The sequence below is a fragment of the Loxodonta africana genome, chromosome 22, assembly GCF_030014295.1.
Source record: "Loxodonta africana isolate mLoxAfr1 chromosome 22, mLoxAfr1.hap2, whole genome shotgun sequence".
Lineage (NCBI taxonomy): Eukaryota > Metazoa > Chordata > Mammalia > Proboscidea > Elephantidae > Loxodonta > Loxodonta africana.
The window spans coordinates 5,481,815-6,635,247 of record NC_087363.1 but is presented as its reverse complement, the minus strand read 5'-3'; the positions used below and the strand labels follow the sequence as shown (position 1 = coordinate 6,635,247).

Genomic DNA, 1,153,433 nt, shown 5'->3' with positions numbered 1-1,153,433 from the left:
TTTTGAGTGGGACAATCATATGGTCTACTATGCCGGGAATGACAAATTGAAGAGGAATGGTGTCACATTCGTTATCAAAAAGAACATTTCAAGATCTATCCTGAAGTAAAACACTGTCAGTGATAGGATAATATCCATATGCCTACAAAGGAGCCCAGTTAATACAATTATTATTCAAATGTGTGCACCTAACAACAACAACAACAGAACAGGTAAATCAAGTCTATGTTGATAGATATTGTAACAATAGCAGCTGGGAATGGGTTGGGAGATTGACTGGGCAGGGGCACGAGAGAACAGTTTAATGTACTGGAAATTTTCTGTATATTGATCTGGATGTTAGTTACCTATATTCACCTGTATATCAAAATACATCAAACTGTACACTCCAAATGGGTACATTCATCCTGTATATAAATATACTCAATAAGTTGGAATACATGCACACGTACCTGTTGTTGTTGTTATTAGGTGCCACTGAGTTTGTTCTGACTCACAGTAACCGTATGTATAACAGAATGAATCACTGCCTGGTCCTGAGCCATCCTCACAATCATTGTTATGCTTGAGTCCATTGTTGCAGTCACAGTATCAATTCATCTTGTTGAGGTTCTTCTTTTTTGATGACCCTCAACTTTACCAAGCATGATATCCTTCTCCGGAGACTGGTACCTCCTGACAATATGTCCAAAGTACTTGAGACTTAGTCTCGCCATCCTTGCTTCTAAGGAGTATTCTGGCTATACTTCTTCCAAGACAGATTTGTTTGTTCCTCTGGCAGTCCATGGTGTATTCAATATTCTTCACCAACACCATCATTCAAATGTATTAATTCTTCTACAGTCTTCCTTATTCATTGTCCAGCTTTCTCATGCATATGAGGGGATTGAAAATATAAGTGTCTCATGCACACTTACAGAGCAAAGTTAATACAGGTTTCCACTAACAAACGATCTTTCTTTTGCATCAGATTTATGCCATTCTATGCCTTTCCTTTCCTAGACCTGATACATTTCACCCTCTTTCGCCACCATGTTGCATGACCAACACAAACAAATGTTATAAGTGATAGCTCCTGTTATGACTACCAATATCTTCAGTTGCACAAAAACAGAAGTTTATGGACTGTTCCTAATTAGATGGCACACCCATGAAAGGTCTGTGGCACACCAGTGCCCCTCAGCATAGCAGTTGAGACCCACAGAATCCACACTCTTCTAGCTTATATTAATGCCAAAATGCTTCAGCTAAGTATTTCTCTGGCAAATCTTTAACAATACTGCTTATTATTGTTATTATAAATGAAACAAGCTAAGGATGTTATCACAAGTCTGTGCTCCTGAGTGTCATGCATTGATGAAGGGAGGTTGGAGGAAGCTTGAAGTGAGACTCAGCATATCCTTTCAGACAACTCCAGGCATGCTTTTCATGACCAAAGATAATAGAGGCGGTAGGTTTTGTTGCCAAGAACATCAGATTTTTTGGTTTCAGCTATGATCCAGAAGCTAAAAATGTGTCAGCTTGGTGATAGTATCCCATGGCTTGGGTCAGATGCACCTTAGTCTTCAAGGTGACATTTTTGCTTAAGCAGTAAAGACTAATTATGGTCTTTGCAGAATGATAGACAAAATGGATGTCAACAGCATTAAACAGCCAGAAAACAAAAGTGCTTTGGGAGTTAGTAACAAGGAATACAAGAATTTTAACAGATGTAATGTATAGCATTACTGTTGATAAAGTTAGTAACCTTTAGCAAGGAGACATAGAATCAATAGTTTCCTGGGAGTTTGCAACTGCATAAATTCAAGTGGGAATTGACCAGACAGTCAGGAGAGGTGCTAGCAGAATATTTATACTGCATGGAAAAAATTAAGGTTAAGTATAAATAAGTGATCAAAAATGTGGAATAAGAATAATAATTTCTTCAATTTCCTAGAAAAAACTGGACCAATGTTTATGAAAAATATGGCAAATTTAGAGAATTATGTATTGATGAATTCACGGAAAGGGCATGGGGTGCTTAAACTGTGGCTTTGAAATACATAATGGGTAAACATGTTTTTAAAATTCAATGCATGCAGTTCTATCTATCAACGCACCATCCACTTCCCTGCTTACATATTAGAGTGTTAGTGTTGAACACTTATCATACAACCTACTCAATTGGACCATGGTATATGGAAGTACAGAGCTAATCAACAGACCGGCTAAGTGGTAACGCCTAAGGGAAGAAGAACATTAGCCTCAACTTCAGCACAATGAGTCTTTAACACCCTTGAATATGTACTGCTGTTAAAAAAAAAAACAAGGAGGCCATATTGCTCAGCTAATTAAAGGGAATCTAATGGGAGTTTCAGAGTAAATTTGTTTTTTAGACATGGGGGAAGCTTAATCATTCAAAGTGCTTTTTCTATTCCACAGCAAATCACTCCACTGCATCTTTTCATTTAATACTGATCAATTTGCTTAAAAGATTAGAAAGTGAACTAATGCACTCAAAGTAGAGTGATCCTTCTTATCTTTAAACTTTGCATTTAAAACTCCTTTCACAGCCTCCCACAAATCTGTATTATCTTTGTCTTTATGACTTAATAGTGTGTCTTTTGTCTTTGGCGAAAGTTTGGGGTGTTCAGGATGCAAGTAGTAAAATACCTCTAAAAACAACCAAAGGGCTCACAAAAATAGAAGACGCTAGCAAAATGACAAAATGATCAATTAGTTTTGGGTAGCTTAAATGCTTTGTTCAGCAGAATGAGATGTTTATATCCACAAACATGCCATATTCCTGTTTCAAAATGTTTATTTAAAAAATGATAGTAAATAAACATTGACTTTTACAACTTTCTGCTGTTTATCCCCTTACTTACTCTTACAAATACATCCACTTGAAGTCAAACAGCGAATTTTAAGAAGTTGTACTGTTTAAATTTTAGACTCAAGATCCAAATACAACTGGGCCTGCCTCTATGAATAATTAACATTCTATAAAAGGCTTTCTCACTTGTCATTGTCTTATTCAGAAATCACAAATAAAGCAGTACATTTAAATGAAATGAAGAACGACTTTCATGAAAGAGAAGAAGGTTTCGAACCATGATCTTTTTGACTTGTGGAGAATTGACTGAATGTTCTGCTTTGTGCACTACCTAGGTTGATGAGCCCATCACTATTGTTTACCCCAATAATAGTAGCAACCACAACTACTACTAAGGTTTAGTGACTGCTTCCTCTGTTCATGTCATCAACAGTCTAAGTACTCTACACAACTCCTTGAATTCTCTCAGTAATCCTCTGCACTAGTTACGATCAACTCCATTTTGAAGTTGAAGAAACCAAAGCACAAAGAATAACTTGCCCAAGGTCACAGAGCTTAGGAAGAGATGAAGCTGGGGTTTGAGCTTTGCACAAATAGCCTCCACAAATATAACAGGAACCCAACAGGGGTGGGTCCGTGAAGTATCACCTGTGGATGTCCTTCTGCTAAAAATGTCATCCAGGTTGAAACACCAAACACTTTATCAACTGATGTTCGGGTAAGGATAAAATCTTTTTATGTCCAATTGTAGAAATGGAAAGATCTTTCTTGGTGGATTTCAACCTACCAACCTTTCGGTTAACAGCTGAGAGTAATACCTGTTTGCCCCACCCAGGGACTTTTAATCGTTAGTATATATTAATTTGTGTTAAAGAAGACAACAGTATTCCCAAAGTTGGGCAGGATCCCTTTTGAAATAGAAGAAGGGAATTTTAGAATCATTCTTACTGGCAAAAATGCTCTCCATCAGAAAGCAACTTTCAAAAATTGCCGACAGTTTAAGACTTAGCTCACTTAGTGGCGAGGTGGCCAAAGGTGATGGATTTTCTGGTCTGGGATTACCGAGTGAGAGCATCATGAATGTTTGCTCAGTAGGCACTGAGCTTGGCACTACATGGGGCATGGCATACGAGGCGAGGAATTATATCCTTTTTATAGATTTGGAATCTGAGGCTTACAAGGTGTCAAAGGACACACAGCAAGAAGGGGGTGAAGTTAGGATTCAAGCCCCTAGTGTATCTGATTACAAAGCACTGGCCCTTCCCACTACCCTTCTAATCCCATCATGGAAGTCATAAGAACAGGTATCATTGTCTAGTGATGTAACTCTCAACTGTCAGTATAGCTATTGAGATAGATATTTCGGCTTTGGAAAACAAAGTTCCTGGTTAGTTTTTACCCTATTTTCAATTTCTTCTCTTCCAGATTACACATGAGATGATTACCTTAAAAATTTTAATACTTGCAAACAAACCAAACCTACTGATATCAGATTAGCTAAATTTTCCAAACAAACAAGGTGTAGGAGGGGTGGGAAAATAGCCTGACCTTGATCTTGAGATCAGAGATGCTTAAAAGCTGAGTAAAAAGTCCCCAGGGGGGACGATTCACCACTTTTTACCAGTTCAGTGCAGTTCCTGTTGCCTAATCATTTTCTTATCACCAAATAGTGCATATTTACACAGGTGCTTCTCTGACTTAATTGCTTGGAAGCAGTCACTGGAAGAAAACGATGTGACTCAGTTTTGGCGATGCAGTCCAGCTGGGGCCTGACAGGTAAGTAATTGCCACTAATCAAAGCCTCAATGACTTCAGATTCTTCAAAGTCAGTTACGGAGAGAGGGCAGAGGTTAAAAATGAACTGTTAGGACTATCAGGAGAAATAGGAGCTGGGCAAGCTAGTCTTAGATAGAAACAAGAATAAGACCTCAGCTGCCACGCGTGTTATAGCGTAGAGACCTCTGGCTGAGGCTCGGTTCTTCCCCATTGTGGATTAATTCGCGAAGTTACCCAAGGAGCTTCTCTGGTCTGTAACACTAGGTAGGAAGATGATTTAGGTCCTTTTCAGTTCTTAAAGCCAGTTGTCATGGAGCCAATTTCAATTCATGGCAACCCATGTGTATCAGAGTAGGGTTTCAGTGGTTGGCTTTTTGGAAGTAGATTGCCAGACCTTTCTTCTAGGGTGCCTCTGGATGGACTCAAACCTCTAAGCCTCTGGTCAGCAGCCAATGTATTAACCGTTTGCACCTCCCAGGGACCGAGTCCATGATTTCGTTATGCAAAATTTAGATTTCTTGACATAAAGAGGAAAAAAAACTCTTTCTCCTGTGTCTGTCTATAGCAGTAAATAGAGTTTAAAATAGAAATCAAGAACAAATACATTTGCCCCTTAAGATGGAGCACTACACGCTGAGTGTTTATTAAGTGAGCAGACTTAGAATGAAGGCTAGTGGAAATCAGTAGAGATTTCCATGAGTTATTATGAAGGATAAAATCCCCCAGGCTGGGGCCCCTACGTGATGGATTCAGGAGCTTTGAGGACATTTGTTTAAAAGTCAGCCTTTTTTTGCAGGTCATTTTTCAGCTTCCTAGTAATGAACAAAACAGGTCTGATAATTTTCAGCAGTATACTCAGGAAATGCATATGGCAGGGCTACAGCTTTCAACCAGTTGACACAGAAGCCTAGTTCAATCTGTGCTGAGAGCAATACCTGAAGATACCTTCTGTGCTTTGGGACTGGCCATATTTTGACTGGTTTTCATCAGTTTGACTTGGGTGAGTTTTTTTTTTTTTCATCTGCCTCTTGTAAGAACATTTGGCTTCGAAGCAGAAAAAGATTTTTTTAGTTGTTACTCAAAGTTCTCATAAAATGTGGGTTGGAGAATATACCGTATGGTTCGGCTCCTGGCTAGAAGGAAGCAAGAATCCAACTCATCAGGGGAAAATATTAAATGACACCTTGGGTTTCTATTGTTCTCCCCCTTAACTGAAATTGTTCTGTGTGCCTCTTGGCACTGACAAAATTCCCACCGGGGCCTTGAATGAAGGGGTCTGGGAGAAACGCGTGCTCTCTTGCCGGAATGAACATCCCAAATATCACAACCCAAAAGAAAAAATACCAACATCTTAAGGAAATGGTTCTGAGCTGCCTGAGGTCTTGCAAGATGCTATACTTGTGCTGACTCAGGGAAATTCAGGGCAACATGCTGAAAACATTTGCAGGCCTGGAAAATAACTGGTTTAATAGTTCAAGATGCTTTTCAGTTACAAATATATACATAAAAACAAATAAGCCTCCCTTTCCAACAAAGATGTTGTATGGCAAGTCACTCCTGAAATGAGAAAACCAGAGCCTGCAATCAGATGCAAATTCAGCTTTGTGAAGCTCTTAAATGATTGACAAACTTACCACCCTACATCCCAAATGGATGAATGGAAATATCTATTTCGTGACTTAAAATATTTTGATGAGAAGTGAAATATTTAGGTAATACCCGCAATGTATTTTCATCTGGGTGTTATGCATCTCTGTGCTTCCAAGGGAGGTTTCCAAGTGTTCCACAACCCTGAATGATTTTAGGATTTTTTCGTTTTCTTTTTAGTATTACTCCAGTGCAGGCACTAAGATATACACCTGGGTTTCTGAACCTTGGCACTATGAACATTTGGGGCTGGATAACTCTTTGCTGCGGTGGCTGTCCTGTGCATTGTAGAACTCTTAGCAGCATCCTTAGTCTCTACTCCCACAGTGTGACAACCAAAAATGTCTCCAGGCATTGCTAAATATCCCCTGGAGCAAAGCTGCCACCAGTTAAGAACACACATTACTTACGAAATTCCAAATACCCCCTATGAGATAGGTATTATACTTAGCCTTTTATTTCTTCCTAGTTTATAGATAGTAATAAAGAGGCTTACAGTGGGTTAAGTGATTTGTTCAATTTCACAGTCTAATATGTGGCAAAGGCAGGACTTCAATTGGGTCTTCAAAGCTCACAGCCTTCATCCTAACATTATACCAAAAACCAGATGCCATCAGGTTGATCCCAAATCACGGTGACCCCATGTGCTTCAGAGTAAAACTGCCCTCCATAAGGTTTTCATAGCTGTGACCTTTCAGAAGCAGATCACCAGGATTTTCTTCTAAAGTTCCTTAGAATGGGTTCAAACAGCCAACATTTCAGTTAGTAGCCACATAAATACCCCAAATTTGAGTTGAACAGTGCTGTAGGTGTTATCTCTATGGTCTAAAGAGTTCTAAAAATACAGAAATAAATAATAACTGCCTTGGAGGAGTCATAAAATGACTCTGTTCAGATTTCCTCCCAAGTCAAAGATACTCACTGGAAGGCAGGAAACAGCTACAATGTTGGCTTTACCTGGATGTGGGCAACTGAGCCATATGTAAATGCTTCTGTTTGATCCTTAATACTTGCTAGCTATTTCAGTCACTTGAATGAATAGATAAGTCTAAAGCCGTCCAGATCCTCCATAAAACAAACTGCCATAATACTGGTTGACAAAGATCACATTGTAATTTGGTGAAAAAAGAATGGAACTTGGGAGTTAGAAACACATAGGATTTTCTGTTTACTAGCTCTAGAAATTTTCGGAAATAGTTTAACTTCCTTTACCTATAGGTTTCTTGTCTGAAAATGAGGTATAATCATAACTACCTTGCAAAGTGTTGATCAACAGCCATGGAAGCAGCAGTCAAGAAATCAAATGACACATTGCATTGGGCAAATCTGCTGCAAAAGACCTCTTTAAAGTGTTGAAAAGCAAAGATGTCACCTTGAAGACTAAGTTGCGCCTGACCCAAGCCATGGTGTTTTCAATTGCCTCATATGCGTGTGAAAGCTGGACGATGAATAAGGAGGGCAAAACAAGAACTGATGCCTTTGAATTAGAGTGTTGGCAAAGAATATTGAATATACAACAAACTGCCAAAAGAACGAACATATCTGTCTTGGAAGAAGTACAGCCAGAATGCTCTTTAGAAACAAGGATGGCGAGACTTCATCTCACATACTTTGGACATGTTATCAGGAAGGACCACGCCCTGGAGAAGGATATCATGCTTGGTAAAGTAGAGGATCAGCAAAAGACAGAAAGACCCTCAACAAGATGGATTGACACAGTGGCTCAACAATGGGCTCAAGCATAACAACGATCATGAGGATGGCACAGGACTGGGCAGTGTTTCATTCGATTGTGCATAGGGTCGCTATGAATCGGAACTGACTCGAGGGCACCTAACAACAACATCTTGGAAGGTGGTTCTAAGGACAAGCTAATATGTGCAAAGCCTGTGACAGAACTTTGTATGTAAGAGACACTCAATATATGGCAGCCATTATTATGATTCATTTAATGACTGTGAGTGACACACCAAAGTAAATTCTTTTATTTTCTTGAGGCAGTTGGAGGGGGAGAGGGGCTCAGTAATATTTATTTCAGCTTTTGCAATGTACCAACTGCTTTACATGAATTATTTAATTTCATTATCAAGTCCTTTCCCTGCTGGCTATACTAGGCACCCTTCTTTGGTTTATCTGTTTTCTTATCTATTATCTGTCTCTCTCACTTACAGGAGAACAAGGAATATGTCGTTTTATTCACTGTTGTAGCCCCAGTGCCTCATTCACAGTTGATGCTCAATCGATGTTTGTTGAATTAATGAATTTATGAGCCAGTGACAGAAAGAAACACCCCAGTGGGTGATCTTTGGTCTTCTCCTACCAGGTGTTCTTGATTCTTTCATAGCAGCATGTCTTGAATTCATTCATTTCTTGTCATTCCTACAACCACCAGTCTGCTCTTGACCCTTATCGCCTGAGTCTAGACTATTGTAAAGACATCACATTTCTCTTGTAATTTCTGGCCTCTTCTCACACCCACCCATGCTTATTGCCACTGCCACAGGTATCTTCCTTGCACACTCCTGTCAAGGAACCTCAGATGGATCATTATCATTGACTGGGTTCAGTCCAGTATCTTCAACTCAGAATCAATGCCAAAGCCCTTCATGATCAACCCCTTGCTTGCCATAATCCATCTCACCTTCTGCTATTTGCCCATGTTATTGTCTATGACAAGTAAACCATTCTTGGTTTGAACATTTTGGTATGTGAACTTCAAGATCATCCAGGTATTTATTTAGCATAGAGCTTATCGGATGCATCCTATGTACCAGGTATGGTGCTAGGCACCAGAGCCCCAACACTAAACATGGTTCCTGTCCTTTGGAGCTTAAAATACGGTTGTGGAGAAAAGCATTGAAACAGTTACAATATCAACTGATATGAAAGGGACTGTACAGGATGCGATGTAGGCACATGGAAAAGGATATAACCCACTTGGAAGGGCATAGATAAAGCTTCCTGGGTTGGGGTGGCTGTTAGGATATAACCTGAAACCTGAAATGTGAAGAGACATTGCCAAGAAAAATAGCTTGGAAAAAAAAAATAGCGTAGAGATAAAAGCATGTGCTAAACCTTATGGGCGAGAAGGGAAAGAACATGGCTCAATTGGTGAACCAAAGATAGTTGAGAATATCTGGAGAGCAGAGCACAAATGAGGGCTGGGGTGAGAGGAGGAATTCCAGCTAGTTTGTAGAGGTGAGTGGCAATCATAGATATGGGCTTGTAACCCATTTGAACTCTACTCTGAAGACAATAGGGAATCACAATGGGATTTTAAGTAAGTTAATTGAAATGTTACTATTTGGACCTCTAAAATGGGCACTTAAAGCAATTAAGTCACCATTTTTCCCTTATAAAACATAGCTTTGTAAAACAAATCCATACCCAGCTCAGGAGCATTAAAAGGAAAAGTCATCTATAGTATGTTGTTGCAGTCTGAAATTGGTCAAAAATGCAATCAGGATGCACTGATAATTGCTGGTGATTGGAATGTGAAAGTTGGAAATAAGAAGGATCAGTAATTGGAAAATATGGCCTCAGTGATAAAAATGATGCCAGAGATCACATGACAGAATTTTGCAATACCAATGACTTCTTCATTGCAAATACCTTTTTTCACCAACATAAACAGTGACTATATATATATATATTTTTTTTTTATATATATGGACCTCATCAGATGGAATACACAGGAGTCAAATCAACTATATCTGTGGAAAGAGATGATAAAAAAAAAAGAGAGAGAGAGAGAGAGATGATAGAAAACAATATCACCAGTCAGAACAAGGCCAGGGACTGACTGCAGATCAGACCATCAATTACTCACATGCAAGTTCAAGTGGAAACTAAAGAAAATTCAAACAGGTCCACAAAAGCCAAAGTACCACCTTGAGTATATCCCATCTGAATTTAGGGATCATCTAAAGAATAAAACTGACACATTGAACACTAATGACCAAAGACCAGATGAGTTGTGGAATGACATCAAGGATATCATATATGAAGAAAGCAAGAGGCCATTAAAAAGACAGAAAAGAAAGAAAAGACCTATACGGATGTCAGAAGAAACTTGCTCTTGAATGTCACATAGCTAAAGCAAAAGGAAAAAATGATGAAATAAAAGAGCTGAACCGAAGATATCAAAGGGAGGCTTGTGAAGACAAAGTAAATTATTATTATACCATGTGCAAAGACCTGTAGATAGAAAATCAAAAGTGAAGAACACCCTCAGCATTCCTCAAGCTGAAAGAACCGAAGAAAACATTCAAGCCTTGAGTTGCACTACTGAAAGATTCTTTGGGGAAAACATAAAACGACTTGACAAGTACCCAAAGAAGATAGAAGGAATACACAGAGTCACTGTACGAAAAAGAATTGGTCGATGTTCAACCATTTCAGGAGGTAACATATGATCAGGACCCTATGGTACTGAAGGAAGAAGTCCAACATGTACTGAAGGTATTGGCTCCAGAAATTGACAGAATACCAATTGAGATGTTTCAACAAATTGATACAGTGCTGGAAGGATCACTCGTCTATGCCAAGAAATTTGGAAGACAGCTACCTGGCCAACCAACTGGAAGAGATCCCTGTTTATGCCTATTCTCATGAAAGGTGATCCAACCTAATGTGAAAATTACTGAACAGTATCATTAATATCACATGCAAGCAAAGTTTTGCTGAAGATCATTCAAAAGCAGCTGCAGGAGTACGTTGACAGAGAACTGCCAGAAATTCAAGCCAGATTTAGAAGAGGACACAGAACCAGGGATATCATTGCTGATGTCAGATGAATCCTGTTTGAAAGCAGAGAATACCAGAAAGATGTTTACCTGTGTTTTATTGACTATGCAAAGGTATTCAACTGTGTGGATGGTATCAAATTATGGATAACATTGCGAGGAATGGGAATTCCAGAATGCTTAATTGTGCTTGTGAGGAATCTGTACATGGGATAGAACATGGGGATACTTCATGGTTCAAAGTCAGGAAAGGTGTGCATCAGGGTTGTAGCCTTTCACCATACCTATTCAATCTGTATGCTGAGCAAATAATCTGAGAAGCTAGATTATATGAAGAAGAACATGGCATCAGGATTGGAGGAAGACTCAATAATAGCCTGCGTTATGCAGATGACACAACCTTGCTTGCTGAAAATGAAGAGGACTTGAAGCACTTACTGATGAAGATAAAAGGTCACAGCCTTCAGTATGGATTAAACCTCAACATAAAAGAAGACAAAAATCTTTACAATTGGGACCAATAAGCAACATCATAGTAAACAGACAAAAGGTTGAGATTGTCAAGGATTTCATTTTACTTGGATCCACAATCAACACCCATGGAAGCAGCCGTCAAGAAATCAAGATTCATTGAATTGGGCAAATCGTCAGCAAAAGACCTCTTTAAAATGTTGAAAAAGAAAGATATCACCTGGAGGACTAAGGTGCGCCTGACCCAAGCCATGGTGCTTTCAATCACCTTATATGCATGTGAAAGCTGGATAATGAATAAGGACGACGGAAGAAGAATTGATGCCTTTGAATTCTTGTGTTGGAGAATATTGAATATACCATGTACTGCCAAAAAAAAAAAAAAAATCTGTCTTGAAAGAAGCACAACCAGAATGCTCCTTAGAAGTAAGGACGACGAGACTACATCTCACACACTTTGGACATGTTGTCAGGAGAGATCAGTCTCTGGAGAAGGACATCATGGCTGGTAAAGTAAACTGTCAGGGAAAAAGAGGAAGACCCTCAATGAGATGGATTGACACAGTGGCTGCAACAATGGGCTCAAGCATAGCAACAGTTGTGAGGATAGCACAGGACCAGGTAGTGTTTCATTCTGATGTACATAAAGTCTCTGTGAGTTGGAACCCACTCAATGCCACCTAACAACGGCAACAACATTGTTAGATGCCATGGAGTTGGTTCTGACTCACAGAGACCCTACCTATGCACAACAGAACAAAACCCTGCCTGATCTTGCATCATCTTCATGATCGTTGTTATGCTTGAGCTCATTTTTGCAGCTTCTGTGTCAATATAGTTGACAATACAGTCGACTGTAGTGTAGCATGATGATTTTTGACCTAGATGGAAGAACATAAAGAGAGTAAACTCAGGTCTTAACTGAACTCTGTCAACAGTGCACTCTGTGACCTCTGGCCCTTCTCTGTGCCTCAGTTTCCTTACTTTTCAAATGAGAAGGATGGACTATGTGATCTCCAAGGTCCTTTCCAGCTTTTTAGTTTCCAAATCCTGGCCTCTTTCAGATGCTTGTTTTAAAGCTAAGGGTGCTGAGAAAAATTGCCTGAGGAACTTGTTAAATTGTAGAACCCCACAAGTTACCTTGTGAAATTCAGGTAGTGTAGGTGTGAAGTCGGAACATTTTTTTACAAGCTACTTTTAAAATTCTCATGCACATGGGCCTCAGATAAAACTTTGAGAAACCCTATGATAGAAGGATGAGCCCCTTATGGTGCTGTGAGAACTGAATTTCCACGTGCCAAAGAATGAAGTTAGACCCATACCTTACGCCAAATACAAAAACCAAATCAAAATGGATCAAAGACCTAAATGTGTGACCTGAAACCATGAGACTCTTAGCAGAAAACATAAAGGTACTGTTTTGAGACCTAGTCCTCAAGCAGTAGATTCTTTGAAGCACTATTCATAATAGCCAAAAGGAGAAAACAACCCAAATGTCCACCTGTAGAACAATGGCTAACAAAAGGTGGTACTGTGCATTCATACAATGGAATATTGTTCTGCCATCAAGAGAAGTGAAGTCCTAACACATGCGACGGCATAGATGAACCTTGAAAACAGTATGCTAAGGAAACAAGTCAATCACAAAAGGACAAATCTAGCATGATTTCACCAATAGGAAACACTTAAAATAGACAAATGTGTAGAGATCAGAGTTTAACGGTGGTTACCAAGGGCAGAGGGATGGGGAAAAAGGGGAATCTTTGTCTAGCTAGCGTTAAGTTTTTGTTTATGGGGATGGAAAATATGGCAATGGACATTGGTGATGGTTGTACAACATGGTTGATGTAATTGGTTTCATTGAATTGTACAAATGACAAATGCTGAATTGGCAAATGTTATGTTAACTGTATTTTTTACAACACTGAGAAAAAGAAAAGAGGCCTGGAAAGGCCCCCTGGCTCAGGAATTGGCACATTAGTTTGTCGTACTGTGGTGGCTTGCATGCATGCTGCTATAATGCTGCAAGCTATGCTACTGGTATTTCAAATACCAGCAGGGTCCCCCGTGGTGAATAGGTTTCAGTAGAGCTTCTAGACTAAGACAGACTAGGAAGAAAGGCCTGGTGATCTACTTCCAAAATTCAGCCAACAAAAACCCTATGGATTATAACGGAATATTGTCCAGTATAGTGCTGGAAGTTGAGCCTCCTAGGTTGGAAGGCACTCGAAATACACAGTGGCCTCAACAATGGACTCAAACATACCAATGATCACGAAGATGGCACAGGACCAGGCAACATTTCATTCTGTTGTACATAAGGTTGCCATGAGTCAGAGCCAACCCAACAGCAACTAACAACAACAAATAGTTAATCAAAAGGAATTTTGAGCATCAAATTGTACCTTTAGAGTGTAGAAGTGAACTTAGACTAGGTCACTGCATTTCATTGAAATGGGCAGGGTAAAAGTAACTCTACTGATTTAGTGCTGTGAGCCAGCGACTTGACACACACTGGCCCCTCTGATGGTGTCGTCCAGCTGCACAGGCAGTGCAGGTCAGCAGCATCACCAGGCTCCAGCATTAGGGGCACACATGTGGAGGAAGGAGGCCTAGACCTTTATTGGTGAGGAGAGAGCACTAAAAACAGTGATGCTTTGATTACCTTTCCCAGTTTCCCATTGTCTGGTCATCGATCTTTCAACCACATATTGAACAGAATGCCCACGTGTCTGTCAGTTTGTCGTGCTGTGGGGGCTTGCATGTTGCGGTGATGCTGGAAGCTACACCACCAGTATTCAGATACCAGCAGGGTCACCCATGGAGGACACGTTTCAGCTGAGCTTCCAGACTAAGACAGACTAGGAAGAAGGACCTGGCAGTCTACTTCTGAAAAGCATTAGCCAGTGAATACCTTATGGATCCTGGCTGAAAGCAGAGAACACCAGAAGGATGTTTACCTGTGTTTTATTGACTATGCAAAGGCATTCGACTGTGTGGATCATAACAAATTATGGATAACATTGTGAAGAATGGGAATTCCAGAACACTTAATTGTGCTCATGAGGAACCTTTACACAGATCAAGAGGCGGTTGTTCGGACAGAACAAGGGGATACTGATTGGTTTAAAGTCAGGAAAGGTGTGTGCCAGGGTCGTATTCTTTCACCATACCTATTCAATCTGTATGCTGAGAAAATAATCCGAGAAGCTGGACTATATGAAGAAGAACAGGGCACCAGGATTGGAGACTCATTAACAACCTGCGTTATGCAGATGACACAACCTTGCTTGCTGAAAGTGAAGAGGACTTGAAGCACAGCCTTCAGTATGGATTGTACCTCAACATAAAGAAAACAAAAATCCTCACAACTGGACCAATGAGCAACATCATGATAAAAGGAGAAAAGATTGAAGTTGTCAAGGATTTCATTTTACTTGGATCCACAATCAACACCCATGGAAGCAGCAGTCAAGAAATCAAAAGACGCATTGCATTGGGTAAATCTGCTGCAAAGGACCTTTTTAAAATGTTGAAGAGCAAAGATGTCACCTTGAAGACTAAGGTAAGCCTGACCCAAGCCATGGTATTTTCAATCGCATCATATGCGTGTGAAAGCTGGACAGTGAATAAGGAATACTGAAGAAAAATTGATGCCTTTGAATTGTGGTGTTGGTGAAGAATATTGACTATACCATGGACTGCCAGAAGAACGAATAAATCTGTCTTGGAAGAAGTACAACCAGAATGCTCCTTAGAAGCAAGGATGGCAAGACTGCGTCTTACATACTTTGGACATGTTGTCAGGAGGGATCAGTCTCTGGAGAAGGACATCATGCTTGGCAAAGTACAGGGTCAGTGGAAAAGAGGAAGACCCTCAATGAGATGGACTGACACAGTGGCTGCAACAATGGGCTCAAGCATAACAACAATTGTAAGGATGGTACAGGACTGGGCAGTGTTTTGTTCTGTTGTGCTGTGAGTCGGAACCGACTCACCGGCACCTAACAACAACAACAACAACTGAACAGAATGATCTTTGGTTCGTGCTCCTTCCCAACATCTTTTCATTTTCACCGAAACAACTATCTTGTCAATATGTTACTGTAATATATGATTAAAAATATGCCACATTTTTAGAACGTGCTCAAGGGAACCAATTTCTCACCTCCCCCTTGCCTTCCAGATATGCTAAGAAGCAAGTAAGATCCAAATAAAATGCATCAAAGAATTCACTATGAAAATCTTGGCAGGAAATAATCCATCAGCCTTTGAGAGAGTCAGTGGGGCTCTTAAAACCAGGTTGACTCCCTGCATACAAACCATAACTAATGCAAACTAGAACAAGCCTAAGCCCAGGTACTCTTAAAACAATGAAAAAATGGAACATAAAGAGAATTTGATTTCAAAAGCTAAGTGTGGATTCAGAGTTAACCAAGGAAATGGGTCTTCTGATGATAAGAATTATTCCTGGTTGTCATCATAAAAACATTCTTGGCATTGAGGAAGATGACACAGCCTAAGCAGGCTGTGTGCACAAAGCCTTTCAGCAACATATGGTTTGATTTTAGCTTCAGTTCACTATGCATCCTTCTGCTCCAAAGGTTAGTTTCCAGAGGGAACTTACCCACCAATGTCCAGTACCCGTTATGTAGCCAGTTCTTCCATGGAGAAGATGAAAGCTTGTGTGCTGGATTGCAAGGTGGCCTACTGGGGCAAAATGGACTTCAGAGGCAGACAACCGGGACTTAAATCCTTGTTCCATCAATTTCTAGATGTGTGTTTTTGGAAAGTTGCAAAATCGCTCTGAGCCTTTGCTTCCTCAGTCGTAATGGAAATATTAACCAGTACTTCGAAGGCATATCATAAAGATGAGAGATAATATATGTAGTATGCCTAGGATATGGCTTGGTAAAAAGAAAGCCTTCCATAAACAGTAACCATAATTACATTCGGGTGAACTGGTTTCATTGAGCTAAATCACAACCTCCCCACCCGCAGCCGCCACCTAACCCAGGGAACTGTTTAAAACTGAGTTTCTGAAGTTGCAAAGCTGAAGACTGTACTACAGTTACGCTCAAGACTCAGCCAAAACAGACTGCTACTTTCTCTCCAATGATCTCTACTGTGGTGCAATGACTTTTCTACAACTTAGAAGCAGGCACATCATGATGGTAAAGCAGTTGGTCCGTGAAAATGGGGGCAACCCTCCATGAGATGGACTATACAGTAGCCACAACAGTGAGCTCAAACATGTCAAAGATCATGAAGATGGCTCAGGACCAGGCATCGTTTCATTCTGTAACACACAAGGTCGCCATGACTCAGAGCTGACTCAATGGCAACTAACGACAATTGTTTTATGCAGGAATTATGAGACTCTTCTGTATCAGATAGATGTCATTGATTAATAAATTTCCCGCTCTTTATTAATCTAAGGCATAAATAATTTCCCCATATCTATTTTAAATTGACATCACTCATTCATTCTTCAATAAATATCTATGGAGTGCAAAGTGCTACGTTCTGAGTATGCAGTCCTGGCCAAGACATGGTCCCTGCTCAGAGTTGAGTGGAAGAATCCGACAAGCGGCAATGACAGTGCAATGTGAAGGCAACAAGAGGGCAAGTGCAGAGCATTGACGGAGCAGATGGAGAGACACTTAACTCTGACCTGGAGAGTTAGGAATGGCTTTCTGGAGGAAGGACATCAATCCCAGTACCTAAGAATCAGTGAGAGAGAGCCAAGGAAGACAACACAGGAAGAGTGCTTTGGACAAAGGCAACAACACGTTCAAGGCTTGGAGACGACAAAGCAAAAAAGAAAAGATTTTTGGTATGGCTGGAGTATAACTTTCCCAGCTGACTTAGTCCTGTGATGCTTCATGTTGGTTGAGTGTTGATTTCAATCAGGCTTACTACAAATATCTGCAACGCATTGTCGCCTTCACAGATCTTTAAGGATTTGCAGAATCCCAACTGAGAACAATAGTAAAGGGCTTTGGGGTCAAAGAAACCTGAGTTAGAGTGCCCGCTTGACAGCCGTGTCTCACACAGCCTCAGGCACATCACTTGACATCTTTGAGCCTCAATTTCCGCGTCTGTGATGAAAGAATAGCACCTACCTTGCCGAGTAGTTGTGACCGTTAAATTCAGTGATGACTCTCAGCTAAAGCAGCTGATGTACACCCTGACGCAAGATAGGTATTCAATAAATGACAACCGTTAGCCATCACTGAAGTCTGTACACCTCCAACTGGCAAACACTGATATGATAACTGCGGTCAGAAAACCGGGTGTATCAAATTTAGAGTTTTATGTTTTGGAGACCAAAACCTCCTCATTAAAAATAATCCTACGATGATACTATTCATTACTATTTATACTTACTCTGGCCCGGAGGCTGTGGGAAGCATTTATCTTAAATTTTTGTTTAACCCTTCCTACAATCACATGATGGGGACAGCGGGGTTCACTGGTAGAACTCTAGCCTCCTGTGTGGGAGACCCGGTTTGATTCCCAGCCAATGCCCCTCATGTACAACCACCACCAGTCTGTCAGTGGAGGCCTGCGTGTTGCTATGGTATTGGCCAGGTTTCAGCAGAGCTTCTAGGCTAAGACAAAGTAGGAAGAAAGTCCTGGCAATCTGCTTCCAAAAATCAGCCACTGGAAATCCTATGGGTCACAATGATTCAATTCACAGGTGATCATAGGAATGTCGCAGGATCAGGCAGTGTTTTTTTTCCATTCTGCGTGGGGTTGTCATGAGTCAAGGGCTGATTCCATGACAGATAACAACAATCATATAAGGTCATTTGTATTTCACAAAACACTGTTCTAATTTTCTACAAAAGAAAAAAACTCTTGAACTCAAAGTAAATTTTGACATTTTGGGTTGAATGATGTTAAGCAGATTTACCTCCAGCAGAGTTTCTCAGGAGCTGTAAGCTGCCAATATGCATTATAAAATCCAAGATAGCAGAAAATAGTCTAAAGGGTCTTCAAATGAATTTGGCCATTAAATCTCTTGTTTGTTGAATGCATATTAAAATCCCATTTAAGCATGCTTCATGAAATGCTAAAATAAGAATTACCAGTTCCATTTTATATCTGAGAAAACCGAGGCTCAGAGAAGTTAAGTAACTTGCCTGAAACATACAACTAGTAAGCAGGTGGACTGTGGTTTGAAACTGGGTCTTTCTAACTCCAAATACCACACTCTTAGGCCACAGGACAATTCTTTTCAAGATTGCACCAATTCTTGGAAACAGCTTAGGCTGCAAAAATATAGGCTGCAACGCTAAAGCCTTGACAATTCTGGGTGGAACGGCCTCCTGAACAAAAACCAAAGAAAATCTCAGGGTATCAGATCAGGAGTCTGATTCTCAGAGGATGGCCAACACCCCCTGTGCTGGGAAAAGGTAGAAAGGGTCTCCCTGGGCCTTGGGGTCCTCAGGACCTCTGCTCTCCTGCTAAAAGCTGCTGAGCTTTGGACTCAGAGTTCAGCCAAACAACTGCCTTACTGCTCTTGCTTGAACCCTGGTTCTTTCCCAGCAGTCTCAGGGCTCATTCCCCACCTACATGGCCCTGCTCTCCTACAACCTCTCGCTGTGTTATTGGTGCTCAGCAAGAGCCCACACCTGGTTGTTCCCTCAGCAAAGGCAATTGCAGCCTGCCACCAAACATATTGCTAAAGTAACTAACTCAGTGCGACCTTAATAATCCCTCCACAAACCTTAGAGAATATGAAAAAGACTTACCCCATCCAGTTCCCGCAGCCTCATGGGAACAGACGAGACTTTCATTTACTCCAGCAGTCCATATGTTTAAAGGTCAAACAACACCTGGGGATTTCTTTGAAATAAACTAATTGAACCTGGATGATTTAGAGTCAGTCTCCCTGAAAAACTCATTGGATCACCAATGGTAAAGCAAGACTCGCTTTTGAAAACTGGGTTCCTCCAACCCCAGCTTTATCAAATGGTAATGAATGTGCGATGCTGGTCTAAGGTCAAGACCTGGACCAAGCTGAGTCAAGAGAAAGAGAAGGAACTGTTTTTCAAACTGCTGGGAAAAGACACCTTGGCCCCAGGTGTGCAGAGTAATAAAGAAACCTGTACCAGCCTAAGAAAAATCAGGCAGAGGGACTAAAAAGGGAGGGTTCTGAAACCCTAAGTGTGCATGTAAAACAGCTGGGAAACTTGTTGGTCATGCAAGCTTCCTTTTTCCTTTTGTTCCACTTTCAGCTGGTTTTCCTGTAAACCTTGATTGTAGGAACAACACAAAATTAACACTCACAGAGATCAGTTTGATTAAGACTGAGGGAAAAACATTGACATCACCTATTTGGTTTGCATTGCATGGCGCCACAAATACCACTTGTTTGGCTTGGTGTGTCCATAGGCAGCTTCTTCTTGAGAGCCAAAGGTGGGCTTGGGGTGGGGGTGGAGGAGCCCTCCCAGCTTAGACTTGGCCTCCCTGTTTCATGGATGCTTAAGACCTTGTACTTCTCTGTAGCATTTATTGACATTGTGATGAAATATTTCCCCACTGGACTGTCAGCTCCCTGAGGGCCACACTCATCTTGATCACCACCACATCCCCAGAATCTAGCAGAGTACCTGGCATATCTGGGTGCCCCCTAGTTATTCACTGAGTAAATCAGTGAATGGAATTAGAAACCAATGACAGGACAAATAGGTATTTTTTTGGAGCAAACATATCAGAAGATGAATAATTAAAAAAAAAAACATATTGCACAAGTAATTTTCATCTAATAATTTAAAATGTACATTCTTGTCAAGAATTAAACAGTTTGATTTTGGCCTCATTGACCATTATGATTGAGGGAGATTATGGAAATTGGAATAATTATATGACAGTAGAGTAACTGTAATAATGATGATCAGGGCTAATATTTATCAAGCACTTCTGTGCCTGGCCCTGTGCTAAACTTTGCCCATGCATTACCTTGTTTAGTTGTCCAAACATGCCTATGAGGTAAGTTTTCCAAAATGAGGGAGCCAGCCGCTGATCATGAGGACTCCAGTCTGTGCTCTAAACAGCATGTAGACACTGTAAGGGAAAGTTTATTCATTCATATTCAACAATTATCTGAGTACCTGCTCTATCCAAATACTAGATGCTGCAGACAATAGCAAGCAGAAACAAATAATGTCCCAACTCTTTAGGAGTTTATAGTCTAGTGGGGGAGACAGATATTAATCAATAACCACACAAATAAGAATATACACTGCTGTTTTAAGTGTGATGTTTAAAGAGCAGTATATGGTGTTTGGGGTCCTAGTGATGCAGTGGTTAAGAGCTCAGGCTGCTCAAATCCACCAGCTGCTCCCTGGAAACCCTGTGGAGCAATTTCACTCTGTCCTATAGGGCTGCTATGAGTTGGAATTGACTCAACTGCAATGGTTTTGTTGTTTATATGGTTTTAGGAGCAATTAGTCCTAGTTCAGAGAAGGCTTTCTTGAGCTAAAACCTGAAGAACAAGTAGAAGTTACCCACCAAAGAAAGAGAAGAAGCTTTCCAAGAAGAAAGAAGAGCTATGCAAAAGCCCTATGGTAGGAAGAAAAATGATGCTGTATGAGGGAATGAAAAAGGAAGCTGGAATGGTGACAGCAAGTGGCACTATAAGCCAGAGAGGTAGGTAGGATCTAGAGCACTGGTTCTCCAACTTGAGTGTACATCAGAATCACCTGGAGTGCTGGTTAAAATGCAATTTGCTGGACCCCAGTCCCAGAGTTTCTGATTCACTAAATCTGGGATGGGGCCAAAAAATGTGCATTTTTTTTTTAAATAATACTTTATTGTGTTTTTGGTGAAGGTTTCCACAGATGCTTAGGTTCCCATTCAAAAATTTCTGCACAAATTGCTCAGTAACATTGGTTATGAGTGGATGTTCTCATTATTTCCTTTCTGATTGTTCTGTTTCCATTGATCTAGTTCTCCTGCCCCCTTATCTTCTCATCTTTGTTTTCAAGTAATTGTTGACTGTTTCTGAAAATGTGCATTTCTAACACACCCCCATGTGATGCTGATACATTGTTAGAGTAGACCTTGAGAACCACTGCCCTAGACTGTACATCATCTGGTGGGCCATGGGATGGAGTTTCGACTCTGTACTAAGATGAATGGGCAATCATTGAAGGATTCTAAGCTGGTGGTGACATGACCCCATTTATTATTATTTTTTTTAATCAATCTAATTGCAGGATATAGAAACAACTGTAGGGAGGCAGTGTTGATGCAGGTAGAGTGGTCAGAAGGTACACTGCGGATGTTTAGAAAAGAGAAGATAGTGGTTTAGACTAGTGTCCTGGCCGTGGAGACAGAGAAAAGAAGATGGGTTAAAGACAGATGTCGGAGAGTGAAAGAAATAGGATGTGGTCGTGAATAAAAGGAAAGACTAGTACCTTCCCTTCTACCTAAGCAACTGACAGATGGTGGTGTCATTTGCTGAAAGAGATTCTGGAAGAAGACTAGGCCTATAGGAGAAGATCGTGGGCCCAGTCTTGGACCTGCTGAATGCGAGGCACCTTCAAGGCATTCAAAAGATGGCAAGCAGACAGTTGGTATCTGGGTCTGAAGTTAAGTGGCAAGATCAAGTCCAGAGATAAAAATTGTGAGTCATCTGAATATGCATCGGATATGAAACCATGGGTGTGAATAAGATCACCAGGGAGAGAAATTAGAATAAGGAGAGGAGATGGCCTAGGACCTCCAACATTTAATGGCTGGATAGAAGAAGATGAGCCTACGGAGGAAAGAGACAAGAAGTAATTGGGAAAATATGAGGATTCAATTGTGCCCAGAAGCCAAAGAAAGGAAGGAAGCTGTAGGCAACAGTCTCAAATGCTGCTCAAAAGTCAATTAAGGTAAGGCCTGAGAAATGTGAATTGGCTTTAGAATACTGCTAATCTGGCAATGTGAGATGGGAGAGACTGGGAGTGGAGTAAAGCTGAAAGGGGGACAGTGTTTCATCGCCAGCTTCGCTCGACATTTTTTTCAGTCTGTCCTCCCTCCAGTTACAGCACAAACCCATTCTTTCTCCCCTACTTCGATACTGAATCAGTCAAGAGTTCACTGTTTCCATTTTCACCTCTCATTAACTCCTCCCACTACTCCACTTCGACTTCTGGCCCCACCACTTTTTTTTTTTTAATTAAATACCATTACCCATTTTCTATTTTGTTAAACCAAACCACAGGAATAAAAAAAACCACAGGAACAGTTGTACAAATTTATCTGCTCTAAGAAAAAAGATCCAGTCTCTTTTCTTTAAAGGAGGTCTCAGCAATGCAGGGCCCTAGGTTCTGTTTTTAACTTTCTCATTGGCAAATTACATTCCAAGAATGGACAATCAGGGGGAGGATTTGCTGACTAGGCCAGTGGACACTAAATGCAAAGTAAAGTAAAAAATGATGTAAGTCCTTTAGTTTTGTGAGCAGCCTGCCTGAATGTCCAGGAGGAAAAAAACCCTTTTTTTTTTTTTTTTTCTGGCCCAAATCATTCTTTGCTTAACAGCAAACTTAGAGCCTGGGGCTCTAGAACATAAGCCTCGGTTGTGCAACTTCACAGCTGTGCAACGCTGGGCAAGATGCTCACCTTCTCTGACACTCATTTTTATTCACGGATAGAATAAGCAAAAGAATACACACCTTAAATGTTGGTTGTAAAAGATGAGCTGTTCAGCACAATGCCCAACTCACGTGACACCTCGTAACGGTGACTCTGGTGGTTGGCGTCCAAGCAACTGCAAAGGAGAAGGACGGAAAGTAACCTTACAAGACAGTATTGTTTTTCAACAGTTTCCCTTAAATTCTCAATATTTATTTGGTTTTTTTTTATACTAGCTCTTTCAAAGAATATTTAGGTCCATTAAACTTTTAAATCTATTTACTATGGACTGTGCTTTCTTCAACCAATATTGTACTCTTCAAAAAAAAAAAGCTTCTTGAAGTCACTTTCAAAAATAAAACTCCCCCCAAGTTTTTATTGTTTAGCTTCTGTCTAAACAGTACAAAGAAACAAAGTGAGTTATAGAAGAAGGGAAAATATAAGAATTGAACTGGTTGGTTTTGTTTAGAGTTATACAGATAAGACAAACATAAGGAAAAAAAAAAAAAAAACAAGCATGTCCTAAGAAATTTCCCTAGAGTAAAAGCAGAATAGACAATGAAAATGTACACCACTCATTCACTCAACAAATAAGTTCTGAACACTTACTCAGGAAAAGGCACTGGGGTAGGTTCAAAACCAAAAGAAACAGAATTTGTTATTGTTTTTAAACCTCCACTTTGACTCGGGACAGCCTTGACTCATTGTCTAGAGCCAACAGATTGGATGCCAAAGAAGAGAGAAAACCAAAAGCCAAACCCGTTGCCATCTAGTCGATTCTGAGTCATAGTGACCCTATAAGACGGAGTAGAACTGCCCCGTGGGTTTCCAAGAAGCCTCTGGTGGATTTGAACTGCTGACCTTTTCGTTAGCAGCGGAGCTGTTAACCACTGCGCCACCAGGCTTCCAAAAGAAAAGAGAAGAGCTGTGATTTATGCATAGATTTTCTGCAATTTGGTACAAGGAACCATAAATTAACTGCATTGAGATTTCTTCATCAAGTTGATGATCCACCTATTGCCCAGAAATGTCATTCAGAAAAATTTCTCCATCCGGCAGCATCACTAATCAACTCAGGAGAATAACAGGAATAATAATGGTGATGATGATGATGATGTAAGCCTTTACCTAGTGTTTAGAAGCAATGTACATGTATTTACCGGTGCTATTTCTTTGACTCGGGCAAAATCCTCACGGAATTGAGGCTATTTTATAGATGAGGAAACGACGCTCCGACAGGTTAAGACATTTGTCCACAGTCACACAGTTCAAGAGGCAGAACGAAACCCTAAAAGCATGTGCTCCATGGTGTAACTGCCCTTTTCAAGTTAATTTGCTTTTGGCTCCAAATAAAAAAACGAAATTCTGAATTTTAAAATGTCTACATTCCTATTTGCCCTCTTGCCCACTGGCTTTTTGAAGGTCACAATAATCCCTACAAATCAAGTATGAAAGAAGCTTCCTCCCGCCAGCACCTTTTCTTTCTTTCTTTCTAAGGTGTTCTGCAAATGTGGCATAGTGGTTAAGTGCTACGGCTGCTAACCAAAATGTCGGCAGTTCGAATCCGCCAGGCGCTCATTGGAAACTCTAGGGGGTAGTTCTACTCTGTCCGCTAGGGTCGCTAGGAGTCGGAATTGACGTGAGGGCAGCGGGTTTGGGGTTTGGGGGCAAATCAGCATTGGTACTCAGCCTAGTGTTATCCTCCCCAAGGGATCTTTCCCATCACCTCTCTAAGCAGGGGAGCCCCATCTCACTGGCCCTCAAGAGGTTTCTGCAAATTAATCACTCTGAATCCTGAAGCTCAGCAAAAAGTTTCTCAGGCTGACCTGACAGCAACAACTATTTCTGGCACCAGAAGGATGCTTTCCCTCACTGCAGCCAAGGCCTCTGAGAATCGCCCAAAGGAAACAGCAGGGCTGCTATTAGCTGTGAGCTCATCTAGCAATGGCCTGGAGACCTGAAGAAAAGAGGATCTGCTTTCCTTGGGGTAAGATTTTCTAGCCACAAAACTTGTTTTTTCAAGGACAGCATCTCTTTCCAGGGAACTTTTTGCCTTTCATGGGTCATTTGGAATTTTTACAGAGACACAGCGCTGGCTAGCTAAACATGGAATTCCTGCACTGTCTGGATATTTCCTTTTAAATGTAAGATCTAATCACTTCATGCTAAGGACCTGTACAGTTTGTGAAGTTCAAAAAGTCAGTAAAAACACAAAGATCTGACGTTCTGTTCAGCTTGGGTTAATGTCTTTAAACCAGGCATATTCTTGGTTTAAATTTGAAAAAGCTTTTTGATACATTTATTATATGCTAAAAAGCTCATATATACGATTGCTTTTGTAATCCTTACAAGACTCTTGGACATGAGAATCATTATTATTCCCATTTGCAGATGAGAAAAACTTTTTAAAGTTGGATGATAGGGGTACATGGGGTTCATTATACTACTTCTCTAATTTTATTTATGTTTAAATGTTTTCATGATACAATGTTGACATCGTTGTTGCTTTTACAGTAACTTCCCCTAAGACGCATAGCGCGTGAACAGAGTCTCTGGTTTAAAACCCAAGTCTGTCAACCAACAAAGCTCATGTTTTTAAGTATGACGACTATGCTCTTGGATATATTGCCCAGTTGACAATTTTAGGCAGTATCTACCTAATGCCAAAATCAGTTCCTAGAAAAGCAAAACCCAAACCACAGTGAGTCGGTCCACTTGATGTACTCAGCAGCAGGAAACTATCCTACGATGATTCTTGGATTGAAATTCCGGAGTGTTTACAAAATGTTACAAAAAACATTTCCTAGGTGCAAATGGCTAAGAGATTTTTTAGACCTATCAAAGTGGAATGCTCACAATAAGTATGTTTTTGTTTCCGTCTTTTTTTTTTTTTTTTTTTTTATACAATTGGTGGTATAAACAGCCCCTTCTCAACTGGTATCCCAGGCCCAAGAATGGCAAATGTGCCATCCAGCTGCAATCCCAGCACAAAATGAGCTGTTTCCCATCCCATCAAGATAGAATCCCGACTCAAATAATGACTGGGGGATCTCTGAGTCTAGGTCTAGATGATTCTTTTATGAAATGCCTAACAGCAATACACAGCTCGTATTTCTATATCCAATCACTAATGACTTTATGGCTTCATTCTCCTGTTTCTTGAAAGTGACATATAAAAAATACATTTGTTTTCTAAATGGAAGAAATATGTTTATTTTCTCCTGGTAGAATCTTAGGAGTTCCTGAGATGCAAGCTGCCATCCTCACACATTAGAAAGCCAGGCCTGGAAACCACAGGCCTAAGATTTACCCAATCACCAATTCTCTAACAAGAACTGAGAACACCTTCTAGGCCCAATTGTTAGAGACTTTATCCCCGTGCATTGCCATTTCACTGTATCCTTGAGGAAAGCATGAGATTTCTCCTCCTTGCCAAAATTTGGTTTAAGTGGACCTCAGACTTGCCTGGAGCAGCGTGGAGTTCTGGGAAGCATTAGCCTTCTGTCGGGGGCGGGGGAGATGGGGGAGGACATTGCTCAGTTTGTTAAAGAAGGGAAAAAAAAAGAAACTTCTCTGTAGAACTTAAGAACATAAACTGGGTGGTGGGGAGGGAAAGAAGGCTGTTGGGTTGTGTTCTTTACTTATCACGAAAATGGCTTATCCAGAAAATCCTTCTTAGTGGAGACGACTCTGAGACTGTGGTTTCTGAACATTGGAAAACATTTTTATCTGCTGAGGATGCTGATAAAGAAGCCATACGGCAACTATTTTCTGTTACTCCATAAACATCCATATCAGACATTTAAATATCAGAAAGTAAATAAGTAAATAAAAGGCCTTTTTACCTCTTGTTAATGTAGATGTCTAAAAAATGATATATTTGAGTAAACTGGTAGTGTTGGTACTAGGGAGGTAAGATCTAAAGCCAAGCAAAGCTTTACCCTCGCTCGTACCCATCTCAGGTGGTACAGTTAACACACTCAGCTGCTGATTGAAAGGTTAGAGGTTCAAGTTCACCCAGAGGCTCCTTGGAAGAAAGGTCTACTTCCAAGAAATCAGCCACTGAAAACCCTATGAAGCAAAGCTCTACTCTGACACTCGTGAGTTTGCCATCAGTTAGAATCAACTCCACAGCAGCCTTGCTATACCCACTACCGGTGAATTTAACCAAACATGTCTGTGTAGGTAGTTCTCGGGGTTAATGTCTTATTCCAGAAGTTCATACAATTATTAAACCCTACATCCCGTTTCTATTACAAATATTTGATAACATAACCAACCCACATGCACAAGAAGAAGAACGGGGCATCAGGGTTGGAGGAAGACAATTCATTAACAACCTGCAATGTGCAGATGACACATCTTGCTCCCTGAAAGTGAAGAGGATTGAAGCACTTACTGATGAAGATCAAAGACCAGAGCCTTCAGTATGGATTACACCTCAACATAAAGAAAACAAAAATCCTCACAACTAGACCAATAAGCAACATCATGATAAACAGAGAAGAGTGAAGTTGTCGACGATTTCATTTTATTTGGATCTGCAATCAACGCCCATGGGAGTGGGGGTCAGAAAATCAAACAATGCATTGCAATGGGCAAATTTGCTGCAAAGGACCTCTTTAAAGTGTTGAAAAGCAAAGATATCATGCTCCTTAGAAGCAAGGATGGCAAAACTTCATCTCACATACTTTAGACATGTTATCAGGAGGGATCAGTCCCTGGAGAAGGTCATCATACTTGGTAAAGTAAAGGGTCATGGAAAAAGAGGAAGACCCTCAACGAGATGGGTTGACACAGTGGCTGCAACAATGGGCTCAAGCATAGCAATGATTGTGAGGATGGCACAGGACAGGGCAGCATTTCATTCCGTTGTACAGAGGGTCACCATGAGTCAGAACCAACTCAGAGCACCTAACAACAATAACCTAGCAATAATGCATGATTTGAAAAATATTAACAAGATACCCTCACTACAACATAGATGCAAAATAAAAAAAGTCAATTTATAGTAAAATACGCGTATATCAATATGTAAATGCGTAGGCATGATTGTACTAGAAGATACATTAATGCTTGGATCCACTTACAACAAATTGTTTGGATTTAAGAAAAGTTGTTGTTCTTAGTTGCTGTCGTGTCAAAGACTCATGGTGGCTTGACTCCTGGTGATGCTGCATGGTCCTGCATCATCCTCACAATGGCTGGCACGTTCAAGTCCATAGCTGTGGCTATTGTGCCAATCCATTACGTTGAGGGTCTACATTGCCCTCTCTGGCCCTTTACTTCATCAGTATGATGTTCTCCTCCAGACACTGGCCTTTCCCAACGACGTGTCCAAAGGAAGCAGGTTGGTCAATGTTCTGTTGCGATCCATAAGGTTTTTATTGGCTGATTTTCAGAAGTAAATCTCCAGGACTTTCTTCCTAGTCCGTGTTTCCTGGGAGTTCTGTTATAATTTGTCCACCATGGATGACTCTGCCAGTATTTGAAATACCAGTGGCATAGTGTCTAGCATCATAGCAGCACACATGTCACTACAGTATAACACACTGACAGGCAGGTGGTGGTAAGAAAAGTTAGAGTACTCAGTAAAATGTTATCCATTCTTTTCCTTCCCATTTGACGTCTTGAGATGAAAACTAACTATATTCATATGTAAAATACATACATAGAATTACCATGAATGTGATAGCTACAAACTCAAGCTGATACACCTGTATTTTGTTGGCAACTCAATTCCACGAGTGGTATTTTCATTGGCAATATGATTTCCCGAAATGGTGAAAATACATGGTGAAGCTCTGAAGAATAGCCACCCTTGGTAGTTGCATTCCTAGAAAATACAGTGATGGATGGATGGATGGATGGATGGATGGATGGATGGATGGATGGATGGATGGATGGATGGATGGATGGATAGATGATAGGTAGATAGATAGATTGATAGATGATTGATAGATAGATTGATAGGTGATAGATAGATGATAGATAGATAGATAGATAGATAGATAGATAGATAGATAGATAGATAGATAGATAGATAGATAGATAGATAGATAGATAGATAGATAGATAGATGATAGACAGACAGACAGACAGATGAAAACCCTGGTGGCATAGTGGTTAAGAGTTCTGCTGCTAACCAAAATATTTGCAATTCAAGTCCACCAGGTGCTCTTTGGAAACCCTATGGGGCCGTTCTACTCTGTCCCATAGGGTTGCTGTGAGTCGGAACAACTTGACGGCAATAGGTTTGTTTGTTTTATTCTTCTTTTATATAGATATAGATAGATAGATGGAGCCCTGGTGGCATATTGATTAAGAGCTCAGCTGCTAACCAAAAGGTTGGCATTTGTAATCCACCAGCCTCTCCTGGGAAACCCTATGAGGCAGTTCTACTTTGTCCTATAGGGTCACTATGAATCGAAATCGACTCAATGGCAATGGGTTTGTTTTTTTGTTTCTTTTTTTTTTTTTTGGTTATATAGATATATATATGTAGCTCTGGTGGAACAATGGTTAAAGCACTTGGTTACTGACCAGAAAGTTGGTGGTTCGAACCCACCAGCAGCTCTGTAGAAGAAAAGACCTGGTGATCTGCTCCCATAAAGATTACAGCCTAGGAAACTGTGTGGGGCAGTTCTACTCTATCCTATAGGGTTGCTATGAGTCAGAATCGACTTGACAGCACGCAATAACAGCAACTATATGTATATATATATAAACAATCATATACATATATATATATAATATATATGTATATAAAGTTTAGGCTCTATATGAGGTCACTGGTGGTCCAGTGGTAGAATTCTTGCCTTCCATGTGGGAAGCCCAGGTTCAGCTCCTGGCCAACGCACCTCACGCACAGCCAGCATCCGGCCTTCAGTGGAGGCTTACATGTTGTTATGATGCTGAAGAAGTTTCCGCAGACCTTCCAGAAGAAGAGTGACTAGGAAGATCCACTTCCAAAAATCAGTCAGTGAAAACCCTATGGATCAAAATAGCCTGATCCACAAATGATCACAGGGATGGCACAGGACCAGGCAGCACTTCATTCCATTGTGGAAGGGGCACCATGTGTCAGGGACCGACTCAACAGCAGCTACAACAACCACCACAGGCTAATTATAAGATAATCATATAAAGGGTTTTAAACCAAGTGGATATCCAACAGGACATTTGAGAGTCATAGAAGATGCAGGAAAATTTCCCATTTCCTGCATCCATCTCACAGATGGCAGGATTCCTAGTATCCCTGGTCTCCACCCACTAAATGTCAGTAGTATCCTTCCAGTTTTGACAACCAAAATCATTCCAACAAATATCCAAAAAGTCTTCTGGTGGTCGTGTTTCCTTTGTGAATCAATGCCTTAATGGAAGCCCCAAGCCAACATTCTGTGAAGCTGTCCTGCACAGTCCCTCCTGTGGGTCCCACAAGGGATGCCGTACTCGCCCTTTCTGCCTAGGTACATCCTTGCTCAGACAATCTGATCTCTCACTTTTGACCTGGCCTTTTAGGTTGGCCAAATCTCTGCTGTGTCTCAATTCCATTTGTTGTATTTGGGATTCACATCAACAGTTGATTACCTAACCTATGCTGACATTTGAAAGTTTCACATGCTACGTCTCCCCAGATCAATTGTAAATTACTTAAAATCAGTTGCTTCAGTGTATTTACTACCACAGTTTTTGTGGAAGCACTTGTGGGCCAAGTTTGGGGAAGTGGATGTTACCCATTTGGAACAACATGGACAGACTCAGCCTTTAAGTAATCGTTTCACCTGAATGCTATTCCTGTTGCACAAAAGCACACAGCTCCTGATTCACATGCGGTGATCTTGCTCGTACTCATTTAGACCATTTTTCTGACTCTCAGAAACCGATCCATCTAACTTCTCTAAAGCAGTAGTTCTCAAACCGCGGTCTGTGTATACTACCTGTGTCAGAATCAACTGGAGCTACTGTTAAAATAAAGCAAAAATCCAATACTGAGTGCTTCGTATAATATAAAAAACATCCATTCAATTAAGCTAATTCCTTTATCATTCCTTAAGCATTTGTCTATGTTTCCTGGATGTTAAAAGGCGTTTTAAATTAAATAGGGAATTTAGTCAAAATAGCAAGTCAGTGTCTAAGTCCAATCTTAGAATCCTTCAGACTGTAAATCCTGTGAACACCAAGCCACAGGGAGCGGGATTGCTTTGGCAGCTGACTTTGGCAATGGTTCCTCATCTGTCTTAAGGCCCAGCACTTGGCGTTTGCCCGTCTGTCCTTCGATGTTCTGCTCGTGCCCTGCGTCTTTTTGCTAGTTGAGCTCTGTGTTTCTTTCCTTGACGTACTTACATATGTACATATGAAGAAAATAAATACATGCCAAAAGCACATCAAGAGACAATTTCCTAAGGGGAAAACTCAAGAATGAGATATTCCTTGAAATGCATCTCTTCTGCTGGATTGGAAAGTCCAGGAGAGCAACGATTTTGGCTATCCTGTTTACTCCTTTCTCCCTCCTTTGCCCCTCAGGACTTGCACGTATGGACAATTTATAAGTATGTATTGAATGAGTAAAACATTCATATAAAATATGTGGACTGGAACACACAACACTAATGACTGGTGGTAATTCATTCATTTGATAAATATTTGCATGTTTCCTACTGTGTGAATTCAGCTCTGTGTTGCTACTGCTCAGTAGTAGTTAAACCTCCAAACATCACAGAAGCTACATTTATGGACTAATTCGTGCTGTGCTGAGTGTTTCACAGACGTTACCTCATTTCATCCTCATAGCACCCCAAGAGGGCAGGAGTTACTACTCCCATTTTGCAGATAAGAAAACTGAACTTTAGAGAAGTGAAGTATATCTCCACTTACAAGTGGAAGAGGTGAAATTCCAGCCCAGAACTCTTTGCTCTTGATCACGGCCCCCTTCTATTTCCAGTTGTGGTGATAGGAGACATGGGACAGTAAAGACACTGATGGAGAAGCTGGAGGTCACAGAGGCACACAGGGCAAAGTGTCAGGGGCTAATAGTGACTATATAAGGATGATTCAGAGCTGAAGTGATGCAGAAGGTGGCAATGGGGGTGTGGGGGCTGAGGCCACTGTTGGAAGGAGAGTGGGTATGTCAAGTAAAAGAAGGAATGCTGGGAACGGTGGCTGAGGGGAAGGCCCAATGCACTCAAGAGCCGGGCTGGGGGTAGAAAGTCCATGGGGATGTAAGGACAGAGTACGTGGTACAGGAGCTTTTAGGAGACTCAGCTGGAACCAAACAACCCCAGTGAAGCCCACACAGCTGCCTACATGTAATACCTCATGAGTTCCCTGCAAGCAACTCACATGCACTTCACACAAGCCTGCCACCTTTGTTCTCTAGTTCAGCAGACCAAGCCCTGTGAGTCATGCCCTGGCTCCCTCTCATCTATTCTTAGCCAGTTGTCTGTAGATACCCAAAAGGAGGGTGGATGAAAGATGAAATTACCTATCTGTGTTTCACTACAGGCTGAGCCAAGTATGATAATTGGTAGGAAAACTTATGGAATTCGGGCTCAATTTGTAGAGTCACCAAGAAGTTGATTACAGCTAAAGAGAGCTTATTCGATCCAATCCCTGCTCCATGGGCAGGAACAGTAGGATCTCAGGCCATGGCTGATAGAGAACTACTTCAATGTGGTACTAACCCCTTCCCTGAGTCTAGAGGGCCACTGATGCCATTTCTTGTCGTTGCCGTCTCCCCATGAAAAATGACCTGCAGCTTCCCCCTCAGGCCTGTTTGAGAAACAGGAGTAGGAGTCTACACATGTGTCATAGGTGTGTAGGACTGTGTGCCTCTGCCAGGCTCTGCAATGAGGCCAATCCTTTGTCACCACAAAGTGACACTCATCCTTAGCAAAAATCTCCAAGTCAAATTTAATATAAAGTTAAATGCTAAGTGCCAAAGGAAGATTGGAATAGGGGCACCAAACCTGTGCCAGGCCAAGCGTTAAACATTTTACCTGGAACTATCTTATGTAATTATGATCACAACACCACCACCATAAGGCAGACACCAGGATCATCCCCACTACAGAAGGGAAAACTGAAGCAGAACAAGGATAGGATGAGTACATTCTGTTCTGCTGTATTGCTGGTTTTGAAAATGCTCATTTATTTCAACACTATTGATTTTTTGGGAGCAATGTATTGTTGAGTACGCATACTGAGCATAACGTGAATTTTGCATGTGATCACCCATGATTTCCACTGTGAGAAAGGCTAGGTGAGTACAGAAAACTATGCCTGCCTAAAGTGAACCTAGTGGGAGTACACAAGGTGCACAAACACACACCCCGAGCACCCCCAGGTACCCCAGTTTACCATGCATGTTATGCAACACAACCATCCACATCTGATGCCTTGACCTTCCCAATTTCAGAAAACCTTTCAGTTAACAGAGTCTCATAAGCTGCGACCCTCCTGGTACCCATGTCCACAAACAAACTTCAGGACTTTGACATATATATTGTCAGATTCATGTATTTCTTAACCATTTACGAGTATAAAACTGTCCACCATTTATTAGGTTCCTAATTTTTTTCTCAAGTTTTTGCGTATTGTTCTTCTAACTCCATTACTCCCGTCAGCTCTGTGGTTCTTATTTCACAATTCTGCATAGCACAGTGGTTTTTAGGAATGCATATGTTGTGTTGTAACAGAACTGCTTGTAACCCATCCAACGTCACATGGCTAAGCAGTGGCTCAGCTGGGATTCAAACACAAATCTAAGAGACCCAGTCCAGCTTCTTAACCCTTGTGTTTTTCTTCTTTGGTACACATGATCTCTTTTAATCCTCATAGCAGCCTTAAGAAGGTCTTATTATTCTTATATCACAGTTGAAGAAATTGAGCTCTAAAATTCACACTCAGGTCTTCTCCCTCTGGAGCACTTATCAAGGCCAGGATTCAGCAGTCTGCAGAAATGGTAGGAGTTCATGGTGAAGGGATAATGCCACAGGGCTACACAGGTCAGCACTGACAGTTCACCAGTTTGGTTCTTTGGGTAATGAATAGGTTCCATAATCTCGAGCCATTATTTAAACCACTTATTCACTCACTTATTCATTTAAGTGGTGATGATGCTCCCTTGGTTTTGAATGCTCTAATTCCAATACCTAACCTTTAGGTCTTCTTTGAGCTTTACTCCAAGGGATGCTTCCCATAATCTACACCCCACCAGATAGGTTTGCTGTTGTTGGGTGCCATAGAGTCAGCTCCGACTCACAGCAACCCTGTGCACAACAGAAAGAAACACTGCCCGGTCTTACACCATCCTCACAGTCGTTGCTATGCTTGAGCCCCTTGTTGCAGCCATTGTGTCAATCCGTCTTGTTGAGGGTCTTCCTCTTTTTTTGCTGACCCTTTACTTTACCAAGCGTGATGTCCTTCTTCAGGCACTGATCTCTCCTTATAACATGCCCGAAGTATGTGAGACATAGTCTCGCCACGCTTGCTTCTAAGGAGCATTCTGGCTATACTTCTTCTGAGACAGATTTGTTCTTTCTTCTGGCAGTCCATGGTATATTCAATATTCTTCACCAACACCACAATTCAAAGGAGTCAAATTCTCTTTTGGTCTTCCTTATTTATCGTCTAGCTTTCGCATGAATATGAGGCAATTGAAAATATCATGGCTTGCGTTAGGTGCACTTTAGTCTTCAAAGTGACGTCTTTGCTTTTTAACACTTTAAAGAGGTCTTCTGCAGCAGATTTGCCCACTGCAATGCATCCTTTGATTTCTTGACTGCTGCTACTCCAGGTAGGAGTTTCCCATATAAATAGCTACTCTGTCTCTCCTTCACAATACTTACCACTAGCAATGACAGCGTGGTTATTTGTGAACAGTTTTTTGATATTCATCTTCCCCCATTTGATGGTTAGCTCAGTGAGAAAAGATCATGTCTGACTGTCCATGTGTCTCTAGGTGGCACAGATGGTTTATGCACTTACCTAGCAGCCCAAAGGCGAGCAGTTTGAATCTACCCAGAGGCGCCTCAGATGAAAGACCTGGCGATCTGCTTCGAAACGATCTGGCACATACGGGGTTGTCATGAGCTGAAACTGACTTGATAGCAACTGTTTTTTTTTTGTTTTTAATACCCAGCACACAATGCCGTACCTGACACATAGTAGGTGCTCAGTAAGTATTTGACTGTTTTACTGATGATCTTGAGCCTGGCACTGACGTAAAAAGAAGCCCAGAGTCATCTTCAAGCTAGACAGGCACCTCTTCAACAAATAAAGTTTTAAAGGTTATTGAAATTCTTGAGCTGGAAGGATATATCCCTGCATTGTGTGCTCAGAAGGACTGTAAAGAAAAAGTAGGTAACAGACAGAAAACCAATCCACAGCAGCTTCTATAGACAGACCATGAAATAATCAGGCTCCTTGGCCTTTTATTTGTTCCTGGATGGAGTCCCAGGCAGGGAAGATAACCTTCACCTCAGAACAATGCGGTGCGTCATATGTAAATGTAACGTCACCATGAATTATTCCAGTGTTATTATGCGCGTGATTTACGGGGAGACATTATCTGCTAAAAGCCCAGGCTGAGAGAATATTGATTTCACTTTACCAAGACAGCCGTTTAAAACTTTTTAAAGACACCAAATGATTGTTTAAAAGACCAACTTCAAAAAGCCCAGTTTCAGACCATTTGCGGGGGAGAGGAAGGAAGAAACAGAGACAGTGGCGCAACTACTTTAAAAGCCAGTTGCACAGAGCTACGTCCTCTTGCCACGAATTCTCCTGTAGCACCTCGTTCTTCTCCTCAGTAGCCTGGGCTGCACTCGCAGGATTTTGTACCAAATTCTGCTTTAGGACCGCTTCTAGGCTCAAAGTTGAATTTTATTTTTTGAAGGGCAGATATTCCCTATCCTTTACCCTTCTCTCCCAATTTATTTTGAAACTCAGAAGCAGCGGGTTGGTGCTCTTGATAGAGATGGTGATGGTGGGAAGGTCTTTCTCTTTCCCCTTTGAATTAAAGAATTCAATTTTCTCGATTACATTTATCACCCCTAGAATATAGGGAAAATGCAAATGGTGAATATTTAGTAGATTTTCTTGGATAAATATTTCTTCGTTGGTTGTATGACCTTAAGAAAATTTCCAGACTTTAAATCCTTTTGTTTTCTTGTTTTGTTTTTAATAATTTTCACAAGTTATGGTTGTATCACCAGGAAGAGGGACCATGAGCGTTCCACCCTGTCACTACAGAAGGCATCCTAGCATATTCTGAGTTTGATTTCAAATGCCTTTGGGCAAGGTATGCACTAAACAGTTCACCACTAGTCCCGTCAATCCTTATTTTCTTATAACAGGCTGCTTCTCATATTCTTTTCTGAAATCCTTTCTAAAATATCCATATACCTCCCAGACCTGCTTCATTTTTTCATAGCAGTGATTTTTTTTTTATATTTCTACTAACATTTTGGGTACTAACATTATGTATATATGTTTTATAAATGTATATTTATATATATAATATATATACAGCTTTGTTTCCTGTCTGTCTTAGGCTGGGTTCTCTAGAAAAGCAAAACCAGTAATGCGTATAAATATATAGAGAGAGATTTATGTTAAGGAAACAGCTCACGTGATTGTAGGGGTTGGAATGTTCCAAGTCCTTGGATCAAGGCAGAGGCCTTTCCCAATTCACAAAGCCACAGAAGCTGGTGAACCCGAGGTTGGAAAGCAGGGACCTCACTCACAGGTTGTGACAGTCGAGAAATTCCCAAGGTCCGCAGGTAAGAGTGCAAGGTTTCTCCTGAGTCACTGAGCTGCAGGGGCTGGCAAACCTAAGATAGGCAGGTAGGGCAGCAGGACTCTTGCTCACAGGTGGTGAAGATTGGTGAATCCCAAGATGGACAGGTAAGCTGCTAGCTCAAGTCCCAAGAACCAGAGGTCAGACAAGAGACAGCTGCTGAGTCCAGAGCAGGCCAACAACATTTGCGAGCAGGTGAGCAAGAAGGAAGTAGACTGTGGAAGGCAGAGAGATGAAGGCTGGGGGAGGGGGGGTGAGCTGCCACAGACCCCACCCCCACCAGTACCACTCAGCAGATTTCATCATGGGGGTGATCACATATCGAATTTCAACAGGAAAGTGATCACAACATTATACAACTGCCAAAACACTGAGAGTCACGGCTCAGCCAAGTTGACCCACAATCTTGACCATCACACTGCCTTTCCCCAATAGAATGTAAGCTACATGAGAGCAGAAATCTTGTCTGTATTGTCCAGCATGTATACCCATAGCTTAGAACAGTGCCTGGCACATCAGTTAGATGGTTAGACACTCAGTAAACATGGGTTGGATGAATATTGATCACCTTCTGGCCATCTGTGGCCAACATGACTAGTTGTTTCCGGGTATCATTCCCTTCTTTTTGGGAGTTACCAAAGACATCCAGAAAAATAATGTGTGCCCCTGACTATCTCCCAGCTATGTGTAGCCATGTGAACAAATTTTGACCAATGAGTTAAAAATTAAAGTGTTGTGCAGAACTTGCAGTGAACATCTATATTAAATTTCCTGTGCTGTTGTATAGGATCCCTGGTGGCGCATCGGTTAAGCACTTGGCTGCTAACAGAAAGATTGGTGGTGTGAACCCACCAGCCTCTCCACAGAAGAAAGGCCTGGCAATCAGCTCCCATAAAGACTTAAGCCTTGGAAACCCTATGGGGCAGTTCGACCCTGGCCTGTAGGGTTGCTGTGAGTCTGAATTGACTCAACGGCAGTGAGGATGGCTGCTGTAACAAATAACCATAAACCTGGTGGTTTAAACAGCTCATGTTTATTCTTTTACATTTATGGAGGTTGAAGCCCAAAATCAGTGTCACTGGGTTGAAATCAGGTGTCAGAACACTTCCTCGGCGGCTCTAGGAGAGAAGCCATTTCCTCGCCCTTTCCAGCCTCTACAGCTGCGTTCCGTGACTCGTGGCCTCTTCCTCCAGCTTTAAGTCAGCAGTGTGACATCTTACTTCAGTGTCACATTGCCTTCCATCTCTGCTATCTGCTACATCCCCCTCGGCCTCCCTCTTACAGCTCCCACTTGTAGTGACAATTAGGGCCTGCCTAAGAACAATCTAGGATAGTCTCCCCATCTCAGGATCTTTAATTAATTTAATCACTTCTGCAAAGTCCTTTTTGCTGTACAAGGTAATACTCCCAGGTTCCAGGGATTAGGACAGGAACATCTTGAAGGGCCGTAACTCAGTTTACCACAGCCTCCTGTTGGCTGAACTCAGCATGTAATGGTGAGAACTCTAGCAGATTCTTGGACCGTGAGGATGAGGGCCCAACCTAGGGGTGACTCAGGGAAAACTGGGAGGAAGCTGGGTCATCAGTGAGATTTCAGTACCACCACGGCAACTCTGAACTCTAGCAAAATCTAATCCCACCTAATAAACCATATTAATCCTTGGTTTAGTGACTCATGGTCTCCCAACCCCTCCACTTTGAAGATGAGGAAATTGAGACACAGAGCGGGGAAATAGCTGGTCCAAAACCACTTCTAGTGGAGTACAGCATCCAGGTTTCCCGACTTCTGGTGGCCTTTCCTCCATCGCTTCATATGAATTCAAGAGAGGCCCGCTCATTTATTATTTCCCTAAGCCAAATCTGAACAGGAACTTAGAGCCACTGTGGCAGCTTGACGAGAACGGCTGGGTATCTTCACTTCTCCCTGACTCCAGGGCACCCTCTGCAATGCGACTCCACATCCTTCCTGTGCAGAGGCAAAGTCTGTGTCCTCAGCACTTGAAGCTATGCTGACACTGAGATTTTATTCGGCCAGTAAAGTATGTTAGCAGTGAGGGTGTTCCAGTTCCCAGCCTAGGCCTCTTGAGACCTCGCAGCATCTGCATTCTCTTGGGACCCTGCCACTGACACGGGAACAAGTCCAGTGCAGCCTACTGTAAGATGAGAGACAGGTGGTCTACTCGCCCCCATCGTCCCAGGCAAAATCCAAATAACCACCAAATAAGTGAGCGGAGCCAGCCTACACCAGCAAGCCCCAGCCAGCCTGCCAGCTAACCACAGGCACACAGTCAAGCTCAGCCAAGATTGGCTAACCCTGGCCCAGATCACCAGAACCACCCAGCTGACCCAGATCACCTACCCTGAAGCAGTAATACATGATTTTTGTTCTAAGCCTCTGAATTTTGCGGTAGTTTGTTACAATGCAATAACTGATAAAGCTGCCAAGAAGAACAGCATCGAATGTATTACAAATATAAAATATAAATCGCCTGGGGATTATACACAATTCTGAATTATCTTTCCTTTTGACCTCATCTAAATGCTATATGCATAAACTTGTGGTATGCAAGATAATTTAAAAATAGCATGAATAAAAGTTTTTAAAAATTTAATGCATATTTAGATAGATGTATATTAGAAAATCCTGGTTGTCTAAAAACAACAAAGTTTTTGCCCTGAGTAAACTTTCTAAAGCAAATAAATGTCCCATTTTTTAAAAGTTTTAAGGAAACAGTGGCACAGATAATAAGCAGAAATAGTAAGATCTGTGAGTTTGGAAATGAATGCGAGATTTAAGAAATTCAGAGGGAAGGCTGGTGACCTGAAGTTGGCCGTGGCATTGAAGGCTTAAACCAGGTGCCTTACCTAAGCACTTGGCAGGCATGAAGGAATTCTTGTTCTAAGTCTGGGGCAACAAAACTAGCACAAGATGTGTTGATGGATGAAGAAAGCAATTTTGTCTGGTAGCTCAGCTATGTGGATGAGCACTGTAGGTGGCGGCATATGTATGCAGATGGCCATTACTTAGTGTTTACACAGGGTCTTATCTGTGGATCTCATTGGCCTTCACAGGCTTTAATTAAGCCCCACAATGCCCCTGATAAAACAGCTATTTAGGTGGGTAAATTGAGATGCTTTTAGTCAAGGCTCCTCAAACCGATGAGGCAACCTGCCTCAGGACAAGCAGGAAATTATTATCTAAGCTGTGAACAGAAGCTCCAAGTCTTTCTCTTTCGTTCTCACTCTAACCACCTTGTCGCAGAGCCTGAAAGTCTCACTCAGGTTAACGCAGGGAGGAACAGCTTGCTTGCCTTTTTGTCCTTTGGTGTTCCCTCACATGAAGAGCATCCCAAACAAAGGCCTTTTTCAGAAATGTTTTGGAACCAGCTACCTGTTGCACTGAGGCGGGCACCCAGACTTTCTACTTTTAGAGAGCATTTTAATCCCGTATCTTCAAAAAAAACTTTGTCAGTATAAACAGACTGGAAGCTGTGGCAGACCTGCCCATGGTAATGATCCACGGCCAAGCATTATCTTTGGTTCATTTAAACTTCTTGGAACTTTGAGTTCAAATCCTGCTGGGTCAGGTTGGGCCTTCTTCCTTCCAAATTAGAAAAAATGGTGAATAAGACAGTTTACCGTTTCAGACTTCCTGGCTAAGACTTTGGAAACCAAGGATCTAATTTAAAGATCTTGGGATGTAGGTTCTTTGAGAAAAGCTGTTGAGTTTACTTTGGACCAATAGATCAAAGCTAAGCATCGCTAAGTAAGCACCTGTTTAAAAGGACTAATAATATTTTCTTTTGGAAATTTTTGCCAGATTTTTTTTTTAAATGCTGTTCATGTATATTGTCTAGGACATCAGATTAGTTTTCTTGTGTTGTTCATCTTGTACTGAGACATACGTGCATGCACACACACTTCTTTGAACTGTTCTGGATACACATATTGGCTTATTACAGCTTTTGATAGATGCTGGAACCAGTGACTTATGGAGGCTCAGAGGAAAATTCACAAGGAGCCAACGAGAGTGCTAGGAGGAAGGCGGTGCAGGTTCTGATCATGATCCTTCGCATCACTTTCTTTAACTTTAGAGAAGTCTCTCAAGCGATCTGTGTCTTAGTTTCCTCACATACGCTGAGAATGATAAGCACTGCCCACTTGCTACTGTGAACAGACTATACAAGAAAGCATGTTGTGAACGATGGAGGTTATGGAGCTATACAAGGCTATTTATTCATGTAATGGTTCTTAGTGCCATCATTACTTATACATTAATGTATGCTGTCAAAGTTAGTCTGGGGTAAAAAAAAAAGAACACCTTGCCAGGTTGCAAACAAAATCCGTTCCTAAGCCTGCCTGTTCAGTTGAATTTGTAGGTAAGTTGGAACACATACATGCGGCTCTAGCTTAGCGTCAGAGAAGTCAAATGTTTGTCTTAGCATATAGTACGTATTTTACCTTTCTATGCACATAAAACACTTAAGAAACACTTCATGAGTGTCACAGAGAAGTGCAAGCATTTGTTATTACTACTGAATTTAACTTAAATTTTTTAACACAATAGGTTTTATGGCAGTCCATTCTTAAATATGAGTCTTAACCCGGTGACTTACTGTGCTCCTAAATAATTCAAATCTTTCCTCCCATGTTTTATTCAGTATACTATTTAGTTGCAAGTAACAGAAACTTGATCTTAAGCAGTTTTAAACAGACAGAGGGAATTAATTGACTTTTGGCAGAGCTAAATTCAGTGGTCAAAAGGATATAACTGGTATATTATTTATTTTGCTGTGTGTATAATAGCATATAGCTAAAATATGTAGTATTTATCAAGAAATGACATGATGTCTGAGATTTGTTTTAAAATTCTTCAGCAGGAAAAAAATTTTCTTTCTTTTGAAAGAAAAGTTGGGGACAGGGGAGAATATATTGGTAAAATGCTGATGATTGCTAAACCTGTGTGATGGATACAAGGCAAGGTGAGAGGTTCATTATATTTATGTCTGCACTCTAATATATATTTGAAAATATTTGTAGCAGTAAAAATGATTGCTATCGAGTCCATTCTGACTCATGGCAACCCTAAGTGGTCAGAGTAAACTGTGATGCACAGGCTTTTCACGGTCTGATTCTTGGAAGTAGATGGCCAGCTCTTTCTTCCTAACCTGTCTTAGTCTGGAAGCTCCTTTGAAGCCTGTTCAACATCACAGCAGCACACAAGCCTCCGATGAATGTGTGTACGAGGTGCAGTGGCTGGAATCACACCCAGGTCTTCTGCATGTAAGGTAGGGATTCTACCCCTGAGCCACCGCAGGTGTAAATCTAGAGTCATTTTCCTAGATAACATATGAAACTCCTCCTCGAAGTTCCCATTTATGGCAGGTAGATCGATTGTTATCACTAGCCTTATTTACTGTTAAAGTGCACTTGGTAGGTTTTTAACTTAACACCCTACTGGCTATTTGATTCCTGAATGTAGAAAAGTGAAACATCAATTCTTCTGAAAAGCCCTTAATTCAGATATGTTATTAATTCTGAAAGGCTTACACCATCTCCTGGTGAGAACCCCATCCTAGATTGTAAGCATACTGACGGTGCAGACTGCCTTATTCATCTTTTTCTCCTTTAGCACATCTGACTCAAGGTATTAGTTTTTCAGGAAATATTAATTGGCTCAATGCCTGATTCTGGGGTTGCAACGGCAAATAGGAGAGACAGAGCTTGTGGCTTCCTGGCTCATATCACTTAGTAGACAAAGGGCTAACTTTTTAAAGCATTGAGAATTCAGTTGCTGTTGTTGTTGCTGGGTACCATTCAATCGATTCCAACTCGTAGTGACCCTGTGTACACCACAATGAAAGACTGCCCTGTCCTGTGCCATCCCCAAAATCCCTGTTACGTTTGAGCCCATTGTTGCAGCCACTGTGTCAATCCATCTCACTGAGGGTCTTCCTCTTTTTCCCTGACTCTCTACTTTACCAAGCGTGATATCCTTCTCCAGGGACTGGTCGCTCCTGATAAATGTCCAAAGTATGAGACATAGTCTCGCCATCCTTACTTCTAAGGAGCGTTTTGATTGTACTTCTTCTAAGCCAGATTTGTTCGTTCTTTTGGCAGTCCATGGTATATTCAATACTCTTCACTAACACCACCATTCAAAGGCATCAATTCTTCTTCAGTCTTTCTTATTCATTGTCCAGCTTTTACATGTATATGATGCGATTGAAAATACCATGGCTTGGGTCAGGCTTACCTTAGTCTTCAAGGTGACATCTTTGCTCTTCAACACTTTAAAGAGGTCCTTTGCAGCAGATTTACCTAGTGCAATGCGTCTTTTGATTTCTTGACTGCTGCTTCCATGGGTGTTGACGGTGGATCCAAGTAAAATGAAATCCTTGACAACTTCAATCTTGTCTCTGTTTATCATGGTGTTGCTCATTGGTCCAGTTGTGTCATCTGCGTAACGCAGGTTGTTAATGAGTCTTCCTCCAATCCTCATGCCCCGTTCTTCTTCATATAGTCCAGGTTCTCGTTTTACTTGCTCGCTCAGCACAGACTGAATAGGTATGGTGAAAGAATACAACCGTGACACACACCTTTCCTGACTTTAAACCAATCAGTATCCCCTTGTTCTGTCCGAACAACCGCCTCTTGATCTGTGTAAAGGTTCCTCATGAGCACAATTAAGTGTTCTGGAATTCTCATTCTTCACAATGTTATCCATAGTTTGTCATGATCCACACAGTCGAATGCCTTTGCATAGCCAATAAAACACAGGTAAACATCCTTCTGGTACTCTCTGCTTTCAGCCAGGATCCATCTGACATCAGCAACGATATCCCTCATTCCACATCCCCTTTTGAATTTGGCTTCAATTTCTGGCAATTTCCTGTTGATGTACTGCTGCAACTTCTTTTGAATGATCTTCAGCAAAATTTTGCTTGCGTGGGATATTAATGATATTGTTCTATAATTTCCCCACTCGGTTGGATCATCTTTCTTGGGAATAGGCATAAATATGGATCTCTTTCAGTCAGTTGGCCAGGGAACTGTCTTCCATATTTCTTGGCATAGATTAGTGATCACTTCCAGCGCTGCATCCTTTTGTTGAAACATCTCAATTGATATTCCATCAGTTCCTGGGGTCTTGTTTTTTGCCAATGCTTTCAGTTCAGCTTGGGCTTCCTCCTTCAGTACCCTCAGTTTCTGATTGTATACTACCTCCTGAAATGGTTGAACATCAACCAATTCTTTTTTGTTTGGTAACTCTATGTATTCCTTCCATCTTTTTTTTTTTTTTTTTTTTTTTGATGCTTCCTGCATCATTTAATATTTTCCCTATAGAAGCCTTCAGTATTGCAACTCAAGGCTTGAATTTTTTCTTCAGTTCTTTCAGTTTGAGAAATGCAGAACATGTTCTTCCCATTTGGTTTTCTATCTCCAGGTCTTTGCACATGTCATTGTAATACTTTACTTTATCTTCTCAAGCCACCCTTTGAAATCTTCTTTTCAGTGGAATGAACAGTAAGCCAGAGAGATGTGAGAGGATCAGGAGCTAGGGATATTCTCCTGTGGAAGGATGGTTACAAGGAAATTTGAAGGAACTGGTCTGGGGAAATGGTTGGAGAAGACTCACTTGAGGCAGAAGGAATACATGTGTTTAAACTCAAGAGTGAGCAAGAGCCTGGGGACTCGGAAGAACTGAAAGCACCTTGCTGCAGGAAGAATGTGTGCTGTGTGAAGGAGACTTTCTGAAAAGTGTTACATGAGCCTCCTCTGAACAAACTGGCTCTTGGTTCATCAGGCCTGGGACAGTCTGCATGTAACCCAGGTGTGTTGGCCATGAAAACGCGCCTCTCAGATGCCCTGCTGCAGGGAGCACAGCTGGTCGTTGACCATAGCTTCTGAGCTCGGATCTACCACCACATTTGTGCTGAGACAATTCTCCCAGTTGGTTCCCAGATGAGGGCTCCTCTGATGAGCAGCTTTAGCTCAAGAATTCCCCTTCAACCTTGCTGAAGTGTAAGTAGAAGAGCTCTGCAGTGTAGGCCCTTCCTGCTCTGGTTCGCTGTCTTTCTGCAGGAGCCTCCCACCTCCTCCAGCTCCTGCCCATTTCCCCTCACAGACATTTTCCCCAATAAAGGATTTGCTCATCTAACTCTATTTGGTGTCTGCTTCTCAGAAGATGGAAACCCTGGAGGCATAGTGGTTAAGTGCTACGGCTGCTAACCAAAGGGTCGGCAGTTTGAATCTGCCAGGCGCTCCTTGGAAACTCTATGGGACAGTTCTACTCTGTCCTGTAGGGTCGCTATGAGTTGGAATCGACTCAACAGCACTGGTCTCAGAAGATCTGAACTAATAACCCAGGCAATTATATACGAAGGATATTCTGTAAAAGAGACCTGGCACAGTCGGTTAAAAAAAGTCTTTTTCCTGTTAGCCAGTTAGGCATATACATGGAATCCCAAAGAATATTTAATAGGTTATTTTCCTTAAAATCGAAGAGGTAATCAGGGCCCAGTTTGTGGAGGGTTTGTAAACAAAGCGATAAAGGGAGGGTGACTTATGGTGACCCCACACATATTAGGGTAGAACTGTGTTTCATAGGGTTTTTAACAGCTTATTTTCTAGGAATAAGTCACCAGACCTTTCTTCTGAGGTGACTCTGGGTTAACTAAAACCTGCAACTCTTCACTTAGCAGCTGAGCATGTTAATCATTTGTACCACCCAAGGAATGAATCACCTCGGGTTGGGAACTGCTGATAGAGAATACAACACATGTTGTTGTTAGGTCCCATTGAGTCACTTCCGACTCATAGTGACCATGTGCACAACAGAAGGAAACACTGCCCGGTCCTGCACCATCCTTATAATCCTTGCCATGCTTGAGCTCATTGTTGCAGCCACTGTGTCAATCCACTTCATTGAGGGTCTTCCTCTTTTCCACTGACCCTGTACTTTGCCAAGCATGATGTCCTTCTCCAGGGACTGATCCCTTCTGAAAACCTGTCCAAAGTATGTAAAACACAGACTTGCCATCCTTGCTTCTAAGGAGCATTCTGGTCGCACTTCTTCCAAGACAGATTTGTTCATTCTTTTGGCAGTCCACGGTATATTCAATATTCTTCACCAACACCACAATTCAAAGGTGTCAGTTCTTCTTCAGTCTTCCTTATTCATTGTCCAGCTCTCACGTGCATATTATGTGACTGAAAATACCATGGCTTGGGTCAGGCTCACCTAGTCTTCAAGGTGACATCTTTGCTTTTCAACATTTTAAAGAGGTCTTTTGCAGCAGATTTGTCCAATACAATGCATTGTTTGATTTCTTAACTGCTGCTTCCGTGGGTGTTGATTGTGGATCCAAGTAAAATGAAACCCTTGACAACTTCAGTCTCTTCTCCGTTTATCATGATGTTGCTTATTGGACGAGTTGCGAGGATTTTTGTTTTCTTTATGTTGAGGTACAATCCATACTGAAGGCTGTGGTCTCTGATCTTCATTAGTAAGTGCTTCAAGTCCTCTTCACTTTCAGCAAGCAAGGTTGTGTCATCTGCATATTGCAGGTTGTTAATGAGTCTTCCTTCAATCCTGATGCCCCGTTCTTCTGCTTATGATCCAGCTTCTCAGATCATTTGCTCAGCATACAGATTGAATAGGTATGGTGAAAGGATACAACCCTGACACACACCTTTCCTGACATTAAACCAATCAGTATCCCCTTGTTGTGTATGAACAACTGCCTCTTAATCTATGCAAATGTTCCTCATGGGCACAATTAAGTGTTCTGGAATTTCCATTCTTCGCAATGATATCCATAAATGCTATGATCCACACAGTCGAATGCCTTTGCACAGTCAATAAAACATCCTTCTGGTATTCTCTGCTTTCAGCCAGGATCCATCTGACATCAGCAGTGATATCCGTGGATCCACGTCCTCTTCTGAAATCAGCCAGAATTTCTGGCAGTTCCCTGTCGATATACTGCTGCAGCCATTTTTGAATGATCTTCAGCAAAATTTCCATAGGTGATCCTGCAGGTATCTGAATACCAGTGGCATTGCTTCCAGTATCATAGCAACACAAAAGCCCCCACAGTATGACAAACTGACAGACACTTGGGGGAATACAATATATAGTACATGAAATATACAATTATGGTCTCAGACCTGGTCTGAAAGGTAGGTGCCACCTCCTGCCCTGAGCCATGACCACAGGCGGTGGCCTGTGAGTGACCTAGCAAAGCAACACTTCGCTCAGAGGAAGCCTCTAAAATACTTTTTGGCCAGGAGGATGAGCTAACCTCATAATAGATATTTGAGGAGAGAAATCTCCAGTCCCCAAATGCCCGTTGTGTACCATGGCTTGTATTAACTAGGATGAAAATATCATATAATTTGCTGTGTCTACAGATATGTAAGTAACCCAAATGTGTGTTTGCTTTTTGGTATCAAAGAATAAGTCTAGGGTAAAATTCATTGCCACAGTCATTTTGAAGTACATGCACACTGTCAAAAGTCTAAATAACTACATTTTTCACTCTCCTAGAAAAATGGAAGGCACTAAATAATACACTACTGCATTTTAACCTGACAATTTTCATATTCAATTGTAACTCAAAAATATATCTGCTGACATTCCATGCTTCATGAAATAATTTCTGTGTGATAATTATGTACCTTGAGCAGACACCAAAGCGTTCATCTTGAAAACTTATCGTATTCAAAGGGAAGTGCCTTGGAAATTTTCATTTCTGTCACTGCCAAGAGAAAGAGGTATTAACCATTGAGGATGAGACAGTCGCATTAGATTTTGTGCATTAAAAACAAGCATATCTAAGACTTTAAGATTTAAATAGATTTTTCTTAAAAGCCTGCATCAGTCACTACTAAACCCTTCCCTCCAAGAAAGACTAGATTCATGGAGGGTGGGGGCTGCGTGGGAGAGAATACCAGAAAGATGTTCACCTGTGCTTTATTGACTATACAAAGGCATTCTACTATGTGGATCATAACAAATTATGGATAACATTGCAAAGAATGGGAATTCCTGAACACTTAATTGTGCTCATGAGGAACCTGTACTTAGATCAAGAGGCAGTCATTTGAACAGAAAAAGGGGATACTGTGTGGCTTAAAATCAGGAAAGGTGTGCATCAGGGTTGTGTCCTTTCACCATACGTATTCCATCTGTATGCTGAGCAAATAATCTGGAAAGCTGGACTATATGAAGAAAAACGCAGCATCAGGATTGAAGGAAGACTCATTAACAACCTGCATTATGCAGATGACACAGTCTTACTTGCTGAAAGTGAAAAGGACTTGAAGCACTTACTGATGAAGCTCAAAGACCACAGCCTTCATTATGGATTGTACCTCAACATGAAGAAAACAAAAATCCTGACAATTGCACCAATAAGCATCATGATAAACAGGGAAAAGACTGAAGCCAAGAATTTCATTTCACTTGGATCTGCAATCTACATCCATGGAAGCAGCAGTCAAGAAATCAAACAATATATCATTGCATTGGGCAAAGCTGTTGCAAAGACCTCTTTAAAGTGGTAAGAAACAAAGGTGTCACTTTGAGGACTAAAGTACTCCTGACCCAGGCCATAGGATTTTCACTCGCCTTATATATACATGTGAAAACTGGAAAATGAATGAGGAATAGGAAGAATCGATGCCTTTGAATTGTGGTGTTGTTGAAGAATATTGAATATACCATGGACTGCCAGAAGAATGAACAACTCTGTCTTGGAAGAAGTACAGCCAGAATGCTTCGTAGAAGCAAAGATGGCGAGACTTCATCTCACAAACTTTGGACATGTTATATTAGAAGGGACCAATCCCTGGAGAAGGACATCATGCTTGGTAAAGTAGAGGGTCAGGGAAAAAGAGGAAGACCCTTAAGGAGATGGATTGACCCAGTGGCTGCAACAATGGGCTTAAACATAGTAATGATTGTGAGGATGACACAGGACTGGGGAGAGTTTCATTCTGTTGTACACAGGATCACTATGAGTCAGAACAGGCTTGATTGCACCTAACAACAACAGGGACGGTGTGTGCTCCCAGAGCCTTTCAAAGTGCTCTGCACCTATTAAGCCCTTGATAAATTATTCATTCATTAGTAAACTAACTCAGAACAAGCCCTCTGAGTATACTCCTATAAAACTTGGACTAGAATATGAGTTCTCTTGATTCCCAGCCTATCTCATTTTCTAAGATAAAGCAATATTGGAGGAATCATGGTTAAGAGACTGTGTCTCTTTTTATTTAAAGCCCACATTCATTTTTAGACTCTCTGCTTCCCTCGTTGGTTATGTGTTGGTGACCTTGCAAATTCCCTAATTTTTCTTAGTTTCCATTTCCTCACTGATAAAATAATAATGCTATATTATTTTGAGGTCTAAATGACAAAATCCACACAAGGCTTTTGGCACATATCAAGTGCTTTCTAAACGTTAGCTATTATTTTTATAACTCATTTCTCCCATAGATCCAAAAAGAGTTTTTCATTTTTTTTAAATGTCACTTTAAAAAAAACAAAACTATTACTCTTCATTAAAGTCAAACTTCATAATACCTAGCTTGAGAATTACAAAGAATTTTAGGATCTGAGAAACAATCTTTTCTAGACATTTACATTTAGAACAATTACACTGGCCATGACAGACCATTTTCTACGTAACAGTCTACTTGTAACCTTAAACAAAAAGGTGATGAGGTATAAGTGGTACAGCCTTATGAAGTAAAGGAACTTGATATTCCCTTTAGTTTTTGAATTGGTGTTGTGTTAAACCGATGGATCAATTTGAGGAGAACTGATATACAGATGATACTGAGTCTTCCCATTTAAGAATGTGATTTCCCAAGAAAACAGAAACCTGTACGCCTGTGTTTACTGCAGCACTTTACACAACAGCCGAAGGTAAAAATGTCCATTAGCAGATGAAAGGATAAACAAAATGTGGTACATGTAGTGGAATACTAGTCATCCCTAAAGAGAAATGAACTTTTGATGGATGCCACTACCTGGACGAACCTTGAAAACACGCTGAGTGAAATAAGCCAGTTGCAAAAGGGTAAATGTTGTATCATCGCACTTACATGAAGGAAGCAAATTATACAGAAGCCAAAGATTATTAGCGGTTACCAGGGGTAGCAGAAAAAAAAAAAAAAAAAAAGAGGAAATTTTTGCTTAGGGGGCATTGGGTTTATGTTACGGTGGTGGAATGATTTGGAGAAGGACAGAAATAACGGTTGTACAATCTGAAGAATGTAATCAATGTCACTGAATTGTACAAGTAGAAATTGTTGAGATAGTGTATGTTTTGTTATGTATATTTTCATCACAATAAAAAAAGTGATTTTTCCTTTACTGAGGGTTTTCTTGTATCTTTCTGTAATTTTAAAAATTATTTTCTCCTAAAAGATCTTCCATATCTTTTGTTAGACTTGTTTCTAGGTAGCTGTAGATTTGTTAATGCATTTGTGAGTGGGGTTATTTTTATTATTGTCGTTAGATTTTCTAATTGGTTAAAGCAGGGACAGTATTGCTTTTGTATGTTGATCTCGTATCCTGCAAACTTCCTGAGCTCCCCTAAGCTAAATAGCTTGTAGTTTCTTGAATTTTCAGTGTTGACAAACATATGCAAATAAATAATTTGGCTTCTTCCATATTAATTTTATGTATTTACTTTTTCTTGCCTCGTTCAATTGGCTAAAATGCCCAGTTAATATTAAACAGTGTCAAAGGACAATATTTATTTATATTTTTTCCTGATTTTAAAAGGAATGCTTCTAATGTTTATGCTTGCTACAGATTTTTTGCTTACTAAAAATTTTTCCTTTTTTGCCGGTATGAATGGCTTCATCGCACCATTGGATGCCTCTTTTATCAAAAATAAAAACACTGAAAATAATAAAGCGTAGATTTCTCAGGATTTGTAAAAAGAGCCTTAAAGCAATAGATTTTAACAGTGGAAAAAAGGAGAAAATAACAAAAGGGAAGGGAAAATAAAAGAGAAACAGCTACCTTAACAGATTAAAAAAAAAAGAGAAAAAAGTATTTAGTTTCTATTGTTTTCCTAAAAGGTCAGCCTGGACTAATTCTTTTTCACCATGTCCTTTCAGGGTGACGAGCAGAGGCTGGCCGAGGGCTGGGCACTGGGAGACTGGCCTGTGTTGTACAATTTTCCAACTTTCAGTATTGTGAGACCGTATGTGCCCCTACACTGTGGCAGCACACGGGAATTCTAGCTTGAACTGGCTGTTCTCCTTATATTCTGTTTTTATTTAGAGGCTTGGCATTATCCACTGTTGTTGTCAGGTGCCATCAAATTGGTTCCTACTCATTGTTGCTGTTGTTAGGTGCCGTTGAGTCGGTTCCAACTCACAGTCTCCAGGGACTGGTCCTTCCTAATAATGTGTCCAAAGTATGTGAGAAAAAGTCTCACCATCCTTGCTTTTAATGAGCATTCTGGCTGTTACTTCTTCCAAGACAGATCTGTTCATTCTTCTTTTTATTCACTAGAGATCAGTAAATAATTCTGCTTATCAAAAGTTGAAAAAAACATTTTTTTAATAATAGTTCATAGATGATTTCCCATGACTCCTTCCCTTCACGTTTAGCCACAACCACCATGTCATTTCCTATGTGTGGGTCATGGCTACATCTGCCCTCACCATTCTGTCTACCAGGTCCCAGCGTTCTGCAACCTGACCTAAAGATTGTAAGATAAGTTCCGTTTCCCTCTTTCAGCTTCAGATGGACAATTAGAGCTACCTGGATATCCCTTTATTTATCTCTTTGTGATTTCCTAGGAAAAATTCACAGCTGCATTCCAGGCATTCTCTCTTTTCAAGCCCCAGAACCTCAGAGGACCATGACTTCAACTTCGTGGAGGTGGTAGCCAGCCGTCTGGTCCACAGGCCATCCTTAGTTTCTCTCGAAGGAAGACCAGTGCTGACCTGAGAGTTGAAATGAGCATCCATGCTATGTCCTGGAGAGAATGAATTCTTCAGAAATCCTTCAGATGGAGAATTACTTCAAGAAAGGCTAGACCTTCTAGGACCACTAAACGCAAAAGCAAATCCTAGTGTTGCTTGCCAGAACATTGGCTTCTAGGATTGAAGGGCAAAGTGAGATTTTGATGAGCTGTTCCACTGGCCGCAGAGCTGCCTCACTCTCAGTTTATAGCATTTCAGTGTCCTAGAAGGTTGTTCTTTCTTTCAAAAAGAAATTTCTGTTGATATAAGTAATATGTGCTTATGAAAGAATTTTTTCAATGTAGAAAAGTAGGGATTGTTTGGCTGGACTCAGCCACCGCTGCAGTGTCAGGGTGTTCGGCTCTCACTGTCCCCTCTGCCTCTGCCTGCATGGACATGCCCTTGTTTACACAGGATGCCTTAGCTATGACGTGCTGGAGAAGGATGCCCAGTGCTTTTTCAGTGGCTACAGCCACCTTCTCCAAGTAGACCTCAAAGATGGGTTGCTTTGGTGGAGTCAGAGAACTCTCACCCCAGCCAGGAGCGCTGCAGCAAAAGCATGAACGGAAATCACACTCAGCCCTGCCCTGGACTGAGGGCAGGGTGGCTATGGTAGTTGGAGACCCTCTGGCAGAGACACGTATGGGTGACCTGTTTATACAGAGGGAGCCCTGGTTGCACCATGGTTGAGACCTTACCTGCTAACTGAAAGATCAGGAATTTGAACCCACCATTGCTCTGCAGGAGAAAAGACCTGGCTATCTGTTCCCATAAAGATTACAGCCTAGGAAACCCTATGGGGAGTTCTACTCTGTTCTATAGGGTCATTATGAGTTGCAATCTACTCCAGGGAGATAGGCTTTGTTTGTGCAAAATATGGGCTTATTGTAGAAAATCTTCCTAGTCATTGTAGTTGGCAAGATTTTCGTAAAGGGTTTCATGAGAAAATCAAGTGAAGTGGCCTATTCTGGCGCTCACAAAAAAACGCACAAAGAGGGCGCGATTGAGTTTCGCTCCTACTCCAACATGATGAGTGCTTTGGATAAACTGGGTAGTACAGAAATAAACGGCAGAAACATTGGGCTCAGCGAAGACAAACCACAAACAAGACTTAGGCGGTCTTACTCTGGAAGTAGATCAAGGTCATGACCTAGAAGAAGGTCATGAAGCAGAAGTCACAGGAGCAGTCGCAGTTGATCTTGAAGTATCTCAAAGTCTCTCCAGATCCAGGTCACAGAACAAGGGTCGAGCATGTTCTTGATCAAAAGGCAGGAAATCCAGATCAAAGAGTAAATCTAAGCCCAGGTCTCATCGGCTCTCCTGTTTCCACTCTCAAAACAGATCTAAGGATGATTATGAGAAATCTTGAAGCATATCTCGTTCTCCCAAGGAATATGGGAGGTGCTATAAAGTCAAAATCCAGACCAAAGAGTCAGTCCCAATTGATCCAACTCACTCCTGTCTATTCCACCCTCAAGGGCTGATCCTGTGTCTCCTCCAACAAGGTAGAGGTCCAGATCAAGTTCCAGAGATTGACCCAGAACTCTAGCTCTTTGCAAACTGTTATGGAACACTTTCCTACTTGCTCAGGCACTTACTCTTTGGTGTTTGTACCTGGCCTCTTCTGCAAGAGTAATCACCTGAAAACAGGGCACACAGAAATTTCACTGGTGGCCGAATTTGATGAAAAAGATGAGTTCTTAAAGAAATGGTGACACAAAGTCAAAGACCCTCTCCCTTCTTGGTAGAATAGAGACAACATTGATTTTATAGCCTTTGAGCTAAAATAACTTTTGTAAAGATTAAGCTCATTTAGGTTTTTTAAAAGTGTTTTAGCAGGATCTGCTGCAGGAATTTTTTTGTTGTTTTATTTGTTTGCTTATTTTTAAGTCAACCATTTCAAGCTTCGAAATACCCAAGGTTTTAGAGACAGAACCCAATTTTCAATTGCACTGACTTTTTACAAAGCTTGAGTTATGTAAGATTTAAATAAATATTTGCTACCAAAAAACCCCATAAATGTATAAAAGAAAACTAAAAATCCATGATAATAATAGCAACGACAATAGGTAGCGTTCATTGAACACTTACTGTAAGCCAGGCTCTACTCCAAGCACTTTAGCAGCTTTACCTTATTTAATTTTCACAGCAAGTCAGAGAGAATAGCAATTAATATTGGTAAACTTCCAGTCTTTTTTTTATATATATACTTTATTTTTAAAATAGTTTTAGATTTATAGAAAAACGGCAAAGAAAGTACAGATAGTTGAAAGTACAGAGTTCTTATATAGCTTGCTTCCACATTATTCACAGTTTACTATGAAACATTTGCTACAACTAATGAATCAATATTCATACATTATTATTATCTAAAGTCCATGGTTTATTTAGATTCCCTTAGTTTTGTCCTAATGTCCTTTTTCTGTTCCAGGATCCCATCTAGGATACTTTACATTTAGTTGTCATGTCTCTTAGGTTCCTCTTGACCACGACAGATTTTCAGACTTCCCTTGTTTTTGGTAACCTTGAAAGATTTAGGGAGGACTGGCAAGCATTTTGTGGGATGCTACTGAAATTTGTCTGCTGCTTTTCTCATAATAAGACTGAGGTTAAAAAAAAAAAAAAATCACGTATTGTTAATTGGAGTTGGATTATATGAATTATTTTTCTGCTAGTGAAATGATTACAGTCTTCATTTAGAATTTGTTTTTTCCTTGAATAACAGTTACATTATGCTGAACTGTCTCAAGTCCTTAGATAAACCTCCTTCCTCATGATGTATTTTAAAACTGGGCCTATATTTCCTTTCACACATAGTTCTTGTCAGGTTTTGTTACTGTTTTCGGTCATGTTCCCAGGAAATAGACCCTGGAGCAGAGATTGTGTGAGGACAACTACTGGGCTGGCTATCAGGGTCAACACCTGGGGGGCTGGAGCAGAGGAAGGAATGGAACGGTGTTTCAACAGCGGTGGAGGCCTCAGCCAATTGGCCTAGATGCTCAGAGCTTCAGAACTAGAATGGTTCTTCAGAGTTTTCTAAATTAATTCAAGGGAGCCAGGCCTTTGTACCATTACATTTACCAGTCACTGGATATCAGCTGTCCCTTGGGAAGAGAGTCTCTCCATGGGCAAGGCAGTTCCTTTACTAAGGGCAATTTCTGGAAAGGAGTTGTGAGCCATCAGCAGCCAACACTCTTAGAAGTTGGAGGCATATGTCTTGCTCCTGAAGGGGGTCTGGCAATTTTCCACAGCATCCACTACAGTAATCAAGAATACATTTTTCTCAAAACAGAATTTGGGGAATTTTCCCTTCTGTAAAGTCTAAAAACAATTCATAGAAGGCAGGAGCTACCTATTCTATAGAAAAAAAAATTTTTTTTTTTTATGCGATAAAACTCAACTTAAAAACCATCTGGGCCACGAATATGTGTATGTGTGTGGAGTGGGGGCCCTCGGTAGAGGTAGGCTGGGTAGATGTTTGACTCCTAGATTCAAATAAGTCCTTGTAAGCCCTTTTTACCCACTCAAGTTATTGTTGTTAGGTGCCATCAAGCCAGTTCCAACTCCTAGCAACCCTACGCACGACAGAATGAAACACTGCCTGGTCCTCCGCCACCCTCAAAATTGTTGCTATGTTTGAGCCCATTGTTGCAGCCACCGTGTGAATCCATCTCCTTGAGGGTCTTCCTCTTTTTTGCAGACCCTCTACCTTACCCAGCGTGATGTCCTTCTCCAGAAACTGGTCCCTCTCAATAAGGTGCCCAAAGTATTTAAGACGAAGTCTTGCCATCCTAGCTTTCAAGGAGCACTCTGGCTGTGTTTCTTCTAAGACAGGCTTGTTTGCTCTTCTGGCAGTCTGTGGCATATTCAATATTCTTTGCCAACACCGTAATTCAAAGGCATCAGCTCTTCTTCAGTCTTCCTTATTCATTGCCCGGCTTTCACATGTATATGAGGCAATTGAAAATACCATTGCTTGAGTCAGGCACATTTAGTCCTCAAAGTGACATCTTGGCTTTTCAACACTGTAAACAAGTTAATTCTGTTAATTTACTGTTTTTTTTTCTAGGAAAATATCTGTCTTACCTATGTTTTCAGATTTATTAGCGTGAAATTGTTCATAATAGCCCTTACAATATTTTAAGTTACTATTCTATATTTAATTATATTCCCTTTCTTGTTCTAAATTTGTGCGTGTGTATCTTCACTCTTTGTTTCTCAGTCTTGCCAGACTCTATTTAATTAATCTTTTCAAAGAACTAGGCTTTGTTTTCGTTGATCATATCTTTTGTTTGTTTTGTTTCATTGATGTTTGCTTTTATCTTTATTTAGTTTCTTCTTTCTGCTTTCTTTGAGTTTACTCTGTTCTTTTTCTAACTCTTGAGTTCTGAGCCCATTCCTTTTCTATTGCCTTTCTTTTCATAACATTTAAGGTTACAGACTTCATCTCTGAGCACTAATTTAACTCGTTGCATGTTTTGATTAAATGTAATAGTTTTCCTCCAATTTCCATCTTCCCCTTTCTCTTTTTTAATAATTTTTATTGTGCTTTAAAAGTGAAAGTTTACAAATCAAGTCAGTCTCTCACACAAAAACCCATATACACCTTGCTACATACTTCCAATTACTCTCCCTCTAGTGACACAGCCTGCTCTCTCCCTTCACTCTCTTTTTGTGTCCATTTCGCCAGCTTCTAACCCCCTCCATCCTCTCATCTCCCCTCCAGGCAGGAGATGCCAAGAAACTCATTCTTCACCAGCATCCCTCTCCAACCCATTTTCCAGTCCAATCCATGTCTGAGGAGTTGGCTTCGGGAATCGTTCCTGTCCTGGGTCAACAGAAGGTCTGGGGGCCAAGACCACGGGGGTCCTTCTAGTCTCAGTCAGACCATTAAGTCTGGTCTTATGAGAATTTGGGATCTGCATCCCCCTGCTCTCCTGCTCCCTCAGGGGTTCTCTGTTGTGTTCCCTGTCAGGGCAGTCATCGGTTGTAGCCAGGCACCATCTGGTTCTTCTGGTCTCAGGATGATGTAGTCGCTGGTTCATGTGGCCCTTTCTGTCTCTTGGACTCCTAATTGCCTTGTGTCCTTGGTGTTCTTCATTCTCCTTTGATCCAGGTGGGTTGAGACCAATTGATGCATCTTAGATGGCTGCTTGCTAGCGTTTAAGACCCCAGACGCCACTCTTCAAAGTGGGAGGCAGAATATTTTCTTAATAGACTTTATTATGCCAATTGACTTAGATGTCCCCTGAAACCATGGTCCCCAGACCCCTGCCTCTGCTACACTGGCCTTCAAAGTATTCAGTTTATTCAGGAAACTTCTTTGCTTTTGGGTTAGTCCAATTGTGCTGACCTCCCCTGTATTGTGTGCTGTCTTTCCCTTCACCTAAAGTAGTTCTTATCTGCTATCTAATTAGTGAATGCCCCTCTCCCACCCTCCCTCCCTCCCCGCTCTCGTAACCATGAAAGAATGTTTTCTTCTCAGTTTAAACTATTTCTCAAGTTCTTATAATAGTGGTCTTATACAATATTTGTCCTTTTGCAACTGACTGATTTCACTCAGCATAACACCTTCCAGGTTCCTCCATGTTATGAAATGTTTCACAGATTCCTCACTGTCCTTTATTGATGCATAGTATTCCATTGTGTGAATATACCATAGTTTATTTATCCATTCATCCATTAATGGGCACCTTGGTTGCTTCCATCTTTTTGATATTGTAAACAATGCCGCAACATGGGTGTGCATATATCTGTTTGTGTAAAGGCTCTTACTTCTCTAGGATATATTCCAAGGAGTGGGATTGCTGGATCGTATGGTAGTTCTATTTCTAACTTTTTAAGGAAGCCCCAAATCGATTTCCAAAGTGGTTGTACCATTTGACATTCCCACCAGCAGTGTAGCAGTGATCCAATCTCTCCACAGCCTCTCCAACATTTATTCTTTTGTGTTTTTTGCGTTAATGCCAGCCTTGTTGGAGTGAGATGAAATCTCATTGTAGTTTTGATCTGCATTTCTCTAATGGCTAGTGATCGTGAACATTTCCTCATATATCTGTTAGCTACCTGAATGTCTTCTTTAGTGAAGTGTCTGTTCATATCTTTTGCCCATTTTTTAATTGGGTTATTGGTCTTTTTGCAGTTGAGTTTTTACAGTATCGTGTAGATTTTAGAGATCAGGCCCTGATCAGAAATGTCATAGCTAAAAACTTTTTCCCAGTCTGTAGGTAGCCTCTTAATCTTTCGGTGAAGTCTTTGAATAAGCATAGGTGTTTGATTTTTCAGAGCTCCCAGTTATCTAGTTTTTCTTCTACATTTTTATACTGTTTTATATACTGTTTATGCCATGTATTAGGGCTCCTAACATTGTCCCTATTTTTTCTTCCATGATCTTTATCATTTGAGATTTTATATTTAGGTCTGTGATCCATTTGGAGTTAGTTTTTGTGCATGGAGTGCGGTATGGGTCTTGTTTCATTTTTTTGCAGATGGATATCCGGTTATGCCAGCACCATTTGTTAAAAACACTGTCTTTTCCCCAGTTAACTGTTTTGGGGCCTTTGTCAAATATCAGCTGCTCATATGTGGATGGATTTATGTCTGGATTCTCAATTCTGTTTCATTGGTCCATGTGTCTCTTGTTGTACCAGTACCAGGCTGTTCTGACTGCTGTGGCGGGAGAATAGGTTCTAAAATCAGGTAAAGTAAGGCCTCCCACTTTGTTCTTCTTTTTCAGTAATGTCTTATTTATCCAGGGCCTCTTTCTCTTCCATATGAAATTGGTGATTTGCTTCTCCATCTCATTAAAGAATGTCCTTGGGATTTTGATCGGAAATCCATTAAATGTACAGATCGCTTTTGGTAGATGAGACATTTTTATAATGTTAAGTCTTCCTATTCACAAGCAAGGTATGTTCTTCCACTTATGTAACTCTCTTTTGATTTCTTGCAGAAGTGTGGTGTAGTTTTCTTTGTATAAGTCTTTTACATCTCTGGTAAGATTTATTCCTAAGTATTTTATCTTCTTGGGGGCTACTGTAAATGGCATTGATTTGGTGATTTCCTCTTCGATGTTCTTTTTGTTGGTGTAGAGGAATCCAACTGATTTTTGTATGTTTATCTTGTATCCTGCTACTCTGCTGAACTCTTCTATTAGTTTCAGTAGTTTTCTGGAGGATTCCTTAGGGTTTTCTGTTTATAAGATCATGTCATCTGCAAATAGAGATACTTTTACTTTTTCCTTGCCAATCTGGATGCCCTTTATTTCTTTATCTAGCCTAATTGTCCTGGCTAGGACTTCCAGCACAATGTTGAATAAGAGTGGTGATAAAGGGCATCCTTGTCTGGTTCCCGATCTCATTGGGAATGTTCTCAGGCTCTCTCCATTTAGGGTGATGTTGGCTTTTGGCTTTGTATAAATGCCCTTTATTATGTTGAGAAATTTTCCTTCTATTCCTATTTTGCTGAGAGTTTTTATCATGAATGAGTGTTGAACTTTGTCAAATGCCTTTTCTGCATCAATTGATAAAATCATGTGATTTTTGTCTTTTTGTTTTATCTATGTGGTGGATTACATTGTTTTTCTAATGTTGAACTATCCGTGCATGCCTGGTATGAATCCCACTTGGTCATGGTGAATTATTTTTTTGATATGTTGTTGAATTCTATTGGCTAGAATTTTGTTGAGGATTTTTGCATCTACATTCATGAGGGATATAGGTTTTATAATTTTCTTTTCTTGTGGTGTCTTTACCTGGTTTTGGTATCAGGGATATGGTGGCTTCATAGAAGGAGTTTAGTAGTATTCCATCCTTTTCTATGCTCTGAAATACCTTTAGTAGTAGTGGTGTTAACTCTTCTCTGAAAGTTTGGTAGAACTCTGCAGTGAAGCCATACGGACCAGGCCTTTTTTTTTTGTTGGGAGTTTTTTGATTACCTTTTCAATCTCTTCTTTTGTTATGGGTCTATTTAGTTGTTCTACTTCTGTTTCTGTTAGTTTAGGTAGGCAGTGTGTTTCTAGGAATTCATCCATTTCTTCTAGGTTTTCAAATTTGTTTGAGTATAGTTCTTCGTAGTAATCTGATATGATTCTTTTAATTTCAGTAGGGTCTGTTGTAATATCACCCATCTCATTTCTTATTCGGGGTTTTTGATTCCTCTCCTGTCTTTCTTTTGTCAGTTTGGCCAGTGGTTTGTCAATTTTGTCGATTTTTTCCAAAAACCAGCTTTTGGTGTTGTTAATTCTTTCTATTGTTTTTCTGTTTTCTATTTCATTTAGTTCAGCTCTAATTTTTATTTGTTTTCTTCTGGCTCCTGTGGGTTTCTTTTGTTGCTCTCTTTCTATTTGTTCAAGTTGTAGGGATAATTCCTTGATTTGGGCCCTTTCTTCTTTTTGTATGTGTGCATTTATTGATATAAATTGGCCTCTGAGCACTGCTTTTGCTGTGTCCCAAAGGCTATGATAGGAAGTGTTTTCATTCTCATTGGATTCTAGGAATTTCTTTATTCCATCCTTAATGTCTTCTATAACCCAGTCTTTTTTGAGCAGGGTATTGTTCAGTTTCCAAGTGTTTGATTTCTTTTCCCTGCTTTTCCTGTTATTGATTTCCACTTTTATGGCCTTATGGTCAGAGAAGATGCTTTGTAATATTTCCATGTTTTGGATTCTGTGAAGGCTTGCTTTATGACCTAATATGTGGTCTATTCTAGAGAATGTTCCATGTGCACTGGAAAAGAAAGTATACTTGGTTGCTGTTGGGTGGGGTGTTCTGTATATGTCTACAAGGTCAAGCTGGTTGATTGTGCCATTTAAATCTTCTGTGTCTTTTTTGAGCTTCTTTCTGGATGTCCTGTCCTTCACCAAAAGTGGTGTATTGAAGTCTCCTACTATTATTGTGGAGCTGTCTATCTCACTTTTCAGTGCTGATAGTGTATATCTTGCAGCCTTGTCATTGGTGCGTAAATATTTAATATGGTTATATCTTCTTGGTTTATTGTCCCTTTAATCATTATTTAGTGTCCTTCTTTATCCTTTCTGATGGATTTAACTTTAAAGTCTATTTTGTCAGAAATTAATATTGCCACTCCTCCTCTTTTTTGGTTGTTGTTTGCTTGATATATTTTTTTCCATCCTTTGAGTTTTAGTTTGTTTGTATCTCTAAGTCTAAGATGTGTCTCTTGTAGGCAGCATAGAGATGGATCTTGTTTTTTAATCCATTCTGCCACTCTCTGTCTGTTTATTGGTTCATTGAGTCTATTCACATCCAGGGTAATTATGGATAGGTATGAATTTAGTGCCATCATTTTGATGTCTTTTTTTGTGTGTTGACAGTTCTTTTTCCCCCTTGATTTTATGTGCTGAGTAGATTTTCTTTTTATATTGTCCTTTCCTCATATTTGTTGTTGTTGATTTTGTTTCTGCTGAGTCTGTATTTTTCCCTTGTATTTTATTTTGATGAGTAGGATAGTTTGTCTCCTTTGTGATTACCTTATTATTTACCCCTATTTTTCTAAATTTAAAACTAATTTCTATTTCTTTGTATCGCCATATCTTCCTCTCCATATGGAAGGTGTATGATTACATTTCTTAGTACATCTTTATTATTTTAATGTTGTCTAGTTTTATGTAATAACATCGCCGTTACCCTGTGTTGGACTTTTTTTTTTTTTTTTCTTTTTTAATCTTGCTTTGTTTTTTTGAATTTCCCTGTCTGGGTTGAGTTCTGGTTGCTCTGCCCAGTGTTCTAGTCTTGGGTTGATACCTGATATTATTGATTTTCTAACCAAAGAACTCCCTTTAGTATTTCTTGTAGTTTTGGTTTGTTTTTTACGAGCTCCCTAAACTTGTGTTTATCTGGAAATGTCTTAATTTCACCTTCATATTTAAGAGACAGTTTTGCTGGATATATGATTCTTGGCAGGCAATTTTTCCCTTCAATTTTTTAAATATGTCATCCCATTGCCTTCTTGCCTGCATGGTTTCTACTGAGTAGTCGAAGCTTATTCTTATTGGCTCTCCTTTGTAGGTGACTTTTCATTTATCCCTTACTGCTCTTATAATTGTCTCTTTATCTTTGGTTTTGGCAAGCTCGATTATAATATGTCTTGTTGACTTTCTTTTAAGATCTACCTTATGTGGAGTTCAACGAGCATCTTGGGTAGATATCTTCACATCTTTCACAATATCAGGGAAGTTTTCTGCCAACAAATCTTCAACAATTTTCTCTGTATTTTCTATTATCCCTCCCTGTTTTTTTTTTTTTGTTGTTGTTATTGTTGTTGTTGTTCTGCTACTCCAATCACTCGTAGGTTATTTCTCTCGATAGAGTCCCACATGATTCTTAAGGTTTCTTCATTTTTTTTAATTCTCTTATCTGATTTTTCTTCAAGTATATTAGTGCCAAGTGATTTATATTCGAGTTCAGAAATTCTAGCTTCTACTTGCTCAGTTCTGCTCCTCTGACTTTCTGTTGAGTTATCTACTTCTGTAATTTTATTGTTAATCTTCTGAATTTCTGATTGCTGTCTGTCTATGGATTTTTCCAGCTTATTAAACTTTTCATTATGTTCCTGAATAATCTTTCTGATTTCTTCAGTTGCTTTATCTGTGTGTTCCTTGGCTTGTTCTGCATATTGCCTCATTTCCTTCCTGATATCTTTAAGTGTTTTGTATATTAAACTTTTGTATGCTGCATCTGGTAATTCCAGGAATGCACTTTCATCTAGAAGATCCCTGGATTCTTTGTTTTGAGAGCCTGTTGAGGCGATCCTGGTCTGTTTCTTTATGTGACTTGATATTGACTGTTGTCTCCCAGCCATCTCTAAGTTACTGTATTAGTTTATGCTTACTTACTGTGTCATAGCTGCTTGCTCTGTTTTGTTCTGGTATACCGCTATGGGTTGCTTGAGTGAGCTAGCTTGATAATTTTCACCTTTGGAGCTCTGGTGTCCTGTCCCCAGCTGGCTAGAGCTGTTATCAGGTATATCAGTCTAGGAGTCCATTCAGTTTTCTTGTGTGAATTCAGTTCAGGTTTCCAGGTAGCTGGTCAACAAGTGTGTGATACAGGCTCTGTTCTACAGCCTTAGAGGGGCAGGGGTGATTGGCGTATACACCGGTATCTGATTGCAGCAGTGGGTCACGCTCTGAACAAGGCAGGGGGCTGAGAACTGCATCCCAATTGTCTCTGAGGAAAACGCGTCTCTCTTCCCTAAAGCGTGCTGGTGGGTGTGTTCTGCAGAGCGACCACGGGCACCCAAGGTTTTTGGTTGTAAGGACTGGGAGGTACCAGTTATCTTTGGACCCCTGTCACAGGTGTCTGAGTGACCTGAGTGGAGCTACCAGTCATTAGGTCCCTGTTGTGGGTAGGTGAGGACCTTGAATAGGCAAAGCAATGCAAAACGTCAAATACCCACCTCTCTACTGCACAGCTGAAATGGTTGGAGTTTGCCAACAAGGTTCTATTCTCTCAAAATAGGCCCACACAGGTCCATGCAGAAGGGAAAAGTGCTCAAGGTCCATAGACTGTTTGTGCCTGGACAGGAGCTGCTTCTGCCCTGAGCTCCCCCAGTTAATGGAGCTAGCAAATTGTCTTTTCTCCCAAGTTGGAAATTTTTTCCTTCTCCAAGGCCGGGAGCACAGCTCCAGGTGCTCACCAGGGTCTATTTCAGGCCTAGGGATTCAGCTGCTGAAGCTCGGTTGGGGGTGGCGAGGGTGGGTAAAATATACGCAAGTACTTAGCTTTTGCCAAGAGCGTCCTTCTCCTCAGGTTCCAGAGGTGTGAGTGGGCTGTGTGGCTGGCTGCTTCTTCCTGAGGAAACTGCAGCTGAATGCCAGGACCAGCCCGCTGCTGCTGCTCTGGAAATGGTGCCTGAGGGCTTTCTGCGATTCAGGTCCGGCAACTCCTCTCCGCTTCTGAATGGTCTCTTCCTCCTCCTGCCCCTCAGTTCGTTGTCTAAACTTGCCTTTGATGCTCAGGGCTCCTAGCTTGTCACAAATATACTCGTTTCACTTGTTTTTTGGGTCTGTGTTGTAAAGAGGGCTTAAAAGAAGCGTCTGTCTATTCCGCCATCTTGGCTCTGCTGGTCATTATGATTTTTAAAAACTCTTCGTATGTCAGATACATACTGAAGTATTTATAGGCCCACACAGGTCCATGCAGAAGGGAAAGATGTTCAAGGTCCATGGACCATTTATGCCCAGACAGGAGCTGCTTCTGTCCTGAGCTCCCCTGGTTAATGGAGCTAGCAAATTATCTATTCCCCCCAGTTGTAAATTTTTTCCTTCCCCAAGTCGGGGAGGATGGCTCTACGTGCTCACCAGGGTCTATCTCAGGTCCAGGGATTCAGCCACCGATGCTGGCTTGGGGGTGGAGGGGGCACAGTAAAATATATGCAAGTACTTAGCTTTTGCTGAGAGCGCCGTTCTCCTCAGGTTCCGGAGGTGTGAGTAGGCTGTGTGGCTGGCTGCTTCTCCCTGAGGAAACTGCGGCCGAATGCTAGGAGCAGCCTGCCACCGCCGCTCTGGGAATGGTGCCTAAGGGCTCCCTGAGATTCAGGTCCGGCAACTCCTCTCTGCTTCTAAACGGCCTCTTCCTCCCCCTGGCCCTCAGTTCGTTGTCTTAGCTTGCCTTTGATGCTGAGGGTTCCCAGCTTGTCACAAATGTACTTGTTTCACTTGTTTTTTTTTTTCAGGTCTTTGTTGTAAAGAGGGCTCGAAGGAAGCATCTGTCTATTCTGCCATGTTGGCCCCGCCTCTCCCCTTTTTCATTTCATAAACATACACACACACTCTCAAATTTTACTTAAGCCTGACTATCCAGCTAAGGATAATGTTTCTCAGCTTCTCTTGCAGCTAGGGTGGCCACATGCTGGGAACATGTGGGGCCTCCAGGTCATTTATTTCAGGACTTTCCAAGGACTAGACCTACCTAATTTGACAGCACATGGGTTACAGAAAATCCACAGTTGCCAACCTTATGGACTCACCTTCCTAATTTTGAGAGCTAATTGTCAGGCCAGGAGAGTACAAGAAAGGGAACTGGCTAGATGCCACCACTGCTATAAAGGAGGCTGGGAGATATAAACTTTAGCCTGGAAACCATTTGTCCAGCAGCACTTTAAAGAGTTTTTTACTAAAAAAGAGAAAGGAAGAGAGGATATTGGGAAACCATTAGCAATATCTGCCATAACTACAAAATAACACACCAGGGATGCAGCCAGGTAACTTCGCTTTCAGTAATGGAATATGAGCAAGGGGGATATCTGCACCTTTCAGTTCACATCATGAAAAGGAGTATGCCCTCTCCTTCCCTTTTCTCATTCCCTACTGACTGGAAATCAGCATGATAGCAGAAGCTGGACATTGTATTGGCCCATGAAATGAAGGGAGTATGTTGAGGATGGTAGAGGCTCTGAGAAAGACAGAACCTAGTTAGAGTCCTCCTGGAGAGCTTCCCTAGACTTTCCCAGACTGAGATATATATGCTGCGCATGACCAGGGTGATTTTAGGGGCTGGTCACCATGGAGTTCCAGAAGAAAGACAGGGAGGGTACCCAAAACAAACTCTAGCTTTGCCAGCAATGTTTTATCTTTTTTTCTTTTTTACAAAAGAATGTATTTATGCATTGCTTGCGAAATACGCATTGATTTTAGAAACCTAAAAGTAATTACTACCAAAAAAAAGAAAAGAGGAAGATCTCCCAAAGGCTATCTGACAAAGGGTGGTTACATAAAAGATAACATGGCCTCCTGGGTTGTGGTAAGGTAAGTGATATGGGATGATGTTGGGGCACCTACAATGTAGCAGAATGTTTAAGAACTCTGAATGGATCCTTTCTCGCCGCTTTCCAGCTTTGAAACCTTAGGGAAATCTGTTTTCTCTAACCCAGAAGGATAGTCTGAGATTTTTAATGATATCGTAGCTACAAAATGCTTTGTCATGCTCAGCACATGGTGAGTACTCAATTATTTTTTTTTCCCAGAACTCCGTAACACTTTATAGCACTTTCTCAACTCTAGAATCTTCTGTTTACCTCGTCTCAAGCCCCTTAGCATACTTTTTCTTTTTTCCCTCTCAACACAGAAAGGCTTGACCCAGATTTGCCGCCAAATTCTAACAGTGTCAGAAAGTTTCTACAGTTCAAGGGTTCAGCTTCTATAAAACTAAATCAGTGCTCTGTTTTACTGAACTGAAAGGCTCAAAATTCTATAAAACAAGTTTACATTTAATGACAAGTGCCTGTGCCATGAAAATGGCATTGTTAATATGTGTTTCTATGATGAGCTGCACTGAACAATAAGATATTCAGACAAATAACCTGATGTGGTGGGGGGAGGGGGAGAGATTTCTATACTTATTAGTTCTTGACTCCAAGTGCCTTTGCACCTCTTGGCTCACTGATAGATCAGAGCAATTGTTGCTATTACTGAAACATAAGCTTAACATTTCCATCATCACTGGGGTTAGAATTTGCATACTTCTGCATAATTCTTGTGCACAGCTGCTTGTATGCTTAGACTTTCATCTTGGTTTGCACAGTTCATCTGGAATTTCTTAAAACTGGACTATTCATAATAACAGCCTTGAAAGAACTTCAGGAAAATGTTGAGTTCAACATTGTAGCAGCATCCTTCACTTAAATAAAAAGCATCAGAGCCTCGTAAAGACATGAACAGTTTTGACTGAAAAGTCTAATATTGACCACATGGGCTAAATGATTGCAGAACTATTTTTTTTATTGCATTATAAATCTTCCGGAAACAACAACAAAAAATATCATCAACCTCATCCTTACTTTTCTTGGGCCTTTTAAAATTACCCTCTTTTCCTTCCTTGCTTCCCAAGTAAAACCAGGGTATCCAATGTTGTCACAAATTCTATTTGTTTCCTTGATAAGTTGTTGAAGCTTGTAGGCCAGATGACAGGGGATCATATAAAAACTCAAGACATTTTTAAAAAATCCAGATTGACTGAAGGGGATAAATGCTTCCACTTTATAGTGAAATCAAAAGAAATTGGTCAACAGCCATTATGTGAAATGAAAGAGAAAAAACCTGTTCCCATTGAGTTAATTCCTACTCATAGCAACCGCATAGGACAGAGTAGAACTGACCCATAAAGTTTCCAAGGAGCACCTGGTGGATTCAAAATGCTGACCTTTTGGTTAGCAACCATAGCTCTTAACTACTATGCCACCAGGGTTTCCATATCTGGTTCAGGTGTGGCTGGATCCAGGTGCTTAAATGATGTCATCAGGAACATGTTTCTCCCCATTTTTCAGCTCCCTTTTCCTTTAGGCTGGGACCACTCTCAGGCAGGCATTTCAAATCCTGTGGAAAGATGACTATCAGCAGTTCCAGGTCATGTCTGTTAGCTTGGCAATACCAGTGGAAAGAAACCATCACCTTCTCGATAGTTCCCATAAATGTCCCAGGGCTTTGACAAACTGCTTTGGATCTCAGTCCCAACCCTGAATTAATGGAAACTGAAAATTGTCTAGGTCTAGGCTACATGCCACACATATCACATGGACTAAAATGTGGGAGGGGGTATTTTCCCAAGGAAATACTGTTATCAGAAAAAGTGGGGAATGAATAAGTTGTAGGTAGTCCAACACAAAAACTTCCGCTACAATGTCTTTTGGATCTCAAAGTACTCGATAAAATGTAGAATTTGGAGTTGATGACGTAAAGGTCTTTCCTCTAACATTCAAAATACTATATTTTAAAGAATTTTGTCCAAGAAAGAGACAGCTGATTGAAACCCAACAGCCATTCTCCTATTCTTTCTTTAGCAATAAAACCTGTTGCCATCAAGTTTACTCTGACTCATAGCTCACTTGTAGGACAGAGGAGAACTGCCCCACAGGTTTTCCAAGGCTGTAATCTTTATGGAAGCTGATGGCTACATCTTTCTGCCACAGAGCAACTGGTGGGTTTGAACCACCAATGTTTCAGTTAACAGCCAAGCGCTTAATCGCTGTGCCACCAGGACTCCTTAAAGCAAGCATCCTTCAACGTATTCAGCAAAATACTTAACAAACAACCTCTCAGGCACAACACCCCTGGAAGACCTCGGTATAAATAAATTTACATGCTCTAATTCAAATCAGTGACAATAGCCGGCTACAGTAGAATTACAGAACCAGTTATAACAGAATTGGTTGGTAACCAAAAGGTTGATGGTTCAAATTCACCAACCGCTTCTTGAATAGCCCGTGGGGCAGTTCTACTCTGTCCTATAGGGTTGCTGGGAGTCAGAATCAACAGCAACAGGTAATCCCTAGAAACTGTGACTCTTACCTTATATGGTAACAGGAACTTAGCAAAGGTATTAAATTGAGATCTTGAGATGGAGAGATTAGCCACGTTCATCTGGGCGGATGCTAAATGCAATCACAATATCCGTATTAGAGGGAGGGCACAGAGGGAGATCTAACTAATGTAGAAGAGGAGAAGGCGAAGTGACAGCAGAGGCAGGCTGCAGTGACCCAGCCACAGATCAAGGGTTACCAGTAGCCAGTGGAAACAGGAAGAGGCAAGGAACAGATTTTCCCTAGGGCTTCTCCAAGGGAGAGCTAGCCTGTGAACACTTTGATTTCAGCTCAGTGAAACTGGTTTTGGACTTCCGGCCTCTGGAACTGTGAGAGAATACGTTTCTGTTATTTGAAGACCCTAAATCTGTGGTTATCTGCTGTAGTAGCTGTGAATTCCGGCCAATAATTTGTGAGAAGAAGGGAGGCATCCAACTTCCAGCTCATGCCCTTCCAGGGAAGGCTGGTACCCTCGCTTCCTCTCTCTTCTCTTTCCATTTGGCTGGGGTAGGGACATAGGGTGAGCCATATGAATACCAGTAATATCCCAGGATGGCAGAACAAAGGATAGAAGGAGCCTGGGACCCCAACATTCAGGGCAAACTGCCATTTGAAAGATAAACAAAATTTCAGCCCTGAACTTTCAATCTGAGAGATGAAATTGTATCTTGTTCAAGCCACTGTATTTTTGAGCTCTTATCACAGCTAATTTATATCCTAAAAATATTAACATTTTTGTCAATCATGAGTATGCACCTTGCAGACTTCCAACAGTAGGGGGTGTAACTAACTAGCCAAACCCCAGCTGCTCCACCCTGAAACCCATCCCACATTTGTGCCAAGCCCAGGTTTCTCACACGTTGCCCTCAGACAATGACCAGATGTGGCATGGACGCTAAGGCAGGCCTGTTCTTGGGAGACATGGAACTCCTCAGACAGCCAACTTTGGCTCCAGGCCTCCTCAGTGGCCTCTTTAGAATGAATGGGAGCCTGGGATGCTCCCACCCAACCTTCCTTCCCTCTTTCCTTTATCTGGGGTCAGACTTGTTTTGCAGTCCAACTGCTTCCCCAAACTTAGCAGCCCCTCCCCATTTTCTAACACAGGTTTTTCCTCTAATAGAAATGTTTGCTCATTTAACCTCTTCTTGGCATATGATTCTCAGACTAATACATCATCTTTTCTCAGAAGTTCAAAAACAATGAGGAGTCATAGGAAAGTAATAACAAAAAACAGGAGAAAATCTTCATGACCTTGAGTTAGTAAAGCCATGTTAGATACAACACCAAAAGCAAGTGACAAAAAAAAAAAAAGATAATTTGTGCTTCATCACAAAAATGTTTGCACATCAAAGGACACCATCAAGAAAGTGGAGAGACAACCTACAAAATGAAAAAAAATTTGAGAACATATATCTGATAAAGGACTTGTATCTAGAATATATAAAAAAAACTCTTAGAACTCAACAATAAAATCACAACACAATTAAAGCATGGGTAGAGAATCTGAATAGACATATCTCCAAAGAAGAAGTACATGTGACCAGTAAACAAATGCAACAATGCTTACCATCATCATTGTTGTTGTTAGGTTCCAACTCATAGTGACCCTATAGGACTGGGTAGAACTGCCCCATAGGGTTTCCAACGAGCGCCTAGTGGATTCAAACTGCTGACATTTATGGTTAGCAGCTGAACTCTTAACCACTGTGCCACCAGGGCTCCCTTAACATCATTAAAAAAAAAAAAATTAGCCACCATTTATTTAATGAAAATAAAAGCCATATGATATACCACTTCATGCCTGCTAGAGTGGTGCAATAAAAAGATGGACAATAACAACTGTCGGTGAGGACTGGTGGAACGTAACACGGTGCAGCTGCATCGGGAAAAATTTGGCATTTCCTCAAAAAATCAAACACAGTGTTGCCATATGACCCAGCAATTCTACTCTTAGGTACATATTTAAGAAAAATGAAGGCACATGACCACGCAGAAATTTGCACATGACTGTTCATTGCAGTATTATTCATAATAACCAAAAAATGGAAAAAAAACAAAATATTCATTAATTGGTGAGTATGTAAACAAAGTGCAGTATAGCAGTACAGTGGGATATGATTTGGCAATTAAAAGAATGAAAGACTGAAACACGCTACAACATGGGTGCACCTTGAGAACATTATGCTAGGTGAAAAATGCCAGATACAAAAGGCTACATACTATATTATCCCATTGATATGAAATGTTCAGAATAGCAAATCCATAGAGACAGAGAGTAGGTTGGTGGTCGCCAGGGGCTGCAGAAAGGGGGGAATAGGAAATGGTAGCCAACCGGTATGGCAGTTTCTTTTCGGGATGACATAAACAATGATATAAATGTTGTGAAATTAGATAGTATTGATGGTTGTACAATGTTGTGAATATACTAAAAACCACTGAACTATACACTCTAAAAGGATGATTTCATGAAATGTAAATTATGTCCACTTTTAAAAGTCTGTGAGTGTTCAGTCAGATTTAGATCTTCATCTCCTTTATTCCTAGTAACATTATCAGTACCTTCAAATCACTTTTCCAGCCCTGGGTTAACCAGTATAAGCTGTCCACTTCCCCTTAGCATAAAACACAGTGAGTTATGGCAAATGTCCAAATGACTTTTACTTATGAGAGAATAAGACTTGAGTCTCTTTTTTCAGAAAAGAGGAACTTCGGAGAAATTAAAAAAAAAAAAAAAAGACATATATTTTACTTCCCCTTTGAAGGTTAAAATTGTTTCATTTTGTTTTTTCTCATATAAACATCTAAATTTTACACAACCCCGTGAAGTATCTCTCATTTTGTTTGCCAACAGTGTCTGGGCAGGAAAGACGAACCTTAATCAATGATACATTGATTGATTGAAGTTCCAACTTCCTTTTGTATAGTTACAGTTGAGAATCTATCTCATGGTCTTTTCTGAATATCATATTAAGCTGGGGTGTCGGGTGAATTGGCAGCACCTACGGAGGCTCATCTCAAACAACTCTCCCCCTGACCGCAGCACTCGAGCATCAGTGAAAGTGGCCAGTTGTAATGTGACCGTAAGAACATTAGTTTCCGAATCCAAGGGGAGGTGTGCAGGCCAGCAAATCACAGCACCTGCTCGGTCTCTGTCCTCTTACCCCTTAGCATGGCTGAAGGTACCACAAAGAAAATAACACCTTTGCAGCTTTGCCTGAGTTGAAGTTCCAGAAGCATCTTCTCCCTGCATTGACCAAGCACAAAAAGTAGCAAGTTATTTAACAGTATCCAAACAAGTTGGGCAAAATTCCGATATTTTCCATTAAAAAAAAAAAAAGTATTCAAATATTAAAGGGGAACGTATTCTTTCCCTTAGAAAAGGGTCCATATGGAAGTGGCCATGAATATAGCTATGCCGCACATACACAGGCCAAGTGGGGGAAATCTGTTATTTTCTAAGTTGACTATACATATAGCGTGAACCGCTCAGGCTTGGAGGAGTGCAGATTCTCTTTTGGGAGGAGAAAATTCCTCTTTTGCTTAGAAAAACTTCTTAATGAGTCGTTTTCCCACCTTACTCTCCCTACCCCCCACAGCCTGGGTAGGAGAAATGTAGAAAAAAGATGAATAAAGTTGATCTACATAATAAAATCCACCACTTGTCTATCGCACACTGTGGTATCTTCTCAGTTGATGTGATGCTGGGAGCTATGCCACTGGTATTCCAAATACCAGCAGGGTCACCCATAGTAGGCAGGTTTCAGCTGAGTTCCTAAACTAAGATAGACAAGGAGGAAAGGCCTGGTGATCTATTTCCAAAAATTAGGCAATGAAAACCCTATCGATTACAACAGAACATTGTCCAATATAGTGTTAGAAGATGTGCCTCTCTACCCTCTGTTGGAAGGCACTCAAAATGCACAGTGGCCACAGCGGATTCCAGCATACCGACAGTTGTGAAGATGGGGCAGGACCGGGCAATGTTTTGGTCTGTTGTATGTGGAGCCACCCTGAGTTAGAGCCAACTTACAGCAACTAACAACACCATAATAAAATAAGAATTCCTTAAAAAATAATTTCCCTAATTATGTTGGGCAAGAGGACCCCTACCGAACAACTGCTCCACTTTCTCTCCTCTGCTCTGTGTTTAGTCTGTCCTCTCTGGACTGCGTTCAGTGGACTCCCTGGTTTGCAGTGAGTTCTACCAACGGAAGGTGCTGCAGGAAACTGGGGAGTAGGCAGAGTGAGGTCAACAATTCCCAATGAAAGCAACTGTCTAGGAACTCTGAAAATCAGTGCAGAACGTTAACAGGGGCTGGTCGGCCAGCACAGAATCAGACTCCACACACAGGAAAAGCAAATATGGCTTTTACTTCCACATTTCCCATAAAATGAAGCTTTCCAACAACACCCTTCATTTCAAAAGCACTTGTTCTTGGAACCCAGATATCCAACATACGTGTGCTACACGTATATACGACTTAGACAACTTAAAAGCATAAGACAAATAACCCAATCATGAAATGGGCTGCTGAGGCTGCTTAGGTACAACCAAAAACCGCATGGGAGGTGGTTTCTTGATTTGGAGGTTTAGGGTCATGGTTCCACCTGGCATCCCAGTTAACTGGTCGAATAACATCTATTCTACCTCCTAATTTGTTGTGTAGTGCCTGAGGTCTTAAAAGCTTCCAAGTGGTCATTCATGCACAACAATTGGTCTCTACTCACCCGAAGCAAGAGAGGAAGAAGGAAACTCAAGGACAGAGGGAGACTGGAATGTGTGGCTAATTGCCTCCAGGAACAACTTCCTCCTTTGCTATGATACCCAAAGAACTAGATGGTGCCCCGCTGCCATTACTGAATGTTTTGATCAAAGATATAGAATCCTGATCAAAAGGGGAAAAATGCAGAACATAATTTCAAATTTTCATGGACTTTGAGCATCCATGAAGGTTGAATGAACTCCCAAAACTATTGCCTTGAGATAATCTTTAAACCTTAAACCAAAAATATCCCCTGAAGTCTTCTTAAAACCAGCAGCTTAGCTTAACTAGTAAAAAAAAGGCTGCCTTGAGTATTATGCTCTTTCAAGACGTAGAGGGCAATGAATTTATGTTAACAGGGGAGGAACAACTCAGAAAAGGATGATGAGAATGGTTTCACAACTCAGAGAATGTAATCAGTGTTAGTAAATGGTATTTGTAGAAACTATTGAATTGGTGTATGTTTTGCTATGCATATTCTCAACAGCAACAACAAAATAAATAAAACTATTTTTTAAAAAATCCACTTGTTCTATAAAAACAAAAAAATCAAAACCAAACCCATTGCTATGAAGTTGATTCTGCCCCACAGGGTTTCCAAAGGCTGAATAAGGAAGACCAAAGAACTGATGCCTTTGAACTACAGTGTTGGCAAAGAATATGGAATATACCATGGACTGCCCCAAGAATGAACAAATCTGTCTTAGAAGAAGTACACCAGAATGCTCCTTCACAGCAAGAATGATGAACTTCATCTCACATACTCTGGACACACTATCAGGAGGAACAGTCCCTCCTGATATTATGCTTGGTAAAATAGAGGGTCAGTGAAAAAGAAGACCCTCAAGGAGATGGATTGACACAGTGGCTACAACAATGGGCTCAACCATAGCAACAATTCTGAGTATGGTGCGAGACCAGGCCGTGTTTCGTTCTGTACCACCTAGGATCGCTATGAACCAGAATTGACTCAAGGGCACCTAACAACAACAAAGCTTTACGGAAGCAGACTGCCACATCTTTCTCCCGTGGAATGGCTGGTGGGTTTGACCTGCCGACCACTGCACCACCAGTCTCCTACTTGTTCCATAAGCAACAAAAATTTAAACAAAATGAATATATTGAATTATTTCTCCCCTCAACCAAGCCTTTTATTTTTTTACCTGAGTCAGAACATAAATATAACCTCCTCCTTGCCAACAGCATTATATTCGCCATAGAAGCACACCCACACGAAGGAACTATTAATCCTCAAAGAAGCCACGGCAGAATTTGATGAAAGCCGAAGTGTATTTTCACAGATGGTTGTACTACGGTGTATTAGATTTGAAAAATATTAAACAAAACAATACCTCATATCTGTTTTATTCCCTGAAAGCAATTATTACATGAAAAGGTAGACAGGCAGGATACAGTTAACAAACAAAGACTGAAGAGTTATCATCAGGTTAGAAATGTCTGGAAAATGAATGAGGGCCCCTCTCCAATAACATGGCTGTAAAATACAGAAATGAAAAACCCATCCTGAGAACATACACATGCTTACAGCCAGCATCACCGTTTGATGAAGCAGGGGATAAATGGCCCGACATTGATTGTTTTTACAGGAATATGACAAGACCCAAAAGAAGGGAAACAGAACGTCTTTTCCTGCACATAAAAAGCAAATTACAGATGAAAAAAATTCACTACTCTCAAAGCAAGATTCAATTACAAAAAGATGTCTGGCTTTGACAGGGCAAATTCCAGGCAGAGTGTATTTTCATAGAAGCTGCTCCTACAGGAATGACTTGAGTGCTATAAAAACCTATGGATTTTTCACAGCTTGTCATAATTTCTCTGTAATACTAAACAAGGATATCCGCCTCCTTAGCTCATATTTTTCCCCTAACTGGTCTTGCGAGGCAGGGTTACATGTTTGACAGCGCGTTTCCTTTCCTAAATAGCTGCGCTGCAGCCCTGGACTAACAATTAACATCGCCTTACAGCAACACTATAATGTGCAGCACTTTGCGGGAAGTGTCGCTTGAGATTTTAGTGAGTACACGTGGTGAAATGGCAGGATGGGACTGTGGAAAGGAAGATCAGAGGCAGCTTGTCAGCCCCATGCAGTGCTGCAGGGACACACAAAGAGCTTTGCCTCAACAGGAGGTAGTTCTAACTCTGAGGCATCCTTCTCCGTGTTCAGGTGCTTTAGCCAAGCTAGTTGTCATTAAGGGATCCATGGATGTCAGAGTAGGACTGTGCTCCACAGCATTTTCAAAGGCTCATTTTTCAGAAATAGTTTGCTAAGCCTCTCTTCCAAGGCCCTCTGGGCAGACTCAAACCTCCAACCTTTTTTGGTTAGCAGCTGAGTGTGTTAACCATTTACACCACCCAGGGACTCCTCAGAAACTTTGCTGTTGTTAGGTGCCATAGAATCAGTTCTGACTCATAGTGACCATACAGGACAGAGAAGAGCTGCCCCATAGAGTTTCCAAGGAGCAGCTGGTGGATTTGAACTGGTGACCTTTTGGTTAGCAGTTGCGTTCTTAACCACTATGCCCCAAGGGCTCCATCAGAAACATTAGGGGAAAGCTATTTTCTTTGTTCTGTTCAAATTTCAAGCCAACACAAAGAAACTCTGAGAGTCACACAACTTTTGAGCTAAAGCTTCTGCACACATTTCTCTCCCTTGTCACCTTTCATCCACTTTGTACAGAATATCATTAAGCCTTTCTAGACACTACGTTCTGGATCTTGTTATAGTGCTCAGAATGGCTGTCAGTGGACAGGAAAGGCGCCCCAATAGCAAGGCTTGAACTCTGAGAATAAATACAGCCATTTGGGCATTATCAAGCTGTTCCATTTGCCTTATCATTTCTTTCTTCAGTTGACATCATGACCTTTGGAAACCCAAAGAAGGCATTTCTTCAGTTCTTTACCCTTGACCTCGGAAACACTGGTGGTATAGTGGTTAAGTGCTACAGCTGTTAACCAAGAGGCTGGCAGTTTGAATCCACCAGGTGCTCCTTGGAAACTCTACAGGGCAGTTCTACTCTGTCCTATAGGGTCGCTATGAGTCGGAATTGACTCGACGGCAGTGGGTTTGGTTTGTTTTTGTTTACCCTTCACCTCAGGGTTGCGTGGCCTTTACTCTCTGTTCCCTCCTGCTCTTTGGGGATAATTGCCTGCACTTTGGTGCCTATATTGCATGTGTTTCAACCTGTCCTCCAAACGTTAACTGTTTGGGATTAAAATAGTTTCTAAGAAGCATTTTCAGCCTTTCCTTGAACTCCTGCCAAATCTATGGCTCGCCACAGAAAGGAAAATGCTGAGTATTGAAAACAAAATGAGGATTAGTCAGAAAGAGATAATAAATAGCACATTACTGCATGTGGCAGAACCAAAAAAGAAAAAAAAATTTTTGTTTGTATTTTAACAGTTTAACCATGACAACAGTTTGAGGTCTCAGTAAAAGTAATAGGAACATAGGCTAGAGTCAAGATACAGGACAAGGTTGGAGGAAAGCTTTACCATGGAAATCGCATCAGAGCATTGGTACTGTTTAGGCAACCAACATGAAAGAATCCACTTAGGCATTTCCACAATACAGCAGTAACAACTGGTGGTGATGATAGCAAAGCTAGGATCTGGACTGAGATCTGCAAGGCTCTGCTTCTCCTGATGTTATGCTAATGAAGGGGTGGGGCCAACTCTATCCAGACCTTTGCTAGTGTCATCTGCCACTTGGGAAGGACAGGAGAGCTAGGATCATGGTGCTCCTTATGGCTGTTGTTATTTGAGGTGGAGTCAATTCTGATTTAGGGTGACCTCGTATGTGCAGAGTAGGGCTGCTCCATAAGGGTTTTAAGCTGTGATCTGTCAGAAGCAGATCACCAGGGCCTGTCTTCCGAGGCACCTCTGTGTGGGTTTGAACCACCAGATGCTCAACCATTTGTGCCACCCAGGGACTTGTTGGTAGAATCATAACAGGAAAATAATTTTAGAAAGCACCTGGACTATCACTCGTTTAATTTAAAACAAACAAACCTTCTAGGTCTGTGTACTAGTATCATCCCCACGTTAAAGATGAGAAAATCGAGGCACACAGAGAGAGGTTAAGTAACTTGCCAGAGGTTATAGAGATGACAAATAATGGAGCACAGATTTAAACCCATGCAGTGTAGCTCGCAAGAATCCCTAGTCAACACCACACTAACCTGCCTGCAGCAAAGGGCTGGGGAATTCACAGCCTGTGCCATGCACACTGAAGGAGGCATTTAGCCAATCATTCATGCATTCTTGCACATATTCAGCAAATATGTACTGAGCACCTTCTGAGTGGCAGGCAATCGTGTGGGAGGCTGGGGGTTTATCGGATGAGTCTCCTGCTCTCTTGGAATTTACAACCTTGCTGGGGGCTTGGTGAAAAAAAGCCATGCTGCTACAAAATTATGAGGAGTAGTGGTTCAGTGGTAGGACTCTCTCTCCCACGAGGGAGACCCACCTTCTATTCCTGAGCAGCCAGCCTCATGTGCAACTACCAACCCCCTGTCGGTGCAGGCTTACGTGTTGCTATGATGCTGGACAGGTTTCAGTGAGGCTTCCAGACTAAGATGGACTAGAAAGAAAGGCCTGGTGATCTACTTCCAAAAATCAGGCAGTGGAATCCCTGTGGATCACAATGGCCCAATTCACAATTGATGGTGGGGTCACAGGGCTGGCAGAGGAGTAACTCTGTTGTGAGAGGGTCACCACAAGTCAGGGCCAACTCAATGGGACTTATTGTTTCTTAGGTTATGGAGAGAAATAATAAGCATAGAGGGCTTATTAAAACACAGTGCGTTTCTAACAAGTTTCCAACCAATGCTAATGCTTCTAGGCTGGGGACCGCAATTTGAGCACCACGGCCCTGAGGGCTATTTAGTAGAGGAAGAATATTTCTTTATGGCGTATTATGCATCTGTGGGGGATAACCCTACACTTAGGAAGAATAGTCACTGGCTTATATAGTTATAATTTGATGTCCACCAGGAAATATTTCCCAGCCTGCCTAAAAGTTCAACATACTCCCTGGAAAGGGTAACACATTCAGCCACCAACAGCCATTCACATATGTGATATGACAAAAAGGGACGTAGGACAGGTAAATTCCGATAATACAGAGTTAAAAAAATAATAATATATATTTTTTTTTTAGTTAAAAGAGAAAGTAAAATATGAGACCAGAGTGTGATGTCTTGAGAACATTAGTGAGGAATCAGAAGGCGAATTAAAGACAGTGGCACCTTAAAGGGATGGGAGTGCTAATGGGAAGAAGAAAACCACTGCGAGACAAGTTTTTACCCATCAATCCAAGAAACATCTCATCCTTTCGGATAGTGACACACTATCATTTCATTGACACCATGATTAAAATTGCCTCCATCTCCTGGGTCTGGTGCCAACACCTGTAGAAAAGCATGAGCATTTCTTGTCTACAAAAGAGAGTCTTCCATTTCATGACCTTCCTATCAATAAGAAAGATGGATAGCAAGAGGAGAAGGAAATATTGGGAAAGGGCCAATTTCTCTGAAAACCATCTGTAGTTATAAAGATCGTTATTATCTGTGAGCAGAACAATAATACACACCCACGATTTTTTTTTCCCCCTAAAATGAGTTGATGAGTTGATGGGCTAAGTGCTACAGGACAGGAGAGACTGCAATGCTAGATTGCAGACTGTGTGATGCAGAAAGGGGCAACAGACATGCAGCCATTGGTCCCACCACGCTTCTAGGTCAAGTACAGTGAATTTCTAATATCAGGGTGCTATTTTGTTGCGCTCTGCAAATTGTTGTTGTTATTAGGTGCCGTAGATTAAGTTCCAACCCATAGCAACCCTATGCACAACAGAACGAAACATTGCTCTTTCCTGAGCCATCCTTAAAATCGCTGCTATGCTTGAGCCCATTGTTGCAGCCACTGTGTCAATCCACCTCGTTGGGGGTCTTCCTCTTTTCCGCTGACCCTGTGGGTTACCAAGCATGATATCCTTCTCCAGGGACTGATCCCTCCTGACAACATGTCCAAAGTATATAAGATGAAGTCTTGCCATCCTTGCTTCTAAGAAGCATTCTGGTTGTACTTCTTCCAAGACAGATGTGTTCGTTCTTCTGGCAGTCCATGGTATATTTAATATTCTTTGCCAACACCACCATTCAAAGGCATCAATTCTTCTTCGGTCTTCCTTATTCACTGTCCAGCTTTCACATCCATATGATGCAATTGAAAATACCATGGCTTGAGTCAGGGACACCTTAGTCTTCAAGGTGACATCTTTGCTTTTCAAAAGTGTTAAGAGGTCCTTTGCAGCAGATTTGTCCAATGCAGTGCATCTTTTGATTTCTTGACTCCTGCTTCCATGGGTGTTGATTGTGGATCCAAGTAAAATGAAATCCTTGACAACTTCAATCTTTCTCCATTTATCGTGATGCCGCTTATTGGTCCAGTTATGAGGATTCTTGTTTTCTTTATTTTGAGGTACAACTCATACTGAAGGCTGTGGTCTTTGATCTTCATCAGTAAGTGCTTCAAGTCCTCTTCACTTTCAGCAAGCAAGGTTGTGTCATCTGCATAACACAGATTGTTAATGAGTCTTCCTCCAATCCTGATGCCCTGTTCTTCTTCACTGAGTCCAGCTTCTCAGATTATTTGCTCAGCAAACAGATTGAATAGGTATGGTGAAAGGATACAACCCTGACGCATCCCTTTCCTGACTTTAAACCATTTAGTATGCCGTTGTTCTGTCCGAACAACTGCCTCTTGATCTGTGTACAGGTTCCTCATGAGCACAATTAAGTGTTCTGGAATCCCCATTCTTCGCAGTGTTACCCATAGTTTGTTATGATCCACACAGTCAAATGCCTTTCCATGGTCAATAAAACACAGGTAAATATACTTCGGATATTCTCTGCTTTCAGCCAGGATCCATCTGACATCAGCAGTGATATCCCTAGTTCCACAACCTCTTCTGAATCCAGCCTGAATTTCTGGCAGTTCCCTGTTGATATACTGCTGCAGCCACTTTTGAATTATCTTCAGCAAAATTTCGCTTGTGTGTGATAATGATGATATTATTGGATAATTTCTGCATTTGGTTGGATCACCTTTCTTGGGAATAGGCATAAATATGGATCTCTTCCAGTCAGTTGCCCAGGAAGCTGTCTTCCATATTTCTTGGCATAGATAAGTGAGCAACTCCAGCGCTGCATCCGTTTGTTGAAACATCTCAACTGATATTCCGTCAATTCCTGGAGCCTTGTTTTTTGCCAATGCCTTCAGAGCAGCTTGGACTTCTTCCTTCAGTACCATCAGTTCCTGATCATATGCTAACTCTTGAAATGGTTGAACGTCAACTAATTCTTTTTGGTATAATGACTCTGTGTATTCCTTCCATCTTCTTTTGATGCTTCCTGTGTCGTTTAATATTTTCCCCGTAGAATCCTTCACTATTGCAACTAGAGGCTTGTATTTTTTCCTCAGTTCTTTCAGCTTGAGAAATGCTGAGCGTGTTCTTTCTTTTTGGTTTTCTATCTCCAGATCTTTGCACATGTCATTATAATACTTTGTCTTCTCAAGCTGCCCTTTGAAATCTTCTGTTCAGTTCTTTTACTTCATCAGTTCGTCTTTTTGCTTTAGCTACTCGATGTTCAAGAGCAAGTTTCAGAGTCTCCTCTGACATCCATCTTGGTCTTTTCCTTCTTTCCTATCTTTCCAATGACCTCCCTGCTTCCTTCATGTATGATGTCCTTGATCTCATTCCACAACTCATCTGACCTTCAGTCACTAGTGTTCAAAAGGTCAAGTCTATTCTTCAGATGGTCTCCAAATGCAGGTGGGATGTACTCAAGGTCATATTTTGGCTGTTGTGGACTTGCTCTGATTTTCTTCAGTTTCAGCTTGAACTTGCATATGAGCATTTGATGGTCTGTTCCACAGTCAGCCCCTGGCCTTGTTCTGACTGATGATATTGAGCTTTTCCATTGTCTTTTTCCACAGATGTAGTCTATTTGATTCCTGTGTGTTCCATCTGGCAAGGTCCAAGCGTATAGTCACCATTTATATTGGCAAAAAAAAGTATTTGCAATGAAGTCGTTCATCTTGCAAAATTCTATCATTCAATCTCCAGCATTGTTTCTATCACCAAGTCCGTATTTTCCAACTACTGATCCTTCTTCTTTCTTTCCAACTTTTGCATTACAATCACCAATAATTATCACAGGATGCTGATTGCATGTTTGATCAATTTTAGACTGCAGAAGCTGATAAAAATCTTCAATTTCTTCATCTTTGGCCTTAGTGGTTGGTAGGTAAATTTGAATAATAGTCATATTAACTAGTCTTCCTTGTAGGCGTATGGATATTATCCTATCACTGACAGCGTTGTGCTTCAGGGTAGGTCTTGAAATGTTCTTTTTGATGATGAATGCAACACCATTCCTCTTCAAGTTGTCATTACCGGCATAGTAGACTATATGATTGCCTGATTCAAAATGGCCAGTACCAGTCCATTTCAGTTCACTAATGCCTGGGATATCAATGTTTATGCATTCTGTTTCATTTTTGATGATTTCCAATTTTCCTAGATTCATACTTTACACATTCCAGGTTCCAATTATTAATGGATGTTTGCAGTTGTTTCTTCTCATTTTGAGTCCTGCCACATCAGCAAATGAAGATCTCGAAAGCTTTACTCCATCCACGTCATTAAGGTTGACTCTACTTTGAGGAGGCAGCTCTTCCCCAGTCGTCTTTTGAGTGCCTTCCAACCTGGGGGGCTCATCTTCCAGCACTATATCAGACAATGTTCTACTGCTACTCATAAGGTTTTCACTGGATAATGCTTTTCAGAAGTAGACTGCTGGGTCCTTCTTCCTAGTCTGTCTTAGTCTGGAAGCTCAGCTGAAACCTGTCCTCCATGGGTGACCCTGCTGGTATCTGAATACCAGTGGCATAGCTTCCAGCATCACAGCAACACGCAAGCCCCCACAATATGACAGACACTTGAGGGCTCTGCAAATAGTCTCATGCTAAAGCCAAGGAAGAGCATAACTAGTTGGGTAAATAAATTATTGTTGCTATTTTTAGCTGCTGTTGGGTAGCCCCCGAATCATGGCAACTCCATGTACAAAGGAATTAAATGCTCCCTGGTCCTATGCTGTCCCCATGATTGGTTGTGGGCAGACCATTGAGATCCATAGGGTTTTCATTGGCTGGTTTTGGAAATAGATCACCAGGTCTTTCTAATTTGTCACCCTTTCTTCCTTATCCATCTTAGACACACTGCTGAGATTTGTTCAGCAGCACAGCAACACATAAGCTTCTACTGAAGGACAGATGGTGGCTGTGCATGAGGTACACTGGCCAGGAATTGAACCCTGGTCTCCCACATGGAAGGCAAGAATTCAGCCACTGAACCACCAGTGCCACCCCTGGGTAAATAAATCACCAACCTTAAAGACAAGTGCAGGTAATGGGGGACTGCTTAAGAGTTGGTTATCTATAATAATATCACCTATCTGGATCACCCATTCCTGTGCCAGCCCAGAACGTTAAAACAGCTAGCTATGGTTTGTCAATAACCAGAGGCGAAATCTGACGCATAGGTGTGATCTGTTTGATTTACATATTTTACCACTTGTGCTTTTAAACGTTGAATCAAATGGCTTAAACGGAGCACTTGATCGTCTGTGTGTAAATGCACCCACCGCTCTCCAGTACCTTTGCCTGGACTGGGAAACAACTTTAAGTTACTGGCCAGTCCCCTGGAGAGACTCAAGGAGAGACCCCAGCTATACAGTTTTTAAAATCTCCCTTTCAGCGCCAGGATTGCTTTCCTATGAATTCTAACTACCTCTTATTTTTTCTTCATTTCACTACTGAAAGGCCAAGTTTTTCCATAAAAATTTTAATTGTTCCTGGGTGAATGATATAATACTATATAAAACCTAGAGAGGAAATAAGTTTCTCAACAAAAATGCCAAATTGCCATGTTGTATGTTTCATGGCATGGCCTGTACTGTTGACCTGTTTTTGGATAGGCTTGAGTTGATTTTGAGCTGACCAGATGAAACTGGTCAAAACTGGGAAGTGTCTGGATTTCAGCAATCTGAGCATATTGCTGAGAGAATTAGCAATGCTATTAACAATTAGTAATTAGCTGAGAGAATACATTAAGTTTTAATTTTTTAACATTAAGAAGGCTGAGAGAGTGTGAGATGCCCCAAGGCATGTTCATTTCTGTTCTGTAACGAATAAGAAATCTACTGCAGTAAAAGCAGAATTAATGATTAAAAAACAGCTGGAGATATTGAAACAGAAATTAATCCTACTTACCTAACTCTCAAAACTGGTAAAAGGACAAGGTGGGTTTGGAAGCTGGCACCTGAAGGGAAGCAGAATGCTGACTTTAAGAAAGTGTGACCAGTCATTTGCAGGTGAATCTCACAAATTCGAGCGGCAAATTTCACTAATTAGGAACAACTGGAGACAAGGCCACTCACAATCACTGTGAAATCAGAAGCGTGGACACTGTTTAAGGAGATGTGGTGTTGCTTTCAAGGTCACAGACTATCAGCAAATGACTTTCCAAGGACGGCAAGGTCCCACTAGAAGTGCTAAGAGATAAAAATAGTTTTTAGTTAGCACATTCATTACAGGCAAGGGGCTGCTGCCCAGGTTGTATCAATCACTTTAAAAAAGTTTTTATTTTATAAAAGTTAAAGATATCTCCGGCAATCTTACCTAAGCTGTTCATTTGACTATTTTCTTCAAAGATGGTAGAGAAATTCTTTGACCCAAGCTGTTTCCTGAATGACAAATTTCACATCAGTAATGTCTGACTTATTGAAGTCATCCCATTGATCTTAAAAGTTCTTACTGTTACAGTTGGGGAAAGGTTGAAAATTAAAACATATGTATGTATGTGTCTGTGTGTGTGTGTGTAAGAGAGAGTAAAATCTCTTCTTGCCATCTTCTGTGCTGCTATAAGGTTTTTTATGGAGTAGGCTGCATTCTAGAAGGCAAGACTGGCTCCGAACCATTTCTTTTGCCCCTTAGGTGTATTGGGAAGCTGTGGGCAAGCTCTGGGCATCATGACCAGGACCTTTCTTCAGCAGTGAGTTTTCTGATTGCTTTTGAGCTAATAGAGGACTCATCTGGTAGCTGTTTTACCATCATGTATATCCCAAACCTATTTTGGATTGGAAAATAGTATCCACGTCCAAACCTATTTCAACATCTAGCTCTTAACTCAAAGGAGTCTTAATAAAATTTCCAAATTTAAAGCATTTGTTTATGTCCATATCCAGTGACTTTCAAGAGTGAGATGCCTAGGAAAAAAAAAACACTAATTCCAGGGTGTTTGCAAATGTCCGGTATGTTTGCTTGGGATCAATGTGCAAAAGGCCTGCTCAAAGATTCTGGAGAAGAAGTATGTCTGGGCCTCTCTAAGGAGGAAGGGAAAGAACTTACATCAAGACCTTCTCTGTACCAGGCCCTGAGTGACAAGCGCTTGATGTTTTGTGTGAAATGTCACCTTTGCGGTGAGCCTTCACCGCCATCCTGTTTAAAGTTATACCCTCTCCTCCTTCATTTCTCTCCTTTGCCTTTATCACCTTCCACTATTATATAAAATTTACTGATTTATTTTGTTTATTTTCTGTCTCCTTCCACTAGAATATAAGCTTCGTGAAGGCAGGAATGTCACCTGTTCATCACTGCTCTATCTCCAGACCTAGACCTCTTGTCTGGCCAGTGGAGATGCTCCATAAATAACCGCTGAAGGAGTGAGTGAACGACTGCCTGTTAAGTGCCTATGTGTCTAATCTCATTCACTTGGCTCTGCGTTAGGAAGCCCTGGGTGGGAATGCTAGCTATGCCATTGCCTTGGGGAGGGACCATCTCTCTGAGCCTCAGCTTCCTCGTTTCTGTAGGGCAGGCAATGATTACAGGTTGCTATAATGACAGAAAAAAGTACATATCAGGATGCCCTTTGGCATGGTCCTTGGCACAATGTAAGTGTTCTAAAAATGTTGGCTATTATTGCTGTCAGAGTCACTAGGTGGTACAAACAGTTAATGTACTCTGCTGCTAACTGAAAGGTTGGAGGTTCAAACCCACCTAGAGGTGCATTGGAAGAAAGGCCTATCGATCTGCTTCCCAAAAAGACAGGCATGGAAAACCCTACAGAGCACAATTCTACGCTGACAAATGTGGAGTTGCCATAAGCCAGAGTTGACTGGATGGCAAATAGTTATTATTGCTGTCAACTTCATTCCTAAATAAAAACCTAATGCAGAATAACAATGCGGTGAATTCAATTCTGCACCTACACGTTTCTTCACCAGTCCTTTCCAAGAGCTCTGACATAGGGTCAGGAAGAAACTGATTGGCTGAGAAGCTGCTTTGCTCTTGGCTATGTTTTGCTAAGCCCTGTCTTGGGGCTGGGGGTGGGCAGGGCCTCCTAGCTGGGACCTCATGAAGGGTAGTATGCAGCAACTGGCCTGCCACATCCAAGTCGTGGCCTGCGTAAATTAATAGTGCGTTTGGGTCTCTTAGACTGTCCACTCTGATGGGATGTCCTCCTTCCCAAAACTAGAAGCAAAATAAATGCTTTTAAAAAGTACGTAGGCTTCGAAACGGCAGATGTGAAGAGAGGCCTGGCAGAGGCGAAGCTCATATTTCAAGGCATGTTGGGGATGGAGACCCATGACAAGCTGATAACAGTGGAGATGGATGCAAAGCGTAACCTCAGGCAGACACATGGCCCACACAGAGCCCTCCTTCTGCTTCGGAACTGAGGGGAAATGGAGACACAGCATTCGAAAACAGGGCACAGAGTTCAGGGAGAGGAAGTTCTCCACAGTATCCAGTATTTCAGATTCCCGGAATCAATAATATTATCTTGGGATTGTGCTGCACTGGGGATTCTGTGAGAATAGATGTTTCCAGATAACGCCTATTTTCCTACTTCTTGTCCCTCGTGTCTCCTCATTCTGCTTACTTTGCTAGAATTAACAGTAAAGGCTACTTTCCAAAAGCACTTATTCAGCAAGTCATTGAAATAGGCGATATTTACTCATGTGCCCATTTCACAGATGAGGGAGGTCGAGTCACTTTACCAAGGTCATAAAGCTGGTGAGAAGCACAGTCAGAACTGGCACTCAGGGCTGTATGATCCTAGCTCCTGCACAATCAAACTCTACTCTCCACCTCAAGTTGCCACACACTGAATTACGTACCCATGATGCCTCAAGCTCCTTGTATCTTTTTCTCAGCATTTAACTGAATTTGTAAGCAAATATATATTTATGTGACTACTTAATACCTGGCTTAGTACTAGGATATTAAACTCTAAAACAGTGTAGATAATATCTTTTGTTTTGCTGTGTTTGGCATTATTGCATTTGTAATACAGAGCACAGACCTAATTCGTAATAGAAGGTCAGAAAATATCTGTTAAGTATATGAATAAATACAACCTGACCAAAAATTTAGATTTCAGGTTAAGATTAGAATTTGTTTAGTTTTTTAAATGAATAAAAACACTCATGAGGCATTTATTCAGAGATTTCCCCCTTCTGAGGACAAATTCAATGCCTAAGGAAGCCTAGCAGTCCTTAGCAGAGCTATTCTACAACATCGCGGGGAATTTCGAGTCATCGTGCAATTTATCCGCTTACAGTTTCACTCTCCCACTGAGCAGCCGCGGTGTGTGCCTCTCTCGTATCTTCATACCTCTTTTAGCCTCTAGTCCTTATTAGGCACTTACCATGTATTTGCGGAGTAAGGAAACGAAAGATACTGCTCCTCAGCTATTGCTGATATTTAAAAGAAAGTAAAAATTCTGGTCCTTTTGTACTCATACATAAATCTTTTCTGATTCATGTGAATTTAGAGATTTGCAGAGCTAGTTACTTTGTGATTCTATAATACTCAAGGCACAGCACAACACAGTCAATCTGAGTCAAGAAATAAACTCTGTGGTAAGGACCAAGGCTAAAGAGAACAAGCTCTGCTGTTTTATCTTGGCTTCCCCAAACAAAGTCAGGAGGTAAACCACAGCTTCTGACCAAGTATTTAAACATTTGGAAAAGTAGCTGAAACAGCTTACGTGTAAACAGCAAGGGATTAATACTGTGCTTGTGAAGCTGACTTTAATGAGTTCTGTGAGATTTTACCACACAAAGAACTAAAATGATTGTTCCCAGAAATAAATAAAAGGAAATTAAGAATTTATCAAATTCCTCATTTATCCTTCCTTTAGCCAAAAAAAAAAAGACCAGACAAAAGAAACTTGAAATAAAGGAGTGGTGATGAAGCATAAGAATGGAGAAATGCATTATGAAGCAGGAAAACAAGTATTCCAGTGGAAAGAAGCTGAACGGGTTCTGAGGCAGAATCAGGAAACGCTGAGACTGGTTACAGAAGTCTAGGAGTCAATACCCCGGGGAGTGAGACACACACAGCAATAATTCAGTTCTAATTATACATGAGTCTCATCTCTGCTGTTTGTTTAATCTTATTCTTCTTTGCAAATACACAGACAGCTGTTTCCCTTCTGACACAATTATCTTTGTCTAGAAGCTTTCAAAATGTCCCCTTGAAACAGGTTTGCAGAACTTAGAAGAAGCCTGAACATACTTAGTCACAGAAATTTTCGACTTCTAGACAAGGAAGCATTTCACAGGAGGTCTGGAATCTAAAAGCAGAGGACCTGGGATGACGGAACAAGCACCCTGAGTACCAACTCAGGCTGAATAGCAGCAATGATTTGACTTCGGAATTCAAGGTCATATTGGCCAATAGCTTGCTTATACTATTGAAAAGTTGACCCAAGGTATCAGTACATTAGCTGTCCGTCAACCAGTGAGATTATCTCTCATGAAAGTTTGACCTAAGATAATCAGAATCTATAGTCTGCTGTTGGTGGGTGCTGAACATCAAGTCAAGTACATTTTGGACTACTGGCCATGTTCAGCCACGTCAGTAAAGAGAGAAAGCCGAGTAAGTCATTCAAGAGAGAAACAAGACTAAAGAAAGAAAAAAACATGAAGGAAAAAAAAAACTGGTAGTGTGGTCCCAGAGAGATGGAAGCGTCTCCCATTCCTGTCAGCTCTCCAGCTCCAGTTTCCATGAAACTTAATATCCATGTTTGTGATAAACAAGCAATTGATGATATTCCTGAGCACATACTATATCCAAGGTGTTGTATGTATGTGCATTGTTTCATTTTCTCCTCAAAACAACCCCATTAACTAAGAACAACTGATATTGCCATTTTACAGATGAAGAAACTGAGGCTTGAAGAGATTTGAGTCCTGGAGTAATAATTGGCCACACAAGTCTCGTGGCTACTAACTGGTAGTGACTGGATTCACACTTGGTTCTGTTTGATTCCTAAACTCACACTCTTAAATCCAATTCTACATTGCTTGTCATATCCTTAAATTACCTTCCTCTTTTCCTGAACGAGCTTGAGAGCTGTTTTTTCTTTTTATATATAGAAATTAGACCTCCCTGATGAAAACAGAAATGGAAAAATTCAAGGTGTTTGGTAAGGAGGGCACCCACCCTGGGTACTGAGTTTGTGACATGGTGGTAGTTCTGTGGCTTAAAGACCAATATCTTTGGGTAAAGGACTCAGCTTTTAATATTTTTTCCACTCTAATTTCTTCCTTTACAGATTCTTACATTAGGCAAGTTGGTTGGTATCAGACACACTTCTTGCTAAACTTGGGGTTCTGCTGTTCTCCCCAAACAGTGTTCTGACTCTTTTTAAAAGATAAGAATAGTTTACTGTAATTTTTTAAACTGGGTGGGAGAAGAGAGAGAGTATGCTTTCAGTAATAAAGCAAATGAAGCTGAGGAAGTCAGATGCTTATGTTTAGTACCAAGGAAATGTCAGAGGACATTTACATTTGCCAAATTCTTTGCTTGTATATCTTTAAAGCTGTCCAGATGCATTAGATGAACAGAGCACGATGATGGTCATACTCTCTGCTCTGCGCTTCTCTTCTGCACGTCCGACTGCCTGAATGTAAATGAAGCCCAGAGCCTTCATTTAGACACAGCACTGGGTCTGCTTTTCGGACAAGCTGTCTAAAGAAATATTTCTTTTCTCCCAGTGGGTTTCCCACCACTTTTCTCTGGCTGTGTAGATTTTCTGCTGTAAAGAAGTGAAGAGAAATTTGAAGGAAGCTTGACGGAAGAGAAAGAATATCGGATTTGGACCTGCAGTGGCCATCAGCCAGCTATGTGACTTTGGTCCAGGCACTCACCTGATGAAATGGAAACAATATTTTTTTATATCACAGGGTAAATAAGCAGATAATACTATTGGAACTCTGATAGAAATATAAAGGTTATCATTAGAGTTGTTACATCTTGTATGAATTTAATGAATGAGTGTTATGAATTGCACCAAGAATACAAATTACATCAGGAAGAGTCAACTAACCTTCTTGGCTGAAGGCACAAATGCAGGTATTTATCATGTGTCCACTGTGTGTCCAGTACCTATTTCCCATGTAACAATCACAACAATCTTACAGTAACATTTTAAGCTGGGTCTTTTGATACACAAAGTAACAGAAGATGCAGAACATCAGGGTTTAAAGCTGACTTCAGCGAAAGCTGTTACCTACACTCTCTGTCCCAGAATCGCCAGCCTCTGCACAGATGTGGGCAGGCTCATTCAGCAAATGGACAGACGGACAAATGGTAAACAGGGAGGCTGCCATTGATCAGCACGCACAATGGGGTGCTCACAGTGGACAGAAAGGAGGTGTTTTTTACCCCTTTTACCGGGTAAAAAATTATAAGTTCATTCCCCCCATCTCACATATTTTCTATTTCATAACATATTGATGGAAACATGCACATTTATGTGAAAAAACATTTGTAAAAATAATTTTTTTGAAACAAATGAGAGGTACGGCAGAGAATATGTCCACCTAGCAGGTGGACAGCCTGTACCCAGCTTGAGAATGTTTGTCGCATTTATGATCCTCGACTTCTCACGACGGAAAACAGAGTCACAAAGCCAAGCCAGGTTGTCTCAAACCAAAGTACAGGATTTTCCAGAATCGGGGGTCTGTATGAATGAAGCTGAGAGGTAAATGGAGGAAAGTCACATCACGAGGGTGGCTGAGATCGTCTCCTAGCCGGGACTGCTATATGGGCAGTGGGAATGAAGGCAGAGTCTTACGGGCAGAGAAACCCGAAGGTGGATGAAGGGTGTCGCAGCGAAGAGAGGAGTATGCTGTTGTACTGCGTGAGCTCAGGCAGCTCTGCTGAAACTTGCAGTGATTTGGCATTAAAAGGTGCCAAAATACGTAACACTATTTTCAGAGCTTCTCTTCTACCTCCTGATTCAGTGAGCAGTGCCTAGGGCCTTAAAAGCTTGCGAGCAGCCATCCAAGATACTATTGGTCTCTACTCTCTGAAAGCAACAGAAGAAGGAGCCCCAGGAATCAGAAGAGGAGACGGACTACAGGACTAACTGTGTCCCTGGGCTACTGCCTCCTTCGTCATGGGCTCAGAAGAGCTGAATGGTGCCTGGCTACCATTACTGAACATTTTTATCACAGTCACGATAGATGGATCTTGATCAAAAGAGAGAAAAACGTGGGAAGGAACTTCAAATTCTTAAAGATTCCAGACTTACTGGACCCACTGAGACTGAAGGAACCCACAAAATTATTGCCCTGATTTACTCTTTAAACTTTTAACCAAAACTATCCCCTGAAGTCATCTTTAGACTAAACAACAGCTTAGCTCAATTAGTAAGGAACGTATGCCTGAGTATTTTGCCCTCTTTAAAGATTACACATATGAAACCACAGTAAATCTACAGAACAGACGAGAAGACCAGGGGAGCAGGGAGCCTAAGTTAACTGATGAATCAGCTTGAGTAGGAATAGCAAGACAGCTGACACAAAGTGAGGACTGACCAACGTCAACGAACTGTGGGTGTAGAATTGGTGAACGGGTGTATGCTTTGTTCTGTATATTTTCACCAAAAATAAAATGAATATTATTAAAACAAAAACAAAAAAGGTGTCAAAACAGAGTAGATGGGGAAGTCGGCAACACAGGCACTCAGTGCTCAGCGAGCGGTAATAAGCAGAGGTCTGAAGTCCAACGAGAGGCGGGACGAAGAGCAACCAAAGGCTAGGGAGACCAAAGAGTTTATCATCCCAACGAGATCGGGGCCATGTTAATTCTATCAGACATAAACTCAGACTGTTGCACGTAACGTGGGTCACAAGGCCTGTCTCTACCAAAAGCAAATGACCCCTTAACGCGCTGCCTTAGCATTGTCCTGATCGAGCCACTGAGGCTAAGAGTTAAGCCTTTGGAGTCAACTGGCCTGTTTCAAACACAGACAGTACTGCTTACTGACTGTGTAACTCTAGGAAGGTTGCTTAACCTCTCTGTGCCTGAACTTTTCCACCTGTTAAGTGGGGTTAGTAATAGCACCTGCCTCATAAGGTTGCTGTGGGGATTAAAAGAGCTGGTTTATGTAAAAGGTTAAGCATAGTGACTGGCACAATAACAATAACAACAATAATAATTAAAATAAAAATAATAAAGTCAGTACTATTATTATCATAAGGAGCCCTGGTGGCTCAAAGGTTAAGCACTCAACTGCTAACCAAAAGGTTGGTGTTCTAACCCACCAGAGGCTCTGCAGGAGAAAGACCTGGCAACCTGCTTCCATAAAGATTACAGCCTAGGACACTGTATGGGGCAGTTATACTCCTTCCTATAGGGTGGCTATGAGTCGGAATTCACTTAAAGGCACACGACAACGTTATGATCATAAACGTGGTGGGTGCTTTCACAGAGGTATACACACGCAATGCCTGGGATCCTAACTGAGAAGCATTTAAATGGTGGGGAGGAGAAGACAAGAAAGGAAAGGTAACAAAACTTTTCCAAGAAAAAAGGTGACATAACACTTCACAGAGTGTGATAAACAAAAATCTCATTAGTTCTAATTTCACTAAATTAAAAAGAAAAAAAGGTTACTTAGACAAGTGTGAAGTCAAGTTACCAATGCAAAATTTATGATAATCACGTTTGTAAGTGTAAATGTGGTATAATCCAGATTACAGTGGGAATCATTAAACTCTGGGATAAGAAAATCTCTGTGCCTTTGAGGATTAGCATTTCGACCTCATACCTGAGTGTTTTGTCATTTTATTCTCGTTTTATGAAAACAGGGAACCCAAACTGACAAGACAACCTTATAGTTGGTTTCAGAGTGCTTGTCACTCCTGAAACCACCTGAAATCTGCCTTTCCTTTTGGCCTTTCAGAAGCTCAGTCAGCCTTTCACCATTTTTGTTCTTCAGCCTCTACAGTTTACGAGTATTCACTCTGACAATAAAAAAAGAAGACGATACTGGTTGCAATTCAGCCCTGACGAAGAGTAGATTTATTAAGCAATTATCATATGCCAAACAGAGTGCTGGTGGTGTAGTGGTTAAGAAATTGGCTGCTAACCAAAAGGCCAGCATTGTGCATCCAGCAGCTGCTCCCTGGAAACCCTGTGGGGCAGTTCTCTGTCCTGTAGGGTCCCAGTGAGAACAGGTTTTTAATGTGTGAAACAGACCAGACAACTGCTTTATGTAATTATTTTGTTTAACCCTTGAATGCATCTGTGATGGTGGGACTATTAATCCCTTGCTGTCCAGTCGATTCTGACTCATAGGGACCCTATAGGACAGAGTAGAACTGCCCCATAGGGTTTCCAAGGAGCAGTTGGCAGATTCGAACTGCCTTCGTTTGGTTAGGAGCCTAGCTCTTGACTACTGTGCCACCAGGGCTCGGTGGGGACTTTTAGCATCCCCATTTCACTGGGAGAGCACTCAGGACTAGAGAGGTTTAGTAAACTGCCCCAGGTCACATAACTAGGTGTTAAACCAGACCAGCTCCTAAACCTCTCCACAGTAACTTAGCTACACAGCTAGCTGCAGGCTTTATGCTCCCAGATGACTCACCGTGAGCAACACTGGATAGACCTGCACAAGTTTTAACTCTTCCTCCATGACCACTGTTTTTGGAAACAGAAGCAAATCTCTCTCCCCACCTGTGTGATGCCCTCAAGCAATTCCCCTGCCCCACCAGGTTCCAGGCTTAATCTGCAGTTCCCTCTCTCAGTGGTCCCCTGCCTTGCAGAGTGTTCTCTCCTGGCCACAGAAAGGAGGTATCTGTGTGATTCTAATCACTTTCCTCACAATCCCAGCTTAAGGGGATACAGGTAAAAACAAGAAAGGAAATCAGCTGAAAAAGTTCTTGGCTCCAAATTAAAAGCAATTCTGAACGCTCGTCATCTGAAAACGTGCGAAACGGTTCCTGGGAGGGACTTGGAAAAGAGCCTGCCTCTCAGAGTAACACATCAACTGTCAGCCTCTTAACAGCGGTGGCTTAAAGACACAGCCATTCCCGTCAGGGGAGCACGTTCTTGTGGGTACATCCCGGCGGTTTACCACTACTTCAAAATCCCAAACCCACCTACTGCCGTCGAGTCGATTCCGACTCATAGCGACCCTATAGGACAAAGTAGAACTGCCCGATAGAGTTTCCAAGGAGAGCCTGGTGGATTCGAACAGCTGACCTCTTGGTTCAAAATCAGTTGCAAATTTCACCTGCCTGAAATCAGCCCTTATATGTGTCTTAGGAGGCATGTAAAATGATCTTAAGTGAGATAATATGTAAAAGCCGGTGAAAAGTTAAAAGCCGTTTATAAATGGAAGAAAATTGTTATTGCTGGAAGACCACGAGTTGTGTAACGCACGCCAGCCTCCTCTACAGCATTCTTCTGGAGGAATGGCTTCTACCTTTAAAACTGCCAGTAAATCTGACTTCAAACGAAACGCAGACGGACGCGATTTTCAGGCCTCTTATTTCCATTCCCTGACTGTGGACATAGTTCGAATCAGTTGGTGGATTTGTACAGCACTCGGGTGAAGCAGTGTGGTCTTCTCCCTCTGAAGCACCATCCCCAGTTATCAGTAACGCTGCCGCTAGGACAGGAAGGAGGCCCTGGGGGTTCAGAGGTGGAGTTCTCACCTTCTATGCCAGAGACCCAGGTTTGATTCAGAAATGCAGAAAATAAATTCCTTATTTTTTTACCTGCACAACCTTTTCAACTCAGACCCCTAATTTGAATACTTTAACTACACAATCAAGCCTGTATCGAAACTTTCTTTCTGCTCTCTCTGATAAAACTATTTTTTAAGCAAATCAAAGCAAGATGAAACAGGAGTCAGGAGGAAAAAGTTAAAAATACTTTTTAAGTTTTGAATGCATCCTCATGCAAAGAATAAGAAATGTGCTGAGTAAATGCAGGAGATTACCTGTATTTTTAATTTTTATACCTCCTAAAATATTCTTGGTGGTTGCTCTAGGCTTTACAATATCTATCTTTAATTAACCAGTCTAATTTCAAATAATATTATACTGCTTCACATGGTATGCAAGAAACCAAAAAAAAAAAAAAAACCGAACCCAGTGCCATCGAGTGGATTGTGACTCATAGCAACCCTATATGAGTTGGTATGCAAGAAGGCATTTAGATTCCTTTTCTTATATACTAGGTGGAAAAAGTGCAATATTGGGTATAAAAACCAAAAACCCGTCGCTTTCAGGTGGATTACAATTTATCGCGACCCTCAAAGTAGAACTGCCCGGTAGGATTTCCAAGGAGCAGCTAGTAAATTCGAACTGCTGACCTTTGGGTTTACAGCCAATCTCTTAACCACTGCACCACCAGGGCTCCAATATTAAGCATAATCACTACATATTTTCGTTTATTCAGGCTGACCACTCAATTTCCTTCCTTTTAGTCCCTCGGAGGAAAGGCCTGGCAAACTACTCCCTAAGAATCAGCCTTGAAAACCATATGGAGCACAGTTCTACCCTGACACACATGGGGTGCCGTGAGCAGATTTTGACTCCACAGCGATTGGTTTTACTCTTATTTACTCTTAGATTCCAGAGTACTGGAAATGTTCTCAGGAGAAAGACGTGGCAGTCGGCTTCCATAAAGATCACGGCCTTGGAAACCCTATCGAGAAATTCTACCCTGTCCTATGGGTATTCTGACATTGCCACCAAACGCTGTCCCACCTTCTTCACTGTACACAGCCAGACTGTGTTATGCCCCTATACCAAGCTCTCTGATGACCTTAGCCTTTGGCTCTCACTCTTTCCCCCACCTAGATTGCTTTTCCCCTGGATCTTTAAACGACTGGCCCCTTGTTCTCCAAAGTTCAGCTTAAAAGTACCTACTCCAAGAGGTCCTCCCTGATTGCCCTGGACTAAAGACCCCACACACTACACACCCACTCTGAGACACTTTCTATGCCATCACATTGTTTTCTTCTAGCAGAAAGTACTTGGATTTTCAATATATTTATTTGTTTGTTTATTTATTTGCTCCTGAATTTTTTTGCATCTTTGCTACTATATCTAGAATTTCTAGCAGAGCACATATCATACAGCTTCTCAAGTTGTATATGAATGATGTTAATGATAGAATTATAGCAATCATTATCAAGCTAACTAATTGTGCCTTTTACAGTCATCTTAGAAAACACAAAACACTCCCACAGGGTTGTTTCACTGGCCAAGTGTACTTAGTATCTAGGTCAAATGGTCTTTGAACTGAATTGGTTTTTAATCCAGCCCCAGTTGAACTCACTTCAGAGACAAGCTCAGCCACCAGAGATACAGAGGTATGGCTGAGAATCTAAAATATGATTTCACACAGGATAAAGCAAGGCTTTCTTAATAGTTCGAGAGGTGTGATTCCCTGAACAGCCAAAGCTTGCTCCCCGTATCACACAACCTGGCAAATCATTGTTTTCTTTTCCATAATCTTTGGCCTACCATCTTTGCACAGTGTGAAAACTAAAGGGAAACTTCAGGCCACGAGGCTTTTGGAAATCCCCTGGTTTTCAATTCTGCTCTACTTGGATCCCCAAAATGACATTTCGACAAATAGAGATGTCAGGAATTAATGCTGACTCCAATTTTTTTTTTTTTTTCTAGAACTGGGCAAAAGCCATGATGAGGCTTTTAGATGATCAGTCTCACAGTGTCTTTTCACCTCAGGGTGAACTATGGAAAATGAAGAAAGAGGAACTATAGTTCTTTTTCAGATTTGGATTTGGAGCAAGAAATTAAACACTGGTAGTTTGTTTGGTGTTTGTTTTTCACAAATCAAGTGGATGTTTTAGAGATAAAATCTTACTCAACTCTCCCAAGATAATCAATTGATTCTTCCTCAGCTCTCTGGTTTTAAATGTATGTTACCAAGGGGTTAAATCTTCTCCCCAAGGTTTTGATAAGAGCACTTAAGGGGGTGGGAGAATCAGTGCAGTGATCCTGCTAGTCTCCAATGATCTAAAAAGTCCCTAGTTCAGGCCAAGAGAAAGGGCAAAATATGGTGTAGAATGGAGACTATGTGGCCAAAATCTAAGTCATCTTCACACACACACGTATGCATGTGTAGACATAAACTCAATATACATTTATTGAGACCCTACCATGTGACAGATACTATGCTGGCTGAACAATGGTGAGCAAGACAGATAAAACTTCTCCTTCAATACGCTTCAGAATCTGGAAGAAAACAAAGATGCCATTAGATATGCAGGTCAATATATAGTGTAAAATGGCATATGTTACGAGGAAAATGAAAAATCAAATCTATGAGACTCAAAGGAGAGATTAACAATGGAGATAACAATTTGGGAGGAATCAACATACAGGTGTTTTCTTAAGTCTATGATAAGGGTTATGATAAGTAGAATGTTGAGATGACTTATGGTGAAAGAATAAATACAAACACAAGGTACCAAAGAACTCTGTGATGTAGAGTGTGGGTCAGAGGTATAGAAAGCAGCAAATAAGGATAATTGCAAGAGGTGAGAGAAGAAACAGGAAAGATCCATACCACAGAAATTAAGACAGTGATTTCAAGAAGGAGTGGATAGCAATGTCAAATGGTATTGAAATGTCCAATTGATTGAGTAGCTGTCTTAGCTATCTAGTGCTGCTGTAAGAGAAATACCACAAGTGGATGGCTTTAACAAACAGAAGTTTATTCTCTCACAGTTCAGTAGACTAGCAGTCCCAATTCAGAGCGCCAGCTCTGGGGGAAGGCTTTCTCTGTCAGCTCTGGAGGAAGGTTCTTGTTATCAGCTTTCTCCTGGTCTAGGAGCTCCTCAGCACAAGGACCTCAGGTACAAAGGACACGCTCCCCTCCTGACTCTTCATTCTTGGTGGTATGAGGTCCCCCTGTCTCTTTGCTCACTTCTCTCTTTTATATCTCAAAAGAGATTGACGCAAGACACAACCTAATCTTGAAGATTGAGTCCTACCTCGTTAATATAACTGCCTCTAATCCTGCCTCATTAACATCATAGAGCTAGGATTCACAACACATAGGAAAATCACATCGGATGATAAAAGGGTAGGCAGTCACACAATATTGGGAATCATGGCCTAGCCAAGTTGACACATATTTTGGGGGGACTCGCTTCAATCTATGACAGTGCCTACAATAGACATTGAATCAGACATCATGGAAATCATTAGTGACTTATATGAAATCACTTTTATTGGTACACTAGAAGTAGAAACAAAGCTGGAGCAAGTTGAAAAATAAACGGGGATTTGCTAGGTCAGGTTGATGGATTGAACACACACCTATTTCACTTCCTCCCGAAACCTCAGAAAACTACAATAAGGGGATGTTTTAAAAAGCCATAAACCTACAAGGACAGGGAGAAGAAGACAAAAGACAATAGCAACAAAAGTTTTGAAGCTTGAAAGGAAATGGATGAGCGAACAACTGACTTAGCAGATTCAGGAAAGTTGAATCCCAAGCTAGTCATGAGGAAACCTAAGAATAAAATAATTTATATGTCAGAATCCTCAACAGACACCGGAATTAGCAGCAGCATTAGGTAATGCCATAACTGGGGCATTTGGGAAGTTTACTCAAATGAAAAGGATTGAGCAAAAGCTATTAGAAAAGCAGTTTGATTCCCTTCTCAAGTCCCCCCTACTGGGTAACAGTCTCTCTTAGCCCACAAAAGTCTAGAGGTTTATTCTCTACAGAAAAATTATAGAAGGTCTCTGAATTGGAAGGTGTGCAGCACAGTTGAGAGAGCGAATGCTGTACTGAGAACTAGGCAGATTCAATGACCATATGCGTATTGAGTGTTGGATACAGAGACTCCTATGACCCTCTTCCCACTTGGAGCCAAGATCACAGGGATCCAGACCCTTCTCCTCAAAGCAGGAGACAGTAAAAAATGACTCTGGAGAATCTGACCAAGCCAAGAAAAGAGCCCAAAAATACTGACATAGAGGGTTCATCCAGAAATGATTGATCTACATCCCCTGAAGTAAAGCTCAAAGTTGATACACTCTGCCCACACATTCAGGGCATCCAATTCAATTCAGTCCCCCACTCTTAATCATGAACACATGGCCAAGGATTACCAGACATTTGGACGAATGTCTCTAAAATTAAAGACAGAGACTATTACATTATGAAAAAAAAGCAACTTGGAGGAAACAGACACTATGGAAGAGAAATAAATTTCAAAAACTTAGCACCTCTAATACCCTCAAAATGGTAAGAGAAGATATTGCTTCCATGAGCAAAACAAGATGCTCTTGAAAATTAAATTCGTGATAACAAAAATGAAAAATTCTGTAGAAGGATTGGGAGATAAAGTTAAGAAAATCTCCTAGAAAGTAAGTCAAATAAATAATAAGAGGTAGAACATAAGTGAAAATATAAGAAAACTAAAATAGAAGCCCAGAAATCCAACTTCCAAGAAATAGAAGCTCCGTAAAGAAAGAAAACAGAAGGAGAGAAAAATCATTTAAAAAAATAAATAAATAATAAGGAAGATTTTCTGAGGGACACGAGCTATCAGATTGAAAGGGCCCACTGAATTCCCAATAATAAAGATGAAAATAAACACGATACTGGGGACAAAGATTAGATTCTACAATTTTTCACAGAGAAAGAAAAAAAATAGCCGGGCAAATACAAAGGATCAGGAGGCAGAATGACTTTCGACTTCCCAGTGCAGCACTGAAAGCAAGAAAACTGTGGGATGATTCTGAAGGAAAATTCCGAAGAAAAAGGATTTTCAACCTAGAATTCTACACTCAGCCAACCTATCAAGTGTGAGGGTAGGGGGATCATTTTTATACAGGCCCATGCTCAAAAAAATGTATCTCACTATGTACCTTTTCTTCAAGAGTTACTGAAGGGTGTGTACCATCAAGAAAATAAATAAATAAACTAAGAAAAAGGAAGAAATCTGTTACAGGAGATACAGTCACAGGAAAGAAGTGAAGGAAAGGATCTTGAGATGGCAGCAAAGGGAGAAACCAGGGCAACAGCCAGGCACCAGACAGACAGGACCACCAGTCCAGACTGGATCAGTATGACTCGGGAGAAGGAAATTCTGAGGCTGTCAACACCAAGATAACTGATGTCAGTTTATCCTGAGTTAAGGATAGAATGCTCCAGATTCCCACCTGTACTTGGCTAGGGTGACCAATGTGCCGATAAGTTCCTGGTCTCCCTTCTGTCCTTGCTGCCTCAATCAGCTGAGAACATCTTGTTCCACAGAAGATTCTGCTTTGACATACTCGTGAGAAACAGAGAGAGGACATGGTTCACTTAAAAGTAGAAAATACAGAGCAGCCCAAACTCTCTATAGACATCATACCCAGTTCTAAGTGCCCCACTGTGGGGAGTCCTGTGTTTTCCTGGTTCTCTCCTAACCTTGCTCACTAACTTACCCAGAAGAGACTCCTGTAAATTTTTAGGGAAGTTGAAGTCAGGCTATGAACCAGAAACGCTCTTAGGCATCTCTTCTGAGCACCCCCTCTAATAAGGACAATACTGTCCTTTCCTTACACAGCAGAGTTCGTGTTGGTTTCAGTTTTTCAAAACCAAACAACAGGTTAAGAATACATGTAAAACCAAAAAACCAAAACCGTTGTCATTGAGTTGATTCCGACTCATAGCAATCTTATTGAACAGAGTAGAACTGCCTCATAGGGTTCCCAAGAAGCAGCTGGTGAATTCAAACAGCCCACCTCTTGGCTGGCAGCCTAGCTCTTAACCACTGTGCTACCAGGGCTCCAGAATATACACAGAGGTGGTAAATGTTAACTTGAAAGTCATAATATGCTTCCTTTCGGCGTGAGGAGGAGGAAGAAAGGGATTTTGACTAGGGAAGGGCAAAAATGAGGACTCTAAGATATGAATAGTAGCCTATTTCTTAATTTAGAAAGTGGCTTTATGGATGTTTGCATTATTTTCATTTTAAAACTACATAAATACATTTTATATACTCTTCTGTATATGCAAGTTACCTTTGAAAAAAATTAATATTTTTTATCATAAAAAAGAAAAGGAAATTAAGAACTGAAGTTATTATGGTTTACTTGTGAAGGGAAGCCAAAGGAACGAGCTAGTAGTCAGAGAGAATATGGAGTCAAGGGGAGATTTCTATTATGATGGGAGATTCGAGGGTGTGTACTTAGGCTGAAGGAATGTATCCAACAGAGAATTTGGAGATGTTGTAAAGAGTGGGAGACCAAAGAGCCAAAGTCCACTAGTAACCTTGCTGTTTAACATAACCCTCAGCTACATAGCCATTTATTCCATTATATTTAATTTACTTGAAAATATTTTTTTAATGGACCATGCAATATTTAGCGGTATGTATATAAATTTAATCTAGGTTCTAGGGTTGGGTAGTTAAATCTGAAGAACCCTAGTGAGGTTAGTTAGCATTTGAAAGACCCTAACCAAGAATCCATATTCCAGAAAGAATTCTCCAGCAACTTTTCAAATATCTGTATCAAAATTTACACCAGAGGATCCAAACATTAGCATATTAAATGTTGGAAATTACTTTTCATAAATGAAGTGAATGGTATTCAAGATACATAGCAGATAAAAATAATGCACTGTCATTTTCACCCTTACAAAGATGGGGCGTAAGGATGTGGAGAAGCGGGAAGCCTAGCAGTACCATTACACTGGTGCCGTTCCATCTTCCCAATTCATGAGCGCTTCTACTGCCCGATGGAACATTGCCGTAAATGGAAAAACCAGCATGGAAACAATAAGAATGTTTATACATTATGAAGAATGTAACTGATGTCACTAAAAAATTGGTATAGAAATTGTTGAATGAGAACCTAAACTGCTGTGTAAACCTTCACCAAAAACACAATAAAATATTATTAAAACAAACAAAATGGCCACATTTGTCTTGCAGCGACCCTTTCATGCAAGATGTGAGTTGGAGAACTTACACAGAAGAGACCGTATCACTGTGGCAGAAATTGGTTGGAGACTCGCTCCCATTAATGATACACCACCTGGTAGAAAACATTGTGGGGAAAGAGACATCTACTTCCTGCTCAGCTCTCATTATCTTTTGTTGTTGCTGTTAAACCAAGCACCAAACCCACTGCCATCAGTCAAGTCCAACTCATAGAGTCTTCTAGGCTATAATCTTTACATAAAGAGATCGCCAGGCCTTTGTCCCGAGGAGCTGCTGGGTCGATTTGAATCATAAAACTTTAGGCTAGCAGGTGAGTACTTAACTATTGCACCACCAGGGCTCCTTCTCATCCCGAGAGGCCGCCAATATTTACTGAAAGATCTTGACAAACGTAAAGAAACACACTAGTTTAGGTCAGTTTGCAACACTTGTCTAGCTTACTTCTGGATAAACTCTGCTCAGTCTCAATTTGAAGCCTTTCTTTTACTGCCTCCCTGCCCTAAATGTCCTACCCTTTCTTGTATGCAAAGCCCTCTCATATTATTATGTTATCTGAACCATTCAGACACTTAGATAATTCACGTTTCAACATCTCTTGACAACTCAACTGTAAGCTTCTGAAGAACAGGAATGATATTGCTCGGTTTTCTTAATAGTAATAATAATTATAATATTAAGAATCTCTCTCTTTCATGCATAAGATGTGCCAGGTACTTCTCTCTATGTTTAATATGAATTAACTCCTATAATTCTCACAGCAGCCCTAAGTGGTAGATATCATCAATATTTCCATTTTACAGAAGGGGAAACCAAGGCAGACAATATAGTTAATTGTTCAAAGTCACACAGCTGTGATTCAAACCCAGTCAGAAGAGCTCCAGAACCCAAACTCTTAAGTACTGTTATGCTAAGCAGAATAATTGTCCCCCAAAGATGCCCGTGTCCTAATCCCCAAACCTGTGAATATGTTATATGGCAAAGGGAATTAATGTTGTAGATGGAATTAAGCTTGATAATCACTTGACCTTAAAATAGATTATCCTGGATTACCGGATGGGCACAGTGTGATCACAAGGGTCCTTAAACATGGAAGGGAGAGGCAGAAGAGGAAGATGTGACTAGAGGAAAGGCACAGCTAACCGCAACGCTGTTGGCTTTAAAGATGGAGTAATGGGTCACGAGCCAAGGATATGAGCACCTTCTAGAAGTTGGAAAAGGCAAGGAAATCGATTCTTCTCTCCAGCCTCCAGGAGGAATGTGACCCTGCCAACACTTGATTTTAGCCTAGTGAGATTTGGGTCGGACTTCTGATCTACTGAACTGTAAGGTAATAAATTTGTGTTGTGTTAAGCCATCGAGTTTATGGTAGTTTGCTGCAGTAGCAACAGAAAACAAATACAACTATACTACCCCCAAACCCATTCAAACCACAGACATAATTCTTTGCACATAATAAGCTTTACAAAGTAAAGGTATGAATGCTTACGTATTTGCTGAATTTATTACAACCACCAAAAATGACCTAGGAATGGAGGAAAAATACAAAAATGCAGTTATAAGGAAGCTTCTCTATATAATATTAACAAAAATAGTATAAACAAAATTATATAAAAAGAAGTGGAAATGGCATCAATCTTAGAGCCCAGAGACCTTGATTTTGGACCTCTTTTTGTCTAGCAATGTCTGTGTGACTTGAGCAAGTCTCAACTTCTCTGAGCCTCACTCAGCTTCTATGTCGAAGAATAAGAAGTTGGACCAGGTCACCTTGGACTTCTCTCTGATATTAGAATATCTTACTAGGTATATTTTTCTTTCTATTTATTTGGACCAAATAATAATGTGCCCAAATATTTCCTCTGAGGTAGCCAAAAAATATCATCATAAGCAGTGCTAATAATGAGATCCATGATGAAATGCACAGGAAAATACTCAGGGATCACTTTAAAGACCATGATCTAATACAAAAGGAGCCCTAATGGTGCAATGGTTAAGTGCGTGGCTGCTTACCTCAAGGTTGGTGATTCTAACCCACCAGCCACTCTGTGGGAGAAAAGGCCTGGGGATCTGCTCCTGCAAATATTTCAGCCTAGGAAACCACATGGGGCAGTTCTACTCTGTCCTATACGGTCACGATGAGCCAGAATCAACTCGACAACACACAATAACAACAACATCTAATATAATCGAAGGTTATTTTTCTTCCACTTTTAACTGATCTTGCTTAGTGGCTTGCCATTCATCACAGAGTGATCATACATACTACGAAGGTGTCAACTGTACTTCTTGAGTCTGTAAATTTGTATAATCTCATTGTCTCTATAGGGGGTGCAGAATAAAAATTTATGACAACATCTCTTTCTCTGCTGAAAAATAATAGACACCTGTATAATACCAATAATACTGATCTTCTGGTGGCCAGCTCAGTGGTTTCCAGCTTCAATAGAATATGCTTTTATGTATTGTTTTTCTAACAGTACTCTTATTGCAAAATACACTGGGAGAGTGTTCTAGCAAGTAGGGAGGGGATAGGGAAAGGAAAAGAGAGAGGAAGTAGAGACAACAGTTAAGGGGGCTGGAAGATGCTTGAAGATATTTGGCCTTGTGTCCACAATTGACAGAACCATTTTAATTTTTGTGGGTTGTGCAACTCCAGCTAGAATTCAGTTGAGATGAAGAAAAGGAAATACAGAAGCTGAATGCAGAGAACTGAACAAAGCAACCATAAAGATCAGGGAAGTGCAAGACTCAGCCTCAGCCTCAGCATCTCTTGCAAACCTCTGAGGAGAAAGTTTGGGCACAGTATACATTCCACAGCCAGACAGGTTAGTCCATGATGAGCAGAACAGTCAGACAAAGGGAAGCTCTGAGTAACGTGGAATTGTTTTCTCAGCCAACAGTAGGATTACATTCAGTTTGTTTTGTGGAAAACCCAGTCAAGACATTTCTCTTTCATTGAGTATCTTAATATAATGAAGAGTTAAGGGTATGATGAGGGCAAAGAGAAGGAAAAAAAACTTTATTAGATGAGGAGATACTGTTGAAAGGCAAGACAACAAAGAGGTGTAGGGCGGTCGGGATTTCCTAAGAGGGATGCCTTTGCTACTACAAGGAAGAAAAAGTAGACGCTGAGAAGAAAAAAAAGAAATGGAAGCAAATAAAAAGTGAGAAAGAAGCTAGCAGAGAGAAATAAGAATGGAAAATTAATAAAAGCAAATGAAAAGGGGAAAGAAAGTAGAAAAAGAAGAGAAAGTGAAGGCTTACTTTCAGTTCTTTCACTGGTGCACATCAGCACGTAAATGATCAGATTTTACATGTCTGATTCATCATTGCCTCCCCTTCCTCTTCTTTCTCACCTTTTCTCACCCTAAGATGGCACAACTGGATTAAAAAACTACATCATGAGAGAGAAAATACTAAAACTTCCAAGGATTTCATTCTACTTGTATCAACAATCAATGCCTCTGGAAGCCTCAGTCAAGAAATCAAACAACATATTGCATTGAGCAAATCTGCAGCAAAAGACCTCTTTAAAGCTTTAAAAAGCAAAGATGGCTTTTTTATGACTAAGGTGCCCCTGACCCAAGCCATGATCTTTTCAATCATTTCATATGAATGTGAAAAGACCAGGCACCATTTTGTCTGTTATACATACAGTAACCATGAGTCAGACTGCATTTGATAGCAACTAGTAACAACAAGAATAGCAAGACTACGTCTCACATACTTTGGACATATTATCAGGAGGGATCAGTCCCTGAAGAAGGACATTGTGCTTGGTAAAGTAGAGGGTCAACAAAAGGAGGAAGGCCCTCAATAAGATGGATTGACACAGTGGCTGCAACAATGAGCTCAAGCATAGCAACGATTGTGAGGGTGGCGCAGGACCAAGCAGTGCTTCTTTCAAGGATATGGGTTGACACAGTGGTTGCAACAATGGACTCAAGCATAGCAACAATTTTGAGGATGGCACAGGACTGGGCAGTGTTTTGTTCTGTTTATGTAGGGTCACCATGAGTTAGAACCAACTCGATGGCAACTAACAACAATATTTTGGCTGTCCACTGTCATTTACCTAGGGTGCTATTTAAAAAAAAAAAAAAAAACAAACCCAGGGTGCTGTTAGAAAAGGTAAATGACAGTGGACAGCCAAACTAAAATGAACGTCGACAAAATAATTGATTCTCTGAGCTAGTCCTATCTTGTATTCAGCTCCAGTCACTCACAACTTAACAAAGAGTGCTGATAAGAAGAGATGCTAAAAAAAAAAAAAAAAGCTGCATTCAAAGCTTTGTAGAAGGTGGAAAAAAGGTTTTCTCTAACTTGATAGATCAGAACTATGAATAAAAACTCAATGCAACTTCCCTGTGTTGAGACTGTCCCTAAAATGAAATCCCAAATTTAATTATCAAAATTATGAAACAATATCATTAATATCACACTGAAGTAATTAATGTCACACTGGCCAACCAGCTGGAAGAGATCTATATTTATACCTATTCCCAAGAAAGTTCATCTAACCGAATGTGGAAATTATTGAACAATAATATCATATGCAAGCAAACTTTTGCTCAAGATCATTCAAAAGTGGCTTCAGCAGTATATCAACAGGGAACTACTAGAAATTCAAGCCAGATTTAGAAGAGGACATGGAACCAGGGATATCATTGCTGATGTCAGATGGATCCTGGCTGAAAGCAGAGAATACCAGAAAGATGTTTACCTGTGTTTTATGGACTATGCAAAGGCATTCGACCGTGTGGATCATAACAAATCATGGATAACATAGTGGAGAATGGGAATTCTGGAACACTTAATTGTGTTCATGAGGCATCGGTACATGGATCAAGAGGCAGTCGTTCAAACAGAACAAGAGGATACTGAACGGTTTAAAGTCTGAAAAGGTGTGTGTCAGGGTTGTATCCTTTCACCTTACCTATTCAATCTGTATGTTGAGAAAATAATCCAAGAAGCTTGACTATACTAAGAAGAATGGCATCAGGATTGGAGGAAGACTCATTAACAACTTCCTATATGCAGATGACACAAACTTGCTTGCTGAAAGTAAAGAGGACTTGAAGCACTTACTGATGAAAATCAAAGACCGTAGCCTTCAGTATGGATTACACCTCAACATAAAGAAAATGAAAATTCTGACAACTGGACCAATAAGCAACATCATGATAAATGCAGAAAAGATTGAGTTTATCAAAGATTTCATTTTACTTGGATCCAAATTCAACACCCATGGAAACAGCAGTCAAGAAATCAAAAGAAGCATTGCATTGGGCAAATTGGCTGCAAAAGACCTCTTTAAAGTGTTGAAAAGCAAAGATGTCATCTTGAGGACTAAGGTGGGCCTGACCCAAGACATGGTGTTTTCAGTCACCTCATATGCATGTGAAAACTGGACAACGAATAAGGAAGACTGAAGAAGAATTGACGCCTTTGAATTGTGGTGTTGGCAAAGAATATTGAATGTACCATGGACTGCCAAAAGAACGAACAAATCTGTCTTGGAAGTACAACCAGAAGGCTCCTTAGAGGCAAGGATGGCAAGACTGCGTCTTACATTCTTTGGACATATTGTCAGGAGGGATCAATTCCTGAGAAAGAATATCATGCTCGGTAAAATAGAGGGTCAGTGAAAAAAAGGAAGACCCTCAATGAGATGGATTGACACAGTGGCTGCAACAATGAACTCAAGCATAGCAATGATTGTGAGAATGGCGCGGGACTGGGCAGTGTTTCATTCTGTTATGCATAAGGTCACTATGAGTCAGAACCAACTTCGCGGCACCTAACAACAACAACAACATGCCCTTTTTCATCACTCCTATTTAACACTGTGCTGGAAGTCCTAGCTAGAGCAATAAGGCAAGAGAAAGCAATAAAGGGTACCCAAATCGGTAAGAAAGAAGTAAAATTGTCCCTACTTGCACATGATATGATTCTACACATAGAAAACCAAAAAGACTCCAAGATAAAACTACTGGAACGGTAGATTCCTCAGAGTGGCACAATACAAGATAAACATAAAAAATCACTTGGATTCCTATACACCAACAAAGAGAATGATGAAAAGGAAATCAGGAAAACAATACCATTTATAATAGCCCCTAAAAAAAATAAAATACTTAGGAATAAATCTAACCAGGGATGTAAAAGACCTGTAGAAAGAAAACTACAAAATACTACTGCAAGAAACCAAAAAAGACCTACATAAATGGAAAAATATGCCATACTCATGGGCTGGTAGACTTAACATTGTAAAAATGTCAATCCTACCCAAAGCAATCCACAAATACAATGCAATCCTGATCAAAATACCAACAGCATTCTTTAAAGAGATGGAAAAACTAATCATTAACTTTATATGGAAAGTGAAGAGGCCGCAGAGAAGTAAGGCACTACTGAAGAAAAGGAATAAAGTAGGAAGATTCACACTACCTAACCTGAGAACCTACTATACAGCTATGGTAATCAAAACAGCCTGGTACTGGTACAACAACAGACACATTGACCAATGGAACAGAATTGAGAACCCAGATGTAAATTTATCCACCTATGGTCACCTGATCTTCAACAAAGTCCCAAAGTCCATCACATGGAAAAAAGACAGTCTTTTTAACAAATGGTGCTGGCAAAACTGGGTGTCCATCTGCAAAAAAAAGAAACAGGACCCATAGCTCACACCATATGCAAAACTAATTCAAAATCAATCAAATAAAACCAAAAACTATAAAGATCGTAGAAGAAAAAATAGGGTCAACTCTAGAGGTGTTAATACATGAAATTAACAGGATACAAACCATAACTAGCAATATGCAAACGCCAGAAGATAAGCTAGATAACTGGAATCTTCAAAAAATTAAAGACTTATGCCCATCAAAAGACTTCACCAAAAGAGTAAAAAGAGAACCTACAGACTGGGAAAAATATTTTGGCTATGACAAATCTGAAAAAGGTCTAATCTTTAAAATCTACTGGAAAATCCAACACCTCTACAACAAAAATACAAATAATCTAGTTAGAAAATGGGCAAAGGGTATAAACAAACACTTACCAAAGAAGATGTTCAACCAGCTAACAGAGACATGATGAAATGCTTGGGATCACTAGCCATTAGAGAAATGCAAATCAAAACCACGATGAGATACCATCTCGCCTCAACATTGCTGGCACAAATCAAAAAAAAAAAAAAAAAACAAACAGAAAATACCAAACGTTGGAGAGGCTGTGGGGAGGTTAGAACTCTTATGACTTGTACAACCATCTTGGAAAACCATATGGTGCTTCCTTAAAAAGCTAGAAATAGGAATACCGTATGATCTAGCAACCCCGCTCCTAGGAATACATCCTAGAGAAATAAGAGCTGTCACAGGAATAGATAAATGCATACCCATGTTTGTTGCCACATTGTTCACAATAGCAAAAAGATGGAAACAACCTAGGTGCCCATCAACAGATGAATGAATAAACAAGCTATGGTACATACAATGGAATACTACACAATGATAAAGAACAATGATGAATGTGCAAAGAATCTCACAACATGGATGAATCTGGAGGGCATTATGCTGAGTGAAATACGTCAATCACAAAAGGACAAATACTGTATGAGACCACTATTATAAAAACCTATGAAAAGGTTTACATACAAAAGGAAACAATCTTTGATGGCATCCTAAATTTTATCATCTACAAACAAATGGGTACTTTTCTACGTCTTTTCCTAAGAGGCAAGGAGTTCTTTTTATTTCTTTTTTTTTTAACTTTAGGCTCCTTATTCTTTCCATTTGTAATTTTTTTTTTTAATCTTGGAACCATTTCTTCAATATTTTTTCCTCATGAAAATGCTATTCAGATTTCCCAGAACCTGTCGTTTGTACTGTTTTACATCTAAAAGTACATATGATTATTGTAAAACGAATTTACAAGTGACTAAGCAAATATTCACATATGCACACTTGCATACATGTACATGTTCAACATTTACCTTACACGTAAATTTTATCAGAGTGTATGTTAAATGGATGGTTATTAAAATGTCATAATTTAGTTCTAAGACTATGGTTTTCTAACTTTAGGACAGTTGTTTATATACTGACAAGGACTGATGTCTAAGAAATGCTAAGTCAAAAAAAAAAGCTGCAAACTAATATACATAGTATGGTCCTATTGAATTTTTTTTAGAAAACCGTAATTGTAGATGTGTGTATTAGTCATATCATGATAGGTTTTGCTGTGTAACAAATTAACCTTGAAATTTTGGTGACAAAACACGTGAAGGAATGCCTTGCTCGTACTCAATGCAAGCCCAACACATTGCCGTCGAGTAGATGCTGACTCACAGCGACCCTATCACGGTACACATACAACGTAGATGTGCAGGTTGAGAGAGGAGCTCCAATCCACACAGACACTCGGGGACCCAGACTGACAAAGGTTCTTTGTATCTTGTATCTGCTCCACCTGGAACATTTAGGCCTCCTCAGTCTTTGCAGCAAAAGAAGAAAATTCCTGGAGAAGTCATTCTTACTGTTACATGCATCAGCCTAGCAACGATACACGTCATTTATGTTTATAGCGTATGGGCCTAGGCTAGTCTCATGGCCCATCTGAGCTGCGGGAAGACTAGGAAATTGTGGAAGAGCACATGGTTAGCAACAAATGTCTCTGACATAACATATTATATGTAATTTGTGTGTGTATTACATGTAATACAATGCATATACAAAATGCTAAGATAAAGCTCCAGAAGGAAATTATTATTTAATGGACGCCTCTGCAAGGGGAGTGAGATTAGGGAAAGAATGAAAACAAATTCCACTTTTTATCTTCTGTGCTTCCAAAAATTTTGCATTTTTAAAATAAAAAGCAGTTTTCGTATTTGTCATTAAATAAAAATCTTTAAAAACTTTTCATTATCAGTTACTCTGAGATAATCCAGTTAAAATGACTCAGGTAAATTAGTGGTTAAAAGCAATATACAGTTTCCATCAATGGCTCAGCATCAAGAATGGGCACATTTTTCAGGGATCAGCCAGGGCTTTCTATGATTTAGTGGCTGTTGTTTGATCAATGGCTGAAATGAGAGCATGGAGAGCTTGCTGATTAAGTTCGTGGATAAAGCAATGTTAACTAAAACTTTGGGAACTGTGATTAAGATCCAAACTGGCCTGTCAGAAGTGAGCTATGGACAAGTGTGGGGTGTGAGTGTACTTGGGAGTGAAGAATAAATCTCTGAGGACTGCAAGGTCAGACAAAAGTACATCGGTGCCTCTGGATTCAGCGTAAATCATGCCAGATGCTTGCCTGGAATGAATGGGGTCACGCTAAGAAATGTGGCAAGTATAAGGGAAGACGAGAGTGGAAAGAAAGGAACATATACTCAGGGCTCACTGTGTGCAAGACCATAGGCAAGGGAAAAAAAAAAAGGCTTACTGGAACATGCTATGTGCTACAAGGCCAAACAAAGCAAACATGGTCACTGTGTTCATGAGTTTGTAGTCTAGATACTTTGCATGCATGTCTTATCCCTCTGGGCCTCTAGCTTCACTGTTTCCTGTTGTTGTTGTTGTCAGTGTTAGCTGCTGTTGAGTCAAGTCAGTCCCTGACTCATGGTGACCCCGTACACAATGGAACTAAATGCTGGCAGGTCCTGCACCATCCCCATGATGGGTCAGAAATCAGACCATTGTGATCCACAGGGTTTTCATTGGCTGATTTTTAGAAGTAGATTTCCAGGCCTTTCTTCCTGGTCTGTTTTAGCCTAGAAGCTCCACTGAAACCTATTCAGCATCATAGCAACACGAAGGCTGTGCGTGAAGTGCATCGGCTGGGCATCGAACTTGAGTGTCTGGCATGGAAGGCGAGAATTCTACCACTGAACCACCAAAGCCCCCTGACTGTACTTCTGTTTCCTTGCTATACAAAGAGTGGTCCAGGGACCAGCAGCAATATACTCACCTGGGAGCTTGTTAGAAATGCAGAATCTAAAGCCCAATCCTAGACTTACTGAATCAAAATTCGCATGTTAACAAGATCAACCCCCCACCACCCCATGATTCATGTGCACATTCAAGTATGGGAAGGGCTGATCCCCCATCCCACTCCCACGTTTTCAAGGAGAAAGGCTCCTTACTTTGTTGGCCCCCTCGCCTTTGATTTTGTCTAAAAATGGATAGACAAGAACACTGAGAGCGATATGAAAGGCTAAGCTGATGTCGAGAGGGGAAATACTAAGGAAAGGTCCAGGCAGCTGGAGTTTATGATAAAGGTTAGGGAAATGCAGAGGCAAGAAGGAGAGAGAGATGGAGGGCAGTCACAAACAACTACTTAGAGAGATGGAGGAAGCAAATTAAAGAAGTAATGCTGTACAACGTTAAATGGATCTCCACCAGCCATTCTTTGAAAGACTTAAAAAAGATTTAAATTTCTTCTTCACTATTTTTGGGTATCATTACTGGTGTTTCTTTTCTGTGAAACTGGAGTGAGATGTGGCCACAGTGGGCACTGGTTTTATATAAGTTACATATTTGTGGGCTTTTGCTTGTGCTTTTTTAGGTAGGAGGGTGGGAAACACAGTAAAAAATGTTTAGTCAAATCTTATAATCTAGGAATACAAGGTTACCATTCTATATCATTTCCAAACACCAAGGACTTTTTTTCATTATTTCATAATGTTCATGTTGAATTTCATGTATCTTTGCTTTGAATTCTTTAGTGATGCTAAGTTAGAGCTGGATCCCCAAGCAGCTGTAATTTAGCAGTTCCAATAGGGAGGATGGACAAGATAGAACCTCAAAGCTGACTTCAGCTCTGCATTCCCAAGGCTTGTGTAAATGAAAATAAGTGAAAACGATCTCCAACTTGTGGAACTAAAATAGCAGTAAGAATACTTCAGCTTGGTGTTTAGCCAAATGAATGGCTTGAGCATACACAGTCATTATTCTTTCTATGTACAAACCAATGAGCATTCCTTTTGGAGCCTCCATAAGCAAAGATGACAGTGGAAAGAGAAACGCATAAAGCACTTGGTAGAATAGAGCAACCTCAGGACTTGTGACTGCTGTGTATAATCTGTGCACATAAAAAATCAGAAAACAAAAAATTCTGCCATGAAAATATCTTTAAAGGTTATTGGAGATGAAGCCATGGTTTCCTTGGAAAACAACTCTTATGAATTTATTTATTTTACGAATAGTTTTCAGATTCAGGAAAAAATTCAGAAAGGAACTCCCTGGCTCTTTTGCTCTTTATGGTTTTTGTTTGATTTGAACTCAAGACTGGGGATTCTTAAAGCAAAATAAAGGATTTTGGTTTTATTTAAGCATAACCTTTGATACTTCATTGCCTACACACAGTGACACACAATCCTGTTTATCTTAGATACGTTGCTATTGTTGTTAGGTGCCGTTGAATTGGTTCCAACTCAGGAACCCTATGTACACAGAACGAGACACTGTCCAGTCCTGTGCGTTCTCACAATCTTTGCTATGTTTGTGCCCATCGTTGCAGCCACTGTGTCAATCCATTTCGTTGAGGATCTTCCTCTTTTTCACCGTCCCTCTACTTTGTCAAGCATGATGTCCTTCTCAAGAGACTGGTCCCTCCTAACAACATGTCCAAAGTAAGTAAGATGAAGTCTCACCGTCCTTACCTCTAAGGAGCATTCTGGTTGTACTTCTTCCAAGACAGATTTGTTTATTCTTCTGGTAGTCCATGGTATATTCAATATTCTTTGCCAACACCATATTTCAAAGGTGTCAATTCTTCCCCAGTCTTCCTTATTCGTTGTCCAGCTTTCCCATGCGTATGAGGCGATTGAAAACACCATGGCTTTGTCAGGTGCACCTTAGCCCTCAAAGTGACATCTTTGCTTTTTAACACCATAATGTGGTCTTTTGTAGGATATCTGCCCAATGCAGTATGTCCTTTGATTTCTTGACTGCTGCTTCCATGGGTGTTGATTGTGGATTTAAGTAAAATGAAATTCTTGACAACCTCAATCTTTTCTCCATTTATCAGATGTTGCTTATTTGTCCAGTTGTGAGGATTTTTGTTTTCTTTATGTTGAGGTATAATCCAAACTGAAGGCTACAGTCTTTGATCTTTATCAGTAAGTGCTTCAAGTCCTCTTCACTTTCAGCAAGGAAGCAAGTTTGTGTCATCTGCATATTGCAGGTTATTAGTGAGTCTTCCTCCAATCCTGATTCATAGCTCAGCTTCTCGGATTATTTGCTCAGCATACAGATTGAGTAACTACGATGAAAGGATACAGCCTTTCCTGATTTTAAACCACGCAGCATCCCCTTGTTCTGTTTGAATGACTGCCTCTTGGTCTGTACGGGTTCATCATTAACACAATTAAGTGTTCTGGAATTCCTATTCCTCACAATGTTATCCATAATTTGTTATGATCCACACAGTTGAACGCCTTTGCATAGTAAATAAAACACAGGTAAACATCTGTCTAGTGTTCTACGTTTTCAGCCAGACTTATCTGACATCAGCAGTGGTATTTCTCCTCCCAGGTCCTCTTCTAAATCCAGCTTGAATTTATTATTAGATATATTACCATAAATTTTAATTTGAGAACAAAGACCTTCAAGGGACTAGGTTCCCCTGCTCTCTGAGGTGGTATCTAATTAATCTGTAATAAGAGTGCGTTAAGGAGGCCTGGTGGCACAGTGGCTAAGTGCTCAGCTGCTTACTGAAAGGTCGGTGGTTTTGACCGCCCAACCCCTTCGAAAGAGAAAGATGTGGCATTCTACTTCCACATAGATTACAGCCTCGGAAACCCTATAAGGCAGTTCTACTCTGTCACATGGGGTCACTATGAGTCAGAATTGACTCAGTGGCCACAGGTTTAGCTTAGGGGGTAAAAGGCCTTTAAAACACACACACGCACACACACACACACAAAAGCTGGATGATGGTAAAAGTGCTGAACTTCATCAAAATATGATACACTTACTCAATTTTATAGGAATTGTTGCTGGTGTGGATATCACTGAAGTCTTTCAGATTAAAAAAAGAAAGAAAGGGAGATTGCTGAATGTGCTTTCCCAAGACCTTACCAAGGCTACAATATTTCAAGGACTTCCCAAGCTCTAATACAAACATGGTGAAGGTGAGAAATTGTGTTGATTTGATTGCTGCTCTCAAAGGTCCCTATGTAAACCTCCAAGACACGAGCACCTGCATCTTTTCGAAGTTAGAAGACTTGTAATCCTCCGGCCATGCTCCTCTGTCAGTGTGCTTTTCTGGCTTGGGGTGTCAGTGTAGGAACTCTAATTACACTTAATACACTAATCCTAGGTACTGATCTCCAATCTCTCAGCTGCCAAATAAATCCATTGCAGAAATTGGCCAAAAGTCAAGGCCAAGGAGTTTTAAGGGAAAATAAAATGCTGAGAGGTAAAAGATCCTGTCCGTCGCCTGCTTAAATGATTTCTCATGGCTCTTAGGATTAAGGTCAAAATCCTTAGCATGAATCACACGGTCCTGCACAGCCTGAGTCTCCCAGCCTGCATTGCACCACTCTTTCCCTAACAGTATTCTTCAGCCATCCTGGCTTTCTCCCCACCACAAAGTCTTTGCAGTTCCCTTTGTCCGGATCCCCCGCCCTTCCCTACTACCTTTGAAATGCTCTCCTTCATCCTTCAAGTCACAGTTCAAATGTCAAGTCCTAAGGAGAAGCCCTCCTTTAACACCTAAACGAGGTACGTAGTTGGTTCCCTCTGTTATGTGACCCACAGGATCCTCCGTTTTTCCGTGGTAACATACACCACAATTGCAGTTACGTGGTTACTTATGCATTTATTTTTTAACTATCTTCTCTCCCAGACTTTAAGCTCTATATTCCTAGTGCTGTGTATTTGGCTCACAAGCCAAGGCTCAATAAATATTTTTGAGTGTGTGAATGGATGGAAAAAAGATGTGAGGCAGATAGGCCCATAAAACAAAAACAAAACAGAACAAAAAAAAAAAAAACAAGCCCATTGCCGTTGAGTCAATTCCGACTTATAGCAACCCTACAGGACAGAGTAGAACTGCCCTGTAGAATTTCCAAGGAGCAGCTGGATTCAAACTGCCGACCTTTTGGTTAGCAGCTGAACACTTACCCACTGCACTGATAGTCCCATAAGCTACCTTAATACCTTATCTGTACCTCTCTTATCAACAAACAAATCAGCTTTCGTCAAGGTGACGCAGACTCAATGCGACCCCAAGTCTGTCAGGGTAGAGCTGTGCTCCATAGGATTTTCATTGACTGAGTTTTAGGAAGTAGATCTGCAGGCCTTTCTTCTGTGGCACCTCGAGTGGACTCAAACCACCAATTTTTCAGCCAGGCGTTTGCACTACCCAGGGACTCCTATAAGCTAGCTTAACACTTCATCTATACCTCTCTCGGGGCCTCTTTTATCAATACCGAAATTTCTTGTTTCTGAATTTGTTTTCCCCATTGGATTGTCTGATCTTCAGGTCCTTCTCTGTCTTCATGCCTAGCCTGAAGCCATTCAAAGGTAAGCTGCTTGGAGGAGAATAGAAAGAAGGCATGCAGACAGAAGACAGATGACCAGAAGGAATGAGAAAAAGTAGGATGTGTTGGAGAAAAAGAAAGCAATAATGGAGTAAGTTTCTAAAGACTTGAAAGGTGATCAAAACCTAGATATTTTTAAATAAGTCCTTAAAACAAGTTAGATGAACTCCAAGTACAAGAGAAAATTCATTATTAAAACCTTCCTTTAAAAGAAGAAAAGGCTTATGCAACCCGTCCGGCATGCATGCCAAACAAATGTGGCACGTTCACATTTATAAATAATACTGATGAAAAACAAATGTTCTTGGTAGAGTAAAGAGTGCTACATGCATTTATGAAGACAAGTAGAAGGCTGCCAACCCTGCTGGTAAACCTCTATTAATTGTTTTTATTTCAGGTTAATACTTTTGTTGGGAAAAAGAGAGAACTCCAGAGGGCATTTAAAAAGTTAGAAATCAGCTTTACAACCACCAATATTGGCAATTTGTGGGAAAGATCATGGTGCCACTTGATTTGAACAATATAAGGACCAGCTGTAAGTGGTGCAAAATGAAGACTAAGGACTAATTGTTCCCATGCAAACCTCACTTGTTGAGGAGGACTCGTTAGGCAGCACCAGATTGTTAGGCTAAATTATTAGCTCATTTTCGTTGAAAGTGTGAAAAAACATTGCACTTTGCAAGATGATACTCAGACAACCATCTGACTCTTAGCTGAAGAACCTCACACAAAAACTCATCATGGTGCCAGAGCTTTCAACTCTAAGGTGCAGATATTTTACTGTTGGCATTCTGTATTTTTGTAAGATGTGTGCAAAAATGTATTTGGCTGTGTTAATAGATGGTCCACTTCAAAATGTCTTTAATCATCTTACAGTTTTTACTAACTAGTTATTCAAAACAATGTATTTGTTCACTGTCTCCTTCTCAAAGGAGATGAATATTACTAATATTTCTCAACTTCTTTGTTTTTCACTCCCAGGTCATGCATTTTTGGTGAAAATTTTATGTTCTTGAGGGAAGAAAATGGAAAGTTAATGAAATCTCACCTTAGTAAAACTCCATTCACTTTCAAGAAAAGATTATGGATTTCCTGGGTTTGACAGAGTCTTTTAAACCAAGCCCAATGAGATTCCATCCTAATTAATAAAATTTTTTCCCCAAACAAAAGCTAAATTGTGCATGGAATAAGAGATGATGCCAAAGAGCTGGGTTTAGAAATGATTTGAATATTTCGTAAGGAGCGATCTCATTCCTTACAACACAGCTACATTTGAATCCTGAGTTGTAAGGAATGATATCCCGTGCAGTAACTGGTAACCCATAAATTCACCAAGATTCCTCGTTTCCCATTTCCCTTTCTCATGTCATAATCCCGTCAATTTTATTCCAAAATAGATTTTGCGTTAGCCCAACTCCCACCCCATCCCCCCCAGCCTGCAATGATTTCCTACCTAGGTTTCGTCCTCGCTTTCTTCAGTCCAGCCCAAGTGATCTTTTAGAAACATAAATACGATCTTATTACCTGTCTGTGTAAACCTTTCAGTGGCTTTCCTTGCACTCAGGATAAAGCAGAATTGCTTACCCTTATCTAAAATGTCATGCCTAGCTCTCTAAATTCATCTGGCTCTCTCGGTCTTGTTTATGTTTATTCTTATCTTAAAATTTAAGTTTTATTAACTTCAATGCACTCTTTAACCCTGGTACCCTTGCTCATCCTGGGTCCCTTACCTACAGGAAGTGAGGCATTGTTCAGGAGTCAGTGTGGAAAGGTGCATAGAGGCAACTCACTTGTTTTCATTGGTTGCCACATATTGCAGGCTGCGTGGGCCATTTTAAGTCAAACTGTGATTGTACTATCAAAACCCATTGCCATCGAGTTTATTTCTACTCATAGTGACCCTATAGGGCAGAGTAGAACTGCCCCATGGGGTTTCCAAGAAGCAGCTGGTAGATTCGAACTGCTGACCTTTTAGTTAGCAGCTGAGCTCTTAACCACTGTGCCACCAAGGGCTCCCATTATATTGCCTAGTGCTAATGAAATTAACTCTAACAAATAGACAATGGACAACATAAGATAAATCCTATAAAGAAGCTCCAGTTTGAAGATAATGCAAAAAAGGAAGCACAAGTAACCACAAGAAAAGGCAGAGAACTGATAATTCTGATTCTCCAAGTAGAAACTTTCATGTTAAAAATCACAATGACCTAATCACATTTCCCAAGATATTGAAGAAAAAAATCATCAAGAAAAAATTTGAAATTATTTTCATGTCTACTATCATTAATGATAATGCTCACCCTCCACAGATACTGAATCTTGAGATATTAATGATAGTATGAAGACATAACAATTAGCAGGAATATTTAAAAACTAAGCATCCAGATTATTGTTAACTTAATGAATGCAAGAATTATTTTACAGTTAGCAAATAAGAGTTATTTTTAATATGCTTATTTTTATCTTATCCATTTTAATACTTTTATAAATGTAGTGCTTTATATACATGATTTAAAATTAAATAAATAAGCACATATTAGTGTTCCATTCTCGAAATTTTTCTACTGGTAGGGGCGATTAAAAAAAAAAAGGTTTAGAGATGATTGGACTGGTGTGTGTGTTAGAATCATTTGTGGAACTTTTAAAAGCAGAGATACCTGAGATTCACATGCGACCTCCTTGTTCAGGGTCACCCAGAGTGGGGATTCAGGCATCTGTATTTTTTAAACAGATCCATGAGTGATTTTTTAAAATTTCCCAATATATTCTTTCCAAGAAAATACAATATAGAGTTTCTCTCCACTCATGTATATGAAGTCAAAATAGTTTTCCAGGGTTTTAAGACACATCTTGTGTTGGGGGAGGAACAACTCATAAAAGCAGGGTAAGAATGATTGCACAGCTTGAAGAATGTAATCAGCGTCAATGAATCGTACGGGTAGAAGCTGGTGCTGAATTGGTGTATCTTTTGCTGTGAATATTCTCAACAACAAAAATTTTTTTTTAAAGACACACCTCGTGTTATAAGGGTTCTAAAGTTCCTGTCTTAGGCTGGGTTCTCTGGAGCGCAAAACCAGTAAAGCATGTAAGTGTATACAGAAAGAGATTTATATGAAGGAAAAGGATTATGCAGTTGTAGAGGCTGGAAACTCCCTGACTCATGTAGCTGCAGGGGTTGGTGAACTCAATATCAGCAGGTCAGACTGCAGGGCTCTTGCTCACAGGCTGCGAATATCAATGAATTCCAAGATCGGCAGGCAGGATCCAGAGTGAGCAAAAAGCCATGAGCCTTGCCAGAAAGTCCACCTATATTGGATATAGGTCACATCCCCTAAGGAAACCTCCTTTCAGCTGAGACTCATGGCCCAGCCAAGTTGACACACAACCTTAACCATTACAGTTCCCAATATGTATTGACAGAAAAAACACTACGCAGATTCTCCCAAGCAATTATGTTAAGTCAAGAGAGGTATCCTGATTTGCAAAGTATATTCTGTGTAATAAGGACGCATAAGACCCAGTGTATCCTTTAAATGAGAAAACTCTACACAGAAGATTTGATGCAAGCACATGAACTCAACAGTTTCTAAGTTTTAAAACTACATCTTGTATTAAAAGGATAGAAGAGTTCCCAAGCACTCAGTGACTGAGAGAACACAGATTCTCCTGTGCACAGACACGCAGGCAAGAGTTATCCAGGTTTTCAAAGTTCATCGTGTGGAAAAGGACGTGCAAGCTCCCATCACACTCTGAATGGAAATCCAATGCAGCGTTTCTCCCATCTGAGTACATACACACAGTCAAAATAGTGTGCCAGATTCCCATGAGTGATTCTGAAGCGTATCTAAGATCCATGACTTCAACACACACAGGCAGCCCCTGGGTTAAGAACGCCCGATTTACAGACAACTCCTACTTAAGAACGGACTACCTTAAAGCCTATTACATTAAAACCTTGAATTAAATAAAATGGTTTTTAATAATGAACTGTATTATGTACTGTATTACTATGTTTAAGATGTTTTAGTATATTTGGAAGTGTTTCTTAAGTGTTTTATATGCATAAAACCTGTTGCTGTTGAGTCGATTCCGACTCATAGCAACCTGATAGGGCAGAGTAGAACTGCTCCATAGGGGTTACAAGAAGCGGCTGGTGGATTCGAACTGCCGACATTTTGATTAGCAGCTGTAGCTCACCATAGCTCTTAACCACTGTGCCACTAGAGCTCCTTTACATGCATAGAAAGATAAACTATATACTACATACTAAGACAAACATTTGACTAACTGATGCTAAATAAGAACTGTATGTACCTGTTCTGGCTCACCTACAAGTTAGACTTAAAGACAAACTTTAGGAACAGAGGCAGTTGAGAACAAGACAATCCAAGTCACTGCTCTCATAGTGCTTACGTTTTAGTAGGAAAGAAAGGAAGGAAAACAAACAAGAAGCTATCTGATGCTGATAAGAGCTATGAAGCAAAGAAAACTGGGTGTCATGATAGAAAGTCTCTTGGGTATCAGAAAGGCCTTGTGTGGAGATGACATTTAAGTTGAGGCTTGAATGACAAGAAGGAGCCAGCCATGCAAAAATGGCAAGGGCAAGAGGATTGTAGATGGAGGGAGTATCCAGCACAAACCCCCTGGTGGGAACAAACGTGAGCTTTGGGGACAGTGATTAAGAGATAAGGTCTGAGAGGTAAGGCTTTAGACATCAAGGGAAGGAGTTTAGATATTACTGTAAATGAGATGGGTAGCCAATGAAGGGTTAGGTTAAGGTGTCTTATGATCTGGTTTACACTTTTAAAGAATTAACTCTGGAATGCAACTGAGCCAAAATGACAGCAGCTGAGAACGAATCTGGCAGTAAGAGCTTTAAAACTGATTGCTAAGCTCAAAACTAATAGAGATTAATACCTGCTTGAAGAATGAACAAATTAACATGAAGAATTAATAAACAGTGGAACCAAGGATGAGTCAAAACAGGGGGTGAATTACAGCCCATAGAAACTCACCCTATAACCATTTGTGACCTTGCAGACAGAACTCAGGCCCACTGACCACTCCTGTTCTGGATACCAGCCAGCCTGTGCTGGTTATTTCAGAAAGAGTGCACTTTATGATTGATCTTAATCCTCCTACCTTCCGTAGAAGTAAATCATCACAACGTTTTACTCGGAGGAGGAGAGATGGTAAATGATCTCTCTAAACATCCCCTTTAAATGTCTTTGGATGAAGGCAGATTTCCAAGCACACACACTCAAGTGGGAATTAAATGATGGTTTTTTAAACAAATACCCCACTTCTGCCTGCGAGATCTCTGAGGTATCTGTCACCACTGAACAAAGGTTGTAACCACAGATAAGATCTCTGCCCTCAGCCCTCCCTCCACATCCAACTAACTATAATCAAAAGTCAGAACTTGACCAGGTTAAAGTATGAGATCGTGTTGGTCTCTTCCAGTTGAGTTTTCATGCACCTTCTTTTCCTTTCTGGGCCTTGCTTTTTCACTCTCGACTTGAATGGGTTCTCCTGATTTGCAAATTTCCTTACAGATTCTGTCTACATTGCAAGCTTCTTTGATCTATAGCTCAGTCAGAGCCAGGATCTGTATTTCTAATATCTAGTACAGGCTGCCTTCCTGTTGACGTTAATCTTCTGCCTTTGCCAGGTCTAGACAATAGGAGTTGGAGAGTGTTAATCTCAAGATTCACCAGACACCAAGTCATAAATCTGCCTGGGTGTAGAGACTTGTGACATTTTCTATTTGCTCTTAAGAAGACTCTAGGCTCTTTTTGATCCTCCATCGCCTATGCCCTAAAAGATTGAATTACCCACAACGTTGAAATGCAGTTCCTTCAGAGTATCTAACACTCAGCAAAGCTGAGAAGGAGAAAAAAAGCACCATCCGTTTACTTCAGAAATGGAGTCAGGAAACCCAAGAGGAGACATTGTGTAGAGACATGGTATTTAGCTGTCTTGAGATGTTTCATTTTCCAATAGTGTAAAACAAGAGAGACATTGCTCATATAGTCATGTTCCCTAGTGGAGCGTCACTGAGATTGCTCTAATTGCAGTGTCCATGGGGACTTTTTGTTGTGGTGGTTTTGGTTTTTGGTTTTTTTAATCTGTTAGGGTGAAATTTTTCAATTAGGACTCAAAACATAAGGTGTTTACAAGAGAATACTATCAATAAGATGGTTATCTGCAGTCCATTTTCACAAAATCTGGTTGTAAAATAGTAAACCCGAAAATTTTCCTGTGTACAAAATGAAGGATTAGGCCATTGTGCCTGCAAAACCAAAAGCATCATTATATCTCGTCTTGAAGAACAACTGATAAATGATGTCCCTTGCAAAGTAGCTTCATATTTTTCTTTTGACTTTTGTTTCCAGTGAGATTACTGGACTGTCAACGTGTGTGGTCACAGACTTGGAGATCGTTCTCTCTCTCTTTCTTACTCTCTGGCAAAGAAATCCTGGACATAATAAATTACTCTTGTTAACCCTTTCTACTTGTTCTATCTTTAAGAGAATAACTATCTTAGGATGCTGATCCCATGGACATGCTGATTACTTTGAGCTTCCAGTTCTAACGTTTTGTAATTCGCAGGCAATTCTCTCTCAATTAAAGAAATTCTTTCTTGCACCTCTAAAGACAGAACCTGGCCTCCTTTGTACTCCTGGGCTCATCCATATACTGATGTCACTTGAATGAACACCCCAGTGGGTACAGAAAGCAATGTTTCATGTTCCAAGAATGAATGGGGAGTGGCTTCTTGGAGGTCTGTGTTTAGAAGGATTCTGAATCAATATCCTGCTTTAACAGGAAGCGTGCCAAGATCATCAGGTCTGACTTCCATAGGCACAGAAAGGTACGTAGGGACAAAAGGTACCTGTTTACAATCTATCCACTAGCATGAGTTTTCAGTGTCAAACTTTATATTGAATGAGTCACTTTGCCCTATCACTTACAAGACTCTCCTAACAAAAGATTTTTCTCCATTTTTTTCAGCTTACCTCCACATCATGGAATAGATCCTGGACAGTCACTTCAACCTCAATTTACCTGATGTGTTTGATGCTTTGTGCTCCAGGTTCCAGGCCAGTTTTGTTAGTAATTTGTGTTAAAGTTAGCCAGAGTGAGAATGTCATAATGAATTATACCTCCAGGATAATAAATTTATATTTTATCTCAAGTTTCAAACTTTAAAGGGCAAGAGGAACAAACTTTCCCACACACGTATGGAAGCACACAGTTTTGTAACTCATAGCATCATACCAAAATGGCCAGTCCCACCTTATTTTATCAGCCCTGAAAATGGATTCTGACTTTTTCTTTGCTCCTGAAAGCAGTGCTTACCAGTCTTTAGCCTTTAGGACCTTTAGATTCAGGTCCTAAAAGGAGGGAGATTTCAACATATGCAGAGAATGGACTACGGCCTTGAAAGCACCCAGAAAAAAATCTGGGTTGCAATTTGTACTACAGTGTAATTTGCTGCTGAAGTAAAAGAGCTGAACAGAAGATTTCAAAGGGCAGCTTGAGAAGACAAAGTAAAATATTATAATGAATTGTACAAAGACCTGGAGTTAGAAAGCCAAAAGGGAAGAACACACTTGGCATTTCTCAAGCTGAAAGAACTGAAGAAAAAATTTAAGCCACAAGTTGCAATACTGAAGAATTCTATGGGCAAAATATTGAATGACACAGGAAGCATCAAAAGCAGATGGAAGGAATACACAGTCACTGCACCAAAAAGAATTGGTCGATGTTCAACCATTTCAGGAGGTAGCATATGATCAAGAACTGATGGTATTGAAGGAAGAAGTCCAAGCTGCACTGAAGGCATTGGAGAAAAACAAAGCTCCAGGAATTGGTGGAATACCAATTGAGATGTTTCAACAACAGATGCAGCGCTGGAGGTGCTCATTCGTCTATGCCAAGAGATTTGGAAGACAGCTACCAGGCCAACCAACTGCAAGAGATCCATATTTGTGCCCATTCCCAGGAAAGGTGATCCAACCGAATGTGGAAATTATCCAACAATACCGTTAATATCACATGCAAGTAAAATTTTGCTGAGGATCATTAAAAAGCAGTTGCAGCAGTACATCAACAGGGAACTGCCAGAAATTCAAGCCTGCTTCAGAAGAGGGCATGGAAGGGATATCATTGATGATGTCAGATGGATCTTGGCTGAAAGCAGAGAATATCAGAATGATGTTCACCTGTGTTTTACTGGCTATGCAAAGGCATTCGACTGTGTGGATCATAACGAATTATGGATAACATTATGAAGAATGGGAATGCCAGAACACTAAATTGTGGTGGAGCCCGTGGCACAGTAGTTAAGAGCTCCGCTGCTAACAAAAATGTGGGCAGTTGGGATCCATTAGCACCAGAAGCTCCTTGGAAACTCTATGTGACAGTTCTACTCTGTCATATAGGGGTGCTGTGAATTGGAATCGACTCGATGGCAATGGGTTTTTTGCTTGTTTGTTTAATTGTGCTCATGTGAAACCTGTACATAGACCATGAGGCAGTCATTCAAACAGAGCAAAGGGATACTGCACAGTTTAAAATCAAGAAAGATGTGTGTCAGGGCTGCAGCTTTCCACCACACTTATTTAATCTGTATGCTGAACAAACAACCCAAGAACCTGGACTATATGAAGAAGAATGTAGCATCAGGATTGGTAGAAGATTCATTAACTATCTGCATTATGCAGATGACACAACCTTGCTTGCTGAAAGTGAAGAGGACTTGAAGCACGTACTGACAAGGATCAGGGACTATAGCCTTCAGTAAAGACTACAATTCAATATAAAGAAAACAAAAATCCTCACAACTGGACCAATAAGCAACGTCATGATAAATGGAGTAAAGATTGACCCTGTAAATGATTTCATTTACGTGAATCCATAACCAACATCCACGGACTCAGCAGTCAGGAAATCAAAGGACGTATTGCTTTGGGAAAATCTGCTGCAAAAGACATCTTTATAGTGTTAAAAAGTAAAGATGTCAGTTTGAGGACTAAGGTGCGCTTGACCCAAGCCATGATATTTTCAATTGCCTCCTATGCTTATGAAAGCTGGACAATGAATAAGAAAGACCAAAGAAGAATGGATAGCTTTGAATTATGGTGTTGGTGAAGAACATTGAATATATGGTGGTCTGCCAGAAGAACGAACAAGACTGCCTTTGAAGAAATACAGCCAGAGTGCTCCTTGGAAGTGAGGGTAGCAAGACTTCATCTCATATACTTTGGACATGTTATCAGGAGGGACCAGTCCCTGAAGAAGGACATCATGCTTGGTAAAGTAGAGGGTCAACGAAAAAGAGGAAGACCCTTAATGAGATGGATTGACACAGTGGCTGCAACAATGGGCTCAAACATAAAAATGACTGTGAGAATGGCACAGGACCGGGCAGTGTTTCATTCTGTTGTACACAGGGTTGCTATGAGCTGAAACCAACTCTGCGGCACCTAACAACACAACTTGCTGATTAAAACTAGCTCAACATTCCACATTAAATACTCATGTGGATTTCAATTTTTTTAAAAAAAATTGGTAACTAAGAAACACAGCATTAAAAACAAACATCCTATCCAAAAAAAAAAAAACCTGCTGGGAGGAAGGGAAAATAATCACATGCGACAAATACATATTTGAAGTCAGTGCTGTAAATCATGAAACAGATTAATTATCCAGAAACATACAAAATTGTCCTCTAAATTGTTCTCCAAAGGTACTAGCTCTCCACTGATTCATTACTAAATTATTTTTCCGGTGAGTGAATTTTCTTCAGACACTTGTTGAGCTGGGAGGCATTGGCACCGAAGAAATGCTTTATGAAAGGAGAAAGGTAGTATCTACACAGCCCTGAATCAACTCGATATATAGTTGAAAAATTCTTTTGCATTTTTCTCTTTGTGCAAGCTAATGGTTATCAGCCATTTTGCAACATCTTTTTTATTCTGAAATGAAAATTCACAGAAAATGTAACCTGTTGTTGTTGGGTGCCGTTGAGTTGAGTTCTAGTCATAGTGACCCCACGAGACAGGGTTGAACTGTCCCATAGGGTTTCCTAGGCTGTAATCTTTATAGGACCAGATCTCCAGGTCTTCCTTCCACGGAGCGGCTGAGCAGGTTTGAACTGCCAACCTTTTGGCTAACAGCTTAGTGTTTCACCATTGTACCACCAGGGCTCCTAAGATAACCTACCAACATATAAACAAACAAACCCTAGCTATAATATAAAGGGAGAAAAAAAGACAGTAATTTATTATACTACACCAGGCATTTTAATATTACCATGCTTGGGTGCTACGTTAAAAGTCATAATAAAACAGATGATTTCTTCTGCACACAGGAGCACAAAAAACTACAAATAATCCTTGGAGCAACCAAAATTGCACCACAAGTTTCCACACAACTCCTAGAGGAAAGTGATTTCACTGAGACTTGCTGTTTCCATAACACTAAGAGATTGGTTTGATCGTCTCTTTGTTTGTTTGTTTTCTGGTTTGATTCATTATTGCACTGGCCAGTAGTGTAATAGCCATTGATAAGATCCTGAGGCCAAAATCCCATCTCGTTTCTAAGGACAATTCTCCAAAAGTACAATTCTAATGAACAGAGCTCAGAAACTTGGTCAACCCGACGGCCTGCCACATAATTGTGCCTATAGAGCAAAATGGCAGAACTAAGGAAAAGAGAAAGTCAGTCTATACCAGACATTCTGAGATTTGTCTTTTAGCAAGAAATTATAATGTTAAACTCTGATGCTCATAAGTTGGGTCTCTGAAACTCCAAAAGACATCTTCCTTGTGATTCTTAGTCTGGGGAGAGGTTTACCAGTGCCCCAAAAAGGACAGTATCATTCCTGAGTTTCCACAATGATTTTATTCCTCACTAGAGAGAAGAATATTTGAACTTCTCTGTATCTTGCCTGAGAGATGGGGGTTGTGGGGTAGAAATGCTCTCACCTGTTTTGAAAGGGGTTGAGTGAGTTCTGTTCCTGGGCTTTGCTAGACTTAATGCTGAAACAATGGGCTCAAACACAGCAACAATTGTGAGGATGATGCAGGACCCGGCAGTGTTTCGTTCTGTCGTACCTAAGGCCACTATGAGTCCAAACTGACTCAATAGCACCTAACAATACCAGGCTTAATACTACCAAGAGGGATAGATTACTCTCTCTGGGTTGTTCTTAGTTTAAGCTGCAATAAAAATCATTTTGACTTTCCTTTCAGTGAATCACAAGGATAAAACAAGAAAAGCCAAAGCACTCCAAAATCAACCCTGTGTTCCCTTCTTAGAGTTGTAAACCTGTGATGAGATCTCATAATTGCTAATGGTATCTGTTATGGATTGAATTGTGTCCCCCCAAAATGTGTATTAAATTTGCTAGGCCATGATTCCCAGTATTGAGTGATTGTCCTCCATTTTGTGATCTGAGGTAATTACCCTGTGTGTTGTAAATCCTAAACTCTATGATGTCAATGAGGCAGGATTAGAGGCAGTTATGTTAATGAGGCAGGACTCAATCTACAGGATTAGGTTGTATCTTGAGTCAATCTCTTTTGAGATATAAAAGAGAGAAGGAAGCACAGAGGAAAAAGACCTCCTACCACAAAGAAAGAAGAGCCAAGAGTGAAGCATGTCCTTTGGACCCAGGATTCCTGACCTGAGAAACTCCTAGATTCAGGGGAATATTGACGACAGTGACCTACCTCCAGAGCTGACAGAAAAAGAAAGCCTTCCCCTGAAGCTGGCACCCTGAGTTCGGGCGTCTAGCCTCCCGACTGTAAGAGATTACATTTCTATTTGTTAAAGCCATTTACTTGTGGCATTCTGTTATAGCAGCAGTAGGTAACTAAGACAGTAACCCAAGTTCTACACTTTCATCACAGGAAGGGCAGGGCATAGACCCACATGTGTGATGCCAGAACCCAACGTTCACATGAAGCATTTGTCTTAGTAGATAGTGTGTATTTTATCCTTCTATGCATATAAATATAAAACACTTAAGTAACACTTCTAAACCCCAGTGTTTTCGTGCGTGTCACAAAGTAGTGCATGCATTCGTTATTACAAAACATTGTATTTATCTAAATTTATGTGGCAGTCCATTCTTCAGTGTGACTTGTCCGGTTGTATGTTGATGTTCCTAACCCGGGGCTGCCTGTGGGGTCATTTTTCTTCTCTTCTAAACTGTATTCTAAAATGCTCTGTTGCTGGTACAGGCTTTTCTCTTTAATTTTCTCTTCTCTGGGATGCCGGTTCAAGCTATTCATGTGTTTAAAAGTGTTCATTCAGTTTGTAATCAATATCATTATTAATAGTAAATTTAAAAGCTATGTTGTTCTGAGTATTTACTAGATAACAGACATTGTGTTCCACATGCATGATTTGTCCACCATAGTACTCTCAGAGCAAGATACTATTTTTGATAGATGAAGAAACTGTACCTCAGAGAGCTTAAGTGACTTGCTCAAGGTCACACAGCTATAAGTGACAGAGCAGGCCCTTGAGCCTGTATTTATCTGTCTCCACAGTCTACACTCTTAACTGCTGTTTAATACTGTCTTTCAGATTAGAAGCTATACTGAATGTGTTGATGCAATGATTGGTCAGCTTCCATGTAACTGAATTACATAAATGAATGGGATTGAATTCCACATGTGATCACTCAGAGCCCCTGCCTTCGTAATAGCTCAGTAAGCATGAACATGCTGCGGATTCCATCCATACAGCATTCCTGAGAAGTGGGGATAGGCTGGGGTCGTTACCACCTTAGCCGAGCGTCACCAGATGACTGGATCATAATAAAAGCTTAGAAGGAAAATAAGTCCTCTGACTCCTGGGCCAGTGCTCCGACCAGTAGGTCAAGAGATATTTATCCAGGGCACAAACCGTTCTTCCATGAAGTTCAGTGGTTCTTGGCATCATTAGCTCAGCAACTTCATGGCTTCCTGGGAATGTTAGGCAATGAAGTTAACCTTGAAAGAAAGAAGCAAATCCTGTAAGAGAAAAGTGTGGCAGTTTTTCCACGGCAATGAATCAAGTCAGAGTTAATGGGTAGGTACCACCATAGTCAGAATGGGTATCCAATTGTCCCTTTTCAAGTCCTGGTCACAGAGTCCTGGTTCTTGTTGTTTTGGAGAGCAGAGGAATAAAATATTGGGGTTTCATTTTGTCCTCAGGACAAGGTTATTTATCCCACACCTGCTCCCCAGTTATTCAAAAGAGGTTCTTAGTCTGTCACTACCACTGAATCAGGCAAGTGACACGTGGAGCTGGGAACAGCAGACAACAAAGGCAGGAGGGGAGAATCACATGCACCAACTGCCCTGTAAACAGCCGCTCATCCAATAACAAAGGTCTTAATTTTAGAGTGCTGAGGAAATACTATCTTTGCTGGTGAAGGAAGTATAACTTCTTTGTGGACAAGAGATCCCTGCAAATCACTGCTTTCTCTTTGTAAGAGAAAACCATTGCCGTCAAGTCAATTTCAACTCATAGTGACCCTATAGGACAGAGTAGGACTGCTCCATAGGGTTCTCAAGGAGCGGCTGGTGGATTTGAACTGCTGACCTTCTGGTTAGCAGCCTGAGCTCTTAACCACTGTACCCTCTGGCAGACCTTTTCAAAAAAGGAAATGAGCTTCAACATGGAATAATGTCACTACGCTAAGCTCAGATCTGAGATTTGTAAATGGAGGTTGGCAGGGCAAACCACAAGGTCTGTCATCAAACAAAATACAAACATATTCACTTCTGGTCACCAGTTCAGAATCAGGGCAGTCTGCGCTGATAGTTGAGAGGTTAGAGGATCACCTTGGTAACTGTTATGAGTGTGGGGTGCAGGTATAATGAATTTGGCATCCCCTTGGACATTGATTTGAGATTTATCTTCTGGTATTTGCATGTTAGAGGAAGTCATGTGCAGTTAAGGCAGAGTATGAGAGGACCAGTCTCAGAAAACCACCAGCAACGGGGCCTTTACCTTCGTCACACCTTTGGCCTGTCCAAAGAAGAGGCTGCCCACCCATATAACCCAAAGGCCATACCTCTGCCAGTGATCTTTCACAGGCAACAATCTGACATGACACAGTTTAAATGTCACTTCTTCAAAAAGGCCTTCTTTAACCATTAATCTGAAACAGCCATTCAGCATTATTTTCTTCATGGTGCTTATCACTAAGTGATCTTTCTTTTCTTCTTGTTTATTACCTTTTTCTCCACAATAGAATGTAAACTCCATGAGAAATGGGATTGGCGTTTGTAGATAACTTGTAGATAGTAGACAACTATTGGACCAGCTAGGGTGAGGTTTATGCGCTTGTCATGGTAAATCCAAACTAAACAGTGGCTTAAAGAAAATAAAAACTTTTTTTCTCTCTCTTGTGGAAGAAGTCGGAGGTAAGCAGTCCAGGGCTGGTAAAGTGGCTCCAAGACAGTCAAGGAGACAGGCTTCTTCTGTATTTCTACTCTGCTATCCTCAAAACAAAGGGGTCCTCCTGGTGAAAACACTTAGGAGCTCAGTTGCTAACTGTTAAGGACTGGATTATGTCCCTCCAAAATATGGGTTATAAATCCTAATCTCTACGCCTGTGGTTATAACTCCTTTTGGGAATGAGTTGCACGTTAATGATGTAGGATTAGTGTAGGGTGTATCTTGAGTCAAACTTTTTTGAGATATAAAAGAGATTAGTCAAGCAAGCAGAGAAGAGATTGGGTAAGGTAGATGCCAAAACACATGGAGATCTCCAAGGAACCAGGAAGCAGAAGCTCCAGAGCTAACAGAGAGAGAAAGCCTTACCCTAGAGCTGGCTCTCTGAATTCGGACATCTAGTTTCCTAGACTGTAAGAGAATAAATTTCTGCTTGGTAAAATCCCCACTTGTGGTATTTCTGTTATAGCAGTACTAGATAACTAAGACCCATCCAGACATTTCGCAGGGGAAAGACCTGACAAGCTGCTTCCATAAAGGTTACAGCCAAGAAAACCTTATGGTGCAGTTCTACCGTGTCACATGGGGTCTCTATGAATCGGAACTGACAACAACAACAATCCTCAATATAATGCTTTCGTCTTGTGGCCCAGATGTGGCGTGATTTTCAAAATCAGCATGAAAGAAGATGAAGTGAAAAGACGCAAGGCTTCTTCCTTTAGATATACTTCTATTTACATCTCATTGGCCTAAACCTAGTCACATGGTCGTATCTTCTGCAAGGGAGGCTGAGAAATGTAGTTTCTATTGTTAAGGGAAAGGAGCCTTGGTGGTACAGTGGTTAAGCACTCGGCTGATAACTGAAGGTCAGTAGTTCAAGTCCACCAGCTGCTCCATGGGAGAAAGATGTGGCAGTCTACTTCTGTAAAGGTTACAACCTTGGAAACCCTATGGGGCAGTTCTACTCAGTCCTACAGGGTCACTATAAGTTGGAATCGACTTCACAGCAACTGGTTTGGGTTTTTTTATTGTTAAGGAAAGAGTTCCTGGGCAGTGCAGAAGGCTAAGCACCGGCCTCCTAACCAGAAGTTTGGCAGTTCAAAGCTACCCAGAGGCGCCTCAGAAGAGAGACCTGCCAAACTACTTCTGAAAGGTCACAGCCATGAAAACCCTACGGAACACAGCTCTACTCTGATACACATGGGGTCATCATTAGTCAGAGTGGACCTAACAGCAACTGTTTTTGTTGTTGTTGTTGTTGCTAAGAAAGGAAGAGAAAATGGGTACCAAAGTGAAATTAGCAGTCTCAGACATGTCTTTCTTACTTGCTGCTCTATGCCTAGTGCCTGGCCAATGCTTGGCATGTAATACAGTTTCAAGAAATGCCTGCTGAGTGAAAATGAGTGAGTATTTTTTGCAGTCAATGACCTATCATTACTTGTAGGATAAAGACCCAAATCCTTAAGATGGCCTACAAAGATTTTCATAACCTGAATCCTTCCCACTTCCATAGCCTCATTCCATTCTCCCATGTCCCCTCCCTCTTCCAGTTCCAGCTATGCTGACTTCCCTTGGCTCCTGGAACACTCCAGGATCTCTCCAGGTCAGTACAATGCCACCTCCTCTGCCTGAGATGTTCTCCCTACTGCTTTCATCTAGGTTTCTCTTACTTTTATCTTTTTCCTTTTTTTTTTATCAGCAATTCCTAGAAAAGCATCTGGGATATAGGAGATGCTCAGTAACAATTTCTTGACTAATGGACTTAAACATGCACATTCTTGAAATCAGCCATTGAAAACCCTATGGAGCACAGTTCTACTCTGACATGCATGGGGCCATGAGTTAGAATCGACTCAATGGCAACTGGAAAAAAAATTGTTGGCTGTCTGTCATACTCACGGAATAAAGAGCCTGTAGGACATGGATTTTGTCGGTTTCATTCCCTGCTGTATCCCCAGAGCCCAGCAGAGCATATGGCACATAGTGGGTGCTTCATAGTTATCTCTTGACTATGGATGAGTGCTCACTTTGTGTGAGCTGCTATATCAAGCTTTCAGTGAATCAATTTAAACCACCATTCCTTGTTCACACAGAGGTAATGTTCTAAGAGAGACACATGGACATCAGTGCACACTCAGGAAAAGACTGTGCAATCGCATTTGACTGAAGTAAACGTATTTAATGAGCACCTACTTTGTGCTAAATGAATAAAAGTCTCAACCCTCATGGAGTTCACAGTGTAATGAGGAATATAGGTTGCTAATCATCTTACAGTATCTATTTTCCACTTTTTCCCTTTAATAACAGAATCCTTTCCAACCCACAGTGTTAGCAGAGTACATACTTGCCTTGCTAAACCAAAAATTAAACCCACTGCTGTCGAGTTGAACCAACTCATAGCGAGCCCATAGAACAGAGTAGAACTGCCCTATAGGATTCCAAAGGCTGTAAATCTTTACAGAAGCAGACTGCCACATCTCTCTCCCACAGAGCAGCAGGTGGGTTCAAACTGCTTAACCTCTGCACCACCAGGGCTCCTTTATCTTATCACAATAATAAGGTGTCAAGATGGAAATTGTTCATCATCTAAACTACCTCTACATCACCAGAAAGCACAGGAATAGTCAACGTTTCTCGTAGCCTTTCAATGATTCTTTAATTTTTTCCTACGGAATACTGAGGGAGTCTTAACTACCTCCTGAACCAAGTGTCTGACTCCTCTGTTCATTTTGGCAAAACCCTTGGAACATTCACTCATTCTTCCTCTATGTTTTGCCTTCATGCCTGACTTAATTTCATCCACTGCCTATTTACTCTAAGTGAAGCAAGAGGGGTCTCACCAAGTGTGTACTGTTGAATTCCTGTAAGTCACCTGGGCATACAATGGTCTTCCAAGGAGGTGGCCTTGAGGACTTAGTGCTTAACTTTGTGTCTGCAGGGTGGGGCATGGAATACTTCACAGAAGAGCTTTGTACAATTCCACATGAAAGGAAAAAAGGAGTCTGTTCACTTCTATAACATGACGTGAGATTCAAGAAATAGATTACTCACTCTGTATGCCCCATCTTTCATGGGATCCTGTTGAGGAGTTGTGCTAAATCTCAGCAACCAAGGATGTGGGGCACCTGCCTTGATGGGGTCCGTGTATATATGACATGTGTGGCATGTTGTGATGCAGGCTATATTTCACTTTGTCTACAATAAACCACTTACAAGAAGAATCTTCACAAACCACTGATTTGTTGGGCATATAGCAAACTCGACCCTGTAATAATTTTTTAAAACTCTCATGGGAATCTAATTATAATTTAAATGATTATGAGGGAATGAGCTGTTTGTACAAGTTTGGTATGTCTACCTTTAAAAGAAGAGAGATGCCACCTAAATGGTAGGATATTTAATTTCTTAAATTAGCACATCCACTTGGTTTCTAACAAGGGTCACGGCCCGTGACATGCCCAGCTCCTAATCCTCACCATTGTGCATTTAATCTCAAAACAAAATCCCAGGGACTATAACTTCTTATACTTTTCTTGAGATAGCTGGTGAAGTTGTAGGCAGGATTTACTAAATTGATAGGAACTTTTTTTACCTACCTATTAGGAGGGAGCCTGTATCCTCCCTGTGGTAGATTACCTGCAGATTTCCTCCCTCAGACCAGGGTTGGCCGGTGACTCACACTGACCAATAAAATCCAGCAGAGGTGATGCTATGTAGCTTCTGGGTCTGCACCTTGAGAGACCTGGAAGTTCCTGGTTTTGCTTTTTGGGGATCCAACCACCATGTAAAGAAGCTTGGGCTATTTTTTTTTTTTTAATAATTTTATTGTGAAAGTTTACAAATCAGGTCAGTCTCTCACACCAAAACCCATATACACCTTGCTACACACTCCCAATTACTCTCCCCCTAATGAGACAGCCTGCTCTCTCTCTCCACTCCCTCTTTTCGTGTCCTTTTCACCAGCTTCTAACCCCCTCCACCCTCTCATCTCCTCTCCAGGCAGGAGATGCCAACATAGTCTCAAGTAGGGCATGTTTTTGAATGATAAGTAACCACATGGAGAGACACAAAGAGAAGACCGGTCTCCTGGTGTTCTAGCCACCCAAGAGGAGACCCAGACATTCAAGTGAGGCCATTTTGGGTCGTCTCGCTCCAGTCAAGCCACCCAGCTAACACCACACAGAGCACAGATGAGCCATCCATGCTGACCCCTTGTCAACTTGCAGAATTTTGAGCAACTAACTGGTTGTCATTGTTGAAGCCACTGAGTTGTTGGGTGGTTTATAACATAAGAATAACCATGGGTAAATAAAACAGATGAGGAAACTGAGGCACAAAAGACCACAGGGCTAGTTTAGAAGCAAAGCTGGGATTTTAATTCAGATAACCTGATATCAGAAGCCACGCCTTGAACCACTACGCTATACGGGACTGTTTGGATATAAACAAAGAACAAAGCGGAATAAGGAGGCAGGTCAAAACCACAGTCTAAGAGAAGAGTACAAATAAAGGAAGGGAAAGAAGGGAAGAAGGACAAAAAACAAAGCCAAAAAAAGATCAGGCCACAGACCTGAGTTAATGGAATCAAGAAAAGTATACAGGAAACAGTATGCTTTTCACATGTATTTTTGTCCTTTAAGTCCTGCCTGAGCCAGGACACATATTTACCTTGATCTTCATAGACGTGTACTGTCCCTTAGGAATCCCTTAGAAAAGGCAGCAGGTAAGAGCTGGAACTCTGAATTAGGAATCTCAAAGCTCAACCCCAGTCCTTTAAGTTGTGTGCTCTTGTCATATCATTAATATTTCTGAGCCTCTGTCCATCATCTGTAAAATGAACACAATAATTTGATCTATCTCCTAATTTTTTGTAAGGATTGTTGTTGTTGTTGTTAGGTGCCATCAAGTTGGTTCCAACTCATAGCAACCCTATGCACAACAGAACGAAACACTGCCCGGTCCTGCGCCATCCTTACAATCGTTGTTATGCTTGAGCCCGTTGTCGCAGCCACTGTGTCGATCCACCTCATTGAGGGTCTTCCTCTTTTCCACTGACCCTCTACTTTGCCAGGCATGAGGTCCTTCTCCAGGGACTGATCCCTCCTAACAACATGCCCTTTGTAAGGATTAAATCAGATAATATAGGCACAGTGCTGGGTTCATAGTCAAATCTCAATAAATGGAAGTTATTATTTTGATAGAAACCTACCTTCTTATGTTTTTAGCAGTGTATTTTGTTTGGATTGGTTTCAAACCATCCCAATTCTATCGCCAAATCCATGTGCAGCGCCAGCCACACCTGATATAGGCTAATCCCTTCTTATACACATACTGCAAAACTGCCATGCTCGTTTGGTCTATAGGTTCAGAAAAGTCTATTTTAAGTCCCCAACTAATTGCCAAATCTGAAACCTCCCTCTCCATCCAAGGAATCTCATTTTGCCTCTCCTGCCATGTTAAACAGTAAATAAATTACTCCCTGATCAAGGCAAAAGCTCTTCCAAAAGATCCTTCCCTTTTCTTTCTTATCATCAATCTTTGTTGCTAGCCAGGTCATTTCTTTTTTTTTTATGACATGTAAGCGCTCGGCTCCAATGGGCTTCTGATATGGTCTGTTCTCTCTTAGCCTGTTATGCTCCAGTCCTCCCTTTCTTTTCCTGTTATCTCAAATTCCCAGACCACCAGAATGATACCAGCAAGCTGACAACTCACTTGGCTGCCAGACCTCTCGAAAGTGCTCATTAATTCTACTGGATCAAGACGGGTAACAAGGCATACCAGTGGATGCAATTCCTTTCCCTTGCTTTTCATTTTCCAGGCAAGATGCCTGCACCTTGGAGAGGCTGTGATGTATTGGTTTTCACCCTCACTCATTCCAGCACGCATACAGAAAGGACGAGAATCCCAGCTCTCTTGATTAATGTAGCAATCCACTCCAAGACAGCCTTCTTGTTTTGCTCCTCATCACTCCGTCTTAAAGAAACATTTGCCTGTGACATGCAATATTGGTGGCTGCCACATTTCAATCGGGGCCTATTCTTTCCAGGAGTTTCCTCAGACTCGACTTGGAGCTTCAGCCTCTGAGCTGGGGTGTGTTGAAAACCATCTCTCACCTTTAGTTCCACCATAAATTTTACATTTTCACCTTCTCCTTGAGATATCATTGGAAATCCGACTTCTGGAAGAAACACAGAACATAATGTAAGAGAACCTGGTCCAACCCAGCGATGACAACTCACATTTTCAATAAGGAGAAACAACTCCTGCAGCATAAAGAATCAGTGGTTTCTACCAAAACTGCTGGTAGCTACTTTCAGAGCGTTACCATAGAGACAGAACAGACATCAAGATAGGAAAGGGGACTGAAGTCCAATGACATTTGCTCACTCTCCAAAAACTTGAAAAACAACATATGAAAAAGACATATCAAAGGTCTCCTAACAAAGCTATTTTCCTTAAGTAGATGAGAGAGATGGAGCTGCAGATAAAGCTAACCCAACCCTGTCAGCTATTAGGGAAAAACAGGGAGCTGAAGGTACTAGAAAGTATGAAGATGAGATTTTTGTTTCAAAGCCATTTTTCCATTTTTTTCCCACAAAATATACAAAAATTAGAGAGTAGATCATGAGAAGAGGGAGTCAGGAAAAGGTTTTGTTTGTTCACTGAGTATCAGATACAGTCAAGCCATAAAAACGTGAGCTCCTTCCTTTCTTTGGAATCTGAAAGCATAAAGAGTGGGAGGGGCAAAGAGGGGCTAGAAATCTTTTATCGGCAGCTTAATTCTCAAGAGACTCCCCTTGCAGGGATTCTCAGGTCTGCCTCCACTCCCTTTCCACTGGCCAAACCACACGCCAATCCTTCCTCACACATGACGTTTTGTTGCCTTGAGAACATTGTTCATATCCCTCTCTTTCCACCGCTTTCTCTAGCACTGAAAATCCTATTTGTCCTATGTCATTGTTATGGTTAAGTGTTGCCGAGTCGATTGCAGCTTATAGTGACCCCATGAGACAGAGTAGAACTGGCCCACAGGGTTTTCAGAGCTGTAATCTTCAGAGAAGCAGATCGCCAGGCCTTTCTCCTCTGGAGCCACTGGGTGGGTTAGGACTGATGACCTTTTGGTTAACAGCCAGGCACTTAACCGGAGCACCACCAGGACTCCATTTGTCCTATGTAGCCAGTTCAAATACAATTAGTATCTCCTTGAAGTCTTCTCAGGTGCACCTACCTGCAATTTTTTGCTCCTTCTTTGGGATCTCCTCCTTTTCCTTCTCCTCCTCTTCCTCCGCATCACCATCATCATCTTCATCATAAACAAGCAAACAAAAAAACCAACAAACCTGTTGCCATCAAGTCAATTTCAACTCATAGCAACCCTACAGGAAAGAATAGAAATAGCCCATAGAGGTTCCAAGGAGTGGCTGGTAGATATGAACTGCCGACCTTTTGGTTAATAGCCAAGCTCTTAACCACGGAGCCACCAGTTATCACTTATTGAATGCAGGTGTTTATTGTTTTCTTTGTGTGCAGTTAATTCGGCAACCATTAAGACGGTATTTGTCATGTGCTAATTACTACCTGCTTGTTTGTGGAGGGGGTGGTGGTTATGAAGGATAAAGAGAAATAAAACTCTTGCTGTCAAAAAACATCTATCAAAATGTCAACATCATCACATAAAAAAAAAAAAGTAACTAGATTTTACTGTGTGCTGGGTCCTATGCTCATGGCCTTACCCGCGATATCTTATTTAATCATCATCAGTCTCAATGGCAGAGATTTACTGACCACTGAAAATCCAGGAATTCTCCGACATTTCTTTGCCCTCTCACAGAAGGGCAGGACTCTGTGACTAGTTCTGACAAATGGGCTGTGAGCAGGAGTGACACGAGCACCTTCCAGGCTGAAGCGTAAACCCTGAATTAAGAGCAGGAGAATAATGACTCCCTCCTTCTCCTCAGCTCTCTCTTCCTCTCCTGGGGGCCATGCATTGAGATGGCAATATCATGAGACTGAGATGAGGCGGTTCACCGCTCAGTCACTGAGGGGGTGGTGGTTGCCCCTGGGAGTCACCTGACTCACAGCCGATTTTGTATAAGTAAAAAATAAACTTTTGTTGTATTAAGCGCCTGAGTTTGGGAGGCTTTTTGTTGTTCTTGTTGTTTTTAGCACAGCATGGCCTATTCAAACCATACATACTTAAGAGCTAGGTGCTCTTATTATTCTCATTTCTAAATTAAAAAACTGACATACGAGGAGTGAACTGATTTGTACAAGGTGAGAAAAGAACCACATTGCCTCATTTGCATGATCTGATCAGAATGAGACCAAAATATCCAGCTGGAAATATGTAAAAATAACCAATAAACTGATCGATTACTGAGAGAAAGTGACATCTAATACGGAGGCTGATTTGACTGTTAAACTAAGTCTAAATGACACCAAAAAAAAAAAAAAAAAAATCATGGTGGAAGGGTGAACTGGAATCTTTCACAGAGACACATTCATTCACTAGGTTTCTCTCTCACCTTTTTTTTTTTGTCTTTAATTATTGGGCTATTTGCTTGTGTTCTATGCAAATACTATCTAGCTCTCTATATATTTTTATATATTGTATAAGTCTAGTGAAACTATTAAATTCTTGATATAAGGATACACATTACTGATATATTCATTCATTCATTCATTCGGCAAATATTTTTTAATATGCCAATCACTCTGATAGCCAGAGTGTGCTTGATAATAAAAAGAGAGGCACGGGCTCTACTCTCAAGGAGCTTAACGTCTAGTGGGGAAGCGAGAAGGTGACCAGATAAAGATATGAATGGGTAAATAACTGAAGACAGTGAACAATGCACTGAAGAAAAGGAATGTGGTTCCATGAGAATATGTGACCAGAAATCTTACATGGGCTGGCAGTCAGGAGAGAGTTGTTTGCGGCCAGGTTAGGGCAATCTTATGCAGCAGACCACTCTGGAAGTCAGTTCAGGTCTGTCTGCTCCTCCTTCCAATCAGCACTGAGGTCTGCTGACTGAGACTGTTGTGTGCTAGGAAGCAGGCATCTTGAGTGGAGCCAACATTCTGGGGGGAGGGGGTGCTGATAGCAACAAGGCAGATGTTGCTGAGGGTCTGTTCAGAGTGTGACAGCATGTCAGTAACTAAATTATCTCCCCCCAAAATACATAGCACCTAAAGTAGTTTTTTTTTTTTAAGTAGTTATAATTCCATTTGGGAATGAATTTTCTTTGTTATGTTAATGAGGCAGTATTAGTATAGGGCGTGTCTTAAGTCAATCTCTTTTGAGATATAAAAGAGCAGATTAAGAGATCAGAGAAGCAGGCAGAGACGAGGGCAGAGAGATGCCGTGTTACATGAAATCACCACGATCACCAAGGAATAGAAGCTGAAAAGAGACAAAGACTTTTCCCCAGAACCAACAGAGAGAAAAAGCCTTCCCCAAGAGCCAGCACCCTGAATTCAGACATCTAGCCTCCTAAACTGTCCGAAAATAAATTCCTGTTTGTTAAAGCTACCCATTTGTGGTATTTCTGTTATAGCAGCATTAGATATCTAAGACAAGCCGCTCCTCTGCCTGGTAACTGTCAACTACTGGACTGATACAAACTCCTAAAGAAGGTTCCCTACAGTGGGGCTAGGAGGTGGGTCACCTAAGTGGAGACTGCTCCCCCCACCACCACAGGGCCACTGGGTCTCTGAAAACAACAAGGCAGAGCTCTCGGAGGTCCTTCTGGGGAGTGCCAGCCCCTCCTCCTCCTGAAACAGCAGAAAGTCTGCCTGTGCTCCTCCTGAATGCCAGCTCAGATATAATCAGCCCCCCCCCAGAGCAGGGAAGGAAACCTCTGGCAAAATCAGAGGACGACATCCGGCCCTGAAGGAGTCTTGCTATGTGTGAGTTTTCCAGTGTAAAATGTAGTCGCAGAAACAGAGAAGGTAAAAGAGTAATAACCAGAGAGAGAGAGGACTGTGCCCCTTGGTAGACAGATAGATTAGTGTACAATATCTCAGCTGAGTGGCAGTGCCTGCCAGTGGACAGGTTACCCACAGCATGCTCTCTGGTGTGTTTGGGAGACGTTAAAAGTTGAAAACAGAGATCTGGAACTTTGGAATTCAAATTAAACCAGGAAGAGAGAAGGAGCTAACAAAGCAGGAGAGGAAACAGTAACCAAAGCCCGAAGACACTGCCCACCTAAGAGTTTTTTTTTTGCAGAAATTAGTACAGGCTAACACACCAAATACTGGGGAGAACTGATAAAGTTATCATCGTCGAAAATTTCAGTGCCCCAACAAAAAGATCACAAGACATGCCAAGAAAAGAGGGATGATAGCCCATTGAAATGAACATGATGAAAGAAGTGAAGACACATCTGAGGAAGACTAAAAAATGAAAAGAATGGAAAACTATGACATAACAATGCTAAACATAATTAAAGACTTAAAGGAAAATGTAGACAAAGATCCAAAAGGAGTAAGGAAAACATGCAAGAACAAAATGAGAATCTAGAAAAAGAGATGAAAAAACAGAATTATTGCAACTGAAAGGGACAATAACTGAAAGGAGAAACAGTGTAGATATGTAACAATCCATTTAATCAGGCAGGAGAAAGAATCTTCAAATTAGAGCATATGATAGTTGAAATTACAGAGGCTGAAGAGCAACAAGAGCAGAAGCTCAAGAAAGCTGGGCACAGTTTAATGGAATTATGGGATAACATCAAGATACCTAATATATACATCAAGGGAATTCCAGAAGGAGATGAGAGACAAAAAGGGATAGAAAGAATATTTGAAGAAATAATGACAGAAAGTTTCCCCAATCCGACAAAGGACATGAATCTACATAACCTAAAAGCTCAAAGAATCCCAAACAGGATAAACCCAGAGAGATCCACACCAAGAAACATCATAGTCAAACTCTCAAAAAGTAAGGATAAAGAGAGAACCCTGTGAGCAGTGAGAGAGAAGCAAATAGTCCATACAAAGGATCCCCAATAAAATTAAGCGTTGACTTCTCCTCAGAAATATTGGAGCCCAGAAGGCAACGGAATGATATATTTAAAATGCTGGGAGTGGAGGAGGAGGGGAAAACTGTCAACCAAGAATACTGTACCCAGTGAAACCGTCCTTCAGGAATGAGGGTAAAATTAAAATACCTGCAGACAAACAGAAGCTGAGAGAATTCATATCCACCAGACTAGCTCTACAGAAAATACTAATTGGTATTCTGCAGATGGGAGGGAAAAGACACTAGAAAGTAATTCAAAGCCATACATTAAAAAAAAAAAAATTCCTTAAAAAGGGAATTGCATGGATATGTACAAACACCAAAAAAAAAAGTCCATTGCCATTGAGTCAATTCCAACTCATAGCGACCCTATAGGACAGAGTGGAACTGCCCTATAGGGTTTCCAAGGCTGTAATCTTTACAGAAGCAGACTGACACATCTTTCTCCTGCAGAGTGGCTGGTGGGTTCAAACTGCCAACCTTCAGTTAGAAGCCAAGAGCTTAGCCACTGTGTCGCCAGGGCTCCTGGAGGAAGGAACGGGGTTTTACTTCTTATAGAGTTGTGAGTTTTGATTTATGGTGATGGAAAAATTGCACTGATCAAAGGTAGGGTTACATAGCTGATTAATGTAGTTGCTGTCAATAAGTGGTACACCTATAAAAAGTTGAATTGGAAAAAGTTGTCTGATAGATATATTTACAACAACAATAAAAAGAAGGAAAAAAAACAGCTGCTGAGGTTCCTTATGTACAACCAAACACCACCATGGGATTTGGTTCATTGGTTTGGAGGTTTAGGGTCATGGCTTCATGGGACTTGCCAGTTAACTGGCCTAATAACGTGTTTACTGCTACTGTTCTACCTCCTAGTTTGCTGCACAGTGCCCAGGGTCTTCAAAGATGCAAGTGGCCGGCCATCCAAGGCACAACAACTGGTGTCCGCTTGCCTGAAGCAACAGAGGAAGAAGGAGAACCATGAATAGGAGGAAGAGATGAAATGTGTGGCTAATTGCCTCCATGAGCAACTGCTGCCTTTGCCATGAGACCAGAATAACTGGACGGTGCCCAGCAATGTCTGCCTTGAGCATTATGTTCTTTTAAGACCTATCTATCTGGAACCAAATTGACAACAGAAACTAGAAAGATTATATATGAAACTGAGGGGGTAGTGATTTTACATTAATGGGGGAGAAAAAACTCTGAAAAGAGGGCTTAGAATGGTTGCACAACTTGAAGAATATAACCAATGTTACCGAATTATACATGTAGAAATTGTTGAATTGGGGTGTGTTCTGCTGTTTGTATTCTCAACAAAAACACAAAGTTACACCAATTGACTGGACAGACCTTGGGCGTCTTTTGTTGCTGTCTTTTCAGTACCTGAGAAATATTTCAAAAGCCATGCCTGTTTCTGTGTATAGTTTGGGCTGTGGCTAATGTAGAATTGAGAATGGGTGTAGCCTCAAATCCTTCTTTATTTGCCTTTTCATGTCCTGTGTTTTCCTAGATGATATGCCACATGCAGGAAAACATAGTGGAAGACTTGGATCAGATGAACCCAGACTCTATCAGAAGAAGACATGGGCAGAAAAGAAGAACCCACGACACCACTGTGAGAACAATCAGGTAAGAGATGTTTAGAAGGAACCTGACTTTCCTGATACCAGAGGCGTGGGGTGTTTGAGGTTTCAGCCTCTGCAATCCTGGGGAGGAGGTGGACACTGGGAACATGAGCACCATGCAGATGGCAAACATTATTCCCTAACTTGTGAGGAGGTACCAATGTCAAGCTACTGATCTGGAGGTGAGCAAAAGTACAATTTTTCTTTCATACTTCCAAAGAAATAACCAAGTCTGAGAAATCTGGAAATGACTGGAAGTTAAACAAAATATGTTGACAGTCTCACTGGTCTTTGGCTTAACTCTGAATCAGTCAATAAAAGTAAGGGCACAAGAGGGCTCAAAGAACAAAGACTGTAACTCTGCATTGACAGTGGAAAAAACGATGGGGGCATAGAGGGAGGAGGCCAAGTGTCCCATAATCACACAGCTGGAGACTGCAGAGCAGAACCCAGAGCTGGGCATTCTGCTGCTCAGCCCTCTCTCCACACCCCTGCTGTTTCTTTCCCTCTCTCCTGAACCACCCACCCTGCAATACCAGGTTATCTTTGGGAGTCTTAAAAACCAAGGTGAGTGCAAAGTCATGGTGGCTTCTGCTACCACCTTTCCCTGCCTTCTTATGAACTTGCAGGGAGGGCTATGCTCTGCCACCAGCTAAAAGCTTCAGTCTGTGGAGGAAATGGCTTTACCCTGGCCATAGCCTCCATTCTTCCTTTGTTTAGCAAGTTTCCCAGAAAAAGAGGAGAGAAGGGAGGACACCAAACCACTGCTCTTGCTCTCCTCATTTTAGACATGAGAAAACCAAGGTATGGAGGGACGCAAGCATTCTCAGGATTCAAACCCAGATCTCCTGTCCCAATTTCATACGCTTTCCAATATACTGCTCTGATTCTAGAAAATCTCAGTATTTATCCAAGAATGCAGATAAATCTCTAATCCTTACAAAACAAAATAGTTTCCCATTCAGATAATTCATAAACAAGAGGACCACATAAACAGTTTAGTATATGATTGTTGTCAAGGTTGCCACCAAATCAGGTCTGACTCATGGCAACCATATATATAATAGAATGAAACACTGCCTAGTCATGTGCCATCTTAATGATCATTGATCTGTTTGAGTCTGTTGTTGCGGCTATTGTGCCAAGCCATCTCAATGAGAGTTTCCCTCATTTTCTTTGGCCCTTCATTTTACCAAACATGATGCCCTTTTTCAGCTATTGGTTTTTCCTGATGTGTCCCAAGCAAGACAGCAAGATAAAAGCATCCATATGGGTTCCCTTGGCCTCAGGCTGCAACTCCAGCCCCCTGTGTGACCTTGGCAAGTTACTTCCTTCTCTTTGTCTCCATTTTAACAACAACAAAGCAGAGATGACAATAGTAGTCACTCACGGTTTGAGGTCTTGAAGATTAAATAAGGTGATGCACGTAGCACAGACAGCATATAGCACATACTAAGGACTCAAGTAATACTGTCATCACCATTATTATTAATTTTTCAAGGCAGATTTAAACACAAGGAGAGAAAGAACAAGGGAATAATTCATGAACTTTCTAGGAGTCTCAAAAACTGATCTCCTATTTACGAATACTACAACAAAACAGCAGGTGAAATAGCTCTAGATCTGTGCTTCCCAGCAAGGTACGTACTTGACACATGTGACTATTTAGATTTGAATTAATAAAAATGAAAACTTCAGTCCTCAAGCACACTGGCCACATTTCCAAGGCTCAGTAGGCACACGTGGCTAGTGGCCAAAGTTCTATTACAAAGCAGTGTCACTACTCTTGTTGCTTTAGGGTATAAGGTAGAGACTTTCCTGAGATGGGGCCAAGATGCCAAGGATATGTTATTTTCCTTCCAGCTTACATCAGTAAATGGATAATTTAAAAAAACACTGTATCAGCACTAAACATAAAAGTCAGTTCTTACCAAAATTCCAAATAGAAGGCATGAATTTTTTTTGTCTACAGTTGGAGATAGCATTGTTGTTGTTGTTGTTGGGTGCCATCAAGTCAGTTTCAACTCATAGTGACCCTATGCACAACAGAACGAAACACTGCCCAGTCCTGTGCCATCTTCACAACCATTGCTACACTTGAGCCCATTGTTGCAGCCACCGTGTCAATCATCTCATTGAGGGTCTTCCTCTTCTTCTCTGACCCTCTATTTTACCAAGCATGATGTCTTTCTCCAGGGATGGATCCCTGTTACTATGTCTGAAGGATGCTTCTCAGGAGCGTTCTGGCTGTACTTCTTCCAAGACAGATTTGTTCATTCTTTTGGCAGTCCATGATCACCAACACCACAATTGAAAGGCATCAATTCTTCTTCAGTCTTCCTTATTCACTGTCCCACTTTCACATGCATATGGGCCACTGAAAACACCATTGCTTGGGTCAAGCACACCTCAGTCTTCAAGGTGACATCTTTACTTTTTACCACTTTAAAGAGGTCTTTTGCAACAGATTTGTCCAATGCAACACATTATTTGAATTCTTGACTGCTGCTTCCAAGGGTATTGTTTGTGGATCCAAGTAAAATGAAATTTGTGACAACTTCAATCTTTTCTCTGTTTATCATGATGTTGCTCATTGGTTCAGTTGTGAGGATTTTTATTTTCTTTATGTTGAGGTGCAATCCATAATGAAGGCTGTGGTCTTTGATCTTCATTAGTAAGTGCTTCAAGTCCTCTTCAATTTCAGCAAGCAAGGTTGTGTCATCTGCATAACCCAGGTTGTTAATGAGTCTTCCTCCAATCCTGATGCCCCTTTCTTCTTCATATAGTCCAGATTCTCGGATTATTTGCTCAGCGACGACTGAATAAGTATAGTGAAAGGATACAACCCTGACACACACCTTTCCTGACTTTAAACCATGTGGTATCCCCTTGCTCTGTTCGAAAGGCTGTCTCTTGATCCATGTACAGATTCTTCATGAACGCAATTAAGTGCTCCAGAATTCCCATTCTCTGCAATGTTTTCCATAATTTGTTATGATCCACAAAGCTGAACACCTTTTCATAGTCAATAAAACACAGGTAAACATCTTTCTAGTATTCTCTGCTTACAGCCAGGATCCATCTGACATCAGCAATGGTATCCCTGGTTCCACATCCTCTTCTAAATCCAGCTTGAATTTCTGGCAGTTCCCTGTCGATATACTGCTGCAGCCGCTTTTAAACAATCTTCAGCAAAATTTTGCTTACTTATTGTGCTTGCAACAAAGGGTACACCCTCTATGGCTTTACACACTGTGGAGACACAAACGAGTGCAGCATCAACAACGGAGGCTGTCACCAAGTCTGTGTATAGGCAGCTATGAATACCAATGTCACTTTGGGCACAAACTCCACTGGAATAAAAAGGACAGTGTGGAAGTGAAGGGGCTCCTGCCCAACAGGACTCCCCACGTGTCCCTGCATTGCAATAACAGTGGTGGAAGAAAGGAGTGCTTCCTAAGATGTCACTCTGGCATTCACCTCTCTTCAGGACTGCAAGAGGCCTACTCTGTCATCTGCGGGGCTCCCTCTCCTCTCAGGAGCAAACAGCAAAAAGCAAATGACTCTGCTTTCAAGGGATGTCACCACCATCAGGACTAGGGTAACCTTTAAGCTAAATGAAGGCAAGTGTAGTTTGAAAAAGGCTGAGCTGTTTCCTGAGGGTGTGTGACCAGTACTACCAGAGACGCACAGTTCAGTAAAAGAGAGCTTCCACTACACAAACCTTGCATGCAGCTCTGGCAAGCAAGTCCCAGGAATCCCTGGCTGACCAAGCACCACTAAGGAAATATGTATCACTGATGAGTTTGAGCTTGAAACTAACCAAAAGGATGTAACAGCTTCTTGTGATCTAAGCTGCATTGTAAAGTGAACACAGAAGCGACTCTGAAAAGCCATCCGCACACTCCGGAAAGCTGCCCACAGGGAGCAATTTCACCTCCAACTATCAGGCATTTGATAGGGAACATCTGAACGCTGAGCAGAGTCCCGTGGAGTGGGTCAGGGCCATGTGGAAAACCAGTGTGTCAGTTGCAGGGCTGGGACATATTACGATGGAGCTCAAGAACACTGGATTTTATGTCCAAATGGAGCTTTCCAAAATGAGAAAGGACGAATCACATATGAACCATGCCCAAGACCAGAAAATCCTGGGGCCCTGAAGACTCCAGAAACTTGGAACGTGTCTGAATGTGGAGGCCTGTGCCAACCCGGTGAATATTCCATGGATGGATTTGCCCTCTGCCGGCTCTGTCCCCTGGGAACATTCCAGCCTGAAGCTGACCACATTTCCTGCTTCCCCTGTGGAGGAGGCCTCCCTACCGAATACCTGGGAGCTACTTTCTTCCAGGACTGTGCAGCCAGAGTTCAGTGTTCCCCTGGACGTGCCTACAACACCACAACTGACTGGTGTATCTGTTGCCCAGAAGGAACATACCAGCCTGAATTTGGAAAAAATAATTGTGTTTCCTGCCCAGGAAATACTATGACCGACTTCAGTGGCTCCACGAACTTAACCCGATGTACAAACAGAAGATGTGGAGGGGAGCTGAGAGATTTCACTGGCTACGCTGAATCCCCAAACTACCCAGGCAATTTCCCAGCCAACACTGAGTGTATGTGGACCATCAACCCACCCCTCAAGCACCGCTTCTTGATTGTGGTCCCTAAGATCTTCCTGCCCATAAAGGATGACTGTGGAGACTACCTGGCGATGCGGAAAACCTCTTCCTCTAATTGCATGACAACATATGAAATCTGCCAGACCTATGAGCACCCCATCGCCTTCACCTCCAGGTCAAAGAATCTGTAGATTCGGTTCAAGTCTAACAAAGGAAACAATGCCAGAGGGTTCCAGGTGCCATACGTGATGTACAATGAGGACTACCGGGAACTCACTGAAGACATTGCTCAAGATGGCAGGCTCTATGCATCTGATAATCATCAGGAAATACTTAAGGATAAGAAACTGATCAAGGCTCTGGTTGATGTCCTGGCCCACTCCCAGAACTATTTCAAGTACACAGCCCAAGTGTCTCTAGAGATGTTTCCAAGGTCCTTCATCTGATTGTTAAGTTCCAAAGTGTCCAGGTTTTTGAGGCCTTATAAACAACAGCCACACGCCATTCAGTACAAATATTCCACCAGGGGGCTTGGTGGGACAGCGCTGTCTGCCTCTGCATGCCAGCACACAGTTGGATAGTGCAGCCTCCAGTATTAGTCACTCACTAGAGTTCAATTTTTATAGATAATACAGATTTTTGGTAAATTTTTTTTAAATTGCTTGCATGTGATATTGATACTGTTCAATAATTTCTGCATTCATTTGGATCACCTTTCTTGAAAACAGGAATAAATATGATTTCTTCTTGTCTTCGGCCAGGTAGCTGTCTTCAAATTCTTGGAGATATTAGAAGCCATGAAATGGAGTGTGTATTAATCACGTGAATGAATACGGTATGAATAGCTTCCTTAGCAATAGCCACAGAAATTAAAAGAGCTTTGAATTTTAGAAACAAGAATTGGTACAAACACATGTAAACTGAACCTCAAACTCACTCCAGTTCAAGAGAGGCCATTCTGGTGTAACAAATTGACCAAACAAATACATCTGTAAGGTTTAGCACCTGGGATGGATTAAAAACCACATGGGGGGAGGCGGGGCCAAGATGGCGGACTAGGTGGACGCTACCGCGGATCCCTCTTGCAACAAAGACTCGGAAAAACAAGGGAATCGATCACATACATAACAATCCACGAACTCTGAACAACAAGCACAGACTTAGAGATGGAAAACAAACAAATACGGGCAGACAGCGACTGTTCTCAGAACCAGGAGCCAGCGTACCAGCTCTCAGATCCCTCCCCCACCCTCCCCAGGCAGCCCCATTAACATCCGAATACCCGGAGCCAGAGGGAGAATTCAGATAGGGATCTGACTGCATTTTTTTTTAGCCGACTACCTGGAAAATCTAGTTTCCCAGTGATGGCTCGGAGACAGCAGTCCATATCAAACCACATAAAGAAACAGACCATGACAGCTTCTCCAACCCCCCAAACAAAAGAATCAAAATCTTTCCCAAATGAAGATACAATCCTGGAATTATCAGATACAGAATATAAAAAACTAATTTACAGAATGCTTAAAGATATCACAAATGAAATCAGGATAAATGCAGAAAAAGCTAAGGAACACACTGATAAAACTGTTGAAGAACTCAAAAAGATTATTCAAGAACATAGTGGAAAAATTAACAAGTTGCAAGAATCCATAGAGAGACAGCATGTAGAAATCCAAAAGATTAACAATAAAATTACAGAATTTGACAACACAATAGAAAGTCAGAGGAGCAGACTCAAGCAATTAGAATGTAGACTGGGACTTCTGGAGGACCAGGGAAACAACACCAACATAGCTGAAAAAAAATCAGATAAAAGAATTAAAAAAAATGAAGAAACCCTAAGAATCATGTGGGACTCTATCAAGAAGGATAACTTGCGAGTGATTGGAGTCCCAGAACAGGGAGGGGGGACAGAAAACACAGAGAAAATAGTTGAAGAAATCCTGACACAAAACTTCCCTGACATCATGAAAGACGAAAGGATATCTATCCAAGATGCTCATCGGACCCCATTTAAGATTGATCCAAAAAGAAAAACACCAAGACATATTATCATCAAACTCGCCAAAACCAAAGACAAACAGAAAATTTTAAAAGCAGCCAGGGAGAAAAGAAAGGTTTCCTTCAAGGGAGAATCGATAAGAATAAGTTCAGATTACTCAGCAGAAACCATGCAGGCAAGAAGGGAATGGGATGACGTATACAGAGCACTGAACGAGAAAAACTGCCAACCAAGGATCATATATCCAGCAAAACTCTCTCTGAAATACGAAGGAGAAATTAAGATATTTACAGATAAACACAAGTTTAGAGAATTTGCAAAAACTAAACCAAGACTGCAAGAAATGCTAAAGGAGATTGTTTGGCCGTATGACCAATAATATCAGGTACCAGCACAATACAAGGTCACAAAACAGAACGTCCTGATATCAACGCAACTCAAATAGGGAAAGCACAAAAACAAACAAATTAAGACTAATTCTAAAAAATAAATAAATAAACAAAATAATACACACAACAGGAAATCATGGAAATCAATAGATAAACGATCACAATAATCAAAAAGAGGGACTAAATATAGGAGGCATTGAACTGCCAGATGGAGAGTGATACAAGGCGATATAGAAGGATACAAGTTAGGTTTTTACTTAGAAAAATAGGGGTAAATAAAAAGGTAACCACAAAAAGGAATATCAATTCCATAACTCAAGAAAAAAGCCAAGAAAAACGTAACGACTCAATAAACACAAAGTTAAATATTATGAAAATGAGGATCTCACAAGCTACTAAGAAAAACATCTCAGCACAAAAAAGCATGTGGAAAAATGAAATGGCCAACAACACACATGAAAAGGCATCAAAATGACAGCACTAAAAACTTATTTATCTATAATTACGCTGAATGTAAATGGACTAAATGCACCAATAGAGAGACAGAGAGTCACGGACTGGATAAAAAAACACGATCCATCTATATGCTGCCGACAAGAGACACACCTTAGACTTAGAGACACAAACAAACTAAAACTCAAAGGATGGAAAAAAATATATCAAGCAAACAATAAGCAAAAAAGAAGAGGAGTAGCAATATTAATTTCTGACAAAATAGACTTTAGACTTAAATCCACCACAAAGGATAAAGAAGGACACTATATAATGATAAAAGGGACAATTGATCAGGAAGACATAACCATATTAAATATTTACGCACCTAATGACAGGGCTGCAAGATACATAAATCAAATTTTAACAGAATTGAAAAGTGAGATAGACACCTCCACATATATAGTAGGAGACCTCAACACACCACTTTCGGAGAAGGACAGGACATCCAGTAAGAAGCTCAATAGAGACACGGAAGACCTACTTATAACAATCAACCAACTTGACCTCATTGACTTATACAGAACTCTCCACCCAACTGCTGCAAAATATACTTTCTTTTCTAGCGCACATGGAACATTCTCTAGAATAGACCACATATTAGGTCATAAAACAAATCTTTCCAGAATCCAAAACATCGAAATATTACAAAGCATCTTCTCAGACCACAAGGCAATGAAGCTAGAAATCAATAACAGAAAAACTAGGGAAAAGAAATCAAATACTTGGAAAATGAACAATACCCTCCTGAAAAAAGACTGGGTTATAGAAGACATCAAGGAGGGAATAAGGAAATTCTTAGAACACAACGAGAATGAAAATACTTCCTATCAAAACCTCTGGGACACAGCAAAAGCAGTGCTCAGAGGCCAATTTATATCGATAAATGCACACATACAAAAAGAAGAAGGAGCCAAAATCAGAGAACTGTCCTGACAACTTGAACAAATAGAAAATGAGCAACAAAAGAACCCATCAGGCACCAGAAGAAAACAAATAATAAAAATCAGAGCTGAACTAAATGAATTAGAGAACAGAAAAACAATTGAAAGAATTAACAAATCCAAAAGCTGGTTCTTCCAAAAAATTAACAAAATTGATAAACTACTGGCTAGACTGACTAAAGAAAAACAGGAAAGGAAATAAATAACCCGAATAAGAAACGAGAAGGACCACATCACAACAGAACCAAATGAAATCAAAAGAATCATATCAGATTACTACATAAGATTGTACTCTAACAAATTTGAAAACCTAGAAGAAATGGATAAATTCTTGGAACAATACTACCTACCTAAACTAACACATTCAGAAGTAGAACAACTAAATAGACCCATAACAAAAAAAGAGATTGAAACGGTAATCAAAAAACTTCCAACAAAAAAAAGTCCTGGCCCAGACGGCTTCACTGCAGAGTTCTACCAAACTTTCAGAGAAGACTTAACACCATTACTATTGAAGGTATTTCAAAGTATAGAAAAAGACGGAATACTACCCAACTCATTCTATGAAGCTACCATCTCCCTGATACCAAAACCAGGTAAAGACATTACAAAAAAAGAAAATTTTAGACCTATATCCCTCATGAACATAGATGCAAAAATCCTCAACAAAATTCTAGCCAATAGAATCCAACAACACACCAAAAAAATAATTCACCCTGATCAAGTGGGATTTATACCAGGTATGCAAGGCTGGTTTAATATCAGAAAAACCATTAATGTAATCCATCACATAAATAAAACAAAAGATAAAAACCACATGATCTTATCAATAGATGCAGAAAAGGCATTTGACAAAGTTCAACACCCATTTATGATAAAAACTCTAACCAAAATAGGAATTGAAGGAAAATTCCTCAACATAATAAAGGGAATCTATGCAAAGCCAACGGCCAATATCACTCTAAATGGAGAGAACCTGAAAGCATTTCCCTTGAGAACGGGAACCAGACAAGGATGCCCTTTATCATCGCTCTTACTCAACATCGTACTTGAAGTCCTAGCCAGGGCAATTAGGATAGACAAAGAAATAAAGGGTATCCAGATTGGTAAGGAGGAAGTAAAGCTATCACTATTTGCAGATGACATAATCGTATACATGGAAAACCCTAAGGAATCCTCCAGAAAACTACTGAAACTAATAGAAGAGTTTGGAAGAGTCTCAGGTTATAAAATAAACATACAAAAATCACTTGGATTCCTCTACATCAACAAAAAGAACACAGAAGAGGAAATAACCAAATCAATACCATTCGCAGTAGCCCCCAAGAAGATAAAATACTTAGCAATAAATCTTACCAAGGATGTAAAAGACCTATACAAAGAAAACTATAAAACTCTGCTACAAGAAATTCAAAAGGACATACTTAAGTGGAAAAACATACTCTGCTCATGGATAGGAAGACTTAACATAGTAAAAATGTCTATTCTACCAAAAGCCATTTATACATACAATGCACTTCCAATCCAAATACCAATGTCATACTTTAAGGGGATAGAGAAACAAATCACTAATTTCATATGGAAAGGAAAGAACCCCCGGATAAGCAAAACATTACTGAAAAAGAAGAAGAAAGTGGGAGGCCTCACCCTACCTGATTTCAGAACCTATTATATAGCTACAGTAGTCAAAACAGCCTGGTACTGGTACTGGTACAACAACAGGCACATAGACCAATGGAACAGAATTGAGAATCCAGATATAAATCCATCCACGTATGAGCAGCTGATATTTGACAAAGGACCGGTGTCAGTCAATTGGGCAAATAATAGTCTTTTTAACAAATGGTGCTGGCATACCTGGATATCCATTTGCAAAAGAATGAAACAGGACCCATACCTCACACCATGCACAAAAACTAACTCCAAGTGGATCAAAGACCTAAACATAAAGACTAAAACGATAAAAATCATGGAAGAAAAAATAGGATCTACCCTAGGAGCCCTAATACAGGGCATAAACAGAATACAAAACATTAACAAAAATGATGAAGAGAAACCAGATAACTGGGAGCTCCTAAAAATCAAACACCTATGCTCATCTAAAGACTTCACCAAAAGAGTAAAAAGACCACCTACAGACTGGGAAAGAATATTCAGCTATGACATCTCAGACCAGCGCCTGATCTCTAAAATCTACACGGTTCTGTCAAAACTCAGCCACAAAAAGACAAACAACCCAATCAAGAAGTGGGCAAAGGATATGAACACACATTTCACTAAGGAAGATATTCAGGCAGCCAACAGATACATGAGAAAATGCTCTCGATCATTAGCCATTAGAGAAATGCAAATTAAAACTACGATGAGATTCCATCTCACACCAACTAGACTGGCATTAATTCAAAAAACACAAAATAATAAATGTTGGAGAGGCTGCGGAGAGATTGGAACTCTCATACACTGCTGGTGGGATTGTAAAATGGTACTACCACTTTGGAAATCCATCTGGCGTTATCTTAAATGTTTAGAAATAGAACTACCATACAACCCAGAAATCCCACTCCTCGGAATATACCCTAAAGATACAAGAGCCTTCACACAAACAGATATATGCACACCCATGTTTATTGCAGCTCTGTTTACAATAGCAAAAAGCTGGAAGCAACCAAGATGTCCATCAATGGACGAATGGGTAAATAAATTGTGGTATATTCATACAATGGAATACTACGCATCGATAAAGAACAGTGACGAATCTCTGAAACATTTCATAACATGGAGGAATCTGGAAGGCATTATGCTGAGCGAAATGAGTCAGTTGCAAAAGGACAAATATTGTATAAGACCACTATTATAAGATCTTGAGAAATAGAAAAAACGGAAAAGAACACATACTTTTGTGGTTCCAAAGGGGGGAGGGAGGGAGGGAGGGAGGAAGGGAGATGGCTTTTTATTGATCAATCTGTAGATAAGAACTGCTTTGGGTGAAGGGAAAGACAACACTCAAAACAAGGAAGGTCAGCCTAATTGGACTGGATTAAAAGTAAAGAGGTTTCCGGGATAAAATGAAAGCTTCAAAGGTCAGCGGAGCAGGGGCTGGGGTCTGGGGAACTTGGTTTGAGGGGACTTCTAAGTCAATGGGCAAAACAATTCTATTATGAAAACATTCTGCATCCCACTTTGAATTGTGGCGCCTGGGGTCCTAAATGCCGACAGGCGGCCATCTAAAATACATCAATTGGTCTCAACCCACCTGGAGCAAAGGCAAAGGAAGAACACCAAGGTCACACGACAACTAAGAACCCAAGAGACAGAAGGGGCCATATGAACCAGAGACCTACATTATCCTGAGACCAGAAGAACTAGTTGGTGCCCAGCCACAGTCGATGTCTGTCCTGTCGGGGAGCACAACAGACAACTCCTGAGGGAGCAGGAGACCAGTGGGATACAGACCCCAAATTCTCACTAAAAGACCACACCTAATGGTATGATTGCGACTAGAAGAATCCCAGAGACAATGCTCCCCAGAACTTCTGATGGCACAGGACAGGAACCATCCCCGAAGACAAATCATCAGGCATGAAAAGGACTGGTCAGTGGGGGGGAGAGAGATGCTGATGAAGAGTGAGCTAATTAAATCAGGTGGACATGGGAGAGTGTGTAGGCAACTCTTGACTGGAGGGGGGATGGGAAGATAGAGAGAGAGGGAAGATGGCAAAATTGGCACGAAACGAGAGACTGTAAGGGCTGACTCAATAGGGGGAGAGCAAGTGGGAGAAGGGAGTAAGATGTATGTAAACCTACATGTGACAGACTGATTTGAATGGTAAGTGTTCACTTGAAGCTTAATAAAAATTAAAAAAAAAAAAAACCACATGGGGGACTGTAGGCAAAGCAGAGAAAATACAATAATAAGTAAAAGAATAGAAATCAAAATGACTGTCTATTTTACAAGTCTCCAGTTAGATGCCATCTAGAATGCTTTGTTCACTGTAATTGGCCTATCAAGAAGACAGTATGCAGTGAACATCTCCAGAGCCCATGATATCCCTAATTTTGATAAAATTTCTGGAAGAGAAAGAGTATAATAAGCTAGTCACTCCTTTTTCAATCAGGAGAGGGATATCACAGCTCAAGAAAAAGCAAATCAAAACAGAGAAATAAAGCTCAGTTTCCTACTAAGCAAAGATGAAAATCAAAAGGATAATCTGATTTTTGGAAGAGAACCAAAAACTCCAAAAAAACCATCTAACCCCAAGCAAGGTGAGCAGTAGTGTCAGGTGGTGTTGAGCACAGGAGTAGATAAAATGAAACTCAAGTCCCACTAAGCCATCTGTCAGTTTGTCATACTGTAGTTGGTTGCACGTTGCCATGATGCTGGAAGTTATGTCACCTGTATTTCAAATACCAGTAGGGTCATACGTGGTAGCAGGTTTCAGACTAGAAGAAAGGCCTGGAGACATACTTTCGAAAATTAGCCAATGAAAACCTATAGATCACAACAGAACACTGTCTGACTTACTTGCTTTGGACACATCATCAAGAGGGATCAATCACTAGGGAAAGACATCACATGTGGTGAAGTAGAGGGCCAACGAGGGCCAGCGAGATCCTTGGTGAGATGGATTGGCATGATAGCCTCAACGATGAACTCAAACATGCTGGTAATTGTAAGGACGACACAGGACCAGGCCAAGTTTTTTCTGTTGCACATAAGGTTGCCACGAGTCAAAGTTGACTCGATGGCAGCTAACAGACCCTTTAGGACAAGACAAAAGCCTGACAAACAGGAGTGATAATGTATATACTTGTATTTGAAGTACAGGCAGTCCCCAGGTTATGAACGAGATCTGTCCCTAAGTCTGTCTTTAAGTCAAGTTTGTAGGTAAGCTAGAACAGATATATGTGGTTCTCATTTAGCATCAGTTACTCAAATGTTTGCCTTAGTATATAGTATATATTTTACCTTTCTATACATATAAAGGGAACACCGGTGGCGTAGTGGTTAAAAGGTTAGCAGCTTGAATTCTCCAGGTGCTCCTTGGAAACCCCATGGGACAGTTCTACTCTGTCTTCTAGGGTCACCCTGAGTCGGAATCAACTCAACGGCCATGGGTTTGGTTTCGGTTTGGTTTCATACATATAAAACACTTAAGAAACACTTCCAAATTGTGCACTGATCTCATGAGCACCACAAAGTAGCCGGTGCATTCGTTATTATGAGCCATTTTATGTATTTCACTCAAATTCTTAATATAATAATCTTTATGGCAGTCTGTTCTTCAGTTTGAGTTGTTCATAAGTCAGACTTTCATAACCTGGGGACTGACCATAAACTCAAGGGATTAGGAAGGAAGCCCAGTAGCCTCATCCTGTCCATCCAGGCCTTATTTCACAGCACAACCCACCATCAAATGAGTTCTTGCGAACAGATAGAGAGAACCAACTGTGGTGCCTGCAACAGTTATGCCAACAAGACTTCTCTCGCCTCAGGATATGATCACATCTCGTCAGTCATTTGTACATCAATGTTTATGGACTCTCTGGATTATTTTCCTTTTGTCTCGTAAATTTCAGTATGGGAAGTGGGGCAGTCTGGGGAGCATGCCCCAATAAATTTCTTTCTGACACCACCATCTATAGAGTCCTCTCCCTGAATAGGAAAAAAAAGATTAATGGAAGAGAGAATACACAAAGGGAGAGGTCAGAGAAAGAACACCTGAAGAAAGGCCTTTCTTCAGGAGGAGGAGCCATCTCAATACAAATTCACTGTTGCCTCCAGAAAACTCAGAGAGAAAGCGCAGTGATTTCAACATCATGGAAACCCATCCAAGTCTTCACATTTCTTTCCTGTGACGCCTGCCTGACACTTGGGGAGGCACACTCACCCCGTTTGTTGGAAGGGTTTCTGCACATGGCAAGATGGCCCCACGTCAGAGGTCTGGTGCAGGTCAGGATAGTGTAACTCTTTGAAATGTTTGTGAAATCACACCCTGAACTGGTCCTAACCAAACCAAAAAACCAAACTCAGTGCCGTGAGTCGATTCCAACTCAAAGCGACCGTAGAGGACAGAGTAGAACTGCCCCGTAGAGTTTCCAAGGAATGCCTGACGGATTCGAACTGCCGACCCTTTGGTTTGCAGCCATAGCCCTTAACCACTGAGCCACCAGGGTCCTACAACCTTTATATTGCACGGAGTCATCATACCCTGCCTATTTCCACTTTTAAGACATACAAGCAATGCATTCCGTGACTATTTCTGGATACCCCCTTGCTGTATAAAAAACGGTTTTTTCCTCTGAGTAAGAGGTTCCACGCTGTTCAATCAAGTAGGAAACATATGCTTTAAGATGGCTGTATGAGTGTTGCAAGGTAGTGACCAAGGTTTAGAGGCCAAATTCAATAACGAAGGCTGAGGTTAGCAAAAGGTTAGAATGCCTCCAAAGACAGTAAAACTTCCTAATAGGAATTCTAGGAACACTGAACAGTCCAATAACCAATCAGATAGAGGCTGCTGTTTTCAATGGCATGTTGGTGATAAGATCAGAGGTACCCAGCAGTTTATCATAAGAGAGATCCCAGGTTTCAATCAGCCTGGGCAGGCTGGGAAGACTCTGAACAAAATGGATTGACACAGTGGCTGCAACAATGGACTCAAGCATAACAATGATTTTGAGGATGGCGCAGGACTGTGCAGTGTTTCATTCTGTTGTACATAAGGTCACTATGAGTCAGAAGTGACTTGATGGCACCTAACAACAGCAACAAGATGAGGCTTTGTCCTACAGATGGGGTAAGTCCTCTAGTTTGTCATACTCACCTTTCCATATTGTCTTTACCTGACAATTTCTCTCATTTATATTTCCTATCAGGACTGCAGAAAATATTTGAGTAAGTGGACCCTGTTTAGAGGAAAGGAAAAATTATAGAAGAAAGGATCCTGAACAGAAGCAAAATAAAGGGATTCTAGTTCTAGCTGTGGGACTGATTTATTTTTTATATTTACATTTATTTTTCAAATGTGAATCCAGGCTAGATAATATCTAAGGTTGTTTAACTTTTTAACTCAGGCAGTGAACTGAAGCAATAGGTTTGATGACATAGCAGTTAGAAATAAGCTTGCCTAGGACCAGTTCTCCATGTCCCCTCCACGACAAAGAGAAGAACTGGCTTGCACCGCCTTGATGGGACATCCCGCCAGTATTGGAGCATGAGAGGCAGCTCCCAATATTGCTACTCATTGACGTATTCAGTGTACTCCTCAGGTGAGAGGGAGTAGCTCTTCTGTTCACTCTGCAATGTTCTAAGCTTCTGTTTCATCTTGGTATTCATAGGTGACCATTCTTTTGCTTTTTATTTACTCATGCATACACATACAAATACATTAACTTATTCAATAAATGTGGATGAAGCTCTGGGTACTCGTGCCAGACACTGAGATATAAATCTGCAAAGGTAGAAGAGGGGGCAAGTAGGGAACTAAAGCATACTTTCTGGGATGGATGCCATCACAGCGAAGGTCACTTGTAATCCTTGAAGGTCACTGGTAGTCAGCCATGGATGACTGATGAATCCCTTTCCTGGGACACCTAGCAACTCTTCAAGAAAATCACTATTGTTTTCGTTGTTAGATGCCACCAAGTTGGTTCTGACCATATGTACGACAGAATGAAACACTGCCTGGTCCTGCGCCATCATCACAATCGTTGTTATGCTTGAGCCTATTGTTGTAGTCACTGTGTCAGTTCATCTCCTTGAGGCTCTTCTTCTTTCTCACTGATCTCCTACTTTACCAGGCATAATGTCCCTCTCCAGGGACTGTTCCTTCCTGACAACATGTCCAAAGTATGTGAGACATAGTCTCCTACCCTTGCTTCTAAGGACCAGTCTGGCTATATTTCTTCCAAGAGAGATTTGTTCATTCTTTTGGCAGTCCATGGTATATTCAATATTCTTCGCTAACACCGTAATTCAAAGGCATCAATTCTGCTTTGGTCTTCCTTATTCATTGTCTAGCTTTCACATGCATATGGGGCGATTGATAACACCATGACTTGGGTCAGGGGCACCTTAGTTTTTAATTGTGGGTCCAAGTAAAATGAAATCCTTGACAATTTCAATAGTTTCTCCATTTATCATGATTTTGCTTATTAGTCCAGTTGTGAGGACTTTTGTTTTCTTTATGTTCAAGTGTAATCCATACTGAAGGCTGTGGTCTTTGATCTTCATTAGTAAGTGCTTCAAGTCCTCTTCACTTTCAGCAAGCAAGGTTGTGTCATCTGCATATCGCAGGTTGTTAATGAGTCTTCCTCCAATCCTGTTGCCCTTTATTCTTCATATAGTTCAGCTTCTCGGATTACTTGCTCGGCATACAGATTGAGTAAGTATGGTGAAAGGATATAACCCTGACACATATTTTTCCTGACTTTTTTTTTCAAACCATACAGTATTCCCTTGTTCTGTTCAAACAACTGCCCTTGATTTAAGCACAGGTTCCTCATGTTCTGGGATTCCCATTCCTCAAAATGTTATCCATAATTTGTTATGATCCACACAGTCAAATGCCTTTGCATAGTCAATAACATACAGGTAAACATCTTTCTTGTATTCTCTGCTTTCAGCCAGGATCCATCTGACATCAGCAATGATACCCCTCTTTCCACCTCCTCATCTGAATCTGGCTTGAATTTCTGTCAGTTCCTTGTTCATGTACTGCTGCAGCCACTTTTGAATGATCTTTGGCTACATTTTACTTGTATGTGATATTAATGATATTGCTTGATAAACTCTGCATTTGGAGGGATCACCTTTCTTTGGAATGAGCATGAATGTGGAGCTCTTCTGGTCAGTTGGCCAGGTAGCTGTCTTCCAAATTTCTTGGCATAGACAAGTGAGCACCTCCAGCTCTGCTTCCATTTGTTGAAACATCTCATTTGGTATTCTCTTAATTCCTGGAGCCTTATTTTTTGCCAATGCCTTCAGTGCAGCTTGGACCTCTTCCTTCAGTACCATCAGTTCCTGATCACATGTTACCTCCTGAAATGGTTGACCATCGACCAAGTCTTTTTGGCACAGTGATTCTGTGTATTCCTTCTATCTTCTTTTGAAGCTTCCTGCATTGTATAATATTTTCCCCATAGAATCCTTCAATATTGCAACTCCAGTTTTGAATTTTTTTGTCAGTTCTTTCAGCTTGAGAGATGCTGAGCATGTTCTTTCCTTTTGGTATTCTAACTCCAGGTCTTTGCACATGTCATTATAATACTTTACTTTGTCTTCTCAAGCCTCCTTTTGAAATCTTCTGTTCAGCTGTTTTACTTCACCATTTGTTCAGTTTGCTTTAGATATGCAATGTTCAAGAGCAATTTTCAGAGTCCCTTCTAATACCCGTTTTGGTCCTTTCTTTCTTTTGAGTCTTTTTAGTGACCTTTTGCTTTCTTCATGTATGATGTCCTTGATGTTATTCCACATCTTGTCTGGTCTTTGGTCATTAGTGTTCAATGCGTCAACTCTATTCTTGAGATGGCCTCTAAATTTGGGTGGGATACACTCAAGGTTGTGCTTTGGCTCTTGTGGACTTGTCTAATTTTCTTCAGCTTCAACTTGAACTTGTACATGAGCAATTAATGGACTGTTCTGCAGCTGGCCCCTGGACTTGTTCTAACTGATGATATTGAACTTTTCCATCATCTCTCTCCACAGATATTGTCGATTTGATTCCTGTGTATACCATCTGGCCAGGTCCATGTGTATAGTCACCATTTATGTTGTTGAAAAAAGGTATTTGCAATGAAGAAGTCGTCGGTCTTGCAAAATTCTATCATGGAATCTCTGGCATCATTTCTATCACCAAGGACATATTTTCCAACTACTGATCCTTCTTCTTTGTTTTCAACTTTTTCATTCCAATCCCCAGTAGTTATCAATACATCCTGACTGCACACTTGATCAATTTCAGACTGGCAGAAGTTTGTAAAAATCTTCAATTTCTTCATCTTTGGCCTTAGTGATTGCTGTGTAAATCTGAATAATAGTCGTATTGACTGGTCTTCCTCCTCAAGGTGTTATTCCTGGCATAGTAGACCATATGATTGTCCTATTCAAAATGACGAATAGCAGTCCATTTCAACTCAGCAATGCCTAGTATATGATGTTTATGCATTCCATTTCATTTCTGATGATCTCTAATCTTCCTGGGTTCATATTTTGTACATTCCACATTCCATTTATTAATGGACTTTTGCAGCTGAATTTCTTCTCATTTGGAGTCATGCCACATCAGCAAAAGAAGGTCACAAAACTTGGCTTTATCCACATCATTAAGGTCGACTCTACTTTGAAAAGGCAGCTCTTCCCCGGTTTCTTTTGAGTGCCTTCCAACCTGAGGGGATCATCTTCTGGCATTGTATTGATAATGTTCCACGGCTATTCTTAAGGTTTTCCCTGGCTAATTCTTTTCAGAAGTAACCACCAGGTCCTTCTTCCTAGTCTGTCTTAGTCTGGAAGCTCAGCTGAAACCTGTCTGCCACGCGTGACCCTGCTGTTATTTGAACACCAGTGACGTAGCTTCCGGAGTCACAGCAACACTCAAGCCCCCACAGTAGGACAAACTGACAGATGCGTGGGGGAAGAAAATGACTAGTGCTTCACTAAATATTGAGGGTCTGAAGTTCCTGATTTTGTGGAAGTGAGCAGTGTGTTGAGCGTTCTCACCCAGTGCTTCTTCATCTCAGGGCCAGCTCACCAAGCACCTCCTAAGCAGTGCCCAGGCACCACCAAATCCCTGCTTCCCAAAGCCATGGGCTTCAGGCTCTTTTCTCTATGCTTTTCTTCCAAGGATTAACCTTTCAACTATCCACCATTCCCCAAATTCTATTTTCTCTGTTTGCCCATCAGAAAACCCCCTGGCACAGTTAAGCAGTGGCTACAAACTAAACGTTTGGCAGCTTGGATCCACCCAGAGGCACCTCAGAAAAAATGGCTGGTGATCTACTTCTGAAAGATCTCAGCTGTTGAAAATCCTATGGAGCACCGTTCTACTCTTACATTCATGAGGTTGCCATTAGTCAGAATCTACTTGATGGCAACTGGTAGTTTTTGGTTCAGTTAAAGGAGAATCCAAATTCTTAAAAAAAAAAATTTACGAAGGAAAAATTTGGTTGCCATTTCCTTGAGGAAGACACCTCCTTCCTAGGCAGGCAAGATCACCTCTTCCAAAGCACCACCACCACCAACAACAGACTTTCCATATTAAAACAGGTTGAAACTTTACTTCCAATTGTATTTGTACTCTGTATGCAACTCCACACTCTGGCTAAGCTAATTGATGTTGGAGAAAATATTACCTTTTTTTTTTTTTCTTTTTTTAAGTTCTTTATCTTGCCAAAGCCCAGTGAAATGTTTAACATGGGCCAACAAAAACTTCCTCATAGATTAGCCTGAGTTCACAAGCCAGGGACAATCAGAGGGGTAAAGTGATACCTTGAATTCAGATACATCTGAGTCCCAGTTCAGATCCCAATATAGATCTGTGACAGTGGGATATGCTTGGGCAAGTTACTTAGCTTCTGGAAGTCTCCATTACGTAAACCAGAGAACAGGAGTGATAACGCCAGCCTACTCCAAGTAGCCCTCAGCAATTCACCAGAGCTGATGCACAGACAAGCACTCAGCACAGTGCGTGGCCCAGGGCAGTGGCACAATGAATAACGTTAGTGCATTGGCAAGGAAAGGCAGCAGTTAAAACAAGGAGAATGGCTCCCACTTACCGAATCAATTTTTTACCAGAGCACCTCGAGAGAGCAAAGCTTCACATGTTGGCACAAACTATGTTTAAAAAAAAATTGAGGGGAAAAGGGACCAAGAGAATTCTTCAAAAATCTCAGTTGTTAAACAACATTGATTGATTTGGAAAATCTATGTTAAGTAACTACTTCATGAGGCACCTTCCATGTAGGAGACCCAGGTTGATTTCTCAGCCAATGTTCCTCATGAGCAGCTACCTCCTGCCTGTCATTGGAGGCTTGTGTGCTTCTCCGATGCTGAACAGGTTTTGGCAGAGCTTCTAGACTAAGGCAGACTAGGAAGAAAGGCCTGGCAATCTACTTTTGACAATCAGTCAATGAAAACCCTATGGATCTCAATGGTGTACTCCACAACTGATCACAGGGATGGCACAGGACCAGGCATTATTTCATCCCATCGTGTATGAGGTCTTCATCTATCGCGGGCTGACTAATGGCAGCTAACAACAACTAAAACTTTATGTCAGATGAGGCTAAGTACTATGGGTATAATGGTGAAAAGATTTAATTAGTTTCTGCTTTCATGGAGCTATAGAGGAGAGGTAGGTACATAAATGATATTAAATTACGATACCTGCTCAGGAAAGTACAGAATACTCTGGAAGCCTATACCTAGCTAAGCCCCCAATGTGAAAAGAAGTTTTCTCAGAGACAGGGCCATCCTGCTGAGATTACCTCACAAGGAGGAACTGGCAAGGTGAAAGCAGTAGTGGGAAACAACAGGCACAAAGATCTGGAGGTGAAGTGGACAGCGTCCTCTGAAAGAAGTTGATGAGGTCATAGAATGCAAAGGAGAAATGGACAAGGGGCAAGGCTGGGGGCTCAGGCCAGTCTAGCCAAGTGGCACTGGTTAGCCATTCTCAGGAGTGGAAGGTTGATCCCAAGAGCAATGGAAGCTCTTGGGAAGATGTCAGCAGGAGAGAGACTTGTCCTTGGATAATGGGACTATGGAAGATCTTTTTCCCATTAATTTTCTGATTTTTTAAAGCTCTATAATAAGCAAGTACTATTTATATAATTAACAAAAATATAAACCTTTCACTTTCAATAGAAATTTTTTTTTATATATATAATAGGTCCGATTTTCAGGTGAAAGTTTACACAGCAGATTTGTTTCTGGTTTGACAGTCTGTACATGAAGTGTTCCATGACACTGGTAGCATTCCCCTCAACATCTCAGCACTCTCCCCATTTCTGCCCTGTGGTCCCCGTTTCCTTTCATCTGGATTTTCTACCCCTTCCTGCCTTTTCATCTTTGCTTTTGGGCAAATGTTGTCCTTTTGATCTTGCGTAATTAATTGTTCTTAGGAACACCTTCCTCTCGGGTGTTATTGCTTATTTTATGGGCCTGTCTATTGTTTGACTGAAAGATTGTCTTCAGGAATGGTTTCAGTTCCAGGTCAGAAGGGTGTCTTAGGGGCGTAGTCTTGGAGGTTCCTCCACCTTCTGTCAGACCAGTAAGTCTGGCTTTTTTGTGAATTTGATTTTTTCTTCTACATTTTTCTTCCACTCTGTCTGGGACCCTCTGTTGTGATTCCAGTCATAGCAGTCAGTAGTGGTAGCCAGGCTAAGGGCCCTTTTTGGGGGAGAAGGGTCAGTGATCTAAACATCCTTAGCATTCTCAAGAAAACAAATTCATAATTAAAAAAAGGGAAAGGGGGAAGTGCCACGCCTCTGACTCAATGCGTCTGTAGGGCCCCAGACTAGAGCCAAGAGGCTCGTTTCAGCTGAGATGCAGCCTAGGCTCTAGAGCCCTCAGCATGATATTCTCAGAGGTCACCACCTTGAAGATGTCAGAGAGAACACCCAGAAGGAGACTTAGTGACTTCCTAAGGGGTTTTCAAATATTTTCAAGGAAAACTTTTTTCCTTTTCCAAATTAAATCTTAAACCTGAAATAGGTAAAAGATAACGTGCAGGTTTCACAGGGAGGGAAGCGGGGTAGGGGAATCCCAACCGTGATGACTTGGCTTCCTCCATTTCCTACAGTGAATCCCTCCACCAGAACTTGAGGGTTCCTCAGGGGAGTCCGAAATGCACTGACTGAAGAAACAGAGTCAACAGAGGTGTCAGCATTGGAAGGGGTTTGCACATGGAAATGGGTTAGTGCAGAGCGAGGACAAGAACCCAAGTCCCCTATCAGCCTGTTCTGCACTCCTTCTGGCTTCTCCCACCTACAATAACCACCAGGTGCCATCAAGTCATTCCGACTCGTGACGACCCCATGTGTGTCAGGGTAGAACTGTGCTCCACAGGGTTTTCGATGGTGAGTTTTCCGAAGTAAATCCCCAGGAGTTTCTTCCAAGGCACCACTGGGTGGACTCAGTAGCTGAGTGCATTAAATGTTTGCACCACCTAGGGTCTCTTTTTTTTAAAAAAAAATGCCAGAAATTGGTTTTTCAAGTCAAAGAAGAAGTGACAGCTGGAGCAGGACATGTCTTTATGGCCCTCTCCACCTCTTCTCCCACAGCCCAGTCAAGTCTGCAGGAGGAGGTCATGCTCTATTCTGAAGATGATCTCCCAAGCAGTTCTGCACATTGGTTTGGATTCTGTCATAAATTGAATTGTGAACCCCAAAACTGTGTGTCAACTTGGCCAGGCCATGATTCCCAGTATTGTATGATTGTCCACCATTTTGTCATCTGATGTCATTTTCCCAGGTGTTATAAAGCCTACCTCTCTGATGTTAATGAAGCAGGATTAGAGGCAGTTATGTTAATGAGGCAGGACTCAAACTTACAAGATTAGGTTGTATCTTGATCCAGTCTCTTTTGAGATTTAAAAGAGAGAAGCGAGCAGAGAGACAGGGGGCCCTCCTACCACCAAGAATGAAGAATCAGAAGGGGAGTGTGGCCTTTGGACCCAGGGTCCCTGTGCTGAGAAGCTCCTAGACCAGGGGTAGATTGTTGACAAAGACCTTCCCCTGGAGCCTACAGAGACAGGAAGCTTTCCCCTGGAGCTTGCACCCTGAATTTGGACTCCTAGCTTTCTAGACTGGGAGAGAATAAATTCCTCTTTGTTAAAGCCATCCATTTGTGGCATTTCTGTTACAGCATCATCAGATAACTAAGACAGATTCCAACACATAGAGCTTAACAGCAACAACAACAAAAGGGGGTCTTACTGGCTCATGTAAGAGTGAAGACAGATCAGTCATTCCTAGCATGGTTAGATCTCAAAGAACTCTCTTTTTCACCATCTCTTGGTTCCACTTTTATCTGAATTGCTTCATTTATACGGCAGATTTTTTTCCACCTGGTGTCAAAAGTGGCCACTGCCAACTCTAAGTTTTTCAGCATCTAAGATCCCAGTAGACTTAAGAGCAACTCTAACCTGATAATTCTAGCAAAAGTCTTCAGGAAGGTTTTGACTGGCTTGACTTGATTGACAGGTGCCCATCCCAGAACGGATCTCTGTGCTAAGGGGAAAGATGATATCTGGATTTGCCCAACCTCAGTCCTAAATCCACCAAAGTAGAAGCATCCACATCAAAGGAGGGAAAAAAAAAAAAAAAAAAAGCAGTGGGAGTGGTTAACAGGTGGTTCTCTAAACGGAGACTTGGGCTGCTGTTCTCTAAGGAAGGGGGAAAGGATGCTTGGCCAGGCAATGAGACAAAGATACAATATTTCATGTCTATATTTTTTATAACATGTTATTTCCTACTTGCTGAAAGTGGGACATTTGTGGAAAAGGGCCCAATAACTAATGGTTGCCACTGAGTCAGTTTCAACTCATAGCGACCCTGTAGGACAGAATAAAACTGCTTCGTACGGTTTCCAAGGCTGTAATCTTTACGGAAGCAGATTGCCACATCTTTCCCCCATGGAGCAGCTGAGGGGGTTGAGCCACCGACCTTTTGGTTAGCAGCTGAGTGCTTAACCATTGCACCACCAGGGCTTCTGTGGAAAAGGGCATCCTCAGAGATACACATGACACGGCTTTTCACTGATGTGAACAAGCGAATATTGCTTACAATCCTAACTGAACCAGGTGCCAACAAACTAGTGATGTCAGCTACAACTGAAGTGAAATGAAATCAGCTAAATTAAAGGATTTGCATGTTTAACTTACAGTCAGATGGGTCTCAAACCATTTCCGAAAATGCAAACAAGAATCTTGCTACTCTGAGGAGCAGTGGTGGTTTAGTGGTAGAATTCTTGCTTTCCATGTGGGAGACCCGGGCTCAATTCCTGGCCAAGGCATGTCATCTGCAGCCACCACCCTGCTGTCATTGGAGGCTTGTGTGTTGCCGTGATGCTGAACAGGTTTCAGCGAAGCTTGCAGATCGAGGTTGACTATGAAGAAAGGCCTGGTGATCTACATTAAAAATCAGCCAGTGAAAACTCTCTGGAGCCTAACAGTCTGAGCCACAAGCAATCACAGAGATGATGCAGCACCAGGCAACGCTGGGACGATGTTTCCTTCCTTGTGCGCGAGGCACTATACGTCAGGGCCTATTTGACAGCAGCGAACAACAACGGCAAAATCCTGATGCTGCATTTATTCCTTTTCTCCACAACATGTAACTGTAGGAAGAAGGAATACATGGATGCATAGTAATACGTTTATTCTACCCACCTTTGTAATAAATAAAAGCGTTCAAAAGTTCCAAACATGATACAAAATTTTTAACACCAAATTTTAAGGATTTTTACAAAGATTACCAGTGAACAATGTTGCGTATGTCTACGATTAGAACAGAATTAACAGATATTTTTTAGAAAGAGTATCCTAATTTCAAAGAACAGAAAAATACTCAGCATCTGCCTTCTCCTTCCCTGGCCCAAGGGCATGCAGAATAAGGTCAAATGTATATTTCGGAGCTATAGCCTTTCGAGGTTTCTACTCCTTAGGTTTCCAAAATAGCTCTCAAGTTTCTTCAAAGCTTTATTCACAAAACAGAGCTAAAATGTAATGAGAAAAGGCTGAAAGAAAAGCTCTAACCCAGTGACATCAGGTGGCGTTTGAGACGCTCTTTAATGACAAAGCTGAAACGGACATCTGTTAGCACCTTCTTAACGTCCTCTGGAACATGCACTGAATCCCGTTCGCTCTTGGCATTTGACAAGAATGGATTCTCCAGGTCGAGCAAGTGTTAGATGCCTTAAACATAAGCCATGGAGTGGCTCTAAGACAGGAAAAACAAAACAAAAAAGCCAAAAAGAAGCTCAGTTGTCTTTTCTCTGCTTGTCGTGCCCTGAAGGGAAGGATGACGAAATCCAAGCAGGCTAAATGGCTGCACAAGTGAAACATGGGTAAGGTCAGCCTAGGACAAGAGAAGGACATCTGTTAATGTTCAGAGATGGTAACGTTTAGAAACACTGCTGGTCACTTTTTCCCCCCAGATGTAAACATTATCCTTCCGATTTAACAATAGGAACCAAGCCTCATGCCACATGTAACATGGCAGCACAGCCATCCCACGCCTTTGCTAGGAAGAGTCCATTTTAAATGGTGAGAAAAGCTTCTTTACCATGACGGTGGAATACAGCAGAGTAAACAGTACATATGGAAAGTAAACTCAGGGACTGGATGGCCTGAGGTGTAAAGTTATTAAACCTAGTCACTTGGCAAAAACTTGATTTTCTCTTGGATTACTCCTTCTAGAAAGATCAGTCCGAGATATCCAGTGTGTTTCTTTTACCTATAATAAAACACGTATTCTGAGAGAATATCATGGAATACAGTGGAGGTTTGTATATCCGCCCCGTGTCCTCTAATGTGTGCTTTTTTAGCACACATTTACTGAATGCCTAACGCAAGCCAGACACTGGGAGCACAAAACGTAAGCACAAAAATGAGGAAAATTTCACAGGCAGGTGGCTTAGGGATACAAACCTAGACACACAAAAAAATTATTACAATCCATGTAACTATTGAAAACAGAGAATCAGCCAAGAAAGGGAGGCTAATCTCAGCAGGCAAGAGTGGCGTTATTAGGGAAGGTTTACTGGATAAGGGATCTTTGACCTTTGAGAGCTAAGAACTCTCCAGGTGGAAAGTGGTGTTGAGTGGAGAGGACAGAACAAAGAGCGAGGAGTGTCTTCTAGACTGGAGAAGACAAGTGATCTTCATCTCAAATCCCACCTCTAATTGTCGGGACTATTTGCTTGAAGTGTGGCGATGGAAATGGCTGTGAGGCTGTATGGCAGACGTTACTGAAATAATCCCTCAGCTCATCCCTGATTCACTTGTGTCCTCAGTGGGCAATTCTTTTACACGCTGACAGCTTCCCATTTCACCTGCCACCTGCCACTTTCTGCTCTTCTGGTTGAGGATTTTCTCTGGTTCTTTGAGAGCCCAAGGGCAAGGCAGCCTGAAAGTATTGAAGACTTAATGCCTCCATGGGCAAACTTCACCCAATGAGGAATGGAAATCAGTGGCTAAATATACAAATTTCCCCAACTCTTTGATGAGACAATTCTGAGGTGCATCTTAAACAGCCCTCGAAGGCTCCCCAGCAGGACTGAGCCCCCATCGCCTACAGTAACCTACTCATGAACCTGCTCTTTATTGGCTTATCTCTTCCCTGGCTCATTTTCCTTACTCCCTCATTTATGTTTCCTGGGATCACCTTCCAGATATAATGTATTAGTTATCAGTTGCTGTGTAACAAATTGTCCCAAACCTCAACAGTTTAAAACAACAATAAACATTAATCATCTCAGGTCAGGAAATTCAGAGCAATTTCCGTGGGTGGTTCTGGCCCAGGGTTTCTCATGAGATGGCAGTCATTTGAAGGCATAATTGGGGACTAGAAGTTTCACTTTCAACATGGCTCATTAAGATGGCTGTCAAGTTGGTCTGGCTGTTGGCAGGAGGCCTCAGTTCCTCAACTCGGGGCTGCTTGAGCATCCTCGTGATATGGCAGCTGGCTTCCTCCAGAGCAGGTGATCCAAGAGAGATCCAGGCAGTGGTTACAATGTCTTCTATGACTTAGTCTCCGAAGTCACACGCTGTCACTTCTGCAGTATTCTACTGGTCAAACAGACCAGTCTCATGTAATATGGGCAGGACTACATGAGGGCATGGCTACACAGGGAGGCTAGGATTACTGGGGGCCTTCCTGGATATTGGCTATCACACTCTATCTTAGGGTTTGGTAGGAAAGTTTGACTATTATTAATAAAAAGTTCTATTAGTGATGTCAACCTTGAATGGGACATGGGAGTGCTGTCATGCTTGCATGCTGGGGATCTATTATCCTGAGATTCCTGGCCTTAATCCCCCAAACTTTCAGAGATTAAGTAGATTCTAACCAAAGTCTGAAAACTTAGACCTAATTGTTCCAAAACTAAGCACACCCCAGTTTCCTACCAATTCATTCCTCTTTTGATACTCCTATTGCCTAGCAGGACTGGGGTGATAACCTTTCCATGTGATTTGGTAACATTTTCACATCTTCCAGTTGTTTATGACAATGCTAGACTACTTCAGTCACTATTACATGAACACAATTCTAAAGACATGGTTGCTTCTAGTTTGTAATTTACATGCATTCTTTGACAAAAACCAGTCACTAGGAAACGGGAACAGAAAATCCAGATTACCCTTCGAGATTACCATATTCATAGCCACATGGCAATTCCACAGTACAAATCAGATCTAAACAAACAAGTTCTGCCCCAGATTCCTTAAAGTCTGTAAATGATAGCAGATAATTCAGTTTGCAGATGATAGTTCAAAGCCTGCTTCAGTCCTCTAGTGACAAACCTAAGATAAATATGTCAAAGTAGAACAATTGTCAAATGCCTAAAAGAGGTTTGGGGCCGGGGGAGAGGGGAGGCAGGGGTTATGCTTCATCTATGTTTTGTCCTCTCCCTGAAATAGCCTGTCGATCTGTGAAATGAATAATATCCTTTGTTTGCCCCAGTGAACATTAAAATTGCGTTCCAGTTTCACAATTATATTTCCTCAGGTACTGCCTTGGTTGCATGAACATCATATAAACATATAAGACTTAAGTTAGTAAACACAAATTAAAATACAAACATTTATTTATATGAACACCTAAAAACTAAAATCTTGAAACACAAACTGTCGAGATTTCTTACGAGACCTCTCTTTTTAATGATGCACATGATTATTTCTAACAGCAATTTAAAGCACCTCGGTAGGAATTATCTACTCATAATATATCTTGTGAGTCCAAGAGGAAGGGAATAGAATAAACATTAAATAAACAGAGATGCTTACAGGGATAGGAACAGACCAGACAAACAAGAAATGTAACAATCGTTCAAGTTTAAAGCCCTCTCCATTACAAAAGGCTCAACTTCTGTGTTGACTATCATCTTTTATTATGACACCAGCTAGAGGAGTTTGAGTTTTTCCTTTTCAAGGAGACACCATAATCCTTTTAATCATTCTCCAACCCAAGAAAAAAAAAAATGCTTAAACTCTGATTGGTATAGGCTTTACTCAGGATGTCAAGAAAAGAGATTTTAATTAATTTAATCACAGTGAAATCTCACAATCTAAAATAAATACCAGTACCAGGCATAAAAACTCTTAACTCTTGAAGGTGATCAGTAGAGAGAGCCAGGCTGAGGGTTAAGGATCTAAGAAAAGCCTTGTTCAAGAGCAGGATCATCAGGCCTGGATAAGGCCTTCTCTGTGCAAATTCAAGATGAGTGTAAAATGACCAAAGCATGTTGGCTGTACCCATGGGTGTACCCCATCTCCATACGGTGTCTATGTAGAAATCTGTTTTGTTCTTCCAGTTTTTGATGTTGCCTCCATTTTATGTATGGTAATAAGTTGACTCTTTTTAAAATATAAGCTATAAAGTACTGAGTTCTGCTGAGTCATTCATCCACAGAAGGCCTGAGAATATTAATTGAGAACAGCTGGGCCAATGCTGCCTTTTTCTTTTTCATCTTTATTGAGATATAGTTCACATACTATATAATTTGTCCTTTTAAAGTGTTTTTTTAGTATATTCACAAAGTCATCTACCCATCACCACTATCTAATTGCAGAACACTTTCATGACCCCGAAAAGAAACCCCATACCCATTAGCAGTCACTTCCCACTTCCTCCTCTATGTGTCTAAACTTTGCATATTCTGGACACTTTGTATACATGCAGTGCTATAGTATGTAGCCTTTCGTGTCTGGCTTCTTTCACTTAGCATAATGTTTCAAGTGTCATTCATGTTGTAGCATGTAGCAGTACTTCATTCCTTTTTATGGCTGACTAATATTCCTTCATATGGATATACCACATTGTTTATTCATTCATCAATTGATGGACATTTGGGTTGTTTCCACTTTTGGGCTATTATGAATAATGCTGCTACAAATATTCATTTAAAAGATTTGTGTGGACATGTGTTTTCAATTCTCTAGGGTATATATCTAGTTTTAGAATTGCTGGATTATATAGAAGGATTGATAGTTGGAAAATATGGCCTTGGTGATAAAAATGATGTTGAAGATCCCATGGTTGAATTTAGCAAGACCAATGACTTCTTCATTGTAAACACCTTTTTTCACCAACATAAACGGCAACCATACACATGGACCTCACCGGCTGAAATACACAGGAATCAAGTTGACTACACCTACGGAAAGAGACAATGGAAAAGCTCAAGGTCATCAATCAGAACAAGGCCAGGGGCTGACCCCAATCAGACCATCAATTACTCATGTGCAACTTCAAGATGAAACTGAAGAAAACTAGAACAAGTCCACGAGAGCCAGTATATCCCACCTGAATTTAGAAACCATCTCAAGAATAGATTTGACGCGTTGTACACTAACGTCCAAAGACAAGACGAGTTGTGGAATGACATCAAGGACATCATACATGAAGAAAGCAAGAGGTCATTAAAAAAACAGGAGAGAAAGAAAAGACCTAAGTGGGTGTCAGAACAGACTCTGAAACTTGCTCTTGAAAATTGAGTAGATAAAGCTAAAGAAAAAATGATGAAGTAAAATAGCTGAACAGAAGGTTTCAAAGGGTGGCTTGAGAAGACAAAGTAAAGTATTATGATGACATGTACAAAAACCTGGAGATAGACAACCAAAAGGAAAGAACACACTCAGCATTTCTCAAGTTGAAAGAACTGAAGAAAAAATTCAAGCCTCAAGTTGCAATACTGAAGGATTCTATGGGAAAAATATTAAACAACACAGGAAGCATCAAAAGAGGATGGAAAGAATACACAGAGTCACTATACCAAAAAGAACCAACGAACATTCAACCATTTCAGGAGGTAACACATGATCAGGAAAGGTACTGAAGGAAGAAGTCCAAGCTGCACTGAAGGCATTGTCAAAAAAAAAAAGCTCCAGGAATTGACGTAATACCAATTGAGATGTTTTAACAATCAAATGCAGCGCTGGAAGTGCTCGCTCATCTACGCCAATAAATTTGGAAGACAGGTACCTGGCCAACCTACTGGAAGAAATCCATATTTATGCCTATTCCCAAGAAAGGTGATTCAACTGAATGTGGAAATTATTGAACAATATCATTAATATCACATGTAAGCAAAACTTTGCTGAAGGTCATTCAGAAAATTGACTGCAGCAGTATATCGACAGGAAACTGCCAGAAAATTCAAGCTGGATTTTAAAAAGGATGTGGAACCAGGGATATCATTGCTGATGTCAGGTAGGTCCTGGCTGAAAGCAGAGGATACCAGAAAGATGTTTACTTGTGTTTTATTGGCTATGCTAATGCATTTGACTGTGTGAATCATAACAAATTATGGATAACATTGTAGAGAATGGGAATTCTGGAATACTTAATTGTGTTCATGAGGAATCTGTACATGGATCAAAAGGCAGCTGTTCGAACAGAACAAAGGGATACCACATGGTCAGGAAAAGTGTGTGTCAGGGTTGTATCCTTTTACCATACCTATTCAATCTGTATGCCGAGCAAATAATCCAAGAAGCTGGACAATGTGAAGAAGAATGGGGAATCAGAATTGAAGGAAACTCATTAACAACCTGTGTTATGCAGAGGACACAAACTTGCTTGCTGAAAGTGAAGAGGTCTTGAAGCACTTACTGGTGAAGATCAAAGACCACAGCCTTCAGTAGGGATTACGCCTCAACATAAAGAAAACAAAAATCCTTACAACTGGACCAATAAGCAACGTCATAATAAAATGGAGAAAAGATTGAGATTGTCAAAGATTTCATTTTACTTGGATACACAATCAACACCCATGGAAACAACAGTCAAGAAATCAAAAGACTCATTGCATTGGGCAACTCGGCTGCAAAAAACCTCTTTAAAGTGTTGAAAAGCAAAGATGTCACCTTGAGGACTAAGGTGTGCCTGACCCAAGCTATGGTATTTTCAATCGCCTCATATGATGTGAAAGCTGGACAATGAATAAGGAAAACTGAAGAAGAACTGATGCCTTTGAATGGCAGTGCTGGTGAAGAATATTGAATATACCACGGACTGCCAAAAGAATGAAAAATCTGTCTTGGAGGAAGTACAAACGAAATGCTCCTTAGAAGCAAGGATGGCAAGACTACATCTCACATACTTTGGACATGTTTTCAGGAGGGATCAGTCCCTGGAGAAGGATATCATGCTTGGTAAAGCAAAGGGTCAACACAAAAGAGGAAGGCCCTCAACGAGATGGATCGACACCGTGGCTGCAACAAGTGGCTCAAGCATAACAATGATTGTGGAGGTGGCACAGGACCAAGCAGTATTTCGTTTTGTTGTGCATGGGATCATCAAGATCAGGGCAACAGCATCTAACAACAACAACAGAGATATTTAATTTCTGAGGAACTACTGTCATGGATTGAATTATACCCCCCCCCCCCAAAATTGTACCAGCTTGGTTAGGCCATGTGTGGTTGTCCTCCATTTTGTGATTTTCCTATGTGCTATAAATCATAATCTTTCCCTATGGTTAAAAGGTTTAGGTTGGGACTTTTTTTTTTTTATACCACCACCCTTACCCAGGTCACCTCCCTGATCCAAGGCAAAGGGATTTTCCCTGGGGTGTGCCCTGCACCACCTTTTATCTCTCAAGAGATAAAAGGAAAGGGAAGCCAGCAGAGAGTTTAGGACCTCGTACCACCAAGAAAGCAGCATCAGGAGCAGAATAGGTCCTTTAGACACAGGGTTCCTGTGCCTGAGAAGCTCCTTGACCAAGGAAAGTTTGAGGACAAGAAATCTTCCTCCAGAGAAGACAGAGAGAGAAAGTCTTCCCCGGAGCCAATGCCCTGAATTTGGACTTGTAACCTACTAGACTGTGAGAAAATAAGTTTCTCTTTGTTAAAGCCATCCACCTGTGGTATTTCTGTTATGACAGCACTCGATGACTAAGACAACTGTTTTTCATTCCCACCAGCAACGTATAAGGGTTTTGATTTCTCCACATCCTCATCAACACTTGTTATTGTCTGTCTTTCTTATTATAGCCATCCTAAACTCATTGCCATCGAGTCGATTCTGAATCATGACAACCCTACAGGACAGAGTAGACCTGCCCCACAGGGTTTCCAAGGAGCTGCTGGTGGATTCAAACTGCTGACCTTCTGGTTAGCACTAGAACACTTAACCACTGCGCCACCAGGGCTCCATAGCCATTCTAGTAGATGTGAAATTGTATCTTATGGTTTTGATTTGCATTCCCCTAATGACTAATCATATGAGGATCTTTTCATGTTTACTGGCTATTTCTATATTTTTTCGGAGAACTGTCTATTCAAATCTTTTGCCCATTTTTGAAATTGAGTTGTCTTTTCACAGTGGAAAGATTAGTCCAAAGAACTAATGGACCACAGCTACCACAGCCTCCACCAAACTGAGTCCAGCACAACTAGATGGTGCCAGGCTACCACCACCAACTGCCCTGACAGAGATCACAGTAGAGGGCCCCAGACAGAGCTGGAGAAAAATGTAGAACAAAATTCTAACTCACACACACACAAAAAAAGACTTACTGGTCTAACAGAGACTGGAGAAACTTTGAGAGTATAGCCCCGGAATACCCTCCTAACTCAGCACTAAATTCACTCCTGAGGTTCACCCTTCAGCCAAAGATTAGACAGGCCCATAAAACAAAAAGAGACTAAATGGGTACACCAGCACAGGGGCAAGGATGAGAAGAAGCCAGGAGGCGACAGGAAAGCTGGTAATGGGGAACCCAAGATTGAGAAGCGGAGAGTGTTGACATGTGGTGGGGGTCACAACCAATGTCACAAAACAATATGGGTATGAATTATTTAATGAGAAGCTAGTTTGTTCTGTAAACTGTCATCTAAATTATATACACATATATATATATATATATAAAATACTAAAATTGGGTTGTCTTTTTATTGAGATTGTCAAGGACTTCATTTTACTCGGATCCATGATCAAGAAGAGTTCTTTACCTATTCTGGATTCTGGGCCCTTATCAGATATATGATTTTCAAATATTTTGCCCATTCTCTAGATTTTCTTTTTATATTAATGATGGTGTCCTATGAAGCATAAAATTTTAATTGTGATGATATCCAATTTATTGATTTTTTTCTTTTGTTGCTTGTACTTCAGCATCATATCTAAGAAATTATTCCTAAGTTGAAATTACAAAGATTTAGTTTTAGTTCTTACATTTCAGTCAATGGTGCATTTTGAGTTAAATTTTGTATACGGTGTGATAAGAATGCAACTTCATTCTATAGCATGTCCCAGCACCATTTATTGAAAAGACTATTCTTTCTTCCAGTGAGTTGTCTTGACATCCTTATCAAAAATTGATTGAACAGCCACAGTAGTCAAAACAGTCTGCTACTGGTACAACAGATACATAGACCAATGGAACAGAATTGAGAATCCAAACATAAATCCATCCCCATATGAGCTTTTTTTATATATATATATGAGCAGTTGATATTTGACAAAGGCCCCAAAGCAGTTAAATGGGGGAAAAGACAGCATTTTTAACAAATGATGCTGGCATAACTGGATATCCATCTGCAAAAAAATGAAACAAGATCCATACCTCACTCCATGCACAAAAACGAGCTCAAAATGGATCAAAGACCTAAATATAAAATCTGAAACAATAAAGACCATGGAAGAAAAAATAGGGACAAAGTTAGCAGCCCTAATACATGGCATAAACAGTATACAAAACATTACTAACAATGCAGAAGAGAAACTAGATAACTGGAAGATCCTAAAAATCAAACACCTATGCTCATCCAAAGACTTCACCAAAAGAGTAAAAAGATTACCTACAGACTGGGGAAAAGTTTTTAGCTATGACATTTCTGATCAGTGCCTGGTATCTAAAATCTACATGATACTGCAAAAACTCAACTGCAAAAAGACAAATAACCCAATTAAAAAATGGGCAAAAGATATGAACAGGCACTTTACTAAAGGACACATTCAGGTGGCTAACAAATACATGAGGAAATGCTCATGATCATTAGCCATTAGAGAAACGCAAATCAAAACTAAAATGAGATTTCATCTCACTCCAACAAGGCTGGCATTAATCCAAAAAACACAAAACAATAAATGTTGGAGAGGCTGTGGAGAGACTAGAACACTTCTACACTGCTGGTGGGAATGTCAAATGGTACAACCACTTTGGAAATCAATTTGGCACTTCCTTAAAAAGCTAGAAATAGAACTGCCATATGATCCAGCAATCCCATTCCTTGGAATATACCCTAGAGAAATAATAGCCTTTACACAAACAGATATATGCACAGCCATGTTCATTGCAGCACTATTTACAAAAGCAAAAAGATGGAAGCAACCAAGATGCCCATCAACGGATGAATGGATAAATAAATTATGGTATATTCACACAATGGAATACTACACATCGATAAAGAACAGTGACGAATCTGTGAAACATTTCATAACATGGAGGAATCTGGAAGGCGTTATGCTGAGTGAAATTAGTCAGATGCAAAATATTGTATAAGACCACTATTATAAGAACTCAAGAAATAGTTTAAACAGAGAAGAAAATATTCTTTGATGCTTACGAGAGGGGGGAGGGAGGGAGGGTGGGAAAGGGGTATTCACTAATTAGTTGGTAGATAAGAACTCCTTAGGTGAAGGGAAAGACAACACACAATACAGGAGAGGTCAGCACAACTGGACTAAACCAAAAGCAAAGAAGTTCTGGAATAAACTGAATGCTCTGAAGGCCAGCGTAGCAGGGGCAGGGGTTTGGGGACCATGGTTTCAGGGGACATCTAAGTCTATTGGCATAATAAAATCTATTAAGAAAACATTCTGCATCCCACCTTGGAGAGAGGCATCTGGGGTCTTAAACGCTAGGAGGCGGCCATCTAAGATTCATCAATTGGCCTCAACCCACCTGGATCAAGGGAGAATGAAGAACACCAAGGACTCAAGGTAATTAATGAGCCCAAGAGACAGAAAGGGCCACATAAACCAGAGACTACATCATCCTGAGACCAGAAGAGCTAGATGGTGCCCGGCTACAACTGATGACTCCCCTGCCAGGGAACACAACAGAGAAGTCCTGAGGGAGCAGGAGAGCAGTGGGAGGCAGGCCCCAAATTCTCGTAAAAAGACTAGACTTAATGGTTTGACTGAGGCTAGAAGGATGCTGGTGGTCATGGCCCCCAGACCTTCTGTTGGCCCAGGACAGGAACCATTTCGAAAGCCAACTCTTCAGACATGGATTGGACTGGACAATGGGGTGGAGAGGGATGCTGGTGAGGAGTGAGCTTCTTGGATCAGGTGGACACTTGAGACTATGTTGGCATCTCCTGCCTGGAGGGGAGATGAGAGGGTAGAGGGGGTTAGAAGCTGGCGAAATGGACTCCAACAGAAAGAGTAGAGGGAGGGCGCAGGCTGTGTCATTGGGGGAGAGCAATTGTGAGTATGTAGCAAGGTTAATGGGGTTTTTTAGCAAGGTGTATGGAGCAAGGTGTATATAAGTTTTTGTGTGAGAGACGACTTGATTTGTAAACTTTCACTTAAAAAAAAAATTTAAAGCACAATAAAAATTAAGAAAAAGAAAAAATCAATTGACCGTAAATGTTAGGATTTATTTTGTGGCTCTCATCTATTCATATGTATATCCCTATGTCGGTAACACATTATTTGGATTACTGTAGCTTTGTAGTAAGATTTGAAATCAGGCAGTCTCAGTTCTCCAAATTTGCTCTTCTTTTTCAAGATTGTTTTAGTTATTCTGGGTCCCTCGCATATCCGTATGAATTTCCAAATCAGCTTGTCCATTTCTGCAAAAAAAAAAAAAAAGAAAGCTGGAGTTTTGAAAGGGTTTACATGGAGTCTGTAGATTAATTTAGGGAGCACTGCCATCTTAACAATATTGTCTTCTAATGAATGAACGTGTGATGTCTTTCTATTTATTTAGGTCTTCTTCAGCTTCAATCAGTGATGTTTTGTAATTTTCAGTGTACAAGTCTTATGCTTCTTTGAATCAACTTATTCCTAAGTATTTTATTCTTTTTTTATGCTATTGTACTATTGTAAATGGAATTGCTTTATCAATTTTATTTTCAATTTTTTTATTGCTGGTGTATACGAATTCAATTGATTTTTGTGTATTGATCTTGTATCCTGCAACGTTACTGAATTTGTTTTTTTGCTCTAATTTTTGTGTGTGTGAATTCCTTAGGCTTTTATATACAGAAGATCATGTCATCGGTGAATTGTCTGTAGTTTTATTTCTTTTTTTTCGAATTTGGATGCCTTTCATTTATTTTTCTTGCATGGTTGCTCCAACTAGAAATCCACTACAATGTTGAATAGAAGTGACAAGAGTGGATATTCTTGTCTGTTCCAGATCTTAGAGAGGAAGCATTCTGTCTTCCACAATTAACCATGATGTTACCTTTGGGTTGTTTGGAAGATGCCCTTTATAGGGTTAAGGGAGTTTTTTTTCTGTTCCTAGTTTGTTGACTGTTTTTATTATATGAGGGCATTGTATTTTGTCCAACACTTTTTCTGTATCTATGGAGATGGTCATGTCATTTTTGTCCTTTATTTTATTAATTTTGTGCATTACAGTGTTGCATTCACAGGATAAATCTCACTTGGTTGTGATGTATAATTCTTTTTGTATGTTGCTAGACTCGGTTTTCTAGTTTTTTTTTTTTTTAACTGTGACGGCTTTACCTGCTTTTAGCATCAAGATAATACTGGCCTTATAGGATGCGTTGGAAAGTGTGCCCTCTTTTATTTTTTAGAAGCATTTAAGAAAGATTTGTGCTAACTCTTCTTTAAAAGTTTGATAGACCTCACCACTGAAGCCATCTGATCTACAGTCTTTTTGAGGCAAGGAAGTTTTTGATTATCAATTCCAACTCTTTAGGTGTTACAGGTCTATTTAGATTTTCTATTTATTCTTGAGCCAGTTTGGTGTGTATGTGTGTGCATGTGTGTGTTTCTAGGAATTTTTCCATTTCACTAAGTTATCTAATTTATTGACATACAATTGTTCATAGTTCCTTATAATTCTTTTTATTTCTGTATGGTCAATGGTTTGCCTCCTCTTTCATTCCTGATTTCAGTAATTTGAGTGTTCTGTCTTATTTTTCATGGTCAGTTTGTCAATTCTGATGATCTTTTCAAAGAACCAACTTTTGGTTTTATTGGCACTCTCAATTGTTATTATATATTTCAGTTATTTCCACTCCAGCCTTTATTATTACCTTCCTTCTGCATTCTTTGTGTTCAGTTTGCTCTTGTTTTTCCAGTTCTTTAAAGTATAAGGTTAGCTTACTGATTGGAGACCTTTCTTCTTTTTAAATACAGGTGTTTACAGCTACAAAATTCCCTGTCAGCATTGCTTTAGCTGGATTCCATAAGTTTGGTACGTGCACTTTCATTTTCATTCATCTCAAAGTATTTTCTAATTTCCTTTGTGATTTCTTTTTTTCAATCATTATTTAGGAATGTGTTATTTGATTTCAAAATTTTTTTATTTCCTAAATTTTCTTCTAGTATGAATTTCAATTCATTATAGTTAGAGGATACATTTTGCGTAATTTCAATCTTTTTAAGTTTATCGAGATTTGTTTTATAGTCTAACATATGGTATACCCTGGCGAATCTTCCATGTATACTTGAGAGGAATGTGTATTATGCTGTTGTGTAAAATGTTCTATAGATGTTTGTTTGGACTATTAATTTACAGTGCTTTTCAAATCTTCTTTTTCCTCGTTGATCTTCTGCCTAGTGGTTCTATTCATTATTGAAAGTGGAGTATCGAAGTCTTTGACAAATTGTTGAATTGTCTGTTTCTTCCTTCAATTCTGTCAGATTTTGCTCCGGGTATTTTGGGACTCTGTTGTCAGGTGCATATATGATTTACTTATTGATTGACTCTTATCATTAAAAGTGTCCTTTTTGTCTCTAGTAACAATTTATATTTTGTCTTATATAAATATTGCCACCCTAGCTTTTTGAGGGTTGCTGTTTGTATGGTATATCTTTTCCTCTACTTTTACATTCTATGTATTTGTGTCTTCGAATCTCTTATGGACAGCATATAGTTGGATCATTTCTTTATGTACATTCTTCCAATCTTTGCCTTTTGACTTTAGTGTTCAATCTATTTACATTTAATATGATTATTGATAAGTTAGTATTTACATCTATTTTGCTACTTGTTCTCTGTATGTCTTATGTATTTTGTATTCCTCAATACACTCACTACTGCTTTCTTTTATGTTGAATAGATATTTTCTAGTATATCATTTGGAGTCCCTTGATGTTAGTGCTGCAACTGCTTTCGAATGATCTTCAGTAAAATTTTACTTGTGTATGATATTAATGACATTGTTTGATAATTTTCGCCTTTTGTTGGATCACCTTTCTTTGGAATGGGTACAAATATGGATCTCTTCCATTGAGTTGGTCAGGTAGCTGTCTTCCAAATTTCTTGGCATAGATGATTGAGTACTTCCAGTGCTGCATCCGATTATTGAAACATCTCAGTTGGTATTCCATCAATTCCTGGAGCTTTGGTTTTCTCCAATGCCTTCAGCGCAGCTTGGACCTCTTCCTTCGGTACCATCAGATCTTGATCCTATGCTACCCCTTGGAATGGTTGAACGTTGACTAATTCTTTTTGGTAAAATGACTCTGTGTATTCTTTCCATCTTCTTTTGATGCTTACTGTGTCATTTAATATTTTCCCCTAGAATCCTTCAATATTGCAATTCCAGGACTGAATTTTTTCTCCATTTCTTTCAGCTTGAAAAATGCCAAGCATGTTCTTCCCTTTTGGTTTTCTAACTCCAAATCTTTGCATATTTCGTTAAAATATTTTACTTTGTCTTCTTGAGCAAGCCTTTGAAATCTTTGTTCAGCTCTTTTACTTCATCATTTCTTCCTTTTGCTTTAGGTACTAGATGTTCAAGAGCAAGCTTCAGAGTCTCTTCTGACATCCATTTTGGTCTTTTCTTTCTTTCCTGTCTTTTTAATGATATCTTGCTTTCCTCATATATGATATCCTTGATGTCATTCCACAACTCATCTGATCTTCAGTCATTAGCGTTCAATGCATCAAATCTATTCTTGAGATCGTCTCTAAACTCGGGTGAGATATACTCAGGGTTGTACGTTGGCTCTCATGGATGTGTTCTGATCTTCTTCAACTTCAGTTTGAACTTGCAGAGTAGTAATTGATGGTCTGTTCTGCAGTCAGCCACTGCCCTTGTCCTCTCTGATGATATTGAGTTTTTCTATCATCTCTTTCCACAAATGTAGTCAGTTTGATTCCTGTGTATTCCATCAGGTGAGGGCCACATGTGTGGTCACCATTTATGCTGTTGAAAAAAGGTATTTGCAATGAAGAAGTCGTTGGTCTTGCAAAATTCTGTCATGAGATCTCCGGCATCATTTCTATCACCAAGGCCGTAATTTCCAACTACCAATCCTCCTTTGTTTTCCATTCCAATCACCAGTACTTATTAATGCATCTTGAATGCATGTTTCATCAATTTCAGGCTGCAGAAGTTAGTAAAAATCTTTAATTTCTTCATTTTTGGCCTTAGTGGTTGGTGCACAAATTTGAATAATAGTCATACTAACTGGTCTTCCTTGTAGGTGTATGAATATTATCCTTTCACTGACAGCCTTGTACTTCAGGATAGATCTTGAAATGTTCTTTTTGACAATGAATGCAATGCTGTTCCTCTTCAATTTGTCATTCCCAGCATAATAAACCATGTGATTGTCCTATTCAAAATGGCCAATACCAGTCTATTTCAGCTCACTAATGCCTAGAATATTGGTATTTATGCATTCCATTTCATTTTTGATTACTTCCAGTTTTCCTAAATTCACACTTAGTACATTTCATGTTCTGATTAGTAATGGATGTTTGCAGCTGTTTCTTCTTATTTTGAGTCATGCCACATCAGCAAAGAAAGGTGATCCAACAGAATGCAGAAAGTATTGAGCAACATCATTAATATCACACGCAAGTAAAATTTTGCTGAAGATCATTCAGAAGGGTTGCAGCAGTACATTAACAGGGAACTGCCAGAAATTCAAGCCAGATTCAGAAGAGGATGTGGACCAAGGGATACCAAGGAGTATCATTGCTGATGTTAGACAGATCATGGCTGAAAGCAGAGATTGTTTACTTGTGTGGTTTTTACCCACTATGCAAAGGCATTCGACTGTGTGGATCATAACAAATTGTGGATAACATTATGAAGAATTAGAATTCTAGAACACTTAATTGTGCTCATGAGGAATCTGTACATAGACCAAGAGGCAGTCATTCAAACAAAACTAGGGGATACTGTGTGGTTTAAAGTCGAGAAAGGTGTCTGTCAGGGTTGTATCCTTTCACCATGCTTTTTCAAACTGTTTTTTTTTATGCTGAGTACATAATCCAAGAAGCCGAACTATATGAAGAAGAATGCGGCAATAGGGTTGGAGGAAGACTCATTAATAACCTGCATTATGCAGATGACACAACTTTGCTTGCTGAAAGTGAAGAGGACGTGAAGCACTTACTGATGAAGATCAAAGACAGCAGCCATCGGTATGGATTACACCTCAACATAAATAAAACAAAAATCCTTACAACTGGACCAATAAGCAACATCAACATCATGATAAATGGGGAAAAGATTGAAGTCATCAAGGATTTCATTTTACCTGGATCTAGAGTCAACAGCTATTGATGCAGCAGTCAAGAAATCAAAAGACTCATTGCATTAGGCAAACCTGCTGCAAAAGATCTCTTTGAAGTGTGAAAAAGCAAAGATATCACTTTAAGGGCTAAGGTGTACCTGACCCAAGCCAGCCATTTTCAATTGCTTTATATGCATGCAAATGCTAGACAATGAATAAAGAAGACCGAAGAAGAATTGATGCCTTTGAATTATGGTATTGGTGAATTATGTTGAATGTACCATGGACTGCCAGAAGAAGGAACAAATATGTCTTGGAAGAAGTATAATCAGAATGCTCCTCAGAAGCAAGGATTGGGAGAATTCATCTCACGTGCTTCGGACACCGTTATCAGGAGGGGTCAGTCCCTGGAGAAGGACCTCATGCTTGGTAAAAGAGAGGGTCAACAACAAAGAAGAAGACTCTCAAGGAGATGGATTGACACAGTGGCTGCAACAATGGGCTCAAGCATAAGAATGATCATGAGGATGGTGCAGGACCAGGCAGAGTTTCACTCTGTTGCACATAGAGTCACTATCAGTTGGAACTGAGTGGGTGGCACCTAACAACAACAATAACAGTTCACATTAATACCATTTACTTTCATTAGTTTAAAAATTTTTGCTCCAATATAATTGTTACCTCCTTCCTCTTGTACCATTATTGCCGTACAAATTAAACATGTAAACATTATAACCCTTAATACAGTTTTATAATTATTGATTGATTTTTTTAATCAGGTAAGAGAAGAAGAGAGTTACAAAATATATATATATATATATATATACTCCTTTTTTTTTTTTTTTACCTATGTAGTTTTTTTATGTAGTTACATTTACTGGTATTCTTTATTTCTTCATGTGATTTAAGTTACTCTCTAACGTGCTTTCATTTCAGCCTGAAAGATTCCCTGCTGTATTTATTATAGGGTAGACGTGCTAGCAATGAATTCTCTTTCCTTTCATTTACTTGGGAATATCTTAGTTACCCCATCAATTTTGAAAGACAGTTTTGCTGGATATAGAACTCTTGGTTGATAACTTTTTTCCTTCAACACCTTTAACATGTCATTCCACACCTCTGATCTACATGGTTTTCAGTGAGAAGTCAGCTGTTAATCTTACTGAGGATTAATCTCATCCCTTGTATACGACGAGTCTCTGTTATCCAGCTATTTTCAAGATTCCCTCTTTGCCTTTGCCTTTGTAATTTAACTATTATGTGTCAAGATATAGATCTTTTTGAGTTTATTTTACTTGGTGTTCATTGGTCTTCTTGGATGCACAGATTACAGTTTTTCATCAAATTTGGGAACTTCTCAGCCATTATTCCTTCAAATATTTTTTCTGCCCATTTCTCTCTCTTCTTCTGAAACTCCCATTATGTGAATTTTGGTATGCCTTATCATGTTGCACAGGCCTCTGAGGTTCTTTTCATTTTTCTTAAATCTTTTTTCTTTCTGTTCCTTAATCTGAATAATCTTAATTGACCTCTCTTAAAATTTGCTGATTATTTCTTCTGCCAGTTCAAATTTGCTGTTGAGTACCTCTAGTGAATTCTTTATTTCAGGTAATGTACTTTTCAGCAACAAAATTTGTGAATTTTTCAATACAATTTCTACTTAGTTATTGGTAATCTCTATTTGGCCAGAGGTCATTCTCATTTTTTCCTTTAATTGTTTAGACATAATTTTCTTTAATTCTTTAAACATATCTGTAACAGCTGATTTAAAGTCAGTGTCTAGTAAGTGCAATGTCTGGGCTTCTTCAGGAACACTTTTTATTGGCTGCTTTTTTTTTTTTTTCCTGTGTATGAACCGTATTTCCCTGCCTTTGTAGGCCTTGTAATCTTTGTTGAAAACTGGTTATTTTAAATAATATTATGTGGCAAATCTGGAGAGCAGATTTCCTCCCCTCCTCAGGGTTTGTTGTTGATGCTGTTCTTTATTGTTGCGATTGTTTCTATAGGGTCGGGATCAAGCTATGAGTCGGGATCAACTCGATGGCACTGGGTTTTGGTTTTTATTGTTACTAGTACTACCGCTGCTGCTGTTATGTATTACTTAGTGGCTTTCTTGGACTACTTCTATAAAGCCTTTGCTCTTTGTCATGTATGGCCACTGAAATTTCTGCTTAGTTGATCAGCTGATTGGACAGATATTTCTTTCAATGTCTTGAACCAGTATGTCTCCATCCTTTGCCAAGGGACTCTGTTTAAATGCTGAGGTACATCTTCAATGCTCTGACAGACAGTTTACAACTCTGCCTAAGTCTTCACTTCCTTCTTGTGCAGAGGTGAGAGATTAGGGCCTATCAAGTCTTTCTTGGGCATGCTCACAGCCCTGCAAATGTGCATGACCCTCTGCAAATGTGTGTGATACCCAGAATATGTCCAAGCCTTTCAAAGCTTCCAGTGGACCTCCCATTCCCCAGTTTTTCCTCTTAAGTTTTTTGGCCAGCCTCTTCTTAGTCCCTTTCTGGTAATGTCACTTATGGTAGCTCTGATGTTAAAACAATTGCAAATGATTATTTTCAGCAAATATCCTGGGAATAGTACCGTTCACACAAAGCAAGCTTTGGGTGAGGTCAAATCCAAACAAATATTTAGAATGAGGCTTTTCAGAAAGCTGCCAGACGGACCAAATAGTGACAGCTCTTTGAGACTGGGGCTTTTGGAGAACTCCAAGCCTATTTTTCACCTTCCAGTGATTGCAAAGCTGCTGTTTTTCACAGCTATCAAAGTTACTAGGCTTTGGTTTTTACGGCTGGGGGAGGGGATGGAATTAGACCAAGTCAAACTGCCATAAATCTCATTCTTACCAAGATTCAGCCATTTTCTTGAATAAACACTCACCAGAATGTTGCAAGCCTTTAGGTGACTTCCAGAGTTCCAAAAAATTTGATAACCACAGGGGTTTTTTTCCCCCAGTGTTCTCTTCTATAAAGGAGTGGGTTTTCAGTGGTCCTTACTCCACCATGCCAGAGGATGAATGGGGTTCCTACACCAGAATTCTGAAAAGAGGAATCAAAGATAAGACTTCAGTCAGTTTCCTTGGGGGAAGAAAAAAGCGTATTTAATAGGAAATGGAAAGGTGGAGTAGTTGTCAATTCTAAAAAATAATAAAGAAAAATTAATGTTCCAATTAACCTAAGCTATAGGATTTTTGGAAACCCTGGTGGCGTAGTGGTTAAGTGTTACTGCTGCTAACCAAAAGGTCGGCAGTTTGAATCCACCAGGCACTCCTTGGAAACCCTATGGGGCAGTTCTAATCTGTCTTTCAGGATCGCTATGAGTCAGAATCGACTTGACAGTAGTGGGTGGGTACAGGGGTTTTTGTTTGTTTATTGGTTTAAGTGACACAGCAAGCATTTGTACTAATAAGTTTTTTTTTCCTTTGCTTGCTATTAATTCAGAACCAAATAAAATTGTCAAATGACATATTCACTATACTAAGCGTGTGAGTCCCTAGTTATATTTTATCATGGTATATACAGGTCAGAGTGAGGAGAGATGATTCTCTATTTTTGCTACTTTTTCCACCCCCAAAGGATGTCTCAACTGTTGTGGCACCAAAGTGAGCCATGTTGCAGCAGCTACTAAAGAGTAGACAAGGTGCTGAGAAAAATTAAACTCTTTTAAACTTGCCTAAAAGCTTAACCCTTTACTGTGATAGAAACATTTTAGGGTTGCCTCAAAATTTTTTGGCACGAGGCAAAAAAAAAAAAAATCCCACTGCTAGTACCTGTATGTATAATATTGCAGACCACATTCTGGATTTTGTAAGGAACAAGACTTTTTTTTTCAAGGATTGTCCTTGATATACAATTTTCGATGTTTGTGTGGAATCTAAACACTTGTGGAAAGAACTATATGCAATAGCAACATTTCAATATAATTACTATATTTCATGATGCATTACACAGCAGCTGATGGCCCCCTTCCCAGGTTGATTGGTGATGTCAGTGGAAAGCAGTAGAAGTTATTCCCCTTCAGATATCTCCAAATGGTAGCACTTTCTCTTTCTGTGTTTATGGTCCAGGCACCCTACCCAACAGCTGCTTCAGTGTGATGCGAGCAAACCAAGATTCTCAACTTAGATGTGGGCTAGCTTTGAGGCTGAATAAAGGTGTCCTACGTTCCTTTTTTGATTCAGCTAATTGCTGAATGACATTTTAATAAGCAACCAAGGTAGGACGGGCCCTGTATTTATGTTAAAATCATCCCCGAGCTGCAGACAAGAATTTTGACTATAGAATCCACCAGGAACGCCCCAATATCAAGGCTGGAGAAAAACAAAACACCCTGATCACTGCATATTTTTAAATCCATAAACACGGGATAGCAAAATTTCCTCAACTTCCTATAGGAAGAGTCAATTCCAAAAGCTAGAACAAGGGTAATTTCCTACATACTGTTAAATCCTAGTTAGAAATTTCAGTTTGAAGATTCTGACAATACTTTCATTTTATCTGCACCAACATTTTAGAGGGTTGTTTGTGATCTTCCAGCAAACCAGTTTCAAGAAAGGCCCTTTCATCTTCCAAATGGCTTTGGGCTATCTTTCTCAGTGCCAGGAACATAGCCATCCATTTCATAAATGAGGCCAAATGATGATATTACTTGGCCTTCCTTTCACAAACATCCTTCCTACCCATGAGAAAGTAGTGAAAGTTTCAGTGGCATCCTAGGCCTACAAATTGTCTCTGTAAATCTTCCCACACAAGGAAATCAATACATGTTTTCAGGAAGTCAGAGAGTTGCTCTATATACTAATAAGCCAAGTGCAGTCAGGAAAAGTCTTGTCTGAGGAACTACTTGTGTGACAAGTATTTTATTATGCTTATTAGTTATTACAGTCCCTTGACATGCTTTCCTACCAAAAGATTGAATTCTGAGAGAGGGCAATTTTCCTCCAAGACAGGCAAAGCACTCCTTGGCCAATGTGACCCTAAGCAAACCATCTAAGTTTCATTAGCTTTAATCTCCTTACACACAAATGGGAATAACAGTAGCTATCCCAAGGGACTGTGCTGAGGCATAAGTTATTGATATAAAATGCCTACCCCAGTGCCAGTTTCCACATTAAATGCCTGCTCCAAGTGCCAGGCCCAGTAAATAGTAGCTCTGATCATGACAAGGATTAGACTGATGATGGTGGTGATTGATGATGGTAAGGAAGGTGATTAGCTGAAATTTAGCTCAGAAATCCCCTAGTGTTCTGATCATCTCTCTTCTTTCCACCTTAAAATATTCATTCCTCAGCATGCAAAAAGTTCAGACCCTTCCATAGAGAAAGAGAATATCAACAGTTTAATAAGTTGAAAGGTCTGCAGTTTAAGGAGGACTGGAAGGAAACAATGAATAAACTGCTCAGCAGGGTGAAATCAGGTGCTGGAGCTTCTATCCAGACAAACTTTCTGTGGGTAGCCGGGAAGAAGAGTGAATGAGACAAAACAAAAAGTGGAAGAGACAGAGCCCAGTTCAAAGTCCACCTGAATAGATGGTCTTTGTGAAGTCGGTTCATGGAAATCACTACAAGGAGCACTGTGGTTGGAAGAGCTGGGCTGGGTGATTACACAGAACAAGGTAAAGCAGCCTTCCTCCTCCCGCTCATAATTGTGTAGACTGATTTGGTTATTCAGTTTAACTCTTCAGTTAATTAGGGTATTTCTTCCCTGCACTAGGGCTACCCTACTTATCAGATGATAATAAAACTCACTTGAAAACCAAGGAGGAGCATTTAATTCTAATTCAGGTGGAAAAGTACATTCAGAGACATTGTGAGGAAAAGTAAGATCTCAACTTCTAAGATCTAAATCCCAAGGTTTTTGTGATGGAAGAATGGTAGCTTTCCTTTCCGATTGATTTCAAAGATGAAGGTATTGATGCTTAAAATGTTTTTGTTCCGATTAGTTAATATAACCAAAACCAAACCCAAACCCGTTGCCGTCCAGTCAGTTTTGACTCATAGTGACCCTACTGGACAGAGTAGAACTGCCCCATAGGGTTTCCAAGGAGAGCCTGGTGGATTCAAACTGCCGACCTTATCGTTAGCAGCTGAGCTCTTAATCACTATGCCACCGTGGTTTCCGTTAGTTAATATAAGGAGGGCTAATCTGGTGTGGAAGCCCTGGTGGCATAGTGGTTAAGAGCTACAGCTGCTCACCAAAAGGTTGAAAGTTTGAATCCACCAGACGCTCCTTGGAAACCTTATGGGGCAGTTCTACTTTGTCCTATAGGGTCGCTATGAGTTGGAATCAACTCATTGGCAGTGATTAATCGGATGTAGGAGGAATCATACAGAAGTTGAAGTCTGAAGCTTGGATTCAAATTCAACCTCTGCCACCAATGAGCTGTGCTACCTTGAAAAAGTAATTTAAATTCTTCAAGCTCAGTTCTCTCACTTATAAAATGAGTTTGACCAAAAATGCCTAAAAGTAACTTTTAGTTCTAAGTTATTTTCTTTTGTCTATGTTCATGTTTAAATCTTTATACATGCTTATGAAAAAATGCAGGTAGGTCAAGAAGACAGCAGAAGCTCCCACCCACTCTCCACAAGTCCTACAGCTCAGAGATAACTATAATCAGCAGCTTGCATTCGTTCATACACATGGGATACAGACCTACTTATTCCCCCAAAAACCTGATTCTACTCTACAGGCTGCTGTGCAACCATTTTTTGTTCTCAGTTATACTTCATGAGCTTCTTTTCAAGTAAGTCTGAATAAATCTACTTCATCCTTTTTAAATACAACATAACATTACATTGCATGAAGTGCCATGGTTTCTTTAATTTTCCATCTACTGAAAATTTAGGTTGTTCCAATCTTTGTTTTTAGCTGGTACAAGTAAGGCAGCAATGAACATTCTTGGACAAATATTCGTACGCCCTTAGGGTCATATGTCTGTTGACAACAACGTTATTTATAGAATGCGTCCAAGGAACTGATATGGATTCTTCTTTCCAAGATCATATTTTTTGTCTAAAAATATGTAGAGAGCTTTAGTAAGTGATCGCAAATGTCATCTCTCTCTCGCTCTCTCTTTTCTTCAGAAATAAAGATGCAAATATAATGACATTTTAGTAAAAATTTAACAGAAGCCCACACTAAAGCCTGCACAGGCATTTTCAGGAAGGGTTGTTTAATGTCATCAATAATGGGATGCAGTTTAACCTGTCAAGTCCCTCAGAATCTTAAAGAAATATTTAGAAATTGATGAATGGGAATAATCACCAAGTAATGGCTTCTTTTTTTTTTTTTAATGGCCTAGCAGGGGAAAGGGAGGTGCTAATTATCTGTAGCTCAGCTGAGAAGAAAAATCTCCTTTTTGACTGACACAACTGAGCAAAGAGAATGATTTAACTTCAAAGCCAAATAAAAAAATTAACTACTCACTGTAATTTAGAAGTAAAGATTGACAGTTTGCTATAAAAGTTAATCTCCTGATTCATGTTCTAGGCGTTGACTCAGTGGAATACCACCACCTGTAGTATTACCCATGAGCTAATGAAATTTGCTAGTGAAGAGTTCACAACTTCCTGCATTTAAGAACAAAGGTCCCTAAAAAATGAAATGTAACTTTAGTTGTTTATGCCCCTTTCAACTCAAAAACTGCATGATACATCAAGTCAACAAAATGTGGTCATTCAAACTAAGATAGGACTAGGACAATAGGAAAGATCCGCAGAAATAGCCTTGACAAAAATGATTCCGTATGGAAAGGCCACATCCTGGAAGAAATGCTCAGCGTGTAGAGACAGTCTCACCACAGAGCCCATAATCTACGGAAGCAATCTAGAAATTGCTTCACTTGCTTAGCTTAGCTTAACTACAACTTTGTCTCTCAAGAAAACAGGTGCCGAGCATGCATGCAAAAGGTAGCCACATCTGCCAGATGACCTTCTCTCAGAAGCCAGCGTGATATCCAACCCACTGGTGGGATTCGAACAGGCAGAGTTAGGGAACTGTGCAAGTGCCAGTTCCCATAATGAGTGATGCCAACAGTCCCAGAGCCCTCTGCCACAAACGCCATCTTGGCCGAGGGCTGTGCACACACCGCATTTCCATAGCCACACCAATTCCCTGAAAACCCCCGCCTTTCCTCAGAAAGTGCATGAATGAAGAAAGGCCACTTAACATAACCTAGTACATAAAAGCAGTAACCTCCCTGACTCAAGAGAGTCAGTCTTTTGGAGAGACTTAATCCCTCAGCTGACTCCTTTTGCTTGGCTCAAACGAAATAAAGCTTGCTGAAGATAAAGTTTGTCTTTCGTGTGTATTCTTACTGGGGAAAAGACAAGGCCCTTTTGTGTCAGATTGGCTATTGGCAAAAAACTAGTAAAATTTACTACAAAGAAAAGGGAGACTCTGATGGAGGGCATCACAGGTGGAGTATCAAGTTGAAGACAAGAAAGTAGGCCACCATCTTGTTTTCTTTCAACAACACATTTTGCCATCAATGCTCATTTACCTTACACATGTTCTATTTTTGTGTGTGTGACCACCTTCATCAGAAAATGAGGCCTATTTTTGAGATGTGAGGGAAGATTTTCAAATTAATAATTATTTCTGCATCAAAATTTTGTGAAAGGAAAAAGAAAACTGTGGTCAGAAAAATTTCAAACACAAATCTTTGAATCAGCACAATATATACTTCTGTTTTGTTAAGAAAATTCTCTCACATGGGGGCAAAATGTTTCCAAGAACTATTCTAGCCTAGCCAATTAGTCACCCAAGTGTGTTCTTTCTCTGTAACTGTATCATCGTGAACTTCTAGGATGTGGTGAATCAAAGAACTGCAGGCTGATAATTTTGAAAAAATTGCAGTCTTTATGGCCCTGAAATTACTTACATTAATGTACTCTGAAGGAAATCTATGATGAGGCCGTATAACAAGTAACTGAAACATTTCCTAATATTATATTTAATCCTTACTTTCTCAGTGTTATGCTTGTAAACCAAAAGTATTCTGTAGGTTTCTAAGATACTCAGTGTTTCAGAACTATTTCTGTTAGTGTGAAATTTCCAGCATAGAGAAGCTGGTATATATTCTACAAACTTCACAGAAATGCTTGTTTTAGACAGTAATATTTCGCTTAGAAATGTGCTGTTGAAGGAGTTGGATTCCACAAAGTGCCTGCGTCAGGGAGAACTCTAGTCTGGAAGTCTGTGGCTACCTCCCTGACTTCCATTTCCTCGTATTTTACACCCTAGTTTTCTTTGCCCCTTCCATAACGGCAGTGGGGTAATGTTCACCATCTCCACAGCTCCAGGCGTGGGCGTGTGATTTAGGCCTGACCAATCACACACCTGGAACCATAGTGATTAGTTCAAGGATGAACAAAGAAGCCCAATCCAGGCTGACCAGAGCCAATGAGTCTCAAAGCTAAAATCATGTTTTGGAAGAAAGAAACTTTGTTTCCATGAGGATTGCTTTTCATTGATCTGTCTTTCCTTATTATGCTTTTTGGTCTCTTTGCCCATTTTCTGAAAGAATTTGCAAAATGAAATCTACCTCAAACTTGAATATAAACACTTCTACCTTTTTGTTTTGTTTAGCTTTGATCATCTCCTCCTTCCCCCCTTGGCCCCCAACCAGTTGCTGGACTTTTGTTGTTGTTGTTGTTGTTGTTGTTGTTATTCTAGTGGCCTCCTCTCCCCATGTCTTATTATTTTAGAACCACAGTATCCAGCAACCACCCAAAGACTAGGAAAAGAATTTACTTCAGAGGGATCAGGATCTCGGCACCATGTGGAACTCAGTTGAAGAGTTTCTCATGTGTTCTTTACAAAAACAACAAAATGAAAAATTTAAAAACTACAATCAAAAAGCAGTCAACCCAGCACTTCTTACTTTTTTTTCTTGAAGCTTGGCTAGGCATTCTGCAGAACAAAGCCATTTATTGGCAGCGTGAGTACTATCTCTTGCGTGGGACTGAAAACGCAACTTGAACTGACTTAAAGAAATAAAAGCTCTTAGCTCTTCTGTCAGAAATGCCCAGGGCGGAGTGGGCTTCAGGTACAACTGGATTCAGAATTCAAATTATGCCATCAGGACTCAGTTTCACCAAGACTCAAGAAAAAGCATATGCAAACTTTTCATTACGCTTTATCGGCATTCATTCATTCATTTATTTATCCGTGTTTCCCTCTACATAGTTGTTTTATGCTTAGAGGTACATTAGTGAGCATGACATCCCTCGGATGGTGGCCTCAAATCCTCAAAGTCTCTATGACTTTCCAACTCATCTCTCCAGTTTAACAAATTTAATCACTATGTCCTAATTCCAAAAAACCAGGAGACAGGTTCTGTCTCTCCCCAGTCCAATCAGTTATGGCTGGAGAGGGAGCCATAAAAGTTGCCTCTTCTGGGCTGTAAAACAGATTCTCTCAGGAGGGAGAGGGGCAGAAAAAGGAATAACGACCCTCTCAAACCATACCATTCCTACCACACACACACGCACACGCACACGCACACACTCATACATTTTAAAGCCATTAAAGTCTTCCTACTTGCCAACCTAGTCTCCCAGATGGCATGGAAATGCAGAAGAAACTGGCTAACTCTCTCCAGTCAGGCTGGGAAGAATTCCCACTTCCATCCTCTCCCATGTGCTCAAAGTGCAAATTTCCTCACAGACTCCTGAGGTAGGGTCAGTAAATCTCTCTGAATGCCCTAAATGCAGAGAAGTCAGGTGAAACTCTTAGCCAGCGCTAGCTTAATTTCTGACTGGAGTCAAGTACACCAGATATAATGAGTCAATTCTTGGCTCCACCAATTATTGGTTATGTCACCTTGGGCAAGTCACTCAACTTCTTTTTGCCACATTTTCTTTGACTGTAAATATAACCCTCATGATCTTTGTGGCTCCTCCTCTGTAATATCACATGTCATGATTTTCCCCACTGGGCCTATTTGGTGGTACTCCCTTACACTTAAACCCCTGTTAACACTCTTAAGTTTTCTACTACCCAAAACCCAAACCAAACCCATCACCATCAAGCTGATTTCGACTCATAGCGACCCTATAAGACAGAGTAGAACTGCCCCATAAGTTTCCAATGAGCAGCTGGTAGATTCAAACCGTCAACCTTCTGGTTAGCAGCCGAGCTCTTAACCACTGTGCTGCCAGGGCTCCTGCGGCCCAGTAGCCCCCAAATGATTACATTGTAGTATCCAAAAAACATCAGAGGGAAAACACAAATCTGAGTTCTCAACCCAGCTCTGACCCCAGTCATTGTGTGGCCTTGAGAAGGCACTGAACTCTTGGGTCTCTGGGTTGTCACCTGTAAGAGAGGTGGAATTGTGTCCATCTTTCCTTCCCACTCTATTCTGAGAACACCGTGTAAGTGTAACAGTTGCTTTAAAACTGGGCTTGAGACCACGTAAACGTCGCCGTCGTGGAAAAACTAAGACGACTTTGTTAATTTAGGGAAGCGCCAGGATGCTGTCAAATATGGAATCCACTTGTATAAATGTGCTAGAGAAGAGAACTTAAAGGGAGCACCTCCTTGCGACTCTCTGAGGTAATATCTTCATTACGATGCCCTGGCCCAGCACAGAAAAAGGGAGACTATGCAAAGCATTTGTCCTTGTGATGTGTTGCTGCTATTCCGTGGGTCTGTATTTTTTTCCCTCCTCTGTTTCTATTTATTGGTTAACAACTAATAGTCTCCTTCACCCAGCAGCAAGGCCCATTTGTGGTTTATAAAATGGATTCCAAAGCAATCTTTGTTTTTTTCAAGGCAGAAAAATTGGCTTGCTGTACCTTATGGCCTTCTGGATTCTGAAGGAGGCTTAACTTGAGCAGAACATTATGTCCTGTGGAAGGAGCAGAGAAGTCCCTGGGTTGCCACAGCGATATAGCCGCAGCACACCAGGAAATATGCTTTCGTTCAACAATCATTTTTAAGTCACTTCCTAGGCTCACCGCAAAGGCAAACGCCACCGTCAGCGTTTTCTCTGGCCAGTGCCTGGGTGTAAGTACATTTCCCACAGCATCAAACACAAGTCTACAGAGACTCCATCCTCAAAGCATCCCATCAAAGGAACAAGCGGGAGATGCCTAGCTTCATAATTGAACTAATTTTGAGTATGTGTCCTGTTTTGTGAACCTAATTGTATCTTCCATATAAAAAACAAGAAGCCAGTTTGAGAGGCAAAATTCATATGTGGGTATGAACGGGTATGACATCTGACACTGGAAAAAGAATGGGAAGAGGTGAAAAAGCAATTTGTGAGCACTTACTACTGGTAAAGCTTTAAAGCCAATGTCGAATTAAATCCATACAAGAACCCTAGGGGGTCAGCTTTCCTACTTGTTTTACAGGTTTGGAAAGCAACTTGCCCAAAGTCACTTAGCTAGTAAGTAGCTGAGCTGAGATCCAAACCCATGTCTGTTTGGCTTCAAAACGTTTGCTTTCATCCTTACCCCCTGTTATGGACTGAATTGTGTCCCCCCAAGAAATGTCTTGTAAATCCTAACCCCCATACCTACTTGTATTCCCACTTGGGAATGGTTTCTCTTTGTTATGTTAGTGAGGCAGTATTAGTGTAGGGTTTGTTTTAAGTCAATCTCTTTTGAGATATAAAAAGAGCAAGCTGAGCAAGCAACCAAGCGAGATGGGGAAACACAAAGGCCACACCACGTGAAGACCACCCAGGAACCTTGCCCCAGAGGCGGCAGAGAAAGTCTTCTAGAGCCGGCACCCTGAATTCGGACTTCTAGCCTCCTAAACTGTGAGAAAATACATTTGTTTTTTAAAGCCACCCACGTGTGGCACTTCTCTACCGCAGCACTCTATGACAGAGACACCCCCCAACAGTACTCGACGTAACTGGGGAGTCTGTGCCTCATTGTCTACTTTAGATTCCCATCGACCCTGTTACATGACGTTCCCTGCGCGGGGAACAGAGCTTCTTTCTGTAGCATTTCAAATGCCCCGGAAAGAAAAATTCTTCTCTAAAAGGAACTCTTGAGGGAATTTTCACATCTTGATGATTGGAAAGGCAAAATTCGCTCTGCATTCAGAACAAACAGCTCCCCCTACAGGTTTTGCTGTGTCCGCTTCCCCAGCTTTGGCAAAGGACGCGGAGAAGCCCCAGGTCAGGGGCCAGAAGGCGGAGCGCTGCGCAGCCGGCCTCATTGATGGGCATGGTTATTAGTTCATCTGCTTGGGAAGGATCCGCGTGTGCTAGTCGGGGCGAGGGACATCCCTTTAACATCCCGCCCGCCCCCACTTTATTCAGTGACTGCACAACCAACGGAATTCATCCGTAATCGCAGGGAGCTTCGTGCTGCTTCTGACTGGGTCAAGGCTGGCGTGAAAGCGTGCTTTCCGGAGGCCCAATTCCCTCCTGACTTGCAGTGCGCAAGCTGGCAAAGGCAGACCCGGTCAGCCTTCCAAGAGCTGAGATTCCTCTGTGACATCACTGGTTCCCGCTGGCCTGCCTTCTCCGGTCTGTCTGGAACCCTGCACAGCTGTGCGTCAGCGGCACCTTGGGGACTCAGCACCAACGTGTTCTCCCATGGGCCTGCAACGAGGGCACGCCACTGATGACGCAAGGACCGGTGGGAACTTCTCCAGCGTGTGAGGGACACCCCGTGAGCCTGGGAACCTCAAGAACTTCAGCTGTCGTTTGCTCTCACCATTGCCCCTTCCAACAACAAGCTGTCTCCACGCCCCCGCCTTCCCATTTGATTCCCTCTCATAGAGAATATCCCAAGGAATTTGAAGGGATGGGCGGGGAGAGAAATCCTTCCTGGAGTCCATGCAAAACAGACCTAAATGGTTAAATGAAGTAAAACCAAACCCACTACCATCCAATCAATTCCGACTCATAGCGACTCTGTCCCCAGCCCTCCAGAACTGACAGTGTCCCCACCCCTCCAGAACTGACAGTCTTAAGGATATCTAAATAAGGTGTGGCTGAAAAGTATTCTGTTTATAGAACACATTTATAGAAATAGTAATCGCTACCATGTACTGCGGTGAGTTCTTTAGGAGGGCTAGCCACTGTGTTAACAATTTTACATGTAATACAGTAAAATCTGGGAAAGCTAGAATCTGTGTAAGGCAGAAACCTGTCAAAGAAGGAAAACTCAAATATTTTCCACTAAAACAAGCGATAGGAAAGTGGTAGTACTGTACCCTGTCAAAGACAGAAAAGTTGAGAGACCTGGAAAAACAAGGCAGTCCCGTCCAGTTGCGGCTCTCACAGGTTTCGCTGTATCTCATTTAATCCTGAAATCGAGCTTATGAAGTCAGTTCTACTAGTAGATCCGTTTTACAGAGAAGTTAAATAATTTCACCAAGGTCATACAGGCATCAAGGTGTAGAACATAAAATTGAATCCAGTCTGCATGATTCCAAAATCCACGTTTTTTAACAAAATAGCTTTGTCAAACAAAAATGCAAGTTGTTAAGTAGCTATTTACAGTGAATAGTGAATAGTATAATCAGATCATAGGGCTGGTCCTGAAAAAACTGAGATTCTAAAACACAAGCATGCTTTCCCAGTAAGGTTGCTCCTTGGGTCCATAAACTGTCACCTCCATGACTGGACGTTTTGGTTAACGCATATAAGATGGTTTGTGCATTTTAAGCATCTCGACAAATGCCATTTTATTGGATTCTCCCAGCAAGCCTGTGAGAAACACAGGGAAGGAACCATCATTCCCACTTTCTAAATAAAGCAACTGAGGCTTCAAGAGGTTAAGTACATGGCCAACGTTGCATAATTTAAAAAGACACATCTCCTGACTCTCAGTTCACAGCTTTTTCTATTTCCCTGAGTTGTCTGTCTTAGAGACAGATGATAACTTCAATTGTTTTATCTTCCCCTGTAGCAAAGCCTGCCCTCACAGATGTCCTTTCCTTCAGACCTTCCTCCCTCTATTTGGATTAAAGATATAATTGTCCTTACACTAGGATACATCTGTGCACCCGGGTACAGGTTAAGTGAGCTGTTTGCACAAATCTTCCCTGCTGGCCCATATTTGATGAGTGGCTTCTTCAGATACCAGCACAGTTTTTCCTGACCAGCTCTAAGTGATGACCAATGAGGAGAACCACATTCAGGAAGGAGGAGTGGGAGTCTGGCAGATAAACATTTGGGATGATATTGCCTAAAGTAACAGAAAATTGCTCTCGTCAAGTAGCTTCCTTCAAGCCATGATTAGCTCTCCCTTGTCAATGGTGTCAATGAAAAGCCCTTTAAATTTTTCCTAGGTCTTGTTTGGATTACGACAACCAACCCTTATAGTAATATATGTGACTCTGGCTTACCTGTCCAACCTCTTCTCCGGTCACTCTTCCTCAGTTTTTGTGTTCCAAGTTTTCTGGCCCTTTTTCTGGTTATCGCAGTCCCCATGCTGCCTCTCCCCTCTGTGTCTGCATCCTGTCCTGTTTACCCACTGTACACGATTTCCCTTCACGGGATCTCTGACAGTAACTCTCCAGCCTCGGTCTCCACATACCCAGGAACAGCCTGGCAAGACAGAAATGCCCTCAGTACACCCATCGGATTATCATTCACCAGTTGAGTACCAATCAGCTCATGTAACTTGGACCCTGGAGTCACCAAGATCTGGGTCCAAATCCCATTATATTATGTACTAGAGGTGTGAGCTCTATCTCAAAGCCTCAGTTTCCTCATCTGAGAAATGGGAGGTCTCATAGAATTGTAGCAATTAAATGTAAACAAGTATAGAGTGGTTTAAACAGTGCCTTACACATCTTAACTAACCTGTAGCTAACCCATAACCGTCGAGTTAACTCTGATTCATAGCCACTCTATAGGACAGAGGAGAACTGCCCCGTAGAGTTTCCAAGGAGCGCCTGGTGCATCTGAACTGCTGACCTTTTGGTTAGCAGCTATAGCGCTTAACCACCACGCCACCAGGGCTTCTGCCTTACACATAACAAGAGCTTAATAAATATTAGTTACCATCACTGGCACCGTCATAACTTCCATTTCCTTGGTTAAACATCCCTACTTGCTTCAATCAATGCATATTAGTATTACGTATTTAGAAGTTAGCTAACGTTTATCAAGCCTCCGCAGGACATAAAACCCAGGATCTTCTTATCAAGACAGGAAAGGCCCTAGATCATGGTTAGAGTCCCCAGCCCTGCTGCCAGGTTTGTGGAAAGTTCACTTACCAGGATCCCAAGTTCACAGCTACCCCTCCCACTAAGCCATGCCCGTGCCTTGTGCCCACGCATGCGCACTAAAGAATAAATTCATTTCCCTGGTCAGTTGCCTTTAGAAATAAATGTCTAATCCATGCTTCAGTTTATACTACATTTGTTCTATAGGTATATAGGGAATAGAAGGGAGATGATGGGCTAAGACCAGGAATAGCCGAACAAGGACTTTCTTTTTATCAGAAAGATAAAGGAGAAGGAAAAAAATAAAAACAATAAATAGCAAGAAAAAATCTGTCGTAGTGCTGTCATTTGTGTCTCAGGTTCACAGTAAAAAATCAATATGGTCTTTGTCTTTTCTTTCAAGAATTCAAATACTTCCTACTTCAAAGCATATCATCTGCTTAGTTACTGCCTTTCTCAAAGACACAAAATGAGACATGTTAATTTGTGCAGCATGAACTGAACTTCTGAAAGAAATGTATGAAGAGTGTATTCAAGGAGAAACTATGAATGGTGATGCAGTAAAGCATGCCACCTGCTTTGATGATGGGTGTCGTAAAGCATGCCGCCTGCTTTGATGATGGGTGTCGTAAAGCATGCCGCCTGCTTTGATGATGGGTGCCATCCCACTGGGCTGGGTGCGGGTGGATAGATTCCACGCTATTTCATCATCCTGGTGTTGACAGCCTGCAGACTGTGCCAGATGGATGGTTAAAAAGCATCGTATTTTCTCTGTACACACAGCCTCTTCTAACTATGAAGAAGTGCTTAGAATAAGCAACTGATAAAAACTGGGGACCTGTATTTTTTTTTTTTACCCAAATGCTGTATAGTAACTGCAATGATGAAACAGATAAGAGGGAAAAAAAAGATCAGTCTTTACAGCATAGTTTTAGGCAATTCAAAATCAAATCACTATTCAAAGAACCAATTCATCTTGCCTCATCACCTCAGGAAGGCAGATGACTAATGACAAAAAGTAGAAATTAATTTCTCAGTCCCCACTTGCTTTTTGATTCCCACTTCCTTCTCATACCATCAGGCTCCCCATCGAGTCCTGCACTAAGCAGAGTGGTGCCCGTGGGAAAGTTGACCGCAATGCCTCTCACTCCGTGACCTCCCTCACTCCATGACCTCCCTCACTCCATGACCTCCCTCGCAGCCATCTCCATCTTCCTGCCCCCAGCACTCGGAACATTGCTAGTTAATTCAGCAGGAATTATTTGGTTACAAATTACAGAAACCAAGCTTAAATTACTTAAGCTAACCTGGAATTACTGGCTCAAATAAAGGGGAAATTGAGGGGTGAGCTGGCCTCAGAGAGCTCAGTAACATAGATAAGGTTTTACCACCTTCCACCATCTCCTGGCTCTGACTCTGTTGTCCTCCTTCTTTTCTGAAGATTGGCTTCTTCCTTATGTCCAGGTTGGGGGCTGCAGTGGTAAAAAAGTGTGAATTCAGACAACTTCAGGCTTTCACCATCCCTGCTTAGGAACACCAGAGCTTCTCTATTCCATCCTCTCTCTGTACAAAATCACAGGGAAGGCATCTGATTGGCCTGTGTCGGGTCATGTGTTCATCTCTGTGGGCATAGATATGGGTTACTTTAGTCGTCCAGGACTACTTTCTGTGCCCATTCGTGTAGATACGGGGCTGTGACCTGTGATTGGCAGCTCCTCAGAACCACATGGAGTGGAAGAGGAATGGTTCCTAGAATTGGGTGTTTGTTGTTCTGAGAAGGTCAGTAGTAATGCTAGGAAGACAAAAATAACCAGTCTTTATTTCCAGGATACTCACATTCTCTGACTTTTATGGGTTTAATTGTGCCCTTCCAAAATATGTATCAACTTGGCTAGCCATGATGCCCGGTATTGTGTGATTGTCCAGCATTTTGTCATCTGATGTGATTTTCCATGTGTTGTAAATCCTACCTCTATGGTGTTAATGAGGCAGGATTAGAGGCAGTTATGTTAATAAGGCAGGACTCAATCTACAAGATTAGATTGTGTCTTTAGTCAATCTCTTTTGAGATATAAAAGAGAGAAGTGAGCAGGGAGACAGGGGACTTCATTACTACCAAGGAAGAAGAGCCAGGAGTGTGCATCCTTTGGACCCGGGGTTCCTGGGCTGAAAAGAAGCTCCTAGACCGGGGAAGACTGATGACAAGGAGTTTTCCCCAGGGCTGGCAAAAAGAGAAAGCCTTCCCCTGGAGCTGGTGCCCTGAATTCAGACTTCTCATCTACTGGACTGAGAGAACAAATCTGTTTGTCGGAGCCTCGCTTGTACTGTTTCTGGTACAGCAGCACTAGATAACTAAGACACTGACGATCCTTCACTTTGACCCATGACCTCTGCTCCCCATTAATTTTTCCCTGTAATCACCCTTTTTGAGAGGCCTTTTTGATCCCATCTTAAAGTCCCACACTATCTCCTTGTCATATTTAAAGGAATTCAGTCCCGCAGCCACAAATAAATAAAACCTAATGTAAATGGAAAAAAAATTTTTTTTTAATATAAATGGTTCACACAGTCTAAAGCCTTTGCATAGTCAATAAAACATAGATAAACAGCTTTCTAGTATTCTCTGCTATCAGGCTAGATATTCCTCATTCCATGTTCTCTTCTGAGTCCGGCTTGAATTTCTGGTAGTTCCCTGTCAATGTACTGGCTGCAACTGCTTCTGAGGAATTATATTCAACATAATTTTACTTACGTGTCATATTAATGATATCACTTGATAATTTCCACATTCTGTTGGATCACCTTTCTTTGGAATAGGCACATATACGGACTATGTAAAGGCATTTGACTGTCTGGATCATAACAAATTATGGATAGCCTTGTGAAGAATGGGGATTCCGGAATATTTAATTGTGCTCATGCAGAATGTACATAGACCAAGACACAGTTGTTTGGACAGAACAAGAGCATACTGCATGGTTTAAAATCAGGAAAGGTAAGTGTCAGGATTATATCCTTTCACCATACTTAATCAATCTGTATTCTGAGCAAATAATCTGAGAAGCTGGACTATATGAAGAAGAATGCGGCATCAGGATTGAAGGAAGACTCATTTAACAACCTACGTTATGCAGATGAAACAACCTTGCTTGCTGAAAGTGAAGAGAACTTGAAGCACTTACTAATGAAGTTCAAAGAGCACAGCCTTCAGTATGGATTACACCTCAACATAAAGAAAACAAAAATCCTCACAACTAGACCAATAAACAACATCATGATAAATGGAGAAAGTATTGAAGTTGTCAAGGATTTTATTTTACTTGGATCCACAATAAACACCTATGGAAGCAGCAGTCAAGAAATCAAACAACATATTGCTTTGGAAATATCTTCTGCAAAAGACCTCTTTAAAAAGCAAAGATGTCACCTTGAGGACTAAGGTGCACCTAACAAAAGCTATGGTATTTTCAATCAATTCATATGCATGTTAAAGCTGGACAATGACTAAGAGGAAGAATTGATGCCTTTGAATTATGGTGTTGGCGAAGAATACCGACTATACCATGGACTGCCGGAAGAACGAACAGATCTGTCTTGGAAGAAGTACAACCAGAATGCTCCTTAGAAGCGAGTGTGAAGAAACTTCATCACACATACTTTGGACATGTTATCAGGAGGGACCAGTCTCTGGAGAAGGACATCATGCTTGGTAAAGCAGAGGGTCAGTGAAAAAGAGGAAGACGCTCAATGAGATGAATTGACATAGTGGCTGCAAAAACAGGATCAAACATGGCAGTGATTGTGAGGATGGTGCAGGAATGGGCAGTGTTTCGTTCTGTTGTACATAGGGTCAGAACAGACTTGATGGCACCTAACAACAACTACAACATAAACAGCTACTACGCTCTGATAAGAAAAACTACTAACTTAATAATTACTCTCACGACATTTTAAAAAATTTTCTACTACCCAAGCATTCCCTTTTTCTCAAACTTCAAGATGCATGAAGGCTGCTCCCAAAGTCAATCACCTGCCGTGCTCTATCGCCAGCAGTTGCTCACCAAACCTGTCCCACTTTTTAGTTTCCTGAGTAGTTCTATTATTTTTGTCTTGATATTGGCTTACTAGAGGAATTAAATAGCAACTGTAGAGCTGAGCACTTAACAGTGATTGTAATAAAGACCAAGAAGCTGGTCATCAATGCAGAACTCTCTTTGATGGAGCAGGAGAAAAGATGGAACCAAGCTTGCAAAATCAAGTTTTTCCTTAGCAGTAAGGAGTGAAAGGGCCTGTTGATGTATTTTCCCTTCTACACCCCTATTCATTTGACAACAGCCATTCATTTCACAGATTCATTCATAACAAGGCAGAGTTATCCAAAGCATGTAGCATGGACTATGTTCATACGAGATGCTACATAATAAAACGGTTTAGTGATCAAACAAGTTTGGGAAATGCTTCATATCAGATAAACCTCTATTTGTAATTTACAATATGTCCATTAAGCACTCTGGAAAGGCCTTTGGTAAATAAATATGGTTGGCTTGTGTTTCCTGGCATTTCAGGAACCAACCTGTTAATAAAACTCTCCAAGTTAACCATGTATTAATAGCATTTGGTAAGTACTTTGAGAATTGTTAATAGTTGATGATAATGCCATCCTGGAAGACTGTTTTATCCTTTCACAAGGGCCACTCAAACAAAAAAAGCTCTAATGGTAGACATTTTTGGCATGCAGCAAGGCAGTGGTAGTGCTAGGAAGCAGGACCTTCCAATATGCAGTCTTCTACTGCCTCTGTTTGGCTTGGAATTGTTCCCCATACACCGCTGCTGAGTTATAAGGCACCATGGGCCCCATTGGAAGGTCTCCTACTACATCCTGTTTAGTGTTTTTGTGGCTCCCATTGTACCTTCAGACTAGGTAGTAGTTTCCCACAAAAGGGACCAGGTGCTATTTATCAGTGTTTCAGGGGCTTTTTACAGGCTCCTCCCCTTATTGATCCTCTTGAATCTGCTTCCTCCTTCTTGTTATTTCTTACTGAGGGCCTTTCGTTCAAGACTGAATTTCCATCTTTCTGCCTAGCCCATTAGATTTGATGTTTTGCTCCAGAGGTCCAGTTCCAACATCACATCTACCGTCATACCACAAAACTACAGGCCAACCTCACTTTATTAAACTCAGCTCCCAGAATTCCAGCTCAGGGCTGAGTTTCTAACCCACCACTTGTTTACAAGGGAAAAAAAGAAATTCCTCTGCTTTTAAATGTCTCATAAAAATTTACCTCTTTCTTTTATCAAATTTAGTCCTTCCTATTTGCATCATAATTACGAGTATAGGTGACCTAAATCCTGTTCCCATGCCCTCTGATACCCCAAGCTTCTTGAGGACCAAATCTATTTCTGTTTTTCTCTGTATCTTCCACAGTCCCCGGGTAAGTGTTTTGCGTGTAGTAAGCTCTCAACAAAATGTTTAATAAGTCAATGAGTATCAGTTTGTCGTACTGTGGGGGCTTGCGTGTTGCTGTGATGCTGGAAGCTATGCCGCTGGTATTCAGATACCAACAGGGCTACCCATGGAGGACAGGTTTCAGCTGAGCTTCCAGACTAGGACAGACTAGGAAGAAGGACCCAGCAGTCTGCTTCTGAAAAGAATTAGCCAGTGAAAACCTTATAAATAGCAGCGGAACATTGTCTGACATAGTGCTGGAAAATGAGCCCCCCAGGTTGGAAGGCACTGAAGAAACGACTGGGGAAGAGCCGACTCCTCAAAGTAGAGTCAACTTTTATGACGTGAAAGTGAAGAGGACTTGAAGCACTTAGTAATGAAGATCAACAGCCACAGCCTTCAGTATGGACTGTATCTCAACATAAAGAAAACACAACTGGACCAGTGAGCAACATCGTGATAAACGGAGAAAATATTGAAGTTGTCAAGGATTTCATCTTACTTGGATCCACAATCAACACCCATGGAAGCAGCAGTTAAGAAATCAAAAGACGTGTTGCATTGGGTAAATCTGCTGCAAAGGACCTCTTTAAAGTGTTGAAGGGCAAAGATGTCACCTTGAAGACTAAGGTGCACCTGACCCAAGCCAAGGTATTTTCAATCACATCATATGCGTGTGAAAGCTGGACAATGAATAAGGAAGGCCGAAGAAGAATTGATGTCTTTGAATTGTGGTATTGGCGAAGAATATTGAATATACCATGGACTACCAAAAGAACAAACAAATCTGTCTTAGAAGAAGTACAACCAAAATGCTCCTTAGAAGAAAGGATGGCAAGGCTGGGCCCTACCTACTTTGGACATGTTACCAGGAGAGATCAGTCCCTGGAGAAGGACATCATGCTTGGCAGAGTACAGGGTCAATGGAAAAAGAGGAAGACTCTCAATGAGGTGGATTGACACAGTGGCTGCAACAATGAGCTCAAGCGTAACAATGATTCTAAGGATGGCTCAGGACCAGGCAGTGTTTCATTCTGTTGTGCATGGGGTCACTATGAGTCGGAACGGAGTAGACAGCACCTGACAACAACAACAAGCACTCAACAAAATGTTTACTGAGTCAATGAGTGATCTTATATAGAATATAGAGTATGCTTTTGGGAACCAGGAGATAAGACACCGTATTTATAAAGTCAATGTATAAGAGCAAAATAACATGGCATTTTTGTTAATTTAGAATTCCCTAGTTTGGAACCTATGTTTATTCCCAGAGGTCAGTGATTTGCTTCCCTCTCCCCTGACCCTGGGACATCTGACAATGTCTAGAAGCATATTTCTGTCAGTTTGTCACACTGTGGTGGCTTGTGTGCTGCTATAATACCAGATAGTTTTGAGCAAAGCTTCCAGACTAAGACAGACTAGGAAGAAAGGTCCCGTGATTTACTTCTGAATATTAGCCAATGAAAACCCTATGGATCACAGAACATTTTCTGAGACTTTGAATCGCTTACTTTGGACATGTCATCAGGAGAGGCTGATCACAGAAGAAGGGCAGACCAATGATCATAAAGACTACACAGGATATGTATATATATACACACATATATATAGGGTCATCATGAGTCAGGGCCGACTCGGTAATAACTAACGACACCAAAAACAGAAACATATTTGGAAGTCACAACTGGGTGGGGAAGGGGGGAGCTACTAACATCTAGCAGATAGAAGCCAGGGATGCTGCTAAACATCTTATAATGCACAGGAAAGCCCCCAGAACAAAGGATTATGCAACTTAAAATGTCAACAGTGCAGCTGTTGGGAAACCCTGCCATAAAGGTTGTCCCAAAGTTCACCTTTACACTGCCCAATAAGGAATACTTGGTAAAGAAAACTTTCAAGTGCTTAAATTCACCTGGTTTGCTTTTGCTTTTATCAAAGAATGGTCTTCATATTGTTATTATTCCACTCTATAATCACCTAGAATGTTTTGCTCATGTTATGTGTTCAACCAGTTGGTGAACTGAATTGGATATATGCTTTCTCTTCCTACTGATGCTTTTGCCTATATTACAGGGTAGTAGCTAAATTTAATTCCCTAGTCATAGGAGAAATATTTACCACAAACAATAACATTCCAGCAGTTTGAATCTCTAACTCCCAGAACGGTTTCTATAAAAGAACTGGTAAGCACCAATGTTCAGCTAGTATTTAAAGGCCCAATTGCTCATAAGCCAGACAGCACGTGCAGAAATTACCGTTTTCTTTTTTTTTTCACTTGACAACTGCTGTTTTTTTCTTGACACATCCACTTAAAAATTATTTCTGACAAGAATCTTAACAGCTTTAAATCAGCCTAATTAAGCGCAACACATTTTTGCTAGAAAAGTGCTTGAACTGATACAGTATTGTACAGTTCACTTTTTGAATCAAGTTACAGAGTACATTAGTAAATGCCAAAAACACCTTCACTGACGTAAGTCCTCCTATCAAAGGAAAACATTTCTAGCATTCTTCTGGAAGTTGCTCACTCCAAAGTTATAGTTGGAAAAAAAATGCTTAGAGTTTTTCTGCAGTATGTCTGCACCATGACTTCAAATATTACATTATGTGGAGGTGGTAGACAGCTTCTGACAGGGCCACCAAAGATCTCCACCTCGTGGTATCCCCACCCTTGTGTAATCCCCTTCCCTTGAACATGGCCAGGACCTAGTGACTCGATTCTATCAAAGAGAATACAGCAAAGGTGATGGGAGGTCATTTCTACAATCAGGTTACAGAAGTCTGCAGCTTCTGTCTGCCAGTTCTCTCTCGGTTGCTGGCACTCTCTTGCCCTCTTGCTTGCTTGCTGCCATGTTGGGAGCTGCCCTAAGGAGGAGCTCAGGAATCCACAGAGGGTGGCTTTAGTCAACAGCTCATGAGGAACTGAGACTCATTCCAACAGCCTACCAGGACCTGAATCATGCCAACCATCTTGCAAGTAAACTTGGAAGGGAGTCCTCAGTCAAGCCTTGAGATGGTTGTAATCTTGCAAGAGACCCTGAGCCACAGGACCCAGCTAAGTTGCACCTGGATTCCTGACCCACAGAATCTGTAAGATAATAAATGTGTATTTGTTTTCAGGAGTCCCTGGGTTGTACAGTTAATGTACTCAGCTGCAAACCGAAACGCTAGTGATTCCAGTCCATCCAGAGGCACCTCAGAAGAGAAGCCTGGCTATGTACTTCCAAAAAATCAGCCACTGAAAACCCTGTGGAGCACGTTCTACTCTGAAACAAATGAGGTCGCCGTGAATCAGAATTGACTCAATAACAACTAGTTTTTGGTACTCATTTTAAGTGGCTAAATTTCGGGGTAGTTTGTTGTGCAGCAATAAATAATCAAAACAGGGTGTCACTCCAAGTCTTTATCTCTGGTTTTATCTCTTCATCATGTGTCAGGTCCAAATTTCTGTTCCTTAACAGAAACCGTTGTGCTCTAAAACTGAACTCCTCATCCCCTCGCCCGCATGCCGGGACTTCTTCTGGACTTCTCTATTTTTCAAAAATGTGAGCCGTTCCCTCTTTTTCCCCTTCCCCAAAGCCTAAATGAATGGAAAGAGAAATGCAATCCCAGCCATCTGGGTCCAGTGCATTGGCGTTAACGTCTCCATTTTCTGCCTTCACAATCCTTCACGTAGGTCTCGTCCCCTCAACTTGTTCCTCCTTCTTTCGCAAAGTTCCTCACATTGTTCCCTTTCTTCTTATTGTTTCCTGATGTCAGAACTCTGTAACTGTCCAAAAACGATTTCTGCTCCAATCCATTTTGTACATACCAAAGTCAGGTTATAGCCAGAAAACCACATTTTCTCATTTTAAATGAAGATTTTGCCTAAAAGCCTATAGAACGCTCATTCGTGTTAGAAAATGACAATTTGACCATGACAATTCAATCTGACACAGTGCATCTGAGTGCCAGTTTCTGTCCCTTTTTGTGACAACTTGACTTCTAAGTTTCAGTTTTTCCAAGTCTTAGAGCGAAATAAAACAACACAGCCAATTTGATACAGTGCACCTGTCAGCTCTTTTTTGCACTAAGGCTGTTGTTGCAGGTCAAATCTCTGGGCAGCGGACTCTGAGACGGAGATTATGAGCCTGAGAGAAGTTTACTAGTGAGCCATTCAAGATTATCAGCTGTGAGGGGAGGGAAGAATCAGGACTGGGCAGAGGGAGAAGTTGGGTGAAGATGCAATCACAGCAAAGGGCTCGGTCTTACTTGTGATCGCATCCTTATTCGTAAGAGCCTAAAACTAGAAACAATCCAAATGTCCGTCAAGACAGTGAATAAATAAATGGTGGTGTACTCAGACAAGGGATAATATGGAGTAATAAAAAAGAACAAACTACAGTGAAGCTCAACAACTTGGATGAATTTCACAGATATAATACTGACCAAAAGAAATGAGACACCAAAAAGCAATTATTGCATGATTCCATTTCTATGAAGTTCAAGAATTGGTAAAACTAATCCACGGTGATGAATGTCAGAATAGCGGTTTCCTCTTAAGGGAAGGGAATAGTGACTGGGAAGGGGCCTGAGGTAACCCTCTGGGGCTGAAAATGTTCCATATCTTGACCTTGGTGGTGGTTATATGGGTGCACATGTATGTTAAAATTCCTCAGACTGTACATTGAATATTTGTTCATGATACTGTAGGCATGTTATCTGTTTTTATAAGAGAGAAAAATAAGGGTTGGCCTAAACAAAACAAGTATTACAAAGAGTAATGTGTCTACCTTCCTCGGCCAACCCGAGAAAACTGTGGTCTATTGTAAAAATAAGTTTTCCCATCGTATAGCTACATGTAAGGAACCCTGGCAACACCGATGGCTAAGCGCTCAGCTGCTAACTGAAGGTTGGCCTTTCGAACTCACCCAGTGGGTCCATGGGAGAAAGACGTGGCAGTCTGCTTGCATAAATATTATGGCCTAGGAAACCCTATGGGGCTGCTCTATTCTGTCATATGGGGTCACTGTGAGTTGAAATCGACACGAGAGCACTCACCAACAGCATGGCTACATGTTTACATCTACGCAGGAGGTGTTGGATGAATGAGCTAATACAGAGGAACCACACCACTGTATCAACCCTAGGGATCTCTGGCCGTTGTAATTGCAGCTTAATTTTTATTTTACTTTCTCTGTTTTTTACCTATTTGATTTTCATTGATTTGTGTGTGTGTGTGTAAGAGGAAGAGTGATTTTTCTTTAAAAAATGCACTTCCACTCATCAAAAAATGGGTTAAAAGAGAAAGGCAATGCTGAAGGTGAGGTTCAGCAGCAGTCACTTAGAGTGTTTGCTAAACAGCGTGGTTAAAGAGAGCATCTTTCTCAGGACTGATGTGAGAGTGAAGGTCACCGTAGAAAGCCGTTGGAGAAGAGGCGCCACGTTAAAAAAGAGCTGGAAAAGTCCCAACATGGAGGCCTGTCTGGCTGATGATAAATTCATATGGGAATGTCCTATTTGAAGGAATGCAGGAAAACTGCTGACAGTCAGATAGGGACTTCTGGCCAGCAGCAGGCAAAGACCGAGGGGCCCTCACAACATGGCTCTAATTTCCCAGGGGGCCAAGAGAGAGCCTGCTGCTCTGACAATGACAGGCCCTTCCCGTGGTGGCAGCCACTGATGCTGCACAGGGGACAGGCTAGAGAGAGGGGAAGCAAGAGAGCCTTTCTGACACCAGAGTACCGATGTCAGCCATGTTGCCTGGGAATACGGAGAGTAAGCCACACTGACAGGTAAATCAAGAAGGGTGTGAATTCATCAGTTCGCACAGACTCCAGCCCCTCTGACTCAGTGTCTGCTGAAATCATCTCACAATCATCAGACTGTCCCCAAGGTCCCAGTGGTGAGGCATCATGTTTTCTGCCAGTGCATTTCAGGATCACGGATCCCCAGGAGCAGCTGGAAGAGCACAGACATGCCAATGAAGAGTTTTTACAATAGGAGGAAAAATATTCTCCCTCACACAAAGAATTTTGAAAGCTCACAAAAAGAAAAAGTTTAATTTCTTTATCACTGAGCAGAAGTAAAATAATAATAAAAACAATTTACGGATTTATACTTGGAATAGAAAGATATGGTGCTAGTTGCGAGAGATGCCATTTGCTTTCTGGAAGCAAAAATTGCCTTGTGATTTAAAAAAACAAAAAACACCAGTGCCGGCTGTGTGACCTCGAGCTGTTTACCTCTTGGTGCCTTGGCATCCTTGTGTGTAAGTGGGGAGAATGGTAATACCCATCACACAGGCTGCTGTGAGGAGTAAACAGGAACAGCGTATGTCGTGTGCGCTCAGTGCAGTGCCTGGCACCTACAGGCACCATGACCAATACGTCACATGATACATACCGATGTCGTCCTCATCAGCAATTCTCACTATAGCCTCTGCCTAGATTTCATTTCAGCTTCGTTCCAGGCATAAAGACTTCTTCCCACGCCTCCTGCTATAGGCTTTTCTTTCTGAAACAGAGTCTAGCCTTATAAAAATATATATATTTGACAAGGGCTAGCCCAAGGCAGGAGCCCTAGTGGTCCAGTGATTAAGTGCTATGGCTGCCAACCAAAAGGTTGGCAGTTTGAATCCACCAACCACTCCTTGGAAACCCTATGGGGCAGTTCTACTCTATCCTATAGGGTCTCCATGAGTTGGAATCGACTCAATGGCAACGGGTTTTGGAGCCGAAGATAACTGACACAGGAAGGTCACAGTGGTGTAACACACTGCTAACCCAGATAGACAGGAGCCTTGTGAAGACAGAATTACGTAAAGTCTGCTTCTCTGGTCTTCCCACTGTGGTGACATCACAGTCATGACTTGTAAAGTCTAGTGTGATCCACCATACTAAGCACCCACATGTGAGAATACCCAGATGTGTTCTTTAATTACAAACTTGACAGTCTCATAGAAAACAATTGGATCCATCCATATTCTATAAAATCAGTAATAAAAGACATGTAGTCTCTAGTCCCTCCTCACTGAGGAATTGGTGAAAACCTTTAAACAATGAAGTTGAACAAGCAGTTCTCACACTACAACTGGTAAAGAGAAATTTCTTCCTTTCTGTATCATCATAGCTAAAGGGGTAGACTGTGCTGTCAGACCGCCTGGGGTTCTAAACCCAGCTCCAATACCTACCACATGTGTGACTTTGGTGTGTTTTTAACATTTCTTTGCCTAAATTTATCAACAGCAACTAGGATTAATAATAATACCCCTCTCAGAAGGTTGTGGTAAGCATTAAATAAATTTATTATCAGGAGGCACCAGTCTCTGGAGAAGGAGATCATTCTAGGTAAAGTAGAGGGTCAGCAAAAAAGAGCAAGACCCTCAACAAGATGGATTGATACAGCTGGCTACAACCGTGGGTTCAAACATAGCAATGACTGTGAAATGGCACGGGACTGGGCAGCATTTCCTTCTGTTGTGCCCAGGGTGGCTGTAAGTCAGAACTGACTGGACAGTACGTAACAGCAACAACTACACCTATAATAAGGTAAAGCACTTAGTGCCTGGCACACAGGAGGTAAATCTTCAGTTATTTTTATTAATTAATTTTTGATCAATGGATTTTTTTAATTAATTTTTATTTATATTCACTGTAGAAATTTCAAAAAATACAGATAATTAAAAGGGGGAGAAATTTAAATTTTCTGTTATCTAGTCTCTCAGAAATAATCATGATTTGTTAACATTCTCAGCTGCTAACTGAAAATTTGGAGGTTCGAGTTTACCCAGAGGTGTCTCAAAAGAAAGGCCTGGCAATTTACTGCTGAAAAATAAGCCACTGAAAACCCATGGAGCACAGTTGCACTCTGATGCATAGGGGGTCACCATGAAGCAGGATAATAGCGACTCGACTGGATGGCAACTGTATTTTGTTATTTTCTGTAAGAGAAAATGCTATTATACAACTGGCGTTAGGAAACCAATTGTGAGCAGATTTATAGGTATTGGACGAAAGGAGAGAGGTTAGTCTTTCGAAAGTAGCAGAGAAACTTCTTTCTGACTGTAAAAGAAGGCATGAAGGGAGAGAAGGGAGGAGGAGCTGGACAGGAAGCTGAAGGAAGGGAAGAAGGAGAGGAGAGAGGGAGGGAGACAGTGCTCAGTGCTATGTTAACGTGAAGTGGCATAAAGGTGTGTCCTTCGTTTTATTTGGATGGAATAATAATGGTGTATTAACTTCTCAACAAAAATGTGTGCTAGCAGATCTAGAAGTAGAGAATGTGATGAAAGTAGACATACTTACTGTAGTTAATTCAATTCCATCACAGTCTCCAAGAAGTGTTGTTATCTGCTGTTGTGATATTTTCAGCTGGCCTGACTCACGTACATTTATATACATTTGTCACTTGACAATGTAAAAAGAGAATGACGACAGGCCTGTTACCACTATGGAGATTTATAATCCAGGCTTCATTGCATAGACTGGTATTGATGTGTTTATTCTGACTGTTAACAATGAACATGTAATAGCCCAAAGTGCCAGAAACTATGGAGTGAGGCTATCTGTGTCTTAACACGTTCCGTGGACATCGTGATCCTCCCATAAGTTGGTTTTTTTCTTCCATAAAATATAAGTCATTTCGAACTGTGTTACAATGTTTAATTTCTTTGGGATTTTGAGGTTGCCATTGCCATACCCTAAGAAATTAGTTTGAAATAATTGGAAGTTAATAGGGAAAGAAATTATTCATGCCACATATTGCTTAAAATGTAAAAATCATCAATTTCATGGCATGTGATCTTTCACATGGAGAACAAGTTTTTGCTCTGCCTTTCTAAATGTATGACTTTGAGGATTAAAACAAACAAGAAAAACAGGAAGGAGCTTCCCCCCAAGCATCACGCATCTAGTCCTTATCAGAGCACACTTTTCTACGTATTTGTCACAAGACTTTATCTTTTTCTTTAGGCTTAAGTTTTATTTACCCTCTAAAGGTTCTAATCAGTCCACTCTACCTCATATTGAATTCATTCACTTTCCACCTTCTCTGTGATCACCTTGGTTGCGGCCCTCTGCTTTCCTGCCTGGATGACTGGAGCAGCTGCCACTCTGCCCCTTCACCGATGCTCCTGCTCCCTCCACCCATCCCTACCCAGTACCTGGAGTGTTTACTTCCATTGGAAAGTTGGATCATGCCACTCCCTGTATTAGCCAACGAATGAATTGAATGAAAGAATGACTCATACAGGGAGAAGCAGCAATTGTAATAATAATATCTTCATGTATATATATGAAAGTGCTATATAATAATAATACTTTATATTATATGTAATAATAATATTACTATCACTATTGCAGCTTCACCTCCTATGGGGATATATATATATATATATATATATATATATATATGTCAATAGCATTTGTTTATATCCTCAAACCAGCACATTGATGAGGACGGGTAGGAATTACTATTATTATTTCCTTTTTACACATGAAGACACTGAGACCCAGGCAGTGGGGTAGTCTCTCAGGGTTGTAAGGCTAGTTTAGGGGTAGGTGGAGCCAAGATTCTAACCTGAATTTCTGAATTCCTTGTTGTGTGCTCTTCCCATGGCAGTTGGTTGCCTCTGCCTTTCCCCACCTGAACACACACACACACAAACATACAAACACAAACACACACACACACAGAAACCAATTCAAGTGAAATCTAGGGTGCCTAATTTGTTTCAAACCAAAGCTAAAAGCTACTTACGTTTTTTCATCTTCAGACAGAGAGAAGCTATTGCTTGAACATCTGTGATAGCAGAAATGTATAGGTGGGAGATTATTCCGCTTCCCGAGATACAACCAATCATGCTGTCCCCAGGACCACCCAAAAAGCAACTCCCAGTCTCCCAACATGCACCCAACTCAAATTATCAGGAAAGTCACTGAGATAAGGAATCCATGATCTCCTTCCTGAAAAGACGCCTCAAATTAATGTTCAGTTGAGCGTGTCTGCAAAATGGGAAAGATTACAATGCTCTTGACACTTCTCTTCCTTTCAAGCAAGTTATTGAGTGAGCAGAGCTCTTTATAAGCCGTTATCCTGCAGCCCTCAGAAGCTTACAGTGTGATGAAAGGGCACCCTGACTGGGCAGGGCAGGGGAGACTACAGCTGAGGAAGGAGGCTGGAGAAAAGTTAACAAAAAATAAGAAGGAAAGAATCATGAATCATCTTCACACGAAAATGCATCAGCAAGACAAGTTCACTGTGGCATCTTATTTCACATGGACCATCTTCATCTCCTTTCTCGCCCAGGACAAGAGAGGCACATCCTCTAGAGAAGGCAGGTAAGTGCCTGAGGCTCCCTCAGTTTACAATGCTGTCTCACGTGGCTCCTCTGTTAACCTCTGCTCAGCCTTCAGCTTCCAGCTCAATTGTCCTCCTGAAGCGAGCCTTCTCTAACCATGTTCCCTCCCCAGTCTAGACCTGGTTCTTCCTCTTGGTTGTTGTTTTTTGTTGCCATAGAGTCAATCTCAACTAATGGTGACCCCATGTGAGCAGACTAGAACTGCTTCATAGGGTTTTCAGGGCTGTGACCTTTAGGAAGCAGATCACTAGGCCCGTCTTCAGAGGTGCCTCTGGGTGAGTTCGAACCATCAGACTTTTGACCAGAAATCAAGCATTTACCCTTTTGCACCACCTAGGGACTCCTTTCTTTCCTTTAGAGGGCTTAAATATGTTTCTAAATGTTTCTGAGTATGCAGTCATTCCGTAGGATTCATTGATTGTGCCTGGCTTTTGCATCAGACTCTGAATTCCTGGATGGCAGAGCTTTTGGATATTTTAAAGCTCATCATGACATCCGCAGCATGTAACATAGTACCTAGCATATAAAAGACAAAAAACTGGTGTTGAATGAGTGGATCAATGAATGAGTGCATGCATGAATGAATGAACGAACAGCTTGGGGTGCCATTTGTCTATTCTCTACAACACAGGCTACAAAATACCAATAGGTCCAAGAAGGTACCATAAACGTGTGAATTATGCTAGGGGTTCGTAAAGAAGTAGTGAAGATAACATTAAACTTTTTAAAACCGCTGCCCACTATTTTGCAGCTTTTAATTTAGGCCTTTGAGGAGATTGTTCCAGGAAGTTCCTCCCCAAATCCCACCTACTTAAAAAGGCTGCCTTCAGAGAGGAAGCAGGTACTGACAGGCCACCATGCTCTCTCCTCCTAAGATCTCTGCTTCCAGAATGCAAGTTCTCTTCACAGGGAAGAGAGAGTACGTATAAACTCCAAGCCCAGCAAGGAGCTGTCTCAAAACCCAGAAGCCCCGTACTGGAATTCCCACAACCACTTGTGATTCTGACTCATTCCAAAAGCTGAAATGACTAAAGGAGGTTTAAAAATTAAACACATGGTATAATCTCAGCAATTCATTTGTTCAATTAAAAAAAAAAAAACAGTTTAACTTTGTAACAATAGTATGAACACAAAAACATTTCCTGGGAGCAAAAGGAGAATTGTGGCTTTGAATTTCTGCCTTTTATCTTCATGGGAAAAGTTTACAAGCTGAAAAAAACGTTTCTTTTATGGTAAACTCACAGGACCTTGGCTGTTTTTACCTCACAGCCTCAACTGCTTTGTGCTGATGTGTGCCTTGGCCACACGGAAATGTTCAAACGAACAATCAAGGTCAATTTTACTTCTTTCTTGTTTTTTTTTTTTAATCTCTGAAGTGACCTCAATATATTCTAGGTTTCCATGTGATTTTGGTAGATGTTTACCATTACAAATCTCTGCTGTTCTTTAACTGCAGACCACCTGATTCCGATTTTCCCTTGCCATAAATCTGAGTTATTACTACATTTTATCTAGGATTCACAACAGATGAGCTCTGAGCCAAGGAAAATACAATGAGAGGAGAGAAAAGACAAAATTATTGGGCCGTAGCTACACAGAAGATGAGACAATTTAGATAGGAAATAAGGGGGAAAGACAGACCCAATCTGGGGTGCAGGTGGGGGGACCTATCTAACTAACTTACATTGGGGGAAATCATTTTCTTGATAAAACTATAGAGACAGCTGCATTCACCTGTAGTATTTTTGTAACTCAGAAAGAAGGAAGATGTCTTCGCATTATGTCAACTATATTTTTACGCCCAGGTATCAAGGATTTTTTTCCCCTGCTGTCTGTATACTTCCTGGTAGCAAAAGACAATAAAATTTTCAATTACCTTTTATTTTCAATGAAAGGTAATAATACTTTCAATGTTAAATCCACTAACTCCTAGATTACTGACCCAAACATTGCATTTTTTTCCCCAGAAATAACCAGACATTTTCTGCTAGCCTTGCAAAAGGATTTCATGAAAACCAATGACCGCTCAAACCTGAACCTAGCCCATTCAAACATTCTAGAGAAAGTACAGGTGACATCATTGACGAAGTGACTTCAGTTGTAAAAGGTACACTAAAATTAATGATTAGAAGCAGAAGAGCAATCTATACTACCATACAAAATATGTAAATAGGAAGCTTAATTAATCACGTATGTATAATACCTGGTGGTGTAGTGGTTAAGAGCTACAGCTGCTAAACAAAAGGTTGGCAGTTCGAATCCACCAGGTGCTCCTTGGAAATCCTTTGGGGCAGTTCCACTCTGTCCTACAGGGCTGCTATGAGTCGGAATCGACTTGATGGCAGCAGGTTTTTTGGTTTCGTCATACCTATTGCTTGCCGTCTTGTTGATGTTGACTCATGGCAACCCCACGCGTGTCGGAGTAGACTGTGCTCTGTAAGGTTTTCAGTGGCTGATTTGGGGGAGGAACTTGCCAGGCCTCTCTTTAGAGGTCCTCTGGATGAACTTGAACCTCCAGCCTTTTGGTTAGCAGTCGAGCACATTAACTATTTGCATCACCAAGGGATCCCACGTATTATGCCCACCTGATGTCAAACAATTTACCTAAAAGCCATATATTAAAGCAGCTGTCTTCGTCTTAGCTGCTTGGTACCTAATTTCTATGGGGTTCTGATACTATAAAACTTTTCAAATATACATTATTGTCTTATTTTCAAAATCCCTTAGTAGAAAGTCAAGCAAGAATGATATTTACTACCTTGTCTTACCTCACCTCTCATGAGAAAAGCAACTGATAAAACTTTCAGCTTTTAATCAAAACCAAAACTTCATTTCCAAAAATCTCTAGAACACAGGTTTCAGAAAACTTAGAAAAACATTCACCTCAACGGTCATTTTTATTTTTGTTGTTGATTTTGCAAATGGTTTGTCCCTTTTGTATTAAATACTCATTTGATCATGAGGAAGAGAAATTCATTGAATCTTGCTTCAAGGGAAGGGGGTATACAAAAACATACCATGATACTCAAGAGCAGGAAATAGTTCAGGAGTGGTGGGACCCAAGAAGTAGAAAACCATTAGGAACCAAGAGAGCCAGTATCTGGATCTCTTGATGTGTCTACATCTCTGTGCTTCCATCTTGGTAGACCAGCTGTCTCTGGCACTCTAGGCAACATGGTACAAAATGTCCACTCCTGCATCTCTCAGAATTGTGTGGCCCCCATTCAAATGATGAGACAGACTACATTTCCTTACTCTGTAGTTCCAGATGGAATTCAGTTGGCTCAACTCAGTGGACTATCAAGTGTCCACTTCCAGGCCCATCAGCTTCGGGCAGAGAGAAAAGTTCTCACAGTAGGGCAATCAGGTACCACTCAAGCAGATTACATATATGTGTTTCCTATGACCTCACAATTCCACTTCAGGGAAAATTTCACAGAGGCTCATAAAGGAACATGTATGCGCATGTTTTTTGTACACTTTTTGTGGTGGCTGTAAGTTGAGAGTTCATTCCTGGGAGAGAAGGTTAGGTACAAGGTAGTGGATGTGCATCACAGAGCCTTAGGCGACAGGTAGAAGCGAACAGGTAGATGCATCTGTAGCCCCATGGGGATGGTTATTGAGTGTCTGCCACACACTGTGTGTGATGCTTCATTTTATGCAGAAACTTGGTTAGGCTATGGTGCCCAGTAAGCTGGTCAAACACTAGTTAAGACGCTGGTATGAAGTAGTTACATGTGATTAAATCAGTGGCCTTAACAAAAGTGGATTACCTTCTAAAATGTTGCTGGGCCTCACCCAATCAGGAAGGCCTTAAGAGCAAAAAGGGAGTTTTCTCCAGGGAGTATTCTGACTCCAAAGTATAAATAGACACTTGCCAGAATTCCTCCACTCTTCCTGTCACCTGACTATGAATTTAGAGACATAAGCCCGTCAGTGCCTAGAGAACAGATGGTTATTTTCAAGCCTGAAGATATAATGGAACTGGCAGTGCTGGACTTAGGACTGGTGCCTGTGACTTCTTTCCTCCAATTTCTCCCATTTGGAATGGGCATGTCTACCCTGTGCCTGTCCCACCATTATACTTTGGAGGCAGATAACTTGTATCCTAGGTTTCACAGGTTCACAGATAGAGAGGAATTTTGTCCCAGGATGGCCCATACACAGAGCCTCACCCACATCTAATTTCAGTGATCCAGAAGGTGAGATTTTGGACTTGGAGTATATGCTGGATTGAGTTAAGACTTTTGGGGATGCTGGGGTGGGGTGAATATATTTTGCATATAAAATATAGGAAGGACATAAATTTTAGTGGGCCAAATGGTGGAATGTTCTGGATTGAGCTGTTTCCACCCCAAAAAAGATGTTGAAGTCCTAACCTCCTATATGTGAATGGGACCCTGTGTGAGAATATAGTTTTTCTGTTGTTGTGTAAACCAGGTCTTACCAGAGTAGGGTGGATCTTAAACCTAGTCCCTTCTGAGTAGTCCTTTATAAAAAGGGAAAACAGAGGGACACACACACAGGGGAAGACAGATGCCATGTGATCATGAAAGCAGATGTACCTACAAGCCTAGGAACACCAAGGATTGCTAGCAGCTACTAGAAGGACTGTCCCATAGAACTGATGCCATGAATCTAGACTTCTAGCCCCCGGAAATATGAGAAAATAAATTTCTGTTCTGCAAAGCCACCAACTTGTTTGTTTTGTTTTGTTTCTTCTTGTTGTTGTGGCAGCCCTAGATAACTAAGACACTATGTAAGGCTCATATGGGGCCAACTATAGGGCTGCTATGAGTTGGCATTGACTCGACGGCAACGGGTAATGGGTAGAGGTCCCAGAGAGGAGGGCTACAACAGGATGTGAGACACATGATTGATCCTTGTTCACAACATCCGTTGAAGGAGGTGCTCTTGGACTAGAGTATAGCCAGACATACCAGAGTTGTGCTCCAGGAGAGGGACACAGCCCTTTTTATAGGGCTCATGGGGCAACACAGCAAGTGCTTGTTGCTTTGGTGCCATGCCTCGGTTCCGGCTGTTCAGAGATTAGCATGCCATGCGGACGCAACTCGAGAAAACTTTTGGGAAATTGGAGTTGTATGCAGCTTCTTTTGCTGGAGAGGGGACGAACCCCCAATCTCAGTCAGCTCATTATAGTTAACTGGAAGAGAACCATTGCATCATTCAGTTGCCATTCTATTTGTCTTTGCAAATTTTAAAAGCATAGTGCTTAGTGAAAAAAAATGTAGAAAATAGGAAAATGATCTATAAAATCATAAGTAATATCATTGCTATAAATGCGAATGGGGCATGTGTGGATAAAAGGGAGTGAACGGTGAACAAACAGAACAAAAGAGGACTTTGCATGCATGAGACAATGATGATGATGTGGCAGCAACTGAGAAGTACTATTGACTGAAGCCTTTCTGCCACAGCTCCAACAACAACAAAAATAAACACATTTAAAAATTGTAATAATAAAAGAAAATATGGCTGTAGTTTCTGAAGGGCTGGGGGGGAGGTCTCAGTCTGATAAGTCAGCCTCAAAGCTGCAATCCTACTCCTCACTTATCAGCTTTCTTGTTATCCAACACTTAGCATTTATGAGAATAGTAAAAAAAAAAATCTGCTATCTGACTATATTGCACATTAATGACATAATCTGACAGTAACGAATGCTGAGATACAAAGTGAGAGTGACATTGGCTGTGATGGTTACAGGTATGTGTCAACTTGGCTGGGCCATGATTCTCAGTGGTTTGGCAGTTACATAACAATGTAATTTGACAGATATGTAATGATGTAGTCATTCTCCATTTTGTGATCTGATGTGGTCATCCTCCATTTTCACATAAAGCCAATTTTCATATAACAACCTGGTCTTTGGAACCTAACCATGTCAATAGGTGAAGAGCAGGAGTATAGGAAAACTTGTCACTAACCATTTGTATAAACATTACTAATTCTGAACCAGTAATGAAAGTTGTTTTACACTGAAGCTGGAATGACCTTTAAATAACAGCCCATCTTTGCCATCAGGGCATTTTACACTTCCCAGCGGACCGCTAGGAAAGAAGATTAACTTTTCTTCTTTTCTTCGAAAGCAGTAGTGATGGTGAGATTAAATATCCTCTTGACCTCAAAAATCACATATATAACAGTTCAGCAACGTAATGCTTCATAGTTGTCAAGGAAAATCTTGTCCACAAGCACTTAAGCATTTGTAGAGAAAGTCTTTGGCAAATGTTTTAATAAATCACTATAGCTTGGAAATGTGTCTGAAAGCACACGGCATAAATTGATTTTTAACCTTATCTGAAAGTCTCGCAAGCATTCAATATCTGTAAGAACATATCTATTTCAATTTTCATCACTTTCTCAGATCAACTTGAAATTAGTCAAATGTGGACTAATATCAAAGAGCGCCTTTGAGTAATGTGGAGCAGAGCAAATTCCTTAAGTCGGAGGACAATTACACGTGGATATTTAAGTATAAGCTTTGAATTATACACCAAGTTATATTTCCAACTTTTGCCCTGTATAAACAAGCCAGGACTGCTAGAAGGAAGGTTTCAGTGAAAAAATAAATGGTGACTGAAGCCAAGCTGGGAATGGAAGAGCAGCTGAAAAGGGCTGTTCTTTTCCCTGGAACTTCTGGAGCTCCCAGGAAAGGAGCTCATTGGGTCTGCAGGCAAGAGGCCCCCAGCCACCAACAGTCAAGGAGAAGGTCACGAGTTTAATAACCCGTAATGTCATCATGACCCCTCACTTGCGTCTCAGGCTCCACATTTATAGTCTGGTTGTTATGTGACCTGTGGGAGTTTATTGAGAGCCATTAATTCTCATTAAAATACTCTTTTTTTTTTTTTTTAAAGCTCCAAGATTTTTATAGTTCATCTCTAGAATTCCTACAAAGGGCACTATGTTTATAAAACATCTCAACACTCAAAAACATGGCCAAACCAGGCAAGGTTAGGAGTTGGGTAATGCTTGTTTTTGCATCCAGACCCGTTAGCCTTTTGTCCAGTGCTGCTGTGGTGTTACACCCAACAAGACAGCCAGTCATACATCCTGCGCTCACAGTCCCTGAATACTCTCAACTGCTCTCATCTCTCCCTCAGCTTCCTCTTTAGGGTTTTTCTAGGAGACTGCTGGTAATAGGGTGAATTAACAACACATAAGAGGCAGTAAGTGCCATTGTCTTAATGCCAATATTCTCAAAGTCACGGGCATATCAACGAAAAGATCTGGTAATAAATAACATGGCTTCTGATATATCAATGCCCATGACACATTGTTAAATAGTTTGACGTCACCCTGCATGAAGCTCTCGTTCAAGCTACGTATACCATTCCTTCTCTGCCCTACCAGTTTCTCTGTCCTCCTATCCCAATCCAAGATTTCATCTCATGAATCAGTGCCAAAACAAGTCACTGTGACCGATGAAGGCATGTGATAATCTGCAGGTGTTTCAAAGCAGAAAGCAATATACAAGGACTAGAGCTTAAATTGTGACTGCAATGGTTCTCAACCCTGGTTGCACATTAGAAAATTATGTGGTAAGATTTTTAAAATATATGGATGCCCAGGTCTGATCCCCAGGCCAATTAAACTATATTTCTTGTTGGATATTGCCTGGCATGAATTTTTTTTAAAGTCTCTCCAAGTGATTCTAATATGCGGCCAAGGTTGATACCCACTGTGATACCCTTTCCAGAAAGAATACCACATCTGGGCTTTACCTAGGGTCTACAATGCTTCAAAAATTTTTTCAAAAGAATTTTCAAATGAAATTTTTATGGAAGAATTTCAGGTACTCTAGCTGAGTTGGCCACCACCCATCTATCAGTTTGTCATATTGTGGTGGTTTGTGTGTTGCTGTGATGCTAGAAGCCATGCCACTGGTATTTCAAACCCATGGCGGACAGGTTTCAGCAGAGCTTCCAGACTAGGAAGAAAGACCTGGCAATCTCCCACCAAAAATCAGCCAATGAAAACCTTCTGGATCACAACAGAATATGGTACAACTGGCTTCAAACATGCCAACAATTGTGAAGATGGCACAGGACCAGTCAATGATTCGTTCTGTTAAACATAGGGTCCCCATGAGTTGCAGCTGACTCGGCAGCAGTTTACAACAACAAGAACTGAGTGGGAGAAATATTTTGGGTCAGTTTGTTCTTCTATCTAGGCATGGGATGCCAGCTTGTGTCTTAAATTCCCTATTTGTTTAACCCACAGGGAAATCAGGCTGAAGACTGGTGAGAGATGCTCTCATGCCTGCCGGTGTAAATCTGATGAGAACCTTCTCTTGGCGGTCATGTTCATGCGTGAAAAAAGTGAAATCCATGGCACTACTCTGCTGAACACTAGAATCCAAAACACACAAAAAGGCAAAACCTATACCCTTAAGACTCTCTGCCTCTTCATGCTTGATTTACCCAACTTAAGTTTAGTGCATGCTGGCATTTCTATATCAAATGGTTTTTCCTTCCATCTTACATTTTCAAGTCCTCTGAGAAGTCCAACATTAAATTGGCCACACAATAGAAGAGCTGGGAGAAGCAGACTCCCTTCCCCCTTCTTTTGTTAGCATGATTGTTTTTGATTAAGTCAAGTCCGAAATGAAAACCATGGGGGCCTTACGTCACAGACATCCATCATAAGCCATGTTGAAGGCATTCTCAGAATCCTATTAGAAGCCCTACAACTCCTGTGAATGCACAGAAATTTGCTTGGAAATTTTGACATCCCAGGAATATTTCTGGGGAACCAGGCTGGGGGTGGAGGAACAAGCGAGGGTTATTAGGTGAAATGGCTCAAGATTAATGTTTCCCTAAAATAGCAATTTTTTAAATTAGAATTTTTCCAAAATGATATCACCAGAATAACCAAGTAACTGTTTCATTTGTTATGGGTTCGGCATTTCTCCTCTCAGTTGCTTTTGTTTGTAATTGTATTTTCTGTATTGATTTTTATGGTTCTATGTCAAACATCGTAACCACACATAAAGCCAAAGTTTTAGCCACAGTGGATGGTGGCCAAGGAGATCTTTATTTGACAGAAACTGCTGTACATTTTCCTAACCACCTGCTATAAAAATAATAAATGCCACAATCACTCATTTGGCTTAGCACAGATGCTTACTGACCTTGCCTGTTGAAAGGCTTAGCTTAGGGAGACTAGCTAGCTCGAGCTTCTTCACACAACTATCACTTATTCAGTGCTTTCTATGTGTCAGGCATAGGAGCTCTCGTGGTGCAATGGGTAAGCCTTGGCTGCTAACCGAAATGTTGATAGTTCAAACCCACCAACAGTTCTATGGGAGAAAGATGTGGCGGTCTGCTTCCATAAAGATTACAGCCTCGGAAACCTTATGGGACAGTTCTACTCTGTCCTATGGGGTCACTAGAAGCTGAAATCGGCTTGACGACAATGGGTTTGGTGGTTTTGGTATGGGTCAGGCATAGGGCTGTGTGTTTTAAATCCATTTCTTGTTTAACCTCTTCATTTTACAAAGGAAGAAACTGAGTTCAGGGCAGTCAAGCCACTTGTTCAAGGCCACACAGCTACCATGCTGCAGATCCAGAGAACAGAATTCCAGTTCCTTCCTCCAAAGCCTGTTAGCTCTCCATGAACAACTTTGTATGACCTAGTGAGGCAAAGGCTATCAAACACCATCCAAAAGCAAATGCATACCATTTTCAGCCCTGAATCCTTGCCAGGCCACCTTGAAGGACACTATTTTGGGGAACAGGGTGGCAGGTCATTCCTGTAGAGCAAGGTTTCTCAACCTCAGCACCATTGACATTTGGGCCAGGATAATTCTTTGTTGTAGATGGCCGTGCTGTACATTGTAGGATGTTTAGCAGATCCCTGGTCCCTACCCTCTATGCCAGTAGCAACTCCCCTCAAAAAAACAAAAAAGTCTGTCAAATGTACCCTGGGGGCTACAAGTCATCCCTGGCTGAGAACCAGTGACACAGGCTACAATGAGAATGAACCGGAAGCAGTTGTCGCCGAGTTGATTCTGACTCATGGCAACCCCGTGTGTGTCAGAGTAGAACTGTGCTCCTTAGGGTTTTCAATGCTGACTTTTCAGGAGCAGATCACCAAGCTTTTCTTCTTAGGTATCTCTGGGTAGGCGCAAACCTCCAGCCTTCAGTTAGCAGCTGAGTGCATTAACATTTGCACCATCCGAGGACTCCGACAAGAATGGAGACCCCCTGAAACTGTGCAAGGGCCATAGCCCTGCTCCATATCATCCCAAAAGGTCTAAATGCAAATCAGGACCCAAGTAGAGTGAGTCAGACCAGAGATGAGTGGATGGCACAGGGAGAACAGAGGGCTTTGAGACTCCCTAAAGCATCGTGCATCCATTAGATTGATGAAATTGGTGTCTGGGCTGCCCACACGTCAGTGAATCATCACTACTTTACAGACAGCCCAGTTCACATTCCTCTAAGGAGTCACCCAATTGGCTCAATGCCTGGTTTATGTCGCACTCCAAGAGATCCATTATCCGCTCTGTGCCGGGGTCTGCATCTCCCTCCTTTCAAAGGGAGAACAAAAATGGAGGCAGAAATAGAGTTGGCAAAGGTGAAGTTTTGAGATCAATGTGCAAAGTCTCGCTGCTAGTCTGGTTTCCTTCACGGCTGTACGTGAGATAATTTCTGTTCTACAAAATTTTCCTGTATCGTATAGTCCAAGGGCTTTTATGCAAATCATTGGCATCCCCAAGAAAACTAGGTAAAATAAGCCACTAAAGGCAGTTCTTTCAATCTTGGAACATTAAGGCTCAAGTTAGAATTCAGACCCTGAGAAGCTCCTTGTAAGACATTTTAACCTGAGCACCAGGCCACATTAACAAAACACAGTAACCATGACACAGATTACATTTGTTGGTCTTGGCATGATGATTTTCTTATATCCCCAAATGTTGGTCCCGGTAGACTTGCAGTTAAGGTGATACCCAGGGTGCATGCAAACCACTTCTTTAACTGTTGATAACAAGTCGAGAGGGAGCGGGGACCGGAGTGTTCTAGGACTCCAAGGAAATTTTCTCCAGAGAGACTCTCTCACAAATCCATCTGTAATTCATTCTTTTTCAAATAGGCTCAAGGCAGTGGGCCCTTCAGGATTACACACAACATCGAAAAACTTCCTAGTTTGGTCTTTTCAGGGTCTTCCCATCACTGGGTGTCACAGGAGATGCAGACCCTTGTTGTCATGGCAACAAGATGCTACTGAGTAGGCACCGACACCACTGGAGGCTTGGAAATGATATTCATACCACATGGACATTTCCACCTGGGCACTTTGGGGTCCCAAACCAAACCAGTCCTATTGTGTCCTTGATAGAAACAGCTCCAGGGGTTTTCCCTCATGTGAGCTAGAGCCTGGACACAAGCTTGGCTTGGAAAGCTCTCTCTGTCACTGAGCAGAGTGGACAGAATGAGTTATTTCAGGCAGAAGAGCCTCCTTTGAACTCAGGGCCTCTCTGCCCTGCCAGATGACTCAGAGGATAATCTGATTTTTCCTCCTCCTTGTTAATCTTCTTTCTGATGTGCAGCCATGTGTATGTCTCGCAAACATCTTTACAAGTAGGAAATCAAGGAAAGTAAAAAATAAATCAGTCCATTCTCCTGCCCCTTGAAACATTCTTCTGTTAAGTAAGAGTCATGGAACCAAAAAAAAAAAAAAAAAACTTTGGCTGAAATAGGCACTTTGGAAACTTGCAGCTCCTCCTTGTTCAGGATCGTGCCATTCTTTTTATTAATAGCTGTGAATGGCAGTGGGTTTGGTTTTTGGTTTGGGTGGACTGGCAAGTCCTCACCCTTGTGCCTAGTGACGTGGCTGGTATATGAGGAGCAATCACTGTACTTGTAAAGCAGAAAAATCCCAGGCCCAGTGTGGACAGTCTTGTCAGAGTGTGGTCGTCAATGGAACACAGCCCAAAAACCCAGAGGGAATTCAGAATGCTCGAACTCTTTACCCGGTCACCCAAAGAAAGGCCAAAGGAGGCACCCTCTAAGTGGCCCCTCAGTTTCCTCCCTTTATCCCCCGTAGCCCAACTCCACAAAGCAACCAGCATGATGGAATGGAAATTAGGCCAGGTCACCCCTCTGTTTAGAATCCTCCATCTTGCTCAGTAACATCTGAAGTGCTTTCTATCAGGGCTCCATGATCTGGCCCACAGTCTGTTTCATCTACCTTCGCCCTCTTGGTAACTCCAGTCCAGCCCTCTGACTTTCTTGCTTTTCTTTAATGCTCAAAGCCAGCTTCTGCCCTTATCTCCTTCAAATGTCTATTTATCAAGAAGGCCTTTACAGATCAGCCCATAGAACCTTCTCCCAGCCCCCTGAACACAGATTACTCTTCATCTCCCTTACCCTTACTCTGTTGTTGTTGTTAACCTAACTCTCTTTGCCCTTCTGAAAGGTAAGGTCCATCAGAGCATGGACTTCATCAGCCAGCTGGTTCAGGAAGGCTCACTGAGAAGGTGACATGTGAGCAGAGACTTCAGTGACCCCGAGTGACAAGGGCTTGAGCGGGAAGAAGAGAGACCCTGTCAGAAGGAGAGAAGTACAAAGGCCCTGAGACAGGACCAGACTTAGCAATTCTGAGAAATAAGTGGGAAAAAAAAACAAAAAAAAACTTCTACAATTTTATAGTAATTTTAAGATGTTGTTTTCTTTTATTTCCGGGGCGGCGGAAGGGGGGGGGAGTCTCTTTCAGATGCTGTTTATTATATTTGGTAGAGTTATACAATGCTTTTGTATTCTTACCGGTTTGCAAATTCTCTGCTCTTGTTCTCTGTAAGAAGATACGTGGGGTCAATAAGTATTTTGTGAAAGATAGTCATCTGGGGAAAAGGAAGCCTAGCCTGCTAATTCACCCTCTTCCAGCCTCCAGGGAGATTCTTATCTGGACTTAAAATGTTTTCTGTCAGTGTAAATCCATTTCTAACCTTTTTTAAGATTGGGGATTATACAAATGACCAATACCAAAAAGACTGGTTGCAGTGGGGTCACTAGTGGGGTGTGGGGGGTACAGACTGCACCGAGTGACACTGTCAGAGGGGGTGACACCAAAATGACTCTCTATAAAATTTCTGTGCAGTGTTCCAGCAGAAATTTATTTTTTTAACATTTATTAATTTATTCTTTTTTTAATTAATTTTTATAGTGCTTTAAGTGAAAGTTTACCAATCAGGTCAGTCTCTCATACAAAAATTTACATACACCGTCCTAATTGCTCTCCGTCCAATGAGATGCACAGTTATTCCCTCCACTCTCTCTCCTCCTGTCCATTGGGGTAGCTTCTGGACCCCTCAGTCCTCTCATCCCCCCTCCAGACAGGAGATGCCAACATAGTCTTATGTGTCCACTTGCTATGAGTTGGCATCAACTTGACGGCAGTGGGTGGTTTTTGATCCCAAAAGCTCATTCTTCACCAGTATCTTTTTCCATCCCCTATTCCAGTCCAATCCCTGTTTGAAGAGTTGGCTTTGGGAATGGTTGCTGCCCTGGGCTAACAGAAGGTCTGGGGACCATGGCCTCTGAGGTCCCTCCAGTCCCAGTCAGACCATTAAGTCTGGTCTTTTTATGAGAATTTGGGGTCTGCATCCCACTGCTCTCCTGCTCCCTCAGGGTTTCTCTGTTGAGTTCCCCCATCAGGGCAGTCATTGGTTGTGGCTGGGCACCACCTAGTTCTTCTGATCTCAGACTGATGTAATCTCTGGTTTATGTGGTCCTTTCTGTCTCTTAGGCTCATAATTACCTTGTATCTTTGGTAAGAAATTTACTATTTTTATAAAAATATCCTTGTAGTTAGTTATAACAACAAAAACATTTTTCGTAAGACCAGCTTACATATATCTATATACTTACAAGGCTAAATATACTTACAAGGCTAAAACTCCATGCTAATTTACTTTTTGAACATTCTAATTCGCTTCAGTCAGAGCTGCCATTATTACCCAATTACAGTGGCATTTGAATCACGTGGTTTCGTCAACACAGGCTACAAGCACGCCACAAGCACGTGCTGTTGCTTTCGTTGCTGCCAATGTTTTTATAGTCACTAATTTTGTCAAGTTTTCTGATGTTTTAGCTATAATACTGTGGTAAGTGGTGTTTATGAGCCTGTATCAATAACTTTTTTGACAATGAGGTAATAGCTAAAGGAAAAGAAGGAGTGATATATGAGAATTACAATTTACAAGAAGCATTAGAACAAAAAACATTACTAAGAATTCTGCATGTTCTGGTATGGGAGGAGGTCCGTGGGAGGCGTGACACCGTGAGTTACCATGCTAGGTGACACCAACCCTGGTGATACCACTGGTTTACAGAGAAAACAGGCTAAGGTCTAATTCTCTGGCTTTCTTGCCAAAACAACAAAAAAAGACAACACAGAGGCCTTTCCTGGAAGAGGCTGAGTGTTAATTCATAGTTACTTTGAGTCTCTGCATTACTGTACTCATTTTCTTTTATTAGGGAAAGATAGGTTTAGAGTTTTTGTGACTGTTTAAAGTACAGTAGAGATACACACACCAAAGCTTAGCTTGGAGCAAGGAATTATCTACCAGGTAAAACCTTTACAGTACATAGGATAATTTAGGCCAGACATTTGTAATTCCACTATGCCAAAAGATCCAGGTTGGCCTTGTCTTTGAGAAGTTTTGACCTCTCAGTGTACCTCTGAATAAGGAGCCACAGGGGATACCAGGCGCACACGTCCCCCAGCATATGGGAAAGGGTAACTTAATCCGCTACCTTTCTCACAGATGTTTGTATTGTAATTTCATTTTGCTGAAACCTTATAAAACATCTGCTATGAGCCAGGCTTTCAATTCACTTATTAAACATGTCCTATTTCAGTGATTCTCAATAGGGTGAACACATTAGAGTTAGATTGTAGTATGGGGGTATAAGCAGCTTGAAAAAATATTTGTAATAATCATTGGTTTCAGGATAGAAACTATAGCTATAAAAGCCCAACCAAAACCATCTTGGCTGGTGTTCATATGCCAGCTGACCCAAGACCCTGAGCTCTGTCAATTCTGTTTCTTCTCTTTGTCCCTCTACCCTAAAAGGTCACAGCCTTGAAAACCCAATGGAGCAGTTCTACTCTGCACACTTGGGGTCGTCATGTGTCAGACTCGACTTTACCTCCATAGCAGCTAACAACAACAGCAACAATGCTAGGGGTGGTAAGCACATCCTGCCGTCGCTTCTGTGGGGTTCCCTCGGTGACTCCTGTCGGCCCTCAGACTCTCTTCCATTACCTGTGTGACCAATTCTCTGTATTATGACTATTTCTTTTTTTACTTTAAATACATAGAGTGACTGCTGTTTTTCTGGTTGGATCCTGATTGATACAGAGACCATACATAACATTTCCAAGGTCATGATTAAAAGAATTAGAGCTGGTAGTGAAGCTCAAGTCTGTCCGCATCCACAGGCCACACCCTTTCCACTTTATCTTGCTGCTTGGGTAAGTTAACTCATTCTACTTACATTTATTGAGCTCCCACTGTGTGCCAGGCACCGCACTAGCAAGTGGATAAATATGGTTCTGAAAGCAAAGGCTTACTGATGACAAGGACCTCAGAGGTGACCTTAGTTTGGATCCTATGCTTACACATGAAAGATGTTAAGAGGATTTTGTTCCTGAGTCAGCACGGTTCATTGCCCTCCCTGCATTCATGACCACATACCTCACAGGGCAGCTCAGACACTGAGGGTATGTCTCCACAGCCTTCAAAGTCCAAGAAATGAATCACAAGAATCATTTAATTTTAGGAATTTACAGTGCCCATTTACTATAACATCAGGAGAGGTGAGTGTGCTAAGAGATGATCAGAAATGTATCTGAACTCCATGGCTCTCACCACCCTAATTCACACATACATCCTGCCTGAGTCCCCCAAGCCATCCACAGCCACTCCTCCTATCTGCAACCCCATGCAGATACACTGCCTGGAGTCTGGCCTGAACACCTAAAGTTTGTCATAAAATCCACGTGTTATTATCTCTTGTTCCTATAGCTAGTGACACCCAAATGGCACCATGAAATCCATCTTGCTTTTCCTCTTCTGCCTGTAGTTTACCAATAGGGGAACGAGAGTATCATGAAACCCATCTTATATTCTCCCATCTCTTCCCGTACCTTATCAGCAGGGGAAGAATGGAAGCATATGACAGTGATAAAGAGGCAACAGAAACTTATTGAGAGACTGGGCATGTCTGATTTTAGGATCGTGAGGTTTAGGCACACCTAGAATCTGGTGAGATATACACATATATAATAGGGCTTTTGTTTCAGGTGTGTGGAGCTGAGCATGTCAGATCTTAAGGTTTATGGGTCTTAGGCATGTGCACTTGAATATATCAATCCCTGTGCTTACATAGCCCAACAAAGAAACTGAGGCACAAAGATAAAATATAACTTGTCGGAAGTCATACTCCAAGTTTGTTCCAAATGGAGTTGACGTGACCAGTCACTGAAGTTCTTCTCAGGCAGAAAAGGACAGCTGCTTTGCTTGATTTTCGTTACTAAACCATTTCCTTGTCTACATGCACACACACACACAGATACACACACACAACGGTAAATTTAGAAACCCTTGGGAAAGATACTACAAATAATGGCATGAAAGAATATCAGACAAACTCATAAAGCGAAATGAAATTCTACTTCTTGAATATCTTTCTTCAGTAAAAATGCAGATTCACACAAGAAAGAGAATCCGTGAAGATATCCAGAATCCTCTTTATGCAGAGAAAATACACTTTCTCATAACTGAGTAGGTACTATCCCCATTTCACCCTGAGGATCACTGAAGTCAATAAACAAATATGTATATATATATATAAATTGTGAGCATTAAGTCACATTTCATTGGGATTTGGAGTATGGATTAAAAAGTAAATTGAAAATTTTGTCTATTCTAGAAATTAAAAACCTCAGTCCTTGGGTTTAATGACTTTAGCACCTTCCTCTGTCAAATGCAACTGAGTGTCAGTCAACCCTTGATATCTCTTGGGAATGATTCTCAACTAAATACTGGCTTAGAAATATAAAAAGAATTTCTTTTAATTCTCATGTGATGATCTTAATATATATCTACAAATTTTTGATGCTCCTCTCATCAAAAGGTGTAATTTCATTTCACTTCCCTTGAGTATGGCTCACTTCCAACAAAGGAAAAGTGGTGGAAGTGATGCTATGCAACTTCTGGTGCTAGGGCCATAAAAAGTGCCTCGCCCTCTCCCTCTCCCTCCCCCTCCCCCTCTAGCTCTATCTCTATCTCAATGTGGACCTCTGGAGTCCTGATCCACCATGTAAGAAGTCTGGCCACCCTATAACTGCCTTGCTGGTGAGACCACGTGAAGAAACCACATAGAGAGAGAAGCACAGGGAATTTCAGCTGTTTGAGTCTTTCCAGCCCAGGGAAGTCATAACACAGAAGTTACAACCCTCTCGGTGTAAATGAAGACTGGCCTTAGACTCATCCAAGTTATTCAGGTCACTCTCACCTGACCCCCCTGTTTAAGAATATAAGCGCATGTGGGTGGGTCTGTAGGAACAACAGCTAGAGTCCAGAGTGAATTTTGTGAAAGGGGAAGAACATCCCAAAGACGGCTGCTTATCAGAAGCCATTGAGTCCCCCTTATTTCAAAAAAAAAAAAAAAATTGTTCCTGCTTCTTTCTAACCACTAATTATTTCATAAAATCCTGTTTGGCTCTTGTAAACATGCTCCTCCAGCTAAATGAATCCGTGAAACAAAATAGGCAGCCTCAGGACAGCTCATGGGTAACCTTTAAGAAAGGTCTATCATCATTTGGATTTGGCACAAGGGAAAGAATGAAATCATCCACATAAAAATTATTGAATGTAGAATTTTAAAAGAAGCTTCAGAATCTACGGTGCTTTATTCTAAAAATGGTTTTGCTTTTTATAGAGCAGTGTCTATAGAAGGAGCTCTTGTTTATCATTTTTTGGTTACTCTTCTCCCCACATACAGGGGCACATTCCAGGTTTTGCATTTTTGCTATTTATTCTTGAGTAAGTGCCTCCATCTTTCCATCTGTGTGAAGGGCAGCATTAGCTTGCCCCTGGAAAACACTAGGCACTAGCCAAAGGCCTGACGATCTCGTGTGTGTGTGCGTGTGTGTGCGTGTGTGTGCGTGTGTGTGCGCGTGTGTGTGTGCGTGTGCGTGTGCGTATGCGTGCAAACAGAAATGCGGCAACATGGTTGCTTCTAGCATTAAGAGAATTTCCGAGCTTCATTCAAGTTGTGTATGTGTCAAATTCACTCAAAAAGAACACAGAAAATTTTCCCTTCCACCCAAAAAATAAAAGCAAGATAGGAAAGAGAAGGACCTCCTCCCTGTCATCTCATTCAACGTTGTCCATGAAATGTATCTCATATGAGCAGGTGGCTGCACTGGTTACAGCAGCTCTCAGGTCTTATGGTTACAGCAGTGACACCACAGGCACTCTTTTCCAGGAATTACAAGACAGAAATTGTCCTTGAAGTGCTTGCTTAAATACAATTAAATGTAGTTGTGACAGGGGATACGATAGCCAAAAGCTTCTATTATTGGTCTTAACTGTCAGATCTTCCTTCTCAGACAGGAGGGCCCCCTCTTCTCTGCCTGTCCAGAACGTTCCACTCTTCTTTCCTGTACTCTGACCCCCTGCCTTAATAGATGGTTCTTAGTTATGAACTACTGCTAACTTCCTGCCTAGATTCAAATTATTCTTAGCAATTTTATCCAAAGCTTCAGAGTAGTCATTGTGGTTATTTCCAAAAATTCATTCCATTCTACCCCTACTAGGAAGTAGACACATGGTTTGGGAAGATGGGCCTACCCCCACTTCAGATGAATTGTATTGATACTTTCCAATCTTTTGTTTTTCATGGGGGGCAACTCAGTGGCAAAAAGCACAGGTTTTGGCATCATAAAACCTGAGTTCTAATCCTAGTTCTGCCTGTTACCCATTCTGGACTTCATTTTCTTCACATCTACAGTGGAAATAACAATGGTACCCATCTTAGGCATGTTGCAAAGTTTAAATAAAACAGTGTATGTAAAATGATTTTAACAGTGCATATAGTAGGCATTCAAAATATGGAATAACTTTGGAATACAGTAGGACTCAATACAAGGCAGTAAACATCATTGTCTTGGTTATCTGTTGCTGCCCTAACAGAAATACCACGAATGGGGGGATTTATCAAACAGAAATTTATTTTCTCACAGTTAGGAAGCTAGAAGTTCAAATTCAGTGCACCGGCTTTAGGAGAAGGCTTTCTTTCCCTGTCCTCTCTTGGGGAAGGTCCTTGTCTCTTCAGCTTCTATTCCTTGGCTCCTTGGTGATCTTTACATGGCATGGCATCTATATCTTCCCTCATCTCATCTTGTTCACTTACTTGTTTAATCTCTCTTACATCCTACACTAACACTGCCTCATCAACATAACAAAGAAAACCCATTCCCAAATGGGATTATAACCACAAGTTTATGGGTTAGAATTTACAACATATATTTGGGGTGGGGGGGCACAATTCAATCCATAACAATCTTAATATTGGTGTTTCAGAGCAAAGTGGGACCATAGTTGTGGAAAGAGTGAGTCTTTGTGTCCAGAAACCAAAAGAAGAATTCTGAGAGTAACAGGCTTGAGGCTTCCAATGGGAGTGTAGAAGCTGGATGGGAAAGAGAAAGCTTAAATGGGTTAAATGGGCAAGAAAGGGAAGCCATACAAACAATCAAATAGATGGGCAAGTGGTTTGTGTGGTTGGTGGCTGGAGTGGTACTGAGAAAGGAAAGACCAAGCTTGTGGGCCTATTGAGTTATTCTCCCAACTTCTGGGGATCTGATAAGGCCAAAACAAAGTCCTGTAGTCATAGCAACTTAAAGAGTGGCTAATGCAATGCTCTCATTTTAAAGATGGAGAAATGGAGGTCCAGCAAGGTGAACTGGCCTGCCCAAGGTCACACACTGGTTCATAGTAGGAGTTATGATGTAATAAAGATCTTCTGACAACAAAGACAGCATGTGTTACCCATCAACCATGCATTCAACTAGCTAGATTATAATACTATCAAGGGGCCCTGGTGGTGAAATGGTTAAGTGCTCAGCTGCTAACCAAAAGTTTGTTGGTTTGAACTCACCCAGCAGCTTTGCAGGAGAAAGACCTGGCGATCTGCTCTCATAAAGATTATATCCTAGAAAACTCTATGGGCAGCTCTACTGTATCACATGGGGTCACCATGAGTCAAAATCAACTTGAGAGCACCTAACAACAACAACATAATGCTGTCATAAAAGTGTTCAAGGTACTATGACCAGCAAGTCAACTTTACACATAAGCAAGCCACAGTTAAGTTTTTTCTATGGAGAAGGTAAAAGTGGTAGGTGCCACAAGTTCCTTTCTGTCAGTGAGAAGGATAGAAAGCAATTATTATTATGTTCAAATTTCCAAACCACTGAATCATCAAGTAGAATGTACTTACATTAGGGCATCAGAATACTCATAAAACAGAGTGAAGAATGGAATACAAACTGGATGCAGGCAGAGTGGGAAAGACTGGGACTTTTAAATGGTGAAAACAATGGTCCTAGATAAACCAGAAGAACTAGACTGTGCTTTCACAGTCTCAGTTTTACCCCTTTGACCTTTACAACTGTCACCAGATCTGAGATTCAAAGACTTACATTTCAACTCTTCCACTGATTAGCTGTAGGACTGTGGCTAGTTACTTAAGCTCTCAGGGCTCCAGATTCTGCTTCTATAAACAGGAGATAATAACATCTGACTCACAGCATTGTTTTTATGAGGCATTAGAGAGAAATTGTTGACAATGTCCAGCATAGTGCCTGGTCCATGGTGCTTGGCACTGTCTCTCTCCCAATCCAGGTCTATCCAAAGATACTCATTTTCTGCAAAAGTATAATTTTCTGTTATGAAACGGGTCTTTCCTAATTGAGCTCATGTTTTGTTTTGTTTTGTTTTGTTTTAATGATTTTTCCAAATTAAATAGAGACCAAGGAGCTGGTTTAGATTACCAGGTCACCGCAAAATAGCTCAGACTGTAGATATGACCTACTTTTAAGCTGTCACAGCATAATTGGGAGTATTTTCTTTGTCCTGGGAATGAGACAATGCTCCATGCCTCTTCTCCTCTGCTGTGTGGGTCATATCAACCAAGGGAGCCACTATGACTGTGCTGAGGTATTGGTCTACGCTTGGGAGCTTCCCTCACTCTGGCCTTCCCCAGTTTGCTTAATATACTGTCCAATATTATTGAAATTTCCTGTACTTAAAGTCAGGGCTCCAAACAAGGTCACCGTAAGTGCATTTCTGATGCTACTGATACAGCCTCTAATGCCATCTGTTGGTGATGGGTAGAGTTCATATGCTTTTGTTCTAGTGCATACCTTCGTTGAATTCTATAACAGTTTGTGGTATATTGTCTCCAAAGATGGCTGATAACTTGCCTTACAAGAAATACTAGAGGTAGTTCTTTAGGCTGAAAGCAAATAACCTCAGATGGTAATTCAAATTCACACAAATAAACCAAAGAACACTTGTAAAAGTAATTGAGTGATTATGAAAGACAGTATGAATGCGTACTTCTCCTTTGTAACTGATTTTAAAAGCAATTTCACAAAAAAAAAGTATTAAATTGTACTGTTAAGCCTATAGTGTTTAGAAATGTAATATATTTGACAATAACAGCATAAACGAGGCTGATGGGAGCAAAACTGTATTAGTGTAAGGAAATGACGCAGATGGTAACTCAAATCCATAAGAACAAATGAAGAGAACCAGAAATGGTAAATAAGAAGATTAATATAATGAACTCTGTAAATGTACACATGTTCACTTTTCTTGTCTTGGATTTTTTTAGTAGTCATAAAATTATATAAAGCAATGATTATAATAATGTATTATAGGATTTGTGATATATGTCAATGCAGTGTGTATAACAATTATACATCAAAAGGGGAAAGAAATAATAGAGCTATCTAGGTACAATGTTTCTATATTTCACTGTCATTGAATTTGTGTAAATCTAGAGCAGATTCTGATGAGTTAAAATGTACATGGTAAGCCCTAACGCAATCATTAAGAAAATAATTTCAGAAAATACAGAGAAAGGATCATTAAAGGAATTAAAATGTTACAGTGGAAAATATTCAATACAAGATGAAGCAGTAAGGGAGAAACGGAAGAACAAAGAGACGTGACACATACAGACAACAGAAATAAATGGCAGACATAAATCCAACTCTAGCAATAATAATATTAACTATAAATAGATTAAACAATCCGGTAAAAAGAGAAATTATCATGCTGGATAAATAAAATCAAGATCCAACTATATTCTGTCTATAGGAGACACACTCTAGATTCAAAGACACAAATAGGTTGAAAGAAAATGGATGGAGAAAGATATATCATGCAAACATCAACCATAAGAAAGTGGCTATACTAATATTAGACAAAATATACTTTAAAACAAAAAATGTTCCTAGAGATAGAGTCACTTTATAATGACAAAAAGGTCAAGCCATCAGAGAGATGTAACAGTTATAATCATATATGTACGCACCTTACAACAAAGTCCCAAGATACATAAAGCAAAACTGACAGAATTGAAGAAATATATAATTCAACAACAATTGTTGAAGATTTCAATATTCAAACTTCAATATTCCACTTTCTTTAATGGATAGAACAACCAGGCAGAAGATCAACAATGAAACTGAAGACTTGAACAACACTAGAGACCAAATAGACCTAACAGACATCTATAGAACACTCCATGCATAACAGCAGAATGCACAAACTTCTCAAGGGTACATACAATGTTCTCCAGAACAGACCATATGCCAGATCATAAAACAAGCCTCAACAAATTTAAAAGCACATGTAATCTTACAAAATATATCCATTAGAATTAGAAATCAATAACAGAAATTTTAGAAACTCACAAATATGTGGAAATTAAATAACACAGTCTTAAATAATCAATGAGTCAAAGAAGAAATCACAAGAGAAATTGGAAAAAATTTTGCAACAAATGAAAATGATGACATAACACATCAAAACTTGCATGATGCAGCTAAAGCAGTGCTTAGAGGGAAATTCATAGCCATAAATAACTACACTTTAAAAAAAAGATTTCAAATGAATAGCCTATCCTCCTACCTTAAGACACTGGGAAAAGAAGAGTAAACTAAACCCAAAGAAAACAGAAGGAAGTAAATAATAAAGCTTAGAGCACAAGTTAATGAAATAGGAAAAAATAGAGAAAATCAACAAAAGATGGATATCAGTAAGTCACCCCCACCCCATACACGCATGCGGCTCCTCCCACAAAGAGCTGGAGTTTACTTCCCTTTTCTTTGCATCTGGGCTGTCATTATGACTTGCAATGACCAATCAAATATGGCAGAAATGACACTTAAAGAGGTTGTCATGCAATATAAGTCAGGCTATCCTGCTGTGAGAAAGGTTCTATGGTGAGACCCTGGAGGATGAGAGGACACGATGTGGAGAAAAAAATGCTTCCTAACCATCAGCCAGCACTGAAACTTCAGACATGTGAGACAGGTCTTCATAAGCCCTCCATCCCAGCCCAGCCACCAGCTGAATGTGGCTTCATTAGGGATCTCAGCCTACTCCACCAAAGAACCACTCAGTCAACTCACAGAATTTTAAGAAGTAACACATGGTTGTGTTATAGTTTTAGGGTGAAAGTTCATAAGCAGAGGAATTTCTAGTGTAGTAAATGTTGACTGAATCTTAATTCCATTCACCTATAATACTGAAGATGGAAGGTCCCTGGTCTTCTGGTCCAGTAGTCTTCAATCTCCAATAGATGAAAGTAAAGTTTTTGTGATTGAAGTAAAGCTGCTGGCGGAGAGGCACCTAGAAACGCACCTGTTTTGCCTCTTTAATTACCCTCCAGAGGTTTTTGAATACCACCTCTAGAATATTTTAAATAACCAAACCATTCATAATACCATTTGAAGACCCATGATTTAGGTCAATACCGTGATTTTGCAGATGAGGCACGGAAGGAGAAAGGGAGCTGCCCAAGTTGTTTAAAAAGATATTGGCTAAGCTGGTATCAAAGTCAAGTCTTCTGACTCTGATGAAGTATTTCATCCTCAATACAGTGTTTTTCTCAAAACTGGTTCATTTTCTGCTCTCTACTTAGGCCACTTCTCTTACAGGCCAGATAGAGTGTAGCAGTTGAAACACAGACTCTGAAGCAAGACTCCCTTACTAGCTATGATAAATTGGACAAGATACTTAACCTTTCTATAGGGTCACTATGAGTTGGAATTGACTTGACACCAACGGGCATGTATGTATGTATGCCTCAGAAACATTTTCTGTGAAATACTGTATTTTACGTTAACAATGCACACCTTCTGCCCTCCCCCGTGATGTATTTTTATAAGCGTGCTATGCTCATTTTTTTTACAGCACTATGTGGAAGAGTACTGGCTTGGTGACACTTGTAAGGATGCCTCATGGGGAAGGGCGCAGCCAGCAAAAAAATGCAGAAGGTGCACATTATTTGTGTAAATGTACAGTAATAGTATTTATCTCATAAGGTTATTTGAAGGTTAAGTGAGTTAAATTATAAAATGTGCTTCAAAAGGACAGAAGCACAGACAGGCATGTACTATTACATATTACTATTATGCATCTCAGACCAGACCATATTTTAGGTATCTTTATAAGTCATCTCAATTTTTTCTGGAGTATTAAATCAATTCCTTTCCATGAGACCTTTCAAATCACATTATAGGTATCAATCTCCCCCTACTAAAATATGAGACTTAAGGGATAAACTGTGTTTTATTCATCTTATATTCCCAGAGCATACTGTAGGCTTAAGCAAACTGTAGGTATTCAACAAACATTTCCAGATAAATGAATGAATACAAAAAACTGCCTTTTATAGCAGGCACAGAAGCCCACTTGCTCTTAGCTCATGTCACGTTTGTCTGATCAATACTCTGTCAATGTCTGGTGGCTAAACTATAGTTACAAAAAAGGAAAGAAAGATTGAAAGCTAATTACATTAGTGATGAATCACTTATCAAAGCATCCATAACTGCCTTGTCATTCTTTACTTACCACCTGTCAACTTAGTTTTCCCAAAATTTTTAATCACACCACAGAAGAATCAATTCAAGTTTCCAAAGCTAGTCACTACAGTATAAGCTGTCTTCAGGCCGAAGGTGCTTAAAAACTATCGTGGCATGTTTTAGAGAAACATGAATAGCTCTTAAGACTCATGCGTTCTCAAAACCAAAGAGCCAGAGAGAAGCCAGAGACAAATAACCCTCAGTCATTCTTCCTTAACTTGATGGCTGTGGAATTGGCTTGGTGAGTGCTTGATGTATATAACTGTTTTACCTATTCTTAGTAGCTTGTATAGTAGTCTTCCAATTTAAGCACATTTGCTGAAATGGTGCAAACCGGAAGACAAGAGGTATATCCAGAATAATCAGCATATATTTCCAGGGGATAATGAGGGTCAATTGCTACAATTTCAGCAGAAATAATCTTTTAATTATTTTAATTAATAACAATAACGATAAGTAATTTTCCAACCAGCAAGAGTAAAATCATTTGACACTTAGAATTGACACATATGCTCAGTCAGGATTACAGGCTCAGTTTTTTAGCTGCTTGAGTATCAAGTAGTTCTCCTGACACTTCAAGGAAATGAGCCTGAGGATTTTGAAAATTTGGTTCATAATGAGTCACGAATTCTAGAGTCTCAGAAGGGCAGAGCTAAGGAAATCACATAGATTCAATCTTCTTACATGAGATTGATACCCACAGAAATGGCAGTATGTCCAAGATACACTGCCAAGTAGAAAACAACAAGTTGCTAAACAGTAGGTATAATATCAAGTTTCTGTAAAAAAGAATAACCACAAAAATAAAAATAAATATAAAATATATATTCTGGAAAGTATGTATTCTAGAAAATAAATAGGAAATGTGTATTCTGGAAAAATCCAGAAGAGTGTGCATTAGAATAGTAACAGTTATTATTTCTGAGAGAATGTAGTTATGTAGTAATTATAAAAACAGCACCAATTTTCTCCCTCCCTATACAACTACTACTTGCAATGTAATTTTGCAGCTCCTCCCGCCATGATATGAAGTTAGTTTCTCTTCTCCTTGAATCTGTGCTGGTCTGGTGACTCACTCTGGCCAAAAGAAGCAGCAGGAGTAAATGTATATCAGCTGTACAAACTTGGCCTCAAAAGGCTTCCACTTGCTCTCACGGCGCTGCTCAGCGAACTAAGCGGCTAACCTGGGGGATGATAAGAGAGCCAAGCCCAGCCACTCCCATCACTCTACACCAGCCAACCACCAGCTGGTATGCTGACTGGGGGCTGACTGGTCTAGGGTGGCATCGTTTACAAACCTGCTTAGTTGTCTCTCTCTCTCTCTCTTTAATATTTTATTGCATTTTAGGTGAAAATTAACATAGCAAATTCGGTTCCCACTTAACAGTTTTTATGTAAATTGTTCCGTGACATTGGTTACACTTTTCACAATGTGTCAGCGTTCTCATTACTTCCATTCTGTTTGATCTGTTTCCATTGATCTGGCTTCCCTTTCCCTCCTTGGCTTCTCATCTTTGCTTTTGGGTGAATGTTAACCACTTGGTCTGTGTCATTACTTTAAATAAATTATTTTCAGGGGTTCATTTCTAAACTGAGAAAAAAAATTCCTGAATTTAAAACCAGTCAAGATAAGAGTCTGCTGTGCCTGTGCTATTATGAGAATAAGAGTAATAAGTTATGCCTGCCTATTAAAATGTGATCTAGAAGCAGATTGTACTCTTTTTCAAATGTATTAACTATGCTAAGAATTTACACTAAAGCCATCTAGGTATCTTCCGCTCCCTTCCCCTCACAATTACCTGTAGATTCTCCACATCCCTAAATCCAGGTGAACGGTTGCTGCTTTATCAGCAGAGATCTCCCCACTAACCTTATGGCAGGTAACACATTCTTCACATTTCACCCAGGGAATGTCCCGCAAAAAAGGCCCAGTGGGGATCAGACGGGCGAAAAGAACAGGCAGCAAGAGCTGGAACATTCTGGCAATTATCCAAGGTGTATACAGAGGGACAGAGCTTTAGGAATCCCCTTTGGCTTTTGAAGGATCCCTGGTGGTGCTGCGGTCAAGAATTAGGCTGCTAACCAAAAAATTGGCAGTTCGAATCCACCAGCCACTCCTTGGAAACCATATGGGGCAGTTCCACCCTGTCCTACAGGGTTGCTATGAGTTGGAATTGACTTGACAGCAACAGGTTTGAGTTTTTTTGATTTAGGCTTTTGAAAGGAAAAAAATCACCCTTATTGTTTCATAGAATTAAATATTTAAACCTAATTATTAGTGAAGAAAAAAAAAGGGTAAACAATATTGATTTACATTAGTAGTTCCCAGATTTAACTGTGCATAATAATTACCTGGGGCTTATTAAAAATTCAGATTTCCAGGCCTTTCCCTAAAGAAAAAACTACTAAATCAGGCTCTTGAGGGGTAGGGGAGGAAGCCAGAGAATTTGTATTTGAAAAAGCACCCCAGGTGATTCTGATGCAACCTGTGGAAAATCACTGTCTCAAAACAGAACTGAAAATCTCAGTTGATAACCTGTTATTTGATCTGTTTGATGGCCAACAAATTATCTTGATGAAATAAAGTGAGTTTCTCCTTCCAAGCCAACTAGAATACATTAAAAATTAACATTGGGTTCAGCTATAACCTAGGCCAATGGTTTGCAGATATCTCCCTATCAAACCATGAGGCTCTGATAACTGATCCTCTATACACATCCCAGAAATCTCTAAAATGTCCTTAGCAGACCATTAGTGCATCTGGTAAACGAGATATAACAGAGTTATCACCCTGATGATATTGTTCCAGCCAAGGGCAAACAAAACTGACATTTTAATTGGTCTAAATAGCTTTAGGATTGGAAGATACACCATGTTGGATTGACATATTAAAATACTAAAAATAGGTCAAGGAACCTCATCCACTTCTCTCTTCTCATGAATTCCTAGCTGGGTACCTGTCTGCTGGACAAGCAGAAGACTAATTCTTTCCTTAAGAAACTCACAATGTGATGAGGAGGGGAAAAACTATTCCAAAGAAAAAGAAGAGAAGAATACAAGACACTGCATAATCAAGATCTAGCTTGGGAGGGAAGGACCGTAAGTACCAAAGGTTTTAGTGAAGAGAAAAGCTATCTGAAATTTGGTTGATATAATTACATTAGCCTTGCAGATAGTGACTTGCCTGCAGTTGAGCATGATTCTCATGATCTCTATTTTAAATGTCTTATTATGATACTATTTCTGGGGGATGGATGGATTAGCCATTTACACTGGCTGATGTATTTGGGAAACTTTTCTGAAAGCCCGATTTAAACCATAAATCAGTCAGAACCCTGAACATAAAATGTATTTAAAGAAGCAATTATGTCCACACTCTCCTTCTGCCTGTACTAAGAACATTTTTCCATATCAAAAATATTTATCTACAACATTTTTAACAGCATTCTATCATATGAATCTGCCATCATCTATTTGACCAATTCCTCACTGTAAGGCATTTAGATTTTTTCATAGATTGTTATTATATAAAACACTATGATGAACACCAAAAAGATAAATATTTTCCCCAGCATTGAGTACATTCTCAGGATAAGTTTTTCAACGTGATATTTGGGGGCCAAATGTGTGCTTCTGATACATATACTGCCAAGTACTCTCCAGCCCCAGTCCAGACTAGAACCATTTGCCTGAGCTCTTTGCTTGAGAGGAGTAAGTATAAGGCAAATATCTTCTCTAAATAATATGGGTCTTCCGTCCCAACACAAATTACTGTGCTAAAGGCATTATTGAGCTGAAGACCCCCTTCCCATCACAGGTGAGATTGGAGAAGGCCAAAGAAGTGAATGGCAGGGAAAAAACGAGCTGGGCACACTTCCGTCATTGATTCCATGAACATGTATTAAGCACCTAGTGTGTGTCAGGTGAAGTCCATGTTCTGAGTCCACCCAAAAAAACTCAGTTCTTGAATACCATCTGGAGCACAGTTCTACTCTGACACATGCGGGGTCTCCATGAGTCAGAACTGACTCGACAGCAAGTGGTGGTGGTATTGTGTCAGACTCGGTGTTTGATGTTACCAATTCAAACTTTACTACCTGGTGTTTTGAACACAGATAATCACGGACCCTGGAAGATAATCCCCAAGGAGTGAGATATGTCCTGTGTGACAGTCATGTGCAGAGTGCCCTGAGAATGCAAAGGGCAGGTGATGGGCTTATCCAGAGGGTCAGAGTCACAGGTCATAGAGAAAGTCACCTACCCTGAGCCTAATGGAACAGTAGAAGTTCACCAGGTAAACAAGTGGGCAGGGCAAGGACATTACAGTCAGAGAGAACAGGTGTGCAATGGCTCAGAGGCCTGTGCAAGAATGGCGTGGTCCAGTGAATGTCAAGTAAATCACAGCTACGAGACAGAGAGCACGGCCCAGCTACAGAGAAGGAAACGTGGCCCAGATCAGACCCCAAAGACACCTAAGTACCATGTTAAGGAACCTAGATTTTATACTGCAGGGCACCAAAGGATTTTTTTTTTTTTTGAGCTGAGTGTAAGCCCACATCACTCCTAAGCCCATGCTTTCAACCTCTGCAAACATTTTGTTTAAGCAACCCAGGTGGACCATGTCTTCAACAAAAAAAGAAAATGCTACATCCTGGCAAAAGCTATCATCAGCTTAAAACAGGGTGTTCCCAGAGCCAAGGCTTCAGCAGGAGCCCTAGGATCACTAAGCACAGAGTGACCCTGGCATGTTATGATTCCACCTGTTGGAAAAGAAAAATCTCCGTCTTGAAAGGCTACTTTCGAAAAAGGCTCTTCACTAATGTAATAGGCTTATAGGACCATCTGCAACTGAGTATCACCGCCGGGCAGTGTGTCTAAGGCTGGTGATGAATAGCCTTTCTCACCATGGTCTTGTAACTCCCACCAAATGACTGGGTGGGACTATGCAAATGAGGTTCTTGTGGCCCACCAAGGGGATTGGATAGCTTGCTAATAATACAAATAAGGTTCGTGGAACTCCTGTAGGGGTGTGACCATACAAATAAGGTGTATGGAACTCTAACAAGGGGATTGGTCAGTTTTGCTATCCTGCTAGGCTTAAAATGAGCTATTCCAGAGGCAAACAGGGGAGGGAGAGGTACCTCATTACCACCAAGAAAGAAGAGCTAGTAGAGCATGTCCTTTGGATCCGGGATCCCTGTGCTGAGAACCTCCTAGACCCAGGAGACCGAGCAAAAGACACCTGTAACTCTGGAGATGGTGAGAGACAGAGAGAAGCAGCAGCAGAGAAACAGTGGCAGCAGAGGCAGCAGAACCAGGAGACAATGTTGTGGGCATCCAGGCCCATGAAGCAAGATAGCTGAGTGCCTTCAGGCAGGAGGCTTCCTGGCAGGGCGGGGTGCCTCAGAGCACTTGATGGAGCTACGCTTGTCAATCTACAGAGTGAGAGAGCTGAGCACCTTCAGGCCAAGGCTTACTGGCAGAGTGGGGTGCCTCTGGGCACATATTGGTGGAGCTAACACTTGCCCAAGCAGGGCAGAGGCTGAGCCAGCCAAAGTGGCCCAAGAGGCCGAGGACCAGGAAGAGGCCTGCCTGTTGGCATAGCCAAGAAGCTGTCCTGACCAAAGAACTATATCCTGCATCATTTCTGCTCTTGAATTTTAACCTGTACTCCCCTAATAAACCCTATAATCCTGAGTACTGTCTGAGTTCTGTGTGGCCATTCCAACGAATTACTGAAAGCAGCAGAGGAGTAGAGTACCATGGGACAAATGACTGTTGGGTTGGAGAGAGGAGGAACGTCTGCCCTCCGCTTCATAGGAATCATCCTTAGGCTGATTCTCCTTCCCCCCTGTGAAGTTAGAAGAGGTCAGACACCCCTGCCATGCCATTTGTGCAGTGATATAACTGAATCAGGTTGTACTGTCCACTCAGAGGAGTATGGTTCACGTAGGCAAGAGTGATTCACTGCACTGACTTTGGCAACCTGTGAAGACTTTATTCCAGGCTCCCAGCTGAGGAAAACATACTTACGTCTTGCCTGCAGAGCTCTCCGGGCATGAAATCGGCTCTGCAATTGTGTGATGCATCCAGCAACCATTCACTGCTGTCAATATTCAGACTTCCCCTGGATGTCAATGAGATGCTATCGGCAATGCCTTTGCATGCAACCCAGTACTGGCCAATAGCCAAGGAGGCTCCACTGGGCAGTTATAGCTTTGACATAGTAAGAAATAGAATCAGTGCCAAGAGGCTTGGTTTTCAAGACTATAATCTTTCGGGAGGAATGAAAGCAGGATTCCAAGAGGAAGAACACATAGCAGCCATCCTCCCTCATGGTCAGCCATATAAGCTATAAGGCCCAGCCTTGCGTATAGTGGGGGTGTATCGAATGTGCAGTGGTATTCTTAGGTTGGAGGAGATGGGATAGTGTTATACATGCCTTACTACCTCCCTCCCTTCTCTAATCTTGTTACTTGTTGTGGAGTTGGCTGACTCACAGCGAAGTGTTATCCAGTCCTGTGCCATTTTCATGATCCTCCAACCTAGGGGGCTCATCTATACCAGACAATATTCTGTTGTGATTCACAGAGTTTTCACTGGCTAATTTTGGAGAGTAGATTGCCAGGCCTTTCTCCCTAGTCTGTCTTAGCCTGGAAGCTCCACTGAAACCTGTCTACCATGGGTGACCCTACAGGTATTTGAAATACCAGTGACATAACTTCCAACATCACAGCAACAAACAAGCCACCATAACACAACAAACTCACAGACTCTCTAACCTGATTGCCTAGATAATATTAATGCTAATCACGAGCCCTAACCTTCTTCCCCTCACTACGTGCCAGACACTGTGTGGAATTAGCCTAATTTGTAAAGCCCCCTTCTGAAGTGGGGACTACTATGATTCCTATTTGGCAAGTGAAGTTTTAAGTAACTTGCCCAAGATCACCTAAGTAGTCTGGGGCTGTGGCAAGGTTTATGCAAAGCCCTGTAACCTAAGCAACCAGACTCTCACTTCAAGTGGCTAAACTCAGTTCTGCTCTCGAAGGTCATTGCTGAATTACTATTTGTTCAGAAGGGGTGATATCAAGCCATATTGCCTTCCCAGTTTTTTCCCTCATAGCATTTACCACAATCTGATCATATTTTACTTACTTTGCTCTCTTATTACTGTTCTGTTTTCCCCAAGAGAGCAGGGATCTTATCTGTTATGGCCACCACTATCTCACCAGCACTCAAAACCAAGCCTAGAATGTACACATGTTCATCAAATTTACTGAGTGAACATTTTGTCATTAGTAACCTGATTTTAATTAGGTATATAGGCCATGAGCTTCTCAGAGGTAGTGACCATTTTTCACTTATTTCTGTGCCATAAATGTGCATGCAATTAATGTTGCTGCCCTGTGGTGAAATTTTAATAGCAGCCACCTGGAGAGACAGACCCGAGTACATTCACTCATTGACTACGTGCCTTTGAGAAAGAAGGCCATTTAACCTCTCTGTGCTACAGCTGCTTCATCTGTAAAATGGCACGATTGCCAAAAGGGTTAAATGACAAAACGCCAGGCACGCAGTCGCTTCCTAACAATGCCAATTCCCCCCTTGAATGGACAGATAAATGAATGAATGACTTTGCTGTACATAACATGACTGTGAGGTGAGTTTTTTATGGGACAGGAAAGGAGGTCTAGAGAACGCCAGATGAGTAGGAGAGATGAAGCAGTAATTCTGATGATCAAAAGGGCCACTTACCGAGCTCAACACTTACCTTAGAGGGTTGAGAGTGAGGCAGGCAGTGGTGGGGAAAGGAGTGTAAATAAGGAGGATAGAGTTGCAGTTAGAAATGGAAGTATTGATCCTAAAATGTGCCTGCAACACATCTTTGCCCAAATTAAGTGACGCTACATAAGTAACATGTCTGGCTCATGGCCTAACGTAAAGTCAGCACGTAATAAATGGTAACCACCACTAGACCCAAAGACAACATTATTATTACCGTTTTCTATCAAATCAGAGTCTCTGCAGGAACAAATCTCCTCATCCACTGTAATCCCATTATCTTCCTTTTCTAAAGGAAGCTACTTCCAGAAGGAAGCCCACTCAACCCTGCCAAAACGCTGTTTCAAAGATTATCAAATGCCTCCCTTGCAGTTATTCCCCTAAATTATTTTTATACTGATCTTAATTAATTTTAATGTTGCTTTCTAAAAATATGTATATTTTAATTAAACAATAAATACATATTAGGGAAAGGAGAGAAATAAAACATATAAGCAAAAATATAAAAAAACATAATATGTAATTGCAATCTTTTATTGTTTAATATTTAGGTAACTGGCAATATGTTACCATCATAAACAATACAAATCTCATCATCTTTGTCTATAAACCTTTGTTCATATCCTTTATTATTACATTAGGACATATTTTTGAAGCAGAATCAAGAAGCCCAGTTTTGGTTGTAAGCTTAACCGTGAAGTTCTAGGTGTAAACTCCAGGTTGAAATTTAGTTTGTCCCTGAGGGAAATGGCTTGCTAAATGCTGAAATTTTGCCCTTTCTGACTTACATCTAATGTCCCCTGAGACTTAGTCAGCTCAGGGGCGTCTCAAAGGTAACATTTCAAAACGGTATTTGGGAAACTCGCCTAATGAAAATGCCTGAGGACTGCATTTTCAATACTGCAGATTTTGTCCCCAGGGTTTCCCTGCATAGCTGCCTCTAGGTCTGAGGTCTGAAATGCCAGCGGGAATTGGGATCTCTCTACTGAGTATAAAAGTTTCCTTACTCAAGAGCACTCAAGCTACTATTTTAGGTACCTTTTGCACTGCGTGCATCCTGGAAAATTTTATCACTTTACCATCAACAAAGACAAACTAGTTTAGGTTGCAGTGATTATAGAGAGAGTATCCGTATGGAAAGAAACCAGACCTGAGCCAACCAATCATACTTATTATAACAAAAATATTTTCTCTAAAAGCAAGGTGAAAATTAGAAAGAAAATCAATAATCTTTAGTGGGAAGGAAGAGACATAGAAGAGCATTGTGAGACTTGACGTTGGAAAACCTCACCTCTGTCTACCAAGTCGGCGTGACTGCTGATGGATGAATTCTCTACAAGCTGAAAATAAGATGAGCACTCCAAAGGCCTTAAATCAGTTTTGTTATAAGGGCTCTGAATCATGTGTGCTGCATTCAAATTACTTATGAGAAAGGAGACATGGACCGCCGCCTTGGAACTTGAGTAAAGTGTTTTCAAACTTGGCTCCTGCAAGAAATTGCACAGCGCAATTGCCATGGTATCTCCAGGTTTGTGGCCCAAAATGGACCTTTAGCTCAAGAATTCAACTGCTTTGTGTTATTTCAAGGCTTTTGTCTGTCCCAAAATGGAAAGCAGTTCAACCACATGGCAAAAGGAGATTCAAGTTGTTATTTTCTTGTTTAATGCATTTGGTCAGTTAAAATATTTATCAAGTGATTTTTTTAAAGATACTTATGTGGAAACCTAAAGCTAAAAATATGCTAAAGATGGTAACCTAATTTTTTTTTTTAATGGGCAGAAGACTTGAGCAGGCATTTCACAAAAGAGGAAAACCAAATGGCCAATAAATATTTGAAAAGATGCACAACATTGCTAATCATCATGAAAATGAAAACTAAAACCACAATGAAACACCACTACAAATCCACCAAAATTGTTAAATAAAGAAGCTCAATTGGAGTGTTTTCAGAATAGACAGGGAAAAGTGGAGGCAGAGGAGGAGGTGGTAGAGGCAGATAAAGGGAGACAGCTTCCAGAGGAGCAAAGGAAGGAATGGCAGTGGGAGAAGAAGAGGAAGGAGCTGTAACAATGGGTATATGGGCAACAAGAACAACAGAAGCAGGGGGGTCATCTGAAGGTTTAGACAGACATTGCAATTTTTCTATTAGTTCACCTTGTCTAGACACTGTATCTCACAGGGAAGCAAAACTATTTTCTTTCTGTCTTTTAGAGCCTTCTTGGTGCCAATCAAGAAAGGTTTGCCAATACCTTTCTCCTAATTCTAGAAACTTTGGATTCCAATTGGCTGCACAGGAAAATAAAGTTTTTATTTCAAAATACCCCATAGAGGCCACCGGTTTTCAAGACTTCCTGCATGAAATCATGCCAATGTTTCAGATATAACGTGCTCCTGGAATCATAACGGACCACCATGAAAGCATCTGTATTTCCAAGGGGAGGATCCCAACACTCTTTGGAACTGGCATTACCATAACACCAAAGACACCTGCACATAAATCAGAGGCGTAGAAGCTGAATGCATCTCCAAAAGGAAAAGAGAAAAACAGACCAGTCTTACAACTTTTTTTCAAAAAATATCCACTGGATGGTACCCACAATTAATTAGTCACTTTACAAATTCAAAACAACACACACCAACAATTAGCAAGGCTGCCACACTATGCTCAAGAAATGAACAGGAAAAAAAAAAAAAGCAGAGACCAATTCCTCAGAAAACCTCTGCACGAAAGAGTTCAGGTTCTTTCCAAGAAGCACTTACCTTCAAATTGTGGCATCCAAAGCCTCAGAGAAATGGAAAAATAGCACAAATGGCCTTTAAGTTTGGTGCCAGAAACTCGATTCCATTCCTTTGGTCTGCTGTGGAAGGGCTGTTTTCAGAATCCTGGATGAGCCTCCAAATTTTTGTAAAGAATGAAATCACTCAGTCTTTGAAATAAGAGTAGGAGGGTTTATTCAGTTAAAAAAAAAAAAGAAGAAGAAGAAGAAAGATAAGTTACACTTGAATGCAGAGATATACCAGTTCACATAAGCGAAAACTGATGACTACAGCAAGAGCCTCTAACAGGAACAGATACAGTCCAAGGAACAAAGAAATTATAATACATTCTTTTGATTGGTTAATCTTTCATTAAGGTCACAAGAAGGATGGGTTAGGAGATGGGAAATGGACTTCTATTGGATAATTGGGTACAGAGGCTCACAGTGATTGATTTCAGGGACTAATTACACTGGTTTTCAATCATAGTCACATATCCTTCAGTTGGGGTCACAAAAACATCACTGGTTGAAGTTAAGTAGCTCTAACCAGATGTTTCAGGGATTTGTGATAGCCATTCAGTACTAGTACCTCATTTCCCAGAAACAGCTTGTTAAAACAAAACACTTTCAAGTTGTCTGGAAAACTTTAGCTAAGGCTAGTTCCAGGACCCTTTCAAAACAATTTGTTTATTACATCCTTGTCATGAAGAAACATTTCTTAGGCCCACTTTATTAAAAAGACACCTGTGTCAATATTTCCTTCCTTAGAGTATATTTCTTTTACATCTTGGCTTGATCACAGAGTGAAACTCCCTCAGTTCCCATGATTAAAAAAAAAAAAATTACTAGCAATTAAATAGCCAAATTTCAGCCCCCTGTGAAAAGTCTCTGTTGGTTCTGCTGAGAGCAGCTAGGCAAATAAAAACTCCTGGGCACGCATGCAAAAGGATTGGTTTAATTCAACAAAAGCTGAGTTTAATTCAATCATTTCATCCTGGTCAAAAGGCTTCATGAACTTCTCCTTTACAATTATAATCCCCATTATATAGAGTAGGACACTGAGGCTCAGAGTGTCTAATTATCATACCCAAGTCACACAGTTTTTCCACTGTCGAGTCAAGATTTAAACCCAGGCATGCCAACTCTAAATCATGAGCTTCACCTGTCTGCTCTACTAGCTGCGGCATACACAAGCTTTGATTTACACAAGTAAGTTCAAATATCTGAGTTGTCAATTTCTAACTTGATGGGACCTTTAGCAAGTTACTTACCTACCTGAGTCACCCTTTCCTTATTTATAAAAATGAGTTTACCAATGGTAGCTATTTCATGATTTTATTGTGAGGGTTAAGAGAATAAGACAGTGTGGCAAAAGTTCTTGCACAGAGCCTGGCATATAGATATATTTAATAAATATTATAATAAACTGAAACATTGACCCATCAAAGCAGATTTCTGAAAGAAAAATGTATTAAGTGTCATTTATATTATTTGGAAAGTGTTTAAGAATGAGCCATGTAACGAAGTCATTTGGTAAGTATTTAAATACAGAGTTACTGATGAGGTCAATTTGTCCCCAGTCATCCTCAAATTATCATTTTATAAATGGCTGATTGAGAGCCTTCTGTTCTGGGAAGTAAGCATCTCCTCTAGTAAATTTTTCTCTGATCTCTCTCTCTCCAAGGTATAATCTTCTGATCTCCTTGAAGCCTCCCGATAAGATTTAAAATGAGAGATGATGTTATCACATCATACTCAAATATTTGGCACAGTGTGTGGAAGAAGAAAGAACTTCCTGAGATCATCCCATCTGGTGCTTTTCAATTTTTAATGTGCACACAAATCATCTGAGGATCTTGGTATAATGCAGCTTCTGATTCAGCCAGTCTGGGGTGAATCCTGAGATTCTGCGTTTCTAAAACGCCTCCAGGCAATGTGATGGTGCTACTCTGTGAACCACACTTTGAGTAGCACAGCAGTACATCCCTGGTGCTAGGATATCCCTATACATTGGAATCACTTTTAAAAATACTGATTCCTGGTCCTCATCCTGAGAGATTCTGATTTCACAAGTGTATAGTGCAGTTTGATCATTGAGTGTTTTTGTTGTTAGTAGTTATACGTACAAGACTTCCAAGTGCAATGGGAACACATTTTTTATTGGAGTATTCACAGAACATGAGTACACAGCAGTTCTTGCTAGCTCAACAGTTGTTTGGGTGGCGGGACCAGTTCTGGAGCTTCCTACTCCACAGTCTTCTGTGAAATCACCACTCACCAAACAACCAAAACCAAACCAGCTGCCACAGACTCATGGCAACCCACACGTGTTTCACCACTCACATTCTATACTTTTAACACCTACCCAACTTCTTTAAATATACCTTTCCCTCATGTGTGCCAACTATGTGCTAAGCACTTTCCCATGTAATTTCTCATTCGTTCACTTCCGTAATTTTATCATCTAGTTAAGATTACAATCTCCATTTATAGATGGCAGAGTAGGAAGCTCCAGATCAAAATATTTATTATAATAAATACCTTACTAAGTATTTAATATGTACTAAGTACTCTCCTCCTAGGATATCCATATATTTTCATTTGGCTCTTACTACAATCTTTTGTTGTAGGTATTATTATACCCATTTTACATGCGACACTCAAAAACTTTAGTGACCGTCCAAGCTAACACTGATAGTGAAATAATAACACAAAGCTGGAATTCAAATGCAAGTCCATCTGATGGCAAAGTTTGGCGAAGTGTGTTTTTTTGTTTTTAACAACATTATTGAGGTATAATGACACAAAATAAACTGCACATATTTTTATATTTTCATTTTGTTTTGCTAAAATAATATAAAATTTGCTGTTTTAATAATTTTCAAGTGTATTGGGTTTATACAATATTTGTCCTTCTGTGACTGGCTTATTTCACTGAACATAATGTTCTCAAAGTCCATCCTTCATTCCTTTCTATGGCTGAATAATAGTCTATTATATGGCTATATGACATTTTCTTTATCCATTCCTCTGTTGATGGACACTTGGGTTGTTTCTACCTTTTGACTATTGTGATTAATGCTGCAGTGAACACTGGTGTACAAGTTTCTGCTTGGATCCCTGCTTTCAAGTCTTTTGACTATATACCTAGGAATGGAATTGCTGGGTCAGATGATAGTTCTGTGTTTAACTTTTTGAGGAATCATAACTGGCCATATTTAAAGGTTATGCTTCGATAAAATTTGAAATATGTTTAGTTCTGTAAAACTATCACTACGATTTAAAAAAATGACTATATCCATCTCCCCCAAAAGCTTTCTCATGTCCCTTTGTTGTCCCTCCCTCACTCTCTCAAATCCGTCCCCAGGCAACCACTGCTCTGTCCATCACTGTACCTTAGTTTACGTTTTCTAGAGTTTTATAGAAATGGAACTATACAATATGTACGCTTTTTGGCTTCTTTCTTTCACTCATCATATTGAGTTTAGAGGTGCATCCATGTTACTAGGTGTATCAATGGTCCATATTTTTATTGCTGAGTAATATTCTATCGTATGGATATATCACATTTTGTTTATCCATTTACCTGTTGGTGGACATTTGGATTATTTCCAGTTTGGGGTTATTACAAATACAGCTACAATGAGCACTCATCGTGTGAGCATATTCTTTCATTTTTCTTGGGTGTATAACTAGGACTGAGATTTCTGGGTCATATGGTAATTCTATGTTTAACTTTTTTGAAGAATTGCTAGACCAGTTTCCAAAGTGGCTATACCAACTTACATTCTTACCAGCACTGCACGAGAGTTCTAGTTGCTGCACATCCTCAACAACACTCAGTATGGTCAATCTCTGTAATGTTAGCAATTCTAATGGATGTGTAGCCATATCTTATTGTGCCTTTAATTTGCATTTCCCTAATGACTAATGAGGAAACCCTGGTGGCGTAGTGGTTAAATGCTACAGCTGCTAACGTAAAGGTTGGCAGTTCAGATCCGCCAGGCGCTCCTTGGAAACTCTATGGGGCAGTTCTACTCTGTCCTATAAGGTTGCTGTGAGTCGGAATCGACTCAACGGCACGGGCTAATGACTAGTGCAGTTAAGCATCTTTTTGTGTGTTTATTTGAAATGCACACTTTTATGTTTAACATCACTCTTTCTCAAATATCACGTGATCCTTTTTAGATGAAAAAATGTATAGTCATACCAATCCTCAAAATTTACTTAAATAACTTTTATAATGATATTTATTTATATTATATTACAAGATGCATACCAACATAAAAGTTGGCAAATATTTCATTTACTTATAAACTTTATATAACTATAAAAAATAAAGAATTGAATCCAAACAAAATTCACACTAATTTAAATGATAACATGAGACGATGATGTTTGCTGACCCTAAGTCACCACTTGCAATTTTGTTTGAGTTGTTCATATAGGGCCTTCCCTTGGCAGAACTTCATAATTTATGAGTAAGATCTGTCTTCACTCTTGAATCTTTAGCTTGTGACAACCAAAGTAGTTCTTCACTCCACCACAGTCGTAAACACAAATGCAAATGTGGGCCCTGACATTGTGTGGCAGTACTTCATTATAAGGAGAACCAGGTGATCCAGAACATACTTATATATTGTTTGGGTTAGATTTCCATCAAAATGAAAACATAATATTAAAACACCCTCACAGCAAACAAGTAATCCACCAAAGACAGGGCTATGAATTCCAGGCTTTGGCACACATCGTTAGGAAAGCTCTACTCTGTGATATGTTGAGTGCTATCTTTACCTGACCACACACTCCCCCTGTCTCCTACATCCAATACCCTGCACTGTCTCACAGTGCTAATGACTCTTCCAACAATTTACATTTGGTAAAGTCCTTCCAAGTACATTGTATAACTTGATTCATCCCATCAAGACTCTACACAGAAGGTAAAAAAATCGGTAGAGCCCTAAAATATAGATGAAGAAATTGACAACTCTAAGTGACCCTACCTATACTCACATAACAGAGCCTGGTAGAGTCAAGACTCAGACCAGAACGTCCCAGTCCAAGTTAAGCTTCTTTTTCCTACATTACATGACTTCCATGGCATTTTTAAAAGGAAGAAACATTCTGGAAAACATACAAACCTGGGACTTTTTAAATAGCTCTTCTTATGATCAAACAACCGAATGTTTTCCACCCATTTCATTCCCACTAATCCAAAACAGACCCAGTGCCCTTTCCCTATAATTCATGTCTATTTTTCTTTGGTTATCTCTTTGGCCTCTTCAATGGGCATCACAAGGCCCTGGGCACACAATGCATATGACACAAGCCAGCAGCTACTGTCCACCATCTAAAATCAGAAGCCCCTTTCTCCTTCTTTCCCACAGACAAGGCTTTTGCCTTTTTATAATCACACCAGCTTTTAGCATCCCCAGCATATTCACAAATGTCTTGAAGGACACCACATTTCTTTTCCAGGTGGAATGTTTCAAATAAAGGTCTAAAAACAACTACAACAAAACCAAGGCATCTGCCATTCATTCAGCCTTTGTTTCAAGCCAGGATCTCTGCTGAGGGCTCACACACGCCTCATCTCCATGCTGCAAGCCTAGGAGGCAGATGCTATCGTGCTCCCACTTTGCACATAGTAAGAGAAGTTTAGAGAGTTTAAGTAACTTTCCCACTGTCACACAGCTAATGACTAGTGGAACCAAGAGGTCAAACCCTGGTTTTTTCAGTGCCAATTAACTCATGCATTTAATAGTTATGTTACAGTAACTCTGAGAAGTTGTCCCTGATGGCACCACCACCACCACTGTAGGGAATAGCACCTTCCTCTGAAAAATTATAAACTTTTAAGTACGTGTCTTTTACACTTCTTAATACTTGTGACCTTGCACTAACTTTATTTGTGAGTTCTGTGTGTTTCTTAATGGCAAAATTTGCACCCAACTCTCCTTTGGAGTCTCACACACGGCTTAGCACACTGCCTTACCGTGATTAGTTTTCTGTAAATGCCTATCTTTTTTGGGGGCTGGCTATCTGGCTGGAGGATGAATGGATGGATGGATGGGTGGAGGGAGGGAGGGAGGGAGGGAGGGAGGGAGTGCTGGATGGATGGATGGATGGATGGATGGATGGATGGATGGATGGATGCATTGATGGGTGGGTGGGTGGGTGGATGAAGATGATCCTGTTGCTTTTGTCTTCCCAGCATCCTTATTTCTGAAACTGACACCCAGCACCCACCACAATACAAAAAAGCAAGTATTATATAAGTGGTTCATTCATGGTATGCCCTCCCTTCCCTGGTCACATGGGTTAGATTAGTCTCTAATTTTCCTGCAACAGCAATTGATCCTGAATGGGTGGGTGATTCAGTCAAACTCTTTTCCCATAATCATATATAGACATTGGTAGAGAGAAGTGCCTCTTACCGCTGGAACAGCTTGACTAGGACAGTGTGACTCTGAAATGATCAGAGCTCTTTTTTTTTTTTTTTTTAACCTTGTGGAGAGAGTCTCCGTGCAGGATGAGGGAAACAGAGGCCTGACAGTATTATTTGAACACCTGGATTCAGCCATGCCTGAAGCATGAACCCCACCATACTTCCCAGTTAAGTGATCCATGTCTGGCTTATAATCGTTTGGATATTGGCCACTTTCAGCTCCAAGTATCCTGAAAAATACAAGAAAACAAAGCCCTAGATGATGGTAATGTTTTTATTATAAAGTATAACTCTTTGTACTGTTGCAAAATTGGTGATGGGGTGAAAGCAGTGTGAGAAGGGTAGACATGATATCTGAGCTTTACGCAATCTGTCATTATCCACATACAAATGTCATTGAACACACCTAAGGCATCACGGAACTCACATGGTTCCTCTTACACATTTAAAAACTATTTTCTCACCTAAACGAAGCTGACTTCAGGAAAGGCTTGATCCACAGACTCAAACAATATCACCAAGGACCGGTTCCTCTCTGTCTCTTCAATCTCCTTCATACACTGCTGTCTTTGGGGGCCCTTGGCACCCCAAGGTTTCTCTTCTTGGGTACAAAATGGCTGCAGCAGTTCCAGAATCACTTCTTCAAACCAAACCATACAGAGAAAGAAGAGTCTCTTTTGGTAGGTCCCACAAGAGAGCTTAGTAATGGTCAGGTTGTCAATTCCCCACTATTACGTGACTGAAAATGGAGAAGCAATTTTCTCCCAAAGCAAAATTCATGTGTTTTACCACAAAGAGAGGGCAGGCTATAGAGGAGGAGATAGATATAAATGACAGATACAGAGATACAACGTATATATAGAAGGAGCCTGGGTGGCACAAGCAGTTCGCAAGGGCTGCTAGCCTAAAAATTGGCAGTTCAAGCCCATCCAATGGCTCCCCAGAAGAAAGACCTGGTGAACTGCTTCTGTAAATATTACAGCCAAAAAAACCCTATGGAGCAGTTCTGGTCTGTAACAAACGGGGTTGACGCAAGCTGGGGGTTGACCTGACGGCGGCTAATGACAACAGTGCCTGTAATGGATACACACAGCAATAAGAGGAGGGACGGAGAGGCTGGAGAGCACAAACAATTCGCCGCTGTTGAATCTAGGTACGGAATAACAATGGAATGCTCTGCATCATTTTTCAAAAATTCTGTTTGTGTGTAATTTTCATAATAAAAAATGGGTAGAAATAAAAACATGTGGTCATGGGTCCTGTTCATCAGTATTTTCAGCTCTCTGCCTTCCAGGCACATGATGGGCTTACACTTCCCAGCCTCTTTAATTTAGACGTGGACAACAAACCTTGCTTTGGACTACGAGACACGAGCTAACGTCACTTCCGGAAGAAGCTGTCTAGGCCTACTTGTGATTCTCAGTATTTCCTTCCCACTGCTGCAGTGATCAAGGAAGCACACGTTGAAGAGGAACCTCCCTCAACCTGAGTCTCTGAGAGACTAGTTCAGAAGAGCCCCCAGACTAGCCACGATGGACATGCATATAAACAAGAAATAAGTCTTTCTTGTTATGCACTACTACGATTTTGAGGTTGTTTATTACAGCAGCAAAGCCTAGATCATCCTGACTGATATAGCATAGATGTTGTGCGGAACAAACAGAAAAACAAACAGTCCACTCTCCAAATAAGGTGAAGCTTTAATCATTGAGTTTCAACTTGTAGAGAATTCTCAAATAAGAGCTTCTAAATCACATACTCAGAGCAAGTTAAAAATACTGATTTTTTGTTGTTTCAAATGATTAATTAAATTGTGACGCACCACCAGGCATAACCTGTTCACTCTTTTAAGACATTTGTGTTGTTAAATATTATTGGGGTAACTATTCCAACTGCTGTGTTTCTTTCTTTCTTAATCGCCAAGAATATATCCCAGAATGGAATTGGAGCAACTGGAAAAAATCTTTTTAAAAACACTAGAATCTGTTCCAGTGGTGTCATTAGGGGGTGCAGAGGTGCAGATTGCTCCCCTTGACACTGTTAGAGGGGGTGACATCAAAACGACCCTCTACTGTCTGCAGCAGCAGCGGTGGGGGGGGAGTTGGAACTTCTGGAGAACGGTCCACCACGGCAGTGACGTCACTAGGGTTAGTGTTTCCCATCACCCTGTGTGGTAACTCGTCACATGTGCACACACACCCCCGCCCCATCACCCGCCAGCCAGGGTGCAGGCGGAGGGGCTGAGGCACCCGGCATTGGGCGGAAAGGAGGGTCTCTGCCTTGGCCAATGGGAGAGGAAAAGGGAGAAGCTGCGGGGAGCCAGGGTGGTGGGGCCAGGCAGGCCTGAGAGGGCAGGGAGCACAGGGCAGCGCTGGGCCCTGTGGGGGGTGGGGCTGGGCCGTTCTGCCCAATGAGGGACGGGGGGGTGGGTTCGCCAGCCTGCCGGCCCATGGGGTGGGGGATAGTGACACTGTGAGTTACCACACTGGGTGGCACCCCCCCATTAGCCCATTGCCTGGTGATTCTGCAGCTGGCAAGAGCAGTCAGTAGGCTGTAAGGCAGATGGCTGCCATTAAATCTAACTGAGAGGCAAAGAAGGGAAAGTGTATCTGGTCCTTAGTAAGTTTCCACCGAGAAGTTGTAGTAGGTGAGTAGAGTGAGTTTATCAGCAATACAAACCAGAGAAATAAATGACTTCTCCCCACCACTTGGAGGGACTCTTTCTTAGCCACTCAAAGCCCTTTGCATCAACTCCACAAACATGACCTGATGTGGCAAGTGGCACTTGCTAGACCACTACTGGATTTTTTAAAAGTAGCTCAAGTGACCTCTCCAAAGAGGAATCATTTAAAAGTGGGAAAGTCACCTGGAGTCCAAACTCGACCTAGAAAAAATTTTCTCTGAGAACAGAGAAAGAATAGGCAGATAGGGTAGAGGATAGCCTGTATTTTTTGGAAGAAAAGGATTATCAGGGGAATTTTTGGTCAATGATGGCTCCATGTTAGCTATGGCTGTCACCCACCCTTGAGGCCCCACCACCATGTAACCCCTCTGCTAGTGCCTCAGCAGGTCTGCCTGAAACCTTCAACATGTATCTGAACTGACTTAGCAGCTGTAGGATTTGGGCTGTTGTTGTTGTTAGCTGCTGTCAAGTCAGCCCCGGACTCACGGTAACCCCAAGCACATCAGAACAAAATGCCATCTGGTCCTGTGCCATCCCCATGATCGGTTATAGACTGGACCATTGTGATCAATAGGGTGTTCATTGGCTGAGTCTCAGAAGTAGATCACCAGGCTTTTCTTTCTAGTCCATCACAGTCTAGAAGCTCCACTGAAACCTGTTCAGCATCCCAGCAGCACCCATTCCCCACGGACAGACAGGGGTGGCTGCACGTGAGATGCACAGGCAAGAAGTCGAACCTGGGTCTCCTGTGTAGAAGGCGAGAATTCTGCCAATGAACCATCACTGCCAGTTACCTAAACTCTCTAAACCCCGGTTTCCCCATCTATAAAACAGCAATAAGATTGTTGTAAAAATTAAATGAAATCAAAAGTTACAGTACTTAGCAGGCCTGGCACAATGTTTAGCTGTTATAATAGTGATTTTTACAGCTTCCTTGGAAGGATCTTGTGTGTCTTTATGTGTGCTGGCTGGCTTTCCCTTTATAACTTTTCAAGGGTTCAAGCCATTATTTTCTTTCCCCTTTAATTCAAGGACATTAAGTTATGTGCCAGGCGCTGCCCTTAAGGACTGGTGACAATGACAAATGCAGCAGAGTGCTTGCCCTCAATATCTAATACACAGGGTGTAATGCGATCGATGCTAAAAAGGGCCCTATCCCCACAGAGGAGGGGATCCTAAGTCCACCTGGGTTTGGGTAGTCCCACCCTGAGCCGGTGATATCTGAGTGGCATCCTCTCACCAGGCCCAGCCCAATGCCCAGCAGGACCTGCAAACGCTCTTCTCTAGATGTCAGGAAACCAACGCAAAACTCTACCCAGGTGAACGTGCTGTTAAAAACTGCATAGAACTGATAGGGAAGGGGTACAAAGAATGTACAGTTAATTAATTACAATTGTTGCTACAATTATTTATCTATATCTCCTGCTAGAATACAAGTTTCGTGAGGGTAGTAATTGTGTTTGTTTATTGCTGTTTCCCCAATAGTGACCACCATAGACACTCAATAAGTCCTTGCTGAATGAATGAATGAATATAAATGAACAAAGAACAACAACAACAAAAGCTGGCCTAAAGACAAAATCGCTAGAAGCCAGGGGTCAATCCCAGGCTCTCAGGCATTTGGACTGGAGGCTTGAGATAGGCATGTTTCCGCGGTTTTCTTGCTTATGTACAGAATGCATTCATACAAAAAAACAGAAGGATTTTACTCCCGTGGATGTTTTCTCATTTCATGCTTATGTTACAAAGCTTCATTTTTTAGTCCCCCTGCAACTCAAATTGGGATTTTTGCTTCAGTAATACCTGTACATTATATTAGTGTGACCACACATCTTGAGTTGGCTGGGACAGCCCTAGTTTATGCCTGTTATCCCAGCGTGATTATTGATAGCTTTACCTTTTACTCTTAAAAGTATCCCAGTTTGAATGAGAAATTATATTATACAATGCTCTAATTTTAGTAAATCTCTAAAAATTTTTTAAAGTTTTTTTGATGTTGAAAGTACCTTAAATTTTAAGAGAAGTTGAATTCATTTTCAATGTCATTCATATCATAGATTGACAGTCACAGTGTGTTAAAATTATTTACCATTTACTGAAGAGTAATTATGTACTAGGTATTATGGTTGCCCATTTTATTTCCTATATAAACTTTATCGTTTCATTTTGGGCCAGTTTTTACAGAGTTGGGAAAGTGAAACCTAAAACAGGAAGTGGCTTGTTGAGGAATCATTAAGGGGTAAGGGCGAAGTATGGCAGGGAGTGAAGTTAGGGCTTCCAGGAGAGAATGGAGAAGATACCAGAAGAAGAAGGAGAGGTGGGTGAGCAGGGGTAAAGTCAAGTCAATGAAGCTTACTTGATCCAAGGCCAACCATACTCCTTGGTTTGCAGCGTGCAGAAGCTGGAGCACTGATGCTTCCCGCATTTGGAGATTGATTCAAAGGTTCAGCTTCCCAGATGCTTAAGTGAAGCCTTGAAATTCACTGGCCCTAGAGACTGCTGTACAAACCCTCCCTTTTTCTTGGGCCTTGTGCTATCTCCCTAGAGCTGGGAGCAATGTCGAATTACACAGATAAACAAGATTTCTAAAATCCAAGGGTCATTAAAAATGTATTCTATAGTGGTCACACCCTGCAAAATCCCTGATATGGTTCAGTTGCTGAGGACTAATTTTCCATCTCTTCTTGGAGTCTACTGGTTAACATCATGAAGAGTGTTCAGCGAATCTAAGCATTGAGGGATGGGATCCCATCTCTCTTGTATCATTCTTGTTCTCACTGCCACTAGCACAGAAGCTCATTTCCAACATTATGATTAATCTAATCCCTCCAGGTTTCCACAACCAACTATTCACATCTTCCTAAGGTTTAATTTAACGTAACACTGCCCTCTTGTGCCTCACCACACAAGGGGCCTTTTGGGGGAAAGATTTACTTTTAATTAAAAATAAAATTATAATTTCAGCACCCTACTGAACATTAGAAGTCCTGGTGGTGCAGTGGTTAAGAGCTCAGCTGCTAACCAAAAGGTTAGCAGTTCGAATCCACCACCTGCTCCTTGGACAGAGTATAGGGCACTTCTACTCTGTCCTATAGGGTCACTATGAGAGTTGGAATCAACTCCGCACCAATGAGTTTGGTTTTTTGGTTTTATTGAACATCAAGCTTGGGGGAAGGGGTATACTTCGTGTTTCTGTTCCTTCATTATTTATCCAAGTCTTTTCTTACCTTGGCTTCCATCATTGGTAACCACTGGCCAAAGAAATCAACTCTAAGGGCTGACTTCAACGTGAATCCACATGTGAATATTCTAAAGGAGCATATGGACAGAAATAGCAAACAATGAATCCAGGCTGCAGAAGAATGAGGAGTGCAGGAGAAACTGAGTAAGAAATCAGGAAATGAAAAGAAAGTTATGAAGTAGACTGGCTTAGTGATTTCAATAGACTTGGTTAATGGGAAGAATAATCAGAAAGAGCCCCTTAATTGCTTTTCTGCTGAGTTCCTTTTCACATCTCCATGTTTGCAGAGATTAATTAGAAGTTTCAATCACAACCAAAAACTTAATTCAGTAGGACAGATCAGAGAATTCACAAAAATGGTGGCATGATCTGGAGACTTCTGAGGAGTGGTTCTCATAAAATAAACGGCCAGTAGTTCTGGTTTAGTAACAATTATTTGTAAAAGAATAAGTAATGTAAGGGCAGAACCCAACATCAAATACAAATTGCCTCTGTTTGAGCTTTACACCTAGCTCAAAAATTGGGTTTTAGTATTTTTCTCTTGATTAGCCACTACTCAGCCTTCTAGGACAAAAACGTTAGGTAAAAAATGGTCCACAAAACCTTAAGTCACTGAAGCTGAAGTGACCTCTAAGCCAAGCTGACCTCTAAGGTGAGACAATAAAGACAGACTTCATAAGCTACGTCTCTGGAGGCATGATTCTTACTCTCCCAAGGACAGAGCTCCAAGAGCTGTTCCATTTCAGTTTGGTTTCCTACATCCAGCATCCACCTCTGTGATTACCTCAGAAGATGGACACTCCGGCCAGTGATGGCTATCTAGGACTGGGTATGAGTATGAGGTGGCTGAAATGGTCAGTGTGCTTTCTTCCTCTCCCTTAGTCATCCCCTCTTAAACCATACCTTGCTTTCTGACGAGATCCTTTTACAAAGTCCAGAAGCTTTAGCTTTGCACAAGGCTCTGGACATTCTGATGTCTTGGACTACCAAGAAGCCCTCTTCCCCTTTATCTTCTATTCCCTTTAAAAAAAAAAAGAAAAGAAGAAGAAAGAATTGTGCCCCCTACTGGCCTGTTTATACAAATCCCTGAAGGTTCCAGTTCCTCTTTGTTCCCTGACAGAGAAGCACAAAGTTCCCAGAAAGGGTACTATAGGTTCATCTTACCTACTCTGACAGGTGAGGACAGATTTCCCCAAGAAGTTTCATTCTCCCTGAGGAAGTGAAACCCAGATGGTGGGTCGAGGAAGAGGAAAGAAGGAGAGGAAAATCATTTCTGACAGAAAGCACAGCATGAGTGAAAATTAGAATGAGGTGGAAGGATTTAAAAGCTAGTTAAGAGCAAATAAGTAAGAGGGGACAATGTCACAGGATGATATTGAGAAGGTCCATTCTGTGCCATTTTTCAGGAGAGACTAAGAACGTCTATCACATTTATGTGATCAGGCTCTTCTTTTTTGATCCTCACTATCTCCTTTTTTTAGGCACACAAAGTTCTGCATACTGCAACTCTCTCCACCATCAAAGCCGCAGCTCAGCCACATAGCTGATAAGCTCGGACTCATGGAGGAGAAGGTGACTGCAAAAGTTTGGGGAGGTGGCAGTCATTTCTGAGGCCTCGGTAGACTGCAGGGCCAGAGCCAGACGTCCTGAGCTCAATCCCCAAGGTCCAGTCTGAGCTTCAGTTTCCTTATTTGTAAAGTGAAAACATTAACAGTACCTTTCTCACAAGGCTTTTGTGAGAGGCAGTAAGACCACAAAAGTAAAGCACTTAGTACAGTGCCTAGGAAACCTTAGCTATTAGAATCAATTTTAAGCTCATTTGCATTTTGATCACGGGGCAAACAAAGGTTTAGGCAGAAGGAATAAATCTTGGTGGCATGCTCTTTGTTCATGTTGGAGTCGTGTGCACATCTCCCACCTTGGCACATTGAAAGGCCAGGTTTACTACCTCACCGAGCAAAGCAAGACACATGGTATAAGCCAAGTAGGCTGCCTCAGACAGAAATGACAGTATTTAGCTTGGAGGAGGCATTGGAAGTGTTTCTTTATTCCTTCTGACTTGGCTTGTATTTTCTGATCTTTTGCTAAAATGCTTTTTGTAATGAGAAAAGCAGATGTGTTTTTTAATTTTTAAACTAAAAATAAACCCACTTCAGTTCAGTTCAGTTCAGTTCAGTGGCCTTGAACACTCACAATCCTTTAAGATTTTTTTTTGGGGGGGGGGGTAAGTTTTGTAAGGCCTTTGGACTTTTATTTTATTTATTTATTTTTTGACTATGAACAGGTAGAACAAGTTTCAGGTCTCACGTTGTGGGGAGGAACAATTTTTTTTTTTAATTTTTATTGTGCTTTAAGTGAAAGTTTACAGATCAAGTCAGTCTCTCACACAAAAACCCATATGCACCTTCCTACACACTCCCAATTACTCTCCCCCTAATGACACAGCCTGCTCTCTCCCTCCACTCTCTCTTTTCATGTCGTTCTCACCAGCTTCTAACCCCCTCCACCCTCTCATCTCCCCTCCAGGCAGGAGATACCAACATAGTCTCAAGAGTCCACCTGATCCAAGAAGCTCACTCCTCACCAGCATCCCTCTCCAACCCATTGCCCAGTCCAATCCATGTCTGAAGAGTTGGCTTCGGGAATCGTTCCTGTACGGGGCCAACAGAAGGTCTGGGGGGCAAGACCACCGGGTTGCTTCCAGTCTCAGTCAGACCATTAAGTCTGGTCTTCTGAGAATTTGGGGTCTGCATCCCACTGCTCTCCTGCTCCCTCAGGGGTTCTCTGTTGTGTTCCCCGTCAGGGCAGTCATCGGTTGTAGCCAGGCACCATCTAGTTCTTCTGGTCTCAGGATGATGTAGTCTCTGGTTCATGTGGCCCTTTCTGTCTCTTGGGCTCGTAATCACGTTGTGTCCTTGGTGCTCTTCATTCTCCTTTGATCCAGGTGGGTTGAGACCAATTGATGCATCTTGGATGGCTCCTTGCTAGTGTTTAAGACCCCAGATGCCACTCTTCAAAGTGGGATGCAGAATGTTTTGTTAATAGATTTTATTATGCCGATTGACTTAGATGTCCCCTGAAACCATGGTCCCCAGACCCCTGCCCCTGCTACGCTGGCCTTCGAAGCATTTAGTTTATTCAGGAAATTTCTTTGCTTTTGGTTTAGTCCAATTGTGCTGACCTCACCTGTATTGTGTGCAGTCTTCCCCTTCACCTAAAGTAGTTCTTATCTACTAGCTAATTAGTGAATACCCCTCTCCCACCCTCCCTCCCTCCCCCTTCTCGTAACCACAAAAGAATGTTTTCTTCTCAGTTTAAACTATTTCTCAAGTTCTTATAATAGTGGTCTTATATAATATTTGTCCTTTTGCAACTGACTAATTTCACTCAGAATAATGCCTTCCAGGTTCCTCCATGTTATGAAATGTTTCACAGATTCCTCACTGTTCTTTATCGATGCGTAGTATTCCCTTGTGTGAATATACCATAATTTATTTATCCATTCATCCGATGATGGGCACCTTGGTTGCTTCCATGTTTTTGGTATTGTAAACAGTGCTGCAATAAACATGGGTGTGCATGTATGTTTAAGATTTTTTAAAGCAAATTTTGGATGTGAAAATCATTTTGCTCCTTTTATTATATATTACAGACTTTTTTTTTTTTTGCAGCAGTATCTATTACTACTAAATGTGGGGTGATAATCATATACACCCAATAAATATTTACCTATTATGTGTATAGCGCTGATGTAGACAGCATACAAGTGTTGGGGCGTAAGAGGGGGTGGAAGAGGGGGCAGAGACTGATGAGATACAGAGCTTCAAATCCAGGCAAGAAGAGGAGGAAAATCATCACAAGGTGAGAAAGGGTCAGCACCATGAGACAGGCAGGGACCAGTGGCTGTTGGCCTTCATTGTGGGTATAGACGCCTTTATCCTATCCCTGGAGATCCTGATCCCACTGTTCTGGAGTGAGGCCCTGAGTATTTGTGTTCTTTTCAAGGGTCACCAGATGATTCTAATGTGTGGTCAAGGTTAAGAACTACTGGTATAGCTAATCAGGTGTGAGGATTCAGAAAAGTATGAAGGTATTGGAAAGAACGAGAGGGCAGCTTCCTAGAAGAGGTGTCATTTTATATGTATGTTGTTGTAAAGTTAACGCTAATATGACATATAACACATGTAATGTCATCACATACCCAGAGATGGATAACCACACAATTACTGGTCACTCTTAACTAAAGAACTAGATAGACATGCTAACTATCCAATGTAAGATATTGGAGATACTGAAGAACAATAACTACACTCAAATATACAAACAAGCATTTGATATTCTGTCAAACAAGGGTAAAAGACCACTTGATGGAAAACAGATTCTAGAATCATTGGAATTAGTACAAACATGTAGTTCTAGAACTACAAAATGGTAAAATAAAAAAAAATCACATCCTGTTGTTATTGGGAATGTTACCTTCAGTCTTTCATTAGAGAATAGTAAAAGGGGTAGGTGACTGATGTGACCATAACAACAATACTGACTAAACGCACATTTTCCTCCTTGAATATCCCAAAGTGAACAAAGGAAGAGGGAGCTCTGATTGCTTCTGTAAGGCGTCTGCTTTGCTGAAGGGCACAAGAAACACTGAAAGAGGCAGTCCTAACTCTGCCATCAAAAAGACTATATTTTCATCAATTGATTGCCTCCTGAATTTCCAAAAAGCAGCATCAACATGAACCTTCTAAAGGTTGCAAGAAAGAATCTAGTTCCTAATCTCAGGAGTGCAAGAAATGCTATGTGTCCTTATCTATTTGAATGAAATTCAGTCTTGATCCAAGTGCCCTGCTTTCTATGGGGTCAGGAAATTCTCAAGTCATTATTTGTTCTCCTCCCATCCCAGGGTTGTGCCAAGGTCCCTCTGGTCTTTCAATTCCTTGAGTCTTCTGATGGTGACTTTTATGACTGCAGAGGTGGTGGTGGAGCTCCAGGCTTTGTCATGCAGAACCACAGGGCTAAATTCTCACACCTCACCCCTTCATTTTGGTTTTGCCACAGAAAAAGCAAGCATACCTGGCATGCTGATTTCAATTTTCTTCGCCATTTATTTCCATATATAGAGAGAGAGAGAGGATGAATGAGTCAAGGGCAGATCAATCTTTCATTCTAGGCCCATGTAGACATTTTACTTAAATTCTTAGGAGTTTTTAAAACAAAGTTTAGCTAAATGCTTGGCAAAGAACCCCAACAAAGTCGCTATGTGCACTCATTAAAGCCTCACAGTGGCATCAGTTGGCTCAAACACGGGGCTCTTCCTCCTTCCCGGGAAGGGTACTGAGCCCTCTATAAAAAAAGAAAAGAAAAGAAACCCGATGTCGTCGAGTCGATTCCGACTCATAGCAACCCTATAGAATAGAGTAGAACTGCACCATAAGGTTTCCAAGGAGCAGCTGGTGGATTTGAACTGCTGACCTTTTAGTTAGCAGTAGGCCACTGTGCCACCAGCACTCCTAGCCACCTGTCCTGGCCTCCAAACATCCTAGAAAGGTGACAATATAATCTGCTCTTCAAAAGACTTTTGAGAGTATTTCTTCCACAGTAGCATGTGCTCTTTTATTCACCCTATTGTCCTTCACAAAGCACATCTCGGTTTCCACCAACACAAACTAAAATTGCAGCAGCAAGAACTGTTAGATTTCATCAAGCACTTTCTATAATCCAGGGCTACCACCAATCTGTCAGTCTTTCCCACTGTGGTGGCTTCTGTGTTACTACTATGCTGGAAGCTCTGTCACCAGTATTTCAAATACCAGCAGGGTCACTCATGGTAGAAAGGATTCAACATAGCTTCCAGATTAAGACAGGCTAGGAAGAAAAACCTGGTGATATGCTTCCAAAAATTAGCCAATGAAAACCCTATGGATCACAACAGACTACTGTCTGATACTGTGCCGGAAGATGAGCCCCCGAGGTTGGAAGTCACTCAAAATATACCACTGCCCTAGCAACAGACTCAAACATACCGATGGTCACAAAGATGGTGCAGGATCAGGCAATGTTTTGTTCTACTGTACATGGGTCATCACGAATCAGAGTCAACTTGAAGGCAGCTAACAACAATAACCTGATCCCAGGACCCTGCTAATCACTTTTATATTAAATATCTCTTATAAGCTGTACAATGTATGCTATAGATGAGGTTAGATTAGCTAGACAAAGTCAAATAGCTTGAAAGTAGAATGGAACTTGGAATCCAGTACTGCCTGATTCCAGAGACCATGCTCTTAATCTCTACATCACAGTGCCTCTCAGGATGCGTGAGCTGGTAACCCATTGGCACACCACCCAAAGCCTTTGGGAAATTTGTTTGGGTAGGCCTTTGGATTTGTCACCAGAAGGGAAAAAATCAATACGTGTTTTGTGGTTAGCAAATGGTACATTAAACTAACCAAAGAATTCCACAAATTCTACAGCCTCCCCCAGCCTCAAGGTATTTTTCCTAGTGTGACTCACAATTCCCAGAAGGATGATGTCTTCAGGGTAAAAATCCATTGAAGTCTATGGCTGTTATCTTGTTACCCAAATTGCTGCTGAGGCTCCCCCTCCGTCTGAAATTTAGATTAACTTGGCTAAAACCCACAATTACACTGCCCTCGCAATGATTCCTGACACTTAGCAGTTTCTTCTCTATTTCCAGTTCTTATATTTGTTCTGTTGCATGCCTCGTCAACCCAAATGAGAAATTCAGCCCTTACCAGTTTCTACAATAACATTCTGAGAGTGAAGAAGAATTTGTTGGAGGACAGAGGATCGAGAGAGGGTCACATCAGAGCACCGGCTGTCCTCACTGACTGGCCCCCAGAATGCCAGCTTCATCTTTCCCAATTATGCAGAAAAACACACCAGACAATGCTGCTTGGATTCCAGGCCACATTTCTCTCTCTTGCTTCCTAATAGAACTCTGATGCATTTAGGGATACATCTGTACAAGCAACTATGTGCTTCAGAAGAGCCACTTGCTCTCTAGCTCCAAGGGTAGGCTTGACTGTCACAAAGAGGAATGTCATCCCCCTTCTGTGATTGATACAGAAAGCAGCATGTGATCCAATCCTGACCAATAAGATATGAGAGAAGTTTTGCTAAGGGGCCTCTGGGAAAATTTCCTCATTCATAGGAGACAGCCAAAAAAAAAAAAATTGTTTCTTGTCTTTCCTTAGTCATACCTGAAACTACTACCATCTTCTTACTGCCAGAGGAAAGATGGTGACTTTGAGGATGATCAAAAACCAAAACCAAACCCAGTGCCATCGAGTCGATTCCAACTCATAGCAACCATATAGGACAGAGTAGAACTGCCCCATAGAGTTTCCAAAGAGCGCCTGGTGGATTCGAACTGCTGACCCTTTAGTTAGCAGCCGTAGCACTGAACCACTATGCCTCCAGGGTTTCCTTGAGGATGACAAAGCAGAAAAAATAAATAAATAAAAACTCGTGAGACAGAAATAATATACTGAGCTCACCAAAAAAAAAAAAAAAAAACAGTTTCCCATTGAGTCAATTCCAACTCATGGCAACCCCATGTGTGTCAAAGGTGAACTGCACGCCATAGGGTTTTCAATGGCTGCTATCTTTCAGAAGATTGCCAGACCATTCTTCTGAGGCGCCCATGGCTGGACTTGAACCTCCAGCCTTTTTGGTTAATAGCTGAGCACCTAACCATTTGTGCCACCCAGAGCTCTCCAAACCCATTTGAATTCCCTCTTAGGCACACAATAAACCACTGTTAGCAGCCTTCTCTGAAATTAGGTAGTGTCATATAGTTGAGTCCTAACCAATTGTGGATGGAACTGATGTTGATAGCTTCTAGCTCTGGCCTCTGAAATGTCCTGTTTGATCTTCCACATTCTTGTTTTTTCTCCCTCTGCTAGCTAGATCATACTAGGGTGACTTTGAAGCCATGTTGAAAATGGCGGGGCTACAGCATGGAAAGAACAGAGGTCCCTGGATGTAGTAGAGGCTGCCATTCCCACTGAATACTTACATGAATAAGCAGTAATGTTGTATTATGTTAAGCCACTGAGATCTCAGGACTAATATGTTAGAGCACAAAGCATTACTTATGCTGGTTAATACAACCAAATTCCTTGAGTGCTGAATCAACTGACCCTGAAGACCTTATACTTCTAGACTTCCTCTTATGAGATTAACATTTTCTTTAATCTTTAAGCCCATTAGGGGTAGGGTGTTTTGTTACTTTTAGCCCAAAGAAAAACTGGTTGTGGTTGAGTCAATTCCAACTCACGGCGACCCTATAGGTGACACAGTGATTAAGAGCTATGGCTGCTAGCCCAAAGTTTGGCAATTCGAATCCACCAGTTGCTCCTTGGAAACCCTACGGGGCAGTTCTACTCTGTCCTGTAGGGTCGCCATGAGTCAGAATCCACTCAGTGGCAATGGGCTTGGATTTTATCTTTGTTTTTAGCCCTAATAATAACTCATCTCTCTACAGTTCCTATTTTTTATAAATAAACTCATCAAGATGTTCACAGAACAAAGGCTAGGATCTGTTGAAGAAGTTTATTGATGTATATAAGAATTTTTTAACACTCTTTAAGGATGGTCTGCTTTTTAATCCTCACCATGTAATTTTCTGCCTCTTATTGGCAAGATCTGCTTCTGTACTTATTTCTGCCTGATTGGTCCAATTAGTTCACCTAATCAGCACCTTCTTCCAGCTAGCCAGGAAACACACAGCAATGTGGTTTTAGCACAAGGCATTCTGGAATATCTCTCTAGACTGATCCACTGGTCACAACTCCTTGAGCAGGTCCCTTAGATCTAGCAATAAATTAGGTTTTTTCCTGAGTCTGACCTTTTCTGCCCTTGGTTCAATAGCTTCCTGTTAAGAGGAGGGTCTTTAAGTGATGGTACCCTCCTTTCTTTGTCTCTCACATTTATCCACCCCTAGATGAATTTTTTTTTTAGATGAATTAGATGAAAGGCCACAGACCCAGCCTTTCTCCCTAATGCAAGTTTTCTTTCTTCTGTTCAGCCTGGTGGCCCCATTATCTCATTTGGAATTGGTGCATCAAGGGACCCAACCCCACCTCAAGGATTGCTAGGCTCCTTAATTGGTCCTCATGTAGCTCCCATGGGGCACTGGGTACACTAGAAAGTTACAGGACATGTAGAAAGGAAACAAAATATTCCCAACAAACAGCATCTACAGCATTATAGCTCTTATGGAAAGCATCTAGATATTCTCCCTCTTTAGGGTAGTTTCCCTTATGAATTATGATTTCTGAGCTCCAAAGCACTTCCTGAAACTCTTCTTCTTTACTCTCTTCCCACATTAGAGCTCACCACTTCCTCTTTTATGAACCTCATGGTACCTATTGTCTTCTGACGTGCTTATTGAGGTAGCAGGGTAGAGAGGTTAGGAGCTTGGACTCTAGAGCCTGACTTGCTCGGCTTGATTCCTAGTCCTACCATTTCAACTAGTGTCTATGTAACCTTGAACAAAGTAACCTCTCTGGGCCTCAGTTTCCTCATCTGTATACGGGGATAATAATAATAATATCGACTTCATAGGATAATGTGAAAATTAATTGAGGAAATACACTTAATATGATTAGAAAAAAAAAAATTTTTAAAGCCTGCCTGAAACACAGTAAATGCTCACCATATATTCATGTAGCTATTTCTATATCTGTTGTGCTTTCCTTTATTTTCATAAGCTCCTTGAGGTCAGAAACAAGGTCTCATCCATCTTTGTATCCCAGTGCTCAGGCCTCAGTAGATGCTTAGTTCATGTTTGATGAATGAATAAATGAATGAATGAAGAATAAGTACTAAATGAATTTCTAGGTGTGTCTAGTGTGTCTGTGGCCAATTAACTAATTATAAAAAAATTTTTTTTTTCTAGTGTGTCTGTGGCCAATTAACTAATTATTTAGAGGCTGTCCCACTGTAAACCACAGCTTTACTGTCATGGATTGAATTATGTCCCCCCAAAAATGTGTGTATCTGCTTGATTTGGCCATGGTTCCCAGTATTGTGTGGTTGTCCTCCATTTTGTGATTGTAATTTTATGTTGAGAGGGTTAGGGTGGGATTGGAACACCACCCTTACTCAGGCCACCTCCCTGATCCAAGGTAAAGGGAGTTTCCCCAGGGTGTGGCCTGTACCGCCTTTTATCTCTCAAGAGATAAAAGGAAAGGGAAGCAAGCAGAGAGTTGGAGACCTCATACCACCAAGAAGAAAGAACCAGGAGCAGAGCACATCCTTTAGACCTGGGGTCCCTGCGTGAAGAAGCTCCTCATCCAGGGGAACATTGATGAGAAGGCCGACAGAGAGAGAAAGCCTTCCCCTGGAGCCGACGCCCTGAATTTGGATTTGTAACCTACTAGACTGTGAGAAAATTAATTTCTCTTTGTTAAAGGCATCCACTTGTGGTATTTCTATTATGGCAGCACTAGATGACTAAGACATTTACATAGAGAATTCCACTCTTTGTCATGTCATAACTCGAACAAAGCTCTGGGTTTTTCTGCATTTTTTTTTTTGAGCTTTCTCGGCTGCTAACCAAAAGGTCAGCAGTTCAAATCCACCAGCTGCTCCTTGGAAACCCTATGAGGGAGTTCTGTTCTATTCTGTAGGGCCACTATAAGCTGGAATTGACTCCCCAGCAATGGTTTTGGTTTTTGGTTTTGTTTAATCCAAACACAAGCAAGTGGTTGCATAAATTACAACCATACTATAAGGCCACTGAAGAGATGAGTTAGCTCTCTCATCCTTATAAGGAAGGATGTTTGAAATAAGCTGTTAAATGATGAAAATCAGATTATAAAACTGTATTATAGTATGCTCATTTTGGTAAAATATACATTTTATATATATAAATATCTAGGCCTGTGGTTTTCACCTGTAGCTGCACATTGGAGCTTAAAAAATGATCCGTGCTTAGGTCCACTGCAGATCACTTGAATCAGAACGTCCAGGGGTGGGATGCAGGCATTGGTATTCCTTAAAAGCTCCCCCCAAGAAATTCTAAAGATATAAACCAATATGTTATCAGTGGCTATCTGCCTGGGGAGACAGCTGGAGTTTTTATTTTCTTCTTTTTTTTTTTTTTTAACCATAAACATGTATTGCTTCTGTGATAAGAGAAAAAAACCTACATAGAGTCATAGCAGAAGGAGGGGGTAGTCTAGGTAATTGTTCACACTGGCTGGCACCATTGTCAGGAGGGAGAGAGGTGCCCTTTCCCACTGCGCTGTTTAAACCATGATTCCATGAGGACTTGCAGGAGGAGGTGGGACAGGAACACACCATTGTACCACAGATCATTGCCAACCAGTGGAGAGATAATTAAAGGATAAGCGGGCCGGCACCAAGACACTGGACTCACTTTTGAAGTTTATTAACCTTCTTATTAGGCAAAGCCCGAGTTTAACTATCAACTGACATTAGACCTTCACCAAAAGAAGACAAGGTGTTCACACAAGTCCTCTGACAGTCTGGAAAGTTGTCTGCCGATAAGGCAGATGCTGATCTCTACAATTCAGACAAACAAATCCAATCCTACCTGATGCACAAGGAGCCCTAGTGGTGCAATGGTTAACTGCTCAGCTGCTAACCAAAACGTCAGTGATCTGAACTCACCCAGCGACTCAGAGGGAGAAAAGACCTGGTGATCCACTTCTGCAAAGTTCACAGCCTAGGAAACCCTATAGGCAGGTCTACTCCGTCAGGTTGGGAGGCTATGAGTCAGAATTTTGACTCAACAGCACATAACAACATCTGACACACAGAATTTCAAAATAATTTCTAAGCATCTCTAGAGCACAGGATAACGATAGATTTGGGCAATTACGTAAGTATCATATCTTTACACAAATAATGCACCTTCTCCGTTTGTTTGCCAACTGCCCCCTCACCCCATGAGATATTTTTGTAAGTGTCACTATGCCATTTTCTTTTTACATGTTGCTGTAAAAAAATTAGCATAGAGTGCTTAGGAAAATACCTCACGGGGGGTGGGGCGCAATTGGAAAACATAGAAGGTATGTGTTATTTTCATAAAAATTCGGTAGTAATGCATGTAGGAGGATCTGAGAAGGCCCATGAGATCTGCGGGGCCTGGGACAAGGGTAGAAATGGAGGCCTATATACTAGATCTCTATGTAAAAGTTTTAAATCAAGCAAACAAACTGTTAACTAAAACATTTTCTGTCTCCCTTCCCTGATAAATGTCCCTTCCATAAAGACAAAATGGAAAATGTATGTAAATCCATGGTTTGCACATGACCAAAAATCAATGGAATGTCAAAGGTGATTGAATTTAAATATTATGGCACAAGTCTGGTTGTTCTACAGACGGGCCAGCGATCTTTGGATGAATAGTAAAATAAAGACATATACTCATAAGTTATTGTGTATCTCTTCCATAAACTTTATTTTGCTTGCCATCATCTCAGGAGAAACATTAATCCTTTTGTGAAAATCAAGATGTCAGGAAGGATTATTTTCTTTAAATATCTCCTTCAGAAAATGTTCAATGAGAAATGGGGTATTCACACACCCTCAAAGTATCTTACCACCAAAACATTATTTATTGCAAAGGGAAAAGAAAGTAACTTAAGTGGAGAAACTTAGAAGACGCTAAAATGGATAAAATGCACCAAACACAATGCCTGGGGAACATGGTGGCCTTACTGACTAGTCTGAGTCAGTGTCAACCACTGACTGAATTGTTTCCTCACAGAGGAAAAAACAAGGTCTGTTTTCAGAAGAAACAGGAGGATGTGGTGCTACGTAAACAAAAATAACAGATGTAGTGGACTTTGCAGAGTGGGTCATGCCTCTCCATTCTGACCCCCTTGTAGCACGCTCTACTGGATCCTAGAGGCTGGAAAGGTAAAAAACTACACATCCCGGCTTCCTTAAGCTCAGGCTCTGCAGGTGAGCCAGCTGCTGCCAGCTAATACACTCATCTCTGCAACATTTAGCAGCTTGTGTTGTTCATTCTGGAAAGTGCATTCTTGGAATCACTTGGTGAGCTCCTTATGGATGGCCTCTGGCTTAATCAGCAGTGAGAAATAGCATGTGGGCATCTAATTTGATAAAGGTCATGGCTGAGGCATCGTAGTCTTGGAGCCAACAGTTGTGGTGGCTTTCTGATCGCTGCAGAGGAAGCAGCTCCTTCAAGAAACCAATTCTGCAATGTAGTTTTCGAGCCATTCCACAGAAGCCCAGGTTCGAGCCTGTTCCTCTAGCCCTTAAAATGATTTTTCAAACCCTAAATCCCCCTATATTTAATTCCTTTCTGTTTAAATCAAGCAGAATATTTTCTGTTACCTGCAACTGAACCCTGATCAATACGGTTATCCACTATAGTTTCTGAACAACACTCTATAGATAAAACTTCTTCTAAATTCTTTACATAAATGACCTCTAGCCCATTGCTGTCAAATCTATTTCAACTCATAGCGACCCTATAGGACAGAGTAGGACTGCCCCGTAGGGTTACCAAGGCTGTGATCTTTATAGAAGCAGGCTGTCACATCTTTCTCCCAAAGGACAAACTGAAGTTTATTCTCTCACAGTCCAGTAAGCTGGAGGTCTGAATTCAGGGCGTCAGCTCAAGGTGAAGGCTTTCTCTCTCTGTCAGCTCTGGAGGAAGGTCCTCATCATCAGTCTTCCCTTGGTCTGGGAGCATCTAAGCTCTGGAACCTCAGGGCCAAAGGACGCGCTCTGTTCTTGAGAGATAAAAGGTGGTTCAGGCCACACCGTAGGGAAACTCCCTTTATATTAGATCAGGGATGTGACCTGGTAAGGGTGTTACAATCCCACCCTAATACTTTTAACATAAAATTACAATCACAAAATGGAGGACCACCACAGAACACTGGGAATCACGGCCTAACTGAGTTGATACATGCATTTTGGGGAGGACATAATTCGATACATGACAGCAAGGTAGAAAAGAATTATTTGTGGTGAAAACAATTTCCCCTCAATGAATAAAAATAAAAATAAGGAGGAGGTTGAATTCAAACATGTTTTACAAAGAATTTAAAATTTTAAAATATAAGGAATTTTATTATCTTTTGTATTTTTTTAAAATAATTTTTATTGTGCTTTAGGTGAAAGTTTACAAATCAAGTCAGTCTGTCACACAAAAACCCATATATACCCTGCTACACACTCCCAATTACTCTCCCTCTAAAGAGACAGCCCGCTCTCTCCCTCGACTCTCTTATCTCTTGTATTTTTTGCTTTGCCATTTTGCAAGGAATGTTCCTGCAGAGGAATTTACGCCTACTTTTAATACTCATCCTGAGTCAAATCTGGTCTAAGCCTGGATCTCTTAACAGTCACTTGAGAAATTATTTGTTCCTGTCACAATGCTGAAGGATAACAATCACAGAGCTTAAAACAATGTGGGTGCTGAGAAATCATAAAAGAGCACTAAGGGAAGCCCTGGAGTTTCTGGTTTTGCTTTATGGACAAGATTTTTCACTCTGTTTTACAAGAAATACAGTCCTTCAAGGCTGTTCCTCTGGGAAGCAGATTCATTACTGCTGAGAAATCAGAGAGTGAGGTTCCCATGAAACGCTAAGGGCTGCCATGTTGATTGTATTTATTAAGCAACCAAGGATAAAATATTAGTTGTGATGTTTCAGAAATCACACAAACTGATACATAGAAGGTAATAACTTTTCACAAGTGAAGGGGGCACTAGGGAAGCTGGTCATCAGAGTTGCATAGAAAAAAGAGAGTTGTTACTTGTTGTTAATGAGAGGCCCTGTAAATTACTGACAGGGAAGTGATATACACAGCACAAGACATACTCAAAGGACTTGCAAATTAAAAGTCGTATAATATGAACATAAAAATCTAGGACTTTGAGGGCTAGTTGTTCCATATGGATGTCTATAATAGAAAAAATAAATTCCCACAAAAGTGAGATAAAGTGAGTTCTATACCCAGTTTTGTCACCTACTAGTTGTATGAGTTTGGGCACATTTCACAATTTCTCTAAACCACAGTTTAAAAAACCAAACCCATTGCCGTTGAGTAGATTCCATCTCATAGCAACCCTACAGGACAGAGTAGACCTGCCCCGACAGGGTTTCCAAGGCTATAATCTTTCCTGAAGCAGACTGCCACATCTTTCTCCCACGGAGTGGCTGTTGGTTCAAACTACCGACCCTTCAGTTAGCAGCTGAGCACTTAACCACTGCACCACTGTGGCTCCTTAAACCTGAGTTTACTCATTTCTAAAATGAGGTTAATAATGGTTACCATTCTTACAGGGCACAGTTGCATATAAAGAGCTTGGCCTAGAGTAACAGATCAGTATTGTGATGGCTGATATCATCAGATTGTTATCAAATTTTGCTTGCTATGAAATCCAAAGTGCAGATGACAAAATGAGATGGTCCCCATAAAAACTATATGTTAGCCAAAGAGAAAGGACATACAGTGTTTTAAGACAGGTTTAGGGCATTATGATAAAACATCTTTAAATCAAAATCCACTGCTTCAGAACAAGTGACGTTAGGGAAAAGGGCTCACTGATGTTTCCCTTTGAACTCTTGATGAAAAGGAGAATTTGCTTAAGCACATAAAATAGTGAGAACCAGATTATAGAGGCTGAACACTACCGACATCAATAGAATTGTGTGTTTGTGTGCCTGGTTTCAGTATGCAAAAGTGAGTCGGCTGTCAGCCTTATTTAAGAGAATAAGCTATATTCAACAACACGATCGACATCAATAGAATTGTGCATTTGTGTGCCTGGTTTCAGTATGCAAAGGTGAGTTGGCTGTCAGCCTTGTTTAAGAGAATAAGCTATATTCAACAAACTTGCAGGGAGCTCTTCGTATAAGCAACTTTTTGGGTTCTCTCCAGTTTGTCTGATATTTCCTTCTTCGCATTCTTAGTGGAGTCCTCTACATCCACTCACTTCTTAGTTTTTAAGGTTCTTAAGAACCCTAGTGGCTTGCTGTAGTAGATAAGATGTACAGGTCAGGTCTCTTTCACTTGCACATGGCAGGACCTCAACTTGATTTGGCTTAAGCAGAAAGAGGTAATACTGGTAATATTGTTCAGGTAACTGAAAAAGCCAAGGGGTACATGGGCTTCAGCACAGTGGAATCCCATGCTTGGATGATATCCATCAAGAATCTGCTTTTTTGTCCTGTCCCAATTCATTTGCCTAGATGCTGGCTGGCTTTCTTCATGGTAGCAAGTTGGCCACCAGACACTGATTTGCTTAGCAGCACCAACAGGGAGAGGGTTTCTTTCCTCGGTACTTCCATCATATGTCTTGGAGCTAACTCTTACTTGACTGACATGGATTCTGTGGCCATCACTACACCAAATACTGGGTCAAGAGGGCAAAGGATACATCTTAGCCAAACCTAGATTCCATGCCCATCCCCAGTAAAGGAAGCGAGCATCAGCCACACTCAAATTATCGGTTTGGGAGTGATAAAGATGTGTTCTGTTAGCAGAGAGATTCTATGAAGACAAAATAATGGTTATTAAGCACACCACGTCTTCCCTAGTGAGGCCCCAGCCTCTTCTTCCATCCCTCTGGATACTTTCTGCCAGTGAAGCCACCCCTCCACTGCTTCACAAAGATAGTCTCACTCATCCTGTAAGATTCAGCTCAGGAATTACTTCCTCCAGGATGTCCTCCGTATCTACTCCCACAGCTAGACTGGATCAGGGGCCCAGGGATCCTACGGTTCCCTCTGTCACTGCACTTACATGTTTATGAGCTAGTCTCCATTCCTAGACTAAAATCCTTAAGCACCAAACCCAAACCCATTGTCATCGAGTCAAATTTCTACTCAAAGTGACCCTATAGGACAAAGTAGAACTGCCCCATGGGGCTTCCAAGGCTGTAGATCTTTACAAAAGCAGACTGCCACATCTTTCTCCCGCAGAGCGGCTGGTGGGTTCTAACCAACAACCTTTGGGTTCACAGCCAAGAGCTTAATCACAGGGACTATCTGACTCAACTTCATACCTACCAAAATTAGCTCAGTGCCTGGCATACAGTAGGCGCTCAGTTAACCTTTGCTGAGTGAATGAACTGATGAAGCGTAAGGTCAGGTTCCAAACATTTGCACATGTGCACACATATACACACGCAGAAAACCAAAAACTTTGCCGTCAAGTAGATTCCAACTCATAACAACCCTATAGGACAGAGTAGAACTGCCCCATAGAGTTTCCAAGGAGTGCCTGGTGAATTCGAACTGCCGGCCTTTTGGTTAGCAGCCATAGCTCTTAAGAACTACACCACCACGTTTTCTACACACACAAAAGTGATATTCAAAGTAGTTAACAACTTGAAAGTTAACAGACCAGTCAGAATGGCCGCAGACTGTAGAATTGGGGCAGGGACCTGGAGGGACTCTCCAAGGGTGAAGTGCTGCCATTTCAGCTGCCACATAAGGGAGGGAGGGGGGCTTTGAGATGGCTCAATGATGATGCTAGTCTCAGAGTTGCTTGCTCCTCTTTTAAGCAGTCTAGTCAGGGCCAGATCACTCAGTAAGCAAGGTAAGCACAGGCTTACTTGTGTTTACTCACTAGTCTGTAGTGACCAATTTCCCATGGGAATCTAGAGGATAGCAAGAGGGGCGCTCAGGGTAGCAGCTTTTTACCAAGTGCTATGAAAATATTCCAATAATTCCTCAGCTTATAGAACCCTGGCGGCATAGTGGTTAAGAGCTCGGCTACTAACCAAAATGTCAGCAGTCTGAATAAGCCCAAGCTGCTCCTTGGAAACCCTGTAGGGCCGTTCTACTCCTCAGCTGATAGTGGTACTTGTGCATGCTTGGTAATTAACATCTATGTCAGTGCCTGCCTTATGGTGACTCCATGTGCAAAGGAACAAAACACTGCTCAGTGCTGTGCCGTCCACATGAGCTGTTGCAGATTGGCCAGCTGTGATCCGAATGGTTTTCATTGGCTGATTTTCAGAAGTAGATGACCAGTCCTTTCTCCCTATATATGTGTTCGTGTATACTTTTATGTACAACATATTAAATATACACACGCATGCATGAAATATAAGATTTATATCAATTTGCCTTTTACACATTCTATAATCCAAAAACTTTCACCACTATCCTGGCAGATTCCCGGGAAATGTACCTTTGCCTGGAAAGATACAGTAACTCCTTTTCCCCTTATTCTCTCTGTCAAAGAAGCATCTGCCTGGCTTCAGTTCCCAAAGCTGTAACAGTCTCAGAAAGATCCCTTGGAGGTGGCTCAAAGATGATGCTGGTCTCAGAGATGCTTGCTCCTCTTTTAAGCAGTCTAGTAAGGGCCAGATTACCCAGTAAGCAAGGTAAGCACAGATATGGTGAAACCCGTATGAAATTGGTAACTACAGATTACTAAGTAAGCACAAATAAACCCTTGCTTACTGGATCACCTGTCCCCTTTGGAGATTATAAATCTGAAAGGAGGCTTTGATTCTGTAGGAAGGTGCTGTGGAGTTGGGAGAGAGACAGATGCCAGCCATACCTAGAAGCAGAATCTTCGATGTGATGAAATTTTTCATGAGAGAGGACCTGTTAAGCAAGGTAAGCACCGTGATTACCTTGCCTATTGGATAATCTGCCCTCGAGCCTAGTCATACTCATATCCTTCCCCCAAACTCCCATTCATATCCCAAGAAGGGTCAAGACTCTTCACTGAAAAAATGAAGCAAACATGAGCTGTAAGTGATCCCAAGGCAGCCAGAATTGGAGAAATTTTCAGAGAAGCTAATTTTGCATTCACAAAGGAGGCAGCAGTTGTCAGGTCCTGCCAGTGGGTGAATATAAAACATATAATTCTTTCAGAATGGGATATGCAAATTAAATCAATTAAATCCTGGCTGTGCTTGGCCATCCCGATGTGCACACTCACCACTGCAGTTATTGAAATGGCACTAAAGGAGTCTTCAGTTCGGGGTGATAAGCTGGGTCTGAGATAATCAACAGGCAATTCATCCATTAACAGGACTGAGTAGGAAGAGCTGATTCTAAATCATCTGAGAATCCAACATTGCTGGGAGAGAGGCTAGTCATATGGTGCTGATAATCGAAAAGGAACTTCGTTTTTCAGTTCTATTGACAAGAGCAACAACTCCCTCAGGAGCGGAGCAGCTTTTTCTCTGAACACCAAGCAACACGAGTGTGAGGAAGAGCAGTACTGAGACCTTGACTAGCAGGAGCGGAAGTGAATGAAATTGCAGAGTAAAGCTGGGCCAACAGCTAGAAGTCAAGCCAGAAAATGGCTCTGCCACACACCAGTACCTCAAAACAGAAACCTGACTGTCATTCTGGATTCATCCCATGCTACCAAAACCTCTCCACTAGCCAATTCATCACTAAGTCCTCTCTTTTTCCTCCTCAATTTACTCTTAATCCATCAGCCTACCTTGACCTCCATTGGCACCATCACCGTATACCAAGCCATTATTACATCTCCTCTAGATTTTTGCAATTGCCTCCATACTGGCTTACCAGATTCCATTTTTGTTTTCACCCAATCCATTCTTGTAGAACTCATAGCAGTCTTTTATAAAAAGAAATCTGATCATGTCACTCTTTGTCTTAAAATCCCTGGATCGCTTTTGTGTAATGATCCAGTTGGCCAAGCAAAACGAGATCCTTCTTGCCTCTCTAACCGTGTCTGGGTGCCCACTCCCCCCACTCCTTTCCCACTCACTAATTCTAGGCACATCGGGTGGCTTTTAGTTCCTCAGAGATACCAACCTCTTTCCTCCCTCAGAGTATTTCCAATGCAGTGCCCCTTGCCTGAAACATTCTTCCCTACTCCCTGTAACCTCACCTGTAGCCTCGATGTATGGCTGGCTCCTTATGGTCTTACTGGTCTCACGCTAAATGTGACCTCCTCAATGATTCATTCTCTGACCGCCCTACCCAAACAGCATCACTTCCCTGTTAAAGAACCCAACTTGTCTACACTGCAACATTATCTCCCCCAAAAGAAAGCTGGATATCTTTTTCTAACATTACCGCATTTTCCTCCTTAGCTTTTTTCAAGAAACCAAGAGAAAGAAACCCAGTTTTTACCCTGGCCATCTCAAGCCTATCAATGCTTCCATGGAAGCAATAAGGGATTAAATACTTGGAGATCTGCTCCTGCTGGGATCCATTTCCTCTATCAGCAGGCATGCTCCAAAAGGGGACCCACTTGAGCTTGTTTGCCTTCAATCCAGTCAACAAGGCGAAGCAATTTAGCCTCACATTTAGTACCACTTGCTTTGCTAAGTACATTCTGACAGAGTTTTAAAGGCCTAACCAAGGGAGCACTCTATCTACATATAAGTTGATTGGTTGAGAACGTCGATTCCCCCACTAAAGACACCTCACTATTATTACACAATTTATTAAGCCATCAAAGGTTTCAACACCCCAAACATGCTGTCACTAATACTTAAGCTACCGTACTGTCTCTCACCCTTCTCTTCCACTTCTTGAAATGAATTCTGGGGGCTGATGCCTCTGGGCATCTTCCCCCAGAGCCACTGGCATCCCCATTTTATCTTATGATTTACACACACTCTTTAGCTTTGACCTCTGGATTATGCAAGGAAGTCTTGACGGAAGTGTCCCCAAGTCTTAAACAACTTCTGTACTTCTGTATTCCCCCATCTTAGCCCTGTGAATGCCTTTATATGTATCAGCTTCCCTTTTTTTCTAAGCTGATTAGCCTAACTGACTTAATCAGATCCATCTCCTGCAAACTCACACATTTTTGCAAATATGGGTGCTGCCTCCCCACCAAATGTAGTCCATCAAGTTGTTAATTTTGTGTAGTTACGCTTAAATGTAATTTTTAAAACAGAAGCTTACCTTTTTTTTTTTTCTTTTAACCTTTTCTGGGGTTAAAGAAGCAAAATTCGAGGGAAGGGGGATAATCACCATCCTATTATTAACTCTGTGGTAACCAGCTGAAAAGATACCTTCTTCATACCAATACTAGTATAGATAATAAGCACTATTTTAGAATTTAATTTCTCCTCTTTCCACTTTCTCTTTTGCCTTTTATTCACATTATCAGTACCTGGTTCCAAGGAACCAAAATCAACTCCCAATATCTGGAGATAAATTGAAGTTTCTTGGAAAGAAATCAGAGACTTATACAATCAACCAGAGATTCAAGAAGCAGGACCGGAAAATGTTAAGGACTCATAGGATACTGGGAAGCTGGATTTCGGGAATATTTTGGCCACTTACTAGTGCGACAACCTCAACAGACAACCATGCTATAAAGCAGTAAGGGTGATATCAGAAACTGTCTAGCTTCAGGGGAAAGAGTGACCAGGATCAGCCCAAAGCTGATCCCTATGAGGGGAGGTGAGACGTATCTCCACTCCAAACTTTTTACCAGTTCTGACACCAGTCGTCCCTCCCACGGCACTCTCTGCTTCTCTGCTGGGTTCAATAATGCATTGCAGTTGCCACACAGAACTCGCAGATCATACTTACAGTTAAGCGGCTTATTAAGGAAGTAACAGGGTACAACTCAGGATCGAGATCAACAGACTGCAACTCAGGATCAGGATCAGGAAGTCTGTAGGCAAAGTTTCTCTTCTTCGGTGCAGGACAGCTCCCTCAGCTCCTCTTGGCCATGCTGGACTTTCTCTCTCTCAGAACAGGCCTCCTCTGGCCCCCTGAGGACAGGCTTTTCTGGGCCACCTCAGGACAGGCTTCTGTTGGCCCTGCCAGCTGTCGTCACTGACTCTGCTGCAGGGCCCCTTCTGGGCCTGTCACCATCTTCAGTGTTACAGCCCTAGACCCTGTTACAGCTCTTTTAGGAAGTTCCTTGCCTCCTCTCTCTCTCTCTGTTTTTTCTCTCTTCTTTCTTCCTTCTGCTTCTTCCCGCTACTCCTCTTTCTGCTTCTTTCTGTCTGAAAAAACCTCTGTGGGGCTGGCTGTATATATATATACATACAGCCAGCCCCATATATACATATATATATACATATATATATACATGTACATGTACATGTACATGTACATATACATGTACATGTACATGTACATATACATATACATATACATATACATGTACATGTACATGTACATATACATATACATATACATGTACATGTACATATACATATACATATACATATACACACATATGTCTGTGTGTATACAAAACACACACACAAAACTCCTTGTCAGTTTCAAGGCGTGGCCTCTACCAGTGGGGGCCACAAACAAACCAATCCCCTTCAGTAGGTCACAGACCCTTCATTTGCATAGTAGGCTCACCTCATTGACCCATCCCTGCAACGGCATTCATTTATGGCAGTAACAACAGTAGGCATGTGCGGTGAAATGAGTTCCTTTTTGTGGCCTTTTGCCTTGGTTCTTTGGAAAAAAACAGCTGAGAGATTTCCCCCCTCAGCCCTGAGGAGATAGCTTTGCCCTAGTTTTCTACCCTAGAGGGTTTGTCACTTTAGTCCAGGTTGGTCGACATTTCCTGGGTAAGCTGTAAACTACTTGGTTTTATACTTTTTGTCTAGTCCTGGGCTGCAGCCTGCTCTGTGACAGCTCACAGCTGAATTCCCCCAGCTGCTGAGAGTGCTGCCTGCAAGCTGAATTCCTCCCCAGGAATTGCCCTTCATCAAGGCTATGTCCTCTACTGAGGACAGCTTCCTTCCAGGACCTGGTTAACACAGGCATACAAAGCTCTGGCCCCCAACCTGAGACATCTCTGAAGGACTTTCCCAGCCTCAGAGCTCTTTATGGGGTTGGCTGAGGTCTCCTTGAAACTACACCACAGTTTAACTTCTCTTTCTGTTCAATCCTGCTTCCGTCACTCCCTTACAGGTATTGTTCCTAAGGGTACTCCCCAGGGGAACACCTACAGGCAAATGTCTGTCTCAGGGTCTGTTTCCAACCTAGAACAGCCCTCTTCAGTTTCTCAAAAAGAACTACAGGAGAATCTGACCGAATTATGATAGGGCTTGAATATGAAAAAAACAAATAAAATGTAAAAGTGCTTGCATTTCCAAACACTTTCCCATATTAGGGTCAGACATTGACAAATAAATAGCTCTCAATTTATGTTGTTGTTAGGTGCTGTCGAGTCAGTTTCAAATCATAGCGACCCTATACACAACAGAGCTAAACACTACCCAGTCCTGCACCATCCTCACAATGGTTGTTATGCTTTTGTACTTTGAGTGTTTCCAACCTGCGGGACTCATCTTCCAGCAATATATCATCCACTGTCCCAATGCTATCCATAAGGTTTTCACTGGCCAATTTTTTCAGAAGTACACTGCCAGGTCCTTCTTCCTACTCTGTCTTAGTTTGGAAGCTCAGCTGAAACCTGTCCACCAAGGGTGACCCTGCTGGTATTTGAAATACCAGTAGCAAAGCTTCCAGTATCACAGCAACACAGCAAGCCACCACAGTACTACAAACCGACAGAGTTTCAATTTACAGTTCTATTTCAAAAATTCCTATCATGCCAGGTTAGTTTCCTTATTTCACTTATGCCCTCCCTCCCCTATTATTTCTAACCTAACTCCTTTTTTTTAATAATTTTTATTGTGCCTTAAGTGAAAGTTTACAAATCAAGTCAGTCTCTCACATAAAAACTTATATACACCTTGCTACATACTCCCAATTACTCTCCCCCTTAATGAGACAGCCCACTCTCTCCCTCCACTCTCTCTTTTCATGTCCATTTTGCCAGCTTCTAACCCCCTCCACCCTCTCATCTCCCCTCCAGGCAGGAGATGCCAACATAGTCTCAAGTGTCCACCTGATCCAAGAAGCTCACTCCTCACCAGCATCCCTCTCCAACCCATTGTCCAGTACAATCCATGTCTGAAGAGTTGGCTTCAGGAATGGTTCCTGTCCTCGGCCAGCAGAAGGTCTGGGGGCCATGACCACTGGGGTCCTTCCAGTCTCAGTCAGACCATTAAGTTTGGTCTTTTTATGAGAATCTGGGGTCTGCATCCCACTGCTCTCCTGCTCCCTCAGGGGTTCTCTATTGTGTTCCCTGTCAGGGCAGTCATCGGTTGTAGCCAGGCACCATCTAGTTCTTCTGGTCTCAGGATGATGTAGTCTCTGGTTCATGTGGCTCTTTCTGTCTCTTGGGCTCATAATTACCTTGTGTCCTTGGTGTTCTTCATTCTCCTTTGATCCACGTGGGTTGAGATCAATTGATGCATCTTAGATGGCTGCTTGCTGGTGTTTTAGACCCCAGACACCACTCTTCAAAGTGGGATGCAGAATTCTAACCTAATTCCTTTTATTATACCTGTATTTAAATCTCTCTCTCCCTTTCCTTCTCTCCCTTATCTATCTAAAGAGCAAGATGCTAGAAGCAATTTTACTTCTGTCTTCATACTGTTCTTCCTTCCTGGAATTCTTTCTCCCTTTCTCTAACTGTATAAATCCTACCTAGTAAGGGATTAAAAAAAAAAAAATTTTTTTTTTTTTAGTAGGGATTAGATTACGAAGGATGGGAATTCCAAAACACTAAATGTGCTCGTGGGAAACCTGTACATAAACCAAGAGGCAGCCCGTCCACAGAACAAGGGGATACTGCGTGGTTTAAAATCGGGAAAGGTGTGCATCAGGGTTTTATCTTTTCACTATAATTATTCAATCTGTATGCTGAGCAAATAATCTGAGAAGCTGAACTATATGAAGAAGAATGAGGAATCAGGATTGGAGGAGGGCTCACTAACAACCTGTGATATGCAGATGACACAACCTTGCTCACTGAAAGCAAAGAGGACTTGAAGCACTTACTGATGAAGATCAAAGACTATAGCCTTCAGTATGGGTTATACCTCAGCCTAAAAGCAAACAGACAAAACCTGTTGCCGTCAGTCTATTCTGACTCACAGCGACACTATAGGACAGAGTAGAGCTTCCCCATACAGTTTCCAAGGAGCAGCTGGTGGATTCGAACTGCTGACCTTTTGATTTGCAGCCGTATCTCTCAACCACTGTGAACAAAAATCCTCACAACGCTACCAATGAGCAACATCATGATAAGATGAGAAAATATTGACATTATCAAGGATTTCATTTTACTTGGATCAATAATCAGCACCCTTGGAAGCAGCAGTCAAGAAATCAAATGATGTATTGCGTTAAGCAAATCTGCTGCAAAAGACCTCTTCAAAGTGTTAAAAAGCAAATATGTCACTTTGAGTACTAAGGTGTGCCTGACCCAAGCCATGATATTTTCAATCAATTCTTAAACATTTGAAAGCTGGACAATGAATAAGGAAAACCAAAGAATATTAATGCCTTTGACGAAGAATATTGAATATACCATGGTCTGCCAGAAGAATGAACAAATCTGTCTTGGAGGAAGTACAGCCAGAATGCTCCTTAGAAGCGAGGATGGTAAGACTTCATCTCAAACACTTTGGACAAGTTATCTGGAGGGACATCATACTTGGTAAAGTCGAGGGTCAAAGAAAAAGAGGAAGACCCTTGACAAGATGGATTGACACAGGGGCTTCAACGACTATGAGGATGGAGCAGGACGAGGCAGCGTTCCATTCTGTTGTACATAGGGTTGCTATGGGCCAGCACCAACTCCACAGCACCGAACAACAATAACAACATTCTTATTTATAAAACCAGTCCCTCACATTTGAAAAGCACTTGAATAGTTCAGAGTACTTAAGCATAATTTAATGGATTTGATCTCACAAAATTACCATGAGGAAACATCACAGCTATTATTATTTTCATCTTACAGTTAGGGAGCCCTCTCTTGGAGAGGTTAGATAACTCATCCAGATTCATTCATACCTTCTCCATCATGTCCTTTGAGAATATGCCAAGTGACTTTGACCCTTCTCTAAGCTGCTGGAGCAGTTACAGCTGGAACGCTAAGCTTGGTTCACAGCATCAAGTACTGTTCTCCTCGTATTTCTTGCAAGGGTGTGTTCTGTTTCTGTCCAGCACACCCACCCTCCAATCCACCTCTATTCTGCCCCAGGCTAGATACGCACTCCCTGAGGGTCAGGACCCTACTCATACTCTGGTGTCCAGCATGGTAAAAATTTAGAGACCCAGGACCCAGTCCTGACTTTGGCACCCCTTTGCTGGTTGACCTTGAACAAGTTATTTAACCTTTCTGAGCCTTTGATTTCTCTAAAAGGAGGAAGGCCTACTTTGCAAAATTATTTTGAGGATTAAATGAAATAAGGCTTTTGGAAAAGCTTCTATTACCTGTCCCCCATTGCTGTCGAGTCAATTCTAACTCACAGAGATAGAGTAGCCACTTAATAGGGTTCCTTTTTCATTGACACAGTGCTAGGCACATCATGGCCATTTTCAGAAACATTTATAAATTTACTATTAAGAGAAACGATGAGCATGCTCATAGTAGGAAGAAGAGGTATGTATTTAGCTTGAAAACAATTGCTAAAATATTTTTAGTGTTTATCACATGTAAGTCAAAATACAAATGTCAGTCAAATCATCTTTTACAAAACACTATCTAATCCCTTTGCCTTTCCCCCTAAAATGTATCCAAAAAATGACCCACATTCAGAGCTCTGTTATCGCTACAGTCCATGAATACATATTGCATTTTAGATGTTACGGAAACAGCATTTTCATAGCCAAAAGCAATTCTCGTTCTAAGGATGTGATAACTTCAGCCCAGAATAAGTGACTATACCAAGTCTCACAGCAGAAAAGTAGCAGAGAAGGAGCTAAAATTGAGTTTTGGTGAATTTGGAACCTGTGTCTTTTCCTACAGTGCACAAATGGGCCATGTCACTTCATAACCAGGTTATCTTTCTCTCAGACCCATGGTGAAAACTCTGGGTTATGAATCAAAACAGATGGGATTAGTGTTAATCTCATTTCAGCAAAAGTTTAAAGTCATCTGGCTGACAGAAATAGAAATCTACTCAAGCCAAAAAAACCAAACCCATTGCCAACCAGTCGATTATCGACTCATAGAAACCCTACAGAACAGAGTAGAACTGCCCCACCGGGTTTTCAAGGAGTGGCTGGTGGATTCACACTGCTGACTGAGTTCTTAACCACTGAACCACCAGGGCTGTCTTAAAGAAAAGAAGCAGGCGTATCTTACGTAATCACAAGGCTCTTGAGAAACTGAGAATGAGAAAGCAGCTATTTTTTCTGCCTCATTCTTTTCTGTTCTTTGGTACCACATTGTCTCCTTGTCTTTCACTTTTGCTTCCCTCCCCACGTGTGCACATTCTGCTTCCACTCTCAAACCCAGCTTTCATCTGTATCTTCATACCCATGATTGAAACACAGCTGCTGAGACTCCTTACACTGCTTCCCGGTTCCAATGCCACCATACCAAACTACCACCCTTATGTCCCGATTCCAAATTCCCAACTGAGAACATCTGACTGGCTGAGCCTAGTCAATGAGGGGTACAATTATGTAAATAAATGTGGCTGCAGGGTTTCACTTTGTGTGTGCAGAGGGATCATTTCTCAGAAAAGGGGCAGCCGAAAAGGTAGCTATTATATGTCAAAATGACTGCCTTGCCTCAATTGTGTATCTTCTATAAACATCTCAATGACGGTGTATTAGTTTCCTAGGTCAGCTGTAACAAAATAACACAAAGTGGGTGGCTTATAAGAATAGAAATGTATTATCTCACATTTATCAAGGCTGGAAGTCCAAATCAACGTGTCAGCTATGCGCCCCATACTCCCTCTGAAGTCTCTATAGGAAAATCCTTTTCTTGTCTCTCCCAGCTTCTGGTAGCCTCAGGCATTCTTTGGTTTGCAGCTGCAGCATCACTCCAAGCTTGCCTCTGTTTTCGTATGACTGTCTTCCCTCTTTTTGTGTCTCTTCTCCTCTTTTAGAAGGACACCACTCAGATTGGATAGAATCCACCTTCCTCCAGTATGACTTCACATTAAGTTAGCTGATAATATCTTCAAAGATCCTATTTCCAAACAAGGTGACAGTCACAGGTACTGGGGGTGAGGGCTTCAATATATCTTTTTGGGGACACAGTTCAATCTGTAACAGATGATCATCTCCATTTATGCATTATGACAATCCATCTAAAGTCGTTGGGATGTGCCACTCAGATTTCCCTTTAAGAGACGCTCTACTGCAGGTAGTAAAGTTAGCCATCCTCTTCAGCTGTGGGTGCCTCAGGATCTACCTCAGTTTTCGAACCAAGGCCACCCCATCCCCAAGCAGACCCCAGCCAGCAACATGTATACAGCTCCCAGCTTTGGACATTGGAGCTCTCTTTGGGTTAACTGTGGCTTTCTCAGAGCTACGATGCAGCCAGAGGCTCTTTCTCCTTCCTTTCTCCTCTTTTTTCACAGGTCTCAGGCCTACTTCATGGTCTGAAACCTTCTCTGTCTACTCCTTCATCTTTCATAGGCATTACTCCCAATAAATATTTTGCACTTCTAACTCCATCCTTGGAACCTACTTCCCAAGGAACCTAATTGACATAAATAGCTAAAACTGTACACAAACAAGTACCCCACACATGTATACAGAAAAAGGTATACATGTGCATGCATGTTTGTGGTTAAGAACACTACATGAACAAGCCCCTCTGAAAACTGACCTACCTCCCCTGACAGTCTTAGTTCTCTGTTCCCATTTCATTTTGTATTCCTTCGTTACAACACTCAGCATGCTGTGTCACAGTTGTTTACAAGTTCGTTGTCCCACTGTGAATATGCTCCTTGGAAGTTAAGGGCATGCCCTTATTTCTGTATCCTCAGCACCTGTCAGAGTGCCTGGCAGGTAGGACATGCTAAGTAATACTTGAAGATGGAAAGAAGAAATGAAAGGTAGGAGGGAGAGAGGTAAGAAGGAAAGGCTAAAGGACAAGAACCATTTTTGGTATATCTCAGTATACAGCCAATGATCAAAAATGCTCATGCACAGACTGGTTGTCTGTGCCTTCGTGCAAGCTGCCAACAGTTAACAAGTATATATTGAGTTTTTACTGTGTGCCAGATGGGGAGATAATGTGTGACTTGGGCATGTGGTCTCTGTCCTGATTACTAAAACACAGAGGCAATTGATTCTATCTTCATCAGTTGTTGTACATGTTTTCCCGGGCACCATGCAGTCAACGAAGTGTCGTGTGCACAGTGCGGATTCTTACAGATGTGAGGAGAGCGAGGATGACAGATTGGAAAAGTGGACATTTATGTTACGACTGTTCTCCCAAGATGGTGCGGGAAAACATTCCCAGTAATGATTCATTAGTCATTTTCAGGTACAGCCTGAGCGTTCTCTTCACTAATTATGTTGACCTTTCTAGAGGCAAAGATTTACACTGTGAATATATTATCTGTTTCAAAAATCATCTGTTTGTAAATGAAACGGTGCTCTGGTGCCTAGGGAGGTTTGCAGACCGGTGACACAAGCTTTCCTTGCATTTGGAAGATGTTTCCACATTTAACTGATTTAAGGCTTTAAAAGCAATTGCCCCAACTATTTCAAAACCCTGGGACTTTTCTTCAAGAACAAATACTACTAAATATAAGCCGATTTTAGCTCCATCTTTTTTTAAAATTTTGTTTTGCTGACTCATCCTTGCTTTGGGTAGATTTTCAAGTGCCAGAGTGGAGTGACCAGTAAGCGACGAAGATTGCTTCAGTTCAGTGTCCCTTAGCAACCATAATTTCACTTTCCTGTTGCCATAACAACTATAGCATGAACATCAAGGTCATCAAGCCCACTAAGCCTCTTTCAGGAGGCAGAGTCTCTCATTCTTTCCAAGCTTCTCTTCTCTGTTTGTTCTCATGGGAGGTGTTTTATAGAAAACGAGATTTGCTTCTCCCTTCTTCCGCTCCACATTACTTTAGAAAGCAATCTATTTAAATAAACAAGATAATCCATAATAAAGTGGAATCAAAGAGCTTACCTCACAGATTGCTAGAGTTGCCATATTCTGACATTTAAACTGTGCTACATCTTTAAATTGTTCTGTTTTGAAAGAACAGACAGAGAATACAGCAGTAAGGCTTTTGAAATTCTGAGTCTTGGGTTCCAGAATGACATGCGTCATTGTTCTTAGTACTCCCTTTTGTCCTCCAGCTCATAGTTTCTGGAAGAAGAGGGGAAGGCTGAACTTGATGATCTTTAAGGTCCTTTCAGTTTTCCATTCTGTGACTCTACATTTCAACAGATGACATTTTCCAAGTGTTTGCTGTTAAGTGGTAAACTGAAGCTAGTCCCAGCAGAGGAAGGCTTGTCCAGCTCTCAGAAAACAATCATCTTCCCAGAACAAAGGCATCAGACCCTCTCAGCCTGAGATTTTGTGCTCATTCCTATGTGAGCATGGTAGTGTTGGCTCTCCAGAAATGGTGCATCACCATGAATAACTATGAAGCAGGAAAGTTCCCCTATTTTTTGTTCTCTTAGGAATTACAAATAGTTGGCATTAAAAATGCCTCTTTGCCTCCACTCTCGCTCAAGTTCAGAGGAATTAGCTGCATGTCAGCACTTAGAGATAGTATAATTTCATAGTTCTAATTAAGGCACACAAATCTCCCAGTAAAGCTGGCTAATCTTTGGACTGAAAAGAAGGATCTACTTAGGCTGCCTACAAGAATAAATGATCCTTAGCACATTCTGGAGTGCCTGAGAGGTGCAAATTGTTAACAAGCTTGGCTGCTAATCAAAAGGTTGGAGCTTTGAATCTACTCAGAGGTGCCTTGGAAAAAAGACCTGGTGATCCACTTTCAAAAAATTAGCCATTGATGTCTGGGGTTTAAACGCTAGCAAGCAGCCATCTAAGGTGCATTAATTGGTCTCAACCCACCTGGAGCAAAGGAGAATGAAGGACACCAAAGACTCAAGGTCATCATGAGCCCAAGAGGCAGAAAGGGCCACATAAACCAGCGACTACATTAGCTTGAGACCAGAAGAACTAGACGGTGTCTGGCTACAACCGATGACTGCCCTGACAGGGAACACAACAGAGAGCCCCTGACGGAGCAGGAGAGCAGTGGGATGCAGACCCCAAATTCTCATCAAAAGATCAGACTTAATGGTCTGACTGAGACTAGAAGGACCCCGGAGGTCATGACCCCCAGACCTTCTCTTAGCCCAAGACAGGAACCATTCCCAAAGCCAGCTCTTCAGACAGGGATTGGACTGGACTATGGGATAGTAAATGATACTGGGGAAGAATGAATTTCTTGGATCAAGTAGACACATGAGACTATGTTGGAATCTCCTGTCTGAAGGAGAGATGAGCAGGTAGAGGGGGTTAGAAGCTGGTGAAATGGACATGAAAAGAGATAGTGGAGGGAAGGACTGTGCTGTCTCATTGGGGGAGAGCAATTAGGAGTATATAGCAAGGTGTTTATAAATTTTGTATGAGAGTCTGACTTGATATGAAAACTTTCACTTAAAGCACAGTAAAAAAAAAAAAAAAAAGGATCCAAACAACAACAACAAATCAGCCATTGAAAGCCCCACAGAGAATAGTTCTACTCTGACACACATGGGGTCACCATGGGTAAGAGTCAAGTAGATGGCAACTGTGTATTTTCTGTTCATTTTTTTAGTATATAAACTCTACTGGTCAAGTTGTCATTAATCTCAACCACCTTCTGAAATTCTGGATTGTTGATAACTGAGAGAAACAGGACTGAGAGATGGAGAAAGGTGGATTTTGACCCTCACAAAGCACCCGTTCCTGAAGCTACTCCTGAATTTTCAGTTATGTGACTCAGTAATTCCCTTTCACAGTTTCAGCCATGTTGATTGAGCTGGATTTTTGTCCACCTTTGTTGATCATAAATATAAGGAAGATAAATCTACACATCTTTTAGCAAATATCTACTGTGCACCTATCATGTGTCTACAATAGGCACTGGGGATACTGTAATGTGTGAAAACAGACGTAGAGTGTGCCATTAATCAAGTAAACACACAAAGAAATAGCACTGAAAAACTAATGGATGCTAAGAAGGAAGGCATACGTGCTATGACGCTGTAAAAAAAGGCCCATCTGACCACTCTCCAGTTGCAAAAGGAGATTTTTAAACTTGTGAATGTAAAGGAGAATTTTGGTATTAGAAAGCAACAAGGGGCTGTTTCCAGGAGAGGCCAAGGGAAGTGAGAAGCGGATCAAAACAGTGAAATAAGGCAGTTTCATCCCAATTTTACTTGAGTATCTCTCTTTTTGGAGCCCTGGTGGCACAGTGGTTAAGAGCTCAGCTGCTAATCAAAAGATCTAGGTTTGAATCCACCAGGAGCTCCTTGGAAACCCTACGGGGCAGTTCTACTCTGTCCTCTAGGGTCGTTATGAGTTGGTACCAACTCGACAGCAACGGGTTTGTTTTTTTTTTTTTCCTTCTGGTATCTCTCTTTTTAAGGTTTATCAGCATAGACCTTAAATATAATTGAGAATAAGAAAATTTTAAAGTCTTACAGAGCAGAGAACACATTCTAAATGCAGAAAGAAGACATCCCAAAGAGAAAACCCTTAGTGAACCCAAACCTGTTCAGCTTGCTTCCAGAGAAGGATTCTGTAAGCATCTGTGTGGCCAGCATTGGGTTGGACCCTGAGGGAGGCCAAAGGAGAGCCACACAATGCCATTACTGCCCTTAAGATGCTCACACCATTTGTCAGAAGAAACAACGAGAGTAGCCAGTCTACCCAAGCAGTCAGTCTAAACAATGAAAGAGTCAGAGGTATGTGAAACAGAAAAATCGTGTTCAAGGACAGTGATTCTCAGAGAGGAAGGAGGTGCATAATATTTGGAAAAGCATTCAGTATCATTCTTTGAAAAAAGAAAAATAAAGCTTTATTAAATAAATTTTAGGCTGGTTCAGATACACAACGGACAGTGAAAAGTACTGAGGGGACCTGGGTTATTAAAAGGAGCAGTTCAGGGGAGGCACACAGTAATAGAAGGGTGCACTGTTAGGTACTAGGGCTTTGGGGTCAGATAGACAAAGGTTCCAATCCTAGCATGGCCACTCACTAGCCGATTCCACTTCTCTGAGCGTCAGACCCCCCTTTTAAACAATACCAAAAAACCAAACCTGTTGCCATCGAGGCCAGCTGTTTGTGTTATCCAGAAACCTCCTTTTAAGCAATAGAGATAATAACAACACCTGTTTTAGGGAGTAGTAGTGACAACAAGGAAGTGGTTAACACTCTTGGCTGCTAACCAGAAGGTCAGAGGCTCGAGTGCACCCAGAGGTACCCTGAAAGAAAGGCCTAGTGATCTACTTCTGAAAAATCAGCCGTCAAATACCCGATGGAGCACACTTCCACTCTGACACACATGGGACAGCATGAGTCCGAGTCGGCCCGACGGCAACTGGGTTGTGACGGCAGTATGAGATAATAACTGGAAAAAACTTTGTGTTGCGTGGTACACTGTAAACAGTAACTTTTAGCTATTATCTTTAGGATCATTGTTCTAGGTTCTGAAGGACTGGCAGGGTATGGATAAGAAAAAAAATTTTTTTTTTTATGGATAGATTTGACTATTAAGTGATCACGTTGTCATAATTGCTTATAAAAAAAAAAAAAAACATTGCTGTCAAGTCCATTCAGACTAACAGCGACATTATAAGACAGAGTAGAACTGCCCCATAGAGTTTCCAAGGAGTGGCTGGTGGATTTGAACTGCCAACCTTTTGGTTAGAAGCTGATCTCTTAAACACTTTGCCATGTATTGATTGCCTGCCAGGCATTATGCTGGGCTCTTCCCATGTTAATCCTCACCCTTAGAGTAGTGGGTAGGAATACTGCTATTAACACCATTTAACAAATGATAGCACTGAGGTAGAGAGAAGTTAAGTTACTAGTTAATTTCATGCGGCTGAGAAGTAGCAAAGCAAAGATTAATGCTAGACAGTCTGACTCAAAGTCACCACACTTTACTGCTATGTTATGCTGCTTGAGACAGGTGGCTCACAGAGACGGGTACTGTCCCTGGATGTGAGTCCAAGGGGGCAACAGGGGAGGCACAGAATGACATTTCGAGGTGCCACAAATATAAAAGGTGCCTAAGTGAGGCAGATGGACAAGAAGGGGGAAGGTGTTTCTGCTGAAGCATCACCACTATCAAGGTCTATTCACCTTGAAGTTGGGAGGGAGAAGAAATACAAAGATTGCCCCTGGGGGCTTAAATTGGGAGGGAAGTGCAATTTAAAGATTGCCCCTGGGGACTCAAGTTGGGGAGAGGCTCAAATTAGAGGTTGTCGCTGGGCACTTATTACCCTCACTAAGCCCCTGGAACGTTCTCCTTGAGATTCAGGAATGAAAGGTCCAGTCGTGGCTCCTGCCTCTTGTGCAGGCTCAGAGAAGGGGAGCTAACTGCTTAAGTGGTCTTGTCGTATGCTTGGCACAGGTTCACTACAATAAGTAAAAGTTCCATTTGATTTTCTGGGAACATTTAGAATGGACTTTGCTGTCAGCAGGCAGCCTAGCCAAGATGGAAGTTGTTCCCTATAGCCTATGAAAACCCCCAGAGCTGAGGGTCCTATGCTTGGGGCTGTCAGCTCAGTCCAAATTTGAAGCTATGGCTTGCACCATATGATCCCAGCAACTCCTTAAAGATGTGTGGTACCCAAACCCATAGATTAATAACTGAGACAGACATACCCAACAGAGTCCTGTGTCAATGGGCACCGAGTAAGTGGTTCACCTGGGTCAGAAATTTATATGCAGTGGAACCACTCAGCTGCTAAATGCTTTCTCCTCCTTTTCTAATGTGATATCCCAGCACTCCTCGCTGCCACCTGCAGCAGCAATAAACCTTGTTTAGACAAGTGTTTGAAGCACATTGTTCACACAACAATGGAAAGAGAGACACCGAGCAAGAACTCCGTGCTTTGATTGATGTGTGGCACAGCCTAAGGTGACATATCATAAAATATTTAGTTGAAACAATGCACTTAGCTGGTGCTCTTAAGCATATATAAACACTAACATCTTCCCAACAATTTTCTCATTATCCAATAGTGGTTTTTCTATCCCACTGTTTTCACTCCATCTTTCCTGATAGAGTACTTTTTGCGACTGCCTCCCTGACTTCCATATGTTTTTAATATAGATTTTTAACTCTATTCAAGATAGATAGATTTTAGCACTATTCAAGAAGTCTAAGGGCAATGCCCTTTAAAATCTGAAATAACTTATTTTCTCCACAAGGAATGTTTTGAGGGTAAGCAATGCTATTTTGGTGGCAATTTACTTCAATCTGTGAGATAGCCTTTTTTTAAGATGTTTGTGGACGAGAGTCTTCTAACTCCACCACCCACCCCACTCCCTGTCCTGGAATCCATATTTACAACCAATTCTTAGCATGTTAAATACTCCATCCTTGAATTTCAGATCAAAAACCAAACCATCGTAAGCAGCTGAACTGGGGGGAAATCTAAGATTTTTCTATCCATATTTCTGGTTTCTCTCCATAAATGTGTTACATGTAAGTATGTGCTGTTATTCACGTGTTCTAAAACATACTTTTGTGCCATTGGGGAAATATATTCTCTTCTAGCACAAATCCATACAAATCTGTCTTGGAAGAAGTGCGGCCAGAATGCTCTTAGAAGTGAGGAGGGCAAAACTTCAACTCACATGCCTTGAACACGTTAACAGGAGGGACAAATCCCTGGAGAAGGACATCATGCTTGGTAGACGGTCAGTGAAAAAGAGAAAGACTTTCGATGAGATGGATTGACACAACAGCTGCAACAATGGGCTCAAACACAGCAATGATTGTGAGGGTGTCACAGGATGACACCTAACTACAACAACAATATTGTCTTCTAGTAAGTTATTTCCATGCTTTTCCAATCTATTCCTGGCCTCCACTTCTCTTGGTTAATGATGCGTTCAAGGTTCACTTTGCAGAGTCTTTAATTCTCAGTGCCCCAGCGATTAAACACATTTAAGCAACAAACATATATTGAGCATGCCCTTTGTAAGAAGACACAGCCCCTACTTACAAAGAGATAAAATCATAGTAAGGCATGCACCTCAGTGTTCCTTCATCCTTGCAATGGGATCAGCACTCCCTTGATGGGAATCACCAGATCATCACTTTAGTAGCCTTGTTTTCCAAGAAGTTGTGGCAACTTCTGGGGGTTTGTTATTGTTTGTTTGTTTGGGTTGTTTAAATCCAACAATGCCTGAGTTGCAAATAAAGTTGGTCACTGGTGTTAAAACTAGAACAACGAAAGGAAAAGAGAGCTCCGCAGATCACTGTTGGAGGTTTCCTGTACTTCCTCCCTCCTCTTTCTCAACATTTGGAGACTTACATCGTTCTGGGAAGCAGACTCCACCCCAATCTCTAGCAGTGGAGCATATGACCTCAGGTGAGCCCATTAGTGCATTCCATGTTGGTCACAGTGACTGGTTCAGGAGTACTGTATTAGAAAGGGGATAGGTTTGGCTATGAATGGCATATAGACCCATTATTAAAATTAATAGTAGCATAAACAAGATCAAAGTTTGCTTCTCTATGACATAAAATGCAAGCTGGTATGATGGCTCTGTTCTGTGGAGTCATCAGGGGCCCAAGCCCTTTCTATCTTGTTGCTCTTCCATTCCAATAGTGCTGTTCTTCTCTGCACAGTTTCAAGATTGCTTACAACTGGGAGAGCTCCTGTGTTCCCTCCTCTTCACTTTAAGGGCAAAACACTAAAATTGTACACAATACTTTTTCTTATCTCTCATTGGCTAAAACACAGTCACATGGTACATCTGATAGCAAGGAAAGATGGAAAATAATAGCTTTTATTCAGGCATATATGTGTCCAGCTAAAATTCTATTCTATTAAAATTTTATTGCCCCTCCAGTACAAGGGGGGAATAGGTATTAGGGATCAACCAGCAGCCTCTTCCCAGCATGTGATCTAAACTGCTCTAGAACTTTGTGATTCAATCTGCAGTCCAGGAAAACAGCATGCTCTTCTTCTGGATGTGTGGTTTGCAAAGGAGAACTTGAGTAGCGTTATCCACTTTTGCAATCTTAGGGAAATCTTAGGGTGAAACTCACCCACGGAAGAGGGCAGAACCAAGCAGATCCCAGAGAAAAGTATCTGGATAGTTGATGACATCCTAAGCTTCTCAATCAAACCATGTCTGTAGCTTTCTCTATTTCTGGACTTTGCACTTATGTGAGCCAGTTGATTCTCCTTATTTTCTGAGGCAGTTTGAATTGGGAATTTCTTATTTTCAATCAAAACACCCTAAGATATAGACTGAGAAAGGCACAAAGAAAAAGATGGAGAGACAGAGACAGTGAGATAATACAGAAAGATACCAGATAGCCAATCACTCAAAATCTAGACAAAGTCATTTTCAGAGACACAAAGAGTGTAAACTATTTAAAACTGAGCATTTGAATATTAATAAAAGTAGGGAATAACCCAAATATCACCAAAAACTCTTAGAACAAAGAAGAGATAGCAAAAAATAGCTTATATTGACCAGCCAAGAAGTGTAATGTTTTAAATAATTCTTTCCAAAGCTGCTAGCTTGGATTGAACTCTGCAACATCACACTCTCCCCTACCTCCTCTCATGGAAAAGAGTTTGCTGGGTGAGATAATGCCCTAAATATAAGAGCCTCATTAGATTAGCAATAATTCAAGATCAAAGCCTTGGTTAGATGTCCCTGGCCTTTATTTTTTCAACAAATTCTACTGTGGTGGTCAAAGTGAGGCCTTGAAACTAGCTTTATAATCTTGCAAGTAAGTAGCCTAAGGCTCCATCGACTTTTAGCCCTGAGGACAAGACCAAGCAATTATGACCCTTCTGGCCTTTATTTTTCCTAAGATCATCATCGGGAAGTTATTAAGCAAAATTTACAGGATAAATGCAGATGAAATAGGCATAACTTCTAGGAAACTACAAAAGGAGTTTGTTTTTTCTATAACATAACCCAAAGGTTGAGTTAAAAAGTAGTTTAAGAGATGAGGGAAAAAATGAAATGGAAGATTGTACTTTGCAGTCACAAGGAAATTATAGGTAAGTTGGAATTAGAATTCAGATCTACTTATCCTAATAGACATCCCACCCAAAATTTCTTCTTCTTTTTTTTTAACTTCCGTACTAAGAAGACATGTACAGTAAAGGTAGGTACTGACTAAAGTATGACTTTAAATTGGTATTCACCTATTGCAAAATGTCATTCAGATTCAATAACAATGGCTTATTAGGTACCTTTCTCAGGCTAGGCACTCTAGTAGATATTTTCATATATGAGAGAAATAGGGGATGGAACAAAATTGTTAAAAGTGCATGTTATGGATCAGAATATTCATTCATTCTACAAATATTGATTGTCCGTACTATGTTCTACGATGCCTCAACAGACTTCCCATTACACCTAGTTGGCTAAAACTGCGTCTAAGGCTATCCTAGTGCAAGAGCAGCTGGCAAAGACATAGCTTAAACCAGTAGTGATTCACTCCCAGGCCTAGACATACTACTGCCCAAATAAAACCTGGGTCTGTGTCTTTCCTAGGCAATTGATAGTTTCTGCCAGTCATGGGTTCGCCTGCGGAGAAGTACCCACAGAGCATGGCCTTTTCTTCCATGCTCATCAGGTAAAATTTATCCAAACTAACACACTTTCATAATAACTGGAAAGAATTACCATATTTGACTAGCTTCCAGTTCAGAAATAAAAAATTGCAAAAGAGTCACTGGACAAATGCTCACATTTTCATTGGAAAAATCTAACCTTGCTTATACTATTTCTCAGAGGCAGATGGAGAAATCTGGCTTCATCTTGCTGAAGACTCTTAAGGAACACTAACCAATAAACCACTTGGTAGTTCCACCACAGTGAACCCTCACTCCCCCGACATGCTGCTAACCTTACTTCACTTGCCACAGGTCTGCACTGCCCGGTGCTTTCCTCTGTGTTGATTCAGAATACCACCTCAGGCTCTAGGGGTTAGCACCAAACGTTCTCGCAATTCCAAACCAAGATATCAGGTACATCAACACTTAGCACAGAATTAGTCAATTTTCTTCATTATTTTTCAAATTTGATGTTCTTCTAACAATTTTCCATTCTTCATGGAGCCAGGGAGACCAGTGAAAAATTTTTCAAAAGCTAACAAAAGTGTGAGACAGGCTTGAAAAACAATAAATCTTCTGCTCAGAATGATCCAAATGAAAGCACAGTACAGAGGACACTTTAAGATAATCCAGGGAAAGCAGTTAGACTGAAATATTCCTCCCAGCACCACAGGTTTGGGTGGTAGGCATGGGGTTGACTAAAAAACATGGTATTTTGTCTGGATGTGCTTTCCAAATAGCTCCATTTTATCATGTGATGAGTATGTGAGAGGTGCAACAATGTATACTTCACACTCACCCCAACCTATGTGGTAAGCACTGTTGTCACCATGTCACACTGAGGAAAGTGGAAATCAGAAGCTCTAACGTGACTTTGTCTTGGTCACGTACAGAGAAAACCATAGACCCAGGATTTAAATTTTGGATCTATATGGCTCCTTCCACTAAAGGGTTATTATTTTCCATTCACAACCATACACACACACACACACACACAAGAACACAGTGCCTGCATTTATATTCTCCAGTCCTATCCACTTCCCAGAATATTGCACTGTCCTTCAGCTGTGCCCTAAGTAATACTTCAGAGCCTTCAAAACACAGCAACTTACTCCAACACCTCCACCCTCTCACCAAAAATCTCATTTTTTAGAAACACTCACACACAAACATAGGCTATTTGGGACTTTATAGTATGTAGTAAAACATTAAAAGGTAAATGAAATGATTGAAACAGACATAAATTGAAAAAAACAAAAAGAATTAAATTGCTGATGCTACAAATGTTTAGAAGCCCACAATCTGGAGACAGAGAAGTTCACTGAAATTTTAGATAGATATGGAAAATCAAAGAGATGGAAATCATAAGGAGAAAATTATTCTGCCTTTTAAAAGTGAGGGAGCAAGAGGGGAAAAGAGCAGCACAAGCAAGGGAAGTCATTATAGTAAGGTACACTTAGTTTCAGAAGAAGTTCTTTGATAACCAGAGCACACCACATTATAAAGTTAGAGATCTAATATTCATGGGTCCATTACAGACAGGATCTTTGCCATGCTGGAAATAATTGAAAAACAGAGGTACACAACTGACCACTTTATGGCTTCTTTGATTTTTCCAGATTGTTTGAAGAGTTGAATTCTGAAAAGGATTTGAAAACAAGGCATACCAACACTGACCAGCTAACTGCCAGTGAAGAAGAATGAATTACTCTGCAATTATATCAAAGGTGAAAGAGGTTCCAGGGAACAATTCTAACAAAAAATGGACTGACGTGGGATAAAAGCTTGATTGGTGACAGCCCTGACTATTAGGATTTTGAGCCTGAGTTCAAAGGGAGGACAAGAGCAACTTTATGTTTGACAATCTGTAGACAAGGTTACCAAGTATATGACAACTTATTTAGATATGACATTTCATTTCATATATATGTTCTTTATACACACACACACACACACACACACACACACAAATGCTGTCAGATTTGTTTACTGTGATTTTTACCTGAATTTGCCCTTATATTTTGCATCCAAGTCATGATTTTAGCCATAGTCCAATGACAGATAAATTTATGATAAAGCAGCATAGGTGGACTCGTTCTTCTGGAGTTGAGGCAGTTGGTCACCTTATGGAACTCATTAATCCCAAAAGTTGATAGAGTCTGGAAATAGAGATAGATTGCAAACAGGTTTTGATAATTCTTGGAAGACAGATCATAATGGGTTATTTAAAAAAAGAGGTACAACAATTACCTATTGAGCCTGTATCAGGGACGACAGATAAAATACAGAACACCCAATTAAGTTGGAGTTTCAGATAAACAATGAATATTTTATTTTAAGTGTATTCCATGCAATATTTGGGATATACTTAGACTAAGAAAAAAGTATGTGTTCTGTATCTGACATTTAAATTCCATTGGGCGTCTCGGTTTGTTTTTAAGTTTGTTTGTTTGCTTGCTTATTTATTTTTGACAACTCTGGCAACCCTGGTCTCTGTTGGTGTAGAGCCCCAACTCATATGGGCTTAGTTTTTTGTTTGGTAAGGAAGGCAAAAATTCTCTGTCTTAAAAATTACGATGGAATAGATCTTAAGTCACTCAAAGTTAAATCTACTGGATTTTATTGTACTGTCTCTCAATGCCCCACACATCTCTCAGTATATAGTATGTGGGGGCTTGCATGTTACTGTGATACTGGAAGCTATGCCACCGGTATTTCAAATACCAAAAGGGTCACCTATGGTGGACAGATTTCAGCTGAGCTTCCAGAATAAGACAATACAGAGAAGTACCTGGCAGTCCACTTCTGAAAATATTGGCCAACGAAAACCCTATGAATAGCAGTGGAACATTGTCTGACATAGTGCCAGAAGATTAGCCCCTCAGGTTGGAAGGCACTCAAAATATGACTGGGAAAGATGTGCTTCCTCAAAGTAGAGTTGATCTTAATGACATGGATGGAGTCAAGCTTTCAGGGCCTTCATTTGCTGATGTGGCATGACTTGAAGTGAGAAGAAACAGCTGAAAATATGTTAATAATTGGAATGTGGAATGTACTAAGTATGAATCTAGGAAAATTGGAAGTCATCAAAAATGAAATGCAGTATATAAAGATCTATATCCTAGGCATTAGTGAGCGGAAATGGACTGGTATTGGCCATTTTGAATCAGTCAATAATATGGTCTACTATGCCAGAAATGACAAATTGAAGAGGAATGGCATTGCAATCATCATCCAAAAGAGTATTTCAAGATCTATTCTGAAGTACAACGCTGTCAGTAATAGGATAAGATCCATATGGCTAAAAGGAAGACCAGTTAATACGACTATAATTCAAATTTATGCACCAACCACTAAAGCCAAAAGTAAAGAAATTGAAGATTTTTACCAACTTCTGCTGTCTGAAATTGATCAAATATGCAATCAGGATGCATTGATAATTACTGGTGATAGGAATGCAAAAGGTGGAAACAAAGAAGAAGGCGTAGTAATTGGAAAATAATGGACTTGGTGACAGAAATGATGCCAGAGATGGCATGATAGAATTTTGCAAGACCAACAAATTCTTCATTGCAAATACCCTTGTTCGACAACATAAACTGCAACTCTACACATGGACCTTGCCAGATGGAATACACAGGAATCAAATTGACTACATCTGTGGGAAAAGACGACAGAAAGGCTCAATATCATCAATCAGAACAAGCCCAGGGGCCGACTGCAGAACAGACCATCAATTGCACATATGCAAGTTCAAGTTGGAGCTGAAGAAAATTAGAACAAGTTCACGAGAGCCAAAGTATGACTTTGAGTACAGCGCATCTGAAGTTAGAGACCATCTCTACAATATATTTGACACATTGAATGCTAATAACCAAAGACCAGGCAAGTTGTGAAATGACATGAAGGACATCATACATGAAGAAAACGAGAGGTCCTTAAAAAAATAGGAAGGAAAGAAAGAAAAAAAACGAAACGAATGTCAGAAGAGACTCTGAAGCTTGTTCTTGAATGTTGAGTAGCTAAAGCGAAAGGAAGAATTGATGAAGTAAAAGAGCTAAACAGAAGATTTCAAAGGGTAGCTTAAGAAGACAAACTAAAGTATTATAATGAAATGTGCAAAGACCTGGAGATAGAAAACCAAAAGGGAAGAACATGCTCAGCATTTCTCAAGCTGAAAGAACTGAAGAAAAAAGTCAAGCCTCGAGTTGCAATAGTGAAGGATTCCATGGGGAAACTATTAAATGACAGAGAAAGCATCAAAAGAAGATGGAAGGAATACTCAGTCATTATACCAAAAAGAATTGGTCGACATCCAACCATTCAAGAGGCAGCATATGACTGAGAACTGATGGTACTGAAGGAAGAAGTCCAAGCTGTACTGAAGGCACTGGTGAAAAACAAGCCTCCAGGAATCGATGTAATACAAATTGAGATGTTTCAACAAATGGATGCAGCACTGGAAGTGCTCACCTGTCTATGCCAAGAAATTTGGAAGAGAGTTATCTGGTCAACCGACTGGAAGAGATCCTTATTTATGCCTATTCCCAAGAAAGGTGATCCAACCAAATGCAGAAATTATCGAACAATATTATTAATATCACGTGGAAGCAAAATTTTGCTGAAGGACATTCAGAAGAGGCTGCAGCAGTATATCAGCAGAGAACTGCCAGAAATTCAAGCCAGATTTAGAAGAGTATGTGGACCCAGGGATACCATTGCTGATGTCAGATGCATCCTGGCTGAAAGTAGAGAATGCTTACCTGTGTTTTATTGACTGTGTAAAGGCATTCGGCTGCATTGATCATAACAAATTATGGATAACATTGTAGAGAATGGCAATTCTGGAACCCTTAATTGTGCTCATAAGGAATCTGTACACGGATCAAGAGGCAGTCGTTCAAAGAGAACAAGGGGATACTACATGGCCTACAGTCACAAAAGGTGTGTGTCAGGGTTGTATCCTTTCACCATACTTATTTAATCTGTGTGCTGAGCAAATAATCTGAGAAGCTGGACTATATGAAGAAGAATGGGGCATCAAGATTGGAAGAAGACTCTTTAACAACCTCTGTTATGCAGATGACACAACCTTGCTTGCTGAAAGTGAAGACAACTTGAAGCACTTAATGCTGAAGTTCAAAGGCCACAGCCTTCAGTATGGATTACACCTCAACATAAAGAAAACAAAAATTCTCACAACTAGGCCAATAAACAACATCATGATAAATGGAGAAAGTATTGAAATTGTCAAGGATTTTTTGTCAAGGATCCATTTTACTTGGATCCACAATCAACACTCATGGAAGTAGCAGTCAAGAAATCAAAAGACGCATTGCATTGGGCAAATCTGCTGCAAAAGACCTCTTTAAAGTGTTGAAAAGCAAAAATGTCACCTTGAAGACTAAGGTGCACCTGACCCAAGCCATGGTGTTTTTAATCACCTCATGTGAATTTGAAAGCTGGACAATGAATAAGGAAAACCAAAGAAGAATTGAAGCCTTTGAATTGAGGCATTGGGGAAGAATATTGAGTATACCAGGGACTGCCAAAAGAATGAACAAATCTGTCTTGGAAGAAGTACAACCAGAATGCTCCTTAGAAGCAGGGATGGAGAGACTGCATCTCACATACGTTGGACAGGTTATCAGGAGGGAGCAGTCCCTGGACATCATGCTTGGTAAAGTAGAGGGTCAGCAAAAAAAGAGGAAGACCCTCACTAAGATGGTTTGACACAGTGGCTACAATAATGGGCTCAAGCATAGCAACAATTGTGAGGATGGCGCAGGACTGGGCGGTGTTTTGTTCTGTTTGTGCATAGGGTCAGTATGAGTTGGAGCTGACTTGATGGCACCTAACAACAACCTATTATTCTCTCTTAACTTACTAATTTTAGATATTATCTACAGGTTTCATGTTACTTCTGAACCAATCCATACACTATGATCATACCTTCTTCTTTGGATAGTCCTTCATTTTTCGTGGAGTCAATCATTGTCCTGCTTTTTGTTCTTTTAATTTTCTCAAGTTTCTAAGTACAAATTGTCAATGTTTTCCAAATGCTGCAATATCACTACCACACACTTATGAATAATATTTTCCATCTTGTTTTTTTCTTCCTCGACAACCTCCCTTCCAGAGCTTTCCAACCACTTTCCTCCATTCTGGGCCTTCCTTTCTAAGGCCTGCTAATTCAGTCACATTCTGGGTATTTTCCTTTGCAGTTCTATGTTGGAGCATCTGCTCCTGAATTCCACTCTTGCTTTGTTGTTGTTTACTCCATTGTTTATTAGAGCACATCCTCCAGAACCCTCCTAGGGAAAGCTACCCTGAAAGTAAATATTTTGAGTGCTTGCAAGTATGACAAAGTCGTTTGTCTATTCTTGACTGATAGATTGAGTAGAACCATAGCTTGAAAATCATTCCTATTCAGAATTCTGTTGCCCCATTGGTTCTAGTTTCCAGTATTGCTGACGATGAGAAATTTGATGCCATCTTGAGTCTTGATACTCTGTACATGACTTATTTTTTTCTCTCTCAAAACTTTTAGAACTTATGCTTCATCTTTGGGGTTCTGAACGTCATGATGATGTGTTCTGATGTAGGTCTGACCCCATCCATCGGACTGTGTGCTCATGGATCCATTTTGTTCTGGAACTCAACCACCTTCACTTTCAAACAGTTTTCTTTATTAATTCATATTTTTCTTCCTTGCCTTTTCTCTAGTTTTGTTCTCTGAAATTTCTATTATTTGCATCCTGGATCTCTTGAAATCATTCTTAAATTTTCTCACATTTTCTGTCTTGTCCTTAGTCCATAGTCGTCCTTTCTAAAAAGTGAGGTACACTAAAGTAAAATTGGAGGCTCTGTATGCATGAATGGGATTGACTAATGGGAGAATTTCACTTCACGGTGGTGACACAGTAAGCTGGCATTTTTATTTCATGGTTTACCCAGTATCAAGGGAGCTCTGTTGATGCAATGGTGAAGCACTCATCTGCTAATAAACCCACCAGCCACTCCATGGAAGAAAAGACTTGGCAATTTGCTCCCACAAAGATTACATCCCAGGAAACCCTATGGGGCAGTTCTATTCTGTCCTACGTGGTCGCTATGGGTTGGAATCGACTTGATGGCACACAGCAACAATACCAAATGTCGGACTCGTGTGGTCTTTTTTCCCTATGGTACCCAATGGTTCAGTTTATTCAGGAAAAATCCTCAAGTATTCTGCCTGGGAGGAGTAGGACTAGCTGTTGGAATTGAGAAAGCAGGATGGGGAAGGAGGTAGGGTCCATACTTTTGATCAATTCTCCTAGTTTCATCCCCATACCTCCCACCACACAGCCTTGTTGTCACCCCAGTATGACTGTGCCTGGTGTCCCTAAGTCTGGACCCTTAATGTTCAGTCTTTCCAGAAAATAAATATCTGGTCTTTTGTCAGAGGTGTATGTGGGAGGGTAGTCTATGGGCTAAGCAAGGTGGAGCAGGGAACCTGGGGTCTAATAGCTATAAATGTATTTTCTTTCAACTAGTTTCCATTTCTTTCACCCCATTTATCACTCCTGCCCTCTGTGGTAACTTGTTGGATGAGTGTAGAATAAATCAAGGAGGCAATTACTTTTTTAGGGCTGAGTGTATACCAGGTACTTTAGCTGACTTAAGAGGGTACAATTTCTGAGGTTTGAGGTTACCTTCAACCATGTCTTCTCCTCAAATGTTGCTTTGTGAATAGATAATAAGAGTGAATCAAAATGTCCTACCATATATACTGTGAAAAGGAAGAGGCAGCATCTTCCAATATTCTATCGTTGCTGCACTGCAATTGTAGAACAGGTATAAGGGTGAAGATGCAGCAATAGGCAGAGTTTGTTGTTGTTGTCAGGTGCCCTCGAGTTGGTTCCCACTCATACCGACCCTATGTACCACAGAACAAAACACTGCTTGTTCCCACACCATCCTCACAATCATTGTTATGCTTGAGCCCATTGTTGCAGCCACTGTGTCAATCCATTTCGTTGACGGTCTTCCTCATTTTCGCTGACCCTCTACTTTACCAAGCATGATGTCCAGGGACTGCTCCCTCCTGATAACCTGTCCAACATATATGAGATGTCATCTCTCCATCCCTGCTTCTAAGGAGCATCCTGGTTGTACTTCTTCCAAGACAGATTTGTTCATTCTTTTGGCAGTCCCTGGTGTATTCAATATTCTTCCCCAGCTCTGCAATTCAAAGGCTTCAATTCTTCTTTGGTTTTCCTTATTCATTGTCCAGCTTTCAAATGCATGAGGTGATTGAAAACACCATGGCCTAGGTCAGGTGCACCTTAGTTCTCAAGGTGACATCTTTGCTTTGTAACACTTTAAAGAGGTCTTTTGCAGCAGATTTGCCCAATGCAATGCATCTTTTGATTTCTTGACTGCTACTTCCATGAGTGTTGATTGTGGATCCAAGTAAAATGAAATCCTTGACAACATCAATCTTTTCTCCATTTATTATGATGTTGCTTATTGGTCTAGTTGTAAAGATTTTTGTTTTCTTTATGTTGAGGAGTAATCCATACTGAAGCCTGTGGTTTTTGATCTTCATCAGTAAGCGCTTCAAGTTGTCTTCACTTTCAGCAAGCAAGGTTGTGTCATCTGCATAATGAAGGTTGTTAAAGAGTCTTCCTCCAATCCTGATGCCCCGTTCTTCTTCATATAGTCCAGCTTCTCAGATTATTTGCTCAGCATACAGATTGAATAAAAACCAAACCCAGTGCTGTCGAGTCAATTCCAACTCATAGCAACCGTATAGGACAGAGTAGAACTGCCCGATAGAGTTTCCAAGGAGCACCTGGTGGATTCGAACTGCCAACTTCTTGGTTAGCATCTGTAGCACTTAACCTCTATGCCACCAGGGTTTCCACAAATTGAATAAGTGTAGTGAAAGGATACAACCCTGACACACACCTTTCCTGACTTTAAACCATGCAGTATTCCCTTGTTCCATTTGAACAACTGCCTCTTGATCCATGTGCAGATTTCTAATGAGCACAATTCAGTATTCTGGAATTCTCATTCTTCGCAATGTTATCCATAATTTGTTATGATCCCCACAGTCAAATGCCTTTGCATAGTCAATAAAACACAGGTAAACATTCTCTGCTTTCAGCCAGGATCCATCTGACATCAGCAATGATCTCTTTGGTTCCATGTTCTCTTCTGAATATGGCCTGAATTTCTGATAGAGTTTAGAAACCCCTAAATAGGCAGAGATGCAAAACTAGTTGGGAAATTATATTGTTTACTGGACTACAGCTAAGAAGAATGGAGTGGGGTTGGGGGGGGGTGGGCAGGAGGAAGGCTACCATGCTCAAGACTCTGGCAGTTAAGAACATGGGATTTGGTGTGCCAGGGACCTGAGTTTAAGTCTTCTTACCACCTATTGCTCCAGTTTCAATCAAACACTGACTCCTCCACTGTTGTTCTGAATCTCCCTTTTGCTTGTACTTTTCCATATGGTGTCAGGCCATTTGGACACCATCTAATGCCTTCACTCCGTGAAGGACCCCAGCCAACAAATAAGATATGAGTTCCTCTACAGATCGTTTAAAAGGAGGTAACGGGTAGTGTGAGAGAGGGTCAGAGTAGAGGGAGGGAAAATACACTTAAGAGAAATTCACTTCATTTGGATTTTGGCCATCCAAGGTTTTTTTTTTTTTTTTTTTTTCTTCTTCTAATTCCTCTGTAACAGCCATTGGTCTTTAGTATGTCTCTAGCCAATTTCCTGGCTAGCTTTCTTTCTTCCAGGGTCGCCTCTGTCCTCTTTTCACAGCTGCTTCTGAGAACTCTATAGTTCTTATTTTATTATAAGCAGATTTTAGTTCTCTTGGTTTCAATTTTCTACCTACGGACCCATGTAAAGCCTATTATTTTATTGGTAAATTTCCTATTAATGCATTTTGCTAAACAAAATGTTAGTGAATTCAGAGAGAAATGTTACCACCTTTTCTAAATGACAGATATGGTTGTACATGTTTTATTAATTTTTGAATGAGATATTAACTTGAGCTGTAAACTTCACCTGAAGCACAATAATTTTTTTTAAAGTGTCATAGCAGATGTGAAAAAGAAAAAATTAAATTTCCATAAATTAAAAATAAAATAACCATATTTAAAAATTAATGTGCATATTGAAAACAGGTCAGATGAAAAGGGATAAGTGAACTGGAGGACAGAGTAGAAGCAGCTTATACAGGATGCAGCACACAGAACTAATAATTGGAAAAGAAAAAGAGACTTAGAAAAAAAGAGAATAGCGTGATAAAGCCTAAAAGACACTTAAAATTTTTAATAAAGAGGTGAAAAATATAATGGAACAAAGGCAATATTTGAAGAGCAAATAAAGAGTTTCCCAAAACTGGTGAAAGATATGAATCCATAGGTTCATAAAGCCAAATGACTCCCAAACAGGGCATTTAAAAAGAAATTCTTACCTAGATATATCAGAGTGAAATTGCATGAAGCTAAAAGAAAAATTTGAAAGCAAGCCAGTTTTTTTAAAAAAGAATGAAGTGGTACCTTACAGCAGTTAGACTGCCACCTGACTTCTCAACAGTAACGATCAAAGACAGTGGATGGTGAATTCATATACTCAATGTATTAATTCCAAATAACTGCCTAGAATGCTATACACACACATGCACAAATATTTGAAGAATAAGAGTGAAATAAAGACATTTTTAAACAAAAGCTAAGACACCCCCCAAAAAATCAAAATTTAAAAGATGGACTTCAGGCAAAATACTGGTGACCCCAGATGGAAGATGCCCGAGCAAAAAGGGATAGAGAAAAAAGGATGTGCAAACGAACAACAACAAAAAAAAAAAGCCTGAACTACCTTTCTTGGAAATTCTGAAAACAATTTAAAATTCTTGAAATGAATTCAGAGCAATAACAAAACAATAATTTCAAGCAATGGAGACTTGTGTAGTTTATTTGGGGCTTATAAGGTCCAATGATAGAACTTTTAAGACAGTTTTTTAAAGCTTTGCACGGAAAGAAGGGAAGGGTTAAAATACAAGTTTTGAGAGTTCAAGAAAGGCATGTACATTTTCCTTAACCTTTGCATTCTCTTTAATTTTGTTCTAGCATGTATTGTCCTTTAACCGATAACACCCGTCTTCCACTAGAATACTCTGATTTTGCTGTTGTAATAAGGATTTCAATTCCATCACTGTCGAGTCACTTCCAACACACAGTGACTCTTTAGGACAGAGTGGAACTACCCCATCAGGTTTCCAAGAAGCAGCTGTTGGATTTGAACTGCTGACATTTTGGTTAGCAGCTAAGCTCTTAAGGATTTCAATAGAAACATTACAAATAATTAAAGATGCATAAACCGTTTTCTGCAAATTGGTCATGTTTTCTCAAAGTTTGTTTAGAATTTAAGACTTAACTTTTATAAACCTAAATCAGATCATGTCACTTCCTAGCTCAAAATCCTCCAAAATAAATCCCATGCTTTTAACCACGTCCTATAAGAACATGGTCTGGCTCCTGCCTATGCATATGGCTTCATCCCCCAACCACTGGCCGCTTCCCTCACTATCCAGACACACAGCCCTATCATTTCCGTTGTTCAAACACGCCAAGTGAGTGTGATCCTGCTTGAGGACCTTTGTCCATGATTTTTCTTCAGACAGCACTGTTTGTCTCCTGCTCTCAGTACGACTAGCTTTTCCTCAGCTTTCAGGTCTCATTTTAATGTCATCTCCTCAGAGACACTTTCCCTGGCCATCCCGTCTAAAGCAGCCTCCCCCTCCAGTCACGATCCCATCAGGATGTTCATTTCCTTTACGCAGTCATCGTCATCCCAAAATATCATCATCATTTGTTTACTAGAGTTTTGTTTGTCCCTCTCCCATGGAATGTAAGCTAAGCTACATGACTAAGGTACTTTTTGTACTTTTAGGTCCTAGCACCATGCCTGGCTCATAATAGGTTTTCAATAAATATTTGTTGGATATTCTTAAAACTGAAAGCGCTCACTAGGATGGCCAAGATTTAAAAAAAAAAAAAACTGAAAATAACAAGTGTTGGCGAGTATATGGGGAAATTGGAACCCTTACTCATAGATGGTTGGAATGCAAAATTGTACAGTTGTTGTGGCTAAGAGTGTGGCAGTTCCTCAGAAAAGCTAAAAATATAACTACCATATATATATATATATATATATATATGATCCAGCAATTCCATTTCTAGTTTTCTACCCAAAATATTTGAAAGCAGAGATTCAAACACAGACTTGTACACTGATGTTCATTGCAGCACTATTCACAATAGCCAAAAGGTGGAAACAAATGCCCATCAACAGATGAATAGATAAACAAAATGTGGTACATACATACAGTGGAATACCACTCAGCCAGTAGGAGAACTGAAGTCTTGACACATGCTACAATATGGATGAAGCTGAAAGACATGCTGAGTGAAATAAGTCAATCACAAAAGGGCAGCTATTGTATGACCTCACGTATATAAAAAGACAAGAAAAAGCAAATGTATAGAGGAAAAAATGTCTTGGTGGTTATCAGGATGGGAAGAAAAGAGAAAGAAGGGGATTTAACAGTGATGGAAAAATCACATTGCTTAAGGATAGGGTTGTACAGCCAATTATTGTAATTGCAGTCAATTTTGTACACTTGTAAAAAATTGAAATGACAGAAGTTTTGTGATAGATACAGTTACAGCAATGACCAAAAAAAAAAGAGTAGCTACTGAGACTGCTTATGTAGAACCAAAAATCTCACTGAATTTTGTTCTTTGGTTTGGAGGTTTAGGACCACAATTTCATGGGATACCCCGATTAATTGGCCGAATAACATGTTCATTGCTTCTGTTCTACCTCCACGCTTGCAAGCAGTCATTCAAGAAACAAGAATTGGTCTCTGTTTGCCTGCAATAATAGAGGAAGAAGGAGAATCAGGAATAGAAAAAGGATACAGAATGTGTGGCTAATTGCCTCTATGAACAACCGCCTCCTTTGCTGTGAGACCAGGAGAACGGGATGGATCCTGGCTACCATTACTGAACATTTTGATCAAAGTCCCTATAGAAGAGTGCTGATCAAAAGGGGGAAAATGTAGAACAGAATTTCAAAATCTAATGGACTTCAGACTTCCTGAGCCATGAAGTTTGTATGAACCCCTGAAACTACTGCCCTGAGGTAGTATTTAAACCTTAAACCAAAAACATTCCCTAAATCTTCCTAAAACCAAACAATAGTTTAGCCTAACTAGTAAAAAAAAAAAAAAGTCTGCCTTGAGCTTTATGCTTGTTTAAGAACTGTCTATATGGGATCAAATTGACAACAGAAACTTGAAAGATTAGATAGGTACCTTAGGAGGCAGTGAATTTACGATAATGGGGAAGGAATAACTCAGAAAAAGAGGTGAGAATGGTTGCACAACTCGAAGAGTGTAACCAATGTCACTAAATGGTACATGTAGTAACTATTGAATTGGTGTATTTGTTGCTGTGTATATTCTCACCAAAGACAAAATAACAATAAAAAAAAAACTGAAGACACAATTGTGTTACTGATGAGATGATTGTCTGACTTCAGAATTGAGCCTAGCGGACAAGAATCATCTTAGGTGAAGGGAGGGACAACACAAAATACAGGGAAGTCAGCAGCTGGGTCAAAGCAAAAGCTAGCAAGTTTTCTGAATACAACCTAACACTTCTAGGGGCAGAGTAGCAGAGGCAGGGGTCTGGGGACCATGGTTTCAGGGGGCATCTCGGTCAATTGGCACAACAAATTTTATTAAAAAAAATGTTCTGCATCCCACTGTGGTGAGTAGTGTCTGAGGTCTTAAAAGTTTGTGAGTGGTCATCTAAGATCCATCAATAGGCCCCAACCAGCTTGGAGCACAGAAGAATGAAGAACATCAAAGACACAAGGAAAATATTAGCCAAAGAGACAAAAGGGTCACATAAACCAGAGATTCTATCAGCATGAGACCAGAAGAACTAGATGGTGCCCAGCTACCACCAATGACCACCCTGACAGGGAACACAACAGACAGCCTGGAACGGAGCAGGAGAAAAGTGCAGGGGAGAACTCAAATTCATGTAAAATACAAGACTAAATGGTCCAATGAAGACTGGAGGAGCCCCTGAAACAATGGCGCCCGGGCCCTCTGTTTATCCAAAACTAAAATCATTCCCTAAGCACACTCTTCAGACAAAGATTAGACTGGACTGTAAAACATAAAATAATACCTGTGAAGAACGTCCTTCTTAGTTCAATCAGATGCACGATCAGCTCCTGTCCAGAGGTGGGATGAGAAGGCAGGAAAAGACAGGAACTGGTTGAATGGACACAAGAAACCCGGGATGGAAAGGGGGAGTGTGCTGTCACATTGTAGGGATTGCAACTAGTGTCACATAACAATGTGTGTATAAATTTTTGTATGAGAAATTGACTTGAGCTGTAAACTTTCATCTACAGCACAATAAAAAAAAAAAAAAAAAGAAAGAAAGAGCCAGCTGTCTTGGAATAGGACTTGAAGAGGATCCTGTAAAAGGAGCATCAATTTCAATGGCCTCAAGTAGAAAAACAGACTTGATATACAGATATTTACTGAGAACTTACTAAGTTCTAGTTACTGTGCTAAGCATCAGAGTTACAAAAAATATGTCATCACATGTTGTTGTTAGGAAGGAAGACACAGAGTCATTATGCCAAAAAGAATTAGTCTATATTCAACCATTTCTAGAAGTGGCATGTGATCAGGAACCGATGGTACTGAAGGAGGAAGTCCAAGCTGCTCGCTGTGAAGGCTCCAGGAACTAAAGGAATGTCAATCACAAAATGTTATCACATATAAATTGGTTTTTGTTTTTGTTTTTTTTTTAAGAACAAGAGTTTCAAAAGGGTTTTGAAAGAGCAAGGCAGAACTGAGTTCAATATGAACCCTTTGTCTTAGTCACCTAGTGCTGCTATAACAGAAATACCACAAGTGGATGGTTTTAACAAAGAGAAATTTATTTTTCACAGTAAAGTAGCTAAAAGTCCAAATTCAGGCTGTTAGCTCCAGAGGAAGGCTTTCTCTCTCTGTTGGCTCTGGAGGAAGTTCCTTGTCCCCAGTCTTCCCCTTGGTGAGGAGCATCTCAGGCGCAGGGACCCCAGGTCCAAACGACACATTCTGCTCCTGGTAATGCTTTCCTGTTGGTGCGAGGTCCCCAACTCTCTGCTTACTTCCCTTTCCTTTTATCTCTTGAGAGTTAAAAGGTGATGCAGGCCACACCCCAGGGAAACTCCCTTTGTATTGGATCAGGGATGTGACCTGAACAAGAGTGTTACATCCCACCCTAATCCTTTTAACCACAGGCAGAGATTATGATTTATAACACATAAACCCAAACCCAGTGCTGTCGAGTCGATTCTGACTCATGGCACATAGGAAAATGACAAAATGGAGGATAACCACACATGGCCTAACCAAGTTGACACGTATTTTGGGGGGACATAATCCATTATACCCTTTTACCTGGTTGCTATGCAAATATAGATGATTTAGGAAACCTCTATGAGACTCATTTCCTCTATTTGTAAAAAGGAGGTGATAGACTTCACCGTATAGGGTTATGAGAATCCAGAGGCAATGCATGTAAACCAATAGCAGTGTGTAGGACATATAGTAGATGATCGGTGAATGTAAGTATGCTTGGTTGCCTCATTAACTTGAAACATTTTGGGCACTGGATTTGAGAAACTTACATATAATATTTAATTTCAAGTTGATTTTGAATCCTCATGTCTAAAGTCAATGACGTCCTAAAACCTATCTTTTGTGTTTGACGTAGTTACCTGAGGACTTCGACTTGCTTACTTTAGGGGTCAGCAGGAAAGACCAATCACAAGACAATGTGGTAACATAGAGGGACAATGAAAACAAGGAAAACCCTCAAGGAGATGGATAAACACAATAGCCACAGTAATGGTCTCAAACATACCAAAGATCATGAAGACGGCACAAGACCAGGCAACATTTCACGCTGTTACACGTGGGGTCACCATGAGTTGGAGCTAACTTGATGGCAACTAACAACCACCTAACGATTTGCAGAGAACATTACTAGAGCCTTCCAATATCTACCCATCTATTTAACAGAATGCCAAATTTCCAGCAGTAATATGCTTGATAGTAATATGCTGTGCTTGACCTCTCAGACTCCCAGAAGCCAGGGGTGCCAATGAGGTATAAGCCGTACCTCTGCCTGAGGCTCCCTAAAAGCCCCTTCTGCCCTTTGCCCTCCCATCTCCTTCCTGCCTGAAACACAGACACAACTTCTAGGTGTACGACAACTGCCTTGTGAGCGTGAGAACTACGCCACACAAAAATGCAAAGACGGAGGATAGAGAGAGCCTGGGCCCTTTATGCCACCTCTGGGCTGCCCTGCCAACCATTACTGCCTATGCCCAGACTACTTCTTGCATGAGACAAACAGACTTCTTACTCATTTAAGTTTTGTAGGGAATTTTTGTTGCAGTCAGATATATTCCTGACTGGTCTAGCCCACCTCATGGTCACAGGTAAAAGAAAATTCAAGACTTCCTTTAAGTATAAGCTTTTTTATGAGGGGTCCCTGCCTGCTTCCATTTTACATTTAGACAGTCCACAGTGAAGGTAATAGAATGAGAACATAGTTAAAGGATTTAAGACTCATCATGGGAATTAGACTACTATGGCCTAAAATATTAACTAGCTCTCAAAGAATAGCTATAGCAACAGTTTTGGAAATAGGGGGAGAAAACACTGGCAGGCCCTTCCCCAAGGAATCCTCAGTAATTGCTCCCAAAGGAACTTTGAAAATCTCTGGTGCCCTCACCCAGTAAATGAGACATGAGCCACAGATTCTGCCACTGGCTCTGAGAGACAAACAGAACCGTGTACCTCATCAGCATTACAAAGCTTTTATGATGGGAAATTCAGCATTCTTTCTGATCATTTTCCTTGTTCCTTTTGAATTTGTGTATAATGAGCATGTAAAACACAAACTTATTTATACATTAAAAATGGTTCCATGAGCCCAAAGGAAAGGTCTTAGTTTACATATGACTTGCACTCATTCATGTACTTGTTGGATAAATTATTGAATGTGTTCTAAGAGTCAGACTGTGAGGACACAAACCAGGCACTTTTTTTTTTGTTCTAAGGAGCACTTTTCTCATGATTTATAGTTTATTTATAGGCTTATCTATTATTGACTGAAAGGTGATATACTGGAATGGTGTCACTTCCAAGTCAGAAGGGTGTCCAAGGACCATAGTCTCAGGGATTCCTCCAGTCTCCCTCAGACCAGTAAATCTGGTCTTTTTTATGAATTTGAATTTTGTTCTACATTATTATTGCTTTATTTTTCCAACTCTAGACGGTACCTTCTATTGTGATCCTGGTCAGGGCAATCGGTAGTGGTAGCTTGGTACCATCTAGTTTTTCTGGCCTCAGGCTAGTAGAGGCTGTGGTTCCTGTGGTCCATTAGTCCTTTGGACTAATTGTGTCCTTGACGCTTTAATTTTCTTCACTCTCCTTTGCTCCAGATGGAAAGAGACCAACAGTTGTATCTCAGATGGCCACGCACAAGCCTTTAAAACCCCAGACACTACTCACCAAAGTAGGAAATAGAACACTTTCTTTATGAACTATGTTATGCTAATTAACCTAGATGTCTCCTCAGTGTGTGATCCTCAGCCTTCAAGACCTGTAACTCAGTTCCGTGAGGTGTTTAGTTTTGTCTAGGCTGTTTCTGTGACTGTGCCCCCTGTGTGCTCTGCTAGGTATATCAATGCTCATTTGAATATGTATGTAGAAATATCCACAGCCAAATCTACATATGCATGTGGGCGTATTCCCATATGCCCTCCCACACCTGTTCAGCATACATAATCTACCTGTGTATCCACTCATAAATTATTGTTTGTTATTACTGTTGTTGCAGGATTGTGTGTGTTATAGTATTTATCTTCGTTGCCTTTTACTCTTCTGTATGTCTCGGTATCTTCCCTTGGTCATGTTGTGCTGACTTGCCCCATATTGTGTACTGGCCAGGCACTTTTTAAAGAGGCCTAAGGAGTTGGTCCTGTCCTCTAAGAGTTAATAATCTAATATTAACACTGATATTTATGCAAATACTTCATGGAGCAGAATAAAAGAATTAATCCAAATATCCTTGAACAGTGAAGTGTTCATGTCACAAATTACCTTAGCATTGATGTTAATGTTTGCAAATAAGAATAACCAGAAACGTAATGAAATGTGTTCTCACGTATCCATCCCATCCCAGTCAAGCTGAGTGACCCTGGGCAAGTTGCTGAGCCTCTGTGATCCTCACTCTCCTCATGAAGAAAGTGGGAATACTAACGTAGGATTCTTTGATGATGAAATGAGGTAATGCTTATAATGCACATTGCACAGCACCCAGCACAGAGTAAACAGGTTAAGTCTACAATATTTGACAATTGCCCAAACAATATTAACCCCACTGGTAAAGTAAAGGGATTCATACTAAAGGTATTGTCTAAGTCATCTAGTGCTGCCATAACAGAAGTACAAGTGGAGAGCTTTAACAAAGAGAAATTTATTTTCTCACAGTCAAGTAGGTTACAAGTCCAAATTCAGGGCACCGGCTCCAGGGGAAGGCTTTCTCTCTCTTTTGGCTCTGGAGGAAGGTCCTTGTCCTCAAACTTCCCCTGGTAGAGGACCTTCTCAGGCACAGGGACCCAGGGTCCAAAGGACATACTCTGCTCCTGGTGCTGCTTTCTTGGTGGTATGAGGTCCCCAACTCTCTGCTTGCTTCCCTTTCCTTTCATCTCTTGAGAGATAAGAGATGGTGCAGGCCACACCTCAGGGAAACTCCCTTTACATTGGATCAGGGATGAGACCTGGGTAAGGGCAATGTTACAATCCCACACTAATGTTCTTTAACATAAAATTACAATCACAAAATGGAGGACAACCACAGAATACTGGGAATCACGGCCTAACCAAGTTGATTGATACACGCCTTTTTGTGGGGACATAATTCAATCCATGACAGGTATGTTTGATTTTCACAGGTTTACCTTTCTTCTACCAAAGAGGGCTCTAAACTGTCACTAGTAGCTCAGCTCATCAAGGCAAAGTGTTTTAAGTAAATAGTATGGGGACTAAATAGAAACCAAATTAAGGACTTGACAGCAATGGGTTTTTTGGTTTTAAGTACTCTTATCAGTAATAAAATTAGGTAGTCTGTTTATGTTATCAATGATTGGTCTTCTGAAATTCCTTGGTCGCTTCACTTTCTCCTTAAGGTGAGCAATTCTATATTGGTAAAGATGTTTTCTAGGTCCTTCTTTTAATGTATTCATATTTCTCTTTAACATAACACTACTTTGGCCCATTTGTTCATTCATTCATTAAAAATATTTATTGAACACTTATTAAGAGCCAGGAGAGACATTGTTCCTAATTGCAGGTGACTTAGTCATGGCTGCTGTCCCACCCAGGGTCCAAAATGTCTCCCCCAATTGTTTCATACCATGCACTTTTCTGCCCATTCATTGTAAAATTTTATTTCTTAAAGATGACAAATATCATTAGTGCCTACAAAACTCCCACTTCTATTTATAGAAAACTCTTCATCAAGATAATTTTGATTTCCATTCCTATTCTTTCATCCACAATTTCTCAAGTTAATGGATCCCAAGATGGACAGAGTGTTGATGTTTAATTTTGGTGGTTAGAAAACTGCTCTTGTCAAGGTTTGATTGAACAATAAGTCATTCCCCCGACACAAATGAGGTCCTGCTGAAATGTAACGATGACACATGAAAAGAAGTCTTTCTAGCAAATTCTTTAGAGTTTTCACCAGCTCAGCAGGTTAGAGAACATATGTTTATCAGGGGCATATGCACTAACACCTGTGCTATCATTTTTCCAAGCAAGATTTGAAAGTCCAAGTACCTCAACATTACAAGACTGTAAAAGTACTGAACAGTCTCTGTATGAATTACAGCAATTTACTGCATGGGAACCAGTGGGTATCTTTTCTGCACATCGAAAGATGGTGCCACCAAATTTCCCAGCTCTCTCTTAACATTAATGCCAGCCCTGGCTGCTACCCCGTGAAAGACTATTACCGTCTTCTTACATGACGTTTTCTACCTTATGTATCATTTGAAGAGGAGGCATTCAGAAAGGCCTTAGCAAATTTCTGGGAAGAGTTCAAAGCATGTTTTGTTCTAGATTTTCATTCTCTCATTCACGGAGAGGTGAGGTAAACACATTTCCAAAAGCTCAGCAAAACTTTGTCACAAGTTCAACAAAATCTCAGGGAAAGCTGAGGGTTCTGGGAGAGGTATCAATTCCTTCCTGCCCAGCAGCACTGTCCCTGACAGTTGGGTGACAAGTGGTGTTGGAAGGTCTATACTGACATACTTTCTGGCTGCCTAATTCACATCCAGGAAGCAACTTACCCCCAGGGCCTTGAATCTTTGCTTAATCACCAACCAGCCCCTTCACAGTCCTAGCAGGATGATCAAGCGCATCACTGACTCCCCATGGCAGGTAGGAACGCTCCTGGATGCTTGCTGGCTTGGAAATTCTCTGCCTGTCTCTTACATTTGTCTGTTTGTCTGTCTCCCTAACGATCTGACTGATTGGACCTCGGTCTCTGTGCCTACCTATATCTCCATTTCTTCCTCCCTCCCTGACACTGACCTGGGTCACTATGTTTTAGCCTCTGTCTCTGTCTCTGTCTGTTTGTATGTTTTTCTGTCTCTGCTCCTCCCTATGCATCTCTGCCTGTCTCTCATGTATATACGGGCATGGTCACACAAACTGCCGATGGCATTATTTTACCTTCACTTTTAACACCAGTAGACTGTTAACTTGTCTCCCAAACCATTACAATGGAAACTTCTGCATGATAAGCAAATTCCCATGCAGACAAATTACAAACATTTGTAGAAAACAAGATTCTAATAGAAGCAAAAGGCCATTCTTCATTCTTCTCTACACCCAGGATTTGACAAGCAGACCCCATACATGTGAGGAAGGGTCCTTCTCATCACTTAGACCAGTGGTTCAAGTATCTCTAGACAGACTCTCAAAGCCATACGCACACCTATAATTGGGTACAGACTGAATAAGTTATAGATTTTATATTTGAATTTACTGGTATTTTAAAATATACATAGTTCAAGGATTTTTTAATCTAGAATCTACAGACGTCCACGAACCCTGTGAATTTTATATAAAAGATTATCTGCATATGGTTATAAGCATTTTCCGGATAAATGTTCTTTCCTCAAGATTCCCAAAGGGATTCCTTACCTCCCTTTCTCTCTCTCTGACACACACACAAACACACATGCACATTTAAAACATTGCACACAGCAATGTGTTTGTCATCTTTAAAAAATGATAAATTCGTTGTAAAGATTTTACTTGCGGTCGGTACATAGCTTAGGAATCAAGGGACGCTAATAGTCACACATCTACCATCATATGGAAGTTCGAAAACATTTTGACGATGAAAACAGTGCAAATCACTGCCTTAGAAACTTATAAATTCCACCCACAGGCAACTTCTTCATTTGGCACTGCGGTTATTTTTCAATCTTCTCTAAAATATTTGAGGACTATTTCTGATATAGTCCAAATGAACTCTTTCCTGGTGCATTTTTACTTTCCTGAATATTTCCACAAGAATCTTTTCTATTCTAACATAGCTCTTTAAACAGACGCTCATAGAGGAGCACAGACATGATGCATTTAGCAAGCAGTGATTCTGTTCTCTACAGTTAGTCTCACAGAGGAGCTAGAGAAAACAGGGAAAGGTTATCTATTGTCTGGCAGGATGAGTTTGTGTGTTTGGTTTCAACAACACCCAAAATAGCTATAGAAAATGGTCAAGGATACTTCAATATAGATGCTTCATTTTAAATGCAATTCTCATTTCATTTCTAAGATGCTTTCAAAAAGAAACTATTGCTTGGAAAATGAGTGTCTGAACAGAGAGTTGAAAGCAAAAATGGGTTTGTTAGCAGGAATGTTGGCTTCAGGAAGTGTTATGGATTGAATCGTGTGCCAACTTGGCTAGGCTGTGATTTCCAGTGTTCTGTGACTGTCCACCATTTTGTCATCTGATGTGATTTTCCTATGTGTTGTAAATCCTACCTCTGTGATGTTAATGAGGCAGCATTAGAGGCAGTTATGTTAATCTGCAAGATTAGGTTGTATCTTGAGTCAATTTCTTTTCAGATATAAAAGAGAGAAGTAGAGATGGGGGAAATGTAGTACAAAATAAAACATTTTGCTAGGAAAATGTATACATAAAATCTGTGTGTCACAGAGAGTTGAATCAGAAAGTACAAACTGGTCATTTGGAGCTCACCCAGACTGGATAGCCCCAAGTTCAAATATGTTGGGAGTCTCTGGGTCAGGGCTCAGTCAATGGCAAAGCCACTGTACCACTCCCATGGGTAGTAATCCCACCGCACAACACAGCACCTCTGTCTCTCAGTAAGTACACACAGATCTGCCATCCTCAAAACACCCTCTCTGTTTCCCTTATGCCCTAAATATCATCCTCTACCCTCTGTGTATTCTTCAAACAAGGTTCCTAACCTCAGGAACTCAGTTCCCACTTCCCCAACACGTAGTTGGTGAGGGTGATCTATCAGAATGGCTTGGTGCCCAAGCTTTAGAGCCAGACAGTCTGGTTTCAACTCCAGACCGTTAACCAGTTGCCATCAAGTTGATTCTGACTCGTGGCAACTCCATATGTGTCAGAGTAGAACTGCACTCCATAGGATATTCAGTGGCTGATTTTTTGGAAGTAGACCATGAGGACTTTCTCCTGAGGTACCTCTGGGTGGAACCTTCTAACTTTTCGGTTAACAACGAAGCATGTTAACCATTTTCACCCCCCAGGCATTTCAGAAGCCTGTATTACCCTTTAAACTGGATGATAATGTCCCAGGATTGGGAGTGTGCAGGTTGAGCCTTGTCTTTACACTTTACAAGTCTTTTAAGTTCTCTGAGTCTCCATTCCTTTTGAAGCCTTAGCATCCAGTTAACACACATAAAGAGCTTAGAACAATGTCTACCCATAGAAATGAATCTTTTAGTTATAATGTTGCCTTCAATCCCATTTTTCCTTCTACTCACGGAGAAAAAATAAAATGAAGGACATTCAACATCTTACTCCTGAGGGTAAAATAATCAAAATTTCTAGAGCAAAGCTATCCAATAGCAGCACTTTCTTGTGATGATGGAAACGTTCTCTACCTGCACTTCCAATATGGTAGCCACTAGCTGGACAATGCATAAGGGAGACTGAAGAATTGATGCCTTTGAATTACGGTGTTCACAAAGAATATTGAATATACTGTGAACTGCCAGAAGAACGAACAAATCTGTCTTGAAAGAAGTACAGCCAGAATGTTCCTTAGAAGTGTGGATGGCAAAACTTCGTCCCATGTATTTTGGACACGTTATCAGGAGTGACCAGTTCCTGGAGAAGGACATTATGCTGGGTAAAGTAGAGGGTCAGCAAAAAAGAGAAAGGTCCTCAAGGAGACGGATTGACACAATGGCTGCAACAGTGGGCCCAAACATAGCAACGATTGTGAAGACGGCACAGGACAGGGCAGCGTTTCCGTCTCTTGTACTCAGGGTCGCTGTGAGCCGGGAGCAAGTCAACAGCACCTAACAACAACAACATGCCAACTGTCTGGAACAGAGAGCTCAGACTCTGCAGGCAAAAAGGCCTGGGTTTGGATTCAGGCTCTGTCACTTTTTAGCTGGGTGACTTAGAGCTCATCAGTTTGCTGCTTGTTTACTCAGCTGCAATGTGAGTGCTTACCCCAGAAAGTTCTGTTGAGGATTACCAGTACCAGTCTTCACTGCTACTGAGTCAGTTCTGACTCGTGGTGACCCCATGTATGTCACAGTAGAACCATGCTCCTTAGAGTTTTCAATGGCTGATTTTTTGGAAGTTTGCTAATTTTAACTTGAACAATTCTAACAGGAAGATATTAGGCAGCATACTAGATCTGGCAAGAGAACTCTATTTCCAGAATTATCAGAAAACTAGGCACCGTAGGTGAGAAGTAAGGCCGAGCAGTTTCAGATATTGAATCAGATAAACACTCCGGGGAGACAGCAACGTCTTCCTTATAAGCCAGAGTTCTGCCACCCTGTATATTGCCGATCATTTCAGTAGCACATTATATGCGTTTCATATATGAATTTAAGTTGAATTTTCCTTATATTTTAAAGTTTCTTACCTTCTTTGGATCAAAGGTAATTCACACTAATGAAATAATTTAAATTAAGCTGTTTAAACAAAGTCAATCCAGCGCGAAGGATGAGACGTGAACACAACCCGCCCCGTGTGTGTCAGAGCAGAGCTGCACCCCCGCCCCGGGTGTGTCAGGGCAGAGCTGCGCCCCCGCCCCAGGTGTGTCAGGGCAGAGCTGTGCCCCACAGGGTTTTCAGTGGCTGATTTTTTGGAAGTAGATTGCCAGGACTTTCTTCTGAGGATCCTCTGGGTGAACTTGAACCTCCAACCTTTTGGTTAGCAGCTAAGCGTGTTAACTGTTCGCACCACCAAGCGATTCCATTACTAACTAGAAAAAGCTATTTCACCCTTCTGAGTTCCAGTTTTCTCACTTGTAAAATGAGGTAGTAATACCTGTTTCAAATACTGTCGTGTTGATTAGACAAAACCATGTCTGTAATGCTCATACTACCATATTGCAAGAGCTCAAAAAGCCAGCAGCAGTATGAATACCTGTGGCTGTGTCGTTGTTACATAAAGCCTTCCCGTATCCCCACCACAAGGCCTTCCACAACTCTTTCCTGGGTGGAAGGTGCTCTCCCTTTGTCATGAAATGCTCACCCAGAGTCTCTCTTGGGGCCGCTGATGGACAAGGGGAAGACAGTCCTCTAACAATGCAGACAGCACACTAACAAAGCTCAAGGGAAGAGCCACAACAGAACTGAGGGCCACAGAAAACCACGGAGAAAGCTGTTGTGATGAAGTTTAAAGCTTTCTGCAAAAAACGATGCACGGTTTTCTGCTTCTCATTTAAGTTTCACTGTGGCTGGAAGAAACGATGCCACTTTTTCTCACTTGTCTTTGTAATCCGCAAGTCAGATTCACACAGGAAATTCAACAGGGACATGAATAGCATGGTAAACACTTCAAAATATTACTGCAATGGAGTTTGAATGGGAGAAGAAATGTTGATTGTAAACCCACCTTAACAGAATGAGCATGGTATAGTGAAAAAGAAAACTAAACAAAAAAACCTCCCTCTGTAAGAACAGGCTAAGGACTATAACAGACCATAAAGTATGTAATAGCTCAAACACATTAGAGGTTTATTTCCTGCTTGTATAACAGTTCTAGGTGGGTAAACAGGTGGCCTGTGGTCATTTGGGGACCCAGGCTGGTGGAGGCTCTATTATCTTCAACACACAGCTTCCGAGGTGGCCTGGGGGTGTCTCCATTTGGCCAGTTGAGAAGGGCCTGGAGGAATGTATGTGGAGGTTTATGGGCCATGCTGAAATGGTACACATGGCTCTGCCCACATCCTGTTGGCTAGCATCCAGCTCCTGGCGTAGCTTCCTAAGCTGCTATAACAAATTTCCATTAGCTGGGTAGCTTAAAACAACAGAGAGTTATTCTCTCACTGTTCTGGAGGCTAAAAATCTGAAATCAAGGTGTTGGTAGGGCCCTGATCTTGAAGGATGCTCTAGGGAAGGATCCTTCCTTGTCTCTTCCTACCTTCTGGTGGTTACTGGTAATCCTTGGTGCACTTTTGTCTATAGCTGCATCATTCCTATCTTGGCCTCCATCTTCACATAGGCTTCTTCCCTCTGTGTGTCTGCTTTCTGCGTCTAAATCTCTCCCTTCTCTTATAAAGACACCAGTCTTTGGATTTAGGACCCACCCACAGCCAGTACAAAGGGAAGAATATATGAACATTGGTGTGCAGGCAACAATCTCTTTCACAGGACCCTAGATTTTGATTCAAGAGCTATGACTTCTAGACCTAGCTGTAGAAAAAATAACGTCTCTAAATCAAAATGAGAGGCGTGTTTCTGTAAAATTCAGGCAGGGAGTATATGAAAGTCTCCTGGAAGAATTTCTCAAACTACACAGGCCCCTCTGGCCCTACCCACCCAGGGAGATTCCAGTGTGGCCCACAGGAGTGTAACGCTGGTTGAGAGTGACTGGAGTTGGGCTCCCATCACTGATGGGAGTATATGACATCATAGGTGTATTGAAGCAGAAATAAACTGGTACTAGGAGATCTCTAAGCTTCTCTCTAGCTCTGACTTTCAACAATCAATATCTATACATATAAAAACAACGCTGAAGTCTGCCCCTTAACAAGATACCAGTTTCTGCAGAGAGTGTCAATGCTGTGGTTTTGCTTGTTCAGCACGTTCTTCCTCTGTCTTCCAATGACAGACACAAAATTCTGAAGCCAACACTAAACACAGAACTCAGGTACGGAGAGAGAGATCCCTGGTGGCCTTGTTTAGATCCTGGATTCATAAGCTGCCCAGGCTTCCCAGTGTCAGGAGGCAATAGACGTTCTTACTTGTATTGTATCGAGTAGGATTTCTGTTATTAGAGGACTCCCCAAGACTATTTCCTGATACACCAAGATTCAAAACTAACCCCTGAGGTCACCTTATAGCTAAATAATAAATTGGCTCAAAAAATAATGAATATCACCCGCAAATACTGTGCTCCTTTAAAAAATCACGTACTTGAGACCAAACAGTCAAATATTGCTTTGAAACAAAGATAAGACTTTAAGGAGGCAGGGAAACTGGATTAACAAAAATGGAACAACCAGAATGGAAATAATGAGACAGTTCACACATTGTGAAGAACGTAACCAATGTCACTGAACAACTTGTGTAGAAATTATTGAATGGGAACTGAAACCGCTGTGTAAACCTTCACCAAAAACATGTTGAAAAAAATATATATATATATATTTTTAAATCTCATTCTGAGGAAAAAATTGAAACCCACAGAGGTTCAGAGATTTAGCCTGGGTTGCACAGTTTGTAAACAGTGAAAACAGAATTTGAAGCCATGTCTTACTCCAAAGTTTGAATTCTTCCCACTGTGTGATCTCCTGCCTCATGTTCGATATATACTACTTCCTTGAAACACTAATTGCTTAGTCACTTTCTTCTGGGCTTGAGTAATTAAAACTTTGCAGCCAACAACCACTGTTCAAATGTGATTCAAGGAGCTCCAGGGCTTCTCTCAAATTGAAGACCTCAGTGGGATCATGGAGAAGGAACAAAAGCAGCCTGTCTCTTAAGAAAAAGGCAGTTCAGGCTCGGAGAAGCTGGAGGCAGGCTAGTCTGCAGGGTAGTTTCCCAGCTGGAGCCAAGGGAAGCCAAGGTTGACAGGAAATCCCAAATGAGAAACTGAAGCGCTCATCAGCACACCCAGAGGGCTGCCAAGAAATTAATTCATTAAGTAGCAAGCCTTCCTGCAGTGAAACGCACACTTTTGATACAAAGTCAGAAAGGCAAGCTCACAGCCAGAAGTCGGGGAACCTTCTTCAAGGAGGGAGCGTTTTCCTCAATTCTGCAATCTTAAGGGTGTCCAGTGGGGGGCTCCCTTTGACAACCAGCCCTCCCCAGTCAAGATCAAGTTCCTGGTAATAAAAAAAAAAAAAAAAGTAATGCTGACTGTTTATTCAGCAGGAGGAATGAAGAGTGAATGAGTGTGTGTGTGTGTGTGTGTGACAGGGCAGGGGGAGTGGGCGTACAATGGAGGGAAATGTGTGATTCGGCAAAGCTAAATAATGCCTGCTGTTAACATACAGAAATGCCAAGTCTTGGAAAAATAAAATTTAAAGTCATTCTTTAAGGTACAAAAAAGTCAAGAAGGAAAATAAATGACTTTTTTTTTTAAATTAAGGTCATTGCTTTAGCAAGACCAAAGGACACTCGCTAGTTTAGGTTTATAAATAAGAGCCAGAAATTCGTGCTGTCTTTAAATCAGGATAATCATTTCAAGGCTTTCTCTGTTATTGCCAAGTTGGTGCTGAAGGAGACCAGTATTTTTGTCTGGGTGGGAAAAGCTACAGAGAACTAGAGGTTAAAAAAAAAAAAAAAAACAAGCAATTAATCCAATACCGACAGCAGGGTTTGCTGATATACTGGCAGCTCGTGTCCGATAGGGCTTCTGGCTGCCTGGCATCTCCACCTCACTTATATTCACCACGTTTGGATTAGGAAGGGTAGTGAGAGTAGTAGAAGGTATAAGCACTTGTCGAGGGATTAGAAGAGCTGAGCTTTAATGGATCTAAAATTTCTACATAGGAAGGACTTGTGTGTGTTATGTGGGGGGAGGGGGCAGGGAGGATAGAAAGCTGGAAGAGAAAAGATCAGAAAAATGTCTCCCAGCTGCACTTGCATAACCAGCACAGAGCTTTTACTCAGATTGTGTGCATACTTGCAGTGGCTTGAAGGGGCCGATAGACAAATGGGAGGCATTTCTTCTTACAGGTTGTGTATGATGTTGGGCAAGTTATTTAACCTCTCCAAGGGTCAAGACCTGTTTAAAGTCTTCCTCCAATCTTGATGCCCTGTTCTTCTTCATACAGTCCAGCTGCTCAGATTATTTGCTTAGCATACAGATTGAATAGGTATGGTGAAAGGATACAACCCTGATGCACACCTTTCCTGACTTTAAACCACACAGTATCTCCTTGTTCTGTTCAAATGACTGCCTCTTGATCTATGTTACAGGCTCCTCAGGAGCACAATTAAGTGTTCTGGAATTCCCATTCTTCGAAATGTTATCCATAATCCGTTATGATCCACAGAGTTGAATGCTTTTGCATAGTCAATAAAACACAGGTAAACATCCTTCTGGTATTCTCTGCTTTCAGCCAGGATCCATCTGATATCAGCAATGATATCCCTGGTTCCACGTCCTCTTCTGAATTGGGCCTGAATTTCTGGCCATTCCCTGTTGATACACTGCTGCAGCTATTTTTGAATGATCTTCAGCAAAATTTTACTTGCGTGTGATATTAATGATATTATTCAGTAATTTTCTTCAAGGTGAAAGAACTGAAGAAAAAATCAAGTCTTGAGTTGCAATAAAAAAAAAAGCAATAGTGAAGGAAATATTAAATAACACAGGAAGCATCAAAAGAAGATGGAAGGAATACACAGTCATTATACTAAAAAGAACTGGTCAATGTTCAACCATATCAGGAGGTAGAACATGTATCAGGAACTGATGGTACTAAAGGAAGAAGTCCAAGCGTTACTGAAGGTAATGGTGAAAAACAAGGCTCCAGAAGTTGACAGAAGAGGTGGGGCCAAGATGGCGGAATAGACAGACACTTCCTGCTAGCCCTCTTTACAACGAAGACCCGAAAAAACAAGTGAAACAAGTACATTATGACAAGCTAGGAGCCCTGAACATCAAAGGCAAGCTTAGAAAATGAACAGAGGGGCAGGGGGAGGAAGAGACCATTCACAAGCGGAGAGGAGTTACCAGACCTGAATCACGGGGAGCCCTCAGGCACCATTCCCAGAGCCGTGGCGGCGGCGGGCTGGTACTAGCGTTGGGCTGCAGTTTCCTCAGGGAGAAGCAGCCAGCCACACAGCCTACTCACACTTCCGGATCCAGAGAAGAACGGCGCTCTCGGCAAAAGCTAAGTACTTGCGTATATTTAACCATGTCCCCCTACCCCCAAGCCAGCTTCAGCGGCTGAATTCCCTGGGCCTGAGATAGGCCCTGTTGAGCGCCTAGAGCCATCCTCCTGGCCTTGGAGAAGGAATAAAATCGCAATTGGGGGGAAAGATAATTTGCCAGCTCCACTAACTTGGGGAGCTCAGGACAGAAGCGGCTCCTGTCCGGGCATAAACAGTCCATGGACTTTGAGTACCTTTCCCCTCTGTGTGAATCTGTGTTGGCCTATTTCAGGAGAACAGGCCCTTGCTGGCAGACTCCAACCGTTTCAGCTATGTGGTGGAGAGGTGGGTGTTTGATGTTTGACACCACTTTGCCTGTTAAACAGGGTCCTCATCTATCTACCTCAGGGCCTAATGACTGGTGGCTCCACTCAGGTCACCCACCCACCCGTGACAGGGGTCCAAGGATAACTGATACCTCCCAGTCCTTACAACCAAAAACAATGGGTGCCCATCTGCAGAACCCACCCACCTGTATGCTCTAGGGAAAAGGGACGCGCTTTCCTCAGAGGCACCTCAGGGACGATTCTCAGCCCCCCGCCTTGTTCACAGCGTGACCTCCTGCTGCAACCAGATACCGGTACCTACACCAATCACCCCCACACCTCTAAGACTGTAGGACAGGGCCTGTACCACACACTTGATGAGCAGCTACCTGGACACCTGAGCTGAATCCATACAAGAAAAGTGAATGGACTCCTAGACTTATATACCTGATAACAGCTCTAGCCATCTAGTGACAGGACGTCAGAACTTCAAAGGTGAAAATAATCAAGCTAGCTCACTCAAGCAACCCATCTGGGCAAATCAAAACAAAACAAAGCAAGGAATTGATGGAATATCAATTGAGATGTTTCCACAAAAGGGTGCAGCACTGGAAGCACTCACTCCTCTATGCCAAGAAATTTGGAAGAAAGCTTCCTGGCCAACTGACTGGAAGGGATCCATATTTACGACTATCCCAAGAAAGGTGATCCAACCGAATGTGGAAATTATCAAATAATATCATTAATATCAGGAAACCCTGGTGACGTAGTGGTTAAGTGCTACGGCTGCTAACCAAAGGGTCAGCAGTTTGAATCTGCCAGGTGCTGCTTGGAAACTCTATGTGGCAGTTCTACTCGGTCCTATAGGGTCGCTATGAGTCGGAATCGACTCAACGGCACTGGGTTTGGTTTGGGTTTTTTTTTATCACTAATATCACAAGAAGCTTGGGTGGAGGAGCCAATAATGCTTTTGTGGATGTATGGCTTTGATGTGGTTCTCCAACGTTCTGGTGGGGAGTTAGCAAGGCCCAACATATAGCAAGGACCCAATCAAGGAAGGAGGAAAAACTGACACTCCTGGACAATCACAGCATAAAAATTATTTCCTTTACAAAGCTTGTCAACTGTTCATTTAAATTATGCATTTCTCTCCTGGGTTTCAGTTAAAACAACTTGGAGAAGGAAATTTCATCTATGTCGTTCTCCCATCCATACCTCTTTTTTCTCATTGTCATCGGGCTAATATAAGATAGGTGATAAGATGAATCGTCTGAGGGTGTGAGAGCCTTCATTCCTGAGAAGCCTGGTTAATCTTCATGACTCTTCCTGTTTATTTATTAGACAATGAATCACTGGCAGAGTTAATTGGAACCAATCTCTTTACCATATTTTCCTCTACCATTCTTTATGTTCCAAAAAAAAAAGTTGCACTACAGAGAGAAGGATTACAGACTCTGAGCTGTTGACTACAGAGAAAAGTGATTTTCAAGGAGTTTAACGGTGGCATTTATATTTAGAATAAGTTGAGCTCTCTGTTGTTGAGTGGTAGAATTGTCATGGGCCATTAATTAAAAAAATCCCTGCTGTTTCTCGCTGTGGGGCACGCTGTATGCATGTGTCCACGTGAAAAGCACCTCCATCCCAAATAGGTACCCGCCGCTTGGAGCACCTGCCCCTGTGACTTCAGGTTTTCACTTCTTATTAGAAACCGTTGTTTTCTCTGCCCTTTCAGTCTTAATACATATGGCATATCTCTTCCAATTATAGCATAAAGATTTCTCTGTGAACCTTAGTGTTTGATTCTCTGGGACAATGGTCAGCAAACTTTTTCTGTAAAGGGCAAGGTAGTAAATATTTTAGACTTCGTGGGCCTTTGAAGTGCAAAAAGCAGCCATGTGGTTGTTAGTTGCCATTGCTTCAGTCCCTGACTCATGGCGACCCCATGCCCAGTCCTATGCCATCCCCATGGTCAGTTGCAGATCAGACCATTGTGATTCGTAGGGTTTTCAGGGGCTGATGTTTGGAAGTAGATCGCTAGGACCTTTTCTCCTAGTCTGTCAGCATCATAGCAACATGCAAGCGTCCACTGAGAGACAGGTGGTAGCTGTGCATGAGGTGAATTGATTGGGAGTCAAACCAGGCCTCCCACAAAGAAGGTAAGAATTCTACCACTGAGCCACCACTGCCTTCCTTAAAGCAGTCACAGACAATATGGAAACAAATGTGTTCCAATAAAACTTTATTTACAAAAACTAGCTGTGTGTGGAATTTGGCTCGCGGGCCATCGTTTGCCAACCCTTGCTCTGGAGGATTAATCTCTTTCAGATGCCACCTAAGTCCCTGATGAGTGGCATTCAAGTATACAAGAGAGCCCATGTTAAGTCAGTCATTTAGAATATGGCTTCCAGATCTGGTGAAAACCTATAGTAACATGTATAGATAGAACTATATTATCTCTTCCTTTAAGTTTTATGTCAGGGACTTAAGCATTTGCAATTCCAATCAAAGAAATATTTGGTAGTGATATCAGCTATATCTACCTATTACTGCAATAATGCCACATAAAAAATCACTCCAAAACATAGTAACTTAAAACAACAACCATTTATCATTTCTCCCAAGTCTATCGGTCAGCTGGGTGGTTCTGCTGATCTGGATCTTGTTTGCTGATCTTGGCCGGGCTTACTTACGTGTCTGTGGTCATCTGACAGGTTGGCTAGGGGCTAGGAAGTCTCAGACGACCTTGAGTAGAACGGCTTGGTTCTGCTCCATGTGGTCTCTCATCCCTCAGCTAATTGGCCAGGGCTGGTTCCAGTGGCATGGCTGGGTCGAAGGGTGAAATGTGCAAGGCCTCTTGAGGCCTAGGCTCAGAACTCACACTGTCATTTCCACCACATTCTATCGGCTAAAGCAAGTCACAAGGCTAGCCCTGCTCAAAGTGAAATGGAACCACCAGGTTTCAGGGCAAAAGGAATGAATACAGGGAGGCTTTTAATCAGAACCATCAATGCAATCAGCCTACCACCATAGTTGCTCCAATAGCAGCTCATTCCTGGTGCACTTCCTCAGGACTGGAACACCCCACAGTGTCACTCACGCAGGGGGAAGGTGGAAGAAACTGATTGGTTCAGATTCTTTGAAAATCTATATCCCAATATATCAAGTTTTTAAAATAGCTGAAAAGATAGCACTGATTATTTTCCTCTATTTAACCATGCTTAAGAAAAAAAAAAAAAAAAATAAGAAAAGTGCCTTATAATTTAATGAGTGACAGCCATAGGATATACTTCTCCCCAAAAGTTAACACTTAACAGAGACAAGAAATCTTGCCAAGTAAAATGGTGGCACTGAAATATTTTGATTAGATGAGCCATGAGTTTTTGACAATAGTTAGCCTGTAAGAAAAACAAAAGCAAGCCTGTCAGGAAACAGAATCACAGACCACCGTGCTCCAGTGTTCGCCCAGACGGTCCTCCTGTGGGCGTGTGATGCTTACTGTTTGGCCACATGAGTGGTTTGTACACCAGGAAAGCACATCAACATGTTTCAGTTCTTTTGTAGCAAGCACCATGGAGATTGTGTTCATTAGAACTCTTGGGTTGCAAGTAACAGAAACCAACTCGAGTTAGCATTAAAAAAAAATTTTACAACGGGGCAGGCTGTCTCTCAGAGCTCATGGACAGTGATGTAGCTGAGCTTCAGAAGGAAGGAAAGAGGCTGGAAAGCTGTCAGGACCAAGACAATACTTTCTCTTTCTCATCTTTGCCTTCTTATTTCTCTCTCTCTCTGAAGACTAGCTTTTTTTGACTACTTAGCCCATGTGGAAAATATATGGTAAAAATCACTGCTCCACTGTTCCTATGCTTCATTTTTCTCAGCTCTGAATCTCTAGGCCATCCTTTGTGGGCAAAAACAAACAAAAAATCAGTTGCCATCCAGTCAGTTCCAAATCATACTGACCTCACAGTGTCAGAGTAAAACTGCTCCATCGGGCTTTCAGTGCCTCATTCTTTCTGGAAGCAGATCATCAGGCCTTTCTTCTAAGGTGCTTCTGGGTGGACTTGGACCTCCAACCACTGGGTTAGCAAGCTGAGCATGTTAACCCTTAGCATTACCAGGGACCCATTAGTTATTAAAAAAAAATGCAAATCAAAACTACTAGTGTCTTAGTGGGGGAGCCCCCAGATGCAGACCCAGAGTCAAGAATTTGAGCACATGTGACTTCTCTGGAAGGCCATCCTGGTCCTAGGAAATACTAATACGTAAGTGAGGAATTTAGAGAACGGAAGAACCACTAGTGATACATTTAATAATCAAATTACCACTGTGGGCAATTGGTGCTTAATTTCTGGTGGGGAACACTGAGAAACAGTGAATATCAGACAACAGGAGGGGTGAAGGAGCTGAGGTGTTCACATGTCAAAGCTTTTCAATCACGGATTGAGGGCTGTGGGTGTTTAATTCCCTGGCACTGCCAGTCTGCCACTTACATGGGCATTGAAGTTCAGATTCTGGCAGCTGGACGTCCTGCTGTTGCGCACGGAATTAGTTGCCATAGTCAGCAAGGGTGTGGTGTGATGAGACAGGGAGGGGCTCCCTAGGCAGATAAGTGACAGGCTCTGACCTGCTTTTTAAAAGGCTTGCTCTGACAGGGGATCGAATGCCGAGACAGTAAGATCAGTTAGTGGCTGTTATATTAGTCCAGGTGCTGGTGCTGGTGTTCGAAGGAGCATTGGTGGTAGAAATGGAGAGACGTGGCTGGCTGCAAGGAAGAGTCCACAGGAGTTACTGATGGATTAAGCTTGAGAGAAAGTAGTGACAAAGGATGACCACAAGGCGAGTTTGTTTTTGTTAGTTTGCTGTTTTTTTGTTTCGCCTTGAGTGGATAGGATTTGGCTAGGAAGGGGGAATGCATTCCAGGACAATGAAATAGCAGAAACCAAGACTCATGGTGTCCTCTCTTCTAAGACTGGCGGGGCGGATTATCCAATAGCAAGGAAAGCTTGGTGCTTACCTTACCTACCAGACCACTACCCACGTGAACTGTTCACTACATATCAGTAAGTAAGCACAAGTAAGCTCATGCTTTGTTGACCTACTAGATCACTACCCATGTGAACTGTTCACTATGTATCAGTAAGTAAGCACAAGTAGGCTTGTGCTTACCTTGCTTACTGGATCATCCACCCCTGTCAGTGACTGTGAATTCAAAAAGAGGCTTTGATTCTATGGAGAGGTGCTATGGGTTTGGGAGAGAGAAAGACACCAGACATACCTAGACACAGAATATTTGATGTGGGGAAAAAATGTAAAATTGTTTACCATAGATGATTTGGTAAGCAAGGTAAGCACTGTGCTTACCTTGCCTACTGGATAATTTGCCCCTGATGCCTGGGGGCTCTGGTGATGGAATGTTAGGTTGGGGTCTGATTCTGAGGGACACACATGCCTTTACTTTTTGCAGTAAAAGTGCCATGACTGCATCTGTATTTTGGCAATCTGTAGAAATTGGATAGTCAGAGGAAAGAGTGTAAAGGCAAGGGGGCCCAGTTACAAAGTTAACATAATCTGTCGAGAGTGATCAGGGCCGACTTGGGGCAGGGGCATCAGCGAAGCAGTGAGGAGGAAAGATCTGGGGGGCAGTTTGGGATTGCAGAGGCAGTATCATTGGGACTGTTGATCTATCGGATGTGGAAGTGGAAGAAAAAGAAACAGGTCCAAGAAGGCTCCGAAACGTACCACTGCACTGATGAGGAGGATGCTGGAGCTCTTTGCTGAGCTAAGGGACAAAAGCAGAGAGGAGTCCAAAGAGAGATCATTTTGGTAGGGTTAAAATGCAGGAGGCCAAGTTCATTTGAATTTCAGATAAATGACAACGACGCTTTTGATATAAATATGTCCCATGCAATATCTGGGACATGTTTATACTAAAACAGGAATTATTGCTTTGCTGAGATTCAAATGTAAGTTGGCCTTCTGTTTGTTTGCTAAATATGGCAACCCTAGTCTTTGGACATGCTGAGTGTGAGGTGTCTGTGGGGCACAGGGAGCAGACAGAGATGCAGGTCTTTAACTGAGGGGAAGGCCATCAGTTATCCGGTGCTGCTACAACAGAAATACCACAAGTGAATGTGTTTAACAAACAGAAAGTTATTCTCTCACAGTTCAGGAGGCTAGAAGTTCAAATTCAGGCTCAGGGTCAGAAGGGGTCAGTGTGGAAGCCCAATTGCAGGGGCTGAAGAGTGTATCAGAGGTGGGCAAGGTGGTCTCACCAAATGACATGTTGGTTGTTGTCATTGTTGTTGTGTGCCATCGAGTCTATTCTCACACTTCATGACCCCCTGTGACAGAATTTAACTGCCCCCTAGTGTTTCCTAGGCTGTAATCTTTACAGAGCAGATCACCAGGCCTTTTCTCCCACAGAGCTGCTGATGGGTTGAAATCACCAACCTTTCAGTTAGCAGCCGAGCATTTAATCACTGCACCACCAGGGATCCTTGACATGCTATTATCTCTAGGCAAATCCTTTAACTCCTGTCTCTTTTTCTTTACCTAAAAACAGAGAAAATGCCACCTTCCCAACTAGACTCCTCAGATGATGACCATCAGATGGAAAAAATGGGCAGTGAAGTTTCTTTGAGCTTCAGGTTATGGAAAAAATGCAACATGAACTTTGGAATAATCCATCCCACCACTGTCATTTTCCGGCTGTGGTCGTGACAAGGAGTGTCCGTGTGCCTCGGTTACCTTTTCTGTAATTGGAGATAATTGTACCTACCTCAATAGGTGTGGTGAAGATTCATGGAGGATGGAGCCCCCAAGACTGCAAGACACAATGTAGGTGCTTCTGGGGGTGAAATCCTTTTCATTTTTTCCAAACTACAAAAAACCAAATGCTTTGATATCAAGTCGCTCCAACTCATGGCAACCCCATGTGTTGTAGAGTAGAACCTCTCCATAGGGTTTTCTTGGCTGTAATCTTTATGGAAGCAGATCACCCGGCCTTTCGTCTGTGGTGCCTCCAGCTGGGTGGGTTTGAACTGCCAACCTTTAGATTGGTAGTTGAGCACAAACCACTTGAGCCACTCGGGGACCCCGAAATACAAAGGGCTGCACAAATACAAGATGGTGACAGTGATGACCATGGTGGTGGTTACAAAGGAAAGAAGAAGCAAACTCCAAAGAAGTTAAAAGATACGGTCTGCACATTTCTGAAAATAAAGATTTCCCTAACGCAGGTTGTGCTTCACTCAGGAGATTTTAGCCAAGTCTCACAATAATACTTCCATCTTTGCAGGAGAAAGAGAGGAGAGGAGAAAATGAATGAATATGAATGAGAGAATACACCATTTCTCTAATTTACTTATGAGTGTTTCAAAGGTAATACCATTGCTACTAAGGGATTTTAATTTCCCTTGGGAATATTTTCCTCCTCAACTCACTATCAAAAGAGAATCTGAAAACAATCATCACAAACGAGGTTTGCATTTTTCTACTTCTGGCCACTGAGGTATATTCCAACATCTTCTTCCCAGCCTACTTCACAGGCAAGTGAGAAGACAGGCAGAACCAAAGCCACCAGAAAGAGCTAAAAAATGCCTGATCTGTCTAATTACAATATTAGCACTCAGAGTGAGCTTTATGTTTTCAAAGCACCTTACAGATGTTAACTCATTAATCTTTGTAACACCTTGTGAGGCATGTATTATTATTTAACTCAAGGTGAAGCTTCAATTGGGAGCTAAAATTTAAATCAAGGTGAATTAATAAATCGAAGTAATCCAACTGAATATATAACTAACTTAGGATGGCTATAGATGTCACAAGCTCCTCTCCAAGAATCCTGCCCAAGACTGAGAAATGTCAGTCTGCTTTAGGACCCACCACAAAAGAATACAAGGAAATTGTTTGCTTACCAAGATACTCACTGTTTCAAAGAAACATTCAAATCAGCAATTTTGATGGAGTGTGCACTTATCTAAAATTGCATCTTCTGCAAAATTAAGATGTCAATATTCTTTCTAATTATTTCTCCAACAGCAAACAAACAAAAAAAAAGCATTGCTGAAGAGTCAATTCCAACTCTTAGCAACCCTGTGGGACAGAAGAGAACTAACTGCTCCATAGGGTTTCCTAGGCTGTAATCTTCACGGAAGCACACTGCCCTGTCTTTCTCCCTTGAATCCAGGGCTGATAGATTTGAATCACACACCTTTTCGTTAGTGCTTAACAACTGAGCCACCAGGGATCTGACTGCAGGGCCCCAGCAATTCTCCAACACCTGGCTCAGAACTTGGTTTCTCAGCTTCAACACTGTTGACATTTGGCTGGATAATTCTTTGTTGTGGGGGGCACACAGAGGGTTCTTTAAAAAATGCACAGAAGGTGAAGGTTGATTTTAGCGACTTGATGTAAACCCCCCTGGACACCGCAGTCTGGGAAGAGGCTGGGAATTCAGCTGGGCGTGTCTGCCTGTGGCCTGGAGCTTTTTCAGCTTTCCGAAGTTTCCAACTGGCAATACTAATTTTCAAGGAAGGCCAGCAGCCCACACAGGACATTTCTGGCCTTGCCTGCCTCCTACTTCGCATCTCAAATGCCAGATTCTCCCACTTTCTGGCTTAGCAGGGAGAGAAGCTGAAAACTCCGTGGGCTAGTGAGAATGAGTAATTAGAGATCAGTATTTTAAAAATCAATTTCCTTCCCCATCTCCATTCCTTCTCCTTTGCTCCTCTCCCCCTTTCCCTTCCCCACAGAAGAAATCTTGATCTCTTTTAGACGAAGGCGACAAAGTCATGCTCTACTTACGCTGAAAATAAGCAAACAAAAAACTAAAAAAAATCTGTCCTTGTGCAAAGTTAAAAGCTTTGATATAAAGTGTAGTATATCTGCGATATTGTTGTGTCGATTCCAACTCATTGCGATGCTATAGGGCAGGGTAGAGCTGCCCCATAGGGTTTTCTAGGCTGTAATCTTTATGGGCGCAGATCCCCAGGTCTTTTTTTCCACAGATCTGCTGGGTGGGTTCAAACCTCTGACCTAAACTACTGCACCACCACAGCTCCATAGTATATCTATAAACCAATCCAAACCTGTTGCCGTCGAGTCAATTCTAACTTATAGCAACCCTATAGGACAGAGTAGGGCTGCCTCATAGGGTTTCCAAGAAGCAGTTGGTGAATTGGAACTGCCAACCTTCTGGTTAGCAGCCAAGCTTTTAACCACTGCACAGCCAGTGCTCCAATATATCTATCCTACTGAATAATAATCAGTTTTAAAAAAGAACAAGAATACTCACTGCCCAGATAAGCTCTCTAAGAAGTGTTAAGGGGGAGAAAACAAATAACTATGGCCAACAATACGTATGTTATCATGAGCCTGTGCTTTTGAACCTGATGACAAAAATGATACACGTACATGTCTGCTTTTACGCGTGTGCACAGTGAGAGGGAAATGGCTACGACAAATGAGCTCCACCTTGACAACCAGCTCTAGGAGAAGACTGGGAATTTAGATTGAGGTCAAGAGGAACTTTTCCTTATATGCTATTTGAATTATGTAACAAAGCTAATGTAGCATGTATTACTTGCATAACAAAAACAAATCACAACTTTTTTTTAAGCTTCCCAGGGGATTCCAATGCGTAGTCAAAGAGAGTAGCGGGCATGAGGTGCTGGGTAACTTATCTGATGGGAAAAAGGTCCCTTAGCCTGTAAGCACTTTGCTAAAAACAGCTGTTCCCAAGGAAAGCATGAGAATTCTCAGTAACATCAGTGTCATCAGAAATCAGAAAGAACTAGGAGTCACAAGTAACATGATTTATCCTTTCAAAATTATGTAAACCGAGTCACTCCAGGGTACAAAATAGTGTGTATAAGGCTGTTCACTGCAGCATGTTTTTGTGATAGCAACTGTGTGTCCACAGTGGACTAGTTCAGAATATGCAGCTACAGAGGCAGCAGAATACTTACTGAGCAGCTACTATGGCCCCTACTATGACTATGTTCCTGTTCTAAAAAGTAGTGGGAATTCATCAGAGTTCAGATCAAAGATTGCTGCCCTCTGGAAGCTTGCATTCTAGACAAAGCCAGCCAATTTCTGAAACCCAGTGCAAAGAGAAAATGTGGGGTTCTTTGTTCAAAATTTACTAAAACTTCAAGATGGTTCATTAAACCAACCATGGTGTCATTCTAAGGCGGGGGGGGGGGGGGTCCTGTGTGGCTGTACAGGTTGCGCACTCTGATTCTGGAGAAGGAAGGCCAGCAATAAACAACAAAGAGATAAGTACGTAAATTATACAGCTTGTTAGAAGGTGGTATGCTCTATGGAAGGAAAACAAGTAGAGCAAAGAAGGGAAATCTGGCTGCCACTTTAAATAGGATGCTCCGGGCAGGAGTCCTTGAAGAAGGAGATCTGAGCAAAGACTTGAATGGAGTGAGGAAGTCAGCCACAAGGGCGTCTGGGGACAAGGCATTGCAGGCAGTGGGAACAGCTACTTGGCATGAGATTGGGTGTGTACCTGGGATGGGGAATGGGAAGAATCCGTGAGCAAGGCTGGAGAGGAAAGGAGAGGCTGGATCACATAGGGCCTTAAGCTCATTGTAAGGACTTTGACCTTTAACTTGACATTTTAAAAGGATGGTTCTGGCCGCTGTGTGAAGAAGTCTGCAGGTGGCAAGGGTAAAGTCAGGGAGCAGTGAGGAAGCTACTGCAGTAATCCAGGAGAGGGGAAGAGAGAAGAACAAATGGATAGAGAATGAGAACAAATGTGTATTGGAGTGTATATATATTCTCCCAACATGGAAAAATGTCCACGATATATAAGACAAAGGAGCACTCCATGAAATAGTGTTTTATGGTGCGTTTTTTTGTGCATAAAAACAAGCCACTAAACTATAAATACACACACACATATTTAGATCTATGTAGAAAAAGATCAGAAATGTCATGTACCAAGCTAACAATAATTACTTCTGGATATTGGGATTGACAGGTGATAAGGAAGAATTTCACTTCTTATTTCATATTCTCCGGAAATGTCTGAATAGTTTATTATAAGTATGCATTAGTTTTGTAAAAACAACAACAAAAACACCCCAAACAACAAAAAAACACACTGCTTTTCAAGATGGGTCATCACAGGACTGGCTCCTCTTCCAACGTTCAAGCGTGGGGGATGCCTGACAAAGACTGGATGATACTTCACTGAGCGTCTACAACTTGAGGGAGATGCAGTCAACCACAAAACGAACACAAAGCAGGATTGCAAGGTTTGAAACCAGTATCTAAAAAAAAGTGTAGTGAGGTGGCAATTTGTAAACCTGGAGAAAACTTCCTCTAACACAAGAAACCAAGTGACAGTGTTCTGCACTCTGATAAAAGGTATGGCTGAGGAAGTAGAAGGGTTTTAGTTGGAAAGAAAATTCATTCTTTAATAAGTGATGGTACACACAGGAGCCCCTGGGCAGCACAAAAGGTTAAGCGCTTGACTACTAGCCAAAAGGGTGGTGGTTTGAACTCATACAGAGATGCCTTGGAAGAAAGGCCTGGAAAACTGCTTCTGCAAGGTCACAGCCTTGGAAACCCTATGGAGCAGTTCTACTCTGCACACATGTGGTTGCCATGAGTCAGAATTAGCCCATGGGAATTAACAGTACACATGGGCATGGGGACTTTTCAACTAGGAGATAACACTGCCTTATCAGGATGGTTTCTGTAATGACGGCTGCTGCCACCCAGCGCTGGTTACCTAGCCAGGGACTCACTCCTGCCCTTCACCAACGTGAACTCCATGTTCCCGTCAGGTGAGTTTTTTCAAGCGTCCAGAGCTGTTCGCTGCCTCCCTCTGCCAGTACACAGGCACAAAGTTCACTAGGTCCCTGTTGAAACCCTTCAGTGGCCTCCTGTTACTCCAAGTCTAAAATCCCCAGTGAGGCCACCCCCCTCTGCAGTTCCTTCTGGTTTTGGTACCCCTCCCTGATCACATTCAGGTCTTTGCACTTGCAGTTACCTCAGCCTGTTGTTGTTAGGTGCCCTTGGGTTGATTTTCAACTCATAGTGACCTCATGTGACGGAGTATAACTGCCCCACAGGGTTTTCTAGGCTATAATCTTTACGGGAACAGATTGCCAGGTCTTTCTCCTGCAGAGCCACTGGGTGGCTTGGAATAGTGGGTTAGCAATTAACTCCTCTTTCTTCTGACCTCAGCTTAACTGTAACCTTCCCCAACCTGGTTAAATGCCCTACTAATCACGATTCGGACCCCGTGCCTCTGCTTGGTATCTGTGGTTTATGTCTTCCCTCACCAAGTTCTAAACTTTCGAAGCCAGGAATCAAGTATTCCTACCCGCCATGTACCTGGCATAGAGATGGCCTTCATTAACAGGTGTGGAAAGAAAAATTTAGTAAATGGCCTTGCCTATTAGACACGTAGGGATTAGCTGCCTTTCCGAGCTACTCTATGATCCGGTGAGATCAAAGAAGAGAATTTATCCTGAGGATAAATTTACATAAAAGAACAGTGCTTATTGGTGTAGTGTTTAGAGTTCCAGGCTGTGTCTACCATGTCACTGAGGGACGATGACAGTGAAGACTTTTAAGGCAGGTGTGACTGTGATAAAAGGTAAGCAGTAAATGTAATACTTGAGCATTCACTGTGTAATAGATTGGTTGATAAAACCTTGCTTAAACCCATGTGCTCTCAAAGAGATTTTGTTTCTTTGGCTCCAGCGATCACCTATTGAACTGAAACTGGCAATTACTCCTGCATCTGACAACGACTGGAATGCACGGACACGGGCTTACCAGACTCTCAAAGTGGAAGTAGCCCAAAATTTTCCATAGAAAGACCCATCCCCGGAAAAACACCCTAAAATATTGTACTCGAAAGAGCCCACTTTTGTTGATTCCCTTCTTGTGAGGACATGTACTCCAAAAGCACTAGGAGCTTACCATGCTGAACACTCACGATGTGGATGGTTGCCTGATTACAAGGAAGATCACTTGGAGGGACCTGAATGGGCTCTTCCTTTCCCAATTAATGCAGATCCTCAGAGGTAGTCTTGGATTGCCCAACAGCAGGACAAATCCTGACCACCATAACTGAGTCTCCTCACGTTCATTTTAGTGTGGCTGTTTATGGCAGGCAAAGAACTCATGTGATAGAAGGCTTTTGGTTGAACTTCAAGCTTTGGTTGAGCCAGGCACTATTTCTGGATGCCATCTTTTACAAGAGATGCCAGGGGAGTGAGCAGTGCCCATAATCACCATGCTGGTGACAAATAAAGCAAACACCGAAGGGGAAGGCCTAATATTCAACACAATATCTTTTTGAACGTCCAGGAGCTTAGATGCTGTAGGAAAACCCCAACCCCTAAGAAATACTAAAAGAACAATCCAAAAACTATGTAAAGGGAATCTGAATGCCGTAACAGACTACAGGATCAACACAAACACATACTAAATTACTCACTGGTTAACCTTTTATCCAGTATGACTTTGCAGTATGTCTAACTCCACCCACATATCTAGCCTCAAAAGTTATGCTTTGAGACTATTTTTGCCTCAATTTTCATAGCACAGCATTTTGGCTCCATATTTCACAACAATGGTCAAGTATAATTATGAAGAAGTATGGGCCACACTGTTCGCTAATTTTATAATTAAAACAGAAGGCTTTCTTCTCATCTTAATGGACTGAAAAAATATTTATTTTCTTCATATGGATTGGAAAATAAGCCAAGACAATGAAAAATGCAGACTACCCACTGCCACGCAGCTAATCCTCTGTCCACAATGTTGTGTCATTTACTGAACACTTTTCTGATTGCCGGCGGGGGGAGGATGCTGAGCATTTTGCATTTATTCGCGTTAGCTTTATGAGGTAAACCCCTTAAAAGGAAGAAACTGAGGCATAATGAGAGGTTAAGGAAGTTGCCCCCAAGATTAGCGGTAGAAACGATGAAGCACTTGACTTGGCAGAATTTGCTTTTGAGTACCAGGGTTCTATATTATTATTTTCTCAAACTTTCAATGTGCATACAAATTACCTGAGAATCTTCTTAAACGCACATTCTGGTTCAGTAGATCTGGAGTGGGGCCTGAGATTCTGAATTTTTAACAAGCTTCTCAGTGGTGCTGAATCAGCTGGTCCACAGACTATACTCTGAGTAGGGAGATACCATGCTACTGCAAGGAGCTGTGGTGGTGCAGTGGTTAAGCACTCAGATGCTAACCAAAAGGTTGGCGGTTCAAATCCACCAGCCACTCCACAGGAGAAAGATGTGGCAGACTGCTTCTGTAAAGATTTACAGCCTTGAAAACCCTATGGGGCAGTTCTACTCTGTCCTATAGGGTCGCTGTGAGTCAGAATCGACTTGCCAGAAATGGGATACTCCCGCAAAGCCAAATGCCAAGCTCCTTCTTTTTCAACAGAATGGTGTGATATTTTGAGTTGAAGTCAGGAGCCCTTAATTGATTATTTGACCCTGATACATTTGAGACAATATGGAGACAAGAAAGATATAAATCCAGAAGCAAGAGTGGTTATGGAATGCATACATTTCCATGTATTTTTACAGTAAAAATGCATTAAAAAATCTTTCACAAAAGAAACTTAAAAAATACAAGTAGGGTGTTGAGTTCTCCCCCAACATTCTTTCAGGCATCAACTGTGTCATGGGGGGAGGGGAATCCCTAAATAGTTTGATTGAATCATACAAAATACTCATCCGTCATCTCTCATCAAGACATTTACATGAGGTGGGGGTTAGGGAAAGTCGGCTCACAAGGATCAGTCTCCAATGTAAGGTTACAGTAGTTCTGAGAAAGCTCAATCCTTCTGCTTAATGCAGAGTCCCTGTACAGTACAGTATTTCCAAGACAAAACTTTTAAGTGTGGGATTCAGGTGAAATCACCACACTAAGTCTTCACAGACCGAGACACGCCCAGGTGAGTAGCACATAGATTTTAAAATGTCAGATATCATCTCTCACAACACGTAAGACAGCATGATGTCGGCTTCAGGATGCATTCCAAAATTCACCTTGATTTCCTTTGTTTAAAAGCATGGACCACAGTTGAGCGCATCAGACAGGTACAGATTTCGCTAGAAACAGAGCGATCCTAGCACTGCTGCCTCAGGAATAAAATCTCCAGGTCGGCTCTTAAGCAACTGATAGCAAAGGACGCCGTCACCCAGCTGCACTCCTCCTCGGCCTTACCACTCACTACAGCTCAACGTGCGTTTCACATGGAAAACTTTATTTGATGATAAAAATCTCAGCCAGACTTTTTCCTCCTCTTTAGCTACAGAATGTGTATATTGTGTCTGCTCCAGGAAAGGAACTTGTTCTGTGAATGTCCACACAACTATAGTTACTCATTCTAATATTATGGATAAAACCATACGTCAAATAAAGCTATGAGCAATGTAATATTTATATATGCATAGTGTTTTACAAAAAGATTGGCCCACATACCGCTTTTCATCAACACAGAAAGAGCATTAAGTCCATAGCACACTGCAAAAAATGATGAGTAAAGAACAGAGAATGCAAACGAAAGCTTAATAATTCACAAGCAAGCTTACCATGGAGGAAATGATTGCTCAAAGCAACTAAAGCTTTACAGAATTACTTATATAGTCTCCCATTTTAAAACAGCTTTACATACCTGATGTAGTTTACATTACAATAGATCCCCATGAACCAATTTGTTTCATACTCAGAAATATAAACACATATCACATTCCTCACAGCTAAATTTTTATCATAAATTCTCTTTTATACAAGAAAAAAAGGCAACAGTTGATTTTTTTTTTTCCAAATAGGCTCTATTAATTGCAATTTTTAAACTGTACACAAGAGTGGCTGGTTTTCTGTTTTTTTTTTTTTTTTTGCCCCCCCCCTTTTTTTTACAGTACCACAGGAACAACAGTGATTGACTTGCAAAGCTTTGTATCTGTGCGGAAAATGCAAAACAGTACTACAGAAATACACAAAGCATGGTAAGCAGCAGTTTGCTGTAGTGGTCCAACAGGTACAAGCAAACGTTTTGGCTCAGCTAGGCAGTAGTCCATTTAAACCACATCCTGGGGCTGCAGCAGACCCAACCATACCTCCTGCGAGATCATAAAAGAGTGGGTCATTGAATGAAAAAGAAAACTCTTTGTGTTTTGCTCTTTTGTCCAAAGTCGCAAAGGACGGGGTCATGAGGGCAGAGGTTTCCCAACCAGATCTAGAATCACTGGGATGGCTTCCTTCCTTCCCCATCAATCATCCTGGAGCCTTTTCTTATGATTTCAAAGTGAAATCAGCCTTTCTAAGAATGAGCACTTCCAGCCCTCACTTCTTTAAATATCAACAGAGAGGTTCCTTCCACCAAGGCTCGTTCCCTCATCCCCAGTTTGGCAAAGGACAACCACTGGCTTATGATAAACAGGAGATGCATCCCTTCCATATAGGCATGTTGTCTCCTGTTCCTCTGCTATCCAGCATCAAATCACACAAGACAACACAGAAGGTGATTTTGCTCATTCCTTCTGGTGGCTGAGCAAAGCCATGATGGCACTGCCTTAAGGAGATCCTATCAGACGTTGGTGATGCCAAACAAGCCTGACCGTCGGTGCTTGGGCTGTTTGGGTAATGGCGGCCAACCTTTTTGCCTCTGTGTCTTTCTTGGGCCAGGGAGAGTATAAACTGTTTTCTGAACCAACAATAAGTCAAGAAAATAAATTTTCTTTGTGCCGTGTAGCTTTTCTATAAACGGCCTTCGCTTGCAACAGTGGTCTCCTCAAACAGTTTGCTCAACCCTCATCCAGCCCACAGAGTCCTAAGCTTTTACCAATATAACTCTGCCTTTTTGATCTTTTAAGAAAAACTTCCTTACTACAGTATAAGCACTAAATCGCTACAGAAGTCTATATCAAATTAAACTTAATCAGTGATTTCCCTTACTAAGAGAAAATTACTAACAGCCCCATTTAACCAGGGGAGAAAAAAAAATTGCCCAAAAAAAGGGAACAATTTGTCAATTCTACAGTTTTGGGCTAGCATTTGGCAAATAATTTCCAAAAAAGTATCCATTTAAAAATACTTTCTTTAATATTATACATCAGGCACAACATTTTTCATATATTTGTTTTTCTTATAATATTTCAAATGCATAAAATGTTGCTATTCATAGGATCCTCAGGTGTCAGGTGCTTTATCAGGTAAGAAACTAAATAATTTCAGGTTTGTGACCTTCCTCTAAAAACCTTTGACACAGTAAAGGTTGGAATGTGACTCAGCATCTTAGATGCTGAGGTCAGTGCTACATTCTTTGTAAGGTCGCCGTCTCTGCTCTGGGGGATGTCTGGAACTCCTGCTGGCATCCTGTTTCAGACTCGCCTCTTCCCTCTCTCGGTGGCTGACTTTGTCCTCTCTGTTCCTCTTCTCCAGTGACCGCTCTCTCCTTCTCTCCGGAGACTGTGCTCGCCTCCGGTCGGTGGACTTCGCTCTCCTTTCAGGGGAGCCGGCTCTCCTTCGCTCTGGAGACCTTCTCTGATCCAAGAGTCTTTCCAGAGACCTTCTCCGACTGCTGGGCGAGCTGTCTCTCTTGCGGGTCGGTGACCGTTCCCGCCTCCTCTCAGGAGAAACCTCTCTTCTCTTCTCATGCTTCTCCCTCCTTTCCAAAGTATTGTCAGCACTCCGGATACCTTCCCGCCGCTTCTCTGGAGACCTCCGCTTGGGTCCATTGGCCACCACCCGCTCTGGCGGTGTTTCTCTTCGTCCCTCTCGTGCCCGGTCCTTGGGTCGGCATGCCCCAGTGTCGGGCTTTTTAGAAGTTCCATTCCACGTGTGGTGTTCACTGGGCTGTCTGCTATGTTCTCTGCTGCCTTTTGGGTCTTTGACGTGTGCCCGCTTTTCCCCAAGTTGTAATGATTTGTGAAGATCAGGTGGATAACTGGACTCCAATGATGGATGCTGCTGGCGGTCGGATGGCCCGGTTCTCATTTCCGGAACACCTTGGGGACCGGTGGGGGGGCCGTGCCGGTCGCTGCTGGGGTCTGCAAGGAGAATAAATGAAAGCCACAGTTTGGTATGAAGGACCTTCAGCTCCTGGCACCAATCCCACACTTGAGATCCCATTAGTCACAACAAACAAACAGCTATTAAAGCAGTCAGAACTGAAGCCGGCTGAATCTTGGTTAATTTAAGAACTGAAACTAGTTAGGGTAATAAACTAGTACTTATGGTTTTCAGCATCTAACCTATTCTCTACACTAGACATAGATCATTAAAGAACTTAAAGCCAGTCATAATTTTAGTCTTTAAAGGCACAACCCAAATAATCTGTCTAGAAGTACCAAAACTTCCCACCTTAACTATCTTTTGTTCTTTCCCCACACCCCAACCCTCTTCCCCTAATGCCCCCATTCCCCAGCCTCACTTAAGAAAATATTCTTCCCTTTAAAGAATATTTGTTTGGATTTGCTTAAAAATAATCTGGGATATCGGGCTGAAGGGGCACAAGTGAACTTTCTGGAGGAATGGAAAAGTCTGTACCTGGATCTTGGAGATACCATATCTATATAACCGGGTATCTATAGAGGTAAGTAATTCATTATTCTGTATTCAGGATTTCACTGAATTAAAAAATAATCCAGGGTGGTGAGTAAAGGGGATTATAAAGGTGAGACAAAGCCAGAAGCTGGTGATTCAGTGCCACGTATATGAGGATCCATTGAACGGTCTAAGTTTAGAAATAAAGAACCGCTTTTAAAATTTGGAGTCCCCTAATAGATAAGAATTTTTAATAGATAAAAAGGATCTAATAAATAAAAAAGAGGCTGTCAGGTACACACAGCCTCAGATAAAACCTTTATAGGCACTTTTCTTTATAATGTACAAGTCAGCCATAATTACATGCACAAGCTATGGAGTTAACTGGACTGCTTCTTTTATCATCAAGATACTTAAAGATTTAAAAGCAGGGCAGCCCATGGGTGCTCCCATTTATTATTACTAAACTGTATGAAATGACGCTGAAAATATTTCAGGTGGCATCCTGGGTTTAGTCCTCTTTTCGAAGCAGGACTGCTTTGCTGCAACTAAACCCATCACACACAATATACTATTCCAGGTAAGGGACCATGACAAGATCACTGCCATGTGGATGGGGCCGGTGTGACAGTCAGAGATCTGTGGGTGCCCTTTAAGGAGCTTTCATGAGACGACAAGGTCAACTTCAAACAATGTTTCATGACTGAACACCTAGTGTGGGTTTTAACCGAAGCAGGGATGTACCCTAGAGTGGGGGCTGGTAAACTTTCGTAAAGGGCCATATAACAAACATTTTAGGCTCTGTGGGACATATAAACTGTCGCAACTACTCAACTCTGCCACCGGAGTGAAAGCTGCCTTGCACAGTGCATGATGAAATGGGCATAGCTGTGTGCCAATAAAACTTGACTTACAAAAACAGGCTGTGAACACAATTTGGCCCATGGGCTGTAGTTTGCAGACCAGCCAGCAGATCTCATCTGCCTATCTGGCAAAGCCCTCTCAACCTAGATGAGAGCTCTGTGATATGAGGGTCTTTCTTTCTAAATACTGGGTAGGTAACTAGAATGAACATAAACAGATTGTTAAAAAGCCATTTTAAGGTTTAAGTGAGGGCGAGTGCTTAGACCACTACCATAAACCTAACCTTGGGATCCTTACACCTACTTTTAAGACACAAGAGAGCAAGACGTTCAGCAGGGCAGCGGTGTACTTACAATTCAAAGAAGGCAGGGCGCTCAGAGTGAACTGGCAAACATATCAAAATAGAGCTAAGCAGAAGCAATGAGGACATGAGGCCACAGCACAGAAACACCTAGTATTGATCGAGCTACAAACCGTAGTTTGATTATGGCCCATAAGGTAGAAGCAAGCCTCCCCGAGCTTTTCATTTCGCAAACATGCAGCGATATTAGGAGGTATCATCGCTGTGGAAGGGAGGGCCCAGCACCGAGAACAGTCAGAGAGAGAGAGAAAGAGAGAAAGAGAGAAAGTTGAACGTTTAGATTCCCTATAACAAAGAGGAAAGAAAAAAAAAATCTACATTTGTTAACATAGGGCAAAGAGAGTTTATTTGTCCCGTCAGACAGTCTAAGGCAACACTCAAATAAGGCTGCAGAGACCGCAGTGAGAACAGTGACGTTCAGACAGCCACCAGTGACTTGAGAACCCAGACAACAGATGAACCCATTTTTTTTTTTTTTTCGAACGACTGGAACAATGACAGGCTGGCATAGAGAGCATTAACAATAAACAACAGAAGAACAAAGTTCCCTCCCTCCCTCCCTCCCCCAAAGACCGCGGCAGTTAAATTAAGTACAAAAAACTTGTTACAAAAATAGCCTCACAGAGAAGCAGGTTCCAATCAAGTCAGAAAAATATTGGAACTTAACATATTATAACCCATTTGTGAACTCTAATCAATAGAATTAGAGAGATTAGTCCAAATGATACATGGAAACTTTACAGCGGCACAACCCTGGCTTGTTCAGCCCTTCTTGGAAAACCGCGTATTTATTAAATGATCTTTATTTTTAGCCCAAAGAACATTTGTTAGTGTTGGATTTCCATCCTCAGTGCAACAGACATAGGTTTTGAGAAGGTACACAGGTTACTGACGATGACTCTCCAATGAAATGTTACGTCCAACAGAAGCATAGGGAAGACAAAAAGAAGACAGCGTTACACAGGCTCAGAGCATCAGCACACCTATCAGTCGGAGGGTTGGACAATACACAGGCTCAGAGCATCAACACACCTATCGGTTGGAGGGTTAGACAATGTTACACAGGCTCAGAGCATCAACACACCTATCGGTCGGAGGGTTAGACAATGTTACACAGGCTCAGAGCATCAACACACCTATCGGTCACAGGTTTAGACAATGTTACACAGGCTCAGAGCATCAACACACCTATCGGTCACAGGTTTAGACAATGTTACACAGGCTCAGAGCATTAACACACCCATTGGTCGGAGGTTTAGTACATCTTGTTGTCAAAATTATTTCCTCGGTGGTTGTCCATGTCTAAAGGGGCCTCAGCTGATACCCCCATTCCACCTTGGAGCCCTTGTACTTTGCACCTGTATGCATGTCCAACACCTGGGAAGGTTGCCCTTCCAAGGGGCTATCTTTCTCCTTGAGCTGCTTCTGAATGAAGCATCCCATCAAGTCCAAAAATGCAACTGGGAATCATGCAGGATGCTTTCAGAAAATAGGGTGATAACAGATAAATCCCTAAGAAAGGGGACCAACATATATGGGGGCCATTCAATCACAGTTTCTATAGAAACTTTCGTAGACCTTTGGTTGGGGAAAAAAAGCCCTACATCTAGGGCATAGCTTTTTTTTTTTTTTTTTTTTTCTGTTTTAAACAAGAATCTCAAATAAATAGGACAGTTATTATACAATATTTTTCCATCAGAACACTAAGCTATGTAAAGATCATTGCCATTTACTCAAATCATGTCTATAGATAGGACAAAGGAATTCTAAGTATATCCTGGCTTTCCTCACAGGAAAGGTATAGTAACATGTTTCCCTCATGATGAGCACTGGGAATCTATTTATTTCATCCTTTATCATTTAAAAACATATGGCTAATATGTCAACAGGTTTGTTGTCTGTCTGTTTTACAGTAGGGCTCAGGTGGTCTGATTTGGGGTAAGGGACCAGTCAGGGGCCATAGACAAGAGTTGTATACAGAGCATAAAGGAGGTGAGCAAAGCCCCAAATCATCTCATAGTTTCACACCTCTTAAGTAATGACATCAAGTAACCAAAAAAGAAATAAAAAATTTGTGCCTCAACATATCACTCAGGAAACCTGCTTTCCTGCTTCTTAAAAGGAGTAGAGTCATTTGTGCTAACAATTGGATCTCAGAAACAGTTTGGCACAGTTCAAACGAACATTCCTTCGTTCCTGGTCGGACTAGACAAAATGTTCTCTCTGATTATCAGAAAGGGGGCTGTAAAGACCTTGTCTTAGGCCATGCCCCAGTCCATGTAAGCAAGCAAAAGGATGAAATGCGTAGAGATTTCAGGGCAAGCGAGGCAAACAGTCACATGGTGTGAAAGGCTGGTAAGACACTGGTGAAAAGGGGAAAAAGAAAGAATCTCCTGCTGCCGTTCTGGAGACAAATTCATGGGGTCATGCCAGGGAAGGAAGGAACATTTTCATAGTTTGACCCACCATATTCTGGCACCGAGCCATCTCCCCGCTTCAGAAGCAGACGTACTCTGCGGCCACCATTCTTAATCAGTTCTATAGCCCGAGAATGCTTCATGTTCTTGGTAGTCTCGCCGTTGATCTCCAGAATTTCATCACCAATCTGCCCGAGTAGGAGTGAACAAAGCAAGAAGGTCACAGAAGGTTTTCACCAGCTCTTAAGGTCCTTTAAGATTTAAATTATTTCATTTATTGAATCAACAAATATTTATTGAGTATCTATTATGTTCCAGAAAAACTTCTATTGTTTAGGATACTCAATCAAAAACAAAAAAAAACAAGAAACACAAAATTCTCTTCCCCCATGGAGACTGAATTCTAATGAGGGAAAGACAATTGACAAGAAAAATACATGTAGGTAGTGATAAAAATAAGGGAAAAAATAAAGCAGTAAGAGGAATATTAATTCTTAAGGGAAGGAGGATGTGATAGGAGCTTCTAAGATGACTCCTGATGATCCCTGACTCCTTGAATTCATGGCCTTGTGAAATCTTATCCCTTTGAATATGAGCCTAGTGACTTGCTTCTAAAACTAGAATATGGTACACATGACGGGATGTCAGTTCAGAAATGAAGTTACAAAATTATGTTGGCTTCTGTCTTACTTGCCCTCTTTTGCTATCTCACTTGTTTGCGCTGATGGAAACCAGTTGCGGACTGCCCTATGGAGGCACAGGATAAGGAAATGAGGGATCCTGCTAACCACCACAGGAGGGAGCTTAGAAGCCAATCCTCCCCAGTTGAACCTTCATATGAGACCACAGCTCCAGCTGACAGATTGACTGTGGCATTTAGCCACTGTTCTAGGCACTAGAGATAAAAGAGTGAGCAAGACAGGCCAGATCTCTGCTCTCAAGGAGCTTATATTCTAGAAGGTAGAAGAGAAAAAGCCCTGGCCTTGCAGTCAAAAAGCCTTGAATTTCAGTCCTACCACCACCTGGGCTCCTATTTATATAAGGGGATGATAGAAGTACCCACGCCTTCTGAGACGTGGGGATCAAATCTGATAATACATAAAACATGTAAATTATAAAGTTATTACAAAATATCATGATAATGGTATTTCCTTAAGCCAGAATTTTGTTTTAAGTGATTAAAGGCAAGGGAAAGCATATGCCATGTGTTTGAGATGTAAACAAAAGGAATTTATACTATCATATATCTTTCTGTGTACAAAAGGAATTTATTCTATCATATATCTTTCTGTATACAGGCACAAAGTATTTTGGGAAGGATATCCAAGAAAGTGATACACTTATGTACCATTTTTCACTGTTTAATTTCTTAAACTACATTCATGGTCTACTTTCTCAGTTAAAAAAACTACCTAAAAAAAGTCAGGAGAAACTTAAAAACCAAGACTATGCCTTAAATACAAATACTTAAACTCTCTACACTTTTGATCTTTTTTTATTTTTATTTTTTCCTCTTTCCTCTCAGTCCTAATTTCATTCACTTTTTCCTTTCTTGGCCTGTCCTGATTTTTTTTTTTAATTTTCTTAATTGTCCTCTATGTCTATGTCTTAATCTACATGACCTATCTATAATGAGTAGATCATTTATTTTTTCCTTAATAATCTAAGCTGCCCATAAGAGAGAAACATTCATATACCACAACGGAGATTAGACATCTGAACAGAGCAGAGTGGATCTTTGGTATTTAAAATCTGCAACTTTAACTGCTACAGAGCAACCCTGACTAACCATGCCATTGGGCTACTGGCCCTTTCCTAAGGCAGAGTCAACTTGCTCTTTCTGAGGCTAGATTAGGATAGCTAGTGACGATCTAGAGAATGGACAGGGCTCACCACCCAGCATCTATGGGGTCATGTGGCTTTCCTGCTTTCTGGGTGGTTCAAATGGTTCCACACTTGGTTGCTAACCAAAGGTTAGAGGTTCCACCCAGAGGCGCCTCGGAAGAAAGGCCTGATGATCTACTTGCAAAAAATCACCCAATGAAAACCCTATGGACCATAGTTCTACTCTGACACACATGGGGCTATCATGGGTCAAAATAGATTCAATGGCAACAGGTTTAACTGGTAAGCATCCTGGGGTATACAGGGATTCCTGTGAAGTGACATGTCTGCCTCAGACTAAGCACAAATACCAAGGAAATGGGATGCAGAAAACACCTACTTTAACAAGTTTATAAATGAGTTTAATCCTTCATTCAATCCCAAAGAGGGGAAAGGGCTTACCTAACTTTAGCAGCTACAACTACGGTGTTTTAGGTGAGAAATACATACACTAGGGTGGGAGTCATGCATTGTGAACATCTTGAAAGCTGTAGAAAATGTAATTTTCATGAATACAGAGGCTCTAGCCATGTATGCCAAGAAGTCTTTAAAGATGATTTATTTAATCTACTCCAGACTTGTCTTCCTACTTACCCTCATCTTTCCACACCTTTCCGCAGGACCATCCTCTGCTAACCGCAGAACATAGAGGTCCATGTTATACTCTCGGCCTCCTCGAAGACTAAAGCCAAATCCCTTGGCTCCTCTTTCCAGTTCCACAGTGTAAAAATCTTGCTCCTATTTAAAGAAATTAAATGGAATCACACTGGGAGAAGTCATATCCACACACATTTCTCTCCATCTCTACCCAAACATTCTCTATTATGCTGAGTTGGGAAAATGGCACAATCTCTATCCCTCTCTTGGTGATTCTCAGTGAGGATGCAACAGGCATCTGGGGCAGGACAATTCTTCATTACATGATACCATCCCACACACCCTGAGCGCTCAGCCTCCTGCCTCATGCCTATCATCGGGACACCAACAACCATATCACCTCCACATCTAAGGAGGGCTCCCCTCCTGGTCAAGAATCAGGAACACACTACTAACTGCTCTCAGAACACCGGTAAAAAAAACCTAAACTTTTCCTCACCCAGTATTTCCCATATTTGTTTTACTTGCTATTATTTGAACACCACCCATTACTATCCTGAGGGACAAGTATTTAGCTTAAGGGTCTCACTTGAAATTCATAAGGCTAAGAAACACCTCATCAAAAAGCCATTTTCTTGGCATAAATATACTTATAAATTTTACAAGTAGCTTTGCCCTTTCTCTGATCATCAGTTCTTGCGGCAGTTTTTCATTTCGTTTTTTTTTTCCCCCTAGGAAAGGGTATCTAGGAATATTTTTCAATGGTAGTACTATAAAATGTCATTTCCTAGACAACCAAATATGAGCACATATTTGGCAAATCACCTTACAAAAGGTTATTTATTTTAATTGAGGGTGCCTTTAAAAAATATCTCGTAAAAATAACTTCAGAAAGGTGGAAGGAAACTTGTAAGTAAACTGATAAAGAGAAGCAGCCCTCACCTGTGTTGCCTGGGGTGCTTTGAACTCAAACTGACATTCCTGCTTTGGTTTGGTGGTGTTCCTGTCAAAGAGAGAAAAATAAATATAAAGAGCAACCCATGAGGAAACTGAGACCAAAACAAGAATAAGCATCGTCATGCCAGGAGCTGCCTTTTCCCTTGAAACTAAGGAAAGGAACCAGAGCCGTGTCTGACCTTGTGTCTTGGGTCCCTTGCTGAGAAGGCGTGTGTGTGGTGGTGATGGTGGCGATCTTCTCTGCATTGGTCAGCAAGGTAGCATTTGAGGACTCTGCAGGGTGCAACAGAGCATAAAGAAATGAAGGCCCTAGAGAAGATACCGTCAAAGGAAGTAGGCAGAAGCCAGTATCGAATGGCAAATTTAGCAGCCCCGTAACCATCTCAAACTGTTCTGGCTTGAGTTTCGAAGCAATTAGGAATTTAAAGAACCATTCTAAGACCGTCTACAATGTGGGCCATGGCTACCCCCCTACTCTCCTCCCACTCTGACAGCCCCATGGACGAAATAAAGAGTTTGGCAAACAAAATGCTATTCTAATACTGTCACCAAGGTGGGTGTTGCTCACTCTGCCCTTGACACTTAAAAATGACAGCTCTATGAAAACATGGCACTACACCAGAATTATCTTCCAGAATTTTATTAGCTGGTAATAAATGTCTCTGCTAACATTTCCTGCAATTTATCAGCAGTATTTTTTTTTTTTTAGTGGGTCTGCTTGATTTCCTCATGTGACTATTAAACCACGAAGTGTACTAACGTCTTGGTGAACACACACAATACCCACTCTTTTCCCCATCGCTTCGCTTTTAATAAAGCACAACTGAAAATGTGGCCCTCGTGGAAGGTCTCATCTAGCATCGTTCATGAAAGAGTAATTTAAAACTTGTATCAGTCAGAGCCAGAGTCTGTAAATATAAGCCATATAAATCATAAAGCTGCCCTAATGTAATGAATATGATCATATTCTTATGGAAACTGACTTTCTTCTCCACTAACCACATCCATAAGCAACTTCATTAATCTCTTCAAGTGTGGAGGCCCAGAACCTGAGAACACTCATGTGGGTGCCTAAAGGCTGCACACAGACACGCATATATTAAAACTTAATCATGCATATAGCAATGTATATACTATTTTACAAATTACTTCTCCATTAAGATCAAGACAGGTAGTTACCAACTATGAGCAAGTTGCCTTTTAATATTTATTTTTAGGCTGACCGACTTAGGCATGACTTGCCATGCATTTTTCTAGCCAAGAAAACACTAAGTGTGGTGGATAGCTGGTAAAAATGCCCGTTTAATTCATAGAAGTCTAGAAGTTTCCAGGATTCACAGTAGGTGCTCCAGTGTTTGTCGAATACGTATAACTACTCATGCTATACGACAAGGTTTCTACAGGAAAAGTATGGTATGCCTGGAATATATCTCTCTCCACTGTTGTTCGGGGACAGAAGACATCCCTCAAATCCCAACTACTTATGGTCTATCTTACATTTTAATTTCTTAAGGATACTATTCAGCTTGGCTTTGGCCTCCTGCTATTTTGTTTTCATCACACATACTGGTTAAAAGCATGGGCTTGAGATTCAGACCCAGGTTCAAATCCTCTTTTACCCACTTATTAACTACGTGCCTTATTTTCCTCATCTGATAAGAGGGGATGATGACAGTAACTGCCTTCTCATGGGCAAAAGTATCTGACATGTTCAGTACAGTGCCTGACATACAGCAAGCACTCAGTACGCGTTTACTGCTGCTCCTGCCTTTATTGCTACTACAACTTCGTACTTATCACTGTGGGAACTTAAGTTATACGTAAGCTATCTGCAAAGGAGCAAGTTGAAATACGATTTTAACAGTTTATATTCCAGCCATAGAAGCCCATGATTCTTACAGCTAAACCCCGAGATTAAATAAAATAATAATGTAACTAGACCAAGTGAATTTTTATGTAAATCTTATTCTTGCTTTAGGGCGATGTTTCTCCAATCTGTCTTACTAAACCTTTCTATGAATTCTGAGGGAAACGAAACCTGTGGTCACTTAAGTTTGGAAAATCATGGGTGGCACAAAGGTAAAGGTTTTTTGTGTGTCTGTGTTTGGTTTTTCCTGAGAGACTTCCCAGCACCTTTAATATTCCACTGTGCTTCGTGACCCTCCAAGTAAAGGTGGTGGTGTTTCTTAAGCTTATTGGGAGGCAGTTTAGCAAAACTGTAATCTTCTGGAATCAGACCATCTAGCTTTGCATCCCAGGCTAAACTCTCTGTGCCTCAGTTTCCTCATCTGCACACTGGGGATAACAGAAGTATCTAAGAGAATTGTTGCAAGGATCACCTGAGAAGAAAGTACTTGAGGTAGTGCCTGGCACATAAAAACTGCTCAAAAAATGATTAGCATATTTGGAGCCTTGGTGGTGCAGTGATTAAGAGCTCAGCTGCTAACCAAAAGGTCAACAGTTTGAATCCACCATCTGTTCCTTGGAAACCCTATGGGGCAGTTCTACTCTGTCCTCTTGGGTCACTATGAGTTGGAATCAACTCAACGGTGACAGGTTAAATTTATTATACTATTCAATACTAAGGAAACCCTGGTGGTGTAGTCATTAAGTGCTATGGCTGCTAACCAAAAGGTTGGCGGTTGGAATCTACTAGGTGCTCCTTGAAAACTCTATGGGGCAGTTCTACTCTGTCCTCTTGGGTCGCTATGAGTCGGAATCAACTCAAAGGCAACAGGTTAGTATATATTTATTACACTATTCAATATTAAAAACACATTATTAGTGAAGTGGTGGTGTAACGGTTAAGGGCTTGGCTAGGAACCCAAAGGTCAGTGCTTTGAACCCACCAGTGGATTCTCGGGGAAAAAAGGATCTGCTGATCCACTCCAGTAACATTTACAGCCTAAGAAACTCTATGGGGCAGTTCTACTCAGTCCATACAGGGTCACTCTGAGTCAGAATTGACTCGATGACACCCAACGAAAACAATATAATGTTGGGGCGGGGGGAACACCTTTTCAGAGCCTTTGGAAGGATACAAACCCCTTCAAATCACCCCCATTCCAGGGCAGTAAAATGGCAGAGCCAAGGTAATAAATACAAGTGCTGTTTCCTAAAGGATCCCCACTGCATCAGCACAAAGGACAAACTGGCTCACGGCCTGTCGCTGTGACACCAGAGCTTTCACAAACACACGCGTCGGTCCTTTGACACATTTCACATTGCACGCTGTAATTACATTTATGGAGACTCTCTGGGAAATCACAAGATCGTTCAGGCCATGGGGAAATCATAATCAGGATACCAAAAAGGAGGTTTCCTGGTAATTAAAGGTGATTGCAATTACTGAGCTGTGCAGAGGCTCCCTTCAGAGTTCTGGTGTGCTGTTAGCAGCCAGCGTTTTCTAGGCAGATGGGATCCCATTCTCAAACAATTTTTATAATTCTGCAGCTCTCATGATTTATAACAGATAATCACTCAACACACATATAAACAGAATTCCTTTATTAATATTCCTCATACCCTTCATTTGTTATTTCTGCCATTTACATTTCTGTGCAAATCTTTTTTGAGTTGAAGCTCAACTTCAAACACTTTTAGTAACATTCAATGTGAAAATATCTATTTGGGCTCACTGAATTTTCTTCCTTTCATTCTTTTCCTCAATTTACAAGCTGTCACCATGTACTGGTCACTTACAGTGTGCCAAGCACTGCACTAAGTGTATTACTACAGGCATCACCTCATTTATTTCCTATAACTCAATGATCCAGGTGCACTTATTATGCCTGTTTTACAGATGGGGACACTGAGGCTATGTAGCATGTGCAGCGTCATGCAGGGAGCAACTGGAGGTGCTGGGAATTAACCCAGGGCCTGTCTGACTCCATAACCTGCACAGTTAACTTTTATTCTATTTATATGGCAATTATGTGATGGTATCAAGGAAATCATACATAATCGGTATATTTCTTTAAAATAAGCAATGCCTTTATTAAACTGAATAAACGCCACTAATTTTATTAAGCAGTATCATAGATGAATTCCCATTGCCACTGAGTCAATTCCAACTCATAGCGACCCTCTAGGGCACTGTGCCACCAGGGCTCCATAGGGTGAGGATACAAATTTATGGTAATGGGTTTCATCTCTATTTTTTTAAAAAGTTAAAGAGCATTTCAGCAGATAGAATCTTGGTTTGATTCTAACCGAAGATTTAAAAGTTCATTAAAATCATTATAACTTTACTGATATTATGAAAGTGTCCTAAAAATCTAGGATGTGCTAAAAATTATTCTGGTGCTCTGAAAATGGCCCATGAAGTCTAGAAGTCAAAGCAGGGGATTTTGTATTTTAATTAATTTATTAGATTTAATCTATTAATTTAATGCTTTCATAATATCAATAAAGTTATACTGATTTTAATGAACTTTTAAGTCTTCAATTAGAATCAAACCTAGACTGTATCTGCTGAAATACTCTGTAGCTTTTTTAAAAATAGAGATGAAACCCATTATCACAAATTTATAGCCTTATCCCAAAGTAAAAATTGCCCATATAATAGAAAAAACATAGAAGGAGGGCCTGAAATAAAATAAGAGCCTGTCCCTGTGCCTTCCAGCAGCAGTATTATTATCTTCAGGGGTTTGGATGTATTTGACTTTTAAAACCCGAGGACATATGGACAGATTGCATATTTTTAGTATAATTCCAGAAATCACCCTACATACTTTTATAAGAGTGTTTATATCTAGTTTAGCACTCCCCGAGGAATCAAGAAGGACATTTTCCACAGCAATTGTGTATCAAGAAGAGCACAGTCTCGCTCTCGAGTCACTGTCACAGTGCTGGTCTAAACTGGGGCACTGACTTCTCTGACCGTAGCTTCTAACATGGGTTTCAATGTATCCCCAAGACAAGCGATTATAATTCTAAACTCATTCCTGTGTTAACATCCTTAGCCTCCCTTACAGAATCCACGTTATGAAGCCAAGCAAATCAACAAAGGCTAGAGTCATCATCCCTTTCATAGGTATTTCAACGCGTAAACACATATGTAATAAATATTCGAAGGAAGGCTTTGAAATCTGAATCCATGAATATTTGAAAGGTTTTGGGAGACTTTTAAAATGTGTATGGTTGTGGTCCCGTTTCTTGTGACCAAGTGTAAGCTAGTCATCATGTCTGGAGAGCCGTCTATGAAGATTTTTAAACTTATACTATTCTATGCCTTTGCTAAGGAAACAGTCAGCAATATTTGTACTGACAAGCCCTATTTCCTATATAAGAAAAAAAAATACCTTAAATCAGAGTGATGTGCAGTACAACTTAAATATTAATCTAAATAATATATTCTTAAACTCATAAATATTTTCATTATCTTGAACTTGATTCAACCTGATGGTTCCACATTAGCCTGGCCCAGTCAGGATCTGCCCTGTCTAATCGAATTCTCACTCACACCCAGTCCTCATAGGGCATTTCTACATAATACAAGGGCAGGAGGCGTGTGTTGTTCGACATGTCAGCTCTTAAGTTCAAGTACATTCTGCTGTTCTCTGGACTTTTCCGGGCTGCCATTGTATATCTACTATGCTTAGCCTTTGTCTCAGAGGAGAAAAAGCTTAGCCTCCCCCACAACCAACCTAGTGAAAACAGAGATGGTAGGGATTCCCCTGACCTTGGCTTGTCTCTGATCTATAAGAGAAGCCTTCTAAGAACACCATAAGACTAAGTGAAGGGGAGCCAAGCTGTGGAGATTTTGCTAGAGGGGGCTGGCAGAGACCAGAGCTGAGAGAGATGGGGGAAGCTGAGTGAGGGAAACCGAAGGCCACGATAAGTTGGGAGAAAGAACAAGGAGACCCATGACAGGGAATAAAATCAGGCACAATGAGCTAGACAAAAAAGTGGATTCAGAGTGGGTTCTGAGTACTGCCCAAACCGGAGTGCATCTCTGTAAAGCACCTCCCAGGTGTTCGGGGGCCGTAATCCTGGGCAAGATGGCTTTCTGAGAGCTCCACAACCACCCTGAGTTATAAACCTCCATCTCCTCGTGAGTATCATGAAACAAACTTTTGGGCTAGTTGATGAGCTAAATGTTAGACTGAAATATCTGAGGCCAAAGGTCTCCTAACAGTAAGAGTACCTCCCTTTAACCATGTCAAACCCCTTCTCAGGGATGCAGTTGATCCACACTGATTTTCTCTTCATCAAACACCAATGACCACGCTTTGCGCTCTAGGTGTTTGCAAAATCCTCCTGGACCACTTTGGCATTGCTCCAGAAATCTAACTCCCCCATCTCAACTCTCATTTCCAAGTCAGCAATTTTCTGTGTGGTACAAACGGTTACATGCTAGGACACTAACTCCAAGGTCGGAGGTTGGAGTTCATTCAGAGGCACCTCGGAAGAAAGGTCTGGCAATCTACTTCCGAAAAATCAGCCATTGGAAACTCTATGCGGCACAGCTCTACTGTGACACATGCGGACTGGCCATGAGTCAGAGTCGACTGGACCGCAACTGTGTCTTGTTTTGAAAAGATGAGCATCACACGTTCATCCTCTGCCAGATGGAACTTCCTCCACCTGGCCTCTGAAACGCATCAAGTAACTGGTGAGAAGGTTTTATTATCATGGCAACCAATTCCTGAGATACTTGGAATGAAATCATATCCTCAGCAGACTACGCGCTGCCTTAAAAAATATCAATCTTTAACCATACTGTACCAACTTTAAGGTTCACTTTCTTCTGACCAAGGTAAAAAAAAAAAACACCGTTGCTGCGGAGTTGATTCTGACTCAGAGCGACCTTATAGGACAGAGTAGAACTGTTCCATAGGGTCCCCTAGGTTGTAATCTTTATGGAAGCAGACTACCACATCTTTCTTCCTCGGAGCAGCTGGTGGGTTAGAACCACTGACCTTTTCGTTAGCAGCTGAGTGCTTAACCACTGTGCCAACAAGGGATATGTCTATCTGAATTTTGCCTTTTTTTAAAAAAGTATTTTAGTTAAAATAAATACGCCTTTTTATTGCCAACTGCCATGGGAATATCTACTCAGCATCATGGTGTAAGTTGCTCCTTTTTATTTTTCTTAATTTCAAATTCTTTTTCTAAGCCTTTCCTTCAAGGAGTTCCCCCCTTCCTCCCTCCCTCCGTCCCTCCCTTCTTTGCTTCATTTTCACATTCCCATTTCCATATTAATACTGACCAATGTTATACTTTCATGTTATAGATCCAGTAAGCAATCCCTATGCCCAGTTGTTTTGGGTTAGTCCATGGCACATGGGTAAACGCATCTAAATTTATAAACTACATTTGGCTTTCTTGACTGTATCTCATTTTCTTTTTCCGGCTTCCTTCATCTCTTCCATTAGAAACCTATGTTCTATCATCTTGTGATCACTTTCCTAAATTGTTATAGTACTTCAGAGTGGTGAATTGGTGGAATGGACTCCAAGCAGATGGTAAATTACTAACCATGCATTTGACACACAGTGAAGTAGACCACCATGCAAGGAGCTATTTTTTCCTCCACATTTGGAATGGGGTATTTTTAGTACACAGAAAGTGTCTATTTTTGGAACCAACAAATTTCAAATATTTATTGTTTTGGGTTTACTTTTTCCAGAAAGGTACAGATGATACCACTCAAATTTTAAACTATACAGGCCACTTTCTAACGATAAGTATTTAAAGATATTCATTTCTGTTAAATTACTTTCAGATAAAATGACCGATTTACTTAACCTACAGATCTATGATATGGTACTTTTATCATAGTATAGTCATAAACCACATTTTCCTCTTAAGAAATAGTCACTGTCTTTCAGAAGATGTATTTTATTTTATAACGTGTATGGGAAGGATAAAAAAATCAAAACATTTTGGGACAAGTTTCAATTTCCTTCCAAGGACAAAATCTGCTTAGAATAAAGTCAACGTTCAGGAATTAATCCTCTAAAGAATCTACAGTTACTGACATTAGTGTACCATCCTCATTTTTATTAGATATGGATTATAAAATACGTGATGGTATTTTGTGCCACACAATTCTTTGCTGTGGGGGATTGTCCTGGCAGTGCAGGTGCTTCAGATGCATTCCTGGCCTCTACCCACTAGATGCCAGTAGATTGCCAAATGTCCCCTGGGGGCCAAAAATCACCCCCAGTTGAGAACCAAGGGTGGAATGGAAACAAATATTTGAACTTAACCAATTGAATGAACCAACAAAAAGAACAAAGACAGTTCAATGTAAATATAACCTATCAAAAATATAGAGATTTAATTCTTTCTTCAACCACGTCTAAAAGTCGGGGGCAAATCAATTCAGCACAAACCCTAAGATTCTCCCTTTAAATTGAAAACAGACAACAAAAACTTTGATACATTCACTTCTTCTGAAACAAACACAGTATCACTTCCACGATGTCATGTGGCTTTTGTGATGTCACCATATCATACAGTTAAATGTCAGTGACTGTTGAGAGAAAAAAAATCATTAATGATATCCAGAGGTCTTTACCACCTGATTGAAAATTATCACAGAGCCTTAAAGGCTCGGGCACCAAAACCAAACTCAATTGGGGAAAAAAATAATAAAAATTATTATTATTTTTTTAGCTGAAGATTTTTTTAAACTTTGCCTTCTGTAGCAAGACAGGGTCACAGATGCAGAGGAAGAAATAAGAGGGTGAGGTGTGGTTTAGCAACAATGGCGCACATTTGTTGGATGGGTATGTTCAGTTAGGGATGGATAAGGCTGCCTCTAAATTAACATTATTCAATTACATGAACACTACTGAGAGAGAGAGAGGGGAAGAGAAAGAGGAGGAGAGAGATAAGAGGTATACTTTACCATCCCCAGGAATGATGCGGAGGGTAACTGTGTTTCCCGCTTCCTTGATTAAGTTGACAATGTCTGAATGGGATTTGTTGGTGATGGAACATCCATTTACAGCCAAGATCCGGTCTCCCACTTTCAGCTTGCCACAGCGGTCAGCAGGGCTCCCCTCAATAATCCGACCTATTTTGTGAGGCATAGCTACACATGCATTGCCTGCTTTGGTATTGAGTTTAATTTTTTTTTTTTTTTAAGTTATATGGGAGTATAGTGAAGGGAGGAGAAAAAAGGTTGAAAAGGGAAAGAGAAGGTTAAGTGTTAATTAATTAAAGCATTAAGCAAATGTTATTAAAGGAGCGTCTGTGCCGAGGTCAACACTGGCAATATGAGGGATCAGGGTATCCATGTAAGAAGCTATCGCCCTGAAATTGTAGTTCATTGCTGCAGTTCTTTCCTAATTTAAAACCAGGGAAAATCCCAGCTTCCTTCCTTAAATCAATTACAAAATTCAGGATATTTAGCAACTTCAAAGACTCGCAAGAGTCCCAAAATAACTTGCTGTTGGCTTATATGGGGCCTGCAAATGAGAAACCGAGAGTCGAGATGGACGCTTTCATGCGTTCTGTATTCACGCCATTTCATTTTTGCCAGCTGTTGTTTAAGCTTCTGCCAATGTTTTGCTCTTTCTCCATTTAGAAATATAATCACTGGGCATCTGGTGAGGCGAAGGGTCCGCTAGCACCAAAAATTCAATCTGAAAACAGCTAATGGACAAACACTTAGACTTTCTGTCTTCTACCCAGAATAATGAAAGCTTAAAAAAAAAAAAAGGCATAATTACAAGAGATGAGCCAAGAAAGCACCCAACCTTGATGCCTATTTTTCCCTTTATGATCTTAGTTCAATCAGCCTATCTTGTGTGCTTTCAGTGTAGGGCCCAACTGGTCCATTAGCTCCGAAATCATCCTCCTTCCTCACAAAAACCCCTCAAAGGAGTGTGAAAATCTAGCGCCTACACAGACTGAGGACACTGATCCAAAGCGAGGTTCAAATCACTCCTCACTCCTTTTCCTTTATCCACCTCCACCTCCTTTCTCATTTTAAAGGCTGCAGATCTACAACACTGAAAACTGGGAGAAGTGCTTTCGAAGAGGAAGGTTTATTGTGCACTTTGAGTTGGTTCATGTCACAACACAAGAGCATTGCTATTTTTAGAGGGAGGTGGAAAACTGGCTTTGAGACCTGACGTGGAGTTTCTAGCTAATTGTATACTGAGTTTCAAAGCTCCTTATGCATATTTTCCTATTTTGAGAATTTGTCTCTCTGGGGACTGTGAAGGTAGTTAAGCAGTTGAGCCTCCTTTTGGAAAAGGTGCCAAAAGTAATAGGGGGGACACTGAAAGTAACTGAGTAGGCTATTCCATCACAATTTGGACTCTGAAGATAAACGCATAGGACAATGCACTGTAATTCCTTTACATTTCAACAGATTTTCACGAGTTTATATCATTGGTTGTAATGCCAAGATCAAAGAAGAGAAAAAAAAAGTGGGAGAATTAGGCAGTCTATTGAAATCCAATAGACAGGTATGGTAGAAAGCTTTCATGCTCAAGTTCAAGGTCTTGAGCAAGTTTATCCCATCTCCAAGGACAACTTGCATGAGAAAACGTAGAGAAGAGCAGGTGTGAGGTAGCTCTGCATAGCTCAGAAGTCTCATGCAAAGTATTAGACAAAGTTGAATGTGTTCAGTGTAAGAGCCAAAGGAAAACAAAGACCAAATTGTGAGTGAAGACATTCAACATTCATCGTATAACACAAGCCTGCCACTTGACACACGGCTATTTTTCTCTAGAAAGTGAAACTCTGAATTCTGGAATTCTGAGAACATCACAGGGGACTTGGGGACAGTCAAACTGTAGTTTTAAAGAAAATATCTTGAGATTTCTTTTCTCCCTCTTCCCCTTTGCTTTTAAATTAAACAGAAAAGCATCAGAAATTAATTAAAAAAAAAAAAAATCTTGGCTCAGAGACAGATCATTCACCCATGACATGCCATGATAACTTTATTCATTAATGTAGCTCACAAAAGCACTGTTAGTAACCGGCATTTGTTACTGCAGCCACACATGCATAGACCTGGCTGACTCTCCCAACGAACAAAACTTAAGGGGAAATGGCTTTAGGAGGAAGCAACGTACCAAGACTAAACGGAGGCACAGGAGTTCCACTGGATAAGAACGCCAAAGGGATACAGCACCTTGCTGATCCTAGCTTTCCGACCTGGACCACTGGCCATCATGCTCCACGTGGATAAGTCATTTCGGGGTGGAGCTGAGTTAATTTCAAAGCCTACATGGCCTTTCCCCTCTCCCATCATATTGCGTATTAGTTAACATATGTGCTTGGGGGACAGCAAACAACTTCTTATCTAATCAGGGAGGAAGCTCATTTTTGGAGTACATATCTATCCTCCATTCTAACAGAAAATAGATTCACAGATCACTAGTGGCTGGAATCATCTAGGTTCCTGTTTGTCTTTGCTAGCGCACCAGCAGGGGTTGGTTACCCTTCTGAGACGGTGACCCTTGTCTTTGCCCATACTCTGCTAGAAGCCCCATCACCTGGCTGAAGCGGGAAATCCTCCCCGCTAGAATTTAAGGGCAGCAAAGACAAATGGCTCTTAACTCAGATTTTCACCAAACAATGGTAAAAACGTTATTTAAAATTGGAAAAAAAAAATCAGATGCAAATAGGGCAGAGGAACGACACAGACGAGGTGGGAAGCATTTTGTGTGACATTTTTACTCTGATGCCTCTATTTTCATAGGCATTTTTTTTTACAGCCATAGTCTCCTTTTAAAAACTCTGAGGCCTTCTCAGGCCATGGCTATTAAGGACATCCCACCCTCTGAAAAGTCTTCTTCTGGCAAAAATTTCTGACACTCTTCACAGTCTCGGGGTGACTACTCGAACTCCAAATGCCCAGGTATGTGTGAAGTTGTCTGTTTAACACACATTCCGAATGGTAGTTGACACGTTACATACACACGCACACATCCTCCCAAAAAATCCAAGCTTCAAGAAGGAAGAATCTACCAGGTAAACCCCACCCCAGTTAAGACTTTAATTACCTAGAGCAAAAAGCGTCAAAGCATTTCTGCTAGTGAGGTTTTGGCCTCTTTCTCCTGCAATAGAACACTCCCCTGGCATCGCATGGACCGTGGGGAAACCCTTGTCAACACTCACCAAAAGTCGTGCCTGCTTCAGGCCTGCTCACGGAAGACACGATGACGAAGCCGAAGCCCTCGTTCTCCCCACGGCGGATGTCCACGTCATAGGGCTGCACCACGGTGCTCACCAGGCCGCTGCCACCGCCCCCGCCGCTGCCGATGCCACTGGTGCTGCCACTCCCCGAGCTCACGGTGTTGAGAGAATTCTGGCTTCCCTGCGGGGTGCGCTTCTCTTCAATCAGGGAGGCCGGCTGGTTGCTGCTGTGATGAGACGACGCTGGTGACGGCACCTCGTTCTCTGCTTTGGGGGCTGTACGAGAGGAGTTGCATCTACATTAGACCGCTTCACAACACGGTGCTCCTCCACCCCTTCCTTCCTCCCTCAACTTCACAACATGCAAGAAATCAAAGATTAACTGGGTAATCTGGCCTCTCAAAACTAGGGTATAGAAATTTAAAAGAGCTTCTCTTGATAAGTATTTACTATTCAATATCCACTAACACTGATCCTGCATAAACATAAAAAAGGATTCTCAAACCCTGTATAATTTACAGCACGCTGTGTATCAGCATTCACACTCAGATTGAAGTTTGCAGCAGGATCAGCCCACACTGCAATATCTCCCAATGCACAAATCAAACGATAACTTGTACTAAGTGTAGGTGTGGGGCACACAGATGACAACCACCTCCTTTGCTTCATAGGTAGAAATTTAACTGCACATTCATAGTGTTATTACCCTCAAGCTGTATTTTTGCTTGGCTTCCCAAAAGTTTTGCTTTTACTTTTCCATCAGGCAAGACTGTAAGTTGACTGTACGTTAAGGCCGCCATATTGTAGAATTTGTGACAACAGTGTCTGTCAGAGGTATACTGGGGTTCTCTTCCTAGCTTCCAGACGTCAATAATCTACTCTGATCACACACCTCAATAGTTAGCCTACTTCAGAATTTAGTCACCACACCCGTTTTACTACTTTGTTAGCTGATAGGTTAAAGCACTCCTAAATAACAACAGTAGATGGGACCAACTTATGTTTTCATGCCAAAAGCAAAATATGTCTCCAGGTTTTAGATAAGATTACATTTATTCCTGAGAGCTTTTGCCTTCATAGATTTAACATACCTTGAAAACACTACTAAGAACAAAAATCATTTAACATTTTAAAAATAAATCTGATGGTTATGAGAGTGGGGAGGGAGGAAGGGAGGAGGGGGGAGGGATAGGGATTGTCATTAATTAGATAGTAGATAAGTTTTATTTTAGGTGAAAGGAAAGACAACACACAATACAGGAGAGGTCAACACAACTGGACTAAACCAAAAGCAAAGAACTTTGAATAAACTGAACGCTTCAAAGGCCAGCGAAGCAGGGGCAAGGGTTTGGGGACCATGGTTTCAGGGGACATCGAAGTCAACTGGCATAATAAAATTTATTAAAAAAACATTCTGCATCCCCCTTTGGAGAGTGGCGTCGGGGGTCTTAAACTCTAGCAAGCGGCCATCTAAGATGCATCAATTGGTCTCAGCCTACCTGTAGCAAGGAAGAATGAAAAACACCAAAGACACAAGGTAATTTATGAGCCTAAGAGACAGAAAGGACCACATAAACCAGAGACTACATCAGCCTGAGACCAGAAGAACTAGATGGTGCCTGGCCACAGCCGATGACTGCCCTGACAGGGAACACAACAGAGAACCCCTGAGGGAGCAGGAGAGCAGTGGGATGCAGACCCCAAATTCTCATAAAAAGATCAGATTTAATGATCAGACTGGGACTAGAAGAACCCCAGAGGTCATGGTGCCCAGACCTTCTGTTAGCCCAAGACAGTAACCATTCCCGGGGCCAACTCTTCAGATAGGGGTTGGACTGGAATATGGGATAGAAAATGATACTTGTGAAGAACGGGCTTCTTGGCTCAAGTAGACACATGAGACTGTGTTGGCATCTCCTGTCTGGAGGGGAGATGAGAGGGCAGAGGGGGCCAGAAGCTGCCCGAATGGACAAGAGGTGAGAGAGTGGAGGGAAGGAGTATACTGTCTCATTAGGGGGAAAGCAATTAGGAGTGTATAGCAAGGTGTGTATAAATTTTTGTATGAGAGACTGACTTGATTTGTAAACTTTCACTTAAAGCACAATAAAAGTTAATGAGAAAAAAAAAAAGAATCTGAAACAAAATCATCACTACCCTACTCTTACTTAGGCCAGGGAAGTGACATGGTTTTCATCTCGTCTGATAAACCAGTTCCAACTGACTGCTATTGGCTGCATGGAATACTATGTTGAGAAGGATTCTGAGGCCATAAATGGGCTAGTCTTCTAGAAGCCTTTGCTGAACATGCATGAATGACACATTAAAGTACTTTTGAACGACAGTAGTTTTGCATGGTTTGAGAGAAGCAAACCATCTGGAAATTCTGAACTTGATCACATTAGCAAACACTTGCTAAAACAGATGCTTGAGGAGGCAGACACGGGAAGGGGGGCCTTTTCTGTGCAGAAACTGACAATGCACCATCTGAAGGAATGAATGAAAAACATACCAGCAAACACCACTTTACGCCGTACTGTGAGATTGACGTGGCCTTGCTTGGCAGCCTGTTGCATAAGCTGGACCACAAGCTGGTGTGACTTTCCAATTACTGGTGTCCCATCGACACAGATTAATTCGTCTCCAGACCTCAGGCGGCCGTCCGTGTCAGCAGCACCCAGTGGTACAATGTGACCAATATAAATCTGTTGAGGAATTAGACAATGGATGAAACATCGCCCTCTTGGTTTACTACTACAACCGTGACCTTCGCATCTCCCAGAACAATTCAATTCATTCGTTCATGCCTGCATACATGCCTCAAACATTTACTGAGCGCCCACTGTGTCCCAGGCATTTTGCTGGGTGCCACAGGGTTTATCTGTGGTCTGTCGATGACCCATTCTTTCTGTGACTCCGTTGCCGATATAAATTGCTTTATCAGTTGCTGCTGTCATCTCTGACTCACGGTGACCCTTGTGCGTCAGAAAAGAACTGTGTTCCATCGGGTTCTCAGCAGCTGAGTTTTGGAAGTAGATCAGCAGATCTTTCTTCTCAGGTATCTCTGGGTGGACTCAAACCTCCAACCTTCTGGCTAACAGTTTGTGCCACCAGGGGATCCATTAATCACTTTATCAAAAAGACCAAACCCACCGCTGTCAACTTGTCTCTGACTCTTAGTGACCCTATAGTACAGAGTAGAACTGCCCCATAAGGTTTTCAAGGTTGTACGTTTTTACAGAAGCAGACTGTCACATCTTTCCCCTGTGAAGTGGCTGGTGGGTTTGAACCTCTGACCTTTTATGTAGCAGCCAAGTGCTTTAACAACTTTGCCATGAGGGCTCCTTGTCAATCACTTTACTCCCTGTTTTTCACCTTTCCTATCTAAATAAGAACTCTCCTTTCATAAAACTCTGCTAATGAGTAGTAACAGCAATAACTACTTTAAGGGCCCGGCACTATGCCTAGCAATAGGGAATTCGCAATAAATATTGTTAAATGAATGAATGAACCAAAGTGAAGTCTGGCTTGACTCTGCATTTCTGCAGTCTTCTAGCACTTGTACGTAGAGCAGACTTTAGTATCTTCCTGTTGTATTATTCACCACCCACCGAACTTTACTAAAATATTTGTGCTTTCCTCGCCTTCCCAGTAGATAATAATGATACAGCTACCATTACTTGGCATGTATAATTTACAAAGAACCTCGACAGTGGTTAAGAATAAGGGCTCTGAAGTCAACCAGCTTTCCAGCCCCTCCGTTTACTAGCTCTGCGATCTTGGGCAAGTTAATCAACCTTTCTGTGTCTGTTTTTTCATTTGACACAAGGGGATAAATTCATGAATTTGATGGATAAATGTTAAAAGCTTTTAGTATGGTGTCAGGCATACAATAAGCACTCAATAAATAATATCAGGTGCTGCTGAGCTGATTTTCCACTCACAGTGACCCTATGTGTTACAGAGTAGAACTACCCCATCAGGTCTTCTAGGCTATAATATTTACGCAGAAGGAACCCTGGTGGCACAGTGGTTAAGCACTCAGCTGCAGTTCAAACCCACCAGCTGCTCTGCAGGAGAAAAATGTGGCAGTCTGCTTCCATAAAGATTACAGCCTTGGAAACCCTATGGGGCAATTTTACTTTGACATATAGGGTTGCTGTGAGTCAGAATCAACTTGACAGCACACAACAACAATACCAGCAACAACCTGTACGGAAGCAGATCACCAGGTCTTTCTCCCTTAGAGCTGCTGGGTGGGTTCAAACTGCTAACCTTTCAGTTAGCAGCTGAGTGCTTCACCATTCCATGGCCAGGGCTACTTCAATAAGTAACAGTTATTATTACGAAGGAATTAGCAATACTTATTTTTAGTTCTCTTTTCTCCTTTCAAAAGAATCCTGCAATGCTATGTTACACTTACTCTAAACCTGAGGAAGCTGAGGCCGGGGAGGTTACACATCTGGGAAGACAACGCATGTCTCCTGACTCCTGTCCAGTGTTCTTTCTCTACTTTTGTAAAGACAGTGTTCCTACTTTATCTGCTCTCTCACAACGTCTTGTAAAGTGTTCTCTGTGTGACAGCTGATCAGTTTAAGAAGCCAACTGAATGCTGCCAGATTTAACAGGAGGATTAGGCCAATGTTTCATTTATTGATGCCTATTCCTTTTTTTTATTCCTCTTTTTAGGAGTCCTTGGGTAGCAGAAATGGTTAAGCTCTCAACTACTAAACAAAAGGCAGTGGTTTGAGTCCACCCACAGGAGCCTTAGAAGAAAGGCCTGGCAATTTGCTTCTGAAAGGTCACAGTTGTGAGAACCCTACAGAGTGCAGTTCTACTCTGCAAAACAGAGTCACCATGACCATGACTCGAAATCAAGTTGATGGCGACTGGTTATTCCGATTTTCTTCTTTGTTTCCATCTTTCCTTGATGGGGATTCCAGATGCTGCAGCTGCCATTTTTTACAAACACTAATATAAGCTTTTTAGAAAGGATCTAGTCTCTTCCTCCTCAAGACAAAAAGAACTCAACAAAATCTAATGAGCAACCCACACTCTGCTCAAGGTGAAGGACTCAGTGTTGTGCCTCCCCAAAACCAAACCAGTTGCTGTCAAGTCAATTCTGACTCACAGTGACCCTACAGGACACAGCAGAGCAGCCCCACAGGGTTTCTAAGGCTGTAAATCTTTACAGAAGCGGACTGCCACACCTTTCTCCCACAGAGGGCTGGTGGGCTTGAACTGCCGACCTTTCTGTTAGCAGCTGAGTACTTAACCACTGTGATACCAGGGCTCCTTGTGTTGCACTCAGCAGGACTGAAATCTTGGTGATTTGTCACTACTGCCAATTTACTTTGAAATCTCAGAAAACAGCACGGAGGAGAAAGGCAGACAGAAGACTCACAGGCTCCCCTGGTTCATTTCCACCCAGAATCCTAAATCCGAATCCAGTTTCTTTCCTCCATAGGAAGATGTCCTGTTCCTGGTAATCTGGAACTGCAGAGGGGGGACAGGAAGAGAGAGGTTATTTCTCTGATAAAAGGAACCATGCCCCTAAGGTAAAGAGGACCAATACTGATGGTGGCCCAGCAAATGAAAGCTTTCTAAGGTGGGTGAAGTAACGGGTGACACCAGGTGAAAGCAGGCGGTGGGAACAGTCACTGAGCCCTTTCTTTTTTCCAAAGGACTAATCACTGTTTGATAATTCCTAATCAAGCCAAAGCTAGTATCTTCAACTAAGCTGGAAGTCAGCTTTGACCACTCCCCTTAGTATTGTTGAAAGGGGCATTAAGTAAAAACAATACGTGCTGTATCACCAAGGTGTAAGCACTTCCAAGAAGACAGCTCATGCTAAGTCAGAGTAACTTCTGAGGCAGAAGTGGTTCTAAGGATTTAGAAGCCCTATTAAATCACTTTTTCTCCCTAAAGTAATTAAGACCAGTAATGTCAATATTTGAACTGAAAGTTTTTGCCAAATAAAGTTACTTTCTACTATCCTAGTATTTTCAAATTTACAAAGCTAAATACGATTTTAGTACTATTACCAAAAAATTGCCTTCCTTATCCTTAAAATCAATGATGATGACAAAAGAGCTCTGTACTGACAGACCCTATCTGATCGTCAGGAACTACTTTACTCCAGAATTTGCCTATAATCTTCCAACACTGCAATTATTAATTTATTATCCAACAATTTGATATACTACTTTCAATACTCAGTAATGTTCCAGGTCTTTAAAATAAAAATCTCATTTTGTTAAAGAAAAGTAATTTTCATAAGAAAACGTTTAATGTACATGAAATTGTTCTACAAGCCACTTTAGTACTTAACTAGGGTAATAAAAAAGGGCTATTCCTATTTAATTCTTATTTAATCTTATAATGTATACATAGTGTGCTTATGGTCTATAAAATGACATAGCTTTTATCTAAAGATAAAAAATAAAATTTTGTTGCAGGGAGTCCCAAAGGGGATTTTCAAATTCTTTTCTGCACACTTTCTGGTTTATTTAACTGGGCCCAGTCTGAAGGAGCGTGTAGGTCCGTGAATTACATTCTTCTCCAATTTTGTACAATGGGACAGGGAAAGGGAGGTGGCTGTTTAGACTTCAAGTTAGTGAGCAATGTCCTTTTTAGTGACTCACTCATGAGTTTTTTTTTTTTTTCATGAGTTTAAAGTGCACAGGGAATGAACAGACCAAGAGAGAAGAAAGGACATGAAGATGTGAGTGCTAGTCAGAGATGTCTGAATCCGTTATTTTTCTTGAGCTATCTTAACACCACGGCTTGAAACAGATTCTTTTTATCCAATGCATCCTTATTATAATTGCTGAGGCTAAGCTGCGAAACGTCATGGAACATGGAGCTAAGCTATATCAAAGAACTCCCATAAACCCAATTTGAGAATAATATTTTCTTGTGCATGCTAAAGTAACAATATTTTATTTCTGTTCAAGTAGCTTGTTAAAAGGTATTTGCTATAATAACCTCATTGCAACAACAATTAAATCAGGCTATGTCTCCAGCTTTAGTTTACTTGAACAGGAGGATCAGTACCAAGACAGCCCACGAGTGCTTTCCAGTCATTGCTAGGTTCCTGGCAAAGTCTGCCTTACGTCTTCCTAATGTGTGGCATTTCTGTCAACAACAAAACAGCCTCTATAAAGACCTCCAGTCCAGACCCGTTTTGCTCAGCATCATTTAACACAGCAACGTTTGCCCATCCTACAGGGACACAAAATGTAGCAAGTTCCTGCCTAAATTGCTCCTTTAGGTGTAAATTCTCATGGTATGGGTGGCTGTGGCTGAGAAACTTAGGCTTATCACACAGTTTAGTCCGTAAGAAAAAAATATTTGTTTCTGTCTAAGATTCAGTTGAAGAATGCCAATTTATTGAAAGAGCTTGTCTGTTGAAAAGATGCCCAATGACACCAAAGATGTTAAAGACACGAATGACTAGACACAAACACAGGTACAAACACAATACACCACCACACAGGCACATCACAAAGAAAGCCTTCTGGTTTTAACAATAACACTCTTCTACCAACTAAGTGCCATTTACCCAAATAAATAACTTTGGCCTATTTCAGTACTGGGACATATTATGGGATTAGAGAATTTCTCTCTTCTGTTACCTCTGATACCTCTTCTTCACAGAGGCATTGAGGTTTCTCAACTGCACCCCCCCAAAATGTTTGTTCTCTTCATTTCAGGCAAATTTTATATAGAGTTAAGTTTTTAGGAGGCAGCAGTATAGAGCCACCTTTCTGATTTTTTTTTTTTTTTTTTTTGAGGCTACATCAAATAAAGCTAAGAAAATCTTGCCCGATTGTCTTCATTTTTAAGCCCTTGTGTAGGGAACAGTCTCAGCAGCTAATCTCCTTCAGGTAACAACAACGCTAACGGACAAGCAGTCAAAAGACTTCCTTTGATGATTAGAAGGAATGGAAACACCATTGTTTGAAGAGAAGCCTGGTGACTCGATTACTACAGATGCACAACCCATTTCCAAACTTGGCAAAGATGTGCACACTACTTCTATTTCATCTTGTCTTTGGTCTACTCTTGGTCAATAAGAGTGCCAAAGCGTTTTCACTCGTGGCACTTGTCTTTCTCTCCTCCCATTCCTGGATATCTCCCCAGCCCCCCAGACCCGTGGGAACATTGAACAGGAGGAGTGATGATGGATAAATAAAACTTTTCAGTGCATTCTTACTCTGACATTCTCCAAAGTTCGTGGAATTGATTTCTCTCTCTCTCTCACCCTTGCTCAATCCCGATGCAGGCGAAGGTGACATAGCTGGAATATCAATTTCGTAATTTTGCAAAGTGTAATGTATGTGCTTCCTCTTAGTTCACTTTAATCTAGTTTTGACTGATAAGAAACGTGCAGTTCAGTGTTCACAGTAAAGGTCATGGCTGCTGTAGATTCTGAAAGACGATAGTTTGACTTTCTGAAATTTTCTTTTATTCATTTTTTTTTTTTTTTGGTCAAAAGCCTAGAATTTACAACTGTATTGTACCATGAGAATTTCATAAAACTACAATTACCATCTTAGACTCTTAATTTTACCCTAAACTACATATTCTCGTATGACTTTGTTTTAGTCATGTCATGAGCTTTAGAAGGTTTCTCTAAACACTTATTTCCTTTTAAAAAAATTAAATACTTTTGTCAGTGTTACATTACTGCATTTATTGAACAGTATCAAGTTTCAGATGAAATTCACACTTGTACTGAGACTTGTTCTGGTGAATTCTAGGCAGTTCAAACCAGAACAGTTTTATATTTATAGACACACAAATCATCAGATCTGTCTAAAATCTGAACACACAAATAGGAACTGTCATCACAGCCCTTTAAATCTAGATGCACGCCCCAGCTCCTTACACCCGCTGTGATAAAGGAGCAAATACACCAATTCCAAGTTTGTAAGCGTGTCCCTCCCGAAGACGACAGGTTTACAATACTGGTTCATAAGACATCTCTGAATTTTTTTTTTCTCTCCAAACTATTGTGTGAGCAGGCAAAGTTTCAACAGCAAGCTTCATAATTGCTTTTGCAGTAAACACTAGTGGATACTGGCTGATTTTCTCCAACATCAACGTCCTTTTTAAAGACATGCACAATTGGTATGTTATCCAGAGAAAAGACAGAACAGGCAACATGGCTTTTAGAGAATGTCAACACTTGCCCTTGTTTTTAATCAAACATTTAAGCCCTTCAAAGGGATTCATTAACACATCTGCAATTCAGATTGATTCATTTTGTCACTGCTGTTTTGACAAATGGCCATATCAAGAATATAGTATTTTTCAGACCATGTGGACCATGTGAAAGAATCTGATCAGAGATTGTGTTAATCTTCACATTTCCTTTAACAATAAAAATATAAAAAGATATACTTTCAATAAAAAGGGGATAACACGGCACAGTTAAGGTGTTGTTGCTGGTTTCAATTCTCCTATTTTACCTGCACTACTCTTTTTTTTTTTTTTACTCTGCTGATTTTAGTATGTCTGGGGGATGGCAGGGGGGGCTATGGTATCAAATTTAACAAGAGTACAACACTATTTTTTTCCAAAACACATGCTACAAACCAGCCAAAGGGAATGGCAGAAACTGATCTGCAGATAAAGCAAACTGCTGATTAAAAAACAAGACTGATGTCGGTTCATGTGTAGGTACCATGAAAAACAGAAAATCTGTGACAGACACTGAATAGTTAGCAATGGGAGAAAGTCTCATTATCATCCTCATTTAGTATAGTGAGGAAGAAATCCATGTGAATCTTAAGATCCATTAGGCTGCTACTATCACTCGATGATGGAGCCTCCAATCTCATTTGTGCTGCTACTTCCTATCCCTTAGAAACGGAAGAAAAGTGAAGAACAAAACTGTTACCCTTCCAAAGATGTGGGTCTGGCTGCCACCTGAGCAAGTGCAGTGCTTAAAGCAGTTGGCTATGGCAAGTTCACATATTTTTTCTTTTTTTTCTGGTAAAAACCTTTTTTAAAAAATTGGATTAAACACAAAATTCTTAAGAAATTTTGTTTAAATCAGGACGAATATGGCATTTGAGCTGGAGCCTCCTATTGAAAAGATGCGTTAAAATTTTCTGTCCATCCGTGTGCTCCTGCCAGCAGCTCAGAACACCAATTATTTTATCACAAAAAGATCCATCCATGGACAGCTCAGTCATAAGTGTGTACCGTATTGGGAAAGGCAGGGGTGCCATCAATAAAACAGTATCTCAAAATCAACCCACGTTGGGCCATTGACTGGAGGACCCACATGGTTGGAGAGAAGTATGAAGTAAGTGTGAAAATATTCCTCTTGGAAAACATTTGTTCAATGAAATCTCTACTATTAGTGAGAAGGCCCAGGGAGGACACGCCCCCAGGTTTACGCTCAACATGTACTACTTAGGAGAGCTGCTCCACATGGAACTTCATTTCCTGTGGCCTGGCCTCAGGGAGACTCTAGGTGTGTCCTACCCCAGGAACTAAATAAAGCCGTTCACATATTTGGCTTTTGTCCACATAGTGAACCCTTAGCCAAAATGGCCTATTTAATTCTGCTTACTGTTATAGTAAAAGGACAGTGGTATTTTTCCCCTGAGGAAGAGAAGGACACAGGGACCTTTGAGTATCTTCTAGTATCTGGTAATCAGCTTGCCTCTAGGTTTGCCTCCTGACTCCTAATTTGCTTTTTACCGAGTAGTATGGCTGACTTTCCTTCTCAGACAGGATATTGTCCTCACTTGCCTGTTTCTTTTGGGTCACAGAGAAGCTGAAGTCCTTTAATGCATGCTTCGGCCAGCAAAGGAATTGTGTCATAGCCAAGACCAAGTGGGTGGGCAAGGGGCTGAAGAGCCTCACACACCTCACACAGCCTCTTACCGTGACTTCTCACGGGGCTTTGTCTGAGGTGTAACTACAGCTGTGACTACAAAGGAAACCTATGCTGAGGGGTGGAGGTGATAGGAAAAAGATTCTTTTCTCTCCTCTAGGTTCTCTCAGGTCCTTCAGCAAACCCGCCCCCTCCCTCACTACACATTCTCTCCTTGACATTACGCCAAAAAGAGAAAGCGAGGTGAATTACTTCATAGTCATCTCAGCCTCACAAAACACGCTCACGGGAAATAAAAGGCCAGTTTGTATCACCTGAAATTAACGCATTTTAACACCTTCCATTGGTAAGATATTACGGAATATTATGTTATACAAGCCAAGAAGTTACAGACTACAGAGAACACCTTCACTAGCCCTTATTTACAGAAAAGGGAAAGCCAAAGGAACACACTTAACAACTGTATAAATAATTAAAGCACAAACCACTTACTGTTTGTTTTTTCTTTCTCAGGGGGCTGTTAGAAAGGCTGATAATGGTAAAAAAAATTACCACTATTGGTAAAATCAAGAGACCACTAAGAAAGCATGTAAGTCTCTCTCATTACCTCTGCAATCCAAACCAATCATATTTACGTTCTATTGTGTATCAGAGCTGCTCCACAATACATGAAGTCAGAGCGTGTCACAGTCTCCACTTCTTTTAACTGAATGGGAAAATGAATACATTTTTATCCAGGCCATTTATTTGATGACCATCCATTTCTACCCCCACTCCACAATGAAGACATAACAGACCCTCTGTGAACAGCCATGAGACTCTACTGGTGGCTGAGAAGCTTTCGCCATTCACCCTAATTTACCTATACCTAGTTTACAAGCTAGAAATCTTCTATCTTTAATAAACCTGAGAGAAAGTTCAAAGCCTGGGGAGGGATCTGGAGAGGGCAGGAGCCAGAGTGCTACTCACGTCGGTTTTCATACATACTCCTGGACTGGGCCCAGATTTTAAACGGATCTGGTTTTTTCTGCCCAGAGTTGTCGGTCTGATCTGGAGCCGTGGCCTCTGCAGGTGGGTACTCAGTAAGCACCTGTGTGCCGTGGCTTGGGGATGCCGTGTGCAGGCTTCGGTGGCTGCAAACACTGTGCTGAGAACTATTCTGGCTGTCTTTTCTTTCCAGTGGTTGCTGCAATTAAGTGAGTGAAAGGGGCAAAAAGAGACAGTTATTATTGGTTCTCTGAGTGGGTGTTTTCCACCAGTTTGTCTTTGTTCAGCATTTCTGCACACACGTACATAAATACATCAACAACATTTTGGCTTCCATCTTTCTCCAGCTAGTGCTGAATGCAGATAAATCCCCAGGTGATTGGCAGACAGAGCAATGGGCGGGCCAGATGGAAGACAGAATCACAAACCACACAGCTCTCTAAGCTGTGGCAAGAAACATCCAATTTTGTCACAGGTTCTTGGCTAAGCCACTAGACTCATTTATTACAAGATGTATCAGCTTTAACATCTTTTTAAAAAAAATATGTGACACAAAATACCATGAGTGGTTTAAATATAAATTTATAATATCCAGAAGAAATATAATCAGTGCTAAAAATCTCCTTCCTTCTCCATGTCTTGCATCCTTTAATAATATGGCACCCAACACCTCCTTATGGATTTTCCATCAGTTTTTCCAGACTATGAGAACCTCAAGGACAAGGATCAGATTATTTAAAAATCATGCCTTGAACTATATGTTCATTGGCATCTATAAGTATATAAATATTTTATGAATAGCATGTGTAATTCTTACCTAATCAATTTTATAGGCATGAAATTTCATTCTTGAACTCCTGACACCACTCTTGGCCAAAAACCAAGGTCAAACTTTATATATGGGTTGAACAGGTCAAATGTCTTAGATTTTCAGCTTGTCCTAAGTCCAAGTAGTGTTCAAAGAAGAGTTTTGTTTAAATTTCAATAGTGAGCAATTTCATGTTCATTAAAACCTGTCCAACAAAGACCCCTCCTATTTTATGAAATGTTCTTTGCTTGAATGGGGACAGACTGGAGGGCAAAACCTACTGAGAAATAAGATACTTTTAGTTCTTATTTTTTCCAATAACAGACGAATCCCAGGGTTTAGGTTCATCCATTAAAAAAAAAAATAACAAAAGCATGCTACTCAATCCTGGGACCCTGCCTCCCGCGTAACAGACGCCACATCATTCTACTTCTCAGCTTTAAAAGCATTGTAAAGGGGTAGGGGGCAGAAAGGGCATCTCTCTCCCCTCTTACGGATCCCTACAGTTTATGTTTTCAAAGTAGTTTATAATTGACCTAGATGGTTCCGTTTCCCCGAAGTTTTTACAGCACCAGAATCTTCCACCAGGCCCTACAATCAATCCTATCAATACAGTTCTTCTTCATTCTCTCCCCATGTATACGCCATCTTCCATCTTGCTGGAAACTCCCAAGGTCTCTTTCATTTAACTTCTCAGGTCTTCTCACTTTCTGTCCATCCAGTCCTTGTTTTGAACCAAGTATCTGAAGAAAGGCCAGGGTGGACAAAAACTTCACTTTCCCTGGACTGTCAGAGGTTACAGTGTGAATACAGGTCTTGGAAGGATTTGAAGTAGAGGAAAATGTTTCATGGGTTTAATGGGGACAGGACAAATATTTAAAATCACACTTGGTGTACCTGTGGGGAAAACTGGAGGATCTGACCCTAAGTCGGCACAGAGGTCTTGGTAAAACTGCACAAGAGGCTTAATTCACTCAGGCTCAAGGGTCAGTATACCCTGGTGAAGATGCTGGGAAAACACACTGATTTTTTTGGCGGGGGGAGGGGTGGTGAGGATAAACATCACCGATAACCTCGTATCATCAGAATTCTTGAAAAACTGTCTTTTGAGGATGGGCTCAGCTAGACCTGGTTGGGTTAGCATTCCAAAGACATGGAACAAAATCTGCTAAGCTACCTTCTAACAGTGTCCTTCCCACAAGACTAAATTCAGCCTTCAGGGCCAGGTTTCTGCCTCCCGAAGGGCAACGGCTGCCCTCTTGCTTCCCCTGGAGATATGCTGAAGATTTTCAGAGCCAGGAAATGTTAATAACAGATACAAACCCCGTTCTCTTTTGCATGTACATGGGAATTTGTTATTCTAGTCCATGTGGTCTTAGAATGGGTCTCAATCATGAAAGAGCATGTACACTATCAGCCTATTCTTGGTGTGTACAAGCACACCAAGTAGGATTATAAATTTTTCCTACTCTTATCTTTATACTCCTGATTGCCTACGTTTTATATTTATAATGCACATAGAACGCTATTTTCATTTTGAAATGAACCTTCGTAAATAGAATTAATGGAGACCATTACTCTCTATTTTTGGATTTTGTTAGTGTTTTATTTTTGTTCAACTTTCAAGGGGGAAAAAAGATATCTCAAGTGTAAAAGCAAATAACTCAGTAAATAAAAGACCTCTGAGTTTGCCCTGAGAGTTGCATGCCTGCCTTCAAATGCCCACCCTCTTTTGGTTCCTCAAATGAGTAGCAGATGCCAGGTTCAGAGTCAGCTGGTCAGTTAAAGCAAGAATCCAGCTGTTGGAGCCCAGCTCAGTAATCCTTCATGTTGAGACAACTGTCCACAAAACTTCATCCAGGGACTGTAGTGAGCTGCACCGCAGAATTACCTGAAGGACATGGTCACACTCTTCATCCTTTTGTGAGGTTACACTGCGGCTCCTGTCCCATTGTCCCCAAAGTAGGGAGGGCATGTGTACATGCCTCCTCCTGGGCTGCTGCCCCTGACAACCAACTTCAACCTTTTCCATTCAATTCCTTTTCCTGAACTGGAAAAAAATACCTTTCTGACAACCCTGCCCAACTGAGAGTCTAACCAAAGAGCTGGACCTTTCTCTCACAAAAAACGCACGTGTTTTCCACACACACACACCACGTGTACACCATGCACACACATGAACATACGCGCACACACAGATTCCGCATGCGGTGAAATGAGTTTCTAAGGCCCTTCAGATGTCTTTCCCTTAGAGCCATCTAAAACATGGAGGGTCTGGACTCCTTAGGTTTACTGAGGAGAAGGCTCCACCACAGAGTGTACACACAAAGTCTACTGGGAATGCTTGGGCCACTTTTCAAATTACAACACTCCCCTGCTCCCTGGCCCAAATAAACAACTCATTTAGGTTCAATTTAACACAAAATGATAGACACAATCTGGAATGAGCTTGGCAAAACTGCCTCTCAGTCAAACTGCATCTCTGTTTCCCTTTTAAATGCCATCAAATTTCATCCCTGAATTGTGGAAAATAAAAGTAAAACAGCATTCTGAGAACGTACTCTAAAAACTACACCACCATTGAACTATCACTAAGTGGCATGTTCTAACCCACACTGATGGACTAAACACACAACATCTGGAAGCTTCTTGGATTTCTCACCTAAGAAGATTTACCCTCACTTTATGTTTCTTCTCAAGTTCAATTGTAAAAACTTCTTAATTTGAAGATACACTCTGTATTTAATATCTTGTTTGCACTCTGGGTTTTTTGAAGCTGCACTGTGTCTGGAAAAGTTCAAAATATGCCTTTTATTTTCTGTAGGCATGCTAATTAGCTATGATGCCCTTTATTTGGTTAGAGCCCACAGCTGTCCAGGAGAAAAGCAGTGTTAATATACCGTTCAAATTAAAGTCAACTTGTCCATATCTTTGGGAGTCTGGTTGACCTCCCAGAAGACTTGGGGCAGGAGAACAAGTTCATTCTGAGCTAGTTACAGCACAGGGTCAGATCTGCAACTAACGTGACTGCCTTTCGCTTCATTTTTCTAGGGGAGAAACTTGCCCAAAGACAAGTATTCACGGGAAAAGATACACTTTCAAGTCTCTTAAAGCTAACCCGATGCAAACTAAGAATATGAAGAGTGAGGCACCTACCACACCTATGACAGAATGTCCAGAGTAGGCCCTCCTGAGTGACTACCTGCAATAGATGTATTCACTCATCCAATAAATACTTATTGATCACCTCCTATGTGCCAGCTTCTGAGGGGTACAATGGATATGTATTTATACTTGACTGTGTATCTAGGTGTGTGTGTGCGCATGTTGATAGATAATAACCAAATAATCTTGACAGATGGATCTATTACAATGTTCTCTATAGAGGTGGTAAGGAAAGATCTCTGGAAAAACATTCCATTCACATCACAAAGAAATAGCATCTGCTAAGTCTCCAAGGCCAAGATGAACTTGGAATGTTTGAAGAACAGAAAGAAGGCTGGTATGGTACAGCAAGGGAGTGGGGCGACCTGTGAGGAACTTGTGGGCCACTGTAAGGAGCTTGAGTTTCCTTCTAAGCTCAGGGTGGGGGTGAGGGTGGAGGGATCCATTAATGGACTTAAAGCAGGGACATGTCATGGTCTTACTTCCAGGGAGTTTCTTTTGGGTACTGGGGGGTGAGTAAATGGGAGGGGAGAGAAGTGAAAGCAGAGAGACCAGTCAGGAAAGAGTCTCTTGGTGCAGTCCAGGTGAGACACCAGAGTGATTTACACCAGGAGGGGTAGTATTGATGATGGAGAGGTACAGTGAAATCAAAAGACATTCTGGTACGAGAGTCAGCAGGGGAGAGGAAGAGAATGAGGACATTAGAGAAACAAGGCTGTCGACCTCCCAGGTTTCCAGCTTCAGCACTGGATGGAAACAGATGCCATATACGAAAATGGACAGTTCCAGTGCTAACTGGTGTCACTACACTGATATTTTTGAAGCAAGCCTTTCACCTCTGAATCTCAAATCAGAGCCAACCAGGGAAGGGAAATGGGCCTGATTTTGAAAATTCCATAAAGGTCCTCGGTCACACTAGCCATGAATGTGTGTCACAAGACCTTTCAAAATAAAAGTATACCATCTTCCCTAGAACGGATGGTTTCCTTACAGCTGCTGGGCCAGGGAGATAGGGGAAATGCAATGGTTTTTCTAAATGAAAATGGGGGAAAAAATCAGCTCATCAGTAATTCACAGAATGTTTTAGAAATGGAGGTACTCATAAAGTGAACTGAAAATATCTGCTCACAAGAGCAAATGAATACAGAGGGTACTTAGGAGCTTAAATGATGAAAAGAATTCATGTGGCCTAAAAATGACAAATTGATCCATTTTAAAGCAAAATTATTTACAGTTCATTTATCTGCCAAGACCGAAGGCTACTGCAGCGATTTACATGGACAACAGAAAAAACTCCAAGTGCTGATGAGGTGTTAGGCCAACGTCATTAAAGGCTGTGTGGAAATTAGGGACTGAACTCCGAGCCAAAGCACCGGACGGTCTCTCTTTTTGTCTCTCTCTTTCATCATTTATGGGTCTAAGTCAAATGATTTCTACCAGAAAGGCAGGCAAGAGGGATTAATGGAGAAGAAAAGGAAAGCATTCACTGGATATGAAAATGAATTTTAGTTCACAGTAAATGTTTTAAAGAAATCTAAAACAATCACAAAGTCTATTTTCTAGAGCCCCAAAGAGTCAAGGACATAAGTTGTGGAGGTGAGAGGCAAGAAGACTTGTTTAACCAGTAACCAACTGCCAACATGTCAACTCCAACTCATGGCTAACCCATGTGTGTCACAGTAGAGCTGTTCTCCATAGGGTTTTCACCTATGAGTTTTAGGAGGTAGGTTGCCAGGTTTTTCTTCTGAGGTGCCTCTGGGTGGACTGGAATCACCAAACTTGGGGTTAGCAGCCGAGTGCGTTAACTGTACCGTCCAGAGGTTTGCTCAAGAAGTTCCTGTCTACTTCGCTCACTGCTGCTCCTTATAGCCTGTAGGAACTTTGCCTGGTTCCACTACTGCCCTGGTGGTCATTTGAGCAGCTTAGGGGAAAGGAAGGAATAGGGGCCCTGAAACAACCGGAGAGTATGAGAGAGAGGCAAGGTACACAAAGCCTGATGACTCAGGTCGGGGTCACTTCCTGTGCACACTAGGGCTTTGTGTTTCTCCCTAACTTCTCTTGACAATTGGTTTTGGGCAGTTTCCTTAGCATCTCTTCCAGGGGTGACGGACAGAGATAGGAGAATGGAAACCTGTCATTATCGTTACCTTTCACCTGGCTGCGTTTGCTACAAAGGGGTTGTTAAAGAGAATGCCTTGCACAGCACTTGATGTCCCCTATGTGACAATGCCACACGAGAAGTTCTTTAGCAACTGGGAAAATTTTGTCTCCTTTCTGAATATGGCATGTTTTCTTTGATCTGACAGCATTACTAAGTAAATAATGTGATCTCCTAAATTGCCCAGGCTGCTGGGAAACTCTGAAGAATGCCATAGCTCAATCAGAGCATCTAACTCAGTCTTGGGTCTTTTTTTTTTTTTTTTTAAATAATTTTTATTGTGCTTTAAGTGAAAGTTTACAATCAAGTCAGTCTGTCACATATAAACTTATATATACCTTACTACATACTCCCATTTACTCTCCCTCTAATGAGTTAGCCCGCTCCCTCCTTCCAGTCTCTCCTTTCGTGACCATTTTGCCAGTTTCTAACCCTCTCTACCCTCCCATCTCCCCTCTAGACAGGAGATGCCAACATAGTCTCAAGTGTCCACCTGATACAAGTAGCTCACTCCTCATCAGCATCTCTCTCCAACCTAATATCCAGTCCAATCCATGTCTGATGAGTTGTCTTCGGGAATGATTCCTGTCCTGGGCCAACAGAAGGTTTGGGGACCATGACCACCGGGATTCTTCTAGTCTCAGTCAGACCATTAAGTCTGGTCTTTTTATGAGAATTTGGGGTCTGCATCCCACTGTTCTCCTGCTCCCTCGGGGGTTCTCTGCTGTGCTCCCTGTCAGGGCCAGTATTGGGTCTTTTTTATGGCTCTGTATGACTTGGGTTATTGTCATTAAGAGCCAAATGATTTTCATTTTGCTTGTACTTGGTTCTATATTATATTTCTGTTTTGTTAACTCTTAAGAGTATATGCTCACCAGACCCATGAGGTGAGGGCCTGTGCCGATCTGCCCACCTTCTGGTTGTTGTCTGTCTCTCCCCATTTCCAGGAGGGCAGGAATGTTTTCTGTTTCAGTTCATGTTGCATGCTGGCACTGGGTCTGGCACATAGAAGGTACTCAATAATACTTGTTGATGGAATTAATGAACATCGTGCTGATCTGTGACAGCAGATACTTTCCCTAAAGGAGCAATCAATAAATTTTTCGTAAGCTCCAAGACGAAAGGCACTGTGACCCTTTTGTTTATTATAGTATTTCCAGTACCTCACCCTGAATCTGAAACATAGTAAGTTCTCAGTATCAGTTTGCTGAATAAATGGATGAATAGATAGATAGATGGGTGATTGATGAATGCATGGATGGACAAACGGATGAAGGAATGGATGGATAGACAGATACATGATGGGTGGATGGACAGATGGCTTGAAGGATGAAGGAACAGTTGGGAAATGAACTAATAGAAGAACAGGTAGACACTGACTTAAAATGAAGGGTTTGGTATGACATTTAGTATTTTAAATTCTCACACACAAGATCCTTGGGTGTGACGTACATTGAGATTCTCAGTTAAATAAGTTTCCAGTCTGGACAATTAAGTCGGGCCATGGAATTAAGTTTCCCAGAGAGGTCTAAAACCTGACAGCAAATATGCCTTATTTCTATCTCTGCCATTTGACAGAAAAATCCCTGACGCTATGGAAGCCCAAGTATTAAACTAATAAGATGTTATTGAGATACTGCTATTGTCCTCAACAAGAATATAAACCACAAATTCTACATTTAAACTAAATCTGCAAGGTGAAATTGCTTATTAAGAGTAAGCTGTGGAGACTATCCAGGAAAGGACACCAGATAAAAGAGACGAGTCCTTCTGTTCTAGTAAAACCCAACTGCTTAATTATTGAAAACGTTACCAAAAAAAAAAAAAGGCATGATGACAAAAGGAAGCTGTCAGTCACATAAGCAAGCCAACACTGTCAGGAGCCACTAAGAAAGAAAGAAAAGAGCATGGTCCCTGGGTAAAGAGACAGCATACTCACAGGGCTCTTGGTAAATCTAAGCATGTCACATATCACAACCAGGCACAATCCGCGTGCATTTAATTACGCAGACTGTATAACTGACCCCAACTGTCATTATGGGAATGGCTTTGTAGAGCCATGGTATCCAGCTTCCCCATGGAGAGATCCAACCCTACCAGAAAAATCCCATCATCATCTGTTTCTCTGGCAGGACGTCATCAAAATTCAAATTGAGAAAAGGAAACAGCTTTCAACCCACCTGTACGGAGCTCCCACTGATCACAGATGCAAGAACGCTCTACTGGCAAAGCAGGCTTTGGCTGATATTCCCCAAGTTTTGTACAGCAACTGCCAGGGTGTGCCCGCAATGCTGTGAAAACCATCATCCCTATCCTGGCACGGAAATCGAGCAAGGAGAAGCCCCAGGCTGGGTTGGGGGCTTGTTCTTGTCTAACCCAGCCACAACTCTCTCTTAGCTTGTGGTAATTAAGAGCCAGCAGGCTGTGGGCAAAGCAGTTGAGAGAGCTTTTTTCCTAGGAATGCGGCCTGAGTAATTGACCTGCTGCTTGCTAATGACAGGGCTTCTACAAAAATAAACAGTCATGGGGAGTTCTTTGAACCGACTTGGTGAATGCAGGCTCCGTGCCTTTTTGATCCCCTTTTAGTTCAGCAGGTAATTCCAAAACACTTTTAGGGCCAAAGAGATGCAAATGAACCTACAGAAATTCTTCTGCACCGTAAGTTTAAGTGGGATGTAAAACAAAAAGAACACCTTGCCACCTGATGTCATGCTACCCTTGCAAAGCTCCTACTTCTTCCCCCAGTAGGTTCCTTGTAGACTCTATTCCACATGGGGTGTGTGAAATGAGCGTTAACATGACACATCTGGGGAGGCGAATAGGACAGGAGGGCTCAGACCAATCCAAGCTCAGAGGACACAGCTTCCAGGTTTGCTTCTATTCTTCTGAAGGCTGAATGGGTTTCTCTGACCCAGGGATGAGTGTGTGTGCACGTGTATTCTCACACACACACACACACACACACACACACACACACGTACGTGTCGGCATCTCTGTGGTTCCAGTGTGGGCAGCAACCAGTACTTTTCTGCCTGGACATTAACACACACTGACAAGAGAAGCAGCCCCGAAGTCACACGTCCCAACCACCAGGGTGTTATGACACTGGCACCACATTATTGCCGGCTTTTCTCTTTGGGGAACTTAGGAGTAGGGCTTTGCGATGCAGGGAGCACCCCCTCACATCCCCTTGGTAAAACTTCTGAATCTCACTGCCAGGCTTGGAGACAGGTGGAAGGAAATCAGCTGCGGTGCCATCAGCTGCAAAGTTTTAAGTTTCTCCTTTCCCGGGTGGCAGAAAGCTGCATGTTTTCCCTTCCCCCAAATCTTCTCAGTCCCATGGAAACACTTCCGTTATCCTAATGTTAATGAATTGGCAAGCCCCTTGCACCCGATCGATTTTACAGGCACCCATCCAAGTGCCAGATTTTGAGTTTTTGACTAGCATTTCAATGTGCTGTCAGCGCCCGGGAGCAGAAGCCCACAGTACCTAGCAAAACACCACAACCTCTAAGCTATTAGCTAACACTTCAGCTAGGTAATGCATCTTCAGGGAAACCAGATTAGAAAGGACAACAAAACATTGATTTTTTTTTTTTTTTTAAAGAATCCTATACCTGCAGCATGCTGCCAGAGCCAGCAAAACAACAAAGGACATTTCCACAGCAAGGAAACGTCTTCTTAATGCCGAGGCTATGAACGCTGTTCCACCTTGAGCATGGCCATATATCCGAGGCAGTGAAATTCTTCCTTAAAACCACAGGCTTGTTCTTTTGTAAATAATTCCTCATCCTGTGGCTAAGAACGTTCAGGGAACGGCATTGCTACCCAGGAAGAAGGTGGAGCTTTTTTTTTTTCTTTTCCCTTCCTCCCAAAAGAAACAATGGCATTTGTATCAAGTTAAAACAGCTACGAAACTCATCCCTTACAAGAGTTGAGAAGCGTTTATACAAAGAAGATCTCAACATGCATTTTTTATCCTGACTCCCATAGCCTGCCCACAAATCACTAGACAGTTAAAAAGACAAGCCCAAATATCTTCCATACCAAACAGATTCCTCAGAACTTAATAAAATGAGCCTCCGCTCCTGTCTCCCCATCCACTCTCAAACATATTCAGTGAAGTCAAGCCAGACAGCATCCCCTTCCACCATCCACCCCTGGAAACAAGCCCCAAGAAATGGACAAGTCCTTACCGACTTTGGGCTCTTCTTTGGAACTGGCAGCCCTGGAAAAATGCAACAAGGAGGGGAGGGGGGAAGATATCATTAGCATAGAAATGTTACCTTTTCCTTAAAGAACAATCCCCAGGTGTTTCACAGCCACCTAGCCATCTGCAGAGTTATGTCAGATTTCTCCCCAGCATCGGAGTTACCAGGCTGTTCATATCGAATCAAAGCAGTGGGAGGAGGAGAGGAGAGGCAGGAGTTATCTGCATTAGCTATGCTGACTTGTACTGCAGCAGCCTGGAGGCTGGGAAAAGAAATTCACAGACCTCAGCGGCCTGGGAAATTGAACACTTGGACAGAATCTCAAATGCTCTTCTGGATTAAGAGAGACTTAACTTACAGGGGCACTAGTTTTTTTTTTTTTTTAACTTACAATTAAAAAAAAAAAAAAATTCCAAGATATTTCCTTTCCACACGGTCCACTTGTCAATGCAAGCAGACCAACCAGGACAGTGGAAGGGGTATATATTTAGTTTCAAAGGAGGACATGGTTAAAATTTGTTTTGTTTTGTTTTTTTGCCTTCTTTATTTTTTTTATCTGCCTTTCAGGAGAGGAAACACATTCTTTATTCGGATGGGCTGAACACCAAAACAGACACAGATGCTCTTTTGCCAGCACAGAAAGATAAAACATGAACACAAATCCAAGTTGGTCTGAGATTCCTCTGGCTCACGGCACACCTCTCTATGGCTGTCAGTTATCCAGTCAATCTCCTATCCAGCTGGTTGGGAAGGAATGGAGCTTGGATGAGCCCCACCAGGGAAAAGCACGTAGTACGCCAGTGAAGGAAAGAAATTTCACGGAGCTGAGAAGAAATGACAATCATGGAGAAAGACAAAGGTGGAGGGAAGAAAGGTGGTCATGGAACCTAGCTGGCTCTTCCAGAACCCTGCACGTGGCGGAGGACTCGATCTGGAAGGGACTCTGATCTCCTCACTCCAGGGGAGTCAGCTGCAATTAGGGGAAGACTTCCAGGAAACCTACGTCCAGAGGAGTGTAGGAAAGGGAGGCTGGAAAGGGAAACAAAACAACACATTTGTGTTTCTAAAGTAATAGTTTCTGCAAGGTGCCTCCCCGCCTTTTTTTGGTTTGAGAAGGGTTAGAATGCAAACTGCAGATTCCGTCTGTATGAAGCACAAGAGGTACATTTGGGATCTGATCATTTTTGCACTGGAAATGTCAACCTTTTTTAGAAAATGATGCCTGTGTGGCATGATGATAGCAACTCTTTTGGAAGCGACTTGTGAAACTATGAGCCATGCTAAGTTCAGCACCAGTAATCAAGAAAACCTAAGTGAGCGAGGAAGGAGGGGACAGAGGAAGGAGGGAGACACCAGGATGACCACTGCTAACGTGCCCACTGCAAGTGGCATGATGAGAATTACTCATCCTAAAAGGCATTTGGGGCACTCTTCTGGCAGGGCGCATCATACCACCAAATTGAGGTCACTAAGGTCTGTCAGGGAGGCTCTCAGACTTCAGTGTGCACAAGGAACACTTGGCTGCTTGTTGAGAATGCAGAATCCCAGGCCCCACCCTTGGAGGCCCAGGAATCTGCAGTATTAACAGATATTCCCAGAGATTCCGATGCAGGGGCTCTAATCACCATACTTAAGGAAACTGGCCAACTCTGATAGGCAACCTTTAGCCTGTCACCTCAGAGCCCTCTATGCCTCAGTTGGAGCCCTGGTGGCTCAGTGGCTAAGAGCTTGCCTGTTAACTAAAAGGTTGACAGTTCAAATCTACCAGCTGCTCCTTGGAAACCCTATAGGGCAGTTCTACTCTGTCCTACAGGGTCGCTATGAGTCGGAATCAACTTGACGGCAAGGGGTTTGGTTTGGGGTTTATGCCTCCATTCCTTCATTTATAATATAATAAGGCTCACTTCCTAAAATTGTTAGGACAGTTACTTGAGACGAAATGTTTACAAGCCTTGTACCTGTCACCCGCAGGCACTCAAATGTCTACCCCTTTCACCTTCCTTTGCTAATTCAGATCATTTAGAGAAGGAACAGCTATGGTTATCTTGTTCCACCTAGAGAAAATCGTTTGCTAAGTATATTAAAATATAAAAAAGACTAGGAAATTTTACCTGTGGATAAGAATAAGTGATCCAACTTGGATATGTCATTATTCTTAAGAAATAATTATTAGGTGTTTTTATTTGTTCATTAATAAAATTACCTTAAGGAATTTTATCAAGTTATATTAGCGTGGGTCACTGTACAACACTTGAGAATTATATAATATTACATCTTTAAATTCAGATTTTCCCTAATTAATATTGACCTTCTGAGTTAATTTGAATATATAAGTTTCACTGATTTTAGCTTTATTGGCAATGGCTCTGCCCAAGATCGTGATGACCTTCTACAAAAATTTAGAAAGAATGCCCAACTAGGCAGGAGTCATGGAAAATGGTTTCAATTGGTCTGCTACTAGTCACTTGTATTCTCTGGGCTGGTCTTAAATTTCCTGTCTCTTAGGATTTTTACACATAAGATAAAGGGCACTTTCATTTTCTCTGACAGAGAAAACAGTTGCACGCACACTCACCGGTGCACAGACAAGGGTGTTCATGGCAGTATTCTCGGCATACAGAAAACTGGAAACCACTGAAAAAAAGCTGTGGGACAGCCAACCTACAGAGCAGTCTGCAGGGGTTAAAAGGAATGAGCTATTCCTACAGAGAACAACATGGATGGTCATGCCATGGCGTGACAGGTACAGTAGGGTACAGGTGTTAAACACGCTCACATACAGACTCTTCCTTCCATGTGTATGTACACACCAAACAGAAAACAGATTATGGGGGTGCAGATGGGGGGTTGAGGCAGGGACCGGACAGACTAGTTTAAGAAGACTTTAGCTTCATCTAGAATTCCTTTTAAAGAAGACCATATTCACATCTCACTAAGGCAAAAAAAAAAAAAAAAAACTAAAAATAAGTATTAATTAACGGTCCTTCCACTGTTAACTATACAAAACTAATCAGTTTGACGAACACAGGGGTAAGTAATTATGCCATCTATGCTGTTTCCTCTGAGGACGTAGTCCATGGAATATCCCAAAATGGTCCAGCTGAAGCAACATAACAAGTAGCATTTGACAACAAAGAAAATCACACATATATTTTAATTTAAAGAGGAATTTGTTCCTCTTTGTTACCTAGCTGCCTAAAACCTTAGTTTCAAAACCCAAACCAAACCAAACCCGTCACCATCAAGTCGATTCCGACTCATAGCAACCCTAGAGGACAGAGTAGAACTGCCCCGTAGGGTTTCCAAGGGTGTAATCTTTATGGAAGCAGACTGCCACATCTTTCTCCTGAGGAGCAGCTGGTGAGTTTGAATCACCAACATTTTGGTTAGCAGTCGAGCACTTAACCACTGCACCACTAGGACTCCTCTAATTTTAAAAAACCACACCTTTAACAGGAGCAAAAAAATGAGTTATGACCATAACAAATTAATATTTAAATAGTCAAAATCAAGAGATTCCATTTGATTGCTTACAAAAAAAAAAAAGAAGAAGAAGATTTGCTTTAGGTCCATATGGTCATTAAATCTTAAAATCTAATAAATATGAATGCCAGAACAAACCTCCATTTTATAATTTATAATTTATTTTAGCCAAAACTATTCAGAAGGACTGAAAACAGCTGGGAGACCTAACGGAAAACACTCGAAAGGTCATGGTTTGGCAGAATTCTCCAAGACCTGAAATCACAGGACACGTACAGCTCCTGTCCAGCTAGAGGTGAGGGCAGACCATCTAGTGCCAGATGTGTTACAGGAATCAGCAGTACCCCACACTTCACGGCATGTTGGTGGTTTCTCCATAGCACAAATGCTCACTTTGAGTGCCCTGTGGCGGCAGGAAGCTTGAGTTGTGTAAACTGTGCCACTTACTACATAGAAGGCTCATGGGCGGAATCAGCATCTATCTTTATGGGCTCATTTGATCCATTCAGAGCAAGGAAGGGGACTGATCAGAAGAGGCAGAAGACACTGTCTGCTCCTAGAGCCTAACCCAAAACCTGTTGCCGTTGAGTCAATTCTGACTCATAGCGACCCTATAGGACAGAGTAGGACTGTCCCATATGGTTTCCAAGAAGCACCTGGTAGATTCAAACTGCCAACCTTTTGGTTAGCAGCCGTAGCTCTTAACCACTATGCTACCAGGGTCTCCTCTTAGAGCCTAGAAGGCAGCAAATGCCACTTCAAAGAGGTCTCAGAAAACTTTTATGGGGAAGTGCAGCTTCAAAGTGTTAGCCAAAGTGCAATCAACGGGGGCGAGAGAGGCCTGAGACACGAATCTCTGAAGTTTCCCATGAAAACAGCGTCCCTTTGGAGGAAACAAATGGCGAATTCTCTTTTACTGGCTGAAACCTAACCAATTAACTTGAGGACAAAGAACCTTTTTCCCTTTAAATATTAAGGCCATAAACTATCCTACTAATATGGTCTCATATAACTAAATGGCAGAATATTATTTTTGGCAAAATTTGCACCAAAATAATTTATATGGGAAAAGTAAAAATATAACAGAACACGTGTACATTTGAAAAGAAAGACTATAAGGTAATATACCAACACAGCGTTTTCTTTGGCTAGTAAGACCAGGGGTGACTCTATTATCTACTTTAGTATCTTCCACAACAAGAAAAGCTTTATTTATTTATAAATACACACATACACATTGTCTTAGTCATCTAGTGCTGCCATAACAGAAATACCACAAGTGGATGGCTTTAATAAAGAGCTATTAATTTTCTCATAGTCTAGTAGGTTGCAAGTCCAAATTCAGGGTGTCAGCTCTGGGCGAAAGCTTTCTCTTTTGGCTCTGGAGGAAGGTCATTGTCTTCAATCTTTCCCTGATCGAGCAACTTCTCAGGCACAGGGACCTCATGTCCAAAGGACACACTCTGTTCCTGGTGCTGCTTTCTTGGTGGTATGAGGTCCCCAACTCTCTGCTTGCTTCCCTTTCCTTTTATCTCTTGAGAGATAAAAAGTGGTGCAGGCCACACCCCAGGGAAACTCCCTTTACCTTGGGGATCAGGGAAGTGACCTGAGTAAAGCTGATGTTACAGTCCCACCCTAATCCTCTCAACAGAAAATTATAATCACAAAATGGAGGACAACCACACAATACTGGGAATCATGGCCTAACCAAGTGGACATATATTTTTGGGGGGACACAATTCAATCCATGACACATATACACACAGAGACCACAATAAAATCTAAACTGCTTTTCCAAGTAAGATGAATGTAGCAAATTTCAGAGCCTTTTATCGCACATTTAAATTTCCAGAGCCCTCACCAACCTCTACATTCTCTAAGAATTGCCTCTTTTTTTTCCAAACTGAATGTATACATGTAAAGTCTCTTTAAGCATCCTGTTGAGATTAAGACTTGTGCTTGTCCTTCTAACTAAACAGAAGCAGAAGGAGTAGGATCTCTCAGCTAGGCTGTCAGGGAAGCCAAACCGAAGCCAAGCACTGCATCTCAGCACTGGGATGAATAAACCCTGAGTTGCCGGGAAACAGACTGGACATGTCTGTACCAAACGTCCCCCAGGTTTAAAGGAAGTGAGAGAGGCAACCAAACTCACTAACTGAAAGAATCAAGAAAAACGCAAAGGGCTTTGAAAGGATAAACCCTAAAGTTATTGTCGTATACAAAGTGGATCTACAAATAAATGTTATGTCATAGGTTTTAATTTTTTTATTATGATAATAGAATATTCTGGATTCCTTCTCAGCATCCTCCCAAATGGTATGTCGCTAATCCACAAGACCTTGAACATAACGGATTCTTTTGAGATTTGTAAAGCAAAATGGTGCATTAAAAACTTTACTGGAGCTGGGTCAAGTAACACAACTTGAGAGAGGTAGGGTACTGTGATAGGTAGGTGGGTAGGCAGATAGGTAATTAGTTAGATAGATAATTAGACTGACAGATACACACAGAGAGAGGGCTAGCTGGTTAGTGGGGATGACTAAAAGGAGATGTCTGTAAGAACTTGGTCAGGGGCTAGTCTTAGATACCAAAAAGAATGCTAGTACTTCTGAACGCATTTCAATCTCAGACCCCATTAACTTTCTCTATTATTCCAAAATATATGAATACATAAACCTAAATGAAGGGCCCTAAAATTTTAGCTAACTTTGACAGGGTAATCACGTTTTTAGGAATTTGTAAAAAAGACAATCAGAAATTGCTGAGAAGATTTATATTAAAAGATGCTCAAGACATTGCTAAAGAGGCTAAAAATTGGAAACAATCTGAACTTCCAGGAACAAAGGACTGAGTAAATAGGTTACAGCAATAAGATGAAATATTACAAAGACATTAAAAGTGAGTGAATGGAAGAATATTTAGTGGTGTGGGGAAAAAAGTAATGATGTGAGACATGAATAGTAGGATACAAACTGCACATAGTATATATTCATACCCACAACTCGTCTGTCAGTTTGTTGTCCTGTGGTGGCTTATGTGTTGCTGTGATGCTGGAAGCTATGCCACAGGTATTTCAAATACCAGCAGGGTCACCCATGGTGGAGAGGTTTCAGTGGAGCTTCTAGACTAAAACTGACTAGGAAAAAGGACCTGGAGGTCTTACTTCTGAAAAAATTGTCCACTGAAAACCTTATGAATAACAGCAGATCATTGTCTGATATAGTGCCAGAAGATAATCCCCCTCAGGTTGGGAAGTCCTCAAAATATAACGAGGAAGAGCTGCCTCCTCAAAGTAGAATTGACCTGAATGATGTGGAAGGAATAAAGCTTTCTGGATCTTCTTTTGCTGATAGGGCATGACTCAAAATGAGAAGAAACAGCTGCAAACATTTATTAATAATTAGAACATGGAATGTACAAAGTATGAATCTGGGAAAATTGGGAGTCGTCAAAAATGAAATGGAATGCATAAAGGCTGATATCCCAGGCATTAATGAGCTGAAATTGACTTATATTGGTCATTTTGAATCAGATAATTATATGGTCTACTATGCTGGGAATGACAAATTGAAGAGGAAAGGTGTGGCATTCATCATCAAAAAGAACATTTCAAGATCTATCCTGAAGTACAACACTGTGATTATGATGATATCTATACACCTACAAGGAAGACAAGTTAATACAACTATTACTCAAATTTACACACTAACCACTAAGGTCAAAGATGAGGAAACTGAAGATTTTTACCAATATCTGTAGTCTGAAACTGATCGAACATGCAATCAAGATGCATTGTTAATTACTGATAATTGGAATGAGAAAGTTGGAAACAAAGAAGAAGGATCTGCAGTTGGAAAATATAGCTTTCGTGATAAAAACAACACCAGAGATAACATGAAAGAATTTTGCAAGACCAACAACTTCTTCATTGCAAATACCTTTTTCAACAACATAAACAGCAACTATACATGGGGACCTCACCAGATAGAAAACAGAGAAATCTAATTGACTACATCTATGGAAAGAGACGAGCGAAAAGCTTAATATTATCAGTCAGAACAAGGTCAGGGGCTGACTTCGGGACAGACCATCAATTGCTCACATGCGAGTTCAAGTTGAAACTGAAGAAAATTAAAACAAGTTCAGGAGAACCAAAATATGAAGTTGAGTATATCACGTACATTGCACCTGGATCTGGAGACCATCTTGAGGACAGATTTGATGCACTGAACACTAATGACTGAAGACCAGAAAAGTTGTGGGATGGCATCAAGGACATCATACTAGAAGAAAGCAAAAGGTCCTTAAAAAGCCAGGAAAGAAAGAAAAGACCAAAATTGATGAAATACCAATTGAGATGTTTCAACAAACAGATGGAATGCTGGAAGCACTCACTCATCTATGCCAAGAATTTTGGAAGACAGCTTCCTGGCCAACCAACTGGAAGAGATCCATATTTGTGCCAGTCCAAAGAAAGATGATCCAAAAAAAAAAAAGAACGTGGAAATTATCAAACAATATCATTAACATCGCAAGCAAGTAAAATTTTATTGAAGATAATTCAAAAGCAGTTACAGCACTATATCGGCAGTGAACTACCAGAAATTCAAACCAAATTTCAGAAGAGGACTGGAAAAAGGGGTATCACTGTTGATGTTAGATGAATCCTGGCTAAAAGCAGAGAATACTAGGAAGATGTTTACCTGTGTTTTATCAACTATGCAAAGACATTTGACTGTGTGGATCATAACAAATTATGGGTAACATTGTGAAGGATGAGAATTCCAGAACGCTTAATTGTGCTCATGTGGAACATGTACATAGATCAAGAGGCAGCCATTTGAACAAAACAAGGGGATACTGAGTGGTTTAAAATCAGGAAAGATGCATGTGAGGGTTGTATCAATTTACCATACTTATTACACCTGTATACTGAGCAAATAATTCGAGGAGCTGGACTATACGAAGAGGAATGTGGCATCAGGATTGGAGGAAGACTCATTAACAACCTGTGATATGCAGATGACACAACCTTGCTTGCTACAAGTGAAAAGGACTTGAAGCACTTACTGATAAAGATCAAAGATTACAGCCTTAAGCACTAATTACATCTTAACATAAAGAAAACAAAAATCCTCACAAGTGTACCAATAAGCAATACCACGGCAAACGGAGAAGATACTGAAGTTGTCAAGGATTTTATTTTACTTGAATCCACAATCAACACTCATGGAAGCAGCAGTTAAGAAATCAAACGATATATTGCATTGGGCAAATCTGCGGCAAAAGACCTCTTCAAAGTGTTTAAAAGCAAAGGTGTCACCTTGAAAACTAAGGTGCACCTTAGTGCCATGGTACTTTCAATTGCCCCAGACATATGCTAAAGCTGGGCAATGAATAAGGAAGACTGAAGAATTGACGCCTTTGAATTATGGTGTTGTCAAAGAATATTGAATATACCACAGACTGCCAGAAGAATGAACAAATCTGTGTTGGAAGAAATACAGCCAGAATGCTCCTAAGAAGTGAGGGTGTCAAGACTTTGTCTCACATTGTTGGACACGTTATCAGCAGGGACCAGTCCCTGGAGAAGGACAACATGCTTGGTAAAGTAGAGGGTCAGCAAAAAAGAGCAAGACCCTCATCGAGATGGATTGACACAGTGGCTGCAACAATGGGCTCAAACGTAGCAATGATTTTGAGGATGGGGCAGGAGCAGGCAGTGTTTTGTTCTGATGTACAAAGGGTCACTATGAGTGGAACTGACTCAATGGCGCCTAACAACAATATATATTCATATACACATTTTACACCCAAAGACTAGAAGGAAGCATTTTAAAATAGTGTTTCTGAAAATTGGGATTGATGGGTAATTCACATTTTTTTTTTCAGTATTATGCAAGTTTTCTACATTTTACAAATAAGCTATACTCACAAAAGTCAGGAAATCCAATGAGGTACTGCACTGGGCAAATCTGCTTCAAAAGACCTCTTTTTTAAAATTTTTATTGTGCTTTAAGTGAAAGCTTACAAATCAAGTCAGTCTCTCATAAAAATTTATACACACCTTGCTGTATGCTCCTAATTGCTCTCCCCCTAATGAGACAGTACACTCCTTCCCTCCACTCTCTTTGCGTGTCCATTCAGCCAGCTTCTGATCCCCTCTGCCCTCCTATTTCCCCTCCAGACAGGAGGTGTCAACACAGTCTCATGTGTCTACTTGATCCAAGGAGCTCAGTCTTCACCAGCATCATTTTTTATCCCAGTGTCCAGTCCAATACATGTCTGAAGAGTTGGCTTTGAGAATGGTTCCTGTGTTGGGTTAACAGAAGGTCTGGGGACCATCACGGCTGGGGTCCTTCTAGTCTCAGTCAGACCATTAAGTCTGGTCTTTTTATGAGACTTTGGGGTCTGGATCCCGCTGCTCTCCTGCTCGCTCAGGGGTTCTCTGTTGTGTTCCCTGTCAGGGCAGTCATCGGCTGTGGCCAGGCACCATCCAGTTCTTCTGGTCTCAGGCTGATGTAGTCTCCCATTTATGTGGCCCTTTCTGTCTCTTGGGCTCATAATTACCTTGTGTCTTTGGTGTTCTTCATTCTCCTTTGCTCCAGGTGGGTTGAGAACAACTGATGCATCTTAGATGGCCACTTGCTATTGTTTAAGAATCCAGACACCACTCTCCAAAATGGGAAGCAGAACATTATCGTAATAGATTTTATTATGCCAATTGACTTAGATGTCCCCTGAAACCATTGTCCCCAAACCCCGGCCCCTGCTTCGCTGGCCTTTGAAGCATTCAGTTTATTCGGTAAACTTCTTTGCTTTTGGTTTAGTCCAGTTGTGCTAACCTCTCCTGTACTGTGTGTTGTCTTTCCCTTCACCTAAAATAGTTCTTATCTACTACATAATTAATGAAAACCGCTCTCCCTCCCTGCCTCCCTCCCCCCTCTCGTAACCATCAAAGAATATTTTCTTCTCTGTTTAAACTATTTCTCGAGTTCTTATAATAGTGGTCTTATACAATATTTGTCCTTTTACAACTGATTTCACTCAGCATCATACCTTCCAGATTCCTTCATGTTACGAAATGTTTCATGGATTCATCATTGTTCTTCATCTATGTGTAGTATTCCATTGTGTGAATACACTGTAATTTATTTATTTATTCATCCACTGACAGGCACCTTGGTTGCTTCCATCTTTTTGCTATAATAAACAGTGCTGCAATAAACATGGGTGTGCATATATCTTTCATGTAAAGGCTCTTATTTCTCTGGGACATATTCCAAGGAGTGGGATTGCTAGATTGTATGGTAGTTCTAACTCTATGGGGCAGTTCTACTCTGTCCTATAGGGTCACACGAATCAGAATCGACTTGATGGCACTGGGTGGGTATGGTAGTTCTATTTCTAGCTTTTTAAGGAAGCACCAAATCGATTTCCAAAGTGGTTGTACCGTTTTACATTCCCACCCGCAGGAAAAAGTGTTTCAGTCTCTCCATAACCACTCCAACATTTATTACTTTGTGTTTTTTGGATTAATGCCAGCCTTGTTAGAGTGAGATGGAATCTCACGGTAGTTTTGATTTGCATTTCTCTAATGGCTAATGATCGTGAGCATTTCCTCGTGTGTCTGTTTGCTGCCTGAATGTCTTCTTTAGTGAAGTGCCTGTTCATATCTTTTGCCCATTTTTTAATTTGGTTGTTTGTCTTTTTGTAGTTGAGTTTTTCCAGTATCGTGTAGATTTTAAAGAGATCAGGCGCTGATTGGAAATGCCAGAGCTAAAAACTTTTTCCCAGTCTGTAGGTAATCTTTTTACTGTTTTGGTGAAGTCTTTGGTTGAGGGTAGGTGTTTGATTTTTCGGAGCTCCCAGTTATCTAGTTTCTCTTCTGCACGTTAGCAATGTTTTGTATACTGTTTATGCCATGTATTAGGGCTCCTAGCATTGTCCCTATTTTTTCTTCCATGATCTTTATCATTTCAGATTTTATATTTAGGTCTTTGATCCATTTTGAGTTAGTTTTTGTGCATGGAGTGAGGTATGGGCCTTGTTTCATTTTTTTGCAGATGGATATCCAGTTATGCCAGCACCATTTGTTAAAAAGACTGTAAAAGACCTCTTTAAAGTGTTAAAAAGCAAAGATGTCACTTTGAGGACTAAGTGCTCCTAACCCAATTGTGATATTTTTCAATTACTTCATATGCATGTGAATGCTGGACAATGAATAAGGAAGATCGAAGAAGAACTGATGCCTTTGAATTATGGTGTTGGTGAAGAATATTGAACATACTATGTCCTGCCAGAACGAACAAGTCTGTCTTGGAAGAAACACAGCCAAAGTGCTCCTTGGAAGTGATGACGGTAAGACTTCATCTCATGTACTTTGGACATGTAATCAGGAGGGCTCAGTCCCTGGAGAAGGACATCATGTTTGGTAAAATTGAGGGTCAGTGAAAAAGAGGAAGACCTTTGACAAGATGGACTGATACAGTGGCTGCAACAATGGGCTCAAGCATAACAATGATCATGAGTATGGCACAGGACTGAGTGGTGTTTCATTCTGTTGTACATAGGGTTGTTATGAGTAGAATTGACTCAACGGCAGCTAACAACAACAGTAACAAATAGCTAAGCACTATTAAACATTGCAGCCAACATTTAGTGTTTGGACAACGGTATGTACCTACTGGCTTTAATGTAGTACTGAACTGAAAAAACAATTTGTCCTAGCTCCCTCTTGGCTCAATGACTGCCTTTCCTACCTAAGTGCCTGTGCTACTAAATTACTGGGCTATCACCTTGATTGAGGATGGGATAAAACGTGGTTAGAGTCTCTCTCAAGTAAAATTGCACTGAAGCACACAATTTTGAATATAATTTCATTGGGCATCTGAACACTTGAACAGAGACTCTGAGCAGCTTATTCTACTGGGGCCTCTGATCCTCAGGTTCAATCTCCTTTGTCCAAGTACATGGTGCTAGAAGCAATTCCTAGGATGAGATTCTTTCGGCGGAGTTTTTACCTCCGATCAGGGCAGCGTATAAAATCCTGCATCTGCAGACGCAGATAGGTCAGTGGGAAGGATCAAGCAGGTCAGAAAGGGAAAAGTTTACTGCTTGCTTCTCTCTCTTCTTTGTTAGGGCTAAAGGACACATCTAAAAAATAACTATGGGGAGAGGAACTGCATTAAAGAACACACCAAAACACTGATATTTATTAGCAGAAATGTTGCTGCATGAGAAAATAAAACAGCCTATTAGGTAATGCTTTTGGAGGGCTATTGGGTAGCATAAGGAGCCTTTGTGGTGCAAGGGTTAAGTGCTTGGCTGCTAACCTAAAGGCTGGCAGTTCAAATTCACCCATTGGCTCCATGGAAGAAAGACCTGGCAATCTGTTCCTGTAAAGGTTACAGCCTAGAAAACCCTATGGGGGTAGTTCTACTCTGTCATGTGGGGTTGCTACGAGTCAAAATCAACTCGACAGAACCTAACAACAACAACAATGGGGTAGAAGAGGTCGAATCAAGACAGTAAAAGATTGTGAACTTACAGACGTGGAGAAGTGTAGAAAAGAGAACGTGAGAATAATCTGTGATCTCCCTGGCAAGGCAGAATTGATGGGCTTTTTGGCTATAAACCGGCAGCTCTAAACAATTAACATTGATGATCAGTAACCCTTCTGAAAACACCTTCTGCACCATTCCCCGCCAACTAATGTTTTGTTCTGCTTACTTAATACAGAATACATAAACCACGAAATCAATTTGCGTGGCCCTCTTCTTAGTGATAAATGCTAAGGACAGTCCAAAGAACAGAAAAAAGGAGGTACCACCAGCCTTAACATGTTCCACTGAGGGCAGGAAGGAAAAGAGGGAAAACTCTGCTGAAAGCGTGGAGTCCCTGGGTGGTGTGTAAACGGTTATGAGCTCAGCTGCTAACTGAAAGGCTGGTGGTTCAAGTCCACCACAGGCACCTTGGAAGAAAGGCCCGACAATCTATTTCCAAAAAATCACCATTAAAAACCCTATGGAGCACGCTTCTACTCTGACACACCTTGGGTTCACCATGATCAGTTGACTCCATGGCAACTGGCTTTTAAGTGCTGAGGGCCTATTACATGCCCGAAGTGCATGAAATACAGCAATGAACAAGACTAACAAGGCCCTGCTCTCACGGTGCGCACATTCTATGGGGAAAATGATAATAAACAACCTAATAACTGCAGAGAGCGATGGCTACTGTGATGAAAATGAAGCAGGGCAGTGGAACAGGCTGCACCTTGGACACACAGCTACTTTATCCCGGGTAGACAAGCAAGTCTTTCTTGAGGAGATGGTATCTGAGTTAAGACATGAATCATGAGAAGGAACCAGCCGTGTCCAGGGGTGTATCTAGGACATGGCAGGTAGGGGCACGAGCCCTGGGTACCGCTTTTGGGGGGAGGGGCACCAATGAGCAGTTTCTATTGGCCATGGTAGTTTCCATCACCAGCTGTGAGAGATCTTTCAGCAATTTAACATTAAGTGCCATAGGCCTGTTTTCCGTAGCTAGGTCTCGGCACCTAACTACTCATTCACGCAGACTTACTGAGCACTGCCTTACACCCAGCGAAGCGTCACTGCAGACACAGAGGGAAGATGTGATCCTGCCCTGGAGGAGCTCACAGTCTCTTAGAAGAGAAAGAAGCAAACCAACAGTCACAATACAGTGTGGTCAGCGCTCAGTGCCACGGCAGAAGGAAGCAACATTGCTTTTGGGAGCATGGAAAAAAGGAACTGGATCCAGTATGAAGAGGGGGCAGAGAGGATGAGCTGAACGCTGAAGGAAGACCAGCATTTAATTATGGGGCTGGGACAGGGGTGGAAACAACATGCAATGATTGAGACGTGGTTGAATAATTATGACTTTTTTTCTAAGGTTTATTTAAATTTTTTAAAGCTACTGCAGTGTGCCAGCATAAGCTCAAGGCCAGCTTTAAACCAGAGTACATTGCCACTTCCAGTGAAGGACCTTACAATCACTATATATCACAAAATTGAATCCATATAACAAAATGAAAAATAGTCCTAGTTTGGACATGTTTGATTTTTTTCCCCCTCCTTCTCTTCTCTGGCCAGGTACCACCTCATCGACCTTGCTGTGTAATTTTTCAATGCAAATACGATACCATCTGCCAAGAGCAGGAGCATCAGACCCAATGTCTCCACAAAGATGAAGATATTCTTCCCTTTGGGGATCTAATAATGGTCATTGTGAAATATTGTGGTCGTCATAATTTAAAGCAATGGTTGGACTTCAGATGTCTGGAGTAAGTATCTCCCAGTGGTATGTCAGCTGGCATTTTGTTAAGAAGATTAAGAATATAGTTGTGCAAGTTTTACAGCTAGAGAGAAGCCTGCTTTAATTACACAGTACATACAGCCTAATAAATACGCCCCGAGGAGAAACAGGCTGGTGATTGTTAATGGTTTACAGAGCCTTTCACCTCAAAGTCATAAGCCTTGCACTGGCACAGGTGAGGAGACCTCAAGTTATTAACAGCTGGAGCTGCTCAAAGACCTAGGTAAAATGGATAAATTGTCTTCATCCAATACCTGAAAAATAAATGGTCACTTCAGAAAAGGTGTCCTTGAAACGGCAAGGATGGTCCTATTATTGTTGACTCTCAAAATATGTGAAGTACGTGGAGTTGAAAATTTGGATTCCCTTCTCATTTTTTTTTTAAATGGGAACAAGGCCAAATGTATAAATACCTAACAAGTCTGAGAGTCTCCTGTTGACATATTTATTCCTTATGACTGCTGAATTAAGTATTAGTATCATCCCTATTTACAGAGAAAAAAACTGAGGCATCGATGGTTAAATAACATGGCCAAGGTCACACGGTCAGGTGGGTAGCCAAAAGGAGGCTGACTTGGTCTGATGCCAAAACTGCTTTTAAACCAGGGCTTCAAACTCCTGCTGAGAATCGCATTTCTAAGTTCCTAGGAAGTTATAACTAAGAATTACCTGGGGATCTCGTTAAAACGTAGATTCGGATTCAGTACATCTGGGGTGGAAATACAAATCTCAGCAGGGGTTCAAACTGGAATGAACCAGTTCGCAGCCAGCCCCCTTTTAAACACGAAACTGTACAATTTCATTCAAAGGTGCTGAATCCATTTTGGATTATAGCCCGTTATGAAGGGATGAAGACTGTAGTTGTTATTACTACAAAATGCATTCACAGAAAAGTTTACACATAGCTTCACAGAGTACACAGGCCTCCGCACCAATAGGTCAACGGGTCCTGGTATCTTGGGCCCATAGCTGTGATGCGATTTTAAGAAAAGGGTTTCCTTTCTACACATAGCAAGGGAGTCTATGCACAGTCATCAAGTTCTTAACATGTTCCCCGATATTTTACTCCAAGTCACACAACCTAAATCTTTTACCATTCAAGGCTACACAGCCAAAAATATAACAAGAATAGTGTCTGATTCGTGGCAATGAAGGGAGTCCTTAAAGTTGTACGACTAACATGTTGGCTGGCTACCAAACCCTGGGGTGTAGTTTCAGGACTGAGTAAGAGCTTTCTCTAACTTGCAAACGCATTCTGACACTATCTGATAACAGATTTTTTTTTTTTTTAATTGGGTAGGGAAAAGATGGAATGAGTCAGAAGTTGTGTGAGTTACGCTGTCTTCTCTCCCGAGGAGAGAAGAAAAAGGGCTGTCAACTTAAAAAAAGACCACTGATTTGTCATGATGCACCACGAGATTAATCTTTTTTCTCCAGGGAGTATCACAACCTAGACCTACTTTTTAAGAGTGGAATTAAGCCAGGTTCTCAGATGGCTCCAGGAAAGCTTCCTTGCTCTCAAGGAGGTAACCAGTGCCACACACAATGTTCCTATCCTCTTGGCGGCCCCAGTCTTGCTAGAATCTCCTTGAAATGCCTTCTTCTCTTGGATTCCGTGACACCATATTTTCCTGTGCTTTCTCTATTCACACTGGTTGCTCCATCTTGGTCTTCTTTACGGGCACCTCCTCCCAAGCCCGACCTCTGAAGAGGGGGTCTTGGGTTCTGTCTTGACCCCTTCTCTTCTCTGTCATGCTCTTTCCCTAATGAAGCTCATTCAGCTCCATGGCTCTAAATACCATCTATATCTGTGTCTTACAAACTTTTGTGAATATCGTCTATGGTAAGAAATAGATTTTATACTATTTTCTTACACATATATATGTGTGTGTGTGTAAATATTTCATGAAGTATCTATCTTTACCTAGTAGAACACACTCTGATATTTTCTATTCTGTAACAAGAATAACACTGGTTGAAGTCTATTATGTTGATTTCATGGCCTAGTAATAGTTCATAGCCTACAATGTGTCAGACACTGGTTGGCAGGACAATGACCTGCAATGTTTCTCTCCTGCTCTAACCATGCCACTGGACAGACACTGGACTCCAAACAACTACATTTCTGCTCCACCTAGATGTCAAACAGGCATTTCACAACCATCGTGTTTAAGAAGGAACCCAAGATTCCACAGCCCAAGTTTGACCCACTCCCACTCCAGACTCTAAATCTTAGCAAATGACTCCTGCCTACCCAACTGCCCAGGCCAAAAATCCATGGATCACCTCTGGTGCCTCCCTTTTCTTTTCCCTCTTCAGTAGGCATCAGCAAACCATAGCCCATGGGCAGGCCACGTGAGGCTTTCTTGGAACACAACCCATCCATTTGTTTACATCTTGTTGGCTGGAGTAGTGGTGAGACTGTATGGCTCCTAAAACCTAAAGTATTTACTGTCTGGCCCTTTACAACCCCCGCTCTATAGTCAATCTACCAAGTCCTGTTGATTCAAAAAAAAAAAAACACATCTCAAATTCACCTACGTCCTCTCCACCTTCACTGTTACCATTCTGGTACAAACTGCCAACATCCTTGCTCAGACCATTGCAATAGTCTGTAAAAGTCTCCCCCCACCCCCACTCCTGCTCCCCTAAAACATATTCTCCACATATATGCCAGAGGGTTTGTTTAAAACTGTTAATGGGATCTTGTTCCTTCACAGCTTTAAACTGAGTATCACACCCTCCCACTCCCTACCATTCTTCAGTCCATCTCTTTTTAGGGGCCTTTGCACTGTTTCTTCTCCCTAGAATACTTTCCCTTCACACTGTGCTTCCCTTCTCGGGGCTCACTCATGTTTTATTGCCTAATCTAAGCAGCTTTCTCACCCCGATCCTGCTCACTCCTGGCTTTATTTCTTCCTAGCCCTTCTCTCTGGCTGTTATGTTTTCGTTCATCTGTTTATTCCTGCCTTTCTTTTCTTCCTCGAGAATAAAAGCTTCATGAGATCAGGAGTCTTATCTGTTCATTTACATTTGATTCTGCTCAATTTCCAGTGCCCAGACAATGCCTCATGGGAGAAACATGTGGCAATCTGCTTCCGTAAAGATTTACAGCCTTGGAAACCCTATGGGCAGTTCTACTCTGTTCTATAGGCTCACTATAAGAACTGACTTGCTGGCAATGGGTTTGGTTTGTTTTCAGACAACACCTAAGGAGCAATGGTTAAGTGCTCAGTTGCTAATCAAAAGGTTGGTGGTTTGAACTTACCCAGAGGCTGAGTGGGAGAAAGACCTGTTGATCTGGTTCCATGAAGAGTGCAGCTTAGAAAACCCTATGAGGCAGTTTTATACTGTCACACGGGGTTGTTATGAGTTGAAAACCAACTTGATGGCACCTAACAACAATAGACAATGCCTGGCACATGACATTAATTAATGAATTTGTCCCCCAAAATGGGAAAACAAAGCATCTTTTTAACATTCAAATTCAGAGAGGGCTGTAAGTAGAATCCCAGGATAGTAATTCTACAGCTGATAGCCATGTCAATAATTCTAACTATAAATATCTACACTCTTCCAGAAAGGTGAAAGGGATATCACAACTCCTTAACGGGAATTATAAATCGCACGCACATTTATAATAAATAACGCACAAAAACAAGTTACTCAGTGTATTTTTTTTCAAAGAGGATGAGACATTGGCTTGCAGAATTAAAGTAGGAGTTTTAGGTGTGCCAACCACTTTGTACTATGAATATAACTTAGGAATAAAACTCAAGTCCTCCGATCAAGTCTAAAACTGCATATAAATGTTAAAATAAATAAGTGAAGTCTGCTTTGGCTTAAAAGTTATAAGACCAAAAATCCATAAAGATGCTGAAAGTGACTAGTAATTTTTATGTGTTACATAACAAAATACAGAATCAAAATAGAGAGACTTTTTTATATTTATCTCATCTCTTGCTGTAACTCATCTCATATATAAGTGGGGTCTAACATTCTATAAAGAACTGTCAAATAAAATCCTTGATAACTTTAAACCATGACAGTAAACCAAAAGAGCAACTTAAACTTGCATTGCATTAGTAATAAAGGCCAGAAGTCTCCTTAATAAGCAAATGCAAACGCCATCCTGTTTTGGCGCCATGGAAGTGCAAGGAAGTTTGCTAATTCTAACTTGAACAGCTTCTAAGAGCTAGGAAGATACGAGGCAGCCATACTAGATCTGGAAGAAGCGCAGCCAGAATGCTCCTTAGAAGAGAGGACGGCAAGACTTTTTCTCACATACTTTGGATGTGTTATCAGGAGAAGGACATCATGCTTGGTAAAGTGGAGGGTCAGGAAAAAAGAGGAAGACCCTCAACGAGATGGACTGACATAGTGGATGCAACAATGGGCTCAAACATGGCAAGGACTGTGAGGATGGCGCAGGACTGGGCAGTGTTTCATTCCGTAGTACACAGGGCAGCTATGAGTTGGAATTGAGCTGAGAGCACCTAACAACAACAAGCCACATGTGGCTAAAGAACACTTGAAATGTGGCCACTTGAACTGAGGAACTAAATTTTACATTTTCTTTAATTTTCACAGCCACATGTGGCTAGTAGCTACTGTACTAGACATTTGAAAACATGCTTAATGGAACCAACGTGATTCACTGACTTGATGGAAAAACTGACGTGCTGATCAATGTGTGTGCTTGGCACCTATACCAGCCTGGAACTGAGAGCTCAGACTCTGCAGGCAGAAAGGCCTGGGTTTGGATTCAGGCTCTATCACTTTTTAGTTGTGTAACTTAGAATTCACCAATTCACTGCTTGTTTTCTCAGCTGCAATGTGAGTGCTTACCTCAGAAAGTTCTGTTGAGGATTACAGGTACCAGTATCCACTGCTATTAAGTCAATTCTGACTCGTGGTGACCCCGTGTATGTCACAGTGAACTGTGCTCCATAGGCTTTTCAATGGCTGGTTTTTCGGAAGTAGATTGCCAGGACTTTCTTCTGGGGCACTCCTGGGAGAACTCAGGTCTCCAACCGTTCTGTTAGCAGCTAAACACATTAACCACGTGAACCACCTAGGGCTTCCTCTTGAGGATTAGTGTTTATGGAAACAAAAGGTCTGGCAGTGGATAATTCTTTCATTCAATATATATGATTTTTAAAAAAATACTTACAATGTGCCTGGCACTATTTCAGGTGATGGGGACAGTGTAGTGAACAAGAATGGAGATCACACGTATGTGCAAGTTCGAGGGGGAAGAGCGCCGGAGTAGAAAGAGAAAATACCGGATAGCATCTTACTCTCTGTGGAGCGGTGGGAGCAGGCTTCTGTGCAGAGGCCTGAGGGACGGCAGGGAGGAAGCCTGTGGCTAGCTGGAAAGAAAGATGCAGACAGAGGGAAAACAAGTGTGTGAGCTGCCACAGGGCTTCGGAGTTTACTCTGAATGACGAGAAGATATTCTGAAGCGAGGAGGGACTTGATCCAATTGACTTGAAATGGTTCCAGCCGCCGTGTGGAGAATGTGCTGTAGGAAGCAGGGCGTCCTGTGGGGAGGCCAGGTGCCACATGATGGATGGCAGAGGCTGTGGGATTAGCCCAACCCTGGGAAATCTTTGAAGGTAGAGCTGATGGTGTTTGCTGACGTAAATATACAGGACTCCACCACTATCTGGACATCACTCTGCAAGCAACCTGAATTCCCATTTAGGAGGCCCTGCAGCTCAGCTGGAGATATTCTGGCAGTCAAACACAAAAGCGGTACAATTTGCAATTCTTTCTCCTGTCTAAGACCAAAGGGCAAAGGGCAGGGAGGCACCTGATTGCTGGCATAATCCTTTGGTGTACAGCTCACTGCAGTTCTAATTATGATGGTTTTGCATCATTTCAGAAGGACACACACACACACACACACACACACACACAAGAGCTAGTCCTAATAAGGAGCTCAGATGGTGAGATTCGACACTCCTTTTCCTGTTTGGATCAATGACCATGTAATGAACTAAATATCAGTAAATTTTGATGAGAATTAAGTGGAATCAATTTGTCCATGGACTTCAGACGTTATTCATTTCTTTAAGTATAAGAATCACCCCTAAACAGAGTATTGGAGCAGTATGTTGTCTATAACGCAAGAGGCTGTTTAGGATACTGGTTAAAAGCGCAGTCTCTGGAGCCAGATCTCCTGGGTTCAAATCCTAGCTTTGCCACTAACAAGCTATGTCATTTTGGGGTAAATCATAGAACCTCTATGTGCCTCAGCTTTCTCTTCTTTAAAATGGATTCAATATTGTACCTACCTCAGAGAGTTCTTATGAATTAGAATATGCAAAATGTTTAGAACCATGCCTGACAAATGTTTCTTTTTACTACAAGTGGTTTAAGTAAGGAGTCTTACACATGCTTCCCCAACCAAACCAGAAATTTTCTCTTTGTTTTGTAATAACCAAATTTGGCAGTGGAGCTGACATCTAAGACACAAAGTATTCCTTCAATTTTTTTCCCTAATGTAGGAGCCAACCATCACCTCCCTCATTTCACAGAAGATCCCACTCAGAGTCACAGTGTGAACTGGTGGCTTTTCAATGTGGTCACCAGAACGGGGTGCTGAAAAGTTTACTTCACGTATGTGTGGATGTCAGTGCGCCCACATGCATGTTGCTCAGCACCCTGGTAACATGCCCAGCACACAGTAAGTACACAGCAAACGACAGTAGTAACGTTATCACTTCTATCATCATCACCACCATCATTTCCATAACTAATTTTGTTTTTTAGTATCTCTTGATCATCCTTCTAAAGTTATGAAGTATAATCATAAAGCTGTATGACTAATTTCTACCGTGACCTGCGGATTGATTTTCATTCATTCAGCTGGTATTTACTGAGACCTTACTATGTGTCAGGCTTCCTGTGAGGTGCCAGGATGCAAGAGTGAAAGTCAGACCGGTTCCTGCCCTCCAGGGACTCTGACATTCCATTACTTTACATCCAGATCACGTTGCTTAATGACAGGACACAAGCAGTCATATAGCTCGTACAAGCTGGAAAACAAAACATCGCTTCTCCTACTGCTGTGATCGGCAAAAGCTACTGGGAGGCTGTGCTCAAAATGAGCATCTCTGATACACGTCCTGCTTTCCATCCTCCTCCCCCAAAGGAGAAGAATGTGGTATTTGGGAACTGAAATCTGTTGCTTATAAAGTAGGCTTTAACAGAAGAACATTACTAAGCATTGAGAATGATTTTTTTGTTTTTTAGTTTTATAAGTTTATTTTTCCCCCAACTTACATGCCATAGAATCAAAACTAGAAGAAACCACAGGGGCCAGAGCCTAACTTTGGCTGCAAGTCAAAACTGTACATTGGAATCACCAATGGATCTACTTAAAAAAAACACAATACCTGGACACAACACACTGAGGTTAAGACTCTCTGTTGGTCCAGGGTTTGGTTCTGTGGTTTAATTTTTTTTTTTTAATAAAAAGCCACCCACCCAATTGCTTCTGATGTTTGGCAGTAGTAAAAATCCATTCACTTACCGTGTGACTACTTCTGTGTCAGGAACAAATGCTACCTTTTCTAAATCTCTCTCTCTGTTCCATTCTCTCACACACAGAGAAGTTCAGAATTATTATTCCCCTTTTTTCAGATGCTAGTCTAAGCTCAGAGAAGGTAAGCAACTTGCTTAAAGTCACAAAGCCAGTAAGTAAAGGAAGAAGCTGGGATCCAAACTTGCATGGGTCTGGCTCCAAAATCCTGCGGTCTTTCCTTTACCCAACAATGAGTCATTCTCCAAATAAAATTAGAGACATAAAGATTATCTAGTTCAAAATACTCTCTCTCTTTTTTTTTTTTTTGGATTAAGAAATGAGCCTCAAGGCAGGAGTAGCATCTTGCTCAAGAAAACACAGTAACTAAAGAGGAGACTTTAGGCTAGAGACAGCTCCTGACACCGCAGGCGAGCTCTCTTCTTACGTTCTTTCTCTCAAAGGCAAACACAGACTCTCCACTTCCACAAGGTATCACCAAACTTCTCTGGAAACATGCTTTTCTGACCCAACACAAAGTTACCTCTTAAAGAGTGTCACCCCTACTAACAACTGTGAATGAGCCAGACATACAAAACATTTTACACAGAGGGTGCAGGTGATCATGTTACTAGAACAGAATCCCCTTTTAAAGTGAAAAATCTTTGTGACAAATCAAATATCCTTTTAAATTCAAAAACAAAAACTGTCTATTTAGTAATCACTTTCTAGCTTGATTTTTCAAGCACCTCAAAGAAGCCTCTAGGCTTACATTATTGTCAAGTAAAATGCTTTTGAATGCAAATGCTATGTTAAAAAATAAAAACATAAAAAGGTCTCCCCTGACTGGACAGCAGAGGGAGGAGGAGGACAGGACCCATAATGGAAGGACGGGAGCCAGGCTCAGAGGGAAGGTGCTGCCTTTTAGAGAGCTGTGAGTGGTGGACCAGAAGGCAGGAAGATGTTCACAGAGAGGAAGCTTGTAAACAGATCAGTCATGGTCCCAGCTGCCTGGGTGTTTGGATGGACAACCCCAGTAACTCCAAGCCTGACCCAGGAAACTGTTCTATTCCCTGAAATTTACCAATGATACTTCAACCTCTGTTTGGTTTCCAGGTAGGGGGAAAAAAAAAGAGAAAGAGACTAAAAATACTAAAGATGAAATGCCCCAGGTCTAGACAAGAACAAATGTCAAAAATGAGCTCGGGATATTAAGAACGAAAATGGATGCTGCAAACGTAGCCAGTTCTGCCCTAAAGTGGAAAAGACCTCTTTGAAGCAAAAAAAGTCTCATCCTTGAGACATGAATTCCTGAGAATCACCAACGGTGCAGATTTAATGAGTTTATCAATCTGCTTATGAGGAGTTATGACAGAGATGAGATTCATTAAAAAGAATCAGTGAAATGGCCATTTACTTCCTCATTTAACGTGGCTGCTGTTTTTGTTCCTTCATCAAACCTTCTCATTATACTCTCACCACACAGGAGGGATGATTAAAAGTCAGCCCCAATTTCAATAACTAATGTATGGCAGAAACAAATATATTTATATGCTTTTGAGAAAGACTAATAGTGGCTGGTGCTAGTCTACCAACTGCAGACGCACGAACTTTCCATCCTCTACATCAATCAAACACAAGGCATACGGTGTATTATAGAGACTGCCGATGTAGGGTGATTTTAAATTACTCAGGTTCTGGAATAAACTATGTAGATGTTGACTAATATGCCAATATATTCTGGATCGCCCCCTATTAATTCAATGCTATAAAATGTAATGGCATTAACAAAAAGAATTGAGAGAAGGCAAACACACTTAAAATCTAGGGGTGTTGTTGTTAGCTGCTGTCGAGTTGGCCCCCAACTCATGGCAACCCCATGCATAAGGGATCACAACACCGCCAGGTTCCGGACCACCACCAGGATCAGTTGCTGATCTGACTACTGTGAACCACAGGGTTTTCACTGGCTGGTTCTCAGAAGTAGATCGCCAGGCCTTTCTTCCTAGTCCATCTTAGTGGAGAAGCCTGTTCCGTATCATAACAACACACAAGTCTCCGCTGACAGCTGGGCGGTGCTGTGCATGGCGCACTGGCTGAGAACCAGATCCGGGTCTCCCGCGTGGAAAGTGAGGGTTCTACCACTGAACCAGCACCGCCTCCGAAAATCAAAGGGTATGTTTCTGTAACTGGCTGTTTGCAAATCCATTACAATACGGTCTTAGTAATTATTTTAAGTCAGGTTGTCATGAGGCTTGCTTTATTTTGTGGTCCCCTTAAAAGCGAAGGCAATGAAATAGAGAAACTCCTCACATTGGTAACAGAAACACAGGAGCAAATATATGAGGGAGGAGAGCAGGGTAACTGTCAGGTAAGACTGAGGCAACCAGAGAAGCCCCTGTTGTACTAAGAACTATTGAAAAGTTTCCAAGATGTTGGCCACAGAAATCAGCAATTATACAAAAACCGGAGCTATTTAGACTTCAGTAGGTAGAGCAGACCACCAGAGTGTATGCCCCATTGTGGGCTGGGGTATCCTGACCTCACAGGAAGTAGTCCAGATCAGGTAAGAGTAGACCGCAGCTGTGAAAGCACTCTGTGTCTGTAAGAACAGGCATCATCATCGCTTTTATGCTCAGGTCACTTCCCACTACATCTCCGTCACTGTTCAAAAAACAATGATCTGTGCAGTCAGGGGTCCAGGGACAAGAACAGTTTTCAAAATCCTACTCTTAGAACAACATTTTTAAGAATAAAATCTGCACGATGCCTTTTATAACTGTTCAAGAAGGGCTGAGTGAGAATTTCGCTTCACAATGACTGTTGCTCTGTATTTTGGCTTTCCTTCCAACGGCCCTAACCATTTTGATAGCAGAAGATGTAGCTTCACGAGAGCATGAAAACACGGCTGCCATAACATAAATTAGTTCTTCTGCTGCAATGGAACCAAGAAGACATAAAAGTCTGGTTCCTTATCTCTTTACAGATGGCTAAAATATGCTGTGCATGAAACAAATTATGTTGGTATAAGAACTGGAGATCCAACCTATCTCAGGCCCATTGTGTGAGACGATCAGTCAAGATTAGTCACAAGCATGTATCCAGGTGCAAGACATTTCCACACTGTGGAAAACATTTCTCAGTATGTGACCCTGGGGGTTCCAGTGGGGCAGGAGTTGGGGAGAAGGAAAAAAGCCTAATGTTTTAAGATTTAGAACATCCCCATTCTCTGGAGATCTTTAAGGGCTTCATTAAAATGTGAGAACGTTGAGGTATGTTTTTAATGTGATTGGTGGGGCTGTTGCTCCTGCAAAGGATAAATAACCACATGCCCATTCATTCATTCATTCACTCATTCATTCGCTCATTCAATACCTCTTCATTCATGAATACCTAGCAGGAGTCAGGTATTGTGCTAGATGCTGGGATACAGCTGTCCACAGGCAGACATGGACTCTGGCTTTATGGAACTTATATTCTAGTGGAAGAGAGAGAGAGAATAAATAAGGGCACAAAAGAATGACTTGCGATAATAATGACTATGGTAAAGGCTACAAAGAGATGCAGTGAAGTGGTAGACACAAAATGGAGGTATCAGGGTAGAGACCAAATGGAGGTCTTGGGGGCTACTTTAGATAAAGTGATTTGAGAAGCCCTCTCTCAGAAGGAGACCTAGATGAGACGAGCCAGCCAAGGGACGAGCCAGGGAAACGGCATTCCAGGCAGAGGGAACAGGAAGTGCAAAGGCACTTAGACAGGGAAAGGCTGGGAGCGTTGAAGGAACAGAAAAGAGGCCCCTGTGGCTACTGCATAATAAGGAGGAAGAGGAGTGTGAAATGAGTTTGCAGAAGTGGCTGGGACTCATTTTGCAGGCCAAGTTCTGGAGACTGAATGTATAAACCAATGCTCCGATCTAAAGAGACTAGCATTTGGAGAAACCAGAAGGCTTCTTAGATGCACTTCTAAGTATTTGCATTAAAAATGATCTCAAAAGAACAGACATAAGATACGCCCTAAGCAGCCACCTGAAATCAGTGAGATAAACAAGGGATTTTGAGTTAAAAACCAAAGAACAAAACCTACATACCTCCTCTTTGCACCAACAGCGTGACCTCACTTCCCTTTGGACATTCGATCAGCATATCCACTACCTGGTTGTGAGTGAGAGCTTGCACGTTCTTCTTATTAACTTCCACTATAAGATCCCCTTCTTTCAGGCCTCGGCACCTTGGACTGTCAACAATCTGTTTCACTCTTTGGCCGCCACCACCAGGACTGTCTGCGATAGTAAAACCAAAGCCCATTGGCCCTTTGACTATATGAACAGTTATAAGTTCCGGCTGAGTGGCTATGGAGGAAGCCAAAGAGACAGTATCATTGGGGTAACCATGGGAACCACTTGAAGCCACATCAGCGGGGCTGCTGGGCCTGGCATCCTTCACGCTGTTGACTTTGCCTGTTTTGCTGCTGTGGCTGGCTGGCGAATCATAGGTCTCTTGTCCATTCACAATTATTGGTTCTTTATCCAAAATGGCCACGGAGGTCACCAAACTTGTATTGGGGTCATCTGGGTCAAAAGGCAATGGATAACCTCGGCAGAGCTCAAGGTCCACACTGGCACCAATGGGAATGGACTGGAAGATTTTCACAACTTGAGCGTGCGTGTGTCCCAAAACGCAGGCGTCATTCACACTGACGATGACGTCCCCTGAAAAAGGTAAGAGTTTGGGGTTAAAAAAAACAGCACCCAGCCCAGTTAAATCAATACTATAATGTTGTGTTCTGCCCACACAAAGGTGAACTGAAACTGAATTTGGAGATGGGCGCAAAGAGACTGCTTCTATTATTATTTTGACTGCTAATAAGGCATTCTTTTAGCATCTAGTGTCTTCCCTGCTAGTGAGAATACAATAATCACTGAGAGAACACTGAGGCTTTCTTCTAAAAAATTCTCACTGCAGAAACTCAGCTTTAGAATTCATTTATTCAAATGAATCTATATTTTTAGTAAATTACTACTTTACTGTATTCAGTGGCATCCTAACAGCCACCCAAGGCTCAGGTGGTTTCAAAGACTTTAATCTTTACAAGGGTATGAAAGTATGTAATGGGGGGATCTGGCTCATTCTCAAGATTTTTAAAGGACACGTAGAACCCCATGAAATCACAATGTTATTTGGTCCTGTCTGGGTCCTGAGTATAAATCACACCACTCAGAACATGTTGGGGTTTACTTTACTTGGTCTCTGTACCTGTTTCCATCTTGCCGTCCAATGCGGCAGGCCCATCTAGGACCAAGCTCTTGATCTGGAGAAACTCGTCAGGTTCATCCCCTCCAACAACTGTGAAGCCAAAGCCACGACTGCTTTTCCGCAGTTTCGTGTGAATGAACTTGCCTTTTAACTCAGAACGGTTTCGTGTAAAAAAGGGTTTGCCTAGAGTAAAGCATAAAAGCAGAAGAAATGTCACCATGAGCGAAAAAGTGAATTAAAAAAGATGCAGAATGCAGATAACTCTTCAGGCTTATACACTAGGGCATCTGGGCATATGCACGTCTTATGGAAGCTCTATTTATTTATTTTTATTCTACTTTAGATGAAGGTGTACAGAACAAACCAGCTTCTCATTTAATAGTTAGTACACATATTGTTTGATGTTGGTTAACAACACCATGACATGTCAACACTCTCCCTTTTTGACCTTGGGTTCCCCATCACCAGCTTCCCTGTCCCCTCCTGCCTTCTCATCCTTGCCCCTGGGCTGGTGTACCTCTTTAGTCTTGTTTTGTTTTATGGGCCTGTCCAATCTTTGGATGAAGGGTGAACCTCAAGGGTGGCTTCATTACTGAGCTAAATAGGGTGCCCAGGGGGCCACACTCTTGGGGTTTCTCTAGTCAGGCCAGTATGTCTGGTCTTTTTTGTGAGTTAGAATTTTGTTCTACATTTTTCTCCAGCTCTGTCCAGAGCTATTGTGATCCCTATCAGAGCAGTCAGTGGTAGCCAGGCACCATCTAGTTGTTCTAGGCTCGGTCTGGTGGAGGCCATGGTAGATGTGGTCCATTAGTCCTCTGACTAATCTTGCCCTTATATCTTTAGTTTTCTTTATCCTCCCTTGCTGCTAAAGGGGTGAGACCAGTGGAGTATCTTAGATGGCCACTCACAGGCTTTTAAGACCCCAGCCGCTACTCACCGAAGTAGAATGTAGAACAATTTCTTTATAAACTATGTTATGCCAACTGACCTAGATGTTCCGCAAGACCGTGGTCCCCACAGCCCTCAGCCCAGCAATTTGGTCCCTCAGGGAGTTTGAATGTGCCTATGGAGCTTTCATGATAAGAAGTTCTCTTGATTTCACAATAAGGATGTTCCTAGGCCATTCTTGGAGTCCCTGCGTGGTATAAAGGATTAAGTGCTCAGCAGCTGAGTGCCCAGAGGCACCTCAACAGAAAGGTCTGGTGATGTGCTTAGAAAAAAATCAGCCATTGGAAACCCTGTGGAGCACAGGTCAGCTCTGACGAGATCGCCGTGAGTCGGAATCAGCTTGAAGGCGACTGGTGACTGGGAGGTCACTTTGGCAGAGGGGAAGGATACTGTGTATCTGTAGCGTGTCAGATGGAAGGTCCAACAAAAGACACAAGAGAAGGACGAAATAGGTCTCAATTGCCTGACACACTTCCTTGGTTTCTGTTAACAACAATTGAGCTGCATGGGGTTCTTCACAGAAAACGGACTAGGTCTCCGTGTTTGTTTACAACACGGCTCCTGATGTGCGGCCTTGGGCTTGGCTTCTGCTTGTGAAACCAATGGGTACAAACACTTTTGCTTTAGATCAAACAGAAACTCACTTTAAAAATGCACAGATAATACCAGGAATCCTATTGTGGCAGAATAATTCCATAAAAATATACAATTGCTACGTTAAAAATTAAAATAATCATTACTTTTTTTTTTACTAAATCGTGAATTCAACTGATTTTCACTACTAATTTGAGAAAGTCCAGGCATGTCCACTGCTAAAACTTATTGTTTAAGAAAAGCTAAGGACATATGGCTCAGGATATTAGAAAAAAAACAAACTAAACTAAATAATTACTAACAAGAGCCATGCCGCTCCAAATTCAGCTGTATTATTTAAAATAAATTGATAGATATATAGCTATAGCTAAGTTACTTCCAAACCATGTAACCTAAGGTTTTATTTAGCTTTCTTTGATACATTCACAAAAACTATCTGGACACTGAGCAAAAAGTTTTATTTTGAGCTTGCCATTTCTCTGTAATTGAGATACTCAGTGTAATTTCTCTGGTTATGCCAAACAGTGGACACAATTCCATCTCAGACTCTTTCATTTCTCCTAATTTTACTTCCTCTTACTTGCCCTTGCCACAGTTTTCCCTATCTGCCCCTTTTCTTTGTTACAAAAAATGTTATCAAGAAGAAAAGAAAAGAAAAAATTTAAAAAGCAGAAACAATTCCCAATCCCCACAGTACTAGGAGCCTGGCACCCAGGAAGGAGAGTTATTTTGGGTTAGTTATATCTAAAGGCTTAAAAGGTCTCTGGGCACACATACAATTTTTAATTGCATATTTTAAAAGTTTCCGTCTCCTGAAAAGGCTATTTTAAACTGTCTGCACTCACAGTCTGCTCACTAAAACCTCCAGTGCAATCTGGAAGCTTGTAGGAGGCTTTTCATACCACAGCCCAGTCAGTGTGGCTAACAGAGGCAACACCTAGTGGAGATCCATCAGGAGCTTCCTCCGCTGAGGCACCAGTCAGACAGAAAATGGAGGACAAGGGAGATAACCCCCTAAATTTACTTTCAGGGTGGGGGTGTGAATGGTCTATGCTCTTGAGGCAGAGGTTGGTGAGTAGCTCAGGGAGCTAGAAGGGAAATACGCCCAGTAAAGCAGACACATAAGTGGTTGTCATTGGCTCAGTGAGCCCCACTCTGACAATCTTAATAAAAACTGCAAAACCTACCCCCCCAACATTCCCAGCTCCCACTTCCTGCTACACTCTTCCTACCACTGGTTTGGCTTTCGACTTACTGCCCGCCCCCATTGCATGGAAGGCACGCTCAGGCATGCACACACGCCAGCAGAAGGAAAGCCCCTGAGGTTGGGGATTTTTGCTTGTATATCTAGTGCCGAGAATACTACCAGTCCTTGGTGGTGCAAACGGTTAACACGCTCAGCTGTAATCAAAAGGTTGACAGTTTGAGTCCACCCAGAAGTGCCTTGGAAGACAGGCCTGGAGATCAACTTATGAAAAACCAGCCACTGAAAACCCAACGGAGCACAGCTCTCCTCACACACTTGTGGTTGCCGTGAGTCGGATTCGCCTTGATGGCAACTGGTATGGTATGGTATGGCACAGCACTACCAAGAACACTTATGAGCTCCAAAATTTTTTGTTGAATGAATAAATGAACGAACAAGTACACAAAAATAAAATTTAACATGTCTCTGGGAAGGCTGAAAAGATGGGGTTGGGTGTTTGAGCTTTTTATCCTATTCGTGGGCAAAGCTGCAATATGTGAAAATGTGCCTGGCAGTTTATCTGAATGAGGTGGTTTTTAATAAAGGTCCATTAGCATATTCTGTACTTAGAATGTTTTCAGCTTAATACAGACAGGAGCAGAGCTTTGAAATTACACCACTGATCCCCTTTTTCGACACTTAACTAGGGAAGGAAGATCAAAGGGCTTCACATTTATGCACATTTTATTACTTTTTATATGTGGGTGGGTCATTAGGTAATATAGCTTTTGGAAAGAAATGTTTTTCTCACCCCAAGAGGTGGAATTTGAAGCTCTCTGCTGCAGCCCTGTGGTACATGTAATTTTTAAAGCAATTCTAAATTCTCTGTTGAACAAGTCACCAATTTTAAGACTTGGTTATATATGAAAATGACTTCTTGGGTAGCTTATTAAAATGTGTGCCTACCCTAGACTCACTGAGTCAGGATTTTCTGGGCCTTGGCTCAAAAACCTGCACTTGAACAAGCCCCCAGGCCCTTGTTTCCCTGGAAAGGCAGAACCATTCTTAGCACCAGGGTTTGCGTACCTTAGACCTGTGCTGTTCGACAGCATTTTCTGCAATGATAGAAATGCTCCATACCTGTGCTGCCCAACACAGCAGCGCCTAGCCACAGGTGGCTGCCGAGTGCTGAAAGTCAGGTCAGTGTGACTATGGAACTAAATTATTAACTTTATTTCATTTTAACTAATTTAAATTGCCACACACAGCAAATGACTTCTGTATTAAATGGCACAGGCTATGCCATGAGGTGTCTCACCAAAAAAATAAACAGGTTTTAGCCCGAAGTTTAACTATTTCTAATGACAACCGATTGGGGTTCAAATCTGGACTCTGCTACTTGCTTGCTGTGCGGCCTTGGGCAAGGCACTGAGCCTTTCTCTGCTGAGGGTATCATGTGCAAACTGGATGTAATGACGGTACCTACCTCACATGAGAGTTGTAAGGAATAACCATGACAAGTAATATAAGCAAACTTCTTAGGGAAGTGCCTGGCACACACACACACAAAAAAGCACGCAATAAGAACTCAATAAATATGAGTTGTTATTATTTTGTTGATGATGATAGAGTTGTGGAGAAGGGGTGGCTGTGAAGAGTACTCTTCAAGTATAAGCATGAAGCTGGAAAGTTTGTTTTGTTTGTAACTATCCTCATACAAGCACATTTCTTTAAACAATCCCTTGCTGAGACTAGAAACGTGCTCTTGATCAGGGGAGAGCTTGGTTAAGCTGTGAATTTAGCAGAATTAATATCAGACCATCCAACCAAGTTACCTACATAGCTCCATCCTGATAGTGTTATCAGGAGGCTAAATTATAACACTTAACTAGCAGGCAGGTAACCAAGAGTCGTAACCAATGAAGCTAACATACAAGTTGATACTTTCACAGTTGCAGCTTAGAGTCAGAGGGTATGAATTTAACTGGCTTCTTTGGCGTGAGTTATATCCAACGATTACAACTGTATCTGAAAGACAAGGACCAGCATGGAGACTATACACCAGAAGGGCTCTAAGAATAAGTGAGTAGACCCCAAGGAAAGTTCAGTGAGTTTAAACTTTCACACTCCAGTATGAGACCCAAGAGGGCTAAAGAAAAAAAACAAATAAAAACGCCTACAAGAAAAGAAAATTAAGACTCTGAGACGAAGTTCCTAATACAGACAAATATCTCTAAACCCTTCAGTCACTTGGTGCACTAAGCATAGGGTGCCCAGAATCTAACTTTTAAAGATTTAATTTATTTCATATCTAAGACAATTCTTTAAGGGAAGCTTGATGCTAACTATGATGCATGTATGTCTGTATGTAAGTAACACGTATATTGTTTCACTCAACAATAATTTCAGCACAAACTAGATATCAAGGGAGGATGAATGGCAGTTAAAAAAAACAATCTCCTGCCTCCATGGGATTTAAAGTCTAATGAGGGAAATACTGTTATAAAACCCACCCAGAACCCAGCTCCGTTGAGTCGCTTCCGGCTCATAGAGACCCTATAGGACAGAGTAGAACTGCCCCATAGAGTTTCCAAGGAGCGCCTGGCAGATTTGAACTGCTGACCCTTTGGTTTGCAGCCGTAGCACTTAACCACTACGCCATCAGGGTTTCTGTTACATAACTAAACACACAAATAAACACTAATTGTAAACTGTGCTAAATTCTATAGATGAGAGCTACAGGATGGTAAAAGTGCAGAGAACAGGAGAATCTAGCAACGATGACAGGTAAGGAAAATCCTCTCTGATATTTAAGCTGGGACTTGAGACAAGTTTTTTTGTTAAGTGCCATCCAGCCGATTTTGATTCATAACAACCCCATTTGACAGATCAGAACTGCCCCCATAAGGTGTTCTAGGCTGTAATCTTTACAGGAGCAAACTGCAAGATCTTTCTCTCACGGAGCCACTGGGTAAGTTCGAACTGTCAGCCTTATGTTATCAGCCAAGCACTCAATTGTTGCACCACCAGGGCTCCTTTGAGACAAGTAAGAGTTAGCAAAGTAAAGAGTGAGAGAAAGACAGCTGCAGACAGGCAGAGGGAACAGAATATGCTAAGGCTCTGAAGCGGTCCACAGCTTTGCTGGCTCAAGGAACTGAAAAAGGCTGGTGTGGCCAACTTACCATGATCAAGGGGGAAGACGAGATGGGGCTGCAGAGGGAATTTTATATTTAAAAAATCTTGAGGAGGCCATACCATGCTGACATTAACTAGTACGTAATTATCTACTCTGTTCTATCCTTATTAAAACCATTATCGCCATAAAAAGTGTCCCAACTCAGAAGAAACTATTTTACATAAATTGACATTAATACAACTAATCTTATGACAGTATCTGCTAGAGCGATACATTTTTTTCTTTTGAAAATTATAACAGAGGAATAAAAATATAGAACAGAATTATGCTATTTGTCTTTTTATGTCTACTACAACTATACCTCTTAAACACTGTAAGGAGCAAGACAAACTTTAGAGACTTTTCAGTGGTTCTCTACCACAAACATACTCCAACTCTATCAAACATGATACTCTTGTACTTTTCTTATTAAAAAGAAAAAACCAACACAAAAACAGAACAAAAGCTTTTCTTAACATTTAAGAGTAATGAGGTCTGAAAGTAGCAAGATTCTGGAGCTTCCAATTTTCAGAAACAAGTTTCTATAGGGGCTCATACTATTAGGGAATGAAAATAAGTTAGATATACTGAAACATCTTAAAACACATAAATACCAAGATCCGTGTCAAGAAGAGGGAATGAGAAGTTAGAATACAATAATATCAAACCATTTACATTCACAGAGAAATCACCAAAAAACAATCATATTGACTATAATCTTAAAGTATCTAATTCTGACTTTTATGTTTTTTTTCTTTTTATTACTGTACTTTAGATGAAGGTTTACAGAACAAACCAGCTTCTCGTTAAACAACTAGTACATGTATCGTTTTGTGACATTGGTTACCAACCCACAACATGTCAAAAATCTCCCTACTCAGCCTTGGGTTCCCTATTACCAGCTTTCTTGTCTCCTCCTGCCTTTTAGTCCTTGCCCCTGGGCTGATGTCTTGTTTTGTTTTATGGGGCTATCTAATATTTGGCTGAAGGTGAACCTCAGGAGTGACTTCATTACTGAGCTAAAAGGGTATCTGGGGGCCATACTCTCGGGGTTTCTCCAGTCTCTGGTCTTTTTTTGTGAGTTAGAATTTTGTTCCACATTTTTTCTCCAGCTCTGTCCAGGACTCTAATTCTGACTTTTAAAAGCATCTTATTTAATACTATGTTAAATATTTTCAGTTTCTAAATCAGTGATTTACAACCCAGGAATGATTTTGCCCCCCAGGGGACATTTGGCAATGTCTGAAGACATGTTTGGTTGCCACAAGTGATGTGGGACTGGGGGAGCGGAGGCCAGAGATGTTACTACCAAAAAAAAAAAAAAAATCCTGTTGCCATTGAATTGGTTCCAACTCATTGGTTCCAATTCATAGCCACCCTATAGGACAGAGTAGAACTGCCCAGCAGGTGGATTTGAATCACCAACCTTCTGGTTAGCAGCCATAGCTCTTAACCACTGCACTACCAGGGCTCCTAAATGCCCTAAAAATGCACAGGACAACCCGCAACAGAGAATGATCCAGTCCAAAATGTCAACAGTGCTGAGGTTAAGAAACACTGGTTGTTAACAAGTAGTCGAAGAAATTTATTCAAAAAAGTTTCTAATTTTTCTTGACAAGTCTGATTAATAATGGATTTATATTTATTTTCATTATTCATATATTTCACTATCAGAGGAATGACTTGGGAGTTACAAGAGTCCACTTTAAAAAAAAAATTAGATTTTTGAAGCTAAAACCATAATGCAATTATAAAAAACACTTTACCCTGAAGTGGAGCTTCTCTGGCTGGCTCCAGATTGCTTGGGGGGTGGCTTGGAATAACAGGAGGCACAAGGGCTGAGTGGTCTTCTGTCCATTCTACAAGAAAGAGGAGAAAGTTTCTGTCAAACGGCTGGTTGACTTACTCAGGATTCGCTTTCCTAATAATAAACCCAAACCAATAAAACCTGGGGCAGACAGCTTAGATGAAAAGAAAATTGTTATCTAACCGCACTCCATGTTTAGGAGATCAAGACCTTGATCTCTCCTTCTCGCTCTCTCTTTGGTCCAAGACCTTTGGGAAAAGAAATATGATGGAACCAATAAAAGTCCCAGGTCTCTCTAGCTGGAGAGTCCACAGTGAGACCAAATAAGAAACATCAAGAAAGATAGAAAATCCACTAAGGCCATCCCTAAAAGAGAGAAATGTCTCTAATGCGATGGACTGCTGAAGCCCGTGTGGTTTAGGGAGGATTTCAGCATTTTTCCAAGGTGCTATTTGCTATCATCTCAAGTGAAATCCAAATGGGACCCATTACTGATACTCTTGGGTCCTAAGTGTGGCTGGCCTTATTCATCGCAGAGGCCCATAAATGAATTGCAGTGAGTGACCCTTGAGATTTACCCCAGAATCACTTTCCGTTTCACCTAACTAGACTCAACTGCACACTCCCATTCTCCCAACTGCACTTTCTAACTTTACCAAGTTTCACAGGCTCAGGAAAAATACAAAAAGTTGAAAGAAAAAAATAGAAAAGAGATCAAGGTAGAGAGAACAACTTTCCAAACTTAGGCAAATGTGTGCACACACACACACACACACACACACTCAAATATACTGTCTACAGTGGTGCTTGGCAAACTAGGGTCCCCTGAGCCAAATCTGTTCCACTGCCTATTTTTATATAACCTATGAGCCAAGAATGGTTTTTTACATTTTTGAAAGATTTAAAAAATTAAAAAGAATAACATTTTGTGACACATGCCAATTACATGAAATTCAAATTTCAGTGTTCATAAAAAAAGTTTTATTGGAAAATGGCCATGCCCATTTTTTTCACATTTTGCCTTTGGCTGCTTCCCGGCTACAAGGAGTAGTTGTGTCAGAGACTATGTTGCCTGCAAAGCCTAAAATATTTATTACCTGTCCCTTCACAGGAAAGGTTTGCTGACCCCTGGTCTAAGATCTAAATTTATGATATCCAGTTCTATAATAATAAAAGGAGAGGTGTCTCATCTGATAGTCACATATTAACCCTGTTTATATTGGGAGTGGAGGGTACTAAGCCTATATTTTAAAAGACCACAATGAAAAACTGGGAAAAACCTAAGCATGTATTAATAAGTGGGTAAATAAAGCTGAGACATTCATAAAATAGAACATCTTGCAGCCATTAAAAATTATAAAGTAAATCTATATTAACCACATGGAAAGATGCATAAGACAGATATTTTAAGTTAGAAAAACAGGTCACAAAACAACATGTATAGTATGATCTTATTTTTGTTGAAATACATGTATTTGTTATCCCTAGGAAATTTCTGCACCTTATCACTGAGAATGGGACGGGACAAACAGGAAGAACGTAACATTCCACAATTCTGAACCGTTCATATTTTTTTATGAAGGGGGTGAATTAATTTGTAAGTCTGAACAAGTGCTCGAAATCACCAGCTCTTCCTGACCCATCATGTAAGGCTCCTAAAGCTGAAATTTGTTTTGAGCCCAGAAACTCCACTTCGAATAAGAGTGCTAAAGGTGGTTTGGACTTAGATCCCAGCTGTTGTGCAAATGCTGCTGGGAAGGGGATTCTCTCCTCACCAGAACATTCTCCAGTCTAACCACAGAGACGATATTTAAATCTCCGCTTTCTAAACTGAAGTGGGCTCCCCCACTGTAGCCGTTCTGGGTTTTGGAGGGCTCTAGCAGAGGCTCTGCCTTCCTCCCCTCAATGCCACCCATCAGCCTGTGCATCATCAAGGCTGCTTCTGACCTGACCACATCGGGGTGTCAGCACCCAGGCTTTGCCCTGAGCTCCTCTGCCCAGAGCCCCAGAGAACACCACACCTGGGAGCCGACCTTCTGGCTGCGGCTGCGGCTGCTGCTGCTCAAGCTGCCTCTTCCGTTTGGCTTCCAGCACGGGGTTCTCATATTGTGTCTTCCTGTTGATGTGGCTGGAGGAGAAGGTAAACGGGATTCAGTCAGGAAACACTTCATCCCAGAAGCAAAATGCCAGGCAAGCCAAGTCCTGTGACTAGAAATGAACAAGCAGGTGGTCTCCAATGTTTACCATCTTCTGTCAAATGTGCAGTTGGGGAAAGAAAACTTAAAATTAATAGCTTCCACAGACCCACTGGAGCCTTGGTGGTGCAGTGGTTAAGAGCTGAACTTCTAACCAAAGGGTTGGCAGTTCGAAACCGCCAGCTGCTCCTTGGAAGCCCTGTAGGGTAGTTCTGCTCTGTCCTATGGCGCTTGGTTTTTTGGTATACACTAACTGCTTACTGTATCAGTCACTGTGCTGTTTTGCATGCATTGTATCTTAAAATCCTCAATAAATGCCATGAGGCAGGTCCTGTTCTGGTTCATGTACTATGGATAAGGAAAGTACATTTCAGTTAGGCAGTAACTCATCAACACATCGCAGCTAGTGAGCAGTGAATGGGCAGTAACTCATCAACATAGCGCAGCTAGTGAGCAGTGAATGGGCAGTAACTCATCAACATAGCGCAGCTAGTGACCAGTGAACCTGCAGTAACTCATCAACATAGTGCAACTAGTGAGCAATGAATGGGCAATAACTCATCAACATAGCACAGCTAGTGAGCAGTGAACCTGCAGTAACTCATCAACACAGCGCAGCTAGTGAGCAGTGAACAGGCAGTAACTCATCAACACAGCACAGCCAGTGAGCAGTGAATGGGCAGTAACTCATCAACACAGCGCAGCTAGTGAGCAGTGAACGGGCAGTAACTTACCAAAACATCGCAGCTAGTGAGCAGTGAACAGGCAGTAACTCATCAACACATCGCAGCTAGTGAGCAGTGAACCTGCAGTAACTCATCAACATATCGCAGCTAGTGAGCAGTGAACCTGCAGTAACTCATCAACACATCGCAGCTAGTGAGCAGTGAACCTTCAGTAACTCATCAACATAGTGCAGCTAGTGAGCAGTGAACCTGCAGTAACTCACCAACACATTGCGGCTAGTGAGCAATGAACCTGCAGTAACTCACAAACATAGTGCAGCTAGTGAGCAGTGAACCTGCAGTAACTCACCAACACATCGCAGCTAGTGAGCAGTGAACCTGCAGTAACTCATCAACATAGTGCAGCTAGTGAGCAGTGAACCTGCAGTAACTCACAAACATAGTGCAGCTAGTGAGCAGTGAACCTGCAGTAACTCACCAACACATCGCAGCTAGTGAGCAGTGAACCTGCAGTAACTCATCAACACATCGCAGCTAGTGAGCAGTGAACCTGCAGTAACTCATCAACACATCGCAGCTAGTGAGCAGTGAACCTGCAGTAACTCACCAACACATTGCAGCTAGTGAGCAGTGAACGGGCAGTAACTCACCAACATAGCGCAGCTAGTGAGCAGTGAACCTGCAGTAACTCACCAACACATCACAGCTAGTGAGCAGTGAACCTGCAGTAACTCATCAACACATCGCAGCTAGTGAGCAGTGAACCTGCAGTAACTCATCAACACATCGCAGCTAGTGAGCAGTGAACCTGCAGTAACTCATCAACACATCGCAGCTAGTGAGCAGTGAACCCGCAGTAACTCATCAACACATCGCAGCTAGTGAGCAGTGAACCCGCAGTAACTCACCAACACATCGCAGCTAGTGAGCAGTGAACCCGCAGTAACTCACCAACACATCGCAGCTAGTGAGCAGTGAACCCGCAGTAACTCACCAACACATCGCAGCTAGTGAGCAGTGAACCCGCAGTAACTCACCAACACATCGCAGCTAGTGAGCAGTGAACCCGCAGTAACTCACCAACACATCGCAGCTAGTGAGCAGTGAACCCGCAGTAACTCACCAACACATCGCAGCTAGTGAGCAGTGAACCCGCAGTAACTCACCAACACATCGCAGCTAGTGAGCAGTGAACCCGCAGTAACTCATCAACACATCGCAGCTAGTGAGCAGTGAACCTGCAGTAACTCATCAACACATCGCAGCTAGTGAGCAGTGAACCTGCAGTAACTCACCAACACATCGCAGCTAGTGAGCAGTGAACCTGCAGTAACTCACCAACACATTGCAGCTAGTGAGCAGTGAACGGGCAGTAACTCACCAACATAGCGCAGCTAGTGAGCAGTGAACTGCAGTAACTCATCAACATAGTGCAGCTAGTGAGCAGTGAACCTGCAGTAACTCACAAACATAGTGCAGCTAGTGAGCAGTGAACCTGCAGTAACTCACCAACACATCGCTGCTAGTGAGCAGTGAACCTGCAGTAACTCATCAACACATCGCAGCTAGTGAGCAGTGAACCTGCAGTAACTCACCAACATAGCGCAGCTAGTGAGCAGTGAACTGCAGTAACTCATCAACATAGTGCAGCTAGTGAGCAGTGAACCTGCAGTAACTCACCAACACATCGCAGCTAGTGAGCAGTGAACCTGCAGTAACTCATCAACACATCGCAGCTAGTGAGCAGTGAACCTGCAGTAACTCATCAACACATCGCAGCTAGTGAGCAGTGAACCTGCAGTAACTCACCAACACATTGCAGCTAGTGAGCAGTGAACGGGCAGTAACTCACCAACATAGCGCAGCTAGTGAGCAGTGAACCTGCAGTAACTCATCAACACATCGCAGCTAGTGAGCAGTGAACCTGCAGTAACTCATCAACACATCGCAGCTAGTGAGCAGTGAACCTGCAGTAACTCATCAACACATCGCAGCTAGTGAGCAGTGAACCTGCAGTAACTCATCAACACATCGCAGCTAGTGAGCAGTGAACCTGCAGTAACTCATCAACACATCGCAGCTAGTGAGCAGTGAACCTGCAGTAACTCATCAACACATCGCAGCTAGTGAGCAGTGAACCTGCAGTAACTCATCAACACATCGCAGCTAGTGAGCAGTGAACCCGCAGTAACTCACCAACACATCGCAGCTAGTGAGCAGTGAACCCGCAGTAACTCACCAACACATCGCAGCTAGTGAGCAGTGAACCCGCAGTAACTCACCAACACATCGCAGCTAGTGAGCAGTGAACCCGCAGTAACTCACCAACACATCGCAGCTAGTGAGCAGTGAACCCGCAGTAACTCACCAACACATCGCAGCTAGTGAGCAGTGAACCCGCAGTAACTCACCAACACATCGCAGCTAGTGAGCAGTGAACCCGCAGTAACTCATCAACACATCGCAGCTAGTGAGCAGTGAACCCGCAGTAACTCATCAACACATCGCAGCTAGTGAGCAGTGAACCTGCAGTAACTCACCAACACATCGCAGCTAGTGAGCAGTGAACCTGCAGTAACTCACCAACACATTGCAGCTAGTGAGCAGTGAACGGGCAGTAACTCACCAACATAGCGCAGCTAGTGAGCAGTGAACTGCAGTAACTCATCAACATAGTGCAGCTAGTGAGCAGTGAACGGGCAGTAACTCAACAACATTGTGTAGCTAGTGAGCAGTGAACGGGCATGCAAGCTCAGTCTGCCTGCTTTCACATTCCCGGATTTTAGCCACTGGCTTTCTCGCAGTGTTCAAGGTTTCACCTGATAGAGGAAGTTTTTAATTTAGTAAAAGTGGATCACAGAATTGTTGAAAAATGAGATGAAAGCAGAGATGTGACACTGTCTGTAACACAGAATTTCAGAACTGAGTAACTTCCTGCGATAGGTCCCCAGAGGCATGAGCACTCACCCAAACAATTAAAGGAGGATCCCACCAACATCCGTCAGCAGTTTTCATCAACAGATGTATAAAACCAAAAACCCACTGCTGTTAAATTGATTCCGACTCATAGCTACCCTATAGGACAGAGTAGAGCTGCCCCGTAGAGTTTCCAAGGAGCGCCTGACGGATTCGAACTGCTGACCGCTTGGTTAACAGCCATAGCACCTAACCACTAAGCCACCAGGGTTTCCCAACAGATGTATAGGCAGAATTAAAATAGAGGCCTTAGGCAGAAAGGCTCCTGACAAAGCTAACTTAAGGAGATGTGATGTGTTCAAAGTGACAAAAATCTAGGTACATTTTTAGATGGCCCCAAAACTAAGTCCATAGTGTAAAAAAACACACATACACAGTAAAACCTGCAAAAGCTGGAACGTGTGTAAGGCAGAAACCTGTCAGAGGAGGAAAACTAAAATATTTTCCACTAACAGAGTGACAGAAAAGCGGCAAGACTGCACCTTGTTAAAGGTGGAAAGCTTGGCAAGACCCGGAGAAACCAGGCAGTCCATTGAGTTCCGGCCTCACAGGTTTCACTGTATATTTTATACCCACACTTTACACAAACATATTGTCATGGATTGAATTGTGTCCCTCCAAAAATATGTTTATCAACTTGGTGAGGCCATGATTCCCAGTATTCTGTGGTTGTCCTCCATTCTGTGATTGCAATTTTATATTGAGAGGATTAGGGTAGGATTGTAACACCAGCCTTACTCAGGTCACCTCCCTGATCCAAGATAAAGGGAGTTTCTCTGGGGTGTGGCCCGCACCACCTTTTATCTCTCAAGAGATAAAAGGAAAGGGAAGCAAGCAGAGAGTTGGGGACCTCATACCACCAAGAAAGCAGCACCAGGAGCAGAGTGCATCCTTGGGACACAGGGTCCCTGTGCCTGAGAAGCTCCTCGACCAGAGGAAGATTGAGGACAAGGACCTTCCTCCAGAGCCGACAGAGAGAGAAAGCCTTCCCCTGGGGCCGATGCCCTGAATTCAGACTTGTAACCTACTAGACTGTGGGAAAATAAATTTCTCTTTGTTAAAGCCATCCACTTATCGTATTTCTGTTATGGCACCACTAGATGACTAAGACACATATGTACACACAAATATATACATACTCATATTTATAATGAATTAAAATAAAATCAAAATTATACTTTGTTAGAAGCTTGGGAATATACTTACTATGTGATTATTTAAAACTTTAAATATTTTTAAAGCCACATGAAAAAATAAAGGCAGGTTTGTAAAACAGCTTGGATAGACTGACTACCCTTACTGCTTATTACAGCCTACTCTTTTATTTCCTAACTCTTGCAGGCAATTCCACTCTAAGAAATAGCCTAACATCAAAAGGCGTGAGGATCTGAAAAGACAAGAGGAAGAAGCAGAAAGTAAGAGAATGGTTCTCCCTCAAACCTCAAACCATGTCTCTTCACCTATCAGAGCTGTCATTCCTTGTTGCTCTTCCCTCCTGATGCACAAACCAGTTGAGGGAGAACCCAAAATGAGTCCCAGATAGGCAGAAACCCCTCTGTGGGCACGCTATGGGAATTTGCTTTATGAAGGTCAGAGAAATGACCAAGCCAGCCTCTCTGATGCCCCAATCACCAATCCTTCTTGTTAGGTAAAGACGAGGCAAGGTCAGTATTGGGCAAGGACCCCTGCTATGTTGAATTCATAATTTTTTGCAATACGATGCTGAGCACTTTATGGGCTGGCATTGTCACATCATACATTGATATCACCAGGGTATCAAACAAACGACTTTCCATTGCCAGCAGTGGGGGGCAGAGGAAGCAGGCCAGTTATCTTCATTGTAGCAGGTGTGATTATGACTATAGAACATTTATATGGCACCTGTTTCTTTCAAAGGACATTTTATTGGTTATTTCCCATCTTTCTCACAGGAAATGATATAAAGCATATTTTTCAATGTGTTCTCTCTTGGATTTTTAAATTTTCTTCTAGTATCACTCCATCAATAGATGGTTGCTGCAGTTGGCTGCCGTCGAGTTGGCCCCTGACTCACAGCAACCTCATGAACAATGGAGAGCAAATGGTGAGATCCAGGGTTACCGACGGCTGATTTTCAGATCACTAGGGCTTTCTTGCTGGTTTGTCTTAGTCTGTTCAGCATCATAGCAACACACAAGCCTCCATTGAGAGATGGGTGGTGGCTGCACATGAGGCACATTGGCTGGGAATTGAACCCAGGTCTGCCACATGGAAGGTGAGGATTCTACCACGGAACCCCCATAAAATCAATATTACATTATTATTGTTATTTAGTGTTGGTATCTTACAGCGAAGGCAGCATAAATGTACATAATTACAGAGAAGGTTCACACTGAAATGCAGAGTGTCCATAGCAACTTACTCTACATAGTAGATACCATAGACAGGGTCTTCAATCTTTTCCCATCCAGCAGGCAGTTCTGAAAAATAAAAGAATATTTAGAACAAGAAGTATATTTTGTTCAAGGGCCTGTGGATTTTTGACAACCAACTTAGGAAAGAAAGACTCACTAAAAAAAAAAAAAAAAAAAGCCTTATATCCAAATAAAAGTGTGTATCCTAACAACAACAACAGTGTTATTGAGCCAAATAGTGTCTCCCTAAAAAAAAAACCCAGTGCCGTTGAGTCGATTCCGACTCATAGCGACCCTATAGGACAGAGTAGAACTGCCCCATAGTGTTTCCCTAGTGAAAAGCAATTCTTCGTCTACCGATACTTTACGTAAGGAAGTAAAACTTAATGAAGTGCAGCCCAAGATGCTTTCATTCTAAGTCAGCTATTAAACTGTTTTAATGGAAATACAGTCAAAATTTGCCTTGACTGCCTAGTTTTCTATTTTAAATATTTACAGTTTCTCATTTTGTTTCTTGACTGCCTTACCAAACAAGCAAAAAGTGGGTGAAATTTAATGTTTCCTTTCATTTTTAATACAATAGTGCTGTTCTGCTCTCCATGGAATAAGTGAAATTTGCATCTTATTTTGCCCTTGCTCCTCGTAAATAAAAACGTCCATGTGCAGGTGGGTTTTGAATTGCATGTGTCCATCACTAGTTGCTGTATCCGGACAGGCCTATCTTCCCCAGCACTTTACCAGGAGAGCAGTGCTCATGCGGGCAGATTGGCTTCCTTTAAATGTGGCGTAAGAATAGCACTGGGGGATGTATGTGCCGTTTTGAAAACTCAGCCGTGCTCTATTGAATTTTATTTCATAAGGCTTCTTATCACAGATTGGAGCTTAATTAGCTAGGTAACAGTGAGTTCTGTTACAACAATAACCAGTATCGTAAAGCCCATTGAGCCAGATTACTGTAGCTGGTGAAAGAAGCCAACAGGACATGTTTGGTGTCATTAAGCCCTCCTTTCAGGCACAGCAGCAATTACTTAGCTTAATCTATAAGCCACCCTTACACACCTGGAGTTAAGGCAAACTTGGACAACACCACATTTCAAAGCCAACCATCATTCCTAGAAGAAGCCAGCAAGCCCAGCTCGACTGGGATGCTACAACCACTCACTTACTTTAAAATTAGTTTTGTTTTGTTTTTTTAAATCAAGGAATTACGCGGTCACTATTTTCAAACAGTGACCATTTTATCAGAACACAGAACTTACACCACATGCCACACACAGTTCCAGGATGAAATGGAGGCACGTGCGTGCACACAAACACGCAGACTAATTACTCAAAGTTCATGTTTTGTTCAGATTTGGCTGCACATCAAGAGATGTTAATTTCATGGTTTTTGCTCTACATGTTACTTCTTTACAAACAAAAAGACAGGTTTTCCTCTTTCTAATTTTTTAAACACTTAGCAGGTTTTAAAGAAGTCTTTGAATTCTGGGAAACATAAGGTACTAAAACACAAGACAGGTCCAATCTGTAGATGTTGATACAACTTGACATTTTTATACCCTGAGTCTTGGGGACTGATGCAAATCAAATGCCTGGAAACAGTTTCCCCTTAAAAAGCTGGAAATTACCATTTAAATGAAAACGAACCAAGAAAATATTTCCAAAGAGTAGGAAATCTAATATTGAAAAAATCCAAATTGGTGCACAGCTCTCCATGTGTTCTGGCACGGGGTGAGAGTGGGTGAATTTGCGGGGGCCACCTCATGTTTAATGGAACCTGATCCTCTTCAAAATTTGCAATCTATATATTTAGCCTGATTATCTTTAGATGAAATAGGGGAAATATTGAGAATTCAACTTGCTTAATAAGTAATTTAAAAAAAACAGTTATTGAGCGACACTGGGACATAAGGATAACTTAGGGGTCATCGTCGAAGGAGACGGCTGAGTCACCTCGTGGTCAATGCTTGGATGTGGGAGCATGGAGGGTGCAGGAGGGTTAGACCCCTCTCATCTTTTCTTCTGTTTTGTAGTCAACAAGCTACACTCATGGCGTTGACAAATGGAGCTGGTCACCTGATATTCCTGAAAACATAAACTTAAACACCTCCATCTTCTGAAAGAGATTAGTAAACTCCAGAAATTTTCCAGTTTTTCAAGTTAAAACTCATTTTAAATTGAAAAGATAGATTTCTCACTTCGAATGTGATGATTATCTTAATAATAGGAATTAGTCTCCTAAAGCTTAAAATAGAAATGGGTCATCAATTTAAAAATGGAAGATGTTTGTCCTAGAATTTGCCATTCGTTTGGTTCTAAAATAAGCTGAAAGTGGGAGAAAATATTTAAGCCCAGAAAATAATTACATTAACATTTTGTTTACTAAAAAACTTTGAAGAGCCACCCTCCATGTCTAGACAACAGACAAGAATGTCAGAGAGATCACAGGCGACCAGAACCCTTTTGGGGGCTGCCAGGATTGGGATTGAGCCTTCACTCTACTGCTTCACTGCTCTGTGCCACTGGGTCTCTGAACCACATCTTCCACCTGGGTTTACCTCAAAGGCCGACTGTGGATGAGATGAAGACGCTTGTAAGACACTTAGCACAGCACCCGGCATATAGGAAGTGTTCAAGAAATGGCAACTCTTTTAAGAAAGCAAAAGGAATAGAACAGATTTACATGGCCTGCATGCTTACTATTCCTGCCTCCAAAAATCTTATGCTGTATTATTCTGTCACTACAGAAGCAAAAAGTGAGCAGGCAAATGTTCTCAGTTCTTTTCAAAAGAGATTTGTCAGCACACAAAGCAGTAGTCACTCACAAAATCAGAGATGAATTTCAAAATGGTGACTTAGTTTTGGTTGTGAGGGGAACTCTTTTCCTGTGTCTACCTCTCCTCATTGGTGTCACCACACAAATATTCTATAATTCCAAAAGAAGGCTCTGCAAGTGCTTCTCGATTCCGGGTGGTATCTGCAGAGGGTGTGAGAAATTCTGCAAACCAAAAGTGCATAATGGAGCTACTGACCCCGCTCAAACAACAGAGTTCAGAAATGACAGCTCTATAATCAAATGACCTGTGTCCAATGTCCAAGCCAACCGCTCACGCCTCTCAGAGGCAGATTATCTGGAATCGCATTGTTCATAGAAAACCTGACAGCTGCTATTGTCTGAAATTAGGACCCTCTTATTAAGGAAATGGGCAGTGAGCTTGTCAATAAGGTCTGGAGCAAATGCAACAGAAAACAGAGTGTGTGTCTGTGGGAGCCACTCTTTCCACAGTGGACGTGTGTAAGCAAAAATCAAGGGTTCTATCTCTACCCTACCTACAAGGGCACATCTGGACTATTTTCATAGCAGAGAACACATTCCTCCCTAGCCTCTATTAGAGGAATAAGGGAGCATAAGGAAGTACTGAAATTCCAAGAAGAGGCAATTAATTAATAGATAATAAAACTGGTAATCACAGTAACATGTACTGATCACAGGAAAGAAAGACGCTCATTGAATCTCCTCATAAGCACCATGGGAGACACTGTTTTAGCCCCTCTCTCCGGTGGCGTAGTGGGTAAGTGCTATGGCTGCTAGCCGAAAGGTGGGCAGTTCAAGTCCAGCAGGTGCTACTTGGAAACTCTATGGGGCAGTTCTACTCTGTCCTATAGGGTCGCTATGAGTTGGAATCAACTCGACAGCAGTGGGTTTTTGGTTTGGTTTACAAATAAGAAAAGGGAAGCTAAGAGACGTGGCATAACCTGCCAAAGGGCTAGTAAGTGGGGAAGCCAGGATTTGAACCCAGGCAACCTGATACGACCTCAGAGACAACTCCACCACTCACCAAACCATACCTGGAAAAGTGGCTATGGTATTGAGAAGGGTAGCCATTAAAACTCATTTTTTAGAGCCTTTAACAGCATAGGAATGTTCCGACAGTATAACTGTTGCATGGAAAACAATACAGATGCTTCTTTCTCTAAAATTTCACCATCTGCACTTCACAAGGCTGTGTCCCTGAGCAGAGCTGTGTTATCTCCACTGTTCACCTACAGCAGCCACAGGGTCACTCGCACATATTATCCAGGTATCAAGAGTGGTTTAAATTGGTTCAACAAAATGATTAACGCACTTATTTTTTTTCTCTGGAAAACCTAATTGTGTTTAGTTGAATTACTTACCTAATATCACTGAGTTGATAGATTCTTTTCTGATAAATTAGGTTCAAATTGTGCTATTATAGAGTTAACCGAAGTCATTCTTACCACAATGACCGCAATGAAAACTTATTAAATATCTTTAAAAATGGATAAATCAATAGTTATCGACCATTATGCTGGCATATCCATCAATTTCAATAGGATATGTCCCAAACATTAAGAAAAACAGAGCTAAATTCTGTCATATCCTAACTCTAGTCAACCGTGATTACTTACATAAAAATAAATGAAAACAATAATCTATATTAAAATACATTTACATTTTCAGTTCTTAAGGCAATTTCAAAAATGCGAGGCAGATTCAATAATCTTAGGACAGTTCTGTTCATACAGATGATCTTCTATTTCATGTAAATACTCTGGTCAATTTTCCATTAGCCAAGGCCTTCATCTGCGATTCAACTGAACCTCATGTTTCCCCATCTAGCCCTCAGTGGAAGCATCAGATGGAATGCAAATGAATTTTAATATTGCTCCAAGTTGAACATAAAATGTCTAACTTAGCAGGAAACATAATTCAATATATTCCAGTAGGAGAGAGTTTGGCATTATCTGGTAATATAAATTATTTCTGAGCTACAACAGCCAGAGCGGCCAAGACTTGATTTACATTAATACACACACCCCACCGAAAAGGTGCACACAAACACAGCACCTGATTCTCAAGCCAGTCACAGGGTGGCAAGGTCAACATGTGGAACACGGGACTTAGAAACATCCTACTAAGACTGAGTAACTATTGAACTAATCACTGGAATGATTTTATTGCTGCTACTCCTACAACAATCCTTCATTTAGTCTTGTGAGATTTTGTTTGTTTGTTTTCCTTTGCTTTTCTTGTATGACTCATGTAGGTGAGCATCAATACAACAAATAAAAAAATAAGATCTGGATGGGTTATGGGAAAGGTGAAGGGACACAGCAAGCACCTCCTCCACTCTTAGCCAGCCCTCATTTCCTAAGACTGCCTCTCGCCCGTTCACTAACCCTCTTCTAGTCTCAACTCACTTTTTCTTGTAGACACAATTTATTACAGCTCTGTGTGGTGCCTGCTGTCAGACACATCGGTTGTACGACTAACCTTTTGTGGACAGGCTGGAATGAAAATCATAATTGGAGAAGTACAAACTACAGAAATAGAAGATTAAACAATTTACTGGAGACAAGTCCATGCAGAGCAGGGCATGCAGCAACTGGGAGGTTTACCTAGTTCACTGTCCAGCTCCTCCGTGTGTACCCCTTCTTCTCCAAAGGAATAGCAGGAATGAGACAGAAAAGAGAGAGACACGTTCAGACACCAGCACCAGGAAAGAAACTTGCCTCAGAAACAAAGCAGCAAACACATCACTTCATTTTGTCCTTACCTGCATTGTGGCTTATTTCACTGGTTTGGCTAGTAAACTTGTGACCTCAGCGTAAATCACAAAACAGTAACAGCTTCTATTGGCAGAATAATTATATGGCTCATTTCCTTGCATGTCAAAAGAGGGTTTGATTGGTTGTAAAAGATGACAAATACCTTTGTGGTTTCAATGTTCTGAAGTGGAAAGTCACTTATTACAGACCTTATTTCAAGCAAACAAAGCTGTTAGGCCTTTCAGTATTAGTCCTTTCAGTCCTTCAATAATCCTCTAGTCAGTGAGGTAGTTACACTCACAATTAAAGTGTTACTTAACTTTTAAGTAATACTGCTGCCTGGAGAATGGAAAACCCACTGCCATCGAGTTGATTTTGGCTCATAGCGACCCTATCGGACAGAGTAGGACTGCCCCACAGGGTTTCCAAGGAGCGGCTGGTAGATTCGAACCGTCGACCTTTTGGTTAGCAGCCAAGCTCTTAACCACTGCACCACCAGGGCTCCTGCTGGAAGCTGCACTTCAACGTCTCAAAAGGAGCTAGAAAGATGAGTTTATGTCATGATGGTGTTCATCAAGGCCAAAATTTCAGTGGAGGCTTCCCTGAAGGAGTCATAGAGGAGGAGTTTGCTGACTTTGTGTTTGCATATAAGATTTTTAAGTGAAACAGCTGAGAAATACTAGAACGAGAACGTTCTCAATAATTTTAGTGAGCAAAGCAAGTCAAGATTCTTTCCATTCTCGACCTCCTTCCACTGTCAGTAACACATTGCACTATTACTTAGAAGAGAACACAGGACTGGACACAGTAACTCATTTCATACAGCAAGTTTCCCCACTGCAGAGCAGGTGGCTGTCACCGCCACTGGGAGCTCCACAAACACATGGATCAGGTCTGTCTTCACTGCAGTATATCGAGTGTCCACTGTGTGCCTGGTACGTGGTAAGTACTCACTAAATTTTTCTCAAATGAAGGACAGAATGAATGAATCAGTAAGTTGTTGCTTTCAGTAACCAGCATGACCATACACACTCTGTAAATCCTGCATTTAAATATTATCCAATTACAAATAATAAGTTTTGACGCTGGCACTATTTCTTAAAAGGGCAATCTGATTTGCACAAAATCTTTCATGAAAATGCTCATTTCAGTATTATCTAATAATCTTCTGGGGAATTTGTTTATTTCTTCAATAATTATTCATTGAGACCTACTATGTACCAGCATTGTGGTAGGTGACAGATATAAAAACGAGCAAAATCAGACATATCTCTATCCTTTTGGAAAAAGGAAGAAGTCCAAAACTCACATAAATAAACCCAAAATTAAAACTGCAATATATTCACTAGATTAAGATATATAATAAAAGGATCTGATCACATCTGAAGGCAAGGTAGCGGAAAAAGTCCCTGAGCCATGATATGAAGGATATGTAAGATATATTCAAAAGTCTTGGAGAAAAATAAGTAAAATGTAAGCTCTACAAGAGCAGGGCTTTTGTCTGCTGTATTCACTGATGCATGTGAAGTGTGTAGACATGTTCCACACAAAGACGTGATTCAATAACTAATTGTGAAATGTAAGAGTATTCTAACAAGAGGGAACCACGTACCTGTCCTGAAGCAGGAACTCACTGAGGACCAGGGGGGTTGAAGGGCAGAGAGAGAAGGGGAGAAAGTAAGACAGGCCAAACCACACAGGGCTTGGAGAACCAACTTACAGACTTGGCTTTTAGTCTGAGCAGATGAAAGAGCCACTGAACAGGGTTTATGGGGGTGGTCAGTGATAACATAATCATATTTACATTTAAAAACAATTGCTTGGCTGTAGTGTAAAAATGACAGTGGGCAAGAGTCCAGGCAGGAGAGAAGTATGATCTGGACTAGGATGATAAAGGTCTTGAGGAAGAGGTGACCGGATTTCGGAGATATTTAGGAGGTAAAATGAACTCAGCTGTTGATGGTTAGAAACGGGTTTGAAGAAAGGTGATGGATCAAAGGGGATTCTTAGTATGCATGAATTTACCCTCAACTGAGATAGGGAACGCTTAGAATCAGATGGGGGCTGGGAATCATTAGTTTGGTATGAGTTAGATTCAGTTGGAGGCATCTTTGAGACAACCAGTTGGTGTTACCAACCAGACATTAAAATATCGGTCTGGAGATCAAAGGCAAGGTTAAAGGCTTCTTATCAAACCAGACACCTAACAATGACAAAGGAGTTCTAAACTGAAGACTCAAATCCAAACTAGCTCCTCACTTTCTTCAGATGGGAAATAGGAAATGGAAAATCTTCACAGTAATTAGGTATGCTGGTTACATTGTCACATTACAAGTGTATATGACATACAAAGAGGAGACAGACACACAAGAGCAATATGGTGACCAGTAACGTTATTCTATTTCGTATTATGATATAAAAAATAACAAAAGACAGCTTCGTTTAACTGGCATCATGAAATGGAGGCATGTGAACTGCTACTTGTCACAGAAATATAGACTGGTTTATATTGATATCGCTTACGCATAGGGACACAATACATATGATTTCTCATAGACACAGAATATAGAAATGCTTACGTTAAATGGATAATTACTAAACTAACTGCATTTGGTATGACTACATACTTGTTCCAAAGGAATAACATTAACACAAATGACAAGAATTCTAAGAATTAAAAATTACTAGATTTGGTAACAAAAACCTCCAGTAATTCTACTCAATACTTTTTCTCCATTCACAGTTTTTCTCAGTAAAAGCTACTGTAGTCTTCTATTATCTATAAAATTATATCAACAGACACTTCCGTACATTCTCAGTATAATAGATATTGACAGTGAAGACCCTACGGTGATAAGAGTGCCTAAATTGCCTTCAAGAATCATTAGGCATCAAATAAAGATTACATTTTATTCTGTGAAGTTTCACGGTTGGCTATATTTTAGCTATGTTCTGATTCTTTGAAAATTGGTCATTTATGTATTACATATTAAACAGAATATTTCAATAATCAGGATAGTCCATTAACACCTGTCATGGATTGAACTGTATGCCCCCGGAATATGTGTAAACTTGGCTAGGCCATGATTCCCAGTATTGTGTGGTTGTCCTCCATTTTGTGATCTGATTATCCTCCATTTTATGATGTGTTGTCAATTCTAACCTCTATGCCTGTAGTTATGGTCCATCATGTTAATAAGGCAGGATTAGGTCTTGCTAATGAGGATTAGGGTGGGATGCAACACCCTTACTCAGGTCACAGCCCCAATCCTTTGTAAGGGGAGTTTCCCTGGGATGTAGCCTGCATCACTTTTTATCTTACAAGAGATAAAAGGAGAGAGAACAAGGAAAGAGAGAGAGACAAGAAAGAAGAGCTGGGAGCGGGGTGCATCCTTTGGACCCAGGGCCCTGCACTGAGAACCTCCTAGACCCAGGGGAAGACGGATACCAAGACACATGTAGATCTCCAAGAAATGTCAGGCCCACAGATGTTGAAAGGAGACAAGGACCTTCTCCCAGTCAAAAGAGAGAGAGAAACCCTTCCCCTAGAGCCAGCACCCTGAATTCAGACTTTCAGCCTCCTAAACTGTGAGCGAATAAATTTCTGTTTGCTAAATCCATCCACTTGTGGTACATCTGTTATAGCAGCACTAGACAACTAAGACACCCCCTAAGAATGCAAAATAACAGAGATGACCACACCCGTTCCATTCCTTCTTAAGAATCAAGACCGAACAACTAAAATAAAACAAGTTTCTCAGTCATGCCTCCTAACTCAGCAGAATTTGTATTTCCACGTAATGTCACTCAGATAAAAATGACCATGCAACTCTATGCTTATTTACTGTAACTTTCAAACCATTTACAATGAAAAGATCTTGGAGCACAGTTTCAACAGTATTACATTTTAAATTACTGCCTTGCATTTTCAAACTAATCTCCAGTTTATATGTGCAACAATTCTGCACCATAGGATAAATTAATAAAGTTTTGTTATCTTGCAGTAAAATATGTATTCAATAATTATACTACTAATTCAAATGCCAGAATTGAATAATGAGCAGGAAAGTAAACCATTTCCCTTTTAATTTGTCTATGTAAAATAAGTAATTTCTGTAGAACTTGGAATAGATTTCACTGTACTGAAAAGGTACTTTTTTTTTTTTTTTCCATTTTGGGGAAGTAATTAGAAACTTCAATGCTTTGAAATAAACTTTTTCAATAGGAACTCTTACAGCCAGTTAAATTTTTTCCAAGATTAAGTGGGGATGGGCTGTGGACAACACCTCAGCCTCTTTCTTGGAAAAATACACATTTCAGATATTTAAGTTATTATTGTTGTGAGGTCCCACTGAGTCCATTTTGATTTATAGCGATTCCATACGACAGAGTAGAATTACCCCATAGGGTTTCCTAGACTGTAATCTTTATGGGAGCAGATTGCCAGGTCTTTCTCCCTTGGAGCCACTGGATGGGTTCAAACCACCAACCTTTCGGGTAGCAGCTGAACAGTTTCTTCACCAGGGCTCCTTAGATGTTTAGGATATACTCTAAATTATACAGAGATTCCCATACAAGTCAGGATCTGTTCCCACTACCCCAGACTGGGAAAATCACAGAGTTATGAAATATGCAGAGTTCAAGAAGAGCTCTTGATTTTTTCCCTAAGATGTACATAACATAGGGTTAGGGTTCCTTAAGTGTAAGTGACCAGAGCTTTTTGGTTTTTTTTAGGGAACTTCTAGAGTCTTCTCCGAATTCCTGAAGAAGGTTTTATCTTTACTGGAACAGTTTCCGACTGTGCTAAAGTTGTTTCTCATGGAGATTTTTATTTGTTCCTGCCTTTATGTACACATGAACTGTTCTTTTGAAAACAATTCTACAGACTTCTTGCCTTCTTCTGTAAACCACAGCATATTTACTAGAAACTGAATTACATTTTTTAAAAACATTGTTAAAACCTGGTCAACCTTGCCACAAACTCTTTAAAATTTGCACATGTGAACAAACCCATACTCATCAAACCCCCGATTTTCCTAGTTTCTTACCATCGTCTTCACACTCCTCCAGAGGCTTCTGCTGCTTGTTCAGGCACCGAGGATCTAGCCAAGATGTTGTTTTAGTGTTATGGCTGCAAACCAAGAACAAAACAAGAAATTTGCTGGGGGGAAAAAAAAAAGCCCAAAGACAGAAGAACTACACACTCTTCCACATTTGCTCCTCAAACAAAGCCAATATGCTTTCCAACAGCAGACACAAAGCAGAAGGGAACCTGAGCTTGGAATGAGAAAAGCACTTGGGGAGGATCTTAGCTCAGCTCTTGACCTACCTAAGATAGTCATTCAGTTGCTGAAAGCTCAAAACGTAATATTAACTTTATTTTTGTATAGTGAGTTCCAAATGATACCCCTTGTCCATACTGTGGAAAAAAAAGGGTCTTCAAATTTGCTGAGAAACTCCAGTTCTAATTTGTCTATGACTTACATCCTGGATGCTGGGATTCACAAAGGAGGCTGCTATTACACTCATTATATCATATAAGAATTCTCACGACAGTGTGAAACTACCTCAATTCACGCAAGTGACTCAAAGCTACTAACATATATCATTAATCACAGTGTCCTAAATTAGGCCTTAGACATAGTGCAGACAACCCAAAATTACCTATAGTAAATAGGACCTGGGCCAAGAAAAAGCCTGGAGAAGCAATGTCATTCATCTGCCTTCTGGAGAGTATAGTCCAACTCTAGATGAAATGTTTCAATAGACACTCGGGTCACTGAAGGCTTGAAAGTATACAGAAACATTCCCATGAATATTGCCCTTCAGTCATGTTAGAAATGTCACGAGAATGACTGGAAGAATTCAGCTTCTGTGCTCCCTGAAGTCGGTCAAGGCACTGGGACAAAGTTCTGCTTGAGTCCCCAGTCCGCTCTGCACAAGCTAAGTGGGTGGGGCAAGGAAGTAAGAGTCAAGTAGTTCTGGCTACAAGCCAGAAATGAAAAACCAAGAAATTTGTTTGGGGAAAAAAAAAAAAATTTTTTTTTTGAGGTTTAGGTAGTTGTTAGTTACTGTTGAGTTGATTCCAGTTCATGGCAGCCCCATGTGGTGAACCCATGCAAGCAAGGTACGAACTGGCTGACATCAAGCAAGGTACTCAGGGGCTCACCTGTGCTCATTTACTAACTTGTAGCAAACAAAACGGGTGTAACTGTTCACTGCAGATTAGTAAGTACGCACATGTAAGGTGTGAGTGCCTTGCTTACTGGGTAATCCGGCCCTGGCTGTGACCCTTCAGAAGCAGACTGCCAGGCCTGCCTTCAGAGGCAGCTTTGGGTGGGTTTGAACTGCCAACCTTTTGGCTACTGGAGCACTTAACAGTTTGCATCACCCAGGGGCTCCTGAAGTTTAGGGAGTAACCTAGTTTTTTGTTTTTTTTTTTAAAGTTTCAAGTTTATGTTATAAATATGAGAAAAAAATATATTTTAGATTCAAATCTTATTTACTGTTAATGAAAAATATCACTTAGATGAAAAACAGAATGGGCAAATGTATATACATGTTATCTCAACTGTGTTAAAAGGAAAAAAAGCTAAACAGTAACAACCACCACCACCACTCCTACTTCCTGGTGCCTGTACTTCTACCAAGACCTGTTTTAAGTATTTTATACATAAATTACAATTTATTTAATCCTTATAATAATCTATGAGGGAATTTAGTATTAAAATTATTACTCTCCATCTGCCAGATGAGAACACTGAGGATGGAAAAATTTGCCAAATGACCCTCTCTGATAAATCACAGAACTTGGAATCAAACCAAGGGATTCTATGGTTTGGTCCTACGGTCTGCACTACTTCTAGTAAAATGGTCCTTGCTGGAAGGGAGAATTATACATAATTAAAAAAACAAAACATTTTGAGATAATTGTAGATTCACATGCAGTTATAAGAACCAGTACAGCGAGAGTACACACACACCAGTGGTACCCACTGCCACCGAGCTGATCCGGAAAAACAGCAAACCTATTAGGGTTGCTATGAGTCGGAATCGACTTGATGGCACTGGGTTTGGTTTTTTGGTTTTATAAGAAAGAGAAGAACTGCCCCACAGGGTTTCTAAGTCTGTAACCTTTATGGAAGCAGGCTACCACATCTCTCTCCCTCAGAGTGGCTGGTGGGTTCGAACCATCAACCTTTGGGTTAGCACCTGAGTGCTTAATCACTGTGCCACCAGGCCTCCTTCCACCAATGGTAACATCTTATAAAACTTTAGCACACTATTACAACAAGGAAATTGATATCGTAAAGATACAGAGCATTTCCTTCACGAGGATCCCTCATGTTGCCCCTTTATAGCTGCACACAGTGTCCCTTCTAAGCTCCCCCACCTCTCTCCTTAAACCCTGCGGACCACTAATTGGTTCTCCACTTTTATCATTTCACAGTACGTAACCCTTGGGGAATGGCATGAGATTTATCCAGGTTGTTGCATATATCAATAATTAGTTCTTTTTACTGATGAGTAATAGTCCATGGTATGAATGTACCACTGTTTAGTCACTGAAGGACATCTGTGTTGTTTCCAGTTTGGGAGATACTATGAATAAAATCTGTTACAAACATTCAGGTACAGATTTTTGGACCAACATAAGCGTTCACTTCTCTGGAATAAATGATCAAATGTGCAAATACCAGGTTGTGTGATAGCTGAATGTTTAGTTTGTTTTTGTTTAACATTTGCCATTTTAACCATTTACATGTTCAGCTTTTTAAGAAATAGCCAAACTGTTCTCTAGAATGTACCATTTTACATTCCACCAGCAATGCATGAGTGATTCAATTCTTCTGCAGCCTCACCATCAGCTCGTGTTGTCACAATTTTTAGCCCTTCTGATAGGTGTGTAGTAACATCTCATTTTGGTTTTAATCTGCATTTCTCTAATGGCTAATAATGTTGAACATCTTTGCATTTCTGGGACAAAATTCTGCTTCAGTCCCCAATCCGTTCTCGACAAGCTAAGTGGGTGGAGCAAGGAACTACAAGTCAAGTAGCTCTGGCTACAAAACAGGAAAAAAAAATTTGTTTGGAAAAAATTTAGGGGAAGTGAACATAAGTGTTCACTTCTCTGGGATAAATGATTTTACCATCTATATATCCTCTTTAGTGAACTGTTGTTCATGTCTTTTGTTCATTTTCTAATTGAATGGTTTGGTTTTTAAGCTCTGTTAATTTTCCCCCAATTTTCGCTCTGTTGTTCAGATTGAGTAATTTCTATTTTCTATCTTCAAGTTCATTGATTGTTTTCTCTGTCCCTTCTATTCTGCTGTTGAACCCATCCACTGAGCTTTTTACTTCAATTATTCTATTTCTCAGTTTAAAATTGTCCTCTTTTTTTTTTAATCTTCTATCTCCTTGCTGAGACTTTCTGTTTTTTCCTGAAACTTTCTATTTGTCATGTTTCAAGCATGTTTGTAATTGTTCATTGAGCACTTTTATGATGGCTCCTCTAAAGTCTTTGCCAGAAAATTCTAACATCTCTGTCATCCTGGTGTTGGCATCTATTGTTTTTGTTCATTCACTTGGAAACTTCCCAGTTCTTTGCATTAGGTTATGGGACTCCAGACCTTATTTAAACCTTTCATGTTAGCTGTCCTCCTTGGACATTCCTGTGGCAGGGTAAAGGGGAGTGCTGCCTTATTGCTGCCGGGTGGGGGTAAAGTCCAGGGTCCTCACTCAGCCTCTGTGGAGCTTCTTTGAGGTTCAAACAATCACAGGAACTCTAGGTCGTTTATCTCAGTCTTCCTAGGTAGATTCTCAAAGAGGGTGTTCTAAGACCCAAGCCTTTCCCTTATATCCATGTCTTTAGGAAACATACATTTTTAGCTTTTTTTTTTTCTCATTATAATATATATGCTTAGTACAAAATATGAAAACTACAAAGAAATGTATAATGTGGTTAGAAAGTAAATTCCTTACTTAACTCAAGCCCAACTGCTAAGATATACTTCCAGATTTTTTCCATATGCAGAACTGTATCTACATAGTCACAGAAACAAACATACACATGTAATACACACCACATGTGTGTATGTTGTTGTTAGGTGCCATAGACTCACATCAACCTTATGTATAACAGAATGAAAAGTTGCCTGGTCCTGTGCCATCCTCACAATTATTGCTATGCTTGAGCCCACTGTTGCATCCACTGTGTCAATCCATCTCATTGAGGGTCTCCTCTTTCTTTGTTGACCTTCTACTTTACCTAACATGATGTTTTTTTCCAGCAATTGGTCCCTTCTGATGACATGCCCAAAGTAACTGAGACAAAGTCTTGCCATCCTCACCTTTAAGAGGCACTCTAAGCTGTACTTCCTTCAAGATTTGTTCATGCTTCTAGTTAAAAAAAAAAAAAAACCCAGGGCCATCAAGTTGATTCTGACTCATAGCAACCCTATAGGACAGAGTAGAACCGCCCCATAGAGTTTCCAAGGAGCGCCTGGCAGATTCGAACTGCCAGCTTCTAGTAGTCCATGGTATAGTCAATATTCTTCACCAACATCACAACCTGAATGCCTCAGTTCTTCAGTCTTCCACTTTTACTGTCCAGCTTTCACATAAGGCTGTTATGGATTCAATTGTTTCTACCAAAAATGTGTGTCAACTTGGGTAGGCCATGATTTCCAGTATTCTGTGGTTGTTCACCATTTTATGATCTGATGTGATGTAAATCCTAACCTTTATGATGTTAATGAGGCAGGATTAGAGGCAGTAATGTTAATGATTTGGTTGTATTTTGAGTCAATCTCTTTTGAGACATAAAAAAGAGAATCAAGCAGAGAGGAGAGGGACCTCATGCCACCAAAAATGAAGAACCAGGAGGGGAGCGTGTCCTTTGGACCCAAGGTCCCTGTGCTGAGAAGCTCCTAGACCAGGGGAAGATTGATGAGCAGGACACTCCCCCAGAGCCAACAAAGACAGAAGCCTTCCCCCGGAGCTGGTACCCTGAATTCGGACTTAGAGCCTCCTAGACTGAGATGATAAATTTCTGTTTGTTAAAGCCATCCACTTGTGGTCTTTCTGTTATAGCAGCACAACATAACTAAGATAGAGGCAATTGAAAATACCATGGATTGGATCAGGTGCACCTTAGTCCTCAAAGTGACATCTTCATTTTTTAACACTTTAAAGAGGTCTTTTGCAGCAGATTTGTCTGTCAAATGCAATACATCATTTGATTTCTTGAGTGCTGCTTCCATGGGTGTTGATTGTTGATCCAAGAAGAATGAAATCCTTCAGAACTTCAATTTCTTCCTCATTTATCATAACGTTTTTTACTAGTCCAGTTGTAAGGATTTTAGTTTTCTATATGTTCAGATGTAATCCATACTAAAGGCTGTCTTTTACTTTCATCGGGAAGTGCTCCAAGCTATCTTCACACACATGTGTACAATACACATATTTTACAAAATTAAGGTAATATATATTGTTCTGCAATGCGCCCCCCCATTTTGTTGTTCACTTAAAAGTACATCTTCAACTTCAATCTACGTCAGTAATAAATTTAACTATACTTTGCTTTTTTTCCCAGCTTAATTGGCCTTGTTCATTTTCTTTTTTAGTGGTGCATAAAATAACTGTTACTCAATGGTGGATAACAGAGCCAAAGTACAGGCTTTTGAAAACTGACTATTGTTGGTTAGGAAGATCACACATCTTAGACTTACTGGAATGGATTATATGTATTTTTTCTTTTTCCTTTTCAGTGAAGATTACTTATTAAATGCTCAGCTATAAAGAATTTAAGTTTCATATTTTTGAAAAACTTTTCACATCTCTATAGCCTCTAACTTCAACCCACGTCTCGCACCAGGTACAAAAATTACCTTAAAATGAATCATAGACCTAGATATAAAACTATAAAACTTGTAAAAGAAAACATAGCATAAAATTTTTATGACCTTGGTTTAGGCAAAATTTCTTAGCTACTATACCAAAATCATAATCAATAAAACAGAAAATTAACAAACTAGACTTCTTCAAAATTAAGCATTTCTGCTCTTCAAAAGACACAGGACAATGAAAAGAAAAGACTTGGAGAAAATGTTTGCAAATCACATATATGATAAAGAATTATATCCAGAGTAGATAAAGAACTCTTAAGTTTCTTCATCATCAGAAAAAGAAAACTGAACACAATTAAAAAAAAAATGAGCAAAGGATTTATTTTCAACGGCTAAATATATACTGTACATGTTACACCGTAATTTATGCCACAATTTAGCTGTCTAATCCTTTAGCAAAATTATTCATGTTATACTTCTTCACGTTCTTAGATTCAATGATTAGGATGATATGGCTAATTACCTTTTTTTGTGCTAAGCATGTTAAACCATGTGAGAGAATACCCTCAGTGTGTGATCAAACCTTTTGGATTTAATTTGTATCTGTAGCTGCTGGAGGGAGGGATGGAAGGGGAAAGAAGGAAAGGGCAAGATTCAAGTAGAAATAATAGTGTACTTTACTCTATAAAATAGACTTCTCCATTTTCCGTATAGGCCATCTCCCAGTTTTCAGGTAGAGGACCTAAATTATCCTCTGCAGAAAGAGGTAGGTATTGAGGGAACTTCTGAGAAGGGTCCGTGATGGGAGCAGCAACGATGTCACTATTCACAGGCAGTAGTGTTGTCTCTTGGAGCGTGTGCTCGTCTTGGTCACCAGAATCGGCTGTTCAGTCACATGCGGGAGAGGAAGAGAAAGGGGGAAAAAAGTTATTCATTGATCACACTCCAAACTTGGTGAAGTACACTGTTGTTGTTGCTAGGTGCCACAGAGTCGATTTCGACTAATGGCGACCCCTGGTGACAGAGTAACAGTGCCCCATAGGGTTTCTCAGGCTGTAATCTTTATGGGAGCAGATCACCACGTCTTTCCTCCCTCAGAGTCGATGGGTGGGTTTGAACCACCAACCTTTTGGTTAGCAGCTGAGTGCTTGACCACCATGCCACCAGGACTCCCTGGTGAAGTACACCACTGTACCTATAATTCTTAAAAGTCCTCATCCTTTCTTAATTGCCAGCCATTGACTATGACTTCTGTTTCATTTAGATGGATGTTCCTTTGATAGAAAGCCTTAAAATAACTGATCCAATTTATTTTACATAAGAAGAATGAGGAGAGAAACACACTCAAAAATGCATTATTCAATCTAAGATGCATCAGTTGGTCTCAACCCACCTGGAGCAAAGGAAAATGAAGAACACCAAGGTCACCCGACAACTAAGAACCCAAGAGACAGAAAGGGCCACTTGAACCAGAGACCTACATCATCCTGAGACCAGAAGAACTAGTTGGTGCCCGGCCACAACCGATGACTGCCCTGACAGGGAGCACAACAGAGAACTCCTGAGGGAGCAGGAGATCAGTGGGATGCAGACCCCAAATTCTCATAAAAAGACCATACTTAATGGTCTGACTGAGACTAGAGGAATCCCGGCGGCCATGGTCCCCAGACCTTCTGTTGGCACAGGACAGGAACCATCCCTGAAGACAACTCATCAGACATGAAAGGGACTGGTCAGTGGGTGGGAGAGAGATGCTGATGAAGAGTGAGCTAATTATATCAGGTGGACACTTGAGATTGTGTTGGCATCTCTTGTCTGGAGGGGGGATGGGAGGATAGAGAGAGAGGGAAGCTGGCAAAATTGTCACGAAAGGAGAGACTGAAAGGGCTGACTCAATAGGGGGAGAGCAAGTGGGAGTACGGAGAAAGATGTATGTAAACTTATATGTGACAGACTGATTGGATTTGTAAACGTTCACTTGAAGCTTAATAAAAGTTAATAAAAAAAAAGAAAAAAAATGCATTATTCACACTCTTGGAAATGTCAAAGAAGAAACGATTTCATGACTCAAGCCCTAAAGTCTTTAATTAAGAAGACCATCAAAACACACACCTGAGTGGGACTCTCATTCTGTAGGCTTTGTTTTGTTTTATGACTGAGAAGCCTTCTGGGGGTAAGAAAAAAGTCCATGATGAAAACACAAAGTGGCATTATTTTCCATTTTTGCATATATTATTTAAAATATTTTCAGTAGTAGACACTGACAAAGATCAAAGGCTTACAATTTGTGCTGCAGAGTGTACATAAGTTTAGAATATGGAGACAGCTACCCCAGTGAGTCAGATTCAAGCCTCTTCTGGAAAAGTGAAGAGAATGTTCCTGTGAAAACCAAGACAGTAACCCCAGAACAGTACCGTGTGGGCAAACTGACTTGGCTTGGATTTTAAGAGAGGGCTCTAAGTACCTGAGTCTGTTTGCCTTCTTATTAACTAGAAACATCAAGCGGTGACGTCATCAAAGTATGCACAAATGGCACTGTTGACATTCGGCTGAATTTTTGTAGAGGCCGATGATATTAAATGTCAATCTCCATGGGGCTTTAAAACATAATAATTAGGGGATGTAGTTACTTCCTGTCTCCCTAAGTAATTCTCCTGAAGACATTTCTTATTTACTGAAAGCAAACTGAAGAATAATAAAAGGTCATTTTCAAACCTTTCTCTGATAAGTAGCTCCCAGTGACACACAGAAGACTGAAGGTATTCCAGAAGTTCCTGGAGGGCGTGCTGAGCCGACCAGAAAACCACCTCCACCCAAACCCACTACCTCTGAGGAGGTTCTCCGTGGTCTCTCCTGCCCTGAGCTCTTTCCCTCTACTTCTGGTACCACCAACTCAGATGTCCTTCCAGGTCCATGTGGTCCAGAAGCGGACTGACTCAAACCCACTCCTGCCTACTGGATGGGCCCATGTCACACTTGGGAATACTCTATCACTCTTGCCTTTGAGATTCATTCAGGAATGGGCACATGACTGATGCAAATAAATCAATGTCAGTCCTGGAAGTTTTGCTGGAACTATCAAGCAAGAGGAGCCCTGTTGGCGTAGCGGTTAAGAGCTTGGCTCCTAACCAAAAGGTCGGCAGTTCAAATCCACCAGCCATTCCTTGGAAACCCTATGAGGCTGTTCTACTCTGTCCTGTAGGGTCCCTATGAGTCGGAACCGAATTGACAGCACCTAACAACTAACAACAACGATATCAAGCAAGAGATGACTCCTTAATGCTGGGGTTCCTAAGTTGACAAGTTCTCATGCTATAGGTGCTTGTGGCCATGGTGACACAGCTTGACAAGACCTGTCTGAGAATTAGGCCCACACAAAGGAAAGCAGAGACTAAAGAGGGTGAAAGTTGCCCAATCAGATTGAGCCTCTGGCTTCTTCAGTTGCCTGATCTCCCAAATTTGCTTAATCAATTTGAGTTGGTTTTAGAACTAGTATCCAGGCATCCTGATTAATAAAACAGCTGTAAGTCTGAAGGAAACAAAAGGAAATTAGGCCAACACGAAGGAGAGAAACATTTTGAAATTACTAACCAATAATAAAATAAATCAAAAGTGGGCAATAATTAACAGATTGACCCTAATTCTCTGGGAGTCAACAGGTACTGGTTGTTGGCATATCTTTGGAAGCTACAACTTTTTACACTGAAGCATATCTAAGAATCGCCAGAAGAGGTTGTTAAATTTTCGCTTCCTACTCCAGAGATGGTTTGCTCCAGAAATTAGATTTGTGGTATAGTTACAAATTATACATTTTTAAAGCAACAGGTGATGGAGATTCAAGTGGTACAAGAACCACACTTTGAGGATGAACACATAAGCAGTTCTCAGAAAAACTCAAAGAAAAAAATGAGGTGGGAAACTATGTTAAAATGTCCTAGTTTCTGTTCGGGTTTACTCTCCTCTGGGCTTGTCTCTGCTATGTGCCAGAATCACTAGAGCCTTTGGCTTTTAAGGAGGGGTGCTGTCTGGCAGCCAAAAGGCCTCTGTGGTACTGCCTCAGAGTAAAAACTCCTAAGTCCACCAACACCAGGCCAGAGACACAAGTGAGGTGTGTGTAGAGGGAGCCCTGAAGGGCGGCACCCAGTCTGAAGGTAGCAGGGTCAGAGCCAGACAATGAGCGTCCTGGAGAAAAGGGGACTCAGGGTTGCCAGATCTCCAATTTTTCAAGAGTGGGTGGGAATCGGTATTTTTATGCAAAAACCTTCCAAGTTTCTGATTTTAATTCCTTTAAAAAAGAATGCAGTGAGGCACAAGCAATAAGCCAAATGTAGGGGTTACAGAAAGCAATGACTCTGGAGCCAGACAGCCTGATTTGGAATCTTGGCTTTACCATTTACTAACTGAGGCAACTTAGGTAGCCTCTGTGCATCTTATTTTCCTCATCTGTAAAGTGGGAGCAGTAACAGCACTGACCTCATAGGACTGTGGGGAAGATTAAATGGGTTACTTTACGCAAAGCACTCCGAACAGTATCTAGCCACAGGAAGCACGATTTAAGTGTTAATCCTCATCATTACCATCATCAAAATCAATACTGTTAATATTTGTCTACAGGCCAGATCCAGTTCCCAGGATGCCAATTTGTTTCAAATGAGCAGAAAAAGAATAATTTTTGACATCAGACATCAGATTAAATCATAGTTTTGTCTCTTTCTAACTGTGCGACTTTGGAAGGGACATTACCATTCTGAGCATCAGTTTCCTCATCTGTACGATGGGTACAACGCCATGAAAACTACGTGAGATAGTACACGCAAAGCGTTTAGAAAAGTGCCTGGTAGGTGCTCAATACCAGTATCTGGTCCTGGAATACAACTGCCCAAGGTCAGCAATTGTCTTTATATGATCCCTAAGAGCCAGCAAAGGGCCAGGGCAACAGTAGACATGCAATAGTTTTGTTTTAAAATTTTAGTAAACCATTTTAATAGAAGCTGGGTGTAAAGAAAAAGTGTAGTGGTAATGGTGGGCCACTACAAACGAAATGAGAGACAGCCTCAGTTTAACTTTTAGTGTATACAATTCATGATTTTAAAAAAAAATCAGTGTACTGAAAGCTTGACTATGTTAAAGGCAGATGAGCTCAGTGGGAAGGTTTCAGAGTAGTTTTAATTTCCTGGAGAAAAAAATCCCTCCAGCAACTGGGCCTCATTTTAAATTATCCAAATACTTGTTTTTATTTTAAGTGCCTTCCATGTTTTCTTTCCAGTCAAGAGAACCTTAGTCAATCCCACTCTATGAAGGGAAACAGAAAGTCTGAAAAGGAAAGGCCGATGTAGACACGGGGCAGCCTCAAGAACTCACAGCCACAGTCCCGGCTTTGGCTCCGACATATGCTCTCAATGTCAGTAACTTTTGCATTTAATTTACTAAACACTTGGGAGCACTGCTGTCCCCTTCTTACTAAAGGCTGCCAGCGAATCCAAGGAAGACAGGTGGTATGGAATCCCAGCAGGCAGACTGGACAGGCGGACGGAAAGCCTGGTTCTGCCATGTCTAATGCTGGACTGCACTGTGCTCTTTTAACCTCCCCGTCCCTCAGTGTGGTCATCTGCAAAATGGAGAAGGTAATATCTACCTTGCTTATCTTTCAAGATTTCCAGAAGATTTACCAAATACACTGTGAACAGTAGATAAACATGAACAAGTCTATTCACAGTAAACCAGAAGCTTCCAAGCGTTTACACACACTCTTGGGCATTTTTTTTTTTTTTTTAATTTTTATTGTGCTTTAAATGAAAGTTTACAAATCAAGTCAGTCTCTCATACAAAAATTTATATACACCTTGCTATATACTCCTAGGTGCTCTCCCCCCTAATGAAACAGCACACTCCTTCTCTCCACCCTGTATTCTCCATGTCCATTCAGCCAGCTTCTGGCTCCCTCTTCCCTCTCATCTCCCCTCCAGACAGGAGCTGACCACATAGTCTCATGTGTCTACTTGATCCAAGAAGCTCACTCCTCACCAGTATCATTTTCTATCTTATAGTCCAGTCCAATCCCTGTCTGAAGAGTCGGCTTTGGGAATGGTTAGTGTCTTGGCCTAATAGAAGGTCTGGGGACCATGATCTCCTGGGTCCTTCTAGTCTCAGTCAGACCATTAAGTCTGGTCTTTTTACCAGAATTTGAGGTCTGCATCCCACTGCTCTCCTGCTCCCTTTGGGGTTCTCTGCTGTGTTCCCTGTCAGGGCAGTCATCGGTTATAGTCGGGGACCATCTAGTTTCTTGGGAACTTTTGGTGGTGACCTTAAGAACATAAGCTCATGACAAAAAAAAAAAAAAAAAAAAAAATTCCAAAGCTTATTTTAACTTACACATGCTTACAGATTCATGTGCGTCCCTCACCGGTACAGAGCCAGTTAAAATCTTTGAGGTTTCATAGAACTGAAGAACTTGACTTAAAATACAAACAGCATAGCAGATGAACACACAGGTTCTGGAGTCAGACTTTCTGGGTTGAAATTACAGTTTTGAATCACTGGCTTTGTGATATTGGACCACCCTTAGCAAAGTGCCTGCCACATAGTCAGCACGTGAGAAACATCAGCTCTTATAATAATTATCATCTCTTGACATTCCAAAGTAATGCTTTGTCACTGTCTACCAACGCAAAGATATCTGCAAACCAATGCTCAACAATAGGGGGCTGCTGGAAAAGAAGACTTAAAACCCAATTAAATAACATTTTGGTATCTCTTGGAGGCAGTAATGGGTAAAATGGCTACTTTTCAGGGGTGGGAGTTTGTTATGTATTAACCAAGTTGTCTATAATAAACAAGATGTTTTTACAAAAGCGTTTAGGTAACTGTACTGTGAGTGTTCTTTTTCAAGGGCTCCCCTGAGGTCCAAATTTGGGTGCAATTTGTAGAAGACCGTGTTTTATGTCCAACAGTCAGTCCTATGGTGAGTATCTGGGGTGGCTGCTCATTGCATAGTCTGCCTCAATCATCAGCTGGAGGAAGGACGTATGGGCCACCTCCCCAGGATGTTGCTGGCCATTAGCCCCCTTCTCCCTGGTCTGCAGGCTTTCCCAATGTTACTTAGGCACCTCCTTCAAAGGACCCCATCAAAAGGCAGCTAAGACAGTAGCAACAGCATGTCATTAAAAAAATTCCATTAAATATTTTCAGTGGCTTCATACTATTTCTACATTTGGATGCTCATGCCTTTATCATAAATGGTCCCATTAGGGACCAAGACCTCATTAAGACACTCGGTGCTCAACGTGCCTGGTGGATCTGTACTTAAAGTGATTCAGAGTACAAAATGTTTTCTTTGACACAGCCAGTTTCACACACATATCAGAGCCCACCTGGGTCAATCATCTGAAAAAGTCAGGATGGGTTAGAGTATGGCAGGTTGTCAGGTGTTACAGCTGCAGTTTTGTAAGTGAAAAAAGTGAGGGGGCGTTTAGTTGGCATACTCCTTACATACTAAGGATGTCCCATCACACGTAGATCTCAAGGACAGTCCTCTCTCAGTGCATCCTATCAGCTTTCTAGGTGGTACGATAGGAGCCTGAAGAAGAACATCAGGTACCACCTGGCTTTCTGTTTTCTGCAGATACTGTTGATCAGACTGATTTTAGCAATAGTGGCTGGACCCGTAAGTGTTTCCTTGATGCCAGGATCTAAAGTGGGAACTTCAGGTCTTCTGAGGCATGGCTTGTAGAGACAGAGATTTATAGCAGTTAGAAACAGGAACGGCATCAAGTAACAGTCAACAGCCTCTACTCTGTTCTTGCTTTCCAACAAGAAATCTACTTAATACAGAAGAACAGATAAGGTACATGTGCTTCTTGGGGACCATCCAGTTGGCTTGGCAGAACTCTTCCACCACATGCTGCCCCCAAGGCCTTCTGTTTCTGTGCCCACATCTATGTTTTGGGCCACATTATAATCTGCTATCCTTATTTATTGAAAAGTCTAAACAGTAAAGAATTACCTATTTTTTAAAAGAAATGGTGCACATTTTTTCTTAATCAGCATTCATTTCACCGAGGATGACATGAATGAAATATTCCTAAGTGAATAAAATCAGCTGATTTTTCTAAATAATATGAAAAATAATGGAGAATTTCTTTCAGATATTGCAATTACAGGTCAGCTACTGGCCTAACTAAAAAAAGGAAATTTTTTATGGAATCAAATTCCTAGAGGTGGGAGAGGGAACTCAGAAACAAACCCACCCTGGCCAGTCACTTTACAGATGAGTGAGGTTAGGTATCAAGACAGCTACCAACAACCAGCCAGAAGAACAAATCAGATCTTCTCCTCGCTTACCTTGTGCTTTTTGCAGAAGGTTTGGGGTTACTTCTATGCCAATAAAGTTATCAAAAGAAATTTTTATTGTCATCTTCAAGAATTTTGGGTTTCTGGGTTAACAAAAGAAAGAAAACCTCTAACAGGTCCATAAAAGCCATGGGTGGCATCCAAACAATACAAGCCTTTTCCTAGTTATTTTATTTGACTTCATAGCACAGCAGGAAGGAGCCCTGATGGCACAGTGGTTAAAGGACTCGGCTGCTAACCGAAAGGTTGGCAGTTTGAACCCACCAGCCTCTCCGCAGGAGAAAGACGTGGCATCTGCTTCTGTAAAGATTACAGCCTTGGGAACCCTCCATAGGGTCCTACTCTGTCCTACAGTACAGTTCTACTTTGCCCTATACGGTCTCTGTGAGTTGGAATCGACAGCAATGAGCTTAGCACAGGGGGAAAATACTGAGTCCACTAATCTCCCACTTACTGGGGCCCAGGCTAATGAAGTCCAGATTGAAGTGTGCTGATGTGAGAGAAGGCCAGGAGAACAGAGTAGATCTCATATGCTGAGAATGGCCATAGCTGTAACTTGGTAACTTGGGAGGACATGTTTAACCATAGGAATAACAGAAGAAGCAAGATGTTTTTCTAACTCACCACATTACAGACTAGGGTTGTTCATATCTTATGCAGTTGTTACATTTTGAGTGACTACATAAGGTCAGGTGCTCATACAGCGAAAAGCATTCTCGAACAGCAGACCTTCATGGCCCTAACCAGGGAACATACCCTACAGCCCCTGTGAATGGTGCCCCTGGAGGTGTATGACACATGGTTTGTGTGGCATTACCCAGAGGCCTCATCCTTGAGGATCCCTTCATAAAGTGAGTATGTTTGGGTAGATAGATAGCACACTCAGTAACATATACTATATATAATACAGAATACCTCTTAAGAGACAGTATCACAGTATTTGTTACTTTCCCATTTCTTCCCACTTTAGGACACACAGTGAAGTGTACATAAGTTAACTGAACACATGACATATTTCCACTGCATCTCCAATTACAAGGTATGAGATAAAAAGATGCTGCTAACTACCCACATGGTATCAACTGACATTAAGTTGTTAAATTATAATGATTCTCTTTGTAAGAAATCAGTCATAATCACGGAGCTGTTTCAAGGCCAAAAAAAAAAAAAAAATGAACAAAATGTATCTATATATCTATACCCGTATCTACCTACCTACCTATAAAATCCCATTTTGGAGAGAAATAAATGATGCTGATTATTTTTGACGCCCTTCTGCAAACACACTCCCCCTCCCACTCTCTTTAAGATATTTGGATGAAGTTAAAACACGGTTGCGAAGAAGCAAGAAAAATCAGCCAGGGAAAGGACCACCTTGACCCCAAGCATTGTGTGGTCAGAGTACTAGTTTTGGTGAACTGACAGAATTCTCTTGAGAACAGCAGCCATCTCATCCTACCTCTTTATCAAGGCTCACCTCCCCCGCCCCCCCCCCCACACCTGCTGTCCCCAGGTCTGCTGAGAGGACGTGGTCTGCCCTTTACCTGTAAAGCTACTGTTCATTTCAGGAGCGTCATCCTCCTCCTCGTTCTCCACAGGGACTACGCCAGCATTGTGCATGTCATTGTAAGACTTGGTTCGTTTCGGGGCTGACTGCTTGGAGCCAGACTGAAGGCTTTGCGAGGCATCCGTCCTGGTCACTTTCCCACTGACTGGCTGGCTAGGAGGTCTGGGTGTCCCATAATAGTTTCCTAGGTGATGGGGAGACACATTCGCATGTTTCAAAAAAAAAAAAAAAAGTGCTTTTTTTTTTTCAAGACTTCAAAACCAGATCTCTTAGCACATTAAAAAAAAAAAAACTAGAAAACCAGAACAAACTGTATTCCATTTCTGGAATGCATTAGAAAACATGTCTTTCTTACCCAGCTAGACAGTGAATTCAGAGGCAGAGGGAAAGCTGTATTGTTTTGCTGCAAGGCCTACTACCAGGGCCAAAAAAAACAAAGGGTCAGTGCTAAATAGCAACATTTCATCCTCATTACATTTGAATTTCAGTCGGTCACATTTTTACATATACGTACTGGCATAATGCTGAATCTGATTCAGAGAGAGCCCACAGAAAATAAATTCATGACTGCCAGCACCTTTACAGGACTAAAACATTGAGGTCACCTTCCCTCAATAAGGGGTCTTCAAGAGGGAAGGACTAAAACATTGAGGTCACCTTCCCTCAATAAGGGGTCTTCAAGAGGGAGCCAGGGCAGTACTAAAGAAGGAGGACAGAGAACACCACGTGGCACCACTTCAACTGGATGGCAGGCTTGGCTCCCAGGGTGAGCAGGGGTGACCACAAACCTTTGTCAAGTTTTTTTTTTTTTTTTTAAGATCTATGTTACCTTTATTTATTTATTTCAATAATTTTTATTGTACTTTAAGTGAAAGTTTACAAATCAAGTCAGTCTCTCACACAAAAAACCATACACACCTTGCTATGCACTCCCAATTCCTCTCCCCCTAATTGCACTCCCAATTCCTCTCCCCCTAATGAGACAGCCTGCTCTCTCCCTCCACTCTCTCTTTTCATGTCCATTTCGTCAGCTTCTAACTCCCTCCACCCTCTCATCTCCCCTCCAGGCAGGAGATACCAACATAGTCTCAAGTGTCCAGCAGATCCAAGAAGCTCACTCCTCACCAGCATCCCTCTCCAACCCACTGTCCGGTCCAATCCATGTCTGAAGAGCTGGCTTTGGGAATGGTTCCTGTCCTGGGCCAACAGAAGGTCTGGGGGCCATGGCCACCAGGGTCCTTCTAGTCTCAGTCAGACCATTAAGTCTGGTCTTTTTACAAGAATTTGGGGTCTGCATCCCCCTGCTCTCCTGCTCCCTCAGGGGTTCTCTGTTGTGTTTCCTGTCAGGGCAGTCATCGGTTGTAGCAGGGCACCATCTAGTTCTTCTGGTCTCAGGATAATGTAGCCTCTGGTTTATGTGGCCCTTTCTGTCTCTTGGGCTTGTAATTACCTGTGTCCTTGGTGTTCTTCATTCTCCTTTGATCCAGGTGGGTTGAGACCAATTCATGCATCTTAGATGGCTGCTTGCGAGCGTTTAAGACCCCAGATGCCACTCTTCAAAGTGGGATGCAGAATGTTTTCTTAATAGATTTTTTTATGCCAGTTGACTTAGATGTCCCCTGAAACCATGGTCCCCAGACCCCTGCCCCTGCTATGCTGGCCTTCGGAGCATTCAGTTTATTCAGGAAACTTCTTTGCTTTTGGTTTAGTCCAATTGTGTTGACCTCCCTTGTATTGTGTGCTGTCTTTCCCTTCACCTAAAGTAGTTCTCATCTACTATCTAATTAGTGAATACCCTCTCCCACCATCCCTCCCCTCCCCGCCTCGTAACCACAAAAGAATGTTTTCTTCTCAGTTTAAACTGTTTCTCAAGTTCTTATAATAGTGGTCTTATATAATATTTATCCTTTTGCAACTGACTAATTTCACTCAGCATAATGCCTTCCAGGTTCCTCCATGTTATGAAATGTTTCACAGATTCCTCACTGTTCTTTATCGATGCGTAGTATTCCATTGTGTGAATATACCATAACTTATTTATCCATTCATCCGTTGAGGGGCACCTTGGTTGCTTCCACCTTTTTGCTGTTGTAAACAGTGCTGCAGTAAACATGGGTGTGCATATATCTGTTTGTGTAAAGGCTCTTAGTTCTCTACGCTATGTTCCAAGCAGTGGGATCATTTGTCGAGTTTTGACGGAAAATTCTGTGTCAGTGGTGGCACCCCTTATGGCTCACTATTTTAGGACTGCCTGCTCTTCGCTTGCAGCCACTTTTTCTCCAAGTTTGGTTCCGGTCTCACTACAGCGTGCAAGGTGAGTGTGGATGGTACATGGATGGATATTTGCATTTTAATTTTTTGTTTTAGTAGATATGATGTGTATATTTTTAATGTGCACTAGAAAAATCCATTTAGTAAATTATGGTAACAATAAATTTCCTTTTAAAAATTAAATTACAAAGTAATACTTTAAAAAATTGACTTATTTTAAAAAGGAAGCTTTATATCAATAAGAAATCAATCAACTGAATAAATAATAGCGAAAGTAGCGATCAGAGTTTTCTTCTGAAAACTTTAGTAAAAAGGGAGCTATTTTAAAGAAAACATTAAATAATGACATTATATTCAGATCTGAACAAAATCATGAAAATAGTTCATGAATGATCACAGCTCGAAAACAGCTCATAACCAACAATATTCAGTGACTACATAGAAACAAATGAACAAATGCCAACCTTATGATGTAATTGATCCATTCACGATTTGGTCTGTTAGAGTAAGGCCAGGAGCAAAAGAAATGAGCCTAAGCCTGTCAACAAATCTTAAGCAGGTTTGTAAATCTACGCTAAATAAAGCAGAACTTGCAAAGAATAATAAATTCTGTATACGCTATTTCTTCTCAAGGGATCCCACCACACTGTCTAATCTCTGTACACAATTACATAAAATACTCATTTCATTATACAAGCAGAGGAGCAAAGAGAGACAATAATATATTATAAATTCACAGTACTGTATTATCATAAAGTTTAAATAATGCAACTTTTTTGAAAGCCAAAAAAAAAAAAAAAATCAAACCCATTGCCGTCAACTCGATTCTGACTCACAGTGACCCTACAGCACGGAGTAGAACTGCCCCATAGGGTTTCCAAGGAGTGGCTGGTGGATTTGAACTGCTGACCTTTCGGTTAGTCGCTGAGAGCCTTAACAACTGCACCACCAGGGCTCCTTTAAAGCCTTTAGCCCTCACTAAAGTCTGGCACTACAGTGAGGCTTAGGAAATGTTACTTAATGTTGATGTGGTATGTTTCTAATCTTTAGAATGAGGCTGATACCACCTTGTTGGGAACAGTAGTGAGATATGTGTCTGAAGTACCTACTACATAGCTGGTAGCTTCTGTTGGTTGGCCCCCAACTCATAGCAACCTCATGTGTTACAGACAGAACTGCCCCACAGGGTTTTTTGGCTGTAATCTTTATGGAAGCAGATCACCATGAGCCGCTGGGGTGGGTTCAAACTGCCAACCTCACGCACTCCTGTTTGCCAGTCAACCCACCGCCTCCACCCAGCCTGTTTCACCTTCTTAGGCAACCCGCATGGCCCACACGCATTTGAACTCATGGCTCCTAACTGTCTGAATGGAGTCCCTGGGTGGTGCAAACAGTTAAAGTCCTTGGCTGGTAAACAAAAGGTAGGAGGTCTGAGTCCACCCAGAGGTGCCTTGGAAGAAAGGCCTGGTGATCTACTTCCAAAAAACCAGCCATTGAAAACCCTAGAGAGCACGGTTCTACTCTGACACTCATGGGGTTGCCATGAGTCAGAGTCAATTCGATGGCAACTGGTTACCTCTGCAGAGTGCTGCGCCCACCTGATCGACAGGTTCGACTACAGTCACAAACAAGCGAAGTCTAGCCACGGCGGAAACACAGCCTTTAGAGAGAGTATGCACTGTGCACTCCAGACTCGACGTGAAGGGTCTCTGTATCACTCAATGGTATTAAATAAAAATCATTTGAAGAATTATAAATGACTGAAAATTAATTTGGGTTATCACTTGGAGGACGGCAGTTTCTATGAGACACAAGCCTGCCTGCTCCACAGGCTCCACGTTCCCTGAGGTGGCTGGGCTCTCTCCCAAGTGGTAATGTGTGTGTCTCTGCTGCTATTTTCAGAACTGGCCCTACAATAAAACTCAACAGGAATGATGGCTAGGGAGCGAAGGGGAGGGCAGAGGAAGACGTCAGAGGAAATCACTGCTGGCTTTAATTAACAGGCATAATCTTTGGCCACTACCAAGCCAAAGAAAATATTTTCTGGCACACATTTAAAAATTAATGGGGACTGCGAATCAATTTTTAGAGCTTTATAAAATATCTGAGGACCATAACCAGAAAAATGTTTACCTGTGTTTTATTAACTACGCAAAGGCATTCAACTGTGTGGATCATAACAAATTATGGATAACATTTTGAAGAACAGGAATTCCAGAACACTTCATAGTGCTCATGAGGAACCTGTACATAGATCAAGAGGCAGTCATTTGAACAGAACAATGGGATAGTGGAGAGTTTAAAATCAGAAAAGGTTTGAGTCAGGGTTGTATCCTTTCACCACACTTATTTACTCTCTATGCTGAGCAAATAATCCAAGAAGCTGGACTGTATGAAGGAGAATGTGGCATCAGGATTGGAGGACGACTTATTAACAGCCTGTGATATGCAGATGATACAACCTTGCTTGCTGAAATTGAAGGGGACTTGAAGCACTTGCTGATGAAGGTCAAAGACGATAGCCGTCAATATGGATTATACCTCAATATAAAGTAAACAGAAATTCTCACAACTGGACCAAGAAGCAACATCATTATAAACGGAGAAATGACTGAAATTGTCAAGATTTCATTTTACTTGGATCCATAATCAACGCCCATGGAAGTAGCAGTTAAGAAACCAAATGACACATTGCATTGGGCAAATCTGCTACAAAAGACCTCTCTAAAGTGTTAAAAAGCAAGGATGTCACTTTGAAGACTAAGGTGTGCCTGCCTCAAGCCATGGTATTTTCAGTCGCATCGTATGTGTGTGAAAGCTGGACAATGAATAAGGAAGACTGAAGAAGAACTGACACCTTTGAATTGTGATGTTGGCAAAGGATATTGAATATACCATGGACTGCCAAAAGCACAAACAAATCTGTCTTAGAGGAAGTACAGCCAGAATACTCATTAGTTGGTGTCGTTCATAAAGCTCCATCACTTTCTTTTCACCCTTCCTTTTCTTACCTGCTCTAGCCTCCAAGAATATGATTTGTATGCAGACAAGGACAATAAGCCAGGGCCCTATAATCAGATGTTTGCCCTTGACAGCGCCATTTGGCTTAGAATATAAGACCAAAAAGGGCAACGCCAGTTAATAATTATGTGACTGTAAGCAAGGTAAGTGAACCTTTCTCTCCAACCTCAGTTCCCACGGGAAAAAGTGAAGATAATAACAGTACGCACTTAAGAGGGTATTTGTGAAGATTAAATTAGATAATGTATATAAAATAGAGTGACCACTGTGCTTGGCACAATGATAACATATAATAAATGCTAACATTCTCAAATCATGCCCGATGTTGTGGGCAGATAGTAGCTCTAAAATGCAAAAGAGTATATCATTATCAGAATACATGTTCAAAGAACAACATCAACAAAAAGCTACCTTTATTGTGTACCTACAATGTGTCAAGACTCATACATTCACTTACTTTAATCTTTATAACAATCCCATGGAAAAATACATCAATAGTCTCATTTTCAGATAAAGAAATACAGACTCATACAATAAGTGATCATTGGGTTGAAAGAGATTTGCATGTCTCCAATATCTATGCTCTTAACTCCAGGAATCTTCAGGGATCCCTGGGTGGGAATTAAGCAAAATTTCCCTCTGCCCAACCTCCTTATCTTCGTAAGTAGAGAATGTTCTGTGGCAGGTTTTGCCAACAGGGCTTATCACAACGGAAGGCTTCCAGGGTCTCATTTTCCTCAGTGACAAACAAGAACTCTCTGCTTTATCTCTGTGTCCCCCAAAAGTATACCCTTGGCAGCTGCTTTTCTGCAGACCTTCTAGGAAGCAAAACAATAACACTGAATGCTGATATTCTCCTTCCTAATTAACACACAGAAATATGCAGCCCATAACTCCACTGCACTGCACTTCCATGCTGGGGGAAACCTTCTCATGCTCAGAGTACATAATCAGCCTCTTCTACCCAGAGGCATCTGTAAAACAGGCATGTCTGAAACCAGCCCCACTGGATAGCTCATGGCTTGTAAACTCTCTCCTAGAGAAGTCCCAAGGGCTGGCTGAGGCAGCAACCTATCCTGCTGGGTGAAAATGTCAATAGAAAAAAACAAAAAAGGGAGGTAGATGGTTCAGCTGATTTATTTCAAGCATCATATCAGATAAATTAGCTCAGTACCACTGTTAGGAAATGGGGTCAAGGAGGAAAGATGCCTTATTCTTGTCTTCTTAGTCTTGCTTGCAATGATGTTGATTCTGTCCAGTGACAAGATGAGGAGTTGGTTCAAATGGCCAAGCTGTGATCAGTTACAAGCTCTGCTAACAACTTCTACACATCGTGAAGGAGAAAGTCAGGCTCCTTAAATAGCCAGGAAGGAGTATACAAAACTGTAAGCATCAAACCTGAGGGGGTGGGAAATATCAGGATGAAGCCCCTGTCCCCCTTCAAAACCTGGTCTTACTGGTCCTGTTCCATTGTTTCTTGTCTTAGCAAAAGGTACGAGCATCTATTTGATTATGTAAGGCAAACACCAGGAGTTACCCAAAGAGGATTATCATCATCTGCCTCTTTTACCTTCTCACAATAGTCAATTTGTTGTTGTTAGCTGCAGCTGAAATATTCTGATTCATGGTGACCCCGTGTGTGTCAGAGAAGAACTGTGCTCCACAGGGTTTTCAGTGGCTGATTATTCAGAAGTAGATCACCAGGCCTTTCTTCTGAGGTGCCTCTAGGTAGACTCAAATCTCTGACCTTTCAGTTAGCAGCTGAGCATGTTAACCATTTACACCACCAGCTTTTAAGTTTGCATGCTTTTACAACCCCATGCACTGTGCAACAAACTAGGAGGTAGAACAGAAGCACTAAACACATCATTAGGCCAATTAACTGGGATATTCCATGGAACCCTGACCCTGAACCTCCAAACCAAGGAACCAAATCCCATGAGGTATTTGGTTGTGTATAAGCAACCTCAGCAGCTACTCATTTTTTTTGTCATTTTAATAAATATATCTGTCTTAGTTATCTAGTACTGCTATAACAGAAATACTACAAGTAGATGGCTTTAACAAAGAGGAATTTATTTTCTTACAGTCTAGGAGGCTAGAAGTCCAAGCTTGCTCCAGGGCAAGTCTTTCTCTCTCTGTTGGTTCTTGGAGAAGGTTCTTGTCATCTATCTTCCCGTGGTCTAGGAGTTTCTCAGTACAGGGACCCCAGGTCCAAAGAATATGATATTCTCTTGGCTCTTGTTTCTTGGTGGTATGAGGTCCCTGTGTCCCTCTGCTCACTTCTTTTAATCTCAAAAGAGATTGACTTAAAACACAACCTAATCTTGCAGATTGAGTCTTGCCTCATTAACATAACTGCCTCTAACCCCACCTCATTAATATCATAGAGTCAGGATTTACAACACAGTATATCACATCAGATGACAAAATGATGGACAACCATACAACACTGGGAGTCATGGACTAGCCAGGTTGACAGATATTTTGGGGGGACACAATTCAATCCAGGACAATATCTATCACACAACTTTGCAATTCGACTTTTTATAGGTGTACAACTTATTGACAGCAATTAAGTTGACTGGCTGTGGGTAAGAGGCATCTTACCAGGCTCTGTTCCTCACTCCTTGTAGCATATCAGACCAGCCTCTCTCTGGAACAGTTCCATCATCTAAAGAAATGAGCTCCACTGCATTTCCAGCTCTAAAATCCTACAATCCTGCACTTCTACTTTCCTAACAAATATAGGGGCTGAAAGAAAATTCTAAGCATTAGTGGGTCTTAAAATTTTATCGGCTCAGTACACTTGTCTGTCTTATCACAATGTCACTGAATATGTGCACAGAAGATCATTACTCCTCAGTAGTAATATCCTCTTTTCGAGGATTTAAAATTATGCATTTTTAAGAGAGCTTGACACTTAAAGATGTGCTTAGCTTTCTAAGTCAAACAGGTCCTCATCTTTAAATTCAGAAGCCTTTATTTTAGAACTGCACTGTAAAAATAGGGCAGCCACCAGCCTTACATGACTATTTAAATTTAATTACATTTTATTAAAATCCACTTTCTAAGTCACAAAAGCCACATGTGGCCGCCATACTGGAAAGCTCAAAACACCAAACATCTGTCACTGAAGAAAGCTCTATTGGACAAAAAGGAAAAAAAAAAAAAAACCTATTGCCATGAGTCTCTTCTGACTCATGACAACCTCATGTGTGAAAGAGAAGAAATGTCTCATAGGGTTTTCTAGGCTGTAATCTTAACAGAAGCAAGTCGTCAGGCCTTTCTTCCACTGGCAATTTGAACCAACAACCTTTAGGTTAGTAGCTCAGTGCCGTCATGGATTTTATTGTTGTTGTCGTTAGGTGCCATGGAGTCGGTTCTGACTCATAGCGACCCTATGCACAACAGAATGAAACACTGCCCAGTCCTGAGCCATCCTTACAATCGTTGTTATGCTTGAGCTCATAGTTGCAGCCACTGTGTCAATCCACCTTGTTGAGGGTCTTCCTCTTTTCCGCTGACCCTGTACTCTGCCAAGCACGATGTCCTTCCCCAGGGACTGATCCCTCCTGACAACATGTTCAAAGTATGTAAGACGCAGTCTCGCCATCCTTGCTTCTAAGGAGCATTCTGGTTATACTTCTTCTAAGACAGATGTGTTCATTCTTCTGGCAGTCCATGGTATATTCGATATTCTTCACCAACATCACAATTCAGAGGCATCAATTCTTCTTCGATCCTCCTTATTCATTGTCCAGCTTTCACATGCATATGATGCGATTGAAAATACCATAGCTTGGGTCAGGCGGACCTTAGTCTTCAAGGTGACATCTTTGCTCTTCAACACTTTGAAGGGTTCCTTTGCAGCAGATTTACCCAATGCATTGGGTCGTTTGATTTCTTGACTGCTGCTTCCATGGCTGTTGATTGTGGATCCAAGTAAAATGAAATGCTGGACAACTTCAATCTTTTCTCCATTTATCATGATGTTGCTCATTGGTCTAGTTGTGAGGATTTTTGTTTTCTTTATGTTGAGGTGCAATCCATACTGAAGGCTGTGGTCTTTGATCTGCACCAGTAAGTGCTTCACATCCTCTTCACTTTCAGCAAGCAAGGTTGTGTCATCTGCATAACGCAGGTTGTTAATGAGTCTTCCTCCAATCCTGATGCCCTGCTCTTGTTCACATGGATGGATTTTATTATGTCCTCCTAAAAATGTGTGTCAATTTGGCTGGGCCATGCTTCCTGGTATTATGTGATTTTCCTACATGTTGTAAATCCTGCCTCTATGATTTTAATGAGGGAGGGTGGGCAGCAGTTGTATTCGTGAGGCAGGACTCAATCTATAAGATTGGATTGTGTTTTGAGGCAATCTCTTGAGATATAAAAGAGAGAAGCAAGCAGAGAGACAACGAGACCTCATATCACCAAGAAAGTAGTGCTGGGAGCAGAGCACGTCCTTTGGACCCAAGGTCCCTGCTTGAAGGAGCTCCTAGTCTGGGGAAACACTGATGAGAAGGCCAACAGAGAGACCCTTTCCCTGGAGCGGATGCCCTGAATTTGGACTTTTAGCCTACTTTAATGTGAGAAAATAAACTTCTCTTTGTTAAAGCCATCCACTTGTGGCATTTCTGTTACAGCAGCACTAGATGACTAAGACAAGTGCAAACCATCTTCGTCACCTAAGGACCTACTGGACAGTGCAGCTCTACAGGAAACAGGACATGGTTCTTTGCCCCTCCCTCTCTACACACCATCCTTCTGACCACCAGTTGGTTCACCACTTTCACTCTCTCTAGATTAAAGCCTCATGGCCTGTGTTGACTTCTAAACTGAAACCCACGGTCCAAGTCTCTCACTTGTCCTGATGTAATCTTCTGAAACCTTCATTTCAGATGTCACCTCCTCAAGGAAGCCTCCCCTGATGCTAGGTTAGATGTACCACCCTTGCTACGTGCTTCAGAACATTCTGAATTTCCCCTTTCAGAATACTCATCACTTCCCTTGAAATTGTGTAAATTTAATATGCTTTACAAGGTTGAGGGGCTGCAGAGTGTAGGCTCCTGAGCCAGACAGCCTGGGTTTGTATCCTACTCTTTTTCTGGCTCCCCTCATAAACTTGGGAAAGATAATTGGCAGTTTTGGCCCTAATATTCTTCTTCTGTAAAATGGGGATAAGGAGTACCCACCTCACAGGCGATTAAATGAGTTGGTGCGTGTAATGTACTTTGAAGAGTTCTCAGCACAAAATATAGACTGCATAAGTGTTAGCACAAATAAGTAACTAATAAAAGCATAAGCATCTTCAAAGAGACATCTTTCAGTCTTCTGCCCTGTACACTACACCCCATGCCTCAGGACGTCAGACCCAAAGTAAATGCTCTATAGATACTTGTTGAAATGAACTATGTATTCGTAGAAGAGCTTGCTTTAAAATTACCCTATACATATACTTGTAACAGTATCCTGAGATGTTTGTATGAAGATGCTTATTACAACACCACTGTTTATAATACCACCAGAAAAGGTAGGTGAGGGACATCCTAAATGTCCATCAACAGGGAATTAGTAAAATAAACTATGTATATTCATACACCAGCATACTGTACAGCATTTATAAAAAATGAGGTAGAACCATACAGGGTGATGTGGAAAGGTCTCCTAGATACCTTAAGTGAGAAGAGGAAGTGTGATGGTTAAGGCTGTGTGTCAACTTGGCTGGGCCATGATTCTCAGTGGTTTGGCAGTTATGTAATGATGGTAAAGTAGAGGGTCAATGAAAAAGAGGAGGACCCTCAACGAGATGGATTGACACAGTGGCCTCAACAATGGGCTCAAGCATAACAATGATGGTTACGATGGCATAGGACCAGGCAGTGTTTCTGTTCTGCATACATTGGCTAGCAGTCGTCGGAATCGACTCAACAGTACCTAACAACAACAATGATGTAGTCGTCCCCCCTTTTGTGATATAATATAATCACCTCTGGGTTGTGATCTGATGTGATCAGACAATCAGTTGTAAAGGGAGTTTCCTTGGGGGTGTGGATTGTATCCAATACATATGGAGCATTCTGGCAAAGCTTGTTGGCTTTTGCTCACTCCGGATCCTGTGTTGGCTTGTCGTCATCTGACCTCCAGTTCTTGAGAGTTCAGTTAACAGCCTGCTGTACTGCCTGCTGATCTTGGGATTTGTTGGCCTCTGCAGCATGTGAGCCAGCAGCCTGCCATCTTACCTGCCAATCTTGGATTCACTAACTTCTGCAGGCTGTGGGCCAGCAGCATACCGTCTGACCAGCTGATCTCAGATTCATTAGCCCCTGCAGCTATATTAACCAGGAGTAGCCTCCAGCCTGATGCCTGACGGACTTGGGACTTGTGTGAGCCATGTCCTTAAGATAAATCTCTCTCCCTCTATATACACACATATACGTACTTCACTGGTTCTGCTTCTTTAGGGAACCCAGGCTAAGACAGCAAGAATAGAGTAAAATAAATAACAATACATTTGTATGTACCATTTATATATAAGTTATCTGAACATTTGCACTAGAACCTTTAACAATGGTTACCTGTGGGGAGGAGGGCAGGTAATGCTTTTTGTTGCTCTCAAATGCGGCTGAGTCGGTTCCAACGCATAGAGACCCTACGGACAACAGAACAAAACACTGCTTGGTCCTGTGCCATCCTCACAATTGTTGCTGTTTCAGCCACTATATCAAACCATCTCATTGAGCGTCTTTCCCTTTTTTGCTGACCCTCTACTGTGCCAAGCATGATGTCCTTCTCCAGGGAATGGTCCTTCCTGATAACATATCCAAAGTATGTGATACAAAGTCTTGCTATCCTCACTTCTAACAAGCATTCTGGCTGTACTTCCTCCAAGACAGATTTGTTCATTCTTCTGGCAGTCCATGGTACACGGCATATTCAATGTCCTCCTCCAACACCATAATTCAAATGCTTCAATTCTTCTTCAGTCTTCCTTACTCATTGTCCAGCTTCGGCAAGCATATGAGGTGATTGAAAATACCATGGGTTGGGTCAGGCACACTTTAGTCCTCAAAGTGATATCTTTGCCTTTTAATACTTTAAAGAGGTCTTTTGCAGCAGACTCCCCCAGTGCTTCACGTTGTTTGGTTTCTTGACTGCTGCTTCCATGGGCATTGCTTGTGGATCCAAGTAAAATGAAATCCTTGATGGCTTCAATCCTTCATGTTTATCATGATGTTGCTCATTGGTCTAGTTGTGAGGATTTTTGTTTTCCTTATGTTGAGATGTGATCCATACTGAAGGCAACTTTCACTTAGCCTTAGCTATTTTTTAGTTCTTTATTATCATAATTATTTCATTATACAGTTATTACTTTTATTTAGAATTTTAAAATGCATCTTGCTTTTAACAGTGTTCTGTGTTGCTATGGTAGACTTTTCCTCTCTGGAACCAGAAGAGGTAGAGATAGAAATTCAAGGAGGAAAAAAGAATCAGTAAGTGGGAAGTAAATAAAGATATTTTGCTGGCAAATCTGCTTCACTGGCTAGTGGAAGGGGGAGGGAATGTACTAGGGTGGCAATTTTCAGAGCAACCTTGTGTGTAAACATGAGCTAATGCCAATTGAGAGCATACAGGTGTCAGACACTGAGCAAGCCCTTTCTAATTACTGTCTCATCTAATCCTACCTGTGAGGAAGGCACTATTATTATCCTCTTTTCACTGAAGGGAAAATGGAGACATGGAGCATTAAGTAACTTGCCCAAGGGCACACAGCTCAGTAAATGGAGGGGCTGGGATTCCAGCTCTGGCAGGGCTACTGCATACCCTGCTTGACAGTGAGCATCCCACAAACAGCAGCCACCATAATGGGGCTAATTCAGGGGAGGCAAAGACAGAGGAAGCAGCACTGGTAGCACAGTGGTTAAGTGCTTGGCTGCTAACAGAAAGGTTCAGAGGTTCAAACCCACCAGCCACTCTGCAGGAGAAAGATGTGGCAGTTTGCTTAGGAAACCCTATGAGGCAGTTCTACTCTGTCCTATAGGGTTGCTGTAAGTTGGAATGGAGCCCAAGGCAAGAAGCTTTTTTTAAAGACAGAGGAAGCTCTTGAAAGATCTATTCAGCCTAATTCCTGTGATGGTACCTGGCATTTAATAAAAATTCCATTTTGCCTTCAGGTTATTAGAGTCAACAGAATATCTACTCCAATCGGTTCCAGAAAATTATGAGTGGTCTCATATGGTAGGCAAATTATACCACTGAAAGGTCAAAGGCTGAAGAACATTTATAGTCCAACGGGTGAAAACAGAATGGATGAATCCTGGGCATAAGAAAATTTCAACTCCAGAATAACTAAGAGACATTCACAGCAACAGTTTTTAAATAAGAAAAGCAGACATTTTCTGAAACTGTTTCTCTCTCATTGCGCACTGGGAAGCCAGGTTAAAGTACTAAGGGGCCATTTCCCACACCTCACTAGTTATACCCAGGATTTTCTTCTGCAGTTTTCAAGAAAGAGTATGGATATGAAAGTCAAACAGAGGCAGGTAAAACCTTGAAAAAGTCACTTAAATGCTACAGGGCCTCTGCAACCTCACGTAAAAATTGGGTGATAGTAACAGCTACATGTTACGACAATGAAATCAAATGACAAAACTAAGTGACACCACCTATGCCATCTTGCTTGTCGCATAAACAACTCAGTAAAAGAAGTTTATTTTCCTTTTTTCCAGACAAATCATTGTCTAAGTCACATGCTTTTCCTTTTTGATCCGATATTCTTTCCCTTGCACAACCATTTCCACACCTAACTCCTCCAAATCTGTAAGCGGATGGTGTTTCTATTAGGGGACTCAAGCTCCCCAAATGGGCATGATGACTGATTTCTGATAAAGACAGCTCACTTCTGCTAACCGCAGATAATTCTCACTTGCTCTATTCTCTGTCACTTGAATTTTCAATTACCTTCACATCTACAAGATAACATATTGAAGAAGCTCTGGGTACATCCACTCAGTCCCCCTTCCTTTCCTCACCCAACTCCTAGGTATTCTCAGATCCTCTCCCAGCCCACAACCACCCAATGACATCTGAATACTCCCAGGGAACTAAGCCAACTGGTAACTAACAACACACAAAGGAAATATTGCCTCTTGAATTTTATTCAGGAGCTCACAATCAGGAATTTGATTAACATCTAACCACTACTGAGTTTAAATTCATAATCTGTAAACGAGTAATAGGTACAAAGATAACGCTCCTTAAAGAATATCACCCGTGAGTACTGTGCTCCTTTAAAAAAAATCTATGTAAGACCAAATGGTCAACAATTACCTTAAAACAAAGATGAGAATATAAGGGGGGAGGGAAACAAGATTAATGGAAATGGAAAAAACAGAACAGAAATAATGAGAATGTTCACACATTACAAAGAACGTAACCCGTGTCAATGAACAATTTGTGTAGAAATTGTTGAATAGGAACCTAAACTGCTGATAAACCTTCATGATAAAATACACAATAAAATATATTTAAAAAAGATAACACTCCTCCTTTTCCCCCTTCCCAGGAATAGCAAAACCAGACACAGTATATTTAAGGTTCACGATCATAACCTGACTATTGGCCACTGCCTGTAACAGGGACTACTATCACATCAAAACTAAAATGCCCCTAATAAAACAATAGTCTATTTTGTATCTACTTTTAATTTTAAGTTTAATCTATAAAATGTCCCTGCGATTGTCCAACGATTCCAAATTTTAAGGGTCCACAAAACAGATGTTGTTTTTGTTAGGTGCCATTGCGTCAGTTTTTACTCATAGTGACACAATGTGACAGAATGGAACTGCCCCATAGGGTTTCCTAGGCTGGCATCTTTATGGAAGCAGATTGGCAGGTTTTTCTACCGCTGAGGCCCTGGAAGGATTTGAACTGCCAACCTTTTGGTTAGCAGCCACCAGGGCTCCTTCCACAAAACAGATAATGTAGTAATCTGACCAAGTTAATAATCTGAGAGAGAGAGAGAAAGCGAAGGCTCTGAAGACAATGAGAAGCAGTGGCAGAGAAACAATGGCAGGAGAGACCAGCAGGAGACAGTCCACAGACTGAAAAAGCTGAGTGGCTTCAGTAGGAGGCTTGCTGGCCGAGGAGGGTGCCTCCAAGCACTTGGTGGAGCTAGGCTTGCGGGAGCTAGAGCTGGGGCTTTCAGGTAGAGGCTTACTAGTCAGGGCACTTACCAGCAGAGCTAAAAGAGCCTTGTAACATCTGCCTAAGCAGGGCAGAGGCCAAGGGGCCAAAGAGAGGCGTGTCTCAAGCACGGCTGAGAAGAAGCTGTCCTGATGCAAGAACCGTATCCTGAGCATTCCTGAACCTAAATTGTAACCTGTTACTTCCCTAATAAACCCCGTAATCTGACTGTGAGTTCTGTGTGGCCATTGCAATGAATTATTGAACTCATCAGAGAAGTAGAGAGTGCCATGGGAAGTACGGCTGGTGTCAGAATTGGTAAAGATGGCCGAGAGAGGAGGCACGTCTGACCTCTGCCTCAAAGGAATCAGCCTTGGGCTGTTGATCTTGATTCTCCTTCCCCCTTGTGAACGTAGGGGAGGTCAGACAGTGCTCCCATGCCATTTTTGCACTTAGCCATCACATCTGGGGGAATCTCATCTTATAGATACATTGTCACCCACATGAAATGATGTTTGTCTATGTTATTCAATGCACCAATGTTTTGTAATATCAAAAATTGAGAATGACCCGAATGTTTATCAAGAGAAAACTAGTTAAATAAATATTGGTACATCCATACAAAGGATTATATAACCATTATTTTTTTAAAGAAGGAGCTCTCTATTACTGAAATGTAAAGACCTCTTAGAAAAAAAAAGAGGCACCAAACAGTGTGTATTGTATACCATTTTTTGTGTAGAACAGGGAAGAAATAAGAACACACACACACATATATACACATACACAGTGGTCTTGTCTGCATTTACATAAAGAAATCTCAGAATGGCATATAAGAACCTCCTAAGACTTGTTGTAGTACTGGGGCAAGGAGAATTGGGAAATTGGGCACGTGGGAAACAGGGGTACGAGGAAGGTAAGTTATTGAATACCTTTGAAATATTCATGAACCGTGTGAATGTATATATTAAAAGCCCGATTAGTGGTAAAAATGTCACTCTATTCCTTCATGATTAAAACAACTCTATGAAGTCATATTTTGCGATTAACCATGACTATTTCTCCTCTTCTAACACCATACATGCCTATATTTAAGAACAAAAACATTTAAATCAATAAATTAAAGGAGAAAATTCCTGTAAAATATGTATGTGTATTTAAAGACCTCCACAAAACCTTATTCCATATATTTTGTTATTATTAATCATATTCAGGTTACCTGCAGTCTCCTACAATTGTTTAGGCCTCCCTCGTCCACAAAGCATTCTTGCCTAGGCGGCTCTGGGCCCTCTCAAGCGGCCAGGAGAGAGACACCATCAACACTGCCGAGGGACGAGCTCACCTTCGTAGGTGCCGACTTCCAGGAGAGTTCCGCTCTGTTCCAGGTCCAAGAACTCCTTCACAGTCAGAAAGTTATAATCCACACCAGGCACTTCTCCCTCTCTTGGAGATCGGGTTGTGCCTACAGCAGAAAAGACAAAGGCACAAAACACCATCAGTCAAGGAAAGTGGGAAGTTCACATCCAGGTGTAATTATAATAACTTATTTTTTTTTTTATTCAGTAAGCTGGACCACCCAAGACTCTGTCGGCTCCTCTGTTCAGACAGGGATCCAGTAAAGGCAACTTCTTTCTAACACACAACATTATCCCCTCCACCCTCCACTGTCTGGGATCCCCAAACAGGAAAAAGAGAAAACCTCGCACAACTAGGTAGCCAGGGAATGTTTTTGTCATTTTTGAAAATGTACTGACCAAAAAAGGTGAAATGGATTTTATGCAGACAACAGCCACAATCAGCAGCTTTCAGGACTCCAAACCAAGAAAAAAAAAAACCCAAACCCGTTGCCGTCGAGTCGATTCTGACTCATAGCTACCCTACGGGACAGAGAAGAACTGCCCCATAGAGTTTCCAAGGAGCGCCTGGTAGATTTCAACTGCTGACTTTTTGGTTAGCAGCCATAGCACTTAACCACTGTGCCACCAGGGTTTTAGGACTCTAGTAAACACTAAACACTAAAATGTAACCCACCTTAAACTCAGAGCCTAAGGGGTTTATAATGTTATCACAGGCCTCAACATTCTCGTGTTCCTCAACACATCAAGCAAGTCCCAATGTAAAAAGCCCTTTGAAGAAAATGACACAAACTGCAGAAACGCATCACTACAGAAAGCCAACTGCCCGGATCTGTGGTTGAACATCTCCCAGGAGTGGAAACGCTGCTCTTGTCCATGTAATTAATACGTCTGGGAAAAAGAGCCTACCCCTAAGTTCTCACTAGAGAGAAAATGAATTGCATTTGCTGGAAAATTCCTCCCCTGAATTAATCTGGCCATCTTCCGGACTCCTCTGACCTCTAGAGTATTTAACTCACCCGGCTCAGGTACTCTGGCAAATGGGTTCTGCCATTTATAGAAATGGAGAACATTGGGGGAAATGCTATTGGGAGGAAAAGAAAAAAAAAGAGTTCACTTTTGGGTATGTTAAATTTGAGATGGCTTTAAAAAAAAAAAAAAAAAAAAATTTTTTTTTTTTTTTTATTAGACACCCAGAGCCCTGGTGGCACAGTGGTTAACAGTTCAGCTGCTAATCAAAAGGTCAGCAGTTCGAATCCACCAGGTGCTCCTTGGAAACCCTATAGAGCAGTTCTATTCTATCCTATAGGGTCTCTATAGGGTCACTGTGAGTCAGAATCAACTCGACAGCAACAGGTTTGGTTTTTGGTTTTGGTATTAGACATCTGGGTGCAGACATCTGGTGAAGACTGGGCTACGTGAGTCTGAAGGTCAGAGCAGAGTTTGGGACATAAACTCGAAAGTAATCAGTGACCCACTGGTATTTCAAGGCTGGAGACAAATAATTGAGGTAAGAGTATAGAGAAAGAACCTAGGAGGTCTGATTGAACACTAAACTGCTCCAAATATTAGAAACTGGGAAGAGAAGGAAGATCCTCAAAGAAGACAGGAAGCAGCAGCCCTCCAGGAGCAGAGGAAGGTGTGAGTCCCGGAGCTAAGTAAGAAAAGCTGTTCAGATGGCTCCTTGTAAAACGCAAACAGCCTACATCATATTGAGAAATTCCAGTGTGGTGCAAGATCAGAATCTCCTGGAAGCTTGTTGGAAAAGGATCTGTCCTAAATACGTTCTATATGGCATTCCCTCATATTCAGTCTTCATAACAAAACTCCACTAACTTAAGCCATCAGGGAGCCCTGGTGGCACAGTGGGCCCCTGAATCTTGATTTCCTGAGAGGATTCAAGAGAATCGAGAGCTTCAAAAATGCTACATTCGAGAGGGAAAAAAATGGAACCAGGAGATAATATTTTCCTTCAAAATAAATATGCTGAGATTGGCCTTTGAGAGGCAGGGGAAGGGGGTGCATGGGTGGCCAAGTCTCCACCCACAAAACCTTCAGGGTTTATTACCCAGACAAAACCTTTCCATGCTGCAGGCTAGCAGAAGGTTTACTTCTAGTTACCCTCTGAGCAACCCGCCCTGGGTCTGGGCCAACAAGACCAGGCCCCATTCAGCAACACTGGGGAGAAAAGGGCCAGGGGAGGGGACCCCGCCTCCTCTTTTCTTGTTGCAGAATAACGGGCTGCCGGCTGGACACACGCCTGGCAGATGGCATTTCAAAGGGTTTTCAGGAGCCATCTGGGGTGGGTACAATTATTACAAACCACGCTTCTAACAAAGCCAGAAGGGTTACTTCCTGATAGGAGAGGAGTAAAACAAATTCTATCTTGTTTCTCAGGGACAGCATGTTAAAAAAATCACCAGGCTGACAAACTGGGTTTCCTGCAGCCTACAACACTGCCTTCTGCTTGTCTGGCTGGAAATCGGGCCAACAACCTCTTGCAGCTTTAAGCCAATAAACACAGAGCCCCTCCTCCCTGCAAAATAAAGAGACCATCAAACACCAGGAAAAGATAGCAGCTTTCATTTATAGAACGCTTATTTATGTCTCAGACAAGGTGTCACGTGCTTAACCAATACTATTATATTTAATCTTCATACAAAAAAACTTGGAAATAAGGATCATTATTATACTTATTTTATTGATGAGGATGCTAAGACTAAGAGAAGTAAAATAACCTGTCCAGGGTCACATACCAAGTATCTTGGGCAGAGCAATGATTTGAACCCAGACAGTCTGATTTTGGCATCCCGCATTCTAAACTATCTTGTCCAAAAGAACATTACACGACAATGAAAATGCTTCATATATCCATGCTATCCAACATGGTAGCTACTAGCCACATGTGGCTATTGAGCACCGTTCGAAAAGTGGCTAATGTGACTGAAGAATTAAATTTAAAACTTTACTTAATTTTAACTACTTTAAATTTAAATAGTCACAAGTGGCTTTTGGCTACCAGATTGGCTAGTGTAGCTCTAGGCTAGGAGGGTATTTGAATGCCTGTGTTACCCTACATCTCGTAGAGTTTCCCAGAGTACTTCTGGCTCTCAATACAACACCCAGAAACATATTTACATAAAACAGCAAAACATAATTATTCATACAGGAAAATCTTCCTTTTAAAAATTAATATATTTTTGGCAAATGATCTATTTAAACTATATGTTTTGTCATAAAAATTCTGTTTGGTTCTTGTAGGCTGGGGTCTCTTGGATAAAGACTCCTTAGAAATTTGTGGAAGTATGGTTTGTGCGTGTGTCGGGGGGGGAACACAAGAAAAACCAAGGCCAAACAAAAACCATCTCTCCAAACAAAAAATGAGTGCCTATGAATACAGGAAAGATCAACTACAACATGGCAGATGCATTCTCAAGTCAATTTTTTAACCATGTCAACAACAATCAATTAGATCTACCTTATAGTAGTTTCCAGAAGGAATGCTTGTGATATGAAGTTAAGTGACACAAACAGGTTACGGTAAAATATGTAAAATATCACTGCATTTTATTTAAAAAAATAAAGCTGCCATATATATCCTGCATATTTTATGTGCATATATGTATCCACAGAGTTAAATACGTGGCACAGCACTAAGCCATTAACAGCGGTAATCTCAGAAGTGTGGCCTTGGAAATAGGAAGAGAGAAAATGATTTTTTAAATACCTCTCATGCTCTGAAGAGTACAAAATATTTAAAAAATCCTGAAAGGCCTGATTCTTGGGCATTCTACTCAAATTTTTTCAATATTAACTCAGTCCTCCCCCCAAAATGCAAAAAATCACAAACTCAAACTGAATCACCGAACTAACACATTTAAAGGTTTCTGATCTCATAGAAAGCCAGCATTAACATCAACAGGACTTGCTTTTAGATGTGATGAGGAACATATCACAAACAAAGCTGAGAAGGTGATACTATTTTTCCACCTGATTTTGCTTTTGTAAACCTCAAACTGTTCAAACACTCAGAGTTCTTTTTAAGTGTTAAAGGACCTGCCAGATTTGCACCACAGTAGCAAATACTATCAACCTTTCTGTCACCAGGCCATAACTTAACTAATTAACTCGAGCTCTGTCCCACTAACTGTCTCAGTATGAAATAGTAATGTCCAAAAAGCTCGTCCAGTAATGGCTGAGTGACGACTTGCTTCTTACACACATTCTATGGTTCATAAACTTTTAGTGTGCCTGGCTTGAGTGACCCTTGCTAAAGAAATCAGAAAGTGACCTTCCTTATCATCAAACTCTACAAATCACAGACACAGAAAGGAAAATGGACTTGGAGCTCATTTGGTCCCTCTTCTTATTATAGAAATTCTCTTGAAACATCCAGCTGAGGCGGCAAAAAACAAACACAAAAACCTGGTGGTGAAACACTTTTAAGCCGATGCCCACCGTTGTGTGCTCTCAGCGCCACCAGGTTTCGAGACAAGCATCTAAGTTGAGATCTCTCAGCAACTGTCCAAATGATCTCAAAACCCGATTGTTAGTAGGGGAATCATTACAGCACCACGTCTTAAAATTAAATTGTTAAGACCCAATGATATCACCTGCTGTTAAATTAATCTGGAACCCGCATACTGTAATCTAACAATACGACTTCAAAAAATTAGTCACCTCAACTGCCTCCTTGTTAAGGAAAGATTATTATTTTCTGTAATAAAGCAATTGTTTATACTGCTTGAAATTGGTTAGATATCCAGAAAAGCCTCACACAGCTCATTCTTCAGTTGATGGAGACGGAGCACAGTAGAATGTGTTGTTTCTCCAAATTCAGTCAGTTACCTACCACTGCCGCAAGTTTTGCCATTGTACAATTTTGCCAGGAGTACTATTTACTCAACATTTTTTTTTCAAATCAGCCTGCTTTTAAAAAACAACTGAAACGTTGTTGTTGTTGTTAGGTGCTGTCGAGTCTGTTCAGACTCACAGCAACTCTATGTACAACAGAATGAAACACTGCCCAGTCCTGTGGCGCCATCCTCACAATCATTGTTATGCTCCAGCCCATTGTTTCAGCCACTGTGTCAACCCATGTTGTTGTGAGTCTTCCTCTTTTTCGCTTACCCTCTGTTTTACCCAGCATGATATCCTTCTCCAGTGACTGCTCCCTCCTAATAACATGTCCAAAATATGTGAGATGTAGTCTCACCATCCTTGCTTCTAAGGAGCATTCTGGCTGTACTTCTTCCAAGACGAATTTCTTCCTTCTTTTGGCAGTCCATGGTATATTCAATATTCTTCATCAACACCACAATTCAAAGGCTTCAATTCTTTTCTGGTCTTCCTTATTCACTGTCCAGGTTTCACATACATATGAGGTGATTGAAAATACCATGGCTTGGGTCAGAAGCACCTTAGACTTCAAGGTGACATCTTTGCTTTTCAGCACTTTAAAGAGGTCTTTTGCAGAAGATTTGCCCAACGCAATGTATCTTTTGATTTCTGGACTGCTGCTTCCATGGGTGTTGATTGTGGATCCAAGAAAAATGAAGCCCTTGACAACTTCAAACTTTTCTCCGTTTATCATGTTTACTGGTCCAGTTGTGAGGATTTTGTTTTCTTTATGTTGAGGTGTAATTCATACTGAAGGCTGTGGTCTTTGATTTTCATCAGTAAGTGCTTCAAGTCCCCTTCACTTTCAGCAAGCAAGGTTGTGTCATCTGCATAACGCAGGTTGTTAATGAGTCTTCCTCCAATCCTGATGCCCCGTTCTTCTTCATACAGTCCAGGTTCTCAGATTATTTGTTCAGCATACAGATTGAATAAGTATGGTGAAAGGATACGACCCTGACGCACACCTTTCCTGACTTTAAACCACACGGCATCCCCTTGTTCTATTCTAACAACTGCCTCTTGATCTATGTTCAGGTTCCTCATGAGCACAACAAAGTGTTCTGGAGTTCCAGTCTTCAAAATGTCATCCATAAATTGTTATGATCTATATAGTCAAATGTTTTTGCATAGTCAATAAAACACAGGTAAACATCTTTGTGATATTCTCTCAGCAAGGATCCATCTGACATCAGCAATGATATCCCCAGTTCCATGTACTTTTCTGAATCTGACTTGAATTTCTGGCAGTTTCCTGCCGATATACTACTGCAGCTGCTTTGAATGATCTTTAACAAAATTGTACTTCCGTACGGTATTAATGATATTGTTCGATAATTTCCACATTTAGGTGGATCACCTTTCTTGGGAATAGGCATAAATATGGATCCCTTCCAGTAGGCTGGCCAGGTAGCTATCTTCCAAATTTCTCGGCATAGATGAATGAGCACTTCCAGCGCTGCATACATTTGTTGAAACATCTCAGTTGGTATTCGGCCAATTCCTGGAGCCTTGTTTTTTGCCATTGCCTTCAATGCAGCTCAGATTTCTTCCTTCGGTACCATCAGTTCCCGATCATATGCTACCTACTGAAATGGCTGAACGTCAACCAATTCCTTTTGGTATGGTGACTCTGTGTATTCCTTCCATCATCTTCTAATGCTTCCTGCATCACTGTATATTTTCCCAGTAGAATCCTTCAGTATTACAGGTCGAGGCTTAAATTTTTTCTTGAGTTCTTTCAACTTGAGGAATGCAGAGTGTGTTCTTCCCTTTTGGATTTCCATCTTCAGGTCTTTGCAGGTGTCATTATAATACTTTGTCTTCTAGAACTACTTTTTGGAATCTTTTATTCAGCTCTTTTACTTCAATATTTCTTCCTTTTGCTTTAGCTCTTTGACGTTCAAGAGCAAGTTTCAGAATCTCTTCTGACATCCATTTCGGTCTTTTCTTTCTTTCCTGTTTTTTTAATGACCTCTTGCTTTCTTCACATATGATGTCCTTGATGTCATTCTACAACTAGTCTAGTCTTCAGTCATTAGTGTTCAAGGCATCAAATCTATTCTTGAGATGGTCTCTAAATTCAGGTAGGGTATGCTCATGGTCATACTTTGGCTGTCACGGACTTGGTCTAATTTTCTTCAGTTTCAACTTGAACTTGCATATGAATAACTGATGGTCTGGTCCACAGTCCTTGGTCTTGTTCTGACTGATGATATTGAGCTTTTCCATAGTCTCTTTCCACAAATGTAGTCGATTTGATTCCTGTGTATCCCATCTAGTGAAGTCAACGTGTACAGACACAGTTTATGTTGGTGAAAAAAAGATATTTGCAGTGAAGAAGCCATTGGTCTTGCAAACTTCTATCATATGATCTCTGGAATCGTTTCTACCATCAAGGCCGTATTTCCCAACTACCAATCCTTCTTCCCAACTTTTGCATTCCAATCACCAGTAATTATCAATGCATCCTGATTGTGGTGGTGGTTAAACAACTCTATGTATTTGTCAAAACCCATAGAGCTGTATACCACATAGAATGAATTTTCCTGCTTATAAACTTTTCTAGGATGAAGCATTTAGCATTACCTCAAATGGAGAATCAGTTTCATCTGTCATAAATAGAACCCATAACTTTAAAGATAAATGCAACAAAAATAAAACAGAACAATTTCAATTTATACAGAGTCTAAGGCTCAGAGCTTAAGGTTTGCATCCTCTTATTACAAAGAGAAAGTAACAAGCATTAGAAAGGCGTTAGAGACCTATTAGCACCAACTTGAGACTTCCTCCTTAATGTAATTATAATGATTGCTCACATTTGGATCGGAAGCCTAAGCAGCATCCAAAGCTCTGCCTGAATACATCTCATATCTGCCTCAAATCATCTTGAGATCTAGTTCATCTACAAGTACTAGGCCTATCACAACCGGGAAACCTCAGCACAAGTGTTAGGAGCCTGAGTGTCGAAGTCTCCAAAACCTAATCTCAAAGTCCAGCTCTATCACCTTATTCTCTGAAGAATTTAGGTTGTTAAACATCTCTGGGTCTCAGTTTGGCTACCTGTACAATGGAAATAACTAAAAATATCTACATCACAGGGTTCTGTATGAACACTGAACAAGACAATACTTATGAAACACTTTTCACAGAGTCTAGTATGTAATAAGCATCCAAAACAAATAAGTAGTTGATATCGAGCTGAATCTGATTTGGCTAGCTTGAAACTGGGATGTGAATTTCAACAACACGGTTGAAGATATGCTTAAGGAGAATAATCTCAATCTAGACACGTGACACAGTATTTCATATTCATGCAAAATATCATTGAAGCCAAACATGCATCCTTCACTGGATTCCGGCCTTCGATTAAGGCAACTTCCTTTGCCAAGAGTTTACCTGCCTATTTCCTGCGTCAATTCTCTCAGTGCTAGGAGTTTACCTGCCTATTTGCTATTTCAACCCTCTCAGTTTAAAAATAAACATGGAAGGAATGTCTGTCCTACAGCTAAGCAACCTTCCTGTTCTTACTCAAGAGGAGAAAGTTCAGACACTTTGCCTCCGATTCTTGAATGCACTTGTCCTGTACTCACCAACCCAGAAATGCAAACCTCACTGTATGAGCCACTGTGATCATTTTTCTCCCGAGCCAGACCAGTCACCGAGAAGGATGTCAGTCTCCTTATTCTCAAAACTGAGATACAGAAATAATATACCTGCAAATGCTGACCACAGCCTAATGTGTTTTGTAGACTTGAGAAATGCCTGACTTTCACGATGCCTTAACCCCAGCAGCAGGCACCCAAATGTGAGGCCATTAAAATGTGTATGTTTATCTTCCTGTTGTGTTTTTCGAAATTAAAAAGCACTCACTTTTTTTTTTATTGTGGTAAAATATATACATCACAAAACATTTGCTATGTTAACCACTTTTTAAAAAATTTATTGTGCTTTAGGTGAAAGTCTACACCACCAATTAGTTTCTCTTTCAAAAATTTATACACAAATTGTTTTGTGAAATTGGTTGCAATCTCCACAGTGCATCAGCACACTCCCCCTTTCCCTTTCCACTCCAGTTTTCCTGTCCCTTCCTGTGATCTATCTTTGTTTTTGGGCAGGTGTTGCCTACTTGGTCTCGTATACATGATTGAACTAAGAAGCATGTTCCTCACGTGTGTTTGCTTTATAGGCCTGTCTAATCTTTGGCTAAAAGGTGGACTTGGGAATGGCTTCCGTTCTGAGTTAACAGGGTGTCCAGGGACCATAGTCCCACTGACCGTTTCTATGTGCACAATTCAGTGACATTAATTACACTCACCACGTTCTGCGACCATCTCTGCTATCCATTTCCAAACCTTTTCCATCACCCTAAACAGAAACTCGGCGCTCATTCAGCAACAACTTCCCATCCCGACCCTGCCCCCACGCCTGGTAATCACTAATGAGTTTTTTTGTTTCTATGTACATGTATATTCTACATATTTCACATAAGTGGAATCAGACAATATTTGTCCTTTTGTGACTGACTTATTTCACTCAGCATAATGTTTTCAAGGTTCATCCACATTGTAGCACATGTCAAAATTTCATTTTTCTTTATGGATGAATAATATTTCTTTGTAAGTATATCACATTTTATTTATCCATTCATCTTTTGACGGACGCTTCAGTTGTTTCCACCTTTTAGCCATTGAGAATAATGGCACAATGAACATCGGTGTACAAGTATTTGAGTTTCTGCTTTCATTTCTTTTGGGTAGTGGAATTTTGGGTTATATGGTAATTCTATGTTTAATATTTTGAGGAACCACCAAACTATTTCCCACAGCAGCTGCACCATTTTACAATCCCATCAGTAATGGATGAGGGTTCCAATTTCTCCACATTTTCACCAACACGTGCTATTTTCCATTTTTTGGGGGGGGGATAGCCATCCTAGTATGAGTGAAAAGGACACACTGAAGTTTTCGCATAACTAGATAACATTAGCTATCCACAAAGACCTGAGAAGAGAGGATGAAAAGTCCTTTTTTTGGTAAGAGAATATGAATATGTTTAAAACTAGTCCACCTGGCTTCTCGCTTGTGTCCTTATGAACTTATATACCTTGGGAAAGAGGACTTAGGCGGATTTTCTATGACCTTGATATACATCAGAAACAAACAGAAAACATTAAACGGAAGAGAAAGAAGGGCTGGAAACAGAAGAAGCACAAGGCTAAGGTCGTAAGATATGATTTTGCAAGTATGTCCTGATAAGGAACAGAAGGGAAAAACAAAAAAACAACCAAACTCGTTGCTGTGGAGTCAATTCCAATTCATAGCGGCCCTGCAGGACAGAGCAGAACTTCACAGATCACAGCATCCAGACACCTGGCTAAGGCTGAAGGTCTTTGGAACTGCCACTCTGGCCAGTGCTTTCTATTGCATGCGTTCATCCCTCCTGCTTCTAGCGGTTATTCTAAAGTACCTACTATGTACGTGCCAGACACTGTGTAGGATGATGGGGATGAGCAAGACAGAAATAGGCCCTGCCCTCAGAAAGCTTAGAGTTTTGTGGGGAAGATAAAAACAAGTAATCATAATAATGGACAATAAGTGATAAGGAGGATAAACCAGAGAACTCTGTGGGTGCGCCTATCAAAGGGACCTAACTATGAGAAAATCCAGTGGTATGTGAGAGAACCAGACAGTGCAGTTGAGTAGATTCTAACTCATGGTGACCCCATGTATTGAGAAGTAGAACTGCCCTCCATGGGGTTTTTAAGGCTGTGGTCTTTTGGAAGCAGATTGCCAGGCCTTTCTTCTGAGGCAAACTGGGTGGGACTGAACAGCCAACTTTTCAGTTAGTAGCTGAGGGCTTTACCATTTGCACCACTCAGCACTCCCTAAGTGAGAGAAGAGGGTATTAAAGAAGCAGAAGAAATTCCAACGTAAGGAGAGGTGAGTTGGAGAAGGTGGTCACGGTGCTGTGGAAAGGGGTGAAAGAAATTCTGTGGCTCCGACCACTTGGTGGGGCGGTTACAAAAAGAGAGAGCAGATGGGGAGTGGTGAAACCCATGATACTGGTGGCCCCAGATGTGACAGCTCTGTGAACTCGGAATGGTCCCAGGAACGAACATGCCTTAAACTATCAATGTCACACACAAAAGACACACATGCACGTCCGTAAACACACACACACCAGATGTGTTGTGCCTCCGCCAGAACAAAGCTGAGAAGGTAAGGTCCTTGTCTTCAAAGAGCCTGGAATCTGAGCGGGCCTGTGTCCAATCTAATTTGATACCTCATTATAAATAGGAAAGCAAGTAAATGGACTTGACTGACATCATCCCTATAGAACATTACAAAATAACCAGGACTAAAGAAAGGCAGCCTCATCCTAGCAGGGACAGAGCCAGTCTTGAAGTTGCTGATGAGTTATTCAATGCCACATGCATGGTGAGGCACAAATTACCATTCATTCTCTCATTCTCTCCACAAAGAAGCCCTCAGAGGGAAGAAGGTCACAGAGGGCATCACAAATCCATGTTCTAGAGGAGCAGACTTTTGACTAATTGGGCATTGCCTCTTTCTGAACCTCCCAACCATGATAACAAAGGTCAGAAACAGGACCCTTATCTTCCTATCCTGAATCCTAACAGAATACTCAGTAATTAATTATAACATGAATGGAATATTGCTGAGCTGCTGAACAGCAGATGTGTGAAGGTGATTATTTCACAGCAGCTAAAACTCGTGTGCTTGGGATCAGAAGACCCTCTCATGTCCCATCTTGCATATAAGAACATTGTGTCATGGAGGCACAAGGATCTCATTAATAGATCACACCTAAGCACTTGAAATAAATAAGGACTTGACATTTATTCCATTTTACTCAAGCTTTGGAGGAGTAGCCTAAATATCAAATGTGGGAAGCATTCCATCTGATATTCATGATCCCATTTCTAGCTCTTCTCTCTATGGCTGCAACTTGGGAGAGAGAGAAAGGAGGAGAAGATTTGAGTGCCAGGTCAAAGAATAAACACAGTTCAACAGAAACTGTCCAAATTACCAACACATCCTTTTTCTGGAGGTCAGCTAACCTTAGTTATTAGAAGTATGAACACTTTATTTTTCACGGAGATTGACACTTGGGCAAGAAAAAAATGTAAACCCTGCAGACTTCCAAGAGAATAATATTATGATACAAAAAGAGGGTATATTCCCCTACGGAAGCCTTTGGCAATGGGATGGCTACCAACACTAAACAAAGGCAACAGCTCAAAAAGAAGGGGCTGGTGTAAGAAGAACTAGGTTCTAGTTCCAGCTCTGCCACTAAAGTAATTATACAAATGACCCTGGACAATTCCTTTTTATGCACTCAGAGTCCTTATCTGTAAAACTCCAAGGATAACGGCTGCCCTAACTGTATCACAGAATCATTCTGACACACAAGTCAATTCACACAAAGTCCCTGCAAATCTAAAGCATTTAAAAATGTCGTTCGTAAAAAAATATCCGTATTTAGGCCAACATTTATACATTACATGTACTGTTTCATTTAATCCTCGCAACAACCCTACAGACTAGGTTTTATTGTTACCATCACTTAACAGACAAGAACATGTGCACAGAGAGATTGCGTGCAACTTGCCAAAAACTGCACAGCTGGCAAGTGGCAGAGCCAGGATTTGAACCCAGGTTTTTATTGCCACAGAGCAGAGAAAGTTGCTGTCCACAAAAGAGGCACTGGAGTAAGGGTGACGGGTCAAACCAGTTGGTGGGGGAGTTCCTAGGCAGTGCAAACGGTTTATGTGCTCGACTGCCAACCAATAGGTGGGAGGTTCAAGCCCACCCAGAGGCATCTTAGGAGAAAGATCTGGTGATCTACTTCCAAAAAAGCTGCCATTGAAAACCCTATGGCTACTCTGATATACCTGGGGTTGCCACAAATCAGAGTTGACTTGACAGCAACTGGTTTGGTTACTTAAGGTTGAGTAAAACTTAATTGCCCTCATCAAAGAAAGGGAATGGGGCTGGAACTGATGGAATTGGGGGAGGATAAAGAATGCTGATAAGACCTTCTCCCCACCACTTCCCTGATGCAAAACACAAGCTCTTAGGAGCTATACTTTACCACCTCTTAACCAGAAAAATGAGGCCAGAATCCACTCGGATGGGAAGTCAAGTAATAACTTGAACCTGAATATTAACCATTGTTTCTCATTTTCTTGGGGGGAGGGAACTTTGGCACACATAACTCATGGAAACCCTGAATTCATTAGAAACAGGAAAGTGAAAATTCTCAAGTTGTCATGGTTGATTTCAAAGAACATTAAAAGCATTCAGGAAAGAAAGTATAAGAATCTTTAACACTAGATACACGCTTATCACAAATCAACTTTTAGGGCACAGCCAAGATGGCGGAGTAGACAGACGCATCTGTCCAGCCCTCTTTACAACAAAGACCCGAAAAAACAAGTGAAAAGAGTATCTTTGTGACTTAGACAATAAACTGACGGGCAGGGGGAGGAAGAGACCATTCAGAAGCCGAGAGGAGTTGCTGGACCTGAATTGTGGGGAGCCCTCAGGCACCATTCCTGGAGCGGCGGTGGCAACACCGACGGGCTGGTCCTAGCGTTCAGCCACAGTTTCCTCAGAGAGAAGCAGCCAGCCACGCAGCCCACTCACACCTCCGAACCTGAGCAGCCCCGCGCTCTCCGCAAAAGCTAAGTACTTGCGTATATTTTTCCACGCCCCCCCCCAACCCAGGTTCAGCAGCTGACTCCCTAGGCCTGAGATAGACCCTTGTGAGCACCTGGAGCCATCCTCCCGGCCTTGGGGAAGGAAAAAATTTCCAACTGGGGGGAAAACATAATTTGCTGCCTCCATTAACTGGGGGAGCTCAGGACAGAAGCTGCTCCTGTCCAGGAATAAACTGTCCATGGACCTTGAGCACATTTCCCTTCTGCATGGACCTGTGTGGGCCTATTTTGGGAGAATAGGCCCTTGTTGGCAAACTCCAAATATTTCAGCGGTGCGGTGGAGTAGTGGGTGTTTGACATTTGACATTGCTTTGCCTATTAAACAAGGTCCTCACCTACCACAACAGGGACCTAAGGACTGGTGGTTCCACGTGGGTCGCCCAGCCACCCACAACAGGAGCCCAGGGATAACTGGTACCTCCCAGTCCTTACAACAAAATCTTTGGGTGCCCATGGTCCCTCTGCAGAGCCCAGCCACAAGCAAGCTCTAGGGAACAGAGACGCGTTTTACTTAGAAACACTTGGGGGTCGGTTCTCAGCCCCCTGCCTTGTTCAGAGCATGACCCCCTGCTGAAATCAGATACCAGTATATACGCCAACCACCCCTGCCCCTGTAAGACTGTAGGGCAGAGCCTGTACCACACACTTGATGATCAGCTACCTGGAAACCTGAGCTGAATTCATACAAGAAAACTGAATAGATTTCTAGACTGATATACCTCATAACAGCTCTAGCCAGCTGGGGGCAGGACACCAGAGCTCCAAAGGTGAACATATAATCAAGCTAGCTCACTCAAGCAACCCATAGGGGTATACCAAAATAAAACAAAGCAAGCAGCTACGAGACAGAAATCAAGCATAAACTAATACAGTAACTCATAGGTGGCTCAGAGACAACAGTCAATACCAAGTCACATAAAGAAACAGGCCATGATCACCTCAAAAGGCTCTCAAAACAAAGAATCCAGGGATCTTATAGGTGAAAGTGCATTTCTAGAATTACCAGAGGCAGAATACAAAAGTTTAATACAAAGAACCCTTCAAGACATCAGGAAGGAAATGAGGCAATACGCAGAACAAGGCAAGGAACACACAGATAAAGCAACTGAAGAAATCAGAAAGATTATTCAGGAACATAATGAAAAGTTTAATAAGCTGGAAAAATCCATAGTCAGAGAGCAATCAGAAATTCAGAAGATTAACAATAAAATTACAGAATTAGATAACTCAGTAGAAAGTCAGAGGAGCAGAACTGAGCAAGTAGAAGCTAGAATTTCTGAACTCGAAGATAAATCACTTCGCACTAATATATTTGAAGAAAAATCAGATAAAAGAATTAAAAACAATGAAGAAACCTTAAGAATCATGTGGGACTCTATCAAGAGAAATAATCTACGAGTGATTGGAGTTCCAGAACAGGGAGGGATAACAGAAAACAGAGAAAATCGTTGAAGATTTGTTGGCAGAAAACTTCCCTGATATTGTGAAAGATGAGAAGATATCTATCCAAGATGCTCATCGAACTCCACATAAGGTAGATCTTAAAAGAAAGTCATGAAGACATATTATAATCAAGCTTGCCAAAACCAAAGATAAGGAGGCAATTATAAGAGCAGCGAGTGATAAAAGAAAAGTCACCTACAAGGGAGATCCAATAAGAATAAGCTCAGACTACTTGGCAGAAAAAATGCAGGTAAGAAGGCAATGGGATGACATATTTAAAAAATTGAAGGAAAAAAATTGCCTGCCAAGAATCATATATCCATCAAAACTGTCTCTGAAATACGAAAGTGAAATTAAGACATTTCCAGATAAACACAAGTTGAGGGAATTCGCAAAAACCAAACCAAAACTACAAGAGATACTAAAAGAAGTTCTTTGGTTAGAAAATCAATAATATCAGGTATCGGCCCAAGCCTAGAACAATGGGCAGAGTAACCAGAAGTCAACCCAGAAAGGGACATCAAAAAAAAAAAGCCCAACACAGGGTAACAGAGATGTTATTATATAAGTGAAGACAACATTAAAATAATAAAGAGGGACTAAGAAATGTAATCATTCACCTTCAATATGGAGAGGAAGATATGGCGATACAAAGAAATAACAGGTAGTTATACATTTAGAAAAATAAGGGCAAATAACAAGATAACCACAAAGGAGACAACTATCCTGCTCATCAAAATAAAATACAAGGGCAAAACACAGACTCAGCAGAAAGAAAATCAACAACAAGCATGAGGAAAGGACAATATATAAAGAAAATCTACTCAGCACATAAAATCAAGTGGGAAAAAGAAGTAGTCAACACACACAAAAAAAGACATCAAAATCATAGCACTAAATTCATACCTATCCATAATTACCCTGAATGTAAATGGACTAAATGCACCAATAAAGAGACAGAAAGTGGCAGAATGGATTAAAAAACAAGATCCGTCTATATGCTGCCTACAAGAGACTCACCTTAGACTTAGAGACACAGACAAACTAAAACTCAAAGGATGAAAAAAAGTGTATCAAGCAAACAACAATTAAAAAAGAGCAGAAGTGGCAATATTAATTTCTGACAAAATAGACTTTAAAGTTAAATCCATCAGAAAGGATAAGGAAGGACACTATATAATGATTAAAGGGACAATACACCAAGAAGATATAACCACATTAAATATATATGCACCCAATGACAGGGCTGCAGGATACATAAAACAAACTCTATCAGCATTGAAAAGTGAGATAGACAGCTCCACAATAATAGTAGGAAACTTCAACACACCACTTTCGGTGAAGAACAGGACATCCAGAAAGAAGCTCAATAAGGACATGGAAGATCTAAATGCCACAATCAACCACCTTGACCTCGTAGACATATACAGAACACTACACCCAACAGAAAGCGACTATACTTTCTTTTCTAGTGCACATGGAACATTCTCTAGAATAGACCACGTATTAGGTCATAAAGCAAGCCTTAGCAGAATCCAAAACACTGAAATATTACAAAGCATCTTCTCTGACCATAAGGCCATAAAAGTGGAAATCAATAACAGGAAAAGCAGGGAAAAGAAATCAAACACTTGGAAACTGAACAATACCCTGTTCAAAAAAGACTGGATTATAGAAGACGTTAAGGATGGAATAAAGAAATTCATAGAATCCAATCAGAATGAAAACACTTCCTATCAGAACCTTTGGGACACAGCAAAAGTGGTGCTCAGAGGCCAATTTACATCAATAAATGCACACATCCAAAAAGAAGGGCCAAAATCAAAGAACTATCCCTACAACTTGAACGAATAGAAAGAGAGCAACGAAAGAAACCCACAGGCGCCAGAAGAAAACAAATAATAAAAATTAGAGCTGAACTAAATGAAAGAGAAAACAGAAAAACAGTTCAAAGAATTAACAAGACCAAAAGCTAGTTTTTTGAAAAACTCAACGAAATTGATAAACCATTGGCCAAACTGACAAAAGAAAAACAGGAGAGGAAGCAAATAACCCAAATAAGAAATGAGATGGGCACTATTACAACAGACCCAACTGAAATTAAAAAAATCTTATCAAAATACTATGAAAAACTATACTCAAACAAATTTGAAAACCTAGAAGAAATGGATGAATTCCTAGAAAAACACTACCTACCTAAACTAACACAAACAGGTAGAACAACTAAATAGACCCATAACAAAAGAAGAGATTGAAAACGTAATCAAAAAACTCCCAACAAAAGAAAGCCCTGGTCTGGAAGGCTTCACTGCAGAGTTCTACCAAACTTTCAGAGAAGAGTTAACACCACTATGACTAAAGGTATTTCAGAGCATAGAAAAGGATGGAATACTACCAAATTCATTCTATGAAGCCACCATATCCCTGATACCAAAACCAGGTAAACACACCACAAAAATGTAGATGCAAAAATCTTCAACAAAATTCTAGCCAATAGGATTCAACAACATATCAAAAACATAGTTCACCATGACCAAGTGGGATTTATACCAGGTATGCACGGATGGTTCAACATTAGAAAAACAATTAATGTAATCCACCACATAAATAAAACAAAAGACAAGAATCACATGTTTTTTATCAAGTGATGCAGAAAAGGCATTTGACAAAGTTCAACATCCATTCATGATAAAAACTTTGGGCAAAATAGGAATAGAAGGGAAATTTCTCAACATAATAAAGCGCATTTATACAAAGCCAACAGCCAACATCACTCTAAAAGGAGAGAGCCTGAAAACATTCCCATTGAGATCAGGAACCAGACAAGAATGCCCTTTATCACCACTCTTATTCAACACTGTGCTGGAAGTCCTAGTCAGAGCAACTACGCTACATGAAGAAATAAAGGGCATCCAGATTGGCAAGGAAGAAGTAAAAGTATTTCTATTTGCAGATGACATGATCTTATACACAGAAAACCCTAAGGAATCCTCCAGAAAACTACTGAAACTAATAGCAGAGTTCAGCAGAGTATCAGGATACAAGAGAAACATACAAAAATCAGTTGGATTCCTCTATACCAACAAAAAGAACATCGAAGAGGAAATCACCAAATCAATGCCATTTACAGGTGCCCCCAAGAAGATAAAATACTTAGGAATAAATCTTACCAGAGATGTAAAAGACTTATACAAAGAAAACTACAGTACACTTCTGCAAAAAACCAAAAGAGACTTACGTAAGTGGAAGAACATACCTTGTTCATGGATAGGAAGACTTAACGTTAAAAAAATGTCTATTCTACCAAAAGCGATCTATACATTTAATCGAATTCCAATACAAATCCCAACGACATTCTTGAATGAGATGGAGAAACAAATCACTAATTTCATATGGAAGGGAAAGAGGCCCCAGATAAATAAGGCATTACTGAAAAAGAAAAACAAAGCGGGAGGCCTTACTTTACCTGATTTTAGAACCTATTATACCACCACAGTAGTCAAAACAGCCTGGTACAACAACAGATACATGGACCAATGAAACAGAATTGAGAATCCAGACATAAATCCATCCACATATGAGCAGTTGATATTTGACAAAGGCCCCAAACCAGTTAAATGGGGAAAAGACAGTCTTTTTAACAAATGGTGCTGGCATAACTGAATATCCATCTGCAAAAAAATGAAACAAGACCCATACCTCACTCCATGCACAAAAACTAACTCCAAATGGATCAAAGACCTAAATATAAAATCTAAAACAATAAAGATCATAGAAGAAAAAATAGGGACAACGTTAGGAGCCTGAATACATGGCATAAACCGTATAAAAAACATTAGAAAGAACATAGAAGAAAAACTAAATAACTGGGAGCACCTAAAAATCAAACATCTATGCTCATCCAAAGACTTCACCAAAAGAGTAAAAAGACTACCTACAGACTGGGAGAAAAGTTTTTAGCCATTTCTGATCAGCACCTGATCTCTAAAATCTACATGATACTGCAAAAACTCAATTGCAAAAAGACAAATGACCCAATTAAAAATGGGCAAAAGATATGAACAGACACTTCACTAAAGAAGACATTCAGCTAGCTAACAGATATATGAGGAAATGTTCACGATCATTAGCCATTAGACAAATGCAGATCAAAACTACAATGAGATTTCATCTCACTCCAACAAGGCTGGTATTAATTCAAAAACCACAAAAGATTAAATGTTGGAGAGGCTGTGGAGAGATTGGAACACTTCTACACTGCTCTTGGGAATGTCAAATGGTACAACCACTTTGGAAATCGATTTGGCACTTCCTTAAAAAGCTGGTAATAGAACTACCATAGGATCCAGCAATCCCACTCCTTGGAATATATCCTAGAGAAATAAGAGCCTTTACACGAACAGATATATGCACATCCGTGTTTACTGAAGCACTGTTCACAATAGCAAAAAGATGGAAGCAACCAAGGTGCCCATCTATTTATTTATCCATGAACGGATAAATAAATTATGGTATATTCACACAATGGAATACTACACATCGATAAAGAACAGTGAGGAATCTGTGAAACATTTCATAACATGGAGGAATCTGGAAGGCATTATGCTGAGTGAAATTAGTCAGTTGCAAAAGGACAAACATTGTATAAGATCACTATTATAAGAACTTGAGAAATAGTTTAAACTGAGAATAAAACATTCTTTTGTGGTTAGAAGAGGGGGAGGGAGGAAGGGTGGGAGAGGAGCATTCGCTAATTAGATAGTAGATAAGAAAGAACTACTTTAGGTGAAGGGAAAGACAGCACTCAATACAGGGGAGGTCAGTGCAATTGGACTAAACCAGAAGCAAAGAAGTTTCCTGAATAAACTGAATGCTTCGAAGGCCAGTGTAGCAGGGGCTGGGGTCTGGAAACCATGGTTTCAGGGGACATCTAAGTCAACTGGCATAATAAAATCTATTAAGAAAATATTCTGTATCCCACTTTGAAGAGTGGTATCTGGGGTCTTAAACGCTAGCAAACAGCCATCTAAGGTGCATCAGTTGGTCTTAACTCACCTGGATCAAAGGAGAATGAAGAACACCAAGGACACAAGGCGTTTACCAGCTCAAGAGACAGAAGGGGCCACATGAACCAGAGACTACATCATCCTGAGACCAGAAGAACTAGATGGTGCCCAGCTACAACCGATGACTGCTCTGACAGGGAACACAACAGAGAACCCCTGAGGGAGCAGGAGAGCAGTGGGATGCAGACCCCAAATTCTCAGAAGACTAGACTTAATGGTCTGACTGAGACTGGAAGTACCCTGGTGGTCATGGCCCCAGACCTTCTGTTGGCCCAGGACAGGAACCATTCCCAAAGCCAACTCTTCAGACATGGATTGGACTGGACAGTGGGTTGGAGACGGATGCTGGTGAGGAGTGAGCTTCTTGGATCGGGTGGACACTTGAGACTATGTTGGCATCTCCTGCCTGGAGGGCAGATGAGGGGGGGGCGGTTAGAAGCTGGCGAAAAGGACATGAAAAGAGAGAGTGGAGGGAGAGAGCAGGCTGTCCCATTAGGGTGAGAGTAATTGGGAGTGTGTAGCAAGGTGTATATGGGTTTTTGTGTGAGAGACTGACTTGATTTGTAAACTTGCACTTAAAGCACAATAAAAATTATATAAAAAAAAAAACCTTCATTAAAAAAAAAGCTAACACCTATCCCTAAGAAAATGACTATTTACAATAATACAATGTCGGATTTTGAAGACCTTGGTTCACTAATTCCATGTTATCGTATTATTCTTCACACGATCAATTCCTTCTAATTAAATGAACTTAATACTTATTTGGTGAACAAATACTGAATCCACATGGATATAAGAAAAAAGGTGTGTCTGTTGATTAAATAATGGTTTTCAACTGACCTGAAGTCTGATGCTCCTTCAAGTCTTCACAACTGTACTGCCAAATATGCATCAACACGTGAATTTTATTTCAGCGCCCACCAAGTATACATGCTGCCATGTCCCCAGGTGGCACAGATGGTTAATCACTCAACTACTAGACAAAAGTTTGGAGGTTTCAACCCACCCAGAGGCACCTTGGAAGACAGGCCTGGAAATCTGCTTGTGGAAGGTCACAGCCTTTAAAGCATAAAACACAACAGTGGGAACAGTAAAATTTCTACCCAAACATCAGCACGGTGCTGACTGATTACCATGTGAACAGCATAAAAACGGAAAATTTCTTCCCATTTTTTAAAATGTGTTTTTTCCCCCACTTTTTCATACCAGTATGCACCCTGGAGAGGCTTTAGGTTTGGCACCAAATACTTCAGCATTCAAAAAGTGTCTTACATGCAAAAGACAGAGGAAAGGGCACTTGAACGTCTCTTAAGGGTGGGGTTCCAGGCAACTGAATTTACTCTGGGGGCCCTGCTGCTGTTCATGAGCCACATAGGTTTTTCCCCCCACCAATGATGACATCAGCAGCTTCCCAGGAAACTGAATTACAGCCTTGACTTTTTCTCCCCTGGGACAGTCCATAACCTTATGTAATGCTCACCAATTATCTCTGTAACTACAAGTACAATTCAAAAAAGTATGGACTTGGAGCAACTGTAAAATGAACCAGACCCAGCTGATTAACTGTTATTGCCCTCGTTTAGACAAGTTCATTTCTCGACGAGCAATTATATCCTCACATTATTTACTGCTTCTCCTGCCCCAGCTACACCCCATCTTATTTTACAGACTACATTTTCTAAATAGACGAGCCACATTAATTATTATTTTCAATCTGACTGTTACACCAAATTACGTAGCTTTTAGAGGTAAAATGGAAAAAAAACAAAAAACTACCAGTGCTTCTAGACATCTGTTTGGAAAATGTAGACCGTGAGCAAGAGAAGGTTGTGCTGACGTGATACACCAAAATTCTGATCTTTACCCACGCTGACGTTTTAAAAAAAGTATTTCATTAGAATAGTATATACAGTATTAAATGTATTATTAGAAAATTCGTGACTAGTATGGTTTTTTTTTTTTTAATTTTATTGTGGTAAAGTATATAACAAAACATTCGCCATCTTAACTATTTTTAAGTGTATAATGCAGTGACGTTAGTTACACTCACATTTTGCAACAACACCGTCTATTTCTTAATCTTTTTAATAACTCTGAACAGAAACTGTACCCCTTAAGCTTTAAGTTCCCACTCTCCCCTTCCCTCAGCCCATGGTAACTTTCCATCTACTTTGGTCTCTCTGCATTCGCCCATTCTAGATTATTTCATGTACGTGGGATCATATACTATCTGCCCTTCTAAAAAAAAAAAAAAAATTTTTTTTAACACCGGCCTTATTTCACTCAGCAAAATGTTTTAGGGTTTATTCATGTCGTAGCATGTATTCTTTTTACGGCTGAATAATACCCCATTGTATGGATAGATCACATCGTATTTATCCTTCATTTGTTGATGAACGTGTGGGTTGTGTCCACTTTTTGGCTATTGTGAATAATGCTGCAATGAACACTGCCGTACATGAGGCCGTTTGAGTTTTTGCTTAGAAGTCTTTTGGGATATAAGTAGACAGTGTTTAAAAAATAAAATCAAGCCAAAATCTTTATCATATGGAAAGAAAGAAAAAAAAAAAAAACCCAGTGCCGTCGAGTCGATTCCAACTCATAGCGACCCTATAGGACAGAGTAGAACCGCCCCATAGAGTTTCCAAGGAGCGCCTGGTGGATTTGAACTGCTGACCCTTGGGTTAGCATCTGTAGCACTTAACCACTATGCCACCAGGATTTAAAATCTTTAATATAAGTTATGTTAAATAATTATTACATAAGGACAATAGATTAGTCTATACCTTCTAATAAAAGCTGGTCCTTTTCAAACAAGCCTTATTTCTGAGATGTCGGGTGAGTGCACTGATGTCTTAAACGTCTACACAGCTTTCACCTACAGGATTCTCATAATAACCCTTGCTATCTGTACAAACCAGACCTAATGCACGTCCAGGTAAAGGTTATGTCAATAAGTCTTTATCAGAGGTAGAAACTTTAATATCAGTTCATTGAAAGGTAATGCCATCTTAGTTGTGACATCTGAATAACCTAAAAAACTGACCATTTTTGTTTGGTTTCACATATATAAGTGTCATATCACACAATGCTTACAGGTTCTCACTCTTGGGTGTCATCTAATTTATCATCCCTGTCAACAGCGCCTGCTGATCAAGGGCAGAGAGAGGGTAGTGGGAATCTCTTTTCCCTCCATGTGGCACTGGGGTATGACTGCCATGAGTGTCCTGTCAGCAGGTGAGGATCTGGTGATGTGATGGATGGTCCTGCAGCTTTTACAAGTAGTTTTCAAGAGATACCTGCCTTTTAACCTATTTACCTAGCAGTAACTGGCTCATCTTCTGGGAAACCCATATATTTGCCCAGAGGGGAGCAAAGTATGAAGGTCTTTAACAAATCCAGAAGCTACTGCCACAGCCTTCCACAGGCTTGGCTTTCCAAAGTAGACAAAAGGCATTTATTTACATGAGCCAGCTGGGAATCAGACAGTTTCTCCTAATCTCAACATGAAATACAAGTTACATCTGAAAGGGGAAATAAGGGATTAAAGCTAGTAACTTCACAGTTAGCCACTTACAAAAATTTTTTAACCTAGGGAAATAAGAAATGAGACATCTAAGAGAAAAGAAGTGGTTCTTTAAACCCTTAAATGAACACCAACTAATGGCAATTAATGATATTTAAACCAAAATAAAGATTAATGTCAAATACAAAATTCACAAAATAGGGCTCAATCAAAAGTTTAGTAGAAGTGGCTAACTTTAAAATTAACAGAGTTGATCTCTCATTTCTTTTTTCAGCAAAGGTGTCACCTTGAGGTCTAAGGAATGCCTGACCCAAGCCATGATATTTTCAATCACCTCATATCCATGTGGAAGCTGGACAATGAATAAGGAAGACCAAAGAAGAACTGATGCCTTTGAATTATGGTGTTGGCGAAGAACATTGAATATACCATGGAGTTCCAGAAGAACGAACAAATCTGTTTTGGAAGAAGTATAGTCACAATTCTGCCTAGAAGCAAGGACGGTGAGACTCCATCTCACATACTTTGAACATGTTATCAGGAGGGACCAGTCCCTGGAGAAGGATATCATGCTTGGTAAAGCACAGGGTCAGTGAAAAAGAGAAAGACCTTCAACAAGATGGATTGACACAGTGGCTACAACACTGGACTCAAGCTAAAAAGGACTGTGAGAACGGCGCAGGTCTGGGCAGTGTTTTGTTCTGTTGCACACAGGGTCTTTATGAGTTGGAACTGACTCGACAGCACCTAACGACAACAATAATCTCTTATTTCGATCTCCTGGGATCATCAGCTAAATTGTCAGCCAGCAGAGTTGTCATTTACCACTGCAGGCTTCAATCAACATTCAATAACCATGGTCAAACAGTTTCCAGGGAAACCACCTATTTTTCACAGCCATATTAGCGTGTCCGGTTATGCAAATACTAAAAATGAGAATGAGAAAACATTGCAAAGTATATGGAAGAAAGCATAACTGGCAACGTACATTTCCAAAATGAGCTCCTGCATGTGGGGTCAAGGGACTGGAATAACAAATTATCAAAAGCAATTTCATGCTTAGGTTTCAAGCCCTGACTCATTGAATATGTAAAATAATAACCATAATAAAGAGCAAAAATAATAGCAGGTTTTGAATGAATACTAGCACTCTACTATTACCACCACTGTCACCACCAAATGTTTATTAAGCACTTACTATATGCCAGCCCTGTGTTACATGGGTGGTTCAATGGTAGAATTCTTGCTTTCCATACAGGAGACCCAGGTTCAGTTCCTGGCCAACATACCTGTTGCACAGCTATGAGGCTGAACAGGTTATGGGTGGTTCAATGGTAGAATTCTTGTTTTCCATACAGGAGACCCAGGTTCAGTTCCTGGCCAACATACCTGTTGCACAGCTATGAGGCTGAACAGGTTTCAGTGGAGCTTCCAGACTAAGATGGACTAGGAAAAAAAGCCTAGCAATCTACTTCCGAATATCAGCCAATAAAAACCTTATGCATCGTGATGGAAAAGTGTCTGATCAGTAACTGATCATGGGAAGTCACTGGTGGGTTTTCAGCAGAGGAATGTCATGATCTGATTTAGATTTTAAACAGATCACTCTGTCTACTGGGTTGAGAACAAACTCGATGTTGGGCTACAGTAGAAAGAAGGAGAAGAGTTAGGAGAATATTACAGTAATCAAAGTAACACGTTACACCATAAATTCCTCCCACCGAGACATGGACTCCAGTTCTCTTCCCCTTGAATCTGAATCTATGTTGGCTTTAGTGACTTGCTTGACCAATAAAATATGGCAGAAGGGATGCTGGTGTTACTTCTAAGACTAGGCCAGAGAATTCTTGCAGCTTCTGCTCTAGTCTCTTGGAACACTCACTCTTGGTACTTAACCACCCTACTAGGAGGAAGCTGGAGAGATGCATGTGGAGAGGAACTGAAGCTCCCACCTGTCAGTCCCAGGTAAGCACCCAATCAAGAGCCAGAACCAACACTGCAGTCACAGGAGTCAGTCATGTTAGAGTGCGCTCTTGAGCTCCAGCTGAACCACCCCAGTTTACTTCCTAAGGAATAGACACAAGCCATTCTCTCTGATCCCTAGCCAAGCTTCAGATTCATGAACAGAATAAGCGACTGTTGTTTTAAGCCACACAATTTTGGAGTGGTTTGTTACACAGTAAAAGATAACTGAATCAGAATTCATGGTTGCTTGGACCAGCTATGAAGGAGAAGATAAGTTCCAAGGACTTATTTGGGAGACAACATGTTATAATGGTTAAGAACTTAGGCTTCAAAGTCAGAAAATCTGTATCTGAACTCAGCTACAATCCCTTAATGGCGGCAGTGATGGTTTAGTGGTAGAATTCTCGCCTTCCATGTGGGAGACCTGATTTTGACTCCCAGCCAACACACCTCACACGCACAGCCACCATCTGTCTCTCAGTGGAGGCTTGTGTGTTGCTGTGATGCTGAACAGGTTTCAGCAGAGCTTCCAGACTAAGATGGATGAGGAAGACAGGCCTGGCGATCTACTTCTGAAGAATCAACCAATGAAAACCCTATGGATCAAAATGGTCTGATTTCATTGTATATGGTGTCACCATGAATCGGGAGCCAACTCAAAGGCATGTAACAACGACATACTACTTAACGGGCAATGCTTAACTGAACTTAACTGATTTTTTCTGGACCTGAGTTCCCTTATCTGTAATGGAAATAAAAATAGAGCCTAGTTCCTTGAGATATCATGAGGTTACATTAAGATAATGTATATAAAATGTTCTGCCCAATATCTGACACATAATGATCGCTCTAAAAAAAGAGGTATTAACATAATTCATTCTTCACCTTTTTAAAGATAGCACCGTACCACGGAACATCCTCAAATGGAAGCTTCCTGATTCCAACTACATTAAGAGCCCAGATGCATAGAGTTAGTCCCAAGAGAATCAAGGGCTACAGTTGACTAGCCATCGTCTAAGCATCAGTAGCATTTTATTAAGATGTCATATTATTTGCCAAACTGCCTTTCAGAAGCCTCTTCTGACTGGTGGAGCATGGCAAAAAGGAGAAAGAGCTAAACAGTACTAACTCTCAGCATAATACCTTTTCAAAATTTCAAAACCATCACTTCGATTTTGGCAAGTATATTAGCCAACTCAGGAGAGATCAAACTCTTATGACACCAAGTCACGAGATTCTGTAAACTCACAAAGGAAGGAGCATGAGTTTACTAACTATTCTTTCTAAAATCTTGCTGCTGATAATTAGTGTTAACCCCATTATAAAACCACATATGTGATATCTACCACAGGGAGTGAAGAAGACTTTAAGCAGAAGGATCATTTTACCACTTATTAACCCGAGCTTAAAAAAAAAAAAAAAAAATTTTTTTTTTTTTTTGATAACAGATCACTGCTCGAGATACTCACGTCCCATTTTCCTTTTAGAATGGAGATTACAGTGAATAGAGAGCCAATTTTAAAAGTAAAAGTCTTTCTGTTGCCTTTAGCCAAAAGAAATAAAATTCTGACCTAACAGCTATAGCGAAACAGAGAAACCTACTGCCATATATCTCTATATCAAACAACCAGCCTTCAAGATACATCGCTGGGAAGGCCATCGGAAATGAATGTTGCTAAAAAAAAGTACCAATAGCCCGCAATTTAGGAGCAAGTACAACAGATGTTTAAAGAGTTGGTTTAATAAATATTTAAATATGTCTGCCAACATGCCATTAGTTTGTGAAATATAGACTTCAGAAAATATTGACTTGAGGTCTGTATTACTTAAGGAGTAAACACACAATACAATGAATATTCATGGACAATGAAAATTAACTATTTTAATATAAATATGCATACCCAGTCCCTGAGTGACTTAGCCTCCTATTCGGTGGTTGTTAGATTATGATAAATGCCATAGCCCTTATCATATGTTAATGAGTAATTTAAGGCACAAGAGCTTTATGAGGAGTCAAGTTTTCGACTTAAACCAGAAAATGCCAAAATGCATTAGGAAGTCATTACAGGCTATCAGAAAACTTCTCATTTTACAAAGAAGCCACCACTTATTTGCTGAAGCATAAACCAAAATTGTGTTATTTAAAAAGCTTATAATGTCTTTTAATCTTACCGCTTAATTCGACAGGGCTTAATGTATCTGAGATATGTTCCTCTACCATTTCCATCCATTATTCTTCTTTTAGCAACATAAGCTTAAGGTAGCAATGGGTTCTCAACCATCTTTATTGCTACAGAGAGGCAACATGAAAGAGGTAACTAGGACACGATCACAGAGGAAGAAATAAGCCAAAAGATTTCATCACTCCTTCACTCTCCCAACGGCCTTCACCAACAGCCATGTTTTCTCCATGCACATGGTCTGTGAAATGTTCTCAGCAATAAAGAGATCTGGGTCAAATAATTTTGGAAAGCACTGGGTTCAACCCAGTTAAACAGAGCTCTTTACTGCATGACTTCTCAAAAGTCTTCAATGGACCGACACTCACTCAGAGCTGCATTTACCCAACTTGCACCGCGCTGGGATTTTCACAGGGCAAGCGTTCTTCGACACACACTGAGAACCACCGACACGGGCTGGTGAAGCTAGAGTATCACTTTCCTAATCACATAAGTAACTTGCTCATGGTTATAGAAGAATCAGTATCAAGAATTACTTTTCTTATTTTCTCTTCCAAATAAAACCAAGTTTAGGACAAAATTTCACTTAATGATTTACCAAACAGGACATATCTTCTAGACCCAGGGACGGAGGTGGGGACAATAAATACAAATCTAATTACATCATTCACCAGTTTAAAGTCCTTCAATGGCTTTCCAAAGCCTACAAAGTAACACCCAAAGTCTGTAGACATTTTGAGTATTTTCCATGACCTGTTCCTGACTTCCTCTCCATTCATCTCTGACAGCACTTAGAACACCAATTCTGGCACTCCTGGCTCCCCAGCCTTCCTTCCAAGTAAATGCTCCAAAAGCAGAGCAGTCCTGTCTAATTTCCTTGAATGTGGCATGTGGCATGACCGAACCTGCAGACCTTACACCTGTTATCCCTCTACCAGAACACCTACCTGCCACCAATTCCTGCTGCAGCAGCAGTAGGGGCACTTCCGCACGTTCTTTTGGCTGTACTCTGAACTTTGACATCAATTCCTCCAGGAAACCTTGCCTGAGACACAGAAGCTGGGCTGAGTTTTCATAGCATCCACTCCTTTCACATATTACATGGACTTACCACTCTCCACGTGATTACCTGTTTACTTGTCTCCTCAACCAGCATGCATATTAGCTCATAATAGTCACTTAAATTGTTGAATCAATGCATGCTCACCATTTCATCTTGAGAGTATTACACTTTACTTCAGTTGTTAGAAATGTTTGCTGAAACAATGCTCTAGTCAACACCACTATGAAGGTCCAAGAAAGGGTTAGAGTGGAGTCATTACATTGTTGTTAGTTGCTGTCAATTCAACTCTGACTCGCTGTGACCCCATGTACAACAGAATGAAACTTTACACAGTCCTGCACTGTCCTCATGACCATGGTATGCTCAAGTCCATTGTTGTGGCCATTGTGTATTTTGAGTATCTTCCAACCTAGGGGCTTCATCCTCAGCCGCTATATCAGACAATGTTCTATAGTGATCTATAGGCTTTTCACTGCCTGAAATCTGTCCACAAGGGGTCGCCCTGCTAGTATTTGTATAGCTTCCAGCATTACACACAAGCCACAAATTAAGACAGTATCAAGGAAAATCTTAACTTTATACAACTGTTTACCTTATGTACTTGAAAACTGACCCATATGTAAGATAGGACTCAACTGCATAGGCATTCTAAGAAAGAATTCTCAGTGCCAGCAAGAACTGGAAATAGTGGCTAGAACTGAATGAAATGCAACATAAATTAGCCAAAGGGGTTAAAATATCCCTTCCATAATTTTGTATCACTCAAGAAAATAAGCATAAATATTTCTGAAGTACAAGTCCTGGAAGACCACACTATAAAAAATCTACAGTATTCTATTTCTCCTGACCAACAGAAATTCAAATTTAAAGATTATACAAAGCATAGACCTCAAGTCTCTACAACGCCTGTTACATAGCAGATGCTTTTAGAAAGGGAAGAAGGAAATGAGAAAGGGAGGGGAGGCAAGGAAGAAAGAAGGTGTAAAAAGGGAGGGAGGAAAGGAAACAGGAAAAGAGGGAGAGAAGGAAGGAAAGTTGGTTCTGGTCTACGGGAAAGATTTGTTATTTCATAGCAACTTTCCACAACTAAATTTTTAACCTATATTCTCAAATCACAAAGCACAGTATACAATGGAAACAGATAATACTGCTCAATGGAAAATATCTGGCATGCTCTCCCTGGAAACAATGGTATCTCTTAAAGGTCCCATAAAGGGGAAAAAAGTGGCACAGGCAAGACATAAATGTTAATTTCTAATGAGAAATCTGTCATGAGAGTCGTAAGCAATAACGCAGAGAGAGCTCCTGTGCACTATGCTCAGCTATCACAGGACTTATTATCAATGGTAGTCTCTCACTCTATTGCTCTATCTTTGCTGACAGAAAAGCCATAGGCTGATAGGATGGATTGTCTTTCATCAGAATCCCAAAGCAAACACTGAGATGTATCAGAGCATCCTTAAAGGCACAGTTATTTATGCCAGAACTGAACGGAACCAGGTAAAACAGGGGTTTATAAAAGCTGGCTACCAAGGCAGAGCCAAGATGGTGGAATAGACAGACGCTTCCAGTGAGCCCTCTTTACAACAAAGACCCGAAAAAAACAAGTGAAATGAGTATATTTGTGACAAGCTGGGAGCCCTGAGCATCAAAGGCAAGCTTAGACAACGAACTGAGGGGCAAGGAGAGGAAGAGATCCTTCAGAAGTGGAGAGGAATTACCGGACCTGAATCACGGGGAGCCCTCAGACACCATTCCTGGAGCGGCCGCGGCAGAGGGAGCCAGCTGGTTCTAGCGATCGGTCGCAGTTTCCTCAGGGAAAAACAGCCAGCCACACAGCCTACTCACACCTCTGGAACCTGAGGAGAACGGCGCTCTGGGCAAAAGCTAAGTACTTGCGTATATTTGACTGTGCCCACCACCCCCACCCCCAAGCCCGCTTCAGTGGCTGAATTCCTGGGCCTGAGATAGATCCTGGTGAGCATGTAGAGCCATCCTCCCGGACATAGAGAAGGAAAAAATTTGCAACTGGGGGAAAAAGATAATTTGCTAGCTCCATTAACTGGGGGAGCTCAGGAGAGAAGTGGCTCCTGTCCAGGCATAAACCGTCCGTGAACCTTGAGCACCTTTCCCTTCTGTATGGACATGTGTGGGCCTATTTCATGAGAATAAGCCTTTGTTGGCAAACTCCAACCATTTCAGTGGTGTGGTGGAGAGGTGGGTGTTTGACGTTTGACATTGCTTTGCCTATTAAACAAGGTCCTCACCTACACCCATCAGGGAACTAAGGACTGGTAGCTCCACTCAGATCACCCAGCCACCCGCGACAAGGGTCCAAAGACAACTGGTACCTCCCAGTTCTTACAACCAAAAACTTTGGGTGCCCAGGGTCCCTCTGCAGAACCCACCCACCAGCACGATCTAGGGAACAGAGATGAGTTTTCCTCAGAAACACTTGGGGGTCGGTTCTCAGCCCCCTGCCTTGTTCAGAGCATGACTCCCTGCTGAAATCAGATACTGGTATATACACCAATCACCCCTGCCCCTCTAAGACTGTAAGACAAAGCCTGTACCACACACTTGATGATCAGCTACCTGGAAACCTAAGCTGAATTCATACAAGAAAACTGAATGGACTCCTAGATTGACACACCTGATAACAGCTCTAGCCAGCTGGTGACAGCACACCAGAGCTCCAAAGGCGAAAATAATCAAGCTAGCTCACTCAAGCAACCCATAAGGGTATACCAAAATAAAACAAAGCAAGGAGCTATGACATAGTAAGCAAGCATAAACTAATACAATAACTTATAGATGGCTCGGAGACAACAGTCAATAATAAGTCACATAAAGAAACAGGCCATGATCACCTCAAAAGGCTCTCAAAACAAAGAATCCAGGGATCTTCTAGACGAAAGTGCATTCCTGGAATTACCAGATGCAGAATACAAAAGTTTAATATACAGAACCCTTCAAGACATCAGGAAGGAAATAAGGCAATACGCAGAACAAGCCAAGGAACACACAGATAAAGCAACTGAAGAAATCAGAAAGAGTATTCAGGAATATAATGAAAAGTTTAATAAGCTGGAAAAACCCATAGTCAGAGAGCAATCAGAAATTCAGAAGATTAACAATAAAATTACAGAAGTAGACAACTCAATAGAAAGTCAGAGGAGCAGAACTGAGCAAGTAAAAAAAAAAAAATTAGTGGAAGCTAGAATTTCTGAACTCAAAGATAAATCACTTAACACTAATATATTTGGAGAAAAATCAGATAAAAGAATAAAAAAAAAATAAATAAGAAACCTTAAGAATCATGTGGGACTCTATCAAGAGAAATAAACTACGAGTGATTGGAGTAGCAGAACAGCAAATACAGAGAAAATTGTCGAAGATTTGCTGGCAGAAAACTTCCCTGATATTGTGAAAGATGAGAAGATATCTATCCAAGATGCTCATTGAGCTCCACATAAGGTAGATCTTAAAAGAAAGTCACAAAGACATATTATAATCAAGCTTGCCAAAACCAAAGATAAAGACAGAATTATAAGAGCAGTCAGGGATAAAGGAAAAGTCACCTACAACGGAGAGCCAGTAAGAATCAACTCGGACTACTCCGCAGAAACCATGCAGGCAAAAGGCAACGGGATGACATATTTAAAAAATTGAAGGAAAAAAATTGCCTGCCAAGAATCATATATCCATCAAAACTGTCTCTTAAATATGAAGGGGAAATTAAGAAATTTCCATATAAACACAAGTTGAAGGAATTTGTAAAAACCAAACCAAAACTACAAGAAATACTAAAGGGAGTTCTTTGGTTAGGAAATCAATAATATCAGGTATCAGCCCAAGACTAGAACACTGGGCAGAGCTACCAGAAGTCAACCCAGACAGGAAAATCCAAAAACAAAAAAAACAAAGCAAGATTATACAAAAAAAAAAAAGCTCAAAACAGGGTAACAGTCATGTTATTACATAAAAGAAGACAACATTAAAATAATAAAGAGGGACTAAGAAATGTAATCATACACATTCCACATGGAGAGGAAGATACGGCGATACAAACAAATAAAAGTTAGTTTTAAATTTAGAAAAATAGGGGTAAATAATAAGGTAATCACAAGGAGACAAACTATCCTACTCATAGAAACAAAATACAAGGGAAAAATACAGACTCAGTAGAAACAAAATCAACAACAACAAATATGAGGAAAGGACAATAAATAAAGAAAATCTACTCAGCACATAAAATCAAGTGGGAAAAAGAAACTGTCAACAACACACAAAAAAAGACATCAAAATGACAACACTAAATTCATACCTATCCATAATTACCCTGAATGCAAACGGACTAAATGCACCAATAAAGAGACAGAGCCTAAACTAACACAAACAGAGGCAGAACAAGTACACAGACCCATAACAAAAGAAGAGATTGAAAAGGTAATCAAAAAACTCCTAACAAAAAAAAGCCCTGGTCTGGAAGGCTTCACTGCAGAGTTCTACCAAACTTTCAGAGAAGAGTTAACACCACTACTACTAAAGATATTTCAGAGCACAGAAAAGGACGGAATACTACCAAACTCAGTCTATGTAGCCACCATATCCCTGATACCAAAACCAGGTAAAGACACCACAAGAAAATTATAGGCCTATATCCCTCACGAATGTAGATGCGAAAATCCTCAACAAAATTCTAGCCAATAGAATTCAACAGCATATCAAAAAAAATAACTCACCATGACCAAGTGGGATTCATACCAGGTATGCATGGATGGTTCAACATTAGAAAAACAATGTAATCCACCACATAAATAAAACAAAAGACAAGAATCACATGATTTTATCAAGTGATGCAGAAAAGGCATTTGACAAAGTTCAACATCCATTCATGATAAAAACTCTCAGCAAAATAAGAATAGAAGGAAAATTCCTCAACATAAGAAAATGCATTTATACAAAGCCAACAGCCAACATCATCCTAAATGGAGACAGCCTGAAAGCATTTCCCTTGAGAAGGGGAACCAGACAAGGATTCCCTTTATCAATGCCCTTATTCAACACTGTGCTGGAAGTCCTAGTCAGAGCAATTACGCTACATAAAGAAATAAAGGGCATCCAGATTGGCAAGGAAGAAGTCAAAGTATCTCTATTTGCAGATGACATGATCTTATATACAGAAAACCCTAAGGAATCCTCCAGAAAACTACTGAAACTAATAGAACAGTTGAGCAGAGTATCGGGATACAAGATAAACATACAAAAGTCAGCTGGATTCCTCTATACCAGCAAAAAGAACATCAAAGAGGAAAACACCAAATCAATGCCATTTACAGTAGCCCCCAAGAAGATAAAATACTTAGGAATAAATCTTACCAGAGATGTAAAAGACTTATACAAAGAAAACTGCAGTACACTTCTACAAGAAACCAAATGAGACTTACATAAGTGGAAGAACATACCTTGCTTGTGGATAGGAAGACATAACATTATAAAAATGTCTATTCTACCAAAACCAATCTATACATTTAATGCAATTCCAATCAAAATCCCAAGGATATTCTTTAAAGAGATGGAGAAACAAATCAGCAACTTCATATGGAAGGGAAATATGCCCCAGATGAATAAGACATTACTGAAAAAGAAGAACAAAGTGGGAGGCCTTACTTTACCTGATTTTATTCTACCGCCACAGTAGTCAAAACAGCCTGGTACTGGTACAACAACGGATACATGGACCAATGGAACAAAATTGAGAATCCAGACATAAATTCATCCACATATGAGCGGTTGATATTTGACCAAGTCCCCAAAACAGATAAATGGGGAAAAGATAGTCTTCTTAAGAAATGGTGCTGGCATAACTGGATATCCATCTGCAAAAAAATGAAACAAGACCCATACCTCACTCCATGCACAAAAACTAACTCAAAATGGATCAAAGACCTAAATATGAAATCGAAAGCGATAAAGATCATGGAAGAAAAAATAGGGACAACGTTAGGAGTCTGAATACTTGGCATAAACAGTATAGAAAACATTATAAGGTATGTAGAAGAAAAACTAGATAACTGGGAGCTCCTAAAAATCAATTTTTTCTATGCTCATCCATAGACTTCACCAAAAGAGTAAAAATACTACCTACAGACTGGGAGAAAAGTTTTTAGCTATGACATTTCCGATCAGCATCTGATCTCTAAAGTCTACATGATACTGCAAAAAATCCACTGCAAAAAGGCAAATAACCCAATTAAAAATGGGCAAAAGATATGAATAGACACTTCACTAAAGAAGACATTCGGGTAGCTAACAGATATATGAGGAAATCATTAGCCATTAGAGAAATGCAGATCAAAACTACAATGAGATTTCATCTCACTCCAACAAGGCTGGCATTAATCCAAAAAACACAAAAGAATAAATGTTGGAGAGGCTGTGGAGAGATTGGAACACTTATACTCTTCTGTTGGGAATGTCAAATGGTACAACCACTTTGGAAATCGATTTGGCACTTCCTTAAAAAGCTAGAAATAGAACTACCATACGATCCAGCAATCCCACTCCTTGGAATATATCCTAGAGAAATAAGAGCCTTTACACGAACAGATATATGCACATCCATGTTTACTGAAGCACTGTTTACAATAGCAAAAAGATGGAAGCAACCAAGGTGCCCCTCAATGGATGAATGGATAAATAAATTATGGTATATTCACACAATGGAATACTACGCATCGATAAAGAACAGTGAGGAATCTGTGAAACATTTCATAACATGGAGGAACCTGGAAGGCATTATGCTGAGTGAAATTAGTCAGTTGCAAAAGGACAAATGTTGTATAAAACCACTATTATAAGAACTTGAGAAATAGTTTCAACTGAGAAGAAAACATTCTTTTGTGGTTATGAGAGGGGGAGGGAGGGAGGGTGGGAGAGGGGCATTCACTAATTAGATAGTAGATAAGAACTACTTTAGGTGAAGGGAAAGACAGCACACAATACAGTGGAGGTCAGCGCAATTGGACTAAGCCAAAAACAAAGAAGTTTCTGGAATAAACGGAATGCTTCGAAGGCCAGCGTAGCAGGGGCAGGGGTCTGGGAACCATGGTTTCAGGGGACATCTAAGTCAATTGGCATAATAAAATCTATTAAGGAAACCTCTTGAATCCCACTTTGAAGAGTGGCGTCTGGGGTCTTAAACGCTATCGAGCAGCCATCGAAGATGCATCAATCAATTGGCCTCAACCCACCTGGATCAAAGGACAATGAAGAACACCGAGGACACAAGGCGATTATGAGCCCAAGAGACAGAGGGGGCCACATGAACCAGAGACTACATCATCCTGAGACCAAAAGAACTAGATGGTGCCTGGCTACAACCGATGACTGCCCTGACAGGGAACACAACAGAGAACCCCTGAGGGAGCAGAAGAGCAGTGGCATGCAGACCCCAAATTCTCAGAAGACCAAACTTAATGGTCTGACTGAGACTGGAAGGATCCTGGTGGTCATGGCCCCCAGACCTGTTGGCCCAGGACAGGAACCATTCCCAAAGCCAACTCTTCAGACATGGATTGGACTGGACAGTGGTTTGGAGAGGGATGCTGGTGAGGAGTGAGCTTCTTGGATCAGGTGGACACTTGAGACGATGTTGGGATCTCCTGCCTGGAGGGGAGATGAGAGGGTAGAGGGGGTTAGAAGCTGGGGAAATGGACACAAAAAGAGAGTGGAGGGAGAGAGCAGGGTGTCTCACAGAGGGGAGAATAACTGGGAGTGTGCAGCAGGGTGCACATGGCTTTTTGTGTGAGAGACTGACTTGATTTGTAAACTTTAACTTAAAGCACACAAAAAAAATTTTTTTAATAAAAATAAAAGTAAAAAAAAAAAACTGACTACCACCTGCGTGTCAGTTTGTCATATTGTGGTGGCTTGCACGTTACTGTGATACTGAAAGTCATGCCACTGGTATCTCAAATTCCAGCAAGGTCACCCATGGTGGACAGGTTTCGGTGGAGCCTCCAGACTAATATTTTAGTCTATTGACTAGGAAGAAGGGTCTGGCAATTTACTTCTAAAAATTAACCAATGAAAACTCCACAGATCATAACAAAATATTGTCTGATATAGTACTAGAGGATGACACCCTCTAAGTTCAAAGGCACTCAAAATACGCAGCGGTCAAAACAGTGGGCGCGAGCATACCAATGATCATGAAGATGATGCAGAACCCGGCAACGTTCTGCCCTGCTATACATGGAATCGCCGTGAATCAGAGCCAACTAACCAGCATCTAACAACAACAGCAACATAAAAACTAAACAATCACAACCCACTCTACAAAATATCCATACTTCTCAGTCTCCTGCATTGGCATACCAGTGTGGACACAGTAATATCCAGGCGTGTATTCCTTACTGCAGAACCAAGACACTGAGTTAAACAAGATTGTGACAGGTGAATATTTGATAAATTAGGCCACACAGAATTCCTTGTGGTCACTCACATTCTCTCTCTCTCTCTCAGCTCCATGGGGTTATCTCTGGAGGTCAGGGCTCATCTACAATGCTCTGGCCATGATCCAGAAAAATGTAATAGAAAAATTGGCAAAACTCCTATCCCAACCCACTAATAATCTGCAAACATGCCATTCAGGTCAAGCACTCGAGAGCAACGGTCTTGAAGGAGCAGCCTCACATTGGTCTTCCAAAATGATTACTTTGAAATTTTAAAACAGAGGTCCATTTATGCTGTTTGGTAGAGAGGGTTTTCCTCTCCCCTCAGCTTCACCCCCATCATACTTTTAAATACCTACTTGGAGCTGCAACCCCAGACTCAAATTTAAACATTCTTATCTCCCTATGGAAATCCTAGCAGCGTAGTGGTTAAGTGCTACAGCTGCTAATCAAAGGGTCAGCAGTTCGAATCTGCCAGGTGCTCCTTGAAAACTCTATGGGGGCAGTTCTACTCTGCTCTACAGGGTCCCTGTGAGTCAGAATTGACTGGACAGCACTGGGTTTGGCTTTTGGTTTCATCTCCCTATAATGAGGCTGTGGTCCCTTTTCAGCTGACCACCATCAATCAGCAAGTTCCCCAGATGCTGCCATCCCTCCACCCTGAAGTCAAAGCAGCCTCATGTGTGGAGAACTTTTCTCTGAGGAGTCCACCTTCTCCAAGGGCCAGAATACCTTCATCAAACCTGCAGCTCCACTCTATGCTCTTCTCACAAACTGTATCAACCTTCAGTACTTGTTTTTTCCTTTTCTCCCTTAGAGTATCTACGATCAAGTATAGTATCTGTTGTTCTGAGGCAACTGGCCGAGAAACAACGGACTAACCTCTGCAATGATTTTTAAATCTCTAGAATTAAGAGAAACTCACAACACCCAAATATTTCAGTTTCACAAAAGGATCAGCAGTACTCAGCGAAATGTAAATGCTATGTTTAGAATACTGACTTTTCAAGTCCACTAAAGCAGATTCCAGAAATGTAAAATAAGATGACATCTTTACTTTCAATGTGTACTACTCTCTGGAAAAAGCCTCTGTGCTGCATTCTATTATATCTGAGATTAATATTATGGGTTATTCCCATTACGGCTACAGAGAGCTCTGCATTGTAAAAAATTATGAAGAAATAAAAGAAGAACAATCAACTTGTCACTAATATAGCTGTTGTTGTCAGGTGCTACTAAGTCAATTCCTAGTCATAGCCATCCTATGTACAACAGAACGAAACTGCCCAGTCCTGTGCCATCCTCACAATACTTGCTATGTTTGAGCCCACTGTTACAGCCACTGCATCAGTCCATCACATTGAGGGTCTTTCTCTTTTTTGCTGACCCTCTACCAAGCATGATATCCTTCTCCAGGGACGAGTCCCTCTTGATAACATGTCCAAAGTACATGAGATGAAGTCTCACCATCCTTGCTTCTAAAGAGCATTCTATTCTGGCTGTACTTCTTCCAAAACAGGCCTGTTTGTTCTTCTGGCAGTCCATAGTATACTTAATATTCTTCGCCAACACCATAACTCAAAGGCATAACTCTTCGGTCTTCCTTATTCATTGTTCAGCTTTCCCATGCATATGAGGTGATTGAAAACACGGTAGTATAGGTCAGGTGCACCTTAGTCCTTAAAGTCGTATCTTTGCTTGTCAATACTTTAAAGAGGTCTTTTGCAGCAGATTTGCCCAATGCGATGCTTCATTTGATTTCTTGACTGCTGCTTCTGTGGGTGTTGATTGTGGATCCAAGTAAAATGAAATCCTTTACAACGTCAATCTTTTCTCTGTTTATCATGATGTTGCTTATTGGTCCAGTTGTAAGGATTTTTGTTCTCTCTCTTTTTTTCTTTATGTTGAGGTGTAGTCCACACTGAAGGCTGTAGTCTTTGATCTTTATCAGTAAGTGATTTAAGTCCTCTTCAGTTTCTATAAGCAAGGTTGTGTCACCTGTGTATCGTAGGTTGTTAATGAGTTTTCCTCCATTCCTGATGCCATGTTTTTCCTCATACAGTCCAGATTTTTGGACTATTTGCTCAGCATACAGATTGAATAAGTATGGTAAAAGGATACGACCATGACATATACCTTTTCTGATTTTAAACCCCTCAGTATCCCCTCACTCTGTTCAAATGACTGCCTGTTGGTATATGTACAGGTTCTACATGAGCACAATTAAATGTTCTGGAATTCCCACTCTTCACAATGTTATTCATAATTTGTTAGGATCCACACAGTGAAATGTCTTTGCATTGTCAATAAAACACAGGTAAACATCTTTCTCATATTCTCTGCTTTTAGCCAAGATCCATCTGACATTAGCAATGATATCTCTTGTTCCATGTCCTCTTCTGAATCTGGCTTGAATTTTTGGCAGTTCCTTGTTGATATACTGATGCAATCATTTTTGAACTATCTTCAGCTAAATTTTACTTGCATGTGGTATTAATGATATTGCTTGATAATTTCTGCATTATGTTGGATCACCTTTCTACTAATATGGTAGAATGTATCTAATTCTTAACATCCTCACGCTCAGTGGTGAGAGTCTACTTATTCATTACGTAGATATTTCCTGAGCACATATGCGTTCAATCACCAGGCCCCACATGAGGGATCCAAGCAGATATCGTACCTGACCTTACCACACTTACTTTTCTGAGGAGAAAAGACAGCGAATCACCAAAAAAAAAAAAAAAACCTTGCTGTAGGTTCCAACTCATGGCAACCCCATGTGTGTCAGAGTAGAACTGTGCTCCACAGGATTTTCAATGGCTGATTTTTTGGAAGTAAATCACCAGGACTTCTTTCTTAGGTGCCTCTGGATGGAATCAAACCTCCAATCTTTCGGCTAACAGCCTAGCGTGTTAACCATTTGCACCACTCAGGGACTCTACACTGAATCCAAGAGGGGGAGAAATTACAGAGTTAGAAAATGTGTACAGGAAAAAGGCTTCCTAATCTTTGCAAAAACAACAAAGAACCTTTCCTTAAATATAATTAGTTTTTAAAATAAGTAGTCTTTCATTCTCCATTTCCATCACAATTTATACTACTTGAATTCAATCTACAAGTGAGTAATATTTATTGTGCTTTTCCACTCCAGTGACAGAATGGGATATTTGATCGTTTCTTTTCATTGTCCTTTTTTCTTCTCTCCTAGAAGTTCAGTTCACTGTGATGGTGTTGTTGACATCTTTGCTATTGTTTGCCACAATGGCTGCTCAAATTAAGGTAACTTGGGAAGCTATTGCCCATAAAACAAATGGGGCATCACTGAAATGGCTACTTCTTGCTTGTACACCATTTCAAATTTCACAAAGTCAGGGAGATGGGTCCCAGGAGCATACCTCTAGTAAAAGCTCCAGCTCTTACTAGCAACGTATGTTATACAATAATTATGCTACCAAGCTGTCCAGAATTCCTTATCCGCATGCAAATTAGTTCATATGTGCTGCAGCTGCCGTTATGACAGTATTAAAACAAGAATTTGATGATGAAACCATAGTCTTTATGGAATTACAGTTCAATTACTCTAATAACACACTGAACTTACCTGCAATTGAGGACCAACTAGAAAGCCAAATCCCCCTCATATGCCCAGACCCTGTCTCTTACCTACCTCCTCATCTCTTTAAATAAATACTACAACAACCAAGAGAGAGAATTTCTACACTCCATTTTACAGACCAGACTCTTTGAAATCATCATTGGAGTCTCCCTCAACTGACAGTATGGGTAATTGGGTGATTAAATATTCCCACAATTCTCTAAAGGTTAAAAAATTAAAAGGCCATCAAAACCACAGCTGTTGGCTCCAAACTTGGCCATCAATCACTAACATTAAATCCTGGGACCTTCAAGGGCCACCAGCAGTTAAGAGCGAGAACAGAGGGGAAAAATCAATTCCTTAATTCCAGACCTAAAATATGTGTACAATAAGAACATAGGCTTTAAACAATTTAGAATGGCCGTTATATTTTAGGAAGGCTAGTATTCGCACAAACTCTCCTCTTCCTCTACTGCTTTTCTAGATCTCTCAAACAGCCATCTGAAATAGTTGTTTTTAGGCTAAAATTGCACACCAGCAGCCCCCTTTCTGGATGCTAAGTCTCGGCCACCAGTCCTGACCTTGCCACTGCTGACTGAGCTTGGAATGTCATGCCAAGGACACTCTATGGCTAGATGATATTCCATTGTATGGACAGATCAGAGTTTGTTTGTCTACTAATTGGCTGACAGACATCTGGACTGTTTCTATAAGCTATTGTTTGAATACCTGATATGGCTAGACAATATTCCATTGTATGGATAGATCACAATTTGTTTGTCTACTAATTGGTTGACAGGCATCTGGACTGTTTCTGTAAGTTATTGTTTGAAAACCTGTTCAATTCTTTTGGGTATATACCCGGGAGTGAAATAACTTTTGAATATTGATAAGCACATACACACACATACATAATACATAAATAGATACATACATAAAACAAATACATATAAACATACACATTACACATACATAATATACACATACATGTAATAGATACAGTAGACATATACATACACACATAAACAAAGGAGCTAAGTTTTAATTTTACTGTTATTGTGGCAAAAAATAATGCATATAACAAAAAGTGTGCCATTTTAACAATTTTTAAGTGTATTCAATAACATTAATTACTTTTACCACCAAAAACCAGAAAAAAAACCAAATCCAGTGCCGTCGAGTCAATTCTGACTCATAGCAACCCAATAGGACAGAGTAGAACTGCCCCATAGAGTTTCCAAGGAGCACGTGGTGGACTCGAACTGCCAACCCTTTCATTAGCAGCTGTAGCACTTAACCACTACACTACGTTTTACCACCAGGTTATGGAAATTACAGTCATATGGCCAGTGAGGATTCCAATACTGGGTTACCATTACCAAAATCCATTTCAAAACTTTTACGTCACCCTAAACAGAAACTCAGTGCCCCTTCATCATAACCACCATTCTCTCCTCTCCCGGTAACCACTAACAAACCTTTGTCTCTACGCATTTGCCCCGTCTAGATATTTAATATAAGTGGGGTCATACACTATTGACCCTTTCGTGTCTGACTTATTTCACTAAAAATAATGTCACGGCACCTGTCATAATTTCATTTCTCCTAATGGCTGGATAATATTTCATTGTCAGGATAGACCATATTTTATCTGTTCAGCTGCTGATAGACAGTTGGATTGTTTCTACCTTTTGGCTATTGTGAATAACGCTGCAGCGAACACTGGCGCAAAATCATCTGTTTAAGTCCATGCTTTCAAGTCTCTTGGTTGTATACCTAGGAGTGGAATTGCTGGGTCACGTGGTAACTCTATGTTTAACTTTTTGAGGAACCACAAAACTGTTTTCAGCAGTGGCTGCTCCACTTGACGTTCCCACCAGCAACACACCAGTGTTCCAATTTCTCTAAATCCTCATCAACACTTTTTATTTTTTGTTTTTCTGATAACAGCCATGCTAGTGGGCGGAAGTAAGACATGGCAGTACTAAGCCTTTGTTAAGGAGATCTGGTGGTGCAGCAGTTAAAGCACTTGGCTGCTAACTGAAAGGTTAGCTGTTTGAACCCCACCAGCCACTCCACGGGAGAACGATGTGGCAGTCCAGTTCTGTAAAGATCACAGCCTTGGAAACACTATGGGGCCATTCTACCCAGTCCTCTAGGGTCACTGAGTCAGAATCAACTCCATGGCAGTGGGTTTGGTTTGTTTAGAGGCCTCTGCTGTAGTGGTTTGGTTAAGGCTTTTCCTCCTCCGTTTTCCATTACTAGCTGACCTTGGATCCCCTCCCACCTTCACATCTGTCATCTCTTAAATGACTTAAAGAGTTCTTCATACCCCATCAACTTATGTATCATACATACATACATCACAGCGTCTTGCTCATGTTAGATGTTCAGTAAACATTCGCTGAACAAATGAACGAGTGAATGAGTGAAGCAGTATCGTGCATACAGCAAAGACATGGTGAGTACCTGTGGCAGAGTCAGCTCCATAATCACATCCAAGGTCACCCTTTAGTTTTCAGGGTGCTATACTGAACATTACTTACTAAATGCCTGTCACCAATTTCACCTATGTTACCAAATATTGACCTTGATTTCTCTCTTCCATTACAAAACTCCTTCAGATGGTACAAAACACTGGTTAAAAACACAGGTTCGGAGACACACAGCCTAGTGTTGGAATTCCCACTGGCCAGATGACTATTTGCAATTTCCATAAGTATCTATTTGCCCCTCTGAAAAACAAGGACAATAATATCCACCCTCTGGCTTGCTGTGCAAGATGAATGACATAATCCACATGAAGCGCTTAACAACGTGTCTGGCTGATAGGTAGTGCTCAATCAATGGCAGTGCTTACCATTAATTAAATGGGTTCCAAATATGAACTAAATTTCACTTCTTCCATTAAACTCTCTCAGAGCACACAAAAATCTCTGGGAAAATCAATTCAGCTGCTCCAATCCAGATCCATGGCTTTATATCAATATACTGATGAATCTCAAATTTATATTTCCAGCTAGGGTTGCTAGTTGAGCACCAGGCTTGCCTGTTATCCAACTGCCTACGTGAAATTTCCACTTAAACATCTGTTTGAATTAATATGGCATATAAGTAAGATACTGTCATTTTGGGAAGCATGGTAAAGGTTACTATTTCTATAATTTCATATCAGATTTTAAAGAAGCCCTGGTGGCACAATGGTTAAGCGCTGGCTGTCAGCCAAGAGATTGGCAGTTCAAACACACCCAGGGGCTTCCTGGGAGAAAAGACCTGGCGATCTGCTTCTGTAAAGATTCCAGTATAGAAAACCCTATAGGGCAGTTCTACTCTGTCACATTGGGTTGCTATGAATTGAAAATTGACTCTTCGGCATACAACAACATCGGACTTAAACTATTTAAAATAATAATAATAAAATTATCACGGCCCAAACAGAATGGCTATAGGTTTACTCTCCAGCTCAAAGTTCCCTCCTTATCTCAATAAATGGCATGTCTTTTACCCAATCGGAGCCCTGGTGGTGCAGTGGTTAAAAGCTATAGCTGCTAACCAAAAGGTCAGCAGTTCAAATCCACTAGCCGCTCCTTGGATACCCTCTAGGACCCTCTGTCCTACAGGGTTGCTACGAGTCGCAACCGACTCTACAGCAACAGGTTAGTTTTAGTTAGTCTACCCAATTGCTCAGGCGAAACGCTTAGGCATCACTCTCATGGGGCACAAGCAGTGTTAAGATCAAAAGCGCTGTAGGCAGATTATCTCGGTTTGAATCATGGTACCTCTAGTTTCCACTTGAATGACTCTGGGCATGTTACTTGAGCAATTTCCTCATCTGTAAGTTGCAAATAATAAATAGCATTTACAACACAGAGTTATTATGAGGACTCAGTCAATGAACTGGAATGCTTCAAATGGTGCTCAGAATATTTCAAGTGCTCAGTAAATATTAGCTATTAGTAGTAGTAGTAATTCTTTGCCTTATACCCACATCCAGTATGTATCTAACACCTGCCCACTTCTCACTCCATCAACTGCCTACAACTCTAGGACAACCCACCATCACCACCTCTTCCCGTAAACTCCCACATCCTCCTATCACATCTGTTTCCACTCTTGCCCCGTCTTTGGAATTTCCATAGTAGCCAGAGTGAGCGTTCTAAAACCTAAATCAAATCACCTCAGTCTCTACTCCAATGGTTTCCATTCAATGATCCAGTGGTTTTCCAATGAGAGAAAAAAATAATAATTAGCGATCTAAAAAGTCCTACATGGTCTTGCCCCTCTCTGATCTCACGCCACTCCACTCTCACCTTTCACTGATCTCCATTCACAGTGGCCTTGAACATGTCACGCTACTGTGCTTGTTGTTTGTGGCAGCAACTGCTACTTGATCTTCAACATTCACCCTCTCACTTTTCTCTAGTCAAAGAACTCAGAGTCACGTGGTGTCCTGGAATAGAGGCTACCTTGCAGCTAGAGGGAGTTCCTGGGTGGTACAAATGGCTAATGTACTTGGCTGCTAACCCGAAGGTCGGAGGTTGGAGTCAATGGAGAGGTGCCTCAGAAGAAAGGCCTGGTGATCTGCTCCTGAAGAATCAGCTATTAAACCCACGGAGCGCAGTTCTACGGTGACACACGTGGGGTTGCCATGAGTAGGAATCAACTCAGCAATGACTGGTTCACAGCTAGATATAGCCAGGTGACTAAGTCCTGGCCAGTGGGATCAGAGCAGAAACACTGTGCTGTGATTTTCTGGAAAAGACCTTAAATAGAGAAGGCACGTCTCTCTTCGGCTCTTTCTAGGTCAGACTAGCTGCAAGGCAGACATGGTGGCTTGGACAACCACTCTGGAGTATGAAGTTGGAACACACAAAGCAGTAAGACAGCCAAAGCTGTGGAAGGCAGAGAAATAACACAGGAGTCAGGATCCAGCTGATCATTAAACTGAATTATCAGCTCTAAATTACTTACCTTTCAATTGCTAATGAGAGAGAAACACAGAATGCATGCCTATCAGGGTTAAGCTACTCTGAGTCCTCTCCCTGTCTTTACAGCATTCAAGTCTTCCCTCACATGGCGCCATCTTAGGGAACCTTCTCTGAACACCCTGGTTAACTGGACCTTTCTTCTCTCCCCCTTCTCTCTACTACATGGCTCTATGATTTCTTCTTTGTAGTATTGCTAGTACAAGAATCACCTCATCTATTTACTTCTTTAACGCTTGTCACCTTTCACCCAAAAGTAAGCTTTTTGGGGTTCCCTACATCCCCCAGCAGTTGAAACATTGCTTATGTTTCAAAAGGAATGCAATTTATATTTTTTAATGGGCTAAATTTTGATATTTGTGAATGGCCCGCTTTTGTGTTTCCTCCAAATACTGGGTGGCTTTCTTTCTTACCAAATATTAGCAGATTTAATTCAGTTCAACATTTACTGAGTACTACTGGGTAGAGGAGGAATCCCTGGTGGCATAGTTTGTTAAGTGCTACATCTGCTACCCAAAAGGTCAGCAGTTCAAATCTACCAGGTGCTCCTTGGAAACTCTATAGGGCAGCTCTACTCTGTCCTATAGGGTCACTATGAGTCAGAATTGACTTGATGGCAGTGGGTTTACTGGGTGGAGGTGGTTAATGCACTTGGCCACTAACTAAAAGGTTGGCAGTTCAAGTCTCAGAAGAAAGGCCTGGCAATCTACTTCTGAAAAATCAGCCAGTGAAAACCACACAGAGCATAGTCCTACTCTGACACACATGTGCTGCCATTATTTCAAACCAACTTGAAGGGAACGGGTATTGGGTGGAGACACCGTGGTAGACCCTGGAGATACAAAGATAAATGAGACAGGTCGCTGCCCTCAGAGACTTCCTAGTGTAACAACAGTGCATTCCGTATCTCTCAGCACCGCACTGAACCCTCAAGGGGTAAATAATAGGCTGGTGTTAACTTCTGCTCTGTATATACTTAGAAAAAAGCTCAGACTTCACCCATTATTTTCATTTTTAGAATCAGTTTTGAAACACACTGCAACCATTACTTCAGTGTTTTAACTATCACAAAATATGGACATCTTCCAAAGTACAGTTTCAAAATGTCATTAAACACACAATTATTGAAGAATTCTGTCATTGCACCATCCTTCCCTCAAAATCACTTTCCAGAATTCAAATGCTTTGACTATCTCCTGAGAATAACAATGAGCAGGATTCTACCAACATCACACAGAAAGCGAGATACACAGGCCAAATATCTTCCCCCCGCCCCCACCCGCCAGGAGTCAGCTTTTAAAGGATCTTCTCCATTAAAACATTTTCTGTGCATGTGAATAAAAAATGTGGTTAAGATTCTCCCCTGGTCTAACTCTACTTAAGGTGGAAACCTTGAAAATTACACTTGCAAAGTACAGTGAAATCATTGCATATATTACACCCACCAATGCCAAATTCCACACTCCTACCTAAGCGCACTTGTGAAAGCTTGTGTCACTTGTGTGAACTCTAGACTTGGAGTGTTTTATGAAAAGCACAATCACTAGTATCCCTAATTCCAAACTATGCACGCCAGGGAAGTGAGTTTAAAAGCAGAATCTAGTATTCATGTCAGATGCTATTTCAAAGTTGTAAGGCATTGCTGGATAAGAGTGTAGGATCTGGGAAGAGAAAGACCAGAGTCTGAAACTGGCCTGAGCCAAGGGACTTAGGGCAACTACTCCAAATCTCAGTTTTCTGAGAGCTGAGGTCAAACAAACGAGACCAGGAAATGTGACCGTAGTGCCTGGCATTCAGTAAGCGCTCAGTAAATGCTCACTGTGGTGTCAGTGATGATGAGAATGACTCAGGATTCGAACCTAGATCTCACTGACTCCTTAACTGTGGCTCCTTTTTTTGTCATTCACGCTCATCAATCTAGAACATCCAGAGGAGGCTTCGCTGCTGATTTTTAAGGTGCAAAGGCTGCACAGCCCCGAGGGGGTGGGTTGGTTAAACCCCATCGCTATGGCAAGTAGGTTGTGCAGTAGAAAAGACAGGGAGTGAATGGAGAGGACGTGCCAATTCTGCATGTGGGGACAAGGCACCATATGGCCCTGCAATTAGGGAGGAAGAAGATTGCTAACGGCAAAAAACAAACAAACAAAAAAAAACTACCCTGAAAAATGCAATCCACTGGTAGGAGAAGTCAGCCCAGGCCAGCTCCTTCTGTGTTGTTCCAGTTCCCCAAGAGGTTTTACTGTCACTCCTCACCATGAATTTGAAAAGGATTTGGAAGATGAAAAGGAAGTCTGATGAGAGTGGATATGTCTGATATCAGGTCATTAAAACAATTTTCCCCTTTCAGAAAAGCCTGGCGCCTGAACACCTCTTCAAAGGGAAGTTCTGCTTCAAGAGAAAATCATTGTTAACTTTGGAGAAGCTTAACAACCTCACCCCCTACTCTGTAAACGGCAGGTGAGTTAGGTGTGATGCCTTGTCTCTTCCAGCTCCGAAATTGGAGGATTCTGAAACGGTAAGCTTCTGACTACAGCCACCCAGCCCAGAGACAGCAATGGGGAGAAGAGGAACTCGGCCATGTAGATTCAATCCTGCCAATCCCTACGAGTGAGGTTTGTGTTCAAGGAAAAAGGGGAACACGACTGAAACAGTATCTATAAGGATGTGTTAGAACCCCAGCTGAATTTCTACACGTACACAGGTATGCGTCACCAAAAGGCAGGAACAGACATGGCAGTCTGTTAAATCCAGAAAGTAACACAAATGTTCAGTTACGTTCTCTTTCAATGGAATGAAACTATCAATGACATTCAGCTACAATCATTCATTCAACTGGAAGCTATTTTTATGCAACTGACTAAGGGGGATGAGTCAAAGAAAAAAGCTAAGGCTTCTATTCGGCAAAATTAAAATTTCTTAAAATAGAGATCAGTTAGGTAATCTCTATCTTAATTTATGACACCTCCACCAAAACCCAGGGCCCTTTTTTTTTTTTTGACAGCTTATAGTCAAAACCACCCTCAACTGCTGCTGCTTTGGTGAAGTGGCAGCTGAGGAAGCTGGCCGTGAACAGACAGTACACATTTAGGACAACACGTCTTTGCTCTCTCAACATGGTCCTCGTTTCTCTGTCTGGCAAACTCTTGTTGACACTGCAAAGCCTGTTTTCCTGTGGAAGCAATCCCTAATACCTACAGGCAGAAACAGCCACTCCCTCTGGTGTACTCTTTCCATTTTGGCCATGATTCTCTTATGGCATTTGTGGCTCTGGGTTACTGCTGTTTATTCATGTGTCTCTCACCCTGCTGGACAGGCCCTACTCAAAAGCTCTTGTCTTATTCATCTTTGTCTTTTCAGAGCTTAATGTCTAATAAGCATTTACGTGAAGGAGGAAAGGATGAAAAGGAGGCAGGGAAGAAGGATGGGTCCTGGACAAGAGTCTCCAGGGTCTGGAGATACCTTCTACTAAAAGCAAAAATTAGATCAGTTTGGGTTTCAAGTATTTCCAAAAGAAACTTCCAACATTTTGCCACTGAAGAATCACTAGATTACTAAGTGAAAGCAAAGAAGCTAATCACTGCTAAACTAACAGTCAAATTAGGATTCCTTGCTCTCCTCAAAAGGAGCCCCGGTGGTACAGCGGTTAAAGTGCTCAGCAGCAAACTGAAAGGTTGGTGGTACGAACCCACCAGCTGCTCTGTGGGAGGAAAATGTGACAGACAGTCTGCCTCTGTAAAGATTTACAGCCTCAGAAGCCCTTTAGGGCAGCTCTGCTCTGTCCTACAGGGTTGCTATGAATCAGAATCTACTACAGGGTAGTGGGTTTGGTTTTGGGGGCTCTCCCTCAAACCTCTGAAAAGTATACATTTAAAGAGACAGAGAAACATAATGATCTTTTCAATGTAATCATAATTGTGTTCCCCCCTGCCTTTTCCCCTAACATAGTAGGTTCCTGGCTTCTAGCATTTTCTACACAGGGAGTTTTCAGGAAACCTGTATTGGATAATATGAATGCAAAAAGAAATGACTTGTTAGTGAAATATGATTTTTTAAAAAAACCAATTCAATAAAACCAAACCCATTGCCATAGAGTTGATTCTGACTCATAGCGACCCTACAGGACAAAGTAGAATTGCCCCCTAGAGCTTCCAAGGGGCAGCTGGTGGATTCAAACTGCTGACCTTTAGATTAGGAGCCGAGCTCTTAACCACTGCACCACCAGGACGCCTTTAAAAAAAAAAAAGAAGTCCTGGAAACACTGCTGCTACTTACTTTCCCTTTGGGATTTCTACAAAAAGGGTAATAAGCTCGTTTGCAAAAGTTTTGGAGGAAAAATGAATAAAAAAGGAAGAAACCTGAAGGCAGCATTACTGGAAATCAGGAAAGCAATAGCTTCCAGGTCTCCAAATTCTCAAAATCCACAGCGAAGAATAATGCTTTAACTATAAGGTACACCCGACACCTTCAGTGTGGTGATGAAACACTGCTGACCTTTCTTTTTTTCTCTCTCTCTTACTAAAAAAATTCCTCTTGTGTAGTAAGCATTTTCAGGGGCGGGGGGTGGGGGGGACATATGTCCAGAAAGCCCCTATAGGTAGATTCATACCGAGCTAGGCTAGGTTTAACTGTAATATTGCCAAAGCTCTCAGAAATCTGGAAAATAAAACATTAGGACGATCAAAACAAGGATGTAATTGAGCTGAAAAATCAATCACAGCCTCAATGTAATTCTCTTCTGTCAGTAAGACCCGCCAGACGCTGAGCTATGGTATTACCCTGGGTATACTAAGATTCGTGGAACCCTGGTGGTGTAGTGGTTAACAGCTTGGTTGCTAACTAAAAGGTTGGCAGTTCGAATCTACCAGCCACTCACTGGAAACCCTATGGGGCAGTTCTACTCTGTCCTATAGGGTCACTATGAGTCAGAACCAACTCCACGGCACACAACACCACCAAGATTGCTGTTGGAGCCAGACGGTTGTAAAGAGCAGCAGTCAGAGCCACAGCGGACATTCTCTCCATTTAGTCCTCCATATTTCTTTTTTCCTGATACAGGATGCACAACCGACTACCACCACACAGATTACACTCTTCTCCACAGTATTGCCAACGGGCTATCTGAAACAGATAATCCACTCTTGAGAGAGCAAGAACAAGAAGAAGCACCAAGATGCCTGTGTCCTTTTAACCTGTATCCACATTTGTGATCATGGGCCAAGGCATATGTGCTCCATAATGGGGGTGTAAGGAAACATGTTAAATAACTCTTGGGGCACAAGGCAGATCAAAAGCAGAGCAAGCCTTCTTCCCATGTTATTTCTTACACAAAGGGAGCTGGCTGCCTTTTCACGTTAGCCCACAGAGTACAACTAGTTAGCATATGAAGAGAGGCCGTGCTGTACCCACTTTCTGGAAACAAAAGCAGTCTGTCAGAGTGTACAGTTTACATACCAACGGTTTCTATTTAACCTTTCACCAGTAGTTTTCCCTTAAGTGCTCTTTCCTTCTTAGCCTCAGGGGCCTAGGGAAGGACTGGCCCTAAAAAAAACTAGGCTCCTTAAATTTAGTCCTGACCAAAAAGTCTGAAGGGGCAGTGCAGCAAAATAAGGGAGAGGGGAGAGTTGAGGGGCTTTTGAACAAAATCTAGAATTGAGTATCAGCTCTGCCTCTTAGGAACTATTGTGAACTTCACGGAAGTAATACAGCCTTTTTCTTGGTACCCTCACATCCTACCCTAATTAAAAAAGACATAATAGTTATCTCGTAAGATCAGGTAGGAATATTAAATAACCCTGAGATGGGCTCCAAGGGAGTCGCATATCACACCCAGAGACAGCTTGGTCTTAGAGGTTCGGTAATATCTAAGCAGGGATGATTATTCTGGGTTAACTACCACACGAACAGGAGAAAGACAAATTCTTTATAGTTTCGTTTCTGCACCACTCTTTCCTCTCTATCCCCTCACTTGGCCCTATCTTACCTCACAGCATATATCACTTTCTGACATTTTACGTTTATTTTGTACTTATTTTCTGTCTCTGAGCTCCACAGTGTAAGGCTTGTTTGAGCTTACTTATACCTTTAACGCTTAAAATAAAACCAGTGCTGCTGAGTGGACTCCAACTCATGGCGACCCCATGTGTGCATGTCAGAGAACTGTGCTCCACAGGGTTTTCAGTGGCTGGGTTTTCAGAAGTAGGCTGCTAGGCTTTTCTTCTGAGGTGCCCCGGGTGGACTTGAACCTCCAACTGTGCAGTCAGCAGCCAAGTACACTGCCATTTGTACCACCCAAGGACTCCTGTGCTTAAAACAGCACAAATCTTTACTAGACGGCATACTCTACAAAGCTGGGTCCTGAGAAAGGGGTAAAGGATTAACCAGGCTCTTCCCCTGAAGAGGCATCAGCATAATACAGTTCACAGAGTTTGGGCTGCAGCCTCAACGCACAGGAGTTTCCTCTCCTCTGTGACACTAACCCCACTCGTGCTGCATAAGCAGCAATGTTGGTGAGATGTAACAGCCAGTCTGCCCAGCAAGGGAAGAAGAAGGCAGCTGTGCAGACAGCAGCAGCCAGGACTTCAGGGCTCCCTGCGGTGAGCAACCCTGATCCCCAACTGTTACTCAACTGCCACATGGTGGAGTTGCAAAAAACCGTTTGGGAAAAATAATTAGGCAAGGCATACCGAGAACTTTTCAGAAAATATGTATTTTTTCTAGGAAAATCTCTCCTAAGGAAATCAACAGAAATCTGAACATACATTAAAACATGAAAATGTTTATCAATTATTGGAAAATGAAATTTATAATTTTTTTGTTAAGATAAATTTAAGATAATTAATAAACAACTTCCTGTTTCTTAAATATTGAAGATAAAAACATGTATTTGAGGAAAATCTGGTATTCATGGTACGTTAGGTGATAAAAGTAGGATACAAAACTATGCATAAAGGGACATCCCAATTATCTATGCTGTGTGTGTGTAGATACAGATATATACGCACAGAAAATGACCAGAGGAAATATATCAGAATGTTCACACGGTTATTTCAAGATTACAAAATTGCTGGTACTTTTCTAACTTGGCCATTCTTCACAAATCGTTAAATAAAAAAGCTTAACACCCATATCAACATACTGTAACTTAAAAAAACAAACAAACCTCGAGAATTGAGGGAAAAAAATGCGTAAAAGTGAAGTGGGATAATGTTGGCAAGTTATTTTTAATGGTTTAGCCAAAACAAAACATAACAACAGAGATGAATATGGCATAATGCTAACATTTGTGGCATATCTGACACTAAAAAGATGACATTTTAAAAATGTACATACATTGATGAATACATCTTGCTCTTTGGAGACCACCTCCCTAACGGACCTATTTACAAGAGGTAAAAATTCTGAAAGTGTAGAATGCTTCTCAAAGACCAGAAAGTATCCATCTTGAAGCAAAAATTGCTTACTTTGGGACTTGCCTTTATTGCTACAAATTATCATTTCTTAGGTGACTCATACTCGAGACATCCATTCATCCTAAAATGTCTACGGAGTTCCTGAAAAGGACCCAACACTGTGTGAGACGTCAGAGGTCCATGAAGACTGTGCCAATGGATTACCAATGGATTATTGTCTATCTGATGGGTGATTACACAGGCAGGATGACGCACCATTCAACATATAGGGATTTCCACCTAGTAGAGTGCCCTGCCTCAAAGAAAAAAAACATGCTTATCATCCCATGAGAGGGTTACAGGAACTTTACCACAGCATGGAAATCAAACAAATAAAAAATAAGGTCAAACTCAGCGGAACCTGGTCCTCTGAACTTTCTTTGTTTTTAGTTAGTACATGCACACACTGGGATATAGTAGAAAACAAAAACCCAAATAATCCTGCTATCTTTACCTCTCCAGTGTCTCCCCAAAGACAACCAATCTTGTGCATATACACATACACACGCGCATATACACCCTTCTAAAAACAAAGGGCAACTAGCTGCAGATGCTGTCAGTACCCTGCTTTATTTTACTTAACATAGCTTCGGGATTCCAACATTCAATTATTGTTCAGCAACTACTACGCAGCAACGAAGCATTGGTGGTCGAATGGCAGAATTCTTGCCTTCCACGTGGGAGGCCTGGATTCCACTCCTGGCCAACATATCTCATGTGCAGCCACCACCCACCTGTCAGTGGAGGCTCACACATTGCTGTGATGCTGAACAGGTTTCAGGGAGTTTCCAGGCTAAAACAGACTAGGAAGAAAGGCCTGCCGATCTACTTCTGAATACCAGCCAATGAAAACCCTATAAATCACAACACTGTGATCCACAACCAATCATGGGATGGCACAGGATCAGACAGCATGTCTTTCCATTGTGCATGAGCTGGGGCTGACTCAAGGCAGCTGACAACTACAAGCACTGTCTTAAGAGTGCTGAAGGAAGATGAAAACAGGAAAAATTCCGGCCCTCGTGGGGTTGATATCCCAGGGTTCCTTCCATATCAGCATGCAAGCAGTTTCTTTCAAAAAAACAAAAACTCGTTGCTGCCAAGTTGATTCTGACTCATAGCGACCCTACAGGACAGAGTAGAACTGCCCCATAGGGTATCCAAGGAGCGCCTGGTGGATTCAAACTGCCGACCTTTTGGTTAGCAGCCGTAGCTCTTAGCCACTACACCACCGGGGTTTCCATTCTTTCAATAGCTGCATCTTATCCATTCTAGCGTAAGCATACGCTACAATTCATTTAACCAGTCATTTCTTAAAGAACATTTAGGCAGTTTTCTAATTAACATTCTGTTTTCTAATATAAATATTGATCTTACAGCACCACTTTTATTTATAAACAAATATTTTGGTCAAACCCTAAACAGCTATTTTCCATCTGTCAATCTACATCAACAGTGTATTTTGAATATATTTTATTCAATGACATTTTCACTTACCAGCATCTAGAAAACCACATCAAGGAAGATACTCATCCTAGAATTGTTTAACTAAGTTAACATTCCCGTTGATTATTTGTAACAGTTTAGCTGAATATGTTACAGTTTTTAAAAGCCTATGAAAAAAGTCCATGTCATAGACAATCCTTTTTTTTTTTTTTCCTCCTGCACATGCGACTGTTAGGTGTGGTGCTAATTCTTCCAGCTGGTTTTCAGACAGTTTTAAAATTAACTTTGAAGTTTCCCTAACCCTTAAAAGAGTGATTGCTTTGCCAAGAGAAACAGAGCTGTTTCTGAACAAGCCAGATTTCACTAAATGCTTATAATTTTAAATGTAGACATTTTGCACTCTATGTGTATACACACGGATGTAGACGAATGTGTGTGTGCACACTCTTTAAGCTAACCTTTGTACAGGCACTACAATGGAAAGAAGCCCAGCGGCTAAAGCCAAACCATTATTAAACAAATCCAGATATTAAAGGACAAAAAACACCCAATATAGGGGCCTATGCTGATTCACAAAATAACAATCACAACAGCAACATTTCTTGAGCACTTACTATGTGCCTGGCCCTGTGTTGACTGTTTTAACTGTATCTTATCGTTTAGTTGCTGAACAACCTACTTTACAGATGTGAAAACTGAGGAAGAGAGGTTTAGGTATTTTGCCAGGCTCACTCTGACCCTAAGTGCTAGAACTGGATGCAAACAGACAGCCTGTGCTCTAAAATGCACAACTGTGATAACACTGTGCTGCTCTGACTGCAACGGGCATCTGGTCACGCCTGTTTGTAAGCACAGATTATATGCCAGGCATTTCATATCTACTACTCCAGGGCATGAGTCCCTAGGTGGTGAACACGGTTAACACGTCTGGCTGTTAAACCCACAGGTGCCCTGGAAGAAAGCCCTGGAGATCAACTCCCAAAAACTCAGCCACTGGAGATCTTACAGAGCACAGCTCTACTCTGACACACACGAGGTCGCTCAAAGTTGGCATTGACTTGACAGCAGCTGGTTTTACCCTATAACATACCATGCAGGATCTAGAGAGGTGACCTGACACATTATGTACTCATAGCTACCTGACTCCACAGCTAGGTGTGCAGGGTATCCCACAATCATGAAGCCATCAAGAAGTTTTACTGCCAATCTTCTGCACAAAGTCAAGGAAGGGTTAAAAGCGCAAGCTCTAGAGTTAAACTGCTTGGATTCAAATCCATGGATGAATTATTTAATCTCCCTGTGCTTTTGTCTGTTTAATCTGTTAACTGGGGATGATAATCTCAGGTGGTTGCGTTCAGGAGAATGAAAGAGCTGGGAACAGTGTCTGGCCCGTGCTTAGGCATGCCCTAAGGCTCACTGTTACCACTGCACTGTCCACTTTAACCCCGTATCAGAACTACAACCTCATGTTCCCAGTTCACACACGTATGCCACCACCAAAAGACTGCAGGGCCAGGGCAGGGGCTGAAACACCACGGAAAGGCCAGCCATGAAGCTTCATTGATAGGGGAAAATTAAGAACAGAGTTGAACTGAGGAATAACTGGAATAATGGTGGAATCCAAAATTCCCCCACGAACTCTTCAAAAAAGGTCTCTAATAAGGTCCCCACCCAGACTGGAATCCATACAGCCCACTAATGTGGCTTCACGGGTCCACTCACGCACTCAGGCATGATTGCCACAAAGTGGCATTTTCTGTGAGTGGGCAGAGGAGCTATGGAAACCAGAGCCACAGGCAATTTGGGGGCACCCCAGGTGAAACAACAGCTGGCACAGCCTCCTGACAACCTTCTGCCTACGGATCAGGAATCCCCATCAGGGAGGGGCCTGGGTGCAGCTGGCAGAGAGCAGGCCAAGAAGGTCCAGAGTACCCCGCCATCATTGTCCTTGTGTTGGGGGCCTCCAGGGATAGGGCTGGGGGAGAAAGATGGCTCTACAATAGTGTTCTCACAAAAGGGCCTCCCCGGTTCCATTTCCTCTTCACTTTCTCCAGCAGATCCCAGCTTTATGCAAACAGCACTCTTATACAGACTACTGTAAGGGTGGGGAGGGGAGGAAGGGGCGAGCCAACAGTTCATTAGGTGGCAGCAGGCCAGTGAAGTGGGGACAGCGGGAATGGGAGGCAGCCAGGCGGAAGGGAGCTCTTACTCACTGGGGCCAAAGTAAACCTTCCTCTAACGGACCCCGATCATGAGCGGAGGGAACCTGGAGGACGGTGACCGCTCGAGTCTCCTGCCACCTGCCCCCACGCCGCGGCGAGCCTGGCGGACGGGCCTGCCGCTCAGCTGGGAGGGCCTAGATGCTTGCCCAGAAAACATGGCTGGCTGGAGCATCCGCGATGGGCACGCCGTGCGCGGCAGCATTCGGAGAGGGATGCACCCGCGCCCGCCGGCTGGGGGAGGTCGTAGGTGGGGACCTTGAACGCTTAGGCTGGAGGCAAGTGCAGTGCGATCCAGCTGCTCCCTGGCAGGGCTTCTTCCTTCCTTCCCTCTTTCTTTTCCTCCTCCTTCCCTGCTTTCCTTTTCCCCTCTTCCCCATCTCTGCCCAGCCTCCTTTCTTCTTCCCTGACCCCTCCTCTCCCCTCCTCCCGCTGTCACTTCCAAGCCCAAGGACAAAACCTGCCGGCCCGCCCGCAGTTACCTGCGAGCCCCGGAGCGGCCTCGAGGTCCGCCTTGGTCACTGCCGGAGCCCAGGCGCGCACTCAGCCGCGCGTCTCATCCCCACGCGTCTAAGCGGTCCCAGCGGCAGCTGCTCCTTTTATGGGGCCGGCAGGCAGGAAGATCAGCCCAGGCGTCCCCGGCCCACTCGGCCGGCAGCAGCGTCAATGCGCGCTATTCACTCTCCCCAGCCTCTGCTGGGTACCCCCCAACCCCCGGACTGAGCGGCCTCCTGCCCGCCCACCCACATCCACATGGCCTTGGGCAGGGGTGGGGGTGGGAGGATAAACAGGGCTTTCAGGGCACCCACTGGGGGAAGGGTCACGTGGTCCTGGTCCAGGGTAGCCAGGGAAATACAAGCCCACTAAGAGTTGCCAAAACCTTGGAAATAGCTGTGACATTCAGTGTGGTGATAGGGGCCGTGGGCTGGTGTCCAAGGCTTGCAAAGCGTCCTCTTAGCAACATGAAGGAATAAGCTGAAATTTCCATCATCATCATTATACTTATTTAAAAAACAAACAAACCTGCTGTCCAGTTGATTCCGACACATAGCGACCCTATAAACCCACTGTCGTCGGGTCAATTCCGACTCATAGCGACCCTATAGGACAGAGTAGAACTGCCCCATAGTTTCCAAGGAGCGCCTGGTGGATTCAAACTGCCAACCTCTTGGTTAGCAGCCGTAGCACTTAACCACTACGCCACCAGGGTTTCCATAGAACAGGGTGGATTCAAACTGCTGACCTTTTAGTGGCTCTTAACCACTGCAGGACAAGGGCTCCACGCTTATAACAACAATTAATAAATAGTTTTTTTTTTTTTTTACTATTTTATTACTCGATAGCACTATTTATTTTATCCCACCACCCACCTATCAGTTTGTCTTACTGAGGTGGCTTGCCTGTCGCTACGATGCTGGAAGCTATGCCACCAGTAGTATTTCGAATGTCAGCAGGGCTACCTATAATGGACAGGTTTCAGTGGAGCTTCCAGACTAAGACAGAATAGGAAAAAAGGCCTGGAGATCTACTTCCAAAAATTAGTCAATGAAAACCCTATGAATCACAGCAGAATATTTTCCGCCATAGTGCTGGAAGGTGTGTCCCCTGGGTTAGAAGGCACTCAAAATATACCATGGCCACAACAATGAACTTGGTACACCAATGACACAGGGCTGGGCAATGTTTTGTTATGTTATACGTAAGGTCACTACGAGTTGGATTCAACTCAATGGTAACTACACCACCACCACCATTTTACTAAGTGATTATTATTAGCCAAATATATTCTTTCCTGTTACAGATCATTTTAAAAGCACTATGTTATTTCAGTCCACCACCCTCAATTTATTTAATACAAATCTGATATTTTCACTCTTCTTGGTGAAAACCTATATTGGCTCTCATCCATAATATAAAGTCTAACCCCCTTAGCTTCCCACACAAGGCTGGTAAAACTCTATCCTCACCCTACTCTCCAGGCTCAAAACTGATACACCTTACCCTCACTCAACCCTAGAAAGAGGTAACCACTGTTTTCCCTTTTGAGGATGAGAAAGATGAGGCTCGGAGAGGTTAGGTAACTGCCCAAGGTCACTCAGCTAAGAAATGCTGAAGCTGGATCTATGTCCCAGGTCAGTTCAGGTCCAAAGTTCTGGCCCTTGGTCTCCACATGCTCCTTTGTCAACTTCCAAGGCCAAGGGGGTGTGTCCTTTTGCTCTTTGGAAGGTATTTCACCTCTTCGTTAGCAAGGATAAAACCTGAAAAACACTGGACTCACTAGACCAAGACAAAAAGTCCCAGAAAGCCCCTCCGAACCTGTCCCTTCAGGCTAGCTGTTCCTCTTGTTTCATATACAATATCAGTTCCAATTTCAGGTGGACTACAGCAATAGTGAGTAGAGCATTTCATGGGAAATAATCAATGTGACTAAGTTGGAACTGGCCCCCAGCCTGCTCACATCACTGCATGTGATAGCAAATTATCTCCCAAAGAGGACGCCAAAAAGCAATTATTTGATATACTTTACATAATATTAAAATGATTTTTCCATATGAATTACAGAAGCAGGTAACAACAGGATCCACACTATGGGTCTGAAGCAGGCCAAGTGTATTAACCAAAAGAGTGAGTAGCATTAAATCTAGTCATGTCTTTTTTTTTTTTTTAAACAGCTACAGGGAAGGATTTGACAACATGAGTGTCTCCCAAAGCAAATGTGGTACAATCTCCCTAATGGCAGCACATTAGAGAATGAGATAAGCCTGGTTCTGGTAAAATGCAGAAAAGGAATGTCTAAGTTGGTGACTCCAAAAAGGGGGGAGGTGGGAGATAATTTCTGTTGGAGTGAAAGTGGTTTTCAATTTTGAATGATCATATTAGGTCATTCAGGGTGTGGAACGGAGTGTCTGCAGCACACTGCCTTCCTGCAGATAAGCTCCTCAAAGGCTGAGTGACAGGAGGCAGAAAGCCTGTAATTAGAAGCCCTGAAGCACCCACCCTCTCAGAAGAAGAGGACAGGCATGCAGGCTGCCCAGGTGATGGGCGGGGGAGGGGAGAGGGGCAGGGAGAGTGGTGTGTGTGTGTGAGAGTGTGTGAGACAGAATGCGTGTGTGTGCGTGAGAGTGAGAATGTGTGTGTATGTGTGAGAGAATGTGTGTGTGAGAGAATGTGTGTGTGAGAGAATGTGTGTGTGAGAGAATGTGTGTGTGAGAGAATGTGTGTGAGACAGAATGTGTGTGTGTGCGTGAGAGAATGTGTATGTGTGTGTGAGAGAATGTGTGTGAGAGAATGTGTGTGTGCACATAAGAGTGTGCATGTGAGAATGTGTGTGAGACAGAATGTGTGTGTGCGTGAGAGAATGTGTGTGTGTGAGACAATGTGTGTGTGTACATAAGAGTGTGTATGTGAGAATGTGTGTGAGACAGAATGTGTGTGTGTGAGACAGAATGTGTGTGTGTGAGAGAATGTGTATGTGTGTGTGAGAGAATGTGTGTGTAAGAGAATTGTGTGAGACAGAATGTGTGTGTACATAAGAGTGTGTATGTGAGAGAGAAATGTGTGAGAATGTGTGTGAGACAGAATGTGTGTGTGTACATGAGTGTGTGAGAGAATGTGTGTGAGACAGAGTGTGTGTGTGAGAATGTGTGTGAGACAGAATGTGTGTGAGACAGAATGTGTGTGTGTGTACATAAGAGTGTGTATGTGAGAGAGAATGTGTGAGACACAATGTGTGTGAGAGAATGTGCGGAGACAGAACGTGTGTGTGAGAGAATGTGTGTGTGAGAGAAAGAATGTGTGTGTGTGTGAGAGAATGTGTGTGTGAGACAGAAAATGTTCATGTGTATGAGACAAAGAGAATGTATGTGTGTGAGAGAGATATGATGGGGAATGGGGGGTGTTCTCAGTCTGTGTCTATTTCTCAACGTTACCATCTAACTTCTTGATGGGGGCGGGGGGAGAAGGGGAGAGGAAGAGAGAGAGAGAGAACGTGTGCGAGAGAGAGAGAGATGGTGAGGGTGGGAGGGTGTTCTCTGTCTCTCCCCAGGTCGCCATCTAACTTCTTGGGCACAGACTACGCCAAGCCTTAGGTTGTGCTAAGCTTCAGGGGGTGGGAAAAGGAGAATTAAAAGCAAAGGGAAACAAAAAAGCCACTTAACAGGATTCTAAAGAATATGATTTAGAGAAAGAGATATTTGAACCCACATCCAAAAGAAGCTTGTGTGTTTCCCTTTGGGTGGGAGAGTGGCTGATCCTCTGAAGCAGCCAGCAAAATTCCACACCACGCTCAGATCATGAGCTCCACGACGGGTCCGTTTCATTTGCACTTCTGGTGGATTTTCTTAGAAGCCCTCTCAGTGCTGTGGGTAAATCCCACCAGGAGCAAGAAAATGAGGACTCTGCGATGATGTCACCACTCTTTTGTCTATCTCCACTCATATATATTAAAATAGGCTTCCTTTGAGCAAGTCTAGCTGTTCTTGGGCCCTGATCCTCTAAATTGCTTACGGCGGGAATAGCCTGTGAAAATAATGAAATTTTCATCTGCGTGAAGGGAAGAACTTGGTAAATCCAACATAATTCTGTAGTCACTCCGATTCTTGATATGTATAACCATATCCAACACATCCCAAGATGTATGTGTTATACCTTGGTAAGGGTTATCAGATGAATCCACACGTTTGTGTAATATACTGGCCAACTTGTATCTCCCGTTCACAAGTGTAAATGGAAAATTTCTTCAGGAGAGGGAACTTGGGGGTTTCCCTGATATGCGCCAGGCAGAATTCACTCAAGGTAGGTTCAGTCTCCACCTCAAACATAAACAGCTGCTCTTGATACTCAGTTTAAATTAAAAAAAAAAAAAAAAAGGAGAGGGGAAGAAAAAAGACGCTTTCATTATATTTCATTCATTTGCATCATCACCGCTGCATTTCGACCAACAGAACTGGGGTTTTATTTGAGCCCCTCAAATGAATGGAAAAATTAAGTCCAATTTAATCCCTCTATCAGCCACACATGGTATAACAATATTAAGTCACTCATTTGGAGTTTGAATAGCTAGAGGCAGCTTCTACAGCAGACTCAACTGGCCACCCAGAACTTACTGTCTCTGTGGTAGGTATGAGTCTTGTCCTACATTTTGGTGATTGGTGTTTATTTTTCTTTTTGTTTAACTGTGAACATTATGGCCCTAACATCAAACAGAATACTTCAGTTTGACTTTGACTTTTTTTTTGTCTTAACATATACTTTCCCCTTTATTCATCTGACACATATTTTTTGAGTGCTTCCTACGGTTGTATTGTTCTAGGCACTGAGGATATAACAGGCGACAAACGGCTCTGCTTTATGGTAATTATATACTTTAGCCTAACTCAAATGCTAATGTCAACATCAGAAAATACACAGAGTTGACCCTCGATTATTAACCCCAATGTTGTTGTTGTTGTTGTTAGCTGCCACTGAGTTGGCCCCTGACTCACAGTCACTCCATACACAGGAAAACGAAACACAGCCCAGCCCTGCATCATACCCATGTTCAGTTGTGGATTGGACCATTGTGATTGATCTGTAGGGTTTTCACTGGCTGATTTTCAGAAGTAGATTGCCAGGCCTTTTTTCCTAGTCTGTCTTAGTCTGGAAGCTCTGCTGAAACCTATTCTGCATCATAGCAACACACCAGCCTCCACTGATAGACATGTGACAGCTGTGCACGAGGTGCATTGGCCAGGAATTGAACCCAGATCTCTCCCATGGAAGATGAGAGTTCTACCACTAAAACACCAGTGCCTCATGTCCACACTATCATTGTAGAAACAGAGAAATGGGAAGGTTAAACATTTTGTACAGAGTACTCGGCCAGAATAAGGTAGATCTGGGATATTAATGCTGGCAGTATGGCTCCAGAGACCATGATCTTAACCCCAATGCTCTAGGGCCCGAACTAACCCTAATAGTGGGGTAGTATAACAGGAAATTCAAGTGAATGAATAAGTCCACACAGTTTTTCCTTGGTTTTTGGATATGCTGTATTTTTTCTATTTACTTCCTAACTGGATTTTAATATGGTTAAGGTTATAAGGGGAAAGAAACCCTGGTGGCACAGTGGTTAAGTGCTATGTCTGCTAACCAAATCGTTGGCAGTTCGAATCCGCCAGGCACTCCTTGGGAACTCTATGGGGCAGTTCTACTCTGTTCTATAGGGTCGCTATGAGTCGGATTCGACTCGATGGCACTCGATTTGTTTTTTTTTTAATTTGGTTTAAGGTTATAAAGAGCCCTAAGAACCCCTGGTTAAGCGCTTGCTTGCTGACCAAAAGGTCGATGATTCAAACTTACCAGCTGCTCCGAAGGAGAAAAGACCTGGCAATCTACCTAGGAAACCATACGGGGCAGTTCTACTTTGTCACATGGGGTTGCTATGAGTCGGAATCGATCTGACAGCACCCAACAAGATTATCAGGGATGAACAATGTTTAGGCCTTGGACTTTGGAGTCTGACTGTCCTGTCCGGAATATATACTCAGTCTTCACTCACTTCCCAACCTTGGGCAAGTTACTCAATTTCACTAATTCTCAGTTTCCTCTTTGTTTTTTTTTTTTTTTTTTTTTGCACTTTGTATTCTTTAATAGGGATAATAAAAATATTTCCTTCAAGGTAACCCACTGCCATCAAGTCAATTCTGATTCATAGCAATCCCATAAGGTTTCTAAGGCTATAAATCTCCACAGAAACAGATTGCCACATCTTCCTCCTGAGGAGCCGCTGTTGCTTTCAAACTGCCAACTTCTCGGTTAGCAGTCGATCACTTTAACCGATATGCCATCAGGCCTCCTTCAAGGTACTGTTGTAAAATTAAATGACATAATATAGGCAAATCAGCCTATGGCAGTGTTTCTCAACCTTTTCTTCATTATCCCTCCCTCCCCAAGGAGCCCTTTTAGATTTTTTTCCTAATTGACCCCCCCCAATGAAATTTTAATATCATAGGTACCTTTTATGTCTGTTTAGGTATTATATATACGTATCTGTGCTTTATATATACAGCCTAGAATGGGTGCACTGAGCTTGCTAAATCTTACTTAGCAAGTGTAACAGTAATAATAAGTAAATAAGATAAAGGTAAGACTGTTGTTCCCAGATTGGAGAAGAGCAGGAGAAATGCAGTAAAAAGACAGCAAGGGGCACATCAGTTCTGACACCCAGGAGTAAAAGCTCAGCTCCACCCACACAGCAGGCAACATCTGGAGTCTGGGGTTCAGCCCAAATCAAGATCTTTGTGCTGATGGAAAAAAGGCAAAATCCTAAGTTGCAGGGCAGCCGGTCAAGGGTGATTACAACCCACCATCATCAGCTAAGGCTATCACTTATGCACGCAAAGAGGAACCAAGCCAGGGACAACACCAGCTGCTCTAGAACAGATACTTTGGGGCACAGATCTTGCTTGAAAAATCCTCTTTCCATCCCTCTCTCTGCCCAAGTTTCACCCCTCCATCGAGCTCACCTAAAGTCCTACACACTTCCTTCATAGAGTCTTTTCCAGTACAAAGAACCCTCAGTCATCAGACAAACCCATATTGAGAGACAGTCTACAAGACAACCAACCCCAACTGACCAGTGCTCTCCAAAACTGTCAAAGTCACGAAAGACAAGAAAAGACTGAGGAACTGTAAAAGACTGGAAGAGACACGATGACTAATTACAACATGAGGTCCTAGATTAGGTCCTGTAAAAGGACATTAGTGGAAACACTGGTGAAATCCAAATAAAGCATATAGTTAATAGTATTGTGTCATTGTTAATTTCCTGGTTTTGATCACTGTACCATGGTTACGTAGGGTACTAATATAAGGAGAAAGTGGTGCAAGGGGTTAAGTGCTCGGCTACTAACCGAAAGGCTGGCAGGTTGAACCCACCAAGCAGCTCCGCAGGAGAAAGACCTGGCAATCTGCTCCCATAAATATTACAGCCTAGAAAACCCTATGGCGCAGTTCCACTCTGCCACATGGGGTCACTAGGAGTCAGAAGAGACTCCGTGGCACTCAACAACATTAGCAAAGCTCAGTGGAGGAAACAGAGGAACTCTCCATACTATTTTTATAATTTTCTTGAAGTCTAAAAGTATTTTGAAATATAAAGTTAGAAAAAACTAAAAAACCCACGGTGATTTGCTTATTCATCCCTTCAACAAGTGTGTCCTCAGGGTCTACCCCATGCTAGGTCCTTTCAGCAGCAAAGAAAAAAAGACGAAAATCCCTAACACTATGGGATCATCATATTCTAGGGATTTCTCTCTTCAGAAAAGCTACGAAGGCTTTTTTTTTTCTCATTCAAAAATGTATACACGTATTGTTTTATGACATTAGTCTGCAATGTCCACAAGGTGACAGCACACTACCCTTTTCCTGTGTCCGTTCAACCAGTTCCTGTCCCTTCCTGCCTTCTCATCCTGCTTTTGGACAGAACCTGCCCATTTGGTCTCATGTATCTGATTGAACTAAGAAGCACATTCCTCACAAGTATTATTTTTTGTTTTATAGTCCTGTCTAATCTTTGTCTGAAGAGTGGGCTTCAGGAATGGTTTCACAGTTCTGGGTTAACAGTGTGTCTGGGGGCCATAGTTCCAGGGTTCCTCCAGTCTCTGTCAGACCATTAAGTCTGGTCTTTTTATATGAATTTGAGTTCAGTTCGACATTTCTCTTCTACTCTGTCTGGGACTCTCTGTTGTGTTTCCTGTCAGGGTGGTCACTGGTGGTAGATGGGCACCATCTAGTTCTTCTGGTCTCAGGCTAGTGGAGTCTCTGGTTCATTTGGTCCTTTAGTCCTTTAGGCTAGTACTTTCCTTGCGCCTTTGGTGTTCTTCATTCTCCTTTGCTCCAAGTGGAATGGGACCAACTGATGCATCTTAGACGGCTGCTTGCAAGCTTTTAAGACCCTAGATGCCACTCACCAAAGTGGTATGTAGAACATTTTCTTTATAAACTATGTTGTACCAATTAACCTAGATGTCCCCCAAAACCACGGTCCCTAGGCTTCATTTTTTTTTTTAATATCCTGTCAACTATTGCCACATCACATCCATATATCCTTGTCATATCTCCACAAAAGGGGGTATAAATTGCTTATGGGCAGGGTATAGCTCTTGTTTTCTGCCTTTTACTTGGGGGGATCAGTAGGACAAGAGAGCTCCTACGTCCATTGCCTGGCACGTAGCAGTTGTTCTATGTAGAACAGTGCTTGGTACATAGTAGATCTTTCACAGGTGAGGGAAGGTGCCATTTAAGAAAATATGGACACCCTGCACAGTATGGCACAAAGTAGGTATTCAATTAATATGTTTCTTGCCTAGAATGCAAAAACGATCAGTGTTGGTCTCCTTGGGCTTTCCAATCCTGTAATTTTAGGACATGTCATACTTCATTAACAATGAAGAGAGAATAAGAGAGCAAGAGAGTTGGTTAGCTAGTTAATTAGTTACTTAGTTTTGGAAGTAGTGGGAAGGAAGAATAGAGAACTTAACATATCCTAATGAAGCCTAACAGTTCAAAAAATAAATTAAGCTAGAATTTAAAAGATTCCTTCAGCTTGTTTAAAAGAATGATAATCAAAAGACACACACCAAGAATTACCACTCATACTCTGCCAGATTTTAGCTACTCACATATAAATTAAAACAAAACCTGCCATACGGCTTTTAAAACGCTGGGTGCTTTTACAAATCAGAGTGGAATTACGCTTTTCTTGGCAAACACTTCCCGCTCCTCCCCAGATTTGAACCACCCGATGCATTTACTCACTGCATGCAATGATACCTCTAATTTCAGGGTCACTTCTGTAATAGATTCCATAAACCTGGCCCTCTTCCAGGGTTGTTTATATCACTGAATGTCATCTCCATCCATCCTATTCTAGAAGCCTTAGAAGGTATCCTGGACAACTTCTTAACTCAATTCTGACAAATTTCCCTCTGTGATATATTTAAAGTCCATCCACTACTCTCTCCATCGCCAATGCCTTTGTTTACCATGATCTTTTGCCTAGATGAATGTAATAGCTTTCAAGCTGGCTTCCCTATCTATAATCCATTCTGCTAACAGCAGAGAGACCTTAATGAAAAGAAATAAAGAAAAGTAAATCCGATTATGTCATTCCCCAGCTTAAGTCTCCAAAGAACAAAATCCTTAATTTGACCTAAAATGACATGTTTGCTCTGGCCCCTTCCAACCTCTTCAGCAATATCTCTGAGCATATGATTCCAGGTTCCTTTTACTCTATCCAACTGGACTTCAATCCAGTGTTTCAAAACATACCATGCTCTGATTACCCAAGAAATGATCCCTACCAACATCACCCCTCACTCCACCTATTCATCCTTCATATCTCAGCTTGAACAGCATCTTCTCTGAACAGCCCTCCATCAATCTCTCAAATTGGTGGAGGTGTGGTGATGACCTCTAAGATGGCCCTTAATGACCCCCAACTCCTGGGTATTTCTGACTATTGTGTAGTGTTCACCCACAGTGTACCAGCATTGATCTGTGTGACCAATACAATACAGCAGAAGTGATGATATGTCACCTACAAGAGTAAGTTACAAAAGACACTGTCACTTACATCTTGGTCGTGCACATTCTCTCTCCTTCTTGGACCATTTGCTCTGGGAAAGCCAGCTGCCATGTTGTGAGCTGCCCTACAGAGAGGTTCACATAGGGAGGAAGTGAAGCCTCCTACCAACAGCCACCATAGTGAGCTTGGAAGCAGATCTTCAGCCTCGGTTAAGCCTCCAGATGATAGCAGCTCCAACCAGCAGCTTGACTGCATCTTCTCCAGAGACTTTGAGCCAGAACCACTAGCTACATTGCTCCTGGATTCCTGACCCTCAGAAACTGTGTGAGAAGTATGTTTTTTAAGTTGCTAAGTTTGGGGGGAGGAGCCCTGGCGGTACAATAGTTAAGCGCTCAGCTGCTAACAGGAAATGTGGTGGTTCAAACCTACCCAGTGGCTCTGTGGGAGAAAGACCTGGCGATCTGTTCCTGTGAACATTACAGGCAAGAAAACCCTATGGGGTAGTTCTGCTCTGTTACATGGGGTTACTGTGAGTTGGAATCGACTCAATAGCACGTAACAAGCTTGGGGATAATTTGCTATACAGCAACAGGTAATTAATGCACTTGGCTAGATGCTCTGTTCACCCTCTCACAGAACCTTGTTACTCTCCACCCTTGTGCTTATTTCAACTGGTAATTACGTATTTGTGAACTGAATTGATGAATTTCTGCTTCCTCATCAGTTTTGTTTCACCATAGTATTTCCGAGAACTTTGTGCCCAGCACAGAGTGGGTCCACAAAACATGAGGAGATTGAATTAACTGTCCTAGTCTTACAGCTGGATGACTTTCCTCCAGTAACTGAATCACCTCACTAAATTTCCTTTTGGTAGGGAGTGACCGTATGTACTGAGAGCCCTAAAATTAGTCAGTAAATAATGTGAGATCTCTGTGCAGACAAACCCCCCAACCACAGACTTCTCCACCATTAATGTCACTCTGCAGCACAACTTCAGTGAGGAACACCTGGTGCCAAACTGCCTCCCACCGAAGAGCTGGTTAATAACAATAAATGAGCCTCTGACCCAGGTCTGGCCAGACTGCAGTCTCCTTCCTGTCAGCTTGCAGATCTATGAAGTCCAGGCCACTAACAGGCTCTCTCACCCTTGAAGGATAGTAACCATTTTTTCTCCATGTTAAGTATAGTGTCTTCCTGAGTACTAGATGTGGATGCTATCAATGCCCAAACAGGAGGCCAGATACCCCTATTTGGGTCTAAATGTTCTCGTTTTTAACTTGCTGATTTTTGTTCCTCAGAAGTGATGGGCCCTTTGTTAGTCTCCTCTGTAGTGTTATGACGGCTGGTCACAAATGGAATAACTTTTTAAGTAAAATACAGCCAGTAGTACCAGAGAGAGATTTGATAGGCCATCAACACACATGCTTAATCAAAGCTGTTGATAGATACCATTTTCTCTTTGCATCATTCCCTCTTAGCCATTTCCCCAAATTCAAGCCTTGTGATTTAAGAAAGCCTGTGTTTCACTTCCAAGAAACACATGAGTTTGGCTAACCTTTCCAATGGGCTTTCCTGAATATAAATTTTGAACTAGAGTGCCTATTTTAAAAAACACAGATTTAGGACTCCATTGAAGATCTACTGAGTCAGAATTTCTAGAAGGGTAGCCTGGGAATCCTTATTTTAAACAATCCAAGAAACCGACTACATTAACAAGGCATAAAAGCTCATATGTGATCTAAAATCACTTCCACTGTAATGGACTATGATGATTTTTTTTTTTCCTCCTATCAACAACATTTCACTATTTGGCAAAGCTCTGAGTTATAGAAAAGAGGCCATTTTATTAAAGTATTTGGAAAGTGGGTTTTTCCCTCCATATTTGCACTCTCTCCCTTATCCTCAGTACCAGAGCACCCAGTTAGATATTATGGATATTCTAGAATATCTATGGCTGGGACAAATGAAGTAAGGACTCTGGCAGGACAAAGGTGGAGGATACCAGCAAAGATTCCAGGCTTCAGGAACAATCCGTAAACTCAGAAAAATAAAAAAGCCCTACAAATCTACATATTTTTACGAAGAAAAAAACCACCACCTTGGACACAAGACAATTGTCAAAACCCAAAGGACTGTACAAGACAGAATGAACCCTAATATAAACTATGGGTTTAGTTAATAAAACTGCATCAATATTGGTTCAATTGCAATAAATGTACCAAACTAATGCAAGATGTTAACAAATGAGAAACAGTGTGCAGAGTGGAGAAAGGGTATACAGGAAAAATCTGTACTTTCTGAACAATTTTTCTATACTGCTAATCTATACATCATGAGTGCCAAATGGTTAATGCATTCAGTTACTAACAAAAAGGCTGGAGGTACGAGTCTACACAGAGGTGCCTTAGAAGAAAGGCCTGCCGACCTACTTCCAAAAAATCGGCCATTGAAAACCCTATGGAGCACAGTTCTACTCTGACACATGTGGGATTGCCATGAGTTGAAATCAACTTGATGGCAGTTGGTATGGTACTGGTAAAACTGCCCTAAAAATGAAGTCTATTAAAAACAAAACAAAAATATCTCACATACACGCAGAAAAATCCAAACTCAAGAAGCAAAATTCAATGAAGTGTGTTTTAACCAGAGGTCAAAGGACCCAGGGGAGTTTGGGAACAAGCTCAAGGATGCTCTTTATCCCCTGAAGTCACAGGCAGACTTGAGAATATGCCCTCATGGACACTGTTTGGGAGAGGAGGTTGATGGCTTTCATCCCATGATTAAAGACATCTGAGACCCCGGTAAGTTTTGAAATTAAGCTCAAGATTCCTCTAGAAAAGACCCAAGAATCCTAGGATGTTCAAGCTGGAAGGCACTTTAGAAACAATCTAGGCCCTCTCTCTCATTTTATACTTGAGAAAACCAAAACAGAGGTGTGATGTTTGCTACTCCCACTTGAAATCAAATCCCCATTGCTCACGTTTTAAATCAAGCCACTCGTCTTAAAACTTTACTCATAAATTTAGATACATGTACTCAGTTAACCAAACCAAAGCTGTGCAGGTATACCCACTGCAACCCTAACAAACCTACAATTCACATATTTAACATATTTTCTACAAAAATAAAGTCATAAGGAGGGTGGCCCAAGATGGCAGCTTAGTTACACACACCGTAATGGGTCCCTGCACCCAAGACCCAAGAAATCAAGCCAAACAGAAGCAGGTAACAACCCAGGAATCCTGAATATTAAAAAAATAAAAAGAAGGTTTAAGAACTGAACCAAACATGACTGGAAGGAAAAGCGAGTGAGAGCAGCCAAAGAGGAATAACAGAATACAGAGGTTCAGCCAGCTGTCCTGGCCCAAGGTGGTCATCTCAGGACAAGGCCAGCACTGACCCCCATTAAGAAAACAGCAAGGCAACTTCACAACTTTCCCAAAAGGGACAGAAAAACTCTACAGACATACACCGAAAGAAGCAGAGGCAGGGAGGGAGCCAGGATCCAGAGCCAGAGATACTCAGGAGCTGCGGCCCTTGACCTCAGGGGTGAGTGGCACCCATGAGGCGGTGGGCCCCAGAGGGTCAGCAGAAGGTCTCCCGCCCAATGGTTCCAGGCAGCCACCCCTCCTTTCACCTGAGGGGACAGGTCCAGCTCACTGGGTGCTTCAAACGGTTAATGTGCTTGGCCGCTAACCCAAAGGTTGGAGGTTCTACTCAGAGTTGCCTTGGAAGAAAGCCCTGAAGATCCACTTCTGAAAATCAGCCACTGAAAACCCTATTGAGCAGTTCTACACCGTTACACATGGCGCTGCCATGAGTCAAAGTCTACTCAACGGCAACTTGCTATTGAATCCTTACTGGTATCAGACCACTAGGCCGAGCCTTTATATTCACATTCATTATCATGGTGGTAAGCCCTACAGTCATCATAAACATACACGTGCTAGTTCATTATCTTCTTGCCTACCAAGGCATGTACTAGTTAGGCCTGGCACTCCAGGAGTACTTAATAAATGCAGCTTCCAGCAACAGCATATGTAATAACAAGGAAGCACTCAGGCAGCTGGAAGCTGGCTCCTGGGGAAGAAGACACTGCTCCTCGCCCCACTAGCCAAATGGGCAACCCAACTCCTGCACTAACTCTCTCCACTGCTCCACTCCTATCAAAGCTGCCCTCCTGACTAGGTCAGGAAAAAGCATTTGGAGTGGGGTACAGGGCTGGCAAGTGACGTCAGGAATCCTGGACCAGCTTCCCCACTTCAGATAAGGCTACAAAAATAGATCACAAATCTCTTAAGGGTGGAAGGAAAAAAAAAAAAAGGTAGAACAAATCTATTTTAAAGAGTCTTTCCTTCCTTTTATGATTACAAAACACTTCACCAGTGCCCTAATTTTGACATTTCCAGTGCTATCTTCTGCCCTGCTTTTGGCCTCCTTCCACATCTAATTCTGATTTTTCCTTGTTCGCTGAATAGATCTGGCCAAGGCAAAGAGACAATTAGATGGTAAAAGAATAAATGAGATTTATTAAAAAAAAAAAAAAAACCTTATAAATAACTCCCTGCAGATATCTTGAAATAACTGTGGACAAAGAATTGTCATCCAATTTATAATACTAACAAAAACAACACCACTGAAAAAATAAATAAAAATAGCGAGCATGCAACAGCTATTCCTAAAACCCCTGGGAAATGAAAAATAGGCACTGTATCTTCTCGTGTTCAATAGCAACCTAAAGATTTATTTCCTTAACATTGTAATGGCCTAACAGTATTTTAACCTGTAGCCGGAGTCTCTAGCAGAGGGACTACTTCTCAAAAATGCTTTTAAACGGCACCATTAGTGTTTTATCATTATTCAATACCTGTGAGAGATTAAGTTTACTGGTTCCTTGTTGCCAACCAGCTCACCAATGGTAGAACACAACATGTCTCCAAAGGCTTTAGACCGGGTAAGACAACTACTTTGACGTAGAGATGAGCCAGCGGTTTCCAAGTCCAGAGTACTGGCGCCCCAGAGAAATGTAAAAACAACAGGCCTCAGTCAACGCCAGCTGAACTGCTGAGAAATACTGAGAATGGTCTAGTTTTTCCCAAACCTGGGTACTCAAGCCAGTACCAACACAAGCCTGGGTGCACACATGCACACACATGCAACATACGCTTCAGCAAGTAATTCACTGGAGGGTTAGCACATCTCCAGCAACAAACGATCAAAAGGAAAAAAACGTGATGATTAAAGACATCTTTTCCCATTTCTTTTCCTCATTATCTACACCAATGCCTATATTATCAGGCTAACTCCAATAGGGGATACATAAATATTTTTATCAATGGCTTGTCCCTTCCTGTTAATTTTATTTTTTAATTTTTATTGTGCTTTAAGTGGAAGTTTACAAATCAAGTCAGTCTCTCACACAAAAATTTATATACACCTTGCTATATACTCTTAGTGGATCACCCCCTAATGAGACAGCACGCTCCTCCTCTCCACTCTCTATTTTCGTGTCCATTCAGCCAGCTTCTGACCCCCTCTACCCTCTCATCTCCCCTCCCCAAGACAGGAGCTCCCCATATAGTCTCATGTGTCTACTTGACCCAAGAAGCTCATTCCTTACCAGTATCATTTTCTACCTCATAGTCCAGCCCAATCCCTGTCTGAAGAGTTGGCTTCGGGAATGGTTCCTGTCTTAGACCAACAGAAAGTCTGGGGACCATGACCTCCAGGGTCCTCCTAGTCTCAGTCAGACATTAAGTCTGTTCTATTTATAAGAACTTGAGGTCTGCATCCCACTGCTCTCCTGTTTCTTCAGGGGTTCTCTGTTGTGTTCCCTGTCAGGACAGTCATCGGTTGTAGCTGGGCACCATCTAGTTCTTCTGGTCTCAGGCTGATGTAGTCTCCGGTTTATGTGGCCCTTTCTGTCTCTTGGGCTCATAACCTCGTGTCTTTGGTGTTCTTCATTCTCCTTTGCTCCAGGTGAGTTGAGACCAATTGATGCATGTTATATGGCCACTTACTAGCATTTAAGACCCCAGACACCACTCTCCACAGTGGGATGCAGAATGTTTTCTTAGTAGATTTTATTATTCTTTCTGTCAATTCTTAATATGTAGCCATATCTAACACTTTATAATTAGAGAACACATAGGAACATTCACGGCCAACAAATTATTTCACAAGAGTTTATGACTAGTGAGAAAAAATGGTGCACTGGCTGTTTGCATTCACAGTTGTTAGGGTGGTGTTTGGGTTGGTTTGTTGTCTCAGATCCTCACCTCTCCAGCTCGACGGTGGGGTTCAGTTTGGGCAATGCCAACTTAAGAAACACTGGAACAACCCACATGCCCACAAGGAGGGCAGAATGCAGATGAGTGAATCCCTTTTACACAATAGACTCTGAGGGAGCCCTCACCACCTACGTGGCAGCTAATATTAACTGGCAGAGAAAAAATGCCACAACATTTTAAGTAGAAAAAAAGGATAAAAGGTAAATCTGGTTAATAGAGGTGCACATGTTACTTATTCCATCTACTGCATTACTTACTCACAGAAAAGAAGAAAAGACATCAACATCGGAGCAGTGACAGCGACTGAACAGTGGGACTTGAGGTGATACTTATTTCCCCCATTTTACTGTTTGGTATTTTCTTTCCACAATGAACACAAAAATTTACATGATAGTTACATTAACTGCAAATTATAGCAAAAACAAAAAGCTTACCAATAACCAGCGAAAATTTGTTTCCAAAAGTCACTTAAGGCTTTGGCTGAAAAGACTCAGGTCAGTTTTCCAAGTCAGTGTTATTGGGGTTTTGTTTGTTTTGGTATGCGGACCGTATATGCTTGTGATCAAGAGTTTAGGGGCATGTAGCAAAAAGCAACCCAAAGTATGACGCAGATATTTTTGATTACCAGTGCTTCTTTAAAAGCAGACAAAATTGGCATGGCCTCTGAGGTGTCAGAAGAGGTCCAGGATGCTTACTGGCTTTTGAAGTCCTAGAGTGAAATGTGCAAAAGGGGCAATGCAAAATGTGGCAAAGTTTTAGGAATATTAATGAGAACTTTATGAAGGTTATCTATGAGCTCTATGTCAACCATGAAGGTAATGTCAGAAATTGAGATTTAAGATCACCGTTGCTCCCCACTCCCTCCACAGCCACCCCGATCCTATGGCACATACTTAGAAAAAGGGAATCGTACCCCGCAAAGTCAATCAGGCAGCCAAGACTGACGGATAAAGGCCAGGAGATGCCTCTACTATTGAAGTTCCACTAAAAAAAGCACAGGTGGAAACCCACCGCCACTGTGTCCCTACCCATTTCATGAAATTAAGTTATTGATTTAAAAAGGAGGGTGAGGATAGTAGGAGTTGGAGCGTGAGGAGGAGGAAGAAGACAAGGAAAAGCAGGAAGCAGTCTTCATATGTTGCTGTAACACAGCCTACTGGCAAGTTACGTTTACATTTAATTTAGGGTAAACATGACTCTAGCAAATCCTTTTAGCAGGTGAATGTTTCCTTCAAAGGGATGTCGGGATAAAAATCCTCACATCAGCCTCCACGTCAACATAACACAAAGACCTTTAAAAGCATCCTTGTAACGGGATCTACTCACCACAGAAAGGACACAACCAGAGGGGCAACTTACGTGAAAGCCTACCGGAGAAAAGGCCAAACGTCCACCTTCAGACCAGGGCGCTTTTTGGTCATGAAGCAAAAATTGTTTTCCCACCTCATTACCCTAGTTCATATCACAAGCTTTGCAGCAATGAAAATGAAATAATTCTTGACAGGAAAAACACACACTATTTTTTTTCTTTGGGTTGTTCAGGGGAGCTTAGAAAAGCCTTGTTATATCCATCCGAGCCATCTGGGTGATTCCTTGTTAAGGTTTGCCAGGTAAATTCTTAGCCATAATCAAATCAGGACACATAACAGGGTCAATTTTGTGAAGCGCTGAGTCATGGAGTCACTGCACATGAGCAGAGAGCTCTGACTTGATTACACTGGGGCCCAGCTCAGGGTGGCTGAGTTGCAGTCAGATTTAATTTCTGTAGCAATGTACTAGATGACAGGGACTGTACTCAGCTCTGAAATGTATGCGTTCATTCTGCACCTGGACAGGGCCTGCTTTGGGCAAAGCCTCATGTAAGGCGCTACAGGTTGGCTCCAAGCGGGGAGGACCACTGCCAAGCTTGCTATAGGGTTTTAGCCATGCTGAGTATCAAATACACGTGCAGTCCATGGACTACTACCTCCCTTGCCATGAGACCAGAAGAAATGGATGGTACCCAGCTACCTACCATTACTCAATGGGACCAAAAGATGGATCTTGATCAAAAGGATAAAAATTGTGGAACAGAACTTCAAATTCTTATTGGAAACCAGACTTACTGGACACATTGAGACTGGAAGAACCCCAAATCTATTGCCTGGAAACACCTTTGAACCTTGAGCTGAAACTACCCCATGAAGTCATCTTTAATCAAATTAACAACTTAGCTCAATAAATAATGTCTGCCTTAAGCATTTGTGTGCTATTGAAGAATTACCTATAAGTGATTGAAATGACAACAGTAATTCTAAAGCACAAATGAGAACTTTAAAGGGCAGAGAGTAAAAGTTAATGGTGGTGAAACAACAGGGGCAGAGATAGGGAGAACGGTGACACAACGTGAAGTATGTAACTGTCGATGAACTGTACGTGTAAAAATTGTTGAATGGGTGTATGTTTGCTGGGTGTAGTTTCAACCCTCCTAAAGAAAGAACATATGTATATACATACACATACACACAAGGTGTTGTGAAAGGTCTCTGATAATGCTCCATAAATTTCACTTACAGAATTAGCTGAGCCTTTAAGTGAGGCCTGTCCCCTGGTGTGATTTCCAGGGTTTTCAACCTCTGTATTCCCAAGGTTACCTTAACCTTTAGCAATGAGTTAATAATAACGTCCAGTAGTAATTTTATTAACCATATGGGACAGCCGACAAAAAATGGCAGCCAGTGTGCTAAAAACAACCAATCTAGAAATTTTTAGTTTGGCTTTCAATGAATTAAAATTCTTTTTTTAAATTAGTTTCCGATATTTAAAAATTGAGATACATTACCTGCCCCCATCCAAAAAAAAAAAAAAAATTTCAGATTTCCACCTTGTCTTAAAAATTTGAGAAGATTTGGCACCACTGGGCCTGCCTTGCTGCCTGGCAATGGTTGGCTGGATCAGAGTAGCGATGTCCCTTTTATGTGTTCCATTTCTCTGAAGTCCCTAAAACCAAAACCAAATGCCATCAAGTTGATTCTGTCTCATGGAGACCCCACGTGTGTTGGAGTAGAACTAGGCTCCATAGGGTCTTCAGTAGCTGATTTATTGGAATTAGATCATCAGGCCTTTCTTCCGAGGTGCCTCTGGGTAGATTCGAACCTCCAACCTTTTGTACACCCAGAGTCTCCACAAAGTCCCTACCATCTACCAATGTCAATCTGCACAACACTTTCCATTTACTGATACCAGGAGTTCCTAAGAGGGGCTGTGTATGCGCTTATGTGTATGAATTATGACTCTTAGGTCCCAGTTCTAGCCAGAGCACCTTATCAGTACCTGTAAGAGCTGCATGCTCCCAGGGTAGAAAACCACATGCTACTGGGACCAGGGGTGTCTCATTTATGGATACATGAAGCTTAGAACTAGATGGGTGGAATAAGAGATCTAGGTTATGCAATAATGATAACTAAGACAGGATTCACTAAATACGAAAACATTGAGCTTTCATGGACTGATGACACTCATTCTCACTTCAGGGATGAATGCAGCCCTCCACTCTCCTAATGCTGGAAGGCCCATCTCTGAGCACAGGTTCCGGACCTTCCCCCGTCTTGAGCCCTCATACCAGAGCCAGATCATACCGATGGCCTCTATGGCCACTGGCAAAACAGAAATCGCCTTCCTGCAAGGTAACTAACAGGCTGTCACTGACACCCTCTAGAGATGACGTCCCATAGCCTTATACTCTACCACAGGGAATATGTGTGTGGTGAGTATCAGTAGGAAGATTCTGTTTATGCAGATTAATTTTATGCTCGACAATCTTTTCACGTATTGAACAGTTCTATAATATATGGAAATAACTTGAAAAGTCTATCTCTGGTCAGTTTCCATATTATTTTAAATCTAAATTATACTATACCTAATTAATTTTATATCTGCCAGAAGAATGAACAAATCCATCATGGAAGAAGTACAGTCAGAGTACTCACTGAAAGCAAGGATGGCGAGACTTCGTCTCACATACTTTGGACATGTTATCAGGAGGGACCAGTCCCTGGAGAAGAACATCATGCTTGGTAAAGTAGAGGGTCAGTGAAAAAGAGGAAGACCTTCAACAAGATGGACTGACACAGTGTCTCCAAGGGTGACCTCAAGAATAACAATGATCATGAGGATGGCACAGGGCAGGGCAGTGTTTCATTCTGTTGCACACAGGGTCACTATGAGTCAGAATGGACTCAACAGCACCTAACAACAACAACAATTAAGGGTAGTAAATGGAAAGTGGTTTGTTGTAGGTCTTAGACTTGACAGGAGAGTGCTTCCTCCCCCCACCGCCAGGAAGCATTAAGAAAATGTGTGGGTACGATTTTGGTTATTATGTGATGGGTAGAAGGTGCTACTATCATTTAACATAGGGGCAGAGGTGCTAAATGATCTCTGGTAATGAAAACAGTGTTACACGACAAAGAACTGCCCCATCCAAATGGCCAATATGGCTCTCAATTTACACAAAATAAAACAAAACATTTATGTTGACTACCTGGCACCTGTAGGCCCTTTAGTATGTCTCCTTGGATACAGATCTAGTGCATTGATGTCAAAGTACTTGGTTTGGAGTTCCCAGGGAAGACTGCAAATACGTCCTTCCTGGGTCACTGTCCACATCTGTAAAGTGAGGCCAGAGACCCGTGCCCACCTTTAAAGTTTTCTGGATGTTTGCGTAAAGCATGGACATCAAAGTGCTTTTCAAACCGTTAAACAGAGTGTACCTTTAAAAGATTACTAAAAAAAAAAAAAAAAAAAATCCCATTTACGAAAATTAATATATGTTCATTGTGGAAATCATAAAATGCAGACAAGTAAAAAAAAAAAAAATCACTCCACAACTCACAAATAACCATTCTCATTATTTTGGTTTATATTTCCACAGGTTTTGTTTGCTTGTTTGTTCAATTCTTTAAGATTAAAAATGGTCAAGAAAACCTTGTCTGGTCAATGCTGGCTCTTAAACTACTTTTACTGAAATACCCAGTTTGGAACAAAGCAAGGTAGCAGTTACACCATTTAAAGGAAGGCAAGAAGCAATACCTTCAACACCTAAGTGAGCTCTTTTCATTTTGACAATATTTTTTAAAGTATAGAAGTTTAATCAGCTTAGATTCAAGACAGTACATGAAAGAAAAAATTGTGCATTGGTTAAAAATTAAAAAGTTGCTCTAAAAATATATATATGAAACATTAGGACTTTTTTTTTTTAATTTTTAAGGCTTATAAACTAAATCAAACATGCTGAAATATTTACAGAGGAAATTACATGATGCCCAGGATTTGGTTCAACATAATCAGTGGCAGGGCAAGGGGGCTGGGATGGAGATACAGATGAAAGAAGACTGGCCAAGAGTTGGTAATTGTTGAAGCTGGGTGATTAGTAAATTTAGATTTGTTATACCACTCTTTCTACTTTTTGTAGAAAAAAAAAATCAACTTAAAAACAGAATAATAAACACTTATACACTGCTGGTGGGGATGTAAAATGGTACAACCACTTTGGAAATCAATTTGGCGCTTCCTTAAAAAGCTAGAAAAAGAACTACCATACAATCTAGCAATCCCATTCCTTGGAATATATCCTAGAGAAATAAGAGCCTTTACATGAACAGATATATGCACACCCATGTTTACTGCAGCACTGTTTACAATAGCAAAAAGATGGAAGCAACCAAGGTGCCCATCAATGGATGAATGGATAAATTATGGTATATTCACACAATGGAATAGTATGTATCCATAAGGAACAGTCATGAGTCTGTGAAACACTTCATAATATGGAGGAATCTGGAAGGCATTATGTTGAGTGAAATTAGTCAGCTGCAAAAGTACAAATATTGCATAAGACCACTATCATAAGAACTAAAGAAAGAGTTTAAACAGAGAAGGAAATATTCTTTGATGGTTATGAGAGGGGAGGGAGGAAGGATGGGAAAGGGGTATTTACTAACTAGATAGTAGGTAAGAACTACTTTAGGTGACGGGAAAGACAACACGAAACAGGCGAGGTCAGCACAACTGGACTAAACCAAAAGCAAAGGAATTTCTGGAATAAACTGAATGCTTCAAAGCCCAGCATAGCAGGAGTGGGGGTTTGGGGACCATGGTTTCAGGGGTCATCTAAGTCAATTGGCATAATAAAATACACTAAGAAAACATTCTGCATCCCACCTTGGAGGGAGGCTTCTGGGGTCTTAAACGCTAGCAAGCAGCCATCTAAGATGCATCAATTGGTCTCAACCCACGTGGAACAAAGGAGAATGAAGAACACCAAGGACACAAGGTAATTATGAGCCCAAGAGACAGAAAGGGCCACATAAACCAGAGACTACATCAGTCTGAGACCAGAAGAGCTAGATGGTACCCAGCTACAACCGATGACTGCCCTGACAGGGACCACAACAGAGAACCCCTGAGGGAGCAGGAGAACAGTGGGACGCAGACCCCAAATTCTCAGAAGACCAGACTTAATGGTCTGACTGAGACTAGAAGGACCCTGGTGATCATGGCCCCCAGACCTTCTGTTGGCCCAGGACAGGAACCATTCCCAAAGCCAACTCTTCAGACAGGGATTGGACTGGACAATGGGTTGGAGAGGGATGCTGGTAAGCAGTGAGCTTCTTGGATCAGGTGGACGCTTGAGACTATGTTGGCAACTCCTGCCTGGTGGGGAGGTGAGAGGGTAGAGGAGGTTAGAAGCTGGCGAAATGGGCACGAAAAGAGAGAGTAGAGGGAGGGAGAGGACTGTCTCATTGGGGGAGAGCAACTGGAAGTATCTAGCAAGGTGTATATAAGTTTTTGTGAGAGAGACTGACTTAATTTGTAAACTTTCACCTAAAGCACAATAAAAATTAAAAAAAAAAAGAATAAGCCAAGAATATAGAGATTAAACAACTAATTTTCCCACTACCCTACCCACTCCATTTCTAGTTGTCTGGTTGTCTGAGGCTTCTCTAAACCCAATGGTTCAAAGAAACTACTAGGGAAAAAAAGAGAAAAAAGAAGAAGCAAGCAAATCAAACCGTTAACTATTTAGTATCACATCCAATTTTGCCAATTTCATCTGTAGAAAAATGGATTTAAATAAGTAAAAAAAAACTACGACAAATCAGATGCATTTACTAATTTTATTACCTCGTGAGAACAAAAAGGTCACCTCTTTTTCCAGAAACCAATAAACCAGTTTATTTTTTATTGTTTTCATTAAAATTTTAAACGTGAATATGTTCCGGGGAAATGAAAAACCCAAATGCACCTGCCCACATTAGTGGATTAATTGCTTGCAAAATTTCATTTAAAAAATTCCAGTGGTTGAAACTAATGGTGTTTTCTTCCCCTTTACTCACTGTATGAGAATTATTTCTTGTAACTTCCTATCAAGGAAGTACGAATATATGAGTTTTCCTTAAACTTCATATTATGGAAACTGTAGAAGAAAATAAGTGTTCATTAAAAGGTTTCTAAAATCATGAACACATGGTATAGGGTTACTTATAAGAAGATCCAGTTGATCTCTTAGGCAAAACTTGAGAGAAGTTTACTAAACAGACCTTTCCACATTGACTCATGGCAAACCCATGTGTCAGAACAGAGCTGAGCTCCATAGCGTTTTCTTCAATAGGTGGTTTTTCAGAATTAGATCACCAGGCCTTTGTCTGAGGCCTTTGGTTGGGCTCAACCCTGCAACCTTCCAGTTAGCAGCTGAGCACATTAACTATTACCCAGTAAGTGTACCTTTCAAAAGCAAGTGATAATTATTAAATTTCACCATGGTTTTACCAAGAAAAATAAATAGATAACCAACCAACTTCTGTAAGTAATTGTCAGGGTTCTTTGTTCAAAGAATGTAGCAAATGGTATCTGGATTTCAAAAAAACATTCAGTAGGGTTTCCTATGATATCCTTGGTAAAGGATGAGTCATGGGTACTGATGAACCACACCCAATGGGTCAGCTTTGAGAGATGTCACAAGTCTACATATTTGACTTTGTCCCAGTCAATGATTTTTAAATGCCTGAAATGAAAATACAATGGCATGCTTATCAAAAATAGTTATAAATGAGTGCTAATAATTTGATGCACAAAGGGAAGATTTAAAGTCATTTTGTCAGTTTGGACAAATATTCTCAACTTCACAAGAAAAGGTATATTTTAAAAGTCCTAGAGTCACTATGAGTAGGAATTGATTCAATGGCAATGGGTTTGGTTTGTTTTCTTTTTGATTCTCTGGGTGGGGAAAAGCAAAAATACATGGTGCATATGGACAAATGAAAAAAAAATTGAGAGTAAAAGATAAAAGAGGGTTATCCTTTAACAAAGAAGTAATGTAAAAAACAAGGAAGGTACTATTCCTATTTAATTTCAACTAACAATAAGACTATGGCAGATCAGAGTAGCTTATAAATTGTTAAGCACTTACTATATGCCAGGCACCATCCTCGATACTTTGTAAGTGTTGTCTCATCATGGACACTAGTATTACCTCATTTTTATGGATAAGTAAATTAAGACCTAATCAAGAATCAATTAAGAGTTTAAAGAATGGTCCAAGATCATGTATCTTCAAGTGGCCAGAGATGGATTTGAATCCCAGGCAAAGACAGCAGCTAATACAAAACCCCAGAAGCAGGGAAGAAGCTCAGGGTGCTGAAGGGAGAGAAAGAAAGCCAATCTTACTAGAGCAATGTGTGTGGTACAAAATGAGGGGAAGCAGAGTGACTATCTAGAGAGTGGTTGCTGTCGACTCCAGTGGAAGAAAGAAATTTCTGTCCAACAAAGAGTGCATCACAAAGTCATGGAAATCTATCCTTCAAAGTAGTTAGGCATAGGCAAGCAGTTACTTATCAAACTTGGACACAGGCATTGAGCATAAAGTTGAACTAGAGTCCTGGAAGTTTCTTTGATCCTGTAAGTAGTAACAGTAGCAATAGTGGCAGGAGAAATTCCCATTTATTGAAATGTACTATATGTGACTTTCCTTATATTATCCATTATACTTATACAATCTTACCCAATAGGTTTTATTATGTCCATTTCTCCATTTTAAACATAATGAACCCAAGAATCCAGAACAAATCAATTACAGCCACCCACCCCCCATCAGAGATAGCACCTGTGTACCTCCCAGCCAATTGTCCCACCCCACCCCCGCTAGGGAGAGCACCTGTGTGCCTCCCAGCTGACCGCCCTGCTCCTCTCGATACAGACAGCACCTCAGCACCCCCCAGATGCCCATCTTGCTCCTTGCCTGTTGACCATCCACCAGGTGAGCAAAAGTGAGCATTCGCATATTACCAAATAGCGCCCACCCAGTATGCTCTCAGCCATCTCACACGTGCCGCAAACGGCGATGAGGGCTTGCCTTGCCTGCTGCTGCCCTGTCCCAATGGGGGCAGGAAGTGAATACCCTTATGCTGCCAGGTGAGTGATCACTGAAGCACGCCTGACCATCCACACTGATAAATCAAAACAAAACAAAAAAATCATAAGTAAATAATACCTTAATAATGAAAACAGCAGACAATATAAAGAAAGAACACAAGGTGGTTCAACCAAAAGACCAAACAGAAGGGGAGGGAAATCCTCCTGAGGAAGAGACGGTAATGGAGCCGCCTGGTGAGGAATTCCAAAGGCTTACACACAGGGTCCTCAAAGAGACCAAGGAAAACACAGACGAAACCCTGGAAGAATTCAGGAAAAAAATACAAGAACAAAATGACAAATTAAATAGACAATTAGAAATCACACAAAAACAGCAACTAGAAATCCAGAGAATCAACAATAAATATCAGAAATAGATTACTCAATGATTACTCAATTAAGGACAGAGAATTAGAACTGAAATAATGGAAGAAAGAATTAGTGATATAGAGGACAAATCCCTTGACACCAGTTTGTTTGAGGAACGATCAGAAAAAAAGAGGATAAAATAAATGAAGGAACCCTAAGTGTTATGTGGGACACTATGAAGAGGGATACTTTATGCAAGATGGAAATCCCAGGACAGGAATCGACCCCCCCGCCAAAAAAAAAAACAGAACTTTTTAATATTTGCTGGAAGAAAACTTACCCAATATCATGAAAGAAGAGAATATTTCCATCCAAGTAGCTCAACAAAGTTCATACGGAACAGATCCCAAGAGAGAGTCACCAAGATATACCATAATAAAACATTCTAAGTCCAAAGATAAAGAATTCTGAAAGCAACTTGGGAAAAAGGAAATACCACCTGCAAAGGGATTCCAATAAAACTAAACTCTCTTTTCCTGGAAGAGACCATGCAGGCAAGAAGGAAGTGGGCTGATATATATAACTCCTTGAAATTTAAGAACTGCCAAATGAGAATCACATACCCAGCAAAATTGTCTCTCAAAGAGGATGACAAAATTAGGACATTCCAAGAAAAACAGAAATTAGGAGAATTTGTAAAAATCATACCATCCTTACAAGAAATATTAAAGGGACTCCTTCAGATAGATAACAAATAGCAGAAGACAACAACATGAGTGCAAGCCATATGAGTGTATTGCCAAGATGACAACCCAGACAGAGAAGTATCAAAAGTAAAATAAAGCTATATAACTGAAAACAGGAAACCAGAAATGTCAATCTGAAATCAACAACTTCAAAACGAAAAGGGGAAATAAATGGTATAGTAACAGAATTCACATATGGAGATGAAGTCAAGGCAATATCTAAAAATTACAGACTGTTTTATACTTAGGATGACAAAGGTAAACCTCACAATAACCACAAAGAAAATTAACAAACCTATCCACCAAAATAAAGAAGAAAAAAATAAAAAAGACTCAGTAAACAGAAAATTGACAAAAATGAAGGAAAAGAAAAGACAATCCATGAACAAATAGAACTCGGCACAAAAAATTAAGCAGAACAAAGAAACTGTCAACATCAAACACACACAAAAGCATAACAAAAGGACAACAGTAAATTCATATCTATTGATAATCATACTGAATGTAAACAGGTTAAATGCATCAGTCAAGAGACACAGTGGCAGAATGGATTAAAAAAAAAATCAGTATGTTGCCTACAAGAGACATGCCTTAGACACAAAGATATAAAGAAGTTAAAAATCAAAGACTGGAAAAAAACATACATATATAACCAAAAACCAAATCAAACCCAGTTCCTTTGAGTTATATATATCTCAAGCAAATAACCAAAAAAGACCAGGAGTGGCAACGTTAATCTCTGATAAAACAGACCTTAAATCAAGCTCTGTCGTAAAAGATGAGGAAGGACAATATATAATGATTAAGGGATCAATTCACCAAGAGGACATAACCTTAATAAATATCTACATACAAAAGTACAGAGCTCTTAAACACATAAAATAAAAGAAAAGTAGACAGTTCTACAATAATGTTAGGAAACTTTAACATGCCACTTTTGACGATGGACAGAACAATTAGGAAGAAACTCAACAAAGATACACAAGACATAAACAACACAATCAACCAAGGTGACCTTATATACAGAGCACTCCACCCAACGAGTGTAGCACAGTACTCATTCTTCTCCAGTGTGCATGGCTTATTCTCTAGATTAGACCATATCCTAGGCCACAAAGCAGGCCTGAATAAATTTTAAAAATATCAAAATAATACAAAGTATCTTCCCAGATCATAATGATATAGAATTAGAAACCAAAAAGAGAGAGAACAAGGGGAAAAAATCAAATAAGTAGACACTGAACAATGCCATGCATAAAAAAAAACTGGGTATTAGAATAAATTAGAGACAAAATAAAACAATAGCTAGAATCAAATGAAAATACAATATACCAAAACTTTTGGGACTGAGTATAAGTAGTGCTCAGATGCCAATTTATAGCAATAAACGCACCAATCAAAAAAGAACAAAAGGTCAAAATCAATACGATAACCCTACAACTGTAAAAAATAGAAAAAGAGCAGCAAAAAAAAACTCATAGCTGCCAGAAGAAAGGAAATAATAAAGAGTACAACAGAAATAAATGAAACAGAAAACAGAAAAACAACTCAAACAATAAACAAAAAATAAAGATCGTTCTTTGAAAGGATCAACAAAATCGATAAACTACTGACCAAACTGACAAAAGAAAAGCAAATAAACCAAATAAGAAATGAGACGGCCAACATCACAACAGAAACAACTGAAATAAAAAGGGTCATAACAGGATACTACACAAAGTTATACTTCAACAAATTTGAAAACCTAGAGGTTCCCCCACGTGTCTGTCAATTTCTCATACTGTGGTGGCTTGCATGTTGCTGTGATGCTGGAAGCTATGCCACCAGTATTCAGATACCAGCAGGGTCACCCATGGAGGGCAGGTTTCAGCTGAGCTTCCAGACTCAGACAGACTAGGAAGAAGGACCCAGCAGTCTACTTCTGGAAAGTATTAGTCAGTGAAAACCTTATGAACAGCAGCAGAACATTGTCTGATATAGTGCTGGAAGATGAGCCTCCCAGGTTGAGAGACACTCAAAAGATGACTGGGGAAGAGCTGCCTCCTCAAAGTAGACCAAGTAGAGTTGACCTTAATGACATGAACGGACCCAAGCTTTCGGAACATTCATTTGCTAATGTGGCACGACTTCAGATGAGAAGAAACAGCTGCAAACATCCATTAATAATCGGAACCTGGAATGTACAAAGTATGAATCTAGGAAAATTAGAAATTGTCAAAAATGAAATGGAACGAATAAACATCAATATCCTAGGCATTAGTGAACTGAAATAGACTGATATTGGCCATTTTGAATTGGACAATCATGTAGTCTACTATGCTGGGAATGACAACTTGAAAAGGAATGATGTTGCACTCATCGTCAAAACGAACATTTCAAGATCTATCTTGAAGTACAATGCTGTCAGTGATAGGATATTCATATGCATACAAGGAAGACCAGTTAATATGACTATTATTCAAATATACGCACCAACCACTAGGGCCAAAGATGAAGAAATAGAAGATTTTTATCAGTTGCTGCAGTCTGAAATTAATCGAACATGCCATCATGGCACATTGATAATTACTGCTGATTTTAACACGAAAGTTGGAAACAAAGAAGAAGGATCAGTACTTGGAAAATATGGCCTTGGTGACAGAAACAGTGCTGGAGATCAAATGATAGAAATGTGCAAGACAAATGACTTCTTCATGGCAAATACCTTCTTTCACCAACATAAATTTTTTTTTTTTTTTTATACACATGGACCTTGCCAGATGAAGCACATCAAAATCAAATTGACTACATCTGTGGAAAGAGACGATGGAAAAGCTCAATATCATCAGTCAGAACAAGGCCAGGGGCCGACTGTGGAACAGACCATCAATTGCTCATACGCAAATTCAAACTGAAACTGAAGAAAATCAGAGCAAGTCCATGAGACCCAAAATATGACCTTGAGTATATCCCACCTGAATTTAGAGACCATCTCAAGAACAGATTTGACTCACTGAACACTTGTGACTGAAGACCGGACAAGTTGTGGAATGACACCAAGGACATCATACTTGAAGAAAGCAAGAGGTCATTGAAAAGACAGGAAAGAAAGAAAAGACCAAGATGGATGTCAGAGGAGACTCTGCAACTTGCTCTCGAATGTCCAGCAGCTAAAGCAAAAGGAAGAATTAATGAAGTAAAAGAACTGAATAGAAAATTTCAAAGGGTGGCTCAAGAAGACAAAGGGAAGTATTATAATGATACGTGCAAAGAGCTGGAAATGGAAAACCAAAAGGGAAGAACACGCTCACCATTTCTCGAGCTGAAAGAACTGAATCAAAAATTCAAGCCTCGAGTTGCAATAGTGAAGGATTCTATGGGGAAAATATTAAATGATGCAGGAACGATCAAAAGAAGATGGAAGGAATACACAGAGTCATTATACCAAAAAGAATTAGTCAATGTTCAACCATTTCAAGAGGTAGCATATGATCAGGAACTGATGGCACTGAAGGGAGAAGTCCAAGCTGCTCTGAAGGCATTGCCAAAAAACAAGGCTCCAGGAATTGATGGAATATCAACAGAGATGTTTCAACAAATGGATGCAGTGCTGGAGGTGCTCACTCGTCTATGCCAAGAAATATGGAAGACAGCTTCCTGGCCAACTAACTGGAAGAGATCCATATTTATGCCTATTCCCAAGAAAGGTGATCCAACCGAATGTGGAAATTAAAGAACAATATCGTTAATATCACACACAAGCAAAATTTTGCTGAAGATCATTCAAAAACGGCTGCAGCAGTATATCGACAGGGAACTACCAGAAATTCAGACCAGTTTCAGAAGAGGACGTGGAACCAGGGATATCATTGCTGATGTCAGATGGATCCTGGCTGAAAGCAGAGAATACCAGAAGGATGTTTACCTGTGTTTTATTGACTATGCAAAGGCATTTGACTATGTGCATCATAACAAATTATGAATAACATTGCAAAGAATGGGAATTCCAGAACACTTAATTGTGCTCATGAGGAACTGGAGAAAACATTGAAGTTGTCAAGGATTTCATTTTACTTGGATCCACAATCAACAGCCACGAAAGCAGCAGTCAAGAAATCAAAAGACTCACTGCATTGGGCAAATCTGCTGCAAAGAACCTCTTTAAAGTGTTGAAGAACAAAGATGTCACCCTGAAGACTAAGGTGCACCTGACCCAAGCCATGGTATTTTCAATCGCACCATATGCATGTGAAAGCTGGACAATGAATAAGGAAGACCGAAGAAGAACCGATGCCTTTGAATTGCGGTGTTGGCAAAGAATATTGAATATACCGTGGACTGCCAGAAGAACGAACAAATCTGTCTTGGAAGAAGTAAAACCAGAATGCTCCTTAGAAGCAAGGATGGCGAGACTGCTTCTTATATACTTTGGACATGTTGTTGGGAGGGATCAGTCTCTGAAGAAGGACATCATGCTTGGCAGGGTACAGGGTCAGCGAAAAAGAGGAAGACCCTCAATGAGGTGGATTGACACAGTAGCTGCAACAATGGGCTCAGGCATAACAACGATTGTGAGGATGGTGCAGGACCGGGCAGTGTTTCGTTCTGTTGTGCATAGGTTTGCTAAGAGTCAGAACCGACTTGACAGCACCCAACAACAAGAGGTTCCTGGAAACACACAAATTTCTAGAAACACACTACCTACCTAAACTAACACAAACTGAGGTAGAAAATCTGAACAGACCCATAACAAATGAAGAAATTGAAGAGGTCATAAAAAAAGACTAACAACAACAAAAAGCCCTGGCCTGGACAGTTTCACTGGAGAATTCTACCAAACATTCAGAGAAGAGTTGACACCAATGCTACTCAAAGTATTACAGAACACATAAGAGAAAGGAATATTCCCATATTCATTTTATGAAGCCAGCATAGCCCTGATGCCAAAGCCAGGCAAACACACCACTAACAAAGAAAATATACTAATATCCCTCATTAACACTGACACAAAAATTCTCAACAAAATTCTAGCCAGTAGAATCCAAGAGCATATAGAAATTAATACATCATGGCCAAGTGGAATTCATACCAGCCATGCAAGCATGGTTCAACATTAGAAAATCAATCAGTGTAATCCACCACATAAATAAAACAAAGGAAAAGAATCACATGATCATCTCAATAAATGCAGACAGGCACTTGATAAAGTCCAACACATATTTACAACACACAGGACAATCGCAGATGACAAAATGGTAGACAATCACACAATACTGGGAATCATGGCATAGCCAAGTTGACAGATATTTTGGGGACAAAATTCAATCCATGACACAAACCAAGAGCCAACATTATTCTCAATGGAGAGAGACTGAAAGCATTTCCACCAAGAGTGGGAACCAGATAAGGATGATCTTTATCACCATTCTAATTCAAAATTGTACTGGAAGTCTTAGCTATAGCAATAAGGCAAGAAAGGAAAATTAAAGCTACCCAAATTGGCAAAGAAGTAAAACTTCCCTATTCACACATGATATAATCCTATACATAGAAAATCCCAGAGAATTCACAAGAAAGTTACTGGAACTAATAGAAAGATTCAGCAAAGTGGCAGGGTACAAGATCAACATACAAAAATCAGTTGGATTCCTCTACACTAATAAACAGAGTTCTGAAAAGGAAATCAGGAAAACAATACCATTTATGATAACCCCCCAAAAGATAAAATACTTTGGAAAAAATCTAACTAGGGATGTAAAAGACTTACACAATGAAAACTACAAAAACACTACTCAAGAAACCAAGAAAAACATACCACGCTCATGGATAGAAAGGCTTGACATTGTGAAAATGTCAGTACTATCCAAAGCAATTTATAGATACAATGTAATCCCGATCCAAAATCCAACAATATTTTTTAATGAGATGGAAAAACTAATCACCAACTTTATATGGAAGGGAAAGAGCCCCTGGATAAATAAAATACTACCGAAAAAGAAAAACAAAAATAAGAGGCCTCACACTACCTGATCTCAGAGCCTACGATACAGTTACGGTAGTCAAAACAGCCTAGTACTGATACAATGACACATAGACTAACGGGACAAAGTTGGGAATCCAGAAATAAATCCATCCACCTATGGACACTTGATCTTTGACAAAGGGTTTAAGTTCATTAAATGTTCATTCAACAAATAGTGCTAGTAAACATGGACATCCATTTGCAGAAAAATGAAACAGGATCCCTACCTCACCCCATACACAAAAACTCACTCAAAATGAATCAAAGACCCCTGCAAAAATGGCACTGTTCAAAAATTCAGAAAACAATAAATGCTGGGTGAGGTAGTGGGGAGACTGGAACTCTCATACACTGCTGACAGGAATGTAAAATGGTACAGCCACTATGGAAACAATGTGGGCTTCCTCCGAAAGCTGAAAATAGAAACACCGTATGATCCAGCAACCCCACATAGGCGCATTCATGTTCAGTGCAGAGTCATTCATCATAGCAAAAAGATGGTATTGTGGATTGAGTTATGGCCCCCCACAAATGTGTGTATCAACTTGGTTAGGCCACGATTCCCAGTATTGTGTGGTTGTCCTCCATTTTGTGATTGTAATTTTACGTTTAGAGGGTTAGGGTGGGATTGTAACACCACCCTTACTCAGGTCACCTCCCTGATTGAAGGTAAAGGCAGTTCCCCTGGGGTGTGGCCTGCACTACCTTTTATCTTTCAAGAGATAAAAGGGAAGCAAACTGAGAGTTGGGGACCTCATACCACCAAGAATGCGGCACCAGGAGCAGAGCACATCCTCAACCATGGGAAGATTGAGGACAAAGACCTCCCTCCAGAGCGGACAGAGTGAGAAAGCCTTCCCCTGGAGCTAATGCCCTGAATTTGGACTTGTAACCTACTAGACTGTGAGATAATACATTTTTCTTTGTTACAACCATCCACTTGTGGTGTTTCTGTTATAGAAGCACTAGATAACTAAGACAGATGGCAACAACCTAAGTGCCCATTAATAGAGGAATGTATAAACTGTAGTACCTACACACAATGAAATAATACACAACGATAAAGAACAACGATGAATATGCAAAACATCGCACAACACAGATGAATCTGGGGGCATTATGCTGTGTGAAATAAGTCAATCACAAAAGCACAAATATTGTATGAGACCACTATTATAAAGTAACAACAAAATAACCTTTCTGACTTGGGTTAGGTGAAAAATTTTTGGATATGACACCAAATGCAAATTGTTAACTTGGACTATATCAAAATTAAAACTTTTCTCTTGCAAACAATACTGTTAAGGGGATGAAAACAAAAGCCATCAATTGAGAGAAAACATTTGCTAATCATGTATCTGATAAAGGACTTACATCCAGAATGTAAAGAATTCTTAATACTCAATAAGAAGGTAAAACACCTCAAAAAAATGTAGTAAAAGATTTGTATAAAGACATCATCAAAGAAGATATATGCATGAAAAGACTCCACATCATCAGTCATTATGGAAATAAAAATTAAAACCTCAATGAGATATCACTATACACTAAAAAGGGCTACAATAAAGACTGGCCAAATCAATCGTCGGTGAAAATGCAGAGGAACTGGAGCTCTCATACACTGCTAGTGGGAATGTGAAAAAGGATAGCCACTCTGGAAAAGTTTGGATGTTTCTTAGTTGGAATAACCACACGAGTCAGTTGTATTTACCCAAGAGAAATAAAAGCATACGTCCATACAAAGACTTACACACAAATGTTCACAGCAGCTTGCTTTATAACTGCCCAAACTGTAAACAACCCTAATGGCCATCGACAGGTGAATGAATACACAACCGTCTATCCATACAATGAGATACTCAGCAATAAAAAGGAATTATTTCTATACGCTAGAACGTCAATGGATTCCAAAACAATTAGCTACGAAATAAAGCCAGGAGCTTCCTTGTCAAAACAAAAAAAGAGTACATACTGTATTATTCCATTCATGTACAATTCTAGGAAAATTAACCTAATGTATAGCGACAGAAAGCATATAATTCATTGTCTGGGGACTGGAGCGGGGCATGTCTGGAAGGGTGCGAGGAAGCAACTACAAAGGGAACCTTTGGGGGTTAATAACCCACTGCCATCGAGTGAATTCAGACTTAGCGCAGAACAACTCCATAGGGTTTCCAAGAAGCAGCTGGTGGATTCGACCTTCTGACCTTTTGGGTAGCAGGCGAGCTCTTAGCCGCTGTGTCCCCAGGTCTCACAGATATATGTTAATTTTCTTGATTGTAGTGATACTTCCATGGGTATACGCATATGTCAAAACTTATCAAATTATATATTTTAAACAACTGGGTGGTGCAAATGGATTGAGCGTGGCTGGTAACCAAAAGGCTGACAATTCGCCAGAAGCGAACCAAGGAAGAAGAGGCCCAGAGATCTGCTTCTGTAAAGAGCACAGCCAAGAAAACCCTATGGAACAGTTAACTCATAACACATGAGGTCACCATGAGTCGGAATCGACTCGATGGCACAAGACAACAATAGTTTACTATGCGTCATAAGATATACATCTAATTCTATTTGTTTTTCTAATTTCTTTTCGTACCTATACGCATATACAGATGATTTTACAAAACTATATTTTCAAATACTGAACATTTTAACAAAACGTTTTTGTTTTATGCTTGCTTCTCCCTCCCCCCAACTCTACCATCTATTAAGTAACAAATATTAATAACCTGGGCAACAACGATTCTTAAGAATCCTAACATTGGCCCTCTGAAATCCAGCTTAGGGCACTAGGACAACTGTGTCACAATGTGTACCAAACTAGCATGAAATTAGTAACAATGCATGGCCAATCCCACGCAGACATTGCTAATCAGCTGCTGCACTCTTACTCCTTGGGCCTGGAAGGGAACTCAGATAAAGGATAATAGCTTGGAGCTAGTTCAAAAGGAGGTCTAGATGATTCAGCTGATTGAGGTAGGTAAATACTTTTCCATCCTCATCTTTTTTGCCTGGCTTTCTCTGTACCATTCTATTCCTTCCGCTAAAATCAAGAAAAAATGGGTTTTGTATTTATGCCTACATTTAGTCTTGCATTTAAATTTGCTTACATAATGCCTTCTGTAAGAACCAATTTAGGACTCATGTTTTCCAGGAAGCCTCCTATTGACTAAGCCAAACTCAAAATAAGCTTGACTTTCTCTGAATCCGTTCAGAATTATATACCACGTTAGACCAGCCACACTTAGTTTACATGTTGTTAGGGTTGTTCTCTAAGCCTCATCTTTCTCACCTATAAAACAGTAAAACTGATACTTACATTGCAGAGTTGTTGTGAGGACTAGAGATGATGTATGGCTACCACTGGGATATAAGCCCCATGAATACAGGCATTTTGTCTGTTTGGGGTATCACTGTAACCTTAACACCCAGAATAGTGCCTCAAAGGTGTTTAATAAATAGCTATTAAATACACGAATATGTAAATAGCCTTTCACATACTGTCTTGGATTGAATAGTGCCCCCTCAAAAATACGTGTCAACTTAGCTAAGCCGTGATTCCCGGTATTATGTGGTTGTCCTCCATTTTGTGATCTGATATAATTTTCCTATGTGTTGTAAATCCTAATCTCTGCCTGTGGTTAATGAAGCAAGACTAGGTTATGCTAAAGAGGATTAGGGTGGGATACAACACCCTTACTCAGGTCACAGCCCTAATCCAATGTAAGGGGAGTTTCCCTGAGATTATGGCCTACATCACCTTTTATCTTTTAAAAGAGAAAAGGAGAGAGAGGCAAGCAGAGAGATTGTAACCTCATATCACCAAGAAAGAAGAGCCGGGAGCACAGCGCACCCTCTGGACCTGAGATCTCTGCACTGAGAAGACTGATGACAAGGAGTTTCCCTCAAAACTGGTGGAGAGAGAAAACCTTCCTCTGGAGCTGGTACACTGAATTTGGACTTCCAGACTCCCAAAATGTGAGAGAATAAATTTCCGGTTCTTAAAGCCATCCACTTGTGGTATTTCTATTATAGCAGCACTAGATAACTAAGAAACACATCTTGGCACATAAAAATGAGCTCGATTCATGCATCCGGAAGACAGGCACTCTACGTGCTACTTTTGTCCTCTGGAACCATATTTTACTCAGGGGTTCCAAATTTACAAGTCAAGGCAAACATCATAAGGAGGGCCAGGACTAGGGTAAGAAGTAGGATACATCTGCCTTGGTTGCAAAATTTAAGAGGGTACCAAAAAACTCAGTAATGAAAAGAAATAATACTTTTATGCAATATTTTTAAAAATCAAAATTAACACAAAAAATTCATGATGAACAAAACATGAAAGTTTTAAATAAAGATAGGATCAGTAACAGCGTCATGCTGAGCCATATTGGAGCCTGAGGCAAAAGGATAAATCAGTAACGCCAACCCTGTCTTTATTAAAAATTAATTTTGTTTTTTAAAAATATTGCTTTGAAGTATTTTTTATCTTGATGACTGAGTTTTTGGCAACCCCTTAAATTCTGTGCCCAAGGCAAGTACCTCATTCACTGCACCTAACCCTGGATATGCATAACAGTCAAAACTGCCCTTGAAAATCTCCTTAAACTGGCCATGAAATACAGTACTCTAAATAAATCAGCACATGCAGTTTGTCTCCAATGTTGGAACAGCTCACCTTTTCTCCAGATGAGCCCTGGAAGCAGAAGTTGAGCCGTGTTACATACAAAACGTGTTTTTAACAGGGCTTCGAACTGGTTCCTTCAGATTCAAACACCTGCTGAGAAATTATATTTCCACCCCAGATATACTAAATCAGAATGTACATTTTAACAAGATCCCCAGAAGATTTTTGTGTATAAATTTTGAGAACCACTACTCTACTAGTGGTTCTCAGAATTGTTCCCCAATCAGCAGTATTAGCATCACCAGGGAACTTTCCAGAAATACAAATTTTCAGCAGGGGTTCGAACTGGAATGAACCGGTTGGGAGCCCTGGTTTTTAAACACCAGAGTCGCAGTCAGCTCAGTGAGATGCTGATACTGTGGGAGACTCCTGGGAACTGAAAACAGCAGAATCAAGTCTCCCCTCTCACCCATACTCCAGGACACACCCTTGGCAGGTGAATTTCCCTACGCTACTTCATGTGTCCAAATGCATTCTTGGTTCTTGTTTGTACTCTCTCCCTCTTAATCACTCTCTCCCTCTCCTTTCTTCATGTTCTTGTCTCTCTCTCCTCCCCTGGCCCCTTCTATCTCTGTCTGTCTGTCTCTCCCTCTCACATACACACAAACATTCACATACACATTTGACTTATGCGACTTGAAGGCATAAGTAACGTCCCTGTACTGGAAACACATACCACCTGCCCTAGGCCATACCCAACATGCCTGCTTGTTGACCAGATGACTGGTTCTGACTGTTCTCAGGAGACTAGGCTTCCACAAATCGCTAGTGATTTCCAAAGGCCACCAAGACAAAGGCAGCTCTGGCAGCAGGCTATGTATTCCTTTCACTTTCGCTAAGTACTCAGACCATGTTGCTTCCCACAAATTCACAGTTTTATCCTGAGATGAAATCGCACCATTTCTGCCAGGAATCATACACAGAAACATGGTTCTGTTTTGTCTCCGGACATACTATATTTGATAAAATTAGAAGGAAGTCACCATACCAACATTTTCTCAGAAGAACCAAGGGGAGAATAAAAAAAAAAAAAATCAACCAGCTACAAGATCCAGTATAAAGAGGGCATGAGAAAACTTTTTCGCAGGTTCCAAGTCTTGAGTCCTATTCCTCTTTGTGCCCAGTGGTGGCATCCAGCCAGTCACTGACTAATGTAAGAGTTGAATGCCAAGACCATTAAACGTATTTATACCTACACGGAGAGGCAGTCATCGGGAGAATGAAACCTCCCTGGTCCAAGTCTCTCAGTGAGAACTCATATTCCCTGAAAGATATCCTAAATCGACTCCATTTTTGGGGTCACTGATACAAAACATGGACTTGGCACTAAGCCCCCATGGCAGAAGGGAGGTTGGGTAATTACATTCACTTGAATATTCACGAGGTGCACGTTCCTGAAATTCACATTAGGCATTGTCCAGCCCACCCACCACTGAGCAAACCCTGGCATCACAGAGTGTCAGATTCACCAGTTCATCCCAAATATTTTCTAGATGAGGTAACAGAGGCTCAGCAAGGCCAGGTGACATATTGAGGGTCACAATGACAGCAGGTGGCACCCTGAAAAGACGTCCACCCAAGCTTTTGCCCAGGAACCACCATGTGTTCTGCTGCCTGTGGGGGGACCATTTGAGGATCTTGGACAAGGCTGGCACATGTCAGCCTCATGTAGGCCCACCCCATGAGTTCCCACTTCCCATTCCACAGGTATGTCTTCTCATAGAAATGGCTTCAGAAATGCAGCTAGGTGTCCCAGGGGCACAATTGCCCACTCCTAGAACCTCTGAGAACGTACAGAGAGAGACAGGGATGGACAGTGATTCACAGAGTTCACTCAATACCAATATATTAAAAAAAAAAAAAAAAAAGCAAAGTAAATTAGACAAGTTCACTTGCATTCTTTCCTCATTAATGAATGTGTCTTTTTTCTGATAATAAAACTAGAGTGATCTTGCAAGACTATTAGCTACTTGAGGGCAAAGGGCTTTTTCTCTTTCACTGCTCTACCCCAGTCTGGGTCTGAATCTTATGCTGAATAAACATTTCCTGAATAAATGGAAAAAAAAGAAAGATATGTAGGTTTATTGAGAAAATCTTGAAAATATGGAAAAATATTTAGAACGAAGAGAAACTCTTCCATCACTCACAACTCAGATAGTGACTTTGCCATTTTAGTACGTTCTTTTCAGACTGTGTTCTGTACACATATACTTTTTCAACATAATTTGAAATCAGAGTGGAGAGAGAATTTTACAGCCTACTTTTTTTTTTTCCAACTAACAACATACCTTGCCTTTAATTTTAACTTCTTCAGTTCTCTCATCTTTAACTCAACTACACTGACAGCTAAAGGTACCAAAAAAAAAAAAAGGTACCAGAAATAAGTAAATCTATACACAGTGACCCAAAATCAAACACTAAAAGTCCTCCCTCAAGTTAAACAACGCTGGTGGTATAAAAGTGAACCTGCTGAACCAGTTCTTCTTACTCCAAACACAGGTCATTTTATCAAAAAGCAACACAAGAAAACTCCAGAATGCATTATAGCTATATTGAACTTTGTACTATTCCCAGAAAAGAAATATATCTTTCCCCCAAAGTAAGAAAAAATAAATGACCTTGAGGACTATGAAATAGACAGCAGCAGACAACAATCCTGGGTATCAAGTTCCTTAAGCACCTCTGAATCCTAAAGATTGACAAGTGACTCCTATGAAAGTCACAGATTTTGTTTCAAACAGTGTCTTTGACAGTGTACGGTTTCTGTAAATTAACGTATGCCTTTCGATTCAGCAGACTTCCCCATCCATATATCTGTTTGGATATCTAATAGACACTTAGACTCCACGTGTCCACAAGTAAACGACAGTCTTTCTCCCTTCAAACCTGCTCCACCTGTAACCTGTCCCATCTCAGCAAATGTACGCCATCCTTCCTTTTGGCTCAGGGCAAATCCATGTTAAACTTTTCTCCTCTCTTCCTCTCAGAACTCCCTTCAAATCTCTACCTTCAGACTCTGACCACGGATCCAGAATCTGACCACCTCCTACTCACCCTGCAAGCATCCACCACTGCTAACCTGAATAACTTGCTGAATCTCCTAATTAGTCTTCCCACTTCTAATCTTGTCTCCCTACAATCTAATCTTCAAAGATCATTCAGAATCATCCTTTAAAAATGTTAAGTCAACAAAGGGGCAGCACGAGGGGGGTCTCTGGAGTGATGGAATGACTCTATATCTCGATTATGGTGGTAGTTACATGACTATGCATTTGTTAAAAGTCACAGAATTGTAAACCAAAAAGAGGAAATTTTACTGCATGTAAAAATAAAAGTTAAATCAGCCCACAGGACTCCTCTGCTCAAAAGTCTGTATGTAAACGCTGAAACTCTCACATGACTTGATTACCCATGACGTCTCTGACTTCACCCTCTATACTCCATCCCCTTCTCTCACTTCAGTCCAGCTCACTGCCCCTGTAACAAGGTAGGCATGTTCCTGCCTCAGTGGCTTTGCACTGGCTGTTCCTTCCACCTAGATATTTGCAAGGTTAACACCCTCCCCTCCAACTCCTATTCAATGTCATCTTCCCAGTGACTCCCTACTGAAAGCTGCCACCCATCCCCCGCCCCCCATCAGTATTCTACTACCCCTAATCTCAACTACTTTTCCGTCTCCTTTCTTAGGATGTATCAGTTTCCAGAACAGCATGTAACTTCCTTATTATGTTTCCTGGTCACTGTCCGATGCCCTCTTCCCACCCACAGCTGGAATCTAAGCTCCTTGAGAACAACAATCTTTCTTCTCTTCTTCCGTCCCCAGCACATAGAAAAGTGCATGGAATATAGTAAGGTGTTTAATAAGTATCTGTTGAGTAAGTAATAAATGAGCATGCACAGATGGTGTCTCCGATACGTGAGGCACTGCACACTAGCCACTACAGAATATTCAAAATGTGAAATGATAATTACCATGTTAAATAAATGGGTTGGACTATATAATCGCCAAGTCCCTTCTAGCTCAGAAATTCACTCCAAGTGAATGTTTTTATTATAGGCTCCTTACCACCAGAAGTAAGCTCAATAAAGGCAGGGATGTTAGGCTATTCTGCCTACTGCTGCATCCTCTGCCTTAGGGCAATGCGCAGCACACATGGGCTCTCCACACTTAGTGAGTGAGCTTCCTGTTGACAAGGAACAATGCTCTTGTTTGCTCTGCCTTTCCGATTCTAGCCCGCACAGCATTAGGCACACAGGAGAGGCCCTGCCTCATCTCCTAATAGAGGGCAGTGGAGGCTCAGAGGTAGAACTCTCGTCCCTCATGCAAGAGACCTGAATTCAATTCCCACCCAGGGGACCTCAAGCACAGCCACCACCCATCTGCCAGGGGAGGCTCGCGTGTTGCTATGATGCCAAATAGATTTCGGCAGAGCTCCCAGAATAAAACAGACTAGGAGAAGAGGCCTTGTGATCTCTTCCCGAAAACCAGCCAATGAAAACCCTATGGATCACAGTTGTCCGATTGCATTGTGCATGGGACCCCCATGCGTGAGAGGCCAATGCCACAGAAGCTAACAACAGGAAGTCTCCTAATAGCCAGCTCAAACCTCACAGTTGACTGCAGGACTTACAGGCCTCCTTCAGTATTCTCAGGAATATTAGCAAAAAGGATAATTTTACAGATGCTGCATAAGCACTTAGCTTCAGCTGGTAGCCCTTTGGAATTCCTATTAGGTGCATCACTTCAAAGAGAGGCTCACTGATACTGAGGAACATGCAATTTTGAGCACGAAAACGAGGTCAGATAAGACTCCTGTGGAAAGTAAGCATCTCCAGAGAAATTGCTTGGATTTTCCATTGCATCATGACCTTGTTACCTCGTTTCTCTGTCTTGAACTTCACACCAAAAGCTGACGTAAGCCCAAATATCACTGAAAACACTTCAGCCATCATCTACCCCAAATTCCCCTGACCTGCCACGACTCTTGAAAACTTTGCTTCCATAAATATGAGTTTTCCAAAGATGGGTAAGCCCCATCAGAAAATGCACGAGGCCATGAGATGTAACTTAAATTCTAAAACCTTTAGAATTACGGGCACCATTGCCGCACTGTCCAATCAAGGTATAATGTAAACCACATTACATACGCAGCATTTTAAAATACACACATTACCTTAAGGAGAGATAAAAAGAAACAGTGAAATCAACTTAGTAACGTACTTAATTTAACCGGATACATCCAAACTATCATCATTTTGACATGAAATCAATATAAATTATTAGTGAGGCATTTTACTTTCTTTTATCATACTATGCTTTCAATCTCTGGTGTCTATTTCACACTGGCTGTGTATCTCAATTCAGATTCACCACACTTGGTATGCTCAGTCCCACGTGGCTACTGGCTACCCTCCTAGACAGAGGAGGTCTAAATATTAAGTACCTTCTCTTTGGGGATGCTATTGTTGCTCTCATATTCATACTATTTAAAGATCATGTAAGTGATTTCCAAACATACTCTAACCTGTAATATGTCTTTCACTATCCTCGGCTCCAAAATATGCTTCTGCAAGGCAGTTAAACAGGGCAACATTTCAGTGGGAAAGGGCTGCTAAATATGACACAGCTAGCTTGTCTCTGTTATTCACAGATAACGTGTGTTTTCTCAGGCAACAAACCAGTTCATAACTGAGACTTTCCCTCCCCTCCATATTTACTGAATCAGAATCTACGGTTTAACAAGATCCCCAGGTGATTCTCATGTACAATAAATTTTGAGAACCACTGATCTAGTAGTGGTTCTCATAACTGGTCCCTAACCAACACCATTAGCATCACCTGGAACTTGTTAGAAATTCAAGTTCTCAGCAGGGGTTCAAATCTAAGGAACTAGTTGGAAGCCCTGCTAAGGATACATTCAGGTTAGGTGGTAATTCACCAGGTTTCACTCTTTTTGAAAATCCATACCAAGAAAAGTTCTGTCATTTTCTCCTTGAAAGTGAGATTATTGCTTCTACTAGCCTCTCAAAGGTGAAATGGATCCCCAGAATATGAAAGGCAGTTCAATCTGGAGAAATTTCCACAGTGACAGTGGTGTGAAGTTTGTAGCTGGATGGAACATAAAATAATTATTACATGGCAGAGCATCTAGACTCTGACATTCTCTATCCCCATTACATTACTCATGGCCTCAAAAAGCTACTTTTGCAAGAGAAAGCAAACTGGCTTAAAGTTAACTTTCTCCTTTTGGTTGGTTCAAGTACTGCTCAGCCTACAGAATGAGGTATTCCGGCCTAGTTCTAACAGTTGACCCAGCAGACACCAGCTGGAGCATGGTTTTCAGGAGGCCGATGCTGAAATTGGTCAGGCTCTGAAAGTACCCTGCCAAGTCAGCAATTTCTCAAAAACTGGGTCAGGTTATATGAACTTGAATACTGTATCTACCAGCTTGGCTTCTGGAAGAAGGGAAAGACCAGCCTACAAAACAGCCACTACCCTAGAAGCAGCCAAGAAACCACTAGCAGCCAATTCGATAGAACTGAATGATAAGCAGTCTTTGGCACAGTTGGGACACCGTTGATTTACTGTGCAATTACTTGCAGAAACCACACTCATCTGGAAGAGAAACCTAAGAATGAGTCACAGGTCAGGGCCTTCTTGGTCTTTAGAAAAGAAGAGAGAAGAAGGAGAGTACATCACATCCCTCGTCCTCATGCCTTCGCCCTCCCTTAAATAAATGTGAAGTGTGTAGACAAGATATCAATTACTACAACACTAAAATAATGGGAAAATATAACAAAGGTACAACTTAAGAAACGCTCCTAGATTCAGGACGGTGCTCAACAAAACTACGTGATATTCTTGGTGAGGAAGGCATAAGCAGTACTCATTTGTTCATTCATTCATTCAAGTAATTCATTCAATCATTTCTTATGCCAGGTACTATGCCAGACAGCGATACTACAAAGGTAAACTAAACCCATCAAGGACATACCTTCATGGACCTTACATTTCCATTGTGGGGAAGATCCCGTAAACCTAACCAAACCCATTGCCATCAAGCCAATCCCAACTCATAGCCATCCTACAGGACAGAGTAGAACTGCCCTGTAGGGTTTCCAAGGCTGTGATCTTTAAAGAGGCAGAGTGTCACATCTTTCTCTCACTGAGTGGCTGGTGTGTTCAAACCACTGACCTTTCACTTAGCATCTGAGCACTTTAACCACTGTGCCATTAGGGTTCCTTGTGGGGAAGCCAGACATGGCTAAATAAATTCACTTAAGTTCTGGGGTGGTACAAATAGTTAACACACTTGGCTGCTAACTGAAAGGCTGGAGGTTCAAGTCCGCTCAGAGACATCCTGGAAGAAAGGCCTCATGCTCTACTTTCAAAAAATCAGCCACTGAAATCCCTACGGACTGCAGTTTTGCTCTGACTCACATGCGGTCGCCAGGAGTTGGAGTCACCTCAACAGCAACTGGAACTGGAAGTCAATATTTGCCAGAACAAATATTGATAATATTTGTACTAACAGCTACCTTTTGGTAGATGTCTACTGTGTGTCAGGCTTTACCAAGGTACCCACTCAGGCCTCACAAATCAGCAATTATGCATTGTTAAAACCATCTCACAGATGAAGTAACGCCTTACAGAGGTCAAATGATCTGCCAAGGTCAAAAGGGCAGTTACATGACTATATGCATTTGTCAAAACTCAAGAGAACTATATGCCAAAAAGAGTGCATTTTAAGTAAATTTAAAAAGTGAATAAAAACAATATTCACTCCAAAAAACTTGCGCTTTTGACATCGGAAATTAAATGCTTCCCAAGAAAACATAAAAATACTTAAAACACACTGATATTAGAGCCATTCCAAACTAAAAGAAATTATCTTAAAGACAAAATGACGGAGCACACGTATTTTCAAACTGGCAAGGTAACAGACTTTGTTTTTTTTTAAAAAACACCTTCTCACTGGTTGGCAAGTGGAACAAGTCACTCCAACACCTTCACTCCGAATGCTGGAAAATGCAAACATGGCACAGGGGACCTTCTGGGATTCAGGAGGCAGGTTTTTCCCCAGCCTGTACTAAGCCCCAAAACCTGCTGTAGACAACAACGTGTGCCTTTACAGAAAGGAAAAACCGCCATGAAGCTGCAATCTTCTAAAGGCTTGCTGGTTTCCCATTAAGGGCGACAAAGCACAAGAAAAACCTGGTCTACTGCCCTAGGAGTTTCCATCTCGCTGGGTAAGTGCTTTGCTATCAAGGTCACGGTTAAAGCCTTTTTGGCATGTCCCCAATACAATACTGCTGGGCCCAAAAATCTTTCCTTTCCTTGCTGCTTTTTTGGCTGTCACTTGAAGACTAATCATGCCCCCCCCCACTTCTGTGCATTACATATGATGACACGAGGAAACTAAACAGAAGCATGCAATACCAGTAGATTGACAAAGTGTATGGCAAGCCCTGGAGGAGCTTACCTTGGCAGTTTTGGGGAGCAATATATCTGGATCTCAATTCTCCAGCACACATTTGGTTCTTTTCCTGGGGCTCTGAGCCTATTCTCTGGCTTTCCTTAGAGGCTCCTTTCCTGAACAGTCCAAAAGCTTTGGCTCATCTGCCTACCAAAGGCTCACTAAAAACCCATATTACAAGCAATTCAAAGCTTGAAATGAAAATTGATGCTTTCAACTCCTGTAACGATAAAAGCAGTAAGCTGCCAGAGACTTCGTGTTCCTTCATTTTCCGTGTCAGTTTTCAAGAACACAGATACCAGTATGTTATATGAGATAAGAACTTGGATTGGGGTGAAACATTCCTCCCTAAACTTGACCCCATTAAGACAGAGCTTTTGCATTAAAGACAAGTCTTAATAATAAAAAGAAAAATGTAACCTTCAGGATCGACACTCACCAAAGTAAAGATGACAAGCAACTCCCCCTTTGCAAGAGGCACATTACTACAATGGCTTACTGTGCTCTTCATTTGAATCAAATCATCGTGCAACCTGGATGGCACAGATGAAAGCTACTGGTGAGACGGGCAGTTCAAATTCCATCTCCATGTAGTTAAAACATTTGTAAAATGAGAAAGTTAAGGAGAATAAAATCTCTGAGTTCTCTTGCAATATTATACACTAGAGTTACAGGAAGTAGACAAGTATAAGGGGCGATGCCTTGTCTTCCTCTACTGAAATGTAAGTTTTATGAGGACAAGAATGGTTAATCATTGCACCCTTGGTTCCTCACAGACTGCCTGGCGTGTACAATGTACTCAACAAATGTTTGTTGAATGAATGGATAGATAAATGATAGTAGAGCAGGACACATTGGCCTTGCTCCCTTCTTTGACTATCAGGTTCTGTAATTAAGAAATAAATATTTATAATCTACAATGTGATCACGGTAGACTTGATAGGCACGCAAAAATGTATAAGGCAGTGAACTTACCCTTGAACATATATATATTCTAGATAGGTAAGTAAGAAACCTTTGCCTGAAAAGACAACCATGCAGGCAGTAAAGAGTTTCTGGTGATGCTATATAAAGTTTCAGGGCAGGAATTGCTCTAATATAGGTGAGTTTTAAGCATTTTTACATTTCTTTGAAAGGTGTTTAATCTCTAATGTTAAAAGCACATATTTTGGACTGAATATTGTTTGTATTCACTTTTTAAATTTACTTACAGTAAGACTGAGTCTTTTTGGCATACAGTTCTCTGAGTTTTGACAAATGCATACAGTCATGTAACTACCACTTCACTCAAGACACGGAAAAGTTCCATCACCCTCCAGTTTTTTGTTTTTTTTTCTGCTGCCCCTTTGTAATCAACCTCTTTCCCCACTCTCAGGCAACTACCGATCTGTTTTCTGTTCCTAACAATTTTGCCTTTTCCTGAATGTCATGTGAATGGAATGATACAGTATGAAGTTTTTGGGTTTAGCTTCTTTCACTTAGTAAAGTGGCTTTAAGGTACATTCTTGTTGTATGTATCAGTAGTGTGTTCCACAGTGTTGCTGGGTATTATTTCAGTATTCGAGAGTACACAGCATGGGGTGGGGGTGGTCCTGAAGAAAGTGGGCATGATGCTGAGCCTTCAATGGTCAACAAGGATTATAACTGGGGGAGATGGGAATTCATTTCCCGGTTATTAGGATGGGGCACTGAATACAAGTACCTTAACAAGATACTATGGCAACAGGTCCACACTTAAGCGAAAACCCACTTATGCCACTCCTAGGTTCATATATACAACATGCTGCAGGACATCTATACTCAGATGCCCGGTGACATTCCAGTACACCTGGTGACCTTCCAATCTACCTGGTCTCCCTCCCCCAGCATATGAGCATCATCCTGGACTCCTGCCTCTCTCTTACACCTCCTGTCCCATTTCTCGTTAAATCCTTTAAGCTCCCTCTCCTAAATTTTTTTTTTTAAATCTCCCTCTCACCTTTTCTGCCCTAACTTGGGCTTTTCCTTTGGCCATAGCCTCCTTATTGATTCCCCTGCATTAATTTCGTCTTCTAAATCAAAGGTTGGAAACTTTTTCTGTAAAGGGCCAGATAGTAAATAGTTTAGGCCTTGGAGGCCATAGGTGTCTGTCACAACTCCTCAATACCAACACTGAAGCAGCCATAGACAAATGAGTGGGCTGTGTTCCAATAAAACTTTATTTACAAAAACAGATGGTGGGCAGAACTTGGCCCAAGGATCTCAGTTTACTGTTCCTGATTTCGATGATTTCCAGAGAGTTTAAAAAAAAAAAAAAAGACTAATAGTCTCCTGCCTGAGCTCTTCCAAGATGCTTACTGTTCTCAGGATAAGTTCCAGGGCCCTTGGCAGAGAATACAAGGGCCTTCACATCCCTCCACCCCCATCCCTCACAACTCTTTTGATTGCACATGCTTGGAACCTCTTTCTGGAATGCCTCTACAGGTCCATCTGGCAAACTCCTATCTCTTCAAAACCCACCACCAGTGTCTCCTCTTCCATGAAATCGTCTCTGACGTGAATTCTACATGAAGTCACGCTAGCCTCCCTAAGCACCTTTATATACGTCTTTGACACTGGTCTGTCACTGGTCATATCGTGTCTCCCACTGCCACCAACTCCTCTGGACCCTCTCTTTGAAGGTAAAGATTGCATCTTATGCATTTTTGTAACCTCAGGACCTAGCATAATATCTGGCAGTTAGCGGAAGCATAGCAAATATTTGATCAACTAGTTAAAAATCCTAAAAAATACAACTTGATGCTCATTCAACCTTGTACAACTTTAAAGAAATCTGAATTCACTCAACATTCAAACTACCTTGGTTGTGCCAACTATTTTAATCCAACACTTGCTACTAAACGTTGTCCAAATGTCAGGATGAGCTGTTCTTTCTGAAGATGATATAACTCAAAATTTCCCCTTTTAAAGGAGATGTACTTTAAAACAGCTAGGTACTTAGCAGTCTCCCCATTAGTCTTTAATTATCTGCTTGAACAATGCTGAATATGTTACATTCTCTTACAGAGAGCTAAGTCCTCAATCAATTAGCTTGCCCTACCTCAAATGACTTGCTTTGCCATTGTGCCTGCAGCAGGCAAACTCTTACACGGAAAATTCCTAAGTCTTCCAGCAGCTAGACAGCCTCTGAGACCAGAGGACATGAACCTGTGGTACAACGACTACAAAACATGCAAAAAGAACAAGTGTGTCAGAGACATGGCTTTAAGAGACCACTAATATTCAGTTTTGGCAAAGATGTAGAGAAATGAGTTATTTGGTATATATTGATTATACACCTCTTTTAGGAAACCCTGGTGACTTAGTGGTTAAGTGCTATGGATGCTAACCAAAGGGTCAGCAGATCGAATCTGCTGGTCGCTCCTTGGAAACTCTATGGGGCAGTTCTACTCTACCTCTTTTAGAAGGGCAATTTACAACTACTTTGTAATCTTACACTCTTTAACCTAGGAATGCCAATTTTCAGGAGTTTAGCGCTTGGCTGCTAACCAAAAGGTCAGCAGTTCAAATCCACCAGCTGCTCCTAGGAAACCCTGTGGAGCAGTTCTACTCTGTCCTATAGGGTTGCTATGAGTTGAAATTGACTTGACAGCAATGGGTTTGGGGCTGAAACCTATAGAAAGACTCACAATTGGGCCCAAAGCTATAGGTGCAAGGATCTTTTCAGCGTTGTTTCTAACAATCAACAACTGGAGGCAACCTAGATGCCCATCAATGGGGAAATGATGACCTAAAGCATGGCACAGCAATTTTCTCCGTCAACTACATACTCTTCCATCCACTGCCTTCCTCACAACCCACTTGCGTGCCTAATAAAACCAAAAAAGCAAACCCGTTGCCATTGAGTCAATTCTAACTCATAGTAACGCTATAGGCCAGAGACGTGCCCCACAGGGCTTCCAAGGAGCAGCTGGTAGATTAGAACTGCTGACCATTTGGTTAGCAGCCGAGTGCTTAACCGCTGTACCACCAGGGCTCCTGAATGCCTAATAGATATCTCAAACTCAGTATGTTCAAAACTAACGTCCTGTCCTTACACCAAAACAGGATCCAATCCCACCTTTCCTCGTCCAACAAATGGTAACTCCATCCTTTCAGTGGTTCAGGTAAAAGAACAAAAACCAAAACACGCCCCTGGAGTCACCCCTCATGCCTCTCTTTCTCTTATATCCTTTATCCAGCCCATCAGGAAATCCTGTTAAGTCTATTTTTAAAAAATCCAGCTACTTCCTACACTTCTACTACCACCACTCTGGTCTGCCCACCGTCATCTCACACCAGGATCACAACAGCTTTCTGACCATGCTCTCTTCTTTCTCTTCTTCCACCCTCCCACACCAAAAGCTAAAGTGGGTCTTTTCAAATGTTAACTAAGAGCATTTATTATTCTGCTCAGGCTCTGCAACGGCTCCCATTTCACTCTGAGGAAAGCGGTTAAAATGATCTAAAGCGCTCACATGGTTTGTCTGCTCTCCCTTACACTCTGACCCCTCCTTCCACAGTTCACCCCCCTGAATTCTTTATTCCAGCCACTTTGCCCTCCTTCCTGTTCCTCAGCAAAGTAGTTCACTCCTGCCTGCATTGGATTCACCCAGATACGCATATGGTTCCTTCCCTCTCATCTCCAAGGTTCTGCTTGAATGTTACTTTCCCAGTGAGGTCTACTCTGACAACCCTATTTAAAATTGCAACATGTCCCACTTCCACTCTTAACTCTGTTAGGGACTGAATTGTGTTCTCTAAAAGCTATGTTGAAATGCTAACACCCAATACCTGTGACTGTGACCTTGTTTGGAAATAGGGTTGTTGAAGAATTTATCAGTTAGGTTAACATGAGGTCATACTGGAGTAGAGTGTGTTCTCATCCTATATGGCTGGTATTCTTGTAAGAGAAGGCAGACAGACAGGAGACAAGGGAAGAACACCAAGTGACACTACAGTTGCAAACCGAGGAACACGTGGAACAGCTACCAGAAGATAGGGAGCAGCTACCAGGCAACTGGAGAGAGGCATGGAACAGATTCTCTCTCAGGGCCAACCTCCACAACTGTGAGACAATAAAGTTTCTGTTTTTATGAGCCACATAGTTTGTAGTATTTTGTTATGGTAGTTTTAGAAAATTAATAAAGCCCAGTTGTCATTGAGACAATTCCAACTCATGGTGACCCCATGTGTGTCACAGTAGAACTGTGCTCTCTATAGGGTTTTCAGTTGTTGATTTTTTGGAAGTAGATCATCAAGCCTTTCTTCCAAAGTGCTCTGGGTGGACTCAAATCCCCAACCTTTCGATTAGCAGTCAAGCATGTTAAACATTTGCACCACTCAGGGACTCCTAGAAAATTAATACAACCCCCCTTACTCTGCCCTGCTTCCCTCTTCCTACACCCCCACACACTTGCAACCTCCTAATATACTAAATAATTTACTGATTTACTACACCTGCAGTTTATTGTCTATCTCGCCTGACTAGAGCACAAACCTTATAAGGGATCTTTATCCGTTTTGGTGGATAATGTATCCTAAGCATCCAGAACAGTTCCTGGCACATAAAAGTTCCTCAATAAATATTTGCTGAATGCATAAATATATTGTTGTGAAGACTAAATGAGCCAGCCCAAGCACAATGCCTGGCACACAGTCATCTAATAAATGTAGGTTCTCAGTGTTATTAGAAAGAATGAAGTAGGCATGTATGCATCAATGGGGAAAGCTGTCCAGCTGTAACGGCAAATAAGAAAAAGCAAGCTAAACAAGTGTGCAAAAGACACGTCACTGCAGCATTATTAATGATTAGGAAAAACTAGAAACAACTTTAACCTGATCTTCAGGGATAATGTTAAATAGATTATACCAGTCTTCCTCCTGTACTCTGGGACACCAGGTAGTTGTTTCCAAGAATTAGGTAAGAATATTTTTATTGGCACATTAAGATGTCTACTTCAGGTTAAAAATGACTTACTGACTGTATAGGATATACAGTATGATACCATTTTCCTTGAAAGAAAAAAAGGATAAAGGGTATGTATGTGATATGTGTGTAAATGCAGAAAGGCTTGGAGGGAAACACCAATCTCCCCCCCTCCCATATTTTATATATATATATATATTTTTTAACTTTTGTGGTTGAACTGAGGAAAGAGTGAGTACTGTCTAATTGTATCGTTCCATTGTGTTTGACTTTTTTTCAAGCAATCAACTTCAGTTTTGTCAACCACAATAATTTTTAGAAACAAACTTCTTAAAGCTGAAAGATTTCATTTAACTCATCATTTTCTAGCCTTATGCCCCATTCCCTAATCTTAATAGAACTAAATTAACATGGGTTCTAATATGAGTTCCGGGAAGACAGGGCTTTGTTTTGTTCACTATTGTATCCCCAGTGCCTAAAAGTGCTTGACACATAGTAGGTGCTCAAATACTTCCAGTCAGTTAGCAGCAACAGATCAACTCCTGGTGAAAGTGTACGTAATGAACTAAATGGTCTAAAATAAAAAATAGAAAAGGTCTCCACAAATTGGAGTGTTAAGCCAAAGGAGTTAAATATTTTATTATTTTGCTTCCGTTGCAGCTCTCTGTCTATAATCTTCATATATATTTTTAAAGCAACTCTCTTTGGCTTTGTGCCACAATTTAATCAGAAAATTATGGCACTTACTGTCTTCCAGGCAAGTAATTTCATACAGTTGTTGTCAGATTTGTAGATTCCCACTCATCTAATCTTTACTGCGGCAAAGAAGTACACTCGGCGTGATAATTCAGAGCCAAGGCCCACTAGAGTGTGAAATGTACTGGGAAATGGACAATGTATAACTAGGAGGATGGAAAAAACCTTTAAGGTCAATTAAACACTGAGCAGAGTTCTAAAGGCTTTTTGATTTCTGGTTTGTGGAAAAGAACATATATTGTTAAATACAAGGGAACGTATGTTTTCTTTATCTGTTTTGAAAACATTTTTCATGAAGTTGTACTTTTTGCTCCATTTTGGTAAAAGCAACTCCACTTCGTAACAATGACTGGTCAAAGTTCTTGATTCACCCATTCATTCAAGTGCTTACCAAACACATAATATGTGTTAAGCACTGTGTGCAGAACTGGGATACAGAAAGACCTTTGTGAACAACAGTATGAAGCTTTACAAGATACAGTTAAGTGAACTATGCTGTTTTGCTACCCCTTCTGGTCTTTATCTACAAACATTAAAATTTATAAACCTCTACTTTCATGAAGTATTCAATCTAGTGATTCGTTTTCCAACCCAAGTTGTTATTGGTTGCCATCAAGTTCACTCTGACTTATGGCAACCTCATATGTAACAGAAGGAAACACCACCCAGTCAAGCCCAAGACCTTCCCTTTACTCTCATGTTTAAGATCTCCTCAAACATCTCAGAAGAAGTTAGGCAGTATCTTCCCCGTTCCATTTTTATTCTTGAATCTGGCAGCCTATTGGAACTTCAAGGAATGTCACTCTCATTGGAGGAAGGAATAAAAATCAGCAACAGCAGCTCAAGGACTGTATTTGAAAAAAGATCCAGACACATAGCTGCCATTCAGTCATCAATTCACTAGAATATCTGGGAACAAACCGTTGAAGTGCCATTTCTATCAATATGGGACCAAATGTCAGATGGGCTTACCAATTAAAATGGCACATCACACTATTCAGAGGCTTCATTTGGGCACAATTTCCCTGGCTGTGGGCACCCCAAATGAATCACACAGATATGCTGGAGGCTGACAACAAGCAGAAACTTGTCACTAGACCTGGAAGGACTTCCTTGCATTCAGTTTTCTAACACGTCAAAAGTCTCAGAGTCATCGCTGAGAGCAGACCGGCTGTCAGACGCAGCCATCAGCAGTTAAGAATTAATGGCTGGCATTGTTGCCTCTTCTTCCCTCCAGACTTCTCAAAAATTGCTCTGACAGTTTTCTGGTGCCAGAGGGTGTCAGTGTGGCTGCAAGGAATGTGCTTACGTTCAAATATTTGGGTTTGATTATCAACAAAAGAAATACTTTATAAAAAAAAAAGACAAACATGCTGAGAAAATGGTGATTACCAAACAAACAAGATTTTGCCATGAAAAATATAGCTTCAAAGAAAAAAAAATTTGAGGTGTTTTGACAGGGAGGATCTTTTTGATTTAGCTTTGTCTCGTACTATCATCTCTATATTTGGTTTTAACTTTAGAAACCCTTCTACCTGTAGTTTCGGGGGTCTCCCAGATTCTCTTCCCTATAACCCATTAAAAAAAAAAAAAACCCGTTGCCCACCACCAGGGTTTCTCTTCCTATAGCCACTCTAATAAGTCAACATCATCAAAATATAGGGGTCTATACATACTTATTGGAATCATTAAATAGGCAATCTTACTTTGTAGCATACCGCACACTTTATATGACACAGCTTAGGTAGGATCAAACAGAAATTACAATTCAATTTTTCAATAACTGGTGTCAATCATGGTGTTTGGCTTCTTTGTGAATCTGGAGATCTCATTTTCTCTCTCTCCCTTTTCTACCCCCACCCATATGCCCGAGTGAATGGAAAACATGGGGGAGAAGAAGGGGTACCTCCTGGAAATCTCTGCTGAATGTCTTCCTACTATCAGCCATTAGCCATTATTTCCTCGATGCCTTGAATTCGTAGGCATGGTTTCTGTTCTTATACACAAAAACGCCAAAGATCTACAGTTGTCTGTCACAAAAACTGTCCTAGTACAACAGAAATACATACTAGTTCAAAGAGGTCTTTTCTGTTAATGAAACTGTTCTCTGCAAGCTCTTCAATAATGTGGGTTCAATGGATCGGTAGCTCTAGGGGACACACCATGGGCCACATCACAAATTACCTCTTCTGGTATAGGGTCGCTATGAGTCGGAATTGACTGACAGCACTGGGTTTGGTTTTTTTTTTTTTTTGGCCACGGTTAACTTAAAAGGCATTGAAGCTCTAGTGTCCCCTGGGGGAGGTCCCATAATAAGCACAGCCACCCATGCTTTTGCTCAGCAAGGACCAGCAGGTAAGCCTCAGGTCTAAAGGTAGTAACAGATGGATTTAAGAGACATATTTAAGAAAAAAAGAACAACAGACCAACTCCACATCTCTCTACTAACAACAAAACAAATCTAACACGTCAAAATCCTAACTTTTTTTAAACAGTGCCAAAGAAATACAACTTGAAACATACAACCTCAGAAACAAGCTGCACAGGGATGCAGCCACACAGGGATACAACCGGCAACCTTCAGGATTTTAACTCAGTGTGGTGGTATGATTAGAGAGCACTGTCCTCAAAGGGGGCCATTCCTTCTGCCCCATCCCCTTTCCCACAGCTGAGAGGAAAGGCAAGGCAGACTGCTTCTGCTTGCTCAGTTGGGAAATGGAGGAATCAATCTCTGCTGATACCATTAATCTGCTAAAGCTTTCAACAGCACTAAAACTCACTGGTGAGAGATGAGCTGCACCTTGTTGACGAGTTACAGTGCAAGTGAAATCACAAAAAGAATCTGGGAGTACACTCAATCAATACGGGCTTCCAAAGTTATCATAAAACACCAATTTTCAGAAGGTATTATCCTCAGAGATGATGAAGCAAGCTTTATTCAACTTAGAAACCCATTTGTTTTCCCAGAACCAGAAAGACAACATGCTATGTATTATGTGGACTGCCATGTGTATATACGTGGGTTTGTATACATTGTCCACAAGCCCATGCTTAAATATTTTTCATATAAAAAGTCACAATGTCCTCATGCAAGAGCTTCCAGTTTTATCTGAATCCCCAACATATGTCTGAGCCTTTGGAAAGAACTGAATACTTGTTCAGCAACAAACCAACAATGACAGCAACAAAACCCAGCAAGGATTACATGACCAGTGCACTCATAAATTGTCTCCTAAATGATTCTCAAACCACAGAGACTTGACCATGTAAACTACAGGAGGGGAAAAGGGCACTCACTATACCTCCCATCCCTATAAATAAGCTACACATACCCTCAAATAATCCGGCTGAGGCAAAATCCCATCCTTTATGTGTGAGGCAAAGTCCATATACCAACACTGTGGACAAGACAGCTTCCTTGCACACTCCACTGCCTTCTGGTACCCAGGCCAGCCAGATTTAGGACTCTGATGGAGGAAGGGAGGAAGGGCCCTACTGACTCTTTAAAAATCCCAGGGCCTTCCTGCTTGGCCCACTCAGGTACAAGCGCCAGAAATACAAGCGCCAGAAAGCGAGAATAGCCACTCAGCTCCCAAGCACTCAACAAGCCAGACTCTAGGTTCCTCTATTTTCAGGATGCCCACAAACATGCATAGCTTACCTAGACAAGACAGTGCTCTGATACATGCATGTTATTTCCCAGGAACCAAACTTAAAAAGCCTTCTGCATTTACATTCTCCTTTTTAAAAATGGGGAAGGGAGCTGGGGGGGGGTGGGAGGGGGGAGAACCACAGCTCTTTCCGTCTTTATTTCCCCGGAGCTCGCAAAGCCCCCCAAAGTGCAAAGGCATTTGCCCACCGCGCCCGGGAGAAGCAGCGTGGCTCTCCCCCGCCTTCCCCAGCCCGGGCGCTGGAACAATGCAGCAGTCGCGGCAGCATACATGTACCAACACCTGCTGGAGCCTATTAATATGCACAGAGACCTACCGATTTCCCCCTCCCTCCCCCTCCCCGGCCCTCCCTCCGCACTGAGCAGGCTTTCATTCCCTCCAGAACCATCGTCAGGAACTCATTTCCCCGGCCCCCTCCCCCCCCCGCCCCCGGTCCCCATTCAGCAGAGCCCCCCGCTTCCCGCTCCCCGCTCCCCGCTCCCCGCTCCGAAGGCCCGGGCTGACGAGCACGCTTTGGAATGCACTTCATTAAAATGTAGCTGCCCGACTCCAACCTGCAATGCGGAGGAGGCGATCCGAGCGCGCGCCACACTTCCTCCAGCATCCCCTTCAAAAGCCCCATTGTCCGCCAGGCATCTGCTCCCAAGCCGGCCTCTCCCTACCCGCAGACCCCAGCCTTCCTCTCCTCCCCTCCTCCTCCCACCCCGCTCGGCCAAACGGGCCTGCCGGGCGCCTTCGAACGCAGCCCCAGCCATCTGGCCCTCCCGAGCTGGCCCGGTTTCCCCCCGCCCCTCCTCCCCGGTACGCACACCACACACAGCATCTTCACCTCCAGGGATGTTTCCACAATCCAGGCGCAAACCTCCGGCGGCACGGCGCCGCTGCCGCCGCCCGCCTGTCCCCAGGCTTCCTCCAGCGGCGGAAGGTTGGAAGCCAGAGGTGGGCAGGGTGGCGGGGGTGGGGGGTGTGGCAAGGGTTGGATCATGGACCACTGGTACTTGCCTGGAAACCCCAGCCCGATCGCCAAGATTAATCCTTCCCTTTGTGAGTCTCACAGAGCCTCCCACCACGCTGGTTCTCGGCTCTGCAGCGGCTGGAAAGCGAGGCGGGGTCGGGGGGGGGAGTGGGATCCGAACCCCTTGCTAGGCGAGCTGGGGCTGCCTCGGCCACCTGACCACCGAGCGGTTTTGCGAGGGAAGAAGGCGCTGGCAGCCGGAGCAGCTGACGGTGCGGGAAGGAGAGAAGATGCCCAGGCTTGCGCCTTTTATATTACTGGCGACATTTCTAACACATGACAACAATTTCCATCTGTATTTAAGCCCGGAGTGTGAAAAAAGAGCATTACATCACAGCGCCCGGGTTCCTAGAGGCTGCCGGATATCTAGGCCAGGGGGAGCCGAGCGAGGCGCACGGGGACCGCGTGTCGGGTCGCATCACCCGCGTGGCCCTGGGGAGAGCCCCTGCCCAGGGAAAGGCGGGAAATCGGGTCCTCCCATTTGTGAGCTGTTGGAAGCTGGGTGGATGGCTGTGTCAGGGAGTGGGCAGGAGGGCGACCCTCGTGTTTTGGTTAGGGGTGTGACGCCGACTTCCCAAAAGCAAGAAGCAGAAGGCTTCCAAGTCCCTTCTGGTGGGACTGACTTCTACCTATTCCCCAACTCTAGTGGAAATTTCAAAGATAATAACTCTTACGTTTGAAGTAATTATTTTTCTTGAAAATAAAGGTGTGATGGAGAGGCTTAGAAGATGAATTTGAAGAATCAGCTCTCAAGGAATGGACACCAGAATTAAGGGTGAAATCCGGTTCAGAATCAGGCCGTTTCTTTAGGGCTTATCTCTGCCATTCAGACTCACTGCTATCTCCATTCTCTCTCTTATGAGTCCTTTTCCCCTCCCATCCCTTTAATGAGAAAACTTTATTAGGGACTTCTCGCTTTGGAAGGTTAAGTGTTCTCTATTGTTGAATGGTCACTCTTGCTATTGACTGAACCCACTCCCTGCAGCAGACAGAGATGCCCCCAGACTGTCTGCCTTTCCCTGTCCCAGGTATTCCACAGGCCTGTGCAAGCTTCCTTCAAGAATTAACTTCAGTAAGTCAAACAGGAGGAGATAAAGAAGCTAGAAGGTGCTCTGAGGTAAAGAAAGGAAGAAAACAGGGGAAGGGAGAAAAGGAAGCAAGGGGTTTTTCTCTTCTTGGGGGTGGAGAAGGGGTGTTGGGAGAGGACGGGCAAGACAGAACCTAGATTCAAAATGGCACAGAGGTCCAGATCTCAAGTGATGGCAAGGCAGTCTTAAGGATAAGGGGGTAGGGGGGCGCAGTGACAGGGCAGCGGCGACACTTAAGTAACACGGTAACAGATCTTATTCCTTCACATTTGCTATTCGGCAAACAGTCACTGTGTGCACATATATCTCACAGTCTATTCCCTGAACAATCCGGGGCGGCAGGAGGACTACAGGTTTAGTCCTTGTTCTTGCGGTCAACTCACATGGTTAAATGACTTGATTCTACAGTCACACTCACTGGGCTGCAACCCTCTCTCTCCAAATTCCAGTTGTGTGTCTGCAGAGAAAGTAACTTGCCAGGTCTGTACCTGCTTCCTTCCCCATATGTAAAAATGGAACAAAGACTGCCTGTTTGTTGGAGAATAATACATACGAAGTACCTGGCACAGTTCATGACACATAAAAGGTGCTAACTAAATGTCATCTGTTATTCGTATCATTAATATGACTTGACTTCCATGTAAGCAGTCTCAACAATGAAAGCACCCGTCCTCTACTTCTGAGGGGACCTGCAAACTAGAAGAGCACCAAGGGCTTCAACTGGAGAAATGAAGACACCAGGACCCTGAACATCACTTGCCTGTCAGAACAAGATGCCTTGGAAGACAGCCCGCCTACACCAGCCTTTTAAGAGGGCTCTACGTTTGCTTCATTCGTGTTTCACATCTACTTTTAGGAAGGTAAAAAGGCCTTGAGAGCTGAATGCAAATTATAAGCTTACGTTTTTTGGTTTGAGAGAAACAATAAAACTTGAGAATGGTTTCTTTATCAACCAAGTACAGGTGAGCATTTACATCATTTCCTCTCTCATCATCATTAAAAAAAAAAGGCAGATTCTACATAAAACTTTCAGGTCTTTAGCCACAACCTAATGCTGAAATATGGAATATGTATTTTATTAGTTTTCCACAAGAAAATGATTGTACAGTACAAATTAAATTGCTCTTTCACTGCATAGACACTTCACTGAAGGGAGCAAAAATACAAAAGCTATTCTCTTTATGCAAGAAAGAAGGGAACTTTTATTCAATAAGTATTCAAGGGTGTAGCTTTCCAAGCTTCAATACGGGTAGATAAAATAGCCTTCATTTGGTTTGGAAATATCCCTAACAATAACAAATTATCTTCAGAGCTCCAAAAGATCAGGTTTCTTTATGTACAAATGAAGCACAAGGAAGAGTTTCCATGAAAATCTACTCAGTCTTTATCAGAGATTACACACCCATCTCAAAATTCGAAGCTTTTGGAGCATGTGTGGTCCCCAGCATAAAGCACAAGAGGTGCTTAACTGCATTTCTTCTGAAGTTTCTTTTGTTACATACACAAAATTAAAATGAATGGGGTCTGTGCTAGCCTTTCTTCTTGAGCGCCCAGCTTCTAGAACTCAAGGTCAAGCTAAGCAGTGTCTCAAGGGCACAAAGTTCAGGGACAGTTAAGTGTAGGCACTTAATTACTAGCAATTTTTAACAAAAAACAGTGACAAAAGGCCCAAGGATTTCCCTTACTAGACATGTTCAGGACAATTAGAGATGATTAGGAATCAAACCAGTCAAATGTGGAAAAAGGCCTCACCAAGAAGGTAGTGGAGCATAGGGTTAGGAATGTGGGACCTGGGACCAGACTAGCTGGGTTCAAAACCCACTTTCATTCCCGTTATTACTGTTAGCTGCTCTTGAGTAGGCCTCAACTCATGGCCACCCCATGTACAACGGACCAAAATGCTGCCTGGTCCTGCATCATGCTCATGATCTACTGTGGATCAGACCATTGTGAACTATTTCATTGGCTGACTTTCAGAAGTAGGTTACCAGAACTTTCTAGTCCATCTTAGTCTGGAAGCTCCACTGAAACCCATTCGGCAACACAGCAACAAGCAAGCTTCCACTGACAGATGGGTACTGGCTGCTCCTGAGGTGCGTGGGCCAGAAATCAAACCTAGGTCTCCCGGAAGGTGAGAATTCCACCACTGACTAAAACGCCGTAAAAAGAGAAATCAACAGTAAAAAAAAGAAAGTAATAATATTTGTGAAATGTACCCAAATCCCTACACAGAGGATACTTTATATTCTTAAATGTATTTATTAAAGAATAAAAGAGAAGAAAGTATAAAAATTAAAATGAAATACACTCATAAAGAGTAGAAAGTTAAAAAAAAATGTTGCTGGGAACAACATACAAAAAAATGAAGTTGGAATGGTACCTCACACTGTGTCCAAAATTAACTCAAAATGGATCATAGATCTAAGTGTAAGAACTAAAATTATATAACTTTTGGAAGAAAATATAAAAATACATCCTTATAACCTTGGTATAGACAATGGCTTCTTAGCCATGACAATCAAAAGCACATAAGCAACAAAAAAGAGGGGTCGGGGGGGAGCTAAAGGAGACTACGTTAAACAAGCTTTCCGCTGCTGGGGGTGACGTGTATCTGGATGGTAGACACTTGTCGTTTTGGGTCATGGGAAAGGTAATGCCAAACGTGGGTGAAGTGTGCACAGCTTGACTATAATGTCAGTAAGAAGTACACAAGAATAAGAATACGGGATGTTTCTGGCAAATGCTATAACATATACAACTTTATAACAACAGCAACAACCACCAAAAATATATGTGTGGTTACATATGTAGGTATTTACGCATATATGTAGATAGGCAGGTTTTTATGTATATATGTGTGCATGTACAGGTGTATCCACATCATGTGTACGTACATGTATATGTGTACATGCATATACATAATAAAGCACACGGGGCACAGTTACAGGTACTTCTTAGACATAACCAAACACCTCCCAGGACTGGTTTAATGGGTTTCGAAGGCTTAGGACCATAGTCTTGTGGGACAACTCAGTCAATTGGCACAATTTAGTTCATAAAGTTTATGTTCTACATCCTCGTTTGATGAGACACGTCTGGGGCCTTAAAAGCTTGTGAGTGGGCATCTAAGATACAACTACTGGTCCCTACTTGTCTGGAGTAAAAGAGAAAGAAATCGAAGACACTGGTCTACAGGACTAATAGCCTACATGAACCACAGCCTCATCTACCCTGAGACCAGAAGAACTAGATGGTGACAAGCTACCACTACTGACCATTCTGATCAGGGCCACAAAATTGGATCCTGATAGAATGGGAGAAAAATGTAGACCAGAACTCAAATTCTTAAAAAGTACAGACTTATTGGATCCTTGAGACTATCACCCTGAGATACCCTTTGATTTTTGAAGCAAAAATACTCCTGGAGGTCACCTAAATAACAGATAGGCTCATAAAATAAAGAAAACCACTGTGAGTACTGTGCTCCTTTAAAAAATTATATGAGATCAAATGGGCAACATTACTCTAAAGCAAAGATGAGAAGGTAAGGGGAGCAAGGAAACTAGATTACTGGAAATGGAACAACTAGAATGGAAATAATAAGAATGTTGACAAATTGTGAAAAATGTAACCAATGTTACAGAACAATTTGTATAGAAGTTGTTAAATGAGAACCTAATTTGCTGTGTAAACTTTCATCAAAAACACAATAAAGTATTATTAAAAACTCTTCTGCTCTAAATGATACCACCAAGAAAGTGAAAAGACAACCTACAGGATAAGAAAAAAAAAGAAAAAACCAAACCCACTGCCGTTGAGTCAATTCCAACTCATAGCAACCCTACAGGACAGAGTAGAACTGCCCCATAGAGTTTCCAAGGAGCACCTGGTGGATTTGAACTGCCGACCTGTTGGTTAACAGCCATAGCACTTAACCACTATGCTACCAGGGTTTCCAACCTACAGAATGGGAGAGAATATTTGCAAATCCTGTATCTGATAAGGAACTTGTATCTGAAATATATAAATAAATCTTACTACTCAATAACTTAAAGACAAATGGCAATTAAAAAATGACAAAAGTAAAAAATGGGCAAAGGATCTCAACAGACATTTCTCCAAAGAAGATACACAAGAGGCCAATGGGCATATGAGAAGATGCTCAACATAATTAGGAAATAAAAATCACAACCACAATGAGACACCACTTCACACCTACCAGGATGGCTGTAATCAAACAGGCAAATGTTGGTGAGAATGTGGAGAAATCAGAATCTTCATACATGGAGATACAGCTATTTTGGTTATACATAGGGCTATCATAGGTCCAGCAATTCTACTCCTAGGTGTATACTCTAAAAAATGAGAGCATGTATCTACACAAAAACTTGTACACAAATGTTCATAGCAGCATTATTTGCACTAGCCAAAAGGTGGAAACAACTCAAATGTTTATGTATGAATAACTGTGTGTGGCATATCCATTCACTGGAATTTATTATTCTGCAGTAAAAAGGAATAAGGTACTGATACATGCTACAACATAGATGAACCTTGAAAACATTACGCTAGCAAAAAAAGCCAGACACAAAAGGCTATATAGCATACGATCCCATTTACATGAGATGTCCAGCACAGGCAGATTCACAGGAACAGAAAATGGATTAGTGGTTATCTAGAACTGGGAGTGTTGAGGGAGATGGGCGAATGGCTGCTAACCAGCACGAGGTTTCCTCAGGGCTGAGGCTGTTCTAAAATTAGATTGTGGAGGTGGTTGCACAAACCTGTGAACACACTAAAAACACTGAACCGTACACTTCAAGTAGGTGAATTGTATGGTATGTGAATTATATCTCAATAAAGCTCTCTAAAAAATATAGAAGGAAGGAATAATGAAAATTACAGATTGAAAGCTATTTAACAAAGAGAAAATGCTCTCTCTATGAATGGACTAGTAAAAATGCAAACGATATTTTGGTAAATATAACCTGGGGGGTGAGGGGAGGATAAATCATAAATAATCAACTTTAGGAATAAAAGACGAAGCATTACAAATAAAGAGATTTATGTTCATGTAAAGAGAACATCACGTACCAGCTAACTGGAAAGTCTACATAGATAATTTTCTAGGATAATACATTAATGAGGCTGTCTCAAGAAGCAATAGAAAACTTGAGTGGGACAATGACTGTGACTAAAGTGAAATGGAAGTTAAAGAACTACGTACACCGTCTCTCCCCTTCCCAGCTTCTGCAAGGAAAAATATGCACCAGGTCACCACGTTTTAGGGACCGATTTTCCTGACCCTTCAAAGAAGGGTTTATGCAAACTCAAACACTCACACTCTCTCTACTATATATTTTCTATGAGTTCATATATATTTATGAATGATTAGAAAAATATCTCAAAGAAAAATTTTAAAATGACGATAAAATAAAAAAAATAAAATTAAAAAAATTTTTTTTTTTATTTTATGGTTACTTTTTTTTTTTTTTCTGGGGAAGACAGAAAACAGCATAGGTATGGGATAGTAAAAGGGGTCACTGAACTCATTTTTTAATTAAAAATATATATTTTTTATTTAATAAAAAATTAATTTGACAATTATGTGCAATAAAAAATAAGGTATTTATCAGAAACGGATTACAGTTCCTGTCTGGTTGACTGAGCCACGAAGGGAAGGTAGGAAGAAGGCACCATCGCCATCTAGTGGCAGTTTGTTCTAATTGCAGGCAAAATCTCTAAGGAGCTAACCCCAAAACCACTCACTGCCGCTAAGGAACTACTAAAAAAAAAAAAAAAAAAAGGAACTAAAGCCTCCTAAATGCCAGACTCTCGGCTGTAAAAATAAATTCAAAGCAGAAGTAACAGAAAGGAACAGCCTCATTGTTTGTGTAATACCAAAATTTCTTTAGTTCTAAGGTGCCTTTAATTATAAGATAAACCTTTGAATTAACAGCTTTTCAGGAAAAAAACGAGCAAGAAAACCTATGGCATTAAAAATGCACATCGGTTGAAAGGTGCAGCCATTGTTCAAAACACATCCAGATGCAGGAAAAAAGTGTGCATCTGAGAACAAAGAAATAATGGTGTTATGTGACAAAGGGGCCACTGATAAAAATAAGACATGAATACTTCTCCAGTCATAATTGAAGCAGTGCTATTTGGATTCTGGAGAAAAGCTGTGTCTGGATAATGGTGTTTAGTCAGTTTTTGACATTAATTTATAATAATTATTAAAATAATAACAAATATTGTTGGGGGAAGGGTCAGGAAACAAAAATGCCTCAATATACCTGGTGTTTTTTAAATTGACAAAGTAGCCTGAACATAAAATGAGCATATACCAGAAAAATGACATTGGTGTTGCTTTTGGGTTTTTCCCTGGGTTACAGAATATGACAACTTTCCTATTATGTCAAAGACAAATGAGAAGTCACTTCACACTAATTTTATAGACCCAAAGAACCAAAACAAAACAAAATTCCAAACCCACTGCCATTGAGTCAATGTAGGGTTTTCTTCACTGTAGTCTTTATGGAAGCAGATCATCAGGGCTTTCTTCCATGGCACCATTGCATGGGTTCGAGCTTAAAGGGTTTGTGCCACCCAGGGATCTTATATACCCATAAAACAAAACAAAACAAAACCCGCTGCCATCAAGTCAATTCCAACTCATAGTGACCCTATAGGATAGAGTAGAACTGCCCCCAAAGAGTTTCCAAAGAGTGCCTGGTGGACTCAAGCTGCAGACTTTTTGATTAACAGCTGTAGCTCTTAACCACTAAGCCACCAGGGTTTCCCTATATTCCCATAGAGATTAGTATTTTCCTTATAATAATCTTTTATTTCCACCATTTAAAAAAATTCCAGCTTGAGATGCTGTTTTCCAGCTGGATTTTAATGTGAATTGCCACAAAAGTGTGAGGAAATGCCCCCCCCCCACACACACACTTTGAAGAAACAACTCCATTAATAATACTCTGGCTTTTGTGAGTGAATTGGGAAACCAAAGAGCAAATGGGGAATGAACAGAATTCCCACGACTATAAATTTCAACAAGAAATGGAAACAGAATAGACATGGTACTTTTACTTCAAGTGCCACTATCTAACATTACGTCCCTCCAAGGTGCTAACACAACTACCTTCTTGGATGATGCTCAAATAAGTGTTTAAATAGGTTTTCCAAGAAAATACCGAAGAAACAAGCTTCCAGTTGTTATGTCAGAAAATGGTTTGTGAAATATGCAACTTAAGATACTTAATGAGAGAAGAATCATTCTGCAATGGGTATATCAAAGATCAAAGTTCCAGGAACTTTGAAATTTTATTACACAAGGGATATTGTCAAGACTGCCTCTTTAAATTTGTACGAAAACACCTCACAAATGGCTGTTTTATAAGATCACATCCCTCCATCCTTAAAACTGTGCAACCTGCATTGAACTTACACTGTCATCTTGGTGGCTTTGAGCTGTGACTCCCGCTGGCTTCAGCACACACATCAGGACTCCCAACAGCGTGTTCACCACGTGCATGACAGGACATTTTACCTGTGGAACTTTACCCTGCATTCACACACCAGTCAAAAAAATAGGGGCTCCTAAATAAATCCGTCACAGTGAACAAGTGAAGGGTGCGTGAAATGCAGATTGGACGTTTGCCAGTGAGTGTGACACGAAAAGCAACTGCACTTCCTGGGGACCACACGCCACCATAGAATGTGCCCGTCTTCCCGCAGACACACAGAGACTCAGAGCCTGAGGGTCGGCCTCACAAGAGAAATTAACTCTTACAGGCAGCCCGACCCTTTTAGGGGTGCCTGTTTTTGTCCACCCTTAGGATGTGCTTAAAGGCTGGCAGTGGATCAGAGTTGATGGCAGGGGGAGAACAAATAGGTCTACACTATTAAATGAACCATTTTTATGCTCCAGTTGGGGTAACTCGGGCTCAGTGGCGAGTTAGTTACACAGCAGACTCATCCCAACTGCTCTAGCACACATGGAGCATTTTGGCAGCAGCATTACTGAGGCCCAACACTGAAATAAAGGCCATTTCCACGCACAGCACAGAGGTGAGGCCCAGCAAATCCTACTGCAAAGCAGGGTACCCCCCAAAAAGCAGGGTAGTTACATTTAAAACACTCCTGTCTCCTCCTGACTGCTTCATTCAACCCTGCCCACTAAATAATTATCGCTGAAATTAACAGGGAGTACGCATTTCTGTTATCACGTTTATGCATTTCTGTTATCACGTACATGGGTGTGTTTCTGTAATCTGAGCACCTACTATGTGCCAGATCCTCTGCTGGTACTTCCCGTGGGTTATATGGATAATATTATCATCCCGATTTTACACATTAGGAAATCCTAGATCACAAAGCCAGAGGACGGAGGGGTTGTGAGCCAAACACAGATCTGCCCGTATTCAAAGTCTATGTTTGCTCAACAACCTCAACACTGTGCCCCTAACTAACTGCCTTGAAAGCTGAAGGAGGCTGTTTCTCCTGGCAGGTTCCCTTGAAATGCAGACTCTGGCACACAGACGTGGATGTTTAAGTGCTTTCAATAGCTGCCTAAGACATTATGACTTGTTTTCCGTTACTAGTTTTTTCTACATATTTTGGAAATATATTTATCCATCTCAGTAATATAGCTCATTGTAAGTTGGTTTGGGATGCCCAAGCCACCCTCAACATACACACACCTAGTATACAAATGGAGGCCCCAGAACAGTGCTTCACAGTCAGGTAGGCTGAGACCTACATTGCCTCCTCCCAGGAAAAAGTTTCTTCTATCCTTTCTGACCTTCGTCTTTCCCGCTGCAGGTCCCGTTGCTCCTCGAGATAAGCTGTGACCTCTGCCCCGATGCAGCTTTCCACTGAGCCTGGCAACGGCAAAGGCAGACAAAGTCTCTGCCAACAGAGGGTGCACCTTCGTCACCTTCAGCGTCATCAACACCATCACTACGGCCTCCATCAATCACAGCAGGCGCCATACACGAAGAGTTTCCAGGAGGCCAGGCACTGCGCTACGTCTCACAGCAACCCTTTCAGGCAGGTCCTGTTACCTCCATTTTGCAAATGAGGAAACTGAGTCTCCAAGAAGCTAACTGACAAGGGGGGAAAAGGAAATAAAAGGCAAACCCCCGGTTCTCTTCCTCCATGCTCCCTACCACTCCACATGGCAGGTCCAATTCCTCCGTGCTCCCTACCACTCCACACGGCAGGTGCAAAAAAACAAAACCCATTGCTGTTGAGTTGATTCTGACCCCTAGCAACCCCGTAGGACACAGCAGAACTGCCCCAGAGGGTTTCCAAGGCTGTACTCTTTACGAAAGTAGGCTGCCACATCTTCCTCCCGTGAAGCAGCTGGTGAGTTCGAACCACGGACCTTACAGTTAGTAGCTGAGTGCTTAACCACTGTGCCTTACACAGGGCAGGTAGATTTCTTTAATTGGATCCTATGTCTCCAGTTTACCCTCTCTTTTTTCTCTTATTCTCTCCTTCACAGAAACTCACTTATGGTTCTCATTTGTCCCAAGTGCAAGGACAAAATTCTTGGAAAAATTGATATGATCTCTCATGTTCCTTTATTAACAGATGAGTCACTTTAGCCTGATGTGAGTGCAAAGAACTGCTAAGTACTATGTGTATGACCACTGAGCTTCCTTTTGTACAAGAATAAAGAAAGAAAGAGGACATAAGGAAAGAGAAGAAAGAAAAACATGCTGGAAAATCTTAACGGGCTGTTTAATTGATACAACAGATTTTTTAAAAATTTAGATATTTACCGGTGCCTTCTTTATGCTTAGGCTTGTGCTTAGTGATCAACTTATCACGCCTCCTTTAATTCCCAATACAACTGATAAAGCAGATATTATTAGCTCATTCTATAGATGAAGCAGAGTCCCTGGGGGGAGGGGAGGGTGTAAACAGTTAAGGTGCTTGGAAGAAATGCCTGGCAATTTAATTCCAAAAAATCAGCCATTGAAAACCCTAAGGAGCACAGTTCTACTCTGAAACACACAGGGTCACCAAGAGTCAGAATCAACTTGACAGCAGCTGGATTTATAGGTCAAGCTCTAAAATGTTAGGCAATCTGCCCAAGCACAGCTAATAAGCAGCAGAGTCAAAATTTAAAACCCCATCCTTTCTAGAAATCAGAAATTCAACCCAATGAAAAAGAAAAATGAGCAAAAGACATAAATAGGCACTTCACAAAGAGGATATCCACACAGACAATAAGCATTTGAAATGGTGCTCAATATCATTCTACATCAGGAAAATGTGAATTAATATCATAATGAGATACCATCACACATCCACCAGGATGACTAAAATCAAAGACACTGACAATTCCAACGTTGGTAAGGATGAGGAACAACTGGAGCTCTCGGAGTATTGTTGGGCATGCACAATGGTACCACCACCTTGGAAAACCGTTTGGCAATATCTATTATAGCTAAACATACACTTACACTATGACCCAGCAATGCTGCCCCTATGTAGGAACTGAGTACATGTGTCTACTTGTATGAGAATGTCCTTGGCAATACCCCAAAATCGGAGACAATTCAAATCAACAAAAGAATGGATACACAGATGATGGTATATTCATACAACAAAATACTACACAGTAATAAAAGCAAATGAACTATTGTAAACATGTAAACAACATGGATGAGACTCACAGAGTTAATGTTAGCCAAAGAAGTCAGAAAAAAAGAATAAATGCTGTATGATTCGATTTATATGTAATTCAAAATCTGACAAAATTAATCTAGCGAGAAAACAGAATCATGGTTACTTGTGGGAAGGAAGGGAAGTATTCCGTGGGAGAAGATAAAAGGGAGCCCGATGGTACGCTCCAAGTGTTCTATATATTGAACTGGCTAGCGGTTAAACCAGCTAATCAGTCCTTTTCTCTCCTTCTTTCCACCACAGATTGGTGCTTTCTTTCTCTTCTTGCAGACTCTGGCAGTATAGATACTGCGGCGGTTATGAACAGTTACTGGAGTTAGGCATACTTTGGGTTCTAACAAAGGCTTTTTTTTTTTTTTTTTTCTAAATTAAGGTATAAAATGCATATAGCAAATTATACAAATCTTAAAGGTACAGCTTGATGAATTTATATATACATATATATGTGCATATACATATATACACATGAAGGAAGGAGGGAGGGAGAAGATGGGGGAAGGAAGGAAGGAGGGACAGAGAGGGGAAGGGAGAAGGTTGACGAGCCATGCCAAGTCAGACCCCCGAAGTACACAATGTGAATTCAGAACAAAACAGCAAGTAATATTTCAACAAGCTGTTTTTTCCTCTACTCCATGTTCCTTAAGAGATACTATATTTTTTGTAGTTATATCTGACAGTACATTTTTCAATCTGTAAATTATCTACACCTATAGTGGACTGGGAAACCCTGGTGGCATAGTGGTTAAGAGCTATGGCTGCTAACCAAAAGGTCGGCACTTCGAATCCACCAAGCTCTCCTTGGAAACTCTATGGGGGCAGTTCTACTCTGTTCTATAGGGTCGCTATGAGTTGAATTCAACTAGACGGCCGTGGGTTTGGTTTTTCTGGGTTATAGTGAACTAAGAAGGTACAAAACTCCTTTACAGGATGCCAAACTGCAGTGGATTTGCAGGGTGTGTCTAATCCTATAGTAAAGTAATGCAGAAGCCGAATGTCCTCCTTTGGGGTGGGGGTGGGGGTTAGTACTGAACGGTAAACATGAAACTCAATCAAACCTGTATTGGCCACAACATCTTCTCCACTGTGACAAAAACATCTGTTCCCAGGGTTAGTGAGGGTCACACAGCCAATGCTGTCAGAACTTGGGCAGAACTTCAGTCAGCCTGATGGCCTCATATCATCTCTCATTTTCAAGTCATATCATGCACATAAAGAACAATTTATCTGCAACTCAGAGGGTGTTATTATATTTTTAATTAAAATTCCAGTGAAAAGGATGTGGCTTTTCCCCTTAAATCATTAACTAAGTGAAATTTGAGACTACGTAAAACCATTTAGAGATGAAAATCAGGAAATGTATCAAATCAAAGGATAATGAAAGCTAAGAATACAGAAATTCCAACTCTAAAAATCATGTAATATCTGCTTGTAATGATCTTACGAGACAGGAGAAAAATGCCAAGTTCATTTATGTTCAGCAACTGCGATTAGAAAGCCAAAACAATAAATCTTTTACAGGTCAGTAGCTTACTGACCTTCAAAATGATTTCTAGTGTAACCAAGTTTTGTCTCACTTTTCAAAGCAAAGGTCTTAAGACAACAATCCAACAATCATACAGCCCCTACTTCTAGTAGGCTGGTGATAGGAGCAGATAAGCCCTAATGTCAAATGTGGCACCCTCAGAAGAAATGGTCCAAGGAATAAAGAGCTCCCCTTCTGACAAGAGGAGTGATGGGAAATACAATGAGAGGGCTGAGCCCTTGTAACGGACTGGGCTTCTTGCAGGACCCCTCTGGCTTCCTTAGTCCTTGGAGACCTCTTACCCTCTTAGGTGTCTTCCTCTAATAAGCAGCCAAGCCTTGGTCCAAAAGGAGTCATCCCATAGCATCCTACACCTATAAAAGGTGGGCAAGGAAGAGTTGGGGCAGAAGGGCCATGTGTCCTAGGCCTCCTATCCACACAGGGTCTCAAATTTAGGCTTTTATTGTTTTCTGCAAATTAAGTTCTATCCGCAGCTACAGATGACACATTAAAAGGAATGAAAGAGATTCAAATGTGTGGCCTACCACCAGGCTATACTGCTTCTAGTATACTTTGAATTAATGTTTTATACATCCTGCAATCAGTGAATAGCACTATATTGAATTGCTGCGTGTATGTTAAAAGCATTAAGTAAGTACAAACATTAAAAACATGTCTCGACTTTTGTTATACCTTTTCTTTCTTTTTAATATATTGGGAGGCTCAAAAACTCAAGTGGCCCAGATACATTATCTTGGGCCTTGGTCTGAAAGATTAGAATACTTAATAAGTGGACTATACCCCTAATAAACAGATTCCTTTCTAAAGAGAAAATAGGCCTAGATATGGTAAGTGGAACCACTTGCCCACCGTCACACAACTAGATGTTTCCTGAATTCTCCCTGAAAAAGAAGATTCAATGCTGATCTGTTTTTTGCCTCTTCACGGGTATTTATTTCAATTCCTATGTCATACTGGTAAAGAGCCCTGGTGGCGCAAGGGTTAGTGCTCAACAGCTAACTGAAAGGTTGGTGGTTCAAACATATATAGAATGCTCCACCCAACAGTAGCAAAATATACATTCTTTTCCAATGCACATGGAATGTTCTCCAGAATAGACCACATCTTAGGCCACAAAGAAACCCTTAACAAAATCTAAAACACTGAGATAATGCAAAGCATCTCCTGTGATCATAATGTCACAAAGGTAGAAATTAATAACAAGAAGAGCAAAGAAAAAAAAAAAGGAAACTGAATAACACCTTGCTTAAAAAAATTTTTTTTTTTTTTAAAAACCACTGGGTAATAGAAGATATCAAAGATGGAATAGAAAATTCCTAGAATCAAATGAGAATGAAAATAAATCACACCAAAACCTTCGGGACACAGCAAATGCAGAGCTCAGAGGTCAATTTATAGTAATACGTGCACGAATTAAAAAAGAAGAAAGGCATAAAATCAAAACATTAGCTACACAACTCAAACAAACAGAAAGAGAACAGCAAAAGAAGCCCATAGCCACCGGAAGAAAGAAAATAATAAAGATCAGAGCAGAAATAAATAGAACAACAATAGAAAGAATCAACAACACCAAAACTAGGTTTTTTGGAAAGGATCAACAAAAGTGACAAACCACTTACCAAAATGATAAAAGAAAAACAGAAGAGGAAGCAAATAACCCAAATAAGAAATTAAATGGAGGACATTACAATAGACCCAACTGAAATAAAAAGGATCATAACAGAGTACTATGAAAAACTGTACTCCATCAAATTTGAAAACCCAGAGGAAATGGACAAATTTCTAGAAACACATTCCTTACTAAACTAACACAAACTGAGGTAGGAAATCTGAACAGGTCCATAACAAGAGATTAAAAAGTTAATAAAAAAAAAAAAACAACTCACAACAAAAAAAATTCCTGGCCCAGACAGCTTCACTGGAGAATTCTACCAAACTTCAGAGAAGAGCTCACACTAGTGATACTTAAACTATTTCAGAACATAGAAAAGGAAGGGCTACTTCTGAATTGATTCTATAAAGCCAGCATAACCCTGAAACCAAAACCAGGCAAAGACATCATTAAAAAAGAAAATTACAGACCAATATCTCTCATGAACATAGATGCAAAAATTCTCAACAGAATTCTGCCCAGTAGAACTCAGCATAATTAAAAAAAAAAAAAACACAACCAAGTGGGATGCATACCAGATATGCAAAGATGGTTTGATATTAGAAAATCAATCAGTGTAATCCACCACATAAATAAAACAAAAGAATCACATGATCATCTCAATCGCTACAGAAAAGGCATTTGATAAAGTCCAACACTCCTTTCTGAAAAAAACTCTCAATAAAATAGGCATAGAAGGGAAATTCCTCAACATAATAAACGGTATCCATACAAAATCAACAGCCAACATCATTCTCAATGGAGAGAGGCTGAAAACATTTCCCTTGAGAACAGGAAAAAGACAAGGATGCCCTTTATCACCATTCCATTGTGCTGAAAGTCCTAGCTAGAACAATAAGGCAAGAAAAAGAAATAAAGGGCATCCAAATTGGTAAGGAAGAAGTAAAACTATCCCTATTCACAGATGATATGATACCATACACAGAGAACCTGAAAGACTCCACAAGAAAACTACTGGAGCTAATAGAAAGATTCAGCCAAGTAGTAGGATACAAGATAAACACACAAAAATTAGTTGGATTCCAATACACCAAAACAGAGAACTATAAAAAAGAGATCAGGAAAGCAATACCATTTATAATAGCCCCTAAAAAAAAAAAAAATACTTAGGAATAAATCTAACTAGAGATGTAAAAGATCTACACGAAGAAAACTACAAAACACCACTGCAAGAAAACAAAAGAGACCTAGTCAAGTGGAAAAATACACAAAGCTCATGGATAGGAAGACTCAATGTTGCGAAAACGTCAATTCTACCCAAAGCAATCTACAGAGATACAATGCAATCTTGATCCAAATACCAACAGCATTCTTTAACAAGATGGAAAAACTAATCAATAACTTTATATGGAAAGGAAAGAGGCCCCAGATAAGTAAACCATTACTGAAGAAGAAAAAAGTAGGAGGCCTCACACTACCTGACCTCAGAACCTACTATGTAACTACAGTAGTCAAAACAGCCTGGCACTAGTACAATGACAGATACACTGACCAATGGAACAGAATTGAGAACCCAAATGTAAATCCATCTACCTACAGCCACCTGATCTTTGACAAAGGCCCAAAGCCCATTAAAAATATTAGCTGGGGGAAAAGACAGTCTTTTTAACAAATGGTGCTGGCAAAACTGGATGACCATCTGCAAAAAAATGAAAAAGGACCCATACTTTACATCATACACAAGAAGTAATTCAAAATGGATCAAAGACCTAATATAAAACCAAAAACTGTGAAGATCATGGAAGAAAATATGGGGTCTATGCTAAGGGCCCAAATATACTGTATAAACAGGATATAAACCGTAACTGACAATACACAAACACCAGAAGATAAGCTAGATAACTGGGATCTTCTAAAAATGAAATACTATGCTTATCGAAATACTTCACCAAACAGTAAAAAGAGAACCTACAAACAGGCGGGAAAAAAATTGGCTCTGACATATCTGACAAAGCTCTAATCTCTAAAATCTATAGGGAAATCCAACACCTCTACAATAAAAAGATAAATAATCTAATTAAAAATAGATTTAAAATTAGAAAGCTAGAAATAGAAATAAATACCATACAACCCAGCAACTCCACTCCCAGGAATACATCCTAGAGAATTAAGAGCCATCACATGAATAGACATACGCACACCCATGTTCAATGCAGCATTATTCAAAATAGCAAAAAGATGGAAGCAGCTTAAGTGCCCATCAACAGATAAATGGATAAACAAACTATGGTACATACACACAGTGGAATACTACACAAGGATAAAGAACAATGATGAATCTGTGAAACATCGCAAAACATGGATGAATCTGGAGGGCACTATGCTGAGAGAAATAATTAAAAAAAAAATCAAATACTGTATGAGACCACTATTATAAAAAGTCATGAAAAGGTCTACGTAGATAAAGAAACAGTCTTTCATGGTTAAGAAGGAGGGGAGAGGTGGGGAGGGAAAAGCACTAACTAGACAATAGGTAAGTGGTAACTTTGTTGAAGGGTAAGACAGTACACAATACTGGGGAAGTCAGTACAACTTGACCAAGATAAAGTCATAGAAGCTTCACAGACACAGCCAAATTTCCTGAGGAACCAAGTTACTGAGCTGAGGGCTGGGGATCGTGGTCTCGAGGACATTTAACTCAATTGGCATAACATAGTTTATAAAGAAAATGTTCTACATCCTACTTTGATGAGTAGTGTCTGGGGTCTTAAAAGCTTGTGAGCAGCCATCTAAAATATGTCTACTGGTCTCACCCAGACTGGAGCAAGGGAGAATGAAGAAAACCAAAGGCACGAGGAAAAAATTAGTCCAAACGACTAATGGACCACAACTGCCGCAGCCTCCACCAGACTGAGTATGGAACTAGTTGGTGCCTGGTTACCACTGTTGACTGCTCGGTCAGGGATCACAATAGACAGTCTCCAACAGAGTGGGAGAAGAATGTAGAAGAAAATTGAAACTCACAAAAAAAGACCAGACTTCCTGATCTAACAGAAACCGGAGAAACCCCGAGATAATGGCCCCAGGACACGCTTTTAACTCAGTACTAAAGTCACTCCTGAGGTTTACCCTTCGGCCAAAGATTAAGCAAGCCTATAGAACAATCAGTAATACCTGTAGTTCAACCATGTACACGAGACTGAATGGGCACACCGGACCAGGAACAAGAACAAGATGGCTGGAGGGAATAGGAAAGCTGGACGAATGGAAATGGGGAAACCGAGGTCTAAAACAGGAGAGTGTTGACACGTTGTGGGGATGGCAACTAATGTTCCAAAAACAATACGTGTATCAATAGCTTAATGAGAAACCAATCTGCTCTGTAAACATTCACATAAAGCCCAATTTAAAAAGGAAAGAAAGCAGAGATCTTGGAGCCACACTGGATTAGACTTCTGGTGATCAAGCATCTTGTTGGCTATCACTCCCACCGGAGCATGGCACCACCTCAACTTCTCTAGAAAGTATGATGTCAGACATGTACCTCCAAAATGAATGGCAATTTGGTTTTCATTCATCTTTCATCTTTATGGCTCTCATCTTCCAAGTTTTATATTTAGCTGATTATCTGCTGCTGGAACTCAGCCACTGCATAAAGGCCATACAGTTCAGGTGCTACCCAGCACCAAGGGCACTCACTGGTCACATGGATTTCAAAGTTAATAGTGTCCCCTGGAGTTGTGAGGCGTAGCAGCCTTGATAGGATCTAACAATAAGAAGTAATTGTATTAGAATAACAAAAGAGGCCCCCACAAGAAAGAAATAACTTTAATGTCTGATTCTTTTGTTTGTGTTTATATTCTCTAGAACGATAAATAACAGGCAGTATAAGAGTGAAAGTTGTAGTTTTACACTGCCTAGCTCTACCACTTATTAGCTGTGAAATCCTAATCAAGTTGTTTAACCTCTCTATTCTTCAGTTTCCTTAAATGTGGAGAATAATCCCATCTGCATTACAGGACCATTGTAAGGGTTAAATAAATTACAATGTTGTTATAGAATAAAATCCAGCATGTGGCAAGTACTCAGTACCTGTTAATAATAATTATTATCTCTATTACACTTTTATATTTATCTAGGATCCTATTTGGAGGGGCCCTGGTGACGTAACAGTTAAGCGCTTGACTGCTAACTGAAAGGTCTGCAGTTAGAGCCCACCAGCTGCTCCAGGGAAGAAAGATGGGACAGTTCTACTCTGTCCTGTAGGGTCACTATGAGTTGGCATCGACATGACGGCAACAGGTTCAGTTTATTTTAGAATCCTATTAGCAGATTCTTAGGAGTTATTTAAAATTGTTCTTCCTAATTTACTTTATAAACAGAGTTATGTATGTGTATCTCCATGAGTCAGAACAGACTCAATGGCAACTAACGACAACGGCAATCAGAATGCAACTTGGTAATATCCTCACCTGGACCTTAGCCACTCAACGGCACTGGGTTTTTGGCACTGGGTTTGGACCTTAGCATAAATGCACAATCCATTACAGAAGTCAGAAAATTTTTCATACATATTAACACAACTGATATGATTTCTTTAAAAATATATTGCACTACAATCTCGACTTAAATGATTCTTGAGAGACTAAAATATGTTAAACCTTCTCTTAAAATAAATAATAGATGGTAAGGATACTGTGAAAAGTTTCGTGTACCTTCATATATCGCTATGAAAATTGCTTTATAATTGCAACAAATCTTGATGGAAAATGTCAGCTAAAATTATAAAGCAATTAAATGAATTAACTTGGCGGCCAGATAGATATATTAGTACCCTACGCCCCGCCAAAGACCCATCCATGTGTTATTAAGAGGAGATTCTTTTTAAAATCCAATATGGTAATTTTAGAAATGGTCTTTAGGGTGACTGTTGTTAGCTTCTGCTGAATCAGCTTCTGACACATGGGATCCCATCCACAACAGGATGGGACCGTTTGGATCCATATGGTTTTCACTGGCTGCTTTTTCAGAAGTAAGTCACCAGGCCTTTCTTCCTACTCCATCTTAGTCTAGAAGCCTTGCTGAAGCCTGTTTAGCACCACAGCAACATGAAAGGCTCCGCTGGCAGATAGGTTGTGGCTGTGCATGAGGTTATTGGTGGGGAATCAAACAGGGTCTCCTGAATCCCTTAAGGTGACTACATCCAGAGATATAAACCAAGAGATTAGGTTCTGCAGGCAGTCAGAACTGGGTTTGCATCTGGTTTCCATCACTTGTTAGTTGTGTGTCCTTGGACAAGTCACCTGTCTAAGCATCTAAGCTCTCTACACCTCAACTGCTGCATTCATAATAAAGAGGCAATAACGTTACCCGTCTCAAGGTTACCAAAAAAATCAAACCCAGTGCCGTCGAGTCGATCCCGACTCATAGCGACCCTACAAGACAGAGTAGAACTGCCCCATAGAGTTTCCAAAGAGCACCTGGTGGATTCAAACTGCTGACCCTTTGGTTAGCAGCCATAGCACTTAACCACTATTCCACCAGGGTTTCCGTCACAAGGTTAGAGAGAACTAAAAGATATAAAGCTTGCAAATCACTTAGCATTGTGCCTGAACCAACTTTCTACCTGATTACTGATAGATATTATTATTAAGTGGTGAGGTCCAGCCTAATATGTTTTCATAAGAAGATTATAAATTATATAAATTCTAATTAAACTTAATATAAACTCCTATGGCTTTTCCTGTTTCTGCACCAAAAGAATCCTTAGCGTAAGGGACATAAGCCAAACCATGTTTGTTTGAATCTACTAATAGACACACATATAAATCAAGTCCAGTGTTGAGATTTGTAAGTATGTGATTTTTTTTTTCTTTCTTTCTCCAATATGACTCCATCCACTCAGCAAATATACAATGGCAATTAGGGTTAACAACATGTAATAAGAAATACAAAGAAAAAGAACATTGGGGAATTAGCTGATGCTGGAAATACTCAGAGAATGTGCTGTTTCAAGCATGCCTATTATTGGCTAAATCATCTAATTATTAATCTTCACTATGTTCTTGCCTAGCATCTAGTGTTGCGATGTTATTCAGCAAATGCGTGAAAATCTTTTTTTTCAAACTGAGCTTGTTTAAAAAAAAGAATCTTCATATAGATAAGGCTCAAGGCCTGAAGGCAATTTAAAAACAGAAAAGGGAGAATGCTGGGCTTGAGAAATCATGTTAGAAAGGGTAGGAGAAAGGAGTATTAAAGCAAGGAGATTGACTTCAACAGAAGACCTACAGAATCACATGCTTACTGTTGGTGCTTATGTAATTTTCATAGACCTCCATAAAAGTAATGAGAAAATGGAGGCTCAGAAAGCCTGAGTTACAACCTACTGGCCTCTAAAGCCTACCATACCAGAAAGCCCACTACACCTGAAAGTTCCAGATTCAACTTATCCATGTCAAGCACCTGTGACACAGACATAGACAGGAAATGAGTCCCAGTGCACTTAGCTGAACAGGCTCCTGAATGTGGCATGAGAGTAATATAATGACCTTTCTGACAATGCTCTTTTTTAGTATATACGCCATTTTGCTAAACTAAACTAGCAAAAATACGGTAGCACTAAAATGCTATGGTTTGAGCTAAAGACTTTGGAAAATATCAGACTGGATTCAAACCCACCTCTGTAACTTAAGCACAGGACCTTGACCTTGAAAAAAGTCTCACTTTCTTCATCTGAAAAGTAGATATAATAGTTCACACTTGGAAAAAAAATTATTGAGAAGATTAAAAGGAAATGATGCAAGAAATGTACCTAGCAGAGTTCCTGGCACACTGAGGACACTTTTAAATCATGCAGCCTGATGTCAGGCGAGTGACTCCCCTGTCTGCTCCTCCTCTTCCTCTTGTGTATAACAGAGATGACTATGATGACACCTACCATCAGTACCATCAGGAGAATTAATGAAATGATGCCTGTAAAACACTGAGGCTCTCGACTGGAACAGAGTGAGCATTTATAAAATGACTGTCATGGATTGAATTGTGGGCCCCCCCCCGGCAAAGTATCTGTCAACTTGGCTAGGTCATGATTCCCAGTACTGTATGACTGCCTACCATTTTGTCATCTGATATGATTTCCCTATGTGTCGTAAATCCTATCACTATGGTGTAATGAGATGGATTAGTGGCAGTTATACTGATGAGATCTACAAGATTAGATAGAGTCTTAAGCCAATGTCTTTCGAGATAGAAAAGAGAGAAGCAAGCAGAGAGACGGGGGACCTCATATCACCAAGAAAGCAGTGCTGTGACCAGAGAGCATCTTTTGGACCCAGGGTTCCTGCATGGTGAAGCTCCTAGTCCAGGGGAAAATCGATGAGAAGGACCTTCCTCCAGAGCTTAAAGAGAAAGAAGGCCTTCCCCTGGAGCTGACACCCTGAATTGGGACTTCTAGCCTACTAAAAAAAAAGTGTGAGAAAATGAGTTTCTCTTTGTTAAAGCCATCTACTTGTGGTATCTCTGTTATCACAGAACTAGATGACCAAGACGGAATTTGGTACCAGGAGTGGGGTGCTGCTCCAATAGATACTTAAAACGTGGAAGCGGTTTTGAAACTGTGAATGAACAGAAGACTCTGAAGGAAGTGAGAAAAAACCATTAACACCAGAGATGGTAAGAAACAGCAGCAGAGGACCAGAAGCAGCAGAGGATTGGCAGCAACAGAACCAGGAGACCAGTGTGGCATGGCACTGGAGCCAACCCATGGAGCAAGAGAATTGAGTGCCTTCGTGCAGGAGGCTTCCTGGTGGAGCAGGGTGCCTCTGGATACTTAATCAGTGGAGCCAGGCTTGCAGACCCACGGAGAAAGAGAGTTGAGTGCTTTCAGGCTGAAGTTTACTGGTGGAGTAGGGTGCCTGCAGGCATTTATCAGTAGTGCTACAGAGCTTTGGAACACTTGCCCCAGGAGGGCAGACGCAGGTGTGAGGCCCAAGGGGCCAAGAGGCCAAGGAGCCAGGAAGCAGAAGCTCAAGAGACAAGGAACACAGCAAGCTAAACTGCCTCAGTCGCAAAAGGTATGGCCTCAACCTCTGGGAGTTTCAAAGGGTGGAGCCATGGCCTCTGGTATTTCTAAGGGTGGAGTCACCACTCATATGGACTAGGAGAATGGTGGACTTAAAGCCAAGGGAGCAGAGCAGCTGTCCCAGTGGGCCTGGAAGGCAAAGTTGAAGCCCAGGGCTGAGGGGCCTCCACTCAGAATCCAGAGAATGTGGCCAATACCTAGAGTCTGGAGGGCAGGGCCATTGTGTAAATTGTCTCAGAAAACAGAGGATTATTTTCAAACCCTTGAGGGCTAATGTAATATGTTCTGCTGACTTGCTTGGTGCCTGTTATGCCTTCTTTCCCTCTGATTTCTCCCACTTGTAATAGAAATGTCTAGCTTGTGCCTGTTCTGCCATTGCACTCCTGTAAGCAGATAGCCTGTGTTTTACATTTCACAGATGAAGAGGAATTTTTGGATTTTGGACTTGGAGTTAAGAGTTTTGCTATGATAGGGTGAATATATTTTGCATGTTGCAAGGATATGATTTTGGGGGGACCAAAGGGTGGAATATCATGGATTGAATTGTGCCCCTCCAAACTATTTGTCAACTTGGCTAGGTCATGATTCCCAGTATTGTATGACTGTCTACCATTTTGTCATCTGATGTGATTTCCCGGTGTGTCGTAAATCCTATCACTATGATGTAATGGGATGGATTAGCGGCAGTTATACTGATGAGACCTACAAGATTAGATAGTGTCTTAAGCCAATGTCTTTTGAGATATAAAAGAGAGAAGCAAGCAGAGAGACGGGGGGACCTCGTACTACCAAGAAAGCAGTACCGTGGGCAGAGTGCATCCTTTGAACCCAGGGTTCCTGCATGGAGAAGCTCCTAGTCCAGGGGAAGATTGATGAGAAGGACCTTCCTCCAGAGCCGACAGAGAGAGGAAGCCTTCCCCTGGAGCTGACACCCTGAATTTGGACTTCTAGCTTACTAGAGTGTGAGAAAATAAATTTCTCTTTGTTAAAGCCATATACTTATGGTATTTCTGTTATCGCTGCACTAGATGACCAAGACAATGACCACTGGCCATCTGGTGTAGAACTGAGAATTCCAGAGCAGACTCTGCAGCTTAATAAACAAAACAAAATCAGTCTAACTAACCTCTAAGGAGAAAAAAAAAGATAAAATACACTACACGGAAAACAAAGAGAAAAATAAGAAAGCAGAGTGTCAACAGAAGTCACTGACATGAACTAGAACAAAAAATGCTTTGTAACGAATGGCATCAAAAGGCTTGTTAACAAATCATCTCAAAATTAAACTTATCACCCACTCCCAGGCAGATCTGGAAACTGTAAGTTTTTCCCGTAGGACCTGACCCAAATAAAGCTGACAGCTTGCAGGACCAGTAAAAGCATGCCTCTTTGGGAGTCGGCAGAGGCCCAGGAAGAGGAAGAATTGTCAAAATTCAGAAATGTGCAGGTCCTTCTCATAGACTCACTGATGGCATGATTCTCTTCTCCTCTGGCAAGGAGACATAAGGTGTTTTGGGTTATCTAGAAGATGGGGGGTGCTTCTGGCATTTATCAGGTGGTGCCAGAGACTCAGAAATTTCTTCAGTGAGAGGGAAAGTCCAGATTAAAAATTGTCCCACTTTCCTACAATCTTTCAATGGCCCACCAGACATTCATGTGGATAAAAACTCGGTTATGATTACCTGAGCCCAGATTATAACTCTAAATTATACCTGAACTAAAATTATTTTTTTCTAATGTGATGACTTTAATTTTGGCACAAAACTCCATGCTGGACCATTATGTCACTCTGTGAAACACAAATCAATCTCACCCAATACATGGTAAAATAAGAAACCACGTATGAGAAGTGACATGGTGAGCAGAGGAGAAAATCCCTGTGACCCAGGCAATCTTGTGTTTATGGAGTATTTTCTACATGTATAGCACTGTGCTAAGCATTATAAAAACACAAAAGCAAATTAAACCCATAATAAATCGTCTCTACTCATGATCTGCTTTGTTGCCAGAACATTCCATTTTATATATAATATCATATAATATATAAAATATAATATAATATAATATAATATAATAATACAATACAATATAATATAAATAGTATATTAAACTGGAACACATTTAAAATCATTTAGTAAAATATACATATTATGTAGGATGGGGAACTCTATACCACAGTATAAACCATTTACTCTTTTGTCTTAATTCTTGGCTTCCTAGAGGACAGTCCCAACAGGAAGCCAATGCAGAACAAGTAAGGTTGATGGAAAAGAAAGGAAAGGTTAGCTGTAGGTATTAAGGGGTGGGTCAAAGGGTGGGAGGGCTTCTCAGAACACTGAAGTCCCATAGTGGGGAGGTCCTCACCAGCAAGGAACACATGGAAAAATCTAAAAATGATAGGTAGAAGGGAAGGAGAGAAAAAAATTTGAGAACTGATAGAAAAGTAATAAAGACAAATACTGACTGAATTATAAAAAACAGGCAGGGCCTGAATTGAAATGCTCCATAGTCTATGTGAAAAAGCCAGAGTTAGAGATGGTATATAAGTATCATGGCAGAGTACCTGGTACATAATAGGAATCCCCAAAAGTGAACACTATTACTATTGTTACTAGTCACAAATTTTGCCACAGGATAGGCCTCATAAAAGGAGCTCTGGAGGCACAGTGGTTAAAGCACTCAGCTGCTAACTGAACGGTTGGCAGTTTGAACCCACCAGCTGCACCACGGGAGAAAGATGTAGCAGTCTGCTTCCATAAAGGTTACAGCCTTGGAAACCCTATGGGGCAGTTCTACTCTGTCCTACAGGGTCATTAGGAATCAGAATCGACTCTACAGCAACGGGTTAGGACTTGTAAAGGGTAAAACAATCCTTTAAACAGCACTTACCTTGGCTTAGAGTACGAGGGCACTCTCAATAGTGAGAAAGTTTCCAGTGACCTTTTTCCTGGTCAGGCCTGCGGATGCTTGTAGAATGGTCTTGTTCATGAATTATAGCTTGAAGCCCTCTACTAGTATACAACACAACCTGAATGCAGGAATGCACACACCAGGAGAGAAGCTATTTTCCAACCAACATCCAGTTCTTTACCCTGGCCTCTCAATGATAAAGAGGTCTAGTTCATGTCACCAGCTCTAATTGTTAAATACCATGGCAGAATGCACTGATTCTAGGCAAGTAGTTCTGGAACTAACTATGCTTCAGAGAAACTAACAGGTTCAAAGACTACCAAGCAATTTATGTCCCTGATGCCACATTTACATTCAAATAATAAACAATGCCAAATGGTATCAGGTGCTAACTTGCTTGTTTGAATATGGCACCTCTACAGATAAAGACTACAGAATCACTTATGTCTACCAGTCAAAAACTGTCTTAGATCAAATATTTTTAGTCCCTTTATAAACTCCTTTCAGTCAACAATCAATGGTTCTTATACCTGTTACAATGGTCTCAGCATCAAGAAGGGCCTTGATAAACAAAGTGTTAAGCTACGAACAAAACCGACTTACCCTTTCCCTCTTTCAGGTGATCTTTGCTTGAAAAGAAAGGCGAGTTCCTTAGAGTTGAGCCCAGAGAAGTGAGAAGGAGTGGGAGGGGTGCTGTTCAGCATTCTAGAGAACCAGTAGGACTGGATGAGCTGTATCTCATTGTGACAGCAGCAGTATAATAAATGACAAGCCCTGTCAGGTAACACATTTATCTTCACAGGAAAAGCAGCCATTCCAAAGCAAGAATCTCTGATGTTGTCACATCAGCTAGGACAAGAAGTCATAAACCAGGATGGCTATCAATATAGGAGGTACAGCAATATCTAGATGGCAATTAGGAGGTGCTGTAAATGGGCACTGGAGCTCCAAGCTCACTGGAGCCTTGACTTTTTATCAGGGCTTCTAACTGGTTCAAACTGGTTCTGTCATGGCTGACAAAGCAAAACTGGAAAAGATCTGAATTTTTTAAATTTAGGTGATCTGAAACCACAACTGGGATGGGAAAAATTATGGGTCAAACCCCTGAAATGGGAGATTCAGAAGAGGCATAGTGAGCCCTTTCAGGAGCCTGATCCATGAGATTGGATTATTGCCGCAACTGGGGAGAGTGACACACATTCAAAGTGGCATGGTCGGCCGCCATCTTTGAGCAGGGGGTCACTGTTTCTGACTGTACAAAATCCGAAGGGCAAGAGATTTGGTTGCTGTGCAATGCATACTCTGCCCTTGTTTTCTAATAAGGAGATTAAGTTGCTAGCCGGGCTTTGACCCATAATTTTTCTCATTCAGATTATGGTTCACCAAGTTCTAAAAATTTGGTTTGTTCAGTGTGACTTCCATTGCCATGACTGAATCGGAAAAAACCGGTTTGAAGCCTTTCTTTTTCCCTCTGGGCTTTGGTTACTAGGCAAGTAATCAGTGAAACTTTGTCAGTCATCTATGACCCTTTTCAGAGCTCATTCTTCCCCGCTGCCTTTTATTCTGAGAGCGTTATGGCAAAAGCAGCTCTGCTGCTTCTCCCAAATGCTAAGTAACCAAGAAAAAAATGATAAAAATAAAAAGCATCCTTTACTTCTGTTATTCATTCATTCATTTAAAAAATATTTACCCCATGTTTCTACAGTCCAAGCACGAAGCTAGGGAGGTGCTGTTGCTATCCATAAGGTTTCCATTCAATACTTTGTAGAAGTCATCAGCAAAGACTTGTTGTTGTTAGGTGCCGTTGAGTCGCTTCCAACTCATAGCGACCCTATGCTCAACAGAACAAAACAAAACACTGCCTGGTCCTGTGCAAAGACTAGTCCCTACAAAAGGACATCATGTTTGGCAAAGTAGAGGGTCACAGAAAGTGAGGGAAACCCTCAATAAGATGGACTGACACAACAGTCCACAACGATGGATTCAAACATACTAACAATCATGAAGATGGCATAGGAGCAGACAGTGTTTCATTCTGTAGTAAGTAAGATCCCTATAAACTGGTTCCAACTTGAAAGCACCTACCAACAACAAGCTGGGTGTAGGCTGGTAACTAAGGCACCCTACCTCAGAAAACTTCAATTCTAGTAGGATAGACGGGCACACAGCATGCAACTACAATCAGGTGTGGTAAGTGCTTGAAGAAGGCTATAGAGGGTGGCTGTGAGAGCAGCAAGAAGCCAACAGGTCCAGTCCATGGAGACATGGTGGGCTTCGTGAAAGAAGTGACAGATAGGCCAACACTTGAAAGAAGTTTGAGAAATGGTCAGATGAAAAGCTAGGGAAATAGGAGGAGGAAATAATGTGCACCCAGTGACAAGAAGGCACGTGTGTGTTTAGGAATGGAATGAAGGTGTATGGCTGAAGCATGGAGGTGGAATGGGGCATGTGAACAGCATTTGAGCTGATGGAGACAGTATTATCCAGATGGTACTCAGGAATGTGGGAAGTGAGCAACACTGATGACCCTCACACACATTTCAAATCTGTTCATTTAAAAGGGGTTTTCCACAGGAACACTAAGAAGAGGTCTAATAAAAAATAAGATAAACTTAGATATCATAAGACAATTGTCTTAGCTATCTAGTACTGCTATAACAGAAATACCACAAGTAGGCAGCTTTAATGATCAAAAATTTATTTTCTCACAGTAAACTGATTAGAAGAGGTTAGAAGTCTGAACTCAGGGTGCCAGCTCTAGGGGAAGGCTCTCTCTCTTGTCTCTCTTCAGCTTCTGTTCCTAGTTCCTTGGCGATCATGTGGTGTGTATCTTCCCCTCTGTGCTTGCTTGCTCGCTTAATCTGCTTTTTTATATCTTAAAAGAGATTGACTTAAGATACACCCTACACTAATACTGCCTCATTACTATAACAAAGAAAATCCATTCCCAAATGAGATCATAACCACAGGTGTAGAATTTAGAATTTACAACATATATTTTTGGGGGACCCAATTCATTCCATAACAAGAATTATGCATTGATTTAAAAATAATTGAATGATCATTAAGCATTTACTAAGATTCTATTCTGTGTATCAGTGAGTACATACCACTTGTAAGTCAGACGGAAGATACTTTTTTTAAGGTATGATGGCTTACATTGCCCCCACTCTCAGGACATAAAGCGCCATGATTTTAGAGTTAATACCATAAATTCAACAACCACTTCTTTATTACTCTAATCATGATATCATTCATTACATCCAACTGGTTTCACCATGCAGGTGCTACTCATTAGCTGTGTCACCTGAGGGAAGCTATTTAACCTCTCTAGCTTCTGCTTCCTTTCATGAGACCCATCTCATGGGGTTGCTGTGAGTATTTGGTGGGACAATGAGTGAGGTAGAATTACTATTTCCATTTTACTGAACAGTAAACTGAGACCCAGCAAGGTTAAGTGATGCTCCAGGCCATACAGCTCATAGAACGTGCTGACACTTTCAACTAGAGCTTCTGACTCATTCTGCATCTAGTTCTCCTTTCTGTCAGCAATTTTTTGGGGTGGTGATTTCTGATAGTATATATAATTAACTTCTAATGAAAATGACCTTTTTCATACTGTGGAAATAATAAGTTTTTGAATAAAGGAAAAAAAAGGAGAATAATAATAGCTAGCAGAAATAGCAGTGGATGAACACTTTAAATAGGAGAATTGTATAGCATACGGATTTTATCTCAATAATGCTGTTTAAAGAACTTTAAAAATACAAAAAAATTAAAATAGCACTGGATGAGGAGTAATGTGGCATTTAGAAGTGGTATGACTTTGAGGAAGTTTAATTTTATTGCTTCTTATCTATAAAATAGAGATGCTATTACTCGCATTGCCTTTCTCAGGGAATTTGGATACAAGTGAATCTTAAATGATAAAGTCCACTATGAGCCACACAAAGCTCTACCACGTTAATGCTGACACTAAAAAGGGCTTGAGGATAAAGAGGCCTCATTTTTTCATTTCTTTCTAACGGTACACAAAACCAGTGCCATCAAGTTGATTCCGACACATAGAGACCCTATAGGGCAGAGTAGAACTGCCCCATAGAGTTTCCAAGGAGCGCCTGGTGGATTCGAACTGCCGACCCTTTGGTTAGCAGCTGTAGCACTTGACCACTATGCCACCAGAGTTTCCACAGTACACAAGCCTCCGAAAATGTACAGGAAAAAAATCCACCCCCCTTCGCGAGCACCTGCTCATGAGGTCATCCATTCTCAGAATACTGTAGTCACTAAAACGTCAGCAGCAGAAGTTCTGGAACACACGGATGACGCGAGCTTGTCTCCCTGCGGCACCCCTACAACACCGTCAGGAAGATCCGTTCTCCAAATCCAGGACTTCCCAATTCATCAGCACCACAGGCTGGTCCAGAGCTCTGCTTTACCAGGCACATGGGCTGAAGTATCGACATAAACACAAATGTGCCCAGAACAATCCAGGCTTATAACAGAATCCCAAGTCACCCCTGGTCTACTCACATTCAAAGACATACGTACTACACCAGTCTCGGAAACAGACCGCTGCTGAATTTCCTTCACACTTTATGAAGGAAATGTAAAATGTAATGTTACCTGTTTTCTCTTTCAGAAGGGAGACAATTTCCCCTTTCCAAATTCCTGATTTACTCATTTTACAGAAATGAAATATTAATAGCCAAGAGCTGTATACAAGCAAAGACAAAACATGATTTTCCACTGCTTTTTAAAAAGACTTAGGTCATTTTTGCCCCATTCCTACAGAGTGGTAAGCTTAAAATCAAGCCATTTAGCTCACAGTCAGGTCCAATGAATCAGTGGAAAAATCAGTGGGAACGCATCCTGAAGCGTAACCATGGTAACACCACAGATGCGTCAAGAAATGGTGTGCTCAATGGCTTTTCCCCATTTCTTAAATTGGAATCTAAGTAGGGAAAAAATTACACAGAGAACAATCATGATTCTGCAATTACTGAATTCTGCAAAATTGCATTCGACCTGCTGTACTGTAACTTCAGAGGCAGCTATGGTACAGCTATGGGAACAGCCCTCGGTGGCTTGAGAGTAAAAGACACCTGGATCTGCCACTTACCTGTTGGAACTCGGTCTTCCTGAGACTGTTTCCTCATCTGTACAAGGGATGCTACAAACCCCAACATCAAAGGGTTATTATAAGATTAAAGCGTGGCAGTATGGCAGAGGAAGGGCAATGATGGAATCAGGAGACCTGAAGCCCTGGTCATCTTTAGCTTCATTGTGTGTGTGTGTTTTCTTTTTCTTTTCTTTCACTTAATTTATTGCCTTGGTTTCTTGCCCTATAAAAACAGAATGATAATCTCTGCCCCGCAAATTGATTAGAATTAGGAATTACTATTAATGTCAATACAAAGAATCATTATTAGGATTATAATTTATAGGCTGAGGGCCATAAATTCACATTAATACATTATCACATCGTTTTATCTGTCAAATGTGGCTCTGCCACTCAGCAGAAAGAGGGAGTCCTGCAATAAAGCTCTTCTCCTCTCTGAGCCTCAGTTTCTTCATCAGTAAAACAGAGGGTAAGGGCTACTGTAGAATCTGATCTCCAGGGGCCTCAGTCTGGACTTAGATTCTAAATCCTCGTAAATCTATGGTATGCCTTAGATTAATTCTGCTTATTAAACTGCAGTAGTATCAGAATACATTAGCACTCTAGCATACCACTTGCAAAATATAATTTTCATAAAGAAAATCATTTGTAGCAAACCAATCATAGGAATAAGCAATGTACCTTGTACTTCAAATTGTTCTTTTTATCTTTTGCTGGTTAAAATATGGAAACCCTGCTGGTGTAGTGGTTAAGTGCTACGGCTGCTAACCAAAGGGTCGGCAGTTCGAATCTGCCAGGCGCTCCTTGGAAACTCTATGGGGCAGTTCTACCCTGGCCTATAGGGTCACTATGAGTCGGAATCAACTTGACGGCACCGGGTTTGGTTTTTTGGTTTGGTTAAAATGTATATGTATACATTTCCAAAGAAATATTTCAAACTTTGATGAACTGAGTAATAGAGAGGAGAAAAGAAAACTTCCAAGTAATAAAATTACAGTCACTTTTTCTCCTTATTTTTGAATGAAATTAAATAACTGAATGTCTTTCCCTTCCTCCTCCTCCCCCCATCCTTCCTTCTGCACAAAAACTCTAGGGGGCCATCAGGGACCCACTGGTCCACAGAGAACAGTCTGAAGGCTTCCGGCCTGGTTGTTGTGGTTGTTAGTTGCCGCTGAGTTGATTCCGACTCATGGCAACCCCATGTGTAGAGTAGAACTACTCCACAGGGTTTTCAAGGCTGTGACCTTTCAAAGGCAGATCACCAGGCCTGTCTTCTGAAGTACCTCTGGGTGGGTTTAAACTGCCAACTTTTCAGCTAGTAGTCAAGTGCTTAACTGTGCTACCCAGGGACTCCCTCTGGCCTGGACATTCCATTAATAACAATGACAGCCAGCATTTCTGGAGGACTGCTCCATGCCAAAAACCCACAGCTGTGGAGTTGATTCTGACTCACAGGGACTTACAGGACAGGTAGAACTGCCCCACAGGGTTGCCAAGGCTGTAAATCTTTACAGAAGCAGACCGCCGCATTTAGCTCCAATACCCCATGCCAGCACCTTACGAAATGTCTGTGTCTCATCCCATTTACTCCTCATTACAGTTCTGTGAAGTTAGTATTATGATAGCCTTTTTGTTTATGTGGAAACTGGGTTTTTCAAAGGATAAACAGTCCGCCCAGCATTGCAAACTGGTAAGTGGCAGAGCTGGGTCTGAGCCCTAGGCAGGCTCAAAAGCCCGTGTGATTCACCAGGAAGGTACTGTATGTCCCAGAGTCTATTATGATTCACTAGACTTATCAAGTCGTTAAGTGCTCCCAAACCAGCTGTTGAGCCTCTTCCTTTTTCTGACTTCTCCCACACCCAACCAGCACTGAGACGCCAAAGACGGGCTACTTACAAGGCACAGCATGGCGGTAAAGGTTATCCCTTATGGTCTGCTGGAGCTCATGATCAGGAGATCCTTTCTGGAAGCGTTGATTGAGAAAATGTCGTAGGTCCTTGTTCAGCCTGCCTCCTGCAGGAAACATAAAAGACAACATGTCAACAATAGGGCTTCCTAGATACTGGGCTGCCTGGGAGCAGTGTGCAGGAAGCCACACAAAGCAAATGAAGTCAACCACCCTCAGTCATTTTGAGCACTGACTTTAGGTCTTCCTCTGCAGCGGACGAAGCAAGCAGGGATGTAATAAAGATAAGACAACCTTGAAATGGCATTAACTTGAGGGTCCAATCTCACATAACACTAGATGGCTAAAATAACAAAGAATTTAAACTAGGCTGTTACATTTAAAATATGTGCTACAGACACTCACCCACACTATTAGTGAGAGAGGAAATGGCTAGAACCTTAAAGAGGATAGTCTAGCAATAGCTATCAAATTATAAAGTGTTCTAAGACCAGGGATTTGTTGGTAGGAATTTACCCTATTGATATACTTGCCAAAAAAAAAAAAAAAGAAGTCTGCCAAAATCTCCAGTATTGTTTATTGCAGAATTTTTATAACAAGTGAACAAAAATAAAAACAAAACAAAACAAAAACCTGGAAACAGCCAAAAGGGATCAATAAAGAAAAGCATAGTTCATCCATAGAATGACCACTCTGCATAAAGCAGATATGATGTGCTGGTATTGTGGGAAATGTATGGACTAGTTCATACTGTCTGATCCTTTGTGGAAAGACCGTGTATTAACGGAAGGAATCATAAGAAAATTTTAACAGTGATTTCCTTTTTAGGGAGAAGGGTTTGGCCTTGGGAAATATGGGAGGAGACTTCACTCTTCATTATGTAGACAGATCGATAGACAGAGATAGAGATTATAGATCTTATTCTGAATCAATTTTCAAACACCAATATAAGTTGCTTTTTATTTATTCTTGTTTTTTAAGCAATCGTAATCTGGGAGGAGGGAGTCCGTGTTTACTTCTTTATAACTCTCTAGGGTCACTATAAGTCAGAATCGACTCGATGGCAATGGGTTTGGTTTCAGTTTTTTAATACTTAATAGAAGGATCCCCAGTGGCGCAATAGTTAAGTGCTCGCTTGCTAACCAACAGGTCGGTGGGTTGTGGTACTCTGCTTCCATAAAGATTACAGCCTTGGAAACCTTATGGGGCAGTTCTACCCTGTCCTATTGGGTCGCTGTGAGTTGAAATTCGACTCGATGGCAATAGGTTTGGTTTTTTGGATACTTAACAGAAGTAAAAACATTATATTCTTATAAAATGTGTATAGAAAGAAGCTAACAAACCTTTTTTCTTCTAAATCATAAACACAAATGACAGTCCACAGGATCCACAGAAGGTTTGTAGATCAACCTAGCTAACATTCACTTTTAATGGAGAAAGTCCCTTCAGCTACAGCTAAGAATAGCAAGGCTAAGACTGTCCTTCCATTTTTAGACAGGGTAAAAATAAGGTAACAGCATTTCGAGCCTTAGAGAAACAATGCAGCAATCCAGCAACCAAATGAGTCACAAAATCCATGTTTTTAGATGATGTCATAGGTTGAACTGTCCCCCCAAAATACGTGTCAACTTGGTTAGGTCATGATTTCAAGCATTGTGTGGTAGTCCTCCATTTTGTGATTGATGTAATTTTCCTATATGTTGTAAATTCTCATCTCTGCCTGTGGTTAACCAGGCAAGACTGGATAATGTTGAAGAGGGTTAGGGTGGGATGTAACACCCTTGCTCAGGTCATATCCCTGATTCAATGTACAGAGAGTTTCCCTGGGGTATGGCCTGTACTACCTTTTATCTTACAAGAGATAGAAGGAAAGGGAAGTGAGTAGAGAGTTGGGGACCTCAGATCACCAAGAAAGCAGCACCAGGAACACAGTGCATCCTTTGGACCCGGGGTCTCTGCGCCTGAGAAGCTCCTTGACCAGGGTAAGACTGATGACAAGGACCTTCCTCCAGGGCCTACAGAGAGAGAAAGGCTTCCCGTGGAGCTGATGCCCTAGACTTGGACTTCTAGTCTACTAGACTGTGAGAGCATAAACTTCTCTGTTAAAGCCATCCACTTGTGGTATTTCTGTTATAGCAGCACTAGATGACTAAGACAGATGATAACTTCCCCTTGGTCAAAAAGAGTAAATTGTGAGGATGACAGTGATGGTTAAGATGGTGCTGTTTCCTACACAGGGCAGGAAACTACTGACCTTTGTTTTAATATCATGTTCAAAATAAGATTTCCTGCTCCAGCTGCTCATTTCAGAATAGACTAACGAAACCCAGTTTGAACTATCTTAATTCAGTTGTATTACATCTAAGGTCTCAAGTGGCCAGAAGGAAAATACATATATTCAAGCTGGTCTTAAGTCAATCAATAAAAATTCAACTATTTATCAAATACTTTTTGAATGAAGATAAATACCCACCCACCCCCAGTTAGCCTCCCCCCAAAAAAGTGGGCACAAAGTTTGAATAGACGATTTACAAAAAATATAAATGATTGACTATTACATTAAAAGATGTTCAATATCATTAGTCATCAGAGAAACGCAAATTAAACAATGAGATTCCAGTACATACCACCTAGAATGGCAAAAGTTAAAAAGACCAACAATATCAAGTGTTGGCAAGGTTGTAGAGCAGCATGAAATCTTATAAATTGCTAGTGGCCATATGAAATGTTTCATCCTTCTGGGAAAACAAACAACAGTATCTTACAGAGTTAAACCTTCACTTACCAAGTGACCAAACAATTGGACTCAACAAACCACTAAGCACAAGACTACTAGCTGAAAAGTTGGCAGTCTGAGCACCCAGTGGCACCTCAGAAGACAGGCCTGGTGATCTGCTTCCAAAAGGTCGTAGCCTTGAAAACCCTATAGAGCCATTCTCCTCTATACACGTGCAGTCACCATGAGTCTGAATCAACTTGATGGCAACTAACAACAACAACAACAAATGCTTATGTTAAAAAAAAAAAAAAAATACGGCCACAAAAAGACTCAAAGATGAATATTCACAGCAACTTTATTCATAATACCCAAAATCTGGAAACAATCCAACAGGTGAATGGGTAAGGGAACTGTGGTATATTGAAACAGTGGGAAGATACACAACAGTGAAAAGGAACCAACTATTAACACACGCAATAATACTGATAAATCTCAAACACATAATGCCAACCAAAAGAAACCAGACACAAAAGAGAATGTACTGTATGGTTTCATTTACATAAAGTTACAAGACAGGCTGTGGTGCAGTGAATTGTGTTAATATGGCCCTTCCAGCCATGGGCTTGTGACTCCCACAAAATGATTGGGTGGCATTATGCAAATAAATTGCTTGTGGCCCACCAAGGGAATTTGACAGTTTTGCTAATGCAATGAAGGTACATGGAACCCTTGCGGGGGTGGGACCATGGAAATAATAACATGGAACCCTCGTAGGGAATTGGTCAGTTTTGCCATCCCACCAGGCTTACAAAAAGCAATACCAGAAAGAGGGTTGGGGGAACCTCACTACCATCAAGTTGAAGAGCTGGGAGTAAGCACATCCTTTGGACCCTGGGTCCCTGTGTTGAGAACCTCCTAGGCTCCCTAGATCCAGGAGACTGAGAGAAGGAGCTGTAACTCTGAAAACAGTGAAAAACAGCGTGGCAGCAGGGAAAAGCGGTGGGAAGCACAGCAGAGTCCGGCAGCAGTGAAACGGTGGCAGCAAAACCAGGAGACCAGCAGGAGACTGCATGAGACTGAGCAGTCCGCTTCCCAGCCCATGGTGGCTACAGTGGGTGTGCTGACACACAGAGCAAGACTTCTGAGTACGTTCAGGCAGGAAGCTTGCTGGTGGGATGGGGTACCTCCAGGCACCTAGTGGCAGAGCTCAAGAGCTTTGTAACACTTGGCCATGCAGGGCAGAGGGGAGGCCGAGGGCCAAGAGAGAGGCCTCCTTCAGAGTGTGGCTGAGGAAAAAATTGTCCTGATTGAAGAGCTATATCCTGAGCTGTTCCTATTACTTCTAAGTTGATCCTGAACTGTAACCTGTTACTTCTCTAATAAAGTCTATAATCATGAATATGGCCGGTGAGTTCTGTGTGGCCACTGCAATGAATTATCGAACCCTGAAGAGAAGTAAGGAGTGTTGTAGGAAGGATACCTGGTGTCAGACCTGGTAAAAAGGTTAGAGAATGGAGGTAAGTCTGACCCCCACCGTGTAGGAATCAGCCATGGGCTGATGCTGATCTTGATTTTCTCTCCTTCCCCTGAAGTTAGACCAGGAGGTCTGATACCACGGCACCATTTTTACACAGACTAAACTTACTTATAGGTCAGAAAGCAGATCAGGGTTCTGCTGAGGGCTGAGGGTGAGCAGAGGCCAACTGCAATGGGCCACAAGAAATAAGATCTGTGGATTGTACCAATGTTGATTTCTGGGTTTTGAAATTGGACAATAATTATATAAGGTGTTACCATTGGTGGAAACTGCACTAAGGGAACGTGAGACCTCTCTGTACTATTTTTATAGCTTCCTATGCATCTATAATAACTTCAAAATCAAAAGGCTTTCAAAGGGGCAAGGGGAAAGCACAGGTAAACTTTCTGAGGAAGATGCCAATATACCTTGATTGTGGTAGTGCTAACAGTGTTCAAAGATTTCTCCCAAACATATGGAACTGTATTCATGAAATAGGTATATGTTCTTATACGCAAACTGTACTGCAGTAAAGTTGATTTCAAAAGTTTATATATTATTGAGAGATTACTATGTTTCAGGCACTGTTCTAGTTGCTTAGTTCTTAATTTTCCACAAAGAATGCTGAAAGAAAAATAAAGTCTTGGTAATTAAGACAGCTGGGATCTGTGAACCTCACTTTTCTCATCTGTGAAAAGGGAACACCGATATGATAGCAGCTGTGTCACAGCATTGTCCTGATGATTAAATGAGATGACACATGTGACATGCTTGGGACAACGCTTGCCAAAGAGAAAGCACTCAATGAAAAATGGACACTATCATTAATATCATTATGTAGAACATACAAATGTTGAAGTGAGTGGGAACAGAATTAAGGTCAGTCTAAACATGGTCTTTTACTCTTTTTTAAAATGCACATTTTGAAGAAGAGTAAACACAAAATTTATCCTACTGGCATAGAAATAGTGAGGAGCAAAATACAGGCAGATTACAGATATACCTAGTACCTACTTGTACGAAAAATGTGTGGAGATACGTAAATTGGAAACAAACATCTAGTGCATGCCTAGTATATAATATTTTCACGGATGAGAAAAGTGCTGACGCTAAAATTTGAAAACGAAACCAACTGGTACATCATTGATATATGATGCTCAGATCTGCTAACTATACCTCTAAGTACACCCACTCCTCACTTATTGACATGGTCAGGTTCCAAAGACCAGGTTGTTACGTGAAAATCAGTGTTACATGAAAATGGAGAATGACAACATTATTACGTAACTGCCAAATCACATCATTATGTAACTGCCAAATCACTGAGAATCATGGCCCAGCCAAGGTGACACATAACCTTAACCATCACAGCCAGTGTTGCTCTTGCCTTGACTTCAGCATTCATTACTGCCAGATGTACATGGTTACTGTACAAAATAGTCAGATAGTAGACTTTTTACTGTTGTCGTGAATGTGAAATGTCAGATCACAAGATGGTCGATAAATGAGGGGTAGGGTATAAGGTACTCTGGAATTTGACTAAAAAGATAACAATGTTTACCAACAACATTCTCATTGCCTAGAAATGTAGGGTTTTATATTCCTCTTAGGAGACCACAGTTCTAGACATTAAGAAGACACTGACACTTGGAAAACAGCTTGGCAGTTCTTCAAAAAGTTAAACAGAGTTACCATATGATTCAGCAATCCCACTTGTAAGTAGACACCCGAAAGAATTGGAAGTCGGGAGGCAAACAGATACACCACTGTTCCTTGCGGCACTACTCATAATAGCCAAAAGGTAGAAACAACCTAAATGTCCATCAACAGATGAATCAATCAACAAAATGGGATACATACATGCAATGGGATATTACTTAGCCATAGAGAGAAATGAAGTCCTGATGCATGCCACATCATGAAGAACCTAGAAAACATCATGCTGAGTGAAATAAGTTAGTCACAAAAGGACAAATACTGTCTGATTCCACTTATATGAAGTATCTAGAATAGGCAAGGGTACAGAGACCAGCGTTTGTTAGTCGTTACCAGGGGCGGGTGGAAGGGAGAGGCAAAGGATGACTCATTCCTTAGGGAATACTAAGCTGCTGAAGGAAAAATCTGGGAACAGACACGGGTGATGGATGAACAACACAATGAACATAAATAATGTCACTAACCTGTACAGGTGAGGGCTGTTAAAATGGCAAATGTTTTCTTACATAGATATATACCACAATAAAAAAAAAATAAACAAAAAGACAGTGACAGTTATTATTTGAGTCACGAGCAGCAAAGTTGTCTGTGGGTCCACAGCAAAAAATCCGAAGAAGATTCTGGACATATTATCTCTTCAGTCCAAAAATGCCATGTTGTCGTTGTTAGGTGCCGTCCAGCCGGTTCTGACTCATAGCAATCCTATGCACAACAGAAGGAAACAGCGCTCGGTCTTGCGCCATCCTCACAATCCTTGTTATGCTTGAGTTCATTGTTGCAGCCATCGTTTAAATATGCCCCAGGCTCACACAGCCTTGTGGATCACATAAGGTAACTGTCAAGGTAAACCAGGGCATGCAGATTGCAGAGCATTCTTAAGATACAGACACTCTTGGTTTACTCTTGAGCTTTACGTTAAGTCCAGCCAGGCTAGCTAGAGTTTACGATCCTCAAACTAAAAGTCCCCTCTACCGCGGATGTGTAAAAGGGCAGGGTTAACCATACTACCGGTTAACATTTACTCTGTCTGTGTTCCCAGACACACCTGTGAGCGAAATGCCCCAACCTTCGCATTCCATTAAGAAGACTGTGATTTTGGGCATCTAATCTCAAATTAATTGCCAATTATCCAGGGAACACGTCTATAAATCTGCTAATTGTCAAGGGCAGTAAGCCAATGAAATACTAAAATTGCAAGAGAGATGATCTGTCGTATCATCTTCACCTTCTTTGAAATTCAGGACTTGTTTTGTAAATGGGAAAAAGAACATAGGTCAGGATTATGTGGAACTTTTTTCAAGAAGAGTTCGGAGTTCATTTTAAGACAATTTTATAATTCAAATGGGGCATAGAATTTTTCCCAGGATTTGTCTTCATTTTATATATATATATATATATTTTTTTTTTAATTCAACACCGATGCTTCGAACACTTGCTTTTCTAAGGCAGCAGGAACTATTTAGATTGTTCCTTCTTCCTGAGCTCAAAGAAAATCTGGAGCTCCCTGTTTCTACCTATTAAATCTACTGATTTTGTTTTTCCATTTCAATTTTTTACAGGTGTACAACTTATTGACAGCAATTACAATAACTGGCTATATAACCCTACCCTGAATGCAATTTATCCATCACCATTAACCCCCCTTTCCCCTTCCCTCCCACCCCTGGTAACCACTAATAAACCTTGGTCTCTATATATTTGACTTTTCTTGTCTTTTTATATAACTGAAGTCATATAATATTTGTCCTTTTGTGATTGGACCTTTGCCCATTTTATGATTGGGCTATTTGTCTTTTTGTTGTTGTCAAAGTTTTATATATATTTTAGTTATTAGATTCTTATCAGATATATGTCTCTGAAGATAAGTCTCCCAGTCGGTAGCTTGTCTTTTTACTTTTTTGGTAAAGTCTTTTGATGAACAACAGTTTTTAATTTTTACAGGGTCCCATTCATTTATTTTGTCTTTTGTTGTTTGGGTTTTTGTTATTATATTAGATAATCCATTGTTGAAAATTCAGCCTGACAGTGTTGCCCCTGCTTGGTCTTGTAAGAATTTTATGGTTTTAGTTTTCACATTAAGGTCCTTAAAACTGAAACCACAAAATGGTCCTTAATCCATTTTGGGAAACCCTGGTGGTGCAGTGGTTAAGAGCTATGGGTGCTAACCAAAAGGTCAGCAGTTGGAATCCACCAAGTGCTCTTTGGAAGCCCTATGGGGCGGTTCTACTCTGTCCTATAGGGTCGCTATGAGACGGAATCGGCTTGATGGCAACAGGGTAATCCACTTTGAATTTGTTTTTGTGTATGGTGTGAGGCATGGATTCTGTTTCATTTTTCTGCATGTGGAAATCCAATTTTTCCAGCCCCATTTATTGAAGAGGCTCTTCTTTCCCCTTGAATGGACTTAGGACCTTTGTCAAAAATCAGTTGACCATAGATGTGTGGATTTATTTCTGGACTCTCAATTCTATTCTATGGGCTATGTGTCTATTGTTACATAGTACCAGGCTGTTTTGACTACTGTATCTTCAAAGTATGCTTTATAAATCAGGAAGTGAGAGTCCTCCTACTTTGTTTTTCTCTTTCAACACTGTTTTAGCTATTTGGGGCCTCTTGCCATTCCATATAAAGTTGAGGATTAGTTTTTCTATTTTTGTAAAGAAGGCTGTTGGAATTTTGATTGAGACTACATTGAATCTATAGATTGCTTTGGGTAGTATTGACATCTCAGCAATATTAAGTCTTCTAATCTATGAACATGGGACAAATTTCCATTTATTTAAGTCATCTTTAATTTCTTTCAGCAGTATTTTACAGTTTTCTTTGTATAAATCCTTCATATTCCTTAGATGCGATTGTAAATGGGATTGTTTCCCTAATTTCCCTTTCTGATTTTTCATTGCTGGTGTATAGAAGCCCAACTGATTTTTGTTTGTTGACCTTATACCTTGCAACTTTGCTAAATTCTTCTATTAGCTCTAGAAGTTTTCCTGTGGACACACTACATATAGGATCACATCATACGCGAACAGAGTTCAATTTATATTTTTATATTTTATCTATATATAGAAAGGAGCCCTGGTGGCACAGTGGTTAAAGTGCTCAGCTGCGAACCAAAAGGTCAGTGGTTCAAACCCATCAGCCATTCCGTGGGAGAAAGTTGTGGCAGTCCATTTCCATAAAGATTACAACCTTGGAAACCCTATGGGGCAGCTCTACCCTGTCCTGTTGGGTCCCTATGAGTCAGAATCAGCTCAATGGCAATGTGTTTGTTCGTTTTAATCTAAGTATCTGGAATTCTGTATCTTAAATTTACAAAATGTACCCCTCCTTTTTTCATTCATATTATATTATAGAAATTTAACCACGCTTAGAAAATAAGCTATTTCCAGTTTTTTTCCCACTACAAACACTGCTATAAATGTCTTTGTAAGATCCCCTTCCCCCTTTTTACAAGCGTGTGCAATTTTTCCTCTAGACTATTTAAACCTAGAAGTAGACATACGCATCTTCAACTTATATAAAAAAAATAAAATAAAAACCCACTGCTGTTGATTCTGACTCCTAAAGACCCTACAGGACAGAGTAGAACTGCCCCACAGGGTTTCCAAGGTTGTAATCTTTACAGAGGCAGATTTCCACATCTTTCTCTTGCAGAGCCGCTGGTGGGTGAGAACCACCGACATTCTGGTTAGCAGCCAAGTGCTTAACCGCTGTGACACCAGGGCTCCTTCAACTTATCTAAAACCAAAAAAACAAACCTACTGCTGTCGAGTTGATTCTGACTCGTAGCGACCCTATAGGACAGAGTAAAACTGCCCCACAGGGTTTCCAAGCAGCAACTGGTAGATTTGAACTGCTGACCTTTTTGGTTAGCAGCCGAACGCTTAACCACTGGGCCATCAGGGACACTGCAGGACCATCCTCAGGTTTGATGATTCACTGTAAGGGGCTCACGGGACTTGGCACATAGCCTTACTCACAGCTATGATTTATCACAATAAAAGGAAAAATCAGCAAAGGGAAAAGGCACATGGGGTGAAGTCCAGAGAAGACCATGCACAAGCCTCTGAGAGTCTGCCCCACAGGGGTCACAGGAGGAGCTTAGTTTTCCCAGGAAGAAGTTGTAACAAAAAATGGCCCAGGGAAGCTCATCAGACACTCAGGGCCCAGAGTTTGTACGGGTCTGGTCACGTAGGCAGCCTCTTTCTGGCATGCACCGAAACTCCACACTCTCAGAAGAAAAGCATAAAACACACTACTTGCAGTTTGCATAGTGAGCCCCTCTTATCAGTTCTGGGAATGGGGGAAACCCTCCTGGAATCCAAACTCCCTGACGTCAGCCAAGGGCCAATCTTGTGAGCAGGACTTTCAAAGACCAGCAGTCAGGCCCGCTGTGTTAACACTCTTCTGCACAGTCTACCTTTTAAAGCTCTTCCCAACCTAATAAAGATAAAATGGCATACTGGTGTTACATTAATTTATACTTACTGATCACCAATAGCTTGCGCTTTCCATCATATTTTTTTTTAATTGTCTTTTATGTTTTCTTCTTCTATGACTTGCCTCTTTCCTTAAATGGGTTGTCTTGTTATTCTTGATAAGATGATGTTCTTTATATATTCTGGATATACTTTATCAATTATATATGTGGCAAAATTTTCTCATCTTTATGTAAACATGAAATGATTCCCTAAACATAATCAAGTTGTGTGGTTTCTCCACTTTTCCTCTCACATGCCAGATAGTTTTCTGCCGACTCAACCAGAAGCATCATGTTCAAGGTGATGGATTATGCGAGAACTCTGCTTATTCTAATCTGTATCTCCAAGGATATAGATACTAAGGGAGAATGCGAGTCTACAGAAATAAATCATTGTATTTCAAATTGTCAGTGCTAAGGAAAACTTGCATAAGGATCTTTAATCATACTTTTAAGCGATTCTGTTTTAGTGCACAGTTTCTTCAAGGGATGATTATTGTTGTAGGAAAGGTACATTTATTAAGGCAATAAAAACGGTTTATACTGCAGCAGAGCTATTCCAGCAGAAAAACGTGTGTCAGGTCAGCACTTTAGATTCATAAAGGATAAGTTTTAAACACACACCCCAAATTATAAACTGAAATACAAAACGAACTAGTTTTATAGTTTAACTAGTCTAACTGGTTTAACTAGTCTCTCAAACTTACAATCTGAAATATATTTAAATAAGCTTTATCCAAAAAGATGCTTGCTATTTTTTTCTTTCTAATACATTTTTTCACCTTTTTTTAATCTGGTAAAATACACATAAAAAATATTTGCCTTTAACCATTTTCACATGTACAACTGGTGACATTAATTGCAGTCACCATGTTTGCAGCCATTACCACCAACTCTTTCCAAATTATTCCACCATCTTTAGCGGAAACTCAGGGTCCCCAAGGACTAACTCTTGCTTCTCTCCTCCCAGCCACTCTGGTAACCACTGATGGGCTCTGGTCTCTACACACTTGCCTATTCTAGATAGTTCACGCAAGTGGGATCATAAAATGTTTGTACTTCTGTGTCTGATTTACTTCACTCAGCATAATGTTTTCAAGGTTCATCCATGTCGTAGCATGTGTCAGAACGTCACTTCTCTTTATGGTTGAACATCTAATACATTTTTCCTACCATTTTTCTTATTGTAAAACTAACAAAAATTAAAAATACTCAAAAGTACAATAAAAAAATTGAAATCACCTATAACTTCACTTTGGCATGATTAAAAAATTTTGGTACTTGTCTTAGTTATCTAGTGCTGCTATAGCAGGAATACCACAAGTGGGTAGCTTTAACAAACAAATTTATTTTCTCACAGTTTAGGAGGCTCAAAATTCCAATTCTGGGTGCCAGCCTAGAGAAAGGCTTTCTCTCTCTGTCAGCTCTGGGGGAAGGTCCTTGTCTCATCTCACCTTCTGTTTCTCGGTTCCTTGGCGATCTTTATGTAGCGTGGCACCTGTCTTCCCCCATCTCTGCTTGCTTGCTTGCTTGCATTTAATCTGCTCTTTTATCTCAAAAGGGATTGATTTAAGATATACCCTACACTAGTACTGCCTCATTAACATAATAAAACCCATTCCCAAATGGTATTAGGTTAGGATTTACAACATGTATCTTGGGGGGACAAAATTCAATCCATTGCAGTATTGTGTGACCTATGTATACACAGACATATATAAATAGATCAACATTTATAATACACTTATATATTTAGGGGGATTCATTCGCTCACTCATTAAATATTTATTAAGTTCCTACAGCCAGATACTCTGTGAGCTCTGAGGATACAGCAATGACTCTACAGAGCCCCAGAGCAGGGAGTGACAGGTGTGTTTTAGGTAGGATGGAGAGGGATAGCCTCTGGGCAGAGGAAATTGTTTAGATGAGAGCTAGAGGGTGACAAGGTGGTAGTCAGCTTTGCAAAGGTTCTGAAATAGAAAAGAGTGAATAAGTTCACATGGGTTTCACCACATCTTTTTATTTTATCTTTGGATGTGGTGAAATCCGTGTGCAATTATTCACTACAGATTAGTAAGTAAGCACAAGTAAGCCCGTGCTTACCTTGCTGATTGGATAATCTGCTCCTGTCTCACAGGCCATGATAAGGAGTTTGCATTTTCTTTTAAGCGCAGTAGGAATCCACTGAAGGGACTGCAATCATGGGGGTGGAGAGAGGTGGTCTAAATTTTGAGATTAATTTTGCAGCTGTGCTGAGCATGGTTTACAGGGGTCAAGAGTAGAAGCGAGGGGGTTGGGAAGACACCAGTGGAGCTGATCACAGGAGGCCTGAAGTGCCTGGTAAGAGGGGAAGGAGGGGGAGGATAGGGGATAGAATTTAAAGCTGGAACTGATAGAGTTTGCCAGTGTAATGCAGGAAGACGCCAACTGAAAAAAAAAAAAAAAAACTGCAAAGGAAGAAAAAAATGGGTTCCAACGTTTAGGTTGACGTGATGATGAATAGGTTTCAGCAGAACAGTTTCATGACATACTTACTAAATACGAGATATGTAGAATCAAATATCTAACTTTTCTCAAGAATAATTCATAAGCATTGGCAATATTTTACTAGTGTTCAGAAACATTTTCAAAAGTAACATATCATTTTATCTCACAACCTATTCAACTATTCCCAACTATTAAGCATAGAAATTGCTTCCACCGTGATTATCCTCATTGTCCAAAATCTATCTGTCTTCCTGGTTATTTTCTTGGGATCCTTGAAGAAGAAAATCTGGGATAAAAATGTTTAAGGCTCTTGAAATAATTTCCCCCCAAAAGATTACATCGGCTTCCCTACATTCAGCTTCATTTTAAATGGTTCGAAAATAGATATATGGGTTCATTACAGTATTATCAGTTTCATGTTAATAGAGACTACCTCCTTAAAAGAAAAAAAAAAAAAACTTACTATTCTAACAGCATTGTAATGAAAACCCTTAAACATAATTTGTTGCTGAAATTTCCTAGAAGTGGAATTACTAGATTAATGAGCACGAGCATTATTTTACAGGTTCTTGATAAGTACTGACAAATTGTTTTCGACAAAGGTTGCAACAGTTTCTACCAAAGTCTGGAAGAAGTTCAACATCACTCATCTGACAATGCATTACAGTGAGAATGATTTTTCCCTCTTAATTTTGTGATTTTTTTTTCCACCAACAACTCAAACAAATGCAAAAAATGTATTAGAGATGGAAAAAGCAACAGATAGAAATATCATGTTTCTCTTCATTTTGAGAAACTGCTGGTTCCAGTGAGAAAATTCATCAGGGGAATGGTCTGGTGAGGAATAACGACTAGTTTCCATTATCATATGTATTTAGGTGAAAACGAAACAAAACCACATATCTAATAAAAGCACAAATTGGGAACACTCAATTTGCCGATTCCTTACAGAAGTACTTCCAACATCCTCCATTCCCCACAAACGACATTAAGCACTGGCTGAGATAAACTTTTTGTGTAAGGGCCGAGGGCCAGATAGCACATATTTTCAGCTTTGGGAGAACATACAGTCTCCTCCAACTCCTCACCTCTCCCTTGTAGTGGAAAACAGTGGAAACATAGGCAACATGTAAACACGTAAACAAGGTGTATTCCAATAAAATTTTAATTACGAAAACGGGCAGAAGATTGGGCCCAATGGCTGTGTTTTGCTGACCCCTGGTCTAGTTGGCCCTGCACTCCAGGTGAGCAATTCTCCTAAAGCAATTCTTGGGGGTAGAAATGAGGAACTTTCGTTGTCTCCCAGGTTAGTCTAAGCCAGTGCTTCTCAAAGTATGGTCCCTAGACCAACAATGAAATTACCCTCAAACTTGTTTGAATTGTAAATTCTTAGGCTTCACCCTCAGTCCCAATTGCTGTCAAGTCGACTCTGTCTCATGTGACTCCATGTGAGTCAGAGTAGAACTGTGCTCCATAGGGTTTTCAAGGGCTGATTTTTCAGAAGAAGATTGCTAGGTCTTTCTTTGGGTGGACTCAAACCTCCAACCTTTCGGTTAGCAGTCGAACACATTAACCATTTGCAACACCCAGGAGCTCCCATACTTGAAAAGCCTTCCCGTTTTTACTAGACAACTTTCCTAGTCCCCTGACAGTCTTTGTGTCTCTCAAAACACAGGTGATGGTGACTGATTCCCTTGTTAAAGCAAGCTCTGAATAAATGAAAACAAACAAAAAGTCAGATGCCTTCAAGTCAGTTCCAACTCACAGCAATCCCATGTGTGTCAGAATGGAACTGTGCTCCATAAAGTTTCCACTGGCCCATTTTTTTAGAAGTAGATCATGAGGCCTTTCTTCCAAGGCACCTCTGAGTGGACTCCAACTTCGAGCACATTACCTGTTTGCGCCACCCAGCTACTCTAGGCTTCGCCCAGACCTACTGAATTAAAAACTCTGAGGGTGGAGCTCAGCAGTCTGTTTTAATAAGCCCTCCAGGTGATTCTAACACACGAGAGAATCACTGATCTAAGCCACCCAGTGCCCCCTAGGACAATACACAGGATAGGCACTGAGAATGAGCCCACCTCCCTATTTCTCACAAACGTTCCCCTTTTTCTGCAAACCTCCTGTGCTGCTTCCTCAATACTGAGCTCGTAGCAGTGCACCACTCATGACTCTAGGCAGGTGGGACCTGGTATGACAGGCAAAGACTGAATCCATGACCCAAGCCATGGTGTTTTCAATCACCTTATACTCAGGAGAAAGCTGGACAATGAACATGCAAGACCAAAGAAGAACTGATGCCTTTGAATTATGGTGTTGGCAAAGAATCCTGAAAATTCCATGGACTGCCAAAAGAAGGAAACCCTGGTCGCGTAGTGATTAAATGCTACACCTGCTAACCAAGAGGTCAGCACTTTGAATCCGCCAGGTGCTCCTTGGAAACTCTATGCGGCAGTTCTACTCTGTGCTACAGGGTCACTATGAGTCGGAATCCACTCGGCAGCAGTGGGTTTTTTTTTTTTTTTTTTCCAAAAGAACAAACAAATCTGTCTTGGAAGAAGTACAGCCAGAATGCTCCTTAGAAGCAAGGATGGCGAAGTTATGTCTCACGTACTTTGGACTTGTTATCATGAGGGATCAGTCCCTGGAGAAGCACATCATGCTTGGTAAAACAGAGGATCATCAAAAAAGAAGGAGACCTTCAATGAGATGGATTGACACAGTGGCTGCAACAATGGGCTCCAGCATAACAACGATTGTGAGGATGGCACAGGACTAGGCAGCGTTTCATTCTGTTGTTCATATTGTCGCTATGAGTCGGAACCAACTCAACGGCACCTGACAAAAACAACGAGCAGCACAGAGACTATTGTTCTCTCAGTCATACTTCTGTAAAACCTTTAAAAAAATTTTTTTAAAGCGAGGTGAGTCTGTGATGTGAACCAGAGGCTGCGGGACAGATTTACTGACGCTCATGCAGCTCTAGAAACTACGATTTAGGTTTAACTCCCCAGATGGACAAGCATGAAACACTTTGCTAGCACTTCAGGAAATCTATTTTACTATTATTTCCTACCTGCTTTTTTCTCTGTTCTTTTTCTCCTGGTGAATCTTCTTAAAACACATTCCATCCCAAAGTGAGAAAAAATTTGAATTAAATATGGAAAGAAAAATAAGCTTAGGTTTCAATTCCATCTCTATTTTTCATTATTTACAGATTTTTGTGTTTCTTGTATTTGTTCCAGTTAAACTAGGATAGTAGAATAACATCTGTACAGAAAAGTGTAAAGGAGAAAGACAACGGTCACCTATCGGCAAATAAAGGAGAAGCAGAAAGCCGACGGTCACCTATTGGCAAATAAAGGAGAAGCAGAAAGCCGACGGTCACCTATCGGCAAATAAAGGAGAAGCAGAAAGCCAACGGTCACCTATTGGCAAAGCAAAACAGCTGAGGTGAGCTTACATCTACCCGAAACCCAGGACTTTCGAGTCGATTCCGACCCGTAGTGACTCTATAGGACAGAGCAGAACTGCCCCATGGTTTTCTCGGAGGGCCTGGTGGATTCAAACTGCCGACCTTTTGGTTAGCAGCTGTAGCTCTTAACCACCGTGCCAGCAGGGTTTCCGAGCTTATATCTAGCCCTAATAAATTAATAACTGTCTGACTTCACCAAAAGCTGAAGTCAGAAGTCTCTACACGCAGAACCTTGAGTGGAATCTGAAGACATGCATGTCTGTGACTGTCAAGAAGACACTAAATTCTTGGAAAGAATCTACTGGAATCTACGAGAACTCTGCTTAGCTGGTCTGCTGTATTCAAGTGAGAACAGCCAAAATTTACCGAGCACTTTCCATATACTGGGGCCCTGGTGGTGCAGTAGTTAAGTTGCTAACCAAAAGGTTGGCAGTTTGAATCCACCAGCCACTCCTTGGAAACCCAGCGGGGCAGTTCTACTCTGTCCTCTAGGGTCGCTTTGAGTCGGAATCGACTCAATGGCAACAGGTTTCCACATGCCAGGCACAGTGCTAACTAATCACTTAATAGACATCATCTTTTTGAATCCTCTCTCCAACCCAATGAGGTTGATTTTTTTCCAGTCCCATTTTAGAGAATACTAAAGTTCAGATACTGCCCCACTGCCCATTTGGTAAGGGTCGGAGGTGGGACTCATTCCCAGGTCAGTCTAACTACCTGTGTTCTTGAACAGTGAGGGACCCTTTGATAGGTTCATAGTAAGAATGATGGTAAGTACAAATTAGGAGTACAGCTTAAAGAAAGACAAAGAAAACATATATTCTTTCTATATTCAAGTTCATATACTTGCAACAGTTTTTAAAACAGTTTCTGCCTTTGGAAAGTCTTCCAAAAGCACAACTGGTATTTGGGGAGCTTATTGATGTGATAAACATCCCTACAGAGTGTACTTCTATCAGTGGCATTGGTTAAGAGCACTGGGTCTCAACACAGATTTTATTTGTTCAGCATTCACCAGCTGTGTGGCCTTGGGCAAGTTGCTGAACCTCTCTGAGCATCAGTTCCCTAATCTAAAATGTGGGGACAATGGTAATATCTGCCCAAAAGGGTTGCTGTGAGTTCAATATGGTCCTGCATTAATACAGTGTCTAGTACATACTAACCCATTGCTGTTGAGTCAATTCCAACTCATAGCAACCCTATAGGACAGGGTAGAACTGCCCCATAGGGTTTCCAAGGAGCAGGTGGTGGACTTGAACGGCCAACCTTATGGTTTGCAGCCGAATGGTTAACCACTGTGCAACCAGGGCTCCAACACATACTAAATGCTCAGTAAATTGTTTTCTCAACAGGTGTTATCACAATGTAATGTCTACGCTTGACTGGATCCTGAATTAAAACAACAGCGACACTATATACAATTTTGGTTCATTTGGGAAAATGCTGAGTACAGACTGGAAGTTTGATGATGTTACTGAATGAGTACTGAGATGTGGTAATGGTATCATGGCATGCAAAAAGTGTCTTTGTTTTGGGGTAATGCTTGCTTATTTGGAATGAAGTGTCATGATAGCTACAGCTTACTTTCAGATAATTTGGCAAAATGGAAATATGTGCAAATATAGAGAGATGGAGTGGTATGTTAAGATATAAACAGCTGGTGACTTGGTGATGGGGGCATATGTTATGGTGTTCTTTCAATTTTACTATGGGTTTGAAATTTTTCAAAATAAAAGATAAAAAATATTATTTTACTAAAGAAGTTACACTCATCATACCACTAGAAAAACACCTGTGAGTCTGAACACAAAAACAGACGACTTCCCATCTAAACTGCCACATTGTAAGTTGTCCCAGTAGCCCTCTCAATGCCTACCATATGAAGAAACCATGAGCTGAATGGTACTAGCTTCCAGAGAACACTCAGCCTGGGGACAAGCAAGGTTCCCTCCCAGAAACCAGCACCCAGGACTGTGCTGGCAAATAAAATATTTTTAACGTTTTTATGCAAATACAAACTGAGATCCATTGGCATTCCATAGCCTTGAACATCCACAGTAATTAACGCAGCTGTTCCCCTACCCTCCCAGCCCCACCACAATTAATTTTCTCAGACAGCCATGGATAATCTAGGTGGCAAACCCTATTCTTATGTGGTCCGATATCATTTGCACAACAGTAGGCTGGGGCCTGAGCTCTAGAAGCTCTGACCTATGTTGGGAAGTCTCACAGACTTGCATGCCGCTTTAACTTGTTAGATTATCGTCTGCAAATAGAAATAATTTTACTTTTTCCTTGCCAATCTAGAAGCCCTTTATTTCTTTGTCTAACCTAATTGCTCTGGCTGGGACCTCCAGCACAATGTTGGATAAGAGCGGTGATAAAGGGCATCCTTGTAACTTCTGTTAGATTGTGAGAACAGAGACCACCAATGATACCCACATCATTTGATGGGTTTGAAATTGGTGAGACCATTTCCCAACAGCAGAGCATCCCTGTGAGTCTGTTCTTGGCACAGCACCTCTCTTTAAATATGTTTCAAAGCCAAACACAAGAGTCACAAGCAATTGCCCTGGTTCCAGACCAATAAGAATGGAAAGAAAAATATCTCAGGTATCAGGGAGAGATTCTAGAGCAGAGGCTGGCAAATATTTTCTATAAGGACAGATGCTAAATATTTTAAACTTTATAGTCCATAAAGATGTAGGCTGCAACTACTTAACTTGGCTTTTTTAAAGCAGGAATGGAGCTATAGACAATATGTAAACAATTGTGTATGACTGTGTTACAATAAACCTTTATTTACAGAAACAGGCAGCTGGCTGGATCTGGCCTGCAGTCTATAGTTTGCTGACCCCTGTTGTAGAGGATTGTGTGTCTCTCAAAAACTTCCTGCATTTTTCTAAAATTGCCAGTGGTAAGCATATCTGTCGGCTCTGAGGGGGCTTTCGCAAAAAAAAAACACACAAGAAGAAACACAACAGGTTAAAAATACCCTGACCCTACCCCCATAGAAAGCAGAAGAGTTTGACATATTTTAAGCCCTGGGTCATCTTCAGAGAAATTTATTGAATGATCCCCGGGTCTCAATCTCCAGTTTATATCACTATAAAAAAAAAAAAAAAAATTTATGCAGAACAGAAAATCTCTTATCATTATAAATACACATTTCCCTTCAATGATGAAATTCTGATGCTGTGAACATTATCTCATTCAATCCTCAGAAAACCCAGGGAAAAGGAGGCGTTTTTCCCTCTTTAAAACTGATGAAGAAATTCAGGCTTCCAGTGCTGAAGTGATGAGATGCAAGTTTAGAACCCCAGGTCTTCTAACTTCAAAATTCATCTCTTTCTCCCTTCACCTTTGTGCCTCTGAGGAAGGTATCTGACAATGAAGAGTGAAACTTTGTTTTGTTAAAACCATACAGATATTTTTAAAAAATACCAAGGTCCTGGAAATTAAAGGAAAACTTAAGAACCTGTTACAGCCCAGAGGAGGCTAGAGGGAGACAACTATGCAATGTGTACTCTGCGTCGGCTCAAAGAATGGAAAAGGAACACTGGAGGAAAAACTGGCAAAAGCCCAGTTAAAGTTTGGAGTTTCATTAATAATAACGTACAAAAGTTAACTTCTTACTTTTGACAAATGTACCATGGTTATGCAAGATGTTAAGAATAGGAAAAACTGGGTAAAGGATATGTAAGAACTCTCTGTACTATCGGTACAGTTTTTTTTTTTTAATAAAATATTCCAAAATAGACTTTAAAAAACATAAGTAGTTGTTGTGTGCCATCAAATCCATTCCAACTCATAGGACCCTACGGGACAGAGAAGAACTGCCCCATAGGTTTTCTAGGCTGTAATGTTTACAGCAGCAGATGGCTAGGTTCTTCCTCCCTCAGAGCCACTGGTGGGTTTGAACCACTGACCTTTTGGTTAGCAGCCAAGTTCTTAATCATTGTGCCACCAAGGCTCCTCGTAAAATATATAGTGAGACTATATACTAGCTTTATATCTTTATATATGTACTGAGCATCTGTTGTGTGGATGTGGCTGTGTGCGGAGTTTTCGATTTATTTTACACACTGAAGACCCATTAAGTTTAGAATTTTTGTAGAGATTCATTTCTGTGGACTGACCACAGCCTTGTTTTTAGAGAGTGTAGCATATAACACAGATGGCTGAAGAATATTCAGGGAGGGAGTTCTTACTTCATAGGCTGCCTCCCCAGATAATTCCAGGACGGTTACAATTTTCACACTCTGCTATTTTCTTTCCATCCCACTGTAGTCATCCAGCTGCTACTCAAAAGTGATTACAAATAATGGGGCTATAAAAGACATTTAATAATTAGGGCACTCACTGGCCAGATGCCAACCTCGAAAATGGAAGGTGATTTATGCAAAGCAACTACATCACATCTGCCAGCCTGGCTTCCCCTCTGATGGGCTCTTGGGTCACAGACAGTACTGCTCTTAATGGCCATTATTTCCCTAGAGAGTAAACCAGCAAGCCCAAGTGCCATAGCTTTTTGAGTTTCACATACAAGGAGAGGAGAACAAACCAAAGAAACCTGTTTTCTGTCTTGTCATTTCACATAGCAAAGAACAGGAGGAAAAGCACAGAAAGTAATAAACTAGATCAGGTCAAAGTCCTGGCCTTTGTCATAGAATGTGAACGATCAAAATAAAATTTGAAGACAAAAGAATTCAGGCCTTAGCTGAACAAATCTCAGGCCTTCAACACAAGCGACTTCAACAGACACAAGCCTCAGCCTATTGCCTGCAACAGCAAGTGCTGCTCAGCAGGGACATCACTGGCATCTCGGGCAGGGGAATTCCTTGTTGTTGTGTGTTTTCTTCCGAATCTCTGGGCACTGTGCACCCCTATTCTTAGCAGCTCCCTACTAAATGCCCCAAGTTCTCCCCACTCACTGTGATGATGCTTAGTGGGGCAGTCCCACCAGGTTGGTAGACAAATGGATCGAATCACAACAAGGAACAGTTGCTCCTTACACACACACACATACATATACATATATGTGTCTGTCAGTTTGTCGTACTGTGGGGGCTCGAGTGTTGCTGCGAAGCCACCAGTATTCAGATACCAGCAAGGTCACCCATGCAGGACAGGTTTCAGCTGAGCTTCCAGGCTAAGACAGACTAGGAAGAAGGACCCGGCAGTCCACTTGTGAAAAGCATTAGCCCGTGAAAACATTATGAATAGCAGCAGAACATCGTCTGATATAGTGCTGGAAGATGAGCCCCCCAGGTCGGAAGGCACTCAAAAGACAGCTGGAGAAGAGCTGCCTCCTCAAAGTAGAGTCGGCCCTTAATAATGTCGATGGCGTCAATCTTTGGGACCTTCCTTTGCTGATGTGGCATGACTCCAAATGAGAAGAAAGAGCTGCAAACATTGATTAATAATCAGAACCTGGAATACACGAAGTAAATCTAGGAAAATTGGAAATCATCAAAAATGAAATGGAACGCATAAACATTGATATCCTAGACATTAGTGAGCTGAAATGGACTGGTATTGGCCATTTTGAATTGGACAATCATATAGTCTACTATGCTGGGAATGACAACTTGAAGGGGAACAGTGTTGCATTCATCGTCAAAAAGAACATTTCAAGATCTATCCGGAAGTACAATGCTGTCAGTGATAGGATAATATCCATACGCCTACAAGGAAGATCAGTTAATACGACTATTATTCAAATTTAGACATCAACCACTAGGGCCAAAGGTGAAGAAATAGAAAATTTTTATCACCTGCTGCAGTCTGAAATTGATCGAACATGCAATCAGCATGCATTGATAATTACTGGTGATTGGAATGCAAAAGTTGGAAACAAAGAAGAAGGATCAGTAGTTGGAAAATATGGCCTTGGTGATAGAAACGATGCCGGAGATTGAATGATAGAATTTTGCAAGACCAACGGCTTCTCACTGCAAATACCTTCTTTTACCAACATAAATGGCAACTATACACATGGACCTCACCAGATGGAACACACAGTAATCAAATTGACTATATCTGTGGAAAGTGACAATGGAAAAGCTCAATATCATCAGTCAGAACAAGGCCAGGCTCCAGCTGTGGAACAGACCATCAACTGCTCCTATGCAAGCTTAAGATAAAACTGAAGAAAATCAGAGCAAGTCCGCGAGACCCAAAATATGACTTTGAGTATATCCCACCTGAATTTAGAGACCATCTCAAGAATAGATTTGACACACAGAACACTAGTGACCGAGGACCAGACGAGTTGTGGAATGACATCAAGGACATCATACATGAAGAAAGCAAGAGGCCACTGAAAAGACAGGAAAGAAAGAAAAGACCAAGATGGATGTCAGAGGAAACTGAAACTTGCCCGTGAACGTCGAGCAGCTAAAGCAAAAGGAAGAAATGATGAAGTAAAAGAATTGAACAGAAGATTTCAAAGGGTAGCTCTCAAAGACAAAATAAAGTATTATAATGACACCTGCAAAGAAGCGGAGATAGAAAATCAAAACAGAAGAACACACTTGACGTTTCTCAAGCTGAAAGAAATGAGGAAAAAATTCAAGCCTCAAGTTGCAATAGTGAAGGATTCCATGGGGAAAATACTAAACAACATAGGAAGTATCAAAAGAAGACGGAAGGAATACACAGAGTCATTATACCAAAAAGAATTAGTTGATGTTCAACCATTTCAAGAGGTAGCATATGATCAGGAATCAACGGTACTAAAGGAAGAACTCCAAGCTGCTCTGAAGGCACTGGCGAAAAACAGAGCTCCAGGAATTGACAGAATATCGATTGAGATGTTTCAACAAACAGATGCAGCACTGGGGGTGCTCACTCGTCTATGCCAAGAAATATGGAAGACAGCTACCTGACCAATTGACTGGAAGAGATCCATGTTTATGCCTATTCCCAAGAAAGGTGATCCAACCAGATGTGGAAATTATAGAACAATATTGTTAATATCACATGCAAGCAAAATTTTGCTGAAGATCATTCAGAAACGAATGGCTGCAGCAGTATATCGACAGGGAACTGCCAGAAATTCAGGCCGGTTTCAGAAGAGGATGTGGAACCAGCGATATCATTGAAGATGTCAGATGGATCCTGGCTGAAAGCAGAGAATACCAGAAGGATGTTTACCTGTGTTTTATTGACTATGCAAAGGCATTCGACTGTGTGCATCATAACAAACTATGGATAACACTGCAAAGAATGGGAATTCCAGAACACTCAATTGTGCTCATGAGGACCCTTTACATAGATCAAGAGGCAGTTGTTCAGACAGAACAAGGGGACACTGATCGCTTTAAAGGCAGGGAAGGTGTGTGTCAGGGTTGTATTCTTTCACCATACCTATTCAATCTGTATGCTGAGCAAATAACCCGAGAAGCTGGACTCTATGAAGAGGAACGGGGCATCAGGATTGGAGGAAGACTCATTAACAACCTGCGTTATGTAGATGATACAATCTTGCTTGCCGAAAGTAAAGAGGATATGAAGCACTTACTAATGAAGATCAAAGACCACAGCCTTCAGTATGGATTGCACCTCAACATAAAGAAAATAAAAATCCTCACAACTGGATCAAAGAGCAACATCATGATAAATGGAGAAAAGATTGAAGTTGTCAAGGATTTCATTTTACTTGGATCCACAATCAACAGCCACAGAAGCAGCAGTCAAGAAATCAAAAGACTCATTGCATTGGGTAAATCTGCTGCAAAGGACCTCTTTAAAGTGTTGAAGAACAAAGATGTCACCTTGAAGACTAATGTGTGCCTGACCCAAGCCATGGTATTTCCAATTGTATTGCATGCATGTGAAAGCTGGACAATGAATAAGGAAGACCGAAGAAGAACTGATACCTTTGAATTGTGGTGTTGGCGAAGAACATTGAATATACCATGGACTGCCAGAAGAAAGAACAAACCTCTCTTGGAAGAAGTGCAGCAAGAATGCTCCTTAGAAGCAAGGATGGTGAGACTGCATCTTACATATTTTGGACACGTTGTCAGGAGGGATCATTCCCTGGAGAAGGACATCATGCTTGGCAGAGTACAGGGTCAGCAGAAAAGGGGAAGACCCTCAATGAGGTGGATTGACACAGTGGCTACAACAATGAGCTCAAGCATAAGAACGATTTTAAGGATGGCGCAGGACCGGGCAGTGTTTCGTTCTGTTTTGCACAGGGTCACTATGAGTCGGAACTGACTCAATAGCATCTAACAACAACAACAACAACAACAACAACAACAACAACAACAACATATACATATACATATACATATACATATACATATACATATACATATATACACACACATACATACATACATACATACAAACACATGTATGGATATATAGGAGAGGTGGTTCTATTACTGCTGAAATTGTTTTGTATGAATATACATACACATCTTTTATTATAGGGCTACTGACCAAGAAGCTGGAATCATAGGTTTGAGACATTATGCCATTGGCTCAATAGAGGTCTTCTCTGACAAGTCTATCTAAAGAAGTCCCTCCCCCATCAGTGTCTATCCTGTTGTTTTGGTTCACTATGTTCATAACCGTTAATCATTCTTTGGAATTACCTTAATTTCCTCGTTCTTGTTTATTATCTGTCATGCTTCATAAGAGCTGAGACCCCAGCGGGCTTATGCACAGCTCTGGTTCCAAGCCTAGAAGAGAGGCTGACATAGACTTAATGACTGAATGAATGAATGAATGAAGAATGACAATATACTACTAATTAAAACAACCCCAGTGGCAGCCAAGCCAGAACAAGGTGGACCTGTTTCTATCCTGACTTTCCATTGCCACCTCTGTGTTCTTGGACAAGTGCTTTAGTTTTTCTGGGTCTCAGGTTCCTCATCAGTAAAATGAGGATGATACTACCTACCTCCCAGGGCTGTCACGAGAAATATATGAGCATATGTAATGTAATTCTCCGTAAGTGTTAGTGCCTTCCCTCCCACCATCTGACTTGAAAGTAACACATTTTGAAAGTATCTTCCACTGAAATCTATTTGTTCCACAAGGAAGCAATTTTTTTTTTTTTTTTTTAAGATTTATGATTAGGACTTAATGTATAAAACAAACAGGTCAAACAGGTCAGCCTTTCCATACCGTCAGACTGCAAGCTAATCAAGACCTATGGATTATTACCAGACTGCGTTCACACACCCACTCCTGCTTTTGGTACACTGCATGGCTGAGGGTATGCAAGCAAAGGACAGGATTTCTAGGTTTGTGTGAGCTGTCGGGACAGTGCAGAGTGCCAACGCCACGAGTCAGGGAATCTGGTATTCATTTTTTATTTTATGCACTATTTATATGTTTTATATATATATATAATATCGTTTATTTGTTACTTTAACTTACATTCCCCTGATGACTAATGATGTTGAGTACCTTGTCATGTGCTTATGGAAGTATCTAGTCCTTTTGTGACTGGTTGGTGTCTGTCAAGTTGATCCCAACTCATAGCGAGCCCTCGTGACGCAGTGGTTCAGCACTCAGCTGCGAACCAAAAGGTCAGCAGCTCAAACCCACCAGCCACTTGGCAGGCGAAAGATGCAGCAGTTCTACTCTGTCTCATAGGGTCAGTCTCTATGAGCTGGAATCAACTCAACAGCAGTGGGTCAGTCTTTTATGAAGTTCCTACTCAAATTGTACTTGCCCATTTTTATTACGTTGTCTTCTTAACATTGACTTGTTAAGTCTGGAAACTCTGCCGAAACCTGATCAGCATCATGGGAACACACAAACCACCACTGACAGGTGGGTGGTAGCTGTGCTTGAGGTGCATTGGTCAGGAACCGAAACTGTGTTTCCTGCGTGGAAGGTAAGAATTCCACCACTGTATTATCACTGCGCCCTCTATGAAAATACAGAAGGGGTCAAATACTTGTCAGATGAACAGACTGCAACATGTCAACACCTAAACTTCTGGGAACTCATGACATCTTTTTCTTTGCTTGATTTCAGAGCAGTCTTTATAAGAGGGATGCGTATCTTTAAATAATTATACTGACTTTAAATAAGTTTTTTGCAGGGTGGAAACCCCAGGCTGTGAAAAATTCCACTGCCTCAAGCAGCTTGCTTGGTGCTTCCCGTAGCGTTACATTAAAATCATGGTTCCTCCATCCCCGAAGCCAGCTCATCAGACATGGATTGGACTGGACAATGGGTTGGAGAGGGATGGTGGTGAGGCATGAGCTACTTGGTTCAGGTAGACGCTTGAGACGATGTTGGCATCTCCTGCCTGGAGGGGAGATGGGAGGGTAGAGGGGCTTAGAAGCTGGTGAAATGGACTTGAAAAGAGAGTGGAGGGAGGGAGCAGGCTGTCTCGTGGGGGGTGGGGAGTAATTGGGAATATGTAGCAAGTTGTGTATAAGTTTTTATGCGAGAGACTGGCCTGATTTGTAAACTTTCACTTAAAGCACAATAAAAATTATTTAAAAAAAAAAAAATCGTGGTTCCTTTGCTTGGCATGCCCCCATAGCTTTACATTAAAATCCTGATGCTCTCTCCTTAACTGCTGCCCAAAACTAGAGGAAATTGGCGGAAATCAGTCTAGGGGCCATGCTGACATTCAGGACAACCTTTTAGCTCATTAAGTACTTCATACATAGTAACTTCTCCATCTCTGAGTGGAGTTTAACCACCATGTTCTGAACAAACAATGTGTGAAGTTATATGTAAACTCCGTTGCGCCTGCATAGTATGATTAAGAATATTCCTGATGTAACTTGTCTGAATTTTCTGCTTGTAAACCCCTTAAGAGTAACCCCCCCCTTGCCCTCTTTGAGCAGTTGGCAGCAGCAGCCCTGACCGTTCCTTTCCTTGCACAACAAAATAAAGATGCCTTTCTACCTCCCACCTCCATCTCTTGTTTATTGGCTGAGATGAGTCCTGCTGAGCAGAATCTTGGGTTTCCACCCAGCAACAAGTTTTACAAGGCATTTTGAGACCAGCCCACACCCTAGGAAGATCCCAACTCACAACTGAGAGTTCCTGCTTTACAATAAGCCTATATTTAAAAGAAAAAAGATTAAGTGACAACAATTGAGAGTTACAGTGAGAACACAAAGGCACTGTTCTTAGGATGTGGAGGGCTCTAATGGCAGGGACCACCAGGCTTACTTAGAAGTTAAGTGATTAACTGGATGTTACATTGAAGGTCTGAACCTTGCTAAACTTAGAATCACCTGGGACATAACTAAAATAATACCAATGCCTGGGTTCCCATCTCAAACCAATTAAATCAGAATGGAGGCAGGGGCAGGGACTAGGAAATGCAAATATTTTAATCTTCCCTGGTGATTCTTATGTGCAATCAGGGTTCTAAGCCTAGCCTACTTCTCAGATCCTGAATTCAGAGTGTTTCAGTAATTGTCAGAATACTTACACAGAACCTTCTGTTTATAGAGTGCCTCACAGGATCCCCTAAGATAAAGTACCCTTAGCTTCAAAGAAGAAATATAAGACTCTGAGCCAGGCACAGGGTGGGACAGGAGAGGAGAACATCAAGGAAAAAAGGAAGTAAAAAAAAAAAAAATTCTAAGACCCTCTTAGAATCACAGCCCTGCCAATTGAAATTCGGTTTCTGCCTGCTCTGAACAGGGAAGAGAACTCAAATGAGCTGGGTAGAAAATTCACCTCAAAGGATCTGGGGACTTCAAGTGACCTGGGCTTTGATGTTTCTCACTGTGGTTCAGTCACATTTTTCACTTCACACCAATTCCTGAGAAAAATCATTAAGTCACTTAGATTTGGTTTGAAAAACACACATTAAATGTAAAGAGTGGGATAGGAATTGGGGGACCAAAGTTTCTGCCTGGCTACAATGGATGACAAAGAGCAAGGTGAGAAAGGGCATGTTGAGAGCACCAATGTAGGGTTTTCCCACGCGGAAATAATAATAATGAGGTCTTCAGAGTGGCACAGGCTGACTTGTGAAGCTATGAATAAAGCACCAATACATTTATAGAGAACAAGAGAAGATGAAAGAACCAAGTAATAAAAGGCTCCCCAAAGTCAAACACAACTTAAATGTGGCTGCTGTGAATTGGGTAATTGTTCTGTTGATGTACGCTACTATCCTATACTCTAACAATGAAGCATGTGTTGCCCTAAATGCACAAGATTTCTTCAAGCACCAACACCAAACAATGCTCACAGCAGCTCCCGTATCCTGATCAAGCCCTCCACTGCTCACAGGAACAATCGATTTCCTTTAATGAGCTATTAGTCCGCCAATGGTCAAAGAAACAGGCACTATGACAATTTTGCCCTCTTTCCAAAAGACTCACAGAAAATGAAAAGGCTTCAACCATTTTCCATTCACAAACTAAAAATATTTAAGCTTAGCAGAAAATCGCACTCTTCATCCAGATACCAAAATTTTGCATGACGTGCTTTTATGTTGACTAACCTAGACATTGACATTATCTATAGCCTTAATACGTAGGCTCTGTTCATACATACTGAAGTCACAATCGTATCTGCAAAGTTCAAGGAAAGTCAATTTATGAAAATAAATCAGTTACACTCTCCTTCCTTTTTCTTGATAAAAGAAGACTAGCTTAACATTTGCTTTCTCCCCATACTTAGAAAGATTCTGGAAAGAGAAAACGCAGTGAAACCAGCTTGAGCAGAAAATATCTAAAAAAGAAGTCTCATATAGATAAAAGAATAACAATGAAAAAAATAAAAGCTCCGTGTCTCATTGGGTAGGTATTACCTGCCTGGAAATTAAATCACACGTCACACTGTCTCTGGAGGAGGCTTCTGTTCCAAAACCAGGGTCTAATGTTTGAGTAGTGCAAGCCAGATCAGCTTGATGAAGCAGAAGGCTCCGCGAGGCTTTAGCAGAACAAGCCCTAACATAATGCGCCGAGGAACACGTTTGACAAAACAGAAGTAGAAAAATATTTTCAAAATCAGTTCTTGGCTTAAATATAGCATTTGGCACCTCAAGCAAACACAGAGATGAAGAGCTAATTTGCTGGTGCCATGTGACCCTCTTAGCGGCAGGAGGCCAGATGGTGGGGTTTGTCACTCACTTCCCAGCACTTCACCTTCTCTACCCTTCCATTGGTGACCTCCCAGCTCAGGGTCTCTGAGAAGAGCTGGAAAGCAAGGAACTGGATGAATGTATATAGCTAGTTTTCTTAGTAATTATTACATCCTTTAAAACTATTCTACTAAAAAATACCTCATACCAACTCAGCAGCTCTCATTGTGTTCTTGATTATACAGCTGAGTCAATGTCTGGATGGTGTCTATAAAAGGGAAAGGGGCATAACATCCTCTTCCAGGAAAACAGATAATGGATATTTCCCTGTTCCTATTCAAATTTCCCTATTCATTGAGCACAATTAAGACCCTGGATATTTTATGTAAAACAAACGAAAAGACTGAAAAATGGAGAGACGAAGACAGCCAGACCAGCTAGGAACCGTGGGAAGGGCCTCAACATGGAGGTGAGTTGTGCGGATTTTCTTTTTGCCTCATATATTCCAGAGTTGGAGCTGAAGAAATCAGCAACCTACAAATGCCAGTGGATGCAGACTGAAAACCCGCCCAACAAAAGTCAGCTCTCTCTGCCAAAGGACCAGGAAAGGGGCAACTTAGGAACACAGAAAACTTTTAGATAATAACCACTCTAGTCTAGCCAGACACCATGGGGTTGGAGCGGGGTGGGGAGAGACGCCAAAAACCTATGGTTCCACCGCCATACAAGCTTGCAATAGACAAGTGGGGAGCCTAGAATTCCACCTTACTAAACTATAATGGGGTACCCCGACCTTCCTTTCCCCTCACTGGGGTGGTGTCACAGAAGACTGAGTAGGGATCCAGAACTTTCATCCATAGTGGGCTGTAACGAATCCCCTCTAGAAACCACCTGGGAAGCCAAAACTCTTATCCTACCCAATAGTAAATAAGGACTCACTCTCGACATTGAGGGTGAATGGAGGAAGACTGGGTACCTGGACTTCTACGCCCACCTGGCAGTAACAAGGTGGCACTCCCCACTGCCCCCTGCCAGAGCAGTGTCAGAAAAAGCCATCTAAAATAGAAGGTTTAAATAAGATTCAAAGTCTCATAATACCCCAAATGTCCTGATTTTAATTAAAAAATCACTCATCATACCAAGACCCTCCCCAAAATCTCAACTTGAATGACAAAAGACAATCAGTAGACGCCAACGTCAAGATGACAGAGAGGTTAGAATTACCTGACAAGAATTTTAAAGCACTCATTATTAAGATGCTTCAAATGAACAATTATGAACACATTTAAACAAATGAAAAAATAAATCAGCAAACAAACAGTAGGTATAAAGAAGAAATGAACAGAAAGTTTAGAAGTGAAACATATAACCAATAAAATAAAAAACTCAATGGATGGACTGAATATCACAATGGAGGAGACAGAGGGATGATTCAACGAGGTTGAAAATAGAACATCAGAAATTACCCAGTCTAAGAAACAGAGAGAAAATAGACTGGAAAACATGAACAAGTTAAAAAATGAAACAACCCAAATGTCCATCAGCAGATGAATGAATAAACAAATTGGGTATATCCATACAATGGAAGATTATTTAGTCTTAAAAAGGAATGAAGTTCTGATAAATGCTAGAACATGGATGAACTTCTAAAACATTACACTAAGTGAAAGAAGCCAGGCACCAAAGGTCACATATATGATTGTCTTTATATAAAGTATCCAGAACAGTTAATTCATAGAAACAGAAAGCAGAGTGGTGGTTGCCAGGGACTGCAAGGAAGGGAAATGGGGAGTAACGGCTTAATGGGCATGGAGTTTTATTTTGGAGTGATAAAAATGGTTTGGAACTGTATATGGGAGGTGGTTGTACAACATTATGATTGTACTAAATGTCACTGAATGGCTTACTTTAAAATGGTTAATTTTATGTTATATGAATTTAACTCCAATTAGATAGATAGGTGATAGACAGACAGTTAGATATACACACACAGATAGAGACATAGTCTCAGCAACCTGTGGCACCATAAGGAAAGATCTAATATCGTGTCATTGGAGTCTAGAAGAAGAGGAAAAAAGAGAACAACGTTGAAACCTTACTTGAAGAAATAAATGACTGAAAATTCTCCAAATTTGGCAAAAGATATAAACTTAGAATTCAAGATGAGTGAACCCAGAATAGGATAAATCAAAAACAAATCCATACAAAAACATTAAATTTCTGAAAATTAAAGGAAAAAAAAAAGTAATCCTGAAAGCAGTGGGAGAAAGGACATCCTACCTACAGGGGAAAAGAAAATGAATGACAGAGGATTTTTCATCAGAAACCATGGAGCTGAAGGGGGGGCATTTTTCAAGTGTTGAAAGAAGAGAACTGTCAACACAGACTTCTATATCCAGTGAAACTATCCTTCAGAAATGAAGATATTCTCAGATGAAGGAAAATTAAGAGAATTTGTCAACAGCTGACATACCCTACAAGACTGGCTAAAGAAGTTCTCATAACAAGAAAGAAATATAAAAGTAGGGATTTTGGAAGGAAGAAATACACTGTGAAGAGTAAAAACTATGGGTAAACACAAATCATTTTCCTTCTTTTCAGCTTTCAAAATTAAGTTTGAAGGTCAAATGAAAACACAATGTAACACTGTCTGGTGTATTTCTAAATGTATGTGAAGGAAACATTTAAGACAATCATAAATAGAGGCAAAGGGACATAAAAGAAGGTGAAGTCTCTACATTTCACTTGAACCAATAAATGACAATATCAGTAGACTTTGATAAGATGTATAGTACATTAAACACTTAAACAAGCTATAAAAAGAGATACACTCAAAAACATTAGAAATAAAAATAGAATGCTAAAAATGTTCAAGTAACACACAGGAAGATGGAAAAAAAGAAAGCAAATGAATAAGAAAAAGAAAATAAAAAATAAAATGATGGACTTAAGCACTACCATGTCAATAATTCCATTAAATGTAAATGATCCAAATATATCAATGGCAAAATCGGTTGGCTGAGTGAACTAAAAAACATAACCCAGCTCTATGCTATCTTCATGAACGCACTTCAAATATAACGCTATAGACAAGTTGAAAGCGAAAGTATAAAAAGTGATACATCATGCAAATACGAATCCAAAAGAAAGCAGAAATGCTGTACTAATATCGGATAAAATAAACATCTGAGAAAGAGAGAGACATTATGTAATGATAAACTGGTCAATTCAACAAGAAAACATAGTGATCCTGAACGTGCATCACCAAATAGCAAAGCTAGAAAACATGTGAAGTAAAAATTGACAGAACTGAAAAAAGAACTAGACAAATCCACAATTATAGCTGAAGACTTCAATACCTCTCTCTCGTCAATTGATAAAAACTAGACAGAATCACAACAAGAGGTTAAAAAAAAAAAAAAAAAAACTCTCAACAACACCATCAACCAACAGGACATAATAGACTTCTATAGAACACTCCACCTAACAACAGCAGAATACACATTCAAGTGTCCATAGAATATATACTATACCCTAAGGAATAAGCAACATCATGATAAATGGAGAAAAGACTGAAGTTTTCAAGGATTTCATTTCATCTTACTTGGATCCACAATCAATGCCCACGGAAGCAGCAGTCAAGAAATCAAACAACATATAGCATTGGACAAATATGCTGCAAAAGACCTCTTTAAAGTGGGACAGCCTAAATGCTCCTTAGAAGCATGGATGGCAAGACTACGTCTCACATACTTTGGACATGTTATCAGGAGCGACCAGTCCATGGAGAAGGACATCATGCTCAGTAAAGTGAGAGTCAGCGAAAAAGAGGAAGACCCTTGACAAGATGGACTGACACAGTGGTTGCAACAATGGGCTCAAACACAGCAACAATTGTGAGGATGGTGCAGGACCAGGCTATGTTTCGTTCTGTTGTACACAGGGTCGCTATGAGTAGGAGCTGACTCAGCGGCACCTAACAACAACAACAACAATATCTTATTTCTCTTTTCAGATGTTAAAACAAAACAAAAAAAGTCTTATATAAGACTTGAGCCTTTGCAAACGAAAATGGTTTTCTTTAAGGAAGTACATCGAAGTGCACAGGACCATGGCCTCTGGAGGCAGATTATAAGAGTCTGAATCCCTGGATGTCACATTACTTCTCTATGCCTCCTTTCCTCATCTCAAATGGGGACAGTTATTGTACCTACCAAAGATCAAATGAGTCAATATGTAGGTAAAGTGCTTGCAACAGTGTCTGGCACATGACATTACGCAAGTACTGGTTGGTATCACAGTTCTTGTTACTATTATTAAAGCATTCCAGAAACTCGACATTGCACTTATGTTTCATTTTGTTCCTGTACCCAGTTCTCTGGCTTTAGAACAGGATCAGCAGACTATTGCTCATGTGCCCAATCCCCCCTGCAGCCCAATTTTGTAAACAAAGTTTTACTGAAACACACCATTACCCACTCCTTTTTGTACAGTCTATGTCAGCTTTTGACCTACAGAGGCAGAGTAGAGCCGTACGGAACGAAACACATGGCCCACAAAGCTAAAAACATTCACTATCTGGTCCTATACAGAAAATGTTTAACAATCTCTGCTTTAGGATAAACTGGAGACTATAGAATCTTGAAGATCCCTGCTTAGACTCGTGGTCTGCAAACTTTTTTGTTTGCATACTATATCAGTTTTTTTTTAAGGCATTTTATATCCATATTTATATATTTATGAATTATGTCACTGTGAGTCAGAATCAAATCTACAGGACACCTCCACCACCACCATGTAAGCAATGGTAGGACTTTTCATAAAGCCTTCACAAAAGTAAACATTTTGAAAGAATTTTGTAAAAAAATTAACAGAAATCAAAATTCTAATACTATTTTCCTACAACCTAAAAGACATATCTCACTCTAGACACCTTGATCTAAACTCTTACTATTCAACATGTTAGTCATGTAGCAGCCATATCAGCACCCCTGGAAACTTGTTGGGAATGCAGATTCTCAGGTCTTCGTGAATTGGAATCACATTGAAACAATGCTCCTAGGTGATGAGAACGCAGTTAGAGTCTGAGAGGCACTGATACAAACTACAACACAGCTTTTACTACTTATCAGAGCAATGACTCTGTACTAACATGGAAAGCATTTATAAAATCTAGGTATGTAAAATAAGCAGGATACAAATTTGAATATGCATGTTGTTAGTGTGATTTTGTGTGTGTGTGTGTGTGTATATAGTCAAAGCCTGGATGGAAACATAAAACATAAAAATAGCTGTTTTAGGGTAGTGGGACTGCAAATTGCTCTCCCCATCTCCTGCCCCACTTTGTTCCCAGTACCTCTTACAATTCTGCTAATTTATTCCATGACAATTTTTTAAGGCCAATATAGGCTTACCCAGGGACCATTATCTGCCTTTTTTGCTCACTGCTCTCCTAGAATCACTAGTAATCTGGTGGCATGCAACCCCACATGGTAGGCTTATTCAGGCTCATTAACAACCAGGCAGCCTTGGTTTTAGCCAGTTCAACCACCCGCAAGAACAACAAAGCAGATTAGTAGTCCAGGGGATACTCTTGAAGGACACCCAAAGCAGATCAAACACTCTCTGGAAGTAAGGCCCAAGCAGCCAATTTAGTCAATACTCCTTACAGGTCCAAAGTCCCGGTCTCCATTTGCCTGAGGATGCTGACCCAGCAGCCAGTGCCCCAGGTATATCCAGCACCCTCGTTGTGATGATGGTTGACTTGTGCTGTCAAGTCAATTCTGAGTCATGGCAACCTTGTGTTGTAGAGTAGAGCCGTTCCACAGGGTTTTCTTGGCTGTAATCTTATGGAAGCATGTTGCCAGGTCTTTTCTTCCACAGCACTGCTGGGTGAGTTCAAACCGCCAACTTTTCAGTTACCAATCAAGTGCAAACCATTTGTACCACCTAGGGACCTTGTGATGCTGGTTACCGATCTACATTGAGAGCTTCTCCTGGACATTGGGGCACGTGTGTGTGAATAATAAGCCTACTTTTTCAACCACTTAGAATCCATATCCACCAATGAAACTAAATCACTGCTCATCAGTCAGTCGACTATTAAATTCCTTGCTTCCTTCTCTTTCTCACTGCAGGCAGGCATCCCAGGCATACCGTCCTTGCAAACAGCAAGAAGAAAACACCACCAGATTTTCAGAGAATCCAAGAGATAATCTTTATCACATATGCGAAAGCAACAATATGCTTCAATACGCTTCGTTCGACTCCAAAATCAATTTTTCAAATGATTTTCACTAAATGCCAACTTTTCTCCCCCTTCATCTAAAGTGGCTATATTTTAGACCAAGTTTTCATGTTTAGACAATGTAGCACTCCAGTTCAAACATGTTCCAGGAATATTTATGTGTAAACATCTAGAAACCTACCTTCTTCAGCTACTGAGAGGGGAGGAAAAAAAACTGAATCAAACACTAGTTAGATGAACAGAGCAATATCTACTTTCAAACTTCAATAATTATTTCTATACGTGTCATCTAAAATGAAAACTAAGCAAGAAGTAATTAAAAGGAGTTTTATTACTATTTCTATACTAGTTACACCCAAGTATGAAGTTATTATTTAAATATTTTTAAACTCTGCACACGAAGGGGTAAATAATTCAATGCTCTTTTAAGAAAATCTATCTTCACCCCTGAAGTATGTTGTCACTTGCCTTTATTTAAACGTTTCAAGAGGGAAGTGGGATACATAATCATTCAAAGTGAGTAACAGGGAAATAACTCTACATCACTGGAAAAAAATAAAATATTATTTTAATTCAAGGTTTCTCAACATTGCCACTCTTGGCATTTGGGGCCAGACAATTCTTTGTTACAGGGACCTGTCCTGTGCTTTCCAGGGTGTTTAGCAGCATCCCTGTCCTCCACAAAGTGGGATCCAGTACTCTTCCCCACCCACCAGTAGTGACAACCAAACACATCTCTAGACCTTGTCAAATGTCTCCCGGGGGACAAATCTTCCTCATCTGAGAACCACTGCTTAAAGTTCAGGAATAGGGCAGTCTAGTTGAATCCATAGGTGTAACTGAACTCCTTCCTGGCCCTCCATGGGGTTACTATCCCACTACGGTGACTGTTACCCATTCAACTTCCCATGATCACGTTTTAGGAATCACTAGAGTATTGGTAGATGTCACGCAAGGCCAAGAAGAGGCCTACAGCTTTGACAGATGGCATTAACTGTCACAAGTTTTCAAGAGACTGAAAGTATAATTCTGACGAGTAAGCCAATGACAGAACTACTAGAGGGAACACCTGAGGAAACATCACAATGCCCAAAACTGAGCAAACAGGTTATAGACCTGGCCTAAAAACCCACTGCCATCAAGTCAGTTCTAACTCACAGAGACCCTATCAGACAGAGTTGAACTGCCCCATAGGGTTTCTAAGGATGTAATCTTTATGGGAGCGGATTGCCAGGTCTTTTCTCCCACAGAGCAATTGATGGGTTCGAACCATTGACCTTCCAATTAGCAGCCAAGCACTTGACCACTGTACCACCAGGGCTCCAGGCCTAGGTAACTATAAAAATATAACCCCCTATTATCCTAAATTGCTGGGCTCCAGGGCATTTGAATAGTCAGGAGACGTCCACCAAGATAGCTTATCAAGTATGCATCTAGAAGTCACTTGTGATTTCAAAAAAACCTCAATGGGGTAAGCAGCCCTTAGGTTATTTGTCGTTTCTTTCCCAAAGGAAGTCTGCATTAAACTCACAACTACCTCCTGGAATCTCATGAATGGACCCACTTCTCATCACACCTTTCATTGCTGAACTACTACAGAAGCTTCTGAACCAGTCACCTAGCTTGCAATTTGGGTCTCTTCCACCTGATATCAAAGTAAATTTTTAAAAGCAGAAATATGATTACAGTTCCCCAGCTAGTATTCCTCCATGGGCTTTCCAATGCCCTTAGAAAAAAGTCCAAACACCTGCAAGCTTCTGTGTTATCCAATTTAGTGTAAAAGGGGGTGAGGGGTACACAAGAAACTATGTCACTTTTAACAAAATCACCCCTTACGCAGCGTTTGATGTCAAAGCAGTTTAGGAAGCCAAAATCAAACTTACACCCAAAAATTTCTTCACCTCTCAGGACGTGGACTTTTGGAAGCTCAAAAGCCAAGAATCCAGCTCTCTTGTTTCTCTTTGCATCTTCCTTTCCCTGGGACAGTGAGAAGGAACCACGACAAAGTCTGCTTAAATCTAGCAGTGGTAGGGGTCAGGCAAAGACCAGGTGTGATGAGAGGGATTTCACTTTCTTTTTGTGAAATGTTTTAGTTACATGGATGGAGTCTAAGTGCACTTACGTGTTTCCAGTGTATAAAACACAACTCCAACTATGTTCAAACTATGTATACATACACGTTCTACTTCCATGTGGGTGGAGGGGGTGTTTCCCACAGAGATGTATGCAAGGCAAGTGAACCAGAAAAAATACAGCCGTATGTTAACAGGGATCCCTCCGGATGGTGAGAGCAGAGCTGACTAAGGTGACTCTTGATACTTCCATATATTTTCCACTGTTGATAATGGAATGAGAAAAAAAAAAAAAAAAAAACCTCTAAAAAGTTACTTTTTTCTAAGTCTCTATATATGAGACCTTTTTTTATATATGAGACCTAGAACAGAAGGCAACAGCAGCATCAAACTGTTTCAGAACGGAAGGTTTACCACTCGCCCTTACTCTTCTAAGCTGCAGATGTTTGTGACATGGAATAGAAACATCATTTGGTGCTTTCACAAGGTATCCCCCAAACTAATCATCCTACAGTTGTAACGCACAGAGACACGCACAATAGAGGGCACTGGAAATTCAGCATCATCACCAGTTTCTATTAATATTAAAAGCTTCAAGTCCACATCTTCATTCAACAGAAACTACTGAGTCCTTTCCTTTGTGCTAACGGCACATGAGCAGTGACTGTATTTTTTGCATTGAACAATGTCTTTTTATGTCATATATGATTATATACCCACTTACCAAATTTTATTTGCTCTCTCCTAGTTACCCAAAGGGAACCCTGGTGGCACAGTGGTTAAGTGCTATGGCTGCTAATCAAAAAGGCTGGCAGTTTGAATCCGCTAGGCACTCCTTAGAAACTCTCCGGGGCAGTTCTACTTTGTCCTGTTGGGTTGCTATGAGTCAGAATCAAGTCGACTGGAACCAGTTTGTATGGTTTTTTTTTTTCTGGTTAGTTACCCAATAACCACAGTATAAATATTGGCTATAGGAATAAAGGCCTGGCAATCTATTCCAAAAAAATCAGCCAGTGAAAACCCTATGGAACACAACTGTTGGGTCCTGTTGTGCATGGGGTGGCCGTGATTTGGGGACTGACTTGAGGCAGCTAACAGCAAGGGCGTGACATAAATGCGTGTGGGGAACAGGCTGTCTCTTTCTGCCCACTGTATTTCCTTCCCTAGGTTTCCAAGGGCTGGGCCTCAAGTGTAGGAATACCAGGTACACTGACTTCATTACCAGGCTGCTTCAGAAATGCAAAATTTTAAGCATAGATTCCATATGCAGCCATTACATATATGTATTTTGCAACTGTCAAATAATGGAAATTTGAACACAAAAATACCTCTTGCCATCATCTTATTTCATTCGTATCAATTTCAAAAAGTTAAAACAGTCTCCCACCTTAGAACACCAAGCCCAGCTACAATCATCGCAGGGGTCTTTATAAAAACCCACCCACTGCCATCAGCCCCTTATTACACACAGTGCATTTTCCTGCCAGTGTGTGTGTTTGCGGGGAGGGGTCTCATTCTATAATTCAGCTCCCCACATTCTAGCAATATGACGGCTGGGAGTACAAACTGGGGGGCGGGGGGGTGGGGAACAAGCATCTCACCACCTGCAGTCCCAGATGGCACTGGAAGACACTTCAATGTAACCCACAAAGGCTTAAAAACAGATAAAGTAAATGCACTAATTAAAAGGAAAAAAAAAACTACATCCAGTCACACACAGTTATGGTACAGATTATTACATAACAGTCAACTGCGACTTCTAAAATATAACTGAATCAAACACAGCAAAACACAGATGAGGAAAAAAAGAGCTGTTCTATTCCTCCTTCCACTGATGGTACAGTGGGATTCATATAGATTTATTAATTCAAATAGTTTTTCCATTTTGCTCACTTTGACACGCAGAGGAGAATTTTCGGGATGTCCTCACCATTACCATTATGGCTACTATTTATTGCTGGACTGTGCTGAGTGCTTCCACACATTATTTAATTCAATCCTCTCCACTCTCTAAAGAGGGAACTATGGTAACCCGTGTCTTAGAAGTGAGAACCTGAACACAGACAAGGGGAGAAACCTGCCCAAATCCATACAGCTTAGTAAAAGGTAGAAACTGAATTTGAACTTAGGCAGTTGAATTCTAGCATCCAGGCTTCCATACTCTGTGTGAAAAGTCATGCTATTTAACAAAGATTTAATCATCTTACATTTTCTTTTGAGCCTCTTCTCAAAGCTTGGCTACCCCTTGAGTTTACTGACAACCCAGAAAGTTCTTGTGCCAAAGATGTAGTGCTGTCTGCCCATGAAGGTGTGGGTTTCCCGTTAACCATTCCAAATTGCAGCTTTCCAACAGAAATATAATCCTCTAATGTCATTAAGTCTCCATCAAGAAAGAGTAATAAAGTTTAAAAAATGCTAAATTTAAGAAAAAAAAAGTTTTCCTCAATCTCACCACGGAAATTCCAGCCTATGTGTTGAAAAAATTCATTATTTTTAAAAGTTGGAAAATGTCCGTCCATTGCTAGGCTCTTTGCACCTGATGCATTTTACATCTCTTAAACCACATGGGACACCGATGTCACAAGCCTCTGCTCAACTTATGTTTTCCACCTGGCCTCCCTAAAGGCTTAATAGTGGAAATGAGGTGTAGTCTGATGTCAGTTTCCCAAGTGTGGTTCAGATTCAAAGGGAACCAAATCCTTTATTCCAAACCATCATTAACCCCAGGGCAATGTATATCTTTTAAGCACTTTTCAATTTAAAATCTTATATGTTTTTTTTTTTTTATGTTTGAAATATAGGGAATATAAAAGAGGCTGATGGGATTAAGATAACCTTGAAGAACAAAGGACATTTGAATCTCTTAGGACAAACTTCCTTTCCAGAAAACAACAACAACAAGGAACGGCCATCTAGGAAAGATGGAAATAAGAGTGTATCTGTCGTGCTCTACAGAAAACATAGATCATCATGAGATATCAAAAAGGGACACACAGTGGCAAACACGATGACAAAGAGAATAAGGATAATGATATCAATTAAAAAAAAAACCCACTGCCATTGAGTCGATTCTGACCCATAGTGACCCCACAGGACAAGTAGAACTGCCGCATAGGGTTTCCAAGGAGCAGCTGGTGGATTTGAACTGCCGACCTTTTGGTTAGCAGCCATAGCTCTTAACCACTGTGCCTCCAGGGCTCCAATGATATCAACAGCTAATACTTACAGAGCACTTACCATGTGCCACGGATGGGGCTAAGAATTTTATATACATTCCTACATTGAATTTCCACAACATCGTTAGTAAGTACTACTATTAGCCCCAGTTTAAAGATGAGCAAACAGAGACAGGCTCATATCTTGCCCAAGGTAACACAGTAAACGGTGGAGCTGGGATTCAAACTCCAGAGCCTGTGCTATGCCACTGCCTCCCAGGTAGAACAAACCATGGACTTTGCCACCGATCTCAGAAGGAGAGGTTTAATGATGAAAAGAACAATTTATACTAAGAGGGTGGAATGATATGACAGTTGGTTAAAATTAACTGATTTTGTTTTTTGGTTCAAAATCACCTAAAACGTTTCCTTCAGGCTGTAGAGAATCGTACAGTTCTCTTTACAAATAGCAGTCTTGACTTTTAATAAGAACATGATGGACTACATATCAATATGCCATGGCTGAAAAGAAGGTTCCCGTTCGCTATTCATTTAAAACCCAGTGATCCAGTAAAATGCTTTATTTTAACAATCGAGTTTAACTTTTAAAAGATTTTTGGCTACTCTGTTCACCAACACAGTCTATAAGCACCAATAATGTTGCTTACTAGCAAGCGAATTAAGATACCGAACAAATGAATTTTGTAAGCTAACCCTTCTCAAATATTCACATATATCCACATCACCTAGGAACATGGTTAGAATCCAGATTCTAATTCAGTAAGACTAGGGTGAAGCCAGGAGGCCCTGGGTGGTGGCAATGGTTAAGCACTCAACTACTTAACAGAAGTTAGTGGTTTGAATCCACCCAGCAGCACCTCAGGAGACAGGCCTGGCGATCTGCTTCCAAAAGGTCACAGCCTTGAAAACCCTATAGAGCAGTTCTACTCTGCACACATGGGGTTGCCATGAGTCAGAATCGACGTGAAGGCAATGAATAACAACAACAGAGAGGGGCCCGAGGTCCGCCTTTCTAACAAGCTCCCAGGTGATGCCAACACTGCTGGTCCATGTAAGGGAAGACACTTTGAGTGGCAAAGCTATCAGGCACAAGTCATCTCTTTTGTTAAAAAAAACCAGTTCTGAATTTTTCATCAGCTCAGAAGCCCCTTTTCGCTCCTCTACTTCAGAGGAAGTGTCTGTCCAATGCCAAAACCAAAAGAAAATAAAAATCCACCCTGCAAAGCATACAGTTTTGCTAGGTCTACAACTGAGAGATTCTTCCCTATACTTGGCTACACCGAGTAAACACTAGAACTTGTATCCACACCTCCTGTCCTTAGAGATGCCTGGTAATTGCTTTTTTTTACATGCTACGAGACATCATTTATGTTTTGCTGTTGTTGTGTGCAGTAGAGCTGATTCTGACTCAGAGTGACCCCGTGTGACAAAGCAGAACTGCCCCATAGGGTTTCCTAGGCTGTAATCTTTACGGAAACAGACTGCCAGGTCTTTTCCCCTACAGAGCCACTGGGTGGGTTCAAACCGCCAAAGTTCCGATTAGCAGCAAGGTGTTTAATGATTACATCACCAGGGTTCCTTATTCTTTACATACATATCTAATCTAATCCCAACAACTGCAGGTAGGTTCCTTTTTTTTTCCCTTATTTTGTAGAAGAGGAAAATGAAGCTCAGCTAGATTAAATAATTGGCCCAAGGTCACCCAGTTAGGAAGTAGAGTCTGTCTGACTCACAAATTCATGCTCTTAACAACCATGTGATGGTGTACAATTACCCTAGATCCTCCAATTCCACCTCTGGAGAAAAGGGCACCACATCAGCCCTGTGTCACAGCGATGGTGGTCCCAGGTTCTACGTTTCTCATCCCCCAAATTCCAGAATGAATGAATGTCGAAGGGACCAGGGTCCCAGGTTTTGGCTGAGCTCTCTCCTTGTTCTGGATGGAGTCTGAGGGTTATAGCCTGCCCAGAATAATACTGAAGAGACCCAAATTATAAGTTGACCACATAGAAATCACTCAACTATTCAATTTAACTTGTATTTACAAAATGACTCCACTATGCCAGTTGTTACATGTGGACAAACATAAAAAAAAAAAAAGAGAGAGAGAGAGAGAGAAGGCGTAGTTTCAGCCTCTAAGGAAACCTGATATTTTTGGTGAGGTAAGACTTGACTGAGTCACTGATACATTCAGTCCACAAACATTGCCTGAGTGACGGTCTCACGTCCTGAGGGCTCTGAGATCCGAGGGGGAAGATATTGGACACAGGTTTTGTCTTCTCTGAGCTTAGAGCCAAGCACTGGAGACAGACGTTAAGTGCATAATTACGTAAATAATTACAACTGTGGTGAGCACCATGAGGGCCAAGTGCAAGATGTTCTTGGAAACGTGGCCTTGTCCAGGGACATGACCCAGAGCACTCAGACAAGTTGGAATAAATACTCAAACACCCATTCTCACTGCCCTCACCTTTTTATTTTTGGTCTAGCCATACATTTGAAAAGGAACCCTGGTAGTGCAATGGTTAAGTGCTTGACTACTAACTGAAAGGTGGGCACTTCGAACGCGCTGGCCATTCCACAGGAGAAAAGACCTGGCGATCTGCTCCCATAAAGATTACAGCCTAGAAAACCCTATGGGGCAGTTCTACTCTGTCCTATAGGGTCACTGTGAGTCAGCATCGACTTTACAGCACACAGCAACAACACACATTCAAAGTGCCTGTCCCCTGACAACTCTGACATCAATACACCCATTGGGAACAAAGAATATTACTATTTTTTGAAAAAGTTTCCAGATCTTTTTAGCAGAAAATGGGCCAGATTTCTGCCCTAATATGATTTCTTCAGACCACGGTTAAAATTTAGAAAGCTGGAGGGTCAGAAAGTGTTCTGCCATCTATCTTCTAAGAATTCTTTTCACCTTCAGATTAAGCAAATTTTGCTACAACGAAACAAGATGAACAGGGAACATCTTCTCCATGGGAGGCCTCAAGGTCTAGCCTTCTATATATAACAAGCTGTTATAACACGCTGGAACCATCTACAGGATGCCAAAGGACCAATTATAACTCGAATCTTAATTCTGGGAATAAGATTAGCAGGGAGGAAAGCACCAGGTCCAAACAAAATACGCTCATCAGACTGTCACCTCACAGATGCATCAAACAAAACCATAAAGCACACCCAGGACTCCAACATAAATACTCATTTTCTGAAGTTAATTAGGCACCCTTCAGGACACAGACCATCCTTCCTGACATCAGTTTCCATAAAACATAAAACAAATTGAAAAGCCCAAATACCTATACTTAGGCATCTTTGCCCACCGGCTAGTTTGCAACTAGGTTAATCATGGGTGTACATCCCCCAGAGGGCAGAACCAGCCTTTTTTGGATCCCCAGTCTAGAAACCAGAATGAGCTGGGAGAAAACAAAATGTCAAACGATACCTCCATTAGCATATGCAAATTACAGAAGAAATTATTTCCTGTCAACAAAATGAATTCTGTATGTTGTTTGGGAAATGGCATCTTACTAAACACACAAGTCATTTTCATAATTAAACAAGGACAAATTCAGAGGAGAAAAGCCAATTAAAATGACATCTTGGTTTTCAGACAAAAGCTTGAAATTAATGTTCAAAAATACATGGTCCAAAATAAACCACAGCAACACACCAATAATCAACAGGCCCTGATGCATAATGGTTAAAACTGGGCTCACGGTCAAGACATCTGAGTCAGAATCCTGGCTCTGCCCCTACCAAGCTGGGAGACCTTGAGCTATTACTTCTCATGGCCCAGCATGAGCTTCCTCATTTGAAAAATGGGGATGAAGGACAGACCTGCACTGATGTGAAGCAGGTAAAGTTCACGGCCTGGGTCCTGGCACTAATACTACCTGTTACTACTATTCTTTTAAACACCATCTTTGTATTTCTTGATTATTGCCATGAGAGGGCAGGTCCACTGATTTAAACGCTAAATTTACCAACAACCCTACTAACAAATTCAGGAGAAAAGCTGGCCAGGAATAAAGCAAAAGTTGAATTAAAGAAAAAAAATCAGAAAACTGGGTACATCCCTCTCCCTGTATGAACACATGACCCATTTGGTACACTGAGACAAAAACCGTTTACATGTAACATGCAAATGAGCAGCCTGCCCGGATTCCTGGGAAAAGAACCCATCTAAATTAAAGATCAGCAAACTTTTTCTGTAAAGGCCAAACAGTAATTATTGTAGGCTTTGTGCACCACACAGGCTCTGTAGCAACTGAGAAACTCAGCAGTGTAGGGTGAGAGCAGCCAGGCAATGTGTAAATGAATGGGCATGGCTGGTGCCAACAAAACTTTATGAAAACAGGTGTATTTTACCAGTCCCTAGTCTAAAAGAAAGGCGTCCCAGTGGCGCAGTGGTTAAAAGCTCAGCGGCTGACTGAAAGGGTGGTTTGAACCCACCGGCGGCTCCTCATGAGAAGGATGTGGCAGTCTGCTCCCATAAAGATTATAAATTTGGAAACTCTATGGGGCAGTTCTACTCTGTAGTGTTGCTATAAGTTGGAATCAACTCTGTGGCCATGGGTTTTGGTAATCTAAAAGAGTCAGAGAGGGTGTCTTAGGCTGGGTTCTCTACAGAAGCAAAACCTGTAAAGCATATAAATTTTTATAGAGAGAGAAAGAGATTTATATCAAGGAAATGCTCTGCAGTTTTCAGAGGCTGCAACATTCCAAGTCTGTGGGGCATGAAAAAGGCTTCTCCAGATTCATGTAGCCAAAAGGGCTGGGGAACCCAAGACCAGCAGGCTGGACGGCAGGGCTATTGCTCACAGGTGGTAAAGATCAACAGATCTCAAGATCAGCAGGCAAGACCGCAGGTAAGCTGCTAGCTCAAGTCCCAAGATCCAGAGATCAGAAGAACAGGAGCCAGCTGGGGGATCCAGAACCAGCAAAAGCCCCGTCAGGAAGCACAGGAAGGACTAGGCCGCCCAGTGGGGAGAGATGAAGGCTGAGGGGGCAGCAAGCTGCCATAGGCTCACCCCCGCTGGTACTACTCAACAGATCCCATCATGGGGGTGATTACGTATCAAATCTCCACAAGGAAGTGATCACAACATCACACGACTGCCAAAACCCTGAGAATCATGGCCTAGCCAAGTTGACACACAATCTTAACCATCACAGAGTGTTAGTACAGGAAATATGCTTTTATTTGTTATCTTTCTAACCATTGGTTCTGTCCACGTCCTAAGATTCCACCTGAGCTAAGAGGCAGGGGATGCAGAGAGGTGGGCTGCCGTGTGGGGCACCACAGAACCCGTTGCAAACGAGGGGCACCCGAGTGCCTAGCACACAATGCAAGCTACCTAAGTGTACCCATAACATTTCCTTTCTTTAAGAAAGGATAGGAGGGGACCAAGTGAGACTGAAGCAGAGATACAGCTATGATGTTAAGATAGCAAAATGTAAAACTCTGGGAAGTCTGCAATGTGGGAATTCAAGCATCAGTTACCTGTGCTTTTCCAAAGCCTTGGGGTGAAGGACCAGCATTTAAATTTCCAATCTGCTACAGACCAATGCATTTGTATATATCATGGAAATGGCCTGGCAACACAAATTACTACAAAAGTATCTCATCTCTTATTCTTGCTTTTTGGTACTTAGCACTCTGGCCGACTGGAAGTCTGTAGCTTGGCACCAGTCCATGGGCCATGCTTTGAGCACTGCTTATATTATTTTCTGTTTTTTCCTTGTTTGTAATATGGTGCAATTAACTTTTTAAAATAATAAAAATAACAAAATCAGAAGTGAGGAGATAAGTCAAAAACTGAAACTCCAAAATTGGAGGTCATGAAGCCAGTCTACGGAGATGTCAAATCAAAAGGCTGAGGGTACATTCCTTCATTCAATAGCTATCTATTGAGGGGCCACTAGATAGCCATTCCTGTGTCAGGGTTCAAGACAATGAGCAACTCACAGTGCCGGTCCTCAGGGAGGTTAAGGATTTCTTACTTTCAGCATTATTGACATTTTGGGCCAATAATTCTTCATTGTGGAAAATGTCTTGTAGGTTTTTTCTTGTCATTGAGTAGACGCCAACTCATGGCGACTCCATGTGTGTCAGAGTAGAGCTGTTCCCCACAGGGTTTTCAATGGCTGATTTTTTTTTTTTTTAATAATTTTTATTGTGCTTTAAGTGAAAGTTTACAAATCAAGTCAGTCTCACACAAAAACCCATATACACCTTGCTACGCACTCCCAATTACTCTCCCCCTAGTGACACAGCCTGCTCTCTCCCTCCACTCTCTCTTTTCATGTCCTTTTCACCAGCTTCTAACCCCCTCCACCCTCTCATCTCCCCTCCAGGCAGGAGATGCCAATATAGTCTCAAGTGTCCACCTGATTCAAGAAGCTCACTCCTCACCAGCATCCTTCTTCAACCCATTGTCCAGTCCAATCCATGCCTGAAGAGCTGGCCTCGGGAACGGTTCCTGTCCTGGGGCAACAGAAGGTCTGGGGGCCATAACCATCGGGGTCCTTCCAGTCTCAGTCAGACCATTAAGTCCGGTCTTATAAGAATTTGGGGTCTGCATGCCACTGCTCTCCTGCTCCCTCAGGAGTTCTCTGTTGTGTCCCCTGTCAGGGCAGTCATCGGTTGTAGCTGGGCACCATCTAGTTCTTCTGGTCTCAGGATGATGTAGTTGCTGGTTCATGTGGCCCTTTCTGTCTTTTGGGCTTGTAATTCAATGGCTGATTTTTAAGAACTGATTGCCAGGCCTTTCTTCTGAGGTGCCTCTGGGTAGACTTAAACCTCCAACCTTTCAGTTAGCAGCCAAGTGCGTTAACAGTTTGCACCACCCAGGAACTCCGTCTTGTACACAGTAGAATGTTTAGTCACATACCTAGCCTCTACCCATTAGATACCAGTAGCACTGCCCTCCAGTTCTGACAACCAAAAATATCTGGAGACATTGCCAGCTATCCTTGGTGATAAAGGCAAGGGCTGGGCAAGATCACCCCATTGAGAACCGCCAGCAAAAGAGTATGGGTTTCAAGAATTGCAATATGCCAAGTGCTGCAAAAGGGACCCCAAAATGTTAAAATCTAATAGAAAAAATATGTCCATTAGGAAATTCAAATCCATACTAAGTGATAGTTACGATCATTAAACAAATAGCAGGCTACTTTCACACTGTTCCATGACACTGCAACAGCTCCCAACTGCATCAAGCTTAGAGCTGACCAAGTCCCGTACGGTATGTCGGGGAATACTCACAGCAGACCGCCAATTTTGACAGCATGCATTGCAGGGAGGAGAAAACAGAGACACAGGGAAATCAGGCCATTTATGTAAGGTGGCCGAGGCAAATGTTATATCCAGGTTTCCTATTCTCAAGTCTAACATCATTACCACCACCAGTAACAGAGTCATGTTTATGGAGCATGTATATGTATAAGCTATTGTTCTAAGACCTTTCTCTCATTTAATGTTCATGACAACACTATGAGGCAGCATCTGTTTTTGCCTCATTTAACAGAAAAGAAAAGAAAAAAAAAGCCTGAGGCACAGAGAAAGTAACTAACTTGTCCAATGCCACCCCACTGTTAATGGTGGTGGGGATCTGAACTCAGCAAAACCAGGGGTTCCCCAGTCTGGCTTCACGAGGAGAAACACCTGGAATACTGTTAGAAAATCCGTATCTCTGGGCTTCACCCCAAAGCTTTTAAATTAAAAGTTCCAGCAGTGGGGTCTAGAAATCCGGAAGTTTTTAAAGCACCACAGACCTGTGCGTATAAAGCACTGTGATCCACCACCCTCTCTAAAGGAAGCTTAACTCCATCCTTGCTTTCAGCATCAACCCGCACTTACACTGCGTGGTATACAAAGTGCCTACGATCAGTTATCCAGGGCTCGTGTTGTAAAGATGTCCGCCCCACGTCATCTAGGCAAAGCTTTCCCTAAATCACTAAGAAAAAAAAAAATTCAAACACCGTCCAAATGATCATCCAGAAAGGAGCCTCATCCAAAATTTTAGGCAGAGGTCCACACGCCTTTCCGTTCTAACCCTGGTTACACTGACTCTGCTGTTGACAGACACAGAGTGACTGCCAACAATTCTAATTTCCTACCTCTTACAACTTTCCATTTGTGTGTCTGTTTACCTTGTACCGTTAGACTGGACTGGCGCAGTGGTTAAGAGCCTGGCTATTAACCAAAAGGTTGGCAATTTGAATCCACCAGCCACTCCTTGGAAACCCCATGGGGTAGTTCTACTCTGTCCTACAGGGTCTCTATGAGTCAGAATCAACTCAAAGAAACGGGTTTGGTTCCTTATTATGCTGGAACTAGAACCCTGTACAAATAACATTAAAAGACAGAGACACCTTGGTGACTACAGCTAGTGACTTGAAAATGTACTTTCTCAAGAGAAGGAACATCTGCTCCTGCTCAGGGTGGATCTTAGAGCCAGCTCTGAGTATCCAACAATTTTTTCTCTAATACAGGGTTTCCCAGGGGTGGTTTTCTGCTGCACACAAGTCACATAAAATACTTTGAGAGGAAAGGACTCTGTAGTAAACAAGCGTGGAAGTGCTGGCTCTTGTAAAACCTTGTAGACACTCAGTCCAGCGTTAGCGCAGCAAAGGCTCTGAGAAGTCCTGGAGGGGAGAGGGGAAGGAAACCAGACTAAAATATGCTTAAATGAACAGTTCCCAGACTTATTTGATCATGAATTTCTTTTAAACACCTATAAATCTCAAGGAAAAATGTTGAGAAATGTTGTTTCAATATCTTGGTGGCAGAGGCCACAGAGAAAGATGAAACCACCCACCTCAAATGGCCCTGTCAAAGCTCTGATGCTGGTCTTGGTCCTCGGTTCCTCCTTGCCCTCAGTTACAGGAAGGTCCATAACATTCAGTCACACAGACAGCTTAGGCCCCCCAGAAACTCAACAGCTGCACCTTGTGCTGTGTGGCCACAGCCAAAGTCCACCAGTAAGAGACAAGCAGTGGGCTTCCCTACCCTTTCTCCTGGACAATATCCATCTGCACTAGAAGACAGGACCCAGATTAGCCATTTAGGGAGGCCCTGGATGACGCAGTCAATGTGCTTGGCTGCCATTATGGATTGAATTGTGCCCCCCACCCCCCGCCAAATATGTGTTGGAATCCTAACCCCTATACTTGTGGATGTAATCCTATTTGGGAATAGGGTTTTTTGCTGCTGTTGTTGTTAGGTTAATGAGGCCATATTAGTGGAGGATGTGTCTTAAAATCATTTTTGGGGTATAAAAAAGATTAGGCACAGAAGCAAGCACAGTGGGGAAAGAGACGTCACACCACATGAAGAGCCCCAAGAAACCGAGGAAGAGAAGCTGAAAAGAGACAAGGACTCTTCCAGAGCCAACAAGACAAAGGCTTCCCCTAGAGCCGGTGCTCCGAATTCTGACTTCTAGCCCCTAACTCTGAGAAAATAAACTTCTGTTCATTTAAAGCTACCTACTTGTGGTATTTCTGTTATAGCAGAACTAAGAAACTAAGACAGCTGCTAACGAGAAGGTTGGAGGTTGGAGTCCCCTCAGAGGCTTCTCAGGAGAAAGGCCTGGTGATCTGCTTCCCCCCAAAATCAGCCACTGAAAACCCTGGGGAACACGGTTCTACTCTGGCACACATGGGGCTGCCAGGTCAGAATGGACTTGACAGCCACAGGTAAGCCTTTTAAAAATACCTGCAATTACCCAGTGGGAAAAACGAGCATGAAACAAGAACATTCTCACATAAGAAAACAGCAGTGTCCTGTCCTCCGCAGGGACTGAAAATGGCATTTATCTACCTAGAATCAGAGCAGGGGGGAAATCTTCAAATTAAGACATTTTCATTTTCAAAATGCCTTTATTTTTATTGTCTGGTGACATTCGGAAGCCTTCGTGGAGAAAGCAGCAACAGGAAAAGCCTTGACGGGTGACACGAAGATGGCTAAGTGAGGCTGGGGTGTGTGGGTGTGTGATGCGTGGGCTAGGATGGAGGGCAAGGTTTGAGGGACATAGTTTAAACAGAAGGAGCAAACACAATGCCGTGAAGAGTCTGGGTCATCAGAATTCCACAGTGGCCAATTCCTGGGAGAAAAGTAGCCAGAAGTAAAACTTAATTACATTTCCCGAGGCCATCGGAGGCATTTGTGTCAGGAGTGTGCCGTGTGCTGGGCGCAGGAAGGGGAGAGACGGGCTGCATGTGTGGGAGAAAAGAGACAGAGCCAGGAGGAACCACTGCCCTCTCTGGAATATGCTGGACTGTTAAAGAGTTTCTTCAATTCTGCCATCTGCATTTGGCATCCCAATGAGATAGTAAAGGAGATTTTAATCAAGTTTAGCAATGCACCAAAAGCTTTTTCCCTCTGTGACTTCTTAGGGGAAAAAAGTTGGATTTTGCTGAGAGACAATAGTATAACAATACTGAAATGCATGAACTTTGAACCCAAGCTGCATGAGGTCCCCATCCCAACTCTGGCACTTACCAGAGTCTGACCGTGGGTTTGCTGCTTACATTCTGTGCCTCAATTTTCTCATCTATAAAATGCGGATGGTACATCTACCTCAAAAGGGCTGATGAGAGGTTTAAGTGAGATACTACACCTAAGGCACTAAGCACAGTGCCTGGCGCACAAGTGCTATGAGACAGTGGTATACTGGAGCCAGCCTGGACTAGTTCATGAGAGTCAAATACTAGCATCCCTTCCCAACTCCAGGTGCAGCTACACCAGTCATCCCCGTGCCTCCGCCCGGAGCCAGAGTCAGTTGATTTTCACCCGCACAGCACCTTCTATGTGTTTGCCTTTGCTATTATTATTGTCATTATCAGGATGCTTGGATGTGACTCAAGCAGAGACTGGGTCATGGGCATTCCTGGCTTTTATACAGGTTACATGAAAGCTTAGACGTTGCCCACAAAACCATCGACCCCTCAGCAAATGTTTATGGAGTGTCAACACTGTGTCTGGCACCAGCCTGGTAATATGGGCTACAAGAGAAGGGTAACAGAGGTCCTTGCCTGGAAGGAGTTTACAATCTAAGTACCATTTTTATAAAGGTAATGCTGTGAGTAAGTTCCACAGTCGCTCCACGTCTCCTTCCCCACCACCACTTACTCACTTTTCATGGGGTTAAAGAAGGAGCAAGTGACGAGCACTTTCTTTGAGACCATTTTTAGGACCACTGGAGCCTACCTGGAGTCAGTACGTGGTGTAAGTGGTTAACACGCTCATTGCTAACAAAAGGCTGGAAGTTCGAGTCCACCCAGAGACACCTCAGAAGAAAGACCTGGAAATCTATTCCCCCAAAAATCAGCCATTGAAAACCCTACAGAGCACAGTTCTACTCTGACACACATGGGGTTGCCATGAGTTGAAGTCAACTCTCCAGGAACTGGTTTTCTGGAGCTTTTCTACCTTTACTTCTTCCCGAGAAATCTCAACTACATCTGCAGTTAGTGTGGATGAACAGGGCCAGTGGGCCCAGGGCCTGAATACTTGCTACTCTTCACTCCTAAGAGACAGACGTGGAAAACAGGGGCTGCAGAGGGTGCACACGCAACACACACACAACCACATCCACGTTTTAGGCCAATAAAAATCAACAGGCGTGTTCAACACCTCGAATGTGCCAAATTGCTTTTTGTTGCTGACTATCTTTGGAGGCTATATTTTACTGTTTTTAGCTATGTCTCATCCTGTTGTATCATCACTAAAAGTCATGCAGTGTGATGATAATGAACTATAAGACCTAATGATTATTGGAAATTTATTACGTGCATTTTTCTGGGCACTTTAAATATCTCTACCTAATTACTCCTCATCACGACCTTGTGAGGTACCTTGTTATATCCCCATTCTACAGAGCGGAAAACCGAATTTAGAGAAATGAAGTAACTTGCCCAAGGTCACAGAGCTGGTAAGTGGTGGAGTTAAGACTCGACCCCAGGTTTGGCAGAGTCTGGAGCCTGCGTTACTGATCACCATAAACCAGGTGTTTCCCAACTTCAGCACTACTGGTGTTTTGGGCTGGATAATTCTTTGCTGTTCATTGCTATGCAATGTAGGATGCTCAGCAGCATCCCTGGTTTTGTCACACTAGATGACAGTAGCGACCTTGGCTTGTGACTATCAAAAATCTCCAGACAATCCAAATGTCCCCTGGGGGCCAGAATCACAACTGGTTTCAGAACCACTTCTGTAAATTAAGAGAAACAGAGTAGAAGAACTGCTATATCTGGCAAAATATTAGAGGAGGGGGGATTTAAAAAAAATAGGATTAAAAATGCATAAACCTGGCCCTACCACTGACCCAGAGAATTAGAATTTCTAAAGGAACAGCCCAGAAGAAACTATTAGTGTTGGCATCTGCTACCAATTAGTGATGTCATCGCAGGAAAGGTACTTGCCCTCTCCGTGCCTCAATTAACAAAGAGAGTGAGCAGAACTGGACTGCGTTAGACCTTCCACAGCTAACGATCCAACGCTGGGGAAATCACCCAGTTCCCCACTGTTTCACTCCTTGACAGATTTCCTTCCCACACTGCACACAGTGGTCCAAAGTCCCAAAAGTAAAAGTTTTGTACAATTTCACTCTTCAGATAACTATAAGGAATCTGGCTGAACCCAGACTCCTTTGACAGGAATACAATCTATTTGTGGTAGACGTAAAAACAGTGCAGAATCGTTGGTAGAAAAAAACTGGTTTCCGCATCACATCTGAGGGAGTTAAAAATTTAATCCCGAATTAGATATGCATTTTCCATTATGCAAAGTGGTTTCTATATCCCCAAGAAGGGGGAAAAAATTCCCCAAACCAGTATTACGATAAACTGTGTTCACTTGAAATCTTTGACTCCAGACGACACTGGGGAATTTTTCACACTTTGAGATTCACAGAATGTTTTCATGTCATTTGTGTGGTAAAAGGCAAAAGAAAAAAGCAGAGATTACCTACATCATAGATGTACAGGGTTTAGTCTGAAAATCTGGGCTCCTGTCCTCAGCCCCACAGAATTCATTCCATAGCAAGAAAGTATTTTAGAGAATCAGTCATTGCTCTACCTGTGTGTGCTAGTTCAGCCCAGAGTGGGAAAATTCCTGATCTACCAAGAGCATAAAAGAAGCTGTTCTCCTTTGCATTTACCCATTTATGGATAATCTGTAGGTTATGTTTCCATGTTCAGAGACAGAATGAAAATGGTTACATGTAAAAGTGCCTGGAGCTGTCACAGTAAAATGAGAATAACCATTCTTCAGCTAAGAGGGAGGAAATCCCTACCATAATGTTGAATGGATGGGTGTCCGTGAACACCCACGGGAAAGGGTGAGATTTCCTGGACTGTGATACCATGATACAGCCAGTCACCTTCTACCCAGAAAATGCATGTTGTCAGCCCATCAAGAGATGTCAGAGGCCGCTAAGTCAATTACCAGGCACTGATCTCACAGGAAACATACTTGTCACTGTAATGTGAATCCATTCTTTTAAAACATATACTACCAGCACACTCTATCAAGGGCAAGCCCTTCCCAGTACTAAAGTGTTAACAAAGAATTATTCTAATTCTTTACTGAGTATGGAATACGGAAAAAGAATCAATCTTAAATGATGCCATCAGGTCATGATCAAGCATAATATACTGCTCTCTTCTATCTCGGCTTCTCAATTTATGCGTTGGATAGGTTCTTCAAAGATGAATGTTAAAGAATATTGTTCCCAAAACCCAGAAGGGCGGCACATAAACAACCACTCCCGCCACCTGCTGGTTGAAGGCGAGCTGACGCACTTCTGCTCTGGCTTACACATTTCTTTGCTCACCTGTGTCTTAAGTTCCTTGACTGAGGTTTTATGCATGGTGGAGAATCCTTACACTATTCCAAAGGGAGTAACCCAGAAGCTCTAAACATTTCTCCTAATGTGCCCCTTACATCACCGTACAGTGAATGAAGTCCCTCCAGCGATCTGAAGAGAAAGCCCAAATTTCCTGATCTCTCATATTTTTTCTTAAAATTCCATGAGAATTTTGTGCTGTGCACACACCAGCATAATCCAAGTCCACTTTTTTACAAAAATACTTAAAATTATTTACAGCTCAAATGCTTAGGTTTTATCACCAAATATTCAGCTTAAGCTGATGACTCTTTTCAGTGTACCACGCAGTCCCTGGTTTCATGTATGTACCCATGGACAACCTCGAGAGATACTCTTGCCCCAGTTCAAGAAAAACAAGCTTGAATTCAAGCCCAGCTCTGCTGTGGTCTTCTGTGTGCGCATGCTGAGCCTCAGTTTCCTTACCTGTAAGGTAAAGACTGCAAGATGGCACTTTGGCCACACCAACACAGAGAAGCCCATCACATCTTGATCGGCATGAAGTCCTCTCAGTTAGGGTTCTTGCAGACATGAAAAGAATTCAAACCCTCAAATATGTTTTGAAGTACAAAACCAGTCCTAGCTACAAACAGCCATTCTGTGATCATGGACAGCCCCAGTGCCAAGAGAAGCCTATGAAACTCCACATGTGAGGATCGTATTTTCAGGCAAGGGCCCAGGTGTTAGAGTCTGTGCATCTTTCTCTCTTTCTCACACAATTCAGCTTTTTTGAGTTTCCAGCACCAATTTCCAAGGCTTTACTTTCTCAGACAATTGCAACACAGCCTTTCCCGTAGAGTCACCACTAAAAATGTTCAGTGCCTCCTTCTCCTTTTCAGTATTCCCACGTCAGCTGGGCTCCAGGTGCTCTGGGTTTGAAGGTTGCCCACCACACAGCCTGCTGTGTGATTCAGCTCCTGCTACACCTCCCAGTCGCATCAGTAGTCTAAATCTGTACTACAGCAAAAGCTTCAGGCAATTAATCAGTTACAAATCAAATATTAAAAACGAGGATTAATCTCATCAGTGTAGCCTGACAGATGTGTTTAATGTTAATAAATAAACTTCCAGCTTCCTGAAGACACTGTAAAGTGCATTCCAAATTTGCTTTTGGTCCTGGTTCGTGATACAGAGAGGAGAAGGGAAAGCTCCACTGATATTCTAAGGCCGCACTACCCAAGTATTCAAGCAGCTGGCGTTACTGTATCTCGTAAGATGAAAGAATCCAAAAATAAAGGGGAGAGACATTCAGACCTGATGCTCTCTGGTCTCCCTAACGAACCTTCCACTACACATTTGGTCTCAATCACAGCGTGTGGGCATCGAGAATCACAAGGCCAAATAAAGACAAAATCACAGCATTCATTTACACGTGCCACGAAAGGATGAACAAAAACTCCACATGTTTGGAGTGTGAAGTATAATTTAAAAGAGCAATATATGGGCCTTAAAAACAGAACCTCCATGGCCTCTAAACTTCAAGGAATGTAGAAGACATTTGCTTAGAATAAATCAATTTGGAAAACTGCCGTCATCAGTTTGGAAGTAATTTCTGCCAATGTGTTAAGGGCTATTTAAAAAGAGGAGTGAAAAGTGTCGGAAAAATATGACTTAAGAGTTTTCTTAGCAGTACATTACAGAACACGCGTAAAGTTACTTATTAAGGGGCTTATAAAAAGTGTGCAAAGATAAACTCATATGAACTCTTACATAAAATGGCAGCACATTGAATTCAACAGTACATTAAAAACAAAAATAAATAAATAAAAACGCACCACTGACCAAGTAGGGCTTAATCATAAAATTCAGGAAGTGTCCAACAGGACAATCTACTAAGGTAGTTCATTACAATGGTCCCGTAACCAGAGCCGTCGAGTCGATTCCGACTCACAGCGACCCTACAGGACAGGGTAGAACCGCCCCACAGAGTTTCCAAAGAGCACCTGGCGGATTCGAGCTGCAGGCCCTTTGGTTAGCAGCCATTGCACTTAACCACCACGCCACCAGGGTTTCCATTACAATGGTAGAGCATCACTTAAAAAAAAAAGCTGCCATCAAGTTGATCCTGGCTCATGGTGGCTCCATGTATGTCGGAGAAGAACTGCGTTCCATAGGGTTTTTGGTGGCTGATTTTTCAGAAGTACACTGCCAGCCCTTTCTTCTGAGGCACCTCTGGGTGGATTCGAATTAACCATTTGCACCAACCAGGGACTCTACAGCATCAAACACATCTCTGTCTTATAAATTTCAACTACAAAAGGTGAGTTAAAAACAAAACAAAAGAAAATAACAACAATAAAAAAACAGAGAACAAGTATCTTTGATAAAAGATGGCTCCATAACATAAGTCAACCACTTCTTTTGGGTTCAACCAAAGAAACAATGATCTATTCCAATGCTGGAGGGGACTCTGGCTGAGCTGAACTCACTGAAAATGTGAAAGCAGAAATGGGATGACTTAATGGATTTTCAAAAGTGATTATGGCGGTGCTCAATTTTCGCTTTATTTGATGACTTTAAACTTAAATACCCTCTGCATAGCAAGAGTTGGAGGAGAAGGCAGCATGGTTACCTCAGCATATAGCATAAAAACACTTCATCGAACTGAGTACATGTTCTTGACAAGCTTTTAGGAAGGCCCGAGAATGTCTGCAGCGTTGTTTTTAACAGTGAGAAGTTTAAAACAGCCCAAATGTACATCTCCACGAGAACAGTTACAAAACTGCAGTGTAACCATTCAGAGAGAATTCTACATCGTCCTCACAAAGAATGAGACTTATACAATCACGCCCAATAATGACAAGGAAAGATACAAACTAAAGCACAAAATGGAAATTCTAATTGCATTTTTATAAAAGCCATGACATTTCACCTAAAGCACAACAGTAAACAAATAAAAGCCATGACATTTCGCCTAAAGCACAATAGTAAATATGACCTTGAGTATATCGCACCTGAACTTAGAGACCATCTCAAGAATAGATTTGATGCATTGAACACCAGTGACCGAAGACCAGACAACTTGTGGAATGACATCAAGGACATCATACATGAAGAAAGCAAGAGGTCATTGAAAACACAGGAAAGAAAGAAAAGACCAAGATGGATGTCAGAGGGGACTCTGAAACTTGCTCTTGAGCATCGAGCAGCTAAAGCAAAAGGAAGAATTGAGGAAGTAAAAGAACTGAACAGAAGATTTCAAAGGGCCTCTGGAGAAAACAAAGTATTATAATGACATGTGCAAAGAGCTGGAAATGGAAAACCAAAAGGGAAGAACACACTCAGTATTTCTCAAGCTGAAAGAACTAAAGAAAAAATTCAAGCCTCGAGTTGCAAAAGTGAAGGATTCCATGGGGAAAATATGAAACATGGCAGGAAGCATCAAAAGACGATGGAAGAAATACATAGAGTCATTATACCAAAAAGAATTACTCGATATTCAACCATTTCAGGAGGTGGCATATGATCAGGAACCAATGGTACTGAAGGAAGAAGTCCAAGCTGCTCTGAAGGCATTGGTGAAAAACAAGGCTCCAGGAATCGATGGAATATCAATTGAGATGTTTCAACAAACAGATGCAGCGCTGGAGGTGCTCGCTTGTCTATGCCGAGAAATATGGAAGACAGCTTCCTGGCCAACTGACTGGAAGAGATCCATATTTATGCCTATTCCCAAGAAAGGTGATCCAACCAGATGTGGAAATTATAGAACAATATCATTAATATCACACGCAAGCAAAATTTTGCTGAAGATCATTCAAAAACGGCTGCAGCAGTATATCGACAAGGAACTGCCAGAAATTCAGGCTGGTTTCAGAAGAGGATATGGAACCAGGGATATTGTTGCTGATGTCAGATGGATCCTGGCTGAAAGCAGAGAATACCAGAAGGATGTTTACCTGTGTTTTATTGACTATGCAAAGGCATTTGACTGTGTGGATCATAACAAACTATGGATAACACTGCGAAGAATGGGAATTCCAGAACACTTAATTGTGCTCTTGAGGAACCTTTACATAGATCAAGAGGCAGTTGTTCAGACAGAACAAGGGGATACTGATTGGTTTAAAGTCAGGAAAGGTGTGCATCAGGGTTGTATTCTTTCACCATACCTATTTAATCTGTATGCTGAACAAATAATACGAGAAGCTGGACTATATGAAGAGGAACGGGGCATCAGGATTGGAGGAAGACTCACTAACAACCTGCATTATGCAGATGACACAACCTTGCTTGCTGGAAGTGAAGAGGACTTGAAGCACTTACTAATGAAGATCAAAGACCACAGCCTTCAGTACGGATTACACCTCAACATAAAGAAAACAAAAATCCTCACAAATGGACTAATGAGCTACATCGTGATAAACGTAGAACAGACTGAAGTTGCCAAGGATTTCATTTTACTTGGATCCACAATCAACAGCCGTGGAAGCAGCAGTCAAGAAATCAAAAGACGCATTGCACTGGGCAAATCTGCTGCAAAGTACCTCTTTGAAGTGTTGAAGAGCAAAGATGTCACCCTGAAGAATAAGCTGCGCCTGATCCAAGCCATGGTATTTTCAATCACATCATATGCATGTCCAAGCTGGACAATGAATAAGGAAGACAGAAGAAGAGTCGACGCCTTTGAACCGTGGTGTTGGCGAAGAATATTGAATATACCATGGACTGCCAAAAGAACGAACAAATCTGTCTTGGAAGTGCAGCCAGAATGCTCCTCAGAGGCAAGGATGGCGAGACTGTGTCTTATATACTTTGGACATGTTGTCAGGAGGGATCAGTCCCTGGAGAAGGACATCGTGCTTGGCAGAGTACAGCGTCAGCAGAAAAGAGGAAGACTCTTAACGAGGTGGAATGACACAGTGGCTGCAACAATGAGCTCAAGCATAACAACGATTGTACGAAAGGCACAGGACCGGGCAGTGTTTCGTTCTGTTGTGCATAGGGTCGCCATGAGTCAGAACCAACTCGACAGCACCTAACAACAACAACATGACATTTCACCTAAAGCACAATAGTAAATAAATAAAAGCCATGACATTTCACCTAAAGCACAATAAAACCAACCAAACCCAGTGCCGTTGAGTCGATTCCGACTCATAGCGACCCTATAGGACAGAGCAGAACTGCCCCATAGAGTTTCCAAGGAGCGCCTGGCGGATTCGAACTGCCAACCTTTTGGTTAGCAGCTATAGTGCTTAATCACTATGCCACCAGGGTTTCCTAAAGCACAATAGTAAATACATAAAAGCCATGACATTTCACCTAAAGCACAATAGTGAATACGTAAAAGCCATGACATTTCACCTACAGCACAATAACTCAGCCTGGGACCCTATGGGGCAGTTCTTCCCGGTCCTATAGAGTTGCAATGAGTCTGAATCAACTCGATGGCAGTGGGTTTGGTTTTGGTTTAAGAGAAAAAAGAAAGATAGGATTTCCTGGGAAAAGGAAAACTATTCCTTCATTAAAACAATATATCCTCTGGGGAGAAAACTGGAAAATGAGACCACCATGGGTGGGCATGAGGAACTGGAAAAAGGAACCAGTCACAACAAGTGGCCTGGCCCTAGAATAGCTAAAACAATCTTGACAAAAAAGAATAAAGTGAAAGAATCACTCAACCCAACACTAAAAAAAAAAAAAAAACCATTAATGTTGAGTCAGTTCTGACTCGTGATGACTCCTTTTGTTACAGAGCAGACCTGCTCCACGGGGTCTTCATGGCTGCAATCTTTATGGAAGCAGATCACCAGGCCTTTCTTCCTTTAGATTAGGAGTTGAAGGCAAACCATTGGCACCACTGAGTGGATCTCTTATCCAATATCAAGGCTAGTTATATGGGAGCCCTGGAGGGACGGTGGTTAAGAGCTCAGCTGCTAACCACAAGGTCAGCAGTTTGCATCCAACAGCCACTTCTTGGAAATCCCATGGGGCAATTCTACTCTGTCCTATAGGGTCACTATGAGTTGGAACTGACTGGACAGCAAAGGGTTCGGTTTTGTTTTATGGTATACAGCTATAGTATTCAAGACAGTGGGTCATGGTAGAGAGACAGGTACATAAATCACTGGAACAGAACACAGAAATCAAAAATAGACCCGACAAATATGCTAAACTGATTTTCGACAAAAGTGTACAAGTAATTCAATGGACAAGAGATACTCTTTTCAACAACTGGTTCTGGAAAAATTCCATAGCCCACCCCTCCCCCGCCAGAAATGAACCTCAACCTAAACTTCACATAAAAACTTACTCCAAATAAATAAAAAATTTACTCAAATAAATCACAGGCTTAAATGTAAAATGCAAAACTATAAAACTTTTAAAAAAACAAAAACAAGAGAAAATCTTCAGGGTCTAGGGCTAGAAAAGAGTTCTTAGGCTTGACATCAAACGCATTATCCATAAAAGGAAAAAAAAATGATAAATTAGGCCTAATCAAAATGTAAACTCTTTGCTCTGTGAAAGGAGCCCTGGCGGCACAGTGGTTAAGAGCTTGACTGCTAATCCGAAGATCGGCAGTTTGAATTCACCAACTGCTCCTTGGAAAACTTAAGGGGTAGTTCTACTCCATCCTAAACGTTCACTGTGAGTCAGAATCAACTCGACAGCAACAGGTTTGTTGCGAAACCCATGCGAAGAGGATAAAAAGACAAGCTACAGAGTGGAAGAAGACATTTGCACAGCCCACAGTCAACGAAGAACTATTATTTAGAACATATAAAGAGCTCTCAAATTTAAATATTAAAAACAGAGAACCCAAGTAGAAAATGGGCAAAAGACATGAACAGACATTGACTAAGGAGAATCTGCTGGTGGCAGATAAGCACCTGAAAAGATGTTCATCATCATCAACCATTAGGAAAAGGCAAATTTAAACCACAATGAGATAGCACTACACACTCATCAGAATGGCTAAAATAAAAATGGTAACAACAACAAATGCTGACGAGGATGCCTAAAAACTGGGTCCATCTTACACAGCTGGTGGGAATGTACCACAGGACAGCCACTCAGGAAACAAGTTTGGCAGTTTCTAATAAAACTATACATGCAATTACTATGCCATCCAGCAATTGTACTTTTGTGCATTTATCTCAAAGGAATAAAACCTTATGTTAAAAAAGAAATGCTGTATATGAATGTTCATAGCAGATTTATTTATAATAGCCCAAAACTAGAATCAGCCAAGGTGTCCTGAATTCAGCAGGTGAGTGGTTAAACAAACTGAGGTATATACATATCCATAAAAAGGAACATATTACCGATACTTGCAACAAATTGGCTAAATCTCCAGAAAATTAACCAAAACCGAAAACCAAACCCCTTGTTGTCATGTCAATTCTGACTTGCAGTGACTCTATAGAACAGAGTAGAACCCCCATATGGTTTCCAAGGCTGTAATCTTTGCAGAAGCAGACTGCCACATCCTCCTCCCACGGAGTGGCTGGTGGGGTCGAACTACCACCCTTTCGATTAGCAGCCGAGCTCTTAACCACTGTGCCACCAAGGATCCTTATATTATGCTACAGTTTTGCAAAATGTTACCACATAGCAAAGTGCACAAAGGATTTCACTGCGTTTTTTCTTAAAACTGCATGTATCTAAGTGAAGATTTCAATTAATAAAAAAATAAGTGCTAAAAAATGACCATCATTATGATGCGTATTTTATAACAAGTGAAAATGGAAGCATATAAAACTAATGGAACTATTACAATTTTTAAAAAATGTGTGTATTCCTGTTTTTAAAAAAAAGATAGGAAATATTTGCTAAGTGGTTGTCATTTCTGGTGGTGGTAGTATGCGTATTCTTATTTGCATTATTTATTTCTCAATTTTTTCTTTATTTTTCAGCTTTCTATAATGAATTATTGCTTTTATACTATAGTGTTATTAAAAATGCTTAATAAGAAAAAAATTGTACATATTTCATATCAAGCACAATGTCAGAGAACATAGCTTGTCTACAGGTTAAAATATTATTTTAGTTAAGAAACCATTTGAAGCAACAATGTTGCATTTAGAAGTGGTAATCTCTTGAATGTACGTAAATACATTTTATGATGCTACTAATAAAACTCACTCTACATAGTCTAGTTTCGTGCAGTCAATCCCATATTTTCCGTTTTACAAACGATAAGGCTTTCAGTAGAAATAGAAGGTGCAGACACAGAACCTGAGAGGACTGTGCACCTCTGAGGAATTGCTCTCCAGGCTTTCCAGTGTTGGAAGCATGCCAACGGCATCGGGAACGCAGAGGTACTGGCAAGGGTGGAAGCTGAACTGGAAAATCATAATTCAGTCTGTGGTTACTAGGAAGTTACACTCATTTTTCCCCCAAATTATCTCCATTTGCTTCGGATTGTTCACAGACCTCCATTTAACACTCTCTTGCAACATGGTGTAAAACAAATCTGTCAGCTGCAAATCTGGCCATAGCAACTTTTCCCCAATTAGTAGGCTAACAAAGTGAACAGCAGAGGGAACACCTCCAAAAAGCACGTGCACTTCTGCTGCCACACACTGTGCTGCGCCGCACTGCTGCCGAGGAGGTCTCCTGTCTTTCGGATCAACTGGATTTTCTCTGAGCCCCGGCTGGTGGGACAATTTGCCTAAAAACACTATGGGAGTCCCTGGGTGGTACAAATGACTAATGTGCTCGACTGATAACCAACAGGCTGGAGGTTCAAGTCTACTCAGAGGCGCCTTAGAGGAAAGAGCTAGTGATCTGCTTCCAAAAACACCAGCCAGTGGCGCAGTCGTACTTTGACACACGTGGGGTCACCATGAGTGCCATCATGCCTGTGACCCTCTCTGTGGCCCCTCCCAGCTATTGGCCTCTGGGTCCGGGAGTTCTTAGCAGACAGTACCGCCCCCTGTGGGCATCTGGAGATCTGTGGAGGCGCGTTCTGAATGCAGAGAGGGAGTGAGTTGTCACGGCAACTGGACAGCAAAGCTGGGACTTGGAGGGCAGGGTCTCTCGAGGTCTAGTGCGGCATCACAGTCATGCTCTGACGGACATGTAAGTTAAATACAAGTATCTGAGCCTAGAGCCCTGGTGGTGCAGTGGTTAAGAGTTCAGGCTGCTAACCAAAAGGCTGGGAGTTCAAATCCGCCAGCTGTTCCTTGGACACCCTATGGTGCAGTTTCCTAGGGGGTCCTCAGTTTCAATGGGTTTGGTTATTTGGTTTATCTGAGCCTGGAACCTTCCTTCCTTTCACATATAAATGTGATTTTTTTTTCCAATTTTTCTAAGGCACACCACATGCAAATGTGTAAATTGAGGGGAAAGTGTTACTTTGGTTTGTATGGAAATCTACCAAGTATTGTTTCCCACTTCAAAAAAAATCACATCACCAACAGTAAAGTTGCTTAAAGTTTTCAGTAGCTAACTCAAAGCACCTACCACAGTCCGTTTTATAGCTGATGTATTACACACATGGGGTCGCCGTGTGTTAGAGCCAACTTGATGGCAACTGGTTAGTTGGTCCTAACAGAAGGCCTGAGAGTTTAAATTTCAACTAGTAACAATGTTGCTCTTTGGCTTGTAAATTCAAAACATGATTCTTCATAAGTCAGCACTTAAATAATAAACAGTGAATTTCCTACTGTCTTAGTAATGGTCATTTTGGTTAGCAATTGCACACAAATACATCTAATGTTTTAAATATTTTTTAAGTCAAACTTTATATTCCATGGATCTACTTATAAATATACCTGAACGGCCACATCTAATCTCATCGTAACGTTGTGATTCTTTCAGGTAGCAGCTCCGATAATTAGGAGGAATTCACAAATTAAAAAATGACTGTAAAACGTGGTATAAGAAACCCTCTAAGGGTAGACATGAATGTCTAACAGCCCCTCATCCAGAAATTTCACAAAATATCTTTACCTGCAGCTGTTTCTTTAATTGCTTCTAATGAAGACGATGCATGTGTTAATTGAATATTAAGTGTAAATGTGAGTGCTTATAAGACACAGCACAGCTCTTCAGATCAACAAAGCGCTCTTGTCGCCCCAGCCCCAGAGAACCAGGAAGGCTAGGATTCCACAATCGCTCAGTCAACACCCTGGGGCGACAAACATTATGCCCACAATAAGGCTTAAGAACAGTTTACATATCAGCTGCCATGGAGTTGATTCCAATTCATGGTGACTCTGTGTCAGAGTAGAACTCTGCTCTACAGGGTTTTCAACGGCTGTTTAGAAGATCACCAGCCCTTTCTTCCACGGCACTTTTGGGTGGACTTGAACCTCCAACCTTTCAGTTAGCAGCCGACAGTATTAACCATTTGCAGCACTCAGGGACTCCTTACATAAATGGAGTAACTGCACTGACTGCTAGCCTTGGACTCAGCAGTATACGTAGTTTTAACAACAGCCCCCAGTTACTTATAAATGAAGAAACTGAGGTTCAGATAGATAAAGAAACTAATCTAAAATTGTACAATTCAAAAGAACAAAGTCAGAACTTGAATCCACGTAGCTTTGAAGCAAAGCTCATTTTTTTTTCTATCACACATACGGCTCCCTTGACTTTCCAAGACAGCCCCAAAATAAAGGCACTTTTACTTTATGGTTGAGAAAGACGTGACGAGGAAGGGCTTGAATAAAAGCTTCATTTGCCAAGGAGTGGTCTCTGGTGGACCCAGACTTTTACCTTTTTTCTTCATTGATGCTCTGATTCACAGCTGTAAATTTATAACAAAAAGATACATGAACCACAGACAGCCAATGTGAGCAAAAGAATAAAATACAGGGGGGAACATTAAGAACTAGCTGCACTGGTAGCTGTGATAAAATTTTAATTTGAATATTTTCTAAGACTAGATTTCTGCTTATCAAGCACTATGCAAATCATATGCAAATCCCACACAAGGCTTGCATATATTCCCCAGGTCCTTTTTTTTTCCTCCCTTTCCCCAGGATGTGGCCCTTGGGAAAATGCGTGTAGAAACAATGGGGCTCTGATTGGCCTCCTGGCTCAGGGCTCCGGAAGGAACACTTGCCCTAGGGGAGACGACAGATCTGAGGGAGGTTTGGATCAGTATTTGGTACTTATGTTCACCAGCCCGCTGGCCTCCTGAAATGGTACCGCTAAATCCAAATGTCGAGAAGAATTTATATGCATATATTTTTAACGTGTCAGCTTAAAAGGCCCCAGCCTAGTTACAGGCAGACCTTTGCTACTCTGCTTCTTTAAAGATCAATGCACAAACCCAATAAGCCACCTCTTAGATGTAGTCTTTAGCAGAAAGTGTTTCTATAGGTGAACCCAGTGCCTCTGAGATGAGGGCGATGATGGAAGCTAAGGGAGTCAATCCAACAGGCCTTTGGGCACTGCTGTAATTTGTCACAGGCAATGTACAGGCTACCTGGGAGTCTGACATGGCACAGGTGAGACACACAGCAGCAAGGTGCCCAATTTTAGAACAGGCATGCAGAACTGTGGACAGAAGTTGTAACCGGTCTTATTAGCTTCCTCTGGCTTCCTAGGATCACCAGGCCCTCTCCCACCCTGGCCTTCCCACTCTCTGACTGTGACCCTTGGTGGAGCAGATGATCTGCACCAAATGGTGGTTCAAACCAACCCAGCTTCACCATGGAAGAAAGGCCTGGCAATCTGCTTCCAAAAAGATTACATCCAAGAAAACCTGATGGAGTCCAAATCTGTAACACATGGGGTCGCTATGAGTTGGAATGGGCTCCACGGCAACAGGTGTGGTAAGCTTTTTTCCTCACCTCTTTGCATCCTTCAGAGCTCATCTTAAACGTCGCTTCCTCTGAGAGAACTTCCCTCGCTAAGGAAGGTGACCCGGTTATTTTCTCTCAGAGTGCTTCCACCGTCAGTACTGGCTTGATTCATTTTACTTATTTATCTCTTCCAGAACCTAAACTCCTGGAACGCAGCGGCCTTGTGGGTCTTGGCAATCACGGTATCTCTGAAGCCTAACCTCAGTGCTTAATGAATGTGTGTTAAAGAAAGAAAGACAGAAACAGCTCTTGCACATTTTCTTTTTGCTCCTAAAGCTTAGGCGCAACATATGGTGGTGAGAATCTTTCTTCTTTAGATCTCTGAGATCCAAGACTGCTTCCCTGCTGAGAGTGATGGAAAGTACCTGCCTTCGCGGGATGCTTTCCAGCAGAATCTGGAGCAGATCCATTGAGGGGACTGGCCAGGAGAGGCGGTCGGGCCTCCAAGTTCAGGAGCGCCACACTTCACTGGACGATCTGCTGGTGTCACGGGGTGATGAGTCTCTGCAAAGTGCACTGGCAGGAGGTGGCTAGCTTTCAGCCCTTGCTGCTCTACATGTCGCACGGCTAACTACTGAACCAGAAGATGAGCAATCTGACAACTGCTCCGATGTGGGGTGAGCGTAACTACAGCAACAAACACCACCGGGACATTCACTGGGCCCAGGGGTGGGGAGCAAGTGAGGACCCTTAATGGGTGATTCAATTATATTCAAATGCTAGCAAGACTATCCTGGACAATTTTTCTCACTGATTAGAACAGAGACACAATTAGAAGCTGGCTAAGAAAATTTAAATACACTCTGCACCCTCTCTCATTTCCTTGGATGCAGAGCCCTTGGGTGACTATCCAGGCCCCAGGCTTCAATCACCATCTCCATGCTGATGAGTCTCCCCTAAAACCCTACTCCTGATCTCCCCCATAAACCCCACTACCTCCTGGACACTGCCACTTGGGTATCTTGCAGGCGGCTCAAACTCAAAATGTGCAAACTTTGCCTGAGGTCATACCAACAGAAAACAACACCCAGAAAAAAAAAAAAAAAAAACAGTTGCCATAGAGTGTATTCAGGCTCCTGGCGGCTCTATGCATTGCTAGTGGAGTGCTTAAATGTTTATGCCACCCAGGGACTCTATTTCAGGTGTAGACAGCACCAGGTGTAGACCGCAGTGTCTGCCTCCTCCCTCCTCTCTGGTGGGGAGCCTGTGGGGAAGGGGGAGGAGCGTGGGCCTGCACTGATTTGCTTGGTAAATGAACCTCTAGGAAATGAGTTCTAGATCCGAAATGGCAGTGCAGACTGTCAATAAAATGCTACCCAATCTCCCATTAACCCAGGGAATTGTTAACATCAGTGTTAGATGGGGATTTCTTGACACAGATGGGCTTAAAGTTGTGCCTGGAATTTAGTGTCTGTTTTTTGGTGGGGCGGAGGGGGGGGAGCTGGTACCATCTGAACAGTCGTTTATTGCTTACTTTACATTTTAACGGTTTCAGTTAATGAAGTATCTTCCAGCACAGGGGACAAGGGGGGTAGAAAGGAGAGGAGGGGTCACGGCTCCACTGTTCTCTTGATAACCCTCACAGGAAAAGACGATGTCTCGAGCAGTCCAGTTGGCTCTTGGCTTTCCTCATCTCTTCAATGTTTCAGTTCACCAACATGAACAGGCTGAGTTGACCCCATCCCCACCATCCCCGAACAGAGCTGTGTTGTCTTAGGAGACACCTCATTTGCAGTTTGTTTCCAAGCTTCAACTCTTTCCAATTTTCTGAGACACAGTTGCTAGCAAGTGAGCACCAGCCCCAGGTACCAACACAGTAGACTTGCCAGGGGACGACCCTCCACTCTTCCCAACATGAGCTCAAATCAAACCGGCTGTCCTATACGGCCTAATTTCTCCTGCCCTTGGTTTTCTCTGATTCTGATGATCTCTCTGCAGAGAGATTACTTTGAATTGGATTTTTTTTTTTTCTCTCATTTGCCTTGGCACTAGGGACTTGCACATTTTACTTGAGCAAGTGGGGCTTCTGTGGTTTTTAAAGTTGGGAACTGTACCGTGGGTCACTTCAGTGTCCTTTTTCAACATTTTAACCAGTTCTTGAGGATTTCTGTGCATCTGAGTGCGTGGCCATGGAAGGATGCATTGTTTTACAAAATGGCACAGGCAGCCCTCCAACGCCAGTGCCTGTAGAAACGCCCCTGCAGTCAGCCAGGCCCTGGGTGCACACATGGTTTACACTCGGCTACTAACCAAATGGTCGGTGGTTTGAATCCACCCAGTGGGGCTGCAGAAGAAAGCCCTATCCATTTGCTTCTGCAAAAGTACTGCCAAGAAAACCCTATGGAGCAGTTCTACTCTATAACATGGGGTCACCACCACGAGTCAGAATCGAATGGACAGAGCTGATTTTCTTAAGGGCAGCTAGGAATTCCCAGAGGGTACAAGTGGTTAACTTGCTCACAGCTAACTGAAAGGCCAGAGGTTTGAGTCTACCCAGGGGCACCTCAGAAGAAAGGCTTGGTGATGGACTTCTGAAAAAATCAGCACTGAAAACCCTACAGAGCACAGTTCTGATACACATGGGGTCGCCATGACTTGGAATTAACAGCAAACAGTGCTGATACGGTCAGCTGAACCTTCCTCCTTCCTGGTCACTCACTGAGACTATCTCACCCCATTTTGGGTGGTTGTACACAGTGAGCTGTTTCTTATATCTATCTCCTGCTAATCCCTATTTTCCTGCCAAAGTCAAAACACGGCTTCCTACCGCTGCACGAACTCCTCGGTGGCTCCCCAAATCCCCAATCAATTAAAAATGGCTCTGCCTGGCTGAAATTTAGAAGACCTTTGCAGAAGTTAAGGATCAGTCACAATTCATCTTATATTACTTTTACACAGAGGGTAAGCACGACTCTGATGCAAAGAACATCAGGAGATTTTATGAAAATTTTCATTTTTGTCATTTTAAGTCAAGCTATTTTCTTATCAAGTCTATTTGAAATAAGTAAAAACTATTTCTAAGCCTATATATGGATAATAAAGTATTATTTTAAGTAATTTAATGCTTTCAGAATGGGTTAGCTTAACTGGATATTTTTTCTGCCTTCTATAGCGCTGGGTTTAGTTTTTTTTTTTTTTTTTGGTATATCTCACAAAGCAGTTAGTATTCAGTGGCAGATAGAAGCCGGCTACGAGATGCTTTTGATATGTACCAGAGAGTGTCTTAGTAAGCCCTAAAAGGAGTAATATTTGAGAAAAATGAATACCATCAATACACCTAATCCCTTAAAAAGTAACTGTACAAGGTACAAAGCCAGTCTAAATAACCTTTGATGATGATGCTTCTTCATCACATAGGGGGCAGCTTACAACTGCAGCCGACAATTGTAGAAACCCCAGTTTATGGCCTTGGGTAATTACCAAAAGCTAAATTATAACAGATCTTAGACATCGTCACACTCTCCTAGATGATGAGACCTTAATTCACCCTCTCAGTGTGGAAAGGAATTTCTAAAACAAGTGATTTTACTGAATGTTGAGCTCACAGATAGGTGGAAAAAACAAAAACAAAACCTGTTGTCCTCAACTCAATTCCAGCTCATGGTGACCCCATGGGGGGCAAAACATCAAAGTTATACATCAGACAGGGCTGATGTATAGGTTTGGAACTATCTGACTTCTCAAAAGAGAATCTAATGGGATATTGGCATTCATATTCTTATTTATTAACAAAGGAAAATTCTTTTTTTTTATTGTTGTAAATAATATACATAACGTTTTTTGCCAATCCAAAGTCTTTCGCATGGACAATTTAGTGATACCAATTATATTAATTGTGCTGTGTAACCATCACTAATAACTGTTGCCAAATTTTTTATCACCACAAGCAGAAACTCACTGCTTAACAAAGGACAATTCTTTTGGTGAAGAGACAGCTCCTTTTCTGTAATATATTTCTGTGATTAAAATATAGTTTAGTATAAAGCCCTACCTTGAACCCACAAGTAACAAATCCTTCTCTAAAAGCTCACGTTTTTCCAAATTTTGCATCTATATGCCTTTCAAGCATTTTCTATTCAACAGTTCAGCAAGTCCAAACTAGATTCCCTAATTAATTTGTTTCTAATAAAATCAATTCAGTGAAAATATTAGCACTTTTGTTGTTTTATTGGGAAAGCCATTCATAGATGGTACACAAACCAGTTTGAATTTCATTTTGCTTTGCAGATGGGATTTAAAACAAAACAATCTTAACTTTATCAAATCAATGCTTCTGTATGAAAGGACCAAAATTTATATTTTCCAAAAAATACTCTCAAATAGCAAACTGTGGCAACTGTTGATATCAATAATCAAAATCTGGGCAGAACTTTTAAAGACCTCATTGGAATAGTTAACATCTGTTCCAGAAAGAACAGGGAATCACACCACAGTTCCTGATTCCCTGAAATCAACCCAGCTCCATTCACAGATTCGACAAATGCACACTGTCCATCTCTCAGGTGCCAAGTACAGTGCCGCCAATGGGGATGCCAGCAAACATGAGCCAAGATTAGATGGATACCAAGGTCCAATGCAGCGCTGTTCACTACAGCCAGGGCTGGTGGCGGGGGGGGCGGTCCATTACTGATGAATGGATGAACCTAGTGGTATACGCATATGGCGGAACATTACTTGGCCATAAGAGAAATGAATGCTGAAAACCTCATGCTGAGTCAAACACATCCGTCACAAAAGGACAAACACGGTACACTCTCGCTTATATGAAATTATCTAGAAAAGGCAAACGCATGGAGGCCAAAGTCCATCAGCGGCTACCAAAGGTGGGAGACAGGATAAAGGAGGAGTCGTGGTTTAGGAAGCACCGAGTGTCTGTTTACGGTGATGGGAAATCTGGCACCAAATATTGGCTGTACTGAAAACACAATTAATGTAATTGGTGTCACTGAATTGTACACAACAGTCACCAGCTCAACATTTTCTGTTATATATATATTTACAACAAAGAAGGAGCCAAGGTCCCCTTTCTAAATAAGCTCCCAGTCTGGTGGAAGAACCAGGACCACAACAGAATCTGCCAGTGATAATGACAGAGGAGGATTTGGGATGTCAGGAGGGAATATTCTGGGATAGTCTGGGGTGGAGGGAAAGGTGAGGAGGACCCAGCACATGAGGGGAAGGGACAGGGATTCAGGGAGGGAGGAGAAACGCAGAGGTACGGAGGCAGAGAGAGTGTGACGTGTACGAGGCCTTTCTGTTGGCTACACTGAAGTGAGTGGTGGAGTGGAGAGGTGTGAGATAGAAATAAAGAAGCAGGCAGGAGCCAGATACCACAGGGCCCAATACCATAGGGCCATGGTAACAAGTTTCTGCATCATATGTTAACTGTAACGGGAAGACGCTGAAGGCATTTATTCAGGATGTTCAATTTGCTTTAAATCCACTCCTATAATTCTATTTTTGCAAGGCATAAACAAAAAATTTCCATACCATAACCACATGTGGATTTCATTTATCATTTCAAGTGAACCACCGTCTCAGCATGGCAGCAGGAGCAACTAAACACTTGGCAGAGGATTTGGGGGATGACAGCTCATTGATCAAACATGAATGAATTTGCTGCAGTTACTGTAGATGGGACAGAACTTCTATCCCCAAAGTCTGACCAAACCTCAGTCACAGGCAACTTTTCTTCAGTGCTAACCGACAGGGCTCCTAGGCATAACTTACAAACTAAATCTGCCATTTCACACTTCCCAAATTATTTCATTACTCTTATGCTTCAGGGTTGATGGTATGCCACATGGATAATTTTGTTAATAATCAAAATATGCAATCAAGATGGCAAAGTCATCCCTGGGGAGGGGGGCGGTTATTAGGCCACAAAGATAAAAGACATTTTACCAGTCATGGATTTCAAACTTTCCTCTCAAGTTTCTTTCTCAGTAAAGCCTTTCAACTACATTGATAGCTGAACCAGAGGAAAGCAAACCAATAAAATACTGACAATTAGGAAGCCTTTAAAAACCCCAAAGTCATGGCCATGCTATTTTAACCTGGACTGTGACTGAGTGAAGAATATAGAATTGAATAGATACGGAAGAGTTAAGCATCATTTGATAGAGCATCAGTGTATACAAAGAAAAAAAACGCATTTCATCCTCAGAAAGTGTGGAATTGGGCATAGTTCTTCATATGATCATTTTACCAAAATAATCAACACTACAAATGTAACCTACTTTCTCTAAGTCAAAAAATAATTTTTAGAAGCAGCCTAACAAAACAAATGCCTCTTTCACAATTAAACTTTTTCCAACCTGAGATTTAAGATTGCTCCCAAAATTTACAGCTGAGAGCCGACTTGCTTTTTACTCCTTTAAAAAAAATCGATGGTAAAGTTTGGTAACAGATATGGGTGATAGTGGCACAACACGATTAATGTAATCAATGTCACTGAATTGTACACGTAAAAAAAAATGCTGAATTTGCAAATGTTGTGTTACATATATTTTACTGAAATAATAAAAAAAAAAAAATCCTATTTAAATACAGAAATGGTTTAAAAAAAAAAAAGGAAACTCAACAAAAAGAAGACAGCAAGGGCCAGGAGATGAGGAAAGTCAGCTTTCCGTGGGATAAGATAAGTGTCCTCTGCCCAAAAGAAATGGTTAAAAAAAAAAACAAGGAATGAAAGTCAATAAAAAGACAGTGAGGGCCAGGAGACGAAGAAAGCTGGCTTTCTGTGAGATAAGCATCCTTTGCCCACTTGCAATTGAAAGTGAAGAGCCTGGGAAAAGCCCTTCTGTCTATATGGAGAGATGATGCTCTCAGGCTCACAACATGATTGTTCTCTGATGGAGACGAGGCCTTACCACAGATGGAGCAGAGACTAGATGAAAAGGTTTATCTTCTTAAAACTGACTTTGTGAAGGAAGTGTTCAATCAATTTTTTTTTTTTCATTAGGGCCTAGGTAAACAGTAAGATGGACAAGTGGGTTATTGGTAGCGGGAAGTGCAGGGGAGGTAGGAAGAAAAGAAGATAGAGTGAGAAAAGAGGAAGGCAGGGAACAAAGATGGAAGGCAGAAGAAAATGGAGAAGAGAGAAAGAGGAAAAATGGAAAGAAGCCACCATTTCATTTCTTCTTGCAGCTTCCAAAGAGACCTGATCATTCTTCTCAATTAGCCCCTTCCTTACTGTTTCTTCTTCCCCAACAAGTTTCAGGGTATCTAGGTGGGTGAAGGACATGAGGAGCAAGGAGGAAGGATAAACCCAGCCCAGTAGGGAAGAATAATCGCCAACTCTATCTCCCAGAAAGATGTTTACCTGTGTTTTATTGACTATGCAAAGGCATTTGACTTTGTGGATCATAACAAATTATGACTAAAACTGCGGACACTTAATTGTGCTCATGCAGAACCTGAACACAGATCAAGAGGCAGTCATTTGAACAAAACAAGGGGATACCCTGTGGTTTAAAATCAGGAAACATGTGCATCGGGGTTGTATCCTTTCATCATATTTATTCACTCTGTATGCTGAGTAAATAATCCAAGAAGCTGGAAGAAGAACAGGGCACAGGATTGGAGGAAGACTCATTAAAAACCTGTGTTATGCAGGTGACACAACCTTGCTTGCTCAAAGTGAAGATGACTTGAAGCACTTACTGATGAAGATCAAAGACCACAGGATTCTGTACGGATTACATCTCAACAAAAACAAAACAAAAATCCTCACAACTAGGCCAATAAGCAATATCATGATAAACAGAGAAAAGACTGAAGTTGTCAAGGATTTCATTTTATTTGGATCCATAACCAACACCTATGGAAGCAGCAGTCAAGGAATCAAAAGACGTGTGGCATTGGGCAGATCTGCGGCGAAAGGCCTATTTAGAGCGTTGAAAAGCAAAAAACGTCACCTCGAAGACCAAGGTGTGCCTGACCTAAGCCACATTGCCTCATACGCATGTGAAAGCTGGGTGATGAATAAGGAAAACTGAAGAATATTTGATGCCTTTGATTTGTGGTGTTGGTGAAGAATACTGAATATACAATGGACTGCCAAAAGAACGAACAAATCTGTCTTGGAAGAAGTACAGTCAGAATGCTCTTTAGAAGCAAGGATGGCAAGACTACATCTCACACACTTTGGACATGTTATCAGGAGGGATCAGTCCCTGGAGAAGGACATCATGCTTGGTAAAACAGCAGGTCAGCAAAAAAGAGGATGGCTTTCAATGAGATGGACTGATACAGTGGCTGCAACCATGGGCTCAGGCATAGCAATTTTGCGGATGGCCCAGGACTGGGCAGTGTCCTATTCTGTTGTACATAGGGTCCCTATGGGTTAGAGCTAATTCGATGGCACCTAACAACAACATCTCCCAATGTTCTAGAGGTTCTGCGGCCTGGGAGGGGGAAATCTGAGGTTTCATCAAGGTTAACAAATAGTTCTACTTTTACTAGGCCCCAAATGATGGGACAGACCCTCACATCTCAGCTTTGGCATGATAGACACTAAACTTCAAACTAATTGGACATTTTCAAATAAAGATAGGTAGATAGACAGACAGAAAAAATATGGAAGGAGACCTAGTGGGGCAACAGTTAAGCACTCAGCAGCTAATGAAACGTTGGCAGTTTGAGCTCATCCAGAAGCTCCACGAGAGAAAAGACCTAGCCATCTGCTTCCATAAAGATTACAGCCCAGGAAACCCTATGGGGCAGTTCTGCTGTGTCACACAGGGTCGCTATCAGTTGGAATGACTTGACAGCATCTAACGACAACAACAATTATATGTCTGGGTGTGTATGTGTGTGTCGACTGTCAGACATGTTGGAAGCCTTCAGTTATATATACAACTTATCCTGGTCCCTTTTTGGTGACAGAAATGTGCTCTACGTTCACATCACTACCTCCTTTTTTTTTTTCCAAGTATGAAAAGGACAAAAACACATGCAGCCTGACACATTCCTTAAATGAATCTCCGAAGAACAGTTAGTGATGTGCCAGAAATGAAAACCCTCTGTCTCTTTTCTTCCAGTCCAATGCTTAGCACACTGGATTACAGAGCCCTCAAAAGTTTTAAGAAAACTTATTTTTGAAACCAAGTCTTTTGTCATGTCTCTGTCTTTGAATGTGTGTGGATTCACCCACCTCTACGGAGACTTCTCTCTCCATCTTTAAGGGTCACTGATCCAGGTTGAAGGATAAAATATATAAACCTCTTTTAGAAACATCAGAAATGAGTTTTAGGGAAAACAAAAGATGAAAAATTAGAGACAGAGGAAAAGCATCGGCAATCTTGTGCCATTCTTTTGCCAGCATGAGCTTTTAGCAAAACCAGCCTTAATATCTGCCATTCAGTGGAGATGTGTTTAAACACACCGATGCCAATTTTGCCACTTTAATCAGTAGTTAAGAAAGACTGCTCATCCCACATGTTCCATTTGACAGGTTAGAAATTCAAAGATGGGCGTTTGTCAAGCAATTTGAACAGACTCTGAATAACTCTACTTTACTTATGGTACATGTTTCTATGTTAATTGAAACATAAACCATAACTGATGTAAATCAGGTCAGACTTGATATATTCCTGAGTATCTCCTATGATAAATTATGAGGAATAACTGTGTCCCCAACCAGGGACAATCGATGTTCACCCCAAAAGCCCAATTGAGAAAATACTGAACTCTGCCACATAAATGTCAAGGTCTTTGACTTTTGAAAATGCTCTTTTGTACAATACTTTGTCATTAGAGAAAATGATAAGAGGCTTACTCCTCAAGACTTCACAAGCCTTTTGATGCTTGGTTTGGAAAAGTAAGATGCCACAGGGTGGCAGAATGGAAGGGAATCCATTAAGGCATAATTTAAAAGACTTAGGCTTAAATTGGGTAAACTTGAAACATTCTTGATTTTGGATATCATACTGAAGAGCCCTTCACAAGTGCAAAGAAGTAGTTGGTTGAGATTTTTCCCCTTATAGTTCTAGAGCACTTATTAAAAAAAAACTAAACCATTTGCCATCAAGTCAATTTTGACTCATGGCAGGCCCATGTGTGTCAGAGTAGAGCTATGCTGATTTTTCAAAAGTAGATCACCAGTCCTACCTTCCAAGGTATCTCTGGGTGGACTCAAACTGCCAACCTTTTGGTCAGTAGTCAAGAGCTTAAGTGTTTGTTTCACCCAGACTCTTAGAGGGCTTAAAGTTTCCTACATTTTTTCTTAACACTATTATCTCTTTTAAAGCTCCTACAACCATGAGGTAGAAAAGTAGATACAGGCAATTATTCTCATCTCACTTACAAAGAAACTGATTTTCAGAAAGACTAATTTGCTCAAAATCACTCAACTCATCAATGGTAGAAGCAAAGCTTGGGCCAATGTCTTCTAATTTCCAGTTCAGTGATTTTCAGCCATGTACCTCCTAACAGTTCCATCTTGAAAATGTTCTTCCACAGTATCAATGGACACAGACTTTCTTGGGGTCCCACATCCCTGCCATCTAAATGTTCCTTTTTTCTCTTTGCTCACCTTTCATGCTCTATCCCCCCCAACTATGGATCTTTGCCTACTGCCCTTTCCTTTTTCTACTCATTCGCTAGATGTTCCCATTCATTTTCATGCCCTCCTTATGGGTGATTCCCAAATCTATTGGTCCCAATCTATATCCTAAACTCTAGTGCCACATGTTCATATGACAAATATTTACCAAATGCCAACTACATTCTACGTACAGTGTTAGGTTTCAGGGATGAAGCTATGAACAAGAGAATAAAAGTTACTGCTTGCTTCCTAGCAGTCTAGCAGGGCAAGAACAATTATTACCGAGAAATGATTACTATGAACTCTATAATGTCATGATAATTGAAAGTAATAGGTGCTTTATGAACGTATGAAAACCTGTTGCCATCAAGTTGATTCAAATATGAGTGATTGTATTAGGCTTGGTTCTCTAGAGAAGCAAAACCAGCTAAGGAAGGAAAAATGGGAGGGAGGGAGGGAGGGAGGAGAGGGAGCAACAATTACAAAGTCATACTTGCACCTAACATGATACAACTAACACAAATGCAACTAAAAATGCACTAGCCCCATTTACATCTTATATAAGTGAAGAAAACAAAAATATTTGACACACACAAAGAAGAAATGCTGACAACAATTACAGTCTTTGTTTCTGTAACTGGTCACATGGTTGTAACTGGTATTTAGAACTACCTTCTTCTACTACCCATTCTGTATTCCCTTCACCCTCAGCAAGCAGCTCAGCTGCTTGTGGTTCTTTGCCTGGTAGGATGACCCAAACCTTCATTCCTGAAGGGTCTGGGCCATTAGTAGTCATGTTGGAATTGGGTTGCTGTAGTCTCCTATTAACTTTAATCACAGGGCACAGCAATACTAAGAGATACCCTAAGGGATCTCCTGTATTCCAGACATACTCTTTAGCCTCCATTATGCAACAACAATCCAATTACTCCTTGGCAGGCAGGGTCAATCACATCAGCCAATATGGGAACTTCCTTCTTTGCCCGTTGATCCAGAGGCATGAAGAGCCCGAAGTGGCAGGGTGGCATCCTTAGCTCCCAGTTCAATGGAATCATTGTTGTGTCTCCTATTGGAAGCACTTCTCCCTTTGGAACTAAGATGTCTAGACCTGCAGAGCATAGGGTCACAGGGAAAGGAAGCAAACACTTTGGGAGTGGGTCACACAGTATAATAGTGAGTGGTGCCACTCCCATCTCCACCCCTTGATTCCTAGAACCCTGAATCATGGCTATGGGAGAAACAGCGCCATATACTGGACACTCATTTGGAGCATATAGAGCCTCCTGGAGAACACTGCCCCAACTCTGCCAAGTGTTGCCACCTAGCTGGTATTGTAACTGTGCTGCTTCAGGATAATGGGAAACATGGTAATACCAGTGAATTTCATGAGCACAGGCCCACTGTCGTACCCCATTTGCTGTGAGGATCCAAGGTGATGCTGTGTGGGATACCATGACGGTGGATAAAGCATTGTGTGAGTCCATGGGTGGTAGTTTTGGCAAAGGCACTGGGTACAGGAAGGCAAATCTGTATTCAGAGTAAGTGTCTATCCTAGTAAGAACGAAACACTGCCTTCTCCCTAATGGAAGTGGTCTAATACAATCAGCCTGCCACCAGGTTGCTGGTTCATTGTCTTAAGGAAAGGACTCATGTTGATCTCTGCTGCTGGTACACTGGGACTCAGCACCGGTGGTAGCCAAGCTGGCCTTGGTGAGTGGAAATCTGTGCTGCTGACCCCACGCATTGTCTCCAAGGCCACTTTGTTCCCAGGCCCTTGGGGCAATGATGGAAGTGGCTTAAGAAAGCGGATAACTGGTTTCCACAGAATGCATCATCCCGACCACTTTGTTAAATCATTCTCTGCTAAGGTCACCCTTTAGCGAGCATTCACATGAGACTCAAATATCTTCCCTCTCTGACCCATTCAGAGAGGTCTATCCACAAACTCCTTCCCATACATCCTTGTCACCAATTTTCCAGTCAAGTTTCTTCCAATTTCCTGAACCATCCAGCCAAACCACTGGCCACAGTCTATGCATCAGAATATATAATACCACATCTAGCCATTTCTCTTTCCAAGCAAAGAGAAGAACCAGGTGCACAGCTCAAAGCTCTCTGCCCACTGGGAGGATTTTCCTTCACCATTGTCACTCAGGGAGGTCCCAAAAAGGGGCTGCAGTGCTGCTGCTGTCCACTTTCAAGTGGTGCCTGCATATCGTGTGGAACCATCTGTAAAGCAGGCACGAGTTTTCTTTTCCTTGGTCAACTGATCATCAAGGTCCCTGTGGACTAAATTATGGCATAGGGCTGGAGAGCTGCTATACCTCTGAGGTAGGACAGTGAAGGTGTATTCCTGGCATTGCCAGCTGAAGGCAAACTGCTTCTGGTGGTCCTTCAAAACCAAAATTGAGAAGAAGGCACTGGCCAGATCGATAGCTACATGCCAGGTACCAGGACATATATTAATTTCCTCAAGCAATGAAACCACATCTGGAACAGCAGCTGCAATTGAACTCACCATCTGGTTAAGTTTATGATAATTCACTGTCATTCTCCAAAATCCATCTTTTTTTTGTACAGGCCAAATAGGCAAGCTGAATAGGGATGTGGTAGGAATCACCACCCCTGCATCCTTCAAGTCCTTGATGTCAGCAGTAATCTCTGCAGTCCCTCCAGGAATGCGGTATTGCTTCTGGTTTACTACTGGCCTAGGTAGGGGCAGTTCTAATGGCTCCCCACTTGGCTTTTCTTACCATAACAGCCTTTACCACTAGTCAGGGATCCAAAGTGGGGGTTCTGCCAGTTGCTATCTGTGCATTCTGGAACTGGAGAAATAACTACAGGATGGGTACAGGGACCCACCGGATCCATGTGAGATGAACCTGAACTAAGACTCCATTAATAATTTGACCTCCATACAACCCTACGTGGGTCACAGCCACATTTCAGGTCTCCCGGAATAGTGTCAGTTCAGAGCCAGTATCCAGTAATTCAATACTGCCATCTCACATCATGGATTAGGACCATGAGGCTAATCCTACTGGAAACAGAGTCATCAGCACCTTTAAGACTAATCAGACTTGAGAGCCAAACATGAGACTCTTGGGTCAGAGGCAAAGGGCTTTATTACTCACAGCAGCAACCAGTATGAGCGTCATGTTTGAGTCAGTTCCCCAATACCTCCCCCAAGTCCAAGGAGTGATGTGAAGGGGGCCAGGTAGATGCTGCACTCACTGGGTTTCTATTACAGCCGAAGAGCCCTGAGCCTGGGAAATCTGCCTCTTTAATGGCAGACCCGTGGCTGGCAGTTGCGCCAATGATGTAGTTTGGCAGTTATGTAAAGAACATATACCAAACGAAACTAAACCCGTTACTGTTGAATCGATTCAGACTCATAGCAACCCTTTAGGACAGAGTAGAACTGTCCCAAAGGGTTTCTAAGGATTGGTTTGCGGATATGAACTGCTGTATAAAGCCAGGATCAAAAAGATAATGACTTCCAGAGAAAGTGAAGTTAAAGTTTAGAAACTAGACTTCTTTGGCTATATTTTTTAGATTTTGCTTTGAATGCTTTTAAATATTTTATTTAAACATAAAATTAAATTTTAAAAGCAATCCCTAAAAACAGTCTATTCCAAATGATTTAACACTCAGTTAAATCCCCTATTCTAGACTGTCAAAGCACGTACTTACTCTTCATGGTCCTTATCATATTGAAATTTCCTTTTATTTGTATGGCTTCAGATTGAAGTCTATCCCCAGGCTATAAACTACATGAGGACAAAAAGAAGATGTGTGTCTCCAAAGTACCCAGCACACAGTAAGTACCTGTGGTGATCTAGAAACATGGTGTGATAATTCTTCAGTCCTCGTCCTACTGAAACATGGGGCCTATGTCCCATTCTCTTAAATCTGAGCTCTTTGACAACTTGACCAATAGAACATGGTGGAAGTGATGCTGTGCCAGTTTTCAGGCCTTAAGAGAATGGCAACTTCCACTTCCTCTGTCCTGGACACTCAGTCTTGGCACTCAGCCACTAAGCTGTGAGGAAGGCCGGGCCACATGGAGAGGCTGACAGTCCCAGCTGAGGTCCCAGCCAAAGGCCGCCATCAACTGCAAGGCATGATGGAAGCCTTCAGAACGAATGCAGCTACAGCTACCATCTGACTGCAACCACACGAGACCCCAAACAAGAACAACCCTCTGAACCATGAGAGATAATACTGAAAATGCTTTCTGAAATATTTCTGTAAATTTCGTCCACAGGAGCTTTGGGATGGCTTTTGGGACCTTAGCAGGTGAGCATCTACCTTCATTCTCTCACTAGGAAGCTCACAACTAAATCTGCATTCAGAAAAGTTACAGAAGCAGTCCTGCTGTTAATTCTTGGAGGCAAATCTCTCAAAAATGCAATTAGGAAAGAAAGCCCTCCACACAAGATGGTTTTTCAGGACCCATTTCTCCCAGTTACAGGTCAGTTTTGGTCCACCGTCATTTGCAACAGACTCTACTGCTCGTGGTCGTAGAGGATTCTGGGTGCCCCACTGATGCAACATCACCCTGTCTTCTGTTTCCTTTCCCTGCCACACAGGCCCCATCAAAGCTGCTCCCATCACCATGGAAACAAGCCAGTGAAGAAACTCACCATTCTTGGTCAAATGCTTTGTGCTGTCACCCCCAGGGAGCTCTAGAAAGAAAACCTTGTATTTCAGTTAAAAAAAAAAAAAAAAAAAGGTTATTTCAGACTTGAGGAGCACTCACTGTTTTCTCCTTATCAAGCTGCAGCAGAGATTAAAAAAAATAAAATAAATGAAACTCCAAAATGATACCAAGTGCCTACCTTGTGAGACCTACCAAAACAAGTCAGATAGAATCCAAATCTCCAAGGGTCTGTGAGCAGTGGGCTGATTCTACCACTAAGAAGAGCAAGGATTAACAATATAGTTAAGTACAAGGCTTACGAGCCAGAGAGACCTCAGTTCAAGTTCTGGCTCCACCACTTAGTGTCTGGGCATTCATTTATTTATTCATTCAGCAAATACTTCTTCCAGCACCTACTAGGTCACACATAGGCACTTTGATAAGTAAGCACTGAAAAAGCTTCTGGGTGTAAAACAGACACTCCATTGTCGTCAAGTCGATTTAACTGCCCCATAGGGTTTCCAAGACTGTAATCTTTACAGATGCAGACCACCACATCTTCCTCCTGCAGGACAGCTGGGGCGGGGGGGTGAACCACTGACATTTTGGTTAGCAGCCAAATGCTTAACAATTGCACCACTAGGGCTTCTTCAAAATAGATACAGCCCCCAAACACTTATCCCATGCCTACCATACATCATCAGGCACTAATCTAATTGCTGGGAAAACAAAGGTGAACAAAATAAAGTCTCTAACTTTAAAGAGCATTCATTCTCGTGCTAAAGACAGAGAAAAAAATTAAAACTAAATGACATATTGTTGGAAGGTCCTTGAAAGATACACAGAGGAGGATGAGACAGAAAATAAGGGAAGGGGCCTCACTCCAGGAGAGCGGTCAGAGACCGCAATATTGTTTAAAACTCTTTACGTCTCAGTTTTCCCATCGATAAAACAGGCATCCTGCTCAACGGGGTTGTCGGCAATGGAAAATAACACATGTAAAAGCACGCGTGCAGTGTGTGGCCTGCAGTGACATTCAGTGAACGTAGCAAGAGTTATTATTAGTATAACACAGGATGTTACCTTGGGTGACCTCTGGGAGAGGGAATCTGCCCTGGCCAGAGCCCTGGTTGTCCCTGCACTTTCTTACTAAGTATGCAAAAAATGCCAGGCCCTGACTACTTGCAGTGAGCAAGCAGGAAGGTGACATAAGTCTCCCTCCAGGGCAAAGAGCAGGTCTGCCACTAAAGAGGCAGATTTCCCAGGCTCAGGGTTTCTCAGCGGTAATGCAAACCCACTGTGTGTGCAGCACCCACCTGGGCCCCTTCACATCACTCCTTGGACTGGGGGAGGTAACGGAGAACTGACCAAACATGATGCTCACACTGCTTGTAATAAAGCCCTCTGCCTCTGACCCAAGAGTCTTACATTTGTCTTCTATCAACCTCTATGAAACAGCAATAGGCTAATTTACTAGCTTGTGTTGCTGTTCTCAGATGCTGTTCAGGTGGCCCCTGATTCATGGCAACCCCACAACAATAGGAACAACACTGCCTGATCCTCACCATCCCCAAGCTCGCTCGTGGAGCAGACCATCTGCTTCATAGGGTGTTGACTGGCTAATTTTCAGACGTAGGTCATCACCCTTTCTTCCTAATCCATCTTAGTCTGAAAGCCCCACTGAAGTCTGCTCAGGATCGTGACAACACACGAGCCTCCACTGAGGTGCGCTGGCTGGGAATTGAACCAGGTCTGCTGCAGTGAAGGCAAGAATTCCCCCACTCACCCAAGTAGGGTATAACGCCAGATACTAACAATATCCCTCAAGAATCACCACGGATCCTTACCTTAGTCTTCTATAAATAAATCAAGTCTTCAGTCACTTCCTCCTGGACAGTTGTCTCTTCTAATGATAGCTCCTAGGCACACACATACACACATCCCTAAAACATCCCAAGTTTCTGTTTACCATTGCCACTGAGTCTTGCAGTTTTTTCTGTTCCTCACCACTGGAGAAATATTACAGGTATTTATAATTATGTTCTGCTCTCCCAGAAACTCAGGAAGTGCAGAGGCCAGGGAGCCAGCTTTAGAACCAGCACACAGGATAGAGACAGAACAGTAAGATGGCGAGAGACAGAGGGAGACACAGCCAAAGAATCGCCAGAACAAAGAAGGTGGCATCTGAAATAAGGTATAGTCCATAGATTACCTTTCAAAACGGAGACCAAACTAGAAGAAAAATGATCTCAGACAGTTAAGTTTTAGTCAGCAATGCTTTGCAAAAAGGCGTTTAGTCAAGGGCATACCACTTTTATCAGATAACAAAAACGGTGTGCAGCACAGCCATCTTCTGTATCCCAAGTAAAAGTAAAAGTAAAAAAAAAAAAACACAGGCAGCAGTAATAATTCTTGCAGGGTTACAAAGGTTTTCTTGGTTCCCTTATAGCATTTTCTTACTTCTCCCAAGGCCTTTTTTTTTTTTTTTAAAGAGCAAAGGTGTAAGTTGAATTTGCTAACTCTTGTTATGTAAGCCGAAAGCTCACAACTTGAAATACATTTTTAATTAAGTATACTGCTGGGAGTTTGGGAATCCCAACTGGCCTGGCTCCATCTATCTCATCTGGACGGCAAAGCAACACTACTTTCCTCTTTGACTTCCCCTTACTTCTAGGGATCATGTGTACATTACAGGGAATGAAATGGCAGGTACAAACACACACACACAAACCAAATTCCCACACACACTTTGTTTGTTTAAAAAAGAAATCACTTGGGGGAGAGGAAGATTTATCACTTCTCTCAGGCACTAGCCATGCGGTTAAATTATTTCACGTCAAAGATAATTGCATCAATGAAATATTTATGTGCGCTCATTATAGGAAAACACTCGGTTTTATAACCAAGACTTTGTGCTGCTATTTAAGTTGAGCTGATAGAATTAGCTGTGTTTTAGATTTGTGAATTTGGTCAGCTGAAGCCGGGGCCACTGCCCATCCCATGAGATGTCCCTCTGAGCTCCCAGAAGTGCTAGAAGCGGCTTTGTCAAGTAGAGCTTTCAAGACGTTCCATGTTCCAACTGAACATATGTAAGATTCAGGTCTCTTGTTCACTAAGACCTCTGAAAACAAAAAATTGGATTCCAGAAGTGCATTTACTGAATTAAATCATCAGGCCTCCCTTGGACTGTTTTAAAGGTTTCCTCTCATCTTCATCTTTGAGGCCGACATATCAGTCACTCTGTACCTAGAAGTGAGGGCCTCCATCAGACAAAGCACTCTAGCCTGAGAATCTGGGGTAATTTCTGCAGAGCCAAGAGAAGTCATAAGGACAGCAGGATAGGCTATGGGCCAGCGAACCATAAATCCCAAAAGGGTTTGTGTAATCCTCCTGTTAGAAAACCTACAGGACCCAGAACACACTGAGCTGAGATCATGAATGCATTTCATGCAGAATAACTCCTCTGAGAAGGAACATAATAATCAATTCTTCTCCACCAGGACTGATTTATCAGTCACTTATTTCAATGTGTAATGCACAAAAAGATGAAGACAAGGGGAGAGCAGCAATTAGGCCAGCGAAAAACAGACCATCTTATTTCACAGAGTGGTAGGAACAGCGGGAAACTGCAATTCGTTCCTTGTTACCTGACTCTGAAATCCAAGCTCTTTAAAATCGCTTAATTGCTTATCTTTGCAGGAGATGTTTGCTTGTTTCTCTTCATTCTCTCCCCAGAGCCCTACTTAGCAATTTAGTGGTAGAATTTCTAATAACGCTGCTTCTTCTTCTTGGGACCCAAGATGAAGGGGAAGAATAAATCCTGCATTCAGTGAGCACGTGCCAGGTGCCCACTGTGTGCCAGGATTTCTGTTAGGGACTGGGGGTTCGAAAAAACCTGATTCTATGAACTGTAGGAAGGTGTAGAAAGAGGTTTCCCACACTATGTCTCAAACATTTTACTGTTAACTCTCGTCTGCAGTAACTGAAAGTCAAGTCAAGCTTATTGTTTTCTGCCTTCAAGTTGGTTCCAACTCATTGAGACCCCATGTGACTAAGTAATACTGCCCCATAGTGTTTTCTTGGCTGCAACCTTTATGACCGAGATGGCCACTTCTTTCTCCCATGGAGCCACTGGGTGGGTTCAAGCTGCTAATCTTTTGGTTAGTGGCAAAGTGCTTAACCACTGTGCTACCAGGACTCCTTCCAAGTCAAGCTAGCTCAAGCCAAAAAAAAAAAAAAAAAAAGAACGAAATTTATTGGTGCATGCAGTAAGCAGAATAATGGCTCCTCAAAGGTGCCCACATCTTAATCCTTGGAACTTATCAATGTTACTTTTCATGGTGTGATGGTTAATTTTATATAACACCTGGGCTAGGCTACGGTGCCCAGTGTTTGGTCAAACACTAGTCTAGATGTTGCTGTGAAGGTATTTTGTAGAGGTGATTAACATTTGCAATCAGCTGACTTGAAGTAGTTTATCCTCAATAATCAGGGTGGGCCTCATTCAATCAGTTGAAGGCCTTAACAGAAAAAACTGAAGTTTCACAGACAGAAGGAATTCTGCCCCAAGACTGTACACAGATATCCTGGCGGAGTTTCTAGCCAGCTACCTGGCCTGCTGATTTGGGGTTGCCAGCTCCCATAATCGCACCAGCCAATTCAGTAAAATCACTTTTTCCCTTAGTCTCTGTGTGTGTCTGTGCCTGTCATTTGTTAGCTGCTGTCAATTCCGACTCACGGTGATCTCATTTGGTATAGAACAGCTCCACAGGATTTTCTTGGTTTTTTAATCTTAACAGAGGCAGATTCCCAGGCCTTTTCTTCCACGATTCCATGGGGGGGCAGGGAGCAGGGAACTCGAACTGATAATCTTTAGGTTAGCAGTCAAGTGCAAACTATTTGCGCCACCTAGGGACCAAATATGTATGTACGTGTGTGTATCTGGATATACGTGTGTATACGTATGTGTGTATATGTATATGCATGTATGTGTGTATACATATATATGTGTGCACGTGTGTGTGTGTATATAGTTCTGTTCTGTTTCTCTGGAGAACCCCAACTAATACACATGGCCAAAGGGTACTTCACAGAGGTGATTAAGTAAAACAAAAAAACCAAACCCACTGGCATCGAGTCAATCCCACATCACAACCAGGACAGTCTCCCCAGGGCTCCTCATGATTAAGGGAAGGACCTTAAAATGGGGAGACTATCCTAGATCACCTGGATGGATCCTATCTAATCGCATCATCCTTAGAAGAAGAGAACCTTTCCTGGCGTCACACAAGTCATGTGGAGACAGAAACAGAGCCGTGAAGACAGCAATGACAGAACCCTGCTACAGTACAAATAACTGCAGAGTCAGGGGGTTGTCTTTAAGCCCAGTTAGACCCGGTTGCTTCACCAGTGCTTCTCAACTGGGGGCAATTTTGCCCCTTGGGGGACATTTGGCGATGTCTGGAGACATTTTTGGTTGTCACAACTGGGGAGATACTGCTGGCATCTGGTGGGTTGGGGCCAGGGATGCTCCTGAACCTTCTATAAGGCACACGACAGCCCCCACAACAGTTCTTTGTTGCCCAGCCTAAAAATGGCTATAGAACTGTCTTGAACAATATAATCAGGAAATTGGCCCTATTCTCTCTCAGACAAGATGTCTTCGCATGGCACCAATATGGCTGCAAGTGGCTTCAAGCCCACAATTTTTAATCCCAGAAATCTCCTTTGGAAACTCTATGGTGCAGTTCTACTCTGTTCTGTAGGGTCGCTATGAGTCGGAATTGACTCGATAGCTATGGGTTTTTGGTTTTTTGGGTGGTCCAGTCACAGTGGCTATAAGAACAGAGTGCTATCATGATTGGTCAAGGCTGGTCACATGCCCTCCCCTTGGGCCAAAAGCTCCAGGCCATACAAACCATAATGAAATAACAGAGGGTAAAAAAGGACACAATCTAAGAAAGATTTTTTTTTAAGTGCCAGCCACTCTAGTAGATTCTGTCTAACCAAGTGGATAAAGAGTTATTTTTGAGGAGTTTTCTGAACATTGCCTACCAGTACCTTCCATGATCAAGTCTCTGAACCTCCAAGCCACACTCAGGATTCTGAATTGGTCTGTGAACCTAACTCCTGAACAAGGTACATTCCAAGAGGTCACAACAACATACAATTCACAGTCTCTGCTGCCTGTGGTTAACATGACACCACAATGGTCAGTGCAGACTTGATTTTAAGAAAGTCAGTACGCAGGAAGCTTTACAGTACTGCCAGGAGCATTCTGGCTTGCTCCAAGCGACAGCTTCCTGTCTCAGATGATAACTCGATGCAGTTCTCTTCACAGTGCATGTTTCTAGAACAAGATGGAGATGGACTATTCTTTGATCAATCATTTCAGTTGACAGGAAAAAGAGAAATGACCTCAATGCTCCAGTCCAAAGCCTGCAATGTTGTGTCTTTGCTTTATCTTTTCAAATCTCCTTTTCCTATAGCACTTTTTTCTCTGCAAAACACAGACACTACTCACCCAAGTAGAATGTAAAACATTTTCTTTATAAACTATGTTATGCCAGTTGAGCTACATGTTCCCAGAGACTATGGGCCTCACAGCCCTCAGCCCAGCAATTCAGTTCCTCATGGATTTTGGATGTTATCTTTGGAGCTTCCATGACTTTGCGTTGCACAAGTTGCGCTGGGTTCCCTGGTATTGTGGACTGTCTTACCCTTCACCAAAGTTATCACTTATCTATTGTCTAGTTAGTGTTTTTCCAACTCCATCCCTCCCATCCCTTGTAACCATCAAAGGTTATTTATCTGTGTAAACCTTTTCATGAGTTTTTATAGTAGTTTTTATATTTGTCCTTTTGTGATTGACTTATTTCACTCAGCATAATGCCCTCCAGATTCACCCATGTTATGAGATGCTTCACAGATTCATCATTTTTCTATATCATTGCGTAGTACTCCATTGTGTGTAGGTACTGGAGTTTGTGTATCCACTCATCTGCTGATGGGCATCTAGGTTGTTTCCATCTTTTTGCTATTGTGAATAATGCTACAACGAACATAGGTGTGCATGTGTCTGTTTGTGTCAGGGCTCTTATTTCTCTAGGACATATTCCTAGGAGTGGGATTGCTGGATCATATGGTATTTCAATCTCCAGCTTTCTCAGGAAGCACCATAACATTTTCCAAAATAGTTGTATCATTTTGCATTCCCACCAGCAGCGCATAAGAGCTCTGGTCTCCCCACGGCCTCTCCAACCTTTGTTATTTCCTGCTTTTTTGATTTGTGCCAGTAATGCTGCGGTGGGATGGGATCTTATTGTGTTTTGGTTTGCATTTCTCTAATGGCTAGTGCTCGAGAGCATTTCCTCGTGTGTCTGTTGGCTGCTCAAATGTCTTCTTTGGTGAAGTGCCTGTTCACTTCTTTTGCCCTTTTTTTAAATTAGGTCATTTGTCTCTTTGTTGTAGAGGTGCTGGATTTTCTTGTTGATTTTAGAGATTAGACCTTGTTTGATTTGTAATAGCCAAAAATTGTTTCCAGTCTGTAGGGTCTCTTCTTACTCTTTTAGTGAAATCTTTTGATGAACTTAAGTGTTTAATTTTTAGAAGATCCTAATTAGTTCATCTTCTGGAGTTTCTGTGTTGGTGGTTATGGTTTATACCCTGTTAATGTCATGTATTAGGGCCTCTAGTGTTGATCCTATTTTTTCTTCTCTGAACGTTATAGTTTTGGATTTTATACTTAGGTCTTTGGTCCATTTTGAATTAGTTTTTGTATATGATGTGAGGTAAGGGTCCTGTTTAATTTTTTTTTAGATGGACATTCAGTTTTGCCAGTACCATTTGTTAAAAAGGCTGTCTTTTCCCCTTTTGATGGACTTTGGGCCCTTGTCAAAGATCAGGTGACCGTAAGTGGATGGATTTACATCTGGGTTCTCAATTCTGTTCCATTGGTCAACGTATCTGTCGTTGTACCAGTACTAGGCTGTTTTGACTACTGGAGCTGTATACTAGGTTCTGAGGTCAGGTAGTGCAAATCCACCTACTTTATTCTTCTTCTTCAATAGTGCTCTACTTATCCAGGGCTTCTTGCCTTTCCATATAAAGTTAATGATGAGTTTTTCCATTTCTTTAAAGAACGTTGTTGGTATTTGGATTGAGATTGCATTGTGTTATGTAAATTGCTTTGAGTAAAATTGCCATTTTTACAATATTGATTCTGCCTATCCATGAGCATGGTATGTTTTTCCATTTATGTAGATCTCTTTTGGTTTCTTGCAATAGTGTTTTGTAGTTTTCTTTGTATAGGTATTTTACATCTCTGGTTAGATTTATTCCTAAGTTTTATTTTTTTAGGGGCTATTATTTTTTTTTTTTTTTATTATAAATGGTATTGTTTTCCTGATTTCCTTTTCATCGTTCTTTTTACTAGTACACAGGATTCAAACTGATTTTTTTTTTTTTTTTAATTTTTATTAAGCTTCAAGTGAACATTTACCATTCCAATCAGTCTGTCACATGTAGGTTTACATACATCTTACTCCCTTCTCCCACTTGCTCTCCCCCTATTGAGTCAGCCCTTACAGTCTCTCGTTTCGTGCCAATTTTACCTTCTTCCCTCTCTCTCTATCTTCCCATCCCCCCTCCAGTCAAGAGTTGCCAACACACTCTCCCGTGTCCACCTGATTTAATTAGCTCACTCTTCATCAGTATCTCTCTCCCCCCCACTGACCAGTCCTTTTCATGCCTGATGATTTGTCTTCGGGGATGGTTCCTGTCCTGTGCCATCAGAAGTTCTGGGGAGCATTGTCTCTGGGATTCCTCTAGTCGCAATCGTACCATTAGGTGTGGTCTTTTAATGAGAATTTGGGGTCTGCATCCCATTGGTCTCCCGCTCCCTCAGGAGTTGTCTGTTGTGTTCCCTGACAGGGCAGACATCGATTGTGGCCGGGCACCAACTTGTTCTTCTGGTCTCAGGATATTGTAGGTCTCTGGTTCAAGTGGCCCTTTCTGTCTCTTGGGTTCTTAGTTGTCGTGTGACCTTGGTGTTCTTCCTTTGTCTTTGCTCCCGATGGGTTGAGACCAATTAATGTATTTTAGATGGCTGCTTGTTGGCATTTAGGACCCCAGGTGCCACAATTCAAAGTGGGATGCAGCGTGTTTTCATAATAGAATTGTTTTGCCCATTGATTTAGAAGTCCTCTCAAACCAAGTTCCCCAGACTCCAGCCCCTGCTTCGCTATCCTTTGAAGCTTTCATTTTATCTCGGAAACCTCTTTACTTTTAATCCTGTCCAATTAGGCTGACCTTCCTTGTTTTGAGTGTTGTCTTTCCCTTCACCCAAAGCAGTTCCCATCTACAGATTGATCAATAAAAAGCCCTCTCCCTCCCTCCCACTCTCCCTCCCTCCCTCCCCCCTTTGTAACCACAAAAGTATGTGTTCTTTTCCGTTTTTTCTATTTCTCAAGATCTTATAATAGTGGTCTTATACAATATTTGTCCTTTTGCAACTGACTCATTTCGCTCAGCATAATGCCTTCCAGATTCCTCCATGTTATGAAATGTTTCAGAGATTCGTCACTGTTCTTTATCGATGCGTAGTATTCCATTGTGTGAATATACCACAATTTATTTACCCATTCGTCCATTGATGGACATCTTGGTTGCTTCCAGCTTTTTGCTATTGTAAACAGAGCTGCAATAAACATGGGTGTGCATATATCTGTTTGTGTGAAGGGTCTTGTATTTTTAGGGTATATTCCGAGGAGTGGGATTTCTGGGTTGTATGGTAGTTCTATTTCTAACTGTTTAAGATAACGCCAGATGGATTTCCAAAGTGGTTGTACCATTTTACAATCCCACCAGCAGTGTATGAGAGTTCCAGTCTCTCCGCAGCCTCTCCAACATTTATTATTTTGTGATTTTTGAATTAATGCCAGTCTAGTTGGTGTCAGATGGAATCTCATCGTAGTTTTAATTTGCATTTCTCTAATGACTAATGATCGAGAGCATTTTCTCATGTATCTGTTGGCTGCCTGAATATCTTCCTTAGTGAAATGTGTGTTCATATCCTTTGCCCACTTCTTGATTGGGTTGTTTGTCTTTTTGTGGTTGAGTTTTGACAGAATCATGTAGATTTTAGAGATCAGGCGCTGGTCTGAGATGTCATAGCTGAATATTCTTTCCCAGTCTGTAGGTGGTCTTTTTACTCTTTTGGTGAAGTCTTTAGATGAGCATAGGTGTTTGATTTTTAGGAGCTCCCATTTATCGGGTTTCTCTTCATCATTTTTGGTAATGTTTTGTATTCTGTTTATGCCCTGTATTAGGGCTCCTAGGGTAGATCCTATTTTTTCTTCCAAGATTTTTATCGTTTTAGTCTTTATGTTTAGGTCTTTGATCCACTTGGAGTTAGTTTTTGTGCATGGTGTGAGGTATGGGTCCTGTTTCATTCTTTTGCAAATGGATATCCAGGTATGCCAGCACCATTTGTTAAAAAGACTATTATTTCCCCAATTGACTGACACTGGTCCTTTGTCAAATATCAGCTGCTCATACGTGGATGGATTTATATCTGGATTCTCAATTCTGTTCCATTGGTCTATGTGCCTGTTGTTGTACCAGTACCAGGCTGTTTTGACTACTGTAGCTATATAATAGGTTCTGAAATCAGGTAGGGTGAGGCCTCCCACTTTCTTCTTCTTTTTCAGTAATGTTTTGCTTATCCGGGGGTTCTTTCCTTTCCATATGAAATTAGTGATTTGTTTCTCTATTCCCTTAAAGTATGACATTGGTATTTGGATTGGAAGTGCGTTGTATGTATAAATGGCTTTTGGTAGAATAGACATTTTTACTATGTTGAGTCTTCCTATCCATGCGCAGGGTATGTTTTTCCATTTAAGCGTGTCCTTTTGAATTTCTTGTAGCAGAGTTTTATAGTTTTCTTTGTATAGGTCTTTTACATCCTTGGTAAGATTTATTCCTAAGTATTTTATCTTCTTGGGGGCTACTGTGAATGGTATTGATTTGGTTATTTCCTCTTCGGTGTTCTTTTTGTTGATGTAGAGGAATCCAAGTGATTTTTGTATGTTTATTTTATATCCTGAGACTCTTCCAAACTCTTCTATTAGTTTCAGTAGTTTTCTGGAGGATTTCTTAGGGTTTTCCATGTAAACGATCATGTCATCTGCAAATAGTGATAGCTTTACTTCCTCCTTACCAATCTGGATACCCTTTATTTCTTTGTCTAGCCTAATTGCCCTGGCTAGGACTTCAAGTACGATGTTGAATAAGAGCGGTGATAAAGGGCATCCTTGTCTGGTTCCCGTTCTCAAGGGAAATGCTTTCAGGTTCTCTCCATTTAGAGTGATATTGGCCGTTGGCTTTGCATATATGCCCTTTATTATGTTGAGGAATTTTCCTTCAATTCCTATTTTGGTGAGAGTTTTTATCATAAATGGGTGTTGGACTTTGTCAAATGCCTTTTCTGCATCAATTGATAAGATCATGTGGTTTTTGTCTTTTGTTTTATTTATGTGATGGATTACATTAATGGTTTTTCTGATATTAAACCAGCCTTGCATACCTGGTATAAATCCCACTTGATCAGGGTGAATTATTTTTTTGATGTGTTGTTGGATTCTATTGGCTAGAATTTTATTAAGGATTTTTGCATCTATGTTCATGAGGGATATAGGTCTAAAATTTTCTTTTTTTGTAATGTCTTTACCTGGTTTTGGTATCAGGGAGATGGTAGCTTCATAGAATGAGTTGGGTAGTATTCCGTCTTTTTCTATACTTTGAAATACCTTCAATAGTAATGGTGTTAAGTCTTCTCTGAAGGTTTGGTAGAACTCTGCAGTGAAGCCATCTGGGCCAGGACTTTTTTTTGTTGGGAGTTTTTTGATTACCGTTTCAATCTCTTTTTTTGTTATGGGTCTATTTAGTTGTTCTACTTCTGAATGTGTTAGTTTAGGTAAGTAGTGTTGTTCCAAGAATTTATCCATTTCTTCTAGGTTTTCAAATTTGTTAGAGTACAATTTTATGTAGTAATCTGATATGATTCTTTTGATTTCATTTGGTTCTGTTGTGATGTGGTCCTTCTCGTTTCTTATTCGGGTTATTTGTTTCCTTTCCTGTTTTTCTTTAGTCAGTCTAGCCAATGGTTTATCAATTTTGTTAATTTTTTCAAAGAACCAGCTTTTGGCTTTGTTAATTCTTTCAATTGTTTTTCTGTTCTCTAATTCATTTAGTTCAGCTCTAATTTTTATTATTTGTTTTCTTCGGGTGCCTGATGGATTCTTTTGTTGCTCACTTTCTATTTGCTCAAGTTGTCGGGACAGTTCTCTGATTTTGGCTCTTTCTTCTTTTTGTATGTGTGCATTTATCGATATAAATTGGCCTCTGAGCACTGCTTTTGCTGTGTCCCAGAGGTTTTGATAGGAAGTATTTTCATTCTCGTTGCTTTCTAAGAATTTCCTTATTCCCTCCTTGATGTCTTCTATAACCCAGTCTTTTTTCAGGAGGGTATTGTTCATTTTCCAAGTATTTGATTTCTTTTCCCTAGTTTTTCTGTTATTGATTTCTAGCTTCATTGCCTTGTGGTCTGAGAAGATGCTTTGTAATATTTCGATGTTTTGGATTCTGCAAAGATTTGTTTTATGCCCTAATATGTGGTCTATTCTAGAGAATGTTCCATGTGCGCTAGAAAAAAAAGTATATTTTGCAGCAGTTGGGTGGAGAGTTCTGTATAAGTCAATGAGGTCAAGTTGGTTGATTGTTGTAAGTAGGTCTTCCGTGTCTCTATTGAGCTTCTTACTGGATGTCCTGTCCTTCTCCGAAAGTGGTGTGTTGAAGTCTCCTACTATATATGTGGAGGTGTCTATCTCACTTTTCAATTCTGTTAAAATTTGATTTATGTATCTTGCAGCCCTGTCATTCGGTGCGTAAATATTTAATATGGTTATGTCTTCCTGATCAATTGTCCCTTTTATCATTATATAGTGTCCTTCTTTATCCTTTGTGGCGGATTTAAGTCTAAAGTCTATTTTGTCAGAAATTAATATTGCTACTCCTCTTCTTTTTTGCTTATTGTTTGCTTGATATATTTTTTTCCATCCTTTGAGTTTTAGTTTGTTTGTGTCTCTAAGTCTAAGGTGTGTCTCTTGTAGGCAGCATATAGATGGATCGTGTTTCTTTATCCAGTCCGTGACTCTCTGTCTCTTTATTGGTGCATTTAGTCCATTTACATTCAGCGTAATTATAGATAAGTAAGTTTTTAGTGCTGTCATTTTGATGCCTTTACATGTGTGTTGTTGGCCATTTCATTTTTCCACATGCTTTTTTGTGCTGAGACGTTTATCTTAGTAGCTTGTGAGATCCTCATTTTCATAATGTTTAACTTTGTGTTTATTGAGTCGTTACGTTTTTCTTGGCTTTTTTCTTGAGTTATGGAATTGATATTCCTTTTTGTGGTTACCTTTTTATTTACCCCTATTTTTCTAAGTAAAAACCTAACTTGTATCCTTCTATTTTGCCTTGTATCACTCTCCATCTGGCAGTTCAATGCCTCCTATATTTAGTCCCTCTTTTTATTTTGATCGTTTATCTATTGATTTCCATGATTTCCTGTTGTGTGTATTATTTTGTTTATTTATTTATTTTTTAGAATTAGTCTTCATTTGTTTGTTTTTGTGCTTTCCCTGTTTGAGTTGCGTTGATATCAGGACGTTCTGTTTTGTGACCTTGTATTGTGCTGGTACCTGATATTATTGGTCATCAGGCCAAACAATCTCCTTTAGCATTTCTTGCAGTCTTGGTTTAGTTTTTGCAAATTCTCTAAACTTGTGTTTATCTGTAAATATCTTAATTTCGCCTTCATATTTCAGAGAGAGTTTTGCTGGATATATGATCCTTGGTTGGCAGTTTTTCTCGTTTAGTGCTCTGTATATGTCGTCCCATTCCCTTCTTGCCTGCATGGTTTCTGCTGAGTAGTCTGAACTTATTCTTATTGATTCTCCCTTGAAGGAAACCTTTCTTTTCTCCCTGGCTGCTTTTAAAATTTTCTGTTTGTCTTTGGTTTTGGCAAGTTTGATGATGATATGTCTTGGTGTTTTTCTTTTTGGATCAATCTTAAATGGGGTTCGATGAGCATCTTGGATAGATATCCTTTCTTCTTTCATGATGTCAGGGAAGTTTTGTGTCAGGAGTTCTTCAACTATTTCCTCTGTGTTTTCTGTCCCCCCTCCCTGTTCTGGGACTCCAATTACTCGTAAGTTATCCTTCTTGATAGAGTCCCACATGATTCTTAGGGTTTCTTCATTTTTTTTAATTCTTTTATCTGATTTTTTTCCAGCTATGTTGGTGTTGTTTCCCTGGTCCTCCAGAAGTCCCAGTCTACATTCTAATTGCTCGAGTCTGCTCCTCTGACTTTCTATTGCGTTGTCAAATTCTGTAATTTTATTGTTAATCTTTTGGATTTCTACATGCTGTCTCTCTATGGATTCTTGCAACTTGTTAATTTTTCCACTATGTTCTTGAATAATCTTTTTGAGTTCTTCAACAGTTTTATCAGTGTGTTCCTTGGCTTTTTCTGCATTTATCCTAATTTCATTTGTGATATCTTTAAGCATTCTGTAAATTAGTTTTTTATATTCTGTATCTGATAATTCCAGGATTGTATCTTCATTTGGGAAAGATTTTGATTCTTTTGTTTGGGGGATTGGAGAAGCTGTCATGGTCTGTTTCTTTATGTGGTTTGATATGGACTGCTGTCTCCGAGCCATCACTGGGAAACTAGATTTTCCAAGTAGTCAGCTAAAAAAAAATGCAGTCAGATCCCTATCTGAATTCTCTCTCTGGCTCCGGGTATTCGGATGTTAATGGGGTCGCCTGGGGAGGGTGGGGGAGGGATCTGAGAGCTAGGAGTGTAGCACCACAGAATATAGAGCTGAACACCACGTTCACGCTCCGCCCCCGTTCGCCAAAATCCGGGCTGGACGGGTCCCTGGCTAGGACACTGCTTTCCTTGCTCGGAAACCAGTCCCTTCCTCCTGGGGACTTCCTCCGGTGCGCGGCACCGCTCGTGGGCACTGGGTGGGCGTTTCCCGCACGAACGGGTGGGCCTGCCCCCAGGGTCTATTCAGGCGATTATAATTAGATCCCGCGGTCACACCCCGCCTGTGCGCGCGCCCAAATCCCAGCGGGATGACTTCCGGGTTGAGACGCTGCTTTCCCTGTTCGGGAACCAGTCACTTCCTCCCCGGGACTTCTCCTTCCGGAGCGCCACACCTCTCGCGCGAACTGGGTTGGCGTCACCTGCACAGCCAGGTGGGCCCGCCCCCTGGGTCAATTCAGGGCAATAAAAATGGACTCCGTGCTCACGCCCCGCTCGTGCGCGCGCCCAAGCCCCGGCAGGACGGCACCCCGTCTGGGACGCTACTTTCTGCGCTTCGGGACCAATCAGTTCCTCCGCACGGCCAGGTGGGCCCTCCCCCTGGGTCAATTCAGGGCAATAAAAATGGACTCCGCGCTCACGCCCCGCTCGTGCGCACGCCCAAGCCCCAGCAGGGCGGCACCCCGTCTGGGACGCTACTTTCTGCGCTTCGGGACCAATCAGTTCCTCCGCATGGCCAGGTGGGCCCGCCCCCTGGGTCAATTCAGGGCAATAAAACTGGACTCCGCGCTCACGCCCCGCTCGTGCGCGCGCCCAAACCCCGGCAAGACGGCACCCTGTCTGGGACGCTACTTTCTGCGCTTTGGGACCAATTAGTTCCTCCCGGGGACTTCTCCTTCCGGTGTGCCACACCTCTCGCGCAAACTGGGAGGGCGTCACTCGCACGACCAGGTGGTCCCGCCCCCTGGGTCAATTCAGGGTAATAAAAATGGACCCCGCGCTCATGCCTCGCCCGCGCGTGCGCGCGCGCGTGCCCAGATCGCAGCGGAATGGCTCCCCATCTGGGATGCTGCTTTCCCTGTTTTGAGACCAGACACCTCCGGGGATTTCTCCCTCTGGTGTGCCGTGCCACACGCGCGGACTGGGTGCGCGTCCTCCCGCACGAACGCGTGGGCCCCGCCCTGGGGTCACTCCAGGGAAACACAGCTGACCCCCCCCCGCGCGCGCCCCGTCGGCTTCTCGCCTAACTCCCGGCGGGACGGCACCCCAGCTGGGAGGCTGTTCTCCCCCCTCTCAGATCAGTCACTGCCTTCCGGGTGTTTCTCCCTCCGGCTGCGCCCCTACGCCGCCCGCGCCAACCTACTAGGCTTCCTCCCGGGATGGGTTCGGGGGGGAAGGGGTGGGCCCCCTTTCTGTGCCGTCTGCCCCCCTGGGCTCTGCCCCAGATCGAGCTCCGAAGGTCACCTGCCTGGTGCGCTGGCTCCTAGTTCTGAAAACAGTCGCTGTCTGCCCATAATTGTTCGTCCTCCGTCTCTAAGTCTGTGCTTGTTGTTCAGAGTTCATAGATTGTTATGTATGTGATCGATTCCCTTGTTTTTCCGAGTCTTTGTTGCAAGAGGGATCCGCGGGAGCGTCCACCTAGTCCGCCATCTTCGCAAGCCTCCTCTCAAACTGATTTTTGTAAGTTTATTTTGTCCTGCTACTCTGCTGAATCTTCCTATTAGTTCCAGCAGTTTTCTTGTGGAGTCTTCTGGGTTTTTTATGTACAGTATCATATCATCTGTAAATAGGGAAAGTTTAACTTCTTCATTACCAATTTGGATGCCCCTTATTTGTTTCTTGCCTTATTGCTCTAGCTAGGACTTCCAGCACAATGTTAAACAGAAGTGATGATAAAGGGCATCCTTGCCTTGTTCCTGTTCTCAAGAAACAAATCAAAACATTTATTTTCAGCCTCTCTCCATTAAGAATGATGTTGGCTGTTGCTTTTGCATAGACGCCCTTTATTATGTTGAGAAATTTCCCTTCTATATCTATTTTATTGAGAGTTTTTATCAGGAATGGGTGTTGGACTTTGTCAAAAGCCCTTTCTGCATCAATTGAGATGATCATGTGATTCTTTTCTTTCATTTTATTTATGTGGTGGTTACACTGATTGATTTTCTAATGTCGAACCATCTTTGCATACCTGGTATGAATCCCACTTGGTTGTGGTGAATTTATTTTTTTAATATATGATTCTGAATTCTATTGGCTACAGTTTTGTTGACAATTTTTTCATCTATATTCATAAATGATATTGGTCTGTAATTTTCTTTTTTTGTGATGTCTTTGCCTGGTTTTGATATCAGGGTTATGCTGGCTTCGTAGAATTAATTTGGGAGTATTCCTTCCCTTTCCGTGTTCTGAAATAGTTTGAGTAGTGCTCGTGTAAACTCTTTGAACATTTGGTAGAATTCTCCAGTGAAGCAGTCTGGATCAAGGCTTTTTTTTTTTTTTTAACTTTTCAATCTCTTTTCTTGTTATGGGTATGTTCAGATTTTCAACATCATTTTGTGTTAGTCTGGGTAGACAGTGTGTTTCTAGGACTTTGTCCATTTTCTATAGGTTTTCAAATTTGTTGCAGTATAGTTTTTCATAATACTCTGTTATGATCCTTTTTATTTCAGTTGAGTCTGTTGTAATGTCCTCCACCTCATTTCTTATTTGGGTTATTTGAGTCCTCTCCTGTTTTTTCTTTTGTCTGTTTGGCCAGTGGTTTGACCATTTGGTTGATCCTTTCAAAGAACCAACTTTTGGTTTTGGTGATTCTTTCTCTTGGTTTTCTATTCTCTATTTCTGCTCTGATCTTTATTATTTCCTTTCTTCTGGTGGCTGTGGGCTTTTTTTGCTGTTCTCTATTTTGTTGAGTTGTGTACCTAATGTTTTGATTTTGTCCCTTTCTTCTTTTTTGATATGTGCATCTATTGCTAGAAATTGACTTCTGAGGACTGTTTTTGCTGTGTCCCAAAAGTTTTGGTATGATGTGATTTCATTCTTATTTGATTCTAGGAATTTTTTTTTTATTCCATCTCAGATTTCTTCTATTACCCAGTGGTTTTTAAGCAGGGTGTTATTCAGTTTCCATGAAATCGCTTTTTTTTTTCCCCTTGCTCTCCCTGTTGTTAATTTCTACCTTGATGGTTTTGTGGTCAGAGAAGATGCTTTGTATTATCTCAATGTTTTGGATTTTTTGAGGGGTGCTCGGTGGCCTAAGATGTGGTCTATTCTGGAGAACGTTCCATGTGCATTGGAAAAGAATGTGTACTTTGCAGCTGTTGGGTGGAGTGTTCTATATATGTCTGTGAGGTCAAGTTGGCTGATTGTGCCCTTTAGCTCTTCTGTATCTTTGCTGAGTTTCTTTCGAGATGTTCTGTCCTTTACCAAGAGTGGTGTGTTGAAGTCTCCTACTATTATTGTGGAACTGTCAATTTCTCTTTTCAGTGCTGTTAGAGTTTGCTTTATGTATTTTGGAGCCGTGTCATTGGGTGCATAGATGTTTATTATGATTACGTCTTCATGATGGATTGTCCCTTTAATAATTACATAGTGCCCTTCTTTGTCAAAAAGGCATTTTATAAATATATATTTTTAACCAATATGTTATATATTTTTAAGGAGTGCTGGTGGCACAATAGTGAACTGCTGGGCTGCTATAACTGAAAGGTCAAGGGTTGGAACCTACCCAGAGACTCCATGGGAGAAAAGACCTGGCAATCTGCAATGTCAAGTTACTATTCTGATAGGCAAAACTAAATGCAGCCTCCTAATTTTCTACACTTTACTTGATCTTTGTTAAGAGTTCTCAATCCTACCCTCAGCTGAGTATATTAATTTATGGTGAATAGTATCTCAGTCTCTTTCGGTTTCAAAGAGGTTGAAGGTTTCACCCCTGGGTGAATATCTCAGTCTCTTCTGGTTTCAAAGAGTTGAAGGTTTCATCCCTGGGTGAAGCTATCACAACGGAAGTTCCACAAAAGCAGGAATTTGTTAGTTTTGTTCAGTGCTGTACCCCAATATCTAAAGCAATTCCTGGCTCAGGGTAAGTGCTCAATAAATACGTTTTAAAATGAAAAAATCCACCTCTTTCATGTGAATGCAAGTCCTTCAAATTCACCCCCCACCCGAGCTTTTCCTCCTATCCCTGCCTATCCCCCAAAAGATATCCAGGTATTCAGAAGATTTGGGTTATCTTGTGAAAGTGGTGAGAGGGAGATCCATGCTGGTCACTGGATCTTCTGCTCTCAGCTGCAAAGCACCTTCTCTGCCAGGGTACCCAGTATTCCACTGGCATCTGACACTAAGTCTGCACTTGATGAGTTGGCTCTGTTCTCAGGCTCACATTGAGCCCCACATCCTCCTTTCCCAACTTAGCCCTACCATCTTCTTCTTGTTGTTAGTTGCCATCGAATCAGCTCCAACTCATGGTGACTCAGCATACAACACAACAAAATGTTGCCCATAGTTGTGCCATCCTCATGATTGTTGGTATGCTTAAGTCCATTGTTGCAGCCACTGTGTATTCTAAGTACCTTCCAACCTAGGGGGCTCATCTTCCAGCACTTCATCAGACAATATTCTATTGTGATCCACAGGGTTTTCATTGGCAAATTTTCAAAAGTAGAATGCCAGGCCTTTCTTCTTAGTCTGTCTTAGGCTGGAAGTGCCACTGAAATCTCTCCACCATGGGTGACCCTGCTAGTATTTGAATTACTGGTGGCATAGCTTCCAGCATCACAGCAACACACAAGCCACCACAGTATGACAAATTGGCAGGTGGTGAAGTCTTACCTTACCCATTGCTGTCAAGTCAATTCCAACTCATAGCAACCCTATAGGACAGAGTAGAACTGCCCCATAGAGTCTCCAAGGCTGTAATCTTTATAGGAGCAGATTGCCATATCTTTCTCCCATGGAATAGCTGGTGGATTCAAATGGCTAGTCTTTCAGTTAGCAGCTTGGGCACTTAACTACTGCACCACCAGGGCTCCTTTAAGTCCTACCTTAACTCCTTCAATTTCTGATGAACCAATCCAAGCCTTAGTCTCATCCTCCATCCAGCCCCTAATGGAGACTATCTAGCCTGCATTACTGAAGTGTTGCCTCTCACTCACCAAGGTGTTCCCCATCGCAAGCCCACTGGCTCTCTGCACATCCCCCCAAGAGACACACAAAGATTCCCTTTCACATCAGGTAGGAGCCAGGGGAGCTCCAGGCAGGGTAACTCTCTCCCTAAGCCAGCAAGCTGCTAGTCTTATTGTGTTACGGCCAACCTGTACTGGCATGGGGCTACTCAGAATGGTCGCCTTCCTACAGTTCCAGGGGGTAGTGAGACCAAGACCCTATTGCTTTTAGTTATTAGGTCCACAAGCCCCCCTTCCCTCCTAGCACACACGTAGGAACTCTGGTTTTAGGGAGAGGCCAGCACACACAGACATACGGACTCACTTCCCACCCCTTCCATCTTCCTCCTCCTCCTTCCCACACTCCACTAGGCCAGATGAGTTGGGCTCTACCTCATTTCCCCTCTTACCATATAATTTATCATCCAAACAGGGATGCTTTTGAGAGTGAAAGGGGCACTACTGAAAATTAGGCCAGGACAATATGTGTGAAGGGGGGGCGGGGAGGGGCTGTCCCAGGCAGGCTGGTAAGCATGGCCACCCTAGTGAGACGAACCCTGACATTGACGTCCACTGGGCCTGGTTCTTGATATGCTGATGGCAGCTTAAGAAATTTAGAAAATCTTATTTTGGTAGATGAAAGTTGAGCACTGATTCTTTCCTTGCTGGCCTTCCTGCTTCAAGAATCCTAATTATTTGAGGCAAAGGAAGGCCTCTGGATGATCAGAAGAAGGTCACATAGTCAGAAATATAAAGAAGTATATTAACATATCTTAAAAGTACTACCCATCCTTCTTGTTATGCTAAACAACATAGCAATGAACAGCCATGGAATTAAATCATTGCACATTTTCTGAGTTATCTCCTTATGACTTTCCTTAGCGGTGGAGGGACAAAAGTCTTAAAAATTACTGAAGAGGCATCCTTCTTGCTTTCCAAAGCTTGTGATGAAAACATTATGCTCGACGACTTCTACTACACAACTCGTAATTCCCTACTCATCCAATGTTTCGAACTCTGAACTTTTTGCCTATGCTGCTGCTTCCTCCTGGAATGCCCTTCTACCTTCTCACTCTTCCTTTAAAACTCTCGCCCTCCACAGGGAAGCCTTCCCTGACTTCACCTTACCCTCAACCTCCTACTTATGTCAGGTGCTCCCTCCATGGTACTCCCATAAGTTATAACATATTGGAAGTTAACGTTGCCACAAAGCCCAGAGTTCTGCCCACGGGTTAGGAACTGAATCAACCAATTTGTTCAACGATCTTGTGATGCAGACAGAGTGAGCCATTTTGCAGATCAGGAAACTTAACCTAGTAAGTCATGATACGACTGACTATTCTAACCAAGATTTACTCGTTATTGTCTACCTTTCACAACCATCACTTGTTACTCTGAGTGAATTCCAACTCGTGGCGACCTCATGCGTGTCACAGTAGAACTGTGCTCCACAGAGTTTCCTTCTCTTTTTTTTTCTTTTGAACATTTTATCATGTTTTAGGTGAAGCTTACACAAGTTAGTTTCCCATTCAACAATTCATAGACAAATTGTTCTGTGACATTGGTTGCTACCCCCACAATGCGTCAGCACTCTCTGTCTCCATTCTGCCTGCCCTGTTTCCATCCATCTAATCTCCCTGCCCCTCCCTGCCTTCTCATCTTTGCTTTTGGGCAAATGTTGCCTATTTGGTCTCATATAGTTGATTGTTGTAAAGAGCACATTCCTCACAAGTGTTACGGTGTATTTTATAGGCTAATTTCTTACTTGGCTAAAAGGTGACCTCCTGAAGTAGCTTCAGTTTCACGTTAAAAGGGTGTCTTAGGGGACAGTCTCGGGGGTTCCTCTAGTCTCCATCTGGTATTTTTCACGAATTTGAGTTTTGCTCTACATTTTTCTCCCATTCTAACCAGGACCTTCTATTCTGTCCCTGGTCAGAGTGGTCAGAAGTGGTAGCCAGGCACCACCTAGTTCTTCTGGTCTCAGGCTAGAGACGGCTGTGGCTGGTGTGGGCCAATAGTCCTGTGGACTAGTTGTTTCCTTGAGTCTTTGGTTTCCTTCATTCTCTTTTGCTCCAGATAGGAAAAAATCAATAGTTGTATCTTAGATGGCCTTTATGACCCCAGATGCTACTCACCAAACTAGCATGTAGAATACTATCTTTATAAACTCTGTTATGCCAACTGACCTAAATGTCCCCCCAAGACTATGGTCCTGAGTCTTCAAACCCAGTAACTCAGTCCTACGAGGTATCTGGATACATACAGGAAGTTTGCCTAACTGTAGCCCCTGTGTGCTCTATTACATATATGAACACAAATGCAGGATATACACATATGTATATACAAACACCCACAACCATTCCTGTATATGCACGTGTGTGCTCCCATACACTTTCCCACGCCTCTATAGCAGACATATCTACCTATGTAACCACTCATAAAAGTTTGGTTATTACTGTTGTTGCAGAATTGCATTACCTTATTATAGCACTTACTGTAGTTGTCCTTTATTCTTGTGTATCTCTCAGTGTCTTCATTTACCTTGGTCACGTTGTGCTGACTTCCCCCATATTGTGTGTTGCCCTTCCCTTCGCCAAAATTAACACACGTCTATTATCTAGTAAGTGATTCTTCCTCCCTGCCCCTCCCATCCCTGGTAACCATCAAAGTATGTTGCTTCCTGTGTGTAAACCTATTCTGAACTTTTTATAAACGTGGTATCACATAGTATTTGTCCTCTTCTGATTGACTTATTTCACTCAGCATAATGTCCTCCAGGTTCATCCATGTTATGTTTCGTAGACTCATCATTATTCTTTATTTTGGGGTAGTATTCCGCTGTATGTATGTACCGCATTTTGTTTATCTACTCATCCACTGACAAACATTTAGGTTGTCTCCACCTTTTTGCTACTGTAAATAACGCTGCAATGAACACAGGTGTGCATATCTCTATTCGTGTCACAGCTCTTGTTTCTCTAGGATATATACCTAAGAGTGGGATTGCTGGATCATATGGTATTTCTATTTCCAGCTTTTTAAGGAAGCACCATACCATCTTCCCATAGTGGTTGTACCATTTTACACAGTGTGTGGTTGGAACCAAAACTCACTGTGGCACCATATATATACCATTGGGAGGAAACATCCCCATATGTGTGTGTGTGTGTGCTGTGTGTGTGGTGTGTGTGAGCGGCATGTGACGTGTGTGTGGTGTGTGTGTGCGTGTGCATGTGTGGTGTGTGTGTGGTGTGGTGAGTATGGTATGTATGCATGTGTGCGTATGTGGTGTGTGTGGTGTGTGGTGTATGTATGTTTGTGGTGTGTGTGGTGTGTGGTGTATGTATGTATGTGGTGTGTGTGTGTGTGTATAAAACAAAGAACTACGTCACCAAAAAGCTTTCATACTGGGCCTTTCATTCAGAACGCCCAGAATCTGGAAGGTGTGAAGAGTTCTCTACCTGAAGATGGCTCCAAAAGAGAGATGGGCATCTTCAGATGGTAGAAACAATAGCAGAGGGCATATCTTGGCATCCTCGGCATCCAGGAGTAGCTCTCAAATCTCTTTGAGGAACAGTTCTCAAGGTTTCAGGATCCCTTTACCAAAAAACCAAACCCGTTGCCATTGAATGAACTCCAACTCATGGCGACCCCAAGTGTGTCAGCGTAGACTGTGCTCCACAGAGTTTTCAACTTCTGAAGTGCCTCTGGGTGAATCAGAACAGCCAATCTTTCAGTTAGTAGTCTAGCACAAATATTTGTGCCACCCAGGGACCTTCAGGACCCCTTTATACTCTTGAGAATTATTTTTTTCAGGGCTCTTCTCTGCTCAGTGTTTTTCATGAAGGTACCTGGGTTCTACAGAGATTACATTTATAACGTGCACAGTAACTACAGCAAGATAGATAGCAGCCTGTGATCTGTGGCTCTTCAGCTCACACATCCTCTGTAAACTGTACTTTTTCATTAACGTTAGGAAGTTAGCCACAGCAAAAAAGAAGACAACAAAATTAGTAATTCTGACACGTAAAATACGCATCATAATCACAGTTTTGGTGGAGAACCTAAGCTAAAGTGAGAGCGATGGAATCGTAATCACAAAGGAGGGCCTCATTACAGCCTCGAGTATTTACTCTCCGGTGCCAGAAACTTGGTGTGAAAATTAGTGTGATTTTGGATTAGAAAAAGAGAATTTGTGAGGTGTTCCTGTAAACATACATATGTGAAAGAAAAAAAAAAAAAATCCCATCACTTCCAGCTTCATTTTACACCACTTTTTCTTTTACTGCTTCAGTTTCCAAGGAACACCTGGTAGATTTGAACTGCTGACCTTTTGGTTAGCAGCGTAGCTCTTAACCATTACACCACAAGGTAGTGACGTTTATTTTGTCTAGGACACTCATTCTTAACAACCTTCTTTTGTACCTTAACTTAAAGGAAAAAAAAAGAACTTCAGGATAAAACTTTTTAACTAAACACTATTCTTCTAGTAGAACTCAAGTGAATGGAAGCTAATTATTTCTAAAACAGTAAGGCTTTACCTTGATTCCGAATCAATACCCTAAGATATCTCCTCATAAAATTAAAACTAACTATTTAATAACTGTTGAGATTAAAAACAAATGAGGTGGACTAAACCCTGATTAACTCTGACCCTACTAAATCATATTTCGTAAAAATTTAGACCTGGGATAACATAAACTTGTGTTCTTTGTCCATTAAAAAAAATTCTGTTCCACAAACTAGCAATTAAAGAATAAGATGGGAGGAGGGCAGTCTTCACTGGAAGAAAACAAGCTACATAGAAATAAATTTCTACAGAACCAACACACTAATTACAGACTGCTTATCTACTCATCGTAGCAGGCCGCCTAAAGATCTCTATTATACTACGTTAGCCTACTTTGACGTTGCCTGAACCTGTGTATTAGTAAACAAACTGTATTTACTTAAAAGTATTTCCTAGTTGGAGAGTTTCAATGATTCTAATCGGTCTTACAATACACTTAGTATAAAAGTTTGAGGATGGCCCATACTACATGAAATAAGCATCTATTAACATTCTGGGGTACCACTGCACAACAGACAACATAAAACAAACATTTTATACAGTCACTTGTAGATTTAGTTTTATCTGGATTGATAAGTGGATTAACCTCCAGCCAAGGGGTTTAGAAATGATGCTGGATCTCAGCGAGGAGTGGTCAGTAACCTTGCTTCACCTAAATACTACAGTCACTGCCCAGCAAGGCCAGATTCCTTGAGCAAAGCTGCGCTTGCCCTCTCTGGAGCCCATCTTTAAGCTTCCCACCACTAACAAGAGGGAACTCTGCCTCCTGACCTTCTCAGCTGCTCTGGGAATCCAGCCATCACCACTGCGTCCTGAGAGAGCCTCTGAACCAGTCTACCGTAAATGCAGTCCTGCAGTCTAAGCAGCAGACTGGACTAGACCTTCAAACAAGTGGTTAACAATAAAGACGACAACACAGAAATCTCAACGTAACGAAACCCTGCCACCTCTGATCTACACTTACCCAGTGGCACACAATGATGTGATTTGACAAGGAGTGCCGGATTATTTTCTCTGTTCCTAGACCCCTTTGGGTATCATGTTCAATTAAAAATTAAAACCTGGCCTCATATACCAAGGGTCTAATTACATTTCTCACTATGTGTCTTTCTTGGCAGGCCAAATGAAAATAGTATTTATAGAAGAGCAGATTGAGACAAACCATACTGCTGTCTTTTCATCTAGTTGAATATCTCCACTATCACTTAGGAATGCTCTTGGCTGCATGTAAGAGAACCCTGAATAACAGTGGCTTGAGTAATTAGAGCTTTATTTTTCTCCAGAAATCTGGAGGAAGGTGGACCCTGGGGTTGATTCAGCTATTCAACAACGCTCTCAAGATTACAGCTCCATCCATCTATCCCACACTCCTCAGCATGTTACTTTTCTTCTTCAAGCCTGTCCCCTCACTGTTACAAAACGGCTGCTGTGTTTCCAAGGACCAGACCCTAACTCAAAGCAAGAGACAGAAGCAAAAGGATTTATCTTCATCAATGTCTGTCATTTTTATTCAGGAAGGAAATCCACTCATTTCCTTCTCCTCGCGTCTCATCGGCCAGGCTGGGTCACCTCTAGACTGGGAGTGTGGGGCCAACCTTGTTTTTCCCTCTCAAAAGTGGGAGCTAGTTATGTGCCCTGAGACATGTCTTGTGCCTGATCTGGTTGGCCATGGGCTTTCAGTTCCTCCTCTGAGCCCTGACTGCACTCTGGCAGAAAGGAGACCTGGCTATGATCAATTACTGTTGAAGCAAAATGGGCTGACTGTGACTGGCTTAGACCAACCATGACTCATCAAGTATGACCGGGGACTGGCTGCTTTCCCTGAAATCAAGTAGTTTTGCTGGCTAAACACAAAACCAGGATTCTGTGAGAAGGCAGAAGGGGAGGACAGTTGCTGGGTAGGCAATGGGCAGTACTGTCTACCCCAAGTATTATATAGAGTTGAAGGATCTGTGAATAAACAAACCAATGGGCAGTACTGTCTACCCCAAGTATTATACAGAGTGGAACGGCCACTGAAAGAGAGAAGTAACAGCATGGCTTCTGTCTCCTGTAAAGCTCGAGGGATGCTGAAATGTCAGGGGTCTAGAGCACGCAAACCTCCTCTACTCGGATTTGTTTGCGGGATGAATCAAGTCACCTCTGGAAATACATTCCTGCCCTAAAATTAAGTAAGTGAATCAAAGGTAACTAAAGTGAAACAAGGCATTTTTACTGGTTCCCTTGGAGGGCGATTTAAATGTCCATTTTAAACTTCCAATCTATAACTCCTGGTAATTTAATGAGAAGTGATGTAAAAAAAAAAAAAAAAGTATAACTTAGAAATACTCTTATGGAGAAAACTCTCCACACAGAGTCTTACAGATCTAGAGCAACTATGGGGATGTTTGTTTGCCAATCAGACCCACATAAAATCATTTCCACGTTATGGCTAAATGCACCACCATACAGCCCACCTGGTAACATCCGGCTACAGTCTAGCGAAAACTGAATTCTGTTGTTGTTGTTAGGTGCCCTCAGTAGAACTGTCCCATAGGGTTTCCAAGGAGCAGTTGGTGGATTTGAATTCTAGCAACATATAAAGAAATTTACACTACCATGCATAAATTAGCAATTTTTAGTGTTTAAATAGTAAATAGTGCCTCTTGAAATTCAGCCAATAAACAAATTGCATATTTATGCTCAGGATTCAAGAACTGATGTCAAGGTGAGCATTGAATGTTGAGAGTAGCCAGAACCGAACGGAAGGTGCAGACTCCATTCTTGGCGTTTATTCGAAGCACAGGGCAGAATGAGTCTTTAATTTTAGAACCTGTCAAATGTAATACTACTGTTGTTGGTGATTACGTGGATTTCAGGTATAATATTAAGTTGATGTAAAAATGTCAAAATTAAACAATTCCACAATGTAAGTATTGTAAAAAAATCTTCCCCTTTAAATAAGATTGCTTCCTGGTAGAAAAGATTCATGTAAATCAGTTAAGGAAATCAGCTCTTGCTAACCTGTTCGGAGGAGCCCTGGTAGCCCGATGGTTAAGCGTTCGGCTGCTAACGAAAAGGTTGGGACCTAGGACTCACCAGCTGCCTTGCAGGAGAAAGACAGTCCCACCCTGTCCTGAGTCAGAATCGTCTCGATGGCAACAGGTTTTTTGGTAACCTGTTCAGGGAGTCGCTGGTGGTACAAGTGATTAACGAGCTTGGCTGCTAACTGAAAGGTTGAAGATTGGAGTCCACCCAGAGGTGTCTCAGAGATCAACTTCTGAAAATTCGGCCACTGAAGACCCTACGGAGCACAGTTCTGCTCTGATACACGTGGAGTCACCATGAGTCAGTCAGCTCAAAGGCAACTGGTCTGTAACCCGTTCAGGAATCAAATGAATTCAGTCTTGGCCAAAAAAAGAAGAGGCCACAAACCTAGGAAAGACAAGAGACTCCAGGGAAGAGGAAAAGCTCCTGCCTCTCTTTTTCATGTTTCCTGCTAGATTTACAAGCCAGTTGTTTGGCACTTAGTAGCCAAACAGAACACACAGGCAGGCTGGGTTTGGCCAGCTGCTACCTCTGATTTAAAAGACAGATAAACATGAGGGTACTTTGTGTACACACACACACACACACACACACACACACACACACGTCCAGGTGATTGTGGGATTCCCAAAGATACTGATAAGCACGACCAACCTTCCTCCCGCACCTTCCAAGAGCTCCTTGTACTCTGAGGACCTGTGAGGAAGAAGCAGTTTCCGGACTTAGGCGAGCCAGCATTCCTGCTCTTACAGACCCTCCAACAGCAAGTTGCTCTCTACTGCCCTCTAGAGGATCTCCATATTACAGCAGGAAAAGAAGAAATCAGACTGCTAAGGCTTTCACACCACCTCCTACTTATTATCCACTTATTTCCAATGATATAGAAAACAAGAATGAAAACTTTATTTAAAATGACAGAGGGTTTGCATATAATACATAGAAGTCTTTTGAGGCCATGCGAAAACCTTACCACAGATTGTATATCACAATTAAGCAATTAACCCACACCTGCATCCCCCCACCGCCAGGTCTGGCCCACTTTGGGAGTTTACACGCCCACAACCTGAAGGTGTTAGATTCTCTAAGAGCATGTGCTCTCTAAGAAGTCTCTTTAAGTTCTAAAATGCTATGACTCAGTGATTCTCGAACTCCCTGATCAGAAACTCACATGAGAGAAATCAGCCAGGTTTAAGTGGAAGGTGTGGTGAGAACTGTGGAAAACTGCAGGTCTCACCTCATTAAAGGTAGGGCATCTACTTAGTTCTGCTGATTACACGTGCCTAGAGCTCCAGATGGCCTGGTTTCTTTTAAAGAAAAGCTAGAAAAATAATTTTATGTAAAATCTCCCACTTTAGATGCTAAAATTACTTCCAAACACAATATTGAGGGGAAAAAAAGATCCCATGACAATAGATTGGATCTCGCCACCAGAACAGACATCTTTGCTTTGCTAGGATCATCTGGGGACAGCAACTGCAAATAGAAAAACCGGAGAAGGAAGCTCATCCATCTCTCCTACAATGAGATTCATCCTATCAAAAAACATCTGCTTCATAGGAACAGATGTAGCCGATGTAGTCATTTGAAAACTGCTTAAATCTTTAGCCAGTCCCTTCCTTGGGTGTTTCATCTTCATTTTGAAACAAAGTGGCTTTATATGGCATATTACGGCATACATACATACATACAATAGCCAACAGTCTGGGCTATTTCTTCTCCTGTCTGCTCAGAGCAAAAGCTCAGAAGCCACATAGTCGGAGGGACATGCCCAGGGGGCAGATGGAGGCAGTGAAGCAGCCTGGAGGAGACCACACTGCTACAGCTGTTACTAGTGCTCTCCCAGCCAGGGGCGATACAGGGCTGTGGTTTAATATAGACGTTCCTGCCTTAATTCCACGTGTTACTTGTCTCCACCGTGGGGCTGATGTAAACTCCAATCTGCTTCTCCTGTCGGCACAATGGCCCTCCCTTACATCCACTTATTTTTTTCGAAAAGAAGTGCATACTCTCCATCCATTTTCTCTGTGGCTGATAGACCAAAGGCTGGAGAATAGATTTAGCAAATGAGAACAAACTGGCAGGGTGACAACTCGTTTTCATTTGTAGGTTGAATACATTGTCCTATCTATATAACCTTTGCAGCAGATTTGCCCAATGCAAATCTTGAAGAGATTTGTTGTTGAAGAGCAAGGATGTCACCCTGAGGACTAAGGTGCGTCTGACCCAAGCTATGGTATTTTCAGTCGCATCATATGCATGTGAAAGCCAGACAATGAATAAGGAAGACTGAAGAAGAGTTGATGCCTTTGACTTGTGGCGCTGGCAAAGAATATTGAATATACCATGGACTGCCAGAAGGACAAACACATCTGTCTCAGAAGAAGTGCGGCCAGGATGCTCCTTAGAGGCAAGGATGGCGAGACTGCGTCTTACATACTTTGGACATGTTGTCAGGTGGGATCAGTCCCTGGAGAAGGACATCATGCTTGGCAGAGTACAGGGTCAGCGGAAAACAGGAAGACCCTCAACGAGGTGGATTGACACAGTGGCTGCAACAATGAGCTCAAGCATAACAACGATTGTGAAGATGGCGCAGGACCGGGCAGTGTTTCGTTCTGTTGTGCATAGGGTCGCTATGAGTCGGAAGTGACTCGGCGGCACCTAACAACAACAACAACAATCTCTATAACCTTTATTATCATCGGTCAAATCTCTATCTCATCAGCATTGAAAATTCCTTAGTGACGGTTCCTAACTCAAACAGAGCTAGTCCCTGGGCTACCAACGTTAGACTTACGTACAGCCCATACTTCCGAACCAACCCCAGTAAAATCTATTATATTAAAAATTTAATGGTTAATAATCACAAATAGTGCTACTTTGCAACACACATCAAAACATCATTATTACTGTATTATGTTAAAGATGGTTTAGTGTATCTGAAGTGTTTCTTTAATGTTTTTTTATGCACAGAAAGGTACACTATATATTATATACTAAGACAAACATCTGACTAACTGACATTAGATATGAACCATACTTAACTGTTCCGACTTATATATAAATTTGGTTTAAAGACTGATTTAGGGACAAAACTTGTTCTTAATCCAGGGACTGCCTACATGACCGTTGAAGATTCCTGGAGGAAGCAGAATTCCTAAAATGTAATAAAAGGATCCAATACACTTGAATGTATTTATGCATTCATTAGAAATTCTAAATCCCCAAGGGGGTTGGCTATCATATGGATCAACAGTGCTATTAAAGAAAGGAGAAAAAACAAATTCTAAAATCATCCTACTGATCATTGCAATTCATATGAATGCTTTCTCTATATGTTAAAAATGTATGTATCGGACAAATATTGTATAAGACCACTATTATAAGAACTTGAGAAATAGTTCAAACTGAAAAGAAAACATTCTTTTGTGGTTACAAGAAGGGGGAGGGAAGGGGTGGAAGGGGGTATTCACTAGATAGTAGATAAAAACTACTTTAGGTGAAGGGAAAGACAGCACACAATACAGGGGAGGTCAGCACAATTGGACTAGACTAAAAGTAAAGAAGTTTCCTGAATAAACTGAATGCTTCGAAGGCCAGTGTAGCAGGGGTCTGGGGACCATGGTTTCAGGGGACATCTAAGTCAACTGGAATAATAAAATCTATTAACAAAACATTCTGCATCCCACTTTGAAGAGTGGTGTCTGGGGTCTTAAACACTAGCAAGCAGCCATCTAAGATGCATCAATTGGTCTCAACCCACCTGGATCAAAGGAGAATGAAGAACACCAAGGACACAAGGTGATTACGAGCCCGAGAGACAGAAAGGGCCACATGAACCAGTGACTACATCATCCTGAGACCAGAAGAACTAGATGGTGCCCAGCTACAACCGATGACTGCCCTGACAGGGAACACAACAGAGAACTCCTGAGGGAGCAGGAGAGCAGTGGCATGCAGACCCCAAATTCTCAGAACACCAGACTTAATGGTCTGACTGAGGCTGGAAGGACCCGGGTGGTCATGGCCCCTAGACCTTCTGTTGCCCCAGGACAGGAACCATTCCCAAAGCCCACTCTTCAGACATGGATTGGACTGGACAATGGGTTGGAGAAGGATGCTGGTGAGGAGCGAGCTTCTTGGATCAGGTGGACACTTGAGACTATGTTGGCATCTCCTACCTGGAGGGGAGATGAGAGCGTGGAGGGGGTTAGAAGCTGGTGAAAAGGACACGAAAACAGAGAGTGGAGGGAGAGAGCAGACTAGGGGGAGAGTAATTGGGAGTGTGTAGCAAGGTGTATATGGGTTTTTGTGTGAGAGACTGACTTGATTTGTAAACCTTCACTTAAAGCAAAATAAAAATTATTTTTAAAAAATGTATGTATCTGTACATATAAGTTATTTTAAAATCTGGCAAATCCCTTATTGATTATTTAGTAATAAATGATTCCTGAAAGACATAAAAATCTAACTATCTATGGATGTCACTTACCCTCCAAGGATTTCTTCAGATATCGATCGGAATTGTGCTATACTCCTAGCATTTAATTTTTTCCATGAAAATGAGAGAATGAGAGCCACACAGACTACTTTGTTTAAAATTTCACTTTATCGATTGCTGCCTGCAAGTGTTCTAAGAATAGGCAAATAGAAGCAGAATGTATGTATTATTTTGGTCTCTCATTTTAAACACGGATAAAGCCCAATTTAAAAAATAAAATAAGAACAGCAGGCCAGTAGAAAATATAAATGTCAGAAATTATTCCAAAGTGTCTGCAACGTAGTGAGAGCAAGGTAGGGCCATTAGGAAGTTTGGGATCAGGGAGATTCCCTGAGGACAGCATAAATCACAGTAATCAGTAATATTGTCAAGGGGTCATGGGTAATCTCTGAAGAGCCCCCTGATGGTCATTGAGTTTGGTATCCACAGCTGTTGCTGGTATAAAAATGCAACCTCCAAACTTTAGGATAGCAGATGAGTGGTGATTACTGTCAACAGCCTACTGAAGAAAAAAGCAAGCAACATGTGCTGACCAATGAGGCTCACAATTAAAGATCCCTCCTCTGCTAGTTCTTGTTTACACCAAAAGGAATGAGACATTTCAATACAATTATTTTAACAATGATAGCTGCTGTGATCCAACACACGTTTAGAATGTGCCAGGCACTGTGCCAAGCATTTTACAGGCGGCATGACAACAGTCATATCGCAAGGATGGCGAAGACTGCGTCTTACATACTTTGGACACGCTGTCAGGAGGGATTAGTCCCTGGAGAAAGACTTTGTGCTTGGTAAAATACAGGGTCAGTGGAAAAGAGGAAGGCCCTCAACAAGATGGATTCACACAGTGGCTCCAACAACAGACTCAAGCGTAACAACAATTGCAAGCATGGCACAGGACCAGGCACTGTTTTGCTCTGTGGTACACAGGGTTGCTATGAGTTGGAACCGACTCAATGGTACCTAACAACAACATGACAATAAATGCTCAAAAGGCCTTTGTTAAGACTGTTCTCAACTGCAGTCAGATTTCGTGGAGGTCCATGAAGATCAGATGAACTGACCCAGGTTACACCTCCAGTAAGTGGCCAAGCTACAACCTGAGCCTGCATCTTTACTTCCAAAGCCATTCTTCTTACTTAAGGAACTCCAACGATTTAAAACCTCCAGACCAAGAATTTTCAGGAATAACATTGATATATATATATATTTAAATATTTTATTGTGATTTAGGTGAGAGTTTACATAGCAAGTTAGGTCCCCACTTAACAATTTTTATACAACCTGTTCCATGACTTGGTTACACTTTTCACACGTGTCAACATTCTCATTATTTCCATTCTGTTTGTTCTGTTTCCATTAATCTTGCTTCCTTGTCCCTCCTTAGCTTCTCATCTTTTGGGGTAAATGTTGACTGTTTGGTCTTATATAGCTGATTACTTATGGGAGCACATTATTCATGAGTGATATTGTTTATTTTATAAGCCAACCCATTATTTTTTTATTATTATTATTGTGATTTAGGTAAAAGTTTACAGCTCAAATTAGTTTCCTATTCAAATATTTATACACAAATTGTTGTGACATTGGTTGCAATCCCCACAATGTGTCAGCACTCTCCCTTTTCCACCCCGGGTTTCCTGTGTCCATTCTTACAGTCTTCCTGTCCCTTCCTGCCTTCTCGTCTTTGCTTTTGGCAGCTGTTGCCCATTTGGTCTCATATACTTTATTGATCTAAGAAGCATATTCCTCACATGGGTTGTTTGTTTTATAGGTCTGTCTAGTCTTTGGCTGAAAGGTAAACTTCAGGAGTGGCTTCAGTTCTAAGTTAGAAGGGTGTCTGGGGGCCATAGTCTCAAGAGTTCCTCCAGTCTCTGTCAGATCAGGAAGCCTGGCCTTTTCTTTATGAATTTGAATTTGTTCTACGTTTTTCTCCCACTCTGTCTGGAACCATCTATTGTGATCCCTGTCACAGCGGTCTGTAGTGGTATCCGGGCACCATCTAGTTCTTCTGGGCTCAGGCTGGTGGAGGCTGTGGTTCATGTGCTTCATTAGTTCTTTGAATTAATATTGTCCTTATATCTTTGGTTTTCTTCATTCTCCTTTGTTCCATTACAGGATAGAACCAATAGATGTATCTTAGATGGCCGTTCACAAGCTTTTAAGACCCTAGATGCTACTCACAAAAGCAGGATGTAGAACATTTTCTTTGTGAACTATGTTATCCCAATTGACCTAAATATCCCCCCAGACTATGGTCCTCAGACCCAGTAACTTAGTCCCTTTAAGGTGTTCAAATGTGTCTAGGAAGCTTCTATGGCTTTGCCTTGGTCAAGTTGTGCTGACTTTTCCTATATTGTGTGTTGTCCTTCCCTTCACCAAAGTTAACACTTGTTTACTACCTAGTTAGTGATTTCCCCTCTCCACCCTGCCCCTCTCTCGTAACCATCAAAGATTGTTTCTGTCTGTGTGTAAAGCTTTTCTTGAGTGTTTATAATAGTGGCCTCATACAATATTTGTCCTCTTCTGATTGGCTTATTTCACTAAGCATAATCAATCTATTATTTTGATGAAAAGTGACCAATGGAAACGATTTCAGTTCCAAGTTCAAAGGGTATCTCGAGGCAATAGTCTCCGGGGTTTCTCTAGTCTCTATTGGTCCGGAAAGTCTGGCCATTTTTAGGAATTTGAGCTTTGTTCTACATTTGTCTCCCATTCTAACCGGGACCTTCTATTGAGTCTCTGGTCATACCAGTCAGTAGTGGTAGCTGAGCACCATCTAGTTCTTCTGGTCTCAGGCTAGAAGAGGTTACGATTCTCACCGACCATGAGACTATTTTCTCCATTCCATGGACTAATTTCTTCCTTGAGTCTTTGGTTTCCTTCTGTCTCCTTTGTTCCTGACAGGAAGAGACTCATAGTCGTAACTCAGAAGGCTGCTTGAAAGCTTTTAAGACCCCAGATGCTACTCACCAATCTAGGATGTAGAACATTATCTTTATTAACTATATTATGCCAATTGACGTAGGTGTCACCCAAGACTACGGTCCTGAGCCTTCAAAGCCAATTACTTAGTCCCACAACATGGCTGGATATGTCTAGAAAATTTCCTTAACTGTGCCCCCATGTGCTCTATTATATATATGGATGTATATGCAGCACACATAACCATGTATGTATGTACGCCTGCCAACTACACCTGTACGTGCAAACTCCTATACTTACATGTGCCTTCCTATACTCATATATGCACACTTGTCTACCTGTGTATATATACCATATATATTTTTTATTGTTGTTGCAAAATTGTCTCCTATAGTATTTACTGAAATTGTTTCTTATTTTCATGTACTTCTTAGTATCTTCAATACTGATATTACTTAAAATGAATTCAGAGAGGACATGGTTCACCACCCATCCCCCATTCTCTATTCCTATCATTCGTCTCTCCTATGATTTTAAATGGATCTCACCGCAAGAGGACTTCAAGTAGTTCATTCAATCTCAAATCCTTACGAAAAGTTCCTAGGAAGAGCAGAAGCTCACCTGTCTGTAATCTGCCTGTGGTGGTTTTTTAGATCAATGGAGCTCCAGATGACAAAAACAGAGCTTCAGTTTAATAGAAGACTATTGATTTCAATGACAATTTCATTCACCAAATGTTCCAGACACTTATGTGCCCGCCATCCAGAATTGATAATGATCGCTAAGAGCGTCACACTTGCTTCAAGCCTTTTGCAATGAACACTTGTATGAATTAATAAATTAATAAATGAATGAATGAATTAGTAAATAGATCTGTGTCTTCCTCTATCCCCTCCCCCCCCCAAAATAAAAGCAGCTTAGTTGGGTAAGGAACAAGTGAATCTTTGACAAGAATTCATCTATGCACCAAGTATGCTTTGTTGTTGTTTTTAGGTGCTGTAGAATCTATTCCAACTCATAGCGACCCTATAGGGCAGAGCAGAACTGCCCATAGTGTTTCCTAGGATGCAAACTTTATGGAAGCAGATCACCAGGCCTTTTCTCCCAAAGATCCGCTGGGTGGGTTCAAATCACCGACCTTTTGGTTAGCTGTCAAGTGCTTAACCACTGTACCTCCAGGACTCCTGGTAGTATGTTTTGAGAACCCAACAATATGCCAGACACTGACAACCCAACAGGGAACAAGTCAACTGTACAACAACTGCTCCCATATGCGCAAGCAGAGAGTATTACAGGAACACGTCAAAGGGGCATATAATCTTATTCAGAAGCACCAAAGTACCTTCCTTCAGAGACATCAACATGAAATGCCTACAGGGCCAGCAGGTCACATCACTGAGCCAAGGGTCCTGAACACCTCATTTAAGGGCTTCAGCCTTGCCTCACTCCCAGTCACTCACCGTCATGTGTCACCAAGCCTAACGCTTCTGAGAGGCCAGGAATGAAGATTCTACTTGGGTAGGTGGCCACGTTAGCTCACAAAGGCCCTGGTAAGTCAGGTTAAATCAGAACCAATAAAAGGTTTTAAATAAGGAATGAGATCATCACATTCCATGTCACTAACACCACTGTGGCTACATGTGGCAAATGGGTTGGAAGGGCTGAAGGTAGAAGCTTGAAGATTCACTTAACCAGTTACTGAGAACCCACTCCCCCACACATAACATTAGCCCGTGAAACCAGCCTCATTGGGCCTCCAAAAAATAGATTCTGCATTTCCTTACAATTTTCTAACTTAAAAAGAAAAGATCACTCTAAGTGACTAGTGTTTTCAAAAGTTCTCCAGTTTTCTTTCCTCCTTGTGCCAATGGCTTTAGGCCACATCTTCTCACCACTCTATCAAAGTGTTTAAACCACAGATTTGCAGGGAAACCAGCACTCACCACATCGATACTCTCCAAGAAGACTTATAACTGCTTTCATGAATGAGCATATCCAAAGCTTTTGATAGGGATGTACACTCAGTACACACAGGTACTCCCGCATGCATGCGCATGCACACACACACATAGAGACAGAGAAAGAAAACCAGCAACCCATATTCATATTTCAGCCAGGAGGAACCATGGATCACTAGGAGTGTCTTTCAGGTTTTTATGACAAACAACTGGACTGATAATATTTTCTAAATTTCAGACATTGCGTAAGTACCTTACATTCATTCCACTATTTAATTCTTGCATGAAGCTTAGGAGACAAGTACAATCATTATTCCTATCTTACAGATGCAGGGACCAATGTTTAGAGAGGTTAAAGAACTTGCCAATAATAAAATCTGTTAAGAAAACATACTGCATCCCACTTTGGAGAGTGGCGTCTGGGGTCTTAAACACTAGCAAGTGGCCATCTAAGGTACATCAATGGGTCTCAACCTACCTGGAGCAAAGGAGAATGAAGAACACCAAGGACACAAGGTAATTATGAGCCGAAGAGACAGAAAGGACCACATAAACCAGAGACTGCGTCAGTCTGAGACCAGAAGAGCTGGGTGGTGTCTGGCTACAACCAATGACTGCCCTGACGGGGGCGCAACGGAGAGCCTCTGAGGGAGCAGGAGAGCAGTGGGATGCAGACCCCAAATTCTCGTAAAGAGACCAGACTTAATGGTTTGACTGACACTAGAAGGACCTGGGAGGTTATGGCCCCCAGACCTTCTGTTAGCCCAAGACAGGAACCATTCCAAAGCCAACTCTTCAGACAGGGATTGGACTGGACTGTGGGATAGAAAATGATACTGGTGAAGAAGGTGCTTCTTGGATCAAGTAGACACATGAGGCTATGTGGGCAGTTCCTGTCTGGAGGGGAGATGAGAGGGCAGAGGGGGTCAGAAGCTGGCTGAATGGACACAAAAATAGAGAAGACAGAAGGAGTGTACCGTCTCATTAGGGGGAGAGCAACTAGGAGTATATAAAAACCCATTGCTGTTGAGACGATTTCAACTCATAGCGACCCTATAGGACAGAGTGGAGCTGCCCCATAGAGTTTCCAAGGAATGCCTGGCGGATTCAAACTGCCGACCCTTTGGTTAGCAGCTGTAGCACTTAACCACTATGCCACCAGGGTTTCCAGGAGTAAGTGTAAAAAAAAAAAAGTGTATAGCCAGGTGTATTTAAATTTTTGTATGAGAGACTGACTTGATTTGTAAACTTTCACTTAAAGCACACACACAAAAAAAATTACTTAAATAGGTTGATGAATCCACTTAAGAACATAAAAAAAAGAACTTGCCAAAGGTCACACACCCAGTGAATTAAGATGGTGGGATCTGAACCTAGAAAGCTGGGATCCAAGCTATTTTGGTCATCTAGTGCTTTCATAACAGAAACACCACAAGTGGATGGCTTTAGCAAAGTGAAATTTATTTTCCCACAGTCTAGTAGGTTACAAGTCCAAATTCAGGGTGTCGGCTCCAGGGAAAGACTTTCTCTCTCTGTTGGCCTTCTCATCAGTCTTCCCCTGGCCAAGGAGCTTCTCCAGTACAGGGACCCCGGGTCCAAAGGACACACTCTGCTGCTATTGCTGCTTTCCTGGTGGTATGAGGTCCCCCAATCTCTGCTTGCTTCCCTTTCATCTCCTGAGAGATAAAAGATGGTGTAGGCCACACCCCAGGGAAACTGCCTTTACCTGGGATCAGGGAGGTGACCTAAGTAAGAGTGGTATTACAATCCCACCCTAATCCTCTCAACATAAAATTACAATCACAAAATGGAGGACAACCACACAATACGGGGAATTATGGCCTAACCAAGCTGATACGCAAATTTTGGGGGGAACATAATTCAATCCATGACACAAGCCCTGTGTTTCAACCTGCCACACTCCCTGCCTCTTCCACGGAAGGTGTGATGAAGGAAGGTGTGATGGCAGTGACAAGGCAGACGTGTGGGAATGCAATCTAGTTGTAGGACCAAGCACTCGCTTCCTGTTGACTGTCACTACAGCAACATATGTTCAGGGACTCAGGAGAGCCTCAGAGGCAGTGAGGGGAAGGGATGGAAACCTTAATAATGTTAATTACTTAGCAGCAATTAAGAAACCATCTACTCTCAGCTATTACCAACATACATTCTGAAAACTTCAGTAAACCTGTACTTCTGAAAAACCTCTGCTTTGAGTCACTAAAAGTCAGGGTGTGAAGGAATCTTTAATGGCATAGGAAAATGTTAGGAGTATATTGATAAGAAAAAAAAAATCAGTTACAAAGTATGTGATCCTATTTTGGGGTGCACAGATCCACATACACTAGAAAGAATACACAAATATGCTTGAAGCCGTTATCTCTGAGTTACTTTCTTCCTTTCTTCATGCTTTTCTGTCTTTTCTAAGTGTTCTACAGTTACCGCTTTTGTAATAGGGGAAAAAAGTTTTAATGGCAGCTCTAGGTGCATACTGATGAGTTTGAGACCATCTGGGGTGCTTCTGAAATGCAAATTTTGAGCTCCTTCAGTAAGGATGCAAACAAAATCAAAAACTGTGATTACAACCAGACATATCTTATACTCCTGATCAACCTTGGAGCCCACAGGTGTACCAAAATAAAAGAGGTCACTACCTTTGCTATTTATTAAGCTACATTTGATGAGTTGAAGTAAAAAGCACTTGTCATGGGCATCTTTGGTCACTGTGCTGATATTTAAAATTTGCAAAAGAACTTAAAAGCGTACTATCTTCCTTGCAGCTGCAATTTGAAGAGGCTTAAATACGTGCTGGGAAGGCTCTTTTCCCACTGTCTCCAGACTGAGCCAAAGCTGACGGTGTTATTGCTGAGAACACACCTAAGAATCACTCCATGTCACAGAAATCAAAGGACATGTTTCATTTATGAATGATATTTATTACCCATAGGCAGAAAGATCTTCCCAAGGAGATTCACTCTAGAAAAACCAACACACATAGAAACCTCATCCAAGCCGCAGGCAGTTAAGTCCCATGACCTACTTCAAGCACATTCTCATTCAACAGATATTTATTAAGTGCCAGACCCTGTACTAGGCATAGAACAATAGACACAGGCTAGAGGAGGTGCCACCTTGACAGAGTGGGACATTCACAATCTACTGAGATAAAGTCTAGAAAACAGATTACCAGATCACATCACGTGGCTTCTGATATCCTTTGCTCATTATGTATCATGAAGCCCAGAAGTGTTGTCATTTAAATAAACACATATTTAAAGCAAGATGCCTTAAAATTCCCAATATCTACACTTTACCAAGTGCAAACAGAACAGAGCCTACTTCCGTTGTTAAAAATTCCGTTGTTGCACATAAAAATCAGAAACAGCAGCAGCAGGGGCATTACTTATAGAGCACTTGTACCAGGTACCACGTCAAATATTTTATATCATTATCTTACTGAATTTTAAGAGATGATTCTCACAATTCCTGTGCTCGTGTTCTGAGACACTGCATTTATTTTTTCCTTTTACAAAAATTCAAGAATCACTGTTGTTGGAAGCCATATGCCTACACTCCAGAGCAGGCTTCTCATTTCAATAAATCCTTTTATACAGAACAAGTAAGGCCTTGGGAGACTGATGCATCAGGGTGTGACTTGTGGGCCCACCATGGATTTGTCATGTGGGCTTTGGCAAGTTCCATGGTCTCTTAGCCTCTATGTCCTCATCCATGAAATGAAGATCCCAGTCTCTTTATCCAGAGCTCCACAGAGATTTAAATAAGATGTGTGTGTGTGCCTGTCTATGTGTGTGTGGGTGGAGGGGAGAGGTGAATACGAGTGTGCATGTGTGTGTGTGCGTGTCCACTGCGCAATACCTGAACATGGTCTTACTCAAGACATCACCTACGACCACAGGTTTCTTGCACTCTCAACCTTTTACTAAATTCCATTTAATCAAATGTATCCTAAGACTCATTATTTGAGTTCACTGGATTCTGCTGAATTGGTAAATTTCTCTATCCCTGAGTCTGTGAAAATCTATAGCTTTTGTCACACAGTCAATCAGAATGTAGAAAACAGGCTTAAGAAGCTGCTATTAATTGAAGAAACCTGCTGATTGGCAATATGTTTGGGAAATCATTATAAACAAATTCTGAAACATCTGCCCACATATAAGTTTGAAAACAGATCTGAAAATTAGCTTTTGAGGAAAGGGGAAGATGGGAGGCTGGGTAAAGTAAGTCCTATTTTATAAATCAATGTAAAAAAGATCCTATATGCTTTCTATATGTACAGTCAACCATGCATACTCCTGGATATACGCAGGCATACAAACATTATTCCCATCCTATCATTGTTGTTGTCAGTTGCCACCAAGTCAATTCCATCTCATAGAGACCCCATGTGTGCAGAGTAGAACCGCTCCATATGGTTTTTAAGGCCATGCCCTTTCGGAAACAGATCACCAGGCTTGTCTTTCAAGGTGTCTCTGGTGGGTTTGAACCACCAACCTTTTGGCTAGTAAATGAGCATTTAACCATTTGCAGCACCATGGACTCCAACCTGTTGTTCCCACTCTGTTTTTCTCAAAGTCACACTTTAAAATAAACAAGGGTATCTTACCCCCAGGGTGATAATATTTATTTCAATATTCATTCATTCACTCAACTCATTATCAAGCTTCTACTATGTGCATGTCCCTGTTGTTACTATGTTGTTGTCAGGTGCCATCGAGTCAGTTCCAACTCACAGCGACCCTATGTACCAAAGAAGGAAACACTGCCTGGTCCTGTGCCATCCTCACAATCGTTGTTATGCTTCAGCCCATTGTTGCAGCCACTGAGTCAATCCATTTCGTTGAGGGCCTTCCCCTTTTTTGGTGACCTCCAGCTTTACCAAGCATGATATCATTCTCCAGGAACTGATCCCTCCTGATAACATGTCCAAAGTATGTGAGATGCAGTCTTACCATTCTTGCCTCTAAGGAGCATTCTGGTTGTACTTCCTCCAAGACAGGTCTGTTTCTTCTTTTGGCAATCTATGGTATATTCAATATTCTTCGCCAACACCACAATTCAAAGGCATCAATTCTTTTTTGGTCTTCCTTATTCATTGTCCAGCTTTCAAATGCACATGAGGTGATGGAAAACACCATGGCTTGGGTCAGACACACCTTAGTCTTCAAGGTGACATCTTTGCTTTTCAACACTTCAAAGAGGTATTCTGCAGCACATTTGCCCAATGCAACGTGTCTTTTGATTTCTTGACTGCTGCTTCCACAGGTGTGGATTGTGGATCCAACTAAAATGAAATCCTTGACAACTTGAGTCTTTTCTCAGTTGATCATGATGTTTATTGGCCCAGCTGTGATCATTTTTGTTTTCTTCATGTTGAGGTGCAATCCATACTGAAGGCTGTGGTCTTTGATCTTCATCAGTAAGTGCTTCAAGTCCTCTTCACTTTCAGCAGGCAAGATTGTGTCATCTGTGTAACACAGGTTGTTAATGTATCTTCCTCCAATCTTGATGCCACGTTCTTCACGTAGTCCGGCATCTCAGATTATTTGCTCAGCATACAGATTGAATAAGTATAGTGAAAGGATACAACCCTGATGCATACCTTTCCTGACTTTAAACCACATAATATTCCCTGGTTCTGTCTGAACGACTGCCTCTGGATTTGTGTACAGGTTCCTCATGAGAACAATTAAGTGTTCTGGAATTCCCATTCTTCGCAAGGTTATCCATAATTTGTTATGATCCACACAGTCGAACACCTTTGTACAGTCAATAAAATACAGGTAAACATCCTTCCGGTATTCTCTGCTTTCAGACAGGATCCATCTAACATCAGCAATGATATCCCTGGTTCCACATTCTCTTCTGAATCTAGCTTGAGTTTCTGGCAGTTTCCCGTTGATATACTGCTGCAGCTGCTTTTGAATGATTTTTAGCAAAATTTTACTTGCGTGAGATATTAATGATATTGTTCGATAATTTCCGCATTCAGCTGGATCGCCTTTCTCGGAAATAGGCACAAATATGGGTCTCTTCCAGTTGGTTGGCCAGGTAGCTGTCTTCCAAATTTATTGGCATAGACGAGTAAACATCTCCAGTGTTGTATTCACTTGTTGAAACATCTCAATTGATATTTAGTCAATTCCTGGAGCCTTGTTTTCTGCCAGTGCCTTCAGTGCAGCTTGGACTTCTTTCTTCAGTACCATCAATTTCTGATCATATGCTACCTCCTGAAATGGTTGAACATCGACCAATTCTTTTTGGCATAATGACTCAGTATATTCCTTCCATCTTCTATTGATGCTTTCTGTGTGGTTTAATATTTTCCCCATAGGATCCTTCACTATTGCAGCTCGAGGCTTGAATTTTTTCTTCAGTTCTTACAGCTTGAAAAATGCTGAGTGTGTACTTCCCTTTTGGTTTTCTATCTTTAGCTCTTTGCACATGTCATAATACTTTGTCTTCTCGAGCCAGCCTCTGAAATCTTCTGTTCAACTCTTTTAGTTCATCATTTCTTCCTTTTCCTTTAGCTACTTGACGTTCAAGAGCAAGTTTCAGAGTCTCCTCTGACATCCACCTTGGTCTTTTCTTTCTATCCTGTCTTTTCAGTGACCTCTTGCTTTCTTCATGGATGATGTCCTTGATGTCATTCCACAACTCATCTGGTCTTCGGTCATTAGTGTTCAATGCGTCATATCTATTCTTCAGGTGGTCTCTAAATTCAGGTGGGATATACTCAAGGTCACACTTTGGCTCTTGTGGACTTGTTCTTCTTTTCTTCAGCTTCAACTTGAACTTGCTTATGAGCAATTGATGGTCTGATCCGTAATCGGCCCCTGGCCTAGCTCTGGCTGATGATTTTGAGCTTGTCCCTTGTCTCTTTCCACAGATGCTGTAGATTTGATTCCTGTGTATTCCATCTGGTGAGGTCCACGTGCATAGTCGTCATTTACGTTGGTGAAAAAAGGTATCTGCAATGAAGTTGTTGATCTTGCAAAATTCTATCATTTGATCTCCGGCATTGTTTCTATCACGAAGGCCATTATTTTCCAACTACTGATCCTTCTTCTTTGTTTCCAACTTTCATATTTCAATCACCAGTAATTATCAATGCATCCTGATTGCATGTTCAATCAATTTCAGAGTGTGGAAGTTGGTAAAAATCTTCCATTTTTTTCATCTTTGGCCTTTGAGGTTGGTCATAAATTTGAACAATAGTCATATTAACTGGTCTTCCCTGTGAGCATATGATTATTATCCAATCACAGAGAGCACTGTACTTCAGGACAGATCTTGAAATGTTCTTTTTGATGATGAATGCAACGCCATTCCTCTTCAAGTTGTCATTTCCAGCATGTCCCTAGGTGGTGCAAACGGTTAATGCACTCTGCTGCTGATCAAAAAGTTGGAGGCTGGATTCCATCCAGAGGTATCTTGGAACAAAGTCCTGGCAATCTCCTTCTGAAAAATCAGCCACTGAAAATCTTATGGAGCACAATTATACTCTGAGACTGACGGGGTTGCCAGGAGTTGAAATCAACTGAATGGCTGGTAACTGGTTTTGGTACTAGGTGCCTGGTATTGTACAAGGAGGGCATCATCTAGAAGATTCCTAAGAGTTAGTCCACCCACTTCTTCATATTTTACCATCCTCCTACTAAATCACCTAAGAAAAATGTCTCTCAAGCATTCCAGTCTCTTCCAATCTTAAAAGACTAAAAACACTCCTACTAGTCTTATTAACGCCTTTGTTAAATGTTTGCTATGTTTTTTGTATATTAATTTTCTTGTGTTGGTTCTCTTATCTTGAATGGGATACATTTTACCTCAGGAGAAAAACATCTGGGGAGAAATAATTTACACGTAAGGAAGATGCATATTCACTAAGACACTGTCATTGTGCATGGGCTTTGTCCTATTTAAAAAAAAAAATGAAATTTCACACTCCTTCAGGAGAATTCTAACAAGGGGTTGCACTTAAGGTTTTTTTTTTTTTCAATGACTCTTCCAAATTCTGGAAACTGTTCATTTTCTTACAAATCAGTTTTCAGGAGAGGCACAAAACATCTTGGGTGTCCACTGACAGAGAAAGGAGAGTTAACTTTGCAAAATGCTTGCAATAGTCTGTTCATGACTAGATTATACTCAGACAGTTTTCAGGTATAAGGAGTACAGCCCCCTGTTCCAAGAAAAAGTAGAGGCCCTATATTTAGAATTTTAGGCCTAGAAGAACTTGTTAGAATCTACAGGCCATCTGGTCCCACGGCTTCCAATACACCCCTCATAGAACAGTTTGCACATGTCAGATCAGGAGACTCTTCTGTTGATGATGGTCCCACCTCACTCAGAGGGCCCAGGAGAGTGGCTGACAGGTAGTAAGTACCTAAATGAATGAAACGGAAAGGCCAGCATAAATAGGAATTGGCTGAGAAAGATCATGGTGGCACTTAGTCTTTAATGAATGTGAACAGAATGAAATCTTGTGCAGCTGACAGGTTTCAAAGGTATTGAAAATGCTTATGAAAGAATGTTGAATTACAGAAAGTAAGATGTAGAATTTATTGTACTATATGATCTTAACTTCTTTAATAAAAAAGACTGTCAAAAATATGTTACAAAAATGTAAGGAAAATGTGACAGTGTTAATAGTGAAATCTCTGAGATGTGGGATTACAGGTGGATGACATTTATAAAAAAATATTTTTGTATATTTGCTAATTTTTTACAATGGAAGTATTATAGAGTTGACCCTCATTATTCACAGGTTCCATATTGGCCAATTTGCTCCCTCACTACAATTTATTTCTAGTCCTTTCGTGGTCATTCATGGACTTGCTCAAAGAGGCAAAAAATTTGAGACACCTGATGAGCACATTCTCAGCTGAGGTCAAACAAGGTGACACTCTACTATCTTGACTCAGCTCTCATACTGTAAGCAAGTGTCCTTTTCATGGTCTAGTTAGTGCACATTTTTAGTAATTTTGTGCTTTTTGTTGGTGACTTCACTGTTTAAAACGGCCCCACACATGTGCTGAAGTGCTGTCTGATGTCCCTAAGTGCAAGAAGGCTGCGATGTGCCTTACAGAGAAAACATGTATGTTAGATAAGCTTCATTCAGGCATGAGTTATGGTGCTGTGGGCCATGAGCTCAATGTTAATGAATCAACACTATATATTAAATAAGGTGTCTTTAAACAGAACATGCATAAAACAAGGCTATGATTTAATCGGCTGATGAAAATGTGACCAGAATCTCACTGGAACCTAACCCTGTATTTCCCCTAATTCAGTGTTTGCAGCAGGTTTATAGAACACAAAAAACACAAAGATAAGAATTGACTGTACATAGGAAATCAGAAGGCTTTGTGTTTTAAATAATGAGTAAGATGCAGTTAAGCAGAAGAGAGAAGAGAGGGTACCCTAAGCAGGAGGAATGGCACAGGCAATGGTCAGCGTGTGGACTGTAACAGGTACAGTGTTTCCAGAATGCCATTGGGAGTGGTACTAGTGGTCAGGGCAGTACGTAATAAGCTTAACAGAGGACATGTTTAAATATAAGTCTGAGAAAAATGTGGAACACAACTACAAATTCTTAAGGATTCCAAACTTACTGAACTCACTGACACTGGAGGAACCCATAAAACTACTGCTCTGAGATATTCTTTAAAACTTTAACCAAAACTATCCCCTGAAGACATCTTTCAACTAAACAACAGTTTAGCTCGATTGGTAAGGAACATATACCTTGAGTACCACACTGCCTTAAAAGATGACATATATGAGATCAAGCTGACCACAGTAAATCTACAGTCTAAATGAGAAGACTAGGGGAGCAGTGAGTATAAGTTAACAGTGATGAAACAATTATAGAAATAACGAGATTGTGGACACGAAGTGAAGAAGGTAACCAATGTCCCTGAACTGTAGGCACAGAAATTGCAAATGGATGCATTTTTGCTCTGAATATTTTCAACAAAATAAGTACTATTAATTAAAATAAACAAATAAATAAAAATCCAAACATCTTGCAAAACTCTTACCTCAAAAATCCAGTCCACTGACAAAAACACAGAGTATATTACTCACAATTGGAAGCCCTAATTTTGCAGGCAAGCACATTTTGTATGATTTGGCAGGTTACAAACAAACACGAGAAGACAGCATCTGTCCAGCCCCTTAGGAAGGGAACAGGCAGAACCAAACGTAATTCCTTACCTGAAAGACATAAACACAGAATACATATTAAAATTCAACTGGCATAATTTTATGTCTTCCTTAATAGTTTAAGCCACATGTTTAATCAATTTTTTCTTCTTCTCATGGCAGGCTGGCAATGCCAGGTGGATACTGAATTCTTAATTCAATGCACATTTTTCCCTGATTCAAGATCATTTTTGACGTAGATGTTCTTATTTAGGGTGTACACGTGATAAACACTCCTAATGCAAATGGATGACTCAGTATTGACAGCAATTATTAACAGTGCAATTACACAATTACAGGACAACACTATCACATAATCAAATGAACCCTCAATTTCCACTCAAAATCCTATCCAATCCCTGAAGCCAGGATCACCAGTTGAATATCCATCCATTCATTCAGCACAATACCTGTTGAGCACAAACTACATCTACAGATGATACACAGGGAAGAAAAAAAAAAAAAAAGTGATTCCAGCCACGGAGGACTTTAGAATCCAGCACAGAATTAAACTATGCTCCTGTTTCCTCCTTCTTTTATGGTCTATTGCTCAGTAAATAATTATATTCATTTCCACTTCTTCTGCCTAGTCAATCATGAATTCAATAAATATTTTCAGAGCACTTCTCTTTCCTAGGAATGCGTAATACAGCATTGAGCAGAGTCCAAACCCCTACACTTGGGGAATTTACAGGCTAGCAGCGAATACAGATATTCCAATACAATCAATGCTGATGGGTAGGTAGAAAAGGGGGATCTAACCTAGTCCGGGGAACCCCTGGGTGACACAAATGGTTATGCACTCAGACTCTAATTGAAAAGTTAGCAGTTCGAATCCACCTAGAGGCACCTTGGGAGAAAGGTCTGGCAATCTACTTACAAAAGATCACAGCCATTGAAAACTCTAAGGAACGCAGTTCTACTCTGAAATACATGCGGTCACCATCAGGGGGAAACAACTCAACGGCAACTGCTTTAGTTTTTTTGGCAACCTAGTGTGAAGTCAAAGAAGGTCTTCTTGTCTAGACACACCTAAACTGAGACCTAAAGCATAAACAGGAGTTAAAGGAAGTATCATTTAAGTATATGGAAGTGATTCTCAAAGTATGGCCAGGGGCCTCTGAGGATGCCCAGAAGGATCCACAAAGTCAAAACTATTTTCATAATATTACTAAGATGTTACATGGTCTTTTTGCTCTCATTTTTTCATGAGTATACAGTGGCGTTTTCCAGAGGCTACATGACTGATGATATCACAACAGACTGAAGGCAGAAGCAGTTACGGGAATCCACCTGCCTTCTGTTAAGACAGAACTCAGAGAGACTGGCAAAAATGTACAGCAATGCCACTCACTCTCCTCATTTAATATTTTGTTTTTGAAAATATTTCATAAAAGTATTATATACGTTAACATGTATCGAGTATGTTGTTATTTTAAAATAAATTAATTTTCCTCTAATTCCACAGAGGTTGCAACAATGGACATCAAGGATTCTGAAGATGGCACAGGACTGGGCAACATTTCATTCTGTTGCACATGGGGTCGCCAAGAGTCAGAGCCAACTCAACAATGTCCAGTAACAACTTAAATTCAAATTGGTGACACAATGAGAGACAGGGTCAGAAAGGCTGCAGTGCCACAAATGAGGGAAGCCCAGCCTCCATGGAGGCAAAGGCTATGGGCTAAGGGCTGGCAGAGCAGGGGCTGGTGGGCTGGGACACATGCCACGAATTACAACCAGAGGCCAGCAGGCGAACACTAGAACAAGAAGGGCAGGTAAAGGTGAAAATGATGGCTGGGGACCACAAAGCCACCACCCTGTCATTCTGCTCAGTGTGCTGATGGAGGAGGAAACAGGAATCGGGAGAACGTGAAGGAGTTCAAAAAGGAGGTACATGTGTAATGAAGGGGCTAGGAAAAGAGGCTCTTAAAAAGGTGATGGAGGAACTGGGGCTCATAGATATGGAGATGAGAGAGAGATATTTAATACTGTTGTTTAAGTAGAGGCCCATTCCTCACTAAGAAAAAAATCTGCCATTAATCATATTGACAAAGTAAAGACTAACAAATTCACCAATTAGAGAATGATTTTATAAAGTTTATAACAGACCTCACAACATGGTTCCTCTAAATTATGATGGATTTATTTAATAAATATGGTTTCTACACATTTTAGAAATGTATGCAATGTAATTAGTGACTTTGAGAATCAGAATTCATTCAAAATGTGCTGTGTCAAGCAGAATTTCCCCAAAGGTGGTCAATGACTAGCCTGCGTCCCTCTCACTTGAGGGTCTTGTGAAAATGCTCATTCCGAGGCCCAGTCCCAAACTTTCACCTCAGAATCTTCAGATGCAAGGAGTCTGTGTTTTTCATGAGCTCCCCAAAGTCACTTTATGTACACTGAAGTTTGGAAACCACCAAAGAAAACCAAGCAGACCTTGAAGGAAGATAGAAGGGTTCTTACGTATCCAACTGCTTTCAACCAACACAAGAAATAAAGTACTGCTTCATGTTTTTGTAGCAAAAGAAAGCATTTTACAATGATAAGGATCATTAGATACTGAAATGAGTTACAAAAGAGGCTTGTAAAAACCTCTGAATCTTCTGTTGTGTAAGATGCAGTGGGCAAGTTATTTATCCTCTCTAGCCTCAGTTTCCTCATCTTCAAAATGGGGATTAAAAACCATTTCCTAAATTTGTTTTGAAGACTGATCCAGCTAATATACTTGCTGTGTACACAGTGGCTGGCACACAGAAACTGCCCAGTGGGTATAAGTTGTAATTATTCACAAAAATACCCGTTTCACTTGTTTTTTCAGGTCTTTGTTATAAAGAGAGCTCCACGGAAGTGCCTGTCTATTCTGCCACCTTGGCTCCGCCTGAATTGTAATTATTCAGATAGAACATCTGGTCATAACGGCATAACCAGCTTTGCTATCAGAAGAGGAGATCAGAGCCAAAGTCTTTTCGTGCCCTTAAAATTCATTACTCTAGCTCAGAGACTGAAATAAATGTAAGTGTCCATCAGATGACAGCTTCAAACGAAGGAAGAAACAAACTGCCCTGCCCAGTGCCAGGCAGCGGAGCATTGAGAGAGAGAGGGAGAGAGAGAGAAAAGACAGATGTTTGGGGCATCCGAACCAGGCTGAAGCGTTGGTTCTGTGCACAGGCAGCTTCAAAGAGCAAATAGTGTCTCCCTTTATCTACACTGAAGTCTCTTCAATCTAAGATTATGATGTCACACTGACCTTCAGAGAAAAGGGCACAGTTCCACACGGCTGTGATAAACTGCTTTCCGAAAAACACTTCCCAGACGCTGGTAGTGCTCCTTACGGAAAGGACAAGATGATGATCATGTCATTTTAGTAGTGGCCTTAGGAAAGGGAGAGATGACAAACGCAGTTTCCAAATGTCACTGAAAAAGGGCCTTTGCAGGAATCACTGAGTCAAACACAGATGGTGTGTGTGCAAGGATCTATGTGTGTTCATGCGGCGTATTGGTATACATATGGTGTATCTGTGTGTGCATGTGTGTGAGCGTATTTGTTGTTGTTGGTTGCCATTAAGTCGGTTCCAACTCATGGCAACCCCATGTGTGCAGAGCAGAATGGCTCTGTAGGGTTTTTCAAGGGTGTGACTTTCTGGCAGCAGATCACCAGGCCTGTCTTCTGAGGTGCCCCTGGGTGGGTTCAAATCATCAAACTTTTGGCTAGTAGTTGAACGCTTAAACATTTGTGTCACCCAAGGATGTATATATCGGTACATAAATTATACACATATATTCATTAATATATAAATGAAAATACATAAAAATTCTATACTCAAGACCATGTAACATTTTTATAGTTACAAAAAAGATCAGCAATATTTAAAATCAAAAGACCTTGTTTTTTACCAATCTTTAATAATTTTCTTTTTAATTCTGTTTAGTCTTTTACAAATACAGAATTCCTTCTGGAAAATTTTTAAAATGTATTTCCATCTTTAAGACCTGAATTCAAAACTGGTTCTTTCATTTACTTGAGTATGATCTTATGCAACTCTCACTCTCCCGGAGCTTTCATTTTCTCTGTCCACAGAATGTATGAAGTGCTGATCTAAGTCTGTTGTGAGGAGTGAATGAAATAATGTATAGGAAAGTGCTCAGAGATGGAAATAAGTCACATAAATGTAATGGTTTATTTTTTATGTGGTTTATTACAGTCAAAATTAGTAACAATACAAAATGCTTGCTCTCCAAATTTTTTTAAATTTCTCCACAAATTTTTAGAAATGATCTTGTCAAGTTACAACTGAAACCCCACAGGTACAATTCCTAAGCACGCACAACTAAGTTATGGAGGCATAGTGTCATTCAGGCATCTGTCTATTTCGGGTTGAGGACAAGGCCTTGATGTGTGCCAGTGTCTACAAAAGAGAAGTGAGGAGAAAAAGTACAAGCTTGTACGATAGCAATTAGAACAAAAATGGTAGAAACTGATGCAAGAAAATCAGCAGAATTCAATATATCCTAAATTAAAAGGGAAAGATTATAAAAAAGCACTTGCAAATACACAGATGCTCAACTGAGTTCGTGAGGCCTAATCTGGACCACGTGTCTAAGCTGTAATTCATCGGAATCTGTGACATCACAGTTACATTGCCACCGTCACCTGACAAGTAAAACCAAAGGAAAATACTAATATGAAGCACTGTCACATGTTATTAACCCACTGAATCTTCATAAAAACCCTAGGAACTAGGCATGATTACTACCCCCATTTTATTGTCTTAACTTTCCTCAATTTTTTTTATTATCCCCACTTTATTTTTGAAATAACTAATAAATTAGAAAAATAGAGTAATTTATACAAAGCTATACAGCTGGCAAGTCTCAGAGACCAAGCAGATAGTCTCCTAAGGCCATTCTTTTAACCACCACACAAAAATCCATGGGAGTAATATCCAGGAGAGGGGAAGAAAAGAAAAATTTAAATTCCAGGAAAAGCCCAGGAGCCCAGAATTTGAGAACCACCCAAGCCCAATCTCACAGACCTGGGAAATGCCAATTTGGAATACAGGCATTGGATGCAGACAATTTCTGAATAGACATAAAGTCTAACTGAATGGTTAATTAATTTGCCCACCACATCAGTTATTACCACACAATATTTTTCATTGATTTTAGGAATATTCCTCCCATAGAATTTTCTTTCCTCCTACCCTTTTTACTATTTACTTGAAATCTATCACATGTTGGATATTGCTATAATACAAAAGCTATTTACCAATTACTTTAAAGCATAAAAAGTAAAAGTCACAAAGAAATCCAAGCTGCATTGAAGGCACTGGAGAAAAACAAGGCTCCAGGAATTGACAGAATAACAACTGAGATGTTTCGACAAATGGATGCAATGCTAGAAGCGCTCACTCATCTATTCCAAGAAATTTGGAAGACAGCTATCTGGCCAACTGACTGGAAGAGATCCATATTTGTGTCCATTCCAAAGAAAGGTGATCAAAAAAAATGTGGAAATTCTTGAACAATACCATTAATATCAGACACAAGTAAAATATTGCTGACAATAACTCAAAAAATGGTTGCAGCAGTACACAGACAGGGAACTACCAGAAATTCAGGCCAGACTGAAAAGGGGACATGGGACCAGGAATATCATTGCTGATGTGAGATGGATCCTGTGTGCTGAGCAAATAATCCAAGATGCTGAACTATATGAAGGACACGGCACAAGGATTGGGGGAAAACTCAAAACAACCTGCACCACGCTGATGACACAACCTTGCTTGTTGAAAGTGAGGAGGACTCAAAGCACTTACTAATAAAGATCAAAGACTACAGCCTTCAGTATGCATTACATCTCAACATAAAGAAAACAAAAATCCTCACACCTAGGTCAATAAGCAACATCATAATAAACAGAGAAAATACTGAAGTTGCCAAGATTTGATTTCATTTTACTTGGATCCATAATCAACCCCCATGGAAGCAGCAGTCAAGAAATCAGATGACGTACTGCATTGGGCAAATCTGCCACAAAAGACCTCTGTAAAGCGTTGAGAAGCAGAGATGTCACCTTGAAGACTAAGGTGCACCTGACCCAAGCCATGGTATTTTCAATCGCCTCATATACATGCAAAATGTGGACAATGAATAAGGAAGATCGAAGAAGAAATGATGCCTCTGAATTATGGTGCTGGTGAATGCTGAATGCACCATCGACTGCCAAAAGAATGAACAAATCTGTCTGGAAGAAGTACAGCCAGAATGCTCCTTAAAAGCAAAGATGGCGAGACTATATCTCACCTACTTTGGACATGTTATTGGGAGCAATCGACACCCTGAAGAAGGACATCATGCTTGGTAGAGGGTCAGGGAAAAAGAGGAAGACTCTCAGTGAGATGGAATGACACAGCGGCTTCAACAATGGGCTCAAACACACCAACAATTGTGAGGATGGCGCAGGAATGGGCACTGCTTCGTTCTATTGTAAATAGGGTCACTGTGAGTCGGAATCAGCTTGACAGCGCCTAACAACAACTCGCTGTTAAGAGACCGATGTTGATAACCACCACAGAGAGTAAATCAACCAAATATACCAGGATCTGATGTAAAAACAATGGTGCATTAAAAATTAATTTCCACCCTCACTGACCCACAACAGGGAACTGAGTGCTGAAGCTCCCCCCCAGACCACCTAGCCTCCTGCCTTTGGGGTCTAAGGAGGGTGACACCTACCAATCTGTAGAGGTACTTGCATTGGGGGCCTAAGGTACAGCTGCAGAGCCCACCCACCAAGGTGCTTTAGGAATAGAGACACGCCTACCTCACTCACACTTGGGGGAAGCCTGTCAGCATCCTGCCCCACCCTGGAGTGTGAACCCCAGCTGCTACTAGAATCTAGTGCACACAACTATCACCACTACCTCTCTAGGTGGATAGGTGACAGTCTGCATCACACACTTGATGACCCAAAATCAGATTCTACTCAAGAATAGTGAATGGACTCAGGCATATATATCTGGTAACATCCCAAACCAGCTGGTAATAGGTCATAAGTGAGTCAAGGGCTACAACAATCAAGACAGCACAATCTAGTAGCCTATCTACGTATATTGAAGGAAAAAAAAAAGATAAGACTCAGTAAGCAAATATAGAATAAATCACTACAATATCTTAGTGATGGCTTGGAGACAGCAGTCGATATCAAACCACATAAAGAAGCAGACCATGACTGTTTCTACAACCCCCCAAACTAAAGAATCAAAATCTTTCCCAAATGAAGATACAATCCTGGAATTGCCAGGTACAGAATACAAAAAACTAATTTACAGAATGCTTCAAGACATCAGGGATGACCTCAGAAATGAAATAAGGCAAACTACACAAAAAGCCAAGGAACACACTGATAAAAATGTTGAAGAACTCAAAAAGATTATTCAAGAACATAGTGGAAAAATTAATAAGTTGCAAGAATCCATAGAGAGACAGCATTCAGAAATCCAAAAGATTAACAATAAAATTACAGAATTAGACAACGCAATAGGAAGTCAGAGGAGCAGACTCAAGCAATTAGAATGCAGAGTGGGGGATCTGGAGGATCAGGGAATTAACACCAATATAGCTGAAAAAAAATCAGATAAAAGAATTTTAAAAAATGAAGAAACCCTAAGAATCATGTGGGACTCTATCAAGAAGGATAACTTGCGTGTGATTGGAGTCCCAGAACAGGGAGGGATAACAGAAAACACAGAGAGAATAGTTCAAGATCTGCTGGCAGAAAACTTCCCTGACATCATGAAAGACGAAAGGATATCTATCCAAGATGCTCATCGAACCTCATTTAAGATTGATCCAAAAAGAAAAACACCAAGACATATTATCATCAAACTTGCCAAAATCAAAGATAAAGAGAAAATTTTAAAAGCAGCCAGGGATAAAAGAAAGGTCTCCTACAAGGGAGAATCAATAAGAATAAGTTCAGACTGCTCAGCAGAAACCATGCAGGCAAGAAGGCAATGGGATGACATATACAAAGCACTGAAGGAGAAAAACTGCCAGCCAAGGATCATTTATGCAGCAAAACTCTCTCTGAAATACGAAGGCGAAATTAAGATCTTTACAGATAAACACAAGCCTAGAGAATTTGCAAAAACCAAACCAAAGCTACAAGAAATACTAAAGGATATTGTTTGGTCAGGAAACCAATAATATCAGATACCAGCACAACACAAGGTCACGGAACAGAGCGGCCTGATATCAACGCAAATAGGGAAATCACAAAAACAAATTAAGATTAATTTTTTTAAAAAATGCTCAAAACGGGGAATCATTGAAGTCAATATGTAAAAGATCACAATAATGAAAAAGAGGGACTAAATACAGGTGGTACAGAACTGCCATATGGAGAGGGATACAAGGCGATATAGGACAATACAAGTTAGGTTTTTACTTAGAAAAATAGGGGTAAATAATAAGGTAACCACAAAGAGGTATAACAACTCCATAACTCAAAATAAAAACCAAGAAAAACGTAACGACTCAGCAAACATAAAGTCAAATACTATGAAAATGAGGAACACACAATTTACAAAGAAAAATGTCTCAGCACAAAAAAGTAAGTGGAAAAATGAAACTGTCAACACATATAAAAAGGCATCAAAATGACAACACTTAACACATACGTATCTATAATCACGCTGAATGTAAATGGACTAAACGCACCTATAAAGAAACAGAGAGTCTCAGACTGGATAAAGAAACACCATCCGTCTATATGCTGCCTACAAGAGACACACCTTAGACTTAGAGACACAAACAAACTAAAACTCAAAGGATGGAAAAAAATATATCAAGCAAACAATAAGCAAAAAAGAAGAGGAGTAGCAATATTAATTTCTGACAAAATAGACTTTAAACTTAAATCCACCACAAAGGATAAAGAAGGACACTACATAATGATAAAAGGGACAATTGACCAGGAAGATATAACCATATTAAATATTTATGCACCCAATGACGGGGCTGCAAGGAACATAAATCAAATTTTAACAGAACTGAAAAGTGAGATAGACACCTCCACAATTATAGTAGGAGACTTCAACACACCACTTTTGGAGGACAGGACATCTAGTAAGAAGCTCAATAGAGACACGGAAGACCTAATTACTACAATCAACCAACTTGACCTCAATGACTTATGCAGAACTCTCCACCCAACTGCTGCAAAGTATACTTTTTTATAGCACACATGAGACATTCTCTAGAATAGACCACATATTAGGTCATAAAACAAAACTTTGCAGAATCCAAAACATCAAAATATTACAAAGCATCTTCTCAGACCATAAGGCCATACAAGTGGAAATCAATAACAGAAAAAGTAGGGAAAAGAAATCCAATACTTGGAAACTGAACAATACCCTGCTGAAAAATGACTGGGTTATAGAAGGCATTAAGGATGGAATAAAGAAATTCATAGAATGCAATGAGAATGAAAATACTTCCTATCAAAACCTCTGGAACACAGCAAAAGCAGAGCTCAGAGGCCAATTCGTATCGATGAATGCACACATACAAAAAGAAGAAAGAGCCAAAACCACAGAACTCTCCCTACAACTTGAACAAATACAAAGTGAGCAACAAAAGAATCCATCAGGCAGCAGAAGAAAACAAATAATAAAATTAGAGCAGAACTAAATGAATTAGAGAACAGAAAAAAAATTGAAAGAATTAACAAAGCCAAAAGCCGGTGCTTTGAAAAAATTAACAAAATTGATAAACCATTGGCCAGACTAAAGAAATACAGGAAAGGAAACAAATAACCCGAATAAGAAACGAGATGGGCCACATCACAACAGACCCAACTGAAATTAAAACAATCATATCCTGAGACCAGAAGAACTAGTTGTCCGGATCCATTTCATACTCTCTGCCTTATATCTGTGGTCTCCAATATTGGCATAATCATCCAAGTACGTGGGAGCTTTTTTGAAATAAAAATCACAATTTTGCGTAGAGTGGCGAGGAAGCAAGAAACAGGTGTAGGCAGTATTAGAATTTGTTTCTTCTAGATGGTCTGTGATGGATTCCAGTGCCAGGTTGTACGGCTTTACATAAATAAACATATAAACCAAAAAAAAAAAACCCCAGTTGCATTGAGTCGATTTTAACTCATAGCGACCCTACAGAACAGAGTGGAACTGTCCCATAGGGTTTCCAAGAAGTGCCCGGTGGATTCGAACTGTGGACCCTTTGGTTAGCAGCTGTAGCCTTTAACTACTACACCACCAGGGTTTCCCTATAAACACATAAAATAAATAATTCTTCTAAGAAAATGTAAGTAAGGCCCAATGACACAACTAAAAAATATTTACGATCTATAGGAAGGCTAGCACAATGCTTTAACGGTCTCTCATGTGAATAATGAAATTAACTTACCTAGAATCAAGTAACAGCAAAGCTATTATGCAGAGTTATCATAATTTTTCAAATGAAATCTCATTAACCTGATGCCAACTCATTTCAGATAGTACCAAGTCGAGAGAACTATAATCCCTGAGGCAACTATATGCATTATTATGCTGTAATGCAAACACTGAATAATCTGAACCAGGATAGTTCAAAATCTGTCATTTCTGATATTTGCATTTCAAGTTGATATGGTTTTACAATTATCACTTCTCCACTAAACTTGTGAATAAGCTCTCCCATTGAATCTTCGTAAGAATTTCAATTTTCATAATGAAAGATTTCAAAGATACTATAAATCTGGGAACAACTATACGATGTTGATGAAGTTAAAATAGTTCATGTGTGGTGGTTCATGTATTCTTTCTTTTTCCCAACTTAGTTTCTTCCCTGATCCCTCTACTCCACTTGCTGAAAAGAAAAGAGATAATCTGATGTGGTTTTCCACTAGTGGACCCTTGAGAGAAAAGGGGTTCAAATGCAGGCTGCATTCCACTGGGGGAATAGGACTTACTGGGAAGAAATTGTGTGCATTTTGTGCAGCATGCATGAAGAACTTAAGTGGTGGTGCATGATGGTGGGATGAAGGCAAAGGAGCTAAAGATAAGCCAGAAATCTGTAGTAAGAATTGTCAAATATTCAGTAAATTTGAACTCCCTTAAAAAGTTCTTAAGAACGAGAGTAGTTCTTAAGCCAAGACAGTGGGTTAGTCACACACACCATAACATTCCCCTGCACTAAAAACCAAAAAAAAGCAAGCAAAACAGAAGTAGGTAACAATCCTGGAACCCTAAAAATCAAAATAGAAAGTCTAAGAACCAAATAAGACACCAAATGAAAGGAAAAAATAAGTGAAAACAGTGAAAGAGGAGTAACAAAATGGAGAAGCTCAGCCAACTGTCCTGGCCTGACACAGACATCTTAGGACAAAGCCAGCAGAAACCCTGGATGAAGTAAACAGGAACAGACATTCATAACTTTCACAAAAGGGGCAGAGAAACTCTACACACGCACACACAGAAAGTAGCAGAGGCAGGGAGGGAGCCAGGATCCAGAGCTGGTGACACTCAGGAGCTGTGGCCCCTGATCTCAGGGGTAAGTGGCATGCATGATGTGGTGGACCTGCAGAGTGCTGGTGGGAGGTCTCTCACCCAACCAGTCCCCAGGCAGCCTCCCGCCTTGCACTCGAGAAGGCAAAGGTCCCATTCGCTGGCTGCAGCAGATGCAAGATGCCCCAACACATGCGTATCCCCCACTCTGCCACACATACCACCCCCAACTGGCAAGAGGTGATGACCATGCCCCCACCCGCCTGCCACACCCACCACACTGGCCATTCTACCTGCAAAGAGAGCACCACTTTCTTCCTGCACCACCAAACCAAAGACAAATGGAGACCAAAGCCCAACCAACCCATCTTCAGCTGCCCCGCAAGACCAATAAACAGAGACCTTAGCTCCCAAACCTACCAGCAGCCCTACTCACACGAAGACAAGAGCACCTCAGCACAGTCAATCCAGCAACCAGAGCACCCCACCAGCCACACCTGCCTTGAATCATCAAAAGAAAACAAAAAAGCAGGACCCAGCAAACAATTATACAATTAAAAAATAAATACGATAATCCCTTAATGCCCAGAAGACAACTGACAATAGCAAACCACCTAAAGATACAGGGCAACATGGCTCCAATAAGCAACCAAAATAAAGAACCAGAATCCTCCCTGAGGAAGAAAAGCTAATGGATCTTCCTGATAAGGAATTAAAAAGGCTTATGTATGGGGCCCTTAAATGAATCAAGGAAAATATAGACAGAACTATGGAAAACACAGACAAAATCAAGTAAAACACAACCAAACACTAGCAGAATTCAGGAAAATAATACAAGAACAAATGACAAAACAGACAACTGGAAACCATACAAAACCAGCAGCTAGAAATCCAGAAGCTTAACAATAAAATTTCTGAAATAGACAACTCATGGAAAGACATAAAAGTAAAACTGAAACAATGGAAGACAGGATCAGAAAAATAGAAGACAAGTCCCTTGACAGTAATCTGTTCAAGGAACAATTAAAAAAAAAAAAATGAATAAAGTCTAAGAGTTACGTGGGACACCACAAAGATGACTTATGCATGATCGGAATTCTAGAAAGGGAGGAGTTCAACAACAACAACAACAAAAACTAGAGAATTGTTGAAGATTTGCTGGCAGAAACACTCCCTAATATCATGAAAGACTAGAAGATAACGGTCTTAGTCATCTAGTGCTGCTATAACAGAAATACCACAAGTGGGTGACTTTAACAAAGAGAATTTTATTCTCTCACAGTTGAGTAGGCTACAAGTCCAAATTCAGGGCACCAACTCCAGGGGAAGGCTTTCTCTGTCTGTGGGCTCTGGAGGAAGGTCCTTGTGATGCATCAGTCTTCCCTTGGTCTGGGAGCATCTCAGCGCAGGAACCTCAGGTTCCAAAGGACGCTCTCTGCTCCTGGCACTGCTTTTTTGGTGGTATGAGGTTCCCAACTCTCTGCTTGCCTCCTTTTCCTTTTATCTCTTGAGAGATAAAAGGTAGTGCAAGCCATATCCCAGGGAAACTCCCTTTATACTGGATCAGGGAGGTGACCTGAGTAAGGGTGGTGCTACAATCCCACCCTAATCCTCTCAACATAAAATTACAATCACAAAATGGATGAGAGTCACACAATACTGACAATCATGGCCCAGCCAAATTGATACACACATTTTTGGGGGGACATGATTCAATCCATGACAATAACCATCCAAGAAACACAGAGAACCCCATACAGGACAGATCCCAAAAGAAGAACACTGAGACATATCACAAGCAAACTTTCCAAAACTAAGGACAAAAAAAATAATTCTGAAAGCAGCTCAGGAAAAACAAAAGATCACCTACAAAGGGGCATCAGTAAGACTAAGCTCTGATTACTTGGCAGAAACCTTGCAGGCAAGAAGGCAACAGGAAGACATATATAAAATCTTGAAAGAAAAAAAAAAAAAACTGCCAACCAAGAAATATATATCCAGAAAAATTATCCTTCGAATGTGATGGCAAAATGAGGAAATATGGAGATAAACAGAAAATAAGGGAACTTGTAAAAAGCAGATCAATTTTACAAGAAATGTTACAGGGAGTCTTTTGGACAGAAAACTAACAGCACCAGACAACAACCTGAAATTAAAACACACAACAATATCAGCAAGGTATCAATCCAGATAAAGAGCTCTCAAAAATAAAGCTAAAAAATGGAAAACAGAGAATGAGAGATTTCAATCAGTAACCGACAACCTCTTCAAAACATAAAGGGGGGTTTAAAGGGTATAGGTTTAGAACTTCCATATGGAGAAGAAGTCAAGATGATATCAAGAAAGAAATTACTGCTTTAAACTTAGGAAGATAAAAGTAAATTTCAGGGAAACCACAAAGAAAGTTAACAAACGTACTTATCGAAATATAAAAAAAGAAAACCATAAAGACTCAGTACACACAAAACCAACAACAATGAAGGAAATGAAAACACAAGCCACAATCCCCCCCCAAAAAAAAACTTGGCACTGAAAATTAAGTGAAGCAAAGAACCGTCAACACCATGAAAAAAAAAAAGGCATAACAAAATGACAGCAATAAACTTATACCTATCGATAATCACACAAAATATAAATGGCCTAAATTTATACCAGCAGAGACAATCAGTGGTCGAAAAGATAAAAAAAACAGGACCCATCAATACGCTGTCTGCAAGAGACACAACTTAGACACAAAGATATAAATAAACTAAAATTTAAAAGATGTATCAAGCAAACAAACAAAAGAGCAGTAGCTCAAAATTAATCTCTGATAAAACAGACTTTAAGGCAAAATACACAATAAAAGACAAAGAAGGACATTATATAATGATTAAAGGGTCAGTCCACCAAGAGGACATAACCATAATAAATACATACACACCCAATGACAGAGCTCCAAAATACATAAAACAAACTCTGATGGCACTGAAAAGAGAAATAGACACTTCCTCAATAATACTAGGAGACTTTAACACACCACGCTTGATGAAAGACAGAATAAATAGAAACTCAACAGAGACACAGAAAATTTAAACACCACAATCAACCAACTAGGCCTCATGGAGGTTGTGGGGAGATTGGAACTCTCATACGCTGCTGATGGGAATGTAAAATGGTACAACAACTACTGAAAACAGTACAGTGCTTCCTCAAAAAGCCAGAAATAAATATACTACATGATCCAGCAATCCCAGTCCTAGGTATATACCCTAAAGAAAGAAATGCCATGACACAAAGGGACACATGCACATCACTGCAGCATTATTCACAGTAACAAAAAGATGGGAACAACCTAAGTGCCCATCAACAGATGAATGGATTAGCAGACTATGGTCCATACACACAATGGAATACTACGCAAAGAATAACCATGAATCCTTGACACATCTCACAACATGGATGAATTGGGAGGACATTATGCTGGGTGAAATACATCAATCACAAAAGGACAAACACTGTATGAGATCGCTATTATAAAGCAACAACAAAAGATTACACACAGGAAAAAAAAAATTCTTTGATGGTTACCAGGGATGGGGTAGGGGAGCGAAAATTACCAGATGGATAGTAGATGCATGTTAATATTGGTGACAAGAAAGGCATTACACAATATGGGGGAAGTCAGCACAACATGACCAAGGCAAGACAGGACACAGAGAGGAATGCAAGAATAAAGGGCAACTACGGTTTTTTTTTTTTTTTTTTTTTACGGTAACCTCTATAGCATAGACAATCCCGCAACAACAGTTATTAACAAACAAGTTACGAACGGACACATAGAAATATATGCCAAGAGGTGTAGAAGGGTGTGAGGGAGCATACCCACCAGCAGAGACAGGTTTGGTGGTGGATATTTCTAAATACATGACTGCAGATGCTCCTCACAGATTAAGACAGACAACAGAGCAGACAAGTGGTGCAGTCAGGGAAACCTCTTAGACAGAACCAAACACCTAGAGGAGTGAAGTCCCTAGGTTCAACTGCAAAGGAACATTAACTTTTGAGGGACATCTAGGTCAACTGGCACAACACAGTTCATAAAGACAATGTTCTACATCCTACCTTGGCGAGTAGCGTCTGGGGTCTTAAAAGCTATCTAAGACGCAACTATTGGCCTCTTTCAGTTCACAGCAAAGGTGAGTGAAAAAAAACCAAAGATTCAAGGGAGTAATTAATGCAAAGGACTAACGGAACACAAAAACCACAGCCTACATGACCCCAAGACCAGAAGAACTGGATGGTGCCTAGTTACCATTACTCACTGCTCTGAACTGGGATCACAACAGCAGGTCCTGGGCACAGTGAGAGAAAAATGTGGGAAAAAAAAAATTAAATTCATAAAAAAAAAAAAAAAAAAGACAGACTTACTGGTCTGACAGAGACTAGAGGAACCCTGAAGACTATGGCCCTAAGACACTCTTCTGACCGGGAACTGAACCCATTTCTGGAGACCACCTTCCAGCCAAACAACAGACAGGCCCATAAAATAAACAATACCACCCAAGAAAAATGTGCTCCTTAGAACAATTAATTATATGAGATCAAAAGGGCAATATTTTCCCAAAATCAAATATGAAAAGGCAGGAAGGGGTAGAAAATCAGGACAAAAAGAAACGAAGGACCCAGGGCAGAAATGGGGAGAGTGCCAACACATTGTGGGAAATGAAGCCGAGGCCATGAAATACTTTATGTACAAACTATCAAATGGAAATTTAATTTGCTCTATAAACGTTCATCTAACGTGCAATAATAATAATAATAAAAGAACACGACTAAAGACCAAAGTTCTTGTGGGCTGCATGCTTCTTTAAATGCAACACTACCACAGGACTAGACAACAGAAGTGCGGCTTTATGAACATGACACACTCATCCAACACCTGCTGTCAGCTGAGGACTCAAAGAACAAAATTTGCATAAGCATCTCTGAATATCCTCAGATATGTAGTATGTTCTTGGTCCAAGGGTCCCTGTACACTCAACTGCTGTTGTCATTGCCATCAAGTCGGTTCCAACTCAGCAACCCTATGCACAATAGAACAAAACACTGCCCAGTCCTGCACCATCCTTACAATCCTTATGCTTGAGCCCATTGTTGCAGCCACTGTGTCAATCCACCTCACTGAGGGTCCTCCTCTTTCCACTGACCCTGTACTTTACCAAGCATGATGCCCTTCTCCAGGGACTGATCCCTCCTGACATGTCCAAAGTATGTGAGACACAGTCTCGCCATCCTTGCTTCCAAAGAGCATTCTGGTTGTACTTCTTCCAAGACAGATTTGTTCGTTCTTTTGGCAGTCCATGGTATATTCAATATTCTTCATCAGACCACAATTCAAAGGCATCAATTCTTCTTCAGTCTTCCTTATTCATTGTCTAGCTTTCACATGTATATGAGGCGACTGAAAACACCATGGCTTGGGTCAGGCGCACCTTAGTCCTCAAGGTGATATCTTTGCTTTTTAACACTTTACAGAGATATCTTGCAGCTGATTTGCCCAGGGCAGTGTGTCTTTTGATTTGATGACTGCTGCTTCCACGGCTGTTGACTGTAGGTCCAAGTAAAATGAAACCCTTGACAACCTCAATCTTCTGTTTGCTAAAATGTCTGCAGTTTGAATCTACTCAGTGATGCTGCTTAAGAAAGGCCTGGCGGTCTGTTTCCATAAGTATTATAGCCTAGAAAATCTCACGGAGCAGTTCTATAACACATAGGGTCACCATGAGCCAAAAACAGCTTGATGGTAATAGGTTTGCTTCTTGGCTTAGGTATTCTGCACACTGTACATGCTCCGAAGTAAATTACAATAGCATGGTTCATTCTTATAAACCATGTTTTTATAAAAAATCATGGTCATATTTTCAGGTGACACATTTTGAGGTCATCGTTAGATATTCTTATCTTCAATACAAAGTGTTCAGAGAATAGAGATAAAATGAAAGCTATAGAATACATAGCATCTACACCTCAGAATTAACTAAAATGAAATAATACCTAGGTACCCAGACATATCATCACGGAAGTGAGACACTTAACCCTGTTAAGCATCCTTGATGGAAAGGAGAATTCATCTGGTACCGAGTTTATATCTAACACCCAAATCCTAAAACATTTTCATTCAAGAAAATAAACAACTCTAAAACCATACTGAAATCATTCTATTTCAGACACTTAAGAAGACAGACTTCAGAATCTCATAAGGTTTCAGAGCTTCAGGTCGTTACTCTTCTGAGTGCAAAGTTCGTGAAATCATTTATGAGCCTTCTCAAGGTTATGTAGCTTTCCACTGGCTACTTTTTCACAGTAACTTGGACAGGAAAAAAGTTATTATCTATGTTGCTTCTTTAATCTTCACTGAGTTTGAGCTCACAACAAGCATTTGTTTATAACCATTACTGAGAACCAAGGAGTCGCTGGGTGGTGTAAACAGTTAACACACTCAGCTGCTAACAGAAAGGTTAGAGGTTCGAGTTCACCCAGAGGAGCCTAGGAAGAAAGGCCTGATGATCTATGTCCAAAAAATCGGCCATTAAAAACCCTATAGAAGTGGGACTGAGTTACTGAGTTTGAAGTCTGAGGACCACAGTCTCAGGGGACATGTCAACTGGCATAACATAGTTCATATAGATAATGTTCTACATTCTGGTTTGGTAAGAAGTGTCTAGGGTCTTAAAAGCTCATGAGCAGCCATCTAAGATATAGCTACTGGTCTCCTGTTCAGAGCAAAGGAGAGTGAAGGAAACGAAAGACTCAAGGAAGCAATCAGTCCACAGGACTACTGGCCCACACAAAGCACAGCCTCCTTTAGCCTGAGACCAGAAGAACTAGACGGTGCCCAGCTTCCACTACCTACACCACTCTGACCAGGGACATGATAGAAGGTCCCAGCTAGAATGGTAACAAAATATAGAGCAAAACTCAAATTCACGGAAAAGATCAGACTTACTGGACCAATAAATACTGGATGACCCCCAAGGCTATCGCTCTAAGACGCCCTTTTAATCTGGAACTGAAGCCATTCCCAGTGGTCACTTTTCAGGCAAATAATAGATTGGCCTATAAAATAAACAATAACATCTGTGAGGAATGTGCTCCTTAGAAGAACCAACTATTTGAGACCGAACGGGCGACATCTGCCCAAAAGCAAAGAGGAGGTCGCAAGGAGGGGCAGGGAGGCTGGAGGGATGGAAACCAGGAAGGCAGGGTGGAAACGAGGAGAGTGCTGACACATTGCAGGGATAGCCACCAACATCACAGAACAATTTTGTATGAATTGTTGAATGGGAAACTAATTTGCTGTGTAAACTTTCACCTAAAACACAACAAAATGTTCAAGAAAACCCATAAAACCCTTTTAAGCATGGTTCTGCTTTGATGCACATGGAGTCACCATGAACTGGAATTGACTAGATGGCAACTGTTTTGTGTTTGTTTACAGAAGTTCAAAGGTGAGGGTAGGGGAGAGGGCTTTAATGGAAAGGAGATTTTTCTGAAATTTGAAAACAAAAAGACCCCACCGTAGCTACGTAACCAATTGGTTTTTTGGAAAATATAGTATAAATTAAATTTCTATTAAAAAAAGCTAAACTTTGCTATTGACTTAAGCCATTTATGCAGAAGTATTTCATGCCTGCAGGGACAACTAACTGCTTCAAGTTTCAGGGTCCCCTGCCAGTGTCTGCCACCTGATCCAAATAACAGGAAGCCTAAAGTGAACTATTTCAGAAATTAAAAAGAGGAAGAAAAGAATCAAATACTCACTTCAGCTTTCTCTGATTTTCAACTTTTGATATAGAAAGCCTGACATACTTGAATTTTAACTCAATGAATCACCTAATTTCCCTCAAAACACAAAAATAAACATTCTGCTCCAGGGAGATACTTCAGAGCATTTCTTCTCTTGTCAGGAGCTTCTCTCAGGATGGGCCAACTTGAGAGCCCGTCTCTGTGACGTCTCATCACCTTACACCCAGCACTCCGAGGCACCTGAAATCCAGCAGCCTAATTAAGTGGGTTCCAACTGAAAAAAACGACACTTGCTGACTTCAAGAGTTTATTGACTCTTGAGGAGATAAATCTCCTAGTCCTAGTTGAGTTTTCCAGAGAGGCACAGAAAGGACTGCCTAAAGCAGAATTGTTAAACCATCACCTTCCTTCCCATGGCAAGAAAATAAAGCAGAGTATCTGGGGGTAGGAACAGAAGCTTAGAAAGGAAAACTAGGGGAAGGGAGAGACAATGACTATTAGTCCTTTTCGAAGATGCTTACTGCTTTTGATTTTATTCTATTCAAAACTTTCTAAATACTAGATGTCTACTCTGTCTCACTGTTTTTTCTCTTTATCAGTTGGAGCTCATTTCTGAGAAAGGAACTCTTTAAATACCTGGAAAGACATCCTCCATTGTCTGCAGTGGTCCAGAGTTTGCAAACCATCTACAGTCTATGTGACCTGCAGTATATTTATTTTTAAGTGAATTGACAATACATAGTCCCAAAGCATTGGTTCTCAACTGAGGGCGCTATCGCTCTCCAGGAGACATTGGCAATGTCTGGAGACATTCTTAATTGTCACAATTGGGGCAGGGGCAGGGGGATGCTACTGGCATTTAATGGGTAGAGACCAAGGATGCTGCTAAACATGCTACATACACAGGACAGCCACCAGGACAAGAAGTGTCAGCCTAAAATGTCTATAGTGACTAGGTTGAGAAACCTTGTGCTATAGAAACCAATTCTAGCATTCTTGTTGTCGTCACTCATTAAGAATAGTGTTTCTCAAAAAAGCCAGCTTCTTGACTAAAGCTCTTCATCAGCTCAAACATACACCTGTAAGAAGTCTGAACAATACATTTACCTATTTCCACGTTTTAAAAATGAGACAGCCAATGAACATATATGTTTGTGAATGTTGGTAGAATACAATTTTTCAATCCCTCTAATACCTGAGAATTTTTTAATACCTGAGAATTTTCTTATACATGCCTCCTTGATACCTTAGCAGCATCCCACGAGGGAAAACTGTTAGCCCCTTGTAGAAGTAAAGGAAGTACAGCGACTTGTCTGCATTTCCTCAACCGGTGAACATGGGAGCAGCGATCTGCAGCAAGTTCCTAATTTTGTGTTCTTCCTCTTCCCGCATGATGCTCCCTTCCAGGACAGTTTTCTAAAAATATGGAACTGAGCCGCTACCATTGTGATGATCCTCAACGCCAAATGCTCACAGGCATGACTTCATCTCAGTTTCCTGGCTTGTAAAACGAGGATTTGCTGTGAACAGTTATTGAGATGGTGCTTCTAGGGCACTTAGGTCTGTGTTTGGCACAAAATAACTCTCAACAAGAACAGATTACTGCTGTTGCTGCTCGTCTTACTAGCAGCTTTCCAGGTCAATGCAGGTAGTTATAACAGAGTAACATTTGAGAGCAAGCAACCAAAAGGCTGGGATAGCAAACCCAACCAAGAAGAAACACCTGCAAAACACTCTCAGAGCAAGCAGCCGGAAGGAGAACAGAGAACAGGCTGCTCTCAGGTTATATGACGCACAAGGTCAAACAAACAGAAGTCCTGAACGTTCACCTCTATTTCCTTTTCTGCTATTGAAGTCACAAAAGGCAAAAAGGTCTTGATTTCAAAGTCAAGGGGCAAAATTATAGCTAATAAGAGTGTAGAGGTCTTTGTTCCAGTAAAATTGTTCAAGTCTGAAATTCCTCGTTTAAAGGGATTCTGAATAGGTGAAACAGACTAAAAAATGGAACCCATTTTTATAAGTGACATGGCACAGAAATCAAAAGGGAGGGCTAGACCTAGAATTCTGCAGCCGAGGTTCAAACCTTGGCTCCACCTAGCTCTGACTTGCTTTTACCAGCGGTGACCACTGGAAAGCGGCATAACCTTTCTAACTCGCAGTTTCCTGGGCAAGAACGGAGATTACAATAGTAGCTCCTTCACAGAATTGTTTTGCGCCTCAGATGAGATAATGCATGTCAGCCTCTGAACACAGCCTGGCACACTGCACACGCAGAAGAAATGTTAACTGTTGCCTTTGTTGGTGCTGCTGTATCATCCGCATTCCTATCATCCATGCCACCCAGCTCCATGCCTGGGTCACGGCAGGCTCACAATAAATGTCAGCTGATTAACAGTAATTATTAACGTTTAAAATTTTTTATTATGTGCCAGACACTGTTCTTGGGAATGGTTACTATTATTATTCCCTTTTTACAGAGGAAGAAGCTGAGGCTCAGAGAAGTCAGGAAACTTGCCCAAGGTCACACAGCTAGGAAGTAGCAGAGCTGGAATTTAAACCCAGGCTGTTTGGCCCCAGAACCTGTGCTCCTAACTATTACACAGCACTGTCTTAAATGGTGAAAAAAGAGAAGGAGGTTAAGAAATTTCTCATAAATGTAAAACCTCAAGATGTAAGATCCACCACAAAATTAAGGAAAGAAACCTCATGTTTGAGCTTATCTGTCAGAAGCGCCTTATAAACAGTTGTTTGAAACAAGGGGTTGAGGTTTGTAAGAAATTGTCTTTGAGTACAGTGGGCTTCCTTGTCACTTTAAACATATTTTGTGTACACAGGAAGGTTAAGTACTCGGCTGCTGATCAAAAGATCAGCAGTTCAAACCCACCTGCCATTCTTCAGGAGAAAGATGTGGCAGTCTGCTTCTGTAAACATTACTACAGCTTTGGAAGCCCCATGGGGCAGTTCTACTCTGTACTATAGGGTCATTACGAGTTGTAATCGGTAATGGGTTTCGGGAGTCTATATAGGAAGGATCCCTGGTAGCACAATGGTTAAGCACTTGGCTGCTAACGGAAAGGTTGGTGGTTCTAACTCACCAGTGGCTCTACAGGAGAAAAGACCTAGCAATCTGCTCTCGTAATGACTGCAGGCTAGAAAATCCTATGGGGCAGTTCTACTCTATCCTATAGGGTCGCTATGAGTCAGAATCAACTCAGCAGCAAACAACAGGGTGTACAGACAGATGACCTGAAGACAGACTCACGGATCAAGCATTGAAATAAGCAGAAATTCGAGGATAAAAGGACCGCATCTTTCCACACGACAGATGAAGCTACTTATGAAAATAACCTATGTGATTTGAAACCCTCAACTTAGGCTGACTCTCACTGGGAAAGTCTAGTTTTCAGTGCGTTCCTGGGCTGTTGGAGGCAAACATTCCTGGGCTGTTGGAGGCAAACATTCCTGGGCTGTTGGAGGCAAACATTCCTGGGCTGTTGGAGGCAAAAAATGGTATGTTTCTGGAAAAGCAGCTTTTAGACATCACAACTCGACCATCTAATCACAAACTATGTTACAGAGGAAGAATTATCGGAAACGAGATAGAAACAGTACAGCCCTAAACAGCTAGAGAAGGCAGAGGGAGCCAAATGAAGAACACTGTTAGACGCTTTTATGAAGAATAAATGCTATTTCCAGTAGACCTAGGAGTGACCCTGTCAAGCAAGGACTCTTTAAAACTAGAGCAAAATACCACATTCCAACACTGTTAAGCCATTTCCCATAGTTATGACATGAAGTTTCATTTCTAACCTCTCAAAATGCTGTTAGTCGGTCTCTCCTCTGATGGCAAAGGCAGGGAGGTTAAGAGGGAGAGCCATTCTGTTTGAAACAGGCCACAAACCAAATGCACAATGCCGCAAATGCAGCCTTTATTCTGTCAGCCAGCCTGCTCCTCGTTAGCCAGCCTCAAATAAGCCTGGAGCGCACAGTTTAGTGGTGCTCACAGAGAAGGGATGCCCACACTGGCTGCAGGTAGAACTGGCTGTTTCTGCCTCTCAGCACTACCTGGTAGTGAATGTGATTTGTTTCCCCACCACTCCTTCCTTCAAGGTCTCCAAGCTCCCAAGTGCTCGTGAAAACAAGTCAGGTGTGGAGACAGAGCTGCAAGAAATGAAAACTGGTCTGGACATGACAAAGAGCTGCGTTCTCCATCTTGGTCCTAAGTGGGCCTAGACAGACACAAAATTAGGGCTGCTTAACCCACCAGGACCCACGCCTCAAGAGAACAGATTGGAACATGAACCCAGATGGCCACACAGTTTCCAGAAGGTCAACAGGGCAGCTGTGGGAAGTGCCCGCTTTTTTCTTTCCAGTAACTCACTATTATTTATCAAGCACTCACGATACCCCAAAACGACTGCATTTCAACAGGTAAGAGCCACTTCAAACTCCCAGGTCCTTTTAGGCAGACAATCCGTGAACAATCACAGCTCAAGTGGCTCCTTTTTCCCTCACCAACAAGAATCATGAACACGTCCTGGGAGGGTGTTCCACCGGCAGCTGCCTGTGCGTCCATTTCTCCCTTCTCGGAATCTGAAATTCTGAGCAGTGGTTGGAGATCTTTGATGATGGGGGAGAGACACACAGCAGAGGTGACTCCCAGTGCATCCTTCCATTCTCCCAAAACAGGCCTCTCTTAGGAATCTCATTACTGCACAGCAAATGTGCAAGTGAAATACAGAGACAGCGAGGAAAGTGGGAAAAAACCCAAAAAGCAAAGAGGCAAAAAAGCTCAGAGGGATACCAGCATTGTATCACTTTATAGTGGTTTCAGCAAACGAGTAAACCACTCAGTGCTCACACACTCATTCACTGGAGAATAAGAAGCAGGGCTCTGGGGAAGCAAGAGTTGTCAGTAATAATAATGGCTTTGTTTCTATGTGTTTCTTCAGTTACATTATGTCCTGTGTGTTTATGTTACGTGCCAGGCACCATGCTAAGCATGTTACATGCTTTTCTGATTTAACCCAAACACCCATGAAGTAGGTGTTCTTATTTCCCCATTTTATAGATAAGGATACTGAGGCTCAGAGAGAGTATGTCACCGAGGTCACACAGCTAGTAAGTGGCTGAGAAGGGACTGAAACTCTGGTTCTCCACATACGGCGATTAATGTAGGTGCTCTAGACGCAGGCTTCGCTGTACATACAAGAACATCCACGGCAGTACTACCTGGGACAAAAACACGGGACAGCCTCAGCTCCCTAACATTGGGGTGGTTCAGTGAATGACAGCACGCCCTACAGTGGAACATACGCAGTCATTACATGGAAACTGCAGAGCTCGGTGAGACAAGCACAGGAGCAATGTTTCCACAGCACTCACTACTTGCCGGGCATTTTTCACGTATTAGCACATTTAAATCTCACAAGGATCCCCAGAAACCTAGGGCACACTGGGACAAAGTAACTCGCCCAAGTCACTCAGCTCGTAAGTGTAAGAGCTGGGATTCTGTACAGGCTATGTGGCTTCAGAGCCTACCTTCTTAGGTATGACCATTATGACTGATAACAAAATGGCATGATCTCTGTAAGTGTATACATATTCATATCATATACATGCCTTACAAAAAACCTGGGAAAACAATAAAAAAAAAAAAGTTAACAGGGTTGTAGTTGGGTATTAAGATGGTTTTTCTTTTTTATGATGAACATGAAATAATTTTTAAAAACACAGCTCAATTTCTAGCCTCTCTCCAATAAAATATATGTGAAATGGCATGGTACTGAATTGTCAAGAGATTCTCAGGTGAAATATTAACGCAAGCCAGTATAACGTAACTTAATCACTTCCTGCTGTGGTTCTTGTTCACCCTCTCTCCCTCTCTCTTCAAAAAGGAAAGTCTGAAAGTCTGGATCTAACATGCCAAGCACTGTTGATGTTGTCTTGTACTATGTTTTCGAAACAAGTAACATTTTAAAAGAAGAAAAGGAACATCAGTTTTATTTAATTTGGCTCTTTACATTTATTTGAAAAAAAAAATTCGATTTACTTTAAAGTTTTAAAGAAGGTCTGACAACTGAGCTTTTTGGATAGATCACCTAACCTGACAGAATGCTTAGGGGAAAATGGTCATCAAAAGCCCTGTATTTTGCAAAAAGCAGACATCCACCATAAATCAGCTATTTTTTTTTCTTTTCCTCCTTAAGATAGGGTGAGAAAACAGTATCACTTGAGTTTTTTAAAGGAATTTTTAATGTAAGTTTCTGGGTTAAGCACATAGGTGCCCATGAAGATTCTGTACATGCCTGGGGCCTGCCGATGCTCCTAGGTATTTACAAACAGCATCTGTTGTTCTGTCCATTTTCACATCTTTTTACTTGGCTCACCTCACCAAGTGACATGGTAACAGACTGAGTTGGGGTTTCAGTACTAGCCAAGGATATATAAAAAAAAAATCAAAAAATGAAAAAAGGACACATAATTATCGAAGAAATTACAGGTACAAAATTAAGTCAGCCAGGAAGCTAGGCTGGTTTTCATAAAGTGGCTGTGTGCCTAGTAGGCAATGTGTACTTTCCACCACAGAGATCAATGAAAGCCCTCAATGTGGGTGTCATACTATAGAGCTTGTAGTTGTCATTAGGTGCCATCAAGTCAGGTCTGACTCATAGCAACCCCATGTACCACAGAACCAAACACTCCCCGGTCCTGCGCCATGCTCAAAATCGTTGTTATGCTTGAGCCCATTGTTGCAGCCACTGTGTCAATACATCTCCTCAAGGGTCTTCCTCTTTTCTGCTGACCCTGTACCTCACCGAGCATGATGTCCTTCCCCAGGGACTGATAACCTCCTGACAACATGTCCAAAGTATGTGAGACACAGTTTTGGCTTCCTTGTTTCTAAGGAGCATTCTGGTTGTACTATAGAACTTAGTAACACATTATCTAATTTATCTGTTCCCTTTAAAAAGTATAGTTCATGTGGATCCATTCTGTAAAAGGAAAATCCCCCGCATATACAATGAATTCCATTCATAGCTCTGGGTTTGGGGGATGGACTACACAAAAATGAAAGGCTACCCAACCCATCACAGGATTGCTATTAGAAGGAACTGGTTTTTACTGAAGATGGAGCTTGACTCTATCTCAACAACTGGCGATGAAGGAGGTGGTGGCGGCAGTGATCCTGCTGCAAAAAATACAAACATACCCATGTCTGAGTGCTTGCTAAGTTCCAGACTCATAAATGCTCTTAACAACCTTAGGAGTTGTGCATTATTAATCTATTTTCTACAGTAATAATAACGTTGAGTTTAAAAAATTGAAGTAATTTACCCAAAGTCATTCCGCTAGAGAATAGGAAAGTCAGGATTCAAGCCCAGGACAACCTAACACTGAATCCATTGAGCTGTAATGCCTTTTCTCCAACCTTAAATTGCGGGGGAAAGTAGCCTTCAGAAGTTTTGAGCTCCTGGTCTTTAGAAATATTTATCCAGCTTTGGGAATTAATTCTGTAGACAGAATTCAATCGCTGGCTGGGGAGTACCAGTCCTTCCTTCCCTATGAAATCAATTCACTTCTTCCATTATTACACAAGTCAGTGGACAACCTTCACCATGGGTTGACATTTTTGGAGTTACCTGTTCTTCCCAAACTTGTTTCTAAGCCAGGCAATGATTCTCCCTATACAATGTTCACTTTCTACAATATCCACCTAAATTGTTGATACATGTGTGAACTCTACCACGATATTTGCTGCCCTTAACTAAATCATTTGATTTGACCACCCAACCCTCAGTCCTATCTGTGACTTTAGATTTCACTACTTATTAAATGGAGATGAATAAGCAGGGCTGAGCTATACTAACATTTTCCTCTTTGTTTAATTAACAGCTATGGATATTTGCATTTGTCATAGTACTAATTAAAGCTCACAGACTCAAAAGCAAAGAGAAAATCTGATAAAAGAAAAGGCTTAAGAGATTTAATTCTTTTTTCATTCAGTAAGATTGCCATAGTTTTACTCTACTTCATCTGATCTTGGTGTAATCAGCATCCTCTCCCCCATTTGACACGTGAGGAAAACTACAGCAGAGCATGGTTAAAAGGTCCCTTCAACTTCAGGTTTCAGGGGCAGATGCATCACTTTCCTAATAAACTACGTAGCCTGAGCATCACTAATGAGGTGGCTTCTTCTGTCACAGCCTCTTAATCTGTTGCATCCACGGGCCCTTGGGCAAAGATGTTTATTTCCAAAGTTCACCATCAAAGGCTCAACTTGCAGATATATGTGCCACCTGGAAGGTTGCTATCTTGGGTCCTTGACACTATTATAGCTCTCAGGCACCTAATTATTGTGGGTGCAGGGAAGGTGAGGGAGACAGGAGGAAATATACCATGCCACAAAACTGCTCTCTCCGCTTACTGTGCGTTTGATATAAATTTCTACCTGCAGAAATGCAACCACTGGGACAAGGCCTTTTATAGCCACTTATCTTTTCCCAGTGACTCTATACCTTCCTCCAGCTTCAAAAAAAGACTATTTCCTGGAAAACTGAAACCAGGATTCCCAATCCTTACATCAAAATTGGTCAAGCACCTTTTTAGAAGTTTGACCTTACAGGCATTCATTTTTGCCCTTTCGATTACCGTAGGATAAAAGAAAAAAAAAAAAAAAGGATACCACTTGGTAAATGTAATCTCTGAGCCGTCTTGCCAGATGCAGAGAGAAAGAGTTGGGAGGAAGCCTGCTGATCTGTCCTTGTTCTGATCATATTAGCAACCCTTAACAGGGTAAGTCCCTCCACGTAACTCAATGTGCTCCTGTGTAAATGATACCTGTTTGCCTTGGGGGTTTCTCAAAGAGTGGTTCACTTTTCATGGTGGGTATGCCAGGTGATTTTAAGAGGTACATTACAACCTTCTAAAGGTCTATGGAATTATTCTGAGGATTAGAAATTATTGGGTTTTCACATGCAGAAAAGTATTCTTTTTATAGTAAATGCTTTCATTTTTTAAGGGAGTCTATTTAAAAAAAATCATTAAGCAAATATCAGTTCATATAGTCTGTAAATGTGGAAAAAGTCCTAAAAGTGGTTATCAAACTTTTCTTGTAGCAGAGCATTTGAAGATGGACACTTTTTTTTTTTTTTTGCAGATCATGGGGAAATATTGATATATTTCATCTTATCTTAATATAAGGAACAATTTTACAACAATACAAAATAAAACCATAACTATCAGTTTATATGCCTGCAAATTTCTTTTAAACTAGTTATCAAAATAAGGCATGATCAGTCATCTTCAGATATGTTGATTAATGTTATTTGCTATTTGCTCATATTGTTTTATTTTCTACTAGCATTCTAAAGCAAACAAGCTATTGTAAGCATTAAAATAGAAGAAATTTTGATGAGAAAAAGCTTAGCTGATTTAATTTTTTATCAAACAAGACTACCACTATTTTATTCTACCTCAGCCTAAGTCACATGTCCCCAGGACTACTTGCAGCACGCTGTGAGAACCAGGGGCCAGATGGCATCTGTATTCCTTTTTACAATTCTACATTACATAAGATCTTAATTTATGGCTGTGAATATTTAAAGAGAATATAACATGGTAGGCCCAGTCCCTTCCTTGTAGGGGTCTATTTTCTTTCTCCTTATCAAAATAGAGACTTCATGATTTTACACTCAAGGGTCTACCATTAGCATGTCAGACTGTAGGGAAAACCCATTCCTTCCTTTTCTCTTCCGCCATAAATCCATGGAACTCTCCTGGAGCTGTCCATCACAGTGTCCTGTCATTCCTGCCTTGGAGGCAGGCATGTGACCTTGTCTGGTCAATCAACCCTGACACAAGCATGTGACCCAACAGAGCTGAGCTCTATTCAGAGAAAGATAATGATGCCAGAAAAGGAAGCCTGTCTCCTTCCATGGTGTCACTACCAGTTGCTGTCACGTTGACCCTACACATGTCGACCCCAGGTGTGTCAGAGCAGAACTGTAGAACTGCTCTCCACAGGGTTTTCAATGGCTGATTTATCAGAAGTAGGTTGCCAGGCCTTTCTTCCCAGGTACCTGTGGGTGGACTCAAACTGCCAACCTCTTGGTTAGCAGCTGAGCACATACCATTTGCACCACAGGAAGACTCCTTGTGATCATGAGCTGAGAGGAAGAAGGGAGCCTGGATCTGGCATATAGACAAGACTTTCCTGATAGTGAAGCAAACAAAGGGAAGGGAACAAAGAGAACAGGGGCAGTATGCTAATGATCCTGGAGAAAGCTTTGCAAACCAAAAAGCCAAAGAGCAACTGTATCTGTCAACAAGTCTATGTTCTAGACAGGACATGTTTCCAGCACCCTGGTTTTGTGATCCAGTTCCTGATGATGGAGCATGCTGATAACCACGTCTGGCCATCAGGATGACAGAAAAGATGCACAGAAAGCAGGTAATAACATGAAAATTTAAGGAGGGAAAATGTGAGGAGGTGGGAAGAGGAAGACCAGAGCAAAGGGGGAAGGATATGAGTAAGGGAGTCTGCGGAAGCAGGTAAAGATCCAGACTCTGCCTCGTACCAGCCACTGCCTCCTCACTTTGAAAAAGTTATTTGATCTCTTAAGGCCCAGTGTTTTCATCTGTTAAATGGGGACAACTTCACCTGCCCTGCCTGGCAAGACTGCTGCAAGAAAACATGTGTATGAAGAATTTAGAAACGTATTTGTCACAGAGTTCTCAATAAATTTTAACTATTATCACTTTTTCCCTTATAAAATGGAAGGTTAAAAAAAGAAATCCCCAGCTCCCACCAACTCCGAGTCACTATGATCAAGGAATAATATATTAAAACAACAACCAACATCTCAAAATTAGTGACCTAAAGGGGGAAGGAGGGAAGGATCATTGCCAGACACAGAATATTCTGGCACCAAGTCTATCCACATCGTTCTGATTGTACAAAGACAGCCACCAGCTTGGAAAGCTCCATGGGTATGGGGCTAGTGGACAGGCCTTGGAATTCTAAGTCACAACCACCCTCAAATTTGCTATATGATGCAGAAGTTCACAAGGCTGTCTTCTGGAAAATATGATTTCAGAAGGAAAATACAAGTGTGTTTTAATTTGCATTTCTCAGGTCTCAGACTGCCTTGACTACACTAGTTATGCCTTAATTACACTTAAGTCATAAATTTTAATGATTTTTTAATTAGATACAAAGATCAGAATTTTTATATCCCATTGTACTTTCTTTTTAATATAAATTACTGTGGTTGCTGAATGATTTCCAAATTAGAATAATTTCTTCCAAAGAACAAATCTGAAAAAGAATTCACAGAGAGAGAATTCCAAAGGATAAACAGCTTCTGTTGTAGAAATTATATGCTACATAGTCCCAAAATGTTAGCTCACCTAAAAATTAAGTAACTGGTGGATATTTTTTTACATAGCCCCAGATTCTCTAGCTAATACAGGAAAATGAATTAATAAATAGACATACAAGGAAGTATTGTTCTATTTCCAACATAAATTGCATCTGGACCAAAATTCTGTTTGAGACAAGCATGAAGTCCTGGGCAGGGTGACACAGTGGTTAGCGTCTTTGAGGCTGATCTCGAAGACATGGAAGACAGTTTTCACAGTAGCACTGCTGTCTCTATAACTTCCCTGTATTTGTTTTACCCACGAATTTATTGAAATGTAACTGAAATGACAGCAATTTTTGTCCTGCAATGCCAATGTGGTAATAGGCTTCTGAAGTCCAAACATGCCCTACATTTTAAATCTTCTTCACGCAAACAATTTCTTCTTAATTTGAGCCCTCAGGTTTTGGTGGAAAAGACTTGTATGTAAGAAGTGCTGTTACGCTTTCCTCACAGCCTCACTGACATTTGTCCCCTGAAATCTCATAGTCTGTTAAGCCTTTGTTCACGGTAGGCCCATTCTTTGACATTCACCTGCTCTGCTAAGATAAACAGCATGCTCAAAATGTTTTCCCGTTCAGTGATGAATAAGTAGATAGAACATAAAGATCACAAGTAATTTTAAAAAACAGCCAAGAAATTCAACCAAAAGCCAGCTGGTACTAGGCATACGTTATACCCTAATAAGAGGTACAAGGCACACTACTTGCCTTGAGCAGTAGGGGGACCTCATTAAGAATTCAGCCTCCGGGGCCAGGTAGGTCTGGGTCTGAATTTTGGCTGTTATTTATTAGAAGTAAGAGTCAATTACTTAGCCTTCCTTAGCTTCAGTTCCTTTATCTGTAATGTCAGGGTAAAAACAGTGCCAACTTTACGAGACAGTAAGAACAATTTAATGACATAATGTATATGAACTTCACAGCCTGCCACATAATATGGGCTCGGTAAATATTAGCAATAGTTTTTATTATCATTCTTATTATCACCCCAAAGAGCTTCATTGATGTAACAAAGCTATAGATTTATTGATCCCAAAGGCATTATGTTTTTCACTCTAAAATTTCTAAAATCACTGTGTGTCTTGTAATCTATATACGTATTTTATATGATAATGTTTTTGTCCAAAAAAAAAAAAAAAAAACCTGCTGTTTACTTTGGTGAATAATGATATACATTGCAATAGACAGTATCTTATAAGACAGAAAACAGTGTGTGTATGTGAATGGATGCACCCAGAGAAAAGCCGCAATCACAGACACCAAAGAGCTAACTGTGGTTATAAGAGGTAGAACCACAGGCTTTTTAAATGGTATTTTCTAGTTTTTCTTTAATGAACACACATTACTTGTAAAATAAAGAAATTAAAAAAATTTGTTTCCCTAAAAGAATAAAAGAACATAAAACCCCAACTTACAGTAAATCCGAAATCTAGTCAAGCAAATCATGGGAATGCATTTTTTGCCACCCTTAATACGGAGTCTTCGGTTTTTACCAATTCCCTTGAAATGAAAATAATTATCCCCCATCTTCCCACAGGCGGTACAGAGTCAAACAAATCAACTCAGAATCCTTCACCAATGGCTACAGGAAACACTACTGGCATGAGACATCTGGCTTTTTTTAATGGATTCTTACTGTTTTACTTCTATTAATTAAATTCCCTTTCAATTAAAAATAAACCACACAAACATTAATATCAAAAAGCGATGAGATAAGAAAGGTGAAGATAATGTATTTCCGAGAATTTTTTTCATGGTCTCTGAGTCTCAGAAAACACAATATTTAAAAGTGGTGGACCTTATTTAAAAACAAAAATTAAAAGAGATCTCCTTGTCAAACATTAATTATAAATTGTGAATCACTTCTGCAAAGGTTGGTTTCTAAACTGTAACAACACATCGGGGCAATGTCCTGACTCTCCTTGAATATCTGGTTTTCTTGGCAGCTGCAGGAATTCTCTGGGCAGACACACCACTACAATAATTAATGCCAGCTTTCAAGCATCATAATGAAAGAAGAAAACAAAAGACAGTAACAAAAGATTAAAAAAAAATTTTTTTTTTTATAATAGTGCCCCCCAAAATAACCATGAATTTAATGTAAAACACGCGTCCACAGGGCCTCCAGCCTGGAGCAGCTGGAAGATATTTGTGTGATTCATGAACAAAGAGTCATTCGATCCCTTCCATCAGGCCTTCTCTGCATTTCAGCGGCTTTGGTTTACACCCACTGTTGGTCAGCTTCATTCATACCCCAGTTATGTCTGTGCTATGCTGCAGAGTGGCAGTGAATTCTACTGCGGCCTCCAATGAGGCCTTCTATCTTCTTGTTTTTAATCTACCTAAAAAAAAGAAAGAAACTCATTGCCTTCAAGTCGATTCCAACTCATAATGACACGGTAGGACAGAGCAGAACTGCCCCACAGAGTTTCCAAGGAGTGGCTGGTGGATTTGAACTGCCGACCTTTCGATCAGCAGCCGCGATCTTAACCACTGCGCCCCTGAATCAGGAGCACTGGTGGTACAGTGGTTAAGCGCTGGGCTACTAATAGAAAGGTAGGCGGTTGGAATCCACCAGCCACTCCATGGAGGAAAGATGTAGTGGCAGTCTGCTTCTGTAAAGATTTACAGCCTTGGAAACCCTACAGGGCAGTTATACTCCATCCTTTAGGGTCACTGTGAGCTGGAGTCGCCACGGCAGCACACAACAACAACAGCCCCTGTAGGGGGCAGTGGTGGTTCAGTGGCGAATTCTCCCAGGGGACTTGTGCTCATTTCCCAGCCAGAAGACCTCAGGCACAGCCACCACCTATCTGTCACTAGAGGCTCCCACGTTGCTATGATGCTGAAGAGCTTTCAGCAGAGCTTTGACTAAGATGGACTAAGAAGAAAGGCCTAGCAATCTGCATCCCAAAAAGACCTACTAAAAACCCCGTGGATCACTACAGACCCATCCATAACCGATCATGTTTGCAGGACCAGACAGTGTTCGGTTCTGTTGTGCATGGGGGTCATCATGTGTTGGGAGCCAACCTGACAGCAGCTAACAACACAGTCCCCGAAGGGCACTCAGGGCCTAGCATAGTGTCTGAAACCCAGTTGTTGTTGTTGTTGTTGTTGTTGTTGTTGTTGTTGTTGTTGTTGTTAGGTGCCGTCCAGTCGGTTCCGACTCATAGCTACCCCATGCACAACAGAACGAAACACTGCCCGGTCCTGCGCCATCCTCACAATCGTTGTTATGCTTGAGCTCGTTGTTGCAGCCACTGTGTCACTCCACCTCATTGAGGGTCTTCCTCTTTTCCACTGACCCTGTACCCTGCCAAGCATGACATCCTTCTCCAGGGACTGATCCCTCCTGACAACATGTCCAAAGTATGTAAGACGCAGTCTCGCCATCCTTGCTTCTAAGGAGCATTCTGGTTGCTCTTTTTCCAAGACAGATTTGTTCGTTCTTTTGGCAGTCCATAGGATATTCAGCATCCTTCGCCAGCACCACAATTCAAAGGCATCAACTCTTCTTCGGTCTTCCTTATTCATTGTCCAGCTCTACGTGCATATGATGCGACTGAAAATACCATGGCTTGGGTCAGGCGCACCTTAGTCTTCAGGGTGACATCTTTGCTCTTCAACACTTCAAAGAGATCCTTTGCAGCAGATTTACCCGATGCAATGCGTCTTTTGATTTCTTGACTACTGCTTCCATGGCTGTTGATTGTGGATCCAAGTAAAATGAAATCCTTGACAACTTCAATCTTTTCTCCGTGTATCATGATGTTGCTCACTGGTCCAGTTGTGAGGATTTTTGTTTTCTTTATGTTGAGGTGCAATCATACTGAAGGCTGTGGTCTCTGATCTTTATTAGTAAATGCTTCAAGTCCTCTTCACTTTCAGCAAGCAAGGTTCTGTCATCTGCATAACCCAGGTTGTTAATGAGTTTTCCTCCAATCCTGATACCCCGTTCTTCTTCATATAGGCCAGCTTCTCATATTATTTGCTCAGCATACAGGTTGAATAGGTATGGTGAAAGGATATAACCCTAACGCACACCTTTCCTGACATTAAACCAATCAGTAACCCCTTGTTCCGTCCGAACAACTGCCTCTTGATCTATGTAAAGGTTCCTCGATTCTACAGGGAAACCCAGTAGATGCACAAAAAAAGGCCATGGGTAGATGGGCTGGAGGGTGAATAAGTGTGAGGATGGATGCAAAAATATATGAACAAAAAGCAAACACAGAAAACCACAAGACTTTCTCGATCAAAAATTACTTAATTTGTAAAAACAGATATTCTATTTTTAAGGCTCAAATATATACATAATATGCTTATCTTAGGGAAGTTCCTAGTCTCTCTGCCTTAGTTTCCTCACATGTAAAACAGGCATAGTAACAGTACCTCCCCTAAGGGAGCTGTCATGAGGGTTAAATTAGTTGCTGTCTGTAAAGTACTTAGAAAAGTAACTGGCACAGATTAAATGCTGCTGGTCAAGAAAGAGTTAAATATAGGCAAATAAACTACATGTTCCTTATTGCTATTTTATTAAAACACAGGACCCACACTTGGCATAAATACCAAAGGGACTTTAAAAATACGTTCATTCTCCTAAAAAGTTGCACACAAATAAACATAGCTGAAAACTGGATGAATGGAAATGGAACCTGGGGTGCAGGTGGGGAGAGTGTTGACACATCGAGGGGCTGCAACCAATGACGCAGAACAATTTGTATATTTACTATTTAATGAGAAACTATTTTTTTTCTGTAAAGTTTCGCCTAAATCACAATTTCAAAAAATCATAAAAAAGAAATAAAAATAATCACAGCTGGCTTCACATCTTGCCTGTGAGACAGGGAGGCTGCGTAGTCTCTGGGCTTCCATGCAATCAGTTTGTAAATGGAAATGATAATAATATCCCCATCTCAACTGGGTTTTGTGAAGATTAAATTAAGTAATATATGGAGACAATTTAGCAAGATGCTTGGCATAGAGGAAATAATCAATACATTTTAGCTAACATTATCATGTGTTACTTGGGAATCTAGCAACACTGTGATTAAATAGGCATGCATGATAATTGATACACTGGGCATCATTTGTTCATGCATCTAGTACTTACTGAGCTTTGCAACATATTAGATAATCTTAGACAAAATATTCTTTAAAACCTCACAGCAGCTACGTGAGACACAGTTTATAGGACTAACTTCATAAAAAAAAAAAAAAGAAACCCTTAATTTACAAAGAAACCCCTTTAGAGAAATGTAGGAAGGGATAAAAGAAAAATAACATTTATTGACTACCAGCCACGTTCTCGGCTCCAAAGAGGGCACTTTATTTATGCAATCTCACTGAATACCCTCTTTCCTCCACATAAAAGGAAAAAAAAAAAAAACCCCGTTACCTTTGAGTCAATTCCGACTCATAGCGACCCTATAGGACAGAGTAGAACTGCCCTATAGAGTTTCCAAGGGGCGCCTGGTGGATTCAAACCTCCGACCTTTTGGTTAGCAGCTATAGCTCTTAACCACAGTGCCACCAGGGTTTCCTTTTTCCATGTAGATGTGAACAACTGGACCGATGCTGGTTTCGAGCTGATACAAGAAGGTCCCAATAAGCTTCCAGAAGAGCTCAACCCCAGGCAAAGGTCAGGAGGAGGCACTTTCTGATGCCATGTATTAAAAAGCAGTCGTCATTTTTTCAAATGTAATATTTTGACTGTCTACTTTGACTGTGTTTTCTGGCACTGGGAACTGTGAGATCATTTAAAATTAAACTTTGGAAAGGTAAAATTGAATCTGCTCTCCAAGAGCAGGGACTGCATTGTCATTTGAGAGCTTTACCCCCTAATTTGACAGTCTTCGTCCCTTCCCAGAAAAATTTTAACTTAAGATCTATGGGTCTACTGGGCTCAACAGTTCTCTTGCAGAAACACAAGCCTTTTTTAAAGTCACAGTCTAATGAATTTTATTCACACTATGGGAGAAAAAATCTTGATTCCTTAAGGTCTCCAAAAGAGATCTATTTTTTCAAAGTGACAAGTATGCTGTTAAGCCAAGGCAGCAGCAAGCAACTCTAAACTTGTTTTTTACCATGTGAAAGGGAACAAGAATTATCATAAAAGTCAGCGCACTCAGAGGGGGAAAATGACGGCTGTAACTCAGTCCCTGGTTTCCTACCACATTTGACAAATCTGCAGAAGGGGAGGCACTGACGTTTGAAGTGACGCTGTCATCCTAATGTATCACTTAAAAGAGGCCTGAAGGAGGAAAGGGTGTTTAACCAGGGCCGTCGCCACCAATGAGCCCGTGGGTGATACAAATCATTACTATAATCATCTGCTAACTAAAAGGTTGAAGGTTCGAGTCCACCCAGAGGTGCCTCAAAACAAAGGCCTGGTTATCTACTCCTGAAACATCAGCCATTGAAACCATACGGAGCACAGTCCTACCCTGACACACACGGGCTTGTCATGAGTCGGAATTAACTTGTTGGCAACTGGAACAGCCACCAAATATGCAAGCAGGAAGGCAGAAATGTTTCCCTGTCAGACATACACTAATTTACACTGATGCTTAATTCTAAAACACTTGTAAACTCACAAAAGGAAATTTAAAGCATAAATTTTATAACTCCAATACTAAAGAGATTCAAAGGGTTAACAATCAGATCTAAAACTATTGAAAAAAGGGACTTGTAGGGCTGATTTGCACATTTACTCAGAAAAGTTTAATACTTACGCTCAAGTTTACACAGGATCAGAATGTGGTTACACCTTTATTAAAGCTTTTCATTTGAGGAAAGTATCCATTTTTGAAAAAAAAAAAAAAAAAACCCGTAACAAAAACAAATCCATTCCACTAAAAAAAATAATAACCTTTTTGATCAACTGGATGAATAAGCCCAATGTACTTTTTTTTAACACATTTTAAGACTATGTGCAGACTTGTCTCTAAAAACTTAGAAAACTTAAGGAAGGATGGGTACCAAATTACTACCAGTGTTTTTCAGTAGGGGGCTGGTCAGAGAACAATCCAGCCCAGAAGGACCAGGAGAGGGGCTTGGTTTATACTTCTTAAGGGCTGTGACTATGAGTGGTTTTACTTTTTCACTTTCTCAGTATTTATGTTTTCCCCCTTTTCATACTTCGTTTTTTTTAATATGGAAGGAAAACAGCAACAACAAGCCAGACGCTGGTACATGATAAGACACGTCACAGCCTCTGCTGAGCACTGCTATGTACCAGGCACTACGCTAGAAGCTTCACTTGATCATCTGAGCATTTGGTCATCTCCACAACCGCCTTAACTACCCTGATCAGGGAATGGAATGGATTTTTTTTTTTTTTTTAACTAAATAGTTTGTTTCACAGAAATAGATTTGTTAAAAGAATTATTATACAAATTATATAGCAATTGCCACTTTTCAAAGACCAGGGATATAATGAAATTGACTTGACATTAAACTCATATTAAAGGTAATTCCATTTTCATCTCATGACTGAGAAGCTGTTACAGATCATAAACAGCTTCAGGGACAAAATTGGTGACATTCATATTAATAACAACTACCATGGAAGGACTTGCTAGAGATTTTAGTTTAGTTCTCTCATTAACCTGCATCACTCTAGCCATCTGAGGCTACAGAAACCCAGAGAGCTTAAACAGATTTCCTGAAGGCACAGCGTAAGTGAGAGGCTGAGCCGACTGGAGAGCCCTTACCTGTAAACGTAAGACTGTCCCGTGGAAACACAGCCCGCTGCCATTAAGCTGATTCCAGCTCATGACGACCCCATGTGTTACAGAGCAGAACTGTGCTCCATCGGGTTTTCTTGGTTGTAATCTTTAGGGAAGCAGGTTGCCAGGCCTTTCTTCTGTGGCATCGCTGGGTGAGTTTGAACCTCTAAGCTTTAGGCTGTTAGACAAGCCCAGCCATTTGCCCCACCCAGTGACCTTGCAGAAACAGAGACACTGGCAAACTCCTGGTCAGACTGGTAGACTTCATTTTTATAGGGTTTAGCAGTGGGATGCAGTTCACATCAGTACAACACATCTCCCAAATCTAGAGCCCCTGGCTAGTACGGAGAAACACTTCTCAGTCATAACTGGCAGAGGTTAGGATGTGTAGGAAGGCAATAATCCAGCCCCTCATCCCCAAAGATGTCCACACCCTAATCTTCAGAGCCTGTGGATATTCCATCGCAAAGGGAAAATAAGGTTGCAGACGGGATTAAGGCTGCCCATCAGGTGACTTTCAGTTAGGGAGATTATCCTAGACTATTGAGACTGGCCCAATGTGATTGCAAGAGTCTTTCAAAGCACAAGAAGGAGGAAGAAGTGGAAAGCCAGAGGAAAACATGACATTGAAAACAACGACACAGAAAGATACAATATTGCTGGCTTTGAACATAGAGGGAAGGGGCCTCTAGAAGTTGGAAGAGTCAAGGAAATAGATTTGCCCATAAACCCTCCAGAAAGGAACAGAGCCTTGCCGACCCTTTGATTTCAGCCCTGTGAGACCCACTTCAGACTTCTATCTCACCGGCAGGACTATTAGATAATAAATTTGTGTTGTTTTAAGCCACTAAATTTGTGGTAATATGTTCTAACAGCAAATAGGAAATTAATTCAGGAAGAAACTATTGAGCTTCTTCCCAAACCTTTTAGAAAAAGAGAAAACACAAACCATTAAAAAATGATAATATAGATTTTTTATCTTAAAAAAATCATGTTAGATGAAAATTTGACTTTATTATGACTGTTTTTCTCAAAACCTCTGCCTTCTAAAGTTATTGATCTTTGTAAGGATAGAATTTTAACAAATTGAAAAGCCTATTTTAGTCAAGTTGATTTTTTCCAAGTTAACTAACCACAATAAACATTTCCTACATATTTACTATATCCTAGGCATTATGTATTATCTCGTCAAATTCTCACAACGACCCTATAATGCAGATACTATTATTACAAGGCCGCTGGTAAAAGTGATTTAATAGATCATATACCTAAATTTAGAAACTCTGGTGGCGTAGTGGTTAAAGTGCTGCGGCTGCTAACAATAGGTCGGCAGTTCGAATCCGCCGGGCGCTCCTTGGAAACTCTATGGGGCAGTTCTACTCTGTCCTACAGGGTCGCTATGAGTCGGAATCGACTCAACGGCAGTGGGTCTTGGTCATGCCTAAATTTAGGTGCAAAACTATAAAACCATTAAAATAAAACCCAGAAATAAATCTTTGTGATCTTGAGTTAGGCAACAGTTTCTTAGATATGAGACCAAAAGCACAGCAACTAAAAAAATAGAGAAATTAGACTGCACCAAATTTTTCTAAACTTTTGTTGTTCACGAAGTTAAAAACAGAACTACCGTATGACTCAGAAATTCCGCTCCTAGGTATACACTGAAATGAAATGAAAGCAGAGACTCCAAGATATTTGTACCCAGTGTTCAGTGCAGAACTGTTTACAGCAGTCAAAAGGCAGAAACCACCCAAGTGTGCATCAGCAGATGAATGCATAAATAAAATGTGGTATAACCATAAATGGAATATTATTCAACCATAAAAAGGAATAAAATTCTAACCCATGGTACAACATGGACAAAAATAAGCCAATCGCAAAAGGACAAATATTGTACAATCTCACGTATATGAAATACCTAGAGTGAGCAAATGCATAGAGGCAGAAAGTAGAACGATGGTTACCAGGGACTAGAGGGAGGGAGAGAGAAGAAACTGAGTCTCTCTCTGGGGTGATGGAAAAGTCTGGAAATGGATGGTGGTGATTGTCGCACGACATTGTGAACGTCATGAATGCCACCAAATTGTGCCCTTAAAAACAGATAAAATGACAAATTTCGTAAATATTTACAACGTAAAAACATTTTTTTGCTGCAAACGATACTTTCAAGCAAGTAGAAAGACAACCCACCAGAATGGCTAAAATAAAAAATACACACAGTAACCAATTTTGGTGAGGATGTGGAGAAACTGGAATCCTCTTAGATGGCTGGTGGGAACATAAAACGCTGCAGCCACCTTGGAAAACAAAGCGCCTCAAAACATTAAACGCGGAGTTATCACACAACCCAGTAATTACACTCCCAGGTTTACACCCAAAAGAAATGAAAACAAACATCCACACAAAAACTTGTACAAAAATGTCGTTACCAGAATTATTCATCATAGCCAAAGAGTGAAAACAGCCCAGATGACCAACAACTGACGAATGGATAAATAAAATGTGCTATATCCATACAATGAAATAGTATTTGACAATAAAAAGGAACAAAGTGCTGATAAAAGAGTGAGCCCTGGAAACATGATAAATGAAAGAAACCAGTCACAAAGGACCATGTATTGTCTTGTTCCATTTATATGAAATGCCCAGGATAGGCCAACCTAGAGACAGAGAGTAGCTGTGTGACTACCTAAGGCTTGGAGGCACGGGGTGAGGAGTGAGCGCGAAGACACACAAGGTTCCGCCCGGAGGGGACGAAATGCCGTAAACTGTGGTGATGATAGTGCAATCCTGCAAATCTACTAAAAACACTGACCTGGACACTTGAAACAGGTGAACTGTATGGTCTGTTAATTTATATCAATAAAGCTGTTAAAAACATGATTTACCTTCTGTACTTCACATATATTCATTAATTACTGTATAATTTTTTACTTAAGGAGCAGGCATTTTGAGCAAATAATTGTAAAACAACCACAAGAGGGCGCTTTCTTCAAACCACAGAAACAAGAGAGTCTAAATGACCTGAGTAGTAAATAACTATCATTTGATTTGATTTCCATTCCGTTTTTTTGTTTAAGTGTGTTGTGTCCAATGCATGTAAGCCAACAAGTGGGACAAAAGTTGGTGACGGGTTGAGAAAATCATAACTTAAAACAAGACAAAGAAATGTTTAAGTCAAGCTTCAATAATAGGTGCAGAAACTAAGAAAAAGGCTGGATTGCACTCCTTTCCTTCCTTTCCAGTCACGCACCGGAGTACACAAAGTCATTTATTTAGCATAAAAATCACTGAGCTAATACAAATCATTACAATAAATGAAACATGTCATAAACACTTGGTCTTCGGTTTTCTGTTCTATCCCCAACCTCTGGAACGATGCCAGGTATAACTAACTGGCCTGCAATAAACATTCGTTAAATAAGTGAAATTCACATATCTTAAATTTCAGAGAAAATTTTACCTACTATACCTTGGAGGCCAAATTGAAATACTTCCCTTCACTCAAACCACAAATGAATAAAACATCACGGTCGTTTCGAACAAGTTCACAAAGACATCCTGTGGTGTTATATATAATTCCTTTTACCAAGGAAACCTTTAAAATTGACTATTTTCCCTTTCATTGCCTTATCTTTGGTTTTCCTACTTCAAGTTCTTCAGTCCATGCGTCTCCTAATAAACCACAAAGTGTTTCATTAGAGGAAACCAGGTCCCTCTCCATCCAGCTCCTGTCTCAAAGATTCTGACATCAGAGCAGTGTCTGGGGCAATACTAATACTGGTCCACTTTCCTCCTCAGAAGCCATGTTCAGATGCAAAAACGATCTCACTCTAAGCTCAGTCACAACAAGAGGTCGGCATAGACAGTCAATCCAGACAGATTTTTCATTTGGAATGTAACATATGGTTAAAGGACAGGGTATGGTCAGGGTGAGCTGCTGCAGGCACAGACCCAGACATCCTTTAAGGCACTCTTGAGTTTATCAGCCACTGGAGCACAGCAACACACTCTGCAAGAAACCGGATCACCTAACTATAAACTCAACTTGAAAAGTCTTCCTCTGCCATTTTTAAGAGTCTACTGTCAAAACAAAGATGTTATGTTTAGCCAGTTCTAGGCAGCCCAGAAACTTTAAATAGAACACCAAAACACGTATTGGAGCGAAGAGGGAGCTCTCACACATCATTCATCTATCCACCTGTTTGGGTGAATATTCCACATAATTAAGGACTTTATCAGGTGCTGGAGATATGACAGCAAACAGGCACATTCTCTACCCCCTAGGAGCGCAGGGACTGGTAGACAAGATGGACAAATAAACAGGCAATCACAAAATAAAGTGGGATGTGATGGGTAAGCACAAGATGCTGTGAGAACATAGACACAGAGCATCTAACTTAGCCTTGGGTGGTTAATAAGCATTTGACTGCTAAACAAAAGGCCAGCAGTTCGAGTTCACCAGCCACTCCTCGAAAACCCTGTGGGGCAGTTCTACTCTGTCCTGTAGGGTTGCTATGAGTCAGAATCAACTCAATGGCAATGGGTTGGTTTTGTTTTTTATACAAGGATTTGATAATATAGGTGAAAGTTATGGGCAGGAGTATGCCATGAAAATTTGAGTGGGAAGACCACCCCACGCAGAAGGAACAGCGTGTGCAAAGGCAGGAAAACTTGGCAAATTCAAGAAATGAGAATTTCATATGGTTGGAACGGAGTGCAGGGCAGAAACTGCAGTGGGGTTAAGAAGGTGTTACATAAATAAGTCAAAAATGGCCTCAGATTGTCTACCTCTTCCTAGCAAGCTGGGGACCAAAAAGCCTACTGGTGCCATACTCAAATTTACACACATCCAACTGTTTTTAAAGTAGCCCAAATAAGCAGATTTTTAACCACTTAGAGCCTGCCCATTTTGCATACTCTGCAAAACTGTACCCAACACCTGCTACCTCTGTGACTCTGAGTGGATTCGAAATGCCCACCTTTCAGTTAGCAGAGCTTAACCATTTGTACCACCCAGAGACTCCCTGCTAGCTCTGGACAAGTTACAAGGACCCCCAGACTGTATGTCCTTTAGAGTTCTCTGATCCAAAGGCTCCCCACTTTCTACGGGTCTGAAGGTTATATTTTTCTTTTCCCTCACATTTGGAGCCCTGGCAGCAGAGTGGTTAAGAGTTCAGCTGCTAAACGCAGGGTGGGCAGTTCAAATCCACTAGCCACTCCTTGGAAACCCTACGGGGCAGTTCTACTTTGTCCTGTAGGGTCACTATGAGATCAGAACTGACTCCATGGCAATGGGTTTCATTGGTTGGTCTGGAAGCACCCTGTTAGTATAAGCTACAGGCACCTTCCCCATGCATTTTAGGGAGCCCCCTTTTCAGCTGCTATGCCTATGTTCAACCCTGATAGGCCCTATCACAGGCTGCGTCACAGAGATCTATGGACTGCTAAGATGGATTGCTAAGTTTGGTTTGTACTCAAGACCCCCTGCTGCAATAAAATCTAAGGTCGGTCTCTCTAAATCACTCCCGGTTTGTGTTTTTCCTTGTATTGCTATTCACACCAAACTAATACATCTCAAAAGGAAATCACTGCTCAGAGAAATGGGGCATCCACAAAGGGAAATAATATTAGCTCAAGACAGCTTCTACTAATAACTGTGTGTAGGGATTGCTCAGTGAGAATAACGTGGAAATGCAGAAAACTTTATTTATCCACAAGGCACAACACGAAGTGAGAAACAGACGAAAGTAAACAGCCACCATCAAAAACTACTGTCAGTGGGGGAGGAAGGAAAGCACGTGGATGAGCTACTGCGACTGCACTTGGTCCTGTGGTGATCCTCCCTCCCTGAATTCCCTAAAGACACTTAACCTTACAGGAGCAGGTTGTTTAACAGGGGCTCTTAAAAGCCGTATCAGGTGACCAAGAGATTAGCACAGGTGCTGAAATTCATTCCTATACTCCATAGGTACCTAACATTTTACTTGGCCATTGCGGAGTCAGTTGTGCCTCATAGTGACCGCATGTATAACAAAACAGAATTTTGCCCAGCCCTGTACCAGTCGGTATGTTTGAGCTCATTATTCCGGCTACTGTATCAGTTTATCTCACTGAGTGTTTCCCTCGCCTTCGCTGGCCCTGTACTTCACCAAACATGATGTCCTTCTCCAGCAACTGGTCCCTCCTGATGGTGTGTCCAGCAAGTCAAGGTCCTGGACAATTGCCTATGATCCAGAGGGTTCCCACTGTCTAATTTTCAGAAGTAGATCACCAGGCCTTTTTTCCTAGTCTGTCTTGGTCTGAAAGCATCACTGAAACCTGTCCACCGTAAGTGGCCCTGCCGGTGTCTGACACCCCAGCAGCATGGCTTTCAGCGTCACAGCAACACACACGCCACAACAGTGCAACAAACTGACACACGGGGGGTGTCGGCTAAAAGGCCCCTCAGTTCTGTAAACGACTGCGTATCATTTAGTCCTTCAGCCAAACCGGTGAGGTTTAAGTAATCCCACTTTTCAGGTGAAACAGATGATTGCCATAGAGGTTAGATAAGTCAAGGTCAATCAGCCAGTCTGAGGAAAACCCAGGACTAAAACCAAGCCCCAAGTTCAAACTTGCCAAGCCACTTCGGACGTTTTTAATAAAGCGCACCTCCTCTCTCACCACTCTCAGGCCACTAGAGAAAACCTCTTTTCTTAAAATGAGAGAACAGAGGAAAACGAAGAGGCTCATTTTTCCAGAATCTCCTTCCCCAATGATGCAATTAAAGGCCCAAAACTGGTCAGAACTACGGGGCACTTACGGATTACTTTCAAAATGACAAAAAAAAAAAAAAAAAAAACAGAAAGCTTGCTTTTACAAACCCCTTGCTTTTACAAACCCCTTGCTTTTAGAAAGCCTTCATCCTTTTTAAAAAGGAATGAACACCACCACCCATAATCTGGACAAATGTTGCTGTCTTTGTTCTGTTTTCCACAAAAAGGAAGCATCTTGCCATAAACAAAAATCTTCAAGTCCTTGAGGTGATGTTACTGCCCAGAGTGCTGGGAACAAGAAACATTATTATAAGCATAACCATAAACAATAATTATTTAAGTAATAAATCTATCACATGCCTTTCATTTTAAAGCTTGCAACCTAAAACATGAACAGCAAAAAGATTATTCTTCTTAAAAAGCAAAGAATTATTTGGGAAGAAATCTAGTTCTCTGCCTTCCTAACTGCCACAGTGAGCTTATGCTTCCTCCAATTTCACAGAGTAAACCCAACTTTTTAAAAACCAAAATGAAATATTCAAAATTAAGAACAACTATAAGACCAAACCACCAAACCTGCTGCCATCAAGTCAATTCCAACTCATAATGACCCTACAGGACAGAGTAGAATTGCCCCATAGGATTTCCAAGGCTGCAATCTTTACAGAAGCAGGCTGCCACATCCTTCTCCCTTGGAGCAGGTGGTGGATTCGAATCATTGACCTTTCAGTTAGCAGCCGAACACTTAACCACTGTACCACCAGGGAACCTTACTGTAAGACCAGTGGACCATAATAAGAAAAAATAAAAAGTACAATGAAGTCCACTGAGATTTCCTTGCAAAATATTTGCCCAGCACAGCTCAGACTAAATCTTTTATGAACCCAGATTCAGCAAATTCTTAATCCAACTCATTGGTATAGTAATGGTTCTTTTAACTGAAAGCTGAATTGGATGCTCCTTTTAAGGGTTGACGCTCCTCAGTGGCTAGGCGGGAGATGCGAATGTCAGACAAAAATACAGCCAATTTTCCCCACAACATATAGCTAGATCGAAAAACAGCATTTAATTATCCTGTTATGTCGGCTATAAGACTGTTAAGCTTAAACTAAGAAAACGGAAAAATTGTAGCTTAGCCTCAAGGCGAGGCATCGGTGGGTCAGTGCTAGGATTCTCTCCTTCCACGCACGAAACCCAGGTTTCACTCCCCGCCCACGCACCTAATGTTAGGCCACCACGTTTGTCACTGGAGGCTTGCAAGTTGCTATGATGTTGAACAGGTTTTAACAGAGCTTCCAGACTAAGACGGACTAGGAAGATGGGCCTGGCGATCGACTTCGAATATCAGTCAAAAAAAAAAACCCCGTGGATCACAACAGACTGATTTACAACTGATCACAGGGATGGCACAGGACCAGGCAGCATTTCTTTCCATTGTGCGTGGGGTCCCCATGAGTTGGGGGTCGACTTGACAGCAGCTAACAACAGCATTCATGACAGTAAGATATTCCATCCCAGCAACCTCAGCCTCCTCAAGTTAGTCTTTCAATCCTACATGGTAGCCTCTCAGTCCTGCAGGTGTTAAGAGACAGACACAATAAAGAAAGTTCAAGTAAACAAGCTTTCCACGTGCACTCCCTTTGCAATGGACACCCCTCAAAGTGCTTACTGTCCATGCCTCCATTACTGTCTACTTCTCACTCCAAGCCCTGCTGACAGGTGTAGATGGAGCCTCCAGGTGAGGAACATACGGTATCCTGTACAAAGCTGATTGACCCAAGCTGGGCCCATCACAGACTCTCTCCCAAGTACATAGAGTTGACACGTGGAGTCTAGGCTTGGCTGCTGAAACACCCCTATAAAGCCAGGGTGGGCTGCAGTGGCCATTTATCACCATCTACATGTGACAGTGAAGGAGCCCTTGCTGGCACAGTGGTTAAATGCTCAGCTGCTAACCAAAAGGTCAGTAGATCGAATCTAACAGCTGCTCCACAGAAGAAGCTGTGGCAGCCTGCTTCTGTAAAGATTTACAGCCTTGGAAACCCTATGGGGCAGCTCTCCTCTGTTCTGTAGGGTTCCTATGAGTCAGAATCAACTTGACAGCAATGGATACACGTGACAACAGAGAAAGCCGATTTGCAAGGGGAGAAAAGTGGAATAGAAGCAAAGAGATGAAAGGAAATGGGAAAACTAAGTGGGAATCTGATTACTGAATTTCTACCAACCAGCTGCTAGAGGCCCTTACCTGTATGGAAGAGATAGCATCTCCAGGAGAGCCTGTTTCCTGGTCCCTCCCCTCAATCTGCTTTCACTAACCTCTGAAGGATAATCCAGAAGTTAAGCAAACAATAAAGCAGATTACATAATTACATTTCTGCACAGATAGCATGTAGACAAGAACACCACCATTTTCTGTATTTGATGCTGCTCCTTTCTGGACTCTGATGTAGCTTCAAGTTTCCACTGGCTGAGAGGTTATCCAGCCTTCTCCTCAGGCTAATGACTCATCACCGTGAACCTGCTGACTGCCCTCAGTTAAACCCATTCTCTTTCTTTCTCTCTGGTGCAAAATGGCCACAGTGTCTGTGATTTAGCGTACTTCCACAATAGGAAACACAATTTGGGTCCAAAGTCCTCCCCCTCCTGGACCACACCCTAAAGCTAGGTGATAACAATAACAGTAAAAGGATGAGGTGAAAGCCATGGCCAGGAGATCTAGAATGGCCTTCTCTCCAACCTCTTCAAGGAGATCTAATAAAAATACTGAGTGTAACCCAGCATTCTCAAATTTCCAGTGCCCCTGGTGGCATAATGGTTAAGAGCTCAAGCTGCTAACCAAAAGGTCGGCAGTTTGAATCCACCAGCCGTTCCTTGGAAACCCTATGGGGCAGTTCTACTTTGACCTTTAGGGTCGCTATGAGTCAGAATGGACTCAAAGGCAACCGGTTTGGTTTTTCGGTTTTGACTAGAGTCACTTAGAATAACAATACCATCCCAGAAGTGGGCACTGAGCAACCATGAGGTCTAATGTCTTCTTTTTATAAAAGGAAAACTGACACTCAGAGAAGATGTCACTCACATCAGTCAGTTCAAGGAGTGGGCCAGGATTTCAGCTTTTCCATTCCACATTTAGTGTGAAGTTTTGTCTTGTTTACATTGGAGGATTTTTTACATTTCTTTGGTCGTTTCTCTTCTTACTAATACTTTCAAATGCTTTTTTCAAGTCAACCTTTATTCTCAGTTGGAACTTACAGGTGTGAGTGTTGAAATCTCCCATGAGGCCAGAACTCATAACGCATCGCTACCAATGTACATATCTTCAAACATTCTGCAGGCAGCCATGGAACACTGAGTCACATCTAACAAATAATCCAGTTTCCGAATGAAAAGAAGGACCATAAACATAAAGCACACCACTGAACGTCCAGATTAATGTTTTTTGAAAGGCAAGGAACAACCTACATTTATTTTATGTTGCGGTATAATCCATACTTACTGATCTTCATCAATAAGGGTTTCAAGTCCTCTTCACTTTTAGCAAGCAAGGTTGTGTCATCTGCATATTGCAGGATGTTAATGAGTCTTCCTCCAATCCTGATGCTTCTTTATACAGTTCAGCTTCTTGGATTATTTGCTCAAGCATAGAGAGTGAGTAAGTATGGTGAAACGATACAACCTTGACACACATTTTTCCTGATTTTAAACCACACAGTTATCTCCTAGCAGTTGGCCAGGTAGCTGTCTTCCAAATTTCTTTGCATAGATGACTGAGTACCTGCAGCACTCCATGCATTTGTTGAAATGTATAAGTTGGTATTCCGTCAATTCCTGGAGTCTTATCTTTTGCCAATTTCTTCAGTGCACCTTGGACTTCTTTCTTCAATACCATCAGTTCTTGATCATATGCTACCTCCTGAAATCGTTGAACATTGACCAATTCTTTTGGTACAGTGGCTCTGTGTATTCCTTCCATCTTCTTTTGATGCTTCCTGCATCGTTCAATATTTTGCTTAAAGAATCCTTCAATATTGCAAACCGGGCTTGAATTTTCCCTTCAGTTCTTTCAGCTTGAAAAATGTGAAGCATGTTCTTCCCTGCTGGTTGTCAAACACCAGTTCTTTGTACATTTCATTATAATACTTTGTCTTCTCAGGCCATCCTTTGAAATCTTCTCTTGATCCCTTTTAGTTCATAATTTCTTCCCTTCACTTTAGCTACTCTATGTTCGAAAGCAAGTTTCAGAGTCTCTTCTGACATCCATTTTGGTCTCTTGTTTCTCTTGTCTTTTTAATGGCCCATCAAGTATGATGTCTTTGATGTCATCCCACAACTTCTCTGGTCTTCAGTCATCTGTGTTCAATGTGTCAAATCTATTCTTAAGATGGTCTCTAAATTTAGATGGGATATACTCACAGTTGCATTTTGGTTCTCATGGACTTGTTATAATTTTCTTCAGCTTCAACTTGAACTTGCCTATGAGCAACTGATGGTCTGTTCCACAGTCATCCCCTGGCCTTGTTCTGATGATATTGACCTTTTCCATCATCTCTTTCCTCAGATGTAGACGGCTTGATTCCTGTGTTTTCCATCCAATAAGGTCCATGTGTATAGTTGCCATTTATGTTGTTGAAAAAAGATATTTGCAGTGAAGTTGCTGGTCTTCAAAATTCTATTATGTGATCTCTGGCATTGTTTCTATCACCAAGGCCATATTTTCCAACTACAGATTCTTATTCTTTATTTTCAACTTCTAAATTCCAATCACCAGTAATTATCAATGCATCCTGACTGCATGTTTGATCAATTTCAGACTGCAGAAATTGGTAAAAATCTCAAATTCCTCATCTTTGGCATTAGCAGTTGGTGTGTAAAATTGAATAATAGTCATATTAAGTGTTCTTCCTTGTAGGCATATGGATATTATCCTATCACTGACAGTGTTGTACTTCAGGATAGATCTTGAAATGTTCTTTTTGACGATGAACACGATGCCATTCCTCTTCAACTTGTCATTCCCAGCATAGAAGATCATATGATCGTCTGATTCAAAATTGCTAAGACCAGTCCATTTCAGCTCGCTAATGCCTAGGATATCGATCTTTATGTAGTCCATTTAATTTTTGATGACTTCCAATTTTCCTAGATTCATACTTCGTACATTCCATGTTCCAGTTATTAATGGATGTTTGCAGCTGTTTCTTCTCATTTTGAGTTGTTCCACATCAGCAACTGAAGGTCCCAAAAACTTGACTCCATCCATGTCATGAAGATTGACTCTACCTTGTGGAAGTAGTTCTTCCTCAGTCGTATTTCGAGTACCTTCCAACCTGAGGGGTTCATCTTTCTGCACTATATCAGACAATGCTCCAGTGATGTTTGTAAGGGTTTTCACTGGCCAATTTTTTGAAAGTAGACTACCACTTCCTTCTTCGTAGTCTGTCTTAGTCTGAAAGTTCTGTTCAACCCTGTCCTCCACAGGTGACCCTGCTGGTATTTGAAATACTGGTGACATAGCTTCCAGCATCTCAGCAACATGCAAGCCAACACAGTATAACAAACTGACAGATGTGTGGTGGTTCTTGAACTTCAGGGGAAAAAAAAATCTCAGTCTCTGAGATACAAGCCAAGCCTAATTAGTGTGGACAATACCACCCATTACCCAACTCCAATGGTCTCTTAAGTTTCAAAAGAAAGGATGGAGACATATAAACACTGCTGCACAGTAAACACTAAGGAAGTTTCCAGGGAGGCCCTAATAGGGACAAGGTGCCTTTAGAGAGTCTATGACTAACTGCGTTATTCTAGAAAAGCATTTCAATTACTCTGATACATGTGTGGCAACTGCTGCTTCTGATTAAACAAACCTAAAGCTAAACAGAAAAACAAAGAGAAACTCAGTTTCTGTGAAGATTTACATTTCAACCAATTTTAACCAGTATTAACATTTAGCAACTCCAAAGAATCCAGAGCAGAGACAGGAAGAAGAGCACAGATTTCTAATGGAAATAATTAAGTTTGTTAGGAAGTATTGTCAGCACCACCATGCTAAGGACAAGTGTATATAGCCTGATTCAGCTGTAACATTTATGGACAGTACACCTATTGAGGAGTCCCTGGATGGTGCAAAAGGTTAATGTGCTTGGCTGCTAACAAAAAGGTTGGAGGTCTGAGTTCACCCAAAGGCACCTCGGGTGAAAGGCCTGGCAATCTATTTCTGAAAAATCAGCCATTAAAAACCCCATGAAGATTAGAGGCGGAGCCAAGATGGCAGAATAGACAGACGCTTCCGTCGAACCCTCTTTACAATAAACGCCAGAGAAAACAAGTGAAACGAGTATATTTGTGACAAGCTGGGAGCCCTGAGCATCAAAGGCAAGCTTAGACAACGAACTGAGGGGCAAGGGGAGGAAGAGTGCATTCAGAAGTGGAGAGGAGTTACCGAACCTGAATCACAGGAAGCCCTCAGGCACCATTCCCGGAGCGGCGGCAGTAGACTAGTACTAGCATTCGGCTGCAGTTTCCTCAGGGAGAAGCAGCCAGCCACACAGCCCACTCACACCTCTGGACCCTGAGGAGAACGGCGCCCTGGGCAAAAGCTAAGTACTTATGTATATTTTACGGCGCCCCTCCCCACCCCCAAGCTGGCTTCTGCAGCAAAATCCCTGCACCTGTGATAGACCCTGGTGAGCACCTAGAGCCATCCTTCCCGCCTTGGGGAAGGAAAAAATTTGCAACTACGGAAAAAGTTAATTTCCTAGCTCCATTAACTGGGGGAGCTCAGGACAGAAGTGGCTCCTGTCCAGGCATAAACCGTCCATGGACCTTGAGCACCTTTCCCTTCTGCATGGACCTGTGTGGGCCTATTTTGGGAGAATAGGCCCTTGTTGGCAAACTCCCACCATTTCAGCTGTGCGGTGGACAGGTGCGCGTTTGATGTTTGACTTTGCTTTCTCTATTAAACAAGGTCCTCACCTACCCACAACAGGGACCTAAGGACTGGTAGATCCACTCAGGTCACCCAGCCACCCGCAAGGGGGGTCCAAAGATAGCTGGTACCTCCCAGTCTTTACAACCAAAAACTCTGCGTGCTCATGATCCCTCTGAAGAACCCATCCACCAGCACACTCTAGGGAACAGAGACGCATTTTCCTCAGAGACAGTTGGGGGTCGGTTCTCAGCCTCCTGCCTTGTTCAGAGCATGACCCCCTGCTGCAATCAGATACCGGTATATAAGCCAATTGCCCCTGTCCCTCTAAAACTGTAAGACAGAGCCTGCACCATACACTTGATGATCAGCTACCTGGAAACCTGAACTGAATTCATACAAGAAAACTGAATGGACTCCTACACTGATATGCCTGATAACAGCTCTAGTCAGCTGGGGACAGGACACCAGAGCTCCAAAGGCAAAAATAATCAAGCTAGCTCAGTCAAGCAACCCACAGGGGTATACCAAAACAAAACAAAGCAAGCAGCTACAACACAGTAAGCAAGCATAAACTAATACAATAACTTATAGATGGCTCGGAGACAACAGTCAATACCAAGTCACATAAAGAAACACGCCATGATCACCTCAACAGGCTCTCAAAACAAAGAATCCAGGGATCTTCTAGATGAAAGTGCATTCCTAGAATTACCAGATGCAGAATACAAAAGTTTAATATACAGAACCTTTCAAGACATCAGGAAGGAAATGAGGCAATACGCAGAACAAGGCAAGGAACACACAGATAGAGCAACTAAAAGAATTAGAAAGATTATTCAGGAACATAATGAAAAGTTTAATAAGCTGAAAAAATCCATAGACAGACAGCAATCAGAAATTCAGAAGATTAACAATAAAATTACAGAATTAGATAACTCAGTAGAAAGTCAGAGGAGCAGATTTTGGGCAAGTAAAAGCTAGAATTTCTGAACTCGAAGATAAATCACTAAGCACTAATATATTATTTAAAGAAAAATCAGATAAAACAAATTAAAAAACTGAAGAGACATTAACAATCATGTGGGACTCTATCAAGAGAAATAACCTACGAGTGATTGGAGTACCAGAACAGGGAGGAATAACAGCAAATACAGAGAAAATTGTTGAAGATTTGTTGCCAGAAAACCTCCCTAATATTGTGAAAGATGAGAAGATATCTATCCAAGATGCTCATCGAATTCCACATAAGGTAGATCTTAAAAGAAAGTCACCAAGACATATTATAATCAAGCTTGCCAAAACCAAAGATAAAAAAAAAAAGAGAGAGAGAATTATAAGAGGAGCGGGGGGCTAAACGATAAGTCACCTACAAAGGAAAGCCAATAAGAATAAGCTTGGATTACTCCGCAGAAACCATGCAGGCAAGAAGGCAATGGGATGACATATTTAAAAAATTGAGGCAAAAAAAATTGCCTGCCAAGAGTCATATATCCAGCAAAACTGTCTCTTAAATATGAAGCTGAAATTAAGACATTTCCAGATAAACACAAGTTGAGGGAGTTCGTAAAAACCAAACCAGAACTAAAAGAAATACTAAAGGGAGTTCTTTGGTTAGAAAATCAATAATATAAGGTATCAACCCAAGAGTAGAATACTGGGCAGAGCAACCAGAAGTCAACCCAGACAGGGAAATCCAAAACAACAAAGCAAGATTTTAAAAAAAAAAAGCCCAAAACAGGGTAACTGTGATGTTATTATATAAAACTGGACAACATTAAAATAATAAAGAGGGACTAAGAAATGTAATCATGCACCTTCCATATGGAGAGGAAGATATGGCGATACAAAGAAATAAAAGTTAGTTTTAAATTTAGAAAAATGGGGTAAATAATAAGGTAACCACAAAGGAGACAAACTATCCTACTCATCAAAATAATACACAAGGGAAGAATAGGCTCAGCAGAAACAAAATCAATGACAACAAATCTGAGAAAAGGACAATATATAAAGAAAATCTACTCAGCACATAAAATCAAGTGGGAAAAAGAAACTGTCAACAACACACAAAAAAAGACATCAAAATGATAGCACTAAATTCATACCTATCCATAATTACCCTGAATGTAAATGGACTAAATGCACCAATAAAGAGACAGAGAGTGGCAGAATGGATTAAAAAACAAGATCCATCTATACGCTGTCTACAAGAGAAACACCTTATACTTACAGACACAAACTAAAACTCAAAGGATGGAAAAAAATATATCGAGCAAACAACAATCAAAAAAGAGCAGGAGTGGCAATATTAATTTCTAAGAAAATAGACTTTAAAGTTAAATCCATCAGAAAGGATAATGAAGGACACTATATAATGATTAAAGGGACAATACACCAAGAAGATATAACCATATTAAATATTTATGCACCCAATGACAGGGCTGCAAGATACATAAAAAAAAACTCTATCAGCATTGAAAAGTAAGATAGACAGCACAACAGTAATAGTAGGAGACTTCAACACACCACTTTTGGTGAAGGACAGGACATCCAGAAAGAAGCTCAATAAAGACACAGAAAATCTAAATGCCACAATCAACCAACTTGACCTCGTAGACATATACAGAACACTCCACCCAACAGCAACCAACTACACTTTCTTTTCTAGTGCACGTGGAACATTCTCTAGAATAGACCACATATTAGGTCATAAAGCAAGCTTAGCAGAATCCAAAACACTGAAATATTACAAAGCATCTTCTCTGACCATAAGGCCATACAAGTGGAAATCAATAGGAGGAAAAGCAGGAAAAAGAAATGAAACACTTGGAAACTGAACAATAAGCTGCTCAAAAAGACTGGATGAGAGAAGACATTAAGGATGGAATAAAGAAATTCAGAGAATCCAATGAGAATGAAAACACTTCCTATCAGAACCTTTGGGACACAGCAAAGGCGGTGCTCAGAGGCCAATTTACATCAATAAGTGCACACATCCAAAAAGAAGAAAGGGTCAGAATCAAAGAATTATCCCTATAACTTGAACAAAGAGAAAGAGAGCAACAAAAGAAACCCACAGGCACCAGAAGAAAACAAATAATAAAAATTAGAGCTGAACTAAATGAAATAGAAAACAGAAAAACAATTGAAAGAATTAACAACACCAAATGCTGGTTTTTGGAAAAAAATCAACAAAATTGATAAATCACTGGCCAAACTGACAAAAGAAAAACAGGAGAGGAAGCAAATAACCCGAATAAGAAATGAGATGGGTGATATTACAACAGACCCAACTGAAATTAAAACAATCATATCAGATTAATATGAAAAACTATACTCAAACAAATTTGAAAACCTAGGAAAAAAATGGATGAATTCCTAGAAACACACTACCTACCTAAACTAACACAAACAGAGGCAGAACAACTAAACAGACCCATAACAAAAGAAGAGATTGAAAAGATAATCAAAAACTTCCCAACAAAAAAAAGCCCTGGTCCAGATGGCTTCACTGCAGAGTTCTACCAAACATTCACAGAAGAGTTAACACCACTACTACTAAAGGTATTTCAGAGCATAGAAAAGGATGGAATACTACCAAACTCATTCTATGAAGCCATCATATCCCCAATACCAAAACCAGGTAAAGACACCACAAGAAAATTATAGACCTATATTCCTCATGAATGTAGATGCAAAAATCCTCAACAAAATTCTAGCCAATAGAATTCAACAACATATCAAAAAATAAATAAATAAATCACCATGACCAAGTGGGATTCATACCACGTATGCAGGGATGGTTCAACATTAGAAAAACAATTAATGTAATCCACCACATAAATAAAACAAAAGACAAGAATCACATGATTTTATCAATTGATGCAGAAAAGGCATTTGACAAACTTCAACACTCATTCATGATAAAAACTCTCAGCAAAATAGGAATAGAAGGAAAATTGCTCAATATAATAAAGGGCATTTATACAAAGCCAACAGGCAACATCACCTTAAATGGAAAGAGCCTGAAAACATTCCCACTGAGATTGGAAACCAGACAAGGATGTCCTTTACCACCACTCTTATTCAACATCGTGCTGGAAGCCCTAGCCAGAGCAATTAGGCTAGATAAAGAAATAAAGGGCATCCAGATTGGCAAGGCAGAAGTAAAAATATCTCTATTTGCAGATGACATGATCTCATACACAGACAAACCTAAGGAATCCTCCAGAAAACTACTGAAACTAATAGAAGAGTTCAGCAGAGTATCGGGATACCAGAGAAACACACAAATATCAGTTGGATTCCTCTACACCAACAAAAAGAACATCGAAGAGGAAATCACCAAATCAAAGCCATTTACAGTAGCCCCCAAGAAGATAAAATACTTAGGAATAAATCTTACCAGAGATGTAAAAGACATATACAAAGAAAACTACATACACTTCTGCAAGAAACCAAAAGAGACTTACATAAGTGGAAGAACATACCTTGCTCGTGGATAGGAAGATTTAATATTATAAAAATGTCTATTCTACCAAAAGCGATCTATACATTTAATGCAATTCCGATCCAAATCCCAACGACATTCTTTAATGAAATGGAAAAACAAATAACCAATTTCATATGGAAGGGAAAGAGGCCCTGGATAAATAACGCATTGCTGAAAAAGAAGAACAAAGTGGGAGGCCTTACTTTACCTGATTTTAGAACCTTATACCGCCACAGTAGTCAAAACAGCCTGGTACTGGTACAACAACAGATACATGGACCAATGGAACAGAATTGAGAAGCCAGACATAAATCCATCCACATATGAGCAGCTGATATTTGACAAAGGCCCCAAAACAGTTAAATGGGGAAAAGACAGTCTTTTTAACAAATGGTGCTGGCATAACTGGATATCCATTTGCAAAAAAATGAAACAAGACCCATACCTCACTCCATGCACAAAAACTAACTCCAAATGGATCCAAGACCTAAATATAAAATCTAAAATGATAAAGATCATGGAAGAAAAAATAGGGACAACCCTAGGAGCCCTAATACATGGTACAAACAGTATACAAAACATTATTAAGAATGCAGAAGAAAAACTAGATAACTGGGAGCTCCTAAAAATCAAACACCTATGCTCATCCAAAGACTTCACCAAAAGAGTAAAAAGATTACCTACAGACTGGGAAAAAGTTTTTAGCTATGACATTTCTGATCAGTGCCTGATCTCTAAAATCTACACGATACTGCAAAAACTCAACTGCAAAAAGACAAATAACCCAATTAAAAAATGGGCAAAAGATATGAATAGACACTTCACTAAAGAAGACATTCAGGAAGCTAACAGATACATGACGAAATGTTCACAATCATTGGCCATTAGAGAAATGCAGATCAAAACTACAATGAGATTTCATCTCACTCCAACAAGGCTGGCATTAATCCAAAAAAACACAAATGAATAAATGTTGGAGAGGCTGTGGAGAGACTGGAACTCTTATACACTGCTGGTGGGAATGTCAAATGGTACAACCGCTTTGGAAATCAATTTGGCGCTTCCTTAAAAAGCTAGAAATAGAACTACCATACGATCCAGCAATCCCACTCCTTGGAATATATCCTAGAGAAATAAGAGCCTTTAGACAAACAGATATATGCGCACCCATGTTTATTGCAGCACTGTTTACAACAGCAAAAACATGGAAGCAACCAAGGTGCCCATCAATGGGTGAATGGATAAATAAATTATGGTAAATTCACACAATGGAATACTACCTATAGATAAAGAACAGTCAGGAATCTGTGAAACATTTCATAACATGGAGAAACCTGGAAAGCATTATGCTGAGTGAAATTAGTTGCAAAAGGACAAATATTGTATAAGACCACTATTATTAGAACTTGAGAAATAGTTTAAACTGAGAAGAAAACATTCTTTTGTGGTTACGAGATGGGGGAGGGACAGAGGGTGGGAGAGGGGCATTCACTAATTAGATAGTAGTTAAGAACTACTTTAGGTGAAGGGAAAGTCAGCACACAAAACAGGGGAGGTCAGCACAATTGGACTAAAACAAAAGCAAAGAAGTTTCCTGAATAAGCTGAATGCTTCGAAGGCCAGTGTAGCAGGGGCAGGGGTCTGGGGACCATGGTTTCAGGGGACATCTAAGTCAATTGGCATAATAAAATCTATTAACAAAACATTCTGCATCCCACTTTGAAGAGTGGCATCTGGGGTCTTAAACACTAGCAAGCAGGCATCTGAGATGCATCAATTGGTCTCAACCCACCTGGAGCAAAGGAGAATGAAGAACACCAAGGACACAAGGCGATTACAAGCCCAAGAGACAGAAAGGGCCACATGAACCAGAGACTACATCATCCTGAGACCAGAAGAACTAGATGGTTCCCAGCTACAACCGATGACTGCCCTGACAGGGAACACAACAGAGAACCCCTGAGGGAGCAGGAGAGCAGTGGGATGCAGACCCCAAATTCTCATAAAAAGACCAGACTGAACAGTCTGACTGAGACTAGAAGGACCCCGGTGGTCATGGCCCCCAGACCTTCTGTTGTCCCAGGACATGAACCATTCCCGAAGCCAACTCTCAGACATGGATTGGACTGGACAGTGGTTTGGAGAGGGATGCTGGTGAGGAGTGAGCTTCTTGGATCAGGTGGACACTTGAGACTATGTTGGCATCTCCTGCCTGGAGGGGAGGTGGGGGGGGGTGGTTAGAAGCTGGCGAAAAGGACCCGAAAAGAGAGAGTGGAGGGAGAGAGCGGGCTGTCCCATTAGGGGGAGAGTAATTGGGAGTGTGTAGCAAGGTGTATATGGGCTTTTGTGTGAGAGACTGACTTGATTTGTAAACTTTCACTTAAAGCACAATAAAAATTATTAAAAAAAAAATCCCTATGAAGCACAGCTCTACTCTGACACACATGGGTTGCCATGCGCAAAACTGACTTGACAGCAACTGGTTTTTGGTTTATAGCTATTGAGCTACAGCTCTTGAAATGGATATGTACTGCATCCCTCATTTTCTAAAACACATTTTCAATTCTTCTCCTTGAAAACACAGGCACAGAAGCTTTGGAGAATGTCCTGTCCCCTGTCATCACACCACTTTCATTCCATACTCATCTTCTTCAGGTGAAGCATATGCCATCAGAACCCACGAGCAGGTATCGTTCTGAAACATGTATCAAAGGTGCCAATCTGAGCTTCCAAAGAAAGACTTCAGCCGTAGAACTCACATCAAGACGGGTGTAGAACCGCTGCAGTTTCAGCCTCTTTATCATGGCTTTGGAAGGATGCCTTGGGTTTCTTTAAACTCTACAGACTCATGCTGATTGCAGTCAAAATAAATATTCCCAGGATCTAAGGCAATCTTCACTGTGAAATGAGGTTTCCTCTAATTAAATGAATTTGTAGAAAACTACAGCTATGCTATACAAGGATAATGACAAGTCTTTTTGTACTTTTAAATAGATAAAAAGCTCATACTTTATATTTTTTAAAGTATAATGTTCTTTGACCAGTGCTTCCAGAATTTTTAGAAATTGTGGTATATTATTGTACTTATATTTCCAGATTAAGAATTGTACCCAGTGCTTTATATTTAAAGGTTCTTCAGCTGAAAAGATGACTGTTAGATGAAGAAAAATAATGAGCATATTACTTAAATACACAACTAACATACAGCTTGAAAGTAAGTTTATACTATGTTTCCCAGACCACAGGCAAATCTCTCTGGAAGTTCTTACTTAGCTCTTCTTCTCGGTCACATTTGTATTTATTTGCAAACTGCCAAGCACCACTGGTTTACAGTTTAGATGTTCATAAAAATAAAAGAAAAAGAACAACTCTAGGTTAAGCTCTTGTGGGGTAACATCATAGACCTAATGCTTCCAATAGGATATTCCTTTTTGAAATGGCAACCCATAACCACAGAAAGTCAGGGGAAGAAAACAGACTTGAAAAACAGCAGGTGTATAGCTTCTAGTTAAACAAAAACACCAACGAAGATATTCAATGGCTTGAGCATTTCCAGATTAATAAAGTACATCCAAAGATCGGGCAGGGGGCGGGGCGGGGCGGGGCGGGGAATCAAGGCTTTGAACTGGTAAAAGTAGCTAGGTCTTGAGATCAGTTGGAGAGACACAACATTCTTGAAAAAATACCAAGTTGCTTACATCTTTCAGATTCCATCAGGATGACCAAATTTGGAATAAAATCTTTGCTCTTGGATCACTTAGCTGATACAGCACCACAAGAAAATTTGGCTTTGGGTATTATCAAGGTTTGAGGAAGATCATACGAACCTGGGTGTCTAGCCAGCTGGGCACCCATCTCACTGGACGCTGACTCGCCCACATACTACTTAGCCTACTCTCCAGCCCAGGGGAGCCCAACTTTCCAAATATGCAGAAATGTTTTAAAGATTGTTGTTGTGTGCGGTTAAGAACTCCCCCATAGGGTTGCCAAGCTTGTAATCTTGTAATCTTTATAGAACCGGACTGCCACATCTTTTTCCCACAGAGCAGCTGGTGGGTTCGAACTGTTGACCTTTCGGTTAACAGCTGAGCACTTAACTACTGTGCCACCAGGCTCCTTCTTTTTAAGATTAGTGGGACCGAACATGACAGTAATTATATTTTTAATATGTATTGGTTAAGAAAATATATATAAACAAAAACCTCCAAGAAATTTACAGAGTTCCCAGTTGATTAATCTCAATAGCATCTGCATTCACTTAATAATAAAGTCATTAAAAAATATTGACTTATTCAATTAAAATTGATTTGAGTTTATACTATGCGCCAGGCATTGATCTCAGGATTTGGGGTACAAATTCCATGCTGGAAAGCTCTCCCTCCCCTCCTCCCAATGTCTTTCTCTGTTTCTCAGAAAAGGTCTCAACAAAATAGCTACCTCTGATTGGGAAATTCTAAATTTTATTTGGCTGTGGGAAGGAAAAGCAGAATACCAAGGAAATTTTCTCATCTTTAGAGTTTTGATTTTCAGTGTATAAATCAGAAATTCATGGACTGCTCATGTAATTTAAAATAAAGGGGAGGGGACAGGAAAGTATTTATGTGAGAAATGTCTATAAAGTAAGGACATTTTTTGCAGTTGTTTTAGGGCCCTTTAGAATCTGGTACCCCCCAAGCCCAACTGCCTCCTGGGGTTGAAAACCAGTGCTCTGAGCAATTGCTGGTATCAATGTGAATCAGAGAAGCTGGTGGCAATGTTCACACAGGGACCGCCTTTTCTTTGTTCATTCCTGTATCCTCCAGCAGGTACACAATTTCTAGAACATAACAGAAGCTAAATTTGGGTATTACTGAATGGCTGATTGAAAGAACCAAGGACTGAAGAAACCTTAGTCTCGTGCCTCCAGTGTTGAATGCCTGGCCATCTTTTCTTCTTGGTAACTCCAACATACCCTCCAAGATACAACTCAGAGGATCAGCCTGTGTGTATGTATGTGTGTGCGTGTGTATGTGTGTGTGTGTTCGTCCTTTTTGTTGACAGCTAACCTTCCCACACTGAAGAACACAAATCTCACATTTACAGCTCAGTGTTTTCTGCTAGTTGCACATCTAGGTAACCACCATGCAGGTCAAGATACAGAGAACATTTCCAGTACCTTCAGCCAACTCCCTCAAGATTACCTCCTCTCATCCTTTTAAATCCTTGCTCACTTTTTTGTTTGTTTGTGTTGCTTTCTGCTACTTTCAAACTGAAACATGTTTTGAATAAGACAATGGCTAAATAAACTAATTTTTCTTTTTTTAATCAGAAAGAGTCAACATCTCTGATCTAGTTAAGTGATATACACTAAAAATAACATTGGGTGGTCTAGCAGTATTTATCAGGAGATGATCAACACTGTCTGGAATACAATTATGTAGTAACATCTATTGTAACGGACATTAAGCATATGAAAATGTATTAAAGGTTTCCAATTTTTATATATTTTGTCTCAGTGCTCAGGGCTTAAATAATTTTTCTTTATATGTTTATTGATTTAAATAAAAATATACTAAGGAAATAGTCCCATGTGACATGATGTGCCCCCTCAAAATTCTCATTCAAAGTTGTTTCCTTTATGAAACTTTGCTCAATCCATCGCTTGAGAACGTCAGCATGAAAAATAAGTTGTTGAATGAATTTCACAAAGGATAAAGCAACTCACACCTTCTCTCACACAGGAACAAGAACATGAGTGCTTCAGCCAAAATCCTACCTAAAGTCCACAAAGTCTTTAGACCTTTAAGATGATAATAATACATTAACAAAAACCTAGCACAGACTGTTTGAGGCATCCCTATCGGCCACTCTCCTTCTCTCCCTGGGAGAATTCCAGGACAGTTAAGTCCTATTTATAACATTCAGAAAGTCTGAAAAGCAAACATTTCATCTTATTTATGAGGAAGCCCCGAAAAGCATCACACAATCGGCTCCTCAACACAGCCTGGCACAGACTGCTTGGCACAGGGTACAAATTGGAAAGGCAGAAAGCTTGAAAGAGTCCATTATTTTGCAAGACACAGAGCATTTCACAGACGGCTTAGTAAAGGGGACACAGAGCTGCCAGAACATCAAGGGAGAGGAGATACTTCCAACTGTTATCACTGATTGGTGTGGGCAGTTTATTCATGTCAGGGTTTCTCAATTGACACGTGGGGCTGAGTAATTATTTGTTGTGAAGGCTGTCCTGTGCATTGGAGGATGTTTAGCAGCATACCTGGCCTCTACCTACCAGATGCCAGTAGCACCTACCTCCAAGGCATGACAAACAAATATGTCTCTAGACATTGCAAAACTGCCCTCAGTTGAGAACCTCTGATTTATACTGATGATACAAATGATAACGATGGCGATGACAGTAACAAGGCAATAATAATAAAAAGAACAATTTCCACTAACTCAGTTTTGTATGGGAGATACTTTGCTGACTATATACACTGCAATCTATAAAACAACTCTATGAGATCGGTACTATAAATTTCCACATTTTACAGATGAGGAAACTGAGGTTCAAGGAAGTCAAATGCCCCATCCAAGGTCACACAGTCAGGGCGACCAAAGGTTACCTCTAGCTCTAACTTGGAAGTCCGTAATGTTAACCACTGTGCTACACTGGCATACCCACCACTTAGAGAACTATGAGAGTGCTCTTTGAACCCAGAGCCAGGCTATTCCAAACAGAGACAAATATGGAACATGGGACCCAAAGAATACACAGGATGATTTCTGGTTGTAGCTGAAGCACATGAACTCTTATGTGGTTTCTATTAATAACATATGCTGTACCTATGATCTTGATAGCCCTCAGAGCAACCTCTCAAGGTAGATCCTGGTATTCTCATTCTACAGGTAAGAAGCGAAGAGAGAGATCAAGTAAATTGTTCAAGGTCAATAGCTAGTTTTCCTAATGAAGCCAACGTTTAAAATGAGGTTGGTCTGACTGCTGAGCTTCAACTACTTGGAACACAATTATTTTATGACTTGAGGAGCAATAATAATTTAAGTGGCTCAAATAATACTGGCCCTGACTGGCACAGGTTAACTACCTGGGCTTCCATGCCACCATGAGCCCTTTATAAGGCCAAAAGACTCTAACCACCTCACAAGGTGAGGACCATTCTGCTCCTCTGTCACTCAAGATGACCTGGTCTGGACTCACTCAGGCACTACGAGGTCTCTGTGTTTCACATCCATTTAAGTAGAACCAGATTTTTCTTTCTGTAAGTGCACTCTCCCCTTACAAGAACATTAATTAAGTTCACAGCTGAAACTCAGCCGGGAAACGTGAGGCACAACAACAATACATCCCTTGGATAATCCAAAAGGGAAGGGAAAGAAACACAGGGAGATTAATGCTGGAAAATGAGAGCAATACACAAGGTGGGAATAATCTAAAGTACAGACGTTTAAATGAAAGAAATATTCAGATACTGGGAATTCCAAGGGAGACCTGAGCCCATGATCATGGCCAGCAAAGCCTCATGGGGGGGTTATTAAAAAATGCATTTACGTTGAAATACAGTGCGAAACATGAACCAGACCAGTGTAAAAACATTGTTTGGGGTTTCACACAGCATTCTCCTCACAGGCAGTGACAACATGCTCTAATAGCTGGGGATAACTGACCAGCTGGGACCCTAAGCTTGTTTTGAGACACTGTAGCAGCTCAGATGTAAAAGATAAATGTAAGGCTATTAGAGTACAGAAATAATTGTCACCATTTCCAAGCGGGGGTGAAATGAGCAGGTGAGAGAGCTTTCTGTAAACCTTTACCAGGATCACAGAAACTTAGTTCTTGGACATCATCCATCATAAGTTCCCTTGCAATGTGCAGCTTATGGAAGCCAGCCAACTGGAGGCAATAATGGTGGCAGAGAACAGGCATCAATGGGGTGGGAAAGGACCATTTAAATTATCAGTCTTCCAGAAACACTCTGCACTGGGCTTCTGCTCAGTCCTGGCATCCTACAGAAATCGTGGACAATCAAGAACCTTTCATTTGTGATGGGAAACCCAACTCAAACTGAGGGTGGGAGGCTCTCATCGGTGGGCCCAGTCACATGCCCAGCCTTGAAGCCAAAGGAGAGGATAGACGAAGGGAAGGGAGTTGGATGTCCCGAGGAGAAGTAGAACTCTGCTACCAAATAAGGGAGAGTGGATGCTACACAGGCAAAGATAGATGGGCTAGACATTCAGTCAGTCTTGTCATGTGAATGTAACAGTGAATACTACACAACCCCTTTCTAGAAGAACCCAGTCTTCAAAGCTCACCTGTGCTCCCTTCCTCTCTACTATTCCTCTCCACACCCCCATTTTGAAAGCTCCTTCTCAAACTTCTCCCGTCACTTTCTCCCCCTTCACATGCACGTGTGCACACACATGAATGCACGCACACACACATAGAGTCCTCTCTACATCATCTGCCTTACATTCCAAGATCTGGTCTTTTTCCAAATATCCTACAATTTCATCTACGGCAGAAACATGAGCCAGTACCTGAATGCGTTCATCACACAGTACTAGCAACATCATCCTTGCTGGTAATTTCACATTTTAGGTAAAGTCACTTTAACTCAAAGGAATGCATACTTTGGGGAGACCACGAGGACCTTTCTTCCCAGTAGCCTTCAAATCATACCACAGAAATAAACTGCCTTTGGAGTCTAGTCAGCAGGAGGGCTCTCTCTTCTATCCAGTCCCCTACCCCATACACCTAAAAAGCCAATTAGTGTGGTGGCAGGAAAAGCAATATTTCCAAAGGTTATTTCAAAACAGACTGTTTAATGAAACACGAGTAATTCCATCACAGTGTTGATTAGTAACACAAGTCAGAAACTAGTAACAACAACAACAAATAGAAAATGAACTCCAACTTGGCTCCCTGGAGAGAATCGAATGGAATGATGGTTATTTTCCTTCTCCAATTTCCAAGAATACAGCAAAGGTTCCATCTCTGTCGGTGATAGTTAGGGAGTCAGTCTCTGGGGAAGATGAAGGCAGCCCTCTATATGGAAGCTGTTACATTTCTGCAATCCGCCCATGGGGGTCCACCTCAAGCTCAATATAACTCAAGGAGTGAATTTTACTTCCAGCAAATATGGGCAATACAAATACAAATCCCACAATTCTGCTACTCACACAATGTGTGTGTGTGTGTGTGTATGTGTATGTATATACAGACACACACATACAGTAACACAAAACAATAGGGTTCGTCAAATTGCAGAATAACTCACAGACAGCACGGAAGGACCTATTTGACTTCTGAGTAATTTCACTAAATATTGGATAAATTTATGTCTTAAGACATACAGATTCAAGAAAAAAAATAACTACCTTGGGTTCTCTCAGTTTCATTGGTATTTCCTGTGCAGGGGCTTCTCGACCTACACCTCTAAATGTAGCTCAGACACCACTAGTCATATGATTTAAATGAAGCGCAAATCTTTGGCATCAACACCTAATATTGATACACACCTATCCACAAGTCTTTTCTGCTTTGCTCCCCCTTCCAGAGAAAGTTAGATGCTACCTTTTCTGTGATCCCACCAGCCCCTCAGGGCATATCCCTGTACCTCCTCTCATGCCAAGTTGTATCTATTTATGGCCATAACTGTCTTGTCTTCTACAATGGACTACGAATATAGTGGGTTTTAGAAAAAAATTAAAATTCAACATATATAAAGCACTCATGACCCATGCTTCTTTACGCTACAATCTGCCTTGGTCATTATTCCCAAGGATACAACTGCCCTTCCCTCTACCTGTAAAGTTCTTTGCCCAATTCTAGCCATCCTTCTAGCCTTAATCTCATGGCAGCCCTGGGTGGCACAAACGGTCAGGCATTCAGCTGTTAACGAAAAGATTGGTCGTTTGAGTCCATCCAGAGATGTCTTAGAGGAAAGGCCTGACGATCTACCTTCAAAAAATCAGCCACTCGTCTGGGGTCTTAAATGCTAACAAGCAGCCATCTAAGATGCATCAATTGGTCTCAACCCACCTGGATCAAAGGAGAATGAAGAACACCAAGGTCACACGATAACTATGAGCCCAAGAGACAGAAAAGGTCACATGAACCAGAGACTTACATCATCCTGAGACCAGAAGAACTAGTTGGTGCCCGGCCACAACCGATGACTGCCCTGACAGGGAGCACAACAGAGAACCCCTGGGGGAGCAGGAGATCAGTGGGATGCAGACCCCAAATTCTCACAAAAAGACCAGACTTAATGGTCTGACTGAGACTAGAGGAATCCGGGCAGTCATGGTCCCCAAACCTTCTGTTGGCCCAGGACAGGAACCACTCCTGAAGACAACTCATCAGACATGGAAGGGACTGGACAGTGGGTTGGAGAGAGATGCTGATGAAGAGTGAGCTACTTTTATCAGGTGGACACTTGAGGCTGTGCTGGCATCTGTCTGGAGGGGGGATGGGAGGATAGAGAGAGTCGGAAGCTGGCAAAATTGTCACGAAAGGAGAGACTGGAAGGGCTGACTCATTAGGGGGAGAGCAAGTGGGAGTATGGAGTAAGGTGTATATAAACTTATATGTGACAGTTTGACTTGATTTGTAAACGTTCACTTGAAGCTCAATAAAAGTTAATAAATAAAAATAATAAAAAATAAAAAAGTGACAGAGAGATGGACACTTTGAAACTACTCTTGTAGAAAATGATTAGTTTTGTAATCACGCATTTGACAGATGTAGAACAGCAAATCAACATCAAAGAGGGAGAAATTAATCCAAAATAAATGAAGCTGAGTTTCTAAAAAAATTTTTTTTAAATCAGCCACTGAAAATCCTATGGAGCACAGTTCTACTCTGACATACATGAGGTCACCATGAGTAAGAGTCAAATTGAGAGCAACCGGTTACTGGTTTTAGTCTTAATCTCAAGTGTCACATTTCGGAGAAGTCTTTTTTATGACAGTGGTGTGGAAAACAGCTGCACTCGCTCCCGAGGCCCACTGACTCTCAGCCCCATACTTGTGGGCACGTTTATTCTCTCCTCCTTTTCTCCTCCACCAGACAGGACGTTGCAGGAGGGCTTCGGGCAGTATCTTCATCACCCTGCAAGTACCTGGCTTGTTTTTTGTTGTTTCTAGTTGCCATGGAGCCTACTCCGACTCATGGCAACCCCATGTTTTAGAGCAGAACTGTATTCCACAGGGTTTTCAAGGCACTTCATACATTATTTGTTAGAATAATTGATCCATCTGTCTTATCAAAGGGCTGATGAATGAATGAATGGTTATATGTGGACAAAGGAAAGAAACCTCTTTTTCCCAACAGCTAATTTATTTTTAGCTTCTGGAAGTTAATTATAAAGAATGTTCAACAAAGTCTATACACAGGAAAACAAAAAAAAGGACCATATACCTTTCATTTTTTTTTTTTTCTCTCCATACAGTATCATAGAATAACCTTTGCATCTTGGCTCCTCAACTTTGACTGAGCATATGTTGTTAAAGTTTTCCCTCTGTCTAATCATTCAGTGCCACTGACATGAACAGCTAACAAAGACTACATTTGCTAACATTTCCTAGTAAGAAGCTGGGAGATTAGTATCCAAAACATGGACTGCTTTTTGCTTATTATATTGGACATCTTTTGGATTGTCTGCCAAGCCCAGAAGCCAAACCTCTTCTTCTGAAGCTTCCCGCCAGATCCCCATGGGAGGCCTTAGGCTGTCATGCTTAGACTGGGAATCCCATCTCCACTGTTGCCCAAGGGCAGTCATCTGACTCTAGCTTGGCTAAGCAGAATCTCTTTCCAAGGAACGTGGAAGTGTGACTGAGAGCCAGCTAGTCAGTCTCTGTGGGTGGCTGGAATGACAGAAGGAGCTAAGGGTTACTCATGGTTCCTTCCACATGAGAGCTGGGCTGCAAAGAAGGAGAGAATGTAGCTAAAACAAAAACGCAGAGACAAGAGAGGGAGATGTAGACCTGGGGGCTTTCCAGGTCCAGACTGCAGTCCATTCCCAAGAGCCAGCCTGAACAGCCCTGAGCGCTGAGACACCTCTGAATCCTTATAACAAAAACTCCCCCTTTTTCTTCTTTTACTTAAGCTAGCTTTGTTGGTTTCTCTTGCTTGTAACCTAATATATTTATTTTAATTTCCTGAGAATATGAAAGTCCTTTGAATATTTACATGCACATACACACTCACAGGTCTAAACATAAAACTATTATTTTGTATGTAAATTCCCACAGAAACTCTGGGGAAGGCGAGTAATTTCACAAACTGAATAAATTCAGCCTGTAACTGATTTGTGTATTTCTGTAACTCAAAGCCAAGCCACCTCAACAGTTTTCATAAACAACATGCAAACCATACACATTTTTTAAACGGGGGGGTGGGGGGGAATAATGCATCATCAACCTGGCCCATTTCATTGCATTCCTGACCCAGAGAAGGTGCAACATAAAATTTGGCATACAGCAGGTGCTCTATAAATGTTAAATATTGTTATGATGATTATTACCATTCATCCACCCCAACCTGGAAACCCTGTTGGCATTAAGAGCTACGGCTGCTAATTAAAAGGTTGGCAGTTCAAATCCACCAGGCACTCCTTGGAAACTCTATGGGGCAGTTCTACTCTGTCCTATAGGGTCGCTATGAGTCAGTAATCAACTCAACAGCAGTGGGCTCGGGTTTTTTTTTTTTTTTTGGCCCTGACCCAATGCAGGGCTGGTGAGCGCCATGAGTATTGACTTGGGGGTTAAAATAAATTTTAGCGAGTAGGTGAATTCTCAAACATGGAATCCATAAATAATTGAGGGCTCACTTACTGTAGAGTGATGGTGGGGTGCAGAAAAAGAGCACGCTCAGAGTTGACAGGTGGGGGTGGAACCTGTTTCAACCTTTCTGAGGGGAGTTTCGGCAATGTGCATGTCTGTAAAATATCCATCCAATCTCTGCAGGGGTGACCAGAGAATTTCAGTGGGACAGTCTCTGTCCATTTCATCCCCAACTTAACCTGCATTATATTGAGTCATCCTCCTAAAACTATGTTTAATGAAATGGTTCTACTATTTAAGAAACAAGCAAAAAACATTTAGACATGGAATATTATGAAATTGTTTCAAATCATATTATAGAAAATATATACAGGCTAAAAATGGTGGTTAGCTCAAAGTATCTAGTAACCACCAGTGGAAGGTGAGTGTTCAGTACATACTAATTAAAGGTACAGGTTTTTTGCCAGGCACCAGGGTTCTTGTTCCTGGTAAGCTTTTAATAATGATATAACCTTCCTTTAATTTCATCTGTACAAAGCAATAATGATAACATACCCCTTTTAGGATGGTGATGAAAATTAATTGAGATAATGCATGGAAAACTATTTACCCCAATGCTTGGTACAGACTACTCCATCATGGAAGCTCTTCTGGTATACAGCAACACAATTAGCCACTAATTATCCCTCACCTCTGCATTCATCCAACACTTGAAACCATCATCAGCTCATATCTCCTAGAAGACATTCATAACACAAGTATTTTATCAGAATTTAGTCAGAAATTACCTCTCTCACCCAAATTCCAACTCTAGTATTTTAGGCTTTCTTAAAACAAAGCCTATCTTTCTATCTAAACAAACCTTATAAAGTCCACATAAAGGGCTCCATTCTTTGGATTGTACAGTTTTTCTGCAGCTAAGGGAGAGGCAAGCACTTCATTTCTTAAGCAACTGCGTACCCTCCCGAACAATCCCAACAGGCCAGCTCTCCCACAACCTCAGGACTACTCAAGGGCACTCAGAGCATCAGAGAAAGTTATAGGATCCTTTTATGGAGGAAAATATGGCTGTCATATTTTTATGTGCTTGAGAAATGATGATAATTTGGACTTCATTTCTATAATAATTTGATTTGATCACTTTAAAACACACATAAAATGGTTCATTTATTATAACCAGTTTCTAAGATTCTTGGCATTTTAACATGTGGTTTATGAAAATATACCTTTTGAAAGAAAATACTAATGTCTACTGAGATGAAAAGGATGGATGAACCTCATAAAACTTAACTGCACTTTAGTTTTCATTTGAGAAAGCTGCAAGATCACCCGCTTAGGAAACTCAATCCATAGATCCACTGATACATTTCTGGATCTTGCCTGGTACAGTTCCCAGCCAGCTGCTGCCATGAGAAACCCTATTTGTGGGTTCCAGGAGTAATTAGCTTAATACTAGAGCTCATATGTGTCCCTCCACCACAATCTGTCCTTCCAGCCTCATAGAAGTCTCAAGATTCACAGAATTGGAAAGCACCTTCTCTCTTTAAAAAGTCTGTCAATTCCAGGGCTGGTAGTCTGGGAATGAAATGGTTTGGCCTAATCCAGGCCTATGGCCTACAACTGGCTGATGATTCTCTACAGAATGGAGGTACTGCCACCCCCGTCTATTTCAGAAAGTTTCTAAGGGGAAAACACCTGCTAAGGGCATTCAAAATCATTTCTGCTGAGCAATTTTAAGGTGTTAACCAAGAAGGCAGAGCGAGCAACTTCCAGCAGAGATAGCCAACTATAGAAGCACATTTCAGTATAACATTTCACTACAGCAGTTTGTCTTCTTGAGCTACCTTTTCAAATCTTCTGTTCAGCTGTTTTACCTCATCATTTCTTCCATTCACTTTAGCTATGCTACGTTCAAGAGCAAGTTTCAGAGTCTCTTCTGACATCCATTTTGATCTTTTCCTTTTTTCCCATCTTTTTAATCACCTTTTGCTTTTTTCATGTATGACATCCTTGATGTCATCCCACAACTTGTCTGGTCTTCAGTCATTAGCATCCAGCACATCAAATCTATTCTTTTTTTTCTGGTTTTTGTCTTTTTAATTGTACTTTAGATGAAGGTTATAGTATAAACTAGCTTCTCATTAAACAGCTAGTACACATATTGCTTTATGACATTGACTACCGACCCCACAGCATGTCAACACTCTCCTTTCTTGACCTTGTGTTCCCTATTACCAGCTTTCCTGTGCCCTCTTGCCTTCTGGTCCTTGCCCCTGGGCCAGTATGTGTGCCCATTTAGTCTTGTTTTGTTTTATGCACCTGTCCAATCTTTGGCTGAAGGGTGAACCTCAGGAGTGACTTCATTACTGAGCTAAAGGAGGGTCTGGGGGCACATCAAATCTATTCTTGAGATGGTCTCTAAACTCAGGTGGCATATACTCAAGGTCCTAATTTGGCTTTCACGGACTTGTTTTAATTTTCTTCAGCTTCAACTTGAATTTGCATATGAGTAATTGATGGTCTGTTCCTCAGTCAGCCTCTGGCCTCGCTCTGACTGAAGATATTGAGCTTCTCTATCATCTCTTTCCACGGATATAGTCAATTTGATTTCTGTGTATTTCATCATGTAATTTCTGGGGTCCTTTGTATCACACAGGCCATGTTTTCCAACTACTGAACCTTCTTTGGAGCCCTGGCGGCACCATGGTTAAGAGCTCAGCTCCTAACCGAAAGTCGGCAGTTCGAATCCACCAGCTACTCCTTGGAAACCCTATGGGGCAGTTCTCTTCTGTCCTGTAGGGCCACCATGAATCGGAATCAACTTGACGGCAAGGGGTTTTAAACCTTTGTTGTTTCCAACTTTCACATACCAATCACCAATAATTATCAATGCATCTTGATCGCGTGCTCGATAAATTTCAGACTGCAAACGTTGGTAAAAATCTTCTATTTCTTCATCTTTGGCATTAGTGATTGGTGTGTAAATTTGAATAACGGTCGTATTAACTGGTCTTCCTTACAGGCATATGGATATTATCCTATCACTACAGCACTGTACTTCAGGATAGATCTTGAAATGTTTTTTGATAATGAATGCAATGCCATTGATCTTTAATTTGTCATTCCCAACATAGTAGGCCATATGATCATCCAATTCAAAATGGCCAGTATCAGGCCATTTCAGCTCACTAATGCCTAGGATATTGATCTTCAAGTGTTGCATTTCATTTCTGGCAATTTCCAACCCTCCCAGATTCATACTTCGTACATTCCATGTTTCAACTACTAATGGATGTTTTCAGCCTTTTCTTCTTACTTTGAGCTGTGCAACATCAGCAAATTAAAGTCCTGAAAGCTTAACTTCATCCAGGTCATTAAGGTTGACTCTACTTTGAGGAGACAGCTCTTCCCCAGTCACATTTTGAGTGCCTACCAACCTGAGGGGCTCATTTTCCAGCACTATTTTTTTTTTTATATCAGACAATGCTCCACTGCTATTCATAAGGTTTTCACTGGCTAATTTGTTTAGAAGTAAATCAACACGTCCTTCTTCCTAGTCTGCCTTAGCCTGGAAGCACCACTGAAACCTGTCCACCATGGGTGAACCTGCTGGTATTTGCAGTGGCACAGCTTCCCGCATCACGACAACAAGCAAGCCACCACAGTATGACAAACTGACAGACAAGACCTACTGATTACAGTTTTAATTTAGAGTTGCGGCCCTCAACTTTTGGGAGTGGTTGCCCTCCAAGGGTTATTTGGCAATGTCTGGAGACATTTCTGGTTGTCACAACATAGTGGGGAAGGTGCTACTGGCATCTAGTGGGTAGAGGCCTAGGATGCTGCTAAACATTCTACCATGCACAGGACAGCCTCCAAAACAAAGGATTATCAGGCTCCAAAAATGTGAATCGTGCTGAGGTTGAGAAACTCGGCTCTCATGCCAAACAGGTGTGTCCTCTGAAAGTCTTAGCTATTTGCTTTCTGTTAAACTCCAATCCTTGATTAGAGCAGGAGAGAGTAAAAGCTTTAGAGTCCTGCTTCTGTTACTCATTGGCTAGTGACTCTGGAAAAAGTCATTTAGCTTCTCCAAGGTTTAATGTTCTCATGTGTAAAATGGGCATAGTGTTACTGATTAAGGTTGTGGTAAGGATCAAATGGGGTAATAGGTACAAAACTGCCGTGTATACAAAAATGTGCTAATAAAATGTCAGTGCTGACAATGTTGATGATGTCGGGGAGTGAAGAGCTGGGCCCACAGGTGTTCTTTCTGGCCAGGAAAGAGCCAGAGGACTACAGGTGAAAATGACCTTGGGACAGAGTGGCTGCTCTAAGGTTACTGAGGTGATCTCTCAGATCTGATTAGAAACCTCTCTGCTTAAAATCCTCCAGTAGATTTCCACTGCAGTGAAAAGAATGTCAAGCTCTTTGCTGTGGACCACAAGGCCAAAGCTGGTCTGGCCACACTCCCCACTGACCACACCCTCTCCTGCTCTCATACCCATGGCTCCTGCGGTGCATCTGCCTGGAATGCTCTGCCCCCATGAACTCACTTTTCCCCTACTTGACTCCTACCGATGAGCCTTCTGATCTCAACTAAAATATCACTTCCTCAGGAAGCCTTCTGGGTACTTCCCAGGATTGGGTCACCTCACACTCTCTCAGGTACTGACGCTTCTGTACTCTGGCCACAGTGAATATATATTCATATAATTGGAGCCCCCCTCCCCACTGTAAGCTATACATGGGCAAAGCTCATGTCTGTACTACACCCACTGAAAAAAAGGAAGATGGAAGAAATACACAGAGTCACTATACCAAAAATAAATTGGTTAAAGTCCAACCATTTCAGGAGGTAGCATTTAGTCAAGAACTGATAGTACTGAATGAAGAAGTCCAAGCTGCACTGAAGGCACTGGTGAAAAACAAGGCTTCATGAATTGACAGAGTACCAATTGAGATGTTTCAACAAACGGATAGAGCGCTGGAGGTGTTCGTTCATCTATGCCAAGAAATATGGAAGGCAGCTACCTGGCCATTCAACCAGATTCATATTTTGTGCCCTTTCAAACAAAGGTGATTCAACAGGATGTGGAGCTTATCAAATAATATCATTAATATTACACACAAGTAAACTACACTGAAGATCATTCAAAAATGATTGCAGCAGTATATTGACAGGCATGTTTACCTGTGTTTTATTAACTATGCAAAGGCATTCCACTGTGTGGATCATAACAAATTATGGACAACATTGCAAAGAATGGGAACTCCAGAACACTTAAATATGCTTCTGTGGAACTTGAACATAGAACAAGGGGCAGTCGTGTGAACACAACAAGAGGATACCGCATGGTCTAAGTCAGGAGAGGTGTGCGTCTGGGTTGTTTCTTCTTACTATATTCAATCTATATGCTGAGCAAACAATCTGAGAAGTTGGACTATACAAAAAAGAAAGAGGCATCGGAATTGGAGGAAGACTCATTAACAACCTGCAATATGCAGATGATACAACCTTGCTTGCTGAAAAGTGAAAAGGACTTAAAGTATGTACTGACGAAGATCAAAGACCACAGCTCGTGCCATGATATTTTTAATGGCCTCATATGCATACGAAAGCTGGACAGAGGCATCAAAGAAAAAGAATTGATGCCTTTGAATTATGGTTCTGGCAAAGAATATTGAATATACCATGGACTGCCAGAAGAACTCAACAAGTCTAGCTTAGAAGAAATATAGCCAGAGTGTTCCTTGGGAGTGAGGATGGCAAGACTTCCTCTCATGGACTTTGGACATGTTATCAGAAGGGACCAGTCCCTGGAGAAGACCATCATCCTTGGTAAAATAAAAGATCAGCAAAAAAGAGGATGACCCTCAACGAGATGGACTGACACAGTGGCTGCGACAATGAGCTCAAGCATAGCAACAACTGTGACGATGGGGCAGAACTGCGCAGTTTCATTCTGTTGTACATAGGGTCACTACGGGTCGGAACTGGCTCAATGGAACCTTACAACAAAAACAACATACAAAAAAATCCAAAGTAGTAAAAACGCATTATCAACGATAAGTAGACTAATGAGTGATTCTAATTCCTTCATTTTACTTTTGTTTCCAAAGTTTATTTATTTATTTCAAAATGGGTAGCAGACTGCAATCAGATGTAAATAAAAAGAAATTGATGTTATTATACTATCATAAGCATATGATTTCCAATGTTAGCATTAAACTACAAAGAGCTATTTATATGCGATCACGATTGAGGTAAAAAATGGAGGGGAGTAGGTATTACTTTGAAAATTTGTGCTGAAAAGGATTAGACATCAGAGCTCTGTCTAAATCCCCAGCAGTGGTTTTTGCCTAAATGAGCCTTCATGCGCTTCCTGCCTACTTAAGCATGGCTACTCAGTCTGACAAAACTTTGAGAAAAAAAAAAATAATACTATATAACCAAGAAGAATATTTTCCTTAGTGGCCTTTTCTATGGTTACACACACCGGTCTACATCATTCAACACTTGGTACATCCTGTACCCAACTGGAAAGCCCAGGCCAACCTGACATTTGTCAGCTTGGATTTGTTTTAAATTCTACTCTCTGTAATTGCATTAAGGGCATTCTATTGAGACTTCAACAGTTTTGCCATTAAGATGTTCTAAGAATGCAGCCCCTCCAGAGGCCCTCTGCCGTAGGTGTTGAAGACAGAAAGGATGAGCAACTTCAGATTTCAAATATGAGTTCTCTTCCCAAGTACTTTAAAAAATCTTACCAATAATAACATTAATGAGAGGAATACGGAAGTCTTTAAAAATTAATAAGAGGGAATTGATCCATTTTGTTAGCACTGCCCTGGCATTCTTCAGTTAATCTTCACTGTACCTGACGTGATCTACTGTGAATTTGCACCCAAACTCCCAGCATTCCACTCCCACAACAACGGGCTACTTCATACTTCCCAAGGAGGTTCAGCATCCCGCTCGGTGGTTTATTTTCTACGATCCAAGACAATCAATGGATTAGAAGATTTTCAAAGCAATGATTTGCTCTGTCCAGTCCCACAAAACCCAGGAAGCTGACCATAAACATAAATCTTTACCACTAACTTTCTGGGTAGCTCTCGTTTCTCTCCTCCTATTTTCTGTTAGTCTCCCCGATATAAGGAGAAAGCAGCAAAATTCCTGACCACGGGCCTAAGGGATTTCTCAAACTTTAAAAAGTTAATGTGGAATTGGGGGGCAAGGGAGCAAGTGGGGAAGAAAGATGAAAACAACCACCTCCGTTAATTAAGCACTTGCTATATGCCAGGAGGAGCCCTGGTGGCACAGTGGTTAAACGCTTGACGGCTAACCAGAAGGTCAGTGGCAAGAACCCATCAGCTGCTCCACAGGAGAAAGATAAGGCCGTCCACTTGTACAAAGACTACAGCCTTGGAAGCCCTATGGGGCAGTTATATTCTGTCCTATAGGGTCACTATGAGTCAGAATTGACTTGACAGCAACAGATTTAGATTGGGTTTTTATATGCCAGGAACAGAGTCTCTGGGTGGTACAAACGATTACCAAGCATGGCTACTAGCAGAAAGGTTGAAGGTTTGAGTTCACCCACAGATGCATTCTGAACAAAGTCCTGGCAATCTACTCCCAAAAAAATCATCCACAGAAAACCCTGCAAACACAGTTCTAATCCGACACGCACGAGGCCGTCATTAGTCAGAGCTGACTCGGCAGCACCTGGTCACACGCCAGGCGCCGTGCAAATAAAATAACATTAACACCCAAAAACTCGCAGTGTTCAAAAATGCCTTCAACAAAACAAACAAAAAAATCCCTTCAGAGGCAATATTATCATCTGGAACTTACTCAGCAGAACAAGATAATAACAAAGTCATACATCTTAGTTAACAACAGAGCCAAATCGTTATTGCTCCAAAGCCCTTTCTCTTACCAAAACCAAACCCGCTGCCGTCCAGTTGGTTCCGACTCACAGCGACCCTACAGGACACAGTCCAACTGCCCAAGGGTTTCTAAGGAGCAGCTGGCTGGTTCAAATTTTTGGTTGGCAGCCAATCTCTTAACCATTGTGCCAGCAGGGCTCTGCCCTTTCTCTAAAGCACTATTAAACAAAAAAAAAAAGAAAGAAAAACCCGTTGCTCTAGAGTCCAGTCCTTAAGCACTATAACTGGGGTCTAAACCTTAAAATAAGGAGCCCTGGTGGCACAGCAGTTAAGCATTTGGCTGCTAACTGGCGATTCAAATCCACCCAGCCACTCTGCGGGATCAAGCCCCGGTGATCTGCTTCCATAAAGATTACGGCCAAGAAAACCTTACAGGTCAATTCTACTCTTACCACATGGGGTCGCAATGAGTTGAAAATCTACTTGACAGCACCCAACAACAACAAACCTTAATATGGTTTTGACCTAGGATGGCTGAGTCAAGGGAGTCATAGACAGACATGCAACGCTCCCCTTCCCTTCCACCCCTACTCACCTGCATCCCCTCCACCCCACACTGAACTTCTAATCCCCAAGGGATGTGCTCCTGGCATGGGGAAAGTGGCACCAGATTGCTGAGATAATTGTTACAGACAGGGCTAACTTTGCTCCTGTCTTATTTCAACAGTCAGAAGTACAGTTTTATTTGCATTTATATAACATTTAAGTTATTTTCCCATCAAATCCTTCTAATGGCAAGCAGTGCAATTTAAAAAAAAAAAAAAGTTATGTGCAAAAATAAACAGCATCCTTATGCCTACCAGGACAATTGTGAGGCTTAAATCCATCTGGAAAACTCCCTGAACACCTCCTTCCAGATAAACTGATAACCAGTTGCTCACAACAAGTGCATGTTTAACTAGAATTAGCTTCCTCATGTATTAATTAACAGACAGTGACAAGTGCCCACCCGCTTCCTTGGCACTGAAGAAGAGAAGGATTTGACATCAGCTCAGGGGAGGCCGGAGCCTGGAATGGTCTCTGTCTGCAGAGTAAGCCCAAAGTTCTTCTGCGCGTCTTACACCCAGTTCTACTTTTCACTGTTAACTCAGTACTTCTGATCAGACTTCTTCAACTGGACAGAACCATTGCTGCTGAGTGGATTCTGACTCATAGTGACCCCATAGGACAGAGTAGAACTGCCCCACAGAGTTTCCAAGGAGCGCCTGGTGAATTCAAACTGCTGACCTTTTGGTTAGCAGCTGCAGCACTTAACCACTACGCCACCAAGGGTTTCCCAGCTGGACAGAGGGGGCCCATTTATTCATCCAGTCCTGCCCTAAGCCAGGTGAACATCAAATACTAGTATCACAGGTTAACCCCAGAGCTGAACTTCCACACCAGGAGGGAGAAGTCAAATCACACAAGGGTAAGATTTTTCACCACCAACACTAAAAGCACATATTTCTCTGCAGCCAAACCCAGGTCTCTGCATTGTTGTGCTTCTTCGGTGTAGTGCAATCTCAAACTGAAGGCTGGATTTCTTTTCCACAACCTTTCTGAGTTAGCACTAACATGCGAGAACTGGAAGAAAGGGAGCAAGCACTACTGATGCTGCTGTGCCATTAACAATTAATGTCGTACTCTCCAAATCCCAAAGGCAGAATCTAAGCAAAATAACATGGCTTTATGTTTTAAAGTCAAGTAACGCGTAGGCTGGAGTCCCCAGGTGGTGCAAACAGTTAAGTGAGTAGCTGCTAACCAAAAGGCTGTCAGTTCAAACCCACCTAGAGGCTCCTCGAAAGAAAGGCCTGGTGATCTGCTTCTGAAAGATCACAGCCATGAAAACCCTGTGGAGCAGTTCTACTCTGAAACATATGGGGTCACAGGGGCCGGGATCGACTCAGTGGCAACTGGTTTTGTTTTGTTTTGTTTTGTTTTTTTAATGGGTAGGCTGCAGTAGGCAGAATAACGGTCCCCCAAAGATGCCTATATCCTAATCCCCAGAACCTGTGAATACATTATGTGACCTGACATAAAGGGCACAGCCTTGAGATGGAGAGATTATCCTGGATTACTGGGGTGGGCCAACATAGGCACCAAAAAAAAAAAAAAAAAAACCACATGAGTGCTTAAAAAAAGAGAACCTTTCTCAGCTGAGTCAGAGAGATGAAATGTAAGAAAAAGAAGGAAAGATTCAAAGAATGAGAGGGACTTGACCTCTCTCCTGGCTTTGAAGACAGAGGAAGGTGGCCATGAGTCAAAGAATGTGGGAGGCCTCTAGCAGCTGGGAACGGTCCTCAGTTTACAGCCAGCAAAGGAACAGAGATCTCAGTTCCCACAAGGAACTAATACTGCCAACAACTCAAATGAGCAAGGAAGTCTACCTTCCCTAGCACCTCCAAAGAGGAATGCAGCCCTGTCAACACCCTGAATTCAGCCCAGCAAGGCTTATGTCAGACTTCTGACCTTCAGAACTGTAAAATAATACATCTACGTTGTTTTAAACTACTAAATTTGTGGTAATTTGTTACAGCAGTAATAGAAAACATATAGAAGTTTAAGTGAAATGAACCACATTTCCTGAACATCTTCACAGACTCTCAGTCTTTAAAATCAAAAGAAACCAGTTGCACACTACACTGTTTACTAACACTCTTTACTAAGTGGAAGAGGTGCCCCAGAATACTACCTGCAATGCCAGAATCTTTGAGAGATTACTACCACCAGAGATATTTAATTCTTCCAGACTCTTCTGGAAGGCAAAGATAATTTACTTTGATTAGCACTCCGAAGCTTTTTCAAATATGTGGCAGTTTTTTATAACGATTTTTTTTTTTAAAGATAGGGACCTCTGTGCGCACAAACGTGCTTTGGGCATGTGCTGGCTGATGAGATGCATGGCCTCCCCTCGTCCACATCTACTCTGATGTCAGGAAGTCACTGCTGTCAGGTTGGTTCCACCTCAACGGCAACGCGATGTGTTAAAGGGCAGCACCACTCCACTGGGTTTTCTTGGGTATAATCTTTACAGAAGCAGATTGCCCAGCCTTTCTTCTGCAGCACTGCTGGGTGTCAACCTTAAGGTCAGGAGACGAGCGCAGACCATTTGCATTGCCCAGGGACCTACAGAATTCATGGAGGTTTGTAAACGAACTGGTGTTTTATTCATCACAACGGCATCTACATACATGTGACAAATCGTATTCCCTAAGCACATCAGACATAAATTATCTATGCAGAAACAAGCCTGGTACACAGATGTACGCTGTCCTGGATTGAACTGTGTCCCCCAGAAATACCTGTCAGCTTGGCTAGGTCATGATTCCCCTGTATGACTGTATTATTGTATACCATTTTCTCGTCTGATGTGATTTCCTTACGTGTTGTAAATCCCATCACGATGATGTAATAAAATGGATTAGCGGCAATTATACTGATGAGCTCTAAAAGATTGAATAGTATCTTAAGCCAATCTCTTTTGTGATATAAAAGAGAGACGTAAGAAGAGAAACATGGGAGCCTCATAGCACCAACAAGGCAGGGCTGCGAGCAGAGAGAGTCCTTTGGACCTGACGTTCCTGCGCTGAGATGCTCCCAGACCAACGAAGACTGATGCATCACGAGGACCTTCCTCCAGAGCTGACAGAGACGGAAAGCCTTCCCCTAGAGCTGATGCCCTGAATTTGGACTTGTAGCCTACTCAACTGCGAAACAATAAATTTCTCTTTGTTAAAGCCACCCACGTGTGGTATTTCTGTTATAGCAGCACTAGATGACTAAGACAGATGCAAAGACCCTCTGGGTTCCGACCACCACCAATGCCCAGATCCATAAGATGGAAACTAGTGTCATGGACTGAACATCAACATGAAGGTCTTGGCACATACTGTCAGAGGCGATCTCTGTTTACAGCATTGCAGCTTTTCTAATTTCCATTTTAAGAATGAGTCTGATTTTTTAATAACTATACATTATATTGAAGTTATCTGTGTACTGTGAAAGCTACAACTGGAAAAAATATCAAAAAGAACGACTGAAAAAAAAACATTTACTTCAAATAAAGCCCTAGCGTAGAGGTAGCTGGCAAGCTTCAGATTATCATCAACCCATCAACAGTTCAACCATGGTCCCAGTGAAAGCTCTCGTGGAAAACAAACTAAGTTTTAAAAAATAAAATTTATTCAATTATGTTTCTGAATATTAAGCCACAGAGAAACCAGTACTTAGGAGCCCTGGCGGCGCAGTGGTTAAGTGCTCAGCTGCCAACCAAAAGGTCAGTGGTTGGAACCCACCAGTGGCTCCGCGGGAGAAGGTGTGGCAGTCTGCTTCCGTAAAGATCAGCCTTAGAAACCCACTGTCCTACAGGGCCGCTGAGTCAGAATCGGATCGATGCCAACTGGTTTGTTTTTTGTTGTTGTTGTTTACCTGTACTTGGTTCTGTGCTACTAGGACACATTTTCTCTGAGCAGACATTACTTTCCCACCAAACTCACACCTAGACTGTATATCAGATTCCTGACCCATGGGTGCTCCTAGCAGCCACCACCAAACGGCTGAACAAGGCTTACTCACACTTACAATCAATTTTCAATATGGTTTAGGGTGAATAGTATTATATTACACAGTCTGTTAGAAATAATCAGATGTGTCCGTGTCATTAAACACTGGAATGCTTGCACAAAGCTTATCAAGGTTACAATATCCCCAGTTCAATACTACAGTGATGCTTCCCCTGTTTATCAGGAGTCCCACTTCTCACATCTGGGAACACAAATTAAAAGGTTTACAGTACTACATTAAAGCAAACAAGCAATCAAAGCCGTAGAGGTATGGTACAGGGCAGTTTTAGGAAGGTTACATTGGATTTTTAAAAGGTAACACTAGTCTGGTATTTACAATCTGCGGAGAGTGAGCTGTGCACCTTTGGGAAAGTCATTGGACCTCTCTGAGCTTAAGGGATTTTCCCTCTCGTTTGTGAAATGAGGGGATTGGACTGCATTTGATTCTGCAGTCTAACTTCACGAATGCTACGCGTACTAGAAGTACCCCTGATTCCTGATCCTGGAAGTCAGCTTACTGCCCTGAAGCCTGCCCCAACTTAATCAACAAACCCAACAAGTATCACTGTGCCAACCTGCCTCAGTTTCTCCTTTGCTAAAAGCTTCCTCTTCTAATTGTGTGGAATACGAATATGGCTACTAGGGGAGAAAACTTTTGAGTCCTTCAGAAGGAAATTCCTATATAATCCAAGTAGCTCTGCCATTGACAAAAGCTAAAACAAATTTGGACTAAAACTCAAGGCAATTCTAACTCATGGAGACCCCATGTGTGCAGAGTAGAACTCTACTCCATACAGTTTTCCAGTCTGTAAATTTTCGGATGAAAGAAGCACTCGGCTGGTAGCCAAAAGGTCAGCAGTTCGAACCCGTCAGCCACTGCATCAGAGAAAATTTGGCAGTCTGCTTCCCTAAAGATTTACAGCCTTGGAAACCCTAAGGGGCAGTTCTACTCTGTCCTATATGGTTGTATGAGTCAGAATTGGCTCCATGGCAATGAATGTGTTTTTTTGTTTGTTTGTTTTAACCTTTTCGAAGATTTCCACGCCTTTCTTCCACAGCACCTGTGGGTGGGTTCAAATCACCAACTTTTTAGCAGTCTGGCACTTTAATCATTGCGCCACCAGGGCTCCATTTGCATCATGCAGAGACTAACCCCTCCCCTAAAAAAAACCCTCTGCCGACAAATCACTTCTGACTTATAGCAACCCTATAGGACTGAGTAGAACTGCCCATAGTGTTTCCAAGGCTTTATGGAAACAGACTGCCACATCATTCTCCCAATGGGCCACTGGTGCTTTCAAACCACTGACCTTTCGGTGAGCAGCCGAGCACTTTAACCACTGCACTACCAGGGCTCCTTAACCAGGGACTAAAGAGTTCTAATTCCTTTAGACTTTCAAAGAGGGGGATGGTGAAAAGAGAAGCAGAAAGATAAAGCACCTCACTGTACCCAAGTACACTATGGGACTTGACCATTCTTCTTCCAAAGCACACAAAACAGAACACTTAAACCATAAAGGAGATTTGAAGATTGGCCTCTAACCCTTGACATCTGGCATGTAACCACAATACAAAATACCAAATTTTTTAACAAAAACAAAAAACCAAGAACTAATGACTCCTTATCTTAAGATTTAGGCAGGAAACAAATAAATTCAATTTTTTGCAAGGTAAAATTTGAAAAGAACCTACTGGAAAAACCTTCTTGCATGAATGAGAGTTTTAGATTAAATGTTCATTTAAATTACACTGACATTAAAAAGGGGGAGGGGTGCAAGGGGTAGCACGTATTCAAAGTTTTTGCTGCAGATTCCAAAAAGGCAAACTTGAAATCTGGCACTATGTATGTGAGAACACCATCAGAGCTGCAATGTACACTGTTTACCCACTCCAGGACTGGGGGAAGGTTGAGTAATACTTGTGGGTGTTACATTTAATATTGTGTCAATACTTGCTTGATTGAGAGCCCTCACACCATCATTCATCAACAATTCCTCACCATTTTGCTGACATCCTTCCAGAGTGCCTTTTGGTGTCTGATTTTTTCAACCATCACTCTTTTTCAAAGCACATTTCCCTTGTCTCCCCATGTTGTTGTTGTTAGGTGCCGTTGAGTTGGTGCCGTTGAGTTGGTTCCGATTCACAGCAACCCTATGCACCACAGAACAAAACACTGCCCAGTCCTGCGCCATCCTCACAATCATTGTTATGCTTGAGCCCATTGTTGCAGCCACTGTGTCAACTGATCTCATTGAGGGTCTTCCTCTTTTTCACTGACCCTCTAGTTTACCAAGCATGATGTCCTTTTCCAGAGACTGATCCCTCCTGACAACATGACCAAAGTATGTTAAGACACAATTTCACCAGCCTTATTTTTTTTATTTCTAAGGAGCATTCTGGCTGTACTTCTTCCAAGACAGATTTGTTTGTTCTGGCAGCCCATGGTATATTCAATATTCTTCACCACAGACAATGTTTAACGGTGGCTGGCTGGAAAGAAAGGGAAGAACGGCACAGCCATCAATGTTAATTACACTACAAATCCACTAACCACAAGATTTAACTGGCACAATTGATCTCTCCTAAATCAGTGCCTGCAAATGCAGCTGGTTCTGTATAGTCTTTGAGCCTTATAATGTGGGTAATCACATTAAAAATTAACCCAAGGGGCGGAGCCAAGATGGCGGACTAGGCAGACGCTACCTCGGAGCCCTCTTACAACAAAGACACGGAAAAACAAGTGAATTGATCACATACATAACAATCTACGAACCCAGAACAACAAACACAGATTTAGAGACGGAGAACGAACTAATACGGGGAAGCGGCTACTGTTTTCAGAGCCTGGAGCCAGAGTACCAGTCAGGTACGGCACAAGCACAGAGAGCTGCTCCACCCCCCTGAACTAACCCCAGGAGGGGGACCAGCCGGTTCCGCGGGCGGCGTGGGACGCAGCCGGTAGAAGAAGTCCCCAGGAGGCAGTGACTGGTCTTGCAACGGGGAGAGCAGCGTCCCAGCCAGGGAACCATCCCACCGGGATTTGGACTGGACGCAGGCGGCTTCATTAACATCCGAATAGCCTGAGCCAGAGGGAGAACTCTGATAGGGATCTGACTGCATTTTTTTTTTTAGCGGATTTTCTGGAAAAACTACTTTGCCAGTGATGGCTCGGAGACAACAATCCATATCAAACCACTTAAAGAAGCAGACCATGACAGCTTCTCCAACCCCCCAAAAAAAAGAATCAAGATCTTTCCCAAATGAAGATACAATCCTGGAATTATCAGATACAGAATATAAAAAACTAATTTACAGAATGCTTCAAGACATCACAAATGAAATAAGGCAAACTGCAGAAAAAGCCAAGGAACACACTGATAAAAATGTTGAAGAACTCAAAAAGATTATTCAAGAACATAGTGGAAAAATTAATAAGTTGCAAGAATCCATAGAGAGACAGCATGTAGAAATCCAAAAGATTAACAATAAAATTACAGAATTAGACAACGCAATAGGAAGTCAGAGGAGCAGACTCGAGCAATTAGAATGCAGACTGGGACATCTGGAGGACCAGGGAATCAACACCAACATAGCTGAAAAAAAATCAGATAAAAGAATTTAAAAAAATGAAGAAACCCTAAGAATCATGTGGGACTCTATCAAGAAGGATAACCTGCGGGTGATTGGAGTCCCAGAACAGGGAGGGGGGACAGAAAACACAGAGAAAATAGTTGAAGAACTCCTGACACAAAACTTCCCTGACATCATGAAAGACAAAAGGATATCTATCCAAGATGCTCATCGAACCCCACTTAAGATTGATCCAAAAAGAAAAACACCAAGACATATTATCATCAAACTCACCAAAACCAAAGATAAAAAGAAAATTTTAAAAGCAGCCAGGGAGAAAAGAAAGGTTTCCTTTAAGGGAGAATCAGTAAGAATAAGTTCAGACTACTCAGCAGAAACCATGCAGGCAAGAAGGGAACAGGACGACATATACAGAACACTGAAGGAGAAAAACTGCCAGCCAAGGATCATATATCCAGCAAAACTCTCTCTGAAATATGAAGGAGAAATTAAGATATTTACAGATAAACACAAGTTTAGAGAATTTGCAAAAACCAAACCAAAGCTAGAAGAAATACTAAAGGATATTGTTTGGTCAGAGAACCAATAATATCAGATATCAGCACAACACAAGGTCACAAAACAGAACGTCCTGATATCAACTCAAATAGGGAAATCACAAAAACAAACAAATTAAGACTAATTAAAAAAAATAAATAAATAACAGGGAATCATGGAAGTCAATAAGTAAAAGATCAAAATAATCAAAAAGAGGGACTAAATACAGGAGGCATTGAACTGCCACATGGAGAGTGATACAAGGCGATATAGAACAATACAAGTTAGGTTTTTACTTAGAAAAATAGGGGTAAATAATAAGGTAACCACAAAAAGGTATAACAACTCTATAACTCAAGATAAAAGTCAAGAAAAACGTAACGACTCAACTAACATAAAGTCAAACACTATGAAAATGAGGATCTCACAATTTACTAAGAAAAATGCCTCAGCACAAAAAAGTATGTGGAAAAATGAAATTGTCAACAACACATAAAAAGGCATCAAAATGACAGCACTAAAAACTTATTTATCTATAATTACGCTCAATGTAAATGGACTAAATGCACCAATAAAGAGACATAGAGTCACGGACTGGATAAAGAAACACGATCCATCTATATGCTGCCTACAAGAGACACACCTTAGACTTAGAGACGCAAACAAACTAAAACTCAAAGGATGGAAAAAATATATCAAGCAAACAATAAGCAAAAAAGAAGAGGAGTAGCAATATTAATTTCTGACAAAATAGGCTTTAGACTTAAATCCACCACAAAGGATAAAGAAGGACACTATATAATGATAAAAGGGACAATTGATCAGGAAAACATAACCATATTAAATATTTATGCACCCAATGACAGGGCTGCAAGATACATAAATCAAATTTTAACAGAATTGAAAAGTGAGATAGATACCTCCACAATTATAGTAGGAGACTTCAACACACCACTTTCGGAGAAGGACAGGACATCCAGTAAGAAGCTCAATAGAGACACGGAAGATCTAATCACAACAACCAACCAAATTGACCTCATTGACTTATACAGAACTCTCCACCCAATTGCTGCAAAATATACTTTTTTTTCTAGCGCACATGGAACATTCTCTAGAATAGACCACATATTAGGTCATAAAACAAACCTCTGCAGAGTCCAAAACATCGAAATATTACAAAGCATCTTTTCAGACCACAAGGCAATAAAACTAGAGATCAATAACAGAAAAACTACGGAAAAGAAATCAAATACTTGGAAAATGAACAATACCCTCCTGAAAAAAGACTAGGTTATAGAAGACATCAAGGAGGGAATAAGGAAATTCCTAGAAAGCAACGAGAATGAAAATACTTCCTATCAAAACCTCTGGGACACAGCAAAAGCAGTGCTCAGAGGCCAATTTATACCCATAAATGCACACATACAAAAAGAAGAAAGTGCCAAAAGCACAGAACTGTCCCTACAACCTGAACAAATAGAAAGTGAGCAACAAAAGAACCCATCAGGCACCAGAAGAAAACAAATAATAAAAATTAGAGCTGAACTAAATGAATTAGAGAACAGAAAAACAATTGAAAGAATTAACAAAGCCAAAAGCTGGTTCTTTGAAAAAATTAACAAAATTGATAAACCATTGGCTAGACTGACTAAAGAAATACAGGAAAGGAAACAAATAACCCGAATAAGAAATGAGAAGGATCACATCACAACAGAACCAAATGAAATTAAAAGAATCATTTCAGATTATTATGAAAAATTGTACTCTAACAAATTTGAAAACCTAGAAGAAATGGATGAATTCCTGGAAAAACACTACCTACCTAAACTAACACATTCAGAAGTAGAACAACTAAATAGACCCATAACAAAAAAAGAGATTGAAACGGTAATCAAAAAACTTCCAACAAAAAAAAAGCCCTGGCCCGGACGGCTTCACTGCAGAGTTCTACAAAACTTTCAGAGAAGAGTTAACACCACTACTTCTGAAGGTATTCCAAAGCATAGAAAATGACGGAATACTACCCAACTCATTCTATGAAGCCACCATCTCCCTGATACCAAAACCAGGTAAAGACATTACAAAAAAAGAAAATTATAGACCTATATCCCTCATGAACATAGATGCAAAAATCCTCAACAAAATTCTAGCCAATAGAATCCAACAACACATCAAAAAAATAATTCACCATGATCAAGTGGGATTTATACCAGGTATGCAAGGCTGGTTTAATATCAGAAAAACCATTAATGTAATCCATCACATAAATAAAACAAAAGACAAAAACCACATGATCTTATCAATTGATGCAGAAAAGGCATTTGACAAAGTCCAACACCCATTTATGATAAAAACTCTTACCAAAATGGGAATTGAAGGAAAATTCCTCAACATAATAAAGGGCATCTATTTTTTTATGCAAAGCCGACAGCCAATATCACTCTAAATGGAGAGAACCTGAAAGCATTTCCCTTGAGAACGGGAACCAGACAAGGATGCCCTTTATCACCGCTCTTATTCAACATCGTGCTGGAAGTCCTAGCCAGGGCAATTAGGCTAGACAAAGAAATAAAGGGTATCTGGATTGGCAAGGAAGAAGTAAAGTTACCGCTATTTGCAGATGACATGATTATATACACAGAAAACCCTAAGGAATCCTCCAGAAAACTACTGAAACTAATAGAAGAGTTTGGCAGAGTCTCAGGTTATAAAATAAACATACAAAAATCACTTGGATTCCTCTACATCAACAAAAAGAACACCGAAGAGGAAATAACCAAATCAATACCATTCACAGTAGCCCCCAAGAAGATAAGATACTTAGGAATAAATCTTACTAAGGACGTAAAAGACCTATACAAAGAAAACTACAAAGCTCTACTACAAGAAATTCAAAAGGACATACTTAAGTGGAAAAACATACCTTGCTCATGGATAGGAAGACTTAACATAGTAAAAATGTCTATTCTACCAAAAGCCATCTATACATTTAACGCACTTCCGATCCAAATTCCAATGTCATATTTTAAGGGGATAGACAAACAAATCACCAATTTCATATGGAAGGGAAAGAAGCCCCGGATAAGCAGAGCACTACTGAAAAAGAAGAAGAAAGTGGGAGGCCTCACTCTACCTGATTTCAGAACCTATTATACAGCCACAGTAGTCAAAACAGCCTGGTACTGGTACAACAACAGGCACATAGACCAATGGAACAGAATTGAGAACCCAGACATAGATCCATCCACATATGAGCAGCTGATATTTGACAAAGGACCAGTGTCAATTAATTGGGGAAAAGAAAGCCTTTTTAACAAATGGTGCTGGCATAACTGGATATTCATTTGCAAAAAAATGAAACAGGACCCATACCTTACACCATGCACAAAAACTAACTCCAAGTGGATCAAAGACCTAAACATAAAGACTAAAGCAATAAAGATCATGGAAGAAAAAATTGGGACAACCCTAGGAGCCCTAATACAAGGCATAAACAGAATACAAAACATTACCAAAAATGATGAAGAGAAACCCGATAACTGGGAGCTCCTAAAAATCAAACACCTATGCTCATCTAAAGACTTCACCAAAAGAGTAAAAAGACCACCTACAGACTGGGAAAGAATTTTCAGCTATGACATCTCAGACCAGCGCCTGATCTCTAAAATCTACATGATTCTGTCAAAACTCAACCACAAAAAGACAAACAACCCAATCAAAAAGTGGGCAAAGGATATGAACACACACTTCACTAAAGAAGATATTCAGGCAGCCAACAGATACATGAGAAAATGCTCACGATCATTAGCCATTAGAGAAATGCAAATTAAAACTACGATGAGATTCCATCTCACACCGGCAAGGCTGGCATTAATCCAAAAAACACAAAATAATAAATGTTGGAGAGGCTGCGGAGAGATTGGAACTCTTATACACTGCTGGTGGGAATGTAAAATGGTACAACCACTTTAGAAATCTATCTGGCATTATCTTAAACAGTTAGAAATAGAACTACCATACAACCCAGAAATCCCACTCCTGGGAATATACCCTAGAGATACAAGAGCCTTCATACAAACAGATATATGCACACCCATGTTTATTGCAGCTCTGTTTAGAATAGCAAAAAGTTGGAAGCAACCAAGGTGTCCATCTATTTATTTATCCATGAACGGATAAATAAATTATGGTATATTCACACAATGGAATACTACGCATCGATAAAGAACAGTGATGAATCTGTGAAACATTTCATAACGTGGAGGAACCTGAAGGCATTATGCTGAGCGAAATTAGTCAGAGGCAAAAGGACAAATATTGTATAAGACCACTATTATAAGATCTTGAGTAATAGTAAACCTGAGAAGAACACATACTTTTGTGGTTACGAGGTGGGGAGGGAGGGAGGGTGGGAGAGGGTTTTTTATTGATTAATCAGTAGATAAGAAATGCTTTAGGTGAAGGGAAAGACAACACTCAATACATGGAAGGTCAGCTCAATTGGACTGGACCAAAAGCAAAGAAGTTTCCGGGATAAAATGAATGCTTCAAAGGTCAGCGGAGCAAGGGCGGGGGTCTGGGGAACATGGTTTGCGGGGACTTTAAGTCAATCGGCAAAATAATTCTATTATGAAATCATTCTGCATCCCACTTTGAAATGTGGCATCTGGGGTCTTAAATGCTAACAAGCGGCCATCTAAGATGCATCAATTGGTCTCAACCCACCTGGAGCAAAGGAAAATGAAGAACACCAAGGTCACACGACAACTAAGAGCCCAAGAGACAGAAAGGGCCACATGAACCAGAGACCTACATCATCCTGAGACCAGAAGAACTAGTTGGTGCCCGGCCACAATCGATGACTGCCCTGACAGGGAGCACAGCAGAGGACCCCTGAGGGAGCAGGAGATCAGTGGGATGCAGACCCCAAATTCTCATAAAAAGACCAAACTTAATGGTCTGACTGAGACTAGAGGAATCCCAGCAGCCATGGTCCCCAGACCTTCTGTTGGCACAGGACAGGAACCATCCCCGAAGACAACTCATCAGACATGAAAGGGACTGGTCAGCGGGTGGGAGAGAGACGCTGATGAAGAGTGAGCTAAGTATATCAGGTGGACACTTGAGATTGTGTTGGCAACTCTTGTCTGGAGGGGGATGGGAGAATAGAGAGAGAGAAGCCGGTAAAATTGTCACGAAAGGAGAGACTGAAAGGGCTGACTCAAGAAGGGAAGAGCAAGTGGGAGTAGGGAGTGAGATGTATGTAAACTTATATGTGACAGACTGATTGGATTTGTAAATGTTCACTTGAAGCTTAATAAAAGTTTATAAAAAAAAAAAAAATTAACCCAAGGGAGGAGCTAAGAGAGATTCTTCAACGCAATAGTGGAAGACATGCGGCGCGCTAAATAGCACACAAAACAGAACCCTTCAGGACGACCGACTGTGATGGCTAATGTTGTGTCAACTTGACTATAGTCTCAGTGGTTTCACAGACACTTCATATCACCTCCCATTTTGTGATCTGATACGAGCAGCCAATCAGCTGGAAAAGGAGTTTCCTAGGGGGTGTGGCCTGCATTCATGATATAAACAGATGGTCTAGCAAACCTCACTCTCTGTTCATCCAGTATTTGTCTCGTCATTCTCTAACCTCGAGTTCTTGGGATGTGAGAAGCCTTCAACCTGCTGCCTGACCTGCAGATTTTGGGTTCAACCAGTTCCCAGGACCCCGTGAGCCAACAGCCTGCTGCTGGAACTTCAAATTTTTGTTTCATCAGCCCCTGCAATCATGTGAGTCAGCAGAAGCCTCCAGCTTTCTGCCTGACCCACGGATTTGGGACTTGCTAGGATTTTACTGGGTTTTAGCCTTCACAAATGCGTGAGCCATTTCCTTGAAATAAGTCTCTCCCTTTTGCTCTCTCTCTCGTTGCTGTTGTTGTTAGGTGCCACCGAGTTGATACCAACTCATAACAATCCTATGTACAACAGAACAAAACACTGTCCAGTTCTAAGCCATCCCTCACAATCATTGCTATGTTTGAGCCCACTGATGCAGCCGCTGTGTGAATCCATCTAATCCAGGGTCTTCATTTTTTTTCACTGACCCTCTACTTTACCAAGCATGATGTCCTTCTCCAGGAACTGGTCCCCACTATAACATGTCCAAAGTACTTGAGACTAAGTCTCACCATCCTTACTTCTAAGGAGCATTCTGGCTGTACTTCTTCCAAGACAGATTTGTTCATTCTTTTGGTACTCCATGGTATACTCGATACTCTTTGCTAACACCAAAATTCAAAGCCATCGATTTTCTTCAGTCTTCCTTATTCACTGTCCAGCTTTCACATGCATATGATGTGACTGAAAATACAATAGCTTGGGTCAGGTGTACGTTAGTCTTCAAGGTGACATCTTTGCTTTTTAACACTTTAAAGAGGTCCTTTGCAGCAGATTTGCCAATGCGACACATCTTTTGATTTCTTGACTGCTGCTGCCATGGGTATTGATTGTGGGTCCAAGTAAAATGAAATCCTTGCCAACTTCAATCTTTTCTCCATTTATCATGATGTTGCTCATTGGTCCAGTTGTGAGGATTTTTGTTTTATTTTTCTTTTTTTTTATGCTGAGGTGCAATCCATACCGAACACTGTGGTCCCTAATCTTCATTAGTAAGTGCTTCAAGTCCTCTTTACTTTTAGCAAGCAAGGTTGTGTCATCTGCATAACACAGGCTGTTAATGAGCCTTCCTCCAATCCTGATGCCTCGTTCTTCTTCATATAGTCCAGCTTCTCGGGTTATGTGCTCAGCATACAGAATGAATAGGTATGGTGAAAGGATACAACCCTGACACACACCCTTCCTGACTTTAAACCAATCAATACCCCTTGTTCTGCCCGAACAACTGCCTCTTGATCTATGTAAAGGTTCCTCATGAGCACAATTAGGTGTTCTGGAATTCCCATTCTTCACAACGTTATCCGTAAGTTTTTATGATCCACACAGTCAAATGCCTTCACATACTCAATAAAACACAGGTAAACATCCTTCTGGTATTCTCTGCTTTCAGCCAGGATCCATCTGACATCAGCAATGATATCCCTGGTTCCACGTTTTCTTCTGAAGCCAGCCTGAATTTTTCGCAGTTCCCTGTTGATATACTGCTGCAGCCATTTTGGAATGATCTTCAGCAAAATTTTGCTTGCATGCGATATTAATGATATTGTTCTATAATTTCCACGTTTGGTTGGATCATCTTTCTTGGGAATAGGCATAAATATGGATCTCTTCCAGTCAGTTGGCCAGGAAGCTGTCTTCCATATTTCTTGGCATAGACGAGTGAGCACCTCCAGCACAGCATCCATTTGTTGAAACATCTCAATTGATATTCCCTCAATTCCTGGAGCCCTGTTTTTTGCTAATTTCTTTAGTGCAGCTTAGAACTCTTCCTTCAGCACCATTGCTTCCTGATTGTATGCTACCTCTTGAAATGGTGGAACATCGACTAATTCTTTTCGGTAAAATGACTCTGTATATTCCTTCCATCTTCTTTTGATGCTTCCTGTGTCGTTTAATATTTTCCCCATAGACTCCTTCACTATTGCAACTCGAGGCTTGAATTTTTTCTTCAGTTCTCTCAGCTTGAGAAACACCGAGCATGTTCTTCCCTTTTGGTTTTCTAGCTCCAGCTCTTTGCGCATATCATTATAATAGTTTACTGTGTCGTTTTCAACTGCCCTTTGAAATCTTCTGTTCAGCTCCTTTACTTCATCATTTCTTCCTTTTGCTTTAGCTGCTCGATGTTCATGAGCAAGTTTCAGAGTCTCCTCTGACATCCATCTTGGTCTTTTCTTTCTTTCGTGTCTTTTCAATGGCCTCTTGCTTTCTTCATGTATGATGTCCTTGATGTCATTCCACAACTCATCCAGTCTTCGGTCACAAGTGTTCAATGCGTCAAATCTGGTCTCTAAATTCAGGTGGGATATACTCAAGATCATATTTTGGCTCTCGTGGACTTGCTCAGATTTTCTTAAGTTTCATCTTGAACTTGCGTATGAGCAATTGATGGTCTGTTCCACAGTTGGCCCCTGGCCTTGCTCTGACTGATGACATTGAGCTTTTCCATTGTCTTTTTCCACAGATGTAGTCAATTTGATTCCTGTGTGTTCCATCTGGCAAGGTCCAAGTGTATAGTCACCGTTTATGTTGGTGAAAGAAGGTATTTGCAATGAAGAAGTCGTTGGTCTTGCAAAATTCTGCCATTCGATCTCCGGCATTGTTTCTCTCACCAAGACCATATTTTCCAGCTACTGATCCATCTTCTTTGTTTCCAGCTCTCTCATTCCAATCACCAGTAATTATCAATGTATCCTGATTGCATGTTTGATCAATTTCAGACTGCAGCAGCTGATGAAAATCTCCTATTTCTTCATCTTTGCCCTTAGTGATTGGTGTGTAAATTTGAATAATAGTCGTGTTAACTGGTCTTCCTTGTAGGCGTATGGATATTATCCTATCACTGACAGCGTTGTACTTCAGGATAGGTCTTGAAATGTTCTTTTTGACAATAAATGCAACACCATTCCTCTTCGAGTTGTCATTCCCAGCATAGTAGACCATATGATTGTCCGATTCAAAATGGCCAACACTAGTCCATTTTAGCTTAGGATATCAATGACTGAATTAATGGCCCCAAAGATTCACACACACACACACACACACACACACACCTCCATCTGTGCTCTTCATCATTCAGCCTGGCAGTACCTTCTCACTGTGGCCTTGGCCATGTGATTTGTTCTGGCCAAGAGAATGTTGGTTGACTTGATTAAACAGATGCTTGGAAAAGTGTCTGCATATCTCTGCTCTTAATCTTCGTGCCTCACCTTTGCCATAAGAACATGCCTGGGTTAGCCTGCTGGAAGATGAACCCTCGATTGTCCCAGCCAAGGTCAGTCAGCAGCCCCAAATCTGTGAGCAAGCTCAGGCAAGAACAGCAGAGCATACAGCCAACCACCCCAGTTATGTGACTAGCAATTGCTTGTTGTTATATGCAAGGGAGGTTTTGTGATTGTGACACAGCATTACTGTGGCAACTGGCAGCTGATACAGGGAGTACATATCTCATTACAGATAATCTGTTCACCTCACTATGGTAACAGTCTTCACCTCCCTCTAGTCTGTGACCACTTGTCAACTTTCCAATGGCGTCCTACCCTCACCATCTCGTTTACAGTTGCAACTAACACATACTTTCAATCCCTTGAAGCTTCTCAACTTTTTACAAAAGCACTAATCGCATACTGCCCAACATGGTATTTAAGTTAATTATTATGTTTATTCTTTATAGTCGATCTCCCAACCCACCACCCCACTAGAATGTAAACTCCATGAAGACAGGAAGTCCTGGTTGTTCTATTCACTCAAATAAGTGCTGTAATGGAGCACTTAACCCTCTGTGCCACCCACAGTCTCCTTTTAGGCCCACAACGCTAAAGTCGTTTCTATTAGTATTCACATCACAGGTGAGGTAACTGTAGTTGTGAGCAGCTAAGTCACTTACCCAAGGCAGCTGGGAAATGGTGGAGCTAGAAGTCAAATTCAGGCGGTTGAATTCCAGGGATTAAGCTCTTGGCCATTATACCACACTGCCTCGTGGAGGAAACATTTAGCGCATATTTCAATGGATGGATGAATAGACAAAAAAGAATTATCTAGTGTTTTCATTTTCTGCTCCCCACCCACCCCCCACCGCAGCTTCTTCAAAGGGGGAAAATACCAATTTGTTCTCTTTGCCAGTCACAAGGAGCAGCAGCATCTTGCTAAAATCCAAACCACATTTGTTTATACGGATTTTAAGACAATTACTTCCTGGATCAAATTTTGACTACTCTGAGGGCAGGTACTTAAACACTGCTACAAAATGAAATGACTGGGCAAAAAAGCAACAGCTGATCACTACAGGCAATTTTTTTCTTTGTAAATACTAAAATCCTATCAGCTAAAAAAGAGTAGCATGACAAATCACAAATCCGAGACAGTCTTTTATGTGCAGACTTAAAGCTCAGGAATCACAGTGTACTTGATAACATTAAATCTGAGACAGATGGCTGAATGCTTTAAGAAACCCCAAATTGTAAGGATATCCCAGATGGAAATTCCTTAGCTGTTTTTGTATTTCTTCTCTGGATAAGAAAATGGCTGGCACCACCTGGTGGTTCTTTTTCCTCTAAAATCTTAGTTCACATGAGCCAAAAAACTAAGATCTGGACAACATTCTTGCTGTCAGAGTTACCCACGTAAAGAAGCTGGCAGGCTTTAATTTACATTTTATTCATATAATTTTAACCAAAATGTTCCAAAAATTTACTTCTGCCTATATAGACATATATTCTCATTTCTAGAACATCTTCTTAAACATAGAAGTTAGGTCAAAAGGTAAGTGTTCATAATCCCAAGACTCACACTCAGCACAGTGTGAACAGTCCTGAATTTATGCACTATGGGGTCACCCACGTAATTTAACCGTTATATCACCCATGCACACACTCACACCGAGTACACAGAGATGACTCTGCATAAGTGAAATGTGTTTTCGATGATTTCACCCTTCTGGGTACTGGGCTATGCACCATTTTACAGGTAAGAACACTGAGGGGACTGATTAAGGAACCTGTCTAAGGTGACGGAACTAGCGAATTGCAGGGTTACAGTTTAAATGAAGTTTTGCCTAATCCCAGAGCCCCCACTGTTGTTGTTGTTGTTGTTGTTTGGTGCCGCTGAGTCAATTCCAACTCACAGGGACTCCAGGTGACAGAGTACAACTTCCCCATAGGGTATTCTTGGCTGTAATCTATATGGAAGCGGACTGCCAAGTCTTTCTCCCACAGAGCCACTGGGTGGGTTTGAACCATCAACCTTTCAGTTAGCAAACTGTTTAACCACTGCACCGCCAGGGCTCCCTATTTAAAAAAAAAAAAATTGCTGTTGAGTCAATTCCGACTCACAGTGACCCTATAGGACTGGGTAGAACTGCTCCACAGGGTTTCCAAGGAGCACCTTGTGTATTCAAACTGCCGACCTTTTGGTCGGCAGCTGTAGCTCTTAACCACTAAGCCAGGAGAGTTTCCGGGGCTCCCTACACTACCCTATAATTTGCTTTAGCAAGATGACCAAGATGCTGATTAATCCTAACATTCGCATGAAAATAGAACAGGAAATAAGCTTATATTAACTGATAACATCTTCAAGACCCTATTTCCAAACAAGGCCACATGCACTGTTACCAGGGGTTCGCGTTTCAATATATCTTTCGGGGGGACATAATTCGATCCATAACATGCACTAAAACCCTGTCCATGCAAGTACAAAAGAGATCAACAGAAGATAAAAATTACCCAAAGGCTAGGAATTACATTTGTCAAATTTCTAGCCAGCATTAAGAAAGGGAAACAAGCCAGAAGAATCCACTTTCTCAGACGATGTGTCTCTGTGTGGCTGGAAATATGATGAACTTGGGAGCTGCATGTTACCCTGAATGAAATTTCAAACAAAAGATAACAAAAGGGAAACAGACGGAAGAGTTAAAGGTGGGATAAGCAAGGCGAAACAAAGTGACCTAAAATGTTTCATACCCCATGTTGGTTCACAAGGTCTTAGAAGATGCTTAGATTGACCTCCCACGGACTGGGAGCCTACTTCAGCACTTAAGTACATTTATTCCTCACCCCCGTGGACCCATTAGTGCTCAGCTTATGCCAACAGGACACTTCCAGAAAGCTGATGGGCCATCTTTTATTAAAATGAATTGAAAATAATTTTAGACACAATTTGCACAAAGAAAATTACTGTTTTCTTAGTAAAGTTACCCACCTTAAGTTGTGTTTTATCTTTTGAGTTTTCTAAGCTGAGAGTTTTCATTGAGAAGAAGAAAACAAACTTATAATTAATCAAGAGTTGAAAAATCTATATTGAGGGTGGAGTGTAGTGTAGTGGTTGAAAGCTTGGCGCTGGGCCCACATAGTCCTGGTCTGAGACCAGCCACCTGCAAGCTGAATGCTCTTGGTCAAGTTACACAAATTCTTTCAGTCTCAGGCTCCCCATCTTCAAATGGAGAAGACTTACTGTTGTCGAAGCTCATTGAATATTTCTGGCTGTCCGGGGACTTAGGAGGGCTATGCTTTCTGGCCTCTTTGCTAGTAGGTGGTAGGTGGAGCCAAGTGATTATTTTTGGGTCAATGAGTTATGTTCAGAAGCAGAAAAGAAGGAAAGGAGGAAATATTTACTGACTTGACTTACATTTCCATTCATTTAAGCTCCTTGTTCATTAGGGATGAAGAAAAATCTACAATCCAACTCTTTACAGAGGTACATTCTCTAGAAGAAATACTTGTCCCCGTATTTTTTAAAAAGCCATTTATTAAGCACTTACAAGCATTTAACAGGCATTATTTCATTACTGGAGTCCTGGTGGTGCAGTGGTTAAGAACTATGGCTGCCAACCAAAAGGCCGGCAGTTTGAATCCGCCAGCCAGCTACTCCTTGGAGACACTATGGGGCAGTTCTACGCTGTCTTATACGGTCGTTATGAGTCAGAATCAACTTGACAGTAACGGGTTTTTCATTTCATTATTAGGTCCTTAGGTGGCCCAAATGGTTTGTGCTCAACTACTAACCTAAACGTTGATGGTTCAAAGCCACCCAGAGATACTTGGACGAAAAGGTCTGGTGATCTGCTTCCATGAAGATTACAACTAAGAAAACCCTATGGAACACAAGTCTGGGGGTCACAATGAGTCAGAACTGACTCAAAGGCAACAGATCTGGATTTTGGTATTATTTCACTTAGACCGCACAATAAATTCCGTTGTTGTAAAAGGAAAATGAAGGTTTGTGTCTAGCTCAGAATACATGTCCATCAATGGGGTCTGCAGGTGGGGAGGAGAATTCTGCTCAGTGTAATCACTCTGGGACTCATGTTGCTGTTGGTAACCAACACTGTCAGTTACCGTGCGAAAGGAAAGGCAGCTCTGGATGGTGTTGAGCCCTGCCCAACACAGACCCAGTTAACAGTTCAGTGGAAAAGGCAAACATTACCTTGCTTGGGAGATATGAATAGCTCCAAAAGTACATGCCTGATGCATTGATAAGTGAGCTCCTGCCAGGGGCAGGATCTTAGCTCATCCTTCTATACACACGCTGTATTAATAAAATTTTCAGCACAAACTCCACCCCTCAAATGCTTCAACACCAAAGGTCTAAAACACACACTATGCTTTTCTCAGCTATTAGATGAGTTTCAATGTGTCCAAACCCTAGTTCATTTCTCTGCTCTGCCAACTCTGTCCTCACCACCAGCTGAATATGAGAGAAACACAAGCCTTAAGACGTGTCCAAAAAGGTCAGATGGGTGCCCAGAAAACAAAAGCAGTCTCTACCCACCCAGGACCACATTTTATTCAACAGTTTTAAAACGTGTTCCCTGCCTGATGCATTTTGTTGCTAACACAGAAAGCAGAAACTATCCTGGGAGAAAACGGTCTTCTGAATCAAGAACCCTAACAAAAATAGGTTGATTGTGTGAAAATTCTGACCTTCTATTTTAAAAAAAGTTTGTTCATTTGTTTTTAAGCAGGAAGAAATAAGGAAACAAACTAATCTCCTTTTCACGCAAGTATTTTGCTCTCCTAGTAACTTTTTTTGTTAGTAACTTAGACAATGCTTTGTATACAGGACATCTGATCCATGAACGAATGAAGGAATGTGTGAGTGAGTGAAACCATGACGTGCATCCATCTCCACACTCTCTAAACAGCTCAGGAATTCCTTTGACAGCATTTCTACAATCACTATCATCTCTACTTGATTCTGTTAACAGCCTACCAGATCAAAGTTGTTCCGAAGACCAGACTTAGAAGAACCACCCTTTTTTGCAAAACAGGTAACTTCCAGTATATTCATGAAGTAACTCAAAGTTGACCTTACAAACACCACTGTTTGGGGGGGATTAGCATAAAAAGTCCTACTGGACGGAGGGTGCTCAGCTAGCGGGTTTCGCGAATGAGGCATGCACCTAAGAACAAAGCGCATCTCTGCCAAGTACGCGCGCTGCTGTGCCTCCTGGCTTGTCTGGTCCTGCCACAACCCACAGTTCCTACATGCCTCCCCGAGTGCCAAGCCATGACAGATGGTCACACTGCTGAGAAGGGAAGTACCTACCAATAGCCCGCAACCAGAGAGAGAAATGTGGCACCTCAGAAATGGGAACAGCACCCTCTCTCTGATCAGGCGCTGCAAGCTCAATGCCTCCAAGAGCCAAGAATGTAACACAAATAAGAACATCTGCTGGGTATCATACAGGAGGGGATGGTGGTGACTTCAGCTACAGAGGGTATGCTAGACCAGAAGGCTAAAAATAATTATTTACTCCTGGGCTGATAAAACAAAATTTGTCTGTAGGTTTGACCCACTGGGTGTGAGTTTATAAACAGTAAAATGAAATATAAACCTGAGGTTGTGGCGGACTTAAGTTGCCTACCATTATTCAATTGGGATTCAACTGTGGATCAGACCCCAGTTTCCTTAGGAGACCGTGGGCTAGGCTAAAAGACAGCACGTATGTCCTCGTCTTCCTTGGAGCAGAGGGTAGCCACCTGTGGCTACTGTGGCTGAGGGACTGAAGTCTTAAGTATATTTCCTTTTAACTAATTTCTTTTTTAAATTTAAATAGCCACATGTGGCTAATGGCTGCCATATTGGAGAGTGTAGGTCTAGGAAAAGTATCCAGGATGCAGCCCTCAAATTGGAAAGATGAAAAGGAAAGCAAGGGCAATGCTTACCCCTGGAGGAATATAGGTCTTACACGAACACTTCCCCATACACCCATGAATTTCAATGCCAAAGAAATACCTGATGTGCTCAGCTTTTCTGTTCCTACCTCCCCCAACCCTGGAACATGCTCTCCTAGGTGGCAGAAGTTAAAAATGAATGGCAGACGGTGACAAATATTCAAGGTCCTGTTCAAAAAATGCACTCGATGAACTCAGGAGCCGAATCCAATTTAGTCCAAACTACATGTTGACAAAGCTGTGTCCCTCCCACACATCCTGCACAGAGAAAGACAAGGTCGCCTCCACACCAGGTGACAGATGCTGAAATACTGTAGAAAACAAGGACTCTGAGACACACAGGATTTGACCCCCTCTTCGTTCTGACATATTTAGGATAAACAAGTCAGGACATCATGTGCCAAACCTCAATGTCAACAGCACTTTTTAAGATCTAGCAAGGAAGCCTGAATTTGAGGGAAGAGTCAACCCTCCTCACTATAGGAGTCCCTGGATGGCACAGTTAATGCACTCAGTTGTTAACCAAAAGGTTGGAGGTTCGAGTCCACCCAAAGGTGCCTGGAAAGAAAAATCTGATGATCTACTTCAGAAAAATCGGCTCTAAACCCTATGGTGCATAGTTCTACTCTGATGCCCATGGGTCACTACGAGTCGGATTCAACTCGACAGCAAGTGGCTACTGGTCTCCATTATACTGACGCCTGGGACACAGAAGTGGGGAGCTGCCAGTGCAAAGCTGGAATGGCTCTCCTCACTCTCCACCCCAGCCAGCAGTAGGGGTTTCCGTGCCTGCTCATATTTATGGGATGCCCAACTCAAGGGGAACTCAAATCATCTACAGACCCAGACATCCTTTTTTCTTAATCCAGTGACATATTAAAAATTGCTAACAAGCCTACCCAAAACCCAAGAATCCCATGAAAACCAATATACCTTGAGTGCTGTATTCACTTGACAGTAATCGCCCAGCCCAAACAGAAGTAACCAGGCTTAACAGCACTCACAACTACTGCACACACACAAGCTACACCTGGCAGGAAGACAGCCTTACTTCTCAATAGGTGTTGGCCTTTGGTCATAGGGTCAGTTGCCAGAGTCATGGTCAGCAGCACTCCGAACAGGAAACAGAGCTAGTGTTTATGAGGAATGGCAAGCAGCTTCCTGAGGGGAGGAAATACAATCATATTGCATAAAATCTAAGATGGCTTCAGATTTTTATGAACCATCAAGAAACAAAATCCTGCAGGTAAGCTTTATTTCAGATGCATCCTACTTTTCACTTTCACATTGTGATTATGTAAAATTCAGGAAATGTAGTAATTATCACCCTATGACTGCAAATCAGACCATTTTCATGGCTCCTCTCTAATTTACGCCTGTTAACCCTTTTTTTTGGTGGGTTAACCCTCACATTAATCTGGCCAAAGCAGCTGTTATTGTTACCAATTCACATATGAGAAGAGAGTCCATGGGCCTACCCAGGGTCACACAGTTCAGAGTGGAATGGCTCTAACTTACGGAGCAGAGAGCTTTTTATTGTATCATACTGTAGGGAGTTAGTAAGGCTGTGATTTTGAGCTCTTTTGCCCAGTATTTCCCTCAAGAAAGACTCTAAAAAGGTATAACCCTGAGATGCCGCCTTTTGAGAAATCCTGAAACACTGCTATGCACTAGGAAGCCAGTTAGGTGGTGCTAGAGCCTACCACCCTGAATAAATACAGGTAAGTTCTGTTTTACCTGTACTGTATTTTGTTTTTTTTGTTTGTTTTTTTCAGCTAGGATACATTGAAAATATCCCTCAGGCATTGAAAAGGAGGCAGGAAAGGAATGAGGAGGGAACAAATTGGCCTAGCTACGAAATATTTGGGTGATTAAGAAGAGGTTCAGAAAGGCCTAGTATTTTCAACAGTATTAATTCTAAAATAGCAATAAGAAGTACAATATTTTAATAATGGCTTCAGCATAAATGTAATCATGACCATCAAAGAAAAACTCATGACAAACAGAAGCTTCCACATGAATTCAGAAAGAACCCAATGCTCCGTGGTAACATAATATAAAGTGATGTGATAATTTATAGAGCCAAACAGGATGCTTAGGAAGAAGTGCTGAGATTCACATCCATGACATCAGCCAGTTGTTACGGCGACAATACATCAATGGTCCCTGCTGCATTCAACTCATTTTCATCCTGTCGATTTGTGGCTCTGCCTGGCTGCGTAATGCTATTAATAAATGTGAACAGGTGAGAAGTACAATTTTCAAAGTTGTAATAAAATAAGGGATAAATAAATCACTGTCTTCTTTCCAGCAGGAATTAAAAATTCCTTCATCTTTAACTCTATCACAGTCTTTCATCTCTTTATGGGATATAATTGTGATTATCTCTAATTTGGGGGAAAAGAGGAGTGCACAGCACTGTGACTCCAAAATTTAGTTTTTAAAAATAACCCAGGTCTCAATCTTGTCATCTCTGTAAGAAACTCCTCATTTTTGACAACATGAGTCAAACAGCACTGTAACTTTCAAGAATTATTTTATGCAATTTATATATTCTGCAACTGCATTTAAACAGAAAGGGCCATAAGTCAAACAGTATTTCCTCATTGACATATACTATTACCTTGGAGTTAAATCCCCCTTCATCTCTGAATAAACTCACACAGGGCTTCTCTGTACTCACCACAAATCACAGCACCTTGGGTTTAAAGAGGCCTTAGAAACCCACCTTCCCTTTTAAAGTAATAATTTCTTATTTTGAGAGACAGGGTTTTTTGTGAGCGACACCTGCCTGCCCTCCAGCTTTACCCTCTACTCCTCCATTCAGACCATCAGGCCTTGGCACTTGCTGCTAGCTATGCCCAGAGCGCCCTTTGCCACTTGTACTACCAGGACCAAACCAAACATCTGTTGCTGTCAAGTCGATTCCGACTAATAGTGACCCTAAAGAACAGAGTAGAACTACCCCATAGCGTTTCCAAGGAGCGCCTGGTAGATTTGAACCACCGACCTTTTGGTTAGCAACCATACCATTTAACTACTATGCCACCTGGGTTTCCACTACCAGGACAGCTCCTCTCATTCACTGCACTGAGTCATCACCAGTGGTTAACGGTGTACCTGGCGCTCAACTAGACAGTGAGCTTTTTGAGGGCAGGGGCTGAGATTGTTTTTATCTTTGAAGTCTTCACCACCTAGCATAGTCACAGTACATAGCTCACAAGCGTGTGCGCGCACACACGCGCACACACACACGTACCCTCACTTGTATTTGAGCATAATAAATGCTCCTAGTATTACTGTACTGAATGAGCTAAGTAGGCTACAGTGCTCTGTAAAATTCTAAAGAGAATTACATACACATCATGGTCCCATGTGCTCTTGGGTTCTTCCAAAGTAAGGCCCATGTACAATCCGACAAACTCACATGATTTCAATGTACGTACAGCTCCAGTGGTGGTTGGTGAGAACGTTCTACTATAAAGGAGACTCTAAGACAACTGGAGCATCAAACTTACAGAGCAAGCAATTCTTTCTACAAGCAGGGAAGGATGAGAAGGAAGAGACCAATTACATGTCGAATGTCTGCTGTTTGCCAACTATTGTGCTGTGTGCTATAAATATATATTTTTATTTAGTCCTCAACTAGGCAGTAACTGAAAATGACCACAACATGTACACAAGTGTATTCATAGAGCCATCCTTACAGATGAAGACGCTGAGGGTCAGAGTGGATCAGGAACTTCTGGGAAGTCACAGAGCTCATCTCACTCTATAGCCCATGGGCTTCCCCTCCCTCCACCTAGGGACTGCTGGGTACATTTCTAGCAGGAGCTGTGGGGAATACCATGGCGATAGCGTCCTCAGTCAGGTGCTATGGGGAAGATCCCCTTAGGACTGTGTTGTGAACCTGTCCCTCCCTAAGGCTGCCAGCCCCATTGACAGGAATCCTTAGGGGAGAAAGCAGGATGTGTTTGGTAGGCTTACCAAAAACCAAACCAAACCCGGTGCCATCGAGTCGATTCCGACTCATAGCGACCCTATAGGACAGAGTATTGGTAGGTTTACGGTGAGTAATTTCCCCTCTTCTCCCACTTCCATCAGCTCCTTCAAGACAGAAGACTCTCCTTTGTGGAATTAAATTGGTTTTAATATTAATAATATATACTTTGAGCCATTGCAAAGCCAAAAACTATAACTGTCACTTTCCTCTCTCGTTTCCATTACTTCTAAAATGACATGCAGCTCAAAGAAGAGGGGAGTAGGTTGCCCTTCAATGGGAGTCCTTATTTCAGCAGCATTTCAGCGGATGTGAGATTGTCAACCAGCCACAGCACACTCTGAGACCAGGAGGCCAGGATCACCCTCAAGGGTAAGGCAACAAAAAATAAGCTCTCCTTGCTCTGGCGTCTCAGCTGGGGGGAGACAGTGAGCCTGCCCATGCCCTCTTTATGCCTCCCCTTGTTTTCCGAGTCTTTTCCAATGCTGCATTCCCTCCAAGAAGTCACAAAGTGGAAACACAGGGGCCGAATAGGGCCCTTGGAAGTATTTTGCTTACCAAGACATGATGTATTTTTTTAAATGTGGTTGCTGTGTCTTAAGCCAGGTGTGCATTCTCTCATTCAGCCATCACCCCACAAATTCTGTCTCACCCAGGCCAGCGTCACTCTTATGGCACCTCCAGTTATACATATTCAGGGAAAACATAAGAAAACACCTCATATTTGCAAAAATGACCTCCACCCCCACCCCAAGTTAAACACTCTTGTGTATGAATCCCTGAAACAAGGATGTTAATACCCTGAGAGGAAAGAGACTCCAAAGTAGGTAACTATAAATAAAGAGAAGTAACACTACAGCGTGAGCAGAGACTAAGGAAAATCACCTTTGCACAAGACAGTTATGGAAGGATTCACAGTGAGGGTCCATTTGAACTTGGTCTTGATGGCCAGTGGGAGCTTGCGAGGGGAGGGCACCAGGAGCCAAAGCCATCCATACAATGAAGAGCAGATGACTCAACAGCCTAGTCCTCAACATTGCCCCATCTGAAATATGGCTTCAACTTTCCTTTAACAACCAATACAGAGCAACCAATAAAAACCCTTATAAAGCAACAGGCCAAGATGTTAGAATGCTTACGCAGTTCACTGTGCCAAATTCAGGCCAGGCACTGGGGATGGCAGATCTGGAACATCTAGTAAAGCCTCTTGCACAAAAAGTCACACTAACGGGCACCACCAGGTTCCCAAACTTGACATCTTCAATTTCCCACTTTTCCCTACGTCTAATGAGGCACTGTCCACCACATCTCAGACTCTGTTTTTTTGTTCCCCTTCTCTACCCTTCTGAAAGACAATATGGGATAGCAAGAGGCAGTAAATAGCGGTTAAGAGTTCAGGTGCTGGACTAAGAGCAGCCTGGGTCTGGATCCTGGTTTTTCTGCTTCTTGGCAAGTTACCTCCTATGCTCAGTTTTCCCTTCTGTAAAGTGGGGAAACAGCAGTGTTGACACTTATGACAGCTCCAGCCACACAGTGAACACTCAATAAATGTTGGCCTTAATGAATCTAGTAACAGCATGCCTTCACAGTGTTCCGCCTGAGCCCTTTCTCTCCGTCTCTATGTTTCCCTTCTCCAGATCAATCTCATACCACCACCCCAACTAACTTGTCAAAAACAACAATGTAGCAGGGCTGCTACTCTATTCCTCTTCAATCTGTGCAACACACCTAGACTCCACTCCCCAGCCACTGGGCGGTTGGGGGAGGGGGAATGTCATGAGCTCGAGTCAATGAAAATGTAAGCAGAAGTGACATGACGCCATTTCCAGGCTTGACCTGGAAAAACGCCTACATTATATTCCATGTTCTTTCCTCTTCCATCAGCTTGTTGTAGATAAGTATACTGACATGGAAGCCACATGTTGAAAATAGCAGAGCCACAGAATGGCAGATCCTGGGTCCCTGAATCACCATGTGGAAGGGAGTCACTTGCCGATCAAAAGCATCCATTTTGGACATATCTGAGGAAGAAATAAACTTCTATCATGTTCAGCCACAGAGGTGCTGGAGTTTATCTGTTACAGCAACTAACATTATCCTAACATAACCGACTTGATATAATTACTCTCTCTATTCTTAAACATTGGATATATATTCCCAGTACCTAAAAAACACAACCTGACCTCCCTAGCCTGGCAGCTGAAACCCAGTTTCAACTGCTCTCCAAGCCCACTTCCCACAATGAAGCCAGGAACAAACACTATAACATTCCATAGTCCCAGGCATCACCAAGCCTCCTCAATCCTTGAAGTCTTCACTCTTAGAGTTCTTTCTGTCCGAAGGTCCCAATCCCCTGCATGTCTGGCAAAATTCTGATCAGCGCTCAAGGACTAGTTCACGTACTACCACCTCCACTCCTGTGGAGTTGGTCTCCATGTTCTCAGGCTCCCAGAATAAACAGAACATACTGTTTACTAGAAGAATACTACTTATGATATAATATAACTAATTGTTTCTGTGTTTTCACACCACTGTGTTCTTTTGCCTGGCAGAGGCTAAGAACTGTTCAACCTCCCATTCTCAACCGGTAACACTTTGGCTGGCTGAGGAGGGACATGGGAAATGCAGTATGAGTAAATTAATAAATCGATATGCCAGCTACCAATAGATAGCAGGCTCAGGAGTGGTTGCTGGCCTCAACACCCAACTGGAGTGAGACCATTTCGTCAGTGCAGTTCCTCTGCCAAGCCAACTCCCTTTGTCTACAGCCCAGTCAGAGATCTGTAAGTTTGGATCACTGAACACCAGGGAGCCAGGGAAGAACGTCGGGAAATTCAGGCAAATCCACTCCACTGCTAGACCAAAGGCTCAAAGCCTTTAATGCACCCATCAAAGCACTGAGATTAAAAAAAGCAGTAACCTAAATGACCCCCAAAATGACCTGTGACATAAATTATGGCATGTCTATACATGGAATGTCACACACCTATGAAAATGGACACGGGGCCCTCTTCCCCACCCAATTCCACCCCCACATTTTCGTCTTCAGGTTGCAGCTGAAGCGTCAGTTCTTACACACACTCAGGGTAAATTGCCTTCAGAGGCTTTTCACATTCACTTGTATGATTATTTGATTGTTATCTGTCTCTCCCACTCTCATCAACTGAGTGACAGTGGGAAGAAAGTGTCTTTTTTGTTCTTTAAATAGTTCAATGAAATATTTTGTCATGATAAAATAATACCCTTAAAAATGAGGAAAAAATTAGGTTACATAATAGCACGCACAGCATAATTGTACTAACCCAACCCGGTGCCGTCGAGTTGATTCTGACTCATATCGACCCTACGGCACAGGGTAGAACTGCCCCATAGAGTTTCCAAGGAGCGCCTAATTGTACTAGGTGAAGGAAAAATACTACACCCGCCTACCAGCTTAAACACACACACACACCCCCCACAGAGGAACATCTGAAAGGTTCTTCACCAAAATGTTACCAGTGAATTTTTGTAGCCAAGGTTAAATGAATCTGTGTGGGGTGATCGTGACTACATTCAGAAGATTCCAGGTTTTCCCTCTAGTGCAGTTCAGAGCAGTTTCCTACCAAAGGATGGATGGATGGATATGGACAACTTCCGTGAGCAGGTGGAGGAGGTGGGCTGGTTGCCTGCTTTGCTCACCAACTACAAAAAAGCAGCTGTGATGGGAAAGTGTAGACTACTGGGCCACCCAACAAGGGCTGCCACGTATTTAGCCATAGTGAGACAGCAGAGTCCACAGCAGCTGCTGAGTGACTAGACCGGCCACATCCAGCACTGCAGAGAGGCACATCACAACTGGGAAATACAGCACTTTCCACTGAGTTTCCCAGCTGGAACTGGTGCACTACAGACAGGAGATGAAGAATGGCGAGAGCAACAATACTTTGTTTCTACCTTTACCATGCCAGGTCTCCAGGCTGTTTGTGGAAAAAGCAGCTGGCTTTTCAGACCTTATTGTTAAGCATGGTGGAGTTGGTTCCAACTCATAACAACCCTATACGCAACAGAACAAAACACTGCCTGGTCCTGTATGGACCTCATAATCGTTGCTACGTTTGAGCCTACTGTTGCAGCCACTGTGTCAATTCATTTTATTGAGGGTCTTCCTCTTTTGCACCAACCCTCCATGTTACCAAGCACGATGTCCTTCTCCAGGGACTGGTCCCTCCTGGTAACATGTCCAAAATATGCGAGGCGAAGTCTCACTATCCTCCCTTCCAAGTAGCATTCTGGGTGTACTTCAAGACACATTTGATTGTTCTTCTGGTAGTCCACAATATAAACAATATTTTCTCCAATACCCTAATTCAAATGCATCAATTCTTCTGCATTATATACTGTCCAGCTTTCCCATGTATGCTAAACCATTAAAAATACCATGGCTTGGGTCAGGTGCACCTTAGTCCTCAAAGTGGCATCTTTGCTCTTTAGCACTTTAAAGAAGTCTTTTGCAGCAGATTTCTCCAATGCAGTATGTCATTCGATCTCTTGATTGGTGCTTCCATGGGCAATGACTGTGAATCCAAGTAAAATGAAATCCTTGACAATTTCAAACCTTTTCTCAGTTTATCATGATGTTGCTTAACGGTCCAGTTGTGAAGATTTTTGTTTTCTTTATGTTGAGGTGTAATCCATACTGAAGGCTGTGGTCTTTGATCTCCAACAGTAAGTGCTTCAAGCCCTCTTCACTTTCAGCAAGCAAGGCTGTGTCATCTGCGTATCACAGATTGTTACTGAGTCTTCCTCCAATCCTGATGCCCCGTTCTTCTTCATATAGTCCAGCTTCTCGTAATATCTGCTCAGCATACAGATTGAGTAAGTATGGTGAAAGGATACAACCATGATGCACACCTTTCCTGATTTTACACCATGCAGTATCCTCTTGCTCTGTTCGCATGGCTGCCCCTTGGTCTATATACAGGTTCTGCATAAGCACAATTAAGTGTTCTAGAATTCCAATTCTTTGCAATGTTATCCATAATTTGTTATGATCCACACAGTCGAATGCGTTTTGTGTGGTCAATAAAACACAGGTAAACATCGTTCAGATACCAGGCAGCACGTCCATTCCATGTTTTAGATATCGACATCCATAATTTTGCCACGCACACACATACAGATCTATAGGGTATACGTAATACGTGGTAATGTTAATAAGAAAATCAGAAGCAGGAGTAATTGAGCCATAGAGTCTCATGTTCTTTGGCCTTTGACAACACTATTTTCTCCTGGAAATTTCCAAAAGAAATAACCTAGGATGTATATCAATGTGAAAATATGTTGACATCCCAAATGGCAATGGTTAAAGAAATTATGGGACATACACACACATACACACAGCCATACACACACAGACCCTGAACACTTCACAAACTTTTAAAACCGCAAACACAGCTGCTGGCATGAAATGTTGCTGATGATACATTATTGAGAGAAAAACAGGTTACAAAACACTATATGTTATTTGGCTCAATTGCTGTAAATACATATTTTATATGTACAAAATAAACATACTGTATATAAATATAAGCAATATAAACACACATAAAACAGAGACATACTACATAGAGTAGCTGTGTTAGGGAGAGACTGATGACATTTGCTATCTTTAATTTTTTTCCTTCATTTTCTATAAAAATGAGATGTGCCTTTTTTAATTTTATTTTAAAAATGTAAGGAAGATAGAACTCTAGGCCTGGATTCAGAAGAGCAGCAGTTGAGTCTAAGAGCTCAGCAGGAGGCCTTGACCAACTGTTAACAACCTCCCCAACCCCCACGAGACCAGGTAATGAGAGAACAGTGCTTGTATGTTGGGCTTTTTCTTCAGTAATCAAGAAACCCAGCATCTCATGTATGTGTGCACAGAGCCAAGATTCTAGTCCCATCACAGGCACTGCCCACTAACCCGTTTCCACCTTCCCCTTCCCTGTCCACTCCCGAGCGGTCCAGACTTTACTGTTTTCTAAGGTGACTGATTACTAAGACAGAAGTGGTGCCATGTTTGTCAGAAACATAACTCATGGCTGCACGCTCACATACAGAAGAGGCCAGGTCGTCACCATAAACACACGTGAGCATTACCAACAGTCTGTGGAGGGACTGTGGCCAGTCAGCAGGTCCAGGCTCCTTACCAAGGAGGCAGCTGTGCTCAACCACTGCTGGCTGTCGCCAGGCAGGACTCAAGCCCGGCAGCGTCACATTCATCTTCAGATCTTTCCAAAGAGAAGCTGAAAACCCAGATGTCCTGGTTTGTTAATTACTGTATGAGTGTGCCCTTGGGTGAGTTATTTAACTTCTCTGCCTTAGTTTCTTCATCTGTAAATTAGGGATAATTATAATACCTACCTCACAGAGTTTTTGTGAAAGTGCTTAGAAAGTGACCTGGTCCTAGGTAAGAACCCAACATTTATCATCATCCAACCACCACCACCCACAGGCCACCAGTTTGTAGTCCCTACCTGAAGGCTGGAAGATCCGTGATGACAGGGTCTGTGCCTCAGCTATCTGTGTACACCCAACACCAGGCATGGTAGCTGGCACACAGGCGGCAGCAGTGTTTTCTGAGTACATGAATGAATCGTGAAATAATTCCTAAACAGTTATGGTTCACAAAGCCCTTCTTACGTGCATAGCCCAGACCTCCACCTACTCTCAGAGAGGCTGAGTAGGCTGCACAGTGAGCGATCTCCCTTGTAAGGCTGCCCCCCAGCCTGGTCCCCAAGGTGCTTTTTGTGTTTTCTGAATTCTACTCTGTGGCAGAGACTGGGAAGGATGGGACCAGATGGCATTCCCAGGAGTAACTCCTTGTAACTGCTGATCTATCAGGAATCCACAGCTACTTCTCTCAGCGCTGTCATTTGCTTACAAGTCCACCTGCTGAGATAAAACCCAGAGCGTTCTTTTGGACCATATGCTGTTCAGAAAGTTGGCCCTGTGTGAGGACGAGGAAGTAAGAAAAGCCAGTGCCTTCCCACCAGGTGCTCACTGCACCTAGGCTGTGGATGCCTTTGAGAGACTGTTTTCACAATTATCTTGCCAGCAAGTCCTATCTGTGGCAAAACCTCCAATGATCCTTCAAACCAAGGATGGATAATAATAATCACTGCTGCACAGTAAATACTCAAACATGTGTCAGTCCCCAGGCTAAATGCTGTCATCTGCATTACTACATTAATGCTTACAGCAGCCCTTTAAGCCAAGTGTTGATATCTCCATTTTGCAGAGGAGGAAAACATGTCTTAGAGAAGTGAAGTAACATGCCCAGCATCAGCTGGTAGAGCCTGATTCAAAGGAAGGCCTGCCTGACTCTGAAGACAAGGCACATAAGAATTTCACCACTAAACCTCTAAGAGAAGACAAAAAGGTCTCAGCCTCTCTGTGTCACTCACAGAGCCTCGCACGCACCATGGTCAGTGTATGTCTCTGGGAAAACGATTACTGATATCTAGACTTGCCTACTCAACTCCATCAGAAACCTTTGGGTACTACACCCTTGAGCATCTAATTATTTCTTGGGGACTAAATGATTTCCCTCAGAAAACTACAAGCCTTGAGGGGACAAGGATTTGTTAATTAACTTCTTAAACCCTTTTAGCTAGATTATAGGACAGGTAGTCTCTTAGAACATTCAGCACATTTTACTGAATTCCCAATTTCTCAATAAAGCCCACTCTGACTACCCCATTTAATACTATAATCAGCTACAACCCTGAGCATATTTAACACTGACCCCACCCTATTTCTTTTATCCATAACCCTTATCAGCTTCTAACATACTTCATGATTTTCTAATTTATTATGTTTTTACTTTATCATCTGTCCTACCCCATCTGCCTAGCCTGGCTAGACTGTACATGATAGGGCAAGAATGCTTGTCTGTTTTTGAACTGATGTATATCATGTGCTACAACCGAGTCTGGCACCCAGCAGGTGTTCAATAAGTATTTCTAACTGAAGTAAACTGGTGCCTCACCCTCCTGGTCTACAATGAAGCAGTTCTGGTATTGTCCACTTCACAGGCTGTCAGGAGGATGAGAGGACTGGTACAGACCAAGTACTACACATCTTCCCTGTTCTTCAACCCAGAAAATGAAATCTGCACCCTCTACTGCTACCTGGCATCATGGCTTGAGCCACTGACTGCTACCCTTACAATGGATCAAGTTGTTTCTGAAGCTGGGAAAGTCACACTCTTCATTAAATTCAATTCCCCTTAAAAGAGCTATTTATTCTACCAAGGATGCTGAGCATTTATTTCTACCATGGACAGGAGCCTACGATGTTAACAAATGTCTGCAATGATCAGCAGACAAACATGGAAGAGTAGGGACTCAATTTAACAGGCTCCCTGAGCACTGGGGCACATTTTTTTTTTTTAATTCCCAGGACACAAGATCAACTCAATACTAGGGAGGCAGGCCTGGGTGGCTGATGACCCTTCCATTTCATTCTAAGTGAATGAGGAGGACTGTCCAAATATTATAGAAATCTTTGCAGCAACCAGCTATTCACATTCTCATCTTCCCCACAGGACTCTGATCTGCTTGAGGGCAAGGGCAATGTCTTAAGCATCTTCATATCCCCAAGCTCTAGCACAACACTGGATCAAGTTAGCAACTCAATGAAACAAAGAAGGGAGAGGAGTGAAGAAAGGAACCAGAGAGGGAGACAGTAAGGGAGAGTGAGGGAGGGAAGGAAGGTTGAAAGGCAAGGAGAGAAAGAACGTGAAGAGAAGACAAGGGAGAAGGGGGGTGGGGGAGGAATAGGACTATATGCTTGACTACCATTTTAATAGAAAATGAAAAAGGAAGTAAAAGGACAGAATAGTATAGTCTTCATATTTTCTCTATTTTCCTAAAAGTGTGAAAGAAAATTCATCAAACTGATAACACTGGACACTTGGGTAGGGGCGTGGGCTGAGACTGCCCCTTTGTAATGCTTCACCAGCTCCAGCTCTGGGATTGTACAGAGTGGATTTGCCTGTCAGCAGGATTGCAGGGGTCAGCCAGCTGAGAGCACTGCACTTAGGGGAGAAAACTGCTGAGGGGTAGGGGGTGGGAGTAATTATGGAATTCTGGGTACCTCCCAGGAAAGAAGGTCTAGATAATAGGGGGAAGAAGCATTTGACAGACAAGAGGTGGTGTGAGACCAGAACAGTTGGACACATGGAAGGCAGATTGAGGAAGAGAGAAAGGAACAAAGAAGGCACTTTTACCTGTGACCAAAGTCAGGGATCAGGTTTTGGAAGAACAGGCTGGAGGACTTATGGCAGAATGCATTGCCGTCGAGTCATTTCCAACTCATAGCGACCCTACAGGACAGAGCAGAACTGCCCCATAAGGTTTCCAAGGAGCCGCTGGTAGATTCAAACTGCTGACCTTTTGGTTAGCGGCCGAGCTCTTAACCACTGCTCCACCAGCGCTCCTTAAGGCAGATGAGGGGGTAAAATTACAAATTATCTAGATGCCTATGAATAGAAGAATGAATAAATACATTATGGTATGTTCATACAATGGAATATTACATAAGCAATAAAAAATGAACTGCTGACACACAAACAAAATGAATGTGTCTCACAGACATTATATTGAATAAATTAAGCCAGACATAAAATTGTACCTACTATAGTTTTCATGGAAACCCTGGTGGCGTAGTGGTTAAGTGCTACGGCTGCTAACCAAAGGGCTGGCAATTCGAATCCTCCAGGCGCTCCTTGGAAACTCTATGGGGCAGTTCTACCCTGTCCTCTAGGGTTGATATGAGTCGGAATTGACTTGATGGCACTGGGTATAGTTTTCATACATTTGAAATGCAAGAGCCAGTAAAACAACTGTATGGTAACAGAAGTTACAAGAGTAGTGACCTCTTAGAGAAAGGAGCATTGGGTAAGAAGAGGCACAGAGATACCTTCAGGAGTGACTGCAATACTCCATAGCATATTCTGAGAGACGGTTACATGAGTGAATAAAAAACAAAAACAGAATAGTTGCCGTTGAGCCCACTGGGATTCAAGGAGTCCCCACATGTGTCAGAGTAGAACTGTGCTCCATAAGGTTTTCAATGGATGGTTTTTTGGAAGTAGATCACTAGGCCTTTCTTCCAAGGCACCTCTGGGTAGTCCTGAACCTCCAAGCTTTTGGTTAGCAGCCGAGTACATCAGCCATTTGCACCACCCAAGGACTCTACACAAATGGATGCACAGGTTAAAAAGCCATTAAGCTGTTCTTACGATTGGTGTGCTTCATGTACTTAATATAATCTAGACCTCAATACAAAAAAACAAAGAGAATTAAAAAAAAAAAAAAATCAGAACCCACTGCACTGCAGAGGTCTCCAAGGTTCTGGGGCAGTGGCCAAGATGGCAGGCTATGGTGCTGTCCATAGGAAAAGTGCTGACTGCTGTCTTGGCTGAGCTCTGAGACAACCTTTTGTGTGGGAACAAGAAGGGGGACGATCAGGACACAGCCAGTGGAGTCACAGCCAAATGCCTCTGCTGTTCTCTGCAAGTTCTGCCTGAAAGCAAGCTCTCAGGCCAGCAGATGTCTACAGCAAAATTTAAAGCTCAGCTTGTTCACAGCTGGGCTGCTTGCACTTGTTCTACAAGCTGATCTTGGGCTAACCCTCAAACTGAATTCCTAGTTCATGTTTTCTGACATTTTTTTTTTTTTTAACTTGGTACATTGTGATACTTTGGTACTCTTCTTTTTGTGATCTCCTGGAATGCATCCCTCCAAGATGTTTATTTCCTTCAGTAATAAAGGTTTCTGACAATGGGGATTAGTAGAACCCATTCATTTTATTATCAGTCATATTATTACACTAGCCATTCATACTTTATAAGAGAGCAGGATAGTGTATGCTGAAATTTGACAACAAGAATCTGCCAAAACCTCTGCAGGGTTGATTTCGACAAGGGTGCCGAGAAAATTCAGTGGGAAGAGCACAGTCTTTTTAACAAATGGTGCCGGGACAACTAGCTAGTCTCATGCAAAAGAATGAAGTTAGAACACCTACCTCACACCATACACAAAAATTACCTCAAAGTGGATCATACACCTAAATGGAGGAGCTAAAACTATAAAACTCTTGGAAGAAAACATAGGAGCAAAACTTGACAGCCTTGGGTTAGGCAAAGCCTTCTCAGATATAAACCAAAAGTGCAAGTAACAAAAGAAAAAACTATTTAAGTGGCACTTCATGAAAGCACTACAAACAATATCATAAAGAAATCGAGAAGACAACCTACAGAATGGAAGAAAATGCTTTCAAATCATACAACTGATAGGGGACTTGTATTCATAATATATAAAGAAACCTTACAACTCAATAATAAGAGACAAATGACACAAGTAAGAATGGGCAAAGGGTCTAAACAGACATTTCCCAAAGAAGATATACAAATGGTCAGTAAGAACTCTCCCAAGGACTGCTATTAAATAAAAGAAAAACAATAAAAAGTGTTGGTAAAGGACGCGGAGAACCTGGATTCGTCATGCACTGCTGACAGAAACATAAGACAGTACAGCCACTTTGGAAACAGTCTTGCAGTTCTGCCAAAGGTTAAACATCGTGTTTCTGTATGACCTAGCAATTCCACTCCTAGGTATATACCAAGGGAAGTGAAAACATGTCTGCACAAAAACTTGTACACAACCTTGCAAAAATTATACTAAGTGAAATAAGTCAGACGCAAAAGGACAAATACTGCATGGTCCCACTTACATGAAATACCATGACTAGGCAAATGCATAGAGACAAAAGTTTATTCATGCTTCCAAAAAAACCTGCTGCCGTCAAGTCGAATCCAACTCATAACGACCCTACAGGACAGAGTAGAACTGCCCCATAGAGTTTCCAAAGAGCGCCTGGCGGATTCGAACTGCCAACCTCTTCATTAGCAGCTGTAGCACTTAACCACTACACCACCAGGGTTTCCTATGCATGCTTATCAGGGTTTATATCTAAGAAGGCTTTGCCTAACCCAACCAGGATGCTCCTTAGAAGCAAGGATGGCAAGACTATGTCTTACATACTTTGGATGTGTTATCAGAAGGGATCAGTCCTGGAGAAGGACATCATGCTTGGTAAAATAGAGGGTCAGTGGAAAAGTGGAAGACCCTCGACGAGATGGAATGACAAAGTGGCTGCAACAATGGGCTCAAGTATAACAACGATTGCGAGCATGCTGCAGGACTGGGCAGTGTTCTGTTCTGTAGTATGTACAGTCACTGTAAGTCTGAACCGACTCGACGGCACCTAACAACAACAACATCAGGGGCTGCAGGAGAGACAGGAATGGGAGTTACTGCTTAAGACACACTGTTTGGGGTGATGAAAAACTTGGAAGTAAATGGTGGTGTTGACTGCACAACATGGTGAATTTAAGCCATGCCACTGAATTGAACACTCAAAAATGGTTAAAATGGCACATTTCTCATTATGTATATATTTTACCAAAATAAAACTAACAACTTGTATACAAATGCTCACAGCAACATTACCCATAACAGCTAAAAACTGGAAACAATCCAAATATTCACCAATTGATGAATGGATAAATAGTGATACATTCATACAATGGAATATTAACCAAAGACCAAACCCAGTGCCGTCGAGTCAATTCTGATTCATAGCAACCCTACAGGACAGAGTAGAACTGCCCCATAGAGTTTCCAAGGAGCGCCTGGCGGATTCGAACTGCCAATCCTTTGGTTAGCAGCCATAGCTCTTAACCACTACGTCACTAGGGTTACTCATCCATAAAAAAGGATGAAGTACTTACACACGCTACCACGTGGATGAACCCTGAAAGCATTATGCTAAGTAAAAGAAGCAGTCCCAAAAGACCATATATGGTATGATTCCATTTGTATGAAGTGTCCAGACTAGGCAAATCTATAGAAACACAGAGTATGTAAGCTGCTGCCAAGGCCAGGTGGGGAGGGCAAGGGGAGGGCTGGGGAAGAGTATGGAGTGACTGCTAACGGACGTGAGTTTTCTTTGTGGGATGATAAAAGTGTGCTGAAATTGATTGTGGTGACCTTTGCACAACTGTGTATATACTAAAAACCACTGAACTCTATACTTTAAATGAGCTCATTGTATGTTTTGAATTATATCTTAATTACATATTAATAATTATATATAATAAATTATATCTTAATAATATATATCCATCTATGTCTTTTTTTTATATATCTTTTCATTAGGAAAGTAGAGAGAAAAATAACTATAAATTATTTGGAAAAAAAAAAAAACCCTGCAAGCTACTGAGTTGCATGAGGGAGTGAAGAACGCATGACTATAACTAAAGTCAGAGGTGCAGGGTCTAGTTCTGACTCTGCCTCTCTGCACCGACTAGCACCACAACCTTGGGAAAGACACGTATCTCCTCTGGACCTCACTGTAAAAGGAAGGTCTAGGATGGATTAGGTCTCAGTTCTCTTCTAGCTCTAATACCTTCTGACTTTACAGATTCATGATAATGGTATAAAATAATAATGAAGAGCAGGAAGGAAATGTGCAAGAACAGCTAATGCTGACTGAGCTCTTATTATATGCCAGGTGGTGCTTTACGTGTACCCACTAAATTCTCATAACACCTTGAAAGAGATAAAATTATTCCCATTACACAAATGAAGCCCTATGCCTGAGATAGGTTAAGAAACTTGCCCTTTCAAGGATATTATGAAGAGAAATTGCAGGATGACAGCTGTGGGATGGGCATACAAAGCAACCAGTCCAGATCAGAGCAGGAAAACGGAAAACAACATGAAGGAGGACTCCAAGAATTTTTAAAAAGGAAAAGAAAAAAAAAAAAAGTGAACTGATGGATTCTGTGATTGGTTTAGGTATCACAGGAAAGTTATTCTCAGTTTTGGTGGAGAGTTTAGGGAAGAATTAGAGGTAGGCATACAGAAAAGCAAGCAAAAGAAAAAGCAAAGCAATTTTTGTTAATTTTAAAAAGCAATATAATTATAGTATACTATGTGGCTCAGCTGTGGATATTTACTCAAAAAAGCTGATATACTGATATATGAGGAACAGAGAGGAAGGAAAGTGTGGGTGTTAGAAAGTGTGAGAAAATGAATTCTCAACTTTCTACCAGGGAGTCAACAGATAATACTGAAAATTAAAACTGTATAAAATAGAAAAACATATGATATAAATACAGAAGAAAATACCCAAAGAAACAGCTTAGAAAGTAAAAGGTCGTATCCTCTGAGGAATCACATTGAAAGATGAGGAGAGGCAGTATTGGGGACTGATATTTTTCATTACAAATCTTAGTTTTTTAATTTCTTAAAATTTTCTATATATATTACTTTGACTTTTTAAATAAAAATTAAATAAACACACACACACAAAAAAAAGTACCCAAGTTTGAGCTGAGACTTAAATGCAGAACTGAGTCCAAAACCCATGCCATGATCAACATACTCAGGCGTAACCTGTGGGACCTTTGCCCATATGTGATTTACATAAAATGCTCTTGGAGATGTCCTAGAAAACATCCTTATACAAATTAAGTATTTTTTGGCATCATCAATGATATGAGTCAATTCATTCCACTGGAGAGAGGACACTCTTCAAGGCCCAACTCCCTCTCTACCAACACCCAACTGGGGTGAGTAACACTGGTTATTAAGGCAAGGCCATACACACTGGCAGCTGCCTATACATATGAGTAGCTCTCAAACACCCACAGACATTTGAATGTGTTTTTCTCCACCTCCACCTATGGGGACAAAGCCTCAAGAGGTGACTTCAGTTTGAATCCAGCTGCAGAGAGCAGGCCTTATCCTTGGATAAAGTATCTTAGCTCTCATATACAGAGTCAAGGGGAGGAGGATGTGAAGAAATATTTTCCTACCAAAAGAGTAATGTGGATTTTTTTTGTTGTTGTAGAAATATACATAACACAATATTTGCCAATTCAACACTGTTCACATACACAATTTGGTGACATCAATTACATGAGTCATTTTGGGTAATGCTTGCCAGTCACCACTGCCAAGTTTTCCGCCCCCATAAAGAGTAACTCAGTGCTCCTCCCCCTAAAAAACACTGGCCTTTACACACTGCCTGTTCTCGGCACCTCATACAAGTAAGATCACATGACATCTGTTCTTTTGTGACTGACAAGCTTCATCCACGTTGTAGTTAGTGTGTGTCAGGACTAGTAATCTGTAGAAGCTTTCAGGTCATCAGAAAAGAACTTGATCACCTACAAGAACAGAACAGCCTATAACAAAACAAGAAAACAGAACATCATAAAACCACTCTGGCTTTTGATGAAATCATCACCAAACAGGGTGCTCAGGCTTCAATTCAAAAGTTTGGAAGTAAGAATCCAGGTCCATTCCTTGTTTGTCCAAATAAAGAAAAAGAAGAAAGAAAGACACTGTCATCCTCTCTGCTCCTCAAATAAATGTTTATTACACCCTGAGATCAGAAGGAAGAAATAAAGATAAAAGACGAAGCACACCAGAGACAAAAGTGGATGGGCCTCCCACCGTGATTGCTTATTACTTTGTGACAGTTTGAATATTACACTTTGCTTCAATGCTGTCAGTCTGCTTACAAATAGCCCAGAGCCCTGCTCCTGATCACAGCCCAAAGGAAGGCTACGGGGACTGGTTGCATGACCAGCTCCAACCAGGCTCTCCCTCCGGTTTATCCATGAAACACATGTGGGTGGGGAAAAGAGCCAAAGGTGGGGACTGTTGTGCAAGGCCTCCCATCAGTTACCCTTCCCATCTCCTCTCACCTCCCCGCACCCTTTACCTACTCACAGGGACCAGGGCTCCAGCTGGGAGTGGAAGTGATCAAGGTCACTACAGGCCTTCAATAAATAGATAGTGGAACAAACCTCCTCAGTAAACAAGAGTATCTCCACCAGGCAGGCCTGCAGCTGAATTAGGGGTGAGTCAGCTCATCAATGCACAGAAACTTTGACTGAAACACTTCTTGAACAATTCTCAACTTGTTGGTGCAAAGCCAGAAATTAAGGTGGAAGCAGAGAGTGAACAGCAGGAATTTAAGTTCACAGGGAGTCTAAGGCTCGGCTCAACAGTTCCCCAAAAAGCAATCATTCTGCATTTGCTTCAAGGACAGAGGAATACTACCAGGCAGAATTTCACAATGTAGTAAAGGCTCCATGTAGAGAAGTCAGGGTTACCTCCATAAGAGGCATATGTCTTTGACATTGAAAGCCTGGCTTGTGATAGTGGTATTGCCCTTTAAACGAATGTTACAACTTACTAAGCGGCATCATGCTCAAAGTGTCATGTTGCAACAATCTTGGGCAACTAGATAGTTTGTATTCCAATCCCAGCTCACTTACATGCTGGCTGTGTGTCCCTAGACAAAGTTCTGATCCTCTATGTTCAGAATCATCTGTAAATTGGGAATAATAATGATCCCCACCACTAATAGGGGTGTTGTAAGATTTGAAGTAGATTGTTGTTGTTGGTAGGTGCCCTCCAGTCGCTTCCGACTCGTAGCGACCTTATGTACAACAGAACGAAACACTGCCCGGTTCTGCACCATGCTCACACTTGTTGTTATGCTTGAGCCTACTGTTGCAGCCACTGTGTCAACCCATCTCATTGAGGGTCTTCCTCTTTTCCTCTGATCCTCTACTTTACCAAACAGGATGTCCTTTTCCAGGGACTGATCCCTCCGGATAACATGTCCAAAGTATGTGAGACGTAGTCTCACCATCTTTGTTTCTACAAACGCACTAGCTGTATTTCTTCCAAGACATATTTGTTTGTTCCTTTGGCAGTCCATACTATATTCAATATTCTTCGCCAACACCACAATTTAAAGCATCAATTCTTCTTCAGGCCTCCTTATTTGTCATCCCGCTTTCACATCCATATGAAGTAACTAAAAACACCATGGCTTGGGTCAGGTGCACCTTATTCTTTAAGGCGACATCTTTGCTTTTCAACACTTTAAGGAGGTCTTTCACAGATCTGCCCAATGCAATGTGTCCTTTGATTTTCTGACTGCTGCTTCCATGGGTGCTGATTGTGGATCCAAGTAAAATGAAATCCTTGACAACTTCAATCTTTTCTCTATCATTATGCTGCTTATTGGTCTTGCTGTGAGAATTTTTGTTTTCTTTATGTTGAGATGTACTACATATTGAAGGCTGTGGTTGTGATCTTCATCAATAAGTACTTCAAGTCCTCTTCACTTTCAGCAAGTGAGGCTGTGTCATCTGCATATCATGGGTTGTTAATGAGTCTTTCTTCAATCCTGATACCCTATTCCTCTTCATATAGTCCAGCTTCTCGGATTATTTGCTCAGCAGACAGGCTGAATAGGTATGGTGAAAGGATATAACTCTTATGCACACCTTTCCTTACTTTAAACCACGCAATATCCCCTTGTCGTGTTCGAATGACTACCTCTTGGTCTATGTTTGATGTAGATAAAAACCAAGATAGTCTAAGTAAAACACCTTGTACATACTAAGGAGTCAAATGGCAGCATCGTCATTTTATAGCTGCTATTTTTTTTTTATCGTTATTTTCAATGAGTCCTAGTGGTGCAAATGGTTAAGTGTTTAGCTGCTAACTGAAAAGTCAGCGGTTCAAATCTACCACTGCTCCAAGGGAGAAAAGACCTGGCAATCTGCTCACGTCACAATTACACCTCAGGAAATCCTATGAGGCAGTTCTACTCTGTTCTATAGGGTCACTACGAGTTGGAATCAGTGGCATACAGCAACAATTATTTTTATTATTCCCATTTTACAGATAAGGAAACCAGACTCAGAAAGGATCTCAAATCTGTCTGAAAGTCTCAGAGATGATAAGTGCAGAAATGGGTCTGATGGGCTCCAAAGCTCACAGTCATTACTTATTACTATGTCTCTTCTCCCTTATACTCCTCGCCTTGTAATCCCTAATAGATAAATGACATCAGCTACTGCTTGCCTATATATCAAAAAACGTCTCAGAACTGGAGAAACCCTGAGAGCATAGTCCCCAGACACCCCTTTAACTCAGTGATGAAGTCACTCCTGATGTTCACCCTTTAGGCAAAAATTAGACACGCCCATAAAACAAAACGAGACTAAACGGGCACACCAGCCAGGGGCAGGGATGAGAAGGCAGGAGAGGACAGGAAAGTTGGTAACGGGGAGCCCAAGGTTGAGAAGGGGAGAGTGTTGATCTGTTGTGGGGTTGGCAACCAATGTCGCCAAACAATATGTGTACTAATTGTTTAATGAGAAACTAATTTGTCCTGTAAACCTTCATCTAAAGTAGAATAAAAATAAATAAAATATTCTGTTATTATTAAATTGCCTAATTAATACTGTTCCAAAAAAAGGTCTCAGAAGAAAATTCCATTAAAAAAATCCATTTAGTAGTATTAACACTAACAAAAATAAAGCTAGTTGTAGCAGTTGCTGTCATTACTGTCATCACAGTTGTAGCAACAGCAGTCACTGACCTCTGGTGTGCAGCTGTGGGCCAAGGTGCACATACAGCAGTCACTGACCACCGGTGTGCAGCTGTGGGCCAAGGTGCACACACAGCAGTCACTGATCACCGGTGTGCAGCTGTGGGCCAAGGTGAACATACAGCAGTCACTGACCACCGGTGTGCAGCTGTGGGCCAAGGTGAACATACAGCAGTCACTGACCTCTGGTGTGCAGCTGTGGGCCAAGGTGCACATACAGCAGTCACTGACCACCGGTGTGCAGCTGTGGGCCAAGGTGCACACACAGCAGTCACTGATCACCGGTGTGCAGCTGTGGGCCAAGGTGAACATACAGCAGTCACTGACCACTGGTGTGCAGCTGTGGGCCAAGGTACACATACAGCAGTCACCGGCCACCGGTGTGCAGCTGTGGGCCAAGGTGCACACACAGCAGTCACCGACCTCTGGTGAACAGATGTGGGCCAAGGTGCACATACAGCAATCACCGACCACTGGTGTGCTGCTTGGGCCAAGGTGCATGTACAGCAGCTCATCTCCCCCATCAGGACCGGCTCCATGTGTCACATTTCAGCTAAAACCCGGGGATTTGGAAGTGGTGGCAGAGAGGAAGAACTATGTGTTGGCAGGACAGTTATGAACAGGAAATACTGCTGAATTCTCCCAGACAGATACCTTTATAACAGATAGGGTGGGAAGATCTGCATATCAAATGCCCACATCATAAAAAAATAAGCACTATACACCTCACATCTGAGCAGCTGATGAATGGCTTACAACTCAGATCACAGGGAGCTGTTCCTTACTAAGCCATCACATCAGCTAAGACAGGGAAGAAATGGCCTTATTTTCTATCCACTAGAGAAAAACACAGCAAAGTCCCTGCACTGAGGGTGAGATTCAAGAAAGAGTTGTAACCTTTAAAGTTAAAAAGAAGATTAAGATAATGCTATTGGCCTGGGACACTTGTCAACAATGCCTCATCACTCTTACCCTCTTCAACCACTTTCATGGAATATGAAACAACTCTGGCTTCTCTTCTACAATTAAGTTCTTACAAGGGCAAGAGCAGGTTCTTGTTGACTACTACACACCCACTATCTAGAACAGTACCTGGCACAGAGTAGACAGATATTTGCTGAATGCATAAACGATGAATAAAATCTTTTAACAAGCATGTACTAAACACTCAGCAAGTAAATGGTAGCTGGTTATCATTATTTACTATCTTCCTTTAGGGAAGGGTGAAGGAGCTCTGGTGGTGCAATGGTTAAGTGCTTGGCTGCTAACTGAAAGGTTGGCAGTTCAAACCCACGCAGTGGCTCCACAGGAGAAAGATCTTGTGATCTGCTTCTGTAAAGATTACAGTCTAGGAAACCCCGTGCAGCAGTTCTACTCTGTCACATTGGGTCTCCAGGAGTTAGAACCTACTCAACGGCACCAACAACAATAACAAAGGGAAGGGTGAGTCCCATTCTTTGCATCCCCCACAATGCTAAGCAAGCCCTGAATGCAGAGTCAGTACTCAGCATTTGGGTTGACTGGTGTCCCCAAAATGATATGCCCATGTCCAAATGCCTGCTACCTGTGAATATTACCTTATTTGGAAAAAGGGTCTTTGCAGATGTAAATAAGATTTTTATATGAGGTCATCCTGGATTACATGGGTGAGCCCAAAATCCAACGACAAGTGTCTATATAAGAGACAGATGAAGACACAGAGAAAGAGGAGGCGGCAATATGAAAACAAAGGCAGAGACTGGAGTGATGTGGCTACAAGCCAAGGAACATCAAAGGACGTCAAAGCCACATGAACCTGGAAAAGACAAAGAAGCATGGCCCTGCCAACGCTTTAATTTTGGGCTGCTGCTCTTCAGAACTGTGAAAGAATAAATTTATGTGGTTTTAAGCAACCCAGTCTGTGGTAATTTGCTGTGGCAGCCATTAGAAACAAATACAATGAATAAACAAAGAAAAAGATGCACAAGAGAACATATGCCACTGTTTCACAAACAGATCCCTGCTGTCATAAATGAAGAAAGACTTAAACAAAACACACACACATACACACACACACTGAAATTTACTCTTTGTACGTCAAAACTGAGGAATAACCAGCATACTAAAGGCGTTCAACAGACGCTAAAAGAAACCACTTTGTGGGTTCTTTCATCTTTTCTTCTTCCACCACTATATCCACATAAAGGGGTCTAATGCCACCTGACAGCTGTGCCAATTCCTTCCAGACACTATTTCAAACGGATTTCATTTCCCGGGAAGCATCACACAAATTTAAAAACCACTTTCTTGTCTTAAAAGACAAGATAGTCTTGGGGTAGAAGTTGCACAGAAGGTGTCAGAAAACTTGAGTTTTAATGCCAGTTTTGTTGATAATTTACCAGATGGCCTTTGGCAAGGCAATAAATACCTTCTGTCTTCAATTCTCTATCTATAAAATGATTATCCAGAACTACCCTGTTATTTTTTTTTTAAATGCTGAAAAATTGTTTACAAGAAATGCCAGTATGAACCACCAAATCTGTTTTAAAAATGATTCAGTATCATTGTTCTTAAAAAAAAAAAAAACTTTAAAAAGTGTTTAAAAGCTGGTCGATCTTTGGTTGCAGATGAATTTTATTTCAAAAAATTATGTGTTTTATATAATTCATGAGTAGTATACACCTTTAAAAAATCATCTATATATGACCAAATGGTCAACAACGATGAGAGGATAACGGGACAGGGAAACCAGATTACTAGAAACAGAACAATCAGAATGGAAATGAGAGTGCCGACACATTGTGAAGAATGTAACCAATGTCACTGAACAATCTGCGTAGAAATTGTTGAATGGGAGCCTAATTCACCGTGTAAACGTTCACCAAAATCACAATAAAACATTATTTGTAAAAAGTGTCATTTTTTAAGTTTATAAGTAAGTTAAAATAGTTGCTGGAGCATTAAAAAATAGTTTGAAAAATAATACATGGCCCAGTTCTCAAGACAAGCAACACTGGAAACTCTAAAGTAGACACCAAACCCACTGCCATCAAGTCAATTCCAGTTCACAGCCCAACAACCAGAGCCCACATGTTAGAACAGTGCGAGGGTTTCAAAAGGAGCACTGACTTGGAGATGGCAGACCTGTTTGAAATCTTCCTCCCCCACCTCACCAGCTAAGTAGTATGGCATCAAGCAAGTCCTTTAACCTCTGCAAGACTCATTTTCCCCAAGTGAAAATGGAGCTCAATATGGCCTTAGCTGACAGGCTGCTGCACAGTCGGTGACAATATATTGACAGAAGTTAGCCCAATACATGGCACACAGTAGATTAGCACCCTAATCATCCTTTGTTGTTAGGCTCTGTTGAGTCGATTCCGATTCATGGCGACTCTACGTACAACAGAAGGAAACACTGCCTGGTCCTGTACCATACTCACAATCCTTGCTATGTTTGAGCCCATTGTTGTGGCCACTGGGTCAATCCATCTCATTGAGGGTCTTCCTCTTTTTCACTAACCCTGTACTTTACAAGTATGATATCTTTCTCTAGGAACTGGTCCCTCCTGATAACATATCCAAAGTACTTGAGATGAATTTATGCCATTCTCCCTTCTAAGGAGCAACTTTGAATCATTACTAGTCTTTGAAATTAGAAAGAGTAAGATCACTTTGATCAATCTATGACTATTGATTAAATACCCACCACGTGACAGCTCTCTGTGCGAGGTGCAATGGTTGACACAAAGAATAGTATTCAAGGACCTTAGCGTGTATTAACACATTCAATTCTCCCAACAGCCCTAGGAGTACTATTATGATTCCACCTTTTACAGATGGGGAAATTATGGCATGGGGAGCATAGGTAATTTACTCGAGAGAACTACTGGTCAAACCGGTACAGTTGAGCTCCAGAGCCTCTGCTCTTGACAATTATGCTATACTGCCCCTCTATAGAAACAGGGAGCCACTCTATATTCTTGAGCTTGGGAACACTATGATCAAGGTAATTTCTTAGGAAGATTGTTCTGATCATATTAACAACATAAAAGGAGATGACCAAAAGCAAGAAAACTGTTGCTGTTGTTGTTAGGTGCCATCAAGGCGGTTCCGATTCATAGCGACCCTATGCACAACAGAACGAAACACTGCCCAGTCCTGTGCCATCCTTACAATCATTGTTATGCTTGAGTTCATCGTTGCAGCCACTGTGTCAATCCACCTTGTTGAGGGTCTTCTTCTTTTCCGTTGACCCTGTACTTTGCCAAACATGATGTCCTTCTCCAGGGATTGATCCCTCCTGACAACATGTCCAAAGTATGGAAGACACAGTCTCGCATCCTTGCTTCTAAAGAGCATTCTGTTTGTACTTCTTCTAAGTCAGATTTGTTCCTTCTTTTGGCAGTCCATGGTGTATTCAATATTCTTTGCCAACACCACAACTCAAAGGCGTCAATTCTTCAGTCTTCCTTATTCATTATCCGGCTTTCACACGCATATATGATGCAAGTGAAAATACCATGGCTTAGGTCAGGCACACCTTAGTCTTCAAGGTCACATCTTTGATCTTCAACATTTTAAAGAGGTCCTTTGCAGCAGATTTAGCCATTGCAATGCATCTCTTGATTTCCTGACTGCTGCTTCCATGGCTGTTGATTATGGATCCAAGTAACATGAAATCCTTGACAACTTCAATCTTTTCTCCATTTATCATGATGTTGCTCGTCGGTCCAGTTGTGAGGATTTTTCTTTTCTTTATGTTGAAGTGCAATCCATACTGAAGGCTGTGGTCTTTGATCTTCATTAGTAAGTGCTTCAAGTCCTTTTCACTTTCAGCAAGCAAGCTTCTGTCATCTGCATAATGCAGGTTGTTAATGAGTACCCCGTTCTTCTTCATATAGTCCAGCTTACTGGACTATTGGAAACCCTGGTGGCATAGCGGCTAAGTGCTATGGCTGCTAACCAAATGGTCGGCTATTTGCTCAGCATACAAATTGAATAGGTATGGTGAAAGAATACAATCCTGATGCACACCTGACTTTAAGCCAGTCGATATCCCCTTGTTCTGTCTGAACAACTGCCTCTTGATCTATGTAAAGGTTCCTCATGGGCACAATTAAGTGTTCTGGAATTCCCATTCTTTGCAATGTCATCCACGATTTGTTACAATCCACACAGTCGAATGCCTTTGCGTAGTCAATAAAACACAGGTAAACATCCTTCTGGTATTCTCTGCTTTCAGCCAGGATCCATCTGACATCAGCAATGATATCCCTGGCTCCATGTCCTCTTCTGAAACCAGCCTGAATTTCTGACAGTTCCCTGTCGATATACTGCTGCAGCTGTTTTTGAAAGATCTTCAGCAAAATTTTGCTTGCATGTGATACTACTGCCATTGTTCTATAATTTCCACCTTCGGTTGGATCATCTTTCTTGGGAATAGGCATAAATATGGATCTCTTCCAGTCAGTTGGCCAGGAAGCTGTCTTCCATATTTCTTGGCATAGACGAGTGAGCACCTCCAGTGCTGCATCTGTTTGTTGAAACATCTCAATTGATATTCCATCAATTCCTGGAGCCTTGTTTTTTGCCAGTGCCTTCAGAGCAGCGTGGACTTCTTCCTTCAGTACTAGGCTAGAGTAATCCATAGGAAGGGGAAAGTGCTAGCAAAGAAAATAAATATCAGTGGTACCAACTTTCCTAAGACACACCAGACTCAACCAAATGACACAAAACTTTTGGGGAAATCAAGTCTGGCTATCTTTCTGGGAAAGCTGAGTCCTTTGACCAACCTGTAGTCTGGAGAGTTCTATTATCAGGTTTCCTGCAAGATCTTGGGGGGAAAAAATTAGAAGGTGTGGAGAAAAATGTCATCCCTCTCAGCCAATGCCTGTGAATAGCCATTTTTAGGGTCTGAATAACAGAATGTCTCGAACGTGTAACACAGCATTTGGAAACACCCGAAGTCCAATCTAGGTGGTCTAGCTGTGATCCCAGGAAGTTAGAGCCAACATGTGGAGGTAAGTTCATCAAATGATTAGTACGTAGTCTTAAGAAAGTCTAGATATATAGGAGAATGTGCTCTCAAGTTTATGGTAAAGGGCCTCACCTCCTAGCATCTTTCTTAATTCATCCAAGTACTTTTTCTAGCAATTGGGTTGGGCGGAAGAGGAGACCCAGAATTCTTAATCCTTACCCAAATAGATGTGGTCAAAAAGGCACAAGAACTTCATAGAGTTGCTCACCTCAAGGTGTGTCCCTATGTCATCGAGCATGCGGCTTACTGTATCCCTGGCATCTTTGATATTCTCATGCTTCAGAATGATCATTGCCTTCTATTGGCTGACACATCCTCTTGGGGGGGGGGGGGGGAGGAGGTTGTTTTCCAGTATATGTTCTTGTTCTTGTGTGCCCTCGAGTTGACTCTGACTCATAGCAACCCTATGAGTTTCCAGTATACAGTTCCATATTAATCAATTTTTTCAGAGCATATCTGCTACCATCCAGAAATAGGCTCTATACATTTATTCTTCCTAAAGCACAGAATAAAAATGGAATTAATGGGGGGTAAGAGGAGAAGGCATGAGAATTTCTGGCTATCTGAAGGCATGAGAATTTCTGGCTATCTAGGACAGAAAATGGCCAGGTTGGCAGCAATCATCCAATCACTACCAAGAGGAGATCAGGCTTCTATTGTGGACCATATAACTAACTCATCTTATTCACCAGACAGCATTTTCTTTGGGAGCTCCTGACTTTCCATGTGGTTTACCAACATGGAGAAAATGCATTAAAGTGCTAGCATAAGCATTCTATCCCAATGGCTGATTTTCTTTTTATAAACTCATAGATGATCACTCTGATTTATCATCCTCTGTGAGGTGGGTTAATGTGAGTTTCCTCCTGGCAGATGGGTAAATACCCATTGTGGCCCCTGGCCACAGCACAAACTTCCCCTGAACCATGATGAGACACATCATACAAGACAGGTTTCTTGAGTTTGAGTTAACAACTCAAACCAACTCTGGCTAGCTTAAAAGAGAAAAAGGGTAATTAGAAATTTATGATGTGGCCCCCAAAATAAAATAAAAAGTGGAAGAAACATCTTTATGAAGGACAGGAACCAAAACAACTCTAAGGATCGAGGTAGCAGAAACTACCAATCTCTTCTGCTCATGTCTGGGTGAAAAATTTTTCATCACTTAGTTCCATATTAATGTTCAGGGAAAGTATGTCTGGTGGCCCAGTGGTTAAGTCCTTACCAGCTAACCAAAAGCTGGGCAGTTCAAACCCACCAGCCATACCATGGGAGAAAGACATGGCAGTCTGCTTCTATAAAGATTATAGCCTTGGTTTGTAAGCAGCCATTTAAGATACTCTCCTGGTCCCACCCTGTCTGGAGCAAGGGAGAATGAAGAAAACCAAAGCTACAAGTGAAAGATCAGTCCAAAGGACTAATGGACAGCAACTGCCACAGCCTCCACCAAACTCAGTCCAGCACAACTGGATGGTGCCCAGCTACTACCACCAACAGCTCTGACAAGGACCGCAATAGAGGGTCCCGAACAGAGCAGAAAAAAAAAGAACAAAATTCTAACTCACAAAAAAAGGCCAGACTTACTGGTCTGACAGAGACTGGAGAAACCTCAAGAGCATGGGCCCTGGACACCCTTTTAATGCAGTACTGAAGTGACTCCTGAAGTTTACCCTTCAAAGATTGGACAGGCCTGTTAAACAAAGAATAGTACACATAGCTCAACCATGTATATGAGACAAAATGGGCACATCAGTCCAGGGGCAAGGACAAGAAGGCAAGAGGGGACAGGAAAGCTGGACAAATGGAACTGGGAAACCCAAGATCCAGAAAGGGAAAGTGTTGACACATTGCGGGGTTGGCAATCACTATCACAAAACAACATGTATTAATTGTTTAATGAGAAACTAATTTGCTCTGTAAATCTTCATCTAAAGTACAATAAAATTTTTAAATAAAAAAGATTACAGCCCTGCAAACCCTATGGGGCAATTCTATCCTGTCCTATAGGGTTGCTATGAGTCACAATTGACTCAACAGCAATGGGCTTGTTGTTGGGTTTTTTGTTTTGTTTTTAATGTCTGATTAGCTCAGTTTAAGTTACATGTCATCTGGTCCAAGGGAGGGCAGGGAGCCTTGGTTGACCATCGCCATTAAGACTGCCAATTGGAGGAGACACTCCCCAATGGAAAAGAGAGGGGAGGGGAGGGGAGGGGAGGGGAGGGGGGAGGGGGGGAAGGGGGGGAGGGGAGGGGAGGGGAGGGGGGAGGGGGGGAAGGGGGGGAGGGGAGGGGAGGGGAGGGGGGAGGGGGGGGAGGGGGGAGGGGGGAGGGGGGAGGGGGGAGGGGAGGGGAACTTGATTGACCATTTCATTAAGACTGCCAATTGGAGAAGGAAACATACCACAGGGAAATAAAAAGAAGAGGAGGAGGAAGTGGAGGGGGTTGGGGGGAATGCAGTGGAGAGGGAAAACATCCAGTTGAGTCTTCCATGCAGAAAATGCAGAGATTTGTGGACTCAGTGCTCTGGTATCTAGTGCTTCATAAGCCCACAATGGCAATTCATGCCACCGTTAATCTTCCCAATTTCTTTAACATTCCAGCTATTCCATGAGTTGGAATCAAATCCATGGCAGTGGGTTTGGGTTTTTTGGTTTTTTTTTAAGCCACACTGAAAAGCTTCAAGCTATAGGTCTAGAAGAATCCCCCAGTAGTGTAAACAGTTAAGTGCTTGACTGCTAACTGAAAGGTTGGCAGTTCCAATCCACTCAGAGACAGTTTGGACGAAAGGCCTGGTAATCTGTTTCTGAAAGGTCACAGCTTTGAAACCCTATGGAACACAATTCTATTCCGCACACACTGGGTCAGCATGAATCAGAATCAATTCAATGGCAACTGGTTTGATATTTGGTTGTATAGGTCTAGAAGAGCAATCAATTCTCCTGAGAAGTGCACAGTTTAGAGGCATATATGAAAAAAGGAACCAAAAAGTCAGCAAATGTCATAAAATAAATTCAGGTATTTCACTATGCAACAAAGTTACCGAAGTTAGATTTTATGTTATCTAAACACACTGGAAATAATGCTGCAGAAAATCTATCCACGCAGAATTCACTAGCAACTTCTAGTCTAAAAAGAAGAAAAATCAAAGAGTTCTGGAATGTGACCCTCAAGAATGCCAAAGAGTATTTTTAAACTGGGATGGTTCATAGTAGGGAAGAATTTAATACTTGTTAAACAAATAATTCTTTGCAAAAATTATAACAAAAGCTTATTCTGGAATTCCACTGAATGTTTGACAATTTGCTGTAAGACTCCACTTCTGAAGACCACCCAGTTTAAATGGAATGCATCAATTACTGAGTTACTAATATTTATAGTTTTCAAAAAAATATTCCTTGAAAGAAGTTTGCTGCTTTAAACACTATCATCAGAATATCTAGTTGGAGACAAATGATATGTTCCTGAATTGCCAGCAGGTCTCCCACTGCTCTAACCCCATCCACAGCCTTATTTTCCCTGTTTCCTGACCTGGGACAGAGGTGAAAGGGCGGCTGCAACAATAACTGTTTATCTTGGTTTTTATAGATACATAAATTGCCTATGGACATGTGATACAATGTAACTTCTCGAATAAGCTAGTAGGGCCAGGACATTTCCTGTTCATCAGGAAGAAATAACCTTTCCTGTTTTAATTCCCCACGCTTCAAAAAAAAAAAAAGGAATTCTTTCAGAATCATTCCCTAAACAGGAGAAAAAAAACAAAAAGATAGAAAATGAGATTCTAATAGAATAGAGAGATAAATGCACCTAGAGTGAGGGAAAAAACAAGAATGAAGAAAGCAATAGAGAGAAGAAACCAACCAGAAGTTACATTTAAGGGATCGAAAGGTCAACTAATCAGACTCCTGAATTCACAAGATAACAGAAAGAGCTACACGTCAGAATAAGGCCACAGCTCCCTTCCCTACCACCACTGCCCTTTGCTGCCTCTCCTGGGATACTACAGAGAGCTGTGTAATGACAGTGCGTACAGAACGTGAGGTATCCAAGTGCAGACTCATTGTGAGGGTATTACCAATATATGAGGATAAACAGAGCCACAGAGAGTGGAAGAATGAAGGGAGGCTTGACTACACTACAATCTAGAAACACACAAAATGGGTGAACAATGGGAAAAAAGTACTTGTCCCAAATATGAAAGGACGTAGCTTCAAAATTAAGATTAAGAGATAAATTAAAATAATAAAATTAAAGAAGAGAAAATTTAAGACAGCTTGAATCAATTTCCTTACTACTAAAACACTGAACTGTCAAACGACTGTTTTTGCTATCAGATCGATATAGATTTAAGCAAAAGATTAAAAACTCAAGGTTGAGAAGAAGATAAGGAAATTTGTACTAGTTACAATGTGTATCAAAAACCTTAAAAGGTGTAAATCCCATCGCCAAGCAATTCGACATGTAGTGTTTGTCTCAAGGAAATATTCAGGCAGATACATAGAACTGCACGTATAAAGATGTTCATAACAGCACTGTTTACGGAAGTAGAAGTTCAGAAACAACCTAAACGTTCAACAATGGAAAACAGACAAACTAAAATATGAAGCATCCATAAAATGGATACCTGAATAGTCATACAAAATGGTGTTTTACATATATTGTGAACATCATTCCCTATCAAATATATATCATGTACGGGAAAACTCAGACTATGAAATAGTTTTAAAACTATGGGACAAATGGTCTTGTATTTGTAGATAGTGAACATACGTGTGTATAAACACAAATACACATACACATTCATCTATATATATATGAAATGCTATTTAAAAAATCAAATGTTGTATGATGGCTACCTCTGAGTGGAGATATTGTAGTCTTGTTTATATTTCCTAACAATAACAAGTTTAATAAAGTAAGGCAAAAATATCTTTACAAAGAAATAGTGTGTTATACTTAAGTAAAAGAATTTTAACGGGCAAACTTTCAATTAGTTTAAGAAACACACATTACAAATCCCCCTATTTTACATAGTTTTATTGCCTAAGAGAATCTTGTTCACGCATAGTCTGCAGAGAATATTCAATGCAAACGTCTTACCAGGAAATTTATATATAATATTTTTGAGAGTCAAACTACATAAATGGACGAAAACAAGGCAAAAAAAAATTTAAATAGCAAATTACTTAAATTTACATTTGGTACATAAATGGAATTTTTCATTTAGTCTCAAATAAGTGTTTATTTCTCAAGATTCACATTAACCAAAATGATAAAGTCATACTCCTCAGCAAAGATTGCGTGTTGCCTCCCAAAACGCATTCTCCCCTTCCTCCAGACTCCCAGTTGAGCGTACGGCCGCCCAGATCAAAGGCTTCCCTTGCAGCTCGTTACGGCCGTATGAGCGAGGTCTGCTTTGTAAGATGTGAGGATGGGAAGTGTGTAATACGCAAACCATGCTATAAAAAGATAAGCCTTCCTTCGAACCTTTCCCCTTCCCAGTAGCTGAAACGCAGACCGCACAACATGCTGGAAATGGCAAAGCAATAAGTAAGACGGAATCTGAGCCCCAACCCCTTGGAACCACTAGACCAGCCACTACGCTAGCCCTGGGCTATCACAGGGTTAGTCCATCACATGGCTGGTCCATCACATGGCTGGTCCATCACATGGCTGCTCCATCACATGGCTGCTCCATCACATGGCTGCTCCATCACAAGGCTGCTCCATCACATGGCTGCTCCATCACATGGCTGGTCTATCACATGGCTGGTCTATCACATGCAGCAGAAACGAACTCCTATCGTACTGAAGGAACTACGATTTGGCGGTATCTGTTGGTGGCAGCCAAACTTTCGGCTGGATTGAAACACAGAAAACTTGAATACAACGGAACCAGTGAACCATTTAATTTCCCCAACCTGACTCCTACGTAACGCTTCTTCAAAAAACATTTCAGAATGGGTATATACCACTTGTTACTGCTTAATCATTTAAGAAAATGGAATATCTCGTTAATGTCAGGGGGCCTTGGGTGGCACAAAGGGTTAACAAGCTCAGTTGCCAACCAAAAGGTCGTTGGTTCAAGTCCATCCACAGCACCTCAGAAGAAAGGCCTGGGGATCTACTTCTGAAAATCAGCCATTAAAACCCTGTAAAGCACAGTTCTGCTCGGGCACACACGGGGTCGCCATGAGTTGCAATCAACTCAATGGCAACTGGTTTGCCTTCTTGGTTTTATTAATAACAAAAGGTTTCTGTGCAAACCATGAAATACAAGGTGTTAAAATAACATACTAATTAAGAATAATTTAAATTGAAACCAAGAATTTTCAAACATGAGTAAAATAAGTATACTCACCATCTAGCTAAAAGGCTCTAAGAATCATATACGTGTTTTCATCTCTATAGGGCTGTATAAATGGCTTGGGGATGGTGTCTGACTTTCTCCAACTTCACAAGGGGGAAGAAGAACCAAGACTAACAGCCAAGGCTGAATCCCATGACACAGGGTCAGACATGCCTCCTCTCTCCACCCTCTTCGCCAGTTCTGACACCAGCCACCCCTCCCACAGCACTCTCTACTTTGCTGCCGGGTTCGAGCATTCATTGCAATGGGCACACAGAACTCACAGACCACACTCGTGATTGTGGAGTGTATTAGGGAAGTAACTGGTTATAATTCAGGCTCAAGAACACTCAGGATACAGTTCTTCCATCAGGGCAGCCTCTTCCCAGCCATGCTCACAGGTACGCCCTTCCCTGGCCCTCAGTCTCTGCCCAGAGGCACTCAGCTTTCTCTGTGGGACGCGAAGCCCACCGCACCATCTCCTGCTGCTGGGTCTCCCCTTCCTTGCTGGTAGCGGGCTTCTCCCCCCTGCTCTGCAATTGGCTTTCTTTTAAGGAAAAGCTGATCAATCCCCTTTGTAGGAGACAATTACCCTATCACACAGTAACACCCAGTCACCTGGGTGGGGGCTACAAGACCATGGCTAGAAGGCCACACACGAAAGTAATTAACGCATCATAAGGGGAAAAAATACTAAAAAGTGTATCTCAGAACAAAACCAAAGACACAAGGGAAAGATCAGTCCAAAGGACTAATGGACCACAACTACCACAGCCTCCACCTGGCTGAGTCCAGCACAACTAGATGGTGCCCAGCTACCACCATTGACTGCTCTGACAGGGATCACAATAGACAGTCCCGGGCAGAACTGGAGAAAAATGTAGAACAAAATTCTAACTCACAAAAAAAGACCAGGCTTGCTGATCTGACAGAGACTGGAGAAATCCCAAGAGTATGGCCCCTGAACATCCTTTTAACTCAGTACTGAAGTCACTCCTGAGATTCACCCTTCAGCAAAGCTTATACGGGCCTATAAAACAAACAATCATACATGTAGCTCAACCATGTATATGAGACTAAACGTGCACACCACCCCAGGGCAGGGACAAGAAGGCAGGAGGGGGCAGAAAAGCTAGACAAATGGAACTGGGGAAGCCAAGATCGAGACACACTGAGGGACTGGCAACCAATATCACAAAACAGTATGTGTATCCATTGTTTACAAGAAACTAATTTGCTCTGTAAACCTTCACCTAAGGCACAGTTAAAAAAGAATAAAAAGTGTATCTCAAATGGGTTACCTCTGGAGGACTGGATTTTGGGTTGGAGACAGAAGGAGGTAACAGAGAAAATTTAGTTTTCTTTATATGCTTACATTTTATTTGAATTTTTACAATAAGCATGTATTACTTTAATAATACACAGAACCCACAAAATAAACCATATATTAGAACTCTGCAAGGTACATTAGTACCCAAAAACAGGTAGAAGGCAGAAGAGGCAACGAAATTTTGACCTACAAATAAAATCACAGTCTTCTGGATTCAACAAAGTACATAAACCTATACCTTCTATTGTACATAAAAAATGATAACATGCCATAAGTTTTGAATCTATTTCTTTACCTTTCTTGCTTTTAACGGATACCACAATTTCTCTCAGAGACAATAAACAGAAAAAAAGAAACCTCAGGAAACATAAAGGCACAGAAAAATAAACATTCTATGTCTGGTTAAGACATTAATAAACTCACAATTGCAGGACACCGCTGTCATCCAAAGCACAGTTTTCAATGTTGAGCCAGTTCATCTCTGAGCCTCAATCAATACCTCAAGGCTGTCAAGGCCTTACGAGGCTGTACCAGGCTGCCCACTACCAAGCTTACACGTTGACGTAATATTCACAGCAAAATACATATTCCCACATTAGAACACCATGCACGCCCTACACCAAATGGTAGTGTTCACCACGCACATGAAGGTCCTGTACACTGAATGCCAGCAACTATTCCCAGTTAAAACCCAGATGCCATCAAGTCAACTCCGACCCATGGCAACCTGATGTACGTCGGAGTAGAACTGTGCTCCACAGGGTTTTCAATGGCTGGTTTTTTTTTTTCTTTTTTTTGAAAAAGATCCCCAGACCTTTCTTCCAAGGTGCTTCTGGCCTTGAACCTACAATCTTTCAGTTAGCAGCCAAGCGCGTTAGCAGTTTACACCTCCCAACGACTCCCAGCACTATTACCTGTCGTCATCGAGTTGATTCACATCGACTCACAGCAGCCCTACAGGACAGAGAACTGCCCCATGGGGTTTCCAAGGAGTAGCTGGTGGACATTTTGGTTAGCAGCTGAGCTCTTAACCATTGCACCACCAGGGATCCTCCAGCAGCTACCTCTATAATACAGTATCAACAACTGACTATATCATACAGGCTACTATTGGTTCAATATCATGTACTGTATTTCAGGAAGAACTTAGCATCAAACTAACGTTTCCTGAGACTTGATATGCTAAAATTCCATTCTCTTTATTGAAAACAGTTCCCAGTACCTAACATCAGGGTAAAGGAGGAGTCACATAACTGTGTATGAAGGCCATCACCAAGCCTAGAAAAGACGACCACTAATCATTATGGGACTTAAAACCTAAGGAGTCATATTAAGAACCTAGACCCCCACCTCAATAACTATAAAAGCACAAGGGTATTCAAAAAGGGATTGAGACATGGATGAATCTGAAAGGCACATGCTGAGTGAAATAAGTCAATCACAAAAGGACAAATACTATATTAGACCATGATTATAAAAACTCAGTAAAAGGTTTACACACAGAAAGAAACAATCTTTGATGGTTACGACGGAGGGGAGCGGCGGGAAGGGAAAAACACTAATTAGATAGTAGATAAGTGGTAACTTTCGTGAAGGGTAAGACAGTACACAATACTGGGGAAGTCAGCACAACTTGACCAGGGCAAAGTCACAGAAGCTTCACAGGCACGTTCCAACTCCCTTGAGGGACCAAGTTACCGGGCTGAGGGCTGGGGACCATGGTCTCAGGGGACATCTAGTTCAATTGGCATAACATAGCTTATAAAGAAAATGTTCTACATCCAACTGTGGTGAGTAGTCTTTGGGGTCTTAAATGGCAAGCAGCCATCTAAGATACATCTACTGGTTGCATCCCAGCTGGAGCAAAGGAAAATGAAGAAAACCAAAGATACAAGGGAAAGTTTAGTCCAAAGGACTAATGGACCACAACTACCACAGCCTCCACCAGACTGAGCCCAGAACAACTAGATGGTGCCCAGCTACCACCAGTGACTGCTCTGACAGGGATCACAATAGAGTGTCCTAGACAGGGTGAGAGAAAAGTGTAGAACAAAATTGAAATTCACACCAAAAAAAAAAAACTAGACTTGCTGGCCTGATGGTGACTGAAGAAACCCCAAAAGTATGGCCCCTCTGATGCCCTTTTAACTCAGTACTGAAGTCATTCCTAAGGTTCACCCTTCAGGCAAAGATTAGGTCTACAGGGCAAAGAATAAAGCATGTGAACGAACGTGCTTCCTGGTCTTAACATGTACACAAGACTCAATGGGCACACCAGCACAAAAGCAAAGGCAAGGAGGCAAGAAGGGTCAGGAAAATGGGACGAATGGCAACAGGGAACCCAGAGTGGAGAAGCCAAGAGTGCTGGCACATCACCGGGTTGGCAACAATGTCACAAAACAATTTGTATATTAATTATTTAATGAGAAACTAATTTGCTCTGTAAACTTTCACCTAACGCACACACACAAAGCAGTTGAGTAGAGAAGGACTCTTTCTTTCTTCTCCAGGCCAGAACAATGGACGGTGACAGCACACAGCAGGGACTTACTATATGTCGAGTGCAGGCAACCAAGCCAGTGTATTCAGAGGCTCATGATAAGCATCAGTGTCCCAATGAACTATTAAGAGGTTAAGGAAAGAAGACAAGAAATTGTGGGGGTACACTGCAGCTGCCAGTAGCAGAGACTTAAAAAAAAAATTTTTTTTCAAGAAGTAAATGACAAAATTTCTACTATCGGTATAAGTAGTTTCAGAACCTACCAAAACTGGAAACTTAGAAAATTTTTAAATGCCAAGAGAATATTCTTTAAGATTTTTTAAACAGCATTCAAAGTAAAATACTGATTAATTCCCTCTTTCTAAAAGAAATAAGAAAGCATGAAGATCATCCAGGATTCTCAAGACATTCTAACCCAACGTTCCTGACAACTGGGGGCCATAAAATCTTGCAAGTGGAAAATAGTTATTCCAAGGGGTTTGGGATTCTGTATGCATGTCAAGAATTGTCTACATCCTAATTAAATAATGTGACTTAAATATATGTATGCTTCCATATACACATAGATAACATATGTGTGTGGTACTTGCATGTGTGTGCATGTGTGTAATAGATAACACACAAATAAATGTAGTAATATATGGGGATACATCACATAACAGCCTATGGAAATGTAATATATAATAGTTTATATAGACTTATTAATAGGCATTACTGGATTCATAAGAAATTTCCAAAACTAACAGATCTTGAAATTACAACTAATATTAAGTGTCTGTGAAATATTTTGAAATACAGACTATGAAAGACAGGAAACCATCACCCTAATCCATAGTAAGGTGTTTCAGTGACCTGGACAATATAATGTCTGACAGCTGGCAAGAATAACTAAATTACCCCTGAATCAGAGTGAGATGGCTAATTAACTATGCAAAGAAAGCAATGATCTGATATACAGTGAAAACTGTGTGAAAAGACAATCAGTTATTAATTTTAAAAAGACAAGAATTCCCTCTTGTATCTAGGAGTCTTTTTAGCAGTCCAGTTGCTGAAAAAATATTTTGGAAAATACTTAAAAAGAATAAAACTTATCACACGGCCTATTCTAATGTGTTTGTAACTGAGACACTGACTTGTTCTTTACAGGATGAGGCAGATAATTATAATGGCAACAAATAATTTATTGAGCACCTGCTGTGATCTAGCAATATCCTAAACCCCGGCATCCACCACTGGCCAACCATGAACTCGGCTTCAGGCAAACACCATCTGTAACACCATTACAGCACACATTTGAAAGCCATACAGAAGAAGTAAACATCAGGGGACTCTAGACTCTGAAGTACTAAGAAGCAATGAATTAAAATGCAGGGCTTCAAGCTGGTTGGTTCGAAAAAGAATCTATATTTTAACAGGATCCCCTGGTGATTCTTAGGTATAAATTCCTGGGAACTTGTTAGAAATACAAATTCTCAGCAGGGATTAAAACCAAGCCATTTGGAAGCTCTGTTAATGCTTGGTTAAGGCACAGAATTATTAATTGCTTTATAAATTATGCAATACCAGGGTTACTTTTCTCCATTATGTACAGGAGACAACGTGAAACACAATGTAACCAAGGACTACAAAAGCAACCAAAAAAAAAACTAAAACCAAATTCATTGCCCTGAAGCTGATACTGACTCACAGTGACCCTACAGGACAACTTACAGAATGCCCCATCTTTCTCATGTGAAGAAGCTGGTGGGTTGGAAATACCAACCTTTCAGTTAACTGCAGAAGGCTTAACTACCAAGCCACCACGGCTCCTTAAAGCAACCATCCTTCAAAGTATTCAGCAAGATACTTAACAAACAACCTTTCAGGACAACAGCCCTGGAAGACTTTGATATAAACTGACTTGCTCCAATTCAAATCTGTGAAAAAGTAACCAGCTAAAATAGAATTTATAGAACCAGCTATAATAGGATTATGTCAGACAATGAAATCTACAAACACGCACAAATTTTTCTAAATAGATACTTCAGCATCGTTATCTAGAAAACACAGTTTTTAGAGTCACCAATGTAGATATTCTCAATCCCTAATTACGTAACACACAACACGAAGACTTCCAGTCTCAGCCAGATGGGCAGCCTGTGGGTAAACTCCCTCCGAGTTCAGTGACCCTAACTACGTAGCTAATTTTTCTTTAATTACATTATAGAAAACAGTGTCTTGAAACATGGTCCCCCTAAGCCTCCAAAGGTTTGGTTGTTGGCAAGAAACTCCTTAACTTGATTATGACAATCAGTATACCAGCAAGGAAAGAAAAAGCAAAGAGCATGCATAACTTCTGGATAAATAATAGTTTAAACCTTTTATTTAACTGTTTTGCCAACATTTGTAGGCACTCTCTGATTTACTTTTCAGGAACTGTCAAAAACCATAGAAGTCAACTTAAAGAACATAGCAATTTAAAAGAACTTGCCTAAAATATTAAATTAATAAGTATAATTACAAGAGCAGCTAGCACTTATCAAATCTTGATTCATGGGCTTTACGTGCATCTTTTTCATGCCTCATACCCCTAAGACTTTTAGGGATACTTTTTCTTAAAAAAACACAGATTCCCTGGTGATTCCGATGCAGCACCACTGGGATGGGTCCCAGTAGTTTTACAAATGCTTAAGGGTGATTGTTATGATCAGGCAAGATTAGGAAGTTGTGTGTTATCTTGAAAAATCCTCCTAACAACCCTAGGAAGTAAAAGCCACTGTTAGACCCATTTGGCAGCTGAGGAAACTGAGGCTTAGAGAGAAGTCACAAAGTTACTCAAGGGTCAGAGGCAGAAACAAACCCAGACGTGTGAGCTCAGATGAGTAGCTTTTAGCCTGGAAGCAATACGGCAATCGCTAAATTCCGTTCCCCACATAACACACCAGAGAAGGACACAAACTCAATTTCACCAACCACAAAAATCTGGCAGCAAGCCACTCTTACCATCTACCTGAGAGTGTCTAAGGCGACTACACTGGCAGAAAACCTGTAGCCCAGGTCCTGGTACGTAATATGCATAATGTAAGACTTCCTTCCTATCTCCCGTCCTTCCACCCTTCTTTTATTGAGGTCACAGGCTCGATTTATTATGCCTCTTTTCACCCAGGTGAAGCCAAATGTTCCCAGGCAATATAGACAACTTTAACAATATATATAAAATACATGCTTGGCGGATACCACTAAAAGATTTATTTTTTTCTTTTCATGAAAATTATATTCGAGCTTTGAGAATTCAAAAGCTCCACTGGTTTCCTGCCTACAGAAAGACAATTAAGCAAAATTTGCGTAACTGTCTTAAAAATCATAACACAATTAACATAAATCTCTATTCTCAAATCCCAATAACACATTTTCATAAGAAATAATGACAACTAACATGCATTAAGCATCTCACAAGTAGCCAATCACTAATTCTCAAATAAATCTAGAGAGAGGTACTCCTAGCCCGGTTCACAGTTAAGGAAACAAACGCAAAGTTAAATATTTTGCCCAAGGACACACAGCTACCAAGTGGTGAAGACAGTATTCAAACCTAGAATGAAAATTATTGTTTCATTCAAATCTCACAATATCCTCATTCCAGTTATCTATTGCTACACAAATCATCTCAAAACACAGTGACTTAATACAACAACAATAATTTTATCACCTCTCACAGCTTTCGTGGGATTAGTACAGAGCACGGGGAGGGTGGCTTGTCTTTGCTACTTATGTGCAGGGTTTGGAAGACTAGGAATGACTCAACAGCAAGCAATTGGAATCACCAGGAACCTCAGCTGGGGCTCTCCACCTGAACATCTAGACGGGGCTTCTCCATGTGGGCATCCTTACGGTCTGCTGGCTGGATTCCAAATCAAGTGTCCCAGGGGAATCAGGTAGAAGCTGTACCTCCTTTCAGAAGTTTCCGTGGGAAGTCTCACAGCACACTTCTACCGTAATCACAAGCCCACCTTGATTCAAGGAAAAAGAACAGAGACACTGCCACCTCCCACCTCCCCAAAGGAGGAGAATCAAAATTGCATTTGTCAGTTTCTGCCACATTCCATCAATCAGCTTCTTAAAGAAATTGAGTATTACTATCCCTAATAGAAAGCTGAGCTTCAGAGAGACTATGTGACTCACCCAAGGTCACACAATTAATAAATGATGGTATTAACATGCTAAAGCAGGCCTGTCTACTCCAAATTCTGAGCAATTTCCATGACACCATACTTCTGAAACATTCCATTAAAACTAAGCTGTTTAGGAAAATAGAGGGTGGAGAGAGGGAGTGTGCTGTCATTAGGGGGAACTAGGAGTACACAGCAAGGTGTATATAAATTTTTGTATGAGAGACTGGCTTGATTTGTAAACTTCCACTTAAAGCACAATTTAAAAAAAAAAAACCGTTGTTTATTGGATGCTCGAAAGTGATCACGCACTAGGACATGTTTATGTTTAAAAAGAAGAAAAGTAAATCACCCCACCAAAAGTATTTTAAAAGGATATCAAAATCTGACTTGTCAGATTTTGGCAAGGTAACTGGAACCCCTATTATAAAGTATTTTTAGCCTTATCAATAATGTTGAATGTTTCTTTATAGTTGGATTATGTTGAATGCTAGTTTTGCTTTGTTTTGATTGAAGATTAGTTTAAAAAAAGAGAAATAAAATACCAAGAGTATTCTGAAAGGAGAGTTCTTGAGAAGAACAGGAACTGCACCTAGGACAGTGGTGAAACCATCCAATTAAGCCTAAATAGGACACAACCAGGCAACACAACGAACTCCAGGGGCCACAAACTCCATCTGAGGCCACGTGGGAAAGGGAAGTTTTCGGGCCTACATCGAGGCCTAGAAAGTGCCAGTCCCAGCTATGTGTGTCTCTTCTGGCATCGGAAATGTCACAACACATCTTTATTGCAGGCCAACGCCACTTGCATCATCCAGATTTATAGCCTTGTGAAAATCTGCACTATGTTTATTGTTGTTATGGAACCCTCACATGAGGTCAAAATAACACACACCCACCACTGTGGCATTTCCAAATAGGACTGAACAATAACAAGAGCCAGATACGGAAGCACTAAATAATGTTATTTATTAAAACAAGACAACAGTTTTTTTAATTTCTACAATTTTCATGGGAACTTGGCAATATTTACATGATCTTTCATAATTTGATAATAAATCCACCAGTTCTTTATTTCACCACTGGGTTGAGCAAAATGCCAGGCATAAAAGTGACTCTATCTCTTCAACAAATGGGTCTTATTACAAGTGCTGACACTTGCTCCCTAGATGTATTCATAGTAATTTCAATAAGCAGAACGCCTCGCTGTAAATTCAGCCCTCTTTTTCAGCTCCTTTTCTCTCCACCCAATGCCTTGACTGTTATTAAAGAACGCAACACAGGTCATTGGCTGGTCTGAGTCATTGGCTGGTTTGTGTAAGTGACATTCTGAGGTTTCAGAATCAAACTCTCACCAAAGAACCTGAGGCCAGAATGCTCAGAATTCCTGTAATTCATTCCAGAAGGCAAGGCATGGCCGACATTGCCTTTGTCTTCACAGAGAAATCAATTTTTTTTTCCTTTGCAAATCCCTATGAAGAATCTTAATATGACTGATTAAGGACCATCTATCCTGCAGCTTTCTTTATCGAAGGGAATAACGTAACCCAAATCCATTATTGTTTTAAGTGCCAAGCGTATAGTTAACAGCTAAAATCAAAACAAAGTCATTTAGATAGTGAATTCTCATCCAAACTTATGCCAAATTACCCTAATACCAATATTGAAAAACAATGCCCACCTGTGCATTTAATACACTTCTAAACACTTTATCCTCTGAAATGGTTCTCCAGTAATCAAACTATGATTGGCATTAAGCCCAAAAGAATATACAACCATAGCAATTAAGATCTCCTTGGAAATCTATTAATTTTTTGGCATCTATGCTGTCTCAAAGAAGCCCTGGTGGCAAAGTGGTTAAGAGCTAGGTGCTAACCAACAGGTTGGCAGTTGGAATCCACCAACTGCTCTGTGGAAACCCTAGGGCCAGTTCTACTCTGTCCTACAGGGTCGCTAGGAGTTGGGATCAACTCGACACTATTTTTTTTTTTTCTTTTTTTTTTTTTTAATGGCTGTCTCTAAGCCCATGGATACCCTGGTTATTCTGCATTGGAAACACTTGCTCAGGGCTCCTCCAGCTTGGAGAAGAGAGAGACCCATTACACTGCATCCCATCAACATTCACGAAGGGATGCTCTAAGAGGTTCACACCAACAATACCCAATAGCCTGGCTGATGTGAGGAAGCGCCAGAAAGATCTTATCTCCACCAGTGCTGGTGTTTTTCTCCCTGAAGGTAGTGGCCAAAGAAAAATATTGCAAAGGAGCTCTAAGTCAGGCACAAGTAGCAAACTTGGACAAGGAAAAAGACTGAGGTCCCACTCAAGATTCAAACCACCAGAAAAGTAAATAATTGTAGTAATAACAGCAGTTATTATTACTGCTAGTATTTATTATTATTATTACCAACAAAAGCAGTTACAACAACAGCACAACCATGCCCAGTGCTCAGAGTCCCTGGGTAGCACAAACGGGTAAGCACTGGGCAGTTGGAGCCCACCTAGAAACGCTTCAGAAGACAGGCCTGACGATCTACTTTCAAATATCAGCCACTAAGACCCCCACGGAGCATAGTTCTACACTGACACACGTGGGGTTGCCACGAGTCAGAAACAACTCAACAGCTACTGGTTTGGGGTTTTTCTGTTTGTTTGTTTTGCCCAGTGCTCAGGAGATGGTTATCAATACAGGACAATTTGGTGACATGTGATTAAAAAAAAAAAAAGCTTTATAAACATCAAAACCTTGGACTCAGCAATTCCACATCAAGGAAGCTCTTCCAAGGAAATCTACCAATCACACGAACAAAGATTCAGCTATGAGGATGTGCATCACAGAGGTGTTTAAAACTGGAACACCTGGAAGCAACCTAGATACCCAACAATACGGAAATAGCTCTATATTTATTAAGCAAACTTTTAAAATGACAGTACAAAATCATGTGGGATTATTTTTAATATAATCTAAAATTCATGTTCACGATTTATTAGGGAGTGAACATATAAGTAACACAATGTATACACTTCAACATAAATTATCATTTTAAAATCGTACGCACAATAGAAAAATGACACTGGTATAACTGCTAGTGGGATTACAAATGATTTTTTTTTTTTTTTGGCCTGTTCTTTCTAATGTTTTTATAATAAACGTTATACCACTCTTCTGAAGAATAACATCAATGGAAAACATTTCAGCATTTCACCAACATTCTACCATTTATGCCTGTTTTAAAGGCATACTGTTTTCAGAGAAAACAGATATTTGCTTCCTGAAATGAATTTAAGTCACACAAATCCAAATATTTGACTCATGATATAACCATAGAGTAGCTTCTTTCAGTGGAACACTGATAAATGCTTGAGATAAGACTGGCTACCAGCTAGAGAGTTCGATACCCCAGAGAATCTAATGATTCTTTCTACAGGATCCCTGCTTACAAAACTCTTCTCATTGTACCTGTTTCTTCCAGGCAGTTTCCCCCATAAATCCAAATTTACCTGTGACATAACTTCAAGGGTCCAACTTTTATTATGCTCAAATAATAGTACGTTGAAACCTAAAAAGAAGGGGGTGGATGGAAAATAAACACTATTTTACAACGCCCTAGGGACAAACAGTAATATAAAACAATTTAGTGTGACATCATGTAAATTAGGGATTTACTTGTAGAAATTAAATACACAGATGTGTGTATTTGCACACTTATACACAATGTGTACGTATGAATAATTATTCACACACATACAATAAAAACTTAAATATAACCCGAAATTCAAATAGTTGCTAAGTACAGAAAACAGGAGTAAGTTAATGGTTCATTCCTTAATTACAATTCGTGTAAGCAACAGTTTCTATTCTTTTGAAAAATTTACTATTCAAAGTCCTTCAAATATACCAACATAAAATAACGAATAAAAATAGCAGCAACCTGTGAGAATACGAAGAAACTGGAAACCTCATTCATTGCTGCTGGGATTGTAAAATGGTACAGCCACAATGGAACACAGTTTGGCAGTTCCTCAATAACTTAAACACAGAATTATCTAAGATCTAGCAATTCCACACCTAAGTATATACCAAAGAGATATGAAAACAGGGATTCAAACAGATACTTGAACACCAATGTTCACTGCAGCACTATTCACAGTTAAAAAACCCACTGCTGTCAAGTTGATTCTGACTCATAGCAACCCTATAGAACAAAGGACAACTACCTCATAGGGTTTCCAAGGAGCAGCTGGTAGATTCAAACTGCCAACCTTTTGGTTAGGAGCCGAACGCTTAATCGCTGCACCACCGTCACTCACTCGAAAAGTAAAAACAACCCACATACGGTACAGGCAGTCCCTGGGTTAAGAACATGACCCTCTCCTGTGTCTTTAAGATGAACCTGTAGGTAAGTCAAAACAGGCGCATACAGTTCTTATTTGGCCTTACTTTAGTACAAGAAGAAAGAGCCCTGGCGGAGCAGTGGCTAAAAGCTCGGCTGCTGAACAAGAGGCTGACAGTTTCGAATTCACGAGCTGCTCCTTGGGAAGCCTACTGGGCAGTTCTACTCTGTCCTATAGGGTCGCTATGAGTTGGAACGGACTTTGATGGCAACTTTTTTTTTTTTTTTTTAAGGGGAAGAAGGAGCACCGGTGGCACAGTGGTTAAAAGCAATTGACTGCTTACCAAAAGGTCGGCGGTTCAAAACCACCAGTGGCTCCATGGGTGAAAGACAGGGCAGTCTGCTTCTGCAGAGTTTTACGGCCTGGGAAACCCTATGGGGAAACCCTGGTGGCGTAATGGTTAAGTGCTACAGCTGCTAGCCAAAGGGTCAGCAGTTCGAATCCACCAGGCGCTCCTTGGAAACTCTATGGGGCAAGTTCTACTCTGTCCTATAGGGTTGCTATGAGTGGAAATCGACTCGACAGCACTGGGTTTGGTTTGGGTTTTTGGTAAACCCGATGTTTTTATGGGGTAGCTGAGAATCCACTAGATGGCAGTGGGTTTGGTTTAGTGCAAGAAAAGGCTTGAAGCCTTTTCAGTGATTTAAAAGTTACACGTGCTACAAAAAAAAGGTTAATTGTGATGAATTTGTTGCCAGCAGGGATTGGTTCAATCATTTCAAAGTGAGGGCAAGTTTCTCTAACATTAAAGGCAAGCTGTCTGTCAGAAGGGCATTCTTAACCTGGAGGCTGCCTGCTGCCTGCTTATCTGTACAAGAGAATAGTATTCAGCCATAAAGAGAACTGAAATTCTGATACATTCTATGACATAGGTGAAGCTTGAAAACATGACACCGAGTGAAATAAATCAGACACAAAGGGACAAATATGGTATGATCTCACTTAAGAAATATCTAGAATAGGCAAATGCATAAAGATCAACATTTATTAGCGGTTACCAAGGCGAGGTGGGAGGGGGAGTGGGGTGTTACTGATTAGGCGGTACTGAGTTTGTATTTGAAAAAGCCAAACTCAAACCCATTGCCACTGAGTGGATTCCAACTCATGGCGACCCTATATGTCAGAGCAGAACTGCCCCATAGGGTTTCCAAGGAGTGGCTGGTAGATTCGAACTGCCGACCTTTTGGTGAGCAGCTGTAGCTCTTCACTGTGCCACCAGGTCTCCAAGTTTATATCAAGGGTGATAAAAAAAATTGGAAACGGATAGTGGTGACAGTTGCACAAACACAGTGAACATGATTAACGTCACTGAATTGTACGCGTAAAAATGGTTGAAAAACAATAGCAAACGCAATGACAAAGTAACACACTTTAAACGGATGTCTTTCAAAAACAGAAAATGCATTTGCACCATAAAACCTAAATCATGAGGATTTTGTTCCAGGAAAGCAGGAAGCTCACAATCAGGTCCACCTTCTCTCTAAAATTCCTACTAACAATAGGTACACTTATGATCACTTATCTAAAGAAATGAGGCCTATCATGAAATGAAAACAGATCACAATGATAGAAGAGGAAGAAAATGAGAGCCTTTCAGAGGTGCTGACCGAGGAGAAACGTCAGCCACGCAGAAACACGCTTCCCTTCCTGATACAACTGGGTTAAACCTCCTACAGGCAACAAACCAGAGGAAAAAGGTTAAGAGGGCTAGAAGCAGAAAGAACAACTACAAGCTTTCCTCATTTTTTATGCTGGAAAATTTATAGAAAGGACCTTGACATCATTAATTCTCCACACATATGGCAAAGACCCCACAGAGATTTTTAATTCAGTTTCTAGCACACTTCAGCTAACTTCCTTACATTTTGAATTAAACTTGCAAACTGGATTAAAGTCAAAACTGGATTAAGAAACACAAATTAAACAAACCCTCCCTAATGCATCAATTTTCCATATACCATAGAAACCTTGGTCAAGGCCAAAGTGAGAGGGTTAAATTGGCCTTTAAACCATGGAAATCCACAACTCGCTTCCAAAGAGGGGAAAGGGGTGTCCTTTCACATCTTGCCATTAATCACTTGTATGCTTAGATCAAAAGAAATCATTAAATAAAGTTCCAAAAGAATTCCAGATTAGCTTTCATATTATCATGAGTCCCCTGATTACAATACCCTGGATCAAAAATATAATGAGCTTTTTTTATCCTCCTGGGAAATTACACTTCTTTGTGTGTCTTTGGGACAGGTGATGGGCACTCTATACCATGCTTTGGGCATTACTGCAAAGAAATATGCAGTTTCTTATATCTCTGGTCTGTCTTCTATCATGTCTCCTGGAATTCATTAATTTTTTAAAATCCCAGCCACCACCCAGAACACGAAAGCTATCTAGGAATAAATCACAACATCGCTAACCAACCTTCAAATAACTTCTCACTCGCTACAATGAACATGATGGGTAAGAGGCAGGCAGAAAACAAACCAAAAAAACTGTTGCCATCGAGTCAATTCAACTCACAGCAACCCTAAAGGACGAGTAGAAAAAAAAAAACTGCCCCATAAAGTCTCCAAAGAGGGCCTGGTGGATCTGAACTGCCGACCTTTTGGTTAGCAGCTGTAGCTCTTAACCACCACGCCACCAGGGGCAGAAAATACAGGGCTATAAACAGGAAGTGGTAATAAAGGTGTAGTCAGGTATTAGGCTTGAAACAGGGTTTAGCGAACAGTAGAACTCAGTACATATTCACTTGGTAATGCTATACGAGCATGCAGTGACTTTGCCACATCTACCTCCAGGCATATAAATAACCAGCACTGACTAGATTTTTATGAACTTGGAATTGGGGTAGGGGTGGGGGCAGTTAAAAAGAGGTAAGAGAAACAAGCATTAAAAAAAAAAAAGAAAAAAAACCTGGAATACATACTATCGAGCTCCCAGGCAAATACACCGGCCCCCAGTTTCTAGCAATCATCGCACTCCCAGCTACCGGTTGCAATGGACAGGCTTCCAGTCACCATATTTGTACAGAACTTCACTGTATCGGTCACCGTTCATTAGTCTGGAGTAGGCACCTGATCCACTGTTGACCAATCACTGCTCCTCTTCCTGGAATTTACAACAAGAACTAAAAGATTCCAGCCTCACTCTTGCTGAGCCTTGGAGAGGAATAACGTATGTCTGGGATCTGTGGGCAGCCAGGTTCGGGTCTGGGAAGCAAATGAGTCTACTGTGAGAGAAGAAAAGAAGAATGAAGCAAGAGCACATTAAAGGGGGAATGACAGATACCTACAGAAAACCCTAACACTGTTGGAAGTCCATAATCCTGGGGTGTTTCTATGGGCTGACTGCATCCCTTGCCTTGAGTATCCCTCAGATAGCCTATAAAACCCAAAACCAAAATCACTGAGTCAATTCCAACTCACGGCAACCTCATGTGCTTCAGAGTAGAACTCCACAGGGTTTTCATGGCTGTGACCTTTAGAAAGTCAATGAAGAGGCCTTTCTTCTGAAGCACCTTTGGGTGGATTCGAACCTCCAGCGTTTCAGTTAGTAGGTGAATGCTTAACTGTTTGTGCCACCCAGCGTTGCCCAGATAGCCTATACCCTTAAAATAAACACGTCCTTTTTATTTTTGCTCAAGAGCATTCTACTACCTGCAATTCTGAGTCCTTCGCTGAGACCACTTCTCTCTAACTGAAATAATCAACAGACAAGAATGAAAACTACAAGGCAGTGCGAGGGGAAGGACAGATAGCCCAGCATGGCCCTTGAAAAGATGAGAGTCCATGCAAGCCCAGAACAAAGATGTGGGCACCTAGAAAGTGTCTGAGTTACATTTCCGTTGGTTCTATGCAGAATGGCTTGAGTAACATGGTGACTAAATTGGCTAGAGATATCAGCATTGTTTTTACAATGCTGTAGTATCTGTGAATACCACACTCTTTTCCTTTCTTGTATAGTCTTGTTTGAAACTCTGGCAAAACGCTGTTCAGGGGAAGCAACTGAAAGTTGGCTGAGGTAAAGTTCTGCGGTTTCAACTAAAAATGTTCTCTCACTCGCGGCTTGCTACCACGGTGGAACAGACAGAACTGCAATGGCAAGGTTTTTATTTTTCCTACTGAAAAACATTTCTGTTAAGCTTTAAAATGGTGAAAATCGTTAATCTGTATACACAAGTAACTTCTGTTCAAGCTATATATATACCAGGGCTCTGGTCCAATCACTATTTTCTGGGAAAACAGCAAATTTTGTATACTTTTTCTACTTCTTTCATTCCCTAACCAACCACCATGATTTTACATTTATACGTCCAAGAACACTCAAAAACTCTCACAAATGCCTGCCATCCCACGGGATTCCAACAATTATCACAGGACACACTCATTCTGTCTGCTCAGAAACTACCTACCAGGTTTAAAAATTATTTTATTGAAAAATACCACTTTTGACATACAAAAAGAATTACCAAGACCATTTTCCCCAAAAGGACAACACATACTTCTTAATTTTCCCCAGTGGATTTGCTTCTGTCTACTGAACAATAGTGGTTAAGTGCTATGGCTGCTAACCAAAGGGTCAGCAGTTCGAATCCGCCAGGCGCTCCTTGGAAACTCTATGGGGCAATTCTACTCCATCCTATAGGGTTGCTGTGAGTCGGAATCGACTCGAAGGCACTGGGTGGCTGGGTACTGAACAATAGTCTTCGGCTTGGTACTTAGTACGATCCAAATAGAAGGAAGGGTTAGCAAGGCTAGAGTAGAGAAAACCCGGACACAGCTCCATGTTCTGTCTTCCCAGAGAACCAGTTTCTGGAATTCTGCTCCTACCTCCAGGGTATCTGATAAGAAGAGAAGTCACAGACTGTCAGCCCAACTTCAAATAATAGAAGAATAAAAAGAGCAAATATGGCTCCTTAACAATGAAATTCCAAGGGACTGGGGAGTGCAGCAGCCCACAGACAGACTTCAGAAGGCAGACAGTGCCAGCCCCTTAAATAAGTGATAGTAAGAAAACCTCCACGTGGAGTCATTCCTTCCTGCACGAAGCAGCCAAGATCCTCCTGGAGTCCCAAGCAGAAGGGCTGAGATTTAGCTGTGAAGAGACAGAGGAGATCAGTTCTCTTACCTGTACCAGCCTGCGGCTCCCTTCCCCTTGTTCTGTTTTGGGATCTGCTCTTCCAGAGACAATGTGAAAGGGGCGGGACCACAGGAGTTCCTGCTCTCACCGGAGTGCAATCAACTGAGCAAGCTCCCCCTTCTGAGTAAGACCAGACTAGCAACAATGACCTTCCAAGCTTACCATTAACCTTAGGAAACATGAGCTAAAACTTAAATTATCTTAAAGAAGTTAAACAAGACCAGAAATTAAGGATCAAAAGGAAGAGAGAGAAAGGGGTCATGAGTGTCACTAAATGGCTGGAATGAGACCACCCATGGGGTGGGGAGCTTGTCTACATTCAGCCAAATGTCCTAAGCTTGAAGTGTAGGAACAGTGGGTAAGAAAAGAACTTGGGCTGTGGAGCTGGGTTTGTTTGCATTCTGATTCTGCCCTTTTGTAGTTGGGTGTGACCTTGGACAAGTCACTTCTCTCTAGGGCTCAGTTTTCTCGTCTACAAAATAGGGATAACGGCAGTGTCTACCTCACAGGGTCGTGTGAGAATTAAGTTCCTGGCACAAAAAATACACTCATGAAATATCATTAACACACACACACACACACACCGCTTCCCCAATTCACTTAAGAGAAATAGAACAAAGGAATCTCCTAAAAGGCTTTGGTTTTTATTCCTTGTCACCTTGTTTGTTTTAATTAACATTCCTGATTGCTTCTTACAGATGGCCCTATCTTTGTCATCTAGTGCTGCTATAACAGAAATACCACAAGTGGATGGCTTTAACAAAGAGAAATTTATATTCTCTCAAAGTCGAGTTGGCTACAAGTCCAAATTCAGGGCGCCGGCTCCAGGAGAAGGCTTTCTGTCTCTGTCAGCTCTGGAGGAAGGTGCTTCTCTTCACTCTTCCCTTGGTCTGGGATCATCTCAACACAGGAACCTCAGGACCAAAGAACACACTCTGCTCCCGGAAGTGCTTTCTGGGTGGTATGAGGTCTCCATGTCTCTCTGCTCACTTTTCTCTTTTATATCGCAAAAGAGACTGGCTTAAGACACTATCTAATCTTGTCTATCTCGTCAATATAACTGCTACTTTTTTAATCCATCGCATTACATCACAGTGATAGGATTTACAACAACATACAGATGATAAAATGATAGACAATTATATTAGCAAATCATGACCTAGCCAAGTTGACAGGTATTTTAGGGGGACACAATTCAATCCATGACAGGCCCAGTTTTTAATTTGCCTAAAATCAGGCAGGGAAACCCTGGTGGCATAGTGGTTAAGTGCTATAGCTGCTAACAAAAGGGTCAGCAGTTCAAATCCACCAGGCGCTCCTTGGAAACTCTATGGGGCAGTTCCACCCTTTCCTATCGGGTCATTATGAGTCGGAATCGACTCGGAAGCAATGGGCAATATCAGCCAGAGAACTAGAAAAGGAAACCGTGGCATAGTGGTTAAGAGCTACAGCTGTTAACCAAGAGGTCGGCAGTTCAAATCCACGAGGCACTCCCTGGAAACTCTATGGGGCAGTTCTACTCTGTCCTATAGGGTTGCTGTAAGTCACAATCGACTAGATGGCAATAGGCTTTTAAACTAGAAAAGGGAAACTCATGGCCTAAGGTAAATTAACAGGTGGGAGGGATCAAGATCAGCTAGAATAGCAAGTGAAGGCTTCATGAAGAATGAAGCAGGAGGGCTGGAGCTTAAAGAGTTGTTAGGATTTGACAAGCTGATTGAAGGAAGAAAGGATTTTCCACCCAGTCTGAAGACTTACCTAGTTACAGCACAGAGAGGGCCATACCAGGGAAGAGATATGGTGGGTAGGCTTCTTTTCCCAGAGAGGACTATTTCCCCAGGGTCAGGGCTGATTCCAGCCCTCCCCAACATCAGCAAAAGCCTATGCTCTCATTAAACTCTCAAGGGAAATGTAGGTAGTCCCTGACTTATGACAGGTTCTGTTCCGACAACTCCATCGTAAATTGGTCCTGACATAAGTCAAATACCTGTTTTGTTTTAGTTTTTAGTATCATTGCCTTTCATTATCAGTATCTTTATAAATCTGATCTTTATGTGTCTTTGGCGGGCTTCAGATCAGTTCTTCCTGGTTTAATCATGGCCGAGGAAGCAATACCAGAACAGACCCATATTTTTAAAATTTGGGTGAACCAGAACCATAACTGGAACAGGACAAATACAGGTCAAAGCCCTGACAGAAACTTAATCTTCCTCTTAGAAAACAAGGGCAGCGTACACATTGCATAGTAACCAAATCTCTTGCCCATCAGATTCTGCGCAGTTGCAAACAGCAGTGTCCCATGCCCCACTCAAGGAGGGCAGCCGACGGTGCAGCTCTGAACGTGCATGGCTCTCCGCAGTCCTGGCAATAATCCAATTTCATGCATCAGGCTCCAAAAAAAGCTCACTACACTCTTCCAAGTCTGCCATTCCAGGGCTTTGACCCATAATTTTTCCCATTCTGTTTATGGTTCTGGGTCACCCAAATTTTAAAAATTCAGGTCTGCTCTGGTTTCACTTCATCAGCCGTGACTGAATCAATGTGAACCAGTTTGAAGCCCTGGACTTTGAGGGTTGGGAACATTACATATAAACTTACAGATATATTTTAATACATACATATTACTAATGATAAGATGTAAAAAACTCAAATACAACTTAAGCTGGGGACTACCTTATCAAAGACAAAGGAAAGTAAATACAGGCAGTTCCCCGGTTACAAACGTCGGATTACATACAACCTGTAGTTATGAACCAACCCCTGTAAAGCCTACTACATAAAAAATTTGAGGTACATACAATGGTTCATAGTAACAAATTGGAGCTACTGTGCAAGAGTATCAAAACATAGTTATTATTATTGTTAGTGTATTACGGTAAAGATGTTTTAGTGTATCTGAAAGTGTTTCTTCAATTTTTTTTTTATGCGTAGAAAGGTACACTATATGCTATATTCTAGGACAAACATTTGACTAACTGATGTTAGATACGAACCATACCTAAGTGTTCCAACTTAACTTGCAAATTCGACAAAGACAGACTTAGGAACAGAACTCGTTCGTAATCTGGGGACTGCTGGTATAATTCAAGCCAAAGCCCATAGTCATCCCAGCAGTTTCAAAAAAAGAACTTGATAATATACTTTTCCATCTAAACAGTGTTGAGAGAAATGATATTTCCTTACTGACTATAACACTGATTCCGAAATTCAGTGAAAGAGCCTTGCCTCTTGTCTACTTTAAACACTCACACTCAATAAAACAAAACACTGGCGTTTGCTCCACTTGGTAAAGGTTAACGATTTTTAAAAAGAAATGTCTCTATTATAAAAATGACATCAGTTCTACTCTACTGCCTGAGGAAAACTTTAATTAGATTTGTCAAATTGCTGAGAACATTGCTGCTTAGCTCCCTCTGACTTCAACTGTGACATGATACACAATATTAATAACACTATTTATGTTATTCCCATTGATCCTTCCAGTAACCTAGTAGGTGGCTGTAACTATCTTTTTACAGAATGTGCCTGGTGAGGTTAAGTCATTTGCACAAAGTCCTACATCTCATCAGCTCAAGCCCATGTGTTTTTGCCTCCACTGCCTTCCTTGATCTTCAATCATGAGCTGGTCAAACTTTGGCAACTTAAATACAAGCAAATTTGAAAGGAAAGAGGAAGCATTAAAAGCAAACACACAGACTGATTTCAAATCTAGGGACAAACTGCTCTCCAGAAATGGCAGACCAAAAGGGCATTAACACACATCCCACACAAACATACCAGAAGAAATATTTCTCATAAATAAAATCAAAACAACAGAAGAGACCAAATACTGAATATTCTGCTACCTTTTTTTTACATACAGTACACAATAAGAAACACTCAAATGCGATAAACACAGAAATTTTCAACCAAAAAACAAACACCGGCCCTTTTCTCCCTGCTGCTCAACACTCCTCCCTCCACCAATATTGCTCACACAACTCTTAGTGTTTCTAAGATGCACAACTTTTAATTGTGGTGGGAAGTTATCTCCTGTATTCCTCCCTCTGTGAAATAGGTTAGGTTGCAAAAAGCATCCAAGAAAAACCTGAAATCTAAGCTGTTCAATGTGAAGTACACTGGAACTCCCTGGCCAACTTCCCCCTCTGGAAAACCTGAATCAGTCTTTCCAGCACACTCCTTAGGGCAACCTTCCAGATTTCCTTGTCATTAGAGGATTCTCTTGGTCATTAACCATAATGACCATTCACAGGGCCCTCATTTCCGCCTACAACACAGTGGGGCTGAAACTCAGAAGTCTGCTCATTCTCAGCGTGATGCTGACGTAAATCAATTTTTTAAATAAAAGTGGTAAGTTTATGGCTTTAAAATATAGAGGATGATTTCCAGCTACGATAAAATAACCCATTTCCTAGGGATGGCCTTTTAAAATGTCAACCCCATGCACAACTGGGAATCAAGTTAACGAGTGACTATTTCCAAGTACAGTATGTGAATTCTCATTACACAAAGCTTTCTGCTTGCAATGCTTCCTTATAAGACTACTCTCAAATTGTTATTCACACATACAAAATGTGTCTTCCTGTACTGACACCATCAAGGAAGTGCTGATACCAAAATTATTTTCTCTAGCCCAACTCTTCTGAAAGTAGCAAGAATGGTGCTGCCCCAGTAAATTGCAAACGTCTTTGATTTTCTGTTGTCAGCTTCATTTCAAGGATTCAGGGATTCCGAACAAAGTAAGCAAAACCAAATAATATCAATATAATGCTAGTCCAGAACCATATATATGCCTATGTTTGTTTAACATTACACTGAATGACTAAATAGGAAACAATAAATATTTTTAAGTAGTTTTGACTGTCGAAGATTTAAGGATATCTTTGTTAATACACAGAATGTCAAATTTGGGTGAAAAGAATACACCAGTTCTAGGCAAATATGTAGAAAAGACAATAAATACAATGCCATATGCAAACAAGGGCCGAGTCTCTCAAACGCACATTCCAGACGAAACGCAAGCAAACACCTGACGCAAGCAAACACCTGTGATAAACACTCAGCAGAGACAACCAATAAGTCTTGCTACCCCTGTAAGTGCCTCTCTGGTTTATGTACTAATCACAGTGGTTGCTGGGCAGCTGATGCCAAAAAAAATATGATGGAAAAGTAGCTCGGGAAAATGATACACTTATCTGAGAAAAGAGTCTGTACTGCTTCTTAAGGAATCATTATTTAAAATATTTTGCTGGAAAAACAAGAAGTGACCCTCCAGCTCCAGCGCAAAAACCGCATGGCGGGGTCACATGACCTCCCCTAACTTCAGATGGGAAAGAGAATGATCAACATCAGCCCAAGGCTGATTCCCGTGAGGGGAGGTCAGGCATGCCTCTACCCTCCAGCCTTTTCACCAATTCTGATACCAGCCATTCCTTCCAGGACACTATTTCTCTGCTGGATTCAATAATTTGTTGCAAAATCCGCACAAAACTCACAGACCGTACCTACAGTTATAATGTTTATTAGGGAAGTAATAGGTTATAAATTCAGGATCAGGAACAACTCAGGACACAGCTCTTCCATCAGGACAGCCTCTTCTCAGCCGTGCCCGCAGGCAGGCCTCTCTCTAGCCCTTGGCCCCTCAGCCTGGCTTCTCCACTGCTCAGGCTGGTGTGAGCTCTTTAGCTCTGGCAGTAAGTGACTGGAGACACCCCACTCTACCAGTAAGCCTCGGCCCGAAGACGGTCCGCTGTCTTGCTCATTGGGCCGGCACACCCACTGTAACTGCCTTGCTCCCTTGTTCTGAGGGCCAGGGAGCCCGCTGCACCATCTCACACCAACCCCTTGATGCCACCGTATCTCTGCCACCACTTCTCCTCATCTCTTGCCATCTCCAGTGATACTGTACTCTGTCTCCGTCTCCTGGGTCTAGGAGGTTCTCAGGGCAGGGATCCAGGGTCCAAAAGACATGCTCCACTTGTAGCTTTTCTTTCCTGATGACAGTCAGGTCCCCCTCCTCATTTGCCTCTGGGATGGCACATTTTAAGCCAAGCAGGATAGCAAAACTGACCAATCCCCTCAGTGGGGTTCCACACACCTTATTTGCATGACCCCACTCCCACCTTATCTGTATTATTCGTAAACTATCCAAACCCCTTGGTGGGCAAAACAGAACACATTTTGCACACAGTCCCACCCAGTTATTTGGTGGCAGTTACAAGATCAAGGCTAGAAAGACCATATAAAAATGATTCAGTGCCCTGCATCCATCAAAACCCTCCAGTGGCTTCCTATTCCCTCAGAACATAATTTCAAACTACCTGTCAATTTATTCTCCAACATCTTCTCAACTCAAAGGTCCTGATCTAGTCAACTCTTTCTGTTCATCACCTATCCAACATCACTGACGTATTTCTACCTACAGGCCTCTGCCGTCCATGGTAGACTACTCAGCATTCATTCCTCCTTCTCCTTGGTAGAAAGAATTACATTTGGCTGTAGGAAACCACCCTTTCTCCACTAAACATGGCTTAGTGGGGCCACCAGGCAAGGTGCTCAGCATCAGCATCATACCCAGGCTGGACCACTTGGAGATCCCATCCATGGAATCTAAATCCTGAACAGAACATGATGAAAATGGTTGGAGTTGACTCATCCTCCAAGGGGCACCCTACAGAGATGGTGAATCAGCTCCCTCCACCACAGCCCTGGAGCTGCCCAGTTTCTCCCTTTCTCATCCCAGCTGTTCATCAGGTTCTATCAGCTGCTACTGTTTGTTTTTTACAAATGTAGTTTCTGCTTAAGGGATTCAGGGTAGATTTTTTTGCTGCTTGCAATCAATGAATCCTAACTCACGTACTTAGAAAGGTCATTCTTGTACCTTGGAACCAAAACCCAATCTCTGATTATTTCAAATTCCCTGAAAGCCATCATACAACACCAGGACCATTCACTCCTCAAAACTTTTATAAATTCTATTATTTTTTTCATTTAATCTGCTTCTCCAAGAAAGTTAAAAAAACATACTTTTATAACCCACTGAACTGTTTATTTCCCAGCCACAAACATGGAACCTACGAGGTAATAAAACATTTTATCTACAATTACTGAGTGTTTGCTATGTGTAAAAGCAGCTCTGGGTGGCAAAAACAGTTAAGCATTCAACTACTAGCCAAGAGGTTGGCAGTTCAAACCAACCCAGAGGCACCTCAGAAGAAAGGCCTGGCAATCTGCTTCTGCAACACCTGGGGTCACCATGAGTCAGAATCAACAACAACTGGTTTGATCATGGTTTCTATGTGCAAGGCACTGTGCCAAGTGTCTTCCCATTTATCACCGCATTTAATCCCCACAAGACAGGTAGTGTTAGCCCATTCCACAGATGAGTACACCAAAGTTGAAAACCATAAACTCGCCCACAGCATAAAGACGTAGTAAATGAACAAACTAAAATTTAAATTCAAGCCTGTCCTCAAAAGCCTAAATTCTCAATCACTGATTATAATAATACTTGAAAGAAAAAGAATTTTAAAAGGTAAACATGAAAGTGATTATATCTTGAGAATTTTTATTGACTAGTTTATTTTCTTCACTGGTTACTGGTAACCAAGCACACATCTTTCTCTCGAGCTTGTGTATGAAACTGCCCATGTGAATGTTCATGAGCTCAATATCGAGAGCTACTTAGGCTAAACAGAAGAAAATCCTGTGGTCTTTAAAAGCAGTCATGTTGCCTAAGTCCCACACAACAGTCCCCAAACGTTTCTAAACTGCTCTGACAAGCCAGCGGGGAGCAGGGGACTGAGTAGGAGGCTAAGCGGCTGGGAGGAACCCAGCCAGGGATTAAAAATTACCCACAAGTGGATAAATCATATATGCGTCTTTAAGATTTGGGGATGGTTAGAAACACCTCACGTCTGGGTTTATTTAGGCTCCTTGTTTTGTCCAAAAAACAAGCACCAAAAAGTAAGAAATTCTGATTTTTCGTTAAGAAAAATAGGTAACAAAAAGGTATTTTTCAAGTCATACACAAAGTAGGGTTAGTTTTGGAAATGGCGCCTCGCATTTTCAAAATCATATTCACTTAACTAACTTACGACGGGAACCTGGGTAAGTGACTTAATCTCTTAGGACCAGTTTCCTTAAAAAAACAATTTTGTGTTTACCTCACAGGATTATTCTGAAAACCAAAAGAAAGTATTTGAGAGAGAGAGTGATAAAGACTTACCACTATGGCAAGATACTAACAAATATGCCCAGATGAGTAGCGCAGACCCATCCAAGTCTACATTTAGACAAATTTGCCCAACATACTATAATTGCAACATCAGCTACAAGTCACCAAAAAAAAAAAAGAAGGAGGAGACACGGTCCCTACACCACCAAGCAATCTACCAGATATTGCAGAAAATGACTTATGCTTTTATTTAAGCTGATTATGTGACATACTACCATGCCATAAAGTCCAGTTCTTTAATAGTTGTTTTCACATTTGACAAACTTGCATTTCACAAAATAAATGTATTTAAAGGGAATGAAGACTGTCAAAAACAAGCAAACCAAAGGCAAGACAGGGTTACGGTGCTTTTACAGGCACTGTCTGCAAAGAGGCATTTTTCATAGCACGTCCTTAAGGAATGTGGGGAGGTGTGCAGAAGGAACAAGTTCTGGAAACGTTCCGTGGTCAAAGGAGTTTGAGAAATGTCGTTAGGCCAAACAAAATTTGTTCCTTTTATTTAGTTATCGCTCAGAGCTTTGACGTGTTACGCGTTTCAAACCCCTAAGTATGTGATAAAATAAACATTTCCCAAATTTATCTGCACACATCATCTTGCAGGTAAGTGTTCCAAGGGAAACACACAGAAAACTGTAGCAGAAGACAGTTAAAGAAGGGAGTACACGGAACAGAAACTCCATTAGAATATAATCGACATAAACAGTGGAGCGGGAACAGTCCCACCACGGGCAGGACATCCCAGGCTCTCTTGTTTTATTCAAATGGTTCTATAATGCTCCTGAATAGTCTTGCTTCTTTAGAAGACATTCAAAAGGAGCCAGAAAGCAATTTGGCTCAAGCTGGAAAATCAATTAAAAAAAAAAAAAAAAGAATCACATACCTTCCTTTTTCTCCTAAAGCTTATTAACAACTAACTTGCTTTCATAGGATTCTTCCTTAGATCAAGCCTTATGAGAAAAATCACCTCAGGGCACATTATAATCAAGAGACACACCAAAGGATACATCCACAGGTCAGCAGACAATATGCAGCAAGCGTGAATAAGGCAGGGAATCCTTCCAACAGAGGGCCTTCTAAGAAAAATGCTAAAAGCGAGCTGGTAATAAAATCAACTCATTGTTTTTATATTTGGTAATGTAAACGACCAGTAATGCTCATTTTGGAGCAAAGACAGGCTTGACAACATTAACTGAACTCAACTCACAAATGAGCACCTTCTAACTGGGATACTTCCTGGTTTAAGGATTTCTGCAAACAGAAATTCAAATACCATCTCAGAGGCCATGCAGATAACCTGAGTAAAGTGGGCAGGGCCAGAGAAAACGGAATTGCAGGCACTAAGAGGGGAAATTGAGAGCACAAACCAAGCCTCAAGGCAATCCTCTTCAATTTAATTATAACAGACTGCTGGACAAAAAAAAAAAAACCAGGTGCAGTCCAAATTCAGCCTTTGGGCTGCCAGTTTGAAACCTCTGGGAGAGCCACCATCCTTAAGAGGATTTGAGCTTAATGTTCTACAAATGCCTAATAAGCACATTAAATTTACAAATCACCAGTTTGAGAATAGAGTATCTATCCAGACATGTCAAATAAATTTGCTTATCCTTGATGGATATTTACAGCAGGTATTATACAAATATAACACAAGCTTTTAACATTATACACCTGAGTTCAATGACTTAACAGCAACCCACTGGGCAACCTTGGGCAAGATACATGGCATTCTCTGAACCTCAGTTTCCCCATCTGGAGCACAAAGGTGACAATACCAGCCCCTGGGGTAACTATATTTGCAAAGCTCTTAGCATATAGCAGCCACTTAATAAATGGCAGTTGATAATCTTTATTACAAAGTATATTTATTTTTACAATCCATATTCACAATAATTTACATGAGAACAGAGTGGATTTCACAGGCAAATAGGCAGATGATACATCAGTCCACTGAGCATTTGTGACCAGGCCCAGTCACTCCCCGAAGCTTGAATGGAGAAACCTGCTCCCGTTGAGTCAATACCGACTCACAGCTACCCCGTAGGACACAGCAGAACTGCCCTATAGGGTTGCCAAGGTGCGACTCTTGGATTCCAACCATCAATGTTTTTGGTTACCAGCTGAGCCCTTCAACAGTGTGCCCTCAGGGCCCCAGCCACTTCCCAGAGGTCAAGAAAAAGGACTGGGGCCATCTCTGAACGGCTCAGAGCTCAGAGGAGAAAAAGATACCAGTACCGCCCAAATCTAAATAACCTGCACACGTGTAGCATGAATTCTGTTAAACAGTTTTAAGCACTCAATTCAAAAGAGCAAATCCAAACACACAACACAGGATGCTAACACACAGCTCTCTGCCAAACACCTTGTAGTGTGCAGTCATCTGCCCTCCACAATTCACACCCGTTACTGTTATAGGGAAAGCCTGGTGGCGTAGCGGTGAGGTGCTTGTGCGGTGAGGTGCTACAGCTGTTAACCAAGAGGTTGGCAGTTCAAATCCACCAGGTGCTTCCTGGAAACTCGATGAGGCAGTTCTACTCTATTCTACTCTGTTCTACGGGGTCGCTATGAGTCAGAATCAACTCGACGGCAGTAGGTTTAGGTTTTTTACTGTTACAGGCTCACTATGAATCAGAATCGACTTGCGGGCAATGGGTTTGTTTTTTATTTTTTTGGTTAATGTTACTATACTCGCAACGTCTTCCAGCAGATGACTGGTACGCTGGACTTTTTAAAACATTGAATGCGATTCTCTGCAGAAAATTTAAATTCCAACTTGTTGAGTCTATTAGTTTTTAATCCCTGAAGAGACTGGACTGAGAAGAGGAAAAATGATGAAGTAATAACACACAGGTGCTTCCTATCTAATTAAAAGAGAAGTTCACAGCTGCGCTGGCAGTGAATCATCCCTTTGGGTTAGCCACGGGCACCCTTCAAGAGGCACGTAGCTCTGTCAAGAGCCACATTCCATATGCTTTCCCGAAAACTGCCTCTGAGCTTAGTAAAAACAATGCCTACCAGGTAGCGAGTGGTATTTTCTGCTTCCCGGCTTTCCTCCCTTTGGGCGTCCCAGTTCATTTGTGTTTCCTTAATTCTAAAAATAATTAAGTAACCCCGAAACAAGTGGCTCAGAGCATAGTAGATCAAGCTTTGATTTACAATGAGTCAAAGTTCACCGTCAGAGAAAAACAAAGCAAGATGCAAAATGATGTGTAATACATTACCATCTGTATAAGACAAAATATGTGTATTTTACACATACTCCCAGGGAAGGTGACTGGTACAGGGTGAGGGTGGAGGGTGAACAGGAATGGAATGATATCTCCTCTTCATTGTATCCTTTTGTATCTTTTCAGAATTGTACATCCAATGACTAAATTACAAAAAACCCAACCAAACCCATTGCCATCAAGTCAATTCTGACTCATACAGGGCCCTATAGGACAGGGTAGAAGGTCCCATAGGGTTTCCAAGGCTGTAATCTTTGTGGAGACAGCTTGCCACAACTTCTTCCCACATCGCGGCTCACAGGTTCGAACCACTGGCCTTGTGGTTAGCAGCTGAGCGCTTTAACACTGCATGGCCAGGGCTTTGGGTATTAGCACAGCTGCACTAAAAACTACCTTCAGCTTTTCTTTTCTTTTTTTAATTTATCTAGACCACTGGGTATTTTCTTATATTTTAACTTCATACTGTCAAAGTGTTTAAAGCTATCTTCTTATTTTTTAAACTTAGCATCCATAGGCATTTTTTTTCTTTTTGATATATAAATACAAAAACATCTAGAAAGATACACACCAGACCATTAACTCTAAAGATGAGCAGTTACCTGAGGCTAGAGTTTTGCTTTTTCCTCTACCTTTCTGCATTATTTGTATCACTTTTGAAATTAAAATATAAAATAAAAAACTACACATAAAAACTAAGGAATGAGACTGAGTTAATTTTATGTTTACAAAGACAATGGCTGATACTACCGAGGTATGGTCATAATCATTACAAATAAATCCCTATCATTCAGCATTTTTATTATATCCCCAAAAGGACACCTGTAAATATGGAAACCATCTAATTTAAACAGGAACATAATTGTATCAGGTTAATTTCCTGCACTCCCTAATTCTGTTTATCTTGATTAAACGTCAGGGGTTGAAAACATTCATCTGTGCATTGTACTCTTTTAAAGATCTATAGTAATGTCTAGTTCCACAATATCCTTAAACCGATTTTTTAGCAACAAATGGTTTTCATCCTACTGATTGATGGCTAAACATGTCAGATTAAAATTATTGTTTGCTGGATTTCACAGAATTTTCTCCTCTTAAGAGTCCCTAGGTGGTACAAATGGTTAAGCACTCGAATGCTAACCAAAAGGTTGGAGATTCAAGTCCACCTAGAGAAGCCTCAAAGCCTTGGTGATCCACTTCAGAAGAAAATCAGTCACTGAAAACCCTATGGAGCACAGTTTACTCTGACATACGTGGAATTGCCACGAGTCACAATCGATGTAATACCAACTGGTTTTGGTTCTTCTCCGCTTCAAATTACCCCACCAAAGAAATGTAAGCTGAGGATGGTTACAAAAAGTAGAGTTAAACTGTATCACAGAGAGCTCTGTTTTACTCAAAGAAGAAGGGTGTTGTTTGGTGCCGTCAAGTTGGTTCTGACTCATATCAACCCTATGTACAATAGAACGAAACACTGCCCAGTCTTGTGCCATCTTCAACCGTCGTTGCTATGTTTGAGCCCATTGTTGCAGCCATGGTGGATAATAATCCTCATTTTCAAAAAAAAAAGTAAAACAAAACTAAGTAAAAACTAGTTGAAAGGGCATAAAACTTGAGTTCCATATTATTCTGGCAGACAATAATGGTGTGTCCACTGGGGCACCCATTGCACATGGAACCAGATAATATGGTAAACATTGATTTGAGAAGACTATCAGTTTTCATGATCCTTACTCAACAACTTTCATCAGCTTTTCTTTTGGAGAAAAGTGAATTAATTTCATTGCATTTGTGTGAGTTTTTTTTTTTTTTTAATCCCTCAGGAGATGAAATGCTGACTTCTCATTCTGAAATTACAAATGTAAGAACAACTTAATTTTCCATTTCTTAACCCCAAATATTCTTACACAAAAGTCTCTGGGAGTAACTTGGATATATTCTCTCCCTCTCTCATTGCTCCAACATCGAAAAAGGCAATTTCCCCCATCCCGGGTGACCATTAAATGCTTCTGGAATGATTTTCCTCATACAGGCTCTTACCTTCCTTCCCACTATCCGGCTACTGCTTTGTGTATCAAAACACTAAGCTGCAGCCATCTCAGCCCTTCAATTACTAGTCCCTTCTAACCTCTTTCAGTCTTATCTCATTGTTCATCAACTTATGAATCCCAGAAACTCAAGAATGACAGGAATCTAAGTGGTCACCTGGTCCAACTTCTCACCCAATATTTGCCTTCCCTCAACACTCCTGAGTGAAGTGACCCAGGCCGGACTCAGTCAGTGAACGAACCACATTTCCAGGCAGCTGTGTCTCATTTTAGGGAGCTTTACTTGTCACAAATTACTCCCATAGTCCAGGTCACATTCCTTAAGGCCACACAGAACTGATCCATACAGACATTACCTCTCCACCCATTTAAAGTATTTGTCTCCACCTCCACTCTGCTATATTATTTTCTTCCAACTTCCCTGGGTGATGCAAACAGTTAATATGCTCAGCTGTTAACAAAAAGGTTGGAGGTTCATCCACCCAGAGGCACCTCAGAAGAAAGGCCTGGCAATCTACTTCTGAAAAAATCAGCCATTGAAAATACTATGGCGCACAGTTCTACTCTGACACATATGGGGTTGCCATGAGTCGAAGCCGACTTGATGGCAACGGTTTTTTTTAACCTCCTCTGACTGCTCCCTCTCCAGTAATCAAAGTCCATCAGTGAGGCTCACTGCACTGACCTGCTAATTCTCATCCTTACTAATTCACCTTTGCTTATGCATTCTCCTCACCAGGAAGATGCTTTCCCTTCTAACATTCTCTACTGCCAACCCACTAAAAAGCTGGTGATAAAATTCAGGGGTCCCTTTTCTATGAATTGAGGAAACAATCAGAGAAATATGGTATTAAGCAAGGCTGTCCAGAGGACATGAACTAATGAGGCCCTTTCTTCCTTTTTTGTTTTTGTATTTCCACCATCATGGTGGACTCTGGGGGTAGAGCAAGTGGTTAATGCACTTGGCTGCTAACCAAAGTTTGAAGGTTTGAGTCCACCCAGAGGTGCCTCAGAAGAAAAGCCTGGAGATCTACTTCTGAAAAATCAGCCACTGAAAGCCCTACGGAGCACAGTTCTACTCTGACACACATAGATGGCCACGAGTTGGAACGGACTCCACGGTAACTGGTTTACTGGCCCTCACGGTGGCATTCTGTGGGACAAAATCAATGATAAGGGCTTCCATTATTCAGGCACTGCGCTAAGCATTATCTCATCTAATCCTTTAGACACCCTCACAGGCTGGTGCGTTCATTCCTACTTTCCTGAAGAGAAATGTGAGACTCAGAAAGGTTAGATGGCTTGCACACAGGGTCCAAGGTCAGCAAGCAGCAGTGCTCAAGGGATGTAAGCCCAACAAACTCAACCAGTGTCAGTCGCAACCTTTACGGTCTACTGCTTCCACGGCTGGGTCAACCTCAGATGTCGCCTTCTCTGTAAGGCCTTAAACAACAACAACAAAAAAAACCCGTTACCGACCGAATCGAAGTCTTATGAATTTGTCTGGTTGAAGAGCAGTGAGTAATAGCACTCAGGTAACCAGTGTTTGAATGAAGGGCCCAGAACAGCACTTACGGTCACATATAGTAAAGGGAGGGAAGGGAGGGAAGGAAGGGAGTCAGCAGAAAAAAGGGAGGAGGCTGGTACAGACACTGACAAAGCATACCTGCAGCACTGGAGGGAGAGGGGGTCTGGGGAGAGAGGAAGAACAACATAACCTTAGCTGCCCACGGTGCCCACCCTGCATGTCCCATGATGCTTTGCTTCTGTTCAATTCCATTCATTGGATTTCTCTTTTAGTTGAGCTAGTTAGAGTGTGTTTCTACTCCCAGTAGCCAAAGGAGCCTTAAGATTTGCCCACTAGCCTTTCATGCCCAAGATGCTTTCAGCTTTTCCCTGAGTGATTTCACCAATGAAATGCACCAGCTCATTCCATCACTCTAAAACACATGTTGGTAAATGTAAAACAACTCTCAGCGTGGCCACTGCCCCCCTCCTTTTTTTTAAAGTAACGTTTAGCTAAAACTACTTAATTTTTCAAGAGTCATTAAAAACACAGTGATATTCAAGAACAAGAGGTTCTAAAACAACCTTCTTTTCAGTTTTAAGCAGTGCAGAATATATTGGATCTTCAATCACTTTCTGACAGTCACATACAAACACCGTATGAGTTTCTAATCCTGGACCACATCTTTTTAAGGTTATAATACATGTGTTCAGGTGAAAACTTAATCATTCTTCTCCTAGCTTCAATCACCTCAAGATACCCCATATTTATAAGATTCACTCTCTCCAGGGACTTAAGAAATATTTTAAACATTACCATATAATTAAATTTAGCCCACTCTCCCCCTCTCAAAGACATTCTTATGAACATTTACTCAATTTCATATTTCAGAAGAAAATGAAAATTAATATAAAATTATCCCATATGATTATTTATCCATAGATTTTAATTTATATTACAATATTTACATTTGCTTAGTACAAAATGGAAACCCTGGTAGCGTAGTGGTTAAGTGCCACGGCTGCTAACCAAAGGGTTGGCAGTTCGAATCCGCCAGGCACTCCTTGGAAACTCTATGGGGCAGTTCTACTCTGTCCTGTAGGGTCGCTGTGAGTCGGAATTGACTCAACGGCACTGGGTTTGGTTTTTTGTTTTGGTTTAGTACAAAATAGAATCGGGCTACAATTTTACAGTTCTAATGGACTTCATTGCCAAAATAAGTTCCACTCAGATTATAGTTGCACTGAAAATGCCCATAGTAGTGCAATCAGAAACAGTGGGTTGAAAAAACAATTTTCTTAAGTCAGTCTGTATTTTAGCATTGACTTATAATTTTCTTCAACACATTACCACCATATCAAAATAATCTCCAATCACAACAGGCTCTTACCATTTAGGTTCAAATAAATATTCCCAAAAGTTGTCTAAGATACACACACACACACACACACACACACACTTGGTAAGAGGCCAATATCTTTGATAAGCACAGCTGAATCAATGATCTTTACGTCTTCCCAAGGGCCCATCACAGTGCCTGCTGGGCATGGGCCAGGAAGGAAATAAATGTTCTCTGACTGAATTACTTAATTTGAGATACTGTATTACTCTGATGCCTATTTGCCAAGTACCAAAACTTCATCACAAAGCTTGAAGTCAGATGGTTCAAATCTTAGCCCATCACTTATATGTCTGTGACTCAGGGATGTTACTTATTTTCTCTATTCCTCACTTTCGCATTCACAAAAAGGTATAGTCACAGTAGCTATTTCAAAGGGCTGTTCTGAGGATGAAGACCATTCAACTTAGCACAGTGCCTGGCACACACAGTAAGAACACAGTAAAAATTACTATTATTGCTTACAAAAAAGGCAAGAATATGGAGCACAATCCAGAGTTATCCCAAGTGTTCAACCACAAGCTAATGTCATACCTGAACCAAAGGAACTGGATAACGTTCAGCATACATCAAAATATGAAAACACTAGAAAGCCTCTTTTTGTAATCCATTCCTCCTCAAGGAGTGACCATTCTGCCAAATTCATTAAAATGACTGGTAATTTGGCTCCAGCCTTCTAATAAAAGTTAAAGGAGCACAGAAGATCATCAGAATTAATTTGGAAAGTCAGGAAAAAGAAATTTGGAAAATGCCTTTAGATTTGGACTAGGTATGAAAGAAAGATAATAATTAAGAGTGAATTGAATGTTACCATGTGCCACCTAAGATAAAGCCACTCTTATCTGCTCCCTTTTAAAGAAATGGAGGCTGCATGAGACAAAATGACAGGCACAAGTTCCCCCAAAGAGCAGTGGATCCAAGACCTAAACGCGTGGACCAGCAGCCAAAGAAGGAGTTGAAAACTGGTACACTGGGGTAGATAGTGTTCCCGCAAAATTTATGTCCACTTGGAACCTTAGAAGGTGACTTTATTTGGAAATAGAGTCTAAGCAGATATAATTAATTAGTTAAGATGAGGTCATACCAGAGTTGGGTGAGCCCTAAATTCAATGGCTGGTGTCCCTTATAAGAAGAAAAAGAGAGTATAAAGCATTGAAGGAAAAAAACTGCCAGCCAAGAATCATATATCCAGCAAAACGGTCTCTCAAGTACGAAGGTGAAATTAGGACATTTCCAGATAAACAGAAGTTTAGGGAATTCATAAAAAGCAAACCAAAACTACAAGAAATACTGAAGGGAGTTCTCTGGTTAGAAAATCAATAATATCAGATATCAACCCAAGACTAGAACACTGGACAGAGCAATCAGATGTCAACCCAGATAGGGAAATCACAAAAATAAATCAAGGAAAAAAAAAAAAAGCTCAAAACAGGGAAAGAGCGATATCATTATGTAAAAGACAATATTAAAACAATAAAGAAGAGCTAAGAAATATAGTCATAGATCTTTCATACGGAAAAAGAGATAATGCAATATAAAGAAATAAAATCAGGTTTAAACTTAGAAAAATAGGGGTAAATATTAAGGTAGCCACAAAGGAGACTAACAATCCTACTCGTCAAAATAAAATACAGGAAAAAAATAGAGACTCAGCAGAATCAAAATCAACAACAATGAATCAGAGGAAAAGACAATATATAAACTACTCAGCACGAAAGAATCAGAGAGGACACACAGACACCCAGAAACACAGAGTGAACACAGAAGCTAAAATTGCAGGTATACAGCCATAGAACACCAAGGATTGTAAGCAAACAGACAAGATCCTTCCCTCGAGCCTTCTGAGGGAGTGTGGCCCCACCAACACATTAATGTCAAATTTCTAGCCCCCGGAACTGTGAGAGAATAAATTTCTGTTGCTTTAAGCCACTCAGACTGTGGTACTTTGTATAGCCTTAGGAAATTTCATACAACTGGGACAGAATGCAATGAGTCAATGTAGGATCGCAATACTGGCAACCTATTCCTACAGAAAATCGATGAACAGAAAGGAGAGACAGTATTTGGAACCAGTCAGTCAGAAGACGGCCAGGTTAGTGTCAAACCACTTGTGTGTTTCCAGCACCTTCCAACAGCCACTGGCAGCCCCAGCTTGCAACTCCGTCTCTGCTGAGCTTTGGTAGCACTGCACACAACAGGGAAACATAACACTTGCCTTGATAACAGGAACATCTGGTTATGCTGTGCACAAGAGATTCACAACAGAAGAGATCTGCAAATTATAGCCTCCCTAAGGGCTGAAAAGTGCTTAAATAAAATTTGATTATTCCATACCAGCCTGAAAGTTTGATTCCAAGACCCCAGGGTCGTATGCCCCAATCAAAAGATTTCTGATTCGTCCGTGTAAGGACCATGCTTGCTTTATTCATTCCATATGTATCTCTCCATCCACCCATTCACGGAATGTCAAGGCTGCATTCAATAAACATTTATGACGAGCCTACTAGGTGCCCACCATTGTGCTCGTACAGTGAAAAACATGACAAATACCCGCCAACACCTTAGAGAATTTACCCTCCAGCAACAATGGGAAATACTGAACAAGTAATGTTAAATGTGATGAGAATTACTAAGGAGACGTGAAGGGTGCTGTGAAGGACATCAGAACGAGATGAGGCTGGCCAGAGCAGATATGTGCAGCTACACAGGCTGTGTACTGCACATGGGTACCTGGCCAAGGAACACACGGGAACTAAAATGCAGTCCTTTCCGTGTGTACAGCCTGCCCAGAGGGGCACTGTTTTCTAATTAACACAAAGAAGCCATTTGGACTAGCATCAGCCCTGAAGCCGTAAAGAACAGACGCAGAATCTTGCAGGCCACATCAATGAATTTGGATTTTATATTAAGAGTAATGAGAAATAATTGAAGAGTTTAGGTTCAGCTGTCTATGGGAGCAGAGAACAGTAATTTACCCAACATTATTTCCTCACTTGTGTAATACCGAAATAATCCAAGGAGACTGTAAATAATTGAAGTTGATACCATCTGTAAAAATGCCGTTTTGGCTCTTTACCAATTGACGTGCACTTAAAACCTTGAAGAAGTGTGTAGCTTTTTTCATTCTTTCAATGGTTTATTAATCAGGTGCTTTTTCCCTGAGCTAAGGTAGGATCACACGCCCCACTCAAACCTATCTTCCCTTTCCACGTTTCAAGCTCTTGCCTGTAAGAGAAGTGACTAAAACGCCCACATTAAGAAGGGTCGGTCTGCAGAAACAGGACGGGTTCTCCCATGCAGGAGACTGTAAACTGGGAAAATTAAACCTGTCACTTTAAGATATATGACTCCTGCTTTAAGAATTTCTAACATCAAATCAGGCAAGAACATCACTGGGAGACAAAGCTACACAACATTAAGATTCTAAGCGAAGCCATCATTTCCTGGACCAGGAAGTTCAGTGACACAGGTCAGAGAGGGGCCAGCCTGCATCCAAGCTGATCTATATGTGTCAGCCAGGTTGCTCAGACCATTAGAGAACATTTCCCAGGGTGGCAGGTTGGAGCCCTAGTCCCATAGAACGCATCACAAAACCTACCTCTGGCTCAGATAAATTTAGGAAACCCCACATCCTACATCCCCCGTCCCTGTTCCCATACTTCAGTTTGCTCATATATCCAATGGAATTAAACAGATGGACCTAATTCATAGGGTAAGGAGCCCTGGTTGCACAATGGTTAAGCACTTCACTGCTAACTGGAAGGCTGACGGTTGAACCCACCAGGAGAAAAGACCTGAAGATCTGTTCCTGTAAAGATTACAGCCTAGAAAACCTTATGCAGCAGTTCTACTCTGTCACATGGAGTCACTACGAGTCGGAATCAACTTGAGGGCACCCAACAATAACAACAACTCATAGGGTAGTTTTAGGAGTTAATATGTGTAAAGGGCTTAGAACTGTGCCTTAGCACATAGTAAGTGCTAAGGAAGCACTATTATTATTTTCACTTCTAAAGCACCGAGATAAATTTCCATAGGTGCAGATAAGTAAGCCTGTTGTGTTTCCCCAAGATTGTCTGTCCACAGTATCCTTTTCTCCCCCCACAGAACACTTCCTGTCCCCGGGGAGGAGCATGCTCTGTGGACTCACCGCAGGACAAGCTGCCCCAGGCATCTATGTTTACTTCCACTGTTAACCCAGAAGGAGATTTTATTTATAATTTAAACCATGAAATGGCAGAAGAAGAAAAACCAGATCATGGTTAAGCCATCTTTAAATTCCATTTCCTCGTCTACTGAACCGTCCTTGATATTTCCTCTGGAATTTAGTTCCAGGGTAATAAAAGGCTTCAGTCCAGGTGGTGTTTTTACGTATTATTTACACGTAAAAAATTGGCTGAAAGGTCAAATGAAATGACAATAAACGGCACCTTGCCCAGACTTGGTGAAAAAAGTCCACCCCAGCCAACAAGGACAACTATAAACAACCCAGGGCCAGTAAGAACACAATTCCCCAATGTGGAACCAGAGAAAAACAAGGAAAACTTTGTTCACAATATTAACACAATTTGGGTTATTCCTTTTTCTATTTACATAATCTACAGCACTAACAACTACTCCCCACCAATGAGAACATGTTGGTTAGAGTGATAAAACTGAAGAACCGTCTTCTCTTGAAATAATAATAATAGCTCATACTTACATAGCCCTAATTATCCACAATGTATTTACTCGTTTAACTTTAATAACTACCCTTTGGGGTAAGTACTTTTATCCCCAATTCACAGATGAGTGAGCCAAGACACCAAACATTAAGTAACTCAGCCAAGATCACATAACTAGTAAAAGAGGAATGCAAATCAAGAGAATGCGGCTCCAGAGCTCATGCTCTTAACCACTATTCTACATATATAATCAGATATTTTTAATTTTTTAAATGTTACGTATTTTACAACCTAAGTCCGTAAAAGATTTATGTCCACTTCTGACCATGCAGCATTATTTAGGTGAGTGTTAACCAAACTTCAGACATTCAAGAACCACCTTCATAATCTGTCATATCCGAAAACCACCTTTGTTATTTACTTATTAACTGCTGCTGGTAGGTGCCGTCGAGCTGACTTCAACTCATAGCAACCTCATGTGACAGAGTAGATCTGCCCCAATAGAGTCTTCTAGGCTGTAATATTGACGAAAACAGACTGCCAGGTCTTTCTCAAGAGGAGCCGCTGGGTGGGTTCGAACCACCGACCTTTCGGTTACCAGCTGTTTTACCATTTGCATCACGAGGGCTCCTTAATGATTCCTTTATTAACAGTTCCTTAAATAAATTCATTTTTAACTAGTATAAATTTAATTTGAAAGGTAACTTTATTTCATTATTGAAGAGGAAAATCCCTACCATCTACAGGTAGTCCCTGAGATTTGACTAAACACACTTAGGACCCTCTGGTGGTTTTTGTTTGTTTGACATCTTATCATTAGTAATATGCACTACCTACAATGTTGCTGATGTTATCATTCTCAGATGTTCACTCAAAGATGTTCAAAGATCAGATTTATAAAGATGCTGATAATAAAAGGCAATAATAATGAAAACTTAAAAAAAAAAAAGGTATTTGACTTAGGTCAGAACCAACTTACAAAGGAATCATCGGAACGGAACATAGTTGTAAGTCAGGGATTACCTGTACTCTAAACAGAAGGTATCCCTGAAGATAAACATAACGCAAATAAAAGAATGCTATTTATTTCCAGCTAAAAACTGTCATCTGCAAAGGGTCTGTGCTTGCGTTCTCTCTTTCTCTCTCTCATTCACTCACTCTCTGCTGAAAAAGTCAATCAGCAAGTGCTAGAAGATATTAAAGACTCCCTGGCACCACCATGAGATTTTCTCCTCAATATCATCATACCCACTGAAACAGAACTGCAGCGGGCGTGGGCGTCTCAAGGATTCAGTGCTATTTAACAACACTGGTGGGGGCCGCTTCCATTAGTCGGAATCGACTCGACGGCAACAGGTTTGGTTTTGGTTTATCACGGGTGGTCCTACACTTTGGAAAACACTCCTTCAAAGAATATTAAAAACTAGGGATGTCAAGAATGCAGAATCATTTGCCAATAAATCAAGTTCCTACAGGTATTTTACATAATGAGAAACCACAGGGATAAATGTAAAGTACTGCTCCTAGGTTCAATCAATCGGTGGTAAAATGATAGGATGAGGGAAACCTGGCTTGGCTGGCAGGTGTCCCTGTGGAAAGGACTTGTGGTTTTAGCTGACCACAATATCAACACCAGCCAGGAGTGTGACAAATCCTAGAAGACAGAAGAGACTTAGGCTCTATTCCTGTTTGGGACCAAATCAAGAGATGAAAGGGAGACCCCACCGGGATTGTGAGCCAGGGCAGGCCATTTCTGGCGTGTCGGGAAACACTTAACACAGCACATCCTTTTCCAAAAAAGGCCAGAAGGGATGGTGAGAGCCCTGAAAATAAAGCCATTTAAGGAATATGATCACCCTACTTAAAATTATATGGGGCCACTGGTGGTTCAGTGGTAGAATTCTTGTCTTCCATGTGGGAGACCTGGGTTCAATGCACCTTTGTGCACCCACCACCCCTGGCAGTGGAGGTTTGCATGTTGCTATGACGCTGAACAGATTTCAGCAGAGCTTCCCAAGACGGACTAGTAAAAAAGGCCTGATGATCTACTTCAGAAAATCAGTCAGCGAAAACCCTATGGATTACAATGGTCCAGTCCACAACTGACCATGGGGATGGTGCAGGGCCAGGCAGTATTTCACACCATTGTACGGGTGGTTGCCCTGAGCTGGAGGCCAATTTAACAGCAGCTAACAACGACGACATTTAAAATTGCAATCAGAGTTCCTCCACTATACCCAATCCTCCTTACTTTGTTCTTTTCTTCATAACATATTCACCTCCTAACACGCAAAATAATTAGCTTTCACATGAATTTATTATCTGTCTCCCTCTATGAGGAGGTATTTTTACTGTTTTGTTCACTCCCAGTGCCTAGAACAAGACCTGACACATAACAGATGCCCAGTAAACTGAATGAATGAATAAACTGTTTTAAAAGATTGTGGATGTTTATTTCCAATTGTAATTGGAAAGAAAACGATTAGGTGAGATGCAATTAATGTTTTAAATATCTGGAAAACTATTTATATTTTGCAGTGATGACAAGTACAGGCTCTGGAATCAGAAAGATGAGGGTTTCAATCTCCTTTCTGCTGTGTATAAGCAACTGCACCCTGAGCAAGCATATCAGAATAGAAAAAGACATATTAAAATGGAGACAGGAACTGCACTTGTTTTCCTGTTGTTGTGGTGCTTAAATAAGATCATGTGTGTAGAGGAGCTTTTAAAATCCAGTGAACCATTATCCATCTTCAATTATGGTTATTACATTATCAGTCATGATAATTTACTGTATATGGCACTCATGGTTGGCAGGAGCTGGCTCACCCAGGCACCAGAGACTCAACTGAGTGCGATTCTTCCCAACACCGTGTTAAGTGACATCATATTGGTCACGTGAAATTGGCGACACTAGGAGTATTTACACAATGGAAATTGGCAAACGTTACAAATCAGGGCTCTCCACCCAAAGCCAGTTGTTAACCATTAACCAGCACACCACTGATTACAAGTGAGAGAACTAGGGGCAATAGTAACATAAGGATGAACTTAAAACAGAGAGTTGTTCAGACTGGGACCAGAAGCATTAAGTGCTTAAATAGAAATCAGCCAATATGAGTCGTCAGGAGCACCTGAGATGTAATCACTGCACCGTGTTCCCACTGAACTCACACACTCTGTGAGAGCAGGAATTTGTCCTCATCTCTGTACCTCCCAACATGGCCACAGCGCTGGTACGCAGCAATGCGGCTGTATTCAATTGCTTCCTTCCAATATTCTAAAATCCTACAAGTCCAACTGTATTATGTCTCATTTCCATGTTCTCATCTCTAGAGAAAATGGATAAATGACTTTTTTTAAATATGAATGGTGTGGTTTCTCCCTTTAAAAATCTACCTTTTCAAATAGAAGTGTGACAACAGGAAGTATTACATAAGGAAAACCACCCTTGCTTGCAGTGTGCCTATCATTCTAGCCTCCTGGCAAAACAAGGAAATCTCTGCTCTTCAAACAAACCCTGGAATGACTGAAGCAGTTTTAATTAAAGATGCAGTGAGTTTTCTGAGATGGGATGATAAATGGGTAGGTAGGACAAAAGAGGCCATCAAGTTGACCCCTTTCAACCACTGAATGAAAAAGCCAGTGACAATGAACCTGTTTGTAGAGTATCTGTCATTCAACCTATACTTCATTCATGCTTTCCCCTCAATTAAACTCAAAATTCACTTCAAACAGTACCTTCTCCCAAACCAACCAAAGCCCAGCCATCACACAGGCAGAGAACAAAGGTGGAATCAAAACATTTTTATGTCAAGAATTCGATGCTATCCACATAAGGGATTTAAAATATACTGGATAATTCTATCTCAACTAACGCGATCCTTTCATGCTACAAAATCTGTGAAACTGAAAAACTATATCAAATCACCACAAACAATATACCACAAACCACTAACAAGGGGTCCTCATGGAGCAATCAACTTAGGATAAGAAGCTGAGGGGTACCAAAGAGCTGCCGAATGGGGGAGCGGGGTAGGTCAGAAATCCTGGGTTCTAGTCCTTTCTTTAGGAGTCCCTGGGTGGCACAAAAGGTTAAGTGCTCAACCACTGGCTGAAGGGTTGGCAGTTCAAACCCGCTGAAAGGCACCTCAGAAAACAGGCCCGGCAATTTGCTCCCAAAAGTCACAGCCTTGACAACCCAAGGGAGCAGTTCTGCTCTGCACACATGGGGTCATTATGAGTTGGAAATGACCAGATGGCAACTAACAACAACAACAGTCTCTTTTTTTTTTGCCCTGGCAATCTACTGCTGAAAAATTAGCCAACGAAAACCCTATGGATCACAACAGCCCGATCCCACTGTGCACGGGGTCCCCATGAGTCAGGGGCCGACTCTGTGGCAGCTCACAACAAGTCCTTTCTTTGACTTACTAAGAATAACGTGACCTTGGGCAATTCACTTAAACCAACGTAAAGTTGCGGTTTCCTTTATCAACACAGGAGAAATTACCTCCCTGTGTACCTCACATCTCTGCTAGAAAATCACATAATTCATGTCAAAGTGAGTTGTTTTCAAACAAAATGAATAACAAAATATAATATTTGTTTTTAAAGTAAAAATCAGGTTCTTCCAATTTGTGTTTGAGCCTTTACAGCTAGCTTCTGCAACTCAAAACTGGGCATAAAACAGGGACCGGACCCCCAAAAATCTGCAATTCACATAAACAAATTAAAGTACCAAAGTAACAGGAAATGGGCCAGGGCACAGAAACAAAGCCTTTTCCCAGAACAATGGGGTAGGGTATCAGAAAACAGCTGCAAACTTCTTTGAAGTTGTCTTTCAGAAGCAGCTGGATGAAACCAGCCCCAGGGACATGTGCAGAACATCCACCTGGGACTGCTATGTGACCTTCCACCTGGGGCAGTGAGGGGCTGCAGCCGCAGCTGGGGAATCGAACTCGGGGAGCGAGAAACTGTGCAGGCATGACACCCCATGATACGTCCTGCTACGAATCCCAGAGGCCTCCAGGACAGAAGCCATCTTAGAAAGCAGCTGTGCACGCACCATAGTTAACAGATCCCGGCCCAAAACAGGCTACTTGCCGGAAAATCCCACCTATGCCTCTGAATAAACATGAATCTTCCCCCCCACACTCCCCTCAAGAATTTTTAAAAGCCCAGGCAAGTCCTTTGTTCTGTGAGACTGGGATAAACTTTGCTTAGGCCCTTCTTGTCTCTGGTTGCAAGCCTCTTTAATAAAGCTTTGCTCGTGTGGAAAACTCTGCATGCCTTACCTGTTCATTCTTGACCAGTAAGAGGCAAGAACCTTACTTCCAGCAACAGATATGCACTTATCCAGAAGACCATGTGTGCTCTTGTGTTCTCCTCACGTTCTCTTGAAGTTACTCTACAGAGTACAACGCAAGCCATGCATTATTCTCCCAGGGCACAGAAAAACCTGCCATTCTGTGTGGATTCGAGCCCAATTCTGGGTACGGTGCAGTGAGGTTATACACCTATATTTTTTTAGAGCTAACTCACCTTCATATTATAATTAGAGCAGAGTAAGGGTACACATTCACTAACAGAAATGCCTTACAGCACTAAGTGATGTTTTAAAATATGCCCTCCCCGTTGGAAACATCATCACATTTAAAAATACTTCACAGCAACCTGGCACTGCCAAGTATTCCAGCAAAGAAGCCAGAGAAAACTCAAGAGACTGAAAATTCAATCAAATGTGGAAGACAAAAAAACCTTAGTAAATTAACTACCTTTTTGTGGACACAAATGCTTACAAACGTTTCAAAAGATTTCACTGAACTAATGCTTTTAAATGAAGAAAGCCTCAAACTTACACATTTCTGATCTGTTACCATTTTCTTACTTATTTTCTCTTCTGCTTGAAATAATGTGAAGAAAGCCCAGTAGGAGGCCTGTGGATTGTACCCTATTCAAATTACTCATTATATTGTTCACAGAGACAGGATTTCAGACACTCTGACCCTAAGTTGTATGTGGCCAATATCAGAATTCCCCTGCTTATTCAGTTCCAAGACAGTGCTTGAGTTCACAATGATCCTAAGAAAGACAGTTGTTCATACTTCCTCTACTTTTTCTAAATTTACGTTTGTTGTGTGCTGTTGAGTCCACTCTGACTCATAGTGACCCCATATGACAAGAGTAGAACTGCCCCATAGGGTTCTCTTGGATGTAATCTTTACGGAAGCAAATCGCCAAGTCTTCCTTCCATGGAGCCACTGGGTGGGTTCAAACTGCCAACCTTTCAGTTAGAGGGCTCCTTAATTTGTGCTTACAAGTAATGACCTCAAACAGTCAGAACATAGTTTCCTTATACAAGATGTCATAAAAGTATATTACTGGTATCTTTGATTTTGTTTTTCCAGATGTGTAATAAGCTATTGTGGGGCCCTGGTGGTGCAGTGGTTAAGAGCCCAGGCTGCTAATCAAAGGGTCAGCAGTTTGAATCCACGAGCCACTCCTTGGAAACCCTATGGGGCAGTTCTACTCTGTCCTATAAGGTCACTATGAGTTGGAATCAACTCAGTGACAATGGGTTTGGTATGGAATAAGCTATTATTTTACCGCAGAATACTAAAGCTGCTGATGATAAAAGATACAAGCCAGGATCTAAGTGCGAATGAAGGGGAGGGAAGAGATTACACTCAGGGGCATTATTACCTATTGCTGCTTTACAGAACAACAGGTTGAGAAACTACTGCCTCATAAAGCTTGATAGTATGTTACATTTTCTACAACTGGCTCTCTCCTAAGGTAGCAGATACCTTTTAGGTATCTATCTATACCATAGACCTCTTCTTTGGAACCTACTTCCTTCCCTTCAATGCCCCACCACCACCACCATTACTACATATATGAGTCACAGGAATGTGCTCCTGACAGCCCTGTGGCCCCAAACCCCTGGCAATATGGCTGAGTGGCCTAGTGGTGAACACCTGATCAAAGCTGCACCAATCAAATTCTTTCTATGGAGGAAACTAGAACATAGAGCCTCTGCGTGGCTAAAACACTAAAACTCTGTGGACACTGGGCTTCCAAGTTCCACCTAGTGGATGGAAAATCAGAGAAAGTCCATCTGGAGAGACAGTTATCCAGAGAAAACGAGAGACGAAGTAAGGGTCCTCGCAACTTTCTATTCCCAAATTCAGACGCTTCATGAGGCCGCTCCAACCCGCCGCTGGAGCGAGACATTCTTTTCTGTACATGATAAATTCTCTTTCCTGCCTAAGCTAACTGTTACTTGCAGCCAAAGATGATTTGTAGTTAAGTCTAGGTAAAGCATTATCCTATACTATACTGCTTTTACTTATCCATTCTATCTTTTCCAAGTTTTAATCTTATGAGAAATGAATGCTATGAAAGACAAGCCAATCCCACCAGCTTCTAGGAAGTACCTACCCAAATGCTTCACTGAAAATTAGGCATCCAGGAAAGGTTATAGTTACACTTCTCTCAATAAACAGCTATGTTGTGTAAAAATATACATGGCTCAGAGAACCTTCCCAAGGCAAAACTCAGTCAATCCAGTTGCAAAGACCACATTCCAGGAGTCCAGGGGGAATGAAAAATGATTGATGTATTAATAATCTATAGCTATGAACAAATTGGAAACCCTGGTGGCGTAGCGGTTAAGTGCTACGGCTGCTAATCAAAGGGTCGGCAGTTCAAATCCACCAGGTGCTCCTTGTAAACTCTATGGGGCAGTTCTCTCTGTCCTATAGGGTCGCTATGAGTAAGAATCGACTCAAGAGCACTGGGTTCTGGGATGAACAAATTATTCCAAAGCATAATAGCCTAAAACAATAAAAAAAAGTAAACACAGTGTCTGTAGGTCAGGTATTCAGGACCAGCTTAGCCAAATGGTTCTGGCTCAGGGTGTCTCATGTAGCTGCCATCAAGGTGTTGGCCAGGGCTACAGTCATCTGAAGCTAGTTCAAGGCTGGGGATGTGCCTAAGATGGCTCACTCACATGGCTGTTGGTGTAAGGCCTCAGTTCCTTGCCACATGGACCTTTCCAAAGGGCTGCTTTATGTCCTCACAATATGGCAGCTGGCTTCCCCTAAGCAAGTGATTCAAGAGAGCAAGGCAGAAGCCATAATGTCTCTTGGAAGCTGGTTACCATGGATGGACTGGCTTAGAATACATACTCATTGAGAGTCTTAAATTAACACTGGCAATGTGGATTAAAAGAAGGAAGAAAAGTATCTTAGATGAAGCTAGTGTTTATTAGTTGCTTATGATAATATGCGCTGTGGAGAAAATAATTTGGGTATAAAACACTCCTGTTCCTTCAAGGGGTTGAATCTAGGTGAGAAGCGGGGACTTGCACATTGAATAACTAGGGAGCAATTTGTATAACAAACTGACTCTAAATAAACAGAGGTTCAGAACAGGAAGAAATAATAGGTTGCATTAGTTTGCGGAAAGCACCAATTTTAAAAAATGACCACACCTCATCCTAGGTCTCTGTCTCGTTCATCCAAGGGCTTACTTAAGGTAGCATCTTTAACCACCTATTTTATAGGCTACAGGTCCGACTTTTTCCAAGTACTCATTTGAGTTTTGAAGTAAGTAAACAGGGTGAACGGCCCAGTGAGTCTAAGAAAAAGGCTTCCAACCTAATTAAGAAACCAAGTCCCTCTTTTTGGGGCTATTCCCTTTATGCCAGGTTGCTGGGTGGAGCAAAAAAAATGGCAAAAAAAAAAGGGGGGGGCCGATTTCAAAGGCAAAACATCTAAATCATCTTGTGGGTGAACACTAACAGGGACCGGCACTGACTGATGCACAGCCCACGTGTATTCACCTGTCACAGGCTACTGTGGGCCAGGCACTGTGCTGGGCCATGAAGACACAGTAGAACAAGTCAGACACGATTCCTGCCCTCTGAGAGGTTTCAGTTTATCAGGAAAAAACAAAGAATAAAAAATACTAATAAAGAGATAATGACCTTGGTAGTAAAACTCAGTCTGTATCTTTTTTTTTAATAAGGTTTATACATTTTACTCTATTGGTCTTCCTGCCTATAATAATCAAAACTCACTGCCATTAAGCTGATTCCGACTCATACGACAGAGCAGAACTATAAATCCTTACAGAAGCAGACTGCCACATCTTTCTCCCACAGAGTAGCTGGCGGGTTCAAACTGCCAACCTTTCAGTTAGCAGCCGAGCACTTTCACCACTGACCACCAGGACTCCTTCCCTTAATAACAGAAATGTGGAAACCTGCAGGGCTTGTAAAAGTCATGAGAAATAACAAATCATTGTTTTTGTAAGCCACTCAACTTTAGCGGTTTTGTTAGGCAGGCAAGGGAAAGAGGCCACATCACAGAGGACCAGGTTAGGACTTTGACCTTCAGCTGAAATCAATGGAAAGCCATGAGAGGTTCTAAGAAGGGAGCAATATAATCCTCTAACACCACAGAACACTGCCTAGGCCAACAAGCTTTCCAAGGGCCTGAAAACCATTACAGACCCGGTAGAAAGCAGGGGACTGACTAGAAAATACATAAAGAATGTGGCAAAATAAAAATTCATAAATATTTCATCAGATATCTTTAATCCATAACATGGCAACTGCAATTCAATTCTTACATAGTTATATATATATTGGTTTTCATCTGGGAGGTAGGAACATTTTAATTTATTTTCTGTGTTGTAGAGTGATACCCTTGAAGCTTGTACCTTGACCACTTTAAAATGGTAAAGATGAGAATAAAGAGATGAGCTCAGAAGTGAAGGTAGCAAGCAGAGTCCAAAAAAAAAAAAGCTTACTGCACCAAGGTGCTGATACACCAACACAGCAAAGAAAAAATTACATTTGTCTTGCCAGTCAAAACTAAAATTAACATGTGTTAAAAAATCAAGTCTTCACCTAGCTTTCTCTATAGAGTACCTTTCCCCGAATGATGATAAGCAAGTTTGTACAACTTTCCAAAAGCAAAGGCAGCCAAGTGGTTCCACCAGAGAAAGAATCTCATCAGGAGATGCAACTAACAAATGAGAGTGGGGCCTGCATTCTGGAATGTAAATTCCCATAGCGCGTGATTTCTGTTTGTGATTTCAAAGAGCTGTCAAGAGAATGGCAGCCTTCAAGTACCCTGAAAATGCTTCCAACCTATTTGCAGACCTCAGCCTCCCCTTGTGACTTCTTGCTTGCCCTTTTCCCTCGCACTTCCAAGGCTTGAAGGCTGTGTCTGTTTTGAATGGCAGTACACAAGGATCAGGGAACCCCACGGCGCAATGGTTAAGGGTTCAGCTGCTAGCCAAAAGGTCGGCGGTTTGAACCTACCAGCCACTCCGCGGGAGAAAGATGTGGCAACGGGTTTGGGTTTTTTGGTTTACACAGTGGTCAGCTAAGGAAACCCGCCTTTCCCCAGCTGGCTCACCAGGAAACCGTTAGGAAGTCAGCCTTTGTTCCTGGAGGCGGCCGCCTGCCCACAGGGAGAGAAGGAAGCTTGTCTCTGGGCTAAGATCACTCCTCTTGCTAAATTACTGGATGATGGTCTGACCACATGGCCACAGGAAGCTTCTGTGGGTGTAGGTGCGTTTGCTATGTGGCTTGCTTTGTTTGGAGAAGCCACAATTCATACTGTATTCTCCTAATAGAGTTTTTAAGCCATACCTTGTATTTCATTTTGTTTGGTTTTTTTTTTTTACTTCTAACTTAATCCACTCCTGACAAACAGGAGAGTCACAGCAAAGGATGATGTTTTATACAGAGAAGAGGGAAGAGACACACAATGAAAATTACACCAAAATAAAATAAGATTCTTACCTAAAGGACGTAGAGGGTCTGTGAAAGACAGGAAGACCCTCAGTGAGACAGACTGACAGTGGCTGCAACAACGGGCTCAAGAATAACAACTGTGAGGACGGGGCAGGACCCAGCAGTGCTTCGTTCTATTGTACGTGGGGTCGCTATGAGTCAGAACGAACTCAACGGCACCAACAGCAACAAAAACCTACAGGACATTCTTCTGTTAGAAGATTAGTTCAGCCCAGAAGAGTTACAAACACATAAAGAAGTTAGGCTATCATTCAATTTATTGGAAAACAAAACTTTCCATTATGAGGTAATTCTTTTATTTTTAAATTTATTTGCTTTATATTTATTTTTTAGAAAAGAACAGTTGTCAGAATCAAGAGAGTAGAGTCAAAATAATGCTCAATTAAGGAGGAAATGTTTGACCAGATACCTGGCTCCAAAAAATATATACTTCCCCCCCAAAATCTCAAAAATATACCCAAAAAATTATATATATATATATATACACACTCACTCCATCTTATACATCGATACGATCATCATTCCCAGCCAGTGCAAACCCATATGAGGCAGCCAAACTTCAAGCTACTGAGAGCTTTCTTCAATTATCCAAGCTACAATTAAAAATACAGTTGCCTTCTCTGTTTCTCCACTACTGCGATCTGTGCGGCTGACTTCCATCCCCACTATGTCTTCTCACAAGACTTTCATAATCTGACCAAGAAACAAAAGCAGAATTGTCCCATTCCCCAATGGATTCGAATGAAAACTGGTAATGAAATGAGGTACCACTCCAAGAGGAGACACTGGAGAAGAACGAGCTGGGTCTATAAGGAGTCCCACGTGTGGTGCCACATGTACTGATGATGCCCTAACAAGTTCACTAGCTTCTTACCATATCAAGTTAAAAATTTTGCCACTCTCCGTCTGGGGTCTTAAACGCTAGCAAGCAGCCATCTAAGATGCATCAATTGGTCTCAACCCACCTGGATCAAAGGAGAATGAAGGACACCAAGGACACAAGGCGATTATGAGCCCAAGAGACAGAAAGGGCCACATGAACCAGCGACTACTTCATCCTGAGACCAGGAGAACTAGATGGTGCCCAGCTACAACCGACAACTACTCTGACAGGGAACACAACAGAGAACCCCTGAGGGAGCAGGAGAGCAGTGGCTTGCAGACCCCAAATTCTCATAAAAAGACCGGACTGAATGGTCTGACTGAGGCTGGAAGGACCCCGGTGGTCATGGCCCCCAGACCTTCTGTTGGCCCAGGACACGAACCATTCCCGAAGCCCCCTCTTCAGACAGGGACTGGACTGGACAATGGGTTGGACAGGGATGCTGGTGAGGAGTGAGCTTCTTGGATCAGTCGGACACTTGAGACTATGTTGGCATCTCCTGCCTGGAGGGGAGATGAGAGGGTAGAGGGGGTTAGAAGCTGGAGAAATGGACATGAAAAGAGAGAGCGGAGGGAGAGAGCGGGCTGTCCCATTAGGGGGAGAGTAATTGGGAGTGTGTAGCAAGGTGTATGTAAGTTTTTATGTGAGAGGCTGACTTGATTTGTAAACTTTCACTTGAAGCACAATAAAAATTATTTAAAAAAAATTTTTTGCCACTCTCTGAACAACTGAACATGTTTTACTGTGAAAATTCTGGTTTCTTCCTTTGTTTTTATGCTTTCGCATTAACGGGTTGGTTCAGTAACAAATATGTGTGACCTTTTGTTTTTGGGGAGAGGAAAAAAAAAAAAAGCTGCCATAAAAATAAAGAATTTGATCAATAAGGAAAAAACTTTTTTTTTTTTTTTTTCCACTTTAGAGTAGTCAACTAAAATGCTAATCAGGGAAAATTCCTGAAGCATTCTTCTTTAAAGACCTTTAAGAGCAGGCTGTGTTCTCACTTATCAGCCCAAGGTGACTCAAGTGCTGCCCAGAAGCTGGGGTGGGTAAGATGAGCTGGGAGTGTCCCCATCAGTCTTATGAAGACACTGTTAAAAAAATGACAACCTCCCCACTAGTCACATATGGGACTTGATACTTTTCCCTCTTCTGCATTTAAACAATTTAAAGTCAAAATAAAAAAATGTATAATGTGTCACGCGTCCACCCTCTGAATGCAGACTTCTTGTAATGAACATAGGTGGGACACCCTAATAATCAAAGATCTGAGACATACTTGTTCTTTGGTGCAACACTGACAGATTTACTTATAGTGTTCCCAAGACTCATTCAACATTTTCTGAAATGAGGTCATATCACTGACATCATTTGATTTGTGACACGCTGGCAGAGCACAAGGGGAAACCGTTCCTCAAAGACAAAAGAATCAGGGTCTGTCTGCTGTCCTCGTAGCAGAGGATGAGGACATACCTTTACCGAGGATGCGACCACTCTAGGTAAACAGCAGGAACTCTCTCCTGATGCCACATCCTGTCCTGTTTAACTCATTAGTCTTGTAGACACTTAGATACTGGAGTAAACACTAGCACTAGTAATTCTTTTGTGATCCCCCCACCCAAAACATTATGACTGTATAGCTAGAGAAAAAAAAACAACCAGTCTACTTTTACCTTAACACAGATCGCACATCAAATGGGCTGTTTAAATCGTTAATGAAGTACACTCGTGTCAATGAAATGCACTTATTGTGGCCCCATGGCTGTATATGAAGAGTCTTTTTATATCCACTTTTTTAATTGCCTTTTACAAGCTTATTATTACAGGCAGACAGACCAATATAGCAAAATGTATAAGGCTTATTTTAAAAAGATACAAACTATACTTTACTACCAAGATCATTATTTCATAAAGCCTTTCATGTTTACACTGTGGGAGAAAAAAAAATCAATAACCAGACAGATCACCAATGCTAATCCTGGACAAATTACAAATAGCTAAATGTAGACAACTACAGCTGATCCTGAATTACTCATGGGTAGACTGAACAATGTAAGAGCATCCCAAAGAAATACTGCCAAAGGGTCTTAAACATAGTTCATTTCCTAACTTCAGAGAAAATACTTCAATGGTGAGTGTTAAATTACGAGTCCATCTAAAATATTAAGTAGGAGAGACATGGCTGTATAAAATACTAACTCCTACCTACTTCACCATCACTCAGACCAGCCCCTCTGATTTCTCTGGAACGTGTCATCCATATCTGAGACGCCACAAGAAAGGAAAGGGTGATGTGACCTGGGGGGTAAAGGTCGGAAGCAGTGTGCCGTGGTATCAGATAGTGTGGGTGTGAGGAGGGTCTGGAAGCAGAGCTGACATTCCCCATATTCTCGAACATTCATAAGCGCCTCGCGCTCACTTGATAAATGGTCGTTTATAATATTACTAAGAGTCTGGGTCATTTTATAGTCTCTGCAGATGAAGGAAGAATAAAATAAGAAAGAAGAATCTTAAGTAACCAAAACAAAAAATCAAATAAGAATCCCAAAATATCAGTGTGGCCAAGGCTGCCGAGTTGCCTACCTACTCTCCATCCTGCCTCTTGTCCCCTAATAACAGAGCCTCTATATCATTGGCAACTATGTGCCAGGAGCTTGGCTAAGGAAGAATAATCCTTAAAATGCCAGCATGGCACTCAGGAGGAAGCGCTACAATCCCCAGTCCTTATCCAAGCAAAGCAGCGCTCACAAGGTAAGCCACACGAGGAATGGCCATCCAAAGAGCTGGCATACAGGTGGTGACCCCCATCCCTAGGGAATCACTACTATACTTTCTGTCTTTATAGGTTTGCCAATAAACATGTTTTTGAAAATGTGTATAGCTTCTATACATTACTTATGGGATTATTTCTAGATAGTTTATGTTTTTTGTTATTTTTAATGGAATTTGTTGTTTTGGAGGCATACTGTCCAATACGGCAGCCACTTGCTACATGTGACTACCGAGCACTTGTAATGTGGCTTGTCTAAACTGAGACGTGCTGTGAGGGCAAAGGAGTCCCTGGGTGGTACAAACTGTTAACATGCTCAGCTGCTACCTGAAAGGTTGGAGGCTCAAGTTCACCCAGAGCAGCCTTGAAAGAAAGGCCTGGCATTCCACTTCCAAAAAACCAGCGATTGAAAACCCTATGGAGCATAGTTTTCCTCTGACACACGTGGAGCCGCTCTGAGTTGGAATAACTCAATGGCATTTGGAAAACGAAATCCCTATTTTAGGAGAAGTACTGTGAGAGACATATTCAATAAATTCACAAGTACATAAGACTTGAATCCCCTAATACTTGAGATCAATATTTAGAAACTCTAAAGCCCCACCCAATAATCTTGTTTTATTCTAAAATAAAACAACGCTTTCTCAAATGTTTTCCTCTCAATTTTTTCTATAATTGTTATTCTGATTACAATTAAAGTTATACCAGTTTTTAACTGGCTTTAACAAAGAATCAGGAAGTCTTGCTACTTTTTCTCTGAGATTGTTTAGCTTTTAAATGGCTGTATTTTGCATTTTATTGGACCCTTGTGAGAAGGTACACAAAATAATATATGCAAAGCGCCTACCACACTACCCGGTCCAGCAGCAATCTGCAATATATGAACGATGGTTTATTTTGTTCATGGCACGTTTCAGCTCTCAGATCCCCACAGACCCCAAGCCTAAAACAACCCTCACTTATTCCAAAGTTCAATGATGAGAGGAACTCGAAAAGGTGCTGTGATGTTCCTGACACCAACATCACCTTTCACCTTTTCTCTCCACCACGCCCCGCAAAATTTGTAATTGGACATGAACCGGAATCCAAGAAAAAAATTTAATGGACTCAATGTGCAAAGAATTGGACCTACACCACCCTTAGCTAGAACCAAGACATTTGACAAAGGCAAACGTGCATCCAGCTGCTCCAAAGCAGAGTTTCTCAACCTCAGTGCTATTAACATTTAGGGCCAAATAACTGTTGTGGATGACTGTCCTGTGCATTACCAGATATTTAGCAGTATCCCTGGCCTCTACCCACATCTACCCACTAGATGTCCCACTTGTGACAACCAAAGTATCTCCAGAAATTGCCAAAGGTGCCCTGGGGCTACGTCACACCCCCCCACCCACCCACCCACTGAGAACCGCCGCACTACTCCTTGTTGTTGGGTCAGTTTTCCACTCAGAGCCACCCACACGACAGAGCAGCTGCCCCATAGTGCTTCCCGGGCTGAATCTTTATAGAAGCAGACTGCCAGGTCTTCCTCCTGCTGAGCTGCTGGGTAGGTTCAAACCACCAAACTTTCGGTTACCAGCCCAATGTCTAACCACCCTGCCACCTTAAACAAGCATTAGGTTGGTATTTTTTTTTTAATTCTTTAATACTAGAATAGTATTTCTCCAATGCTTCGGAGACGCTGATCTCCTGTCATGGAGATAGAAACCTTCAGGAAGAGTTTAACGGTGCAGCTGAACAACACGGTGAACACGTTTGCTGTCCCTGAATTGTACATGTGAACACTGCTGAAATGGCAAGTTTTTTGTTGCCTGTATATTCACAACTTTTTTAAAAAGTAATTTTAAAAAATAGTGTATTTCTCGATTTTTTTTTTTTAATTAAAAGCCAAAATTTCCATGCTGTCTGCCTTATTTTTGTACCAAGGGGAAAAAGCATGGGAGAGCTCTCTGAGCCTGGCCAAGGTCAGCCTTCAACACAACCACTAGGAGTGGAATGAGCTGACCAGTGAGGGACAGCAGCCACTGGAGAGGGTTCACAAAACAGGCACTAGCATTTCCTGCTCTTCCTGCGTGCCCTCCCAGCCTGGTCCTCCCAGGGGATATAAGAGGACTACTGGGAATCAGAAAGGGTGGTGACGGAGAGGCAATAAAAAACATACTACTCTACTCCCCAAGAAACACAAATTAGGGAACTTTCAGAAATTGTAAGTCCCACACCTCTTGCTAGGTGTTGACACTGAGCCTTGAGCTCTGTGCCTGGGAGAATTTTGCCCCTTTTTTTTTTCCTGCATTTCTTCACTTATTTCCTGATTTGGAATATTAAAAATTTACTACATCCTGTTTTGGTCCTTTTTTCTTTGGGTACAAATTTCAACAAACTTCTCCAGGTTAGAGGAAAGCAGAGCCAAGGGTGCAATAAAGTTCAGCATGGGAAGGAGGGAGTGGCCACCAACAGGGAACAACTCAACTCTATTTGTCTTGGCAAGGCGCTCAGAAAGCAGTTGGTTATGTCATCTGTCCACAAGTAGGCAGGCCTCACTGTTTTGCAGTCAACCATTTCCAAGATGGTATCATGACACACACAGATGCAAACACACGCACACACACTCACACACACAGACGCAAAAACACACGCACACGCACACACCCACCTTTGAGTCCAGAGAAGGCAGGGCCAGAGAAAAGAGAATAAAAAACAGAAAGGATGCAATCCACATGGAACACAAAACGTAGACATGAAACTGTAGTACTGAGAAAAAGTGAATAGCTGGGGAATTTTATCCAGCTAATGAGTTTATACAGCACAGAGCAAAACAATGAAAGCACGGCAGTACCCAAAATTCCATTGCTAAAGTGTTTCATCTCAGGCATTTTATATGAATTAATTTCAGTTTACAGCTAAATGTTAGGGAAAATTGGTTCACTTTCTTTACTGTTATATTTGGTGCTCTAATTTTAAGGCCGTTAGATCCTGAGTAACTTATGAATAAATAACATTTATAACATTTTATCCTTATTGTTACGTAAAGTAATTCCCCAATTGTGCTTCCTGTAGCCCTAAAGGACACAGCACCCTATAGGCCATAACAAACAGTTCTTGAAAACAAACAAACAAGGTAACAGGCCTCTGTCTTCTTATATCTAATTCCGATATTAGCATTGATAAAAGCTTAAACAGAACATGCAAGATATAAATCCCCTAATTACAATTAAGAACCTGGAAAATCATATACAACCTAAGACAGGTGAATGAGGAAAATAAACAGCAGCAGTTCTCAAAGTTCTGGCACAAAATAAACTTTAAGGATTAAAAACCCGGTATTTACGTCTTAAACCATCAAATGAATAAAAAAAAAAACTGAGATAATATAATGAAATTATTATGTTCAAATTACACTAATTATAAACTGCACATCTCTGATTAACTTTTGAGCCTTTCAAGTCAAAGCTTTAATCAGTAATATCTTCTTAAAAATAATTTGCAACGTGTACTCTGACAATAGGAAACCCTGGTGGCGTAATGGTTAAGTGCTACAGCTGCTAACCAAAGGGTCGGCAGTTCAAATCCACCAGGCGCTCCCTGGAAACTCTATGGGGCAGTTCTACTCTGTCCTATAGGGTCGCTTTCAGTCAGAATGGACTTGACAGCAATGGGTTTGGTACTCCGACAATGTTGCGCTTTATCTGAGCCCTGTGCTCCCAGAAAGCAAGGATGGTGGCGACGTCCTTCCCCTCTCTGTGAAGCTTTCACATTCAGAGAGAGGGCTAACAGCAAAGAACCACTTTGCCTCACAATATTCTGAGATAACACCCACTTCCAGCTTTCCTCAACGATGTTCTTGTTATAAAACCCCAACTTTTCTCCCTCTTCTTTAAGACTTTTCTCATCAATAAACATTCTCCCTATTGCAATTAAAAAAAAAAAAAAAAAAACCCACTGCTGTCAGTTCCAACTCATGGTGACAACATGCGTTACACACTAGAACTGCTCCACAGTGTTTTCTGGAGCAGTGGTTAAAGTGCTAGGCTACTAACCAGAAGGTTGGTGGCTCGAACCCCCTGGCCACTCCTTGGAAGAAAGATAAGGCAATCTGCTCCTGTAAACATTTACAGCTTTGGGAACCCTATGATTCTACTCTGTCTTATAGGGTCGCTACGAGTTGAAATTGACTCGACAGCAACGGGTTTGGTTTTTTCGTGGAATCTTTATGGAAGCAGATTGCCGGGACTTTCTTCCTTGGTGCTACTGGGTAGTTTCGATCCACCAATCTCTAGGTTAGCAGACAAGCACAATTTGCTCCACCCTGAGACCTTCCCTATTGCAATAAACCAGAAAAACTCTGCTGCCCTCAAGCCGATTCCAACTCATAGCAACCCTACAGGACAGAGTAGAACTGCCCCGTAGGGTTTCCAAGGAGTGTCTGGTGGATTTGAACTGCTAACCTTTTGGTTAACAGCTGAGCTCTTAACCACTGCACCACCAACAGCCTGAATAAAATCATCTTCTTAATTGTCTGGTGTATCCTGTGCTTTCATTATAGTAGAGCCAAACTGCCCAAGTAAGGCTTATGGTACTTCCCAAATGGGATGAAAACTCACTTGGCCAGCTTCACTCAGTCACAGTTTGTGTTAGGCCCGGGAGCCTGAAAATTCTTGCAGAGTTCAGTGGAGAAAAACCTAAAAATCATCTAATTCCACATTTAAACTTTGGAAATCTTCCTTTTAAAAGATAAGGACACACATTCAAATTGACTCATCTTATTAAATATATTTGTAAAATAGATCACCACGTCACAGGAAGCCATATAAACCAAAAAAAAAACCAAACCCACTGCCGTCGAGTCAATTCCGACTCATAGCGACCCTTTAGGACAGAGTAGAACTGCCCCACAGAGTTTCCAAGGAGTGCCTGGCGGATTCGAACTGCCAATCTTTTGGTTAGCAGCCATAGCACTTAACCACTTCACCACCATGGTTTCCAAGAAGCCATATATACAAGAAATAATATTTAAATAACTGTTAGAATCTGTTTTGATTTTAGCATCACATAATCTCTTAACAGTTATTTAAAAAACAAAATTCTACAGAGCAAGATGATGGTACAGATACACTCTCCACGAATCACAGCGCTCGATTTTATGTCCCACAGCAAAATGAATGAGCTGAATCATCCACGGTTCTGAGTCTCCTCCAACTGCCCAGTGTCCAACGTGAAAAGATGCCAAGAGGAGAGTGAATGAAGCACAGAGAAGGGACACAGAGAAGGCAACTGTCACCCCTCCAAGTTTGTCCTCATCAGACATGTCCCTCTATATTCTCCAAAGCATTTATCACTTCCTGAGCATATTTCCATTACAGCGATGATGACAATCAGCTGTGTATTCTTATTCACTCAAGTCTTTAAAATTCAAGTGCCTTGGTACAGAGCATGTGCCGTATCAGACACATCCCCAGAGCCTGCAAGCTAAGCAAGCTCTGGGTTCACTGTCTGTATTCTAGAGCCGTACCCACATAGTAACCGCCCACTCAACGTTGGCAGAATAAATAAATAAATGTCAACTGCTGTTTCCGGTATTACTACTTCTTGGATGGAAACTACTATGGTTCTGCTCAGTGTAGACTGTAAAAACAAAACAGAATCCACTGATAAATGTTCCTTCGTCTCAATCATCCTTTGGACTTGTCTGAGTTCACTGCTTCGTTTTACCAAGACTCCTCATGAGCAGGAACTGTGCCTTTTAGTCTCTTTCAGAAGCCCTACCGCGGTATTGGAAACCCTGTGGTAAAGTGGTTGAGAGTTTGGCCGCTAACCAAAAGGTCAGCAATTCAGATCTACCAAGTGCTCCTTGGAAACCCCATGGGGCAGTTCTACTCTGTCCTACAGGATCATTATTAGTCGGAACTGACTCAACAGTATTGGGTTAGCACAGTATTAAACTCAAACAGTTCCAAAGTTTAGCTGAGGTATACACGCTTCCAGATTTCTAAGGTCCAAAAGAGTTCAACATTCTTACCAAAGTACCAAGATGTTGCAGCTGTTAGTTGCCGTTGAGCAGGCTCACGCAGCAGAATGAAATGTCACTAAGATAACCAGGAGTAATGCACTGGCGGAGTCCACTTACTGACAGTCTCTGAACACCCTCCATATCTACCTAAACTCCCAAGTTTCTAAACTTTTAAATTCAGGAAACTGTAAATGAGATCTAAATTAGCAACATTATTGGCTCATCACTATTTCGCACCTTGTCAATTTTAATCAAAAGAAATGAAAAAGCAACATCCAATATTACAGTGAAAAACAAGTTAGGAGATAAAAGCAGAGCTGGACCACCCAAGTGGACAACAGGATTTGTGGAAATTGCCTTCCTAACTTCCGAGGTCCTTTTCTGGAAGAGAAAAGACATTGTAACAACTTTCAGCAGTGGTTGGGAGCATGGAACCTTGATGAATGTTCTTGGTTAAGGTCCTTCACTCTTCTCCCAGACTAAAACACTAAAAGGTGTCTTCAGTCTGCTCCGGCGTTGAATGATAATCAAGAAGGTAAACTGTAAAACTGTAAATCCATGAAGGAAGAAGTAAATTAAAAGATTAAATTGAGTCCTACAGCTCACTCCTTCTAGAAGACAAACAAAAAATACCAGTAAAGTATTAAAATTCCATATATAAATTCTTATTTTGCCAAAAGTTTGCACAAGGGAAAAAAATTGGGATCTTTCCTTTCCAAGAATTTGCAAATCCCTCTTCAACCGGTTGGAATGGAAGTTACAAAATTTCTCTCTCTTCTCTCTCTCTCACATACACACACACACACACACACACACACACACACAATACAGAAAAGCCACCACTTAAATGGAAATGCTTCCCACTGAGTCACACAAAGGCAGCTCAGCATTGTCACTACATAACCTAAACTCCTACTCAATCAGGCAGAGTGCTGGAGGGACCTTAAAAGGAGGATCTAAACAAGCACTTGTTTCACAAAACACATGGAACTAACAAAAGAGCACATGCTCACAATAGCAAAAAGATGGAAACAACCTAGACGCCCATCAATAGATGAATAGATAAACAAACTGTGGTACATACACACAATGGAGTATTACACAATGCTAAAGAACAACTAAGAATCTGGGAAGCATCTCATAACATGGATGCATCTGGAGGACATTATGCTGAGTGAAATAAGTCAGTCACAAAAGGATGAGACCACTACTGTAAAAACTCATGAAAAGGTTTACATACAAAAAGAAACAATATTTGATGGTTACAAGGGAGGGGACGGGTGGGGATGGAAAAACTTAATAGACAAAAGATAAGTGGTAACTTTGGTGAAGGGTAAGACAATACACAACACTGGGGAAGCCAGCACAACCTGTACAAGGCAAGGCCATGGTAGCTCCATAGACGCATTCAAACTCCCTGAAGGACCAAATTGCTGGGCTGAGGGCTGTGGGGACCATGGTCTCAGGGAACATCTAGCTCAATTGGCATAACACAATTTATAGGGAAAATGTTCTACATTCTACTTTGGCAAGTAGTGTCTGGGGTCTTAAAAGCCTGTCAGTGGCCATCCAGGATACTCCACTGGTCTCATCCCTTCAGGAGCACGGAAGAATGAAGAAAATTAAAGACACAAGGGAAAGATTAGTCCAAAGGACTAAAGGACCACATCTACCACGGCCTCCACTAGACTGAAGCCAGTACAATGACTGCTCTGACAGGGATCAAAATAAAGGATCCCATACAGAGCTGGAGAAAAACGCAGAACAAAATTCTAACTCAAAAAGAAAGATTAGACTTGCTGGCCTGACAGAGACTGGAGAAACCCTGAGAATATGGCCCCCGATACCCTTCCAGCTCAGTAATGAGGCCACTCTTGAGGTTCGCCCTTCAGCCAAAGATTGAACAGTCCCATGGAACAAAACAAGACTAAAGGGACATACCACCCCTGGGGCAGGGACTAGAAGGTAGGAGGGAACAGGACAGCTGGTAATAGGGAACCCAGGGTTAAGAAGGGAGAGTGTTGACATGTCGTGGGGTTGTTAACTAATGTCATACAACAATGCGTGTACTGTTTGATAAGAAGCTAGTTTGTTCTGTAAACCTTCATCTAAAGATCAATAAAAAAAAAATAAAGAGCACTTGCTAAGTCTTAACGTCCAGTTCTAAGGAGAGTCAGGCTCTAGGCCTGTCCCGTCCAATATGGTAGCCATGAGCTCATGTGACTACTGGGCATTTGTAATGTGACTAGTATAACTGAGAGACTGAGTTTCTAGTTTGATTTAATCTTTATTGATTTAAATTTACTCAATGCAGTTACTGGAAAACTAATCACCTGAATCTACTTTTTGAACTAAATGCTGTTAAATGGAGATACAGATGGAGCATTTCCAATGGAACTGTGACGTGCGCATTGAGATACCTTCTAAGAGTAGAATACACACCTAATTTCAAAGACAATATAAAAAAGTAAAATATTCCATTAGCAACTTACGTATTGATAACCTGTTGAAATATTTTGAATATATTCAAATAAATAAGACATCTTATTAAAAACTAATTTTACCTGAGGATACTTTTTAAAAGTAGCTTCTAGAAAATTTAGGATTGTATGTGGTTTCACATACCTCTGTTGGAAAGCATAGCTCTAGAGAATCAAATCAGCTTAAACTTTCCACTTTTAAAAATTTCGATTCCTTCAGCAGTCTGGTGAAGCCTATGAGCCCCTTCTCAGAATAATGTTTATAAATGCATAAAACAAAATGTGTTAAGCATACAGAAGAAACCAATTACGATGAATTGAAAATATTTTTTAAATAAATTTGTAGTATAATTACGCTTTTTCTCAATTAAGGCACTGAAAAAGAATTAAGGCATCGAACAGTGCTGAGTGTAATAACTACTGCAATTTCTAAGTAATGATAAGCATAAAAGAAACTATCATACAATATTAAAATACCCGAGATTTCCACTGATGTCAAAGCCACAGGTATTGTTTCCACCACTGTGGTTTGTTGCCTACATTCATAATTGAAGGAAATGCTCGAGTTCAGTTACGGGTTAGTGAAAACGCAGATGTAATTTTTACCCCACAAGTTGATGGGCCCCTCGATTCTATCCACAGAGCCCTGGGAACCCACGGCCCCCAGGTTAAATGTGCTGCTTTAACACTTGGTGAATTCACGCTTATCTGCTTTTCAAGGATGACCTTCTTCTGTAGGATGTCCTTTTACCTTGGCTCATTCCCATTAATTTGGAGTTCATGACTCATAATTCCTGTTTTTGATCACAAGCAGACCAGTATGATGAGGAAGTGCTTGCACTTGTTTTTTTCCCTATATTTTTGCTCTGCAAATGGAAAAGGAAGGGCAGAAAGGAATGTGTATTTCAAAGAAAAAAGTCTCAGCTAAGTATCAAATATAACTCTTGACCTAATGATTAATTTTTGTGTGCCAGAATATTCGACAACCAGAAAGACCACACAAATACCAGTGGCACTAATAGCACCAATTATTTCCCATAGCTCGTTTTCCTCTTCAAACACTTCTGTAACACAAATCACGTGCCTGGTACTACTATTCTAAGGGCTACAAATATTAGCTCCTTAAACTTTATTACAACCCTGTGATCTGAGTACTATCAGTATCATCTACTTTTTACAGATATAAGAACTGAGACTCGGAAAGGTTGAGTAATCTGCCCAAGGTCACAACACCGTGTCTGTGACAGAGATGGACTATCTGTGCCATTTTCAAGGAGGGAGCAATACCTCAAGGCTCTACTCAGTACAATGGAGCAAAGTTTATTAGCGCCTTCATTCCTGCTTCTAAATAACTTACTGAAAACTGAAATTAGAAGAGGAGGCCACCTTTATACCGTCTGGCCTACAGGGTCACTATGAGTCTGAATCAACTCGAAGGCAAGGGGTTTGGTGGGTTTTATTCACAAGCAGGATTCAAAATTAAACCAAACACTTTTCTTTGTGAGGAAAAATAAAGCTTCTCTGTATCATACAACAGGTAAAGCTCAGCCTGGCATTTTTTCCGCTCTTATCTAAAATATGCTCCAGGAGAATCTAGGCCCAGTGATAAGCCAAGTTTCGATTTGGCACTAGCTTAAAAGAGATTACACACAAACTCAGGGCTTCACCAGCAAAAGAAGGACACAGAAACCTGTTCTTCAGAGGCCAGTTGCTGTTTACACACTGTTGCCAAGGCTGAGCAGGTTTCATCAGCAAAACCAGCTCTACAGGTGTATCCAGGGAGGCCGGTGTACAAGGCCACATTCCTTCCTTCTTTGGACAAATGAAGGTTTGTCTCACTCCTGTGCTGGGCTGACAGGGCCAGATAAGCTACACTCAGACAATAACCTCAGCACAGAAACATTTTAGCTTGCTGCCACTTTATAATACCGAAAGTAAAGCGGTCTTTCAGATGCCGATCACTAAAGAAAAAGCAGATAATGTTACAATAACATTTATCTAAAAAGACAATGCTCATTAGGTACAATTTATCAAAAGCAAGAATCTTTAGGGCAGATACAACTCAATAAATGTTTGCAGCCCTAAAAACCTAATACTACCTTTTAAAAGGTCTCTTGCACTAAATTAAAAAGCTTCGTCTTGGCTGTATGAACTGGCATCCCCTTTCTGAAATGATGGAGTCCCAGTGGTAGCTATAATATTAAATAAAGTGACTTCATTTCCTCCAGAGAAATATTTTTGCCTCAACCCCCACATTCCAGCACTCGCATTCGCAACTCCAACACGGGGGCAAAAAGTCAGCCCTAATAGGCCTGGATCTCTCTCAGATTAACAACCTTGAGGGAATAATCCTATAAAAAATATTTTCAAGATTTGGGGTAATAACATTTTTGGGCCAGATGAAATCTGTTAGAGTTTGCACTTTTGTTTCTAAAAACCTCTGAAGTCATTTGTTTCCCACAGTTCTTCTTAGAAGCTACTTTGTGGGAAAGAAAGCCAGTTCTTTGGCAGCAAGCCCGCTAGAACTGCATTGCCCTGAGAGAAAGCCAGCCCCTGCCAAGATGGGCCAAATGGCCATCTCTTGGCAAAGGTGGTTAATTTTTTACCTGGATAGAGGTGTATGCACTGACATGGAAAAACATTCGTGATGTATCAAGAAACAAGAAAGATGCACAATATAATGGACTGTATGATCTCAGTTTCCTTGCTTCAAATTACATAGAAGGAGTTATGCCGAACTGTTCAAAGACCATCTCTAGAGAGAATGAGGGATGAGATGTGTTATCAGGGGTAGTGGGGACAATGGCAGTCTTGCGATTAAGGGCACAGACTCTGGATACTAGATTGGCTCACTCAAATCCAAGCTCTGCCATTTATTACCGGGGTGCTCCTAGTCAAGTTACTTAAATGCTCTGTGCCTCAGTTTCTTCTTCTGTAAAACAGAGCACACGACCTCAAGTGTTATTGCGAGGATCAACTGAATTGATATATGTCAGGTGCTTAGAACAGTGCCTGGTGCCAAGTGCTAGGTAAGTGGAAGTGTTATTATTTTCATAATTCTCACATTTTATTTAATGACATCTGTCGTTTTTACCATAAGCTTCATAGCAAATGGGTACACCTACTGTCTCCACTGAGAGATGAACTGACAGAGAAATTAAGGCACTTATTTAAATAAGATGCTAATAAGACACTAAGTGGAGGGATCCATATCTGTTGTGTGAATTCAAGATCCAGCAGTTTTAACCTTTCTCTTATCTCATTCAGCTTTTCTTTCCTTACTTAATTTCTCTTAAAAAGAAAAGGAATAAGGGAGGGAGGGAGCAAGATTTAAAAAAAAAAAAAAAAAAGGCATTACATACATAACTTTTTAAAACCTACCAAAAAAAAAAAAAACCTTAACATGTTAAAAACAAAATTCCACCAGGTCAGGCTCTCCAGGCTACGTGATAAGGGGCCACTCCTTTCCTAGCCTCCTGGTCTGGCTGCATCTCAATTCTGGTTTTGCTGGGCAGGACAAATGTCGAAGAATGGGCGGTGTTCAGGGGGAAGGTACCACATTAAAAAAAAAAAAAAACCACATAACCCACCTAAAATGAAATTCAGCTGTCTGAAGAGTTTACTCGAAGACTCAGGAGCGGTGGCGTGACAAACGTGGTGCTTGAGAGAGGGAACGCAAACAACCAACTCTCTTCTTGCTCTCCCTCCTTGAAATACCTCACAACTGCCCTCAAAAGAAAAAGTCCGTCGTGTGGTCCTTATTTTTCTTTACATCGCTTTTTCATTTCTGGATTTGCTATGGTTCTCTTTCACATATCAGACTGACAATCACTGATCTTTTAAAATGTCACCCTTGGTGACTGCGCCAATGTAGAAAAGGAAAGAAGAAGAAAGCGCGGGACTGCCACTCCCAGTGTTTACCGGTGCTGAGGTGTTTTGTTTTGGGTGGAGGATGCAGAGTTGACAAAGGAAAAGCAAAAATCCTGTGTCAAAACACAATGATTTCTTCCTCACTGCCCTGGTGTCAAACGCACACAAATCCAGAGAGGTTCTGGGCTCGCGGGTGTTTATAATTCTGCTGAACGATAAACATGCCATCCTTCAAACAACACAGAGCCACCCGCACATCAAACAAACAAGGTGGCTCCCGAAAGGGTATACTGGGTTTTGACGTCTAATGCTCTGAATGAAATGACTGTTTCCCCTAAAAATAGAAGAAATAAAAATAAATATAAGAGTGTTTCAAAGCAATGCACTGGTCACTTCTTCCTGTGACTCAGAGCAACTTCGTAACTTCTTTTGTGTGATGACCATGGGCCAGGCACTAAGTGCTTTTTTTGTGGACTGACTCATATGCTCTTTATACCAACTTTGTGAGGAACTTAAAATCATCCCTGTTTTACAGGTGAGCAGACTGGGAATCACGGAAGATAAATAACTTGTCACTGGCTTTTGGACCTTGGTCTGCCAGATGGTAGAGGTTAAGTTCTAAAAACAGGGCCCCATATTCAGTTAAGACCTTAACCAGTGACCCAATGGCCCCTCAACCAGGGTTTGAGCTAAACTCATTCAGGGCTTCTGGGCTCCAAACCTCAGCCTTTCTTTTCAACAACACACCTAGACACCATAATGATCAGTTATAATTTTTTTTACATAGGCATACTTTTAAATGGAATGATTTACAATACCAAGAGCTGGTTACGATGTTGAGCAATAGAAACTGCTGATGGGAATGTAATCTGGCATAACCACCTTAGGCCACTGTCTAGAATTACCTAATCAGATAAAAGCATACTCTACGATCCAATCCTCCAATTCCACTCTGGGGTATACCGTAGAGAAATGAAGGTACACATGTATCAAAAGACAAGCACAGCCATAATCGTAGTGCCATTATTCAGAATAGCCCAGAGCAACAAGCCACACCAATGCCATCAGCAGTACAACAGATGAGTAAAAGCAGACATATCCACGCTATTACACTATGTTGCTGTTGGGCGCTGTCCCGTTGGTTCTGACTCACGGTGACCTCCTGCGTTACAGAGTAGAACTTCCCCAGTGTTCTCTTGGCGGTAATCTTAAGGGAAGCAGATTACCAGGACTTGCTTCCACGGTGCTGCTAGATGGGTTTGAACCACCGTTAGGCTAGCAGTCAAGCGTAAACTGTTTGTGCCACCTAGGGACCTATTACACACTAATGAAAATGAATGAACGACAGCTATAGATGACAACATGAGCAAATCTCAAGCATAACGTTGAAAAAATAATGCCGGGGCAAAAGAATACATACTGCGTGACTCCATTTATACTGAGTCTAAAAACAAGCAAAATTCGTCAGTGGGCACAGAGGCCAGGAGAGTGGCTGCCTTTGAGGAGGGACAAGCCAACCCCAGAGGGGCTTCCTGGTGATTGTCATGTGCTAGCTCTTGATCCAGCTGGTGTTATTTAGGGGTGATGACTGTGATAACTCAACCAGCTATACGCTTGTGATGTGTGTAATTCTCTATCAGGTTACCCACCCCCTCAGAAAAAATCCCAGGAAATTCATACCACCGTGCCATATAAACCAAGCTTTTGAAACTAGCGCAGGGTAAACAGGCACAAAATAAGACACCTTAAACCCAGCTCCATATTCTTAGCATGCAGAAACAGCTCTGTGGAAAGATCCCTTCAGGCTCCAAAGTTCAGCTCAGCAGCATTTTAAACTATGCTTGTATTCAATAAAGACCTGCTTGTTGTGGCATCAAAGAGGCACATGAGCAAACCATCTCAAGAAGAGGCTTACACTACGCACAGTGCCTAGGGTTTGAAAGTATAATTCTCTTGTTGCAATGGCAAAACCATTTAGTGTTTTGGTAAAAAATGCCCTAACCCTGGGTAAAAAATACTGTTCTCTCAGTGGCTACTAAGAGAAGCCCGGGTTAGCCTAGTCTTAAATGTATCAGTGAGGGCAGCCTTACTTCCTACAGAAGATGACAGGGTTCTGGATGATATTGTCCATGTATCTGAGGTAAGAAGCTGATGCCCATAGCACTAGTGAGGAGAAGTACATACTTTGTCTTTTGCTAGTGTAGAAAGAATCCTAGTGCTTCTTACAACTGCCAAAGCACAACTCTACAGAAGTCTCCATGGGGCATGAGAGCTCCAAAAGATACGGGCCCAGCGACTCTGAACTAGCTTGGTTCCTTCCCCACTCTCCAGTCCCTCCATTTCGTTGATGTTCAAAAAATATCTCAGACCCACCTCAAGCTCATAGCTCTTGAGACTTCGTTGACTTCCCTGTCTCCTCTCCCGAGTGCCTTGCTCTTCTGCTTCCATAGAGCTTTATCCCTCTCCTACTAGGCCTTTACTCAAATGGTCATTATACCCTTATCCACACAATGATCTGATTCACCACAAAGACCACCACTTTTCTGCCCATCATTGATTCCCCAAGACAAAGCACAATGTCTGTACATGTTGTTGTTGCTAGTTGCCATCAAGTTGGCTCCAACTCACGAATATCCCATGGACAACAAAATGAAATGCTGCCTGGTCCTGCACCATCTTCATGATTGTTGGTATGTTGCAGTCACTGTGTATTTTGAGTGTCTTCCAACCTAGTGGGCTCATCTTTCAGCACTATACCAGGCAACGTTCTATTGTGACCCATAGGGTCTTCACTGGCTAATTTTCAGAAGTAGATTACCAGGCCTTTTTTCCTAGTCTGTCTTAGTATGGAAGCTCCACTGAAACCTATCATGGCCCTGCTGGTAGCTGAAATACCAGTGGCATGGCTGACAGCATTATAGCAACATGCAAGCCACCACAGTATGACTAACTGATAGATGGGTACACAAAGTGGGTGCTTAATAAAGTCTCAATGAATAAATTCCTTTTTAATATCAACAATAACAACAAAGAGAAATATCCTTCTGTTTTTCTAGAACCAACAGCCACAGCCTTGTACATTTCAGGAGTGATCTCACCTCACCCCAGATGGGTTTTAGCCAGTGAAGTGAATTTTTCTTTGAGCCTGGATCTACCATGTGGAAAAGTCCCAGTTAGACTTGCCTAGATAAGGAGAAAGTGATGTCTAGACAATTTTGCTTTAGCCTTCTTCTGGGAAAAACTCCAGCTATTTCACTGAACCACATACAACCAAGTCATAGTTCACATTTCACAGATTCCTCACTAGGCTTTTAACATCTTTAGAGAAAAGAGCTGGGGGAAGGGTAGGCAGCCATCTGTCTCTAGAGTGGTTTCTAACAAACCAATAAGTACAAACAATTCCAAGAAGACTAGGCTGTCACTGGTTGCTGTGGTCACCGAGCTTTTTAAAAATGAGATCTGTCCTATGGAATCTCTCCACAGCGGTGGAAAAGTACCTAATCATAATTTGATTACAATATTTCATCCTGGAATCAAACAGGAGATACCCAGGCTAGAGGCTGGAAATAGTTTTCGTTGCCCATACAAATATACACAAAATTGCCCTTAAGCAGAGCTGGTACCCTTCATCCATTTCAGTTCTCTCACTTCTCCATGGAATTTTTCTACCCTTGCTTCCATATGGAGTCCCTGGGTGGTGCAGTTAACCAAAAGGTTGGAGGGTCAAGTCCAGCCAGAGGCACCTTGGAAGAAAGTCCTGGGGATCTATGCCTAAAAAATGAGATACTGAAAACCCTACAGAGCACAGTTCTACCTGACACAGTCATGAGGGGACCATGAATCAGAACTGACTCAACGCCAACTGGTTTTAACTAGTTGGTTTCCATATAATTTTCCCATCCTTGCTCCTATGTCGCCACAAGGGAAAAATAATCATGAGAAATAGCTTAGGTGCCCCAAACCCAAAAAACCAAACCCAGGGCCGTCGAGTCAATTCCGACTCGAGGCGACCCTATACATGCCCCAATTACATGCAATCCTTACTTGTCTTTTAATGAGACACCACCCTTATTGACGTTCTCATCTCTAAGCTATAAGTTCTTGGTGGGCAGGCACTTACCAATATTTGTCTTTTTAATGCTGTAAGAAACACAGAGCATAGGCCAGCCTAATGTGGTAGGTGTGCAAATATTGATAGGCTAAATGGATGCATAAGTAAATTAGGTTCCATTTCTGCTTTAAAATGACAGGCAATCCCAGAATAACCTTTTGAATTTCCATGACACCACAATTCCAGGGACAGGAGGATCACCCGTTTGCATCTGGTATATCCCTGTGTCAGGCTTCCATTTGCTGAAATGCATTAAAAAACAGGACAAACAGACAGGAAACTAATTGGTCTCTGTCCAGTCAAAGAATTTTTCAAAACAAGTCTGCAGAAATAAAAGTCACTTTGAACCTGCTACAACTTACCCAGGATGTATTTCCCCTTACCGCTTTCCTCCCAAGGCTTTGAATTCATTCAGTTTTCCACCCCATCCCTTCTGGGGTAGTAGCTGCTATTGTTATTTTCAACTCAATTTCCTTACACAACACTGAACATGTGTAAGTGAGCTATAATCAGCAATATTCAATAACTGTACACAGTTACTGAATAAATAATTCGGACCCTTAACAGTCCTTATATAAATTAGGGGAAAAAATGTAAAACTCAAAAAAACCCCTGAAAAAAATGATTTGAGTATGCAACATGGCTGGCTCTAACACCTGAATACATTTGAACATACTGCTATGCTGAGCGTCTTGGGAAATAATATTAAAATGGAGCCCTTTTGAGACACCAATGAGAGAACAACAGTCAAGTGTTTAGATAGCGTCTCACAAAGGCAGTCTATGGAAACAGGTAGCTATTATCCTCACTTTCAATACAGTCAGGAGCTGAACTGATAAAACTACATCCATTCGTGTGGTTTTACAAGTTTCAAAAAACAAGCTCTCCAATAAAGACTACATTCCTCTTCCTCCTGAGCTTCCTGTCAGGCTTCCTTTAATAAAGTTTCTGCCTGATAAACATCAGGAATGTTCCATTGTACTGAGAAGAAAGAAAGCTTACGCCAAATTGCTTAGTAGGGCTAACAGCTTAGGAACCACGTTAGCACTGAGTTATTTGGAAAAAGTTCTTTCTCCAGTTGGGACAGCTTCCATGATTTGACTTGGCATAATATCCATCAAGTGGTTGTTTTCTTCCCACTAGCTTTCTTACATCAGTAGTTTCTGGATTAGAAGTAGGCATATTTAGCTTGTTTGTTCTCAGAGACATTACTCTAAGCTGTACTCTTAAACGTATTCAAGTTCTTCTAGGTGCTACACACACCCCTAACATAATTTCCAACTCAGTTATTGAGGAGGATGAGATTTGTTATATTGAAATGTTCACTGAGAGAGTCTCGACAAAACAGGCAGGTAAATTCCATTTCATGTAATGAGCATTATACTGAGTGAAATTAGTCAGTTGCAAAAGTACAAATATTGTATAAGACCACTATTATAAGAACTCAAGAAATAGTTTAAACACAGAAGAAAAAAAAATTTGATGGTTACAAGAGGGGGCAGGGAGGGAGGGAGGGAAAGGGGTTTTCACTAATTAGATGGTAGATAAGAATTATTTTAGGGGATGGGAAAGACAACACAATAAATGCAAGGTCAGCACAATTGGACTAAACTAAAAGCAGTTTCCTGAATAAACTGAATGCTTCCAAGGCCAGCGTAGCAGGGCGGGGGGTTGGGGACCATGGTTTCAGGGGACATCTAAGTCAATTGGCAATAAAATCTATTAAGAAAACATTCTGCATCCCACTTTGGAGACTGGCTTCTGGGGTCTTAAACGCTAGCAAAAGGCTCTCTAAGATGCATCAATGGGTCTCAAAACACCTGGAGCAAAGGAGAATGAAGAACACCAAAGATACAAGGTAATTATGAGCCCAGGAGACAGAAAGGACCACATAAACCAGAGACCACTTCAGCCCGAGACCAGAAGAAATAGATGGTGCCCGGCTAAAACTGATGACTGTCCTGACAGGGAACACAACAGAGAACCCCTGAGGGAGCAGGAAAGCAGTGGGATGCAAAGCCCAAATTCTCATAAAAAGACCAGATTTAATGGTCTGACTGAAACTAGAAGGACCCCAGAGGTCATGAGCCCCAGACCTTCTGTTATCCCAAGACAAGAACCATTCCCAAAGCCAACTCTTCAGACAGGGATCGGACTGGACTATGGGATAGGAAATGATACCGATGAAGAGGGAGCTTCTTGGATCAAGTAGAACATGAGACTACATTGGCAACTCTTGTCTGGAGGGGAGATGAGAGGGCAGAGGGATCCAGAAGCTGGCCGAATGGACATGAAAATAGAGAGTGGAGGGAAGGAGTATGCTGTCTCATTAGGGTGAGAGCAATTAGGAGTATACAGCAAGGTATATATAAATTTTTGTATGAGAGACTGACTCGATTTGTAAACTTTCACTTAAAGCACAAAAATAAAAACAAAAAAAGAAGCTTAATGCTCATCAGCAGAGGATTGGTTAACCAGGTCATTTAAAAGGATGAAATCAATCTCAGTGGTAATAGAAAAGGGCCTCCAAAATATAGTTGTAAATATCAAGGGAGGGAAAAAAGGAGCAGAAACTAATGCAGATAGAAAGATGAGATGGAGATTCCTTTTACACATCTATTTTAAAGGAAGGAGGGAAAGGGGAAAATGGAAGGAGGAAGAGAAAAGAAAAAGAATGTGTTTGTATATCTATAAACAATTTCTAGAACAAAAAATTATTCAAACTTTCTCTCCATCTGACGAAAACTGGAGAAACAGGATTAGAGACTTTCCACTGTACAGCGTTTATACTGTTTGATTTTTTTTTTTTTAGTCCACACAGATATCCCTCTTTCAGTTTAAAAGAGAAGTAGTTAACTTACATATGGCTATTTTAAATCAGAAGGAGTCCCGGTGGCACAATGGTTAAGTGCTGGGCTGCTAACCAAAAAGTCAGCGGTTCCAATCCACCAGTAGCTCTGCAGGAGCAAAAATCTGGCCATCTGCTCCCTTCAAGATTACAGTCTAGGAAACCCTATGGGGCAGCTCTGTTCTTTTATATACGGTCACTATGAGTCATAATCAACACAGAACAACAACATTCTAAATTAGAGCACATAAAATAATATTTAATTCATAGGGAATGTAATGATTTATTTGGAATTTAGCCATACTGTCCCTGAGGTTGCTGCAATTAAATGTTACTATTTTTTTTTTGATGGGTTAGACCTGAAAATGAACCAAAAAACCAACTCCATGGCCATGAAGTTGAATCTGATCCATAGACTTTAAACTAGAAGTAGTAAATCTGCCCATGGCTATTCTAAATCAGAAGGAGTCCCAACTGCTAACCAAAAGGTTGGCAGTTGGAAATCACCAGTGGTTCCGTGGGAGAAAGATGTGGCAGTCTGCTTCCGCAGAAGTTTATAGCGTTAGAAACCCTGTGGGGTTGCTCTGAGTCAGAATCAACCCAAAGCCAACAGGGGTTTAGTTTTTGGGTTTATGGATGAGACACCTTATAGGACTTATCTCGTTCACGGTTGTTGATATGTGCCATTGAGTTGCTTCCGACACATAGCGACCCAATAGGACAGAGTAGAGCTGCCCCCGTAGGGCTTCCAAGGAGTGGCTGGTGGAATGGAACTGCCTACCTTTTTGTTAGCACCTGAGCTCTTAACCACTGCGCCACAAGAGCTCCTCATTTAAGGTAGGCGGGCATATATCTGTATACACTTTTTACACAGAATACATTTAAGTAATTGCTAAATAATTTTCTGTGTTAGGAACATTTTGGGTGTGAAAGGCTAAAACCCAATTTAAAATATTCTACTGAAAGAGTAACGTTATTATAATATTGGGGCCCTTCACAGAGCCCAAGTAAAGGGATAACTGGTCTTTGGAACACGGGACCTTACGACTGGAACCGAGTCAGGATTTCCACCCTATTATGGATTTTTTCTTTTATGGATTAAATGGTGTCCCCCAAAAATGTGTGTCAACTTGGCTAGGCCATGATTCCCAGTATTGTGTGACTGTCCACCATTTTGTCATCTGACGTGATTTTCCTGTGTGTTCTAAATCCTACCTGTATGATGTTAAACGGTAGGGTTAGAGGCAGTTACATTCATGAGGCAGGACTCAGTCTTCAAGATTAGGCTTAAGTCAATCTATTGAGATATAAAAGAGAGGAGTGAGCAGAGAGACAGGGGGACCTCATACCATCAAGAAAGCAGTGCCAGGAGCAGAGTGTGTTCTTTGGACCCGGGGGCCCTGAGCTGAGAAGCTCCTAGACCGGGGGAAGATTGATGACAGGGACCTTCCCCCAGAGCCAACAGAGAGAGAAAGCCTTCCCCTGGAGCTGGCACCCTGAATTGGGACTTCTAGCCTACTAGACTGTGAGAGAACAGATTTCTCTTTGTTAAAGCCATCCACCTGCAGTGTTTCTGTTACAGGCAGCACAAGATAAATAAGACACACTCCTACCCTACTCTGTGGTTTCATTCTTCTCTCACTGCATACCAGCTTTTAACATGTGGTAGAAAACAGTTCCCCACCCTTACCTGTAAGCATTTTACCTGGAGCAAGGTTTCTCAACCTTAGAATTCTTGACATTTTGGACCAGATAATTTTTTGTTGTGGGGACTGGCCTGTGCAGTGTAAAATGTTTGGCAGGATCTCTGGCCTCCACCCACTAGATGCCAGTAGAACCCCCTTCCCCAACTGTGACAACTAAAAATGTCTCTAGGTATTGCCAAATGATCCCTCAGCTGAGAATCATTGACCTAGAGAGACCGAATCACTTGGTCAGTTTCTCTTTCTAAGTGCTGAAAAGGTCTCTGATTGGCTGGCTTGTTCCTCAAACCTAGACAGTAAACTATGACAAATTTATACTGGTAAGGTGATACCTATGATAGGCTGTAGATGAAGAGGGCAACTCCCAGGAGAGAAGTGCTGCTCTTCACCACTTCTGTTTTGCTTTCTCCAAACCCTCTAAGTTAGCACTGTTTGATGGAACTTTCTGCAACGATGGAAATGTCCTATGTCTGCACTGTCGACTTACGGACATTAAGTACTGGAAATGTGGCTACTACGAATGAGGAACTGCATTTTTTTTTTAATGGATTTGACTTTAATTAATTTAAATTTATGGGCAACTAGTCTCTGGAATCCCTAGGTGGGACAAAAGGGTTAATGCACTTGGCTGCTAACTGAAAGGCTGGAGGTTTGAGTCCACCCAGTGGTGCCTCAGAAGAAAAGCCTGGCCATCTACTTCCAAAAAATCAGTTATTGAAAATCCTATGGACCACAGTTCTACTCTGACACATATGGGGTCACCATGAGTAGGAATCAGCTGGATGGCAACTGATTTTTAACTAGGCACTATCAAACGAGACAGCACAGCTCTAAGTATTGAAAGAATCCAGGTTTTTAGTAAATATTTGTTGAATGAATTAGTAAATGAACAGGCAGAGTTTGTTCCAGGGTCTGAGGTGAAAAAGATCTTAAAGTCAGATGGCTCTAACCATAGAGAAAAGGGAAACTCAGAGGCCAAAAATTAGGGAAACCTAATATGGTCCTGGACACTGAATCACTGTTCATGATTCTCTGAACTATTCCTCTATTAAAATTATACATCAATATCCTCAGCAGTGTATCTTTGCAGTTCTCTCCATTATTGATACTCCCCTGCCCCGTTACTGTTGGGTTTTGCCGTGTGATTTGCCTTGGCCGCTGGACTGTTACCAGACACGATATGAACAAGCAGAGGCCTTAAAAATGTGCATGTGCAGTCTGGCTTGCCCTCTTACACTCTGGGGATTCACCACAAGAAGAACATATCAGAGAAGAACATGCTGGTCACAGGGGAAAGAGGAAATAAACGTAACAGACTCAAACCCAACCCACACTCTGGAGCTAAGACAAGTCAACCCACAGCCTGAGGCCTGTGACTGAGAAATATATGCTTGATGTTGTAGGCCATGAGTTTTTGAGGTTGTTTGTTACACAGCATGATTACAGCAATCGCTACCTGTTACAATAAGTCTCAAAGGTCATGGCTTTGCAACCCAGAGAATCATCAAAGAATAATGAATATGTACTTGCTGAAGGATCACCGGCTAGCATCACAGATATATCAGTTCTTTTAAAAATAAAAGGCCTTCAACAATGAATTTTTATGAATCATTACTTAAAAGGTCTTCTAGACATCAGAACCTTGAAGCAGGGTGGTCCAATGTGGAATTTTCTTTCTCCATTAAGGACCTGTACCTTATGGTTGTAAGTAGTGTTGAACCTGAGAAAAACCATCCTGCCACTTCTCATAACTCATTATCACGCCTGGAGATCAGCTGATTTAAAAAGAACCCAATCTGAAATGATCTCTGAAGAACTTCAGAACTCTGCATTCTCATTTTAAAATTTCTCCATTCAGCTGTCTCTGGCAGCCACTCTGAGCTGGTAGCCAGCAGACTCTAGTATCTGAGGCCCTTTCACCCAAAAACAAAAACCAAATCCGCTGCCGTCGAGTTGATTCCAACTCATAGGGACCCTAGAGGACAGGGTAGGGCTGCCCAACAGAGTTTCCAAGGAGCACCTGGTGGATTCGAACTGCCGACCTCTTGGTTAGCAGCCGTAGTACTTAACCACTATGCCACTTTCACCCAGGGAGGAGATAAAATCTACATCCCAGTGAGATAGGTGTTTATGCAATTCAAAGACACCAAACCCTGAAGAAGCTGAGGGCTCCCTCTGCCATCATTACAAATATCCATGAAGGGGACTCAGCCTCTTCACCACTTCCTCAGCAGACCAATGCCTTCCTGCTTCCTGCCAGGAGGAAGAATCCAGCTTCCTGACTGATGTGCTATCCTGGGCTTAACCAGCTCCATTCCCTATTACCACTTCCCTTTGCCTTTGCACCAAGCAACCAAGAAGGCAGAAAGGTTGGAATTTTTTCCCTGGGGCAAACAGCTTACCCTGTATATTAGGTTCCTATGGCTGTTGTAACAAAATACCTCAAACTGGGCAGCTTTCAAGAACAGAAATTTATTGTCTCACAGTTCTGGAGGCTAGAAGCCCAAATTCAGGGTTTTGGCAAGGCCGTGTTCTCTACCAAGGCTCTAGGGAAAGAGCCCCTCTTGCCTCTCAGCTTCTAGTAGCCCCAAACTTTCCTTGGTTTGTAGCTGCATGTCTGTATGTCCTCTGTGTGTCATTCTGTGTCTCTTCTCTTTTGTAAGGACACCAAGTCAGACAAGATTAGGGCACACCCTACTCTGGTATAATCTTACCAATTTAACTGGTAGTATCTTTTTTTTTTTTTTCTTATCTTCAAAGACCCTATTTCCAGGTACTAGGGGTTAGGACTTCAACATACCTTTCTGAGGGACACAATTCAATCCATCACACCCTACTACCAAACCCAAACCAAAGCCAGTGCCGTTGAGTCGATTCCGACTCATAGTGACCCTGGTGGCACAGTGGGTAAGTGCTATGGTTGCTAACCAAAGGGTCGACAGTTTGAATCCACTAGGCGCTCCTTGGAAACTCTATGGGGCAGTTCTACTCTGTCCTATAGGTTCGCTATGAGTCAGAATGAACACCCTGCTAGCTATGCCCAAATTCACCATAGCTTCCCCTTGGCACACTCTACAACCATGTTACACCTAGCAAGAAGGGCCTGAGAAAAATTCATGGGCAAATGGGACAAGCTCTTAGCCAGGGGATGAGAGGGATGCAGATGGAAACAAGACTGTATCTAGGGGTGAAGGGGGAGGCCCTCAGTTCAAGCTTTCTCAGGTTCCCTCACTCCCTTTAGCCTTCCAGCCTAAAAACCAGTTGCCATCAAGTCGACTTCAATTCATGGCGACCCCACGTGTGTCAAAGTAGAACTGTGCTCCAGAGCTTTCATTGCTTGATTTTTTCAAAAGTGGATTGCCAGGCCTTTCTTTTGAGGTGCCACTCAGTTCATGGTATCTTGTTGTAATAACCCTTGGAAACGAATGTAATGTAACGAATGTAAATGAATTTTCTACTCTTTTTTTTTTTTTTTTCATTTGCAGCATCTTTGTAAGAAAAAGTTTCAATGTTCCCTTGGGTTTAACAGGATTCAGTAAGATACCACATTTAAAGTTCTGATATTACACCCCCCATAATATTCTGATATAAATTTGGCCAAACCATGCTGTAAGGTCTCTGTTTACACACAGCAAAAAGTAAAAGGAATGTCTTCTAGAAAACTATAAAGCCCATGAAGAAGGTAGCACAGTATTATATATTGGTATATGCACACACATGCCGTACAGTAGCTGAGAGCCTGAAGGTGTGGGTTCAAAACTCACCTCCAACTCTTAATGATTTTGGGGCTTTGGGCTAATTATCTGTTCTAAATCTTAGTTTCACCATCCATAAACTAAGAATAATAATAATACCTTGACAAGCCTATTGTGAGAATTAACAGAAAAAAATCTACATAAATTGCTTAGCCCAGAATGTGGCATAGAGAAAGCATGCAATCAATATTAGCAATTATTATATATTGATCTGGCTCAGTCTCATTTTCTTTCTAAAACTCATTAAGACCTTTTCATTTTCAGAACAATCCATACAATCAGGAAAAAAATGTAAACAATAAAGAGACCACTTAAAGCATAACACAACTTAAAAATTACTGATGCAATACAATACATTCTGCATTAACTTCATCTAAGATTCATTTTTATAGTGTAAACCAAATGTGGTTTAAATTGATGTTTATTGTTCCCTTTTCTGAACTGGAAACCCAGGTGGCGTAGTGGTTAAGTGCTACAGCTGCTAACCAAAGGGTCAGCAGTTCAAACCCACCAGGCGCTTCTTGGAAACTCTATGGGGCAGTTCTACTCTGTCCTATAGGGTGGCTATTAGTCAGAATCGACGGCACTGGTTTTGGTTTGGTTTTTTTTTTTTTCCTGAATAAGCATAAATAATAGAAAAAAGGAAAGACACAGAAATATAAGAACTTTCCTTAAATATTTATTTTTAAAATTTCAATTTAATTGTAGGAGAGTGAAAAGTTAGGACTCAACTATGGTTTTGCTGGAGAAAGCTATTTTGCTCCTTGAGAACATGGTTGTGGCATTTATCTTAGCATCCCAGGCACCACACACAGTTCCTACAACAGCGCTGGCCTTCAAACAGTTGCTGAAAGCATGAGAGATGAATGGGTGGTGGGTGGGTAGATGAACAGATGGATGGATAAATTAACTGATACAAACTCGTAACACAAGGTTAGTTATCTATTGCTGTATAAAAACTACCCCAACTTTAGTGGTTTAAAACAACATTTATTATCTCAGTTTCTATGGGTCTGGAATCCAGGAATGACTTAGTTGGATGGTTCTGGCTTAGCATCTCTCAAACCTTTGCAATCAAAATTTCAGTGAGTTGCAGTTATCTGCAGCTTCACTAGGTCTTTAGGATAACCTGCTGTCGTAGTTATCTAACCCAGTGCCACCAAGTCGACTCCAACTAATAGCGACCCTATAGGACAGAGTAGAACTGCCCCATAGAGTTTCCAAGGAGCACCTGGGAGGATTCAAACTGCAGACCCTTTGGTTAGCAGCTGTAGCACTTAACCACTATGCCACCAGGGCTTCCTTAGTTATCTAGAATTGCTATAACAGAAATAGCACAAATGGATGGCTTTAACAAACAGAAATTTATTTTCTCACAATTTAGATGGCTACAAGTCTGAATTCAGAATGCTGGCTCTAGGGGAAGGCTTTCTCTCTCTTGTGGCCTCCTGTCTCCTGGTTCCTTGGAGATCTCCACATGTTTTGGCATCTATCTTACCTCATCTCTCCTTTGCTCACTTGTTTAACCTCTTTTATATCTCAAAAGAGAATGACTCAAAACGTACCTTACACCAATCCTGCCTCATCAGCATAACAAAGACAACACACTCCCAAATGGAATCATAACCACAGGCATAAACTCAAAAAAAAAAAAAAAAAAATCATTGCCATGGAGTCAATTCCATCTCATAGCAACCCTACAGGACAGAAAAGAACTGCCCTATGCAGTGGGTTAGTGGGTGGGTATAGGGTTTCCAGGGAGAGCCTGGTGGATTTGAACTGCTGACATTTTGATTAGCAGCCATAGCTCTTAACCACTCACCATCAGGGTTCCCAAGGACATGCCATACATCCTAAAACACAGCCTCTAGTCAGACCCTGGAGTTCCTGTTTCTCAAGGTTGGCTGCACATAGGTTATTTTCCAAAAGAACCTAATGCCTAAGGCGAAACCATCGCCACTAAGCTGCTTCCTAGGCTGAGGCTTACTAGACTTCAGGGAAAAGGTTCCTTAAAGGCTCAAGGTTCAAAAGGACACCTAAGGGCGGATGGCCTGGGTAAAAAAAAGGTGGGTTGCTCCAATTCCATGAACCCAGAAATCTGGATTTCAAGAAAATCAAAACGATTTTGTCACTGTAAAGAAGAAATCCACTTGGATTTTCCTCCTGACCCAAAAATGACTGCAATGCTCCCCGCTGCTGACCTTTCAATTCATGGCAATAGTGATTTTCACTCAAAAAAGTCAGGACTGGGCTTACCAAACGCATCACTGCCCAGAAGGCAAATTTTCAGAATAACACCGCTTTCAGGAGCACAGTCTAGGCCAAAATGAAAAGAGTTTTGACTGCGAAATGGTATGTCCTTTCCATTCCTCATAGAGGCATACTAGAATGACAGGGCCTTCCACATTTCATATAAGGCATAAAATCACAGGCAAGGCTTCTCTGGAATGCCCTGTTATTCAAGTCTGAATTAGAAGACGGCTTTATGTCACCAAAAGCTTCGCACTTTCTCCGTGCTTCCTCATCTGTAATCGGATGCCACTCAGACTTGGACTAAAAATAAGCCGCAACTCACAAATGTTGACTCTCCTGAGTTTGAGCTTTACTCTGAATGGATCAAGTCCTTGGGTAACCTTATTTTGCACATTCTTCCTCATTTTAAATGATGTTTCTAGAGGATGGTGGCCAGCAGTTATTAATGCAAAGTTCTTGAAATTATATTTTTGAGCTGGGGATTAAGGGAAAAAAAATGCCAAGCTGAAGTCAGTTTTCACTGAACGATGGAGATGGTGTCCATGGCAAGGGCAGTCTTTATTTACGGCTGCTTCCTATCCCAGGTACCTGCCCTTCGCAAGCATTTCATCATGGTTCCTCTCGGAGTGCGAAGAAGCCAGAAGCATTTGGTGAAGTGGATGTGTCTCCCCGTGTGGGTTTTTCCCCTCAGGTGATGTGGTAAAAAATGCTGAGTCACAAGTTATCCACAAATAAGGCAAACCATCACCAACATCTTCAAATAGGGAATTTATTGTACACAACTATGTTTTATAAGGGGCCCTGGTGGTACAGTAGTTAAAGCTCTCAGCTGCTAACTAAAAGGTTAGCGGTTCAAACCCACCAGCTGCTCCACCAGAGAAAGATGTGTCAGTCTCCTTCCATAAAGATTTACAGCCTTGGAAACCTTATGGAACAGTTCTACTCTGTCCTATAGCGTTACCATGACTTGGAATCGGCTTGACAGCAGTGCATTTGTTTGTTTGTTTGGGTTGGGGGGAGCTATGTTTTAAACAGAATGGGTGGAGGGTGTTAAAATGTAGGCCATGCAAAATTTACTTCAAAAACCTTTCTCACTGATGAGTTTATTGATGGTAAGTTTTTCTGATCATGTTCTAGAGTTAATTGTTAAAAATCTCATGCATTTTTGTTACTCTTTTGAACCAAACTCAATTGCAGACATGAATTAATCAAAACGTACTTTTTTTTTTTTTACTTTGCTTAAAGCACAGGCGGACCATGAAGGGGCATTAGAAATAGTGCCGTGAAAACTTGAATTAGTAGAAGCTTTATTACCTGCTTTAATTCAAATTACACACTTCCATACTTGCTTTTTTCAAAAGCACAACCAGCAGAAAGTGTCCTCAAATAACACCTCCGTTCTCAGCGGGTATCCTCTTACAGGTATTTTCAAGCAGAAATCTTGGGAATATTTCAAGTTAACAAGAAGCGGAAACCACCCTGGCAGGCAATCTTTCAAATTCTAATTCCAGGAATCAAAATGTCAATTAAAGCACTTAACCCTGAGCAATGTTTAGTGAGGCTCAATACCTATTTACGGATGATGGTGGTGGCATTATGGGGTTCCCTTCCACTTGTGCTTTAGGCATCTCAGGGTTGGAAAGGGGACCAGAGGTCACCATAGACTCTAACCTTGTGGTCCCCTCTCCTCCCTCACTCTAAATGGCATCCCCTAAATGCCATCACTTCAGGGTTACTGTCACCCTGAGCCTGCGGGCATCTCCACTTGACTTCCTCCTCAGGACATACCTGATACAGCTTCCAGAGTGGCCTTATCAAAACCAGACCATGATGCTCCTCAGCTTCAAACCTACTGTCCTTCAACCGCATAGAGACCAAAGTTTATTAGCAGTAACCAGGGGCTGTGAGAGGGGGAAAGAGAGGTTGTTGCTTGAGGCGCACTGAGTCTCTGTTGTTGCTGTTAGTTGCCATAGATTCAACTGCAACTCATGGCAACCCCATGTGTGCAGAGTAGAATTGCTTCATAGTGTTTTCAAGGCCAAGACTTTTCAGAAGCAAATTGCGAGGCCTGTTTTCCAAAGTGCCTCAGGGTGGGTTCGAACCGCCAAACTTTCAGCTAGTAGTGGAGCGCTTAACAATTTGTGCCAACCGGGGTTATGAAAAAAATTGAAAATGGTTAGTGGCGCTGGGTGCACAGTGTGGTAAACCTGATTGACGTCACTGAATCATACACGTAAAAACTGCTGAAATGGCAAATGTGTACCACAAACAAAAAAACCCACTGCTTTATTCCTTTATCACTATCTTGTTATTTTTATCTACACCTATTCATTAGCAGTCTACTGTCTGTCACATAGGTACATGTAAGAAAGTAAATTCTATAATAGCAGTAATAAAAACTAAGCCTCACATACAGGCAATTCTCAGATTACAAAGGAGTCCTGTTCCTAAGTCTGTCTTTAAATCAAATTTTACATAAGTCAAAACAGTTTAGATATGGTTCATATCCAGTGTCAGTCAAATGTTTGTCTTAGTATAGAGTGTACAGTGTACCTTTCTATGCATAAAAAACATTAAACACCGCCAGATACACTAAAACATCTTTAACATAATGCAGTAATAATAATAATGTTTCGATACGCATCACAAAGTAGTACCCATTTGCTATTACAAACCACTGTACCTACCTCAAATTTTTAATACAATAAGCTTTACGGGGGTTGGTTCATAACTAAAGGTTGTACATAAGTCAGACCTTCATAACCCGGGAACTGCCTGTATAGCACTTACAGGCATCAGGCACGGTTCTATGCACTTTAATTCTCACGACAACCTATAAGGTAGGTATAGTATTGTAACATGAGGATCTTACAAATGGGAAAAATAAAGTGCAGAGAGGTAAAGCACTTTGTTCAGGAAACACAACTATTAAGTGGTGATGCTGAGGTTCAAACTCAGAAATATGGCTCCAGGATCTGTGCCCTTAACCAATACATCACGCTGCCTGCCCATCAGAGCAGCAACCTTCCCTATCCTACCCACTGCTGATTCTCCCAGAGCCTAAAACCCTTGGGAGAAAAGTGGGGGAGGGAGCTAGGGAACTCACCTTCTACCCTAGGTGGACTCTCTTCTCTCCTATCACCCTCAGATACTTCTAACTCAGAGATGCTATTCCCCTACAGCTACCATCATATTCAATGGAAACATAATTTAAAATCACATAACAGGAGCAACACATCTCTAAGTTTCTTCATTAATAGAACAATGATTTTAAGGCAGCCAGAAAGCATAGCGTCCTTCATTCAACAAGCCCAAATATCCATCCCACTCTTTTTTTTTTTTTTTAATTCCAGGAAAAGGAGTCAAGTTAGAACAGCCAGTTTTTGCCATAGTTGCACAGGTATCAAGATCTCTGGAATAATAAATAAAAATTGAACATAAATCCCAGCCCAATTTTCTTGGAGTAATTTATCAAATAAGGGACAACCTCTCTGCCTACAAGCCCTTCCTGCTACTCTCGTTTCTATCTGGGCCACAATATTTCTATCTTCAAGCAATCACATTCCCAGGGCTGGGAAGGAGCCTGTTGCTTAACCAAAAAGCTATCCAACAAAAACCATTCCAGCAGTTAAATTCCGTTTCCATCGGGAGCAGTTGGCTGAAAGCTCACTGGGGCATGTGGTTTTAGCTATTCTTACTCTTCAGGGTAGTGTTATTTTTCCTCAAAGCAACATAGCCCCCCAACTCCAAGGAAACGCAGTTAACTTCTTTGAGGATGTGGTTATAAAATTCGCAGTTCTCTTTGCTCTACGGGATTTTTATGCAGGCAACTGTGTTTCACATCAACCATATAACACTTGATAAGTAGAAACAAAAATTGATGCCGGAAAATTTTTCTCAAATATTCTTTCTTGGTTCCCTATTTTGTTTTTAAAATGCAGATCAGGATTAGGAACCGGGAACTATGCCTCACCTCTCCAAAGAACAGCTATGCTGACAAAGGTGATGGCTTGGGATCCAAGGGGGTTCTTACAAGTGAATAGCTTAAGTGTACACAGGATATACTGATCGCTCCATGTCTAGGGTTGTAGAGTCAAGATGGTTCTAGCCCCAAGATCAAGAATACAGAATCCGTGTTTTTACAAACTGTCAGCTCAGCAAAATTTCAACGTAAAGCTGTACCCTTGACCCTAGAAAGTCATCCTGAAAGTATGTGCGGGCGACTCAAAAGAATCTGGACCAAAAAGTGGGTCAGTACAAACCGATCCTTGTACCTGGAAAAGGTGCTGAGCCCTTGGTCCTCACTTAGAGCATCACTGAACATTCACTGGGCCTGGATTAGGGTAAAGCGAACAAGACAGGGGTGTCCGAGTGCATGGTCAGACCCCATCATTATTTAAATGTTTAATATTTTGTTCATCATGGATTTTTTCATTAATTTAGACTTTTAAAAATACTTCATTTTTTTATTTTTTAGTGGGGAAGCTAGCGCCACTTGTACAAGGAAAGGTCATGGAAGCTCTATAGACACACCCAAACTCCCTCAGGGACTAAACGCTGGGCTGAGAGCTATGGGGACCATGGTCTCAGAGAACATCTAGCTCAATTTGCATAATATAGTTCATAAAGAAAATGTTCTACATTCTACTTTGGTGAGTAGCGTCTGGGGTCTTAAAAGCCTGTGAGCAGCCATCTAGGATACTCCACTGGTCTCAACCCTTCGGGAGCAAGAAAGAATGAAGAAAACTAAAGATACGAGGGAAAAACTAGTCCAAAGGACTAACGGACCACATCTACCACAGCCTCCACCAGACTGAGTCCAGTACAATGAGATGGTGCCCAGCTACCACCACTGACTGCTCTGACAGGGATCACAATAGAGGGTCCCAGACAGAACTGGAGGAAAATGCAGAATAAAATTCTAACTCAAAAAGAAAGACCACACTTGCTGGCCTGACAGAGACTAGAGAAACCCTGAGAGTATGGCCCCCGGATACCCTTTCAGTAATGAGGCCACTCCTGAGGTTCACCCTTCAGCCAAAGACTGGACAGGCCCATAAACCAAAACAAGACTAAAGAGGCAGATCAGCCCAGGGACAAGCACTAAAAGGCAGGAGAGAACAGGAAAGCTGGTAAGAGGGAACCTAAGGTTGAGAAGGGGAGAGTGTTGACATGTCGTGGGGGTTGTTAACCAATGTCATAAAACAATACGTGTACTGTTTAATGAGAAACTACTTTGTTCTGTAAACCTTCATCTAAAGTACAATAAAAAAAAAATATGTATTATTTACCTTTATTACTGAGGTATTTGGCACTCTTAAATTTTGCACTCCAGGCAAATGCCTCACCCTAATCCTTGCCCCAGCATCCCTTTGCTACTGAACAATTGCTTGTATCTCTTAAGCTTCATGTGCCAGGCACTGTGCCAGTTGATTTGGACATGTCTGTTACATCAGGCTATTCAATCCTTATAACAATCCTATTTTATTCAGGATTCTAAAGCACAACATGGGTTTACATAACTTGCCCAAGGTTGCACACTAGTAAGAGCAGAGAAACCAAGTTCTTCACCCCACGGCAGCCTGCGTGGCATCTGTGCCTATACAGATATTCAATGGCAGGTAGGCTTAAACCCCTTCTTTAATTGCATTGCTTATCTTTTCTTTAAATGAAAAGACAGCTGCTAAATACAACATAATTCTCAAAGCACCAGCCCAAAAACAGCTTGGAAAAAGGCTGTTAGGCTATGACAGGCAAAACATATGTAACATCTATCCTTAAGAAAATATTTAAACAAAATAAGCTTCTGAGGTTCTAATCAACATTCCAAGTATGATTAATTTTCCACAAGAGAAAATAATCTCGGCTCCCCAACCTGAGCCAGAATCAAACTCAATAAAATCCTGGTCAGGCATGCACACACCCTACAAAAAGAAATCAAGCGCATTAGGGTGAAGGGACGAGAGGTGTGTGTATTTGCACCTGGACACATCAAAGCAAGAGCTGATTTTAGGACTGGCTGGCCTATCCAAACTCTTTGACTTAACTGCATACTTCTGCTAACAGAGCTTAGAGATTGGCCTTAATTCAGACGCAAAAGACAAATTCAGGTGCACACTGCTACCCACCTACAGATAAAATTAGTTCAGGTCATAAAGGTATTTATAGAATTTATTTCTTCAACCAAGCTTAAGAATTTCTGCAAATGCTAACTTTTTGACCATTAAGATAAGGCTTTTTTTTTTTTTTTTTTAAGTTAATATGAGTAAAATCTAGACAACAACAACAAAAACGTCCTATGGGAGGATCGGCATACACGTTTCATTTCTTGTTCCAATTCCAATAAACTGTAAATGATATCACAGCCACGTCCACATTTAACAGGAAAGAGCGCCATGATCAATCAGCCATGTCTGCTGTGGGCCTGGGGAGGAAATGACCGCATATACCTAGTCTATTTGTTCCCCCATCCTATACCCTGACCCTTGAGTTAGCTATCCAAAAGCCAATGAAGGGGTAGGAAATCTATCACAAAGGTAGAGGTCTTTTCAAATATCTGCAACATTTCATACACTCTTCTTGACTACTAGTTCTAAATAAGACATTGAGCGGGTTCAAAATGGGTACTATTTTAATTTTAAACACTTTTCCTGTTTAAATTTTTCATTTCCAGTCCTCTTGGGTTTTCTGCAATGTGACTATCCTTTTCACCCGAACTGAGAGATGCAAAATATTTGACTCAAAAATGGGTCTATCTCAACTCACTGTCTGAACCTTGGGTCCTCCTGTGACCCATTCCCATTGATCTGAGAAAACGTGATATTTCTTCCAAACAGGTAGCTAATTAATAAACAATCAAATACTGGAAATGAAGTTTATTTTAGCTTCTCATAATACCAGGGGAAAAACAGACAGGGACTGCTACTTGAGAAGGACTATTAGTCTTTAAGTTAAAACTTGTACTGATTTCAATAAACTCCAATTCAACGTAGCTGACTAAAACGTGGTATCTAGAGGAATTTTCAATGAGACTTGAAATAGATATAAATTTCTAACTTTTCCCAAGTGCTTGTTATGCACATTCCAACAGGGAAGAGCTGGTATACCAACCAACTCCAACTAGCCATTGAAAATATCTCTGCATTTGACCAAAACAATCAGGCTACCAAATTGGCTACTGTGCTCATTCTGGCCATTGTTAATTTAAAGAAAAAAAAAAAAACCAACAGTTGACTCTGACTCATGGTGACCCCATGTGAGTCAGAGTAGAACTGCGCTCCATAGGATTTTCAACAGCTGAGTTTTTGGAAACAGATCGCCAGGCCTTTCTTTCAAGGTGCCCCTTGGACTCCAACCTCCAACCTTTCAATTAGCAGCCGAGCGATTTAACCATTTTAACCACTCCGGATCTCCATTTTTAATAGAGATGACATTAAATTTACAAACAAGGTCTCAGCTAAAATGCTATCTTTTGCAGGAAGCCACCCCTGACCTGTAAACCTCCATTTTGGTGATGTTGAAAATAACCTGGTCATGTGCTCCTGACACATTCTAAACCTCACCACCCAACCTCAGCATGCTTCTGGTTACGCACTCAGGGTAACAGAACTCAGCAGGCTCACAGAGCCTTTCAGTAAATCAGAAACATGGGGATTGCCGTAAGGACCAAAGGGGACTGGAAGGGCTGTTGTAGAGTATTTTAACTATCTGAGGAAACCTTGGGGGCATAGGTGTTAAGAGCTAAGGCTGCTAACTAAAAGATTGGCAGTTCAAATCCACCAGGGACTCCTTGGAAACCCTATGGGGCAGTTCTACCCTCTCCTATACAGTTGCTATGCATCAGAATTGACTAGATGGCAATGGGGTTTTAACTATCTGAAGTCACTTCATCTGCAAAACAAAGGTAAAACCTCCCTTCCTCTCATCTCAGGATAAAACAGTATTTTTTTTTTAATTATATAAAAATTGTTTTTAACTCCCAACAACAACAAAAAAAAAAAACCTGGCCCGGATGGCCTCACTGGAGAGTTCTACCAAAGGTTCAGAGAAGAGTTAACACCACTACTACTAAAAGTATTTCAGAGCATAGAAAAGGATGGAATACTCCCAAACTCCTTCTATGAAGCCACCACATCCCTGATACCAAAACCAGGTAAAGATACCACAAAAAAAGAAAATTACAGACCTATATCCCTCATGAACTTATATGCAAAAATGCTCAACAAAATTCTAGCCAATAGAATTCAACAACATATCAAAAAAATAATTCACCATGACCAAGTGGGATTCATACCAGGTATGCAGGGATGGTTCAACATTAGAAAAACAATTAATGGAATCCATCACATAAATAAAACAAAAGACAAGAATCACATGATTTTATCAATTGATACAGAAAAGGTATTTGACAAAGTTCAACACTCATTCATGATAAAAACTCTCAGCAAAATAGGAATAGAAGGAAAATTCCTCAACATAATAAAGGGCATTTATACAAAGCCAACAGCCAACATCATCCTAAATTGAGAGAGCCTGAATGCATTCCCCTTGAAATCAGGAACCAGACAAGGATGCCCTTTATCACCACTCTTATTCAACGTTGTGCTGGAGGTCTTAGCCAGAGCAATTAGGCTAGATAAAGAAATAAAGGGCATCCAGATTGGCAAGGAAGAAGTAAAAGTATCTCTATGTGCAGACAACATGATCCTATACACAGAAAAACCTACGGAATCATCAAAAAAAAAAAAAAAAACTGCTGAAACTAATAGTTCAGCAGAGTATCGGGATACAAGATAAAGATACAAAAATCGGCTGGATTCCTCTACACCAACAAAAAGAACATCAAAGAGGAAATCGCCAAATCAATACCATTTACAGTAGTCCCCAAGAAGATAAAATACTTAGGAAAAAATCTTACCAGAGATGTAAAAGACTTATACAAAGAAAACTACAATACACTTCTGCAAGAAACCAAAAGAGACCTACATAAATAAGTGGAAAAACATACCTTGCTCATGGATAGGAAGACTTAACATTATGAAAATGTCTACTCTACCAAAAGCGATCTATGTATTTAATGCAATTCCGATCTAAATTCCAATGACATTCCTTAATGAGATGGAGAAACAAATCACCAATTTCATATGGAAGGGAAAGAGGCCCCGGATAAATAAGGCATTACAGAATAAGAAGAACAAAGTGGGAGGTCTTACTTTACCTGATTTTAGAACCTATTATACCGCCACAGTAGTCAAAAAAAACCTGGTACTGGTACAACAACAGATACATAGACCAATGGAACAGAATTGAGAATCCAGACAAAAATCAATCCACATATGAGCAGCTGATATTTGACAAAGGCCCCAAAACAGTTAAATGGGAAAAAGACAGTCTTTTTAACAAATGGTGCTGGCATAACTGGATATCCATCTGCAAAAAAATGAAACAAGATCCATACCTCACTCCATGCACAAAAACTAACTCAAAATGGATCAAAGACCTAAATATAAAATCTAAAATGATAAAGATCATGGAAGATAAAATAGGGACAAAGTTAGGAGCCCTAATACATGGCATAAACAGTATACAAAACATTACTAACAATGCAGAAGAGAAACTAGATAAATGGGAGCTCCTAAAAATCAAACACCTATGCTCATCCAAAGACTTCACCAAAAGAGCAAAAAGACTACCTACAGACTGGGAAAACGTTTTTAGCTATGACATTTCTGATCAGCGCCTGATCTCTAAAACCTACATGATACTGCAAAAAGTCAATAACAGAAAGACAACCCAATTAAAAAACGTGCAAAAGATATGAACACACACTTCACTAAAGAAGACATTCATGTAACTAACAGATACATGAGAAAATGCTCACGATCACTAGCAATTAGAGAAATGGAAATCAAAACTACAATGAGATTTCATCTCACTCCAACAAGGCTGGCATTAATTCAAAAAACACAAAATAATAAATGTTGGAAAGGCTGTGGAGAGACTGGAACACTTATACACTGCTGCTCGGAATGTAAAATGGTACAAACACTTTGGAAATCAATTAGGCACTTCCTTAAAAAGCTAGAAATAGAACTACCGTACGATCCAGCAATCCCACTCCTTGGAATAAATCCTAGAGAAATAAGAGCCTTTACACAAACAAATATATGCACACCCATGTTCACTGCTGCACTGTTTACAATAGCAAAAAGATGGAAGCAACCAAGGTGCCCATCAATGGATAAATGGATAAATAAATTATGGTATATTCACACAATGGAATACTACGCATCAATAAAGAACAGTGATGAATCTGTGAAACATTTCATAACGTGGAGGGATCCAGAAGGCAACATGTTGAGTGAAAATAGTCAGTTGCAAAAGGACAAATATTGTATAAGACCACTATTATAAGAACTCAAGAAATAGTTTAAACAGAGAAGAAAATATTCTTTGATGGTTACGAGAAAGGGAGGGTGGGAGAGGGGTATTCACTAATTAGGTAGTAGGTAAGAATTACTTCAGATGACGAGAAAGACAACATACAATACACAAGAGGTCAGCACAACTGGGCTATACCAAAAGCAAAGAAGTTTCCTGAATAAACTGAATGCTTTGAAGCCCAGCGTAGTAGGGGCGGGGGTTTGGGGACCATGGTTTCAGGGGATATCTAAGTGAACTGGCATGATAAAATCCATTAAAACATTCTGCATCCCACCTTGGAGAGAGGTGTCTGGGGTCTTAAATGCTAGCAAGCGGCCACCTAAAATGCATCAATTGGTCTCAACCCACCTGGATCAAAGGAGAATGAAGAACACCAAGGACACAAGGTAATTATGAGCCCAAGAGACAGAAAGGGCCACATGAACCAGAGACTACATCAGCCTGAGACCAGAAGAACTAGATGGTGCCTGGCTACAACCGACAACTACTCTGACAGGGAACACAACAGAGAACCCCTGAGGGAGCAGGAGAGCAGTGGCATGCAGACCCCAAATTCTCATAAAAAGACCAGACTTAATGGTCTGAGACTAGAAGGACCCTGGTGGTCATGGCCCCCAGACCTTCTGTTGCCCCAGGACAGGAACCATTCCCAAAGCCAACTCTTCAGACATGTATTGGACTGGACAATGGGTTGGACAGGGATGCTGGTGAGGAGTGAGCTTCTTGGATCAGGTGGATACTTGAGGCTATGTTGGCACTTCCTCCCTGGAAGGGAGATGAGAGGGTGGAGGGGGTTAGAACCTGGTGAAAGGGACACGAAAAGAGAGAGTGAAGAGAGGGAGCGGGCTGTCTTATTACAGGGAGAGCAATTGGGAGTATGTAGCAAGATGTATATATATATTTGTGTGAGACACTGACTCGATTTGTAAACTTTCACTTAAAGCACAATAAAAATTAAAAAAGAAAAATGCAGAAGCTGAAAAAAAAACTGTTTTTAAAAATCCTAACTCAAAAAGAAAGACCAGGCTTACTGCCCTGACAGAGACTGGAGAAACCCTGAGAATACAAACCACAGACACCTTTTTGAGCTCAGTAATGATGTCACTTCTGAGGTTCACCCTTCATCCAAAGATTGGATAGGCCCATAAAACAAAACAAGACTAAGGCAGCATACCAGCCCAGAGGCAAGGACCAGAAGGCAGGAGGGGACAGGAAAACTGGTAATAGGGAACCCAAATTTGAGTGGGGAGAGTGTCGGCATGTTGTGGGGTTGTTAACCAATGTCATAAAACAATATGTATACCGTTTAATGAGAAACTAGTTTGTTCTGTAAACCCTTACCTGAAGTACAATAAAATAAATAAATAAAATAAGACAAGAAAATTCATATTTTAAAAAAAACTTTTTAAAAAAGGAATAAACATGCTGACTGGCCATCAAAATTCCATTAAGCACTTGTATCCCTGCATAAATGGAATTTTTAAAAAGATAAATAAACGCTAGGTTCTAGGCTCTAGGAATGCAAAGCCGCATCTTTCAATTAAGCACACTTATCTCTGGAGAAGGCATTCAGTGAACATCTGATGTCTGGGGGAGCACGTGAGTAAAAGAATGATGATGATGATGACAGCAAGCCACTCCTAGGTGGCAGGTCCTACTCTAAGTAATTTATAGCATCAACTCATTTAAATCTCCCACCAACCTTATTACCTTATGGCGTTAGTGCCATGACCACTCCCATTTACAAATCCAGAACACGGAGACAGAGAAAGGTTAAGTAATCTGGCAAAGTTTCCCACCTAGAAGTGGCTGCTCCCAGCTAACGTTGCCGTCCATGCCAGGAGTGCCCAGTAACTACGTGAGTGAGGCCATGACTAACCAAATGAACAGAGGAGTGGGGCAGGAGGAGCAACAAGGAAAGACAGAAAATGTCTTTATAAAGACTGCTCACCAAACTCTTCAATTTGATTTAAAAAAAACATGTTTATCTAAAAGAATATGTATTTAGGGAACAGCATTCAAATTCATAATCTTGTTATCTAAATCTCATTGTCTGTTCAAAGCCTTTAATTCAAACTAGGTGGGCAAATTTTAAAAGACCAAAAAGCCCAGAGTTGAAGCCTTCACCAGTGGTTTTACGTCATTTCACAGAGAGGCCTGGCCTGGAGAACCTCATTGTATTCTACGTTATTTGGATAAAGGACTTGGCTTGATTTTCACAACTTCAAAGTGGAGCAGAAGTAAACAAACAGTGGTCCATAAATCAGTAACTACTGAACTAGAAAGCAAGAGGAGAGAAATAAATAACTAAACATAATAAAGAAAAGAGAAGCAAATATTTATGTCAGAAAGCAAACAAGTTTTACTGTATGATTTATCCTGGATTTTTCCTCCTCTCTAAGAAATGCCATGCATTAAAATATCCACGCTGCTTACAGCAAAAAAAAAAGTTTAATTTTTTCTTAAATATGTCCGATCCCTCGCTTCTGACTTGTCCTATCAGAATTTGTCGGGGGGGCTTCTGAAAGCTTTTAGCACTGGGGTCTCTCAACCACAGAAGCTTCTACTGTAATATCCTGACACTGTCTCACACTGAGCTTAGATAGACCCTCCCTGTCCGCCCCCTCCAAAAAAAAACCTGTTGCCATCGAGTTGACTCCAACTCGGAAATAGATCACCAGGCCCTTCTTTCAAGGTGACTATGGGTAAACTTGAACCTCCAACCTTTTAGTTAGCAGCCGAGCATATGAACCATTCGTATGCCCCAGAACTCTGAGCTTAGTTAACACAGTCACTATAATCTACTGATCGGATTGAAATTACACTAAAATCCCTACAACTTTATGCATACCCCATTGCCAGACCACACACACTGCAGGACAATGATAATAGTTTTTATGGAACTGTAATAACCTCACAAAAGCATTTACTCTATACAGCATATTATATGTGCACTAAAAGCACTAATTTATTAAGTATAAGTATGTAGCGTCGCAATGAGTCAGAACTGACTCAATGGCAATGGGTCTGGTTTTGGGATTATTTAAGATATACCATAACCTGTGCAGCCTTGTTTTGGCACTTCTTGCCTTTTTTAATGTGCCATGGGAGTTGCCCAAGTTTCCCTGGACCTCCGGCCATGACTCAGGATGGAGCATCTTCCTGGAAAGAAGAAAATAGGACAGGGATCTGTCTTTCTCTTCAATCAAGGTCCAATTATTTTCTGCCTTGAATTTTTTTTTTTTTTTTTGACGCCATGTGTTTTCATTAATAGAAGTATGCTGAGTTATGGAGTGTGTTTAAATTTTGGGTTGGTAATATGGATTTTGAGAAATATCATCTGGTACTACATGGTTACCACAAAACCTTTAATGTTCTCGAACACCATACTTAGTCATTGTCCCTCTGTTCCACAGGACCTTGGTTAATAATGTTTTTTGTGGTGCCTTCCATTAGGTTACAAGAGGAACTTCCGGTTTTCCAAATATGACACAAAATACCAAAACCAAACCCACCAGGACTCCCTAACTATCACACAAAATCAAAAAAAAAAAAACCAAGCCTGTTGCTGTGGAGTCAATTCCAACTCATAATGACCCTACAGCACAGAATAGAACTGCCCCACAGGGAATCATAAACATGCCTGCAAGGCTTATCTAGGGGTACAAAAGCCAAAAGAGACAAAATTTTCACCCAATCACACTTCCTGGCTGCACTACCTTACTTGTAAGCCTCATAAGCCAGCTATTTCATTTCGAGTAACGTTTCTTTCACCTTTCACTGTTATGCAAGTCCCCACTGGAAGGCAGGAAATGCTTTCAGTGGTAAAAGAATACTACCAAAGAACCCGAGAGCCAGAAAAAGTGGGCGGTATACTGTATATGGAAACCCTTGTGGCGTAGTGGTTAAGTGCTACGGCTGTTAACCAAGAGGTCGGCAGTTCGAATCCACCAGGCACTCCTTGGAAACTCTATGGGGCTGTTCTACTCTGTCCTATAGGTCACTACGAGTCAGAATCGACTTGATGGCAATGGGTTTGGGTTTGGGTTTTGGTACTCTGTATATACCACAGACCATGAAAGAGTTTAAGCTATACCTTGCAGATAAAAATCTAGCACAAGAGAAGGGACACATGGCTTGCCCAAGTTTAACCCTAAGGATGGGCATAGGGTGGGAATGCAAATCCCAGGCCAGTCTGATGGAGCACTTGCTGAGTCCTCAGCCCACTAAAGTGGGCGGGCTGATGTGGTCACTGAAGACCTCTCCTAGGGAAGGGCCAGATGCCCAGAGAACAGGGCCAAGAGGGGTAGACATTTGTCTTCAGATTAAATCCAGCTCCATTCAAAATGGCACTGCAGGAGAAAGCTCCTTCACTGTTTCATTTTACATAATTAAGGTCTCCACCACTGCAAGAGCAGGAGTAGAAGGCAAGCTGCACCGCAGTGGGATTGTTTTTTGTTTTAAGAGCTTTGGCTCTATGTAAAACACATACATGCCACCTTTTGAGACTTTGTACTAATCACTCTGCATATATCTCATACAACAGCTCATACAGTATCTACAGCAAGTCTGTGAGGGGGGCTGTTATTATTCGGATATTACAGATAAGAGAGGCTCAAAGAGGCTAAGGTGTTTGCCCAATGTCTTCAGTCAGCTAATTGGTGGAGAATCCAGGATTAAAAGCCAAAGTTAACATGAATCCAAAATCCATGCTTTTAAGGGCTATATTATACCTCCACCCAAAAAGAAGAACGGAGGCCAAAAGGTTCACCTACCTGTTAGAGCAGCACTATCCCATAAAACTTTCAGCAATGATGAAAATGTTCTATTGCTGAGCTGTCCAATATTACAGTGACCATTAGTCACGTGTGGCTATGAGCACTTGAGACACGGCTAGTGTAACTGAGGAATTAAACTTATAATTTTATTCCATTTTAACTCATTGAATATCCATTATTTAACAGCATAAACATCAGACATCTTAAGCTCTAGAGCATATAGATGATCCACGGCAAGTCCAGCCCCACAACACAGTCATCACAACTCTCAGACCAGTGGTCTTTCCACAACATCATGTATTAGGAGTCCTGTGTGGTAACTAGTTCTCTGACCTACACCCATCATTTAACCAGTCTGAACCTCAGCTACTAATTAGCAACATTGTGCTAAATTACAAGGGCTTCTGTGTATTATCTATTTACTCTTCATACAACCATGCACTGTATTCTTACAGTCTATGAAAGTGTGGCTCAGAGAGCTAAGTAATTTCCCCAATGTCACACTGCTAGTAAGTGACAGGAGTCCAGATTCAAGGCACCTACCTTCTGACTTCAGCTTGTTTACAAACTGGACCTTAGCTGCGTGTGTCAAATGATGATCATCCCTTTCCCAATTACCTCATAGTATTTTTAATAATAATTTATTGTGTCTTTGGTGAAGTTTACACAGTAGTTTAGGTTTCCATTCAACAACTTCTATACAAGTTGTTTGATGACATTGGTTACATTCTTCACAACACGTGGACATTCTCATTATTTCCTCTCTGATTGTTTCATTTCCATTAATCTAGCTTCCCTGCCCCATTAAATTCTCATCCTTGTTTTATAAAGTAATTGTTGACTGGTCTCATATAGATGATTTTCAAAGTAGCACAGTACTTACCTGTGATATTCATTATTTTGGGGGCCAATTTGTTATTTAGCTACAAAGTAACCTCGGGTTAGTTTCAGTACAAGGTTTCAAGAGTATCTCAGGGCAACAGACTCAGGGAGTCCTCTAGTCTCAATCAGTCCAGTAAGTCTGGTTTTTTATTTTTTGTTTTCTTTTTTAGGAATTTGAGTTTCTGTTCTACATTTTTCTCCCATTTTATCAGGGTCCACCTATTGTGGCTCTGACTGTAATGGTCGGGTAGTGGATAGCCAGGCACCATCCAGTTCTTTTGGGTCTCAGGGTAGATGAGGTCCATGTGAATACCTCACAGTATTATAAGGATAAAATGAGATCATGGATATGAAAATGTACTGGAGCTACATACCAGGTGTAAGTTATTATCTGGATATTCTTTAAAAAGTTTAAAATATAATATAAAGAACCTATTTTTTTTATTAGCTTTTCAGAGTCCATTAAAAGCCAGTTGCCATTAAGTTGATTCCAAATCGTGGCAATCCCATGTGTGTCAGAGTGAACTGTGCTTAACAGGGTTTGCAATGGCTGATTTTTTGAGAAGCAGATCGCCAGGCCTTTCTTCCAAGGTAACTCTGGGTGGACTCGAACCTCAAACCTTTCAGTTAGCAGCAGAGCATTAACCATTTGTACTACCCAGGGACTCCTCAGCACCTATTAGTAAGGGCTTATGATGTTCCAATCAAATAAGAAACCCAAGTCAGTAAGGTAACTAGAAATCTTCATGAGCCTCTGTAGGTAACCACTGAAGTTTGTAAGATCCTTTTTTTTTTCCCTACAGTTTGCAGAAGCCAGAATGGCCGTCTATTTTTGAGTTGAAGGTTAAAGGAGGCATAATTGTGTTTTTGACAATGTTGGCAACTGGCGCTAGGAAAGGGGGAAGTCCACATAGTACTGCTGAGTCCAGCGGCAGAGTGGGAGGGTGGGTGTCTCTCTTCACGGACTTCACTCCATCTGAGCCAAATTCCGCTGCACAGCAAGACTCCTACCAGTAATGGGGGCATGGAACTTCTAGGGTCCCACCCACAAAGGAAGGCAGGTTCAGAATTAGCCCACTAAGGCAAAAGCAAAGACAACCCGCACTGACACAAGTGAAAGGGAGCCTAACCTCGAGACATTAAAGTCAGGCCAGGCTGCATTTGTTGTTTTAGTTGTAATTAGCAGCTGCTGTTTAGTTCAAGCATGACGACGAGCCCAGCTGTCCCATTCGAGATCAGCCGTCCAACGGTGGAAATATAGGGTAGTTTCTATAATTAACAAGAAGTCATTTTTTAAAATCATCATCACTGATGTAAAATGTTTTCTCTTCAAATTCGTCCTGCCTCATTTTCTATCCTTCCCCAAACTTATAAATTAACCATGATTATATGCCCTGATAACCTCAAGACAGTGGATAGAGCATCTTTAGAAATACATACTCATCTCTGGGAGATCTGGCCACTGGGAAACTGACTAAGGCTTAGGAAGAGGTGATCATTTGCCTGCAAGCCCCAAATTAATAAGTAGCAGAACTAAGCCTAGAACCTAAACTCACTCACTTCCATTCCAAAATTATACATTTAAAATGTTTCTTATGCTGACATTAGTGGAGCTCTTTTGTTTCTTAACCAATAAGACTGTAAAATGGCAATTTTTAGAGAATCTAGAAATAAGGAGCCCTGGTGGCACAATGGTTAAACATTCCACTGCTAATTGAAAGGTCAGTGGTTCAAACCCACCCAGCAGCTCCCTGGAACAAAGAACTGGTGATTTGCTCCCGTAGGAAAGACTGTAGCCAAGAAAGCCCCATGGGGCAGTTCTACTCTGTCACATGGGGTCTGAGTCAAAACTGACAAAGAAGCTCATTCTGTGAATAATTTAGTACAGTGTCTGCTCTCCCTACCTAGGACCTGGAGTACTATCCACCAGTCTCTGTAAGGAAATAACATGGATTGAGTGCCGTTTGCACTGATAAAAATCTGAGCAAAATTAGTGAATGCTTTGCAGTGGTTCTGTCTTGTTTACCTGAAAGTAGTACTTTTCTCTCTATCTCCCATCACTGCCTTCCCTGAATACCTGCACCACCTAACCAAAACTTGCCAGCAAGCCTCTCAAACACGAGTTTAACATGTCAATAAATCACCCGGGGATCTTGCTGATATGCAGATTCTCATCTAACAGGTCTGGGTTGGGGACTGAGCTTCTGCATTTAATAAGCTCTCCAGGGATACTGATGCTGCTAGTCTATCAGGGACCACATTTTTTGAGTTGCAAGGCCCTAAACCATGTCTTCAGATCCAGGGAAAGGAAAAAGGAAAGGGGCAGCATAGACCTTATCAGGTTTTCACAAATCCCCTTCTCTTTCCAAGAGTCTGAGTATCATTTCAGCTTTTCATTCCGGGTACCCTAGATGGGGACTGAAATGTCCAGCAGAACATTCCACTTAACTGAGAGCCACTGCAGCAGGGCTCTCGACATGTTACTAACGCGCTTACCTCCCATGAAACAGACTGCCATCTGATGCGTTTTCCCCACCTGCGCTTCAAACTGACCGCTCTGCCTCAGTTATTCCAGAGGGTGTGGATCTGTGTGGGCAGAGCAAGAATTCCTGGGGCTAGAGGCTGGTGAGTGGCTATAGGAACCCACAAGCAATTAAAACAAGCAGCAAGGCCTTATTAAACACCTACTGAACAAGAATAATTTACATCCAAATAAACTTCACACATCAGTCATTCAACAAATATTTGTGGGGCACCAACTGTGTGTCATACACCATTCTAGATTCTGTGGACTGAACCTAAAAACTTGTTCACCCTTGTAGCCTTCAGACCTTTTGCAGACACTTAAATTTTCTTTGTATTGAATTGAATGCAATTTGATCACAACAACCATGTGAATGAGTTAAAATATCGCTTCACCAGATACTCTGCTACATAACCTTATATAATTTTCAGAAAACTCCGTGCGATAAGCATTATCTGTACTTAGGAGATGACCCTCCCTCCCCAAAAAAAATCCTTGGTGTAGTTAAATAAACTTCTCCTAGATAACCCAACCAGCTGCCATCGAGTCAGCTCTGACTCATGACAACCCATGTGTGTCAGAGGAGAACTCTGCTCCATAGGGTTTTCAGCAGTTGGTTTTCTGGAAGTAGATTATCAGGCCTTTCTTCCAAGGTGCCTCTGGGTGAACTCAAACCTACAACCTTTTGGTTAGTGGTAGCCAAGCCTGTTAACCATTTGCACCACCCAGGGGCTAACCTGCTGTCATAGAGTCGATGCTGACTCATAGTGACCCTACAGGACAGAGTAGAACTGCTGCACAGGGTCACCAAGGCTGCAAATCTTTATGGAAGCAGACTGCCACATCTTTCTTCCCCAGAGCACCTTTCAGTTAGCACCCAAATGCTTCACCACTGTGCCCCAAGGGATCTCTACCCAGGGACTAAAAGCCAATAAATGCCAAAACTCTAGAAACAGAACAAAGTCCTGCAGATTGTGAGATTCATTAGTCTGTGCTCCTTCCTCAGAAGAGAAAAGCGATTCCCTGCCTGCCCTAACAAACTTTATCATTTAATAAAAGAATGAACAACCCACAGCCAGGAGGCAGTTAAATATCTAAAATGATTAAACGACAAAGTGAATGGCTCTAACACCAACTGCTCTAGAATTCATAGTATCCAGTGAGAAACTAACTGCCCTTTTCAAAATATCTTTAACTTGGAAATACTCATTAAATGCCTTTCTTCCTACCCATACTCTCAGCTTCCTGAGGTAGGGATCAGCCCAGTGATGGGCCGCCATCCTAGGTGTTGACTAAATGCTTCTTGAGTACATTTCATTATCCATTGCTTTATACCAAACTACCCAAAACTTCTTGGCTGAGAACCAGCGCCATTTTATTATTTCTCACAGTTCTGTCAGGTCAGAATTTGGACAGGGAACAGCAGGATGTCCTGTCTCAGCTACTAGTGATGTCTTTGGGGCTGCAGCACCTAAGATGGCTTCCACACTGTCGGCTGGAGCCCAGCAAGAAGCTGGAATGGCTCAGAAGGCTGGGGGCTGGCCAGAAGAGCTTAATTGGGGTAATCACCTGGGGCCTGAGGTGTGCTGGCACTGGGTTCCTCAGGAGTCTCAGGGCTTCATTCTTTCCAGTAGTCTCTCCCAGCAGGGCAGCCAGACTCCTTACAGGCTGGCTCAGACCTCCCCAAAGGCACAGAAGTGGAAACAGGCAGACCTTCTTAAGGCACGGGTCCTGAACAGCCACAGCATCGCGCCTGCCTCGTTGCACTGCTTAAAACAACCCACCAGGCCTGCCTGAGTTCAAGGCTGTGAATACCCAAAGTTCACTGGGGACCACCAAGGCAACAGCCTACCGTAGCTCACACACGGGAGTGAACGAACAGCTTCAACTGCTTGATCCCTCATCTTTCATCCATCCTCCACAAGGATGAATCATTTGCACAGAAAGGAAAGTAACTTGACATTTCCCTTGACTTTCTTGTGATATCACGAAAAAACAAAGGGTTAAACAAAGGGTACTAAATGAGAGAAACACAGTCCCTGAACAGGAAACTCCTCCACTAATGCATAAGCTTCTGGGGGGCAGAAATGCTGTCTTGCTCCCCACTGATCCTAAACTCCCAGCATACTGCAGGCCCTGGACAAACAAGGAAGGAACTGTAATCTTGGATGAGGCACTTGGCCCTGGCTTCTCCCTGATGCAGACAGACGACAAGGAATACACTTCTATAAAGTGCTGAGATAAGCAGCAAAATAAATAAATGCAGTATGATCTGGGGATGGATTTGCTACCTGAGGGTGCCCAGAGGGTTTTGGAGATAGCCAATAATTAGAATGAGTCATTAGTAGATAAGTGGCTCACACTGTCCCAACACAGGGGAGCAGAGAAATAATAAGAGACAGACAGATTTGGTCCCACCGAAGGCTCCTGTTATTCAGAAATTTAAAATGTTTTTAAGCAGTACAGCTGATAGAGACAATAGAACACATTCTTTTCACTTGCTTTCCCTACAAGGATTTGCAGCTCCCTTAAAGGTTTTCTCGAGATTAGGGGCAGATTCAAACTGTGCCGTCAGACCCCAACCAATGAATTCAAATCATCCTCAAGCTACTGTCACAGGGAGGAGGGGAAATGAAGGAACCAGCGAGCACATTCCGGAGGCAGCAAATTTAACAAGCTCCCATAATATTCTCCAGCGGAATGCCACTGCTCAGCTGGGCCCTTCTAGTCCCATTTGTAATTACTCAGGTGTGTTTGTTTCCATAGTACTGGTTCCTACCTAGTCAGTGCTCTGAGACTCCTGCCAATAGATACTTTGAGATAAAAGTTTGTGCACCAGTTAAAAAGGATCTTTTCCTGCTCTCCAAAAAAAAAAAAAAAGAAGAAGAAGAACCCACGTTCTTAGAACTTAGGTACCAGATGTGGACTGGAATCTAGGACTCATTAACTAGGTAACCTTGGGCAATCTACTGAGCCTCTGTGAACCTGTTTCCCCATTTATGAAATGGGAACAATTATAGCATCTACCTCACAAAGTGATTAGGAGGATAAAATGGCTTCATTTATGTTTTTGTTTTGTTTTGTTTTTACGTTATGAGCTTTGCCCAGGACATAGCCCACAGTAAGCACTCAATAATTGCTAGGCACTATTATAACTTGTCTTTTTATACCACACCTAACCCTAAATTAAGTGAGACACTTCCTTTTTTTTTTTAAGTTTCATAATTCCACCCATTCAAGCCTCAGTGAATTTAAAATATACAGCAAAAACTCAAAAAGAGACACAGGAACAGCTGCCAAATGGCAAGTAAAAAAGTCGTAATTTTCCATCACTAGAATATATTTAGTGATAACTATAAATGAAAACCTAGGGGAAAAAAATCTCCAACTTAAAATCACCCTCCCAGTCTGACAGTCTGAGGAACCAAAAATGACACCAGGCTTCCACCAGCTCTGCTCCTCTCCACCCCGGCCTGTTTGGGCTGGGTGGAGAACTCCCACGTTTCCTGTTCTGTGCCGGCAGCTTTCTGCCAGGTAAAGCAAGAGACACTCCAGATTGTGCTGGACAGCTGGGAAAGTCAGCGAGCTGGGAACTCAGGAAGATTTCTACCATTCTTTCTAGGTTATTTCTGATGGTAACAGCACCTTGAGGTGTGGGAGGGCTCCAGCCAGCCAGGGGTTAAAACTCTTATGTTTTCATGTTGTTGTTGGCTGCCCTCAAGTGGCCCCAGCTCTTGGCGACCCCATGCACAATGGAACAGGATGCTTACTGGTCCTGCACCATGCCCATGATTAGTTTCAGATGAGACCATTGTGATCCATAGGGTTTTCACTGGCTGATTTTTTAAAGTAGATTGCCAAGTCGTTCTTCCTAGTCTGGCTTAGTCTAGAAGCTCCAGCTCCACTAAAACTTGTTCTGCATCATAGCAACACACAGGCCTCCTCTGACGACTTGTGGGGTTGTGGCTACACATGGGGTGCATTGGCCGGGAATTAAACCAGGGTGTCTCCCATCAAAGGCAAGGGTCCCACCACTGAACCACCACTGCCTGTTTGTCAAACACAGCATCAAATGATGTCATCTCCAACACACACCTTGTTAGGGGCTCTACTCCCAGTTTCTTCAGGAGGCTGAAAAGAAACTAACCTGCTGGCGCCTCAATTTAGGTAGGATATACACGGTTCGCTAGGAGTCGGAATCGACTCGACGGCACTGGGTGGGGTTGGGATACATGGTTCTTTGATTTCCTTTTGCAGGGCATGTGGTTACACTCCCTAGGGAATAGTTTTTGTTGTAGGGGGTACTTAAAAATGTGTATGTGTACACAGCCCCCCTTGATGCCTGTGGTCTGTTGGCACGTCTTCACTCACACAGGCCAGCACCCACCGTGTGAAACTTTACACAAGATCCAAACCACTAAAACCTCTACCAACCTATCCGCAGACCAAAGTTCAGATTTGCCAAATTTACAAAACTAGCAATGTCATACTAGAAAGAAAAGAATGACAGTCTCAAAGAATTCAGTACAAATGAGAATTTTAACTACATATGACTAAATTTCTTTTAGGACTAAATTTCACCAGGTGGTCTTCTACCACGTCACCCTGCCCACTATCTGAAATTGCCACGTTCAACTACTGGCGTCTGTGTTTACTACCTTTTCCTACAACCACCTCCCTCCCCCAAGAAGAATGTAAGATCCCTGAGAGCAAGGGCTTTACTAATCTCAATCACCACTGGATTAGATTTTTTTTTTTTTTTTGGCAAATATCTCCTCCTTCTGCCTCCCCCTGCCTTCATGGGAACATACTTCATTGACTTACTCTGGCCAATGGACATGGGCTAAAATGACAGTGTGTCACTACAGTTCCAAGACTAGGCTTAAGAATTGTCACCTGTTTCTTCTTGCCCCTCTTGGCGCTTTGAGAAGAACCTGCCCCAGACACCCACTGCCCCTCCAGTCTGGGCCCCAGAATGAGACACTAAAAGTAGAGCCCCCTGCCAACCTTGAGATCTGTAAACATGAGAATAAACAATGTTTAATGTCACAGAGTTGAGGGTGACTTGTTACATGGCATTTTTATGCCAAAAGATGGCTGATACAGCAGGCTCTCAAACATTCGCTGGATTAACAAAAAAAAATTCACTACAGTTTAGTACTTCTCAAAACTCAATAATTACGACAATTCAGCAGCACATTAAGTATCAAGCACAGTTTTTCCTTTGGAATATGCTCCTTTGTGGAACAAAATATACACATTTAAAAACTGAGATTTAAGAAACCAAGAGCGGTCTGTTAGGCCTTCCTTATTTAACAAGTGGAGCCAAAAGAAATGACCATTTCTCCCATTTGTAGATTACAGTCTGAACCCATTTGATGCCCCCTCTCCAAAAAAAATTTTTTTTTTCTCCAAGCAAAAGCGTCAAGCTCCCAAGATACCAATTTTTATAAGGTAGTATCCTTTTCATCTAGCGCAAAAAGTCTTGAAGCTCATAAAATAGGGGCTGTAAACTTTTAATCCAGATAGCTTCATAGGGTTACTGCTGATGTATTTCCATTACTTGAAACATTTAACGTAAGTAGTTTTACAGTTCACTTACATACTGTATTTACAATTACTTCATGTCTTAGCAGAGGACAGAGTCACATCTCAGGGCAAAACCACATGTTGCATTTTACAAGCACCTTTTCATTCTGACCCTTCATCACCCTAAAGGCAATGGCTATAAAAGGATCCCTTCTCAATAACATCAAATCTTTTGCGGGAGGGAACAGACAGAAAGACAGGGGCTAGGACCAATAAAATCTGAGACCAATGTGTTTTCCACCCAAATTACTAATATGCTTAATTTGAACGTACCAACATAAAAAATACTAAAATTTCATATGAGCTATAATTTATCAATGCCTTTTTTCTCCCAAGAGTGAAAAAATATGGGAGAAGCATCTAACGGAGCATCTGGGCCTTATGATGAATTTATGGTGAAATGCTCAGTGCATAAAACAAGTCTATTTTAATATATATTTTAATGGCCTAAAATTCAGATGAATTCCAAGTGCTTCCGGGGCCACCCTGGGAAGTCCATTGTTTTATGACAGAAAGCTCACATCACTTTTTCATACGAGGTATCAGTGTTGGTGCGCTCCCTTCTTTACTATCATGTTTCTAAGTTCCCTTTTTAAGCCATGATAAGATATATACCAGTGGTCCACAATCTTTTTGTCATCAAGAACCAACTGCACCACGTTTCACAAATACAGTGCTGGGATAATTCCAGCTAAAAGTAAGAAACTTGACATTTTAGTTAATTTAGGTAACATGTCTTTAGAAAATGTATTCTTGTCTATTAGGCTTTTGTTCCCTTTTTAATAACGAAAATAGCTTGAGATACTGTCTCCAAATGCCATTTAAGGACTCTAAGAGGCTCAGGAAGCCAGACTGGGAACCAGTGTTCAGTTTTAGTGCCTATTTCCCCTTCTTTTTCCTCCTATCACAATTAAATTTTCTTACTGAAATAAGAGTAGGTTAAAAATAAAAACACACCAAGGCAAAAATGATTCCACTACACATATCCTGATTTTTCTATCCAAGTTATTTATGAACAGCGAATGATGTTTCATGGTGGGCCTTGTGGGAAATAAGCCTAAAACCACCCAGTGATGCGGGACAAGAGGAAACGTGCTGCAGACTGGGGTATTCCAGTTAAGGAAGAAGGAGAACTGAGAACTCTGCTTAACCCCCGTGCCTCCTCTGGCAAGCAGGGCAGGACTCAGAGCAAGAGCTTGGCCCACACTGGACTCTATGTTTATTCTCTGCTCAACAACAGGGCAATCCTGCATCATAGGCTAAACCTTCTATATCGGACTTTTAAATAAGGACAAACCAGTTGCTATCTGCCCTCAAGTCAGTTCTAATTCATGGTGACTCCATGTGTGTCAGAGTAGTGCTGTGCTCCACAGAGTTTTCAATGGCTGATTTTTTGGAAGCAGATAGCCAGGTCTTTCTTTTGAGGCACCTTTGGGTGGACCTGAACCACCAACCTTTCAGTTAGCAGCCAAGAGTATTAAATAAGGTCCAAAACTGAAAAAACCTAACCCGTTGCAGTGGAGTCAATTCCAGCTCACACGGACAGGGTAGCACAGAGTAGAACTACCCCACGGGGCTTACAAGGAGCAGCTGGTGGATCTGAACTGCCAACCTTTTGGTTAGCAGTCACGCTCTTTAACCACTGTGCAACCAGGGCTCCTAAATAAGGGCAGCAGCCATATATTCTCTCAGTCCACCAACCTTAATGAGAATCCTGGGCTTGCCAAGCCCTGTCTAAGGTGCTTCGCACCCATTATTTCATTTAATCATCACAATGACCCAGCAAATAAAGAGGAAACTGAGGTGCGAAGAGTTGCAAGCAGCATGTATTAAGATTATAATACATGATTATATATTATTTATATAATATATAAAATTAAGATACTGTGTTTTGGTTCTGGACATAGAGAAATGAAGAAGGTGGAATTATTTGCCTCAAGGAACCCATGATCTCATGGAGGAGACAGGAAAATTTTCAGACAATAATGAAGTGTAGTAAGAACTAAGACAGAAGCTGGTACAGGGGGCCCAGAGGAGGCTCTCAAGCTGGTATTTGGGGGTTGAAGTTCCCGGTCTTTAAAGACAAGCAGGGGCTGGTTTGATTGAGATGGAGGAGTAAAGAAACCACCTCAATGGGACTTTGAAAAATAAAATTTTGAAACAAACTTCAATTACTTAAAAAAAAATTAGAAAGCGTAATATCTAAAAATGATATTGTTCTTATTATGTGTCAGGCATTGTCATAAGCACTTGACAGGCATGATCGCTCTTAATCCATACAACAAGTAGAAGAGGTAAATCCTATAAAAAAAAAAAATCATCCCTATTTTCCAGGGGATGGGACGGAGGCTCAGAGATTTTAAGTAACAAGGCTCCAAGTCACATGGCCAGTGAGTGGTCTGACTCCAGATTTCATTCCGATACAACACAGAAACTTATACGCCAACAGTGTCCTTAGAGATGGCTCCTACTGCCCTTCCAACTCTGATGCCTGCCCAGTTCATAATGATGTGTCTGCCTAATCAGAACAAGTAGTCTGAAGAGCAACGGAAAACTCCGATCGTCTGTACCAATTTTAATAAAATAATTGCTTGGCCGACAGGCCACACCGTAAAAGCCCTTGGAAAAAGATGGAAGTTGAAAGGTTGCATGTATAGAAAGCAAAAAGCCACCCCACGCAATGATCATCTTGGTTCAAGGCTTCCCCCAGCCTCTGGACTTGTTCCCAACAGCAAGCCCAGGTTTGATAAACCACTTTCTGCCTCAACTCCTGTGTACGCCCCAGCACAGCTCTGCAGCCACCTGACCTGACTTGCTGCTCCTATCTCACAGAGCGGATCTCATAAATAAAAACAAATGCCCCACACAGAGATCTCCTCTTGCCAGTAAAGGGACTCATATTCATTCTCCTCAGACAAAACACTGACTTCAATTCTTAGCCTACAAATAAAGTATTTCTAATTAGCATTTTTTGAAAAGACAAATTTTAAGAAAAGAAAAAATATGTTTGGACAAAGAGTAACATAATTTTAATTCTTGTCTAACAGACAGTAAATGAAAACCCTGTGTCAAGCACAATGCCTGGCTTACAGTAGGCCCAAAATATTTTGTAAATGACAAAGAGTAACAGAATTTTAATTCTAGTCTAACAGGAGGTAAATGAAAACCCTGCATCAAGCACAATGCCTTGTGCACAGTAGGCCCACAATAAATACTTCTGTGATAAATAAACAAACAATAAAATGAGTAGCAAAAATTCTAGTCTTTTAATTACCAAAAAAAAATTTTTTTTTCAATTGTTTGTAAAAAGCATCTATGTATCAGAGAACATTTAATCAACCACCTGGAATTTCAAAAAGTACCAGAATAACAGAAGGTGTGCCTATCTGAAACCATTGTTGAAATACTAGATATATGACTCTAGATGAAAAACTATTTCATCTGACATCTCAGGGCTATGGAAAAAACTCTCTTTGTGATGTGCTAGCTTTGAAAAATCACTACAACATATTAATGAAATGTTTCAAGTACAAAAAACATGACAAATTTCAAAGTATTTGGTTCTGACAGAATGACAAAAGAGATAAAAGAAACTGCATGAACTATGAGATTTTTTTTTTTTACCTTATTTTTTATTGGGGCCACTTAGACACATGTTGAACTAACTTAAAATACCCCTTTTTTGAAGAAAACTAAAGACACAAGGCAAAGGTTAGTCCAAAGGACTAATGGACCACATCTGCCACGGCCTCCACCAGACTGAGGCCAGTATAACTAGATGGTGCCCAGCTACCAGCACTGACTGCTCTGACAGGGATCACAATCGAGCGTCCCAGACACAGCTGGAGAAAAAATGTTGAACAAAATTCTAACTCAAAAATAAAGACCAGACCTGCTGGCCTGACAGAGACTGGAGGAACCCTGAGAGTATGGCCCCTGGACACCTCATCAGCTCAGTAATGAAGTCACTCCTGAAGCTCACCCTTCGGCCAAAGATTGAACAGGCCCATGGAACAAAACAAGACTAAAGGGGTGCACCAGCCCTGAAGCAGGGACTGGAAGGCGGGGCGGGGGGGCGGGGTGGGGGGACAGGAAAGCTGGTAATAGGGAACCCAGGGTTGAGAAGGGAGAGTGTTGACATGTCGTAGGGTTGATAACCAGTGTCATACAACAATATGTGTACTAACCGTTTGATAAGAAACTAGTTTGTTCCATAAACCTTCATCTAAAGTTCAATTTTAAAAAAAAGTCCCTTTTGAGATGGCTGAGAAAAAAACTTTAAGTACTTGAGACATATCTGAAAAAAGTCTGGAAGAATGCACACGAAACTGTTTATAACAGGAACTCCAGAGAATAGTACCATTTTTTTCTTTATATCATTTTTTTAAACAGGCTGAGCATGTGTTCTTTTTGTTAATAAACATATATTTTTAGACTCTGCATACAAAAAATGTCTTCTGTCTTTCATCATCAGCATTTTCAAGCTTTTAATTTAGAAAATGACTGGCGCAACGCAATTAATCAAAATTCCTTGGCATATCCCAGCAGATCTTTCAGGCCAATCATCATCTTAACTAATGTATTTTTAAAAAGCAGGTTGCTCAGTTTTGGGTTGTTTTTTATTTGTTTGTTTGTTTTACTAATAGTTTGGGCTAGTAGAAAACACAGAGAGATTTCTATTAAATGTCTCTACCACAAAGAAATCCCTAGGTACCAATTTTAATCACTTGACATTTTGCTTCCTTTTAATACAAATACACAGATGACAACTCTCCAAAACCAAACCCACTGCCATTGAGTAGATTCTGCCCCATAGGGTTTCCAAGGCTGTAAATCTTTATGGAAGCAGACTGTGACATCTTTCTCCCGCAAAGTGGCTAGTGGGTTCAAACTGTCCACCATTCAGTTAGCAGCCGAGCACCAGGGCTCCTTAAAACAACACTACAAGCTCTAATTTTAAGTATATTGCTCTTAGGCAGGAATTAGAGTCTGTTTTTTCAAAATTTTAAAGGGAAGGGGAAAAAAAAGAAGTGTCTTTTCTGAAATGATTCAATACTGAGACTCACCTGGACTATTTTCAAAAGTGGTGCTCTTTATTCATTGCACTTTGAAGTTGGCCACCCTGATATTTTCAGGTAAAACGTCATGGAATGGGCCATGTGCCCAGGTAGGTAAATTGCATCTAATTTTAGTACTAATAGGATATTAGTACTGGGTTGGAATTAATAATAAAACACACGCATGTGCGAAGAAAAACCCCAGGGAGTACTAGATCTATACTCATATATTTTTTGACCTGTCTGCTATGAATATAGTAAAAAGAAAGAAATGATAACTTTGATATTTGCAAAACTGTGATGATGAACAGGACACTTGGTGGTAAACAACAAGATCATTTTTCTCCTTGACCAGTAAAGTCACTGCACTGGCCATCAACTCTAATCCAAGCTCCTATTTCTTCCTTCCACTCCCTCTCCATCCTCACCAGCCATTCCTCACACCCTGCCCAACACGCATGATGCGTTCAATGAAACGCAATCTAGCCCCATTGTAATGGAAAACGCAGATTGGTCTTGTTGATTCCTATGTTTGAAAAACAGCAGGCATGAAGAACTATTACACTGCAGAGAAGGGAAACTCTACTGTCATACGTGTTTCTCACACTCACAAACACAATTTCTTTAGCGTATTTACTGATATATGTTCTAGGAAAGAAAGGAATGTACAGTAAAAACCTGCAAAAGCCAGAACCTGTGTAAGGCAGAAATCTGTCAGAGAAGGAAAACAAATATTTTTCACTAAAATGAGCAATAGAAAAGTTGTAAGACTGCACCCTGTCAAAGGTGGAAAACTTGCAAGACCTGGAAAAACAAGACAGACCCATGGAGTTTCAGCTTTCACAGTTTTCACTGTATTAGTTTCCAGAGAATCACTTATGAATGCAAAGAACCTTTATTGACACAAAGTCCAGCTTTAGGCTGGCTCCTGCATGAAGGCACTGTGGTGGTTCCAGAAGAGTGCCAGCCTGAGAGCCAGAGGGCCAGAATCCCAGTCTTAGCTCTACCACCTTTTAGCTGTTTGACCTCAGGTAAGTCACTTCTCTCTGGGATGGGTTTCTGTAAAATGAAGGCTATAGACGAGGTGACCCCCAGGCTCCCTTCTAGCACCCAGACTCTTTACAAGAAAACATTCTTCTACCAAGTACTCATCAAATCTGGTGCAGAAAAACCATCATAGGTAGGAAGCTATGAAGGAAGACAGTAACTCAAAATCAGGAACACAACAGGTCCTAAGAGATGTCTAGGGACCAAAATGTCTTCAAGTTTTAAGTTAGGAAAAAGGTTTCACTTTTTTAAGGCTAACCTGGTAACTGCTTGAAGCAAATTCTTACTTTTTTTGTTTGTTTTTTCTAGTTTTATTTATTTTGTTGTTGTTGAGAATATACAGCAAAACGTACACCAACTGAATAGTTTCTATATGCACAGTTCAATGACACTGGTCACATTCCTCGACTTGTGCAGCCATTCTCACCCTCCTTTTCTCAGTAGTTCCTCCTCCATTAACATAAACTCACTGCCCCCTAAGCTTCCTATCTAATCTTTGGAGTTGCTATTGTCAATTTGATCCCATATAGTTCCTAAACGAGTATAATGCTCAAGGCAGGCTGTTTGTTTTTAATAATGGAACAGTAGCAAGAAAAGGTGAGCCTATCACAAATAATCCACTAATTCACCCCCACACACTTTTTGAAGCCCTGGTGGCATAGTGGTTAAGAGCTTGGCTGCTAACCAAAAGTTCCGCAGCTCAAATCCACCATCTGCTCCTTGGAAACCCTATGGGGCAGTTCTACTCTGTCCTTTAAGGTCACTATGAGTCAGAACCGGCTTGATGACACCTAACAATAACGACAACAACCACCTTTTTAAGATCCTAGCTAACAATGCTACTTCCTTTATATTTGGGAGGCTTCCTGAAACAATTAATATGGTGATGCATTCTGTTCCCAAAACACAAACAGAAAAAAAATCCCGATGGAATTTATTTGAAGGTAAGACTGTTCACCAGTCTTTCTCTCCAGTTACTAAAGCTCCTGAACGAACCATCCCAGAAGTTCATGGTATAAAACAGCCATTTTATTATGCTCACAGGTTCAATGGTTCAAGAATTCAGAAAGAGCATAGTAGAGATGGTTTGACTTTGCTCCACAGTGCCTGGCACTTTAACTAGGGCATGACTTTGGCAGCTGGGGGCTAGAAGATACGGAGGCATCTTCACTCACATCTCTAGAGGTTGACACTAGCTGTTGGCCAGAACACCTACACACGGCCTCTCCATGTGGTCTCTCTACATGGGCTAGCTTGGGCTTCTTCACAACATGGTGGCTGGGTTCTAAGAGCAAGAGTACCATGAGTGCAAGTCAGAAGTGCAGGGCATTTTTATAGTCTAGCCTCAAAAGTTACATAGTGTCACTTCTGTCACACTCTGTTGGTGTGACAGTCCCAAAGGTCAGCCCAGACTCCAAAGGAGGGGATACAGACCCCCCGCCACCCCTTTACAGGAGGAGAGTCAAGATCACGCTCTAAGAAGAGCATGTAGGATGGGAGATATTTTGGGGTCCATCTTCGGAAAATGCAGCCTGCCACAGTGACAGAAGAATCCCACCAACAAGATAAGTACAAAAATTCCGGGTTTCAGGCAACCTTGACCATTGCCAATTAAAGCTAACACTTTGACAAGCAAAAGATCACAGCCGAGATCTACAGAGATGGGGATTTTAGCCACAGAATCCCACCAAGTTGCCTCTGAAGCTGTGATTACAAACACTGGTCCTGGTAACAATTAAAAGGGTCCTCGACATACATACCTTTGCTGTTTTATTGCAGCATGGTTCCTTCTGTATCCCACTCACATTTGATTTAAATGTATAAGGGTATTAAAACATCTGCTGAATTATAATTCCAAAGTTCAGATGACATTAAGGTGAAATCTATGAACTATGAACTCACCATGTTAAATAGCTTTTTTATTTTTAATGGAACACAAAAAGCAGGTGTTTATAAAGCAGCCCCATATGCAAAGCCATGGGTTAGGTTTAATTCAGAGCCGATGTGACCCACAGATCTTTGTGCATGTTACCAATGCAGACCTCAGTCTTCAGTAATGCACTTACAACAGCCTTGCTCTCAGGGATATCAGGGGAAGGGGTGGCAGAGGACATGATCTGTATTGAGTATCTCAAACCCTGATTTTCAGCATCTTTTTTCCAGTTCTTTTTAAAGGCCAATCTCCAGGATCTTCCTGATTGAAGGGTGTTAACAGACCCACCTTTCAAGCTTCTGGTTACATCATTAACGAGGACCACAATCACCATCAGGTTTAGGTGAATATCCTTATTGTATGCATAACAGCCCCACCCCCAATTGTCGAGTATTCACAGCCTCTTTGCTCTCCTCCCCTAAGAAAATCTTTGGCATTTCTCAGTCAGCACTAACCCCATTCCTAAATTCCCAGCCCCTTCCCCTTGGGTCTTACTATACACGTTGAGATTATCAGTGAGTGTGAGTGGAGGGGACGAGGAAACTTAAGAGAGATTAGAAAATAGCACCTGAAACGGGAAAGAAAAAGAAAAGAAGAGATGAAGAGGGAGGCGAGTCCAGGGAGAGATCTGGTGGAGAATAAAAAGCATACCATGAGAACCCCTGAGGGAGCAGGAGATCAGTGGGATACAGACCCCAAATTCGCATAAAAAGACCATACTTAATGGTCTGACTGAGACTAGAGGAATCCCGGCGGTCACGGTCCCCAAACCTTCTGTTGGCACAGGACAGGAACCATCCCCGAAGACAACTCACTCATCAGACATGAAAGCGACTGGACAGTGGGTAGGTGAGAGATGCTGATGAAGAATGAGCTAATTATATCAAGTGGTCACTTGAGACTGTGTTGGCATCTCCTGTCTGGAGGGGGGATGGGAGGATAGAGAGAGTTGGAAGCTGGCAAAATTGTCACGAAAGGAGAGACTGGAAGGGCTGACTCATTAGGGGGAGAGCAAGTGGGAGTACAAAGTAAGGTGTATATAAACTTATATGTGACAGTCTGACTTGATTTGTAAACGTTCACTTGAAGCTCAATAAAAGTTAATAAAAAAAAATACCATGAGACCTCAAGGCATCTACCAGGTACACAGATTTGGATTAAAGACAAACAGAAGAAAAGAAGATTTACGAAGTATTACAGAAGGCAATCAACTGAGTTCTTTTAAATGTTCTTCAAGACACACAAGACTGGAATCACTTCTACCATTGGCTCCTGAGCTGCATTTCTTGAAATGAGAAATTGTTACAAGAATCAATCACTTAGGATTGATGGATTTACTTGGGTTACACACAGCTGATAAGACTTCAAGAGGTCGGTAACTTGTAAGGTGACAATTCTGTCACTAAAGTTTGTGACTTTTATCACTACACTGCGCACTCCCCACCCCCCCAGTGCCAAAGAGTCGATTCTGACCCTACTACCGGGTAAATAGAACCCTACGCAGATTCATTTAGCCCTTATCCTAAATTGTTCATGAGGATTAGGTACTCACCGGGCTAGAAACAGCAACCAGTTCTAAAGCATTTGTGTCGTCAATATAATCTCAAGAAATGAGAATTAACTTGTTAGAGATCAAAAAATGATTACTGCCAGTGGTGGATGGGAAAGAAAATTAATTCCTACCTCCTATTTTTTTTTTTAAGATAGAAGAAAATTGCAAAGGATTCTATTTGAAGTCTTAAAGTCTTAAGCTCTCATAACGACAAAGGGGAAATCACCAAATCAATACTATTTCTAACCAGAAATGTAAAAGACCTATACAGAGAAAACTACAAGACACTACTGCAAGAAACCAAAACAGACCCACATAAGTGGAAAAACATACCTTCCGCACACATAAGAATACTCAACGTTGCAAAAATGTCTATTCTACTAAAAGCCATCTATACATACAATGCAATTCTGATCCAAATTCCAACGATATTTTTTAACAAGATGGAGAAACAAATCACCAACTTCATATGGAACAGAAAGAGGCCCCGGATAAGTAAAGCATCACTGAAAAAGAAGAACAAAGTGAGAGGCCTCACACTACCTGATTTTAGAACATATTATACGGCCACAGTAGTCAAAACAACTTGGTACTGGTACAACAACAGATACATAGACCAATGGAACAGAATTGAGAATCCAGACATAAACCCATCTACATACGAGCAGCTGATACTTGACAAAGGCCCAAGGTCAGTTAAATGGGGAAAAGACAGTCTATTTAACAAACGGTGTTGGCGTAACTGGATATCCATCTGCAAAAAAAAAAAAAAAAACAAGACCCATACCTCACACCATGCACAAAAACAAACAAAAAATGGATCAAAGACCTAAATATAAAATCCAAAATGATAAAGACCGTGGAAGAAAAATTAGGGACAATACTAGGAGCTCTAATACATGGCATAAACAGTACATAAAACATTACTAACAATGCAGAACCCCCACGTCTGTCAGTTTGTCGTACTGTGCGGGCTTGTGTGTTGCTGTGATGCTAGAAGCTATGCCACCGGTATTCAGATACCAGCAGGGTCACCATGGAGGACAGGTTTCAGCTGAGCTTCCAGACTAAGAAAAACCAGGAAGAAGGACCTGGCAGTCTACTTCTGAAAAGTATTAGCCAGTGAAAACCTTATGAATAACAGCAGAACACTGTCTGATATAGTGCTGGAAGATAAGCCCCCAGGTTGGAAGGCACTCAAAAGATGTCTGGGAAAGAGCTGTCTCCTCAAAGCAGAGTCTACCTGAATGACGTGGATGGAATAATGCTTTCGGGACCTTCATCTGCTAATGTGGTACGACTCAAAATGAGAAGAAACAGCTGTAAACATCCATTAATAATAGGAACCTGGAATGTACGAAGTATGAATCTAGGAAAATTAGATATCGTCAAAAATGAAATGGAATGCATAAACATCAATATCCTAGGCATTAGTGAACTGAAATTGACTGGTATTGGCCGTTTCGAATCGGACAATCACATAGTCTACTATGCTGGGAATGACAATTTGAAGAGGAATGGTGTTGCATTCATCATCAAAAAGAACATTTCAAGATCTATCCTGAAGTACAGTGCTATCAGTGATAGGATAATATCCATATGCCTACAAGGAAGAACAGTTAATATGACCAACCACTAGGACCAAAGATGAAGAAACAGAAGATTTTTATCAGCTGCTGCAGTCTGAAACTGATCAAACATGCAATCAAGCTGCATTAATAACTACTGCTGATTTTAATGTGAAAGTTGGAAACAAAGAAGAAGGATCAGTAGTTGGAAAATATGGCCTTGGTGACAGTAACAACGCTGGAGATCGAATGATAGAATTTTGCAAGACCAACGACTTCTTCATCGCAAATACCTTCTTTCACCAACGTAAACGGCGACTTTACACATGGATCTCGCCAGATGAAACACACAGATATCAAATCTACTACACCTGTGGAAAGAGACGATGGAAAAGTTCAATATCATCAGTCAGAGCAACGCCAGATGCCAGCTGTGGAACGGACCATCAATTGCTCACATGCAAGTTCAAGCTGAAACTGAGGGAAATCAGAGCAAGTCCATGAGAGCCAAAATATGACCCTGAGTATATCCCACCTGAATTTAGAGACCATCTGAAGAATAGATTTGATGCATTAAACACTTGTGACCGAACACCGGGCAACTTGTGGAATGACATCAAGGACATCATACATGAAGCAAGAGGTCACTGAAAAGAAAGAAAAGACCAAGATGGATGTCGGAGGAGACTCTGAAACTTGCTCTTGAGCGTCGAGCAGCTAAAGCAAAAGGAAGAATTGATGAAGTAAAAGAACCAAACAGAAGATTTCAAAGGGCCTCTCAAGAAGACAAAGTAAAGTATTATAATGACATGTGCAAAGAGCTGGAGATGGAAAACCAAAAGGGAAGAACACGCTCGGCATTTCTCAAGCTAAAAGAACTAAAGAAAAAATTCAAGCCTCGAGTTGTAATGGTGAAGGATTCCATGGGGAAAATATTAAAAATGGCAGGAAGCATCAAAAGGAGATGGAAGGAATACACAGAGTCATTATACCAAAAAGAATTAGTTGATATTCAACCATTTCAAGAGATGGCATATGATCAGGAACCGATGGTACTGAAGGAAGAAGTTCAAGCTGCTCTGAAGGCACTGGCAAAAAACAAGGGTCCAGGAATTGATAGAATATCAACTGAGATGTTTCAACAAACAGATGCAGCACTGGAGGTGCTCACTCATCTATGCCAAGAAATATGGAAGACAGCTTCCTGGCCAACTGACTGGAAGAGATCCATATTTATGCCTATTCCCAAGAAAGGTGATCCAACCGAATGTGGATATTATAGAAGAATGTCATTAATATCACACGCAAGCAAAATTTTGCTGAAGATCATTCAAAAACGGTTGCAGCAGTATATCAACAGGGAACAGCCAGAAATTCAATCTGGTTTCAGAAGAGGACGTGGAACCAGGAATATCATTGCTGATGTCAGATGGATCCCGGCTGATACCAGAAGGGTGTTTACCTGTGTTTTACTGACTATGCAAAGGCATTCGACTGTGTGGATCATAACAAATTATGGATAACGTTGGAAAGAACGGGAATTCTGGAACACTTAATTGTGCTCATGAGGAACCTTTACATAGATCAAGAGGCAGTTGTTTGGACAGAACAAGGGGATACTACATGGTTTAAAGTCAGGAAAGGTGTGCGCCAGAGTTGTATTCTTCCACCATACCTATTCAATCTGTATGTTGAGCAAATAGTCCAATAAGCTGGACTATATGAAGAAGAACGGGGCATTAGGATTGGAGGAAGACTCATTAACAACCTCCATTATGCAGCTGACACAACCTTGCTTGCCGAAAGTGAAGAGGGCTTGAAGCACTCACTAATGAAGATCAAAGACCACAGCCTTCAGTATGGATTGCACCTCAACATAAAGAAAACAAAAGTCTTCACAACTGGGCCAGTGAGTAACATCATGATAAACGGAGAAAAGACTGAAGTTGTCAAGGATCTCATTTTACTTGGATCCACAATCAGCACCCATGGAAGCAGCAGTCAAGAAATCAAAAGGCGCGTTGCATTGGGCAGATCCGCTGTAAAGGACCACCTTAAAGTGTTGAAGAGCAAAGACGTCACCTTGAAGACTACGGTGCGCCTGACCCAAGCCATGGTATTTTCAATCTCATCATATGCATGTGAAAGCTGGACGGTGAATAAGAACGACCAAAGAAGAACTAACGCCTTTGAATCGTGGTGTTGGCAAAGAATATCCGAAGAAGAACTAAGGCCTTTGAATCGTGGTGTTGGCAAAGAATATTGAACATACCATGCACTGCCAGAAGAACAAACAAATCTGTCTTAGAAGAAGTACAGCCAGAATGCTCCTTAGAAGCAAGGATGGCGAGACTGCGTCTTACATACCTTGGACATGTTGTCAAGAGGGATCAGTCTCTGGAGAAGGATATCATGCTTGGCAAAGTACAGGGTCAGCGGAAAAGAGGAAGACCCTCAATGAGGTGGACTGACACAGTGGCTACAACAACAGGCTCAAGCATAACAACAATTTTAAGGATAGCACAGGACCGGGCACTGTCTCGTTCTGTTGTGCACAGGATTGCTATGAGTCGGAACAGGCTCGACAGCACCCAACAACAACAATGCAGAAACACCAGGAGAGAAACTAGATAACTGGGAGCTCCTAAAAGTCAAACACCTATGCTTATCCAAAGATTTTACCAAAAGGGTAAAAAGATTACCTACAGACTGGGAAAAGTTTTTAGCTATGACATTTCCGATTAGCGTCTCAGCTCTAAAATCTACAAGATACTCCAAAAACTCAACAACAAAAAGACAACCCAATTAAAAACTGGGCTGACGCTTCACCAAAGAAGACATTCAGGAAGGTAACAGATACATGAGGAAATGTTCAAGATCACTAACCATTACAGAAATGCAAATCAAAACTGCAATAAGATATCAATTCACTCCAACAAGGCTGGCGTTAATTCAAAAAACACAAAATAATAAATGTTGGAGAGGTTGCAGAGAGATTGGAACACTTATACAGTACTGGTGGGAATGTAATATGGTACAACCACTCTGGAAATCAATTTGGCACTTCCTTAAAAAGCTAGAAATAGAACTACCATAGGATCTAGCAACCCCACTCCTTGGAATATATCCTAGAGAAATAAGGCCTTTACATGAACAAATAGATGCACACCCATGTTCATTGCAGCACTGTTTACAACAGCAAAAAGATGGAAGCAACCAAGGTGCCCATCAACAGATAAACGGATAAATAAATTACGGTATATTCACACAATGGAATACTACGCATCAATAAAGAACAGTGATGATTCTGTGAAACATTTCATAACATGGAGGAATCTGGAAGGTATTATGCTGAGTGAAATTAGTCAGTTACAAAAAGACAAATATTGTATGAGACCACTATTATAAGGACTCAAGAAACAGTTTACATAGAGAAGAAAATATTCTTTGATGGTCATGAGCGGGGGGAGGGACGGAAGGAGAAGAGGGGGGCTCACTAGTTAGATAGTAGACAAGAACTCTAAGGTGAAGGGAAAGACAACACACAATACAGAGGAGGTCAGCACAACTGGACTAAACCAAAAGCAAAGCAGTTTCCTGAATAAACGAAACACTTTGAAGGCCAACGCAGCAGGGGCAGGGGTTTGGGGACCATGGTTTCAGGGGATATCTAGGTCAACTGGCATAATAAAATCTATTAAGAAACATTCTGCATCCCAGTTTGGAGAGTGGTGTCTGGGGTCTTAAATGGTAACGCACGGCCATCTAAGATGCATCAATGGGTCTCAAACCACCTGGAGCAAAGGAGAATGAAGAACACCAAGGACACAAGATAATTATCAGCCCAAGAGACAAGAAGAGCCGCATAAATCAGAAAATACATCAGCCTGAGACCAGAAGAACTAGATGGTGCCCAGCTACAACTGATGACTGCCGGGAGGGAACACAACAGAGAACCCCTGATGGAGCAGAAGAACAGTTGGATGTAGACCTCAAATTCTCATAAGAAGACCAGACTTAATGGTCTGACTGAGACTAGAAGGACTCTGGAGGTCATGATCCCCAGACCTTCTGTTAGCCCAGGATTGGAACCATTCCCAAAGCCAACTCTTCAGACAGGGGTTGGACTATAAGATAGAAATGATACTGGTGAAGAGTGAGCTTCTTGGCTCAAGTAGACAAATGAGACTCTGTGGGCAGCTCCTGTCTGGAGGGGAGATGAGAGGGCACAGGGGGACAGAAGCTGGCTGAATAGACACGAGGAATACACGGTGGAGAAAAGCGTGCTGTCTCATTAGGCGGAGAGCAACTGGGAGTACACAGCAAGGTGTATATATAAAGTTTTGTTATGAGAGACTGACTTGTAAACTTTCAGTAAACTTTCAGTTAATGCACAATAAAAAGAAAAAAAGAAAAAAAAATTGAGACCCACCAAAAAAATAAAAGTTCTCATAAAGTCAGAGGAGTAATTTTTCACTTGCTACTGCGATATATAAAATTTGTTGTTGTTAGGTGTCACTGAGTCAGTTCCGACTCATAGCAACTCTATGCACAACAGGAAAAACTGCCCGGTCCTGCACCATCCTCACAATCGTTGCTGTTTGAGCCCATTGTCGCAGCTACTCTGTCAATATATATCTACATAAATAAATAAACATATGCATATGCTGATCTGCATATACTACTGATACAGAGATATATATGCTCCTAAGAGATATGCGTATCTATATATATATATATATATGTTGTTGTGTGCCATCTAGTCGATTCTGACTCACAGTAACCCTATATGACAGAGTACAACTGCCCCATAGGGTTTCCTAGGCTGTAGTCTTCATGCTGGCAGATCAGCAGATCTTTCCCCCTGAGGAGCCGTTGGTAGGTTTCAATGGCAGACATTTCAGTTAGCAGCTAAGCAGTTTAACCACTGTGCAACCAAGGTTCCATATAGATACACACAGAGAAAGAATGTGTGTGAACATCCCTGGATAGAACAAAGTGAAGCGCTCAGCTACTAGCTGAAATGTTGGTGGTTCCAATCTACCCACGGGCGCCTCGGAGGACAGGTCTGGCGATCTGTTTCCAAAAGGGTCACAGCCTTGAAAACCCTCTGGAGCAGTTCTAGTCTACACACATGGAGTTGATATCAACTTGATGATAACTAACTATATATATGTATGCCTAAGACAAACTAGAATGTTTTATTTTCAACAAATGCTAAACCCTAGGCAATGCTGAAAGAAAGATTTTTTTTTCAGACTCTGGTCATCCTATTGTAACTTAATCTAAGGAAGTTTCTAATGCTATGACAATTATATATTGCTGTTTAAAAGGAGTATGACATAAAAACATCCGAACATATAGACACATAGGTATTATTACTGGGGAACAGGACTATGAGTTTTAAATTTTACTGTGGTTTGTTTTTAACTTAGCAGTTTTCAACGACATGGACTGGCACAGTGGCTTGAACAATGGGCTCAAACACAGCAACAATTGTAAGGATAATGCAGGACCAGGCAATTGTTTTTTCTGTTGTGCATGGGTTCACTATGAATTGGAATTGACTCAATGGTACCTAACAACGCCACCTAAGGGTCTTATCTTTAAAAGAGCAGGAGTTCTATGTAAATTAACTGTATGGAACTCCAACCAAGCAAATGGCAGGGTTTCACTGCAGGGTCTCAGGGTGCTGCAGAAACTGTGTCTGTGGCTGCCCTGTAGACATTATCACTTCTGATTATCTCTTTCAAGCCGAGGTCACCACATTACCATCTTCCCAATGATACACTGTCTATTTTACCATATCATTAATTAACCGGAAAGAATCAAGTGGCAAATAATACAATCAGGAAAACAGGAAGCAGAAAAGCTGGGCAACACACTCCAAACCTAAGCGGTGCCTGAGAAATGAGGCATTGGACTGCAAGCCCTCTGACATAGTGTACCACCAACTCCAGGGGAAAAGAGAACACCAGATAGCATAAATGGGCCAAGACAAGGGAAATGGTGTGAGTGCTGAACACTCATTCCTTGCTTGCATCCTAAGCAGCTGCCTTCAGTAAGGCCTGTCCGTGCGGGTAGTGTTGTTGGAGGAAACATTTCAGGACCATTTATCCAGGACTCTGCAACAGTAACACGGACGGGCTTGATACAAATGAGAAGATACACTGCAGACAAGAAGGAAAATAAGGAACTCCTAAATGTGACAAGTCTTAGTGTAGCAGAAACCACACCACTGTATTTGTTACAATTTCCTCAGGGGCAGAAGAGAAGAAAGGCACAAAACAGGGAAGAGGGGGTGTTGTTACATGTGGCAGCCACAGTGCTCTCTGGATCTCATTGGGCTCCACAAACTCTTAAGATTCAGAGTGGTCCTAGCACCAGCACCGACATCACCTGGGACCCACTGCATCAGAACCTGCATTTTAACAAGATCCCCAGGTGATTCACTTGCACACTAAAGCTGTGGACTTAACGTGTTGGGCCCTACCCTATCTGGTGAATGCAGACGTGTTGAGTCTTGCCTTTGTCTCCGCCTTCATTTAGGCTCCATGGTGACCACCACTCTGCACAGGTAACATACCGGCAGGCACTCAGGACACAGTGCTGAGTTAACAACAGTGATGCTCCCACCCTCCTGCAGCTCAGGCACAGACACAGCCACACGGATACCCATAAAAGCACACACAGCGATGAGGGTTTCAGAAAAGAAACACATGGTCTTATGACAGCACAAAACAAGGAGATGAGACTGTCAGGGAAGGCTTCCTGGAGAAACCGATGACAGAACTTAGACTTCCAAGATGAAAAAAAAAAGGAGGAGCTGTTAACTATGCAGAGGCACCCCCCAGCCCAGCATCCAGGCAGAGAGGAAAGGTGTGTGGCAAGGCCCTGAGGCAAGAAGGAGCACATTACAGGAACTACATGGGAATTGTTAGTTGCCATCCAGTCCGACCCATGTACAACAGAACGAAATGTTACCTGGTCCTGCACCATCTTCAGTAACATTGGTATGTCCCTTGTTGCAGCCGCTGTGTATTTTAATAGTGCCTTCTAACCTAGCGGGGCCGTCTTCCAGCACTATATCAAACAATGTTCTGTTGTGATTCATAAGGTTTTCATTGGCTAATTTTCAAAGTAGATAGCCAGGCCTTTCTTCCTAGTCTCTTAGTCTGGAAGCTCTGCTGAAACCTATTCACCATGGGCAGCCCTGCTGGTATTTGATATATGGGTGTGATGGCTTCCAGCACCACGGCAACACACAAGCTGCCACAGTTCAACAAACTGACAGATGGGTGATGGTACAAGGGAACAGCAGTGCAAAATGAGACTGCTGAGGGACCACGCAGGCTCTTGTAGATCCAGTGAGGATTTGTGGTCAGTGCCCTAAGAACAGAGAGAAGCCGTCAACAGTCACACAGCACAGAAGTATAGATTTGGGGACTAGTCAAACATGAGTTCAACTCACCCTTGAAATGCTTAGAGCCTGAGATAGCATGCTATTCAGTAACACACAGTAAGGCCTGGCACATAGCAGGTATTCAAATTTCATGGAGTGAGTGGATGAAGGAAGGAAGTTACCCCCTAAAAGAATCCAACCCTTTGACTAGAGGTGGAGGTAAGACAAGACTGAAAACAACTATATGCACATCCTTGGAGTCCACCCAAGTGGAAATCACCCACCCAGTTGCTGTAGAGTTGATTCCAACTCACGGTGACCTCAAGTGCTTCCACAGGATTTTCAACAGCTGATTTTTCAGAAGTAGATGGTCAGGTGGCCTGGCCATTCACAGTCTACCTCTGGGTGCTCTCGGTGGACTCAAACATCTAACCTTTAGGTTAGCAGCTAAAGCATGTTAACCATTTCTACCAGTAAATCCCCCATTTACACCACAGTTGAGAGAGGCTTTTCTTTAGCCTGACTGGATTCCAGGGACATTAGGAGGTTAGCTATCTGAAAATTCCTAAATACTACATTTTGGTAAAATATAACTCCCTTTATTTACATAAAGTCCTGTTTGGGATACTAGGAGGAGCTGCATAAGCCCTGCTTTATTTCAGCCATGAACTGAACTGCCTTTATTTTCAAATATTTTGCACACCACAGAAACCAACAGCTTGATGTTTACAAAACACCTTTGCCCTCAGGATTTCCAGGTAGTGATAAAAGCACTGAGCAAATATTTTTTTATGGTTTGTCTTATTCTAGTGCTGTAGGGGGTGTGCAGACTGCCAGGCAGCTGTACGCAAAGGATTCCGACTTGAAAGCTTTCTCAGTGGAAGCAAAGTGTTACCTGTGGTTTTTACACGGTAGGAAGCCTGTAGTGCTTTCCCAGGGAAACTGGAGGGACACTAATTTGCTCAAAGTCACCCCGGCTGGGGAACATAACAGAGGGTTACGGTTCAGACTTCTCTTCTAGCTGATGATTCACTTAAGACAAATGATTTTACCTTTCTTCTCAGCCCCAGTGACAGAAGGTGCATTGGAGAATGCCAACTCAGCAAACGTCAAGGGTGTCCCCATACTCTATCTGACATAAAACCACTGGAAACATGATAGGGACTACCATAGCATATGAGACATTGGTGGTTCCGTGATAGGATTCTCACTTTCTGTGCAGAGACCCGGGTTTGATTCTTGGCCAGTGCATCTTGTGTACAACTCGTCTGTCAGTGGAGGCTTGTACGTTGCTATGATGCTGAACAGGCTTCAGCAGAGTTTCCGGACTAAGACAAGGAAGTAAAGGCTAATGAAAACACTACGGATCACGGCAGTCCAATCCACAACCAAGCACGGGGATGGTACAGAACCGGGCAGTGTTTCATTCCATTGTGCATGGGGTCGCTAAGAGTCAGGGGCCAACCTGACAGCAAGTGACAACAAGACAACCCTACGCATTCTTTTTTGTGGCAACTTACATTTCCTCAAAAGTCATACCGCACAGCAAAAGAACAGGTTTGGGCACTGGTCAAACATGAGTTCAAATACAAGCTTATTCACTTCCTGGATGTGTGTCCTTGCTCAAGTCACTAAATAAAATGGTACTCAGTAATTCTCTCTCCCCCTTCCCTGCCCCCACATCACATCACGTCATATCACATGCTTATATGCAGTGAACGCTGTGCTGTGCCTACCTCTCCCATCCCCCTTCAGGACTGTCTTGACTGCAGAAGGTCCGCCTTCCCTCGGGACAACTCTGACAGACCATCTCAACTTCAGAACTTTCCACAGCCTCCACTGAGACTACCTCACAACCCAAGTTCTCCTCCGGCCCAATCTTTCCGCAGGGATTAATCCCAGAACATTCCCAAAGAAAAAGTCCTGCATGGTAATCCTCTCTGAGTTTACTTTCCAGGGAGTCCCACGATACACTCTACCCAGTTAACAGTATTATATAATACTTGATTTGTCATTTTTCCAGTCAATTAAAGTGCAAATGTGAAGAAAACTGAGTTACCTTTTTTAATGGATTGTGATACCCATTAAAGGCATGATACTTCCTTTTTCCTTATCTTTATTTCTTCCTATATCACACAAACTTGTCCACAGCAGAGGTTTGCTTTTATTTCAATTAGGATGAGCAGCAAAGTGGCGATTTGAAATTTATATTCTTTACAGAGTGACAAGGTACAGAAATGCTCTGTAGTCTACGTCTTCAGCTACCCTGAAACACTCAACTTTAAAATGCATATAGATCTTAATGTGGCAAATATTTAAGAGAAATTTTTCTTAGACAATTAACTAATATATTAGGAATTATTTTTTAGCAGATGGTAAAGAAAAATACCATGATCCACTGAATTTGAATAATGCAAACAATTTTATTCAATAAACGTTCATTCCAAGTTTTTTATGAATATAAGTATCAGAAAAATCAGTGTTTAAATTTTCATATCACTAACTTTAACTTGAAACACAAAGATATTAAGATTCGGTAATAACCAGTTAATCACACAATGCAGAAGTGGGAATGGATGACAGGCAAAAGCAGATGGTTAGACTTTGTTAATACACTTAAAGGTAGTTTCCCAGAACAAGCCATTAACTGGCTGAGCAATAGACTTGTGCATGGTCTTTAAGGCAAAACGCACAGCACTGAATAATTTCACCAAGTGCTGGAAGCCTCCTGCTACTCTGGAGTCATGTGGAATCAGTAATATGAGCCTGCACAGTTACAGTCACCCCTGATTGTCCAGGGCAAAGAAGAATAGAAGATAAACAAGATTAATAAGCTAAAAAATGTCTTCTTAGGCCAACATTTTCAACCTCTTCAATCCACCTCCTTGAGGGTCTTCCTCTTTTTCGCTGACCCTCTACCAAGCGTGATGTCCTTCTCCAGAGACTGGTCCCTCCTGATAACATATCCAAAGTATGTGAGACAAAGTCTTGCTATCCTCGCTTCTAAGGAACATTTTGGCTGTACTTCTTCCAAGGAAAAACTGTTTGTTCTTTTGGCAGTCTATGGTATATTCGATATTCAACACTATAATTCAAAGGCATGGATTCTTTTTAAGTCTTCCTTATTCACTGTCCAGCTTTTGCATCCATATGAAGCCACTGAAAATACCACCGCTTGAGTCAGGTATACCTTAGTCCTCAAAGCAGCATCTTTGCTTTTTAACACTTCAGTCTTTTGCAGCAGATTTGCCCAATGCAATACATCGTTCGATTTCTTGACCGCTGCATCCATGGGCTCTGATCGTGGTTCCAAGTAAAATGAAATCCTTGATAATGTCAATATTTTCTCTATTCATCATGATGTTGCTTATTGGTCCACTGTGAGGATTTTTGTTTTCTTTATGTTGAGGTGTAATCCATGCTGAAGGCTGTGGTCTTTGATCTTTATCAGTAACAAGTTCACCTCACTTTCAGCAAGCAAAGCTGTGCCATCTGCATATCACAGGTTGTTAGTCTTCCTCCAATCCTGATGTCACGTCATATAGTCCAGCACAAAGTAGATGCTCATGTATCTGACAAAGTGAAAACAGATAACTTCTCCCTTAGTAATGACCACGTACTAGGGGCTCAGCAGTGAACAACTACATAATGTATCAGGGCCATAATCCTCAAATTTGCCTTATAAAAATAATACTTGCCTATTTGGCATAGTGGTTAAGAGCTCAGGCTGCTAACCAAAAGGTCAGCAGTTCGAATTCACCAGCTGCTCCTCGGAAACCCTATGCGGGCAGTTCTACTCTGTCTTATAGGGTCACTATGAGTTGGAATCGACTTGATGGCAATGGGTCATTGTAAATTACACCAATAAGTCACATGTGTTAATAGGCAGTTTCCCATTACTCCTGCAGCAATTCCAGTCCTCAGAGGAAGGCAGAATTCACTTTCCAAACCAGGACACTGAAGACTGAAAGGAGGCACGATTAATAATTAGACCAGGACAACAAGTGTAAACCTGGTATTTCCCAAGCAAACTGGGACATAAAGTCACCCTAGTCAGAGATGACCATGGTTAACACTTTCACATTATTCCAGACTTTATTTTTAGAGCACAGAACCCAATATGTTGCCAATCTGTTACACAAATGGCATCGCCCTATAGCTAATGTTCTGTCACTTGGTTTTCTCAATCATGGACATATCTATATGTCTGGATGCAGACACCCAACTCATTCTTTATTTCTTTTTAAAAAATAATTTTATTGTTTTTAAGACTATACAGAGCAGAACATATACCAATTCAACAGTTTCTAGTATACAATTCAGTGATGCTGATCACAGTCTTTGTGTTGTGCAACCGCCCTCACCCTTCTCCTCTGAGTTGTTCCTCCCCCATTAACATAAACTCACTGCCACTAAGGTTCCTATCTAATCTCTCAAGTTGCTGTTGTCATTTTGATCCCATATAGTTTTTTAAAAAGGCATAATGCTCAAGGCAGACATGTTTTTACTAGTTAAACTATTGTTTGGTTTTAAGAAGATTTTAGGGGGTATTTCTGGTTTAATGTTTAAAAATTATCTCAGAGCAATAGTTTCAGGGGTTCTTCTAGCCTCCATGGCTCCAGAGAGTCTGAAATCCATAAGAATTTGAAATTCTTTTCTGTATTTTCCCCTTTTTGATCAGGACTCTTCTATGGAATCTTTGATCAAAATGTTCAGTAATGGTAGCCAGGCACCATCCAGTTCTTCTGGTCTCGTGGAAAAGGAGGCAACTGCTCATGGAAGGCGTTTCATTCCTTTTAATTGACTGGAGAATATGCCATTGTAGAAGGTGCCACTATTTTTGTTACCATCCACGACACATATAAGTCAATTTCAAATTTCTGTCATTATAAACAACGCTACAGAGCTATATTTATATACATATATATAGATATATCTTTCATGAGTTTGAAAAATTTCAAGAGAAAAGGCTTCTAGTGGTAGAAATGCTACCGTTTTTGGTAAGTGCTTTCAAGTATTCTCCAAAACAACTTTATCAAATCATATCAAGACCAAGAGCCAATGAACATTTTGGAATTTCTGCCAGAGTAGGAGAAGGACTATGCGGTTTCATTCCATTATTTCTTTACCTGTTCCCTCAACTCCAAACACACTGGGCCTTGGGTACACTTGGAATTTTCCTGCCTCTAGGTGTCTGCTTCAAGACATCTTCATTTTTGGCAAAAAGACTATGTCGTCTGCATATGGCAGGTTTTTAATAAACCATCCTCCAATCTTGATGCAGTATTCTTCTTCATACACTGCACCTTCAGCATACAGATTGAAAGTTGAAAGGGTCAGTGAAAACAAGGGAAACCCTCAATGAGGTAAAGTGACATAATAGCCTGAACAATGGACTCGAGCATACCAACGATCATGAAGATGGCACAAACCAGGCAACATTTCACTATGCTACACATGGGTCGCCATGATTAGGAGCTAATTCTTCGGTACCTAACAACAACAACAGATCTTTGCTCCTGCTGTTCCCCCCATTTAGGAAAACGTTCCACCCCAATGTACAAAAATCCTCCCAATGACAAATACAGCCTCTTCGCTGAGGTCTGTCCTGAACCAGACTGACTACAAACCATCTTCACAGGAATGCCCGTATCATTGTTTAGTCCTTTTTTCCCCCTCATATTGAATTAAGAGTCCACAGTGAACCCTAAATTATGGTGACTCTGAGACAAGTGGTTGCACCTGTGCATGGGGTCTGAGTCAGACCAAACTTGAGTTCCCAGCTCCACCATTTACCTTGGTTCAAACCACCTGCCCCCAGACCCAGGTTTCAGTTTTTTTATCTGTAAAATGGGAATCAAAAATAGTGCCTCCTCCAAGATTTATATAGATGGTTATATGAGCAAATATAAGGAAAGCATAAGAGGATATCAGGAAATGCTAACAATTCAAGTTATGACTGTTTAATAATAGATTGATCCCTTGAGGTCGTATTTCATTCAACTGCAAGTCCTATGGAACTGAACACATTAATCTACACACAGAAATTATATATAATATGTGTTTGCTGGACAGAGTAATTAATCACTGCTGCTCACTAGATTAAATAATAATAATAGCAGCTAATGTTTACTGGGCGCTTACTATGTGCCCAGCATTCTAATAAGTATTTCTCATTGCATTACCTCATTTAATCCTCATGACAATTCAATGAGGTAGATACAGTACAGGTAAGAAAACTGAGGCTTTAGGCAGTTATAAATCTCACCCAAGGTCAGGGATGGACAGAAGATTCAGACTCAGAACTACCTGACTGGAGTCTGTGTCCCTGTTAGCCCATGCTGTGTCAAACATCACAGCAGAGAAAGATGTAGTCATCTCCTAGCTCTAGCCCCACACAAACTCATTCACAGAACATATAGATGCTTGTATATCTGTGGGGTCTGGATGGATTCTCAGAGGGGAAAAAACTACTCCTCAGGACAATCACTACGCAGCCATTCTTATTCCTTACTCACCTCCCCCACCCCACCAAATCTCCTCCTCCAATAATTAAAAAAAGAACTTAGCTAAAAGTAAAATGGGAATGGGGGCAGGAATAGGTGAAAGAATCATGTGGAGGGGAATGCCCTGTCTTCAACCGAGGCGTCTTCCTGCCCAGTGGATCCTGGACCTGACCTTTGCTGCAACCTTCAGGTCCAAGTGCATGTTTATACAACTCTAGTGTAATATGCTTTGCCTGAGACAGAAGCTTCACTGGCCAGTTTTTGGAACAATCCAAAGGTTAGTCTTGCACACGACCACCGTATCAAGGACGTCTAGCCCCGCAGTGGAGCACGACAAACCTTCAGCCCACAGAGACCTCCCTGGCACTTCACTGGCACAGGCTCACCTAGGGAGCAGACAGGATGTCCTTGTTACAGCCACTTGGACTCAAGTGCTGTGTGATCACTATTCACTGAATGCCAAAGGTTTGTTTTCTCATCTATGAACACGGCACTCTTTCTCCAGACGAAGAAACAAGCCACAGGCATTATTAAGTGGCAGGTCCTGGGTCACTTTGAAAAGTAGAAATAAAGGACAGCCATAAGTACAAGGCTTTCCCCACAACAGCCATGCTGCCTGTCACACCATTTTCAGGGCTCTCGGAAGTGCCCTCGTCAAATGTCTGTAGTCTTCCTGGACTTAGAAAAATATTAAGTGGAATGACAGAATGCACATGTATGAACTGATAAATTATGACAGTGTGGTAAATAAAAAACAGCTCAGGATATAGCACCAAAGATCTGGATTTAAGGCCCTGGCTCTGCTTGCCCCAGAAGAGTTCCCTAAACACTGTTTCAGTTTCTCAGCAGCGTCTGCAGACAGTCACCCACCTCCCAAGGCTGGTAAAAGCATCCACCATTCCTGGACCAAAGAGCCTGGCTTGTATCCCAGCTGTGCCATTAACAGCAGTGGCAGAAAATATCTCAACTTCTCTAGGCCTCAATTTCCTCTCCTTTAAAATGGGAATAATTACAGTACCTACACTTCATAAAGTTGTTGACGCACAAATTAGTCAAGAGAGATCACTTACAACAAAGTGTGAAACAAAGCAAGAGCTACATAAATGTTAGATAGTCTCGTGCTATTACTCTTAACAAGGACTAAACGAGATGAAAGTAAACAAAATTTTTTAAAGCTATAAATGTCTAGTGTCTTAATTTTGAACCATTCACAGCTACAATCATCCACAGCAAGCAGGACTGTCCAAACCTGACAAGAGCCCTGGCGTGAAGTTTACTGAAAAACGCCTCTATGCACAACAGTAACTTCTGCACATCAATCACTCCAGAATACTGGAGATTTAGGAATTTAATTTAACTGTTCTGTAATCATTTGTAGCTTTCCACGTAGAGTGGCGACTAAAATCGGACTTCAGGTAAGAGATCTAAGGGAAATAACATAAACACAGAATGATAGTATAATTGGAATATGTTTCTATCAAATCTGCTCCTTATAATTTTGTCCAATAAATTCAGCTCAATAAAATCTAAGCTGAGGTAGTAGTGCCAGGAAAGAAGATAGAAAGCCAGTGTGTCACCCAGAATTGTTCTGAGTTAATTACACAGTCAATTCAGCGCCCCCACAAACCTAAAATCAAAAGTATCAGATTCGAAGCAGGAAAACTAACAAACAATATAATAACTACTAGAATTTATTCAATGTTGTGTTTGTTCTAGGTTTCATACTGAGAGATCACTGCATCATTTCATTTAGTAGCGATCAGAACAAGGTATGTGTTCTTACTGTACTGTTTGTTATGTATTGAACTGTGTCCCTTAAAAGAAATGTGGAAGCTCTACTCCAATACCTATAAATGTTATCCTGTTTGGAAACAAGGCTTTTCTTTTGTTATATCAGTAAGGTCACACCGAAGTAGGGTGAGTCATAATCACTTCTGAGGGATGTCTTATGAAAAAAGCAGAATAGACACAGAGACACACACATGCAGGTGGAAGACAGACGCCATGTGAGGACCCACCTACCAGCAAATGAAGGCCAAGAATGCAGAAACCAGGAGAGATGGAATTAACATGACTGAGACCCCGATTTAGACTTTCAGCCTCCAGGGCTGTGAGAAAATTAATTTCTGTCCTTTAAAGCCACCACTTGTGGTAACTTTTTGTTACAGCAGCACTAGGAAACTAAGAACGACCCCTACTTGACAGATGTAAAATCACGCACCAAGGTCACAGAGCAAGTAAGCAGTGGGATTCTCTGAAATCCAAAGCCTGGGAGTATAACTACTGAACATACACCCTCCACACCAGAAAGGTCGACCGTTGACCAGGTCAGAGCCGATGGTGGGATTAAAGCCCATGAGACCAGGTGACCAGCAAAGGCACTTCTGGCAAACTGCTCTAAGTACCAAAGAATCGAAAAGGTAACACTGCTGGCAAAGCTCCCCTCGAGATGTATTCCCCAGGTTCAGAGCTGGAGACTGTAGGCAAGTGATGCTCCTGACAGAGCTGGGAGGGTGAGGCAAAGATGTGAGAAGAAGAAACGCAGAAGGGAGAGGCCAAACCATCAAGACAACCTAACTAACTACAGCTGTCTTCTGAGGAGGGTGGGAGGACAAAAACCAGGCAGAATTCTGCCACCAAGGGCTAGTTCCATTGCCTGAAACCCTGAGTTGACCCCATTCCTGGACTATCCATGTCTGAGGATGCCAGTGGGTGTTACTCAATGCTGGAAGGTGCAGGCACTTGTTTCTGACCATGTGCGGGGCACAGATGTGGACAGACATGGAGGGGCTCCGTGCAGCTCTGAGCCAGGCTTGCTGCAAACCCACTTCACTAGGCACAGACACCCTCCCCATAGAAAACACAAGGACGCAGCCTGGCAGAGCAAAATGGAAGCTGCCCACCACCCAGCCTTCCTCCGGCTACGCTGCAGGAAGTTCCCTATCCTGACGTCACACAAGGGTGCAGGCTGCATGACGCAGATTCCTCCAGGTGCCACAAGGCAATAATGCAGCATCATGGAGAACATCAGAAGGCTTTCCAGTCGAAGGAAACCCATCAGTGTCACCCATTTAGCTGTGTCACCCTGGACAAGTGACAACTTCTCAAGCCTCAGTGCCCTGACCTCTACAGAGTTAGGGATTATGCACAGGTGACCTCAGAAGGAAGGCTGACCTGACAAATGCTAAATCAGGCTCTCCTGTTGTCATCACCATCGTCATCGTCACCATCATCACTGCTCTTCTCTACTCTATTTTCACACTCACACTGTAGGCTGGATAGGTAGTGTGACGAGACAAAGTGTGGAGGTGGGATCACACTGTAGGCCAGACAGGCAGTGTGATGAGACAAGGTGTGGAGGTGGGATCACACTGTAAGCCAGAAAGGCAGTGTAACAGAACGAGGTGTGGAGGTGGGATCACACTGTAAGCCAGACAGGCGGTGTGATGAGACAAGGTGTGGAGGTGCGATCACAGTATAAGCTGGACAGGGAGTGGTGTGATGGGACAAGGTGTGGTGGTGGGATCACACTGTAGGCCAGACAGGCAGTGTAATAGAACAAGGTGTGGAGGTGGGATCACACTGTAAGCCAGACAGACAGTGTGATGAGACAAGGTGTGGAGATGGGATCACAGTATATGCTGGACAGGGAGTGGTGTGATGGGACAAGGTATGAAGGTAGGATCACGCTGTAAGCCGGACAGGCAGTGGTGTGATGGGACAAGGTGTGGTGGTAGGATCACACTGTAACCTGGACAGGCACTGTGACAGTACAAGGTGTGGAGGTGGGAGGTGGAGCACTCCCCAACTTTACAAAGAAAGAAAGGCTGTTAGGCAAATACAATAAAGGAGGAGAAAGTCCTTAGAGCAGTCAAAGAGTGACAATGCCAGGAAATCAACATGATAAAAGAAAAACAAAAGTCTTTACTCTTTGAGAGTTACTACAAAAAAAAAAAATTTTTTTTTTTTATATTTACTCTTTGAGAGTTAATATCTGTAAATTGCTTTATTATTTTGGATTCATTTATTTTTCCCTCCTTGGTCAGAGGCAGGGTCCCCAATTATTGTTGGCTGTACTACACACACACACACCCATGAGACAAAGATAAGGAAACTTAAAATGTGTGCACATTTCATGTTGCTATTTGATTTTAAAAGCCTGGGACCAAACACCTTTAACTACCACCACCCCTTACACACACACACCCACACACACAAGCAGCACCTTGCATATTTTCACAGAAGCAACTTTCTGGTACCACTGCTCCAGGGATTTAAAAGCAGGCTATATTCCTCCAAAGACTGTGTGCCTGGTTAACAGCATTTGGCCATGGTCTCCTTCCCCAACCAGGATGTTCAGAGCCAGGATTTGAACCCGATCTGCCATTCCAAAACTCTTAAGCATTGCGCTTATGTGGCCTCCAGCCAGGCACTGAGTGAGGCCAATACAAGGAAGAAGTCCTGGGTCCCAAGATGCTTATCAGCTCACGGAAAAGCTCAAATAGTAATAACAATGGAAGCAGCTGGCACCCTTCTAACAAGCTCTTCACATATTTGACTTATTTAAAGTTCAAGACAACCTTGTGAGGTGGATAAGATTCCCTTTCTGATGAGGAAGCTGTGGCATAAAGGAGTTAAGTATCCAAGGTCACACAGCTGGCAAGGAAAGGAGCTGCAACCGAAACCAGGACAGCCCCATCAGAACCACTATGTAATCCTGGCTGCCTTGAGTGGATAACTGTCCTTTTTGGTGGTTTTTGATGGGGTTGGAGGAGCCCTGGTGGTGCACTGGTTAAAGCACTCAGCTGCTAACTGAAAGGTGGGTGGTTCAAACCCACCAGCAGCTCTATAGGAGAAAGATACGGCAGTCTGCTTCAATAAAGATTACAGCCTTGGAAATTCTATGGTGCAGTTCTACTCTGTCGTATATGGTCGCTGTAAGTTGGAATCAGCTTGACACAATGCGGGTTTGGGATGGGGCTGGTGACCCTCTCTGCATCCCCCTGGGTTCTGTGCTCAGCATCTTGTGCAGCCACCCCCATCTGGTCTCTCAATAGGGTTGTCTCCTGGGGAGGTCAAATTACCCCCGGTTAAAAACCACTCATCTTGACCAATGAGGTTACTTCTCATCTATTCTCCTCTTTCAAATTACTGCTTGTTGAGCTTTGCCATCAGACCGAAAACATGTTGTCTGTTTACCTCTAGTCCTGACCTTTGGGAATCCACAACGTGTCTCTGTAGCTCCCAACACTAAAAAAAACACTAAAGCTTCTGGTTAATTCTCCTACCTTCCCTTGGCCATTTGCATATCTAAAAGCACATACCTACCCCAAGATGGTAGCCACTGAGGTGGTTCATTCATTCTTTCTTTCAACAATTTCTTATACTTCACGCCTGCCAGGCACCAGGCACTGCCTAACCATAAGGATAATGGAGTATACAGATCAGTTGCCTGCCCTCAAGCAGTGGACAAATAATAGAAGAGCTAGCTGCAGATGGTAAAGAGTGCTAACAGGAAAATAAGATAGGGTAATAAAGCAGGGAAGAAGGAGCCCTGGTGGTGCAGTGGCTAAGTGCTGGGCTGCTAACCAAAAAGTCGGCTCCACAGAAGAAAAGACCTGGCGATCTGCTCCTGTAAAGATTATAGCCTAGAAAACCCTATGGGGCAGTTCTACTCTGTCATGTAGGGTCACTATGAGTCAAAATCAACTCAATGGCATGCAGCAACAACAAAGTGGGGAGTGACTGCTGGGTGGTCTCTGAGACAGGAACATTTGAGTCTAAACCAGGGAGGGTTTCTCAACCTCAGCACTACTGACAATTGGGGCCAGATAATCCTTTGTTATAGGGGCTATGCTGTGCATTGTAGGATGTTTTCTATCCACTAGATGCTAGTAAGGAGCCATGGCTGCACAGTGGTTAAGCACTCGGCTGCTAATCAGAAGGTAGGTGGTTGGAATCTACCAGCCAGCCCAGTGGAGAAAGAACTGGCAGTTTGCTTCTATAAAGATTTACAGCCTTGGAAACCCTATAGGACAGTTCTACCTATAGGGTCACTATGAGTCAGAACTGACTGGACAGCAGCAGGTTTGGTTTGGGAGTTTAGATCCCAGCAGCACGTCCCCAGTTTTAACAAGCAAAACTATCTTCAGGCATAAATGTCCCCTAGGGAGGCCAAATCACCCCCACCGAAAACCACTAGTCTTGAATAATATTTAACAGCACAGTCTCTGGAGTTAGAACCAGGTTAGAATTGTTGCTTGTTAGACGTTGAGTTCAGGCAAATTACTTACTTAACTGCTATAAAAAAAAAAAATTTTTTTTTTTTTTTTTTAGTTTTCTCACCAATAAAATGAGTAAAATAAAACCTAACTCAAAAAGTTCTTGTGAAGAAAAACAAGACAATGTCTGTACATAGCTGGACATAGGGCTACGATACGGAAGGGTTAATACATGGAAGCGGTTATAGTTTTTTAACCCAATAGGTACAAACCGATATCCAGTGAGTATGCGCTTGTCTCACCTGTACTCAGTTACAAGTGAGTGTCCCATGGTACCTGTCCACTCTGTCATCACGTTGGAGGTAGGTATGACAAGTGGACATTGGTTGGCCAGTCTTCCCAGCATCTATCCCATGGCTTCTCCCTTCTTAACAGCACCTACACGTTCCTTAGGGGACTCAACCTGCCCCAATATGCAGTCATGTTCCAAGTGGCCTGAATGAGCACTGGCCCCACCTCCACTGCAAGGCAGGCACAAACTCCCATAAGCCTCAATAACTGGTTTAATTGCAGACCTAAGCCACTCAGCAAAGGGCATTGCTCTGGGCCTCTCTCTCCCTGACTGTGATGTTTGGCTATGGCCACCCATCTGCAAGCAAACAAGAAAAGCCATCCTGAACCCAAGTAAAGTAGGCTGCACTGAGAGTACCAAGTCTGTCCCTTACCGATATCTAGACTGTATCCTTACAGGTGGTGAGTATGAGCAGAAATCCAACCCACACTCTGTTCTACAGGCCATGCTGGGCTATGTCTGAAGCAAATCACAGAGAAATGACCTGTGCCCTGATTGAACCCTACCTGAAGTTCCCCCTTTCTGAAATTCTTAGTTAGATCCATCAACTAATTCCCTTTTTTGTTTAGCCATTTTAATTTTTTATTACTTGTAATCAAAACATCAAGGTGATACAGTGGTTTAACTATGCAACCCCAAGGTACAGGGTCTTCCTCTTGCATTAAATACTCCAGTTGAAATTACTTAGGCAACCATCTATTGTGTTCGGTGCTGGAGACAGAGTAGTCAACGGGGAAGCATCATCTCTATCCCCATGGAACATTATCTGTTTTGTATAAACTACTGTGGGAGAACAGGCACATTGCCATACAAAGAACTTCTTTAAGAAAATGGTCATCAGTAATGCATCAATTTTTTTTTTAAAAAGCCCCAAAGAACACTAAAACACAACCTATCCCAAGCTTTTTCACATTTAACAAAGGTCATTCTAGTTTCTTCTTGATGGAGCAGCTGAATTTGACACCAAAGGTTTGTAACTGTCCTCACCTTCAGCAACGGCACTGCCCTCTGCTTTGCTCTATAAGGTAGACACTAGCCACATGTGGCCACTGAGATTTCAATGCAAATTAATTGTATCTAAATAAAACTAAAAATTCACTTCCTCCACCACACTAGCCCCATTTCAAAATACACATTCACCGTATGTGGAGAAAATACAGCACAATATAGATTACAGAACATTTCTGAGACCCCAGCCTCCGGGCACCATTACCAACCCACAACTTGTAAGGAGAGCAGCATGAGCCAACTCCCTTCTAACTGGCTTCTCCAGATGTGTTTTAGGCAATCAGCCAACTTCCTGCCCAAGATAAGAAAAACAAGAGGCTGGGGTCTGCAGACCACAGAACCAGTTAAGACCAAATCTGGCCCACCTGACATGTGCAAAACCATCAACCCCTGTCCTCTGGGTGACCCTGGAACTTTTCTCCTGCCAGAATGAACCAAACTTTAGCAGCCCAAGATTGAGGGAAGATTTTCAGTAGCAAGGGGTCCAAGGCTAAGATCCGGTTTGAGAGACACCCCCCTCTTTTGGACTGAGCAAGTGCAGATGACAGAACTGCCCTGGGAACGTCTTTTTCAGGCCAGACCAATCAACGGCCTTGCTCCTTTCCCCAGGACCCCTCCCCTAATAAATACTCCTTTGACCGTTATTCAGGGAATCACCTTGGCAACACAAGTCCCCGGTATGTTCCTTTGCTTGGCCAACCAAATAAAGCTGCTTCTTTCACTTTTACCCATTTCGTGTCTGTATGGCCAGGCCAAGCAGACCTGGAAGAGTTCCGTTACATCTTCATCATCACAGAAAGTTCTATAGGACAGCACTGTCTTGAAGATAAAGTTCCCTCCTACAGAGTTCCCTTTCAATTTTAAAAAGCCAAGTGCAGTGCCGTGGGAAGGCCCTTCTAAAACTACCAGACTAATGGTAGGACTCTGAAGAAAGTAACTGCCCTTCCACGGACCCGCAGGCACGCACCCAGCATCTGCCCCGAGAAGAGCTACTAGCTCAAATTTGTCCTCTTTCCATTCATTGTCAGCCCCTCCCCACAATCAATGTTCGCTCATATGTAGAGGGTATTTGTTGTCACCATTTATGAGACAGCTGGAATTAAAAAGGCCAGTATATTGAAGCCTGGATAGACTCCCCTAAACCAACCAAGTGGATTCACAGGGCCTGACCCCCAGGATCCTAATTCCAAAGGTCTGGGAAGGGGCCCACTGTTCTTGTTGTTAGCTGCCATCCAGTTGATTTTCAACCCATGGAAACCCCATGTGATCAAGTAGAGCTGCCCCATAAGGTCTTCTAGGCTATAATCTTTACGGAAGCAGATTGCCAAATCTTCCTCACATAGAGCTGCTATGTGGGCTTGAACCACCAACCGAGCACTTAAGTGTTGTGCCACCAGGACTCCTGGGAAGGGGCCTGGTACTTCCGTATTTAAGGATCCCTTGTGGTACAATGGTTAAGCACTTGGCTGCTAACCAAAAGGCTGGCAGTTCAAACTCACTCAGCAGTACTATGAATGTGGCTGCCATAAAGAAAAAAAAGTACTGGCACTCAGTTTCCATAAAGATTACAGTTAAGAAAATCCTGTGGAATACAGCTCTTTTCTGCACACATGGGGTTGTTATGAATCAGAATCAATGTGACGGCAACTAACAACAACAATAACGATGATTCAGAGTCACTGGCTGTCCCACAGTCTGTTCTCCGGAGTTAGGACACAGGGTTCCACTGGGCAGGGAAGCAGGAGACATGAGGCAGAATCACTAATGAAGCCACCCCTGCCCGATGCTGACACTACTGCTCCAGAACCCCATAGCCTGAAAACGCTCCCAGGTAATTCTGATGCACCTTCCATTCACCCAAACCCAATTTTGGGGCCACTGTTTTCAAAGTCGGTCATTTTCTCCAAGTATCTCTGCCTGCAATCTGTTAGCAGCCACCAGGTGAATCTACGTGCCTGGGAACAGGTGCACAGGGCTGCAAATCTCTCCTGCAGGCTTTTCAGAACGTCTCTCTTCCCTCAGGAATTCAGGCAACTGGGTGACTCACCATGTTTCATTAGACCCTATGGATAGGCTCCTTCCACCAAAGACTCCGATAGTAACAACCAGCTATGTTATTCCCAATAATGCCTTCCTCTCAAAATCATCTTTCTCAGAGGTAATACATTCCAGTAGAATAGCTTGAGCTTACAGTTTTAGCTGAGTCTTATTGGACCAGAGTCACATTGCTGAAGAACACCAGGGCCTTTCTTCCCTATGAAGAAATTTTCCCACAGAGGTACAGAGACATAAATACGCAATAGCTACGTGAATTTTTCCTTTGCTTGGCATCTTAATTCCCCCGCTTTTTTTTTTCCTCTTATAAATGATGATATATTTGTAATATATCAATATTGAGATAATTCCTTATGCTTAAAAAAGAGTTTTTATATATGCCGTGAGGATGCTTAACTGTGGGTTTACACTACGGAACAGCTAGCTAGACCCTTTAAACAAGAAAATCCAAAGCACAGGAATTTTATGAAGGATGTCCTGGCCTAAAACACTATGGTACATAAACTTTTCCTACTACATCTTATCCTTGAGCATTTTAAAGTAGTGGACAGAAGCCAAATCTCAAGCTAAGCTGGGTGACTTCTAAGGACCCCAAAAGTGGTTACCATAATGAAGTGGATTAGAGCATACAGTAGTCTAAACTTGAAAACTCTCTTTAGTTTTGTCTCAGATCTGCAGCACTGGATTACATACGGAATACTCAATCTAAAATTTGAATTCCTAGACAGCTTTCCATAATGTTCTTATTCTGATATGGGTGTGCGACAAAGAGAGGGGAGTAAGGAAGCACACGACAGAAACAACACAATTCCAAACCTAGCAAAAATTAGGATCCACGTTGGGCTTTTGCTGCCAGCTTTATAAAAAAAAAGAAACTTGATGCCATCAAATTCCGACTCATAGCAACCCTATAGGACAGAGCAGAACTGCCCCATAGAGTTTCCAAGGAGCACATGGTGGATCTGAACTGCCAACCTTTTGGTTAGCAGCCATAGCACTTAACTACTGTGCCACCAGGTTTTCTGCCAGCTTTATAGAGCTCATTTTATAAAGGCCTTCCCTTGCTTTACAGGAGCCCTGGTGGCGCAGTGGTTAAAACACTTGGCTGCTAACTGAAAGGTCGGCTGTTCGAACCCACCAGCTGCTCTACAGAAGAAAGATGTGGCAGTCTGCTCCCATAAAGATTTACAGCCTTGGAAACCCTACGGGGCAGTTCTACTCTGTCCTATAGGGTTGCTACGTTTTGGAATCAACTTGATGGCAGTGGGTTTGGTTTTGGTTTGGGTCCCTTGCTTTGCTCCTTGACAGAAGAACTGCATTGACTAAACTTTTCATCCGAACCACCCGAGTCCCTTTCCTCATGCCTAGTGCAGCAAACCTGGTGCTGGACGTGAATTACGTAATGCAGAACCATCCACTATGCAGGCAGGAAAGCAAGACAAGACGCACTGGTTTTCAAAGAACAGAATCCTACCATTTAATGTCAGCACTAAAGAACAGGTGCCCATGGTCTTACAGGTGGGTAGTGTTCTGACAGCCTTCACTCTTGGGAGTCCAGCTTTGGGTCCTGATTTATGTATACAATGGCCAAACAAATGGGGTTATGAGGGACTTTCTTGTCATACTTAAAACCTCTTGAAGAGGTATATACAAAAGTTCATTCATTCTTTTATTTGTAAGGCCACACATTTCACAGTAAAATCACCTTTGTTGCTGTTGTTAGGTGTCCCAAGTCAATTTTCAACTCAACAGCAATCCCATGTGACAGCGCAGAACTGCCCGAGAGGGCTTCCTAGGCTGTAATCTTTAATCTTTAGAGATGCAGATTTCAGGTCTTTCTTCAGAGGAGCCGCTGGGTGGGTTCAAACCCCTGGCCTTTTGGTTGGTAGTTGAGCACTTAATCACTGCACCACCAGGGCACCTTAAAATCACCTTCCCCCCCAAAAAAAATCCGTTGCTGCACAGCAGATTCCAACTCAGGGCAACACTACAGGAGAGATTAGAACTGCCCCATAGGGTTTCCAAGGCTGTAAATCTTTACAGAAGCAGACTGCCACATCTCTCTCCCACAGAGAGGCTTGTGGGTTCGAAATGCCAACCTTTCAGTTAGCAGCCAAGCACTTAACCACTACACCAGCAGGACTCCTTTAAAAGCACCTGAGAGCTGAGAATTTACACTATTCCCAGCACCTATTCATATACACCTCAATTTCAAGATGCCATTTTACACCTAGTTCTAAGACTCAGCCAGGGCTCTAAGACACACTATTCCAAGAATAGTGATCTGCTGTCAAAATATACCCCGTCCCAAGCTCATCACCACTAGAACTGGGGAGCTTTCACAAGCTAGGCCTCAAATGAACTTACGCAGACTTGAGAGCCAACCCGGACCACTTCTGGAACTTATTATTCACCTCAACAAACATTTATTGACCCTTACTAGGGTCAGTGTCTTAAGCCCTGAGGATACAGACATGAGTTAGATACGTGGTTACTGCTCTTGATGAGGTAAAGTGTGAGAGACGTTAAGTGAAAGCGACAAAAACATAAATAAAGAGGTTGCAAGCTCACGGCCTGAAAACCAGATATGGCTCCCAGATGTGTTTTGTTTGGTTCATTCATGTTTTTAAAAGGAACTTTGAATTCACTTTTTTAAAGTGGAAAAGTTCACCTAAAAAAAAAAAATCCAAGCTTCTGGATTGTCTTGAAAACCTGGAAGATCTGGCAACACTGGGCCAACGTTCCCACATGGCAGAAACAGGCTGAAGCTGAACAGCAACTGCCCCTTAGGATAGGGCAAGCCCTTCCAGTTTACCCCAGTCCCCACCACTCCCAAAAATAAAAAAAACAAAATGATGGCCATCGAGTCAATTCCAACTCATAGCGACCCTATACAACAAAGTAGAAATGCCCCATAGGGTTTCCAAGGAGCCGCTGGTGGATTTGAACTGCCGACCTTTTGGTTAGCAGCTGAGCTCTTAACCACTGTGTCAGTATTTGAGTTTGAGATGCCCACTCTAAATAAAGAATTCTTGTACTAGGTAGTATCTGCTAAAAGTGAGCTAAGTGAACAACTACAGGACTCTCATACATAGGCAGCAAAGACAGAAGACAGAGCCAACAGCTCTACTTCTGAACATCCATCCAGAGAAAATATCTGAAAAAGTTCATCAAACTCTATGTATGAGAATATTCATCAGTATGTTGTATAAAATAAGGAACAACTTAAAACAATCTAAATGTTCACGCTCAGAGAATGGTTTAATATAACACAACAAAAAAATAGGCTCCACAGCCATTGAAAATGCTAAAGTAGGTCTATACGCAGTGTAGAAAAAGGCACAAAAAAAATTCTATCAAAACAGCATATATTGTACAATCTCATTTTTATAAGAAAAAGATCCTTCACCCCTCCCCCCCAAAAAATCTGCAATGCATATATATATATATATGCATTGAAAAAGGTCTGGAGAAAAATGCAGTATCATCAAATGAATTTCTCTAGGGGTAGGATATAGGCAATGTGGATAAATTTTCCTTTTATATTCATATCTTTGTCTATAGTTTAAACGTTTTAAATGAGAAAAAAAATTCAATTCCACCAGGAAAAAATCAAAGCAGGGGAAGCACAGACCAACTCTAGGTAGTGTTTCACAGTCATACTAGGTCACGTTATTTTTTTTTTTTTTAAGATTAGGAACCAAAATCTGGATATCTATGCTTTAAAAAAAAAACACACATGCTCCACCATCAGAGAAGTTATTTTTTCACGACCTGATCTTGAGTTTTGAATTCTTAACCAAGTCACACAGACTTAAACAAGCTGGTAGCTGGAGGAGGAAATGAACATGCTCGCCCTATCAAACGTAAATTCTAACACTTAGTCAAGAATCCAGATGGCAAAATATTTAAAATGAAGCCCAAGTGATGCCTTCCCCAGTCACATTACCTAAGCAATAGGCTCAGCCACTGCACACATCTGGCCAGAATAAGGCCTTCTCAGACCTTCAGCACAATTAATTCAATAGTTTCTCTACAGTTCAAAATGCTACAAAACTGGCAGACAACCATCTTAAATCATCACGGATAAGTCAGACATATGGCTAAGTATATTTAATATGCCTTAAAAATAAGCCACGAATATTCTAGAGAAAAAGATGTTAAGCAAGACTTTTTCTTATTTAAAAATTATGCCTATACGTAATCCCCAAAGGAATTCAATTCAGTAGATATTTCCTGAGCACCTATAGTGGGCAGGGGTTACAAACAAACAGAAGACAGGGATGCTGCCTTCAAAAAACATATAATCCAGTATGGACAGACAGGCAGATTTACAATTACAAGACACTATTGTGCGCTTGGACACCTGGTGGTGTAGTGGTTAAGTGCTACAGCTGCTAACCAAAAGGTGTGCAGTTCAACTCCACCAGGCGCTCCTCGGAAGCTCTATGGGGCAGTTCTACTCTGTCCTACAGGGTCGCTACGAGTCAGAATCGACTTGATGGCAACAGGTTTGGTTTTTCAGGGTAGGGTAAGGGAGTTTGTTGTGCACTTATTCTCATCAAAAGGCTTTACCAAAAGAGCAAAAATACAACCTACAGACCGGGGAAAAAATTTTGGCTATGACAAATCCAATCAGCGTCTAATCTCTAAAATCTACAAGATGACTACAAAACCTCAACAACAAAAAGACAAATAACCCAATTAAAAAACTGGCAAAGGATATGAACAGGCACTTCACCAAAGAAGACATTCAGGTGGCTAACAGATACATGAGGAAATGCTCATGATCATTAGCCATTAGAGAAATGCAAATCAAAACTACAATGAGATTCCATCTCATTCCAACAAGGCTAGCATTAATCCAAAAAACACAAAATAATAAATGTTGGAGAGGTTGTGGAGAGACTGAACACTTATACACTCGCTGGTGGGAATATAAAATGGTACAACCACTTCGGAAATCGATTAGGCGCTTCCTTAAAAAGATAGAAATAGAACTACCACATGATCCAGCAATCCCACTCCTTGGAATATATCCTAGAGAAATAAAAGCCCTCACAGGAATAGACATATGCACACCCATGTTCATCGTGGCACTGTTCGTAATAGCAAAAAAATGGAAACAACCTGACCGAGACTGGAGAGACCCCAGAGGACATGGCCCCCAGACTCTCTGTTAGCCCAAAACTGAAACCATTCCCAAAGCCAACTCTTCAGACAAAGATTAGAATGGACTATAAAACATAAAATGACATTCGTGAAGAGTGTGCTTCGTAGCTCAAGTAGATACACAAGACTAAATGGGCAGCTCCTGTCTGGAGGGGAGATGAGAAGGCAGAGGGGGACAGGAGCTGGCTGAATGGACACGGGAAATCTGAGGTGAAAAGGAGGAGTATGCTGTCACATTACAGGGAGAGCAGCCAGGGTGACATAACAATGTGTGTATAAATTTTTGTATGAGAAACTAACTTGAAATGTAAAGTTTCACTGAAAGCACAATAAAAAAGACATAACTGTGACTCTTAGTGGGTTCTTTTGGTTTTATTCTGACTCTTGAAATAATGATGTGCATGCAAAATAGAGAGACAGCAGAGAAGAGGAAGGAATTAACGATGTAGGTGAGGGAAATCAGGCAAAACAGAAGCAAATATGCAGAACCGCTTGAAAATACGTAGCAGCATGGTCTAATTTCTGGCCCTTAAACACTTTGATAATCCATTTTTTTTATGTCTAAGACTATCTTCAGTGGGGCTATGTTCTGGTCAATTTTAAATGTCAACTTGGCCAGGCTATGGTTCCCTGTGGTTTAGCCAAACACTAGGCTAGGTGCCATTCCATAGTATAATATAATGTAATCACCTTCCACAACATAAGCTAGTGTAATGGGATCAGTTGGAAAGGGTGTGTTCCGCCTCCACACTATAAATACATATTTTGGCATAAGTCTCTCCACTCCGCACCTTTTTTGTTGCCTAGCATATGGATCTTGGAATGGAGCAAGCCTGCAGGAATCTCCAGCCTGCCACCTTACCATGGATTTTGGACTCGTCAGCTCCATAATCATGTGAGCCAATTTATTGAAGTTATCCTCTCCCTCTCTCATTCCCCCTCTATCTATATATCTGTGTATGTATATATATTTATGTATGTATGTATGTATGTATGTATGCACCTGTGTTGTTCTTAGGTGCCATCGAGTCAGTTCTGACTCATAGTGACCCTAAGCACAACAACGAAACACTGCCCAGTTCTGCACCATGCTCACAATCGTTGCTATGCTTGAGCCCACTGTTGCAGCCACTGTGTCAATCCATCTCGTTGAGGGTCTTCCTCTTTTTCACTGACCCTGTATTTTGCCAATCATGATGTCCTTCTCCAGGGACTGATTCCTCCTGATAACATGTTCGAAGTACATGAGACGAAATCTTGCCATCCTCGCTTCTGACGAGCATCCTTGCTATACTTCTTTCAAGACAGATCTGTCCGTTCTTTTGGCAGTCCATGGTATATTCAATATTTTTTGCCAACACCATAATTCAAAAGCATCAATTCTTTTTCAGTCTTCTTTATTCATTGTCCAGTTTTCACATGTATGTGAGGTGGCGGAAAACACCATGGCTTGAGTCAAGCGCATCTCAGTCCTTAAAGCGACATCTTTGCTTAACACTTTAAAGAAGCCTTTTGAAGCAGATTTGCCCAATGCAATGCGTGCTTTGATTTCTTAATTGCTGCTTCCATGGGCATTGATTGTGGATCCAAGTAAAACAAAATCTTTGACATCTTTAATCTTTTCTGTTTACCATGATGTTTCTTATTGGTCCAGTTCTGGGGATCTTTGCTTTCTTTATGTTGAGGAGTAATCTATACTGAAGGCTGTAGTCTTTGATCTTCATCAGTAAGTGCTTCAAGTCCTCTTCACTTGCAGCAAGCAAGGTTGCGTCCCCTGCATATTGCAGAGTCTTCCTCTAATCCTGATGCCACACTCTTCATATAGCCCAGATTCTTAGATTATTTGCTCAGCATACAGTTTGAATAAATATGGTGAACGGATACAACCCTGACACACATCTTTCTTGACTTTAAATCACCTAGTACCCCCTTGTAATGTTTGAATGACTGCCTCCTGGTCTACATACAGGTTCTGTATAACCACGATAAAGTGTTTGAGAATTCCCATTCTTTGCAATGTTATCCATAATTTGTTTTGATCCACACAGTGGAATGCCTTTGTATAGTCAATAAAACACAGGTAAACATCTTTCTGGTATCCTCTGCTTTCAGCCAGGGTCCATCTGACATCAGCAATGATATCCCTCGTTTCATGTTCTCTTCTGAACCAGGCTTGAATTTCTGGCAGTTCCCTGTTGATGTACTGCTGCGACTGCTTTTGAAAGATCTTCAGTAAAATTTTACTTGTGTGTGATATTAATGATATTGTTCAATAGTTCCCACATTCTGTTGAATGGCCTTTCTTTGGAATGGGTACAAATATGGATCTCTTCCAGACGGTTAACCAGGCAGCTGTCTTCCAAATTTCTTGGCATAGACAAGTCAGCACTTCTAGTACTGCATCTGTTTCTTTAAACATCTCAATTGGTATTTCATCAGTTCCTGGAGCCTTGTTTTTCATCAATGCCTTCAATGCAGCTTGGACCTCTTCCTTCAGTACCATCAGTTCTTGATCATATATATACATGTATACATATACATATATATATATATATATATATATATAACCTGTTGCTGTCGAATCAATTCTGACTCATAGCGGTCCTATAGGACAGAGTAGAACTGCCTCATAGGATTTCCAAGGGGCAGCTGATAGATTTGAACTCCCAACCTTTCATTTAGCAGCCAAGCTTTTAACCACTGCGCCACCAGGGATCAATACATCTATCAGTCTATCAATCTATCTGTCTATCCATATTTCACCTAAGACATTCCACCTCTTTGTGCCTGGGCTTTCCACTCTGAAAATGGGGATTAATAATACCTACTTCCTAGGGTTGACAGGAGAATCAAACGAGGTGATTTAAGTAAACCATATCGCATGTGTATCTCTCACTGGTTCTGTTTCTCTAGAGAACCCAAAGACAACCTACCATGAAGGTTTTGTGGTCTCTGACAGCAGTGGGTACAACCTAAAAGAGTCATGTCCACATTGACCTCCACAGTAAAAGGACATGGGGTTCCAGGCTATGGAATGAAGACATTTCTAACTTGGAAACCCATGGATGGGATCTGGGAAACAAGCAGATCTTAGTTTGAATCTCACCTGTGTCGGCTGCCTGGGCGCCAGGGTGAGTTACTTGACTTCTCAAGCTTATTTTCTCATCTACAAAATGGGAATAAGATCACCTACAAAGGCAAAACCTTAACCTAGGTCTCAGTGACATGTAAAAGGACCAATAAATAAAAGATATTATTAATAGTCTGTCACCCCTAATTCTGGCTCCCAGTCTCACCTGTGAAGTTAAACTTTAGAGTGAGGTTTTTCAAGCTCAGCACTACTGACATTTGGGGTTGCATAATCCTTTACTGCAGGGCCTGTCCTGTGCATTGTAGGACATTTAGCAACATCCATTGTCTCTAGATGCCATTAGCACCCCCATCCCCAGTAGTGACAGCCAAAAATGTCTCCAGGAATTGCCAAATATCCCCTTGGGGGCAAAATCACCCCCAGTTGAGAACCACTGCTTCAGAGGAACACACTGATTTGTCTCCGCTTCTCAAGTGAAAAATCATCACAGCCGCTATTATATGGGTATGTCAGTGAGCACCACTTGTCTGCCATGTTCTCATTTAACCCTAACAACCACCCTATGAGGTAGGTATTCTCCTTTTCAACTGGGAAGTTAACTTGACCACAACCACTCAGGAAGGAAGTGATGAAGCCTGGATTTGAACCCAACCAGTCTGACTCCAAACCTTTATAGCCACTAAGCTCCACTGCCTCCCCTGCCATTTCTGATGTGGGAGCCCAGGAATTTGTGCCACGATGATCTGAGGACATTGGTGTCAAGTTCTCCAGGATCATCCTTGCTGAAATGGGGAGAGAAAAGGCGTTCCCTCCATGCCTTACCACCACCTGGGGCCTGATGACAAGCATTAGAATCGATGCATCACCATGACAGTGTGAGGCAAGTTTAGGAGGTGCACGATGACGTGTAAGATGCAGAGGTTTCCTTTCTACTTGCCTGAACTAATCCAGCCTTTACCTTTTAAAAAGGCAGCATGTTTTTAAAAGCAGCATCATGCAGAAAAATGAGAGTTTCTCAACTTGGAAAGTTTCCCAGGGAACTGTGTCCCACAATCTCCATCTCTCAGCAGTTCTTTCTTCTCTTTCAAGTGCTTTCAAAAGGGGAAGTCAGCATTTATTGAGCACTCACTATATGCCAGGCCCTGTGCCACATGGTCTACTTAAATCGTCTATTTGATTTCCCCCATAGGCTCTAAAAGATAGGTATCGTTATTACCCTTCTTTTTCATTGGGGAAAACCCAGGCACAAAAAGACGAAGTGTCTTGCCCAAGGTAACCCAGCTAGTAAGTGAGAAAGCCTGGCTTCTAACCCTGGCCAGTCTGGATCTAAAACCTGCAAACCTACAACACATCAATAAATTGGTATTTGTAGATTATCTTATGGGCAGCATTACAGCCCTGTTAACATTGCATATAGCAATAATTGTGAAACGTGGCTTATACTCAGGGTATAATAGCCTTTTAATTGCACCATCATGCTACTGCCCATAAAGAGGGCCTGGAATTCTGTCTTCTAATGGGCTAAAAGATTAACCTTATTGTGGGAAACATAACCATGGCCCATTAAAGGCATACACATATTCCTCCATCTGCAATAATGGTGGGGTTGATACCTCAGCTGTGAGAATGTAATTTTCTTATGTAACTCATTGTCATGACACTGGAGATGACAAGAGAAAAAGTCTCTACACGCAGGAGACAGTGCCAGAGGCCCATTCACAATGCAGCTGAGGGTGCGAGTTTGCACAGTTTCCTTACACACTCAGCATTATGCTAGTCTAAACCTGTAATACCAAGACCTACTGAAGCAGGCCAACAGTGCTCACTGTCTTCAAGAATATTCCTGGATCAATCAATCAGCTCTACTTGGCCCTATCAAGTTTAACGTGATCCATACCTACATTTTCAGAGACTTTCAAATATCAGAATTTTCAGAGAGGCAACTGAGCCCAAGACAGATTTATTCTAGTTCTAAATTCCACAGCGGACATTCAAATAGTTGCTCAAATGCCTGAGCAGCTACCAAGTGCAAAGCACTGCTCCTGGTACTGGGGATACAGTGAGGCAACAAAACAAACAACGTCCCTGCCCTCTTGGAGCTTATATTCTCAGGGGCGAGGGAGGAGACAAACAAAATCAGTAACTTATTTACTTTGAAATGATTTACATACTATGGAGAAAAATAAAGCAGGGAAGGGGAACAAGGAATGATGGAGTGGTGGTGGAGTTATAAGTTTAAATAAAGTGGTCAGGGAGGGCCTCGCTAAGAAAGTGGTCAGGGAGGGCCTCGCTGAGAAAGTGGTCGGGGAGGACCCCGCTGAGAAAGTGGCAATAGATAGGGAAAGGAAAATAATGTCATGGCCAGATCATCACTCTAAGATGAGGACTACAGAAATGGTTACAAATAAGATCACTCCATTCTTTAATTACTTAGCTATAAAAAGAAAAGATTATTATTTAATCATAAAAGACATTCCTCAAATTACATTTTCTAATTTTGTTACATGCCTGCAGAGAAGAAAGTCTAAGCAAAGTTGACATCCAGAATGCCTTGGACCCTATAAAGCAGGAGTCGGTACGACAGGTCTGTCCTTGTCATCTGTGGAGATTTTTAGCTATAGAAATACCAAAACAACCTCAGCAGAAACACTATTATTAATTCAGACATCCATAGGGGCACATTATAGCAAAGCTCCAGTGTTTATTAGGGGTTTTCCAAGGTCATGAATCTCATATAGGAACTGCATAAAGACAGGCAGGAACGCAGTAACCTACTTTTTTAGGACATGAATGTCAGCCCATAAAAAATTTGACAGCCTTTATTCCCAGTGTATACAAAATCAGTATATCCTGTTACACATATATACGAACTCAAGGAAAGAACCACTAACATCATAGACTGATGTTTTGCATTAAATAACCATAGTTTATAAAGCAACACCCTTCAATATAAACCCTTGTGGTAAGGAGATGTCAGAATGTTTTCTCTTATAAACCACTTAATTCTCCTCGGTGGATATCATCGATTCTGCCATCCAAAACTAGCTGGGTAATAGACGCCAGCATATGCAGTGAGCGAACTGTATGCCATTGCATCATAAGGTCAGGTTATTCTATTTTTAAATAACACAGCCAATGCAAAGGGTAGACACCGGAAACAATGGACAAGTTGGGTTGCCCATCCTTGCGTTATTTTTTGTAAAAGCAGTGGAGTGTTCTACAGCGTAACCTAAAAATATCCCTTGGAGAGTGGTCTTCTGACACTAAAAACAAAGAGATTAATTTTTAAAAGATTTAAGCTAAAAAAAAAAAAAAGACATACAAACACAAAGCATAATTTAAGAGAAACAGAGAACTGAAATCAAACTGTTTTCTCTAGCAAAGATCTGATTTGCTATTGGCCAGAAAAAAAAATTGTACACTGGGACAATGCTGTAAGAATGTGGAGGGAAAATGCCATTCTTGGTGATATTGACACAGAGCAGGTCCCACATCAATATAAAACAGAAAAGTCCCTCATCATCTTGCCTGCCAAACATCTGAAATTTCACATTTAGAGACTCACTTCTTAAACTTTATTTGGAGTCAACAGCAGAAATACTTGAATATAACTCATTAAGCCTTGTGAGGCATTTATACCTTTTTTTTTATCAAGACTATTAGTCATAGGGTGTCAGCTGAGTGGAAAGCCTGGTGATGAGAAAGTGAACACATTAGGATCCCAAATAAGAAGTAAAAAGTGAACAGAGGGAAAAGCAGAAAGATGTTACATATGGCCTAGTCTGCACTTATCATCTGAATAAGGAGGAACAGCAGAATATAAATGACATATGTCCCAAAATTCATTTACCCATCCCACAAATTTTGGTGAGCACTTTGCCAGGTACTATTTTTACCAAAAAGGAGTCCTGGTGTCACAAGTGGTTAAGCATTGGACTGCTAACCAAAAGGTCAGGCCTTTGAACCCACTAGCCGCTGTGATGTAGCAGTCTGCTTCCTAAAGATTACAGCCGCAGAAGTGGGGCGGTTCTACTACGTGGACAGTGTTGCTATGAGTCACAACGGACTGCACAGCAATGGGTTTATTTTACCAAACACTCATTGCCCTGGAGTCGATTCCAACTCATAGTGAACCTATAGGACAGAGTAGAACTGCCCCACAAGGATTCCAGGGATGTAATTTTTTTTTTTTTTAATTGTGCTTTAGAAGAAAGTTTACAGAGCAAACTAGTCTCATTAAACAATTAATACATACATTGTTCTGTGACATTGGTTGCCAACCCTGTGAGGTGTCAACAGTCTCCCCTTCTCAATAAATTTCCATTTGTCCAGTTTTCTTGTCCCTTCCTGTCTTCTCGTCTTTGCTTTTGGGCTGGTGTGCCCATTTGGTCTTGTATACATGGTAGAACTTTTTTTACATGGTAGAACTATGAAGCATGTCCCTCATGTGTTATTGTTAGCCCTATAGATCTGCCTAATCTTTGGCTGAAGGGTGAACCTCAGAAGTGACTTTGGTGCTAAGTTAAAAGGGTATCTGTGGGCCATACTCTTGGGGTTTCTCCAGACTCCGTCAGATCAGTAAGTCTGGTATTTTTTGTGAGTTTGAATTTTGTTTTACATTTTTCTTCTACTCTGTGCAGGACCGGCTATTGTGATCCCTGTCAGAGCAGTGGGTGGTGGAAAGGGAGTGAGACAATACAGAAGAAACAGAAGACCATAAGGTGAGATTGTACTGAGGCTATGAAGACACGCAACAGGGTGATACGATCACATGCAACTCAGGGAACTATTTTGATGGGATCAGTTATGTGGTGGGACTGGTCCATACAGGTCCTTACTGGCTCGGGAAAAACAATTATATGCATCTCTTCCCAACTCCAGTTATGCTACAAATGAGGGCCCTCCCACCCCCCAGAACTGGATGTTAAGCATTTAGTAACAAGCCACAGATGAGGTTATCAGTGAGGGTCTCTCTGACGAAACAGAAGAGTCAACCTCATGATTGTGGGGGTATGAGGAAAGGTAGGGGATGCAGGGAAGGGAGGAGGGAGGGAGAGCGGGGGAGGGAGGGAGAGGTGGGGGATGTGGGGAGAGGCGGGGGATGTGGGGAGAGGGAGGACGTGTGGGGGGTGTCAGGAGGGGGGTGTGGGGAGAGGCGGGGGATGTGGGGAGAGGCGGGGGATGTGGGGAGAGGCGGGGGATGTGGGGAGAGGCGGGGGATGTGGGGAGAGGGAGGACGTGTGGGGGGTGTCAGGAGGGGGTTGTGGGCAGAGGGAGGAACTATGGGGGTGTGACTGGGGAGAGGGGGGTGTGGGGACAGGGACGGGTGTGGGGAGAGGGAAGAGGTACCCCGGTATAGGAAGGTGGGTGTGGGGAGAGGTGGGGGATGTGGGAAGAAGCAGGGAGTGGGTGGGGTATAGGGAGAGGGGAGGTATGGGGAGGTGGGTGTGGGTGGTGTGGGGAGAGGAGGGTGTGGTGAGAGGTGGGGGATGTGGATGGGGTATAGGGAGAGGGGACGTGTGGGGAAGGAGGGTGTGGGGAGAGGGGGGTGTGGGGAGAGGTGGGGGATGTGGGGAGAGGTGGGGTGTGGGTGTGGTGCAGGGAGAGGGGGGTGTGACGAGAGATGAGGGTGGGAAGAGTGAGGGGGGAAGGAGTGGAGGTGGGGGAGGTGAGAACAGAATTATTTCGTTGCAGAGTTGTCATATATTTCAATTGGTCAAAACAAACACACACCAGCAAAACAAGTGACAAAGAACTATATGTATATATATATATATATACACACACATACATATTCAGTTTTATGCAGTCACAATTCCCTCTTTAGGATGAGGGGAAAGTTTGGTGGCGGGGTTTGGGTTTTTAAATTGTCTTCTTTACTGTCTTCACTCTGTCTGAAAAAGTAGAGGGTCAGCTTTAGTTCCTGGGTAATATGCAAAACCACAAAATTCACCTACAAAAGTATGTAAGCACCACCTATATATACCAGTTTGGGAAACTGCAATCACATCATTTTAAAACTCTGGAGTCTGGGTTGTTGATGGCATCACAAAGTCTCAGGAGCGCTAAGGCCTTGAAGGACACACCCCTTATCTTCGGCAGGAGTAACCAAGGCCCAGGAGGCCGTCCTGCCGAGGAGACAGCACGATTCGGCGCAGCTTGCTCTGGGGCTCAGGTCACTTGCCTCATCTGATGGCATATTCAAAATCTCAGTCGATTTGCTAGGGCAGGAGGTCTCAAAACTGAGCACACATCAGAATCTCCGAAGGGTTTGTTAAAACACCCCCTAGTCTCCACCCCTGTTTCTGGATCAGTAGGGCTGGGGCAGGCTCAGGAATAGGCTCAGGAATTTCCGTTCCTGACAAGTTTCCAGGTACTGTTAATGCCACTGGTCTGGGGACCACACTCTGTGACCCATTGTCTAAGGAACTGAGAACATGGGCTTTGGAATCAGACACAACTAGGTTCCAGCAGGACTCTGCCACCTCTTGTATGACCCTTGGGAAAGTTACCCCAACTCTCTGAACCTCAATATCTGAGTCCTATTGTGAGGACCTAAGAACTCAGCCCTGGTGGTGCAAGGGCTAAGTGCTTTTCCGCTGCTAACCAAAAGGTCGGCAGTTCACACACACCCAGCAGCTCCACGGGAGAAAGACCTGGCAGTCTGCTTCCACAAGGATTACAGCAGAGAAAAATCTGAGACAGTTCTCCTCTGTCACTTGGGGTCCCTATGAGTCAAAATCTACTCAACGGTATTCAACAACAACAGACTAGACATAAAACACTTGCTCTGAGAAGGGGCTGGCACATTCCAAGGCAAGTGCTTAATAAATACTGCGTACCTCCTACATCAGTTTTCTTACTTTTTTTTTCCTTTCCCCATATACCTCTATTAAATTTTTTTTTTTTTTTTTTTTAAATAGAGAACGGCTAAAATTCAGAAAACAGACAGCATCAAAGGTTGGCAAAGGCGTGGGGCAACGGCAGCATCTGGAGCAGCTTTATCGGTAACAGCCAAAGCCAAATGCTCATCGATAAGCAAATGGATGAAGAAGCTGCTGTCTATACACTGCACTAGGACTCAGTAGTTTAAGGAAAGAACAAAAACAACATGAAAAAATCTCCATAACATTTTGTTGAGCAACAAGAGCAGACACAAAAGAGTACATTCTGCATTATTTCATTGATATTGTTAGGAACCAAATCACAACAACATTTGCCTCTGGAGGGGGTGGGGGAAACTGACGGGAAAGAGACCTGAGGGAAATTTCCGGGGTGATGAAAATGTTCTATATCTTAACTGGAGTGATGATAGCATGAGCGTATACATTTGTCAAAACTCAAACTATACACTTCAGATCTGTGCATTTTACTGTAAGTTAATGATACTTCAATAAAGTATATAAAAACATATATATATTTTTTCTTTTTTTCCTAGTTTAGGCACCTTCTGAAACACAACAATCTTCTCCATTTAAAATGAACCAACTCCAACCCTGTAGATCCACTTAGCTGGATTCCTTCACAATCCAGTCCTGCGTCTAATACCATTTGCTAGACTATTTTGGCGCGTGCATCTTTCCAGGGAGATGCCATAAGGTGGAAACAGCAGAATCTTCTCCCACAATAAGACCGTGACATTTCCATACAGATAGCACGCAGAGTGACCCGCATCACTGGCAGTGGTTAACTCAAGGTGTAGACAATACAGAAATAACACTTTTCTTTGCCACATACCAAATATGGACCTGCCTGATATTAGGACACAGTAACGAAGACACAGTAAGTGCAGTTCTGTCATGTCACTTAAATTACATTCTCGGTATAAAAAAGGGAACAACAGCCTGATGAAGTGGCTTCTAGTGCCATCTTTACTAGCAATGAAGACATAAGAAGAGCTAACTGTTGCCTGTGCAATTATTATGAGAAGTAATAGCTTTCACACTGTAGTGGATTCCAGGCCATTCGGGATTCCTCATCGACATTTTTATTCTACTCCATTACAAGTAATTTTATATACACACACAGCTGCTGTGAACATTATGTGCACACAGAATAGTTCTAAGAGACTCTACTTCCCTTTGAACCCACTTCTAAACCCACCTGATTAACTCTCCAACCCTTCCAAAGCTCCATAATGACGCAGCCCTGGGACAATGCCTCCTGTTTCTTTTGATGGCCAGTGAAGAGAGGAAGCCCAGCTATATGCAGCATCGGGCACACTGAAAACACGTCCCCATGGGCCCATCGGACACCACCAGACACCCCACTAGGTGGGCCTATCCTTTCTCCACTCCTTTCTCCAAAATGCCTGCGTCCATTCCCATCAAATGTCCTGACACAGTATTTTCCCTACAACTCTATCAAATCCTGATAATTCAGGTCCCTGACATCAAAAGTTAACCTTACAAAGAAGTAAGTACTCAATTCAATTCAAACATAACAATAACTCACCTTTACTGAACACTCAGTACATGCCAGGCACTGTTTTGTGCACTTCCTGTACTAGTTTACATAACACCCAGAAGAAAGCCATTTTATAGATAAGGGAACACCCTCAGAGGTGGGTCTCAAGCAAAGGCTGGGGAGAAGGGCTAGGAATGAGGCACAGTCTCTCCCTGCAGTAAGCTTACTACCTGGGACAAGAGGAGTAGGACCCAACTTGTAGCTCTAAGTTAAAAACCACAAGGTACACATCAAGGGAGCCCAGAGGAAGAAGGATTTGTTCATCCTGGCAGGAACCTGGAAGGCTTCTTGGAGGAAGTGTCCAAGTGGAGATGAGGACATAAATGGCCAAAGATTTTCATAGCTCAGTGTCCACCCCTCAGCTCCCAAAGCTACCAAAGACTTAGCTATCCCCTGCCCCCTCTTCCCTTTCCTGGAACAAGCCTGTTTCCAAGAGAAGCCCAGCCCAGGCCTTCTTTCCTTTGACACATTCCTCCAGCTGCTGTCCACCGACAGACACATGTGGGACCTCTTTACCATGCTCAACTATGTCACCTCCTTTGGTGTTTTCAGGGAGAGAACTGCATCATGGAGTTTGGTCACACAAGGGATGCCTTTTAGAGACTCCAGTCTTCTCTGCTGGACTGATGTAGGAACAGCCCCTTGCTGTCCCAAACCAAGATGTAAGACACCCCTCTTCCTCCTCCCCCAACCAACTGCATCTTCCATCCTCTAAGAGGTAGACCCCTCCAGGCTTCTCAGGGGAAAATCTAGTCTACTTCCTGACACAAGTTAGCCCCTCCAGTCCCTGAGGGTCATCCCCCAACCCCTACCTCCTACCTCCTCAGTGCTTAAGGCTCTGCAACTCAAACCAGGCTTTTGGTAGGGGTGTGACCTTGGGCAAGTCACTTAACCAATGTCAGTCCCGGTTTCCGTATCTGTTAAATGGGGTTTATAAAAACAACTCTTTCTTAGGATTGTGAACCAGAGTGAAATCATACAAGTAAGGCAGCGCCCAGAGCCTAGCACGGAATGCAAATCAATGAATGGTAGCTATCGTTATTATAGAGGATGATGATAATAAAGACAGCGTAAATTGGGTCTAGATTTGCGCTAAGAGTAATACCCCCTCGCCCCGCCCGGTGCTGGGCCAAACGGTGGAGACACATGCGTCATTCGGCTGTGGGGTGAATGCAGAATCTTCAGGCAGCGGGCTTAGGAACCGCCAGGCGAGGGGTTGTGGGGTGAAGCCGATTTTAGGGTGGAGGGGATCCAGTAAACTGAGGACCCTTCCTTCCTTCATACCCACTTTCCAGGTCTGGAAACAGAAAAATGGCAGAAGAAAGTCAGCAGCTGCGCCCGCAGCACCTCTTCCCCCAAGGAGCTGCTGGAGCGTCCACCTTTGCTCCAGCCTCAGTTCCCCAACTCTCCTCCAGGTGCAGGCGAGGCTGCGCTGCGTTTGGTGGCTGAGATAACAGGCTGGCAACCAGGCCCGCGACACGTCTCCCCGGTTCCCTGTTCAAACCCAGACGCCTCTTCCAAAGCAGGTGGGCAAACAACCTACAGTCTCGCAACAACTTTGTGTATGTCTCTACTGCAGGGCACACAGCCTCAACGTCCCCTCTCGGGTTCGCTGCGAGGAGGAACGCGGGAAATCACGGTTAGGGAGACACCCCACAGCCCGTGCAGTTTTCCAGGGGCGCCCCCAGAGGCGCGCCCGGTCTTACCTTGTCTGACGGCTTTGAAGGTGACGGCCTCCTTGCAGCTGTCGACGACTCCCAACACGTCATAGCGGGGCAAGCCGGACACCCGGATCCCCTGCACCTCCAGCAACAGCTCCCCCTCGCCCAGCCTCGGACCCTCTCCTCCGCCAGGAAGCCCCGCCACCTCGGCCGCGGCCACCGCTCCGACGTACGGAAACTCCCCGTTCTCCGCGCCCCCCAGCACCGTCACCCCCAGCTCGCCCTGGGGCCCCCGCTTCACGGTGCATTCGTGAACCCTGCTGGTCCAGTGATTCTTCTTCTGGATCACTTTCGACATGACGAGGTACACCCCTCCTCCAAAAAATAAAATAAAATGAGAGACAGGTGCCCCCCCAGCGCAAGCCTCCAAGCCGCCGGTGGTTCATAGGAGAGCCACCTCCTCCCAGTAACGCCCCTGGAGAGGAACTTGGCGGCCTCGCTCGCCTGCACACACTCGCGCACTCAGGCCATCGTCAAACAAACTTTCTGGGCTTCCCCACCGAGCCTGCACGGGCGCCCGCGCGCTTTGTTTGCGTTCCGGTGCCTCTCGGTCCACGTCCGGGCGCCCGACCGCGCTCGCTCGGACCAGAGTCCACTCTACGCCGCTCCGGGTTTTTTTTTTGGTTTTTTTTTTTTTTCCTTCCTTCCTTTCTTTCTTGCCTTTTAGAAATGCGGAGCCTCCTCCTTGCCTCCCGCCCGGCTCGTCCTTCCTCGCTGGCCGGCTGCTCCCGAGGTGGGGCAAGCCCTGCCAGCCCAGTTGCTGGGAGCCCTGGAGACGCGGCGGCGCAGCGGGGCTGAGGGGGAGGACAGCAGGGAAGTGCCCGCGGCCCCTTTAAGCAGATACAAAGGCTCGGCTTGTTTTGTTACATTTCATTCTATTCCGCGCCGCCGAGCGCAGCGAAGCGGCCGGCGGGAGGAGACGCGCGCGCATGCGCCCCGCGGCCTCCTGCCATCCGGCCCGCCCCGCCTCTCCTTCCCTGAGCGAAAGAGTCCAACGGGCTTCCCGTTGGGTCCTAAAGCCGAGCCTGAGAGCAGCCGACTGCCGCCCTCCTCCCCTTCGCACACCGCTGAGCGTCCTCCTCCTTTTCTTTCCGAGGCGTAGACCCAGCAGCTCCTTTTAGGGTTCAGGTTAAAGGATGGTAATTCGCCTCCTACTTTCCAGAACTTAAAAAATATATAGGAAGAGCGCATGTATTTCACTTAAACTGAAACTTTTGAAACATAAAGAGTCTGACTTCGGGATTTTAAAACCGCTTCAAACAGGTGGGGGTTGGGGAGGCTCACACACTCACCCCCGCGCTCACCCCGCGCTCACACTCACCCTCGCGCTCATACTCACCCCCGCGCTCACACACACTCACCCCCGCGTTCACCCTCACCCCCGCGCTCACACACGCACCCCCGCGCTCACCCTCACCCCCGCGTTCACCCTCGCGCTCACGCTCACCCCCGCGCTCACCCTCACCCCCGCGTTCACCCTCACCCCCGCGCTCACACACTCACCCCCGCGCTCACCCTCACCCCCCGCGCTCACACACTCACCCCCGCGCTCACCCTCACCCCCCGCGCTCACACACTCACCCTCGCGTTCACACTCACCCCCGCGCTCACCCTCACCCCCCGCGCTCACACATACACCCTCGCGTTCACACTCACCCCCGCGCTCACACACTCACCCCCGCGTTCACCCTCACCCCCGCGCTCACACACGCACCCCCGCGCTCACCCTCACCCCCGCGTTCACCCTCGCGCTCACGCTCACCCCCGCGCTCACCCTCACCCCCGCGTTCACCCTCACCCCCGCGCTCACACACTCACCCCCGCGCTCACCCTCACCCCCCCGCGCTCACACACTCACCCTCGCGTTCACACTCACCCCCGCGCTCACCCTCACCCCCCCGCGCTCACACATACACCCTCGCGTTCACACTCACCCCCGCGCTCACCCTCACCCCCCGCGCTCACCCTCACCCCCGCGTTCACCCTCGCGCTCACGCTCACCCCCGCGCTCACCCTCACCCCCCCGCGCTCACACACTCACCCTCGCGCTCACACTCACCCCCGCGCTAACCCTCACCCCCCCGCGCTCACACACACACCCTCGCACTCACACTCACCCCCAAGTTCACGCTCACCCTCACCGCCGCGCTCACCCTCACCCCAGCTCCCACCCTCACCCCAGCTCCCACCCTCACCCCCGCGCTCACCCTCACCCCGGCGCTCACCCTCGCGCTCACACATTCCCCCCCGTGCTCACACTCACCCCCGCGCTCACACACTCACCCTCGCGCTCACACTCACCCCCGCGCTCACACTCACCCCCGCTTTCACACACCCTCGCGCTCACACTCACCCCCGCTCTCACACTCACCCCCGCGTTCACGTTCACCCTCACCGCCGCGCTCACCCCCGCGTTCACACTCTCCCCCCGCGCTCACACACTCACCCCCGCGCTCACACACTCACCCTTGCGCTCACACTCACGCACTCACGCTGGCCCTAAGCCTCCTGCCGCCCTCGCCTGTGGCTGTGGGTCACCTAGCCCGCTGTGTCCGCCCCCGACACTCCCAGCCAATTTCCCTCTAAACCCCTGAGACCCCCGGGAGGCGCGCCCTTGCTCCCCGCCGCCGTGTGCCCGCGGTTTCGCGTTCTGGCGGGGGATCTGCCAGGATCCCGGGGGCTACCAATCTGGGATCCCTGTGAGCCTCGCACGCCCCCATACGCCGTTAAACTTTGGAGCCAACGTCATAGGACACGGAAAAATACAGGCGAGGGAGAGAAGCCCAGGGGCTGGAGGGGTTCGGACCTCCAACCCTCGTTTAAATGGCATCTAGCTTTTTAACTGTCCTTCCAGAAGAGACTTCTGGAGTCTGTCATTTGCCCTGGACTCAAGGTACTGGCGGAGCCGGGAAGCCTGGGGACCCGCCCCGAGGCCAGGAGATAAGGATCGCCACGGAGTCTGGGGCATAGGCGCGCAGCCGCCACCTCTCAGAATTCGAGGCCCCGGGTCGCTCCACCTCGGGAGCCGCCCAGAGGCGGGGAGAGCGTGTGTCTGTCCGGTGAGGTTACAGAACCAGCTCGGCCGCAGGCAGGAGAAACACAGTCGCCACGAAGGCTGCCCTATCCAAATACTCCCTTGATGGGCCTGGGCGGTTAAGGACTTTCCCAAGCGGTTTCTTTTTCCTTTTAATGATTTATAACTTGATTATTCATCTTTAGTCACAGGAGAGAGTCCAAATGCTAAATAAGGGAGGTGAGTTGAGGGGACTGAGAGAGTGGTATGCCCCAGGGGTCAGGTTGAGAGCTGGGCTCCGGAGTGTTGGTTTCCCGTGGTCCACTCTGTGTGACCTTGGGCAAGTTCCGTGGTCTCTCAGAGCCTTCATTTTCTGCCCTGTAAGAAGACTGTAACAGTACCTCACGGGGTCCTTGGGAGCGTTACATGGGAGAATACTTGTAAAGCGAATACTCGTCAAGTGGCATATAATAAAAGTATATTATTAGTAGTATTAATACTCAATTTGGAAAGGGAAAGGAAATCATTTGAGGTTTCAGGTTAAATGATGATAATTCATTTACTTTCTAGAACTTAAAAAATGTGTAAACATATATTTAAATATCTTAAAGCACTTTTTTAGGATTCTATTTTATTATAGGGAGCCCTGGTGGCACAGGGGTTAAGAGATTTGCTGCTGACCAAAAGGTCAAATACACCAGCTGCTCCTTCGAAACCCTATGGGGCAGTTCTGTTCTGTCCTATAGGGTCGCTATGAGTTGTGATTGACTTGAAGGCAATGGGTTTTATTCTTGCTAGAAGTCCCTGGGCGATGCAAAGGGTAATGCACTAGGCTGCTACCCTTAAGGGTTGGGGGTTTGAGTCCACCCCAAAAGCACCTCAGAAGAAAGGGTTGGAGATCTTTTTTCCGAAAAATCGGTCATTGAAAACCCTATGGAGCATACATAGTTCTACTCTGACACACATGAAGTTGCCATGAGTAGGAACTGACTCGACAGCAACTGGTTTGGTTTATCCAAGAAAAGAATGTTGATGCTTCTCTCTTGGAATATCCAGAACATAAAATCTTATTGCCTCCTTGTGTTTCTGAAAGGAGGTGGCCAATTTCCCGTGGCCCTCCTTGGTGAGGGGCGCGTCCTTCATCTCCAGCCTCTTTTCTCAGAAGGAGGTCCCCAGGTGGCACAAATGATTTGTGCTTGACTGCTAATCCACTAGCCGCTTTCTGGAAACCCTACAGGGCAATTCCAGTCTGTCCTGTAGGGTGGCTGTGAGTCGGAATTGACTTGACGCCAACAGACTTGGTTTTTGGTTTGGTACTAACATAAAGGTTAGTGGTTCGAACTCACCCAGGGGTGCAGTGGAGGAAAGGCCTGGAACCTGCTTGCGTAAAGACTACCGTCAAGAAACCCCAATGAGGCAGTTCCACTCTCTAACACATATGGCCGCCACGAGTTCAAGACGATGGGTTGGTTGGTTGATTGTCTCAGAAACAACTGGTTTGTTCCAAACCTGTGGAACAGAATCTTATGGGGAGCTTCAGTAGGATCCTAAACTCAACCCCAGGTCCAGCCATCCCGAATGTCAGGGAGAGGGTCTCTCATCTGGATTTTTAAGGTGCCCCCAAGTGGTGCTGTTACACAATGTTGAGGACCACGGCTCTAGCACCATAATTCCTAAACAATTTTTTTAGTATAAAGCTGTGTATGGTTCATCTTCCTCTGGAGTGTACGCTCTGGGAGAGCAGGGAATTTGGCGGTTGTGTTTACTGATGTATTCCCAGTTCCTAAAACAGTGCCTCACTCAAGCAGCTTCTGTCTCATGGTTACCCCATTGTATTTCAGAGTAGAACTGTGCTCCACAGGATTTTCATGGCTGTGACCTTTTGGAAGCAGGTCACCAGGCCTTTCTTCTGAGGTGCCTCTAGGTGAGTTCAAACCACCAATCTTTAAGTTAGTACCCGAGCACTTAACTGTTAGCACCATGCAGAGGCTCCTAGAACAGTACTTGGTACCTAGTAAATGCTCATGTATTGGTTGAATGAATATTCCCAGAAAAATGCACATTTTCACCTCCCATGTTAGAGGGGAATCCCAGATTACCTTACAAATTACTAGTAAGCTTGATCCTGCGGGTTCCGCCCACCCCCTCCCCCACTCCATAGTCCAGTAAAGACTGATTGCTAGCTAGGAATTCCTCCACCTCCCTAGAATCAGCACCTCTGGACTCCCGCCCCTGCATGGGTAGTCTAGGGGCTGTGCAGGGCCATCTGGACTCCCGCCCCTGCATGGGTAGTCTAGGGGCTGTGCAGGGCCAGGTGCTTCTGGACTCCTCCCACTGTGGTGCTGCCATCTTCCTTCTCCAGGATTCCAGGTGTCCCTGCACCTAAGAGGGAAATGGATGTGGCCTTTAGCACACTTCAGGATTTAAATGTGGAGTAACCCCAGGAGAAGAAGTACATTGGAGTACAGAGTGCAGGATGGAGAAAGGAATAGGGAGACAGGAAATAATTCAAGCCTCCGAAGCAGCCAAAGCTGCCGGTTTTGAAGCATTAGTTATATGTTTGCAAACTCTCTTGCCCTTTTCTCACTTCTGCTGTTTTTTCTGTTTCAGCTGGTCTGGTTCCTACGTCCCAGACCGGAAACCCCTTCAGAGCAGAAATCGTATCTGCCCTACCCAACTTATGAATCCTCAGAACCTAAAACAACCCTTGATGGAGACTGTGCTCCATACGCACTTACTGAATAATTGAATGAATGGATGAAATTTGATGTTAAACTGTTTAACTTGTGGCCTTTGACGCAAAGCCAATTTTTATATTTAGTGGCTAGAACCGAGGTATTTGTAGATTATTTTCTTGGAAGAGTTTGAAGTGAATTTTTCTTGAATAGGTATAAGGTGGGACCCTGGTGTCCAGGTATCTCTCATTTATGCCATGACTTTGGCAGTACATTCCGATGGGGAGAATAATACCGTGAAGTTCATAACTTTGACGTTTACCTGTGTACCAGGATCATTATGGGTATCATTTAATCCTCACAGCAGCCACATAAGGTAGATGTTATAACTGACCAAGAGTGTTATGAACTGAACTGTGTCTCCCCAAAATATGTGTTGAATTCCTGGTCCTTGTACCTGTGGATGTTTGGAAATGGATTTTTCTTTTGTTATGTTAATGAGGTCATACCAGAATACGGTGGATCCTAAACCTAATCATTTCTGAGTTAGAAAAAGACCCAGACACACGCAGGGAAGGCAGACACCAAGGAACTCCAAGGAACACCAAGAATCCCCAACAGACACCAGAAACTAGGAGAGAGGCTCACAGAAGGAATTAATATCGTCAAGACCCTAATTTGGACTTTTCGTCACCAGAACTGTGGGAAAATAAATTTCTGTTCTTTTAAAGCCACTCACGTGTGGTATTTCTGTTACAGCAGCAACTAAGACACTGACTTTGCAGTTAAGGGAGGGAAGTGAAGAAATACCCAAGGTCACAGAGCTTGGACATGACAAAGCCAGGATATGAACCCAGAAGCATGACCCAAAGCCCCTGCTCTGAGCCACTTCACTATGAGATGTAGGATATGGGCACCTACTTTTAGCACATTTGGTAAGAGTATATTTTGGCTCTTGAGTCTGCCACATAGTGTATGCACAGTAATTAATCACCCTCTTTGTCTCTTCCCTTTAATCTGAAGGAATACAGTATTCCACTCAGGAACCCAATTTCCTGTTCCCCATCTGTGGGCTCTGAAGATGGAATAATTTCCTGGAATGTAGAGAGGATTAATTTGCAAACATGTCTAACGTGTTTGGAAATCTGTGGGCTGTGGCACAGGTGAAGAGGCAAACGTTCTTAGACCGTTATCGAGGAGGTATTTCAACAACAGACTCTTAATAAACAGTGGATGCAGATGAAAAATAAACTGTGACACCCAACAAACTCTCAACAGATAAAGATCTTGTTTTCATTCAGTAGTTCTACTTGGAGGGTTGAAAAATAAAAAACACAAATATGAAATGCGTATTTCTCCTCCTTGTGCCAAATTTGTTTCTTTCCAAAGTTTTCCAGTTGTGATTAAAGAAATATATAACTGCTATTTAAGATGGTATTTTACCTCATTTTTCTGAAAATATGAGGATGGAAATAAATTGTTCAGCTGTGGGGCAAAGAAAGAAATAGGTTATCTTTCTGTGTTTGAAGAATGCTAGCAAGAGGCATTAATCAGAGATAGGGAATTAAATACTTCGTATACAATAAGGTAACTGACTCCAAACTGGTGGTTTAAAACAGAAGACAGGTCGGGGAGGCTTAGCCCAGTAGTTCAGGTAGAAGGCAGATAGCAAAGCAACATTTTCATAATTATTTCCTGGAAGCATTTTTATGTTTCACTTGATAACTTGTTCCTTTCCTCATCAGGGAGGCAGATAGGTGGTTTCGTCTGCCCACGGTATTCCTCCCGTTAATACTTCCAACTAAAAAAAAATAAAATTTTTTTTTTTTTTTTAACTAAGCAAGAGTAAATACAATGTTAGTGTTTGTGACCTTTCAAGACATCACATGTGAACTATTATTTTTATACCCCAGAGAAGGAACTCCAGAAAGGGGGTTTAAATCCTACCTCATATTCTGATTCATTTACATGGGAAACGTGGATACTGATAACTTTTGGAATTAGATGTCAGATCTGAGGTACGATGTAGGAACCAAGAGACCCACGGATTTTATAATGGGAATCGCTCCTAGAATTTCCCAAGTGGTGGAGCTGTCTAAAACACTGAGTGTCTCAAATGTGCACATCCTCCTGCATAATTCCATGGAAAGTACACCTGATGATGTTGCTGATTTCCTCGAGAGCAGGAAATTTGCATTTCTGAGGCTAGACATTGCACTTCTCTTATTCGATCTTCCATCAACTCTATAACGATAATTTGAATATGGTAGATGCGTAAGAAATACAGGGTTTTATTATGGAAGGTGTTTGCCATTTGATATTTCTTCCTCTTGCTTGTTTTACATCTTTATCACACAAAACAGAACTGAACAGGAGAGGAGGAAAATGCATGTTGACACCAAGGGTGGAATGACCGTATTTTTAAAAATACAATAACAGGATTTTTTGTGAGACAGTAAAAAAATAGATAAGTAAAAGGCAGTATTAATTTAATTAAGCCATCCAAAATTCTATTACCAAGAGATAACTGCTTTAAACATTTGTGTGTATTTCCTCCTGGACTTTTGCCAGTGCAAACACGCACACACAGACACACACACTCTACCCCTAAGTTCTTCTCCCTCATTATCTTTCCATTTGAGATATACAGTTAATTTATAGAATGATTTTTTTTTTTACTCACCAATGTCATCGATTTCCTATTTGGTAGTATAGATCTACGCTTATCACTTTCAATAGCTAAAATTCCATGTTTGAATGTTCCAGAATGTTTTTAACCAATGCCCTATTAATGACCATTCCAGGATTCAAAATAGGGTTTAATTAAAAATTAGTAGTACAGCGTTTTTGGTTGCCAGTGACAGAAAGCCAGTTCAGCTAGCTTAAAAAAAAAAGAAAATTTATTACACCATATAACTGGCAAGATCAATGGAGAAACTAAGTTTTCAACATGGCTGGAATAAGAGGTTCAAGCGATGCTGTTAGTTTTCTCTCTCCATCCCTTGGTTCTACTTTATTCTGTATGTTACCCTCGTTCTCTCCGTTCAGCCAGGAGGGGTCCCTGGCTAGCGCAGCAGTTAATGCACTTGACTGCTAACCTAAAGGATGGAAGTTGGAGTCCACCCAGAGGCACCTCAGAAGAAAAGCCTGGCTAGCTACTTCTGAAAAATCAGCCATTGGGAACCCTGTGGAGCACAGGACCACTGTGACACACACGGGGTCAGTTTACATTGTCCAGGTTTAGTATTCCCAGCACAGTAGATGGGAAAAGCATCCAGAGAAACTTAGTAAAGCGATTTAATTATTGAAGTCGAGGTAGAGTCTGCCTACTGTTTCGGGCTTTGACATTAACACAAGTGAGTCAAAAGCATCCTCATCTACCTCATCTAGCCTCGAAAAGTGTATTCAGGTTTGAGATTATTCAGCGAAACCTCATCAAGGCGAATTCCTCTGCCCCCTCATATCAGGGCTGCCTTCTCTGCAGTTAACTAAAAAAAAAAAGTTCCAAGAATTCAAAGGCAGTAGAAGTTTGATTTCAATCAAAGCTGCAGTGGTCGGCCCACATCTTTGTAGATATTTTGAAGATACTCTGAAGCTGGCAACAGTGGAGGATGAACGTTTACAATAGAAGCCAGTCAAGTACTATATTTGTTTAATACAAATGGTTTGTTTAATCACATAATATCCATTCAAATGTTCTAAAATGAGTCTTAAATTTCTTTGAGGCTAAGCTGAAAATGAGAAATATTCTCTTTCATTTAGGCACATTGACAGTGGGTAGATTGTTTTCATTTATTCATTCAACAAATACTGATTAAATATTTATTTTGTCAATCCTTCTGTCTTAGTTTCCTAGTGCTGATGTAAGAGAAACAACACAAGTGGGTGGCTTTAAAGAACAACAGTTTATTTTCTCATAGTTATGGAGACAAAGTCCAAATCAGGTTCTCGGTTGTGGGTAGCCTCCGGTGTTCCTTGGTTGCCTGGCTAATAGACAGTCCTCACGTGTGTGCTTGTCTCTGTGTCTAATCTGCTCTTTTTGTAACTCAGAAGTGATTAGATTTAGGACCCGACCTACTTGGGTTGGTAATTAACATAACAAAGTTCGGTTTCCACACAGGATGTGTGACACACAGGATTACATCCACAGATATAATGGTTAGGATTCCAATACGTATTTTGTGGGGAACACGATTTAATCCATAACACCGTTTGGGTACTGATGGTACAGAACTAAAGGACAGACATTCTTTGCTTGTGGGAGGAAGCTTTCCTTCCAATTGGATACTGGGACAAGAAAACAGACCATCTCAATGATGTTTGATAAGTTCAAGGGCAGGGAAGCTGAGGGTGACCCTGGAGGACACCTCATTAGGGTGGATAGTAACTGTAAACGTGGCTTCAGAAATTAAAGATGTTATTGTTAGCAGAAAGTCTTGCCTCCTCCTTCTCTAATTTATTCAACAATATTTTGAGCAGTGAAAGACTAAGCCTGGTTTTATGATCACGTTATGGTATTCAAAGGTGTGTTTTATGAAGCCGTTCATAGAGTTTCGGGTGGTTAAAGTCACCCACAGTGTGAACACATGGTTCCATAAAGCACAACTTTGTCTTGCCACAGAACTAATCCAGCAAGCACCAGGCGGAGTTCTGGGACATGACTCAGGAGAGCGAAGCAATCTTGGATCTGAGCAACCTTGCTGCTCGAACTGTGACATCTTTGGAAAATTGTCCCCCACCAAATCTTGCAGCTAGATAAATGATGCCCATTAAAAAAAAAAAAAAAAGTATTATTCACTTTCCAGATTTATCGCATTCCTAGAATTTTAAATTCTTTTTATGAACTGTTGCCCAGGTGACAGAGTCCTTGTATCCTGGACATTGCTGGCACTCCTGGCTGAGAAATTCAGCGTGCATGAGTTTGGGTGCAGCGAGGATGTTAGACGCAACAGAGAACTGCTGATGAAGCTAAGTGTTGGAAGACACTGCAGTTTTGACAAAGTTAGGCCTCTGCTTTAGTGAGTGCACAAGTTGGCATATGCTTGGGAATATTTCTGCTTCCAAGCTCTCAGCATCTGCATTTTTCAGATGTTTGACCTTGATCTTGTGACTTTGGCCCTAGAACTCGGAGAGCTCTGGGAACGCTCAGAGCTGAGTGATGCGAGCAAAAACTAGACAGATAGCAATCCTTTCGTTTTATTTTTCTTCTTCACTTAAATTTTGGGTTATTCTGTTTTAAACTAGACCCAGCTTCCCCTTTAGTTGTTAATTTTTTTTAACTTACAGTATCTGTATAACTTTACTTTTAGAACAGATACCATTAAAGCCTGAAACTATTAAAGGTATGCAGTCCACTTGCAAAGGCAAACTGGCATTTCCTGACACCACATGCCAGATAGCTGGGGCCCTTCTCTAGGTTAGTGCTTTTTAAACTTTTTGATTGCTCTTCACAGTAAAAAGTACATTTGTATTGCTACCAAGCACATGCACGCATCCATACACAGGAATGCATATGACTGAAGCAAAAATTTTATGAGACAGTGTGTGTCCCTACTGTGTTTGAAAGGAGCACTGGTAACACAATGGTCCAAGTGCTCAACTGCTAACCAAAAAGTCAGTGGTTCAAACCCACCAGGGCCTCTGCAGGAGAAAAGACCTGGCAACCTGCTCCCATGAAGATTACAGCCTTGGAAACTCTGTGGAGTGTAGTTCCACTCTGTCCTATGGGGTCGCGATGAGTCAGGACAGACTTGATGGCACACAACTGTGTGTGATGTACCAAGCTGGGCCAAATTCAACCTGCTCCCTCTGTTCCTTTGTGTACTAAACAGTTGAAAAACAAACCAAAAGAAGAATAATATTTATTTTGAGACATTTTTACGCCATGCCACACAGTGCTCTAAACTCTAGTGCTTGCTACTTCAGCTCTGTGGATGTATTAGCTCATTTAATCTTCACGATAGTTTATCTCTGTCTTGATCAAAATCTTGATTATAATAGCAATGATGACCGATATGTTTTGAGCGGGTGCTCACAGTGCTGGGCACTTTTGTAGATGTTTATGTGGTGCATTGATTTAATCCTCTCCACTCTACAAGGCAGAGTGTATTAATATTTCTATTTTACAGGTGAGGAAACAGAGGCTTGACAAGGCTATGTAACTTGCTTAGGATCACACAGCTAGGAAATGGCAGTTGGGATTTGATCCTAGTTTTTTTGTTTCCAGAATCTACTCTTTTTATCTTTGCAGCTCCTTGCCTACAACTTTGACACATAGCATGTCCTTCTGGTATTTTGTAGAATGAATGAATACATGCATGAATGAATAAAGGAGCCTGTGATGGAATGATGGTCTCACATGAATCCTGTCCAACTATGGGAACACAGACAAATTAAGTGATTGCTCTGTACCTTAAAAGCAAGCAAGGAAACAAACAAAATAAATGTCTCATGCTAAGTTCTTACTATGTGTTTTTAAAACATTTTCTCATTTGATCTTCATAATGACACTCTGAGGTAGTTGTTATCCCTAATTTACAGATAAAGAGACTGAGGATCAGAGAGGTTAAGTATCTTGCCTAATACGATATAACTAGTATTCAGAGCTGGTGTGACAAGAGACTAACACCATGCTCTTAACCACTGTGCTAGGCGATTCCAATTACTGATTTCTAACATCACAATAATATTATCTATCCCATGGTTTTATAGGCAAAATAAATAATATTGCAGACTCCTCATTAATAGCTGTAATTCCTCAAATGACATAATTCTCTATCAAAAAATTCAAAACCCAAGGTGGAAGAAGTAGAAGAGGCATAGAGATGTGTTCTAATACATTTGACAGGGGAAATAAAAAATTTTTATACAATTTTGCAAGTTTTCTCTAAGTCTAAAACTATTATAAAATAAAAAGTTTGTTAAAAACAAACTCTGAAGCACATTAAAAGATACTCAACATCATTAGTCAGGGAAATGCAAATCCAAACCACAATATGATACAACCGTGCACCCACTAAGATGGTGTCTTAGTCATCTAGTGCTGCTATAACAGAAATACCACAAGTGGATAGCTTTAAGAAACAGAGATTTATTCTCTCACAGTCTAGGAGGCTAAAAGTCTCAATTCAAGATGATAGCTCCAGGGGAAGACTTTCTTTCTTTGTCGGCTCTGGGGGAAGGTCCTTGTCATCGTCCCCTGGTCTAGGAGCTTCTCGGCATAAGGACCCTGGGTCCAAAGGACACGCTCTGCTCCTGGCTCTGCTTTCCTGGTAGTAGGAGGTCCCACTCTCTCTCTGCTCGCTTCTCTCTTTTATATCTCAAAAGAGATTGGCTCAAGATATAGTCTAATCCTGTAGATAGAGTCCAGTCTCATTAACATAACTGCCTCTAATCCTACCTCATTAACATCACAGAGGTAGGATTTACAACACATAGGAAAATCACATCAGATGACAAAATGGTGGATGATCACTCAATACTGGGAATCATGGCCTAACCAAGTTGACACACATTTTGGGGGGACACAATTCAATCTATGACAGATGGCTGTAATCAAAAAGATACAAGGTAAGTATTCGTGAAGATGTGGAGAAACTGGAACCTCTATACATTGTTGTTGGTAACGTAAAATGGTGTAATCACTGTGGAAAATCATCTGATGTTTCCTCAGTAAGTTAGACATAGAATTACCATACCCAGTGCCGTCGAGATGATTCCGACTTATAGCGACCCTATGACCCATACCCATTGCAATAGCGACCCTATAAAAAAAAAAAAAAATTTTTTTTTGACCCTATAAGAAAAAAAAAAAAAAAAACTATTATAGGATCCAACAATTCCACTCCTAGGTATAAACCCAAAAGAATGAGAAACCCCTGTACAAACAAAATCTTATATACAAACATTTATAACAGCACAATTCAGAATAGCCAAGGGTGGAAACAACTCAAGCGTCCCTCAACTGGTGAATGGATAAACAAAATGTGGCATATTCATACAATGGAATATTATTTGGATATAAAAAGGAATAAAGTGCTGGTATGTGCTACCACAAGAAAAAACCTTGAAAACATCATGCTAAGTGAAAGAAGCAAAAGGCCACGTATTGTATAATTCCATTTATAAGAAATATCTAGAACAGGCAAACCCACAGAGATAGAAAAGGGACATAGGGAGTAACTGCTTAACAGATAGTGAATTTCTTTTTGGGGTGATGAAAATGTTCTGAAACTAGGTAGTGGTGATGGTCGCACCACATTGGGAATCCACTAAACGTCATTGAATTTACCCATTAAAATGGTTAAAATGGAGAATTTTATATTCTGTGAATTTTACCTCAATTAAAGAAAAACACTGAATCCATTAAAAAATTATGATATACTAAAATCACGTAGAATGTATTGAGGCATACGATATAATTTACAAACGAAATTACTTAAATATTACAAGAAATACTGTGCTCAGTACGGCATCTTGATTTAGAACATTGGCTTTTGTAAACTGGTAGCTCTGTATACAAGGCCCTACACTGTCACATAACAGCTGTATGTCCTCAGGTGAGTTTTGTAACCTGTCTGAGCCTCACTGTCCTCAACCATAAAAGGTATATGATTGCTATTAGTTATAATGAAATACTTTTTACATATGTTGTCATGTAGCCAAGAGTCCCTGGGTAGTGCAGATGGTTAATGGACTCGGCTACTAACCAAAAGGTTGGCAGTTTGCTCCACCCAGAAGCACCTCAGAAGACAGGCCTGGTAATCTACTTCCGAAAAAGCAGTTATTGAAAACCGTATGGAGCCCAGTCTACTGCGACACACTCGAGGTTGCCAGAAGTCAGAATTGACTTGACCGCAACCGATTATATACCCACCCACTGATTATACAGCTTAATAAAATGATGATGATGATTAACGTACACTTCTGTTCTTTTTTTCTTTGTATATGAATTTGGTGTTGCAAAAAAAAACTTTTTTTTTTTTAATCTTTATAGTGAACATTACATTAAAATTATAGTGATCTGGGTTTAAGAAGGTCACAATCACATTTTGAATGGCTTTTTTTTTTTTTGTATGAGGTTTCCCAGATTTTAGAAAAAGTATCCTGTGAATAGGTCATTAGTTTCCAAAGAAATATAGCAGCCAATATGTGTGATTATGTTGAAATTTAGGTCTAATTGCTATTACTAAAATTCCTAGTTTAATCCCAACCTGTTACCATGTAAGAACAGCCTTGGAATCTAGGCATTGATAGGAAAGACTCAATTAAGAAAAAAATACCTACTTCTCCTTCCTTTCCCCTTGATAACAACTAAGCTGTCATCATGAATATCTAGACTGCTATTTCTTCTTGTGTTTGAGTATGGCATTCTCCCAGTTAATTTATGGAGCAAATCCTGACACAGCTCCTGAAGAAACATTGCTCCTTTATTATCTGAAATACCAAAACATTTAAAGGGGGAAAAGAAATTTACTTCCAAAAGGTTCAACGTGAGACCTTCTGCACTCTACCACATACAGCTCCTCCACTCAGACGACTCAGCCATCATAAGAGAAGGACATTTCTAGAACCTTGCTTTCCAGCCTCTGCTTCTTTTCCTCTGTGGCTCTCCAGGGAGTTGAGGAATGCTGGAAAATCACTGCAGGATTTGGCTTCCAGTTGGTCAATCCTGCTGCTAATTTCTCTGAGGGACATTTTTAAACTCCATTCTTGGCAAGAAACTGCAGAACTACAAAAGCTGTCAGCTGAGTGAATCTATGGCGAAGAGCAGGGGGTGGGTCAGAAAGATATCTGTGGGGAGTAAGGCATATAAGAGAATGTCCATCCTTTCCCATATCTTATCAACAACTGTAAGAAACTTTGAATGACATTGGACCTAGTGGATTACACCATCAAAAGAACTGAAAGCCTCTTTCTTATTCTATAAACTTATGTGACTCCTCCAACTAGGTTAAATGCCCTGTATTTGTTTTAGCATCACCTGTTCTTCATTCAGGCATTCATTCATTCAAAAATACTTACTGAATGCCTACTAACTATGAGAATTTGCTCAGTTCAAGGTACTGATTCATGCCCTTTCAGTCAACAAATGCTTATTGAGTGCCCACTACATATCAGGCACTCTTTGAGTTACTGGGTCAACAGCAATCAACTAAGTGGGCAAAGTCCATGCTCTCCTGGAGTTTACATTCCAGTGAGTCAATAAACAAATGAATAAGTAGAGAGTCTTTAAAGATAAGTGCTATGAAGGAAAAAAAGAAGGTTGCAATGACCACGTGGGGATTGCTACTGTACACAAGGTGGTCAGGGAAGGCCTCACTGCTAAGTTCATTTTTGAGCAGAGACACGTGAAGGAAGTGACAGAGTGGACCAAAAAGCTGTCTAGGAGATAGTACTCCAGGCATAGGAACAGCAAAGACAAAGACACTGAGGTGGGAGTGTACTTGGTATGGCAGGGATACACAAAGGTGAAAACAGACAAGGCTATCACCCTCATGGCGTGTAGAGTATGTCTGGGGAGACAGAGAGCTATCAAGCGTTTCCCAAATGGATGTCTGATTCTCAGTGATCTATGTGCCAAGATTCCAGGGAGGAATGTGAGAGAAAGATTCCCTTAGGGAATGTAATTTAAGCTGAAATCCAAAGAAGGCATAGAGGTTAACCAGGTAAAGGGGAATGAGTTTGGGTGGTTTAGGGAAAATGTTTCCTACAAAGAGATCAGGGTGTAAATGAATAACTTCTTTTATGAGAATTAGCACAAAGTTGGTGCCTAGGGATGGAGGTTAAAAATGTCCCAAACGTCCAACTTTTCCAGACTGCGGCATTGCCCCATCATCTCTAACATCAACTGCTCCTCCTGCCCTCAGGACTCTCCCTCTCATCTTTTGGATGTAGTAATTCGCTGCAACGTCTCACAGAACTCACGAACCATATTTACAGTTAAGTGGCTTATTAGGGAAGTAATAGGGTACAACTGGGGATCGGGGGATCAACTTGGAAGTAACAGGAGAAACAACTCAGGACGCAGTTCCTCTATCAGGACAACTTTTCTCGCCCTCTGCTCTGGGCGCTACTGCCATCCTGTTGCTGCCTGGCTCTGCTAGGGGCCTTCTGGAGCAAGTGTTACATCTCTTAGCTCCATGGGCCACGGGCTATTGGCCAGCAAGCCCCACCAAAGCCACTGTGCCTGTCTCCTGATTCCCACCATCTTGCACCACAGTCTTTTGCTGTCTTCAGTGTTACAGCTCTCTGTTTCCTGGGTCCAGGAGGTTCTCAGCGCAGGGATCCCAGGTCCAAGAGACAAGTTCCTCTTCTAGTTCTTCTTTCTTGGTGGTAGTAGGTCCCCTTTCTGCTCTGAAATTGGCTCTTTTTTAAGCCTAGCAGGACAGCAAAACTGACCATTCATCTTTTTAGGGTTCCATACACTGTATTTGCATGGTTACCCCCCCACCCCAAGGGTGCCATGCACCTTATTTACATTATTGGCAAGATATCCGATCCCCTTGGTGGGTCACAAGCACCTCATTTGCAGAGTCCTACCCAGTCATTTTGTGGGAGTTACGGAAACTAAGGGCCATATTAAGTAATTCACAGCACCACATGGTGCATTCAGAACAGTAGAACAGGGCTAGCTTAGGGGAAAAAAAGATGCAGGTGTCTGGATTGCAGAGAATGAGGGGGAAAGCATCCTAGATAAGCTGGAGAACATTCCAAAAACCCATTCCTGTCCAGTTGATTCCAACTCCTAATGGCCCTATAGGACAGAGTAGAACTGCCCCATATGGCTTCCAAGGAGTGTTTAGCAGCCAAGTTCTTAACCACTTTGCCACCAGGGCTCCTGGAGGACAACAGTAGGGGACAAATCAAATGAGGTCTTTGTGGCTTATATTTACTTAACTATTTGAATAAAAGTGTTTATTACTGCCTTCACTGATGGACCAAGGTTTGGGGGGCTGGGACCCTGCCTTGATCACTGCTGTGTCCCCAGCACCTACCTTGCATGTGACACACTGTCAGGGCACAGTTTGTATTTGCTGATGGCTGAAGGGATGTCTAACATCTCAGGTAACCTGACATAATCATCTGAAGCCTTGAGAGTGAAACTGCAGCTTAAATTTGTGAGTGGTCGGCTCTGCCAGACGCTGGGTTTGGAAAAGGCCGGCAAACACGGCAGTTTTCAGAAATGTGATTTCTGTTTCATAAAAGCTGGCTATGACCATGAAGTACCCCTCCTTCTCAGGAGCAGAATGCAAATGACATCCCTCTAAACTTAGAGATGCTGAGGTGGGGCAGCGTTCTCCCCTCAACTTGGCAGTAGTGTGCTTCTTGGATGGCTGCTCATTTGCACTGTGTTAAAGAATAAAGATGTCAGCTACAAAAAGAAAACTGTTCTTTTATTTCAAGTACTTAGACCGAGAAACAATGGGTAATGTTTTCTAAGATACCTGTTGCCCAGCCAGTAAACTGATTGTCAAGGAATGTTCACTGTGAGAAGAACGTGTAACGTAATGCTTTGAAAGAAGTGTAGAGATATAGCCAAGGACCTCATATTGGTAAGCCTCAAGATGAGATTTTTGGAGGCAATTCCTCCCTTGTCTTTTGAGACTGGTGTAATATGTTCAATGCTTGCCTTCCCCTTTCCTCTTTCCCAACAGCCCTCATTTTCTTTTGAGGATACCTGTGGTCCTGGGAGGTGTCCCTGGGTGGCAGTTAACACACTCTGGACTCTAACAGAAGGGCTGGAGCTTTGAAATCTACCTACAGTTAACACACTCTGGACTGCTAACAAAAGGGTTGGAGCTTTGAACCTACCCAGAGATGCCTGGGAAGAAAGCCTGATGATCTACCTCCAATAAATCAGCCGCTGAAAACCCTATCCAGCACAGTTCTCCTCTGACACACCTGGGGTCACCATGAGTCAGAATCGACTCTGCAGCAAGTGGTTGTGGTTGTGTATGTGACAAGGAGTTCCTGGGTAGTGCACATAGCTAACATCCTCCACTGCTAACCAACAGGTTGGTGGCTGGAGTCCACCTAGAGGTGCCTGGGAAGGAATCTATTTCTGAAAAATCAACCATGGTAAATTCTACGGAGCACAGTTCTACTTTGACATATGTGGGATCGCCAGGAGTTGAAAGGAACTCCACAGCAGCTGGTGACTGTGGAGGGGAATTCTCTTCTCACCAGACGGGGGTGGATTATCCATAGGCTGCTTACTGGATCATCTATAGTGAATAATTCCACTATAGATTAGGAAGTAAGCACAAATAAGCCCATGCTTATCTTGCTTACTGGCTCATCAGCCCCTTTTAGGGCCTGGAAATTTAAAAAGAGGCTTTGATTATACAGGAAGGTGCTGTGGGATTGGGAGAGAGAGAGATGACAGCCACACCTAGAAGCAGAATCTTTGATGTGGTGAAATTGGTCACTACAGATGATCTGGTAAACAAGGTAAGCACCGTGCTTACCTTACTTATTGGATAATCTGCCCCTGTCCTCAGGGCAAGTGGTTACAGTGATCGGCTGCTAACCAAAAGGTCAATGGTTTGAAACCACCATCGGCTCCACAAGAGAAAGATGTGACAGTCTCTTTCTGTAGAGATTTACACCCTTGGCAACTCTATGGGGCTGCTAAGAGTCAGAATCTACTTCACAGCAATTTTTTTTTTTTTTTGCCCCAGGGCACGAGGCAACCCAGGTGAAGCCAATAGGCATGTTCTAGCCACCTGGCTACAGTCACTGATTCAGGTGTGCATGTGTGGCCTGAGCTGGTTCCATCAGAGTGAATCACGGGCCTTGCGCTTGGAATACTGGAACAAATGCTCACTTCTAGGCAGTACAGTTTGCGGATACAAGGCTTGGAATGGTAGTGGCCATTTTTGTTACCAAGAGTGGACACCAGCCTGGGGCCAGTGCTAACTCAGAAGAGGCCAGAGTTGAGAGAATTGCAGGAAACAGCAACAGAGCCCTGAAAACATCGTGAACCTCCGATACCAATCGCCCTGCTTCTGCACTAATCCAGTGAGTAAGTCCATACATTTCCTTTATTGTTTAAATTAGGGCTTCTGTCATCGGTGGCCAAACGGTTCTATCTGGTAAGCATAAGGAAACCCTGGTGGCACAGTGGCTAAGAGCTATATCTGCTAACCAAAAGGTCAGCAGTTCAAATCCACCAGGCGCTCCTTGGAAGCCCTATGGGGCAGTTCTACTCTGTCCTTTAGGGTCGCTATGAGTTGGAATCAACTTGATATCAATGGGTTTGGTTTGGTTTTTTGGTTTGGTTAGGGTGATGAAATTTCAGAAACAATGTTCTGCCCTCTACCAATATGCTTCCTGCCGGAAGCATAGGAAATCAGAATGAGGGTGGAATTGTGAAATTGCTCCAAGATCCATTTTCTCTTAAGTTTTATTTTTTAAATGTGAAATCTTCTAATTCAAAATAAATTAGTGCCTTAAATGTTTTAGTGAAAATTTGAATATGTAATACACATTTTTTAAATGTAGGCAATACAAAGGGTTATACAGTAAAAAGAAGGTCTCCAGCCTACTCTTCTCCTTTCTCCTCACCAAAGGCAACATTTAAATTGTTATGTGCCATGGAGTTGATTCCAACTCATAGATCCTATAGGACAGACTAGAACTACTCCGTAGGGTTTCCAGGAAAGCAGATTGCCACATCTTTCTTCCTCTGAGTGGCTAGTGGGTTCGAACTGCCAACCTTTCAGTTAGCAGCCCAGCCCTTAACCATTGTGCCATTTTTGGGTATCCCTCTGGAGATATTTTGTGCATAGATCTCCCTTTTAACTTACACAAGTTGTTTTATACACTGTAAAGCCATTGTTTTCTTCACTTAGAAATATGTCTTAGTGGTAGTTCCATATCAGAGCATACATAAGCTGCCACTTAAATATGGCAACATGGCTCAAAATTTTTCCTTATTTTATTGCTACTAGCCCTATGTACAACCTAGGACAAGTACATTAGTTTGTTAAATCTGTGAAATATGGACAGTAGCAAGCACCTTCACAGGCTTCTGAGGAAATACAGTTAAAATAATTAAACAGCTGCAAACAATTCAAATTTTTGGTTCTGTAAATTATTTTACCAGGCTTCTGTAGAGAAATCATTTAGGTTGTAACATTGTACAAAGCAGTGATACCTGTATGTTGCTGTGTGTGTTACTTTGCTTGAAAGTTGTATAAAATGTTCTAAGCAACAACTTACGGAAATATAGGCTGTTAGACCAAAAGTTTTAAATTTGGGACCCTGAGTAAAACAATTCGAAATTTTTTGTTTTTTGGCATCTAACCTTTTTTCTTTTTACAAAATAGGTGGATTTTTCTTTTCTTTTTTTCATTCATTGATCTATCCATTAATTCACTCAACAAATTTTTATTGGGCAGTCACTATGGGCTAGGTACTATTTTGGATGGTAATGCTTACTTCAAGGGCCTAGCATTGCATATTCATTCATTTGATATGCAGGCAAAAAAAAAAAAAAAAAACCCACTGCTGTCCATTCGATTCCGACTCATAGCGACTCTATAGGACAGAGTAGAGCTGCCGGGTAGAGTTTTCAAGGAGCGCCTGGCGGTAGGTCCAACAAATGTCCCATCCTCTGTGGTTATTTAGACACACTAATACTTCAGGGATTTTGGTTGTAACAGTGTTATGGTTATTTAAGTACAGACTAACTCAGTCTCACCTGTCCTCGATCAGTCTTAGCGCCTGCCCTTTTCTAGAGAGAGCCTGCTCCAAGAAACAGCTCCAGGCGGTGGAGGGGGACCTGAGCAGAGCCACCTTATAAGTTGGCTCATGGCCAATGACCTAGCTTGGCTTCAGAGCTTTGCCCAATAGGAATGAAGGTGCCAGCATGGCAGCAATCAGACCCTTTCCTGGGAGGAGTTTGGCTTAAGATACAGAGAAAAGGAAATAAATGTTAGCTGAGGAAATAAAGCACAAAGATAGTAGTAGCTGAGTCATGTAACTGTGGAAGTGTTGGAGTTAAGGTTTTCAAACCAAGTGGCTACCCAGGGTAACCAGGTCAGAGCGCTGCCTTAATTCCAGGCCAATGAGAGCACGTCGACTTGAACGCATCAGATCACCCAGAGGGCCTGTTAAAAGCAGAAGCTGGTCCCAATCTTCAGTTTCGGATTCAGTAAGTCTGGGTGGGGCCTGAGAGAATTTGCGTTTCTGGCTAGTCCCCAGGTGATGCTGCTGGTCCCAGCACTGCCCTTTAAGAGCCGCTGCTTTAGGTCCATCTCCCATCCGTTCTAGTCTCTGTGAAGCACTATGGCCCTTGTTCTTATCACAAGGGCTGAGTGTTCATTTCCTGAGTCCCTGTGAGGTTACCACATAGCTGAGATTCCCAATTGCCTTATTTTTCTGCATTTTGTAAGGACATCTCCACATTATTTGAGCTGATCTGAATGAGCCCTTACCGGAACATGAGCACAACAAATAGAACTTAGCAATAAATTTCATTTATTGAGTCTTTTGGAGCCCTGGTAGCCCAGTGGGTAAGCATTTGGCTGCTAACCAAAAGGCTGGCAGTTCAAATCCACCAGCCACTTCTTGGAAACACTGTGGGGCAGCTCTACTCTGCCCCATAGAGTCGCTATGAGTCAGGATTGACTTCATGGCAACAGGTTTGGTTTTTTTGTGTTTGGTCATTGAGTCCTTACTGTGTACAGATAGAAAGAATTCAATAAATTGTAACTAAATATTATGTCAGAAACTAAAAAGAGCTTTATATTTTGTCTCTAAATTCATTACTGCAATGTTGCTTATTTCATACTTTCCTTTTTAAAAATATTCGATTTCCTCTTGATTTTCGGCATCAAATGTAAAAGAACCAATTTTGACTCAGCATTTGCAATTTTTTCCACAGTTGCAATTTTCCAATCCATCATGTAATTCTCAAAAATATTAAAACTGAAAAAATAAGAAATATTGCTAACAAAATAATGTTTAACTCTTCCTGTGGCTTGGATACACTGTTCCTGACAAATCAGTGTGTTATTAAAACAGTTTTAACTATGAGGAAATCTGGTTCACATTCATTATGGACAGAGCCGGAAAGGTCTATAGCTAATTTATATCCTAATAATCTCAGGCCTCATTCTTTACTGTCTGTTCACATTGCTTGTCAAACTTTAAAATGAAATATTTATTACATGATTATTTCTTGTGTTTTTACTCCACTAGACTCTGAGCTTCACGAGATCAGTGACTGGATCTGTTTGTCCATCAACTTTCTCTCAGAGCCAGGCACACAATAGCTGCTCAGTAAATATTGGTGGGATTTAATTTATTTGGCCACGCATTTATTACAAAAATGTGTAAAGGCAAGAGTAGTTTGTATAATGAAGTTAAAATAACACATTAAAATGTTATAATAAATTAAGAATAAAATTTAGTAAACCAGTGAAAATGAAAGAGGAGCAACAGGCCTAGAAATTTCTTTATTCTCCGTTCCAGTGAGAGGAACCTACCTGTGACCAGAGTAAGTCAGTTAGTTTAATCTGTAAAATGAGGCAACAGGGACAACCACCCTCACAGGCTTCTGAGGACACAACTCAGACACACCATCAAAGAAATGTAGCAGATTCCATAATAAAAATCCAAGTTCGATACACTAACATGGCTCCTTTCATCTAGAGACCTTGAGACATTTCGGAAATGTTAATTATCTCTTACATCATCCCGTCTGAGGCAAGAATAATTTCCTCCATGTGTAACTGAGCCTACATAAAATTATTTCTCCCAAAGTCCCAAGTCACAGCTGCTATTTGAATCCCTCATCTCCTCAGATATGTCTAAGTTAGCAAGTAAATCACATTTTTAAACAAGAAAAACTTTAGTCAGGGCAAAGTCACGTTTGGACTATCAAGAGACTAAACTCGTTAGGGATTTCAGATTTCAAGTAAAAATTCCCCAGTAATGAGAGTAAATGGGAATGAACTGGAAGAATTTCAAGACAAAATCTGTTTAATTCTACTTTTTATTTTAATGACATTTTCAATATTTGGATGGCCTAAAAAGATGAATTGACTTCAAAACACATTCTGAAATTGCAGGTGACCTGGAGCCAAAATAAAGAATATTTGACTAAGTATACATTCTCAGATGAATGATAATAAAATCCTAGACTAGGAGAATGTTTCATTTCATTGCTCAAATCCATGGACATTCACCATGGCAGATCAAACTTTTAATATCTGATCACAACAGGACATTATTCTTAATGACAGCCAGCTGTGGAATGTGTGTGCCTGAAATTTTCACCCCTACCTTTGTGCTGTTACAGATCCTGCATTTTAGACCTACTAACACTTTAAACTTTTATTTGCAAATAATCACCAATGTAAAGAAAAATTACAAGATTCAGTACAAAAAACTCCCATATACCTTTACCCAGATTCATCGATTCTTAAGAGTTAGCCCCATTCACTTTGTCATTTGTTATTTTTTTCCTGAACCATCTGCTGTTAAGTTGCATTCATCATGTTCTTTGCCCTTAAATTCTTCTGTGTGTATTTCTGAAGAACAAGGACTTCCTCCTCCATAACTGCACTAAAGTTATCTGCTTCACATAATGAAACATGGATCAATACTTTTATTTAATCTACTGTTTATATTTCAGCTTTGTCCATTAATCCATTAAGGACCTTTATTGCATTTTTTTTTCTTTAGTATGGGATCCAGACCAGGACCACATATTATATTTCATTTTATGTCTCCTTTAATCTTTTTTTTTTTAAATAATATTTTATTGTGCTTTTTTGGTAAAAGTTTACACAGCAAATAAGGTTCCCATTTGACAATTTCTATACAAATTGTCCAGTGACATTAGTCAAATTTTTCATAATGTGTCAACATTGTCTTTAATTGCCTTCTTGTGGTTCCGTTTCCAGTACTCTACTTTCCCTGCCTCCTTATCTTCTCATCTTTGCCCTAGAGTAATTGTTGACCTTATGGTCTCATATAGATGATTTTTTAATGGAGTACTGAACTCATGGTTAATACCCTTTATTTTGTATGCCAATCTGTTATTTTGCTAAAAAGTGACCTCGGGATAGTTTCAGTTCAAGGTTTAAAGAGTATCTCAGGGCAAAAAAAAAAAAACAAAATTTTTTTTTTTTTTCTTCAGGGCAATAGTCTCAGGGAGTCCTCTAGTCTCAACTGGTCCATTAAGTCTGGAATGTCTCCTTTAGGCCTTCCTTTGCTTTTCATGATATTGAATTTTTTTAAACACGGGCCCATTTTTTCATAGATCACATAAAATTTTTTAAGAAATACAGGTTTTGTTGCATCCTTTGTTTTTCAATTAACTTCCAGTAAAGTAACTGCAAAAAAGGGGACGATGAGATTAGGCTTTCAATCAGTACTGTCGGCAAAGTTTGTAACTCGTCACCGAATGTCATCTCAGTTTCCTATGGCTACAGTAACAAAGTGCCATGAACCAGGTGGTGTATAAGAACAGAAATTGTCCCACAGTTCTGGAGGCCAGGAGTCCAAAACCAGGGCGTTGCCTCTTTCGTAATTTCTGGTGACAGCTAGCAATCCTGGGCATTTCTTGGCTTATAGATCACTCCAATCTCTGTTTCTTTCTTTCATGGACATCTTGTCTCTGTGTCTTTTCTCCTCTTTTATAAGGATACAACTCATATAGGATTAGGACCCACCCTACTCAAGTATGACTTCATCCTACCTGAACTGATAACACCTTTAAAGACCCTATTTCCAAACAAGATCACTTTCACAGGTACTAGAGGTACTTCACCAAGTCTTTTTGGTGGACAAATTCAATCCGTAACACATGTAATACACTAATGCAGTGCCTGGCACATAGTGGTTGTTCAATAAATGTTCTCAGGGTACCTTTTCTTCTCCCCCTTCCAAACACCCTATGTGCCATGTGAGTCTGGGCCTTGTGTGAGTTTTATGGGTCTTTTTTTCTTCATTATCTAACACAGTGGCTGGCATTTAGTAGACCCAGTAAATAGCTTATTGAATCAATGACTACCACAGGGGAGTGAGAGGATGGAAGGTACCCAGATGTCTTAAATGGCAGCATCTCCTTTACTTTGTAACCACCCTCGATGTAGTGACATGACACAAAATGGTTGAGCTAGTATTGAAGGCCTTAATAATCTCAGGAACACAGGTTTTCACAGCAGGCATCAAATATACCCCTGCAAAGGACATTTTGTTTATCCCCTGTTACGGATTGAATTGTGTCCCACTAAAATATGTGTTGAATTCCTGGCCCTCTCGTACCTGTGGATGTGATCCTGTTTGGAAACAGAATTTTTCTTTTATGTTAATGAGGCTATATTAGGTAGGGTAGATCCTAACCTTACTCACTTCTGAATTTTAAAAAGACCAGAATAGACACAAAGACACACACACAGAGGAAGATACATGAAGACTAGTTACAAAACAAGGAACCAAAGAACCCAGGGCCAACAATGACAAAGGAATCCACACAGGCAAGACCCTGGTTTGGACTTTAGCTTCCAGAACAGTGAGAAAATAAATTTCTGTTTTAAGGCCACCCACTTGTGGTATTTGTGTCACAGCAGCACTAGGTAACTAAGACACTCCCTGTGGAGTTAACTTTACCCAAAGAATTTGGTCTTTGCCCTTGGTTCCTGAGAGATAACCTCTATAACCTTGGAAATTCTCCAGTAACTGAAATAATTAATTTAAGTTCCCCTGTAATTGAATTGATGAGACCTCCAGGCCACACCTGAGGGTTTATGCTAACAAGATTACTCAGGTGTGGCTGGCTTGGGCAGATATCAGCCTACCTCAGGGAAGGGAGGACATGATTCAGGCAATCTTGCCTACCTAAGGAGGCCCCAGTAATGGCTCTGGACACAAAAGCTCATGGGCTTCCTGGTTGGTTAAAGGCACTGATGCACACTGGAGGGTAGTGTGTCCCTTTTGGGGCATGAAAGCTCTACATGGGAGCCCTCCCAGACCTTGCCCTATGTGTCTCTTCATTTATATTCTCTCTGTTCGACGACACTAGGTTTTTTTTTATAATAAAACAGTAACAGTGCTTTCTGTGAGTTCTGTGAGTCACTATAGCAAATTATGGAACCCAAGAGAGTAGTGCGAGCCAGTAAGTTAGAAGTGAGAGGGGCTGAGGACCCCTGGCTTTATGGCTGGTATTCTGAGAGGGTAGAGAGAACCCCTGAAACTTGTAGTCAGCAGTCAGAAGTGGGGGAGGAGGGCCCTGGTGACTGCTGAACTTACAGGGCATCCTGAAGGGGCAGTGGGAAAATCTGAAATTTGTAGCCAGCAGGTCAGAAGCGAGGGGCTCGTGGGGACACACTAGTCTGTGCCTGGCTTCTGAAGTCTTGGGCAGATTTGGCGGCCTGGAGGACTGTGTCCTTTAACTTAAGAGGTCTGACCTAGTTGCAGGTGGTTAGGGTCAGAGGAAGAAAGGCTGCGTGTGCAGCTGGTGTCAGAACAGAGGGGAACAGGAGTGATAATGGATTGATTTGGATTAATCACAACACTTCTCAAATGTTTAAGATCCACTGACAGGTTGTTCTGTTATCTTTTTCCTTAGGTCTTCACGCATAATTTTCTTCCCTTCTTCATTCCTTCTCTCCTGACATTTTGATACCAAAAACTCATTACCTTAGATTCTGCTCAATTGTAATTTATGGAGTTTTCTGAAAAATTCTCTGTCATCAGGTATGCTAAGCAAAATTTAAAAAGTAAACAGCTCTTAGGCTACTGGAGATTCTCAATAGTGCATTGTTTAGGAAACATTTACATACAAGTGATCAGTTAATTGCAAATGGGTGTATATTGAAACTAAACCCAACCAGTTGCTGTCCAGTCGATTCCCACTCATGGCGACCTCACAAGTGCAGAGTAGAATTGCGCCCCATAGGATTTTCAGCTGTGCTCCAGAGTAGAACATGCAACCTTTGGGAAGCTGATCACCAGGCTTTTCCTCCAAGGCGCCAATGGGTGGGTATGAACCACCAACATTTTGGTTAGTAGTCAAGCGCTTTAACCTTTGCGCCACGCAGGCATTCCACCTGTACAGTAGTATATATTGTTCTTGTTAGGTGCTGTTGAGTTGGTTCTGACTCATAGTGATCCTATGTATAACAGAACAAAACACTGCCCGGTCCTGTGCCATCCTCACAATCATTGCTATGTTTGAGACCATTGTTGCAGAAACTGTGTCAGTCCATCTTGTTGAGGGTCTTCTTCTTTTTCACTGATTGTCTACTTTACCAAGCATGATGTCCTTCTCAAAGCACTGGTCCCTCCTAACAATATATCCAAAGTGTGTGGGATGAAGCCTTGCCATCTCTGCTTCTAAGGGGCATCCTGGCTGTACTTCTTCCAGTAGTATATAGTTACCACTTACTGTGTTTTTGTTTACTCGCTCTAATCCCACACAACCATATTTCAATCAACATCAAGATATTGAGGCTGGACTAGGTCCAAAGTCACACAGCTAGTAGGTGGCCCAACTGAGACTTGAATCCAGGTCTCTGAATTTCCCCTGTCAGACCACCCTGTGCTGCATTAGTGTGAGTTGTGCAGGTCCTTACAACATTGGCTGTCTAGTAGGTGGACTAAATATGTACTCTGCAACAGCAAAACAAGGCCACCAAAAAAGATTTTTAAATCAAGTATTAAATATATACTATTTCAAGAAAATCACCAATGTGGTATTTGGGAACATTAAGACTTTGGCCTTCTTTTCACTTATTTTAAGGTTGTTTCTATTTTGAAATACAAAGTAGAGGGGTGTGGGGGGTGAGGTAGTATCATCTCTTCAGTCCTTAGAGGCTCTTAAAGTTCTAACTCCAACCCTGGGTCCTTTGAAAGTAATAAAATGGTGTTTCATTTAAAAATATTCTTTTCATTACTTTAGAGAAACCTTCTCTCACATTGCGTTAATGAGTTTTTCCTACAAAATATGGCTGAGAGAGTCTTTGCCTTTGATTTACCCAACTCCAAGCAAATTTTGAGTGGTTAGAACGGTTTATGAGATAAAAGAAATCTCCTGATGGAAAACATGCACATTTATGCTTAGGGTGTTACTCTAGAGATTTCAGGGGCTGCATTACCTTCTGACTTCTCGTTGTTTAGTCAGCCAAGGACTAAATTCTTCATATTCTGATAAACGCCCTTCTGAATACTTAGTCACCCTCTATGCTTAAGATGATTTTTATTTCTTTTTTTTTTTTTTTTCCTGGAGGCTATAGGGAGATTGGAGCCCTGGTGATGTAGTGGCTAAGTGCTCGGCTGCTAACCGAAAGATTGGTGGTTGGAATCCACCAACAGCTGTGCAGGAGAAAGATATGGCAGTCTGTTTCCATAAAGATTACAGCTGGGAAACCCTATGGGGCAGTTCTACCCCGTCCTATAGGGCCGCTATGAGTCAGAATTGATTTGAGGGCAGTGGCTTTGGGTTTTGAGTAGGGAGATTAGTCGAGGGATAAGGCTGGCAGGAAGTAGAAAGAAATTGCATTGAAACATTTAAAGAAAGAATCATGAAATTGTCCATCTACTTGTATTTTAAATTTTCCTCCTGGATCTATGATTTAGACTGTTTATGACTGGTTGCGTTTAAGCTATACACATTTTCTCCTAATTGTGCTGGCCTAGAAAATTGTGGAAAATAAAAGAAGATCTAAATCACCTTTTATACTTCACCTATGTAAACAGGTGAGTGAGTATTGCATAATAATGTGTGTGTATAATAACTGATTGTCCTAACTGGTTGGCCAGGTGACCAAGCTAACTGGGATTAATAACAGCACCTAATATTTACTGAGCAGTTACTTTTTACCAGGCAGCATGGGAAGCTCTTCACTTTAATTCACCCTCACCTCAAATACCGTGTTTTTATGCAAATAATGCAGCCTTCTATGTTTGTTTGCCAACCGTGCCCGCCCCCCATGAGGTATTTTCATAAGCACTGATTATGCCAATTTTTTTTTACATGTTGTTGTGAAAAAATGAGCATAGTGCACTTACGAAAATACCTCACAGGGGGAGGGCACAGTTGGTAAACAAACGTAGAAGGTACACATTATTTGTGTAAAAATACAGTGCTAGAGGCAAGGGCTGTTATTATTCGGTTTGTAGATGAGGATAATGAAGTTCAGAAAAGTTACGTGATGAGCTAAAGCCCCCACAGCTAATACCAAAACCAAACCAGTTGCCACTGAAGCGATTCCAACTCATAGTGACTCCATGTGTTGAAGAGTAGAACTGCTCTCTGTAGAGTTTTTGAGGCTATGACCATTCGGAATCAGATTGCCAGGACTCTGAACTGCCAACTTTTCAGTTAGCAGTTAAATGCTTAACCATTTGTACCACCCGGGGACTCACCCACAACTAATAATCCCAGAGCCACACTTAGTTTTGAATAGATCTCACTGGCTGTTTTTATAAAAGTGAATTGAAAAGGCATCAGAATGGATTCAAGAAACTAAAGAAGAGTTGTTGCAGCAGTTCAGGTAAGACATGATGGTAGATAGGGCTAACCCAACCAACTCAACCCATTGCCATCGAGTCAATTCCAACTCATAGGGACCCTATAGGACAGAGTAGAACTGCCACATAGAGTTTCCAAGGAACGCCTGGTAGATTCGAACTGCCAACCTTTTGGTTAGCAGCTGTAGCTCTTAACCATTATGCCACCAGGGTTTCTAGATAGGACTAGCTTTGATTATTTGTTTGTTTAGTTTTAATTGTGGTGAAAATATACACACAAAAACATTCGCCAATACAATTTGTCTTTACAATGCAATGACATTGATTACATTATTCATGTTGTACAACCATTATTAATATCTTTTTCCAAAGTATTCTACCACCATTAATATAATATCAATGCCCTCTAAGCAAAAACTCCCAAACTCTCCCCTTCCCCCCTCCCTCCCACACCTGGTGACCATAACCACACATAAAATAACACACATACAACAAAACATAAAACACATACCATGACAACACATAACACATAAAACATTTCATCAATTTCTATTCTTTTTATCTTTTTTACTCTTTAGTGACATTAATTACATTCTTCAAGTTGTGCAACCATTTTCACTCTCTTTTTCCAAATAATCCTGTCACTATTGACATACCTTCAATGTACTCTGAGCAAACCCCCTTCCCTCCCACACCTGATAACTGTTAATGATCTTTGATTTCTATATATTTTCTTACTTCATATAAGTGAGGGCATCCATTATTTGTCCTTTTGTAGCTGACTTATTTTCCTCAGCATAATGTTTTCAAGGTTCAGCCATGTTGTGGCATGTATTGAGGCTTCATTTCTTTTTACAGCTGAGCAATATTCCATTTTATGTATATACCACATTTTGTTTGTCCGTCCATCTGCTGATGGACATTTCATTTGTTTCCACCTTTGGACTATTGTGAAAAGTGCTACAGTGAACACTGGTATACAAGTTTCTGTTTGTGTTCTTGCTTTCATGTCTTCTTGGTATATAACTAGAATGGCATTGCTGGGTCATATGGTAGTTCTCTGTTCAACATTTTGAGGAATTGCCAAACTGTTTTCCACGTGGCTATAATATTTTACATCCCCACAGGACTAGCTTTTTGAGAATGGAAATGGAGGAAAGTAGACAGAGATGTTCAAGGTTTGAGGATAGATTTGGTTGGGAGATGTGGGAGAAGATGCTGTTGAGGATCAGCCCTGGGATTTTGCCTGACATAACAAGGACAGCTGGTGGTGGAGGAGCAGATTTGGAGGAAAAGATCAATCAAACCTAAGTCATTTAAACTACTTTTAGAGAAAAGCCTTTCAGAATTAGTGGAAGGTCAGAATGATCTTAAAGGAAACAGTTTCATTATTTTCAGGAAATAGAACGAAGCTATAAAATTATTCCCTGGTCTGTTCCATGTGCCGTGATTAATAAAGAGTTAGAAATGTTTTTGCAATTCACATATGGTTGGACAGCAAATGGTGCCTCTCAAGTGTCTGAAGATGATTAAAAGCAGTTTGTTTTTCTAAGCAGTTTAAATATTCCCTTTGGAAATCTTGTTAAGCCATTCATTTGCTTCCCAAACTCTTTCTCTTTAAAAAAGAGGAAAAGATAAACTTCAGTAGAGCCTCTGTCTGAATTAATGAGGCTCTACTCAATTAGAAAATACTGACCAGCTGCGTTAGTCTTGTCTTCCTCTGCTGTCACCATAGGCACTTGTCACCAGGCACTGAATCTGCAGTCCACTAGTGATTATTTTCATGACTGTCCCAGATTAGCATTTTGCATTCTGCCAAATAGATTGATGGTGGGGGTGGGGTAAGGGGCGCAGTCTTATAACATGCCTTGCCTGGGAAACAAATTAAAATAATGGAAATTCAAGGTAATTGAGCGATTTCTTCTAACATTTGTTGAATACTTACACTTGCCAGGCTTTCATATATATTGTCTTCTTTAGTTCTCACAGGAGCCCTGGCAGCACAGTGGTTAAGAGCTTGGCTGCCAATCAAAAAGGTCAGCAGTTTTAATCCACCAGCTGCTCCTTGGAAACCCTATGGGGCAGTTCTGCTCTGTCCTATAGGGTCACTGTGAGTTGAATCAACTCAGCAGTAATAGGTTTGGTTTTTTGTTTTAATTCTCACACCCTCCAGACATGGGATATTTCACTCTGCCCATTTTGCAAAGGATAGAACCTCAGTTTCAGACCTGCATATCCAACTGCCTGCTGGCCATCTTGACCTGAATATCCCACCAGCAACACAGCCTAAACTCCACCCGTCATATTCCTTAACTTCTCCTTTCATTGGTGTCATTAGCATCCACCCAGGACTAGAAATCTGGGTTCGTCTTTTTCTCCTTTTTAATTTTATTTTGGCAAAACATGTACACCTACTCCTCACTTATCGACTATCTTGTTATCTAACAATTCTTATTTACGACAATAGTAAAAAATTTACCATCTGACTATTTTGCACGTTAACGACATACATCTGGCAGTAACAGAGGCTGAGGTGTGAAGCAAGAGTTAAGCTGTCTATGATAGTTAAGTTTGTGTGTCAGGTTGGCTGGACCATGATTCTCAGTGGTTTGGCAGCTATATAATGATGTCATTTGGCAGTTTTGTAATGATGTTATTTGGCAGATATGTAATGATTTAATCATCCTCCATTTTGTGATCTGATGTGGTCAGCCTCCATTCTGGCATAATGCCAATTTTTGTGTACCAACCTGGTCTTTGGAACCTAACCATGTAGATAAGTGATGAGTGGATGTATAACACAAAATTTGTCATTTTAACCATGTCCAATTCAGTGGCATTAATATATTCAGAGTGTTGTGCAACTGTCACTACTATTGCCGAAGCTTTTTCATCACTCCAAGCACAAACTCTGTACCCCTTAAGAAATAACTTCTCATTTCCCCTCCCCAGCTGCTGGTAACCTTTGATCTACTTTCCATCTCTATGAATTTCCTTATTCTAGATATTTCACATAAATGGAATTATATGATATTTGTCCTTTTGTGTCTGGTTTATTTTACTCAGCGTAATGTTTCAAGGTTCACCTATGTCGTAGCGGGTATCAGAATTTCATATCTCTTTATGGCTGAGTAATGTTTCATTGTGTATTTGTACCACATTTTGTTTATTCATCTGTTGATGGACCCTTGGGTTGTTTCCACCTTTTGTCTATTTTGAATAATGCTTACTGTGAACACTGGTTACGAGTATATGTTCAAGTTTCTGCTTTCAACTCTTTTGGGAATACATCTAGAAGTAGAATTGCGGGGTCATGTGGTAGTTCTGGCACTGAACAATGATAATTCTATGTTTGACTTTTCAAGGAAAGGCCAGACTGTTTTCCACAGTGGCTGAGCCATTTTACATTCCTACCAGCAATAGATGAGGGTTCCAATTTCTCTACATCCTCACCAACATTTCTTTTTTTTTTTTCCCAATAATAGCCATGCTAATAGACTCATTCTTGATTCTACCTTCTCTCTCACGCACACTTTTTTTATTTTACCTGAGATATCCAGTCAGTTGACTAATTCTAGTGGCTTCACTTCTAAATATTTTTGTCCCCTTGTTACCCTCTGTATTTGTTTCCTGTGACTGCAGTAACAAATAACCACAAACTTAGTGACTTAAAACAGCACAGTTGTGCTGGCATTCTCTTACAGTTCTGGAGTCTAGAAGTCTGAAGTGAGTCTTCTGAGGTTAAAATCAAAGTGTAGGCAGGCACAGCTGATTCCTTCTGGAGGCTCTAGGGGAGAACGCGTTTCCTTGCCTCTTCTAGCTTTTGGAAGTCATCTGCTTTCCTTGGTTCACAACACATCACTCTTTCTCTCTCTGCTTCACGTCTTCTTCTGTAGTCAAATCTCCCTCTGCCTCCCTCTTTAAGGACCCTGTGATTACATTTAGGGTCGACAAGGATAATCCAGGATAATCTTGCTATCTCAAGAACCTTAACTTAATCCTATCTGCAAACTCCAGTTTAGCCATATAAAGTAACATTCACAGGTTCCAGGGATGAGGGTGTGGATATCACTGTAGGTCAGTTTCAGCCTACCTCACCCTCCTAGCCTGATCCCCCTGCCTTTAGTTTAATCTATCCTTCCTCTGTAGGGTCGCTATGAGTCAGAATAGACTCAACGGCAGTGGGTTTGGTTTGGTTTTGGATCCTTCCTCTGTTGTTGTTGTTAGGTGCCGTCAAGTGGGTTCCAACTCATAGCGACCGAATGCACAACAGAATGAAACACTGCCTGGTCCTGCGCCATCCGCACAATTGCTGCTGCGCTTGAGCTCATTGTTGCAACCACTGTGTCAATCCACCCACTGAGGGTCTTCCTCTTTTCTGCTGACCCTGTACTTGGCCAAGCACGATGTCCATCTCCAGGGACTGATCCCTCCTGACAACATGTCCAAGTATGTGAGATGCAATCTAGCCATCCTTGCTTCTAAAGGAACTTTCTGGTTGTACTTCTTCCAAGAAAGATTTGTTCATTCTTTTGGCAGTCCATGGTATATTCAATATTCTTCGCCAACACCAAAATTCAAAAGTGTCAGTTCTTCTTTGGTCTTCCTTATTCATTATCCAGCTTTCACATGCATATGATGCGATTGAAAACACCATGGCTTAGGTCAGGTGTACCTTAGTCTTCAAGGTGACATCTTTGCTTTTCAACACTTTAAAGAGGTCCTTTGCAGCAGATTTGCCCAGTGCAATGCGTCTTTTGATTTCTTGACTGCTGCTTCCATGGCTGTTGATTGTGGATCCAAGTAATATGAAAAATCCTTAACAACCTCAATCTTTTCTCTGTTTGTCATGATGTTGCTCATTGGTCTGGTTGTGAGGATTTTTGTTTTCTTTATGTTGAGGTGCAATCCATACCGAAGGCTGTGGTCTTTGATCTTCATTAGTAAGTGCTTCAAGTCCTTTTCAGTTTCAGCAAGCAAGCTTCTGTCATCTGGATAATGCAGGTTGTTAATGAGTTTTCCTCCAATCCTGATGCCCCGTTCTTCTTCATATAGTTCAGCTTCTCAGATTATTTGCTCAGCATACAGATTGAATAGGTATGGTGAAAGGATACAACCCTGACACACACCTTTCCTGACTTTAAACCAGTCAGCATCCCCTTGTTCTGTCCGGTCAACTGCCTTTTGATCTATGTAAAGGTTCCTCATGAGCACAATTAAATGTTCTGGAATTCCCATTCTTTGCAATGTTATCCGTAATTTGTTATGATCCACACAGTCGAATGCCTTTGCATAGTCAATAAAACACAGGTAAACATCCTTCTGGTATTCTCTGCTTTTAGCCAGGATCCATCTGACATCAGTAATGATATACCTGGTTCCACATCCTCTTCTGAAACCGGCCTGAATTTCTGGCAGTTCCCTGTCGATATACTGCTGTAGCCATTTTGGAATGATCTTCAGCAAAATTTTGCTTGCATGTGATGTTAATGATATTGTTGGATAATTTCCTCATTCGGTTGGATCACCTTTCTTGGGAATATGCATAAATATGGATCTCTTCCAGTCAGTGGGCCAGGAAGCTGTCTTCCATACTTCTTGGCATAGATGAGTGAGCACCTCCAGTGCCGCATCTGTTTGTTGAAACATCTCAATTGATATTCCATCAATTCCTGGAGCCTTGTTTTTCGCCAATGCCTTCAGAGCAGCTTGGACTTCTTCCTTCAGTACCATCGGTTCCTGATCATATGCCACCTCTTGAAATGGTTGAACATTGACTAATTCTTTTTGGTATAATGTCTCTGTATATTTCCTCCATCTTCTTTTGATGCTTCCTGCATCGTTTAATATTTTCCCCATGGAATCCTTCACTATTGCAACTCGAGGCTTGAATTTTTTCTTCAGTTCTTTCAGCTTGAGAAATGCCGAGCGTGTTCTTCCCTTTTGGTTTTCCATATCCAGCTCTTTGCACATGTCGTTATGATACTTTCCTTTGTCTTCTTGAGCCGCCCTTTGAAATTTTCTGTTCAGTTCTTTTACTTCATCAATTCTTCCTTTTGCTTTAGCTGCTCGATGCTCAAATGCAAGTTTCAGAGTCTCCTCTGACATCCATCTTGGTCTTTTCTTTCTTTCCTGTCTTTTCAATGACCTCTTGCTTTCTTCATGAATGAAGTCCTTGATATCATTCCACAACTCGTCTGGTCTTCGGTCACTAACGTTCAATGCATCAAGACTATTCTTGAGATGGTTTCTAAATTCAGGTGGGATGTACTCAAGGTTATATTTTGGCTCCCGTGGACTTGCTCTGATTTTCTTCCTCTAGCTACTAGCAATTTAGAGAAGTGGTTCTCAAAAGCAGGTCCATAAACTGAGCCCCCTAGGAAGGTTGTGAAGAACACAGATGCCTGGAATCTACCCCTGCCAATTCTAATTCAGAAAGTCTAATGGATCTAATTTTACAAATCTACCACCATACTGACTTAAATACATGGTAGAAATAAAACTTTCTTTTTTACCATAGTATAGATCCAAAATTTCTAGGAAACTTAGGGTAGGAGTTTGGTTTGGAGAGTGGACCCCTAGGGGATTTACCTTGAAACTATGTTGGTATAGCAAGTGTGCTGCTTTTACGTTGTGTTTTACAGATCAATGAAAATAATGATAAACTCTAAAGATGTTTTTATTCATGTATTACATTAGGCTTTTTAAAATTGTTTTTAAATAGAAGTAGTTTTATAGGGTTGATAGAGGTTATGGAGGGGGCATTAAAATCTTTGTTTCTCATACCTCAGCTTATTATTATTCTTTTCTCCAGGTCATTCTAGAAGCCTAATGAGGTTTGTGAATCTCTCTATCTGACTGTAAACTTCCTGAGGACAGTGATTGTATCCTGTTCTGTATTTAATCCTTAGTACGTAGGATACTGTCTGGTACATCATTGCTGATGTGGATTGAATTGTGCCCCCCTAAACTTTTTAAACTATGTGTTAACTTGGTTTGGCCATGATTCCCAGTGTTGTATGGTTGTCCTCCATTTGGTGACAGCTCTAGGGGAAGGTTTACTTTCTCTGTCAGCTCTGGGGGAAGGTCCTTATCATTAATTTTCCCCTGGTCTAGGAGCTTCTTAAAAGAGATTGACTCAAGATACAATCTAATCCTGTAGATTGTGTCCTGCTTCATTAACATCATAGAAGTTAGGATTTACAACACATAGGAAAATTACATCAGATCACAAAAATGGAGGACAATAACGCAACACTGGATAATTGTGGCCTAGACAAGTTGACAAACATTTTTGGGGGACACAATTCAATCCATAACAACCACCAAAAAGATTACAACTTGATGAATGCTCGGATGTTGGTTAGCATGTTTCAGCAATAAAATATTTTTTAATTAAGGCATATACATTGTTATTTTAGACAAATGCTATTGCGCACTTACTAGACTACAGTATAGTGTAAACATAAGTTTTATATACACTGGGAAACCAAAAAATTTGTGTGACTTGCTTTATTGTGATTTTCATTTTATTGTGGTGGTCTGGAGCTGAACTCTCAATATCTCCTAGGTATGCCTGTATAAGTTAATCCCATTCCCACCTTCAGCCCTAGGCAACCATTCTTGAATTTCATATAAATGGAATCATACAACATATGGAATTTTATGTCTGGATTCTTTCACTTAGCATAATGTTTTTGAGGTTCGTCCGTGTTGTAGCATACGTAAGTACTTCATTCCTTTTTATGATTGAATAATATTCCCTTGTGTGGATATACCAAGCTTTTTTTTCACCTGTTCATCTGTTGATGGATACTTGGGTTGCTTCCAATTTCTGGCTATTGTGAATAATGGTTTAATGAACATTCTTGTCAACTTTGTGTGGACATGTTTTCATTTCTCTTGGGTAGATATCTAGTAACAGAATTGCTTGGTTTTATGGTAAGTTTGTTTACTTTTGTTTATGTTTAACTTTTTAAGAAACTTAGGTCTGATATTTAAGCCCAGCTCTGAAGGCAGAGAGAGGAAAAAGCCAAGGAAATGAGAAGGTAAGTGTAGGCAGTGTGACAAACACTATTCCTTCATTGCATATGTGACACCTATTAATAACCATTGTTATGAATCATTGTTTTCTATTATGCAGAAAAGTGTTATCAAGCAAAATCTGTCAATTTCTTGAAGGTGATAAATGTGCCTGTATCACAACAAGCGTGATTTTTTCTAGCCTGAATTGAATTATTCTATGAGAAATCGCTTTTAAAAAACCTAAAACATTACTAGCTGAGAAAAAAACTCTGGTCCTGACAATCTGGTATGAAAGAAGTATATGTCCAAAGAGTCCACAGTGACTCCTTATTTTCGGTCATTTTCTGTGTCAGCAAGTTAATCACCTCACACGCATAGCAGTAATATTTGCAGAGTTTGAACGCAACAGCTCTGTTTGCAAGGCTCCCCAGAAGACAAATGGTGTGCAGCAAAGCGCAGGCTCTCTCCAATATGCCTTCTTCCTTTTTGTCAGACTTAGTCAAGACGTGTGTGTGTGTTTTCCCCCTCTGTGCTTTTCAGAACAAGTATTCACGATTCCAGCAGTTCAGCCGAACAGCTGAGCACAACACATTGGTTAATTCAAGGTGACCTACAGATTTCAACTTTTTTCGCAAAGGCAGCTGCAGTACAACCACGAGGCAATTACAACGTTACAAACCGTAGGCATGAAGTTAGGGAGGTGATTTCTAAAAGGCCCAGAGAGGGATTTTACTTCTTAGTCTTACGACCAGAAGTTCATGGCACATTAAGTTTTCCATTTGAAAGCTAGGTAAATCCCTTGCCATAACTTCTAATTTTTTAAAAGTGATTGGAAAGAGAAAATGTCAGTATTGCTCTTTATGAGAAGCATTCTTCAAGTACAGTGAAAGACCTCCAGCTTTGTGCCTGAACTTTAAAATAGAGTGTTGTTGTGTGCTGTCAAATCTATCTGGACTCATAGGGATCCCCCACGTGACAGCAGAACTGCTCCACAGGGTTTTCTAGCTGTCATTTATCTTTAGGAGCAGATCTCCAGGTTTTCTCTTGCCGAGCCACTGGCCACCCAAACAGCCTACCTTTCTGTTAGCAGCCGAGTGCTTAACTGTTGTGTCACCAGGGCTCCTTAAGATAGAGTAGAAGATAGGAATTGGTGGTATATCTGGCTAGAGGTCAGTAGTGGCCATCTATTTATATTATCTACTAAAAATGTTGCCCTTTCCTTTTGGAAATGGCCCTTGATTTTCCTTTGTGATATAATGCCATTCTGAAATTCATGTGGTTTGGTTTGTCTGGCCCCATTACACTCCAGGGGTAGCCACGTGATATACACCTACGCAATTGGAGCAACACACATCCCTGGTCACAGGATTGGTCCAGAAATGGGCGTGTGGCCCCAGCTGGGGTAAAGAGCAGCCTAGGGCTTTGCTGAAACAATCAGGAGAAAGGTGCCTCTTTCCTGTGGGTAGAATTTAAGCCTAGAGCTGCTGATGAATATCTTCTCTAGCTGCAAGGGGGAATCCTGTCTATAAGAGGAGAGAATGAAGCCAAACGTAGAGGATAGTAGAACCCAGAGATAAAGACAGGTCACCATGGCGTTATCTCAGCACCTGGATCCGGTTGTGCTGAAACCTAACTCTTTTGTTATTTGAAGCGATAATTTTGTGTGTGTGTGTGTGTATACTGTTATATGCAACCAAAGAAATTCTGACTGATTCAGGGCCCGCACAAAGCTATGTTTACTGCTGGAGGAAAATGGGCTTTCTCCCTGCCTCCAACCCCCAATTCTATAATCATAGGAATTCCAAAAAGTCTCCGCACAAGAAGATGGTTTCAGCATGTTTTTGCTTTATCTGTATACAGATGCCATACATAAAATCTCAGCATGTTAAAAGCTGGGAGGATCCCAGAAGGGTTGAGACCTAGGAAAGCAAAATGGCTGTCCAGAGCCATGTTGTGGTACAATGGAAGTGATGTGGTGGTGTTGCAGTCATCCACACTTTTTCACTATCTCTTAGTGAAATGGGTTTCCACAGTTAAGATCCTGCACACAAATGGGTTGTGAAATCAATTCAGTGGGTAGTGACCAGAAAAAAAGTGTAATAGAGTCAATAGCATCAGATACATATAATAAGGGTATTATTTTGTGAAGTTTTAATTCAGCCATATGTAAAAATAATTAAGTATATTATACACATAAATATATATAATTTATAATATATATTTTATATATAACTGAAATAAAATGCAAAATAATATAATATATAAATATATATATAATATACAAAAGTAAATATATATCGACATACACATAGATAACAACGTTGTGAGCTTGAAACATGTATGTATGTATTCAAGGTCAAAGTTAAAAACCTCTGTACAACATGCTTATATTTCTTTTACAGGCCTTTTTTATCTGAAAGGGTGTATTTTTTTTATACCGGCAAAGGGTCGCCTGGCTCCCACTCACAGTAGGCCATCCTGAAGGGAGTAGATTCTAACAAAGGTTCTGTGCCTGAGTTATGAACATAGTTCCCTGTTTGCCTTCCACATCACTGAGCTACCAGTAAGGAACACGTTCTTTTGGAACACTTCAGGGATTCTTCGGGGGAAGAAAAGTGCTACATAAAATCAAGTCCAGTCTGTTTATGGATGTAATTCCCTATGCCCAGAGATCAGGATGTGCGTTACGGTCTGAACAACACTGCATCTGATCCTTATTAGCAGCGCGTGATTTCCCCCGGATCTGTTTCTCTGCCCTTGCTGAATTACTGTGCACATGGCTGGCTTCCGCAGATTGCTTGGCCCCAGACATCCGCAATCGAGTCTGCTGCTCCGTTATAACCCCCTCTGCAATCTGAGTGGACCTATGTCAGGAGTCTTTTAGACATAAAAACTCTCCCTAATGATTAAAGAAATTCCCTGAGCTAAATGCTGCTGACGTGAGAGAGTTTATTACCAAACATTATGGGCAAGGGGTAGATTGGTTTCTTAGCCAAATGCTTATTACTGAAACATATACAGCAAGGAAGGCCGTCTCAATCTTTTTTAGTACTAGAAAAGCGTTGCAGATATTTTTAACCCAATAAATCTTATATAGTCCTTACTATGGAAACATGGAAACACTGGTGGCGTAGTAGTTAAGTGCTACGGCTGCTAACCTAAAGGTCGGCCGTTCAAATCCGCCAGGCGCTCCCTGGAAACTCTATAGGGCAGTTCTACTCTGTCCCATAGGGTCGCTTTACCTTAGGGGGATGAAAAAGTGCAATTTTACCAGCTTCCTGGAAGAAGGAGAACCAGACAGATTTGGTGAACAGCAAAAATGACTACTACTACAACCCTTCTGTGAAGAATATGATTTTATTATTCCTGTTTTACAGATGAGAAAATAGAAACAGGGAGTTTAGATAGCTTGCCCTAGGTCACAAAACTAGTAAATGAAGAAGGATTGCCAGATTTAGCAAGTAAAAATATAGGATACCAAATTAAATTTGAATTTCAGATAAACAACTAATTTTTTTAGTATACATACGTGCCATGCAATATTTGGGACATATTTATGCTAAAAAATTATCTGTTGTTTATCTGAACTTCACATTTAACTAATAATCCTGTATTTTATCTGGCAATCCTAAAATGGAGCAGTCAGGATTTGAACACAAGTAGTCTTTCTCCCCACCACCTGTCTTTTTTTTTTTTTTATTGTACTTTAAGTGAAAGTTTATAAATCAAGTCAGCCTCTCATACAAAAATTTATGTACACCTTGCTATATACTCCCATGGGGCAGTTCTACTTTGTCCTGTAGGGTCGCTACGAGCCGGAATCAATTCGATGGCACTGGGTTTGGTTTTTGGTTTATATACTCCCAAATGCTCTTCTCCCCGTGAGACAGCCCACTCCTTCCCTCCACTCTCTCTTTTTGTGTCCATTCCACTAGCTTCTAAACCCCTCCGCCCTCTCATCCCCCCTCCAGACAGGAGATGCCAACATAGTCTCAAGTGTCTACTTGATCCAAGAAGCTCATTCCTCATCAGCGTCATTTTCTATCCCATTGTCCAGTCCAGTCCCTGTCTGAAGAGTTGGCTTTTGGAATGGTTCTTCTCCTGGGCTAACAGAAGGTCTGGGGGCCATAACCACCGGGGTCCTTCTAGTCTCAGTCAGACCATTAAGTCTGGTCTTTTTATGAGAATTTGGGGTCTGCATCCCACTGCTCTCCTGCTCCCTCAGGGGTTCTCTGTTGTGTTCCCTGTCAGGGCAGTCATCGGTTGTAGCCGGGTACCATCTATTTCTTCTGGTCTCAGGCTGATGTAGTCTCTGGTTTATGTGGCCCTTTGCTCTAGCTGGGTTGAGACCAATTGATGCATCTTAGATGGCCACTTCCTAGCGTTTAAGACCACAGACGCCGCTCTCCAAAGTGGGATGCAGAATGTTTTCTTAATAGATTTTGTTATGCCAATTGACCTAGATGTCACCTGAAACCATGGTCCCCAAACCCCCACCCCTGCTTCACTGGCCTTCGAAGCATTCAGTTTACTCAGGAAACTTCTTTGCTTTTGGTTTGGTCCAGTTGTGCAGACCTCGTCTGTATTGTGTGTTGTTTTCCTGTCATCTAAAGTAGTTCTTTTCTACTATATAATTAGTGAATACCCTTCTCCCTCCCCACTTTCGTAAACATCAAAAATATTTTCTTCTCTGTTTAAACAATTTCTCGAGTTCTTATAATAGTGGCCTTATACAATATTTCTCCTTTTGCAACTGCCTAATTTAACTCAGCATAATGCTTTCCAGATTCCTCCATGTTATGAAATGTTTCACAGATTCATCACTGTTCTTTATCGATGTGTAGTATTCCCTTGTGTGAATATACCATAATTTATTTATCCATTCATCTGTTGATGGTCACCTTGGTTGCTTCCATCTTTTTGCTTTTGTAAACAGTGCTGCAGTGAACATGGGTGTGCATATATCAGTTTGCGGAAAGGCTCTTATTTCTCTAGGGTATATTCCAAGGAAGGGGATTGCTGGATCCTATGGTAGTTCTATTTCTAGCTTTTTAAGGAAGCGCCAAATTGATTTCCAAAGTGGTTGTACTGTTTTACATTCCCACCAGCAGCGTGTAAGTGTTTCAGTCTCTCCACAACCTCCCCAACATTAATTAGTTTGTGTTTTTTGGATTAATGCCAGCCTTTTTGGAGTGAGATGAAATCTCATTGTAGTTTTGATTTCCGTTTCTCTAATGGCTAATGATTGTGAGCGTTTCCTCATGTATCTGTTAGCTACCTGAATGTCTTCTTTAGTGAAGTATCTGTTTACATCTTTTGCCCATTTTTTAATTGGGTTATTTGACTTTTTGCAGTTGAGTTTTTGCAGTATCCTGTAGATTTTAGAGATCAGATGCTGATCAGAAGTGTCATAGCTAAAAACGTTTTCCCAGTCTGTAGGTAGTCTTTTTACTCTTTTGGTGAAGTCTTAGGATGAGCATAGGTGTTTGATTTTTAGGAGCTGCCAGTTATCTAGTTTTTCTTCTGCATTGTTAGTAATGTTTTGTATACTGTTTTTTTTTTATTAGGGCTCCAAACATTGTCCCTATTTTTTCTTCCATGATCTTTATCGTTTTAGATTTTATATTTAGGTCTTTGATCCATTTTGAGTTAGTTTTTGTGCATGGAGTGAGGTATGGGTCTTGTTTCATTTTTTTGCAGATGGATATCCAGTTATGCCAGCACCATTTGTTAAAAAGACTGTCTTTTCGCCATTTAACTGTTTTGGGGCCTTTGTCAAATATCAACTGCTCATGCATGGATGGATTTATGTCTGGATTCTCAATTCTGTTCCATTGGTCCATGTATCTGTTGTTGTACCAGTACCAGGCTGTTTTGACTACTGTGGTTGCAAATAGGTTCTAAAATCAGGTAAAGTAAGGCCTCCCACTTTGTTCTTCTTTTTCAGTAATGCCTTATTTATCCGGGGCCTCTTTCCCTTCCATATGAAGTTGGTGATTTGTTTCTCCATCTCATTAAAGAATGCCCTTGGGATTTGGATCGGAATTGCATTAAATGTATAGATCGCTTTTGGTAGAATAGACATTTTTATAATGTTAAGTCTTCCTATCCATGAGCAAGGTATGTTCTTCCACTTATGTAAGTCTCTTTTGGTTTCTTGCAGAAGTGTACTGTAGTTTTCTTTGTATATGTCTTCACATCTCTGGTAAGATTTATTCCTAAGTATTTTATCTTCTTGGGGGCTACTGTAAATGGCATTGATTTGGTGATTTCCTCTTCAATGTTCTTTTTGTTGGTGTAGAGGAATCCAACTGATTGTTGTGTGTTTAGAGGAATCCAACTGATTTTTGTATGTTTATCTTGTATCCCGATACTCTGTTCAACTCTTCTATTAGTTTCAGTAGTTTTCCAGAGGATTCCTTAGGGTTTTCTGTGTATAAGATCATGTTATCTGCAAATAGAGATACTTTTACTTCTTCCATGCCAATCTGGATGCCCTTTATTTCTTTATCTAGCCTAATTGCTCTGGCTAGGACTTCCAGCACTATGTTGAAAAAGAGTGGTGATAAAGGGCATCCTTGTCTGGTTCCCGATCTCAATGGGAATGTTTTCAGGCTCTCTCCATTTAGGGTGATGTTGGCTGTTGGCTTTGTATAAATGCCCTTTCTTATGTTGAGAAATTTTCCTTCTATTCCTATTTTACTGAGAGTTTTTATCATGAATGAGTGTTGAACTTTGTCAAATGCCTTTTCTGCATCAATTGATAAAATCATGTGATTCTTGTCTTTCGTTTTCTTTGTATGATGGATTACATTAATTGTTTTTCTAATGTTGAACCATCCCTGCATACCTCGTATGAATCCCACTTGGTCATGGTGAATTATTTTTTTGATATGTTGTTGAATTCTATTGGATAGAATTTTGTTGAGGATTTTTGCGTCTAAGTTCATGAGGGATATAGGTCTATAATTTTCTTGTGGTGCCTTTACCTGGTTTTGGAATCAGGGATATGGTGGCTTCATAGAATGAGTTTGGTAGTATTCCATCCTTTTCTGTGCTCTGAAATATCTTTAGTAGTAGTGGTGTTAACTCTTCTCTGAAAGTTTGGTAGAACTCTGCAGCGAAGCCTTCAGGACCAGGGCTTTTTTTTGCTGGAATTTTTTGATTACCTTTTCAATCTCTTCTTTGTTATGGGTCTATTTACTTGTTCTACCTTTCTGTTAGTTTAGGTAGGTAGTGTTTTTCTAGGGATTCATCCATTTCTTCTAGGTTTTCAAATTTGTTTGAGTATAGTTTTTCATAGTAATCTGATATGATTCTTTTAATTTCGGTTGGGCCTGTTGTAATATTGCCCCTCTCATTTCTTATTCAGGTTATTTGCTTCCTGTCCTGTTTTTCTTTTGTCAGTTAGGCCAATGGTTTATCAATTTTGTTGATTTTTTCAAAAAACCAGCTTTTGGTCTTGTTAATTCTTTCAATTGTTTTTCTGTTTTCTATTTCATTTAGTTCAGCTCTAATTTTTATTATTTGTTTTCTTCTGGTGCCAGTGGGTTTCTTTTGTTGGTCTTTTTCTATTTGTTCAGGTTGTAGGGATAGTTCTTCGATTTTGGCCCTTTCTTCTTTTTGGATGTGTGCATTTATTGATATAAATTGGCCTCTGAGCACCGCTTTTGCTCTGTCCCAAAGGTTCTGATAGGAAGTGTATTCATTCTCGTTGGATTCTATGAATTTCTTTATTCCGTCCTTAATGTCTTCTATAATCCAGTCTTTTTTGAACAGGATATTGTTCACTTTCCAAGTGTTTGTTTTCTTTTCCCTGCTTTTCCTGTTATTGATTTCCACTTTTATGGCCTTATAGTCAGAGAAGATGCTTTGTAATATTTCAGTGTTTTGGATTCTGCTAAGACTTGTTTTATGACCTAGTGTGTGGTCTATTCTAGAGAATGTTCCATGTTCACTAGAAAAGAAAGTATACTTGGTTGCTGTTGGGTGGAGTGTTCTGTATATGTGTACGAGGTCAAGTTGGTTGATTGTGGCATTTAGATCTTCCATGTCTTTATTGAGCTTCTTTCTGGATGTCCTGTCCTTCACCAAAAGTGGTGTGTTGAAGTCTCCTACTATTACTGTGGAGCTGTCTATCTCACTTTTTCAATGCTGATACAGGTTTTTTAATGGATCTCGCAGCCCTGTCATTGGGTGCATAAATATTTAATATGTTTATATCTTCTTGGTGTATTGTCCCTTTAATCATTATATAGTGTCCTTCCTTATCCTTTCTAATGGATTTAACTTTAAAGTCTATTTTGTCAGAAATTAATATTGCCACTCCTGTCTTTTTTTGATTGTTGTTTCCTTGATATATTTTTTTCCATCCTTTGAGTTTTAGTTTGTGTCTCTAAGGTGTGTCTCTTGTAGGCAGCATATAGACAGATCTTGTTTTTAATCCATTCTGCAACTGTCTGTCTCTTTATTGGTGCATTTAGTCCATTTACATTCAGGGTAATTATGGATAGGTATGAATTTAGTGCTATCATTTTGATGTCTTGTTTTTGTGTGTTGACAGCTTCTTTTTCCCACTTGATTTTATGTGCTGAGTAGATTTTCTTTGTATATTGTCCTTTCCTCATATTTGTTGTTGTCGATTTTGTTTCTGCTGAGTCTCTATTTTTCCTTTGTATTTTATTTTGATGAGTAGGATAGTTTGTCTCCTTTGTGGTTACCTTATTATTTACCCCTATATTTCTAAATTTATAACTAACTTTTATTTCTTTTTATTGCTGTATTTTCCTCTCCATATGGAAGGTGTATGATTACATTTCTTAATTGCTCTTTATTATTTTAATGTTGTCTTCTTTTACATAATAACATCGCCGTTATCCTGTGTTGGGCTTTTTTTTTTATTTCCCTGTCTGGGTTGACTTCTGGTTGCTCTGCCCGGTGTTCTAGTCTTGGGACGATACCTGATATTACTGATTTTTCTAACCAAAGAACTCCCTTTAGCATTTCTTGTAGTTTTGGTTTGGTTTTTACGAACTCCCTCAACTTGTGTTTATCTGGAAATGTCTTAATTTCCCCTCCATATTTAAGAGACAGTTTTGATGGATATATGATTCATGGCAGGCAATTTTTTTCTTTCATTTTTTTAAATATGTCATCCCATTGCCTTCTTGCCTGCATGGTTTCTGCCGAGTAGTCCAAGCTTATTCTTTTTTTTTTTTTTAAATAATTTTTACTGTGCTTTAAGTGAAAGTTTACAAATCAAGTCAGTCTGTCAAATATAAACTTATATACACCTTACTACATACTCCCATTTACTCTCTCCCTAGTGAGTCAGCCTGCTCCCTCCTTCCAGTGTCTCCTTTTGTGACCGTTTTGCCAGTCTCTAACCCTCTCTATCCTCCCATCTCCCCTCTAGACAGGAGATGCCAACACAGTCTCAAGTGTCCACCTGAAACAAGTACGAGCTTATTCTTATTGACTCTTCCTTGTAGGTGACTTTTCTTTTATCCCTCGCTGCTCTTATAATTCTCTCTTTATCTTTGGTTTTGGCAAGCTTGATTATAATATGTCTTGGTGACTTTCTTTTAAGATGCACCTTATATGGAGTTCGATAAGTATCTTGGATAGTTATCTTCTCATCTTTCACAATATCAGGGAAGTTTTCTGCCAACAAATCCTCAACAATTTTCTCTGTGTTTTCTGTTATCCCTCCCTGTTCTGGTACTCCAATCATTCGTAGGTTATTTCTCTTGATAGAGTCCCACATGATTCGTAAGCTTTCTTCATTTTTTAGAATTCTTTTATCTGATTTTTCTTCAAATATATTAGCACCAAGTGATTTATCTTTGAGTTCAGAAATTCTAGCTTCTACTTGCTCAATTCTGGTCCTCTGACTTTCTATTATCTAATTCTGTAATTTTATTGTTAATCTTCTGAATTTCTGATTGCTGTCTGTCTATGGATTTTTCTAGCTTATTAAACTTTTCTTTATGTTCCTGAATAATCTTTCTGATTTCTTCAGTTGCTTTATCTGTGTGTTTCTTGGCTTGTTCTGCATATCACTTCATTTCCTTCCTGATGTCTTGAAGAGTCCTGTATATTAAACTTTTGTATTCTGCTTCTGGTAATTCCAGGAATGCACTTTCGTCTAGAAGATCCCTGGATTCTTTGTTTTGAAAGCCTGTTGAAGTGATCATGGAGTGTTTCTTTATGTGACTTGATATTGACTGTTGTCTCCAAGCCATCTATAAGTTATTGTATTAGTTTATGCTTGCTTACTGTGTCATAGCTGCTTGCTTTGTTTTGTTTTGTTATACCTCTATGGGTTGCTTGAGTGAGCTAGCTTGATTATTTTCACTCTTGGAGCTCTGGTGTCCTGTCCCCAGCTGGCTAGAGCTGTTATCAGGTATACCAGTCTAGGAGTCCATTCAGTTTTCTTGTATGAATTCAGCTCAGGTTTCCAGGTAGCTGATATCAAGTGTGTGTTACAGGCTCTGTCCTACAGTCTTAGAGAGACAGGGGTGATTGGCATATATACTGGTATCTGATTGCAGCAGGGGGTCATGCTCTGAACAAGGCAGGGGGCTGAAAACCGACCCCCAAGTGTCTCTGTGGAAAACATGTCTCTGTTCCCTAGATCGTGCTGGTGGGTGGGTTCTGCAGAGGGACCATGGGCACCCAAAGTTTTTGTTGTAAGGACTGGGAGGTACCAGTTATCCCTGGACCCTTGTTGCGGGTGGCTGGGCAACCCAAGTGGAGCCACCAGTCCTTAGGTCCCTGTTGTGGGTAGGTGAGGACCTTGTTTAATAGGCAAAGCAATGTCAAATGTCAAATACCCACCTCTCCACCGAACCGCTGAAATGGTTGGAGTTTGCCAACAAGGGCCTATTCTCCCAAAATAGGCCCACATAGGTCCATGCAGAAGGGAAAGGTGCTCAAGGTCCACGGACATTCTATGCCTAGACAGGAGCCGCTTCTGTCCTGAGCTCCTCCAGTTAATTGAGCTAGCAAATTATCTTTTCCCCCCAGTTGCAAATTTTTTCCTTCCCCAAGGCTGGGAGAACAGCTCCAGGTGCTCGCCAGGGTCTATCTCAGGCTTAGGGATTCAGCTGCTGAAACTGCCTTGGGGGTGGGGGGGCGTGGTAAAATATACGCAAGTACTTAGCTTTTGCTGAGAGCGCCCTTCTCCTCAGGTTCCGGAGGTGTGAGTGGGCTGTGTGGCTGGCTGCTTTTTCCTGAGGAAACTGCGGCCAACCCGCCGCCGCTGCTGCCGCTCCAGGAATGATGCCCGAGGGCTCCCCGTGATTCATGTCTGGTAACTGCTCTCCACTTCTGAATGGTCCCTTCCTTCGTCTGCCCCTCAGTTCCTTGTCTTAGCTTGCCTTTGATGCTCAGGGCTCCCAGCTTGTCAGAAATATAGTTGTTTCACTTGTTTTTTCGGGTCTTTGTTGTAAAGAGGGCTCGACGGAACTGCTGCTTCTGTGGACATTGATTGTGGATCCAAGTAAAATGAAATCCTTGACCACTTCAATCTTTATCATGATGTTGCTTATTTGTCCAGATGTGAGTATTTTTGTTTTCTTTATGTTGAGATGTAATCCGTACTGAAGGCTGTAGTCTTTGATTTTCATCAGTAAGTGCTTCATTAAGATTATAGCTAAGAAAATCCTGTGGAGCAGTTCTACTCGTTGACACATGGGGCCACCATGAGCTGGAATCAACTTTATGACAATGGGTTTTATCACTCAAGAGGAGTCCCTGGGTGGTGCAAATGGTTAACATGCTTGGCTGCTAACCAAAAGGTTAGAGGTTTCAGTCTAACCCAGAGGCATCTAGAAAGAAAGGGATGGTGATCTTCTTCTGAAAAATCAACCATTGGAAACCCTGTGGAACACAGTTCTGTGTGACACACATTGGCTAGCCATGAGTCAGAGTTGATTCAAGGGCATCTGGTTGTAATCACCCAGGAGATTATCCAGGTTGGATCTGACCTAATCGGGTGGGCCCTTAAAAGAGAGTTTAGAGGTCAGAAATGGAAGAACTCAGAGAACCGTGCTCCTGCTGGCCTGGAAGAAAGCATCAGTAGTAAACTGCTCTTGGGAAAAGAAAATGGGACCCCCAGTTACCTAGGTACAAGGAACCGAATTCTGGCAACAACTTGCACGAGTTCCAGACCTAGATAAGAACCACTGCACTGGCTGATACCTCGATTGTAGCCTTGTGAGACCAAAGCCAATGATTTAGCTAAGTAGTGCCCAGACCCTCGACAAATGGAAGCTGTGAGATAATAAATTTGTGTGGTTTTAAGCTGCTAAGTTTGTGACCATTTGTTACATAGCAGTAGAAAACTAGTACAGATGGTAGAGACTGGGAGGGAAGGGATGAAGTTCTGACAGCATTGTTTCTTAAGCTAGCTAGGTGATGGGTCCATGAGTGTATTTAATTTGTGAAGATTCATGGTGCTCTACACTTAGGATGCATGCACTTTTCTTTATATGTAGTATACTTGATGCAAAGTTATTTTAAAAACCAACTTAAGCTCAGAGATACCCCAGGCTACTCGGCCAGGCTACGCAGCCTCAGAGTGGCAGGTTGAGTTTCAAGCACAGGCCCATTTGGTTATACTCTTCTCTGCTGTCCCTAATGCAGCCTATCCTCCTTGTTGATGTTCAGACAATAAAAATAATCCCCTTGGTAATGCTGTTTTTGTTATGTTGTTAGGTGCCATTGAGTCGGGTTCTAACTCATAGCGACCCTACGTTCAGCAGAATGAAACACTGCCTGGTCCTGCCCCATCCTTACAGTCGTTATTATGTTTGAGCCCATTGTTGCAGCCACTGTGTCAAAGCATCTTGTTGAGGTTCTTCCTCTTCTTCGTTGACCCTCTACTTTACCAAGCATGATGTCCTTTTCCAGGGACTGATCCCTCCTGATAACATGTCCAAAGTACATGAGACATAGTCTCGCCATTCTTGCTTCTAATAAGTACTCTGGCTATACTTCTTCCAAGACGGATTTGTTCATTCTGACAGACTGTGATATATTCAATATTCATTATCACCATAATTCAAAGACATCAATTCTTCTTCAGTCTTCCTTATTCATTGTCCAGCTTTCACATGATATGAGACAACTGAAACACCATGGCTTGGGTCAGGTGCACCTTAGTCCTTAGAGTGACATCTTTGCTTTTTAACACTTTAAAGAGGTCCTTTGCTGCAGATTTGCCTAATGCAATGTGTCTTTTGATTTCTTGCCTGCTCCTTCCATGGATGTTGATTGTGGATCTAAGTAAAATGAAATCCTTGGCAACTTCAATCATTTTTCCATTGATCATGATGTTGCTTATTGGTCCAGTTGTAAGGATTTTTATTTTCTTTATGTAGAGGTGCAATCCTTACTGAAGGCTGTGGTCTATGATCTTCATTAGTGTTTCAAGTCCTCTTCACTTTCAGCAAGCAAGGTTGTGTTATCTGCATAATGCAGGTTGTTAATGCAGCCTCCTCCAATCCTGATGCCCCACTCTTCTTCATACAGTCCAGTTTCTCAGATTATTTGCTCAGTATACAGATTGGTTAAGTGTGATGAAAGGATACAATGCTGACATACACCTTTCTTTTCTTTAAACCATGCAATATCCCTTTATTCTGTTTGAATGGCTGCCTCTTGGTCTGTGTACAGGTTTTTCATGAGCACAGTTAAGTGTTCTGGGGTTCCCATTCTTCACAATGTTATCCATAATTTGTTATGATCCACATAGTCAATGCCTTTGCATAGTCAATAAAACATAGGTAAGCATCTTTCTGGTATCTTCTATTTTCAGTCAAGATCCATCTGACATCAGCAATGATATCCCTGGTTCTACATCCTCTTTTGGCAGTTCCCTGTTGATGTACTGCTGCAACTGCTTTTGAATGATCTTCAGCAAATTTTTACTTGTGTGTGATATTAATGATATTATTTGATAATTTCTTCATTCTGTTGCTAATGCTACTATTGGCAAAACAGTGCTCTCCCTGCCCCCCGCCCCCGCCAAAGAAGTAACTCTTTAGAATGAATCTGACCTTTGTTTAGATTTGTTATTTTGATTAGTCAGGGAACCCTGATAATAATTCCAACCATTCTCTAGTGGTACAGTAGTGACTTCTGATAAGTGTGACATTTTATTGCAACCCACTGCCACTCCTTCTTCCAGGGACCAACAAAAACTGTAGCTACTGAAGATCCTGACTTTTGACCTCCGTGTCAACAACCGAGAATGAAAGTAGAGATAAGGGAGAGAGGTAAGAGTTCACCCACGTTGTATTTGTTCTGGGAAAGGCATCCATTTAGACCACCAGTTTCTTGAAGCCAACACACAGACACAAAATATAACAACTAACTGTCTCTTCAAGATTATTGATATAATACAAAATCATTTTAACAGAATCAAAACTTTTCAGAAATTAAAAGCACTAAAGTGAAAGACTCATCTCTCTAAAAGGAACCCCTGTTCACTCTAGGGCATGTCTTATCTTTCTCCCCACACCCTTTTTCAAATGATTTGTTGTTCTACTCATGTTTGAACTAAAAAACTAGTGGAAATTTATCAAAACCAAAACAGAATTTGTTATTCTGTTATTGTGCAGAATGATAGTGCATGTCATTTATATCTAAACATGCTATTCAATACAGTAGCACTAGCTACGCTTGGCTATGGAGCACTTGAAACGTGGACAGTCCAAATTCAGATGTGCTGTGTAAAATACACACACTGGAATTCAAAGATTTAGGAGACAAAGTAAGAATGTAACTATTGCACTAATATTATGTTGATAACATGTTAAAATGATTTTTTAAATAGAATTAAATAAAATGTAGTATTGAAATTAGTAGAATAAAGTTCTACCCTTGGCTCACATTATATTTCCATTGAACAGGCTAATCTAGCATATCGCAGGTTCTTCACAAAAGACATGAAAAATATCCGTAGAGCCACATATGCCAAAGAATTCATCAGCCTGAAACCAGAAGAGCTAGAGGGTGCTCAGCTACCACCAATGACCTCCCTGACAGGGAACACAACATAGAGTCCCTGATGGAGCAGGAGAAAAGTGGGATGCAGAACTCAAATTCTAGTAAAAAGACTAGACTTAATGGTCTGACTGGGACTGAAGGAACCCCAGAAGACATGGCCCTCAGACCCTCTGTTAGCCCAAAACTAGGAAAATTCCTGAAGCCAACTCTTCAGGCAAAGGTTAGACTGGACTATAAGACATTAAATGACACTTGTGAAGAGTGTGTTTTTTGGCTCAAGTAGATGCACAAGACTAAATGGGCAGCTCATATCTGGAGGTGAGATGAGAAGGCAGAAAGGGACGGGAGCTGGTTGAATGGACACAGGAAATACAGGGCGGAAAGGAGGAGTGCGCTGTCAGATTATAGGGAGAGCAGCTAGGGTCACATAACAATGTATGTATAAATTTTTGTAAGAGAAACTAATGTGAACTATAAACTTTCACTTAAAGCACAATAAAAAAAAATCCAGAGAAAAATTCATTTTTTTAATCTAACAATTTATTTTGAACACCTTTCTATCACAATGTATAGAGAATAGATCTCATTTTTTTTAATGGTTGTGTGCATGTTCTGATTTTTTTTAAACTATTCTGTTATTGATAAATATTTCTGTTGATTTTTTTTGATATCACAAAGTACTGCAATGAACATCCTCATATATTATTCTTTGTACACTCGTGCTAGAAATAGTTAATTCACTATTGAGCATTTGCTCTGTGTCCAGGTACTGTTTTGCACTTGATCTCAATCAATAATCTCATTCAATTTTCTCTAGCTTTGTGTGGCAGGTTAGATTATCTCCATTGTACAGGTGGGAAGGTTTTGAGATGGGGAGGTGTCCTAGTTATCTAGCACTGCTATAACAGAAATACCACATGTGGATGGCATTAACAAAGAGAAATTCATTCTCTCACAGTTTGGGAGGCTAGAAGTCCGAATTCAGGGTGCCATCTCCAGAGGAGGGCTTTCTCTCTCTGTTGGCTCTGAAGGAAGGTCCTTGTCATCAATCTTTCCCTGGTCTAGGAGCTTCTCAGCAGAGGGCTCCTCCATCCAAAGGACAAGTTCTACTTTTGGCTCTTCTTGCTTAATTGTAATGAGGTCCAGTGCCTCTCTGCTCAGTTCTCTCTTTTATGTCTCAAAAGAGATTGACTCAAGATGCAATCTAATCCTGTAGATTATGTCTTGCCTCATTAACATAAATGCCTCTAATCCTCCCTCATTAATGTCATAGAGGTTAGAATTTACAACACACTGGACAATTATATCAGATCACAAAATGGAGGACTACCACAAAATACCAGGAATCATGGCCTAGCCAAGTTGACTCATATTTTGGGGGGACAGAATTCAATCCATAACAGAAGGTATCAAAAACAAATCAAGACACTATTTCAGAAGAAGGGGACCACCTACTGGGCAGATGGGATCTGCATCAGTCCTTACTCAAAGGTCCTTACTCAAAGGTTCTTAATCAAAGGTTTACCGTGGGCAGTCAGGGAGTTAGCACATGAGGAGACCTCAGCATGGGGCCTGCAACACAGTGGGTTTTCATCATTCTTGCTGTTATAATAAGCAAGGTAAGCATGGCTTACTTGTGTTTACTTAGTAATCTGTAGCGACCAATTTCACATTTTTTCACCACTTCAAAGATTCTGCTTCTAGGCATGGCTGGCATCTGTCTTTCTCCCCACAGCACCTTTCTGCGGAACAAAATCTTCTTTTCAAATTTATAATCCCCTGGGGGCAGATAACCCAGTAAGTAAGGTACGCCTGGGCTTACTTGTGCTTACTTACTAATCTGTAGTGAACACTTTCATTTTGATGTGGTGTAGTGAAACCCATGTGAAATTGTTCAGTATGGATTAGTAAGTAAGTACAAAGAAGCCCATGCCTACCTTGCCTATTGGATAATCTGTCCTAGAATAATTGCTGTGGTAGGAACCAGGTCTTGGTAGATTATATTATTGTTCAACAAAGATCTATTCTTGCCCTTCCCACTCCCCACCTCCATGGGAAGAGTTTATTTCCCTGGACTTGGCCATTTGACTTACTTGGGCCAATGAGATGTTAGCACACGGGATAGGAGCAAAGGAACAGAGTTGGACTTGTTCTCTGGTACTTCTCCCGTTGCCAGAAGAAGAAAACACCCAGGATAGTCTACTAGGATGGTCAGTCATTTCACGGCCATCATTGAAGAATATAGTCATCTGGTATATCATTGACTCCAAAGCATGTATTTAAAAGGTCTATATATGTATCTATCTAGAAGAATAGATATGCTAAAATGTAGTAGTTTTTTTTTTTTTTTTTTAGTAGTTATTATAGCTGTTGTATTTTAGGTGATTTCAATTATATAAACTATTTTTTTACCTTATCTCCTATTTTTTCTGTAATGATCATGGAATGGAGTCACCCTCCATTGTGTTTGTGTTTTGAGTTGCCATGGAGTCGATTCCAACTAAAGACGACCCCATGTGCAGAGTAGAACTGCTCCGTAGAGTTTTCAAGCCTGTGACCTTTTGTAAGCAGATTGCCTGGCCTATCTTCTGAGGCACTTGGGGGTGGGTTCCAACTGCCAATCTTTCAGCTGGTAGTCAAGGACTTAAACATTTCTGCCACTCAGAGGTCCCAGAGGATTTATATTACAGTAATGACTTATTCCCTGCCTCCACTTACTAAGAGAAAAACCAGCCATTGAAGAGTGGGGCATGCCATTAAAAAAAAAAAATTGCTATCAAGTCAATTCCAAGGAGCGGCTGGTGGATTCGAACTGCTGACCTTTTGGTTAGCAACCGCGCTCTTAACCATTGCACCACCAGGGCTCTAGGGTATGTCATAAAAAAAAAAAAATGTCATAGTGGTAGATAAAAAAAACAAATTTGTATTGGTTTCTCACACAAAAGAAAAAAAAAACTAAGGCTTTAATTTTATGGCATCCTTATTTTTAATAATCTTTCTTATGGTTATACATATATCAAAGCAAAAAACATCAAACACAGAAAAGCATAATTGAGAAGTAGACGCTCTCCCACAATCTGAATCTCACCCACACCTTCATCATTTTTTTGTTAACATTATGGCTTTTACCCTTACAAACTATATGTAAATAGTCTGTTCTACAAACATGTTTTCACTAAATGTATCATGGACTTCTTTCCATAGTAATATACGGATGAATATTTCATTTATGAATATATTTAGCCACTCTCTTCTTTATTTGGGTTTTTTCCTTGACAAAACTGCCCTTGCTATTAATGACCCCATACTTACATCTTATGGCACTTGTCCAATTATTTCCTTAGGAAAAATTCCTAGCAAGTAGCATTCTTGAGTCAAAAAGCAGAGTTGATAAATTTTAGATTCAGGTTGTTCTTTGTTAGGTTTTTGTTCTACTCTTGATTATAAGCTTCTAGATTTAGGGGCCATTTCTTTTTGGTGTAAGCCACCCTGCATGATTATGAGCAAGGACCATCTCTTATGGTCTCACTGCCCACTCCCCACACACATACAACTTTTTCAGCTCTTTAATAAGTTTAGACTGCAGGGTAATTTAGGTTTTGCTTCTCTAGAAAACAAAGGGAATCCTTGGTAAAAAAAAAAAAAAAAAAAGTAATTGAAATAATCAGGCACTCCTATAATCCCTGTACTAGGTCGTCACATAGGGCACTGTCCAGGTCACAGATGGTTGCTGTGGGCTCAAGTGCTGCTGTCCGCTCCAATCAGCTTTGTGCAGAGCTGTGGAGTCCCACATGGTTCAAGACTGCCACCTTACCCAGGACTATGCAAAGCGAAATTAGTAGTGGGATCCTGTAATAATTTTCACTGTAGTTGAATGTGAATGTTAAAGACTTGTTAGCATAAGAGACGCCTCATTGTGTCACATAACTGATAGTTTCAACCTCCTTGGTAAGTGCTTGGGGCTTGGTGTATATTCAAGAAATGTTATTGTATTGAATTTAATTGGAAGGGATAATAAATGTCAACTAGTGCAACCATTGCATTGGTACTTTCAAGACCAGCATGTAAGAAATCTAGTCATATTACATGCAGGAAATGGGCTTCGGTCCTACCAATGAACAACCCTGTGATTAAAAACCATGAGATTAATGTTTTTTTATGATCTGTTTTTTGTGGGGGAAAAAAGATAATAGCCCTACCAGGATTCTAATAGTACTTTTATCTTCAATTCATAGCAATTTTATGGTGTTAAATCTTCAAGGAGTGCCTGGAAATTAGTAGGACTTCAATTGCTGTAATTAACTGAATAAGAATAAACATTTAATGTTATCTACCCCAACCATTATGCTGGTAGGATTAGCACCAGTATATTAGAAATAATAAAACTATTCTGTATTCTGGAACCCTGCTTTTCTCCAACAAATATACACCTTTAGGAGTTTAACCCATAGATTAACATTCTCTATTGTTCATCATGTGATAAAAATAATGACAAAATGTCATCTACTGGACCACAATAGAAATGTTTTGAGAAGGACTTGACTAGTTTCCCCTGAAGTCTGGAGGACCAGAACCTGATTTACATGGTGCAACAGTTTAAGTTATGGTTTTTTTTGGCTAGGCTGTGAGTCTCGGTGGTTTGGCAGGTGCTTTTCCATGACGTAATCATCTTCCATTTTGTAATCTGATATGTGAGTAGCCAACCTGTTGAAATGGGGTTTTCCTGGAAGTGTGGCCTATCTCTGGTATATAAATCAATGTTCTGGCAAAGCTTGATCTCTCTCTTGACCTTGCATTCTTCTTGTCACCTGACCTCCAGTTCTTGGGATGTAAGCCTGCAGAAATCTCCAGCCTGCCACCTGACTTGCAGTTTTTGGGTTTGCCAGCCCCCATAATCTCATGAGCCAACAAAGGTCCCCAGCCTGCTGCCAGACCCACAGATGTGGGACTTGGCAGCCCCCAAAACTGCATGAGCCATTTCCTTGAAGTAAATCTCTCTATGTATTTATGTTTCTGGTTCACTAGTTTTGCTCCTCTAGAGAGCCCAGACTAAGACATGTGGAAAAGTCTAAAGGTAAGAGGGTGATGAGACCATCCTTCATGGCAAAGAATATACAGCAGGCTGTGAGCCAAGACTGCAGATACCCCATTGGTCAGAGTGAACACTGCAAGCAAACACTGATACTAGCCTGTGCCATTTTGAATCTTATTAAAGAACCAGTCTCTGAAGAGGAGTGCAGCAGAATGAGGTGTACTACCAGAACAGGCCAGGAGGGGGCTTCTGGCCAGTCAGCTAGAGAGTGCATTACCTAAGGAAATAGGACACTTAGAAGTCCCTAGTTTTGGGGTGGGAAGGGGAGCAGTGAGGCTCCAAAGAACCCATAAAACCTCTCCTAGAGAGAAGGAGTCAGTGTTTGAGATTTTATGTCACCACTTCCGTAAGGCAGTAATATAACCTTAAGGAAGCTCTTCTGTCTCTCCACAACCCAACACTACAGAGTCCAGAAGCAACAGAGTTTGGAGGAGGAGGAAGTAGGACAAAAAGAAAGAACAAATCACTCCTGCTTTCCCACCTGGGGTTAGGTCTGAGCTTTGGGGAGAAAAGCTTGAATTGAATGAAATACTCAAGTTTTGCTGTTACACTGGACATTTTAATACATATTACATTGGCTGTTTTAATAATTGAAAATGAGATTGTTAATACTTTGATGTCCTTGGACAAGCCGTGAAATCTGCCTTAGATATTAACCTGGGGCAGGTGAGGAAAACACAGTAGAGAACTGAAGATAGTGATGCAGAAAGTAAATTAGCCCTGGTGGTGTAGTAGATAAGAGCCCAGCTGCTAACCAAAGGTTGGCAGTTCAAATCCAGCAGCTTCTTATTGAAAATTCTATGGGGCAGTTCTACTCTGTCCTATAGGGTTGCTGTGAGTTGGAGTCAACTGGATGACGATGGGTTTGTTTTTTTTGGTTATATCTTACCAGGGAGCCCTGGAGGCACAGTGATTAAAGCGCTCGGCTGCTAGCTGAAAAGTCGGCAGTTCAAACCCACCAGCCACTCTGTGGAGGAAGTTGTGGCAGTCTGCTTCCATAAATACTTACAGCCTTGGAAACTATGGGGCAGTTCTACTCTGTCCTATTCGGTTGCTATGAGTTGGAATTGACAGCAGTGGGTATAGCTTACCAAGTTCAACTCATTTAACAATCCAGTTTATCCCAATAAACCTTCAATGCTGTGTAAGGGTCCTTACAACCTGAGAACCACCTAATTGACACCGTGACCAAAAATGACTTGGTAATTAGGGATCCTTTGAAGATTCTGTACTAGAGCCAGATGGTTCTCTTATGATTAAAGAGACCACTGGTCCATGGATCAGTTGCATCAATATCACCTGAAAGCTGCTAGCAATATAGAATCTCAGGCTCTATCCCAGACCCACGGAATGAAAATCTATGTTTTAACAAATCCCTCAGATGATTCATATGTACATTACAGTTTGAGAAGCATTGATTAAAGAACTCAGTGTGTATTGGATTATCTGCTAGGTGGGGAATTCCTCATTTTGATCTCAGGCTTGTGAAATGCTGAATTAGAAAGAGGTTGGAATCATGAGACCTGGGCCCTAGCTACGTGACTCTGAACCAATCATTTTTAGAACTGTCTCTGCTTTCTTCGACAGGTTTAATCAGATGAATTGTAGGTCCCATCTGGTTCTGCCATTCTATAATTCTAAGAAATTTCAGTTGAAGCAAAAGGAAAAAAGAAAGCTTGGTTGAAACTTAATAAACACAGTAGCAAAATCATTAAAGAGCCACTGCAGGCTTTACCACATCACTTTGCATCTGTGATGGAGGGTATTGTCCGTGCATCCAAGCTCACCGGTGGGTTCTTTGTGTTAGCCCAAATGAAAAGTAATTTCCTGCTTAATAACAGTTATCTCTTCTGTATTGAGGAAAAAGCATATTTGATGAGAAAAGAGGATTATTGCTAAAAACAAAATGATATTTAGAGTGGCAGGCTGCCAAGAGGTTCCAAATCATTTGTATTGGAATGATTAGTAAACTCTTAAGAAACAGTGAATCGGGATCACTTTGGTTTGTTAGGATTTGCTTTTGAAGAAAAGAAGAATAGCTGTTTCAAAACAAAAAACAAAACAAATCCTCCCACTGTCCTGCCTCATACACAAAACAAACTCATACCTAACTTTCTGAAGTAAATCTCCTGTTGGTGTGGATAAAGGACAATACTGAGATCTAAGCAGTTACTATCAACTTGATTCTGATTCATGGTGATCCCGTGTGAGTCAGAGAAGAACTCTGCTCCACAGGGTTTTCAATGTAGACATTTTCGAAAGTAGATCTCCAGCTGTTCTTCCAGATTTACCTGCAGGTGGACTTGAACCTCCAAGCTTTTGATTGGGACCCAAGCACATTAACCATAACCATTTCCCCACTCAGGGACTCCTATTGAGATCTAGCACTTAGGAATCCATGTTTCAGGCTTATCACTGACTCACTATGTAACCTTGGCAAAGTCACTTACCCTTTCTGGGCTTCCGTTCTGTTATCTTGAAAGTTGCTGGTTTCCATAATTCAACCCTGTATGTTAATTGCAGCTCCTTAGTAGAGGTTTGGAAACCCTGGTGGCATAATGGTTAAGAGCTAAGGCCGCTAACCAAAAAAGTTGCCAGTTCAAATTCACCAGGCATTCCTTGGAAACCCTGTGGGGCAGTTTTGCTCTGTCCTTTAGGGTCACAACGAGTCTATTCTGTCACATGAGGTTGAGTGGTAAATCAGCTCAATGGGCCTCTGGGTTGAGAAGTACAATAGGGCCTCAAGCAAGCTCAGTGTTAAAGAGTAGATCAGTTAATACTGTCCTTCTTCGGACAAGGGAATTATTGTTACGTGCTTTGAGTTGAATCCGCCTCATAGAGACCCTGTGGGGCAGAGTGGAACCATAGGGTTTCCTAGGCTGCAGTCTTTGGGGAGTAAATCACCAGGTCTTTTCTCCCACAAAGCAGCTGGTAGGTTCAAACTGCCGACCATTTTGGTTAGCAGCTGGGCTCTTAACCATTGTACCAACAAGGCTCTCTGGACAAGGGAATAATAGGGAGTGACAAAGTAAGTCCCATTTATTTGCAGATTTCTGGACTAGAGGCTCTCTGAGGATATTTACTATTTTAAATATCTCATCCTCAAAACCTTTTTAAAAGAGTCTTATTATAGGATAAAACTAAGGAGAAATAGACTGATTTTTAGGTTCGAAATTGCTATTTTGGAGTCTTTTTTAAAGGCTTGAAGCATATATGTGATTTTCTATTCTTGATAACAAATGCAGGACAAGCTCTGAGAAAAAGAAAAATGTGCCTGGATTTGAAAGAAATTCATTGTGAGATACAGGATAGGTTGAAGGGTTTTATGAAATGAGTCCTCTGTTCTGTTACCACATAGATTGTTGTTCCATTCGGGGCACTTTATGTAAAACAGACGCCCAATCTATAAATCAGACACCCAGCAATAAGGGAGGTGGCATTTTTGTATAAATTATTGTAAATCCAGGAAGTAGAAGTGTGGATGAACAAATTTTTATGGGCTTCTTGGCATACAAGTCATTTCATCAGTCATCTGTCTGGGATGATCTGTCCCCACATTCCTGTGAAGGGGACTGGTTACGAGGAAAGAGTTGAGAGTCCTGTCAAGAGCCTTGTTCCTTGACCTAAGGAGCCTCTCCTCAGGTCTCTCGTGCTCAGGAGTAGGTGTGGGAGTCTTTACTTGCCCTGTGGAGAGAGTGCTGCTGTTGTGTGTGGGTTTCAGTTTCAAATGTAAATTCCCAAAAGGAAGCTGGATTAAAGTACTGAAGAGAGTTCACAGAAGGAATACATTTATAAGTTTTTTTTTTTTTTCTTTTGGGTCATTGAGCTCCTGCTTTAGTGGTCTACTTTCTACCTCTTATTTTAAAAACAAAAATTTCATTGTTTTCCTGTCATTCCCTGATTCTTTGACAGTTCCAAAGAGTCAGCTAATGACGGTTCCCTTCGTGCTTAGAAGCAGCAGGCTTGTTTGTTTATTCGGTGTCAGTAAAAAGTATGCCTTTAACCCCCTGATAGAAAGTAAAACACACAGCTGTCCACCAAGGTGACAGTGCAGCATAAGACGTGCCCTGAATTCAAGGTTTACAACCCAGCAGGCATTTATAAAAAAAAAAAAAGTAAGTCTAAAATGACAGATAATCCAAATCGGGGCCCTAACAGATTTTGGAAGTTCTTACTCGGTTAGAAACGGTTAATAAATCTCTTTATCTTGATCTTATTATCTGTATTGGTAATAAATTCATGTGCTTCAAAAATAAAAATGAAATCAAAAGAAGTCTTATTCTAACCCCTGGTTCTATCTACCTATTTACCTATCCTTCAGCTCCCTACAGGCAACCACTCTTATTAGTAGCCTTCTGGTATTTATTTTTGTGCAGATAAAAAAAAAAAAAAGATATAAGGCAAATATAAAAATATATTCTTATTTTCCCCCTTTTTACATAGAAATTAGGGTACTTTATAGATTGTTCTGAGTCTTGCCTTTTTCACATAATAATTTTTCTGGATATCTGTCCACAGGGCATAGGGAACTTGATTCTTTTTTTTTACAGCTGTGTACGTTGTATAGGAGTAAAAAAAAAAAATGGTTTATTTACCCAGTTCCTTCTAGGTGGACATTTGGGTTATTTCCAGCCTCTTGCTCACGCACACAACTCTGCAATGAGTGACAGTGTATCTGTCACTTTTCTTCATGCTGATCTGTGTATAGTTATAAAACAAATTCTCAGGAATGAAATTCCTGAATAAAAGAGTGAATGCATTTGTAATTTTGATAGAGATTGCCGGTTTGCACCCCAAAGAGGTGTACCATTTTGTACACTGACCAGCAACGTGTAAGTGCCTGATTCTGCTGTTAATTACAGGATGCACTGCAAAATTTTCGGCTTGGACTTTTGCCAATTTGATAAGTGAGAAATAATACTCTTGTATAGTTTTTTTTTTTTTTGCATTTTTATTAAATATGGAAGGTTAAACATCTTTTCAAGGAGCCCTGGTGGCACAATGGTTAAAGTGCTCAGCCACAAACTGAAAGGTCGGTGGTTCTTACCAACTAGCCACTTGGCAGGAGAAAGCCCTTGCCAGGCCTTTCTCTTCCGGCTCCAGTAGAAAGCATTGCCTAGTAACTCCACGGGGCAGTTGTACTCTGTCCTATAGGTTCGCTACGAGTCAGAATGGGCTCCACAGCACTCAACGACAACAGCATCTTTTCATATAGTTAACAGTCGTCTACAGTTCTTTGTCTGTGACCTGTTAATGTTCATATTTCTGTTCCTTTGTTAATATTTTTTTCTTCACCATTTCTAGGAGGAAACTTTATTCTTATTCACAAACATTTATTCTAAGGATCTAAACTAAATCCTCTTTATATGTACACTCTCTTAACCCTTCAGGAAGCCTGGAAGTTGGGTATCACCACCAGTTTTAAAGATGAGGAAACTGAGGCACAGAGCAATTAAGTAATTGACTGAAGACCACTCACCCAGGAGGAGGCAAAACTGATGGTTAGATTCAGGCTCGTTTTATTCCTAAATTCTATACTTTTAATCACTCAGTATTACTCTTTTTCTTAGGCAAAGACCAAAGTTAATGAATTCAAACTGCTTTTCATTTCCCAGGCACAAAAGAGATGACAGAAGAGGGTGTTGCTGAGATCATGCTGGGTGGCATGTGGGAGCCCAGCTGAGATTAAAAACATGCCATGCATAATCCACCAAGTGAATAATCCCCAGAGAGAGTGATTGTACACCCCCTAGGAAAGCCTTTGGGCTGAAGCCAAGAGGAAACAGAAATGACAATGGTTGTAATTACACAGGAAAAGGATCACACGGAGTCAGGCATCAGAGTGTGTGAGCCCACTTCGAACCAAGCACAAAAGAAACTTAACCAAGAATTGCTTCCTAAAAACCAGTCACCATCTAGTTCATTTTGACTCATGGTGACACCATGTGTTTCAGAGCAGAACTGTGCTCCAGAGAGTTTTCAGTGGCTGATTTTTTGGAAGTAGATTGACAGGACTTTCTTCTGAGGTGCCTCGGGGTGGATTTGAACCACCAATCTTTTCATTAGTAGCCAAGCACTTAACCGTTTGCAGCAACCAGGGACTCCCTGGTTTTCCATTAAACAAAAAAAAAAAGCACCAAACCATTGCCATTGAGTCGATTCCAACCCATAGTGACCCTGTAGAACAAGGTAGAACTGCTGCATACGGTTTCCAAGGAGCAGCTAGTGTATTTGAACCGCTGACCTTTTGATTAGCAGCCGTAGCTCTTAGCCATTGCACCACCAGGGCTCTGGTTTTCTGTTAGGAGCCCAGAAATCTTGAGAATGTTGAAGCTTGTTGTGCCCCTGTTGCTTTAAAGGAACTTTCAGGGAAACCTGGGCTATAGGGAGAAGCACTTCACAGGGTCTTTCTCCAACAACTTGGTCCTGCGCCAAGATGCTCAGGAGCTCTTCCTAAGTATTCTCTCTGTTTAAAGTCACTTGTGCTGTGGATGAAAAATAGAGTTAGCTCCAAAAGAGAAAAGTATATAAAACTGTGGCTCATCTGTGGCATTTGACAAACCTGCGAGAGTCCACACAAGTGCATTACCAAGTGATTGAAACCCTGGGTTCTCCCCTCTGGGAATAAGTGTTTGAGAACATTACATTATGCGCTGAATAGTGGAATCACTGCCGTTTTCTGCTAGTTCAAAAATATAGCCAAAATGCCCCTTTTCACTCTACCAATTGCATTCTAAAAGCTATCTTCCTTAAGGCAAATTCCCTCATTTTCTTTCACTTTTAGTTTATTGTGACTCAATAAAACATGAAATCTGGTAGATTTAAACTTAATTAAAACTACAGTCACGTTTTCAAGCAAGGTAGCAGGTGTGTACAAGGGCGTATGCTAACAAGATTCAAGAGTGTCTCCTGGTATGCAGACTCGGAGGTGAGGGAATGAGACCAACTGCTCACACACAAGAGGAGAGCCAGAACAGAGATCTTTCTTTCTTTCTTTTTTGTCCTATTGTGGTTAATACATAGGGAACAAAACATTTGCCATTTCAACAATCCAGAAAGGATCTGGCGTTGCCGAATATTTAAAGTTTTCATTAGCAGACAGAGGCTTAGCATTACTGCTGGCTGTGTATGTTCGGCAATGGAGCTAAGTTCTGGAAATGGATTCGTAGCGTTGTTCCTTGTGCTTCAGTCAGATGTGATAGAACTGGTGTAGTATAACCAGGAAGATCTTGGATTGTAGCCATGTCACAGAGCAAGGATCAGCAAGCTCTTTCAATAAAGGGCCGAAGAGTAAATATGCAAGGCTTTGCAGACCATAGGGTCTCTGTTGTAATTACTCATATCTGCTTTTGCAGCATGAAATAAATGGGCATGGCTTTGTGCCAATAAAACTTTATTTGAAAACATAGGCAGTGGGCAGGATTTGGTCTGAGAGCCATACAACCTTGCCATAGAGCAAAGCTTGAGTGCTTTCTTCCCTACTAGGGACTCCTGCACTGAGGCAGTATCCTCAGGTTATAAAGAGAAGTTTTCATTTTCAAAGGTCCCTGGCGGGTGCAAATAATTTGCACTCTACTACTAATTGAAAAGTAAAGTAGAGGGTCATCGAAAAAGAGGAAGACCCTTAATGAGGTGGATTGACACAATGGCTGCAACTATGGGCTTAAACATAAAGATTGTGAGGATGGTACAGGACTGGGCAGTGTTTTGTTCTGTTGTACATAGGGTCACTATGAGTCAGAACCAACTCAATGGCACTACCAACAACAACTAACTGAATGGTTGGTAGCTTGAATCCACCCAGCATCACAGCAAAGAAAAGGCCTGGCCATCTACTTCCGTAAGATTAAAACCAAAAAAACCCAATGCTATTGAGTCGATTCCAACTCATGGCGACCCCATATGTTACAGGGTAGAACTGTCTCATAGGGTTTTCTTAGCTATAATTTTTTTCTAAATGAAGTTTATTTATTTTTTTAAATTTCTCATTCAAAAATTTATACACGTATTGTTTTGTGACATTGGTTTCAATCCCCACAATGTGACAGCCCACTTCCACTTTCTACCCCAGGTTCCCTGTATCCATTCCTCCAGTTCCTGTCCCTTCCTGCATTCTCATCCTCCTTTTGAACAGGAGCTGCCCGTTTGGTCTTGTGTATCTGATTGAACTAAGAGCACATTCCTCACGAGTATTATTTTTTGTTTTATAAGCCTGTCTAATCTTTGTCTGAAAAGTGGGCTTTGGGAATGATTTCAGTTCTGGGTTAACAGAGCATTTGGGGGCCATAGCTTCAGGGGTCCCTCCAGTATCTGTCAGACCATTAAGTCTGGCCTTTTTATGTGAATTTGAGTTCTATTCTATATTTTTCACCTGCTCTCTCTGGGACTCTGTTGTGTTCCCTGTCAGGGTGGTTCTTGGTGGTAGCTGGGCACTGTCTAGTTCTTCTGGTCTCAGACTGCTAGAGTCTTTGGTTCATTTGGTCCTTTATTTCTCTGGGCTAGTATTTTCCTTGTGTCTTTGGTTTTCTTCATTCTCTTTTGCTCCAAGTGGGATAGAACCAATACATGTATCTTAGATGGCTGCTCGCAAGCTTTTAAGACCCCAGGCACTATTCACCAAAGTGGGATGTAGAACATTTTCTTTATAAACTATGTTATGCCAATTGACCTAGATATCTCCTAAAACTATGGTCCCTGGGTCCCAGCCCCAGCTATTCTATCCCTCAAAGTGTTTGGATATGTCTAACCCAGTACCCAGTGCCCTCGAGTCGACTCCAGCTTTATGTCTAGGAAATTTTTTTGCTTTTGCTTTGGTCCAGTTGTGCTGACTTCCCCTGTATTGTGTGTTGTCGTTCCATTCACTGAAGTTGACCCTTGTCTACTCTCTAGTTAGTGATTTCCCCTCCCCTTTTATAACCATCAAACAATGCATTTTTCTGCGTTTAAACCTTTTCTTGAGTTCTTTAATAATAGTGGTCTCATACAATATTTGTCCTACTGTGACTGAAGTACTTCACTCAAAATAATGCCCTCCAGATTCATCCATGTTGTGAGATGTTTCACAGATTCATCATTGTTGTTTATTGTTGTATAGTATCCCATTGTGTGTATGTACCATAATTTGTATATCCATTCATCTGTTGATGGGCGTTTGGGTTGTTTCCATCTTTTGCTATTATGAATAGTGCTACAATGAACATGGGTGTGCATATGTCTGTTTGTATGACTGCTCTTATTTCTCTCGGGTATATTCCTAGAAGTGGAATCACTGGGTTATGGTATTTCTATTTCTAGCTTTTTAAGGAAGTGCCATATTGTTTTTCAAAGTGGTTGTGCCATTTTACATTCCCTCCAGCAGTGCATAAGAGTTCCAATCTCCCCACAACCTCTCCAACATTTGTTAGTGTTTTTTTTTTTTTTTTTTTTAATAATTGTGGTTTAAGTGAGTTCACAAATCAAATCAGTCTCTCACACAAAAACCTATATACACCTTGCTACACACTCCCAATTACTCTCCCCCTAATGGGACAGCTCGCTCTCTCCCTCCACTCTCTCTTTTCATGTCCATTTCACCAACTTCTACCCCCTCCACCCTCTCATCTCCCCTCCAGGCAGGAGATGCCAACATAGTCTCAAGTGTCCACCTGATCCAAGAAGCTCACTCCTCACAGGCATCCCTCTCCAACCCATTGTCCAGTCCAATCCATGTCTGAAGAGTTGGCTTCGGGAATGGTTCCTGTCCTGGGGCAACAGAAGGTCTGGGGGCCATGACCACCGGGGTCCTTCCAGTCTTAGTCAGACCATTCAGTCTGGTCTTTTTGTGAGAATTTGGGGTCTGCATGCCACTGCTCTCCTGCTCCCTCAGGGGTTCTCTGTTGTGTTCCCTGTCAGGGCAGTCATCACATGTAGCCAGGCACCATCTAGTTCTTCTGGTCTCAGGCTGATGTAGTCTCTGGTTCACGCGGCCGTTTCTGTCTCTTGGGCCCGTAATCGTCTTGTATCCTTGGTGTTCCTCATTCTCCTTTGCTCCAGGTGGGTTGAGACGAATTGATGCATCTTAGATGGCTGCTTGCTTGCATTTAAGGCCCCAGACTCCACGCTTCAAAGTGGGATGCAGAATGTTTTCTTAATAGATTTTATTATTCCAATTGACTTAGATGTCCCCTGAAACCATGGTCCCAGGCCTAAAGTAGTTCTTATCTACAATCTAATTAATGAATACCGCTCTCCCACCCTTCCTCCCTCCTCCCTCTGGTACCCACAAAAGAATGTTTTCTTCTCAGTTTAAACTATTTCTCAAGTTCTAATAATAGTGGTCTTATACAATATTTGTCCTTTTGCAACTGACTAATTTCACTCAGCATAATGTCTTCCAGGTTCCTCCATGTTATGAAATGTTTCACAGATTCATCACTGTTCTTTATCGATGTGTAGTATTCCATTGTGTGAACATACCGTAATTTATTTATCCATTCATCTGCCGATGGGCACCTTGGTTGCTTCCATCTTTTTGCTGTTGTAAACAGTGCTGCAATAAACATGGGTGTGCATATAACTGTTCGTGTAAAGGCTCTTATTTCTCTAGAATATATTCCAAGGAGTGGGATTGCTGGATCGTTTGGTAGTTCTATTTCTAGCTTTTTAAGGAAGCACCTAATTGATTTCCAAAGTGGTTGTAGCATTTGACATTCCCACCAGCAGTGTAGATGTGTTCCAGTCTCTCCACAGCCTCTCCAACATTTATTCTTTTGTGTTTTTTGGATTAATGCCAGGCTTGTTGGAGTGAAATGAAATCTCATTGTAGTTTTGATCTGCATTTCTGTAATGGCTAATGATCGTGAACATTTCCTCATATATCTGTTAGCTACCTGAATGTCTTCTTTAGTGAAATGTCTATTCATATCTTTCGCTCATTTTTTATTTGGGTTGTTTGACTTTTTGCAGTTGAGTTTTTGTAATATCATGTAGATTTTAGAGGTCAGATGCTGATCCGAAGTGTCATAGCTAAAAACTTTTTCCCAGTCTGTAGGTAGTCTTTTTGCTCTTTTGGTGAAGTCTTAGGATGAGCATAGGTATTTGATTTTTAGGAGCTGCCAGTTATCTACGTTTTCTTCTACATTAGTTATAATGTTTTATATTCTGTTTATGCCATGTATTAGGGCTCCTAACATTGTCCCTATTTTTTCTTCCATGATCTTTATCATTTTAGATTTTATATTTAGGTCTTTGATCCATTTTGAGTTAGTTTTTGTGCATGGTGTGAGGTATGGGTCTCGTTTCATTTTTTTGCAGATGGATATCCAGTTTGCCAGCACCGTTTGTTAAAAAGACTGTCTTTTCCCCCATGTAACTGTTTTGGGGCCTTTGTCAGATATCAACTGCTCATACGTGGATGGATTTATGTCTGGATTCTCAATTCTGTTCCATTGGTCCATGTATCTGTTGTTGTACCCGTACCAGGCCATTTTGACTACTGTGGCGGTATAATAGGTTCTAAAATCAGGTAAAGTAAGGCCTCCCACTTTGTTCTTCTTTTTCAGTAATGCCTTATTTATCCGGGATCTCTTTCCCTTCCATATGAAGTTGGTGATTTGTTTCTCCATCTCATTAAAGAATGCCCTTGGGATTTGGATCGGAATTGCATTAAATGTATAGATCGCTTTTGGTAGAATAGACATTTTTATAATGTTAAGTCTTCCTATCCATGAGCAAGGTATGTTCTTCCACTTATGTAAGTCTCTTTTGGTTTCTTGCAGAAGTGTACTGTAGTTTTCTTTGTATATGTCTTCACATCTCTGGTAAGATTTATTCCTAAGTATTTTATCTTCTTGGGGGCTACTGTAAATGGCATTGATTTGGTGATTTCCTCTTCAATGTTCTTTTTGTTGGTGTAGAGGAATCCAACTGATTTTTGTGTGTTTAGAGGAATCCAACTGATTTTTGTATGTTTATCTTGTATCCCGATACTCTGTTCAACTCTTCTATTAGTTTCAGTAGTTTTCCAGAGGATTCCTTAGGGTTTTCTGTGTATAGGATCATGTCATCTGCAAATAGAGATACTTTTACTTCTTCCATGCCAATCTGGATGCCCTTTATTTCTTTATCTAGCCTAATTGCTCTGGCTAGGACTTCCAGCACTATGTTGAAAAAGAGTGGTGATAAAGGGCATCCTTGTCTGGTTCCCGATCTCAGTGGGAATGTTTTCAGGCTCTCTCCATTTAGGGTGATGTTGGCTGTTGGCTTTGTATAAATGCCCTTTCTTATGTTGAGAAATTTTCCTTCTATTCCTATTTTACTGAGAGTTTTTATCATGAATGAGTGTTGAACTTTGTCAAATGCCTTTCCTGCATCAATCGATAAAATCATGTGATTCTTGTCTTTCGTTTTCTTTGTATGATGGATTACATTAATTGTTTTTCTAATGTTGAACCATCCCTGCATACCTCGTATGAATCCCACTTGGTCATGGTGAATTTTTTTTTGTTATGTTGTTGAATTCTATTGGATAGAATTTTGTTGAGGATTTTTGCGTCTAAGTTCATGAGGGATATAGGTCTATAATTTTATTGTGGTGCCTTTACCTGGTTTTGGAATCAGGGATATGGTGGCTTCATAGAATGAGTTTGGTAGTATTCCATCCTTTTCTGTGCTCTGAAATATCTTTAGTAGTAGTGGTGTTAACTCTTCTCTGAAAGTTTGGTAGAACTCTGCAGTGAAGCCATCAGGACCAGGGCTTTTTTTTTGTTGGGCGTGTTTTGATTATCTTTTCAATCTCTTTTGTTATGGGTCTATTTCACTGTTCTACCTCTGTTTATGTTAGTTTAGGTAGGTAGTGTCTTTCTAGGGATTCATCCATTTCTTCTAGGTTTTCAACTTTGCTTGAGTATAGTTTTTCATAGTAATCTGATATGACTCTTTTAATTTCAGTTGGGTCTGTTGTAATATTGCCCCTCTCATTTCTTATTCGGGTTATTTGCTTCCTCTCCTGTTTTTCTTTTGTCAGTTAGGCCAATGGTTTACCAATTTTGTTGATTTTTTCAAAAAACCAGCTTTTGGTCTTGTTAATTCTTTCAATTGTTTTTCTGTTTTCTATTTCATTTAGTTCAGCTCTAATTTTTATTATTTGTTTTCTTCTGGTGCCTGTGGGTTTCTTTTGTTGCTCTCTTTCTATTTGTTCAAGCTGTAGGGATAAAAAAAAAAAATTTTTTTTTTTTTTGTAGGGATAATTCTTTCATTTTGGCCCTTTCTTTTTGGATGCGTGCATTTATTGATATAAATTGGCCTCTGAGCACTGCTTTTGCTGTGTCCCAAAGGTTCTGATAGGAAGTGTTTTCATTCTCATTGAATTCTATGAATTTCTTTATTCCATCCTTAATGTCTTCTGTAATCCAGTCTTTTTTGAGCAGGGTATTGTTCAGTTTCCAAGTGTTTGTTTTTTTCCCTGCTTTTCCTGTTATTGATTTCCACTTTTATGGCCTTATAGTCAGAGAAGATGCTTTGTAATATTTCAACGTTTTGGGTTCTGCTAAGGCTTGCTTTATGACCTAATATGTGGTCTATTTCAGAGAATGTTCCATGTGCACTAGAAAAGAAAGTATAGTTGGTTGCTGTTGGGTGGAGTGTTCTGTATATGTGTACGAGGTCAAGTTGGTTGATTGTGGCATTTAGATTTTCTGTGTCTTTATTGAGCTTCTTTCTGGATGTCCTGTCCTTCACCAAAAGTGGTGTGTTGAAGTCTCCTACTATTACTGTTGTGCTGTCTATCTTACTTTTCAATGCTGATAGAGTTTTTTTTTTTATGTATCTTGCAGCCCTGTCATTGGGTGCATAAATATTTAATATGTTTATATCTTCTTGGTGTATTGTCCCTTTAATCATTATATAGTGTCTTTTCTTATCCTTTCTAATGGATTTAACTTTCAAGTCTATTTTGTCAGAAATTAATATTGCCATTCCTGCTCCTTTGTGATTGTCGTTTGCTTGATATATTTTTCCATCCTTTGAGTTTTAGTTTATTTGTGTCTCTAAGTCTAAGGTGTGTCTCTTGTAGGCAGTATATAGACGGATCTTGTTTTTTAATTCATTCTGCCACTCTCTGACTCTTTATTGGTGCATTTAGTCCATTTACATTCAGGGTAATTATGGATAGGTATGAATTTAGTGCTATCATTTTGATGTCTTTTTTTGTGTGTTGTTGACAGTTTCTTTTTCCCACTTGATTTTATGTGCTGAGTAGATTTTCTTTATATATTGTCCTTTCCTCATATTTGTTGTTGTTGATTTTGTTTCTGCTGAGTCTCTATTTTTCCTTCGTATTTTATTTTGATGAGTAGGATAGTTTGTGTCCTTTGTGATTACCTTATTATTTACCCCTATTTTCCTGAATTTAAAACTAACTTTTATTTCTTTGTATTGCCGTATTTTCCTCTCCATATGGAAGGTGTATGATTACATTTCTTAGTCGCTCTTTATTATTTTAATGTTGTCTTCTTTTATATAATAACATCGCTGTTACCCTGTTTTGAGCTTTTTTTTTTTTTTCATAATCTTGCTTTGTTTTTTTGGATTTCCCTGTCTGGTTTGACTTCTGGTTGCTCTGCCCAGTGTTCTAGACTTGGGTCGATACCTGATATTATTGATTTTCTAACCAAAGAACTCCCTTTAGTATTTCCTGTGGTTTTGGTTCTGTTTTTACGAACTCCCTCAACTTGTGTTTATGTGGAAATGTCTTAATTTCACCTTCACATTTAAGAGACAGTTTTGATGGATATATGATTCTTGGCAGGCAGTTTTTTTCCTTCAATTTTTTAAATATGTCATCCCATTGCCTTCTTGCCTGCATGGTTTCTGCCGAGTAGTCCGAGCTTATTCTTATTGGCTCTTCCTTGTAGATGACTTTTCTTTTATCCCTCGCTGCTCTTATAATTCTCTCTTTATCTTTGGTTTTGGCAAGCTTGATTATAATATGTCTTGGTGACTTTCTTTTAAGACTTATCTTATGTGGAGTTCGATGAGTATCTTGGATAGATATCCTCTCATCTTTCACATATCAGGGAAGTTTTCTGCCAACAAATCCTCAACAATTTTCTCTGTGTTTTCTGTTATCCCTCCCTGTTCTGGTACTCCAATCATTCGTAGGTTATTTCTCTTGATATAGTCCCACATGATTCTTAAGGTTTCTTCATTTTTTTAAATTGTTTTATCTGATTTTTCTTCAAATATATTAGTGCCAAGTGATTTATCTTTGAGTTCAGAAATTCTAGCTTGTACTTGCTCAATTCTGCTCCTCTGACTTTCTACTGAGTTATCTAATTCTGTAATTTTATTGAATTTCTGATTGCTGTCTGTCTATGGATTTTTCTAGCTTATTAAACTTTTCTTTATGTTCCTGAATAATCTTTCTGATTTCTTCAGTTGCTTTATCTGTGTGTTCCTTAGCTTGTTCTGCGTATTGCCTCATTTCCTTCCTGATGTCTTGAAGAGTCCTATATATTAAACTTTTGTATTCTGCTTCTGGTAATTCCAGGAATGTACTTTCATCTAGAAGATCCCTGGATTCTTTGTTTTGAGAGCCTGTTGAAGTGATCATGGCGTGTTTCTTTATGTGACTTGATATTGACTGTTGTCTCCAAGCCATCTATGTTATTGTGTTAGTTTATGCTTGCTTACTGTGTCATAGCTGCTTGCTTTGTTTTGTTTTGTTATACCCCTATGGGTTGCTTGAGTGAGCTAGCTTGATTATTTTCACCCTTGGAGCTCTGGTGTCCTGTCCCCAGCTGGCTAGAGCTGTTATCAGGTATATCAGTCTAGGAGTCCATTCAGTTTTCTTGTACGAATTCAGCTCAGGTTTCCAGGTAGCAGATCATCAAGTGTGTGTTACAGGCTCTGTCCTACAGTCTTAGAAGGGCAGGGGTGATTGGCATATATACTGGTATCTGATTGCAGCAGGGGGTCATGCTCTGAACAAAGGCAGGGGGCTGAGAACAGACCCCCAAGTGTCTCTGAGGAAAACACGTCTCTGTTCCCTAGAGTGTGCTGGTGGGTAGGTTCTGCAGAGGGACCATGGGCTCCCAAAGTTTTTGGTTGTAAGGACTGCAAGGTACCAGTTATCTTTGAGCCCCTGTCGCGGGTGGCTGGGTGACCTGAGTGGAGCTACCAGTCCTTAGGTCCCTGATGAGGGTAGGTGAGGACCTTGTTTAACAGGTAAAGCAATGTCATACGTCAAACACCCATCTCTCCTCCGCACTGCTGAAATGGTTGGAGTTTGCCAACAAGGGCGTATTCTCCCAAAATAGACCCACACAGGTCCATGGGGGAAGGGAAAGGTGCTCAAGGTCCATGGACGGTTTATGCCTGGATAGGAGCCACTTCTGTCCTGAGCTCCCCCAGTTGATGGAGCTAGCAAATTATCTTTTCCCCCCAGTTGCAAATTTTTTCCTTCCCCAAGGCCGGGAGGATGGCTCTAAGTGCTCGCCAGGGTCTATCTCAGGCCCAGGAATTCAGCCACTGAAGCCGACTTGGGGGTTGGGAGGGGACGCGGTAAAATATATGCAAGTACTTAGCTTTTGCTGGGAGTACCTTTCTCCTCAGGTTCTGGAGGTGTGAGTGGGCTGTGTGGCTGGCTGCTTCTCCCTGAGGAAACTGCGGCCGAATGCTAGGACTAGCCCGCCACTGCCACCACAGCTCCAGGAATGGTGCCTGAGGGCTCCCCATGATTCAGGTCTGGTAACTCCTCTCCACTTCTGAACGGTCTCTTCCTTCCCCTACCCCTCAGTTCATTGTCTAAGCTTGCCTTTGCTGCTCAGCGCTCCCAGTTTGTCACATATATACTTGTTTTACTTGTTTTTTCAGGTCTTTGTTGTAAAGAGGGCTCCCCAGAACCGTCTGTCTATTCTGCCATCTTGGCTCTACTTCCTTGTTAGTTTGTGTTTTTTGGATTAATGCCAGCATTGTCAGGATAAGACGGTATCTCATTTTAGTTTTGATTTGCATTTCTCTAAAGGCTAATGATCATGAGCATTTCCTCATGTGTCTGTTAGCTGCCAGAATGTCTTCTTTGGTGAAGTGTCTGTTTATATCCTTTGCCCATTTTTAAATTGCATTGTCTTTTTGTTATTGAGGTGTTGCAGTACCTTGTAAATATTAGAGATTAGACCCTTATCAGATCCATCATAGCCAAAGTTTTTTTCCTAGTTCATAGGTTTTCTTTTTACTCTTTTGGTGAAGTCTTTTGATGAGCGTAAGTGTTTGATTTTTACAAACTCCCAGTTACCTAGTTTATCTTCTGGTGTTTGTACATTGTTAATTATGGCTTGTATACTATATATTTTTTTCAACTCAACGGCAGTGGGTTTTTTAGTGGGATACCATATATGCCATGTATTAGGGCCCCTAGCATTGTCTCTATTTTTTTTTCATGATCTTTATTGTTCTAGATTTTATATTTAGGTCTTTGATCCATTTTCAGTTAGTTTTTGTGTATGGTATGAGGTGTGGGTCCTGTTTCACAACCGAATATCCAGTTATGCCAGCACCATTTGTTAGAGACTGTCTTTTTCCCATTTAATGGACTTTAGGCCTTTGTCAAATATCAGCTCCTCATAGGTGGATAAATTTATGTCTGGATTCTCAATTCTTTTCCACTGGTTTATGTATCTGTTGTTACACCAGTACCAGGCTGTTTTGACTACTGTGGCGGTTGTAATAGGTTCTAAAATCAGGTAGTGTGAGACCTCCCACTTTGTTCTTCTTCTTTAGTAATGCTTTACTTATTCAGGGCCTCTTTCCTTTCCCTATGAAGTTGGTGCTCTGTTTCTCCATCTTATTAAAAAATGTGGTTGGGATTGTACTGTATCTCTATATCGCTTTGGGTAGAATTGAACATTTTCACAAGGTTGAGTCTTCCAATCCATGAGCATGGCATGTTTTTCCACTTATGAAGGGCTCTTTTGGTTTCTTGCAATAGTGTTTTGTAGTTTTCTTTGTACAGGTCTTTTACATACCTGGTTAGATTACTCCTAAGTATTTTATTTTCTTGGGGGGTATTGTGAATGGTATTGATTTGGTGATTTCCTTTTCAAAGTTCTCTTTGTTGGTGTAGATTGGCTATAATCTTTACAGAAGCAAATTGCCAGGCCTTTCTTCCATTGCGTTACTGAGTGGGTTAGAACCACCGAACTTTTAGTTGGTAGCTGAGTGCAAACTGTTTGCGTCCCCCAGGTATCTCTTCCATAAGATTATAGCCATCGAAAATCCTATGGAGTGAAGTTCTACTCTGAAACCTGTGGGGTCACCATGAGTCAGAATCAACTTGATGGTAACAGGTTTGGCTTTTTATTTCATTGGCAAATCCTCCATCCACAAAATTAGAACAAGATACCACCAAAAGGACCATGGTGGTAGGCTTTCCACCAGTTCTTTATTTCCATCATTCTTCTGGCTCCTGCTTCCTTTTATTCAGTAAGCCATTTATTCAGTACTTCCTTTGTCCCTGTCATGCAACTCTATCCTTTTTTTTAATTTACTTTTTTTAATAGACATTTTTTTTAGAGTAGTTTTAGGTTTAGAGAAAAATTGTGCAGAAAGTACAGAGAGTTTTCATATACCCCTGCCTCCTGCACCTTGTTTTCCTATTAATATCTTGCATTCCTGTGGTACATTTATTACAACTGTTGAACCAATATGAGTACATTACTATTACCTAAAGTTCATAGTTTACTTTAGGACTCATTCTTTGTGTTGTACAGTCCTATGTGCTTTGACAAATGCTTAATGTCACAGGCCCACCATTAGAGTCTCAAACACAATAGTTTCCCTGCCTTAAAAATGCCCTGCGCTCCACCTATCTGTCCTCACCCCTACCTATGACCCCCTGGCAACCACTGATCTTTTCACTGTCTCTATAGTTTTGTAAGAATGTTATATAATTGGAACCATATCAAAAACTCGTTGCCATTGAGTCACTTCTGAGTCATAGCAACCCTAGAGGGCAGAGTAGAACTGCCCCATAGGGTTTCCAGGGAACAGCTGCTCTATTTGCTGAGCTCTTAACCACTGTGCCACCAGAGCTTCTGAAATCATATAGTATGTAGCTTTTTTAGACTGGCTTCTTTCACTTAGCAATATGCATTCTTTCTTCATAGCACATTTCTTTTTATTGCTGAGTAATATTCCATTGTATGGATGTACCACAATTTGTTTATCCCTTCACCTTTTGAAGGACACCTCGGTTGCTTCCAATTTTTGGCAATTATGAGTTAAGCTGCTATATACATTCTTTTATACATTCTTGCGCACGTTTTTATGTGAAAATACATTTTCATCTCTTTTGAGCAAATACCAGGTAGCATGATTGCTGAATCATGACTCTGTATTTTCAGTTCACTGTCTCTACCTTCCTGCTAACTTGAGAGACAGTGCGGAGGAAGTGTTGGAAGTCTGGACTCTAGACTCAGTCATACCTGGGTTTAAATCTTGGCTCAGTCACTTATTTGATCATGTTTGCTCATCTTTCAAATGGGACTAGAGGTAGATAATTCATAAAGTTGTGATGCTTAAATGTACTACTCAGATATACTCACAAAGTACTAATAAATAAGTACTCAATAAGTGCTAATTAAATACGCTCACACAAATGTATAAATTGTTATTAGTTTGTTGTCTCTGGCATTTGCTCCACTTTTATGAAGCAAATTCTCTTTCTTCCACATTTCCCAATTTGATAAGGTTGGAGGCAGAACTGTCCTCATAAGAGAATAAGTAATTGCTTTGGTTACTATTAGGCTTGGCTGTGAGTGACAGAAAACACCAGTGGCTTTGATGTCAGAAGCTGACGCAGCACAGTGCCAGGGATCCAGGCCTTCCCACCTTGCCTCTCCCTCTGTTTAGCCAGTGGTTTGCATGTTATGGCCCAATACTGCTTCTTCAGCTGCATCAGCCATTAAGCAATCAACAAGGCCAGAGTAGAATGGGCAACAAGCAGGACTCATTCCATGATCAAGCGGCTTGACATGGCTCCCTCAGTTACCCTCTAGCACATAAACCTGCTTTAAGTTCTCCACTGATAGAAATCATCTTGTTTCTTTACTTGTTCGTTGCCTGGTGCCTCCCAACAGAATATAAGCTTCAGGAGTTTTAGGACTTTGTTTTGTCACTGCTTCCCCCGTACCTTATACAATGTTTGGTACATTGTTGTTGTTAACTGCCATGGAGTAGGCCCCCAACTCAGAGAGACACCAAGCATGATGGAACAAAGTGCTGCCCCATCCCGTGCCATTCCCATGATCAGTTACAATTCGGACCATTGTGATCCATAGCATTTAGATTTGCTGATTACCCAAAGTAGATCACCAAGTCTGTCTTAATTTAGAAACTTCTCTGAAGCTTGTTCAGCACTAGAGCAACACATAAGCCTCCACTGGCGTACGGTGGTGGCAGCACGTTGTGGCACATTAAATACCTTTAGGATGATTTCCAGAATAAAATGACTTCACTTAGTCACACTGAGAGGATTAACTGTTGTGTCCCTCAGAGTGCTTTACACACAGTAAAAAAAAAAAAAAAAACACAGTAGGTCCTCAATAAAAACACTTGGAACAAATACTTAAACAATGCACAGAATATCAATGAGCATGATGTTGCTGTTGTTGTGTGCCATCTAGTTGATTCTGATTCATAGCATGGATTAGTGCCAGAAAATAATAAGGGATAGGCAAAGTGTTTTACATGCTGTATTTCATTTACTTTTCTGACATCCCAGTGCCAACGGATGGTAATATTATTGCTCTCATGTTAATGATAAGGAACCTAGGCTTCAGGGTGGTTAAATAATTTGCACAAGGTTATGCCACTTAAAAGGGTAGAGCCGGGACTTGAACCAGGTATATCAGATTTAAAGCTCATGGTCTTAAGCACCAGACAGTACTGCTCACAGAAGAGCCTGCTAATCTATGTGGATAGGTTGAGATGATTGCAGGATTCTCAGACAAATTAGAATAAGAGATGTTTGAGGTAGAATAGACCAATCTCTAATATGTATGGCAAAGAGATTACAAAGAAGCATTTTGCCAAGGAATTACTTAGCCATTGTCCACTGAAATGACATTGTGTCTGTCTGAACTTTTTCTATTATTTTATTATGATTAGCGATAGGCGTTCAACTTAAATTCAAGGAAAGTTAATGAAGCCCAAAAATTAGCAAGGGGGGAAAAAAACTCAAGATGATTCTTAAAAATCTAAAGATATTTTCCCCAACTTTTGAAGTCACATTTCTTTGTAAAGGTAAGTGTCAAAACTTCTCTTTCATAGGCTTTTTTTTTTTTTTCTAAATAGAGTACAGCCAAAAATTGGCATCATAATATATGTTTTAGGAACTACAACTACAAAATTACCTGGAATTCATTTTTAAAAACGTGAATGAAAATCTTCCTGTTTGAAGCAATATGGGATAGCAAGAGATATCCCAGACTTACAAGTCAGACACAGCGGGGCTTGAACCCTTGCATGGGTGGCCCAATGTCTCCTCACTTCTTGATTTTCTCATCTTTAAGGAAAAAAAAAAATAAGGTATTAAACTCTCCCTCTCTATTCTGTGATGAAGTATCAATGAAATTAAAATCACCTTGCACAGTGTCTGCCTTATTATAAAAAAAAAAAAAATTATAAGTTTCCTTCAAATGCTGAATTAGGCTGTGAATTTGACATTTGATGTCTCCTCTAGGGATTGGTTACACTCACTGATAGCATCATGTTGTTAAATAGTATATTTCTGGACTTTTATCAGAAGCCTAGTCCAGTGCAAATTGCTGGGCTTATTTTTTAGTTGTATTTGACCATAGCATCTATCTTAGTTAACTACTGTTGTCGTAACAGAAATACCACAAGTCAGTGGCTTTAAAGAACAGATATCTATTTTCTCAAAATTCTGAAGTCTAAAAGTCCAAAGCAGGGTCTCAAGGAATGTCAATTCCTTCTGTGAGCCTCTCTCCTGGTTCTCATGTCTGCTGGTGATCTTTGGCGTGTCTTTGCTTATAGATGTTCCTCATGTGTCCGTTGTCTTCCCCTGCGTGGATATGTGTGTGTCTGTGTCTATTCTGGTCTTTTTATAACTCAGGAGTGATTAGGTTTGGGACCACTGTACACTGGCATGACTTCCACTGATTGATTGCATTACATTACATTAGATCACATTATGGTAGGTTATTACATTATATTATGTTACATTACATTATAGAAGATGATTGCATTTCATTATGCTATACAAAAGCTAAGAAGTTTCCTGAATACAGCCAAACACCTTGAAGAACAGAGTAGCAGGGTGGGGGTCTGGGGGCCATTGTTTCAGGGAACACCTAGGTCAATTGGCATAACAAAGTTTGTTAAGAAAATATTCTGCATCCCACTTTGGTGAGTGGTGTCTGGGGTCTTAAAAGCTAACAAGTGGTCATCTTAGATGCATCAATTGATCTCAACTCACCTGGAGCAAAGGAGAATGAAGAACATCAAAGACACAAGGAAAATATGAGCCCAAGAGACAGAAAGGGCTACATAAACCAGAGACTCTATCAGCCTGAGACTGGAAGAACCAGATGGTGCCTAGCTACCACCAATGACTACCCAGACAGGGAACACAACAGAGAATCCCTGATGGAGCAGGAGAAAAGTGGGATGTAGAACTCAAATTCTAGTAAAAAGATCAGACTTAATGGTCTGACTGAGACTGGAGGGACCCCAGAGGACATGGCCCCTGGACTCTCTGTTAGCCTAAAAGTGAAACCATTCCTGAAGCTATTCCTGAAGCCAACTCTTCAGGCAAAGATTAAACTGGACTATAAGACATAAAATGATACTGGTGAGGAGTGTGCTTCTTAGCTCAAGTAGACACATGAGACTAAGTGGGCAGATCCTGTCTGGAGGTGAGATGAGAAGGCAGAGGGGGACAGGAGCTGGTTGAATGGACACGGGAAGTACAGGGTGGAGAGGAAGAGTGTGCTGTCACATTATAGGGAGAGCAACTAGGGTCACATAATAATGTGTGTATAAGTTTTTGTATGAGAAACTGACTTGAATTGTAAACTTTCACTTAAATCACAAAAAGAAAGAAAATAGATAAAAAATATTCCTTGCTGCTTGGATTCACCCTGCCCACACTGGCCGGCTCCTTCAGTGCTGTTTCTTTGTTGCCGGTGTTCCTTTTTCAGCTTCCTTTGGTTTCTTTCCTGTCTCTCACCTCCTCCCCATCCTTTCTTTCGAACACTTGGTTCTGTGAACTATCTTTGCTTCTTCTTGGCAGGCTGAGAAGCACTGTTTGGCTGAGGAACTGCTTTCCCAGTCTACACCACAACGCTGGTGGGATCCCTGGGCCCTTTGTTTGTTTCTTGGTTTTTCTTCATTTCTCGGTTTCTTGTCTCTGTCTACTTACCTTCTTTTCCTGCCTCCTGAATACCTGGCACTGTGTGCCATCTCCACTCCTTCTAGCTGGACTATACTATGCAGCTCGGGAGCCAATTCCCTGGTCTGTGCAGCAGCACCAGTGAGATCCCTGGGGGCATTTCTTTTTTTAATATTATTTTTTCTTTTTCTTTTTGTCTTTCTTCATTTCTCAGTTTCTCATCTCTCTCTACTTTCCTGTTTCTTGAATACCTGGTGCTGTGTGCCATCTCTGCCCCTTCTAGAGGGGCTGTGCCCCAAAGTGTGGGAGCCACTTTCTCAGTTATTGGTGGGATCCCTGGGGGCATTTATTTTTTAATACTATTTTTTCTTTTTATTTTTCTTCATTTCTCAGTTTCTCATCTCTCTCTACTTTCCTTCTTTTTCCTGTCTCCTGAATACCTGGCACTGTGTGCCATCTCCGTCCCTTCTAGACAGGTTGTGTCTCGAGGCCTGGGAGCCATTTTTCCAGTTGCTGGTGGGATCCCTGGGGGCATTCCTTTCTTTTTTTTTATTTTTTATTTCTTTTTTCCCTCTTTTTCTGTTTTTCTTTTTGTTTTTCTCAATTTCTTAGTTTCTTGTATCTCCACTTAAAGGGCAGTCTCCCTCAACACTTTTTTTTTTTTTAGGCTCCCGTTTCTCTCTCTTCTTTCCCATACCCAACTTAGCTGCACACACCACAACCTTCCGGCTCCCTCCTGCCTATCTTCATCATGTGCTGAACATCACACCCCTGAGCAGCACAGGCATGGCCTACCGGAACCTGCCCTGCACTGAACTGCAGCACACCCTGTTGGCACCAGTAAACGCCACACACAACTCTCCCCTTCACCTGGAACTGCCATGCTGCACTGTAGCTGAGCAACTGGCCCTGCCCATTGGACAAGGAGGTGAAAAGTACTGTGCCCTCAGACAAGCAAACAACAAAGAATGTACAGTCTGCCTGCTCAGACATAACCAAATAAAACAAAATAGCAGGACAAAACAAACAAACCTACAATGAAAATAGCTACCAAATGTTCCAGAGCAGCAGAAAATATCAAAACATATTTAAAAGAATGGGACAGGATGGTACCAGTAGACATCAAAAATAAAACACCAGATAACTTTCCAGTAGAAGAAAAGGCACTGGAATTACCTGATAGGGAATCTCTAATATTCAGAGCTACCCAAGAATTGAAGCAAAAAGCAGACAAAAATGAGGAAAAATAGATAAAGTCATAGAAAAGGCAGACAAAGTTATGGAAAATACAGACAAAACAATGGAAGAATTCAGGAAACTAATGTAAGAACAAAATGTCAAAATAAATTCACAACTAGAAATACTACAGAAACAACACTTAGAAATCCAAAAGATAAACAGCAAGATTTCAGTAATGGACAGTGCCATAGAAGGTCTGAGGAGTAGGTTTGAAACAATGAAAGACAGGACCAGCAAAATTGAAGACAAATGATTTGATACCACTTTGTTTGAGGAAAAATCAGAAAAAAAGAACAAAAAATGAAGAAACCCTGAGAATGAAGTGGGATACAATCAAAACCAAAAATTTGTGAGTGATCAGAGCTCCAGAACAGGAGGAGAAAATGGAAAACACAGAGAGGATCACTGAAGAATTGCTGATGGAAAACTTCCCTAATATGAAAGATGAAAAGGTGACCATCCAAGAAGCTCAACAAACCCCATATAGGATAGACCCCAGAAGAAAATCACCAAGGTATATCATACTGAATATCATACTGAGACTTGCTAAAACCAAAGACAAAGAAAGAACCCTGAGAGCAGGTTGAGAAAAACGAAGAGTCTTATGCAGAGGGGAAACAATAAAACTAAGCTCTAATTACTCGGCAGAAACCATGCAGGCAAGAAGGCAATGGGAAGACATATACAAAACCTTGAAGGAAAAATATTGCCAACCAAGAATAATACATCCTGCAAAACTCTCTTTAAAATACGATGGTGAAATTAGGACATTTCCAGATAAACAGAAACTAAGGAACTATGTAAAAATCAAACCAAACTTACAAGAATTATTAAAGGGAGTTCTTCAGTTTGAGAACAAACAACATCAGACCACAGCCTGAATCTAGGACACAAGATCATACCAGCCAGATACCAACCTAGGAAATGAACTCTCAAGGTCTATTCAAAACTAAAAGGTTTACAACAGAGAACTAGAGTGGTTAATCTGTAAATGGTAACAATGTCAGAACAGTAAAAACGAATAAACAGTGTGGGTATAGAACTTTCTAATGAAGAAGCCCACAGCCACCAGAAGTAATAGAGAATAGAAAACAATAGAATCACAAAACCAGAAGTTCTTTCAAAGGATCAACTAAATTGACAAACCATTGGCCAAACTGACAAAAGAAGAACAGGAGAGGATGCAAATGACCCAAATAAGTAATGGAATGGAGGACATTACAGCAGACCCAATTGAAATAAAAAGGATCGTAACAGAGTATTATGAAAAACTATATTCCAACAAACTTAAAAACCTAGAAGAAATGGACAAATTTCTAGAAACATACTACCTACCCAAACTAATACAAAATGATTTTGAAAATCTGAACAGACCCATAACAAGAGAAGAGGTTGAAAATGTAATTAAAAAAAAAAAAAAAAACTCCGCCCCCCCCCCCCAAAAAAAAACCCTGGCCCAGATGTCTTCACTCATTGGTGGAATTCAATCATTTGGAGAACATCTTACAGCAGTACTATTCAAACTATTTCAGAACATAGAAAAGGAAGCGATACTTCCGAATTCATTCTATGAAGCCAGCATAACCCTCATACTAAAACCAGGCAAACACACCACAAAAAAGGAAAATTACAGACCAATATCTGTCATGAATATAGATGCAAAGATTCTCAACAAAATTCTAGCCAATAGCACTCAGCATCATAAAAATAAAATACACCACGACCAGGTAGGATTCATACCAGGTATGCAAGGATGGTTCAACATTAGGAAATCAATCAATGTAATTCACCACATAAATAAAAGAATCACATGATCATCTCAATCAACACAGAAAAGGCATTTGACAAAGCCCAACACCCATTCCTGATAAAAACTCTCAGTAAAATAGGTATAGAGGGAAATTCCTCAACGTAATAAAGGGCATCTATACAAAACCAGGAAACCCTGGTGGCATAGTGGTTAAGTGCTACAGCTGCTAACCAAAGGGTCTGCAGTTCAAATCTGCCAGGCGCTCCTTGGAAACTCTATGGGGCAGTTCTACTCTGTCCTATAGGGTCACTATGAGTTGGAATTGACTCAACAGCAGTGGTTTATACAAAACCAAAGCCAACATCATTCTTAATAGAAAGCGAGGTTGAAAATCTTCCCCTTGAGAACAGGAACAAGAAAGGATGCCCTTTATCACCATTCCTATTTAACATTGTATTGGAAATCCTAACTAGAGCAATAAGGCAAGAAAAAGAAATAAATGGCATCCAAATGAGTAATGAAGAAGTAAAATTGTCCCTATTTGTGCATGATATGATTCTATACATAGATAATCCAAAAGACTCCACAAGAAAACTATTGGAACTAATAAAAAGATTCAGCAGAGTGGCAGGATACAAGATAAACACACAAAAATCAGTTGGATTCCTATACACCAATAAAGAGAACAACAAAAAGGAAATCAGGAACACAATACCATTTATAAAAGCCCCTAAAAACAAAAAACCAAAAAAAACTTAGGAATAAATCTAACCAGGGATATGGAAGACCTACACAAAGAAAACTACAAAACACTACTGCAAGAAACCAAAAGAGATCTACATAAAAGGAAAAACATGCCATTCTCATGGATAGGTAGACTCAACATTGTGAAAGTGACAATTCTACTCAAAGCAATGTACAAATACAATGCAATCCCCACCCAAATACCAACAATATTCTTTAAAGAGATGGAAAAACTATGCAAAGGGAAGGGGGCCGAATAAGTAAAGCACTATTGAAGAAGAAGAATAAAGTAGGAGGACTCGCACTGCAGTCAAAACAGCCTGGTACTGGTACAACGACAGATGGATTGACCAATGGAACAAATCGAGAACCCAGATGTAAATCCATCCGCCTATGGTCATCTCATCTTCAACAAGGGCCTAAAGTCCATCGAATGGGGAAAAGACAATCTTTTTAACAAATGGTGCTGGGAAAATTGGATGTCCATCTGTAAAAAAATGAAACAGGACCCATACCTCACACCATATACAAAAACTAATTCAAAATGGATTGAAGACCTAAATATAAAACTAAAAACTGTAAAGATCATAGATGAAAAAATAGGATCAACACCAGAGGCCCTAAAACATGGCATTAATAGGACACAAACCATTACTACAACTTACAAACTCCAGAAGATAAGCTAGATACTAGAGTCTTCTCAAAATTAAACACACTCATCAAAAGACTTCACTAAAAGGGTAAAAGGAGAACCTACAGACTGGGAAAAAATTTTTGGCTATTAAAAATCTGATAAAGGTCTAATCTCTAAAACTACAGGAAAATCCAACACCTCTACAAAAAAAGACAAAAAATCCGATTCAAAAAATGGGCAAAGGTAACGAATAGACACTTCACCAAAGAAGACATTTAGCAGCTAACAGACACATGAGGAAATGCTTGTGATCACTAGCCAGCAAAGAAATGCAAACCAAAAACACAGTGAGACACCATCTCACCCTTCCATTACCGGCATGAATCAAAAAAACAAAACAAATGTTGGAGAGGCTGTGGGGAGATTGGAACTATTTTGCGCTGCTGGTGGGAATGCAAAATGGTACAACCATTTTGGAAAATGATATGGGGCTTCCTTAGAAAGCTAGAAATAGAAATACCATATGACCCAGCAACCCCATCACACAAATAGACCTATGCACACCTATGTTCATTGCAGCATTGTTCACAATAGCAAAAAGATGGAAACAACCTAGATGCTCATCAACAGATGAGTGGTAAATAAACTATGGTACATACACACAATGGAGTACTACACAACGGTAAAGAGCAATGATGAATCTGCGAAGCATCTCACAACATGGATGAGTCTGAGGACATTATGCTGAGTGAAATAAGCCGATCACCAAAGGACAAATACTGTATGAGACCAACACTATAAAAACTCATGAAAAGGTTTACACACAAAAGAAAAACTCTTTAATGGTGACAAGGGAGGGAGCGTGGGGATGGAAAAACACTAAATAGACAATAGGTAAGTGGTAAATTTGGTGAAGGGTAAGATAGTACACAATGCTGGGGGAAACCAGCATAACTTCTACAAGGCAAGATAATGGAAGCTCCATAGACACAGACTCCAAGAGGGACTGAATTACTGGCCTGGGGGCTGTGGGGACCATGGTCTTGGGGAACATCTAGCTCAATTGGCATAACATAGTTTATAATGAATGTGTTTTACATTCTACTTTGGTGAGTAGCGTCTGGGAATCTTAAAAGCCTGTGAGTGGCAATTTAAGATACTCCACTGGTCTCACCCCTGTGGGAGCAAGGGAGAATGAAGCAAAGTAAATACAGGAGAGAAAGATTAGTCCGAAGGACTAATGGACCACAACTACCAAGGCCTCCACTAAACTGAATCCAACACAGCTGGATGGTGCCTGGCTACCACTACTGACTGCCTGACAGGGATCACAACAGAGGTTCCTGGACAGAGCTGAGGGAAAATGTAGAACAAAATTCTAACTCATAAAAAAAGATCAGACTTGATGGCCTGACAGAGACTGGAGAAACCCCAAGAGTATGGTCCCCGGACACCCTTTTAGCTCAGTAATGCTGTCACTCCCGAGGCTTCACCTTTCAGCCAAAGATTTAAAAAAAAAAAAAAAAAAAGATTAGACAGGCTCATAAAACAAAATGATACTTAAGGGCCACACTAGCCCAGGGGCAAGGACTAGAAGGCAGGAGGGGACAGGAAAGCTGGTAATAGGGAACCCGAGATTGAGAAGGGAGAGTGTTGACACGTTGTGGGTTTGTTAACGAATGTTATAAAGCAATGTGTGTACTAACTTTAACGAGAAGGTAGATTTTTCTGTAAACCTTCATCTAAAGTACAATTTAAAGAAAATGCGCAAAGTACTTGAATAGACATTTTTCCAGAAAAGATATACAAATGGCCAATAAGCACATGAAAAGATAACCGTCGTTAGTCATTAGGGAAATACAAATCAAAACCACAATGAGATGTTATCTCTATGATGGTTAATTAGAAAAATGGAAAATAATCAGTGTTGGAGAGGATGTTGAGAAATTGCAGCCTTGTCCATTGCTGATAGGAATGCAAAATTGTGCAGCCACTGTGGAAAACAGTCTGGAAGTTCCTCAAAATGTTAAATATAGAATTACCATATGGCTCAGCAATTCTACTCCTAGGTATGTACCCAAAAGAACTGAAAGCAGAGACTCAAACAGATAATTGTACAACGTTTATAGCAGCATTATTCACAATAGCCAAAAGATGGAAGTAACCTGTGTCTTAAAAAAAAAAAAAGAACATTTCAAGATCTATACTGACTTACAATGCTGTGAATAATAGGATAATATCCATACACCTACAAGGAAGACCAGTTAATACTGCTATTATTCAAATTTTTGTACCAACCTCTAAATCCATATACCTACAAGGAAGACCAGTTAATACCGCTATTATTCAAATTTTTGTACCAACCTCTAAGTCCAAAGATGAAGAAATTATAGATTTTTTACAAACTTCTGCAATCTGAAATTGATCAAATATGCAATCAAGATGCATTGATAATTGCCAGTGATTGGAATGTGAAAGTTGGAAACAAAGAAGGATCAGCAGTTGGAAAATATGGCCTTGGTGATAGAAACGATCCCGGTGATCACATGATAGAATTTTACAAGACCAATGACTTCTTCAATGCAAATACCTTTTTTCACCAACATATATGGCGACTATACACAGGTACCTCACCAGATTAAAAACACAGAAATCAGATTGACTACATCTGTGAAAAGAGACAGTAGAAAACCTCAATATCATCAGTCAGAACAAGACCTGGTACTAACTGTGGAACAGACAATCAATTGCTCATATGCAAGTTCAAAATGAAGCTGAAGAAAATTATAGCAAATCCATGACAGCAAAAATACAAACTTGACTATATCCCACCTGAATTTAGAGAGCATCTCAGAAATAGATTTGACATGTTGAACACTAATGATCGAAGACCAGATGAGTTGTAGAATGACATCAAGTCAAGGATATCATACATGAAGAAAGCAACAAGGTCTTTAAAAAGACAAGAAAGAAAAGACCAAAATGAATGTCAGGAAAGACTGAAACTTGCTCTTGAACATTGAGTAGCTAAAGCAAAAGGAAAAAATGGTGAAGTAAAAGAGCTGAACAGAAGATTTTAAAGGGTGGCTGGAGAAGACAAAGAATTACAATGACATGTACAAAGACCTGGAGTTAGAAAACCAAAAGGGAAGAACATGCTCAGTATTTCTCTACCTGAAAGAATTGAAGAAAAAATTTAAGCCTCAATTTGCAATACTGAAGGATTCTATAGGGAACATATTAAATGACACAGGAAGCATCAAAAGAAGATGCAAGGAATAAACAGAGTCACTATCCCAAAAAGAATTGGTCAACGTTCAACCATTTTAGGAGGTAGCATGTGATCAAGAACCAATGATACTGAAAGAAGTCCAAGCTGCACTGAAGGCATTGGCCGAAAACAAGTCTCCAGGAATTGACAGAACACAAATTGTGATGTTTCAACCAATGGATGCAGTGCTGGAAGTGCACACTCATCTATGCCAAGAAATTTGGAAGACAGTTGCCTGGCCAACTGCCTGGAAGAGATCCATATTTATGCCTATTCCCAAGAAAGGGATCCAACTGAATGTGGAAATGTCATTAAAACCACATTCAAGTAAAATTTTGCTGAAGATCATTCAAAAGTGGCTGCAGCAGTATATTGACAGGGAACTGCCAGAATTTCAAGCCAGTTTCAGAAGAGGACGTGGAATCAAGGGTATGATTGCTGATGTCAGATGGATCCTGGCTGAAAGTGGAGAATATCAGAAAAATGTTTACCTGTGTTTTGTTGACTATGCAAAGACATTCAACTGTGTGGATCATAACAAATTATGGGTAACACTGTGAAGAATGTGAATTTCAGAACACTTAATTGTGCTCATGAGGAACCTGTACATAGATCAAGAGGCAGTCGTTCGAACAGAACAAGAGGATATTGCCCGGTTTAAGGTCAGGAAATGTGTGTGTCAGGGTTGTATCCTTTCGCCATACCTATTCAATCTGTATGCTGAGCAAATAATCCCAGAAGCTAGACCATATGAAGAAGAGTGGGGCATCAGGATTGGAGGAAGACTCATTAACAACCTGTGTTAAGCAGATGACACAACCTTGCTTGCTGAAAGTGAAGAGGACTTGAAGCACTTACTGATGAAGCTCAAAGACCACAGCCTTCAGTACGTAGTACACCTCAACATAAAGAAAACAAAAATTCTCACAACTAAACCAATAAGCAACATCATGATAAATAGAGAAAAGAATGAAGTTGTCAAGGATTTCATTTTACTTGGATCCACAAACCATACCCATGGAAGCAACAGTCAAGAATTCAAATAATGTGTTACATTGAACAAATCTGTTGCAAAAGACCTCTTTAAAGTGGTCAAAAGCAAAGATGTCATCTTGAAGACTAAGGTGTGCCTGACCCAAGCCATGGTGTTTTCAGCGGCCTTATATGCATGCAAAAGCGAGACCATTTATAAGGAAGGCTGAAGAAGAATTGACGCCTTCGAAATGTGGTGTTGGCAAAGAATATTGATTATACCATGGACTGCCAAAAGAATGAACTAAACTGCCTTGAAATTAGTACATCCAGAATGCTCCTTAGAAGCAAGGATGACATACTTTGGGCATGTCATCAGGAGAGACCAGTCCCTAGGGAAGGACATCATGCTTGGTAAAGTAGAGGGTCATCGGAAAAGAGGAAGACCCTCAAGGAGATGGATTGACCCAGTGGCTGCAACAATGGGCTCACGCATAACAGTGATTGTGAGGATGGCACAGAGCCAGGCAGTGTTTTGTTCTATTGTATATAAGGTCACTATGAGTTGGAACCAACTCAACAGCACCTAACAACATTAGTAGAATCGTACATTATGTATTAGTTTTTCTCTTACTTCTTTCATTTTATCTTATATCTCTGAGATACATCTATGCTGTTGTGAATATCAATAGCTTATTTATTTTCATTGCTGTACAGTATTCCTTGGAAACACTGATGGTATAGTAGTTAAGAGCTACAGCTGCTAACTAAAAGGATGGCAGTTCAAATCCACCAGACCTTCCTTGGAAACCCTGTGGGGCATTTCTACTCTGTCCTATACGGTCGCTATGAGTTGGAATTGACTCGATGGTAATGGGTTTGTTTTTTTCTTTGGTCTTTATAGTATTCCTTCCTATACTGATACCACAGTTTATCTATTCTTCTGTGGGTGGACTTATGGGTTGTTTCTAGTTTGGGGTTTTTGTGTTTGGGACTTATCCAAGTCCATGTACACATCTCTTCTGAAATTCTCAGGAGCAGAACTGCTAGGTCATAGGATAAGTGTATATTTCGTTTTAGGAGATGCTACCAAACATCCACTTTGTGAAAGTATATGGGCCAGCTTATCCTCCCACCAGCAATATATGAGATTTTCAGTCAACACTTGGCTTTGACAGTCTTTTAACTTGCCATAAAAGGAAAAAAAAAGGAAACCTTGCATGACACATGTCTTCTTCCTCTTGAGACTCAATAGTGATTTCCAGAGCAAGGATCAGCCTAAAAAGAAAAAACAGCAGGCTCCATTTTCCAACACACCTAACAAGTTACTCTTGGCAGTGGTGAATAATTTAGTTTTATAGACAAGCATAAAAGGCAAAAATTATCCTAAGATTGCACGTAGCAGACAGTTTGTTGCCTACCTAAAAGCTATTTTCCCCTTTACTACTTATTAACCAGTTGCCATTGAGTCAATTTCAACTCATGGCAACCCCATATATGTCAAAGTGGAACTGTCCTCCATAGGGTTTTTGTGGCTGATTTTTTTAAGAGGTAGATCTCTAGGTCTTTGTTCTGAAGTATCTCTGGATGGACTCAATCCTCCAACCTTTTGTTTAGCAGCCGAGTGTGTCAACCCTTTTCACTTCCTAGGGACTCCTTCCTCCTTATGAACAGGACCTAAAATTTGTTCAGCAACCATCCCTCATGGAAGGTGACTATCTCTAGCTAAAGTATCAATTCTGATTACTGTAAGCCAATCATGATATTCTTCTCTTCAGTAATTGGTTTAGGATTGAGCATATGACCCAGTTCTGGCCAAGTAATTGGATATGAGGAAAAGGCTGGTGGACTGGGGAAGGAGTTGGGAGTTGGGGAGTCAGGGGATCCTTAGGAGGGTTTTTTGTTTGTTTTTGCTGTTAAGAAGGAAACACCAAAGGGATGATCCTTTTTTTCTCTGGTTATAATGATGCCTGGAATTGCAACAGCCATCTGGCTGCCAGCCTGAAAAAAAGAAACAAATACAAGCAAACAGAGATGGAAGAATCACAAGAAATGGAAATGGACATTTAAATACAGGAACTTGAGCCTATCTTACCAAGTTTATATGAAATAATAAACTTTCTTATTGTTTAAGACCCTTTGGGCTGGACTTTTCTATTACTAGCCACTGTAACTAAACCTGCCAGTATTGGGCTTTGTCGGAATAACAAAGAGGAAGCAGGGCTTTAACTCATCCCTTATACATGCGTATAGTACCTCTCTTTGTTCTAGACCAGCGTGGTTCTCAGTCTCTAGTGTGCACCAGAATCACCTGGAAGACTTATTAAACCAGCTTGTTAGGCCCCACTATAAAAGCTTCTAATTCAGTGGGCCTTGAGTGGTACCAAGAATTTAATTTTTAATAAGTTCCCAAGTAATGCTGATACTGCTGGTCTGGAGACCATACTTTGGGAAACGCCATTCTAGAAAAGAGACATCATCTTTCTCTAAGTTTTTCTTGAAGGATTTTCATTACTTTGGGAGAATGAGAGAGAACAACAACAGAAACCTCTGAATTGTTACAAGTGTTATAGAGTCTTTGAAAGAAAGTTGCACGTTGGGCAGGGTTAGGAGAAATGAGTTATCTCATACAAAGCTGCTGATGGGAATATAAATTGATACAGTAATTTTTAGAATAAAAAGTTGTTAGTTCCTATTAATATTTTAAAAGGGCAAATGTTATGACCTGTCAAGTGTGTGTCTCCAAACGTACCGTAAAGAAATGCATGTACAGTGTGCACCAGTCAGCATGTGCAAAGATGTTCCTTGCAACATTGTTTAGGATAATGAAAAATAATAAGGAAATACAATTAGGAAAATAAACCTTGGTACAGTCATACCCAAGAATATTATTCGACAGTTAAAAAGGATAAAGTATAACTACATGTATTGACATGGAAATCTGTAAGACACATCAAAGGCAAAAAAAAAAAGTAAGTTGCAGAACAATACTTAGAAATAGGTTTATATGAAAAACATATTTCTAAGCTTGTTTATTTCTGTGGATATGTGTGTGTATGTGTAAGTGAATATATGTTGTTCATAGTTGTCCTTGAGCGATTTGGACTCATGGTGACACCATGTGTGCAGAGTAGATCTGTTCCATAGGGTTTTCAAGGCTGTGGCCTTTGAGAAGCAGATCGCTAGGCCAGGGGCAACATTAGGGAGAATGTGAGGGGTAAGGATCACACCCTCTGACACTGTCAGAAGGGATGATACCAAAATGACCCCAGGGCCTGTAGCAGCGGCAGTGGCCTGGCACTGCCGGGGAGGGGTCGCCAAGGCTATAGCATCACCCAGTTGGTGCCACCCAGTGAGGTAACTCATGGTGTCACCACCCCGCATTGAGACCCTGGGGTGGGTGGGGCCGGTGGCAAACCCCACCACCCGTGGGTGGAGTGGCCGGCCTCCCCTGCACATGGCCAAGGCAGAGGCCACCTGCACCTGACTGGCAGATGTTGGAGGGGGATGGAGTAACGAGTTACTGCACAAGGTGACATCAACGCTAGTGACACCACTGTGCTGGGCATGTCTTTCAAGGAGCCTTTGGGTGGGTTCAGACCACCAACATTCTGGCTAGTAGTTGAGAATTTAGCTGTGCCACCCAGGGACTCTGGTGAATATATAAAACAAAAACAAAAACAAAATAAAAAACCAAACCTGTTGCCATCGAGTCGATTCCGACTCATAGTGACCCTATAGGACAGCGTAGAACTGCTCCATAGGGTTTCCAAGGAGCACCTGGTGGATTCGAACTGCTGACCTTTTGGTTAGCAGCCGTAACTCTCAACCACTACGCCACCAGGGTTTCCCGGTGAATATATAGTGGTCTGGAAATAACACTAAATTATTGGCTGTGGTCACTGCTTTGAAGGGACTAGGTTTTCAGGGACACTAGATTTAGCTCTACATTTTAAAAGATAATATTTTGTTTCATGTATAAATTGTGGAGTTAAACAAAATCTTCTTAAAAGATTGCAAAGAGTTTGATGACAAAATTATAGCTGACCTTTAGTGAGTGCTTCCTGTGTCCCATGTAGTAAGCACTTCATATGCAATTTTTCATTTAATACCACATTAACAGTTAATCCTGCAACACAAATATAATTATTTTCCTGTTTTACAGATGAAGAAACTGACAGATTAAATAATTTCCCAAGTCCGTAGAGCTAACAAGCAGCCAAGCTCAAATTCAAACCCAGGCTGACTGATTTCAAAATCCGTGTTCCCAACCACTATTCTCTAAGCAGAGAGGGAAAGCAGAAAAGAGTTTGGAAAACGGGTTATCAAAAACCATGATTATTTTAGCCTTTCTTAAGATACACACACACAAAAAAAAACTTATTAACCTTCATTAATGACTTGTTTAAGTGCTTTCCAGTTCACCCCCTTTAATTTTATTTCAAAAGAGAGAGTTGGAAGAAACTGTAGAAGACAGTCTGGATGAGTTTCCTGCCATTACACAGAGGACATGTTTAAAGAATCCGGGAAAGATGGATTCATCATTTATCTCTTCCTATGAGTTGGAATCTACTTGACGGCAATAGGGTTTTTTTTTTTTAATCCTACCACAGCACTCTGTGTTTATACCACAGAACATTTCTAAGGCTCTGTGCTGCGTTGGGGTTATTTATTATCTTTGCCATGAAATAGTGTGGCCCCAGGGGCAGGTAGACTGCAAACTCTCCAAGGGCGTGTACCGTGTCTATTGCATTCTCTACCATATCCCCACTACCTACCCGACATGTGGTAAGCCCTCAATAAATATTTTTGAATGAAAGAATGTATAAAAAATAAACAGATGTAAAGTAAGTTCTGAATTACTCAGATTACTGGTTAGAGGCTGCTCAATTAATGCTTAAATTGCATCTTTCAAGGCAGCTAACATTTTTATCTTCCTGATAAACCTCTACCCCTTGACCTGTTGCTGTCGAGATGATTCTAACTCATAGCGACCCTATAGGGTGGAGTACAACTGCTCCACACTTTCTAAGGCTGTAAATCTTTACCAAAGCTCCCTGCCACATCTTTCTGCCGTGGAGTGTCTAGTAGGTTAGTAGCCAAGTGCTTAACCACTACACCACTAGCACTCCTTATTGATAACCCCTAGATGTAGACAATAATCTCAGTAGCACATGTCCATGTGTAACTTTGTGCTGTCATTTTTAACTTTTTAAAAATTTTCCTTGTAGGAATTATGCCCAAATGCCCTGTCTTGGAGGTTCACCCAAATAAATTGAGGATACTCATGTCCTACTTTCTAGGTTATAACACCAAAGTCTACATTTAGAGTATGTGGCAGACTCTTTCAACATCTATTCCCTTCTAGTTTGCCTCCTGTATTATAGAAGATACAAGAAGATACTCAGGAACTACATTTCCCAGACTTCCTTACAGCTAATACCCAAGCATATGGCCCTGGTTCAATCAGTCAGAATCACTCACTTGAGACTTGGTGGGGGAGGGAAGCAACAAGAAATGGCAACCATGTGTTGAATGAACCAGGGTTCTTGAAAACTTCATGATGAAGACATCTGATTCTTAAGCACCTGAGTGTTTGACATCTAATCTTCTGTGTCATAGGTACTAAACAGTGGGTGGCTGCACCAGTGGTTTCCATTAGACTAGTCCTGCATGACATTTGAGCACTTTTTCTAAATACATTGTTCATGTTTGTATTTTCCCTAGTAATGTGGCCTCCAAACCTGGTTCATTGTGCCTCTTGCCCTACCCTGATAAGGTTGTAATCTATCTAAAACTCTTTAATCTCATTTTGCTTAAACTAGCACTGGTGGATCTTTTTGCAGGCAAGAATCCTCACTGATAAAGAGCATCTGCAAGTACTATACATGTCACCTGCTCTGATAGTCTCTTCCACATGGGGTCTGTATCAGTCAAAATCCATGAGTGCAAACAACAGAAGCACCCTCTAGCTAGTTTAAGTAGAAAAGGAATGTGTTAAAATTTACATATTGCACAGACCATACAGGAGGGCTGGAGAAACAAGAGAAGATGCTATACACCTTGAAACAGTGACCAAAATCACTTGGTAGACCTACTCCTGTGGAAACGTATGTGTCACCACTATTGGGCACAGTGACTCTGGCTCTGGTTGACACCAACAGAACTTCTCCCACAGCTGCCTCTTATTAGAAAACTGTTCCCTCGCCATGCAGAGCACACTTCCTAGCATCCCTGATTTCTAGTTTCAAGTCTAATGTGGGTGTACATGATTTGTTACGGTCATGTACCTAGCTGTAAGGAAGGCTGGAAAACAAGTATCTGCCTTTCTAATTGAGGGTGGAACTGAGAAGTTAGGACATACCCCAATATGAAAGCTGTTCAGAGAGCTGAGAAACCAAATAGAATGATGAATGTCCACTACAAAGTTGGAAATCTTCAGACAGAACCATGCCATCTCTACATTCATTTACTCTCTTAAGAGTTGAGTGGCAAGAGAAGAATGGAGAGTAGTTAGAGGCAAGTATGGGCCATGTTTGAACTGAGAGTTTGCCAAAACATCTAAATATAACCTCATAGTCAGAAATGCATTAGAGAATGATTCCTTAGATCCATTGCTCCCTGAGCAGTGAGTGAGCAGATTTATAAGTAGACTCACTGTATTCCCCATCCCCTGATACACACACACATGCACACACTTCTCTCTTCACCTCTCAGGCTATCTTTATGCTAGAAAATATTTTCTATTGCGTTTGGCTTATGTCATCTGATCTATACATATGAAATTAACAGGAAGAATTTGAGCTAGGCCATGTAACCAATAAATATGCCACACCTTCAGAAATACTCACGTAATTGAGGCAAAAATATATATTTTTTAATTCTGTTAACTTTTTTCTGACAATAAATGTACTAAATATTTGTTCCAACAACAGCTGAAAAAAATCATTAATTTATTAATTTAGCAATGTATATTTTAAAAAGCAAACATCAGAGGTTCACCCTTCTGAATCAAAAACAAATTATCACACACATACTTATATACATTTTCATACAAATGACAGTATACTATATTTATTTACATGCATTCTAAAATTTGAATATATTATGGTCTTCTTTACATGTCAATAAATGTAAATCTTCATCTTTATTTTCAATGGCTATATAGCATTCCATTCTGTGAATATACCAGAATTTATATAGCCATGTTACTAGTCACTTTAAGGACTAAGTTGCACCTGACCCAAGCCATGATGTTTTCAATTGCTTCATATGCCTGTGAAAGCTGGACAATGAGTAAGGAAAACCAAAGAAGACTTGATGCCTTTGAATTATGGTGTTGGCAAAGAATATTGAATATACCATGGACTGCCAGAAGAACAAACAAATCTGTCTTGGAAGAAGCACAGCCAGCATGCTTCTTAGAAGCAATGATGGCGAGATCTTGTCTCACATACTTTGGACATGTTATCAGGAGTGAACGGTCCCTGGAGAGGGACATCATTCTTGGTTAAGTAAAGTGTGAACAAAAAAGAGGAAGATCTTCATTGAGATGGACTGACACAGTGGCTGCAAAAATGGGCTCAAACATACCAACAATTGTGAGGATGGCACAGGACTGGACAGTGTTTTGTTCTTTTGTACATAGGGTCACTATGGTCGGAACTGACTTAATGGCACCTAATAACAGCAACAATAATGGACATTTCTCTTTTTTTTGTATTATTAATATAAATAATCCAGCCATAAATATGTTTTTATATTAATCCTGACTAACTGTTTAGTCATTTCTTTAAGATAAATTCCTAGAAGAGGAGTTGTTGGATCAAAGGGAGCTGTATTATTTTCTTCTCATATCATCTTCATAATCCCTCTGTCTCTTCCAAATACATTGTTCTGAGGGTTTAAGGTTTTTGCCAGGAGTCTTTTGGTTGACCCCGCTTCAGTGGGCCAAGACCTTAGCCATTTGCCTTGTAGCAGTCCTTCTTTTATGTTAAAAGAGTTGAGGACAAAACACATAGCACTGCAAGGGGTAGGCTATTCTTTTTAAGAGTTAATTCAGTAAGTTATACCAGGGTAAGTGAATGGAAGCCTGAAAGTTCCCTGAGTCTTTCTATCTTGAGTATTTGTGCGTGCTTTCTATCTTTGTAATATTTCTATTTGAGAATAAAGGAAACCACATTTCTTCTCAGTGCTCCAAAGGAAAAAACAAAGTTTCATTTGGATGCCATCTGTCAATCATCTCAGACATAAAAGAAGGTTACTCTGCAGGGGCAAAGCTGGGTCCAAGTTATGTCATGACACATGACCATGGAAGAATTTATTTTCAGATGTATCTGCCCTCCTAAATCAGAGTAGGAACTCTGGTTCAGCTAGGACTTTTAATATAATTGGAGCAGAGAGTCCTCACCAGAAGAAAGCTGGCAAACCAATGCAGGTAATATCTGATTATTATTAACTGTCTTAGCTTGAGTTCTTCAGAAGGTAGAGCATGAGGTAATGACTGAGGCACCTAATATACTTATTATTATTTTTAATATGGAGATTTATTTCTCTATCACTTAAAAACTGGCGATGAAAAATCCAGTACTAGCATGGTGGCTCAGCCATCATTGATTGTAGCCTCCAAGATTGTTCCAGTCGCTGCTACATCCCAGCTAGTGCGGTGGGGGTTTAGGGGACAGGGGAGAAGCAAGGAGTATATACTCAATTTTTTTTTAATATTTTATTGTGTTTTAGGTGAAAGTTTACACAGCAAATTATATTCCTGTTCAGCAATTTATACACAAATTGTTCTGCGACATTGGTTATAATTCCCAAAATGTGTGCCAGCACTCTTACTGTTTCCACCCCACCTGTCCCATTCCCATCCATCCAGTTTTCCTGCCCCTACTTGCCTTCTTATCTTTGCTTTTGGGTAAATGTTGACCGTTTGTATAGTTGATTATGTAAAGGAGCATGTCTTAGGCTGGGTTCTCCAGAGAAGCAAAACCAGTAAAGCATACAAATATCTTTATAAAGAGATTTATATCACAGAAATGGCTCATGCAATCATAGAGGCTGGGACATTCTAAGTTTGTAGGTCAGGCTGGAGGCTTCTCCTGATTCACATAGCTGCAGGGGCTGGCAAACCCAAGGTCGGTAGGTCAGAGAGCAGGGCTTTTGGTCACAGCCTGCAAAGGTCAACAAATCTCAAGATCAGCAGGCAAGACTGCAGGTAATCTGCTTTCTCAAGTCCCAAGAACTGGAGGTCAGATGTACAGGAGCCATCTGCAGGATCCAGAGCTAGCAAACCCCGAGAGCTTTCCCGGAGAGTCCACTTATATTTGATGCAGGCCACACCCCCAAGGAAGCTCTCTTTCAACTGACTGGCTACTCACAGCAGATCCCATCATGGAGGTGACCACATTATATCAAATCTCATCATGGAAGTGATCATGTCATCATACGACTGTCAAACTACATCATAACTACCAAACCACTGAGAATCATGACCCAGCCAAGTTGACACACAACCATAATGATCACAGAGCACATTCCTCAGGGGTGTTGTTGTTTATTTTTTTAGGCCAGTCTATTATTTGGCTGAAAGGTGACCTCTGGAAGTGGCTTCAGTTCCAGGTTAAAAGAGTATCTTAGGTTGATAGTCTTGAGGGTTCCTCTAGCCTCCATCAGTCCAGCAAGTCTGTCTTTTTTATGACTTTGAGTTTTGTTCTACATTTTTCTCCCATTCCAGCCAGGACCTTCTACTGTGTCCCTGATCAGAGTAGTTGATAGTGGTAGCCACGCACCATCTAGTTCTTTTGGTCTCAGGCTAGAAGGGGCTGTGGTTCCTGTGGGCCAATAGTCCTGTAGACTAATTTCTTCTTTGAGTCTTTGGTTTCCTTCACTCTCCTTTGCTCCAGATGGGAAGAGACCAATAGTTGTATCTTAGATGGCCCCTTGCAAGCTTTTAAGACCCCAGATGATACCAAATTACGATGTAGAACATTATCTTTATGAACTGAGTTATGTCAGTTGACCTAGTTGTCCCACGAGAGTATGGTCCTGAGCCTTCAAACCCAGTAAATCAATCACATGAGATGTTTGGATTTGTCTAGTAAGTATCCATAATTGTGCCCTTATGTGCTTTACTGTATATATGAATACATATGCAGCACATACAAACATGTATATACATATGCCCACAAATATACCTATATATGTATGTGTGTGTACTCCTATAGGCCAGCCCACAGCATACCCAGTCAACCAGAGCCTACACCATAAAAAAATAATGTAACCACTCACATATTTTTTGCTTGTTATTACTACTGCAAAATTGTATATGTTATAGCATTTACTCTCAGTGTCTTCATTTACTTTGGTCATGCTGTGCTGATTTCCCCCACATTGCATATTGCCTTTCCCATAACCAGAATTAACATTTCTCTACCATCGAGTAGTTTGTCATACTGGGGGGGGCTTGTGTGTTGCTGTGATGCTGGAAGATATGCCGCCAGTATTCAGATACCAGCAGGGTCACCCATGGTGGACAAGTTTCAGCTGAGCTTCCAGACTAAGACAGACTAGGAAGAAGGACCTGGCAGTCTACTTCTGCAAAGCATTAGCCAGTGAAAACCTTATGAATAGCAGCAGAACATTGTCTGATATAGTGCTGGAAGATGAGCCCCCCAGGTTGGAAGGCACTCGAAAGATGACTGAGGAAGAGCTGCCTCCTCAAAGTAGAGTCGACCTTAATGACATGGATGGAGTCAAGCTTTCGGGACCTTCATCTGCTGATGTAGCACGCAAAATGAGAAGAAACAGCTGCAAACATCCTTTAATAATTGGAACTTGGAATGTATGAAGTATGAATCTAGGAAAATTGGAAATGGTCAAAAATGAAATGGAACCATAAACCCTGATATCCTAGCCATTAATGACCTGAAATGGACTGGTATTGGCCATTTTGAATTGGGCAATCATACAGTCTACTATGTTGGGAATGACAACCTGAAGAGGAATGGTGTTGCATTCATCATCAAAAAGAACATTTCAAGATCTATCCTGAAGTACAATACTGTCAGTGACAGAATAATATCCACATGCCTACAAGGAAGACCAGTTAATACAACTATTATTCAAATTTACACACCAACCACTAGGGCCAAAGACGAAGAAATGGAAGATTTTTATCAAGTACTGCAGCCTGAAATTGATCGAACATGTGATCAAGATGCATTGATAATTACTAGCGTTTATAATGCAAAAGTTGGTAATGAAGAAGAAGGATCAGTAGTTGGAAATTATGGCCTTGGTGACAGAAACAATGCAGGAGATCAAATAATAGAATTTTGCAAGACCAACGACTTCTTCATTGTAAATACCTTCTTTCACCAACATAAACGGTGACTATACACATGGACCTCGCCAGATGGAACACACAGAAATCAAATTGACTATATCTGTGGAAAGAGGCGATGGAAAAGCTCAATATCATCAGTCAGGACAAGGCCAGGGGCCTACTGTGGAAGAGACCATCAATTGCTCATATGCAAGTTCAAGCTGAAATTGAAGAAAATCAGAGCCAAGTCCACGAGACCCAAAATATGACCTTGAGTATATTCCACCTGAATTTAGAGACCATCTGAAGAATAGATTTGACGCTTTGAACACTAGTGACTGAAGACCAGACAAGTTGTGGAATGACATCAAGGACATCATACATGAAGAAAGCAAGAGGTCATTGAAAAGACAGGAAAGAAAGAAAAGACCAAGATGGATGTCAGAGGAGACTCTGAAATTTGCTCTCAAATATCCAGCAGCTAAAGCAAAAGGAAGAATTGATGAAGTGAAAGAACTGAACAGAAGATTTCAAAGGGCAGCTCGAGAAGACAAAGCAAAGTATTATAATGGTATGTGCAAAAACCTGGAGATGAAAAACCAAAAGGGAAGAAGACCCTCAGCGTTTCTCAAGCTGAAAGAACTGAAGAAAAAATTCAAGCCTCGAGTTGCAATAGTGAAGAATTCTATGGGGAAAATATTAAACAATTCAGGAAACATCAAAAGAAAATGGAAGGAATACACACAGTCATTATACCAAAAAGAATTAGTCTATGTTCAAACATTTCAAGAGGTGGCATATGATCAGGAACCAATGGTACTAAAGGAAGATGTCCAAGCTGCTCTGAAGGCATTGGCGAAAACAAGGCTCTAGGAATTGATGGAATATCAATTGAGATGTTTCAACAAACAGATGCAGTGCTGGAGGTGCTCACTCATCTATGCCAAGAAATATGGAAGACAGCTTCCTGGCCAACTGACTGGAAGAGATCCATATTTATGCCTATTCCCAAGAAAGGTGATCCAACCAAATGTGGAAATTATAGAACAATATCATTAATATCACATGCAAGCAAAATTTTGCTGAAGATCATTCAAAAATGGCTGGAGCAGTATATCGACAGGGAACTGTCAGAAATTCAGGCCGGTTTCAGAAGAGGACGTGGAACCAGGGATATCATTGCTAATGTCAGATGGATCCTGGCTGAAAGCAGAGAATACCAGAAGGATGTTTACCTGTGTTTTATTGACTATGCAAAGGCATTCGACTGTGTGGATCATAAAGAATTATGGTTAACACTGGGAAGAATAGGAGTTCCAGAACACTTAATTGTGCTTATGAGGAACCTGTACATAGATTAAGAGGCAGTTGTTCGGGCAGAACATGGGGATACTGATTGGTTTAAGGTCAGGAAAGGTGTGCATCAGGGTTGTATCCTTTCACCATACCTATTCAATCTGTATGCTGAGCAAAATAATTCGAGAAGCTGGACTATATGAAGAAGAATGGGGCATCAGGATTGGAGAAAGACTCGTTAACAACCTGCATTATGCACATGACACAACCTTGCTTGCTGAAAGTGAAAAGGACTTGAAGCACTTACTAATGAATATCAAAGACCACAGCCTTCAGTATGGACTGTACCTCAACATAAAGAAAACAAAAATCCTCACAACTGGGCCAATGAGCAACATCATGATAAACGGAGAAAAGATTGAAGTTGTCAAGGATTTCATTTTACTTGGATCCACAATCAACAGCCATGCAAGCAGCAGTCAAGAAATCAAAAGTCGGATTGCGTTGGGTAAATCTGCTGCAGTGGACCTCTTTAAAGTGTTGAAAAGCAAAGATGTCACCCTGAAGACTAAGGTGCGCCTGACCCAAGCCATGGTATTTTCAATTGCATCATAAGCTTGTGAAAGCTGGACAATGAAT

The 1,153,433-nt window shown here is 41.3% G+C and overlaps 2 protein-coding genes, 2 long non-coding RNA genes and 2 pseudogenes across 6 annotated transcripts; 3 read left to right on the top strand and 3 right to left on the bottom strand.

Moving 5' to 3' along the window:
* The first annotated feature begins 51,019 nt into the window (after positions 1 to 51,019).
* LOC100676604 (serine/arginine-rich splicing factor 6-like) lies at positions 51,020 to 53,422 on the top strand (annotated as a pseudogene).
* Positions 53,423 to 135,364: 81,942 nt separating this feature from the next.
* Positions 135,365 to 167,795, bottom strand: LOC135228444 (uncharacterized). Its single transcript, XR_010318949.1, has 3 exons — positions 167,310 to 167,795; positions 137,575 to 137,649; positions 135,365 to 136,524 (listed from the first exon to the last, which is right to left on the bottom strand). It is a non-coding gene; the product is annotated as an uncharacterized LOC135228444 (long non-coding RNA).
* On the top strand, positions 142,886 to 148,188 carry LOC100676319 (signal peptide, CUB and EGF-like domain-containing protein 2; annotated as a pseudogene).
* An 11,377-nt stretch (positions 167,796 to 179,172) lies between the features above and the next one.
* On the bottom strand, positions 179,173 to 286,413 carry LOC111750575 (uncharacterized). Of its 2 annotated transcripts, none has more exons than XR_010318957.1 (3): positions 285,912 to 286,413; positions 187,225 to 187,382; positions 179,173 to 179,453 (listed from the first exon to the last, which is right to left on the bottom strand). It is a non-coding gene; the product is annotated as an uncharacterized LOC111750575 (long non-coding RNA). The 2 variants fall into 2 exon arrangements; XR_002785654.2 differs by lacking the exon at positions 285,912 to 286,413 and adding an exon at positions 199,662 to 200,446.
* Positions 286,414 to 348,895: 62,482 nt separating this feature from the next.
* MAGI1 (membrane associated guanylate kinase, WW and PDZ domain containing 1) lies at positions 348,896 to 1,050,682 on the bottom strand. 2 transcript variants are annotated; one of them, XM_064274271.1, is made up of 24 exons: positions 1,049,850 to 1,050,682; positions 627,586 to 627,702; positions 479,653 to 479,772; positions 462,811 to 463,017; positions 453,599 to 453,800; positions 447,119 to 447,201; positions 441,921 to 441,956; positions 436,508 to 436,565; positions 430,271 to 430,377; positions 428,209 to 428,301; positions 420,540 to 420,722; positions 419,375 to 419,995; positions 392,922 to 392,953; positions 382,577 to 382,793; positions 378,971 to 379,054; positions 376,157 to 376,248; positions 373,265 to 373,457; positions 370,738 to 371,031; positions 367,508 to 367,711; positions 358,827 to 358,920; positions 358,633 to 358,693; positions 357,688 to 357,831; positions 355,259 to 355,397; positions 348,896 to 351,071 (listed from the first exon to the last, which is right to left on the bottom strand). In XM_064274271.1, the coding sequence occupies exons 1-24, from the start codon at positions 1,050,160 to 1,050,162 to the stop codon at positions 350,317 to 350,319; spliced, it is 4,449 nt and encodes a 1,482-aa protein (XP_064130341.1). In that variant the 5' UTR covers positions 1,050,163 to 1,050,682; the 3' UTR covers positions 348,896 to 350,316. The 2 variants fall into 2 exon arrangements, with proteins under 2 accessions (XP_064130341.1, XP_064130340.1); XM_064274270.1 differs by lacking the exon at positions 378,971 to 379,054 and having other exon boundaries at positions 367,508 to 367,675.
* Positions 1,050,161 to 1,052,458, top strand: LOC135228540 (uncharacterized). The gene is made up of 4 exons (XM_064275178.1): positions 1,050,161 to 1,050,168; positions 1,050,331 to 1,050,475; positions 1,050,532 to 1,050,937; positions 1,051,128 to 1,052,458. The coding sequence occupies exons 1-4, from the start codon at positions 1,050,161 to 1,050,163 to the stop codon at positions 1,052,456 to 1,052,458; spliced, it is 1,890 nt and encodes a 629-aa protein (XP_064131248.1).
* The last annotated feature ends 100,975 nt before the right edge of the window (positions 1,052,459 to 1,153,433 follow it).

What these genes read in the sequence shown, in the direction of transcription:
- LOC135228540 (XM_064275178.1), top strand. An exon ending in TCCACTCTACGCCGCTCCGG is followed by an intron (nt 1,050,476 to 1,050,531) that starts GTTTTTTTTTTG and finishes CTTGCCTTTTAG; the next exon opens with AAATGCGGAGCCTCCTCCTT. An exon ending in CCCTTCGCACACCGCTGAGC is followed by an intron (nt 1,050,938 to 1,051,127) that starts GTCCTCCTCCTT and finishes CGCTTCAAACAG; the next exon opens with GTGGGGGTTGGGGAGGCTCA.
- MAGI1 (XM_064274271.1), bottom strand. Translation starts at nt 1,050,162, where the DNA reads ATGTCGAAAGTGATCCAGAAGAAGAATCACTGGACCAGCAGGGTTCAC. An exon ending in GGAGAAGTCTATTTTATAGA is followed by an intron (nt 447,202 to 453,598) that starts GTAAAGTACACT and finishes CTTGGTTTGCAG; the next exon opens with CCATAACACTAAAACAACAT. An exon ending in GCCAGAAGGTCGGCTCCCAG is followed by an intron (nt 428,302 to 430,270) that starts GTGTGGTGTTCT and finishes TCTTTCTTGTAG; the next exon opens with AATGGACAGAAGACCACTCA.